The sequence below is a fragment of the Rousettus aegyptiacus genome, unplaced genomic scaffold (genome assembly GCF_014176215.1).
Source record: "Rousettus aegyptiacus isolate mRouAeg1 unplaced genomic scaffold, mRouAeg1.p scaffold_m13_p_1, whole genome shotgun sequence".
In the NCBI taxonomy this organism is placed as follows: Eukaryota; Metazoa; Chordata; class Mammalia; order Chiroptera; family Pteropodidae; genus Rousettus; species Rousettus aegyptiacus.
Window position 1 is genome coordinate 74,783,701 of NW_023416284.1, and position 1,097,693 is coordinate 75,881,393.

General features: G+C 37.8%; 6 protein-coding genes, 2 non-coding genes and 4 pseudogenes across 24 annotated transcripts; 6 read left to right on the plus strand and 6 right to left on the minus strand.

Moving 5' to 3' along the window:
* The first annotated feature begins 43,759 nt into the window (after positions 1-43,759).
* Positions 43,760-120,538, plus strand: RANBP9 (RAN binding protein 9). Of its 2 annotated transcripts, XM_016123263.2 has the most exons (14): positions 43,760-44,646; positions 56,787-56,898; positions 85,367-85,419; positions 86,345-86,512; positions 91,062-91,084; positions 98,228-98,412; positions 100,847-100,959; positions 102,281-102,389; positions 103,558-103,748; positions 104,866-105,010; positions 108,342-108,463; positions 110,164-110,315; positions 116,504-116,615; positions 119,548-120,538. In XM_016123263.2, exons 1-14 carry the CDS (start codon positions 44,079-44,081, stop codon positions 119,676-119,678), a joined length of 2,184 nt encoding a protein of 727 aa, XP_015978749.2. In that variant the 5' UTR covers positions 43,760-44,078; the 3' UTR covers positions 119,679-120,538. The 2 variants fall into 2 exon arrangements, with proteins under 2 accessions (XP_015978749.2, XP_036092900.1); XM_036237007.1 differs by lacking the exons at positions 116,504-116,615; positions 119,548-120,538 and having other exon boundaries at positions 43,973-44,646; positions 108,342-108,512; positions 110,164-110,273.
* Positions 101,246-101,378, plus strand: LOC118606526. The gene has a single exon (XR_004952491.1). It is a non-coding gene; the product is annotated as a small nucleolar RNA U109 (small nucleolar RNA).
* Positions 120,539-121,265: 727 nt separating the features above from the next.
* NOL7 (nucleolar protein 7) lies at positions 121,266-125,453 on the minus strand. The gene is made up of 8 exons (XM_016123267.2): positions 125,149-125,453; positions 125,010-125,070; positions 124,316-124,377; positions 122,725-122,756; positions 122,384-122,471; positions 121,894-122,015; positions 121,740-121,817; positions 121,266-121,443 (listed from the first exon to the last, which is right to left on the minus strand). The coding sequence occupies exons 1-8, from the start codon at positions 125,409-125,411 to the stop codon at positions 121,367-121,369; spliced, it is 783 nt and encodes a 260-aa protein (XP_015978753.1). The 5' UTR covers positions 125,412-125,453; the 3' UTR covers positions 121,266-121,366.
* A 1,837-nt stretch (positions 125,454-127,290) lies between these two features.
* Positions 127,291-156,946, minus strand: SIRT5 (sirtuin 5). 4 transcript variants are annotated; one of them, XM_036237020.1, is made up of 9 exons: positions 156,855-156,946; positions 149,479-149,628; positions 147,101-147,234; positions 144,751-144,976; positions 142,023-142,110; positions 141,213-141,266; positions 139,730-139,853; positions 137,979-138,094; positions 127,291-128,465 (listed from the first exon to the last, which is right to left on the minus strand). In XM_036237020.1, the coding sequence occupies exons 2-9, from the start codon at positions 149,591-149,593 to the stop codon at positions 128,393-128,395; spliced, it is 930 nt and encodes a 309-aa protein (XP_036092913.1). In that variant the 5' UTR covers positions 149,594-149,628; positions 156,855-156,946; the 3' UTR covers positions 127,291-128,392. The 4 variants fall into 4 exon arrangements, with proteins under 4 accessions (XP_036092913.1, XP_015978750.1, XP_015978751.1 ...); XM_016123264.2 differs by lacking the exon at positions 156,855-156,946 and adding an exon at positions 156,550-156,677; XM_016123265.2 differs by lacking the exon at positions 156,855-156,946 and adding an exon at positions 156,481-156,673.
* A 24,608-nt stretch (positions 156,947-181,554) lies between these two features.
* LOC107499251 lies at positions 181,555-183,074 on the minus strand (annotated as a pseudogene).
* A 6,522-nt stretch (positions 183,075-189,596) lies between these two features.
* Positions 189,597-189,715, plus strand: LOC118605365 (annotated as a pseudogene).
* Positions 189,716-233,576: 43,861 nt separating this feature from the next.
* GFOD1 (glucose-fructose oxidoreductase domain containing 1) lies at positions 233,577-335,032 on the plus strand. 3 transcript variants are annotated; one of them, XM_016123269.2, is made up of 3 exons: positions 233,577-234,149; positions 234,214-234,546; positions 327,977-335,032. In XM_016123269.2, the coding sequence occupies exons 2-3, from the start codon at positions 234,294-234,296 to the stop codon at positions 328,894-328,896; spliced, it is 1,173 nt and encodes a 390-aa protein (XP_015978755.2). In that variant the 5' UTR covers positions 233,577-234,149; positions 234,214-234,293; the 3' UTR covers positions 328,897-335,032. The 3 variants fall into 3 exon arrangements, with proteins under 3 accessions (XP_015978755.2, XP_015978754.2, XP_015978756.2); XM_016123270.2 differs by lacking the exon at positions 233,577-234,149 and adding an exon at positions 303,911-303,963 and having other exon boundaries at positions 234,514-234,546; XM_016123268.2 differs by having other exon boundaries at positions 233,577-234,546.
* A 19,144-nt stretch (positions 335,033-354,176) lies between these two features.
* Positions 354,177-373,235, plus strand: LOC107499258 (TBC1 domain family member 7). Its single transcript, XM_016123274.2, has 8 exons — positions 354,177-354,381; positions 355,726-355,845; positions 356,854-356,934; positions 359,986-360,173; positions 363,817-363,951; positions 370,139-370,284; positions 371,540-371,669; positions 372,667-373,235. Exons 2-8 carry the CDS (start codon positions 355,734-355,736, stop codon positions 372,751-372,753), a joined length of 879 nt encoding a protein of 292 aa, XP_015978760.1. The 5' UTR covers positions 354,177-354,381; positions 355,726-355,733; the 3' UTR covers positions 372,754-373,235.
* A 13,205-nt stretch (positions 373,236-386,440) lies between these two features.
* PHACTR1 (phosphatase and actin regulator 1) lies at positions 386,441-923,646 on the minus strand. Of its 11 annotated transcripts, XM_036237037.1 has the most exons (19): positions 923,494-923,646; positions 916,605-916,656; positions 885,141-885,282; positions 880,232-880,299; positions 879,592-879,638; positions 878,289-878,440; positions 852,045-852,191; positions 583,179-583,343; positions 492,799-492,879; positions 471,864-472,031; positions 469,550-469,756; positions 453,587-453,908; positions 435,488-435,729; positions 433,444-433,600; positions 401,976-402,031; positions 397,099-397,160; positions 392,971-393,111; positions 390,676-390,752; positions 386,441-389,838 (listed from the first exon to the last, which is right to left on the minus strand). In XM_036237037.1, the coding sequence occupies exons 6-19, from the start codon at positions 878,389-878,391 to the stop codon at positions 389,823-389,825; spliced, it is 1,944 nt and encodes a 647-aa protein (XP_036092930.1). In that variant the 5' UTR covers positions 878,392-878,440; positions 879,592-879,638; positions 880,232-880,299; positions 885,141-885,282; positions 916,605-916,656; positions 923,494-923,646; the 3' UTR covers positions 386,441-389,822. The 11 variants fall into 11 exon arrangements, with proteins under 11 accessions (XP_036092930.1, XP_036092935.1, XP_015978739.1 ...); XM_036237042.1 differs by lacking the exon at positions 916,605-916,656 and having other exon boundaries at positions 923,494-923,635; XM_016123253.2 differs by lacking the exons at positions 885,141-885,282; positions 916,605-916,656; positions 923,494-923,646 and having other exon boundaries at positions 880,232-885,016.
* On the minus strand, positions 831,001-831,119 carry LOC118605423 (annotated as a pseudogene).
* On the plus strand, positions 897,908-898,012 carry LOC118606421. The gene has a single exon (XR_004952378.1). It is a non-coding gene; the product is annotated as a U6 spliceosomal RNA (small nuclear RNA).
* On the minus strand, positions 907,113-907,231 carry LOC118604273 (annotated as a pseudogene).
* Positions 923,647-1,097,693: the final 174,047 nt, after the last annotated feature.

Genomic DNA, 1,097,693 nt, shown 5'->3' on the forward strand with positions numbered 1-1,097,693 from the left:
ATCTTCTAGTATATATCACAAATATCCAGATAACTATTTTTAAGGCAGCGGTCCCCAACCTTTTTGGCTCCAGGGACCTGTGCTCCTGTGAGAATCTAATGCCTGATGATCTGAGGTGGAGCTGAGGCAGTGATGCTAGCGCTGGGGAGCGACTGCAAATACAGATGAAGCTTCGCTCTCTTGCCCATTGCTCACCTTCTGCTGTGCAGCCCAGTTCCTAACAGGCCATGGACTGATACCAGTACTGATACCAGTATGTAGCCCAGGGATTGGGGACCCCTGCTCTAAGGAATAAGAAGCTGAAGTATATGAGCATCTTACAAGGTCCTTTTTAGTTTAATCCTTTTTTATTTTATTATTTTTTAACTTTCAGGTCAGCTTAATATTAAGCCCAGGAAGCTGCACTCAGTTTCAACTTAGTGCATCACTTAAGTTACTGTCTTCAGATGTTTTTTTAAAACTTCCCTCCTCTAGATCCAACAACACCCATTCTCCCAGGAGAAGAGAAACAGCTGCTTAGTGGCATCTTGTCCCTTCCTGAAAGTCAGTGTCTGCCTAACACAGAAGTATCTTTTACTGTTACTCTTTAATTTTACAGTAGTTTATGGCTTGGATGAACCTCGCAGCATCCCAAGCGATGCTGTAACAGGCAGTGTCTCTCTCAAGAATTGCTATCCGTGAAAACCTCAGTGGTAAGACTTTGTGGCGAAAAGATGGAAGCTGGGAGATCAACATAGTCAGTGGACCCATGAGAGCATTTATGATTTTTTTTTTGACATTTGTATCATTTTGATGCTGTCAACTGCTAGTAACATAAAACAAACAGTGACTTATGCCTGACGACTTTTATTACTTACTTGAGTAGAAATAGGTGATCCTCAGGGTTGGGTCAGCAGCTCAATGTTGCTTTCAAGGACTCAACTCTTTTCACCTTTGCATTCTTACCTTGTGTTAGCTTTCAGCTTCAACCTTGGTCACAAACCTGATCATGATATTGCTGCCACAGCTCCAGGCACCTCATCCTCAGAGGGCAGCATCCAAAGCAAACAGAGGGTGTAAAAGGGCTCTTCTCTTGTGTTTCCTTTTGATCAGGGGGAAAGCTCTTTCCCCTCCCATAGAAATCCCCTTATGTCTCATAGGTCACATGGCTACCTGTGGCAGGCAAGTTGCAAAAAAGAATGGTTAGCTTTTTCAACCCCTCTAGTAAGAGGTGGTCAAGGAAGAAGGAGGCTGGAAAATGGTTGTTGGGTTTGCATTCAACAGCGTTGGTTACAATGTTCATGAAAATAAAACAGGCCACACAGCTCTAAGTTACCATCCATTAGTGGCTAGAAACAATTCAGAATGCCCTTTCCTTTTATATCTAATAATGTGGGTAATTTTATTTTATTCTGCGTCATGTAATATTTTTACCAGTTCTCCAAAGAAATCATCAATTCCTTTTTTTCTTTCACAAACTACTTTCCAGAGTTCTACCATTGTCCTGGATTAACTTGCGTGCTTGAGGGGAAAAGAAGTTGTTAACAAACTCACCTACATACACACTTGGGTATTTCTCAGCTTTTCCATATTATTTGAGGGAAACAACAGCATACCCCAGGCACCACTCCTTCCCCTCAAAGCAGCAAAGTAGCCTTCCCACAGATACTATACCCGTCAGCACCCTCAGGTTTATTTTTGCTTCAGTTTCCTTAAGCTGTGTGGCGAAAGCATGTCTTTTGCACCCCATCTCTCTCTTTCTCTCTTCCCAGCGTCCTGTTTTCCTCTTTGTTCACTATCTCCTACAAGAATAACTCAGAGCTTATATCCTTGATCTGGAGTTCACATGGTTGCAAAGAGGTGTAAAACGTCAAGTCTACATTTGGTAGAATTCGAGGTTGGGGAGGGATGACTGGATGTACTCAGCGGCCCTGGTGCTTGTCAGGGGGGTTATGGACCTAAAAAACATCATATTCTCTACTGAACAATATGTTCTTTGTGGGACACTAAATTACTGATGTGTTCAATCCCTTCATGGGACCTAGAACAGGTGTACCTGCAGAAAGTCTGCTTATGATGCGTGTATGTGATTAAATCACAAGATCAGGTGCTCATGAAAACAGAAAGCTGTTGAACCAAGCACGGTTGGTCAATTCTGAGTTTTCTTCGTTAATATTCCTGTGAATGCCAAAGCCTGGTTATGAGCACCAGCAAGTGCTATTAGGCAAATAGTAGCAAGTCTCCAGAGTTTAAAAATACTAAGGGAAAAAGTTTAAGATTGAGAAAACTCTATTAATGTCTTCCTGCCAATTGATAAAATCATGATTATTTAGTTTTAGCAGCAATATCTTGGTCTGGTTATTAAACACTAGTTTTTACAAGCAGATAATTTCACGGCCACTAACACGATGAGACAGGAGCCTGGGGTTCAGCTCCCAGCCTTGCCACTTTATACCATTTAACCTTGCCAAGCCTCAGTTCCCTCATTTCTAAAATAGTAACAATAATAATAATGATCATGGGAATAAGTATAGTACATTTGTTTACTATATCCCAGACAAAATTCTAAACTCTTTTCACGTTCATTGAATTTTCATCATGACCCTATGACGTAAGTGCTATACTGACCTCTATTTTACAAATGAGGAAATCAAGACAGAGAGAGTTGAAATAACTTGCCCAAAAGCACCCAGTGGCTAAGTGGTGATTCCAGATTCAAACCCAAGCATTCTGACTGCCCGGAATAGAGACCCTATCCAACTGATAGCACTTGGTAAAGATCGGATGAGGTCAAATATGTGAAAATTTTTTTGTAAACTATAAAATTGTACATGCATAGTAAACAATATAGTCTACATGCCATAACTGAAGTCACTAGTAATTACTGATAATATTACTTACACCGCCACTACCCAAACAAGTAAATTTCCCTTAGTGAGATCCTTAGCAACCACCCCAGAGTACCAAGACAGACAAATTGACTGAGAAAGATCCTAGCAAAGGAACATAGTCCTTTGTGCAGCTAGGGTACAGATTGTAGTAGGCATTGAAGAAATAAGATAACCTCCAGGAAATCAGCATACACTCTCAAATGTTATACCAGGCCAGCCCTTCCTATAAATCCCGGGGTAATTGTGAATGTTCATAATTTTATTTGGAGGTCTTTATATAAAGGGATTGATGTTGACATGGAGACCACTGTCTAAGCCTCAGATTCATCCAAAGTTTAGGCCTTAAGTAATTCCTTATTGTTTAGTTCAATGCCCTTCTTTTTGTGATGCTATAATTAACTAGGACAGCTCACTCTTAATCAACCAAGTCGACCATCTCTAACACTACATAAAGAAATAAAACAAAACACTACATAAAGAAATAAAACAAATTTCAGCTGCTTTTCAAATGTTCCCCAGAAAGCTGGGCTGCCAAATCCTGCCCAGGCCCTTGGGAACACTCACATTCCGTTTTATTTATATAGTAAATAAACCCTTCTTGCCTGATCAGCTTTCCATGGAAACCACGTGTCTCCAGCTCTTCTCAAACAAATCAGGACTTCAGATCTCAAAGAGGTAGGAGGAAGAATGGGCTCACTTTGCAGGACACACCATGCTTTTCACCTTATCTTCTGGTGTGCTAAAAACATTACACACACACACATACACCTTTCACCAGAGTAGGTAAATCCGTGGGGACTGAAAGTAGATTGATAGTTGCTTAAGGGCTGGGAGGTGAAGGAAATGGAGAGTGAGTGCCAATAGGACAAGGTTTCTTTTTGGAGTGATGAAAATATTCTAAAAATTAATTATGGTAATACTTGCACAACTCTGTGAATATACTGAGAACCACTGAATGGTACACTTTAAATAGGTAAATTGTATGTTGAACTATATTTCAATAAACCTGGGTTGTTTTTTTTTTTATGTCCATTCTACACCTCCAATTTACAGATGAGGAACCAAAGCTAGAACATCATGCACTTGACTGCACGGATCGTACAGCTCATTACTGGAAGCCCGGACTGGGCTCTGAGTGGGCCAACTGCTCCTCCGGCCCCGCCTCTCCATACACCACATAACTCCTGAATAATCTCCTGGGACGATTCTTTGGTTGCTGTTAAATCCTAAATCACTTTTTATTAGGGCTCAGCGATAGCTAAATGAAATAATCCAGTCATCATTCCTATATTTAAAATCTATTACGAGGGGCAGAGCTAACTCCTGATCAGCACAGGGAGAGAAACTGAACTCATCCACGTATGAGTTGCTCTCCCTGATGGCATGGTAGGTGCCCCTCAGGCAGGGTCAAGACTCGCTCGTCTCTCATCCCCAGTGGCCAGTATGGTGCTTATTGCAGCCTAGGGGACAGAGCCTTCCATCTTGACCATAGGACCTCTTCTAGGGAGTGAGTCATCATGGGGGCACTATAATAGCCAAGAAGGTCCAGAGGTTAGCTATCCAGGGAGCCCAGGTCATTCCACTCCACTCCACAGAAATGTCCTCTGACAAAACCTCAGCCATTCTCTCTCCCTTGTCCCCAGCTCCAGACCAATGCAAGCTAATGTGCCTCAGAATTCCCCAATCGTGACCATCTTCCTAGACATCCAATATCATCTGAGAAATGCCTATCCTGCTCTGCTTTTTCTGTCCCAGGCTCAGTCCCTCTCAGACTGCTGCACCCAGGAGGTCACTAAGAGAGGGTATGCAGGATGGTGGAAAGGCTCTAGTCAGAAAAGTAGGAGGCTGGAACATGCTGGTCGGGCACCAAAGAATATCTCTGAGTTTTAGTTTCCTTGTCTATAAAATAAGGAGGTGAACCAGTTTGTTTTATCATTTTCAGACCCACAACTCTCATTCTAAAGCACTTTGGTCTTGGAACTGAGGGCAAACAGGGCCCCCAATGGCCAGTATTCATGGAATAGTAAAAAATATGGAAGAGGCTTTCCATTAAAGAATGCTATTACAGACATTGAAAATAATATAGATTAATAAAAAAGGGAACCTATTTTTTTAAAATCTCACTCATTCTCTTAAACCCAATATTTCCCTGAGTTGCCATCATTTTTTATCAAAACATAACTCTTCCAGAAAGCTGTCTGGATCAATCCCATTCTTCTCTATGTCCCTATTAACATGGTGTGGTATTTTAGGAGCATGACCTCCAGAGCTAGGTTGCGTTGGTTAAAATCCTGTATGACCTTGGGCAAATGACTTAACCTCTCAGTGCTTCAGTTTCCTCATCAGTAAAATAGAGACAATAACAGTACCTATATCATAGAATCATTATGAGGATTATATTAGTTTATAGACATAAACACCCAGTGCCTGGAAACAATTTTGCAAGTGTTATTATCTTGAGCATGTTAGTTTCCACTTAGTGATGTACTTTGTAGTTGTTTCTAAACATTATCGGAAGGACCACCCTTAACTGGTGTCCTTTCCCAGTTCTGAAATAGTGCTCTGCACATGGCAAAGTCTTTCATAAATGCTTACATGTTTCCCAGAGAAATGTGTTTCAAAGTAGGAGAATGTCCTTCATCTGAATTTTTTATCAAGATAATCTGCCCTTATTTTAAACTCTAGGTGGGTATTGGAGAGAAGAGTTGTCACCTTCTTGTTTGCCTTGTATTCTGAAGCCTAGTTTCATGTTTTCCCTGAAAGTGTCCTTTTAGCGGTAGCCACCCTGGTACCTTGGGACTGCCCTGTACCGAGCTTCAGATTACAGGTTAAAATTAGCCACATCAACCTGTGAGGAGAGACCAGAGGAGGCAGGAGTGAGGTGGGAGTGGATAAAACAGACCTATGATGGAGACAGCGGCATGGTGGAACAGAGGCAAGAGCCCCCCCACCCCCCGCCCCCGATTGTTGGCATCCACTGAGGAGGCACAGAGCCTAGGGATCCCCAGGGTCATAAAAGTCCTGAATTCATGTAGTGGTATGTGTCTCTTGTGTGAGGTCTGCTGTTACATTTTTGCTGCGTTGACAACTAGAATCTTCCAGATTGTTCCTTTTGTGATTACAAACTGTCTTTGGTGTAGCACGGTGTGGGTGGATGCAGTTTATAGAATTACTTGGACCAAACAGCCTACTCCTCAAAGGAACACTTGCTTTACACTCTTCCAGTGTCATTTTTGCAAAACAACACAATATGTCAATCTGTTTGGGAGGAAAGGAGAGGAAAAAGGACATTATTCAATTTAAAGACATGAAGAAATGCTGAAGCATAAGTCAGCTCTGAATAGAATTCAGCAGGAATTATCTATCTTTTATGCATCCTCCCTCCTCTGTGTGGACCTTTTCCTCATTCCATGATATCTCTTCTTCTGTCAAATGCCCACTTCCTTCACGTATTCTCAGTGCCCTAACCTACCAAAAATAAATACAAGACCCTTTACTCTCAGGAAAGGAGCAAATCTCACCCTTTCATAGCTTTATTATGAAGGTGGGCTTTGACAACAAAGAGACTTGGGTTCCAATACTAGTTCTGCTTCTAAGTTGTCTGAACTACTGCAAATTACCTCACCTCTCCTATGTAAAATACAAGTCATAGTGCTCATCATACCTGGATATGCTCTTTCAGCGGCAAGTAACTAAAAAGCCAACTCAAGTGAGTTTAACCAATAAAGAAATGTATTGACCCACATAATCCAAAGTTCACAGGTGGTGCAATCTGATTGAACCATGATGTCAGGGGTCCAGGTTCTTCCTGCATCTCTGCCTTCCATCCTCAGTGTCAGATGCATATTAAGGCTCTTTTCACAATCAGATTGGCTGCTAGCAGGACAGAGAGGACCATTCCCTCCACCACAAACTAATGACTGACACAGGGGAATGCTATGTGCTGATTGGCTTAGACCTGGGTTCCTAAACCAATTACTAGCAAAGTAAGGACAGGATTGGCATGCTTGGTATATAGGCCAGTGGTTCTCAGACTCGAGCATGCATCACAATTACCTGAAGGACTTATTAACATACAGATCATTGGGCCTCAGTGCCAGAGTTTATAAGTCAGTAGGTCTAGAGAAGAGCCTAAGAATTTGCCTTTCTAACAAAGGTGGCACTGATGCTGCTAGACCACACTTTGAGAACTACCAGCATAGACTAATCAGGGGTACCTCTAGAGTCAGTTCTCCAAATTACACAGTAAGGAAGGGGTGAGATAGATGTTGGAGAGTTAACTGTGATGTTCGAAACCTTGCAGGGTAAATGTGGAGATTGTTTCAGTAATCTATTGCTGTGCCACAAATACTTCAGAACTTAGTGGCTTAAAGCAACAATTTATTACTTTTTTTAAATGGTTCTATGGTTGACTAGGAAAATCTGGGCAATTTTCCCTTAGGGCCTCACACGCAGTTGTGATCAGAGTTTGGTTGAGGCCAGAGTCGACCAGAAGTTGCATTGAGCTGGATGTCCAAGATGGCTTCTTTATTTACATGTCTGGTACCTGTTATGGGATGGCTGGAATCACTGAGGGCTGGCCAGGCATCTCTTTCTCCACACACACAATCCATCCACATAGCCAACTTGAGCTTCCTCACAGTGTGATGGTTTCAGGAGAATTAAATATATTATATGACAATTGACTTTCCCCAGAGTGACCATCCAAGAGACCAAGAAGCTCCAAGGCTTCTCCTGATCTGCCCTTGAAGCCACACAGAGTCACTTCTGCCCTATTCTACTAGTTAGATATGAGTCACAGGGCCAGCCCAGATTCAAGGGAAAGGCACCACACAAGAGGCAAGAGTCATTGAGGAGCTGTCTTGGGGACCAGCTACCACAGGGATTAAAGGAGGTTATTCACCTAAGTCTTAAGTATGAAGATAAGTATTTACCATAAGTAAATGCTCAGGAAATGAGCATTTTCATTATTGATGTTCTTTTCCGGGGCGGGAGGGGGGGGGTTGCTTATTATACTTTATGTTTTTAAGGACTTTCTTTTTCAACTAGAAAAGATTTTTTAGTCACTAGCCAGAAAGTGAGGCAATATTTTTTTGGAGGAGGATCTTTCTACAAACCATACTTATAAGTAACTATTTCCTTAACCAGGAGTAAGACTTGCACTCCCAAGTATACCCACTGTTCAATGAAAATGCTCCTTTTCTATTGGCTTCCATATGGTTTCTACATTACAATGTTGGATTTTGATGAGAGAATTCTTTTACTCAGGCTCTTGTAGATTGGCTTATTTTACTAATAATTTTGAAAGCTCTTTTATTCGGTATCTACTTAGGCAAAAGCTAGTCCTCCAATATTCTCATTCACATTTCAATTTTGGAAAGTCTCTGCAACAACTTCCCAAGTTACTCTGTATCATTGCCATTCAACCACCACTACTCTGAAAACTAATACACCTTCCCAACTTAAATGATGCTATGCATTACTTAGTTTCAGAATGGCCTCGTAGATAGGACGATTTTTCTTATTTCTACCAAACATGTATATATGTATCTTAGCTTTATACTTACTGGCTTTTTTTTTTTCCTTTTTCTTTAGAATGTGAGAGTGAGTTGGGTTTTTAGTTAACTGCATGATCAGAAAAACTTGAGGGGCTTTCAGTTTCTGTATGTTGTTGAGGGTGGGGGAGGAGCAGGTGCAATCTATAAGAATCCACTGGCTCAGATGGAAAAAGCAAGGAGAGCTTAAAGACTAGAGTATTTTGTCTGTCAGATACGGTAACCATGCAGCCCTGCCAAGCTCTGATGTGTTTAGACTTGAGTTTCAAGGGAAAGATTGCACAAAAGCAAGTTCCTGGGATTTGTTCTGTGGTCTGAGTAGGCTAGGGTGTTCTCACTGGGCTATTTCTGTGTATTAAGCTGTCTGGAACCATTTGAGAACCCACTAACCACTGCGGTTTACTGTAATATATCTTCTAGTCACTCCCCGTTGCATCATTTCCCCTCCATTTTGTGCTTAAGAGAATGACTGTGTATGCACATGTGCGTGTCCATGTGCGTGTGTGTGTTATGTGTGTTCCAAAGTTATGTTGCCATGGAGAGTTGTTTGGAAAAGGCATCTTAAGGGCCACTTCAGCTGAACATATAAAAATGCATTTCAAAAATCAAAATTCCTCTTATACGCATAGACTCTGTCTAGAAGGAAACACAAAAAATTGGTTAACAGTGGTTACTTCTGGGGAAGAGAATGGGGGAGGGGGAGTCAGTGAGCCAAGGAAGACTTACTCTTCACTGCATACAGTTTAATTTTTAATTTTTACCATGAGCATGTAATGCTTTTTAAAAATTAAACCTGGATTTTATGTGCCAAGGCTTCTTTTGGAAAACATTCGCTGGCTCATATATCCCCGTTGACTCCTGCGCTCAGCTTCCCAGAAGGAAGTTGGGAATCTCGGAATAATCTTGGGCTAAATATGAAGAAGGAATCCAACTACCTTCTCAGATACTGTCCAATGCAATGGATAAAGTAGGTTGAGGGGATGCCATGTCTGTCAGATTCAATAGTAATCCATAATAACTTTAAACATATTCTTCCTAGTAGTATTGCCGAGAAAATGCAGCTGGTGGTGAACATAGCAGTTGCTGACTGCAGGAAGCTCAGCATACGCATGCTAACTCAAGTTTCCTACCAAGCCAACATGAAATAGCTCATCCAGGTTGGACGGAGAAGCTCCGTACCTGGTCACACGGAGGAAAATTATCATTTTCATAATGTGTCTACACGGGTTTTGATTCCCGAAGAGATGATGGCTCAGTCTTCAGAAATCGTGGTGACCTTATCGTATATTCTTACGCTCTCTTTGCTGAGCTGATGAGACCCGCTTTCAAACCAAGAGTACAGACTACAAAGGAATGTCCCAACAGCACTTCCTTTACCATCTTTACTAAACTGCAAGTCCTTTAAATAAAAAGCAGCAACACAGTGCCTCTCATTGACAATGTGTATTCACTGTAGACTAACTGGATTATACTGGATAGAGTTCTAGTCATTGGAAATCATTAGCCAACTCAAGAGGGAGGAAAACGAAATGAAAAAGAAAAACATTGCCCATCACAAAAGTAACTCTAGAATTGTGCAATCTGCCAAGATTGGTTATTTGTGTTGCATTTTCTTTCAGCACTGTTAAATAGACCACGCCCTACCACTAAAGTGATTACTCCCTTCCTTGGAACAGCATAATAATGGGAACTAGAAAAGCTTCTGTGAATTTGCAAGGTTTAGTATAACTGTTTCTGTTAAATCTGGCAAAAGTGAGGATGAGAGAGGGAAATTTATCTATTCATTATGCATTAATGTTACCTGTTCATTCAAGGCTGCCTTTTGGAAGTAAAACCATACTTTCCTATGCATGAGAGAATGCCTGGACATAGTATACTTGGCTGACAATATAATTTTGCTGCACAGGTTATTGTTGTATTATTTCAATACGTGCGAAATTATCATGGGACTGTATGTAATGCTGAATATTTTCCCATGAGAAATAGTCTATTTTGCATATAGAGCTACCCAGTCTCAAAGTTTCCTGCTAAGGACATTATGTTATTTCAATGAACACAATAGGGCAGATGTTTCAGAGGATTTCAGTATAGTTGGGAGAAATTTGCTGACTACTAGCTATGTGCCAGACACTGTCATGCATCTTCATGTGTTGTTGATAGCCTCTCTGAGAGGCTGACATCAATGATTGTATTTTCCAAGGGAGGAAGCTAGAGCATAGGTGAGTGACTTCCACAAGAGTGCCCCCCAGTAAATGGAAGAGAAGGAATGCACACCCAGGCTCTTCTGGCCCTAATGAAAACTTCTTTCCCTACATCAGTGACACTGCCTTTAAATACCCTCCTTGATGCTGTTCAATGTATGGCTCATAGTTTGGACATGGACAGGAAGGAGACCAAATTATGAGTGGGACATTGATGAGCATAAGGACTTGGACTGGGTTAGAAGGGTCCTATAACTAACAATACAATGACATATGGAGAGTGAGAGGTGGGATTCCTGCTAATATGATAGCAAGCATATAGGGACTGTGCTATAGGGGCAGGATTGCAATCTCTAGAAAGACTGAGGAGGAAGTAACAAGGCAGAAAACCCTTATGCATAGAGGACAGATGCCGTAAAGACATTGAGTCAGAATCAAAGGGTTCCAAAAGGTCAAGATGGAAACACACAGGCGGGACTTTTGTCATACGGAATATAACAATGGCCAATGACTAGCTAGAATCAGGTCAGAGCAAGACCAGCACTAGCCCAGCCTAACTTGTTGCTGAGTCTCTACTATGTATCAGGCATGATTCTAGTTGCCATAGAAATAGCAGTGAACAAAATTAATGAACTCCTTGTTACAGAAAATTAAGCAAACAAGGAAATACATATCAAATGGTGTCAATACTATAGAAAATAATTCAACTGATTAAGGGAGATAGTAATGTTGGTGATAATGTTGCCTGCTATTTTACATAAGGTAGTCAAGAAGGGCAACTCACTCTGGGACATTCGAGCAGAGACTTTGAAAAAAGTGAGGGAGTGAGCTTTGTGGATATCTGGGAGAAGAACCTTATAAGCAGAAGGAATAGCAATTGCAAAAGCCCTGAGGCAAAGGGTACTTGGGGCATTGGAGGAAAAGCAAAGAGATCAGTTTCCCAGGTCAAGTTCCCCAGGAAGTAGTTTCTGAGGTGCTAATCAGACACAAGATATTTATTAGGGCATACTCTTGGGATCAACCTGTGGAAGGGTTTGGAGGGGAAGGAAGCAAGACTGGGCAGAAGACAACGAGCTGTGATACAGTCCCCACAAATGCCTCAGACAACTGACGGGGAGTTCTGAAGATAGGATGACCCTTTGAAGCTGTTCCACATTAGGGGTAGGGGTCTGGGCCCTTAAACCTGCATGTCATTCGGTTGTGGCTGCCATGGGAAAGAGGCAGAATAAAATGTTGGGAGAGACAATTCTCCTCAGCTAAGGTCACCCTCAGTACCTGAAGGCCATCAGCCAGCAGCACTCCCAGCAGTACGTCCTCAATTCCTGAAGGGTGAGCCAGGCAGCACCTCCCACCACCTACCACATGCTGGTGGTGCTGGTGCGATTGAAGCAGAGTGACAGGAAATGGGCTCAGAGAGGTGTCTGGAGGCCAGACCATGCTTGTCTTTGTAGGCAGAGAAAGAGGGAAGATAGAGAACACATAAAATGGAGTCACTTTAACCAAGCTGCTAAAATTATTAACATTATAAAGGTTGAAGCATGAGGAAATGAGTGTATTCTGGTTCTAACTAGACTGGGAACTTAAACTTTTTTCAATTACAATTGACATACAATATTATATAATTTCAGGTGTACATCATAGCGATTAGACATTTCTATAAGGCTAGTATCCATCCGATACCATCCATAGTTATTACAATTTTATTGACTATATTCTTTGTGCAGACTTTACATCTCTGGGACTGTTTACTTAACTGGCAATTTGTACTTCTTAATCCTTTCACCTTTTTCTTCTGTTTCCCCAATCCATATCCCATCTGGCAATCATCAATTTGTTCTCTGTATCCATTTGTTCTCTGTATCCATGAGTTTGTTTCTGTTTTGTTTGTTCATTTTTTTGTTTCTTAGATTTCACTTCTGAGTATTTAAAGAAATCCAGAACACTAATTTGAAAAGCTATATTCACCCCTGTATTCATTGCATCATTATCTACAATAGCCAAGATATGGAAGCAACCTACATGTCCATCAATGGACAAACGGATAAAGAAGATGTGGTACATATATACAATGGAATATTACTCAGCATAAAAAAGAATGAAATCTTGCCATTGTGACAACATGGATGGATCTAAATGGTACTATGCTAAGTGAAATAAGTCATAAAGAGGAAGTTACACTTTTGAACTTTCTAGTCCCACACCAATGCCTGGATATACATCAGTTTGTTGTGTGTCGCTACCTGGACATACACCAGACCTCCAGGTAACCCTCTGATTATGCCCCTGAAGGACTCACATATCTAAACCACCTGAGATCCACCTGACATTTATTATTCAAAGCCCCTGACATCTGACTGATAACCATCCTGTTTCAATCCTAGGGCTAAGAATGCAGGACTGACCATTCTCAAGAATATACATTTTGACATAAGAACTCAACTTTTTTTTTCTTCTTTGGAACACTTCTGGGTTTTTTACCTAGCTGTGTTCTCAGTTTGCGAACTTTAAGACCCTTGAGTAAATCTTTATTAATTTTTAGCCAAAGCCTCCAGACTCTTTTTGAGTTCATTTGACACACAGACCTTGATAAAGATGGGCTTTTATTCTGCTTGAGGTGGGAAGCCATTGAAGGTTTTATAAAAGGAATGCTAAGCTCTAACTTATGTTTTAACCTGATCACTCTGGCTGATACGTGGAATAGACTGTAGGTAAGGAAAGGAGGAAAGTGGGAAGAATCTTTAGGAGATAATTGCAACAAAGAGGTAACCATGGTTTAGAGTAGACTGCACTGGTGGTGATTATACAAAGTAGTTTGACCTGGATATATTTTGAAGGTAGAGCCAATAGGATTTGCTGATGGATTGATTGGATGTGGGGTGTGAGAGAAAGGAAAAACAGAAACAACACCAGTGTCCCTTTGGAGTAACTAAATGAAGGAGTCAGAACTCACTGACATGGAAAAACTTGTGTGTGTTAGCTTCCTATTGCTACTGTAACAAATTTCCATGATCTCAGTGGCTTAAAATAACACAAATTTATTAAGCTATAGTTCTGGAGGTCAGAAGTTTAAAGTCAACACATTGGCAACATTATGTTGCTTCTAGAGGCTTCAACGGGGAATCCATTTCTTTGGCTTTTCTAGATTCTGCCTATCTTCCTTGCCTCATGGACTTTTCTTCCATCTTCAAAGTGCATCATCCCACCTTCTGGTTCTGTTATCATATCACCTTTTTCTCTCTCTGACTCTGATCCTCCTGCCTCCATCTTATAAGGACCCTCGTAATTACATTGTGCATTCCCATATAACCCAGGATAATCTCCTCGTCTCAAGATCCTTAACTTAATCATATCTGCAAAGTCCCTTTTGCCATGTAAGGTAATAAATTCACAGGTTCTAGGGATTAGACATAGACATATTTGAGAGGCCATTATTCACACTGTGCAAAGAGCCAGTTTTGCAAGGTGGAATCAGAGCTCAGTTGTGGATATGTTAAATTTGAGATATCTTGTTAAATATCCAAGTGGTGGCTTCAAGTCAGCAATTGGATAAATAAGGCTGGAGTTCAGAGAAGAGGTCCCAACTGAAATATAAATTTGGTAATTTTCACCATATATTCAAAACCACAAGAGCAAAGATATCACCTAGGGAGTGAATGTAGAGGGAAGAGAGAAGAAATCTGAGGATTGAGTCTCAGAATATTCCCGTGGTTGAAGGTTGGGGAAATAAGGAGGAACCAGCAAAGAATAACAAGTGAGGTGAGAGGAGAAGCATGAGACAGTGGTGGTCCATCAAGTAAAGAAAGGGTGTCACAGCAGAGAGAATAATCAGCTAGTTAGAGGTTGAGTAAAATGAGTGCCCATTAGATTTGGCTGATGAGATTTGGCTCAGAGATTACAGAGTTACAGGAAGCGGAAGCCAAGAAAATCTCAGTGTGGTAAGTGGAGGGAAGGAGAAAGAAACAATATAGATGTGCCTCTTTTTATACAAAGAGTATCGTCCTACAGATGCTGAGAAGTTGGCTTTGAAATGAATTTTTAAAATTTTTGATCTTGTTCTAATTATAGGGTAGAAATTATTTACGGGAAAGTAGTGGTGATTTTTCAATGTGACAAATCCTTTCCGAATATAACCATGTTATGAGAATTTCCATGCATTTGTTTTCCAAAAACTGGGTACACCTATCATTATACTTTTGGTTCTCTGGTATATCTTCTATGAAAGTAAATATAACTATATAATATTTTCTTCAAAAGATATTAAACTTCTCTTAAAAGCTGAAGCCATCAAAATATAACTGAGACTCTAGAATGACATGTAGTTATAAAAAGCTAAAGCATGGAAGAGGAAAGTCATTTTCCAGATGTCACTAAATAAGCTTGTGCATGCCTAGCAATGAAGCAAGAGAACGGGAATTCAGGGCCAGAAGGCTGGTCGCCCTCAGAACCCAAGGGAGACAGATACACATCGGGAGCTATCAGGAGTAGTTTCAAGGCTTTGGGAAGGGCTTAAAAAATTAAAAGACCAGCATCTCATATAAGCCGGACCCTGAAGAGCAGCATGGGGCAGAGAGACAGAAGACACGTACACTCTAGAATGTCTGCAGAGCAGATGGGGCTACTAGCTTTGGCTAGCACAAAGGAGAAGGTGCCCACCCTGCGCTTAGAGATGCAAAACTATAGAGTATGACCTTGGATGTAACATCTTCAAGTTGAGTGGGCCACTTCAGGGCCTTTGACATCACGTTTACTCTGTTTCGACTACCCTGCCCTTCCCTCCATCCCGGTTGACTCTTACTCATCCTTTAGATCTCATCTGAAATACCACTTGGTCAGGAAACCCTTTTCTGAATCCTCCAGCCAGCCTCATTCTACCAGATTCCAGTTGTGGGGCTAATTAATTTAAAAGCTACAAATATTTCTTCTAGCATAATTTTAGAAGACAATGAAAAAATTGAAAAAGAATGTCGGCATCTCATTAATTAAGGTATCATTGAGGCCATGCCAAGTGCTTTGTGAGCTATGCCAATTATGTGGATGCTAAAGCCCACAGCAACAGAAGTTTCTGGGCCCTTCCGGGCCTCCTGTGGTTAAGGTCCAACATTTCTGCCTACAGCGCTCTTTCTACAGAGGTCTGCAGAACCCTTCCTCGAGGACTCTGCTACCCATTATCCGAGGTGGCATTCCCGAACACTCTATACAAAATAGTAAGTGTACTCAGGTCACACCATCTCCATCCCCTCTTACCTTGCTTTATGCTTCGCCGCAGTCTCTGATGATGTTTTCACACATTTATTTGCTTATTGGCAAACCTCCTCCTTCCTATGAGAGCTGGGAGTCTGTGTTGTTCACTGTTGTATCACCAGACCCTGGAAGAATGCCTGGTGAGTTGTTGTTGCTTGATAAATACTTGTCAAATGAATGAGTGGATCAATCAATGTCAGATGATGGAGAAGGGAGGCTGCCAGGGCACCGACCTGGCCCATCGCATCCCAGCCCCAGAACCCTTAGGGCTCCAAACTAGGAAAAGCCTCCTCTCTTCCCCCATCTCCTTTCGCTTCTCTTTCTATAGTACAGATGTGATCACCTGGCTTCTTTGTTTCTTGTTTTTGGTGCACCTGCCCTCCCAGTTCTCCTCTCACCTCGTGCTAGGTCTGATTTCCTGATTCCTCTCAGATTAATGCAAGCCCCTGACAAACAGCCTGTTCACACACCGTGGTATCTAGCCACTCCCCTCTGCCTTGAGCTGCCCATTTGAGGTCAGTCCCAGTTGTTTTGTGAGATAGAGCATCTGACATATTTTTATGAGGCTTTGACTAAAGACCCAGCAGAGAATGTACATATGGGAAGACTTCACGAGGTCCCACCTCATTTACCAGTTCAAGTATTTGACTAGAAAGGGAAGGACAAAAGAGAAACGGAAAACCGGAGGTTACAGTATTACCTTCTAAGGCTGCCCCATCAGTGCTGTTGGCTTTCCCTCTCCATAATCAAGACAAGACACAGGTCATGTGCCTTCACTAGAAGAATGTCCTACTCTGGAAACAAAGCACAAAACTTTTGTAGGCCTGCTGAAATTCTACCATGTTTTCTTCTCCCAAAAAAACAAACATGGCAAGGACACTTCGTACCCTACTGGCCAAAGACATTCCATGGGTTGGATTTGAAGTTCCGAGGCTGCTTCCTGGAATGCCAGGGACCACAGAAAGCCTTCACTCACCAAGACCACAGCCACCGTTTGCTACCACTTTAGGTACAGGGCTCAGGTACAAGATGCCAGCTGCCACCAAGCCATCCTTTGTTTGTATTTTGAGAGCAATGCCATCAACAGATACAAGAACAGGTGAAAATACCCTTTCAGTTAATAAGGAATTAAGTTCCACCCTTGCTCCTATATCTTTACACAGGTAGATGTCAGAAGCCTCCTTCCCAAAGACCTTTAATACAGTGCTATTTAGTTAGCACGGGACTTTTATTCTGGATGAGCTTCATCTGAGGACACAAATTCTCTTTATTCATTGTCATACATCCAGAACATTCAAGGATGCCAGGCCCAGATAAATATTTTTTGAATGAATAAATCAATAAATAACAATTGAAGAATGATCTTTGGGGATAGATAGGGCTGCAACTTATTAGGTGAGTGACTTCAGGATATTTACAGAGCCTCTCCAAGCCTCAGTACCCCAGTATGTAAATGAAGATGAGAATAGTACCTATTTCAAGGTTGTTATTAGAGATTAAACAAGATTGGACAAATGGCAGGTAACACACTGGACACAGTGCATGGTACATGGTAAAATCTCAATACAATGTCCTTATGATTTCCTGTTTCACTTTCAATCCTATTCTCCTCATAAGGCCTAAAATTCCTGAGTCATAGTTCAGGAACCAAACAAGAAGAACTGTTGTCTTTTGTATTCTAGGCACTGTGTTCAATATTATCGAAGTATTGCTTTTCAGTTTCTGTAGGTATCAGCTTCTAAGATGTAGAATGGGATTAAGTTAATATAGTTTTTCAGTCATAAAGTACTTTCTGGTGGAAAATGATCCCTTGCTTGTAAATTATTGCTACCTAATCAATAAAGATCTTATAAACAAATTCAAATCAATGCATTAATGACTAGTGATAGCATTTGCACTTTAGGAAGCAGTGTAAATGGTGGAATTTGGGGCAACTAAGTATGAGCTGTAGAATATTTTTCTAAGGCATTACTGTTTAAAATATGGTCCTTGGACCAGCAGCATTGGGATCCCTTAGGGCCTTGTTTCAAACACGGAAACCCTCGCATACTTACTGAATCAGAATTTGTAGTTTAATGAGGTCCTCAGATGATTCATATACATTGTAGTTAGAGAAGCACTGGTCTCGGGAACCATGAGATTAGAATTGCCATTCTATCTATGTGGAAAACACACTGTGTTAAAAACAGAAGAGAGCAGGTGGATGTAGCATAACTCCTACAGGTAAGCACCAATTCCCACCTGTTTCTGTTGCTCTGCCTTCCTTTCTAGTCTAAAACTTGTCTGTTATCATTATCGAGCCCCTCCCTCCACACTACACACATGCCTTACCTAACGATGCTGACAAAAATGCACTTCCACATACCATCAGTGGTGAATATTGTGAACCTATTTATCTATTTTTATATTTTTATGGTTCATTTGTAAAAAAATTTTTAAAAGTTGGATTAAAAAAAGTCTGTTGCTGATTGGCTCCGATTTTTATAATAAAGGGAATAAACTCGATTATTCTATCTTTCTAAATTAATGGGATTTATTTAGATTTTAGGACTGTCTTCTCTGAGTTTGCCTAATTTAAAGCAATTCTAATTCCTGCATTTTTCACACATGTATTATGGTAGAAATTGGCCAATGCTCCTCACCCTGATACCCAGAAAAAAACTTGGGGGTGGAGGGCAGGGCGAACCAAAACCAAATTCAGCATCATGCTACATAATGACAAAAAGAGAAACTATTAAACATTTTGGGATTTTGTGATACCTGCAAAATCTGGAGGACAGGAGAGGGGTCACAGCTTTTCTGCAGAGTAACAAGGGGGACTTACAGTACCTGAAAAATAAAACCGGCCATGCTCCATGGAGGAACATTCTTTCCTTGATATAGAATTTGATCGACCTTGAACCCCAAGGAAAATTGTCTGTAGCATATCTGCTTCATAGATAACTTAAGAAACAAGCCATCCATAGCTCATAGCTGGAAAAATAAATTAAAATCGGGGGCTCATATTTAGCTTCTATCATGGGAGCTGTATTAGGCAAGATTCTCCAGAAAAACAGAGCCAATAGGATATATGTGTGTATATACATACATATAAAGAGATTTATTATAAATAATTGGTTCACAAGATTTAGGAACTAAGAAGTCTGAAGGTCTGCAATCAGAAACCTGAAGACTCAGAAAAGCTGATAGTGTAAGTTCCAGGCAGAAAGCTAGCAGGCTGGAGACCCAAGGAAGAGTCGATGTTTCTGTTTGAGTCTAGAGGCAAACACCGATGCCCCAGCTCAAGGCAGTCAGACAGGAAGAGGACTCTCTTACTGACAAAAGGGCCAGCCTTTTCTTCTACTCCAGTGTTCAAATGCTTGAATGAGGTCCACCCACTTTGGGGGGGACAATCTACTTTACTTAGTCTACTGACTCAAATGCTAATCTCATCCAAAAACACTCTCACAGGATGTGAGGACGATCTGCCTGCGATGTCTGTCATGCCATTGATCGCCAGGGTTGATGTGGCTGATCTGGCTGGCTAGGTGGGTGTCCCCTTCCTCCCTCACCACTCCATGTGAGTCCCTTCCAAAGCTGCACACTCATTCAAAAAGGACGACCCTTCCCAATAGAGGAGAGGACCGTCCTTCAGTCAAGGGTATACAAGTAGCTGTGCTCCCCTGTTAGAACCTCCAAACAAGCTCTCAAAAACACCCGACAGACATACACAGAATAATGTGGGGCAAAATATCTGGGTACCCTGTGACCCAGTCAAGTCAACGTGTAGAATTAACCATCACAGAAGCATAGACTAATGATGAGCCAAAGAAGCATGTCAACGTTGGAGTCACAACTTGGATTTTCTGGATGACAAGAAACCTAAGAGGGAACTCTCTCCTTGTAAAAAGGAGTATGACTTGTGAGTCATGCCAGCTTTTTTTTTTTTTTTTCCAATTAACTTTTACAAAGCAGACATGTTTTATGTCCAGGCTTCTCTTCTCCCCCTCTGTCCCCTCCCTTTACCCCCCATGTGTTTGTGTGTCACTCCCCTCCCCTTTCCCCACCCTCTCTCCCTTTTTCTGTTTTCCTCCCTCTGTTTCTCTATTTTTTTCTTTCTTGTGATTCAAAAACCCATGTATTAACACTCCCCCAAACCTGCTCCACCAAAGGTCACAGTGACCTACTTCCTGATTGCCTATTCCAAAGAATTCTTAAATATTCACCTTACCTGAACTGTCGGCCAAAGTCAACACTGTTAACTGCTCCAATCTAATAGAATTTGCAGCTCTTCACTTCTGAAACACCAATCTGTCTCATCCTGCCTCCCAGACTGCTTTGCCTCAGCCTCCTCTTTTTCTCTTCATCTCTTCCACAGATTGACAAATGTTTTCTGTAAAGGGCCAGATAGTAAATATTTCAGTTTTCACGGCCATATGTTCCCCCATCACATATTTTTTTTGTTGTTTTTTTGTTCGTTTGTTTCTTTGTTGTATTAAACCCTTTCAAACGTAAAAGCCATTCTTAGATTGTTTGTGGTTTTCCCTCTCAATGTGTGCCTTCTTCCTGGGCCACTCTACCCACTGCCCTCACACCGACACCCACCTGTAACCCAATAGACTAAGTTTTATCTTTCCATGAGACAGGCGTTAAGGATGCTTTACTTTTTGCATTCCAGGAAAAATTGTAGCTGTGCAAATGAAAAAGGGCAAAGTACATGAACAGATGATTTCCAAAATAACAAATGTCAGTGGCTTTAAGTATATTAAGATTCTTAGCTTCATACGTTATAAAAGAAAGGCAAAGTAAAACCATGATGAGATGTGCTTTTTTAATTTTTCAGAATAACAAAAATGTAAGAGTGATAACATAAGATGTTGACATATTAGGGAAATAAGCATCGTTCTTCTGGGTGGACAATTTAGCAATATCAATTACAATATAGAATGTACATGACTTCTGAATCAGCAGGTCCATTTATAAATAGTTATATGAGAAAGGCAGAATGGAGAATACAAGTGTGGCATGTTACTTCTTGTATTAATAAGGCATGGGAAGAATATATGCATAGACAACAGAATGTTAGGAGTGGTTAGGGTGGAGCAGAAACTAGAATGCTGGGAGAACAAGAGTAGGGAGAAACTTATTTTTTCACTGTGTATCTTTTTATATTGTTAGAATATTTTTATTTTATTGTATTATTGTACTACATTTTTACCCCCCAAATAACATTAATAAAAGAATAGATGGGTAGATAGATTAGATAGATAGATAGATAGATAGATAGATAGATAGATAGATAGATAGGAAGGAGAGTCTTATAAATGAAGGTGGGAATGGTTGAGATGGAAGTAACGTTAAATGTGTCTAATCCAACACCATCATTTGCTGATGAGGAAACCAAGCCCAGAGCAGCTCTGTGACTTGACTGAGATGGAACTTGAGTCCAGGCTTCCAAATTCTCAGTTCAGCAGTTGTCCCTCTAAATCAAGTTACATCACATCTCTTAGATGACCCCCTTGATGTAAGAAATTCATCTACATTTTTGGATTTGAGGAATAAATGAAGGCATTTGTAAGACTGAACATTTGCAATATATTTTCTTCTTCTTCTTCTTTTTTTTTTTTTTTTAAAAAAAGTCCATTCTTGTATTTTAAAATTACCAAAGTATTAGATGCTTTGGTGTCTAGAGAAGTTGTTTCCTCAATAAACAATCCACCCCTCCCCTATCATAATTGATTTGCATGAGACCAACCCCACTTCCATCTCCAAAGTACACATTGATTAATCAAAATAGGCCTCCTTACCACAGTGATTTATTTAGAGTATATAGGTCCAAGACAATCAACAATCCTGGACACAGGAGTTCATTCACAGTTCATCCAATCAGTATTCAACCAGAAGACTTGCTGAGAATTATGAGACATAAACATGTCTCTGCTTCTGGATATCACGGAGATACATGTGTGAAGCCTAGAACTGCTGTAACCTTTTTGCTACCATGAGGGAATCTTGCCTAAGAATTCAGATGACACAATGAAAGACAAAGTATAGAGATGGAAAGAAACCAACTCCTCGAAGACATTATTAAGTTGCCATTTCACACCAAATCTGGCATTGTCAAACTGACGAATCACAGCAGACCTCTGAACCTTCCAGTTATGTGAGCAAAATCTCCACTTTTGTATCTAGGCTAATTTGAGTTAGACTTTCTGTTATTTACTAGGTAAACAGACCTAAATGATATATATTTAAAGTAAAAAAAATGAAAGTCTCTCCACTCTCACACCAAAGGAATAACCACTGTAAATAATTTGGTGTACGTCCTTTTTTTACATATACATGCGTATGTGTGTGTGTGTGTGTGTGTGTGTGTGTGAGTATAATAATCATCTGTTATACTACTCACAAATTTTACAGCTTGCTTTTTTCCCCACTCAGTTATATGGTATGGGTGGTTTATCAGTACAAACAAAAGTACCTACTAGCTGCATAATAGCTACAGTAAGTCTTTAACTTACTTATCAAACCATCCTAATTTTCGAATTTTAGATTTAGTCACTGTATTATATATGTATATATCCTCATGTATATATGTATAATCACTCCCTTTAATATGTCTCACTGAACATTTAGATATATACATACATATCTAAATGTTCAGTGAGACATATTAAAGGGAGTGATTATATGTATAGGCTTTGGAATCAGACTGCCTGGATTCAAATCCCCATTTTCACTAGCTGTGAAAACTTACCTTTCCTAAGCCTCAGTCTCTCATAGAAAATGGAGGTAATCATAGGCCCACACTCAATAGGCCATCTTATAAAGGAAGCTAGGTAGGTGGTCCATTTACTGTACCTGGCATGGGAACTGGCACATAATAAATGCTCAGTTAAGGATAACTGTTGTTATTATCATTGTAATCAATCCCTGGAATTATACTTTCTGGGTGCAAGAACGTTTACCTTTTAAATTTTGATAAATGCAGTCAATTGCCTTCCAGAAATAAACCATGTTACACTTTCCTCCCAGAGTGCCCTTTGAATCTCACCTTTACCAACACCAGGTTTTTGACAATACAATAGGCAAAAAAGTTACTCATTGCTGTTTTGGTCTGCATTACTTGGATTGCTAGCGAGTCCTTTGTCTGTAAACCACTTGTGTTGCTAATCCATGAATTGCTTGTTAATCTCCTTTGCCTCTTTTCATTTTGAGTTTTGAGTTTTTCCTCTCTGGCTTATTTTGTGCGTTTAGGATACTAAACCTGAGTCTAACATACAAGATATAAATATTTTATTCTAGCCTGTCGTATGTTTTTTAATTTTATCAAATGTCTTGTTATTTTGAGAAGTTTATATATTTTTTAATGTAGTCAGATCTGACCCCCGTCCCCTCCCCACCGTGGGCTTCTGGATTATGTTCTTTTAGGATAGTTTTTGTTCAAGATTTCTGATGCACATTTGGCTTTTCTATTTAGATTAAAGTGGCTCCTGGGTTTGACACATACTTTTTTTTTTCTTTTCTGGAATATTTTGGGCTTTTTGGACATTATTATAGGTTACTAAATCCTTGGTCTGAAAAAGGCTTATAGGGCCCATTCTTGGAACTGTGTCCACAGTGCCCTCTCCTGGGCACCATAGGACACCCACTCCAGAAAGGGGTTCTTGATTTGAGGAATGTGGGGTCTCTGGCCTTGGGTTAGTTTCGTATTTATTGAGTGTGGTATTTAGCAGTGAAATATAGGAATGATGCAGGATATAGAAATGATATACTTCCTGCCCTGGAAGTGCCTGGAGGGTAATGAAGAAAACCTACACAGAAACGTAATTTCAGCTTTTCTGCTATACCCGATGAACAGTCTACTCAGTCTTCATAAAACATTTTAATATTGGTAGTGATGTTAACTAGCTTACTTCATTTGGTATAATAGAATTCTACTCTTAAAAAAAAGTGGATCCAAGGAATTATGATCTAAGATTCAACAATAACCAAAGAATTACCTTCTAAATGAGACTAATGAAAATAGGCTGGTGTAGTTGGAAGCCACTTAAACAAGGGTCAGTTCCTTAAATTCTCACCTGGGTTGTGCCCGGAACAAGCCCTGTGATCCAGGGTACTCCCTAAACCTTTGGGCTTGGTCTTTTCCTAGCTGGCTCTCAGGATCTTAGAGTAAGGGGAGTTTTGGCAAGAAGAGGGCAAAGAAAGGCAGATTTGCATAAGAATTGTTTTGTTGCTGTTTTGTTTTGATTTTTAAATATCACAATGAAAAATCCTGGCCTTTAGATTAAACTCCTATTTGGTTTACAAAGTATTTTATAATCTGCCCTTGTACCTACCCTAGCCTCATCTCGCCCTCCTTTTCCTGTTCCCCAATAGCACTGTGTTCTCTAGTTTCTGTGAAGCCTTATCATGTATTTCCCTGGTTTTCTGCTCTGTTCTTCCTTTCATCACTTCTTCACCCACTGTTATGGAAAGAATTGTGTTCCTCAAAATCATGTGTTGACATCCTAACACCCAGTACCTCAGAATGTGGCCTTATTTGGGAAAAGGGTGTTACAGATGTAATTAGTTAAATTAAGATGAGGTCATACTGGATGGAGTAGCGTGGATCACTAATCCAGTAGGACTGGTGTCCTTACGAAAAGGGGGAAATTTGGACACATACACAAGGATAGCCCCACGTGAACATTGGAGTTATCCTGCCACGAGTCAGAAGATGCCAGAGTGCCTGTAAACCACATAACGCTAGAGGAGGGGCCTGAAACAGATTCATCATCACAGCCTTCAGAAGGAACGAACTGTGCAACACCTTAATTTTGGACTTCTGACCTCCGAAATATATAGAGACAATAAATTCCTTTTGCTTAAGTCACTCAGATTGTGGAACTTTGTTATAGCAGCCCTCAGAAACAAATGCGCCCATTTCGGGACTGTTCTCAGGCATCGCCTGAAGGCCTTTCTTGGCCCCCACAGTCTGGATGACCCAATGTTTCCAGTGTCTCGCACAGCATCCATGGGTTTTCTAAGACCTCAGGTGGGCCTTCTCACTGCCCTCAGATGCCACACCCCACATCCTATTATATATATTAAAATGCATCCATATCCCAAATTAAATATAATTTTATGGTGTGACTATTTTTGTAAGAATCTGTTTTATAATGTTAATCAGAGATTTATTATTTTAATTTATAATATTTGTATCAGCAATCATTGTGTAAATTTAGAAATTGTAGGAAAGTGAAAAAATCTAGTTTACAAGTTGTTTTCAGTTGTAATAACTTTTTTAAATAACTAATTTGGATGTGCTTGACATAATGTTACATTTTATAGACTTTTAATCATATATGTATTTGATATTGTCGTTTTCTTTCCATATTTTGGACACTATATATTTTTTTATTCAGGACTCAAACATTTTCATAGGTCCTGAGAAACTTACAGGCCTTAAGTTTTCCCACCCATGGCACCTAAACAATCTTGAGCTTATTTCTGTTGCAAGACCTAGCACCCTGGGGGGAACTGATGTTTCCTTGTGTTTCTCTTGCAAGCCAATAAATTTCTTAAAGGCCAGTCTCTACCTGTTTCTCTTTGTATCCCACCTAGCATAATGTCTAATATGCAGCTGGTTGTTCAGTTGACTCATTTATTGCAGGGGTCCCCAACCCCCAGGCCGCAGACTGGTACCTGTCCATGGCTTGTTAGGAACAGGGTTGCACATGGCAGGAAGTGAGCGACGAACAAGGGAGCAAAGCTTCATCTCTATTTGTAGCTGTTTCCCAGCACTGGCATCTCTGCCTCAGCTCCACCTCGGATCATCAGACATTAGATTCTTATAGGACCATCGGTCCCTAGTGCCGAAAAGGTTGGGGACCGCTGATTTAATGAACAGATGAACAATTTCTTTTACAAATTCCACTTTTTAAAATTACTGAATGTGGCAACAGTATTTCAACTTTAATCTTCAGAAGCAAGAAATAGCTAAACATGAAACAAAGAAAAGCCCAGGACACATTTTTATGTTTGAGTATATTTATACTATGATGACAAACTTACATTTTACAGCATGAGGACAAAACCCCTGTCATTTTGCTAATCCTGAAATGTGGATGCTAAGTGTGGGTGAGTAATCTAACTGGACTTCCATCTGTCTTGGCCTTTTCCCAAGGCCTTGGTTCGAGAGGCCGAATCTTGCACTGGGTTCAGCTTAAGAGTTTGAATAAATGCTGGACTTTAGAAAAGGCCAAAAGGAGAAAAACATCACCATCACAGTGGTGGGAATGAGTCACCTCTGCAAAGAAGTGGGCACGTGGGGACGTGGAAGGCAAAGTGGAAGGAGAAGGTGGTTGCCTGTATAATAATAATGCTGCTGATGATATCATAAGTAGGCGAGCAACCAAGCACGTGCTGAGGGTTTACTGTTGCCTCCCAACAGCTCTGCGATGCAGTTATCATCCTCCACACTATGCTGATAAAGACACTTGTGTTTAAAGAGATAAAGCTGAGGTGAAGCTGAAGGTCTTACAACTAGTGATGGCAGAACTGGGATTTGGAGTTCATGGGGCCCCAGAGCCCACACACTTAACCAACCACCACCTCTCCAGCAAATTGTTTTTGTGTGTCCATCACTACATTATGCACCCCTTAAAGGTGGAAATGTGTGTCCATCTTGTATTACAAGTAGGTTTTCTAATTTTTTTAATGGCAGGATATAATAATTGCTTACTGAATCAATTCATTTTGATTGAGGAAAGCACAGAACACTCTCCAAATTAATTTTCTTATTGTTCATCACAATATTTATTTGAAATCAATAATTCTTTGAATCAAGACCTATTCTGTCAAAATTATCAGTGCTTATTCTTCAGAGGGCACAGTTTCAATAGCCTTGTATATAGTAACTCATCCAATCCTCTCAGGGACCTTGCAAGCAGAGCAGCAGCCTACAGTTAGGCAAGTTGTAACTAGTGCCCCCCAAAATTATGCAGTTCCCAAAATCTGTACAACCACATGTGGTGACTATGCCAGTAACCCTTAATGTGCCCATTTTATAGGTGTAAAAACTGAGGCATAGATATGTTCAGTGAAACTGTCTTAGGCTCAGGGTTTAATCAAATTCATGGTAACTACATAATACAGTTCAAAATTTGGTAAGATAAACCTCACTAATTCAGTCCAGTTGCAAGGGAGGATGTGAAAAGGTGGTAGGATTTACACTACTTTAAAAGTATATGAATGAATTAAAGTTATTTCTAAGGAAATCAGTGTGAGTACATTAAACCATTTTTAACCAATTAGTTCGCTATAAGAATGTCTATCAAGAAGCACTGTCATGTTCTGTTAATGAAGATTGCTATTTCATTTGCAATCAGGAATGATTAAAGTACAAAAATCCTTAAATATATAAAAGGGCTGGCTTTATTTAGTCAGTCAAATATGGCCCCTTACAATTCTATTGACTAGCTTGGCAATTTATTTACTAAATAATTTCTTCTTAAATTATCCGAAGACTTCACCATATTGCAAATGGATATATTAAAATTTATAATTGAGTTTAACTTAATAAGGTTTTAGTATATTGTTAAAGTTTGAGTTAGGAAGGCCTTAACAGAAGCTTCAAGAGAACAACATTTTTAACCTCTGATGGAATAACTCTTAAGCCAATGAGAAGATAGAATATAAATCTGGCCCATGGCCAATTTAATATAGATTAATATAGATTTTTGGGGGTATGGTTTCTAGAATAAACTGTCCAGTTAAAAAAAAAAAAAGTCCATAGAATTTCTACTAAAGCTTCCCGAAGCATATACTAATATTTGCTATTATTATTATAAAACTGCCTTTAAGTGTTGCATAGTAGTTTGGGCTTCAGTCTTCCCAGTCTCTAGTGTACACAAGAATCTGCTGGAGATCTTGTTATCCTGCAGATTCTAATCCAGTAGGTCTGGGGCCAGGCCAGAGAATCTGCATATCTAAATGCTCCCAGGTGATGCAGATGCTGAAGAGTTTAGAACTCAGACTTTGGGAGCCAGATAGCTGGAGCTAGATGAAAATGCTAGCTCTATCACTTATTAGATCAGTGTCCTTGGGTAAAGAACTTAACTTTTTAATTTCCTCGTCTGCAAAATAGGGTAATGACAATAACATATACATTATAGGGTTTCGTGAAGATAAGGTTTGTTAATAAACATAACACAATTGAAACAAGAAAAAAAAATCAACAACTGGCTTTAGACTACACCTATGGTTGCAACTTGCTCTTTTCACTTAACAATATATCCTAAGCATCTTTCTATGTCAGTAGAAGAAAATCTACTCCATTTTTCTAACAGCTACATATTATTCCACAATTGGATATATCTCGATTTGCTTCATTCCAATGGACTTTCTTATTTTTTAAATTGGGGTAAAATATATCTAACATAAATTTATTCTTTTCACCATTTGTAAATGTGGCATTAAATACATTCATAGTGTTGTGCAACCATCACCATTGAAACCTATACCCATTAAGCCTTAACTTCCCATTATCCCTAACCCCCGGTAACCTCTATTCTACTTTCTGTCTCTATGAATTTGCCTGTTTTAGGTTCCTTGTATAGTGGAGTCATCTAACATTTTCCTTTTGTGTTTCCAGTAGATTTTGAAGAACATGTTTTCCAATGGTCCTTCCTGTGGAATCTACACCCTAAATCCTGACTCTCTGTGGAGCTGGTGTTGTCCCTCTCCATGGCGGAGGCAGGAATTAGCTTTGATCTGCTGACCTTTAATCATGTGCATCCTCTGCAGGCTTCTGACTCTATAATTAACAAAAGTACCATCACCTCAATTCCCTTAGTACTGCAGAATGTTCTGTGTAGTTGGAAAAATGACCCCCATTTTGCAGATGCAGAAACTGAAGATCAGGGAGGCTAAAGGACCCACCTGCTGTTAGTTAGATAGGAACAGAAGTGGGTTATAGTTAGGCCCAGCTCCAAAGCCCATGCCCTTGCCAGGCAAATGAAAAAGCAATTGTTTCCAGGGTTTTTCAACAATATTCTGATTAATGCGGGTGGAATATAAGTATGCCTGATCATAGAAGATTCAGATATATAGCCAAAATAATTAGAGTACTTACTAAACAAAAGAATTCATCACAGAACCTGTCTTGAGCAAAAGCTTCCCATTTTTTACTCAGTTTTCAAGATAGGGAACATTTTCCACTATTTTTGTGTTTGATTAGATTTATACTGCTAGCTATTGTCCAGCCTCCTTTTTCAAGGCGTCTCTTCCACATCGTGAGAGTGTATTTATTTAGAATGGTAGTTAAGCAAAGGACTAGGAGAACCTCAAGAACAGTTCCTTACACAGCTAATCCCATCTTAAAACACTGAAGCCTTTCCCTTCAGTGTTGCAGAAGGAACAAGGATACTCAGAGGCAACCACTGTGATCCCTGACATACATAACAAAAGTCAAAATGGGCAAGAAGTGTGTGTGTGTGTGTGTGTGTGTACACATGTGTATCCAATTACTTTATAGAACTGAACTCAAATATCTATTTTTTAAAAAGCAAAACATACTTCTAAATTCGTTGGAAAAAAAATCCTCCCAAAATGGCTGTATCTATCCCATCTAAAAATTTCATTTCTTTTTCCTAGGAGATGTCTTTTGTCTCTTGTTTTTGCCAAGAAGCAAGAGCGCTGTTTACATTTTGCATCACTCTCTTCACGTGCTCCAGTTTGGGATCCTCTTCGCCAGGCTCACATGTTGTTTTGGCAGTCCGCATGCATTCTTTCCTGCTTCCACCCCTTAAAGGAGCCATGTTCAGCCAAACAGAACTGGAGCTGTCACCCTAGCAGTGGCGGAATGGGTGTACTGCATGCTATGATTATGTGATGTTGTGCTTTGTGTCTGTTTTGACTAGCTGGGTTTTAGATCAGGGTATTTAGGGAAAGCTTGATGATATCACTCACATACAATGTACACCCCAAAGCCATTAAATTATCATTTATTGTGAACACACATACATACACACACAAATGACAATATCCACAAGGACTCTTGGAAGGTGTTCTGGTCAGAAGGTCAAGATTTTCCAGGTCTGATCTTTTTAGTGACTTGGGTCAAACTCATTAATATTTCTGTGATAATGACTCATATGCACTCCCTACACAGTTAGTAAGGATTTTATTATAAGGCAAACTTTTGATTTGTTATAAATAAGTCTGAAATTCAAATCACATGTAGCTCCATCCACTGAAAAGCTTTGACAGATCCACAAGAAGCAGCTCCCGTGGCTGTGACACAATTAAAGACTGAGGTTACATCTCACACTGGGAAATTATTATTTTCTTATTGAAGCAAAGGCTGCTGCCTTTCTTAACTCACACTCTATACCAGAAAATGATCTTAATCTTTGATCCCACTCTTTCAATAGTTTGTAAATGTAATTGTGCATCCACAGTCAGTGAAACTCCTCTAAATTATGGGGTTTGTATTATGTACAGGATCCAGAAAAACAAGGGTATAAATAAAGCTATCCCTCTACTTATCTATGCACATCTTTGACCATCCATTTGGGATAGGTGAAATATGATGCACATGGCTTCTGGGATCCATGTATTTTTCAGAGATTATGGTTACCGTGTGTGCTAAATTATAACTCAGTATGATTTATTGAACATTTCAATGTTGTGCTTGACTTCAGTCAAGAGAACAAGAGATGAAATAGCTAGTGGCCACACTTCTGAAATGGTTCCTATCTTTCTCTCACTACCTCAATATCATGTCCCCACACAGGGGAGCTGGTTTCAATCATTCAATAAGCATGTAAGAGACACAATGAAGTATATCGTTAAGGAATTTACTGTCTAGTTCAGGAGGAAAGATGTGTATACATAAAAGAGCTAGAGATCAATACAAGGTCATAGAGAATCAAGTACTAGAATGTGGTAACAAAGACATGAGTATGGATTGGAATTTTAAAAAGGGATAAAATAGCTGGACTAAGATTAGCGAGGGTCTTCTGTGGTAGAAGGAACCTTATGAGTCGGCCCTTGGATGAAGCGAGGAACTGACTAATGTAAAGAACAGAAAAGTGGAGATTTCGAACTGGAAAATAGATGAGCTCGAGCAAAGCACAGAGGTAGAATGAAGACTATACATGCATGTTTCCCTTTGTTCTTTATATTTTTTTCCGCTGCTTCACACATTTGGGTTCCTTCAACTCCAGCTAATAGGCTGCAAATTTATAGAATAGCCACTTGCATTTTACACCATCTGTTCCGGGAATGTTTTGTACCTACTCTCCCATCTTTGGGGGAGGGGAAGAGAATTGTATTTAATGAGGGAAAAAAACGGAATCATTAAAGAGAAATGAGGTCTTTTTCTTCTTTCCCTTTCTTCCAAGATTATTCAGTCTTAAAGTATTAGATGGGCAGAGTGAAGTGAGGTGGACATCCATGGTGTGGAGAGAGAGGGTTAGCTGTAGTGTGTCAGAATCCTAACAAAGTAAAGGGGCCTCTATGAAATAGGAGGCCTGACTTGGGAGTCAGAGTCAATGAGAGTGAGGGACCATCCACATACAAGTGGCTCCACGTGTGTGTCAGAGTCTGAGCATGAGGACCAAGCCATCCCCATGTGACCTCAGCCTGACTTGGAATGTCACAGCTCCAGCAGAGAGGGAAGCATCTGTAAGAAGGGAGGGGTAGCAGTGGAGATAGGAAATTGATCAAATAAACAAATATATGAAGATTTCTCACTGTCAGAGAAGGGACTTACAAAAATAGAAAGAGAAAAAGCTAAATGAACACTGTGGTATTGGATTGGAATTAGGTGTATTAATGTGAACCATGATTTTCAAGATAGAAAGATAGATAAACAAGATAGAGTAGATGATAGAAACATAAAATTAGATGTACAATGCACATATATATTGTAGCAGGCAGGCTTGAACATAGCCTCCGATTATTCACTTTGGGAGGCCTGAATCTCCTTTGCCTCTGCCACTTGGAAAGGTAATTGCTGTAAGACACTTCTAAGATGGTCCCCAGTGATCTACACCTTCTGTTATACATACCCTTGTGTACTTCCCTCCCCTCAAGTGTGGCAGATGTATGACTTGCTTCTAACCAACAGAATAGAAAGCAAAGATAATAGAATGTGATTTCTGTTTTATATTACATAAGATTGTAATGTAATCTTGCCTGGACACCCTCTCCCTTGCTGGCTTCAGTGAAGCAAGCTGCTATGTTGAGAGTTGCTCTGTGGAGAGGCCCACGTGGCAAGGAACTAAGGGCAACCTCCAGCCCACAGCCAGTAAGAAACTGAAGCCCTCAGTCCAACAAATCCACAGGGAACTGAATTCTGCTACTATATAAGCTTGGAAGTAGATTTTCCCCAGTTGAGCCTGGAGATAAAACCTCAGCCCCAGCTGATACTTTGTGAGACCCTGAAGCAGAGGAGCCCCCTAAGACATGCCAGGACTCCTGACCTCAAAAACCATAAGAAAGTAACTTTATGTTGTCTTAAAGGCTGCTAAATTTGTGGTGATCTGTTACGCAGCAATATATATAGTATGTGTACCTTAGCTCTCAGTGAGAAGGCCTAAGGGTGGCAATACTCCAATAGCAATAAGCACGCCCGGGACCCAGATTTGGGTTTCAAATATCATTCTCAACTAAAGAGAACCATGGCCCCTTGGAAAAATGACTGATTCCTAGGGCTGTAGCATGGAAAGTACAAAAGGAATCTGGAGCACTTTGTTGTGTCAGAAAGTAAGGAAGTGCCCAAAGAATAATGGGGACATGTCAGAAGGACATAGAAGCCGAGCTTGAAAGGGCTCCCATAGGCCAAACCAGGCATAATTTCAGCATCAAAAATATATGATAGTAGTAGTAGATTATGAATTTGTTGAATAAATTAGGAAGCCATGAGTCCATGAAGATGTAAATAAACAATCAAATGAACAAACTGAAAGTTTGATAAGAAATATTTAGATCATTTGAAAATATTTCTCCACAAAATATTTGTTAATTACAAAGAGGAAAAGGAGTAACTTTATAGTAGATTAACCTGGCAAATGTCACCTTTATTAAATAACCAAAGTCAACATCATCATTAATGGGATCATTAAAATTATGTGACACCTGATAGGATGTATTGAGACGAACACAGAGACATTAATATACTGTTTCGGCCCAAGTTGCATACCTTGCATCTATTCGTGAGAAAATATCGGACAAATTCACATTGGGGGACACTCTAAAAAATAATTGACTCGTGATCTTCAAAAGTATTGAAGAGGAATTTCCCACTCAAATGGCTAACCTAATAATCAGCTCTTTATTCTGCTCCTGTTGACATGCTTACCACATAGGCCGAAGGGCACGGCGACCTCGAGATCAACTGAGGACTCACCCTCCTCCCCTTTGCTTGTTCTGTCTAGATAAAAGATGTGTCCCCTTTGCTTGTTAAGCCCTATGAAAGTAAGGTTACCCTTGAGCTCGGGGCCCAGATCTTCAGAGCGCTAGCTTTTCTAGGATCTCTGGTGTAATAAATTTGAGTCCTCTAATTCTCTGAGAGCTGCTCGGTTTCTCACCAGTCTGATTTTGTTGCAACAGTAGAGGCTAGGAACTGTTCCATGGGTACAGAAACGACAACTAAATGTTATAGGCGGTAATTTGAAATTTTATAATAGGTTGTGAAGATTAAATGGTAGCGATGCATCAATGTTCCTTTCCCGATTGTGATGGTCATACTTTGGTTACGTAGAGTATCTTTGTAGGAATCCCACACTAAACTATTAGAATTGTGATGGACATTATATTGGCAACTTATTCCCAAACAGCTCAGTAAAATAAAATTTCTTTTACTGTATTTCCAAATTTTCTGTAACTTTGTGATTGTTTCAAAATTTAAAAAATAAATTTAAAAAAGGAGAAATTCTAGTCCAGTGTTTCTCAGAGTCCCCAGATTAGAAGTATCAGCTTAACCTAGGAATTTGTGGAAATGTAAATTTGTAGGCCCCACCCTGGATGTATCCTTCAGGTGATTCTGAAGTATTTTTAAAGTTTGAGAACCACCGTACTAGTCCATTTATTCAACACATAACATTCAAAAGTCCATTTCTTAGTTAAGTGTAACTTCAACTATTGAACACAAGTAATATTGGTCTTTTCGAATTGCTACCTCTGTTTCCATTGATGATCCATTATAAAGCTGACAAAATTGATATAAGAAAGTGGAATAATAAACTTTAAAACTATTTTTAAATTGTTCAAAAAAATCAACAAATAAACTGATTTTTATTGAAAGCATCATAGGCCAGATTTCATGTTAGGTTCTTTCTGGCAGGAAAGAAAATCCACAGATTTTCAGGATATTCTCCAGAAATTTAGAAAGTTAAATTGATCAGACTCCCCCACCTTAATTCACTGAATATTCTGTTTTTTAGAAATATATTTAACATTCATTTAACAAACATTTATTGATCACCTAGTATGTACCACACAGTGAGAGAAGCATCGAAAGTCATACCATAGTAGATTCACATGAACGCTATTTGGTGGCTATGACATAAACCTTCATAGTACACATAATCATTTTTTAAATAACAGCTTTATTGAGATATAATTCACTTACCACATAATTTATCCATTTAAAGTGTACAATGGTTTTTAGTAAATTCAGAAGTTGTGCAACCACCGCACTGAATTTCGGAATATTTTTATCACCTCAGAAAGAACCCCTGTAACAGTCACTTCCCATTCCCTCCTCCCCTCAGCTCCTAGCAACCACTAATTTACTTCTGTCTCTATGCATTGGCCTACTCTGGAAATTTCATATAAATGGAATTACAAAATACATGGTGTTTGTGACTGGCTTCCTTCACTTAGCATAATGTTTGTAAGGTTCATCCATGTTGCAGCGTGTACCAGTATGTCATTCCTTTTTATTGTGAAAGGCTGTTCCTTTGTATGGATATACTATTTTATTTATTTTTTCATCTATTGGTAGACATTTGGATTGTTTCCACCTTTGGACTATTATTAACAATGCTGCCATGAATATTGGTGTATAAGTATTTTGTGGACATGTTTTCATTCCTCTTGGGAAAATACTTAGGAAAAGAATTGGTGGGTCATATGGTAACTCTGTTTAAACTTTTGAGGAACCACCATAATGTTTTTCAGAGTGGCTGCTCTATTTTTCATTCCTACCAGCAGTGTATGAGGATTCTGATTTCTCCACATCCTCGTCACCATGCTATTCATACGTGTAATCTTGGCATCATAATCACACTGTGAAAAACAACATTCTTAGAATGAAAATCATGGGGTGGATTATAAAGATCCAGAAACAAGCATTTTGAAACTAGTTTGTTCATAGCATCAGGAAGTATTTAAGGAGTGCCTACTAGATGTAGGGCACCACAATAGGAAATGGGCTCTTTTAAGGTGTTTCTCATGGTTGCGTTAAGTAATGGGGCACCTATGACTCAGATTTCCCTGGCAAGACAGAAAGTATCTGAAAATCTTGAGGTCTGGTTCTACAGGCAGAGCAGCATGACTGAAAAAATTCAGTGCTTCTAATCATCCACTGTGGGCAGAGGCAAATAGTAACATTTCGGGGCTCTTCAGTGAGCCAGGCAGAGATGTAAGACTGCATAGCGCATCCAGGACATCTGTGTTTGGTCTTAATTTCCAGCTCTGAGCTCAGACCAGCCTTTAGGCCACTAACTGGTGACCCATTAGCTAGATACGACACATAGAAATATTTTGTTTGGCTTGTGCTGTGTAGTGTTTCAAACATTCTGATGTGAATTCCTTGACACTCTCCAATCTGTTACAGCTCCCACTGTTCTCTGTCATTTTATACCTAACCTGGTTCACTCTTTTACATGATCTATTTGGCTCTTGGAGATATTTGAGTGTGCATGTCCTGTTTAGGATGATGCCTGAGTCATATGGTTAAAGCCTGGCAATTATTAAATAGAACATTACTGTCATCATCAAAAAGCAAATAGTCAGGTGTCTATACTGCATCACCAACAACAAGTAGTTATTAAGCACATAATTGTGCAACATCCTACATAGAAAACAATAAACAGTTGTGACCTGTACCTGTTAGGACCTTACAAACTAAAATAAACCACGCTGACACAGACAGACATTCATGGAACCAATAGAGAATGGAAAAAGACATACAGGCCATGAAAATAAACAGGATGGAGGTCAGCTTTAAGCACGGCAGCACGTCAAACTTAAGGCTGTGCTCCTGCTTACACGTACATACTGAAAACAGATTTCTTTACAAAAGACTCTCTTCTCAGATTATTCCTATGAAAATTTGCAAGTATTTGCTGATTATAACTCCATAATATAATATGCAAGACTTGTGAAGTTCTAACTCTCTTTAGTAATGCAAACATTTTTTTCTTTCAGAAAATTCTCTTATGCAGAAGTATTCACTAAAATGATCACAGCTGTGTGATTAGAAATGCCATTTGAAGCAGAGTCCGTGCATCCCTAAATGTTATTGGTATCCTGACCAGTTCCCATTACTTGCCAGTTCGCCCATTTTCGGACTGCTGTGTTAGTTGCCAATGCCTCATGCCACACCTTTCTCCAAAGAATTGCCCTTGCCTGAAGGGAGCCTCTTTCCCCAGAGATGCCCAGGACGTTAAGCTCCCCCAAGGAGGTAGGCGGTCTGCAACTAATGCATGATTAATACAGGTTATAAAAGTTCTGGACTCTTGCCTAAGCTGAAACAATTCTGCAGTGCCATACACTCCAGAGCTTCCTGTGGGGTCCTACTGAAGCCAGGCTTCACTGAACCCTTATCTTTACCTGGCTTCTTCCCCTGCCCTACCCTGCTTCCCTTATTCTCTTATGGATTTCACTTAGGAGCACTCTCGAAAAAATCACTTATATCTGAAAAATCACCCTCATCCAAGGGTTTGCTGCTGGGAATCTTAATGTGAGATACTTGACCTATCTCACAAAGTTATCCTTACAGAGTCAGATTTTTAAAGCATAACATACATGACATTAGGTATGTAATGGTTAAAAAGTAACAGACTTGAGCTGTGGCAGCCAAGGTGACCCTCTAATAATGTCCTTAAGGCAGTTTTATGGCATTTATGCTTCTGCCAAGTAGAAAAGCCATTTCAGTCATACTCAAATCATAAAATTATTTTTTGATCAAACCAGAATGCTTATGATCCCTTCCTTTACTGGGGAGAGAGAGAGAGAGAGAGAGAGAGAGAGAGAGAGAGAGAGAGAGAGAGAGAGAGAGAGAAAAGAGAGAGAGAGAGAGATTGTTATGAAGACAAGTAGTAAACCTAGATTTACCTTACTGATGTATACAGTTTACATGACTCATGAGCTCTGAATCTTACAGAAAAGTACATTCAAATTAAAAGATTGCAATTTTGACGTGGGAGATGTGTTGATGTATTACTTTGGCTTCCACAAAATGTGATATATTTAATCTTCTTACCTTTATACAACTTTTTTCCCTGATAATCTAAAAAGGTTTGAAGTGTGACTATATGTACATTGGTTTTCTATGGTTACCATAACAAATTACCACAAACTTGGTGGCTTAAAATAGTGGAAGTTTATCCTCTCATAGTTCTGGAGGCCAGAAGTCCAAGATCAAGCTGTTGAGAGGAGTGAACTCCCTTTAGTTCTGTAGGAGAGAATCCATTCTTTGCCTCTTCCAGCTTCTGGTGACTGTTGGCATTCCTTGGCTTGTGGCTGCATCTCTCTCTCCTCTGCCTTCACATGGTCTTCTCTGTGTGAGCCTTCTCGTCTACCTTAAATCTCCCTCTGCCTCTCTTTATAAGGGCACTTGCCATTGGCCTTAAGGCACACCGGGATAATTCAGGATTATTAATTTAATCACATTTACAGTGAACCTCTTTGCAAATAAGGTCACATTCACAGGTTCACACGTGGATATTTGGGGAGCCATTTTGGGGTCTACAACAGTGTTTAGATGTGTATGCTTACCCAACTACGCCAAGATAAAGAGGGATGTACACATTAGAAGAATCTGATCAGGGCAGTACTTGCACACTTATATTCACATTGAATACCCAGTCTTGACTCCTTAGAAGCAGGCCAGAGGTTCTTGTTAAAATTCTTGTTCATCATTTTGCCAAGTACAAGTTGCATCACATATGTGATGAGGTTACTATACTTCGTGGAAATATGCACTTGGTCATCGAGAAGCCTAGCCAACCACTCAATATCCACATGTTACTATGGCTTTGTTGTTCTATAATCATGTAGATTTTCATTATACTTATGGAATTATATAGGGTGGCATAATATGCTATGATGGGATTTGGAGTTTAAGAATTAGAAAGATTTTAAGCCTCTTCAGAATGCTGATGAAGATCAATTATCTATGAGAAGTTTTCAGATGGACAGTGGCGTAGGGCACATATGAAGGACTGAGACAGACCAGTTAACCCACAGCCAATGCTGCTTTAAATAATTGATATCTGTTTCAAAGTTAAATATTTGTAAGATAAACTAATTATAGTTGAAGGTAGAAAAATACTAAAGAAGTCTTTCAAACAGTTTATGCTGCTTTTAAGATACAGATATTCTGACATCTTTGAAATATGACAATTTGGAAAAGCCTCATATATTGCTGAGCATATTTTCTCTTGCATATCTCTAAAAACACTTAGGGAAAACAAAAATATTATAAAAATTAATAACCAAGCATAAAATGACAAAAGAGTGAATTGTGACATGAATTGTTTCACTAAGTTACTTTCTTTTGATATTTACTTAGATTGAAAATTAGGCCTTGCACCTTCTTTAAGGACTATAATGATAAAAAAAAAAAAAGATATGTGTGTGCGTTTGTGTGTATCCCCATGCTCTAACCTAAGTGTAAAGAAAATTAAATTGAAAACTTAATTCATTTTACCTATAATAACGGGTTAGAATGGAGAATTACTTTTCCTAGAATATGGTGCTTTTTGTCTCTATTATATAGTACTTTTCCCTCTACTCTGAGAAATTTGTTGTGTAAATAATATCCTTTCCCACAAAACTATAAACTTTTAGAGAGCAAGGACCTTAAGATCCTCTTTTTCTTTTTTTAATGTCCATCTGCTATTTAGCACTATGTATTACATATAGTAAGGACTCAGTAAACCATGACTGAAATGCACCCCATGTCTCAGAAAAATAAGAGGGCTAACCCCCAGTGAGTAGGCAAGTTATAGCTTACAGCGATGTCTAGCACTTTGGGGAACTAATTATTATTATCATTTAAGGACATATCATTATCTTTTATTCCTCTCCCATTTTTTCTATTTCCATCTTTTATCTTCCTTTTTCCTGTTTTTTTTTTCCTTAACTTTGTAGCTATAGACTAAAAATTTGTGTCCCCCCAAAATTCATAAGTAGAAACGTAATCCCCAATGTGATGGTATTTGGAGGTGGGGCCTTTGGGAAGTGACTAGGTTATGAAGGTGGAGCCTCATGAATGGGATTAGTGCCCTTGTAAAAGAGACTCCAGAGAGACCCCAGTGAGAAGACAGCCATTTATGAACCAGGAAGCAGGTTCTCACCAGACACTAAAAGTTGCCAGCGCTGTGTTCTTGGACTTCCCAAGCCTCCAGATCTGTGAGAAATAAACATTTGTTGTTTATAAGCTAGACAGTCTATTTTATTTTGTTATAACAGCCTGAATGTACTAAAACCATGCTTTTGGCTGCCTGCACGTTTTAGAATCCACTGAATCCATGGCCATTCCTAGGCCAGTAGGTGGCATTGCCTGGAACTTAGAGAAATTCTAGGGCAGCCTTTGCATTCCATGATTCCATCAAGAACCTCGTCTGGCCTACCAACAGCACTGAGGGAGACAGCACAAAGGAAGTGAGTTTCTGCTATTTGCTTCCTGTTGTTACTCCATTTCGGGTGCATTTTTCGTATTGCTATAAAGAAACAAGAAAGAGTGAACATAGAAATCAATATGAAAGGAAAAAAATGTGAGCTTTGGCAAATGAAAGAGTTACAGTGAACTAGAAAAAGCAGAAGGAAAAATTAAGAGGAAAATCGAGAGATCAAAAGTAGATTGACTTGTTAAATAATTATTAGCTCAGATTCTTTAAGCCAAAACTCCAATTTTTGTTCAAAGTTTTCTAAAACAGATTAATAAAACAAAGTTTTTTCTAAATTTAATAACTTTTAGTTTTTCACATGTATTTTATTAATACTGGGATGTAGCCATTTTATTCACACATGAATATGGAAGCATGTGTTTGTATTATTCCATGTGATTCTGCAGATTCCTTCACCCTGAATTCTAAGCCCCAGGAATACTTTCTCTGTCTGTTTATAGCCAGCATCGCCTTCCCAGACTGGCCAAGACAGCATGTAAAGTCCTCCCTCGTTAGGCTTTGTCTGTCTGGCCTTGGACTCTTTGAAGCCCTTATTTCTAAAGAGCATTAACTGTTTCTCTAAGTCCTTGCTATTCATATTCAAAGGATGGTCCATGGCCAAGAAGCAGTGACACCACCTGGAAGCTTGTGAGAAATGCAGAATCCTGGGTTCCACTCAGCAAATCCCTACATTCAGGTTTAGGAAGCACCGCTCTAATTCATGTGTTCAGCTCTGTAATCCCTCTTTCCTCTTTTTCTTATTCCAGGCCCAGAACCTAACACAGGGTTCCCCTACTTAATAGGTGCTTAATAAATGCCGACAGTCCACTCCCAGTTGGGACCCCCTTCTGCTGTAGTTTCTTAGCACTGTTCAGTCATTTGCCATGCATTTCAATTTACTACACATTAGCTGCCAAAATATCCTGACTCTATTTACACATGGCAGGCTTGTCTAGAACTCTAGAGTGCAGGACACATTCTTAAAATAAAGTGAATTTATTGAATGCTGGAATTTCATTGCCAGTGACTTGGTCTTGTCATTTAGTGTTGAGAATAGTTTATAAGGGATATTATTAAATTGGTCTAGCATAGGGATCACAAACTATAGTCTGCAGGCCAAATCCAGCTTGCTATCTTTTTTATAATAAAGTTTTACCTGAACACAGCCACATCTATTGGTTTATAGATTGTCTATGGCTTCATCCACAATGACAAAGTTGTATAGTTGTGACAGACACTATATGGCCTATATAGCCTGAAATATGTACTATCTGACCCATTTCAGAAAAAGTTTGACAATTCATGGTCTAGAGCTATATTTGGTGTGTGTGTGGCAAGTCCAGTTTCCCTGGGTTCACTGGAAGTTGCAACAACTTTGTGATATGCAGCTTTCAAAGATGGCCTGCAAGATCCCCATCTTTTGATATTCATGTCCTTTATTATCCCCCTGCCCTTGAATGTGGGCTGGTTGTCCAATTTTCTGGTCAATTATGAGAATTGTCCAATATCTCTCCAATAAGTTCCTGCTGTTTAAGAAAGCCATAATTGTCTCCTATTGTTAACTACTGAGAACCTCAGCAGATATATATCAATATTACAGCAATACATAGTAAAGACCCAAAACAAAGGTGCAAAAAGAGTGTGAAGAAGTTCAAGGCAAATAGATTTTTACCACTTACATCTCTATGTACAAGTCTACTATTTCATAATTAAAATTTGGTTTAATTATGTATTATAACTGTCCATTATAAAAATATTTGGGGATCTTCTTTTATGTCTTTTTGGTAACAATTTTAGCAATAAATAACTATTGTATAGCCTTGTTCCTTTTAGCACATCTAAATAACTTTTCCATATATTCAAAGCCATTTTTTGAGGCCATTTAATATTTCTTTCAGCCTGTGCCTGTGCAAGAGGCCTGGAGAGAGTGGGTCTGAAATAGAGTCCAATATCCACTGACTAAATCAAGAAGGAAGAGTGTCTTTTTCTAATTGGTTGGTCTCATTCTTTTGGCAATTTCAATTTTCAGAGAGGATGCATTAAAAAAAAAAAAAATCGACCAAATGTGCTATATGTGCTTCTGCAGTCTTAATTCCATTGAGTGGCATATATACAATGCTTTCTTCAAATGGTCTCTTCATGTTGACCATTTAGTTTGCTTTGGTATTTCATCTATCAATACTTCCTGTTGACCATTTTTAGGGCTAAATTTCTTCCACATTTTAGCTTTTCTTGCTTTGTTTTGATTTTTTTTTGTAGGAATAAGTCGAAAAGCATGAACACCTTCATGTCTTTTTATAAATATCACCAAATACATAGTTTTCTAAAATGACATTATCAATGTTGTCTGCCACCTTCAGTATGAGTAGTGCCCACTTCACAGCGTCCTTCCCCAAACTGAAATCATTAATTTCTTGAGATTGCTTGTTTAGAGAACAACCAGCCACTTTTATAAAAAAAAGCTTCTGACAAAATGTCAGATATTTTTACTCTCTTATCCATTCTTAGGATATGTAGAGTTCTAAACAGTTTTTAAATAAAGCAAACAAAAAAGTACACCTTCATAAACAAAACCTTGATGATTTCAAGAAAGTTCGATGAGGCCTGGAGCCCATTTATTCTACCTTGGCTAGCCAATATTTAAATAGAGATTGGCTTACATTTAACTCATTGTTATGGTAATATAAATGAAAGTTTTAGAACTAGTTAGCTACAATGACATCCTGTAATTTAAAGTGCAATGGGTTGAGTCATCACACAATAGGTTAGAATTATTGTATATTTTTATTAAAGGACAAGTGGGTATCTAGTTGTCTGGGAAATTGAGAAATTAGATTATATGACTATTAATTCTGGCCGGTATTGAGAGCTTTGAGTTACATCACCGTTCACCTACCCTCATCAAAACAAAATAAATCTCTATTCAGCAAATTGTTCCTTGCTTATTTGGCCAATTACCATCATATTTTGGGAAGCAAACAAAATACCAGAATTTATATCGTGTAGTTTGTACGTGTAACACTCTATTTTGCCAGCTAAGGAACACATAACGTAAACATAGGGAAGTGGTGAAATCAAAATAGTAATGCTAGGATGGATCAGAGAGCAACACTTGGCAAATTGTGCCCGAACAGTGGACCAAGCACTCTATTGGGAATTGCAAAGTAGGAAGTCCTATTTTTGACTCTGCTGACCTCAGTGAATATTCCTTGTTTAAAAAATGGGCATAATTCTTTGCTACCTAACAAAGAGGCCTGTTATGAAAATTAATGAGTCTATAAAACGTTCTGACGTCTCTAGAAGCCCTTCCTAACTACAAACTATAACCTTCTCTTCATACAGCTCACGTTCCTGCTCTTTGAAGATATGCCAGTCTTTATTAGTATTCCTGTTACACCTCCCACCACTATAAGTTCACTTTAAGTCCTCATAAAATTAATACAATGCTCACTATTTTAAGTGGGAGACTTTGCCTCTTCGGAAATGGTTTCCACTCGTATGATAACGTTAACGTATTAAATACTGTGAAGCAAGAACAGCAGGTTCAGAAAGAGGGAGGCGGCCAACAGGAACCTGTCCTGGGGAACCCGCGGGCACTCTCCAGACTGCTCACCTCGGGACCCGGTTAGGGCTCCCGGAGCCGGGCTCGCGGCGGCCCCAGCGGGACTCGATTACTTTCGTCTGGGCGAGGAGCAGCACCGACACTCCAAGGGGAACCCTACGGTGGGGAGGTGGGGCGCCGACAACAAAAAGAAGTAAAGTAGGAGGAGATTCTCCCGGGTAGGGCCGGGGCGAGCTGGGGGAGGCAGCGGGCTCCGGTAGGAGGAAAGGACCCCGCGCCCGGACCCCGCGTCCCGTCCGCCAGCGGCTGGCGGCCGGGGAAGGGGACTCCGCCGTCCCGGCCGCGCGCGTCGCCCCCCGCGCTCCCCCGCCCACCGCACCGCTCGCGCGCCCCGTCCCCGCCTCCTCGCCCAGCGCCGCCCGCGCGCAGCGTCTCGCGCCGGCTCGGCCCGCCCGCCGGGAAACAGCCGCGAGAGCAGCGGCCGCGGCGGCTGCCACCGCGCCTCCTCCGCCCGCGCTCCCGCCTCGCCCCCGCCCTCGGCGCCTCGGCTCGCGCCCGCGCTCCGGCCAACGTTCTCTGGGGCCTCCCCAGGCCCGCGGCGCACTCCCGGTCTCCGAGCCCCCCAACCGTCGCGCTCTCCCTCGGCGCGCGGCCCGCCGCCTGCTTCCGGGGCGGGCGGACTGGGCGCCTGGTGCCGGCGGCCGCAGCGACAGCGCCCCCGGGACGCCGAGGAGGAAGGAGAAGAGGTGGAGGTGGCCGCAGGCTGAGTCGCGGCCGGGATGTCCGGGCAGCCGCCGCCGCAGCAGCAACAGCAGCAGCTGCCGCCACCATCGCCGGCAGCCGTAGCCCCGGTCTCCGGAGTCGTCCTGCCCGCGCCCCCGGCAGTCAGCGCCGGCTCTTCTCCGGCCGGCTCGCCCGGCAGCGGCAGCGGCGCGGGCGGCGGCGGCGGCTTGGGGGCCGCCGCGGCCGCCCTGCTCCTCCACCCGCCGCCGCCGCCGCCGCCGCCCCCGGCCACCGCGGCCCCGCCGCCGCCCCCGCCGCCCCCTCCTCCCTCCTCGGTCGCCGCCCCCGCCAGCGCGCCCCCCGCGCCCTCGGGTCTCGCCACGGGCTCCGGCCCTGCAGGAGGCGCCCCGGCCCCGGCCCTGGCGGCGGGTTGCAGCGCCGCGGCCCCCTTCCCACACGGGGACTCGGCCCTGAACGAGCAGGAGAAGGAGCTGCAGCGGCGGCTGAAGCGCCTCTACCCGGCCGTGGACGAGCAGGAGACGCCGCTGCCTCGGTCCTGGAGCCCGAAGGACAAGTTCAGCTACATCGGCCTTTCGCAGAACAACCTGCGGGTGCACTACAAAGGTACTGGGCGTTTGTCCTGCGGTGGGAGTGGGGCCACTGACCCGAAGTGTCTTGCTGCCAGTGCCTACTCTCGACCTGTCCCCGACCCCCGCCTTCCCGGGGCTGCGTGCCCGCGGAGATGACTCGCCGCCCGTGCTGCTTCTCCGAGGGTGGGATTGGGGTCGCGGTGAAAGGTGCGAGGGGAAGGGGCCAGATGCTTGGAAAAAGAAGGCGAGTATACTGCTCCTAGGTATAATGGAACGGGCAATCCTAGGCCAGGAGTAGGACACCTTGAGGGAATCCAGGATGACAGGACACAACTCGCTTTTGATTTCTCTTAAAGATAAATCTTAGGGCTTGGATAGAGGAATCCAGGGACTCGGGGTTGGATTACATTGTTCTCCAGGTGGCGATGGGTCAGGCGTTCTCTTCTTACATAGGGGGAAGAGGGGTACAATTCTGGGGTATAATTTCTAATTAAGGAAGATAAAAGAAATATAGCGGGAGGTGTAATCAGTGAAATCAGTAGGGCACAGATTGTCAAGGGGGACAAAAGGATAAGTGACCCAAGTTTGCCATCAGTGTCTCTTATTAAAAGCAACTGGGAGGGTACGAGGTGAAACCTCAGGAGTCCGCGTTTTCTTCGGGGAGCGGAAACCTACCACTACTGTTTGGAAATGCCCTATATTTACATGTCGGCATTGTATGAAGTCTGGTTGAAAACAAGGATTTTTAAAAAATGTTATTTAGTATTTTAAAGAAAATTGGTGTGTTTTACACCTGCAATTAAAAAGCCTTAGGCATGTCTTCTTCCTCCTCCCTCACCTACCTCTGCTGTGTTAAAACAAAGCTTTAAGCAGATCAGTTGAATGTAAAATTATAACTTGCTATGAGAATTTCTGAAATGTAGCCCAAATTAATAGCATGCGTCAAGTTTACTTGTCTAGAGAGCAGGGGAGGGAAAGGAACAATCCAATGTATCTGTCTTGTCTGGAAACATACCCAGTTTTTAGGCCCCAAACCTGAATCAGGAGCTTTTACATTCAAAGCAGCCTCATTTTGATTGGCTACAAAGGGAGGGTTTTAATCAGGTCCTAGTGACAGAGCTATAGAGGGTATAAACAATCGTTGTGGTTAAATTCTTAAAGTGTACAGGACTGAAATTTGAGAAGAACCTTGATAAACAAGTTACTGTTTAATCAGAAGGGAGAATGGTCACAGAAATGTACCAGATGATTTGACTGCAAAGAATCACAGGCAAAAATAGACCTTGTTGAATATTCTTTTTATCCATAGATCCAGAGAAGAACTGTGAAATTTTAAATTTGCTCCTTAACCTAAATGGCTGAAAATTTCAAAATATCTAGCCTTTGATTTTTTTTCTTAAGTTAGGACATTTTGTTAATACCTGTGAAGACTGTTGTTTAATTTTGTGTTTTAATTTGTATGAACAGTGCTGTGTTGTAAAGTATTTACTTCTGACCCGGCCACCAAAAGCTTTTTGTTAGTCTTGACAAAACTTTATTTTAAATTTATGGTTGATGGTTAATAATTAGCTTATAAAATCAGGCAGGAAAAACGAAAGATGATTGAACAAAGAGTCCTGCAATCATTTGTGATTTTTAGGCATGTTACAAAACAGGGCCTCAATTTCTTCCTCTGAGTGATGAGGGAGCTGAGCTGGATTGTTGGGAAGGAAATTTCCAGGTCTGAATTTCCATGATATGTGATTAATGGTTACAGTTGATTTAACACTATAACGTGGCTTGAGTAGTTTTACTACTTTTACATAAAATTGATGATTTGGGTCAGAGAAAAGTACATGTGAAATTGGTTGCAGTTTGAAATATTTATGGCACTACTGTCTCAATTATTTTTCCTGTTGGCCTCTTCATTAGTTTCTGTTGTGTAATAGTAGGATTCACTTTCTGGCAATCTCACTGTTATAAACATAAACCATTATTTCCGGAAAAGCAGATATTGTTGTTTGTCGTCCTTTTCTGTCCCTCTCTTCTGTCTTTTCTTTGTCTCTCCCTTTCCCCTGTCACAAACACTATCTTTTTCCCCTTTCTACAGCCTCTTCCTCTTGTTATTTTAATGTGTTGGGTGGTTTTTTCCTGTTGTTTTTCTGTGTGCCTTCTGAGTGGACTACATCAAAAGTACTGGGCAACTCTGTCCCAGTAACAAGGGAAGGGAATAAAGGGGAAGTGTCATAGGTAGTGGGTAATAAAACTTTGAAGTCAAAATAAGAAATGAATTTTATTTAATATTAAAAGCTACTGTTCACAAAGTATTTTTGCATATGACAGAATTTCAAAGGGTTGATGATAATTATTTTTCAGAATGAGGATTTCCCTTACCTTTGAAATAGAAAGAAATATCTTGGTTTCTTTTGCTCTGACCATGTTCTATTTTTAAGAGGTTATTCTTCTAAGTTGAAATTATTGTTTTTGGAAACAGTATGATGCCTTAAGTGATTCGAAGGGATTAATGTTAAACAGTATGGGACAAGCAGACAAAGTAGTTTAGATTGCAGAGGACTAGCAGTGTGTATACTAAAATTTTTAAAAAGACCTTTTGCTTAGCAGTCACACACCAACTGTTGAAATGCTCAGGCATGTTTCTTTCTTTTTATTTTTACAGTTCTTTTCTGCTTTGACTAAGTGACTTTATTTTATCTTAAAGCATTTTAAGGAATATGAATTGAGATTAGTCTAAATGCTTCAGTTACAGATTGCATTTTTATATTTGTGAAGTTAGCACTATTTGGATACTTTAGAAAGCATTTTGATACAAGGGGGAGTTGGACAAGATGGTGGAATTCTCATTTTAGATGTGAGAAAGTGGGAGCACCTGGAGGTTAGGCTGTCCCAGTCATAAACCAGGATTGAAAACTAATTTTCACTGATTCTAAATTTAGTGCTCTTTCCACTATACCATATTGTTTATTTCAGTTTGTGTGAGACTTAATTATCTCAAATAAATGAAATCCAGTGATCACATTTAGAACTTTTTGAAGAATAGTTGACATTAAAAGTACTTCCTTTGGGGGAAAAGTGTTACCTGGAACACACTAATGCCATGGAAAAATCAAGACACTTTAATTATACTGATTAAGGGCAGCTTAAAACACAAGGTAATCGAAGGTTGGGAATGATGGGAAGCAATGAAATAGTGAATTGTACTTTTTAATTGAAGCATTATTAATGATAGTTATCTCACCAGATAGGTTGAACTTTTGGTGTGCCTAACTCCCTTCGCCCTCAGTATCATCAGTCACTAGACATTTAACACTTTCTAAATTTAATTTTCCGATTTCTTTTACTTCTTAAGGTTCAACAAATATCTCAACAAATATTTGCCTGCCAATACAAATGTCTTATAAGAATTATGGGGGTGATCGCCTTTTGAGCCATTCTTCTCTTGCTCAGGCCCACTTCCATGTCTGGAAGTGTACTTTCCCTTCTAATAAAACTTTTCTATTGTAAAAAAGAAAAAAGAAAGAAAAAAGAATAATGGGGATGATGTAATACTCCTCAAAATCAAGGAATTTAAAAACCAAATGGAGCTTTTCTCAGGGATTCCTTCGCCAGAATTTTGGGAAATTTAGCTATAAAAATGCCAGTTGGTAACTGCAAGAATCATGTGATCTCATAATCATATTTAACAGAAAAATAGTAGTAATGATAATTTATTGAGCAGTTGCTCTAGGACACGTGTTCTACTAGACAGTTTGTATATATGCCTTGCTCTCTATTTACTTATTCTTTCATTTGACAAGTTTTTAGTGAATGTTTGTTTACTTTGTGCCAGGTTCTGGGCACTCAAAGGTCCATGAGATACTGTATTTGAATTCAGAGAGCTCAAAGAACATAAAACAGTGAGTGTAGTAAAGGAATTTTACAAAGAGTAATGTGGAGGACAGGAGCATCTACGCCAGGCTGACATCAGAAGGGATGAAGCTGGTGGATCAGGTACAGCTTTAGGAGGGAACGAGGCCAGTGGTAGTCTTAAAAGATGAGTGGTCTACAGGGAAAGAGGAGGGGCGGGGCATTATAACTGAAAAAGCGTAGAGAATTATAGCATATGTTTGGATCTACAAGCAGTTTGGGCTTGTTGGAATTTAAGTGTGTGACAGGAGCAGCTGGAAAAAGATCGTGAGAGGCCTTATAGAATATTTTATTGAGCTTAGATATTTTTCTGTAAGAGATGAGGAATCATTAAAGGATTTTAAATAGGAAGCAACTGGCTTATTTTTATTTTTGTCACGATTATACAACTAATTAGAAGATAGTTTCAAGGGGTACAAGACTGGAAAATAGCAAACTCATTTAAGGTCTGTTGGAACAGACCATATAAAAAAGGACCTGAACTTGGTCAGTGGTAAGGGTGGAGAAGAGCAGACTTTTTTGCGATGTTTTATAGTTAACACTGTCAGGATGTGATAGAATGATAGAGAGAGATCAACGCCAATGCTTGTTTCTAGTCTGTTAGGTTCTTGCAGTGAACCATGAATCAAATAATGATTGCAAGGAAGTATTACAGTATATTTGGAGATGAGTAAAGATGGGAATTTTAGCCATGTAATGATGATCTGACTTCATGGAAACAAGAATCAGCCAAAGAAGCAAGCTTTACGGAAAGAACAGAAACAGGTCTTGTGGAGATAAGGTAGTTCCAAGTAATCACAACAGTTGGAGTTCATGACTTTTCACTTTATTCTCTTGCTAAAATGACTCAGCTACAGTCACTAGTGTCTGGTTTTCTTACTTTTCTTTTCCCCATTGTCTGGGTTATCCTTTCCTTACTATTTCACATTCCTAACAGACTTACCAAATTGGCCTAGCTAATTGTCATTACTCTTACAGAGCTTTTCATTATATGCTACAGTGTGAATTGGTGGCCTGATGGCCTTTACATCAAGTGCTAACCTTTGTTGAATCAGCTAAAGGGGTGTGAGATTAGTTATGAAATACAAAACATCCTCCTCGCACGCACGAGGATGGTCTGGGCTCCACTTCTTTTCAGAATCTGCGAGGCAGATTCTCCTAGGAAGATTGGCATGGACCATAATTGACCTGAGCTTGGGAGATATCTAAATCATAACTGATTTGGGGAGTCACCTCTAGGTCGTAGTTGAAACTCAGTGTACGGGAGAAAGTAAAGTGAGAAGAGCAGTGGGCCAAAGATGGTACTCTGAGCAAATCCAACATTAAAAGGCTAGATGGAACCCAAGAAGGAGTAGTTAAGAGATACCTGGACAGAGGAGAGTGTGATGTCACAGAGGCTGAGCAGAGGAGTATCAGAAATGAGGAAGTGATCTTTAGTGTCAAATGCAACAGATAGGTTTAGTGCTAAGGCACAGAAAATCTTCCACTAGATTTGGAAGTTAGATTATCATGACTTTAAGGAGAACAGTTTGAATTAAATAATGGGGGCAAAAATCAGAATAAACAGAAGGAACCAAACAGAGATGATAACGAATATAGATTACTCTTAATAAATATATGTGAGGAAAGAGATTAGGCAGTATCTAGAGGAGAATAGAGGTTAAAGCAGGATATGTATTTTTTTTTTAAGTGACTGGCCGATAGTGGAGTTATGTAGTACCTGGAAATTAGCTTCTAATGGCAGCATGTAAGATGAAAACCCACAGAAGCAAAATTATCCCTAAACATCCATTTGGAAAGTACTGTGTTAGAGGCTATTGTATGATTTCTAAGTAAGTCTCATTTTAATTTGGCTCTGTGGGTAAAACTGAAGTGACAGGTTAGATGAGAGTATGCTGGTGCAAGGTATGGAGTCCTAATAAACATCTACAGAATTGAACATATTTTAACAAGCCAGGTAAATGGTACCTGTTTTATTACCTTAAAGTTTTTTAAAAAGTTCATTATGCTTACTACCAACCACTGAAAAGTATACATTTTTGAGATACTGTGCTGTTATAGGTTGAAGAGAAAGGATGAAAATATAAGCTTGGAGGCTGACAGTAAGGGCTTGGAGGGAGGAAAGCAATTCAGGAGCATAGGATGGTCTTGGAGAGGAGAGTCTGTTTCTCTGATAATAGTGAAAGAGGTGAAGACGGGTATGAACACAAACCAGTTTAATAGAGTGGAGAGTAGAAAGTGACCATATATAATGATGGAGTCCCACTTCAGTCCCATTTTATAATAAAGTAGGCAAGATAGTTTACTCACTGAGTTCACGTAGAGGACTTAAAGCTTAAAGTGAATGAAGAAAATATGGACTAGCCACCGAGGGGAATGGGAAACAAGCAAACTAAAATTTCTGAGTGTATTGTTGATAATAGCAGTGTGACAACCCAGCCGATATCATTAGTTCATAGTGGTGGCTATTTGCAAGATTGTTGGACTTTATTAATCAGAGGCCAACTGCTCAGTGCAGGAGTAGGGAAGGTGGATTATGATATTGATCTAAGGCTGTCGTTTTGCTGTTTGGGTGTGATGAAACGATAGGCATATGAGGGAAATCAAGGCTATTTGGGAGCTTTAAAGTAATTACCATGTAGCACCTTCTGGATGAGGAAAAAGGAGGAAAAAAACCCCAAACAAACCAAGAAAGGATGCAGGGAATTGGAATTCCCTTGATGTTGAAGAGAAAGGGTAGAAAAGAAGTCTTTAGAAAGGGGAGAGGATAGGATGCTGCGTCCTAGAAGAAGGTAGAGGTATTTCTGCTATAATGCCAAAAATGTGTTGCTGGAAAAACCAAGTTTTCCACAAAATTGCACTCTAAAAGTTGCAAGGCTTATGGGAAAAATAGGGCTGGACAGACCACTTAAACCTGTGGAACCTTGTAACCAGAACGCTGCAAAAATAACAGTCCTCATAAAATATAAGCCCAGTTAAATTTCCACTGGCATTTGTGCCCAATATCAGAGGCTGCTGATTCTTCACATCCTTAAGCCCTTGGGTTTGGGCTTCCTTCTTAGAGATATGAGTGCTTGACAGTGCTAATCAAAAATAAAAATCTGATTCAAGATTTAGCCCTTTTTCCGCTTCTTTTTAACAGAGAGGAAATGCATACCTTTAGCTATTGAAATGGCTAAAATCCAAAGAAAACCTGACAATGCCAATTGCTGGTGAGGATGCAGAGCAACAGGAACTCTCAGACATTGCTGGTGGGAATCCAAAATAATACAGTCACTTTGGAAGATGGTTTGGCAGTTTCTGACAAAGCTAAACATAGTTTTAAACCATATGATCCAGCAATTGAACTCTTCAGTATTTACTCAACTGATTTGAACATTTTTTGCCCACACAAACACCTGCAGGTGGATGAATGTCCATAGCAAGTTTTCTCCTGATCGCCCCAAACAACCAAGATGTCTTTCAGTAGGTGAATGCATAAATTGTTACATTCATACAGTAGAATATTACTCAGTGATAAAGAAATGAGCTATCCACCCTTTCAAAGACACAATAGATCTTAAATACATATCGTTAAGTGAAAGAAGCCAGTCTGAAAAGATTATATATTCTGTATGATTTCAGTTATATCGAAACCATTATAATTGGCTTTATGGAAATTGACATTATGGAAAAGGCAAAACTGTAGTAAAAAGATGAGTTGTTTTCAGGGGCTTGAGAGGAGAGAAAGGGTGGGATTGGCAAAGCAGGGGATCTTTTAGAGCAGTGAAAGTATTCTATATGATACTGTAATTGTGGATACATGACACTGTTTATTTATAAAACCCATGAAGTTTTATAGCCTGAAGAGTGAACCTTAACGTATACAAATTAAAAAAATCACTTCGAAGGGAGGGGGGAAATCCCAGGATAGAATGCACATGTGACCACACTATCGTTTACAAATGTATGAAACAGCTTCAGAGAAGGGGAGGGGAAAGGTGCTGACTTAAGTAACTGGAAATCAGTGGAGTCTGTAAAACTAAAGGTAAGATAAACTACATAAGTTAAGCACTGAACCCTTGTTGATAAAGTCATATTCCATGGGGATATGAGTTAACATTTCTGATACTGCTATGCAGTTATACCAGAACTGAACAATTAAATAAATGGACGGCAGCCGGTGGGAGCTGGGTCTCTTACCGTGGCATGGAATTTTACAAATGAGGAAGTTGGAGGTGGGGAGGAGGTTAGAATGATCCATGTGATAATGGATTAGAGTTGGAGACATAAGTATGAACTCATATTTAGTTTAATATTGGCACATGATTATATAGGGAAATATAGGTATGTGTATATAGAGGGGTTTAGTTTATATACATATATTTCCTTGCTCTTGTCAAAGAAAGGACCTAAAAGTAATGACACCCCAGTAACAACAAGCATACCTAGTACCTTGAGCATGCGTTCTGATGCCACTTGGTAATGAAAAGAGCCAGAGCTCCTTGGAGAAATAGCTGATTTTAGGACTGGGACAGGAAATATACAAGATGAGCCTCTAGCATCTTATTGTGCCAGAAAGTAACAGAGAACAAAAAACACATAATGGAAGTATGTCGGAGTGCCAGAGGAGCCAAGTGAAAAAGCTCCCAGTAGCTTTTGAGCAACAAAATAAAGTAGTACTGAATTATAACTCAAAGTATAAAATAAATACGCATGAGATGCATGAGTCCATACTGATATAAACAAAGATGAACTATCTTAGCACTTTCTGATCTATACTGCATTTGAATTTTCCCCAGATGGCTTTAGATAGTGGCAGATATAACAGTTCCTGAAGCCACTAAACATTGGGCATTATAGGAATGTACTTCTGTAGGAATCCCAGCGTTTTTTGACTTAGGGTTTTTTGTATATTGCTAAAATTGTCTCTTTAATTCATTAATGTACTGGGAAAAGCTGTGTTATCAGTTAAATGACTTCTTTATTATGCTGACATCATTCCCGTGTTTATCAAGTGCATATGAGCTAATTTGTATCAAGATACACAATTTGTATTCAAGTGTGTTTTGTAGCAGAACAGATTTTACGAGAATTTATTTCTGAGGTGGAATAGTTTCAGGTGATGTCAGAATTCAAAGTGTGGCTCCAGGAAGGAATGATTGAAGTTAGGGTGGATGTCAGTAGGAATTAAAATGCAAAAACAAAATCACAAGTATAAAGTGTGTTAATGTTTAATATAGGAAAGAAGCATTTTGTTATGAGAACATATAAAAAAGAGGTTAGAGCAAGGCTAAGAGGTTAGAGAATGGATAATTGAGAAGTTAAAGCTTGGGCTAAGATCTAAAGGATGAGTAGGACCTAACCAGGCTGAGAAGGAAAGGTAGAGCTCTCCAGTAGAGGGAATTATTTCAGCAAAGACTGGCCAGGCAAATGTTGCTGGAACAGAAAGAAAGAGGTGAGATCAAACAAGGTTTTCAGGAAGTTGATCTTTTTCCTTAGGCTTTTAAGAAGGAATTGCAGTTGTATTGAGGGATAGTAGTTCAAGGAAGGCTGATTTATATCTCCAGAAAGGCACTTGGCTGCATGTTAGAGAGTGGAGGGGGATAGAAGGTGGACTTTATTTAGTCTAGTTCCATTTCAGTGAAATGCAGTCTACAGGTTATTTGAATAGAAAAGAGCTAACCTTGCTGGCTTTAGAGTTTTGAAACAATTAATGTATTTCCTTCTTGAGCCATGTAGAAAACACTTAAATTGAAGACTTTATATTTTAAAAGTTTACACTTTAGTAGTGTGAGGTGGTTTTTTGGTCACCACAGAATTTAAGGTAATAAACCTCCTGCTGATGAACATTATTAGAAATAGGATCCTCACTCTGATAATACTGGTGTGTTCTCACCTGAGAAATAGTATGAGTCCTTTTCATCTGGCATCCAGACTTTTTCTTAAGTCTTTAAATTTAATTTAAAAATGAAACAAAATCTTTCGACATATTTTTCTACAGTGTTTTAGTAGAGCATAATAATGAATATAATGGAACCTCGAAGGTTTATGATTTTGTAGTTTTTTTACAGTTATTTTTGCATAATGGAAAAATGTAGGGGATTTTAATTCGTATGTGGATTTAATACATGATTCTGCTAATTTTTGGCAAGTTATATAACCTCCTTAAGAATCTTTCCATTTTTAAATAAGAATCTATTTCATAGATGTTGAATTAGAAAAATCTGTACAAAAGCACCTAATACTTTTGAGAGGCTGTTTACTCTAAATATTTTCTTTTTCCTTTCCCATAGAAGTAGCAAAGATAGGGGATGGGAATACATATGAAATTATCTTAAAATCCTTGTTGTAACTAAATCTTTCATATGGGTTCAGAGCTGCACTGGATCAGGCTTCTTGAATTTAAATCCCAGCACAAATGCTGGTTTGGAATTCTCACACAGCAGTATGACCTTGGGCAAGTTGCTTTATCTTCCCTTAGTTTCAACTGTGAAATAAAAATAAATAATACCTACTTAATAAGTTCTTTTGAATGTTAAATGAGTTAATATAATTCTCTTAAAACAGTGCCTTTCACATAGCATTAAATGTATGTTAAATATCACTTGTTATTATTGTTATCGTTAATAATAAGTAGACCTTGAGTTTACCTTATCCCTAAAAATTTTGGTTACTTCCCTTCCAAAAAACCAAACCAAATATAAAAGCTAGTTAGTTTAGGACTCCAAGGTTAATTAAGGTTTTCTTTGGATTTATATTTGTCTAAATTTTTAAAATGCGTTTAGTATATATGACCTTTTCCCAGGCAACTCAATTATTTTGACATATTTTTACTGAAAACGATGCTTTGCTGAAACCATGATTTATTAAATGTCTCTTTTTAAAAAGTGACTGGTGTCATTCTGCAAATTTGTGCCATTATTTTTATTTATTTTTTTACTTAGTTTGGCATAAATCTATTATGTGCATATTTTAAAGCAGTTTTAGGGGTATCTATATATTGCTGTTTCCATTTTTATCTTCCTAGCTAGGTTTACTGCTTCCCAGTGAGTACTTATGCTCATGGTACATATACTTAAGACATCTGTTAACACAAGTTTTCATGGTAATAGAAAGGAGTGGTTGAGTTCAGTCAGTTTCTTTTAGGCTACGTGAACATGTGCTAATTTCCATTGCAAGTGTACACTTAACTGTTTAATGATAGAGTATGCATTGGCAATTTGATAAAGTATGTGGTAAGGGAAAATATGTCATTGGTTTGTGATAGTTATTATATGGCTAAGACATAATTTTTGACTTAAAAGGTTTGTTTTCGAAACAATCATTTTAAGGGCATTCTGCTACTTGCGAAGATATCGTTATAATATGACTGAAAGATTAATGATATATTGGGTAAAACACATCTAACTAAAACGCCTGAACAATGATTTAGAGAATTGTTTCTCATAAAGCCTTTTTGGGGATTGTGGAGACTTGTCTCATTCACTCTCTTTGAGAACTTTCTGACCAGCAGCTTCTGTCTTTAATCCTCTGTGGTTTTATGGGCATATTTTCTCTCACTTACTTGATTTTGTTTACATGCTAGCTTTCAAGATAATTTGTCGCTTGGACAAAAGACAGGGAAGGTGATTTTGAGTGAAGAAAACCCTCTGGGATAAAAATGAGGAATAGCTAATGTAAAAAGTTTAGAAGGCGTTATCTAAGAGATTTCCTAAAGATGTCAGCAGTGGTATGGTTTTATATTCTTTAAAAAGAAAGAAAATACAACTAGAGATCAGGTATATTTCTCAGGCTACAATTGACCAAAGAAATTTTATGAATCAGACTATATACAGAATTAATGATGATATGTCAAAGAACAAAATTGAAAATTCTTAAAGTAAAAAAGCGGTTTTGCCAATACAATCTAATTGTATAAAATTTCACTTAAAAATATACTCTATGATACAGATTCTTCTGGTTTAAAAAAGGCCATTTGGACAAAAGTGCTGTTTAGGAATTTTATAATAATATGCAAATTTAGTTTAATAAAATTAAGATCATTCTCATCATGCAGCCTTTTTTCCTCTTAAAAATTTGTCTGCTCTAAAATACTTTCATTTTCATAAAGGACTGCTAGGTTCAATGTGTTCAGATTCTGAAACTTTATTAAAACTAGTACTTTTAATTATTCGTATTGATGGAAGCAGAAATGTATATATCATTGTAAAAACCATATTTATTCCTGAATTATTTAAGATTTTCATTTGAATATCTCATTTAATTTTTTCCTTTCTATTTTATATGCAGGTCATGGCAAAACTCCAAAAGATGCAGCATCAGTTCGTGCCACACACCCAATACCAGCAGCCTGTGGGATTTATTATTTTGAAGTAAAAATTGTCAGTAAGGGAAGAGATGGGTAAGTGTAAACTTTGGTGGGGAAAATTGTTGTTCTTGGATGATTATTTTTGTTTTGATTCGTGATGTTTATGATGTAATTGGAAAATTGGAATCTTGGAAATTTGGGTAATTGGAAAAGTGGAATCTGAATATTCTAGTATAGCAGGTTGGATCTGGTTTTGGTTATATACTAGTTGAAGCTAATGTTTGGTGAAATTAACCAAGATTTTTTCTGGTAGATTTGTCATTAAAATAGAGAATTGGAATTAAACAATAGACAGTGACTCATTTTCCATGCCTTTTCTTACACTCTCTTTTTTCTGAATTCTGCTGAGAAGTTAAAACTTCTTAAAGCTAGCTAAAGCCCAAAAATGCGTGGTGTTTTACGGGAGTTGGCGTTTAGAATTTCAGGTTTAGATCAGGGAAATGTATGTTTGTACACTCTCAATGGGAAGTAGTTTCCGAGGTTTAGGATGTGGTTTAGAAGCTTCCAGTTAGGACTCCTGGAACTGACTTTTATATCACTGCTTTATAACTTGTAATCAGTGTGTTGTCTTTGTATCTGTTCATGAGAATCACTTATGGGACTATTAAAAATAGTTTGGGCCTTATCCTGAATATTCCTGGATCAGTATTTTTCAGAAGCAGAGCTTGGGCAAGATAGCCATTTTGAGAAAGCTCCTCAAGGAGTTTTGGCGCATATCTCTGGTTAAGAACTAATTACCTAGAATCATTGGATCTATCCTGTGGTATTTCCTGATAACTTCATTGTGGGATTGGAGGTCCTTTGACTCCAGATGTAATTGGGGGGGTCAAAATTCTCTCCTCTCCCAGGCTTCCACTGCATAACTTGCAGTTTTATTCTGTTGTGTCTGAAAAACAACTCAGTATCTTGGTAGAAACTGGATAGGGTCAGTTTGAGCTAGTTCTACAATTACAACTTTTTAGCAGGATTCTTCATGAAAACTAACTCCTTTCTAATTTTTCAGGCTTATCCCTTTGTTGCTGGGATCCTTTATTCTTTTTTTTCCTTTAATTTTTAAAATTAGGTGTATTTCACATATAGTAAAATTTATCATTTTTAGCATGTAGATCTGTGAGTTTTTTTATACTTGTACCACCACAATCAATATATAGAACAGTTCCATTACCCTGCCCCCACCCCAAATTCCTCCATAACCCTTTGTAAACAACTCTTCCCTATTTCCAGCTCCTGGCAACCACAAATTAGTTTTCTGTTTCTATGGTTTTGCCATTTCTGGAATGGTTTATAAACGGAATCATATAGTATTTAACTTTTTAAGTCTGGCACCTTTCACTCAATAGAAGGCATTTGAGATTAATCTTTGTTGTTATATATATCTTGGCAGATCAGCCCTTTTTATTACTGATTTGATGAACCAACCACAGTTTTCTTATCCAGTCTTCAGCTGAAGGACTGGGTGGTTTCCAGTTTTTGGCAATTAGGAATATAGCCACTATAAACATTTGTATACAGGTTTTTATGTAAATGAGTTTTTTACTTGTGTAAATATCTAGGAGTGAGATTACTGGATGGGGTGTTAGGTGCGATTTTAGCTTTACAAGAAACTGCCAAATTGTTTTGCAAAGTGTCTGCACTAGTTTGAATTCCCATCAGCAGTGTATGAGAGTTCCTGTCGCTCTGTCTTCAATAGCTCTTGTTATTGTTATGGGTTTTTTTTGTTTTAAATTTTTAACCATTAGAATAGGTATCGGGTGGTTTCTTGTGGTTTCATTTATAATTCCCCAATCAGTAATGATGTTGAAGAATCCTTAATTTTTATTTGCCCTCCCTTTCTCCCTTTTTTCCCCAACAAATGCAATAATTTGTTTTGATAGTAATCATTTGTTGACAGTGTGGAAATGGTTAAGAAATGACTTACAGATATACTTAAAAAAAAAATGAATTGACCGCTAAATTGAATAGAATGTTTCTCAGGGCAGTTTTCATTTTGTCACTTATTCCAGTTAAATTCCAGGTCTTTATACCTCATATCTTTCCTGAGCTGTGGAAGCTGTAACTGGGGCATCCGGTTAACCTTCATTTCCACTTTTCTGAGAGCTTAGGCTTAGAGAAATAAGCCCCAGAAAATAGAAGATAGGATGCTAAACAGAGTTGAATCAGCATAAACCTTTTAGGAACAAACCTTTTAGGTTAGAAAATTCTCCCAAGGACCTGTTGTTTCTAATCACAATCTACACCTGCAAAAAATGCATGTGATATCTGACAGGTATGTGGTGCTATAAGGTCATGTTTGTAGTTCTCTGACCGGACACACTGGCTCATATTTCTAGTGCTACTACTTATGTTCAGCTTCTCTTGTCTCTTACCCCGTTTGCCTAGCTTAACTATTCTTTGAGCCCTAGTGCAAAGGTATCTTTTTTGTGGCACTTTCTCCTCCCCAGAATAGGACTGTGCCTTTTTCTATGCTTCCTTTATATTTTGGGCAAACTAACTGTAACATCTATACTGTTTTAATTGTCTGCCCATTGGTGATATATAACTTTACAGATTCAATGGCAAGGGACTATTTTATATTTCTTTAACTCTAGTACTTAATTTATAGCTAACATTCATATGAATGAATTAATGAATGGATGAGAAATAGTACCTACCTCCTGTATATTCTTGGAGAAGTCTATTGTATTTTTTTGGTCAGATTCTATTTATCTCTCTGGTAAACTTTTTGAACAAAGTTCTAGGTCAAACTCAATGCTTTTGGAAGGGAAGGACAAGAAATGTGTGGAAGAAAAGCAAGTCCTATCTCTAATTTTTGCCAAGTATATCTTTCTGGAGATGTATTTAACTGTATCAAGAGGTATTTTATAAAGAATGGGCCAGAAAGAACAACTGTTGGTCACCTTTTATTTGTAGTGGTGCAAATAAGAGCTTATTATACGTAATTTACAATCGAATTTTCTTTTAGATAGTATGTTTATCCAAGATGAGGACAGGTAAATATATATTTGGGTCCAAGATCTCAGTTTTTTAAAAAGAGAAATTGCCATTTCAGCAGATTTTCTCATGAAATAGCAAAATTTGGTTATGAATTGCCTCTTTTTTTTTTTTTTTGTAATACCACGTAAATTTTATGCTAAAGGAACAAAGTAGCATCTGCATTCTAGAGAACATTCATGCTATACTTGCATCTACACACACATGCACACATATATATCATATATACACATATAAAACTGTAGATATAGATTGTATAAATATATAGATGGCTCTATTCAGTATACTCTGTAAATAGAGACTGAAGTGAAGTCAGGTAAAATTAAGTGACATACTGTCCAGGTTCTTACAGTGAGTAGTGGTAGAGTAGGGCTACAATTATCTTCTGACACCCAGCCTAATGTTCTTTCTATAACCCCATGCTAACTTTAAAGAAAAGTAGAGAGCTTGCCCTTAACATTTTCCTTAAATTTAGGATCCCATTATATCTCTGAATATGCTTATCATTAGGAGTGTTTATTTTTATTTTTATTTTCATTTTTTAATTAAATTGTTTTGTTTTATTAAATTGTTTTGTTTCAAGTGTTTTGTTTTATTAAATTGTTTTGTTTCAAGTGTACAGCACATTAGACATTTATATAGTTTATAGAACGATCCCCCTAAATTGCTCCTCCTCTCCTCTAGTTTTCCACCTAGCTAATATATTAAAGCTCACTGTTTTTCTTATGCCGTGCTCCTCATCCCTGTGACCAACTATCAACTACTAATTTGTACTTCTTTAACCCTTCACCCCATTCTTTCCCCCCCCTACCCCCCACCCTCTTCCGTTCCATCCTCACCAAATTGGCCTCTGTATTTGTGTTTCTGATTTTGATTAGTTTGTTCTTTTTGTTCCTTAGTTTCTGCATATGAATGAAATCATATGGTATTTTCCTTTCTTTGTCTGACATTTCAGTCAGCATAATAACCTGTAGGTCCATGAATTGCCTCTTAATTTATCTGATATGCATTATTTCTAGGTTTGCCTTGGAAAATTAGGAATATGGCTAATGATTGTTGCTTGTATTTATTTATTGCCTAAGAAATAAGCTTGAAAGAAGTTGCTTTCATTGAGTGAGAGAAATAATGTTTTGTTTTCTGCCTTGAATTTTCATTTAACCTAAATGTAATTTTTGTATATGTTTAGCAAAATAAGCTTAATTTTTTTTAGGACAAAGTAGCCTGTTTAAATGTTGTGATTAATTTAAAAATAAAGTTCTCATTCATTTCACAACAACAGAAAGGCACCTTACCTGCGTAATATTTTTTAGGAGACATATTTAAAGGGCTTATATCTATTTTGTGTTCTTGTTAGTGATTGTTGACTGTCAAAATGAATTTCTAAAAGAAGTCTGTGTTTCATGAATGTATTTTCAATTCAAGAGTTTCCTTCAAGTTTTAAATTATGCATACTAATAAAGGCAGTGGAGATACAATTAATTCTAAATGTGAGAGAAAATAAATTTTATATTTGAAAATTTTTAGAATTAATATTTAAGATGAGTACAGTATTTTCAGCTCTTCAAACAAAATATTGGTGCTACTCTACCAGTGATTCAGGAGAAACCAGCAAGTAATCCAGTATCTGTGCTATTCCTAAATAATTCTGCTGTTGATAAAGGACAGTCTTCAGAGTGTTGCTTCTGTGCTTGCTAACTTTCTGAATTATTTCTGGGGGATGTGGAAAAGAAATAAAAACCTTTCCGTCTAGCTCTACAAGGCTTTACAGGGTCTTCTAGTTTCAACTGAAGATAAGCAGCAAGTGGAAATACACATGGAAAATGTGAACAAAGACATTAGGAAGCGGGATATATTAACAGATATCACAGAATGTGTAACTGTCACAGTTGAGTAAGTGTAAATAAGAAGTTATTCTTCTCTATCATATCCATAGTTCCTAGTAGAGGATCTGGCACTTAGTAGAAACTCAATAAATGCATTCAGTGAACTGAATGTTGGCCCTTGCCTTCAAGGAATATGGAATCCAGTATTTGGAGGGTACAGTGGGGCAGGGCATGGAGCAGACATATGCAAATAACTCTAGATTAAAATATACTAAGACTGTAAGATTGAGAGAGTATGGGGGGAACTGAGGAGAGAATGATTAATTCTAGCACAAGGAAACAGATTTATAAAGAAAGTAGTATTTGATAGAATTTGAGAAACTTTGTAGGGGAAAATTATTGCAAACTGTGATAAATAGCTGGACTAGTCTCATGGGAAGAGTGGAACTGTATGGTGTCTTTGGCTGAGGTATGTGGCTCATTATTGCTGGAGACTTGAATTATAGTGAAGAGTTTACAGGCGAATGGAAGCCTTGATGATAGTTCTAAGGTAGAATACTTTATAGGTAGTAGGAAGCCTTTAGTCTTTTTGAGTAGGACAGCGATACATGTTTTAGAAAGGCAATACTGGGTGGGGAGGGCATGCAATTGTGATGACAATGTGACAGATGGCTAGAGATAGGAGTTGGGTTATAAGACTAGTCATGGATTTTGATAGAGATAAAAAAAAATACAAGAGGAGGAGGTGGTTTAATTGTTGGGTACCTTTTATGAGCCAGGTATTGTGCTGGTAATCTAGGATTTACAAGGACAAATTGGCCAAGACAGTCCTTGCCCTTCAGAAGTTTGCAGGTAAGAAGGGAAATCAACAGGTCAATAAATAAATATAATATAAAATATACATAATAGAATAAAAAATATATAATAATAGACATATGATCAAACTACAGAAGAAGTATGGCGGAGGGAGTAACCAAATCTCTTGGAAGATGAAGTGATGATAGGGGAAGCCTCCATAGAAAGCTTGCCTACGGTTATGGAAGAGGAAGAAAGTAACAAGTCTTTTTCACTTCCCTGTCCTTCAGCCACCCATTTACCCTCTTTAGACTAAGTTCCTAGGAATCCCTCCAGATACAGTCTATGAGCACAGGTTTTAAAGATGAATAGCTGTTTTCGATGCTAGTTAGTCACTTTTGCTAAGTAATTTATTGAAATACTTTGGGATTGGATAGATGGAGATTCGAATATTGGCTCTACCACGTATTAGTAATGTGGCATTGAGCTTTCTGACAAACTGTTTCCTCTTGTGAAATGGAAATAATAGTGTCAGCCTCATAGGACTAGATGAAATAATTCATTTAAAGTACTTTATTAGAGTGCTTGTTGCTCATACTTAGTGCTGTTGATGCTGATGAAGAAAGAGCAGCACAAAGTTTTGTGGAAGGAATTTGTTGGTCATGAGGGTGATCATGAGGGACTGCTAATGCTAATAGATACTACCTTTCATCTTTTAGGTGCTAGTTTTAAGCAAAAGAATGATAACAATAGGATTTGCATTTTAGAGAGGTTATTGTGATGGTAATGTGGAAAATAGGTTTGAGACTGACATCGAAGATGTGTTGGGCTAATATTTTAAATTGAGGTCTTAATCTGTGTAGTGGAGTAAGTGAGGAAAGTAGACAGATTTTTAGCTGTTTAGAATGTTTAAAAAAACTTGATTAGGAGGTGGGAGTGGTGAGGATAGCTGTTTAGAGAGAGAGAGTTAAGGATGACTTCCAGATTTTTGACTTAGACAATTGATTAGATAGATGGTGTTGTGGCTTATAAAGTACTGGAGGGAAGTGGAGTTTTGAAGTTGCAAATGATGGGAATAATGTTTAAATTGCTGTGGGACATTCAGATGATTAATAGCAATAGCAAGCCATTGACTAAAAATAAGTGGGATTTAGGAGAGAGCAAAATTGTAGGTGGGTTTTGGAGTCATCAGAATGTAAGTTGTTGAAGCCATGGGAATTGATATGTAACATGAAAAAAGAAGAGGGCCTTGGATGGAAATGAGAAACACCATATTTATAACATATAAGAGGAGAAAATCTAGCTAAAGATTCTGAGAAGGAATGGTCAGAGAGTTAGAAGGAAGATCCTAGAGAGTATTGTGTGTTGGAAGCCAAGGAAGTCAATTAAAAGAATTGAAGTATCTGCTGGTTTGTCATTTAGAGGTTGTTAATCCTCATTATAGTAATTTCCTAAAAGATGGGATGGAAGCTGGTACAGTGTGTCAAAGACTTAGGGTAAGGAATGGAGATAATGGAGCCAGTAAACTGCGTAGCTGTGTTGCTCTTGTGGAAAACAGTAATTCTTGATCCTTTCAGAAAAATAATGCACTGCCAGGTAGGATGTAGCAATGAAAACCAACTTTCGTGAAGAGAAACAGGAGGGGTTTTTGGTCTGTTTTGTTCAGTACTGTATCCTCAGTGCATATAACAATGTGAGGCACAAAATGGGCACTGGATAAAAATGTTGACTGAGTGGAGTTGAGTAGCGATAACATCTGTATACCGCCAGCTCTCTGCTTGTATAGCGTGTTGGTACTTGGTACTTACGTAATGACCTGAATGTTCAATTCTGAATACTCCTTTGCCTGTGTTTTGAAACCATTAAAGATGGTAGGAGTGGTATTTTTGGTGAAGAAAATATAATTTAACAAAGTACCCATCGAATGTGTGAAAAGTGACCTAAAGATATGAAACCATCACATTCTTAAATTATATTCCAGTTGATTATCTTCATTGTCGTTGAAATTTCAAATCACCCTTACCCCTTACTCCATCAGTTAGTTATTTTATACCTAGCAAATGAATATGGATTTAAGAACCTTTTTTTTTTTTAAATAATTAAAAGGTAATGCATTCCTAATGCAAAAGGAGAAATCAAAAAGTGTAACTAGTTTTAAAAACATCTAGAATCCTACCACCCATACATACTAAACCATAGTTGACATTTTGGGGTATATTCTCCCAGCCTTTTTTTCTCTATTAAAAAAAAAAAATTTAACAGTCTAAAAAAAAAGAAAAATTGGTTTAAGATGTATCTGAATCACATAAAATAGATTTTAAAAATATATTAATCTCATATGTACCACTGTTTATACCTTCAGCTTAATATATTGAGTTTAAAAATTTAGAGAGAAAATCTCATTTTAATAAGATCTTGAAGATACCCGTAATCCTTCAGTATAACCTTAAGGAGTTATATAGCTTTGTTAATAACGAATATATTACTTGAAATCATATTTCAGTTTTGCAAAACCAGAATAGTAATTTTTAATCAGTCTATTTTTGTTTATCTCAAAATATATCAGATATATCCAAATGCTTGCTATTTGTTTACTGCTGGAATCAGGTGAAAGTAAGTGTTCCAAAATAAAGAGAAATGGTCTGTTGGTTCTAAACCTTCTGACTTTTCATGGATGATATGGCAGTTGGGTAGGTTTTTCTGGTGAGATGGTTGAAATATTTAAAATGATTATAGAATAGTATTGGTTTTGGGGTGGAGGCACAGGCTGGTTAAGAGTCGAAGTTCATCCCAGCGTTGCTCTCTTTGTGATTTAGACCAGAATCTAAGCAGTTTTCCTCCCCAACATTTTCAAACATACAGAAGAGATAATACAGTGAACTCCTATATATCCATCACCTAGATTTTAGTTAGGATTTTGCTGTATTTGCTTTATCCCAAATCTATTCATGCATCAATCAATCTAATTGTTTAATGCATTTCAAAGTAAATTGCAGAGTTTCCAAATCAGTATTACCTGAATTTTCTAATTTTACACTTGTATCTCTTTTTTTCTTTTCTTTCTCTGAACATCTTTGTTTCTAATGTTACGGACATGATTTTTTAATTTGCTTTCTTCTAGAACGTAACTATACATTTCTAAATTAAAATACCAGTATTATTGCTAAAAGAAATATTGATTAAATACTGTGATTTTTTTTTTTTTACATTTATTATATTCTTACTCTTATAATGCAACATTCTAGATTTGGTTTTAGCTTTTTTAAGTGACATTTCCCAACCAAGTCAAAAAACAAAATTAGAAATTACACAGGAACATATAAGAATGGAAAAATTATAATCTTTGGTTGAAATTTAATACAGTACCAAGTCTAAATAAAAACCTCATATTTTAATTAGGAAAAAATAGAGATTTGTGTCAACAAATATTAAAAGAAAAATACTGCACTTTTCTCATGACTTTTTGAGGATTCAGCATTTATATTCATGCATATGATTTACTTAGAGTTTTTTTGTTTGTTTTTAGAGTCTATTCCACTAAAGATATATAGTCAAAATACTGTGCTTTATGGTCATTTGAAGTAATTCTTTTCTCTATGGTTTTGCAACCTATTGGCATATTATTAGTTTCACTGATTTCAGTTTATCTTTCATTTTTAGAGATTGCTTTTTTCTTATGTAAAACAATTAAACATTTACATTGTTCCTAATTTAAAACTGTACAAGACGGCACTTCACAGAATTCTCACTTCATCCTTATTGTTTTTTTTTCCTGCTTCCCCATACCCACCTCAGGCAGTAACTATTTTTATTAGTTCTTGATTAATTTCTTCATTATTTCCTTTTGAAAATAGAAGCAAATAATGACATAGAAAACTCTGAACGTATATCACAGGTAACTGGTGACACTAGTGCTTTTAGAGGAAGAAACTAAACATTTTTGTCACTTTGAATTTTGTTTTTTTATGATGTGGTTTATTTTCTTTGCTGTGTAGCAGGGGGAAGATTAGTATATTTTTACATTTAGAAACTTTTATACTAATACCTGAAGTTCCCCTCCGTTAATATATTCTCTGTTATGAACAGTAAAGGAATTAGAGTAACCTCTTCTTCACTTCCCTTCCTTGCTATCTTTTTTTGGCATTTAAAAATTTATTATTGATTTACATGCAGTAAAATTCACTTTTTTGAGAGGGATGTATAGTTTTATGAGTTTTAACAAATTCATACAATCACGTAAGAACTACCACAAGTGAGATATAGAATAGTTCCCTCACTTCCTAAAATTCCATCTTATTGCCCCTTTATAATCAAATCTTCCTCTCACCTCTACCTCCTGACAACCACTGATTTGTTTTCTGTTCCTATAGTTTTTCTTTTTGAAACCAGAATGTCATAAATGGAAATGTCATATACATGTAACCTTTTGAGTATGGTGTTTTTTCATTTAACATATGATATGTTTGAGATTCATTTAGGTAGTCCAGTGTATTGATAGTTCATGCCTTTTTTGATAAGCTCTCCTCTTCTCCATCTTATTAATTGTATTATATCTATATTGTAAAAACATATAACATTTTCATGCACGACTCTGTTACCTCATCATTTAGTGTTAGTTATAAATTCTGTATGTTTAGTAGTTACCACCAGACCTTGTTACAAAGCTGCTTTTAGGTTTTTTGGTTGTCTGAAGCACATTCTTCACTAGAGAGCTCAGGAAGAGCTCATGAGAACAATATTATTTACATTTTCCATGGTTCATAACTGCTTGTGACTATTATACCCATTATATTTGAAGGTTTGATTGGATATAAAATCCATGGCTTACACTTTCTTGTGAGCTCTGTGGACTTGGATATGAAAAGTCTTAAGCCATTTTTTCCTTGTAGGAAACTTGGTTTTTTGTTTAGATCCCCAAAGATTTTTTTTTTTTTTTAATATCAGTCAGTACTTAGAATATGTCTTGGTGTTAACCTTCATATATGGCCTTCAATAATAGGTTTAAGTTTTCTTTTTTTAGAAATGTTTCTAAAGCATTTATCCTATTCCATTATATAGATTTCTTTTGGGGGGACTCCAGTTAAGAGTGTAGTGTGTTAGATTTTCTTTGCCTAACTTCTATAGAAAGGCAAAACCCATTTTCTTCTCTTCTTTAAAAAATTTTCTCTATTCTGTTACATATTTTTCCTGTGGTGTCTGTTCACTCTTGTGTTCCACTTAGTTTGTCTTCATTTTTGATGTAATTTTTCTTTTTAAAAATTCTTACATGATACAAATAAAGACACTTTTTCTACTTATATTAAAAATTGGAGATTTTCTATGAAAAAATTTTAAAGGTCTGATGTAAATTTTAAGTTATAACCCTTGTGAAGAGAAATGTTATCACTGAAAAACCAAACAGTAAAATATATTTCAGTCTCCATAGTTGGTATAATGGATAGTATCTGTAAAGTTTAAACAATTGAAATGTGAAGCAGCTTCTTACTAACTTATTTGCATGATTTAGAATTGCTGCTTTTCATTGTTCATTAATTCGTAGGGACATACTGAAAAATAAGAGGATTTTAAATATAGATTGGAATGTAAAGAATTTTATTAACCAAAATTTTTACTTTACTAGAGTCATAAATTGGTACCTATGAGGTAAACAGTAGGATTTGTTTTATCATATTATGTAATAAAGTCTTTTCTGTACCCTACAATTAGCAGTACAATGGACTACTTTAAAAAGGCAGGAAACCAAGTTATGTTTATTTGTTTTTGTTGATGTAATTAACTGCAGATGACATTATTTAACAAAGAGTTTTTAGAGGAACCCTCAAACTAGTAGTATGCTTTTGTTGATCTTAGTTTTATTGTCTTAATTATTACGTAGAAGGCAAGACAAATGAATTAGGTACTAGAAGACCATTTTAGTACACATCGCCAGGCCTTAATTTAAGATCTTGTGTATTTATATAGCTCTTTGAGAGATAATAGAATTACAAAACTGAAGGGTTGATATATTATTGTGGACTTTCTGGAGGCAAGAAGTAGAGCCTGATTTTTATTTTCTGTGATCCTTCTGCTTTGGAAAGAATGGAGGGGGAGTAGTATAGTATATAGAGAGATAAGTAGCTGTTTTGCTGTCAGTGTAGAATTAGAACAAAATTTTGTATCACAGGCAAGAAATCAGAATGCTCTAGGTTTGAATAGTAATATTGAGAAAAAGGATTTCCATTTTATATTAACTTAAGTTGTAAATTATTTAGCTCAATTCTGTTGGCTCAGATAATCATCTCGTGATTAGTACTTAATTTAATATTTTGGATATACATATTCTTGAATTTGTTTTGTATGCTAATAGTAGCAATTCTATGAATGTATGTGTTGGATGTGGTATGGTAAAGTTGTTGTGGCCACAGGAGGAAACAAGAACAAGACTTGGAAAGAAGTTTATTATACTCACAGGTCCCAGAGAGGGAGGGAGTCATGTATGCCACTCAGGGTCACAGAGGGTAAGCATTAGGTTTTGGTAAGGTGGCAGAAGATGGGACTAAGGAGAAGGCCTGGGCTAGAGACGTTATTAGGGTAGTCAAGAGAAAGGCAAGGCAGGGCAGGGTGAACAGTTTAGGATTGGCATGCTTGAATAATTTCAGCCGGATTTAGACTATAGGAGTGGTCTCTGGTTATCTGGTACCTGACTCTGGGATGATTTAGGGCAGGAGAAGCACTGGTTTGTGTGTGAGAGTTAGATAAGGAGATGACTGGGGCTGTCAACTTGGAATTATTGGTTTGTATATGAGAGCTACTCCTGGCCAAGTCTTTTGGTATCTCTAAGAAAGGGCTAGTCTTGGGAGGAGCATCTCTCCCTGGCCAGAAAACTTTTTAAGATCATGTAAAATACAGAAAATAGAAAACAGTGGCCAGGTAAAGTTTTATCGGCTTGCTTTAATTTCTGATGTGTTCATGATCTTTCAGAGCCTTAGCTCTCTATATGATTGCTTTCTTTTTGTTTGTTTGCTTTTTTTTAAGTTCTGAAACCTTTTTGGTTAATGTTTGCTTATTTCTTTTAACCCTGAAATATGTATGTTTTAAAAAGCTGGTTGAAATATTTTCAGAGGAGCATCTGTAACTTTTAATGAAATGTTTAGTTTTATAGCACTACTGTATGAATCACCAGTTGGATATATATCAGCACTTTTAATGTTTGAAAGCAGTTATATCATTTTTGTTCCATATAAAGAAGAAATGGGTGTATGTTCATAAAGATATGAAGTGTTAATTGTTTAAGATTGGTAGCTCGTGAGTTACAGATGAATGTTTTGGTTCTAGTTATTTCCCCCATAAGCATTTTTGCTGAAAACATTTTTGCTGCACAACTAATTGGCCATTAGGCAGTTTCTCCAAAAAAGATAAAAGAACAAAAAATAAAAGAACGATATTTAAAAAGATATAGTGAAATTTGAAAAATTAATAACAAAATTTAAAAAAACTATTGTAAAAAATGAAAATATATTGTCTTCAAAGTCTTTAGTACATAGTATAGTTTGTTTTTGCTTGTTGATTTGTCAATTTGGCGTTACACTTTATTTTTTGCTAAAATTTCTTCATTAAGAGATGTCAGTTTCCAACTAAAGAACTGATAATGCTCTCCAATACTGTTGTGAATTAGTAGCCACCGCTTTTATATTTGCCATAGCTTGGTAAAGTTGTGGAAGGATTTGCAAACCAAAATACGTTGTCATTTTGTACTATAGTTTGCAATTTGATTTTACATGTTGCTTTACCGTCTGGCTTTATACTTTGTTGTTATCCACTATTTTAAGACCACTAGGTCTATTCTCATTACTGCAGACCATAATGAGGGCTAAGATTTATATAGTATAAAAATGAGAGTACTGGGAGAACTTCATCAATGGAGAAATGAAACCGAACTGTCAACCAGATATTTTATATTTTACAGCAAAATTGCCTTATGGCCAATTAGTTGTGCAGTGAAGATGCTTGTGGCAAAAACACTGTACTCAAAGTATCCTGAGTTTCTCTGTGTGTGTGCTTTTGTGTGTGTGTAGAGATAAGATATATATACATAGATACACCTGTGTGTCTTGCAGCAGTAATGATCTTTTGCTGCCCCTAATTTGTCATTTTATTGTATTCATGATGCCATTTCTCAGTAAGAAGGTAGTAAGAAGTGATTTTCAAGTCCTGTAAGACTAAAAGACCAAGACCCCTCTTGTACTTGAAGAAGCTATTCAGAATTTGAATGTTTAAAATTCAACAGCAAGCAGGGAATTATATAGATAACTGTTATCCCCATTAGATAAATCTTACTGAGCAGTTAACATTAGTATAATTTGGAATTTTTTTATAATTTGGAAATTTCAGAAATTCATAAACACTTGGGTTAAGAAATCACATTCTGGTAGATGGGGCGGGGGAGAAAAAAAGAAAAAAAGGAAAAAAATTTAAATCATTTTTTCGATTAAAAAAAATCACATTTATAAAACCGCTTTTAGTTTTATTGCTCCCTTGTCCTTGTGTTTCTGTTTATTTTTTATTTTGTTTGGATTTTTTAGGTTTTGCCCTGGCTCTTCTTGTTTTATGTTATATACTTCAGCTCTGAATCTTTGGTGTATGGTTGCCATTACAAATATGAAAAGAATAGTTACATATATACAGTCGTGCATTTTCTTCTCTGCGTGCCTTATCTCCATCCCCCTTTGGGAATTTGGATCTTTGAATCCTCCCCTTTTTAGTCATTGCTGTCTCAGCTTATCCCTATGTATGCTGACCTGTTCATTACTTTCTTGTTGTAACAATTCACTTCTTATTTTTTAAGCTATAATGCCCTGTTCTTAGTAAGGATTGCACTCCTCTGCTTCTATTTGCCTGATAATCACTTTACTCCTAATTATGTATTTTTGTTGTTCTTACTTTGTTTTAGCTGACCCCTTTTCAGTATTCCTTGTAGTCCAGATCTTGTATTGGAGAATTCCCTCAATTTTTGGTTGTCTGGAAAGGTCTTAATTTCTCCTTCATATCTAAAGGAGAGCTTAGCTGGATGCATTATTCTAGGCTGGTAGTTCCTTTCACTTAATAGTTTAAATATTTGATTTCATTCCTTTCTGGCTTATAAGGTTTGTGCCGAAAAGTCCGATGATAATCTAATGTGTTTACCTTTATTTGATACCATTTCCTTCTCCCCGGTTGCCTTGAGAATTTATCTTTGTTGTTGATTTACAATAACTTTAATACACTGTGTCTTGGTGAAGGCCTTTTTGGGTTGAGATAATTGAGTATTCAGTTGACTTCTTGAATTCCAAGCTCCAGCTCATTCCTTAGATTTGGGAAATTCTCGTCCCCTGTTTGTCTGAAAATGCTTTCTAGTCCCTGCTACTTTTCCTCGCCTTCAGTAATGCCCATTGTTCTTAGGTTTCCTCTCCCGATGGTATCAGCTAGTTCTCGTTTTTCTCTTTCGTTATTTTTCATTCTTTGCTTTCTTTCTTCTTCCTTCTGATGCATTTCTAGATTTCTGTCTTCGATATCACTGAACCTTTTCTGCATTTGGTCAACTCTCTTTCCCAAGCTTGCTATTTTATTTTTCAACTCTTGTAGTGTGTTCTTCATCTTCAAATTTGGTTCTTTTTGAGGATTTCAGTCTCCTTGCTCTGCTTATCTAGTTGTTTTTTCAATTCCCGAAGTTGTTGATATGATTCGTTTTTGATCTCATTGAGTTTTTTCAGAAGTACCATCCTAAATTCTCTGTCATGAAATGCATCTCACAGCACTAGTCGCCTCCTGGGAATGGAAATGTAGCTTACAGGGCTGGCCTCTTTTGCTGCTATTGGAAAGGCCGCTCACAATGATGGCTGCTCTGCTGTGACTCCTTGGTTATGAATCACTCAGAGTTGAGCTTGGCAGCATACCAATACCTACCCTGGACAGTCTGCAGGTAGGTGGGGTGGGGGTCTCAGAGAGACAGTGGGTGCCAAATCAAAACAGCATCATTCTTGCTGGAAGTTTGGTAACTGTTGTAAGTTCCCACAGATGGCCCAGATCACAGCAAGACCAGCTGCTGTCCGGGACTGGACCACAAGTCCCCGATATCTGCCCAGGTTCACGTTAACAGCAGCGATCTGCTTGACCTTATCTCTGAGATGGGGCTCACAGCGCTGGCCATCCACTGTTACTGGGATTAGAAATACTGCTTACAACAATACCGCCCTGCTGTGAATACTTCACTCTGAATGATTCAGCTGAGTTCTTGGCAGCCAACCATAAACATCTACCCCCTGCAGTCTGCAGGTTAGGTGGGGTGGGCTGATCACCTCAGACCAGTGTCTCCTAATTGCTCTGTGGGCGTGGTCTGTAGGGGGCTCAGACTAAGGCACAATGGTGGCTGCCTTTCCAGCCCTCTTTCTGACTCCAGGTAATGGAGACTTTTTCAGAATGAATCCCCGCGAGCCTCAGAACCACTGCTGATGTCCCAGGTGAGTGTCCACAGGTCAGAAAACCTTTGCGTGGGTCTTTCAAAGGGACGTCTAGGAGCTCAGTTGCCTTCTGTCTCACCCAGAGAGCCGGAATCTCCTCTAGTTTCTACAGTCAGAGTTATTGGAATCTTCTCTTCCCTGGGCTGGGGAACCCCCAGTTGAGACCAGGACCCCCCTCTCCTTCCGGAGAACCTCCGCAGCCTCGTTCTTCCTCTCGGTGATTCTCCACCACCCACGGGTGCGGGTCCAGCCCGATTCAAGACTTTGCCCCTTCTACCAGCTTCGATGTGGCTCCTTTATATTATCAGATGTAGGTGTTATCAGGTGAACTTCAGGTGATTCTCCATGCTGATTATTTTATAATTTGGTTGTAATTTCAATGCAGTCCTGGGAGGAGACGAACTCTGCTTTTACCTAGTCCGCCATTTTCCTGCTTTTCGTTTTAAATAACATACTGGTTAAATGAATTATCTGGTAAATTACAAAGCTAACTCCATTACTTTAGGACAAAAAAAAGTCTAGCTCTCCAGTCTTCTAAAAATGCTAAAAATTGAATTATTTAATATCTACCCTCCACATTTACCCTTTTTGAAAACATTGTTACATTTCCAACAAATGTACAAGCTGTTTTACAACATACTTTTCCCTTCGTTATTGTCTTACTTTTTTACATTTTATTAAATATGGTTTTTATAGCGGTGTTTCTAATTGCCATGTAAGTTTGTTTTGTTTCTAAGGCTTTGGAGATTCTAGCAGGGTCTGGCCAAAATTTGATGGCTTCTCAGTCGCAAGGCCATCTCTTTCTTTAGCCCTTGAGTTTGCATAGTAGGCAGGGCCTGGGTAGGGCCTCCATGAGATGGTAGAAGTGCCACGTAATTTTAATGTTTGCGCATATAGTGATTTGTTGTTCCATATATCGGTTAATCCTGGTATTTATATAACATAAACAGCACTGCATTGAATGTTCTTGTATCCGTTTTTGCGTATACTGATGATTATTTTCTCTAGGATATGTTAAGTGAAAAATGATTTGCCATTTTAAGGAGAATTTCTTTGATTACTAGTGAGGTCAAATATTTTTCATGTTTATTTTAATTTGTGGCTTTTTTATTAGAGTATTTTCTTAAAAATTTTTTTTTAATGTACAGTAAAATTTATTTTTTTGTTTTTACACTTCTATGAGTTTTGACTAATGCAATGAATTTTAAAACTACTACCACAATCAAGATACGAAATAATTCCATCACTACTCAAATTTCCTTAAAAGGAAATACCCCTTTGTTAATCTTCCCTACACTTGTAACTTCTGACTGCAACCAAACCATTCTTCTTCTAAAGGGTTTTCTTTTTCAAAACTGACATATAAAAGGAACTATGTGGTATGTGACCTTTTGAGACTGAATTCTTTCATTTAGCATAATTCATGTTGATGCTTGTACCAATAGTTCGTTGGTTTTTATTACTGAATAGTGTTCCATCATAAGGATATACCACGGTTTATTCATCCCTTCACCTGTTGAAGGACTTTGGGTTATTTCCAGTTTATGTTGATGATATGTTTAGATTTACAGAAGAATTAAATAGTATAGAGTTATCTCTCTTTCCCCTCCAGTTTCCCCTATTAATATCCTGCGTTAGTATGGTACATTTTTCGGGGAGGGCTCAACAGAACAATGGATACTGCTGGCACTTCTGTAGCAAGTGAGTCTCGCCTCAGCCCGCACTCCGACTATGTCTCCTTGTAAATTCCTGGGGCCGCCCTTCGCGCACCCTAACGGCCACTGGTGCTCCTAACGAGCAGATCTGTGACCACGAAAATCCACTCCCAGTTGCGGCCCCTTTAAGAGAAGTCTGCCGCTGTGGCAGCCTTTCACTTAGATGCACAGGACCAGACAGCCCCATGTCTTGGCCCTGTCCTGCCTTCTGCCATTGCAAGGTGATTTCTTGGATTTCTCTCTAATTGTATAGCTTGTTCATCCCAAGCTATTTTTCCTTGATGCTGCTCCTTATTTCCATTATATTTTCAATTTGGTCACCATAGGGATGAACAGAGCATCTATCATTTATGCCATTTTTTTCTCTTCCTACTTCAGTTTTTAAAATTTGTTAAGGTTTGTTTTATGGCCAAGCATGTGGTCTGTCTTGATGAATGTTTTTATAAGCTTGAGAATAATGTCTATTCTGCTGATATTGAATTGAAGTATTCTGTAAATGTCAGTGAAATCCAGTTGATTAATGGTGCTATTGAATTTGACTGTTTTCTTACTGGTTTTCTACTTGCTTTGTCTGCGAGATACTGATGCAGGTTTGGTGTCTCCCATTATAATAGTGGATTTAACTGTTATTTCTTGAAATTCTGTCAGTTTTTGCCTCACATCTTTGACACTTTGTTATTAGGCACGTAAATGTTAAGGATTGTTATCTTCAAGAATTGACACTTTTATAATTAGGTAAAACTCTATTCCTAATTGGTTTCCTTGTGAAATCTGCTTTATCTGAAACTAGTATAATTAGTCCAATTTTCTTTTGATCAGTGTTAGCATGGTATGCCTATCTCCATCCCTTTACTTTTAATCTACCTCTGTCTTTATGTTTAAAGTTGACTTCTTGTAGACATCATGTACTTGAGTCTTGTTTTTTTCCCCATTTTGTCAGTTTCTTTTAATTGGCGTATTTAGACCTTTCACTTTGAGAGTGACTATTATAGTTAGGTTGATATTAACTATTTGTAACTATTTTCTATTCATTGCATTTGTTCCTTGTTGCTTTAAAATATATATTTTGTTTTTTGCTCTGGTTTTAATTGAGCATTTTGTAATTGCATTTTCTCTCATATCTTAAGATATCAAGTTATACTTACTTTTAAATTTTATTGGTCGTTGCCCTAAAGGTTGCATTAGACAATTTTAACTAGTATAAGTCCATTTTCAAATAATCACTTTACGAGTAGTGCAGGTGTTTTATAACATAATCAATTCCTCTTCTGCCTTACAATATTGCTCACTTGTTTCGCTTATCCATAAGCTATAATTACCCATTTATTTTCTTTTGAACAGTTATCTAAGATCAATTTAGAATAAGAAAATTAAAATATTTTATCTTCATTTATTTCTTTCTTACCCTTTTTTAAAAATGTAGATCTAAGTTTTTCAGGAGTGTCTCTTCCTTGTCTCTGAAGAACTTTTAATATCTCCTGCAAGGCAGGTCTTTTGGCAACAAATTGCCGCAGTTTTTAATTATCTGATAGAGTCTTATTCTTAACTTTTGAAAGAAAATTTTGCTGGTTATTGAATTCTAGGTTAGTAGTTTTTTTTCAACACTTAGTTCACTCCAGTCTCTTTTTGCTTGCATGTTTTCTGAAGAAAAATCTCACACAATTCTTACCCTTCTTTCATATAGATATATATATATTTGTTGTCCCTTAGCCTATTTCAGGGATTTCTGTTTGACTTTTGCAATTCGAATATAATAAGCCTAGGTGTAGATGTTTTGCTATTCTCTTAGCATTGCCTGAGCTTTCAGGAGTTTTGGTTTGGTATCTGTCATTAATTTTGGAAAAATTCTTAGGCATCATTTCTTCAAATACTTCAGTTTTTCTCTTTCTTCTCTTTCTAGCATCCCCATTATATGTATGTTATATCTTTTATAGTTATCTCACAGTTTTTGTATATTCTGTTCCAGGTTTGTTTATTTTTTTTTCCTTGACATTTCTGTTTGGGACATTCTCATTGACATATCTTCAGGCTCATGGATTGTTTCCTCGGTTGTGTTTAGTTCGATGATGAACTCATAGAAAGCTTTCTTGATTTATGTTAGCGTTTTTGATTTCTATCATTTTGCTTTGATTTTTATAGCCCATAGCATTTTAATCACAGCTATCTTAAATTCTTAGTTTGATAATTCTAAAATCTCTGCCATTTCTGGTTTTGGTTTTGATATGTCTCTTTAGAATGTAATTTTTCTTGCTTTTTGGCATGCAGTGTAATTTTTTTGTTGAAAACTGTACATGATTGATTTTATAATAGGAAATCAGGTAAATTGATCATTACTGTGAGGTTTTATAATTATGTAGCTAAATTTTATACTATGTTTATGTTTGCTAGGTGTTTGTGTTGTTTGTAGGTGTCATAGACTTCATTTTCCTCTAGTTTCCTTGTCTTCCCAGTTGTTTTGTTTCCCTAGAAACTCCTTAAATAGAATGTGTCTTGTAGCTCTCTCGCTTGTAATCTATTCTTGCTATACTGGAACCCTGTTAATGTGGTGATAAAGTACTGGGGAATGAAAGTGTGTTTTATAATGTTATGATTAAGTCTTAGTTGTAGTGAACCAGAGGTCTTGGGCTGTGGTCTTCAGAAGAGTCTTGATCTTTTTTCCCCCTCCCCTAACCTCAGTTAGGAAGGCTAGTTGGGACTGGGGTTATCTAATTGTCCTTCCTCTAGGTCAAATAAGGTTCTAAAAAGTAGTTTCCCTTGAAGTCCAGTCTTTGTTAAGGATAACAGATTGCTCTGGGCGTATTTACTTTTCCTTTTCCCCATGCCCAAAACTGGAAGGAATTTTTTCCCTGATAATAACCTGGTGGAGCTCCCAAAGGTAAAACTCATAAATATGTGGAGGCTCCTTTAAGATGAAAAGGGTTTTAAAGCCCAAGCTATTTTACACACAGCCTTCAGCAGTTCATCATCATTTGCTTTTAGAGTCCTACCACTTACTGTCTTTGGAGGCTCCTGCTCCTGGTAAGCTCTGTGTTCACTTGTCTCTTTAATTTTCCTGGAAGTATTTTGCCTTCTGAACTCAATTTTCTGATGAATCTAAGAAGCATTGGTGATTTTCAGTTTGTTCACCTTTTTCCTTGTGAGAATGGGAGTGGCAAATTTCAAACTCTTTACATTTTGGAGCTAAAACCGAAGTCTTCATGTTTTAGTTTTAATGAGAGTTTTATTGAGACTTAATTCACATACCATAAAAATTTACCCTTAAAAGTGTACATTTTGGTAGTATTCACAGAATTGTACAACCCTTACCACTGTTTAATTTTAGAACATTTTCATCACTTGAAAAAGAAATCCTGTCCCCATTAGCAGTCATTTCTCTCAGCCCTAGGCAAGGCAACCACTTGTTTTGTTTCTGTGGATTTGCCTATCCTGGACATTTTATATAAATGGAATCATATAATACATGGCCTTTTGTTTCTGACATATCTTTAATATTTTCAAGGTTCATTCATGCTGTAGTGTTTATCAATACTCTGTGCCTTACTGTTGCCAGTAACATCCCATTGTAAAGATAGATCACATTTTGTTTATCCATTTGTCAGTAGGTAGAAACACTTTTTTTTTTTCTTTTTTGGTTATTATAAATAATGATGTTGCAAATATTTGTGTAACATTTTTGTGTGGGTGTATTTTCAGATCTGGACAGATACCTTAGAGTTGAATTGATGGGTCATAGGGAAACTCATTTCAAGTTATGAGATTTTCTTAGCAGTAGCTCTGGATGGTTACCCACATAATAACTTGAAACAATATAATTTGGTCTAATGACTTCTGATGAGAAGTCTGTTAATCTAATTGGATTACATAGCATTGACAATATAGAGCAATAACAGTAACCTATCTGTAATAGGAAATGAACTAACCTAATCCTCTAATCTCTGTTATTTGATATTTGGCACAACCATTATTTACTTAACAATATTAATAAATGTATAATTTGAAATTGTATTGATACTCATGTCTATTTCATTTTCTAAACATATAGTACCACAATAATAAATTTCTTGTTCTCATATTTAAATCTTGCTACTCCATTCAACTGCTGTTGAATTTGAGTGTGTTTTTTATATGTCATGCAACGCTTCATCTACCAGCTATCTTGGTTCACTGTGTGTTATGAGCCACACCAATGCACGTCTGGTGTTAACAAATTTTCCCCTGTCGAATAACTCTCTTTTCACCACTTTACAATAACTTCCAACCAGCAATCTTGATGTCACCCATTTCCCAAGTATGCCTCAGGTCTTTTTAGCATAAAGTGCCATGTTTATTGTAGTATTTCTTAGCATGTGTAAAACTTTTTATTGAAATTTTTTTAAATTAGGTTATTTTTTTATGTGTGTGTTACTGATGAAGTTTTGACATGCTATGATCTTAACCTCATTTTTCCTATAAACACTATGATTTTTATTGCATGATTTTGTATAGTGTGATTTTGAGGAACTTAAATGTCTTGGTATAACAAAACTGACTATAATTGCTTTATCTCATGTCTGTCCATTTCTCTGCTCATTCATCGACTTATCTTATTTTTTATGCATTTCAAAGTAGATTTCACTCTTAATCACTACAGCATGCATATCATTAATAGAATGTGATTTTTTTCATTCTTTTTAATTGTAATATTTACATACAGTGAGATGCACAAATCTTAAGTGTACCATTTGATGATTTTTTCAAATGCATAGACCCATGAAGCGCAAACTTCTGTCAAATATAGAACAATACCAACATCCTCAGACATGTTCTTATGATATTTAACTGTCAGGTCCTGTCCTTGCCCTCTCAGAACTGACTGCTGTTTTAATTTTGCCTGTTTTAGAACTTAATGTAAAAGGAATCATGTGTCATAAACTCTTGTAAGTCTTCCCTGATTCAGTATAACATTTTTTAGGTCATCCATGTTGTGTATTTCAGTAATGCACTTTTCCTTTTAATTTCCAAATAGAATATACCACAAGTTATGTACCCATTCGTTTGTTGATAGATAACCAGGTCATTTCAGGATTTTACCTATTGTGTAAAAAGCTGCTCTGATCATATTTGTACAAGTCTTTAGGTTGGACATATGCCTTCTTTTCTCTTATGAGTGGAATTGCTGGGTCTTGGGGTTGGTACATGTTCAGTCTCACAAGAAACTGCCAGTCATTGTTCCCAAGGAGTTGTACCATTTTAAATTCCCACCAACAATGTATGAAAGTTCTTATTGTGCCATATTCTTGGCAACACTGCTGTTGCCAGTCCTTTAAATTTTAAACATTCTGCTGAGTGTATAGTGGTATCTCAGTGTGTTTTTAATTTGTATTTCCCTGATGACTTAATTGTTGTAGCAGTTTTATGTGCTTCTTGGTTATTTGCAGTATCTCTCTCTGAAGTTGTCTATTCAGATCTTTGTCCATTTTTAAAAATTGAATTATCTTATGTCTTTTAAGCGGAAGTTTTTAATTTTGATGAAGCCTGATTTATGAGTTTATTTTATAGTTCTTGCTTTTTGTGTCCTAATAAATCTTTGATTTATCCCCAAGTGATTAGAATATTTTTATATGTTTTCTTTTATAAGCTTTATAGTTTTCACTTTTATATTTAGGACTATGATCCATCTTCTGTTGAGTTTTGTGTATTGTGTAAGGCAGATATTAATGTTCATTTTTTTCCCATGTGAATATTCTATTACTGTTTGTTAGAAGAACAATGTTCTTCTCCTTTTGGATTGTTTTGGCACCTATTATGTAATATTCAGCGATTGTATAACTGGATCTCTTTTTGGGCTTTTTCTTCATTCATTCCATTGATCCTTATGCCAGTGTCATGCTCTGTTGGTTACTCAGTTATATGGTAAGTCTTGAGGTCACATTGTCCAAATCCTACTACTACATTCTTTTTCGAGCTTTCTTTGAATATTTTAGATTCTGTGCATTTCTATATAAGTGTTGGAAATAGCTTGTCTGTTTTTTACAACTCTCCACCCCCCCCCCCCCAGTATGATTATGCTTTGGATTGCATTGATTCTAAAGATCAGTTTGAACAGAATTGCAGCTCTAATGATAATGAGTCTTTCAATCCACAAACATGATATATCTTTCCACTTATTATTTACACCTTTTTAAATTCTCTTCAGCAGTGTTTGGTAGTTTTTAATAAAGATATTGTGCATATCTTTTGTTCAGTTCTTAAGTTTTTTATGTTTTCTGTTGTTATTGTAGATGAAATTGTTTTTTAAATTTCATTTTCCTAATGTTTGCTTCAGTATATACAAATACAATAGGTTTTTGTAAACTAACCTTGTGTCCTGCAACCTTGTTAAATTCACTTATTAATTCTAATTATTTTGTTGATTCCTTAGGACTTTTTAAAAATAAACAATCATGCTATCTACTAATAAAGTTTTATTATTATGTTTATTTATGCCTTCTATTTCTCTATCGCATTATTTCTCTATTGCATTATTTCAGTAATGCAATAGAGAAATAGAAGGCATAAATAAATCCTAAATTTGCAGTACAATTTTAAATATAAATAGAGTTGACATTCTTTCTTTGTTCTTGATCATAGGGGAATAGCATTAAATATTTTACTATTAAACATACTAGCTTGATCCTTTTTGTAAATGTAGGCTGAGGAAGTTCCCTTGTACTCCTAGTTTGCAAAGAGTTTTTATTGTAAATGGGTGTTTAATTCTGTCACTTTTTTTCTGTGACTATTTAAATGATCATATGTGTTTTCTCCTGATTTGGTAAAATACATTGGTGTTTGAATGTTAAACCAACCTTGCATTCCTGGGTTAAGCACTACCTAGTCTTCCATATATTAATAATTTGATATATTTTGATATATTACTAGAATTCCACCTTAATTTTCCTAGTAGCTTTCTAATTATATCTTTTTTGGGTCCTTTTTTTAGTGGTTACTCTAGAAATTTTAATATATATACCTGTTTTCATAATTTGCTGAAAATACTGTATTATTTCACATAAAATGTAGAAACTTGTTAACTATTTGCCCCCTCCTTGTCCTTTTTGCTCTAGTTGTCATATGTATTACATCTACATATCCTACAAACTGCACACTACATGTTATTTTTGTTTTGAAGAGTAACATGTTTTAAGAAAATTAAGAATGCAAGTCTTTTATTACATACTCATCTGTATGCCATTTTGAGTGCTCTTCATTCCTTCGTGATAATCCTGGTATCTTTCTGATGTCATTTCCTTTCTGTTTGGCAGATTTACTCTTTAGCATTTTTCTTAGTGCAGATCTGTTGGAAGCACATTCTGTTATTTTTCATTTATCTGAAATGTTTTTATCTCACTTTTATTCATGAAAGATGTTTCCCTGAATATAACACCCATTGTTGGCATGGGTCCCCCACTCCCATTAATATTTTCTTATGAGAATTCAGTGTATATTCAGCTCAAAGTTCCTATGGAAATAATATCATTTTTTTCTGTCTGCTTTCTGTATGATCTCTTTATTCCTAGTTTTCAGCAGCTTGACAGTGATTTGTACCTAGGTGTGCTTTTCTTTTTTTCAACCTGCTGAAGTTTGCCATGCTGAAGAATCTGCAAAAAAATTTTTTCCCAAATTTGGGAGATTTTTCTCAGGTTTGTTTTTTTTTTCCTCCATTCTCTTTGTGAGCCTCTGGTTATGTATCTGTTAGACCTTCTCATACTGCCCCAGGAATTCTCTTTTTATTCTCTGAATATTTTTCTGTTTTTCAGATCAATTTGCCTTCATATTTACTTAATCATTTTGCCATTTCCAATGTGCCATTAAGTACATTAGTAAATATTTATTTCATGTATTTTTCAGCTCCAGAATTACCATTTGGTCTTTTTTATTATTTGTTGAAAATTATTATTATTTCATTCAATACAAGCATATTTTCCTTTATAGCCTCGAGCATTGTAACAACTGCTTTAAATTTGTTATCTCCTAATTCCAGCCACTAGATCCTCTCAGGGTCATTCTCTTTTGCTTTTTTGTTTTTCTATTGAATATAGGTCATGTTTTCCTGTGTCTTTAGATGTCAAATAATTTTGAATTGTATTCTAGCATATTACATATGAATTAGAGATTTGTAAAAATCTGAATAGTATTTTTTTTTTTTACAACCTGTGAGTTAAGTTCTAGGTCGACAATTCTTTACTTTAAATATTTTGAATATATTGTGCCATTGTTCAGTGTCACCATCTGCTGCTAGGGAGAAGTCTACTGCCAGTATAACTTGTCATTCCTTCAGAGGTAATCTGCTTTTGCTCTTTGGAAGCTTTTAGGATTGTGTCTTATTATTGATATTCTATATTGTGTCTACATGTGAATTTATTATTATCTTTCTCAGTATCTGTTGGAAACTCAGTTTAACAACTTTTCGCTTGTGAAAAATTACTAGCAAAATTATCTCTAATTATTGGTTACTGTATTTTTTTTAGTGATAGTGATTCCTTTTTTCATTTAAAAATCCTAAATGTATTTTAAACAATTTTTTGTCATACTGTCCATTAATATTATGTAGGATGAATTCATGTTACAGTCGTATATTTTATTGGTTATACACACACACACACACACACACTTTTGGTGTATTTCAGAATTATGTTTTTGCGACCTCATTTTGATTGGAAGTTTAAATTTTTTCTGCAATTTGTTCAACCATCTTTTTCTATACTTATCTTTCTTTATTACAATTTGTACTTGCTTTCTAACTTCTGGGCCTCCAGTCTAAATCCTGTAAGCTTTTAGTCTTACATTAGTTTCCAGGTTCTTTCTTCAAGGTGATAATAGAAGTATTACAGATTTAGTCACTGATCCACTCAGTTTCATTCAGATCCTAGTCAGGAATCTACTGCTTTGCTTTTCTTCTCCTCCTCACATTGTCTTGTTGTGCCTTGAGTCTTTATGTGTGTGTGTGTGTGTGTGTGTGTGTGTGTGTGTGTGTGTGTGTGTGTTTTAAAAATACTTACATTGTGTGTTGTGCTTGGAACAGAGGGACTGAATCAGTACAAAATGAGTCTTCTTGTCTAGACATTTAAATGTCATTTCTTAATAATTCGTCACTCCTGTCTTGGCACATTAGTAATATTGCTTTTGTGAAGTCAGTTAACTGAGTTTTAATATCTCATAGGACAAAAACTATGTTATTTTAATTTTTTTCTTTTTTTGATCAAAATTCTATATTTTTATATATGAAGTTTAAAGATCATGTTTTCCCAATGTAAAAATTCGTTTGGAATCTGTCTCGAACCCCATTAAATATATAAACTAGAAAGACTGCCATTTTTATGCTATCAGATTATCCAGATACATAGTATACCCATTTGTTTACAGCTTTTAATATATTGTTTTTGAGCCTTGAGATCCTTATTCCTGTTTTATGGTTTCTGTAGTTATTGTGACCAGTATATATACACACACAACTTCTTTCTCTAGCTGGTTATTACTAGCAAAGAAAGTGGTTTTCTTAAATACAATCACTTTGTCAAAATACCTAATTAATTTTAAAACCTTTTAGTAGATTCTGTAGTTTTTTATGTACCTAATCATAGCAACTATAAATAAAGGTAATTTTATATCTTCTAATCTTTATACAGGTTATTTAGTTTTTGTACTTTATTAAAATGTTCAAAACAGTGTTTAACCATTATAGGCATCTCCATATTCTGATTTTGATGGAAATGGCTTCAATGCTTCACTATTTGGTATCTTGCTTGCTGTTGTTAGATTTGGAAAAAAGTATGTCATATTTAAGTTGTTGCCTTTTATTTTTCTTTTTCTTAAGTTTTTATTAGGAATGGTAGCTGAAATTTGTCAAATGCCATTTTAAACCTTGATACAATCATAGTCAGTTGGTTTTTTAACAAATTAGATTCAGTTTACTCTTTTACTTAGTTTTTCTTTTTGCATCAATATTTATAAATGTATCACTTTATACTTTTCCATTTTTGAAATACATCAGATTTTATTAATACAACCTTTTAAAAATGAATTGCATACCTTAAAAATTACCTGTTCCTCTTGTATTTCTTTCATGGAGGTAATTTTGTTCTTCTAGTTTTAAGAGTCCCATGTTTAGGTCAGTTTTGTTAATTTGCCAAAACACTTTTATAAACCAATATGTAGATACCCCACAAGCATACTTTTTAATATAATTTTATTAAGTATTTGAGATGTTTTTATGTGAATTTGACTTTTTCCCCCAAAATATATATCCTTGTTCTTTTTTTATGTGTGTCTGTGTGGTCTGCATTTTTACTCTATTCTTTTAGAAATATATTTGTTCCTTATTTAACATTTCTTTATTTCTTCTCCGAGTCCCTCTATACTTTTGTTATACTCTATCGTAAATATTTATGTGTAGATAGGTTGGGAAGGTTTTTATGATTGTTAGTAGAATGAATAATTATTACCAATACTTGGAACGTATTTATGAATGGTTATTATAGGAATTCCCCTGTGATCTGGGTTTTGTTATTGCTTAATATTGCCCTTTTTGCTATTTAATGAATTGCAATAAATTTTTTTTTTTTTAATAGAATTTCGACTTGGGCTTGGTTCTGATACTGTTTAAGAGTGTTTGGTAATTTATACATACACGACCATAATAACTTTTCTTTTCTTTCTTTCTTTCTTTCTTTTTTTTGTTTAACAGTTACATGGGAATTGGTCTTTCTGCTCAAGGTGTGAACATGAATAGATTACCAGGTACAGTTGTAATCAGATTATAGTATAGTCTTATAGCTAACTCTTTGTGGCTAAAATTTTCAAGTAATAAGTTGAAATACATTGATTTTTCTGTATTTTTAATCACCTGTGTCATGAGTTCAAAGTAGAAGCTGAACTTCTAAAATAAATTTAAATTTTATGCTGTTTAGCGAAATATAACTTCTATACCATGTATTTTGTTTTCTGTTTTTTGCTTGGCTTTTTTTTTTTCCCGGATTTTTAACTTCCAGTAAATAGTCATATCAACTACTTTAAATGTTTTAATGTGGATGGTTCTGTTTGTTACCCAACACATGTTTGGCTTTTAACTCATTTTCAGTTGTTTAATATTCTGGGAATGTAGACTGATGTGGAAAGTAAACTAAGGAAAGGTTTACATCAAATGGCAGAACTGTTTCTCAAAACCATTAATCAGATGGAAGTAATTCTTGAATTATATTTTCTGATATTTTGTTTACTAATGTTAAAAATTAATTTTGGAGGAAATTTTTTGAAAATAGAAAGCAAAATAGTGAAATCTATTTTGTATTTAACTGTGTATGTATGTGTGTATGTGTGTGTTTGTAAACCAAATCAAAAGCAAAATTCCTTTGATCTATTAGCAAAGGAAATGTATATGGAAAATGTGTCTTGCTATGTTTTTTTTGTTTTTTTTTTTTCTGGTAGGAGTCCTCTCTATTTAATACACGTTTTAGTGTTCTGTGTGCTGAATTTATTTTCCTTAATGTTGTAAGTAGTGTTGTAATACAGAAATTGTGTAGCGTAATTGTTGAAAATTTAAATGTATATTTGGGAATTTTATCTTTATTATCTGTTGTACTATTCTTGTCATAATCTAAGTGACTATCTCTAGTACAGAGGAACATTACTTTTCACTGTAAATATACTGGAACTTTCTCTTTAGGCTGGGATAAACATTCATATGGTTATCATGGGGATGATGGACATTCATTTTGTTCTTCTGGAACGGGACAACCTTATGGACCAACTTTTACGACTGGTGATGTCATTGGCTGTTGTGTTAACCTTATCAACAATACCTGCTTCTACACCAAGAATGGACATAGTTTAGGTACTAAGATAATGTATTGCATGTTAAATAACCAAATGTTGTGATTATTGTACTTACAGCATGGTGGTCATATTTATTATGTAATTCTCCGTTATAAATAAATGCCTTTGGAAATTATTTCTTTGTTCCTTCCAGGTGGAAGTTAGGAAATGATGAAAATTTGTACTCTGTGAAGGCTTTGTTGTATTACATGTTTAGAAATGACTGTAGAAGTAATTCCCATGCTCAGATATTTATTCTAGTAATAGAAATGCTAAGTGTTTCTGTTTTGCTTTAAATAAAGTCCTTCACAGTATGATTCAATTCTCTAGGTAACAGTGCTAAGAAAAAAAGGGCTGTCAGTTTTTAATGCAGCATGAGAGTAATAAAGGAAGGGAAAGCTTAATGGTACCAACCAAATAAAGGGAACTGACACACTAAAAGGCCCATGCCTGCTAACAAAGATGGATAAAGGCTGGTGACCATAAGTTCTGCAAAAGGGAGTGCAATTAAAACAAGCTCATAAGAGCAAAACTTCCAAGAATAAAAGACAGGTGACTAATAAATAAATACATTTATAAAAACATAAAGATACCTACCTATTCATTGTAAGACTAATAGAAAATTAGAGTTTTTAGTTAATATGCACTCATAATATTTAAAATTTAAAATTGTATATGGCTGTTATACTTTCTTTTCTTAGAAGTTTTTTTAGTTTTTGTTTTTTATATTACAGAAAGTACAAAGCATAGCAAGATGGATGCTTTAAAAATAAAAAGGTTTCATATTACTTTTACTGTCTGAAATGTCCTGATTCATAGCAAATTATTTCTGATGAAATAAAAGTGAAAACAGGCAAAAACTAATGCCAGAAAGCAGAAATTTCAGTTCGCTTATAAATAGTATTTGAAAATTAGACCGTGAATAGTACGCTAGACATGTAATAGATGGTCTTTAATATAACACAAAAACTTGTCTCATTTTGTAGTAGAAAAGTCTAAATTTCTGGCTGCATTGGTAATAATTATTTTTTCCTAGTTTCTCAACATAGTCCTAATATAAAGTTAGTGCCTTCTTTATATTTGGCTTAAAACATTTTCTTCTGATTATTAATATTGATTGTGAAGTCCTGTGTTATCTGACTTAAAGGTTGTCCCAAGGATTGACCCTTGAACAACACAGTTTTGAACTGCATGGGTTCACTTATATGTGGCTTTTAAAAAAATAAATATGTACAGTACTGTAAATATTTTCTCTTCCTTATGATTTTCTTAATAACATTCTTTTATCTAGCTTTATAAGAATACAGAATATATATATATACATATATATATATTCTGTATGTATATATAACTTACAAAATACGTGTTAATAGGCTTTATATTATCAGTAAGACTTCTGGTCAACCATAGGCAATTAGTAGTTAGGCTTTTGGGGAGTCAAAAGTTATATGTGGATTTTAGACTGCACAGGTATCAGCACCCCTAACCCCCCCACTTTGTTCAAGAGTCAACTGTATTCTTAATAATACAAGAATTTTAAGGATGCCATGCAAATTATATGTATATTTGTAATTTGATTGTTGTGGCTAACTGGTTTCTAGAAGGATATAGCCCCTTCAGTTTATTTGTCGTTACTATTATAGCTTTGACTTATCAAAGCAGTTAACTGGGATATCTTAGCTGGCTTGGCTACTTAAGATATTTAAGATCTTAAACCAGGAGGAATCTTCTTTTAGGTATGACTTTTGGTTCAAAAATTCAAAACACATGTTTTAAAAACCAAGATTAGTCTTTTTACAGTTTTTTAAACTATTCCAGAGAAAGAATTTTATTTTGGGAGCTAGGAAAAATCATAGGTGATGTGATTTTTTAATTTTTTTCGCTATTAGATTTCTAGACATTTAAATTAAAATTTTCTCTTGAATTAGAAAACTATTTTTAAAATGGGAGATTTTTTAAATAAAACGGTACCTAATGATGGAATTACATTCTAATTTTAAGTAAGTTTAAAACATTTGGCATTATTTATTCATAAATTAAATATTAAGCACATAGGCAGTATAACCATGGTTAATAGGGGTTCTTTAGTTTCCTGGGTTTGTCTTCTGATTAGGCCAAGTGACCTTATGCAAGTTACTTAATATTTCTGTGACTTAGTTTGTGAAATGGGATCACTATAATATCTACCTTATTAAAGTTGTTAAACTGAAATGATGCATATGCAGTTCTTAGGTGACTGCCTGGCACATTGTGAGTACTCACTAAATGTTGTTTATCGTCATTGTTTGCCAGACTCTGGGCTAGGTGCCAGGCACGCAGTGGTAAAACATTGGTGAGCAAAATTATTCATTTAGAACAGAGGTCACCATGGGCCAAATTAGTCTCCTGTCGGTTTTTTAACTAAAGTTTTGTTGGAATGCATCCACATCCAGTTTTACGTATTGTGTATGGGTGCTTTCTGCTACTATGGCAGATTTAAGTGGTTGTCCCAGAGACCATATGGCCTAGAAAGCGGGAAATCTTTACTTTCTGGCCCTTTACAGGAGGAGTGTGCTTACCTCTAGTTCAGATTCTAGCACCCAGAAGATAAAATGTTATTTATTTATTCAGTTACTATTCCTTTATGCTTCCTAAACTGGAAAATTTTTACCCCAAAGCTGATACATCTTTAGTTTCAGACTTAATGAAGGTTTTCAAAACATACATAGTTTTTACCATAAAAGGCAAAATGGAAAGGTTTTTATTTGAGACATAATTACAGGAGAAGCATTTCAGTATCTAGGTTAACTTAATTTGAAATTTTTTGACTTCATTTCATTGAATATCATTCATCAGTTGAAGGTCACTTTTCAAAAAGCTTCTTGACAAATCAGGAAACTAGATATATAAAATATTTTCTATGAATTTAGATAATTATACCAACTCGTTAAAGTGGTATCTTTTTGTAGTCTGAATATATATGGGCTGTGGTAGCTATATTCATTAGTGGTAAAAATATTAATCTATAAAATTAAGGTGGAATTTTCCTTTGAGTTTTTGGTAAAGAGTAAAGATTTCAGTAATGACAAAAGAATTTTTGCTAAAACAATATGAATTTAGGCAATCTTTGTAAAAAAAAAAAAATCTTTGCCGTAAAACCTTTTTCCTCAAAAAAAAAAATTTGAGGAAAATAATTGATTAGGCAGTTATGTTAGGAAAAACAGTAAAGATATGTATGGTAATATTTTATTGAAATATTTTATTTTTTATTGTTTTCTGTACCTTTTTTGCTTTTTGAATTTTTTAGAATAAATGTTTCATATTTATTTGGCTCACAGTCACTTTGCTGTATATTTACTAATGAAGCTAAAAGTAATCAAAATATTTTACTGTGGTTGAGGGCAGGCGGACCTCCAACTTTTCCTGTCTTTTGACAAGCCAGCATGAATTTAGTAGTTTCATAAAAGGGCTTTACTAACAAAACATTATTTTTACATATTTATTTAAAAGCATGCATAATAGAGATTTATAGTCACTTTGTCTTTTAATTTTATTACTTTAATAAATAAAGATAGTCTTCTAATGGTATAGCACAGTTATAGAGCCATAGAACCTCAAGTGGGAAGGGACCTTAAAGATAAATAACGGAAATGCCCTCTCTTTTTAGATGATGATTGACACTGTACAGGTAGTGCTGGTGTGGTTTTTTGGTTTTGTTTTAAAGCGTGTTTATACTGCAAGATTTGAGATTAACTGACTGACTCATCAACACCACCTCTTCCCATTATTCTAGAACTCTGATCTTTTAAACATGGGAATGAGGTTCTGTAGAAATATTTGGTTTATTTATTATCTTATTTTCAGCTACGTAATATATTTTAATATTTGCAAGGAGATTATTAAATTATTACTACGGAATGCCAGTAGACTTATTCCAATAATATTAACATTTTCAAGTGCATTTGGAACATGACTGTCAAAATTACTGTCAGAGGACAGTCAAAAGAAATTCTCAACTATATAAATCTTTGCACTTTGAACAAGGAATTGTTTTTTTCTCCAGAGTAGTAGAAAGTTATTCACGAATGTACTTCTATAAGAAATATTATTTTTTTAAGAAACAAAAATACCATATATTCCATTGTTTACTTTTTTATTTTTTTAATAACAAAAATCTTTTTCTGCCCCCTGAAATTATTTAAAAGCTAAATCTAGATAAGGACAATTAAATGATAAGGCTGGATAAAGCACTTTGAGTATTGGTCAAAAATCAAATGTGACTGTTTTGTAACCAGTTTTCTTAAATGGCTCCTAAAATTGCTTTGAAGATATATCTAAAATCATCCAAAAATAAATTGGTATTTGACTAATAAGGATGATGATCTTAAAAAACAGATCAGCATCTACTCAGACCTGTTAGTGTTATTGAGGAAAAAAATTACTCTTGTTATTTTGTATTTAGATTTTTAATTTTTGCCTTTGTCATTCTTTTCCTTCATTTTAGTTAGAAATTTAGCATGTCACCATAGTCTGCCTTTGAAAAACAACTGTTAATGCCACTTTTTTTTTTTTTTTTTTTTTTTTTTTAGGTATTGCCTTCACAGACCTACCGGTAAGACATTTTTTTTTTTAAGTAGTTTTGCATTTTTAATTAAATGAAGTATGAAGAAACTAATACTAAGCATGTTTAGAATGCATTCTTATCAACATTACATTTACATGCCATGTGGAGAATAGGCACCGTTGGTGTAGACCTTCGGAAATTAAACTCCAAATTGCACTGGACACCATTGCACAAGGGAACTTTGTTGTAGCTAAAAAATAAATCAGAATCGATTATTAAAATATACTTTCTAATGTCATTCTGCATCTATTTGAAATGTTTCTTTGATATCACTGTACTTTCTGCAAGTGATTGTACGATAGTTCTAGCCATTTATTCAGTGTGTGGCAGGTTCTTTGCATGGATACATCATTCAAGAAAACAGGTAAAGGTTTCTCTCCTCTTGGAGTATTTAAGCTGGGAAGTTAGAAAATAAACTACATTAAAAATTAGTAAATTATAACATTTAAAAAAGTTTTAAGTACTTTTCAAAGAAAGAAAAAATAGAGCATGGGCGTACCAAATGCAGAACATGGTCCGTGCAGTTTGCTCACCTTTGCTAACATAAGACTGGAGCGGAAACTTTTGAAGAAGTGAGAGAGTTAATTAAATGGATATGTAGATCGAGAATGTTCCAGGCAAAGGGAACAATTGGGGGAACCATACTAAAGCAGGAGCATTTCCGGCATGTTTGAAGTCAGGTAGAGAGATGTGAAGAAGGCAGAGGGTAGTAGGAGACGAGTCAGAGGTATTATTGATGGAGGTAGGGAAGCTGGATCATCTAGACCCTGAAGACCATTGTAAGGACCTTGGCATTTACTCTGTGCACAATACAAAGACATTTCAGAGTTTTAGTTACCATGATACGACTAGTTTTTAAGGATCTCTGGCTGCTGGATTGAAAAATTGACACTAGTGGGGAGTAAGGGTAGAGGCAAGCAGAACTGAGAGGGACTATTATAGAAATTCATGCAAGAGATTGCCATGACTCACGTCACTAGAGGTAAGAGAAGTGGCTCTATTAATTGTAATATGCATCACATATAACACTAGGGGGGAAAACTACCAAACTATAATAGTGCTTTCTTATCACTTAGAATTTTTATTTTACATTTACCCAATGATCTCAGGGTATTTAAATAATAGGTTTTAATCAATATCACTTATTGCACACCTAAAAATGATGAAATAAGTGTTATAAATTAAGGTGTTCCCCAAACTTCTTCATGTTCAGAGTCCACCCTTTTAAACCACTTTTTTAGAGTTGATGTTTATAGTTTTCTACATGATGTTGTGTTCTGTGTCATCAAGAACATTTCTTAAGAGTTCTCCATTATATCTGACATTTTCTTCAAACTCTTGATTGCATTGTGTAGGTTTTGGTGCTATCACTTTCTTTAATACTATTGGAAGTTATTAACCACAGGGTTTTTTTGACAATAACCAAAGTAGACTCTGATATTTCTTTCTTAGTTGGCTCATTTACTAAAATGTATTAGGGGTTGCAATTATCCAGATGTTTCACCAGGAAAAATAATCAAGTTCCAGAGTTTTTAGTGAGCTCGTTCTTTGACAGATTCATACCTGTGTAGGCAGTGACAGCTGCATCATGACAGCTGCCTGGCTGGGTGTAAGGTGCCATTGATTATAAGACATTTTCCAGGTTCAGAGATGTTTCGAGAGGACAGGAGACTCAGAGGCAGTAATAGACATCCAATCTATAGATTGTTAATATTCTTGAAGAAAATTTAAGAAAAACAGAAGACTTAAAGTTATAATAGAAAACAACTTCTAAGTCAAAGAAAATTCAGAGTCTACAAATTAAAATTACTCACTAAGAAGCACTATTTAATAAGTAGTGATGGTACAAGTTTTTATCTTTTTGAAAAAAAATATAATTTTAGGATTTTTGTCTTAAACCAAAGTAAGTTCCAGATCAATGAAAACGTTTAAATAAATACCAAACCAAACAAACAAGATATTTTTTTAAAAATCCAGCTGAGAGCCAAAAGAATTTTCTGATGGATTGGATGTGAAAATGTGAGAAAGAGGATCTGATTTCAAGATTTTTGGCCCAAGGGAACTGGAAGAATAGAGATGCCACTTACCAATACAGGGGCCTTATGTACATGGAGCAAGTTTCGATGGGAGAGATCTGGAGTTTAATTTTGGATAAATTGAATGAAGTTATCAAGTATGCCGTTGGCTCTACAAGACAGGAATTCAAAAGAGTGATCAGGCTTGAAATTAAAATTTAGGAGTCATTGGCATTTTGGTGTTAAGAGTCATGAGACTGGATGAGATCAGTGAGGGAGAATATATAGGCAGAGAAGAGAAATGGACCAAGGACTGAGTTCTGGCTCATGCCATTTTTGGGAAAAGAGAAGAAATGTGCAGAGAGAAATTGAGAAGGAGCAATCAGTGAGACAGGAAGGAGGAAGACTAAGAATTGGGTGTCCTCAAAGTCAAGTGAAAGAAATATATCAGGAAAGAAGAGTAATCAACTCTGTCAACCGAGGTACATCACAGAAGACAAGGACTGAGAATCAGCCAGTGAATTTAGCAGAGTGGAGGTCACTGGTGACTTTTTCAAGAAAGTTTCAGCAGAATGATGAAATCCTGACTGAAAAAAGAGTAGAGGAAGAGGGAAATTAGCAGATGGATAACTTTGGAGGATTTCGACCATAGTAGGGAGTAAAGAAATGGGATGTAGTAGCTGGTGGTGGAATTGAGAGCAATAGATTGGTTGTTAAATTTAGCAGGATGTTTGTTTGCTGATAAGGAAAAGTAACAGTGGTCATACTTTTGAGCAGACAATTGGGGAAGTAATTACTTGTGTATGTGGAAAGGGATATGCTTTAGAGAAGAGCATCTGTGGTGAAGGCAAGGGACCGTAGTGAAGTGTGGGTACAGATGCTGGTAGATGGGTTAATGTGGTTTGGAACCATTGCAGAGGCTTTGGTAAGACTTTCATTTGGAATTGGTTAAGGGGCTTAGTAGCTTTTTTGTTTTCTCTTTCTGTGGCACTAAGCAAGTAAAACCATCTTGTCAGAGCGAGCAGATTTTTTCATTTTTGTTCCTCATTGGTAGATAGTAGTGATCATAACTAGGCTTAGCTAGTTATAGACATGTCGACTGTTTTTGTTACCTTCTAATTATTTTTTTGTACCATTTTAGAATCACCAGTTATGTTTTGCCTTGTCTGTAGTTAACCAATGGCGATATTCAGCTTTCTAACAGTGGGTAAAATGGTGGTTACGTTTCCTTTTAATATAGTGGTTCTCAGAGCTCTTTATTTTTATAACTGTGAGATCTTCTGGGACTTCCACATGCAGCGTATCATTCTTCTACTTAAAAAGGAAGGAAAAAGTTAGTCTTAAAAGAACCATGTTCTATACTTGTGGTCTCTCACTCTGCAGTTGTAGCATTAAATCCTGGTAGAGAGTATATTTACAGAACAAAAAAGTTTCCCTAGACTCTTATATCTATTATGGAACATCGAGTGTTATACATCTTTGAAAATCTTAGGTCTTCAGAATAATCTTTCTTCCCTGGCTCACCTCACCAGTTTGGGAAATGTCCATCTACAAACTGACTAATTCAGTTTGGGATTCGGAAATTCCTTTTGTTATAGAAGCTAGTCTCATGCTGCTTTCTAGTTCCTTAGACTGATTTGAAACCTACTTTTTATAGATCCATTGTTTGCTTTCACTTTTGCAGAAAAAGTCTTTTAAATATAAAAGAACGAAACTATGCTATTGAGAATGTGATTTTATTGTGTATATATAGCTTTTGAATAGTAGTTTAATATCTGTCTTTGTTTTTTTTTAACAGGGTAATAGAAACGAAATATATTTTTCTCTTCATAGAGACTTAAATTATTTTTACTTTTGTTTAATTCTACATAGACAGGAGTGATTTTTATGTGTGTGTGTATGTGAGAGAAACAGTTTCCTGGGAAACATTGTTTTACATAAACCAGTAATCTAGATACATGCTACAACATGGATGAACCTTGAAAATGTTATGCTAAATTAAAGATGCCAGTCACAAAAGACCATATATTGTATAATTGTGTTTATGCAAAATGTCCAGAATAGGCACTTCTGTAGTGTCAGAAAGTAGATTGGTGGTTGTCAGAGTACAGTGATCTGGGGGAGGGAGATAGATATTGCTAATAGGTAGACGGTTCCTTTTTGGAGGGATGAAAATGTTGTAAAATTAGATAGTAATTATAGCTGTGTAACTCTGACTTAACTAAAAACCACTGCATTATTCTATTCTACTTTTAGAAATCTATAATCTAGTAAGTTTAAAATTTTGTTATATTTATTAATATAGTTTAGCCAGTTAAAGGTTATGTCCTTAATCTCTTTCCCTCAATTTTTTCAGTTTTAAGGTTGAGTGATATAAAAATTATGGTTAGTTTTCACTGAGCCCCAACTGACTTTCATTTTCAGTTTTTTATCACTTTCTGATTATATAGTGATATATAGTGTTTTTATGTTTATATGTATATAGTGTTATATATAGAATTATAATATATAATGTTATATCCAAATGTATATTTATAACATATTATAAATATTTCTAATATATTGAAGTAATATATAGTGCTAAATATTCAAATATTAGAAGAAACGTTATAAATACAGAAATCCCAGCCTCTTTAGATATGATGACTGTGTTGAGTGTATGTCCTTCCAGATCTGTTTTTAAACTTAGGTTAGCCAGTATATCTATTATTTAAATACTTACAGAAAAGATGGAGTCATAGTTTATGCACTATTCTATAACTTGATTTCTTCATTTAGTAATATATATTGGACATCTTTGTATACACATTTTTTTACTTTTGCTTGTTTTTATATCTTATTGTATCATGTACTTCCACAATTCTAGTATGCACATTTTCCATATTTTAACATATGCAAAATAAAGATACAACTTAGAATCTGTTGTCTTTTGAGTTTATGGGCATTGTTTTTGTTGTAGACATAGAATAATGGCATATCTTATAATTGGAGTCTGATCGTCAATGAATATGGTATGTAATACCACCTGTAAAGGGACATAAAGGGACATTCTTCTTAATTTTTTATTGAGTGAGGTTAAGTGTCTCTTTATATTTTAACTGAGTAGAAATCTTTGTCCTCCTTTGTTGTGAGAATAATTTTTATATTTGGAATAATGATCCTTTCGTACATGTGTGGCAGATTTTGGTCCTAAAAGTCCATTTGTCTCAGCCATAAGAGAGGTGATATACTGCCATTTGCAACAACATGGATGGACCTTGAAATAATCATGCTAAGCGAAATAAGCCAGACAGAAAAAGTGGAAAATCACATGATATCACTTATATGTGGGATATAAACCTAAAAGCAACAAATGAACAGGACAGACAAACGGAGACTCATGGACACGGACAATGGACTAGTGGTTACCAAAGAGGAGAGGGTTAGGGTTAGGTAGATGGAGGGGGGGAATTTAAATTATTTCTTCAATTAAAAAAAATATAATTAATATAAAAAAGAAAAAAAAGAAAAGTCCATTTGTCTTGATGTTTACCTATGGCATGTCTTGTCACAGGGAAGTCTTAAACTTTTTTATAGCACATTTTTATCAGAATATTCATGAATGTTGATTTTCTTTTATCACGTTGATGTGAGTTATTTTAAAGTATGTCAGTGTTTTGTAATAGATTTTACTGGGAAGTATACTGTGCTAGAAGTATTGAGACATGAGTTTTTTCCTTTATCATTAACAAGCTGTGTGTTTTTGGATAAATCCCTTAAACTCTTTAGGTCTCAGTTTTCTCATTGGTGAAATGTAATAAGTATCTCACTTGTCTTTGGCTTAAAATTCTATTAACTTGCTAGTTTTGTTGATTATTAAGAATCAGTACATTTAGGTACATTGCATTATCATTTTTTCCCTAATCCAGTGCAGATGGATTTGTCAGTGTGTCAGTGTTTTATCATAGTACTACTCCTTTTATGTCTGATTTTGGTTGCTTGGTTTTTACCAATTCTTTTAAAATACATCCTCTTAGCTTTTTGCTGTAAAATCTATTTAATCATCTTAATTAACACATAAATTATTCTCTCTTCATCTTTACCTAATTTTGTACTGAAAACATTAAAGCAAAGAAATAAGGCATAAATACAGAGAATGAAGATGAAGTAGGAATTGGTGTGCTAGGAAGAAAAACCGAACTTAGAATCGAGGGGACCTGTTTCAGTCCCACGTCTCCCCCTGCCGTAGTAGTATAGAATGACCATTAGCAAGTTAATTTGCTCCAATCCTCAATTTCTGTATTTTTGTAATACAAATAATAATTATTTCACATAACTATTATAATGATTAAACCATTTAGTAGGCATTCAGTAACTCATTCCCCCTTTAGATGTAACAACTAATGTTAGAGCCAAAAGAACTCCTCCAGTATTTTTTGTGTAGCTGAAGCTATTAAACTTAATTGTTTAGCCTCGAAATCTTGGAATATATCTAAATACATTTCTTTATAAATTTGAGTATTTAAATCAATCCTTTTCCTCTCTTGAAATGTGTACATTTGAGTCTTTCATTTTTATATAGAGAATCCCCACTCTTATTGACATCGTGTTTTGCTTGCAATTATCACCATCCCTTTTTTAAAAGTATCCCGAATGTACAGATAAGTGAAATTAGTAAAATTAAAATAGTATTTGCCCAGTTAGGATTGTAGTTCTATGATAACTAGCTTAGACACATGCAGTTTCTAGAAATGTATCACATATATCATGTATAAGTAAGGATAAACCTGAGTTATGTGTTTATACTTGATTCTCTGTAGCTACAATATGGCTTGTTCTTAAGAGCAAGAATTATGTCTTCATTTATTAGTATCTTTTTCACATGGTCTGAATAAAGTAGGTAGCTTAAGTTGTTTCCTATTCTTGATGGTTAGGTTACATGTGATATTTTTGAACTTACATACATTGTATTTTAGATCATTTGCTTTAGTCTTCCTCTACTAGTTTTGGATTGAGATTTTAAAATATTCATGAAGTAAACATGTACTACTTTTACTTTAAAGGTAGCATTTGAAAGAATGAATAAGTCTTTTAACATAAAAGGGATAGATACTTAGTGAAATGTGTTGTTTTACAGCCAAATTTATATCCTACTGTTGGGCTCCAGACACCAGGAGAAGTTGTGGATGCCAATTTTGGGCAACATCCTTTCGTGTTTGATATAGAAGACTACATGCGGGAGTGGAGAACCAAAATACAGGCACAGATAGATCGGTTTCCTATTGGAGATCGAGAAGGAGAATGGCAGACCATGATACAAAAGTAAGTTAATTTGAATTTGCATTATTCAAAAGTACATTTTTATAAAACATTTTATTCTTTTGGTACAAAAGAATATTTGTTGAAGCCTTTTATTCTTCTAATTTATATCCTAATCTTAATGTATTGATTACATTTTAATCTCTTTAAAAGTAATTCACTTTATATAAACAATTAAAAATAATGTTTGATTTGGTGACACACATACAGAATTATATTTTAGTCTGACCGATTAATTTGATAGAGAAAATAAAGTGACTAGATCACAGGTTAAGGTAATTAATTTACTATCCTTAGTAATAGGGTTTAATGATTTCCATAGGTTACATGATTCAGCTATTAATAGTGCCAATGCAAAAGATAAATGCAGAAAGATAATTTAGATTATATAGTTCAGGATCTTGTTTTTGGACATGAATTTGACTGTTGTTCAGCAGTGGTTGAAATATTTATGGGTAAAAAGAATTAAGAATAAGCATCAGAATAATGGTATAGTTTATATACTGGAATACAGACTCAATATGAGCATTTCACCTACAGGATTTGGCTGAATTTTTCCAGAGTATGGGTTGCCTTATAAGAATAATATCGACCTTTTTTTTTTTGCTTGTTAGGATCCTTTTTTTTTTTTTTTTTTTTGCTAAATATATATCATATAGATTCAGGAAGGTTCTAATTGCTTCTATTCTAAATAAAAAAGTATGACCAAAAGCTTCCAGCTTAACAAATTTTTTAAAATCTTACTAATTATTTCTAATGCCATTTGCTTATGTGTGCTGTTATTAGACATCTAAGAGGACATAAGGAATGAAAACCAAGGAACAGTGAATATATGGAGTTAGGATTTCTAAATGCAGATAAATACTTAGGATCCAGTAATAACAGTGATGGAGGATTGGCAGCAGCAGAGCACACAATGAGTGTCAGTAAAAATACTATAAGATGAATAACCTCTGTCTCCACTAATCCTTTACTAAAATTTTTCAATTTTTTTTTTTTATTAAGGAGCTTTTTATCAAAAAGTAGAATTTTATTATGGAGGTCAGCAGGAAAATATAATTCCTGTGACAGTCAACTTTTTAGACTATACCTTACCTTTGCTGAAAGGCTAGAGATGACAGACAACTGAATGTCAGTAGGACTGAATGGTAATTCTTGAAGCTTAAAATAGTATAGACTTAAAAATTAAATACCAGTAAGTTTAAATAGTCACTTTCACTATTATCCTCTAACTCAAGAAAATAACAAAGGCTTTTAGATACCATCAGTGTGATACAATTCATCTTAAATGTCTTCGTAACTGCTTTGAACAGTCTTAAATTTACAAATCTAAAAAAACTTTGTGTAAATTTTTTTTGGAGAAGATAATTAATGATTGGAAGGTACAATGATTCTGAAAGCATTTTCTTCCCTAGAGCTATAATCTGGTATTACAGAGATTCAACACTAGTATTTTTCTCCAGCACAGTGGAAAGAGTAGTGCACCCTGACTCAGAGTCCCATAGTAGTCATGGGTTAGAGTTGGCTTGGCTTGCTTCCTTGGGGTGACGTCTCTTTGATGCTTTAAAAATGGTTGCCACTGGGCATCATGCCAGGATAGTAGTAGAGGAAACATTATTTATCTTAATCCTATAGCTAGAGTTCAGTGAGGATCCTCACTCCTTATTCTATGCTTCACAAAATTTACACTCACCATGACCTCCTGGAAAGTTTGTTTTAAAAAGTTCTTTACTACCCGCTTAAATTAATTTGAACAGTTAGATGAAATAAAATGAAAAATCAGATTTTTAGAGATTTTTCCCCCCTGCCCCCTTTCTTGAACCACAGCTTCCCACTATCTTTTGACAGGCCCTTAGTAGTGCCAGATAGAGGTAGGGTTTTAAAGTTGAATATTTGGATATGTTGATTAAGTTGGGTTAATATTGCTGAGTCATCAGTTTTCTAACTTTTTTGTGTGTGTGGCTAGATGTAAATATGTATTTTGACCACTTGGTGGCTTTTAAAAAAATAAATTTGTTCCTTTAAAGTGTGTCACTTACATGTAAATCATATGTGGGTAATTAATCTGTATAACCATACTAATTGATTTAGACTAGAAGGCCAGCTTCCCATTGATTATTATTATCACCCTCATAGGTTTTTTCTGGAAGATCTCTTTCCGGTTCACTTTAGTATTTCTTGTGTTCACACCTTATCTCATTTAATGTAACTGATGAGAAAAGAAAGGGGTTGAACTCTGGAACACAAAGAGTTAATCTGTTATTTTAAATTTGTTTTATTTTACAAAATGCCAGCACTTTACTGAGATAAGTCATATGATAAACGTGAAACAAACTATGATTATAAGAATAGGAAATAATAGGAAAGGACCAGGAGTATAAATTGTACTATGAAGCATGTATTCTCTTGACTAAAAATTGTGTTTTTTCTTTTTAAGAATGGTTTCCTCTTATTTAGTCCACCATGGGTACTGTGCCACAGCAGAGGCCTTTGCCAGATCTACAGACCAGACTGTCCTAGAAGAATTAGCTTCCATTAAGAATAGACAAAGTAAGGATCCTATGGTGCATGGCTAACACTTGTTTTCAGATTATAGGTTTGGTTATATTGATTTATAGAAATTTTATTTTCAAATTAGAAACTTTTCAAATAAATTAATTTAAAATTGATGGCTCTGAAATTTATTTTCATTGACATTTTTAAAGATTACCTTTTAATAGTTTATGAAAGTACTTTTTAAAATTCACATAGGATTTTGTTAGTGTTCTCAATATAAAAATATGTAATTTTGGAGAAATACTTGTAAGAAAGTTTTGCCATTTTGTCTCAAAAACATTTTCTTGTGTATGTCTGTTCCTTATTCCTTTGGGAGCAAGAATACATCCATAACATGCTACATTTAAAAAGGAGTTCTCAGGGCTGCCAACCTTACAGTAGAGGTGGAATAATAGTATATTTCTCCCACATAAAACAAAAAAAAAAGTTTTCTTGAGCTTTCAGGAAATAAAGATTTGATAAAATGGTTTTTAATTGGTAAAGTTGTCCCATGATTAGATGTTAGTGGAGATAATAAGTGAAAAAAATTTAAATATCTTTGCATTTAAATTGCTATCTGAATTTAAGATAGTATTGTGTTAAGTATTTATTGCTTAGGTCCTAGTGCTTGTGGCCAGAGCCATAGGGCCTATTCTAACAAGTGCAAGTCACCATGATAACTGCTCCATAGTTAGACATGCTAAAATTTCTACAGTTAGTCCATCTGGGAGGGTATGACTTAATAAGAGTATAGGCATAAAAACAGAACATGATGGATGAAATCATGATGGATGAAAACAAAAATTTTTATAGTTCAGACTGCTGTAACAACACTGACTGCATTGTGTTGTAGCTATTGTATGCTTGTCTGTCTTTCTCACTATGTTAAAGCTCTGGTGAACAGATGATCATTTACTCTTTGTATCCTTCTCATCTAATTTAACAAATATCTAACACAGGGAATGCTCAGTGACTGTTGAATTCAGATCTCAAAGTTTAGCATTCTTTTAGTACTGGGTTCAAAAGGTCATCATATTTGATAAGTCATTTTTAATACTATTTCTTTAATGTACCTTATAATCTTTTTAAAAACTGCTTTATCAAGGTGTGATTGACATATTAAAAGCTATACATATTTAGCAAATATAGTTTGATAAGTTTGGAGATCAGTATATATCTTTGAAACCATCAACACTGTGTATACCATAAACATATCCATTGTTTTAATCTTAGTGTTTCATACTTCAGTATTGCTTTTAACAAGTGTTTTTTCTATATTACTTGTATAATTGATCATTGTGATTTAATTAATGTTTTCCTCCCTTTTTCTAATTAGGAATTCAGAAATTGGTGTTAGCAGGAAGAATGGGAGAAGCCATTGAAACAACACAACAGTTATACCCAAGTTTACTTGAAAGAAATCCTAATCTTCTTTTCACATTAAAGTAAGTTTGTTTAATAAAACGTATTTATTGTATATATATGTAACCAAAATTATTTCCATGTTTAATTTTTGTTTTACCTTGTTTCAAATATTTACTTATAATTTTGTAATATAGTACATCTAAGTAACAGGTTATAAACACTTGCATTGAGGACTACTAGGAGATGGCATCTTTTGCTGTGTGTTTGTTCTGTCACTCTGTCTCTATGTTTCAAAATGTGAAAATCTTATTTAGAAGATGAGAATCCATTTTTACTTCTGCAAAGTACCTTATAGTAAGTCTGTGACAGTTTTAAAAACTGTGGTAAATATACATAACATAAAACTTGCCATTTTTACACGTAACAGTTCAATTACTATTAAATACATTCACACTATTTTGTAGCCATCACCAACTAACTGTCTATCTCTAGAACCTTTTTCATCTTCCCAAACAAAACTTGGTACCGATTAAACACTAACTCCTCATTATTCCTCCCTCCAGCTCCTGGCAACCATCATTCTATTTTCTGTTTCTGAATTTAAATTTGACTACTCTAGGTACTTCATATTAATGGAATCGGAATATTTGTCCTTTGTAAACTGGCTTATTTCCCTTAGCATCATGTCCTCTGAATTTATCCATTTTGTAGCACATGTGAGAATCTCTACTTCCTTTTGAAAGTTGAATGATATTCCACTGTATGTATATACCACATTTGTGTATCAACTCATCCATCAATACACATTTGAGTTGCTTCCACTTTGGGATATTGTGAATAATGCTGCTACGAACAGGGGTGTAGTAGAAATATCTGTTGGAGTCCCATCATGTTCTTATGTACTATTTGATTTGTTACCAAATGCAAATATTATTTTGATTAAATTGTTCTTAGCTTAAAAAAGGAATCCATTTTGATTTTATTACAGATTTTCATTTTCTTAGTAAATCTTGATTAAAGGAGATACAATGTCTTTTGCAATATAGTCTCATTTTTCTGGAAAATCTTAAATTTATTCTAAGTAGTACAGTATATAAAACCTATTTAGTATTTTTCGCATACTTAGAGCCAACGAAAGTTATTGATAAATGTAAGTTCTTAAAATGTCTCCTTTCAGAAATCTTATGCTATTTAATAAATAAACAGCAATTCGAAGATATCTAAGTAAATTTTTCTTTTCTTTTTTAGAGTACGTCAGTTTATAGAAATGGTGAATGGTACAGATAGTGAAGTACGATGTTTGGGAGGCCGAAGTCCGAAATCTCAAGACAGTTATCCTGTTAGTCCTCGACCTTTTAGTAGTCCAAGTATGAGCCCCAGCCATGGAATGAATATCCACAATTTAGCATCAGGCAAAGGAAGTACTGCACATTTTTCTGGTGAGATTCAATCTTAATGGCATTATTTTTACATTTTTGTCCTTTATATTTTTGTACCAAAATAAAAAATTTTAAAATCTAGATATGCCTGTGTAGCTGTTTTGCACGTGTATACTTGATCTCAATATGTGGAACAGAATTGAAGGTGGATCGGATTCATGTTTTTAGTACCAGAAAGTAGCTTGAGTTGTTTCTGAGAATAGGTTATTATAGCAGATCTTCATAAATGAAAGCCAACTTTCGAGTTGTCTCTAGAAATTAAATCACAGATATCTGGTAATGAAAAGGTAATTGTGTGTTTTAATAAAGTGTAAGTGTAAAGGTGGCGATGTGGCTGTGATGGCTTATGCTACCAGTCAGCAGATCTAGCTGGGCTGCCAGCTATCTCATTCCTTCTCAGCCAAACTTCCTTTTCTCCTATCCCTTTTATGGCTCACTAGCCTTACTCTCCCAGGCTTTTCTTATTCCCTTAATTAGAATTCTCTACTTTCCTGGCTTCAGTGATATCACTTCTACAAGTTTATTTCTGATCCTTAAGTCCTTTTTCTTTGCTTGTCTCTTTCATTCTGTTTTTTCCCCAAGGTGTTATATTTCCTCTGTACATTTAACTTTCTAAAATGAAAGTTAAATATTGTTTCTTTTCCTTTATAAAGTAACACCTTTGCTTTTTCTCACTCAACATATACCTTTCTGCATTGCTACCTCTCTATTTACAGCATCATCTTGTATAATACAGACGATTCTCATGTTTGTATCCTTAGCCACCACTCCTTTTGAATATCATAGTCATTGCAGGCTTAGACAAAGTCTAAGTATATTCATATGTAGAAGGGAGGTGATGATAATACTACCCTCTTAGGGGGTTGTGAGAATTAAATAAGATCTATGATGTACCTTTTAGTAAATGTTAGAGGAGGCAATAATTACAGCCTGCAATTCAGTATATTTATATCCTTTCAAAGAAATTAGTCATTTGTTTACTCTTAAGTCTGTCGACAGTCCTATATTATTAAAGTTTTAAATACAAAAATCAGAATATGGATACATTTTTTACAAACTAATAATAAATTAGTGTTTGTTTCTATTTTCATGAACTATCTTTTTTCCTTTTTTTCAGGTTTTGAAAGTTGTAGTAATGGTGTAATATCAAATAAAGCACATCAATCATATTGCCATAGTAAACACCAGTCATCCAATTTGAATGTACCAGAGTTGAACAGTATAAATATGTCAAGATCACAGCAAGTTAATAACTTCACCAGGTAAGTGATTTCCCTGTCTTTTGCAGTATGGTAAACAACTTAATTAGGTGTCATCATTTTTAAAGCTTTGGAAAAATTGAGTTATATGGCCCATGATGGAGGTCTTGGAATTCCCAAACCCCCAGAGAGTATAAGGGTAGGGAATAAGTTCCCCAGAGCTTTTCCGTCTCCCAGTAATGTACATAGGCTCTTTCATTTGTTCTTTCCTCTTACTCTCCATTCTCTCTTCCCTCTAATGGTATTATAAGGCCAAATCCAGTCTTCCTTTCCCCAGAGACCTATACAGATGATGACATAAATGTCATTTGTTATGTTTCCAAGTCAAGTCACAGTAGCGTAGTTAACCTCTAGTATTAACATATGAAATGTTTGTAACTATTTTTTCTCTGTGCATTTTTTGATGTAAATATGTAGTATGTTTCCTGAGTTTCAAATAACTAACTTTACAAAGACTTTTCTGAGATCCTATCTTTAAATAGCTGGTATATAGATGTGGTAAAGTCATTTAGTAAACTCATAGAGCATGAGGCTAGTATTAAGGACCTGTTGGATGTCAAACATTCTGCTAGGCAGGAAGAATGCCTCTTCTGACTTCAAAGAGCTTTGAGAGAAGAGATGTGTACACCACAGTACTGTGACATATTCAAGTCTAAAGTTCATGAAACCTAAAGGTTCCTGAAGTATAATTACTTGAATAGTAATGTGTGAAAGCAAGTTCTTATGACTTCAACTTGTCCAAATCATCCAGTGTGTAAATCTCAATTTGATTCAGGTCTACTAGGATGATTATTCTTTTTGCATAAAAATAGTGGATAAATTTTATCAATTGGATGTTGTTTTGGTCTTTTAATCTGAATTGATTGGTTACACTGCATTTTAGGGGGATGTTCATCAGTGCAGAATTTTCTCATCAAAGGAAAGGGAACCTAACTTTTAGCATGGAATCTTAATGGAAATATTCTGGAGAAAGGAGTATATATATAAATCAATATTTGAAAATTTGGAAATTTATCAGAATTTCCATGTTATGTATCACAAGTGACAAAAATGTACTGAAGTAATGGTATCTTGTATTGGTTATAATGGAAGTCCACAGAAGTGGTATGAAAAGAACAACAGAAAAAGTGACTGTCTTTTGTTGAGGAGGTCAGGGTAGTCTTCATGGTGGAGATGGCATAGAAAATATAAAATTAGAATATTGTAATGTGTATTTGGAAATTTAAAAAGGTTAAGCCTTTAGTACTTTATCATACTTTATGGTACATTAGTACTTTATTGTCAGTAGAGAATTTTGCCATTTTTTGAGGGTAGGATTGCAGTCACTTCATGGGTTTTTCTCTTAAATGTTATGCTCATGGCAGGAAGTTGCTAAAGGGGGACCTATTATTACCTGAGTTCAGAGAAGCAAGCTTAACGGAAGGAGTTGATGACACAGCATACTCCTTTGCATTATAGAAGGAGAAGAAAGTAAGCTTTTAAAATCCTTAAACTGTTAAACAGTAACAATTATTTTATAGTGGCTTTACTTAAAACAATACTGCGAAGTAGGCAAAGATGGCATTAACTATTAAAACCATTTTACAGATGTAGAGCTGATTACTAGAAAAGTAAATGGCTTTTTTTTAAGTCAGTAGTTAGCAGCCAGTAAGTTGCAGAACTGGGACTACTTACCAGGATTTCTGACTTCCAGACTTGTGTTTTTTCCATTATACTTCTCCATCTGAAATCCTCTTCTCCTGACCCTCCATTTTCACCCTAACGTCTGTTCAAGTTCAGATATTACCCAGGATGTTTTTCTTAATTTGCATCCCTACCAAATATTGTATCACTCCTTGTGATTAACTTTTATCATAGTACTGATCCTCTGTAATAACTTGACTAGCTTTTAATAGGCTGTTCGCTCCTAGATGGCAGAGGCTCTTGAATGTGTATTGAGTGAAAGAATGCCTTTCAACTAGGGGATTCTTTCATTTCATTTATATATAAATACTAAATACTATATTGAATTGTCAAAAAAATGGTTTAGTATATTATTAAAATCACTAAAAGCTACGATTTTACAGGTTTCCATTAAATTTAACATAATTTTTAAAGTTTGATTTTTATTATCAATTCTCAAAGTTTGTCAAGATAATAAACAAGCTTTTCTGACTGACGAAGGAGTCCTAGCGCCATTGCCCCCTTCTTCCTAGATCTCTCTCTGTCTTTTTACAGAATAGGTTTTACTGATAGAAGTGTGTATGTACGTGTGTGCCCACACTCGCACTAAACTCATGCAATTAAAAATCACCCCAGCTTGTTAACCAGTGGCTACCTCTGGTGGCATTATGCATAGAGTGCTTTTTGTTCATCTTCATTCAATGTTCTTTTTTTCTACAAACAAATTCACATTGCTTTTTTTAATGAGAAAAGATCATTTCTAATTAAATGTTTCCTAAACATTTAATTAAATATTTTCAAAACATTTGCATCAAATGTTTCCTTCTGGATGCTGTATAATCTTTACCTGGATTGTCATAGGAGAATCTTAAAGATTAGATAGTTATTATTGCTTAGAGTGGGGATGATCTGAAGGGCCTACATCAACAACTTCAGTATATGCAGATACAATTATCGGCACATTCATTCAGTAAATGTGAAATGAGGAAAAATTGGAAACACCCTAAATATTTGGCAATACTTTGTAATCTTTAGCCAGTAAGAAAGCCTGTGAGAGAAAAATAGTGTTGGGTGCTAGAAAGGTCAGGGAGGACGAGACTGAGTAGTTTTTAAGATTATTTACTTTTGAGAGAGCGTCTATTTTTAAGTAGTGAGGACAAATGCCAAAATGTTGAGACTGTTCAAGAAAAAGTAGTCTACAAGTGAGTTGAATGTGAGAACAGAAAGGAGGTTAAGTGAGCTCCAGGAGTAGTTTGTTTTGAGAGTGAGCGTTTTTTGCCCCTGCTTGCCGGAGATGAATGCTGGGACAAGGATGGTGGGTTCTAGGGTGGGAGTTGATTTTCAAAGAATGAAGTGCAGATCTAAGTTTGACAAATAGCAGAAAGTATGTGCCGAAGTATGATTTCTCCATATTGACACAAAGTTATGAAACAACTACATTTTTAATACATGTATATTTTCCCCCTTATCTCCAGGAGTACAAATTTGTTAGAAGTCAGTGACATACTTAGCTTTGAATGCATTCAGAATTTAACTAAATAACTTTTTTTGCAGATTACTGTTGCATGATGAAGTCAGTTTATAAGTAGGCTGTGTAGTCAAGTAGTAATTTATTTTAAACTAAGCTGCAAGTATGCAATTTCTAAAATTAGGTTTGTTTTTTCGTTTTCAGTAATGATGTAGACATGGAAACAGATCACTACTCCAATGGAGTTGGAGAAACTTCATCCAATGGTTTCCTAAATGGTAGCTCTAAACATGACCACGAAATGGAAGATTGTGACACCGAAATGGGTCTGCAGTGATATTTCTTACATTTTTAATAAAAAATGATGACTACAAGGTTATGTTTTTACTTGTACTGATTCACAGCTGATGAGTCTAAATCAGTTTAAAGATGTATATGCTATTGGATTTGACAGTAATATACATTACTTAAACTTTCTTGTGGGAGTGAGTTGCTAGACAGTAAAGTTAGTTTTTAGTACTTTCTCAAGTGCTAGAGAGTTTTCTTTGCTAAACTATTTTGGCTCAACTTCAGTGCTGTCATCAGTGTAGCAGTACCAACTTAACTAGAGTTAAATATCCTTTAGGATATTTAAGTCTAGAGATATGTAAAGTTATTATACTCATTTCACTATAGCCAGCCAGTAAAGGCTCAATGAGTAGAGATAATTTTATAAATTTTAAACAGAATTTCTAAAATTTATTTAATGTGAATATATGTGACTATGCACAGTTCAGTGCCTGGCACATAGTAGGTGCATAAGTATGACTCACCCCGCCACCCCACCAAAGAAACCAAAATTAAATAGCATGCTTCATTTTATTTTGTTGACAACTTGTATAGTAAATTGTACCATAAAGTTAAACTGTCAGCAAACTTTTCTAAACAAATAGTGAACATTATTGAAGCTTATAAATTCTTGTCAGAATTCCTTGGCAACATTAGATTTCTTAGTATTTTGAGGTTAAAAGTATTTTTTTCAAATTGCTGAGTATATCTAAGAAACTACTTTATAAATGCAAAGTTCTTTTATTACTTATACAAATATGTTGTCGAGGATTATTTGTTCTAAGGTATAATTCACTTTTTCAAGCAAGGAATATGATTAAAAGGGCAGCCTAGTTTTATTCTCTCAGATATCATAAATCTCAATGTCTTTTGAAAGAGTAATTTAAGCATAGTGAATCTGAGCAAAAGTTCTAGCTCCAAATTATCTGGATTCAGGTTCTGCAACTAACAATAGCCGTGTAACCTTGGACAAGTTACTTAGAAGCTCTTTACCTCAGTTTCTTCATCTGTAAAATGAGTATAACTGCCTCATAAGTCATTGTGAAAATTAAACGAAATAATCTGTGAAAAGCTAATAGGACAAAGTGCTTAATAATTATTAACTCATTAGTGGTTTATGTTATTACTAATGATTTAAATGATTACATTACTGAGCAGTGATTATTGTCAACCAAGTTCTGTAAAATTGTTTTCTAAAAGTATTTTTCTAAAAGTAGTATAATCTTTTTTTATTAGTATAATATGGTGTCTTTTGTATTTTTATTGGAATCATTTAGATGCTCTTAGCTTCCAAAAATCATTTTATTGTGTCTCTATTCTGTGTCAGTTAAAGTAGCCCGAGAGGCAGTTACTAACTTCTTTCTTTTTTTCTTAATGTTGCTTAATATAGTTTTAGAGAATTGTGCTTAACTTTTCATAAAATTTTCCCTGACATAGGTACATCCTAACACTGTGAGGGGTTGTCACCTGACTTTCAACTGCATGCTAGATTTCGGATCCTAGACTCTTGAGACCTAGATAAAGCATACTTTTAGCTGCAAAGTTCCATATTAAATTAAAAATAAATCTGCATATTTAGAGAAAATATTAGGTAATAGTCACTAAATGAAATGTATGAAATGTTATAAGCAATTTATGTTCATTTCTCCATTGCACTCTATTCAGTAGGTAATAAAATACTTGTTTGTTTTGCTTACAGAGGTTGATTCAAGCCAGTTAAGACGCCAGTTGTGTGGAGGAAGTCAAGCCGCCATAGAAAGAATGATTCACTTTGGAAGAGAGCTGCAAGCCATGAGTGAACAGTTGAGGAGAGAATGTGGCAAGAACACAGCAAATAAAAAAATGTTGAAGGTAAGTTTTGTTTTCTGAAAAATTATAAAGGAATGAAATTGTAGTTTTGTAAAACATTGAGCAGTGCTAGAAGTTCTTGTTGGGATACTTGGACATAAACTCCTCCCCGGCTTGCTGCCCATTTGAGAGTGAAAGTGTTCCATGGGGTTGGGCAGCTCTGCTCTGCTAGGAAGAACACCGGACTTCAAGAGAAAAATATGGATTCTGTCCCATTTCTGCCACCTGTCAGCATTGTGTGCACATTCTCAACCTTCTTAGTTTTCTCAGCAGTAAAATTGGCAGTTATTAGGAAAAATGTGAGTGTGCTAATGAAATAAAATTTGAGATTTTTTTTGTTAGTACACATTTTTTCAGGTTTGTAGCAAATTGGATGTATAATACATGGTTTTCATTTTGATAATAATTGGTGAAGAATTTGAGTTATCCTTGAAGCCAGAATAATTAATACATTTTTACATTGTTAGTGTTTTTCTGGATTGGTGATTATGATAGCAAGTTAGATGGATCAATTTAAACAGTTTAGTAAGTTAGCCACAATGTGTATCAGTTGAAGATGGAGTTCTCCTTACTTTAAGTCAGCATTGAAATTACTTGTAGAGATGTTATCACTCTTTTCATTTTTTTTTCATACTCAAGAAAGTCCTACCAGCCTTATAAGCCTATGAAACATTAACTAGCCATTGTTTTTTCTCCTACATTGGATTGGGCTCAGTCGTGATAATTTATAAATATTTTCTCCTGAATTGTCTTGAAAGAAGGTCAAAAAACAAAGGAGAGATGTGTGCAGTGATGTTTGGGTGTAATATACGTAGTAGGAAAGAGTGAGGCTCCTGTTACCCTTCATGAGCCAAACTGAGAGTTAGTGCGCCAGCTAACAATACCTAATGGCACTGCAAATGGCATAAAATCAGCAAAAATCAAACAACTACCTGCACTATAGTCTCAGTGCAGCACCTGTGTAGACAGAACATATCTGCCTAGCCTAGAATTGGTTAAGAGCCGCCTGTATACACTTCCAGCTAAAGGCTTGCAGCCTTGCATTTTCAGTTGCTGGGGTCAGAAGAGAGGTATATTCAACATATTTAGTACTTTCTCTATTGGGTAGCACAACTGCTATTCTAATGATGACTTTCAGCTATCAAAAAAAAAAAGTTAAATTACTGTGTTTATGCTAAATAAAACTGATGGATTATGTAGTTTATTTTTCATTTAAAAAGACAAATAAGATATTCAAATATTGTTAGGAAAATGGCTGTCCACATTTGCCCTGTAAGATTAAGAGTTCTCCGAGGTCAGATTAGGTCTTAACTTCCTCTCCTTTTAAAAACAGCTAATGCATATAGCACCTAGGTATTCAATGAATGTTTATTAAATTGAGGTTGAATTCATTTGAAAAGTATTACTCACTTTTACATACTGGCAGTTTTCATCACTATGCAACTTTGTAGACCTTTTCTGATATCAAGAGTGCTAAGAAGAAACTTGTTTCTCAGCCTTTATTAAGTTTAGGTATTTTAGGTATCTAAAGTTATCCATTTGAGAATCTGCGTACCTCTCTGCTAGATACTGAGACTGTTTTAGGGTAAAGATTCTCAACCTTTCTGGTATCTCGACATTTAAAAAAACTATTAAAGTTTCCCAGAGTTTATTGATTTCACTATACTAGAAATTATAACTAAAACTAAAATTCATTTAAAGATAACAGTAAATATTAAATAAATAACACATTTTTATGAAAAATAACTTCTTAAAATTAAAAAAAAAATTAGAAGAATGTCATTGGCTTACCTTTTCACAAATCTCTTTAATACCAGGTTTAATCAAGATAAGCTCAGTTCTCTTGCCTACCTTTGCATTCATCTGTTGTGATATCACACATACTGTAGCCTCTGGAAAACCCCATTGTTTAATTATGAGAGAATGAGAATGAGAAAAGTGAAAATAATATTTTATTATTATTATTAAAATAGTTTCAACTTTACAAAGCCCCCTGAGAGGGTCTTGGACTCAGGTGTCCCTGGACTGTACTTTGAGAACTGTTGCTTGAGGGGATATTTGGGAATATGAAATGTTTTTAAGAATTCATAGACTTCTTACAGCCGGTCATCTATTTTCTTGTTAAAACTTTATGCTAATTGAGCATGATGAAGGAATGTGTGATTTATGTTATGCCTGTGAAAATTTAAGATTTCACTCAGCTTACTCTCTTTGATTCTAATTTACATGAAGCTCAGAAAATGGCATTACATGGCCTATTCTCAAAGATATTTCTTTATTACATATTGAATTATATGAAAGTGTAATTCATCTTCTTCATCTAAAGAATGTAGATGGCTTTGATTTTACATCTGACTTCTAAGCAAATGCCAACTGCTTTAAGCGACTCCATTAATATTCTGAGCTGCTTCCTTCCCATTCCCCGAACTTTTCTTCATCCAGATAGGGATGAATAAACTGATTTAACTTGGAAATATTTAAAGATTAAGGTTGGAAAATTTGAGGGCAACATGAAGAATAAAGGTTTTTTGCCGTAGTTGGGAAAGTTTAAAAACTATTCCTTTTCCTGTTACTCATTTCAAGTCACATGTGATTGTAGTGGGTTATTATTTTTTTCTTCTGGATTTATATAAACCTCTGAATCATATATACATATGTAGAGACCAATTTAGTTAAAGTTGAAGGTAAGATGTAGCTAAATGCTTTACCGTAAGGAACACATACATTTTGTTTCCCCTCAGTCGTGGGATAACTGCATATTGCAATCCATTAGAGCAGCCCACCTGTAGTAAAATGATAGGAAGTTCCTGAAGGTCAAGTTTCTCTTGACCTTTTTTGTAGTTTTTTTCAGTCTTCCTTTCTTCTTTCCCTTTTGTCTTTTTGTTCCTTACCTGCCTGTGTCTCCCAGTAGCTCCCAAGAGAACTAACTACCTGACTTTGTTCAGCAGTTATTCATTGAACCTCTGTAGTGTTGCAAGGCACTAATGTGGGCACTGCTGAGAGTCAAATAGAGATGAGGAGCCCCAGCCAGCAAGGAGCTTTTACTCTAATCAAAACAGAAACAAAGCCATTTAGACTCACCCTGTTTAGAAACTGCTATAGTTTTTAAGCCAAAGATAAGTACAGTTTGAGATTCATACTTAAATAATGTCACATTTCTTTCCGAAAATTATTCCCACTGCAGTTATTTTTTAAAATAAAAAGTAACCCATAATGCCATATTTCACAGGTATTTTAAGTTTTATGTTTTAAATCCGAGGTGCATATTTATTTTTTACCTAATTAGTAATTTTGGTTATCCTATTTTGTATTATTTCTAGTTTTTATGCATTATTTACAATTATTTTTAAAAAGCTACATGATATTGTGCTGCTGTTTCAGTTTTAAGAAGCATTGCTCTCATTAGTTTTGCCTTTATTCAAATGCTTTAGTGAACACTTTTATACATATATTTTTGTTTCTTAAAATTATTCTACTGGGATAAAGTCCTAATTGAATCAAAGAACATATTTATTGTGGCTCTTGCTACATATTGACATAGTATTGCTTTCCAGAAACCTACCAATTTAGCAGCAGTAAAGGAATGTGCGGTGCCATTGCTACCTTAATTGCATTCCTTTGGTTACCATCACCAATTAAGTTTTTACAGCAGGATAAAGCATTAATGTTGCTTTGTTGATTTCATTCCCTTTTAAAGAAAACAATTTTTCCGTATTTGCTACTGAGAATTTGATGCTGTAAACTTTTATTAGTTTTCTTGCTTACAGCTTCACTATGTTTCATAGTATTGCTGGGTGATCCTTCTATAATCAAGTCTAATTCATATCACTCTTGTATTTAAAGCTCCATTCCCTTATTGGCAAAAAATTCAAGCTTTTTAGTGTGGCTTTGGAGGCATTTTAGGATCTCACCTCTTACCTTTGGTTCCATCCATACCTTTTTCTCAGCCTCAGTATCCATGTAGCTTGAGCCTATTTCTGTAATTGTGTCATGTGACAATACACTGTACCTTAATTAGGAATACACTATATGTTATCATTTACATGGCTGTCTTCCCCACAAGACTCTGAGTTCTTAAAACAGTGACTAGGTCCTGGTAATTGTTGTATCCTCATTTGTTTGGCTGCTCTGCCCAATAAATATTTGTTCAATTGTACTGAAAATATTAGAAAAATTTAGACTTTTTTCCTTTTAATATTTAGATAATTATAAAGAACTGCATCTTACTAAAAGAAGTACAGTACTAGCTTGTGATCATAACCTCTTATTGCCTCAGTTTCCATCTCTGTATGATGGGCATAATAGTATCCACCTTATATGGTTATTATGAGAATTAAGTAAGATGATCCATCCACATTAGTGCTTGAAACATTGCCTCACACAGTACTAGTGCATGATAAATTACACCATCATTTTTATGTTTTTGTTTTAAATATTAGAAAGTGTAAATAGAAAAACAGAAGAATGGTCTTAAGATGTGGGACATTTCACCTTTTCAGTGGAAGCATGTCTGGATATATAGACCAAAGGGGATAGTTTTTTGCTTAAAGATTTTATGTACCAGTTATTCCTTGAACAATTCTGTAGCATGTCTTTTAAAATTTTATCTGTAGTATGAGGATGGTACCTCTTTAGATGATTATGGGGTAAATTAAGTCTTGAGCAAACCTTAGTCTTTAGAAGTAATATGATCAATTATAGGGTTAGTTTCACAGTATATAGAATATTAATGTTCTTGCCATCAATAAATTTGAATTGTGGGCAACCAGGAAATAACTGTAGCTTCATGGGATGCAAAAAAATATCTTAAAACCTTGAGAAATAGGTCTTGTGTCAGCAGGTGTATGAAGCTTCTTCCTTGTACCCAGCACCTATGAATAAGCTCGTCATTCAAAATAGTACAATAAGTAAGATTTTAATCTCGATAGAACTTTCATTATAATATTTTGGGTGAGAAGCCTGATGTGAATGAAATGCTTAGCAGTGTAAGAAATTGGAGGAGCCACATGTGTTTGTTTAGAGGCATAAGTATTCCCTGTCTGGTAGCCTCAGACTGGCTGCACAGCTTTGCCTTTCAGGCAGTTCTTCTCTTACCTGCACAATGTGGAGGCCAGTTTGAGTGAAAAAGGACACAAGAATAGTGGACCCAGGAAGCCTTTCCCCCACCACTGCTCTCAGAACACTAGTAAGATGATTAGAGGAATGCCAGAACAGTAGTACCTAGGAGATAGTATTCTTTAGGAATTTCAGTCTTCCACATGTCTGTAATTAACATTTTGAAAGTTTTGTTACTGAATTCACTGATTTACAATTTTCTCAGCACCTCTCCATCTATGGTTTCTGAATTAGGAGGTATCTTAACTTTATTTGTATCTATTTTATAATATTACTCCAGATTAGGCAATTGACTTTTGGCATAATAAGACATTTATTGAAAGATTAGAATGAACCGATTTTGCTAATTTCATTTAGCTCAGTTCTCATATGACTGTGAAGTATGATCTCTTATAATCCCCATTATAAAAATGATGAAACCGATAGAAAGGTCATTACTTGGCAAAGGCCACACTGGTGAAGCGTAGTGGTGATTGATGCCAGTGTCTGAAACCACTATAGTATGTGCCTCCCATAGAAAGAAGACAAAAGGAGTCATTTGAAAAGATTACTATGTGTGTGTCGGCTACTTTAGGAAGGGTTGCTTCAGGATGGTTGCATCTGGTAAATGTTCCTGAATGGTGGGAGCCATTTTAATTTTCTAATTACTTAGTTTGAAAAGATGACATCCAATGAAATGTGTCTAGTTCCCACATCTGTTTTAAGAATATATAGGCAGGTCCTACTCTTTTAACATCAGATTCCTATCAAATGATAATAAATTGTAAGTATTTGAATGTTTGTCTGCTCTTTACCTTAACCAGTATTAACCCATTTCATAGGAATTCATTTTCAGTTTTTAATATTTTTCTCTGCTCTGTGTTGTAGAGATAAGGGAAAGATGAAAATGGCTTTTTACAAAAGGAATAAAAACAAATTAAGCTTTAGTTAAAAATACATATAGGTAAATGGGTTTAAATGTCACAGTAGTCTAGTACTTTAAAGACATTGTTTTATCTGTTTCTGTGCTTATAACTGTGGTGAGCACAGAGAGGGAACTATTTCAGTTAAAAACCAAATTGTTATGTTTTCAACAGGATGCATTCAGTTTACTAGCTTATTCGGATCCTTGGAACAGTCCAGTTGGAAATCAGCTTGACCCAATTCAAAGAGAACCTGTGTGCTCAGCTCTTAACAGTGCAATATTAGGTAAGTAAAGGCAAAAAACACAACTCCAACTAGATTTTCTGAATATTTGAGATGGTATTTGTGCTGGCATTTATATTTTGGTAAAATTATAAGGGAAATGTTTTCTATATTTTAAAAATTAAAATTACCTTGAAATATAGAAACCTTCTCTGTCAGTTCCAGGTTAAATAGGTTCAAGTGGAATAAAAGCAATACATTGGGGTGCATCTCGGGAAGTTTGTAGATTAGTCTTCTGTGTGTGTATGTCAGTCACCATTTCTGGCCTGAGCCACCCATAAGCTCCTGCCATGCTTAAGATATAGGCCTTAGGGCCTTCCAGGTGACTTTGGAAAGGGCCCATCAGTTTCAACCCTTGGCGTCAAATTATATTTGCATTAAAGTTAAACATATTCAACTAGATGCCCTTACCAAGTAAAAAGGATGGGTGGGGAAAAGAACAGCAGTTTAAATAGGCTTAGCCAGGGGTGAGCACCAAGTGAGAAACTGGAATTTGCTGTTTCCCTGGTTGGTTGCCATTCCTGTGAGCAACTCACTAGAGTATAATTATGGTATTTATTTAGTGAACAATACTTTTTATATGAATTCTATAACTATTTTCTGTGCATTTATATATGAACTCTATAGGGTTGGTTGATTACATAAAACTATATTTTAATTTCTGGGCAATTATTTTCAAAGGTAATTTAGGTAAGAGTAATTTTTTACTTGACTTGATAATTCAAATTCCAGGTAAAATGGGACTAATTTTGAAGTTATTTGTATGCTATTTGGCCCCATTAGGTTTGGAGCCATGATTCACACCACTTTAGGTAGATTAGAAAAGTGCCAAAGAGTAGATTAGAGGATATTTAAACAGGGAGACTTGAAATGAGGGCCTGGGCTCACATGGCCGGAATGAATGTAAAAGGAAGCAATTAAAAGTACTCATATTTGAGCCTTAATCTGTTTCTTTGCCCTTATAAAATTCATTCTTCTATGTCTCATACTGAAGTTTTGAAATAGGGGTAGTGTCTTTTGTGTTGTAGTTTTCTAAAATTTAGAATTTGTATATAATAAATAATGTGAATTTTATTTGTGTTAATGTGTTGTATTTTCTCTGGTTATACTAAATTCCTTTAGCTCTATTGGTAAAAATAAAGGGAACTCAGTAGCAGTGTTGGGATCGTGGGGTAATGATAGTTTACTGTAATTGTACTCTTGAAATTCCTTACCCTGTAGAGGTAATCATGCAACCCTAATTTGTATTTAGATATATTCAGACTTGGAAAACATTTGGAAAATAATTGTTCACTTGGAAAAGTGAACAGTTATTTAATCTTTGGATCTTCAAGGGAATTAAATTTTTAAATATTAAGTTGCTTGGGACCATTTATCCAAGATATATGTAATCTTACATACTATCCTATGTATTACGTAGGTTCAGCTATAGTGCTTATTATATTAATGACATTAACTTGCTATTGGGAGGTCTGTGTGCATATATATAAATACTATATTATATAATCTATAAATAGTGCTTAAAGTTATATTAATTGTAATTCCTCTGAGTTTGGAATCTAAAAAAAATTTAAATGCTTATAACTATATGCCTCCTTTGGCCAAAATAAAATTGTAATAAAGTACCCCTAGATGATTTCCTTTCAGCAAGGTTACTTCCCTATAAACCTTCAAGAGACATTTTTGAAAGGATGTTTCCTTTTCAATTTTAATTCACTGTTATGTTGATTTTATATAAAAATTAAATTGTTCTTGATTAAGGCAGAATTAGTTTAAATTATAAAGTCAATCCTGCTTAGTCAGCAAAAAAATGTTCACCACTATCAAAATGTAGCTAAACACCACTTTGCCACAGAATAGCCAGTACTTTAATAATCATAGACCACTTTTCAGACCATACTTTTTCACCAACCTGTGTATCTTTTCTTGCACATTTTTATTCTTGTATTCTTAATCGTATTTTATTTCCTCTTATACTTTAAATCCTGAACTTACTTCCTTTTTGCTTCATTCCTTCTGGAACTTTTCTTTCTCCCACCACACTGCAACTTCAGGATCAAGAGTAGAATTAAATCACATGGAGCCTTACCAGTCACATATCACTGCTTTTGCCCTTTGTTGTCAACTATGTCTGTGAAGGACTAATTAGTAATTTTATTAATTGGGAATCTGCATAAACTTAAGATTTGGATATCTCACAAGGAGAAATTAGCTTCTGTGAGTTTAGCCACTTGTACCATTTGTTCATTTTTTTCTCTCTGAAAGAAAACAAATTTTGGTAATTACTACATGTACAATAGCTGTCTAACAAATTTCTGGTGTGACGGACCCTTAAAACTTTATTGGCAATTTTTTAAATGTTTGACCTGTCAATTGTAAACTATCCCTCTAAAATTATAATTCTGCTCTATCATCTCTCATGGTCACCATCACTCCTTGCTCTCTACCAGCTCACATAACATTTACCAATATGCCTTGGAGACAATTAGGCGGCCTCAGTTGGATCTTCCCCCTTTCCCACAGAAGAGGGAGAATGCATCAGTGAAACATTACTGAAAACCTGTTGCCTTTTTCTATTTAAGCCCAACTGACCTTGGTCAAATAGAGGAGGAATACTAAATATTCCTTATTCCCCCTCTGTAATTGTCATCTTAGAAATTATGTTTCCCATCATAGTTAACAGAAGTAAAAGATTTAGAAAATCTAACACATTAAAAATCTAATTCTGCAAAAATTTTTCTTATAATCAGAATACCCGTATTACCCCATCAATAGTAGTACCTCCAAGGCACTAAACATTTGCTTAGATCTTTGCTAGTTAGTTAAGTGTTATGTCTATTGGTAATTATGTACGCAATGCAGTATTTTCCTGATAAGACTTTTTTTTAAAATGTCTTGCTAATTGCTATTTCCATTTTTAATCATTTTTCCTCAGAAACCCACAATCTGCCAAAGCAACCTCCACTTGCCCTAGCAATGGGACAGGCCACACAATGTCTAGGACTGATGGCTCGATCAGGAATTGGATCCTGTGCATTTGCCACAGTGGAAGACTACCTACATTAGCTATGCATTTAAGGAGCTCACACTTATATTGTGGCATATAGTCAACATGGAAGTAGACCAGCTCTGCTGATTTGAAATTTAGATTTTTTTTAATTATGTACTGGGGACAGGTTTTTGTCGCTTTACATTGCTTCCTAGTTTACAGCATGATGCAAATGATTTTCTAACTTAGTGTTAGGAGAAATTATTTTCCATCTTTAACCTCTTAGTTGTCTAAGAGTTAAATATTACTGAATCTCAGACGTTCAAATTGATCATCACAAATCCTTTAAAACAATTAACCTAAAAGAAACCAAAAATCCTGCCTTTGTTGGGGGGAGAGGGGGGAAGGAAATGGAACAAGTTGTGTTGTGTTAGCATGTGGGTGATGTAAACTTCAAATTGGGAGATCTTCCGACCCCCCACTCCCATATAAGCATTCAATCAGTGTAACTTGCAAAATGCATAAACATCTGACAGTTTGAATTTATAGTGTTGACGGAAGAAATCATTTTTAATGTGTACTGTAAAACTTGAAATACTCAGGAGCTGAGTGAATACGTTTGTTGCTACTTACAATCCCAACCTGTTAGTCCCAGTAGTTTTGTTTTAACATGGTCTTTTCAACTTTGTTTCCTGTTTAACTACCAACGACTTCTGTTGTAGACTCACAGGTTTAACTGTTGTATTATAACAGTATTACATGTCAACGGTGTGGTTATGACCTTTATTTATATAAAAACCAAATATTTAGTCAATTTACCGTGTCTTAATTTAATCTTTGTACACCTTCCATTTTTAAGTGCTTAAATGAGTACTATATTGCAATAAAAATGTAGTGATATAATTAACCAGCCATTAAAAATTTACTTCTACAGATACTAGAGTGTCAGAACTGAGTTTATATATTAGGTACTTACAAACTTATGATTAATATAAAATTAGAGCAATTAAAATGAATGATTTTTACTATAAATCTAAGTTCTGCAATCTAAGACTCCTTTTAGTTTACTGACTTCCTGTATCAGGTCAAACCTGATACTGTGAGAGACAAAGAAAAGGGGAAATTAATCTCCTTATTATTATAATCATAATTTACTTGCCAGTAAAGCAAACCCCTAAACTGGCTAAAAGTAGTATTTGAACAAGCTGTTCAACAGGATAAAACCATATTCTTTGGTTGCCTATTTTGTACACTGAGGCTATAACCTTCCTTAAGAATAGATTTATCTACATTTAGATATTGTACTCCTTCACAACTATTACTCTTTGTCATTCCATATTTTGTGAAACAGATTCTCATCGGTAGCACCAAAACATCTCATACTAAGGCATTTGGAAAGACTTTTCCTGGATGTCCACTTCTCCTTCTCTTCCCTGCCATTCCTGTCACACATCCACTACAGGGTTGGCAGAGGGGTAGAAGTGCAATTACTGGTGTTGCTTGTATTCAATTAAATGGATAAACACTTAGAAATTAAAATATTCCTTTTAAACTGCTGTTTCTTCCAGGACCCTCAAAGACTAAAAGCACAAGTATACTCCAGAATGATGAAATATGATGGGGGTACTTCTGAATCAAAATACTTATTTCGTAACAACCTTTTCAATGATTTATAAATGATTTATTAGATTTCTATAAGACAGACTAATCTTCTAAACTATAAGTTCTACAAATACAAAGCTCTCATTCTTCTTTTAACTTTGATTTACTTCTTAGAAGTTTTCATCTTTCTGACCATCCACCGTCTTTTAAACCTCTTGGCATTTTGTTTTTTCTGGATTCCTAGAATAGAAAGTTTGTGCAGTAAGACCATTAGAGATACAAAATCCCCCAAGAAACAATTTAAAAATTTTCAAGATCCTCTGTATGAATATAAATACAAAAATAAATTAAGTCTATTAGATTGTAGATTATATGTACACATATTACACTGACCTATTTTTCAGAAGCAACTTTAAAAGATTAATATAGAAGCCATTATAAAAAGACACTCAATAATTAAGTATTATCTCCTTTAAAAAAAAAGAAATCATTAAATATATAAATCAGAGCCAAGAAAACAAAGCTGTGGACCTTACCCCAACCATTATTTAAAAACTGGGCTGCAGCCTTTTTCACTGGTAACCTCTTGTTGTAAAGAGACAGGAACTTATTTACTAGAAAAGAGAATTATTATCATTTCTTTGTTTATCTGCAGTAAAAAGTGAGGAAAACAGTCCATAAGGAAATTACCAGTAGTTCTGTTGGTTCCTGGACCATATAAAGAATTTTGTATGAAGGCTTTGGCTGCTTGTTGCCTTGAATCTCTCAGATCTTGATCTCTTAGCCTTAGAGCCACGTAGCTTTTATTCTGGCTAGTGATCAATACAAATACAAAAGGTCAAAACGAATCAGGTTGATACCATGCTTCCTTCAAAATAAAGTATTTTTGTTGTCTCAAAAAATAGGAAAAATTCTTGATTTTATATATGTACAGACAGGATAATGAATGAAACTACAATACAAGGCTATTTTATAAGAAACAGACTAACAGTCACATAACAGTCATTCATATTTTAGGAGAGCAAATATTTTGTTTTTATATAAATATTACAATTGGTTATTCCACCAAGGACCCAATCTGAAACTACTACTAATTAAAATATTTTACCACACAAGCCAGTACTTTCTCTCAAATGGTCACCTTTATATCCTACATGAAAAAAAAAAAGACTCTTCTTACCCAATGGACTGTCCTTTTTGTACTTTTTCCTTAGCTTTCTTAGAGTCACTTCCTTTATCACAGTCTTCATTTTTCTTCGGCAAATTAACTGAAAATTAAATTTTATTTCTAGTCAGCACTTATGTAAAAACCAATCAGGAACATTTACTGAAGTTCATGTTAAATACCCACTACACATTAATTTGGATGCAATTTTTATTTGTAAGAAATATAGGGAAGAGGCCAAGCTAAACTTGGCCAGCCTTATTCTCATGCTAAGGGCCAATAATATTTGACTGCAAATTTGTGCAATTGCACTAGACACTTACATAAGAAGTTAGTTAAATTAGAATAGTTCATACCTTCTTTTAATTTTCCTGGTGATTTCTTTATGCTAAGAGGAGAACAACAAAAACATTGGAATGGAAGATAGCAAAAATTATTCAACTTGTTACACAATTTCATCTGGCTTTACAAACAAGATAACCCTCCTTTCATTACCATTATGTTCAGTCTTTACTTGGGTTCTTTAATCAGTTTTAGAAAGCAAGTCACTCCCCCAATGCACTGCCACCAACTCCTAATCAACAAACTAGTAGATACTTGGATGGGAGGACTGTCTCAGAATTTAAAATCTGAAAGCATATTACTAGGCTTCCAAAGAAGCAGACTGCTGTGGTTAATGAAGTTAAAGTGAAAAACTTAAGGAATGAGTTACAATAATAAGTCACTTGAAATACACACTTGAAATACGAAGTGAAAGGTGGTAGGCCCACCTCATTTGAAAAAATCACAAAGGATTAATTCATTCAACAGTTTTAAGTGCAAGAGACAAGGACTAGCCTCGAATCTGTGAGACAAATGTAAACTGACAAAACACAATTATGAGATGCCTAAACAGAAGCATTTGCAGAGTAGAAAAGCTATATATAAGGTAAGAAGTAATGGGGTAGGTGGAGTGAAAACAAAGAGGTGACTTAGGCCTCATTTTAAAAGATGAAAGGGGAATTTGCCACCAAATATATATATGGGTTATTTTTGTAAATTTCTTTTTATCCCTATAGCACCTGGTCTTCCTAGGTGGTCTCCCATTCAAGTACTAACCAGGCCTGACCCTTCTTAGCTTCTGAGATCAGACATTGGGTTTGTTCAGGGTGGCATGGACGTAGACCGTGGACCGTGGCTCCACTGCGGCGTGAACCCAGGAACTTCTGCGTGTAAAGCAGACGTGCTAACTGCTACACTATGGAACCACATCCATATATATATATATATATATATATATATATATATATATATATGTTTAATCGAGATCTGAATAACTGGAAAAGTTCAGAAAATTTGAGAACCACTGGCCTAGGTAAAATTATAGGGCTAAGCTTCTGAATATAAAGCATTAAGGGAGAAGACAAGGGGTCAGAAAAATTTATTTAGAAGTCTCACTGATTCCATGGGATGGATGAGGAAGAGGACAATTACAGACAGCATTTGGTTTTAAACATCTGATGAGTGGCAAAGCTGCTAAATGAAATGGAGAACTCCCTGGTGGCAGGTAAGGCAAATATGGGACAAGCTGAGTTTTAGGAGCCTGTGGATAAGTGTCTGCTATTCCACTAAATGATAAATTTCAAGGCACTTCTTTTATCACAATCTACGCTGCGCTGAGGTAACAATGACAGTCACTTAACAATTTACTGAATAAATAAATACTCTAGGATCAGGAACTCAGAAGCTAGAGTTACCAATGAAAATGAACAAAAACAAATGGCAAAATACTTAAAAGGTAAATACTTCCCTCCACATTTCCTACTAAATTCAAATATCTGGTGTGTAGCTTCTTAATTTCGGCTTTATTATTTCTTCAGTTTACGGATTCAAATAAATATACTAGTATGTAATTCAAAACTGGGTGTACGTAAGTAAGCAAGCAATATAACAAGATCCAATACTTACTTATTAGCCTGTGAAGCTGTAGTTAACTTCTCTAGAATAGTGTCTGGAAGGAGTTTCCTTTTCTTGGATAAAGATATTTAAAAAGTCAAAAGGTACTGACAACATACCCACGTTGCTTCTGAAGTTACAAGATTTTAATTAAGGACTGCCTTATATCCTAGGCTTAGGCTGACCATTGCCCCCACTAGCTATTTCTAAGCTGTGGCAAAATTGGGATCACAAAACTCGAAACCTATTTCACATTCTTTGGAAGGCCTGGTGGAGAACGGAAAAGGTGTCCACTGTACTCCAACCCTCAGGTCACTTATACACTGAAAGCAGTTAAGCCACATCCATTTGGAGTCAGTTCCCTGTGGCTAACCTGCCAAACATCAGATAGCAGATCAATTATACTGTTCAGCCCTTAGAAACCCAATTGCAGATAAACTACCTCTGCGACGCGAAATGACCGTGGGTCCCGGCGAGCTGAGTGTCAGGAGTGGAATGAACCGTATGATTTCAAATTCACACCTTTTCCCATTCCCATTTTCAATAGATGAACGGCAAAGAGTACAAGCATCTTTGTTTTCACCGATGTCAGAAGAAATATTAGCGACTTTTACCCCACTCCCATATCCCACCAGGTTTAGCATCAAATGTAGGAATTCGACCCCAAGCCGGCTTGTCTTAAAGAGGTGCCTCCCTACACTCTAACCTTTTGTTCGATGAACAGCTCCTCGCGTCGCTTCCTCTTCTCCTTCAGGAGTGTTTTATCCCTGAGAGAAAGCGTGGCAAGTCAGTGAGGGGAGAGACAAGCGGGACAGGAGGGGCCGGTCGCGCCTCGGGCTCCGAACCTGCGCACGGTCTCCCGAACTCGCCGCTCCTCTTCTCTCGCTTCCGCCTGGGCACTGGCGAAAGTCAGCTCCTCCGGGGCTTCGTCGTCAAAGTCGTCATCCCCTTCCTCGTCTTCCTCCAGCGGCTCGGCGGCGGCGCCGCTGCTGGGCTGCCCGAGCAGCAGGCCGTGCTCCGCCTCCTCCTCCGAGGTGGGCTGTCCCTCGTCCACCATCGCCGACGCCGATGCCGGGGTGCGAGACGCCCGCGGCCTGAGCTGCACCATGGCCCACGCCGCGCCGGACCGCCTGACCTCTGACCTGGAAGCAGCAGCACGCAAGTCGAGCGTGACGTGAAGAGCAAGCGACGCTGGTTTCATCGCCCCCTGCAGCCTCGGAGGTGCCATTAAACTATGGGATGAGGGAGAAGGCCCCAAGACGAGCGGAGGCGCATGCGCAGGGCGGGGAAGGGCGTGGCCTAAGGAAAGCTTGGGGGTGTTTCCTGCCGCGCGGCTGTGAGGCTGCGTTGTGGAAGCTGCAGGGTATTCCTCCACGATCGCAGCAACCGAGTGCTATCTGTGAGAGCCGATGAGGATGAGGCTTGTTTCCAGGCAAAGAAGATCCATCGTGCTGCCTTCCGGGATGGGGTGCTGACAGCAGGATTGGCTGGGTCCCCGGGCTCCTCGGGGCAGACTGTCGCGGGTTACGTCATTCGGTTCCCAGAAACTCGGCGATCGCAAGCCCCAGTCGCCCTGTCGCCCCCCCCCCTTTTGTTTTTTTTTAGCACCTGTATCCTCTTGGTCGAGCCAGTTAATCAGAGTTTGTAGTAGGTTCGGCTCCCTTCACTCCACCCTTCCCGTAGAAGTGGCGTTTCAAAAGGAATGCGCTGTGGCGGCAGGACCTTGATGCCTTACAGTCCTGCTGTCACCAACGAGGACAAGTTGACAGACACAGGCTTAAATCAATCTGCAGCACCAGATGTGTGCGTGGCGACCTCACCCTCGTTACTCCGCCTTCCCTGATCTCCAGCGTCGGGACCATGCCTGTCCATGCCTCTTGTGTTCCTCACTGACACCCTCCTGAACAGTTTATTGTGACTCTCTCTACTCGCATTTGACTCTAAGCTCTGTGGGATTAAGGACGCTATCTAGATAATTCCCTTCTGTAACCCCAGAACCTTAGACAAGGGCTGGCCCATAGCAAATCCTGAATCTGGTGAAAGAATGACTCCACCTTTACTTAATGAATGCAACCCTAGTACTATTTATTTTCCCCCAAGTATATTTCATTATTTTGGCACACAAGGCTCTTTGTGATATGTTTATCTTCTCCCACCCATTATACAATACTAAGTGATTCATCGTTCTCTTAACAACCCAAACTTACCATGCATTTGTACATGCTGTTCCCTCTACTAACACACCCCCACGTGGAACATCTATTTATACCTCAAAAACTCCCACCCAAGCTCACCTACCCTTAAAAGGCTTTCAAACACCTTTTAACATCTATCCCATCACCACTCTGCCCATCTCTTAATTGCATTTTCCTATGAATCTTGCACAAATTTCTATTACTGTACTTTCCACACTGTATAAGTTTACATGACAGTTGTCCCAACCATTCTGTGAACTCCTTGAGGGTAAGGTTCATGTCTTACTAATTTTATTTCTAATGTCTATCATATGACAGACATTCAGTAATATTGATTTGAATAATTTCTACCTCACATTTTATATTTCCAATTCTTTCATCTTCCCTAATAAAACCAAAACATGAATAAAAATGATAAAACACAAAAACAAAAACGAAAACAAAAAATAGCTGCTGGTACCAAAGGCCCAGTAGGAAGGGAGTTACAAAGAACAGTTCTGAAGTATCTAGGCCTTGGTCAGATAGAAATCAAAAATATAATCAGACTCTCAGTATGCTGACTTCCATCCTTGCTAACACTAGAAAACATGTAAAGTTAACTTTGAGAAGCCCAAGAACAAACCTATTAAAAGTACGTGATGGTATTTTATGTACGAAAACTGCATTATAAGCATTATAATTCCCCTCAGTGTACATGCCTTGACCCACACATGTAAAGTGTGAACCGAACTGTAAAGATGCTTGGCTGGCCCTTTGGGTTCCTCGTAAGTTAAGAACATCCCTCTTAACCCATGCAGAGAAAATTTGGGATTTATTAAAAGTTTTATAAATGCAAAACAAAGTTTTATGTGACAGTGTCTTGTCATCTATTTTTACAAAAGGCCAAACTGTAACATGGGATGCAATTTTGGAAGAGGCTAAGGTGATGTGCCCCAGGTGTGTAATTACCCACGGAGTCCACCTGATCCAAAGGGCCTTGTTACGTATGACCTTCCTACACTGTTTACTAAATGTTACTCTTCCCAGTCATTCCTCTGATGTTTGCTGGACGGCAGTCATTCCAAGGTCCCTGGGTGCGGCATTAGGTGGTAAGGCTTGACGTGGGAACTGTTTGCTTACTACTTTACTCCAAGGTAAAGTCCCATGGGAAACAGTGCCTTCAGAATTCAGTGCCTGGGGAAGACCCCACAGAGACTACATGCTTCTGTGTTTATTATGATACTGAGAAATAGTCAACTATCACCTCTCCCTTTCCTTCTCGGTTGCTAAGAAGGCTAGTGCTAAATTTTAGACAGCTGTGTTTATCCTTGGAGCCTATATATTTGTGTCATCTTTTCCCCTCATCCTGACCTTTTTCCTTGTTGGTACTTTCCTCTTCCTTCCTTGCATGAGTTCTTATTGTAAACTATCCCACATACTTTGAGGTGAAGCAGCCAAACAAGGTAAATACTGAAAAGTCCCCAACAAAGATTTTCTTGGGGGTCACATCTTTCTAGAACAAATCACCTACTGTAGAGAGTGATTTTATTTTCCACCAAAACTTGTGCCAAAATCAGCACTATCGAGGTTTTGCCTGTCTCCTACTATTTTTGCCCAAATAGCAAAAGTACAATTGCTATAATTACGTTTTTAAGACAATCTAATTGCAATTTTTTTCCCTTCTAATAACAAACCAAACACATCAGAGGTATCTTATGTTTAGTTCAAACCAAATAACATGCATTAACTTTAGTTCTCTGACTTCTTATAAATACGTTTGCTATTGTTACTCCAAAGCCCTATCACTTATCAGGGAATCAGAGGATGTTTTTAGATCTTCCAGTGTTCAGTTCACCAACCGCAACGCTGTGTCTCGTGTCTGTAGCCTGGTACTATAATTCCTTCCTCAGGACAATTAAACGGTTTCAGTTTCATGAGGAGCAAGGGCTTCAGGAAGAGTGATACCACAGGGCCCATGGAAATGAAACCTGAAATAAAAGGACAAATACCACAGAGTTAAGAGCAAAATCAACAAGTCACACATTTCTTAATTACACCCAGAGTAAAACTCAAATTCTCACAAATATGGTATTATGAATTTTTGTGCCTACTCCTTTCATCCCTTTTTTGACAAAACAAGATACATACATTTCACTTGTAACCAAAAGAATTTAGGAAAGCAACTACCTAGAATTTAGGTGCTATAAATAATAACTTTATTTTAAGGGGCAGAGGGAAACATGATTGTAAAGTGTATTTTGTGATTGTACTGCCAAACTCATAATTGCAATTGTGAAGTTTTACAATATCTATAGTACATTAAAACAGCATTTACATGTACTAAGGACAAGAGAAAAATAACCTCATGCACCATGCAGACCATAAGGATTTTAACTCAGTCAATGGGCCTCTCAAACCATCCACTGACTTCACAACTAGTTCTGATTTGTAGTCAGAAAATAGAGATGAAGAGAAGGGAGAGGGAGAGGCGGAAAGGGAAGGAGAGGGGAGAGGGAAAAGGAGAGGGGGAGGTGAAAGGAGAAGAGGAGAGGAAAGGGGAAGAGAAAGGGAAGGAGGAGGAGAAAGGAAAGGAAGCAACAGCAGCAGCAAAGAGGATGATGAAAAAGAAGAAAAATCAACGATTTCTGCTTCCTTCAAGAGAAAACACTTAGGACAAGAAAAAAACAACAACAACTGTGAATAAGAAATAAAAGCAGAGTTTTTTAGTGTATTATTAATAAGACAGCACAATTAAAAATGATAAAAGCATTTGCTCAATGTAATTCATCATTCATATTATTTATTCTTGATATAACACAAATCATGAATGCCTCAGTCCTTAAATACTCTGTTCTCTCCACTAATGAACATCCCTGACCAAATGGCATTTCCACTCCTTCTGCCACCTGCAGCATGTTGAACACTGGCCACTAGAAAGCTCCTCGCCAGAACAGCAGTTACAGTCCGTTGAGGACTTTCCAAGAATTACAGTTAGGCAGGGATAGCTTTTAGGGAATTCCCACAGTCTCATCCCACATGGTCTCTTTCCTAAGAGAGTGACCTTCGAGCATCCCTTTCCACATTCACCTTTTCCCCACTTCACAAAGGCAAGCTGTATCCCTCACCCACCCCAGAATGTGAAAACCTATGGGGTGCCAAATAAGGGGAGGTCTGAAATATCTGTGTAGTTCAAAGAAAACAAATAGTATCTAAAGACTGGGTAACACATCCTTACGAGGTAGGGCCATTCATTCTTGCTTTCATTAAAATTGAAAGAGGGCCTGATAGGATTGTCAGTTAACCGATAACTAAATGAAATAGAAAATTACTATGGGCATTTTAGCACATAACTTGGAAGGAGATCCAAAATCCGAGTGGCAATGACATAACAAAATTCCTCTCATACCAGGAGTTATGTGGCCCAGGTTTCTCAATACATCCATCTATAAAAAGCAATAACTAAAAATTATAATTGACATTGAAAGGGGGAAAAGGACCTTAGCTAGTAAAAATCTGCCCTGCCATCCCTCAGACTGGTATAACAGACACAGATAAAGCCAGCTGCAAAGTTAATAGGAAACAATATTTTTTTCCAGGACAAGCTGCAAAATATTGTAACTCCCTTCTTTGAGTAAATACATACTTTTTTCCTGAGGAATTTTGCCCTCTAACGTCATAAATTCTGAGAAACACTACTGTTAGAAATTAAAACAGTAAAAAATAAAATATCCCCGTGTACCTGTAGGATCTAAGTCATTTTACCACTGAGATGCGGCCTTGATTTCCAACCCAGATAAGGGGTGACTGGACACGACCATCCACATGTACCTTTACTCTGTCATTTCCAAGCACACAGGACTCTGAGTCCACTTTGCCAGCCAGACCTGATTGGACCCTTTTCCATGAAGCCCTGCCAGTTGCTGAGTCTATCAAAAACTGCTTCACTTAAATTTCACCTAAACTCCAGCCTCCCTCCAAATCCTGTTAACTCCATCTTTTCTTTTGTTTGTAGACATGCTCCCTGCTTCCCCTGGAATGGAGTCTCCCTCATTACAATGAGTCTATAAACCTATCTTCCTAGACTACAGGTTCCTTTTGGTGACTGCAGGCTATACAAAACATTTACTCTGTCTCCTTCAACCATTGATACGTGAACAATTCAAAACTTCATGCCCCATGCATCTTTTAAGAGACACAATTCTAATAAAATTTTACTTTTATGGAAGTATTAACCAAAATTTACCATTTATTTATTGTTTTCAACAACTATGTACTAAAAGTCCTATAGTGATCATTCGATCTGGAAGAATTTTTTAATAGAACTTTTTTAAGTTTTAAGGAAATTGAAATAAATAATTCATGTGATATTTTGTTGCAGGAGTACAATAGGGTAGTTAACAAAAGATATTCGAGCATAAAAATATATTACACTAGTACAAATGTCTGTGGTGGAAGTAGAATGGAAATACAAGTTCAAAGACAAAAAGAAAAACTGAAGGCCCCAACTATTAAAAAGGACTTGTATATTTATTTTGTAAATGGATGATAGTTGATATCAAGTAGGTGTGGCATTCAGATTTCCCTGGATACATTTAAAACCATGATAATGGCAGTTTCATTTTAAAATGTCAGTAATTTATTTCTAATACTCTTGGAATTTCTAATACTCTTGTTTCACGATTTTAGTAAAACTATTTCGGAAGTCATTTAAAAATGTGACAGAGGTACACGAACAAAAATGTGTGAATACTCCTGTCCTAGCGCCCCATGCACTTTCCCTCGCCCCATCAGCGATAAAATAACCAAGACTACTGTGTTCCCGAATCTGTGCCACTTATTTTTGGCTAATGTAATCATCCAATTTAATTTAAAATTATGCCATAAACTATAAAAATATAGCTGTTAAAAGAGGGTTATTTCCAGGAAAATTAATTGAATGCTTTGGAAAGACACAGTGAGTCACAAAAAATAATTCTGTTAAATTAGCTGTAGGTGGAAAAGACTAGGAGGAAGATTGTATCGTAAGTTTCTTTTTGTACGTTCTTCCTCCGCATAAAAAAAAGAAAGAAAAATCAAAACCAGAATCATAATCCCAGTGTTTTCCAAGATTTCCTGATGATAAGAATCACCTATGACACTTGTTAAATATACAAATAAACAGTCATCTTGCCCTGGAAATTCTCATAAAGAAAATGTACAATGGGGCCTTGGAATCTGATTTTCTTGGTTGTCTGTTTTATTTTATAAAATAAGGGCTGGGGTGATTTTTATTTCCAGGGAAATTTCAGGAACACCAGGAGGATTATGAGTATGATTTATGCAAGAAAGATGAGCTCCAATCAGCAGATTCCTACTCAAAGAAAAGGCTCTTAGCTCTTCCAAAAAATAAAAAACTAAAAAAGTGAATGAAAGCACATCTATGCTTTAAAAGAAAATAAAATATTTCAGGTATATATGTGTTCTTTCTTTTACTTTTCTTGCCTTAAATGACTTTTCAATTTTTTTTTTTTAATCAGTAGACCACTAGGGGCCTGATTGCATGGACTAAAAGGGCCCCTACTACCTACCCTTGTTAATCCAGCCAGGTAGGGCATTGGAATTCCCTGTCAATGTCATCAGCTGTAAGTTAAAAGAAGTAACCTCTTCATACTCTTGATGAGTAAATACATACTTAATGCAATCTATAAAAACATTTTTTTTTTTTTTAGCTAAGAATGCCTTAGTGTTCTAACCCCACCCAGCAGTTAGCTTTCTTTGGGGGCACTTCTTTACCCACACAAAAAGGTTACTTCCTTACCTTACTGACGCCTCTTCTGCGACTCTCTCCTTCCACTACAGCCACACTGACCTCCTTGCTAACCCTCAAACTTCCCAGGCATGCTTCCCTCTTAGGGCCTTTGCTCTAGGTAGTCCCAGTATCTGAAAAGCTCTTAGCCCAGACAATCTTTTGCTAACTCCTTCACCTCCTTCAAATCTGCTCAAATCTCTTCTCAATGAGGCTAGCCGTAACTACCCAGTCGAATCCTGTAACTTGTCTGCACCCCACCCCACAACTCCATCTTTGCTTCTTCCAACAGCTTTATCACCCACTTTCTCACATGCTGTAGAATTTGCACATTATGCAAGCTGTTTACTGTTTGCCTTCACTACTAGAATGTATCTTCATATGGTAGATGTTTTGTTATATTTACTGATACATCCTATCCTAGGCACCTAGAACAGCAGTCTAGAACATAGTAGGTACTTAATAAATCTCCGGATGTCAACTAATTCCAAAGTTTAAAGTAAAGATAAACAACATGGTCACGGGGTGTGTCACGGGGTGTGGAGGGCACAGGGCGCTTGGAAGGCTCTGCACGTTAGCATGGGGGTAACACGAATCCCATTTCAGCCTCAGAAAATGTACTGACCTTTAGATGCCAAGGACCCCTAGGGTTGAATAATAGTCAAAACCTTGAAACCTAAAACCAAAAATGTCTACTGTCTACTCTAACAGTAGTAGTTTATCAGAAATCATTCAAGACAACTATTGGGGATGGGGGAAATGACAAAAACAAAACCGGAACTAACTAATACCTTGAAAATATTAACATTTTCAGCAGAGGCAAATTCTATGACTGTCTCTAAATTAGAATTGGGGCAAAAAATCAAAAGAACTTGTGCAAGGTCTAAGCAGTCTTGTGAGATTCAAGTTTAAAATGTAGGCAGCATTCTGGCTACCTACTTAGGTAATAAAGAAAATAAGGTAAAAGAAAATATTATTCTAATTTTCATTTTTCTCATTAACCTAGAGCAGGGGTTGGCAATTTCTTTTTTCTGTAAAGGCTCGGAGAGTAAATATATTAGGCTTTGAATGCCAATCTCTGTTGCAACCACTCAATTCTGTTGTCATACAAAAGTAATGTAGACAATATACAAACTTGTGGTCTTGGTTGAGTTTCAATAAAACTCTATTTATAAATACAGATGGTGAGTGACTTTGGCCTATAGGCAGTAGTTTGCTGGCCTCTGACTGAGAGTAAATTTCAACCAAAATCTGTTATACATGAGATGGAAGAGCAATTTCTGCCATTGTAGGTTTAAACAAGCCACTCAATGGATCTAGGCTTGGTTTGGCATTTGAAAAACTGCATAGGATGAAATGACCACCCAAGTCTCTTCTAGATGTCAGTTTTGATGACTTCAGATAAAAGCACTGCTGGCTTCACTGGTCAGGTATACTTATCTGGGAAAATTCCCACTTAGTGGTACAGACAGCCTCAGCTCCCCAAAGAAGCCAACAGATGGTTGTTCTTGTGGTTGGTGCTGGCAGATGTGTAACTTGTCATATTTGATCAAAGTTTCTAACTAGCAAGTAGCTTGTTTGTCTGAACAGAGACAGTGCAAGTTTTCAGGACGTGAAGCTGGAGAATCTTTGTTGAAGAACAGTAGCAGCTGAAGCAGGTCTGATGTTTTAGGAGGCCCAACTTATGAATCGATACCATTATAAACTAAGAATCTTTTCTTAACTTGCAGAGAAAACTACCAAGTTCAATTTCCTTTCACAAGAAGACATACACAAAGGATACCCAAAACCTGCTAGCCAGTCCAGGGCATGAGAGGTAGAGGCTAATTCTTATCTTGGGTTATGGAAACACTTAAATTTTATTTTCTTCTTTTCCTCTATCTGCATTTTCTTAACTTTCTATAATAATGACTTCTAAAAATTCTTTATACTTATAAGAGATAAACTGGAGAGCAAATGACCAAAAATAAACCACATGAGAATAATAAAATTGGGATGTAGCTCATTTCTGAAGGGGTCCGAGTGCAGTTATCTGCTTTGGCTGAAGCAGTATCTGAGTAGAGTACACTCCTCAAAAGAGCCTGCGGGGGAAGTGTATGCACTCCCTGGAACAGCCACTGTGGTTAGTCACTCCTGACCACCTTACACTCTCTGTTCTGTTTGTCTTGCAAGGCTGGCAAGTTCCCAAAACACAAAGAAAAACTGCTACAAATAACTAGTTGTAGTTTTAGCCTTTATATTCTACTGTGCCTGTTAAATAAACGGACTTGGTGGACAACAGTTCCTGGCTCCATGTCCCCTGTGTTTGTGAGGTAATACAGTCAGTCGTGCTTCCCCCCGCCCACCCCCGTCCCCCGCAGACTCTTCAATTTCCTCCCTCAGAAAGTTTATCCTGACTCACTCTTAAGAATATTCTGATATTCTTTCAAGCAGACAAGAGTCTTCAAGTACATGGCTCTCATGTCATTTTGAATGATGCTAACTAGCCCAGATGCTACACATATGTGTCACAATGCATATTAGAGGCCTAATTAGTTTTCAGTGGACAACTTAGAAGACAATTTAATTTTTTAACAGAGCTCTGTTGAGATATAATTCAAGTACAACCCATTCATTTAAAAAATATAATTAAAAGAGTTTTTTAAAGTATATTCACAGTTGTATGACCATCATCATAATCAACTTCAGAACATTTTTATCACCAAAAATGAAACCTGTGCCCATTAGCAGTCATTCCCCATTCCTCCCCACCCCAACCCTAGACAACCAGTAATCTAGCTATGGTCTCTATTGATTTGCTGATTCCAGATATTTTGTATAAATGGAACCATACAACATGTGGTCTTGTGTGTCTGGTTTCTTTCATTCGATATATTGTTTTCAAGGCTCATCCATATTGTAGCATGTATCAGCACTTCATTCTTTTTATGGCTTAATAATATTCCTTTGTACATATACCACATTTATTTATCCATTCACCAGCTGAAGGACATTTGGATTGTTTCTGCCTTTTGATTATCGTGAACGATCACATACACATTTTTGTGTAGACATGTTTTCATTTCTCTTGGCTATATACCGAGGAGTAGAATTGCTGGGTTATATGTTGACTCTATATATAACCTTTTGAGGGACTGCCAGACTGTTGCTCAAAGCAGCTTCACCATTGTACCTCCCCATCTGCAATATATGAGGGGTCCAATTTCTTTAGCGACACTTATTTTCCATTTAAAAAATTATAGTAGTCCTCCCCTTGTCCATTGGCTTCACATCCCACAGTTTCACTTTCTACCCTTTTGGTTACCTGCAGTCGACCACAATCCAAAAATATTAAATGGAAAATTCCAGAAATAAACAATTTTTAAGTTTTAAACTGCATGCCATTCTGAATACCTCACTTCATTTCCTCACATTGGCGTTGTACCATCTCACATCATCACAAGAACAATGAGTACAATACAATAAGATATTTTGAGAGAGACCGCATTCACATCACTTTCATTATGGCGTATTGTTACAATTGTTCTATTTTATTAGTTATTGTTGTTAATCTCTTACTATGCCTAACTTATAAATTACACTTTACCATAGGTATGTATGTATAGGAAAGAAACATGACATACATAGGATTCAATGCTATCTGTGGTTTCAGGCATCCGCTGGGGATCCTGGAACATGCCCCGCAGATGAGGGGGGCTGCTATCTGGCCATGCCAGTGGATGTTAAGTAGCATCTTGTTGTGGTTTTAATTAATTTCCCTAACGATTAATGATATTCAGCATCTTTTCAGTGTGCTTATTGACCATGTATATATATCTGAGGAAATGTCTATTTAAATCTTTGGCCCATTTTTTAATTGGATTATTTGGCTTTTTCTCATTGGGTTGTGAGAGTTCTTTTATATAGTCTGGATATCAAATCCTTTATCAAATATTAGACATGCAAATATTTCTTCCTATTCCGTGAGTTGTCTTTTTCACTTTATTGATGGTATCTATTGAAGTAAAGAAGTTTTTAATTCTGATGAAGTCTAATTTATCCATTTTGCTTATTTACCTGTGCTTTCAATGTCACATGAAGGAGGCATTGACTAACTCGAAGTCACAAAGATTTACTCCTATATTTTCTTTTAAAAATTTTTATATTTTTAGCCCTTATATTTAGGTTTGTGATCCATTTGAGTTATTTTTTGTATATGGTGTGATGGAGCCCAATTTTACTCTTTTGCATGTGGCTATCCAGCTGTTCCAGTACCACCTGTTAAAAAGACTATTCTTTCTTTCACAGATTTGTCTTTGTACCTTTCCAAAAATCAGTTTACCGCAAATGTGATAAATGCTGTTCCACGGATGTAACATGTCTATCCTTATGCCAGTACCACTCTGTAACTTTATAGTATGTTTTGAAATCGGGACGTCTGAGTTCTCTAACTTCATTCTTCTTTTCACTTGGCTATTCTGGGTCTCTTGTTTTTCATATGAATTTTAGGAGCACCTTGTCAATTTCAGCAAAGAAGCCAGCTACAATTTTGATAGAGACTGCGTGACTCTGCAAATTAATTTGTGGAGTAGTGCCATTTTAATAATATTAAGTTGTCCAATCCATGAACATGGACATCCTTCCACATGTTTAGGTATTCTTTTTTTTTTTTTTTTCCAGAAACATTCTGTAGTTTTCAGAGTGTAAGTTTTACAGAGAGGACAATTTTTTAAAAAGGATGCTTTCCTAGTCCCCACTACTTGCACACAAATGAAGAACTATGGACTGGAGAAGGCTAGGACAACAGCCAGCTAATCACCTGAAGAGGATCATAATGAAGTGCGTTTCTGCACAGTCTATGGCACATTTTTTGTCCCAGTGAAGACTTAAAACAGAAGTTCTCATCCTGGCTGCACATTAAGATCACTTAGGAAGCTCATAAAAGTCATGATGCTCAGGCTACATATACCTCAGATCAATTATAGTAGAATCTCATAGATGGTACCCAGTCATTTGTATTTTATAAATATGCAGCTGTCGTTAAAAACCACTGATTAAAGTTAATAACAAGAATTTTAGTGAAGTGTTTTATGTTTTATTTACATATATAAAATATATTTTTTAATTATATTCTACCTTAGTCTAGAAAGGAATTAAAAGACTGACAATAATATAAACTAAATAAAAAGACAAAAAAGCGGAGGTGAAAAAAGAAAGAAAAACAAAGGTAAAGACAAAATGAAACCTAAAATAAGACTAAAATGCATACTGCAATGATTTACTCTTTCTATACAAACATGAATCAGGATCAGTATCATAATATAGCCACAAATACAAATATTCTTGGAAAGTAGACCAAAAAGGAATTTGCCCAGTCTTGCAACGACAGCAGCAGAAGATGAAGCTCTTCTGGGTTCACTTGTTGAGCATTCTGCTTACCCACATCTAAATGCCATTACTAAATCTAGCTTAAAAATGAAAGTAAAGTCTAGAGGATCAAAGAACGGCCTTCAAAATGTGAAAAAATAAAAGTCCTATGGCAAACCACTGTAAAAAGACAAAGCCATCGTAATCTACAGTTAACGATATTTGTTCTTCCATAAAAGAAACTACAGACCAAATAAAACACAAACTGTGTGTCTCTTTTAAAAATTAGAAGAGTATATAAAATCTCTTCAGATGACCATGTTCAAACCTGCTCAATAACTGCCATCTCCCGCCTTGATAATCCCTGTACCTGAATATGCTGGTGGCTGGGGTGGTTTCCATGTTAAATTCGGCCACTGGCACACCCTTGGCCGACACCTGGGGCGCAAACATGGCAGCAGGATAAACCACAGAGGACGTTCCCACCTGCAAAGCAAACAGAAGGATATGGACACATGACCATGCTATGCTGAGAAGAAGCATTTTTTTTTTTTTTTTTTCAGAAAACCTCACTTAAACTCAGGCAGGTTTGTGGTGGCAAGTGTGAGGAAAGCCAAACTGGATGGGATATGGAGAGTGTTTAAGGGACAAATGGGAAGTCGGGAGGCATCACTGGAATTCAAGATGTGCTGTAAAAAGGAGAGCTGTGCAAATGGAGAGAGTAGCAAAGAAATGAATGACTCAATCATCACCTTTTGGGGTTTAGTTTTATTTGTGTTTCTGCTCTTTACGGTGATGCAAATAATCCATGTCCCCCCTTCCTTTTTTTTTTAAGTTAGATAATTCAAAGAAAAAACATACACATCTTTCATAATCTTGCTACCCCAAGATAACCACTGTTCACATCTTGATGTATACTCTTTCAAGTTTTTCCCTATAAATATATGTTCTTCAGAAGAATGGCATGATCAGAATGTATCTTACAAGTCAGCTCTTCTCACTTAGTCATCTGTCTTGAACACTGACACTATATTCAACTTTGGGAAGCACAGCAAACACTGAATGAACAAATATACACACGAGAAAGGGACTCTACTTTTAAAGACATGTTAAGAAAAATTTAAAATATGTCTACTCTTTGTCTAATTAATTCCACTAGGAAATTTGTCCTAAGGAAATAATTTGAAGAGCATGCTAAGAGTTATTTATGGCTGAGGCTATTCACTGTAGCATTGTTTCAAATATCAAAATTAGGAAAAGCTTAAATTCCCAACAATAGAGGATAAGTTAAATATATCATTTTATATCCATACAGTAGAACACCACAGCAGCCAATTAAAAGATGATGTGCATTCGGATGTACTGACATGGAATATGCGAAGTGAACTGCTATGTGAATAATGTAGTTTCACAACAGAACATATAGTAAAAACCCATTTTCTTATGTTTAATCAAGATGTGTACATTTGCATAAGAAGAGGTCTAGACCAGGGGTGGGCAAAATTTTTCTGTGAAAGGCTAGATAGTACTTTTTTTCTTTAGCCTTTGCAGGCCATATGGTCTCTGTCACAAACATTCAGCTCTGCCATTACAGTGTGAAAGCAGCCATGGTCTGTACACAGAAGACACATGGCTATATTCCAGTAAAACTTTATTTACAAAAACAGGTGGCAGGCCAGATTTGGTCCATAGGCCACAGTCTGCTCATCCCTAGTCTAGAAGAAAACATATCAAAATGCTAACACTGACTATTTCAGGATGGCAGAATTATGAGTGATTTATAATTTTTTCTTTTTTTATTTTCTCAATTAAATTTAATAATGAGTATGTATTATTTTAAAAATCAGAACCAATAACATGCCCATTTTATGACAGGGGTGGGGTGGGGTGGGGTGGGAGAAAAGGCTTTGAGAAGCCCAAAATGTGGTTTGGCACAGTTTCATATTTTTAAGATCAATTCTTATTTATTGTTTCTTGGGTTTTCTATAGGACACCACAAGATCCCTCAAAACATATCTTAAGAGAAGGGGTAAGGGAAAAGGAGAGAGGGAACAACAGCAAACTCTACCCCAGTCCTGGTGTTTCAGAAAGTCCCCAGGATCGGAGAAGGGTGTGACCTACCACTAGACATAAGTCACAGAGGGCCAGCTCTCTGTCAACCAACTCCAGAATGGCAGGATCCAGGTTTTCTCCGAACCACACCACATGAGGTCGCAGCAGGCCTCCGCACCCTGCCTCTTCACACCTGTTAAGAATATTATCCTTAACCCAAGCTTTAACCCAAGCCCTGCCCTGCCTTGCCGTACCAGAAGGCCTGCCCAGGGGATCAGAGGAAGACCAGGCAGGGGCTGTCCCAAATCCAATCTGTCCAAATAGATCACCCCTGATCCTCCTTCTTATCCCCATCCCTGCCATCCCAGCCTATATGAGCTTGTCCTGAATATGAAATACATTAAGTGCCTTATAAAGTTTTTATTTTGTCTGGATACATAGTTAATTTGTGACGAATGCGTTTGACCTTCTCCTTCTATTTTTCTTTCCTAGTTACTTCATCATACTCATGAGTGTGATTGTGCTCACAATTACCCAGATCTGAGAGGAACACTGGATTCACATTTGCCTCCAACAGCCCAATCTTTCCCTAATTTCATCAATGACCCCCCTTCATTTTCTCTGAGATTCACTTCCTTCTCGCCCTGTCTATAGCCAAGTTCTCCAGTGTCGATTACTAAAATTCTCTCATTGTTCACTCCCTACTATCCTTTAGTTTTCTCATATGTAGCTCCTGTAATAACCTTCCCCAAGCATCATTTTCATCATATTAATGTCCTACTCAGGACCCTCCAGGATTCCCAGTTCTTTCAGATTGAAACTTAAGCATTTTAGTAATGAAAATTCTTACTAAGAAAAATAAAAAAGGGTTCTGTGGTTAAATAAACCAGTAAAATATTAACATATTATAACCACTTTTAAGAGAGTAACAATGTGTTTCAGCATATGAAATGCTCTGAGAAAAGTAAACATACTTCGACTTTGTTGGGTCTAGTGTTATTTGAGCACATGACATTTTTTCAAGTAATGCCATGGATCTACTGCTCTATGAAACACTTTTGGAGGTACTCTTTTAATATCTGGTCTTGGAAATTTGATATAAAAATCTTTCTAAAGTTTCTTATTTTTTAATCTACAAAAATTATGTTTAGTCCTATAATTTCATCTTTATAAGTCCTTTTCCTGTTTCCATAACCCTGGATTAATAATACTGATGATGAGGAGGAAGATGAAGATGATAATAACTAATATTTATTACCCAATTACAGGACTCCAGCCTCTATGCCTTACACTGAATAAGCATCTGTAGCATAACAGCTTCAGAAACTTTCCAGACTTCAAATTGTCCTGCCATAACACAAACCAAAAAGTGTCAGTTCCCTTAACCCTGGTTTGGTTCATCGTTTGTCCTTTCGCCCTTGGCCATATAGGTCAGGGCTGTCTTTTACATTTGTATATTTAAGAAGCATCTCACCAAATGAACTTAAATTTCGGTTGCTAATTTTTTTTTTGTAATCTGGAAGACCAAATACAGATCAAAGTTTTTACCCACCGGGGAAGTTTCTCAACTGGGATTTTGGCATCTTCTATTTCAGGTCCTGGAGCACTGATGCGAACAATATAAGAAAGAGAGAATGTCATTGGTAAAATTAAAGAACAAGAAATAAACCCCATGAGTTTTCATATTTGCCTGGCAGGATATGGTACAAAATTCCTAATTAATACATGCTGACTAAGAAGGGTCCTTGAAGGATGGACACTAAACAATTACCCACGGTTCTAGGTCAAGAGAGGAAATTTATATGTGGGGTAGGGGTGGAACAGCTGGATGTGCTAAGGGGGAGTTTCATGATTTGCATTGTGTATATTATAATTTGAATCTTTGGCAATGATATGACATTATTACTTGTATACTAATTTAAAATGGTCAAATAGAATTTTTCTCAATATTCTGAGTCTGCTCTTTATTTCCTTCCCAAATTATAATAACAGTATACATTTATCACAGAAATGTTGGAAAATTCAAAAAGATATAAAGAAAAAATCAAAATTACCCATACTCCCACCACTCCTGATAATCACTGATACACAGATACATCAACATGGGGACTGTGTGTGTGTGTGTGTGTGTGTGTGTATTTAAAAAGTTGGGATTATACTGTATAGAGTGAGATCCTGAGGTTTTCACTTAACATTGTAAATTGTGAGCAAAATATTTCTTTCATCATAGGGTATAATGTATCTAGTCTTATTTCTAATAAATATCTACAGGAATCTTAGATTAATGTTCAATTTCTTGGTATTTATGTTCAATTTAAAAGAAAAAACAACATATACTTATTCTGTAGTGCAACATAATTACCCTTTTCCTGATAAAGCTGGACAAATTGGACTCTTGTGATTCTCAGCCACAGCTCCACAAGAAGTACATCGAGTTTTAAATATGCTACCTGAAAAAAACACAAGTTAAGCAAGACCAGAGAGAGTATAATCAAGAGCAACTGTCTCTATGTCTCCACGTTCACTTTAGCAAATTGGCCTTCCCTAGGTATCACAAGAAATGTAAAGGCATGCAGTACTACTGAACAAGCCAAGAACATCTGTCCTCCTGGACTTTATAATCTGGAGAAAAGAGGGATAGATGAAATAACTTACTACATGACTAAGGGGCTCTCAGATTGCCTTAGAATGATGTTCAGAAGGAACTGAACTGGCTGACAGGGTAGATGAAGCCAACCTAAACCGAAGGGCATGATTGATAAAAGTTCAGTAGCTTGGGATGTGTTTTACAAAATCTTAATTTCAACTTAAGAAAGCGTGAATCTTTTATCTAAAACCAGCTCAATGATTAAATAATCAACTAATAAATGAAGAAAATAATTGTTAAAACTAGCAACCATTTATTGAGCTAAACCAATAACAATGACCACGACTCACTAAATATTCACATGTGCCCAGTGTTGTGCTGAGCATGTCACACACTGTAGTGGACACATATTGCTCCACTCTGTCCAGTGTAACTTCTTTGAGGAACCAACTCTCCTCTATGAGCTTATGGAGCTGTCAATGACATCTCAAAATACAAGCCTGGACACAAGTTATAGACTGATCCAATCATAATACCCTATTCCTCTAGCGGTAGTGTTTGGTCAAAGAGGAGGTATATGACCCAAGCAAGGCCATCTATAAGTTCATGTCCTGAGGAGACAGCTAAGCTAGAGTGAGCCTGGAGTCACCAGATGCTACCTTCGCCGGCACAGTTTTAGTATGGCCACTTTGTTCCATGTTAGCATCTCTGAAATTCAGATGTGTCCTACAATTATTACTAGCCACATGATGGATGTGATGTGGTTGTCACAGCCAGCACTTGCACAGACTTATTGAAGGATAACACCAATGACTGAAACGTTTGATGACTTGGTTGTTATTTTTGGCGTCCTGACTGGACAAAGGCAGTCCCTGTATATTTCTGCTGGCAAACCATTTAAGGGCCATTGGAGAAAGAAAATGAGTCCTAGTTATTACTTAGAACCTTTCTGTCGACACCTTTTGGTAAGATCAAGAAAGGCCCAATATCGAACTTGCAGAATGTGTGTCAGCAGCTTGGAAAAGAACCAGAGAGCTCACAGACGGGCACCCTTTTAGGAAGAGCTGCATCCCCAATCCCTTTGCTGGCACAGAACATGAAACTGTGGGGAGAATGTAGTTATCGATGCCTCAGGGTCATCCAGAAATGATTTAGAAAAAATATCTTAACCACTTTATATCACTCATGTCTTGTTTAGATAGTGAGAAATATCTTAAACACTTTATTTCACTCATATTTTGTTTTTATGTGTATGGGAGTGATATAATTTCTAAAAATCTATATCTAAGTATGCTTTAACAAGCCCTTCCTCTAAGTATAAAATAACAATTCTTAGGGACAATAAAATATCATAGTTTTAAGTTATTTTCTTTCTAAGTATCACATTAAAAACATGATGCATCTTAAAACTGATGACATCTTCACTGATGAAAGAAAGGGCTTTCTTTTATTTTTACTTAAATCAGAAGAGAGTTCTCATCTCTTGCAATCAAAAAAAAAAAAAATCCCAACAAATATACCTATATAACCTATTCGATCCTTAAAAGAACTCTATAAGATAGATGTTATCCCCATTTTATACATGGTAAGCGACAGCCTACATTCTGATGCTGCAGAGAAATGAGAAGCGCCATGAAGAAAGAGTCCCAGACCCAACAGAAGAAGATGCCAAAAAGACACTTGGTTAGTGGGTGGCTGACCACTGCTGGGACACAAAAGAGAGATGGGATCCAAGTGAACGGTGCTCAGCTTTCATTATCAGGGTGACCGTAAGCCTAGGCAAAAATGGGCAACTTCACTGCAGATACACACAAGCAACATTCCCCATTGGGTCACTGTTTCCGGAAATTCCATGCTTAGAAATGCATTCCTTGGGATCAAAGTTTTGTAGACTTTTAAATGCAAATGTTCTTGGGAAGAAATCCTTGCATGCCCATTTATACTCTTGCGTGAACGAATTAGATTTTGGTGAGAGCAAAGAGGGGAAATGATTAAGATGAAGGAAAAGGAGGGTGTCATCAGGGCAGAGAAGGAAAGCCAAAGGGACTCAAGACAAAATCCACATGTGTCACAAACTTAGTGGCCTTGATATAGTGAAAGTCACTGAGCTGACAGCTCCCTAAAGGCTCCAGGGTTTAGCAGAAGCACAGCCTCAGTGGAGAGTGCTAACTGGGGGACAAAGGGAAAGTAAAAAGATGCCCCCAGGAATGCCAAGGTCCTCCGGCACCAGATCCTGCTAAAGCCACAACTGTTCAATGACACACCTCCCAGTTCCCTTCAGCCCAGTGGAGCAATTGTCTTGGAACACAACCGCCCTCAACAGAACTCCCCAAGGAGGGGAGTGCATGCAGCTGTGCAGACCAGCACTTCTCCAGTGTCATGTGCACACCAGATACCTGGGTGTCTTGTCAAAATGTAGATTCTGATTTAGTGGATCCAGGTGGGAAATGGCAAGATGTCTTGTTCCCTTCCCATGTGAGGTTGGGAAGGGAAGGGTCCTCACCATGAATTTCCAGAAGGTTCTTGGTGCCAGCCTTGCGGTGCAACTCATCGATGTTTTGGGTGATGACCGTGACCCTGCGGCCCTGCTCCTGCAACCGGGCCTCACACTCAGCGATAGCAAGATGCCCCGGGTTCGGCTCCGCACTCTGCATGAGTTCCCGCCGGTAGTGGTAGAATTCCCACACCCGGGATGGGTTTTGAGCAAAGGCTTCAGGAGTGGCCAGGTTCTAGGGGTAAAAGAGAAGGTAGGAGTCAGGGAGGGGAAGAAGCGCTAATGCTCCAGAGCACAGGCAGCTGTCAGGCGTGGAAACTTGCAGGGACAGCTAACCCTGGGAAACACTGGAAGGTCCCTTCTAATCTAAAACAGAGACAAGTAGCCTTGGGAGGGTGCAAGCTGGAATACATCTCCTATAGGTTCATGCAGTGTGGCACTTACACGACAGGGGCCTGGGCACCAGTCTCTGTCCCCATTCTGGAACTAACAGGCACCTTGGAGAAATTGGTTTTAATTTCCCCAATTATGAGGCAGGGAAAACACAATCTGTCTCATTTACCACTCAATTACGTTATTTTGAAAACGAAGTAAAGCAATATGTAGGAAGGGAATTTAGACTGACTCTCCTTTTTCATGGAGCTCCAAAATATATATAAAGCCAATATCATTTGTCCAGGAAAAAGAAGTGAAATGCAAAACGCCCAACTGAAGTATAATGGCCATAAAAAACAAGTTTTTAAAATTGTCATTATAGTTACACAACATACCACTACATATATAAAACATTATATGTATTATATTAACAAAATATGTAAAAATAGGTTTTTTAAAGTATGATTCTTCTTCTAGGAAAGATAAATCTCATCTGTTGTGAACAGAAAGCAGAGCAGTAGTCATCTAAGGCTGTAAGCTGATGGGGAAAGGGTACAAGAAAACCTCTGGCAATGACCAAAATATTCCATACCTTGATTGTGGCAATGGTGGTATTATGCATTTTGTTTTACTGTAAAGGTCTCTTTCTACCTGGTAGTAATGTCAGCCTTCATTTGGAGAGTGGATCATCTATGCTGTGGATTATCCACGGTGACCCTATACTTCCTTCCTTTTTGCCCTGCAGCTCACAGGTGGCACATCAACTTGGATATACGTCTTGGAACACTGCTGGAGTCACACGTATTGACTTCTTTGCTTCTCTACAAACTATGAGACGCTATGAAATGACTGCCCATTCCTCTCAAAGCTCCTCCTGACACCTGTTAAGGCCCCCACCCCCTGCTTCTTTATTTCAGGGACTGCTCTCTGTGGCTCCTCTTTTTTTGGGGATCCCAATGGTCCTCTGTTCTTTCCTCTCTCTTCCTTCACCTTTTAAACCCATTTTTTTAAATTATTATTTTCAAGTATACAGTACACTGGTTAGACATTTATATAGTTTATGAAATGATCCATGTTTATGAAATGATCCACCTGATTGCTCTCTCTCTCCTCTGGCTCTCCACCTAGCCATTGCATTAACGCTAACTGCATTCCCTATGCCGTGCTCTCCATCCCTGTGACCATCTACCAACTAATTTGCACTTCTTTAACCCTTCACTCCATTCTCCCAGCCCTCCAAACCTTCCTCCTCTCTGGCCCTCACCATATTGTCCTCTGTATTTGTGAGTTTGTTTTTGATTAGTTTGTTCTTTTGGTTCCTTACGCTCTGCATATAAGTGAAATCGTATGGCATTTATCTTTCTCTGACTTATTTCACTCAGCATAATAACCTCTAGCTCCATCCATGTCGTTGCAAATGGCAGGATTTTATTTTTTTATGGCTGAGCAATATTCCACTGTATATATGAACCATAACTTCTTTATCCAATAATCTGTTGATGGGTAAAAACTGAGTTTTTAAAAAAAATCATGTCCCTGTAGAACTTATATTTTAACGGCCTTCATATAAAGTTTTGAACATTAAGCCCTAAGTCTTTAATAATTCAACTTTGGTTTTGATATGAAAAGTTCAAAATAACTATAAAAATGTGTAATGCTGAATTTTACTATCTATAGTAAAGTAATGAATTATAGTAACCAAGGTTTTCTGATTCCCCTTTATTTACTAGAAGAAATCTAATTGTTATCTGAATAAATGCTATCTATACATGCCTAGAAAGTAAGGCAAGTTGACTGCTATGCTTAAATCACAGAGCTTAATCATATAGACATTATGTTGATGCCACAGTAAACAGGACAAACGAGTCGTAGTTAATTTCAAAACTTTGTTCTCTGGGTTCCAGGCATGAGTATAGGTTCTGAGTCAAACTCTGTTTTGGCTTAATTCAGAAGAGCCTCTTTATGCTCTGGAAACACTACTGACCTGAGATTGCCACTTTCTCCAATAACCTCCAGCTCCTCTGAAGGTTGGAAGCCCACTTTCAGCACTAATGCCAGCCCCGGAAATGACGACTATGTGCTTGGCTTTTGCAAAAATCTTCCGAAAATTGGCCATATCTAAAGAGAAAATAAAATATCAATCCAGTGCACCATTTGGATATTTATATCCCATATTAATTGTCTATATAGGTCTCCCCCGTTATCTGAAAGCAGAGCATTCCTATGAAATCTTGCATAAAATGAAGGAGCAACTACCTTAGGATGCATCTTACTAATGGATACACAAAATAAATGGACATAAAGTACCAATGCTCACAGACACAGTTCAAAGCTATGGTGCTAGAAGCTGAGATGCTGAGTGTAAAGTCCAGAGGAGGGGCTTGATGGGGCCACCTTGCTGTTGGGGTGTGCACTGTCTCTGTAACTCATTGCACAATGAATGCTGAACGCTATTGTTGTTCACCTTTTTTTTTTTTTTTTGTAAAAGCAAAAGTCCTCTTTTGATTTCTTTCAGTTAGTGAAAACAGATATTAATGTAGGTTTTTCATGATAGCAAAATTATGGTACAGTGCAAACTTTCAAAAAGCAGGGCAGACCCATATCTTGAAATTTGACCTCTGTAAAACTATACTTTAAGATACCCAAACAAAAATCATTCTCATACCATTAAGACACCATCCATGCACCTCATATGTGAGCATATAGCACCTTGAAAAAAGAAGCTGGGCCTTCAGGCACACAGCCCTGACTGAATCTCAGCTCTACCTCCAACCATCCATGTGATCTTTTGAGAACCACCAACCCTCCGCTATCCTGGGTTCCCTTAGCTTTTTGATATGTACAATAATGTCTACTAGAGCAAGGCTGTTATAAAGATTAAAAGAGGCTAATGAATGGGAATACATCTTCCTTCATAAAAGTAAAACCAAGACTGTGTGTGCGCATGCATGTGACTGTGCCCATGTGAGTGCGTGTGGACTGATCTCAGGTCCCCTGGACCCCAAAGTCTTCCTTACCTCCCCAAGTTCTTTTCCCTTTGGGGATCTTGCTAATTTCAGCTTTGCTCAGCATCACTATCAAAGGTAAGAACAAGGGCCCCTCAACTGTGAAAAAGTGCTCTGCCCCAAACCTGGACACTTGACTTTCTCCTTTACAGCTCAAATAAGAGTTAGATCTTTCAGCAAGACATCACAAGACACCTGAGGTAACAGAAGGGAATTGAACACAAAGGATAACATGGCAGCAGATAATTGTGGCTACAGACCATGGCTAATCCTCCAGGTCAAAGGCTTGTTCCGCACCTCCAGGCACCCTCCCCCAGATCTCAGACCAACAGGGATGGGCAGCAGCCATCATTGAGAGCTCACTACACCCCAGGCTTTGTGCCAAGTACTTTATGTGGATCACTAGGTAGAGTTTGCCTCTCAAACAAATGTCCTCATCCCAGGATAAGAATTAAGTCAGACGTGGAATTGCCACCCTATCTCTTGGGCAGCAGAGATTAGGTTAGAGCACAGCACATGGCTGAGCAACACTCTTCTCTACCAGGCACTGAGGCTCTGCAGGCCCGTACAGGTGGGGTAAGTAAAGTATGTGGCCCCAGGTGGCCAAACCTAAGCCACACAGAGCTGAGTATAAGCTGCAGGGAGAAGAGGGACTCCTGTGCTGCCCTCCACCTGGAAGAGCAAGTGCCAGACCAGCATTGCCTGTGGCTGGCCTGGGCCACTGAAGCAGACATCTTCCAGGAGTGGCTGACCTGTGCTAAACCGCTGAAGATTTCAGTGAAAGTAGAAGTGAGTTTCTCAGTTGATGGAGCAGGCTTTCTGGTCTTCCCCCTTGGAGGTGGCGGTAACCATGGTGCCCCTGACACTGAAAGTGTTCATTCTAAGATGAACAGGTGACCGGCAGGATGGAGAAAAGGAAGAAAGATAGTGGGGTGGAGGCTCACTATAGACTAAAGGCCCACATATGTTAACTTGTAGGTTTTCCCCAGGTAAAGATATACATCATTTCTGTCCAGTAGCAAATTTAACCCCATATTACCCTGTAGGACAGTCTCCAGCTTTCTTCCCCTGCAAAGAGGTGAGGGGTTTAGGATACAAACCATGTGTGAAAGGCTTAAATGCAAATATTCTGGGAGAACAAAACGTCTTAAATGGACTTGCCTATTAAGAGATCATCTCTGACCTGTCCTGGAAGAGGGGCCTGCCTAAAGAGAAAAGGACTGAGTGGCTTTCTACAAAATCTTGCCCCACACCCACTTCTAATTCAATTCACAAACATTCCCCTCCAAGTGCAGGAACTTTTAAGCACTTCAAATTCCACTGGAGATGAGGAGATGGCAGGTTAACAAAGACCTACTTGAACTTGGACGAGCCATTGTTAGGCAAATCTTGGTTCCTGTGGCAGCTGGAGACTTTAATCCACAATACAGCTGGGAAATTAATCTCCTGGGGACAACCTGGAGAGGTCCCATCAGATTTTCTTTGTAGTATGAATTCTTGAGATGGACTTTAGAAAAATCACAAAAATAGAAACAATCAGAAAATACTTGTATTTCTACAAAAGTATATATGTACACATATGTATATATGTATGTATGTGTATGTGTGTGTGTGTAGATATATAGATACACATCTAGGCTCTGTCACATATACATACATGAATGCCCTTAACAAAAATCTTTACTAACAGCTCTTCATGGTACTCAGCCTCCTAACCAGCTATTTTCAATTTTGCTCTCAAGTGCACCTAGGTGCTCTGGAGCAGTGTTCTCCCCAGACCAGTAGCAATGGCATCACCTGAAATCTTGTTAGAAATACAAAGTCACGGGCTCTACTTCAGGTTCACTGAATCAGAATCTCTGGGGTTTGGGGCTCACACTGTCTTCTGGTGATTCTAATGAATCACTGCCTTAGAAGTTCGGGAAGGGGTGAGATGTGAGAATTCATTTGAAAAACAGGTTCTACTACTTTTTAAAAGGTATGAAAACCACTGTCCTCTTTGGTTAAAACACAGTTTCTATGAGAATGTAAATTCTGAGAACTGAACTAGACAGGAAAGATATGTACTAATACAACAAATAGGATAAAGATGACACGTCAAAGAAACTTGTGTCTTAAAGCACATTTACTAAAATTTCATCTATCCCTGAGGAATTTTATAAAACAAAGACAATATTTGGATCAATGACATCAAAAGGGTAATTGGCAAAGCTGATGTCTATCTAGTGGGTCAGATGGTTGGAAGAACTTAGGATTAAAGTGTGAAGATATAAGAAAAATAGAAAAATAACCCATTTCCTCAAAGTTTACAATCCCCTTGGAGGATAACCTATCAAAAGTACAAATGCATTTTCTCTTTGGTCTAGCAATCCCAAGTCTGGAAATTTTTACAAAAGTGAGTCTTGCACACATCCAAAATGACATATCTACAGAGTTGTTCCTTAGACCACAGTCATTAACAGCAAGAGACTAGAAAAAACCTAAATATCCATCTGCAGGGGACGAGTTCAATACAAAGGTGCATTCACAAGAACATGGCTGCTGCAAAAAAAAAAAAAAAAAAAAAAAAAAAACAATGTACATCTGATTCTACTTACATGACATTTGGGAATTAAACAAAACTATGGGGACAGAAAATAATATATCAGTGTTAGCCCAAGCAGGAAGGAATGAATACACAAAGGAGCATGACGGGATTTTGAGAAGTGATGGAATTGTCCTACATATTGATCATGGTGATGGTTACATAATTGTGTCAGTCAAAACCCATAGCACTCTACACTCAAAGAGTTAATTTTACTATATGTAAACTATAAAATACTTTAAAAATAAAAACAATGGGTATAGAGTTACCCTTCTTTAAGATAAAGCGTTCTGGAGTTTGGTTGCCTAACAATGTGAAATGTACTTTACTGAATTGTATCTCTAAAAATGGTGAGGATGTAAATTTTATGTGTATCTTACTACAATTAAAAAAAAAAAATGAACCAAGTATAATTAAATGTGATTTGCCAGTGATTCAGCATTTGTAAGTAGACAGCTCACTGGCTTCAGAAGTGAGTATTGGTATCAGAAGGGCAGAGAATATTCAGAGTTTAAAAATAAATGTCTGGAAGATGATGCTCACAAACCTGTTAGTGCCAAATCGGATTACTGAATTCCATAAATTATCCCGATGTTCAGATTTTACATTAAAAAAATAAATGAAGACATTCTGATAGCAAAGATCTCCAGAATATAATGTCGAGGGGGAAGTCAGGTGCAAATAGCGTTGTGTCAGAGAAATAGAAGAGGATATGAGTATATACCATAGTACTTAATTGCACTTATATTTTTTAAAAAATGGAAAGATTTCCATGAAATTAGTAACAATAATTTGAGGTGGAGTGGGAAATAGGATGTATGGAGATGAGTGGAAGCAAGAATTTTCAATATATATGTTTATATAGTTCGCACTGTCAATGCTCTGTAGTAAAATACCAGGCACACATCTCTAGTTGAGCAAATTGCAAGGAGAGAGAAGCAGACCTTGAAGAACTGAATGGTGTCTCAGGAAAGGTGTTAGAAAAGATTATAGGATTTGGGCTTGTGTTAGTTAAGGTCGGAGATGGTTCAAGGAAGTGAGGCATTACCGTACTCTGGATTGGATGCTGTCAGGCAACAGGACACATTGACTGGACATTTTAGTGAATCTTATCTAAAAGGTGGAAGGAGTGAGGTGAAGCTCTATAGAGCTGTCGTTAGTCAAGAAACAGCAGACTCTGGTATAAGCCAGGATGTTTTGTCATTTTTGTGGTTTAGACATGTTCTTGTTATTGTCTGGGTTCAGACCTATTAGAGCATTGTCTTATTTTTGTCCCAATTGACCACAGTCACAGGTGGCCTTGTCTAATGTTGGTGTTCTGTGAAATTGTATACATTTGACAAAACGTCAAGGCCTATCAGACAGTGCTAGGCCAAAAAGTTGAAGCAAATCAAATGTTCATCACCTTAAAAACCGATAAATGAATTGTGGTCCATCCATACAATAAAATACAGTTCAGCAAAAAAGAAAAAGAGAAAAAAAATGCTTATACAGGTAACGACATGGATGAATTTTTAAAGCATTAGGCAATAGTAACTTGCAATGGGAAAACCTGGCAGACACTACCTTAAGCAAGTGATTGAATTTAACATCCTCAGTAATAAGACATACTGACTTCATCTACTTCCTGATAGGATGCAATGAGGGCAAAACATCACTTGTGAGCTATTTCCCCCAAAATGCACTAGTACAACTTAATTGTAAAAACAAACAAACAAACCAAACAGACAAATCCCATTCGTCTACAGCAAAATTGGCCAGTATTCTTCAAAAAAGTTATTAAGGTTATGAAAGATAAAGACTGGGGACTTGTCTCAGTAAACAGGACAACTAAATGCAATGTGAGATGCTGGATTGGATTCAAGGTATTAAAAAGATCATTAATGGGAGAAATGGCAAAATTTGAATGAAATTTGCAAATTAGTAAATAGTACTGTACCAATGTAAATGTCCTGGTTTAGATCCCTGTAGTCTAATTTCATAAGATGTTAACCTTAGGGGAAATAGGGTAAATAGTACATGGGAACTCTGTGTACTATTTTTGCAACATTTCTGTAAACCTAAAATTATTTCAAAATAAAACTGCTCTCGAAAAAAGAAAGATAACCATTATGCTAAGTAAAAGAAACCAAACCCAAAGACTAATACTATTTAAGACCATTTATATGATATTCTGAAAGGGCAAACTAAAGGTACAGAAATCACAGCTGTGGTTTCCAGGGACTAGGGAAAAGGAAGAAGCAAGGAAGGCCAGGGGACATTTTTAAAGTAATGAAAAATTCTGTCTCTATTTCGTGGTGGTTTTTCGAAACTCACAGAACTTTACAATAAAAAAAAAAAGTTGAATTTTATAGTATGTAAATTATATTTGAATAAATCCCACTTAAAAACAAGAAAAAAGTATGTCAACAATTTTTCATTGTAACCTGTTTCAGCTGACACACATACATACACACACACACCACCACCACCACCACCACCCCAAGAAGCTCAGAATAGTCAAAAAGAGAAAAATGATGTAGTGTGGGTTTCCTGCCTGGAGTCATTCCTTCAGAGAATGCAGATCAGAGCCAAAGGGCCCTTGGCTGACTGGCTGCCAGGGGGAGAAGGTGGGCAGATTCAGACGCCACGACAGCTCAGGAGGGCCACTCTGGAAAGCAGCTTGCAGACTGCGACAGTGGGTATGCCTGACCATCATGAAAATCTCCCCAGTGCTCTATTTAAAGGAAATGTAAGAGGAAATGTCTTGGCATGATTTTCAACCAGGATGAGCATAAGCTTTTGGCAAACTTCAATTTATTCAAAAAACTATTTATTTGGAATACCTCAGTACGGACAAGTGATGTGTTACTATAGTTTTCTTTATTTTTAAATTATGGAAATATTAAACATATACAAAAATAGAATAATATATGAACTTATGTTCCCATTGCTCAGCTTCAATAATTATCGGATCCTTCTAAAGCTTTAAGATATTGTCACAGATGATATTCTTAAATTTGCACATCCTTAAAACTGAAGATTAAAGTACCCAATACTGCCTAACTTTAATAAAACCTCCTTACATGTTGTATGGTTACTTATGCTATCATTTTGAATTTAATATGTATATACCTTTAGTAATTTCTCTCAAAGATGAAGATACGTGATTCCACTGTTGCTTTCTAATATTTTAATTCAGACCAATTTGATCCAGAAAATTCTTCTGTCGATTTTAAATGTTAGCAAACATTCCTGTTTATTGTCAAAAAATTCTGGATAACTCCTGTCTCAGATGTGAAGATAGAATTTTAAGTCATTAAGAATTTAAAAGAATTTAAGGATTTAAAATTCAATCAACAGAAGTATGGACAAAAGAAGGGTTCTAGGAAAGCAACCTCACAGGGAGATCTGACAATAAATTCCTCACTGGGCAGGTTATGGTGGGTAGTCACGTCTTAGGCATATAACTTTTTACTAAAAAATTTATCTTTGCCTTAAGCAAGCACTGTCCATTGTGCATCTAGGTTAACACACCTTTGAAATAAGCATAACCACCCTCGAGAGAGCACGTAATCTTGTTCATGTAATCTTCTTTAAGTCTCCTTAATTTCGAATTCATAAAAGAAACCAGAAAACTCACTCTCTAGAGGATTTGAGATCTTGCTTCCTGGCGATGTGGTCAGCTTTGGCTCAAGTAAATTCTAATAAAAATTCTCTGTAGGTTTGGACATTCTTACATCGACAGAGGCATCAACATAAAGCAGTTGACTATGCAGATCTAAAGGATGGGTCTTCTGCTGGATAGCTGTGAAATGAAGGCAAATCTTCTATCTATTCTGAACATGAGTGTTGAATTTGTTGCTAATTATCAAGCGTTGTCAAAACTTTAAGATTAAGGGTTTTTTAATTGTAGGAGTAACAAGATTAAGACTTGTATTATTGGGTAAAATATTACTAATTTTTATTTAAGTTTTTCTATTTGTTTTCATTATTGAATAATAATTACTTTCACCATAAAAATGAACTCAAAATAATTAAATGGAAAAAAGTTTTATTTGCTCATTTCAACATTCTCAAAAAGTCACTAGTTCCTAGACTCAGGCTAGGCAATGCAATCGGAAGGTATTTTGGGGGAGGACAGCTTTAGTTCTCATCTTATGTGAATTATGTCTAATGACATACAGATGTAGTTTACAGATATGCATGTATACACACTCATGAATTATATCCAATTAAAACGTTCTTTCTAAACATGTATTTTTTATTTCAAATCTTTTATCATACCAATTAGTGGAATTTAAATTTTTCATGTCTACCTAATGAATCAGTAAGAAAATTTTGGTCCCATGAGTTACAAAACCTAGTCTATTGCTTGTTTTATTAGTCAATATTTCATGTTTTTTAAAATGAATATGGGAATTGTTTTGCTAGATTTTTCATTAATTTTTAAGATTTTCTGCAAGTCTCTAGTAAATAAGAAAAACAGTAGATTGAAAACAAAACGTTCACATTTTTGGCCGGTGCCACCTGAAATTTATTTCCAAGATTGGAAAAGCTCAGAATGTAAGCTTATTTTAAAGATGGTACCACAAAGTATTTATTGGAAGCAATGTCTATGCCAACATTTACCTGCTTTCCTGGGGGATAGGGGAGGGTCGGGGTGGGCAGTGGTACCCCTTTCCACAAGCTGTTCAAGTGCAAAAGCAAGAATATGGAAGGGCTGCAGGGAGAGAAGTCCCCACAGTGCCAGAGTTGGAGAAAAGAGTCCAGAAGCCTTCAAGGGTGAAAATTGCCCTGGGTGAAGCCACCAATTATTCTGCCTTGATTTTATCTTTAGGGTGGGAAGACATGCCTCAGGGGAGAAAAGGAATTCATCAACTAGTCATCTAAAGCTTTCAAAGATACTGAACAGGTTCTTAAACATTGACACTACTCTAGGTGAAGGCAGTCCCATTGAACCAGGCTTTCTTGTGAAACATGAAACTCACCTACCAATTTAGAAAATAAAAGAAAAATGACTGTACCCTGGGGAAAAGGGGCAACCTACCAATTCTGAAAAACACAATAAATGAAAGATTGTATCAGGAATTGGAGAGAAAAATATTCACACAAAAAAAAACATTAAAATACATATGTTGCAAAGAAACTGCAACAACTTACACCAGCGTTCAGTAAGTATTTTTTGAACACCTACAAGCTAAATTAATGCAATGCACCAATTCCTAGTTATCAATACTTGCAGACTCATTCCCCTGCCTCTTCTACCACCTGCTCTTGTCAATCACTCGCAATATCCACCTTGCTAAACATGGACCATGTCCAGTTTCTGGCCCATTTGATTATCTCTCTGGGAAACTTGCTTCTCCTGGCTTCTAGTCGCCACCCTCTCCCGGTTTTCCTCCTAGCTCTCTCTGATGTCCCATCCTCCCAAGGCTTCATCCAGACTGAACACGCCCTCCTACACAGGGCTCCCACTTCACACAGCCAAGTCTGAGCTCGGGAACTTTCCCCATACCTTCAACCCACAAAGCCTTAGGGTACCACCCACTTTAGCCCTGGTTTCTCCCTTTGTCTCACACCTCACACCCAACAGCCAGGCTAGTCAGCAGTCCTGGTGGCTACACCTCTAAACAACGTCCTGAATCCGACCCCTGCTCCCACGCCTACGGCCACCACCCAGGCCCAGGCCACCATCAGCTGTCACCTGGACTGCTCCAATGGGCAGAGTGACTCTACTTAACAGGGATACTCAGCTCAGAGCCCTCCGGGGGCTTCCCCTTCACGGCGGCCCACCTGCTCCGGCCGCGTTACTTTCCGACCTCGTTTCCTGCCCCCTCCCTCGTGTCTCGGGCTGCAACTGACCCCGCGCAGGCCTCCGAAGATACAGGGTCTCGGGCCTCCCCACGCGCGGCAGTCCGGACGCGGGAGCCTCTGGGTCCCTTCTCCCTGCCCTTCTCCCTCTTCTCCCTCCTCGCCCCGCCACCGTCCGCGGCCCGAGGCGCGGGGAGGCGCCTGGGCCGCGCATGCGCGCCGCGCAGGGCCCCGCCCCTAACCCCGCCCCAGGTCAGCGCCCGGCCGTGCTCGCTGCCTCCCGGGCGTGCGTGCCCTGCCGGGGCACCGACCGCGAGGGAGGAGGGCCGCTGAGAACCTGGCCGGGGCAGACGCACCTGCTGAAGGCGGAAACGGCGGCAACGGTGGCCCAGGCGCGGGGTCGGGACGGGGAAGCGATGAGACGGGGCGGAGCGGAGCGGCCCACCTGCCGGGGCTGCAGCGGCCCCTGCCGGACACCCAGATCTGGCCCCGAGCTGTTCCCAAGTCTTGTTCATCATTAACTTTTGTTTCTTTGCGTATCTTTCTTTGAGGGTCGAGAGAGGGGCGGAGTCTTCCCTGGTCTTTTTGAGCTTCTCAGCTGTATCGTGAATTACCACCGACTTTCTTCCTTGATTCTACAGCTGGGTCACGCAACTTCAGGACGGCATTTCAAATGTTGGGGCTTTCCCTGAAACATCAATTTTCCAATGATAATTTATTGGATTCCCAGACTAGCCCCACAAACCTGAGTGCCGGTGCTGAGATCCTTACCCCCTGTATCTAAAGGAAACTGGTTGAGAGCCTCTAGGATTCACTGTGTGATTTCCCTTAAAAATTACCCTTCATCTTCGGGTTTACCACCAGAACTACTTTTCCTAGAATGTAATTACTTACGGGCATGCCAGCGGACCCAGAAGGAGACTGGTCTGAGAACTTGGTTACAAAAAATGTTACATTAACATTTTTTTTTCCCAGCTCAGACCTCAACTACTTCCCACAGTTTGGCTGGAAATCCAGCCCACTTTGGAGCTCTTCTTGCTCCTGTAGGCTGTACCAGAAAATTGGAAGAGGGCTTCACGTCTGGCTACTGTTCTCCAAAGTACACAGCACGCACCTTGTACCAGATACTTCTATGAGCTTCACATGTATTAATCAATTTACGTCTTCGCGACCACTTGATAAAATAGATTCTGTTAACCTCACTTTAAAGATAGGAAAACTGAGGCCCAGAGAGGTAAAGTAACTACTCCAAGTAATGTAGGAAGGAAGCAAGAGAATTAAAATGTTAATCAAGCCACAGTGAGAGACTGCAATATGCTTGTTGATCAGCCCTGCAGCCAGGCCATGAGCACACCTTCAGAACGAAGGAAAATTTTTGCTGGCTTACTAACAACTCATTCTCTACACCTGTCAAGGGGAAACAGAAACGAAGAGTCATTCCCTATGGCTACAATCATGGGGAACCTGTAGATTAAAGGCTAAGAACTGCCAATAAGCCTTTCACTCTACATAGTCTTACCTTTTCATGCTACATGCTATTCCCCTTCTTCACTGTATTTCTATATCAAAGGAAATGGGTTAAAGTCTTTTAAACAATAACATAAGAACTAAAGAATGATGTACAAACTGAATTCTCTGAACACTCAGGGTCCCTCTCAGTGCCTTTACTCTCTCTCTCTCTCTCTCTCTTTCTCTCTCTCTCTCCCTTTCTCCCTCTCTCCCTCTCTCCTCTGTCTATTAAAACTGTACCTCTCTGCCTCCGAGAGGAGACCACACTCTGTGGAGTGTTACCCCTTTTCTAATAAACTTTCCTGTTGACTCTGACTTTGGCGTTTGTGTTGAATTCTTTCTGTCCTCCAAAGGACCTTTTTCTCTCCATGCAGGGCTTGGTCTCTGCCTCCCCACACTCGGGGAAATTTGCCTAGTCCTGCATCACAGGCAGAAACACTATTGAATAGTATAGCTGGAATTTGAGCCCATGGTGCCTCCACATACACTGCAGCTCATTAAAATGTTGTTTCATTGCTTTTTGTGCTTACGATATTCACAGTCAAGTGTTAATCCTTTCTTTAATTCAGACATGGGGGGTGGGCAGAGAGAGTGGGGGAGGCCCAGTGCTCCTCACTGCAACCCTGCATGATCTGAAGGCTCAATATGTAGCCTTCTGCTACCACCCACAAGTTGAGCCACCTGTAAGGTATTGCGTTCCATGAACGTCCAGGAGTCCACCACCCACAGCTACCTACTACACTATTCTTCAGACCCATCCCTTCTTCCGGGCTTGGAAGAGCTAAGTCTTCCTCACCAGCCTCAGGCTATTTTCTCTTCTTGAAGCATCAGTCACCATCCTTTCTACCTTTCAATCAACTCCAGCTTAATTTTTGATGTTCTTGTCCTTCCAAAACAAAGAATGTTCCCTCTTCCTGAAATGTACTTTTCCCATTCCCTCCACTCAATTGTCACTTCCTCAAGGAAGTTTTCTCTAATCCCAGTTCCCCCTTCTCCTTGCCATTAAGTGAAGGTCTTTTGTGCCTGATACAGGCTCTTTCAACACCATAGCAGGTATCCCAGTCAAGATTTCAAATGTATTTCTGTTTATTTGATTAAATTTTCTCTCCTCCACCAGGCTACCTATCATATCTTAATACACATTGCTTGTGTAATCTTTCCTAAGTGTTTTATAGTTGAAATTAAGTTATTAAAGTAAACCAAAGGGCTTGCTCATTTCAAACAAGTCCTCTTTACATGAAGAATCCAACAAAACAAATGCCATGACAATAGGAAGTCACAACTAATTAACATGAGAATAAAAATGAAATCTCCAGTATTAAACCACTGAAATGAGGCATATTTGGCCACCCCATAATCTAATCCATCCATCCATCCATTTATCAGTTATGAGCCAAATACTAGCTAGGCATTCAATTAGAGCTATGGATAAAAACTAACAATTTCAGCAAGATTGTGCACAGATGAAATAATAAAGTTCTTCCGTCAAATATATTCTGTTTTATCTTTTGTCCTGTATATAAAACTTTAAATGCTAAAATTTAACCTTTGCTTTTATTTTTTGGGGACTCCGATAAACAGGTGTATGGGGTATTTAATGTAAAAGTTAACATTCTCCCTAGAAGCACAAAGTATTTTTTAATAACCCTCCATCAGAACCTTCAAGTTTAATGTGATTTGATGAGATGCCAAGGCAATCACCCCTAATCATCACACTCCACTAGACTAGTAAGGACAAAAATTATCCTCAGGAAACAAACAGAAAAGGTGCTTGTGGTTTTAGTTTAATCCAACAAGCATTTGTCCATTTTTTATTACATATTTGGTATATATTTATTTTATAAACATATTTGATCACTTGCTCCACCCAGTTTGTGATAATCACTGGAGTGTGTACATAACTGTATTGCAGGTAATTCTACAGGGCTTAAGAATCCAGTCTCCATCACTTCTGTTTTAGCATTTTGAGCCTCAGATATTTGACTTTTAAGATGAGGCTAATAGTGTCCATTCTTACTGGATCAAGTGAATAAGTGAATAAGTGAAATGAGGTATGTGGTATATTCAACACAGTGCTCAGAAGACAGTAAAACACAATAAGCAGTTGTCATTAATTTACTACTTTCCAGAACTAGTTTATGGAAACACCTTATAGATTTCATTTTGAAAGAATATCCGAGTTATTATTTCCAACTATCGACCCCCTTATCTTTGAACTATTATTTCATTAACCTCCTTGAAAAAGAGGCAGTACGTCAATCCTCTTAGTAAGGTAACAAACAAATATTAATCAGATTCTGAATTTTGCTGCAATGTCTGGATGCCTGTTAGAAATGCAGAATCTCAAGCCCCACCCTGGAACTCTCTGTCAGAATCTGCATTTTAAGAAGATCTCTAGGTGATTCCTATGACTTTTAAAGTTTGAGAGGTACTGCCATTGTTTACCTACCAGTGGGTGAAAAGTTATTATAAACAGCTGCTGCAACCTGGGAGGGTAGAAGACGGTGTTATATGAGAAAGTCATTGCATCTTTGTTCTTGCCCAATGGAAAATTGATCTGTTTTCAGCTGGAATCAGAAACTAGATATTACATTTCTCATCAAAAAGAGCAAATAAAACACCCATTCTTTATTTCAGTGCATGCAAAGGGCAAAGAATGTTGATCTACAGAGCAAAGGGTGTTAAAGTCAGGGGATAAGCTGAGTACTGAGCAAACTGAGGCACTTTTTCCTTGGTGTTAAATAATTACTGGCTGATGTTTATAAACTTTCCTTGGAAATATAATTGATAAAATCTTCAATTAATCTCCAATTAATAAGAGATCTGAATTTTTTCAAATGTCTAAACATTTGGATTTCTTCCAGCAATATGACATTATTAGTATTTTCAAAGGCGTTCTAACATATACATGGTGACATCTCATTGTAGTGTTAATTTACACTTCTGTAGTGAATACCTACCTTGAGCATATTTTTATGTGCTTATTTGCAATCTAAATCTGTTTAGTGATGTGTCTGTTTAAATATTTCACCTACTTTTAAAAATTGGGTTATTTGTTTTCTTGTTATTGATTTGTAAGAGTTCTTATCAGATATGTGTTTTGAAAATATGTCTGTGGCTCATCTTTTCATTTTCTTATGTGACATTAGTTACATTTTAAATTTGCACTAGCCACATGCGGCTACTGGGTTCTGTATTGAACAGCGATATAAAATTTAAAAAGCAGGATAATAAAACATTTCCATGGTTACAGAAAGTTCTATTGCAAAATGTTGCTGCAGAAGTTTAATAGGTTTAAGTTTTCCATTTAGATCTGTGATCCATTTGATCAGCAATCTCACTCTTGAGTATTTCAATTAAAATGAAAACATTCAGAGAAACACCTCAAAGCTAATGTTTATAGCAGCTGTATTTTTAATTGCCAAAACCTGGAAATAACTCAAATGTCCATCGATTGTGAAAGCATAAACACATTGTGAAACAGCCTTACAATGAGATACTACTCAGCAATAACAAGAGACAAATGAATAACATATGTAACGATATGGATGAATATCAAAAGCATTATGTTAAGTGAAAAAAGCCAAACTCAAAGGCTACATACTGTATGATTCTATTTATATCCCATTATGGAAAACATATCAAAGTCAGATCAGTTGCCAGGGAATATGGGTAGAGCAAGGACTTGATTACAAAAGGCATGAGAAAATTGGAGGGAGAGAGAGAAATATTCTAAAGTTTCATTGTAGAGGGGATTATATGACTATATAAATTTTTCACAACTCATAAAACTATACATCTAAAATGGATGAATTTTACTGTATATAAATTATATCTCAATAAATTGACTTTAAAAAATAAGAGCTCTGAGTACTTCTTTATTTAATGTATTTATTTTAATTAGTTTCAAGTATACAGTACATTGATTAGACATCTATATAGTTCATAAATGGCCCCCCCAATTGCTCCGTCCCTCTCCTGACCCTCCACATAGTCAATATATTAATGCTAACAGCATTCTCTATGCCGTGCTCCCCATCCCCATGACCATCCATCAGCTAATTTGTACTTCTTTAATCCTTCACCCCATTCTCCCAGCCCCCTAACCCCTCTCCCTTCTGTCCATCACAAAATTGTCCACTATATTTGTGAGTCCATTTTTAATTTGTTTGTTCTTTTAATTTCTTAGATTCCACATATAAATTAAATCATACAGTATTTATCTTTCTCTGTCTGACTTAAATACCTTCTAGGTCCATCAGAGCAAAAGCTTTTTCCATCTCCTTCCTTTAAATCTATGTATGTCTTTTAAACTGATGTGGGTCTCTGGTAGGCAACATGTAGGGGTTTTGTTTTCCTATTCATTCACCCACTCTATCTTTTAGTTGGAACACTTAATTCTTTTTCATTCGAGGTACTTACTGATTGGAATGCGGTTGTTACTATTCTTTATTCCTGTTTTTGATACACGTTTTTTTCTTCTTAAAGAAGTCCTTTCAACATTTACTGTAATGCTGGCTTGGTGGTGATAAATTCCTTTAGCTTATTTTTGTCTAGGAAATTCTTTATTTGTCCTTCAACTCTAAATGATAACAAAGTATTCTTGGTTGTAGATCCCAGGTCTTCATCACATCAAATATTTTGTGCCAAGCCCTTCTATTCTGCATAGTTTCTTTTGAGAAATCAACTGCCAGTCTTATGGATGTTCCCTTGTAGGTAACTATCTGCTTTTCTCTTGCTGCCTTTAATATTCTTTCTTTGTATTTAACCTTTGGCATTTTAATTATGATGTGCCTTGGTGTGGGTCTCTTTGGATCCCTATTTTTTGGGATTCTCTGAGCTTCCTGGAGTTTTATGTCCATTTCCTGCACCAGGTTAGGGAAGTTTTTCATTATTATTTCCTCAAACAGCTGTTCAACATCTTGTTTTCCTTCAGGTATGCTGATATTTTGACCTTTAATAGCGTTCCATATACTCCTTAAATTATTTTTATAGTCTTGGCATCTTTTTTCTTGCCATTCTGTTTGAGTGTCCTTGGCTTTTCCATCCTCTAAATAGGTCATTTGATCCTCTTCTTTATTCACTCTGTTTATTCCTTTGTTTATTCCATTTAATAAACTTATCATCTCAGATAATGTGTTCTTCATTTCGGACTGGTTCCATTTTATAATGTCCATTTCCGTTTTTATGATTTTTATATCTTTGTTGAACTTCTCACTGAATTTATTTAGACTTCCTCAAAATTCATTGAGCATCTTTATAACCAGTGATTTGAACTCTGCATCTGTTAGATTACTTGACTCTATTATTTCTGGATCTCTGTTCTGTTCTCTCATATGGTTTCCGCTTCTTTGACTTCCCATTTTGGCTGCCTTTCCATGTCTTTTTCTATGTACTAAGCGAAGCTCCTAAGTATCCCAGTCTTATTAGTGTGAATTTGTGAAGTAGGCGTCTGTCCAGTGGCACAGTCCTGAAAGAGTTCAGCTGCAGGACACACTTAACTCAAGCCTCTACCCCTCCAGGGCCACTTGTTAAGGTTCAGCAATCAATCCACAGATGCTGTGCTTATAGTTGCCTCAAAAGGCCACACCAGAAACCAAGGTCAGTTGCTTCCAGTGTGAGTCTAGGTGCTGCTCAGCAAGGAGCACCTGACTTGCTGAGGATATACCTGAATGTGGCTTGGACGGGGCTGTGAGTTGGGATAGGCGGGGTTTCAGGGAATTCTCTGGGTAGAGTGACCTCTGTTATCCAGTTTGATGACATCTCTGCTATGGTGGCACTGTGTCCATGCACTGGGAGGGGGAAGGGCTCAACAGGGTACAATGGATGCCACTGGCACTTCTGTACAGAGCTAGTCTCCTCTCGGCCTTCACTCCAACAATGTCTCTCTGTAAGTCCCTGGAGCCCCTTGCGCACAGCCAAATCAGCACTGCTGCTCAGAGTGAGCAGGTCCAACACCTCAAAAATCTGCCCACAGATGTGAACCCTTTAAGAAGTGTCTGCCACTGCCAAAGCCGCAGCCTTTGTCTCACTCAGCTGCTGGAGACCAGGCAGCCTCGTATCTTCTCCCTGTCCTACCTTCTGCCATTGCAAGGTGATTTCTTGGATTTCTCCCTAATTGTATAGCTTGTTCATCTAGATCCAAGGGTATTTTTCCTTGCTGCTGCTCCTATTTCCATCACAACTCTGATTTGGTTGCCAGAGGAATGAACTTCTAGAGCCTCTATTATCTATGCCATTTCCCCCCACCCCCTCTGAGTACATTATAAACAAAAATGAAGGCACAGGTTCATTGTTATCTATTCCCATGTAACAAATTATGACAAAATTTAGCAGCTTGAAACAACAAATATTTATTATTCTCACATTTTCTGTAGGTCAGGAATCTGGAAACAGCTTAGCATTGTCGTTCTATCTCAGGATCTCTCATGAAGTTGCAGCTAAAGGAACTACTGTCATGTGAAGGCTCAGTTGGGGGTGGTGGATCTTTATGTTAAGCTGCTCCTGTTTTCTTGACCTACGGAAACTGCAAGATAATAAATGTTATTGTAAGCCAGTAAGTTTTGGGTTAATTTGTAAAAAACAGAAATAGACAAGTAATACACATATCAATGGCAGAGAGAAAATGGGAAGTGCCCAAAGCAGCAGAAATAACTTCTTAAAGAAGTCCCTTAAAGAAGTGCCTGTAGGGACTTCGTAACAGAGACAGCCTCTCACCTCTGAGCTCAGTTGGAAATCTCCAGGGAAAGGACAAGATGTTCAACTAGACAAGATTAAAGAGAGGTTCCCTTAATGTTTTTTTTTTTGTTGTTTGTTTTTTTTTTTTTTTTGGAAACAGAGGAGAATTAAGCACAAAATAAGAAGAAAGTCATGGATACTCTTGAGACTTACCATATGCTCAGGCTTTACCCAGACCCATGTTCTTTTGAACTTGCTCATCCACCCCATGATGGATGTGGATAGTAGAAGTTGCCACCAAGAAAGTCTTAACTGGTGAACTTCCAGGAGAATGGCAGCTCAAAAAATGAAAGTGCATTAATTACAGAGCCTTTCAGAGTGAATTCATCCTACGGGAAGAAAAAGTCAGGCATGCTGAGCAGGACTTGGGAATAAGCCTAAGGTTTGAGGGAGAACAGCAGTTCCAGGTAAAGCACAGTGATTGTTACAGGAGCCTGGCCCCGGCCAGTCCCCTCAACAACATAGGAGCTCTAAAGAGGAAAGAGCTTATGTAAAATTAAAGTATTCACCTTATTAAACTCTGTGATACCTGGGGCTAAGGATCTCTCCTGGGGGCTTCTAAGAATATAACAAGAAGAACAGTATTCACAAGTCATTACCCATTACACAGAAGAAATAACATGTGAACAATGGCCTAAGCAGACTGTTGAGTGGTGGGTAGGGCTGAGTCATCTTACTGAAATGGGCAGTGGCACAAGGGGCTTGGAAATGTCCACAAGTATATGAAGGAAGACAAATACCAACACTTGGAAATAAACAACACAGCCCTGGAATAAACAGCCCTGGAAAACTATAGTTACAAAGGTGTGGGCAATTTGACAAACAAAATAAGTGTCTAAGTGGTAAAGTGACATTTGTACCCTCAGCTGCTGAGGTCTGGGGACATTCCAGTTATAGAAGAATAGCAGTCTGGTTCTTAATTACAAGCAAAAGAAACTAATTTGGGCTAGTTTAATGAGAAAAAATTAATTTATTTAAAAAATTAGGTAAATAACTTTATAGTAATTTGTTAATGGATAACAAGATAAAAAGATATAAATTGTGACATCAAAATTATAAAGCATGAAGAGGGGTAGAATAAAAATGTAGAGTTTTAGTACATTCAAACAAGTTGTTATTAACTTAAAGTACACTATTATAAATATAAGTTGTTTTAGGTAAGCCTCATGGTAACCACAAAGCAAGAACCACCTATAGTAGATACACAAAAAATGAAGAGAAAGGAATTTAAGCATACAACTACAGAAAATCATCAAGTCACAAAAAAAGAAAGCAAGAGAAAAGGAATAAAAGAACTAAAAGAGAAAACATTTAACAAAGTCCATACTAATCAATAATTACTTTAAAAGTAACTGAACTAAATTCTCCAGTTAAAAGACAGAGTAACTGAATGGATAAAAATACAAGACCCAACTATTTTCTACTTATAAGTGACTCACTTCACCTTTAAGGACACACACAAACTGAAAGCGAAGGGATGAAAAGATATTCCATATGAATGCAAACTGAAAGAAAGCTGGATTAGCTTTACTTAGACAAAGGAGGGCATTATATAATGGTAAATGGGTCAATCCAACAAAAGGATATAACATTTATAAAGATTAATGCACCCAAAATAGGAGTGCCTAACTACATTGAGAGAAATATTAACAGACCTAAAGGGAGAAATAGATAGTGCTACAATAACATTAGGGAACTTTAATACCTTACTTTCATCAATGTATCGGTCATTTAGACAGAAAATCAGTAAGGTAGCATTAGACTTACACAACATGTTAGATCAGATGAACTTAATAGATATATGTGGAACACTCCATTCAAAGGAAGCAGAATACACATTCGGCTCAAGGGCACATGGAAAATACCCCATAATAGATCTTATGATAGGCCACAAAACAACTCAACAAATTTAAGAAGGCTGAAATTATGTTGAACATCTTTTCTGACCACAATGGTATGAAATTGTAAATCAGTTATAAGAAGAAAACTGGAAAATTCACCAACATGGTGATCAAACAACATGCTGCTAACAACCAATGGGTCAAAGAAGAGATAAAAATAGAAATCAAAAACTATCTTGAGACAAATGAAAATGGAAACACAACATACCAAAATTTATAGGATGCAGCAAAGGTAGTTCTAAGAGAGAAGTTCATAGTGATGAATGCCTACATTAAGAACAAGAAAGATCTCAACAAACAACCTAACTTTACACCTAAAGGAACTAGAAGAACAACAAACTAAACTCAAACACAGCAGAAAGAAGGAAATGCCAAATATCAGAGTAGAAATAAGTGAAATAGAGACTAAAAAGATGATAGAAAAGATAAATAAAACTAAGAGTTGGGTTTTTTAAAAAAGATATACAAATATATATAAGCCTTTAGCTATACTTACCAAAAAAGAGAGAGGACTAGAATAAATAAAATCAGAAATGAAAGAGGAGATGTCATCACTCATACTACAGAAATACAAAGTATCATAAGAGACTATTATGAACAATTATACACCAAAAAATTGAACGACCTAGAAGAAATGGATACATTCCTAGAAACATACAACCTACCAACCTACTGTATCATGAAGAAGTAGAAAATCTGAAAACATCAATTACTAGCAGAGAGATTGAATTGGTCATTAAAAACCTACCAACAAACAAAAGTCCAGGACCAGATGGAGTCACTGGTGCTTCTTGCCAAACATTTAAAGAATTAACACCAATCCTTCTCAAACTCTGCCAAAAAATAGAAGAGGAGGGAATGTTTTTAAACTTATTTTATGAGGCTAGCATTACCTGATACAAAATAAGATGAGAGCACTACAGGAAAAGACAATTATAGACAAATATGTCTGATGAACATAGATGCAAAACTCCTCAAAAGATATTAGCAAACCTAATCGAATAACACATTAAAAGGATCATTCACCATAATCAAGTGGGATTTATTCCAAGGATGGGTCAACAGCTACAAATAAATTAACTTTTAATGTGACATACCAAATTAACAAAATGAAGGATAAAAATTAAACATCTTCTTGATAAATGCAGAGAAAGCATTTGACAAAATTCAACATCCATTTATCATAAAACTCTCAATAAAGTGAGTATAGAGAAAATGTACCTCAACATAATAAAGTCCACAGCTAACATGGTATTCAACAGTGAAAAGCTGAAAGATTTTTCTCTCAGATCAGGAACAAGGAAGCATGCCTTCTCTGACTACTTTTATTCAATGTAGTATAGAAAGTCTTAGCCAGAACAGTTAAGCAAGAAAAGGAAATAAAAGGAATCCAGGTCAAAATGGAAGAAGTAAAATTGCCTCAGTTTAAAGATGACATGAGATTATATATGGAAAACCTCAAAGGCTCCATTAAAAAATTGTCAGAACTAATAAATGAATTTAGTAAAGTTTCAGGATACAAACTCAATACATGAAACTCAGTTGTTTGTATACACTAATAACAAACTATCAGAAAAAGAAATTAAGAAAACAATCCCATTTACAATTGCATTAAAAAGAATAAAATACCTAGAAATTATTTAAACCAGGAGATGAAAGGCCTGTACACTGATAAAAGAAATTGAGAAAAACACAAATAAATGGAAAGATATTCAATGCTCATAGACTTGAAGAATTAATATTGTTAAAATTCCCATACTACCTAAAGCAATCTACGGAAAAAAATGCAACCCCTATCAAAATTCCAACGGCATTTTTCAAAGAAATAGAACAAACAATCCTAAAGTTTGTATGGAACCACAAAAGATCCTGAATAGCCAAAGCAATATTGAGAAAGAACAAAGCTGAAGGCACCACATTTCCTGATTTTGACCTATATTACAAAGCTATAGTAATGAAACCAGTATGGCACTGGCATAAAAAGAGACACATACATCAATGGATCAGAATACAAAGCCCAGAAATAAACCCGTATATATGTGCTCAATTATACATGAAAAATGAGTGTAGACTATACAATGAGGGAAGGATAGTCTCTTTAAGAAATGATGTTGGGAAGCTAGACAGCTACATGTAAAAGAGTGAAATCAGACCTTTACTTTACATCTGATACTACAGTCAGACCCAGGGAAAGATCTTAGGACTGAAAATCTACATCCATAAATAGAATGCAGGGAAAGACTGAAGAAAGAGGCTTGTGACTCCAGTCTGGCAATTAATAAAATTATCAAGGAAAACTTACATACGAGGCATGTTGTGGGTGACTGCAAGACAAAATGGATCCCTGCCCACTTGGCAGGTGCCAAAGAATGATATAGGGTAAAGGGAGGAGTGATCATGAGTACTGTTACATGGATGCTACCTGGTAAAGGAAATTATGTGCTTGACCAGGTCAAGACAACCACCTGTTCTAGAAACCAGCATGCAGTGGGAGGCAGGAGAGGGGTGCTGGTTTATGTCAGAACGAACATCAGTTACGATCAGACAGTCTCCAAGGGAGGTTTGTGGGAAGCAACCTCCCCCTTCTGGGCTGGTTCCAGCTTGTGGGTCAGGCAGAGGTCACATCTTAGAACAGTCCTCCACAACTCACATACAAAAATCAACTAACACAGATTAAGGACCTGAACATAAGATCTGAAACCATAGAACTTCTAAATGAAAAGATAGAGAGTAAGCTCCTTGACATTGGTACTGGTGATGAGTTTTGGGTTCGACATCAAGAGCAAAGGCAACAAAAGCAAAGATAAACTAATGGGACTAAATCAAACTAAAAAGTTCCAGTATAGCAAAGCATCGATAAATGGAAAGGCAACATACAGAATCAGAGAAAATACTTGTAAATCATATATGTGATAAAAGATCAATATCTAAAAAATATAAAGAACTTATACAACTCAACAACAAACAAATGATTCGATTTAAAAATGGGAAGAGGAACTGAATAGACATTTACCCAAAGAAGACATACAAATGGCCGATAGATATGTGAAACAGTATTTCACATCACTAATCAACAGAGAAATACAGAGCAAAATCACAATGAGATACCACCTCACATCTGTGACTATTATGAAAAAGACAAGAAATCACAAGTGTTGTTGAGGATGTAGAGAACTGGGAACTTTCGTGCATTGTTACTGAGAATGTAAATGGTACAGCCACTATGGAAAACAGTATGGAGTTTCCTCGTAAAATTAAAAATGAAACTACCTTACAATTCAGCAATAATGTGAGCCATGTTTCTCACTGGAAGACTAAAGAAAGGAGGAAAAAAAATCCTAAAATAAGCTCTATAGTGTTGGTTTGGAATTGGAGGTAACAGTGTAAACTTACAGTTTTCATTAGATAGGTAGATGATGGATAGATAGATAGAAATAAATATAGATGTGATATGAATGTGTGTATATATGCATATGCGTACCTATTCCCCAGTTCTGTCCACTGAAAGACTAGGAGCAGCAATACATAGTATCGATTAACATGTCTGGCACATGGAAAAAACAAGATGATGCTGGAACATCTTATGGTGCCAGAAAGCAAGAACACGCTCCAAGAATTATGGGGACATCAGAAGAACACAGGAGCCAGTGAGAAGGAACTCCCATCTGGCCAAATCTGGGACAATTTGAATATAAAAATAAACAATGATAATAAAGGATTACAACCTACTAAATAAAACAGAGAACTCTAGAAATATAGATACATAAAATACGTGTGTGTGTGTGTGTGTGTGTGTGTGTAAACAAACTTTTGTGCAGAATCGGATAACTAGATATTTTCCAAGTACCACTCCACAAAATACTTATTATGACTGGTATACATCACCTAAATCAAAAGATCAAATAAACATCATCGGTAATGGGACAAACAGAAATTATAGGATCCAATCACTTCTAAAAATGATAACAAATCTGATAATGAGGAAACATTGGAAAGCCCCACTGAAGGATATTCTACCAAGTAACTGAGCTGTTATCTTTGAAAGTGTCGAGGTCATGAAAGCCACTGAAAGACTAAGGAACTGTTCCAAACATAAGGAGACTAAAGAAACATGACAGTTAAATGCTTGATGTGATCATTACCTGAATGCTTTGCTATAAAATCTATTGTTGGGTCAACTGAATAAACTTGAATATGTCTGAGGATTAGGCGGTAATGATATCTTAAGGTTAACATCCTGATTTTAATCATTGTAGTGTCATTATGTAGGAGAATGTTCTTGTTTGTAGAAAATACATACTAAAATATTTGGGGATTATGGGACATTAGATCAGCAATTGCTCTCAAATGGTTCAGAAAGAGTTATCTGTAATGGTACTCCTAAATTTTAATGTAAGTTTGTAATTGTTTCAAAATAAAAAGTATGTTTAAAAACATAGATAGCAGCTTTATTCATAATGCCACCCTGCCCTCCCCACAAAAAACCCAGAAATAATGCAAACGCCCATCAAGAGTTAGATGGAAAAACAAACTTTGGTACATCTATACAACATCATATTACTCAATAAAAAGAAATAGAATACTGACACATGGATGACTCTCAAAGGCTTTATGCAAAGACATAGGAGACTTCTTACTATATAATTCTATTTATATGATATTCAAGAAAATACAACTCTAGGGTCAGAGAACAGATCAGTAGTTGCCAGGGGTTAGGAGTGGGGAAAGTATAACTAAAAAGAACAGGGGGGAGTTCTTCAAGGTAAAGGAAACTGTTCTGTATCCTGACTGTGGTAGTAGTTAAGTAAGTCTGTACATGTATCAAAATTCCTGTACACTATAACAAAACAAAAGTATGAGTAGATTGTGGTGATTGTTATACAACTCTATAAATTTACTAAAACTCATTGAGTTGATCAACTACAATGTATAATTTTACAGTAAGTAAATTACACCTGGAAGAGTGGAGGGTCAGATAATAAGGAATAGGTAAAGAGGGTTAATTAGACTATATCTTCTATTTTTGTATATGTTTGGAAATGTTCATATTAAAAAGTTAACAACAACAACAGAGTACCGAGTATCCCACAGAATCGCTGGGACCAGTGCTAAGGTCAGGGACCTCGAGCCAAGAGCAATGCTCAAAATCCCATTGTAGAACTGATGTAAAGAGAACAGCTCTGTAGCCACCACCACAAGGAAACACATCTGAGCTTGTTCTATGGACTCTGATCATTCTGGATGTAAATGCTGCCTAAAAAGTTGAGCTTCCACATCCTTTGGCACTGTTAGAGAGTTCTTTTGGGTCGCTTCCAGACATTGCTAGTTCTGTCTTCAAAGTTTAAGACAGATGCTTTTGTCTGGCAGACCTCTGGCCTGTGGCTGTGCCCTAGGAAAGCAAGTATCTTGCTTTTTCACCTTCTAGAGTGAAACGCAGACTCTGAAATTTCTAAGGTGGGAGAATTCTCAAACAGTTTAAGGAGGTACAGATGCTGAGCAGCCAAAAAAAAAAAAAAAAAAAACAAAAACAAGCCAATATCCACTGCAACGGTAAGCACCATCCCTTTAAAGTGTCTTAAATTAGCCTCTCTTGGTCAAAAAGGCCTCACATTATAGTAGTGCACCTCTACATTTTCTAAAACACTAAAATAGTTGACAGGAATCCACTTGCCCGTCCATCTCTTCTTCCACATACGCCGCTACAGTTTTTAAACAGATCCTTACATACTCCAAATTGGCTAGAATTTTCTGTTCCAACTTGTTTAATAACACAAGCTTTGCTTTCTACCTTCTTGGTCAAAAAAGACCAAAGGCAATGAAGAGATCCAAGACTTTTTGGCACATAGAGACAGCTTTGAATCACATCAAATTGTTGCAGTACAGTCATAGAAAAATAAGTAGAAGGCAAGTTCGCAAGGGTCCACTTACTTTGATGTATTTGCCCTTTGGCTAAAACCATGTGATGGAAAAAGGATATCCTCTTTTGCTTAAATATCACAGAATACTAAAACGGCATCTAAGTGGTTCACTTCCACTATAGCAATTTGCCATTATGCTTCATTTAATGTATTTGTATATTATTGCAGGAGGGACTTTTATAGTGCTTTATGGGTCCTAAGTGGTTTCAATTCATTAATAAGTTATTCTTCCCTGAATTTTCAGGTCAATGTTAACATCTTTCATTTTAAGTGTAGCCACCTGGATGTAGAGGTTAAGTTACTGGCTCAAGGTCAGGGGGCAAGGCACTGTCAAACCTGGCATTGTATAATTCAATAGAAAAATAAGATTCCAACAATATATCATTCGTTGGAAGAAGACTGTAATTGAGTCAGGCCACTCAAAGGAAAAAGAAGGATTAATTAAGTACTGAGCTGGTTTGTTTAAAGCTTGGCCTAGAGGAGTTTTGGCCAGCGAAGGGCCAATAATTTTGCTGTGATTGGACTTGTAAATCAATCCAGTTCAGTGCCTTAACCATAGACACTAAAACTTTCACTTGAGATATTTCCCTCCGTGTTTTTAAATATTCACACTGATGTTCTAAAAAGGACCTTCTGAGGGATAAATGGAAGAGGTGATTTAGACCCAGGGTCACTAAAACTGAAATCCAAAAGATAGAATTTTAGTGTAAGGTATTATTCATTTCTTAAATGCAATTGGTAGCTAATATTGTTATTACTTTCATAATAATAGGGTCCATATAAAATATATTTGGCAAAACTACTATACCTTTTTGTAGGACTCTCAAGCAAGGAAAGGTTAAAAGCACTGACAAGCATCCTAGGGCAGTGCCCAGCAGAATCGATAGCTGCTACTTCCCGGCTTTTACATCAGAATAGTGCTTGTTTTCCAATTTTCCTTCCTCAGAGAGGCTGAAGAAAAGCTCCAGAAGGAAATTTAAACGCAGTTTCCTTTGCCTTCTAGAGAAGCCTGTAATTAAGCAATAGCGATTTAACGAGAGAATCTAAGAAAATGGATCATTCTTCAGTGTTGGTAGAAAAGGATTCAGCCTAAATAGACTTCTTTGTTCACTCTTACATTCTATCCTCTCAGCATCAATTAATTTCCTGTTCTTCATTATCAGGTATTTATTTCTGAGGCAACATAAAGCAGTATTCTTGAGAAGAAGGCAAGTAGTATATGGTTGTTTGACCCAGACCATGTGGGAATAGGGCCTGTTGAGTGCGAAGAAACAAAACCTATCAGCTAAACAATTGAAAGGCCATTTTCCAAATTGACCATTGAGCAATCCTACTGCTAGCTCAAAAAAAGAAAGTGAATTACTTTCGGGGTTCTTCCACACTTTAATGTCCAGGTCCCAAAGGTAAGCAGGCATGGGTGGTGGAAAGAACACTTAACCAGAGGTCTGGGCTGAGCACCAACCAGCTCATCAACATGTTTCCCCGGCTGGTTAAATCGAAGGATTGAATAGTTTTCAAACTTTTTTTAAGATGCAGAGTCTTTTTAAATGAAACCTTCACACAAATCTGATATGTGGGATGTTCCAGATTTAAAAGTATATATAAACAAAGATGGTTACAAAATAGAAGCCGTGGAATGTTAGTTAGTATAAGATAAAGATTCATTTTTTTGGTAACTAAGCATCCAATGAGGTTGACGTGAGGACTCGAATTGGGCCCTCTAATTCCTTTCCCTCTGACAAATATTAAACTGGGAACAGGGAGAAAGATGGGAAATGTGTTTCTTTTTAGGCCAAGTAAGTTAAACAAAAGTTCTTATTTTATTTTATTTTTTTAATCTTACATTTATTTGGGGGAAGATATCTTAAAAATAACTAACATTTGTTAATCAGAATATGGCTTAAAATGGGCCTAACACTGTGCTAAGCATTTTACATAACATTTTAACCTAGACTTCCATTGCAAGACGCAGAGACCTACTATAAACCAGCTGAAGAAACAGAGAATTTTTGTTACATCTAGTTGTGACCATGTGTGTAAAAAAACCTCAGAAGTGGTGAAGTGCAGATTTAAGCTCCTTTTTCTTCTTTTTGGTTTCATTCTCAGGCAGGCTTTCTCTGGGTACTGGTAAAGATGGCTATGAAAAATTCTAGGTTTACATCAATAGGAAGAGAATGTCTCTTTCCCAGTGAGTCTACCAAAAAGAGGCTGAATCTCATTGGCTTAACTTGGCTTATGTAACCAATCTAAGAGTAATCACTGGGGCCAGGAGGCTGGAAGATGGTGATTGGCCAGACTTTGGTCACATGTCCTCCCAGGGAGTAGAGAGGTAGGTCAGCTCCATCTAAGCCACATCTACTAAATAAGACTAGAAGGGGGTGTTTACCCAAGAGAAAATTAACATACTATTAGAAGTCCAAGGGAAAATAGATACTAGACAGGCAAAAACAACAGATGTCATTACAGAAGGCCATTTTATGGACGGGGAAATTAAGGTTCTGATGTAACTTAGTTATGGCCACAGGGTTAGTGATTTAACTAGGTTTCAAGCAGCTCTGAGAAAGGATTAAGAGCCTAGCTATAAATCAGACAGGTCTGAGTTATGGTCCCACTGTTTATTGGACATGCGAACTTGGCTAAGTTACTTAATTTCTCTGAGCCTTAGTTTTTTTTTTATCTGCAAAATGGAAATAATAATACCTCTTTCACAGAATTGAATAAAATAAAGTTTCTTAAGGTGCTCGGCACATAGTAAGATGATAGTAATAGTAATAGTAGTAGTTATAATGTTATTGTCCTTTCTCCTATTCCACTTTTAGACCTTTGTAAGAACTGGGATCTTTCTGTTCCAACAGATATCAATCAACGTCCCTCCCTTTCCCAGGCTGAAGCTCCTTTATTACTATTATTCCAAAATAATAATGATGACCTCTGCCATCAGATTACTCATATATAAAGTGACATAGAAATAAGGCTTATAGCGCTATTATTTTTATTAGTATGATTTTATCCTGAAAATATTTTAAGGAGGGCAATGAATGTTGTTCTCAGACAATATCTTAGTCATTTCAATAGTTACCTAAAGCAGCGGTTCCCAATCTTTTTGGCACCAGGGACTGGTGCTCCTGTGAGAATCTAATGCCTGATGATCTGAGGTGGAGCTGAGGTGGAGCTGGGTAGCAGCCGCAAAAACATATGAAGCTTCATTTGCTTGCCTGCTGCTCCCCTCCTGCTGTGTGGCCCTGTTCCTAACAGGCCATGGGCAGTAACAGACCACAGCTCAGAAGTTGGGGACACCTGACCTAAAGTATATATTGGACTATCTGTTGATATTAATATATTGTCTTGTGTCAATGATAAATATTTTAGCACTATTGACCATTCGTTATTGTTGATACCGGTTAATCTTCAATCCCATGTCAGCTTCTGAGCCAGATAGCTATTGCCTGTACCTGGCACTCCTGGATCTGAGAGATCAGTTCTATCCCCAGCCAGCCCTTTTTCTCCTGGCCTTACATCTTCGTCTCAGCCTGCATCTATTTCCAGGAGAAAGAGGTGCTTAAAGGCCATCTACACCACACCCCCAGCTGAGCCAAACTCTCGGTGAGGGTACTAGTGACTCTTAGCTCACTCCTGAGAGCTCTGGAGCAGGGGTGACCCAAGGATATGGACTTCTCTTTCTCACCTTGGAGTCTATGCCTCAGGAGGACTGGGAGCTCATGGAAATAAGTTAGAGAGAAACACAGAGATGATCCAAAGAGTTGAAAAAAATAGTTCATTTAACTTAGAGAAAGAAAACCTGACAAGAGTTCTAATTAGAGATTTTAAATATCAATTTTAATCAAGAAATATTTACTGAGAGTCCGCCATGCACTGGGCAAGTGTTACCCATGAGGAATAATTGTCTGGGGAACAATGTCTAGCTGTTCTGTCTCTACTGAGAATGGAACAAAGGCAAGTGGATCTGCATGCCAGAAGAAGAGTTTCAAATGAGCTGTAATGGAGAATTTCAACCTCATATAATGAGAACCTCATATAATGCCAGGGGAATGAGGATCCAGAAGTGTGCCTGGGGCTGGCTTGTACAAATCAGTTCTGGTTGGTTTGAGATCCACAGCTTACAGCAATCAATTTTTCGAGTAAGGCTGAGGTTGAGATAGGGTTATGTTGTTTTCCTCTATGTGCTATTTTGAACCTTAATTTTTAATAAATATTACTGAGAAATCTCTCTGAAGTGTTAAAAACAGGTTACTAGAAGAAAAGAGAAGTGAGTATTTGAAGTCTTTATGAAAGACAGTACAATGGAAAACACTGAGAGGTTTAAATAAGCATTTTCGAACATTATGAAAAAAGTAATCAAACGTTAAAGGAAAATAGCAACCTGAGGACAATATTGAGACCTTGACAAATGACAAAATATTTACTATCTAATAATTTATTGAAGTTGTTTTGAAAAACATTGAAGCCCCAGTAGATAACTGGATAAAAAAAATTCATAAAAGTATATATCCAACCAACAAATGAATTAGAAAATTGACCTTATTACTTATAAAGGAAAATTAAACTCAGTCCACTTACTATAAATTCCTTTCTAAAAAAATCAACTATAATTTTTTCAATCATAATTTCCAATACTTATGAAGGTACAGAAAAAGGGGCCTATTTGGGCATCAATATGTAAAACTCCTATATGTAAAACTCCTTAAAGACATTTTTAGCAATTCTATTTTTATTTTTGGAAATCTTAAAAATAATTTTGCTCAAAGATGTTCATTGTGTCTGGCAAACAGTAATCATTCAATAAATGATAGTTCTTATATTAAAGGGAGATACAAACTTGCATTTAAAGAAAGAGACATCACAAGATTTTAAACTAAAAACTAAGTTTTAGGGAAAACTATGGAAAGAATTAACCCAAAGCCAGGGATTATCTCTGTGAGCATTCAATTATGGGTTCAAATATTATTTTCTCTACTTTTTACTTTTATAATATTTTCTGTGTTTTTTCCTCATATCTCTACTACAGTTATAATAGATGAAAAGATCAGATTCTTTTATATGTATTTATAAAACTTGGATTAGTTTACATTACTTTCCAAAAATGAAAGAAATAGATTAAGTCACTAAAGTTCAGATAGAAATTACAAACATTATTTGGCCGTGAACTCAGTGACTCTACTGTACGGACAAACGATGAGCGGTCATCAAGGAGGGGGCATTGCTGTTCCCCCCCACCCCACCCCTTGCTCACATGGTTTTGTTATCTAGACCATGCTAGGCTACAGCTGAGGGGCTTTCCCAGTGTTTGTAAACCTATCTGCACAGCCCCTCTTCTTATGCTTCTTGCACTATTTTCTCCAGCAAGCAGAGAACTGCAAAGACAGATTTTCAAGAACATAAAACAAGCGTTTATATAACCAAAAGCCTGATTCATCTTGCTTGACTTAATGAATGCCCGAATGGATTTTTATTTTTAAATTCTCAAAAACACCCTGGTCTCTATCCTTGAGTCAGCAGTTAGTGGTTTAAGAAAAAAGAGTTTTTATATTTCTTAGTTTATATAAAGGGAAAAAAAGGAAAAATACAGGGAATAAAACCTACCAGTAATTTTGTTCCTCAGGGACATCTAGGTCTACAAACTGAGTATTCATTCTGTTTGCATATACACCAACATGTGTGAGACATGGGGTCTGCTGGGAGGGAAGGAAATTACAGAAAAGGATTGATTACCCCTGAATTCTAATGTTCCAGTATTCATTTCAAGGACAACTGTGAATAGGGCTTGGAGTAAATATCCTCAAATAACCTCTCATGAATTTATACACATCTCATAACCAGAAAACCTTCCCCACCCCTTTGCTTCCTTCCTCTCCTGTTCTTTTAAAAGTTGTTTGATTAACAGCCATGGCATACTATCCCCACCTTCCACTGCCTGCTCCCCTCCCACCCCTGGGCCTACAAAGAAAGGCTCTCTTCATGAGAAGTGCAGCTGTGTGCACCCCACATCCCTCTCCTCACAGTCAGGAAGGTGGAACTCCCTGTCTGAATGTGATGGGCAAGGCTCCCTCCAACCCCCCTACACCCACCCACAGTTCTTCAGGGCTGCTTTGTGAGGCTGGCTCTGAATTTGAGCCTTACCAAGAAAAGGCTCAAGGGGCATATGCAAGCTAGCCCTCATGCCCCTGGACTTAATATAAATGTTATGTTATCTTGGCCAGGACTTCCTTGGTCTGCTTATTAGCTTTAGAAGAAAACTAAGAAGAATGTTTGAGATGTTGCTGTGACCATGAAAAATAAATCATGGTGAGATTTAAAATGACTGTTTAAATAAATGACTGCCCCACCCTGGACACAAAATACCAGGCAGGAGTTTGAAGCTTTATTCTTCTTAGAAGCTGAAAGGAAAAAGCTTTGCCTTAGAGCACGGTTTCCTAACCTCGGCACTATCGACATTTTGGATCAAGTAATTCTTTGTGGTGGGAGACTGTCCTGAGCACTGCAGAATGTTTAATAGCAACCCTGGCCTCTTCCCACTCCTGGTGTCGTGACAACCAAAAATGTCTCCAGACATTGCCAATATCCTTTGGGGATATGGTTACCAGATAAAATATAAGATGCCTAGTTAAATGTGAATTACACATAAACAACAAATAATTTGTTAGTATAATTATGTTCCAAATAGTGCATATTTATCTGAAATTCACATTTAACTGGACATCCTGTATATTTATTTGCTAAATGTAGCAACTCTTCTGGGAGAACGAAATTGGTCCCCATTGAAAACCACTGCCTTAAAGAGACCAGGAACTGGGAGGACAGTCTTGAGGCTTGGGATTGTGTTCAGGGGGTTGATTGCCTGATCAATCTGGAAGCCTGAGTATGAAATAATAGTCTGACCCCAAACCCCTTCCCTCTAACATCTACCCCCAGTTGCCCCTGCTCCAAAACAGACTTCTTTAAGATTCTTTCCTGTACAAACTGAACAGGACTGCAGAAACCACCTCCCTATACCAATATTTGGGATTCTGCAAAAGAGAAGACTCTGGCTAATCATCCTAGCACGATCATCCTGCCCCACGATGAGCCTCGCCAATGTATATCTACTTCCCACCAGCTTTTTTTGACGTCCCACTTTTAAATAAGAATGAACAAACCAGTGACTGAGGAAGAAAACTCCCCAAATGACAGAAACTATAGCCCACCCTGCCATTCTCTGTTCTTTTCTTTTAATAGAACCTCAAATATATCCTAGGTGGTAATGTGAACAGTTCTAGATGATGAATCATCATTGGTCCAACCTAGTTATGAGAATCCTGATTTCTTTGGGGGAACCAAGTGACCCAGTTTAGGGAAGTCTATTAGGAGGTTCTGGGAGAGCTTTGCTTTGCTGAAAAAGGCATCAGAAATGGCTAGCATTATTTATTTTTCTCTCTTTTTTTAAAGAAAAAATAATATTTATTTGCAATATAAACAAAGTCCCATTGCTGATTTGGGATGGTGTGCGTGTGTGTGTGTGTAGGGTCACAACTTTTCCTTCGTAAGATGAGTAAGCAAAACTGGCTACCCTCTTGGCATACCTCATTTACACAAATATGATGCATCTTTCTGGCTTTTCCTTTTTAAAAGTAAAAGAAAGAAAGAGAACCACGTACAACATGGAAGCTTTTTGTCAATTTCTCAGTTGTGACAAGATTTTAACCGGCTGCCTTAAAGAATTCCTGAAAACAACCCTTGCGAGTTAAGATGCAGTGGGCTCATAGGGGCCATGGCTTTGCTCACGTGCTGAGTGCTGGCTTGCTCAGGAACCCAGACTGACCACTCCCCTCTCTCTGGCCCCCATGCAGTCCTGATACCTGGTAGAACTGAGGTTGGAGAAGGAACAAAACTGAAGGAAGATAACGGAATCTGTGGCTTTGTTCTGTGGATACTGAGGGTAGGGGTGGTGGACAGAGCCTCACACCCCTTTCACTTATCCATCCTCACCCCTCTGTGCCTGCCCTGGGACCGAAATGAGTGTGAGGTTCCTGGTAGTAGAAGCTATGGGCAAGGCGAGTGGAGGGCCTGCTTCCATGGAGACAAAGGAGCTAGGAGTGGCAGATGAACCAAAGCAACGGCCAGGGAGAGGGACAGAAACTTGGGAAGCAGGGATAGGCCCCCACCGCCTAGCTTCTCCCAGCCACTGGGCCTCTACTCAGTTACCAACACAGAAAGAGAGAAAGAGATAGAAGTACTGGGTATGTATAGACAGGGTCCCTGGGGTCCAGGCCCTCCCAGGGGTGGAGCATAGAGGGCTATTGCTATTGCTCAGCAGTCGCCCATGGCCCCACCCCTAGCTGCAGGGCTCCCTACCGCCTACCTTGGGGAGTCTGCAGGGACCACTGGAGGAGCAGTTGGGAGGGTAGAGAACACAAAGGTCACTTGTTCAGCTGACCAGCCCATCCTGTCACAACTTGCAGTGGCCATCACAGGCCAAGGTGGGGCTGTGGTGGTCTGGGCCAGGTGGGTGATGTGGGCACGACTAGAGTCTGACTCCAAAAGAGCAGCAAGCTACCCGTTCCAGAAGGGCTTGCTGCAGAGTGGAGGCTTCACATATGTACAAAACGTATTTGGTCAAGATCAATAGGGGCTTGCCATTTCCATCAAAACAAAAACAAAACAAAAACAATAATTGCCTTTTGAAATAGAAAAACAAAACTGAGAACACTTTCTCGCAGGATCAAGAAAGGGATGAAGTACTGGTTTATACAATCTACTGTTGTGTGTAGCCTGAAAATAGCACTTTTCATTAAAAAAAGAAAACAAGTCAAGAAGAACATGAACACTCTCTGCTCCGGGGAACTTGGATTTACCTGAGGAAAGTAAAACATAAACTCAGGTCCATGGATGTCTTTAAAAAATAGCCAAATTGCCTGGGCCATCAGCAGAACAGAGTGTCCTGGGACAAGGATGAGGCCCAGCTAGACTCAGACTGCAGTTGTACCTCTGAGTGCTCAGGGGCCTCTGTGGAAAGTTCTGTAGATGGAGGCCTTGCCTTGGGCTTGGTCCACCCCAGGATAGTGAGGGGAGCTCAGCCACCCCTCAGCCTGGACTTCTGGGTATAGTCGATGCCCCAGTTCCTCAGGAGATGAGGCAAGCACAGGCCCACCCACAGGCCCATCTGTGCCCCTGGCTTCACATGGACTCGAGGGTAGGAGCAGATTGTGGATGGTGGGCGTGGAGAAGTACAGCTGCTCACTGGGGGTTGTCACACCGGCTGCTGAGCCCCAGTGTCCACTCAAAGCCTAGCAGTTGCCCCATGAAGTTAAAGTTGGGTTAGATGTTGGACTTTTTTCTCTGGACAAAGACATAGGCATCCATGAATGACAGGTTCATCTTCTGTATCAGGTAGGCCACAGTGACTGTCACTGAGCTGCTGATACCCGCCAGGCAGTGCACCAGGATACCACACTTCCTCGAGTGGGCCTCGTCGATGAAGCTGATGACCTCGGGGAAGAACTAAGAGAGGTTCTGGCTCCAGTCGTCAGAGATCAGGATCTGCTTGGAGGTGAACTCGCCGCCATGCTCGAAGGCAGTGGGCAGGTTGGGCATGACGTTGAGAATGTACTTGATGCCATCTCTACTTGCCGAGCTCGTCCAGGTTGGTGGAGTTCTTGGCACGGCCGAGGCAGAGGTAGGGCAGGCTTTGGACAGGGAAAGCCGGTTGGCTGGATGGCACAGGGCTGCCGTCTGAGCTGGTGGCACTGCTGGGCAGCTCTCTGTCGGACTCCCTGTGGGAAGCGCTGCGGTGGGCCCCCAGGCCCAGCGCTGCGGTGGGCAGCGAGCCGCTCAGCCAGGACCAGCTGTTCACGTTGGTCTTGGCAGTGCTCTGAGTACTCTGGAACTTGTTAAAACCACCTTGGAGGTAGCAGGCCTGGCAGCCGTCGTCTCGCAGCTTTTGCAGGAGCAGGCCCTGGCACCGAGGCAAGAGCACTGGGTTCTGGCTCTTACCTGGCCTCGGCCTCGTCATGGAGCAGCACAGCGGCCGCCTTGCTGCGCGTGGCGAAGCGCTCCTTGTCAGCGGCGTCGGAGTCGATAGTGCGGATGGGCAGGTTGCCCTAGTGCCGGGGTGCAACATGAAGCTAGAGATGGTCAGGGTGATGGGCGTCTCAATGTGCGATAACTCGGAATGCTGGTGTGGCCGACAGTCAAGCAGCAGCAAGGACACTCCGCCTTGCGCCTCCAGCTCCTCCTGCAGCCTCTAGGCGCTCTCGCACTGCACGGCTCCAGCACCTGTCGCCGCCCCGGCATGGGTCCAAGGTGGAACTCTAGCCTCTGTCGCCTTCAAGGCGGACATGTGAGTTCGCGCTGGGGGACTGCGGAGCTCATTTTTCATGGAAAGCTTGGGTGGCTCTGTCCGGGGCCGGGCAGCCCTTCCCAGGTAAGGCGCGCTGGCCACGCAGGCCCAGCAGCGTCTCCGGGAGTCCACTTCCCTCCAAGCTGTGCTCCCTCTGCCCAGGCCTTTAGGCCTCATATTTTTCTCTTGCCATGAATACAGATGTGATAGTTGGAGTTGTGGCAGCAATCTTATGGTTATGAGGCCAGAACAACTCTAGAGATACCAGCCCTAACCAATGCCCAGCATCTGCCTAACATCATATTTTTTGTTATTTGACAAAAATAACTTGTTTTTTGTTTATTTAAACTTTTTGTGACTTGTAACTGAAAACATTCCTAACTGATACAGAGACCAAAGTAAGTAATTGAGGAAACAGAAAAACAAACAAAACCCTCACAATACACTCAAATCTATTTAATATTCTTAGAGAAATTGAGTATTGATTAATTGCTCTTCCCAAAGAGAATGTATTTTTATTAGTTTTTCATTTATCTTTTCAATGTTTCTGTGAATGAAGATGAATACAATAGATATTCTTATTCCATTACAGGCAGGGTGTTCTACACATTCTATATACGCTGTTATATACTGTTCTGTACCTCCCTTTCATCACTTAATGATATAGCCTTGTAGATAAATCTCTTCACATGAGTTGAGATCTTCTACATTCCTTTTTTTACAGCCTCATGATATTCCATCAAATGGGTATGCCTTCGTTTATTTAACTAATATTTAACTGCTAAATATGTGGGTTGTTTATCATGTCTAACTTTCACAAATTATGCCACAATCGATAAACTTGTACATATGTTCTTTTATGCTTATGTAGAAGATTGTGTTGGTTATATTCTCAGAAGAGGGATTTCTAGATCAAAGGAAAAATGTCTGTATTTTGGTAAATATGCCAGAGTCACCTCAATAAGCAGTTGTATGATTTTGCACCAACAAAATATGGGACTCCCTAGTTCTCCTCAGCCTTCCAAACAAAGTGTGATACCAAATATATATATTGCCAATATAATAGTTAAAAAATGACATTCTGGTATAGTTTACTTTTTCTTATTGTAAGTGAAGTTCACATTTTCATATATGTAAGGGTCATTTATAGTTCTTTCTTCCATGAACTCTCCATCTTTTTGTTCTTTATGTCTTGATTTCTAGTATTTCTAATATTAGGGATATTAGCCCTTTGTAATATCATTTACATATATTTTTCCACTTTATCTTTTGATTTTTCTTTTGAGGTTTTTGAAATTTAAACGTTTTTGTTATAAAGTAGTTAAATTTATCAGTCTTTTATATGGAGACTTGTGAATTTTGAATCATAATTAGAAAGGCCTTTATTACGTAGTTAAAAAGGAATTTGATCCCATTTTCTCCTATTAGATGTTTGTATTATACTATATAGTTTAATTCCTTACATTGATATATTTGATCCATTTTGAGTCTATTCTGAAGTCTGATGTGAAGTATGGATACAACTCTAGTTTATTCCAAGTGGCTACACTTTTACTGAAATATCTTCAATGAAACAGTTCACCTTTACTCCACTGATTGGAAATTTTACCTTTGTCACATATTAAATTTATCTATAAAATTGAATCTGTTTCTGGACTTTTTGTTCTGCTCCAAGGCTCTGACTCTTCATGCATAATACCACACCATTTTTATTGCTAAGGCTTTGCATATGTTTTAATACCTGATAGGGCTTGTCCCCTCTCAACGTACCTCTTAGAATTTTTATGGCTCTTGTTGCTTGTTTTTTTTCTCATATAAACATCAAAATCTCCTGAATATTTACCAAAAAAAATTGTGTTATGCTTATTGAAATAATATTAAAAATAAATTAAATATGTTGGCTGAAGTAAGAAATTTGGTGATGAGGTTTAAAAACAGTCAAAGACATCTTTGGGAGAAAAATAGGAAATTCGAGACCAAGAAAAAAATATCTGAAGGAAGTCAAATAATCAACTAGTAGAAGTCCTAGAAAATAAACATAGAGACAGTGGAGGGAAAGAAATTATTAAGAAAATAATTTTTAAATGTTTGACATGAGTCTCCCAACTGAAATGGCCAAGAATATTCAACACAATATGTAATCACAACTTCTCTTTCCTTCTACCTTTCTCTCTCTTTTCTTTTCTCCTCTCTCTCCCATGCTTAATTTCTAAATATCAGAGATAAAGATTATTAAAACTTCCAGAGAAAAAAATAGTTCCCAATTAACTGAATGAGAATTAGAGTGGCACAAGGCTTCTCAATAACTCCGTAGGATTCACTAAGAATCTCTAAGAAAAACCCGGGATTCAAAATTTTGAGGGATCATTATTTTCAACATAAATTTCTATGCAGCACAGGCAAACTCTTAGATCATTAATTTATATAATGAACTATTTGTTCACTGTATCAGTGAAGGGTGAGAACCAAATAAAGACATTTCAGACATTTAAAGACTCAGAAAATTCATATTCTGTGCACCTTTCTTAAGAGGCTACTGGACGATGTGTCTCATTGAAATGAGGAAGTAAACCAGGAAATAGTGATGGGTAGAGTAATCTGTGACTGCAGCAGCTGCAGGCCTCAGCAGGACAAAAGGCTCTTACCCCTGGCAGCACACTAAAATTGCCTGGGGAAACTCATTAACAGATGCCTATCTTTCTACCTCTTCACACGTCCTCACCTCCAAACTGTGATTGAATTAATTTCTCTGGGGATGGAGTCCAGGTATCTTAGAGTTGTTGTTGCTGTTGTTGTTGTTATTGTTGTTTTTAAGTTTCCCAGGTGATTCTATTGTGCAATGGAAGTTTAAAGCACCAAATTATGAAGAAAAGAACTTTTAATCATTATAGTTGGAACAATTATTTTCTGAAAAACACATTTGCTGTGGTTCTCAACCAGATCTACAGGTCAGAACTTTAAACTACAGGAGAGTTCTCTATGTGGTACTGAGTATTTGTGTATTACCTTTTAACTTTAAATGATTAGGACTCAAAAGGGAAATCAATTTTTAGAGTATGCCCGAAGAGAAACAAACACAGAAAGATAAGAATAAGATGTAATAATTAGGCTGCTAAAATTTCTAAACTTTGCAAGAAAGTAGGGATGTCTTTAATGTTACTGTGGAGGAGGAAGAAACTTTCCTCTACCCTCAAGCTTCTTTTGGCAGATTTATTAATCAAATAGGCACGAGACAGATAAATAAGAGAAAATAACCAAGTTTAATTACATACATGTCTGTGGGAACCCCGCATAGATACGAGAGTCAGAGATACTTGAGAGTTTTAGAGACAGAAAGGGAAATTCAGATAAATATGACATTCCGAGCTAGGGATGAGGTAAGGCACCTTGGGGCTTTAGAATATGATTGCAGGAAGAGCAACCATTTGGTAATCAGCAGTTTGCCCTGCCACAGAAATAGATCAAAAGTCATTTCTGGTGATAACTCTTATTATGGATCAGGCTCCCAATTCAGATTTTTCTGGATAGGTAAGGGTGGAGTAGAAGTTCCTCTTGAGCTTCTAGGGTCTCAGTTGCCTTTAGGTCAAAATAATCCACATACCACTGAAGCACATCTTGGGGTGGTCTATTCTGAATCTCTACACTACTCTTTGAAAGGAAACAGTGGACATATAGTGAAACCCTCCACCCTTACCCCTACAATGGTAAACAGAGTGAGTGCTGTATTTAATTTCTTGTAGGAATAATCTCCAAAAGAACCATAAGTTCACAACTCACAGAGTCTGGATAACTGAGATTGGCTAGTTTTTCCATGGTGAGGCTGACACCAAGCCTCTTCTCTCACTTTACTCAGCTAGTGCTGTCTTTTACAACATCAAGGTACTGGTTTTGGAACATAATCGCTTTAAAAACCAGCGTTTGGCTGGGTTTGTTGTTTGTTTTTGTATTGCCAGTGAGTAGGTGTGGATCCAGGGCCACCCATAACTTTGCCTTTTGTGAACACTTTGAATTTTCTGAAAAGCGGTGTGATGGATGACATTTGGGGCATCATGAATATTCAAGCCTAGGGAAAAGTTTTATAAGAGTTTGAGTCAAATTTTTAAAGGTATGCCTGGAAACAGATTGAGAAAATGCTCTGCAGAATGGTGATTATACAGTTCCTTCTATACATTAAAATAAAAGGAGAAAATGTAAGGAAGGTACATGAAATCCATTGGTGGTAGATTAAGAATGCAGGAGAAAGAATAGCTGGGAAATCTCTAGAACTGGATTAAAAAGCAAAATGGAGGAACACATACCTCTTTTACATCGATGGGTACAGGATAATTAATAACTAACATTACAATACGTAGGGTTTTGTGATCATGTGCTCTGGTGCCTGTGGTTTTGCCTCTGAGAGGCCTAGAAAAGAAAACTACTCTGTCATTTCAAAGGTATGTTATCCTAGATGCAGAAGAACAATGGACAGAGCTCACATGAGATAGATTGACCTTTGCTAAGGAAGCCATAGTCCTGGGACGTGACTACTCACCATGGTCTGCCCAGTTCGGAATTTATGATCGGACCATCTTGTGTGGTTACTTTTGGTCACTGAGCTTGTCAGGCCTGCCATGTGGCATCCTGAGCCTGTCAGTTTATTATCTAGCCCAATTTTTCATTCACGTCATGAAGGAACACAATTATTCTAAGCTGGAGCTCCTAGAGGAACTCCCCATATACCCAAGCACCAGAAACCCCTTTGGTTGGAATTGAGTATATGATATTGGGGAAGACTGTAATTTCTTTTTAAATTATCCTAAGGAATTTCGACTTTAGGCTTTAACTCACAAAGGCAAAAATATTTTATTAATTTCTTTGAACTGAACTTAAAAATTCTGGACTTCAACCTCTCTGGGATTTTAATCTTTGAATTTTAAATCCATGGTGGACATCATGACAGAAGGTGTGGGTTGATGGCATTTTACTGTCATAATGATGTTATTTGCGCTCATTGCAAAACCTCTGGTAAGATGTACTGGACAACATGAGTGGTTTACCTGACTTACCTGGGATGGAAAATAGTGTAGGATTATATTTTTAGCTTTTCAATACCTTGGAATTAATTTGGGGCGGGAGATAAAGCTAGATTTTGTGATGCCTGATGCTTATACAGTATAGGGGACTCTGACTCTTCAAAAGAATTTTTAAAAATTATGAATATGAAATTAGATAGGAAAGTAAATATTTAGAGTGAGGAAAGAAATTACAACAAGTTTCAATTTTACAAAGCTGACAGTTAACACAAATATCACAAATCCAAAAAGTAACATTAATTTTTAAAATCAATTGTTCGGTTGACACTTTTTTACTTTTTTTTTTTTTTTTTTTTTTTTTGCTGCCTACTCTTTGATTACCTCTTCATAACACAATGGTTTTATAATATCATTATGTAAAGAGAATAATACAGTCTTTCTTCTAGTATGGATAATTGGGATTTCCCTCACTTTCACATTTTCCTTAGCAATCAAACTTCACTTGGAGATGGAGAGCTTACTGTATCTAAATCTGTATCTAAAAAGTACAGTACTTTCTGCATAACTCAGTTTCCTAAGGAGAAAGTCACAAAGAGATTACTTGTCCCAAAGTTACCAATCTGACGAGTGACTGCCCCTCTCTTGAGGATAAATGGGTGGGTGAGGGAAAACAGTTTAGGGGAAAAAAATCCCTCTTCACAGAACTTGACGAGTGAGGGTGAGCATTCTTTCCTGCTTTCCCTAGCTTTTTATTCTCATAATCTATTGAGCTTAAACATGGATTAAAATTTATGGTAAAAAAGAGTGGGGTTGGCCCCCTTTGGTGAGAAAACCACAGTCAATCAGGTAAGTTCTGCTCCCACCTTCTTTCAAAACCAGTCCCCGCTCCTCTTGGCAACCCTAGCCAGCAGCATTGATTTTGTCCTCAGAAAAGTTTCCAAGTGTCTCAGAAGCCCAGAGATGCACTTACCTTGAAGCTAATGAAATTTAAGCCCCAGTGCCTATCAGTTGTGTAGGCCTCTTCAGACGCTTGCGATATTCTGGCAGAAAGCTACTGAATCTTTATTTGACTTCTCAAAAACCAACAAAGATCTGGACTCCATTTACTAAAAACATATGTTTCTGCCTGAGGAAGTGGAATTTGTTACAAAAATAATGCAAAGAGAAAGATAATACTCTGGTTCTGACATGCAAAGTAGGATTACTCATTAAGATTTTATCCCTGGGAGACTTCTAGGGTCTTAATCGGAGATTTTTTAAGTTCCTTTGTCTACCACCTGCCCTTTTACCTGAGAGCAAGCACGTGTTTTTTCTTTCTAAATTCCTACTGCCTCCGTAGCTCCTGAGGCTCCTCTGGCACTCAGTTGAAGTCCAATTGTGCCTCAAAAGATACTATCAAGAGTGAGGAAAGACAACCCACACATTAGGAGAAAATATTTGTAAATGATATATCTGATAAGGAATTAATATAAGAATATATAACGAACTACAAAACAGTAGCAAAAAACCAAAAAACAAAAAAACCCAAACCCCAAGACATCCTCACACATAATCAAATTCAAAAATAGGCAAAGCACTTGCATAGACATTTCTGCAAAGATAATACAGATACAAATGGCCAATAAGCATGTGATATGATGCTTGACATCTCCAGTCATTAGGGAAACACAAATCAAAACTACAATGAGTCAACGGCCATGCTACCCTGAACACACTCAATCCTGTCTGATCTCAGAAACTAAGCAGGGTTGAGCCTGGTTAGTGCTTGGATAGGAGACCACCTAGGAAGACCAGGTGCTGTAGGCATAAAAAAATCATAAAAATAAAACATTGAACAGATTATACAATGATATTTTAAAAAACCACTACAATGAACAGCACTTCATTAAGATGAATATTAATTAAGATGACTATTTTCAAAAAACAAAATAATAAATGTTGGCATGGATGTTGAGAAATTGGAACCTTCATATACTTCTAATAGGAACGTAAAATGGTATATCCACTGTGGAAAACAATTTAACAGATCCTCAAAATACTAAACACAGAATCACCATGTGATTCAGCAATTTCACTTCTAAGTATATATTCGAAGGAATTGAAAGCAGGTACTCGAACAGAGACTTGTACGTGAATGTTCATGGAAGCATAAACAATACAATGGAATATTATTTGGCCATAAAAGAAATTCTGACACATGCTACAACATTGATGAACCTTGAAGACATTATGCTAAGTGAAAGAAGCCAGACACAAAGGACAAATACCGTGTAAACCCACTTATAGAAGGGGTCTTGAATAGGCAAATTCAATGAGACAGAAAGTAGAATAGAGATCATTAAGATTTGAAGGGAGGAGTGAACAGGGAGTTATTATTTAATGGGTACAGTTTTTGTTTATGTGATGAAAAAGCTCTGGAGATGGATAGTGGTGATGGTTTCACAACAATGTGAATATACATAATGCACAGAACTATACACTTAAAATGGTTAAAATGGTCAATTTTATGTTATGCATATTTTACCACAGTAAAGAAAAAAAGCCATGAGAAAACCAAAAGATTCAGTAGGCCACCTGAGAAACAAGAAGTCTAGTCTTGTTACCTTTGAGGGAGATTTGAATTTCAGTGTTGTCCAATGACAGGCGAGGGGTGTGGGGTACGGAGGGTGGTGGATAATGGCACAGAAGTGTAATTAGCATTTTTCCTTGGTTCTTCTTTATTGATGCAGTGAAGAATCACAAGTCAATGAGATTTAGAAAAGATTTATTAAAAGTATATTTTAGAAAGACAAAGCGTGCTCTAAGGAGGCACATGGTTTTAGTGAAGAGAGCTGTAACAACAACCCAGAAGTGGAAATCTCTGAATTACATTTGGGCCATGATGAGTAGTTTCAAAGGTATTCTAAGGTGATTGGCAAGTAAGGCCATTTTGATTGACACTTGGCTGCTATATAACTCTTTGCCTAGTGTGCATGCGCATACCCAGAGTTCAGTCCATTATAATTAAATTCATGAACTTCCAGGCATAAACATAGTATTATAATGAGGCTTAAATTGTGGGCAAATTAGGGTAGTATCTTCTGCATAGGCATCTGTAGCTAGATTAGACTAAGATTATGGCCTTCCTGTCCTTTGTCTCTAGGGCTGCAGGAAGGATTCTCTACCTATAAAGAGGGTGTTCTTTGGATGTCTCTAGGCTGGGCCTCTATTCCTTTGCTCCCCTGTCACTCATATCTGACTAGCTACCTAACAGTTCTATTAATTCTGCTTGCACATCTCTCCAATAGATGTACTTCTCTACCCTTCCTTATTCACCATCACATTACCTAGATTATTGCAATGGCCATGTGTTCATTTTTACTCTTTCTAATCTGTTTTCCATAAAACAGTCAGAAGGGCCCTTAAAAAGTATAAATCCAATTGGGTCTGGCTTCTGCCAACTAAGTGCACTGAGGATTTTAAGTAAAGGAGTGCCATAACTAGATTTACATTATTAGGAAATCACTGGCTTCTGTAGGGAAGTCACACATGTAAGAAAATAAGAGAAGCAGTTTTCAAACTTCAGTGCCATCAGCTAGAGGGTTAGTTAATACCCACATTGCTGGGTTCCACCCCCGGGAGTTCTTGATTCAATAGGTCTGAGGTACTGGGAATTTGCATTTCTAACAAGCTCTCAGGTCATGTGCTTGCTTTTACCGGGACCATACTTTGGGAACTGCTGCCCTAGAGGGTATGCAAGGAGAACAAGGCTCTTGGTAGCCTGGCCCCACTATCTTAATTCTCACCTTTCTCTCTCTCAAACAGAATATTAGCCAACCATATCGAAATTCTTTGGTTTTCTTACATGCTTCATGTTCTCCAGACCTTCGAACATGTAGTAGTATCTGATTGTCATTTCTACTTAAAAGTCGTGACAGTATTTTATCAAATGCATTTTGATTTTGGAGATTTTAAAATGTAAAAAAAAAAAAGTTCATTTTTAATTGTATCCCAATTTCAGAGATGTTAAGGTGTTAGAATTGATTAAATATGCTGTGTCTGGGGAAATGTCCTATGCCCATAGACTGCTTACCATTGCTCTTATACTATTGTGAGTCTTTTCCTCTTAGACCAGTGGTTCTCTAAGGTCCCTTAGCTAGCTACAACACCATTACCTAAGAACTTGTTAAAAATGCAAATTCTCAGACCCCACCCAGACCTACTGGATTAGAAACTCTGCAGATGGGGCTCAGCAACCTCTTTTTAAAAAGTCCCCTGTGTTATTCTGATGCACGTCAAGTTTAAGAATCTCTCAATTTATAAGATTTGTGAAGGCAGGAACCATACCTGTCTCCTCACTATTGTGTCCCTTGCACTGGGAATGGGAGGGGGAAAGGGTAGGGATGGCGCCTGGCATGGGTTAACAATCAATGAATATCTGTAGAATAAATAAGTAAATAAAGTAATGTGACTTGTCCGAGGTCAAATAATCAGTAGGTAAAAGTTTAGAGCTAAATTAACTCTTCCTGTCTTTGTTGCTCGGTTTCTGGTATAAAGTTGGTAGGGCTATCCTAATCCATTCAACAAACTTTTGTTGAGAAATTATTACATTTTTCAAAATTTGGCCAAATGTCCTAGTCTTGTTAATAATTTGTGAGGCATCAATGGATAATTTTTTAGGATAATCAGAAGCACTTAGAATCCAAAAAGAACCAAGAAGAGTTGGATTTTATTAAACACCAGGGGGAGCCTTGTAAAGATCATGCTGTAGGGCTAGCCAAGCTAGTATAAAGGCACTTGTTACTATTATAATTAATTTTTTAAGAATAAATTTGTTCAAAGTTGCCCATAGATTTTTCTATGGATAAACCCTTTTTCTCACTGGATTTTATTATCTGGATCATTTTATTCCCCAAGCATAATAAAATTACTCATAGATAGCAACAAATATTTAAAAAACACATTTATGGAAAAACAATTTTCTAGTTTTCTGAAATAATAAAATTAAGTTAATCAAAATATAAATGCATGGTAGCTAAAATTATTTATATATTGTATATTATTTATATTTATATTATTTGCGTAGTTAGTTTAAGTCGTAAAGGAAAATAAAAGTTTAACAAAGCATATTGTCATTTCAGAATTTTTAATGGTTGCATGGAGTTCAAGTCTTTTTATTTCAATAATTATTAAAACATTGATGCCTTTATGATAAATCTTTGAGAGTATTTAAAGTGCATTCTAAAAAATATTGGGCACAGTAGTAGGAAACCACTCCCATGAGTTTTATTAGCTTACTTTAGGAAGACAAAGGTCATTATTCCAGAGGAAACGGAGTTATGCGGAAGGCAGAACCGTTGTTCAAGGCCAAATTCTGCCATCTACACATGTAACCTCATTACAAAGGAAAAGCCTTCTTTAACTATTCAACTTAAATTTTACAATACTGCTTTAGTAGAAGTTCACGCACTATTCTGCTTTATCAAAAGTGGATCTGATTCTGATAAAGTGCCAGTACTTTGCAGGTGTTCAACAAGCAGTAAATGAATAAATTGAATCAACCACGAGTTTTCCCTTGAACTTCCCCAGATTTCTATCAATACTCAAAGGGGAGAACCTACAGTTGTTTTGTGTAGATTGGCTCCTGCTAAAGACAGATAATAAAAAGAGAATTTAAAGACAAATTTAAAGCTACAAAGCAGTGACTTTCAGATTAAAGCCTAGTGCCCAGCCAGTCATTCTGGAAATATTCCATCATTCAAGAAAAAAAAGTTCTCTAAACATTTTCAACTATAAGATTTTAATTTAAACTAAGACTGAACCAATGAATGAACTTATTAGTCAGGTAATTTAGGCAAGTTACTTAACCCATCTGTCAGGGTAAGAACGTCCAAATCTGTAATGAATTTTTATAAGATTTGATTTTAGCTATCCTGAACACAATGGCCAGGAAGCAAGATCTCAAATACTCCAGAAAATGGCAATTTGCAGCTTCTTTTATGCATTTGGAATTAAGGCGTGAACATAAGGAATGTTACATGAAGGTGGGAGAAAGCAAGGTAGGGAACAGGGTTACAGGATAGTTAACAAAAATATGTGCTCTCTTGAGGGTGGTTATGTTTATTTCAAAGACGTGTTAACCTAGATACACAAAAACAATGGATAAGGCTTGCTTAAAACAAAAATAAACCTTTCACTAAAGAAGTTGTATGCCTGGGGTATGACTATCCACAATGACCTGCCTGGTTAGGAATTTATGATCAGAATCCCTTTTTTGTCCACAAATTCATGCCTCAGTTTCATGATTTTTAGAATAGGGATAGTAATAGTATTTACATTGGAAGATTATTAAGAGGGTTATGGTTATGCCTATCCAGAGCTTTGCAGTGTCTGGCAAATATTCACTGTTCGATAAATGTTTACTATGTACAATTCTTTCCTTTGGCATTAACCTCCACCATCCTTTGTCTGCAATTCCCAAATTCTAAAAAGCTCTGAAAACCCTGAATTTGGTGGTACAAGCTGAATTGAGAAAAGCTGATCTAAGCTTTTTTGACACCTTTGGTAAAAATATTAATATGTTTTGCTGCAGAACTATTCATTTATTTACCTTTCTAAAATTCTAAATTCCAAGTGATTCTGGCCCCACAGGTTTCAAATAAACTATTGTGGGCCTTGTCCAACATGATGCCAACACCACGCGGAGAAAAATAAACCAGCTTTGGATTCACAGATACCTGACTTTGAATCCGGACCTGGTCATCCACTTTTAATGTAGGGAAGAAGAAAGAGAACTAAAGTGTTAAATCAAGCTATATTCAGAGACTGCAATATGCTGACCAACCCTATAGCCTGGCCACAAGAAACCTGCAAAACAAAGGTAGATTTCTGCTGGGATTGCTAACAAACCATTTCTCCACCCTGTGAAGGGAAAATAGAAAAACAATCTTTAAGTCTTGCCCTACACAAAATAAAATCATTCATTCCCTATGGCTAAAATCATGGGGAACCTATGGATCAAAGACTGGGAATTGCCAGTAGGCCTTTCATGCTATATATTCTTACCTTTTCTGGCTACATACTTTTATCCTTTCTCACTGAATGTCTGTATCAAAGGAAAAGAGGTAAACGAAATATTTAAACTGTAATTCACAGAAACTAAAAACAACATATAAACTGGACACTCAGGGATTTTTTTCTTGTCTTACCTTTTGTCTTGTCTTGGCTTTTATTTTCCTTGTCTTGGCTTTTTGTCTTTGCTTTTTCCCTTCTCTAATAAACTTTCCTCTTGACTAACTTTGGTGGGCATTTGAATTCTTTCTTGCGCTCAGCAAAGAACTCTTTTCTCTCTCAATGCAGGGTTTGAGTACCCCGGACACTCAGGGAATTTGCACTGTCTTGCATCACTTTGAGACCTTGGAAAAAACTACTTAGCTTCTCTGAAGGCTTACTTGGTTGACAGAGAACTTTATTACTGCACAGGGTGTGAACTTCCTGCACAGCTCCCCCTCGCCCCCCAGCAAAATGTTTCTCTTCATTCACCTTCACTGACAACCTCCCATTTTTGGAGACTGCTACAAGCCTGAACTGTTCAAAGCTGCGTTCCCACTGCATGCTTAGCTAGCTGTACCATAGGTGGATAGCCTAAAAGTCAAATGAAAACAGTTCAGAGAATTGGGAGAATAGTTCAGATGAAGGAATCATGTTGATTTGTTGTTGCTACTTGCCTTTCTCTGCACTTCTGATAGCCGCTAGCAATCTATGAGTTAAGTTCCCAAAGCAATACTACCTCAAAGGTAAGAAAGGTATCAATGTGTGAAGGTAAGAAAGGTATAAATGTGCAAAGGTATAAATGGCTGACAATTCAAGGTGGTGATGGTTTTACTTCACATATAAATTAGAAGGGAAAAGGTGGAGTTTTACCTCACCATGTATTGTTAGCTGCAGAAAGCAACGGCAGAAAATTGGAGGATGTGTAAGAGGTGAGATTCAAGGTTGATCCAGATTGATTTAATAAAAGAAGTAGGTTTAAGCCTCAAATTCTTACTCCTGACTACACAGTAGACTCACCTGGATACTGTAAAAAAAAAAAAAAAAAAAAAAAAAAGCCCAGATCCTCTGCTGATCAGTTGGGTCAGAATCTCTGGAGAGAAGGCCCAGGCACCAGCGTTTTAAAATTCTCTTCAGGTGATTCTCTATTCAGGGCTGCCCTAGGTCAGTGAATTGCCTTGGAGATACTTGGGAGCTTTAAAGATTGATGCCCAAGTCCCACCCCCAGAGATTCTGATCCATTCGACCTAGAATGATTGCCCTACAGTGTGATGGGGCATCAGAGTTTTTAAAAACTGTCCAAGTGATTGTAATAGAACCACTGCCTGCCTGATCCAGGTTTTATCCAAAATGTACCATATTCTTTTCTCTTTACAAATAAGTTTCCTGGAATTTTTATTAAGAATTTTACTTACCGTAGCAATAATTCTCAGGTAATATAATTTAAGTTCTTATCTAGCTCTTTACTGAAAATTCACATTTTCAGGAAAGGATTCTATTTTTGAAGAGCCTAAAATAGGTTGGGCATATTTTAGTGAAATTGAAAGCATAACTCACAGCCAATGAATTGATTACCTGGTTGGGTATTTTTCCTATTGCAAAGAATCACTATTATCAGGTGAATTATTACTCTGACACTGAAAAGCAATGGAATGAACTGGGGAATGTGAACTATGTAGTACTAATGACTTTAAAAAATGATTATTTATTTATTTATTTATTTATTTATTTAATATTAAGTTTATCGGGGTGACATTGGTTAATATAATTATATAATTTTCAGGTGTGCATGATAGTTTGACATCTGTATATTCTATTCTGTGTTTACCACCCAAAGTCCAGTTTCCTCCAGCTACCATATATTGATCCCCTTTACCCACTTCACCCTCCCCCCAACTCCCCTATATTTGACTCCTTTTACTCTGTTTACCTCTCCTCTCCTCCCTCACCCCCTACCCTCTGGTAACCATTTGTCCATTGTCCATGTCCCTGAGGTTCTGTTTGTCCTGTTCATTTGTGGCTTTTAGGTTTATATCCCACATATAACTGATATCATGTGATTTTCAACTTTTTCAGTCTGCCTTATTTCGCTTAGCATGATGATCTTGAGGTCCATCCATGTTGTCCCAAATGGCAGTGTTTCGTCTCTTCTTTTGGCTGAGTAATATTCCATTGTATATATGTACCACAGCTTCTTTAACCAATCATCTATTATAGGACGCTTCGGTTGCTTCGATGTCCTGGCCACTGTGAATAATGTTGATATGAACATCGGTGTGCAAATGTCTTTTTGGATATGAGTTTTAAGTCTTTGGGGTAAATGCCCAGTAGAGGGATTGCTGGATCATATGGTAGATCAATTCTTAGTTAAAAATGATTATTTTTAATCAGTTTATGAAGTTGGTATCTATCACATACATGCTATATTTTCACAACCTACTGCTATGTGTTTGATATTTAAGGAATGTTTTATTTTTCTCGAGCAGCCAAATAGTTTATCAATGTCCCTGTTCTTATAACACTATACCCAGAATGGGTATGACAAGCCTGACTTCTTATAGGAAAGCAGAGACTGAGCAGTGGAGACCAAATTCACAGCTAACGATTGTGCTTCATCACACTTCTCATTATTGCTGTACTTTGCTTTACATCCATTGTTGGCAGCCAGAAGGGCAGAGGGTACTTGCATTGCCCTGACCTTCAAGGGCTCCCCCTTTCTCATGTGGTACTGTTCGAACTCCTTACCTGGGCATTCATAGTCTTTTCCTGACTAACACTCACCTCCCTATCAGTCTCTTCTTCTGCCCGGCTCTACCATGCCAGTCCACAGAGGGTGGCTCACTGCTCTTCCAGCCTCCACGTCCCTGCACCTTTGCCCTTATCCACCTGGCATTTCGCGGTACCTTTCACAATCAAATGTTATTCATAAAGCTTTAGGAAGCAGAACTCCCTCTCCTACCATGTTCTCAGGGGAGCTTAGTTTCTAAGTCCTGGATCAGCCATGTCATCAGTGAAAGAGAATATTCCCTGGGTCTGGGGACAGAGAAGCAGCCCGAATTGTGCCAAATTGTGTGTGTGTGTGTGTGTGTGTGTGTGTGTGTGTGGTGGGGGGGGGAATTAAAAATCTTATCCACACCTTCATCCACCCATTCATTCATCCATTTATTCATCCATTTAGCAAATATATCTTTAGCGTCTATGATTTTAAAGATATTATTATAGCTATGGGAAATACAAGAAACCTCTATTCTCATTTGGGCATTGAGGGGAATGAGTGTGAAAAATGGATAATACACATAACAAAAAATTAAAAAGTATGATTTTTAAGAATAGAGATGAAGAAAATAAAACAGTAATGGGAAGGGGCTTCTTTGTGCAGAGACGTTTGAGCTGAGAAACCTAAATAATGAGTCAGCTAAATTAAGATCTGGGCCAAGAAAGTTCAGGGATTGAGTCTACAACTTTTATAGAGAACCAGGTTTGTACACCTACACATGCCTTTCCCCTCTGGGCCAAATTCCTGAGTCAAGGCTGAGGGGAGCTTCGGTCCCACAGACATCTCTGTTACCTAACCATTGCTGGCTGGCCTACCCATGATCCTCCTCCCCAGAGAGTCAGCAGGATGCTTTCTTCACTCCAAAACCTTCCCACGGGCTTTGGCTGGGGCAGCACACTTGGTTGGTAGCCTGAAAACACCCACGCCACCAGGATTCCCTGACCACATAGGCCCCCAAGGTGCATGACCTGTATGTACCTGGGTGGGTGTGAAAGAAACCCAGTAACGAGGCTTCGCTCTTCTTCTTTTGAGTTTTCAGAACACTTTTAGTCACTATCTCATTTAATCTTCGAAATGAACAGCTAGACCAGACTTGTTAAATCTCCATCTTGTGGAGGCCACGGAATAGGTGAGTGAAGTAATTTCACGTCAGGCAGGTCTGGCTCAGAACCTCGGTTCTGGAACTTCCTTGGGTAAGACTCTGGAGAAAGTCCTTCCACTCTTTGAAACTTGGCTTCCTGGTCAGTTAAACAGAGGCAAACTATGCATCTCACAGATTACAGAGAAATGTGCAAAATGTTCAGGAAAATGCATGGCACGTAGTATGTGTCTGATGAATGTATTTATTGCCGCTGGATGAGCAAAGAGTGAATCTGAGGCACAAAGTGCTGAATCACTGACTTCACAGTCAGCACGTACCTGTGCAGGCTGGGCTTCTTCTCAGACCTCTCTCTGTTTCTCCTGAGGAGACAAACACTGTGCTGCATTCGTTTGGCACCTCCGACCCTCAAGCACACAGGACTGTATTCCCTTCTGAACCAATAAAGAACATACAGTTATTACAGTTTTGGGGTATAGGCGGGCCCTGTTAGCTCTCTTCATGTAAAACAACAATAGCAATCGTTGAAAAATGGTTGGGTCAATGTCTTCTTCTGGTTTCTAGAGAAAATAAATTACCTCCAAATAGATTAGTGGTCAAAATGCCAACTTAAGAACCATTAGGGACTTCTCTGTGGTCATTTATTAGGACCAGAAAGTACTCTTTGAAAGATTTGGTTTAGAACCAAATTCCCTTCATACCTGTAGTGTTTTCCTGACATAGAAAAATGAAAATTGCCAACACTCGGGCAGCTTGGCCAGGGGCAGTAATTTAGGGAGACCCAAGACCTCCCTAAAGACTTTCGAATTACAAAGAAGGGAGCAGTAACTACATTTCTAAGTCAGTCCTCTCTAAGCATTTCAATTAAACAAGACTTTAGTGCATTCTCCTAATGTCATTGGAAGCAGAACATTTCTGGTATGCCCTGGGTGGATTCCTACTGAGGATGAAACTCTTCCTGCCTTCTTGTGGTGGCTCTGTTGTTTAGTCTCTCCCATACTCTGTAGTTTTCCCTCTCTAGTGCCTTTCTCCAGAGGTCAGGAGCGTGAAGAAATGTCTCCCTCCACCCGAGAGCCCTTCAGCCAGAGCCCTGTCTCTCCTCTTATAGCCCGACTTCTCACAGGAAGCTCCCCATTGTGTCTCCACTTACTCACCTTCCACCCACTCATGGAGCCTTAAAATCTGACTCTGTCAGATTTTCTCAGTCCTTCTCTCTCTGGCCTTCTGTGCAACATGTGACAGAATTGGCTGCCGCGTTGAACATTTTCTTACTCTGTTTCCAAGACCTTGGACCCACTTGGTTTTCATTCTGTGTTTAGGAGCACTTCCTGGGGCGTTTTGCAATTTTATTCTCTGCTTGCTCTTAAATGCTGCCGTTTTTGGTTTCCTCTTCTCTTGAGTATTTTAAAGCCAGCCAATCCCCAGGACCTCCAGTAAGTCACCTCTCTCTCCCTCTCCCTAACTTCCTCATCTGTAAAGTGGTGGGCTGAATCCTTAATGTTCTAAGGTGTTGTTGTTGTGTTTAAGTAAGCCATAGAACAATTTTCATGGATGCAGAGCTTCATATTGGTAGAATAAAATATCTAACCTTGGAAAATTGTCAATATTCTGCTACGCTAAGGTTTTTGGCTTATCTTAGAGATGTACCTATGGCTGCGTAAGCGGAGTCGAAGTATGTGCACATATGTCACACATTCACACATGCCAGTTGATATACATTAACACCTCTTTTGGAGAAATGAGAATTAAATCTCTAGTCCTTCTATTATGCAACAAAAGTGTACATAGGTTTGCTTAGGGGAGCCCTGGCTTATACCAAACTATGTTGGTATTTTAGCTTTCCTAGAAACAGGAAAACAAGAAGGTTTTGTACTTACTTTATTTGAAACAACAACAACAACAACAACATAATTCAGAATATTAGGCAGGGCATTTTAGGAACCTCTGACTGATTCAACTCATTGATAAATTATATAACTGAAATAAATATGCACTTTTTGGTGGTAAGCCTTTCTGCTTCTTGTTTATAGGACTTAATTAGCTAGAATGATAGTGTAAAACTTCTTTTATGTCTAAAATTTCTTTCTATTTGGTAAAAATCATAATACCAAGTGAATGACCATTTCAGATTTGGGGAAGAAAAGTCATTTAGAAGGCAAAGACTTGGCCTGATACTGGCACATAAGCATGGTGCTGTGCTCACCCACCTGACTTCTGGTTTTAAGATACATGTTCTTCGAAATTAGTCCTCAACCCTCTTCCTAGACTTTATCTCTGTTTGTGACCTGTATGCCTACTAGGCCAGGCTCTAAAGTTCCCAGATATTGCTTTCTTTTAAAAATAAAACATAGTTGGTATTTGACTGGCAGCATGATGCAGTGGTAAGCACACAGAGCTGAACCCAGATAATACGAGTTCAAAACCTGTTTTTAGCACTTAATCATTCGTCACTACACATTTAATTTCTTTTTGCCCCTGTGTGTGCATACCTGTGTGTGTGTTTTGTAGGCTTCAAACTTTAAGCTCTAAGGAGCTGGATATTCAGCAGTAAGGGAGTGGTTAAGAGTTTGTCATTCCTCCTGTGCCTTATTCATCATACCCCTGTCCTCAAGAGATAGACTCTAACCACATGCTCACTCTTTAGTCTAGAACCCAGCTCTTGCCCTGAAACTCATCTCCTTATTTTCTATCTACCCTATGATTGAGCTGAAAAATTAGAACAGCTTGAGATAATCTGCATTTTTCTCTGATCCCCACACGGATTCCTTTCGGTTTTTGAAAGTATAAGGTGTTCCAAATCCCAAAATGTACTCCAACCCCAAAGCAGTTTTTAAAAGACTATTACTAAAAAGGCTCCTTCTCTGATATCTATTAGATCTTATAATTATTTCTCTCCTTTCACATGTCTTACCTTCAGCTGATTCATTTATTCAACCAACTAACAAACCAACCAGCTTTCCTGAGCTCCACATACTCTGTGGAAAGCCAGTTCACAGTGAGAGTTATAAATGATATTTTAGTAGTGAGTCATGATACGTGGGAGCACAGAGAAGGGACATCCAGCCCAGCTGGGGGATCCAGGGTAGAGGAGTACGAGAAGAATGCTGTCACGGACAACTTTCCAAAAGAGATCACTGTGAGGTAGGTCCTAAGGTTAAGTCATGTGAGGGTCTGGCGTATATAGGAGAGGCCATCCTGGTGAAAGACAAAACAACCAGATCGGGAGGTAGGGCATGACTTCTGGGGTTGCAGAGTCTGAGTTCAAACCTTGGTTCCACTACTTTCTTGCCATATGACCTTGGGAATGATAGGCAGAATAGTAGCTCCCTAAAGATGTCCCTGTCCTAACCTCTGTATCTTGTGACCATTTCCTTTCCTGCCAAAGGGGACTTTGTAGATGTGATTAAGTTAAAGATCCTGAGATGAGGAGATTATCCTGGACTATCTGAGTGAGCCTAATGTAGTCACAATGGTCTTTGTAAGAGGAAGCAGGAAATCAGAAAGGAGAGAAGCAAATGCGATGATGGAAACATAGGTTGAGTGACTTGGCCACGTGACAATGAATATAGGCAGCCTCTAGAAAGTGGAAGAGGTAAGAAAATACAAAGCTTTCAGAAGGAACACAGCTCACCAGACATCTAGATTTTGATACTGATTTTGAACTTCAGAGCTTCAGAACTGTAAGATAATAGATTTGTGTTGTTTTAAGCCACTAAGTTTGTGGTAATGTGTTATAGTAGTATTAGAAAACTAATACAGGGACGAGATATTTAACATCCTGGTGCCTGATCACCTCATCTACACAAAGGGGCTATAATAGCAGTGCCATCACAGGGCTATCCTGAGAGGTAAGTTAAAAAAACACAAAAGAAAATGCTTATAAAAGTGCCTTTCATATGGTAAGTACCCAATTATCGCATTATATTAATAAGTTATTATTTGTATCCATATGAAATAAGGAGTTACAGGAGCATTTTAAGCAAGAAAATGACATGAGTAGATTTGCATTTTCAGTAGATCCAATGGGGCAATGTGAAGAATGGGTTCGTGGAGTGGTGGAGGGAAGGCTAGAAGCTGGAACACCTGTTCGGAGGCTGCTGCCATAACCCCATGTGATGGTGATGAGGATAAGATCCAAGGCAGCCTTTCCTGACCTTTCTGTCTTGTTAACCCATCTTATTTTTAATGACTGTTTAATAGTGTTGTCAACATTTTTGGCTACCAGCCAACAGAATTTGTTCCCATCTTCTTTCTTCTTAAAAGAACCCTAATCTTGTTCAGATATCACCCTCGCACTCATCCCTTTGGGAGCAGAGACTTCATGGTGTTTGTTCTAAAGGTAATCCCAGTGCCTCTGCTAGTTTCTGGTTCTGGAATGGGCAAGTGACCCAATTCTAGCTAATGAGACATGAAGGGAAATCTGTGAAGGTTTCAGTGGAGTCCCTCTCTCCTTAGAGAGGCACAGGGAGAGAAGGCGTCTCTTCTTCCTCTGGCCTTGGTAATGTTGAATATACTGCCTGGAGCTATTGCAGCCACCTTGCTTCCCCACCTTAGGACAAACTGAAAAATGGTGGAGGAAAGAAATGGAAAGAACCTGGGTCCTTGATGACATTTTTGAACCACTGATCATAAACCACAACTGCGATTAAGCCAGTTTCTTTTGCCTAACAGATAAAAGTGACTTAATGCACAATCTGAAATGATTAATTTGCTTATATACTGATTATTGCCTCACCTGATAAGATTGTACGCTCCTCGACTATGAGGTCCTTATGCCTATAATTCCTTACTACTTTGATCGTGCTGGGTACGTCATAGGTGTGCAATAAATAGGTTTTATTTTCGGCCAGACTTGATGAATGTTGGATATTGGGAAAAAGGGAAGAAAGATTAAGATGGCTTCCTAGTTTAGGGTCTGAGTGACCAGGTTGATAAACGTGCCGTTAATAGAGCAATACTGGCGGTGGAGCAGCCCAGACTATGACACCACTGGGCATTTTTAGAGTGACCTTTTTGGCTTCTGTCTTTACTGTGTCCCTGGTTGCCTCTGTTAACCTAAAAATAAAAGGCCTTTCAAAATAAGAGGCAAGAAGCATTTATTTGAGATCAATAAGAATATCTATTTAGGATGCACTGATTCAGGCAGAAACCCAAATAGTGTCCTGGTTAGGAGACAAAGAAAATAGGTATTTATCAGAAAGGGAAGGGGAAAATCACATTACTAGAAGAAAGGTATTTCTATTGGTTCAGATAACATAACATAGTGATGCTAATTCTAAACAACTTTTGAAAAAATTTTTGTCCAGTACTCATCAGTTCAGCAGTCAAATAACTACTTTCTTGATATCTTTGCAAACAGTTTTTTGGGGCACCTGATTGCTTTTGTCCCAGTCCAAAAGTTGTTTTGCCCTATTTTAACATTCTATAAGTTTGAGGCATAAGTCATAGAAGGCAGTTTCTCTGGCTCCATTTTTTTTTGACACTACCGTGGATCCTTTGTGAAAATAGTGAGTAAGAGAAAACATGTGGGACCCCAAAGATCTAGACTAAGAAACACAGGTTTAGCCACTTACAATTCTTTATCCTACGTTTTCCCATACCTAAGTATATTTGTGACTTGCTTCATCTTTCAGTATGGGCCTCGTCCTAACCTGCCATTTTGTATAATCATTCTCCACTTGAGAGCAGATCTTGTCCAACAATATCAGGATTCTGATCTTCCAGGTCCCTTGGGAGAAGAAGTTGAGTGACAGGTCTAATAGGGGGAGGAAAGCACCCCTTAGCACAATTTAAATAAAATTCACTTATTCCTAAAAAAAGAAAAAAAGAAAAAAAAAAAGGGAAAAAAGATACAATATGAAAACTCCAAAAAAAAAGAAAAGAAAAGAAAATTTATCTTCTGGTCTGTCCACCTCACTTGCCCACCCAAAATTTGCAGAGCAGTTGTCACTTGAGGTTTTTTTTTTGTTTTTTTTTTTGTTTTTTTGTTTTTTTTTTTAAATTCTGGATCTTTTAAATAACCCTTGAGTTCTGAGAGGGCCACTCCAGGCTGCTGGGGGTTGGGACTTTATGGTCTGGTCCCAAGAAGTCCTTCTATTGTGGATATTTTGTTTTCAGGCCTTGGAGGCTGCCTTTTGTTTTGAAGCTCATTTCGTGTCTTTCGTTCTGACTATAAGGAGAAAGCCCTTCCTCTCCTCTTTCCATGGTAACAGATTGAGCTCTGCCTGCGACTCCCACCCTTTCCTTCCCTCTATCCTCAGCAGAAACGCTTGGCAGGCACACATGCCACTCCCTGCCATCTTTGCCTGCAGACACAACTACAGTGCTCTCTACTCTGAGACCACGTAAGCGCGACCAGCCTGGAAATTGATTTGCTCTTTGTTGCTGCCTTCCTCTTGAATTAATTTTTTTTTTTTTTTTTTTATAAAGTGAGAGACCCTGAGGGTTAAAAGATAGGTGCAGAGAAGAAAGACAGCTCTGGAATTTTGCTTTCACTCATCCTTGATAAAGGTGGGAAAGAACTCTCCTTTCTTATGTCACTAGGCTGGACGGCTCTGTGCAGTCCCTGGGAAAGAAACAGAGGAGATTATGATGCTCCCTTTAATGCGTGGTCTACTTAACACAGTTGCACTTTGGGAGAAAGCATGAGCCAGGGCACGTTAATTCTGTTAGGGAAGCAATCAGTGTTCAAACACTGTCTGGCTTTAGCTGAAGCCATTATGTGGACAGGGTCAGGACAAGAAGTGTTGGTCACATGCTGGGTGTTCTCCACTTGCTTGCCCCACCCCTTCACTCTCCCTCCTTCTTTGCTCTGATGGTGGCCCAAGAGCTGTCTATGGACAGCCTCACCAAGGCCACTTTGCCTGTGGACTTCTTGGTGCTTTCTGCTAATGGAGGGCACCTGCAGGAGGTAGAAGGGTGAGAGGGTGGGACCACAGCTCCCTGCACCCAGTCGAGTGACACGTTCTCTTCCTTTGCCCCTATGGTCCTAGGGGTGGTAAGAACATCCAGCATTTGCTGGTTCTGGACACCTCAGCACCCCTTGTTGCTTCCTTTAAATTTGCTTTCCCATCTGTAAAAATAGTCCTTTCATTAACTTCTTTTCAGTTAGACACTTTGAAGTGTGCCATCTGTTTCCTGCCAGGGTCCTGGCTGATAATGTCACTAAACCTTCTTTTCATTTAGGCTTAAAATTAGTTGGTGTTGCCTGTCTACCCAGATTTAGTAACAAATACCTACAGCTTACTGTTTGTAGCTGAGCTTCTAGATGGGCACTTCTTAATAGAGTAACTAACTGTTGGTGCTGTGTTTCTCAAACTTTTTTGTGGGGGGGTCCTTATCGGTTAACTGTTTTGTTTCCTATCCTGACTTCGTGGTTTGTAGTAAAGTAGGAATAGTGAAATTTTAGGCACCTATAAGATAGTGTGCTATAACTGTGTGACTTTGGGCCATTGCTTAACTTCCTCGTGCTCAGTTTTCCTCATGCCTAAAATGGGTATAATAATAGTATGACTTTATTTTATAGTGTTTTCGTGACAGTTAACTAAATTTAAGTGTAGAAGGCACACAGGATAAGGCATGGCACATAGTGAGTCTCAACAAATGATAGTTATTATTTTTACTTTATCGGAGAAAGGATTCTACTTGGAATTAAATGGCAACATTTGAATTCCAGTTCTGTCATTGAGTACCTGGGTGACAATGGAACTATCACTTAAATTTTTCAAGTCAAAGTTTCTATATTCATAGCATGGGATTAGTAGTACTTGCCTCACTCTGTGGTTGTCAGACCAAAATGTGATGATCTGTGGGAAAGGTCTTTGTAAACTCTAAAGCACTGTACAAATAAATATAAGGCAGTTGAACCCTGGGCCCTTGTGGGAGCCTAAGGCTGTCCCAGGATATTAATGTTTGCATTTCCTCTTCAGTGGGCTTTCTCCACCAGCCAATATTTTGGACACTACCTGGTGGATGGATCTACCTTCCATCACCTTTATCCATGGGCATTTCTGGCAAAAAGGTGCAGAATGATGGTTGCTGCTACTTCATCTCAGCTTATCCCTGCAACTCTGACCATCCACATGTAATATGCCCAGTTCTCCTTGCTCCAGGTGATTTCTGGAAAATCCTGCCTGCTCAGCATTGGCAGAGCCCACAGGGCTCCTTAGTGAACTTGCTAACTTCTTATAACATGGCTTGAGGCCCATGAGACTCCCAGAGCTCGCAGTCAGGTCTTCTTGGCCTGATGCAAATGCTACCCCTGGCAATGAACCAAAGGCTGTTTATGGGGCTCTGCCAGCATCTGTCTCCTAAGGGCTATCATGCCAGCGCCTGGGTGACCCAAATACATATTTCTCTGTCTCCAGGCTCTCTGCTCCTCTCCTGTTGTCTCTTCTTTTTTTGGCAAACATACTCTTCTGTGACTTTCCCTCAATTGCCTTGGTGGGGGTGGGGAAACAGGCTGTTTCTATGTTCCTCCTTGGGTATTTTTAAATGTTGAGACTGACCCACACTCCCTTTCCAGAATGGTTTGTTTTTGTTTTATTCACTTGGCAGAGACACCTGCAGGCACTTTGTGTCCTGTCTACCTCGCCTGTCATGCAGCTCCAGTTAGTCAACACTGTCAGGCCTGGAAACTCAGAGTGTGGCAGCCCTTTCCAGCAACCCAGACAGGTTGACGTGGGACATAGCATCTCAGGGGAAACTTGGCTCTCGCTTTGCCCAGTCCGTGGCTCAGAACAGACAAGGACAATCAGAGGGCTGGAATCATAGACTGAAATGTCAGATCAGGGCGCTTGGACAGCAAGGCTTTTATTATACTGGTCAAGATTTCCCGCCCAACAACTCCTCTAAAAAGCTAACGTCCACTTTTACTCAGAAGCAGTTATACCTGAGTCTCATTTTTCAAGCCTGCTTTGGCTGCATCACTGAATTTTTGGGGGAACAGAGCAGATGGGAGACTCTTCTGTTTCATTCACTTCAACCTGTTCTCTGACCCAGTTCTGCCTGTGCTGAAAAATTTTTATTTATTTATTTATTTTTTCAGATTGCAATATAGAGTATGAGGTTTCTGAAAATGCCTATTCTTAAAATAATAAAAATGCTTCACCCCTCAAGTGTGCATTTATTATTAGGTGAAAAACCTCATGTTATTCTTAAGAAAAAAATCAAAGATCCTAAATAACAACTTTGGTTCTGGATTGTTTGGTTCTTCGGTTGTTGTTGTTTTTAAACTGATGACACCTTTTTAGCATTTACTTAACTAAAACAGAAATGTAGTACTGCAACGGTATATACAAATATTTGCATTTGTACACAATTTAAAAGAAAATAGCCTTTTACTGGGCAAAGTATGAAAACTGTAGAAGTATAACAACAATACCGAATGCATTTTGAATCTTGTTACAGGGATTTATGTGTTAATTGGTACATTATCTTCTGAAGGCAAATCTCAAAAATCCTATCAGTTAGCTTTTGCGGTTTCAGTTGCAGAAAACCCTAAGCGACATGCTCTGTGGGAGACAGAATTTTTTTTGACAGTGTTCTTCCCACTGCGTGATATGATGATCATTTTAATGAACTCTATGTCCTTGAGTCATACCTTAATGAGAACTTCCTGGCTGAACATAAAAAAGGAAGCTACAGATCAGAGCTGGACAAGAGTATCTAAAGAATTTCATTATTAAAACATTGGTATTCCAAGTATCAAGTGGGTGTGTGAATTCTTCCTGTCATTATCGGGTTGGAACATGATAGTCTCCTGAATATTTCTTTTAAATGGCTTATAATAGAAAATTTCTGGAAATAATGTGATGAAACACCACAGACTGGCTTAAACAACAGAAATGTATTTATTTCAGTTCTGGATGCTGAGAAGTTCAAGATCAAGGTGCCAGTAAGGTAAGTTTTATTCCACAGCCTCTACTCTTGGCTTATAGGTGGCTACCATTTTGCTGTGTGTTCATGTAAGCCACCAACCCTACTGAATCAGGGCACTATCCTTATGACCTCATTTAACCTTATTTACCCTCTAAAGGCCGTATCTCTAAATATAGTCACATTGGGGATTAGAATTTTAATATATGATTTTGGGGGGGGGGCACAGTTGTGTTCATAACAGCCACTGTGCTCAGATATTTGGCAAAATATTATTCTGGATGTTCTTTGAAGGTTTTTTCTTTTTGGATGAAAATAACATTTACATCTGTGAACTTTGAGTAAAGCAGATTGTCCTCCATAATATGGGTGAACCTCATCCAATCAGGTGAAGGTTTTAATAGAACAAAGACTGAGCGAGAGGAAATTCTTCCAGCAAAAGATCTTTGGACTCAAACTGCTGCTCTTCTCTGGATCTCCACCCTGACAGCTTACTCTGCAGATTTTGGACTTAACAGCCTCCACAATTGTGTGAGCCAATTCCTTAAATTTAATCAATCTCAATTCCTATCTCTCTATCTCTATCTCTGTCTCTACCTCTACCTCTGCCTCTGCCTCTGCCTCTACCTATCTCAATCTCTATCTCTGAAGAATCCTGACTAATACAGCTTGTAAATGCTTTAATATGTATGTCTAACTATAAAGACCTCAACAACAACAACAAAAAACCTCACAATCTCACCAAACAAGATTAACAATAATTTCATAGTCAATTTGCTTCCATTATCTCAAAAATGTCTTGGTGTGTTTGAATCAGGATTTAACAAGGTCTACACATTGTGTGTGGTCAATTTATTTCTTGGATCTCTCTCCTTCTCCCTCTCCTTTGCATTAAAAATATTTTTTATTATCATAAAAAATTTCAAACATGCATAGATGTAGAGACAGCAGTATACCAAAGCCACAAGTGCACATCACCAGCTTCAATAGTTATTGGTATAAAGATAATCTTGTCTCATCTATACTGCCTTTCCCACCTCCACCCACATCTCTATATATTATTTTAAAGCAAGTCCCAGACTTTACATGATTTCAAATGTAAATACTTCTGTATTTACTTCTAAGAGATCAGGAATCTTTTTAAAAAACATAACCACAACATCTATGTCAAGTTTACAATTATTAACAATAATAAAGCATCATCTAGTATCCAATAAGCGATGTCAAGATTTCTCTGAGTGTTGCATAAATGTCTATTGATAGTTAATTTTTTACAATTGGGATTCAAACAAGGTTCACACAGGACATCTGGTTGATACGTGCTATAGACTGAATTTGTGTCATTGGTGTCCACAGCCTAAATGTATTAATTCAATAAAGGTATAAAAATGATGACTTTCTAGTTCTGTCATTCCTTGTGCTTTTATTAGCTGTGATCCTTCTATAAAGAAAGAATTTTCCATATTAATTTCTTGATTACATTGAAATATAGTTTGTACAGAAAAGACAGAATGAAATCTTTTCCTTTTAAGAGTTGTTGGGAGTTGGTGCCTAATAACCTCCAAATATTATCATAATTTTGTTTTTGATTATCATTAATGAGCCTATTGGATTTTTATATATTTGATGTTTTTCAACTCACTATGATTATTATCTTTTTTTTTTTTTGGTGCTTACATTGACTCTACCATGGCCATAGGGAGCACAAAGTAATTTCTGTATCTTTTTGCTGTTGCCCCAGGAGTCTTTGATAGTGGCTTTGATTTCAGGAGTAACAACATGTTCTAGTCTTATCTCGAACAATACCTGCCCCAGATCTTGAATCAGTTGTTCCTCTAAAGAGCCCTGTTTCTATTAGTGAGAAATGGTCTTTAGAAACCACATCTAGTGTTAGAGTTGTTCATTGCCACTGAATTGTCATTGTTTCTCAGTCTGATGAATAATATCGAATAATTGAAAATGTCTTCGATAATGAATGAAACCGTAAATGTCTTTTTTCTTTTCTTTATTTATAACATTTTACAAAATTAAATTTATTGGGGTGACACTGGTTAATAAAATTCTATAGGTTTCAAGTGTACAATTCAATAATACGTCACCTGTATATTGCATTGCGTGTTCACCACCTAAAGTCAAATCTCCTTCCATCACCATATATTTGACCCCCATTACCCTTATTTACCTTCTCCCTCCCCTCTCCCTCTGGTAACCATTAAACTGTTGTCTGTGCCTATGAGTTTTTGTTTGTCTTACTCTTTTGTTGCTTTTATATGAGTGAAATCATATGGTTCTCAATCTTTTTTGATTGCCTTATTTTGCTTATAGTGAATATCTTGAGATCTATCTGTGTTGTCACAAATGGCAGTAATTCCTCTTTTCTTATGGCTGAATAATACTCCATTGCATATATGTACCACAACTTCTTTATCCAGTTATCTATCGAAAGGTACTTCGGTTATTTCCAAGTCTTGGCCACTGTAAATAATGCTGCAATAAACATCAAAGTGCAAATATCTCTTAAATTAAACTACTCAAAGACTTTTTAAAAAATGCTTTTTCTTTTATTTAACAGAAAAAATAATTATTGAGAAAACTGAGTATTAGTAGAAAAAAAGATGTTCCTAGAAAATAAAACTATTGACTTGGATAGATAAATGTTTTATAAAAATGATAACAAATATTGAATTAAAACATATATTTGCTGGGTGTTATATTTCATATTATTTTATTCTTTCTAATAATGGTGGCTTATTCAATATATTACAAAATATTATTAAATTTTATCATAATTATATGATCATATAATAATATTGGTATAACGATCATATTATTATTCAATTATATTGTTACATACAGTTCCCTGTTAAGCCCCATGTTCTGATTTGGGGCTCAGAAAATATGCTTACTTTTAGTGGAAAATGGTGCATCAAATGGTCACATCTGGCTTGTTCCAACCCCTGCTCGCCCTTCTGATTGGCATTTGCCTTCCTTTGTGGACTGTGGGAAGGGAGTGCATTGACCAACATACATGAGCATTTTTGTTTGCTAGGTTGTTGCATTTCTTATGGCAAATTTATACAGAGGCATTTTGATTTATACATTTGTTTTCCATGACTTTGGCCAATGTGACTCAATCTCCTGAATCTGATTGATTGGATGACCTGGAAAAACTAAATTGTTGGACATTCCAGGTCAAGCTCTGGATTGACAACCCCATCAAGATAATACCATCGAGAAGGAGGCCCTGCCTGCAAAGCCAGCCTACCTCTCTTTTTGAGGTAGTACATTTATTTTTGCCCTCTTGGGAGGGGAAACTCTGACCATCTAGAACATTGAATGGTGCGGTAACTTTATTTTCTTTGTTTCTAATCACCTTACTCTTCTTTTGGGAGGGCAGCTGTGTGTTCTGTGGCCTGGTGTGCTTTGCCTTTATGCCTCCATGGCTCTGCTTCAGAGTCTTTGCCCTGCTGTTTCTTTGCCCTTGAGCTACCCACTGCCTCAACACACAAGAACATAATTGCTTCCTATTCACTCCTCAGATCTCAGCTCAATTATCACTTTCTCAGGGAAACCTTCCCCAGCCCTCAGACTAGGTGATGCCCTTCTGTTCCATTCTCTCCTAGCATGCAGTAGTACCTTGCCTCCCAGCACCTGTCATAGTTTGTAATTAAACATTTATTTGTGTGATAATAATTTACGCTTGAGAGGTAGGGACCACTTCTGTTGTACTCACCTTTGCATCTTCTGTGCCTGTCACAGGACCCAGCACAACATTAGGTGCCAATTACCAACATCGTAACTAAATAAATGACTGACATCTCCCTGAGAAAGGACAGTGAATGCAGGATAGTAGGAAACCAACTCACCTGGGCCCACACATGGATAAACTCTGTCTCACCCAGACCCTTCCTTTCTCTACCCACATCTCAGGACCACTCAAAACTGGGCCAAGGCTGGAAGATTATTAGCACCCTCAGATTCACCAGCTGCCTTATTCATAGGTGTAATTCTGAGTTAGTCTCATTGTATAGGCTAGTATGGAGTGTGTTTTTGGGGTTACTTACCCCATGCTGTCTTCTACTCCCACCATATTGGCCCACAGTTTCTGACCAACTTTCCTCTTAAAAGTCCCATTTTCTTCTATGACAGGCACTTTGCCCCAAATGCCAGCCCACTTCACGCTCTGCTCAGTGTCCATTGTTTTGTCCTTCCAGAGGACTGGCTCACTATCATGTGACTGGGGTTTTATTCTGTCACTTCTTTGCTGTGTGATTGTGAACATACCATATCAGCTCTCTGAGCCTTAATTTTCTTAATCAAAATATAGGACTTAGAGCAGAGTTGCTTGAGGAACTAATTAGAGAAGACAGACAGTAGCACTTGACTGAAAGTGAAAATAGAGAACCTGACAAGTCTAGATTTGGGGGAAGCATCCCTAAAGAGGTGACGTTTGAAGAACAAATAGGAGTTACTTTAAAAGGTGCAAGATGTCTATGGAGCAAGTATTTTATGGAGCAATTGCTATGTTTCCAGAATTGGGTTATTAGTTTGAAAAATTCAAAACGCATAATATTCCTGGCTTCATGCTGCTGACAAGCACCTTACAGAGACCACACACAAACAAGTGGTTCTCTACCATGGGATTACTTTGCACCCCAAAGGAAGTTGTTGTTATTATAACTGGGAAAAAGGGGTGTGCCTTGGCATCTAAAGGGTAGAGGTCAATGATGCTGGTAAATATTCTATACTGCACAGGACAGCCACCACAACAAATGTTAATAGTGTTGAGGTAGGAAAACCCTGATACAGCCAAACATAGCACTGAATATCAAGTGCCAAAATGAAGGCTACAGACATTTCCACTCCTTAAAATTTGACTCATTTTTCAAAATTCATCTCACGTCTTACCTTTCCCTTGAAGCCATCCCCAGTTACCCTAGTGAGACTCATCATAGACCATTGCTTAAGAGAATGGCTAGCAGAGGCTATTCTCTGGGTTCACATTCCAGCTGCATAACCAATTGCCTGGGTGACTTTGGGTGACTATTCTTACTTCTCTAAGAAAGCTTCTGCTTTCTCATACATAAAACAGAGATAATAATATCCCTAGCACACAATATGGAGGTGGTGATCGTACATGTAGATCAGAGTTTCTGACATAGAGTGTACATTGAAGAATGAGTGACAATTCTTAAATCCTTTGTCTTCTCACAGTGGTTTTGTTTGCAAGCTGTCTAGGTAACTTAGCTAATTTCACCCTGTACTAGGTATGTCTACTCTTACTGTGTATCAGATATTGCTCGAAGTGCTTAGCCTATTTCGATTCATTTAAATCTCATAAGAGCTATTATAGACTGAAACTTGGTATCCTCCCAAAATCCATTTGATGAAGCCCTAACCCCCAATATGATGTTAATTGAAGAAGTGGCCTTTGGGAGATAATAAGGTTTAGAAGAGGTCATGAAGGTGGAGCCCCTATGACAGGATTGGTGCCCTTGTATAAGAAGAGGAAGAAACGCCAGAGCTCCCTTTCTCTCCACCAAATTAGGATACAGCAAGAAGGTGGCCATCTGTAAGCCTCACCAGATGCCAAATCTGCTGGCACATTAATCTTGGTCTTCCCATCTCCAGAACTGTGATAAATGAAAGCTTATTTTTTAAGCCACCCAATCTATGGTATTTTAAAATAGTAGCCTGAACTAAGTAAGAGAGCAACCCTACTAAATGAGAACAAGTTTTATACCCTTTTAACAAATATGAAACTAAGAGAGATTGTGTGTTCTACCCACAGGTAGACAATCAGCAAGCAGAGGAGTCAGGATTTGAACTTGGTCTCTGTGGTTCCATAGCTTGTACTTTAACCTCTCTCGGCTACCCTGCCTCTTAATCACTATTTATTATTTAACATTTAGCTTTCAGTGAAGTGCTACTGTCTGTCTTCTCTAATTAGATGCAGGATCAGTATGCATTTGTTCATTCTTTCAGTAACATTTTTGAGTGCTTACTATTTATCAGATACTTAGCTGAGGGCTGGGAATATACAATAAAATAAACCTCTTCAAGTTCTTCTCACCATCTAGTCAGCAAGGCATGTGAAGAAGTCAGTGATTACCAGAATGAGTGATAAATTCAGATACTCTCACAAAAGCAGCTATGGGATAATAGAGGAGGAAGGTTTAAGTCAGAGTGGGAGGGAAGGGGTTAGGAGACAAAACTGATCTTGAATCCCAACAGTGCCTTCTTTCTAATGTTTTGACCTTGAGCAAAGTACTTAATTCCCCTAAGTCTTTATTTTCTCATCTGAGGAAAGAAGATAGCACTTACTGGCAACTTATTGTGAAGATTAAATGAAAGCATGTATGTGGAAGGGACTCCTCAAAATAAAAGAATGAGAGTCCTTTGGCCTTGAGTGTCTGGGAAGGCTTTGTGGAGGAGATATGTGTGCTTGGTTTAGAGAGGAGGAGCAGACACTCCAGACACCAATAACGGCACCTGTATAGAGAGATGGGGTTCATCAGAGTTTAATCACTAAAGAGTAATCCTGAATTGAATTTACCTTTTATGAATGGGCACTGTCTGATGTGGCCCCTACATGAACTCACAGGTGGGCAAGCCTCTACTGCAGAGTACAACCTAATTTTGCCCCAGGCCCACGTTCACTCTGCCCTGCAGTGGTGGTGAACTGGGAGCACTTCCTAAAAGGCTGGATGATGAGGCAGAAGGTAACACTCAGATCTGGCTCAGGCATCACTAGCTGGGTGACCTGGGGAAATAGTTAAACATCTTTGAACTTTATATTTTTTTTTATCTGTGATCTAGAGACAATGTTACCTATTTTGAATACTTACAGCCTGGAGATAATGGACGTGTAAGACCTTACACCAAGCCTAATACAGAGTTGTTATTCCATAAAATGGTAATTATTACTACTAAAGATTTGGGAGGCTTTGTGCTCCTGATCAAGGAATTACTATTTAATATTACCCTAAGCTGTTGGACTGTTAAAAATAAATCACAGTTCAAGTCAGCCCATCTTTTCTCTCAATCTTATTTTTAAAAAATACTGAAATATTACAAAAGTAACAGAAAAAAGCACAAGTCAAAAGTATACACCTTATTAAACTTTCACAAAATGAACAAATCAAGAAATAGAAGCTGACTAGCCCATCGGAATCCTGCCCCTCTAGCTAGTCCCCCACCACCGGCCCATCATTCTGACTTCAGTCACTATAAATTAGTTTTAGCTGTTTTTGAACTTTTGTGTCTGGCTTCTTTCACTCCATAATATGTCTATGAGACTTGACTACATTGTTTCTTGTAGTGCTTTCATCCTCATTGTTACATAGTGTTTCATTGTGTGAATGTACTTGCAATTTATTTATCCGTTTTAATTGTAAACACTTTAAAACAATTTTTAATGTCCGGAATCTGAACAATTTTCTTAACTGGCTACTTACTTAGACTTTATATGCTTGTGCACACAAAAAGTTAAGTTCTTACACTGGGACTTTGTAAATCTTGACACAAAATCAGTTAGGAAACCTAGGGGGCGCTGGTGAGCCCGTTCTCTTGCCAGACAGTGAACTCCTAGCCTCTTTAAGGGAAAGAAGAAAGCTCTACACTGACTAATCAGGTTGGTAGCGGACAGCTCAAGATGCATTTTAGTATTCTTTCAAAAATGTCTCCCCTCTATTTCCAACTACTAGAATTTGTTCCTACCTGTCTTTCACATCAGGGAGAAGGAAACCTCCACTTTTAGAAACGTCTTTCTTTTTTAATCTTCAAATTTGCCCAACTTCTTGATAGAAGCATGGCTGTATTGAAAATGTTTGCTTATTTGCTTAAGTTCATAGGAGTGACATTGCTTTGATATTGCGGATCTTAACTTCTCTCTATATTTTGAATGTTTATTTTATTGAAAATCCCGGGATGATGAGGTTAGAGGTTGGGCAATCCAGCTGTGCTTTACTTGAGCTGAGCAGCTGGAATTACTTTTCAGATATTTTGGCAACAAGGAAATCCCAAATGTATTTTGCCCCAAGCACTTTTACACTTAAAAAAAAAAAGTCTGTAGTTAGAAAGAAATTTAATCTCTACACCCTTAATTACTTTAAACTATACTCATTCGAGTAGTATTTGTAAAAAGATATGTTGTTTCAAGAAACCTGTAAGACATTAAAAATCCTACTCACTCTACTTTCTCTTGCCAGAAATACAAAAAGAGTGACTGCCAAGAATAAAGACGGCTTTACAATCACTCTGTAAAACTGTTTGGCATTCTTTCTCAAAATCGAACATTCATATGACCTATGACCCAGCAATTTCAATCCTGGCTATACATCCAACAGAAATCCATGCAGAGGTATGCACTAAAAGACATATACCAGAATAGTCATACCAGTACCATTTATAACAACGCCCAGTTGTAAGCAAACCCAAATTTCCATGAACAGCAAGATGAATGAATAAGTAGTAGTCTGATCATGCAATGGGATAGTACATAGCGATGAACTGAGTGAGCTACAGCTATGCGTAACACCTTGAATGAATCTCCAAAACGTAATGTCAAATAAAGGAAAGCATGAAAAAAAGAATACATATTATATCATTCCACTTACACAAATTTTTTAAAGACTAGCACAACTAATCTTTGCCCTTCGAAGTGAGCATAGTGGTTAACTTTGGGGAATGAAAAGAGGATGGCGATGCAGGGGACTTGCCTCACTCTTCCACCCCAAGGCTCTACCCTGAGCTTCTATTTTCAAAGCTTGGCTTTCAAGTTGCGATCTCAGATGTTTTTCATAAAAGTCCTACATGCTTATCTCTACTGAGTTCTAAAGGGGGCCTTCGCAGTGCTGGTCATGTTCTTATTGACCTGGGAGATGGTTGGTTACACACGCGAGAACCTTGTGATAATTCACTACCCACTTTCGATTAGTGAGCTTTTTAATAAATGAGTTTTAATAGGTAAAAAATGCATTCTAAACCTCATAAGTTTTAATATTTTAGGTGAGCAGTCTAAATCTGAGAAAATGTATTCCTTTTCCTCAAATCTCAGGCCCATTGTTTCATCTAATTCTAAGGCAGCCTCCATTATAAAAAAAAAAAAAATACATAATTTCGTGTTCGAATCATTTGAAATACCCAGAATGGACAATAGTATAACAAATTAGGTTAGAGCAAAAATAGTTGATCCATTGACCTCCTGATTATAAAGATTCTTATGGGTCTTTACAAACAAATTGCAGTTTTCTTATAATTCGTTAAAAATGTCCACTTCTCTAATTGTTAAAAAGAAAAACAAAAAGAATTTACCTTCAGACAGCTCCACTCTTTCCTAGCGCAATATGATTTTCTGCATCTTGACACAATCTTGCAATGGGACTGTAACTCAAATATAGAGTTCCAACAGAAAATTTCCAAGTCTTCAAATGGTAAAACGTTTTCTGTTTATTTCAATTTGCTTACCAATGAGTCACATGCTCCTGCTAAGAATAATTATTTATTGAGTTCTTGAAGGATTAAAACCAGCCACCCAAGTTTTCCTTCCAAAGCCACTGTGTCTTTGGCATCTCACGAATGTTAATGATGTTGGCATAGTGTCCAGTATGGGCATATTTGGGTACTTAGGTCTCCACGCAATGGATATGATAATAAGTGCTTTCATTGTTCTCTGAGAAAAAAAATGTGATCACTGAGTTTTGGAGCCAGTTTTCAAGGAGTGTCCTGCTTAACCACAAAAGCTATGTATAGGTATAACAAAGAATATATTACTGTTAAAGGGAGTCATAGGGAAGAAAAGGAAAAGCAACCTCTGCCTTCTAGATCAAGACCTCGACTAGCCTGTAGTTACACCACAGACCACTTATTTGTGAGTACATTTAAAAAACCTGTTGGATCAGTTACTCTTTCAGCTTCTCTTTTCTTTTCCTCGATGGCATAGGCACTTCATAACAGTTAATACCAGCAGGTATTAACTGTTTATGAAATGAATGGTTACAAGATAATGGATACTGGTTTACAGAACTGGGTAGGATATTGGACACCTACTAGCACAATCCCCTCGTTTTTCAGGTAAAGAGCCTACAGGCCAGAACAGTCAAAAGTAACTGACAGCAGAGGTGGAGCGAGGCTCCAGGTTCCCCTTCCTCTTGTCTGCTTCTCTCTCTGCCCTCTGATTGCGAGAATAGGGCTGCTGTCCATGGCTCTACTTAGCAGAACTTTGGGTAGAGAAGAGCTTTTCCAAGACTGATAGTCCACAGTAGAGGGTTTCTCAGTTCTTGTCATCGCGGTTACCCACTCATCCATGGTATAGCTGACTTTAGAAGCTTCTTGCCTCACTCTTCCACCCCAAGGCTCTACCCTGAGCTTCTATTTTCAAAGCTTGGCTTTCAAGTTGCGATCTCAGAGGTTTCTCATAAAAGTCCTACATGCTTTTCTCTACTGAGTTCTAAATAAATGCTGTAATTTCCATTTGACTGCCCTCCTGTCTCCGTTCTTGTGTTTCCTCCTCAGCATTAAACAGATCCTAAGATGCTACTCTGTACTGTTCTACTGACTTTTTTACAACAAAAGATAAAAATGTGGTCCCATTTACATTTCTGCAATGTAGGCAAGAAGAGACAGGTCGCCTGCTCAGCACTCCATCCAAACAGAGTCCTCTGCAATTTGAAAATGAGTGAAAACAAAAGTTATCCATAGAAGGAAGAAATCTTGAGTAGTTAAACAGCTAATAAAAATGAAACTGGAGCTTCTACTTCTAGAGACCTTTGAATATCATGGAATGACACTACTGGGATAAGCACCTGCCATTAATCTGGGGGCTCAGTGGTCACTAGTCCACGAAACTTGCAAGTAGTTTACATAGATGCTGTCATTGACACCTTGCACATCCTGTGACTTCCATGAATGTAGGTCTTATTTCAAAAAGGAACCAGAATTTGGTTAGCAATTCAAGGTGCCCTCAAAGAGTGTTTGAAATGAAATTATATAACAATTAATTTTGTTAGTCTAAGGGGAAATGGGACCTTAGGATCACTATATATATATATATATATATATATATATAAATTCAATACATAGACATCTATTCTTGAAATACACACACATATTAAGATTTTTCAGTTTGATGTTGGTGCAAACAATCCTCTATGTTATTGGTCAAAGATTTTGAAATTTTATTAAGAATTTTAGAAAGCTAAAGTCTTCTGGGAGATAATAAATACAATACCAAGAAGATGTTGATGGAGATAGACTTAAAGGGTCCAGCTTTCAGTGTTGGCAAGGGCATGGGTAAATGCAAATTAGTATAACACTTCGGGAGTGGAGGGTAGATTGGCAGTATGTTTCAAAAGTTATTAAAATGTAACTATCCTTTGAGCGGTTTCACCTCTAGGAATTTATGCTTAAGAAAATAAAAAGACAAGTGTATATATAAACAAGGCTTTTCATTACAACAATATTTATTTTTTAAAAAAGGCTGAAAATAACTTAAATATCTGTGAATTGGGGATTGGTTAAATAAGACTTAGAGAATTCTTTGAAACATTATTTAGTCTTTAAAAATATTGTTGTGAAAAAATGTTCATTAAAAATATTGAGTGAGAAAAGCAGGCTATAAAACAGAATGGTTTTTTTTTTTTTTGGAAAGTGGGAGGAGTATGTATATATGAGAATGTGCTCCTATGTATGTGTAAAGGGATGGTTTAGCAATAAAAGTGCCAAATTGCCAACAATTATGGAAACATGAGCAATTTTTGCTTTTTTCTTTATACTTTACTTCCTTTTTGTATTTTTCATGTAGAGGTAGTTTTTTTAATTTCTTGAGAACTTTCAAAAAATAGAGAAGTATAATAAAACATTGAAGTTTTAAGTCGCTATTCCCATTCCCCTCTTATTTGAAGAAACAATCACTATTAGGTATTTAATATTTGTCTTCTGTATGTGCCAGTGTTCTCTAGAGAAACAGAGCCGATAGGGGGTGTGTGTGTGTGTGTGTGTGTGTGTGTGTGTGTGTGTGTGTTGCGGGGGTAATGGCCTGGGAGGTGCTTACACAGATGTGAGATACACATACACACACCATTCATACATATGAAACAGAACTAGTGGAATATATGTGTGTACATGTGTGTGTATGTTTGTGTGTATATATATGCATGTATATATATATGTGTGTGTATATATATATGTATATATATGTAGAGAGACAGACAGACAGACAGAGTAAGAGAATACAAGGAAATGGCTCATGGGATTACAGAGGCTGAGAAGTCCCAAGAGCCGCACAATGAGTTGGCAAGCTGGAGACACAGGAAGATGTCTCAATTTGAAGGCAGTCAGGCAGGAAAGAATTTTCTCTTACTCGAGGGAGAGGCAGCCTTTTTGTTCTATTCAGACCTTCAAGTGATTAGATAGGCTCACCCACATTAGGGAGTACAATCTGCTTTACTTAGCCTACCAGTTCAAATGTTAATCTGATTCAAAAGTACCCTCACAGAAATACCCAAATAATGTTTCACCAAATATCTGGGCATCCTGTGGCCCAGTCAAGTCAACATGTAAATTAACCATCACAATCTTTCCAATCTACTTAAAAATTGTTTTTAATTAAAAATTTTTGAGGTGACATTGATCAACAAAATCCAATATCCAATCTATTTTTAAAAGTCTCATATAGAGGTTTAATTTGCATACAGTTTCAATATATAGTCCCATAAGTTCTTCCAATTTCTATTAAACACACATAAAACATGGATATGTTTGTGTGTATATATATACATAAAAACATAGAATTATTTGTATACAATTTTAAAATCAATATAAAAGCAATTAAATTTTTATTTTGATTAACATTGTGTTTCTGAAGCCAATCAATATTGATATCTATTACTGAAGTTTATACCTTTATTCTTGGTTTTAGATTCTACTATTTTACATGAATTTCACCTTCTAGATTTTTTCTGGGTTACTCTTTCTCTTCCTTTCCTTCCTTCCTTCCTTCCTTCCTTCCTTCCTTCCTTCCTTCCTTCCTTCCTTCCTTCCTTCTTCTCTCTCTCTCTTTCTTTCTTTCTTTCTTTCTTTCTTTCTTTCTTTCTTTCTTTCTTTCTTTCTTTCTTTCTTTCTTTCTTTCTTTCTCTGTTCTCTTTCTCTCTTTTGTAATCATATTTTTATTACTTCCCCATCCTTGTAACTTCTGATGCAGATTGTCATCAAAGACTCTTTTTAGATATGTTTCCTTGAACTAGAATAGGGTTAGTAGGCCTTAAGAGGAAAGCCTAGACTGGAGAAAATTTAGCTGTTAAGATTGTCGGGACTCCTAGTATTCAGTTTTCTAGAGGTGGAGAGTCACAAGGAGAAAGAAATCTAGATATAAAGATAAATATGAATAAAAACAGGTTTGAGTTAAGCGGTTTATAAATGCAACTGAAGTTTCTAACTCAAAGGAGAAGTCTAGGTTGGAGATATAGATTTGGGAGCCATTAATAAATAAGGGAGCAGTAAAAAGGCATAGACTAAGAAACGGACCCTTGGATGTCCCAAGGGAACCAGAAAGATGTGATTTCAAGAAAGTTTACTTTATTAGAAAGGAAATGATTAATAGAAGCGTAATTTCTAATTTATTTTATACTTAACATGTAAATAAACTCAAATACAGTTCTTGAACCCCAAAAGAAAGGCCAAGATGAGTGTAAGATTTTTAGGAAGTTATTGAGGGGGCAGATACACTCTTCTACAGAGTTCTCCTCGACGTCAGATGAATCCTTACTCTGAGATTTATTATGATCGTATATTTTGCTTTTTTACTTCTCAATCTAAGATAGAGTTGAAAAGCAAGTGATTAATGAGTGATCACTTTATCTCCCCCTCAAGTGTCTTCGAGAAGTAGGGACTTAGTATCCAATCAGTCCTTTTGCTGTGGATGATTGGATAAAAAGGATTCCAATAACAAGTTTAGTGGGGGTTCAATTTTACAGTAACAGGGTATAGTAAACAAATCAATACTAAGCTCAGCTGCACGTGGATAGGTTGCTGGCATAATGGGAGAGCTGCCAAAAGTCATGATGCTATAATTTTGATCCTGCAGTTTTATTAATTTATATTTTGAATTCCTTAGAATCCTTAGAGGCAAAATAATATATATATTTTTCAATGTCCCAAGTTTTAAACTCCAGTGTTAATGATACTTTCAGCATACCCGAAGTTAGAAAATACCAAATTTTAGATTATTAGGAGAACCCCCCTCCCACATACTCCAGTGCAAATGGTGTTGTTATTATTCTATATTATATCCCAGACATTCTAATAAGCAAGAGGTTTCTATGATAGATTCCTGTGGTCAGTCTTTTTTTTTTTTTTAAGTGTGTTAGCAAATATTTTTATTATTTTCTTTTTATTATACAAAATCCTACTACTGGCATTTTAAACCTAAGATTCTGATCATCAGTTCCAACATGTGGGGGGATTTTCCTCCCCCAACAGGAAATTCTCCAACACCAACCAGCATCCTATAATTCAACTCAATTCTGACACTATCTACTCTGAGGTAGCATCAGATTGCACAGGTTAAGGGTTTAGTACCACAAGACTGCCTCTGCCTCCCACACACACCCGCCCCACTTCAGGGGCCAGGTGCAAGCCCAGGCCGTTACCTGTCCTTCTGACAGGCTGGCTGTAAATCAGAGGATCTCAAGATGCCCTCGGGTTCCATTAATTTGCTAGAACAGCTCACAGAACTCAGAAACATTTTGTTTAATAGATTACTGGTTTACTATAAAAGAATATCCAGGAATAGCCAGGTGGAAGATGTGTGTGTGTGAGGCTAGATACATGGAAAGAGCTCAGAGCTTCCACATCTTCTCCAGGGATACCACTCTCCTGGAATCTCCTCTCATTCGCCGACCAGGAAGCTCTAAATTATTATTTTCTTTTTCTAGACCAATAAGTTCAGCGCTTAATTCATTAATTTTCAATCTCTTTTATTTTCTAAAAAAAAAATGCATTTAAGCTTTAAATTTTCCTTTAAGTACAATTTTAGTTGTACCTCATATATTTTCATGTGCATGCTTTTGTTGTGTTCCGTTTCTAAATTTTTTTTTCATTTTCATCTTGGTTTCTTTTTTAATCCAGAGATTTTTTAGAATTGATATTTTTTTATTGTCAAATATATGGAATGGAAGAATGTATTCCTACCACTGGTGTCTCACTTCAGTGCATTCTGGTGACAAAAATAAAAACAAAAAATAAACGCCCCTCCCCCACGTGATCTCTATGACATCATTCCTTTGGAATTGTTGTGATTTCCTTTGTGGACAAATGGTCAAGTGTATAAAGGTTCTGGGGGATTGGAAGGGGCTTATAAAGGATATATATTGGGTGAAGTTTCTTTCTAAATCTCTATTATTATATGTACATGTCATATATTGTTTTCATGATAAATAAATGCTTCTATTGTTTTGAAAAGGGGAGTAAAAAAGAGTTTATCTTTCAGGAAATCTCTTCTTATTAGAAAAAGAAGGGTTCCAGAAGCAGAACCTGAGTAAAATCCTAGGGAACCAAAGCCCTCGGCATTCACCTTGTCCTTTCTGACCAATCCCCTTTCTGACCCCCCAGTTTGTGGAGGGCAGAATGTAAGACTTCTGCCCTTGGGATTGCCAGAACAGTATATGGTGTGAATGTCAGCTGTGTACACTGCCTCTGCGTTTCCAGTGACCACACAGGTCTCACAGGAGTACTTTCTTCCCAGACAGCACAGCTATATCCCATTGGCTAATTGGGCCCTTCCTGTTGTTGGTGTTTCTCCTTTGCTAATAACCGATTTGGTTCTTTAACTTGGGATGTTATCTCACTAGATCAGCTTGGATTGAAGTGAATTAAAATGAATTGAATATTCACTTAGCTTGGCCTGAAGGTGAGTGTTACACCTAAGGGTGGCTAGGGAAGTTCTTGGTCCTACAATCAGCACCTCCTTCAGTTCGGTTGAGTCTTTGTTGGGCTGGTTCTTTCCATTATTAGCTAGGAGCATTGTCACAAGAAATTCACTGGAGCAGGGACTTTTTGTTTTATATCTGTAAATGATATTGACCTATACTTTTCTTTTGTTGCTTTAAAAAGAAAAATACTATTCTTTTCTACATATATTAACCCCGTAAAGTGAATTCGGTAGCTTTTCCTTTTCTTCTGCTGCCTGAAACTGTTTGGCTAAGATAGGAATTACCTGTTTATCGAAAGTTTGGTTAAATTTGTCTGAGAAGTTGTCTGAACCTGTTCCTGAGTTTGGACTCAGAGACAAAGTTTTCCTTCTTCAGCACTGCTACTACTACTACTACTACTACTACTGCTACTGCTACTGCTACTGCTACTGCTACTACTACTACTACTGCTGCCGCTGCTACTACTACTACTACTACTACTACTACTGCTACTACTACTACTACTGTTACTGCTACTGCTACTGATACTATTACTGCTACTGCTGCTGCTGCTGCTGCTGCTGCTACTACTACTACTACTACTACTGTTACTGCTACTGCTACTGATACTACTACTGTTACTGCTGCCGCTGCTACTACTACTACTACTGCTACTGCTACTGATACTATTACTGCTACTGCTGCTGCTGCTGCTGCTGCTACTACTACTACTACTGTTACTGCCACTGCTACTACTATTACCACTACTACTGCTACTGCTGCTACTGCTGCTGCTGCTACTACTACTACTACTGTTACTGCCACTGCTACTACTATTACCACTACTACTGCTGCTGCTACTACTACTACCACTACTACTGCTACTGCTACTACTACTACTACTACTACTACTATTGCTACTACTACTACGACATTCTTTAGTAGCCAGGGGCCGTTTGCTTTATCTTCCTTTTATCTTTATGGTTTTGAACTTTCATTAATGCCACTCCACTGCTAGATGACATTCTTCTGGTTGGGGTAGAAGCAAGCGTTCCAACCCATAGCCAGAGGGTCCAGCATCCACCAGTGAGTTAGAGACCTACTTAAGATATGGTTGTTCTTCTCTCAGGGACCCCTGGATTCCTGAGGCCTTTCTCCTCATTTACAGCAGCGTGCTGTTAAACACTATTTTTCTTTGTGCCATGATATGGTAAAGGTAGGGAGCTCTGTGAAGGGCCTAAAACTGAAGATAAATATGCTTTAATTCATGAGCCACATTCTCAAGTTTCATGTTATACCTGATATTATTTCCCTGCCATTGGCTCCTAGCTCTCTGCAAAGTTTTGTTTAAAAGTTTAAACTATGTTTTTACTGTGTGAAGAGAAAACAAGAAAAAGGTATATGCATAGGATGGGGATGGGGGTAGGATTGGGGGATAGGGCTGCTGGATGGGGGAGGACAGCCAGTAGTTGTGATGGTAGCCATAGCCGGTGAGAGACTCCAAACAGAAGCAGAAATTCCAGGAGAGTCGGGGCTGCCGCTCAGGCCTCTTCTTCAGGTCCCCCAGGCCTGACCACAAATACCCAGCAACTAACATGTTGAAGCTGGATCAACAGGGGGCCTCCAACACTCTGCTTTAAGGGGTATTGGTGTTTCTTTGAATTGGTTGGTGCCCATGCTAAATCGGATGTTAAATATTTTTATAATTATTCCTGGTCGAATGAATAAATGAATGGCCTTGGCTTCCTTCTACCCGCACTGTGCTGAGTTGCATAACGAGTTCTATCTGCCATCACTCCCATGCCACACCTTGCCTGATTACCTCACCTGAGAACAAGCCTAAGGCTCTCAGCCCTTTGAGCGACCCTCTTTTGGACCACAGCCCAGGTATCATGTTATGGTATCACTACCCAGGTGCTTAGAGTTCAAGTGATTGATTTTGGATTCCATATGTTGCCTCAATTAATAAAGAGGAGATACTTGTTTAAAATGGAGCATACATTGTTTTATGTGTCTACCCTTTAACCCAGAAATTAAGGGAGTGGAATAATGCTCTTAATTTGAATTGTATGTCATTCTCTTTCCATTGCAAATTAAAAATTTTAATAGTATTTACTTTCTGCCAGTGTGTTACAAGGATTTTTTCTGGTGTGCTAATGTGTGTATGTAAGCAGTGTGTTAATGATTTGGGATGCTAAATAGTTTTCCTATGTACTTATTCATCTGTCCAGAAAAAGCACCGTACTTAACTTTGTTTATTTATAGAGCAATTATATCATTCGCTCCCATGCCTTAACATGCTGACTGAGGCAGCAGAAAGTTACACAGGATAGCATTATCTCAGAGAAACTGTGGGCAGGAAGAGGCCAAGTGCCCTGAGGATTGTCACACATCAAGAAGGAAAGTTCTGAATTTTCCACACAAGCTTGTGATGTCTGAGGTCCTGAGTATTTTCCTTATATTTAAAATAAAGGGAAACGACAACAACAACAACAACAACAACAACAACTCATTCCTGTCTCTCTAAAGGCCACGGCTTTAGTGGTGGTGCTTTAAAGAGCGTCTGTGTTTCTCTTGGCCTGGCAAGTGACACAGATAAGAAGCATGCTGCTATACAACTTACTTCAGCTGACTATTATTTTTGGTGTTTCAGAGGACTCATTTAGGCTACATGCATTTAGGCTCCCTCCCTTGATGAGTTCATTTACTCAGAGTTGTAATTGGAGAGGAAATTGACCAGAACTGTTAGCTCATTTAAATGTCTAAATGTTTTTTTTTTTTTAATTTTAAATGTAAGGAAAATACAGAAATGTAGAGAGAAGTGGTCTACTTTTCATTATACATGTTATTTCTTTTAAACATATATAGTTATATGCACAATGTGAATGTACTTATGTCATTGAATTGCATGCTTAAAAATAGTTAAAACGATAAATTTTATGTTATCTGTATTTTCTGCCAATAAAAAAAAGACAAAAATATAGTTACAATAATATTATGTATTCGATATTGTTTTGGTAAATTTTATGTTATATGTATTTTATGCCAATAAAAAAGACAAAAATATGGTTATGATAATATTATATATGTAATATTGTTTTGGTTTTTTAAATACAACATTATGCTATAAGCATTTTTCCATGCCATCACATGATATTAGAAAATGTTTTAATAGCTATGTAGTTAATTTATTCATTCAGCAAGGATATATTGTGTATCAGTGAGGTTCCAAGTACTGTTTTAGCCTGTGGACATAGCTATAAATGAGACCAACAAGATGCCTAGACCCAAGGAGTCTCCAGGCAGTGAAGGCAGGCAAAGGTCAAGGATGAAAACTTAAGAAGATTGTGTGGGTGCTGCGAGTGGAATTTACAGGATACTTTGGAAAGAGGGTTTGGAAAGAATAGCTACCATATAGGGTGGGGAGGATGCAACACGTAGTTTGGGCCCAAAAGGCCGAGAGCAAGCCAGCAGGCAAATAAAGGACTATGGAACAGCATTTCCAGCAGAGGGAACAGAAAGTGCAAGTATCTTGAGAGAACTAGATGAGACTGTAGAAGAGGAGGCAAGTGTGACTGACACAGAAAGACTGACAGCTCAAGAGCGAGTGGTATTGGTAAAAGGAGTGTCGGGGGGACACAGCAGAGAGCTTCCTGGCTCATGTCAAAGGGTTTAGATTACATTGCAAGTGCAAGGAGGGGGGGCGGGGTTTAAACAAGTCAACGACTTGGCCAATGCTTTTTCAAACTCCCTCTGATTACTTGTGGATCAGAGGGCACAAGAGTGTGACAGTTGGTTCTGTAGGTTACTGTAGGCCCCAGGAAGAAATGGTGGTGGCTAATACTGCTTTGTGCCTCTGTCCCCTAGGAACAGCAGCACAGGCGTCCACTGGTTTTCCTGTCCTGGATGGCAGTGCTAGAGAACTCCTCATGGAGTCAGTTGACCTTCATTAGGGGAAGAGGAGAAGGACATAGAAAAGAAACACGAGTGTGCTTCTCTTCTCTAGAGGGCCAAGTACCTGTCGTCAGGGGAAAATTGGGGCTGTGATATCTAACATAACTTCAAAGGCAGCAGGCTTAGTGCTTACATACTATGATTTTGGAGTCAGGTGATTTCAGTCAAATGCTTGCCTTGATGACCAATGTCAGGCAAGTTACTTTTTTTTCTGTAGCAGTTTCTTTATTATTACTATTTGTAATAATGGGGGATAATTGTATGCATCCAAAAGAACTATGAGGAGTAAATACATACAAAGTGCTTAGCTTAATGCCTCATAGGCAGCGGCATTCAATACACAGTAGCTATTATTTACAACAAGAAAACTCAAAATGTTGAAAGTATGATGATGAATGAGGTCTTTTTAAAACTCTACTAATGAAAACTAGTTAAGAAATAAATTTCGGCACTATGCATATTAGAACTGGTTAGTAGAACTGCTCTAGACTCTTAAGTGGTCATAACTATTCAAGTTTTTCAACTTGGCAAAGCTATAGTTCTACAAAGAGCAAAAATATTTTATTTCAAAATATTAAGATTTATAAGAAATTGGATATTTATACTCAGCTAAAAATATCTAAAGCCTGTTTCTACTTTGTAGCAAAAAGACTAATAAATAACTCGAACTAAATAGTAAGACTTTCCCTTTTATTTTTCATTAAAATATTCCCCAAACTGTGGAAGAACCAAATTATTTACAGTGGCTATGTAAGGATGAAGAGATTAAGGTAGAAATCATCTTATTTTATGAAATTTCTGTAATATGTATAAGTGGCTTTTATAATTAAAAATATTTTAAATTATTAAACTAAATTAATATGAGAATTTCCATTTTATCACCCTCCTATGGCTATGAATAAAAAATAAATCCTTTCTATTTTTATTTCTAAAAGAAGGTTTAGAATATTCTTTTTGGAGTCACCTGACAATTATTTTCAATGACATTAGAGTTGACCTAAAATCTTTACTAAATTCAAATAGCAGAGGTTGGCAGCTAATTAGCGGATCAAGGGGAAAGGAATTCTTAGGCTTATTTTTAGAAGTGTTTTAAAATGTCAGAATGTCAGGTTGTGTTAGGATTCAGGATCCAGGTTTAGAGGGATTCACATGAAGAATGTGAAGAATAACCACCAGGCATTTCTGAGGGTATCATGTGCACAGCACTTTGGTTCAAAGGCCTGTTATCAGAAGCTTAGAATGAATGGGTGTCAAGAGTAACTCTCCTGTGCCCAGTACTGATGAAGCAAGACCTGCCAAACAAGTGAGATACAGATGTACACATACCCAGTTTGTTTGCTAGTCCCATCCTGGGAAGTCATCCCAACTCCTTCTCAATCACCTCCCACATCCAATTAGCTATGAGGCCGGGGAGATTCCATCTCCTTGTTATAATACAAAATCATAGCTCACGTACCTGTCCCCATATCTTCATTCTCATGCCTGCGCCTTTGTTCAATCCTCTCTTCACTCTAGGTTACTGGGGGCTTGTAATTCAATCTCTATGGTGGAACCTGAGTGATGATTCTAACACACCAATCTAATTGTTCATTGTTGGCTTTAAGCCTTTTGGTGACTGACCCCCCATCACATCCTGGCCTCCTTCACAAAGATCCTTCCACCTTGAATTAGTCTGTTTTTAGCCTTCCTGTGTCTAGAGTATTCTCCCCTTCTTTCTAGCTATCTCTAGCAAGTCTTGCAAAACCTGGTTCAGCCAACTCCTCTCTCTTCAAGTCTTTAAAGGCTTCCCATTCTGATTGCAAGCCTTTCTCTACTCCCAAATCATCCCCAGGTAGACTCCTACCATGGCATGTGTCACACTGTATTGCCATTCCTGTCCCTAAGCGACATGGTACTTGGCACGTTCTAAGGAATTTATGAATGTTAACACATACACTCATCATAATATGTGGTTATTAGGAGAACATAAAAGCATTTGCCCAACAAATGTATATTGAGTGTCCAGTGCTGATAGAATTTCAGGCAGCGGGGATTCTGAAGTGAACAAGACACACAAACTCTGAACTTATTGAGTTTATAATCTATTGAGGCAAATGAATGATAAACAGGTATGTAATATGAGTTAGTGAAAGGAGCAATAAAAAAAAAATAAAGCCAGGCAAAGGGATGAAATGTGACAGAGGTATTATTTTAGATGGGCTGGTGAGACAAAGCCATGTGAGGAGGGGATATCTGAGCAGAGACGTGAGTAAAGAGAATGGGTGAGCCACATGGATGGGTGTGTGGGGTGGAAGGGGATGATCAGGCAGAGGAAACAGCAAGCGTAAAGGCCCTGAGACAAGAACAGGCCCTGCCTGTAGAAGGAATAGCCATGATGCCAGTGTCCCGGAAAGCAGGGTGCACGGCAGAAAGAGGTAGGTGATGAGATATTTGAAGCAGGGGCTTGGATCAGATAGAGCCTTTGAGTTCACACTGAGGACTTTTGAGTTTATTCATCGGTAGGTGTGAATCCTGGTGGATCTGATCTGACAAGTCTTTTATGGGATCACTGGCTGTTGCGTGGAGAACATGGACTAGAGGGAGTGAGTGAAAGCAGGTTGACCAGTGAAAAGGTGAATGCTGTGATCCAGAGAGTGATGACGGTAACTCAGAATCCCCACCATAAACTCTGGACAGAAGTGGAAAGCAGAGTAGACAGGATTTGTTGATGCTTGGCTATAGAGTATATGACAGAGAGGAGTCCTGTGTGGCTCCAAGGTTTTGGTCAACTGGTGGGCTGGCAGTGGCATTTGCTGAGATGGGGACAACTGAGGAAGAAACAATTTGAGGGGAGGGTTGGAAATGAAGCATTCTGTTTTGGACCCATACGTTTGAATTGCTGCCAGCATTCGGTTTTGTCTTCTGTGAAATGGGGTTGTTTGTTTTGTAAATTTATAATAAGAATCAAATATTATCATTATCTTTTGATTATGTAGATGAAAGGTTTATTTTTATTCATACTGAAGCTAAGGATAGAGTTCCCTTGAAAAGAACACAAACAAAACTCCCTCTTATTGGCTAGATATTGCTGCACTTACACAATTGTCCTCGTATCAAGTTATGATCTTGGTAACAGATTCAGTCTCCATACTTATTTAACATTTATATAGATCTTACTATGTGCCACAGACTATTGTAAGAACTGTATAAAAATTAACCCATATAATCCTCTAAAATCCTTTGGGGTGTACCATTACTATCCCATTTTACAGATGAAACTGCGGCACAGAGATGCCAAGTAACTTGCTTAAGGTCCCACAGCTAATATATAGCAGAGCCAGAAGTCAACCACAGGAGCTCTGGATCTCCTTCTAACCCCAGTGTCAAGCTCCACATTCCCTGATCCATGCGAACAGTGCCATCTATGATATGTGACCCAGCCTCTTGTGTACTGAGAAGGTGCCTCCTAACACCATCGCCTGCATCACTGCCCTAGTCGACATTCCTGCCTAGGTCTTGCAAACTGCCAGTATTAGTGGCAATGCCTTTTTTTGTCTCAGATCTTCCTAGGCTGCTGGTAGCCACCTGAGCACTCAGCGTCCTCTGTGCCTTTCTTCTCCCTGAGATCTGCTTCCTCCCTACATTGACACACACAATCCTTTTTGGTGTTCTGCTCTCTCCACGAACCTGTATCCTGCCTCATTGCAAGTTGTTAGAAGCTGTTTTAACCGCTTGCAAGTACATGTCCGGTTTTCCACTCACATGTTGAAGCATGTCCCACATCCAGCTGAATGATGAAGAGACGAATACGACAGGACCCCTGACCTCTCCAGAGATTTTGAGCTAAAGGTCAGGTCCCATGTCTTTCAGTTTTGGGACCCCCTCTCCCGAGCACCAAGTGGATGCAAAGCGGGCATTCAACGAATATTCATTTATTTATTTAGTAAATGTTTATTGAGTGCCTACTACATGCCAGACAGGCAGTGAGATCGAGCTGAGTAAATGGTGGGAGACGTGTGCGCAGGATTACTACAGCTCCAGGGTCTCTGGGCGGGCCTCGCTCCCACCCCTCAACACTGGACACTTTGGCAAGGGCTCAGGGAGGAAGCAGGGGCACAGGGAAGGGAGTAGGGGCCACGGAAGCAGGGTGAAAGAGGTCAAAGCGCCAGGCCGAGAGGCTGGCATGGCATCTGGCCAGGGCGACTCCTCAGTCTCTAAGCTGAGATGCAGACACACACCTACCGCAGCCGCTTCCGGGAAACTGCCGGCTGCTGAGCACCACAGCGTCCATGCGGGCGCCAGCGTCGCGTGGAAAGCAGAGCTTGTCAAGACATGACTGTCTGAGAGGAAGGCAGCTGGACTATGCGTGCGCGAACGGAAGGATGGAGCACGATTGGAGCAGGCTTTTTTTTTTTAGGAGAGAGAACTCTACCATTCGCCGCTTACTCTGGAGCCTGGATTCCAGTCCTAGGACAGTTACTCACCTGTTGTGTGACCTTGCCCAAGTCACTTAACCTTCCCAGGACATCACTGGTTAAATGGGTTTCCGATAACCTTAGGGTTGGTGCAAGGATTAAAAGAGAATGCCTGGAACGCTTCCCTAGCAAGGTTCCCAGCAGGAAAAGCTCCCGGAGCGTAGGTTGTAATTATCCGCTGCTCTCACCTCACTGGGTCCCCTGGCCTCTCTCCGGCAGGAGCGCCCGCTGCTTTCTTCCCAGGGACTGACGACTCACCCGTGAGGGTGCGCCCTGCCTTGATAGATTTATTAGCTTTCTTGGGGCGGGGATTGGAAAAAGGCGAGGTGAGGAAGGAGGTAGTGGAGGGCAAAGAAAGGGAAGACGCGGAGGGGCAGGAGGCGAGTGAGGCGGAGCTTGGGAGGAGTCGCGCTGGGTTCCTGCGCCCGCGGCAGCGCGCACCCCGAGCCCGCGGCGGCGGCGGTGGGGCGGGGGCGGTGCGCGGCGGCCAATGGCGCGCTGCGCAGCGGCGGGGGCGGTGCAGGAACACCCGGCCGCTGACAGCGAAACTCCCCAACTCCGCCCTCATCCCGGAGGGATCCTTGAGCCAAACCGGCCGGGGCCAAGGCCGCTGGAGCCGCTCTGCAAGCGAACATGGCAGCAGAATGAGAAGGCTGGCATCGGGTCGTGGCCGCCGCTGCCGCCGCCGCCACCGCCGCGCTGCAGCTGGAGATCCGCGCCCCGCGCCCTTCGAGCCGCGTGTTTAGCCGGCCTCCTGGTGGCCTCTGGATTATTTCATTCCGGGCCGAGGGCGGGGGAGAAAGAGGACCCGCAATTGAGCCGGTCCGGGCACTGGCAGCGTGTAGAGAAGCTTGTGCGTGCTACTAGCCGGCGGCGGAAAAGACGCGGGAGAGAGCTAGTCCCAGGCTGCGGGGGCGCGGGCGCGGGGATGAGCCGACCATGGAGCGGCCTTCACGGGGCGCACGGAGCTGGCCCGCGCTGCGACAGGGGTGCCGCCTGAGCCGGGGTTCCGCGGGGCTTCGGGGCCTCGGGTGCCCTGGGTGGGTCCGTGCCGCCGCCTCCGGGAAGGACAGAAGCCCCGCGTGGCGGACACTGCAGCAGTTGCTGTACTGAGGCGCCCCGAGTCTGCTCCGCCTGCGGTTGAGTGCGCTCTCGGCACCCGGGCGCCTTGCCCAGCGCACGGCGGCTGGCGCACCGCGGCGAGCCGGGTGCTGGACTGTCTAGAGGGGTGTGCGCGTGTTGGACTGGAGAGGCGAACTAAAGCAGAACCAGGCGGACCGGAGCAGCCATGCTTCCCGGGGTGGGCGTGTTCGGCACCAGCCTCACGGCTCGTGTCATCATCCCGCTGCTGAAAGACGAGGGCTTTGCGGTGAAGGCGTTGTGGGGCCGCACACAGGAGGAAGCGGAGGAACTGGCCAAGGAGATGAGCGTTCCGTTCTACACCAGTCGCATTGACGAGGTGCTGCTGCATCAGGACGTGGACTTAGTATGCATCAACCTGCCACCGCCCCTTACCAAGCAAATCGCTGTCAAAACCCTGGGTGAGAGACCCCTCCCCCTTCCTGCCTCCTCTCCTTGCCTTCCCTGATGATTTCCTCGTCTAGCCTCCTCTTCCTCCCAGAAGCTTACATGGCCTTTTGCGCTAACCCGAGGACCTGAGATCCCACATCCTATTCGGAGCGCTCTTCTCCCTCATCCCTGGCCCTCCCTACCTCTGCGCTTCCCTCCTCCCTTCTGACACCACCTGGACGCGCTTCCCCACGTGTGTGGCACGGAGGCTGGAGGAGGCATATGTTCCAGGGATAGGGATGAGGCGGAGCAGATGCTGAGGACTGGGGATGGCTGCTCTGAAGGAGAGAAAACTAAGTCCCTAGCTCTGTGTGTAGTGCCTGACTGTGCGTGCGCGCCTGTGAGAGGCGAGTGCGCGCCCAGGAACGCTTAAATAAAGGGCCCCACACAATTCTCGGTTTTTCCTGGGGGCGATAGATGACCTGACATTTAGCAGCTGTGGTGCCCGACTAAGATAGTATGTTTTTTTCCGCTATGAGTTAGTTTAGTGTGAAATTAGACATGTGACAATCAGCCGGAAGGAATGATCTCGTCTTCGCTGAAAGCAAGGACACAGTGGGAATGGTTAGATGGCAGGGGATGGGGAGGCGGATCCACTGGGACGTTTACCAGCTTCAGGGAGGTTCATAGGTTAGTAAATTGGTTAGCTAAAACCAGAGGGCTTTAACTTTCAAGTGCGGCAGTTGTGTTCTGGGCAGATTGGGAGTCATATATCTTCAGTTTTTCAGGGGATAGGTGCAGTAGTTCCAGAGGCATAGACAGATGCTTTGTGTAGTAAAAGGCCCAAAGGCTGCCAGTTTCACTTAGAAGCAAGCTATGGTTCCTCCTGAATTCCAGTCAGGAATAGTGCCCAGGCCTTGCGTTGACAAGCAGGTTGGGGATGAGCTCACCAACCTCACCATCCAGTCCCCCAACCTAACCTAGGCAGTCTGAACAATCTCAGAGTACTGTACCAACATCTCTGTCATGCTCAGATAAAGTGCATGTTTTGTCCACTAGTAGTACTTACACACCTAAGACAATCCCAGGAAGACTGTTCACTCCTTACTCTCCCGAGAAAATTGTTGGAATTTTATTGATGAAGAAAGAGACAACACAGGATGCCATGTTAGAGAATTACAAGGGAAGAACTGGGAAGGAATAGGGAAAGCACACAGAAACCAATGGTAATTTAATCTTGGAAAGAATGTTTTATTTTTAAAAACAGGTATGGATTTAGGGTAGGTGAAATGTATATAAACATTTTAGTTCTATCTTCAGAGAACTGTTACCAGAATGCAGAACTCTTTCTCTCTAGAAAACCATTCTTATCAGGTTATTCTGCTATTGACTCAGATGGGACATCTGATATAATCGGCTTCCCAATGCTGTCAGTTTTCAGTTAATTTTATTAAGCTTCTAACCTTTGTTGTCTGGTTTCTTCAGTCTTGAACTGAATGTCACTGACTAGTATTTCTTTTCTGTTTCACATAGCTTGTGTTGGGTAGTTAACTTCTGTGCTTACAATGGATCCATGCGTATCAAACAGGTTATAGCCATTTTATATCATAAATCTATTAGGATAATTTGTATAAAACAGGTCCATGTGGAGGCAGGTGTCTACTAGAGGGCATATGACTGGTCATATCAGAAAGATCTTGCTGTAATATGGCTTCTCCCCTCTAGGGCAGTGCAAATCCTGCAGGTCAGACCCATAGAGCAACCCTAGGGCATGTCACCAGGAGAGCAGCAATTTGGGGAATAAGGATGTTCCTGTTTTCTGACCATCAATGATACTTTAGCCATAAAAGGTTTTTAGAGCCATGGCTTCAAAAAAAAGTCACAAATTATATATTTCTGAATACTTTCTCCGCTCTTGTTTCCAAAGATCCTATTTTTTTTCCTCGATAAGACTAATGTGAGGTACCTCTTCAAAACCAAGCATAAGAGGCATATGAAATACTCATATGCCTAAGGAATAGGATTTTGCTCATGTTTTCATAGTAGGTCTTTGGCTTTTTTTTTTTTTTAATTCCTGATTTTGTAGGTAATTGAGGTTGTCTGTGATTATAGAAAAAAGATGCATTGGATTTCGAGGTGGCTGGACTATAGTCTTGTTTCAGACTTCATCACCACTGGAAAATACCCAGAGGTCAGTCTCCTTTGAGTTGTGCCTACAAGTACACTGCAAGGTGGTCATCTGGGTTCATTTTGCTGTCACCATGAGAGGTTGGACACACACAGCACAGGAAGTGAAAAACCCCAAACAGTTGTCAGGCTGGTTTGGCCGTTGGAGGTTTATAGATGCTAGTGTTTGTCTGGATTTGAGACAAGCCAGTCTTAACTAGTCTGGGTTGAGTTGTCCTTTTAACAAAGGCCTGGGCTGTGAATTGTTTGCCCAACAATAGTGAGAAATCTGTGGCTCCTGATCCATACTCATAACTGGTCACAGGACTGTCAAGGTGAGGGGCTGGACTAGGGACCTCAGAGGAATGAAACTTGGAATCAATTGAATCACATCTTCCTTTATATCCCTACCTTAGTGAAGTAGTCATTGCTTTGTGGTAGAGACTTTTCTATAATATATAATTTTACCATTTCCAGGGCTGCCTCTTGTTAAGTACTTACTATGTGCCAGCCAATGTGATAGGTTCTGTATACAAAATATTTCATTTCATGATTAAAGTAATCCTGTAAGATAGATATTAGCTCCATTGTACCAATGAAGCAACTAAAATTTAGAGACAAGAGTTGAATTACTTAAGGCATACAGGCAGAGATTTGAATCTCCCATTCTGCCTTTCCTGGAATCATTTTCTCCTCCCCTACTCAGACTTGCTCCATTGCCTCAGCTTCTTCTCTCAGATAATGGCAGCCCAGGTAAGTTTGTTGGAGTTATTTTTTATTCCTGTTTACCTTATCCATGGAATCAGTTCCCAAATCTGATTGATACCAATTCCTTAATCCCTCTCGTATTTATTCCCTTTTCTGCATCATCACTTCCTCCACAGTAGGAAGTAGGCCCTTATGTGTTTCTTAATTAGGTTCCAGTCAATTCCTCCCCACTCCTGCCTCTGTCCACCTTTCACCCTGCTGCCAGAGTTACCTTGAAGAATTATGGACCTGATTGTGTCACTGCTCTCCCTTTTCATCACTTCTAGGAAAAGCTCCAATTTCTTGGCATAACAGGCAAGAGCTGTTGGCCATTTTGGAACCCCATGAGCTTTAGCTAAGCCAAAAATACTGGTGTTTCATTGAATAATCCCTGTTGGATTATATTTCCATGTCTTTGTCAGGGACAGCCTTCTGCTTTGTGTTGGTGATGGATACTATTCATTCTTTAAGACTCAGCCCCAGTGTTACTTCCTCCAGAATTCTCCTCCTTTCTCGGTCCTGTTCCCCTGCCGATCCTTTTGTGGTCTCAGCACCATGGGCTGCCATCTTTCCTTATACCTATTTTAATGCACTTGTTAAAATTGAAATTTTATGTAGTTATTTTTAAAAGGTTATATATTCACGTGGCCCAAATTTCAAATGCTATAAAAGTACACACTGAAAAGTAAGTGTCCCTCAGTTTCTGTCCTTCAACTGAAGGCAGTCCCTGTTACCAGTTTTTCTGTCTCCTTTGAAGAATTTTCTAAGTATGTATAGTATTTCACTATATGGGTAAGTCAAAATTTATTTAACCTGTTCTCTATTACTCAACATTTAGGTTGTTTCCAATCTTTTGCTTATGCAAACATGTAATGAATAATCTAGAGCATATGTCATTTTGCACACATGCCATTCGGCTTGTGGGATATATACGTGAACTGCTGGTCAAAAAGTGTGTGCTCATTTCATTTAACAAAGACATTGCCCGATTAATTGGCACATGAAATGACACCAGTGTCTGTTGATTTCCTCTCTCTCCGCAAGCCTCTTGACTGCCAGGGCTATATGGCATGCAGGGTTCAGCATAGCTCCCCGGCCAGCTTTTGATCACCTAATTTGTCCTGCTGCAGTGGTCCACCCCATCTAGACTATGCAGCGAGCTGCCTAATTGCCTCCTTAGGTCCACTCTTGTTTCTTACCCAGTCTATTCTTTAGACAACAGGTAAATGACACATATATGTAGGGCACTGTGTCATTCCTTGCTCAGAACATTTCAGCGGCTCCCAGGGCTCTTGGAACAACATTCAAGCTCCTTGTTGAGACTTACTTGGTGTGAAATGGCCCTGCCTAGTAATCTCTCCTACCTCTTTGGTGACTGCACACTCTCCCTCTAGCTAGAGGCTCACCACCCTCTAGCTATTTGGTCTTCTTTTTTGTTCCTCAAATATACCAACCTCTTTCCCAACCCTGGGCCTTTACAAACTTGCCCTTTGCTCTGCCTGAAAGGTTCTCCCTCACTCCTTTGAATAGCTAGCTCATTGTCACCTTCAAGTTTCAATTCAAATGTTATGTTGGGAGAGAGACTTTTCTGAATCCTCCCCTTCTAATCAAAAGTCTTTTCCTAGTACCTGTCAATCATACCTTTGTCTTCCTCTTTATCTTCTTGTTAGCACTATCCCAGTTTATGATCTCTTTAGTTTGTCTGCTTGTGCTTCTTTTGCTGTTTCTCTCCCCAACTAGAATGTAAATTCTATGAGGTAGGACCTTTGTTTGCTTTGCTTACTAAGGTGGTCTTATCTCCCCTAGACAGTGCCAGGCACTGAGTCAGTCACCTAGTAGGCACACTATAAATATTTGTTGAATGACAAATGAATGTCTTTTCATTGAATGAATGAATGCTTGAGATAGACAAACAGTTATAAATGAAATGTGTCAATTACATATAACGTCTTTATCCTGCATGCGGTAGCCCAGTTCTTCTTAAACATTAACCCGTATTACTTGGAAATCTTGTCAAAATGCAGATTCCAGGGTGGGACCTCAGATTCAGAATTTCTCTCCAGGTGATGTAGAGGCTGCAGCAGCCAGACACAGAGATGCCATGGCTCTTTGCTTTTGGGAAAGGAAGATGTTCCCTGCTGTGAGCAATAAACCTGGCTGGGGAACCATATTAAAATATCTGTTGCCTTTGCGTGTAATGTGATAGTGTCCATTTTCACAGTCCATGATGTGGTTTTTGGAGACAGTAGTGCAGATGCTCTCCTTGGGGAAACCTCTCCTTGGGATGGAAGGCTCCTTCATGAGGGAGAGTTTCATTGAGCTTTGATCTGATTTCACATTGAAGTCACCCCAACTTGTTTGGCATTGTTAGCTGAAAACCCTGTAGCTGTACATGTGCCCTTTCCTGTTCTACTTTTCAGGGTCAGAAATTGCTCAAGGTTGAGGAGGGCTGCTGGAACAGGGGCGAGACAGTGGGGGAGGAAACGGGATTGAGACATGGCCCCACTGATCATGGTTGCCACACTAGCAGAGATACGGCTGCAGATAATAAAAGGAGCTTTCGAACTTGAGAGTAACCGTTCTGAAATCCCAGCAAACCCAACATTTTCAGTTCTTCCTTGAAGTCTCTTCTTGAGCTTTTCCTACCTAAAGACTGGGTAAGGAGAGTTTCTGTCCTTGAGCACTGAGCGAAATGATTTTGGTCTATCAGTTTGGTGTGGAGTTGAGACATTAAATAAATGAAAGAAATGACTCTGTTTACTGTTGGGAGAAGTCAAGCATCACCAGCCTCATTGCAACTATCTGAAATTAGGTGCAGTACTTTGTGGATTATATCTGGGCTTGAAAATGTACAATTTTGCAGAAGTTTAAATTGGAGTGAGAAGAAGCTTAGAGAAGAAGTTGGACATTTTGATACCTGAAACTGAAGATGAATGAAAAAAAAAATACAGGAAGTAAATGACATGTTTCAAGGGTTTCACCAAGAAAAAATACATAGGCAATTAGTTACATATTTTGATTCAGGGCAATCATGGCCTGGCAGAGAGTATCATTATATAAGATGTTGTGATTCATAAAACTAACCAATGTTAGGAAAGGCTGGTAGGTTACAACTGTGTGACTTTGGGAAAGGTTACCATCCTTTCTGAGACTCAGTTATCTCATCAATAAAACAGAGTTAAAGATCCTATGCTATTGGTTGGTATGATAATTAAAATGGGAGGGTGTATATAGGGACCTAGTACATTCTCCCCTCCTTAGTTATCTTCATAAGCTCAATAAATGTTAGTTTTACTTCTCCCAATGCAATTGATTCTTTACCCTATTTCAAATGGTGCTTTTGACGATTTTTTAAAAAAAATTTTCTGAATAGATGATCGCCTCCTGCTAGATTCAGAAAATACAGTTAAAAGTTTTCTTAATTCTAAAAGAGAACGTACATAAGGGAATTGTTGGAGGTTGTCTTTGCTGAGAATCCAGTACTTGTTTCAGATATGTGATCTAGAAGGTGCTGATGGTGAACTCACTGTGCTCCTATGAAGATTTCTTGTTACTGTGAGAAGATTGCAGGGCTGTCTCCTGGAACTCAGGGGCCGAGATGTAGCTGGGCCTCGGGAGGTACCTGAAAACCATGAACTCCTGAAATTTGACCATTTTGTGTTCTGTTCATCTCCATGTGTCGACTTCATTATCCATCTCTCCCTAGATCAGCCTCTTGTGCTTCAAGGGCCCACGTGGTGGATAGGACACTGTCCGCACGCAGCTCTCAAATATAAATATTACCAGTTCAGCCACCTGGAAAGTGCCGTACTCTCCCTGCCCCGACTCCTAATTGTTCTGTGTGTGCCTGATACCTTCTCCTGACTGAGTCTTTTTGGAGGTTATCTCATAATGTGAGAAATATATCACAAAATGCAGTGGGACCACTCTACTGCAGGGCAGTGGGGGTAGAGGGCTCGAGGGTGGTCATTCTGAGCCAGGCCCCATTCCAAAAAGATGCTGATTAAACAAACAAAGACTTAGATGAAGATTGTACAAACGTAGACATTTCTTGATTATATACATTCTTTATCCACTTTATGAAATATGCATTTGGCATTTTACTGTTTTTGTAATGACTAAGAGTAAAACAATGGAAAGAACAAATATATGTGATGATCAAATGATGCCAACCTTGTTGTCATAGTTATTATTAAATTTAGGTTGTGTGTATATTTTAAAGTATGTGGTGGAAAAGTAAAGAAACATGACCAATTCCATGGAGTTTTAGGATCATTTGTTGGCTTGAAAGCCTTTATTGAGGACCTCCTACGTGGCATGTGCCAGCAGAGGCCTGCGATGAGGCAAAGACCCTTCATGCTCAAGTATCAGCACAGGGCCTTCAAAGGACTCAGGAGTCAGGAAAAACACTGAGCTCCTTGGAGGGAGAGGGATTTCTGTCTTCGAACTGCCTTTGGATCAGAAACTGTCCATGTCAGCTCTTCCCTAGGTCTCCAGGCCGCTGTCCTGCCCTCCAAATTTTGGATTTGCCAGTCCCCATAATTGCAAGAGACAATTCCTCAAAGACAAACCCCTCCTCTCTCTATAAAAATACACACACACACACACACACACACACACACACACACACACACAATCTTTGTTTCTGTTTCTCTAAAGAAACCTGATAGATACAAATTTTGCCTGGATCAAGGCCACCTGGCCAGGCAAGCTGGGCAATGAGACACCTGGTAGATGTGTCAAGTAAGTAAGTGTAGATCTGGAAAGACTTGTCAGTGGAGAAGCTGATCCAGTGAGTTCAGCTGGTGGGTGTGGTCCCCTAGAAGAGCATCTCTGAGCATTGTCCTCTAAGCAGGAAGACCTCGAAGGCAAAAGTTCTTTTTGGTTCTGATTCAAGCCCTGAGGGATGTTGGGAAAAAGGCTTTCACAACCCCAACCACTGAGAGTTACATTGACCCTTTATCCCTACCAGTTTCACACCTGTCAGCAGGGCTTTGGGGAAGCTAGCCTCTCAGGTTTGGGCAAGTCTGGGATATTTTGGGGTTTAGACTTTTTATGAGAATTATTAATGATCTGTAGAGTATTAAAAATGCAGAAAAATAAGTATATTATAATGATTGTTTTTGAAATTTCCAATTTCCACGTGTAATAGCCCTTATGGTATTGAGATACTCTTTTAGTTAGCCTATTTATAAACAGAACCTACAATTCCGAAGCCACAAAGGAAGTTGGTTTGCAGCTTTAACATTGCTTTAAAAAAATAGCTTTATTGAGATACACTGTTTATATCATAAAATTCACCCATTGTAAGTGATTCAATGATTTTTTAATTTAAATTTAAATTTAAATTTATATATTTGTGTAACTATCTCCACAAAAAGTTTAAGAATACTTTCACCATCCTCAAATGTTTCCTCATGCCTGTTTATGGCCAATCCTCATCCTTAAGTGTAGCCAGGCAACCTACTGATCTGCTTTCTGTCTCTATCATTTTGTCTTTCCTAGAAATTTTATATAAATGGAATCATATAATATGTAGTTTTTTGTGTCAAGCATCTCTCACTTAGCATATTTTTGATGTTCATCCATGTTGGTGTGTATATCAGAAATTCATTCCCTTTTTATCACTGAGTCATATTCTATTGTATGGATATACCAGATTTGTTTATGCATTCACCATTTGATGGATATTTGTATTGTTTCCAGTTTTTCACTGTTATGAATAATGCTACTACACTTGCACACAAGTCTTTTGGTGATCTCTGTTTTCATTTCTCTTGGATAGATATCTAGGAGTGAAATTGCTGGATTACATGATATGTATATATTTAACTGCTTAAGAAACTGACAAACTGTTTTCCAGAGCAGCTGTACCATTTATATAACTATCAGCAATGTAGAAAAATTCAGATTTCTCTACATCATCATTGACTCTTGGTATTGTCAATCTTTTTGATTATAGCCATGGTACTGTGTAGTGGTATCTCACTATAATTTTGACCTACATTTCCCTAGTGACTAATGATGTCGAGCACCTTTTCATGTACTTATTATCCAGTTGTATATTCTTCTTTGGTGAAGTGTCTATTCAAATCTGTTGACCATTTTTAAATTGGGTTGTTTGTCTTCTTATTGAGTTGTAAACTCAACAATATTGGTTTTGTGATTTTGTTACGTTAAGTTAGGGGTAGAATTTTTTGATTTCCAAATACTTCCCGTTGTTTTTGATTTTGGAACTAGATACAGCTGAAATAATTCTCCAACCCAACTGAAATTAGCTTTGCCAAAGAGTCATTGAAAAAGGAGATGACCACATGAGCGGGTACTCATAACTGGGCTCCAGCATTGCCCGGGGTCCTGATAATGCACTGAACATTCTTTGAGGGGCATTTCCAATTCAGAGATTACCCGAGATGCTCCAGGATCTTTTAATCACTTATTTTGCCCAGTATCTAGAGAATGTTTCTTTCTTTCTTTGTTTTTCATTTATTTTTACTTAATAAATTCCTTTGAATGCCTGTAGTACTGTGTTAGCTATGCTGGGAGGTACCACAGATAGTAAGATCTGGTCTTTGTCCTTGAGAAAAGCTAAGTGTATGCAAACACAAAAACACAACGAAATATATAATTAAGTATAGAATAAGTTGTTATACTGCAATGCCAGGAAGTGTTTGCTTAAGAAAATTGAGTAACCCAAAAATGTCAGTATTGGATTAAGGGTTAACCGACCATCTGGGTAACTTTCCAGTGCTAGTCCATAAAGGGTACTTAAAGGGAAAAATTAGAGAACATGTTTGAACCAAATCCCATTATAAAAAGTGCTATGTGTGTGAATGGGGGACTTGGAGCTGAGTGAGACCAGAAGGGTCTCATAGGTGAATTATTGGTGTGTTGTCTTCCGGCAGGGCAGAATCTAGTTCACTGCTGAGCTTTTGTTTTGCTGAGTGGGGAACTTGAGTTTGAAGTTAGAGATAAAACGTGCCAAATCTGCGAGGAAAGGCCTCGTTGGCCCCCCGTGTCCTTCCTCTCAGGCAGCGTGGGTCCCTGAGGAAGTGGCCCTGTAGATAACGGATGCTGCCTGAAAGCTGAGGAAAGAGGAATTCCTGAGAGCTGGAATAGTCTGAGAAGACATTTTTGAGGAGGTGGGGCTCATACTAGATAAAGAGGAGTTAGAATTTAACAATTGAAAAAGAAGATGTAGAAGGCTCTGTAATGTAAAATCCTCTTCAAAGAACCACTTGGTTTTGTAGCAACACTCTGAGGAAACTGCTTAAGAATGTCCAAATTAAATTTTTTTTCTTATCTATAATGATAATTATTAAGTTTTTGCCAACAAATTCCCCTACCTCCCTTCATCAGCGGTAGTGCCCCTTGCATCTTTCTCTCCCCTCAGATCCCAGTGATGACAGTCACAGATGACATAGCTCTGGGGTAAGCAAAGGAGAAGCTTGCAGCATTGCTGGAAAGAACCCCGTTGAGAGGAACACAAATGGCTGCCTTAATGGGTGTGAAAAGAGCCGTAGAAAGGGATTCAGCAAGCAACGTTGTAAAAACAAAAGTTCCCTGTGTGATGGAGTTTGGGCTGTTATGGTGGGAAGCAGGGTGAGCCGAGGAGAGGGTGGGCTGGCGGTGCTCAGTTCCTGGTTTTGTGTTTGTGCCAGATGGTGGTGGAAGCTCACGTCCCTTCATTGTATAGTTGAGCCCTTTATAGTCCGAAGGTCAATGCTCTGGTAGGGCTATGAATCACTACTGGATGAGAAAGGATGAAAGAATCTTCTTGGAGAAAGGCACTCAGTGCGCGACATGGGGAACTGCTCAGGGAGATTGTAAGGCTACTGTGGAGTACTCTGCCGATGGGAGATGGTTTTAGGGAAAAGCCACAGTAGAATGATAGAATGGTAGAATGAATAGTTAATTCTTGACTTGGGATCCAGTAGTCCATCAACAGAGCCTTACAAGGTAAGTGCACTGGCTAGCCTTCTAAAATCTCCCCAGAAGTGACACACGGTGTATTTTCATTACTCTATTTCAAAAGGAAACGTTCCTTGTTGAATTTGGTGTCACCCTGTAGCAAGTAAAGTGAGGCGCTTTTCTCGTCAGTGGAAAAGTTGACCAGTTTTAGGCTGCCCAATCACACTGCCTGGGGTTGAATCCAAGCCTTGTTGTGCATGTTCTGTGTGGCTGTGGGTTCTCTCCTTAACTTCTCTGAGCCTCAGTTTCTTCCTCTTTAAAACAGAGATAACAAAAATACTTAGCTCTGGATATTGAGGACCTAAATGGGAGATTTATTTAAAGTGAGCACTCAGTAAATGTGAGAATCGTGCCTAATCAAAGCTTATTATGGTGAGCAGTTACTGTCCATTATTCTATCTTTGAGCAAATATTTATTGAGAACATTATATAACAGGCACTCTCTAGATTTCTGCTTTGCAATAAAGTAGCCAAAAGCCACATGTGGCTCTTTAAATTTAAGCTAAAACTAAATAAAGAATCCAGTTCCTCAGTTGCCCTAGTTATCTAGTGGCCACCAGATTGGACAGTGCAGCATAGAACAATTCCATCATTGCAGGAAGTTCTTTGGGCCATTAATCTTCAGGCTGGAAATTCAGCAGTGAACATAGCATGATCTAAACATGGAGTTTTGAGAAGTCCAAACTTTTGAGTGTGTTCTGGTGTGTTTTGTTTTCTTCTAGGAAGAGAATTATAAGGCACCTATACAGTAGAGTATCAGTGTATCATAAGTAATTCAAAGAGATCTAACAAGATGTGGGCATGACTTTCTCCATTTATTAGTAAGGACTCTTATTAATAAGGAGATACGCTGTGGAAAGTTTCCTAAAATCCCCATTAAATGTTGGAAATGAGCAACCAGATAAATGACACCCCTGCCCACCTCGTAGTCATCTCTCGAGGTACTTTAGGTAGCAGATGGCATAGACGAGGCTGGAGTGACGCCAGGGCAGAATGCAGCCTTCGCTCACAGGAGATGTTTCTTTAGCCCTCTCAGTGACCCTGTGAGGGTTTCCCTCCATTTGGCTAAAGCACAAAAAAGCCAAGGAGAGCAGTGTGGATCGGCACTAGATACAGGCCTCTTAATCCCTTGAGATCCCGAGAGACCACTCACTCACAAGCCTGTTCCTGAGGGAAGAAGACTGACTTCACAGGAAGATTGCTTTCTACCCCACTGCCAACACACTGTGTGACTCCGGGAAATGAGATTTCTGACTGAATTTCTATTCTCTCCAATTCCCATCCTTCCCTTCAACCAAAGGGAGAGGCTAAATAAGGACTAAAACATAAAGCCTCAACAAGTAGATAATGACTGTTTTGCTAATTATTATTGCATTTTTTTCCCCTTTTGAGTCCCATTCACTTTGTGAAAAGCAGTTTCCATTTGTGTGAATGTTCTTTAGGGAACTGGAACTGTGAAATTTTAGCTAGTTGAGCTTGGAGGGAGAGGTAAGTAAGCATTCGTGAGGGTGTGAGGGTGTGAGTGCATGTCTCTGACAGTATGTCTCTTAACTGAAGTCAAGGGCAAAGTAAGGACTTTAGATTACTTGTTATTTAAATGTGTCACTGGCGGCTCCTTTTATCTCCTACGTGAATATGAATAATCAAAAGTGGGTGGTGGAAAATGAGATTCTTTTCCCTGCTCTGTCTCTTCCCCTTTTCCAATAGAACCAGGGCAACAGAGGAGGAAAAAGCAGCACGTATAAACATTTAGGGGAAAAAAATCCCACATGGCTCTGTTTGTCTGAACTTCTGCTCCTTCTAGCACCACCCACGTGGGATATTTGTTTATGCCACACAATAACACTCTCAGAGAGTCCTGGGGGACAGGTTTAGAGCCCTTGGGGACATAGCCTGTCTGACTTGATATGCACAGCCTTTCACATCTAGGGCACAGAGGCAGCCTGGCTTTCCCCAGGAGGCCCAGGAATCCCACAATGCCACATTTGTCTGTGGAACTGAGACTTAGCTACTTGTGCTTACCCAAGCGCAGTGGGCTGCTGTCCGCAGCCTCCATGGGAAATTCCAGGGGAGATGTGCACCAAGTAGCTGACATTTACTTTTCTCCTTTGCTCTGTCCATGACCCATGATGAAATTGACAGGTGGGCTCATTACAACAGGGTTTGGGAAGCCAGTGGGATTTCACTGACCACATTCTCTGATAGGACATCTCTGTTCGAGTATTCGTCAGTCTTCAACTAGTTTATTTATATTCACCATCCATGAATTGAGTGTCTGCAACGTGTACTGCAATATTCTAGGTCATGGGAGGTGACCTGGTATCTGCTCTGAAAGAGCTTATCATTTATCCAGAACCTACATATCACTTTTAAATGAGAAGAGGAACTAATATTTTATTGAGCATTTACTGTGTACCAGGTCTAGAGTCTAGCACTGTACAGTGTCATCTCATTCCCACAGTATAATTGGCAGAGACTTTTCTTTCTTGGTAGTAAGTAAAATAATTGTAGGTCTTTGCAATGATGTCTTAGGTTCTACGAAATAAGATATTTTGTCACATTAACCCAATTGAAAAGAAGTGGAATCAGAATTTGACATAGGTTTGCCCGACTCTAAAGCTTGTGTGTTTGTCCTCATAACATGCTGCGAAATTTGTGGTCTGGCTTTGCTCTCCTTTATAACTGTGCAAAGGCCATATGATTTTCACAGATGAAGTATGAAAAGAGGGAAATGACTGAACTGGAGCTCACATCTAGTTCCATAACTAAGGCAAGTAGTCCAGGGAACTACATCCTATGTCAAACAGGATGTTGAAAGATTGCGAAAATATTATTTAATTATCTTCCTTTCCCTGCTGATTATAACTCATTGTTTAAAGAGGCCAACGACAAGTGGCAAACTGTGGTACAATAGTAATGCATTCTTCCATTTGTTCTGGTGTGCTCTGGGCCCAGCGAGGTATTTTTACCTGAGGGATCCATTAGAGATGTGACAATGCCCTTTTTACTATCCTGGAGAACCATGGTGGGAGACACAGGCCAGCTCCTTCCCCTGCATGACTATTTCTGGGAAGTCCCCACGTGCAGGCCTGTGTGTGTTTATTATTGTCACAGTGCGCCACGGTCAACACTCTCAGGTATGAGGCGAGGTCTGTTGAATTCCACAGCTGACCTGGATTCTTAAAGCAGTGCTTAGGACTAGAGTGGGGTGGTGAGAGTGGGGAAAGAAGCAGCCAAGACTAGCCGTGCTTTGGATACCCTAGACTTGATCTACTCAGCTCTCACATGCTTAAAGAAATCTGGTTCCACAATGGACTTCGACTAAGTCATTTTCCTGAGCAGCTGCTGTGAGAAGCAGAGAAGTAGAAGGGAGACTGGCTAGGTGATTTGATGTCCCATGGAAGGCCGTGTGAAGAGTGGGAAGAGAACACTCCTGGTGATCAGAACGCCAGACAGGTCTTGGAGAGACCCATGCCCCCAATGCCCAAGGGAGACCCAGTCTCAGAGGAATCAGGACCAGACCTGGGGCTCTAGAGAGTGTTCCCTTTTCCTTTCTCAGACATTTAATTACTCAGGGCCCGATTTTCTTCAACAATGAGGACAATGGAAAGGTTAACTTCTGGGAAGTTCTCCTATGGAAATAACGTCAAATAACTATGAAAAAACCTGCATACACAAGAGTGTTCAGTGAAGCCTTGTTTATATTACCAAAACCTTGGAAACAAACACAAATCATTCATAGTAGGGACACTGTTAGGTAAATATGGTAAACACAGTTGATTAAATACTAAATAGCCATTGGAATTATGTATAGGGAGACTGTAGCAATCTAGGGATTTTTTAGTGATAGAATTATTGATAAAGAAAAAGGATACAGAAATGTTTGTATATTACGAAAGCCTTATTTAAAATACACATTCCCAGCAAATTAAAATCTGATAAGTAATAAGCCCAAATCTTAATGACAGTTATTATAGGATTACAGGAGTTGGATTTTTTTCCTTCTCTAAATTTACAATTAAAAATAATATGGTCTTAATGAAAAGATACATTTATTTTTCAAAAGAAAGAGGCAATAACATGGTAAAAAATGTTTGGCTGGGGTGACTCTCTAGTTCTTATGGTCTATGATGCTTTGAATCTGTACAGACTTTTATGACGAAGCAAAAATTAGTCCAGCATTGGCCAAAGGGAAAAGGTGGTCTTTCAAGAAGTGGACATGGGCGTATGAAGATCCAGGAGCTTTGTTGTTCAGGGGGATAATTGGATGTGACTCTGAATTTGGGAAGAAGCCATAGGCTCTTGGTCGTAGGATAATTTATTTGTAATTCTAACCTTGTGTGGCTGGAACCCAAATGCTGTAGGAAAAGGTTAGTGTCACCAGTCATTTTCCTCCACCTCCTGAAACTGCCCCGGGGTAGAAAGAGAAGCTCTTTTTGACTTCAACCTTCCAAAGAAATATAGGAATGGTGTAATTGTAACATTTCCAGTTTTCATTTCCCCTTTTCTTGGCGGGGAGTTTTCTTTTTAGCCAAATTGTGCTGGTATATAGATGGTGAGCAGCTTCAGATCCCTTATTCTGAGAAAATTAGTCGCCTTCTGCTGGAATTGCTCGCTGGGCCATGGGAATGGCGATGTGCTGCCACCAAGGGTTTTGTTCTGGAATCTTGGACCAGGTGGCTCTTGTCCTGACGCTACAATTAATTAACTGTGTGGCCTTGGGCAAGTGACCTTACCTCTCTAGATTTCTGCTTCCTTACCCATAAAATGCTGGCGTCAGAGTAGGTTTTACGAGTCCCTGCCAGTTCCCACCTTGTCTACTCCAATAATTCACTTTAAAAGGTCGGCACTTACTGGGTAAAATTATTTGGTTTGATAAATATTTTTAAGTGCTGTTTTATTACCATTGCTGTCAACTGTATTTTATTACCATTGTTGTTACATAAACACACACAGTTCTTCTTTATAACAGGAATCAGTCTTCCCTTTATCTGCAAGAGAGGAGATACAAACATATAGGGGACAAAGGGGCATGGATGGTGTGGCTTAGCGGGAGGGCAGCTTGCCAGCAAGCAGTGTGTGTGCATACGTGTGTGCTTCTGTGTATATGTACGTGTGTGCCTGCCCACCTGCTTTGTGCCCTTGAGGTGTGGGTTTTTTTTTTCCCCCTTTAATGTCACTGCTAAGAACACACCTGTATGGGTAGCTGCTACTACCAGCTGTCAAGCTAGCAATTTGGTGGGGTTCGGTATAATTTCAGGGCACAAATTTATCAACACTGTGGGCATTTGGGGTTAGCTTTTTTTGCAGGTGCCCTAATTAAGCAGATGGTGCTCCATTGCACTAAAGAAAGATGTAGTTTTGCCCAAGAAGAACTACTTGACTGTCAACAGAAGATCAAAGAGATTCATCCCAAGCCACCCCAGGCTGGAAATTGTACTAGGGACAGTTTATAGGAGGCCGAGGGAAGGAGATATTAGAGAACATCACCCCGTCACACTTGAGTAATTGGCTGGCCGCAGCCACTTTTCACACAGTGACCACCCAAGATGGGCTCCCTCTGCATGTGGTCACTCTTCCTAAAAGGTAGAACATGTGATGTGAATGAACTGTGGGCGGAAAGCCTGTTGTAACTGATCATCACCCTGGCAGAGGAGCGAGTGGACTCCACAAGTTGGCATAAAGATAGAGAGGATCTTAAAAGGAAAATAACTCTCTTTATGTCTCTCATCATTTCTCCTGGTTATCTCCTAACTCAGGTGGAAAATCCATGCCATATAGCAACACTAAGAAAGCACAAAAATATTTTCATCTTGTACCTTCCATAGAGTTACGTGAGCAAAGAATCAGAGGCCAGTAGATAATGAAGTTGCTGGTTAAGACAGTATCTGTGTCCGGCGTGGGATGTTTTTGGGTCACCCTAGCCTGAAGGTGGCTCCTGTCTTTCCCAGCACTAATTTTACACTTGATTTTTGTGTTTGACAATCATTATAAATGGCAAGGTTCCTGAGATCCAACCTAAACTGAGTAGTTCTTTGCATTCATAGCGAATCTTGTAGATTCTTTACAAAGGAGACAGTGTGATGATAATGTCCTGTATCAGATGTATATTGGATGACTCAGGTTTCATTTCACATTTGCTGATGGTACATATGGATCTTTCTCTCTTTCCTTAACATTTTTAGGGAGAGGGAAGCCTTAGTGGGGTCTCGTCCCTGATACTAGCTCACTTTGTGGCCTGACACAGCCTCCTGATGTTGCTGGTCTAAATTTTTCTTATAAAATGAAGGGTTCATTTACAACAATAGTTCTCAAGCTTGGCTGCATTTTAGGAACCTGTGGGAAGGTTTTGAGCACCCCAAAAGAAGAGGGAATGAGGGTGAAACCCAGACCAATTATATAAGAGTCTCTGAGGGTAGGAACTAAGCATTGATATTTTTAAAAGCTCCTCTAAGTTAAGGGGTTTTGTTTAAAATAGTGCCTCTGAAACTTTAATGTGATATGAATCACCTGAGCATCTTGTTAAAATGATTCTATTGGTTTGGATGGGGCCTGAGATTCTGCATTTCTAACAAGTTTCTAGGGGCGCCGATGCTGCTGGTTCACAGACCAAGCTTTGGGAAACAAGGATTAGGATCAAAATATGAGACATGGTACAAGGCATAATAATTATGTTTGCAAAAACATGGCATCAACACGATAGTATATAAATGAGCATAGAAGAAACAATAATTATTCTGGCAGAGTAAGTCAGGGGCTGCTGCACAGAGGGAGTGGCACTTGAGAGCCCCTTGAACAATGAGGAGGCTTTCTGTGGGCAGAATATAAGTGTGTATTCGTCAGGGAAACTTCTGTTTTTACAGAGAAACACAACCAACGGCATGTATGTGTGTGTATATGTGCGTGTCTGTCTGTATGTATATATGTGTGGATCAATCACTAGATTGATAGATAGAAAGTATTATTATTATTTTAAGAAATTGATTTATGAAAGTGTGGTTGCTGGCAAGTCTGAGATCTGCAGGGCTGAAGACCCAGGAAAGAGTCGATGTTGCAGCTCAAGTCTGAAGGCAGCCTGCTGGCAGAATACCCTCTTCTTTTGGAGTTATCACTCTTTTTCTATTAATTGGATGAGGCCCATTCCCCATTATAGAGAATAATCTGCTTTACTCAGACTCTGCTGATTTAAATGTTAAATTTAAATCATCTAAAAAATGCTTTTACAAAAACATCTAGAGTATTGTTTAACCAAATATCTGGGTATCATGGCCTAGATAAATTGACACATAAAATCAACCATCTAATGAGAGAAATGGTATTCCAGTTCTTTTGGCTGTCCCGGCCCGCGGGACAGTCAACGGAGGTCCTAGGACTGAAGGAGAAGGGGGACAAGAGGCGCAAAGAATGGAGACAAGACAGGCTTTCTGATCAAGTCTCGTTTATTGTAAGTAGGGGGGTTACATATATAGGGGCAGGTTTAAGGGAGGGAACATGTAGCTTTAGGCGGGAGTTACCTAATCACAAGACGTCTTAACTTCTTAACTTTCTTTATCTATCTTGGTAACGTGAGCAAATATCTTGGTAACGTGAGCAAATCGCTAGCTGTTTTGAAAGGATTATACTATTGTCTCCAGTTCCTGGAACCTTAGTCCCCCGGGCAATGTCAGGAAGGACATTTATCTTTACAGGTCTGAGTCGTTCCTATACTCAGGTGAGGGGCTTCCTCTGACTTTGGGCAGCCTGGCTCCCAACATTTGGCCTTTTTGAACTATAGAACTATAGCTGGAGGGAAAGAAACTGTGGTCTAAGGGAGCAAGAGTGATTTCTGGGTGCTTCTTAATGTTTGCCGGAGATGTCGCGACAAGTCTTTGGTCTGTATCAATGTGGAGGGCCAGACTTCACAAGCCACAGAATTGGTGTTAGTTCTGCTGTGGGTCTGTTTGCCCACCCTCTCCTCATTCCCTGCCTGCGTGGGCACTGGAGCCCAGACAAGTGTCTGGGTCCTTCCAGTTGCCTGGCTCTGTGCCCAGGGGAAATGGATTAACAGGGAAGAGCACCCAGGGAAAATCAGATCTGGAGAAAAACCTTTGTGTGGTGCTGTGCAACAGATACTCTGCCTCACTCTCTCGTGATTTGAGTCATCTGGAAAAGGGGAAGACGAGTGGGGGCAAAAAACACCCAAACATCTGTAGATAAGGAGCATGCTGTAGTACAGGAAGTCTAATTTTTTCTGACCCTGAGCCACAGGAAGAAATACATTTTACATTGTGGCCCAGTAGATATATAACTATAAATGTATAGATATAGATAATGTATGAGTATGAATGTGTGTATAAATAAAGTTGAATAAAATCAAACAAGTGTTATGATCTGAAACTTACTTTTTTTTTCATTGGCACGCAATGCACTATGGTATTTTCTTTTCTATTTCATTAAGAAGAAGAAAAGCTGTTCCTGTCCCACTAAACTGATGTCACAAGCTTAATGGATGGTTGGTTACCTGTGGTAAAAATGAGACCCAAATGCTGGTGGAGAGGAAAGGATTGGAGAGTCTTGCGATCGAAAATAGCACAGCTCGGTAGAACTTTCTGTGGTGATGGAAATGTTCTATTCTGTGCTGTCCAGCATGGGAACTGCTGGCCCTATATGACAATTGAGTTTGTGAGATGTGGCTAGTGCAAATGAGGAACTGAATTTTAGATTTTATTCCACTTTAATTAATTTAAATGTAAGTAGCCATGTGTGGCTAATGAGAACCTGAATTTAAATTTTATTCCATTTTAATTAATTTGAATGAAGTAGCCACATGTGGCTCCTGGCTCTTGTGGTGGACGGCACAGATCTGGGGCCCTGCCCTGCCTTTAACTAGCTGTATGGCGGTGAGTCCCCATTCTCACTATACCTCCTGTGCCGTAGCCCCAGGCCCCTGGTGCAGCATCTGCTAAGCGGAAGCCTGGACTCAGCTCCGCTTCTCTGGGTTCTGATGGTCTGGAAAGCCAGGCTTAATGCTTACATGGGACATATAGTTAATTAAGTGCCCTGGACAGTGTTACAGATAACATGCTTTGCATTTTTAAATGCCCCTTAAGAAACCTTTCCCTTCTTCCCTTTCAGTGGCTTAATTGCTCACCTGTGTGACTTGACAGTTTGAAAAAAGAGATGCTTTCTGCTTAATGAAATCTTAGCAGCCCATCTTTACCGACTTGCTGAGCTCCATGGATGGCATTTACAACCCGAATGAGAGGTGCTCTGCTTTCATCAGTTGCTTTCTTATCAAGTACAGGAAACCTCTCTCCAGGCAGGTGTGATGGCCCAAAGGAAGACAACAGTGTGAATTTAGGGACATGGGTTACCATCAGGGGGGGTTTGTTTTATTTTGCTGTTTGTGGTTTGCAAAGCTAGTGATTGCATTTGAGGTTTGGAGGATAGAATTTGTTTAAATTCCAACAGTTGAAATCGGAAAAGACCTATTATTTCACTGACCTCATGGCCCTGCTGGAAAAATTAAGGACCTGGGAAAGGATCCAGGAAGAGATAATTTCTTCCTCACTCTCCAGAATGTTCTGGTAATCAGTCAACTCTGAGTAAGGTGAGCTTTGGCAGCTGTTCTTCTTCTCCCAGGATTTCTTCTCCCAGGCCCTCACAGTTGAGTAGACTGAAGGTGAGCTGAGTGGGAAGCTCAGAGCCCCTTGATTTGTGCTGAGCTCAGAAGTAATCTAAGGCAGGGGTTCCCGACCTCTGGGCTGAGGAGCAGTACTGGTCAGTGGCCTGTTAGGAACTGGGCGCAACAGGAGGTGAGCAGTGGGCAAGGGAATGGAGCTTCATCTGTATTTGCAGCTGCTCCCCAGTGCCAGCATCACCGCCTCAGCTCCGCCTTCAATCACCAGGCTTTAGATTCTTATAGGAGCACCTGTCCCTGGTGCCAAAAAGGTTGAGGACAGATGATATGAGGTATTCTGCCAGTTTATTTCAGCTCTGATGGTTTGGGTAAAAAGAGGGCCAGAAATTTTAGGAAGAGTCCCAATTTATGACATTCAGAAACTGAGAACAATATCACCAGCTCCCATTGGAATTAAATGGCCCCAGGCTGCTAGGAGCATTTATCTTCTTATTTCTTCTGTGTCTAGATAATGAAATTAGGTTAAAAAAGAAAAAGGTACAATGATAGCATTGAAGATGAGCTGTGTCAGATCCCCTTACACATAAAGGCAACCCCTTTTGTTAAAAGTACAGTAATTGTCATGTGCCAGACATCTCACTTAATTCTTACCTCCACACTCTGAGAAAATAATTATCTCAATTTACAGATGGAGAAACAGAGAGGTTAAGTAACCTATCCTAAGACACAGCTAAGAACTGGCAGCTTCAGAATCTAAACCTCCTGTTCAGGCTATTCAACTGCTGTGCCGCCTCTCAACTTCAGGCCTGGCAAGTGAAAGGTGGCCTTTTGTACCCTGTGGGGCTAGTGACTCATCACACCACCCTCGATACAGACAGATGGTACAGGAAGCACATGCTAACATGCCCAGTGTCCATTGCTCTGAGAGGTGGGCGTCAGAGCCTGGCGTGTGTGTTTTCTGGAAAAAGCTGACTCTGGGGGGAGGTGGAGTGGTGAAGAAGGAGCATCCTTTCTCTCCGAAGTCAGAGGGAAAGAGTGTACCCCATACATACCAGATAAAGAATAAAGCCAACAGCACAGCACTCGCACATTCAACTGACAGAAAACAGCTGCTGAAGGAGAAAGGGGCTATGTGAGGGCGGAGTGGTGCCACCCTCCTCTAGAAGGTGGGAGGCATGAGAGGACAATGGATGGAAAAACAAGGGTCTGGGGAACGCTGCTCTGGCTTGGCTCATCAGCCACCAGAGGCTACGCTGGAGGAATGTGGTAGCTGACTTAGGAGACCCAGGGCGTTTCAGGTGGCATCGTGGCAAGAGTCTGCATAGGGCTGGGCCCGGGAGGGCAGATGCCTCAGTGATACTCTGGCTTGGTGACACCGCAAAGAGCGAGCCATGGGGGCTGAGGGTTGCCAGTGATCATCAAGAGAGCAGCGCTGATGGAGAGCGGCCACGTATAAGACACTTGGCCAAGGGGCTTTAAAGGAGACTCAGAACACGAAGAGATGGATTTCCTGATTCCGAAAGGTCAAGTCAGGAGATCAAAGGTGGACATTATACAAAACCAGAACAAAACTGTCAGAATCAAAAGGTGAACATGCCATTTGGCTTCTTACACTGTTCTGCTACACTGCCTCTCAACTTCAAGTCTGACCAGCTCAAGGTGACCCGCTGTGTCCCAGGGTTTTGTGACTCACTTTGTGTCATTGATGCACATGGTAACCATAGACTTGGGCATCACTGGCTGCTATCACTCTGAGAGGTGGGAAACAAAAACTAAGGCAGATTCTGGTGCCCCCGGAGGATGCATCCAATTCCTTTTTTTCCTCCTTCAAAAACTCTCCATCTAGCCATTTACCGGTGCTCTCTGGGAGGCCCACTGGGATCAGCAATGATTCAGCAGATGTTTATTTTGAGTGTTAGAAGCAAAGTGAGTTGGGGCCCCTGCCCTCAAAGAGTTCACCGTCCTTTGGGGAGATGCTTGATATAGAGTGACAGGACTGTGCCTGGGGTAACTGCCGTGGGGTCTCAGGGCAGGGTACAGGTGTGGGGCACAAACGAGGACTTTATGGAAGCAGGGCTGTTTGAGCAGAGCTTTAGCGGGGAGAACTTTCTGATGAGGAAGCAACGTGAGCTGATAGGCAGCAGCAGGATGGGCATGCTGTGTTCACAAAGGGCCAGGGTGACCTGAGTTCAGACAGTTGTGTGGAGCAATTGGTAGGGAACGAAGCTGGAGAAACAGAACAGCAACGGGCTTGAACACCAACCCAGAGGGCTTGAACACCAACCCAGAGGGCTTGGACGCTAATCCAAAGGGCTTGAACACCAACAGCAAAGGGCTTGAACACCAGCCAACCTCTCTTGGCAGTGAGGAGTGACCTGATCAGCCCTGTGTTTAGAAGACCCCTTGAGTGGCAGTGCAGGAGAGCCTAGAGGTGGTGGACACTGGAAGGAGGGAGGCCAGTGGGGGTGGTGGTATTCAATGGGGCTCCTGAGCAGGATGTAATGTAATAGAGGCAGGCAATGGAAAAGTAGACACAGGGTAGCAGAATTAGGGAGGTGGAAGGAGAGAGAGGAGAAGCTGAAGAAGTAATGAGCTTCCTTCCAGCGAGGACTACTGTGTGTGTCACTGACGGACAAGAAATAAACGTACGAGTCATTCTAAAGATCTAGAGCTGTTGACACACCTCTCCAAAATAGTGGCTTTAAAACAATAACAATCATCTTTTTTGCTCACCAACCTGGAGGCCGATTAGGCTCAGGTAGATAGTTTTATCTCAGGATTTTTCATGCTGTTGCAGTCAGATGGTGGCTGGGTCTGGGATTTTCTCCAAGGTCCCTCGCACATCTGTCTTTTACCTGGGCTGAGAAGATGAGATCACTAGGGGGCTGGAATAGCTAGGGCTCCTTGGCTCCCTGCCTCCTTCTCTTTCATCTCTCCACATGGGATTTTAGGGGTGGCTGGACTTTTTTACATAGTGCCTGGAGGCTCCCAGGGCAAGTGTCCCCAAAGAAACAGGCAGTTGCTGCTTGTTTTTTTCTAGCCAAGGCTCTGAAGATGTGCACTCCTTCCTGCCTCATTTTATGCACTGAGGTGGTTGCAAAGTCCCTCCAGGCTTGAGAGAGGGATATATCATCCCCGTTGATGAAACATCAAGGAATTTGTGGATGTGTTTTCAGCTTCCCCCAAGTATGTAATTAAAATCATCAACACTTTTTTAAAGGGGATAAAATAGTGGTATAATGATTAGGAGCCTTGGGTGTATAAGTGAACTGAATTTTCATTTACCACAAAAGGAAGCAGAGAGGAAACCTCTAAATTAGGCATACTCTTTAGAGATTTGAGGGTCACAGCCAGAATTAATTGTTGTTCAAACTTGATTCTTTCCCATAAAGGAGCATATTGTCTGGATTTCATGTGTGAATTCAGGGGGAACAGAATCTGTGGGACCATTGCTGACAAAATGGCACCAGGATGGAATCGTCTGGGGGCCCCGAGGAAGGCAAATGGGAACAAATAGACCAGTCAGTACTTCCTAGAGTTGAGAGTAGGATGGAGTGGAGGAGGGTTTCAGAATTGATTCTGTGAGTGGTGAGGATGTGTTTGGGCTTGTTAGCTCGGTACCCAGTGGGAGCTTCAGTGTAGGGGGAAGGGCACTGATATAAGAGAGCTATAGAAATCTAGAGAACAATAGTCAGTATGGCAGTGACGAAGGCCTGAGCTAAGGGCCTCATTTCTTAGCATTGCTTTAGTGCTCAGAAATGTTAAAAATATAACAACAACAATATATAATATAATAAAGGCCTCTTTTTGGTTGATTGGTATATTAGTTTCCTGGGGCTACCTTATCAAATTACCACAAAACAGGTGGCTTAAACAACAGAAATTTATTGACTCTCAGTCCCAGAGGCCAGAAGTTCAAAATCAAAAATCAAGGTGTCATTAGGATTGGTGCCTTCTGAGGCTATGAGGGAGAGTTTGTTCCATGCCTCTCCTACTTCCGGTGGTTTGCTGGCAATCTTGGGTTCTTGAGCTTATAGAGGCGTCACTTAGATCTCTGACTTCATTTCCATATGATGTTCTCCCTCTGCATGTGACCATCTCCAAATTTCTCCTTTTTGTAAAGACACTGGTCATATTGGTTTAGGGTTCAACCCTACTGACTTCATCTTAATTTAGTCATCAGCAGAGGCCCCTAGTTTCAAATAAGGTTATATTCTCAGGTACTAAGAGTTAGGACTTCATTATATTTTCGGGGGGCACAGTTCAACCTGTAACAATTGTTAAAGATGGGACAAAATCTCTGGATCTTTCCTGCATGCCCTTTCCTCCTCCTGTCCATCTTGCCTTTGACGAGCTAAACACTGTTCTGACCTGTTACTATCATGGCTGTCTCTTGGATTTTTCTTCTCACCACTCCATATGACCTCTTACAAGAACTCACATCAGAATCATTCCTTTATCTCTCTCTCAATTCACTTCTTTTGCCCAAGGGGCAGTGGGATCTTTTTTCTGGCTGTCTCGGTGACAACAACAAGGATAATACTGCCTCCACAAAGCAGTTTTACATCATCTCATATTTATCCCTATAATGCAAGTATAAGCACCACTTTACGGAGGTGGATAATGGGGCTCAAAGAGTTTCAGTCATTTGCTGAAGGTTGTACAGCTAATCAGGAGAGTCTGGGACTGAAGTTAAGATCAATCTGACTTCTCCATCATAACAGATCACCTTACAAGTTTAGTGTGCGTGTGTGGGAAGTTATTGATTACATATCTATTTCAAAGGACTTTGGAAACAGTTTATAAGATGATATATAATTCAAAGAGGGTTTTTAAACATATGAGTGAGGAAAACAGGGCCAAGGGACTAGGAAACAATCAATTAGATTTGGATTTTAATTGTCTTGAGTTCAGACATCCTTTTGTGTAAGCTGAGACCTCTAGGCTTGTAGGATGGGATAAAGCTGATTGATGGCCTAAAATCATCTTTTTGAACCACTGGACCCAGTCAGCTCCAGGAATCATATCTGGGGCTTCTGCTGTTGACTGGATGGAAAATGCTTCTTGGTTTCAACTGAAGTCTGTTGCTGAAGTTGTCCAAGAGAATGATTTGAGAGCTCTGAAAACTGAGCCAGTGAAAGCTTCGTGTTCATTTTTCTTGCCAGAACAGGCCGACAGCCAATTCCACAGAACATAAGTGAAAGAATCCAGTTTAGAGCTACACGGAGGATGTCTTGTTTACTCTGAATCACATCCAGCTGCAGGAATTTGTTATAATGGTTGCTAACACTTACTGAGAAATATCCAATCTCCATCAATAATCAATAATGCTTCTAGCACAGGAGAAGTATCAAGTGTGGCATTATCCAGACTCAGGTTCTCGTCCCAGCTCCATCATTGCCTGGGCATGTGACTTTTTCTCTGCATCAATTTCTCAAAGAGTTTCTGAGGCTCCTGCATTGGGGGTGGACAGGGTACTTGTTAAAAATGGAGATTCTTGGGCATCACACTGTTGGGTGCTGCTGGTGGATAGGAGAGCCAGGTTCCTTGTTTGGCTCTCTGCTGTAGCAGGCTTATTAATCATCATCTCCAAACATGCCATAGGACTTTTTAGAGACCATTCCTCCATTTTAGACTCTGGAAAATTACAGCAAGTCCAGGTCACCTCTCAAGTCCCTGGCAGGTGCCCATTTCCTTCTGGCAATTCTGACTCAGGATCCACAGAAAGGAACGGGGCTGGGAAGGTTAAGCTCCCCTTGTGGTCTTGCATGTTACATGTGAGGCAGATATGGCTTCGACCTGCACAGCTCTGCAGTGTTATCCCTTTGCCTCGTGTTTATGATAGAAAGCTTCATTGTTGATTTTCCCGTGTGGGCCACTAAAGTCAGCTGTTAATCATGGGAACAAAAAGGAGGGGAAATGTTCCCTTATGTGACAGCAGAATGAATGTCCTTGCAAAGGGCTCCCCAAACTCCTCTGTTCAGGTACCCCAGAGTGGGGATGGGGTATAGCTCAACCCTCCTACAGGGCAATAAACTTTCATTGAGGTCTCTTGTTCTTATTTTAAAAGTTCATGTGAACTTTTCATTATACTCAGTAATACCCCTGTGCTTATCTTAATGTGAACGCTTTTATTCCCAGGAAGCTATCGTCCCACCTGGTGTTTGTGTAGGGGGTGCAGTGTCCCAGTCTGTGAAGCACCACTCTGAGAAGCTAGGCATTAGGACCTACCCCCCCCCCCCCCCCCCCCCCCCCCCCCCCCCCCCCCCCCCCCCCCCCCCCGTTCAGGACTGATCATCTGCAGCAAGAGAGCTGTCAAGGTCTCTCCATATGTAGATGTAGATTCTTGCTTTATTCTGAAAAGGATTAGAGGTAGCTGTAATGGGTGGTTAAAAATTAACCTGTATTTAATGGCAAAGTGAGATAAACCTGATCTGCTGTCATGACAATATTTATTAAAAATTTTTAAAGCTAAAGGAACATACAAGAAGCCTTACTTATTCTCGACCCTTTGGGATCTTGGTTTGAAGTAGGGTGGTTGTGGTTTGGGCCCCCTCTGAGTGGAATGAGGGCTTCCCCAAGACTGAGCTGGTCTTAACCAGAGAGTCTCCAGCCTGTCAGGCCTACTGTACCAAAACCATGCCCAGCAATATTTTAAGAGCAGTAAGCAGTAGTTAAACTAGAGGAATGGTTCTACTAAACACCATATAGCTATTTGAAAATACTGTCCACAGACACCTGGCCAGGAGATGTTCAGCTACGACCTCCTGGGCATTCAGATGAGGGTGCTTCAGTGAGTCAGTCTCCCTCCCTTAGCAGGGTTCCAGCAGGTGGGTGTGTGAACACTAACGTGCAGGGAGGATGAAGGCAATTTGACCTTCTGTGTTCTTCCTGATCTCTAAGGTAGCTCTTTGTGTGGGTGTCTGTGCTGAATTTGGCCAAGACATTTATTGCTCTTCTGCATGGGCTTCCTTGGTTCAAACGGAATGTCAGGTGGCCTGTGCAGGCTGCCGTGGACCGGCAGTAACAGGGCTTCTGGTTTGCTATTGCTTTGGCTCCACGATACCCCCTTGTCTGCAGTTTCAGACATGTCTATGTCAATCTGTCGATCTTTGGTGAAATATTATCCTTATGATAATGTATTTTTAGAATAATGTGTGTTATTCTAAACACATCTCCAGTGTTTCTACAACTAAATTCAGACCAGAGATGGGGGGTTTTCCCACTAATAGTAGCTTCCCTGATAGGATGATTCTCTGTGGCTTCTGTGAGCTGGGCTTGGCCTCCCTCTCAGGAAACAGAACCGCGATGGGTGTCTGGAATTACCAAGATGTTTTAGTGATAGGGACCTCTGAAAGAACTAACCCGGAGCGTAAAACTCAGTTCGGATCAGGTCAGAAACCTGACCCTCCCGTGTACCCTTTGAGGTATATCTGTTCACTGCTAAGCTCTCAGAATTTTAAAGGAGGTGTGTGCTTCTACTTAGATGCTTGCAGGGATCGGACCCCAGGGTGGCCATGCATGTGTGTATATGCAGGGCCCCAGTGTGACAGGCACACATGCAGAGAGATTTAGGTCAGAGAGCCTCAGATGATTAAACCCTAAACTCTAACAGGGGCCACAATATCTGATGGTATAAAATCTCATCCAAATACATTTATAATCTATTTGTGTTTTTCATTTCACAGCAGCTAGTTTTGCTGTGACTGACTGCCAGAGGATGAAACCAAGGTCCTGGGGTCTGAAGAAGCTGCCCCCCGCCCCCCACCCCTGGCTCCTATTTCATGTGGAGCCACTCTGTGTCCCTCTTGCAGTCCATGGAAGGAAACCATTGGCATCAGTCTCCGGCTGTCAGCCGCCATCTCTGAATCATGAACGGGCCTCGGTCTGGGGGAGGCGGAGAATGCCAGCAGTGGGCGCATGCAGTGAAAAGGGAAGTTTCTGTCTTGTGGGTGACGTGTGAGTGTGAGGATGCATGTGCTCACGGACAGGTGTTGTGCTATTCTCATTCTAAGTAGCTAGTGGGTAGTGTGGAAATGTGTCTTCCCTTGGTTTCTTGTTTTCTCAGTTTCTTTTTTGTTAGTTTTAAAAGAAAGTCATTGAAAGGCCAGGAAGTAGGATCTGGGGGCGTGCCAGTGAACAAGAAACCTCATTAGTGTCCTGTGTCTCTTGCTCCTCGGTCCAACAAGGGTGTGTTATTGTGTTATGCGTGCATGTGCCTCTGCTGGACTGTCTTTGAGAAGGAGACATTGGCTGTGCCGGTTCCAGCCAATTTCTTTTCTCAGCTTGATGGGTTCGTATTGGTCCGCTAGGGCTGCCATTACAAAGTACCGCAAACCGGATGGCTTAAACAACAGAAGGGACTTTTCTCACCATTCTGAAGGCTGGAAGGCTGAGAACAGGGTGTCGGCAGAACTGACTCCTCCTGAGGCTGTGAGGGAGAATGCGTTCAGGCCTCTTTCCTAGCTTCTGGTGGCTTGCTGGCCGCCTTTGTCGCTCCTTGGCTTGTAGAAGCATGCCCCCATCTCTGCTTCCATGTTTGATGGTGTTCTACTTCTGTGTATGTCTGTCTCTGTGTCTAAGTGTCCCTCTTTTATAAGAACACCAGTCATTGCTTTAGGGCTCATTTTATGTTAATCATCTGCGAAGACCTCGTTTCCAAATAAAGTCGCACAAGTACTGAGGGTCATTTATGGAGGAGAGGGACACAATTCAGCCCCTAAGAGGGGTAAAAGGGGTTTTTGTGCTTGTGTGAGAGACAATGGGAGCACAGGTTGTGGGGTCTGTTGGCATGGGATTGAAAGCTGCCACTTACTAGGTATGTGTCTTTCGGCAAGTTGCCTGCCTCACTTCCATATCAGTAAAATGGGCAAATTAAAAAAAAAATAGTTGAAAGGACAAATAAATTAATATATATAAAGTTCTTTAAGCAACACTTAGCTTATTTGGCTCTCACTGAATGTAAGTTGCTGCCTTTACTGCCTCTACCATTTCACTTGTTTAAAGTTATGAGAATGTCATGTTGAGGTCGCTTTAAAAAGGGTTGGATTGAAAGAAATAAGGACAATACTGCATGAATTTCTAGAGTCATACATCTTCAAGTGACTAAATAATTCTCACCTCCAGGGAATCGGCAAGGCTCCATTGTGTTTTGAATACTGAAAAAAACTTATCTTTGAAACTAGATTTATTCATTTAACAAACATTTGTTCAAGTCTTGTTGTGCACAAAACGCTTTGCTAGGTACTAAGATGGATTTGAAAAAACCCCGGCTAAGATGATATCTCTGGGATTTAGGGAGCTTGCAGCCTGGTGAGAGACATGGACATAAAGCGATGCAATCACAGGTGAAACAGACATTGTGCGAAATGCTGCACCTGGATTAACCCACGTAATCCTCAGAGTAATCTGGGCGAGATACAGGACGTGGCCCCTAATCCTCAATACTGATTCCAAAAAATAAAAATAAAATAAAATAAAAAGCCCCACCCAACTCCAAAAATTGAATTTTTAGTTTGGTTTGATGCAAACTTGTTTGATTATGGAACCTGAGCTGAACGGAGGTGAGGCAATATATTGTTTAATTGTTTTCCTTACATTGTATGAGTGTTCACACATTTCTCTGAAGAAAAATGCTGAGGGTAATACGTAATATCTAGTAAATGTACCATATCTCTAAAATCTGGGAATTCTATCCCTCATCTAGTCTGGAGATTTTCGAAAAGGGATGATGGGCCTGTACAAATCGATACTTTACAGACACAGAACACTGAGGTCTGGAAGAGTTACATCCTGTGCTCAGGCCTCAAAGCTTCAGGATGGAATGAGCCTTCAGAGCCAGTAGCCTGGCTCCAGGGCCCACACTTAGTCACTGCATGATTCTGAGGATCAGGACTGGGGACAAGCTGAGGACAAACATCTTACGTGTTGGGCCCTGCCACCCCAGCTCTCATCTTTTAGACTCCTTTAATCTAGAACATTTCCAGAGGCTCTCTTTGTCACAAAGAGTGAAGAAGCTAACTGCAAGCTGTGGCCAGCCAATCCTTCTGGTATTCATTAGGCTTGTTTTTCTCCCAAGTCACTAAAACCAGCTCCAGGAGTAGGCATAAAGCTGGTGGGGGTGGGGCAGGTGGGTGTGACCTGGAGCCTCAGACAGAGCTGTGTGTGGTTCGGCCTTAGGAAGGATTAGAACCAGGGCTGTAGGGAACCAGGGAGATTTCTACTTTTGTCTCCCATCTGGACTTCTTTCCTTGACCACTGACTTCAGCTACTCAGTCCATATGGTAGAAAATAGCTACAGCCGCTGAAATCTGGCTTTAACCTCCTGAATTTAACAGTGCTAGACTGAGCTAGAGTCTCTTAGATGCAATGCAAATCCCCAGTGTGTCTGCTTCCGTTCTGTGAGAATGAAGAATTGGGGTGGGGGTGGAAGTCTAGTTAAAGAAAACACAGGCACTGCCTTCAAGTGGTGAATTTGATCCAGGATTTTCAAGCTTTCCAAACTAAACCTAGTATCTGATGTGACTCTGGGGTGAATGTTCCCCTGACCTTGGTTCTTACTGCTTGAGATGGATGCCTTCTGTTCTCCTTCCTAATTGGAATTCCTGCTTCCTGGGGTGATAATGCAGCCTGTTTCCTTGGGGCTGTGGCGAGTTGCTTGGCCTTTGGTTGCCCCTGCCTCTCAAGCGACTGGCTTCAGATTTCGAGGCTCCTGGAACCACCACCTCTGCTTGACAGTTTCGTAGAGGGCGCTGCTGGTGAAGCCTAAGGATACCTGCAGGGTGACCCTGTGTTTACCAAGACAGACTAGGCTTGAGCCTTCATGCTCCACGACCTCTTGTCCATCATGACTGAGTGGCCACACAGCCGGGCTGCTCTCTCGGGTCAGGCTGCCATGTTGCTGGTCTGTTCCCCTTCTCTCGGGTCTGTGGGTCATGGCTGAGGGCCTGGTCAGTGTCAGAGGCCAGAGGAGTCTGGCAGAGGAAAAGAGGCTTTCAAATTCAGATTTACTCTGGGCAAGCCACTTACTCTCCCTGTGGGTCTCTTTCCTCATCTGCCTCCTGAGGGGAATGAACCTCATTTTCTTTCAGGGCCCTTCTGGTTCTGGGAAGTTCTGTAATGTCCTCTAGGAACTCTGGCAGGAGTTGTCAGGAGTGTATAAGGAGTGAGCATCTCAGCTGATAAAGAGGAAGGAGTGTTGAATTGGGCCAGCCTGTGAGAGCCACTCTCACGACAATGTGTGGTAGGTAACCTTCCCTACACCGATATAAAATTTCCCCTGAGTGATAAGCATGGTTCACTGTGCCCGAACTTTTTGTGCAAATAGTATGGTTTATACTGAACATCCGAGAGAAGCGGCTTTTATTCTCCCTCCTAGAGATTCCCTCTGAGCTGGGTGAGGTGGTAACACTGCAGCCCCTACCATCACCTAGGAGAAATGACTGATGGGCCCTTAAAAAGCAAAAATGTAAATTGACGGAAAATACATGAGTATAGGAACATCCCCTGTATATGATGGATTGTAGCCAGAGCCAGGTGTGGCCAATTTGAGACATTATTAAGAAAGAGGTTTTTGAAGGAATCATTAAAGCCAGCTTTTATTCAGAACCATCTCCTTTTCCCTAGGACGTCATCTTGCTCTGCTTTCTTTCCTGCCTCCATTCAGGATACCATGAGCCCCCCAACCCTCAGCATACTCCAAAGACTTTGAAGTTATTCTGCGTGCCTGCTTCCTTGTCCCTCCAAATCCTGCCAATCACCCCAGACTTTACCCCTTCCATTCCCTGGTGCTACCAGTGCTGCCCAGTTCAGGCTCTCAGCATTATTTCCCTCCAATGTTTGATTTGGAATTAGTTTAAAGCTTACAGAAAATTGGCAAGAATAAGAATAGTGCAAAGAACACTATCTACCCTTTACCCAGATTCACCCATTGTTAACACTGTATGTCTTTTGTGCACTCTCACTCTGTACACACACAGACACACGCTCTCACCCTCTAATCTTTTTTTTAGCCATTTGCATATGCCCTGGCCCATAACTTCTAAATACTTCACTGTGTATTTCCTAAAACCTAGCATGTTTTCTTATATAACCACAATACAGTTATCAACTTCAGTAAATTTAGCGATTGATACGATGCTTTTTTTCCAGTTTACCTTTCATATTCCAAATTTGTTAGTTGACCTAATACTATTTCCTATAACATTGCCCCCTGTAAATAGGATCCAGTTTAGGGTCAGGCAATGCCTTTGTTTGTCATGTTTCTTTCATTAATATCAGTGCCAGTGTCTGGAACATTGTGAAGCTTTTGTCTTTTATGATATGACATTTAAGAAGAATATAGTTTCTTTCTTTCTTTCTTTCTTTCTTTCTTTCTTTCTTTCTTTCTTTCTTTCTTTCTTTCTTTCTTTCTTTCTTTCTTTCTTCTTCTCCTTTATTTATTTTTCAAAAATGAAATGTCCCTCATTTCGAGTTTGTCTGGACTTTCTTATAAAAATTCAGGGTACATGTTCTCAGCAGGATCACATCTGTGCAACATTAATGCTGTTTTCTTTTTTTTGTTCAGGTATAATTAACATATAACATTTATTAATTTTACGTGTACAACATAATGATTTTATATTTATATGCATTGGGAAATGATCACCACAATAAGTCTGGTTAACCTCTGTCCCCGTAATAGTTCCACAAAATTTTTTTCTTGTGATGAGGACTTTCAAGATCTACTCTTTTTTAATTTTCAAATATGCAGTACAGTATTAATTATAGTCACCATGCTGAACATTACATCCTCATGACTTATGTATTTTTAAACTGTAAGTTTGTATGTTTTTACCCCCTTCACCCATTTCACCTCCATCTCTAAACCCTGGTATGTTGCCCATTTTCTCCTTTGTGTATTACTGTTTTTTTTTCTAGTTTGTTTGTTTGTTTGTTTTCTGTTGCAACTAATAAGCGATCTGTGGGGAAACTTTAAAAAGACTATTTGACTTACCTTCAAAATTTCCCCTGGATTTTGCATCCGTTGATGGTGCGTACCTCATCTAGTCTTTATTATGATGGCTACAAAATGATGATTTTCCAACTCACCATAATTTTTTGACTGAATCAGCGTAACAAAACCTCCTAATGGGCCTCTCTGCCTCTGTTCTTGCCTATCCACCCCAAATCTATCCAGATGTGGTCCTGCTTTTGTCACCTCAATGTGTAAATGTTTTCAGTGGCTCCCTGTGCCCCTCAGGATAAACCTAAGCTCCCCTTAGCCCTCTGCGCCTCTTCGTCTTCACCTCCTAGCCTACTTGCCCTGTCCTCTGTCGTCTAGGAGCCCTCAGCTTGTGATGTTTCAAATGTATGGTGTGTCATACCTCAGTTCCCTTTATGTCTTGGCTGCAGTGCCTTTCCCCTGATGACCTTCACTGGCACGCTCCTATGCACTCTTTAAAACCCAGCTAGGTTTCTCCTCTGGGAAGCCTTCTTTTACACCTTTCCTTCTCCAAGGCTAAGGTAAGTTTCTCTCTTCTGGGCTCCCAGTGATCTGTGCATATCTCTGTCATAACACTACCACAATACACTGAAATTTACAGTTTTGTACACTTTACCCATCCCCCCACTGCCAACAAAAAAAACTAGTTCCTCAGCAGCAACCAGGTCTTATTTATTTTTAGAGTCTCCGAGCTGAGCTCGGTGCCTGATATAGAGAAGGTGCTTCTTAAGTTTGTGTGGTAATAATGTCTAGGAGAGAGTTGGAGCATTTCTCAAATATATTGGACTGAAGAATTGATTCTCGTTCTTTCTCTTCTCTCTTTCTCTTACTAAATTTATACATGTTTTATTTTATAATTTTTATTTTTTTAATTTTTGTTTTTCAATTAGAGTCGACATTCAATATTATTTTATATTAGTTTCAGATGTACAGCGTAATGGTTAGACATTTACGTAATTTATGACGTGATTCCCCAAATTAGTCTAGTACCCACCTGGCCCTATACATAATTATTATGATATTTTTGACTATATTCCCTATGCTGTACTTCACATCCCTGCTTTTATTTTTTAAAAAACATTTTATTGAGGTGTGCTCGACATGTAAAAAGCTGTACATACTTAATGGGTACAATTCAATGAGTTTGGGGGTAAGTATATACGTATGGAAGGATTCTCTTTGTGCAGAGCATTTTTAAGAGCTGATGTTTCATAAAACACAGTTTGAAAATCCTTGGATCTCTAAGATCCCTTCTGTTGAGTTGTGTCTCTCTGCTACCACAACAGCAAAAAAGTAACATACCTTTTTTTTTTTTAACCCTCGACACCTCAGAATGCGACCTTATTTGGAAATAGGACCATCAAATTAAAACGAGGTCATTGGGTGGACCCTAGTCCAGTATGTCTGGCGTCCTTGTAAAACAGGGAAGTTTGGAGAGAGACACATGCACAGGGAGAATGCCAAGCGAATATGAAGGTAGAGATTGCGGTGATGCATCTGCAAGCCAAGGAACATCAGAGATTGTCCGCAAACCACTAGAAGCCAGGAGAGAACTGGAACAGATTTTTTCTCAGAGCCCGCAGAAGGAACCAGCCTTGATATAGAGGAGGTGCTGCTTAAGTTTCAACACCTTGATAATGACTTCCAGCTTCTAGAAATGTGCAACAATACATTTCTGTTGTTTGAGCCACCCCAGTTCTGGTACTTTTTTATGACAGCCTGAACTGACTGATAACCCTTCTCATTTGAATTTTTAATCTTTCAGAATGATGGGTTTGTTCACTTCAACATCTAGGAGGGCATAAAGGCTCCAAAAATATCCCTTCGACACTCCCTTCCACATTAGCAAATTTTTGCCAAAAAACTTTGACACCTGCAGAGGGTGGGCCTAGAATTTGAAAAGCCACTTCTGCTTTGGGCTCTATGGTGGCGGGCAGAGAAGGACATGTTGCTGCCACCTGGTAAAAGGAGAAAAGGCTCGAGTGTGTGCTTCTAGTCTCTAAAAGCCTTTTCACCCTCAGCAGGATGGATTAGTGGCGTTCTGTCACCCTTCACCCTCTTTCCTAGGACCCCCGTTTCCTTGCAGGGCTCGCTTCCTTTGCTGTGACTGGCTGCCGGTGTACTTCGATGTGTTTTGAGGAGTTGCAGCCTTCAAATAAGATTTGCTGCCAATCCTTGGGCTGTGTCAGCTGACACAGCTTGAGAATGTCGCTCTAGAATTAGCAGATGGCCACAGCAGGCCTGGTTTGACTCTCAGCCTGTTACCCAGATGCTCTTGGTTTCTCCCACCTCTCCAGGGGCTGCATATCCAGGCTCTTCCTGGCCTTACTCGCTTTCCCAGAAGGATAGTTCTCCCCATGCTGTAGCTTCCATCTTAGAACTCAAGGCCAGCAGGTGATATAATCTCCCTGCCATGGTCCTAGGGTTCTAACACATACAGGTCTCTACTTTAATGTTTTGGCATCATTCTCCTAGGGCAGCCCAGGTATGTTGTTTCTTAGGATTCGATTTTAGAACTTCAGGTGAATAGACATGTGCTTGGGGATTTTAAAGGTGATTTGAAATAAATTCCATTTAATGATATGGATATATCATTAAATATATCCATATATTTAATGGATGTTGTGTGATATCCCAGAGTTGTAGATTTGTTAACTTTCAGTTTTTGGCCTCATTATGATGCTAGGCAAGGGGCTCTGTTTGTTAGCTAAGTGGACAAAGTGATAGGTCCAAATGCCAACATGATGGCTTTGTGGTCACCTCTCCCTCTACTAGTAGTCTCTTTTGGTCCCTGCCAGCATCACTTTACCCCTTGGGTGGACGAAAAAACAGACATTCTCTGACCTTCCCTCCGCTATCCTTTGCATCTCTTCCAATCAAGGCTGCCACACTTGGCTGGCTCCTTGGAGTGATGTTCTGTTAAGAGTGGTGTTCAGCCCAAGAGGCTTGGGGCGGCCAAGGGTTGGATGTATGGACTGTGCAGCCCAGCAGCAGAACAGGCTCTGTCACATGTGGCCTGAGGCTACTGGCCTCTTAAGTATTAGCTTTTAGTAGGTCTGTGCATGCTTTAAGCTGCAACATTAAAATGTCTTCCTATAGAATACATTTCTTGATTTTGCAGGAACAAAGGAGACATTTTACCTTTCTTTTCAAAGCAAGCTTATTAGGAAGAACAGTGATGCCAGACCCAGCTGTCATTCCCTCTGGCTCTTTGGCAGTAGGAATCCTCTCTCTGTCTCAGAAACGTGGTCCTGAGAGGGAAGCCAGGTATTGTCAAAGGACAAGATCTGTTTGTCTTTGGCTCTGGAAAATGTGAAACAAGACCATGTTTTCCTAAATCGTTTGAATTCCATAGTTATTCTGATAGGGAAAAGTGGGATGAAACCTTGGTCACCTTAGATTAAGGGCCTAGTACAAGTGCCAATGTTATTACTGTAATCAAATATCTTGTGGCTACAACAGTCTCTAGATCTTGTTGAGATGCACATTGGTTTCTGAATATTCACATATGAATATGAGAAGTGGTGCTCAGCAGACATCAGGAAATCTAGTCCTTTATGGAGACAAGAGTTGTGGAGCATCTGCAGGCTTGGAAGGCTGCCAGCCGTTGCCTTTACCAGAACGCTACCCACTCCCTCCTCACTCTTCCTCCACCTCTCCTTCTGCCAGAGGGAGAACTGTTTCTTTGGCATCTTTAGTCTCTTCTACTGTGTGCACAAGCTAGTACATCACTGCGTTACTGATGATAAGTGTGCTGTTATAGTAGGACTGGTGTTTGTATAATTAATCAGGTTACCTTTGGGGGGGGGATGCACTTAATAAATAGAGGAGGAGGATTTTTATAGTGGAGTTGAGACAATTACAAGATAAATTCATTGCACAAGGTATGAGATTGAATAGAATTTTAAATTCAGATATTTTCTCCTTTACTGTTAGATGTGTCTGTCTGAGGGATGTGTCAGTTATGTGTGTTGCATTTCATTTTAAAGAGATCTGTCATTTGTAATAATCTCAGATCTGTTGTTTTGCAGAAAGCTTTTCACCAAAAGCCCCACTGGAAAAAAGGAAAGCCAAAACCCATTTTCCTGTGGTGGCAGAAGGGGTGTCAGAGGACAAAGGTGGAGGGCGGATGTTTGGGCTGGTGATTTTACACCTGCAGCGTTGTAACCTCAGGCAAGACCCAGGTTGCTTGCCTGAGGTCACCAGGGTTTTGGCCCCCTCCCCACACAATTGAAGATCCTCATATAACTTTCAACTCCCCCAAAACTTAACTACTGATAGCCTACTGTAAACTGGAATTCTGATAACATAAGTAGTCAATTAACACATATTTTATATAAGTATTATATACTGTATTCTTAAAATAAAGTAGCTTGAGAAAAAATGTCAAGAAATCAAAAGGAAGAGAAACTACATGTACAGTATTTATTAGAAGAAATCTGCGTATAAATGCACCTATACAGTTTAAACCCACATTGTTCACAGGTGAATGAGATGATCCTGTTAGTTTCTCAGCTCAGTGGTCTCTGTGACTCCATGGACTTGGCCAGCTCTCCATAAACAAGGGCAAACTGCTTGAACCCGGGGAGGGCAGTATCAGCTCTGGGCTACAGATGCATCACTTTTCACCGCCCTGTCCTATGAGCTTACAGAAAACATGATTGCAACCCATTTTGCTTTTCATTGTTGAGGGCACCACTATAGGCACAGCATTGTTGGGAGAGGAGAACTTACTTTTAAATGCTTATAATGTAATGAAATTATATCAATCCAGCAGATGTGGATTGTAGAGTGACTTTTTTTTTTTTTTTTTTACAATGGTCTGACTACTCTTAGATTAGCAGATGAAGTAATCAGTGGAACAGGCAACTTTCTATTCTCTTTTTTCTTGTCCATCTGAATACCAGGTAATTGCAGTGGTTCTCGTTTGTTATGCAGGGAGGAACAGTAGGGAAGAGAAGAGAGTAGAGAATGTATCCTGAGTAGGACAAACACACATCAGGGCAGTTTTGGCGAAGCTGAAGCATTGAAAGATAACAACATAAACACTTATTTTAAAGTAAAGTATTTAAAGGGTTCTGCATTTCTTAAAATGAACTAGGGATGTTTGGCTAATAACCCAAGTACTGTTTACATTGAGAGCTGTTCTTGGATTTAATAGGAAACATGTCTGGTTTTGATTTCTGAAAACATTTGTTAGCAAAATTGCTGCCAGGAGACCAAGCCAGTCCTGGAATGCGAGGAAGTCTGAACTCTTGGTTTTCTAGAAATGAGGAGTGCTGCCCAGGGGCAGGTCTGTGAGAGCAGACATCTGCAGATTGATTGATTACATTCCAGGAGGTAGGCCTGGGTCACAAAGAACTCATGTTAACCCTTAAGTTGAAAGACCTGAAACTGCATGGAAGAATTGGCCTACCTTAGATTTCCTATACTAATTATTATTGATTGCAAGCTCCTAATGTTCTTAATTTAAGCATGGGGGGTATTATAGGTAGCAGTTAAGATCACAGACTCTGCGAGTAGAGAGACTTGCATTCAAATCCTACCTCCTCCACTACTTGTCTTTCTGTAGTAGATCGCAGTCTTGACTGTACATTAGAATCACCCAGTGAAGCTCTTAAAAATCTGGATTCCCAGGTTATGTCCCAGAGTGTATAGTGTATAGGAATCTCTGGGAATGGAACACAGGTGTGAATGTTTTTAAAAGTATTCCCCCTCACCTCCGTAAAGGCTAATCATGTTAAGAACTACTGTCCCAGTGAGACCGTGGAGAAGTTTGCTCGCTCAGTAGCTATACTTCTTCATCTGTATAGTGGTAATAACATTATCTAACATACATGATTCCTGTGAAGATAAAAAGAGATACTAAATGCCAGGTGCTTAGCCAGTCATAGTAAGTGCTCAATAAATGGCACTGTACATCACTAGCTCAGCTTCTCTGTAAGCAAAGAAAACTCCTGAAATGCAAACGTGATATTTCTCATGTCCACAAAGGAAGGCTCTGGATGTCAGTTCTTGCATTTATTTGAGACAGACAGGCAGACTGGCATCCTCTAAGTCCGCAGTGGTGTTGCAGAGGAGAGCTGAGAGTGTGAGCCCCTACTGGGTTAGGTCTGCACAGGGCAACCGTGGTGCTGTTGTCTGCCTTTCTCAGACCTGCCGGCACACCCAAATCCATTTGGGATCACATAGATGGATAATCTCCTTTTATTTTCAATTGTTTATTCTCTGATCTTCCCTCTCCAGTGCCTGGGTATTGCCGATAGCTGTTTAAAAGTGAATTCTATTATAATGTTTGACAAAGGGCAGTCTCCAGAAAATCAAATACAAATAAAGTTTGAGTAATAATATATAGCTCTAATCTTCTACCTGGCACATCTGGAACAGTTAATTCCCAAGTCCTGTGATTTTTGGGATGATGTCTCTAGCAGTCAGGATTGCAAACTGGCCTCTGTTCCTGTGGTTCTGTTCTCATTCACTGATATCAATCACGTCTGCTTATGGAATATTAATCTGTATCTATATCACCTCTATGAACACTAATTATCACAAATTAATACATTGTACCTGGGTGAGCAATTTTGCTTTCAGAACATTTCTGCTTCTTCTTTCAGTTCAGTAGCAGCTCTGACACAGATTCACGGGGGTCTCTGCTGGGTGGCGGCAGATGTTCCCCACTGGGCAGGAGTGTGTATGGGACACTGTAATGCCATGGGTCTGCTCCTAAAGTGAAATAGAGTTTATAACACTTCAGTGAGGCCGTGAGACAGCGTGGAAGGCATAGACTTCAGACCTCAGAAGGTCTGGGTTAGGATCCTAGGTCAGTACCTGGCCACTGAGCCTCCATTTCCCCATTTGTAAAATTGTGACAGTGGTGCCCATTTAGCAGAATGGTGTTTGATGAAGATTAGAAATAATATAAATAACATATATGTCAGGTCCATGGTAAGTGCTCAGTAGAGTAAATTGATATATTAATATTATATATGCATGGTATATTTTTATGTGATGTTATATATTATAATTAATTTTAACATAGTTAAGAGGTAAGTCATTCATATTTTAAAAAATTAAAATTTATTTTTTCTATTCATTTTTGAGAAGGTGTAATTTTATATTCATAGTTGACACTGAGTTAGTTTTCTCTGAGGCTTAGAAACTGGTCTCATGTAATTTTAAACTATAGTAAAAGTCAATGTGGGATTGCAAGCAGTTTTCTTTGTAAAGAAGGTAATCACATCGCCAGTTTCTCAACATTTTTGTTGCCCTTGCCTTTCATGTTGAAATTAACTCTTTTCTGATCCTTCGTATGTGACCACTACGTGCACAGGTTCTTGATTCTAGGTTTTAATAGAGTGGCACAGCCATGGGTGGTGGAGTGAGGGCATGTCCAGTGTTGGGGTTTTCAGTAATAAGTCTACAAGATCACGCTTTGGAATGATGTCCTTGGAGGTCCCTGAGTTCTCTGTGCATAGACCACTAACCCCTTTTATCACGTCACATTGTCATTTGGCATTTCTGTGTCTCCTCCACTAAGCTAAGTAAATGAAATGACATGTGGAAAAGCACCCACGGAATGCTCAGCACGTGGTTTGCATTCTCTCTTTCCACATGTGTATGTATGTGTGTGTGTATATATATATACACACATATATATACATATATTCATTCTTTCCCCCACCCAGCTTGCTCCCTCAGCATCCCATGAATTTGTAATCCCAGACCCCAGCCAAGCACAGATGTAACAGATGTTTGTTGAATAAAAGAGGAGTGAGGGTGTCATTTTTCCTCAGACTCAAGCCGCGCAGTAATGTGTGCCTGTCTGGTGTCTGGTGTGCAGCAATGTATAGCCAGACATAAGCAGTGACTGTCAAAGGTTATGGTCATTATTTTGGTCCGTGTTATATTCAGTGCTGTACATCCATCTGTTATGTAATAGCCTGGAGAATTTGTCCTGATTGAAAGGGATTTGAACTAAAGGGACATCTATACTTTAAAACCATCACAGCTGTTCTGCCTAAACAGAAGTCACCAGCCACATGTGACTAATACATGTAAATTAATTAGAAGTCAATAAAATGAAAAAAGTGGTTCCTCAGTTGCACCAGCCACATATCCAATGCTTAGTGGTCACGTGTAGCTGGTGGCTTCTATATTGGACAGGCAGATAGGGAGCAATGCCCTCGTTGCAAAAAGTTCTCTTGGCCAATGCCGCATTAGAGGGTGTGAAGAGATTTTAAAGTGACTTTAAGAGGTGAGAGGATCCTCTTTGAGCCTGTCTCCTGCATTTGCTATGGTTAGAGGAAGGAAGTTTTCAAAGAAAAAACTTCAGTGACGCTTGGCATGTCATTATGAGAGCTCAAGATGAAGCAGAGTAAAGGGGAAAGCAGTAGAAATTTCAGCTTTCTTGGATATTCTTGGATTTTTCCCAAAGCTCCTGGTTTTGGGACTGGAACTTTCCTTTTACTTTTCATCACACCTTCACAGAGAGACCCATTGCTGTTGGCCTTCGTGTTTCTCTCATAGCCTACTCATGATAACACCCGTTTTACTCTGAAAGTGATTTTAGGAGGAAAATACAAGGCCCCCCTGGGCACTCAGGTCTGTTACTTGGCCGCAGGATGTCTAGGGCCACTGAGACTAATGCTGTTGGACCTGCAGCCCGGCCTGGTTTCTGGCCCCAGACACAATTCTGGATTGGAACTTCTTATGAACATAATGCCTTTGACCAGATGTCACCTAAAATGATCCTTCTTTGTATTGCTCAGGCTAGCCAAGCCTTTTACAGGAGTAACCTGATAGCCCATCAATATTTCCTGATTTACAAGTGGAGAACATAAAGCCACAAAATGAGTATATGCCCAGCAATTCACCAATAGCAATTAAAGTGAAAATTATCCCTACCCTTCACCCATGCAAGTCCACATCTGGGAATTTATTTAACTGTACTAGCACAACTGTTTATTGTAGCATTTATAATATTAAATAATTAAAACACCCTAAGTGTCTATTTATAGGGGAGTGCATTGTGTGAATTGTGCCATGATAAACCAATGTAATATTATGCAGCCTATAAAACCATTTGATTCAAAATTCAAAGTTACAAAGAGTAAACCATAAAATGCTAATCTCCCTCTTTCTCCATCCCCTGGTCATCTAGCTCTCCATCCCCTGGTCATCTAGCTCTAAGGCCTGGAGCACCCACTGTTACCTCTACTGTGTATATACTTCCAGACATAGTCTATGCATGTACAAAAAAAGCTCTTTATAGTAACTTTCTAATTATATGTGTAAACTTGAGTGCATGCTAAAATCCCCTCTAATCACCGATCCCCTCCTTTCTCCCCATTCTTGTGTTTATAATATTAGGTTTTATATATATATATAAAGCTAGTTGGAGAAGAAACCTAACTTTTCCAAGTGTATCAGCCATGGATAAAAGACGATGGTTCAAAATCCCAGGCTAGCCCATTATTTAGGGGGCTTGTACTTTGTCCACAGAAAGTATAATGAAATTTTGTTATGAAAAGTCATTGAAAGTTTGAACTACATCTAGGTCCTGGAGAAGGTACTCAATGAGGATTTGGCAAAGTAGCTATTTACCAACCAGTACAGAAGTATCTCAATAGTTTAATTATCTGCTTGGTTGTATTAGGGGTCATACCTGGGCAGATCCACTTGGAGGTGTGATGCCTGAGATTGCTGTAGGCTTGTTCATTTGGAGATTACAGTTTTGTGGAGGAAAATACACAGTTGGTTATTTAGTTACAATTATAGTAAGTTAGCTGAAGGAAAAGCAAGAGCATCTACCAGGTGTCTGGACTAGGTTATCAGTAAAGGAAGCCATGTTTGAAAGAAGAGGATGAGTAGGACATTAATTTGGAAAAACAGTGAGAGTGAGGGGTGGGTACGGGGAAGGGGGAGCAAAACGTATTCCAGGCAGAAGGAATGATGTGTGCAAAAAAGGCTTCACACAGTAGCTTCTCATGGACTAAGCAGAGGATTTAGAGCACCCCTACCACAATTATAATTTTACAAAAAAATGGTACATTCTTTAAGGGCTCTCTGTTTCTCTGTGTTTGAGTTTAGTTGCTTGTTTTTTTCTTTATGAGCATTCTCCTCCCATGTAGGTAAATAGAGATAGCAGCTGTAGCTGAGGCTGCAGGCCACTGTCCCCTTACATGAAGGGCAGTGGGTTGGTCATGAGTGCAGCACAGCATGTGCTTGGAGAAGGTTCTGAGGTTACTTGGGGTTGTTTGGTGGGAAATGTGCCCCTTAGGACATATGAGTTGGTGCAGTGACCTTTTGCTGCTACCAGTAGGCTGCTGAAGTGAATCAGATGCCAGCTGAGCATGTGGTGAATTCTCTAGGCCTCTGGCTTTCCAACCACATTTGCCTTCCTCTTTGTTTCTGGTGTTTCTGCTCTTCAGTGGCCTATAGACTGTTCTTCAGAGAACCCACTGAGCTTTCTTTTACCTTGACTTTAAGGAATGCCCTCCCTGCTCCATCCACCTTGCTAATTCCTACGGGTCTTTTAAGAAGTGTTGAGCGTCACCTCCCTGGGGGACATCTACTCTTTCCTCACCTCCCCTGAGTCCAGAGCCTGGTGCCAGACTCCTGAGTTGCTGTAGTGCCCTGCACTTATCCTTGCCATGTGGTAACACTGTCTTCCTGTCACTTCCATGCTCTCCTGGGACATGGTGCTTCTCAGATCTGTGATTGTGTCCTCATGATATTCGGGGCCTGGCACAGCTGTACAGGAAGGTTCAGAAAATGTTTGTTGAAGGAATGGTCTCCAGGCAAGCACCTTTGAGAACTGGCGCAGGCAATGATGTGTAGACTGGAAGAACCAATAAAGCTTTAATGGAGCATCTGTTCTCTGCTAACCTGCATAGGAGAGGAGGGAGGAAGCCATGGGCATCTGAGCAAAGGTGGTGGAAACACGCTGCAGAGAGAAAGAATGTGATGTGAGGTTAAGACACTGCATGAAAACTCCCCTGCAGGCTTCCCCCAATGGAAGCTCTGCTATAGCTCAACCTAGTCGTCTTCAGCTTGGAGGTTTTGCCCCCCAGGGAACATTTGGCAATGTCTGGACACATTTTTGGTTGCCTCAGCTGGGGAAGTGCTACCAACATCTAGTGAGTAGAGGTCAGAGATGCTGACAAATATCTTACAGTGCACAGGACAGCCAGCCCCACAGCAAAGCAGTATCTCATGAGAAATGTTAGCAGTGCTGCTGTTGAGAAACCCTGAGGTAAGAGGGCCATGGCTTAGCTACATCCTGATTACATAGACCAGGGCTGGGTGAGAAAATGATAAATGTTTCTAATTAACTTGGACATATGACCGGTGACATTCTATAGGATGTTTTATGACCACGGATCCTGAGAGGAAGTGGATCTAGGGGCAGATTGCTGCTTTTTCATTGAAGCCTTTTGCCATCTCTCACCAGATGGACCCAGATCTGGTGGGATGCACTGTCAGGGTGTGACACAGGGAGTTGTGCAGGACGCAGGAGCTACAAAACCCTCGGTGCTGCCCGCTCCTGGAACAGCCACGGCGGCTCGCCGCGATCGTGCACAGGCCTTTGACAGTCACGGAGCTGCAAGGGGAACCATGTAGGAGGGTGTCCTGGTAAGAGGAAGGTGCTAGCGACAGAATGCTATGTTTCTCCCAAATTCTTATGTTGAAGCTCTAACCCCCATTGTGATAGCATTTGGAGCTGAGTAGGATTAGATGAGGTCACGAGTATGAGGCTGTTGTGATGGGATTAAGTGCCCTTCTAAGAGGAAACATGAGAGAGATGTTTTCTGTCCTCTATGTGAGACTATGGGGAGAAGGTGGCCGTCTGCAGACCAGGAGGAGGGCCCTCACTGAGAACCTGACCACACTGACCTCAGACTTAACAGCCTTCAGAACTGTGAGAAATTAACGTTTGTTGTTTAAGACACGCAGCGAATGAATGAATAGAAAACGAGTTAATATACTTAAATCTCGTGCTTACAGATGGTCTAGTTCAGCGTTTCCCAAACCTTTTTGACATGACCCAAAGGAAGAGATCATTTTATTTTGATTATGCTGCTTTGTTGTTATATAATGAGTCACCACAAAATTTAGTGGCTTGAAATAATACCAATCATAATTTTGGGCAAGGTTGGTGGGGACACCTCATCTCTGCTACATGCTGCATCAGCTGGGTGGCCCTAAAGATGGTGAGAGGCTGGAATCACCCGATTTCTCACTCATTCATTTGTCTGGAGGTTGGCACTGGCTCCTCACTGGGACCTCAGCTGTCAGCAGAAACACCTGCATATGGTTTGGACTTCCTCAGAGGCTTTCCTCACAGCGTGGCGGCTAGATTCCAAAGGTGAGCGGAGGGTGGGGTGTGAGGGAAAGAGAGAGAGAGAAGCAAGCACGCTTGCATGAGCCAGAAGCTGTATCTCCTTTTCAAACCAACCTTTGGAAGTCACATAGCGTCACTTCTACTGCATTTTCTTTTTCTTTTTTACATTGAGCCAGGTACAAAGACTCATCCAAATTCAAGGATAGGGCAATAGATTCCATCTCTTTATCAGGTAGTGGTAAGGTTCTGGAAGAGTATGTGAGACTAGAAGTACTGTAATCACATTTGAAAAACAGAATTTGCCACACTGATATATATATATATCTCCACATACACACATGTATATATGATATACATATAATAGTATATTTGTATGATATATATTACATGTATTACATATGTATATAATATATACATATGAATATATGAAACAAATAAACATTTTATAAGTTAATACTGCCCTTATTACCCATGATATATTCTATTTTCTGTTCTATTCTTTTAAGATGCTCTTCACCAGTTCACTCAATTGATTCCATGACACACTAGTATATTGTTGCTCTGGTCTGAGTCTTCCAGAAAGTCCTGGGCCAAGAGCTGCTTCTAAGAACCCCAGTGTCTGAGCCCTGCCCAGAGGCCGAGTGCCACCTCACTAAGTTTCTGGCCAAGCTTTTCATATCATCAGTACTTGAGTGACTCCTAGTTCTTGGCCAGGAGGCAACCCAAAACTTTCTGCCTGAGAAGACCAAGGAACTCACTCCCTCACAGTCCCCGACAGCCTCTTCCTTTGCATTAAAGAGGCGACTAGCAGTTTTTGAAACAGCAACAGGTTGGCAGAATGGTACGTAAAGAAACTAACTCGTGAGTGCGGCCACATATTCACGTCGTGGCCACACAGGGTCAATGCCCGCCACGCAGGGGACCAGCTCCTCCCTGTGACCTGTTGTATCATGACTAGGAGGTGTCCTGTGGCCAGCCAGGGCCTCTCGTCTGGCAGGGAGATACCCCTAGTTTTCTCTCTTTCATGAAATCGACTTACCTCCACCTGCCTTGATTTATCCTGGGGACGTGTCTTTGTAGATACAACCTGGGCTCCGGTTCTGAGGGTGTTGTCTGGGTTTCTAACAAGTGAGCATCATGTGTCCAGGGACTTTGCTGCTCATTAAAGATATTTATTCTTACTCTTTGGGTGGTCAAGAAGATGTATGTCCAACATGGTGCTTTGTAACCAGGCGAGAGTAAAAGCAGGCAGGAAGCCATACATCATATGATGCATAGTGTATCTGCCCTTATTAGAATAAGTGAATAATCAGAAAGTCCTCTGCTCCTGAGGGAGGACCAACGGGAACGCTTTCAGCTTACAGCTAGGCTTGAGGTATTGAGAAAGGAAGGCATGAAAATGAACTGCAGAAGTACAGATAGAGAAGGCTTCATGATTTAAAAACTTGAACCCTTTTTTATTTTTCCTTAAGGTGGTCTATAATGTGCTGAGTTTAAAATGTAGTGGAAATGAAAAGCCAGCACAGTCACCCTGAGATCAAAAGGTGACAGGAAAATGAAAACATCAAGTTTGTGTTTCCACTGCTGGCCGCAGGGCTTTCGATGGCACCTCCTCCCCTCTCCGCTTACATACCCTCCCCACTTCCTCTCCAGCCCCCAGTTTTCACATCACTCAGTGACTGGTGTCACTCTGGGCTGAGTACAGCTGACATTTTGTCAAAAGAGGCACTGGGAGGAGAGCACGGTTAGTTCGGTTCAGCATGGGCTAGAGGGCCGTGGAAAAGACCCAGGCTTCCAGAGACACCAGAAGTGGTCTGATTCTCCTTTTCTTTTTTAATGCTAAGAAGAAAAGGGAGTTTAGCATTAAAATAAGCTTGACGGAAAAGGCAACCTGTCTCTGTCTGGACTTTTTTAATCTATGTGGTGCCTGGGACTCCCAGGCCTGTGTGTCTTTAAATGTTGATTGTGCCGCTGAGGCTTTGGTGTGCTGTCAGGCCTCTCTGTTCTGTCCAGTCAGGAGTCATTTGAAAAGGGAGCAGTCAACAGTGGTCCAGTTTTCTCTTTGGCATTGCTGACCTCAGAGTTTAGTGGTCCCCTCCCATGCTTGGGGGCTACAGTGTCAGGAGTCTCGGTCTGGTATCCTGGGCCTGCTAACGATAGAGAGGTGCCTATCAGGGGCCCCAGGCATCCCATATATGCACAGTGCAAGCGAGCTCAAGGCATAGCAGATAGTGGCATAATCATTTCTTTGTCATTGAATGTGATAGTGACGTTTGTGAAATGTGGGTATCTCAGAGTTATAGAAATTGAACATCCCGAAGACATCAGAGTTTACTATAAGCAGTACTTTTTAAAATCATGTCTTTAGCTTTTCACTGTTCACTCACATCTGTGAGCCTCGCATCTTGTCATTTTGCATTTTTACACCATTATTGGATTTCCTGGAAGTCAAGCCCTCCTGCAAGCACATTCTCTCTTCAAAGGCTTGAGGTGTACAGAAGACATGTGACCTGGGTTCTGAGCAGACTGCATGACTTTGAAAATGTAATTTTGAGATGATTCACCCAAACTGGAAAAAGTCAGTGTGCTGTGAGCCCCTGGGACCTCGAGTTTGTTCCATGGCTTCCCACAACACATGACATCGGTGCCGTTTCTAACTTCCTCACGGTTTCCAAAAATGCTTTCCCATAGATTTACTCATCATGACAACCACATAAGATAAATATTCTTATATTCTTGCTTTGTGGAGGGAAAAACCGAGGCCTGGAGGTGTTAAATAACCTGCCTTTAGACACAGGTAATAAGAGAAGCAGCTGAGACTCGAAGCCCAGCCTTTTGGTACTAGGGTCAAGTTCTGTCCCCAGAGGACACTGCCAGCCATTCCCAGAGCAGGGAAAAAGCTGTTGCAAACTTGCAGCATTTGGCAAAGGGCTCTCTGTCCTCTGCTCTAGCTTAGTTCCCAGTCCCTGTCCTGTTCACAAGGTCCTGAGCTGTCCCTTGCTTGGGATCTGCATCATCAATCCACCCAGACCTCTGCTTCTGGGCCCTCAGCGGGGCTGTTCCTTCTGTTTCATCCGGGCTCTTGTGATGTGCCCTCCCTGGGTGCCTGCAGAATACCAGTGGGATATTCATTCCGCATCCCAGGGGCCAAAGTCGCTTCCCAGGCTTTGAAGGAGCAGGCAGTGTACTTGGGGTCCTTGGCTGGCTTCAGGTAATCCGAGAAGAGGTTGGAGTCATTTTGAGTGGTAGTCGCTCCCCCGCCACCTACTCCCTCAGTTAGAGCTTCTATTTCACCTTGTGATTCAGATGGCACAATAAGGCTGGGGTAGGATAAACCCGGGATTGGGTGTGGGACACCAAGCCCCATCAATGGCTGTTTCTGTGGCTTCCTGGCATTCATGTCTTCTGTATTATAAGATGGGCAGCCTGGGCCTGTGGCCAGCCTTGTGTGTAGCCTTGTTGGCTCAGAACTCTTTTGTAGAAAGCACAGCGGAGCCAGGTGGGAAGGGAGAGCGACAGAAACGCAGTCTCAGCCTCACTCACTTGCTTCTCACATTTGATGGCTCTCATTAAATTTGGTGACATGTGCCTGTGCCTATAGCTATGTGAGGAGGACAGCCCAGGCCTTTTTCTCTTTCTGGAAAGGACTCGTGAATGTGGCTGTCATTTTAATTTTAATTTCTAGAAGAGCTATGTGTAGACTACTTCTAGTTGGCTTTCTGGTGAGATTTGACAGGGGCCAAGGTGGAGGAGCCTGGGCCAGGTGTATTTGTCAAGAAGATGCATGGAATGGAGACCTTGAAGTTTGCAGACCTGAACAGGAACTGCGACTCTGGTTTATCTTTATTAGCAACCCCTACGAGGGATTTTAACAAGCTCACAGTATTCAGATCTTTTTTCATTAACACATTTTTTTTCCAAATTTTTTAATTGTGGTAAAATATACATAAGATAAAATCACCAATTTAACCTTTCTAAGTATACAGTTCAGTGGTATTAAATACATTCTTAATGTTGTGCCAACATCACCACTGTCCATCTCCAGGACTCTTTTCATCTTATAAAACTGAAACTCTGTACTCATTAAACAATAACCCCCCATTGCTCTTTCTCTCCAGCACCCAGTAGCCACCTTTCTACTCTCTTTATGATTTAGACTACTCTAGGTACCTCATAAGTAGAGTCATATAATATTTGTCCTTTTGTAACTGTCTTATTTCACTTACCGTAAAGTCCTCCAGGTTCATCCATGGGATGTCTCATGTTGTAGCGCATATCCAAATTCCGGTTTTTAAAAAGCCGAATAGTATTTTATCTGTCTTTCTATTACATTTCTTTATCCATTTATCTGTTAATGGGTATTTAGGTTGCTTCCACCTCTTGGGCATCGTGAATAGTGGTGCTGCACTGAACATGGGTGTGCAAATATTGATTCAAGATCCTACTTTCAATTCTTTGGGGCATATTTTCAGAAGTGGATCACTTGGGTTTTGAGCTATTTTCTGCCCAGGAGCCTGGCCCCTGGGGTCAGACTACCTAGATTTAAGTCCTGGCTCTACCTTTTACTAGTCTGGGGCCTTAGACAAGTGACTTAATCTTTCCGACTTCAGTTTTCTCATCTGTAGAATGGTGACAGAGGGTTGTGGCGAGGGTTAAATATGTTAGTATGTATAAAGCACTAAGAATACTGCTTGGCTTGTGGTAAGTGCAATAAATGTTTTAGAGATGCTACAGTTATTATTTTATTGTTATTACTATTATAATCTTTAGATGAGATGTGCTATAGGTAGTTCTCTAAATTGGATGGATAAGTCCAAAAATATTTTTTTAAAAGAACCTTTGTAAAATTTCAAAGTGAAGCAGAATGTGAAAGGGAGACATTTTTTTCAAACCCTCTGTATCAATTACAGGTAATTATTATTATTGTTATTATTGTTCATATGTCCTTCTACACATTTTTATATGTATACGGATTTTTTTATTATACTGCTTTTACAATGTTCTCATTAACAGTATTTGGTGGGCATTTTTTTATGGTACAGAGTATCCTTTGAAATCTGATTTTAATAGTTTTGTGATATTCTATCATTCAGAAGATAATACCTTAAGCATTCGCTTTTGCTTATATTCAAATATATTCAATATATAATTGATGGAGCGTGAAAGGGACCCTCTGACATTTGACTTTTCTGCGTAGAGAGGATTTAAGGTGGATGCTGATATTGCCGTTGTTATCATCATTGTCATCATTTATGTTTGCAAAATCTGTTATGGAATAGAGCTTACGTAGGACCAATGAATCAAAGTTATACGAGAGCAGCTTTAAGCCCAGTGTAGAGACATTGGATCACAGCTCAACCATGGAATGGCAACTCTTTGAGCCTATACCATTGCTATACCTATTTAAACAAAGGGTGAATGACTATCTGCTGGGGACATCCCTGCTTTAGGTGGGAGGTTGTTAAAAAAGGACACAATCTAAGGAAGGACCATTCTCCAAGATATTTTAAGAAGCTCTTTCATGTGAGGTAGCGCAATGTAATGAGAATAGCATGCATTCTGGATCAAAGTGACGCTGCTACTTGCTCACTGAACGACCTTGGCCCAATAGCCTGGGCACCCTCAGCATCCTCTGCTGTACAGTAAAATGAGTCTGACTGTGATGTACAGTAAAGTGGGTCTGACTGTGATGTGACTAGCCTAATTCTTTACACATAATAGGTGCTCAATAAACAGACAGATTCTTTCTCAAGAGTGTTTATGTCAGCATAACTGTGTATTAAATTCTGCTCTTATTGGAAGTCTCGTCTCAACTGAACTCCAGGATGAGGGTTCTGGTATTTTTGTTGTTTTCTGTGTGTCAGGTACTATGCTGGGCACCTTAGAGTTATTCTGGAGTATAATGCTACCTGGGGTTTCAGTCCATTATTTTCTTTTGGAAGTGAAACAGACTTTCAAAGGCATTCACTTGGTTGGTTTTCAAGACAGTTTTTAGCAAACCGGCTGTAAGGGGTACGTGACACCCTCAGACATGCGGCACTTTGCGAGTGCCACGTTCATTCCCATGCTCACTTTCCCTCCTGGAGGATATGTACTTAAAACATTGTTAGATGTAGAGGAAATAAGCAATTAAAGCAAGGGTGGGATTTCAAACAGTTGCTTGGATGAAATCTCTAGTCACACACGTTCACACAAAGTTTATGCTGCACGCTATATTTCCAGAATTGTCAAACCAGGGTAAGGCATTCCCATCAGAGCACCTCCTGCTTTCATAAGAAAATTCTTGCCCTCTGGTTCCCTGTGGCTTTCAGGAAAGCCTTTTGTTTAAACAAAGGAACCAGCCCACTGGTATCTGGGTGAACACATGCTTCCTACTGAGATGGAAATGATCTAAATCAAAAGGAACATGGGTTTCTTTTTTTCCCCTCTTTTATTCTTCTCATCCATCTGAAGCAGCTCTAGTGACTTACTTGCAAAGGGTTGAAGTGTAGACATGTACGCATCTCTGATTTTTGGGAACTGTTTGCTTCTGTCCTGGGAGGCATTATTTAAAATAAATCCTGAGGAAGTAGAGAAGTGGGAAGATGAAGGAGGGATGTATTGGGGGGTGACTGGGATTGGAGCTGTGGAGGGAAAGAGACTCCCTGTGCAGCAACTTGGGGACACTAAGCATCACTCAGTAGACCTCAGCATCCTCCTCTGCGGGGTGGGTGGTCTCTCAAGTTCCTTCCTGCCTTATCATTCTGCAAAGTCCTTATCTTTTCTGGGAATCTAGCTGGGCATCATGTGTCCCATGGGCCTCTGCTTCCACTTGGGATTGAAAATAGCATCACAAACCATAGAAGTGAACTTGTTCTTTTTGTCGTCATTAGAATTTAGGATTGAATTGCAAACTGAATTGGAGAAGGAGATGATTAGAGGAAAGGGAGACTGTGTATGTTTGTGTTTATGCATGTATGTTTGTGTGTGTATGCACTAATTTGTACATTGTATTTGTGTGTGTTTGCGCATTGTATGTGTGCATGTGTTTGTGCATTATGTATTTACATGTATGTTTACTGTGTATTTATGCATGTGTATGATTGGCATGTATGTGTGTGTGAGTAGGTCTATGTAGGGAAGTGTGTGTGAATATACCTGTGTTATAGAGGTGAAAAAGGGGTGGGGTCCCAACTGATTCCTAGTATTCTGAAAGCCTTTTGATTTATTTTTTGCCTTCCTTGGATATATTTCTTCTCAAAGGGATTATAGGTCATAATTTTTGCCCTGTGGTGATTCCCAGAGGAAGCCAGTCATTGATCTATCCATCACAGGTATCTATGTCTGTTTGGTTGACAGCCCTGGAGAGAGGCCACACTTGCTCTTCTGGACTCTCACTAGAGACTCTCCTTAGTCAGGGAAGGCTTCCAGCCCATAGTCTGAGCGGCCCTTCCTGAGACATTCATCCTAGCCAGGACTTGAATCATGATGGATACTGAAAAATGCTGATTGAATTACAAAATGACTTTTTTTTCCCCTGCTTCTCAGAGGGAAGACTAATAAAGACTAATAAAGCAATAGTTTGGGTGGAGAGAACAGATCTAGTGGGTGGCATATGCCTTTTGTACAGTCGTCAAATACAGGCGTTGGGATGATAGAAAATGATTGACGGGGCTTTTCTGAAAATATGGGCGGATGCACATTCTCCTGCTGAAAGGTAATTAAGTATTTCTTTTACTCAGATTTTTATATGCATGTGACAGCACAATAGAGAGGGAAGTCTTAGAAAATGATTTATTATATGGATGCAGCACACTTTCTTTAATTATTCACAATAAAATTTTTATATCTACCCCTTATTGAATGTTTGCTACATGCCAGGTGCTGGGCTAGGAATTTTCCATGCATTATCATTTTTATTTTTAGATATTTAGGTTTTTTCCAGTTTTTTTTCTCTATTATAAATAGTGCTTTGATGAATATCTTTGCACATAACTTTTTGCCTGATTGATGACATCCTGTTTAGAGTGGATTTGTTTAAGCACAATTACTGAGCATGGAATTAAAAAAAAAATTACTCTTGAAACACATTGCAGCATTGCTTTAGTGCCATGTTATAATCCCACACAGAGAAGCCACAAGCCTATGCCTACTTCCTCCTGAAGACTCAGAAAATCAGTCCTTTGTTAAAGTAGAGGTATTGGACTGCTGCATAAATAGAAGTCCCGAAAGTTTAGGTAAATGCCTGACAAAGTTAATTCTAGAGACTTAGGAAAGAAGACAACAGCTCTTTTACTGGCTTTCCACATGTTGTAAGGTCGAGGCATTGTGTTGGAAAAGGAAAATGCTTGGCTTTATTCTCATGGAGAGGGGATGTCTTCCAGAGGGCTCTAAGGTCTGTCCTGGTTTATGACAGCTTTTTATCTTTCCTCTGCTCGTCTCCTAGCATTTCACTCTTAAGCTGGCTGTATCTCAGAAGGAAATGGGATGGGATTCTGCCCTGAGAAATGCCTGAGTCTGGGCCACGCTTGGGATCTGAGCAGTAGGAGGGCCTCTCCCTTGGGAGGTTGGCTTCTATGCCCTTCCCTTGGTCTCCCTGCCAGGCCTCCGTGTGGCATGCTCTGAGGATTGGTTGTCATCCTTTAGAAGGAATATGTGAACAGATGGAAGGCTATATATTCAGAAACAAATCTGTGTGTACAAAGAAACCAGAGCCCCAACTAGGCTTGAGTTTTCCAGTGGAATTTGTGTTTTCTCCATCCAGACCCAGTTTAAAGACATGGGTTCAGTTCCATGCTAGCCAACAAGTATGTATTGGGTACCTTCTCTGTGCCAGCCGTTATCCTAGTCACTGGAGACGGGAGAGCAAAAAGACAGACCAAGTCCTGCCACATAGAGCTCACACGTCTTCTGGGGGCAGAGGAGAGGTGGGGGGAAACACTAAAGGGGTGGCTGCAGCCCCTTAGCTGGTGATAAGTATGATATCCAGGGGTGGAGCTGGAGCAGGGAGGGGATAGAGAGCGATGCGGTGGCTGGACAGATGGAGGTGCTATTTTCCCTGGGGTGATCAGAGAAGGGCTCTTGACATTTCAGTGGGGGTTTGAAGGAAGCAAGGGAGTAAGACATGAATGTTCGGGGGTAGTCAAATGATGAATATTCCAGGTGGAAGCAACAGCAAGCACAAAGGAGTGCGAGTGTGTTTGGTGCGTACTGTGACAGTGAGGAGGCTGTGGCAAGAAGGGAATGAGTGAGGGGGAGAAGTCGGAGGAGAGTGGCATAGGGCTGGGGGGGAGGGGCATCATGGTTGGCCCTGTGTGTTGCAATACAGACTCGGAGTTCTGTGTTAAACGTATCGCAAAGCCCCTGGAGGGTTGATAGCAGGGCAACCAGCCACGTGATCTGACGTCCTGTTTGAAGAGGCCGGCTCTAGCTTTGGTTTAGCAGTTGGCGGGGGTGGGACACTGAGCAGCTACTGCCACGGTCCAGGTGATAGAGGGCAGCGGTAGCCATAGGGAGCGAGGAGTGGCCTATTCGGGAGCACGCACTGTAGGAGGGCCGATGTTTGCCTGCACTCGGTCCCTGTCAGTCGAGCTCTGTCCGGCGGAGGCCTGGACAGCTCTTTGGCACCCATCCCTTCCCCAGGGAAGAGTGAGAACTTCTAAAATAGTCTGGAGTTTTTATATTTTGTTTTGAAATCTTAAACTCTAGGTTTCGGCCACAGTTTTTAATAATCCCTACATCTATCTCCTTTTGGAAAGATGCTCACCTCTCGAATTGGCATGACTCTTTCTCTCCAAGTTCTTTCTTCAACAGGAAATGCAGTGGCAGTCCAACATGGCAACCTGGACTTGAGCCAGAACCATCTGTTTTTTTTCCTCCATGCCAAGTATTCTGCTGGATGGGAACTTAAGAAAAAAGCACAACACCAGGAACCACCTGCCAGAGCTCCCCAACTACACTGTCAGACCAGGAAACATTGAACAGACAATCGTCAGGATGCGTTTTGAATTCCTGTCAGCTTTAACACCTGTTAGACTTCCGTTTAGGGCTTTGCATTATTGATGATATTAGTAAACGAACTGAGAAACATTTCCCAGTGTAACAGGAAGGCCCTCGTTAGACCAGTGCTCAGGAGACCGTGGTTTTCATTCCGGCTCTGCCAGATGTGTGACTGTAAGCATTCATCCTTGCTGAAACGGCTTCTTAATCTTTCACGCGAATCCTAGACAGCTCGATGCCTCTCAGTTTTAACATCTTATAGTTCAAAGTAAGAGTATGAATAAGAAATGAGGAGCAGAGATGACTGATGAAACCAAAACTCTCTTCTTCAGGGGAGAGATTCCTTCAAGTGGTGGCCCAGGTCTGAATTGAGGGCAAGCTCCTGCGTGCCAGCCTTCAGGGCCTCCACATTTATTATTTTCAAGATATGAGACTGTATGACTTGATTTGTTCCGTTAAAGGAAAGATGAGCATACTGAAGGCAAGAATACAAAAATAAATCTTCTGTGAAAGGAGAATCATCTCTGATAGCTGTGTGTTCTGCAAAAGGACCTAATTTGATCACCATTTCTCTAGCCTATCACTGCGATGTCAACCAGACTGTGTGTCTGGCTTGAGTTTTTGCATCTCAGAAGAAAAATTAATGAGAGAAGGACAATTACCTGTGCAAGAGATGGCTGTTTCCTCCAGTTCCAGCCTTCTCTTTTCCCCTTCATTTCCTGTTTTGCTATAATTTATAATCGTGCCTGTACCCTGCAGTGGCTTTGGTGTTAGGTTTTGCTGAGTAAATGAGTGGCTGGCTTCCAAAACTTACATGACAGTCTTAGTCCAGGCTCAAGCTAAGTCAGGTAAACTTGACGCCTTTCCCTCTTCTTACCTACAAGTTAACATGTTTTCCCGGACGTAGGAGGATGGGAGACCCAAGGATTCACCTTTAGAAAGTCCCTTTCTACTCTCATTTTGTTTTCCTTTTCTTAGCGTGCCTGCTGCATATTTATTGTGAAATTCATTCATATGTTGATAAATGTGGTTCATGTTTTTTAGAATGCATTCTTACTAAGAGGAAATTGTGTGCTTTACATTGAGGAGTGGATTACACTCTTTCAAATTAACCATTTCCCAGCAGGTTACCAGTCCAGACATGCATCATTGTTTCAATGATGTTGTGGCAATTGATAGTGTTCTTTATGCTGCGGTTGAAAGAACCCACGTTCTGGTAATTCTTTTCCTGCTGCATTATGAGAAGCTGTCCCAGGCTCAGGGCTTTGTTGCTTTTTTGAGCCTGACATTGTTCTGGATCTTTGTCTGACAGGCTGCATGACGCAATAGGAACCCTTCTATGCTAGGTGACTGTCTGTACTAGCGGCACTGCTGTGTTGGGAATCAGAACGCGTACTTTGTGTTTTCAGGTTAGTTCTCTGGCTTTGTTCTTTGAGCTGAGTTAAATCAATTGGACCAGTCGGCAGTTGTCAGGTTCTTTTGGGAACTATTTCTAGGCTCAACCATTGAAAATAAGTAAAGACAAAGTACCTAAGCAGGGAATACTAAAGTACTCTAGAGCAGTGGTCTCCAACATTTTTGGAACCAGGGACCGGTACTCCTATGAGAATCTATTGCCTGATGATCTGAGGTGGAGCTGAGGCCGTGATGCTAGCTCTGCGGAGCAGCTGCAGATAGAGATGAAGCTTCACTCGCTTGCCCACTGCTCACCTCCTGCTGTGCAGCCCAGTTCCTAACAGGCCACAGACTGGTACTGGTCTGCAGCACTGGTTTGGGGCAACCTACTGTGTACTTATTATTGAGCACATTGTCTTTCCAAGTGCAGTGTGTATAGTAGGTGCTCTGTAAAGAAGTTGACTACTTGATTTAATCTTGTTCTTTGGTTAAATGATAATTGTGACTTGGAAGCGATGATGATGATGGAATAGTTTGAGAAGCCAGTGGCAGTGTCTGCGGTGGATTCTTCCTTGGGCCCCATTCATTCTATCTGCAGACTTACTACCTTCTAATCTCATATATCCATCTCAGATCTGCCCACTTCTCTCTGTCCCCATCACTGTTACTCTAGCCCATCATTGCTTCGTCACACCTAGAAAATACTTATAAAATTCTTAGCACAGAGCCTGGCATGTAGTGAGTGCTCAATAAGGGGTAGATATGTTTATTGTGAATCATTGAAGAAAGGACGGTACATCTATATGAAGTAACATTTCTTGATTTAAACATTTCAGAGGCTCCCCATCACCTTTAGGCTTACAGCTCTAGCCCTGCCCAACCTTCCGCCTCACTCAATTACATTTCCCTTTTGCTGTGGCACATCGGGCACACTGACTTTCGATCTATGAAGCTTCTGCCCACCCAGGGCCTTCACACATGCTGTTCCTTCTGCTCAGAGTGCCCTTCCCCTCTTCTCTGCCTGGCTAACTTTTTCTTGTCCTTTAGGTTTTAGCTTAAATGTCACTTCAGTGAGGCCTTTCCTGACTAATATAAGTTCTCTCTTATTATTCTCCATCAGAAATTTCATTTGATTCCTTTATATCCCTTTCATGACCTGAAATTCTGTCTCTCTCTTTGTTTACTTCTTTATTGACTGTCTTTCCCACTAGATCCTAAATTCCATGAGTGCTGGGACCATGGTAAACACTGTCTGCATGGCATATGGTTGGTGCTGAAAAAACATGGTCAATGTTTGTTCAATGAATGAACAGAAAACTGGGTGCTAATCATAATAGCCATACAGATAATAATAGGTAATAATGGTAATGATGGGTTAGGCAGATGGCCGTCATGTGCCAAACTCTACACTCTGTGTTTTGTGTTCATTATCTCATTTAGCCATTCCACAGTTCAAAACATATTCATCTGATGAGGAAATGAGCCATCAAATAGGTCAACTGGCTCAGCTATTGAATCCAAACCACAAAGGATTGGTCTGCTACTTGATGCCCTGTGGAGATTAAGCCAAATCCCGCTCAGATACCGGACGTGGACAGACGCCTCACCTTGAGGACAGATGAGGAGTGGGAAGCCATTCGAGATCTGTGGCTATCCTTGGGGTTGCACCATGCCCAGTAGCATCTACTTTCTGAGAACTTTGTCTTGTGTTCTGAGCTTGAGTGAACATGGGGTGATTCAACAATACCGTATTTATTTAAATAAATATCCTCCCTCAGAGGGCTCAGTGGGCTCAGTGGGGGAAGGACAGGAAAACTGGCTGGCAAAGAAAGGTCATTTTTAAAATAGTCGAGCATGTGTTAGAAGTGTCTCGTGAGGAGACTGGTATGTTCAAGTTTTAGAGAAGGTGGAAAATGGGAGGGGACCAACATTAAGAGGATGTGAGAAAAGTTAGGTGCTTGGGTCTAGCCTCTGAGGAATATTTTAAGCGTTCTCACTAAAAGGGGCGGTAGTGCCAGAGAGTGATCTGAAGCTGAGCAATGAAGAGTGAAGAGTGAAGAGTGGTTCCCTTCAGCAGAGAGCTGGGCTCATTCCCTGCCACTAGGTGTTCTGGGACATCATCACTGATGCATTTTCTCTTTAGTGCCGACTTCTGTTTTCCACTTGGATGCTGCAGCTGCCAATCACCCGCTGGACTGGCCGGCCTCATTCTATTTCTGGCCACTGCAGTAGCTGGGCTTACAGTAGCCTTTACTTTGAGTTACAGCCTCCTCTAACTCCATATTCACAGGAATCTAGGGCTTCACCCTCCTTCACCCAAGGAAATCTTGTTTAAAATTAAAATTACTTTCTGCTACCTAATCTGTCTTTTGACCAAGACTGAACTTCCCAATTCTTGCCGTTTACTGAAGGGAACCCTTTAGAAGCTCAGTCCCATGATAATAACAGCCAACATTCATCACACGCTTACTATGTACCAGGCACTGTGCCGAAGCTCTTTCTATAACAACCCAGTGATGTCAGTACTATTTATTGGTCTCTGTTTTACAAATGGGGCTGTAGGGGCACAGAATGATCATCTGAGGAGCCCAAGGTCATACACTTAGCAAGTGGTGGTGCCAAGAATTGAACTCAAGAAGAGTGGCTTCCTCCCTTCAACACTGTACTAGGCGGCATGTCCTGCCAGAGGCAGCCATGAGAACCCGGAGCTACCAAATGCATCACCTTCCCTATTTAGAACAAGCAGCTCAGCGACTGGCCTCTTTAGTCTTTGTGGGCCAGTTTTGTTCAGTGTGTTGGATTTGCTGGCTGACTCTGGCACTCTATGAATTCTTATAGCACAGATGCCTGCGTCACACGATCTGGCACTCTGTCCAGTGGGACCGTACTGCCATCTCGAGTCATTTCCAAATATGTATATCTTTTCTCCCCTTCTGGATTGCAAGATGTTTATGAACAGGGTGCATGCTTGTTTTTTCTCTGCTTTCCCCAGGGCACCTGACATATCAGTGGGTACTTAGAAGTGGTTTAATGCCACTTAGCCCAACTAGAGGACAGAGTAGCCTCCTCTTAAGTGGCAGCCTTCTACAGGTGAATTAAGCTTGCATTAGACATGTATTAACAAGCCCTTATCTCCATAGAACAGGTGTGGTTTGCTTTAGCAAACGTCAAGAAGAGGAAAACATCACCTGTAGACTCCAGAACCTGATTTCTGGGAGTGTTTCAGGGCCTTGGCCATCTTGTACGTTTTATATTGGCCTTTTTATATCAGGCATCTTTGTGCTGTCTAATTCTGAAGTATGTGCTGTTCTCAGTAATCTGTTCAAAAGACAACCAAATTGATCTGAGCCTGAACCTGGTTTGCACAACAGAGCCTTGGGGTCTAATCTGCCAGGTTGTTTCCATTTGGTTTTGCACACCTGCTTGTTTGAGAAGGAGCACAGGCTTCTTGATGGGTTAGGGGGTGGTAGCTGGTGCAGCCTTAGAGCGTAGGGGGACAATGCATGCTTCAGAGTGGTGCTTTCAATTTTTTTTTCCCCCATTTTGGCCAAGGAATACTCAGACATTCTTTTCAGCTTGCCTCATCCTTGGCTTACCTTGGATGAGGAGAGTAAAAAGCTAAATTACAGCCATCTGGGAGCTCCCTGTACTTCTGGAGCTGAATGCCTCTGTGGATACCTTCCATTTGAAAGGATTTTATTGGTTTTTCTTGGATCGGACCTCTTCTTTTGATTATCCTTGGATGAGAAATGCATGCTTATTACTTGTCAGTGTGCATGCTGATGCTGGCTATGCTAAGGTACCATTGTGGCAGGAGAGAGAACGGAAGCCAGTGACAGGCTAAATACCGTTTAGCAAGAGGCGACCTCACCCTGATAGTGCCTGCCCCCAGGCAGATTTTTAAGACTGGCAGGTTACCCCTTTGCCTTTCTCCTGCTACCCAAGGAAGTATGAAAGGGTCAGGGCATCATGGGCAAATGCTCTGCTATATTGCGTGGCCAGGAAACTTACAAAAGAGAAAGAATGTCAGATAAAAGCAGTATTTAGTTTCAGGTGCAGACATTCTAGGGGAACTTGTTGGCAAAGACTAACTCAATGACTGAGCCAAAGGGGTGGGCCATCGGCCTGGGTCTCTTTGAGGTTCTGGTTTAACTTCTTTCCTAGTTCAGATTTCTCTGGACTTCTTGTGTTTACAGTGGATGCCATTGAGACCACTTGAAAGACTGACGTGTACTGAGCAAAGAGTGAGTGTGCTTATCGTCAGGGCATCCCTCTCATGTTCTTCAGACTCATACACTCTCTGAAGCAGACAGGGTCCCAAAGGGCTTCCCAGATAAGGATCTGGTGATGGCTTTGCCTAGATCAGACATCTTCACCTCTTTACTGTACTTGGTCATTGCAACTTTCATGTTTCTAAGGGGAGCGTTAGGTGCTCAGAGTGCACAGAGCACTGAACTGTGAGAGCCTAGAAGGCAGGACAAGGGAAGCAGAAAGCAGTCATGTTCTCGCTGATTTCTGTAGCTAAAGGCTGATTCTTTTACCCAAGAGTTGGCAGCACTGGGATAAAATTAACAAGTGTGTGTGTGTGTGCGCGCGCGCGCGCGCGCACGTGTACTCCTTGGGAGATGGGTGGGACAGATGTTAAAACTGTTTGAAATGTTTTGTAACATATTACCAATCAGATGTGAAACTGGCTCCACTTCCACACTGGTTCATACTGGCTAAACATAAGCTCTGCTGACATAACTGTCAGCTTTTATGTGTGTTAGTCTGCTAGGGCAGCAGCAACAAAGTACCGCAGACGGGGGCGAGGGGTGGGGAACTTAAACAACAGAATTCATTTCCTCACAGTTCTGGAGGCTGGAAGTTTGAGATCAAGGTATTAGTAGGGTTGGTTTCTTCGGAAGCCTCTCTCCTTGGCTTTTAGCTGGCTGTCTCCTCCCTGTGTCTTCACACAGTTTTCCCTCTGTGCTTATCTGTGTCCTAATCTCTTCTTATGAGGGCACAAGTCATATTGGAGTAGGGCCCACCCTCATGAATTCTTTTACCTTAATTATCTCTTTAAAGTCCAAATCTAGTCACATTCTAAGGTATTGGGGGTTAGGACTTCAACATATGAATTTTGGGAGACACAATTCAGCCCATGTACTTATTATGTGTTTAGTGTGAGTAACGGACATCATGGTTCCTACTGTGTACTGGAACAGCGCTCGGAACTCCTCTGATCCTTGCTTTGGACTCTGATGGTGCAGTGGAAGTTCTAGCCCTGCCAATTCAGAACTTGCACTGGATATCCTGAGTCCAAAGCCATGCACCAAGCCTCTCTGCAGCCTCTGGAGCATAGGCTCTCCCCACGTTTCTCACTGGCAATGATGTCATCGAGTAGGTTGGGGAGAGGTACATTCTCAGTTTATCAACGAGGAGAAGATATTGAGGTGCTGCTCTTTTCCACTCACGGCTGGTTCCTGTCACACCCTGAATGAAAGGCCTTCCTTCAGCTGTGTGGCAACTGTCAACCTTGCTGTGTGGGAAGGAGGTTCTCCATATGACACTCTGTTACCAAGTCTGAGGAAAACAGGCCACAGTTTACAACTGGATAAAAACGGACAGCTGATGTCTTTGTGGGTCCTCACGTGATAGTGGATGAGGCAGCCCCAACGGCTACAGGTTTGATTCCATCAGTGCTTGGAGCTGCTTTCACAGCTGGCTTCTCTGATCAAAGATGTCCCTTTGCCTGGAGGCTTTTTTTCTGGCGCTCCTCTTTCCTTTTGACCAAGCCGAGATGCAATGACAGCCTGTTTATAGGACTACCTACTTGTTTGATTGTTTGTAGGGCCTTTGGCCCTTCCTAATGAAAGCCATACAATTATGTAGGAGGTCCTGGTTACTTTGAAAGCATTTCCCACCGTCTCCTTGAAGTTAAATAGCTTTGTTCTGTAATAATTATGTGGTCTTAGTTGCCTGAGGAGTGGGTTTTGGGGCTAGATGAGGTTTTGGTTCTCAGTGTTAAGACATGTGAGACACATATTTTTCTATATTCCTCCTTCTCGCTCATCTCTTTTGTTTCTTGATCCATCTGGTCAGACCTCCATCAGTCTATCCTGTTAGTCCCCTGACATTAATGCTGAGCTTTCAAATTATTCTCCACTTTTCTCCTGTTAGCATGTTAGGTGACTAACATCCTTCTTTCTATCTTTATTGTTGTCATCAGGATTTACCCAATGCTAGGTAGATGCTCCCTTCTTAAGAGTTCAGATAATCTATCCAAACACTGGGTGAGCCAGCTGCCTTGTCAGAGGCAGGGCCCTGGGCTCTCAGAACACTGAGTCCACAGTAGCTCTTGACCCTTATCTCAACTGAAGGCATCTCTCCAGAGTGCCAAAGAAAACATTTTGAAATCACTCAGGTCTTGAGGTTTTATTTTCCTATGTTACCTGCTTTTCTGGTATTGTTTACTTCAGTTGGCCTTGGACGCTCCCCCTGTCTTCAGAATCCTGCCAGACTGAAAATCTGTTTCTTTTCAGAAATTCAGCTGATTCGTTTCATCTCAGTTTCTTATTTGTTAAGTTCAAATAATGGAACCCTATTAATTAAAAATAGTATTGGTAAAATCCCTTTCCAGTTATTTCTACCTGTCAACATGTCCATTGTCCTAGCTGTATATGTACATAACAATGTAACCTGATCACAGCCACCTAACTTGATAGATGCTTTATGGGTAATGGGATGAAGAGTTTCATTTTCCTCTTCAGATTTTTCTGAGTTGCTTAATTAAAAAAAATAATAATACATGTCATCTCTGCAGAAATCAATAAAGTCATTCCAAAATAATGAATATATAAGTAAATATATATATATATATCAACTCAACTGTTCCTTCAACAGAGCTGCGTTGAGCAGGTGGGCATTGAGTACCATTGGCCACAAAGCCCTGAGAATAGAGGGTCCCAGGACTGTGTGGCCTCAGATTATCTCCTATTTATTAAATCTTTTGTCTGCTTGTGGCTGGATTTCATTTCGACCCACTGGCCTACTTTCCTTTAGGTCCTGAATTGTTCACCTGAGCTCCTTTATGGAGGTGCTTTATCTTTTCTGCCTGCCAAGTCACATGAAGAGGTCCTCACAGGCAAATATAAATTTTTACTGGAAAAGCAGCCACCATTAGGAAAAGTATTTTCCCTTCCCAATTAATGCTATTTTCTAAAAAGAAATATGTCCCTTATCAAACTTCCACTTCAAACCACAGGGAGGAACAAGGGGAAGCTTTTGCCTCACTGCCCAAGATAAGGCGCTTGCTATATTGTGCAGAAAATTTAATTAGGCAAAGTGAGACAATTAGAACTGGGTCCTGCCCTAAGGAGGAAAGGAAATTAACCTCTGCGTGCCATAGCCGGGGCCCAAGGTCATGTTCAATTGTGTTCTGATCAGGCAAGCTACTTCCTGAGCTGGAGAGAGAATGTGTCAGTTCATAAACACTCTCCACATGCAAGACAGATGCTACTCTGACAGGCTCTTAGTCACTCTCTACTTCTGTGTGTTTGGTAGGGAAGGGCACATTTCTCACATACCTTCAGCAGATCACAGTTTTTCCAGGAGCAAAGCCAAGTACTCCCATCCTTTGAGAGCAGACCCAGGAAGAGATATTCTGTCAACTTCTGCTCTTTGGTTGGGCAATCTTGGAGAGTTGGTTGGATGAGTATGAGGGAGGTGGTTGAGTTGGAGTCACCCTATTTATTTCATCACCATGTACGTTAAACAAAGGGTTTGTGTTTGCAATACTCTCCTGATGAAATCGAGTGACTCAGGAAAAACCATTAGACTAAATCCTGTTGTAATAGCTGACCCTTTGAGCCCCGTTTGATCTTAATTTCCCCTAAAGTTTGTTACGTAGAACCTCATAACAATGCAGAAGATATTTACACAAAAATCAAGCTCTTCTTTAAAGAAGTTTTTGATTCTAAGATAAGCCATTTGGACTTGGCCTTCTTTGATAATTTTCTCAACTTCTGTAACAGGGTGTTTCAAAGACATTCCAAAGAAACATGGCAAAAGGCTATATTTTTAACATAATCCATTATTCAAGTGTCTAAGGCATGCTTCTCTGCATCCAGCCCTAGAGTAGGGAGCATATAGAGGGAGGTGGAGATGAAAGGAGATAGAGATGAAACTTTGCATCCCAGAAGCATATAGTCTAGGAAGGAATGTATGATTCTTCATCAGTAAAGAGGCAGGAAGAGTCGGAGCTCGCCTCTCTAGAATGAAAGCCAAATAGTGGGTGTATTAGCGAGGCTCTCCAGAAAAACAGAACAAAGAGGATATATATCATCACAGTATGGTGTAATCACATAATGCCTTGTCCATCTTCTTGCTGACCATTGGCAGGACTACATCTTACACATCACTCTATCTCTATTGACTGGCACAGGTCCTGACATATCATAGGTGTAGCACAGACCTCCGGCTGTCCTCCCCCCCCCCCATCAGTATTCCCCTTCTCTAGTAACAGAACCATTAACTTTTAACTGGACCTAAGGCTGCCAAGAATAAAAGAGAAGGTCTATTATGAGGAATTTGCCACACACTTATGGAAGCTGAGAAATCCCAAGATCTGCAATCAGCAAGTTTGAAACTTAGGAGAGTCAGTGTGCAGTTCCAATCTAAAGGCCAGCAGGCTTGAGATTCGAGAAGAGCTAGTATTTCACTCCGAGTCCAAATGCAGTCAAATACTGATGTCCCACTTCAACAGGCAGCAGGAGTTCCCTCTTACTCAGCTTTTTTGTTCTATGCAATTGATTGGATGAGGCCCAGCCAGGTTAGGGAGGGCCATCTGCTTTACTCAGTCTACTGATTCAAATGTAAATCTCATTTAGAAACCCTTCCCAGATACATCCAGAGTAATGTTTGACCTAATGTCTGGGTACCCTGTGGCCCAGTCAGGTTGACACATAAAACCATCATGGTGGGGTTATCCACTTTAAGGGTGCCCTCCTTTCTTCTCTTCAACAGATCCTTAGCATATAATTTCAGCTACTATAACCCAAATCCAAAATAAGAATTTCTCACATAACGGCCCGTCTGAAAGGAGTCTGGCAGCTCCACAGTGTCTAGGTTGCAGGATCCTCTGTCTTGTTGCACCACCATGTCTAGGGTGTTGTCCTTGCCCACATGGCCCGATATGGCCTCACTCCCATTCAGAATTCACACAAAAAGGAGTGACTCGGAGAACTGCACCATGGGAATCACTTCTATCATGTCCCACTGACCAGGACTTAATTACATAGCCACATTTAACTATAAGGGAGACTGGGAAATGTAGTTTTTATTTTTGGCAACCATTTGAGTCCAGCTGAAAATGAATGGTTCTGTTCACCAGAACCACTGCTGAGGAGGGGAGGGACAGCCAGAGTTCTGAGCTACACCTGTGATTTGTTGAGACCTGTGCCAGGCAGTGGAGGTAGAGTGGTGTGTAAGATTCAGTCCTGCCAATGGTCAGAGGGGAGGTAGACAAGGTACTTGCTACCACACTGTGTAGTAAGTCCTAACACTGGGGTAAACCCAGGCAGCCAAGCTAGAACAAGACAGTCAAAGAAAGCTTCCCAGTGAGCCTCTGTAAATATTTTAAAGAACTGTATTAGGACCTGTATTTTCCCTTCTTTGGCAGTCAAACTGAATTCGGAAGTTCTGAATTCAGATCTTTGTACTTAATGCCAAGTAAGGAGATCCAAAATATTCCTGGAAGCATGAATTCAAAACAAGTAGGATTCCTTCCCTTTTACTGTCCCTCTTTCTCTCTTTCTGCCTTCTCCCATCTGTTTAATCTAGATTAAGGAGTTCTGCAGCCCTGGCAGGAACACAGGTATCTTTTCTTTTTATCCTGTACATGTAGAGCCTTTGTGGGCTTTGTGCAAGATATCCTTTAAAGAGTTTCAGGGTGGGACCTGGGGGAGGATTGGTATACAGAGAGCTCTTACATAACGTGGTGAACAAACAGCAAATGTACGTTTCATTTTCCATTAGCCAGAGAGCATTTTATTTCCACTAGAAATGGGAGCAGACGTGAAAGCAATTAGTGTTAGTGGGTTTATGGTGACGTCTCTGGAGCCAGCAAAATCCTGGGGCCAGATGTCTGCACTTCACTGGTTCCTTGTTCAGAGAATATTTGTGAGTTATTTCTACTCTGCCCATCCCACCTCCTGCTAAAAAGACCAAAAATATCACAGTTAGGAGAACATAATATTCCTTGAATAACAGAGTCAGAAGGCCTGTTCTTTGGAAATAGAGAAGGCCGCCTCAGAAGTTGAGAGGGGGTGTTAAGAGCCGTAAGAAAAATCCTCACCAGCACCCTCCTGGCCCCAGAACCCTTAAGGCATTGATCCATCAGTTAGAGACAGCCAGGGCTTGAAGCAGAGATAAATAGTAGGCTTGGTGACCTCTCAGCCTACCTTCTACTCTTCTTCATTCACTTTTTCTTCAACTCTTTCTCAACCCACTCCTAATAATGTAGAGTAGGAAAGTAGAAACAACAGCAGAAATAAAATCCCTGAAGTTCCCCCCTTCCCCATCTACACTAGAATAATGCAATCTGTTTTGCTCCTTCTCAAGCTTTGAAATGACCATTGTCACTCACCATGACTGCCAAAGCGCTAGAATCTACCACTTCAATACTTTCCAGTGTAGATGTTCTTTCACTTTATAACCTAATTCTTTCCTTGAGGTCATATTGGTTGTCTATATTACACTGTCCAATTCAGGAGCCACTAGAGATATGTGGCTATTAAGCACTTGAAATGTAGTCATTCCAAATGGAGATGTACTGTAAATGTAAAATACATACTGGATTTCAAAGATTTAGCTTGAAAGCATAATATAAAATACCTCAATTGTTTATGCTGACTATATGTTGGTAATATTTTAGATATATTGGGTTAGGTAAAATGTGTCATTAAAATGAATTCCATTGAGAATTCTAAATATCAAAATAAAAAAATATTAAGAAGCAAAATTTAATTTTACCTGCTTTTCACTTTTTCATATGGTTATTAGAAAATGTAAAAATTACATGTGTGCCTTGCATTTCAGCTTGTGTTACACTTCTATTGGAACTGTGCTTGTCTATGATATCTTTAAAAATGTTTAAGAGATGTATTTTTTAAGTTATTGAAAATACTGAAAAGACCTTTAAAAACCTTCCAAAAATTGGAAAGTCTTTAAAATTAAAGCTGAGACTTTTCGAACCTTTGTAAGAAGAAAGTTGGACAGCCAACAGAGATTTCATAGAATTGGCTAGAAACTTAACTACCTTCAGTAACTACACAATGATGGAAGTAAACAAATGAGATATGCCTGAGGTTATACATTAGGGAATGGTGGGGCTTAGAGTTCACTGGGAGGAAGTACCAGTGAAGGCATCCAAATTCAAAAATTTTAAATGCGAGGTGCTCCATAAGCACTGTCCTCAGGTGTACATTGGCCCAGAGGAATCCAGCATGTTTTAAACCTTTAAAACAAACTGTTTCACACTGCAGATCCCATGAAAATTACCCCTCTTAGACAATTCACATCAAGCTTTATAAATTGGAATTTCTTTTTTAAATCTGGAAATGATACCTTTAATTTTATATCCAAGTCCATAAATAGGCTCCACTCAATGGCTTACAGGTTCTTTTACTGAGAACGTGGCTAACGATGAACTCATATTGACTGAGTTCATATTCTGGGAGATGCCAAGGTAGTGTTGTCTCGTGGAGTTCATGTAACAACCCCGTGAGTTTGATTGTAGCTTCATTTTCATCGAAGCTTAGGGAAATTAAGCCATCCACTTGGACATAGCAAGAAAGTGGCAGAACCGAGGTGCAAGCCCACATGTTTGGATGCTGTTGTCATAATCTATGAACACAAGGTCTCAAAGTTCTACTCCTACGTTTTCTTCCAAAAGTTTTACAGTTTTAGCTCCTACATTTAGGTCTTTGATCCATTTTGAGTTAATTTTTGCATATAGCATGAGGTAAACGTCCAACTTCATTTTTCTGCATATGGATATCCAGTTGTCCTAGCATCACTTATTAAAAAAAGTATTCTTTCCCCATTGAAAGGTCTTGGCACCCTTGTTGAAAATCCACTAACCACTAGTGTGAGGGTTTTTTTCCTGAATTCTCAATTCTATTTCATTGATCTATTTGTCTCTTCTTTTCTCAGCACCACACCATCTTGATTACAGTAGCCTTCTAGTAAGCTTGAAATCATGAAGTGTAAGTATTCCACCTATGTTCTCTTTCAAGATTGCTTTTTCTATTCTGGATGCCTTGCATTTCCATGTGAATTTTAGGCTCAGCTTGTCAATTTGTGCAAAAGAAGGTATTCGTTAAGAATCGTGTGGGTCCATTGATCAATCTAAGTAGTACTGCATCCTAACAATATTAAGTCCTCTGATCCATGGACGTAGGGTGTCTTTCCAGTTACGTGAGTCTTCTCTAATTTCTTTCAGCAATAATTTTTTAGTTTCCGGAGTATAAGATTTATATTTCTTAAAATTATTACTAGGTGTTTTATCCTTTTTTGATGCTATTATAAATAGGCTTGTTTTCCTAATTTAATTTTCGGATTGTTCATTTTTATGTAAAATTTTAAATGGTCTCACAACATCCAGAATACTGATGTGACATTCTACATGTAAGTACCTAAGGGAACATCTGTTTCTTTCTTTCTTTCCTTCATCCCTTCCTGCTTCCCTTCCTTCCCAATTAGCCACCATGCCAACTATTGGACCCATAATAATTGACAAGAATTCTCTGCTCTCATCCACTATACAGTCCAGACTCAGATTTCTTTGATTGTCTCTAAAATATCTTCTCATGGTTGGCCTTCTTAAATCAGGATCCAAAAAGCCTCTCTTTTATACCTGGTAATGCTATCTTTCAAGTCTGCTCCATTTTCTAATGGTCTCTCTTTTCTCTTTTTTCATGCATTGAGGATTTACATTTATATTATTCAGGGACAGCGCATCTCTAACCTTACACAAAGCTAACATCTCTAGTCAGATAATCCTCATTAAATGAACCTCAGATCTCCCTCGCCTCATTTCATATAAAAAAATTTAGAACATAAAATTATTTTCTCCAGTATTAGGGCCACTGACCTATACAAGTGTATGATGCTGTTGTTGGCTCTCCAAGCACCTGCTGAGGGATAATCTTTGCTGAAGATGTTGGACAGAGCATCATTGTTTCTTATCCTCACCCTGAATACTTGAGCATCAACAGCTAATTGTTATAAGGAGTGACATCGAAGGCTCTTGCTCATCTCATTTTATTTAATGGGGTGGAGAGCTAGATTCCCCCAACCCCACAGAAGAGTTTCTCACTGTGATCCTCTCATGCCCCACTTCCCATTCCATCCCTCTAATCACCAGATGTGCTTTTCTCTCTGTTCTTCCAAGATTCTCCCCTTTTCCCTTTATTTAAAGTGTTGATCTGGAAGTGAGACACAAGTCTGCAATTAGGGTCAAAGCAGGGCTTACAAGTGAAAAAAAAATCTCTTGGGAGTTTTTACATGGCATGCGCCTAAAAACACCTCACTTTTGTGTTTTGTTTTTTTTTCCCATTGCCAGCACTCTGTTCTAATAAAATTTGTGCTCTTTTAAACACCATATGCTTGTAGATTACTCCTAACGTATATTGTTCTTGGAGGGGAAGGCAATTCAAAGTATTTCCTTACCCAGTATGGCCAGGCATCAAGCCATCAGCACAGAAGCCACCTTGGAGCTGGAGTAGGGTCTTGTCTGTACAGCTGCCTGCCAGTCCTTCAAGTTACTGGATGGTGAGGAGTGTTCCTGAGTGATGGGAGGTCCTCAGGATTCTCAGGGCAGCAGCTATTTACCAACTGATAAATGCAGTCTCCAATGGGACTGCCTGGATTGGTTGTGCCCTGGCTGGATAGTGGCTCTGTGCATGTTTCAGGGTAATAGCTTATACTGTGTCCATTCTAGATTTCCACTTCCATCAAGTCTTTTGCTCTCTTTCTCCAAATAGAGCAGAAGGCAAGAGGTCTTACTTTTCAAAGCAAAAGTTGGTATTTCCATGGTTTCTTCAATTGTAATCCCTTCAGGATGAAACTCATCTTCTTAGTGGATGTGTGAACAACTGTGTGGAGGATTTTAAGAGAAAGAGAAACATGCCCTGGCCTCCCCAAAGGGAGCATACCATCAAAGACATCAGCTCTCTTCCCAGGCACAGTGGCTGACATGTTTAGTCCCAAGATCAGATCTCCCTGCAATGAACCCTTAGCTGGACCTGGAATTGTCCTGGGGCTTGTAGATCAGGGAGGATGTAGGCTTGTGTGTATACTGCCAGGGAAGGTCTCTAGCTTTCTTTGCTCATAGCTTGGAACTAACTCAGGTGGGGATGAGAGCGGCTCATGTTTATGTCAAGAAAGTTTCTTTTTTTGCGGGGAGCAAAGACCAGGGGCTCATGAAGCCTCCCCCTGTGGTGGCTTCTCAAGTGGAAGGGGCTAACATTTATGGATGAGTACTGGTAGCTGGTCACTCTATGAAAGTTATCTTCAGGATTCACTCCTCAGGATCTTACTTTCTACATTTTTCTGATGAGGAGGCTAAATCCTTGAGAGGTTAACATTCTTATCTGAGTTTGCATAGCTACTAAGGATCAGGTCTGGCATCTGTCCAACTTCTAAGCCAACCAGCCCATGACATTGCAAAATCTAAATTTCTGGATAATTCATTAATCTATTGTATTACAAGAAAGGAGGCACAAGATTCCCCTATCTGAGGCAAGGCCATGACATAGGAGTTTTATTGAGTGATTTATAGGCTTGTTATCAAGTTCCCAGTGCCTCTTGGCAGAGGGCCACGGCTGTCGTGCTGCTGGAGACGCTCACTCCTGTTTAGCCTCCTTCTCCCTCCTGAAACCAAGACTCCCCATTGTAAGGGTTATTTTTTCCTTTCTGAATAAAAATTATAATTTTATTCATTCATTTGTGAATTGATAATGTAGTCATCTGATTCGAAATTCAAAGAGTGCAAAAGCAGATGCCCCCTCCTGTTCCTTACCCTGAGCCACCAACTTTTCTGTCTAGAGACAACCAATGCCACCGGTTATCAGAGTTTTCTTCCAGAGACATTTTACGTAAACATAAGTGAATAAACATTTATGCTCTTCATCCTATACTATGCATGTTAATTCTGCATCTTGCCTTTTCTGTCTAACTTTCCATATCATGTATGAATAACTTCCCCTTTTTTGTGTGTGAAATACAATATATATATAAAATCATGAAAAAGATAATATCGAATGACAATTAAAGTAAACCTTTAAAAACAGGCTACATATTTGTTTATCAGTTAGCTAGCTAGCAAAGTACCTGTAAATTATTTCTTTAAGAGACTGGCTAAAGGTGGGGGGAGGGGGGGAGAAATTGGCCAAGGAAAAGAATGTGCTATTTCGTAGAGTCCAAATTAATTAAATAAGTAATGACACCCCTACCAAAAAAAAAAAAAAAGTTGTTTTGAATCAAATTTTTTCAATTTTTTTTAAAAAAGTTTGAAACTCAAACACTGGTTAGCATTATAAAGACGAGAAATGCTTCAGTAAGTTTTGGTGTCACCAGATTCCAGGGAAATGAGAGAGGGAGAAGATTGTATTTTTATGGCACCCATTGCTCCACCTTGGATGGAGAGCCTGGGTGGAGTTGTGCTGTTGCGGGGTCCCATGGGACCTTTCCACAAGGATAGCGTGCATGGGAGCATGGCCACGGAAAGGCTCTGCCATTTCTCACATCTTTTTTTCTCTGATAAGCTCTCTCAGTTCTTTAGCCTTATTCACCTCCCTCATCCGCTCCCGTTACTCCAATGTGAAATGGCCCAGGGGTAAAACACACTGACCAGAAGAAGCAATTCTTAATGAAGCAAGAAGATGTGGGGTGCATACATGGTCAGCAGAGCTGTTTTGCCCTACCAGAGTGGTCCCCAGTCTAACAAATTTCAAGACCTTAAGTCGTTCCCCCCACATGCCGTGGGCAAACCTGTTCACCAACTATCTATTAAAAATAACTGTATATCAACCATTTAAAAAAAAAAAACTCCATGACATCCACTGGTACAATAACATCACAACTATCGTTAGTATTTATTGAGCACTTGCCATGTCACAGACCCTGTGTTAGGTTCTTGAGATGGTTCTCTCAACTCTTCAAGGAAGTTGATCCTCTTACGATTCCATCTAACTCATGAAGAAACTGAGGCTTAGAGAGGCAAAGTTACTTGTCCAAAGAAGTGGTAAAGCTTCGAGGTCAGATTCAGTCTTTGGTTTGGCTCCCTTACTTGTGTCTTTCATAACTTTCTCTACTGCAGCTCCGTTGGCATCATAAGGATGTTCTAGCTAAGATTCCCAAAAGTTAAGTCCATTTCTCATATCCTACCTTTAAAGGAAAAAAAATCTAATGTTCGCCATCCTTTGTAAAAGTAACCCTGCATATTCTTGAAAACCATAATTAAGTATTCTTTTTTTTTCTTTCCTCCCTCTGGACCCTTTCCTCCTTCCCTCACTGGGTTAATTTCAAGCAGCAGAGATTTATTGGAGATAGTCATTATACTAGGCCATTGGTGGTCACCAAGAAGTGGATATGGTTCCTAATTGTTCTAAAGGATTTCATCATCTGGTTAATAATAGCTTATTAAGTACTTCAAGGCACTGTGCTAAGTGGATTATATGAATTACCTCATCTAATTCTCATAACTATGAGGTAGATATTTATACCTATTTTATATGAAACAAAAAATAAATGGAAACTCAGAAGATTTGGGGAAACTTGCTCACAGTTATAGAGTTCACAGGTGTTTGGAGCTTCACTATTACACATGAAAATATGACTAAGAATTCCAGATGTTATATAATAAAGGCTCAGAAAGTTATAATTGATTCAGGCAGCAAGTATTAGAAAGGAAAATACTCAAGATTTGGGGTCCACAGGAAAGATGTCTCAGAGGACATGAAACTTAAGTTAGCCCTTGGTGGGTTGGAGTGGGGGCGGGGGCAGTTTGACACACTGGGGACTAAGGGAGCAAAGGTATGAGGGTGGGAAAGTGCCTGGTGAGGCTGAACGTGTTTGCACTTGAGGATTTAGCAGACGGAAAGTAGAGAACCTCTTTGCAGGGTAAATCATGGCTGAGGCATGAAAGTCTCAAATGTCATACAATGAGCAATGGCAAAGGCTATGTTTCTAAACAGAAGGGGTGTGTGTGTGTGTGTGTATCAATGGATGTTCGGAACAAATTCTTAGTAAGATAGATTGGAAAAGAGTGTTAGACTTTTAAAAAAATATTTTTTTTAGGATATTTTACCTACTATTTATTTATTTTTAATTTAAGTATAGTTGGCATACAATATCATATTAGTTATATTAGCTTCAGGTGTACAACATAGTGATTCAACATTTTTATACATTATAATATGATCACTCCACTAATTCTAGTAATCATCTGTCACTATGCAAACTTAGCACAGTATTGTTGACTGCATTCCCTTTTACCTTTTTTTACTTATCCCTCATCCTCCCATCTGTCACCTGTTCTGGCCACCATCCCTTTGGTCACTTTTTAAAGATACATATTGACAAGTATGAACATTAACAAAATTGATTGCATAATAGCAGTTAGGAAAAGCACCTCTATTTGAATTTTGCAATGAGTTGTTTACATGTCCAGTTGCTGAGATTTTTTTCTAAGCAGTTTACCATACCTCTTTTTTTTCTGCTCATCAACTTAAAGGTGTGCGTGTGATGGAGAGTAGATAGCGTGTGCTCCCCAACATATTCTTAAGTGCTTACACATCCCCACCTCCCCTGATTACAGCTTCTAGAATGTCTAAAGTGCTTTCCTATCCTGAGCTCATGTGGAGAGCCAGCTGGTAGCATCCTAGATAGCCCTGACTCAGCATCAGAGCCTCTCTGAGCCCGTCATCTCCTCACTGTTCCTATACCCCAAAATAAATGGGTATTGGCTGTTTAGTTAGCAAGGCACTATATGAAAACTATAAATCATGGGATGTCGCACTTGGAGGCACCTCACAGAGTATCTGGTCCAAACACTAGCTGTCGTCTTCTCTTCCATATGCTTTATTCTAAAAAGGAGTGGTCAGATAATTCAAGGATTGTTTCATATTGTCGATTCCTTGGAGATTCACGTAGACATTAATGGTGCAGGGAAGTACTATATTAGAGAAACTTTTTCCTTATGGAGAGGGTACTTGTAAATTCAATTCACTGTGCCTGTGTCTATGCAACTGGGTACTTAAAACCTTTAATAACCATTGACACAGAAACACACGGAAGTATTTAAGGTGAAGGTGGTCACTGATATGTCTGATCTCTCCTGGGACTGTGAGGAATGAGATTTAGGCTAGGGATGGGGATGGAACACAGAATTGAAACTTCTTAACATTTTTAACAAGCGCTTTCCAAATTTTCTTGACCCTGGAATCCTTTTCTGGTGTACGGCACAGCAATGAACACCCCGTAGGACTAGTGTTCCTTAGATGCACATTGGGAAATGCTGCGTTAGCCTAGTCTCCTCACTTTGCAGATAAGAAAATGGATAGTGGCAGAGTTGGGACTGGGACACAGAAACAGGTCCTCATAAAGTCTTGACCCTGTTACCTTTCTCATGCCCATACATATTGATTACTCAACCTCTAATAGCAGAGGTGGATGTGGAGGTGGATGGTGCCCAGGGGCAACCACCAGTGAGAGCATCAGAATGAGGAGCATTTGGGGAGAAGTGCTTGTGGCAGGCTGATACTCAGTGGAGGAGGAGTGGATAGTGGCTGCTGAGAGTGGGTCCTGCCAGGTGAATGACACTTCTGCTGACACTGGATGGTGGGAGACAGCCCTGTGTCCCCCGAGGAGGACAAGCTTCCTCTACAGTCAGCCCAAGGGTGGGGGGCAGTACTACCTTGAGTCAGCTTTCCAGTCAGTGGCGCTAAAACTGCTGATTTACTGGGTGTGTGTCCAGAGCAAATGCTGTGTAGGTTTGTTTTCCTGTGTCGGAGACAGGAGATTTGAGTGAACAGGAGGCTCTCTGGGACATTTAATGTAATGATCTTTTAGGGTCTGGGAATTGAAGGAAAATGGGGACCATGAACACCAAAGCTGTTGTTTGAAAAAGTAAGGGTTGTTGCCCAAACTGACTGGCCTAAGCAAACTGATAAGAGTATAGTGTCTTGTCTTATAAACTTGTGTTTGAGGGGACAGAGGTGTGAGAAGAAATCTAAAGTGAGCTGCATAGATCTGAGTCCTTTTTCTGTGGAGCAGAGAGAGATGCCTGAGGAGGGAACAGTTAGTGACTTTATTCTTATGCATTATTATTTATTGCTATATTTTGTTATTCATTGTTTTTCTGCTCTACAAGTGCTTTGACTTTCACCATGTAAATTCTTTAGCCTTTAAGCCCGTGAAGAGGGTAACTTTGTTTTAGGTGCTGTGCTTTACCTAATCTCCTCACTACTCAATTTAATATTTAGATATCTTTCACTCTACACCCTGCCTACTGTCTCCTGCCCAGCCCCCAAGGGGGGGAAAAAAACCTGCATATGAAAGGCATTCAATTGTTCAGTGAGCTGATAGAACAATTTGGTCAGTTCTGCTTATAAAACCTTGATGACTACTTAACCTTAATGCCCTGAAAGAGTAGAAAAATGACTCTAATTTCCTTTCCTAGCCAAGTAGAAATGCAGGATATGAGTTTTCTCTGGCCCCTACATCCTTATCTTCCTGTCCCCAGCCCCAAGCATGACAGCAACCATTCCTTGTTACCAAATGATTGGTCTTTACAGAAGGTTACCACAATTACCACTTGCCGGTTTTAAAAACATTTCTGTGAACTCATTCACATGGTTTCCAATGGCTTTTTGGTTGCTGATATTATCTATAGTTTATTACGATCATTGCTGTGCAGAAGCAGGTGCTTGGATGGACCTTTTTGTGCTGGCTCTATCTTGAGATATCCACACAGAAGACTGGCACATGCCTGAGATTAGAATGTCAATCTCATACTGGACACATACCTTCTCTGCTTGCCTCTGGCAGTGGGGGTACAGCTGTTGCTATGCAACTAGTTCATCTATACTCTCCCAGTCAGTAGATACAAAAGCAGGCCTGAAACTCTTGCTGGAGAGTTCCAGCTGGGAGACGTGTGTGTGTTTGGGGGGTGGGGGTGGGGGCGCCAGTGGAACTTGAACTCTGCTGCTGCCCATCAGCTCTGACCCTCCCCTAAGTGCTGAGAGCCCTGGAGCTGTGGGTCAGCCTTCTGAGACTAGAAAGAATAATGAGATCAATGACATGATAACAGATTCGGCTTAAAAAAACAGAATCCTGCCTCATGGTCAAAGAAGTCTCCTAATTCCAGAGAAGTCCGAAGGGATTTAAGCCCAAATTCTACATCTTCATTTGTATTCAGAACCCTTAAGAGGCAGTTAACTGTATTACTTTGCATCAAAGAAGTCAGAAAATTATATTTATTCTCTAGGGTCTAGAAGGTGCCATATACATCCCTGCCCCCCAGCTGGTGAGACCCATGAGCCAGAGCGTCCGTAGTCATTATCACTCACACCTCACTGGACCTCTGTGATCTTTAAGGATTTCTCAATCTTTTATTATAAATTGTGAGTAAATACTAAAAAGTAACTATAGCAAGCCAACCCAGTACTATGCTGAGGGGAAACCGGTGTATTTACCAGTATAATATGATTCCTGCATTTAATGAACTCATAATTTTGGGTGAGGGGAGGGAATATACAGAATGTTCTAGAACAGAGGTTCCCCCAAAACATTCTCCATTCATGGGGCCCTTACTGTTGCAGTAATTTTTTTCATGGCGCCCCAAGGCCAGAAGAAAGACCTAGCAATTCCATTTAATAAGTAATAAGTATTGATTTAGGTCCTAACAACATAGTAGATACTTGAAAAAAATAACAGATAAATTGAAAGAATAAAAATATTTCTATTTGATTTTTAAAATAATCAGGATGAGTTTTAATGGGATATGTGTGCCCGTTGGGCATTGCACAACTTCTCAAATCTTGGAATCAGGAGAACACAACCAGCCTTATTTCCTATACTACCTTGATTTTTGCCTGGTACTATTTGTTTGTTTGTTTTGTTTTTATCACAGGAAACTGCCAAAAAACAAGCTTCACAGAGATACTATGGTTAGAGTTAGGGTTTAGGGTTAGGGTTAGGATGTCATCGAAAGGAACGTAATGCAATCTAACATTGAGTGTGAACTTTCTGGAGCTAGTAGTTCCTGAAGCACCCAATAGATGTTGAGTACCACCATATTTCCACAAAAATTTAATACACTGTAGTGCCTCCGTGAGTTTGCTGTGGGACCACTGGATGCCTTGGGTACCAAGGCATTAAGGCTGGGACAATGGTACTAAAACACAGAAGCTAGTAGTGAGAAATAAAAGGTCAGGTGGAGGCTACTCCCCTCACACCATTTCTTACCCAGTAGTCCCTTGATGAGTGGTCGTGGATCCAACGAAAGTTTACATGAGAGTCCATGATTACAACTTAATTCCTTTGCAATCATCTTTTACTGCCTGTCAAATTGCATTTAGAATTGCATTGTACTATTCGAGATGAGTCACAGATACATGGATCCAGAATATGTGGGTTTGAATCTTGACTCTACCACTTACTAGGGGGTGGATTCGGGCATTGACTTTTGAGGGTTTGGTTTCATTTCATCGTTTGCTAAAATGGAAATGACAGGAACCTCCCAGGGTGTTGGGAGTATTTGAAAGTTGATTCATAATTAGCCCTTCGGTCAATAAGTGTTAGCTCTAGTATTCTTATTCCTGGGGTGGACATGTATACTTCAGTGTGATGGAGCATGACAAGCTTTTCTCAGGAAAGGTGTTAATTCGAGGAAGGTGGGTAAAGGCTATGGTGGAGGACAGCACCCTCCAAGAGGGAAGGGGACAAGCCACAGTGAGGCTCCTTGGCAGAGGCCATCCTCTCTGCTCTCAGAGGACCTGAAAGGCCAAAGAACTCATTGGGGGTAGAGACCAGTCATACCACTCCAGGTGCCCAACACCCGTCTGTACTGTGGTAGAAAGCAGACTAAGCCTGGTCTCCTCCTCATGTTCTCTGTACCTGGCATACCTTTAGGGCACCCGCTGTGTCTGAGACATCCAGACATCTCCCCAGAGGCTTGACCTGAGTCCTTCGCAAGTCTTATGAGTTACCAGGTGTTCAGGACCCCCACCTATCCCAGTGCTGTGCCCGTTCAGAGCCCTCTCCTGAGAGTCAGTGAGAGTCCCTTTCCTGCAGGAGACCCTCAGGGTGGACAGCGAGCCTTTCCAGCTCTGCTAGGGCTCTCTCCCCAGGGCCTGCTACTTTTAGAACCTTCGTCACCTGTGTGCCAGTATCCTGGCCCCCTCCAGGGCCTCACAGAACTTTGAGGAAGAGAAAGTATTGAATCTTAACCCCTAACCCATTTCCTCACTGTAAAATGGGGCTGCTGTCACATGACATCACCGAGCAGGGCAAGGGCTTTCAAGTGGTCAGTTGCTGGGGCAACCACAGACTCAATGTGTCCAGTTTTCTGGTAGTTTCTGCCAACTAAGTTTCTTCCTTTAAAGAGTCTGCGTTGTTTGCAAATTGTTGCGGGCAGGGTGGGGACGGGGCTAGGATCTCCAAGATTCCCCCTAGCCAGCCCCTGGGGTAGTTGCCTGAGGCAGTATGACTGGTCTGCACCTGCTGTGAACAATTTTTCAGCCTTTCAGTGTCTCCCAGCTGGGCTTGGTAAAGCCTTCACCTGGCTCAGAACATGCTATAGTCATTTGGTCCCAAGATGAAAAACAGTATTGTCCCTTTAAGAGAAAAGGCTGGAGGAGGGAAGAGCTTCCAGACTGACTTCTGCGTGCTGCTCTGGGAAGCCCAGATCTCTGTGTTCAGTAAGGTGCTTTTAACCTTCCCCTCCAGGGCACACAGTTCCCTCCTTACCTCTCCCCCACCACGTCTTGCCCATTCCTGAGATTCTAAGCTCTGTTGACATGATCTTCATTCTAGTGATGATGGTAGCACAAATCTGTCAAAATATCAGCTGCAACCAAGGGTGAGGTTTGGTTCTCATGAAAGAGGGGTTCTATTTTGCAGCCCCAATCACTATCTGAGCTTTGGTTATTTACTAGGAGCAGCTGATAAGGTGCTCAGCTAAATGTCTCAGACTGCCTTTGCCTTACATTTGCCCAGCCTGGTCTCCCTGTTGCCACTGTGTATAAACAAAAATCCCAGCAGAAGTTTCTGCCTGGGGTGTGTGCATGTTGAGTGAATCAGCACGCAGACTGGTACCTGTAGGCACTGCATTTTGGTTTCATTCATGAGAGTGCACTGCAGTAGGTTGGTTTTAGGTTTTTTTTTTTCTTTTTTTTCCCAGCTGCATCTCACAGTAACTTTGTTCTTGCAATAGGCTTACACCTTCCAGCAGACTTTCTATATACTGCTCATTTCATATTCTCAGTGGTCTTATAAAGCTGGCAGGGCCAGACAGCAGCCCAGTTTCACAGATTTTTTTTTCACATTGAATTAGTGACAAAGCCAGTATTAGACTTTATTTCGATTTCAGATCTTAGTACCTTACCCACCTCCCCTGCTACCACACATGTGCATACCTCCCTGGCCCTGGACTTGTTTTGAATTCTTGTAGCTCTGAGAGCTGTGATGTGAGCAGGTTTTGTTTGGGTCATTAATCGACCTCTACAGGCACTCATGAGCACTTTCATGTGTTGGGACAGTGGGTATATGTCATTTCATCCTGAAAGCAGCCTTTTGAAAAAGATGTTATTCCAGTTTTATAGATAAGTGATCTAAGCTTCCTTGACTTTAGGTGGCTTGGGTCACACAGTTCCAAAAACTAGAGTCAGAATTTCAATTCACGTCCCCCAACCCCTATTCCACTTCCTTTTCTAATAAATCCTGCTGGATCTTGGACTTTTTAAATAATAGGCACTCAGTGGTTCCTTGGTGCCCAAGTCAATGTTTTCAGAAAGGGGTCCAGAAGCTTGTAAACCTCTTTTCCTAGAGAATCTTTTTAATTGCCAACAACAGAAACTATCTGGCTGTTTTCAGCAGAATGGAATTTTTTGAAAAGGATATTAGTTCATTACATTAATGTCAGGAAAGCTGAGCAAGTAGACTTGGAAAACAGGGGAACAAAGAAAGGTTTAGCAGCTGGAATCACAGTCCAAGTCTCACCAGAGGATCGAGCTGATGTGTACAGACCCTGTTGCTTGCAAAGGTGCTGGCATTGATTGGACTGTAGGTCCCATCGTTGATATCATTGCACCACAGCCCCCGGAAACTGGATGTTGCTACCCTACCGCCAGCATAGATTCTCCACTCTCCTCCTTCCTTGTGTACCAGGGCCAGGTGGTATCCCTGGTTGGCCAAACCCAGGTATGTTCCTGTGCCTTTGCTGCGAAGCCTGCTGGGCAAGCAAGCCCCTGGCTTGGCTTCCATACTGGGAAGAATGTCTCTCTCCCACTAAGACTCACATGGAGAATTTCCCAGATGGAATTAGGAGATTCAGGGGCTGGGCAGCCCCTGAAAATTACAATTCCTTACTATGTTCCCCCCAAACACACAGGTACCATTCAGCACTTCTCTGTTTCTCGCCATTACCACCTTCCTACCGCTCCCCACACCCTGTCACAGAATTGGTACAAACTGTAGAGATGACGTAGGGGAAAGTGCTTTGGGAAGTGGTTTGTTAATGATTATCCTGATAATCCAGGAGACCTGGATCTGGTTTGCCTCCTGGCTGTGGAGGGGTTTATTGCTCTTGTCTGGCCATATCAGTAGGAATGCTGCACTTTCGAATTGATTGTCTCACAACTGATGTTTTTTTGTTTGTTTTTTTTTGTTTTTTTAGGTGCATATCACAGCTGATTTTTAACCTCTGCTTCTGACTTAGGAGAGAACTCCATTGTTTCTTTATGAGGAAACATGGAGGACTGGGCTGCTTTCCTTTCTTGGGCAGGTGTGGCCACCCCAAGGTGTTTATTTCTGCGAGGATCTGCATTCCTGGTCTTAGGGAGGGGGCAGGTAGTGTGGCCTTGCTGTGGTTTTGTGGCCGGCACAAAGCTTTTAGAGGTAATGTATGTGGCAAGACCACTGCTGCCTGGTTCCTTTCGCCAGGACGGCAGGTGCCTGTGTACAGAAGGCTGCAGCCCTTCCCTGCAGCACTTTCTTATTCATCTTTGGGAACCCAGCCATGGCCGTGGCCTGTCTCCCCAGCTGCTCTCCTTCCTGATAAGGTCCTTTCAGTTGCTCTGGCCAATTCACGGCCACAGACGTGGAGCAACTGGACATCTGCCTTTCAAGAACAGCAGTGGCTGTGGTTCCCCCACTTTGAGATTCCCACCTGCCTTTCTTGCTCTCTAGCTCTTCCCCCTTGAAGCACTAACTAGTCTTGCCCTCCCTCCTTTGCCTTCCCAAATCACTTCTCAACCCAAGGCTGGGGTCCAGTGGGGCCCAAAGGGTTTGAGGTTTCTTTTATTAATGTGTCCTGCAGCTCTGAGGCTCAGTCATTTAATCCTGTTCCCACTCTTTCACTTGTAGCAATTCCCTAGATGAAAAATGGAAAATGTAAGGCTTCGGGATCACAGACCTGAATTTGCAGCCGGGGCCTGACACATAACTATGATCTTGGATCATCATAATCTCTCTTAGCCTTAGTTTCCTATTCTGGACAAACGGGCATAATGGTGTGGTGTGATGTATGATGGAGCCTGATGGGAAGCCTGGCACCTCGTGATACATAACAGTTTCAGCTCCTCATCCTTTCCTTGTGCTTGTTTCAACCCCCAGAGACCAAGGCTCCCCCCCACCCCCGCCCATCTCTGTTCTTATCACCACTGCCTACAGGGAGCCTTATGTTGGGGACACAAGCTTTGTGGTAACAAGGAGACTAATAATAGGTTTTTAAAAGCCTAGAGTACCTCGCTGAGCCTTTCTTTTTGATGGAGTAAAAACTACTAAAACAGAAACAAAGGGAGGTTTGAAATGAATGTCCACCCGTGTCTGAGGCACTTGATATTGGGAATATACTTGAGAATTTCCCTCCTGAAAGGGCTTTCTAGAACTCATGGCAAATGAGTGGACTGGGCCGGAATGATTTTAAGACGAGCTTTGCCCCCTGGCGTCACTCCTGTGATTAGTTATATGGCAAAAGGGAGATGATCTGCATGTGCCTAATCTAATCACAGAAGCCCTTTAAAGACAGAGTTCTCTCTAGCTTGCAGCAAAAGAGGAAGTCAGAGATATTCCAGGCCTGAGGAGGATTGACTTCCATCTGCTGTCTCTGGCCTGAAAATGGCGAGGCACCTGCATTCCTCATGTGCCACGCCATTTTCAGGCCAGAGACAGCAGATGGAAGTCAATCCTCCTCAGGCCTGGAAATGGCGTGGCACATGAGGAATGCAGGTGCCTCTAGAAGCTAGACCACTACCAAGGAAACCGGATAGGACCTCCGGCCAACAGGCCCGAAGAACTGAATTCAGTCAACAACCTCATGAACTTAGAAGCAGATTCTTCCCCAGAGTGACTTTTTGAAACCCTAAGCAGAAACCCAGCTGAGCCTGCCTGGACTTTTGACCTAGAGAACTAAAAGATAATAAATGGGTGTTAAGCTGCTACATTTGTGGTAGTTGTTATGGCAGCAATTGAAAACTAATACAGCCATGCAGTGAAGACTGGTGGGAACTCTGGTATACTGGAGATACATGTGCCACCTAACTATGGAAGGCATTATTCAATCCCAGCTGATTGTTATCATGCAGGAGGCTCTGGGGAAAGAACCCAATGTCCCTGGATATTTCCATTTTTTAAGAGAGGCCTGAAACTTAGACTGTGTGAAATATCTCGATAACTATCATTAAGGCATAGTGGAGAGTTTTGTTTTTTGTTTTGTTTTGTTTTGTTTTTTGTTTTTGGAGAAGTTACCTATTATAAATTCTGTTGTTATTCATACTATCTGCACAGTGAGGGCAATGTTTCTCCCAAAAGTGTTGACTTGCAATTGATAATTAAGTACCGAGATTTTATCAGGGATTGTGTGGAGGCTTTGGGAGATAACACAAGGTCTCTACGCTTTTGGATGTGTGATGAGAATTCACATTATACCGAGGGAGAGAAAGTGCAGATTTCTTTATTTTTCTGCAGTCAACGCGATCAGCATTCTAGGCCCCATCTTCAGGTGGGCACGTAGGGAGTGGAACTGTAGTCTGATCTGGTAATCTCTCCCAACACAATCACTTACATTTTCTTTTAGTAGCTCAGTCTCTTTTAGATGACTCTGGCGTTCACCTGTTTAGCATTGTGCCATTCGCCTCCCTCCACTGCAGAAGGTGGCTGCTCCTGTGGGGAAAGTGTGACTGACTATGTCCCCTGAATTCGGGTTGTGTCCTCTGAACCTGGCTTGTCCAGGTGTGGAATGGTGATGCAGGCTAAAGAGGGGCTGTTTCAGGCTACTCCCCAGTATAATAATGACTAAGGTACAAAGGGTGTCATTTGGATATTTGAGACCAACGTAACAGGACTCAACTGATGAGGCCCACAGTCTTAGCTGTGTTTCTCTGCCCCCAAATTCCTAACCACTACAGCCACCGCATCCAACCCCAGGCCGCTGTTCTCTCATGGGTCCTCTCACCACCTCTCTGCCCCCTTACACTTGGGTTTATATGTGCCACCTACAGACAGCTTTAGGCCACCTACCTAGGTCTCTGGGTCCCGCATGCCTACCTGCTGTTTTCTAAACCTCTGTCCTTGGTCTTTCCTGAAAGTGGCAAGCCTTTGTTTTCTGTCCTGGGAAAGCTCAGACTGCAAGGAGCTGGCTAGTAACTTTTCCACCTCATATCCTCATTTGCAACCCGCATAAGTCATCGTGATGGAGATATATGGGATGTACCAATGAGGAAACTGGAAATGAAAAGTGATTCGGGAATACTGTCTCTGTTATAGATGTTGTGGGATCAACGATTAGATGATACTAAGCTACATGAAACAATCTGAGAACACTTAACTACTGATAGGGATTCCTGTGCAGAAGAAGGACTCAGGTAATAGGCTTGAGCAGTAGGGGAAGTCCACAAAAAAAGGGTTGGTGAGATAGGGGCTGGCCTTTAAGGGCATATTAGCTATAGAAAAGCACTTGAACATCTAATTCAAGGCCCATCAATATGAGCCCTGCTGACTTCCTTTCTTTGATTGTTCCATTCTTTCAGAGCCCACTGATGGTATCAGGCCTCGACAAAAGGAGCTGAATATAGGTTACACTGACCTATTTCTACCTCAAGTTTGAAATTAGAATGGAAACTTAATCAAGCTGCTCTGAGACTTTGGGCCGTCACCAGCTGAGCATTAGGCATCCCCCACCCCCATCCCCATCTCCACTGCCCTGGTTTCTGATGCTTACCATAGTCAGTTACACAATTCTCCTTGGAGCCCACTGTGGTGCCATGTGTGATGGGCATTACATATACATTCATAGCCATAAATAGCTGGCAAGAATGGGAACATGCATCATAGAGAGGGGAATGTCATCTCTGTGTGTTACATACAATTTAGATATGGGTGCAAAGAATTACCTAGCCAGCCTTGAGATAATTTGGCCAGAAGGCATAGAAATGCACAAGTTAAGACCAGGCTTTCTCTGGAGACACAGTGAATATCCCAGCTCTACTACTCACTTGAGTAGTGGAAACAAAAGCTCTAAGAGGGCAAGTTGCTTGTCCTCTTAGAGCTTTAGTTTCCACAACTGTGAGTTGGGGACAATATTTGTATCTACCTCATGGGATTTTGTACACTAAAAACTGGAAATGTGTAAAAAATTATCAGCTTCTAGCACAAAGTAAAGTGCTCAGTAAATGGTGGTTGTTGCCATTTTAAATTATGTCATTATTATTGTAAACACATCTGATTCATAGCTTAAGCTGGGTAATTGTTAGGAACTCTCAGGGGACTGAAGATGAGGAATTTTTCCAAAGGGGCGCTCCTCCCAATTTGTATGGAAGAGGAGCTGGGGGCACAGAATGGGGTTTAGACAATCATCCCTGCCGATGCTGCACTTCTCTTGTACTTTCTAAGCTGAAATAAAACACTTGTGTTAGGGAGAAGCGGAGATATGGAGAAGGGAAATAAAGGAGCTACAAAACTAGACTAAATAGAGAATTGCAATGAGTGAGTGAAACCAACCAAATGCACTGAACCTCAGAAACCAGGGAAGGTGCGGTTATAAATAGGCCTGTCTGTTCAGATACTTCATTTTCTTAAAACCAGAGATTTGTTTTTAACCTGTTTTTGTTTTTTTCTTCACTCTAAACTCTAGTTCTGCTCAATCTCCTTTGAATGATAGAACTGAATATCAGGCTATACACACACAATTTTTGTAAATAGTCCCATTTTAATGGTTTCTTAGATCCCAGGTGAAACTCCCTTGGTGTAGACCATTTTCCAAACAGGACCCAGACTATTTTCCAAACAGGACTCAAAGCTTCTGAATGAATAAACTCTTACACATGCTTCAGAAGCCTGCCCAGATGTCACCTCTCCAGCAAAGGTTTCTGCCACACCCAAATCAGTTGGGCAGCCCCTTAGTAGTACTCTAATTGTCCCTCTGTTAGATCTCATAGTCTTAGATCCTGTAACTTACTAGGTTCTATAACCACTCATTTCGTGGTTGGTCTTCTCTACTAGGCTGTGAGTATCTTTTCATCTTTCTTACTTGCTTTTGGCCCTAATGCCTCACACAGAAATGTTGAAGGAATGGAGTATAAATGAAGATAATGAATTCCCTGTTTGAATTGCAGTGAAAGCTCTCTCTCCCTTCTGCGAATAGGAGGAAAAAAATAGAAAGCCGTATCTGATGGGACTTCTTGTGGCGGTTCTGCCAGTCTGCCATGGCAGCTGCAAGCCAGCCTGAAGGACCAGCATCCATTTTGACTTTCAGAAGATAAGGGACCATCAACACAAATACAATAATCCAGAAGAACTGGTGGGAAAGTAGCATTGACCCCATAGATTTCCACTATTGATTAGATAAAGAAGTGTCTCATTGGAAATGTGCTGGCAGGGAGGGATGCTTTAAAGTTCCAGGCTGATTATGCTAAAGAAGGGCTCTGGTGTCTAGGTGGCCAGCCATATTCTAGGTACCCAGGGATAACCTACCTGGGCAAGAGCATGAAAGGGCTGCTGCTCTGTGGGACAACAGAAAACATGTCTTTCCCTAGAGGTGTCAATGGGAAGCCCCTTGTCCTGGCTCCCGAGGGGGCCTATTTGATTAGAGTATTTGCCCCCATAAATGCCCTGGTCTCTGGAAAAAGATACAGGTGGGTACTCAGCCACAGCTTGGAGACCTTGTGCTTGGAGGGTATGAAGGTGGCTTTAGGTCGTATTGGTTGGAAAGTCCTTTCTAGGAGCACTTCTCATGAGGGCCGTGGATATTTCGGCCCTGTTATAGCGAAAACACTCAGCAGGCTTTGGAGGAAGCCAGATTCCCATTTCCCCCTGAGGGATCTCAGGAGGGCAGTAAGCACCTTCTGAAATTATTTAATTTAGATCCTTATTAAAGGATCTGACAAAGAGCCGGCATACTGCCTTGCACATTGTACTTTCACCCTCCAGAAGTTTCCATTGATCTCATATCCTCCCCAACTTCAACTCTATGACATAGGTGAGAAGTTATTAGTCCCACCATTTTAGAGACAGGGAGCTCTTGCTTTATTTGCTGACAAAAGCTTCTGTTCTTGAAAAATAAAGTTTATTCCAGCCCTGATTCCCGCCGCTCCCCGTCCCCCCCACCTTCCCAAAGACCCAGCCAAACACTTTGTCTTCATGAAAAGGGGTAAATAGTCTCTGTGGAGTGGGTTTTAAAGAATTTTGCAGAATGCCCCCGCCAGTCTTGATGTGTTCTCTGCCACCTACCCATAATCACACTGTACGACCAAAATGTCTATTTCTGGGTATAGGGACAGACCCTTTACTAGAGAGAGTGTGGTGTGACCAGTGGTGTGACCAGGGCTACCGCTATCCTCCAGAGCCCCCCAGTTCCCTGGAAGCTCCTGCTGTCCCTCTACATAGTCGTAAGCTCCAGTGAGCTTTGCTGAAACTCTCCAGCTGCTCGGGAAATGTTTGAGGCTTGGCAAAACACAAACACTTTTTTTTGGGCACTTAGTATTTTTTTCCTCCTTTTCATTTTGCACTGCCTGTTTATTTGGAGTGAAATCGAGTCCATGTGTTTCAAATCCCTTTGCCTGATTCTCCACAGCATGATTTTCTCTAAGACTGTCTGAAGTCCCAAAATTTTTTGTCTTTTGCTTTAGAAGGAGAACACGACACCTTCCCACAGGATAATCTGAACCCTAAATCTAAAGGGAGTGTGTTTTGCGTGACACTGAAAGACTGGCAGATGCAGGACGGTAGAGGTGGCCTTCCCATGAGCAAGCATAGACTCTCAGGATATGCAGAACAGAAACCAGGGTTGTAACTTTTCCCTCATGGTCCATCATTAGGAATCAGCCTTGGCTGTTTTGAGGACAAGCTCACAAAGGGGCCTTCTGCCTCTCCCTGAGCTTCTCTCCCTGAGAAGTTGAGTCCTTCAGTTTCAATCTCTCTGTGGAATTTAATTAACTTCATGTCAAAGGAATGTTAGAGCCATGTTCTTGGGGAGGAGTACAAGATTTCGCCTTTACTTATTATTTCCTTTCCAGCACAAAATGTAGAGAGAGGGCTTTTCTTTAAAGAACCCATTCTAGCACTTTCTCTGTGGGTGGCAAGAAAGGCATTGTGCTAAGACACATGAAAATCATGAAGACATTAAAGATATGCAGTATTTTCTGGAGAGGTAAACCCAAAGCACAGGCTGACAGAGGCAATTTGAAGGCAGATATCTTATGTATTTTCTTTGGGATAAATCCAACGCATACTGGATGGCATTTGACACACCCAGGATTGTGGGGCGTGTCAATCCTATGCTCAGACAATGCAAATTCCATTTATATTGTATGTGTTTTTAGAGGCGAGGGGAATGCTCTGTGCCATACTGATGACTTACACACACACACACACACACACACACACACACACACATAGTTTCTGATGACTAGAAGTCTACAATTTGAATTGTATTCCTTTAAGTATAAACTTTCAGCTGTAAGATGAATAAGGTCTGAGTGATAAAACATGGTGATTATAGTTGAAAACACCATATTGAAATTTGCTAAGAGGGTAGAACTTAAATGTTCTCTCTCACACACACAAAAGACTAATATGAGGGATAATGGATGTGTTAATTAAAAAGATGGGAGGAATCCATATGCATATATGTATATCAAATCACCATGATGTACACTTTAAATCTTATATTTTTATATGGCGAATACATCTCAATAGCTAAAATAAAACAAACCAAACAACAACAACGACAACAACAAGCAAACAACAACAATAAAAAAATAGAATTGCATTTCTTTAGCCTAAGCCCCTGATTCTTGTTAAATTCTAAGAACCTTGGATTATCAGGTTTTGGGCATTTTGGTAGGGAAGATTTTGGTGTGGAGAATCTGGGAAGGAGAATTTAAGGATCTTGAGAGTTCTAAAAAGGGCTTTGCAGAAGCTCTTCCAAGGGGTAAGGTTGAGGTAAGACTGTCCAGAACAGAGAGAAAATTTGCTTTATAAATCTGAGGTAAATGGTGAAGGACTTTACTAGCTCTCGATTTTGGGTTCCTCTTAAAACTGGAAGCATTATTTTATTTTTAACAATATGTCATAAATGCTTCAAAAAGTTATCCTACAATTTCTAAGAGATGCCTGTTCCTCAGAACCTGAGGGGGCTGTGCATGGGCTTGTGATGTGAGTGAAATTTTGTGTGTATGTTTAAACTACATCCGGAGAGAATCCATAGCTTTCGCCAGGATCATAAAGAGGTCCTAAGGAATTGGAGCAAGAAGACCTGGCAACATTGTCAGAGCCTCTGAAACACTCAAAGTTCAAGGTCAGCTCGTTGGGGCACAGGTACCGGGGCAGGTCTGTTGGCTCTGGACCTGCCTGCCCGCCCTAGTCCGTGGAAGGCCCTCCTACCATCACATGAACCTTGTCCTTCAAAGGTCTTCATGTCTCCTTTGGTGTTTAAAAAAGAAAAACTCATTTTTTTTTTCTGAACATAAAAGTAGAAACTTAGAAAATGTGGAAAAACATAGTGAAGAAAATAAAAATTAGTCATAATCTTACTAATGAATCACTATACACATTTTGAGATAGTCCCATCCAAATTTTTTCCTTTTCTTTTGTCTTTTTAAGAGGGTGTTGAGATCATAGAATGTCTACGAATAGAGGCCTTTTCACTGAATGTTACATCATAATCATCTTGCCATTAAAAAGTCTTTATAAGCATCATTTTAAGTGGCTGCACAATATTCCATTATATGGCCGTACTACAGCTTACTTATCCTTTCTTCTGATGTTGGGCATTTGTGTTGTTCTCAGCCTTTTGCTTTAATAAATAATGCATGAGAAGCATCTCTGGGCAAGAAACTGTGCTTACATTTTAGATGATTTCTTTATGATAGATTCCTAGAAGTCTCTTTTGACTTTTGAAGATATTATGAGTTAAGATGTTGCTGAGATCCATCTATAAAGTGTGAATATTGCAAAAGACTGTGGGCAGAGAGGTGGGGCCGGACATCTACACTCACTGGGCTTCTGTGGTGCACACAATAAACCTCTAGGTGCTGGGAGTATAGTGGAGACTTAAAAAATTAGAAGACCCAGCCTTTATCCTTGAGGAATTTACTGTATAGTGCGGAACCACAACATACATAAATAGGCTAAAGGAAGAGATGCCCGAATCTCAGATCCCTCAGAGCCATGCGTGAATTTCAGAATGTGGTAGAGTTTTGTGTATATGTTCACATTGCATTTTCTGGAGAGGGAGTCTATAGCTTTCATCAGAATCTTTTCATCTACAGAGCTACAAAGAATTTAGATGATTGTTTTTGGTGTGTAAAGGGAGAGTGAATTAATTTTCCCAGTTTACATTTTTCTTTTACTATTTCATTTTATAGTTTTGTAATAGAAAAAATAAAAGACATTTTTTTTTTTCATGTGCTGTTAATATGACTGATAGAGGGTAATAAGAAGAGGGCAGCCAGGAGTCCTGGTTTTGGGACTGTTGAGGTAGGGTATAGGAGAGGCCACAGCCTGTATCCAACAGGTGTGAGATAGATTTTGGAAGCATTTGTCACCTGTCCCTGCAGTGACCTGCCAGTCCGTTTACATGTAAATCTGCTCCTGCCAGCATGAGCAGATGTTACATGACCCTCATGCCCACAGGATCATTTTATCAGAACATTAGGTTATGCAGGTTCATGGCACTTTGGTAATACAAACCAATGTTTCCTCATCCCTCTGCTAGAGCCTCAGTCCTCACCTAGTTGCTCAGAGTTAGAGGTGCTTCTTATTGCTCATTCATGGTCATAGGAAAGCCAGCCAGCTTTCCTGATAAGGAGATGTAGAAAAAGCAAGGAGATATGGTCACCGTCTAGCCTCCAGGCCCTTCATTCAGGGCCAGAATTATATGTGCACATGGAAATTGACAGCCATCAATTGTATTTATTTTCCAAACTCTGTTCTGCCCATGTCTATTATTTGGGTAGTTCTTCCAATGGGAAAATTAGAGAGTCATTTGCTAGGCTCTGGCCTTGTCCAGGGGTCTCTACTGTATAGATACCTACAGTTGCAGGACTTTCACAGCACCCTATCTCAGCTCGACTTGTGAGAATTTGTGGATTTTGTCCAGTTAAGCACCCATAGGCATGATGACTGGGATGGGGGCGTGTGTCTCATCATTCCCTTTCCCCAGTGGTATCTCCCTCACCTGTGGCTGGAGTGCCCAGGACCCCATTAGAGGGTCTATGTGCAGAGCATGACTGGACAACAGAGACCTGCCCAGGCAGGCATGTGCCTTCACTAGGAAGCTCCCCTAGACTTTTCACCTAGCATCCTTTAATTTGGCTTGCTAAACAAATTTATATAATTCTCTCTCTTTTCATGGTGGTCGGGGGGAGTTCAAGTTGGCTCTTTTTCTAGGTTTAGGTGATTTGTTTTTCTTTCCTGACTTGTGGCTTCTGGCTTCTGTGGAATAAATCCCTTTCCTTCCCTGTCATTCTCCTTTCCTCTGATCCTTTGTTTTCCCCAGACCCAGAACAACTTAGTCGTGTAAAGGGCTTTCACATACCTATAATCTATGTAGTCATTACAGTCATCACACAAGCCTCAGTTCCATTGGCCAAAAGCACCAAACCCCACCGTGAGACAGATGGGGAGGAATCGGCCATTGCCCACCTCAGATACAGGGAATAGCTGCCCTTCTGGTAAGGAGCCAGAAAACTCTAAACCAGCACATCTGTGACCACTGCCAGCCCTAATTCATAATCCAAAGTAAACAAACAAGATAACACTCAAAATATAATCTTTGTTGGTGGTTGTAGGGGAGACAGTTTAGACCTTTGAAGGATATCATTAAGAAATTCCTCCTCATACTTAATCAGACTCATCTTGGCCATGATTTAAGCTTATGTATTCTGGTTCTATCCATACAGACACTGTCCTTTTCTCCACATATGATGTTTTAAATAATACATTTCAAATAAAAGTTATATTTTACATATTAAAAAACATAAAACATTTATATGTAAGATAATTTTTGTAAAACATTTCATATTACATGTAAAAAGATTACAGTGTGTGATTTACTAGAACTCATATTTTATACTTAATGATATTTTAAATATGTAAATATTTTACAAGTAACACTTGTGTATAAAATGTTATAGACTTATATACGTAAATTTTATATTATATTTTAAATATTTTAAAATATTTCAAAACATTTCTAAAATATAGGCTACTTAAATATATTAAAATAAATCAATGTTTATATCAATGCCGATGGTTTAATACTAAAGTTAAGTAATTTAGCTTAACTGTGTAATGACTGAATACATGATATTGAAATATATAGACTATACCATTTTTACATAAATAAAAGGTGTTATAAAATATTCTTAAATTGTAATAAGATTATCCGATCAGGTCTGGTTCCCCTACTAAGGATTAAAGTCTAGGGGCCATAGCGCCCCCTACCACTCCCTCTCTTCCAGTGCCCTGATCTGCTGTTTTTCTTCCCGCGCATAGGCATCGGTAAGAACGTCATCTGCGACCGCACCGCCACGCCACTGGACGCTTTCCGCATGATGTCGGCCGCCCACTACTACCCCAAGCTCATGAGCATCATGGGCAACGTGCTGCGCTTCCTCCCGGCCTTCGTGCGCATGAAGCAGCTCATCGAGGAGGGGTACGTGGGCGAGCTGCTGGTGTGCGAGGTGCAAGTGCACAGCGGTAGCCTCCTGGGCAAGAAGTACAACTGGAGCTGTGACGACTTGATGGGCGGCGGCGGCCTGCACTCAGTGGGCACCTACATCATCGACCTGCTCACCTTCCTCACCGGCCAGAAGGCCGTCAAGGTCCATGGGCTGCTCAAGACCTTCGTGAAGCAGACCGACCACATCAAGGGCATCCGCCAGATCACCAGCGATGACTTCTGCACCTTCCAGATGGTACTGGAGGGCGGGGTGTGCTGCACTGTCACCCTCAACTTCAATGTGCCCGGCGAGTTCAAGCAGGATGTGACAGTGGTGGGTTCAGCCGGGCGCCTGCTGGCAACAGGCACGGACCTGTACGGGCAGCGCAACAGCGCCCCGGAGCAGGAGCTGCTGCTGCAGGATGCCACGCCTGTCAGCAACTCCCTGCTGCCTGAGAAGGCCTTCAGCGACATCCCCTCGCCCTACCTGCGTGGCACCATCAAGATGATGCAGGCCGTGCGCCAGGCCTTCCAGGACCAGGACGACCGGCGCACGTGGGACGGACGGCCTCTCACCATGGCTGCCACCTTCGATGACTGCCTGTACGCCCTGTGCGTAGTGGACACCATCAAGAGGTCCAGCCAGACGGGCGAGTGGCAGAACATTGCCATCATGACCGAGGAACCTGAGCTGAGCCCCGCCTACCTGATCAGTGAAGCCATGCGCCGGAGCAGGATGTCCCTGTACTGTTAGCACAGACTGGGAATTTAGGCCTTCTGCATGGGATCCAGGGATGGGGAAAGGCACAGGAGAGAGGTGGCCTGGGAAGAGTGTGGGTTAGGGAGGTGGAGGGACAGTGGGAATAATGGCTTCTGGGAAGGTGAACCCCAGCCCAGGTGAAGGGTTCCAAACAAGACTGTTGGGAGGCTGAGCGAATAGCCAGAGGGCCTGCCTTTCCTGAGATCATCCCTGCTGAGCATTTGCTCCAGAGGGAGGAGGTTCAGCTGCCTCTGCTGCTCTTTTCTATGAGAAGCAAGGAGGGGTGGCTTTCTTCATCATCTCATCCACTCCCCACACCTTGGCCTCCTTTGCAAGCCAAATGCTCCTGTGAGGTCAAGGCTCCGTATCTGATGGCAAGTTTAGTTGGTGCAGGCTCCCCCCACCCCCCACACACAACTGGCAGGAGATTGCACATCCTCACATATCCACACAAGCCTTGTTAGTCTGGGGAAAGGGGGCGCGGTGCAGTGGGTTGATGAGAAAGTTCAAATTCCACGAAAGCCACTTTTAAATGTCTGAAGGAAAAAGTACTTGACAGCAAAGTGTACAGCTTTCTTGATTGATTGGTCTTCCTCAAGGAAGAACGAGGGCGTGTCTTCCTGATAGGCTCATTGCCCTGTACCTGGCCTGAGGTGGGTTAAGGGAGTGCCAGGAATGGCCAGCAAAGAGATGGGTTCTTTCAGCCAAAAGGAGAGAGCAAGAACCCTGCTTGGAAACAGATGAGGCAAAGAATAAAATATCCTTTTGAATTTGTCGGCAATTATAAAACTATAATGAGCCACCTTATAACACTACTTCCTGTGGAGTAGAATTGAGTGTAAGAGGAATTCAGTACTGAAGTGTTGTTCTTTCAACTGGCTTTCCAGGCAGGGCCAAGGAGACAGCAGGAGACGCGGGTCTGACGACGAGCTCACATGCTGCCCTCAAGAACTGGGGACAGCTGTGTGCCCCAGTGTTGCAGTGGGTGTTCTCCAGCAGAAGGGACAGTGAGCCAGCCCTGGATTTGCTGTGTGCTCAAACACTCATCTCTCCTGCTGAGCTGGGGAATGGCTTTTTGGAGAGTCACCCAGCTTGTGGATTTAAAAGGGAAGTCTTCAGTTATAACTCACAAATTCTCTTCCCTTAAAAAAAAGTCAAGGTTCTTTTTCCTTTGCTTTCACTATTCTAATACCTGAAAAAAAATTTTAATAGGTATTAAAACAAAAAGACAACAAAGAGCATAATATTCAGTATTTCTAAAATGGGGTTTTAGAGTCCTCTCAGGTGTATCTTCATGTATAGTTGAGAAACTAATGTTGAAAAAAACATTCTATTCCTTGGTCTCCAGTCTCCCTTGTCTTGTCACCCCCTGCTTACAGAGCTTTTATTGGAGCTGGCAGACTGCAGGCTCAGAGCAGGCAGTGCCAGAAGAGAACCACCTAGGGCACAAGCACACACAAGGGTTTGTAAATGCTCGGTACCACCGAATGTCACTGAGATCGCTCTTAAAAATTCAGAACTTGTCTTGAAAGAAAAACCAAGTCAAATACATTTTGAAAACAGGGAATTGTCCTTTTGTTATTTTTGCTTAGTCCTTCATGCCACAGAAGACATTTGTCAAGGTTGGATGTACTTGTAAATCAACAGCTTCACAGCTCACAGAAATACAACAGTTGTCTTTGGCACACAACTGAGGCTTAGACTGCTTTTCAAATATCTGGCAGTAGAACTTAAAGAAAATTTCAGGGGCCAAGAGTCCTTCACTCCTCTACACCCGCCCTGGCTCTGAGTAAGCAGAAAATGAATGGTACCATCAGAGTCGGTACACGGAAGCCCAGGCCGCCTGTGAGTGCAGTGGAGGCATGTCCTAACATCATGGGAATCGTGGTCATTTTCTAGCACAGAGGAGCAAGGCTTGTCTTCCTGGAAACAATCACCCTATTTTCTGGGGCCTTTACTGCAACTTGGTATGGTTAGTCAGCTGAAACTCTCTGTGGTACGTTATGGTCCCTGTCTGTTTTCAGACTTCATGATGAAATGCCAGCTTTTGTAGCTATCGGTTCAAAACTAGAAATTTGGTAAAATGGAAGTCTCCCAGTAATCATTTGAGCAGAGGGCCTTACCATGGACTGTTTTGGTTTAGGTTCTCCTAAATTGGCCCTCAGGATAGCTTTTGTGGAAACTGAGTGGAATGAATTTTTTTTCTTTCCTAGCTAGCCTGAAAAGGCTATGATTAAGGAAAAAAAGGAAAGGAAACTAGGAGACTCTCTGGTCTCATTTTTCTAAGTTATTCTTAATCTAAGTAGGGATTTTAGGGAGGTTTCAATTTGAAGTTTCTGTATTTAACCAAAAAACTTGGGAGGTTTTTTTTCTTCTAAAGGCCTCTGAGCTCTGTGATAGTCAGTGTCTAAAATGGAAATTCTCATTTGAGGCTGGGATATATAGAAAGACTATATGTTGTTTAAAAGAAGCATGAGAAATATTTTGGTAAGTGTATTCAAATGTTATCTACTGAAATGCATGTAATAGGTAGATGCAGGAATGAGGGGAAGACTGAAATGGTTCTTTTTGTAATACGAAAATGATAGTCAATGGGTTTAAGATACTTCTTTAGTACTCCTTTTGCTCCTGTCTCACCACTTGCAAAGACTTGATAGAGAGCTGCAATATGAAGCTGAAATCTCAGAATCATGCCCTCAGGGGTCTGAGTACCATCAGCTGACTTTGACCTAGAATAAGTCTCGGCAATAAGCAAGCTCTCTCTGCTTTGTTTATTGTGTTTCAAGGACCCAGTATAATGAAGCCATCACTTCAGGGTCATCACATCTAGTCCCCGTTGACTGACTGATTTCTTGCCATCCTTGTTTGGAGGGAAATTTTGGCTCACGCTGCTGGTCACCTCTACAGCTGTCCCAAATTCCGAATTCTGAGAGAGTGGGTAGACCAGGCGTTCTTACGATGGCATCCACAGTGTTTGGGCATGCTCTGGGCTTTTTGGAAAGTTTACATTCTCTGCATTATCTTCTGGAGAGAGAGTCTATGACCACCGTCAGTTTCTCCACAATTTCTCCTTTCAATGGGAGGCATGGCAGGGGACTACAGATACTCCTTAACCTACCTGTCAGCAAATACCTCTGTGTCAGGTGTATCTGGACTCTAGCAGCAGTTTTGGCATTTGTACTCAAGATGAACTTCTCCCAGAGCCTTTCTCCCTTTGCAAAGAGCCATCCAAGTACTCTCTGCTCTAGCATTTCTTGATATCCACTGTGTGCAAGATATTTTCAGTACATTACCTCATTCAATCCATGAAAAACAACCCCATCATATTAAATATTGTTATTCCCAATTTACACATGAGAAAATCGAGGCTCTGAGTGGAAGAATAAGTTGCTCGGTCACACAACTATTAAGCAAAAGTCGGGTATCCTGAATCCGAACCATGTTGCCTCCAAGAAGAAAGATTTGTTCCTCTGTATTTTTTTCAGCCAGGAAAGTAGTCCTTGTCCAACACTGTCAGATCTGCTCTCATGCCCTGCGGAGCTTCTGTGATTAGAGCTGAATGTGACCTGCATGGGCCTCCCCTCTACTGCTGTGACACCCTCCCGTTGAGCAGGATGCCACATCGGATGTTCTGCCAGAAGGTTGTTTAGAGCTGCAAATGGAAGTAGTCGATTTTTCCTCCCCTTCTAAGATGGAAATATCACTCAGCTTCTTTTAAAAGCGACTTCCTAACTTACTGTTGATTGTAGGTAATGCAGCAAACTGCAGAGTTGGGGATTTTCAACACATCATTGGCCAATTATTATAGATGGCCTTGGCATTTCCTCTCAGCGGTCTGAGTATAACATAGGGAAATGTCTTTTCTCAGGGAGTGGAGCTTTTTTAAGTTCATGTGTTTGTGACTCAGATTTTAGCTGTGTGTTGCATTCATTCCTTTATACTCTCTTTGTTCTCTTCATCTTGTCTCATAGCCGCAGCTGTTGCATTTGACCTGTGGTTGTAAGTTAGGTTTCTGATTCCATCTGTTTTACTCTGGTGGCTATGGGGGCATTCACCATTGCTGATGCCAGCCTGGGGAGAAAGTAAATCCAGTTGCATTTGAAGGGACTTCAGAGCCCAGTATGGTCAGTTCCTTTATTTTACAAGAAGTTCAGTGATGGCCAAGGTCACACTGTTTCTTAGTGGTAGAACCAGGCTAGAAACCCAGTTTCTAACTCTAAGTCACATCCTGCCTCACACAAAACCTTCAGATCTCTCAGATGGGGGGAGGGAGGCTTGGAGAGGTAAAAAGACTTGTCCGAGGTCCCATGACTAGTTGGTGGAAGAGTCGCAATTAGAACTCAATCTGCAACGGACTGTATTTCCTGAGCTGTTGCAGCTGAATCAATTTTCCAGGAAGGAACTCACTTATGTCTTGAATGTACTCATAAAACTAGCTGTTTAAAATGTCCCATTGCGATTGTAATGTGAAGTTATTTCTAATTTGTATTGTATTTGGCGAGGATGGGACATAAATTCAGATGTGCACCTTCAGTATGTCCTGAGACCTGCTCTACTTATACCCCACCCCCACCCCCATCCCCACCCCCCACACACACCTCTACCTACTGCTGACTCTTTTTGGGCCATCAAAGCCCTGAAGTTTACCAGGCAGAGGCCATGACATTGGAGAGCTCATTAAAAAATCAACTATCAGAGCCTTGCATTTCAATTTCCTTTTGGGGACAGGAAGGAGCACAATGAAAGAAAAGCTGTGTGCTTCAGTCTTAACTGGCAGCCAGCACCCCCAACTGTAGGCAGAGGAGGGGGCAGTTCGGGGTGTTCCATTTCAGGGGACAGTCCTGACTGCGTTGGGCTGCCAGGACTTCTCGCAAGAGGAGGGAAGACCCCTGTGCTGCTTTAAGAGATGATGGGCTCTAGTGGTCTCATTGGAGTCTGGAGGTGAGGCCAGTACCATATCTGAGTGACCATATCAGTTAGCAGTGGAAGATGGTGGCCTACTGACCTTTTCCTTCCCCACGTCACAGTCTCTATTTGCTGGAGCCCTTGGGAGGGCTACTGAAGTGTCTGGCTCTCAGGCTACTCAAGCATTGCACTACTGAATATTCCTGAATCTGTTGTAACTGTTTCTGTTTACACCAGCAGTGAGTAGAGGAATGACAAGACCACATCATATGCCATGGTCGTAGGCTTAGTGTGGCAATCAAAAGCTTACCTGGGCAGGTGGCCAGGGCCTACAGAATAACCATGGTGTCACATTGTCTCTGTCTCTCTCTCTTTCCTTACCCAGGCTTCTGTTGTCCTCGGCAGCCTTCACAAGGGCTAAGCTGTCAGATGAGCCGCTTGGTTTCTCCTTATGAATGCGATGACTTACTTGTGATTCTAGTCTAATTCCAGGTAGAGAAACAAAACAAAAGCAAGTGACTTGACCAGCTCCTTTGCTCCCCTCCTTCTCTTTCAGGCATCCAAATGCATTTAGTATTCTGTCCCTGTGCCTTGCCCAGGGGAGGGAGAAGTTTCTAGCAATTATGGCTTTCTGTTTGTTGCCTGGTGCTTTTATAGTACTTCATTTTTTTTTTTTAACCAAAATTGCATTTGTTTGGTTGTCATTGTCAAATATATATTTATTGTGTTTTACAAATGTTAAGTATATAAATGTATGTATATGTATAAAACCAAACTTATGTATAAAAAGTCAAGGCATGTATACTAGATATTTTAAAGAATTATTTATCATGGGAAAAAGATCTGTGTTATAAAGTAAAAAGAGTCTATATTTTCTATATAATGTAGATAGCAAAAAATAGCTTATAAATTATAGAAGGTTTTGGGTTTTTTTTTATTATTATTAAAGAAAAAAAAGGACAATGAATGCAGCTGTTCTTCATGTTTCAAAGGCCAAACTACTGTGGGAGGCGGCCTTCCCTACTGGGCTCTCGGCTGTGCAGTCGGCACCAGGCCTGGGAGCCGCTGCCCAGTGCCACCCCTGCGATGCTCGTGCGCCGTGGTTAGCATCACTCAACCAGCTGGCATGTGCCACTTCACACATGGCTTCTTGTTGTTCTCCACAGTTTGCATTAGTGGGATAAAGGAATGAGAGTAGTAAATAAAAATTGAAGAGAAGAAACGATTCTAGCTGTTTTTCTGTTTATTAGATGCAGGTGTCCTAGCCCATGAGTAAGGTACCTGGCCAGCTTGTGGGATCTGAAGCAAGAATGGGGGTGGGAATGATAGTGGCGCATTGGGGTGTGTGTGTGTGTGTGTGTGTGTGTGTGTGTGTGTGTGTGTAGCGTGGGAAGAGGCTGTTCATGTGTCAGCATCTGTGAAACTAAACAGTGGGAATCAACTGACCTGCTTTTTGATCGTAGATATATTAAGTGTTAGAAGTGGAGGCACTCTGGAGCAATCTAGTTCAAACTCTCATTTTGGAATTGTGGAAAAGTAGGGGAGATAACCTATCTAAGGCTACTCTGTGTGTGTGTTTGTGTGTGTGTAAAAGCCTAGTCAAGATAAACAAGAAGAGGACAACATGAACAGGGAGCTCATCTTAGAATTCCCTATTATTTTACTGTCTTAACCTAATACTTTACACCAAGCTCTGAAAGATGCTTTCAGACAGGTTCAGTTGTCTATTTGCAAGAGCTTCGTTGCTTACTTTGTTCCTAGCAGCATTTAACGGTGACCAGCTTGAAGTGAGCTCAGCCTAATTTCAAATCTGCATGACATGAGGTCTCTAATGGATGGGCTAGCCTTTCCTTTCCACCCTGTACTATCTCAGAAAATGCACACAGGGAATTCTTCTGGTCGTGCCTTTCCTTCACTTAAAATTAGTTAAGAATTAGAAAAATTATACAAAAGCTGAGATCTCATTATTCATTTCCTCACGTACAGGTCCTGATGTTAATGCATTCAAAATGTGGCCCATCCAATGAAACAATAAATTGCAGCCAACCCATGCATTCACATGGATTATTATAGTATACACGTAATAGTATCATACCTTATGATACTGTCATGATTCCAAGAGCAATTTTGAAGTAGGAAATAAGGTAGAGTGCTTTGTGAAAGTAGAAAGTGCTGTCTGCACATAAAAGGTATGGTTGCAATGGGGTCCAGTCCTCCGAGTTTCTCACAGCAGAGTGGCCTGGGAACTCTACACTCCTAAGCATTCGTGTACATATTAAATCTAAGAACTAGTTGTTCCTTCACAGATTTGGAATCTCTTTGTGATGTTGGTGTCTCTCAGTTTAAACCCATTCCTTTTATTGTAAACCAGGGATTATACTCTTTCCTACTACATCATAGGATGTGATCGGTGTTGCTTTCATAGTCTCTGAATTGTTGCTTTAAAAGAACAGATGTGATTACATCATAAGCCATTCAGGTTGCTGTTTACTGGTCAAATGAAGAAACATCTATGTATCTTCTATGCCCATCTACCTCTCCCCTCAACCTGCCCCTCCCCTGCTACAGATACACAGAACCATTTTCTAGTTTCTTTTATCTCCTACTTCTGTTATCTTATGCATTTTTAGTACCTGTTATGACAAGTCTGGGTGGTTCAATCTGAAAAATAAAATGACTGCTACAATTGTTATGAGAATAAATTATATATATACAGAGTATGCAGAATTTTGTATAGACATGAAAAGAAAATAATTTCACCTTAAAGTAGTGAGCTCCCATTTTATTAACCCATACTTACCCTTAATCTTGCCTAGACAGCCCCTAAATGCACTCAGCAGTAGCAGTGCCCCGGCTGGAAGGCTGTCCAAGTAGTATACATGACAAAAATGGAAAGGACACCACTTCATAGAGTTCGGGCCAAGGCACAAACGGCTAGACAGTGTTACAGCTTACTTGAGTCAAAATGCTTATAAAAAAGCTGATGCAAAACAATTAAGATCCTTTGCTTTGTTCGTACAAGTTCAGGCTTCCTCTTGAATCCTATCTCCGAGTCTACATCTGCTGGGAGAATTCCTGTGATGACTTGAGCTATGACAGCTTTCATAGCATTGCTGAGGTCCAACCACAGCTCTGCAAGATGAACTCATCATATCTAAGTGGTTTTCGGACTTCCTTTAAAATATTGTAATTATGAGAACACCTTTCTCACCTAATTTCACACAGATTCTGATCACTTTGGATTGGACCATCGTCTCTGCCTTTAGCCATGAGTGAAAGTGAAAGACTAATTGCTTTCTAGGTTCCCTTCTTGGGCAATTACAGATTAATTCATTTCTTGGTCAGTGATTTTGAACACTGATGGGCCTCGGTCCCAGAATTACAATCTGGAATATATACGTATGTAAGCCCCATTATCTGTGACCCTTTCATCATTGGCCACCAGTGCCTTGAAAGAAGGATGCCCTGGGAAGGAGGAACTCTAGGGCCTTGAGTGGCTACAGTAAATGTGGAGAGTGCACCCACAAAGCCCACAAGGCTCCAGCCAGTCTTCTGTCTTGAAATCCCCTAGGTCACTACCTTTTAAAGAATACTAAGGGGTCTAAGGCAGGCTGAAATTAGACCAGGGCTGTTTGAGGCTGCCTTGGAGTGTTCAATCACTCCAGACACCTCAAAATCTAAGACCAAGAAGGCAAAACAGCTAGTGAGATGAAAAGAAGGGGAGCAAGATCAGACCCCCCCCCTGTCTTTCTAAGCCTTCTGAGGCCACTTGTCTGGGACCTGATAGCTAACAGGTGAGCCTGAAGAAGCCAGTCCATCTTCAGTGTGTTAGGCGCTAAGGGATCTGGACTTGACATTCAGGTTCCTGTCACCAAGCAAAAGAGAGCTAGTCTGAGAAGAATAGCTGTGCATCAGTTGACTGTGAAGAGATAAAACTACATTTAACACCAAGGAACAAGTAAGAGGGGGGAGATGGAACAAAAAAGAGAAGAAAGAGCTGAGGATGATGGAAGGCGCAGCAAGGGGATAGAGGGCAGGGGCAAAAGTGGTAGTTTATTCCAAGGGTAAATAGACGAAGGGGATGGGCCAGAGCTATGTATGCATTGAAGATATGGAAGGTTCTGAAGATAAGTAAATGTTTCATGATATCTGAAATACTGTTCGTCTGTGGCTGACAGGCTTAATCTGTCCCCTGAGAACAGCTTGTATGAGGAGGAGGAGGACAGATGAGAAGAAACGAGGGAGGAATTCTTAGAGAAACTTCAAAGTCTGGCGGACCTACTTTTAGAGCTATTCAAAACTATCAAACTGTTGGCATTTGCTAGAAAAGTTTCAATACCAACCAATGCATTAAATAAGCAGTGGACCCCCTAGGGCACCTTGCATCCCATCCTTTCTTGTTGTTTTCCCTATTTGCAACTCCACCCAACCTGAAGTCTTCAAGGCTTCAACATCTGCCATTTCATTCAGTCCATTAATCCATTCCTGGGACCCTGGAACAAACTCTTCACTCAGGAATCTGTTTTAGCCCCGCCCCCCTTTATTTTTGCACACACAGGGTTTCTTACCCCTCCTCGGTGTTCAGGGACCCTGCTCCTGCGATCTGCTTTCTCTTCGTGCACCACAATTATATCTGAAGAAAATCCTAGGAGGAACAGGCCAGGTCCAGCAGGAGTGGATGCTCATTAGCTACATCCAGGCCTGGCCTCTGCTCTCTTGGATTCCCTGTATCAGCCCTCAGATTGGTCCTGGATCTTCACTCTCTCTCTCTCTCTTTTTTTAAATCTCCCCAGGTAACTGAGCTGCAGTTCCCCACTCCCTACCCCCTGGCCTCTCTTCTACTCAGGTAAGCCAGCCTGGCATTTGGGGCACACCTACTCTCATTTGCCTCTTGGCCACCATTCAGAGCCCTCTCATTCTGGAGAACCTAAAAGCAAAAGGACATTATGGAAACACCTGATCTCTTTCCGTGGGTTGCTGTTAACACTGAATGTTAATGGCATGAAAAGGGCTTTCCTGAGCCTGTCAGCAGTCGGCAGACAGCTGGCATTACCACTGACAGTCCTAGCACTGGGTGAGGATGGAATCCTTTTCAGCTCTGGAATGCCTTTTATCCTCAGTGTTGAAAGCTTTGCGGAAATTAGGCCAGGGCTTGTGAAACAACTCAAGCCTGGCCACAAACAACCCTGAAACTCTAAGCCAGAGCCTCCTCGTACTTTCTTTAGCTGGCATTTTGATGTCCTTGACCCAGCTAAAGGGCTTGGAAGAAGCCTTTTCACAACTGACATGTTCAGATAAGTTAAATCCCCTGAAATTCGGCACCATGGGGTTGCATCCTCAAGGTCTGACGTACTTTTATTGATCCATGGGCTCTGCAGTAGTACAGATCTGAGGGAACAAAAGTTGGTCCAGAGCGCAGCATTGCGAAAACTTCAACCTTAGGAAGATTCTCCCAGTGCTTCGTCCATCCATGTCACATAGAAAATCCCATAGAAAGTATTGCCCTGGCTGTGGGCTGACTGAGGGTACTGAGTCTCTTTAGTGACCTGGAAAAATTACCGTGGTACTCAAATTCTTGTTTCTCTCTATTAAGGAATCACTTACAATCTCAATTTTAAGTCTCCATACTTCTCATGTTTAAGTAGCTTGATTCCCTGGATTTATCTGAATCTCATCAGTACAGTCCTATAGGTGAGGTTACTCTGTTGAAGATTAGAATTTTCCCAATGTTTTGTCACTCCCTAGAGTGTTCTTCCATGTCATTGCAGACATCAACATTCCAGAATTTCATGGACGGAATCTTTGGTTTGGGGAGGCATGGCTCTGAACTTATTTCTTAAGTACATTGGAGGCTCTAATTTTCTACTTCTTACATAGTCACTAGCAGCCACTTCTCTGGTATGTCTCATCATGTACCCTTCTCCCCCTGTGCTGTGGACGCTGTCTGTCCATGTATTCACAATCTCTATTCTACTGTCTTTTCCACTGGATTTTTACCTGCTCACATGCCGTTCCTACCCAGGGAGTGGCAAAGCCCTGACCGTTAGGTCCTGAGAAGTGGGGGGGCTGCCACACTCATTGTGTTTTCAATTCCCCGTGCCTTTCCTCTGAGGTCAGGTTGTTCTCAGACCTCACTCTGTGACTGACACCCTGGCAAGTTCTGTGGATGCCAAAATAGGCCCAAAATCTCCTGGCAAGCTGGTTTTCTTGAGATAAAGTTCTTGCTCAATTGCTGCTTTGCCATGTTGTCTCATAATAAACCATTTATAGCCTTTTTAGAGCTGTTTTTCAAATATTAACTAGTTCTAGTCTAGTTCTAGTGCGAGAGACTTTCCTTTCAGCTAAGAAATATAATTAACTGTCAATTCTGGATTTTATGTTCTGGGTCACCAGTTGGCAATTTTATCCTGGTCCAGGACACCTGAGAGATGGTACAAACTATAACGGGAGTTATGTGTTCTGCAATCATTTTTGCTTTGCTTCTTAATCAGATCTGCCCTCTTCCCTACCGGTGCACCCTAAGTCCACTCTGGGAGAGAGACTAAGTCCACAAGCTCTTGGGCTGGGGACCAGGCAAGTGTAGTTTAAAAAGTCAGCACTAGACCAGTGTTTCTCAAAGTGCAATATCCAGGTCCCCAGCATCAGCATTACCTGGGAAGCTTGTGAAAAATACAAATTCTCAGTCCCAGCCCATACCTATCAAATCAGAAAATCCGATAGCAGCCCAGTACCCTTCCAGATGAGTGTGATGCCTGCTTTGTGTGGGCATGCTCTAGGCTGAGCTTTGTCTTCCACTTATTACCCAGTAAGAATCACCGTTCCGGAACAGTGACTCTAAGCCATGGCTGCATCTTAGAATCTCAGGGGGAGAATTCGCAAACTACAGGTCCCCTGGCTCCACCCCTAGAAGTTCTGATTTCACTCATCTGCCAGAGAACCCAATCAGACAATTCTAGCGGCTGAGCAGGGTTCAAGAACTGCTCATGCTCTTCTCCTTGCAGATTTTGACAGATTTTGTAAGTAACCACCTGTTTGTTCCCCACTGCCTACTTCTAGCACAGAAGTAATTTATTCCTTATAATTCATCATGATCACTCATCAGCTAGAGAGATGACAGGATGTAGGACAGAGCATTGCCAGAGGGGGAGACTTGGATTTCTAACTTCCCACCCACTGCTACCAGCTGCAGGACTTCAGGAAAATTAAATCCTCTCATCTATGTAGGCCTCAGTTGCCTCATCTCTAAAACAGAAATTGTATTCATAATTCCTTCCTTTCTTCAAGTCAGAGAGCTAATTGACAGTCTCTAAAAGTCTTTTTTAGAAAAGTAAATCTTAGATTCAGGGAGCTCTTAATAGGTCAGAACTTGCCTTCAGCATAGAATTGCTAATGCTGATTTTACTTCCTTCAGGATAGGCAGAAATATTGTGAGCTAGTCAGTTTCGTGTCTTCCCGATATTTACGAATTTGAGTTGAATCTAAAAGTTGTTACTCAGGCAAACAGATGCCAAAAAGGAAGCCATTACAATGGTTTGTATTATTACTCTGCCTTAAAATGTTCTAGTGGGTAGTCAGCAGTCTCTCTGAGGCGAGCAGCCCACTTCCTTGTTCATCCTGGCTCTCCCATGTTCAAGGACATCACTACTTTTCACTTATGCCCAGCTACCGCTTTTCCTCCTGACTCCTTCTTTGCTTTCCTTTCAGGCCGTGCAAACATTGTACAATAATCAGCCTGTGATGAGTCTTCATGGAGCTCTTCCACCCACTCCACTAATGTACGGACTCCCATGAGAAACAAGTGAAGTGGGCCAGGAAGGAGAAAGTGAATAGGTCGATAGTGTTCTGAGTCAGTTGCTGCTGCTGCTTCTTATTATTATTATTTTGGTATGCTCATTGACTTCTTTCCAGAAAACAAAATAGTTTGGCATTCCTCTCCCCTCTTCCTCCCAATAGTAAGTAGTGAGATTAGAAGGCTGAAAGAAGATGGTACTCTGTTTCAAGATGATGTTGTATCAACCTGTAATGTCTAGGAATTCTTTTAGAAAGAAAAACTATAAAAGGAACCCAGGAACTTGGCCAGAGAACACAGCGAGGACTTCCCAGATGTGGCCCAGGTCACCATGGGGACAATGGTATTGTGCTCCACACCTTGATGACCCACCTTCGATTCTTATGCTCACCCCATACTCCATTTCTATAATCAGAGAACTTCTCTTCTCCAGAGGAGATGTGCTGGAAAGGAGCCTGAACAGCTAGTGAGCTGTATACAGGTCCTAAACCCTTCAGCACTTTCTCAGCTTGAGTTTGGGACACTCAAGTACGACTGGCCAAGAATGATCACTGTGCTTTTTAATTGATGTTCTGATCAAAATAAGGGCCTTTTATTCTTTTACTTACATGCTGAGACTTGTATTCTGGATCCCAGGTCTGAAGTTTCATCATGTCACCCAGAAGTTTCTCAGGGAGGTAGGTAAATATTTAGATATATGGATTCTACACACAAATCCTTTTTCTTTTCTTTCTTTCTTTTTTTTTTTTGAAGCACAGAAAACATAAAAATTATATCTTTATTCAAGCCATATGTGCACATAGTTGAAATGTTAAAAGGTATAGATAAAGATAATAATAAGTAATACTGTTAACATTTTGCTGCATCTTTCTAGGATTTTTATATATAAACTTATGTATAAACGTATGGGTTTAAAAAATAGGCTTATTCAAAAGTACTATAAATTTTCAGCTTTCGTAGAAATTGTATTATGTTGATGAGTTTCTTTGCTTTTCAAGATGGACATCAATGGCCTTTAAATTTGGGACCCCCCTGTGGCATTCAAATGGATTCCACACAAATTATTGGAGTTACTACAACCTTTATGACTAAAGGGATTTTTCTGTGCTGTTTAGTTTTTTGGTTGGGTTTTTGATTCATTTTTTTTTTTCTAATTGAGAGGATGTTTTAACCTCTAACTGTTGAGGTGAGTGGCGAGTGACCGAGGGAAGCTTCCTCTATATTTGCAGCTAGCATCACGGCCTCAGCTCCACCTCAGATTATCAGGCATTAGATTCTCATAGGAGCACCAGTCCTTGGTATCAAAAGGTTGGGGACCATTGCTCTAAGTCCTTTTTGACTCTTTTTTTCTCTCACTTTCCATATATAACTGGAGAGGAAAATCTCTTGGCTCTACCTTTAATAAAATATATCTATAATCTGATCACTTGTCAGCCTATCCACTATTACTTCCCTGTTCCAGTCATCATCATTATTCTAAAATGTAGTGTATTAATAGGGAAGTTGAAGTATTATTAGGCCAATAGGATCAGGAGATGACTTCCATTGAAAAGAGCTTCTCTAAAATGTAGTGTATTAATAGGAAAGTTGAGGTATTATTAGGCCAATAGGATCAGGAGATGACTTTCATTGAAAAGATAGCTTCTTAGACCCACAGTCCCAGGAGGGGCACGTCACTTTATGACCCCATGAGAGGACACACGGGGAAGCACCCGAGCAAGTCAGGAGGTGGCAGGAGAGGAAGGGAATTGTGGGCAAGCACCTTATTGTGGCTTCCATGGGAGGAACAGGCAAGGCAGCATAAACAAGCTCAGGAATGGCAGTGTGAATAGCTTCCATGGGCTTTGCACGTAAGTGTTGTTCCTAATTGTCTGGTACCAGGTCCTGGGATAATTAGGGCCAACAATAGTGTCCCAGAGGGTGGGAACCCACTAAGGGGGGTGGTTGGGGTGTGGGATCTGGATTGGTTGGTTTGTATTTGAAAAGCATGACCCTGGGAATAGGAGTCCTTTAGAAAAGAGGGGCACTGAGGGAGACAGGAGACATACACCTGGTGACTCAGGCGTATTCGGGTTGTCCAGAATGAGGCATGTCTGGCATATTCATATAGGACAGATGTTAAAACATCAAATTTACTGAAGCTAGAAACATAGTTAATGCAATCCCTTGCTTGAATTTCTGCAAAGACTCTTAACAGGTATCCTTGTTTCTACCCATGTCCCTCTGAAGTCTGTTGTCAACATAGCAACAAATATGAAACAGATCCTGTCCTTCCTCCATTCAAAACTCCCCCTTTCACTCAGAGAAAACACCAAAGTTCTCAGTCACCAAAGTGATCCAAATGCCTCCCCATTAACCTTTTTGACTATTGCTGCTACTGCTCTGCCCCACTGTCACTCCGTTCCACTCTGGGCATTACCCTTCGATGCCTTCCCATGGCCCCTTTCCTCACTGTCTATGACCCTCCCAATCTGGATGAATTTATCTCCAACCCTACACAAAACCCAACATGCACATTAAAGCACCAGGTATCTGTGTGGTTTTCTGCATTCCTGTGTATCTCTTTCAGTAGACTACAATAAGTTTCTTGAAGGTAGGGACATCTATTCCTAGTGCTTGGCACATAGTGGGTACTCAAAATGTTTGCTGAGGAAGAATGAATGCTTCCAGCCCCCTCTGGCCCCATATATCCCTTCAATCAAATCAATATCTCTGGGGGAGGATCTGATAAACTCATACACACCAGGATACAAATGATCAATTTGGTTGAATCTGTTGATCTTTCCAGGGCTCCCTGCTTTCTAATAGTAAACAATCTTTTTGGCTTTTAAATACAGAGGAGGGTTGAGGAAGAAAGATTCAGGGGGAACTGGGAAAAACTTCCTGGCAAATCATATTGTATGCACGGACATCGACCCCGTGTTTGCGCAGTGCTAAGCAGGTGTTCCTGAATCAAGACAGAGCTCAGCATCTTCCCTTTTATTTCCTCAGAGGAGGAAAACACCTGCAAGTGAATGAAGAACATTACATTTTTCTCCTCTTTTATTCTAAAAAACTCCACTCCCCCCATTTTAAAATTTTACATCTTGATAAATTCCTTTTTTTGTTTGATTTTTGTTTTTCTCTGAGAAATGCCACTTCTCCTAGAAGAACTTTTTCCCTCATATTCCTAAATAGCAGCTCTTTGATGTCAAAGCTGGAGTGAGGCCAAGAGCTCATCTTTCAGTAGAAAATCATGTATTTTTCATGGTAAATGACTAGGAAGAAATCAATGTGGAAGCCTGGTTTATTACATGGGTCTCAGGATCCTTCACTGTATCAAATGTAAACATAAAAGATGCATTCTCAATCCTGAAGAGCAATTTTCAAACAAAATTATCCCACACTCCGTTTCTTCATACTTTTGTGCATTCTCTGTGCTCATTGTAGTGATTTGGCTCACATCCAGGAAGTAAAGAGAATGCTGTTCCTTAGCTCTTATAGAGTTTCTCCTTCTTCTTTCTCTCCCTCTTTATTCTCCTCCTCCCATTTCCTTCTCCCCTTCTACTTCCCCCCTCTTCACTGTGTGTTCATCATGATCAACAGTGGAGCTGTCGGAAGATTTAAAGTAGTAGCTCCTCCATGTTTCAATAATTGTCCTGAGTGTTCATTTCTCTGTAAAGGAACATATCTAAAATCCTACAGACTTTTACGTCTGTGTCATGAACTCTGCTACAGTGCTTCTCAAGCAGTCTTGTGGCAAAGAACCAATTTTTGTTGATTTAACTTTTCTCAAATATAATAAATCTGAATTGCTAAAAAATGAAATAAAAAAACACAACATACAACAGGCAAAAAAAATCACTGTCGAACTTCTATAGGACTGTTTAAATGTTCTCTCTGAATTTCTGTATTTACCTTGTTGCAGACCAATAACAAATAGTTCATGGACCAGCATTAGTCAGAGGAACCCAGCAAACTAAATTATCTTGTTTCTGCCTTACACTGGTTTAAAAGAAAAGATCACTTATATATTCTGCATGTTACCCTAAATCTAAACAAACTAACAAAACTCTCTATGCACCAGAAGGCAAATGTGCGAGCGCACCCGGACAGACACAGACACACACACACTCACTCGCTCACTCACTCACTCACTCACTCACTCAAATACTCCAGTAACAATACTACTTCATAGGGAGGTAACAGAATGTAATGGTTAAGTATGTGAACTCTGAAGCCAGATATCAACCATTTATAAGTTGTAACCACTTGAACTCATTTCCTATAAAATGTGGATGGTAATAAAAACAACTCTTTGGATTGTTAAGGCAATGCAATAGAATAATATGAATACAGTTCTTAGAAAAGTAGGCACTCAATACATTTAGCTATTTTTATTACTTTACCTGGGAGAATGGAGATCCCTGTTGCCTTGCTCAGCATTTTCATCTGCAAGAGGATGGATCTGTGGTTTACCTGGCAAACCAGGGTCAGTTTTCTCTTTCCCAGCCCTGGAAATACCTACAACCTCTTGGTGGAGGGAGCATCCGTAGTGCCCCTTAGGAATTAAATTCTCCCTGGCTCCGTGTCAGGGACATTCCAGCCACTTACTTTTGCTGCCTTCTGCTGCTGCCATTGAGAATTACACCAAGGCGAGTTTCCACTATTGCAAGAAAGGAAAAATCCAACCACGTGTGAAAGTTATTATCAATATGTACTTTGTTTATGATTCGATATCCTAGAATTTGTTTTTCACAGTGCTTTTAAAATCATAGCTTTGCATTTTCACATGGGCATACAACCCATAACCACTTCTGGACATTGCCATCAAATGCAGAACCGTGTCACCTCGAGCTCAGCCTACATGCAATTGAATATGGCCAGTTCTCAAACCTGCTCCTTGAGGACTTCTTCATTTTGGTTTTTGGTGCCCCCATATCCCAGATATCTAGAGTTGAGTCCCAAGTTGGCTGTGACCTCTCACATACTCTTGCCTGCCCAAACTCATCCCTCCCTTCTCCTCCTGTAAGGTTAGCACTTTCCGAGAGATCTTCCTGCCTTTAAGTCTCTCCCAGGTCTTTGAGGTTCATTTTTCCAAAGTTTCTCTCTGATCTGAGTCACCTCTCCACTGTCCACACTTGGTCCAAGTTCCTTTGGCCTTCTACATGTGACCCTTCCTGCTCGCAAGCCTTATCTCTCATGACACCCACACACCTGCCACAGGCTGGCTCCCATTCTCCATAAACACATTATCCTCTCCTTTGTGGTTTAGTGGGTGCTATTTCTTCTGTCAAAAATACCCTTTGTACAAAAGTTCTTTATTACTCAGCTCAAATGCTATTTCCTCCATTGTCTCTTCTCTTACCACTCCAAGAAACAGTGCTTCACTGTCTAAACATTTCTTATGTACCCCTCAAGTTGCCCTTATCAAATGCATTGTATTGGGTCAATTTCTTCTTAATTTTTTTCTGACAACGTTTTGTTGACATTTTAGAAATTAAAAAAGAGAACAATAAGATTAAAAATAATTTTTGGCCCTGTGCTTCTAACCACAACATAGAATAACAAGGATAGATTGATCTCTCAGAGAGAGAGAGAGAATAGAAAACTGGAGACAGTATATGAAACAATGGGTTTCAAGATGCTAGATATCAGTTAACAAAGGACAGTGATTCCAAGAAAGGGGAACAAATGGGGTTTGCCCTACAATTAATTCAGCTTAATGCCTTGACAGTCTCTAAGCTTTGGTGTAGAGAGGAGCCCATGTGGAGCCTGTGGACTCCCTGAGTTGAGAAGAATAAGAGACTAGGAAAATGATAGAGTTCATAGGACAGAGTATTGGAGAGGAGAGAACTGCATGGAGAGCAAACTCCAGAGGTCTACAGAGGATCCCCTGACAAGTTTTCAGCAGAGTGCTGATCAGTGCATGCAGGAAAGGAAAACCACTTGAGGCCAAGGAAAGAATCAACCAAAAAGATTATAGAGACCTGTGTCCCCTGGGGTGGGGAGGAAATCAGTACCTTTTCCCATTAGCCAGAGTGGGATACCTGATAAATAATGGAGCATTATGTCAAGTACTCAGAAAGGTCTTGCTTCAGTAACGGGGAATAACTAGCCCCGAAAATAAACATGTCTCCGGTTCCACTTAGCAAATCTTAAAATCAAGACCCAAAAGAATCAAATGGTTTCCAAGTAACTAAACTGCATTCTAGAACAATGCTCAGGAATATTTACAGGGATACAATTATATGGAACACACAAAAAGGTAAAGTTCACAAAGTCTGGCAACCAATAAGAAAAAAACTACTGACATGTAAAGAAGGAAGGAAATACCACTCATAATGAGATGAAAAATCGATCAAATGAAACTGGCCGAGAACTGACACAGATGTTAAAATGACAAGACAAGGACATTAAAACAGTTATTATAACACTATTTCTTATATTAAAAATTTAAGTAGAGGCATGGAAGATATAAATAAAAAAGACTACAATTTTAGAGATGAAAACTACAAAATCTGAGACATGTTGCATACTTTAAATATATATAATTTTATTTGTCAATTATACCTAAACAAAGTGTATGTAGGAAAAAAATGACAAAACAAGTAGACAGAAAATCAGTAAGGATATACACAATTTCAGTGACAGAATCAACCAACTTGACCTAATTGATGTATATAAAATCCTTCCCCTCCAGTAGAGCAGGTTATACATTAAAAGTACATAAAACATTTACCAAGATAAACCATTAAGCAATTCTTAACAGTTTTAAAAGAATTCAGATCATAAGAAGTATATTATCTGACCACAAAGGAATTAAATTAAAAATCAGAAATGGGAGGATCTCTGAAGAATATTTGAAATTTAAATAACCCACTTCTAAATAACCCATGGGTCAATAAAGAAATAAAATGGAATTAGAAAGGGTTTTGAACTGAATGAAAATAAAAGCACAACATATTAAAATTTGGGGGCGGCTGTTAAAATAATACTTAGGTGAAAACTTATAGCACTAAATGCATATATTAGAAAATAAGAAAAGTGTCTGAACAGTTTCCACCGTGAGAATCTAGAAAAGAAGAATAAATGAAACTACAGAAAGCAAGAATAAAGATTAGAGTGAAAATCAATGACGTACAAGGAAAAATAATAGAGAAAATCAATGAAACAAAAAGCCGGTTCTTTGAAAAGATCAATTAAATTGATAAAGCTTCTGCCAGACTGATTAGGAAAAATAGAGAGAAGATAAAATTATCAATATCATGAATGAGAGAGGTGACATCACTATAGGACATAAAACTGCAAATCCCCACAATCGCTAAAAGATAATAAGGGTACATTATGAAGAATTTTATGGCAAAAAATTTAAAAATTTAAATGAAATGGAACACTTTCTTGAAAGACCTAAATTACCAAAACTTAATCAAGAAATAGCCTGAATAGCCGTCTACCTATTAAAGACTGCGTGTAAAGTTAAAAACCTTCTCAAAAAGAAAACTCTAGGCACAAATGGTTTCCCCACTGTATTCTACCAAACATTCAAGGAAGAAATAATACCAATTCTGTACAGGCTGTTCTACAAAATAGAAATGAAGGGAACACTTCTCAATTTGTTGCATGAAGTCAGCATTAAACTGATCTTAAAATCAAATAGAGACTTTACAAGGTACAGAAAACTAAAGAACAGTATCCCTCATGAAAATAGAGGTTGAATTTACAAACAAAAATTTATTAAATAAAATTCAACAATAAATAAAAACAGTATGTCGTGATTAAGTGGGTTTTATCCTGGAAATGCACAATCTGTTTAACATTTGAAAATCAGTCTACGTAATTCATTATTTTAATAAAGTACATATGAAAAACCATGTGACCATCCCTACATATGCAGAAAAAGCATTTGGCAAATTCCAACATCTGTTTCTGATAAAACCACCTTGGAGAAGTGTATTTTTCTGGCTCTTTCTGAGATGCGCATCTTTGGAGCCTCTCTGCTTTCTCCTACATGTGCCCTGCTTGAAATCCACTTCTTTTGGAAATTTCTTCACCTATTTTATAATTTTTTCACTGAAAATGGAGTTTTCATTTAGCTTTCTGACTTTAAATGCCATTTTGACACTGGAAGGATCAAAGATTTGTACAAAATATGAGACAGGGCCAAAGCCAAATAATTATCAGTAGTTAATGGATTTATTTTTTGTTAGACTCCATACACACTTGGCGACCTAAAGCTCTACCCAGAGATTTCTATGTACCAAGACAGTATTGAAAGTCTATAATCCCATCTGCAGAAATACGTATGTTATCGATTTTGACAGGTAAACTAATATGTCCTCCTTCTAACAGGACATTTCTGTATATAGTTATGCATCCCAAAAAGGGTCATGAAAACACACCACTACTACAAATGATGCAGATATAAAATAGGGTTTATTAGAGGAAAGATGTACAAGTAGAGTGCAGATGAGTGCAATTCCTCAAATCTAATTATGCCTCAGCTTAGGTCAGGCATAGAGGGTCTACATGCACTGTGGCCAACATGCCAATTCAGTGCAGGTCCTGTGCCCTTAATTTGCACACTTAGAGTGATGGTGTTGGGGTAGGTTAAAGTAGAGAACTGCTATGACACTAAGGAAAGCTCCCTGGTCAGGAAGGGGGAGCCTCCAGAGTCCAATGCCTGGTATCTGCCTATCTGATTGAGCCAATGAGACCTGCTGAGCCAGTTCTCTGCCAAATGACTATAATGGAGAAAATAAGCCTCCAAAACTGTTCAGATTTGTCTCTCTTTAGATTTTTGGAGGTGGTTTGATAATTCAAATACCTGAATTTATATACATATTCGCCAATCATGCTTTAATGAATTTTTTTTTTTTACCATATTAGTTGCCACTTAAAATGAGGACAGTTGCCTTAGAGCTATAACCTCACTAGATATCTATTTCCTTATCTCTTAAAAAAAGAGAGGCAAGGAATTGAGGTTAATGTTATTTGATTATTACTATTTACCATGAGTGAATTTTTAATAGTTGAAAGATATGATGTCATTTCTAAACATATTCTGCTGATTCAATACCCTGAATTCTAGCTCTCCACACCACATTTAATGGGATTGGCTGACACTCAGTTCCTTTCAGTCTTTGACACTACAATTATTTCCATTTTAAAACCAGTTAACCACCAGAGGGCAGTCAGGTTACAGTAAAGCAGTGAGGAGTGATGCTAGCCACAAAATGACAGCAACGTATATATTCAACATGAAGTGCACCTGTGACTTTTAAAATTCTTTTTTTTTCAATTAAATTCCATGAAAAATGTATTGCCTGCTAAGATTAATCACCCAATTCTGATGTGTGAATGTGTGCGTGGCAGGGGGTTCCCCACATGACCAAGAAATGCTCAGACACCAGTTGGATGTTCGATAATTTAACTCAATTTTGATTCTATCTACTCATATTTCACAGATTAAGGGCTCTGTCCTACAAGACTGGTCTCCTTGCCCTCACTTCAGATTCGAATTGCAAGTCCAGGCTGCCACCTGGGCTTTTGACTGACCTGCTATAGCTGACAGGTTCTAAAGACCTCCTCCTTGAGTTTGATAAATTTGCTAGAGTAGGTCACAGAACTCAGAGAAACATTTTGTTTACAAGATTACCGGTTTATTATAAAAGGACATAACTCAAGGACAGCCAGATGGAAGAGATGCATAAGGCGAGGCGTGGGAAAAGGGCATGGAGCTTCAGCACTGAGCTTGCCACTCTCCCCGCACCTCTGTATGTTCGCCAACCTGGAAGCTCTCGAACGCTACCCTTTTAGGGTTTTTATGGACCTTTCATTATATAGGCATAACTAATTAAATCACTGGCTATTGATTCAACCGCCTGCTCCTCTCCTCTCCCCAGAGGTCAGCGGGGTGGGACTGAAAGTTCCAACCCTCTGATCCTATGGTTGGCTCTCCAGGAAACCAGCCCCATCTCTAGGAAGGGAACAAAAGAAACCTTTATCCTTCCCATGACTTATGAAATTCAACGGTTTTAGGAGCTCTGAGCCAGAACAGGGAAGAAGACTAAATATAAGTTCTTATTATAAATCACTATAGCACACCTGTGTGCTTCACTTTATGCTGTGTTGTGCTCTAACAGTCCGCAGACCAAATATATCATGCTAAAGAGGAAGCAATGACCGTCCATCCACAGTGTGTGGGATTTCTTTTAATTCATTCAGCAAGTCTGTCTTAGGAGGTTACTATGTGTCAGCCGCCATCCAGTGAACTCAGGTGCAGCAGTTAACAAAGCAAAAATTCCTGACCTTGTGGAACTGACATTCTGATGGGATGACAGACCAAATAAAAACTAAAATAAGTAAGTAAACTCTGTAGTGTGGTAGGTGCTGCGGAAGAGAGGAAAAGCAGAGTTGAATAGGGAAGTGAGGAAATTGGGATTCGGGTAATGGGTTTGCAATTCTAGGTAGGTGGTTAGGATAAGACTTTAGAGGGGATAATGATGAAAATTGAGGTGGGGCAATAGGTGATGTGTCTCCCTGGGGAAACAGCATTTCGGACAGAGGGAACAAACATGAGAAGGTCCTAAGGCAGGAGCATCCCTAGTAGTAGATGAGGTTGAGGTAAGAGGAGGCAAAAAAATGAAAAGACACTGATTTTTACTTTGAATGAAATGGGGAGCCATCCCAGGATTTTGAGGAGAGGAGGGACATTTTTAAAGGTTTACTCTTGCTTCAGTTTTAATAGTCTCTGGGAGACTTATCTCCTATGGAAGCTTCCAAATATTCTGTTTTTATCAGTTCATCAGAAAAGACAGAGAATGGCTGTTAACAGCAACCGTATTCTGTCATCATTTAACCAATCTCAGCTGATTCATATATATCCTCATTGTGCCACATGCCAGGTATTGTGCCAAGCACTTTACATACCTTCTCATTTAATCTTTCCAATACCTCTATGATATCGTCACTACTATTAGCTCTATTTTAAAGATAAGAAAAAAGAGATTGTAAAAGTTAGTGACTGGTCCAAGGTTTAGATTAAGCAAATGAAATTCTTGAAAGCTGTAACTCGAAGAATTCTACTTTCAAATGTGAAGAAACACAGCCTAAACAAAGCTTAGTACCTAGTATTGAGGAATTAAAGATGGTGATGGTAGGAGAGTTGGGGGGAACACAATGTTTGATTCCAACCACCACTTGTTTATTTTAAAGTTCTGTTTAGCTGTTACACCACAAACTTACTGACATGGTAACTGGACTGACTTCTGTACCATTGATTTCTAAGTTTCTCTCTAGAACTTGGCTCCTGTGTGGTCTGTTCTGTATAGATTTGGGCTTTTAAGGAGGCAGCAAACCTCACTAAACTTTTTTTTTTTTTTTTTTTTTTAGGAGGTTCTTCTTAAACCTCAGTGGTTTAAGAACCCACTCAGGCAGAGCTGCTCAGAGGGATGTTTCAGGACTGGTGCTGGTCTGTGACAGGGAAGAGCACAGAAATTGCAAGTGTTTATAAACTTTAATAGGCATTTTAAAGAGTGATTTTAGTCTGCTGAAGCTAACAAATTTGGGCTTGTACTTAGTATATCTTGTTTTTAAACTTCATTTTTCATGTAACTATTTTTCTGGTGTTTCACTTGAGAGGCTGAACATACAGAGATGGGGCCATGTATAAAAATAGAACTCTGACCCACAACCTGCAGCACCAACCTGCCTGGAAAAACAACCCCTTATCTACAATAATCAGCCTAGGAAGTAAGCCTGCTGCTATTCAGTCAGACGGTAGGAAGCCAGATGGACAGCTTTAGTAATAACCTGGGAAGCTAAACAGTAACTTCTGTAACAGTTGGCCCCAAATGGCCAGGATTTGATTAATAACTGACAACTTCCCTAATTTTTGTCTCTGCTTACAACTTACAACCAACCAAAGAAAGCCAAACATGGCTAATCTATCACACAGGATGCCCTGCTTCTAACTCGTCTACCTACAGCTTCCCCATACCAACAGCCTCCAGAGGGTACACTTAAAGTCTTCCCTTCTTTCTACTACCAACCTTTCCCACCTCTCCTCCTGCCCTCCAGTCTACCAAAATGCAAGTGATCCTGGCTGACTCCCCTGTATAGCAAGCTCTGACTACGATGCCTTTGCATTTCTCATTTCTCATGGTCTTCGCTTATTTCTATATACTAAAAAAAATAAAAATAAAAACACGAATCAAACTAAAACCGGGGTCCTCCACCGCAGACAGCTGGAGGCGCTGAGGTGGCCTCCAAGGGAGGGACCTTGAGGGCGGGGGAGGGGGACAGCATTCCAGGCATGCATCGCTGGGACTGCGAGGGTAATGCGGTCGCGAGATTCTCTGGCTAGGAGTGGGTAGGAGGAACGAGGGGATGTTGAGGGCTGGGAACACCGGCCACCGGCCACCTGCCAAAGGTGCCTATTGCCCTTCGACGCGCCGGCGCCCCAACCTCTAAGGCCCCACGGTCTGGGTGGAGCTTCTGCGCATGCTCTCGACGCACGCGCACTCTCGGCACCGCCCCTCGAGCTGAGCTGACGTCACGTCCGCCGGCGGTCCTGGTGGCGGCGGCGGCTGCTGTTTTCTGCACAGGCCGCGCCGGGCCATTGCGTCCCGCCGCCTCCCTCCGCCTCCCTCCGCCTCGCGGGCCCACCCCCGGCGCGCTCGCCCACTGGCCCTGGGCGGCCCCCCAGGTCGCCCGCTTGCCCCGCGGCGGGTCGGCGCTCCTGGCCTGGTTTCAGCGGCCACCCCCGGACCACTTAGTCTCAACCCAGGTTTCCACTACTGGAGGTGAAGATGTATATAGTAGGGAGATGGGACCTGGGGTCTTGGACTAGGGTATTTTTATTTACTTTTCCGCAAGGAATGCAATTTACAGTATTTCCTCCAAGAGGACGCATTTATCGTTGTGCAATATGAGCATGGTGTCCTTACACAACAGACACCGGGTCACTGTACAGCAGTTTGGTGCTTCTTTTAAATACCCGCTCCTACCCCCACTCCCTCCAACTCATTAAACGTTTTACTCCTTTGGAATTTTGTTCTTAAAAAAACATTTGGTGCCCAAATTCAGTTCTTATTTTAAACGAATCCTAATCATTCCTGTGACTGAATTTACTCAAAGTATATCTTTTCAACAAGGAAGACCTTGTCTTTTGGAACTCTACCCTCCCTTGATCGTTGAAGACATCTCAATTTGTAAAACTTGAATATTATACTTTTTTTTTTTTGCACCGACATTTTAAGCAGTTGGGTAGAGCAGTGCAGTACTTTTTGGAAAATGCATTGCATCCATTATATTCTTAAAACACTAACCTAATTTGACCCTTCCTGATCACTTGTCATCAACAGTGTGAAGATTAATTTGAAAGACCCTAAGACCGCTGAACTTTTGAGTTCTGATGCCAGATTTTAAGTCCTTACCCTGTCTGCAATTTTGTGGCATCAATCGTCAATCAGCTACATTCCTGCACCTCTTCTGGTTTATAATTTAATGCTGTTGAGCTTCATGGATTTTGAATTTTGATAATTAAATTCCATACACTTGTATTTAAAGGAAAGCTAAGTGAGAAACCGGTGGCTTTTTCCTTTTTTATAACTTAGTTTTTCATTTTACAAAATGCCCACTTTAGAAAACACAGCTAAGCAAAAGAAAGAAAATCATCTGGAATCCTGCTTACTAAAGCAAACCATTTCTAACATTTCAGAACATAGTCTAACTTATTTTTAACGCATAATGTTTATAAAACAATGACAGAATCATAGTGTATATGGTTTGGTAACCCCTTTTGCATGGTATCTTGTCTGTGTGCCTGTTTCACTCATTTTTTATTTTGAACATGTGTTATGACTAGGTACTCTCATAAGTAGTACATGAACCTTGTGCAATCTATTTTAGCAGCTCAGAGGACTTTTTGCTCTGTGTCTTGGTTTTTGGCCAAGGCCCACAGGTGAGGCGGTGTTAGAGTCGTGTAAAAGGAAAGATTTAATATTGAGTCCTATGCAAGGGCAGGTAGTTTAATTATATCCAATTCATGGAAAAGTTGGAGAAAGTCATTGAAAAAAAATTCAATTCTTCATTTCTAAACTTATTGTTTTCCCCTTCCTACCTCTCTTGTCTTTCTGTTACCCAAGAATGAAACATGACTGAGGACTCACAGAGAAACTTTCGTTCAGTATATTATGAGAAAGTGGGTTTTCGTGGAGTTGAAGAAAAGAAATCATTAGAAATTCTCCTAAAAGATGACCGTCTGGGTGAGTTTTATAATTAAGCTTACTGGTTTTCAGTCATCCCAAATGTTCTGAAATAAATGTTACCTTAAAAAGATATCCAGAGGTGTTTTTTACCTGCTGTATTTTTCAGTGATAGGATGACAGCAGAATGGTATATTCTGGGAGAAGTTATGGTTTTTTCAAATTTATCTTTCACTGAGACAGAGTTCGATGTTTTTGAAAGGCCTCTTAAGAAGTCAATAATATTTTTTCTTATATTAGACTCATATATTTTCTCTATTTTCAGAGTTGTCGTAGCTTCTGGGTAAATTTACAACAACTCTTGCCATGTTTTTCTTTTATGGAAATAATGAGACTATATTATGTGTTGAAATTTTAGTTTCTTGTAAGCCAGTAATAATAAGGTTTATTCTGTGGGTGACTAAAGTAAAATAAACTGACCCATAGTTAAAAATAGTGCTTTATATGCGTAGTATGCTTTTGAAATTTCAATAACATTTCCTACCTGATCTTTGATCTTCACTAGACAGTCTGTGCTTTAAGTGTGTCTGGTATTATTCATCTCATTTGACAAGTAGGGAAATTTAGGTCCAGGAGGGTTGAGTGTGGTTTATTGGAAAATGTGAGCATTTGAGAGCTGACTAAGCCACTCACTAGGTATGTTAACTCACTCAAATCACTTCACTTTTGAACTTCAGTTTCTTTAAAACAATAACTACCCAATAAGCTTGCGGTGTGGATTAAATGAAACAAATTCTATAAATTGTAACTACTGCTACTGTTATAGGAAATGTAGTAGTATATGCAAAATGTATCTCCTATGCTGTGAAACAGTAATTGTTTTTAAATAGTTGGTGGAATGCCTAGGCTAGAAATCAGATCAGTGTTGCCTTAAATTTACTGACTGTATAGTAGGCTTCCTCTGAAGGAATGTCTTACTCTATTTTAAGTTTTAAATAATGGAAATGCACTTTTACATATTGTGACTAGCACAAAAAAATTAACTATTGTTTTTTTTTCTTCCTCTAGATATTGAGAAACTTTGTACTTTTAGTCAGAGGTTCCCTCTTCCGTCTATGTATCGTGCATTAGTATGGAAGGTGCTTCTAGGTATGAGACCCAAGAGTTGGAATTTTATTTTTAAAAATGTTCATTTATCATCTTACCAGTCAAAAAAAAAAAAAAAAAAAGAGGATTTGTTTAGGCCCTTTACTGAATGTTGGGTTTAACCTTAGAAGATTGAATTATTTCTTACTGCGATAGCCTTTAAGAAGGTGACTTCAGTGGCAAACATTAAATATTACTCTAAGAGTGTCAATTTTTTAATGATAGAAGAGAAAATAGCATATGTTCCCGAGTCAAGGTGTAGGAAGAACATTGTACTGGGAGAAAGAACTGGTCTAGGCTTTGCTGTTCACTAGGTAACCTTGAGAAAGACCCTTTAGGTTTTATTTTTTGCATCTGTAAAATGAGGATATTGAGCTAAATTAACTTTCTGGTTTTAGCTTTCAATTTATCATTTCTGTGATTCCTAGCCATAGAGGTAAACTTCCAATGAGTGCTATCAGAGTCAAAAAAGGAATTGGAGAGTTTTTACTTCCTAGAGCACAGATGAGTAAATTCCAATGATGGGTGGCTGAAGGAGAAGGGGAAATGATCTTGCTCAGTTCCTTTGGAAGAAAAAGTATATTAGGTGTCACAAGTGACTGGCAGCATCTCTTTTAGCCAAGGTTTTTTTCTCTCCCTGTCAGTGCTGAGCCTGTTAACATATGTAGTACCCACCAGTTATACTCCTCCTTTCTTAAAAAAAAAAGAAAGAAAAAGAAAAAGAAAAAAACTTAGAGTAATCATGGAATTCTCCTGTGAGGTAAGTATCAATATCCCAATTTTACAGATGAGGAAAAGGGCTATAAGGCTAAATAACTTGCCTAGAGCCTTATAGCCTGTAAGTGGGAGAGCTAGCCTTGAGCTCAGGTTTGTAGAGAGCCCATTTGAAGGAAGGGTAGATATAGACCTCATCTTCTTTCCAAAATGTACTATATTTTCAGGACTTGAGAAATCGGCAGTCCTAAGTCTGAGTATAAACCATTCTAGAAAGCACTGCATAATGACTTTTTTTGTTGCGCATCTCGACAGTCTTCGTGTACTTAAGTTTCTAGTAGGCAACTATGCAGTTAAAATCTAGAGAATGAGTGAAAACTATTTTAATTTTTCCCTGAGCATTTTTTTTTTCTTAAATCTTAGTGTTTCCAGTGGCCATCAAAATAAATGCCTTTCAAGGATAACTTTTAGTGGTAATGTTGATACTATCTATTTCTGCTGGGAAATACTGCCAGTGGATTAGTGGGAGATGCACTGTTTTACTTTTTGACATTTCCTGAGTGCCAGGGCTTATTTGGCTTTTTCATCAGTTCTGTTTTCTCAACTTGTCTTCATCAGAGAAGTCTTTGTTGTTATTTTTGAAGTAGTTAAAAGCACTGAAGATTTAGAGCTGCCATGTTATGTAGGAGACAGGTCGACTCTTCTTAGCATAGGTTGTTGATGAATTCAGGACTTTGTCATGCCTACTTCCTGATACCATTTTAGGTAAATACTAAGAAGAGACTTTTTAGGACTTGGTCTTAAAAACAAGTTTGAGGTTTAACATGGAAACACTGCTGCCTCTAGTAGTATCATGAGGATTTAACTACAGCTATTTAACCTGTACTATATTAGCCTAAATGTGAAGGACGCTTTAGTGTATTTCTTTGGTTTTTCCAGAAGCCTGGCACAGAGTCCCATAGATAAGGTAAATAAAGATTCATGTCAGGAAAAAGAGCATTTCAGCAAGTTTGGTTCTAACATTAACATGCATCATGTTAGCTAGAGTCCTTAGAGTTCATCCAACTTTTGTTTTCCTTAATGTTCTTTAGACTTCTGGATCCGTAATGTTTTGCACCAGAGCGATCCATAGTCAAATAGATTAGCTAACACTTATAGTAGCTGAGTCTATGCCATATATTTTCTAAGCGTTATGTATATTAATTTTTTATTCATCGCAACTGTTTGAGAGAGGTATTCTTAATTCCATTTTTTCTGATGGAGAAGCTAAGGCATAGAGAGATCAAGTAAGTTGCTGATGGTTACCCGGCCAGTTAATTGTCGAGCCGGAATTCAAATTGAGGAACTTTGACTCCAGAGTCTGTGCTGCTATACAGTCTCATTAAGTTTAATGAGGCTGGAATAAAGTAACATGTTTTTCTTTATAGCAAAACTTAGAGCCTTGAAAATTCGTCGTCACCATTTCCTTAATCTATTTGACCATGGTACCCTTTTTCTCATGAAGACTCTTGGGGCCAGTGTTCTGCACTCCCATTTCCCACCTCTGAGAGATGAGGAATCAAGTGCCCAGAGAGAGATTCTTGAGAGTCCCAGTGTTATCATATCTGGGGTTAGAACCTAGGTATACTGAAGGCTTATCTCGTGCTCTTTCCTCTCTGTTTTCTCTATGCCATTTGTTTATAAAAAGATGTGGTTCTTGCTCCAAAGCCCAGTGGGTAGACACCATCTTTAAATGGGTTCACAAGTGTAAAATGGCATCAAAATGTAATGTAAGGTGACCTTAGTGAAAATTAGAGATTTCTATGGTCTTGAAGATAGGCTACTTTGTGAGCCTTACCCTTGTAACTTTATTTAATGTTAAATACACCTGTATAGGCTCTTTCTCCACATATAGTCACATTGGGGTTTAGGGCTTTAACATAGGAATTTTGAGGGCACAATTCAGTCCATAGCAGGGGCCAAGTGCTAAAACTGGAGATGGGCCACTGGGAGCTAAGGGTGGGCCCAGGCTGACAGCCATAAATTGAATTAAATTATAATTGGTATGGTTAGTATCTTGATTTAGTTGACCTACTTATTCAGGGGCTTTGTATGTAATACCATTGTTTTCTCTTTAATATCAACGATGCAGTTGCCATTCAATTATTGATGGTATTTAAAACTTTAAAATTATTTTTGTAGTGAGAATTTCTAAAAGAGAATCTGCATGGTAATTAAATATTTATGTGAATTCTAGTCTAATTGTGATGGACAGCTTCTTTCAGGATTCTTTTTAATAGAGAAGAGATTTGAATTGGTGCCTCAGTATTTTACCCTTTTTTTTCCTGGGTCTCTGTGTAGGGATCCTGCCTCCCCACCATGAGTCCCATGCCCGAGTGATGCTATATCGCAAGGAGCAGTACTCTGATGTCCTCCATGCCCTGAAAGTCATTCGTTTTGTCAGTGATGCCACACCTCAGGTTGAAGTGTATCTCCGCATGTGTCAGCTGGAGTCTGGAAGGCTGCCTCGGAGCCCCTCCTTCCCACTGGTTAGTGGTGCTGTTGTTTGACACTTAGCTCAACTCTAAACTGTTCCATCTTGCCAGCCTTTGATTGCATCATGTTTTGCCTTACAAATTTTCAGTGACTCCCCTTTGACTATAGAATAAAAGCAATGCATCTTTCCCTGACATTCATAGCCCTGTATGTTCTGTCCCCATCTGCCTAATTTTTAAAAAAAGATTATGTTTTATTTTAAAGTAATTTTAAACTTATGGAAAAGTTGCAAGAATACTATCAAGAATTCCCACATGCCCTTTACCCAGGTTCTCCAGTTGTTAACATTTTCGTACGTTTGCTTTGCCATTTTTCCTATATATGTATACATATATTTTTTAAGCCATTTGAGAATAAGACCTGATATTTCATTACTTCAGATTCCTTCAGTGTATGCTTCCTAAAGATAAGAACCCCTCTAGGTAACTATAGTACAATCACTGAAACCAAGAAGATGACATTAATACAATATTAACATCTAATCTTCTGACTCCATTCACATTTGACCAGTTATTCCAATAATGCCCCTTTTCACAAACAATAAAAATTTTGTTTCAGAACTTATCAAATTTCCTATCAAGCTTTCACCCACTAGTTGTACTATTTGTTGGTATAGAATTTAAAAAAAAATGTTTTAGCTATTCATTTAGAAATCATTTTAGACACAGGAAAATGTTGCAAAATAGTGTAGTGTTTCCATATACCTTCATCTAGCATCCTCAAATGTTATATCTTACATGCCATAATATAATACTAAAATAAGAAAATGAGCATTGATACAAAATTATGAACTACTCTGTAAACTTTATGGAAATTTTACTGATGTCTTTTTTTTCTGGCCCAGGATCCAATCTAGGATCACACTTTACATTTATCTTTTAATCTCCTTTAATCTGGGACAGTTTCTCAGTCTTTGTCTTTCATAAACTTAACATTTTTGAAGAGTACTAGGCAGTAAAGTTTCTCAGTTTGGGGTTGTTTGATGTTTCCTCATGAATAAAATAGGTCATGCATTTATGGCAAGACTACCACAGAAGTATGATACTTATTACTGTTGGTGCTAACTTTGATCACTTGGTTATGGTGGTGTCTGCCAGGTTTCTTCAATGTAAAGTTACTATTTTTCCCTTTGTAATTAATAAGTAACCTATGGGGAGGAACTTTGAGACTATGTAAATACCCATTCACTAATGATTCCTGCCTGAAACAGTTTTACTATGCTGGTTGCCAAATGGTAATGTTCTAACCCTTGCATTCTGTCTGCATTTATTACTTGGCATGTTTTTTTTAATGAGGAAGGTTTTTCCTTTTCCCTCATTTATTTCTATATATCAGTATGAATTTATGCATTCCTTTTATTCAGTGGCCTATAATCCACTACTACCATTATTTATTTTGGCTCAGATTTGGCCACTAAGAACCCTTCCAACTGAGTTCTGTGGCTTTTTGATGAGTTCCTACCATTTTGAGTATTTCCTTACTTTCTGGTACCAAAAGATAATCTGGGCTTATCTTCACTTTCCCTACCTCAGGCCCCAAATCAGCCTTTTTTTTTTTTTCCTTTTTGGGTGGAATGTGGTATTTAGCAACCAAGAACAGGACACTAGATGTGCACCTTGTCACTGGCATGGCATTGCTTCTAGGCTCACTCAGCAGAAAGAGCTAGGAAATACATTTGTTTACATACTCACATACATGTGAATACATATTCACACACACCTATGTATGTTTATATACCTATTTATTTCTGTGTATTAAAAACCCTGAGTTCACACTAATACTTCTAATTCCAACGCAGTTTCACAAGTTAATTCTAGCCTTCACCCTTTCTATATTTGCAACTTCTTTCTCTGATAGTTGCAAATATGCAAAAGCTCTCATTATCCTCAGTATATTTGCTTTTTTGCTCATTCCCTTATTTGTAACCAACACTACCATCCACCTCTTGGCCCTGGCTTGCAGGCCCCATAGGCCCTATAGACCCTGACTGCTGCTTTGGCCCTGATACCTCCTCAGCCTCAGCCCCACAGGCCCCAATCTACTTTTTAAATTTCATCTTTAATACACTCCTTACTCTAGTTACTTGGACTACTTATTGTTCGTAAAGGGAAGAGATGGGGAAGAGGAAGAGTTCAGGCAAATGAATGATTATAGCTCTTGAGCTTTGGCTATTTTAATGCAATCTGCAAATTACTCTAGGCATTTTAACAATTTTTTATTTTGGCTAAAATAGAGTGAATTGTTCAAAATAGGGATTTTCCTGCAAGCTGTGCTATCCATAAAATTTATTTTATTCTCTTATTGCAGATTACAACCTGTCAATATAGCAGTTTGAACTTTTACTTGTTCTTTCTTTTTGAAGATAATGATTTGGTTCCCATGGACATGCATCTTTATTAAGTTTACCAAGAGAGAATGGCCCTGAAATAATTGGAACTGTTAACAAATTTCTTTAAATTTTACTTATCTTTGACAAAGTGAAGTTGGTAGTACTACATAGGTTCTTAAATTATATATTAAATTAGGTTAGATTATCTATTAGTTCAAGAAATACAAATAATAGGTTATAGTTGTCACCTCTTCCCTACTCAGCGTGTCTGTGCTTCAAGCCCAGACACCCTTACTGCAGTCTCGGGCAGACATACTATCAGAATGTTGGTTTTGAGGTGGGAATTCAAGAAAAGAGCTTCCTTCCCCTTATCTTCTTTCTTTACTTCTTTTCTCTCCTCCTCTGACACATTAATTAGAGTTTAGAAAGATGCATTTTCTATGATTCTATTATTTGACATTTTATAGAATATTAATAAGATGGAAATAGGCCCCAAATGAAATACTTTTATTAAAATAGGAATTTTGATTTAACTTGGGAATTTTTACAAGTGTAAGATACTTTTTAGTTTCTTTTTCTAACATTAAAATCCTTTAGCTCTTAAATCCTAGACTAAAATGTATTTTTGTGTAAGATACGGTGTTTAGAAATAAAATAGGTTTTCAAGCAGATTCCAGTTTTTCTAGGCTTTTTTCGTTGAAATTTACTTAAGAGTTTACTTTTATGTTCTGAGTATTAATGCAAGGTATGAAAAGTGCTATTCCTCTTATTCCTAAAATTCTAATTCTAGGGACATTTTAATTTTTTAGGTGTTTAAAGGTAGAACAAGATTTTAAAGGTACATATGAATGCTTTGAAATAAAGAAAATGCTTTCTTAGTCCTTTTGGATTTTGCAAATTCCTTTATTGACAAGTATCTCCAATTATTGTTTGTGCTGTGTATCACATCATTTTGAAATACTCTTCTAGTACTGAGAATATTTTAGGTGGAGAGAATCAGCACCTTGTTTCTGATTTATGTTGATTCTTTTATAGCCTTAATGTTAGAAGTTGGAAAGTCTCCTAGTGCTCATCCTGAAACCTGGGCATTCATAAACAACAGTGATTCATATAAATTTCTCTGGTTATTTATTCTTACCTCCCCCTCGGTCTTCTCCTTAGTATTGGACTGTGTACTTTTGGTTCCCCTTTGATTTATTAATGCAGCCTCTTCAAAATTTAGGGGGTAAGGTTTCATTTTGTCAAAGGAGTATGTATTCTTCTCTTCTGCTGTGCCTCCCTCTTGAGATTTATTATTAACCTTTCAGGATCCTGAAGATGAAGTCTTTCTTGCCATTGCTAAGGCCATGGAAGAGATGGTGGAAGATAGTGTCGACTGTTACTGGATCATCCGATGCTTTGTTAACCAGTTAAACAAGTACCGAGATTCTTTACCCCAGCTGGTAAGGGTTGCTCTTTTGGTTGTTGATGGAGGTTGCAGGGGGTGGAATGAGCAATGGTACTGAGGGTCTTCAGGAAATACACTTCTCCTGGTGCTGCTACAATTAAGAATAGACCTTTTAAAGTAGGAGTCAGCAAATGATTTCTGTAAAAGGCCAGATAGTAACTATTTCCAGCTTGATGGGCTAGATAGCCTCTGTATCCCTATTGCAGTCACTCAACTCTGCTGTTGCACAAAAACAGCCATCAACAGTACATAAAGGAATGGTCATGGCTGGATTTGGCTGCTGCAGGCCATAGTTTGTGTACCCCCACTCTATAGTATTCCTTATCTAGTATTCCTGGTCTGGAATTCACTGGCTTTATCTAGAATTTTCCCTCTGCATTAGCTAAGGTTTAAGTTGGCTGCATATGCTGGAAATTCCCCCCAAACAGAAACTTTACTGTTTTCTCTCATGTAACCAGAAGTCCAGAGGCAGGGTGGTTCAGAGCTGGTGCCAGAGCACCTCAGTGTATCAGCAAGGATGCAGACTCCTGTCCTTCTGCTCCAGCATCCTTAAGGAGGTTCCTCTTGTGCTCACAAGGTGGATGATGGCAAGACAGCCATGACATCTGTGCAGGTAGGAAGAGCAGGGCAAAGATAAAATTGTAGGAGTAGAAGAGCCAAGCCAGTCCAATCTGACCTCTTTTACACTTTCCTCTGCGTATCTGTTAGTGGCAGGACTGTGTCATCGGGCCGCCCTTCTTCAGCGGAGGCTGGGAAATGTGTTTTTATTTAAGCCAAACACATTGTGATCTCTCATTAAAATAGGATTCTGTTAGTGAAGAAGGAGAGACAAATGGATATGAGGGAGGCAGCGGCTCTAATTTGGGAATCCAGAGAACTGAAGGCTGCTTGCTTCAACAGCATAAGCCAGTGGTCCTTTACCAGTCTCTTTTTCTAGTTTCTTTCCTTATTTCTCTCATTTTTAAAAACGAATCTCTCTATTTTCTTAAATCATTGAGGTGTTTTATTTGAAAATTCTATTGAAAGCAGTCACTGTGACATGGGTCGCAGGACCCTATAAGGGGCACTGATAAAGGTTGGATGAACCATAAGGGTTACTGCTCTAACTATATCAGTTATCAGGGCAGTTGGTAAGGCCATTCAGCTTTGTAGAGCACTGTACGAGAGTGTTTTTTATGTATTTCAATTAAATAAAACTTGAGTTTTAGAATTTTGAAAGTTAATCCATTTAGTTGATTTCAATAAAAATAATTTAAACATGGCATTGAAGCGTCTGTAAATATAATGCTAGTTGCCTGATTCAGTCAAGATGTCCAAATCACACTATGATTTGATTAGCTTTTCTTATTTAATATTGGGGTAAATTTGATAGTATTTTGATAGCTTATTTTGAAAGAATTCATTTTTTATTTCTGATGAAACAAGTAATAGATAAATACATTCTATGAAATATTTATGAAGTAACAAAAAGTCTAGATGAATTGAGTGTTCCTATAGACATTATTATTAGCTTGATATTTATTCTTTTAGACTCTTTTATGCACATTGTGATGGATAGGTGTGTGTATATGTATGTGTGTATGCACACACATGATTTATATATGTATTTTTATATATAATTGTATTTTAAAAACATATAAATATTATCACATTGTTCATATGACCGTATAATTTTTTTTAACTTAATGTCTTGGAGGCTTTCCAAGTTAGTATAGATAGATCAGCAGTTTTCAGCCCTGAATTTTTATTAGTACCACGTGGGAGCTTTTAAAAATTACCAATGCCTTTCCTACACCCAGACGATTTAAGTCAGAAAATCGGTGGGCAGGGTTGGGGGTAGCCCTAGAATTCTAATTTTTTAAAAAGTTCCAGGTGATTCTGAAGTGTGGCTCAGGTTGAGACCTACTCTTAAAACTACCTTTTTTTTTTAACTTACTCATAGTATTTATTGTTAATAATTTGCTGCAGTTTAACATAACAGATCTATGCTGATAGTCAACATGCCCTTGTCCATGTGTATATGTATATATGTATGTTTCTCTAGGGTGGGTACCTATTAGCTCAGCTGAAAGAGAGACATTTATAATTTTAACTGCCAGGTTGCTCACCCAAAAGCCATACCAATTTTGCTTCCCCCAAGAGATTATGAGATTTCCTGTTTTCTACTCCATTGCCAGTACTTGATAGAATTTCTTGAATTTTGTTAATCTGATAGGGAAATGATGTCCATTTTAATTTACATATTCTCATTTTCTGGTGAATTTGAACCCCTTTGAATATGTTTCTTGGTCATTTATATTTGTCTACCTTTCTATTATTTTGCATGCTTTTTCTTTTTATTTGTAAGAGTTATCAATAAACTGGATATTTTTCCTTTGTCTGTTACATATGTTGAAAATATTTTCTCCCTCTCTGTTGTATAAAGATTTTAAGTTTTAATACAATTGGATTTGTCAATATTTTTTTTCCTTGTTTTGGAAGCTCTTTCTAACCCTAAGATTAAAAAAGTTAAAAAAAAATTACTTCTAGCTTTTTAAAATATTTACTCATTTAAAAATATAGTCTTTTAATTTGCGAGAGATTTATCGTTGTGACTGGTATCAGACACAGATATTTATTCTTAGTTTCTTGGTGGTGAAGTGCAGTACAACTTCAGCCAGCATGCTCCTCTTCTTCCCCTCAGTTATTGTGAATGTACTTCTTGCAAGACAGCACTAAATTTACTTTATTATGAATTACTTCAATTAAACATGTATCTTCCTTTTTATAGATGAGGAAACTGAAGCACAGAGCAGTTAAGTAACTTGTCCAAGGTTACACAGTAAGCATTAGACCCATCCCTTATATTAATTTGTCAGTGCATTCCTTTTTTCCCCCCCAGATTTGAAATGCCACTGTTGAGCAGATTTATTATATACTAGATTTCCATATATGTGTATTTGTATCTCTTTCTAGGCTCTTTTTCCCCCCTCATTGAGCTATTTGTCTATTCATGGGCCAATACCATGTGATGTGTTTAACATAGCTTCCTAGTATATTTTGATAGCTAGTAGAGAAAGTTCCTTTTTATTCTTTTTAAAAAAATGGCTTGGCTATGCTTGAACTCCTCCCTCCCTCCCCACCCCTCCTACACCAACCTATGGATGTTGCCTTTTCCCCTTAAGAACTGGATCTCTGAAGGAGAGGCGTCTCCTCCTACATGCTCACAGTGTGCATTTGGGGCCTGGTGCACCTGGGGCACGAACCCAGAACCTTCTGCGTGTAAAGCAGACGTGCTAACCACTACACTGTGGAGCCACCTAAACTTTTTTTTTTAGAAATGAATTTTAGAATTAGCATGATACTAAATGACCTCTAAACCTTTATTTTCCATCTTCAAAAAAAGTTTATTTTAATATATATATTATAATAGTATCTAACACATTGTTTTAGACAGTTATGAAGTTTTTTTTTTAAGTTCTTCAGAATGTGTGAGAAAAGCTAACTTTCTTTCGTGTTGCTATATGATTTTAGGCATCAGGTAATTTACTAAAATGTTTCTCTTTAGTTAAACTATGTTTAATCAACCTTGAAATTTATTACTGTTGTATAGTGGACTCTTCTTCTTAGCTTCTTGTTAGAGTTTCTATAATCTTGTCTGTCATCTTTTCAAGTTTGTGTGGTTTTACCAAGTAAATTGGTTACCACAAAGTATAGGTGGTTTTATAATCCTAGAAAAGTTAGCGTGTGATAGATAGTAATGAGCTTTTTATATTAGAGAATTTATATGGTGATGACGCGTTGTAGTATTCTGATTTATAGGCTTACATTACATCTTCTCTCCTTACAAGCTTTTGGAAATTCTGCTATTTGATTAGGCCTCTCATTGCCAAGGAAAATAGAGTCCGGCTTTAGTGGTGTGATATGGAAGACCCCTGTTGGTAATCTCTTTTCAGAGTAAACTGCTCTTACAGTGTCTCAGACTTAATTGTGTTTAGTCATTAAAGTAAGCAAGCTTTATTGATATTGCTATAATTTTTTAAAGCTATTCTAGAGAGAGGAGTTTTTAAATTTTTAAAAATTTTTAATTTTTTAAATAAATACTATTAGCAGCCTCTTCCCGATTTTAATATAAATTCCTCTCAAGGTTGTTAAGTCTCTTTTTGCCAGGTTTTGCCTTCTGTTGATGAGGTACGCTTTATTTTATTCATAAAGTAAGAATTCAAGGTCATGGAAACTCTGGAAATAACCTAATGTTTAACAGTAAAATATAATAATCACATCAACCATTTGCTGAGTACTAAAAATTTCAGGTAATATTAATGTTATCTCCTTCCACTTAGAAAAAGTGTTATAGATAATAGCTTTGTATGTACATCTTTTCATATATTTGCCAGCATATTTTTGGGATAGAGTCCCTATAAATGGATTGACTAGATCAAAGAGTAAATGCATATTACTTTACTAAATATTTCCATGTTCCTCTTCATTTAATGCACAGTATGTATTCATTCAGCAGCCATATATTAAGTGCTTACTCTGCCAAGTAATGTTCTAGGTACTGGAGAACTAGCAGTGAATAAAACAGATATAGTCCCTGCCCTCTCTGAGCTTTCAGTCTGACAAAGGAAAGAGACAATAAATAGTTTTAAATTTTTACTCATCCGTATCTTTGTTATTTGTACTGTCTTTTAGATGAAATATTCTTTACCGCAAGGTATAATACATAAATGTATATGTGTTTTCACCAATGTCACTTTGTGAAAAAAGTACATATATACCTTTGGCAGAACTGATCAAAATCCTAGAATAGGGTTTTAGAGGTGAAAGGCCAGAACAGGAGCCCTTTGGCAACTTACACTTTGGAGAAAAATCTCCTGATTTGGGGAGTTGTCCGTAGTGTTCTTGAGAAGCTGTAGGAACTGTTAAGTGGTGGAAGTAAGTTGGATAAACAAAAAACAGTTAGAAATCCTCTGAAAGAGATGGGGAAATCAGACCAGATATAAATATGTTGGCCCACTTTGTCTGGCTAACTTCTGTCTATTCTTCATGGGCCAGCTCAAAGGTCACCTCTCTGGGAAAATGTTTTTGGCTTCTAAAGCCTAGGTTAAGATTCCTACATTGGTGTGCCCAGCATTTCATGTGTATCCCCATCACAGCTATATTACAGTATATTCTAGTTAACTCTTCACTGGGCTCTCAATCAGGCTGTAAGCTCCTTGAAGGCAGGGACTTAATCTTATCTTTTACTGTATTCTCTGTATATAGCACAGGGTCTGGCTATAGCAGACCCTGTAGGGTTAGGAATCACCTCTTCGGCAGAAGCATAGGGATGTAGATATTTAGTACAATAAACATTTGCAGGTGTTTAGGTGATAGGGGATCTGGTTATGCTCTTCTGGACAGGGAGTACAAACTTTAGGATTTGACCCTTAGGGCCCATTTGTAGCCAGTGAACCCTAAATAGAGCAGCCTGTGCGAGGTGGACTGGACCCCGTCTGGGGAAGCTAGCTTTATTAGCTTCCTAAACTTCTAGAGTTGCCTGCTGCTTAACCTTATATGGTAGAGGCTACCAGACAGAATCCAGGTACTTTGTTCCCTCTGCAGTATTCCTCTGTCTCCTGAGAATTGTTGTACACACTTTGCTGGGTACTGAGCTTCTCTTCTGGGCATCCTGTGTTGGATGAACCTCCTTTGCATGGTGCACAGGAGTGCTCAGTGTAGGTCAGCAGATGTGTGGTCCGTGACCGATGGGCCCTTTTCATCCCCAGCTCTATTTCTCATCCTTCCTAGCTCCCTCTTCTACCTTAGTCTCACTCTGTTTCTGTGGTCTTCCCCTTCCCTTTTCTTCTGATTCCTATGTATGTGAGCCACTGCCCTAGAGCAGCTAGGAATATCATGGGCCTTTCTAAGCTCCCCAAAACAATGAAATTTTGCTTTGGACTTTTTCCTTAGGCTTTTAAATCTGCTAAGTGCAGTTACTATTAGGGTGACCAACTGTTCCATTTTGCCTGGGACTGTCCCAGGAAATCCCTCAGTCCTGGACGGGTGGTTGCTCTGGTTTCGCTAACTTGGGAAACTGTTGCATCTTTTTTTTTTAGCACTTCCTTGCATTCAGCATGTATGTTTTTTCATCATAAGCTAGAAGATCAGGTAATGTTATGTCACAGGAAATGAATAACCTCTTCCTGTTTAATCATTAGCCAAAGGCTTTTGAACAATACTTGAATCTGGAAGATAGCAGGCTGCTGAGTCATCTGAAGACGTGTTCTGCAGTGTCCAAACTTCCTTATGATCTCTGGTTCAAGAGGTGCTTCGCAGGGTGCTTGCCTGAATCCAGTTTACAGAGGCAAGTATTTCTTTCAAAGACATACTGAAGGCTTGGAGTTGGGGAAGAATGCTGGTTTTTCATGTGATCATCCCTCAGAATGTAAATTTGCTTTAGAACAACATTAATTTAAAGCTAAATTCTCTAGCAACTAATATAACAACTTGTGATTCTGCTTATTATATATACAATTAGAGATATTAGAATACTAATTTAATGATAACAAAAATTAATATTACAAATATTAGAAAATACATTTATATAAATTGAGGGCCCTCAGTCCGTTAGATGCTATCTGAATCTGAAACAGTTTCCAAGAGTTTATGTATATAGACATGGGCTTTTCTTTTCCATAAATGTCGATCCTAATTTAGCGAAAATCTTGGTATTTCTTAGTTTCATCATGACATCTTTATTTTTATTTTTTAAATCATATTTATTTATTTATTTATTTACTTACTTCTTTATTTTTTAATGCCTACAGCACTTGATATTCCTAGGTGGTCTCCCATCCAAGTACTAACCAGGCCTGACCCTGCTTAGCTTCTGAGATTCATCATGACATCTTTAAAATAGCTAAAGGTAGTCAAAGATTTGAGATTCAAACTCAGAGTCTTTAAGTTTAGTGAAAGCATTAGTTTCAGACATGTGTTATGGATATTTCAGAGTCCTGGCCCTTTCCTTCCAAGATGTTATGATGTAGTTTGGAAGAAAGGCAATACACAGAGAATTACAAGACAATACATACTTAAGCATATAGAGTCTAATACCAATTTTAAGAGTTTTAGGAATTATTAGCATACTTATTTTTTGGCATGGTTGCAGATCAATGACTAGCTCCTTAAGCCCTTGGAGAAGTTTAAGGAATTTGAACCACTGGAAAATGAAATTCAATATATCTCATTTCATCTGCTTCTTTTGTTGTTCCTTAGCATGTTATGATTATATTAACAATACAAAATATTAATAAAGTCTAAACTTTGTTTCAGAACTTTCCTTTCTTTCCCCAAACTGTCAGGTTTACAACATTAGGGAATGGGCATTCGGTAGGTTCCCAGCAGAGCAAGTACTTTTTAGTGATCATTCCCTTTTCCCTTCCAGTGCTCCTTGTGTCTGAAATAGATTTCAAATAGCTGATTTGTTTTGTTGATAATTATTTCATTATGACTTTTCTGTGGAGCTTATCCTTAAAACAGGATTTAATTTTGTAGTTTGAGATGTCTAGTAAACAAATTTCAAACACATAATTTGATTATTTCTTTCTTCATTTTTGTAGGGTTTGGGATAAAGTCATAAGTGGATCCTGTAAAATCCTAGTTTTTGTAGCTGTGGAAATCTTATTAACCTTTAAAATAAAGGTAATGGCACTGAACAGTGCAGAGAAGATAACAAAGTTTCTGGAAAATGTAAGTGTACTTTATTTGATTTGATTGTGAATCTAGAAAGGAAGTCAGCTTAGCAAACCAGATTGTTCCATTGCATTAAATTATTTCAGAGAAATAACATAGTATATTTTTACATTATAAGAAACAATTTTTCTGTTGAAAAATTTTAGCTTAAAGTTCATCTGTGGAGTATAGTATGCATCCTCCATTTGAGGGACGATGGTCTGAGCCATGAGACTGTCGCATTGACTATGCTTAGGACCAGAGTCTTGTCCCTGATGGAGATCTATCACTTTAGGATGAGTGGTCCTTGTTAATGGAATAGGAATCCTGGTGTTTTGGGGATTTTGTAAACCCTTTCATTCCTGTTGCCATGTCTGTTCAAATCCCAATTGGATTTGTTGACAGACTTAAGTATAAACAGTGCATGTTGAAAAAGATCTAAAAGAATCTGCTTTTTCCTCTCTCTGCATTTTAGAATGCCCTTAACCAGGCAAGAGGTAGAAGTAAAGAGACTTAGTATGCCTGAAGTAATTTCAGTGGACCTAGAATTGATTCTTCTTTTTCCCCAAATCAGTTGATATTAACATTTGAACAGTGGTCCAGTAATTACTAAGTACTTAGTGAATGTGTGTTGAGTAAATAACTCATCATCATTATAATAATTAGTGGCTAACAGTGCTAGGGCCTGTGTTAAGTGTTTTTCATGGATTATTTCATGTCATCCTGAAACAGCCCTATGAAGTGGGGTCCGAACTCAGGTATAGCTTAGGTAACCTGCTTAGGGGCACACAGTTAGTAGGCAGTGCAGGATTTGAACCCAGGCAGTCTGACACCAGAGTACCTTAGGACATCCTCAGGTGGCATGTGAAACAAGGATCCTGGTAGCCTTTTATGTGATCACTTTCTGAAAAACAGCGAAAACTCCATTAGAAATAAATTTTATGCCACAGCAAATGAGGGAGATACTGAAGTTGTAAACACTGAAATTTTATGAAGACTCTTTGCTTGTTCACAGATTCCCCAGGACAGTTCGGATGCAATTGTGAGCAAGGCCATCGATTTATGGCACAAACACTGTGGGACCCCGGTGCATTCAGCCTGAGCCTTCTGAACAATGTGCACAGTCTGCTGGGCCTGCCCTGAGCATTTTGATCTCGTGACATGATCTACTAAACTGATTGAAAGCAGGGTTCTTGCTTTGGTGCTCGAAGTGTAATTTCTTTTCCCGGAAAATTATTTAATTAATATATCTGTTATTGCTGTATTGTGGAGCAGCACCTTTCAGTTACACATAAGTATAAAATTCCACTCTGAATACAGTTTAAAAGTGTTGGAGTTTTTAAAGCAGTTCAGGGTGGGTGGGTGCTTTAGTAAGCAGTGCGTAACCAAGCCTGTCCTGCTTCTCTCTGGTTAGCACTAAGTAAGTGACTTTCTAAGGTCTGTTTCTGGAATAAAGAATAACTTCCTTTTGTTGACAACTCAGATTTGGCTGTGTTGATGCAGTACTTGTCTAAATCTAAGCTGACTGCTCTCTGAGGCTTCATCTTGCTAAATAGGTTTAAATAAAGGCCTTACATTTTTTTCTTTGTGCCAGTTGGAATGAAATAGATACTGAACAAAATGTCTAAAATTACCTACCAGGAGAGAGGATACTTGTTGATATTTTTCTGGACTCGTGTTTTTTTTTCTGATGGGTCATTAAATGTTGGAGAGGGGGTAGTTTGGGGAGCTCTCTGCCACCCAGAATAGGAGTCAGAGAAATAACAGGTTAAGGTTAAGAGCCATATTGTGCCACATAGCGGTAAGCGTTCATCAGATAGTGGCAGGCTTTCAGACTGGTAAGTGAGACATAGCCCTTTGTTTAAGACTGAGTCAGCTCTCAGACCTGTAGGAGCCTGAGTGGTGAGCTGGAGTCTTCACCCCGCCAATCACCCCTCCCAAAGAGGAAGGAGACCAGGAAATTTTGGAGTTATAAATCTGAGAATTCAGTCTCTCCATAATATGTAAAATAACTGTCTAGAAAGAGTTCCGAGCAACATGAGTTGTTGAAACCAGCAGATACTTCTGTATAGTAGTAGATCCAAAAATATTTAATATTTTAAAACAATAAAAAACACTCAGAAGAAAACCTCTTAAAGCAAACTGCTATCTACAGTTAGTCCTTTACATTTATCCAGTGATTGTCTTGGCCCCTGAAGAACTTTTAATCTAGTTTGGGATTTAAGAAAAAAACACATGAGAAGGAATTTCTGCTTCAATTTCTGCTACCTGGCGATTGTGGGGGATGTGTAAAATTCACAGAGAAGTCATAAAACAATAATTTTACCTCTAATTTATGAGCTACATATCATTTGTACAACTTTTTTAGGAAAATAAAGGTTATAAAGTCAAGTATGTTAGTGAATCTCAATTCTGGAAATAAGAAAAAAAGAATTAACAATCTCTCAACAAGATAGTGCCAGCTTACGCTTAAATGTCAGGAGAAGACTGGCATGCCATAGAGAAAGTGTGGGAGGCAGGGGAGAGAGGTGGGCCTAGACTTCTTGGTGGGGAGGAAGCTTGGGGGCTGTCATATTTCTCTGCACAATTTTGGGGAGGTCTAGATATGAAAGGGAAAATCTTTACTGTACTGCCGAGGGCTCAGAAAATAAGTACTATATTCTGCAAGTAAGTTCTGTCAAACCCAGCTGGTAAAACCTTTTTAACTACAGGGTGTGTGTGGGGAGCAGATTTTTTTTTAAGCGAGTCAATATGATATCAAGAGTTTATTAGAAAACAAAACGGCTCCATTTCAGTAGAAGGGGTTTTTAAGGCCCACTGTGGAGAATAGGTAAAGATCCAATTACATTTTAATATCAGAATTTTCATTTGCTGAGAGCTAAGTATTTTCAAAATGTTTCTGCCCACTGCCTTTGGTGAGAAGCACAGCTCCTGATGAAAATGACCCCCCATTTCCCTTTTTTCAAAACATGTCAGGGTAGTAAAGAATTTCTCTATGTTCAAGCCCAGGGTTTCTGCTCTAGCCAAAACTGTTGTGGAGTTCTCCCTTGGAAAACTGTGATTTAACAGTATTACATTTAGTTGCCAGTACTTCCTTTCTATAGTGTCTTCCTGTTAAACAGGTGAGAGAAGCTCTAAATCTGCTCTGCTAGGAGTTAGAGCCAAGGAAGTTCGTGTATGCGCATGTGCGTGGACGCAGGAAGGGGGCAGCTCTTGCCTGATAACATATTTGGCAAATTACATGTACACAGGCTTGTGTATGTGTGTCTGAGGCTACTTCAGGAAATGAGGTCAGGGTTCATTAGAAGTTCTTTTTTTTTTTTTTATTAATGGAAAGTTTGCTTGAAAATCGTAGGGCAACACTCAAATCTCATGACATGTGGAAATGACTCTGAAGCCCTTCATCCTCTGTTGCTCTGGGTGTGAGACATGCCTGCCTTGTCTTGAATTGCTTAAGAATCCTCCCTGGGTTCCAACCTGTCCCTGGGTTCCAACCTGTCCCCATGTGGTTATTGCTTCCCTACCTTGACTTGAGGTTTGTTTTTATTCCCTGAAAGTAAGGAATCTAGAGGGAAGTCTGTGGGGGATGAGGAAGGTAAAAATAGAACATATATGCCCAGGATTTAGTCTTTTGCTCAAAGTGACAGCCTCTGCTGGTGCTATGAGATTTTAAGCAGACGTTGTGTGCTGAGTTCTGCAGCCAAAGTCAGCTTTTGGGAGGGATGGGGGGTGTGGACAGCTGGCAGGGCCTCTGGCTCTGCATTTTGCATCTGCCAGTGGTCACACAGAGTAAGCAGCTTTATTTTCTGCTAGGTTTGGAAGGGCTAGAGGACTTTCTCTCTGCCTTGACAGAGGGGAGTGTGGGAATTTTTGTAGCAGGAGTTGGTGGCATTCTCTCTGGTAAAAGAAACAAAGGGCTGTTTCTCCTTTAGAGTCTGTGCCAAGTGAAACTGCTTGTGGCTCTCGGCACAAACTGTGCTTCTCCAGATCAGCTGTTGCTTATCCAGAGTCAGCGCCAGTTTGAGTAGGAGGGAGGTGATGAAGGAAGAGCGGGTGATAAGAACAGAGGGAGGTAGCAGTTTTCCTGGAGGGCCATAGGGTGGGGTGGGGGTGCTGTCTTTTCATTTCCGGACCACTTCTTTTCCTTTTTGGTCTTTTCAGCCTTATCTTACAGAGGTTAAAAAGTGAGTGGACATTTAGTTGCTAGGTAAGTCGACAATTCCCCACCTTACTCCTGGGAGCTGGTTTTACTGTTGGACAATGAAAGGGGAGTCAGAGATGCGATCTGAGAAGGACATGGGACCAATCAAGAAGGCTGTTCTGACTGAGGAGAAGTCCAAATACAATATCGTAGCAAGTGCTTATTGTTTAGACTCCAAAATCACACCTAAAATTTAGGTATTAGTAGTTTACCAGTAACATACATGCAAATGCCTGCACATTTACACGTGTGTTAGGGACCACTAGAGCTCATTTAACTTCTGACCCTCCTGTCTAGTCTCCTTCTGATTTTCTCCCCTCACCCTCCTTTCCCTACAGTGTTAGCGCACAGCAACCCAGTCCTTGTTGGTAGCTTTAGCATCTTTTTTTCCCCTCTGCCTGCCGGCTGGATTTATGTAGTGGTACGAACGAAGGCTTATAGGGAGGCAGCAAGGAGGAAAGCTTTGATAATTTGTTTCTAAATATCAGAAGGCTGCACTCCACTGCACAGGGATCCTGAATTCCACTCCTATCTCTCCATTTCTTCCTCTTCTGTTCGATTCATGTGTTCTTTTATTCATTCTCATTCAATCATGAAATACATTTGAGTGCATTCCTAATTATGGGCCAGACACTGAGCTTAGTTGCCGAACAAATCATGTGGTATCTGCCCTCTTGAAACTAATAATCATGCAGGGAAGACAAATATTAAATAAAACGAGTGCATATTTTGTTCTCTCATTAAGGAAAGCACTTTGCAACTCCTGAGCTGCTGCACATGGGAGAAGGTAACCAGAAGCTCTGCAGTGGTCCCCAACATGTTTAACAGCAGGGATGGTTGCTCTTATGAGAATCTCATGCCTGATAATCTGAGGTGGAGCTAAGATGATGATGCTAGCACTGGGCAGTGGCTGCAAATACAGAGCGAACTTCGCTCACTTGCCCACTGCTCACCTCCTACTGTGTGACCCGGTTCCTAACAGACCACAGACTGGTACTCATCCATGGCCTGGAGGTTGGGGATCCCTGCTCTCCAGAAAGGTTAGAATTACTCTGAAATGTGTAATTTTTTTGTCCCTTTTCATTATTAATTATTAATAGAAGAGGTGACAGAGCTTTGGGTGGGGGAGGAGTGGCTTGTTGGGAGCAGGTCTGAGCCTCTGCCCCTGTGCCTTGGTTTCCCCATAGTCAAACAGCAATTCTGTTACTTTCCTTACCCCTTAAAGTGCTTATAAGCATCAAATGAGTTTAATGTGAAAGCACTTGAAGAAACACAGAGCTCCATGGAATGTTGACTATTTTTAATAGATGGTTTACAAGAATTTGACCAGGCAATGCCTTCAAGGTTTAATTCAGCTCCACCAGCTCTGAAGTCTCTTGTCAATTTCAAGGCCAAAAGTGCATTTTTCTTCCTCTGAGCTTCCGTAACATTTCAGGCACCACTCATTTAGCAGTAATTATTTGGAAGTCTTTCATTTGGTGGTCTTGAACTTTTATTAAACTTAACATGTGGTTTCCCTTTAAAATGTAAGCTTCTTGAGGCCAGAGACTGTCTCGTTCCCTTTTGCGCACTCCTGCTTTACCTAGTCCAGTTCCTCAGGCACGTTTTCTCCCTGAAACCAGCCCATCTTTGGTCATGCTGTCATCTTTGTGAGGACCATACTATCCCTGCTGTGGGGCTACATACTCTTGTCTCTAAGATTCAGTTCAAACATCCCCTCCTCCAGGAAGCTCTCCCAGCTCTCTGACCTTTGCTTTTTTTTTCCTTTCCATGGCACTCTGTATCCTGTTTACCACATTTGATACATTGGTTTAGAATGACCTGTTTATGTCCCCGTAGTAGCCTGTGTGTCCTCAAGGATAGAGATCATGTCTTACTTTTTCTTTCAGTGCCAAGCACATCCCATTCTCCATGAATGCCTGCTCAGCGTTAGGATTCCTCTGGTGACAAGCAATAGAATTGTTATAGCGCTAGCTTGCTTAGAGACTTTGTTGTAAGATATAGGGGTGAAGCTCAGAATCCAAAGCGGGTAGGGCGGGACTAAAGAGACTGGACCTTCTTATCTTCTTCTTTTTGACCTACTCTGTGTGTCTGCCGAGTCCTTCTCTTTCTCTCTGCAATCTGGATTGCTCTGGAAAAAGATGTCTTACCCTAAGACCCTAAGCTTATATGGTACAGTACCAGCCACTGGAGACAGTCTCTTGGCCCCAATTCCTGAATTTGTGGGACAGAAGCTGTGGTTCAGTGTGGGCCTGGTGCTGCCCATGGATCTATCGTCTGTAGCCATGGAGATAGGCAGCTCATAGAGCAGACACATGGACAGCAGAAGCCTTCCTTGTGTCCTTGGCAGTGCAGGGGTGGTGAGGGAGGGACTTCACCACAGGGTCCGCTGTGAACTGGGAGGACAGTCTCAAAGCTTTCATTCCATTTACCAAATCTTTTGACTAGATATGTGCCCTGCAAAGGTGCCAGTATGGTAACAGACATCTTCTGCCTTGAACTAAGTATGAGTGGCTTTTCCTTTATTACTTATTTCTGAATTCTGCCCACCAGTCTGAGAGGGGCAGCAGCCTTCCCTTTCAGATGGAGGTGGGCAGAGTGGGACTACCCCACTTGCAGCTTCAGTAAACAGTGTCTCCCATGGCCAGGTGTTTCCTTGGTGACCCTTTCATATCAAGTCTAGTCTGTACTTGGAGTCTATGGAATGTCTCTTCTGCCCAGCTCCTTTCCCCAACCTGGGTCGAGTGGGAAGGCTTAGAGGCCAGTGGCTGGCAGCAGCTGTATTTATTTGCCTCTGATTGCTTGGGAGGGTGTATTGTTCCCTTAGGGTATCCAACATCTGGGTCTCTAGACCGAGTTGGGGTCCAGCCAGACTTGGTGGCAGTTGGGTGAACCTGGCTAAAGCCGGGGTAGGCAGCTGCTAAGGCCAACTGATTTAAAGATCACAGAGTGACACACGTTGACCTGAGGAATGTCCAAGCTGGAGGAAAGGTTGCTGGTCCCCTCCCCAATACACAGCTGAGAAAAGTGAGCTTCCAGGCGGTAAAGGGGGTTATACCAGGTCACTGTAGGTGGCTGAACAGCCTCTAGAACTCAAGCATCCTGGCTCCCTGTCTAGAGTGCACTTCACTTCACCAAGCTACTTCCTCTTCCTGAAACACTGTCTCTGAGCCTTAAAATTCCTTCATTTGGACACAACATAGTCCAGATGTCCCCCAGTCGATGCTTTCTGGCTGGATAACATGGCCCGGTGTCCTCATCTGTAAAATGGGAAGGATGGTAGTAATCATAGGCACCTCACAGAAGTGTGAAGAGGATTAAGTGCAGAAAGACAGACAGAGCCCTTAGATCAGTGCCTCGCACAAAAAGCAAGCACTCAGTGACCACTAGGTACTATTGTGTCACAAGTAACAACAGTTAAAATGTGCGTTCCTCTTAGAGAGGTGGCATTGTGACTTACAGTCTCATTAGAAACAGTTTTAGAGGAGATTGCTTTCTGAGAAGAGGTTTTGAGATGATTAGAGGCATATTAACAGGTTCTTTAAGTCACTCATTTGAACTGGGCTTCTTAAACTTTAATGTGCATGGGAATCCCCTGGGGCCCTTGTTAAAATGCAGATTTTGATTTAGTAGCTTGGAGGGCGGGGCCTGCGGTTTGCAGTTCTAACATGCTCCTAATGATGCCAATGCTGCTGCTGGTTCTCAGGGACCACAGTCTGAGTAGCAAGAACCCAGGGAACGTAGATTTCACCTAGTTCAAGGTTTAACCCTGATTGCGAAAGAAAGAAATTTGTCACAGAGAATGCTACCTGCCCATGCTATTTTCTCATTTTTAAATGATTAGTTTGACTTCATTTCTAGGCAATGGTAGGGATATTGTTTAAAGTTTATAAAATACTTCATCAAAACCTGACTCTAATCTCAGTACCGACACACCGATATTTTCTACAATTTGTTCTCTCTTCCCTCTGGGTCACTAAAGTGGTTTCACTATAACCTAATTACAAGTCAGCTCCTGACCAAGGACAGCTCTTTCTAATTAACCGGACCTCAATTTAATTTGAGGTAGGTATGTGTTAATGAAACTTTATTTCCACCTTCTCTTGCAAAGAGGAATGGGCACTAAGATGGAAGGCAAAGTCATTAGGGAGGACTTCCAGAAAATGTTTTTATTTAAAGAGGATTTACTCAGCTGGCAGGTAGTCTTTCCTCTTACTTCCTGCTCGGGACACATACACAGTGACTGGAACCTCAGCAGCCATCTTGGAACATGAGGCAACCTTGAGAGTGCAAGCCACATGATAAGGATGGTAGGGCGAAAAAACAGCTGTGGCCCATTAATGGTGTTACAACTCTTCCCTGCCTAACTTCAGACTTCCTTTACATTAAAAAAAAAAAAAAATCCCAGTCGTTTCAACCACTATTTTGGTTTCCTCTTATGTGAATGACAAACCCAGTGTGGACACCAGCAGAACGGATGCTATTTAGCAGGGCAGCACAGGTTTAAGTGTGTCTAAAACTATCGTTCTTCTGTGCACCTTTGTGGGATTCCCTAGTCATGCAGCGACAAGTGAATGGATTGAAAGTCCGAAGCCTGGCATTCTCAGCTTATCTCTGCCATCTCCTAGCTATGTGATCCTGTTCCTTTGATACCTCAGTCCTCTGACCTGTGAAATGAAGATGACAGACGAAAGTGTCCAGGAAAGTAAGTGCAGAACTCACTCGGCTGGAGTTGAGTGAGGGGCTGTTTCAGGATGATGATGTGAAGATACAAAGACCAACCAGCAGCTGTGAACAGTGAGGGGCTGTGCAGGGTTGAAGCTTGATATAGACAGTGATTCACCGATCATTGCTTCCACAGGGGTACTCACCTTGGTGTGTCGAGGGCAGCAGAGCACCGAGGGCAGCAGAGCACCGCTGCCTCTGTCTTAAGCAAAAGTGGTTGGGCTAAGTGCCCCTGTTAACATATTAATGTTTGTGCCTGTGGTTTTGTTTGGAGGGTGGGGCAGCACAAGTAGCTTTCAATTGGGCCTGGAAAAACCTGCCTCATTGTTTTCCTTCTACCAGCTTGTGAGCTCTAAGCTGAGGCCTGTGAGCTGGCCCAGGCAACATCTCAACTACCTCCATTGCTTTGCTGCTGAAACCCAAATGGCTCTACCGCAGCTGCTTGCTCTGAGCCAGCCAAATGGACCAAGTGGTTAACAATTAAATCAGTGTTTGCTCTCTCCTTCTGATTGGAACCTACAGTAAGCCATTTGTTGATCAACCACAGCAGAATGGTCTACACCTCTTCTGTTGAATCAGAGACTTTTTTTTGCTTCAAATTTCTTGAAACCATCCTCCAAACCCGAAGCCATCATTCTTTGTCCATCTCCTCTTTTTCACCTCAAATGATTATGTTCGGCACCCGTACCGCTTTCACTCAGGCAGAGCCAGCTGGTTTTTGGAAGGCAAAACCCATGTCTTCACGACGAACTGAAATGATCAAGAGACACGTTTCTCTCCTGGCATGGAGGTGGTGGGCAGAGACCTGAAATAGGACTGCTCACTGGAAACCTGTCACTGTTTGGCCCTGTGAGACTCCATTTTTCCGACCAGCTGCTAAATGGTCTGAAAAATACCTGCATTTCCTCGTTGTGGTCTGTTCTTAGATTTTTAAATTTGATATGAGATTTCTCCTAGTAGATATGTTACGCACAGGTAAGTGTGCTTGTTCAGTAAGACTAAACGCAACCAGCACTATCTGTACTTCCAATTCTTCCTTTAAAAAAAAATCGTATCTAAAATTTTTAATAAAAAAGGGATATGTGTGTGGGGATACAAGGCAACCAGGACAAGAGGGTATGCAACGAACAGTGGCTCTCCACACCCCAGCTCCAAGTTCTCTTTCTCAGAAGCACTTAAACATAAGCATGGCATTGCAAGTACTTTTCTAGGAAGAATGAAGGGACGGCATAGGGGTTTCTCCTGCCTGCTTCGAGGCTGTTGTGACCACGTCCATGAGAGAGAATTGTGGAAAACCCAGGATAGTTAAATTACAACAAGGGGCTCTTGTTGCCATGGTTGGATGGGTGTTAAGCAGTGGGTTAAGGCTGGGACTGGTGCAGGTGACAGTAGAATTTTAATGTTGGCTTGAAAAGTGTCCTCACCACCCCAGCAATGGGGTGACACATAGTGTGAATAAGGCCAGCCTCTTGCCAGGTGATTTTTTCTATTTTAACTGCAGGGTCTTGTGTGTCAGTACACTAGAGCTTTTGTGAGGTTGCCAAGGACTTTGGGGTGGCTCAGGTGCCAGCTGAAAAGGCCCAGAAGCGCTCTCACATGGGTGCTGCCCCAGCTGGCACAGCTGGGCAGGCCCACGGGGTTGCTGGGACCCAGGCCTCTACCCTGATCCAGCCCATGGGGGAAATTTTCTGAGATAATCAACCATGTGTAAAGTGTTTGTACCTGCACAGGAGAAGAGATGGGCTTGCCCTCTTTTGGGTGTGAGGTGGGGACTCTGAAATCACAGGCCTTGTAAAGACATAGCCTCTCATGGATACCCGAGAACCCCCCTGGACAAGGTGTCAATGACAACAGACTGAATATTTTCCCTTCCTGTCCACCATTTTGTCTCTTGTTTTTTATTAAAGAAACAACAACAGTAGTAGTATCACCACGCAGGAACTGCTGCACCACTGAACCTCGAAAGTCACAGGAGATATAGTCTCGATCTATTGTGAAGGGGAAGAGAAATGGGTGTCTGGAATCCAGCCCCGTATAGAATCCATCTTAACTGGTCGTCAAACCTGGAAAAAGAGTCAGTTTGATTCTGTTTTTGTGGTTTACTCTTCCTGTCTCTTCTGCAAACATATTCATTTGTTTGTTGATGAGGGCCCTTTGCCATGACCTAGGGTTTTGCCCCATGAGAATATTGGATATCATGGCTCCCTATTATGAAATGAGAGCATTTTTTTTTTTTGATTAATGGCAAAAAAGTGCAGAGCACTTTTTTTTTTTTATACCAAAAGTAGTATCTAGGAAAGGGACTGGCCGTGTGCCCGTGATTGATTGTCAGTTCTTCCTTTCTGGAAATAGGCAGCATGCTGTTCTCTTCCTGCCTTTGCTGCAGCTCTCGGTGGGCCCCATGTAGTACAAGTGCCTCCTTTGACATTATTTCCCTCGTAGGAAGTCATGAATATTGGCCGCCTGTTTCCAGGTTGTGGGAGTTGCCCCCTGGGGGGACACTTAGCCTGTGCTCAGCACAGACTGGCAGTGCTTGGAGGGGAGGGAGGAGCTGGGAGAGAGGGACACAGCTACTCCTAACCTGGAAGCTTGGTGAGAGTTGGGTCTCTTTCCTGATCTGAGGTTCTCAGTGTCAGAAGAGGATGTTAGCACTTAAGTCAGACAACTGGGATAATTAGATGGAAGCTGAGAATGTGAACTCAAGTAAGTGGAGGCCTACCCAGGAGATTAAGACTGTTGCTTTAGAGTCAAACAGACCTGAGTTTGGAAGCTGTAGGTGCTGTAAAGATTAAATAAAATCGCGCATGAGAGTGGCGTAGCACGGTGCCAGGTGTGTAGTGAGTGTTTAACATCTGGGCTGCTAGTGGTAGTATTGACAGGAATCAAATGCCTACAGAGCCAGAGTTAGAAATCTGGGTGCCACATGTCAGGTACCACAGGGCACAACCATTCGCACATACTCTTTGGCTGCTTCTGCGTGCATGAGTTCTCTTGTTCCTCATTAGAGTTCTGGGGTCCCCCAAGTAAGTCCTCTCTTGGACTCTGTTCCGGGAGGCTTAGGTGCCCAGTCCCCGAAGCCCCTCGTCAGCCCCGGTTGTCCCTAAGGTGATCATTATAACACAGCCACATCACAGCCCCGTTGCAGGGCTCCAAGGCCACACAGCCCACAGGGGCCTGCTCCTTGACCCTTGAGCAGGAAGACATGGCCGGGGTGGGTCACACTGGCATGGAGGGTGGCACACTGGAGATTGGGATTTTATCGATTGGACGGGGGGCTGCTGCAGGCATCAAGCAGGAGAATGGTGTGATCAAGTCTGTGCTTGGATGGAGGACTCTGGCAGCAGGATTGGACTGGTGAAAGCACAGGCAAGGACACCATGATTGCCGCCATCCAGGGAGGAAAGGAGGAACAGAATAGCTTTGAGAACTAATCTGGATGATCTGCTGGAAGTGGAAAGGAGGAGGTGACTTCTAGGTAGTGACATTCTCTGGAAAGTTCCCTTTAAGAGAGGAGGAACAGGATAAGGTAAAGGGCGGGGGTTGAAAATATGGAAACAATAGTCTAGGACATACTGAATTTGAAATGCCTGTGAGAGACACATGTGAAGCATTAAGAGATAACATTTAGTAAGGCCTAACTGTATGTTAGACACTGTGCTAAGTTCCTTACACATATTATTTTATTTAATCCTAATAACCTTATAAAATATGTGCCATTATTCCCGTTTTACAGATGAGGAAGTTGAGGCACAGTGAGATTAAGTAACTGGACTGAAGTTACACAGCTAATAAGGGGTGAAGGTACAATTAGACCCAAGGGCATGTGGGCTCAGCACAATATCCTCTTAATGTCTATACTACACTGCTGCTTTGTGACATTTAGATACCTGGATCAGGAGCTCAGGGAAGATCAGAGATTTAGCTGTAGCTATGGAGCCATCTGAGGCCAGGGAAGCTCTTGGGATGTGTGAAGAGCCAGCCAGGGAGCGTTTCGGCATCGAACTTGTCCATTGGATTAATAATAGGGTATAAATAACCTGTTATGAGTGAAGCGCCCTCAAACCTGGGTTGTGGAAGAAGATAACAGGCTATGTCTTAAGCATCACTACTCAAGGCCCACAAGCCCTTCTTCCAGGGTAATTTGCCCAGAAGAAGGGGGAGGCAGGGCCAAGTAGAGTAATCTGCTTGACTGTAGCTCTAGAACAAGCCCCCACGAAGATGCATGGGAGAGGGCAGGACCCAGTGCCAACCAGACCTCCAGGAGGCCAGCCCAAGGCAGGGAGGGGTGGCAGGTACATGACCTGCAGGTGGTCTGAAGGAGAGGAATCCAAACTGTTGTTCTCTGAGAGACTGCCCCAGTAGGACTCATCTATGGCTTACTCTTTCCTAAGGAGTAAGTTTAGCGTTTTAAAAATTCAGAGAAACTCAAATCTTAGAAAGCAGATGCCCTCAAGGACAATAGAGGACATCTAATTCAATGCCCCCACTTTCCAGATGAGTACATTGAGGCCTAGAGAAATTACGCGACTTGGCCAAAATTATCGTGGTTGTCACTTCTCTGTCATAGGAAACGGATCTGAGCATGGACACAACAGGTGCCTTGACCTACTGAGCATGTGGAGCCGCAACCTTCATATACTTTGGAAAGGGCTCCCTGCTAGGCTGGTGGCCAGTTTCCTTCCCTCTTGCAAGGCAGAGCCCATTAAAGGTTCTCCCAAAGCTTTCTTTCTAGCCTTTTGCTTCCTCTGGATAATTGCAGTGACATTCTGAAGATTAGATTTATTAAGTGAGAGAGCTCTGGAGGTGAGGAGAGTGCAGAATGAGGGAGAAGCTCTAAGCGTGAAATCTGAAATCCTTTCTGTAAACCACTTGCCCTCTCTGCTGTGGCCACTCCTGTCCCAGTGGCCCTCGGCTTGCACAGACGCTCTGCTGCTGCTGGTCAGCAAAGAAATATGCAGTGTGCGTGGTCACTCTGCTTTTATGAGGCTGGAGATGCTCAGGCAAAGGAAAATCGATTCCCTTTGGATTGTCCTCCCAAGCCCTTGCTGTTCAGAAGCGTGATTCCTGGACCAGTGGCATCACAGGCCCTGGGAGGTAGTTGGAAATGCAGACTCTCAGTCCCCACCCAGACCTACTGTTTCAGCATCTGCACTTCTACAACAAGGCTCCCGGGTGATTCCTGGTGATGGTGCAGGAGGGCGGCACTGTGCTGGGTTCTTCTTTTCCAGAGCCATCCTTTTATGTTGCTGGACCAAGGATATATATATTATCCAGCAATTTTCACCCAACCAAAGTACAGTCGCCAAGCACTGCTACCCCTCTTGTTTCCCTGTAAACCTTCACAAAGACAAGTGAGGATCAGAAGGTTAAACAATAAACCTGTTTGCTTAACATGACAAATACTCAGGCCAGATGGCAGTACTCAAACAGCAAAGTAATCTGAGGCTCTTGCTTCTGGGTGGTGACACCCCAAAGGTCCCCAAGGCATTGCCACAATGTAGGGATGTCTGATATCTGATACCGTCCAGATGACTCAGAGAGAGAACCAAGTTAATTCACATTCATCATTCCCAGATTATTAAAGGACAGACAGTTGGACAATACATTTTAGATATTCTTACAAAAATGTTTAGAAGAAAAGTCCTAGCACAAAAATGTTATCTAGAAAGTTAATTTGCATACAATAATCCCTCCTTCCCCCAATAATACCAGCTACACGAGGTTTTCCTCTATCTCCACAACTCTTAGGATTTCATTGATGAGCTGGCCTACCCCTTTCCCCAACCCCCTTCCCCAGCCAAACTAAGTATTTTCGGTGGTTCCTGCTGGTGGTTGATAAAACACACTGGAGGCAAGGAAGTGATTTTTTTTAGACTTTTTTTTTTTTTTTGGTTTGTTTTTAAAGAAACTGCATACATCATCAGAGACAAACAATAATTTAAATACCATGCAGTTTCTGTATGTACAAAACCTAGGCCATAGAGATCCAGTTTAATTTGTATCCTATTTACATTGTCTTCCTCATACAGCCATCATCTGTTAAATTAGAACATGGGAGAGCGCTCCTATACAAAGACAAACTATGTACAGACACCCAGGAAGCAACTGGAAAAAGCAACTGGTTTGGGTATTAACAGATAAATGAAGAAAAAGTCATTTAAGGTGACCTTCGCACACTGGCTGTGCACAGGGAGAACCAGAAACTCCATTCATCGAAGTACACACCACGATTTTCATTCGGCAAATATAAATACACATTCATAAGTGGGAGAAAAATAAACTCAGACGTTTTCACCACATCAACCGTCACGTCGTTTGGTTTCTCTAATCTGACATAAAGGCTACAGTTTTAAAGGTTTTCCAGGGCTTTGAGGGCTTTTGGGGAGGAACAGACCAGCAATTTCAAAAGAGCATGTAGGCTGATGGATGGCAATCTCTTCTGTCATGGATGCAGTGGGGGAGGTCGGGGCAATGTCTAATTTTGAGTGGTAAAAATTTCAATCTAAGAAATTTCAATTTTTTTTTTCTTTCATGCTAATCCAAATGACAAAAGGCTCAACTGGGAATTTATACACACAAAATAAACCTTTACTTGAAAACTGCAGCTTTTGCAGAAAAGGAACATATTGTCAACCAGCTAGCCCAACTCTCTGTTTTGTTCCCCTAATTAATGTCAAATTGTCATCTTGGAAAGTAACATATATCTTTCAGTTGTCATAACTGTGGCAAAAGAAAAAAAAGGAATTTGGATGGATTCCTATAAAGACCTCAAGATTTCAAGAGAGTAGAGGGACCATCCCGTGGTCCACTGAGGTTGCTGAGCCACTTACAATGGGCTTGAAATTACCCACCTCCATGGTGGGTGAGCTTTCAGTGGCATGGAAGGTATACTAACTCCTGCAAGTGACTTCTGGAAAAGGGCGCTCTGCAGGAAGAGAAGTGGAAAATGTATTCAGTTTCTTCCATGCACAAAGTGGACTGCAACAATAGGGCACTTTGGGCAGAAAACCTGGACTGCTGGCTGGCTGCAGGGAAATTGATTTGGGCCTCATGTCCCCAGGAATGTAAAAGGCCCAAGAACCAAGGCCAGCAGAGAAGCCACTGGCCCTGGTGGGAGGAGTCTAGGTCATGGGTTGAATTCCCCTCAGACTTGCTCCTGGGATAGGGGAAGGCCCGACCATCCTGCCAGGGCACTGTGAGCCGCCTGAAATACAGCTGTGAGTTAGGGGAAGCTCAGATTCAACTCCTGGCAAGGCAGCCACCTCTGCCTGGAACACGTGCCCGCCATAGAGAAGTTGAATGAAAGAGCCTTACATCTTTCATCATACCGTTTTGCACATTCAAACGTCAGTAAGCCTTTCGAGAAGACAGTGTTCACAGCCGCACTAAAATCCTGACCACATCTTCCCTGAACAATACCTCTACCCACGGCAGTAACTACTCAGATTCGACATTCAAAGAAAAAGGGATCTGGTGATGGCATTCTCCTGGCACTGGGCAGTGGCATGCTCACTCCAGGTGGTGCAAGGAAAGCATATGACAGCTTTGTAACGGCTGGTGGGCACGGCCTAAAGAACCGCCCTGAGCTCCCTACACAGTATGCACAGCAACTTGGCCCATGCCGGCCACGGGAGCCATTAGTGCCCGCAGAGAAGTAAACGGCCTCACTGATGGGTGTCTATCCCAAGAGTACCTTGCTTCCCACACAGTTTTGGGTGGGGACTGGTTAACTCTATTTCGTGAAGGCCAAGCTGGCATCTTTGTAGATGCTGGGTGTGTGCGGCGGAGAGGGAACCATTACCTGGAGACACTGTGGTAACTGTGAGACCACTACAGAAGGCCAGGCAGAGCTTTGTGACAGTGCTGCTCCAGCTCTGTCACAGAGGAAGACAAAAGAAGCCGCAGCGGGCCTCATGAGTCTCGTCGTTAGGTTTTGGGACTCGTCCTTCCTCTCACTGTCCCTATGTCAACAGAGCACTGCTTTCCTGTGGCCTCAAGTCATCGGGGTAGTTAGATACATCTCCAGTCACCCTCACCAGCATCATGAGGGCAAGGAAAGGTTCTCTGGACAAATAGGAGTGGGAAGGTGCAGCACAAGGCAGACATGGCTGGTGTTTGCATGATTCTACCATATGCTGAACCCTTTTCCATAGAAACTCTTCAGTGCAAAGAAGGGAGACCAGAAGGCCATTGAATGGTGCTAGAGCACTAGTCCACCAGTGAGTGGAAGGCCAGTCTTTTAGGAATGGTTTCTGGCCTGCATGCATTGGTCCTATACTTCCCAGTCATATAATTACTGGCCCTGGGGCACACAGAGAAAATGAAAACCATCAGCTAAGCAGAGTTTCTTACCTCAGCCTTTATGCCTTCAATATGGTCCTTATGCTCACATGCATACCATAGGCTATCTTAGCAATGGCTGTTTGTCTGCATAAGATCACCTGTGACATTGGGCTTTTTAATACAAAGGGTAAATTCATTTGAACTGAGCAGATGAGAACTTTCCCCTTTTACACCCAAGCTTCCTGGAAGGCAGTTCAGCTCAGTCCGAGGGGACAGGATGGACGCTCAGTGCCAGCCTTCCAGGGCTGGAACACACACACTTTTAGGACCAACAGTCAACCACAGACTCTCCCAGAGAAAGGGCTCTTCCCTTCTGTTCACTGCATGGAGGGTGGCTGAAGGGAGAGAAAAGATGGGGCAACTGAAAACAGTGCTCCCTGTCAGCATCCTTCTCCTAAGGGGACCCCAAACCAGCTGCCATGCTTGGAGCCAGTGAGTTGGCCAATTCTAGAAGCCCAGATCATTTGCTTTGCCCAGTCGTTCCCCAGCCAAACCCACCTCCTCAGCTTTCTTTGGACTTAGGTGACAGACACTTTTGAGGAAGAGGTTCACTGGAGCCTAAATCGATGTGGTGCCTGTGGGCCTGGTCAGAGAGGACCAGGGCTGCTCTGAGTGCCGGAAAGTCTTCTGTGAGGCCCCGCCAGTGCGCTGGGTCCTGCCTGGGACGAGTACAGTTTGGTATCGGCGGTAGTGCCAGCAGCTCTGACCACGGAGCAGTAACTGTCGCGTTCTCGTAAATAAAATCCTGATTGTGTTTCCTTTTATTTTTCTTCTTCTTCTTTTTTAAAAAAGGCAGTTCAGAAGATTTACATCATAATGGGGAAGTGAATAAATACCAGCACTTATGGTTCTTATAAATTTATGTTTTGAAGACAGCATAGCACTCAAGAGGAATTCGACTGTTAAGGTCGGTGAAACCTAGGAAAACAAAAATTTAAATCAAGACAGGTAGCTGCCAAAGGTGTCGGCTTCCACAGTCCAAGCTTTCCATCCTCAGTATCCTTGTTTCTGATAGCGAGAGGGAAGTTTAAACCTCCAACCAGGGGCATATCCCCACAGAACTCTTCAAACACCCAAGGCCTGCAGAATGCACCTTCAATTTTGGAATGATTTAATCCGAGGCTCCTGGGGGACCCACTCAGGTGACTCAGGTGGCCGTCAGCCTGGGCTCAGCATCGAGGTGGAGAACCCAACCTTGTGCCTCCAAGTCCAAGCTGTTTCTTTCTTTAAATGTGCACCAAAGGAGAGTGTCCTACAAATTATCAATGGCTCTGTCAGTGACTAGCCATGTGATCTTATATAAGCTCCTTAAATGTCTCCATGCTTCAGTTTCTCCCAACACCATCACAAAAAACCATCTCTAAGAATGACGTGTAATCCTAGAAGTGAACTCCTCTCAGAAGCACGAGGTGGTTTTGATGTGTTTTGGCCTCTGCCAATCGGTTATAAATTGGCAATGATCTTTTCCCCTCAGCTTAAGCTTTCATAAAAACCTACTTTGGGCTTAGTGGTGGTCTGGCACTTGGATTTAAATGAGCTAAAAACTAGGCTTTCAGAAGGTGGCTTTTAGCCTGGGACTAAATGGCCCCTCCTCCAGTTTCAGAAACCATGGTGAAACTTCACACTAACCTTTCTTTCGTTTTCTCCCTCACGCCCCTCCTACCTTACCACCTGTGACCCAGAAGCAGATAGGATAGTTTAGTTTGCAGGTAAACATTACAGTTTTAAGGGAAAAAAACACAACTCAATACCAACCTTGTTAGATGTCTACTCAATTCATGAACTTCCATTTCAGTGCTTTTAAATTCGTTGAGCTCCTTTCGAATGGCAGCCTGGGACAAAGAGAAGGCCATAAATAAGCAGAGGAGGCAGATATCAAGGCATTCGCTTTTTATTTTGTCTCTAATGATATATTTTTTTTCTTTGACTAAGCTGTACAAAATGGATTCTTTCACTGGGAGAAATAAAAAATCACTGAGATGTCCCTTTGGACCTACTAAGATGCCCCTACCCTAAAATCTCAATTACAAACGAGTCTCTATGGGACAATGCCCAGGGCATCTTTTTCTTTGTCTCTTCACAGAGCTGTTTCTGCTAGGCATCGATAGTGCCTGTACACTAGCCTCACAATCCTTGGCTCCTGAGTACACATTAAATGTCAACCTCTCATCTTCCTTAGGTAAACAATCTAAACTCATCGCCGGCACAGCAGTACCTCATGATGAATACTTCTAGAAGGGGTGGATCAAATTCACCAACCAAATTAAGGGAACGAGTGATGGCCAGCTTCCCCTTTTCCCTCTGCTCTTTCACAGCTCTGTTGGCGCTGAGGTAATATATTTTATCATCTCCGGTATGTGGGATATGTTTTGAATAACCTCAGATATTCTGAGATGAACCTGAATAACTTAGTCCTTACAGCACTGCCCACCTAAGTAGCTGCAGCGCACAGGGGAGGGCTGAGTAATCAGACTGCAAAGAGAGGTGAGGAGGGTCTGGAAAAGAAGAAAGTCTGGGGTTGGAGAAAACGTCGCTTCTTTCTCAGGGGCTGAAATTTTAAACATGTGTCCTTTTGCAGAGCTCTTTCTAAGGCTGGTATTTGCTTTGATGGGAATATCAAGGCACGGAGAGTTTGAGGATGAAAAGGCCTTTAGGTGGGATCAGAGTGGCTCCCTATAGGGAAGGAATGCATACTCTTGTTTGAGTGCTGGGTCATAAGCTTCAGGAAGGCACCACGTCCTGTTCCTCCATCCCTAGCAGCCTGTGAGGAGCTGCATGTGTTCCTGACAGCAACTAAGAACTTGAGCATGTGCATGTGCAGATGTCTTGCACGCGCCCTTGATATTTGCAGATACCCTTCTCCTTGGTAAGCGAGCCCGCTGCAGTGAAAGTAGAAACAAAAGAGAGTGAGGGCGAAGGCCCTCCTCTCTTGACATTCATGTGACACAACTGACTGGGGGACTGGCTGTCTGTCAGTCTGTCTTGTGCACAGAGGTAGTGAACGTTCCTGGGGTTGCTTACTACGAATTCCTGCACATGGTAGAGATGAGTGCTGTATTTAAGAGAAGGCAGAATTTTCCAGTCATCGGGATCTGCAGGGTGGATCCACCATGTGGGAGGCTGTTTTGGGGGTAGGGTGGGGGTGGTGGATGTCTCTGCCTCTGACCACGTCAGTTTCCCCCAAGTGTAGCAGCTTCCCTGCAATTCCTCCATCCAGCCAGAGTCTGGGCTATCGCTGACCTCCTCCCGTATTGCCGCTGGCCCCAGGAATGTGTGGAGCAAAGGCAGTCCTCTTTAGGAGAAGGTCCTGGGGTGCCCCAGAGTCACCCCACTGTCACTTGCACATTAGGCATAGTCATTATTTTCAACTATTTTTTAAAAAGGCTCTTTGCTCTTCTTCACGGTGACTGAACTAGAATCACAAATGATTACCAAGTAGAGGTTCATTTTGATACATGGTCTAATGGGCAGATAAGAATAACTTATCATTTGCATCATGGCATTTCTTAGAAAACAAACTCAACTTCAGTTTAATTTTATTTTTTTCTGTTTTCCAAATCGATAAGGGTTTAGTGTAGAGAGGCACGTTCTGCTGTCCCTGTGAGTTGTGTCCTGTTTCTACCATTAGGTTACAAGAACCACAAAGCACAGCTGCTTTGTCTCCTTTTGGTTCTGCAAATTCTCTGCTGGGTGCACGGGAGGTCTGTGGCACGCTTGGAGCCTCATGCTCTGGAACTGTGCGGTGCCTGTGCAGCCTTTCCTTCTCCTGTAAAGTAGGCGCAACATCATGTGTCCATTTTGCGCCTTCTCTAGAGTAGTGAAGAACCCATTCAGTGACCTCTGCAGATTATCTGGAGCCCTGGGGAAAGGTGTTGGAGACATGGCACTTTCAGCCCACCCAGTGGGCACTGAGCGTTCCATTTCTGAGACTGTGACCCCAGTTTTGCTGTTGGCCTCAATATAGGATCCCAGTTAGCAAGTGAGAAATCCTGCATAGGGGCAAACCAAGACGTGAGGACCCCCCACCCCGAACCTCAGCCCTCTGCTTACTTTGTCGGCAGCAGTGAGGCGGGTCCACGGCTTGTCGGCCCTTCGGTCATAGTCCTGAGCGTCCGCCACCTCCACGTAGTCGCTGAAGCGGATGAGGATCTTTCTTTCTCGGAGCTCTTCCACTGTGGGCCTCTGGCTGAGCTACAGGGAGGAAGAGGTATGAACACAGTCAGCCAGAAAAGTTTAGATCATTTGGTCCATCCATGAATTTATAGTTGTAGATAAGGTCTCGAGAGGCAACTGATGTGTCACATGGTGAAGGAGGCGCAGGGCCCAGGTGGGGACCCCGGCTTCTGACTCCCACACCTGAGACTTTCCTAGGACTCTAAGAGAAAGCTTTATTATTTCTTGAGCTACCTCTAGGTGGATCCAGATGGAAAGCTAGGTTGTCCCTTTCTTAATAACACTTGGTCTTTACAAGCAGCTTTTCTTTCTGTGTGGGTATCTATTGTGTATTTCCCCACATCTGTCCTACTTCTACCGGCTGATAGGAATCTTACACAAAGACTTCGTCATATTTTTGATGTGAGTCCACATCCGTGTGTCAAATTTAGTGCTGTCTGCAAGGTGGGTTTGTAAATCATTTCATATGTGTGTGTTTTAGAAACAAAAAAAGCACATGTGTAAACTCTCGGATATGCAGGAATGGGAGGAAAGTGCTGATTTATGAGGTCAGAGGAGACTCTGCTTCTCAAGAAGTTCAAACGAAAGGTCAGCCCATAAATGCAGAGCTGGGCCGAGTTTATGCCAATGGAGACTTGGACTGGGCTTTTTGGATGGGTCTGTGGTGAGGGAACGAAAGAAGTCAGAGAACTCATATTTATTTAACCATCTCCTGGTGTCACCCACTAGCACCCCTTTTTTGTACTTTAACAACAGAAGGCTAACATTTCTATTCTCTCTTCCTGTCACTACGTATTTATTACTTCTGGAGCAGCATAGTTGTTCTCTCTTTAGGATGCTATTAATTCACATTTTAACTGATATTATTTTCCTGCAGTCATAGGCTGTATTTAATGGTATTAATAGAAGATACAGTTAGAATCTTACCACAAAGGCCTATAAAACACACGCATACAAGGGACTCCATCTACCCTGGCTGTTTGACTCTATATCATGCAGCTGCCATACACCTTTGGTGGTGCCAGAATATTCCAACTTGCTGCCAACTGGCCTACAATGGGAAAGCATAATTAGATGATTGCCTGGCCACGTTAAATAGGATTGTGAGGAGTGTTGCAAGGCTCTGGACAGGACCAAGGCAACCTGCAGCTCCCTCTTGGCCAGTGGTGGGAAGGTCTGGGGATCACAGGCCTCTCGGGCTGTGGCACAGGCCACAAAGTGGTTCTAGTCTGTCCTGAGGCAGCCTGGTTTTTTCCTGGGACAGGACATTCTGGTGTCAGTGCTGGCCTGTGGCAGGGAAGCATAGGTCCCTCAGGCCCTATGGCTGGAGTTGCTGGAAACAAAAATGGCGGCCCAAAATGTGGGTGCAGGGAGCTTCAGTACTGTCATTAAAATACATAAAAAGTTTTAATGTTTACCATATTTATCCCAGATAAAGGAGGATTCTTACTCAAAATCCCCAGTTTGTATTGCTCAGGACTAGCAAGGTTTACCCCAGGAGCCTGGAAAAAATGGCATTATTTTCTAAATGTGCTGTGACACGAGAAAGGTTGGTAAACATGGAATTTCTAGTTCATATTTCTGGAAATCATGACCTGGATTTTACTAATAGCCGTAGGTGGCAGGGTGAAAAGAAAACTAAGTATTAGCTCTGAAGGTCAGGGGACTATTTTTCATGCCTGAATCGCATGGGAACCTTTGACACAAGCTCTCCAAGTCTGTAAGGCACTGAATACAAGTGCTGAAGGAGGCAGTGAGGAGGAGACCGACGACTTCTGCTGGGAGAAGCTCAGGTGATGTGTGGACTGACTAACCAATGGCTGCTGGGACTCTCCATGTGAGCATGGGCTCATGCTCCTGGCCACGTAGGGTTTGGGAGACACACCTTTAGTTCATGGCTGGTTATAGCCATTGGGACATGTGAACACAAGGTTCTTTCTCAGATACTGAGGAAATGACCTTTACGGCCAAAGTAGGTTTTCTGGGTTTGATAGATTGGGAGAAGAGGTAGGCACAGGGATTGGTAGCATTATGTTTCACTCTCTGGCAGCAATATCATTTGCAATCAAATACTCAACAAAAGAGTAACAAATTGAGACCCAAATTCTACTATTAACACAACCTTACCCAAGTGCATTTTCTTTCTTCCTCTCTCCTTCTCATTCATCTATCCATTTAGCTAGCTAGCTAGCACTTTTTTTTTTTTTTGGAAGGGAGAGAGAGGCATTTGTTAAAAGACAAAACATATAAGTTTTAAGTTACTCTCAATTTGGCTGAAGAGAATGATAAGCCTGTAGCTCTAAGCATCAGCTACTGTGTTTCTTTTTTCTTACTAGTACATTAAAATTAAATAGAACTGTATTGAGGAAATTCTCAGGCCGAGTGTAAGTAAATGAAAAGCAGCCACCATCACTGGCATCTGCTCTTGGTGTGATAAAGGCCCCGAAAGGAAAGAACTGGCTCAGAGACAAGGAGGAGTATGGACTCCCTACCTGTTGGCAGGCTCATATCTCTGTTGACAAAAAGAGATATGAAAACTCCTTCCAGTCTCTCCCTTATAAACAGTAATCCCTTCACTCAAGCTCATTATTTCTAATTCCCCAAGTCAGTCCCTGGGGAGAGAAATGCTGAAAGTGCAAGGCAGTACTTATGGGAGGAGGAAGGAGTGGAAACTAGGAGGAGGAAGATGCATTTATTGTGTTCTGGAGACCTGTATAAGCTTTGGGCCATTTGAAGTACCTGTCCCTAGCATTATCCACCCCAGGGGAGGTGGGTGTGGGAGGGAACCCTCTTCTTTTGCTCCCCTACCAAATTATGCAGTTAGTCATTTTTCTCTACAAAATTGTATATTCTTTTTAAAGAGATTAGAATTTGATGGATGTTTAACTATTTTCCTAATACTGGTTTTTAGCAAGAAACCCTAAAGTTTAGGAGGGTTTTCGGGTCCCAGCAATCAAATCCAATGAACTTTATGAAAATTGGATTTAAAAATTTTCTGAATGTCTAGACATTTCTGTATCAGAAATGAGACTCCTTTTGATACGGTAGTCATTTCAAGGTCACACCTAGAACAAGCTAATGCATCTCCCCCCATCCTCCTGACTATTCAGTCTCAGGACAAAGGGTGCCCCCAATCTAAGGATGGGGGCGGTCTAAGGATGTAAAGCATCAGATTTAGGCTGTGGTGAGAGCACCTGAATTAAGTGAGGTCACTTAGCTGTTGTTCTAGTCATCACCAGGGGGTCAGTGGCCCTGTCATTGGCCTTTCAGGCACTTGTTTATCCTACTCCTTTTAACTGGGATGACATTTGTCTCATCACCAAGATGTTTCAGATACTATGAAGGAGAGAGAGTGTTGAGAAACATAAGTCATCTCCTTAATAATTGCTCTGATATTTTAGGATTTCTGAATTTCTTCCTTTGCATAATATTTCTAGGAAGAAAATTCCATTAATAAGCCTTTCAAAAATTAATTTTAATGGGTCTCTTAACCATCTCTAAGATTTGAGACTCTCTCAAGATGGTCACTGTAGGTGGTTGATTAAAAACACTCTAGAATATAGACTATAGTATTATATCTTGTGTATCATCAATTAATTAAATTTGTCAACATCATCCAAGAATAGCTTCAAATAAGAGTAGAATTAAATTCATTTGTGTCTACATTGCATTGCTAAGCCATCTATGTTGGCAATTAAAGACATAAAAATTCTAGCTCTATGGATTTTATCTAAGTGCTTTTCAAACATCTTCAAAAAATTTCTCAATACTTTTGGCATTTTTCTAATTCAGTATTCCAAATTGGATTTAGCATAATAAAGTCAAATAGTTCTTAGTTAACAGGTAAGGAATAATATCAGGAGGAGGCAAGGAAAATTATAGCAAATAACTGTGTTATATTTGAACTACTGATTTTGACAATGAATTCCCAATTGCTCAATGGGGTCATAGTGCATTTTTTAAAATACAGTATTCACTGGCATTGAAAATATAACGCCTTCTCACCTTTCGAGTTAGCCTCCTCTTGATCTCTCTTTTCTCCTCTTGTTCCTCTTGTTCATTCCGAGCTGAAACATACATTTAAGATGATTTTGATTTTTGTAAGCAGTAACACACACAGGTGCATCCTCTGAACCTTTGAGGCTCCAGGCCAAATACCTCAAGGTCTGAAAGAGCTTCTGTCCCCTACTGCACCTATGCTTCTGCCTTGTTTCAAATTGGTGGTGAGCAGGTTGACCTTTGTTTTTTATTTATTTTTAATGTCACATGGGGTTTTGAGTCTCCAGGCAAAAAAAAAAAAAAAAAAAAAAAAAAAAAAAAATCCCAGGCAAAAATGCTGGGTTGAGAAGTGTGGCTTACAAGACAAGACAAGGAGGGAGATCCTAAAAGAGTGGACGTGCCGCCAGCAATGACTTGGGCATTTGGAGAGAGGTGAGGCTCCCTTCTTTGGACAAGACTTGGGCCTCACTCGACTCTGCCTCAAGCCTCACAGTGACTGCAGAGGGGCTCATTGTGACGTGGCCCTAAGGTCTGGTGTGTTGTGGGAGTAGAACAGAAGACCAGTCCCGTGGAGGTGCCTGCCATCTGTGCCGAAACAAAACGAGGTACTGCTAATGCCAAATTCAAGGCTGGCCTCAGGACGAGGAATCTCCAAATGCTCACCTTTTGCAAGCCCTGATTCCATCAATTCTTTGAATCTTCCAAGAAGTCCACAGAGAAAGTGTGAAGCCAGAGTGTGGGATACAATGGTCTGCATTTAGATTCTTAGGATGTTTTCAGCTTGATATGTGGGGGTAACTTACTCATCAGGTGATTACAGAGCCGTAGGTAAGAGGGTCTGGGGAAGGGAACAGAGATTGGAGGACAGAAAATATGGGCTTATTTCTCCTTTCAAGCTAACCGAATGACCTTGGGCACACCAATTTCCTTCTGGGCCTTCAGGTGGAAGCATGGTTATAAGCATAATATTTTCTAGCTTGAAGAAAATCTTGAAAGTCAACCTGTGTCGAAGAAGGTCTCTGATTTTCACCAACCGAATAGAGAATGGCATTAGTGAAAGGCATCTGCTTCAAGTAGATTTTGGCACAGGACACATTAAGAATGCCCCAGGCACTTGTTCTTTCATTTTGAAATTACTGATGTTAAATTATGTTTCAATCACTTAATTAACATATCATATCAGTGCATACTGGCAATTCAGTTGTCTCAATATAGGAGCAATTTTTAAAAGAGAGAAATAAGTCCCTGTGCATAGGTCCCACCCTGCCCCTCCTTGTCAGCCCCAACCACACCACAGCCAACTCACACCAAAGGTGGCAAGCACCTCCTACTAGAAGAAACAATGACAGTTTCAAGAAGAATTCAGGCCCGTGAATGACACCCCCAGTGGCATGATTTGGTTGGCTGTGGGAATCAGGATCTTGCATGAGGGCAGTACCAGAAATGCCCACGGCCTGCCATGGGCTGAGGTCATCAGAGGTCCCTGCTGCAGCTTGCTCCACAGTGCCCCCAAACCACCCACAATGGGGTTCCTTCCTTTGGATTTAAAGATCTCCCTCTCAGAGCACCCTTTAAAAATGCCAATTTCATTTGGATAAAAACCCATTATACTAGTCAGCCTCCATTCACATCTTAGTATGAACTAATCTGTCAGAGAAAAGTTGGGAGGCAGACAGCAAGGCCCAGAAGAAGGGAGACCCCAGACAGCTGCATGCAGGTGGGAGGGAGGGAAGGAAAGGTCTAGTTTGGATGGCGGGTGCTCAGGAGGCAGTTTGAAGCACTCAATTGACATGTACAAACTCACAGAATTAGAGAGAACAATGAGTCTACTACCCCTAGTTTGTAAATGAGGATGTGAAAGTCCAGAGGAGTTAAGTGGCTGGTCATATGCTACACGGCTAATTAGTTAGACAAATAGTCCAGCTTTTTTTTTTTTTTTTCTTCTCACTAGAAGACATTGCTTCTTCCCCACTGTCACATTTTGCTTGGGGCTGACCCTCCTCCTCATTACTGGTAACTGGCCTCAGAATCTAGTTAGGGCTTTCTCACTCTGCAGGTCCCTTTCCAAGTCATGAATGTCAGCATTCTGTGACAGATCTTGGAACTGTCAGCTCCTATGTATGTTTCTGAGGTCCCTCTCAGGGGTGGGCCTCCTAGACCACCTATGGAATCTATACCTTTAGTTCAAAGCCATTTACAAAGCCAGGGTCAGGTTTTCTCAGGCCAAGGGGTACCAAGGCAACCTCATCAGGCAACTAGGAAGAGAGGCCAGGAAAAGCCCATGATGTCATCACCTGCTGCCACCAAGAGTGTGCTCATTATGTGCTCAGATGTGCATAGTGCCTCATTGGCTGCTGAACAGAGCAAGCATTGGCCTGCAGGGCTAGACAGGGTGGGGCTGGAAGTCAGACCCAGACTCAGGCTTCACTACAGGGTCCTGATGCCTCTGTGTACACTCTCTAGCACCTCAGGGAGACAATTCCTCAAATGAGCTAAAGCTCGAAAAATAAGTTTTAGAATAATTTTTTTTTGAGAGTGTTTTTTTAGTTCACTGAAAATTTCTCATTTCACAATCAGAATCGATGGACAGAAAAAAAGAAAAAGAAAGAAAAACATATTTAGGAAAACAAAGTCCCTGAACGCAGGGGTAAAATAAGAACCAGTCAGGGACAATTAGTTCACTTCCAGAAAGGTCTGGAACTGTGAAATGGTCAAGCTGTTTGAATTTGGTCAAGTAGTTCTTTAATTTGTAGCTATTTGAACAGGACAAGAAGGAAGAGGAAATAGAATAGAAGGGAACATGGGAACAATCTTTTAAACTGCTTTGGTCCCCTGAATCTAAGCCCCTTGGGGCTTACGCGACATTAGTAACTGTCTCTACGATATGAATATCTTTCTGGATGGCAATAGAAACCCAACACAAAAAACCAGGCCGCAGTCTCCCAGGGATGTGGGTAAGCAGGAAGGGGGAGCTGGTGTCCTCAGCAAGCCAGAGGTGAGCTGAGGATTTGACACATTCTCTTTCTAAAACCCTCGCCTTTGCTGACAGAAGCACTATTTTCTGAAACCCGAACAATCCTGTAGAAGTTTTTAGCTTCTTTCAGTTCAGGAGTCAGATAAGAGGCGTCAAGTACAGTCTGGCCCCGTGACTCAATTTACAGCGATTTCTTCAGAAGACAACAGATCCGTGTTAGGCCCGTGCGTATGGGCAAAGCGGCAGAGGGAGAAGGAAGCACATTTGCCTGATTTGTGATTTTAGGAATAAACGGACACCTTCCTGTTTTTCTTTTTCTCTAACAATGGAGAGTGTATAATAGATCAGGTACAGGTTGGGGCAGAAAAAGAAACATGGCACAGGCCAAGTGCTTCCTCGACCATGGAAATCATCTGAAAAGGTCCTAATCTGTTTGACAGCATATTCAGCTTAGAAGCTCTAATGGCGCCCCTCGGTTTAAAAAAAAAAAAAAAAAAAAAAAAAGCACATAAATTCCTAGAGACCTAGGAAACACGTGAGGTGTACTCAAGACTGAGGAAGGCCAACCCTGAGAAAACCCCATGAGAGGTGGGGAAGTGGTGTCCGTCCGGCCTGGCTCAGGGAGGGAGCGTGTAGGTGAAGGCAAACGTCACGCAGGCGGCTGCTGTGGCGGGACGGCCCACCCACACGCCTCCCACGACAGACTTCCCAGGGGAGATTCAACAGCTCACCCTCAGTAAACTAGTCCATGCTGACAAGGTCAGAAGATCACAGTGAGGAAGGGTAGAAAAGTAAAATCAAGAACATTTTCGTTTGGCCTAAGCGGAAATACCCACCCACGCAAACTGAGGTTTCACATGATTGCAGCGTGCGTATGTGTGTGTGTGTGTGTGCGCGCGCGCGCACGCGTGTTCCCACGGGCATGTGAGCACAAACATAAAATAGCATTTCTATGAAATTCTGCATAGAGTTTATTTCTTTTTTCTGCGGGGTTAGAAGAGGATGTGCTGGTGGGAAGAAAGGGTTGTGAATTAAACATTATTTGTCAACCCCCTTGAGGAAAGTGTTGGTGAGAGTGATAGTAATGACCAAGCAGAATGTTAGCAGAGGTTTTACTTTTTGATAATTCAATATCTCCCACTAAACTGAGGCACAATGGTATTCATGAGATGCTTGATTTCTTTTATAATATATATAATTATAATATATATGATATAATCTATATATTAAGCACCAAGTGGATTTTCTGTATATATTCAACTATTTCTGAGCACTAAATCAAACAAGGGACTCACTCGTGTGTATTTTCTGTCCACAACCACAGTGACAGCCAGTGTTCCTTGGATGAGAGCATGAGGCAGGCACACCATGGGCCAGCTGAGGGGGTGCTGAGAGATGCACACGAAGCATTTCCCCTTGGAAATGCTTTCTTAGACTTTAAATTTAGCGTTCAGAGAAAGGGAGGGGGGATTTGATCAACAGCAGCCAGCTGCAATGGAAAGTCACATTTTCTAGTCCCAGGTTTCAAGTGGCTCTTTGCCTTATTTTAACCATCAACATATCTGTAATTTTTAAGCCAATTTTGATTTAAAGGTGACCAAATTCCTTTCAAATCATTTAATAAGTTCTCACATAATGAAATTTCAGCTTCTTCCTGACTTTATAGCCCACTGAAGGGAAGGTGGCTGTAGCATACTGTGAGCTTCTAATGAGCCAAGTGGATTTGAATTTGCCCTCTCTGTAGGGAGGTTGTCTTGGATGTTCCAACACATATGACAGAACCTCAGCCACCAGAGGCATTCTCAGTCATTTCAACACAGGCACAAGGGACGAATCTTGTGGCCTACGATTAAATTATAACTAAAGCCACTGCCACACATCAGGAATTGCCATGGGCTTAGTCACTTACGTTTCAAAATGTTCCTCTGCTCCAACTCCTCTGCAGTCGGCCTCTGGCTCAGCCGCCTACGGAAAAAATCCAGGAAAAGTTTTTGGACCATATCATATCCTCCTTGGGTCATTAATCTCCCCAGCCCTTGTAGATGCATGAGACAGAGCCAGTGGCTGGAGCTGTTGTTCCATCCTGGGCTCCGAAGGACTGACTTTCACCACCAACGCCTCCTCAGTTCCTCAATTTCAACCCCTGGAAAGGCGCCATACGTCATGTCACGCAGAACTGACCCTCCTCCTTCCTCCCTTCATGCCCCTCCCCCCCTGCTCCTCCGGTGCCTGCGGGCAAGTGGACTCTTCACAGAAGTCCCTTTCTTTCCTTGTGGCCTCCTAACTTTGGGACCTTGGCCTCTGCCTTTCTTCCCCAATCCTGAGGTTAGAGCTTACTTCTCGCCATGTTTGTTCAGACCCAGTTAGAATATAGAGTCCCATGGCCCCCAGGGAGATGTGAGAGAGCCTGTCTCATCTGCAAAGAACAATAGCTGTTCTTCTTCTTGTCCCCACCCAGTCTTATTAGGCATGGAATGACAAATGAACAGGAACAGAAGTGACACTCCTGTTATCCAGTAATTTAGCCATAACAAGTGAAACGCAGCAAGGGCACAGACTTGCTATGATGCAACAGCAGCAGGTGGGGACAGACAATGAGCAGGCACCATGTAGTGACAAAAGTCACCAGAGAATGGGAAGGGCACCAAAGAGGAAAGCTACATGCTCAGATACCAGTATAAAGTTTCAGGAATGGTCAACGCAAACATGGTGGGCCTCAGCGTTCACAGAAGAATTTGTATTTTTGAAGTTCTTGTAAATTATTTCACAACCCTAAAATTATTCTGCATTCTGCTTCACCCATTGGGATGAGGTATACGTGAGATAAAAAAATTATGGAAGGAGTTTGAGGTTTGAGGCTTCTCCACTGGGACCTACAGGGTAGAAAGTTCTCCTTGTAGTAGAGGTTCTAGTCCCTCCTCAAATATTAGCAACTAGTGTCTATAGTTGGCAAGATCTTTATATCATGGAGTGAAAATATAAAGTCCATGCAGTTGCCAAGTGTAAACATTTTAAATTCAATGCTTATTGTCACTTGTAGTTCTTTATTGTGCTATGCCAGAAAAACAATTGTGTAATGCCCCAATATCATCACCACGTATGCTGCAGACAGCTAGGAATGGGCTTAAAGGCCAGAAAAGATTTTTGGTCAGATGCCTAAATCTATAGCACCCTGGAAACTGCTGGAAATTGTATTCCAAAGTGTTTTAAGTTTATAAGAACATTCTCACATTCACTATTCATTTTTTTCCCCCCTCGAAACACCCCTTAAAAGCATTATTAATCTCTATTGATGGGGGCCAGCTGCGTATTTGGAAATTCACAATATCAGAGGTTCTAAATTTGGACTCAGCAGTCTTGAAGTCCTTTCTGAACTAGCATTCTGAAACTGCAGCAGGAAACTTGAGGTCATACAACTGAACACATAGGTCTGGAATGCAGCCACTGACTCCACTTAGAATGAGCTTCTTAGAGGCTCTCCCTCACCTTTCAATCTATGTTCCCCAAGAATACTTGTTCCTCTTATGAGGATGCACAGCTACCTTGATGGGATCATTTGGTAAAACCCAGCCATTAAATGAAGCTACAGTTGTGGGGGCAGTGTGTTTTGAACAAGCCCTCCAGATTCAAGGCAGAGCTTGCATCTTGGAAGTTGAGTCAGCGTTTTGGCAACTTTTGGCCTAAAAGTGTCTGCAAAATATTTGCCCATTGGCTTGTGCCAAGCAGGCCATCCTGGATCTGTGCTGGCTTTTTATTTTTGTTTTTCTTATGGGTCATGTTTGGAGAGGACAAAACAATAAGTGACTCAACTATAATCAGAGAAAATTCTATTATTAATCAGTCATCCTTTTAGACAAGCACATGTGATTTCAAATGAGGCCCTTTATTTATGTTTCATTTCTCTTGAAAGGGTCTGAGAACCTCAAGGCTAATCATAGCTATAAAATGTGGTTAAGCCCTCTCAAGGAGAGTGTGCTATAATTAGCTATTTTGAATTTAAAAAATGAGATTTGGTAAGAAAATGATATTGTGGCACCAGACAACTCAAGAGTTAGGGGGTTTGGGTTCTAGTTCTGGCTGTGCTCTGAACATACTTTCCGTGGACAAGAAATTGGACTCTGCTGGGCCTACATTCTTTTTTCTGCAAATAATAAATAGTCATTTCATAAGCTAATGCTGATTTAATGCCTATAATATGCAGGCTTGGTTCTAAGAACTGTATTATGTTAAAATTCACTTAATTGTCATAGAAGCTCTTTGAGGTATATGTACTATCATCATTTCCATGTACAAATGGGAAAACTGAGGCACAGAAAGTTGCATACCTTGCCCCAGGTCACACAGCTAGCACACAAACAGAGCCAGGACTTAACCTTAGGTGAATATTCTGTCTCAATAGCCTGAATACTCTGAACCAGTATATTAGCTTCCTATTGCTGCTATAACAAATTAGCACACGTTTAGTGGCTTTAAATAACACAAATGTATTATCTTGCAGTTCTGGTGGTCTGAAGTCCAAAATGCATTTCATTGGGCTAAAATCAAGATGATAATAGGAGTGTGTTCCTTCTGGAAGAAGGGGATAATCTGTTTCCTTGCCTCGCAGAGGCTGCCTGCATTCCCTGTGCCTCTTCTGGCAATGTAGCACCTCCCAATCTCTCTGACTCTGACCCTTCTTCCTTCTCTGATAAGGACTCTGTGATTACATTGCCCTCACACAGACAATCCAGAATAATCGCCTTATCTCAAAATCCTTAACTTCATCATGGCTGCAAAGTCCCTTTTGCTATGAAAGGTTACATGTTCACAGGTTTGGGGATTAGAAAATGGGTGTCTTTTGGTGGCTGATATTTTGTCTACCACAACCATAATACCATATTAGTCAGAAGTTGCAAACTGATGTCTGCTGGGCTGGATTTGACTCTATAGGTTCTCCCTGGCATGCTCAGGGGCTGTGATTTTTCCCACCTGAGTGCCTTTAGATAGGGTGTGTGTATTCATGTTAGCCCTGTCCTCAGCATTCACTCAGATAATACATGTGAGCACAATGTCATCTCTCTTGCTTTCTTCCTTTCCAATCATTCTTGGCCCCTGTAAGCTTCTGAGCTTGAGTACCCGGATGAGATTACCAAGACATAAGAATCCTAACTTTTGTTTTTCTTTTTTTTTGTCCACTGATTTACTAAGAACTCCATTGAAGACTGAGCACTGACAATTCTTAAGCTCACAGCTTAGAGGGGGCATGATAGTAATTAAAATTTGCATGTTAAAATTAGGTCAATAGTTTTTAGGAACTAGACCCTAATAAAATGTCTTCAAAATGGTAAGCATGTTAGACATAATTTAGAGTCTCATGGAAGTTTAGAAGGCATGACATATTCTTGTAGCTTCTCAGCTTGGTTACCTGGAGGGTCAGTCGGATTAGAACGTACGTGAAAGTGTGACCAGGTGTTTGGAAAAATCATGAAGGAGATAGTTTTTGTTGAGGTACTGTCTCGATTCTATCCCTGGGATCTTCCCCTTACTCTATGTCAAGACCCTCCATCAAAAACTGTTTTTAAAAGCAAATGCTATATACCCAACCATATTTAAGTGTAAATTCATTCTTTCATTCCACAAATTATGTGAATGCTAGCTCTGGGCCAGGTTCTGCGCTAGTCACTGAGGTACAGTGATGAGCAAAAACAGATGAAGGTCCTGCCCTTCTGGAACTTAAACACTGGAAGGGGTTGGGGGCAGCAGTCATTCATCATACATAGTCACAGTAGAACTAAGTATAAAATGTAACTGCAGTAGGCACCTGGGGCAGTGATACTGGCATACTGTTAAATTAGGTCATTAGGAAAAGCTTCACGGAGGAACTGATACTGTGCCCAGATCTGAAGAATGGAGGGAAACGAGGCAGGGCCAGGCCATGTGGCCCATGTAGGCTGTGTTCAGGATTTTGATTTTTTTTCAAGGAGCAATGTGAAGCCACTGAAGAGTTTAAATTTTAAGGTGAATGAGGAGAAGAGCAAATGGACCTTTTAGATTTACAAGAGATCATGTAGATTATCATACAGATTGAAGGGTCTAGGGGGGAGTCAGTTTGAGTAGAAGATGTAGAAGGCTATTGCACAGCTAGTAGAAGATGGTAGATGCTTGGACTAGGGTATGGTGGTAGACATGCAAGGTCCTAGAAAACCAAGTTGATGGACCATGGAGATAGCATATAGGGATAGAGAAGGAAGGAAGAAATATATAGATATCTTTTAGGTTTCATAACTTATACAACTGGGCAAATGGTAATGCCATTCACCGAGATGGGAATACTCAAAGGGATCCAGGGAATTTGGGGGGAGGACAGAGGAAAGACAGAAGGGAACCATGAGCTTGAATTTGGATCTGTTGAAATGGATGCTTTTGCAACATCCAAGTACAGATGTCGAGTATGCAGTTGGATGCATTGAGCTCAGATGGAGAGGAGAAGTCTAGGCCAATGATAGAAATCTGTGACTGGTCTGCAATAGAGATAATATTTGAAGTCACAAGTGTAGAGAGAGTATGGAATGAGAGGAGGAGGGGGTTTAGCATGGAGCCTTATTAGAATTCCAATATTTAATGCTCATAGTGAGGAAGAGGAACCCGACCACCAGTTAGTTAGAGGAGGGACAGTGCATGGAGGCAGGATAAAAACTAGAAGGTCACATCATGGAAGCAAAGTAAGAAGATGAGCATAATCAGCAAAAAGTGCTAAGAGCTGCCGAAAGGTCAGATGAGGCCTGAAAGAATGTCCATTGGGTTTAGCATCACGTGGGTTATTATCAACCTCACCTACCTAGAGCTCTTACAAGGAATGCTGGGGACAGAGCCAGGCTGGAGTGGGTTGAGAACAGAGGTGAGAAAAGGGACATAATAAGTGTGAAGGACTCTCCCACAAAGCCTGGCTTTGAAGGGGATGAGAGAGTTGGAGTTGAAGGAGGCTCTGGTGAGCTTTATATTGTTTAATTGAAGAGGACTGAACACATTTAATAGAAAGGATTGAGAGTACATGGTCGTTGGTGGAGGCGAAAAGCTAAATATATAAGGAGGGAGAAGGCTCAGCTGATAGCATAGTAGTCCTGACAGGACAGGAGGGGTTGGGATCCAAGGGATGGAGAAGGCCTTACCTTTCACATGGAGGAGGGGACAGCCCTTTATTATGACAGGAGGAAGCAAGATACAGGGTGTCATATGTAGGTTTGTATGTCTGGGTATTGTATTTAATAAGGGAGTTCCCAACTGATGGCTTTTACTTACTCTTTCAAGTTGGGCTATAGTAAACGTGACTTAAATCAGTTTAAACTATAATCTTTTCTTGATGGGGATGTCTTCGAATGGAGCCAAATTCACGAACCAGAGGGATAAAGCTCTAGCTTCAGAATTCCAATCATCAGAATCTTACAGAAACACCCAGGGCAGCCTGGCATCTTCACCAAGCGAAGCAGCCTCTGCTTGGTTCCTATTAAAATCTCCCTTGTGCAGAAGTATTGGTTCATAGAAAAAGCTAAATAAAAGGGCATAATTACTGTATTAACAAAGTGGTCAACTTTATAATTCCAAGGAGCTGACAACTCCAAGAGTAAAAGTAGGGATGCCTTTGTAATGTATTGTGTCTCTTACCCCCACCTTGCTAATAGATTTAAGTAACTATGTCTGAATTAGCTTAGCATTAAATTAAAAAATTTTTCTTTCTGATCATATATTTAGACATGACCATTTATATGCAAGGTAGGAAGGGAAACTGTATTGGAAGTTAAACATTAACATAAAATGAGTTATCCAAAAGTAAACATTAAACGTACTTTCAAGTGATCTATTTAAATAGCTTTGCTATTATTACATATGCGACACTGGTTTATAAGACATCTCTGAGCAGCAAAATTGTTTCCACGGTTCAAATGATTTCTTCTTTACCATGGACCACAGCTAAATGATTTCCATTTACTGTGAACTGAAAAAAATCACAGTTTCCATTTAAATGCGACATGCCATCAATCACCATATATGAGGTTTCTATTTCTTTCAACATTTGAGAATGGATCTTGCTTTTTAATAGGCTGAACTCATCTAGACCAATGACCATAAACAAGCAAACAAACTCTTTCTTTTTGTGTGTGCAACAAACAACCCCCCAAATAAATAGCAATTTAGTTTATCCTTGTGAAAAGGAGAATGCTAGGGAATGTAGTGGCGAGATGCTTTAAATATATGCAGAGCAGAGGAGTGTTGTCTCTGTGCACGATGGCATCTCCCCAGAGAAGTGACAAAACCCTTGCAGGTTTTGCTGGTCTGACTGGAGGAGGCCAACAAAGATTTATTCCACTGCACAGCGTTAATGAGCCTTCTACAGGCTTTAGAACAAGGTCACAGCTTTCATTAGCATTTACAACTGCTTATTGTTTTGAGGGCCCTGATTTTAAAGTTCAGATCTCTGAAGCTGTACCTGCATTTTAGGAGAAAGAAAAGCAGAATTAACTTAGATTTTCTGCATCTCAGCCCCAGAGGGCAGTAATGTTTTTTTCAGACAGATGGAAAGAGAAATGCAGAGGTACTCATGGAGAATGATAAAACACAAGGTCTCTCCTAAGGCAGGAGGAGGCAGGGGTTCCCAACAGATGCCCTAGATAGGAAACACAAGTGGAGATGGGCATGGGGGTCGGGGATGGGTGGGGCACTGAATTCTTTCCCCTCCACCTCCTTCAGAATCTTTCCTGAGAAGCTGTCAGTTCCATGACAGCTTCTGGGCTGGGGCATTTCTGTTGTCCTTGGTCATCACTACATCACCAATTTTTAGAAGACCATGGAGAATATAAAAGGCACTCATTTAGTAATTATTTAACCCAGATCCTACCAGTGCTGATGCCACACATGCTCCCTGGATGATCTCATCAATAAGCATAACTTCAGTTAACATCTAGATGCTGATGATTCCAAAATCTGTACCTCCAGTCATATTTTTGAGTTCCAGACCATCTTTCCAATGGCCACCTTATACTCCTATGGGCTGTCGCATTTAAAGGGTCCCAAATGAATGAATCCATCTTCTTTCCCTCCTGTCTCGATAGTGTGGACCCCCAATGAGCTGCTGCCTAAACCAGGAAGCTTGGAATCATCATCTCTGTTCTTCCCCCTTGATAGCCAATCAACCACCAAGCCCAGACTATTTCTGATTCTATCCAACCACCACCCCCTCAGGAAAGCAGGCCACCAGTATCTCCCCTGGTTGCTGCCAGCCTGTCCCACTGCAGTCCTCCTCCACCGCAGACAGAATGGTCTTTATAAGGGTCAAATCTAACCACAACACACACATTCTCTGCTTGAAAACCTTGCATGCCTTCCCAGTGCCTGCAGGAGGGAGTCAACGCATCCAATGGCCTATCAGATTCTTTATGATCCAGCTGCTTGCCAAGAATCTCTTCCATTCTGTCCTTTAGACATAAGGATCTCTTCTTATGAAGTTCCTTCCACACTTACATGCTTTTCCTTACATCTAACTATTCTTTCCCTTCCTCTTTGTCTGGCTAACTCATGACAACACCTATCATAGCTTATACCCTAAATATGACTTCCTCTGTTCACTAACCTTTTGCTTAAGGTGGCTCTACAGCATATGACCATAGTCCTGCATCCCCTGTATCCTGGTGCTTGTTATACTTCCTATTATTGTCTGTCTTGTCCCCAGGATTGAAGCTCTTCAAGGCAGAGCCACATATGCCCCATTCACCACCAGGGCCAATTCATGGGCTTGTGACCTGGGCAGTTGCACAGGGACCCCTGCCTAGAAGGGGACTGTGTCTTGGGGTTTAATGCTCTGCTGTCATTTTGAAATTTCCAATGGTTTTTGAGCAAGGAACCTTTTGTTTGCTCACCATGGAATCTGCAGTGCCTGGCATAGAGTCTGGCAACTGGAGATATGTAATGGTTGTGAAGTAATTAAATGAATGCAGTCTCATTACTATTCATTGTCTTTAACCTTTCCCTCTCTTCCAGTTCTTTCCTTAAGGCAAGCAACTGTTTTCTTCGTTAGAAATAAGACATAACCGAACAACAACGCCGTTACTATCCTCTTAACCCCACTTCCTCCCCACTGGAAATCCCCAGCTCTAGCCTACCCTTGGCTGCCAGACCTTTCGAAAGACCCATCATATTCAGCTTCTGTCCACACTACTGTATTGCACCGATTCTCAACCTGGAATGCTTTTGTCACACCCCACCTCCTGGTACATTTGGCAACATGTGGAGACATTTTGGGTTGTCATGATTGTAGAGTGTGCTACTGGTATCTACTGGGTTAGAGCCCAGTGATGCTGCTAAATATCCTATGATGCACAGAACAGCCTCCCCCCCAAAAAAAAAATTACATGGTCCAAAGCAACTACAGTGCTAAGGTAGAGAAACCTTGCTCTCCTGAATCATTTCTTGCCAAGGTCATGGATAATTTAATTGCCAAGTCCAGTGGCCTCTGTAGAGCCCTCATTTTGCTTGATCTTTCTCTATCATATGATCCCTTTGATTAATAGCAAGTTCTTGAACCTTATTCTTCTCAAGGTTTTCCGAGGTCTCACTTCTTTTTCTATTTCTTTAGTTCCTGCTCCTCAGCAGGTTTCAAGTATGATGAAAGCCACAGGGTGGCTTCAGGGACAGTACAACACATGCCAGTGACTATCATGGGTCACTACTTCACAGATGTGAGACTTAGGATGAGCTGGCATTCATCTATAAGCCTCAGGATTTTCATCTCTAGGCAATGGAGCAAAGGGAATCTTTTGATGGCCAGTGTCTGTCAGACTTCCAAGAATTTTGGTGCTGAAAAGAGGCAAAGAAGGAAGAGGGAGAATGGAAGGCCATGGATAGATTGTTTCACATCTCTGCTAACAGCCTTTCATGGCTTGACATTGCACTAAGAATAAAGTTTATTTTGTGATAACATGGATGGACCTAGAGGGTATTATGCTAAGTGAAATAAGTCAGATAGAGAAAGACAAATACCACATGATTTCACTTCTAAAGAATAAAATAAACAAACAAAACAGAAACAGACTCATAGATAGCAAACTGATGGCTGCTAGATAGGATTTGGATTATGAGGCTACGTGAAAAAGGTAAAAGGATTAAGAAGTACAAATTGATAGTTACAAAACAGACATAGGGATATATAGTACAAAGAATATAGTGAATAATATCATAATAACTATGTTGGTACCTGATGAGCACTAGACTTATCAGGGGATCACTTTGTAAATTATATAAATGTCTAACCACTATGTGGTAAACCTGAAACTAATATAAAATAATATTGAATGTCAAATACAGTTGAAAAATAACAAATAAATAAATTTTTAAAAAGGAATAAAGTTCAAACTCCCTCCTTACCATGTCCTACATTGCCCCTGTAGTATGGCCTCCATATTTTGTTCACCTTTACTCCCTTATTCAACCTTGAGATAACCTAGTCACACACCCATTTTTTAGGGAAGCGGTGATACCTACCACACAAACTAGGGGCTGCCTCTGCTGTGTTCCCTCGCCCTGATCATGGCCTCATCCATTACACTGATAATACCCATTTACATGAAGAGCTTCTCAATTAGACTGAGAATGCCCCAAAGGCACAAATTATGTCTTATTTATCTCTGTGTTTCTAGACTTAGTACAGTGCCTGGCACACAGGAAGGGCTTGACTGATTTTTGATGATTAAATAACGTTATAATTCTCTAATGCAGAATTGTGCCCTTGGGTATGACCAGAATTCTGGGCCTGCATGAAGGTGTCCCTGCCACCAGAGAGATTCCTCTGGGAAGACTGAAGGGCAGTTTTGCTTTCGTACCTCAGTACTATGTTTGTGTACCTCTTCTCTCTGCAAACTAGGCAACACATTCTTAAAATCATTGATCCGTGCACCTGACTCTTGTCAGGAATTTTAATCAATAATTTATAATTTCCCCCCTTATCATTATTCTCTTCAAGCTATTAAATAGCCTGGCTATCGTATAGGAAAGAGCACAGACAGCGAAAAGAGACTGGGATCCAGAATCCCGCCTCCTGGGCTGCCTCCACCATTAAGCAGAAGGTCACTCAGGCACGTTACATGGCTTAACCTCTCTGTACCGCAGTGTTGCCATATGACAAATGGCTATAAAAACAACCTAGACTGCCTGCTGCCAAAAGTGTTGAGAGGACTGAACGAGAATGAGATGTGAAAGTCCCCTTTCAAAATAAGTATAAAACATAAAATATTATTTTTGGTAACTTGAAACAAGTCTCTTACCTCAGATAAACAAGTTACTTTTAAAAAAAGAAATGTTTTGGGCTTTATTTACTGGAGGTTGTGGCCCCAGTGTGAGGCCCATGGTATTATAAGAGAAGATAATTATAATAAGGTATAATAAGATTATAAGATAAGGTATTGTGAGGTAATAACTATGGAAAGCATTGACGTTATGCTGGTTGTGTTGAGTTGAAATCAGTTTGGGAATAACAGTGGGAGTGTGTGTGTTGCTGGTCATGAAACCCATTAAAAAATAAACCAACAGTACAGAAACCGAGAGCCTACATAGTGAATACTTTTGGTGTTATTAGGATCAGTAGCCATAAACCCAATATTAGCAATTAGTATGACTGAACTTGGAGTTATCTGAGTTATTACAGTAGAAATTAAGATAGCTGATGAAGTTAATCAAAGAACATACTCATTTCAATAAGGCCATCTTTACCTAAAGAATCAATCAAAATGAATGCTAAAACAATATGATGTCAAAAGATAAGGGATGTGGAAATTAAGAAAATGACCACTATGCTCTAATCTTAAAGTGACCAAAGAGATTTGATCACCTTTAGCTTAATCTGCATGAATTTTTCATTCCCTCATCTGTGTTTTATCTTTTGCCATTAGCCTCTCCCGGAAACATGAAAACTAAAATTTAGCTTTTGCTTGATTTCTTTTTTTCTAAATCCTTCAATACACAACTCTACTGGGTTTCTATTGTAAAAGTTAACATTCTTCCTAGGAACACAAAATATTTTTTAATAACTGTCCCTCAGTCTTCAACAAGTTTTATATGATCTGGTAAGAGGTCAAGACAAAAGACTGAGACTGAGGCAGAACCAGTGCATCAGTGCTGCCCTAATTCTCACGCTTCGCTAGACGAGTGGGAACAGAAACCATCCTCTAGTTGTAACTTCACATTTATCCTTGGTCCTCCTTCTATAACATTTCGTTTACTTTTCTCATCTCTGCCACTTTCATGGTTTCTGAGTGAGTGTTCTCAATCACGTACCACATCATGATAACCTGTGCTACCTTTAAAAACACCACTGGCTGGCCACATCCTTGACCAATTAAATCAGAATATATTATGGAAGAGCTTGGTCACCGACACCTATTTTTTTTAAAGCCTCCCAGGTAATTTGAACATGCACTCAGGACTGTGAAGCATTCCTTTAAATCTGCGCCTCAGACAGTGTGGTTCTTGGGCCAGCAGCATCACATCATCTGGGAACTCTTTAACTATGCAAATTCTTGGGCTCCAGACTGACCAAATCAGAAACTCTGGGAGTGGAGCCCAGCAGTCTGTATTATTTTAACATAGGAGACAGCCACATAGGAATTTCCAAGAGATTCAAGTACACATTAAAGTGTGAGAACAAGGGCTTTAGATGGTATAAAAGGGCGGAGGAGGATGCTTCCATAGCTGGATGAGGCTGGGGTAGAGGCCAGTAGGTAGGTTTAGAGAGCATGTGAAGATTGGGAGATATTTTATACATCCTAGAAGAAGTTTGGTCATTATTAACTTTATTGAAGTGAGGGAGATTACTGAACAATGAAGAGAACGATGGAGTGGCCAAGATGTTGGCCTCCATCTACAGAAGGAAGAACTGAGGTTTATTTTCTATTTTGTGGAAATAAGAAGATCTTGAAGGAGTTAACAGCCACAATTTAGAAAAATGGGTTAAACACTTATTCAGCATTTATTTTATTTCAATTTAGTTCTATTCAGTTCAATATGAATCAAGATGTATCTGTTGAACATTTTCCAAATAAGATGCCAAGTATATGGGAATAAAAAAAATAAATGTGATATAATAAAACTTCGTGGAGTTACAGATTCAGAACTTACCTCTTCTCTTAACCTGATATATCTGAGAATCTCTCACATATCTATAACTTCTTCATGTAAAAAGAGAAGAACAGCCTATTGCTTTCTTGGTTCTAATGGAAGATGTAACTAAATAATCTACATGAATTACACTGAAAAATAGATTCATTTTATTTGCGAACTCTGGTTGTTTGACAGAGGCTGTCTGGAGCTCTGTGTTGAGAAGGATTCTGGAGTCTGTCCACATCATTGTAATTAGTCCTGTGGTAAATAATCCTTCTTTAAGTTATCATAATGAGTAAATAATCTGTCTTTTGTTGGAAACCGGATGGATGGGAAGATCGCAGTAGGGAAAGTTTTCCTTCCTGATGAGCTACTCAGATGTGAGACACTGAGGAAAACCAGAGGAGAAAGAAACATGTGCTTTGACAGCCACTTAAACATATCAACTCTGGTGATCAATAGAGTGACTGACAGATGACATTCTGATTAGATTATCTTTGTGCCATTTCTCTTCAGAGGTACAGGATTAAACTGGGCAATGGGCTCTAACCAAGAAGGGTGAGTTAAGAAAAACATTGAGATGACTTAACACAATATTCCCTGTGTCACATAAACACATAATCTCCAATCTGGACGAATTGTTCCAATTGTTTCTGGGAGTCCCCATTTTTAACATGTCCCTTAAATAATTCTTGTTGTTATTGATGGCATTGGCCATATTTTTTCTTGTATGTGTATTAGGCCCTTCAGTGAGGTCTCCTGACTTCACAGCTAGAAAAGCCACATGATGACATCTTATCCTTTTACTGCTAAAGGACACCTGCCTGGCATGAGGGCACGGATGTCCATGTCAATGGAGCTGACCTCCCACAAGAAAGCAGACCTCTGGCGGACCCAAGCCATGCCCAGTAAACATGCCCACAGCTGTCTGAATCTCAGTGAAAGACCTGATTTAGGCTCAGGCAAGGAATGCTGGTTTGCTTGGGCATTCAAGCAATCTTTTGTTAGCTTGAGCCTTACCTAGGTATCCCTGTACTTACTGTCCTTACTTCTTTAAAGAATATTGTTTCTGCTGAACACAGATCTCTAGGGCAGCGACAAAGAGTGATTCGAAAGGAGAGGAAGCTTTGGGGCTCATTGTTGAGCAACTGTCAAGGACAATCATGGTTAGGTTGACAGGCGCAGCCCAGGCAACACAAAAATGTCATAGAAGATATATTTAATTTATTCATCCAATCATTCATTCACAAAATATAGTTCCAGACCTCCCCAATGCCACTTCTTTTTCCCCCTTAATAAACAACATATACAGCCCTTGATTACTTTCCAAAGCAAGGAAGGGATGAAAAGTAGAAAATGGGTCCCAAGATGCCTCCTCTCTGGCCCTGCTCTGACTGTGACACCCGGACTCTTCCAGGAGCTACAGAAGATGTGCAACTCATGCTTTTTTAATGTTTACTCTCAAAGGGCCAATCTATCGCCCAAGAGCCATTAGCACTTTCCAAGGAAAGGTCAGAGGGTCGCAGGTGAGGCGGAAGCTGGGAGACAGCTGGCAGGAATACCCAGTGTCCTTTCCCCCCTTTATCTGATAGGGCTGTAGCTATTTTCTTCCAGCTGCCTCTCAAGGCCTCTCTGAGCTTCTATTTCTAGGAAAAAAAAAAAAAAAACGACTCAAGTTCAGATCCCATCCTGTTTGGAAACCTGGAAACACAAAATCCCAGAGTCTTAAATGCATGAGTTGAGGTGTTTTGGTCACATTCATTTGTAAAGTTTCCTGTTGTTCTCCTTTGTTAAAAATCTCATTTTCCCTACTGTCTCCTGATCCATCATGCCACAATTTCGAAGGTAAGGCCTCAGTTTTAAACCAATAGCCCTAGAGCCCAAAGGAGTGATATAGTGTAGTTATTTTCATTAATCTCTAAGTGGTTTCCCATGACTGCTAATCTTTCACAAAATATTTTTCTTTATTTATGATGTAACTAGAAGAACCATGCACCCCAGACCTTTTTTCTTTTTCCAGCAGCATGATAGATTTTAAGACTGTCTAACTAACCTGGATTTGCATTTTTGCATTCTTTAAAAATATTTTTGTTAATTCTAAAAGGATCAGGCAATGTAGAGTTCTAATAATGAAATGTGTTTATTTGTCCAAATAGGGATCTATTTATATGGGAAAAGGAAAGAGGAAAAAGAATAGAAAATGGACTGTGATATAGATGCTTCAAATAGACTTTACGTTGATTATATAGGAAGCAAATATCTACCCAGTGTATCAGGAGACACCTTGCAAGAGGACACTGTCTTTCCTCAAACACGTTCCTAAAAAGGACCATGAATTTATAGCACAAGCCTATCATATGACTGTTAGCTCCCAGCCTATTGAATTTTAGACCAAGTCCTCTTCTCTCCCTTACGTTTTCTGTTTGTTTGTTTGTTTTATTTTCTCACATTTTGTCACAAAAGATACACATCATACACCTCTCTCTCTCTCTCTCTCTCTCTCTCTCTCTCACTCACACACACACACACACACACACACACACACGCCTTCACTCTCCTGCATGTTCACTTTGACATGTGAAGCCAGAGAGAAATCAAAGACCACAGACACACCAGCAAACACTGAAATGCCCCAATCAGAAGAGCTCGGGGAAAATTTAGGCAGAATCCATTAGCAGCCCTGGGCTGTGACTATAATATCCCTCACAGGAAGCACCAGCAAAATCAACTTCTAAGGTGTAAAATAAACACCCGCCTCCATGCTGAGGGAAACAGCTGACTATACAACATTCCCCTCAGTCAGGAGTGACCCCCTCCTTCTGAGGGGGCCCGACCGTGGCCAGCATCCCAACCCACATGTCTTTAACAAGAGGTCATTGTGTGGCTGAGCTTGTCTGAAAGCAGAATCCTACACACAGCAGAGCCACTCAGAGCCTTGAAAGCCTCCCTTCTCAGCCAGCCCAGCACCCGTGGGAGAACGCGGGGAAAGGGCTGGAGATGGTCAACCACAGCAAAGCACAGAGATTCTTCTCAGTGCCATCTCCTTTCTTTAGTTAGAAGATGGACATTCCTGACATGTGTGTGTGTCTGTGTGTAAAAAGTATATATTTTTCCTCATGCAGTAAATATTGTGTAGAGGCTTTGTCCGTCTCCTGTTACCAGGGTTTTATACACATCCCACATATCTGTGGTTCTGAAATTTGCTGAAAGGGCCAGTGTGGTGATGAGACAATCTCTCTTCACATCTGTGTGACTCCTGACTTAGGTTTCACCTGTATCACCTGTCTTGAGGTTAGACCTGTCTTGTGCCTAAGGAGCCACGTGTTAGTATCTTGATGTTTATTCGTTGCTGTCTCTCTCACTAGCCCACACCTTATCCTGTGGGGCTTAGAATCTAGCTTCAACAGCAAACAAGAAGACTTTCATCATTTCTGTTGATTTTTATTTTCAAGCTAGGTCTGGTTGGTACAGCCTGTGGCCTTCTTTTCTTGAAGAAAGTATACATCTTATGCTAAAATAGATTCCCTCTCTCATCTGCCTTTAGAGTCAGTCCCTTTCACCTGCCAACAGCTGAGCTACACTGCTTTCAGTGGCTTTCTAATTCCTCAGGTAATAAATTGAATTTAAAAGAAGGGACTCTATCCCTAATACAATTTATAATGCAATACGGTGCTTCAGATTTGGACTAATATGTAAAAGTAAGTGTGGAATCATTTTAACATTTAGAGAAATTAGCACAAAGAAAAACCTATTTGTGTTAAGGGAAATATAATTGATCCTTCCAATGGAGTTATTTTATGCTTATACACTTTCTACATGAATCCACTGTTAATATTGTGAGAATAAGGGCACCTTTTCTAAATGTCCTCAGTCTAGATCTTTACATGTTTGATCTCTTTCTTTTTCAAAGGATCATATAGTAAATGCTTTAGGTTTGATGGACTATATGGTCTCAGTCACATGTACTCTATTCTGCCTCTATAATGTGAAAATAGACACAGACAATATATAAATGAATAAACATTCCTGTGTTACAATAAAACTTTATTCACAAAGATAGGTGGCGGGCTGGATTTGGTCATAGACTGCCAGCCCATGCCATAGAGCGTCATCATTGCTTGAAAACCCTGATCTTGAAGCATCAATCATTGGGAGCAAAACCATAAGAACTGCCCAGCTTACTCAACGTGAATTATTTTGGTTCTTCAATGAAAAATGAAAGGGGTGATTCTTTAGTCATATGTTGTGTAATTCTTAACCCTAAGAAAAATATAATATGCGGTGCTTCAACATATTAGAATCAAAATCTGAGCATTGCCCAAAGGCCACAAAGAATAAAGCTGGTGACTGACCACACAAATGCAAGTCCTTAATCATCGTACAGTCTGACTTATGGACTGTGGGTTCCAGTAAAGGATGGAACGCCTAATATATTATCCGCTTCCTCTCCTTTAGTATCATCAGAAATAAAACATTTAAATGTCATGTCTCTCCATGCTGAGTTCTCAGCCTCTAGAGTGACTTCCTTTTGTCCCTTGCTTATGCTTTGGTCACATGAGGATTAGATGTCTTTACAGTCCGATTAGAGCTGTAGGGGTTTGGCTGTAGCTGTGAGTTCCTCCACTTATGGGAATTAAAAACATGATTCTCTTAATATGATTTCTTGCCCCATCTATTAATTCACCTTGCAATGATGATTTATTTCCTCTAACAGGGTCCATGGCCTTGCGACTTTGTTATCAACTCAACATGAGTTGAGATGACTCAACATGAGAGGATGACTGTGACGTACATAAAGATCAGACTATCCCCCTTAAATCAAGTTTGTTTGTTAAACAGGCAGTTTGAAAACTCTTATAGGAATGTGTAATGTTTAAGAAAATGTTTTGTATATTTTTACATATACCTCAGCATCCTATTATTAACAAATTAGTAAACAGATATCATGACACATGATGTAAATTCGTGACAAATTATACCTAGTTTCTTAGGTCATCTGAACCTGACATTATAGATAAGCTTTTTTAAAAAATAGACTTATTTTATTTTTGGCTGGACAAAGTTACATGAATTTACAGTTCCTCCATGGGAAACACTTGAGCATATCCTGGTAGCACTATTTGTTGACTATGAGGTAAGAATCAGATTTCAAATGTTACAGCCCCAAATAACTTTGTTGGTTAGACTGTGAAGAGAGAGGGAAATGTGACAGAGGACCAAATGGAGCAAGAGCCTGGGCTGGGCAGGGGAGGTGCTCCAAGGACGTGCAGCATTGACAGGGCAGGCTCCAGGTGGAAGCCGCCTACTCTCCTTCCATGAATACAAGGGCAGTGCCCACGTCACTTAAGGAGGGTGTGCCGAGGGATGGGACAGAGACTGGTGGAACATGCAGGGTACAAGAGTCATTGATTCAATCAAATTTGGGGAGGGCTGCTCCTGTATAGTGTCATTTTAATACAGGAAGATGCAAATACCTATCTTAGCACCTTTTAAGAGGGAGCTTGATAAGTTACAATACGAAGATGAGCAAAACAAGAAAAATCATAACAGTCAAAAGAAGGGTTGGCTTTACAGTAGGTAAAACTCTTTTCAAAACATTGATTACCTTGACACCCACTATTTATCTGCCTGCCTATTTTTTTCCCCAAGGGAACTAACAAGGCTGCCCACTTTGAAGAACTATTGTTTTAGTGATTCAATGGGCATAGAACATAAAATCTTCATGATCACACTTCCTAAAATAGAAGCGTATTCACTTATATTTCAAAGGAACTGCCTTTAGAATCAGAGGGAAAAGCAATTTTCCAGGGTTTGTATCTTTGGATGATTTTTTCCTGTTTACATCCTGTCTAAAAATTACTACTTAGCATATATGCAATTTTCGTGGCTATTATAAAAATCTTTGCATTTTAACCAAGAAGAGTGAAATGAACATAATGAAGATAAATAAAATGAATTACTCTTATTAGCATTTTTGCATGAGATTTGAGGTATTTTGCCAGTAAACAAAGATGTGCAGGGACACATGAAAAACAACTGCATTGAAAATTTCTCAGTTGTAATTCAGTTCTGCTATTTAAATATTCAGGATGATGTACAAGCTCTATATAGGAGCTGCAGAAAAATCACATATGGTCAAACCTGAAGCCAGATTTGGTGGGTGAGGAAGAAAGAGCACTACATACCATGAAAATTACTTTGCCAACATCACCACTGAAATGAAGAAAAAATAAATCTTTTTCAGAATAAATGATTAGAGCTTCACTTATAATTCAAACGACAGAATTACTAGAATAGGTCAACTCCTACATGAGGCGCAAGCTAAAGAATCTTCCGAAGTACTTGCTCAGTTTTTAAAATTATTAATGAGACTTTCTCAGTTGTGATGAACTATTAACTATTAAAATGGGGAAACATCTCTCTTGGGCATTTAATTTAAATGTTCTCTTAGCTAAGTGGGATTAAGGAAGAAAAAGTGCCCATGAAAAGAGCGACCTGTGGGAGGATTCAAGGATTCCTTTTCATGGGCCTTTTGATTACTGAAAATGTTTCTAGAAGATTTAATTCAAAACTCCTGCTTTAAGTTTTTGTTTTTCTCTCAGACATAGCTTGAGAAAATCAACTAAGATTTATGACTTGTTACACTTTCTAAGTAATAACTGGCTTGTTCCTCCAGTGAGAAGTGAATATATTTCCCCTTTCTTCAAGGGATAACCTTTAGCATTGGCTGAGGGCAGGGGACCTGGTTTCAAATCCTAGAATAGCCAGACAATCATGGCTAGCAGCTTAATTCCATTTGGTCTCAGTTTCCTTATCTATAAAATTAAAAGTATTAGAGGCAATGATAGTGAGTGTCCATCGGAGCTCTAAAGTGCTCTAGTTCTATTACTTTTTCAGATCCAGAAGATGCAATTGTGAAGTGGGTGAAGAAATTCAAAAACAGTCTCCTTGAGATATAGGCAGAAAGCCCGCAGTAGAAAAAAAAATTCTCTGAATAAGCCAATCTGAAAGCACTAGAACAGATTTTGAAGTAGTATTACATGCAAGAAAATTACCTTTCAACAGAAATTTGAAAGATACTTGGATGCTTCAGAAGACAGTTTATTCATTGCTTCCTGGTAAGTTCAAAAATGGCTTTGAGAGATCCTTTCATAGATAAAACTATGATAGAAATGACACATTTTTATGACCATTTTACTTTATGAAAGGATCAAAAGATTGTAGGAAAAGAAGAAAAATATATATTGCAAGAAAAGTGGCCTGAGAACTCATGTTGCAGTTACTCATATCAATGTGTAGGTTTAAGAGAAAATAAACTCTGAATCAAATATTTAGATTATTCAATGTTCAAATTATCCAGAGCCTCCCACTCACATGCTTTTGAGAACATTTTAAAGAAAATAAAAATTGAAAGAAAAGTAGTCTACAAGAAACTCACACCAATAAAATAATGTGCTCCAGAAGGACCCACATTTTCCCAACAGAACTTGCCATTAGAATGTCTTTCCCAAACAGAACAATGAGTAGACCTTGACTAGTCTTACTCCTCTTCAAAGGATGATTGTTTAGCTACCTTTTAAGTGACATCTAGTATAGGGTTGTGCACACAGATTATTAATTGATACTTTCCAATAGAATCCATTTGTTGAAGCTGAGGTTCCATGGTCTTCCATGGTAGCTTATCTCCCTGGCCAGTTAACCTTAAACTCATGGAAAACAAACTCATTCAGCTCAAGGTCTGCTATTGCTATTCCTTTTTGGAATCTCCCAGTTGTATGTTAGCCGGTTTTTTTCTTTAAAGAGAAGTCATGTTTATTTTAGGTCTTGTTTTTCTCTAATTGGGATTGTTTTAATTTCTATGAGTTGGTTTACTAAACCAGACCTCAGGAGCAATTCATTCATCGATGCCGATCATGGGCATATCCTGACAGTGGCCCCAATAAAGACCCCTCTGACACTCCACATGATCTTCTCCCCTCAGATTAACCACCAGTCCCTGCATAGAAACTGCCAGTTGGCTGCCTTCTTCCTCCAGCCAACCGAGAAAAGTCTTTCATTTTTAAATGAAAACTTTTACTTATTTTTGACAAATAAAAATTATATATATTCAAGGTATAAAGCATGATGTTTTGATATATGTATACATTGTAAAATGATTACTGCCATCAAACTAATTAACATATTTACCATCTCCCACAGTTACCATTTGTGTGTTTGGGAACACTGGAAATCTATTCTCTCAGTGAATTTCAAGTATACAATACATTATTAACTATAGTCACCATGCTGTACATTAGGTTTCCAGAACTTATTCATATTATAAATGTAATTTATACCCTTTGATCTATATCTCGCTTTTTTCCTTTGCTCTACAGCCTGCGATAATTTCTCCTCTACTCTGATACTATTACTATTAGCTTGACTTTTTTTTTAAGGTTCCACAAATAAGTGAGGTCAGATGATATTTGTCTTTCTGTGTCTAGTATATTTCACTTAGCATGATGTCCTCCAGTTTCATCTATGTTGTTGAAAATGGCAGGATTTCCTTTTGAAGGCGAATATTCTACTGTGTGTGTGTGTGTATACATATATACATATATATGTGTATATGTATATATGTATATGTATATATGTATGTGTGTATACATATATACATATATATGTGTATATATATATGTATATGTATATATGTATACACACACACATATATACCACAAATTTTGAAGTCTTTTAATCAAGTCTTTTTTAGATGGATTTTCCCCTTTATACAGAGCCATGACTAGAACAACCATTAAATAAAGAAGACCCATGACAAGTGTTGGCTTGGTGCAGCTGTGGCTAAGAGACTTTGTGATCATCAGATACTCCAAGTGCTCCTCTACTTTTTCCACCCTTTTCTGCAGTTAAACTGGGGTCATGAGCCTCGTTCTGGTTAATAGATTGTGAACAAAAGGGATGTGTGTGCCTCCTCTACTCTCCCTTCCCTTGCTATGGAGATGCTGGAGCCATGTGTTCTAGAAATATGTAATGGCTAAATGCTGGATAAAGACCATCTGACCCACATTAGGCATTATTCCAGTGAAAAATAAACCTTGACTGCTTTAAGGAATTGGAATTCAGGATTTGCCTATTAGGGCAGCTGGCATTACCTATTCTGACTAATCAAAGTCCAGCAAGATATAGCATTCAAATTCACAATGACAAGGAAGGAACTACTGTTCATTATCTATTACAATTGAGAGAATTACTCATTTAGTGTTCTTGGTAACCTTGGGTGGGAGGTCCATCTTACAGATGTAGAAACTAAGATTTAACAGAAACCTAGCTAGTAAATGATAAATAGAGATTTCAATCTCGGGTCCATTTTCACAGTCTTTGATTGTTTATTTTACTAGACAATCACTTCTCAAACTTTAGTGTACATCAGAATCACACTTGTTAAAATGCAGATTTCTGGGTCTCATCCTCAGAATTTCTGAGTCAAAGTCTGGTTGGACCCTGAAAACACACATTTTAACAAGTCCCCAGGCGACACGATGCCACCGACCCAGGGACCACATTGTGGGAACCACTGCACTGGACTACCTTGCTTCCCACATTGCAACAGCCACAAGTGTTTTGAGACCTAGACCTCAGAGTCAAGTGTTACAGATCTTCCTACTTATTGTGAACGGTTTTACTAAATGCAATAAAAAGCCCAGTTAAGTCCAAGGTGGAAGATTCCATCTTCCTTTCATGGCTTATTTCTCCCTTGAGTACATTTGTATACATAAGCCTGAGCCACTGACCTAAAACTCAACCATTCCACATGATCCCTATGCAACCAAAGGTACCTGAGAGGGAAATTCTGTTCAACAAAAAAGTAAAACAAAACTAAACATTTTTCTCAGCACATTTGCTAGCAATAAGAAAGTCTTGGATTTGGAAGATGTGCTTCTCTTTACCTCTTATCTGTAAGATCATTAGCTCAGTTTCCTCACCTACTAGATGGGATTCCCAATAACCTCCACCTTACAGGGTTATATTGAAAGCTATCAGATGAGGTACTAATGGGAGAGTATTTTATTAACAGCAAAGGGCTCTAAAGTCTTAGATAATGTGACGTCTAGGACCATCATCCTGAGTGGTCATTGCCAAATGTAGACAGGCTGATTTTTCTTTTACTTAGCCAGATATTTTAAACACAGGGCCCTTCTTTCTGTCATCTGCTAAGATTAATAAGAAATAAGAACAATCTTTGCAGGTTACCCCAATAATGATTAGGAGAAAAACTGCCAGAGAACTACTTTAGGTTAAGAAGAACCTCCTAAAATGTGGCCATGGAACAGCCTGGAGGATTCACCAATTCTCTGCTTAGTCTGTAGCTGAATACAGCTGTACCCCTTTCCACCCACTGTGCCCCAAATTTGAAATGCTGCTGGAATAATCAGCTATTAACAAAAGCTATGAAATAAAACACAAAATAAGACTCCTTATCCCCCAGTGATCACCACATTTTTTTTTTGAAACCTTTGCAAGTTTTAAACACTGAGATCAATTCTGTTCCTGCTGGGTAAAAAGCAGCCCTTTTGTCCTCCACACTTACTATATCATTGAAAAATGCACAGGCAGCTGGGGCAGCTGCGAGTCACAAACATAAAGCACTGGAAATGCCTGACAAGATGTGGCTTTGTTCCTTAACATCCAGTGTGGGGCTTGCAAACTGTGACTCCCCTGCTACACGCACGCACGCGCGCGCGCGCACACACACACACGCACATACATGCATGCACATACACACTGTCATGGCTCAAAAACTCTGTCTTGGTAACAGGTTATTAAGAACTCCGTCTTTACTGCATTTCTTAACAGCTGGAGGCTGGGGTGAGAGGGCAAGAGGCTACTGACATCTCTGTAAGGCTCTGAGACTTGTTCGATGGCTGTGGGTCCTGGTGATGTGTGCGGCTTATGCCTTACTGCCAGAACCTCTACACGTGTGGTTTTGAAGTTTTATTCCATCTCCTCTCAATATACCTCACTTGAATCATATCAGAACAGCTTTCTCATCTTTCATTAAAAAGCAAGCAAGCAAACAAACAAACAAAAACAACAAATGTGTGGCCATCCTTAGCTTTCTATCTGACAGGTAGTGCTGTAGCCTCGACCCAACTCAGCATTTCGTAAAGCCTTTAAAAAGGATTTTCGATTTTGTGCAGTGAGGTAATGGACAATGTCAAATTATCTGAAAGCAGCTGAGCTACCTGAAGAGTTCAGCATTATGCAAATGCTGCAGGATTCAACAACTACATCCAAGTCATTTTGCTCTGATTTCACTTGTTCCATCGCTTAGTCTCAGCTTGGTGACTAGTATCTAATTTCAGTTTTCTTTATGGGAGGTCTCAGAATCCACAGAAAAATCCCATCACTCTGAGGCATTCCAGGCTTTGTGGATGTTAAGATGAGAAGATCCAAGTGCCGTCTTTCCATTTCTCTCTGGTTCCTTCTTAAGCTGTGTGCCATTCCATGTTAAACCACAGCCAAAGTGATGATGATGATGATGATGATGATGATGATGATGCACATGAGGATGGTGATGATGGAACTAGGCTACAAGGGTCAGGTCTACAAAAGAGCTTCTCCAAAACTTCACTAGAGCCTATTTTCTTCCCTTCATTCTTTCAAGTGATTTACACTGACATATGCCCAGGGCACAATAAGTCAGTCAATTTTGAATTGAATCCATAGAGCCTTTGATTGTTATTCCTATTTTTAGAAAGTGCTATTGTAGCAGAATAAATTACCTAGCCTGGGGAGATGGCAGCCCACACTTAGCAGCAGTCCTTAGATTTTTCAGGGGAGACACAATTTGCCACCTTGAAACTAGGCTCTGGTGTGTCAGACTTGGCATCAATTTTCCCAAACCATAAACAGAATGCCAGCTACAGTTAGAAGTCAGGATTACTGTATTTTATTGCCTGTACTATAGGCATAAAAAATGAATTTCAATTTTCTCCCTTGAACACTGTATAATGATTTAAAGCAGCACAAAATCCTCTGTACATATTATTTTATATTCTGCCTACAGAGACCATAGTGTGAACTACTTAGGAACATAATTTAGAATACCCTTTCTTTCTAGCAGGTTATTAATTTCTAAATAAGAGAGAATACCATATTAGGTTTCATGGGGGTGATGAGGCTATTATTTGTCCACCTTCCCTATCTCATTCACCACCCTCTTGTCACCATAAAGACAACAGCTTTTTAAGTGATGGCGATGATAAAAAGTGAGAAGAGAAGGAGAATTTTGATACTTTTCAAAGCAGGTTCCTACATCCGATCTACCACATGGTGCTTAATGCTGGTTTTTATGCCTTAATTATAGACTCAAACTATCGGCAATCACCTTAGTATGTCTGATTCCCAGAGCATTAAGGAAAAGAAAGCAGTTATAGCTATTCGACTGACTTCTTCATCCAACCTAATATATCCTTCAGTAGAGTAATTTGTAAACATTTTGAAAACCATCTGACTAAATTCCTAAAACAGAGTTGGGTCTCAGGTTCTTTTTAGGAATATGGTATATTGCTTTAGTGATCAATACACATAAATAACTATGTTCAAATTAATTTAAATCCTACAAGATGTTATTCAAAATTGTTATAAACACACAACATGTAAACCCTCACATTCATAAGACACAGAATAGTTCTGTTTCTTCATCTCATCAAAATGTATAGTGTATCACATAATTTATGACTGTACTGTAGATAGAAAAAACTATGGCTTGCAGGTCAGAAATTAAAAGTAGGGGCTCCAGGCTAAGATGTTGTCCTTGGGTTAAATTTAGTCCATAAATACAGTCTTCTTGGTCTATACAATGTTTAAAAGCTTTGGAATTTTCATTGAAAAAAATTCAGATTTTTCTTCAGACAATCTGACAAACTGGTTCTTCATTTCTGCAAAATAACAAAGGGCTGAAGCTGAGTAGTGACAGCCGCCATAGATAAAGGGTGGACTTTCCATCTCAATTCAGTTCCCAATACTCCCTGTTAACAATCGTAGAACCCCCTGCTTCACCGATGTTCAATATCTATTTGGTCCCAGCTTGCATTTGAGGTTATGGCCCCTTTTCTAGGTAGACTCACTTTATGCTTCCCCGGGTATTATGAGTTGAAATGTGTCTCCCCAAAGTTCATATGTTGAAGTCCTAACTCCCAGTATTTTAGAATGTAACCTTATTTGGAGAGAGAGTCTTTACGGAAGTAATCACCTTAAAGCAAGGTCACCGTGGTGGGCCCCAATCCAATATGATTGGTGTCCTTATGAGAAGAAGAAAATGAAGGAGAAATGAAGATAAAGGCAGAAATCAGGGTGACACATCTACAATGCAAGGACCAATCAAGCACCTGTAAACTACCAGAAGCTAGGAGACAGGCATGGAACAGATTCTCCCTCACAGCCCTCAGAAGGAACCAACATCTTGATCTTGAACTTCTAGCCTCCAGACCGTGAGACAATATATTCTTGTGTAAACCACTCAGTCTCTTGAACTTTGTTATGGTACATAGGAAATTAATACTCCAAGTAGTTTAAATTAAGTATCTTCCTTTGATCATTGGGATGAATCATAAGTGAGTAGCTTCAATCACTGGCTACATCTCACCTAGGCAAAAGACATCACAAGGAGAAACATTCTTTCTAAAACCAAGCAGCCAAGCTTCCAAGAGTTTCAAGAGGTTCTCCGCAGAGTTGTTTCCAATTGTAAGTGGGGATCTATGCCTGCTCCAGCTCAGGTGGGTATTGAAAAACTTCTGGTTAGTTATAACTGCAAAAGAGATGATGGCAATTCACCCTTGAGTAGGTGGGTGATATTTTAGGGGAACAAGTGTGTCAGGGAGGCAGAGTGCTTGAATCCTCATTTACTCCTGAGCTTAATTTAGATTACATGTTCTTACATATATATTGCAAGACCTCTTCTGTTTTATTTTTCTTTTTGGGCCTTTTCTCCCTCTGTGTGATCCAAATATTACAGAAGGTATTGGAGGGGACTGGGGAAGAGGCTCTCAGCTGAAGATGACTAGGTCAGCTGGGTCTGAAAAGCTGGCTTCCCCAAGAGGAGGCCTAAGTGCACTGCCTGTTGGGTAACCAAGAACAGGTCATGTATCAGAGTTTTAGTTTTTTTCTTTTAAAATAAGTAGTCCTGGTGACTTACAGAATGATTTACTTTCTAAAGGATGATTTACTTCTTTAGGTGCCACACTTCTCTTTATTTTCTGGAAACCCCATTCTCAGTGGTCCTGAGCTCCACCCTCTGCAGAGTAGGGGTTCACTTCTTCAACCAATCAATGTCCCAAGCTGGAAAGTAAAGAAGGGCCAGAAGGTGCTGCCTTGGCTGATCAAGTGATCACCCTGACAGGTCACCCTAACTCCAAGCATTGAGAATCATGACTCCATGTCTAATATTTTAAATGATGATTTTTTGGGGGGAGAAGGGGTGGTAAATTGGATTTCAAATAAATAAAGTGGAGTCATGTGGATTAAATAGGACTCTTGGGAGAATAAAAGTCTTGGTTAATAAAGAGAACTAGAAGTGGATCTGATAGTTAAGATCACACAGTTAGGCTGACTACATCCCAGGGTTCAGGTTGAAGGGTCCTGAGAAGACACGTGGAGGGTGAGCGGCATGCCCTTACATCTGTGGGGTGTGGATTGCAGAATCGGGGATTGTCCTGAGGCCCCCACATTTTATTGGCTAGAGATCACTGGAGGTGAAAAGACTTGCTCACATGCCCTGAGAAGAGGCCCTTGAACCTGTGGACTCAAAGCTTTTTGAAGACTTCATTAATAAAAATCTAAGTACATGGCCCACATGTGTCGTTTCTTTATTTATAAGTTATATATGACTACAACTGCACTAATATCCCACGCGCATTATAATAGAGGCACAATTGACTTAAAATGATATAAAATAAAAATAAGTTCTATAATTTTCATCTCCCTCATGCCTGAGTAGATGGCCTTGTTCATCCCTTGGTTTGCACCTATCCTGAGTCTGTACAGTAGTCCCCTCTTATCTGCGGGGACATGTTCCAAGACTCTTAGTGGATACCTGAAACCATGGATAGCACTGAACCCTGCACTGTTTATACTTTGTTTTTTTCCTAAACACACATACCTATGATAAAGTTTAATTTATAAATTTATAATTCTTACAATAAGAGATTAACAATAACTAATGGTAAAATAGAACAATTATAACAATGTACTATAATAAAAGTTATGTGAATGTGGTCCCTCTCTCCCTCTCTCTCAAAATATCTTGTATGGTACTCACTTTTTCACCCAAAGGAAGCACTTTATGGCTTATCTTTGGCATAGCTGAATTGTCAGCATCACTCCTCTTGTGCTTTGTGGCTAACTGAAACAAGTAACTAAAACAAGGACTACTTGAACACAAGCACTGTGAGAGATACTTCGGCAGTCGATCTGATAACTGAGTTGGCTACTAAGTGACTAATGGGTGGGTAGCATATACAGTGTAGATACACCAGACAAAGGCACAATTCATGACCTGCACAGGACAGAGCTGGACAGCCTGAGATTTTATGTTACTCAGCAGGGCATGCAATTTAAAACTTATGAATTGTTTATTTCTGAGATTTTCCTTGTAATATTTTCTGACTGTGGTTGACTATGGATAGGTATAACTGTGAAAGCAAAACTGCAGATAAGGGGGGACTGCTGTATACACAAGGAGCAGAGAAATATGCATCCAGTTGATTACATTCATGTCTCAAGGGCAGCCCGCACTTCTTAAATGGAGAGTGATTGAATAGTTATTTACTTTTAATACATCCAGATGACTTGTTGACTGAGGTTTAGGAGAGTCTGCCCAATAGCATCAATGAGAAAACATTTTGGAAGAACAATATTTTTGTACTCTTATGTAGAAGCTCTGCCTTAAAGCTTGACACCATTTTTCTTGACATTTCTGCTCCTCACTTCCATTTTGGGATTATTCTTGGAGTGCTGAATTTTTTTTTTTTTAATGCTATGAAATCTGTCAGGCTAAAATTGTGTTTTATATCTTGCTTACTCCAGGAGGACTACAGACTTGATAACATGCTTTTCAAAGAATTAAAGATTTCAAGCACATTTTTGCTACCACAAATAGCCAAAGAATACCACAGCCTCATAGCTTCAGAAATGAAGACTTTACAACAGACTTCTACATTCTTTTAGTTACTTTTTACAGTAATGAAGTGATCAGATGACCGAATCTAATCCTCCTTGGATTAGGCCATGAAGGCCCAGGGAGGGCAAATGACTACTTAAGAAAGAGCAGAACCAGAGCTGGAGTCCAGGGTCCTAACCACAGAGTAGTTCTCTCTCCACCACCTTCACCTTCTGGTTCTCAGATTACCCCTTCATCTGCCCCGGCTTAAGGATAAATGAGTGGCTGGAAGCACAAAGCTGGGTTTTTATTCTAAAGGGAATGGTCCTCAAATCCCCTTGAATGTGAATCAGTGGCTGCAAAGAAGGCCTATCTCAAAGAAGGCCTTGAGGTGCAGATTTGGCCTATTTGCCTGATTTTGTGAACTCTGTACAACCTTGTGAACCTGCTAAAAACTCCTGACATCCCCTCTTTTAGGTCCAGTTTCTATAATCTGGCTAGAGATACCAAAGGTTCTTGCTATGAAGGAATAAACCTCTAGAAGAAGGAGTATACAAAGATGAAGTAAACTCAGAGCAAGGATGTGGGCCAACTGACCTCGAACATGCCCAATGCTGTCTTTCCCTAATCAGTGTGTCTACTTCTAAAGACCAGGGCAAGAGAGAGTTGGAAATAGATGTGTATCATGATAAACCTCAGCGGATTTTATGAATTCTAAGCAGTACTGAGGTGTTGTTAGAAGGGGAAAGGTTGAGAAAGGATTGCTTTACAAGGGTAAGCCTTCAAATGCAGAAAACTTTTTCCAGTGCATGGATGTTCTATGTCTTCTCCCACCTCTGAGTTTTGTCACTACTGCTGCCAGCGGGGCATGGTGGTGGTATATGAATATGAATCCAGGAATGAGAAGCTGGGGGCTGTCTCTCTTTTCTGGAGTATATTCTGGGACAACAAAAACCTTTTTGACTTTGTCAATTACCTCCAGGTGGAATGACTCTATAGTGAACAAGCAGAATGAATGGCCAGTTGCGTACATCTGTATCAGCTACACACATCTGCTGTATATATCTTCCATCTTTTTCTCTCTCTCCACAGAAGATGCCACTTTAGGCGTCCAAATGTACTGGCATCTCACACCTGCAGAAAAATCTTCCATTTTCCTTGGGACTCTGCTTGCACTGTAGCAAAGCTAGGGTAATGGGAATTGGGTTCAGAGAAATATGATAAAGAATGCCCACTCTTAATGTGGTGGTAATGGAGGAGCTAAACTTTGAGAAGAGGGGCTGAAGTAAAGGATCTGCTCCTTCTCTTTTTCCTAGTCACCCTGAAAACAGTCCTGCTTATATTAGGTGTAAAATTAAACAAGCTGGTCAAGAAGCAGCCTAGAATTATATTCACTCACCCCACCCAATCCCAGAGAGAAGACCTGGCTACATGTAACCTACGAGAGGAGGCTTGAGAAAGCCAAACAGCCTAAACCATGTATATGCAGAGGGATGAGGCTTTGAGTAGCTATAAAAGGAAGATAATAAAACTCGTGAGTGGGAGTTGCATGGACAGAGAGTTCAGTTCAATAGAAGGAAGAATATTTAACAATCAGGCTCTCCAACAATGGGGCAGGCTCTCCAGAGTGCTGTGAGTAACTATCACTGAGGTATTCAGAAAGATTCAGATAATCAAAGTATGGACGTGTACTGCATTCTCTGTCTCTGTCTCTGTCTCTGTCTCTGTCTCTGTCTCTGTCTCTGTCTCTCTCTCTCTCTCTCACACACACACACACAGAGGGAGTGCAGGTGGTTACATATTTTTTCATTCTATGACTCTAAAGACTGCATAATGCAAGGACAGATCATCCAGTGTTGACCATTTTTCTTAGCCCTGTCCCATTAAAATAACATCCTCTAGGAAGAAACAAAGTTAATTATGAGAAAGAAACTGCCCTTAAGTAATAAAATAAATCATGAGGGAGGGAAGAAGAACAGCGCACCGTTGGGTGACGTCTGTGCCTCCATAACCTCTTTAGGCTCCAGTTTCCTCACTCATACTCATGAAGATGATAATAATAGCTACTTGATGGAGTTGATGGGAGAAAAAATAATGAAATAATAACAAAAGACAACTGAATGTTTACTATGGGACACAGACTGTTTTAAATGCTTCCTTATATTGTTTAATTCTTGCAACTTTTCATATTACAAATGCAGAAATGTAGCCAAGGAGAATAAGTGAATTACTCAAGACTACATAGTTAGGAAGAGGGAGAGTAGTATCAAACCTGGGAGATGTTTACACATTGCACCCAAACACTTAGCACAGTGCTTGGGACAAAGTGAGGGCCCATGTGGTGCCTATTATCACAGAGAGGCAGAGCAACATGGTGGTCAAGAGGGAGCGCTCTGGAGCCATTCTGTGTGATATACACAGGCAATGAAAGTTCTCTACACCTGGTTTTCTGATCTGTAAAGTCAATACAAAATGTCCATTTCATAGAGAGGCTAAAAGATTAAGTGATTTAATGCATGTCAAATATTTTAGAAAGATGCCTGGCAAATAATAAGTGCTCCACAAATGTCAGCTAATACCGTGTAAACATGCCCTAGATTATAAATACACATACACAAATGTTTAGTGTATTACGTAGTCTACATTTATGTCTGCAATATCCATACATTAAGGGCAGACATTCAAGAAGAGCCACAATTTAGTAATGAGGCATCATTAACAACCGTTGATCTCTTCTGGTGGCATAGTATAGCAGAAAGTACATTTATTTGACTGTTCTGTGTTTAGCCAAACCACAACTCCTGTGCATACAAGCCCTTAATTCTATTGGACTATGGCATTTTTTTCTACAGGTGGATCTTCTCCCTGGAAACCTGCCTTTCAAGTTCTCCCTGAAACTCTAATCAAGAGAAATTGTCCAGATTTGGATAAGTTAAAGGGGGGGGGGGGACTACAGGAGTAATATTGGAAAAGAAATGGAATGTTTTCCACTGACTTTTCCTGCCAGAAAAGCTCTTTAAGAGATATCCAGGACTGATCTAGGGATGAAGACTGAATTGTTCTAACCAAATCTGTAGAGCCGGTGGTTCAGCTGTCCTACCTGGTGAGCTTGGTGCCGATCTGCTGCCTCAGCTCCAGTCTCTCTTCATCTGTCTGTCTGGGAAGGATGTTCTTTTCTTCTAGCTCTCGCTTGGAGGGCCTGTTGCTGAGTTTGATGGCTAAGGAGTCTTTTCTGCACACTTTCATAGCCAGGGAGCCTGCAGGAGGGAGAAGCGAGTTAATAACACTAACACACAGATGCCCAGGTTCCCACAGGACCAACTGTGGGCCACAAGATAAAGGCAGGAAGACAACAGGCTTAATACATGAAAGTGTTTATGGCCCCAAAAGACACTTTGATAGAGTTCCCACACTCGATATGTTCTATTTACCTAGCAGTGTGTTGAGCATGTAAGGAGCACATGGGGCACCTGTGATTGGATCTCTGCTCTCCAGGAACTCTTAGCATGCAGGTAACATCACAAAGGAGGGCAGGACAGACTGGAATGCAATAGAATACAAAGCGGGAAGAGAGGACAGAGGCCTTTAGGAAGAGGACGGAGGGGCTGGAGCCTGCAAGACACATGAGATGCAAACAGGTGGCAGGTTGGTGGATGTCTAAATGTAGGAAAGCTCACAGGTGATGGATGAGCCAGAAAATCACAGGAGGCAAAGGAGATCAGTGAAAGTGGTGCTGTGGAAATGTGAAGAAAAGTAAAAGTTGGGTTCACTTGGGCATAGGAGCAGAAGTGAGGTCATTGAAATAGGCAATATTCTGGGACTGTCTTTTCTTTTCAACAGCAGAGTTTCCGAGCAGCCAGCCAGGACAGGGCTTTCTTCCATCTGGAATAAATCCATGGTTCTCAACCAGGGGTGATCTTCCCTCCAAGAGGACACTTGGAAAAGTCTAGAGACATTTTTGGTTGTCAAAACTGGGGTTTCAGGTGGTGGGGAAGGTGCTCGTGGCACCTAGTGGGCAGAGGCCAGGGATGCTATTAAATATTCAACAGTGCAGAGGACAGTCCCCTCCCTCCCGATACAACAAAGGATTGTCTGGTACAAAACGTCAATAATGCCAAGGTTGAGACACTTTGGTATAAAACACTGAATTCTCTGGTCAGAAAACAGTGCTCAGGGGCCAATCGGCTGCTCCTTCCACTCATGGATCATTTGGGCCTGTAGCCACGGGCTCTCTCCTTGACACTATTTTGATCATTGCTTTGCTCACCAGAACTCCTACCAAGCAGGAGGAAGAGACAAGGAAGGATCAAGTTTGGGGAACCCCTCTGGATTTTATTTAGTAATGCTAGCCCTCTTTCTTCCCCCACTGGTTTTAGGACATGGGGTTTGGAATGAGACAGCCGGCACCAAACCCCAGCACTGCTACTTAGTAAATGTGAGGCTCTGGGCAAGTTACTTACTTCTCCCTCTTCTTCCCTTCTCTGTGAATTGGGGCAATAGTGTCTATGACACCGGATATTGTAAAATGTAGTGGAGCGAGTAAGATCTTAGCACATTGTCTGGCACACAGTATATATCAGTGAAATGTATCTAATATAAATTACTTTATTACAAAGTTGACCAAATATTAGTCTCTAATCACCTAACTAAAACTTATATCTTATTCATGCCCCCAAATGACAGACTTTTTGCTTTCTTCATTTCTTCTCTTGTGTCTTAGCACATTTAAGGCCTTACATTCAGACCTTCTGAAGTTGTTGAAGTCTGCTTAAAATGAATTTGTTGCATACACAATGGTGAGTATGTCTGAGTATTATGTAGACTGGAATTGAATTTTGGGGTCCCCACTTCCTTTTTCGAGGGAGGGGGATGCATCTTAAAGGAAGCATCTTAAATCAATGAAAGAGCCCTCTTGAAAATAGCAGGGGGTCGCATGGTGGTAGATTTTTAGACAGATGAGGGTGTTTAGAGGACATTTACACTTTCATTTTATCAAAGAAGAAATTGAGGCCCTGAGGGTTAATTGACCCTGAACCAGTTGACACCAGACTCTGGATTAGAACCAGAGTGTGGGGCGGCTCCATCAGCGCTCTTTCCATAAACCACACCCCTCCCTGCTCATTGAAGAGTCTGGAGGCACTCACTGGTATACAATGAGCCGTCGTCATCCTCATCTTCCTCCTCCTCTTCTCTCGTGTATAGGCAAGAAGAGTCTTCGTAGTCTGATTCATGAGGCACATTTTCTTTATTGTCATCACATTCAATCACAACAGTTGGCACTTGTCTTATTTCTGGAAGGCCCAGAGGTCCTGCTTTTGTGACGCCATCACCCGAGTGCAAACCAGAACTGTGGTAAGAAGTGGAACAGGGGACCCGCTGCTCAGAGCTGTTTAAAGAGAAGGAGGAAAAAAGACACTCATTCTGGCTTACATGTCACATAAATGGATTGGAACCTTTTTAATACTCAGTTGTCCAGTCCTAAGAGACAAAGGTTCTTCAGGGTAATTGATGTCTCATTTTTCATCTTACAGCTAAACATTTTAGGGAAGCAGAGTTATCTGATGGTGGTAGCAGTACGGAATAGAAAACAATTCTAATTCCCTGTGGATGGATGGTGGTGATGCTAGCAAGCAATGTGAATATACTTGATGCCACAAAACCGTTTACTTTAAAATGGTACTTTCCCCCTCTGTGTCTTTACCACAATTAAAACAATAAAAACACACAAAAAAGAATTTTCATTCCAAAAATATTTCTGGTTAAGATCCATATCTCCAAGTGCCAAAGGGAAATTCATTTGCCACTCATATGTCTCAGAAGATGAGTAAAAGGATTAATTTGATGGCGAAGCTAGAGATCCAGGGAAGGAAGAGATAATGCATAAGGTTCCAGCTTTCAGAGCTATATACAGCGTGATTGTATATAGGATTGTAAATATATAGGAACTGAGTGTGGAAGAGACTGAAATGTCATGGATGGAGATGCAGGGAAAGAGAAGAAGTGGGACTGTCAGGCTGGAAACCCGCACACGAACATCAAGGTGGGCGTGGGCAAGAATGACTTAGAGAAAGCTCTCTACCGAGGACAGTGTCGGGCCCTAAGGGCTATAGGTAACTGGTTTTTCTGTAGGCCAATTTTCCAGGAAGCCATGATGATAATATTCTTGGTTTTACCTCTTATGTTGAGCCAAATCAGATAAAATATATTTTTTAATTAAAAATGATTTACTTCATAGATAAAAACCACATAAGTTCATTGTAGGAAAATTAGGAAATGTATAATATCAAAAATGGAGAAAATAAAGTACTTATTTTATTAACAGAGTCTATCCTAGGCTCCTAGAACAATTTAGAATCCTTTTTATGACAGGCTCTGAATGAAAGCCAGCAAAAATCATGGGCCAGAAACACATAGTTAAATTTTATAATTCTTTTTCAGATTAACCGGTAGTGAAATTTTTATCTTTCATTTAAAGAATTTCTAAACATAGCAAACTCGATTCATTTACCATTCAAAAGTATTTGACATTCATAAAATAATAGAGTATGAGGTTATACTATATATCAATAAATTTTACATTAGAATATTTTATCCAAAAGAAAAATCTTACTCATGACATGTGAACGCATGATAGTTTACTCTGAAATTTTCAATTATGCTTTAAATTATTGCTAGGTTTAATTTAAATTCAATTAACTTTCTTCCTCCAATTGTTTTCAGAGGGCTATTTTGCTCTTTGTATTTTTCACATAACAAATGAAAAATCTAGTTAACATATTATGAGCTGTGATGTTCAAGGCAATGAATTCAATCAACTTAAAAAAAAAAAAAAAACCTTTCATACAGCCACTATGGAAATCAGTATGGAGGTTCCTCAAAAAACTAAGAATTGATCTACCATATGATCCAGCAATCCTCCTCTACTGAGTATTTATCCCAAAGACTTGAAAACTCATATCCGTAAAGATATTTGCACACAGATGTTCATAGCAGCATTATTCACAGTGGCCAGGACATGGAAGTAAACAAAGTGTCCTATGATAGATGACTGGCTAAAGAAGCTATATGCATATATACAATGAAATATTACTCAGTCATAAGAAGAGATGAAATATTGCCATTTGCAACAACATGGATAGACCTTGAAATAATCATACTAAGCAAAATAAGCGAGACAGAAAAAGTTGAAAATCACATGATATCACTTACATGTGAGATTTAAACCTCAAAGCAACAAATGAACAGGACAAATAAACAGAGACTCATGGATATGGACCATAGACTAGTGGTAACCGGTGGGTAGGGGGTGGGAGAGGAAGGGGTAGGTAGACAGTTAAAGGGAGTCAAATATAGGGGCTAGGGGGAGAGTGAAGTGGGTAAAGGGGATCAAATATATGGTAGCTTAAGGAAACTGGCCTTTGGGTGGTAAACACACAATAGAATATACAGATGTCAAATTATAATGTACACCTGAAAGTTATATAATTGTATTAACCAATGTTACCCCAATAAATTTAAAAAAAAAAGGAAAAAACCCCTTCAGCTACTGAGTAAGGCTAAATCACATGTTTACAAAAATACAGCAATACAGCATCTTATTCGATATTAGTTGTTTAAGGGGTCCATTTCCCATTTAGTTTACTACAAATGGTTATGACAGCGGGAAGGTGGAGTGTATGATAGATGGTCTCTGGGATGACAAATATAACAGTAGACTCGAAGGTGACTGAGAAGTTACTACCCCACCTCACAGGGTCGCCACAGGCAATGACACACAGAGTTCCAACTCTGCTTAGATTTCTACATTGGGTGTTAAAGGAAGTAAGGATGGAAGAAGTAAAAATGTAATTCCGTGGCTCATGTTTTGCCCCACCCCTGCATTCTCTTCTACTTCATTTATAGATTAATTAACAATGGTTACTATAAAGGCATAGAGCTGGGGATATTAGGTGTAAGGGATGAAAAATAATCAACAGACATTCATGTCTGGTGGAAAAAATTTTTGAGGGATAATAAAGGGTGGAAACCAGAAAGTTCTTTAAGGTAGGAGACTCCAAACTTCCTCAAGAGGGCAGAGAAAGGGGAGATATTATGGAAAGGAAGATAAAAAATCTCAGCCTTATAGGCAGCCTGTGATAAACAGGAGACTGTGGTGTCTCCTTCCTCTAAGACACATGGGAATTGAGAGACCTTGAGTAGAATGGGATTAGAAGATTGATCCTGAAACTGCTTAGGCAGGTACTAGGTATCACGCTACCAGCCTTGTGAAATAGAGACCAGTCATGGTGATCAGTGACTACCTGTTGGGGGCACTATAGAAATAGCAGGAGAACTTGCCTGGCCAATAGGGCCATTTTCCTGAAGTATGAATCTAGTATGCAATAGAATGTCTAATTTCCTGTAAGGATGAAAAAGGTGTTTTCTAGGAAACCAGATGAATCTACCAAAAGCATTTAAAAATATTCTGTTAATAAATATTCATTGACTGCGAACCCTGTATTAGGAAAGGTGCTGGGAGGAAGGAAGACAAACACTCAGATGACCCCATTCAGCTGGTAACTCTGGAGAAGCACAGGAGAGCAAGACAACACATATGAGGGTGAAGAGTTAGCTGAGAAGGAGGCTGGGAAGGTTATTACAGAACCTCAGCTTGAGGAGTCAAGATATGAATTTGAGCCCAAGTTTTACCACTTACTATCTTTTGACATTAGTCAAATTATTTAATCTTTCTGAGCCTCAGCTTCCTCAACTGCAAATTTGGGTAAACCGCATGTTTTTTGTAGGGCTGCTGCCTGAGAAGTGTCCCACTGGCCATGCCTTTAAGTGAAGCCCTCACTTGTTATATATAGAACTGGCCTTCCAGGTGGTTTCAGAACACTCTCAGTTATCAAGGTAATGTTCTAAAACTCATATCTAGTTGTCTCACCCATTAGAACTCTGAATGCCTGCCCCATCTGCAAAACCAGTACTTCAAGAGTGACACAAATGGAAAATCCAGTTAACACATCATGAGCTATACTATTCAAGCCAAAGAACTAAATCAACTTAAACATGGCCCCTTATTACATCTGGCCTCCACCCCTGGTGGTTGTGAGCAGGAAGGGGAATACCCAGCTGAACATCAGTCTTAACAATGCTGGTTTTATTTAACTAAGTTGTCACTTAGAAAATCTGTTCTACATGAAAAGTCTCATTGCTAGAGAAAAGTGAAAACCATTAGTCTAGAAGCAGTCATCTAACACAGCATGACATGAAAAGCCCTGTACCATCTGACCCATATTATGAACGTAGCCATTGCCCCCACATAACTTACACCTTGGTCATGTACAACAATGCATTGCACACTCTTGGCCTGAAATGTGCTCCTATCCCACTTTCACCTTGTTAATGTCTATTTTTTCATAAATGTCTCAGGGAACTCATTGCCTATGTTCTGAGGAGATTCCCCAATTGTGAAAATTGAGAACATCTGTTTGCTTACTAGCTTCCCTCGTCCAATGAAGCTGTAGGGTCCTTGAGGGGCAGGGGCTATGTCTAATTCATGTTTGTAGCAGGTACCTAGCACTATGTCTGACACAAAGTGGACACTCAGGAATTGTTTGTTCTTGCTGAATGAAATCACTGATACTTAGGTGCATTTGTAAGTGGTTGACAAATGATATTCAAATGGTATTAAGAGATCTTTTTTTTTTTTTTTTCATTTTTAGAGAGGCATCTGGTGGTGTGTTGCAGGGGTGTGGGTGTTCCTGACTTTGGGTAACATTTTAAGTGGCTTATTAACAAAAAGGGCATCCTCATCAAATAGGTAGAAGAATTGAAGTAGAGAGGAGAGGAGGGAGTGAACAAGGAGAACATTCACTGAACGTGCTGCCCACTGTTTTAGAAACATTCATATCCAGTATCTCATTTCATCTTTATAACAACTCTGCAGGAGAGGTGTCATTATCATCATTTTATTAAGCAGGAAATAGAGAGCTCAAAAGGATAATAAATAGGCTCACGAGGGCATGGGTAGTAAAGAAAGGATGGAATTTGAACCCACTGTTTCAATATGCTGTATCCAAAAATTAAATTGTGCTACTTGTAAGATTTGGCAGTTTGATTAAGCACAAGCCCCATTAACTGTACACATGCAAGGTGGAAACAACATCATGCTTTGTCAACAACGTTTGTAAAAAATAGGCATTATTTATTTATTAATATTTTAAGTCTTTCTTACTAACCAGGTAAGTAATAGTGTTCTACCTTTGCATTGTCGGTCTATTCTTGGGGTAATGAGTTTAAAGGACACTGGATTTTAATGTCAGCATGGTAAGAGGGCTTATTTGTTTATCCACTGTCACCAATATGGCAGAGTTGAGTACTTGCAACACAGCCTCAAATATTTACTACCTGATTCTCTACAGAAAAGTTTTCTGATGCCTAATCTACAGCAGTATTTCCTAAACCTTGATCATACCTTAATTTTGTTGTCTGTATGATATGTGAAGTCCATTTACACTATTATTTACTTTGTATTTTTAAATCAGCACTTAAAAACTTAAATATTAATTTAGCCTCATCTTAAGCAATATCTTTGTAATCATAGGTTTCATATGCTAATTATGTGTTTATAAATTATGTTAAAATAAATATGACTATTAAAACTTTTATAAAAGATTGTCTTAAATATGCTTTATTACCAGCAATGTATATACCACATTTTGGTTAAATGATGGCCTAACCCAGATTCTCCCAGCCGGAGCATGATTAACATTTTGGGCTGGACAATTCTTTGTGGTGGGGGTCTGTTCTGTGCATTGTAGGATGTTTAGCAGCATCCCTGGTCTCTACCTACTAGCAGCATCCCTGGTCTCTACCTACTAGTGGCATCTCATTTAGTGACAACCAAAAATATCACCAGACATGGCCAAATGTCTTCCAAGGGGCAAAACTGCCCATTTGGGAATCATAAGCCTAGAGTATACACCATGACTTTGCCATGTGCTGCATTCTCAGAGTTATACCGTGTGAGTCTTTTCTAAAGCAATTTTCCCATCAGGAAATTGCTGAATTATGAACTGCCTAGATCCTATCTACTAAGTTCCTGACTTGCTGTATCTCAGGATGTCACTCTGGGGGCTATACCAACGATTTGATGTCATAAGAGTTTCACTGAGTAAGTTATTTGCACCCCTGCTCTAGTCCCTGAGCAGTTACCCCACTAATGCAAGAGCTCCAAGCTGAATCTTGAGTGAAATAGGTTTTCTCATTAGGTTGCCCAGATTAGTGATTTACAAAATGACACTCTAGTGACCTGAAAGAGTCACCACATCTTCCAGAGTACCTATGAATCTCCCTGAGGAAAGCTGACTCATGTAATCTGATCTATTTTAGACTATCCACGTCAAAACTCTTTGAAATTAAGCATTTGGTTTCCTGGGAATTCACATGGATCTCATTGAATGTGGGTGCATTCATTGTTTCTCTTCCCGGTGGTACTAAACCCAGAGGTAAACATAAATCCCCTCAACCTAACCATTTATATGGAGCCTTCCTTAACTCATTCTGGACTACTGTACATAACGATGATAAAACTTAACATTTTTAAATGATCACATTACACAATGTATTGATTCATTTAAGTCTTACAACAACTCTATTAGATAGACACGATCTGATCCCCCCATTTTAGAGACGAAAAATGAGTCACATGACCAAGGTCACAGCTAGAGAGATGCAGGCATTTTTTGAACACAGGCAGTAGGAATTCAGAACCTGAACTCTCACCGATGTCACTGTACCACTGACTATGCAGAAGCAGCAGTGCTGCAATGGCTCTGGACTTTGCCCTTCTTCTAGAACCTTCTCTTTTCCCCAGCACCACTGAGTCCACTTTTTACTGCTGTCAAACAGGTCTGATCATTCGGTTCTCACAATTAAGACCTTTGAAAGGTCTCATCATAATCATAAACTGGATAAATTTCATACTCTTTGACATGTAGTAGGGCCCCATAATTCTTTTCAATCTCATTTTTTACTGTTCTTTACTGTATGTCCAGTATTTTAGCCAGAGCAGGCACATTGCTACTTCCTAAACACATTGTGAATTTTTCTGCCTCCTCCCTCTGCTCCTGCCATTGCTCTGTCTCAGAATCAACTACTCAGAGTTTGGCCTGAAGCATCCTACTCACCCTTCGGGGATAGCTCAAATGCCATTTTTTTGAGCAGCCTTTTCTGGTTTTTCCAATGAAAATCAGCCCCTTCTCTGTGCTCCCACAGTCTCCTGTTCTCACCTCTGATACATTATGTTATATTTATGTGTCTAAGCATTTACCCCCTTCTCCCATTGACTGTCAGACTCTCAGAGATAGAGGCTGATTATTAATTATCTTCATATTCTAGTCTCATTTTTGTAAATTTTTTGGAAGTGATGGAAAAGTCAACTTGACATTGGAATCAGGGGAAGCTATATTACATTCTTCACCATTTAATTCATTCAAAGTCTTGCAGGGAAAGTATCCTTGGCAAAGAAAAATTAAGGTTTTAGAAATAGTGATCTAGAGTTTTTACCTGAGGAGATAATCCAAAGAGACAAGGCACAGAGATCTATGCAAGGAAAGATGCCAAGGTACCTATGTGCCTTCCATACCAAGATGTGTGAGCACAAAAGATGTAACACAGAGAGCTGAAGATCATTACATTTTCTAATTCTATACTCACAGGCTGTCAGGGTACTTCAATTATGACTGTCCAGAGCTAGGCTGTTTTGTCAGGTGAGGTCAAAGAGAACTATAAGATTTCCTCTTCTATGACATTCTATAATGAATTTAAACAAACACCAAAGACACTAAGTCATTTTACAGGGGGAAAAATGATGAGATTCTATTTCCTATCTAGGTAGCTCCAAGAGATGGAATCTTCCTGACAAATGTAATAGGGATGAGAATGTGAAACCCTAAGAATGTTCCATGACATTCACAAGATGTTGGACAGTTGCACCATTTTCGAATATCTCCATTCTATCCAATACACTAGGGTCTCCACAGCTCAGGATGAAGGGCAGGGCATCTTTCAAAACAACCACAATAGCTAATAGACATGATCCTTTATGGGTCCTATAAAAGCACTTTATAAACATTCATTATCTTCACTAAAACTTGCAAAGTTAGGAAGGGTATTATTAGTTTGTAGATGAGGACATTACGTTTCCAGGAAAATAAGTGAAGTATTCACAGCAAGGATATGACCTCGTTCTTCTGACTCCAGGGCCTGTACTCGTTCCATTAACCCTGCTGTCTTCTCCCAGAGAACTCTCATCATATTTGCATATATATGTACATGTTAACTATGAAATCCAATTTGCACCACAAATTAAAAAAACATGGAATATAATAATTATCTGTATAATAGAAAGCAAGGATAACAGATGCTTACAGAATCCAACTACTCATTTGCTATAAATTTTGGTGTGAAGAGCTTCAAGATTAGAGACTATTAGGGAACGCAGGCAGGTTTAAATTCTAGACTTGAGCAGTACAACAATTTTAGTGTTAGTGGCACATGGTTGGGGGTGAATAGTCGTACAGAGAGAATAGAATACGAGAGAGAGGAGAGAATAAATGCCAGTCTGGATAACCCAGCCTTGGATAGTGTAGTATTGTTTGTAAAAGGAGGAATGCAATGGGTTTATTGTAGCAGTGAACTAAATGATGGGGAATGTAACACACATTAGTAATATATTTCCTCAAGGATATAAAGGCATCAGCATTATCCCTTCCCAGTCCCCTGCTCTACCTTTCTTCAATACCCAGTCTCTACTTTACAGCGTGTAACATATTCACTGGTTTATCATGTGCCCCTTCCACTAAAAGGTAAGATCATGAGGATATGGACTTTGTTTTGTCCTTGCCGTCTCCACAGAGGATGGAATAGCCTGAATATCTTCCTTATGAACAAAATAAATGGACAGGGAAAAATAAACTGAAGTTTATTTACAACAGAAGACCTGCTACTTACAAGAGACACACCAAGAAGAGAAGGATTCAGAAAGCTTGAGAGTAAAATGGCTGGCCTACTATATTGGTAAAAAGCATGCATTTCAGACTCCCTTCTTCATTATGACCTCATGACATGTCAGGGAAGTGAAAAGCTTCTTTCTCTCCCTTCCGCCCTGTCTCCATTAAGAATAACATTTAATGAGTCTTCTGTTTGGAAAATTCAATTCTCTTATTTGACTCTGCTAAACCAAGCAGGAGACATCAGATTGAATACAATAGCACCTCTCAGATCCCCATTCCACTTTCCCCCATTTTTGACTGTTTAAATGGTCATGTTTTTAAGGAATCTCTAGATTTTAAAAATTAAGAGACTGCCTTACCTTACTTTTCATGTTCATTACCAGTGAGAGAGAGGCAGCTTATTTTTAGTAATTCATAAAAAAGTGAATGCCAAGACATCTACAATATTTCAGGGTCATTACAACAGCTGGGCCCTTTTCAAGGGAGCTTTATAACTATCGCTTTATTTCCATCATGTGGTAACAGACAGATGCGTATTCTCTCTGTACAACTATTCACCCCCAACCATGTGCCACTAACACTAAAATTGTTCTACTGCTCAAAATTGGGTGGGAGTTCCAGGTTTTCAAACACCTTTGATACTCTTGTAGGAAATCAGGGGCAGGTTTTGAAATTAAAAATCACTATGTATTTTAAATCCTTAATCTTCATTGAAAATACCTGGCAACAATTTCACCATCATTTCTAAAGAAGAGCATTAGTAAAGGGATGTTACTTTCTAGCATCTTATTTCAAATGCAACCATTGTTAAAATGAAAAAAAAGAAGACAAAAAGCAATCTCCTCAAAGGACAGAGAAAATTTGTTATCTACAAATATGACACTAAAAATGAAATTAAACTTCAAGAGGACCAGCTTTTGTAATTTAGTCTTACATAAATTATGATGAGAGTTTTCAGAGGGGAGAGAGAACAATCAGCTGTTTTCTTCTTGGAGACCAAAAATGTGTGAGAAATTATGTTACAAATTGCAGTGCCTGAGGCAGAAAAATGACAGAAATAACCACTGAAACCCAAGAAAACAGTTAATCAGCTTCATTTTGAAAAGCAGGCTCACATTGTATGTTTTATCATGGCCTAGGATTAGCCTTCTGTGATAAGAAACTCAACATTAAAGTTTTTGTTTCCTCGTTGGACTTTAGTCAGCAGGAAACTATACTCTTCTATATATAGAGTAGGGTACTGAGCCTCCTTGACTACAGAATATGTTTCGAGCTTCCTTTTTCCAGCAGTGGTAATGAATTTAAATTAATTCACAACCTTTTCTCTGTCCTTGCAAGGACCAATGACCCACATTTCTAAAATATCGTCTGGGGTTGGGATGTGATGAATAAAACTCCAAGACATACAAAGTCTAACCAACAGCCCACCCCTCCCAGCATTCTCCTTTTCTGATGCGGGAACCAAATAGTGGTGGTTTTTCCATATGACTTCATCCATAGATATCAAGGAATGTCCTAGGTCATGCTTGGCTGAATGGTGGTATTGGAAGGGCAGGATGTGGAGTGAGGAGGCCTATAGTTGAGTCCTAGCGGAGCCATTCACTAGTTGTGCATTTTGGTCTTCAGTTCCTTGTCAGTTAAATAGAGAAACCTACTTGCCTACTCTACTGCTACAAGATCAGAGAATAATTCTGGCTCTATTGTGCTTTATAAATATCGATGTTGTTAGCTGCCATTTTAACTAGAATGTAATTAAACACTGACAATTTATCATAAACCAGTCATTATGGTTATTATTCATTAATTCATTTGAACACTTCCTTTAAGGTTTTTATATTTTTGGTCTGCAAAATCTGGACAATGGTTTCCAAGAAGATCAAAGAATCACTATTTATCCATTGGGCAAGGCAGGGTTTCTACTGATGTACACATAGGAATTCAGGCATAGATTCTCGCTCTTTTGAAAATACACTTGCTTTTTCAATCCTCTTAAAACTTCAAAAGATGTTAATGGTTTGTGCAGTCTCATTTTAACCTTTCTCTAACCAGTTTGCTCACTAACCTTGCAGGGGAGAATCTGTCTTGCTCACAGTGACAATATCTTGCACTGAAATCTCATCATGCTCCTTGAAATAGCAGTTAAACTGCAAAACAATACCTGCAGGCAGCCACTTACAGATGATAAATATATGCTTTAAAGTCAAAGAACTGACCTAAAGTTAGAGGTGGATAAAACTCTGACCTCAAAGGGTCAGATACAAGTGTCTAACTAGAATTGCATGAGATTTTAAAGACATGGTAATCAACATAAGAAAAAGAATCTTTCCCTGAAAATGCATTTCATTTAAAAATGTATGCCATTTGTATGACGATGAACAAAATTCTGAACTTCTTCAAATAAATGTCACTTCACAGGCAAATATCACATAAGTATTCAGTTTTATTCTTGCTGGGGCACCAATGCACCTCTGCTTATCATCATGAAACACTCTTATTTGCAGGTGGAAACATTATTAATAAAAGCCAATGTCAGACTGATGAAATTAAAAGAAATCCTGGGGGTCAGCTAGTTCAGGACCAAGAATTAGTCCTTAGAATTTCCTGTAACCCTCGAGGTCACATGAAGGCAAGTAATTGTCACAATAAAATGTATTTATAGTAGGACAATGAATGAATTGTGCTATTTGAAAGGCCTAAAAATAATTATAGAATAACAGAATTGTAGAGACTGAAGGGATTTTGGGGGCTACTGATTTCAATTTCTTCTGTCCAATGCTGAAATTATTATTTTTTCAATATTCTTGAAGGTAGTAATTTAATCCCCAGCTAATAGAACTGAGTGACTAAATTAAGATGAGAAAGAAATATTAGTGGCTGATTGAAGCATAAATTCCAAGATTGATGCCAACTAGATTGCAGAGCTTACTGCAGATACTAAAAATAAAAAATTGCTTAATATTGAAGAATAGAATAACCATATGATCCAGCAATCTGTCTTCTGGGTATTTATCCAAAAAATTTGAAAACTTTTATCCATAAATATATACGCACCCCGATGATCACAGCAGCATTATTCATAGTGGCCAAGATATGGAAACAACCAAAGTGTCCTTTGATAGATGACTAGATAAAGAAGATGTGGCACATATATACAATGGACTATTACTCAGCTATAACAAAAGATGAAATACTGCCATTTGGGACAACATGGAAGGGTCTTAAGATTATCATACTAAGCAAAATAAATCAGATAGAAAAAGTTGAAAACCATATGATTTCATTTATATGTGGAATATAAAACTTAAAGCAACAATTGTATTGGAAGTCTTAGCCACAGCAATATGATAAGAAAGAGAAATAAAAGGTATCTGAATTAGAAAGGAAGAAGTAAACCTCTTATTATTTGCTGATGTCATGATACTATATATGGAGAACCCTAAATATTCCACCAAAAAACTGCTAGAACTGATCAATGAATTCAGTAAAGTAGCAGGATACAAAATTAATATTCAGAAGTCAGTAGCATTTTTATATACCAATGATGAACTTTCGGAAAGAGAAATTAAGAAAACAATCCCATTTACAATTACATAGAAAACAATAAAATACCTGAGAATCAAATTAATCAAGGAGGTAAAAGAACTGTTCTCAGAAAATTATAAATCATTGAATAAGGAAATTGAAGAAGATACAAATAAATGGAAACATATTGTGGTCATGGATAGGAAGAATCAACATCATTAAAATGGCCATACTACTCAAAACAATCTATAGATTCAGTGTAATCCCTATCAAAATATAATCACATTTTTCAGAGAGCTAAAACAAATAGACCTAAAATTTATATGGAACCATAAAAGACCCTGAATAGCTACAGCAATCTTGAGAAAGAACAAAGTTAGAGGTATCACACTACCTGATATTAAACTATACTACAAGGCTATAGTAATCAAAACAGCATGTTACTGGCATAAAAACAGATACATTGATCAATGGAACAGAATAGAGAGCCCAGAAATAAATCCACACCTATACACTCACTTAATGTATGACAAAGGAGGCAAGAATATACAATGCAATAAAGACAGTGTCTTCAATAAACAGTGCTGGGAAAACTGGAAAGATATATGCAACAACAACAAAAATAAAAAACTGGACCACCTTCTTACACTGTATACAAGAACAGACTCAAAGTGGATTAAAAACTTCAATGTAAGACCCAAAACCATAAAACTTCTAGAAGAAAACAGGCAGTAAACTCTCTGATAGTGCTAACAGTAATTTCTTTTCAGATATATCTCCTCAGGTGAGGCAAACAAAGGAAAAATAAACAAATGGGATTACATCAAACTAAAAAGTTTTTGTACAGCAAAGGAAACCATTGATGAAACAAAAAGACAATCGACTAAATGGGAGAAGATATTCACTTATGATACATCTGATATAGGTCAATATCCAAAATACATAAAGAATTCACACAACTTAACAACAAAAAAACAAACAATCCAATTAAAAAACAAGCAGAAGACCTGAACAGATATTTCTCCAAAGAGGAAATATGGATAGCCAATATATATATGAAAAGATGCTCAAGGTCACTATTCACCAGAGAAATGCAAATTAAAACCACATTGAGATATCACTTCTCACCTGTCAGAATGGATTTATTGATTTATCATCAATAAATCAAAGAACAAATGTTGGTGAAGATGCGTAGAATATACTCTCATATACTGTTGGTAGGAATGCAAATTGGTACAGCCACTAGGAAAACAACCTGGAGGTTTCTCAAAAAATTAAAAATGGATATAACTTTTGACTTAGCAATTGAACTTCTGGGAATTTATCCAAAGAAAACAATCTTTCGTAAAGCTCTATGCACCCCTGTGTTCATGGCAGCACAATTTACGATAGCCAAGACATGGAAGCAACCTAAATGTCCATTAACAGATGATTGGATAAAGAAGTTATCATTCATATATATTATGGAATATTACTCATCCATTAAAAAAATGCAATTCTACCATTTGCAATGGCATGGATAGACCTAGAGGTTATTATGCTGAGTGAAATAAGTCAGAAAGAGAAAGATGAATAGCATACGATTTCACTTACATGCAAAATCTAAGGAACAAAAAGAACAAACTAATCAAAAACAGACTCACAATTATAGAGGACTATCTGGTGATGGCTAGACGGGAGTGGAATTGGGGGGATGGGAGAATGGGGTGAAGGGTTAAAGAAGTACAAATTAGCAGTTGATAGATGGTCATGGGGATGGGGAGCATGGCATAGAGAATTCGGTTAGCATTAATGGATTGGCTAGGTGGAGAGCCAGAGGAGAGAAAGAACAGTTGGGGGGATCATTTTATAGGCTATATAAATGTCTAACCAATGTACTATATACTTGAAACTGATAATAAAATAAAATTTTAAAAATGCAACATAAAAAATAAAATTTTAGTTTGTTATGACAACAATAATAACAAAATTCTGAAAGCAACAAACAAATAAGACAAATGAACAGAGACTCATGGACATGGACAACAGTTTAGTGGTTACCAGAGGGAAGTAGAGAGGGGGGAGGTAGATAAGGGTGAAAGGGGTCAAATATATGGTCACCAAAGGCAAATTTTGTGCATAACAATTTTGCTTAATATTCACTACCATTTATTGGACCCTTACTAAGTTATGCCATCCAATAAGATGATTTATTTGGATTAAGCCATTTTTCCCCTCACAAACAACTCTAATGGGGTTGGTGGTGTTATCATTCCTGTTTTATGGATGAAGAATCAAAGGCAAAAAGAAGCCGTGTATCTGAGATTGAAACACTGGCAGTTAGAGTCCAGAACCTAGTCACTCAGCCATGACGTGGGGGTTGCCTCCAGCTTGGCCATGCTGACTAGGGCAGCCCTATGATTTTGGATAAATATTGAACTCTTTTTAAATTTGCTTCTGCTGATCTCTAGTTCTTTCCTTCTGCACCTGTTCCACCAAATCTGGTGACCCATTTTTTTAACTATTGAACTACATGGTATTTTTTTAGTGTCTTCAAGCAGGGTCCAAATTAGGGTAAGGATTAAGAATTTCAGACACATTAGAGCAGACTTAGCATAATCTTGAGAGAAGATGCTAAAGGGTCTAGAAACCATCTCCATGAATAATTACATGAATTTGGGATTATTAGCATGGAGGAGGGAAGCCCTTAGATAAACTAAATGGTAGCTATGTTCAAAGATTTTGAAGTTTTTCATAGGAAAAGAAGATTAAAAATAAGATCAGAGGGGTTGTACTTAGTAAGACTTTTAGCTTAATATAAGAAAGAACTTTGTAATAATCAGGCCTTCTCGATAATGGGGTGGGCTCTCTTGGAACCTAGCTAGTTTCCCTTTCTTGTAGAGACTAGAAGACAAACAGGAACACTGGAACAGGCAGTAAGTTAGTTGCCTGGATGGGCTTCAAGGTCTCTTTTAATTGTAAGATGACTATTTATTCAAATTTATGGTTTAAAGTCAGACGTTAAAGCTGTTCAATTCTTCATTTAATTTTCATGTTACCTATACTGTTTTGTCAGCATTAGACCTTGGGTCTGGGCTAATGCCCAACACATGACATTCTGTGATACCTCAGAGACTTGGTGGGCAGAATGCCTAAGTGTTTGGTAATGTTTCTTCTCTGCAGTGTTTTTTGAGGTCACTGGAAATTGCCAGGAGAAGAGAGAAATAACTGTTTCTCTCTTTACCAAACCTGGTCAGAACAAGCATGAAGTCATGTTGACAGACAATAGGAAGAATTTATAGAAAGTAAAAAGAAAAATGGGTAACATCACTGGAAACAGCGGCGGTTCCCACAGTAAACTGACAGGTGGCTTGTGACCTTGCTCTGCTCCTAGATCCTTCTAGGTCTCCTGGAAGACAACGTGGATCCTCAGAAAAATCTCTCCATCTTTGTCTTGGAAAAAGGCCTCTAGTTTTCAGGAGGGCAATCTTCTCAAAGTGAATTATACATTAGTTCCCCATGTCCTGGCTGGTCTAACAGAACAACCCTGCCTTGACCTAGGATAAGAGGGGAGGCGGACAGAGGAGATAACGACAACTCAGGGGTTGCCTGGGCTCAGCTGCCAACATCATGCTGTCCTGCTGTCCACTCTCTCCTCCCATATCACAACATCTCCCCAACACCACTCTACATTTGTTCTTTTTGATTCATCTTGATAAAGAACCTGACCCAGTTTGGGTCAATAGACCTACCTATTGGTCTATACTCAACTGAAATATTCTACAAATACACACAGGAATTACTCAACCAAAGACACTGTGTAATTTATGCCTTAGTACTTTCAATCGAACCTTTTAAAATGGTATGCTTTAAGGGGGAATGTATTTAGAGATATCCTCCTAATATACTGTCATGAGTACCTTTTTCAATTCGTTAAAGCTCCTGAGAGATACAAAAATATACTGGATATACAATAGATGTGGGGATAGGAAATTATGTTGACTGGTAGCTATCTTTAGGAATGCAGTTGTACTGGAGTAGAAGGAGTTCTGGATTTGCAGCAGGAAGAGCCAGGCTCAAAGGCATGGCCCTTCGCTTGCTACCCAGGGCAGTACTTTCCAAAACGTCTATGGGGAAGGACGTGTTCTGTGGTTTGGTCGGTTGATTTGCATATTTTAATTTTCAATCTGTCACAAATTGATGCTTTTGTAAAATATAAAATATAGAAAAAGTAAAACTTTTTATTATAGGATTCAACAGACATAAAATTAATCTGTCAAATTGCTATAAAATGTATAAAGGCTTGCTCTCAGGTTCTGTATGTATCTGGTTGTGGATGAGCAATAAGCTATTTGTGGAACACTGTTTCAGTAGTGGCCTTAGGGAACTCACCTAGCTTTCCACAGTTTCTCCACTTACTCAGTCTCCGTAGGTAATATGAGGGTTAAGAATAATAATAAAGGTGTGTGATCAACTAAAAAATGCCATCCATTTAAATTATTATCATCCTCATTAACAATAACAGTAGTTGAAAATCACGGCAAGGGGCCAAATACATTTTTTTTTTTTTAATGTGGCACAATCAAGTCAGAATTCCTAGCAGCAGGCAGCACCTTCCCTTGGAGTCGTCAATTTCTCCAAAACAGAATATATGGCTGAGAAGCAGGAAGGGAGAAAGCCACTGAGAGTCAAGAAATGACGGAAAGCTCCCAATGGTGTCCATGTTGCCTCTGGCTCTCTGTCTGGTGATAAGCTGGGTACCCCAGACTTTGATGTTCCCATCCATAGGACCCAGTTAACAGCAGTTACGAGTCTGGGACAAGCATTCAAGGTCCCAGCTCAGACACACCTTTCATGCCAGATTGCCACTTTCTTCTTGCCATGCCAGGGAACAAGGTCAAGCAATGTGCCCTGGAATCATAGTGGGAAATTTCAGCCACCTATTGGGCTCAAGAGGAGTGGTATTTGAACACACACACACACACACACACACACACACACACACTCATAAGACAGTCAGAAACCAGCATGAGAGCGCTCCCTAGATGGTGAGGAGTCACAGTCTTTGCTGTAAATCTGCCCTTGGGGTCCTCTTATCAGATCTCCCAGCAATGCTATTGGAAACAGATTCTGGTGAAATAGGGGGCTACACCAGTCATTGCTAAATATTAGAGGCTCATATGCATCTAACCAGACCACAGTACTTCACTTCCTCCATTGGCAAGAACCAAGGTGCACCTCTCCACCATTCCTATCCCTCTGATGTTCTATCATCTTCCTGCTAGTCTTATCTTTTATTATTTTACATTCAAATGGGCTTTTTTTATATCATAAAAGTGATATATAAAAAATTAAGCAGTATAGAAAGATATGAAACAGTAAAGCAGATTTCTCCTCATTTTCCTGCCATAGGGGTAACTACTATAAATGATTACGCGTATATGCTTTCAAAAAATGTGAAGGCTTATAGAAATATAATATGTGCTAGATATATATGTTACTTTCTCTATTTGATAAATGTGATTGTTCTTGAGTTTGGCAATTGTCAACATTATTTTTTTCTTCCATACTTTTTTTGGCTTTTGGATTTTGGTCTGATTTTACCTTCAAACTTTTTTCCCAGTGGGATGAGCCCTTGCCCTGGTCTTCGCATTCCCTTGTCAAGGTCAAATCCCCAATGTTCCTTCTCCCCCCTCTCCAGCCAAACTCTCCCCTCCAGCCCTCACCCCACCCCCCAATTACCTTTCCAGCCTCTGCATGGTAATGGCCAGCGTTTTGTTCAGCTCGTCTATCATCCTGCAGCCCGAGGGGTGCATGGGAAGGGACCCTGTGGTGGAGGGGAGATGCTGGCCGAGGCTGCCATACTGCAGCTGGTGCTGGATCTGGGACGGCAGGACCGTGTGGTGGTGCTGGGCCCCGCCCTGCTGGCCACTCTTCTGGGCTGCGTAGGATGCCAGGGAGAGATCTGGCCCCCCTACAGGCATACAGATCATGACTTTCTTTGGAGGTAGCGGAGGCGACAGTTTCACTGGCAGACAAGGCAATTTCACAGGGGCACCAGGATCTGCAGCAGAAGGAGGTGAGAGACAGATATGAGTTTTTGGGCATTGGAAGGAACCCAGAAGACTGCACGGGCCCACCTTGGGACAGTGGCCATTGAGGGGCCCTGACATAATATGCATCCACTGAAGACACCAGCAGGGTGAGTGCTACTCAATTAGTTCCCACTATCTCATTTCCTGCCTAAAGTATGCTGGCTCCAAGGGCCCTGAGGGACCCAGGCATTAGTGGCACCTGTCACATGGCTGTCAGGCTGAGGCTCACCAGCAGCAGGAAGGAGGAACAAATGCAATGCACTCTTCTGCTCATGGAAACCTATGGACTTGCAAAGAGATATTTTCTAGGATATGCCATGATATCTACAATTTGGCCACTATAATGTGAACATATCCTTTCTGTTGGCACTTTCTAACAGGCATGTAATTAGAAGCCAGCCCTAGATTTGAGTCTGTTAACAGCTTATCCCTCCAAAGTGACTTTAATGCTGCCAACCTCCATTCCTTCATCTGTCACCTGGGGACAATCACCCCCCTGCAAGGAAGTTTTGTGAGGATTGTTACAGAGACAGCTCAGGTGACCCAGGTGGGAGCGAGGTTTGAGCATGGTGGCCGGGCTGGCCAGCCCACTCATACGGCATCTACAGGGAGCTGTTCAAACTGTAGGGAGGCTCTAACAGGCACTCTGTGGCCTGGTGAAACAGCCACACCCTCAACCTACTGGTTCTATGACAATGGCTTAGAACCACTGAAGCTTCCCAGAGATGCTCCAAATTAAGGGGAGCTTATGGTCATACCATACCTCAGGGAGTCTTCTGGAAATTATCTAGCATTGTGGGGGACATGGCTGAGTCCTACGGGTTGCAGGCTGCCTGGGAGAACATGGCAGTGGGGGAGAGGGAGGGCATCCTGGCATATGTACGAGGCAGGTGAAGCACTCTCGACCTCACACCTGATGCTCACGTTGGGGAGCACTGCACAGTTTGACTCTTGGTCTTTGAGGCCTTAGATTTTTTGCTGTCTGCTTCGAGTACAGACTTCTTCCAGATTAAATACCACAATGTTGTTAAAATGACATTCCTAGAGCACAAGTCCAATCATGTCACTCCTTAGTTTAAAACCCACCAGTGGCCTAGAAATAAAGCCCAACTTCCTGACACATCAGTCAAAGCTTCCATGGTCTGCTGTTCAGTTCATCTCTTCATGTCCACACTTCACCTCTGTGAAGTCTGCTCTCATTCCTCCAATTGGAAATAACCTCACCCATCTTACTTCTGATCAGAGTCTTTCTTACTACTCATACTGCTTTTCTCCTGTAGAATAAGATTCTACATATTTATTCACCCGCAAATTCAGTTTCCACCCTCAGCTAAGTCCTATCAGCTGGCCTTTGTCCCTCCATTCCCCATCAGGGGTGTTGTGATCTTCCCGGCTCCCCACCCTCAGCGATCACCTCTCCTATTTCATAGAGAAACCCGAGGTCAACACTCAAGGCCCCTCTTCCTTTTGGACCAGGCCTTTTTCTCACCATTACCCATTCACATCCATCCTCATTCCTGAACTGCTGAGTTCCCCAAACCATCTGATGTTTCCATACCCCTGGGCCTTTGTTACCTTGCTTTAATTTAGAATATTCTCTGTTTTGTCATCTTAGTCAATTCCTGCTCTTCCTTCAATATCCAGTTCAAAAATGGCCTCTTCTGAAAACTTTCCTTGATCATTATATCACTCCTTCTATTCTGTACCCATTGGACCTACTGTGGGTGTGTGGTATGTCACTATGTCATTAGAGCAAACACACCAGGCTTATTACATGTCAGATGTTGTTCTAAGTGCTTTTCATGTCTAACCAGTTTAATCTTCACAAGCCTGTGACGTAGACATCATTATTATCTTACTTTTACAGATGATGGCACTGGACTCTGAAGACACTGAACTGTGCTTCCTGTTTACAAAGCTGTCTTTCCTGGATAACAAAGACCATGAATAATTTGTCATTATATCTGAACAGCTCACATAGCAAGAAGCTCAAAACATGTTTACGGAATAAGCTGAAACTGTGATGCTCTGGTGTGGGATTGATTCACGTCTTCCCCAGAAAGAGATAGTCTAGGAGGCAGATATGAGCATAAAACAGATCACAGTTTTGGGATCATGCAGCTGTGGGTATATGGGCACTAAACTGCTGCAGAGACACAGAAAAGCCTAATAACTCCAGACGACCTGATAAGGTTTTTCCACAACACCAGAATGTGAGCCAGTCATAACCACAAGGCTCCCTCATGCTCCCCTGAAGGCTCAGCCTGTCGTTCATTGCCATCCCCATGCACAGGACACAAGGTAACCACACTTTATAACAAGTGGTGCTAATCTCAAAGCAGCTGAGATGCAGAAATTTACCACCCTTGTCCCGTCCCTGTTACTGAAGGGTGCACTCCTGTGGATCTTGGAAGGTTTAGCACAAACCTAGCAAATGCGATATGTCTGGAAGTGTTAAAGTTTTTCATCCAGGGACCCTTTATCCACGATTCCCTCATTTGTAGGTCTAGTTGTCTGTCTAAGGCAGGTAGGTAATCATCAGCTTAAACAGGAGAAAGCAGACCAAAGACGACAGCATGGAGCTGTCTGCCCAGGAAGGGAAAGTGATTACATCGGGTTCCACCCATGTTCCTAAGCTCTAACTTCCCGCACACACTCCTCCACAGGATTCCCTGTCACTACTTCCAGAAAAAAACTTATTTGGTTTCACCACTGGCAAAACAGCCAAGTGTATCCCAGGAATCTATCAAAACAGGGAAGGAAGAAGTGATGAGTGGGACCAAATTAGCGGAGACAGTTACTTTTATTGGCCCAGGAAAGACAGGCTGGGACTTTGGAGAACCTTCTTTTCCCCTCTCCTGCCTTAATCTTCCTTCTAGTTTTATTACACATGGTCATAAATGAAATAGGGATAGAAAATGAAAATGAATCATTTAAAATGTTTGGCTCAGGAGATTTGGTAAAAAGAAAGGAAATTAATAAAATGATTAAAATCAGGTAGCATTGTTGGCTTTTAGTAAATTAGCTCTGCACTACCCATCTTTCTCCATAACCTAGCAGGACCTAGGCAGCTCAGATGTCCAGCAACTTGACAGTGCCTATTTTTATATCTTTATGACATCTTAACACCAAGTCATTCCTTATAACAGATCTGGAGGCATGATTTAGAGCTACCTCTACCTGATCTGACATTCTAAATTTCTATCTATCTCCTTATCTTTCTGTGTCTTGCAAACTTCTGCATTTCCTGCTCCCTTGATCACACCAGCCCGGGACCTCATCTCCCCCTATTGTGTGGGTAACAGAATTCCAGCCCTCTCATGAATGCCTGCCTTGTACCAGACATTTCCCTAACGCACAGTCATGCCTGAGGTCCCACGATGGCTCCTTACTCCAGTCAACCCTGGGTCATCCCCGTTCTGCTTTTCAGGTATCCCTGGTCCACTCTGGCCTCTCCCATCAGGCCAGTTTCCACATTGGCTTTCCCAATAACCAGGCTCATTCCCTCTTCAGGGCCTCTGTTTTTTCCACCCACTCCTTGACCAAACCGTCCCTGACTCTGCATGATGATCAAAATCGCATTCGCCCTTCGAAGCACAAAGGAAGACCCAACTTCTCCCTTGCAGCCTTTCCTCCCCTGAACTCTTGCATCACCACTTAATTCTGCATGATTTTGTGCTGGTTCCAGCTGCCTCCTTGTCTTTTCAACCAGCTCCTGGATGGCTCCTCTGACGTGCATATCAGCACTCCCCACGGGGTGCCCTGCCTGGAGCATCAGTGAGGCCCAGCTCTCCATGGCTGAGAGCCCTTGCCACTCCATGATTCTCAGTCTCAGGGGTGCATTAGGATCATACTGATGTGGACCCCTCCACACCCCTCCTCGGGGATCCTATGTGGGGTCATGGAGGTGGGGCGGTGGTGGGGTGGTGCTGGTGGTCCAGCTTTATATTTTTAAAAAGCCATGTTTGAAAATTACTCTTAGCCTCTTACTCTTGTCTTTTGAAAACAAATAAACAAAAATGGCACTAATCCTTAGAGCAGAGTTGTTGGATGACCTGTAGGTCCTTTGATGTTTGCTGGAAGTTTCTATCCCTAGGCTTCACTCTGACCCACTAAGTCAGAATCTCTGGGCCAGGTGTTTGGATGTTAAATGCTTCCCAGGTGCTTGCCATACATGGGGAGTTGAAAGTCACTGATTGAGGGTGCTAAATTGCACTGAGTACGATGCTGCCTGAGGCCGGGATATTCCTGTACTAGATGGCCAGGATGTTTCAGTTTCATCCAGCCCCTGGGCAAATGTCCTTCCTGAGAGGTCACTGGCATGGTCGCCAGGTTCTATTTCTATGCTCCCAACAAGTAAAAAAGTAAAAGACCAATGTGTAGGAAACAAATTTACTGAAAGCTAATTTGCCTAAAATTTATTCACCTAATAAATAGCTTGCCTCAATCTAAAGTTCACAATTCAAGGATTTGTTTATAAACTGATTTGTTTAATGACACTTCCAATTTTATTTTATATTTATAAAAATCATTACCACTGAACATTTCATGACTGATAAAATTTCTTATATACTTGTAGGTGGATCTTTCTATTTTATTTGCTTTAGAGTACTTTTAAGGACATTTTAGACAAGTTTGCCTAAAAAGCCATTTTCAAAATTTTGTCACAAGCAATAAATATTTAATCAAAAGTTTAGCTTTTCCTGTGGAGTTGATTCAATGATTCGAGATTCCATTTGACTCAAGATTCCTCTTGCCTTGCTTATTTTTGGGGTTCCCTATGTGTACTGTATGCATTTGTTAGATGAATGAAGAAATATTCCTATTTAGCGAGGCACCAATATTCCTGTAGTAAGGATGGCAGAATGGGATGAATGAATTGGTATTGTACTGCATGTCACCCACTTTTCCTTTTCAAGACACCAAATTTGTAGGGTAGTGATCCCATCAACCTCATTAGTGGTGTTGGGGAGAGGCAAATTTCTGGGCCTCGCTTTCAGACATTCATATTCAGTAGGTCGACAATGGGGCACAGGGTTCTGCTTTGTAAATAAGGTCCTAGATCACTCTGACCTAAGTGATGACCACACTTTGGGAAAATACCTTTATTTATTACCAGACTAAAAAGCACAAAGTCGTTACCAAAATTTGTCTTACTAAAAATAGAAGGTAAACTGTAAAACTCACACACTCGTTTAGCTCTGTTAGTTTCCACATACTGCTTAATCTCTTTGATGTCTAATTTTTCGATCTGTGAAATGGAGATGAATTAAGATGACACAGGACTTTTGTAAAAATTAAATAGGATAGTATCTGGCACTTGGTTAATAAATAGTAACTATGATGCTTGTTGCTCTTATTATCCTTTCATCATTATGGAACTGCTTCCTCAAGAAGCCCATCTGCTCTCCCCAAGGTTGATGCAGGAGCCTGCCACTGGAGTTTCATGGGCCCTGTGCTTCACTTTGTCATAGCATTTCATATAGAGTCCATTTAATCCATTTCACTTTTCTTGGCTTGTTGCCTTTTTTTTTTTTTTTTTTTTTTTTGGCAGTAGTTGGATGTGGTGCACTAATTAAATCACATTGGCTTTGGCTGTTTCCTCAACTGTTCACTAGCAGGGGCTGGGCCTAGTGCATACTAGGTACTCAATAAACATTTATTCATTTTCCTTCTCACCATGTCTTTAGAGCAGTAGGAAAAGGTAGAACAAAATGACCCATTTCTCCTATGCTAAGGCTCTGCTAATCAAACTGTGGTTTATGAACTAGCAACAGCAGAACTTTTGGGGGGTACGAGAAAAATGCAGATTCCTAAGGCCCGGCCCAGACTTTCTGAATCAGAAAGTACATTTTGACAAGGCCTCAGGGAACTCTCCACAATCAAGTCTAAGAACGCTATCCATTAAGAGCCATTCCTTGGTGAAGAGGCTGATCCCTCCACTGGCAAAATGACAAGAGTCCAGGGCTTTCTGGAGAAGGGATGTGCTTGCTCTCTGAGGGCTGAGCAAGGGCTTCAGGAAGCTTCTGCTGCAGAGTGAGAGTAGAATGACCTGGTGAAATCGGCACTGTTTAGAGCTCAGAAGAGTTGGGGTTTAATCCCAGTTCCAGGACCAAGAAACTCTATTGTTTTGTTGAAGATATTTAGCTTTCCTTAACCTCAGTTTTCTCATCTGTAGAAAGGGAGAAGTAAATGGATTAATGTCTACACAACTTCTATATAAGGTGCTGAGGGGATAAGTAGGCAGAAATCCAGTCTGAGATGCATCCTGGCATGGGCTTGAATTACCCCAGAGGAGAAGGCAGTTTTTGTAACTCATTCCTCCCAAGGGCGCATCTTTATAATTTTACAAAGCCCCTATACCAGATTAGCAGAGGGCCTGAGTATAAAATATCACCCAGTACAGTCTTTAATATGTAATAAGAATTCCACAGATGAAGTCTTAATTGATTCTGAAAAAGATACTACTACATTCTCTGCCTCCCCCATAGGAGTTGTGAGACAAGATAATGTGGGCATGCTTTATAAATTGCAAAGCACTATATATATTTGCAGCATTACGGGACTCTTGCCACACCTGTAAGAGTCCACCTTGCCCGATGCTTTACAGACTGGAGTGGGAAGTTGGAAGCCAAGAAGGCAACAGAGAGTGCAGTGGTCTTATTATAATAGGTAGATGGAAAAAAACAGGTGAAAGAGAATCAAGTAGTGGAGCAAAGGTGTTTCCAAAAGACCATCTTCACCCTTTTCCATGTTTGTAACAAAGCACTACAAGAAAAAAAAAAAAAGTTTGCCTGAGTCTCAGTGTGTCGTTGCATCAGTACTGAGAGCTGGTGGAAAAGAATGCAGATCTGGGGGTAAGAAAGCCTGAATTCTCTCCTATTAATTAACTGGGTAGACTAACCATTTTTTGGGACCCAAGTTCTTTTAACTCTAAAACTCCAGGGATAAAAATGCCTTCAATACCTTGATAGCACCTTACTGAATAAAATACTTGGCATGTCTCTGCTACATGACCTTTACGGATTGTTGGAGGACTCACTCTACTTCTTGTATTTATTATGATGATAGCGGCTGGTCCTGCTGGGGCACACATAAAGCTCTCTGCTTGCTGACTTAGAAATGGATGAGTCTTCTGCAGCCAGACTGATCAAGATGCAGTATATTCATAAAAATGTCTCTGTTGATGGAGTGGGAAAAGTAAAAATGACCAGTTCCAGAGAATAAGGAAAATAAACCCAAACTCTGAGCATCGCAGAGCCATAAAACCCGAGAGAGCTGTATTTCTAAACATGACACAGCTCTGGCTTATGATTTCAGACAAGGAAATGAAAACCTCATATTACTTTTGTGCCATAGGATGGTAAAACGACTCTGGACTAAATGATTATACCCCTAGTCTCTTTTCTCACCTGTATTAATACCTGCTGTAGAAGCCATTTGTACCTGCTGATATAACAGAAGTACTTGTTAATAACAGTAGTACTTAATGTCTTAATGAACAAAGGCGTTATAGGAATTTCTCAGTCATTTGTCACCTGGTTACAGTGGGTTAGAATCTCTGATGTCCTTTCATAGCTACAGACATTCCACCCAAAGACTGAAAGGGCCAAAAAGAAGTGTCTTTTGAACTTAAATATGAGTCCACTGTCACTGAACTACTGAATCAGACTCCCGTGGCTGTAAGAAAGGCACTCAGAGCTCCATCAATTCCTTCAGGCCATCATGGGGATTCTGTGGGAATCTGATGATTTTTACTTTGGTCAAATGCCTGCAAAGGCAAACCGTGTTGACTGACCCCTTGTGGTGGGAGGGAGGGTGTGGAGGGAAACGAGAGTAACAAATTATATGTGCTAAATGCCCTAAGCCTGGCTTGCTCTCCCAAGCCTCTCCAACAAAGGGAGGCTGCAGCAAACACCTGGCATTTCTGGAGAATATATCGTGAGACCTTCCAGAATCCCGAAATTGAGGGCTCTTAGAGCATATTAAGCATCAGCACCAGCAACTGACTTTGGTTCAGAGCCACTTCCCACAAAGAAACGTTTTTGTTTTTAAATGGACCCCTCCCAAGCCCATCTGGGAGAATGGCAAGTGGAGGAGCACATGCCTCCCTGAGAAGAGGCTGGGCAGTGAATGGGGTCACTCACTAGCTGACTCACTTGTGCAAGTAATTCAATTAGATTTTTTAAAGTAAAACACATTATTCATTGTCAGGAAATTGCTCTCAAAGAGTCAAAACCGTGGATGTTCCTATAATCACGAGAACAAACATCTGTCGAAAACATGAATATTTTGTTAGAAATTATACATCACCTTTTAAAAAACATATTATACTCTGCTTATTTTGCAGTGGTGACTAGTGTTCTTGCCTCCCAGGGAGACTGAGTGAGGAGAGTGCCATTCAGCTGATAACAGCTGTTAAACTGAGCCTTCTGCGAGGCAGGCGTAAAGGAAGGCGAGAAGGTCCAGAGATGGAGCATAGATCCAACAGTGCTTACTGGGAGGGCTTCTGTCTGTAAATATGCAGGCAAAAAGGAGGGAGAATCAAATCAAGACCACAAGTCCTGAAGAGAAGCGTAAATATGTTCATCTGGTCTCAGAACCCTAGAACCAGCGGAATGTATCTATAAAGTTTGAAAACAATAAATTTAGATCATATAAATGAAATACTACACTGAGCAGATGGAACTGTTATGAGGTAAAATATTCATGGTGAAGGTACAGAGAAGTTCAAGTTAGATACATTAATACTATAAAGGAAAAATAAGAATAGCTTGCATCTGTTTATCTGATACACAATATTTAGTCATTGGTAGAGGATGTACTCGGATTTCTTGCATTTTATAGTGATGGTGGTGGCTGGTCTAACTGTCTGCAGTTGGCATCTACAAGGTCATCTCATTTCCCCCTGAAATTTCCAGTGTGCTCCCTGACACCTCAGGCTGTACCCCAAGTCTGACCGATGGGCGGTTGTCATGTTGTAATTGGTACTCTTATAAGAGGTTGCTTTTCCATCTAGGTTATCATGTTTCCTTCAAATACTACAGAAAATAAGAGAATTAGATTTCACATATGGCAAAACTCAGAGCCATAAAATGAGTATCCTGCCATAAATTCGCTGCAGATGATCATCCAGCTTTTCCTTCCATGCCTCAGTGACAGAGGCTTCTCTCTCTCACAAGCCCTCTTGTTCTGCTCCTAAGGACAGCAGAGAACAGGGAAGACTAAATCTCTGCCCTCAGGAAACTTAAACAATGTTCCAAGGGGAAGAACCCAGGGCAGCAGCTTGGTGCCTTTCACAATCTCAGATTGATGTTAGACACCCTCAGTTCCATTTACACATCTAGTTGTAAATCCACCCATCAGCATTATCATTTATCTTATCCGCAGGAACATCACGGAGATAGGCTTGCATAAAATCACGTGATCATTGCTAAAAGTCTGCAAAAGATGCCAGCATCTTCTTCCAAAGCCACATTATTCATCACGGCATTCAGAGCTCTCCACAGCTTTGCTTCTACCCACTTCTGACATGATCTTTCATTAACTTTCCAACACGAATTCCACGTCCCTTCCACGCTGGGCTATTTGCTAACATACTATGCCTCATACTCCTGTGCCTCTGTGTACTCTGCTTTTCATTTCACAGCAACCTTCTCTCCCAAACCTACCCATCAAAATTTTAATCATCTTTAAGGCCTGCCCTGAATACATTCTTCTTTATGACCTTTTTCTAATTCTTCCAAAACTATTTGATCTCTTACTATTTGAATTTCTTTAGAGCCATATTTACACATCTTCATATTAAAATTTTTCTGTAGTATACAACTGCCTACAACCGCTATAGCTAAAGAGAAAACATCTTTGTAAATTATGTCAGGTCTGGCAAGCACCTTGCACATTGTGGACACTTAAAACATAAGTGCCATTCGACTTTACAAAGGAAGGAAATCCTGCCATGTGCTATTATATGGATGAATCTCGAGGACATTATATGAAGAGACATAAGCCAGTCACAAACAGACAAAATACTGTATGACTCAACTTACAAAGGGTACCTAAGTACTCAAATTCATAGAAATAAGAATGAAAATGATAGCTACCTGGGATGTAAGGAAGAAGAAAAAGTGAAGTGTTTAATAGGTATAGAGTTTCAATTTTGCAAAGTGAAAAAGTTCTGGAAATCCATTGCACAATAATGTGAATATACTTAATATTATTGAACTGTACACTTAAAAAAGTTAAAATGGTAAATTTTATATGTTTTCATCACAATAAAAAAAGGACCAAGTGAACTAAATCTCCAATATAATATTGCTATTTAAAAAAAGGCATTTTGCTGCAATCTTCACCTTAATCATAGAATGAAGAACAGAAAGCACCCTATAACAATATTTTAATCTATAGTCCTTCTATGCACTGAGAAAAGAGTTTGCACATTTTGAGAGGAGAAAACCAAGACCGAAAAAATATGGAGAAACAAATACTAAAAAGTAAATTCATGTAAATTTCCCATTCCTTCAAGGTATCAGTTATCAAGAAAGTGTGAACCTTAAACCTCTTCATGAGACTTCTGGGATACAATTCATTACCATTTAAAAGCACAGATGAGGTCCAAGGTCACAGTGGTCTAAGCATCAAGTTTTTTTTGCATTGTCAGAGTAAAAACTGGGAGGGGAAGGCAAAGCCAGTGGCAAAAGTAATTAGATGATTTTGTAAGGTTGGAGAGGAGGCTGAAAGAGAACAAGGTGAGTAGGTGGGATATCAGGAAAAATGAGGACAGAATCAGAGAGCAACAGAAAAACAAAATAAAATTACATATCAGAATGTAATTGTAGACAGTGTCCATGGCACTAGAGAGACAGCTATAAATAGGAATGTTGGTTTTGACTTGATAAGCACGGGATAGAGGATTCTCATTAGATATGTATCGGAGCTAAAAAATACCACAGGGAATAGATGATATTTGTTGGGTAAATTTGTAGTTGCAAATAAGTTTGTAACATTGCAACTAGCAATCGATCAAGTTCTGATAATGCAGTAAGTTTCCTTGTATTGGGTTTCTAAAGATAGTGCAAATAAGCCCTGGGCAGATTTACACAACAGGAGGACTTGTTTTTAAGGATCAGCAACAGTGTCTGTCCTCCTTCCCTCCCTCCCTCCCTCCCTCCCTCCCTCCCTCCCTCCCTCCCTCCCTCCTTCCCTCCTTCCCTCCTTCCCTCCTTCCCTCCTTCCCTCCTTCCCTCCTCCCTCCTTCCTTCCTTCCTTCCTTCCTTCCTTCCTTCCTTCCTTCCTTCCTTCCTTCCTTCCCTCCTTCCTTCCTTCCTTCCTTCCTTCCTTTTTTGGCTGAAATGTGGCTTCCAATGTGATTTGCCCCATTCTTGATTCTTACAGACCGTCTCCTTATACCACATTCTTTGAAACTCAATCCACCTGCATTCAGGTCCTTCTCTTTATAATTAAGTTCCCTCTGAACATTACTTAGTTTGGAAAGACTGGATAATTTTTTGTATTAAGCAGATTATAACATATGAAGCAAAAAAAAAAAAAAAACTCAAAGAAAGCCAATGATTTTATTTTTACAAATTTTAAGAAAAGGTATCTTGGAGGAGATGGTATAAACTAATGGTTATAAGTGAGGACTCTGGAGTCCAACAAAATGGGTCCAGTTCACCTCTGCCACTTTCTAGCTATGTAAGCATGGCCAAGTCATTCAACTTCTCTAAACACCATTTTCCTCCTCTCGAAAAAGGATAGAATGACAATAGTATCACCTCACAGGACTAAATAGCATATCATAAAGTTCTCAAAAAATGGCAACTGCCATTATTAATACCCAAGTGTGAACGTCAGACTGTGAAGGCCAGCTATCACATAGGTTTTTTATCTTTCATTCAAATGGCACTTGTGGGGTACCTAGTCACAGGTACTTTATGCAGAAGCCACAGATTATTCATGCATTGACATTTAATTTCAGGAGCCAAGGTGACTGGAGAAGTAACTGATGAAGACCTACAAAGGAAGGAAACAGTGTTTTTTTTCCTTTGAATTTTCTTCTTCTTTTTCTTTTTCTTTTTCTTTTTTTCCTCAGTCATTCTTTCCTCTAGGGTTAGCCATCATTCCAAGCAGGATTTATTTAGAGAATTATTCATCTCAGATAATATTCATTATGCAACCAGCTCTGCTGGGCACTGTACTTCCAGAATGGAAGAGAATTTGATGCCCAACACCTCCTGAGCCTGTATTACCTGCTACTATGTATGCTGATGTGGAATGAGATAAGATAGAAGAGATTCTGTGGGAGAAAAATAAAAATAGTTTGGGAGAGCAGGGGGGCTTCTCTTTACCTGGCTCAGGAACAGAAAAAAATTTGTGAGACAGAGAAAGCCTCCAAGTTAAGTATGGCTTTCCTGATAAAGTTGTGGCAAATAGCAGAGCAGAGATACTTCTGCTTCTTTTTTCCTGATCCTGTACCTGGAAGTAACCCCAGTGCAGACTCACGCTTCCTCCAGCATTCCACCAGGCCGTCAACCACCGGCACTCTCTGTTAATCACTCTTGATGTCTTTCGAATTGCCCCATCAACAGAACTACAGATATTGAGAACATGGTGAAAATCTTAAGTCTCAATTTAGAGTTCTAGAATTCTTAGTTTATTAATTCCTTCTGACACGGCCCAGATGTCTCTAGAGTAATCAGTAACAGAACAGGGTTAATGTAGCTGCCTCATGGTGATCTACATTCATTATGACTGATTACTCACTTACAAAAATTAAGCAAGCCTAATTGAGTTTAAACCCTCCAAAATAATGCTAGACTCGCAGCCCATACACTGCTGCACCTGTTTTGTCTTCATATTTAAGAGGCTATGAGGTACGATATGGTAAGGATTGAGTAGCTTTAATGTATTTTGATCCATTTGATCCAAGCTATACAAAGGTGAGGCTTATAGATAATATACAAAGTCCATTCTCCTCAGGAAAGGACAAAGGAAGCCAGAGAGGTTGGGCTAATTTAGACATTTTTAGTCCCTCAAATTTCAAGAGTCCTGTGGTTACCAAGCTACCAAAGTTCAGGGCTCAGAGCTGAACCTATGAATGAATGGTGCCTTCATTAATTAAATAACTAGATAAATTAGAGGTATTGTTGGCTAAGAAATTCTGTCAATTATTCTTTTAAAATGTCTTTCCATTGTTCTGTTCTCTCTCTTACCTCTGCAATCAGCGAGATGCTTGTTAGCTCATATTTCAACAACTGGAGTAGCCTCTTAAATGGTCTCAAAGTGTTCAATTTAAATCAACTGGTGATTTTGGAGAAAGAAACATAAGGCTAGCCTTAGTGGCTTCTCTGTTAGGCCTTCAATCTTCTCTTCTTTCTGTTCATTCTACACAGTGACCCAGGGAAAGCTTCTAAAGGCTAGTTTTCATTGTATCACTTGCCTGCTCAAAAACCTCTATAGGCTTTCCATTGCCGCGGGAATACAATCTAAATCCTCATATGCCTTATCTAGTGACCATCCTCCTCAATACAGCTGGAGATGGACCCTCCTGGTTTAGGCACCTTGTCACTGACTCGGACATTGCCACCTCTGAGTCTTTGTCTAGGGTCTTCTTTCCTGAAACGTTCTTCCCTCATTCTCTATAGATGCCTTTCGTGCTTTAAGGGTCAGCTCAAGCCTCCACCTTCTCAAATAACTTTTATCGGACTGCACTGAATTACAAGCATCACTCTTGATGGTAATTGGTAATCCTTTGCCACTCTATTTTTTATATAAATAGTTGACTCTTGAATGACACAGGTTTGAACTGTGCAGGATCGCTTATATGCAGAATACCTGTACTGTTTCCGATCCGCAGTTGGGAATCTGAGGATGCAGAGGGCTATAAACATTGTTCTACATCATTTGACATAGGAGCCTTGAGTGAGAATCCTTGGATTTTGGTATCCATGTCAGTTCTGAAACCAAACTCCACAAATATTGAGGAATGACTTAAGTTTTTAGGGAGTTAAAAGTGGATTTGCAGAGGGTATTTGCACCCCTAATCTCTATATTGTTCAAGGGCCCACTGTATACCCACTGTATATATGAATTAGCAATTCTAATTCTAGAAGCCAATTAGAGAAAGCTCAGAGATGCTTGTAAAGATACATGTATGCTGCTGAGGATGTTTGCCAGAAGGGATGAAGAGCCCATAAGAGGTCAATCAGGTAAATCCTAATCTACACCAAGCAGCTTACAAAATCATGGTGTGGAATATTCATTAACATGAGAATCAGTTCACAGGATATTTCTGAGTGCACAAAACAGATGATAAATGACCATGCACAGCAGTATTTGATTTTCAATGGATGGATGGATGGATGGATAGATAGATAGATAGATAGATAGATAAATAGATGGATGGATGGACAGTGGTGCTCTCTTAGAGGGAGGCTTATGAAGGCGTATTCTCCGTTGTGGTTTTCTATGCATTTAAATTTGGGGGCACTGAAGTAAAGTGTTATTAATGTGTTGAATGGTTCATTTAAATAGAAATTTGCTTCTCTGAACCACAAGCATCTGACTTGGATGGACACACACATTGACAGGGTACTCTGACACAATCCTACGTTTAAACTGGACTCTAATAAAGCTCGGCACCACGTGAGGGGCATCCTGATATCCTGGAACAAAACTCACTGAACTAGGAGTTGGAAAACACAGGGTCTGATCATGGCTCTACTGCAGAATCCCTTCCAGCCCTGGAAAAGTTATTTTTCTTGAACATCAGTTTTTCTACGATAAAATAAGTGAATCTTCTTCCCAACCTCTATCTCCATTCCATCTTATAAAAATGCACAGCGATCAATAGAAACTGTAAAAATACCAAAGACACTATAGAAAGGTAATCAGCATCGAGAAAGATTACTATCAAGGTTGGAGAAACGACCCTCTGAAATCTTGAATGTCTGATGCACCACAACCTTAAATCACAAATTCATGTACTAATATGCAGGGAAGTGCAATTTTATGGATGCCCAGTTTAATAGCTGGATACATTCGTTAAGCAATGCTTTAAAAATAAAAATACAAAAGTAATTTATGACAACGTTTTTAAGTTTATTCTCCTTATAAAAGCATTTCCCAAAATACTTTGAAGATTATTGTCTTTGCTTTTTTTTTATTTTTAAGAGGACAGTACAGACACAAATTTTAATAGAAGAAAATGCTGGGCTTCAGATCAAAAATTTAAAGCTTTGACAAACTGATTATGAAAGGAACCACTCTTTATCTTTGCAAAGATTTTGACATTACACCTAATTCACTCAGATGGGCAAATAATCTTGAAGTAGCATGTAAATACCAATGTATCACATTTACAGATACATGCAACTGAAGGCTCTTGGCTTATGACTGGTGGGTGTATATCAAATGCTTCTTGACACAAACACACAAACCCAGGCCGTGACTGCATGTACCAAGACACACACAGAAACACCCACGTGTCCCACAGAGCGACCTTGCCAAAGTGATACATCAGGCTTCAGGTTAAAAAAAAAGAGAGAGAGAGAAGAGACTATCCCTTGAAGGGAAGGGAGAACGATATGTCCCCAGAGACTTCTTGACTCACCTGTTAAGTGGTTGGCAATCCTGGCAGTGGGTTTGGGAGGCAGGGCAGGGGGTTGCTTGAGAAGGGACAGCTGCTTCACTGGGGTCTCCTCATGGTCTCCAGAGAAAGCAGCAGGTTTTTTGGGGGGCAGTAGCAGGACTGGTTTGGCTGAAGGATCTTGGGACAGGAGGACTCCAGATTCACTGGCAGAGGGACTCTCTTCAGACACTGAGGGGACAACCACATGACACACAGGAGACATTACACAAATGCAGTGCAGGTGCGGCTGACGGGAGCACACAGGACAGGGATGTGGGTTAGCAACACAGCAGAGCACCGACTGTTCCAGGTTGTCACGTATGTGTGAAGACTCAAAGAGAAGACACCAGAAATCCAATAAAGTGGGGATTGGGGCGGGGCACAGTAAGGAGGCAGAGGCAGAAGAAGGAGAGGTGGAAGGAGCGAGAGGGAGAAAAAGGAAGAGGACATTTTCTCAAAACTACCCAAAGCTTTACCACTTCAATCTTGGCCTTTATAAGACGAATTTATCGGGTGTTCTAAAATGTGACTCATGGGACCACAGCAATAATCAACAGATGGCAGGTGTAGCAGATCAGGGACAAAGAGCCCCCTCTGACCCCAACTGGCACCAAACACCAGCACTTTCTTTTGGGTCTGTTTGTCCTTTGCTGAGGAGGAAGAGAAGGCAGATTCTTGTCTTTGCCTGCTGGGTCTTCTGTATCTCTGCTCCCAGGGACACCAGGCAATGAAGACAGCCTAGAGGCTGACACCAGGAGGGCCACCCCATACTCCTGGGGTAGCCGCTCCTCAGGTTCTGGAGCCATCTGAGCTAGGCAGCAGCATCCGGTGGGCGCCCTGCAGTTTCAGGGGCACCTTCCTACCCCTGCAGCTCTTATTGACCTTGACAAAGTGGAGGACGTTCCAAGTCAATACCTTTTTGTCTTCCCCCTCCTCTCTCCTCTTACTTGCCAGAATTATGATTTTCTTGTTTCAGTTAACCCCATTTCTCTTTGCATTGGGCCTAACTGTTCCTTTCCCTCATGGGGGACCCCAACTGGCTCCAGCGAAGAGCTATCCTAGATGGCAGCACAGACCTCCCTGCTATGCGGGCCATCTGGCCGATGGCAGACTGAAACTGTGACTTCACTGGGATGACAGATCTCAATATACCAATCAAATCCATTTGATTCAATGTCACGAGGAAGGATGGATAAAAAACACAATTCACTACATTACTTGGAAAAATCTCTGCAGTTTGTGGGGTAGAGGGGTGTAACTCAGCTGCATCTCCTTCCTCCCATTGCTGCTACAATAAGAATCTCTAGAAATGACTCTTCCTGCCCTCTTATTCCTCTCTGATCTGGGTAGCAGTATTCCTTGCAGTATCCTGATTAAAGTTCTGCGAATAATCCTCACGAGTGCTAAATTCTCCCCCTGTCTCCAGGGACACTTATTATCAGTGTTGGCCACACTGATGGAGCAATGACTCACCCGGACCCAAAGGGAAGCCTGGGAATTGACTGTGTGAAACATCACCCCATTCTCCCCCCTGAGCTCTGCTGATGTAGACTTTACACCTGGTGTGGAGAAAGGATGTGGCCTTTCTATACAGATCAGATATTCCCAGAGGTCCCTTTCCCCAGGCTTGTCTCCCTGGCAACAAGGTCCAGCCCTTCATGCTGTGGGAGGGTCCCATCTTCAGGCTAATAAGGATCATTTTGCAAACCTCCTGCGGGGACGACTATTGGCCACTCACGGGGCTTTGGACCAAAGAGGTCGTAATAGTCAGATGTTATCAAAATCATCTGTTGGTGAGATACAAGTTAACTAGCAAATTGTACACAATTTAATAGCCAATGAACACATTAATTATCTAAAGTAAATTGAAATAATTTGCTAAATTGATACAACCATTAACTGGTATACTGGCTCTAGAATTAAAGGGCATGCCGGGGCCTTACGAACAGGTGATTAGATAGGTACCATATAAAAGCATAGGATTCTTTAGCTTGATTTTAATAGAAAGAAGTGTTAGAAAGCAGAACAATGACATTTCAAATTATCAACATTACAAAAACGGCATATCTTCTTTTAAAGAGATTAAAGTCATAAAAATGTTTTTAAAAACTATAGAACAATAACTGTAAATATCCTCCATGTTTTATACTCATTATGTACCAGTTGGTCCATACTGTCCCCATTTCTAGAAGATTCCTATGCTCAGGATTACATTAGAACTCCAAGTCTAGTCAGGGCAAATATCCCTAACACCACATGCTGGGCACCTGTGATTCAACTCTGTCAGGGGTATTACCTGTCCCATCCATGATGTCTGAAGGTTGGAGCACCTCATATGAGCAGGGATCCCTGGGCATCGGGACTGGCTCCATTTCGGACAGGGCAGGCAGAGACAGCTGGCTGGCGCTCAGGGACTGTCCATTTTCCAGGGAGTCATCTTCATTTGATATGGAGAGCTCCCCATCTGTCAGAGGGAGAAGGAGAGTGCAGAGTTAGACAATGCCTGCCTCCCAGGGAAGGGTGACATTTATAGCCTGCTAACTGAGTTAAGGTGTTTTTGAAAAAGCTTTACCAAGGTCAGGACTTAAAGTCGACGCTTGTTCTTTTGCTTTTAAAACATTTATTTTTAGAGGTATAACATCTAACCACCAGTTTCCCATGACCTTTAGAAAGTTATCTGTTTTCTCTTCATCTCTCTAACTGTAATCTGTCTTTATATTTTTTTAATGAAAGTGAATTAAAATTAATTTTTCTTCATCATTTTTGAAAAGTTGGGAAAACTGAGCAGGACTCAGAGGTTGGAAAACCAAGATTAGAAATTCCTACTTTGAGTAAAGGATGCCGTATCACTTAACGAGCGCCAGGACAACGGTATTCCAAGGTCATAGGAAAATAATCATCCTGTTCTCCCTTTACCTCTGCCCAAATCCCAGCTGAAGGGCTGCAGCAGCCCCAGGAGGCTGAGAAGTGCCCAGCAGCAATCACTCCACCACGTGGGTGGCAGATTCTGATCTTGCTTAAAGCTCAGCAAAGCAAGGGGGCAGCTAGTTAACACCATGATGGAGGATCAAAGGCTCCTGCACAATGGCCATTTGTCAAATCAAAATCTCCCAGTGTGATTTCATCTTAGCCCAGGGGAGTCCTAGATAAGTAGACATTAAGGTCAAATTAATTTTTAAAGAGGACTTAAAGCTGTTCTAGTCAAATGAGTAAATACCTAGATGAAAGACTAAGTGATGCTTAGTCAGAAATACAGAAACCAGAAAAAAAATTACCTGCTTTAAAACTGGAAGAAAGATGATTTACTTGGAAAAATGGCTCCAAGCTTAATCTTGAATAAATAATCCTTTCTTTTTGCTATGCTCCTCCCAAGGTTTTAATATTATACATAATGATATATGGTGCCAACTAATCCTCTGCCAGCCCCCTTCCCCCCAGTTAGAACTGGCTTGATGAAACGTATGTTCAACAAAGTAAGCTACAAATGAACAGGTTTAGGTAGCATATGGTTCAAGGACATATGATATTTGACCTGAGCCTTCTATAAACATAGAAAAAATATAACGAATACCAAAAATCATCTGAAGCACAGACACGTGAAGATTGCATATTTTCTCCCTTTTTTTTTTCATTTGGCCTTTTTGTATGCCCCAAATGGTAGCAGGACTTATTATAATCGTGATTAGCAATAGAATCACTACTCCTCATTAGTAAAAGAAAAAGAGCAGTGAGGACTGTAAGGCCAGTGGAGAGTACACAACTGAACGGCGAGTCTTCGGCATAGGAAAGGCTGTGGGTATGAGTGTCACTGCATCACCACCCCATGATGCATGGTCCCCATTCCTCATAACATCCTTTAATATAACATGTTCAAACTGATGCTGTGGGAAGTAGCTCTGCTTACAGTTCCCAGTTGACTGCCATTCTGTTTAACGCATCTCTAGGAAACCACCTTGATTTCTGATGTCCCAAGTGTAATAAACATCCTGGATAAGGTTAACCAGAAGAGGAGTTTCAGTGATATTGCCAAGCTCTGCTTCTTTGGGAGTAAAAATGCAATGGAATGATTGCTATACATTTAAACAGTTAGAAGTATCATAGAAACAACATTGGGAAAAAGATACGACTGCAGATGGATTACTTTAGATTCTTTTCGTGAACCTTAGTTTCACCAAGGCAGCCAGCCGGCTTAGTGCCAGAAGCTTCGCTAGTGACAGAGTATAGCAGTATTACTCACTCCTCTTGGGACTATGAACTTTCAAAAAATGCAGGTCCTTATGAATTAAAAGTACCTTTGCTAAGTTACAAAGGTCCAGACCACTTTGAAGAGGAAACAATCTTGGGAATTCCACTGTCATAATTTCGAAATATATATTGCCATTGAAAAAATAAAAATAGGAGAAAAATAGAAATAAGACACTGATCAAATTGCCACCCTAACAGATACAGTTCCTTTTTCTGCACATATTTTTCATTTTTGTAATCTTACAATGCATCAAATTTTGTCTTTTTTTTTACTATTATAGCATTATAATTTGTAAAATTATTATCTTGATGATTAGATTGGATAACTATACTAACATTTATGTAGCTATCTCTCTATGGTTTGTCAAAAAGAAATTTCAAATGTTTTACGTTATTATGAAAAAAGAAAGTTCTGCTGGCCACCTTCTTCTGGAAAATCTTTTCTGCAGTTAGAGTTCTGCTCTTTAAAAGAGATGCCAATAAATCAAGTTTGTATATATTAATAATATACCTGGATCTTGTGAAATTGTTTTTCTAAAGGACTTTTCTATTTACACAGCAGCTATGTACAGATGACATAGATTTCTTAGCTTTTGGTCGCTTCTCCATCATTAACATGGATAACCACGTTTTATCTATCTGTTATCTATATACATACATGTATGCATGAATATATGTACATATATACATATCTATATATGTACCTATATGTACATATCTATTAGAATAATTAAAACCATTCAGTGGGTACAACAAGTTCATTACTAATGTCATTTATGACAAAGATTGACAGTGAGGAAAGTGAAACCATTTGATTTGGATTCATATACATGGGTACAGAGTGATGCTGTCTTTGTTAAATAACTGTTATTTAAAATTTTTTATGACATTTTCAAACATATACAAAAGTAGAAAAATTAATGTAAGGAACCCCATATACTCAACATCAAGCCAAGAAACTAGCTGGGAATTCCTAATGTTTGGTAATTCCAAGTGTGATTAACTTGAAGACAATTGAGGGTCTCTATGTCTTTAAGCTATTTACCAGAACCACGTATCAGCACCTTTACCGGCATTATTTTAATAGCATTATCAGAAAAATTTTTTTTTTCAAGGAAGAATTTAACCTTCCTGATTAAGACGAGCCTTACAGATTATTTTTGTATCTTCATTTAGATCATCATCGCCTCTTGTTATCATGGATGAGAAAGGGTTCTTTGAGTACTGGAAATTATTTTGCTTTAGGTGATCTCCAAAATTATCTGTAACAATGGTTTTCAAAATGGCATACAATGACCTCCAACTATACGACATGTCCTACTAGAATTAGTAAATTGTGACTAGGCGGAAGGGTGAAGGCAGGAGAAGAAAATGGATGGGTTGAAGCAGTGGTTCTCAAACTGTAGTGAGCATCACGATTTCCAGGGTGGGGCGAGGGGAGACAGTTAAAACACAGATTGCTGGGCCCCACCCCCAGGGTTTCTGACCCAGTAGGTTTCTAACATATTGAAGCTGCTTTTGCTGGTCGGCGTTCCTCAATTTGAGAATCTCTAGGTTAGGGAGTCAAGAGAACCTGGAATGGCAACAGTGCCTTCTCGTGATGACCCATAGGGCAGGAAATGCTGTTTATCTGGCAAACATGGAACAGAGATGGTTGGTTTAAAACTCAGAGAGGACAAAAAAGCACTGTTCAACCACGGATCATGAACAAAAACTTGTCACAAAAGACAGTGGGACTGGAGAGAGCAGTAAGGTGGAGTGAAAGTAAAATGTGAGTCAGATGCAGACATATCTAACAAGGTAAGATCAGGTCACAGAAGTGAGAGAGAACAGAATGCAGAAGTAGATCGAAGATATAGTAATGGTCATGGACATTGCACCAGCCTTATTCTTCTCAGGAGGCATAAGAAATGAAGACTTTGGTAGAGTCTAGTTAACACCCAATTAAGGAGAATGAAATAAAAGGTAAGAATGAATTAATTCACTCAATTGATAAACACCTGTTGAGAGGCTATAATTTATATCATGCATCATACAGCAGAAACTGCCAACCCTCACGATAAACTTGTGAGAAAGGCAGACGTTTTCCATTAGCTCCTTATGATACACATAGAAACTATTGCTCGGTTTGCCGCCTCCAAAGCCCTGTTCACCGCACCCTGCTCTGCCTCTTCTTCCACAGCCAGGCAGGCCTTGTGCCAGATGCCACGGAGAAAACAGGCATGCCTTGGGGAAGAGAATGGGGCAAGATGTAATAAAGAAATGCAGAAAAGCAGACACAGAGAGGAATTACTGTGAGCTGTCTGATTGTGAGAGTTGGGAAAAAGAAGGCATAGTGAGAAGTTAAACCATGAGAAGTGGATGAAGAAAAGTAAGGAGTGAAGGAAGATAGAAGGCGTGTGCTCAGAATGGATGGGGACCACATCATACTAGGGGAGGATCTTCTCTTGCATAGAATTTTAAAAATATTCCAAAAGTGTAATTTAGGTAAAAGTTGTGTTCCACAGGATTGGTCTAAACGATACATTAAATTTTTTGTTTGTTTTGGTTTGTTTAGAAGTTGCATCTACCTATAACCAGGTGTCACTTTGTGACTATATTCTAAGTGATTTTTAAAAACTGTTGTTTTATTATTGTTTATTTTGTTTTAGGAATACTCTCTAGTTTTAGAGTGATGGACATCAATCTCTGATCAATTAAATTTTCTGAAAGATTAAGTTTATCTGAGTTTTTTTTTTTTTTTTTTTTTTCTATAGCTGAATATCACCATGGAGAATGGGCAACTAAAATTCTTTCAGGTTCTTGTGGATACCTTTGTAATAACAGTTTCTACTTTTAAAAAATTGTATGAAAGATGGATGTTTTGTTCTAAGTGGGCTTCATGATACTTTGAAGGTTTAGATAAAAAAGTGTTAATTTTAATTCTGAAAAATAAAAGTTCTATAATATAAACTTAAGCTTGCCACTGAATCTGGTTTTCTAGGGTATGCCTTATGGTTTACAAATTTAATAAATAATAGTTGTATACAAGTAAAAAAGATTTCTTTATATCTATACATTGAACCATTACTGCAATAAATCACACAGATAAAACAACTAAAAATAAAACTTCAAAACTAGACTAAATAGTATAAAAATGTACTGAACACACACACATGCACATATACATGTTTATTTATTCAGGCAGTGTAAGAGGGAAACAATGTGGATAGTTTTGACATATCAACTTTTTTATTTTTAATTTGCAAAATAAAATGCCATATACCAAATATAAAAGGAACCCGGCATAACAAGGAAATATGAGTTAAACATAGCTAATAAAAAATAACTATTCCAAGTATGAAGAGTATTTGTACAAATAAATAAAGATCAAGTCCCAGGTGCCACTTGTCAAATCCATGGCCTTGCTAGGAATGAAAGAAATGCAAATGAAATGATCATGTGTGTGATGCAGATACATAAAAATGTGTTTGAAATAATGTCAAGAACAAACACAGGAATGGAGAACAATATGTACATGTTGATTATAAAAATCTCAAAATGAAGTGTGTATGTAGGTTGGCAAAGTTCTGATGTGATTTGACAAGATATAAGTTGGGTTTAATAATTATTAACTTTTTTATAAAAGTGCTTATAATTATAAAAAACAAAATCTACATGCTGTGTTGTTAAATCGAATAAAAAAAAAAGGTTTTGTTAGGGGAAAATCCCTTCCTACTTTTCTGGTTTTTTGAGGAGGCATTTTCCTAAGCTCTCCTTATTTTTCCTTACCCTTCTTCAGAGTTACCTCATCACTAGGGTGCAACCATTGGCCCCTGTTACCCCACCAGATGGAGCATATCTATCCTAACAGTAAACACAGGGGTGCACTCTGTATTCTTCCCTCTTGAGCTTGGACTAGTGTTGATTCAGAACTCAGATGTTCCCTTTTAATGGACTGACTTTGAGATATAGGCTTGGGGGCAGGGCATGAGCAGAGAGTTATCAGCCCATCAATAACCTCCTGCAGGCTAGCTTCTCCCAGTAATAAGGGTGATACTTACACTTTGAGCTCCCATTTGGTTCAGAAACTCCAAGAAGAGTCTTAATATTGGGCTACTCATTTCCTTAATAGTCTGGAGACTCCAGGAAAGAGAATGCTTTTCCATCTCAGGTAAAAAGAAATTGAAGGAGTAACTGATAGGCAATAGAAAGCACCCAGTTATAAACCATACTCTCCTGGGGAGCCTGTGTCTCAGTAAACAGGTGTGAGAGAAACAGCAGGCGCACTGGACAAAGACAGATTCTGAATATGGGAAGAGCTTGCAACAAGTCACTTAATTTCTGTCCCTTGAAAAGAAAAGGACTGTGTTTAGATGACGCTCTCCTTCCAAATCAAAGTACTTTTTGTATGACAATTGAAAGAGAGTAAGCCGCCCCGCCCCCCGCAAAACAAACTACCCTTGCAAATAAACCTGACATAACAGATAAGCTAAAACACCAAATCATTTTTCATTTGGATTTTTTTTTTTTTTATCGTATGACCTACTCTATTTGGATATATGACATCAAGAACTAAGAAGTGCATTGATGAATTTCAGGTTTATTGCTAGCTAAATAAAGCTTTATATTTTTATTTTAAAAAACTGATATGTAAAGTTTTAGTAAGGAGATAGAGACTCGTGCTCTACATCAAAAGCCTCTGTACACATTAGCAAGAAGAGGGAAGAAAGGAAAGGTGAAAGGGGTGGTGAAAGAAACATTTTTGGAGCACTTTGGAACATTCGAAGCATCTTCAGTGTTAAGCGCTATGTTGGGCATTATATCAACACCTTAAATAATATTTTTGAAATTTATTACATGCCAGGTTCTTGTTCATTTTATATATGTGTCAGCTCATTTAAAATGACTCATTTTGAAATTTTAATTTCTTAAGGCAAAAGAGCAATATAGCAATCCTTTATAAATAAGACTTAATTTTCAGTTAATACTCAAATTCTGTTATTATTTTAGTCCTTGTAGAGAAGAAGAAAGGATATTATGGATACATTTATGCTTCCATTGTAAAGAAAAATTATTATGTAACTGAAGTGTCATATGATAATTTTAGGCTGAAAACATTAGAAAGTGTTAGCTAAACTGCATTTTTGTTAGTAATATGAATATGTAGCATTTACACATGCATGCTTGTGAAAAATCCAAACACATTTTAATTCAGTGATGATCACCAATGACTATACAGTTTCCTTTGAACAACACGGGGTAAGCGGCATTGACCCTCGTGAAGGTAAAAATTCGTGTGTTACTTTTGACTCTCTAAAAACTTAACTACTGATATCATACTGTTGACCAGAATCCTTATCAGTAACATAAACAGTCAATTAACATATATTTTGTATGTCATATGCATCATATACAGTATCTTACAATAAAGTAAGTGAGAGAAAAGAAAATGTTATTACAAAAATCATAAGGAAAATACGCTTACAGTATTTATTGTAAATAAAGAAAATCCACATAGAGGAGGACCGATGCAGCTCAAACCCATGTTGTTCAAGGGTCAATGCACTTAAAGCAATATCAAAAACGAAGTCACCTATGTTAAAGCAAATAATTATCTTTGTGAAGACATATAGGAAGAGATTAATGCAAGTGTCTGCTAATTGTTTTTTCCCTTTGAGATAAGAGTGTTGCTCAGCCTAGTCCATGTTCTCATTTCAGTTTTCTGGATGGGTTCTTTGACCAAAAGGCACATCTTAATGAGTAACCCCAAAGAGCTGAGGGTGCTTTCCAAAGTTGTTCACGCTGCTGGTGGTGGTCCTAATTTTAGTGAGTCGTGAAATAGAGACTTCATCTAGCAGCTTTTTTTTTTTTTTGATATCGATATAAACTTTTTCCACCGAAGTAGGGAAAAAATTCACCCATTAAGGAGCATAACCATTGTTTTATAAACCACAAAGGTGTCATTTTAGCACTAATATACTGTCATGCAGCACTTAAAAATGGTAATATGTTTTGAGAAATGCATTCTTGGGTAATTTCATTGTGCAAATATCATAAAATGCACTTAACATAAACCTAGATGGTACAGCCTACTACACACCTGGGCTAAGTGGTATAGATTATTGTTCCTAGCATGATTGTTTAACACATTACTGTACTGATACTGTAAATGACTGTAATGTGGTGGTAAGCATTTGTGTATTTAAACTTATCCAAACATAGAAAAGATAGAGTAAAAATAGAGTATAAAAGATAAAAAACGGTTCACCAATATAGGGCGCTTACCATGAATGGAGCTTGCAGGACAGGAAGTGGCTCTGGGTGAGTCAGTGAGTGAGTGGTGAGTGAATGTGAAGGCCTAGGACATTACTGTACCTGGCCGTAGACTTTATAAACCCTGTACATGCAGGCGACACTAAATTCATAAAACACCATGAGATTAAATCAAACAAAAGAGAAAATGATGCAATCAAAAGACGCGCGAAACACAAGTTGTAGGAGGCTGCCGCTGGTGTAACACGGCGTACTGTTTTGCAGAAAACTATTTTTCTATAAGTAGAAAAAAATACACTCTAAAAAAATGATAAAAAATATGATACAGTAAATACATAAACGAGTAGCACGTTGTTTATTATCACTTTCGAGTAGCATGCACTGTACAAAGTGGTATGTGCTATGCTTTTACATGAGCTGGTAGCAGTAGGTTTGTTGACACCAGTGCCACCACAAACATGTGACTGGTTGTGCCATGACGTCGCTCAGTAATAGGAATTTTTCAGCTCCATTATGATCTTATGAAATCATTGTCATATGCATGGCCCCTTGTTGACTGAAACGTCAGTTATGTGACACATCACTGTATTGGTCACAGTCTCGGTAGTGAAGTGCTCGGTGCCCCCGGGGCAGCCGAGAGCACTGCTTCCTCAACACCTTCCCCCAGGGCTCTAGATACTGTGCAAAGGTCACTGAATTGATTCTTCACTGCTCTGGAGAAGGCGAATGCTGGACACATAACATGGTGCCTGCTTTACAGGAGGAGGAAAGGCAACACGAGAGGCTGTGCCTGGAGAAAAATGTATGTGGTCCACCGTCCACTGAAATGTCGTTATGTGGTGCGTGACTGTACGGAGCTATGAAAAAACTTCTGTTATTCGCAATAACCTTTAAATCATTGCAGTTAAAGCCACTAACAGTTCTCATAGTCAGTAAAATCATGTAAGCAACAGTTAGCTAAGAAATAATTTATCTAAGGATTTTATTAAAATATTAAAGAGCTTCAAACCTAAGAGGTCGGATATGGCTCCTTGCTATTTGTTGACTTTCGTTGGAAATATTTTCTTTAATATGCTTGAGTTCAGGGAGTTGATGTGATTAAACTAAATGGTTCTAGATGTTATTTTGTAGAATTTTAAGCATATATAGAACACAATACATTCCTACTAAATACTGCCTATTTACTAATTAATATATTTGATTCTCAAGCATTTAAAAAGTCTTGACTTGAAATCCTTATTTGCAAAGAAAACAAAACAAAAACCCTACAGTCTCCTCTCTCACTCTTCTGGGGCATTTTTCTTTCCCAGTGAGGACAATTCATTGAGTGTGTGTGTGTGTGTGTGTGTGAGAGAGAGAGAGAGAGAGAGAGAGAGAGAGAGAGAGAGAGAGAGAGAGAGAGAGAGAGAACGTGTGTTTAGAAGTATCTGTGCACCACTAAGATTTAAGGCAGACACTGCAGGATTCTGTAGGATCAGGGAACCTGTATTTTCAGAAGCAATATTAGAGAATCTTTCTGTTTATCTTTTACCTCTATTTGCAGCCAGAAGTCTTTGGATTATTCTGACCAGCTGAGAGGTAAGAGCAATTTCACAGGAGCCATGAGGTTGCTTACTGTCTGATACAGGCATCTTTGTGACTCACAGAATCCTCTTGAACCTCCTACCTTGAAAATCCGTGTAAACTATTTTAAATTTTAAAATTTGATTGATTCTGTGATGCTCTAGATTATTTCATACATGGAATGGAATGGTACATGTTTTTGTACTTGGAGAAACACCTTGCTTTTTTTATTTTTGCAACTGTTCTGGATTTAATATCCTATTTGAATGTTAATAGTCTTTTTCCTCTTGTTCAGAGGCTTTTGCCTGAAGCATTAAATATGTGAATTTCAATGACTTCCTATCATAAAAGTGGCAAAGACATTGACCTTGCATAGGTCGTTTCAGTTGTATTTCCCTACAGCTGTTTCCTGAGGGACTTGTCAACATTTGCTGCCGGTCAACAAACCACTGCTCACATGCCTTCGCACTGCGTCCCCAATCACAAAACACCTTATTGTGTCATTTTGTGGTGTATATGTCCCAGAGTTGTTTCTTTCATCTGTCCTGGTTATAGTTAAGACTCCTCGCCAAATTCTCACCAAGCCCATTGGTTCTTACACCATCTATGATGTAAGTTTGATGGTTCTAACCACTATTTCTAAATAATGACTCTGGCTCAAAGGTTTGTAGCTCAAAGAGGATTCACCATCTTCCTGTTCCTGGGAATTTTAATATCAAAAATGTAACCAGAACAAGGAATGAGTATAAAATGAACAGAATGTCAGTTTCTCTCCTATGCCATTATGTGAGAGTATAATTCTTACAGAACCATAGATCATTGTGCAAGGAGACTTTCATAGTTGAATAGGGTAGACCAGCCTGGAAGAATGGAATCAAAGATTTAAAAAATCTTTAATGGCTAGAGTTGATGCAGGGAAGAGGTGTGGCCAGCCATATCAAAATGTAAGCAGCAATGTTTCTCTAGCTGAGCTCTCCAATAGGGTACCCACTGGCCACACGTGGCTATTATTTAAGTCAGTTAAAAATAAACAAAATTTAAAACACAGTTCCCCAGTAAGACTAGCCACATTTGAAGTGCTCAACAACTGTATGTGGTTAGTGGCTGCTGTACGGGCCAGCACAAATGATAGAGCATTTCCATTACTGCTGGAAATTCTACTGGACAGCCCTGGACTTGGAAACTGCAATAATGGGCCTAATATATGTGCACAAGTGAACCCATTTCTGGAACTGAGAGGCTAAAATGATGTTGCTAAACTGGTCCGCATTTCAATGAGTGGTCTGTGGATGATATTTCCTTTAGGGAAAGTGCAGTGTGGGGAAGCCTGGAACATAGAGAGGGGAGATCTGCTCCATGTGCTGCAGGTCTTGCGTGGATGGCAGGAGCCCAAGTCTATGCAGGTGCACATGGCCTTCGGAGAAGTCCTGAAGCCTCATAATGGAATTTCATCTCTCCCAGGCAGAATGAGGGAGAGTCTAGGCTCAGGTGAAGGGGAGCCACGAAGGGGAGGTGGGCTGAGAAAAGGCAGGCATCTAAGAAGAGCAGAAAAGCAGTATAGGCCAGATGTCTGGTGGAGATCATGGCTAACATTTATTGAGAACTTCCTTTGGGCAGCTGCATAAATGCCCAGATTGGATTACACTTTTGATCCTCCAACAACTCTGCGAGAGGACAAGCAAGGGCAGAATGGAGTTGAAGGGTCTGCCATTCCATGGGTATTTTCAGAGACACTAGGAAGAATACTTGGTTGACTACAGATGCCTTCAATCAAGCAGGCTGGGGATTAGGAGATGTGAGAAAGGATTAAAAGAAAGCATGGCCTTGCTGGCTGGAGTGGTCCAGGACCCTGGAGTTACATTTGATCAGAAAGCAGGTCCAGAGAGATTACAAGATGCCCTGTATCTCTCGTAGATAGAGAATGAGAAAGCCAGAATTAAAATCCTAGGGGAGTGCTGTTGTCTTACAGATATTTACATGGGGGTTAGGGCCCCTCTGACTTGTCTGACTGTCTGAGGCAAAAGTATGAAGTCAGGAAAGATTTTCTAAGTCTGGCCAGCATTACTTTTATTAGCTACGAGCCTTCCAAAATTTGGCTTGTTTTCTCATTACTGATGTCAGTGCAGGTCAGTGGCTATGGAGTGATCAAGTACCAGAAAGCTGGGGGTACCCGGGTAGAGGAGTGATGCCCACTGTGCCCAAGGTCCCCTGCCTGCCTTGATTTCACAGGTACGGTTGGGATAGGCAGTCAGAGAGGGCAATAATGCGGTGAGTCTTCCAAGGATAACTCATGGTGGGCCGCAGCTCTCTGGTGTTGACCGTAACTGAAACACTTAGTTTCATGGAAACAATTGTCAAAATAGGGCACAAAATATCTAGTGGTTATCTCCAAAAATTCTGATCAATGAGTAATGACAGTAATTCTGGAGAGGCTTTTGGGCAAGTTTTCTTGCTCTTAGAAAGAGATACCAAAAAGAGCTAGCCCTTTCTTTATCCTCTGGATATCGTGTCTTCATGTAATACTGGAATTACTACAGCCATCTTGTTACTATAAAGTGCTGCAGCCTGAGGATGACATCCTTAGCCATGATTATAAATTAGCCAACCCTGGACTTTATTATGTGAGATTCATTCATTCATTCATTCACTCCCTCAGTCATTCATACTCATTCATGCAAAAAATAGTAGATGAGCACTGACAACTGGCAAACACTGATCAAAGCGTTTGGAATAGAGGACAAAACGTACAAAGATCATTGGTCTAAAGTGGCTTATTGCTTCAGCCTCCTTGAATTAGGTTTTTGGTTATGTGAAAACAGAAGTATCTTAACTTAGATACTGATGATTACATATTGGCCTCAGAGGTAACTAAAGAGGCTACAGTTAAACATACAATTATTTACGTAAAAATAATAAAAAGAGCATTTCTCAGTCCTTACCTTATTTGACATGTCTGCATTTGATATGTTGGACACCACCCCTCCCCCCCCCCCGCCCACACACACACACACACACACACACACAAACCACAGTCTCTTGTCTTGGCTCCCATAATGCTACACATTCCTGGTTAACTTCCTATTTTTTGGCCACTTTTCAGTCTTTGAGGGTTCTTCTTACTCCCGGACCATTTTAACATAAATCCCAGATCATTTGGTGCTGGGGTTGCATGGGATTTTCTATCAGTGCCATTTATTTTCCCACTCTACCTCTCTGAGAAATGTCGTTAATTTATAATGACTTCACAACCATTTATATGCCAACTATTCCAAACCTGTAACTCCCTCTTGAGTTTTAAATCTGTATATTTAGTGGTCTGCTTAGACATTTTGATATCTCAAACTCAATGTGGCTAAACCATCACATTATTTTGTGCCCTAAGCTTGCTTCCCTTGGGTTCCTGGCTCAGCGAATATCCCCTGTATCTGTCTACCCAGTCTCCCAAGCCTGAGTATCAGCCATGCCTAAACCCTTTCAGTCACCCCCCCCCCCAATCTAAGCAGTCACAGGGCCCTGTTGACTCCATTTTTGTTGATTCTCCAGGGTGTCCTCCCTTGTCCCTTACAACCTTACTACCCTCCTCCCTGCTATGTACCATCACGTCCTCTGAGTCCCAGAAACAGTCTGCTAACTCATCTCCCTGACTCATGTCTTGGTCTCCCTCCAAGTCTTTTTTGCCATAGGCAGATTGATGAAGGTGCAAATCTGATCACATGGAATATCCTTCCAAAGCTACTCATAGACTTTTCCTGCCTACATGATCTAGCCCAACACTCTTGCCTCACAGACACGTTCTCCCTCTGTTTTGTTCACTTAACCCAACTTGGTGCCTCCACATATGTTAGTCCTTCCACTTGTAGCATTCCCCCTACCCATCCCATCTTCTCTACAATAATCTTTATCATACTTCGGATTTCTTCTAAGACACCACCCCTTCCAGGATGCCTTCCCTAAGTCTCCAGGCCTGGGTGGGTGCCCCTGCACGTCCCGTTGCCTTCCCTATCTTAATGGCAGAGCACCTGAACCTGTTCCCAGCACTTTAAGTTCTGTTAGCCAGGGGAGTCTGGCTTGTCCTTTCTGATATTCCTGGGGCCCAGAATGATGCCTGAAACATAATACGTATTCAAGAAGTGAATAAATTTACTGGGGAATGCTTGCTCATTGCTAAAATAATAATTTCTTTAATTTTTTTGGCTTGGAATAGTGATCTTTTGAAAGAACAGTGTTGCTCACGAGAATTTTGATCACAATATCTCTTTATTCTCTTTATTGTTTAAACTACTTTCCAGCTACTGCACTAGGAACGACCTATTGTATCAGGTGCTGAGGTACTACACAAATGATTATATGTCACTGATGCTGAAAGTAAACGCTTTTCATTTTCACACGGCAACTCAAAATCACAGCTTTCAGAAGATGCGATTTCTAGGTGAGACATCAGAAATAGCTAAAATGTGACAAAACAACAGTGCCTAGTACAGGCTGAGAAGAACATTTCCCATAGACTTTTAAGAGTCTGCACACCTGGGATACGAGATAAACAATGGAATTTAAGAAGGCTTAAGCCTACTACATTTGTCTCTTCTGGTGCAGATGAGAATTTTTATTTTAATTTTTAAAAGATAATGACCTTTTAATTTAAATATCGGGCTCTTTTCTCTTGAATGCCAGAGAGGAGAAAATGCAGCCTCTGCATGAAAGAGTTGTACATTTCAGCAAACTTCTGTTTGTGTTTATAATTAAACATCACACTTTCTAAAATGTTATTCTAACTCAATTAAGGACAAAAGTATATTTCATTGCACTTTATTATTTGCTGTGAAATGTTATCTCCAATTCTGGGTACACAGTGAAAAGTGACGTTGTTCATTGGTACACAATCAGTTCTATTCTTTTATCCCCCTGCTAGTTTTTCTCCTCCTGCAGGATTATCTCTCTTCCCTAGGTCTCAGTGTAACTACGGTGGCAACTACAAGGTGAGCTGCAGTGGCTTCAGCTACATCATTGTGGGAGACAGCACATTCTAGCTGTGTGCTCCTGTTTAGGGTATGGACATGTGTAACATGCAGGGGCGATGGCTTCTCATTTCATGGTAGAGAGATGGCCTCCTGCCCCTTTCCTCCCCCTTGATAAGTGAGATATATATATTCATTCATGTACATTAAACATACCCATACTATATGAAGCGTGTGACACTGTGATAGAACTGAGGTTTCATAGAAAAACCCAGTGATGAAAATACAGTTTAATAGCCTTTGTTATCCCTAAATACAAGCATTATGTTTATTTGTAAAGATGATTTGCAATAACCACTAATAGCAATGTTCATTAAGATCCTCTGACTACCAATAGGCAACTAACTATATTACAAAGTTTTCCTGTCTTCCTATACATCCCAAATGGAGGACATATGGTCTTAGCAGGGGTTTTCAGAGTCCACACTCACTGGCTCTATACCCTTAGGCATGTCAATAACCTCACCGGGCTTCAGCTGCTTCATTTGTATACTGGAAAAATCACAGTAGGTAGGCCAGGTGACTTCTTGAGATCCCTGCTAAGCCCATGAAATATCATCACTATTTTACTAATGGCCAAACAATTCACCATTTTTAAGACATTTTTCTCCATAACATTTAAAAGCCACTATTTAAAAGTATTTAGCATCCCTATACATAAATAAACACACAATATAATATTGCCTATTTAAATAACTGGCATTAATGTTTCATGAACCATAAAATTGAATAAACAAAGGGGATCAAGCATTTTGCCAACACAGTGAATAAACCAAGTCATGTGAGCATGCAGAAAGAGTCTTAGGCTTGCATTTGTTGTTCTTTCAGTGAACATTTGCTGAGCATCAACTATGTCCCAGGCACTGTTGCAGGCACTTGGACCACATTAGTGAACAAGCCAGATGAAGGTCTTGCCCTGCCTGGTAGAGCTTACATATCAGTAAGGAGACAGATGAGAAAAAAGATCAAATAATAAATAAGTAATTTATAGTGCATGTTTGAAGGTGCTAAAAATTGGGGTGGGGTGGAGAAAGAAAGAAAACGGTAGAAGATGGTAAGGGGAAAAAGGACTTAGGGAAGGAGTTGGCAATTTAAAATCTTCTGGGTAAGCTGCATTGAGAAGGTGACCTCTGAGCAAAGACTTGGAAAGGGAGTGAACCATGTAGATGAAGATCTGGTGGAAGAGGGCTCTGGGAAGAGGGTGTGGCCAAGGCCAACCTGGAGGGCTGAAAAGTGGGGCTGGAGAGGTGCCACAGAGGGGAAGTTATCAGGAAGTACAGCCAAGGAACTGAAGAAGGCAAATCATGGAGGGCTTCACAGGCTGTCACAGGAACTTGCAATTTCTGGGAGTAAAATGCAGAGCCACTGAGGGCTCTGAGCATGGGCTGATAGCCTCTGACTTACAGAACTAAGAGAGAGTCAAACGCAATCCAGAGGCTTTAATTTAAAAGAAACATACTGAGTCAATCTAAAGAATTTAAGACCTCATGAATTAGGTCACAAGTTGTTTTGAAGCAGTAGAAGGACCCATGCCCTTGTTTCAGCCATTGATCCTTCATTTAGATCTCTGTGCAGGTATTACTTCCTCCAGAGTTTCTCCATGATTGTATGTATCTAAAATCATTGCTCTTCGTGACTTAATCTCTTTACTCTGCTTTGTTTTCCTATATAGTGTTTATCACTCCTTGACTGTATAACAATGCTTTTTTAATTATTTCCTATTTCCTGTAGCAGAATGTAGACTCTGAGAAGGTGAAGATTTTGCTCTTTTGGTTATGACTGTAGCACAGCATCTAGAAGAGCACCTGTCACAGAGGGTACCAATTTGTTGAATGAACGAATGAATGTCTCAGGAGTCTAGGAGAACCCTTGAGTTTTAGTTCTCAAACAAATAGGCCACATTATTGGCGTAATAACTGTCTATCAAATACAAATAAACTGTCTATCAAATTATAGATTATTTCCCACCATTAGTTGGTTTAACATTTTTACTATTTAGAGTGATGATGGTTCATCTTAATGTACACGTTATGTTATTAATCAAACTGCTATATCTGTATTGCAGAAAATTTAGAAAATGGGAGAAAAAGAATTTACAATTTTATGTCCTCACTACATTACGATCAACATAATTTTAAAATTTCTTTTTATGTAGTTTTCAAAGTTGGCTACATTCTTACATGGCCTCAGTATACCCAGAGTTAAAATAATTGTCTCTGATTTTTTAACTTTTATATAAATCTTCTTTGGACTCTAAACTTATGTGATTTTATATGGAAGCCAATAAAAAAATATAAGCCACTGAGCAGCTTATGCTCTTGACTTCTAACATATTCCATTAAATGAAGGATTCCTGTTATAGTTCTTACAGACATTTGAGATAGTTCTCCCTCTACAACCCAAGTTCCCATTTTGCCTGATTTGAATTTATCAACCAGTTGGTGACATTAACCTGCAAAGAAAAATATCAAGAATTTTGAGGAGCCCTATCAGTGTAATAAAACCTCATTAATTCTAATTTCACCCTGCTGCCCCCAAAAGTTACAAATCTCAAATCGCTACAGTTCATTTTTACACTTTTTATGAATGAATGGAGTTATTATTAAGCAAAATCAATAACATAAAAAAAAATTGAAGAGAAAAGCTTTTCTACCAAAGATAAATGGCTTTTCACTACATTAGCAATACTGTGCACAAAACAGTATAACTGCAGTGTAAACAGAGATCAGTTCTCTCAGGCTGCACTTGAGCAGATGGGCTGACACAATAATTACGAATCAATGGGAAACTGTCAGAGACCACATATCTCTGGTGGAAACTATTTTACTGCCAGGTGACCAGAGTCATGTGTGCTGACTGGTCCAAAATAAGGAATTACCAGTCACGCGATAGAGAAATGATTGCTCCAAATCCATAAAATTTATCTGTGGAGTGAACGACTTGAAAAACAAAGCCTCTTTGCCACTCGCTGTTCACTCAGGTTGTGGCAATAACATTTGTTTTACCCACCAGAATCCCAGATGCAGAGTGGTGAATGATGCCATAGAAAGGGAAGAATTGATGACAAGGAAACAATCCATTTGGATTGTAAGGGAAGGCAGGGTGGAGATATGAGAAGGGAATTAAATCAAGCCTCAGGGGGCTGGCTTCTCCTTGGCCACCCATAGTGGTAAGGCCATTTTGAGGGGGTTATAGATCTTTGCAACTCAGATAAAAAGGGACAGTGATGTCCTTCCCTAACCCCTGGGCCTGCTGACCTAGGGTAAGGCATGTAAAGGGTTTCCAAAAATATAAAGGATGATGATGATGCAACTACTCCTGTTACTGTTATAATAACAATTTCTTGAGAATTTATGAGATGATAGCCACTATTCTAACTTTACATGTTGTTACGGACTGAATTATGTCACACCCCGCTCAAATTCATATGTTGAAGCCCAAACCCCCAACGTGACTGTATGTGGAGAAAAGGCTTTTAAGGAGGTAATTAAGGTTAAGTGAAGTCATAAGGATGGGGCTCTAATCCAATAGAACTGGTGTCCTCATAAGAAGAGGAAGAAACAGCAGGACTGTGTGCACACAGAGAAAAGGCCAGATGAGGACATAGCAAAAAGGTGGCCATCTGTAAACCAAGGAGCAAGGCCTCACCAGGAGCCAATTCTGCTAGCGGTTTGATCTTGGCCTTCCAGACTCTAAATCTATGAGGAAATAAATTTCTGTTCTTCAAGTCACCCAGTTAGCAGTATTTTGTTATGGCTGGTGTAACAGACTAAGACATGTGTCATCTCAAGTAATCCTCATTACAAAATATTTTCACTTTCAAATAAAGAAATAGAAGCACAGAGCAGTTAAGCAACTTGATTAAAGTTACACAGCTAGTCAGCAGTGAAATTGAATCCAAGTAATCTGAATCCAGGGCCCAAGTTTCTAGCTGCTCATGTAGTATAATGTAAGGTAACATGATTAATATCCACAATGATATAACATAGATACATTTATCAGAAAAACCTATAGCAAATACAGATTTTTACATGTACTCTGTGCAATGGACTTCTAATTTTAGTCCCTTTCTTCTTCTCCTCCTTCCATCATCTAGACAATAAACATTTTTGTGACCCTTCTCTAGTTGAGGCTTGCAGGATCTGGCAGCAAGCCAAGCCTATGAGAACCAAACAGAAAGAGCAGACGGTGATAAGTGCAAAGAAAAAATGAAACAGGAAGTTGTGATGATAGGTGGGGGTGAGACTGGTTCTTTCCTCCACAACCAGCTCTTGAGTGTATACTATGAAACAAATGCGAACAGGACACAGTTCTCGCTCTCTGGGAGCTGCTACTGCTGGCATGGTGCTAGCAGGCCCCAGCCTCCAGGCTGCCCATTTCCTTCTCTATAAAATGAGGTTTTTGTTCTAATAATCTATGACTTCTTTGATTAATTCAGGATGTTTCTTAGGCAATGGCTACCTTAACCCAGGTATTAGGTATAAAGGAAATAACAAATGCTACAGAAAACTATATTCTGTACTTTAGAATATTCCTAAAGTTTTACGGTGAGAGATATAAAGTTTGCAGGAAGAAAGGAGGGAGAGGAAGGGATCATTTAGCTGGATCTGAACAGACTTTATCTGTGATAGTAATATTATTTTCACATTTGGATGCTTATTGTGAAATATTATACCTGTAGTCAGATACCTCCCATCTCTCCTGGGGAGTAAATACGAACAAAGGAGCTTGGGATGAAGCATGAAGATTTAAGGTCGATATAAGGGAAGGTTTGAGGGGTTGTGCAGAAAGCAAGACATTGGAAGCAAGTGACAAAATTATGGGTTGTATTTCCCTGAAAAGCTTAATCAGCCAGAGAAGTTGTACTCTGGTATGGCCTTACTCAGAAATAGAAGGATAAACTGGCTGACTATAGGGATTTCTTGGCCCCAGAAGTCTCTGATAATTATAGAAGGTAGTTTGAAATAGTAAAACTTCACACCCTGCACTCCACTTAGGGCAGGGCAAGAGTAGTGCCACTTCTTACTTGTCTCATTTCAGGGTGGCAATTTGTGCTAAGAGGAAATACCTGAAAAGTGTCACTGGGAAGCCCCATAACAGAATGGATGAGTGAAATGCAACAGAAGAATAAGGACCAACTCACTGAAAACAGTGGAATCAGAGAGGAGCACCACAGATAGAAACATAACCTGCCTTTCTGTGTTAGAACACAAACTAGGCATGCAGAAGACCTACGAAAATATGGCGAACTGACTGTGTTGTCAGAATTACAGGAGCACTCTGATTACCAGGATGGATCTTTATAGAAGAATATGTGATTTAATAATCTGGTCCACTAAATAACACCAGCCCCAAACAACAAGAAGACCTGAAACAGACAATTACTAATGATGACTATAATAAGATTAGGATCAACAGCCTGTCATTTCATTCAAAGCCTTAAGTGAAGTGTGGTCCTGAGAGAGAAGAGAGCAAGCATAATTTAAAATAGCAAAGCTCTTAGAAAAAATGAGTGAAGAATACTTAATATACTGTGTAAACCATTGTATACATTTGACTCGAAGGCAGTAATTCTATAAGCCAAAGACACACGATATTCATTGGCAAAATACCTGTGGACACATTCATATAGCATTTGAATCATCACAATTATTAGCATTTGCAATATCTTGTGTGTACAGTTATTTTTTTTTATAATTGTATCCACTTTGATTTATTCCACTATGGGGAGATGAACTGCTGAAAATAATTTGTTGGGGAAATTCTAGATGCTTGTGGATTTTTAACATGTCTTGGGAACCCCAGTGCCTGAAAGAGCCTAAGCAATTAAATTCACTCCAGCTGTGTGTATTTGAACACCAACAGGCTCACAACCAGTACCTACATCATTCCTGGAGCCATATTACTTTTCTTAGCATCCTGTGGTTTGATTTCAATGCTGAGAACAAGGCAGCTTTTTTCTTCCCCTAATATAATACAGATAGCTTTTGTGCTGTCTTTACATTTTCTTTTCTCTCCATCCGAATTGTCTAGAGTTTTAAAGGTTCAAATCCTGATAAAGTGATGCAGAAAACTGTATCCAACTCTAAGAAATATGTGCACAGATTTCTTGCACAGCTTTCTGGCCCATGAAGAGTAGACCAGTCCCCTTACCTTTATCATAAATTTCCTTCAAGACTCCTCGTTTTATCAGCTCCTCTCTGCTTTGCCTCATCGATATTTTCCTTTCCAGGGCTACAAGCAAAACACAAACAGAGAAGCGATTGTGAATAAATAACAAAGATGTTTCTTTTGATGATATTTTAATATACTGAAATGTAATTAACATATAGGAAAGCTTCTGTAAGTTCTATTTACTAATGTAAGTTAATGATACCAGTTAATATTTTTTGATACTACAAGCATTTTAATCAGATATTTCATTTAATCTTAAAACCAATCTCCAAATTACCTATGAGGTAGGCATTATTATTTAATTTTATTTAACCTCGGTTTATAGTCGAGGAAATTGTAGCAGAGAGAAGTTCAACAACTTGTCAGAGTTACAAGGTTATTGAGAAGAGGAACTAGGATTCAAAGCCAGAAACACTACCTCCGATCTCGGTTTAACATCTACATTACAGAGCATTTTTCTGAGTGTGGTGTTTTTTCACAGGTGAGATTTCTTTTTTAAAGATTTAGTTCATGTAGATCATGTCTCACTGAGGATTTTTTTTTTTTTTGCTCCCCAACCATTAAAAAATGTTATGAAAATATCTCCTAAAGAGATCTCTGGATGGAGAGACTGAGGGGTGGTGGGAGACCTTCAGGGGACACCCATCACTGCTCTCCTCTCTTCACTCCGAGAGACAAATGGAGCATCAGTTCCCAAATGCACCTTGGCCAGGACCCACTACTCACCTGAGCCAATGGCTCCAGCAGGTGGGGGCTGGAGGAAGGAAGAGGGAATGTTTCCCCTTGGGTTAGTGGACATGATGGAGGACAATTCAAGTGGAAATAGAGTAGAGCAGTGAGGGGCAGCACTAAAGGGCAGGCCTGTGGCTCAAGGTAGGGCGGGGGAAGGGAGCAGAGCCCATGGAAGAAAACAAGCTATTCCAGCAGCTGACATTGCAGTTTCTGGGTAAATACTGAATGGAGGAGGAGAGAGGTTATTTTGGTTGCTTTTGTCAGCTTAAGAATCTCCACATCCTTTCAATACACAGTTATTCAGGGGGGAAAAAGCCAGTTATAAAATAAGGGTTTTATGTAGACAAATTCAGATACACATTAATCTCTCTCTCTCTCTCTCTCTCTCTCTCTCTCTCTCTCTCTCTCTCTCTCTAACACACACACACACACACACACACACACACACACACACACACACACAGAATAACCCATGATAATTTAGTTCAAAGAACATCAATGAGACTAGAAAACAAGCGAGGAAACGGGGATTGTGATTCTAACATAGTTATCCACTAGCCGTGTTGCCTTAGTCAAGTCACTTTGCCAGTCTGCGAAAACACTCAGCCTCAGCTATTCTGATTTAATAGGTCCAGGGTGGGACGTGGACATCTATATTGTAATAAAAAGCTCTCTGGGTTATTGTCAGCCATATTAAGGCTGGAAGTCACTGATTATATGTTATGGGACTTAATATTTTTTTAAATGTTATACTCTAACTCTTTCTCTTAAATTATAATGAAACTGGTATGAGACAGAGGGGAGGGGGTTGAGGGGCTGGTAGAATGGGGTGAGGGGTTAAAGAAGTACAAATTAGTAGTTGATAGTTGGTCATGGTATGGGGAGCATGGCAGAGGGAATGCAGTTAGCATTAATACATTGGCTAGGTGGAGGGTCAGGGGAGAGAGGGAGCAATTGGGGAGATCGTTTTATGAACTTCATAGATGTTTAACCAGTGTACTATATACTTGAAACTAATTTAAATAAAATAAATTTTAAAAATAAAAACAATGAAAATAGTAAAAAAAAAGAGAGACAGAAAAAATAAATGTTAGATTAAGTTGTACTTGCATATAGCTTACTGAAAACGTGTTAATAATAAAACAGATACATATAAATATATATCCACAGAGTGAGGGCAGGAGGGTTGAATGGAAGGACAAGCATTAATGGTGGGTGAAGGGACCTCTGGAGCAGTGTTCGTTTTGGAGGGGTGAAGGAGTTTTATGTCCGATGCTAAATGACATGATACAGTGGCAGGAGGGCAGAAAGATGTTCTTTGTGCAGAAGAGGAGCCCCCAGAGAAGGAAAAGGGAACTGCAGACAGGTTAAAAAGTTTGGCCTGATTTAAAAAAAAGATTTGCTTAGGAGCACAGTGGGAAAAGACTGGATACGCGATAAGAAGCGGGGTTTTTTAAGCAAGGAGTTTGTTAACAAATCTTTGGGGTGGCATGAAGTCACCTGAAAACATGCATAAAGAGGTGACGAAGATGGAGACAAAGGATGCATTCAAGACACATGAAGGTGGCAATGTTGCTACAACAACAACTTGCAGTTAAGGATTGGACATAGGATATGTAGGAAAGAGAGGGATCCAGGATGACTCCTTGGGTTCCGGACTTTCACAGATGAATGGGTGGCAGTGTCAGTGACTAAGGCAGGAGACACAGGATGAGAATCAGGTTTGCAGGGATGATGGGGAACTCAATGTTAGCCATGCCTAAGAGGAGACATCAAGTATGAGCTAGGGAAATGTAGTCAGATATTTCATAAAACAAGGATGGGAAGTTAAATGAGACTGTGCTTTGTAGCATCGACTGTGCTAGACTCATGGACCAGTGCTTCTCCACTTTTCCATAGAACTTTGCCTAATGGCAAAAGAGTAATGCCAGAGGCAGCAAGAGTAAGATGGAAGTTGGCTGTCCCAAGCACACCATTTCTTTAATGTATTGAGGTTTTTTCCTTAATAACTAAGGGGGACCTCACATAATATATATATGCCCTTACTTAAATAAGAAAATATCTCCCCACCCAGTACTACCAGTTTCCAAGTTTAATTGACTTTCTAGGAAGAGATGGCAAATTTATTTTTTGACTTTGTCCATTTCCTGGTACAGAGCCCTATGCCCACAGGGGATGCACAGATCATTCTGAGAAGGGTGGAATGTCATGTAATCTAATTTAATTCTCACCTTAATCCTTAATAGTTCACAATCATGTGGAGTATTCTCACCTCCATTTTACAGATGAGGTACCTGAGGCCCAGCAACACCAACCTGCTCAGTCACAGTAGTAAGTGAAAGAGTAGAAAGAGATTTTCATGTCTGTTTCTCCCACCATGATACCACATTGTTGTGAAGATCATAAAATAGCACAGCTTTGCTTTACTTTTAGGGGCTTCTTCCTTCTAAGGCACTCTTTATTGATTATCTCTTTTGACAAGGTATGCATGACACCTCTCAAGAAATCTTATTTTTAGTATCCCTTCCAAAGTTAGAGCTAAGTATAACTGGGGCCAAAGACAAGCTTACCACTGCTCCAGGAAGTGAAATAAAGTTAGCCGTTTGGTGCAGAAGAACAGCTCAAACCTTTTGACCTGGTCTACTACTGAGCCATAAAACATAGGGGGAAGAGGATTTACCGTGGGAAAAAGAAAATATGGTGATTTTTTTTCACTGACCAAGGCTAGGTCCAACCCTCTCCACCAATTTTGGTTTTAGTAGAAAAATATGAAAAAAGAAAAAAAGAGAATAAATTATAAAAAGTTAAAGAAGTCAGAAGAGAAGAATTGCATTGGGGAAGAGAGAAGGTGTAATGGGCAGTGCACTTGCTCAAAGATAGCAGGAATACATCAAATTGAATTTATTTATCAGAATAAATGAGAACTGAGCATGATGGTGAGCCAGTTAACTGGGGAATGTTTGGTCTTTGGGAGGTGGGCAATGGGAATGAACAGAACAAAAACATCCAGAAAACTGAGAAACTATCTTGTAAGACATGTGGCAAAAAAAGCATGCAAGTGGGTACTATTTTCATATAAAATAAAAATTAAGTCAATAAAGACTTATTTTAAAAGAAAATCTATTATAAAGTATAAGGATTCCTTTCTCTAGTGTTATTCAGTTACTAAAGCATAGGGCAGTACAAATGCTGAGCGACCACATGTGGGAATGTTCTTGTATAAATTTTTTGGTTATGAAACTAGATTGTGGTGATCGTTGTACAACTCTTTAAATTTACTGAAAATTAACTATTGAGTCGTATACTTACAATAGGTTAATTTATGGTGGGCAAATTATACCTCAATAAAGCTATTAAGATATGAAGAAAAAAATAGTGACCACAAGGAGAAATTCCCAAAATGTCAAAAACCTCAGTTAAAATGAGTAAATCTAAGCAAGAAATTAAATCAATAAACTTTAGGCCATGGTAAGCAAGAGAACAACATGAAAATAAAATGATTAGAAATATAGCATAATGGTAAATTTCTAAAACCAAATTTTTTATCCTTTAACATGGTAGTACCAAAATACAAAAAGCAGGAATTTGATTTACCCCCAAAATGAAAATATAAATCAGATAGTGGCAATATAACTCTTTAAATGCTTAGAAAAGAACAAAATTTTCACACTGAAGTAAATGTAGAATACTATAATAGGCCTTTGAGATGGTCCTCTGGTAACTAAAACATTGAAACAAAATCACGTAAGCCAGCAAATGTGCAGACTATTGCAGGGACACCCAGTTTAAAACTCTATGCCTGAAGAGAAAAAGGAAAAACTATTACTGATATGCTTTTATAGATTGACAAAAAATCACTTGAGCAGATTCAAACACATAAAAAGAAGCTTCACATACCCTCTTACCAAAAATGAGTGGGACAGGGATATCTCAATTACTGTACCAAAATTAGCCCAAAATGACCCCCTTCAAAAATCATGTTGAAAGACTGGCATATCCAAGGAAAACTCTCTAAGCCTGTCATCAAACTCCACCTTAATATAAAACCCATACAGAAAACTTTGAAAGTCACAGTTATTTGTGCATCTTTATCACCATCTATTAATCAGCTTTTTTATTTTCTGTATTCCTGATGCATTGATATCTTGAGACCTTGCTGATCCTGGAGAGGCTGTCCTTCCCAGGGCTAGCCAATTCCTACAGGTTGTAAATGACTCACCTATGAGTGCACCTTTCATATGCAAACCAAAACCAATCTGAGTCCAACCCTCAACCACCTCCTGAATGAGCTCTTATACTATAGGCCACTGTCCCCTGCCCTTCTCACCCCAGGGACAGGTACCAGACCACTGGAGACGGTCTCTATGCCCCATAGGTTGCTAAAATGATTCAGCCTAATCAGGTAAGCCTGTTCAGCTTGTCCTGCCCATTCTTTCCTGATGAAACCACAAGAAGGGCTCCTGCCTGACCCTGGCACTTCCTCTTGTGGCCCTCCGTGGTGGCATGACCCGTTCTCTCAGAATCTGTGATTATAACAAACTATTTTATCAATGGCTGTTGTTTCCTGATCTGTTGGCCTCATCATACCTGCATAATTATAAGACTCACATTTTAAAAACATGTATCCTTGCACTGGTTTGTAAACAAACAAACAAACAAAAAACTAGGAGAATTTTCACAGCTTTATGCTCTGATCTACTGTTTTAAAGTCTGTTTACATTTGGGCAAGTGCTTCAGAAATAGGGAGCCTGGTGAAGAACTGATCCTTGGCAGTAAATTCCACCAGAGCTCAGAGACTAACCCTAATAATGGAGTGACAGTAGTTCTAGTAAACTCTTCTTCTGAGCCACCACTACAGTCTATGGCATATTTACTAAAAGCCAGTTCCCTATCATCTCTCCTTAATTATTTTCTGTCTCCTTATTCACATGGATGCTAAGCCAAGGAATCCTATGCTTCTTTGACATCAATGATTTTAAAATAGGCATATTAGATGGGTTCTTTCTCCTTAGTGAATGCCTAAATAAGACAAATTTGTTAAAAATAACTAGAAGACATTCTATGGTTACTTTTGCACACATACATATACTTTTATTTTTTTATTTATGAAAATAACATGCATGTAATTAAATAATATGTAAAAATATTTTCACTTTAAATATTTCAAAAAATATAGAGAAAACATCCTCTTTCACCTGCCTCCCTTCATAAATCCAACTCACTAAACCTCATACTGCCCTCCTTTGCTTTTCTCTCTCTTCTCCCTCCTTTCTTTCTTTTCCACATATTCACACACTCCAACACTATATATAAATCCAGTTTTAAAAACAGAAGTAGAATCATTCTACTCATATTGTTCTACAAGTCTTTCTTTCCCTCTTATTTATCAATATGTTTAAGAGATCTTCCCATCCATAGATATAGAAGCAACTCATTCTTTTTGAGTATTGCATGCCATTATATAGGACACAAGTACCATACTTTACCTAACCATCCCTGATCGAAGGAAATTTAAGTCGTTTCAAATTTTGGGCAAACAAACATTGCTACTGTAAAAATGCTTGTTCAGGCACCCATACAAACAAGTGTAAGAATTTTTCTAGAATAAATCACTAGACAAACAATTTCTGGGTGGGATAGTACCATTTGAAGGAAAAAACTCATGTTTTATAACTTTTAAGTATTGCTTTTTTATTTAAAAGATGAGGAAATAGGAAAAAAAGCAATAATGATGCTGGAACAAGTCATTCAGTTCTACTCAGAGTACCAGAACAGAAAATTATGTAGATTTTTCTCTACGATAATCTATCTCTGTTGAATTCTCTGTTCAATTGCCTTTAAATTGCATTCTGTAGGGGACAGAAGTTTGAAGAAGAAAAAACAATTGAGAATGACGAAATTTTCAGTAGCTTACTGAAGGGTCTTATACCTTCGTTTGTTAAAATACTCAACTTGTAAGTAAAATCTGTAGCTTTTATCCCTTTAAAATTTTACAGTACCAGTGAAAGTGAATTTAGGCTAGAAGTCTGTAAGTAATAAATGGAATGAGCCTTGAGAACCTAGGACATAGCCCACTTCCCATCTGACTTAATAAACATTGAGGATTATTAATATGTCACAACTCTAGCTCCAGATGCTTTCATTTTTGTTTAAGATAATGAGACTCTGCTTCAAAACTAAGTTTATACATACGATATACATAAGGGGAGAAAAAGGAGCAAGGATTTGGAGGAATGGGTAAACCTGGAGGTCTTCCATTTTGAAAGCTCAGATAGCAAATGCCAGTTGACCTTGTATTTCATAAGGAAATTAATGAGAAAAGCAACTTAGTTATCTTAGTTATCAATCTAAATGCTATGTTGAAAAAAGAAGGGAAAGTAAAAAAGAATGCAACCCTAAATGTGTAGTTTCAGACAGTGGCATGATAAACATATTCAAGAAGTCATGTTCATCTAGAAGCAATTTGTATGAGCACCAAATATTGTGTTTTTACTAACTTAGAAGATGTTCGAGAGTTCTATAAATATCTTGACATTTGCTAAGTGTAGAATAACTAGGCAAGGAAGTTTTCAATTACATGATTATTCAAAGAAAGCTTATTGAATTACTAATTCAAATGAATTTAAAAAGATATTTGGCAAGTAAGGCCAAGTGCTCTTCAAAATCAGAGAGGCTGACCAGTTTAGAACTTTTTTCCCTTTAAAAATTTGAACCATGTGCAAATTCCATGTCAAAGAATCTAAGGCATTAGGGTCCTCATCACATGATAATGAGCACAGAACCTGATTCCCCCACACTATAGTATGAACTTCAACAAAGGTACAAGTGGAAGGAGCACAAAAGCAAAGCTCCTTATCTTCAACATGGCAGCCAAGCCATTGTTCTTAAGCAATGCTGCGCTAGCTTGGATAAACTCTTCATGGCCCATGAGGTAGAAGACGGGATTGTTTATTTCCTGTTGCTTATGATTACACTCAATTCATATAGATCAGCACTTTCTAGCATCGGCTGTGCAGAAGAGTAACCCCCAGAGATGCTCTGAAGAAAGGATTCTGAGGACAATAATTTTGGGAAATGCTATGTACCACTGGAGAATCAGTGTTCATTAACACAAAAAGACCCACAGTGAAGAAACCAGTTTAACTCAGTGTTTCTCCCGAATTCATTGGGCAATATGATCTTTTTATGGAGTACCATGGGACTCTCACTCTGAGCAAAATCTCTGGGAGATGTTCATCTAACTATCAGTTTGCAGGAGACAAATGTGCTCTGTCATAGAAAGGAATCAGAGAGATCAGTCTAACTCAGCAGGGACATAGAGAGGCCAAGCTCTTCTGCCAAGAGCATTCCAGTTAATGTCTGAATGAAACACAGCCAAAATCCTAAAGTCCTGCAATATCAAATGAGCAAGGCATGACTGACCTGTAAGATCCTAATGGAGCAAAGTGACCAGCCATCTATCTACTTGTCTTCCTCTGGTCCTGGTAGAAACTTCACTTGGAGGAGATCTGCATTCCAATGAGCTCCCTGGGTGGGCCAGCCCCTCATGCATTCCCTAGATAAGTAAAACTAGACTTGTTTAACCTTGAGCAGCTCAATACCATATAGCGTCTGCCCCAAACAATTTTGGTTTTGATGTAATTGATATGAGGTACTTCCTTCTGACAGTAATTCAGACAGTATAATTCCTCCAGAGTCACCAAGCATGAGAGTAAGACCACACCATTAGCACAGATGAGGTGTTTTGTTTTCCTCTTCACTGTGGTGGATGTGCCTACAGTCAGGTTCCATAGGAGCTCTGTCCACTGCTTAAATGTATGATAAAAGAAGGATCACAGATTCATTTTAAGCTATAAGTTGCGCTGTTAAAAATACATTTTCCATAGATCTCGATTGGATCTTGGTTTGAACAAACCAGCTGTTAAAAGCATTTTGGGGTAGGTTGTAAAAATATAAGTATGGACTGGGTATAAGATAATACTAGGGTTTTGCTACATATTATAAAAGACTTGTGTTTATACAGGATGTTTTCCTTACTTTTTAAATGATGCATAATTAGAGAAGTAAGTTACTTTAGAATACTTCAGAAAAAAAAAAAAAGCAAGAACAAATATGGCCAAATCTTAGCAGCTTCTAGGTGATGGTTATAAAAGTATATAATTACATGATATTATCATTATACAATTCTTTCAACTTATGTTTTCAAATTTTCAAAATAGAAAGTAAACACAAAATAAATGAATCTTATAAGCAATGTTGAGTAAACAATGTGAGACAAAAGAACACATATACTGTTTCTCATTTATATAAAGTTCAAAAACTAGCAAAACTAAGTATGTGGTTTAGAGATGCATACCTCTAAGCTTTAAAACTACCAGGAGAAGAAAGATTATGATCACAATAAAAATCAGGTTACTATCTACCTTTGGTGGAGAGCGGAACTGCTTCCAGAAAGGCATATTAAGGGGCTTCCAGGTGCTGTCGATATTCTCTTTTATTATTGGGCAGTGGTTATATGATGTTCACTTTATAACCATCTGTTAAACTATACCTTGACGCTTGATATATTTTCTCAATGTGTCCTATTTTTCAAAATAAAAAACATTAAAAGGACATTCTAACTCTGCTTCTCTTTATACTGTTGCAATAATCTCTGAAGGGGAATGAAAAACTCAGCCACCATATAATGAAATTATGCAGTTGGCCAGCAGACTCACTCCTGTTAATAAAAGAAAGGGTGATTAGAAGGCAATAAAAGCCACAAGTCTTTTCCTAGTCATTTCTTGAAATAGGTCAGACCAGAATGTAGAAGGGTTGCTCTTGATGCTTGCAAGTCTCTAAGTAGCAAGACAGGGACCTGGAGTTTTGTGAGGGAAATGTTGGCAGAAAGTTTCAGAGGTGAGTGATTTTGTAGAAATAAGGATTTTAAATTTTGGAAATAAGATGGCCTGTCTTTAGAGCCCATCCTTGAAGTGACAAGTAAAAAGCCACTCAGGGGAAGTAGTTTTGCAAGGATTAAGCTCATCACTCTTGGGAGTATACTGAGAAAAGTTTATGTTACAATTTGCAGATTCTGTTTTCTTTATCTCTCACCCTAATCTGCATAGGAAACTTCTAATCAAATTCTATCAAAATCAGATTTTGTTTTCTCTTCTGATCTATGAGACACAAAAGAAATAATTCCTTCTCCATTTATTGGCCCCCTCTTATGGGGACATGATTTAATAAAACTAAGATCTGAAAAATAATATATATTAAGTCCTGTTTACAACCTTCACTTTATCTTTTCTCACACACACAGACACACACACACACACACACACACACACACACACATTACCTATTATGACAGACTTTTTCATTAAATGTGAAACAGCTGGCCCTACAGTGACAGAGAAAGCAATTTGATGAAAATGTTTATGCTAAAAATAAAGGTTTAAGGCTTTGGGGCTTGCTTCTATTACTTGTAGGAAAGTGTGTCATAACATCTAATTTTTTTTTGTGATTGTGCACTGAGCCACTATTCACATTTCCACCATGTTCTCTGCTGCCTCTAACTTTCCTCCCCTCTCCCCAAAGGAATAAAAGGAAAATTCATTGATTGGAGCTAGTTAAGTGAGTTTCTCCTTCCAGATGTAGGAAGTATAATGCTGCACTGTATTTCATTCCAGACACCTAATTATTATTGATCGCTTTATGATAGAAGTGTACCGCCTAAAGCACTGGTGAATGGAAATCTGAAATCCTGCCCAGAACAGCTTAATACCCTAGCTACCACCTGTTACCTAAAAGATAATAGCGTCCTTGTTCAAAGTATTTTTGTGGTGCCAAGTTTATGGAAATAAGCTTGCTGCTTCACTGCTTGTTTTTCTACTCATGGTCAGATAAACTCTGCTGCAATGAAGTCTTTAAAAGGCAGTGATAAGAAATTTATGCTTTAAAATCTGAGTTCTCCGACAATATATTGGACAGACAGCGGCATTATGTTGAGGGGTTTTTTGTTCTTATTATCTATAGTCAGAACTAAAGTCAGTAATTATTTTGAACAAAAATTTAAAAAATCAAAACTATGCATAGTTACATCAGATGTTCACTCAGACAGATATGTTGCCTGAAAGGGACATTTTTGGTAGATTTGATTTCTCCCTTCCATTGCCATGGTAACGTTTAAACTATGTATTAGGAGCTACTCTACATGCTTGCCATGTGGTACTTTATGTAAGTCTCAAAACAACAGTACCAAGTTGGTACTACTATCTCCATTTTGCAGATAAAGAAGATGCTAAGTAACTTGCCCAAGGTGTAGAGTTGAACTTGAATCCAACCTGTGTGACTCCAGTGTGTGAACGCTTAAGCATGACATTATACTGCCTGTCTATGCCTTTAAAAGTTGGGCATATGCCAAATATATTTGTTCAGCCTATCTATAAATAGACTTGTACAGATAGGTTTACAGTGTGTATATATATATGTGTGTGTGTGTGTGTGTGTGTGTATGTGTGTGTGTGTGTGTATGTGTGTGTGTATATATATATAACTAAAGATATAATTTTTGCTATTTCCTGGGCAGAATTTTGTAGCTCTTAAACTATGAGAACGTCTTAAATCATTATATTAAGTGTAGCTGCTATGTAATTTTCATTAAACAAGGTTTCACAGACGAAGACGAAGCATATTGTTTTGCATATAAAACTCAACAAACTATGTGATTATTATTATGGCCATCCTCTATGTTAGGAAAAAGTTAAACTCGTCAGAAGAAATAAAGAGTCACATACAAATTTAAATGTACAAACACATCTCGTTTTATTGCACTTCACTTTATTCCACTTCACAGGTGTTGCATTTCTTTTACAAATTGAAGGCAAGACCTTCCACCAACAAAAAGATTATGACTCACTTCACTGATATTTGTTTTATTACTGTGGTCTGGAACTGAACCCACAGTGTCTCTGAGGGATGCCTGTATATGGCAAATAATATCTAGGTTTAGGATGGTGAATATCTGCTCAGTTACTTCTCATCAGTCATTTCAGGTGGAGAGAACTATACAGAAAAGGAATGTGTAGATTTGCTATGCATTTCGATGCATATTCTTGAAATATTGAGCTTCACCAAATCAGAACAGAAATGTTCATGAAGAAAAAACTCATAATCATTGCATGTAATTAAATAACAAAAATATCCACATCTAAGAAAAAGTCCAAGTAATTTAGGAATGTCCCTTGCAATTCTGCAAATCAAATGTATTTTTTCATTTCAGTCTCAATCTTCTCCTCTTGTGTGAGAAGATGCTTCACCCAGCAATAGGCTGGATTTGGCTGTGCTTCATCTAAGCATTCACCAGCAAATGATAAAAACAATAAGGCCGAATAATCCATTATTTTCAAATAGAAGAAATTAATTATTAATCTGTATTAAGGGAGAAGATGAACCATAAGTATCTGGATAGTATTCCTGAAAAAAAAAATTCCAGAATATTTGAATCATTTACCCTAACAGCAATTGGAAAAATTGAAAAACATAACCACTGTGAAGAAAAAAGAAGAAATCTCATAACATATGTGATAAAGAAGAAAGGTCTAAAAGCAAAGTGCTACTCAAAGCTTTCCTTGAGGCACTGCTTGTTCTTACAGAATGCCACCATTTTTCCCAGTTTTGACAAGACAGCAAAACATGATAAACAGCACACTGCTCCCTTAAATGAATGTTCAGCCTTCTCTGTTATTTTATGATTGCAATTTCTAAGTTTTGTTTCTGATGTGTATTTTTGCACTTCTTTTGGAGTCACTGTAGCATGTATAGTGGAAGCTGACAAATGTACAATCCTTAATTTACAAATAATAGCAGAATTCAATTTCTTTTATTTGCTTGAGATTGATTCTTCATGACATCATGAAGAAAACTTTGTTCCGTAATATTGTTCATCAGCTTCTCAATTCTACAAGTTGACTCCTAGTTATGGGTTGATTTGAGTAAATCTCTGGGCTAAGGCAGCAATTTAGAATTCAAATTCTGGTTCTTAGTGCCATCTTGAGTTGAGGAAGTGAGAGGAGGAAGTAAGGGGATGAAGTATCAACGGCCGTGGCACTGATCGGAATCCAGCTGATCTCAATGGTGTTCAGGGCAAATGTGAACCATTAATCCATTTTCTTTATTCCTAGCAAACCCATAAAAGGGACTCTCCTGGTCCCACCATCATGTTAACAGAAAACCTTGCCCCCCGTATTGTATCTACATAATATTACAAGAACAAGTGATGAAAATAGATCAATCAACTTGATTTATTTTCTTCCCTTATTAAAACACCTGTCACTTGACAGTTAACTAGATAAACTAATTGCTGTGAAACCATGAATACAGAGGGTACATAGAAACTGACTAGACTCTGTCACATTGTGTTGAAACTATTAGTTCAGTGATACCATAACCTTAGTATTTTTTTAATAGTAAAATATCAAAATTTACCATCTTACCCACTTCTAAGTGTACAGTTCAGAAGTGTTAAGTATATTCACATTGTTGTACAACCTATCTCCAGAACTTTTTCATCTTGCAAAACTGCAGTTCTATATCCATTAAACAACTCCCCATTCCTCTCTTCTCCCAGTCCCTGACAATCACCATTATATTTTCTGTTTCTATGAATTTGACTACTCTAGGTATCTCATATAAGTAGAATCATACACTATTTGTCTTTTATTTTTACCTTTTATTTATTTAAATTTATTTATTAACACTTTATTTTTTAGTTTTTCCCCCATCCCATTCCCCTCTGGTAACCACTAGTCCATTGTCCATGTCCAAGAGTCTCTGTTTGTTTGTCCCATTCATTTGTTGCTTTGAGGTTTATACCCACATACAAGTGATATCATGTGATTTTCAACTTTTTCTGTCTGGCTTATTTTGCTTAGCATGATTATGTCAAAGTCCATCCATGTTGTTGCAAATGGCAACATTTCATTTCTTCTTATGGCCGAGTAAAATTCCATTGCATACACGTACCACAGCTTTGTTATCCAATTATCTATCGTAGGATGCTTTGGTTGCTTCCATGTCCTGGCCACTGTGAAAAATGCTACTATGAACATTGTTGTGCAAATATATTTTTGGATATGAGTTTTTGAGTCTTTCGGGTAAATACCCAGTAGAGGGATTGCTGGATCATATGGTAGAAAAATTCTTAGTTTTTATGAGAAACCTCCATACTATTTTCCATAGTAGCAGTACCAATTTGCAGTTCCACCAGCAGTGTATGAGGGTTCCTTTTTCTTCGCATCCTCTCCAACATTTGTTATTACTTGTCCTGTTAATTATAACTATTCTAACAGATGTGAGATGGTATCACATTGTGGTTTTGATTTGCATTTCCCTAATAGCTAGCAATGTTGAGCATATTTTTATGTTGGCTATTTGTACGCCCTTTGGGGAGAAGCATCGATTCAGGTCCTCTGCCCATTATTTGATTGGATTGTCTGTTTTTTGTTGTTGTTGTTGTTATTTAGTTGTATGAGTTCTTTGTATATTTTGGACATTAAGACCTTATTGGAGGCATTGCTTGCAAATATATTTTCCCATATGGATGGTTGTCTCTTTACCTTATTGATGATTTCTTTTGCTTTTTAGTTTGATGTAGTCCCATTCGTTTATTTTAGCTTTTACTTCCCTCGCTTTTGAGATCAAATTCATAAAATCCTCTTTAAGTGTAAGGTCCTGAGTTTAGTTCCTATGTTATCTTCTATGCATTGTTTCAGGTCTTATATTCAGGACCTTAATCCATTTTGAGTTAATTTTGGTGTGTGGTGATAGACAACAGTCTAGTTTCATTCTTTTGCAGGTGGCTTTCTAGTTTTCCCAGCACCATTTATTGAAGAGGCTTTCCTTTCTCCATTGTATGTTTTTGTTTTTTTTTTGTTAAAAATTATTTGCCCATATAAATATGGGTTTACTTCTGGATTCTCAATTCTGTTCCACTGGTTCATGTGTCTGTTTTCCTGTCAATACCATGCTGTTTTGGTTAATATTGCTTTGTAGTATAATTTGAAGTCAGGCTGAGTGATGCCTCCAGTCTCATTCTTTTTTTCTCAGGATGGCTTTGGCAATTTGGGGTCTTTTATACTTCCTTACAAATCTGATGATTTTTTTTGTTCTATTTCTTTAAAAAATGTCGATGGGATTTTGATGGGGATTGCATTAAATCTGTAAAATGCTTTAGGATATATGGTCTTTTTAACTATGTTGATTCTTCCAAGAATACAAAATATCTTTCCATTTCTTTGTATCTTCTTCAATTTTTTTAACAGGGTCTTATAGTTTTCATTATATAGGTCCTTCACGTGTTTCGTTAAATTTATTCCTAGGTATTTTATTGTTTTGTTGCAGTTGCAAAAGGAATTATTTTTTCCACTTTTCTTTCTGACACTTCATTATTAGAGTATAGAAATGCTATAGATTTTTGAACATTGATTTTGTATCCAGAAACTTTATTGCATTTGCTTATTGTTTCTAGTAGTGTTTTTGTGGAGTCTTTAGGGTTTTCTATATAGAGAATCATGTCATCTGCAAACAGTGACAGTTCGACTTCATTGTTTCCTATTTGGATGCCTTTTATATCTTTCTCTTGCCTGATTGCACTCGTTAGGACCTCCAATGTTATATTGAATAACAGTGGACAGTCTTGCCTTGTTCCTAATCTTATAGGGAAGGTTTTTAGTTTTCCACCATTAAGTATAATGTTGGCTGAGGATTTGTCATATATGGCTTTATTATATTAAAGTATTTTCCTTCTATACCAATTTTGTTAAGTGTTTTGATCATAAATAGATGCTATATTTTTTCAAAGGCTTTTTCTGCAGTTATTGATATGATCATATGATTCTTGTTTTTTAATTTGTTTATGGTGCATCACATTAATCGATTTGCATACATTGAACCATCGCTGTGGCTCTGGGATGAAGCTCACTTGAACGTGGCGTGTAATCTTTTTAATATGTTGCTGTATTCAGCTCGCTAGTATCTTATTTAGGATTTCTGTATCTGTGTTCATGAGATATATTGGTCTGTAGTTCTTTTCTTGTGCTATCTTTACCAGGTTTTGGTATCAGGGTAATATTGGCCTCATAAAATGAGTTGGGAAGTATTGCCACCTGTTCAATTTTTTTGGAAAAGTTTGTGGAGAATATGTATTAAATATTCTTTGAATGTTTGGTAGAATTCACTGGTGAAGCCATCTGGTCCTAGACTTTTACTTTTTGGTAGGTTTTCGATGATTGTTTCAATTTCCATACTGCTGATAGTCTATTGAACTTTTCCAGTTCTTCTTTATTCGGCCTAAGAAAGTTGTATTTTTCTAAGTACTGGTTCATTTCTTCTAGGTTATTAAATTTGATGTTATATACTTTTTCATAGTATCCTTGCATGATCCTTTGTATTTCTGCAGTGTCAGTTGTTATTTCCCCTCTTTCATCCCTGATTTTATTTGTGTCCTTTCTTTTTTTCTTTAGTGAGTCTAGCCAGGGATTTGTCAATTTTATTAACCTTTTTAAAGAACCACCTCTTCGTTGCATTTATTTTTCCTATTGTTTTTTGTTTTGTTTTGTTTTCAACTTCATTTATTTCTGCTCTAATTTTGATTATTTCTTTTTTCTGCTGAATTTAGGCTTCATTTGTTCTTCCTTTTCTAGTTTTAAAGATGAAATGTTAGGTTGTTTATTTGGGCTCATTCTTGTTTTTTGGAGATAGGCCTGTAATGATATAAACTTTCCTCTTATGACCACTTTCGCTGTGTCCCAAAAGTTTTGATATGTAGTACTATATTATCATTCATTTCTATATATTTCTCAATATCTCTTGTCACTTCTTCTCTAACCCAGTTATTCTTCAGTAGTATGTTGTTTAATCTCCATGTATTTGTGTTTTTTTCCTGCTTTCTTTTTACAGTTGATCTCTAGTTTCAAAGCATTATGATCAGAGAATATGGTTGGTATGATTTCAAGCCTCTTATATTTGTTCAGGCTATCTCTGTGTCCCAGTATGTGGTCAATCCTTGAGAATGTTCCATGTGCATGTGCACTAGAGAAGAATGTATAGGCAGCTGTTTTAGGATGAAAGGTTCTGTAAATGTCAATTACGTCCAGTTGGTCTAATGTGTCATTTAAGGATGCTATTTCCTTATTGATTTTCTGTTTGGATGATCTGTCAATATCTGACAGTGGAGTAGTTAGTTGCCCTACTATGATAGTGTTTTGGTCTGTTTCTCCCTTTAGTTCTGTTAGTAATTGCTTTACATATTTCGGGGCTTCCTGATTGGGAGTATAGATATGAATAAGTGTTATGTCTTCTTGGTGAATGATTCCCTTTATCATAATGAAGTGTCCCTCAGTATTTTTCTTTACCTTTTTTATTTGGAAATCTATCTCATCTGATATTAGTACCTCTACTCCCGCTTTTCTCAGAATGCCATTCGCTTGAAATATCATTTTCCACCCTTTCACTTTGAGTCTATATTTGTCTCTGGAACTGAGATGTCTCCTGGAGGCAGCATATGGTTGGGTTTTGTGTTTCGACCCATTCTGCAACTCTGCATTTTTATTGGTAAGTCCATTTACATTTAGGGTGATTATTGAAATATGAGGTCTTCTTATAGCCATTTTATCTTTTGCTTTCTGGTAGCTCGGTGTTTCCATCACTTCTTGTCCCTTTGTTTCTGTTTTCTTTATTTTGATTGGTTTTTGTGGGTTTCCCCTCTGGTCCTTCTTGTTTTATGTTATATATTTTGATTCTGAATCTTTGGTGTATGGTTACTATTACAAATATGTAAAGGATAGTTTTATATATATACAGTTGTCCCTTTCCTTCTATGCTTGCCTTATCTCCCTTACCCTATGTGAATTTGGATCTTTGAATCCTCCCTTTTATAGTCATTGTCTCAATTTGTCTCTATGTATGCTGAACATTCATCAGTCTCTTGCTATAGCAAATCTCTTCTTATTTTTAAGCTTATAATGTCTTGTTCTTAGTAAGAGTTTCACTCCTCTGCTTCTATTTGCCCAATAGTCAGTTTACTCCTAATTATGTATTTTTGTTGTTTTTGTCATTTTGTTTTAGGTGAGCCGACCCCTTTCAGTATTTTCTGTAGTGCAGGCCTCGTAGTAGAGAATTCCCTCAATTTTCATATGTCTGGAAAGGTCTTTATCTCTCATTCATATTTAAAGGACATCTTAGCTGGATACATTATTCTTGGCTGGTAGTTCCTTTCATTTTATAGTTTGCATATTTGATTCCACTCATTTCTGGCTTGTAAAGTTTGTGCTGAGAAATCCGACAATAATCTAATGGATTTTTCCTTTATAAGTTACCGTATTCTTTTTCCTGGCTGCCCTGAGAATTCTGTCTTTGTCATTGATTTTTGATAATTTTAATACAATTTGTCTTGGTGAAGGCCTTTTATGAGTTGAGATAATTGGGTGTTCTATTGACTTCTTGAATTCCAAGCTCCAGCTCATTCCTTAGATTTAAGAAATTCTAATCAACTCTTTGTCTGAAAATGTTTTCTAACCTCTGCTCCTTTTCCTCTTTTTCAAGAATCCCCATTATTCTTATGTTTCTTTTCCTGATGGTATCAGCTAGTTCCCGTATTTTCTTTCATTATTTTTCATTCTTCAGTTTCTCTGTTCTTCCTTCTGATTTATTTCTAGATTTTTGTTTTCGATACCACTGATCCTTTTCTCTATTTGGTGAATCCTATTTCCCAAGCTTGTTATTTCATTTTTCAACTCTCGAAGTGTGTTCTTTATCTCCAAAAGGTATATTTGATTCTTTTTGAGGGTTTCAATCTCCTTGCTAAAGAACCCATTCTGCTCATCTAGGTGTTTTTTCAATTCCTGAAATTGTTGATATGATTTGTTTCAGATTTCATCGAGGTTTTTTAGAAGTACCATCCTGAATTTTCTGTCATTTAAAAAGCATATTTCCATGTTGCAAGCTCATTTTCTGGAGATTTTTCTTTCCTTTTGGGATGCCTTGTCACCTTGGTTGTTCATGTTGTTTCTCCACCTGGGCATTAATAGAAGTGTGTTCTTTTTTTTTTTTTTTTTTTTTTCCCAGAAAGAAGATTTATTATATAATGACCCCGAGCTTGTTGCAAGGAAGGTGTTTTTCTTTTGGTTTCCAGTAGGTGGTGCCTAAGTCTCTTGCATCTCTGCTTTATATAAAGTCTTAATAATGTCTTTTTTTTCCCTTATAGATGTTTAACCATGTTTGCTACCCTCGTCTCAGTTCCTGTTACTGTTAGCAACAGTATCGGTAGCATTTGCTCAGATTCCCTACGGGGCCCCGTGGTGATGAGTATCAGAGGGTATGGGAAGAGGGGCCCTCTAGGTTGGGGGTTGGGGACTGTGACTCATCCTCAGTTTTTCAGCTGCAGCGGGTGAAAATCAACTGTTGTTTCTCTGCCATCCCCGATTCTCTGCCTTCTGTTCTGATGACTGGGCACTGCTGCCGGCCACATGGAGCTCACAGCACTCCCAAGCAGGGCTGTTCAGGGGAGTCGCCATACCTTCACCCCTCCCCCTTCTCCTGCAAGGAGCTCTGACAGCTGCAAGAGGCAGCTTCTTTATTTGTCCCAGTCTATCTCCTGACACCCAGGGTTCTGGCCTGTGGTAGCTCTTTTGTGCAGATTCCACACTCAGATGTGCTGGTGTGCAGTCTGGGTGTTTTTTTATTGAGTTTTAGATGTTTGACTTATTGTTCTTTCAAGGGGAGAGATCTGGGAAGAGCTCTCACTCTGCCATGTTTAATCCAATCAGTATTTGTCTTTTTTTGTGTGTGTGTGACTGGTTTATTTAACTTAGCATAATGTCATCTTCGTTCACCTATGTTATAGCATGCGACAGGATTTCCTTTATTTTAAAGACAGAGTAACATTCTATTATATGTATAGACCACATTTTCTTTATCCATTCATCTGTTGAACACTTGGGCTGCTTCCACCTCTTGGCTATTGTGAATAATGCTGCTATGAACATGGGTATGCAAATATTCCTTCAAGATCCTACGGCAATTCTTTTGGATATATATGAAGTAGAACTGTTGGCTCATATGTTAGTTTTATTTTTAATTTTCTGAGGAATGTCTATACTGTTTGCAAAGTGGCTGCACAATTTTACATTACCACCAACAGTGCTCAAGGGCTTTGATTTCTCCACATCCTACCAACACTTGTTATTTTCTGAGGTTTTTTTTTTTTTTTTTTTTTGTAATAGCCAACCAATGGGTGTGAGGTGATGAGCTTAGTTTTAAGATGTTAAAACTCAAGGAAATGGAAATTACGAGAGTCTAGAATATAATATTTAGCTTTGAGCTTAAATGCTTTTAAAAGTTGCCATTTCTTCACCTCAAGTCACGGAAATAATATCACAAACTATAGGCCTCATGACCATTTGGAATCATAAAACTTGATTTCTTTATAGAAGAAAAGTGGGAATGAATTTCATTCATGAATAAATAAGAGAAAAAGTTATATTTTTCAGAGAAAAAAATAAAGGTTTTGTTATTGTAGTTATTTTTATTTTCAAAACAGATACTTATCCATACATTTCTTCCTAATTAAGGAATGACAGTAGCTTCACTGAGAATATTTGTATCTCCCTCCATTGTGTATGATGAAGATTTTTAACTATGTGAGCCAAAGTTTCTGATTTATAAGAAAAGCTGGCTACCTCATTGCACTTGGACTTTTTTTTTTTTTGAAGCTTCACTGGCACTTAAAACAATGTTGTCCATTCAGGTTGATTTCCTCAGATAAAAATACATTTATAATAGAAAAAATTAGTTTGTAAATATGTAGAGCAAACTTTTCCTGTTAAGGGCTCGATAGATAGCCACAGTTTCTGTGGAAACTATTCAACTGTGCTGCTACAGTTTGCAAATGAATGAGTATAACTGTGTTCCGATACAACTTTAAGAAAACAAATCAGAAGATGGATTTGGCCTGAGGGTCATAGTTTGCGAATCCCTGGTATAGAAGACCCAAGAGAAAGAACTTTAAAAATTAGTTTTCTCATAGGTTGAAAGAGGAGGGACAAAACTTCAAAATCTGTGGCACAAAAAAATAAGAAGACAAATGGCAAAATTTGTCTTTGATGTGATTTCTTTCAAAACTAAGGACAAAACTGTGGCTGTCTTGTAAACAAATGCATTTAATAGCTCCACGTCATGTTCACACTTCACATCCTTGATCTAAAAAAACTTATGATAAGTGAAAATAAACATAACCTTGGATATGGAAAATTGAAATCCTAAATTCCTCAAAAGCTAATGTCTGACTATACAAAGGAGAAAATCTCCGACAGGAATCACAGCCTTAAATCACAAGCCACTTAACAAATTCTTGTCGACAGTATAAGATGACACCTTCCTAATTAATCAGGCTCTAAGGCAAACCATTGGAAGTAAACTCTCCTCTTTGGAGGATGGCTGGGCCAACGTCTGTCTGACATTCATCTAATTTTTGTCTTGGACTTTCTCCCAAAGTAGCGACAGAGACTCTCCATTGACCAAATTCTATTCTCAGGCTCCTCTGAGTCCTCTTCTTGAAGAGGCCTTAAACTTGAACTGTAAGAATTCAATTTTCAACACAAATGAGACTTAAAGAAACATTAGCATATTTTCTAGGAATCAAGGCTGTGGATTATCCCTTGAATGATGACTCCACCCTGAAAATCCCTGCCATAGAAATAGAAGGTTCGATGCTGCCAAAATAACTTACAATTTGCTTCAGCCAACATCTGGCATAAGCCCCAACCACCTGTTTTCTTAAAGCACTTACTTTAGAAAGTTTACAAGAGTAAATCCTTTCTCTGTCCCTTTGAGATGTGTATGTATCTTCTACAACCTAGGAGTGTCTTTTTCAAGGTCCTGGAAGCCTTTCCTTTGAAATGGAATCATCAAGAAAGGCAGAATCTCTGTCTCCCAGTCTCTTTGGGAGGGAAGAAGCCTCACTTCAATAGAAGCCAGTTAAAAGACACAGATGGCCCAATCACATTTCTTGCTGCCCCTTAATACTTTTCCTTTAGCACACTCCAGTGTTTAAAAGGCTTCCTGCCTTTACTTTCCATGGAGTTTGAGCTCAGGTTATACTGGGGTCTCTCCTCTACTGCAATAGTAAAGAACTAAATCTATCATACCACCTTTAACTAGTGTCTAGCTTTGTCTCCCTTTGAGAGTGGTTAATGCTCCACGTTCCCTTCGAGGGACACTGCTCCATCTTTAAAGAGAGAGACAACACTTTCTCCTATTTTCCTCATCATATCTTGAGACATACCATCCCTTCCAATTCCAGGAGGCCAAGCAGACATTCTGACTGATACTTCATGGGACAGTCCAAGAGATATATTTTCCTCTCCTACCACCTGGAGACTGCCCTCTCCATCACACATTTCTTAGTGAATGATGCCAACATCAGATTCACTCCTCCCATTCCCAATCCACAAGCGCATAGCTCACCTGTGCAGTATAGGCACTTATAAGTATAATACTATTCAAAAAACAGAAATTACTGAATACAGAAATCTGAGTCATTTTGATTTTGGACAAGAGAAAGTGGAAAAAATATCTGGATGACTTAGGCCAAATAATTTAAACAAAACAGTGAGGCAGCTTTCGAAAGTACCATGTTATGTAGAATCTCCGAATTAGGAAGGCTTGTGTCCAAATCTAGTTGACTCATTCAGTCATTCATTTACTTAGTTACTAAATACTAAGTGTCTTTATAGCCAAGACACTGAGCTAGCTTCAAGTAGTAGGCACATTTCATTAACTTGATTTCTGGGTACAAAAGATTGCTTGAAAACATTGTTGAAAAATTACTTTTTATCTTTTGCATTTAGTAATAGAAGAAAAAAACAGAACTGAACAAACCCAAACCAAAAGCAGATGCTTCATGTTTTCAGGCTGAAGCTTGCACATTTGAGCACAAAAGATTGTTTCTTGATTAACTCAGTAGCCTTAACTGTTAATTTCTCTTTAGTGTTTCCCAAAGATAGTTCTCCACTCCCAGTGTAGAAATAACTAGTTATTGTCAACACCACATCATGGACCACAAAATCACAAATAAACATTTGTGATTTACTATATGCAGGATGCAGGGGATGGTGGAAGTCCTTGATGTCTGCAGAATGGACAGTCTAAGTGAATCCACAGGTCTCTGGAGAAGGCTGATTAGCTAAGGGCTAAGTGATGGGGGAAGAGAGAAAGCAGCTGTGGGTTCAGAGGGGGCAAGAATTACACAGTGGGTGCAGCCAGGTAGGACTTGGGCCAGGACTGGAAGGAAAGGCAGAGCTCAGCTCCCTGATAACCCGAGCCAGGAAGTTCCACTGTTAATCAGAACTGGAACAAAGGCCTCTACCAGTTCTCCCACCAAGTTATTGTAACCCCTTCTGAGTTACAAATTCTGAAAGGTTCTTTCAAGAGGGCTAGAACATGAAGCTCTGATTTCTAAGAAGAAATTGATGCCTGGGATAAGAGTCAAATCTTCAAAGTTTCATGTCTATTTCAGGCATGTAGTGAGGAGCCATGTGAATATCTGTTTCTGGAGGGGGGCCAACCACACTATTTTACTTACAATGGTTCTGAGAAAGAACTTAGAAGAAAGGAGATTAGGAAATATGATGAAGCTCAAATTCTGAATGACTTCTGAGTTCAGCTTCTTTTTCTAAACTTCTGGCTTTGGAAAAGCTCCTTTCTACATTATTAAAAGAATATGAGAGGATTTTATGTTTGTGTTTGAGGTTCGGTGAAGTCATTAAAATGAATCCTTAAAAATATTTAAGAGGTCTACAGAACAGGTCAAACAGGCTGAGGAAGATTTTAAAATATTTTAATTATTATTTTAAAAACAGAATGCCATATATTATTATATTAAATGAAGATAAAATTTCTCAAAAATTTAGATAGGCTTTTGAAACAGGGAAATATTAAGTGGAGAAATTTTAAAATAAGCCTTGCTCTTGACTTACTGAGAGTTGTAGGAATTAAAATGTAGCATCTATATCTCTTGTGTCTAAAATTATTTTTAGAGAAATAGCAGGGACAGATGTCACCAGACGTGGTCTATCTCAATGGAACATTCATTCTGACCAGAAGCTGATTCTTCCCAGGCTCAGTGCCCTGAGTCTGCAGGGCAGGATGTCACACTAACAGGAAGGACAGCTAGACCTCGATTGTCTGTTCTGCTGCGAGTCATTGAGCAAATCCTGAATATTTTATATGTAGGTTTCATTTATTCTGTCTTCCAACTTTTTTTTTTTTAAGCACGTCCTATGTTCTAGGCACACAGCTAGGCACTGGAGGTACAGCGGTGAATGAGGCACCTAATCTGGTATTAAAAATTGGGGCTAGTCCTGCTCAGCTTGAGTATTCTGATGTTAGATCCTCAGTTTCAATAACTGAGTCCTTTTCTCAGTTTCATCCTTTAACTCTCTATTCTAGGGGACAAAGATTATCCTATTTCTTACATTTTGGTAGTACTACCCCTGCCCCCACTGATTATGGGTTTTTTTAGGGAATGCAATTGTACACTCGGATCTTCAGGCCTATGTCTGAGTTTCCACTGTGTACCTACCTGACTGATTAGCCGCCTGCCTAAATGTATTCAGATAACTTCCCACTACTTCTAGTGATGTAAGCACCTAATTTCCTACATTAAATAAATCTCTTTCTGCACTGAATTTGAGTGATTCCCTCACCATGATGACGAGGCTGGGAAGGGATCTACTTTGGGCTTGGCAGTGAGATAGAGGAGGTGGTGTTATCTTTTGAATGAGCTGGGCTATCCAAATGAAAATTTCTTATGGTCAATTGAATGTATATAATTGGAGAAATAACAAGAAATCAGAAGCAAAGAGACAACCAGAGTTCAGTATAAAACCAGGGCAGGAAATGAGTTTCAAAAGGAAATGACATTATATGAGAAACAACAAAAGAGAAATCACTGAGCCTTTTAAGACAACCACAGTTATGAGGCTAGAAGAAAAATATTCACCAAAAGCTGGGGTGGGGAAACACAAAGCTGTTGGAAAGTGGGCTTTGACAAATTTAGGCATTTTGAATATTATACATATTTCATACAAGGGTTGAATCACTATTTTTTGAATAGCTTTAATGGAATTTATTGTCATTCATATTTGAAGTATAATTTTTACCTTTTTTCAATGTTCATTTTAAAGTTACTGTCATCTCCTAATTTGTATAGGTTGAGAAAAGATATTTTGTTTCCAAATAAGGAAATTACACATTCAAAGCTTATATGAATACTCCATTTATAAAAAATTGCCTCCAATTAACTTATTCAGATATAGAGAAAATCCAGACTCTTATTCTCCTACCAAGACCCCAGAGATAAGAAATAGATTCATAAAAGAGAAAAGGGTGAAAGAAAATCCCTCAGCTTACAAATTTGACTTGGCAATTTTGTAGGACTGGCTTCATTTAAAGCATGCCAGGTTTTGTTTATATAGAATACACCTAAAAGCGTATTTTGAAATGCACCTGTCTACAACCACAGGTTGGATGAATTTCCTAATTAGATCATTAAACTATTTTTAAGCCTCAAATTGTTGGTTTATGAGAAGGTTCAGTTAAATTTTTAATTTGCCTCAATGGAATTGCAAAATTTATATTAGGCTCATGGTTGCTTAGGAAAAATATGCAAGAAAAAAAGTCCTTTAGATAGTGAACTGAAGCTAATAAAAGAAAAAGTCTTCCCCATTGTGTCGTTGCCCCCGCGCGCGCGCGCGCGCGCGCACACACACACACACACACACACTTCAAAGAAACCGCTGGAATAGCAGATGAACCAATTAAATCAGAATATGGTTCTGAAATTCAGTTACTATTTTTTCTTTATATTAATGTATTTAAAATTAGAGGGATTTCACCTTTATTAATGATTTGAAATAGATTCAACAAATTGTCTTCCTCTATATGAATCCAGGAATTACTTTAAAATACTTTCCAGATTTTTAAGTCACCACAGAATTCATTTATCTAAATTGCAGTCAAGTTTCTAGTTAGCAAGAAGCCAAAAAAGCAACGCAGCCAGCAGAATGGATGGCACAAATCCATGCATTAAAACTCATGTAGTTAAAACATTTTGAGAGCTCCCCAAGTTCCCACTCCTAACTAGTTTACTTTAATTTTAGAGTTGCAATTTAAATGGGCATGGTAATCTGGATTCCAGGCCCATACCAGATAAGAAATGTAAATTAGAAAGCAAGAGACAGGCTGATAGGACTGGTAGCTCCTTATAGAAATAGAGATGGGGTAGATTTTAAAGCAAAAAAGAATAAATTGTCCTATCCCTTTTATTAGCCCCCCGGTGAGTGTCAGTATTCAGGGCACAGCATAGTAAGAAATGTTTTAATAAAACCCCCAAAGCATCAAGAAAATATCAAATTTGGTTTGCTTTACTCTAAGGAGAAATGGGAAAGTATGTATTTTAAAGAGATTTCTGTAGAAGATTTAAAAAGTTTTTCAAGGCATTTAAGAGAGAAAATCTGTTGGTAAAATTACTCATACAGAACACCTAATTTCCTAATGCTTAACAAAGCATTATATTTCCATAATGATGTAAACTGACATAAATCACATGGAGATATGATTATCTATAGAGCTATAGAACACTGTGTGCCCATGCCTGATTAAAAACATCAATCAAAGAAATTAACAATTTAAAAAGGTATGTTATATTGCTATTTCCTAAGCACTTCAACAAGTTTAACACATATTTTCTGAAATTCAGAAAGATAACTTTCAATGTGATGAAACCAGAACACAGTTCTAATTTCACAATATAATGCCCATCAAGTCTAGTTCATTTAAATCTAGATTCCTAATAGCCAGTGGCAGTAAAAATCTCTAGTGGCTGTCACTAAAGCCATCTGGCATTTAGAGAATAAGAGGATACCTTGGCAGTCCCACAGGTCTGTTACTTCTAAGTAATATTGTCTTTGATCATATATGAAAGAATGTGAATAGACTCCAAATAAGCCATCAATTTGTATGAACCGTTCAACCCAAAGTCAAGCACAGAAAAAAAAAAAATACTGTGACCTTCAAGCATAATGAATCACCTATACACAATACAACATCAGTGACACATATGTGTTTATATATTCAAACACACAAGTCGCTTTAAATTCTTTAAGTTATATAGCACATGTCTTTATATTATATGAATATATGGTAAATATCAAAGGGATATGGAATCAAACATTTTATGAATAGATGAGAAGTTAAGGATTTTCTATTCCAACCTTCTAAGAAACAGAGGCTGAGAGAGACTCCAATGACATGTGTGCTCAAATTTAACACTTAGCAACTAAGACCAAAAGCTAAATTCTAGGATACTTTCAACTACACCAAGAATCAATCTTGGAAAGGTCATATACATACAAACACATCATACACACAACTCTCTTACTTTGTATTTTCATTCTTCAAGTTGTCGTATCCCTTCAAAATAACCAGATAGGCATTTTATATAGACCTTATATTGAGAAGTCAGGTGGGAGACTTGGGAAAGGAAGAAGGAACTTTCATGGTTAAGACTTAAAATGTCTTCAGGCAGTCACTATCTGGCAAAACTAAAACAAGCTTCTCACCAGACAATTTACTTCTACAGCCAACTTCCACATGATTCCTTAGAAAGTCAGTTGTTTGCACTGTACAGAACATTTAAAGATACATTATTTTATGTCCCCCAGTATAACACCTACTACATGTAAAAATGGCAAATAAGAATATTCAAACATATCATTAGAGAATCGAAGGCACGTCTAGAAAGATGGGTATGTATGACAAAATTTTGGCATTTGGCTAGGAGTGTAGATTTTGGAGTCCAGTAGCCCCGAGCTCAAATTCCATTTCTGCCATTTACTAGTTGTGTGTTCCTGGTCAAGTTACTGAGCTGCTCTGAGCCTCAGCTTCCTTGTTTGTTTATCAGAAATAATGATTTTTTCCCTCACATAAAATGTTTAAATGAGCACACAGAGACATTCGCCATATGGTAGACATTTTGCTTGGGTACTGTGGCAGGTCACAGTGTATGGTTCTAGGGGGAATGGGCTCATTCAAGGCCATTCCAGTTCTCTGTGGGAGGGCCTCAGTCTCTTGTCATAAACTGGTTACCCAGTCTCCTAAAATAAAGAAATCTATCCAGCATTTAGCACACATCCATTAGCAAGCAGTATTTTATAGGCATCTGTGGTTATTTTCTTTCTTGCACATTTGGAGAATTAAGTATTTAAATTCCTTCTCCTTTATTCTCTTCTTTTCCTTTTTTTTTCTTCCCCCCAAAACATTTATTTGGTACTTACTAGATTCCAGATGTATTGATTTTGATTGTTACTTAAACATAAAAGCAGTAATGTACCGTCATGAATTAGTAGATTAATTTCTAATTCATGTGCACATACAAATACAACTATTTCAGTCATGTCACTTGAGCTACTTTTCTGTCTTTTATCTTCTTGCATAGTTACTTAGTGGTCTGAATCCCAAAAAGGAAATCTTATTTGAATAAGAAAAATGTTTTCAAACATTATTAAATTCTGAAGAGTAAATATTAACTAAGTACAGATGCACAACCTGGACATCTTCCATGTAGAAATATCTTCATACAAAAGGCATTTATTTAACCTGGACTATGTTCAACATAGTGTTTTTTAAAACACATGAGCTATGCCTCTAAATATTGTGATTTCTCATTTGAATCCTTTACCAAAGAGTCAGAATTTTCTAAACTTTTAGGAATGATATATTTCCTTCTCTATTCGAGGGAGATAGAAGACAAAGTCATAGCAGTAGGAATTATAAATTATTTTTCAATGAGTTTCTTCCATTGAAGGTTAACATTAACAATGACTAAAAGGTAAACAACCTCACACAGCTGGTGGCCTTGAAAACAAGATTAAATTAAATCAAGTTCTTTAAAAAAACATAATAGAAAGACTGCCACTGAGTTTACTAGTTATGATCTAAGACACAAATAAAAATTAAAGCAGAGCAAGTACATAGAATTTTCAAGAAGATTCCTCCTAAAACTACAACTATAGTAGAAACTATAACTATAGCCAAAAGTTATGACAGTTAATTCTCATTATTTGTGGTAATGTTCCATGTCAGGATCAACGCTGGGTTAGTGAACACTGAACCATTGCTTCTAGGGGAAATACAGGGTGACGTTCCTGTGAGCCTCTGGTCAAGTTCTTGTCAACTGATCAATATATGATTTTGTTTTATGTGTGTTTGTTTTTTTCTTCAGTGTTATTGAGGTATAATTAACGAATAAAATTGTAAAGTTTAAAGTGATGATTTTATAATGTAGGCATAATGAAAGGACTCCACTCATGATTTAACACATCCATCATCTCACATAGTTATTTAAAATGTGTTGTTGACTCATTAATCTTGAACTCATGGCCAAGAGCACCATAACTCATGCCTGAACAAAGGTTTATTGACACATGTTTTTCTTTCACAGGGCACATGTAGTCTTCCTGCATTGAGGAATGTTAGACAGCATGTTAGCACTGTGTTTGGGGGCCATTTCAAACAGAGAAACCTCCAATAGAAGGCAGTAAAATACAAAAATGTGGCACTAAATAGATGGTAAAAGGGGCACTTATTCACCACATGAGAGCTGAAACAAGAAGGCAGATTACCACTTTGTTTGACCTCAGCCAGAAAGGTGGTCACTGAGGGACTCAAATTTTTCACTGCTCAGTATATGATTGCAAATAATCACTGAAGTGCTGTGAGTATTGATTTTGGGAATACAAATACATTTTAACAAGTAAGTGAATTCAAAAATATGAAATCTATGAATAATGATCAACTCTATTCTTGTTACAAATGAAGCCACATAGGGTGATGATCAAATTGCCTTAATATCTTTGATATAGTACTTGATTATAGGAATATAATTAGAAAATAATCATGCTTTTTTTTTGGTAACATGAGATCTAAATCCATATCCACATAAACATGAAGACATTGGCTCTCCAATTCAGATGCAGGATTATTCACTCATAAATATTATGCTTGTGCAAAAATATGGAAATCTGCAGCGGTGGGAAGGGTTTAAAAGGGAGGAGTGAGAATGGGATCAATGACTTACACAGTAAACATGTTCAACTGGCAGAAGAGAAATTCCTTGGGAATTGTTTGGCAGGTATAAAACTGAATACAATTGCTTCGGTAAAAACTGAGGTTAGAGCTTCTAGAAAAACAAACTCAGACTCTTAGTTGTCTAATACTGTGCTGTCCACTATGGCAGCCTCTGCCCACCTGTGACTATTTACAGTTGATTAAAACAAAAGAAAAAATGTAGCTGCTTAGTCATGTTAGTCATGTTAGCCACATCTCAGTAGCCACATGTGGCTAGGGGTCACTGTATTGAATGGCACAGAGTGAGGGGAGGGTTTTGTCAGGTGATGGGCTTTAGGTGGAGACTCCTCTCTCTTAAGGAGGATCCAGACTGTATCTGGAGGTCTTTCCCATGGCATGAAAACCTTCCCTAGTTAAGAGTCCTCTAGTTGCCTGCTTGGAGAACACAATCCTAGGCTGCCAGCATTCCTAGCACCTGGGGGGAGAAGAGATGGGTCCCATCACAGGTCAGTATAGAGTCATGCATCATCCATTACGGTGCCCATCGACTCCAGTGCATAATCACTTTAGTTCAACCTCAAAAAGATTAAACCCCATTTATTTCTCTAGGATTGGGGAGTGGAATTTGCTTCTCTGTATGAGGGAAAATAAAGATCTAATTGCTTTGTAGATGATCTTTCAAAGAATCCACCTTTCCCATACCTAACCTGCACCCATCTTGAGAGTCACTTGAAGTCTCGAGTTCCTGAACCCTTCTGGGATAATATAGCATGGATGGTCTGGCCAAAGCTTCCCAATTGTTGGCAGTTAGTTTTACCTTTATCTTTTTAGCTCAGCCCATTCATCTACTTTCCAGCTTTGAAAGTTGGATTTTTCTCTGTTATGCCTCCTCTGCTGTTCTCTGTGTCCTAGTAGCTCTATGCTTCTATTCCCCTTTAACATCATTTACTGGTGTTTCAAAGGGGCGTGATGGCAAAGTCATGTGTTCAGTCCACCATGTGACCTTGATGCCCTTAGCTCCCATTTCAAGGGCCTTGTCATGAACTGAATGTTTGTGTTCCCTCCCCCCCCCCAAAAAAAAGTTCATATGTCAAAGCCCTAACCCCCCATTTTATGGTATTTGGAGATGGAGTCTTCCAAAGGTAATTAGGTTTAAAAGAGGTAATGACTATGTGGTCCCTATGATGAGATTTATATCCTTACAAAAAGAGGCAACAAGAGTTTGCTTTCTCCTTCTTCACCATATGAGGACACACTGAGAAAGTGGCCATCTGTAAGCCAGAAAGAGGACTCTCCCTAGAACCCAACCATGCTGGCACACTAACGGCAGACTTCCAGCCTAGAGAATTGTGAGAAAAGAAATTTCTATTATTTATGCCACCCAGTCTGTGGTATTACGTTACAGCAGACTTTTCTTTAGTTAAAAGGCTTTTATAGATGTAAACAAAACAATATTCAACTAATAATAATATTTTGAACTGAACTAACTAGGCCACAATGCACACAGGTAAGTGGGGTACCACTACACAATAAACTTAGTGATGGAATCATAATGAGCCTGAACATTGGACTACCAATGACCACTGCACATGTATTCTTGAATGCTCTCAAATGGTTTCATTTTATAGGGAACACACTTATGTACTTATTTAATCGATTAATTTAAGAAAATAAATGAAAACAGATGCTGTAACTGCTTTTAATGACTGAATCCTGGGGAATATCACTGGTCAGGAAACTCTGTGGTATGGGAAGCTATGCTCTGTGGTTCTTGCAAGTCAGTTGGCGATGCAGGCCTGCCCAATACCTCGACCTCTCAGTGGCAAGTTGAGGAAGGGAGACCAGCAGAGGTGTTGGTGCACTGTTTCAAACTAGATCTCTGTGGTTCAACAATCCTAGACCTCTTGATTCTTCTTAACGAGGGTCTTACTTTGCCTTTTGGATACTGGCAGCATTCTGTTTTCTTGGGTCATTTGAATATGAGTTCCGGATGGCAAGCTTTTTTGCCCCTTTAAGACTTGGGCTGTCACCTCTGAACAGGGTTCACTGCCTTCATTTACAAGCCAGTAATTTGAACCAGGGCCTCTTAGGAGTGTCTTCATACCTGCCACTGTGATGGCCTGAATGTAAATGATGTCTACTTGGCATGGGACACAGGTAATGAAAGGGATGTGATGGAGCCAGCATTTGTAGCAATATATAAGAATGCAATTCAAATTTCTTTTCTGGATTTCAACTTGTTATTCTTTTCTCTGTTTTAGAGGAATGGTTATGGATACTGGCACTCGTCAAAATTTCAGAGATTAACACCACCAAAACACCCCACCCATCCTCACCTCTCCCTCATATCGGCAAGAAGGACAGATACCTGCCAATTGGATAGAGGATATTAATGATTTTCATTTTCCCCATCAGAGCTGGCTATAGGATCTAAATTTAAGTCACCTTCCAGTTCTTATTTTAAGAAATACATACCCATTAAAAGCCTTTTAAATGTTTAATGCTTTGCACCTGGGTGAGAGAATTGGCCAAGTTGTAAGCTTCTCTCTCTCCTTCTCCTTCATTTCTATTCCTGTGACAGCCCCATTCAGTGCTTGCTGTCTTCCAATTGTAAGACAATGCAGATTTGGATTCCCTCAACATTTTAAGAGTGTTACCTCTACTTAACCTGATCCCTTGGGAGCTCAGCTGTAATCGGGCCACTTAGAGAAGAAGGAGGCAATAAAATTCCCTTCTAAATCATTTTCATATCCAGAAACTGGATACAGCCTGAGCTGGCTTTAGGTAACATTCAATAATAAAACAAAACAAAACAAAAAACAACAACAAAAAAACATTTATCTTTATCATCTAAACTACTTTTTCATTTTCTTAGGATCCTCTTTCCTTGACAGTTCTGGAAGCCACAATCTTTGGGAAGTTTGCTAGGTTCTTGATGTTTATGTTACATCTTCAAAACTTCATCCCATGAACCATTTCTGAGAAGCCTCAATGTCATCTCTGGCTTCTAAGAAGCCTGATAATTAAACAAAATGCAACAAACAAAAGACACTGAATATCTGCTACCATCTAATAAATATTTTCCAGGCAGTGTGCAACTTCACAGGTAGAAATCCTCGCTCATTTTTAAAAGGACGAGACAATGACTTTAACTGACAGAGTTAATCTCTGATGTGGAAACATCAGGCTAGATGGAGTAAGTGGTTCTTCTGGTAGCCCTAAATTCACATTACATCATCTCTAGGGAAAAGTTCCCAAGGGTATTTCTAATTTCCAAAAGTTGAATTCTCCTTAAAAATTAAAGAAAATAATAAGAAAGATTTTAAGTATTTAACAGTAGAGAGATTAGCACAATGAAGCCTCATCTACTCATTTCCCATATTCAATAACTGTCACTATAATTCTTGTAAGTTTGATGAATATGTTAGCACATCTCTAGAGCAAAAGTCTCATATAGGGTAGAACAATATATGGATAGTATAAAATTGTCAGGATGTCTTAACCGGCAAGCCCCATGCTTTTAAAGCTTTATTTCTCATGACAATTACAGAGCTCTTGTCACATCAGGTGTGGAGGAAAATCATCACATCTTCTTTTTCTTCAGGAGAGTAAAATTTCATCTAATTACAGACAAGCTGAATATGTATTTAGGTGTTTAATGAGTAAGAGGTATGCAACCCCAATTAAAAATAATTTTTGAAAACACAGGACACTTAGATGTAAATAACAAAGTCCTTATATACTGAAACTCTTAAAAATTATCTAAATTGCTATCGGATTGTTTACTACTTAGAAAGTGCTGGCAAGGACTGCAATGCAGAGATGAGTCCCAACTGAAGAGTGGTGGCTGTGGGGTTTAGGGACAGACTGCTCCTATATCACACAGAGGCAAAGGCAAAGTCATATCATCAAAAGATTGCATGTCTCAATACTGTCTATATTTTTTATTACACAGCTCTGTATGTGGGTAGATATAGCTATATTGTGCATATATTTTATATATGCACATACACACATACACATATGCATGCAAATACACACACACACACACACACACACACACATATACATACTTAGAGCCTAAAGTCATCCTGAAATTTATGTTGTACAATAAGCATTTTGAATTCAGTAAGTCCCTCGACTCCTGCTTCCTTTGTCAATTCACCAGGAAATATTGTTCATGTAATCCATCATTTCGTACATAGCCCTGCTTTCTGAGCAGACTGTTGCAGCCCTGGTTATGGCCCTTTTATAGCCTGTCTTGACTGAAAGAGGCATCTGATGTGTCCTTCTGCCGCCAGTCTCACCCATTTCCATTATCCTTCACATTGCTGCCTCAGTTATTTTCTAGAAACCCTATTAGACCATATAAAATATACCATGGGCCCCTTTATAGTCTCCCCATTGCTTACAGAATAAACTGACATTCATTAAATTAGCATTTTAGGCTCTATACCACTGAATATCAAATTAAAATAGTTACTATGATGTAATATATAGTATTATGTATAAAATTATAATTTTTACATATTATATGATCAATAATATATTACCATATAATATATAATCTCATGATATAAGATTATAATATATGTAGTATAATGTAGTGCTTATTATATAATAACTCTATGAAAGAGGTACTATTATTTCCATTTTTCTAATGGGAAAACTGAAACACAGAGTAGTTAAGTAATTTTTCCAAGGTCACCCAGCTAGTAAATGATAGATTTGGGAGTTGAACCCTGGCAGTCTGACTCTGGAGTCTAACCATTATGATATACTGTCCCCCCTGCCTCCAGCCCTAATCCCTCCAGCATTCTAGTTATTCCCTCCAAGCACACTGTGTTGGCATTACTTTGTTGGCATTACTTTCCTCACGGAAAACATCCATCTTAAACTAGTAGAAATTCTTTCTTCAGGCTGCCTAAGATCTAAGTTACCATCACATTCTCCCTCCTTTAGCACCTAGATCTCCTATACATACTTGGCTCTGCCTTGCGTCGCTGTCAGCTGCACGACTGTCTGAATACCCTACAAACTGTACATTCTTTAGACTAGGGAGCATGACTTATTCTTTATCACTGGGAGTGCTGACATGATAGCTCTCAAGTACTGGCCACTGACTTGAATTATAAAAATGTGAAGGAATACAGTAATTCCATATACCACAATGCTGGGTCGAAGTTTTCTCCATGCTTTAAAAGGACAGCAATAACAAGAACTACATGAGTCCTTACAAAGTATGACTTGCCTTTCCTCAAATCCTGATTTTGCCACAAATGATTGGGTAGTGGAAGGAAGGAGATGAAGGGTGGCATGTCTTCTGTTGCTATCGCTATCCTCGTTCTGCAGAATCAAATCAGAGAGATGAATACAGGAGTCTATGGAAGAAATGAGGCCATGCGCTAAATGGTTAGCATGAAGAAGGAAAAACCAACTCGCCCTACCATCTGCCTCTTTCGAATTGCTACCCTCTGCGCACTCTTGTGCCATCTCCTTCTCCCCATGTGGACAGAACAGCCAGCAACACAATTCAATAGTCAGACCTTCCTGACTCTGCGCTGAACTCATTTGAGGTCATAATTTTCCTACTAATTCTCCATGAGAAGAACTCATATCTCAGCAGCACAGGTTTAGGACGCCACAGTGGGGCCCTCATTGTTCAGTTTTGCTGGGAACTCTGTTTTCTCAGTTTGTTTAAATATATTTTCACTATGAGGAAGGGAGGGATGGAGAAGTTAGTTTAGAAAACTAGACTGCAGATCAGGAGAGAAGCTCTTTGTTTCTCCATCTACCCTTTCTGGGTGGTAACAATTCATAAAAGATCTGTACACCCTTGAGATATTGCCAAAGGAAAGTGCTTTCCCTGAGGGGAACAGAAGAAAGCTGCTTCCAGAACCAAGACAAACCAGAAATTAAGATTAAAGATGGGTCATGTGACCATGAGCTCCTTCACTAAGTATTTCATCAAACAAGATGGAGGTATGCTATTGACAGGGTGCATCTTCAGGAAGCAACTCCATAATCAAACAGAGGGGAGGTTTGAGTTGGGTGGCACAGGCAAGCAAAACTTTTAACACACCTTATTCCACTTGGGGTTTCACTCTATAATTTTAGATTCCTCAGAGATGACAGGCAACAGTGACTGGGGAAAAGCAAAATATGGATAAGCTTCTCATGGAAACAAACATCTGTTCTGCTGGAAGTATTCCTGCGGCTGAAGGTGTGGTATTTGAAATAAAAGGTGCTGAAGCTTCAGCACATGCAGGGTTCTGAAACTTCTTGGTGAGAGATGGAATGGCTGCGAGCTGTAGCTGCAGGGGCTGCGAGCTGGGGGCCTCTTCCCAAGAGCCTGTCCTGGGCCCAGGGTCCCTGTGAGGCCTCCATGGGGGTGGGGAGCCCTCAGTACTCCCTGTGCAGCACACAGCATCAGCTTCTTCTAATTTGAGGAACATTCACTTTAGCACTAAAAAGGTCAATATGTGCAGGACTCCATGGTTGTCTTCCAATGTAATAAGAAAAGTAACCGATGATCATGAAACTGTTCATCATTATCACTGAAAAATCTCAAGACAATTCCAAAGTTATCTGGTGTTTTCCAACAAGTGTTACCAACTTTAATCTCACTGGGCTTTCCCATACACGCTGTGTGACAATGGAATTTCTCTGGAAGAGAAGCTTTCCTTCCCTGCAAAAGGCCTAATTTGCTAACTCTTACCATCTGAAAAATATGCTTGGGAGAAAAAGAAGAAATGTGAAAAAAATATACCTCACTCAGTTCCTAATGAGTTAGGGAAAACAAAGAAAAAGCTTGAAAGAAGAAGGCAGGGGAGAGGACATTTCCGATAAATTCTGCAACAAGGGGAGAAAAAATATTTGTTCAGGATCTCTTATGTGCTAGATGCTTTTAACTCACAGGTACCCGCACTACTGTTGAGCATTGTCAGTGCTCTAGTTACCACAGCTACCGTTTTACAGATAAGGCGACTAAGGCTCAGTATTTTAAGAACAGTGCCAAAACAATGAGTCTACAATGTGCTGGGCACAGGTGCAAACCCAGTGGCTCTAGCTTCACTAGGTTCTACCCACTCTATGTACCATACTGCCTGTCTTAGAAAGGGCAGTGGTGGGGCATGCAGGGACCTCCTAGAGGGGCTGAAGAAGGATGCTCCTTAATAAGCCACCAAGACTTGAGTAAAAACCCCAGGTGAGTGACTTCTTGATTCCTTGATTTCCCTGTGACCACTGCCTCAGCTCTAGCCTTTCTGGATGACGTGAAGAGAGTCACAGTGCCTGAGCATAGTTGGGGGAGCAAGTATAATTCTTAACACATATCCACGAGGCCTTGGTGCTGCTAGGCACTAAAAACGGATGAAGCAAAAAAATCTATCAACACGTTCAGTTCAGTTTTCTTTTCCATTTTAGAAAAGTTTAAAATATTTCTCTGAAATTTGAATTATAGGTATAAACTGACTGAATATTGAATTATTTTGTTTGATTCCATCTAGGACCACCACTGAGAGCTACATACTGGTTTAAGAAAGAGAGTAATATGAGATTCTGCATACAACATGAATATTTAAAATGATCCTCTCACTCGTAAAAATCAAGAGTTGAGTAGAGAGGCTACAGTGTGCATTAATGTATTTGAGACACCTGTTGAGTGCTTACCAGGTGCACAGCTCTGTGCTGTAAGGCTGAGTAAAAATAGTAGGAAAAAAAGGTGGATCAAAAAGGAGATTACAGTACACAGAGGGTGACAGAAGATATAGTGCTATAATTGTTAATGAACATCATGGAGAAAGTGATGTGATGTGTGTGGACTATGATTATAAGTTGAGTTACTGAAAATTATGTTACATGTCAATTTAAAAGCCTAGCTGGGTAGTATTTAAAATATGCACAAATTTGCATATATCTCATCTTCCTGACCAAAGACCACATTTTTGTGAAGCTTACAACATGTGCTATCTAGTCACAAAACAGATGCCAAACAAATACTTGCTTGACTGAATCAGATATGTCAGATAGGGACTGAGATTCAAATTTTAGCCCTTTAAGAGCTAAGGAAGTATTTTTATGTGATATTTACTGCCCTTTATTAGTAATCCTCTGAGATTATTCCTAGACATTCATTTCACAAACACATCCACATGACATCAGTACTGAAGAAAAGCTTGAGATTCAAAAAATGACCAGACCTGACATGGGATGAAAAGGATATCGACTGAAACCAACCCCTAAGCCCATTAAACATGGCACCTTGCTGAGGTCAAGTCTGCAGAAACTAGAATAAGTAGTTTTTTGTCTCCACTGCTACGATTAACTGGTGACTTTTAATTTAAAGGAAAATCCAACAGGCTGAGAAAAGTGGTGGATTTCTACAGAAAACTGTTAGTTGCTCCGAAACGATAAGCTGACATCTTCCCATGTGGCACTTTCCCTTTTCACTTCGGGCTTCAAGGCTCTGAGGGTCCAAGGTTCAGTGAGTGAGTGACTGAGCCAGCACAAGCCTCACTTGGGCTTTGAATAAACCAAGAGGCTGCTGAGCACCTCACTTCAAAGAGCCAACTCTGACATTTTAAAAGCATTACATCTAAATAACGAGACTTACCAAAACCTACCAACAGTGTGGCCTGGCACAAGTAATTTTAACCTCCATGTGCCTCAGTTTCATCATCTGACAATGTGGATAATAACATTGTCATCTACTTTATAGGATGTTGTGAGGATGAAATGAGGTAGGAGGCTTAAAAGTGTTTCACTGTTCTGTCCTCAGAAGTTATAATTTATCTATCTAGTCATTAAACAAACTTAATATTTTAATTTTCTTTAAATTACAAAAAATTCTTACCAAAAAGTATATAAAATATTATTGTATTGGTTATTATAAAGAATACATCTTTGTAACTACCACTTGGAAATAAACAGAATCCCCCCAGCTCCACAGAGACCCTCATGTGGCTTTCCCCATCCCGATTCCCTCCATTTTCTCTCAAGTTCAGCCCTGTTCTGGCTTCTGAAATACTTCAATATTCTCCCAAGGTGGCTTAAAAAGACTTAATGAATGCCAAATGCTTCATAAATGTTGGCTACTCTCTTTAAGAAAATAAACAGTACTCTCAAGCAGTTTTCCACTTCCTTTTATCACATTATTCTCATTTCATAATTGCACTTGTATGTAGCCCCTCTCACTCTTAGCCTGTCTCAGAGCATAACCAGCTAGCATTTGTCATTCTCAACATGGCTGTCAGACTTCACAGCACGCTGAATTTTTAAAACTGTACTGATGTAATGCACATCGCTCCAATACCAGTCTAGTTACCTGCTAATGCTAGCTTCCTCAAGAGTATCAATGAGGAGTTGGAGCCTCTTATTGACTGGATTTGTCCAAAACGCTTACAGAAAATACATGCAGTTTCAGCAGCATTTTGGAAAGAAAAAGTAGAGAACTAGAGTGTCAAGAAGAAAGTCTCTGTGCAGCACATTAACCATACCAGTGTCTATCTGATCACATATCGTGACAGCTCCATGTTACACCAGCAGATCTTTTTCTATTTAGCTGAAGCAGAAGAACATTTAAAATTTAACTGATAAATCACCATACATCTGCTATTTTGTCACTGCACTTTATGAATCTTTTGGAATAAATGGGCTCACATCCCTCAGGCCCAACTCCGAATTCAGCAGTAGCTGTGGAGGGCAATTCCATGTGAGCTAAGACCAAACTTCACCTATACCTTCTCTTCTTAAGCATATGGTGCTCATCTACATCTTCCCATTAACTGCCCTAAGCCCTTTTACACTCAGCCCAAGTATAAGTGCAGCATGGATTTAAAGCAATGGGGACCGGAGCTCCCCAGTGCTCACAGTGGCAACCTTAATAATATACCTTCATATTCACTTTTTTTCCTTTTTGACTTATTCGGCCTCGTTCTTGTTTCCTGAGATTACTTCCCAGATAAACTACCTGTACCCAAAACCTTGTCTCAGGCTCTGCTCTCAGGCTAAACTGAACTAAGACATGGGTGGAAAGGAGAAGAAGGGGCGGCTTCAAAAGGCATTCCTTGGTGGTGGGGGCACATATAGGAGGGGCAGAATCAACAGCCTTAAAGAATGATACCTGGGAGTATGGGTGGGGTGGGGTGGGGTGACTTTTCTTGGTTCTGTCTTTAATCTGTTGTATGGCCTAGGGGGGTGACATTATGTTGAGATAAGTAGTAGTAAGCCAAGTAAGGGATACATAGATTTTCAACCAAACAGTTCTCTGGTAGTATAAAAATAATTCTGGGCAAAACCCATCCCACGCCATTATAGCATTTTACTCTAAGGACTGAAAGCGGAAACGGCCTACATTAAGGTCCTATACAATTTCCTCATCTATGAAGTAAGGGCATTGACTCTAACTCAGGAGGTTGAAAGTTTTGGTCCTGGAGTCAGACAGACCACTTTAAATTCCAGCTTTATCGCTTAGTCACAGGGTAGTCTTACATAAGAGAGTTTAAAAACTCACTTAGCCTCAGTTTTCTCATATATAAAATATGTGTAAAAATAGAACTTTCCTAACAAGAGTGGCTATATTCCTTGAGAATACGTATGCAATTTATTTGGAACCATGTCTGAGACATACTAAGTACTCAATAAATATTAGTTACTATTACTGTGACTATGGTTTAGATTTTAACTTTTAGAGGATGAGTTGTTTGGTTTAGAGCAGATTTCTTAACCTCAGCACTATTGACGTTTTGAGCCAGATCACTCTTTATTGTATTGTAGGATGTTTAGCAAGATCCTTGGCCTCTACGTACTAAATGCCAGTAGCACCAACATCCATCGCCACCATCCCCTCAAACTGTGAAAACCAGTAGTGTCTCTAGACATTGCCAAATGTCCTCTGACAGAATTTCCCAGCTGAGAACCACTGAGCTAGAGAAGTTAGGTTTTAACTCTAAACCTAAGTCTGACAGAATGTTTTCCTGCTGTATATGTGTATATTTGTTTCTGAATACTTTTGGTATCTTGATACTTTCATCTTCTAATGGAATAATATTTCCTTAGAGAAAGGAGATTTTACTAGATGCCCCAGATCAAGTCAGAAAGGAACACCTGAACCTGGAAAGACTAAGAAATTATTCCTGTGAATGGACCTGTAACAAGAGCTCTAGGGATGAACTCAGATCAGATGCTCTCCTTGCTCTAGAGACTTTGATTCTGAGAAATATCAAGGGAATATAGAGTCTTGGGAAAGAAAAGAACAGTACTGTTTTCTGTTCTTGAGCCAACCCACGACAGTAGCTGGAATAGCTCTCAGCGGAAGGAAGAGAGAGGAAGTACAGCCATCGGGGCAACCCTGCTTCTAGGAGGCTGAGAACTGAACAGCACAGAAGCTGATATGAGTGGTACTAGCAACCTGTACCTGGCACTCAGCTGCTTTTAAGATCAGAAAGTTAGGCTGTGGTGACTGTTAGTGAAATGTTTTTGCAGATATTTTTGTTTCCATTTTGGATTTTCTCAGTAATTTGTTTTTCCAAGATTAACATAGTTATAATATTTTTTATCCAGTCGGAGCCCAGTTTTTGATACTCATAGCTCATCTTGCTCAACACTTTCATCATTTCTAATAACTAGTCTTAGAGCTTTTCATGTGTTTTAATCTAAACTCTCATATAATCTGCAAATAATGATAGTTTGTTTTTTCCCTTCCGATCCTCATAATTTTAATACTTTTTTTTTTTTTTTTTTTTTACTTATGACACTGGTCAGGGCCACTGGTAGAATGGTGAAATAGAAGCCTGAATAGTGGACATCTTGTCTTGTTCCTGATTTTAAATGCTTTTCAGCATTTCAGCATTAAAAAAGACATTTGCTTCTGTTTTTTTGTTTGTTCGTTTGTTTCATTTGGTTTTCTTTTTGCTGTTGTCAGTACATTTTATTAATGTAAGGAAGTTCCTTTTCTATTACCTGTGTTTCTGTTCTTGTTAACTATAAGTAATCATTAAATTTCATATTTTTTCTATTTCCACTAAAATGATCATATATATTTTTTCTTATAGTTTTTAAAATATGAATTATGAACTGAGTTCAATAGAATGAGGTAGGGTATATCTATTCTTTTTCTTTTCTCTGGAAGAGACTGGCTGAAACTGTAATGATTTGCTTCTTGAAAAGTCTGGTAAAACTTGCTTTAAAACCTCTGATTTATTCTTTGTTGAAAGAATTTTATCTACTGATGAAATTTATTTAATGGTTACAGACTTATTCCTATTTATATTTCTTAGGTCAGTTTTGATTAGTTATCTAAGACTTAATTTTATTTAAATTTTAAAATGTATCTACATAAAGTTGTGTATTGTTCTGCAATAAGTTGTATGTCTGTTACTGTTATCAACTTTGTTCCTTTTTTCATTTCTAATGTCATTTGTGTCCCTTTTCACTTTTTCTCTTGATCTCTTCACCAGGTGTTTCTATTTGTTGACCCCCTGTGTTGCATATTTTTCTATTTTATTACTCTTTTGTCTATCTTTGAAATCTTCCTTCTACTTTCTTTGGAGTTATTTTTTTGTTCTTTGCTTAGTTTTTTAAGTTGGATATTTTAATTTCTGTTCTTTTCTCTATGAACATTTAAGAATTTCCCTGCATTGCACAAGTTTTAATGTGTAGTTTTAAAATAACTTTTAGTTTGAAATATTATAAAATTCAATTATGATTTATTATTTTTCCCATGAGCTGTTTAAATGTATGTTTTTAAGTTTCACATACAACAGGAATTTCAAAATTTATCTTTTCGTTGCTGCCTTTGATCAGTATTTACTTTCATGGAAACCCTACTTTAGAGCTTTTTTTCCTGCTAAACAGATTCCCCTCAGGTGTCAGAGAAGACTTTTTGTTCTCGCCTTTTTATTGCAGAGATCGTTTTATGGTGGGAAGGGAACTCAAAATTTTTGTCACTTCCTGAAAGCTCGACGATGCATCATAATATACTTACACAAAATCTAAGTTTTTGAGCAGGAGAGCCCTTCAGAGAATCAAGTCCAAAAGACAAGTGGAAGTGGGAGTCTCAAGGCCTCACACTTAAATATCAACTCAGGCAATGATTACCTTGAATATGAGGGGAAAACCGGGTTCCAACTGGAAAGAGGGATACTGTGATGAATGAAGCAAAACAAAGGATTAGTCTCAGGAGAAATAGAGAATACAAAGAAGAACAACAAAAAGTCATAAAAAGTCCTTTGAGTACAGATGAGCTAGATGTTTTAGAAAAGAAACAGAAAACAAAAGCTCTTGAAAATCAAAAATTAGTAATAAAATAAACGAATACATGTATATGGGTTAGAAGAGAAAGTCAAGAAAATATCTCACATTAGAATCAGAAGACGGAAAATAGAAAATGAAGAGAAAGAATCACTCAGTGAATTCTAACTTCTGACTGACAAAATTTCCAGGATGAGAAAGTGGAAAAAGTCAAAAGGAGTAACGTTTTAAAAGAAATAAGAAAATTTCTCAGAGCTAAAGGACAAGAACCTTTAATCTTTAAAGGTCAATCAGATTCAAGGCACAATAAATGTCAAGGGGTAAAATTATAGTATTCTAGAATACCAAGGATAAAGAGAATATCCCCAGATATTCCAAAGCATAAAACATCATATCTAAAAGAATAAGAATCAGAATGCATTCAATCTCTCAAAACCACCCAACCTAACAATAATACCTTCAATTTTTTTTGAAAAGTATTTTAAACCTGAAATTCTATGTTTAATCAGAGTATGAGAGCCTTTAGAATTGCTTGAGGATATGCTACAGTGAAACCATGGAAAAATGAATAGTAAAGATGTGGGATCCAGAAAAAAATGGGTCTCGTGCAGAGAGTGGCTAAGGGAAAGTATCCTGATGACAAAAATGGCAAGTGTAGAGAGTAAACAACTTATACTAACTCAAGAAGATGAAAGTGAGGCAGTCTCACAGAAAAACAGAAACACTCATAAATACAAATATGCTAGAGATAAAAAGTAAATTATTTTAAAGAAGATATTGCAGGAAGAAAAGAAAAACAATTAAAAACAAACACTCCAGGAAGGAAAAAACTGAGCATGATGAGAACTGTGATAACACAGTATCAACTCTGCAGAGAACATCATTACACAGACACGATAACGTAAACACTGCTTACTAAAAACATATTCATGTATTGAGAGGATGGGGGAAGAAGGGTAGAGGGTTGGAGAAAGAATCTAACAAAGAAAGAATGAACATCTTAATTAACAACCAAAGTAGTATTATAAGATCTAATTTAGAAATCTGAATTAAAAGTGGTTTCCTTTGAGCAATAGGACTAAAATGATGAGGTAGAGAACAAAGAATGGCTATGTTCATCATAAGAATATCTCTACTTAATATTTTAATATATGTACATTTTTTAAATAATTGACAGGATTTAAATAAACACACAAATGGCCAATAGGCTTATGCAAATTTAAGCATAGCAAAAATAAAGCAAATGAACTTTCAAGTGAATGACATTTCAACAATAACAATTTATACTTAAATTGAATATTTTAAAAAAAATTTAATATCCAGTACTACCAAGGTCATGGTGATACGCACACTCTCATATAGTAATGCTGGATTTAAACTAAAATAACCTTTTGGATGGCAACTTGGTAATTTGTGCAAAGAGCCATACAAATGGCTATTTCCTTTGACACGGTAATTTCATTATGGCTTATGGGAATAATAAAAAATGGACATTAATATTAATGTGCAACTGAGGTCTATGTTATCATGTAAATTATGAAGGATTCTTATATATATGAAGGTATATCCATTCGAAAAGCTGTTCTCCTCCCAGTCACTCAAAGGAGAATTTCTGAAGTTTACTATTTTAATATTCTTACATTATACATTAAGTGGCATAATATTATATAAAGGTAGATATCTGGTGGTAAAGATGAATACAGTAAACCCCAGAACAATCAAAAAATAAAACAAGGGAATTTAGCTAATAAGCCAACAAAATGTTAAAAAAATAAAAATAAAAAAAGAAAGCTCAATCCAAAGGAAGGCATGAAAAGTGGGACAGAGAACAGATGGGACAAGCGGGAAGTAGCAAGAATGGTAGATTAAATCCAACCATATTGATAATTCCATTAAAATAACATCCTAATTAAAATAAAGATACCTGCATATGTTATTTACTACAAACAAAACACACTTTAAATACAAATACATAGATTGGTTAAAAGTGCAAGGATGGAAGAAAGATACACTATTCAGACACTAACAGTAGGAAGCTGGAATAGCTACATTAACATCAGACAAAATAATCTTCAGGACTAGGAATTGTGCCAGATATAAAGAATGCTATGACACTCTAATATGAGTCAATTTTTGAAGAAAACATATATAACAATTCTAAACAACAGAGTTTTGAAATACATTCATTAAAAACTGATAGTAAAGAAAAGAGAAATAGACAAATTTATAAATATACTTGAAAATTTCAATACTCCTTTTGTAACATTTGCTAGAAAAGTAGGTAAAAGTACATAAGGGTATATAAAACTTGAACATCTCTATCAACCAGCTTGACCTAATTGTCATTTATGGAATACTTTAACCCAAACTGAAAAATACACATTCTTTTCAAGGGCGCTTGAAACCTTCACCAAGATATTTTATATGCTAGAGTGAAAAATAAGTCTTGATAAATGTAAAACAGCTGAAATCATACAGAATATGTTGTGACTACAGTGAAATTATGTTAGAACTCAAACACAAAAATATTTTTAAATAACTAAATATTACAAAGTGAATATTAGTACACATAACCGATGACTCCAAGAAGAAATCATAAAAAAAAAATAGAAAATATTTAGAACTGTATAATAATGAAAATATAGCCTCTTAAGTTTGTGGGATGTAGCTAAAACAGCTCTTAAAGGGAAAATTGCTTTAAATGCTTATATTATAGGAACAAAAAATCAATGATATAAGAGTCCTATTTTAAAGGAACTGGAGAAGTGAATTGAATATAAAAAGTAAGTAGAGGAAAGGTAAAAAAGCTGGAAATCAATGATAAAGAAAATAAACAAATAATAGACAAAAATCAATAAAACTAAAAGCTGGTTCTTTAAAAAGATCAGTAAAATTGATAACCCCCCAGCAAAACTGATCAAGAATAAAGGAGAGAATTTTAAAAATTATCAATATCAGGAATCAAAGAGCTAGGAGACATCACTACAGACACTCTAGACATTAAAAGAATAAGGGAATATTGTGAACAACATTACACTAATAAACTGAACAATTTACATGAAATTAATAGATTGCTTAAAAGACAAGTTGCTATAAACTGATACAAGAAGAAAGGGAAAATTCAGAAAGTCCTATATCTATTAAAGATATTGAATTTGAAATGGAAATCTTTCCCAGAAAAAAAAAAGTTCAGGTCCAAATGGATTCACTACTGAATTCTATAAAACATTTAAAGAGGAAATAATGACAATTTTACACAAAATCATTCAGAAAGTAGAGAAGAAGGAAACTTTTTTCAGCTTATTTTATATCAGCCTTATCCTGATAACAAAACATTATGGGAAAATTACATACCAATATCTCTCATGAACAGAAGCATAAAAATCCTTTAAAATGCAGCAATATAAAAAAAGTAGAATACAGCTTGACCAAATGTTATGTCTCCCAGGAAATGCAAGGTTGGTGTAACATTCAAAAGCCACTCAACTGCAATCTGCCATATTAACAAAATAAAAGAGAAAAATCAAATGATCGTCTCAAAGGATGAAAAAAAGATGTTTGACAATATGCATCATCCATTTATGATTAAAAAATACCCTTAAAGGGGGCGGAGAAAAAAGTGGCATAGATGATAGAAGCTCTGTTCATCCCTCTGGAGACCAAATCAAACTCATGACTAAAACAAGGAGCAGCAGCAAGGAAAAATCACCTGGGATCTAGATGAACAAGCCATACAACTATGGAGAAATCCAAGAAATCACCCTGCAATGGCAAAAGGTAAGACAGGGCAAGGACGCGGGGCTGCCCGGTCCAGAGCGGCTGAGTGAGACAGAGGCTGCGGCAGCGGAAGCGGCAAAGGCCTCTTAAAGCGGCTGCATCTACAAGCAGATTTTCGCAGTGACGGGAACTGCTCGAGCAGAGCACCAGTGTCTGCTTGGATGAGTGCAGGGGGCACCGGGGACTTATAGGGAGACGCTGTCGGAGTAAGGATCGAGGCAGACTCACTTGGTACAGAAGTCCTAGCGGTATCCATTGTCCTTTGTTTAGCTCTCCCTACTCCCAGTGCACCGAACACAGCGCTGCCATAGCTGTGACATCGTTAAATTGGATAACAGAGGTTGCTCTGCCCACAGGATTCCCTGAAACCCTGCCTACCCCAACTCGGGCCCCACCCAAACCACATCCAGGTGTATCCTCAGGGAGTTAGGTGCTCATTGCTGAGATTCACACTGGTGGAGGTAGCTGGACTCGGTTTCTGGTATAGCCTTTTGAGGCAACTATAAGCACAGCTTCTGTGGATTGGTTGCTGAATCTTAACAGGTGACCCTGGAGAGGTAGAGGCTTGGGCTAAATTTGGCCTGCAGCTATACCCCTCTTAGGACTGTGCCACTGGACACTTACTTCACAAATCCATGCTAAGACCGGGGACTTAGGAGCTTTGTTTAGTACATAGAAACAGACACAGAAAGGCAGCCAAAATGGGAAGACAAAGAAGCAGAAACCATGTGAGAGAAGAGAACAGAGATCCAAATATAATGGAGTCAAGTAATCTAACAGATGCAGAGTTCAAAACACTGGTTAAAAAGATGCTCAATGAACTTTTAGAAAGTGTAGAAAACTCTAACAAAGTGATAAAAATGGAAGTAGAAATTATAAAAGGGATCCAATCTGAAATGGAGAACACATTACCTGAGATGAGAATTGTATTAAATGGAATAAACAAAGGAATAAATAAAGTGAATAAAGAAGAGGTTCAAATGACCTATCTAGAGGATAAGAAAGCCAATCAGGATACTCAATCATAATGGCAAGAAAAAAGATGCCAAGGCTATAAAAATAATTTAAGGAGGATATGGGACACTATTAAGGCTCCAAATATTAATCTGATCAGTGTAACAGAAGAAAATCAAGATGTTGAACAGCTGTTTAAAGAAATAATGATGGAAAACTTCCCTGACCTGGTAAAGGAAATGGACTTAAAACCCCAGGAAGCTCAGAAATTCCATAAATATCAGAGATCTCAAGAGGCCCACACTGAGACACATCATATTTAAAATGCCAAAGTTTAAATGCAAAGAAAGAATATTAAAAGCAGCAAGAGAAAAATAGATAATTACTTACAAGGGAACATGACTAAGACTGGCAGCTGATTTCTCAAAAGAAACTATGCAGGACAGAAGGGCTTGGCAAGAAATATTCAACAGGATGAAGACCCAGGATCTATAACCAATAATACTTTATCCAGCAAACCTATCATTTAGAGTTGAAGGACAGATAAAGAGCTTCCCAGACAAAAATAAACTAAAGAAATTTATCACCACTCAGCCAGTATTACAGGAAATGTTGGAGGGACATCTTTAAGTAGAAAAACATGTATCAAAAACAGGAAGTACCGTATATGGAAAAGAATTAAGTGCTCTAACCAAGAGATAGAGTGGCTGAAAATATAAGAAAACAAGACCCCAGCATATGAAAAGGAAGGGGATAGAAAAAGATATTGCTTTTATGGACCTAGAAGGTATTTAAGTCAGAAAAAGATAAACACCATATGATTTCACTTATATGCAGAATTTAAGTAATAAAAAGAACAAATTTATCAAAAACAGACTCACAAATATAGTGGACAATTTGGCGATGGACAGAGGGGAGGGAGATTTGGGGGCTGGGAGAATAGGGTGAAGGGTTAAATAAGTACAGATTAGTAGCTGATGGATGGTCACGGGGGTGGGGAGCACAGCATAGGAAATGCAATTAGCATTAATATATCGGCTAGGTGGTGGGTCAGCGGGGAGAGGGAGCAATTGGGGGGATCATTTTACTAACTATATAGATGTCTAATCAATGTATTGTATACTTGAAACATTAAAATTAAAAAAAAAAACTCTCAAAAAACTAGAATGTAAGGAAACTTCCTCAACTTAATAAAGGGCCTCTATGAATAACTTCACAGTTGACAACTTACTTAATGGTGAGAGACTGAACATATCAGATCAGGAACAAGGCAAGGATATGCACTCTTACTATTTCTATTTGATGTTCTACTGTATTATAAAATGTGCTTAAAAACATCCTACGTAGACAGTACAATGAAGCAAGACAAAAAAATAAAAGAATACAAATAAGAAAGAAACTTGATTTATTTTTAGGCAACATGATCATATATTTGGAATATCCTAAGGACACTGTCAATATACGGAAATCATTTGTATTTCTGCATACTAAAAATAAATAGTTGGGAAATGAAGTTTTAAAAATTACTATTTACAACAATATCAAACATTAAATAATACTTTGGGATAAATTTAATAAACAATGGAAAAATCTATAAACTATATCCCAATATTATTTAAAATGCAGAGAAAAAATATTACAAATTTATACCAAAATATTCAGTGTTATTATCACTGTGTAGGATTATAAATGCTTTTTGTTTTCTTCTTAATAATTTTTGTATTTTCCAAACAGTATGTAATATCACTTTTTTTACTACCAGGAAAAAATTTTTAAAAAGAAAAAAAGAATTTGGCCTTTGTCCTAGGAAGTAGACTGAATCCTTTTAATTTCCAGAGTGATAGGAGTGTCTTTGTTATTGATTGTTGGCTTTGATAGTTTATGTTAATGAGGTGACTCATCATAGCTCCTCTAGATAGTTATACTAGAAAGGCCATGTGATTAGAGAGTTGGGGGTTGAGCCTTGATGTCAGCCTGACCTTCTGACTTCTGGGGAAGGAAGAAGGGGTCAGAGATTGAATTCAATCAAGTAGCCAATGTTCAGTCTTAACGAAACCCTAATAAAAATGTCATTCAGTGAAGCTTTCTGGTTGGTGAACACATTGATGTGCTGGGAGGGTGACATGCCCTAATTCCATGAGGACAGAGCATGAGAGCTCTGCATTCAGGACCTACCCCTATGCATATCTTCATTTGGCTGTTCCGGATCCACATCCTTTATAATAAATCTATATAACTTATGAGTGCTGTCCTGAGTTCTCTGGGTGGTTAATGTTAGAACTGAATTGCAGGATACTCAGTTGGTGTCAGAAGAGTTGAAACAGAATAGAAGGAAAAAACAATGTTTGTGAAATTGGGGCATGTGTGCATGTCTCCATGCAATAGTTATTAGTAAGAAAAGGTGAGACATCAAGAAGTCCTGCTGTTTTTACCCATTAGACTGTGTTCATAATCGTGTGTATATGTGTGGCTGTGGTGGAAGAAAAAAGGCTGAGGCTCAACATACTGAGAAGAATAGATTAGTTTATAAATGGTCCAATTGTTCTCTCAAATCATATTTTAGTAACAACTTTAAGTTTCTCATACAAACCTATTAAATTGAATTACACTAACTTGAAATTTGTAGAATACACACAAGATTCTGCTGTGGTTTATCTTTGCTTAGCAAATACTTTCTTATAGTGAAAAAATTTTTTTCTTAGGAAAGATATTTAAGGAACTCAATTATTTTCTGAAGCTGAAATAATCCGCTCTGTACAAATAATACTTACACTAATTTTAAATTGGCCTTGTATATTTAATAATAAGATCTCCTAAGACTACATTTAGAATGAAAAATCTATATCAATTTACAGTTTTATAAAAACTAATAAAATTCAATCTGTTTTTTAAAGTATATTTTAAAATTAAAAGTCTACCTTTGTTTTTAAGCAAATCTTAGTGGCTTTTTCTATTAATCTGAATTAGTAAAGTTTATTAACTAAGAACAAGTTGTCGTATATTATTAATGTATTATAAAAACCTCTCATATTTCTCTTCAAGCAAACAAAGAGTTCAAATGTATCCTATTCAATTACCATTCCCAACCCCCAAAACACGTATGATCTTACCATACATGTTTCAGCAACATACAAAAAACTTGCTTTAAGAAACATTTTTATGAAAGAGAAAGACTAATGAATTGTTACAGACTATAAGAGATTAGGAGAAATAGCAACTTGATTCAACTTGGCATCCAGGAGAGGATTCAGAAAAGAAAAAGTCGTTCATGGAAAAACAGGTAAAAGTTGAATTAAGTCTGTAGTTTAGTCGATAACATGGTACCGATGCTGGTATCCCATCCTTAGTGGTGCACTATGGTCATATAAGATGCCAACCCTGGATAAGCAAGTTAGACTATAGAAGGGAGCTCTGTGCTATTTTTGAAACTTTTCTGAAAGTCTACGATTAGTCCAAAATCAAAAGTTGAAAACAAGAAAATTTCTATCCTTTATTAACATTTTACATTTTTTAAACGCAGTTTGTTTTGGAAAGAGAAAAGTTCATTTTAAGAAACTACTATAGGTATTGAGGTGTCAGTAAAATACTAACAGTCCTGCAAAATTGTTACATCTATCATTTTGACTTATAATTTCTTATTATAAAAGTAATATAATCGCCATTCAAATACTGGAAAATATTTGCAAATTCTCCCAACAATTAACAAAATACCACTAGGGTTTTGTTAGCATCTCTTGTTTTTCTTTGGAAAAGAATTCAGATGCTATCCTAAAACCAAAGCTGTTATAAAACTCATGCTCAGCAGCCATCATGTCTAATTTATAACATGCCCCCAATTATATCTACTCCTTAATACTAATAACATGCTTGCCAGAAAAGCAATAAAATTAACAGCATGGCACTTTTTCCAACAGGGCAAAGTAATTTATTTAGAATGTTTCCAGGTCATATTTGTGACAAACCTTAATAGGTAGAAGTAAGTAGAAATTTATCTCTTTTGTTTTGATGGCATCATAAAATGAATTCCAATTATGTTTGAGCCTGGGCGGGCTGAGCCTCTCCATGAAGAAATAGCAGTTTGGACTGACTTACACTGCAGAGTGAAGAAAAGAAAGGTCATGAGATCCTTTAACTAACAATCTTTTTGGTTTGAGGTCATAGAGGTCAACTGGCTATAAAAAAGGCAGTGGGTGTTTGTCCATCTGTCACTTGTAGAGATTATTTTAAAAGGCATGATTTATATATGAATAATATACATAACTCAATATCAATTACATTTTAAAAGTAGTATATACTGCTAATACACCAGGATGTTTTGTGAGCTTTTCAAAATAAGAGCAGTTTTTGCTGCTAAATGCAGATATATACATGAAAACATTTTTTTTCTTCCAATGCAATTCTATTTATTCTTTGAGGCTGCACACGGTCTACCAGGACACCTGCAACGGGTATGGCAAGAGCCTTGGTTGCTCTGCAATGTTCCCAAGCCAAAAAATCCTACAAAAAAATTCCAAAAACCCTAACAAAAGATACACATAATTCATACTGTAATTGCTGAAAATGAATAGGCCTTACTTATAAATGATAATATTCTCCCTGACTTTCATTTCTAATTATAGAACCCACTGTAGGGATTTACAATTTTTATTCACTTTATTCTTGATCCTTTGAGAGTAAGAAAATATTTCAAATTGCTAAACCACGTTTTTTTTCACATTGCCAATGACCCTGTCCAACAATCCCAGAAATTCCCTCACTCTATGCCAATGAGAGGAGTTTTAAATAAATCTCGGTAATAATTCGATCAGTGTTGAATTCTGATGATTAGTCTGATACTTGTACTTGTTTCTCCTCCAGCCCGATCAATATCTCCTTCTGTGTGGCTGGTTAGAAGCTGATTGTTGGATACCTGGCAACTGCTTTCCCTCAGGGAAAACAAAGAAAAGTGCTACTCTAATTGCAGAGGTGCAGCTGTGGGTCAGTGAGCAATACGAATGTTAACCAAATTTTGACAAGCCGCTTTTAGTTTAGCCTTTCAGAGTCTTTCCGGGTATCTATGGAGTGAATGTCCACGTCTTTGAAACCTGGTGGTATTAACCTGTGGGCAGCAAGAACCCCCCGAGAAAAACACAGAGTTCTGAGCATCGAACTGACTCCTCTACTGGATTTAAAGCTCTTCTTTGATTTGGAGCAGCATCATCGAGCTGTACCATTGAGTTTGTGAGTGGCATTCTAACAGCAAAACTTAGACTCCTGTTTTATCTTTTCAGAAATGTGCTTTCCAATCTACTGAGATTTCAGCAACATACTTTTGGCATCTGGATACACAATGTAGTTTCCACAAGTTTCTGCCATGATCAGCCTTCATGCTGCTTGGACCGATAGTGGAATACTGTCACCATTCAATAGACTTCTTTGAGTTTCACACCCACCATATTCTGATCACACAACTCTGTAAGTTACATAACTAGAGGTTCTCCTATATTTTCTCAGCAATTCTCCCTCCCCCCTTTTAACCCAGATTTATTACAAAGGTGGAAACAGGGTGGGGAAAGGAAAATTGTGTCAGCTGCTTCAATATGACTCAAAGTGTGGTCAGACCACCAGGAACATCAACACATGGAAGCTTATAAAAATTACAATTTATAGGCTTTATCTAGGATTTAATGACTCAGAATCTCTGGAGAAGAGGGTAGTAGAGCCCCTTGAACATGAGTTTTAACAAGATCTTCTAAAGATTCTGATTTACACTGAAATTTGAGAGGAACTATATAAACAAGCTAGAATCATTACAGGTGCAAGCTGGGATCTATCTTCACATCTTCTCTTTATTCTTTCTTTCACTCCAGTGACCTGAGCCTTGTTAAGTTAATGGAGAGGTAACAGAGCTCAAGCATCATTGTTTTTCTCCTCTGCAGAACCCTTCCTTATAACTAACTCATAGTTGCACGATGAGTGCTTGTTAATTGATTAGTTCAACTCCACAGAGGATTTCCTGAAGCTGATAATCATACAACTGGGTGAAGGAAATTATGTTAAAATACCAACCAACCAGCCAGTTCATAATTTGGGATTTAAGAAGCTGAGAAAAAGGGGATACCAGGAGTGCCATTACTGGGTGGAAGAGGAATCCATAAATAAATATAACATGTATAAACGTGGGGCTATTGTATCATAACAGAATTTTAGAGGTGAGTAGATGGGGAGCTAAAGAAATAATTTTTTTCTCCAATCATTTACAGAATGGTGTGTCTCCATAGTTTTGTGACGTTATCTACCACAGGCAGACAATTTATCGAGTTTGTGCTGGGAATTAAACTGTTGGCCAAGTCTTTGATTGAGGCTAGGTGTTCTCTTTTTGCAGATCTTAGAAAAAACATTTTATTCCCGGAGCCTAAAATTTCTAACGCAATTGTTTGGAGATTTGGAGACTTTCCTTGGTTCAATTGCCGTGTTAACAAGAGACCGGCAAAAAGAGAAAGAAAGATTTAGAACAGAAACAATTTAAAATTTTTGCAACATTCCTCTGTTAACTCAGAGAAAATAAAATATTCTGCTGGCGAGAGACCTTGCATGTAACAGTACCATACTCCCTGGGGCGTCAATCTTTTGCAATAGGATGTAGCTTCCTTTTCTTAATTTTATTTCTATTATTCCTTCTCTCACCACCAAGGTTTCACAGCACACTCGTGGGCTTGTTTGAATGTTGTTGATTCTCATGTGGTTGAACAGAATAAAACTAGCCCTGGTTGTGACAATAAGTCAGCCACATTCCTGATATGCCATCAGCCATAGACTTAGAAATTTTACAAGACTTTCATTGTGGCAGGCACTAATTTTCAAATGTGCATTTTGTTTATTTTCCCAATTAAAAAAAAAAGTACAAACTATCAGGGTAAAGTAAAAGCTGGAAAATGTGTTTAAGCATGAATAGCTCTTGTGGAAATATTCCAAGTTAATGCCCTTTTACCGGGTCAATATGACTATGTTTGATTTTAATAGATGAATTAGCTTGCATGTGTATTTAGAAATATTTTAAAATTAAGCGCTCTTCAGAGGCAAAAGGTACATGCGAATATATATACATACACGTATATGCATACACATACAGAAACATACACAACGTATCTCAGTTAGGAGTGATTTTTGGTGGGAAGGAGGAGCACTCATTGCTGTATCTCAGAAGCAGGTGCGTGCCACAGCAACGGGGCCCATCCCATCACCAGCAGCACTAAAGGAGCCAGCCTGAACCACCAGAGCGCTAGGTCAGTTCCAGGAGGGTGTTTCTATTCCTCACTCACTCACTGATTCGTTCAACTATTGCTGGGCACATACCATGTGCTCGGAGCATCAAGGACTGAACAGAGGGCTCGTAACTTGCACTCTGCTAGAGGTGATAAAGATAATCAAAAAAGGAGACAAATGACTGTGAATTGAGAAGAATTCTACAGAAACAAAGAGTATAATGAACAATGGTGACACTTGTCCCCCATTTAAATTGGCGGATGTCTGATCAAGTGACATTAAGACAAGATTGAATAGATGAGTTTATCCAGGTGAAGACTGGGAGGATATGTGCCAAGGCCATGGAGTGGAAATGACCAGCATAGAAAAGGTCACGCAACTGAATCGGGGGTGGGGGTGGGGGTGTAAGGTAATTCAGAACATTTTTAGGTAAGGTAGTTCAACCAGGGCCTTGTAGGACATGTTCAAGGACTCTGGACTGAAATGTCTTTGAGAGGAAATATGACCACCTTTCTTCTTTTAAATCATCACCATCGATTCACTGTTAGAGACTTAATCACAGGGTCCCAAAGTCGATGTAGGGAGACTAGAGGATGCTATTGTGATAGTCCAGACAAAGTAAGTTAGAGGATTGCCTAGGAAGGAGTAATTGGAACTAGAGAGAAGTGAACATGTCCTACAAAGAAACAGGATTGACTGAATGTGAGAGGTGGGAGTCAGGGAAGCATTCAGAATCACCCTTCATGCCTATCCTGTGTAAGAGAGAGAATGGAGGAAGGAACTACAGAAGGGTGATCAGACCTGGGGAGGTGGATGGTGAGTCTGATTTTGGCCATACTGAATTTCAGGTCCATGAAAGACAGAGTAGAGATATCAAGTAGGACTCCAGAGCTTAGAAAAAATTCTGGATGGAAATATAACTTGGTTTTATCAGCATGTAGATAACACCTGAAGCCATATGCATGATGAGAATCCTCTAAAGATAGAGTGCAAAAGAGAAAAGGCTGAGGACCAAACCCACAGGGATTCTAAGGGTTATTGATTTGGGAGAGGCAGAATAGTGTTCAGGGAGAGAGAAGGAAAAGCAGGAAAGTGCAATGAAACAGAGCAAAGTGGAGAGGGTGTTGAAAAGGAGGGGCTGGTCAATGGGGCGAGTGTCCTTGGGATGTTAAGAAATATGAAAACCTGAACTAGCCACATGGAGGGTGTGGGACCTTAAAGGTGCAGTTTCAGTAAAGCTGTGGGCAACTTGAGAAGTTCAGCAAGAAAGATCAGATGATTCCCCTGGTAGCTACAGGGCCAAGGGAGAGTATTCTAAAATGGGAGGTGCCACAGCATCTTTGGGTAGTGGAAAGACCTAGTAAGAAGTGAAAATTAAATTCTATGAGAGAAAGGAGATAAAATGAGATTCTGACAGTTTGGAGAATGGGACTCAGATGGTTCTTCAAAAGGTAGAAGGAAACTTCTTTCATTACAACTGGATGATACGGAGAACAGGTAGACAGCAGGAGGTTGAGAGCTTTCTTATCTTTTCTATAGTAGGCTCATGAGGCAAAATCATATCATAGGGATAGGAGCAGAGAATTGGGGGCAAGGAGGAGAATATGAGGGGAGGTCCTGAGATACTAGAGGAAGTAAGAGTCACTGAGGATGATGAGGACATAAATATACTGGAGAACGTAAGAGGATTGAGGCCTCAGTGGAGGCTGCTAGGTTTACAGGAGGAAAATATGCCATGGTTGACTGTGAATCTGGCCAGGAACTAATCAATTCCCATTCTAGCCAGTTTACCAGGGCAAATGGACATTCTTTAGCTTTAAACCAGCTTCCTTGTAAAAAGGTACATGGCTTGTAAGGTTCAAAGGTAAAATAACTTTCCTCTACTCTAACAATTGAGAAAATAAAATCTCGGAATATTACTACAAATCACTCATGATTGAGTGTAAAAATAACAATAAATTACTCCCCAATGAATTATCTTAAAATAGTCACTCCTTTCTACCATTGCAAGTGGCAGTTGAGGCAAGAGATGGACGGGGATGTGGCAAGCAGGAGAGAAAGGGTGGGGAGGTGGGGCAAGGCATAGATTAATTTGCATCAAACGATAATGTTTTGTTAAAAGTAAGTCCATCTTTAATAGATACAATGCTTTACATTCTTCAGGAAAACATATAAATAATTCCAGGAGACCATTTAGAGATTTAGAAACAGTATTCCTTAGCTAGAATAATAGCAGGGCTCAAGAAAGTTCAAAATAACCCTGTTTGTAACCTCGTGGGTTGCAAGGAGTTAATTTAGTTCTGCAAAAATAGTGTGTGCCTGACTTGTCTAAATTTGCATTTACAGGAAACACAGTTTCTAATTATTTTCCCTCTACCATATGAATGCTTATGGTAATGAAGAGCCTGAGTTTTCTTCTTTTAATATCAGGTTAGTTCTTCCCTATGCATCTAACACTTATGTTATCCTGATTTTCTATACCGTCTTTGTTTTTTCCTTTTGAGTGCAGATTCAATAAAATACCTTTTCAATGTTCCAGAGGTCCAGCATGATAGCAAGGAGAAGCTATGTGCCTCTTGAAACTATTCATTGACTACATCCAATCTCTGCTGGTTATTTCTCCTGGCATCTTTATAAACAAAGACCTTCCTTCAAGTAATAACAAAAGCTATGCTGAATAAACAAATTGGTCACAATACTGACTTATACCCTAAATCAGAGTATCTTGGAAGCAACTGAAAAACTGTAATCATTGGAATTTCTACACAAACATCCATTTCCCGGGTTCTGTCTTGTCCTCAGTCTTTGCACTTGCTTTTTCCTTGCAGTACACATCTTTTTTTTTTTTTTAATGTTCACAGCCTCACAAGGCTAATGACTAATATTAATCGGCAACCAAAGTGTCACCAAGATTTGATTTGCTTTCCTAAGGAACTTTCCAAGTGTAATTTATTCCAGTTTAAAGAATAAAAAAGATGACACATAATGTAAGTAGCCTTTCCTCCTAAGGCTCTACCCTCTCAGGGCCATCCACCTATTTCTAACTAGCCTATGTTTTTGAAGGATCCAAAGCATTGGTTTAATCTCTAATCAAAGGATGAATTTCTCTTTTACCTTAAGGAGACTTGTGAATGAGCCAATCATTTGTTTGCTCTTAGGATAACAGAATTAATCAGCAGAGTGGAAAAGATATGGTTTAAGTTATTTCCTGAACTTATCAAATTTGATTTCTATCCAGTAAAGCATGTTGGTAAAAGAGAAAAAAAAAGTATGGGTTGGAAAGACTCTCATTTTAACCTCTGTAGGCTGCTTGAATACACTGGCTGGCTGTGGAGTAGCATATAAACCCAAAAGTTAACATCTTTTGTGGCGATGAGATTTAAAAAAATAGGGAGCGCAAAGAAAAATAATGTCATCCCCAGTCGTGATTATTTCAGACTCTAGCAATTGGAAAACATAAAGTTAAAAGAAATAAAACAAATCAGAAGAGACCTACCTTCTACCTTTTGGGTTTCAAATACTGCAATTGTTCCTATCCACTTGATTTCTTGTACTTACATGACTGAACACATAGACATGAAATGTGACAAGCCAATGGATCAAAACCCAATTCTTCCCCTTCATAAGTTATCCAGCTAGTTTTTTTAGTCTTTGGTCTAACAGAAAACTTCAAAATAACCCACTGTAGTTGTTAAAGATTAATATCAATTATGTTTTCAAATTAAGTTCAAGGTCATGTCTTTTTCCACTCTTCACTTTTGCCCTTCATGCACTTAAATCTTTGGATGATCTTCCTGTTGTTGTGGGTACGTTTATTTTTTCAGTCTCCCTATGCTATATAGGAATGCCACAGGAAAGTTAGGATATTGTGGAGATCCTACAACATACATTTCATTTGTTAAATGACTGAAATACACACACACACACACACACACACACACACACACACACACACACAACCCTAGAAGGCAAAGACAATGCTTGCCTTACTTGTATCCTGTGGACCTAGCAGAGCATCACTAAAAGTGAGCTAAAGTGAGTGTCAAGAATAGTGATGAAGACTGCCATTGATATGTAATTTAAATCACTCATACTGAAAGGTAATATGGTCTCTTTTTTGCTTATTAGCTTATTTTATAAATCAATAGGCCATTAACAGTGCCAATCCTCAACCGGGCTTCTTCTCTTAAGAGTGGTGTTGGAAATGTGGAGGGTATTATATTAGCTTGGGCTGCCATAACAAAATATCACAGATTGGGTGACTTAAAAAAAATTATTTCTCACCATTCTGGAGCCTGGGAAGTCCAAGATTAAGGAGGTAGGTTTCATTCTGAGGCTTTTTCTTTTGGCTTATAGGTGGCCACCTTCTCATTGTGTGCTCACATGATCACTTCTTTATGTGCAGAGAGGTAGAGTGAGCAAGCTCTCTGGTGTCTTGTCTTATAAGGACACCAATCTTATTGGATCAGGGCCTCGCTCTTATGATCTCGTTTAATCTTAATTACTTCCACAGAGACCCCATCTCCAAATTTAGTCACCTAGGAGGTAAGACTTCACCATAGAAATTTTGTGGGAACACTAACATTCAGTTTATAACTGGGAGTAAGAAGGAGTGAGCTATAATAGAATGTTGCATTTTTTTCTTCGTAACTTTGTAGCTATTAGTGTAATAGGATATACATAATTCTATATTCCCATCCATGTCAAAATTTTATAGTATATTTGTGTTATCAAATATATATATCAATTTAATGCTTCTGTTCCTGTTATCTTCAGCCTCTTTCCTGGGCTCCTTACCCATATCCTACTCCCTTCTCTAAACTATGAAGATATATGATCACTTAAAAAAATAATATGACTATGCAAAAAAGTATGCTTCAGGTAATATATTTTAATTTTAAAATTAAAGGTTTGCTCAGCTAATTAACTTAAAATAAAAGTAACAGACCCTTGAACAAAATAAACCAGAGAAAGATAAATACCATATGATTTCACTTATATATGGAATCTAAGGAACAAAAAGAAGAAACTTATTGAAAACAGACTCACAAATATAGAAGGATAATCTGGTGACAGCCAGAGTGGAGCGGGGTTAGGGGTTTGGGAGGAAAGGGTGAAATGTTAAAGAGGTACAGTTTAGTAGTTGATAGATGGTCGCAGGGATGAGTAGTATGCTATAAGGAAAGTAGCCAGCAGTAATGTAATGGCTATGTGTAGAGCCAGAAGGAAGACAGAGTAATTGAGGGGATTGTTTCATAAACTATACAAATGTCTAACCAATGTACTGTATATTTGAAACTAATAATAAAATAAAATGCTTAAAAAAAACTTGGGATATTGAAAAAATATATAAATATATTCATTATATGTATCCCATTATCTCAAACTTATATGACAAGTGTATTAATTGCTGTGTTTGCTAAATACAGTAGGAATGATGCTGCTAGGAAAAAATGTAGCAATCCTGTTAAAAAAATGACTCTTCAAAATCAGGTTCAGTCCTGCACCTAAGCCAATTTGTTTATTGGACACTTTTGATACCCATTCTAGTTGTTAGTCTAAGCTTGGTATTTTTTGTCTTTATCTATAGAAGTGTTATTCATAAATATAATATTAACAAAAGAACCTAATGAAAGCCCAATGTAGATGATATATATTGGGGCACATTTTAGTTATAACCTGAAATGAATTAATTTGGGACATGGAATCCCCTGTTATCAATCTGTTATCTTAGTGCCTTATTTGCTCTAAGTTAGATAAATAAGTGCTGAAATTATAGCTACTAATTAAATTGGACTAAAATGTGCAACACAACTGCTATCTTCTTATCATGGTACTAGGTGTGACAAGCTGGTTGGAATAATAACAGTGAATAATACTAAGGCATATGATAATAGCAATTGGGCATTGATTGTTTCTAGTAGTTGGAAAGTTAATTTTTATAGAACTTTTGGTTCATCTCTCAATTTAGGGACTTGGATACATTTAATATTCTTCTGGCTAAATATAGCTGATTGCTAACACATTTTTAAGTTGTTGCAAAAAATGTACACATGAAACTACATGGCTGGCTCAGAAGATGCCTTTTCTTTGTAATTTAATATGATTCCACTAAAAAGCATGACAAAAACTAGGTGTTTGTTAGTTACTTATATCTCACCCATAGTTCACAAAACCTACAGTCAGTTTTAAACATTGTAATGTCAGTTTTAAATAACTAAGATACTTATTGTCCAATATCACTGAGCATTCCATCAACCGCATAAAGGCAAATCAAGCTTGAATAGACCCTAAGGGGCTCCCCAATTCATCACTCACCGACGTAAACAAGATCATGACTAAGCCACTCTAGCTAGTGGGTCTATTTTAAAGTCTATCAGATAATATTTCATAATTTCCTCTAGATGTCTATTTCCCATTCTAAAAACTTTTAAAATATGGAAATATCACTTCCCTGCCTGAATTCATCAGGCTGCAATTCACTTTGTTCTCAATCAAGATGAAAGACATCAGTCCTCATCTCATCTGTTCAGCATCAAAGCATCTACTCCACCACGGCTCGCTAACAAACTTTCTTTTTCACTTTTTGCTCTATCAAGGCTTCCTAAATTCTTAGTTTAGCTCTTTCACACACTTCTTTTCCCTCTCGAAGATCTCACATGATTCTCTCCATTAGACTGAAAGCTCTGCAAGAGCAGGGACTATATCTGCCTTGTTCATCTCTATATTCCTCATACCCAACACAGGACCTAGTATTTAACAAGTATTAAATAAATATTTATTAAACACCCAAGCTATTTTCCTTTTTTCCTTTTCAATTCACTAAAACTCAATGAATTACAGCTATAGCATTCAAGGCTGAGTGATGGATGATCTATGATGCTATGTTGGGTCCAGCACAGTGTCTTAATATATAACTTGGAAGGACCTTTGAAGTGATGAAAATGGAGAATTTTAATGGAAGCCAACAATGCAACGTTATCTCCTTCTATTGTATTACTTGGCTCCTGGCATTTCAATTATCTGATAGCTCACTGATGTGTACTTCTGATTCTAAATGACATATCCTATTCAATACAGGGAATTTATTATTTCGCAATTCAGTAAACCTAAGTTATTTAAATGCTGTAGGGCATGTGACTACATTTTTCTCTGCCTGCCACCACCACCAGTTTGCTGCACTGTGGCTACAATTAGCCAATTTTATTCAATAGCAACAGAACTAGCAACATAGTTTACCAAAGCATCTGGGAACAATAGTGATAGACAAGAAATTCATAGCTAGAAAAATGGGTATAGGAGGGATCATCTGGACTCCAGACACCTGGTTTTCTAATACTTGTCTAATATTGCCCATGCGATTCGACCATGGGCAAGTCAGTTCATTTCTCTGGCCTTGGTTTCTTAAGTTATTGAAAAGTTTGGATACCATGATTTTGAAGGTCTCTTATGTGTTACAATTCTACCTAAAAAATGATAGTATGTTGAGTCAGAATTCTTTAGGAAACAAGCTGATGTATTGCACAGGAAGCAGAGAAAGCTTACCCTGTGCCTGGTACTTGTGAAGACTGCTCCCCTTTTCCGACCTCCCAAACCACGGTAAGATATCTGGATCAAGAGTATACCTTGAGGCCTGCACTTCCTTTAAAGTCAAATTCTTGGTACTGGGCTCTTGAGACCATTGAATTCCTTGCCCAGATGGCCCAGAGATTCCAGAAGACAGAGTTTGAACTGGTGTGCTGGTGGGTGTCCATACCTGTGTCCCAGAGGTCCCTTGTGGTTGTGGGGATGGGCCCAGGGTAGGAAGAGAAGGGGCAAAGCCAAGTCAAAGGCATTTGTACTCTTGTCTATTCCTGACAACTGTTAGTGGGGAACCAATTGGAGGTTACTTTATGATTGCACAGTGACAGAAGTTAAAAGAGATAGAGTGACACCAAGCCGCACCTTCCTACCTGCTCATGGAAAATTTAAAATGAATTGCTCTGTTTTTTGGATGTTTGAGGTTTTGTATAATCCACTTAAAACTATAATGGGCACCTTCTTTTTTGCAACACTCTTATGTTAGGCTCAGAGAATACAAAGTTGAATGATAGCGTGCTGTCCCTGCGTTGGAGAGCACATGAGGAAATATTTTATTGTGTATTGCCCTGTGTCCTCTGTCTTCCTGCAGACAAGAGAGTCATTTAAATGTTGAAGTTAGCTTTAGAAGGCTTTTTTCAGGATTACTGTGAGGACAATTTTGTGAAATCCGAAAGGCTCAGAATCGAAGGTGGGCAAAGTTAGAAAGAAAAGAATGTTATATATGAAACCAGGATCAAAACAAAAACTGTTTGATCTGTGTTTAGACGGGTATGGGAATTTTTCTAGATCTAAAAAAAGAAACTTGCTAAATAGATGATAGACAAAAGTGACTCAAACATAGTACTTGCTTTATAAAGGGTTGGAAATAAAATTATCACTATATTGTATTACTTTTAGCTGTTATATATGACTTATATTGATTTTTAAATATATATTAATCTTGCATTCAGCAATCTTGCCAAATCTTCCATTTTAGTTCTAAGTCTTCCTTAGGTTATAGATTTCTCATCCTATAGATTTCTTAGCGGAAATTTTCAGATCTCATTTTTCTGGGTGGGTAGGACCTCCAGACTATGTTAAATAGAGGTGTTGAGAATGCACTCTCTTCTCTTCTAGCTATCATCCGAAAAAATATTTCCAGTGTTTCACATTCAACACAGTATGTTTTGTAAGTATACTTTACCAGGTTAAAGATATCTACTTTTATTTGTAATTTGTTACATTATTTTTTAACATCATGGGTAGTAAATTTTCTCAAATGCTTTTTTCTTCTTTTGAGATAATTATAAATTCTTCTCCTTAATATGGTCATAGGGTAAATTACATTCATACATTTTCTACTGTTAACACATCTTTGGATGGATAAACTCTACATGGACATGATTTTCCCCCTAATTGCTAGATTTGATTTGACAATATTTAAGCTAAGTTTCAAGTTAATCTGATCTACAAATTTTCCTGTTTCATAATCTTTTTGGTACTGTGGTTCTACCATAAAATGATTGGGAGCTTTTTCTCATTTTCTGTGCTCTGAAATAATTTGTACTTTTTAATTGTCAGTTTGGTAGAATTTGTCTAAATAACCACCTAAGCTTATCTTTTTATTTTTAAAGAAACATGATTTTTAAACTACTGTATGAATTTTTTATCTAGAATATATAAAGCAATATGAAAACTCAGTAATAAAAAAATCCAGTTGTTAAAAAAAACAGTCAAAGGCTTTGAACAAACATAAAAATGGCACACAAGCACATGAAAAAAAGACTAACATCATTAATCATTAGGGAAATGCAAATTTAAACCACAATGAAATACAACTCCTCCCTATTAGAATGGCTAAAATAAAAGAATATACAAGACCAAGCATTGATGAAACTGCAAAGCAAATAGAACTCAGTTACATTGGAAAACAGTGTGGCAATTTCTTACAAAGTTAAACATACCCTTTCCATTTGATCCCACAATTTCACTCTCAGTTATTTATCCAGATAGAATAAAAACATGTTTATACATAATCACTAAAAGTTAGAAACAACCCAGAAGCATTTCAACTGGTCCAATGGATAAACCATAGTATATCCATACAATGAAATATAACACACACACACACACACACACACAAGAATGGATTACCAATGCACACCATAGTGTGGATGAATCTAAAATACAGCTCAAAGGCTACAAACTTTCTATTTCCATTTACTTAACATTCTGGAAAAGACAAAACTACAGGGACAGAATACAGATCAACTGTTTCTGGGGCCTAGAGTGGGAGTGTTGTCTATAAAAGAGCATGAGGGACTTTTTTAGAGCAATAAAACTGCTCTGCATCTTAATTGTGTTTGGGGTTACATGTCTGTGTATGATTATGAAATTTAGAACTGTATATAAATAAGGATAAATTTTACCATCTGTAAATTATACTTCAGTAAACAAAGTTGAATTTTAAACTACTGATTTAATGTGAATACTGACAGTTTATTCAGGTTTTCTATTTCTACTACTGCCCATTTTGGCAATTTATATTATGTTCTAGGAAGTTGTCATTTTAAATTAGGTTTATAAATTCTGTCATAAAATTGTTTAATTTTTCGATTTGATTAAAAAACTATACTCAATCTGTAGCTATGTTCTTTTCATTTCTAACATTTTTTAAAATTAATGTCTTTCTTTTTATACAATTACTTTTGCTAGATTTTATTTATTTTAGAGGTAAGTTCAAACAACTAACTTAGGTTATTGACCTTATTATCTCATTGTTTTCTGATTCATTAACTTTGGCTTTTTTCAATCTTTCTTCTTTTCTAAGTTTATAAATGTCCCTCATTTACTACTTTGTCTATATTTCACATGAGTTTGACATGTATTATATTTTCAGTCAATTAAATATTTAATATTAGATATAATTTATTTTTAATACATAAAATATTTAGGCATTTATTTTTAAATTTCTAAAGTTATGATGGGCTTTGGCTGTCTTAGAGCTTGGTAATTGTGTATTTTTGTTTTCCATATCCTTACTTCTTTTTGTCTGCCTGCCCTTTCAATTATTGAGAGACATATGCTTATAGATTTGTTCATTTACCCTTGTATTTTGCCAACTTTTGCTGTATATATTTTGATACCATGATGCTAGTTAGCTATATGTATACTTTGAATTGTTATATCTTCCTAATGAACTATTCCTTTTATCAATACATAATGACTGTACTTCAAAAATGCATCTTAAAATATATTTTGCCTGATATTATTGTAGATAAACTAGCATTCTTTTTTAAAAAACAAAAACCTTGGTTCGTGTATTTTTTTATGTTCTTTTATTTTAAACTTTTCTATAGCCTTATGTTTTAGGTATATTTCATAAATAGCTTATATTTGGATTGTTATATGCTTTTTAATAATCTTTTAACATTTATGTTTATTGTAATTACTGATCTATTTGGATTTCTTTCTACTCTTATTCTATGCTAATTACATAAAAGGAGGTAACAAGAATTGAGGTTTCAGTTTTTCTTCTGTTTCCTTCTTCACTGGTTTGTTACAGATTCTTCTTCTATTCTTTTAGTGGTTGGTCTTAAATATTTAAAATGCTTCCTTGATTTAGAAACTGCAAAATGAATCTCTATCCCTACCTCTGCAATAATAACAGTGACTTCAGAATGTCTTTACTCAGATCATACAATCTTATTTTATAGTATATAGGTTCTGCCTTTATTTAATTATTACCCCTACTTCTCATATTTTTATTTTTAAACAATTGGCAGTTATTCATATTTATAAAATTTTACCATGTTTTTGCTCATTACTTTATTTTATTGATTTATTTGCTTACTTATTTACTTATTTATTATTTTCCTCTCATATTCTTGGAGCTGAGAAGTCCCAGATAAAGGTGTCTGCACATTTGGTGTTTGGAGAGCCTACTTGGTGATTCATAGAAAGCCATCTTCTTGCTGTGTGCTTGCCTGGTAGAAGGGTTGCATTCTACTTCTCAATTGTGGGTTTTAGTTTCTTCTCCCGGAAATATATCCTTTCTCATTTCTTTTTGGAAATATCTCTTCAGGATAAACTCATTTACATTTTTATTGCTAAAAATATTTTTATTTCACCAGAATGATGGTTTACCCAGGTACAAAATTGTTGGTTAATAGTATTTTTCCTCAGTACTCTGAAGATATAATTTTCATGGTCAGTCGTCTCCAGTGTGTTGACTTTGAGCAAAGTGATACCTGTGAGAGCCGTTGACAACTCAGTGGGGAAGGCAGCAGATACTTAAAAGGGAAGAAGAAAAAGCATGGTGACATTATAAACAGAGGTACATTAGAATAATGTGGAGTGGATGATAGAGAGAGGGCAATCAGTCTGCGTCTAGACCTAGCCATCCCCTCCTGGCTCATAATTGTTCTTTAAGTATTAGTATCTGTTCTGGCTCAAAAGAAAGGGTGGCAAGAATAAGATTACCTGCAATTCTCTGTGAATTATTGGTCAAACTAGGAAAGGAACTAGAAGTAACAAGAAGGTTATCATTTGTTATTATGCTAAGTTCCCTGCTACAGCATTTAAAGGGGAAATTTGACTTTTTTTTTGGCTTCTTATTTAAATAAGTTTTCAGATAACATATACAGCCTTTTCAAAGAGTTGTATCCTGGAGCACTGGCTGGGGAGAATGTTGTACAAACAGGGCTATTTTGCTAACGGGTACATATTATGTCTTTCATTTCCACTGTTACTATATTTGGATATTACTGAAAACTTAATAAAATTTGACATGTTTTTCCCATATGTGGTGATTTAAAACCAAAGAGTATTACACTTGGCAGGGGACTCGGGGACCATCTATTCTGAATCCTTCATTTTATTCATGAAAAACAGAGCTCTAGGGGAGCTAATCAAGTCGCAGAACCCAATTCGGAAAGGAAAATGGGGTTATGCAAGGACTGTAAACACTGGCAGAGCTTTACTCATGATAATTATTGCTATAACCCCCCGCCCCCCATTTTATTTTCCAGCACTGTTTTGGGTACATGAAAACAGTGACACACTTAGGGTTTGTTTTTATTTTTGTTTGTTTGTTTTCTTGTTTTATATATTTTTTTTACCCAGTTTCAAATACTTCACTCAAGTCTACTCTGCTCATATGAAAAAATAATTCATTGCTATTCAACACATTCTGATTTAATGTTGATATAACAAATTGTCTGTACTCCAAGTGCTTGCTGTATTTTTCTAAAAATATTCTCATTTTTAGCTCAGCCTGAAACTTCCAGTTAGGGAAGCAAACCATTAAAAACCTTTTCCTTTTCCAAAAAGTTCTAACCCAGGATGACATAAAATTTAGGTGAAGAAAGTTCTAACATTACTAGACTACTTAATCCCTTACATTTCTTTATTTTCTTTTCCACCTGGTTTTCTTTTCATATTTTTTTCTTGTGACATTGTTTATTATCCTCAACAACAATCTAAGGAAATTTAGTTTTCACTGACAGCAATCCTGGCTCCTATCAGAAGAGTTAATTCCCAAGATATTTACTTTTAGACAAGATACAGTCAGTACATGGTGATACAAACCAGCTTTTATCCTATTTTGTTCTCCGAGCATTTGAATTATTAGTTCTTGGAAGACCATCTATATATTCAAAAGGTTATCTCATTGTAGAGAACTTTGCAGAAGGAAATCCCATGCACTATTGATTTAGTTAGTTTAGCATCCTGAAAGCTTTGTCCATCTGGACCCTGCAGACACCCTAGTTCCAATTAAGCCAGCTGGGTAAAAATTTCAATAAGGTTAATTTTGCCAGCTGAGCAAGTTCATGCTTGCTGAGACTGTAGACTCATTAGAGAGGATTCTGGCCCACTCTTGTCCTACAGAACCCGAAACTTGAAATAACTTTTTAAAAGGTCCCTTAAGAAATGTATTCAACCTTCTAAGTTGGGAGTGATGGCTCTATGGGTCAGGTGGGAAGGAGGGCAGCAGAGGTCAGTAGACAGCATCCAATGTCAAGACAGAGAGCTAACAACAGAGGTGTTCTAAACCAGCAGATTTCTATGTGGCATATTTTTATATAAAGCTGGATGCAGGTGAATTTTTTAAGCCTTCCAACGCATAGATCTTGTTCTTAGCTAGAGAAACAGTGAAGGGAACTTGTTAAATGACTTTTCTTTACACTTATAGAGAAGAATGCCCAGCTGTTGTCAAAATGAGAGGAGAGTTAAATGTAACAGAATATTAGAGATGGCCTAGTTTAAGCCTCACATTTTGAACATGAAGAGGTAAGGTTCAGAGAGGTAAACTCACTTGTCCATGGTCATATAGCTAGTAACAGCCAGACCAGTGATCTTGCTAGTATATCACACTATTGCTTTTAATTTAACAACTAATTTTAAAAAGAGAGAGCAAATCACTGCACACGCCACTATTGGGAGATAGAGCAACTTTCTGAGGGTCTAATGGGAACCCCATAATTAGAGAGCAAGCAGGTATTGGCCATTTCACTTGTCAAAATCCCTGGAGGTAGGTTTCTGAAACCTACTGCCAGGCGCAGCAGTGGCTTGCCAAGCATTCTTTGGCCTGCAATCCTAGTGCTGTATATCTGTGCGTTTCCTGCAGGGAGAGGAGTGAAAAATTAACGAGGAGCTCAGAAAAGCTCATTTTCAGGGCTATGGAGATTGGGAGTGCAATGAAAATTGGAAGTGAAAGCGAAGGTTTAAGTTATCAGCCTCAGGCTCCAGTGAATAATATAAATGGGGTGTAAATGTAAATATACCCTCACGAAAATGAAAAACCACCAAAGAGCTATTTAGGGAAGGACTGGATCTGAATTATAAACACCCATGGCAGATCTCTTTGTGATTCATTCATGGGCATCTGTTCATCTCTGGGATGCCCAAATCTACAGCCATCTGATGTAGACAGCACAGTCCAGGTCTCCTTGAGTTGGCTTTTCCTTTTCATGAGAAAGTACCCTGTATCTTGATCCACATGTGTTTTTCTCTGATCCTTCTTGGGCATAACAACCTATAAGCCTTATGAGGATAGAGGTGAATTTGAAAAAAATCAAATACCTTAAAAAGATCTTTTTTGAAGATTTTCTTTTCTTTTCAACAAGATGATATAATTCATTCTTCAAAAAGAAAAAAATCGATTTGCATTAAAAATTATAAACTATTTTACTGACAAAGCTTGCTGTCCAAAGAAGAACAAAGTGGGCACAAATCATTTTCTACTGGGAGCTGAATGTGGCATTATATTCGCACCTGAACATCCTGGTACGCCCAGCTCAGGCTCTGGTCTTCACCTGTTCTTTCTCGCAAGTAGCTTATTCCCCAAGTGAGAGTTCTCTAATTATCAGGCATGTGCTCCTGGCTACAGAATCACTTTTTTTTTTCCTGGAATATGATGTCTGGGAGAAGGATTATCATTGTTCAGAAGTGCTCTGGAGCTGGGAAACCAGGAGGATGCTGATCACGGAAATAACTGAGGCACTGACATTCTTTTGCTAATTAAAAATACTTTCAAGTCCAATAAGGAGTTGTCAACAGGCTTTAGCAATTATTGACGTGATAATATTTCTTAAGTCAATAATGACTGCTCGTAACTTTCAGAAGATGCTTAAGGAGAACAGAAACCTGTTTATATTTTGAGAACAAGAAGGCCTTCGACTCATTCACTGTTTTTATGGCTTGAAATATATTCCCCCAAAAGTCATATGTTGATGTCCTAACCCCTAGTATTGTAGAATGTGATCTTACTTAAAAATAAGGCCTTTAAGGATGTAATCAGTTAGACTAGGATGAAGTCATGTTAGAGGTAGGATAGGCCTCTGATTCAATGACTAGAGTCCGTATAAAAAAGGAACAATTTGGACACAGATACATATACGGGAAGAACATCATTGAAGATGATGGCAGAGAATGGGGTGATGTATCTACAAGCTGAGGAATGACAAAAGATGTCAGCAAACCATCAGAAACTAGGAGAGAAGCATTGAACAGATTCTTTTTCACAACCCTCATAAGGAACCAGCCCTGTTGGTACCTTGATCTCATCTTCCAAACTCCAGAACTGTGAGTCAAAAAATTACTGTTATTTAAGACACTCAGTTTGTGATACTTTATTATGAGAGCCCTAGAAAACAAACACAACTGTCTCATAGAGTTGAAGTGGTTCCCTCTCTTTTCAAGGCACAACAGAATGCAGCTTGGGTACTCTGCACCCCTAGTAGATGGCCTCCCCTTCACTGTGTCAGGGACCTTCTGGATCCTCTCTGACCGGGAGGATTCTTTGTCAAAAACAGAATGTCCTTTCTCTTCTAGTCTCTTAAACTCAATTTTTACTCATTCTTGTTTTTTTTTTTTTTTTTTTTTTAAAGTGCTACCAATTATGTGTCACCCAGGGTCAAAACCTCAGAACCATCTTTGATTTCTCCTCTCTAGCCCCCCACCCCCACATCTTGTCTCCCAAGTCTTGTCATTTCTACTTCCTCCGTGTCTCTCAAATCTCTCTTCTCCTTTTCATTCCTGATGCTACCACCCCATGCGGGCTCCAATTATCTCTTGCCTAGACTGTTACAATAACCTTCTGACTGGCCTCCCACTGCCAGACTCTCTACTGTTTCACTGGCAGTTAGAGATATAACGGTTATATCTGTAACTGCCAGTGAGTCACCCAAAGGCCAGCTGTGATTACGTTGTCTCCTTGCTCAAAAGTCTCCAAGGGAATAAAAGCCCAATTCTGCAGTCTTTACAACTTTCCATGATCTAATCCTAACATATCTGCCTGTACCTGTCTATTATGAACCCGTGTTCCAGCTAAGTCAACACACTTCTGATTTCCCACCTGTGCCTTTGTTTATCCCATTTGCTCTGTTTGCAATATCCTCTCCCCTAATTCTGTCTGTCAAAATTCTAGCCACTGTGTAAAGACTGTAGCTGTGGTGCTGCGGTTAAGTTTGCAGGATCTGAGGGCAAAGGACCAGACTGATTCTGGCTTCCCAACTCACTGAGAAGTGATGTTGGCAAGTTATTGAACTTCCCTGCATTTCACAAATGCAAAATGGAGATAAAAATACATCATGGGGCTACAGCGAGAATTAAACAAGAAAATGTATGAATCACATTTAGAACAGTACCTGGCACATTAAGTATTCCATAACTGTCATCTAGTATTCTTATTCACAGACACTTCAGTGGAACTTTAAGGTAACAGGACTCTTCCCTGGCCTCTCATAGTAACCCTACTAATCTGCTCTTATGTCACTTAAGTTCCTTTTATAATTGCTTTTAGACATGTCTCTTCTTAAATCCATAACTTTGCATTATTTCTTCCTGTAGCTGAAAAGTCTCCTTTCTCTTACAGACCTCTAACGCCAATTCCAAAGTCCCCACAGAAGCTCACTGTCTTCTTTGTTCCTCAGCACTCTATTGCCATCTCTACTCCTACACCAGTTGGGCCAGACACCAGACTCTTAGGGTAGGAACTGGATTTTTTCCTATTTGTGTCCAAGGGCCTACTCCAGTGCTTACCGCTTATTAAATACAAAATGACTGCTGGCAAATAGAAGACCAAATATTGAACCACTAGCAAGTGTGATTATCTCAACAGGCAGTAACTCTATCATGTTTTCTTTAAGCAGCTACCTGCCCTAGCATTTCTAGGTTCTATGTGTTTATTGCATGTGTGCATGCAGAGGTGAAGCGCTGAAATAACCCAAGGGACTAGTATTTTACAATGGAGACTTTAGGTCATTTCCTTGTGCCATAATTCTCAATTGGAACTATTTTAAGGCAATCAAGGAATCACTTTTTTTGTGTGTGCTTCTAGAGCCTTTTGTGTATATCTCATGATCACTGATTTCACAGCCTTGTAATTACTGGTTGCCAGTTCTATTTCTTCCAATAGTGAGTGTTCAGTGTGGGCAGACTCTGTCTGATTTAGCTCTCAATTTTCTGTGCCTGGCATTTAGGAGATCTTGGGTAAGTATTTGTTGAACAAAAGAATTTCCAGGAGAAACATGAGCTAAACAACCAAGGGGCGCAACGAGCCATTAAGTAGCATCAGACAGTAAGAAAAAGAAAGACACTTTTTTACATTGATTTTTCAAATACTCTATTGCTAAGAAGGTATATCTAATCAAATACTATTGTTACTTTCATGACACAATTCTGAAAAAAGTAAAATTCTTAGCTGCATTCATCTAATCACCCTAGACTATATTTCTAGCTAACTTACAGTATATTTTGTTTTCCAAGCTTGATGCTGGGAGTCAGAGAGCAGAAAGATCCCTTGGCATATGACCTTGACCTCTAAAGCACTCTGCAAAGGGGTAGTCAGGTGACCCAGTCTGGGAGCCTGCAGCTTACAGAACACAGATGTAAACACGTCCAGTCTACATGCTCACAGCATGCCTGTAAGGGATCATAGCATGCCTGTGAGGGCTAACTCTGTGGATTTCCCTTTCAGAAAGCAAAACTGGGGCTGATAAAAATGAAGGAGGAGCTTCAAGGAGCAATTCCCACCATTATGTAATGGCCTGATTATGGGGAGAAGGCTGAGCAAATTCTCCATTTGAAAAAGAGGCATCTGTTGGAATAGAGGCCAGAAACAACTTCAGCTTCTTACTGAATAAAACTTGTGACTGAACAAAAAGAGCTTTAAATCAGAAACAAGTAATGGTATATAGATCGGTTGTTACTAAGACCTTACTCTAGGAAACTGATTCTTGTTTTGATGCTGGAAAATCAAAATATTGAATGAAGGTATACTGATTAAGGTGCTAAGCTTCTACAGTTCAAATGCTAACTCTGCTTTTTAACAGCTGTGTGACCTTAGGGTAAGTTGCTTAACCTCTCTCTCTGTGCCTCTGTTCCCCAATCTGCAAAATGATAATAAAATAGTTTCTATCATATATAGGCTTGTGATAATTAATGTGACCTAATAAATGTAAATAGTTTGGAAGAATGAATGGTACATAAACAATATATGTGTTGATGGACTAAGATTAATTTAGCCAAAGGTGATGTCTCTAAAATTCAGTGAGAATGTATCTTTTGTACTTATTTTATCTAAAAGTAACATATATCTATAACAATTCTTCAATTGCAACGAAAGGAATATGATGAAATGCCAAATCCTCGTCCTTTGCCTACTCTCAACATCTAGTTCTATTTCCCAAAAACCACTACACTCAAATGTTTCTTCCACATTTTTGCAGAAAAAAATTTATTCAGAATCCAAAATGTATACATACAATCTATCTATTAGTCAATAATAGTATATCGAATACTGGAAATTTGCTGAGAGTAGATTTCAGGTGCTCTTATCATACAAAAAACTGGTAACTATGTCAGGAGATGATGTGTTAATTAAGTTGACTGTAATAATTATTTCACTATATGTATATCAAAACATTATGCCACAAATCTTAAATATATACAAATATTGTTAAAAAATAAAAAAAGATGGAATGTAGAAGTCAAAAAATAAACAAAATGACATGAATATTATAATACACATGCTGGTCTTTATCTCACCTTGTTTTTTCTACTTAATTATACATCTTAAAGTTCTCTACATATCTGAAGATGTAACTCTACCTATTTATTTATTTATTTATTTATTTATTTATTTATTTATTTAATCTATCTATCTATCTATTTATTTATTTATTTTGTGGCTCAGTGGTACTCCATTGTGTACAAAGATCATGAGTTGTATAACCAGTCTCCGCTGATGGCATTTGTCTTGTTTCTAGTTTTCTGATATTATAAACAATCTGTGATGAACAACTTTACACATCTATCTTACTATAATTCTGCAAGCACACATATAGGTTAAATTCCTGGAAATTTACAACTCCTTCTGGGCATACCCTTTCTTGAATTTGTTTTTAGGCAAGATCTTCTTTTCCTGTGCTTGGAATCTTCTTCCTTGCCTTACCATCCTTTGCCAGATGTGATGAGTTGCAAGATCAAAGGCAAGTGTGTTTAAAATTTTGGTTACTCTTGCCAAATTATCCTCTAAAAAGCTTGCACTGATTCATCCTTCCACCAATGTATGAGAGTGGCTGTTTCCCACTCTACTAGCTAACACAATGTAGTCATCAAATTCTTTTATCTTTGCCAAGTCATAAGTAAAAAACAGTATCTCAATAGTTTCAATTTGTGTTTCTTTAACTATGAGTGAGGGTGAGATCTTTTTATTTATGAGATATTTGTATTTTTCTTTGCTTTTTTAGTTCATATCCTTTGCCCAGAAAATGCATTTTAAAATCGAAAATATGAACTGTGCTACTTCACTGCTTAAAGTTTTTAATGGTGGCTCACTGCCTATAGGACAAAGTCTAGAATCTCTAATATGACAAAAAGGGGCCTATGATCCGGTCCCTTATAAGCCTTTTCTCTCATGCCATTGCACCCCTAACTCAAAATTAATGGTTCAGTAACATCTCGGTGCTTGTGGTTCCCCGACTTCTTCAATAAAGATTCGTGGAGCAATTGGTTAAAGGAATTTCGGTTTTCATATAATTAACCTTAAAGAAAGAACCATTAGAAAACATTCTGTTATTTCTCTGAATATTTTATTTTTTCTTGTTAATCCTGTATCAGAGATGATTCATAAATAATATATCTTGTACAATTTCTGCTAGTTTATACTGGTAATGATATCCAGCTGGTTCTTATTAAAGTTCTCACTAAACTTCAGTTATTCTGATGGGAAAATGTTATACTATAAGTGGATTTGCAAATATTCACAAAAGGAGTTTAAAATAAACTCCATAAGAAATCAGTCCAAACAGAGGCCAATGGTCACAGCTTCCCTGAGAAATGTTCCCTGTGCCCTGAGGAACGGACTGCCCAACGTTAGAATAGCCTAGAAAAGAGCCTCTTCTGCCTTGTTTGATTTTTCGCTGACCGAACTTAGAACTTAACACCACTGCACCTCTCTACATTCCAGCCCTGCTGAGTGTGAAGCCATTACTTGCCACATCACATCACAACCTTTTTAGAATAAAAGGGACAAAAAATATTCAGACCCAATGTGCCCCAGAACCAGGTCTCTCCCCTAAAGAAGAAAATGCCACACAAAGATGTTTGTGGCAGGGTTATTTATAATAGACTATACCCAAGAGAATGTTTTAGTCATTAGAAAGGTAACTTGGTTGACTATGAGTAAGAGTTCCACGTGACATAACACTAAGTTAATAAGTTAAAATAACATAAAAGAGTGAGATAAAATTATATTTGTACTTTGAATTCAACAATGTAAAATTATTATGAAAGAATACAAGCAAATGTATATAAATGATCATAATTTGTAAGCATTGAAAAGGGTGAGTTTTCTATTTTTCAGCTTTAATGGAATCTATTATTTTTATTTTAAAAACACCTCTCAAGTGTTCTATTTAGAACTTAAATACAAAATTATAATGGAAATTACTTACACGGAGATGCAGTTTGTGATGAACATGTTAAATGACTTGTTTAGAGATATTTGGTTACATATTTATGATTAGAATTCAACACACACAAGCTCACTCATCTTTACAGAACCACCGAAACCTGAGGTGACTATGGGCACCAGGGAAGGTATATTATTAATATCTCTGTAAATATCTTCCTGATCCAGATCCTGAATTTTCCAGTTGTCAATGGATAAAGTAGAGTTTTGTGCTACAATGGATAAATTATAAAACTTTTTTTTTTTACATAGGAATATATTATTGCAAAATAATGTTGTGGCATGACAATTTATAGTTGCTTCATATAATCTTCATATAAACATTTGAAAATGTAATTAGCATGATACCTAAGCTACTGCATTATACAACCCCTTCCTGCATGCTGGGAAGCATTTGTTTGTTTGTTTATTTATTTATTTATTTATTTTAATTAATATTTTTTTATGGTGACATTGGTGACACTGGTTAACAAAATCCAGTAAGTTTCAGCTGTACATTTTAACACTATGGCATACACACACACACACACACACACACACACACATTTACATTGTGTGTTCACCTCCCATAGTTAGATTTCCCTCTGTCATCACATATTTGACCCCTTTATGCTGTGAAGCATTTAAAGACTCTTTTCATGGGTGCTCTTGACAACAGCATGTAGTGGTAGCAAGCGACTTCCTACAATTTCAGAGCAACTCATGGTTCCCAGGAAACCAAGGAATGTAAGGCCCAGCTATATGGAATGAAACAGCTTTTCAGAGGACACGAAGATGTTCCTATGCCATAAGAGAGATAGCCATTCTCTTCAGCAAATCATATTGGGTTAATTTGGGAACAAAAATAAACTAAATGTTATGCTAGTCTTCTATGCTAAAATTATATCTGCATCTGAACATTATTAGCTCTCCTCTTTGACTTCTACTCTACAAAGAACTCTTACAGAGTAGCTGCTTAATTATAGCTCATTGTGATTCGACAAAAAAGTCTTCTGATGCATTTGAGGTTATCGCCCAAGTCCTCCTTCCGCAGGTCAGACTGACACTCAAAGTGGGTTCTTGGTACACGATGATTTCTTTCATTCATGTGATTTCACTTATATCGCACATGTTTTATATTCACACATCACTCCCGCCCCACCTCTCCCTTGGGCTAAGAAATAGAAAATGGAAGACCTTTGAAACTGACCTTCAAAAATGATTTGATTCATGTGTGGCCTTGTGGTCTATTTTCCTCTCTATTATGGTTACTTGGTATTTATTTTAGTCGAACAAGCCCCAAATCATAATTGATCTATTGCCTAAAGTCATTCCTGTGTCTCCAACAACTTAAAACAGAAATAACAAGAACAAAGTAAATCAACCAGCAAACACACAAAGGAAATCATTTTTTTAAGAAACAAGTTAATATATATCATATAGGTATCTTTCTCTTCCTCAGAAATGCTGGCATCAGTCTCTGAAATCACCAAGTTCTATCTCCAATATTATTTTGTTTCCTTAATAAGAGCAGCTTTCTAAATTCAAGTGTGTTTAACACTGATCCCCCTAGATATACATACATCTTAACCTTTTCACTCTTTATGCTTTCAAGTCACGTGTAGCAGGGATATTTTCAAGCAAAGCCTAGGAGCCTTTGGAGTGAGATTGGCTTGAACCCCAAATCTCTAGGGCTTCGCTATTCACCAGCCATGTGATCCTAGGCAATTACTGACCCTTCCTAAGCCTCATTATCCTCATCCATAAAATAGTGACTATGAGTAACTGCCTCCCAGGACCACTGAGAGCTACATCACAGCTAGCTCAGTATTTGTCATTTAGCGGGCATGTAACTATTAGCTATTACCATTGCCGTTAGCAGTATAAATGTGATATTATCGTATAAAGTGAATTTAAAAAGTCAAAAGGAAAAGGTCAAAGAATGTTGGGGAAACATAGGAGACTAGATGAATGTCTATATTGAAGTGATAGTGGAGAAAGGAAAGAACACGTCTGTAATTGGACTGAATAAGGGGGTAAAATAGAGACTCGGATCAAAGGTGTCCCTAAGTAAATGATGATTCGTTTCATGAAGTCAGGGCGCTTCTGGAGAAGAAGTATGTGTCATGCTCATTGTCCTGGCCTAAGTAGTAATGGCATCTCATTTTACTCTCAAAGATGTTCAGGTTTGGAAAATAAAGCATATGGTCATCCTATTTAGGTCTTTCTATATTTTTGAGCATTCTGACTTGCCACAGAGCTCTAGTTTTCCAAAAGAGACTACACTCACATTGTTCTTCCACCCCAAGAACATCTCTTCATAGATCATGCATATTTTTGTCTATAATGAGCGAAGGAGAGACAATATGAAGCACTTCTTCAGAGTCCACTGTGTTTGTTCACTGAATTGTAAAGTCATAGAGAGCAAGAAATACTTCAGTGAACTAACTTGTTGATACCTAGGAAAACATGCTATGAACTCCAGCTTCATGGAATTGTATGATGTGTCTAAAAGCAGGTACTTAAACAAATACCACCTACATCAAAGAGAAGCTCATGAAGGTTATCTTACACATACACCATCCAAAGACTGAAACTAAGAAATAAGGAGTCTTTCTTTATTCTTGGATGCTTGTGTTTTAATGAATTTCTAGAAAAAGAACTAATGATAGCTAAAACTTACATACAACTTATTATTTGCAAGGTACTATTCTAAGAGCTTGCTTTCCAGAATTAACTTCTTTTTTAATCCTCGTAACTTTATGAGGTGCCAGTTTTACCACTATTTTAGACAAGGGAGCTGAGCACAGAGAGTACATGTAAAGTGCCTGAGGTACCTCATCACCTGGGCTGCAGGGTCTGTGCCGGAATCACTGTCCCATACCAGTTCCCCACACAGAGCTCCTGCTTACCTTAGAAGTCAGTAGCCAAACAAACATCTATTGATAAATGCCATATGGTTTGTGTGCTTTCATAAAATTAGTCCTGTGAATATCAAGCCCCAAATCTAGCAACTGCCCCAGCGGCCTGTGTAATTGCCGTCTGCTTATCTAATATATGCATATTTTATTCCTATATGTCATATAAAAGAAAGAGACTGTGTTCCATAGAAAACATAAATACAATGATTTTGAATGCTATTTGTTTGGAGCCAGCATTGACCTATTCTACCTTAGCCATTCAACAAATAGAAAGCCTCTGCCATGTACATGGCTTTGAACTAGACACTGAGAACCAAAGATGAGTAAAATGTTAACTATTGCCTTTAAGGGCATTCAAGTCACATGCCTTCCACTGTCAGGTTTTATTGATGAATTTCTTTTCCTTCACATATTAGCTATATATAGATATGTCAGAAAAGGAAGGTATCTTGTAATATCACTGTTAAGTATAGATGAATTACATGTTTTAAAGCAACTGAATTAAGAGTTCTCATACCTCATACTCATGGATCCGAAATGCAATATAGGTGATATGAGTATAGGCTAAGTTCAAATTCTAGCTCTGCCATTTCTAAATGGAAATTATTTAGCCTCTCTAAGCCTTAGTTTCCTCACCTGTCAAATGGATTTAATAATATAATGTAAGTCTGTTGTGAGATTAAAGTTAATGAGGCATGGAAAGGGTCATGCATGTTTCACATCCACAGAAAACTCAATAGATGATAGCGACTACTGTTGTTATTGATATAAAATTGTTAAAGCACATTCTACCTGGATAGAAGGGAACAAGTCGTAGTTTTGTTACACCTTGAACAATAGTGGTAGCTAGCTTCCAAAGACAGCCCTCAAACTATGCTCCTGGCATTCACACTCTTGTTTGTCTACGCCAACCAAGAATCTGGGCTATGCCTGTGACTTGCTTTAACCACAGAATACCGCAAATGTGATACTGGGCCAATTCTAGACCCGTGTCTTAAAAAGGCCCAACGGTTTCTCCTTTGGTGCTCTTGGAGGCCCTGAGCTAACCTGCTAGGGAGAACACAGGGAGAGATTATGTGGAAAGGCTCTGAGGACATGTGAAGAGGAAGAGGGGCCAGATCTCCCCATGTCCCATAAGCCTCAGTAACTCCAAGTGACCCTGGCTCCATCTGTCCTCAGACATATGAGAGGCCCTAAGAGAGGTCAACAGAAGAACCAGCAGCTAAGCTCAGTCAGTCTTCAGGCCACAAGAGATGATACAACTGGTTTGTCGTTTTTAGTCACTAAGTTTTGGGGTGTTTCATTAGCCTGTAACAGATAACACAAACAATAGTGCTGCCCAAATACCCTGAGATTCAGCACACACTATCATTGAACTTGAACTGTGCACAGCTCTGATAAACTAAAAAACAATCATGAATGATGGCAAGTTCTTCAAAGGCTGGGACCTTCTGTTGTACGTTTCAATAACTGCCCTCTTTTCTCTCAGATCTTGGTAAACAGAGGAACTCAAAAATATAGGTGGCTGGCCACCCCACTTAGGCATCCATGATCTTGGGTGCTCTGCTTAATGCTGGAAGACAAAGGGGAAAAGGCAGGGTTACTGTCATTAAGGATTTTATGGTCTTGACGTATAAGCAAAGAGTGTTGGTTAAAGTTCAGTCGGAGGGTGAATAATTACGTCTTCACAACCTCAGATCTATGAAGGTACTAATTTCCATAGGCCATCTAATAAGAGATTTTTTTTTTTTAAACTAGGGCCAGTAAGTCTGTTTATCTAAGCCCCAGATGTTCCCTGTGTGGGTCATGGTGGAGATGCAGGTAAGAAGGTTCTTTGCCATCCATGCTCAACCTCTTTTTTTTTTTTTTTTTTTTTTTTTAAGTCTAATGCTCCAACTGCCAAAGAGAATGTGTGATCCAGTCAGATGCTGAAAACTCTACATCTTGGTTTTACAATTTCTTATTAAAATCAGATGCTAAATACTGCTCCAATTATTTACGTCTATTTTTCTTCACCATGAAAATTGTCATTACTGAAAAGTGTGTGGAAATATATTTATTGGCTTAATGACCACTCTACTGATGTTTCTGTTATCCTTGGAATGCCAAAGCCATGTTAAAGCAAATTTAGCAGCTTGACACCATATGACCAATCTTCAAGAAATACCTCCCTCAAGTGCATATCGCTTTTTGGTGATTACTACATATTTCTCCACCTCCCTCCCAGCCAAAATTCTTAAAAGAAGTTACTTCCTCTCCTCTCATTTACTCCTCAACCTTATGCTATATAAATCCCAGCCAAACAGATATCTTGATACTGTTTTCCCCAAGGACAGCCATGATGAGTTGTCACTGAACCCACTGGATACTTCTCAGTCCTCACCACCGTGTCAGGACCTGGTGGAGTGGATACTCCTCCTTTCTTAAATTCTTGCCTGCTCTGGTCAGGTGAAACCATCGGCCCCTCTCAGTTTTCCTCCTACCTCTCAAATGGGCTTGGTCTTCCTTCTCTGTAGGCTCTGTTGTCTCTGCTCATAGCATATAGGCAGCCCCTTTTGCTTCCCACTTCCTTTATGTTCTCTCATTAGAGTTTTCATCCCATGACTTCAATGATCATCCAGGTGCCCATGACTTCCAGATTTGCATTTCCAGCCAGACCTCTCCTGATCCCAGTGCTCTATGTCCAATGTTCCTTCCATCTTGGATGTAACAGAAGCACACAAAGTTGGCATGCTACAAATAAATGATCACTTCCCACACAAACCTGCTCTTTTTCAGTGTTCCTGATGTAGTGAATGGTACTCCTACCCATTTAACTGCTCAGCAAGAAACAAGAGTTGTTCTTTATTCTTCTCTCATCCTCCGTGTCCCATCTATAAATGTCTTGGTAATTTTGTCTCCTAAATACCTCTTGCAACTATCCACAGTCTCTAGTTCCTAATGTTGCTATTTTAGTCTAGGTTATCTATATCTCTCCCCAACATAATCTCTCCCTAATATAACAATCAACCACCTGCTAACCAGTTTCTCTGTTACTGAAATCAATGAGAACACTTAATGTAATATTCTGTTTACAATGAGGTGTCTTCTTAATTCCATCACAAGTCAATTTTCTCTCATTACAGACACAAATATATAAACATAATTATATTAAAAACTTGAAAGAACTTTTGGCACCACTCCCAAATTTTCCAATACTATAGAGAATAATCTTATAAAAGACAAGTCCTCTGATAGCTTCATTAGGACTCTGTATTAGAATAAAGTCCAGACTCCCTAGCATGGAATCTTCTAAGGACCCTTTACAAGTAGACCCTTGCTTCCTTCTTCATTCTCATTTCTCCCTACTCTCTGTTCCTCCACTCACAATCCTTTTCAACCCATAATTTCTTTTTAAGCTATAGATTTCCAATTTTACCTTTTCTCTTCTCCAGGCTTTCTCACATTATGTTCTGTCTATCAGGCGAGAAGACTCTTACATTCATTGCCTAACTCCTTGGTTAAACATTTTTTTCTCCAGGAAACCTTTCCTGGTAACTTGGAATTCAATTAGGTTTGTCTTTTTTGAGTTCTTGGAGACCCTGTGCATCTCTTATCACATCACTTATACTTTATTTTAACTGCTGGCTTAATAATCTGTTTTTCTCTCAAGACCATACCTTTGGGCAATATCTATCCTCATTGTTGCATTTTTAGTGACAACAGCAATACCTGGCACATAGATAAATCAAATAGGCTAAGCTGGTATCCTTTCTGAACTTACTGTTTATAAAATCTAAAAACCTAGCTCTGACCAAGTAGATAACATTACTTCGCTAGCTTAAAAAAGGGAAACTCCAAGAGAACATTAAAGTTAGGGCACAAATACCTAAATCAGCTCTTCTCCAAGCACACACATTCCTATTCATAATTATCAATGTTTTCAACTCATCAGTTTTATTTCATTGCCTGAGTGGAAAGAATATAAACTTCCAGCTTGAGACCCCTGCCATTGATGGTTTATAGGGCCTTCCCAGTAGATCTAGTTGGTTTAATTCTTGGTAAGAAGCAATAATCCCATTTATTAACAGTGATCTTCAATCCAATACTACAAAAGGATATCTAGAAAAAGCCTCGATGTAATCCTCAGGGTTTACCTCTCTCCTCCAAGAATTGCAAATGCACTCCCTCTGTCACAAAGCATACTAGGAATTCCTAGCAAAAAGAACCAGCAATGTGAGATTAGCAAGAGGAACTCACCATCCTGAATATCAGGAACAGATTCTTCCCGAAGAACCTCGAAGCTCATTACACTAGGTCCAAAGGCAAAATCCAATTTAGACCATCTCCGTTATCCACAGAGCTTTATTTGAAGAAGAATAATTCTAGAGATGGGTTCCCTTGATGAGAATCTTGGAAACTAGCATGCTAAAGTCATCAGTTATTCTGAGTAAATCGATGGGAAAAAATGAAGCAGCCTCTGGCTATTGATGAAAAAAAGGGGCAACCAGAAACTAGGTGAAATAGTTAGCTAAAAAGCCAGGGGTTAAGGGCTGGCTCTTGTTCCATTTGGGAGATTTGCTGGGTAAATAGAATCTATAGGAGGCGAGTAAATCAGAAGATTGGAGCTCCACACTCACAAAAGTATTTAAGAACTTCCTACCCACAGAAACTGTTGCATCAGTATTGTGTTATCTATAAAACACTGGACGGAAGCAAGTAGACTGTTCCTAGATCCCAGAACGAGTACTCCCAATACATCTCAGGCCTGGTCTTTCTTATTGCCGGCATTTGGGTGGGGCTGGTGCAAGCAAAGACTGATGCTATGATTCACAGGTTCCCAATAATGTGGTACGGCGGTGGTATTCAATTACTTCTATTTGAAAGCTGCTGTCTTATTACAACACTATTTCACCTATGTTAAGTGGGTTTACTAATAGTTGGAATGAAAGTTTAAAAAGTAACTTTGATTTTCTGTGAATCAATTAAATTGCAATACTTTATTTGCCTAAAAGTATGATGGACCGAAACATCTCAATTTGAGAAAACACAGAGAATCTTTCTAAGAAAATATCACTTCAATAATTAGTTGTACGTTAAACCAAAGAGGAAAGTGCCTTTCTTTCTTTATTGAAAAAGGTAAATTCAATCAGCACGAAATTTTATAAGATAAATAGGCATCTGTTTATTAGTAGATGGGATCATTTACCACATTTAAAATAACTTTCTGACTTATTCCTTCACCTCAGGCACCCACTCCCATGGTTTTAGTCTGTGTTTTACATCCACTTTGAAAATCACTAATTCAAGAATGCAGCTCTGTACTCACAGCTCTTGCCCTGCTAGCTTACATCTAGCAACTGCTCTCAATGGCTGTTTTAAAATTCTTTGAACCTTTTTAAACTTTTTTTTTAATTGATATTTCTAATTCCTCTCAACCTATTGGTCTTTTCCTTTCCCATTCATTTTAAGGTTCAATATTGTAGTCCCTTAAATTATGTCCTCCCAAAAGACATGCCCAAATCCTGACCTCTACTACCGTGGATATGACCTTATCTGGGAATAAGGTCTTTGCAGATGTAATTAAGTTAACGATCTCAGAATGAGGTTATCCTGGTTTAGGGTTGACCCCGAATCCAATGTCTGGTGTCCTAAGAGAATGGAGAGATTTGAAATACAGAGGGAAGACCATGAGAAGACAGAAGCAGAGATTCGAGTTATGCAACTGCAAGCCAAGGAACATTAAGGACTGCCTAGCAGCCTCTGGAAGTTAAGAGAGAGGCATGAAAATTTTCCCGTCAGAGTCTCCAGCCAGGAGGAAGCAATCTTGCCAACACCTTGATTTTGGGCTTCTGGCCTCCAGAACTGTGAGAGAATAATTCTGCTGTTCTAAGCCACTAAATTTGTGGTGATTTGCTGCCTTCCTTCTTTTCTTTTTACCCACCTGTGAAGCCCTAGATGGACCCAGCTATCTGCTACATACTAGGTACATAGCTGTACCTAGACAGCCAAAGCCACTGAAAAAAGTCACCAGTGCTATGTAGATTCATAAACATCAATCTGAAATGAGCTTAACTCTCCCCCCCTCCCTGTGAGGAGATGACCTCACTTATTACCTAGAGAAGCTCAGTCATCGGATAGGGTCCCTCTCAATTTCCTACCAACCCACCTCTTCTATCTGGGCTTTCAATCCCACCCACTCCTAATTTCTCAGCAACTTTACCAATCTCTTTTGTCTCATGTATTTTCTAACTCTTTCTCTCCTGGATCCTTCACAGTGGCTTGCCACCCTTATGTCTTTTCCATAATAAAAGGACAACAACAAATCAGAAGGCGTGCAGATACCCTCCTGCTAATCAAATCACACACATACAAGCCCCTATAGAGACACATACATTTCCTCTACCATGCATCCTTGTTCTATCTCTTTTCTTTATTTCACAGCTAGACTGCTTGAAAATGTATCCTCATTTTTCCCCCATTTCCTACTATTTTATTATTCCATACTAATCTGGCATCTATCCTTAAATAATCCATCCACACAGCTTTTGCTAAGTTATCAATGACCTCCAGTGGATCACAATCACTAAAGTTAATAGGCATATTTCTGCACATCATTTGATTTCTTCAGGGCACTGAACACAGTTAATTGTACCCTCCTTGAAACGTTTTCTGCTCCTGGCTCTTGTCACATCACATTCTTCTGGTTTTCTTCCCACCTCTCTAGCCATTGCCTTTCTATCTTCTTTGCAGGTTCATTCTCCTCCATCCAATTATTAGTGATGATATTCTTTCTTTGTCTTTTAGACTATCTTAGACCCTCTTTTTTTCCTACTCTATACTTGTTTCATGGCCAATCTCATACATGGTCATCACTCTAATTAACACAAATATGAAAATGATCCAACATTTACATATTCAGCCCAGTCCTCTCCTTTGCTTTCCATGTATTCAACTGCCAACTCTGGCTATCATAAAGTCAACTCAAACACATACTGAAATTTGTGATCTTATCTCTCCTTTACCCTTGTCCTGCCCCAACTCCTCCAAACTTGTCACTCTCCCAAACTACTCATCCCAGGAAAGGCCTTCACCATACATCCTAAACCAACATGACAGTGTCAACTGTGACACATCTCTTCTTCCCTCCTACATCCGACCTGTCACTAAGTCCTGTCACCCGATCCTTATAACAGCATTCAAATCCACTCATTTCTACCACCCAATATTAGTCCCAATTGTTATCATCAGAAAAATGACCTCCTATCTGGTCTATCTATAGCCACTCACACTCTTGTCTAATTTATTCTACAGGACACAGGCTTAGTAAATGTCCCATCTTTGGTTATCTCTCCAGTCTCAGCCCCTAGTATACTCCCAGCTCTCCCTTCTCCAGCCACTTGTCTTTCCTGCTTTTCCAGACTGCTCACCTGCTTATTTTATACGGGGGCTTTGCACATGCTGTTCTGCTGCCTGGAATGCTCGTTTTCTAAATTCCTACCTCTCCCTCATATCAAATTTCTCTTCCTCAAGGAAGCTTCCCTGATTCCTCAGAGGGAGTCAAGTCTCTCTCTCATTCTCCCAAGTACCTTTCCTTCCTGCCCTATCACAACTATAACCTCGTTTTTCTTCCTGTGATTTGATCTTCTGCCTCTCCAGCTATACCATGCAGGCCATGAGATCATCAACAAGGACTGGTTTTGCTCACAGTTACATTTCCAGAGCCAGGTACAATTTTAGCATTTGGTAGGTACTCAGTTAGGTTTCTCCCCCACACCTTGAGAGCCTAGGTGTGCAAGGAAGTTTACAAGCACGAAGGGAATTTTGGCATATTGTAGACTTCCAGGGCCCACTCCTGAAGCTTAGGGTTTTCTTTCTGTTCAGAGGAAATAAAAGCATAACTTAGTGATTTCTTCACAGCTTATTCCTGCCAGGTCTACTTTTTTGATAAATGCAGTTCTCATTTTCAAGGAATTTAGATAAGATGGCTGTAGCTGACTACTTGGGGAAGCACTGTCTATTCTACTTTGAAGGAGATGTTATCATCTGTTTTTGTTCCTGGCACAGGTGTGGGGATGTGTATGGACACCTATTGCCAAATCCACAAAAGAAGTTGGGCAACGAGATAATTGCTCCCCAGGGCCTGGGCATGACTTCTAAAGATAGGCTGAAAAGCAAGTCAAAATCATCTCCCTGAGGACCCATTATTTTATGTTCTATCCATTACTACTTTCCTCCTACTGACATGTGATGTGGGGATGCTTCTGAGAAACTCTTTGTCTTGTGGTGCATTTACCACCATTCGAAGCTCAGTTACTGGGTCTTAATGCTAAAGGCTTTTTAAAGAGACTGGCCTTCGCCTTGGAATAAAAGGTGTATGAGCAGCATAAGATGTGGAGAACTATCTTTCAAAAATTCATATGATAATTATTGATGCTAAAATTGAGGCAAATGTTGAGATAATAATGTTCCAATGTAGTTTTCTTATTGCTATATAACCTTCAAAGCAATATTTCTGAGTATATCTTTGAAGGTGCTGTATACACAGACACATATGTCTTGCAGTCTAAATCACAGTAAAACTACAATATAGCTAATTATGGCAAATTATAACCATAACTCACTATGGCAATAATAATAGGCCAAGTATGTATGCATTGTGTTAATGTTCTCTCTTGTGTTAAAAAATCATACAATTTTAAATACAAATACATAATATAAATGTAATCTTTGCACTTAAAATTATGAACATTATTATACATATGAAAGGACATTACATACATATACATACAAGACAAATATAGCCATACCAGCTAACACTGGCCAACCAATTAACATTCTCATAATCAATCAATCCTCTTGTATATTTAATGTTTGACTCTTATCCATGCATAGGAAAGTCTATAATTCAAAGTATTATTACTTGACCATGCATACAATTTATGATGTTAAACAGCCTTATGTTGTCAATATTTTTCCCCCTTAGGCTAAAAACTAGCACAGAACATCTCTCCTTTCCAAAAATGAGAAATAATATTTTTGAATCCAGTTAAATACAAAAGATACTACAGTGTAAACTACTGATTTTTTAAAAAACTAGAATAGCTTCAGTTATATCATGAACCTACTCATCTATTATAATATGAAGATATTCCATAGTATATCCTCCAGTTCAGAGGCTGAATATCCCTTAAAAAAAAAACTAGGTACAAACATCACATTCAGCTGCCAATTTAATCAGTTTGGCCATAGAGATGGTACATAACTTGTTAAAGATCTGAATAATTATAGTAGCAACTTTGCTTGTCACATGTTTTTTAATTCTTTCTCCTCAAAGAGTTTTAAATGAAAGTTTTTTCACACTTTTAATGATTCATGAGTAATTTGATGCCACTCTATTTGCATCCATCAGGGGACAAGTTTTCCAAAATCTTGAAAAAGTCAGCATAATTGATCAAGTGGCTTTTCATGTGAGAAGCATCAGAGCTCTTTGCCTTATGGCCTTACCAAATGGACTAAACAAAGCTCTCAATTTGCCAGCAGGAAGTACATCTACCACAACATCATTCATGGATTCGTGCTGATAAACAGCAATTATTTAAATGTATGTTTCTATTATTACGAACTACTCTTCATAGCAAAGTCAGAGAGAACATTGTAAGAGATCTTGTGGAATCTTTGCTACTATTTTTTCTAATGCTTATAGACCACTCCTTTTTTTTTTTCTTGTTCATGTCTTACACATCACTTTTCTTAAAGAATATATTTCATTTAGATGTCTCCTCTCCACGGCAATGATCTGAGTGTTCTTTTCCGTGTCTCCCCAGGGTGGAGGGGATTCAGAGGAATCATCCATTTAAAGTTTCACCTGTATGTAAATCTCTCAGCAGTGTTTGGGAATGCATTAATGACCTGCACATACACCTTAATAGATCTGTACAGTGGCCAAGAGATGAAAGAATGCAGTCAAGTGAAGGGACTAGGTCAGCAGAGTAGCAATGTAGATTCATGGAATTCAGAAGTTCATTTTAATCTCAAGAAATAATAGATTATAATAGTTACATGGCATCGGGCCTTTCGACTAAGAAACAGAATCAGAACACAGATTGGGATGTATACCAAGAGAACTGTTTAAGATTTCAAAGCTTTTTGCAACTTTCTTATGTTTGTTATTCTCTTTCATTTTTAAAGCAATTAGCATTAATTATTGGATCTGTGGACTAGTGTTCAGGTATAAAAGCAGCTCATCTCCTATTTTGAGGTTAGTTTGGGGATGCAGAAAAGGGTAGGGGACCAAGAAATAAAGAGGTGGTGATTGATTTTGAGGAGGAGAGAGAGTCGGTTCAGAGTTCAGTTTTCGAAGATGTGGAGGAAGAGGCACATAAGAGTGCTGGAGTAGGCCTGGAATAGCCTGAGCACAGAATTAGGAAAACCAAAATGAACAGAATCTGCATAGCTCTTCTATCATTTCAACTAAAACTCAATAGTGTGAAATCAGAACTCTTTCACTATACGTTTCCCTGTGCACACTCTTTCTCTTTTAAAAAATATCCACACAATATGCCACATAAACTCTCCACAATTTTATGTCATATAAGGTACCATTCTTACCCCCATTTTCTAGATGGGGAAACTGAAGTACAGAGTTAAATGAATTGAGTTTAGTGTCAGAGTTGGGACTTGACACCCAGGTACTCAGACTACAGAGTCTCTGCTCTTAACCCCTCAGTCATGCTGACCTGCCCCAAATTCTTTTGCTGTCCACTAGGCTATAAACTGTATAGTTAGTTATCTTCATTATCACAAGAATGCTTCATTTCTATTTTCCTGTGTCTTTCTGTCAGGTCCAAGAATCATTTACTCAAGATTATTACTCCATGAAATAACTTATTCTTCTCTGCCAACAACTATATATAACTAACTTTCTGCTATGTGTTGATTTTTACTGAAGTAATGAAAACAAAATTGAAAAATAAGAAATAGACTGTCCACACTAGAATGAAAGCATTCAATTATAGAAAAGGTAGAATTCTAAGTTCAGATATTTATTGATTATACAAAAGTGGTGGTTCTTTAATTAAAAAAAAACAATAGCAAACAAACAAACAAACAAACAAAAAACTTCTGAGACACAAGAAAACACATAGGATGTAAAAGCCAGTCTCAAACATACTGAAGAATTATTAAAGACAAGAGAAATTCTAAGGCTCAATTTTTTGTTTCGGTTCAGACAGCCTATAGTAATTAAATTCTACTAATTAACATAGAGTTGAAGTCAACAAAAGCCCAGTGAGAAATGAAGAAAAAAATAATCTTACCTGCAGACGTGTGTTTGAACTTTTCACTTTTCTTCTTTCTCCATTTCCAAGGCTTGAAAATCCTTCCCAGATTGGCAAACTTACTTCTCCTGCGAATGGGCGGGGTATGAGTACCTGGGACGAGGGAGTCAGAACGCATTGCCGCCAGCCTCTCCACTTCCTCAGCTTGTTTTTCCCAAAGAGAAAAAGATGAAAATAAAAAGAGAGAGAGAGAGAAAGTGTTAAAATGGGAGCCTCACAGATGGCCAACGTTTTCCATGGTTACAGATAACAGAAACCACATGACTAGAGTCCCATTTCTCTTTTTGCCTTTTGGAATTTACATCAATACCAAAGAGCTCTAAAGGCTGGGGGCAGTCAGCCAAACCTCAGGGATTTGGAAGACCCCAAGCAAGCTTGCCCAACCTTAACTTGGGTTTGAGAAGGAGGAAAGAAGGTGGAGGAGGAGGAACAAAGCCCTCTTGACACATCAGAGACTCTCCCACACAGCAGGGAGGGGGCATCAGAAGAGTCAAATGATAGTGTAACTACCGGCACAGCAATTTCTCAAATAAGACTTGGCAGATGCGATCACTATAACACCGTCTGCTGAGAAAAAAGGGAGAAAACATTTATCAACTGTCTATTCCAGTGCCAGTGTCTCCACCACCCACGACTCTCTGTTCTACTACCCTGCTTTACCCAGACCAGCAGAAGCACTGGAATCTCTTGAATAAGTGGCTCCACCTTAGGGTTACTGACCTATTTTAGAATCACTCACCCTTTATTAGATTTTATGATTGCCTTAATTTCTCTGAATCTTTTGTTTCCAGTGTTTTGTTTTAATACTACTAATAAAAAGATTCTTAGAAATTGAGAGCTGAGAGTAGCTTTAGAGACCATCTAGACCAGTGGTCCTCAATCTTTTTGGCACCAGGGACTAGTGCTCCTATGAGAATCTAATGCTTGATGATCTGAGGTGGAGCTAAGGCAGTGATGCTGGTGCTGGGGAGTGGCTGCAAATACAGATGAAGCTTTGCTTACTGGCCCACTGCTCACCTCCCATTGTGCGGTCCCATTCCTAACAGGCCATGGACTAATCTTCTGATTCTCGGTGCGGGGGGTGGGGGGGGTGGCGGGGGTGGGGTGGAGGAGTTAGGGACCCCTGATAGACTAACCACAATAACTTTACATTTGAGGATATTCAAACTCATAATGCCTACTGGGGACCCTTTCTTAAAGGCTACAATCACCCTGACCTCTTTTATCACTTGGAATAAAACCAACTCTTTTCCAACTTATATGAGAATTTATACATCCCTGTGAGATAAATAGATTGTGACTTAAATTTTTAAGACAGGAAAAATCAGAGAAAATAACCTCTTTGGCAAAGTCAAGAGAATGGGAGAGACTCATCTTTCCAGAAAGTCAAATTATATCTAGAGTTGTGGCTCATCTAAACCACTCTATTGGACCTCTAACACTGTCTTTCAGAAAAATTACGTGGACTTTTGCAATATAGGCTGCCCTTAGAAGCTCAATGTTACTGCCTGGTAGTGTGTGTGCTGTCATCTGAAATGGGTTAAACTCAGGAGATTCATTCATTAAACAAGTGTATATGGAACATCTACCATGTGCCAGGCAGTATGCTATGACAGATGATGACAAGTTGGTAAAGGCTCCTGGCAGCACAACTGAAAGGAAGTAGATGAATCTGAGAGATTTCGGGGCAGCAAAGTCTAGAGCTTAGTGACTAATTGGCCTGAGAGAGGAAGTAGTAGATCATTCCCGACGCCCAGATTCACATCAGTGGAATGGCACTTTCATTCATGGAAACAGGGAATACAAGAAGGGGAGGTACAGGATTGTGAGTGAGGGCACCAACAATTTAGACATGTTGCATGGTAATGGCACTTAACCCTTTGATTGCACAGTTCAATGTACTGGTAGTTCCTCTTTTCAATCATTGTAAGCTACCACTTAATACTGTATTAGACACTGATCATTTCTGGGGCAGACACACAAAAGAATTGCTAAAATGGTTGAGCATAGAGTCTAGAGGAAGAGACAAGGGGCTCAGTGTGTAAAACTGTCGAAATGAGAAACCACGTAAATTTCAACGGAGGCAAAAAGGAGAGAGCAACTAATTCTGCTTTGTAGTGTTGGAGACGATCCTAGGGATATAAGGTTTGGCTCACTTTTGAAATAGGAGGAACAGTTATCCTCAAAAGGGGAAGAGGGAGAAGTGGATCCCTTGAAGGAGAATAGACCTAAAAGGAACAGAAAGGGCTGAAAGAGCATGGTGTGTCTAGGAACTGCAAAAAAAAAAAAACACAAAAAACAAAAAACAAAAAAACAAAAAAAACAAAAACTGAGTGAACTGAGAGCATCTGCTACACTAGAGAGCCAGAGGAGAGAGATGGTGGCTGGAGGAGTCTGGAGCCAGATCATGCAAGCGTTTGAAAGGTATTGTTAAGTGTTTGGGTTTTATCCTATAAATAGAAATAAAAGATGAGAATTTGAGAATGGAAATTGTCATTATTACATTCAACAAATAGGTATTAAGTGCTCACTGTATTCCAGACGCTTAGGCGATGACAGTGAATAAAAACAACAAAAGCACCAATTGGTGGCGCTTACTCTGGGAGGCATGGTAGGAAGCAGACAATACACATTAAAACTAAGTATGTTAGAAGATACGTGTTTTGGTACAAAAATAAAAGAAAAGGCAGAACATTGTAAAGGACATCAAGAGTGTCTAGATAGGGCAGAGGTTCAGCATTAAGTAGCCTGATTGAGAAGTTACACAATCAGGACTCAATTTTTTTCTAGACGTATTACTGTAACCACGTTGGGAACCTGAACCGGAGTTTGAAGAAACAGGTGGCAGAGACAGTAATAAGGAAACCACTGCAATTGTGTTGAGGGATAGTGACTAAAATCCAAGTAGGGCAGTCACAGTCAACAGATTTTGGTAACTTTCTGGATAAACATGAGGGAGGGCAAGGAAGCAAGAACGGCTGAAGTTTTTGCTTTTCATGACTGAATAGACAATGAAGACTTCCCCTTTTTAAAAGAATGCTGATTATAAGAGAAAAAAGCAGAATAGGATGGTAGATCAACAACAAGGGCTTTGTAGCAAGATACTGCAGGTTTTTCTTGCAAAGTCTCTCTAGGGGGTTGTATTTTATTTCTTAAGGTAATAAAGAACTACTGAAGGGAAATTTGCCAGGATGGGGATATGAAGACTTGGTCTGGTCAGTAGGCTGAGCTGCAAGAACCAGCAGAGTGTGAGAGATGTAGGAAAGACATGGAGAAGTAAATTGAAGTGTTTTCAGGGAGGAGAAAAGGAGGTGGAATCAAAAGTACATACAGAAGTGTTAATCATCAGAAGGTTTTGTTCCGAGTTACTCCAAGTTCGAACCGGGGTCTCTGATCACAAATGGCAGAGACAGGGGGCTCAGTCTAGCAGCAGCGTGTAAAGTGGATTATTGGAGGCTGAGGGAAGAAAATAAGGATTGAGGAAAGTTTAAGTAATTTTGGGTTGCAGGGTGGCTGAAGAGAGTAATTAACAAAAGACCCAGCCACAATGAGAAATGAGAAGAAAGCCAAACGAAGCAAGTAAACAGCCTCTAGAACAACAATGACTTTGGAAATTATTCTCTGTAAATGGTATCATCAGCTGGGGAGCCACCTAGGTAGTGACAATGGTGGGAAATTTTACCAAGGAGGTTTTCAGTTCAGGAGAGAGGCCAAGTCAAGATAGTCTAGTGATTTGATTCTCACGAGATCACTTTTTTTCACATCCATCACCTTTTCCCCGTTTCTTACCTTAATTTGTAATCTTATTGTTACTTGTCCAGAGTTTGCAAATCTCCAAACCTACATGCTTAGCCTCAGTGTCCTGTCTTTAAACCTATATTTTATACTGCTGCTAGATCACTCTTATAGAAGCCTGCTTTTCTCAGAAACTTTCAATGGCTTCCCACAACTTACAGTACAAAGTTCTCAAGTCTGGTCTTGGCCTTAGGAACCTCCACTGGAGTGACCTGCCCAGAATTAGCTGCTAGTACTTTTCTCAGCACTTGCTGCAGACAAAATGCAACACTCCTGCCACAGCAGCCTCATCCTGGGGTAGGCAGATCCCAGTGGGCTTCAAGGAGGCCATCACACCACTGGAATTATGTGAAAAATTCTGTTGTACTTGGGTATCTGAATGTGGTTGGAACAGTTTCCATCTTTCTTTTTCTAAGACACAAAAGGTAATGTTTTAAAGTATCCAGGCTGAGGCTTCTTGAGTTCAGTCAACCTAAAATGTATGCTAAAGGTTAAAGGGAGAGATTATATACTGACTCCTAAAAAAAGTAAAAATAAAAATAAATCAAGATATGAGTTATTAAAGATTGATATTGAGTTCACCCTCATAGTTGGCACTCAATTGTAATTTGTTAACTAAGTAAATGAATGAAAATATTTGATTCAGCTCGTGAATATCAGTATTACCATTTGTCTTAAGAAAAATACATCATTAGGACCAAAAATTGTTTCATAGTGACATCTTTAAGAAATGAATAAAAATTATTCTGAAATTGCCACATTAAAATAATTATTAGAACTTAGGAATGCTTTGAAAAACCTGGAGTCGCAAGAAGCTGGAAGAGCATTGTAAAGGTATAATTATAACTCCATAATTAAATGTATCCTTAATAAGTATATTATTAAACTCAAGATGTTTAGCTCTTAAGTACACTAGAATTGAACAGACTAGATGACTTTAAATTTAATCAATTTATATTTTAATCATCCACATTATTTTTTTCCCCTAATTCACTTGATGACAGCTTTGCCATCAGACAATGAAATTGAAAGAGTGAGAAAAGATGTCAATCGTGAATATAATTTGAAGAAGAAGAAAAACAAACGAAAACAAAACTGGGCTCAGAATAAAGTGTTCTCCAACTGACTACGGGGACATAAGAGAAAATGGGATGGATTGAAGTGGGAGACGAAAGGTGTACAGGCCAGGATGTTTACACAAACAACCCTCACCCAGGCCCGGTGCTCTCAGTGTGGCATCCTCATGCTGCTGAGAGAGCAGACAGCTAACTGGAAAAAATGCTCACTTAAACATAAATCAGCTTGAATGTCAACTGCTAGGACTAAGAATGCTGAATCAAAAGGTAGGAAGTTGGGCAGCTAAGCTAATTCTGAGAGCTGAGGGAGAAAGGGAAGCCTGGAACAGGTGACCTGTGGTGTCTTTCCCACACCACCCTCTGAGAAAATACTCTGCAAAGAGAATAGACAGTTTGGGCTTCTTTTCATGACTAGGATTTGCTTTATCTGTAGAGTGAGAAATAGTTGGGATACAATGTTTCTTTCCCTCTAGAAAACAGGAGAGAAAATGCTTGATTTATGCATCATTTCAATTACCAAGAACCCTAGTAGCTGTGTCTGTGGGTGCTCTGAAGCCCGTCCCTTATTGTAGACTGGGGTTGCTCCAGATGGGCTCTTAGAACATGCAATGACAAGGAGGTGGGGTGAGCATGGGGCATTTCGGCTGGCACCCTTATCATTATATTTCTCATGGTTGCTTGGTTTTCATAAGGCTTATCCAAAGAAAGCACCAACTTTGGTGTCCCGACAGCCTAGAAAGTGTTAGTCATATATTGTCCCCCTGAAAAGTATAGAAAGAAGGAAGCCACGGTGTTTGTGTTCTCTGATGTTTAGCCAACAACAGGGGCTGGGACATCTGGGGCCCCGACTGTAGATCTCTCCATGTGCCAAATGGTCCTAGGAGTTTTGGAGGACCTGAGATGCTCACAATGGGATATTTGCTCCTCAACCCAAAGTGAACACAAAAATAGAATGCTGATATAGCAGGATATGATAACACTCACTTTTCCTTCCAATTTCATTAGAAGGGATTATGTTTTCACCATATTTCACTATCCTAGGAGTGGAGGCCAAAATGGGGATGGAGGTGAGGTTAGCTTTCAGTAGCTACACTGAACTGCCCAGAGCCTAAATCTGTCACCTTTCTACCACAAAAGTACTAACTTTTCTTACAGCTACAAAATGATGTCACATAGGTACCTTACCATTCAGAAAATTTTCAACAACTGTGGCTTTCTCTTTTTTAAAAATGCACTTCCAGTTTTACAGAGAGGCCTTATGGCAGGGAAGTGAAAGACTAATAAGAATTCAGGCCTAGGAGGGCAATATTTTCCCCTTTCACTCCATAAGTTATACCACACTCTCTTATAGAGGTCTGATCCCTTTGACAAGTTTCTGTCCAATGTAGGATTGATGTGTATTAACTATGAAGCATGTTTAAAAATAAAAACTAAAAAGGAGTGATATTTTTATTCTAAAATCAGGAGCCTCTGCCTTGTCCCATGAGTTCAGGAGTGGGACGAAAATGGGTATGGGGGACTGGGTATTAGAGGAGGTAGGCCATGGGGGAAATGAGAGGCTCTTCTGCTCAGAAAACATTGCCTGGATTAGAGACCATATATGAGCCTATAAAGAGCTGGGAGATAAAACAAAACTGCCACATTGACCACAGAGCTATGAAAGGGCTCAGTGCAAACACAGATGTGATGCCTGAAAATTCATTGATGTTAATATTGCTGAATATGAGAGCTTGTGGTATTCTCACCCATCTCCCCGTTCTATCTTTTCCCTGACCCCTACTACCTTTACCTAGTCTTCTACAATCTGTGTACCACCCTCTTCTTCCTCATCCCTTAGCATTGAGTCAAAGATGCATGCCCATCTGCATATTAGAACTAAGGTATAAACACTGATACTGGCCAAGCAGTGTTAATGAGAATACAGCTGAATTTATTTTATTTTATTATTTTATTTTATTTTGAATACAGCTGGATTTAACAAAGGGTTTGCTAATCTTAATGCAGGGGTCCCCAACCAGAACGGTGAGCAAGAGAAGCTTCATCTGTATTTGCAGCCGCTCCCCAGGGCTAGTATCATCACCTCAGCTCCACCTCAGATCATCAAGCATTAGATTCTCATAAGAGCACCGGTTCCTGGTGCCAGAAAAGTTAGGGACCACTGTCTTAATGCAAAGTCTGCTTAACTTGAATAGTGTAGGCCTCGACAAGGAGAGGGACAGAGTGCTCACTTTTCTGGAAACACAAGTGGCTGCCTTCTCTACCTGGGAACCACCAGAGGAAATACCAATTACATGCCACACAAAACCATATTCGCACTCCAGACACAACCATTATATACCATCATGACATTTGAGTCTTGCCCACTATACCTCTGGGGGGACAGAACATGTTTATACTGAAAGAGCTGTTAGTCTTGTTGCTACAAGAAGGGTATTCTTCATGGTGGAAGAACCAATAGTGGTTGTGATTGAATGACATAGTCCTGTGGGTTGGGAAATGGTGGGAGAAGAGAGTGAGGCCGCATATATCAAAGTCCACGCTCCTCAGCATATTTGCTCAGGCACTTGGCCAACTTTCTCTTCTCTTTCTGGTCCCAGAGATTTCTGCCTGGTAGGAGGCAATTCTACCCACTGCAAGGAGCAGGTCCCAAAGAATGTTTTCATAGGCTCGCTACTGCCTTTGGCACCATGAACAGGCTGGCACCTTAGCTAAAGAACACAAAGACACTATGCCAGCATGCGGGGTAATCCATGGGACCAAAGATGGTCCAAGTCACATTCCTGTTAATCTCCTCTTGAAGCGGTAATTGAAATGCAAGAGGAATACAAGGATGCCCCTAAATCCTGTGCCCTAAGATGTACTGATTTTAAAGAGAGCAAAGGGAGCAGCTCTACTGGGTCTAGAATCATATGCCATTATAACAGGAAGAGGTTGTATGATTCACATGGTCTACAGCAGTGGTCCCCAATTTTTTTGGTACTAAGGACCAGTGCTCCTATGAGAATCTAATGCCTAATGAGAATCTAATGCCTAATGATCTGAGGTGGAGCTGAGGTGGTGATGCTAGTGCTGGGGAGCAGCTGCAAATACAGATGAAGCTTGGCTTGCTGGCTCACCACTCAGCTTCTACTGTGCAGTCCGGTTCCCAATAGGCCATGGACTGGTACCAGTCTGCTGTCCAGAGGTTAGGGATCTCTGGTCTACAGAACTCTGCATACTGTTAACAGGACTTTTAGTTTCCTCATATCAGGAAGGAAGAATCTAAACAGGACAGTACTTCCTTAGGCATTGGCGTAGATGACAACAGTGATGGCAATAACAATCATAAAAGTATTAATAAAAGCGACTACCATTTTTTAGTCACTGAATCTGTGCCAGGCACTGACCAAAGCACTTAAAATATTACCTTATGCAATCCTCACATTAACCTCATGAGAAAGTGTTATTATAACTATCCCCATTTTATATTTTGGAAAATTGAGGAGAAACTAACAAATAGAAAAGCATAATTCTCAGAAGAGAAACACATGCTAGTAAGACTGGTCTATTTTCAAGAATACCTTCTTATTCTATGAAAGCCTGGCTTTTTGAATCTCTGTATTGAACACTAAAGTAAAAGGAGGGCTTTGGGGACGAGGGAAGAAATGAGCTTCTTTTTGAAAAGATTGCAAAATAGATGCCTATAAAAATTGACCCTACTTTAGCCAGAAAGAATGGGTTGTTACCTAAGATGTCATAAAATATATGCATACCTGTATGTAGGTGTCTTGGAAGAAACCCACCCTAGGTCAGTGGGACATGTAGAACCATAAGGACATTCTCTACTACACACCTACGCCACAGGCTACAATTAGGAACTCAGCAGGTACAAGTTTGGCCTGGAATTGGGTCAGATCCACTTCATTTAGAAAATGATATGTATTGTGTATAGCAGGAAGAATGTTAGTTTTGAAACCAAGAGAATGTGAATTCAGGTCCAGAAACTACAGCTTAATAGTTGTTGGTGGCTAGGTTATTTTTGGCCTCCCGGCAGGTGGCATGGGCTTCCTAATTTTCCTTTGGAGAATCACCTCCTTCACTCCAGTCTAGGCAGTTCTGGAAAAGAGCATCTCAGTCCTGACTCCAGGGGTGGGCACCTGACTCAATGCAGGACAATCAGAACACTGCGTTCTCCGCCTTCTGCCCCTGCCAGGAATGAGCACTCGAGCCTAGTCAGGCAATAAGACTCAGTTCTGGATTTCGCTGGGGCTACTGCTAGACATGCTCTTCCAATGGGGATTGTAATTCAGGTAGGCTCTACCTAACCTTGGTCAAAGCAGGGGCCATAAACTTAAAAACCATCACTCAGATTTGGTTAATATTAAAATAATTTCTAAGTCATAATGGTAACTCATATGCTTTGAGAGGAAACAATCCTATTATGTCAAATACTTTATATTTCCTAAGTACTGTGCTGAGAGGCTATTTATATTTCATGACCACAAGAGTCAATGAACAAACAGCATTGCTAATAGACCAGACAGATGCAGGGAAAAGTCTTAATTTTAAATTTGTCCAGGTCTGTGTTGTATTTATTGAGATAATAGATGTTATCAGCAAAATTCTTTCTGAGATATTTAATACAAAATTCCTGTGTCATCTCCCAGGAATATAACTTTCCACCACAAAAGCAGGTAATGACTACAAAAAACTTATACAACATTCTATTGTTCATTTAATCCATAGATTATATTTGTGTTGGGAGTGGAACTTGTTTATTTAAATGGTAAATGAATTCCCAAGTCTTGTGTTAATCCAAAGCAACAATCTAAGTAATGTGGATTATTTGTTCATCTTAGAATCTCAGACCCAAGGGTCTGTTATTCTTGAGTAAATAAATCATGCCTCTCACAAATTCAAATCAAAACTCAACAAAACCTGGTTTCTCCTGCAGGAGTCAGCAAAATTTCTGTAAAGCCAAATCATAACTACTTTGGGCTTTATAGGTCATTTAGCTGTTGCAAATACTTAACTCTGCCATTGCAGCACAGAAGCAGCCATAGATAGACAAATGTACACAAATGGGCAAGGCTGTGTTCAATAAAATTTTATTTACAAAAACAAGCAGCCAGCTCTGGGGACTATACTTTCCCAGCCGTCATCCTATAGGACAGAACTGCTGGTAATCTTTCTGTCACCTTGAGGGGAAAGCTTGCTTGAGGATTGAGACATTAGAAAGGGGGCAGGGTGGTGGACGGGGAAGCTGAGGGAGGGATGGCTCAAGTAAGACTGAAACCTCATTACATCATTTGGGGCCCTGGATCCAGCTCTGCTTGAAACCACTCTAACACTGGAGATTTTCTCTATGTAAACCATTAAATTCCCCCCCCCCTTTTTTTTTTTTTACTAAAGCCAAGGTGGGTTAGGTTCTCTCTCCCTTAGAACCAAAAGGGTTCTGAAAAATTCACTGAGCGATCTTAGGAAAGTCCTGTCAGCTTACTCTCTTATAAAATGGGGATAATACTTACTTGTAATGATTAGCTAATAAATACTAAAAGCAGCATCCTGTTGAGGCATAGAACAGGAGCACAAGAAATGGTATCTAAAGATGAAACGTCTCCTTTGGTACCAGGCAGACTGGTTCCTAGCCAATAAGGGCTCCTCTGGGAAGCTTCTTACTATTCCACCACTAAGATGCTCTTTAAGAAATTACATGAATTTATCAAGTTTTGTTGGCTTTGAATTGTACCAAGACCCTCCAAGCTGTTGGATCTCAAAATTTAGTGTATGTAAGATAATCGATTAAAATATCTGTTAAGTATTTTGATCCTTGGTCTCCATCTTAGACCTGCTGAACCAGAAATGTGAATTTATAAGCAACCTAGGTAATTTTGAGGCAAATGTTTGGAGACTCACACTCCGATAAACATGCTACAGCATTACTACAAAAGCCTAGAATCCTACTGCCTTCTCCCCAGCTAAATCCATAGCCTTCGGGAGGTTGGCTAAGGAGGAAGATTGCTAATATAGAAAATTATTATGCTTCGGTGGTGTCTGCCAGTCCCAAAACCCTCAAATCATTGGGAATTCTTTAAAGATGTCTAATGTTCATGTACCGCTTTAGTCTTTCCAAGCGCTTTTACATCTATTATCTCATTAGATCTTTATAACATCTCCATTATGTAGGCAGGGTATCAAATTTCCATTGTTTCCCTATAATTATGATTAACACACTATTTTCTCAAAGAATCACACCAAAATTTAGCCTTTTTAAGACTCTAAGAAAGTCTGCAATAAGCCCTGTAAATTCTGTTTAACCCTGCATTTCCCAAACTTAATTTAATCACAAATGTGGTTGGTTGGTGTTTCCTTGTGGAATGCCTTTGAAGTCTCATTGTAGGCTAGCGTTCTGTGGAACACAACTTGCAAAATGCCATGGTAGTGTCTTTTCTGTCCCCTTCTATGGATGCAGGAAATTAGGCAAAGAGGGGTCAAGCGACCTGTCCGAATGTGCTGACTCACACAGGGAGTTAAAGTGGCTCAGGGCTCCTGAGTCTAGAGATTGGTCAATGATCACTCACACCTCTTATACTGTGAGTGGCTTGAGAGTACTCAAGATCAGGCAGTGTAGGTTTTTAAATTCAACTCTTTCAAAGTCTTTCCTTCTACAATACTCTCAAGGTTAATACACTCCGCAGCATTTTTTCTCCCTTGAGCTCATTCCAAGATCTCATAATAATAGCTACTTGGTTACCTAGTTAACACAAGATGGTAGAGGACCTATGAAACCCCACATTTCACTGAAGAATCACTTCTTAAGTCTACTTCCTTTGAAGTTCAGATATCTCATTTTCTTTCTCTGATGACATTACAGTTTCCTTATTTACCTCCCCATTAGTTCACAGATCAATTTGTCAGTGCCAATTGTCATTTGTGCAGTGACTGTGTGAAACCTAAATAGCACTCCAGGAAAAAATTTTTAGCAAAATTGTTGATTCTTGCTAAAATATCCTTGTTTCCCCCCCCCCTTGTTTGTATAATTTTTGTGTGTGTGTATAATTATCATCAATAGCTCTAACGTGGTCCTGCTTTGACAATTATTCAGAAAGTAAGGGACTTTACTTATATATTTTTTAGACTTTCACAGGCATTCTTAATTTCCTTTGTTTCAGAACACAAAAGTTGAGTTCCATTAGTCTTTCTTCAGAGTTAAATGTTTTATTCTTTTTTCCTGTCAATAATTTATTTTTTTTTCTGCATGAAAGATGTTCAGTTCTAAAGAAATCTCAGCAGGGAAAGTCATTGGTTAGTTTTTCCCCATAAGAAGTTCTGAATTCACATTGAATTAGTTTACTTTTAAGTTCTTCTTCTTTTTTTTTTTTTCCTAATGGCTGAATACATTGACCTCAGAATCCATTTTTTTGAACTCTGAACACCAAGAGTTAAGCTCCAGTCATCAAGTATCTCTGTGACCATGGGTACACTAACCAACCTCTCAGAACATATGTTAATATGTTCTATTAACATATGAAAAATTTAGGTAATAATTGGCACTAGTGTGTGTTCATTAAATATTTTCTGACCTCAAATTTAAGGTGTTGATTGATTTTGCATGTTAATTTTTGTCTGAATTCACTCTGGGTTCCACATGAATGGAAGCTGCTGTGTCTTTGGTAGAGGGCATCAGAAAGTACCATTAATGACTATCAGATAAGACTCATGCTTTAGGGCATCAAGAAACTAACCGAATAGCACCACTTCCAGCCAGGAAACCTCCCCAGGTTGCTGAAGTTGAATTGTTAGAATCATGGCTTATACTATATCAACCATTTATTCCCATTTTACTTGAAATATGGTATTTCAATTTGTAAAGCATCTAATTTTTCTTTGAGGTTACATTAAAAAAAAAAAAAAAACTGGTCATAACTAAATTAGCTCTAATTGGGCTAGTCCTCTTTCTCTTTGCAAAGTTTCCAGGCACTAAACAATAAGACATCAGGTCAAAGAAAGGAAAAAAGGGATACCATATGAAATAGGCTGAGGTCAGGGCACTGTCCTAACACCTGTCCCTTTAGGCACTTTCGAGAAGTATCAAGGCCCAAGGGCACATGCGGTTATGATGCACTAACTCAGCAAACATTCGTTACACATTAATTGTGCAACTCAATTTACGGGGTAGCAGATTTGAGGAAAGAGAAAATAAAGTTCCTATACTTTAAAATCCTAAAACAAAAAGTACCACACAAAAGCAAACATTATTCTACTTTTAGAGTAATCTGAAATTGAGGTGGACATATAAAGCACTTTTATAATGAAAGATAATAGTAATTCTTTGTTCTGTGTGACAAAATAGTCTTAAAGGTCATTATTTAATGCAAAAGCATCATCTTTCTAGAGCCCAACACCGAACTTAAAAAGAATATTAATATTTACAGATAATTCTTGACTATCCTAGAGTTATTTTAACAGGGAAAAGAACTTTATTTGCTTTTACCCAATTCTGAGAATCTCTATGCTCGATAAGTAGCTACAATATCTAAGATGCCCTGCTAGCTTTGCATTTAACTCCTTAATGAGCTGCAACTACTTTCTGAATGATAGATCCATTCTCTTGAATGTGGGACCTTGGTCTCAAATTCTCATTAGGTCACCAATAAGTCAAAATGGTGAGAACCAGAAGGCTTACTGACATGAGTTGCTGTCCCTACAGATAATTCTCCCACTTTACCAGCAAGTGTTCCTTGGACAGTGTCTGGATTCAGCAGATAATAGGCAATATTGATGGGACAGTTTACTGCAGAGTTAATCAAATATAAACCTTCGCTATTTTGAAATTGAAAGCAAAGGAAGCTTCTTTGTCATTGAAATGCAAGATTTGTAGAAAAATAGTCTCTCCTCAATTCACATTTCCTGCTTTTGAACCTCCATATTAGTGGAAACTCTTAACTTTTTTTTCAAGATTTTCTCATTTGAAATATAAATGCCTACTGTGTGCAAGAGGAGTCAATGGTCATTTTCACAGCAACTTTTGGACTGTTTTATTATATATGAAGCACTTACCCAGTTATTATATTATTTTGCATGTTAACAAACCAACAAGAGAGCTAAAGCGAATATTCTAATCTCTATTTTACAAAAGAGCAAACTGACAGTGGCAGAGATGGCTCGTTTCTTGCCAATATCCATTCTTCCCTTCCTTTTTAGTGACAGTTTCTTGGTTTTTTGCCCAGCTAAAAGACTGTTTCCTAGCCTCCTCTGAAGGTAGGTGTGGCCATATTATTAAGCTTTTCCATTGAGCCGCAAGCTGAAGTTTTGTGAGCAACTTCTGGGAAGTCTTAAAGGGAAGGGATGAGCCATTTCTTCAATCTGTTTTCCCTTCATCTATTTTCCTAAAGCAGAGATGTGAGGGCTGGAACTTGGCCGCCATTATGAAAACAAGGGCTGCCTCATAGTAATGAAGGAGCTGTAAGTTAAGTGACACCATGGTCCTTAAGAACTCTGTGGAGCCATCATACATAGCAGCTTTTAACTGGCTGTCTCTGCACTTTTTTTGTGAGAGAGAAATAAACCCCAATCTTGTTTTAGTTACTGTTATTTTCAGTTTATTTGTTTCATGCAGTTGAACCCAATGCTAATGCAAAGAAGTGACTTGCTTAAATTTATACCAACTATATTTTGTAAATGGCAAAACACCAAGTGCTAACATATGTGTTCATATTCTACCCATTCTCTGGCAGAATTTTAGAACCTCTTATAACCTGTTTCTTAACCTGTAAAGGAGCCAAATATATATATATATATATATTATTTTAACACTAACATTCATTTTTAAAAAGGCAAAAGCCAACCTATAGGAAGACTTCCTTCATCCCTTCCCCCTTTCCTCTCTCCTGTATAGTACTTTGTGTCTCTCAGGCTTCTACTTAAACCACGTAATTTCCCAGGGCTCAGCTCTCTCTAGACTTCATTTACTCCCATGGCTTTGATTAGCACTGATAAGCTGCATATTTCTAAATTTATATTTCTAGCCGAGAAGGCTCTTCCAACTGACACAACACTTACTAGCTGTGTAAGTCTGGCCACGTTACTTAACTTCTCTGGGTCTCAGTTACCGCATTTGTAAAATGGGGATAATAACAGTATCTACCTCATTGGGTTATTGTGAAAATTTGATTATTTCAAACAAATAAAAGATTCTGAATGCTGTCTGAACCACTACTATTATTATTACTACTCTTCATCTCTAACTAATATTTCATAGACACCTCAAATTCGCTTTACTTAAAGTGAATTATTTTTATTCTCGATCTGATCATTCTTCAGTAATGGCAATGCCAGTTGTCTGACTGCCCAGAGAGAAATCCATGAGTCATCCCTCACATTGGCTTTTCCCTCAGTTCCTCCAGATTCAATTCATCACCAAGACTGGTCAAAACTAACTCTTAAGTATTTCTTAACTCTCTCCACTTCTCTCCATGGGTTAGACCAGTTGCCCACATCACTGATTTCTGTGTTTTTACTCTTGTTATTCACCACCAAGTCCTCAGACAGCAGCCTGGGAATCTGTCACTGCTCTCTGCTAAACCTCCTGCTGAATTATCCTACTCTTAGGACAAGGTCCCAGAGCCTTCACATCAACTCAGAGGGACAGGACCTGTCCCTGGCTCCAATACCACTTATCTTTCTTGTATTCGAACACAACAAGAAACACATCGTTTCTAACTCAAGGCCTTTACATCTGCTGTTACCTCTGTCTGCATTGTTTGTGTCACTTACAAATGGCAGTTTCCTCTTTAATGGAGAAATTTTGCTCATATTCCTTCCTAACAGAACCCAGGTTATGTGCAGCTATCTATCCCTTTTCCACAGAACCATGAGCTTCCCAGGGGCTGCCTCCACCCTAGGATTAGTGGGTGGAATGCTGGTGAGTGATTGATTAAAGGTAGGTAGGCTGCCAAGATCTGGCCCTTGAGATCTTTAAGGGATGTCTGTAGGTGGCAGGGCTTCTAAGAATAGCTTCCTTGCTCTTAGAGATAGACGAGAGACATCTCATTTCTCCCTCTAGTCCCTGTGGTGTCTGCATGTGAGGCCCACACTATTGCAGCCATCTTGCAAGCAGCCTGAGGATGGAGTCCTGAAGCGAAGAAAGGCAGAGCAGAGAATCACAGGGTGATGGAAGCAGGCTCAGAGCCTGCCCACTCACAAATTTATGTTGGGCCATAAGTGACTTTATTGTGCAAGGCCAAGATGCACAAGGTCTTCTCTTAACTATGGCCAAAAGCACCCTAATTGACATACCTCTACTAGGCTGGTTACTCTGGTGGTCAAGGATAATTGATGTCACATGGCAAATGATCACTGAATATTTTTTTAATAAAAAAAAATGAATGAATGTTTCTTAGAAAAAGACAGGATACGTTTTGACTTGGCTGTATATATAATATTTCTCATCTCCTGGAATGTTCATGGTTAGGGCAAACAACTATAGGTAAGATTTATCCTTTACTTACAGGCAGAGCCATGGCAAGACATGGGGCTATGGAATAGGTGACAGAGTCTACCTCCAAGCCATAGGTAAGAAATGACACGAGGATAATTTTCTTACATGCAAGGGAAAGATGAGGAACCTTCATACTTCCTGAAAGACTCGTCTTGGTTATATAAATGTTATCCTATATCTGACTGAACCGAGACTTTGCTTCAACTTGATCACTGGCTTTTCTTAAAAGTTTGTCCCATAAACCATAAGAGATTTGTTGAATTATGTCATTTGACATATTATTGAACGGGGACAAAACAATCTAACCACGATTTTTATTTAATAGCATAAAAAGATAGTAACCCAAATGTCCAATCATGAGGGAATAATTAACTAAATTAAGAAACAACCATCAAATGCATGACTATGTGGCCATTAAAAATAATGATAGTTATCTCTCATTATTGACATGAAAAAACTGCCATGGTTTCTTGTTCAGTGGAAAATAAGTTGCCAAATAGTATGTATAGTAAAATTCAATTTTTCTAAAAGAGGTTATTTACTTTTCAATATATCTATCTATGCACAGGCATAGGATCTGCAAGAAGAAACTCAGCTAAATTGTGGTTTTATTAGAGTCATAAAGTCATAGGTGATTTTACATTTCACTATAATTTTATTTTGCAATTTGAGTGTAGGAAGAAGATTGAATTTAGTCCCATCTCTGCCATCTACAAGCCATGGGCAAAGCCTCAGCATCTACCTTGGTACAATGAGGAAAATAAGAGAACCTATCAAGAGTTGTTATGAAGAATGAACATATATAAAGCATTTAATGCTGTACCTAACATATTAGCTATTGTGATTATTATATTATGAAAAGTATATTACCAATGCTGTAATGTGAATATTATATTTGTGTTTAAGTCTACAGAAGAGAAACTACAACAGTGCGCTAAAACAGTTTGCTGGGTTACAAAAAGTCAATCTCATACAACATTTCTGGAATATTTGTATTTTGAATGAAGATACATTCCTATCTAAATGGTGGCGTGAGAAATGAGAGGGGCTCTTTATAAGAGGAGGTTACATAATAAATTCAAATTTAGTTGCATGCAAATTCATCGTTATTTTACAGATTTAATTTAAATGAAAATTGCACCCAAATGAAAAAATGGAAGTATAGTATTTTATAGACTAATAAGAACAGAGCCCACTAGCTGGCCTAATAAGACATAACTACAATTAATTTTTGTCCTGGGGAAAATAAAATAATTTGGATTTCAATCTTATGGCTAAGTTAAGTAGAATAGCAGAGTATTTCAAATATATTCACTATGTTATCATGCAGCACGCAAAGCAGACTCTATGAATTTTGAAAGCTTCAGAAGCATGTATTTAAATGAAAATTGCCTGAGATCTGATGTAGATCCACTAAGCAGAAAGAAATTAGATATCATGATGTCAATATTTTCATAGATTTTCAAAGAGCATTTGATATTTGTTGAACTATCCTTCAAGAAACATTGAAGGTAATTTCGTGCTCTATTTCCTGGCTTTTTGCGCCCCAGAAAAGTAAATGTTTACCATTCATACTGGCTCAAATGCAAATATAACTGTTCCCTTTGATGCTCATTTAAAAATAAGATGCAGTTACAGAATTGAATGGGTCTGAGAAAGATTCAACTCAGGAGGTCAAGCCAGGTTAAGTTGGAATCTTTATCTGCAAATGGAGAAGACAGGGTCAGAAATTTAAGTTAGATAAATAAGTCCTCTCTTTACTACTCAGATACAATCCTAATCTCCAAGACAACAATAGGATTGAAAAAAATTATCTGGAGAACTCAGCCACAGGGGTGGGGAGGAACAGTAGCTGTCCATTTTGAGCTCTTTCTCAGCTTACCAACAGAGGAAAACGTAACTTCTAAGATAAAATATGAGGGGAAGTGGTTTGGAGGGGGGGAAATCTATATTAAGTACATTAACAAAAATTGGCTTCCCTAGTAAACCGCCTTTTATGAATTCAATTCAACAAACATTTATTGAGCATCTGCTCTCTGCACAGCTTTGTGAGTCAGACAAAGATGAGTACTCTTCCAAAGTGCTCACAATATTGTGGGACACACACATATAGTCATCTAATGACTTAGAAGAGATACAGAAAAAATTTCAGAGTTTCTTGAAGATAGATCATGGAGAGATTAGCAGAATTAGTTTTTGAAATCGTTTTTGCTCTATTATATTCAGTGTAAGGTATAGACTGTTTAATTAAAAACCATAAATGAGCACTTCGTTTAGGGCACTCTCTGGGACAGGAAGAAGGCAAATCAGCTCTGCCTTTATAGCACCAAGAAAGCTGTGTTCTAGAACAATTCATACTGTAGAAGTTGAAACAACTTTTATGCCTATAGTCGGGTTTGTATGAATTAAGCTGCAAATTTCTGACAAACTGAATCAATATGACATACAGCATTTTCCTTTCAGGCTCTGAAGCCAACCAATTGGGATAAACAGCTGGAAACAAATATTATCTTTTTTTTTTTAATATTTTTGGTCTAATTGCCAATAACTGATATGTATGGCTATTTATAGAAAGAAACAATGATATAATGATGCAAACTAACAGAATATACCAATATGAGACAGCATGTCCCTAAAACTTTGGCAATAATACTTTTCAAATAGTACTATGATGATAATAATAGCTAGAATAGGTCAAGTGTATGCAATTATTTAATTCTGAAAATGAAAAATAACGTCAAATAGTTACACATCTATAATTAGTTGGGGCTGAAAAGAGGGAAGACTATCCTTACTTCGTTCTTCCAAATCAGTTCCTTATCAAAAAACAACAGTAAAGATTTTGCTAACATTTAAAATCTAGTGTTTAAGAGTTTAAAAATCATTTTGTGGGGTGGGGTGGGGAGCATTGAGTAATGGAGCCACAGGTCCTTTCTATGACAAGAATATGCACCAATGCTATATAGTTATCCTATAACTATAGCATTAGCTAATTTGGATGTTAATCTTTCCCACAGACTTTTCTCTTTATAAATGTAGTTGCAAGTTAAGATTAACATTTTAGCTCATCAAAGAAAAGTGAAAGTACAGGAAAAGATGAGGAAAAGGAGAAGTTGGGTTAAGTTTCACAAAATTGAGACTTTAACTGGATATTTGGACTAAAATTCCAAAATAATAACATAAAACAACAACAGCAACAACAACAACAAAATCTATCTCATATTATCATCCATGTTCTCAAATAGTATAAAAATTCATGCCCTCCCCCCCCCCCCTCAATGGTGTAGATGATAGAGGCTCTGTTCATCCCTCTGATGACCAAATCAAAGTAGTGATGGAAACAAGGAGCAGCAGCAAGGAAAAATTGCCTGGAATCTAGATGAACAAGCCATACAACCAGGGAGAAATCTAAGAAATCACCCTGCAATGGCAGAAGATAGAATGGGTGAGGACGCAGGGCAGCCGGGTCTCCATTGGCTAAATGAGACGGAGGCTGCAGCAGCGGCAGCAGCAATAGAAGAAGCCTCTTAAAGGGGCCACATCCGCAAGCGGATTATGCAGTGATGGACCTGTTGCTCTGAGCACCAGTGCCTGTGTGCAGGGGCCACTAGGGAGACATTGCCAGAATGAGGGCTGAGGAGACATTCGCTCTGTACAGAAGTGCCCAGCAGAATCCATTGTTCCCTGTTGAGCCCTCCCCCTTACCAGTGCACGATAGCCACGCGGCCATCAAACTGGATAACAGAGGTCGCTCCACCCAGAGGATTCCCTGAAACTCTGCCTCCCCCTACTCACAGCCAAACCCAAGCCACATCCAGGTGTGTCCTTGCTGAGCAGCACCTGTACTCAAACTGGTGGCAGCTGGCCTCGGTTTCTGTTGTGGCCCTTTGAGCCAACTATTAGCACAACATCTGTGGCTTGCTTACTGAATCTTAACAGGTGGCCAGGAGAGATAGAGGCTTGGGCTAAATTTAGCCTGTAACTGAACCCCTCTCAGGATTGTGCCACTGGACACCTATTTCATAAATCCGCACTAACAAAGCTGGGAGACTTAGGAGTTTTGCTTAGTACATAGAAACGGCCATGAAAAGGCAGCCAGAATGGGGAGACAACGAAGCTGAAACTATATGAGAGAAGGGAACAGAGATCCAAATATAATGGAGTCGAGAAATCTAATAGATGCAGAGTTCAAAACACTGGTTATAAATGAACTTCAACAAAGAGATAAAAATAACATAAAAATGGAAATGGAAATTATAAAAGGGAACTAATCTGAAATGAAGAACACATTATTTCAGATGAGAAGTATATTAAATGGAATAAACAAAGGAATAAGCAAAGTGAATAAAGAAGAGGATCAAATGCCCTATCTAGAGGATGGAAAAGCCAAGAACACAATCAGAATGGCAACAGATAAGATGCCAAGACTATAAAAATAATTTAAGGAGCATATGGGACACAATTAAGGCTTCAAATATCCATCTGATCGGCGTAACTGGAGAAAAGCAAGATGTTGAACAGCTGTTTGAAGAAATAATGATGGAAAACTTCCCTAACCTGGTAAAGGAAGTGGACATAAAATCCCAGGAAGCTCAGAGAATCACAAAAACCAGGGATCCAAAGAGGGCTACACCAAGACACATTATAATTAAAATGCCAAAGGTTAAATACAAAGAAGGAATGTTAAAAGCAGCAAGAGAAAAACAGATAGTTACTTATAAGGGAACACCCATAAGACTGGCAGCTGATTTCTCAAAAGAAACTATGTAGGACAGAAGGGCTTGGCAAAAAATATTCGACATGATGAAGACCCAAGATCTACAACCAAGAATACTTCATCCAGCAAAGCTATCATTTAGAATGGAAAGACATATAAAGAGCTTCTCAGACAAAAATAAGCTAAAGGAATTTACCACCACTAAGCCGGTACTACAAGAAATGTTGTAGGGACTTCTTCAAGAAGAAAAAAACATGTATCAATAAAAGGAATAAAGAATGGTAACAACTACATTCCTATCAATAAGTACCTTAAATGGGAAAGAATTAAGTGCTCCAACCAAAAGGCAGAGTAGCTGAATGGATAAGAAAACAAGACCCCTACATATGCTGCTTACAAGAGATTCACTTCAGATTAAAAGACACACACAGACTAAAAGGAAGGGAATGAAAAAAGATATTGTTTTGATGGATCTAGAAGGTATTTAAGTCAGACAGAGAAAGATAAACACTATATGATTTCACTTAAATGCAGAATCTAAGGAATAAAAAGGACAAACTAATCAAAAACACTCACAAATATAGTGGACAATTTGGTGGACAAAGGGGAGGGGAGGTTTGGGGGACCGGGAGAATGGAGTGAAAGGTTAAAGAAGTACAAATTAGTAGCTGATGGATGGTCACAGGAATGGGGAGCACAGCATAGAGAATACAATTAGCATTAATACATTGGCTGCGTGGGGGGTCAGGGGAGGGAGGGAGAAATTGACGGGATCGTTTTACGAACTATATAGATGTCTAATCTATGTACTGTATACCTGAAACTAATTGAAATAAATTAATTTTAAAAAATTCATGCCAGGGTTAGTATCACATAAATATACAAGGTACAAGGGATAGTCTGTACATACGATAAGAGGAATCTAGAAAATAGTTGTAAACATAGCAACAATAGGATTCGTTCTATTGCATAGCCATGACCTCACAAAGACTGAGAACTCAAAATTAATGGAGATACTTTGTCATTTATTTATACAGTTCCTCATCTATAGTCAAATGGAAGGGGTAAGATAAAGGCAAATTGCTACATATACACAGATTCAGGAAAAAGTAAACAGGTTGAGCTTTAAATAATCATGTTTGGAAAAGCCGACATTTAAAAAATATTTAGGACTATGGGCCATAATTATTTTTCAAGGTACTGATTTTTGATGTAAAATGTATCTCTTTATAAATGGTAAATATTAAATAATCCAGGAATAATTTGGCAAAATTATTCCCAAGATGTATAAAAAAAATCACCATGGGTAATTATTCTACAGCATTAGGTAAAATATTGTATTTCTGAATTCCTCTACCTGATGCTAAAATTTAGTACTTCATAAGTCTCATTATAGTGATACTTGTTTTGAAGACATGAGTATTATCAGCCTTCTTTAAAAAATGAAATGTACCCTAAAGATAAACAAACTTGCTTCAGGTAGTAAAGCTAATGTGCCAGAATTTACCTGGAAAGGTATCTTGGTAGACAGGTAAACAATGCTCTTCTGCATTCCAAAAGGTCATCCTTTCCCAGCCACATAAAATGTGACATGTTATCAAACCAATAAATGGTCGTGTTGCATGGAAAGCCATCAAAAATGCTTTATCTTAGCACCAATATGGAGAAAATCGGACCAATAAATCATGCTGCTTTTCTTATTAAAGTTTTAAAAGAAATTTGTTTCAATTAAACTAATGGCAGACTTATATCACTCTAAGGCTACAACTACATTTAGTGTCATTAACCAGCATGAAATGCATCAACCATTTGCCTAAGCAAAATCAATAAAGACTAAAAATGAACAATGGTGCAATAAATGTATTAAAACTTGAAGGCCTAAACAAGACAAACTACATCGAGATGGTCATCATATTTTCAAATTGAAGAAAATCAGCCTATGTGAGCTTCCAAATCTTGGCATACCAAGTCAAGTCAATTGGGCAGGTTATCTGACATTGAGACTATTTTGAGAAATCTGGCAACTATGGTTCCATATCAATAAGTTATTATTGCTTGGATATGTTGGAACATGATATCTCTAGGCACTGTTTCATCATCAGTCTATATCAGTGGTTCTCAGTGTGTGTGTGTGTGTGTGTGTGTGTGTGTGTGTGTGTATGTGTGTGTGTGTATGTGTGGACATTGAGGAATATCTGGAGATATTTTTGGTTGTTACAATTGAGGTGGGGTGTGGGGGTTGTTACTGATATCTAGTAGGTAGAGACCAGGATGCTGCTAAACATTCTCCAATGCACAAGACAGCCTCCCATAAAGAAATATCTGGCTCAAACTGTCAATAGCGCCAAGGCTGAGAAATCCTGCTCTTTAACCTTAGAACACATGACTTGAAAGATGCCAGGCTTAATTGGATAAGTTCTGCTTTCGTATCGTCTATGTATTACTGACAATCATTGGCTCAGCACATATGACTCTTACTGAGTGTTCCCAATATGCAGAACAGAATATTCCTCCCGACGAACAGCTATTTTGCAAGTATGATTTATCTTGTTTCAGCTATAATATAAATAGATTTTGAAAAGCAAGTGGCTTGACTGGTTTTAAAGTTTCTAGTTTGTTAGATGTTAGATTTCACTTTAGGAAATCATTGATTAACAAAGCCAAGCAATTAATTGATTCCAAATGTAAAAAAATTAAGTCATTTAAGTATACTGAGTGCTAAAAATATTTCCATCAGAATTCCTATTTAATTGAAATTCCACAAGATTTCTAAGTAATTAGTGAATTTCTTTACATTCTTCATTTAAAAAACTTACATTTCCAACTTCTTTTCTTCCTCCTCCTATTAGCTACAATATATAGAGTGTATGTTCCAAGCCCTGTGTGAATTATGGCACAAGAATTTTATACTTGCAACCATCCTAGTTATCATGATATGATATTAAGATAATAAAATATTATTAAAATGATAAGGTATTATTCTCCTTGTTATTCTCAAAATTAAGTCTAGAGAAAGAAAAAATTGCAAATAAAATATCTCACTGTAGCACTCGGAAGCATGAATTCAATGTGAATTTAGTACAGTGAAGAATGAAAAGGAAAAAAACGGCCAAAGGGAAGTAAATACTACTTATAATAACAACAATAATGGGCACCATTTATTGAGTGCTTACTATATCAGGGGCAGTGCCAAATGCTTTATGCTATATTATCTCATTTAATCCTACCACCAGCTTTAGGTGTGGACATTGTTAGAGCCACCATTTTTACAAGTGCAGAAATTGAGGCTAAATCTGATGAAAGACACACAGTTAGCAAGTGGCACAGCTGGGATCTGTGCCCTGTTCTGTCACTCTTGAGAGTCTATATACCAGGGGTTGGCAAACTATGACCCTTGGTTCAAATTTGGCTTGCTTCTTGTCTTGTAAATAATAGAATTTTATTGGAACACAACTATACTCTTTTATTTATGTATTGCCTCTGGCTTCTCTTGTGCAACAGCAGAATTGAGTGGTCCACCAAAGACTGTGTGGTGAAAGACTAACATGTTTATTATCTGACCTTTTATAGCAAAAGTTTGCCTACATCTGTCTAAACTCTTCAGTTAGTAAGTAATGTCAACTCTGTCTTGTGCTCCACACTATTAGGCAGTGAAAGCCCTTTGCTCTCATGCTTCCTAGCTAAGCAGCTTCACTTCCTTTCAATATGACCTCCTGTTTCTATTCTTGTGGCCATACTGAGGGCTATTACTATCCTTTTCTTTAGTAAAGTGTTTACTTGAATGATGGTGTTATACAAGTGAAACTTATTAATCTGATTTCCTCATAGTCTGAAATCATTGAAAAGCAAAAATGAAACACACACAAAAAAACTACTGATCTTCTACTGGAAACAAGTTATGTACCAGGAATACAAAAATGAATAAAACACAATCTTGCCCTCAAGGAGCTCAAAGATGAGCAGGGGAAACTGAAATACACACCCAGCAGAACGGCCTTCTAGGATTGCAGGGAAAGAATACCTTTTCCCAAATCAACTAACACTTCAAAAAGAAGACATGTGAAGACCTATTTCTCTTTTTAAGGAAAGGTCTCGGTTATCTTGAATTAAATAACAGAATCATGTCTGATTTGTTCAATAAGTAGATTATTCTGACATAGAATGGTAGAGGTAAAAGGATTTTCAAGTTCAGCTTCTTCATTTCATAGATGGGAAAACCCAAGAAGTATACAAGTGTACTGAGCAGTGAGAGGAGAAAAAGTTGCCCAAGTGCCTAGGAGCTGAGCATTAATAACCTGCTCCAGAGGCTGCAGAGCTGGGTACTTAAGGGTGTGACTCTGGAGCCAGATTTGGGGCAAGTTTCTGAGCTTTGGTTCTTCATCTGCAAAACAGAGATCACATGTAGAGGCCACTATGAGTAATAAGCTAGTTCATATATGTAAAGTGTAAGTGCAATGCCTGGCTCATAGTAAGTAAAAATTAAAAATAAGGAATGGAAATGAACTAACACAAATCTTTAAGTGCATCCAGATTTCACCATGTTCTTGAGATCCCACATCTGAGGTCACAGCTGGCCTGCCTCACCATTATAACCTATGTCCTTTCCATTGAAGAGGGTGCAAGGGGATTATCATTTTTCTTTTGTCTTAGACATAATGGAACAATCATTTCTTCTTCATTTCTTCATCCTTTTATTTTCTATTGTCTGAAAACATTTTTCTGACACCTCTTTCTGCTCCTACCCTATTGTCTCCACCCTTGCCCAAGCACTGGTCATCACACCTGAATTACTAGATCTTGCTCAGCTCCAGACCATCCCAGCCCACCTCCAACCAATTCCCTGTGCCTGATGCAGAGCTGATGCTGCAAGATGAACCAAAATACCATTTTTACCATGTCGCTCACCTGCTAGAGAATCTGCCATCATTCTGAGTAGCACAGCCCTTTAAACCAGACACTTCTATCTGTAATTTAACATCCTTTAATCTTACCTGACATTATTTCTAATCATATTAACACAGTCTTGTATTAAAAGAGACCTGATTTCAAATTCTAATGCCAACATACACTACCGGTGAGACCCAGCATGTGGCTTAATCCCTCAGAGGCTCACTTTCCTTTTCTCCGGAGCTGAGATAAATAGGACCTGTCTCATGGGGCTCTTGGGAAGATTAAGTATGTAATTCCCATCATTGGCACAGGGTTTGCTACAGAGTAAGTGAATAAAAGTTGTTATTGTTTTTATTATCTGAAAAATGGTACACTTACTCTTCCCTCCCCACTTTGTGTTCACGTGAATCCTCCCACTTAGGATGTCTTCCTTCCTGACTTCTGCCAATCCTTACGCAAAGCCTTCTCTTGGGACTTCAGACCACACTGACCTCTTGCTTTGGTGAATGCACTCATGTTTGGCACTACCCACTTTGGCTCTTGATCAGTGGTTAATTCAGGGGTGATTCTGCACCTCCTCCTCGGGGATATTCAGCACTGTCTGGAGACATTTGTGGTTATCACAACTGGGAGGTAGATGCGTTAATCATGTTTTTTATATTTTCTGTATTTTATGATACTCGGATGTCCCGGGGCCTTGAGAGACTGCCCCTCCCAGGGCTAGCTAATTTCTAGTGATCGTAAACAACCTGCCTGCTGGTATGACCTGCTCTCCCCTTTGTCCTTCTGCCTCCTGAATGACCCTGGTACTCGCCCATGTAGTCAGCCCTATGTGGCATGGTGTGCCCTCTCCTCTTGGGAACTGTACATAATAAACAAACTCTTTTTTTCAAAGGCACTGTCTCCATGTTTGTCCCCTTACCTGATTAAAACAAATCCTAGGTACACTTTAAGACAGAGGATGCTATTGGCATTTAGTGGGTAGAAGCTAGAGATGCTGCTAAATATCCTGTGATGCACAGGATACCTCCCCTCAACAAAGAATTATTCAGTCCAAAATGAAAATAGTCCTGGGGCTGATAAACACTGAGCTAAAATGTCTCACACATTGCGATCACAAGGTCTGTGGAAACCCCAGCTCTGCTATATGCCTCTGTTGTTCAGACTGACCAGGAATACAGAAGACATCCCTGAGCCCTGGATTGATTGAAGCACAGGTACAACCAATATAATAGTTTATTTAGCATTTGTAGTTCTTTTAACCAAAAATCACTGAATATGTTTAGCCAAATTAAAAGTATTTCTTCTCAGTTACTACGTAAAGTTTAGTGCTAATAGCTTCTGGGTCTGAAAGAAAAATGCATAAATGAATATCTTTGTTCTGTGTGATCCTACATTGCTCATAAGTGGGAAACATATTCAATCAATAGAGTGAGTATTTTCTAGTGGAGGATTCTGAAACAGCACATTAATTTTCTTCTAGGCGTTTTTCACATGTGATGCTCTTTACCTCCCTTCCCCCCCCCCCCAAAGAAGCATTATGTGTGATAAAATTAATTTGGGTAAAGAAGTACATACACTTGGTTCCTGAAGTTGCACAATGCACATGGGCATACCAAGGGCTCAGGGATTGAAACAATCTACTTAACTCTGTTTATCTCAGTTTTCCAAATAAGTTTGATCTTGAAATTTTTCACATACCGTCTATTACCATCCAATGGAGCAAGTGTTATGTGGAACACGTTTTGGAAAACATCTCATTAAGGTTGACAAAAATCTCAACGCTGAACTTTAGAACTTGAATTATAAAGTTTCTCACACTGTAATCAGAGCTGCCTTGCCACGCAAAATAGCAGAGAAGCATGACACAGCCTCCCTTACATTCAGAAGCCTTTGGCAGGGGGAACAGTGCTTCTGCTGGTCTCTGTTGGAATCTGGGCAGACCGTATTTCCAATGTCACAGAAAAACTTGTCTTTCCCACCTTATCACCTTGGATTGGTTATAATAGTACAGACTTCAACGTATGTAGACACCAGGCAAAAAATTATTATTTTTCTCATAAGCGATAAAGCTAATTTAAACTTTTGTGTTTCAAGGAAAACCAAATTGTGACCCTGAATATTCATTAAGAAGCAAAGTAAGGGAACATATTAAGACCAAAGGTTAAGGTGCAAATTATTGCAGTTTTCCCATCCACTGTCCACTTCTTGACTAGTCCCTAACCTACTCTGACACCTTCTATCCCTAAGTCACAGATTTGTTCATTTTTAAATCTCCACAATATTTATAGATTTAGTTAAATAGGAGAGGACTGTGAATTCTGAAGCAGATCTGTACTTCCTAGAGTACCTCAGCCCACCCGCCCTTCCTTAAGCATGTGCAGCCTTTGTCTTTTGGGCAGGAAGAACGGCCACTGCTGAGGCACGTTGGGCTCTGTTAAACTTTCAGGAGATTGCTCCTCAGCTCTCACCACAGCTCTGTGACCTGAACAGTCTGAAAAGGCTTGGCTGACTACGGGGGTGAGGACACGCACAGCGAGAAGCAGTGTAGCAGCAATGATTCCGCCATCTGTTCACCTCACTCAGGGGATCCCTCTGCTCTTTCACCTTGAGATAAAATGACTATCCCTTTCCTGGTCTTACAAGGCATGCAGCCTGTTCAGTCCTCCACTCTTCCACCAATCATCTCCATGAACAGAGAGGAGAGAAGAGACAGGAGACTATGAGGAAAGAAGAGAAACTTGATACTCTTCCTCTTTTGGAATATATAAGCCAGCACCATGGATGGAAAAAGCACCACTTGCTCTCTCTCTGTGTTTTTTATTTTTAAAAGTGTTCCAGATACCTCCTGAATGTTCTCACTACCCTCTGGAAAAACAAGCATGATCCTCCTTCTATCCTTCATCCCCTTTCACAAGAAAGAAAACAGAGGCCAGGCCTGAATGACTTTTCTGGGGCCAGTTTGTGCCTGATTCCCAGAAGGTGCTCTGTTTTCCTAACCTTCCCCCTTGAGGCTGCTAATTCCTTCCCTCTGGTAAACACTGCCAGGAATTGTACTCTTAGGGTTTTGTAATAAAAATAAGCCGTGTTTACTTTCTAAAATCACGGTGGAAATCCTTCCAGCTAAATCTTACTGTAATTTAGTCTATGATATGTTCAAAGCAAATTTGTGCCATTTCATTCATGGTGAATTACGTCTTTTGAGCTAGTAACACACACTGACCCATCTGTCATACTTATGGTTTAAAGCTAAATGTCATTCCTGTTTGCTCTTCAGCACTTGTTTGTAAATTTAATGGTGACTTTCAGAACCACCAGCAATACTAAGAAGGGAGCAAAAGGGACTATAGACCTGATCCAAGTTAATTTTAAGCAGTTGCCTTTAAGAGGTCATTATTAATGTTGGCACAAGCTTAAACATTCCTACCAAGATAATTTGAGTTTATAAATGTTGTGTTCCTACTCATTAATATAAGATATAATATAATTCTTCAGCCAATATATATATATATTTCCAAAAACTAACTCTATCCTAGGGTGTACCATACATGCGTGCACGCGCGCGCGCACATACACACACACACAACCTATACTATATTTGGCTACACCTTCTTTATGTCACAAGCTGCTCTTCTGGATGTGTCATCTTCACAGTATTAAAATGTGGAGTATAATATCCCCTGTTATAAGCCGATGTTTATATTTTAGAACCACAAAATTCACTCTACAATATATTAGATCTCATCTAAATGGAGTAGAGCAGAGAACAACTTTAAACCTGTGGCTCTGAAAAACTCTAGGATACTATCCACTATGTGAGGGCAGGCCCATCACACTGGCCAAAACCAGAGCAATCTCCCTTTTATCTGGCCTTCTAAGACATTCCTAAGTTTTTTCCTTCCAAAGAATAACTCTTCTCTTTGGTCATATGTTTCTTGTCTTTATCTGTATTTCTTGAATATAGGTGCTCCCTTTTGTAATCTGTTCCTCTCTTCTGCCTTCTAGAAAACCTCGAAAAATTAACCCAGGCATGCAGGCCAATGACTACTACACTAGCCCGGTATCCCAAGATATTTCTACGGCCTTACTACATGAAATCTGCATTTACATGCGTGATTCAACCTCTAAGACTTGGGACAAGGAGAAGAGGGACACAGCAAGTAGTTCATCATCTCTATTTCCCAATGCGAAGGGCTCGTTCAGCTGCAAATATCAAAATCTCTCCTTTTGTATTCAGTTTTACTTTGGGTAGTAGTGTTTTGACCACAGGCTGCTTAATAGTGCATAAATAATTCATATCATGGCTACTTGGAGACTGCAGCACACTATTCATTCTGGATACAAAAACATTAGGGCATTGGGCAAGCAAAATGATTCATTGTGTGTTCATTTTGGGGATGATGAGCTCTTTCTGTGACTTGTTTGACTTTTCTGGTCAGCTAGCAAACAGACTCGTGCATCGGGTGAGTTACTCAAATTTGGAGGGCAATTCTTTAACGTACAGCAGATCCACAATGATCTCTGACACCAAGATCTGCTTCTCTACACAACCTTTCATCAGGTGGAGGAGACTGGCTTATCAGACGAGTGATAGTTTCCAAACATAAAAACAAGAGTTATCTATAGTATCTGTTGCATATGTCAGATAAACACTTACCCATAAACCAACTTTAAGTCTCTCAAGAAATAACCTAATTCTGGTATATGCCCAGCCTGTCAGAGACGGATGGTCGCTAACTGTGCAGCAGATTTCAATCTTCACTTTGCGCCAGGAAATATTGGTGCCAGCTCTTCCTGAGAATACCTTCAGAATCTGGAGGCCTCACCACAGTGTAGCTCTCAATAATTCAAACCAACCAAAATGCAGTCTGGCAGGCTGTTATTCCCTTTTTAAATTTTATTTCCTATTACCGGAAGAATTAAATCAAGCTTTGCTTTCTACCTTTCTTGCTTATTTCTCTGTCTTTCTGCTCATAAACTTGGAGCAGCGCTACAGTTTTGAGAAAGTTGCATCAAAAGAAGCTGGTGCTTCATTGTCAATTGCTATTGTACTTGAAATAATGGGAAGAACTGAGGTAAGGGGGCAAGGCCAGCAGAATGGTACAGCTCTAAACAAGAAAATTAAAGAACAGGAACCTTTATTCCCCCAAGAGCCACTGCTGGGGTTACGGCTTGTTCAGAAGATAATTATTTGATTTTATAATTACTTTGTGGGTTGCAAAATAATTACTATGGAGGCAAAACTCTGTGTGCCAAAATAGCAGAGGCGATTGTTCTAAAGTTCACACAGAAAAAATAACAGAGTCAAGATGGTTAGCTCTTTGGTGGAGATTATAAATCCAGTCCCTTTGTCATATGTGTCAGCCTGAAGCCCACATAAATGTCAAGGTGGGGGTGGGGATAGCAAAGATACTCCACCCAATTCAGACAGGTTGTATCTTGTAAGTTGATATTCATTTAAAATCTGTCCTTCTGAGTATACTAAGTCATCAAGTAGACTTTTATGTTTTTATCATTTTATTTTACTATTTTTTAAATTAAAAATTTGGGGGTGACATTGGTTAATAAAATTATATAGGTTTCTTGAGAGCGCAGAAATAAACTCACGCATATATGGGAAAATAATTTTCGACAAAGGAGCCAAAAACTACAATGGAGAAAAGAAAACCTTTCTGATAGATGGTGCTGGAAAAATTTGAAAGCCACATCCAAAAGAATGAAACTAGACTGCTATCTGTCACTATACATCAAAATTAACTAAAAATAGATCAAAGACTTAAATATAAGACCGGAAACAATAAATTGTATAGAAGAAAGCATAGGTACTAAACTCATGGACCTTGCTCTTAGAGAAGATTTTATAAATTTGACCTGAAAGGCAAGGAAAGTAAAAGCAAACCTAAATGAATAGGACTCTATCAAATTAACAAGCTCCTGCACAGCAAAAGAAACTGTCAACAAAACAAAGCGGCAACCAACCGAATGGAAGATATTTGCAAACACACCTCTGATAAGGGACTAATATCCAAGTATCCTTTTAAAAAGACAAAATGCAATTCAGGTGAATGACACAGACAGGTAGATAGGTCCCTTTCAATCATAAGATGAGACAGGGGGTGCTAAGATAGTTAGGAGCATTTTCTTCTAATTAGAAGAACTTTGTTGTAGGGCAGGGTCAGCAAACATTTTTGATAAGAGCCAGAGAATAGTTCATAAAGTTTTACATAAATATTTTAGTTTTTGAGGGTCTTTGTTACAATTCCTCAGCTTATATATCTGATAAGGGATTAATATCCAAAATATGCAAAGAACTCATACAACTCAATAGCAAAAACCAAACAACTGATTTAAAAATGTTCAGAAGAACTGAATAGCTATTTCTCCAAAGAAGACATCTAGATGGCTCATAAGTACATGAAAAGGTGCTCAACATCAGTAATCGTCAGGCAAATGCAAATCAAAACCACAACGAGGTATCTCACACACTAGTTAGAATAACTATTATCAAAAAGATAAGAAATAATGAGGATGTGGGCAAAAGGGAACACATGTGCACTGCTGGTAGGAATGTAAATTGGAAAATAGTGTGGAGATTCCTCAAAAAATTAAAAATAAAAATTACCATATGATGCTATAATCCCTCTTCTGGGTATATATCCAAAGGAAATGAAAACAGGATATTAAAGAGATACTTGTACTCCTCTCTGTTTATTGCAGCATTATCCACAATAGCCAAGACATGGAAACAACCTAGGTGTCCATAAATGGAGGAATGGATAAAGAAGATCACACACACACACACACACACACACACACACACACACACACACAAATATTATTCAGCCATAAGAAGGAAGGAAATTCTGCCATTTGTGACAACATGGATGGGCCCTGCCTGAGGGCATTATACTAAGTGAAATAAGCCAGACCAAAACAAACAAACAAAAAACACTGCATCGTATCACTTATACATGGAATCTTAAAAGAAAAAATCAAACTTATTGAAACAGAGTAGAAAAGTGGTTGTCGAGGGGGGTGGGAGAGGTTAGTAAAAGTGTACAAACTTTCAGCTATAAGATGAATAGGGTCTAAGAACCTAATGTAAAACATCATGACTGTAGTTGATGTTGTATGATTGAAATTTGCTAAGATAATAGAACTTAAATGTTCTCTCACACACACAAAAAAGGTAAATATTAGAAGTGATGGATCTGTTAATTAACTAGATGAGGGAATTCCCTTCACAATGATAGGTAGATCAAATCATCACACCGCATACTCTTTAGATCTTACAATCTATTATTTTGTCAATTATGTCTCGACAAAACTGAAATCGAAAAGCAAAAACAATAAATAAATAGAAAGTAAAAATTTTAAGCTGCTTGAAAAAAAACCCCAAAGAATCTTGTATCCCCTCATAGATTCGTCATGGAGCAAGTCCCAGTTCCTTAGCATAGTATCTAAGGCCCTTCAAGATCAACCTCTACTCATTTCTCCAGGCTCCATTTTCATCATTCCCAAGCCTGTATGTTCTACCCCAGTCATATCAAACTGTTGTCCTTGTAGTCACTTTAATAAATAGATATATATTTATTAAACAGATCAATAGTTAATAAATTAATGTGTATATTCACATTTGAACCCATTTTTAAGTGTCTAATAGCTGTGCACTGTTCTAGGCACTGAAATCATAGCAGTGAAGTGGAGAGACAAGAGAGACCCTTGCCTTGCGTAGGTTAGATTTGATGCCCTCCTCGGGGCCTGCTAACCTTTCTCTGCACATGCTCTTGGTCTTCCAGCTCTTTTCCTCAGGCATCTTTGACAACCCGGTCCTATTCTCCCATCACAGTTTAGCAGATGCAACATCCTCCCACATGGCTGCCCTGGCCTTCTCTCGCAAGGACACCTGTGTGTCCCCAGCATCTTGAGCCTTCTATACAGTAGTCCCTCCTTTTCCATGGGAAATACATTCCAAGACTACCAAACCCTATATATACTATCTTTTTCCTAGACATACGTACCTATAAATTAGGCACAGAAAGAGATTAACAAAAATAATAAAGTAGAGCATGATTATAATATACTGTAATAAAAGCTATGTGAATGTGATCTGTGTCTGTCTGTCTGTCTCTTTCTCTCTCTCTCTGATAACGGATCTAATAACCAAGACAGCTACTAAGTAACGAACAGAAGGGGAGCATACACAGCGTGGATACGCTGGACAAAGGGATGACTCACATCTCAGGGGGATGGAGAAGGAGGGAATGAGATTTCATCATGCTACTCAGAATGGCATGCAATTTAAAACTTATGAATTGTTTATTTCTGAATTTTTCATTTAATATTTTTGGACTGTGGCTGATCATGTGTAATTGAAACCACAGATAAGGAAGGACTACCTCACTAGATTGCAAGTTTCTCAAAGGACAGGAACTCATCCTTCATCTCTCTATTTCCACACCAAGTTCACTATAGCATCGATGCTTGTTATGTGAATAAATGAATGACCATGTTCTATCCTTTCTCAGACCTTGGACATAGAAATGGTACCAATGTAAAAGCAACCATCACATTATTTCTTTCATGTGGTCTACTGCTAACATTCTGGTTAAGTGTTCCTGAGGCAGAAAACCTCTACTATCCATTTCTTCTTTTCCAACCCAACCACTGAATTCTTTTTTAGCTCCTGGTTCTCTTACCCAGAGCTTTGTAAGTTTTGTCTCGTTGGCCTTTTCTTTTCTTCCTTATCAAGCTTCAGGTTGAAAGGAAGTGCTTTCCTTCTGTCACTCACTTTCTGGCCTTCAACAGGTTCCCCTTCATCTCATTGCTTTCACCACAAATGTCTACTTGGCATTGATCTTGGAGCCATCAAAGGCAAGTCCTAATTGACTTATCACGTCCCTTCCTTTCAGATACATCTCACAACTTTAAACTCTTGCTGGAGTCCACAAAGTTCTTACCATTCATATTAATTAGCAAACTGTAGAAATGAATGTTTGGGGCTTGCAAACAAGTATTGATCTCTCCCCTCCCAATAATGTTTTTTAAATATATATTACGTGTGTGCGTGTGTGTGTGTGTGTGTGTGTGTGTGTGTGTGTTCTATTAATCCTTTTAATGTCCTTTAGACAGATAGGTATATTTTAAGCTATAGATTTTATAAATATTTTTGACATTTCTTCTCTTAAACTGAGTGAATATTTACAGATGTTGTCTGTAAAATATCAGAAAAGATATTAGAACAGAAGGAGAAATTATTAATAAAATTACGTAGGATTTCAAAGTTAATGAGGCAAACTCACTCTGAATTGCTGGTGCTTGAAAGTGTTGCTGGACTTTTGTATAGGTTTGTAACAGAATAGAAGAATCCTGGTCTTTTGACACTTACAGATCAAGGTCTTAAAACATTATTTTTTGGGCTGTGGCATTGAAGCCCTTTCTCTTGCCCGGTGCCTGACTAGGTACTGCCAGCAACACCATCGCAAAAACCCACTCAAGTCTGCTTCAACACGGTACTGGAGTGGAGGGATGAGGGTGATGAATCTATAGGAATTCATTACCCTATTCTGTCTACTTTTGTATATGTGCACAATTTTCAATAATATATATGTATATACATATGTATATATATGTGTGTGTATATATACACATATGTGTGTGTGTGTATATATATATATTATTTTTTATATATAAATTGATCACTCCACCTCTGCTTTAAAACTCCTGTGCTACCTTCAGTGCTCACTGAATGAAATCTGAACTTTAATATATTGTCCCAGTATTTTCCTGACCTCTGTCTTGCCCAAGATGGGATCAAACATTCTCTCTACTCTTTGTCTCTAAAACAACACCTTTCTTTCTAAAACACTTAAAACGTCTGTATATGTATTCGTCCAATTGTCTATCTCCCTGTACTACAGTATAAGGTCTTTGAGAGCAAAGCCCATACTAGCTTATTGATTTTTGTATTCCTAGTACTTAACATGGCATATAAAAAATACTTCACAAATATATTGCTGGAAAAAAGGATAAATTATATAGGTTTCCAGACTAAGTCATGTCATTTTCTTCCATGTTTCACAAATTCTACCTGCTGAACTTCTCCCCTTTCCCAAACAAGCCATGCTTTTACAGTTCAAATTGTCCGTGTATGTTTTTTTCCTTACTGAAATGTCCTTCCCTCTTTATCTGGGAAAACTCTTTTATCAGGTCCTAATCCAAATATCACCTTCTCTGGAAAGCCCTCCTGCCTTACTCACACCATTAACAGTTCAATAGTTTAGCAGTTTACTTTCCTGCTACTCTAACTAAAATTCAAATTCTTCAAAGGCAATGACTGATTATCTGTACCTCTTACTATCTACCCTTAAGTTTTAAGAGGACTCTGCATATATAAGCTGCCAATTTTACAAACAAAAGTAAGGGACTCAATCAATGATTCAGTTCTTTGAGTACACAGTGATTTAATAGAACTGTGCACAACCTCCTTAGAATCTCCCTGCTGTGTACACCCCTTCCTAACATCACGCTAAGCCCTTTTTCACTTCTCTTCTCTGAGCAAGAGCTTTTCTTTTCAGGATTCTACAGAATTTCTATACCCTGCCCAAGTTCAAGCTTTGAGTGGGTTCTCCTGATTTTAAAAAAGCAGTTTCCTGCCTCCATCTTTGCTTCTGGCCAAGTCCTCCATACCCATCCATTTGACACTGAGTCATACCCTTCAGGCCTCTGTCAATAAAAGTCTCCATTAACTGCTTCCTTCAGCTATATACCTTTGCTCTTCCTCCCCAAGAAACAATTGGATCTCACCTTATCTATTTTTTTGACTACTCAACTGACCAAAAAACGCTTAGTCGTCGTAAGTGTTGATATATGAGTCCTTTTACCTAGAATATACTAGTCATGACTGTTAAAATTTTAAAACAACAAAAAATACATTTGACACATGCAAAGTTGATGGGGCTCTTCCCCAGGTTCACTTTTAGTTGCCTTACTAAAAATATATATTTTAACTGTTAAATACAGAGTAGAATTGGGTGCTTTCACCTTGAATCCAATCCAAGAAAGTTTAACTACAGAAGGGACCAAGCAGGGAGGAAAATCCTAAGACAAAATTGATCTTGGCGATAACAATACAAATAATAGAAATCACAGCTAATATTTCTCCAGCACTTCTTCTTCCCAGGCTAAGTGCTTTGTACCAATGATTTCATTTAATCCTCACAACTCCATGCAGTACATAATGCACTGGTGTCCTAAAGTCACTCAGGTAGCAAGTGGACAAGCCACTATTTGAAAACAGGCAGTGAGGCTCCAGGATCCAGCTCTGGGCCGCTACTAGAAAGTGCTTCCTTGATCAAGGGACAGCTTCTGTAGCAGCCATGACACCAAATGGTAGTTGGATCTTGGAGGATTGCTCGCCTAATCTTTATGCACCTCAATTTTCTTATCTGCAAAATGAGAGATTTGACCCACAGAAATGCATAAGGCATTCTCTTCTAAAAGACTGTTGTGCTGATAAACTGCACAGTTAGAGTAACAGAGAAGTATTATGACTAATTGTTCTTTCAAATGTTGGAATTCATTAGAAAACATATTAAATATTTCTAATCCCTAAAATGAAATTTGGAAATATATTTAGTGGGTCAATAGATTAGTAAATTTGTATATGAATATTTGAAGAACAGAAATCATATTTAGTTAAAGACATTGAAATATTGATGAATCACATGTAAAACAGCACTGAGTAGCAGCTGCGATCAATGTCTTGTTTCTAAATTTATTTATCATTTGATCACTTTTTAAGTATGCCAGTATAAGACTTCAATACATTTCTAAAAACTGTTTTAAAACTGTTAAAATTTTATTTCTATTAAAAGTACATCTTAATATGTAATTATTAATGATGCTATAATTCCTATGTTAATTTGTCACCATTAATAGACTCAAAGGCTTTTAAATGGCAATAGAAAATATGTATGCGATTATTTCAGAAATATCTTAACTTCTAGAATAGATTTCTCCCTTAAGTTGACTTTTATCTATTTGTAAATTAAATCATATCCTCCTATTGATGTCCGGTATGTTTAGTGATGATTTACCCATGTATCTTGTAGCTATACAATGTATGTAACTTCTAATCTACTTAGGTAAAAATTTCTCCCCTTCTGCTCCTACCAATGTTAGTCTCTCAATCTGTAGGTAAGGCAGATTTAAAAAATTAAATGTACTAGGAAATTCTACAATTCATTTTAACTCCATGTTCTAATAAATCTAGGTTATCAATACTGTACATGTATAGAACACACGTGCACATACACACAATTTTCTATATTCAGAGTAGGCACCATTTTAAAAAAAATCAACTTGATGGCATGATAGAATGCACTTTGGTTTTGAAGACAGATAAGTTCTACCCTGTCCTGCTCTGTGGCTTTTAGCACTGAACTATCGTATAAGCTTGTTTCCTCATTTGAAAATGGCTTCAGTATTGAACCAAAACAGTAAAGATAAAGGAAACACAAACTGATGGTGAACTATATTCTAAGATTTTTTTAAAATAGAAAATTACTTGAAGTAAGGTCAGCAAAGCATCTCTAATACTAGTCAATATCAGGATTTTTTTTTTTTTTAAACACTCAAGTAAAAAGGCAATTGCTAAAATGTAATTTCACTTCTTATATCTGCCCTAACAGTCAGGAATATTTTTTCTTTTAAAGTTTATTCTATATCAGCTAAATACTTTTACTTATAGGTTGTTTTTAAACTGAAAGTTACTACTGTATGCTTTAAATGTGTTTAAAATAATTGCCACTTTATATACAAAGATATTACGAATGAGAGGAACTTTGTTCATTTTACCTATGTAAAATTTCAAGTGAGGGCTTTTCTGCTGAACCAAGAATTTTCACCAGTTGCCATTTGATGGCCTCCTCGGTGCCAAATGAAGAGCCAAACACATTTATGGTGCTGGACACAATGCAGGTATTCCCCACCACAAAAGCAAGCAAACAAACAAACAAACAAAACATGCTTTTCTATGATGTCCTACCAAACCCGTTTGCATTACTACACTCTTTGTTACATTTCTTTTAAAATAGTAGGCTCTCCTGACATACAGAAAAGATGACTTAAATTGAAAACAGCTTCTAGAAAACTTACCTAACAGAGCATCCACTCATGACAAACTATCAGACGAGGTCAGTCCTAGCAGGAAGCGAAATCTATTTGAACTTCCTTTCCTTTTACAGTGGGCACTGCTGCTTTGGGCTCTGATACAAAAGCAGAAGGGTTAAACTGACCTCATTCTATTTTAGTGACTAAACGAATATACTATACATTAGGAAGGCAGGATTCACAGTGTGGGATTAGGCAAAAAAATGAGGAACCACAACGTGAGACCTCCCCTATAAGAACCCTTTGAAATTAAATACTTTAGTCATATCAGATGACTAAACATATCTGAACATATCTGAACATATCTGAACATCCATAGGTATGGTATATTCTGGAGTATTAGAGTTATACAAATGACGCATGTTTCAAGCAGAAATATGTGCTGTAGGCTAAAATATATGGCTACCTCCACTGACAGCGTACACCAATATGTTTACCAGTGATCATGTTCATAATTAAATATGTAAGCACATGTCCAAGAGTGTAGACATAGACCTTTATTGTAGCAACATCCAGAGATTCTAATTTAAATAAACTCCTAAGGTTGTGGAAGCAGCCCATTTGGGAAACAATTCAGTCAACAGAGTGATTCATTTAATAAATATTTTAGCATGTATCTCATGCTCTGTTACATTACACAGTGAATGTCTAGCTTTGGACCATTCCATTAATCCATTTATATTCCATAGGTGTCATTAGCTTATACCATAACCAAAGGACAAAACACATGTCAGTAAGTGTGTGGTTCTCATAAACAGATATCCTTCCCTAAACCTAACAGAAGCCGCGTTCATGTGTTTCATGTAAGCCTGCCTTCCTCCAGTAAGGCCACGATTTTTTTTTTTTTTAGATGGCTAGTACTATCCTACACAGCCTCTCAAGCAATTTAATCAAAAGAAAAAGAAAAAGAAAAAGAAAGAAAGAAAAGTACAATTATACTAACAGGACGCTAATTTTGAAAAGACATTAGCCGAGCAACAGCCACTTCATTACTCTGCACTTCAGAGGCCAACAATGAACGCGAGGGATCCTAAGTATTATTTGTTCTTCCAAAGGAAACAAGCGAACCCGCCTGGCTAATGGAAAAATCTGCCTGCCCTAGCAGGTGCGAGCGTCATGCGAGGCGATGAGCTGCAGGCTGGCCAGTAGATAATACCTTCTCTGCAAAATCTGCTGCCTAAAACTTTTCCGCAACCTTCCGTGGCTCTCCTGAGTCTTCTCGGTGAACTGCTTCGGAACCGCCCAGAGGCTCCTACGAAATGCACCGCCACACAGGCGCGTCCACATCTGCAGAGTCTTCTGCCCGGTCCGCGCGGAACTGTCCTTCTTTCTTGGCTCCTTCTGCCCAGAGTCTCTGGCGGTGCAGCACCCTTTCACCTCCCCATTTCAGATCGGGTTTGGGAGTTCTTAGGCTTGGACATCCACGGAAGCTGCTGCATGTCCCCTTCCCCATCTCCCACATTTTGACCTTTAGGCATCATTCCAAGAGTGGCCAGCCGCGGTACTCCGAAAATCGCAGCTAGGTTATATTCCAAACAGCCATCATTCAACAACTCTACAAGTCCCCAGGACGCTGGGCTCTGTAGCCAAGGCCAAACCATCTCTCCAAAGTGAACCCATCCGAACGAAGCGCATATCTGTAACGCAGCCCAGCAGAGGCTATATCTTATAACGCAAGCATGGGAGAAGAGCTAAGAAGCCCAGAAACCTAAGAAAGCAGGCGCAATAATCTTTTTAAAGCTAATAATGTTGCCCGTGACAAAGATCAGAAAACCCACCTTCCCAAGAGAAAATGTCAGAGTTTCCCCTTTAACTGTTTCAAACCTCTCATTTTGGGGTATATGGTATAAGCACGATGCAGTCGGGGTTTGGCTCTGGGCGGCACTCTGCAAAGTGCCGGGCGGGCGAGTGTCACGCTTGGGTAAAGCGCTGACATTCCCGCAGTTCTCCAGGCAGCAGACGCCCGCGGTGCCCGCAAACTGGGGACCAGTAGAGCCACCTCCCCGCCTCTCTCTCTGACCGCCTCCCCGACGGGCCCCGGCACTCACCGTCCCGGGCGTCCTCCCCCCGACTGCAGTTGCTGCAAATGTGTTTGATCTCCTTGCCCAGTTGACAATGGATCACAAAGGACACGTTGTTGTTGTTGGGGGCGGGTTCCTTCAGGGGCTTCATCCTCAGCAAATAAAAAGCTTTCTTTTTGGGTCTCTGGGCGCTCGCGCCTGGCACCGCGCCTTCCCTGCAGCGCGGCGAGCGGAGCGCAAACCTCCTCGGCTCCGCGGCGCGCGTAGGCTCCGCCATCCGGCCCCCGGACGCCCCCGGCCGGGCGCTGCTCCGGCCCCCGAGCGCTGCTACTCGCGCCCCGTCGCCTGGCCAGCATGCCCCCGCCCCGCCCCGCACTCGCGTCTCTACAGCAACGCGACCAAGACAGGGCGGGTCAGAGCAAGGCGTGGAAGGGTCCTGACCTCGCCGACCTCGCTGCCCAAGCTAGCACATATCCCGTGGCTGAAGGAGGGTCTCCTGAAGGCATTCCGCGGTCCTACCTGAGCTAGCCCACTCCCACCTCTCTAGCGGTCTCACGTGCACATCCTCCCCTGACAGCCCCACCCCTCCGTAAATCTCAGCACCAGCAATTGGAGCCTGCAGGTTTTGCAGCTACCTTCACTCTCTGTGGAGCTCCAGGGCAGAACGCCAGCCTCCCCTCCCCCTTATTTCCAGCCTCACGCTGCCTTGTGAAAGCAGGACGTACCACACCGAAGGCAGCTGCGCTGGGGGCCCTCGGGGTGCAAACGCCTCTCTTGGGCCAAAACAAATGACAATTCTCTGGTAGGTCCAACCCACAGCCCTTGACTTTCAGTGGCGCCTACAATGTGCTACAACATAATTGATATTTTCATCCTCAGTAGAAATTCTCCAACCTGAAGAGGGCCTATGGCCACTGTCGCTGAAACTTTGAGTAAAAAGGAACAGAAATGACTGTTTTTATCAACACTTAGAAACAACAGCTTGCAACTTTGGGATCCCAGCTCATTTGGCTGAAGATTCATTATCCAGCTGTTTTAGCACAGTGAATAAGGCTTAGCAAGGAATTGACATTCGTGGTTCAATAGTAATAACAGGTACAAGTTATTGAGACTTTTTTGTTCTGCATTTTTTTAAAAAAACATACATACACACATGCACACGTACACACACTATGTCTATACCATGATCCTGAATCAGATATTGTGAATCCCACATCACCTTTTAGACACTAAGGTTTAGAAAAGCCTCATATCACAATCGCCATGGGTACTTGTTTAAAGAAAGACACTTTGGGGCCCTCTAGCCCTGAAATTCTGGATTAGTAGGTCAGTGTAGGGTCTAGCAACCCATATCTTTAACAAGCTCTCCAGTGATTTTGATGCAAAGCATAAGGAAGGAAACAGTTGTTTGCAGCCAGACATGTCTGACTAAGTCTCTGCCTTCCCATCACACCCGCTCCCTGGGATCAACAACTCCTGCCCTGCTTCTGCCTACTGAAATAGTGTCAGTTAAAGGATGTACTATCACTGCTAGATTTTTCAGAAACTTCCTCAAAGTTAATTTCATAACACCCTGTGACAGACACTTCCACAAAAGGCAGGTCACTGCTAGTCTTTCCTCCAACAGGGCAATTTCTACATGTACTGCTCACTTCACAGGTTAAAGGGTCAACAGTCCACCAAGGATATTATAATATGCTTTTGATCATTTCGATTCTACCAGTCCATCATTTATACTCATCTGCAAAACATTCTGCCCAAATCAGCACATGTAGAATTTCATTTGTGTTTTGTAGTTAGGAATGTCAGTTTTCCAGGTGCCATAGTCTGCTCTAGAAGGATATTTCAGGGACTGAAGTGGAATTCAAGTGTTGAAATTGTGCTCTTTTTAATTAGATCACAAGCAAGTCTCTCCTGGTGTCGGCCAAGGCCTTCCGGGACACCTCCCATCTTGCCAGGACTGCCAGCCAAATCAGCCACAGGTTAATCTCACTGTATCTTCTCATGTCAGATTCACGTCAGTAGGTCAGTCCCTGGCTAATTATAAGCCTTATCTTAAACAAAGCAAAAGACCCATTTGTTATGCTGATGGAATGTATGAGGGAATTTTTTGTACTATATTATAGACAAACATTTATTATTCTCCTTTTCTAATCCTCAGGACTTTCCCCAAAACCGTGTCACCTCTTAACTTCCCACTGAAAAGAAAAAAATTGCATCTTTTCTTAAATGAATTTTTAAAATTGCATGCCTCATCTACTTTACTCTTTGCCCTCCAGGTCAGAATATTGGACTTGCATAAACCCCATATGGTCTTATTAAAATAACCGAGCCTGCGGCAACCTCTTATTCACTCACTGAATACTTAACCAGACCTAAGGTGTCTGAGTGTCTCTATCTTAATTTGTCAAGAGGCGTTGTAGCATAGAGAACACTGATATGACCACCAGCATAGGCTCAAATAATAAAAGTGATGCCCCATAATTGTGGGGGCTCTTTAGTCTTGTTAGGTCTATAAAAAGATTAAGGTGTACCTTCAGAGAGCTTTATTAGGTCATCCATCTTCCTCCACTGTCTTCCTTGAGTTCGCAGCTTCTAACTGTGCTGTCCAATATAATATTTCCTAGCCACATGCGCTTAATGGCTACTGTATTAGACAGGGCAAATGGTAAAACATTTCAAGCATTGCTGAAAAGTCCATTTGACAATGCTACTCTTGGAAGACATATGAATTTTAGAGTCGCCGGCTGAATTCTGAAGCTGAGAAGCCTTATCTCCTATGGTTACAACGGCAGGTGGGTGGGGGAGGGGATCTGGATAGAATGAATATACTTTAATGCTAGCAGCGGTTTGAAAGATGATGGCTGCGACTGGTGGCTTCCAGCATTTTCTTTCCTCTGACTCTCAACAAGCAGCAGGGCAGATATGCACACATATCTGACATTTTTTTTTTTTGACACTGTGCCCTAAACACTACCTCAGTGAAGCCTTCTTCTGCTATCCATTACTATAATGTCCTTATAATTCTCAATGCCAAGAGATGTCTCATACAGAGTCTGTCTCATCACATAAGATAAACTATATTTAATTATGACCCCAGTATTACAGCTCAGCTCTGTTGCTGCAGTAGTCAATCATCTCCCTGCATTGATAGTGGAAGGAATCGATTATTCTAGAAATTGACTATTCTAGAAAAACAAATATTGTGGGACTCTTTTTTCAATTTTAAAAGGAAGTAGAGAAATACTTTCTTTCAAGGAAGAATGTCCAGAACATTCTATCACTTACGACACAGGGCCTGTGTGGCTTTCGTGGGATTTTTCCCCAGATGGTCTAAATGGGAGAGAGTTCCCTGGAAACACTCTCAGTGTCACCTAGCTGCACAGCAATTTCATTTTCACCCCCTCCCCTTTAGAACATACTTAACCTGCAGGGCCCTAAGATCTTGCTACTCAAAATGTGATCCCACAGACCAGAAGATCCTGGTTTCATGGGAGTTTAGGAGAAATACAGTATCTAAAGCTCTACTCCAGAATTTGCATTTTAACAAGACCTCCAGGTGACCTGGAGTCACATTAAGGTTTGAGAAGTATCCCCTAGCAATCAGAACAACCATAAAATTAAGTGCCTACTAGTGGAATGAACATTTTGGTTCTGAAGTAAATAACAGATAGAATCGCTGATCTCACGGAGCTTAAAATAAAATTTAATAGGAGAGAGGATGCACTCAATGAAAGGACATACAAGAATAACTAAACACACCCAGCTGAAAACAGACATGTAAATTTGCAACTAGGAGCAGCCGTGGAGAAGTATGCATTTAATATTTGAATGGGAGCCATGTGTAAAGGGAGTTCTCAGTGACTAATGTGGAAGAGATGGAGTTGATGAAGAACGAGTTCACTGGGAAAGTTGACTTGAAGCAGGTAGTGGGGAGGGGTGGTTATGGTGGCTGTGTGGGCAGGATGCACGCTCTTAGGCTAGAAGGAGTTCAGGGAAGGGTGGTCAAAGATGGTCATTAGGCTGGCAGGACTATTACACTCAGTAAGGCAATGACTGAAAGGTGAGTTTTCCAGAAGACACCACTGCAATGATGATGGGAGGACAACTGCAGGCTTTGAAATTCTCCAAGTCTGAACGTGAGAAACGGCATGCGATTAATTTGGAACTGAGATTAGGTTCTGCTTTCTGCTTGTCTATGTCCTACCCTACTTCAAATGTTCAACAGTTGTTAAGGGTAGAAATTTGGAAATGCTCATACAGTGCTTTAACTCTCACAAAAAAGATAGTAGACATACAAACTATTAATGTCAATACAAGGGAAAGCAGTAGAACCACTAAAAGAGGTACACTTAAATAAATATCATCACACTTATTTGAAGTAAGAAAAGATTAAAAGATTTTTTTTTCTTCCTTAATATATATATTTTTTTAATTTAAACTCAAGTTATCCATTAAGTTTCCTTCCTGCTTCTGTCTGTCTCCTTCCTTATTCCTACCCTCTTTGTGGTTGAATGGTGCCCCCTCCCACCCTACCCCATGTCAAATCTCTTAAACACGTGAATATGACTTTACTTAAGAAAAAGTTCTCTGCAAATGTAATTAAGTTAAGAATGTTCTGATGAGGAGAGCACCCTGGACTCTCTGGATGGGCCCTAAATCCAATGATAAGTGTCCTTATAAAAGACACGCAAAAGAGAGACAGAGAGGAGAAGACAGGAGAGGAGAAGGCAATGCGAAGATGGAGGCAGAGGCTGGAGCGATGCAGGGACAGGAATGCCAACGGTCACCAGAAACTGGAAGGAGGCAAGGAATGGAATCTCCCCAAGAGCCTCTGGAGGGATCTCGGCCCTGCCAACACCTTGAATTTGGACTTCTTTCTTCCAGAACACCAAGAGGACAAATATTTGTTGTTCTAAGTCACTAACTTTGTGGTAATTTGTTACTACAGCCTTAGAAAATGAACATACTCCCTAAATCATAACTATATGTTATATTTCTAGTATAAGATTAACGTCTAATATTTTTCTAAGTTTGATCTAAATGTGTAATATGTTAAAACCAGAACTGCAAGCTAATCTACAAAGCACAATTTTAAGAACAGGGTTATAAATTACTTCCAAATGTTTCACAAACACAGAACTGTGCCACACTGTTGCTACATGTGTGTGTGCAGTTTCGTTTTTTTTTTTAATTTGTTGGAGTGACACTGGTTAATAAAATTATATAGGTTTTCAAGTGTAAAGTTCAATAATACATCATCTGTATAATGCATTGTGTGTTCACCTCCCAAAGTAAAATCTTCCTTCGCCACATGTTCCCTTTACCCTTATCTATCTCCCCTCTCCCCGCTTTCCCTCTGGTAACCACTAAACTGTTGTCTGTAGCTATAAGATTTTTTTTTGTTTGTCTTGTTCATTTGTTGCTTTCAGTTTTATGTCCCACACATGAGTGAAATTATGGTTTTCAACTTTTTCTGTCTGACTTATTTCATTTAGCATGATCGTCTCAAGATCCATCCATGTTGTTGCAAATGGCAGTATTTTATTTCTTCTTATGGCTAAGTAATATTCCACTGTGTGTATGTACCACAACTTATTTATCCAATTATCTATCAAAGGACACTCCGGTTGTTTCTATGTCTTAGCTACCATGAATAATGCTGCAATGAACATCAGAATGTATATGTCTTTATGGTTAAACATTTTCAAGTTTGGGGAGTAGATACCCAGAAGTCAGATTGCTGGATTGTATAGTAATTCTATTCTCAATTTTTTGAGGGACCTCCTGCTTTCCATAGTGGCTGTACAAATTTATCTTCCCACCAGCAGAGGTTCCCCCACAACCTCTCAAACACTTGTTACTATTCGTCCTGTTGAAAATAGCCATTCTATAGTGTAAGGTGGTGGTATCTCGCTGTGGTTTTGCATTAGTGTGTGTGCTGTTTTTGTTTTGTTTTTGTAGATGCTGGGATGGAAGTATGGAATGGAATGGGAGCAGGCTGTCATTGAGATGGAGATACAGCATTCAGACTTTTTTTTTTTAATATTTAGTATAATGCATTTATATTCTGAGCAAGGAGACATGAGCAGAGCTTGCTATAGGAGGCCAGTGAAAATTCTTCAGGCAATTCGGTAATGTATATAAGTATAGCTCATATTTGGTCCCTGCACACTGGTACAGCTATATAGATGGTTTGTGGCTGGCATCTGTTCTAATAGGTTGTGTATCCATTCTGACTCTCGCAAGTCTACTTATTACATATTTTGAATGTCACTCCTGCAGATGAAGTTTAGAAAGCAGCGCCACAATTGGTAAGCTTTTATTCTCCTAAAAGAAGGGCTTTCTACCACAGTGTTTTTCTTCAAACTGTGTTTGGAGCCTATAGAAAAACTTCTTTTGGATTTAGCTTAATCCTTCCTGACAACTTTGTGATATAAGTTTCAGAGAGAGGTTGGTAGGCAGTAGGTTCGAAGAAAACATTTCATATCTCTTTTTAGAATTTGAGTTCTTAAAAATATAGTTGAGACATCTTAATGATGTGAACAACTTCGTGTGGAGTTTTTTGATTGTTTTTTGTTTTTGTTGTTGTTTTGTTTCTGCTAGGGGTTTGCTTTGTTTCTCCTAAAACTTTGAGTAGAAAGCAATTTTACTTCCAGCTTGTGATAATTTTGCTTACTAAGAGATTGCTCTGTGCAAATTGTTTTCCAAACACTTAGCAGATAGCAACCTGATGAGAAGAGATGATTGGAAGATGATTTAGAAAAAACAGGTGGAGAAAGCTGTGATTGAGGGAAAACTGTTAGAAGTAAACTCCTGTAGTTTCTCAACTGCAGTGTTATTTTGGAAATGTTTCTTTCTCTTTCTGCATTGCAAAGAAGTGGTCTAGTTCCTAAGTCCAAATAAGAGGATCTTCTCCATAACGGGCCATGCTGTCAGGGTAAATATAATTTTTGTGCCTATGATGGAAAGAAGATGAGGTTTGGTAGGACATTTCTGCAAGGTTTTATTATGTCAGGCATTTTTAAAGTCTGTATTGCCAACACCCAAAAGAGGCATTTAGTCTAAATTTAAAAATTTGGAATTAGGCATTTCTGTTTATACCTAGGGAAAAATAGAGGACAATTAGGTAGAGGTTGAAAATTGTTAAAGGTTAGTAAATGAGAAGTCTATTGTTCTGATGTAAAATGGAATTATACAATTCTATTTTAAATGAGATTTATAGCCTTATAAACATAGCCTTATGTTTTCTTTTTAAAAATGGTTAATTTTGGTACCTTTAGACACTTCAGGATTTATTTTATAAAAATCAAGCACCAGAACATGAAGATGATATTAGCTGTTATAATATTGCAATAAAATAAAATAAAGTCCATCAATAAAGAAATGGCTACAGGAATTATGGTATGTTTACAGCATGATACCACTAAAAATAATGAGTTACATGTAAACACCTAAGCTTAGAAGGATTTCACAATGTATTGTTAATGAGAAAATCAACATTTGGAGAACTGACTGTAATATGATTTCATTTTTGAAAGACAAATATTATAAGTGTTAATATTATTCTTCAAATATTTCTGGTTCAATATCTTCAGGTCAATGATAGGACTGCAATTTGTTCATCTAGATCCTGTTAAGGGTGGTGGAACCAGGTGACCAGTTCTGACCTATGAGTGACAAGCTGAAGTTCAAGATAGTGGCTGCTGCTTCCTTTTGGGTTCTGGAGTGAGTCGAATCTTCCTGCTGTCCCATAAGGGCCATACAGTATATTGTTTTAAGCTATTAAAATTTTGGTGTTATTTTTACTGAAGATTAATCTAGCCCACCAAGACTAATACAACAATGAGTATGTGTGTATGTTATTTATATATTCTATATCACCTTATTTAGTCATCACACTGACACCACAAGATGAATTTATTATTTCCATTTTATGTTTCAGGAGACAGAAGCTCAATAGGATTAAATAAATTTCACAGGTTAGACAATTACCATTTCATTTGATACAAAATATGTTTAACAGAAAAGCGCACCTTTCTTTCTCCAACCAACCCACTGACATGCAGTGAGCTGGAAAATAGTTTTTTGGTTTTTGTTTTCATAGGACCCTCAGCACTATTTTAGAACAGAAGCATATGGCGTTATGAAATACAACCAAGAAAGGTTATCAGACTACAGGCACAGGACACAGAAACCTTGCCTGCCATGCAGAGCAGAGCTGCTGGTGGTAGAGAACAAGGTTGTAAAAATAGGACTCATAGGTTCTTATCTGACATCTATATTGGCAGATTCCTGCCCTTTCAGTCTTGAAAATGGACTGCAGTTGACACTGATGTTATCCTTTCAGGGCTAATACTGTATCTACTGTGAGCTTCTCAGGGCTACTTAACAAACTCACAGTCCGCTAATGATAATTGGCAATTAGGACAGAATCACAATTGTGTTTGTACAGAGCAGGTGCAGGAACAAGGTAATAGGATAATGTAACATCGGCAAGAAATGTAAATTGGCCATTTTTCTGAGTGTGAGAAATTTAGTTATACATAACACATAACTGTGTGTTTTGGGGGATAGAGGGAGGGTAGCTGTGAGTAGCCAGGTATGGGGAGATTTTAAGAGGCTATTGCAGGTGTTTAATTGTGTAATAGGCAAATTATTTCTTCCAGGGAAAAAAAGATGGTTTTATTCACTGAAGAACATACTACAATATATTCTAAGACTAGTAAAGTGAACAATCAAAGTAATATCTTTGCTTCTAACAAGCCAGGCTATATTCCTCTTTCCAACACACAGGCATGCTGTGTGTGATCTGCTAAGCTTCTAAAACAAATTTTTATAGTAGAGATGCTGTGCTGAAAAGAAATCATATTTATTTTTACAGTTTTAATGTCAACAAAGCTTTTCCTCTGAGATACATATTACATTCACCCTAATTATTATAACAACAGTTTGTCACCATCTTACATGTAAAAAGAATGTCATTTAGAGGAGTGGAAGGGTAAATTAAAAAGCTAAGAGAGATCATAGTGAAGTGCGCTATTGGAATTTTAGAGTAGAAGAATAGATACACATGTATATATAGATAAGGTTATACTCTAAAAACCCATTTAGGGTTAACATGATGAATTTGCAGGGGATGATAGTCCATTGTAGGGGAGAGGTGAGGAGGGACATATCACTTGGTGAGCTTCCAGTGTGTCAGAGAAACTCTGCTGTTTTCTTTTTTTTTTTACCAATAGATTAAATATTTAAACGTACATTTATTTATAAAATATATTTGTTACAAATGCATTAAATATTATATATTAAATGAAATATTATATTGTATAGTTTACGCATATTTTATATTTTTAACTAAAATAATTATCATTTAATCCTCACAATAATCCCAAGACTTGAGATGTTTTGGCCTGACAAAGAGAAAGCCAGAGAGCTGAAGGCAGTGCCAAAGAGCTGTATTATGTAAATAGGCATCGCCCAGATCTGAAATGAATGCTGGCCATTGGCCATTCAGAGACACATTCACCCTCACTCATGCTGCTGTCCAGAATAGGAAAGAGGCTCTAGTAAAGATAAAAATATCTCTCCAAGCCAACGCAGGAAGAAATTCCTGGAGGACTTCTTGAAGATATAGGAGAAACCTGTTACATTTATTTCTTAGGTCCTCCCATTTATGGAAGTAAACCTACCTTTTCATTTGAGATTTTTTTTTAAGTACTGAAATAAATATTCTTTCATTTCCAAACCCTGTAAATAATTTACTTAAAAAAAATTAAATAGGCCTTTGTTTTTTGAAATTCAGTAGGTTAAAAAAAAAACAGAATTATTAAACCTTGAAAAAATAATCAATTCTTAAAAAATGTGTGCATTTTGATTTTAAAAAAACAAAGGATATATTCAGAGAATGGACATCATAAATTTATATTTTACCAAAGCTAATGAATAGAAATTATTTAAAGGAAACCTTACAAAAATTTCACTTTTTAAGTACCTTTTCCAGACTTCCTTTCTCTTCCTTTTCCAGAGTTAGCAATATGTCATGTCAAGGGAGACCTGGAGCTCCTGGGTTCAGATCCTCTGATTTCAAGGAAATGGCCATGGCTTCCTATGCTAGTGCCTACCCCCAAATCTGTCAATACCTAAAGGTAAAGAAGACTTTGATTCTTCTAAATCCTAATCTCAACTTTACATTAAAAATGAAATACTCCTGTCTTGCTTGCAAGAGAAAGGTAGACATTGCTCAATAGCTTGCCTAAATTTGACGTTCCCAAGTTGAAAGTTCTCGGACACACTCAAAGTTAATAATGCATATTAATTATGAACATTGCTCATAAAGCTTTCCTAATAATATGATCAAAAGCCCATACAGGGCATACCAGTGTGGTTTTTCTTTATATTAGAACTTGTTAATTTTTCTTAAAGGGTGCATATTACATTAACCGTGAGTTGTTCAAAACATTTTACACACAATTTGGGAACTATTATGCATCATTAAATTCATTTAGAGTAACCTCCCAAGACAGAAACTGGCAAAACTAAGCTTTGTTTTTGACAATTGTACATGATCAACCAAGAGTCGGCATCACTTCAATCTTAATGTGCTTCCAAACAAAGTCAGGTTTTGTCCTCGCGTTACTATGCTTTTAAGCATAAGTGTTATTTAGGAAACACAATAATCATAGGAGATGCTTTCTACTTAAAATCTTCCTCAGATTTTGTTAACATGTAAATAATAAGAGATAGAGATATTTCTACATGTAGTATTGGAATAAAAAAGAGCTTAGTTATGTTTCTATGATTAATATTTGCAACTAACAGCAAAAGCAAGCAGATATGTATATAATGCTTTGTAGTGTATGGTGGCATTTTGCCAGGTCAAAAAAGAAATTGGCTGAGCTAATACAGCAAGCATTTTTTCTTTACCCAAGACACTGTACTGTTTGCTAAAAGAGATGAGAAATGTGCTACTGTGTTCTTCAAAATGACCTTAGCTAAGAACTATATAAAACAAGAAGAAGGTTGCTAACCCATGGAGAAAAGAGCCCATTACCTGCAAACGTATAGTTTTGGGTGTTAATTGTAAAAAGAAGCATAAATTTGATAATAGGAAGATAATAACTGCCCAGAACTGTTTAGAAATTTAAGTTGGAGGAATGAATGAATGAGTCCATAAAATCTTCCTCTTCAACTCTAGATTGATGCTAACTAATGTCTACACTAATCATTAACCTGGATCGAAATCTCCAGTGGTAACAGTCTTATAGATGAGGGGGCTTCTTCATGGATATTCTGATTTATCTGTGGCTCCAGTATGACCTGAAGGACCAGGAAACACAAAGGTTTCAAACTAAGGTGAGAAGAAGGAGAGAAAACCAGAAACAAGAGCATGCTTTCACAAAGTGAGGACATAATCTTTATTAGATTTCACTTCCTAGACTGCCAGAATTTTTTCTTGAGAGGTGGAGTTGAATCAAGAAAAGGAAGAGATTGTTTTTTTATGATAGAAACTGTATTTCAGAACATCACAGAGAATCTTTGATTATGTTGATCTGAGCTACTGCAGGTGGTGGTGCTGGGGTAGAAGCATGAATTAAATTGATTTGGAATGTGGCATCATATTCTAAAATTCAACAGTCTGACCCCAAATGATTCTCATTGTCTCCCCATGCAAACTCTTGCTGCTTCTCTGGGTGTGCGATCCTCCCTCTGACCTGGACTTGAATCCTTTTTGCTATCTATGATCATTCCCTGCTCATTTTCTGCATATAGTGACACAGCTTTATTAATTACCTTTCCTATTCCTTCTCTCATTTATAATAAAAATCCCCAAAATTGGGGGTGGAATGAGGTGGCACCCATCTCATTCTTCAAAAAATGAAGTAAAAAGATAATTTTTATTAATTTTCATAATTAAGAATCCATCAAAACAATTTGTAATTAATTAAACACCCATCTGTATATAATTCAGTATTACTTTTGCCAGTGAACAACTTCTCTGGACACAGTCCTTCTTCTGAATCCTTCATAAATCTTTTCTAGGAATCAGTTCATCCAGAAAGCCAATTGAGCTAACTTAGAATACAAAGAGAAAACTTTCAGATTGGTTTGCCTTCAAAATGATTAATACATTCTTTGGTGGATAAAATGAGGAGATTGGACTAGTAGGTGATTACTAAAGTCTTCTCAAAAATGCAATTCATTGGCCCTAATAGATATTTATTTGCAACTATTGGAAGAGTGTCTTGAGGAGGCAAGGCACATAAGGAACTGATTGTGTTGGGAGAAGAAAATAGAAGCAAAAGTGTTCAGTGAGCATTTTATTTTCTAAGACATCAAATCTTGACCTACAGCCAAGACAAACCTAGTCTTCCTCCTCCTTGTATATGTCCTACCATTTTATGGTTAGCTGTTCCAGGTGCTTCTCAGTTCCCACAGTACCCTGCCATGCCATGGCTTCCTCCATACTATTTCCTTATCTCTCTCCCAGGGGACTCTTCCTCATTTTTCATATCACAGCATTAAGAGTGCCATTTTGGAAGGGTCCCTCAGCACACATGGGCAGACGGAGCTACCTGCTCAGTCGTCAGTGCCACCGTGGAACCTAGTGCAAGTTGAACATTTATTGTAACATCTTATAAATATTATGTTTTTATTTATGATATACATAAAAGATACAGTAATAGTTAATACTGTACTACTCATGTGTGCATTTATCAGGTTTTAAAATGTTAACATTGTGTCCTAGTTGTTTTATTCCTTTTAACAGAATATAAAGGAATAAAAATTACACATATACTCAAAGAGCACCAATCCTCCCTTTCCCACACCATTGTCCAGAAGCAAGTATTATCCTGAAGTTGATGTTTGTGTATCATGTCTATCTTTTTATATTTTTACCATATGTGTGCATTTGTAAACATTATATAATATTGCACTGTGGGTTTCAAAAGTTCGTAAATGTTATCACATTTTAAGAATTAGTTTGTAATATTCTACATTTAATTCAACATTATGTTTTAAGATTATTGCGTGTTGATTCTGGTAAATTTAGTCCATTCATATTTTCTGCTTTATTAGTATCTCAATACAGAATTATATAACAACTTATTTATATATTTTCTCATAAAGGGTTATTTAATTGGATCTAAGTTTTTGGCAATTACAAATAATCCTTTTGTGAGCATCTCGATAAATTCTCTGCTGTATTTTTGTGCAATAGTTTCTCTAAGGAATATAAGAATTGGAAAAGCCATGTCATAGGATATGCACACCTTTAATTTAACTAGACATTGACAGATAGCTCTCAAAGTGATTGTAACAATTACCATCTCATCGACACTGTATGAAAGATTCTCTTTCCACCTCGTCATCACTTGGTATCACCAGTATTTTAATTTCCTTTTCAGTATGCTAGGTGTGATTTAACTGCTATATCTTAATTACCTGTTAGGAATTCAGATTACTTCTCTGCAAATTGCTTGCTCATAATTTTGTCCATTCTTATCAGTTGCTTACGTTTTGTTCTGTTTTTGAAATTTTAAAGAAATTCTTTCCTACAATGACTTTATACAACTGTCATCTATATTCTCTTTTTAGTGTCAAAGCTTTGCCTTACATATTTAGGTCATTAATCCATCTAGAATTTGTTTTTATATATGATGTGAGCTAGAAATTCCATTTTAGTTTTTTCAATATGGAAGGTCTTTTTTGCTCTTTCAGTACTATTTATTGAATAGTGCATTCTTTCCTCATGATTTATAAAACTACTCTTATTATATTCCAATGTATTGAGTTATACTGAATGCTTTGTATATAAGAATATTAAAAACAGCAAGAGAAAACAGTTACCTATAAGGGGACACCCATAAGACTGCTGATTTCTCAAAAAAAACTATGCAGGACAAAGGGCTTGGCAAAAAATATTCGACATAACGAAGACTAAGGATCTACAACCAAGAATGCTTTATCCAGCAAAGCTATCATTTAGAGTTGAAGGATAGATAAAGAACTTCCCAGACAAAAATAAGCTAAAAGAAATTTATCACCACCAAACCAGTATTACAGGAAGTGTTGTAGGGATTTCTTTAAGAAGAAAAAACATGTATCGAAAACAGGAATAAAGAATGGTAACAACTACATTCCTATCGGTAAGTACCTTAAATGGAAAAGAATTAAGTGCTCCAACCAAAAGATAGAGTGGCTGAAAGGATAAGAAAACAAGACCCCTACATATGCTGACTACAAGAGACTCACTTCAGATTAAAAGACACACACAGACTAAAAGAAAGGGGATGGAAAAAGATATTGTTTTATGGACCTAGAAGGTATTTAAGTCAGACAGAAAAGGGTAAACACTATATGATTTCACTTATATGCAGAATCTAAGGAATAGAAAGAACTAACTAATCAAAACCAGACTCACAGATATAATGGACAATTTGGTGACAGATGGAGGGAAGGAAGGTTTGAGGGGCTGGGAGAATGGGGTGAAGGGTTAAAGAAGCATAAATTAGTAGCTGTTGGATGGTCATGGGGATGAGGAGCATAGCATGAGGAATGCAGTTAACATTAATACATTGGCTATATGGAGGGTCGGGGAGGGAGGGAGCAAGTGGGGGAATTGTTTTACGAACTATATAGTCGTCTAACCAATGCACTAGATACGTGAAATTAATTAAAATAAATAAATTTTTAAAAATTATCAGTTAATTATGTTTCTCTAATATAATTCTTTATATGTGACTTGTCTTGTTTCATTCTTGTGGATCTTGCCAAAGATTTGCTTATTTTGTTAATATTTTCATAACACTAACTTTTGTTTTGTTTTTGGGTCTTCTGTTGTATCCTAGTTTTCCTTTCCATTCTTAATTCTTTGGGTTAGTCTGTTGTATCTTTTCTGACTTTTTGAGTTGAATGTGTGACTCATTAACTCTAAAAATCAAGTATTTCGTACAGTATGCACTTAAGCCTACAAATTTCTCTCTGAGCACCACTTGCAAATCCTATATATTTTGTAAGTAGTTTTAAATTACTGTTTAGTTTTCAATATTTCTTAATTTCATTATGATTTATTTTTGATCTATGAATTTCTTAGATATTTATTTAATTCCAAACACATTTTAAGTAATATTTTAATATAGACATAACTTTACTGCATTTTAGAAAAAATGCTTTGTATAATATTATTAACTTTTTTCATGATCTAGCCTGTAACTAATTTTTCAAATGGACCATTTATTATTTTGAAGAACATGTAGTCTCTAATTGTTGAATTGTACATTAAATAAAAAATGTTGAGCTGTTTAAATTACTATACTTACTAAGTTGATTGATCAGTTACTGTGAAAAGGATGTTTAAAACCCTCTATTTATAATTTTTGATTAGTCAATTTTTCCTTATAATTTTGGTCATTTACCTTTTCTTTATTTGGAAGCTACTTTGTTAGCTTTTTATATCATCCTATAAAATATTCTTTTTATCATTAAGTAACAATTTTCCTTATCTTCAATAATGTTGTTGAATTTAAAATCTATTTTATTTGATAGTAATATTTGTATGTTTCTTTTGGTTACTATTTGCCTACTGCATCATTGTTGCATTGTTTTTTTTCTTTGACTTTTAGTAGGGAGGTTTAATCTATTTACGATTATTGTGACTTTTTGTCATATTATTTTGACAATTATTTCTAATTGTTTTGCTCCTCTTGGTCTCTGATAGGATTTCCTTTATTCTATTTTTCCCTTAGGCTGGGTTGGAAGTTATATAATTTATTTCCATTTTCTTTACAGTAATTATTAAAATTTAACATACTCTGGCCTTATATATCTGGTCAATATATCTGAACAACTCTAGAATACTTAAATATAATCACTTCTCTTCATCTCCCATGTTATTAAAGTCTTGCTTCTAGTTATCCCTTGTTTGTAATTCCTCCTTATTTAAAACAACATTCCATTGTTTCTCTTTTTGTTTTACTTTAGAAGCATATTTGTCAACTTCTCATCTGCTTTCTTTGTTCAATTTCTTTCTAAATATATGTGATTTGTTCATTTAGTGAGGATCTATGAATGATAAACTCAAGATCTGTCTAAAAACATCTTTAGTTCAGTATGAATTTTATATATTTTAAATATTATTGTGCTAGAAATACATATGAGAAGTTTAAAATTTTAAATAGTGCTAAAAGTAGTTGTCTCACTTCCCCAGAGATAACAATTTTCAAATTTTTAGAAGGAATCATTCTTTATGGTATTTACCTCCATGACTTTGAATAGTGTGATTATAATACTCTCTTAATTCACTAATTTATAATAGTATTTATTAAGGATCTATTATAATAGACATCAATTAACTGCTATTTTATCTCCAAGGTAAAAAGCCAGGGCTATAAGGTTGTTAAAAGGGAGAAGTAAGGCAAGGAAGAATGGGAAGTGATGCTAAATGATGCATCACTACATTGGCTACTGCTTCACAATGAGCCAAAGAGTGAGACAGTGCAGTGGATTTCAAGTGAGTATGGGGAAATGGGCTCTGGAGCAGTTCTTTGGGGAGAAGATGCCCGGTTCCCTCCTTGTTCCTATTTTCCATCATTAAACTTCTCTCCGTATGAGTTTTATCACCTGTAAAATTGGGGCTAGTATTAATACTGCCCCAGAGCATCATTATGAGGGTTGAATGAATTAATATAGAGAAACAATGTGAACAGGGTCTGGTATACAGTAAGGGCTTAACAAATGTTAGGTATCTTGTTATCTTCCATGTCTCTCAGAACATTATATTTTTTTAATTGTCATTCTCTAGGATTCACTCTATGTGATATCGTTAGATCCTCCAGTTTATTACTCTCTCTTTGGCTGTGTACATTGTACAATTTAATCCAAATACTTCATGTTTAATTTCAAAGACTATATTTTCCATTTCTAGATGTATTTTTTTCCTTTTTTAGTCTGTTTTATTTGTTTGTTTTTCATAGTGGTCTCTGCTTTCACAATGCTTTCTATTTCCTCTTTAATTTTCTTATGGTTAGTATCTATATTTTATAATAACCTTTAGATTGTTCTCTTATTTCTAGTTCTCCTTTTGTTGCATCTACTAACTTTATTATGGTCTATTTCTTCATGTGATTTTGAATTGTTATTGTGAATTTATGTTCAACAGGATGATTTTTCATTCCCTAGAGTCGTTTTTCATTTGCTTTCATCAGTATCTCAGTGATTCAACGGCCTAGGAGAAAAAAAATGATGTTCACGTTTATCCTTGGGATTCTTTGAATCCTGTAGGCAGTCCACATTTGAATCCCATATAAAGAGTGGCACAGGCTTACAGTTTCAATTTCTCCCAGGGGCCTTGCTGTCTCAATCCAAATTCCTAGAGCTTCTCGCTACTTTCCTGCCTTATAGGCCTAGTTTTTTGTTTTGTATTGCTTTCATTTTCCTATTTCCAGGTTTAAGAATGGGCAGACCCTTGAAGAGCCTTTCTCTAAGCAGGGTCTTAGCTCACTGCTTTATGCAAAGCCAAGGTCACTTCTCCCCTGTCCCTGAATTTGGCATTGAAACTCCAGCTCTCACTGTCGAGGATGTCTATCCAGGTAAGGCACCCCATGGAAACATCAGTTAAGTCCACTATGCTGCTGAAAGTCCTTCTATTGTGTCCCCACATGTTTGTCTCTCCACTAGTCAGTAAGCATCTCTAAGGCAAGAATCACAGTGTAATACTCATCATTTTGCTCTTTTCTGCTCTCTCAGCCTCTAGCACAGTCCCAGTACTTGGTAAACAGGAGCTTAGTAAATATTGGATGAATGAATAAATAAATGAATGATTTTAATTTAGGTGAGTCTGACACCTACTGAAAAGTTCCTTACACCTTGTCACTTGCAGCATGATGAAGACTATTTCCAAGACATGTACAAGAGATGTGTCAGAGAAAATAGAGGATTGGAGAGAAACACTTAGAGAAATCTGTGGTACTTGATTGTTCTGACCCCATCTTCAACTAGCTTTCTCTCTCATTGTTCAAAATATTGTTTAAATTAAACAATTAAAACTGTATCAGAGATCCAAGAATAGCACTCGGATGCTATATATAGCTTCAGGCTACCTACTTATACAGTGCACTGAAATGAGACAAGAAGCTTTTTGACAGTTTAACATTTTTCTAGATCTTCAATTTTTTGAAAATACTTGGGGGCTTTGTTTTCAAGTTGCTTACAGTGCAAGGGGAAGACATTCTGATTTATCCCTCAACATCTATCATTGAGGGATTTGGGTGGGGAATTGGAGGAGGGAAGAAAAGGGGGGAAAAGCCTTGTTTTTTATTGACCTAGAACTTGTCCTTTTTCTTAATTTTAAGTCAATTGTTTATATTTTGGACATGGTAAATAACAATGTATGTACTGTCAGTGGATTTGGGATGTTAAAAAATAGCAGATACTAATTCAGATCAAAAGACCTGTCATAATAGTAACACACACACACACACACACGCGCGCACACACACACACACACACACACACACACACACACAGAGTTACGTCAATGCCACAATGAAGGCCGTGAATCCGATGTGAAACGTGTGATGTTTATCATATTGAGTACTTGATATTTTCATTATTTGAGATCTTGCGTTTAATGAAGCATGTTTAGTAAATAGTGTTCATGTAAGTCTTCTCCTCATGCCCCAACATGATAATTTAATCTAATTGAACTGAATTCATTTCTTCCTCGGTGCTCGCCATAGTGTACTACTGGTCACTTTAGAAAATGTGCCTCGTCATCCTAGTCTCAGCTTATTCCTCCAAGGCTGGCCAGCTCTACAGGCAACAAAACGCTGATGAAGTAGTTTAAGTTCTTCAGTTATAGTTTTGTTTTCTTTTTAAGAGAAAGCAAAAGATGTAGGAATAGAATTGTGTCAGAGAATAAATCAAAGAGAAGAAGGTAATATTCTTAATGAAATCAGAAGAAGGGAGGAGATTACTTTTATGTATTGCTAGCCTCTCCAGAAAGCATTCTTTTTGGCAAGTATTTTTGCCACAATGAAGTGAACTGTTATAATTACTGAGAGCTGACTTATTGGTCGGCTCCATAAATGGAAAATTTTTCAACATGGGGCAGTCATGTAGAGATACATGCTACTGCAAACCACAGTCATCCCTAGAGTGTGCAGGGTCTTTGTCTACAGAAACTATTCGAGTTACTCCAAATCACCATGTCATCACTGATCACACCTGATTTACAAAAGAAATAGCATGCTGGCCAGTAGCAATCTGCTAGGTCTCCTGGAATGAGGGATAGACTGCAGGGCCCACAACCAATCCATAGATAGGCGTCTTATCAGCCTTACATGCCAGCATGGGGTAGGATGGAGTTAAAGGGTCGGTTCTCCCAAAAGATATTCTTATCCCCAAAAAGAGAAACAGAAGTCCAAAAGCCAGTGGGGTTCTGGTTCAGGTCCTTGACTCCTCACTTAAACAGCTGCCACCCCTCCAGTCTTGGGTACCTGATGAGGCCTTAGGAAACTTTAAGATAAATGCTTCAAAGTGGAGGTTGGAAGGGCGAGGGCTGAGGTGAGTATCCTGAGATGGAGGGCCTAAGTCAGGAATTCCAAAGTTACATTACTATAAATAATGCACAATCCCAGTATTCTATCTAGCTGGTCTGTAAGACATTGGTATAACCACAGCTCAGATGTCATTTCCTGGAGAAGACTTTTTGCCTATGCAGGCAGAGTACTTCACTTTTTCTTTTGTGCTCCCATAGCATTTTTTTTTCATGCCTCAGCTCTCACTTGGCTTTGTAAATATGTGATCTCTCTCCCTCCTTCTGTAGGCTTTGAGATTCTGTGGAGAGCAATTATATTTTGTGTTCCTTTGTGTCTACACTGCCCAGATACATGACATAGCAGTGGTATTTGAAAAGTTAATGAATGAAAACGTTGTCCACCTGAAGTCACCTTATATAGTCCTATTCCATATGCTGATTGCTAATTACCATATATAGGAAATAAAGCTCTAGGACAAGCATCAGATGCCATGTTAAATATTCTTACTGACTGGTTAAAAACAGTAGTTTTCTCTTTAAGACCTTTGTTGCAGCAACAGATTGAGCAAGAAGCACATTTTTTCCAGGGCATTGCTATTTCTTAGTGGTCTCTGCAAAGTTAAAAAATGTATGGGAACTTTATAGTTATACTGACTGTATCTTGTGTTTGAACCCTTCTTTCACATCTCTTCAATCCTTAGAAAAATTCTATGAGATGATTTAGTTCTTTTATTTTATAGGTAAAATAAAAAGCAAGACAGATTGGTTAACTAATGCATTCCTGGTCCCCCAAATTTGGTCAAGACTCTCTTAACCAACTCAGAGTTTTCCCCACTCTATATTTGCCATCATAATGCCAGCCAAATTGCTTAACCTCTCAGCAATCTTTTATATTTCTTATGTAGAAAAAGGAAAAATGTATTCTACACAGTGGGGAAGTGAGATCAAGGAACTAAAATGATGCTTAAATACTTTACAAATATTATGGTTTTATATCTTCATGGTGGTTTTCCATGATTGTCTAATGGACATGTCATTCATATGCATTCAAATGTGTCACCCCATAAATATTGTTGATAATTTTGTAATCGAGGATCAAAGTAGAGTCTTCTGCTTCAATACTTCATGACGAATATTTAACATGGCATCCGAGCACCTTTCACACCCTTTCTCACCTACCTATGGTAAGTGGTGATCTGTGTGATGTGACTTAATGGCACATAATAGTTTTGAGATGATTTCTAGGTCATCTACAGCAATCAGTCTGGATAAAGACTAATTCGTAATTGCTCATGACAATTCCTTCAACTTTTAAAAAGTTCTGAAGACAAGGGTGTCTTTATTCCCCAAGTCGTTTGCCCACCAATATGTACTGCAAATGCAACCCAAACTATTTATTTCCAATATTAATTCACATTGATTATTTTATTTGGCTGACACATGGTTCTTATAAGATTAGGGTTGAAGGTGTGTTCTTGTTATCAAATAGGTTTGCTCTTTCCTATGGCCATAGGCTGACCGCTCCTTTTATAAATGCCCACCATTGGCCACAGAGGTGGCTAGTCCGATCTACCCCAATTGCAAAAAAAATTCACAACATTTGTGTGCTCATGATGGGGACTGGTATTGCCATTTTTGTGTGAATGAGATTCTATGGCAATTTTTGGTTATCTTTTGAAAGTTAGAATTCTGTTCTACAGCAGAAGCAGCATTAACTCTTTCCTCTCATTCAGTCTCTAGCCAATCTTTGTTTGTTCAATTGATTTAACTGAAAAGTACGACCTCTGCTTCTCTGCTCCTACTGCTTCTACTGTCATCGCCCCACATGAAGATGATTAATGTTTCTCCCACTGCATCTCCCTGAACACTGCTGTTGAATAAGCTTTATTTTCTCAAGCGCTATTTTTATCCCATCATTTTCCTTGAAAATCTCCCCCGGCTTACACAGTCGAGTTCAAAATCTCCCTTCTGGAGCAAGAGGCTGTCTTAATCTGCCATGATTTCACCTATGCATCCCCAGATCTCATTATTTCCAAACAGAAACACTGTCTCATCACTTTGCCTTTGCTCATCACACCTTGCTTCAACCTAAAATGTTCTCTCCCCTGCCTTTTTCTCTGTCTAAATATTACAACTCTTTCCAAGATAAGCTCTGGTCCCATGTCTTTTCAGAAAGCCTATCATTAACATTCTTATCCACAAAGCTATTTTCTTCTCTGACCTAGCATGTGTCAATATAACACATTTTGGAGCTGAATCAAATACTGTTCTGAATTGTTCTCCAGTCATTTCAATTGATAATGATACTTTTCTGTAAAAAGGTCTTTCTTATCTCCCACTTACCTATAGAATAAAATCCAAATCTTTAGGATCCTGGATCCTTTTTAACATAGTCACAATACATTATTAGCTATGACCCACAGTAATAGACACATAACACTACATGCATACTTGTCAATTTTACCTATGTTTCCAAAACATCACAGAATTTATGATAGAAATATTGCCCAATTAGGAATGATAGTTCTGGAGCAGATTCTAGGCAATCCAACATCCATGTCCACAACACACAATTATGTACTTCGTCATTTGAAATCCCAGGGATATCCATGCAGATACCACCTAGATCAAGATATCACACTTTGCCAGCACCTCAAAAGTCTCTGCAAATGCCCCCTCCAATCCTAATTACACTCTCCTCCCCAGTTCAGGGGAAGTTGTTCTAACAGTATAATTTAATTGTGCATGGTTCTAAACTTTATATAAGTTGAATCATATAATATGTATTATAGCTTTTCTCGCTCAATACTATTTTTGTGAGATTCATCTATAATTGTAGCTGGCTACTTTTATTGCTATGTAGACTATTTACTCATTTTATTCTTGATGAACAGTTGATTGTTTATAAGTTTTAGCTTTTATGAAAAATTCTATTAGCCTCCATATATATAGATGTATATATACATAATAATATATATATATATAATACTTAGAAACTAGTTTTAGCTAGTAGTCTATAAATAAATTTTAGAATTATTATTCTATTATTCTATAATAAAATTATAGACACAGATACATAGAATTTAATAGTATTTGTCATAAAATATGAAAATTTTTCTTTGTTTTTCATTGATTTTCATCTGTAGCACTTTACAAACTTCTGATGAAACATTAAAAACAGATCAGTGTAAACAGTAGCCACATTTAAATACAAATGAACACTTCATTGGAAAGAAAATTAAAAAGAGACATTTAATAGAATTTAAGAGATCCAATTGTATCTATGCTCAAACAATTTTAGTCCTATATCTGCTGCTTTGAGCCCATTAAAAGTCAGATATCTAGTTTGTGCAAGTTAATTTCTCATTTGTAGGTAAGGCCTTAGGTTTAGGTTTTACCTATAGTGGAAATCTGAACTATAGGAGAATTTAGGTTACTGAGATAATTTATAGTAGATCAGGTATGAATTAGAGAAATTTTAAACAGAGTATTTTTCAAAGTACCTCTAAAATACCAACTTTGAATGATTATGATGACAAACGACAAATGTCATGTTCTATTAATGACATTTCTATTTTAAATGGTTTTACTTGGATGAAATTTTCATTCTCTGTATCAGTGGAATATTGTGGTTTAGCTGACAGTAACTTAAGTGACAACCTGGCTTCTGCCAAGTATAGAACTAGTTGCAAAACTTGTAAATCAGAAGTTTCAAACCCAAAATGACTATTTTAGTTAGTTTCTCTTGGTCAAATTCTGTTCTTACATGTCTATGAATGTGCTCTAAAAATTTCCATGGGCTTCCTGTTTATTAAGCCCATGTTCTAGAACTATGATCAATGGATACTCCATTATTATAGATCCAGTATTGAAAAATTTACTTTTTCCTTATGAAACAAGCTAGTTATGAAAGCAACATGACCCTATTCTCTCTCTGCAATAATACAAAAAAAATTTTAGAAACTAGTTTTAGCTAATGTTCTGTAGATGAAAGATGTAACCTGGTAGTGTCTGTGAGATGACAAAGTCATATTGAATATTCTATATAGGAACACCAGAGGGGATAGCTGAGAAGAGAGAAATGACATAAATTCCTAAGGTTAGATTTGTTGATTTATATTTAATCCTGACATGGCATGTTTCTAGAATCCACCCTCTTCTCCCCATTACCACTATTCATGCCCTATTGGCTCTCCTCACGCAACCTAGACTTAGTTTTTAAGTGTTACTTTCCTAAAAGATTAAATTATCTCACACTCCTGACTCCTTCAAATACCTGAAATGGTTGTCTATTTAGAAAAGAAGGCCAAAGCTCTTGAAGATATGGTCCTCAAATATTTATATTTTTCATCTAAGTTATAAATATGTCTTAGAAACGCTACACTCTACCACTAGTCTCGTCTATATTTCCAGTATATACCATATACTTTTGAGATGCTTGTTTTTACTTTCGTAATTTCCTCTGGGATGTACTTCCTACCCCCTAATTCCCTATCTTTCCAAACTTTTCAAACTGTCAAGGTCCCGTTTAAATTCCAACTCCTCTTTGAATTAGAGAAATCACAAACACATTTTGCCTTCATTTAGCATCTACTTCACTCTGCTTTGTAATTAGTTGGTGCCATATTTTTTTCCCCTATTTGTTTATAATTTTTTGAGCGCAGAAATTTGGCTTTCTTTCTGTATCTTCAGTGCTTAACACAAATCCTTGCAGTGAGTATTAAATTAATTTGCATTTATTTGAATCTGCAAACTCAGAATGTTACACAGGAAAAACCCAATTGACTAGAAATCTTGGGGCATGGGTTTTGTTCTCAGCTTTGCTGCTAACTATCTGATTGTGGGATCTTGGGACATCACTTCCCTGACTTGTAAAATCAAGAAATTGATCTTTATATCTTTAGGGGTTTTAGCTTTAATGATCAAAGACAAAAATTTAAAACCTTCTCATTTACACTGAATGTCACATCTTCAGTTACACAGTTTTTGTGAATATACACTTGATTAATTGTAACTAGTTTGGGAGACTATCTTTCAAGTTTCAGGCACTGATCTGCTGCACAAATGAGAAAAGAGAGGCTCTATCAATGGTAAAAACTGAAATTGAGACTCAAATTAGTTGATTTCAAATCTAGTCTTTTTTAATGCAGGTAAACGGTCTCTTCAGAGCAAACCCAGAAAGGAAGCTTTAGATAAGTTAGTCTTTATAATGAGTAAATAACTGACAGGCAGTAGAAAAATCACTATTCATGTCTCGGAGAAAAGAACTAAAAATGGATTTAAACAGTAGTTGGAATATTGTGCATTGGGAACTGGAACTTGCATGGTTCTAGACTGAAGATATAAAGTGTGTGGTATTGCAAAAGCAACAGCATTTAGCGAGGAGAGGACAGTTTATTCAGGAGATATTGCACAAGGAAAGGCTTAAGAATAGGCATGTTGAGACCTGCTAGTCAAGTGAAATGCAACATTTCAGTATATTTCAGTTTTGATTCTGGAATTTCAAGTCAATATGCAAACATTTATTCTCCTCCCAAAGACAATTAGGAAAAGAAGTTTACTGAGATTAGAGGAGAAAGAAGAGAGGAGATGTAGGAAATTGAATTCTGGGAATTCAAACAATTTGATAGAGTTCAAGTAACTACCAAGTCGTTATTACCCGAACAAGACCCTGGGAATAAAACACAAAAGATTGAAAAATATATTAAAAATATGTAAATCAAGACAAGTTGAGGACCACTATAAAGCTACCTACTACAACTGTCTACTTTCATACGGTTTGTACCCTGAGGTTTCCACCCTCTGTAGTTCAAAAACTTTCTGGTTCTATTCAGATTGCTTATATTCTAACAGAAGAAAGGAAGTATATGTTATTTCTTTCAGTCTAAAGATTTTCTTTCTAAGGAAACAGGAGGTGCCAAGGTATGCAACAACAATAAGACATTTGGCTGAACAACTCACATAAGTTTGCTCTGCAAGGGAGGCAGAAGTGGAGAAGGAATAGTTTTTATTGCATTGTCTTTAGAATCTTCTTTCATGTTACATTTTGCACTGGTACTTTATACTGTTATATTCACAAAACCTGCTCTCAAAAATCACAAAGTTCTTGGCAATTCCAAAATTAGTCACATTAGTCCATTGAAAAGGCCGGTATTACCAACATTTTCCAAAATGTGTCACTTTTGCAGGAGAGAAATCAAATGCAATGTTGCATGAAAGAGCCTGACTGTTGCAGGCTGCTTGGCTAAGGACTTCTGGTCTGAAATCTGTTTGGCAAGCAATCCCAATGGAAAACTTGGGTGAAGCTAGCCAGGTTTCTGTCGAGCAGAATGGAAGCACATCTGCAGACATCTGTATAAACCTGCACACAGCTCAAAAAATGGGTGGAAGAGTAGGTGGAGCTATGAATAGTTATGCGTAAGTTTAATTTTAAAGAAATGATGTGGGCAGATTCAGTCCTACATGAGAATTTCTGAAAAATTAAAACAAGACTAAGGGAAAAATTTATAAAGGCATATAAATAACAGCAAGGTTATCTCTCTGCCGGTTGTCTTTATCTTTGGTCTGCACTAGTGTCTCTAGGAAACGGTATAAAGAATCGATAGAAGACTTAGGAGCTTAGGCGGTTTTCATAGACGTGCATGGGCATTTTTTTTAACCTGCCTTCTTCATCCTACCCTCCTTGCCACAACCACACATAGAAGTCATTATGTTTGTGAGTGAGAAATGGTGGATTCAAACTCACCACAGTTTCAGTCCCTATCTCTCCTATGCATTCAGTCCAGTGTTTCCTGAGGCTGCTAAGTAAGTGCAGGCTCTGCTCTATGCTATCCTGGCAGAGGAGACCGGGGTGAGCTCATTCCCTTGAAGAGCTTACAGTGTTAAAATGATCAAACAGCAGAATAACAGCAGTGCAAAGAATGACTACCATTAGCACTGTAAGAAAGACCCAAACCAAGGGTTCCTTGAGTGAAAAGCTTCTGCTTGGAGGATCTGCATATGGTCCTGGGAAGGTCATACTTAGCCCTGGACTTAGCCCTCACCTTAGTCCTCAGGAAGAGAGCAAAGGGATATTCTAAGCATGGAGCCAATTGTGGGCAAAAGGGGGAGGTGGTCAGGCACAAAGCACATCCTATTCTATGGTACTTGCCCGACACTCCTGGCCTTGCTGCCCTGAGGTTAGAGATATGGGGGAAGGATCAGGGCTGGGAGATAATGAATTTTCCTCCCAGACTGGTAACGCCACTGGTGAAGGCAGGGGCAGGGTCGAGGGGGTGATGGACGTACATGAGCGAAGACAGTGGGAGAAGCAAAGTAATAAACCCTTCTAGCATTTGTTATTTGTTGTGTGTGTGCACAGGAATGCACAACACACACACAATTTATTTTATTTTTTTATGTTTTTAGCATCACCAGCATTTTCATACTGTTAGATAAAAAACTCTGTTATATTAAAGACTTATTTCCAACCTTTTTTGCTATGACATAAAATGACCCTCCATAACTTGACTGGGATTATATTACCATTTTACCAGTAGCAAATTGAACATTTATTATATTATGAAGAAAACTCTATCTATGGCTAATAAATCATGCTAACTCCGAAAGTGATTTCATTCCTGTGCAAACAAAAAGAAGCCATTTGGAAAGCCATCCTCAGAATGAGAAACAAGTCTTAAATCAGCTACTCCAAATCAGTGGTGTTATTTAGCAAGTATTTGACAACTAAAGGATGAGAGAACTTTTATCATTTGATTTTTTTTTATTTTCTTATTTTTTAATATTTTTATTAGCATTTATTTGATGCTGAATTTACTCCCAGGCCATAAGTTTTCATTTCTTCAGTTTCTCCTGGGATATCTTTTCCTTCTGTGCGACCTCCTCCTTGGCTTAGAAACAAGCTGTTCTTTCCCAACGAGGATCATCTCAACTGTGGCAGGCAGAGCTCATGTCAAGGTTCATCCATCCACAAGCTCTGTGAGTTCTGTGCCATGTCTTGGGGCTTGGTTCACCTGGATATTCTCAAGTACTAGAGAATCTATATCTAAACTCTTAAACTCAGCATCACTCTGCATTTTTAAGCACATGCAGCAAAAATTCAGCCTTCTTTCTGGGCGCTGCATCCAGCCTCGCTGTTTGGCCTGGTCACAGCTACCAACTCCATCATCGTAATGCTAGAATGGCCCACACTGCTCCTATAAAGTGGCATCCTTCAGATACTTCGTGGCTTTTTATACCCCTGATGGTCTGGGCAGTGTCATGAGTGTTCTTAAAGTGAACATGAAGATTTGAACCTCTTGATTTGTATGATTTTGTGAGGTTTTCTGGATCAAGTGAATAACAAACCATTTTCAGTGGTCATCTCAGGTTGCTTATGGGAAGAGCTGATTTCGTTATAAAAGAACCATAGAGTCTTATACAATTCCTAGAATGCACTGCAATGTTTGTTGCATTTTTTGGTGGGGAGGGCCATTTACTTAAAAGAAAAACTCACTGGATGGGATCCCCTCCATGTACAAACATAGAAAGGGACTGTTTCTTGAAACAGTAATGCCCGTGCACGAGGTTCACAATGCTGCCAAGTTATGCCAGAACAACACAGTGTAAGCAAGGAACACAGGCAGGTGTGCGTAAGCTGTGTACACCACCGGTCCCCATGTCTGACCACCAGGGACCCATTGCTAGCTTGGAAGCGGAGCTCAGGAAGGCTCCCTGGACCTTGATGACCTTTCTTTCTTAAGCGCATTTTCACTATGAACTCCTAAAGGTATCATTCAGTAGCTACTTTATACCCTTAGTTCAGTGCCTAGCACAGCATCACTGCATTTAGAGAGGTACTTAATGGATTCAGAAACATGTTTAATGATTATAATAATAATTCAAAGGAATCAGTGCAAAGGGAGAAACTAGAGGCCAGGTGGAATTCTTCAGGTAATAAAAAGAAAATAGGACTTACCCTTTCTTTTCCTCCACCTGAAGAAAGAAAAATACAAGTCTCTACTCATGGTAGCCCCTGGTCCCTTAGGAACGATGTGCTCAGTGGCTGGGTTGGAGGTGGGGAGGGGAGAGGGCCATCTGGCCTCACCTTTCAAATGAGAAGTCTCTGGGTCACTCTATTCTTCAGCTTCTTCCAGGCAACACTGCATTTGATGACTTTTCCTGCACAGGTGCTACATTTTGGAAAATGGTATTAGCCTTTTCAATGGGCTAATATGACTAATTTTGGAATTGTGAAGAGCTTTGTGGTTTAAAGTCGATAATCATTTTGAGTATATAAAGGACGAAACTATGCTCAGAGTATTCCCCATCCTCCTTTCACTTCATTATCCTTGCTGCAGAGATCTACAGAAGGGGTAGACAGGCTGATGATTACTAGGACTGTTCCGATGAAAATATATGATAATGACTCTGGAGTCATTCTGAGTTTCCGATCTTATTAATTCCTTTATTTTATTCTGAAAACTTGTTAGACACACATTTCCTTGATGATTAAAAGAGTTAATATGGCAAGGTCTTCATTGAATAAACACTTATGCCACAACATCTATGTTCGGGCATTGGGAACACAAAGACATCTAAAACTGTCCTCAAGCTTTGTAGGGGGAGAGATGACGCTCAGCAGAACAATGGAGTGTCTCAAGAGTTAAGACACAGATATGTTCAGGTGAGTGCAGTGAGGGAAGGAGTGGCCATTTTTATTGGGGACCCTGGATCACTACTGCATGATTTGGGAGCGGAATCAAAAAAGAGGAGTATATGAGACAGGCAACTGTGGAGGAGGAGCTGAACACGGCAGACATGTAGGCAGGAGTGCCCAGCCTGCTTCAGGAACAGCAGACAGTAAGGGTGGCTGGAGGAGGGTGGTGGTCCTGAGAGCCGGGCAAGAGGAAGTATTGGAAGGAAGAGGATTAGCCTCTTCTAGAGAGCTTTGAATGCCTGACTAAGAAATTTGGCTTCTCCATAAGATAATGGAGGATCAGGGAGGATTTACAAAAGGTGAGTGACATGATTAGATTCAGATTTTGAAAACTATAGCAGACAGTGGGAGATGGACCCAAGTTGTGGATGGGGCTTGAGGCAGACAAGGGAACAGCCAAGGGTGCTGCCATAAACCCAACCAGACAGGATGTGGGCCAGATTTCTTTGGATGGAAAGAAACATTGTAGAGGACACCGAGACACATGGGCATATTCATCATAAAGGCAATGATGCTTAAATTAGGCACAGAGCCCTTCCAAGGCCTGGGAGGTGAGCTCACAACGAGTTGACATGGACCTTTGTTTTTCCTAAATTTCCAAAGTCATATATTTTTGTATTTTTTCTTAGAAAGACCTGTCCGAAACAAGATCTACCCCTGTGGAGAAGTACTCTATTATCAAAACACAAAAAGACTGAGGATCAGAGATGTTAAATGACAACTGCGTTGGAGCAGATCAGGCAAAGAGAGGCTGAGGGAAGCAGGACAGAGTACCCGAAAATGTCCCCCCCACTTTTCTTAACTAAATGGTCTATGGTATATCGTTCAACACGGAGAACAAATAGAGACAAGGTCTGGAAAAAGACTGTTTCTATGAAAACATCCCCTTTCTCCATTAGTGGCACGCGCATTCCATTTCTGTTCTTACATAAGAGCAACTAATTTTGCTTCCAGTGTTAAACAAATAACCACAACACAAATCCTTGCAGACCTTGTGTGACTGGAGGATTTCAGTGTTTTATTTTATCACTGTAAATACAAGGGCCTTTTTTTTTTTTAACTTTTTAGGGTGTGCATATGTGAAGCTATTACATGTAGGAATAATCTAAAAGAGATGAGTCCTAGTTAGCTGTCCTTTCAACTCAAGTATTTTGTTTGTGGTTTAATTGAAGAGAAGGAGGAGAGAGAGAGAGAGAGAGAGAGAGAGAGAGAGAGAGAGAGAGAGAGAGAGAGAGAGAGAGAGAGAGATTGAGAGAGAGAGAAGCTCTGTGATTCTGGTAGACAAATCCCTGAAACTCTCAAGGTCTTGGTTTCTTCTCAAATCAAATGAGAGAGTCAAATTAGATGCTGTAGAAGGTCCCTTCTTATCCTAAGATTCTGTGTTGCAAGTAAGTCAAATTTTACTTAATATTCGCTCAAGGAGTTTCACTTTTTACCAGTTTGACTGTTTCCCAAAGGAGTTACACCTATGCTTGGCGCTAGGAGAATACTTAATATTCTGTTCACATACCACCTCTCAAAGGAAATCTAAAGTCAGCACTATAGCTCTCTTGTCCCAAAATACAAAATGATTGAAGCTTAGAGTTCCTTGGCCAGATGTCTCCTTCTCCTCCCATCACCTTGCCCCTAGTGATTGACTGCTAAGCCTCTTCTATATTTCATAGATGTTGGCAAATCAGGTTCTCAGAAATAAAGTTCAGAAAGGGAGAATGATTTGAATTTTCCCATTCCTCCCACCTCACATATTCTAAGAGCATATCTGAATGCCAAACTTTTCAAGGAGCAAAGGATGATCGTAAAACCACCTGGTCCATTTTACACAGAGCACTGGCATGCATTAAAGGAAATGCCCACAATACATAAGGTAAGGGTTTTGGCCAGACTAAACCCTCTATACCAAGCAATTTGAAATGATTAGTTAAAATGTTATGACATCATAACATTTTAATGTCATTTTCTGAAAAATGGGTAGTAAGAGAAAGTTTCATTGCAGATTTTTGCAGAGTGATGTGTTAAGAGTATTTCTATGTAAATAATACAGAATATCCAAAATTTATTAACATAGCACCCTTTTCACTCTAGTCAGAATTTTTGTGAGTTCTTTTTTAATGTTTAGCTACAAATTAATGTTCTTGTCCATGTAGATCATGGAGATAACATGTACAGGCTGTTAAATATTGCAGAGAAAGGCCTTGTAGTTTATGAAACATTTATGGCAAGTTTAAAAGAAACCACAACATCGGATGTTGCTTTCTCATCTCCTAATTGACTTTTCATTTCCCATACTTCCCACACACATTGCAGCAGATAGACACAGTACCCCACCCTTATCCCACTGGCCTTTCTTCCACTATTAGAAAGCTTACTGGGAACACCTGCAACACTACACAGAAAGTGGTTTTGTTGTTGTTGCCGTTTTTGTTTTTCTTCTGACTGTAGGAATAAAGGAGCAAGAAGTGCTGGGTGAACAATGTCACCCCAAATCCCATCAACCAATGATGGAAAAGAAGTATGCAAATAAATACTGAGTTCCCATACCTCTAAATTGGAATAACTTGGAAGTGTGGTACATACCGTGGCAAGTGGCTTGATAATAGCATTATTGCCTTCCTTCTCCTTTCTGCCTTATCTCTCCAAACCTATGACAGTATTTCTTGAGTGTGCTTCCTAAAGAAACTACTTGTACTCAAAATCTTTTCTTTGGGTCAACTTCTTGGAAACCCAAACCAACATCCAACACAGTTCCCATATCGACTAAATGTTCTGGACTTTAAATTATTGGAACAGAAAGGTACCTCACAGTCCTATTAGACAATCCTGATTGATTTGATTTTCAATGGAAAAACTCACATCCAGACAGACTGACCCCCACATCACATAAATAATTAATGGCAAGGAGCAAATAACCCGAGTCCCCAAGATTCTACTCTGAGAGTGAGACTTAAACCTGGTTAACCACCCAGGACATTTTGAACTAAAGCACTACTTTTAGCAGTAGTCTGTTGTGGGACTTGAACTGAAAAAAAAGTCCATGGTGGTATGTTGAGTATAAAATAACAACAAATTAAGAGGATATATTCTGGGAAGGTGACAGGAATTATAGAGAAAGGTGTTATCGTTAGTCAAGAAGAGACAAGAATATACAGGAAAATTTTGCATAAGAGCTAAAAGAACATCTCATTTTCTTCAACTCCCAAACTATTACTATTCAATATTTTGAATGTATATTTAAAATATATATATTTAAATGAGATTATATATAGTATATATAATAATTATATATATAATTATAATATACATATATATGTGTATATATATATATATAGTAATGTCTCCCACCTTTGGACCAGTGACCCCTCAGAGCCCTGGACACTTGAATAATAAATAAGCTCCTTTCTCTATAAAGGTGCTTTCAGTCAGAGAATTCAAAGCTGTCTCATAGCCTCTGATTTTGTTCTTCATCTTCTGTTATAATTTGGTACCTTGACTTTAACAATTTACAGCTATTGCTTAGGGGGTAAAGCTCGAGCAAAACAGACCCCATAGAACCTTTAAAAAACAAGACACTGGCCTATTTAAAAAGTGCTTTATGAAGTTCATAGTTCTCTTAAATGACAATGTAGAAGAAGAGAAAGTATGACTCAAAACAGTTCACGAACAACATAAATATTATTCTACTTGTGTGATTGTTCTCGTTTGTCCAAACTTCCACATTCCTTTGGCATGGGATCTCTCTGAGGGCTTGGCATATTAAAGTAATCTTCAATTTATCAACTAATAATAATAACTCTAGGGAAAATAATATCCTTAATGGCATATCATCACATTTTTTTAAATTTATTTTATTTCTATAAAGTTTCAAGAGGAAAACATTTAAAATTGGAGATGAATAAATAATAGCATTATTTTATTTTAGTCTTCATTTCGGTTATTATGAATGAAGAGAAACTTTTGAGTTTGTGTTCAAGGTCAAAATATGGAAGACTTTGTTTATTCTCAGGCTCCTTTCAAATAGGTTTCTAGCGCAGGGATGTGGTAGGCAGAATGCAATGCCCCTCACCAAAGACGTCCATATTCTAATCCCCAATTCTGTAAATGATTACCTTCCACAGGGACTTTGTAGGTGTGATTTAAAGTAAGGCTCACGAGATGAAGAGATTATCTTGGAATTTCCAGATGGGCCCAATGTAATCACAAAGCTCCTTATAAAAGGGAGTCATGAAGGTGAAGTCAGAGAAAAAGGAGCTGCGATGACAGAAGCAGGAGTAGATTGCTGGGCCTTCTATCAAACAGTTCAACCCCATTGTGCATGCCAATTCACCCAGCCTCAGGGCAGCAGGATGGAGCAGAAAGAGCAAAGTCTTAGATCCAACACCCCCAGTCCTGGATCTGCCACTTACTGTCTGTGCTTTCGGGCAAGTTACTTCACCTCCCCAAGCCTTAATTGCCTCATAGGTAAAACAGTGGTTGTCTATATTTCAGATCCAATAGAATTACATCTCTATTGCAACAGCAATAAAACCTAAAGGCAGAGTCAAGGTACCAGTGGGTTGTTGTCGTGAGATTTAAATGAGATAATATACATAAAATGTCTAAACAGCATTTATTACACAGTAGATGCTCCATAGGGGTAAGTTCTCTTCCCCTCACTTCACCCTTACACATCAAGGGTTGTGTACGATGGCACAGGGAGCTTTCTAACATGCAGGAGCATAACTACACCATCAGCACTTCCTGCCTCAACTGGGAAAATATCAAAACTCAGCAGAATTTATAAGATGCCTTTTAATTTTAACAGCTTTACTGAGACATAATTTATGTACCATAAAATTTACCCATTTTAAGTGTAAAATTCAGTGAATTTCAGTATATTTCCAGAGTTGTACAACCATCACTATAATCTAATTTTTGAACATTTCCAGGATCCTAAAAAGAAAACAGGTACCCATTTTCCATCACTCCTTATTTCCACACTACCTCTAATCCATAGATTTGCTTTTTCTGGTAATTTTATTTAACCATACAATGTGTGGGCTGTTTTCTTGGGTCATATCAATCTCTCCAGGATCACACCTTACCAATCTCCCATCCCTCTCAACTGGTATGACAGAAAAAAAAATTACTTTTCATTCTCTGAGTTTTCACAGTTTACATTTTTCTGCCTCCAGCTCTATCCATGTATGTGCCCCTCCACCTGAAACAACCTCTACATACCTCAGCTCTCAATTGAGACTCTGCTCTTTCTGGGCTGTCTTTGTTAGGTGTTTTTGCGATGTGAATTCTTAGCTCCTTATTCCACAACTCATCATGTTACATTATAATTAACTGTCTGCATTCCTTGTAAGTCTTGAAAAAGTAGGACCTGTACCTATCTTATTCACCACTGTATCCTTAGTGCCTTGCATGGTACTTGATACTCTAGGAATTTATCAATGGACTGAATTAAAAATATTTCCAGTTTGGGCAAGTTCAGACTTCTCTTCTGCTAAATTCAGAGAAGCTAAACTTAGGTTGAAACTTCAGAGATTACTTGGGTCCATTTGTCACCTACATATTACTAATGGATATTTGATAGATGTGTGTGTGTATATAAATGTATTATATATAAGAAATATATAGCATTATATAGATGTTCATTTTCCTCAACTAATTTCTGGACAAAACATGGCTAAGTAGTTTACTAGAAGCATTGTACTTAATCTGAGAAATATTTCCATTTGGGGAAGGTTGAGAAGTATCTTCCATTCCTCTATCTCTATTGATGGATGTTTTAACCTTTGGGCAAAAGCTATCTATTGAACTACAGAGAAAAAAAATAAAATTAATTTTAAACCAACATTTTTAAATACAAACCAAATAAGAAAATTCAAATTAAAAAAAATCCCTTTGTTCTTATAGACTTCTCCTTGCTTCTTGACTTCATACAGTATAACTTTTCTGTTTTATTTACAGACTCTGGAATGGCACTGTTCAATAGAAATATAAGGGGGGCAATAAATGTATTCTAGTAGCTTCCTTAAAAAAGTGAAAACAATAGGTAAAATTGATTTTTTAAAATATATTTTATATATCACCAATATATTCGAGGTATTATTTAACAAGTAATCAATATAAGAATTGTAGATGAGAAGTTTTGCATTATTTTTCATGCTAAGTCTTCAAAATCAAGTGTGTATTTAACACTTAGAGCATTGCAATTTGGACTAGGTACATTTCAAGGACTCATTGGCCACATATGGCCAGTGAGTACTATGTGTTTGACAGTAGAGCTGTAGAATGTTCATTTCAGAACTAATCCTCTTCCTAACAGAGAACACAAGGAAAGGCTTCGATTGGATTAGTTCAGTGATTCTTAGTATTGTTTCTGCCTAGTTCTGCATATGCCCATCCTTTGTTATTATTTCGTGTTTAACATTTACAGCAATTTTCCATTTTTACAGCAATTTTCCATTCTCTTATTTTGGCTCATTTACATATTAAAAACTCATCTACCTTAAACCACCTGAACAATCACTAAAAGCTGAAAAAAATCTCTATTAGAATTATATGGCCCAATCATTGCCATAGATGGGATTTTAGGCATTGTTTCCTCAGATGGATTGCAAATGTGGTTTTCCCTTGTTTCAAGAAGAAAATGTCACTATTTAAGCAGACAGACATCCATGAGCTTATTTGCCATTCTACACCAGCCTTTCTTTTCTCAAAAATAAACTAGGTTTTCCTAAAAGTACCCCTGAAGGGAACTGGGTTTTAATAGAACTTCTGGTATTACAGAAAACTTAAATTTAAAGGGTACATTTTAAAATCATGTTTTTTCAAGGATGTACAAATTTAAAAGCTCCTCCCTAAGCCCCAATTCTAAAACTCTAGTCTCAGTGGTGAGAAGGCTCAGTATTCTAGAGATGGATATATATGAACTCAAAGTACAAGGGATTCCATCATCTCCCTATTGCATAGAGGATTATCCAATGCCCCTTCTCTCCCTTCTTCTTTCTCTTCTCTCCACCCTACACAGGTGTCTTCAGTAATCTAAGTCCAGACCCATTTCACTTTGCTTACCCTAGGCTTGCAGTTCTATTATAATTGTAGCTCGATGGGCCTGGCTAAAGTTATCACAGTGGTTTCTTGGGGGTGAGGTTGGGCTGAAAGTTTATAATTGAGGCAGTAGGGGACACTGCAAGCTACGAGGTGGCCAAGTTTAATTGAGAAAATCTGAAGTCCAATACTGAAGAGAACACCAATAATAGTATGATGTGCAAGGGGACAAAGAGAGATGGTCCAGGAGTTCCAGGCTACTGTTGGTTGAAGATAAAATCAGAGAAGAAACAAGCAAAAGTCACCCTAAAGCAGAGGTCTCCAAACCTGGGCCTTGGACCAGCCTGGTCCATGGCCTGTTAGGAAGTAGGCACAGCAGGAGGTGAGTGGTGGCCAAATGAGTGACATTTCATCTGTAGTTGCAGCCGCTGCCCAGCACTAAAATCACTGCCTCAGCTCTACCTCAGATCATCAGGCATTAGATTTTCATAGGAGCACTGGTCCCTGGTGCCAAAAAGGTTGGGGACCCCCTTAAAGTATTTCCTCCAGCTCTGGTGGCTTGTGCTGCTCAACCTGGTACATGAGTAGGCGAAGTTAACTCCAAGGGCCAGAGCAGAGCACACAGGAGCTCAAAATAGTGTACTGCACTGGAGAACAAGAACTCTCTCTCTTTTTTTAAAACCTACAGTACCTGGTCTTACTAGGTGGTCTCCCATCCAAGTACTAACCAGGCCTGACCCTGCTTAGCTTTCGAGATCAGAAGGAACGATCTCTTCTTCATGGCTGTCCCGGCCATATCTGTTCTATTACTGAGCATTACAATACAATTTAGACTCATGGAGATCTGGTTAAGAAGTTAACTTTAGCAATGATGATTTTGTCAGTCTTAGATTCATGCCCATGAGTCACCTATAGCATAAAATGGGAAATGTTTGTATGGTATCAACATTTTTAATACTTCAAAGCCTATCATCATAATACTTTTGGCAAAAAGGAGAGTGGATAAAAATGGCTTCTTGGTGGATTAAATTTAACTTCTAAAATAGTGCTGTGCACTTAAGTCCCTTTCTTTTGGGTGTGATGTGAAAACAATTTGATAGAGTCATTAGACAATTTGGGTCTGCATCCATCTGCCAGAATAAACAGGGATACAACCTTTTCTGTGTTGCTGTAGTTTTGTTATCAGAAATTAGGGGTGACCTTAAGAAGTAGCTGTAATTGTTGACTAATTATTGGGAGAAAGAGAAGTTCAGATTCAACTAGGCTAAAACTGAAATAATTGTATTTGGCAGGCATTCTCTAATGTTTAAATGAACAGTATTTAATTACCTCAACCACAGATAGCACATTCAGCTACTTAGGGGTACACAATGCAGGTGACTCATCTAAAAAATGTCCATCAGGGTACAATTATAAGTACAATCAGATATTCCACAGAAATAGCAGTACATTTATTTTATGCTGGATACAAGTGGATTATAACACCAGCTCTTAACATGATGTTTTTTCTGTGTGTGCGAGTTCTCAAATATGTCTCAGTACTTGCACACATTAAAAAATTTTTAAATTAAGTATCAATGTTGGTTGTACCCATAATTATACCTGGAGCTCATCTATATGAGTAAATAAGGAGACTCTATATAGAAGTGAGAATATAAGACAAGTTGATAAATTGTCATAGCTAAATGTCAGCTCTGCAGTCAGCACATCTGGAATCTAAAACATTTGGCTCTTTATTTTATCAGCAACATAGAAATAGGCACTCAAGGCTCTTATTAGAGAAGTCAAGTATAATTTCACTGCAATCTACTACTCACCAAAGATGAAGTTGAGATGTGATTTTGGGAGAGACAGCCTAGAAATATTGTCTCAGTTTGTCCAGGCCAGAGGTCCTCAATGTGCTGGCCACACATTAGAATGTGCACCTGGGGTACTTTAACAATACCCATTTCAAGTCCCTCCCAGAACACTCGATACAGAAGTTTTTAAAAGCTTTCCAGAGTCCCGAACCTCTATTCTAAAACCTTGCTTCCCCGAGTGTGGTTCACAGACCAGCAACATTAGCATTACCTGGGAGACTGCCAGAAATGACCTTGAGCCCCACTCCAGGTCTGCTGAATCAGAATCTGCATATTAACAAGATTCTCGGGTGATTTTAATGCATTTGAAGGTTCACAAACCACTTTTTAAAAAGAAAGTTCTATTAGTTCTTTGTTTATATTGTCAGGTCATCAAAAAGCAGCACCCCAGGAGAACTCCCTGCTGAAATGCCTTACTGGGCTCCAGTTTCATGATTTGCTTGAGGATCAGTACAGTCTATTTGTGTCAATTGTACAGTTTTCATCAGACATGTTCTCATTGTGTACCCAATATTCCTTATGCAAGAATGTATGCAATAAAAGTCCTTTTACATTTTAATGACAGAAAAAGCTCAAGTCACCAGATAAATTTAGTTACTTCTTTTATATAATTTTAAAGTCTAATTCATGAAAGTCTCTAAAAATTATAGGCATTCTATATACACTGGCTTGGTGGCACTCCTACTTTATAAACTAAATCTTTGCGGTAGCCTCAGATTTACACAATCATTCCAATAATTATATAAACTACTTCATTTCTTTGGCCCTGGATAATGGCCCACAGGAATTTTGAGAGATGTCGTGCTTGTTAGATCATTAAAACATATCCCGGAGTAGTCATTAGTGGATGCACCTGAAATGGTCTCAACTCACACCTGCACTTTAACTCCCTGCCGCTCAACTGCTAGCCAATAGTGAGAACTGGAAAGGGTGTAGGTAGTCGTTCTCCACTTGGGATCCTGGGACCAGCAGCATCAGCTGAGAACTTGTTGGAAATACTAGTTCTCAGGTCACACCCAGACCTACTGAATCTTAAATCAGGGGTAGGGCCCGGCACCAAGTGTTTTAAGAAACCCTCAATGATTCTGATGTAAACTGGAATTTGAGAACCATTGGGAGCAGTAGGTGTGAGGTGGGCTCAGAAAATTTTTACTTCTAACAATTTCCCAGGTGAAGCTAATCAGGGAAATTTTTTTTTTTTTACAGACCTCATATACATTTTATTTTTAAATTTTTTTTAAAATATCAGTTTCTTTTTTTCATACTACATATATATTTTTTAATATTTTATTTTTTTATTTCCCTCCTCCCCCCTCCCTTCTGGTAACCACTAGACCATTGTCCATGTCCATGAGTCTCTTTTTGTTCGTCCTGTTCATTTGTTGCTTTTAAGTTTACAGCCCACATATGTGATATTATGTGGTTTTTAACCTTTTCTGTTTGACTTATTTCACTTAGTAAGATTGTTCCAAGGTCCATTAATCAGGGAACTTTGAAAACCGCTGGCGAAGAGCAATGAGAGAGAACATGGCATAAACATTATTACATTTCAAGCCATTTTAGAAAGCTTCAATTCTGAGAGTTTTAGTTCATTAAAAAACTAAACTCAAAAATAAAGAGAATTCTTTTTCCTATTCCTAGAGTTAATGCCTCTTTTGAAGCTGTTGTTTTCCAAGCTCATTTATGAAATGTTACCTTAGTTTTTTAAGAGCTAAGATACGAACATTATAATTTTAGTAGACACATTATCTCTCGAATTATCATTTATCAAATGGAATACGGTGAATGGGGTATGAGACTCCATGAAAGGGAATGAGTTTGAGTTTGGAAGTCAGTGGTCACCTTCCCCATGGGTTATTTTCCCTGAAGGATTTCTATTAGTCTCATGAGTGGAGACAGACACACAGCACAGATTCCCCAAAGGATTATAAAGTCAGCTCTGCCAGATTTGGAAATCTCAGTATCCAGGGCTCTCTGCCTCCATGACCAAACCCAGAACCTCTGCATCTGTTAGCTCTTGGCAAAACAGGGCTTCCTGTTTGCAAGATAATGCTTTTAAAAGGCTCATAAAAGATTTCTTGGACATAACTAGTCCTTGCAAAGCAATATTTTGATGATTAAACTATAAATGAATCAGAAACATATGGAACGAATTTCCCTTGGGTTTGGCAAAACACACTTTGGACTTTATTCCAACCAGAATATTTGAAAGATGGTTTCGAACATTTGTTGAATCAAACATGGGTTCACTTTTTCCATTTCCCTTTTTATGCTCTGGCAGTTTAGGCTGAGGATAAAGATTTCTTAAAGTGTCTCTTTCTTTGTCTTAGCCTTTGTTCCTAAGTTACCAGATCTCTACACAAATGCAGAGTTTCTTTAAGAGTTTCACCTGACTGAGTATATAGCACATTTGCCAGCTGCATTGCAACTCTCTTTCTCTCTTTTGGTTTCAGAATAGTTTAAAAGGTTTCTTTTTTCTTTTTTCTTTGTAATTTATAAAGGAAGGGTTTCAAACTTGGGTTATTTCAAAGAATAGAAGCTCCCTTGTAGGTGAACTCTTTCCCACTTACCTACAGAGCTTGAGGCTAACTGTTCTTGCAATCTGTAGCATTTGAACTCCACGGGAAGAGGTGTTTTGATGGAGTGCCACGGCTCTGGCGTGCATATTCCTTTGCTCACCTTCTCGATATTTTGGAGGGGAATTTTAGAAAGAAAGAAGCAGCCCAAGATTCTGATTTAGGAGTTTTTTCCTATTATATATTAACATGTTTTTGAACATAATAAATAGCTCTGGCACTTTTTCAATGAGATGCCCTCTGCCCCCATGCACAGTACTACTAGGAGTGTTGTGGAAATAATCCTTAAAACCTAAGAATCAGGGGAATATTTAATTTCTTAATCTCTCGGGGAAATAGGCAAATAAGTCTCAGCAATACAGATTTTGGAAACTCAAAGAGAAACTTTGAGAAACTTCAAAAGTTTAAAGATACTAGATATCTGAGATGAAAAATGAGGACCATGTACTTTTATGCCAGGTCATCTAAATCTAATGCACAAATAACATAATCATGCTTTCCTCTATTGATAAATGCATTTGTAAATAAACCACAGCTATGTTAACGTGAAATACAAGAATAATTAGAAGAATAATTTTTCTTAAGTAACATGTATTGCATTCTAGGAAACTTTGAAATGTTTAACCTTTTTTTTTTTTAACAGCACAGCATAACACAACATAAGACCAACAACAACATGCCGATTTCTGCAGCTATCAAATAATTTTAACCATCCCTTTGCTACATCAAAAACAAAAACATAAACAAAAAATCCAACCCAAACCAAACCAAAACCCTAGAATCTGAGAGAGAAGAGTAACATTCCTGTGGGAGTGAAAAGTATGACAAAAATTAAAGGTAGGAAAATATGTGGTGTAAAGAGAGAATATTAGAAAAATATTATAAAACAAGAAAATAAAACACAAGATAGAGTATCATTAACATTAATGCTTCTCTTCCTCCAAGATCTCAAACTCCAAAACTCACTGTGATTACAATCTCCAGGGTCACTCTGCCTGAGTTTGAATTCCTTCTTCTGTTGTTTATAAGCAAGGTGTTCATAAGCACTCTCTTTATTTCTTTGAGCCTCATTCTCCTCATCTATAAATTGGACATAATAGTCCCTGTCTCACAGGGTCATTGTGAGGATTAAATGAGATCATTTAGCAAGAGCCTCTCAATAGCACCTGGAGTACAGTGAGTGTTCAAAAAATAGCAGCTTGTATTTGTGTTCTCCAACCCCAGGCCTAATCCCTGCTAGACCTGGAGTTTACCCTCCCTGCAAACTTTGGCCCTCAGACCTTCTCAATTTCAATGGTTTATCATCTCTACCCTGACTGCCTTCTGAGTTCTCTTGGACCCCCTCCTCCCCTTTTCCCTCAGTGACCATGTTCTGTTGATTCTGCTTCCTAAACTCTTTGTAATTTACCTCTTCCCCTCCATTCTTTAATACCATCACTTGATCCAGGCCCTTGTTTTGTCATTACAAATGTATGTCATAAACCCAGGCTGGCAGACTGGGTTTATGCCTGCTGAGTAGCCTCGGACAAGGTCCTTATCTTCTCTGCCTTAGTTTATCTCTCTGTGGAAAGGAGATTACTTAGTGGATTCTCCATATTCATGGTAACCCTGTTCTATAAATTACTGTGGACTGAGTTAGTGAACACTGAACCATCGCGCCTAAGGGAAAAGTAGGGTTAGGTTCCTGCAGGCCTCTGGTCACAATGTTTTCATCAACTGGTCAATTTATACCTCGCCTTATGTGTGTTTCTGCTTAAAGACACCTTATTAGTGTATTTTTGTTTTTTTGTTAACCTTGAACTCACAGCCAACAGTGCTATAACTCATGCCTGAGTGAAGCTTATCTAACACACACGTTTTCTCCATAGAGCACATCACAGCCTTCTGTGCTTAGAAACATCAAAATCGCCAACAAAAATGAAAAACATGAAAACATGAGACTAAGTAGACCACAAAAATGATGCTTGCTTATAGCATGAGAGCTAAAACGAGAAGGCAGAGCATCACCTTCTTTAATTTTAGCTAGAAAATTACGTGTGGAGCACCTAAAATTTTTTGCTGCTCTGCACATGTCTGCAAAAGCACCATGAGTATTGATTGGGGGGGTACAAATAAATTTATCAAGTAAGCAAATCTGCAAATACAGAATTTGTTAATAATGAGGATTGACTGTATCTGCACCTACCCTGCAGGTTTGCATTGCAGATTAAAGGAGATAATTTCAAGGAAATGCTCAGTCAGCATCTACTAGGCACTCAACATTATCATCATCATCATCATCATCATCATCATCATCATCATTATTATCATTATTAGCTTTCATTATGTTTTCCCCTTCTCCAATAACATTGTAACTGATGGTTGTACTCACCATTTCTCTCCATTCACCCCACCCTAAACATAGTTTTATGCTTTGACCAAGTCATTCTCTGCTTGATATTCAAGTTCTTTCCAATGTATCTACAACTGGTCACTTTCTTTTCACCCTCTTCTCCAACAAAGCTGGCTTGGTCACTATGCCTCATGGATGATCCACAAGTGACTTCTTCTGTGACTTTGCTTCCTATTGACTCCCTCTCCTATGCTGGGAATGTCCCCTGCTACCTCCTCCCTCACCCTCTATACTGAAATATGCCTATTCAGCTCCCAAGACTTTTTTAAAACATTTCTAAAGTCCTTTCTAGCTGGAATTAATCCCTCTCTTTTTAAAGTCAATAACCATTTTTTTTTCTGTTCCTTGAGGCTGTCATTTTATGTTATTAAAACTTTTATGTACATATTTTATTTCTCTAAATAGATATGGGTAGATCTGATTCATCTTTTCTTATCCTGCAAAGCTCTTTGCACAACACCTAGTCCCCAGTTCAGTAAAAAATAAGTGCTTACTGATTAATTACTAAGATCAACAACAACAAAACCCTAAGGTTAGTTTTAAAAAAAAAAGCCACATTATTATTTGAGCAATGCTGCATATGAACAAACCAACTTAAATAAGAATTCTTAAGCTATGTTCCTAATTTATACAAAAGCCAAAGGCAACCAATACTAGTCTTCTTAGCCTGATGGCTTGTTCCTGAGTACATGTTCTTATGCTTTTCAGCCTCCAGGTCCTTTTTTGAGCAAGTCATGAACCTTAAAATCAGGGCTTAATAATACAGGCATTGACATATCCAAATTACATCATAGTTTCTTTCAACAGCCTCTTTCTAATAATCCAAACAAGAGCACTTGACACTCGGATAGAATATTGCATCCAAATAGCTTGCAGTTTGGGCAAATAAATTGAGCTCACTAACCTGTTACATCCCCGCCCTCTGAAATTGATCCTGGTATAAGTAGAGAGATGTCTGTTAATATATCCTTCTTTATGATGAAGCTGCACCAGGAGAAGGATCAGTTGGTATTATCATGACATTTGGGCAACTGTTTCTTTCCTCTTGCGCACTGAAGTCATACTTTATTTTTAATAATAATATAAAAAGACATGACAGGTGTTTCAAAAGTTACTAAATATGTGCCTCTTTGTTCTTTCTAATATAATTTTTCACCACCATCAGCTGATTTAAAAAGAAAATAACGGTATGTGACTCGCTTGCATGATATTCCCATATTTCCTGATTGGATCCAGCATCCAGACCACTAACAGAGGGCTGGGAAGTGCTCTACCAGGATATGCAAACAGTCCACCTAAAGGTGCAGCTGCGGGGCGTGGTGAGGACGGTAGCGAGCGGGCTCGCCCTCATCTGTGTGCACCTGTGAATTACCTACTCCTCCCTGGTATCACTTTCTCTTTCATGCCTTTTCATACCTCTGAATTTAGAATATATTTCAGTTCCCTTCAGCTTCTTATATTTATGGGGACATCACAGCCTTGAGCTGGGCCTCATATCTCTTTCTCTGAAATCAAAGATCTGAAATTTAGAAAGGTAGCAATATCTAAATATTACTTACAGATCATCTTCCTCTCTTCTCATAAATTCTGTTTCAGGAATAAATAAATGTGTGTGTGTGTGTGTGTGTTCACATATGTGTATGTGTGTGTATTTCAGGTAACCATGTCACTGAATACTGCTGTTCATACTAAATGGGAGCAGGGTGCGCTGGGGATTGTCTGAAGAAATGGTGAAAAGTATGCACAATCACTCTGAACATGGCAGAAGCCCAGGTGATAGGATCAATCTTCCACTTCCTTTAAGAGATGAAAGGAACTGGGAAAGTAGCCAGTGAAATGCCATAATCCTTTTGACCTCAAAGGAGCATCTAATTCCAAACAATGTTAAATACATCCTCCAAGAACAGCTGTCACCAGATAGATACAGCCTCACCAGGGACAACCTGTTAGTTCTTTGACAGATCACCTAAGTGGAAGTCAAAAACACAAGGCCCTCACTTTCCCATTTAGTTGAAATATGCCAGAAAATCAAGCTTCTTTTCAATCTTGGGTCAGGTCTATCAGGCAACCTTCAATTGTATCTCCCCATGGCAGTCTGGTGCTATTATTTTCCTTTACAGACCTGATACATTCTTAAAACAAGAATATACCTTTTAATGTGTTTTCTTAATTGGTAGATGTTATGGGTTGAACTGTGTTCTCTAAAAATTCATATGTTGAAACCCTAACCCTTCTTACCTTAAAATGTGACTGTGTTTGGAGATAGGGCCTATAACAAGGTAATCAGAGTTAAATTATGTCATATTGGTGGGGCCCTAGTCTGATAAGATTGGTACCCTTATGAGAAGAGGAAGAGACACCGGGAATGTGCGCGCACAGAGGAAACACCACATGAGGACACAGTGAGAAGGTGGCCGTGTGCCAGCCAAGGAGAGAGACCCCGGAAGAAACCAACTTGAGGATATCTTGATCTTGGACTTACAGCCTCAAGAGATGTGAGAAAATAAATGTTGTCGTTTAAGCCACCCAGCCCATGGTATTTTGTTATGACAGCCCTAGCAAACTGATGCAATAGTTTTGGTTATTTGTTAGTTATGGATTATCCAAAGTGATTTTCTTCTGTATAATTAAGAACAAAATCCTGTTTCTTAGTAATACACGCCTTCTTTCTTTCTCTTTTTATTGGGGTGGGGGGTCGGTTTTCTTTTATCCTATATAGTTATTAATACCCGTTCGATAGGCTCAGATGGAGTTCAAGTTCCTAACATTGTTGAGGAGAATACCCTAAGGTTCTTGTCATTTCTTCACCTTCGACACACTATCTCATTTGTTTTTTTCAGTAACCCTGAGGGTAGGGTAGGAATTATTTTTATCATTTTATAAATGAAGAAATAAACTTAACTGAATGATATACCCAGGCAATAGGACTGAACTTATAACCAAGACTTTTCATCCCCCTCTCTTTGCCTTTGTTGGGCTACCCCGGGTGCAGTCCACCAGTGGGGTCGCCAGGAGCAGTGTGATCCAAGGGTCAGGGAGCAGGGAGTTGGCAGACAAATATTCTCCACCTGCAACTGCTGATGATGCCTTGTGTGACTTAAACCAGTTGAAAGGATTCTTCTGTCCAAAATATGGGAGCAATGATGCCACCTCATAAAATGGAATAGACATTTGAATGACTTAATTCCAGAACATTTTGAGGATCACGAATGTTGACCTGAAGTTGCACAATAAATTTTTTACCCTCTGATGTATTAAAAGGAAAAAAAATGACCAGTGTTTTTCAAGTATTTTGTGCTCACTAGATACCATAAATAATAATAGTGGGTACATTTATTAGGTGCTAATTATGCCAGATGTTATACTACGTGCTGTTCTACTCATACACTATTTTATTTACTTCCCATACAATCTATGAGATAATTACTCTTCTTGTCCAATTTTACAGATGAAGAAACTGAGCCTTAGAAATGTCAAGAAACTTGCCTAATGCCACTCATTGAATAGGTAGGTGGCAGAATTGTAATGTAAACTCAAATCAATTTGAACATAAAAAATGTATGCTTTTAACCAAAGAATATTTCTGTAAGGATTGAATTTTCAAAAGCTGCCTTTTTTTAATATCTTCTAAAAATGTATCCCGTAAACTATTGAACTGTCCTGGAAATGGACAGCCAAACAACTGCATTTCCCGGATTGCACCCCTCAGACTCAAAATAACACAGAAATCCTTTGTAAGACCACAGGTCCTGGTTCTTGGGGTGGAAAACACAGGCACTGCCAATTAGGCAGATTACCAAATCTCAGAGAATTAGAGTGCAAAGCAATGCACTCAAAATTATTCAGAGCATCGTGTTATCTTCTGTGATTTGGAAGGCACTGACGGACCTTGTAGTGTATGGAGGTCGTTCTTATGAATCTCAGACTTCATTTATAACCCTGAAATGCAGAAATGCAGGTTTCCAGCAAGTTTCAACTGATGAAAATCTGGATAGAAGGAACTCACTGTGCTGGTATTAATTATTTAAGCAATGCTTTCTTGAGGGACTGCCATGGCCTACAAAAGGGGCTCCATAAGCTGTTCTCTCATATTATAAATATTTATAATATCACACTATCTATATTTCAAATGTTGGCTTTAATTACACACCTCATTATGCTATGCCTTGTTGTTTTGTGGTCATTGTTTAATTTATTTGTTGAGCTTCAGAAGAGGGGGGTGATGAGGCCACGGTAGAGGGAGGATTCTAGAAATTCATGATCAACGAAGTTATTTTGATTCCCAAATGTGGTCCATGACCTCAAACATTTAGGAACCACTGATTCAAGATGATTTTTATTCTAATATTCAAATACTCTCTCACATCTATAATTGTACCACTCAAAAGAGAAGGTTTAATTAGGCACGATCAACTCATATAATTTACTCAAAACTGGGAGTAAGGTGGGGAGGGAGAGAGGGGCAGCAAAAACTCAAGTATCTCTTTATAGACATCATTCTAAGCCCATTTTCGCTTTGGTTCTAACACCACCATATTTTGTTTAGAGCACCTCATGTGGCCAAAATAAATAAATAAATAAAGCAACTATAAATGAACTCTTCCAAACTAAAGCCTTGCCTGTTTCTCAGGCTGTCTAGGAGTCAATAAAAAAAGAACTCTTGTAGCATTTCTAAGTCATGCCAAGTGAGCTGTTATCAGTTCTCAAATTGATTTTTATCTCCATGCCACATTTTATCTCAAAATGCCACAGCCCAAGATGGGGTCCCACCAAACCTATTCTTTTTTTTTTTTTTTTTTTTTTTTTTTTTTTTTTACATCATTGACAACTTCTCGCTGTGCCCACTTCCCCCAAAATATCAATTGCTGATTCGATTTTTCCTTTCTTGTCTCTTTAAGTCAGAAACTTCCTGAGGTTCCTAAGCTGCCTGCCTCAGCAGGCGTCCAGGACTCCCAGCAAGTCTCCATTGCAGTGAGATTTGCAAGTGAATCTCACGGATCTGAAAAACATCAAATCCCTCCCTATCTCCTCTGACTTCCAGGCATCTACATCCACACCAGTGAATTCCGACACATCCTAGGAACGAACCTGTTGGAGGTTTGAAGCCAAATCTATTGATATTGGCAGCTCCAAAAAAAGGAAAATTCCCTAAACTGAACAAAACATAAAATCAATACAAAAATCCAACTAACGAGCACACAAAAAGCAACAAAATTATTTAAGACTCAAATGCCTACCTTACAGATTGCCCAAAGCTCCTTGCTCACACATGGAGCCTCCCTCCTCCCTGGCTGTTTTCTGGCTCTCCAATAGCTGTGCTTTCTTAGACTGAGCAACAGTCTCAAGTGTCGGGCTCTGAAATACACATGCTACACACGCCCATACAGCCTTTTCGGTGCCAGGCAGCCCCTTCGCCTCCCTTCCCAGCCCCCGGCCAGCCCGTGCCAATTTCTTGGCCGCTGCTAACTCCTACAAGGAAAGGAATGGGGAAGGGAAGGGAGTCGGCAGGGTTTGGGATCGATGCAACTCCCCATGGGTTGGGTGGGCGGTCGCCCATCTAGGCAGAAAGGGTCCATCTTATCCCTTTTCTAACCTGAAACTCCCTCCACAGATGGTTTCTCCAGGCTCATTCAGATCCCAGAGCAAGTTGGCAGACTCCTGCTGGCGTTCCCTGCATGTACCCAGACCTCTCTGAGGCGGCAGCCCCCGGCCGGCGGGGCACAGATCACCTCTTACCTTCACAAAGCCCCAGTTCTTAAAAGCTTGGTTGAGGTCTCCAAGGAGCCCTGCGTTTTACTTGACATTGGAAGCAACCAGTTTCAGAAGCAGGGAACATTTCGAAATGAAACGGAAAGTAAGCCGGTGATCCAAACCAGACCCCCGACCTGCACTTGGCCCTCGGCAGCCTCTGCGAGTCTTCAAACTCAGCCCCGCCCGCCAAACTGTTTCAGCCTGGAGAGAATTCAGAGGCAACTGGCAACTGCAGCTTGGAAGTCTCTAACTCAAGGCCTGGGCTGCTTTTTGTGTGTGTGTGAGTATTTGTTGAGCTTTTTAACATGCAGGTTGTCTCTTTCTGCAGGGAATTACTCAGTGAGCCTGTCACCTGACTCACAGCAATTCCATTATATAATTCAAACTGTGCTATTTGAGTTCCGATCAGAAAGCCAGGCTCCCCTCCCAATTCCCCCACCAGCCTGCCCCCCACCCTAAGGGGAGAGAGAGGACGAAAGGGAGACACTCCAAACACCAAACAATGACAATTAACCTCTCTTGAAACGGGAGGATAATGCTTCATTTTCACAGTGTATTTTTATTTTCCTTTTAATTTGATTCTTCTTGGGTGGAGGACCTTCTAAATGCCAATGCTGAGTTAGCAGAGATTTCTCAAGATATAACATCTCAGGATGTAACATCTCAGGATGTAACTGTAGCAGTTTCCTTGATTCTCTTTTAGGGTGGCTGTCCCTAGATTAGATAGATCACCGAATGAATATTCAAATGATAGAGTACATCAGTTTAAAAGCCTCACAATCGATTTATAACATATGTGCAAATGAACTCTAACACCTAGACTGTTTATTAACTTTGTCACATATCTAACTTCTGTGAAACGCCAAAGGGGTAGCTTGGACTGAGGGGTCTTAGCCAACCTTCTTGCTTTGATCTTGATCCTCATAAACCCTCTCCAACTACCTCAAACAAGTATAACATTCAACTGAAAACTGCATGCTTGCTATGCAAACACGTCTTAAAGTCCAAAAACCCTCAGCCTCTACTTTCAACCACATTGAAATCCCTAAGGCCAATCCTTATGGATATTTTGAAGCCACCACTGTCTTGGAAGGTAATATTCATTTCGGTCTGTTGCAACTTCCCTTTCTTAGCCTCTGTCGTCTCCATCCAGGTGATATATATTGAAGGGAAGCATGTTAAAACAAATTAACCCATGAGTGTGACAGGTTCTTGGAGCAATCTAGATGACATAAATGATCATAACACTTAAAGCATCATGAAACATGAAGATCAACATAAAAAACCTCAATCTGTTTACTTTTTCCATGTCAGAGCTGGGATGAAGAGGGGGCTCTGGGCTCCTAATCTCCTAGCTAATGGAAACTTGTAGCTAAATATGGGAAGTACTTGAAAAAGACCGTTAAGTCTGTGGGAACAAATGCTAACACCGATTAACCTTCTTTCGGTTTTTCCTAGTCTGACTTCCTTTCTTCTTCCTGCATCCTCCCACCCATATCCACCAAAGGAAACTACCTGGGTTTTCCTTCCTGTCTTCAGCATTGTAAGTAATATTAGGTGTCACTGCTATATTAAACTGTGTGACGTTAGACGGTTACAGTGCCCTAAGAATAATTTTCAAATTACTTTGTAATTATCTACCCACATATCTCGCTGAAAGGATATGAGATAGTTACTATTCTCCTTGTACAGACCCAAGGAAGCCAGTAGCATAGGCAGAAGTTAAAAGTGACGTCTCCTATTCTCGGTGCTCTATTTTGCAAAAGAAGACCCAGATATACATGAAAAAATTATGAATGTGTAAACATGAATGACAGATTGATGTCTGTGTATATCTCTTCCTCCAGGTGTAGTAAATACAATGCTATAGTAATTGCTATAGTAATTACTTTCTTAATGAGAATAAAGATACAGAGTAAGATATTGCAAAACACCAGGTGGTGAGACCCTCCCCAGTAATGGAAAAAGAAGCACTATTATTAAATATACCTTTTATCTGTATACTCCAGTCTCCTAGACCAGTGCTGTCCAATAGAAATATAATGTGAGCCACATATGTAATTTAAAAATTTCTAACGGTCCCACTGAAAAAGAAGAAAACCCTGGTGAAATTAATTTTGGTAGTATATTTTTTTAATCCAATCTATTCAAAATGTTATTTCAACATGTAATCAATATAAAAATTGTTAACAAAGTATTTTGTGATCTTTTCTATATTCTAAACCTCTGAAACCTGATATAAATTACTTGTATTTTAGACTATCTCACATCTCAGTTAGAAGTAGCTACATTTCAAATGCTCAATTGAGCCACATGTGGCCAGTGATGACCACAAGAGAAGGCCCCGCCCCAGACTATATTTGATCATTTTTGGTTTGGAAATTTTTCTTTGAGTACATGAACATTTGTCTATCCCTACTTGGAACTTTCAGAAAAATAAGTGGCATTCATTCAATTCTAGCCTTATGGCATAATCCAAGTGGTATTTTCTTGAATGGAGCAAGAAAATATCAAATAAGATTGGAATTGAAGTGGTATTAAAGATTCAGCTCTGTTCATGCCACTAGAGGATGGTGATGATTAAAAATAAATCTCAAGTTTATAACAAAATCGTTCCTTGGGCTGCTCTAATCTCACAAGTTAGGGACCTCAGAGTTAGATTTGACTCTTAATTTCTGTGTAACCTCTGTCTGTGTCCTCTCTTCGCAGCCCATTTAATAGATACTAAGTCTTATCAAGTCTACCTGTCACCTTTTCTTAAGTCCCAGGGCCTCTGCTACAACCCAGACAATTCTAAGAACACCTACCTGCCTGGTCTCATTGCCCCCACTGTTTACCCATTCGAGTTCATTTTCTATCGTGCCTTCAGTGCGAACATGCATTGAAAGTAGCCATTTAATCATATAGCTCCTCAGCTTAAAGCCTTGAATAGCAACTTGCTGCCTTTCAAATAAAATTGTTTGCCATTATCTCCTAGGCATACTCCTTTCTGTGATCTACTAGGCAATCGTAAACTGGCCTCTGTGGAACTTTCCTGCTCATCTCCAGGCTACACATTCTTTGTGTTTACCCTGGCCTACATACTTGACTATGCCAAAATTTCTTCCATGACTTCATGCCTTTGTTCATAGTCTGTTCTCCTGGCCTGGAATGCCCTTCCTTAAAATGCCTAGCCCTCACCAAATAAAAAACCTTTGAGCCTATCTCAAGTATTTATCATAGCTTTTCTTGATCTTTCAGTCACACTTAACAGTCCTCCCTTCTATGCCACCACACCGCTTTTATAAATTGATGTGTTATAATGCTTATCACATTCAATTATAATTATATGATATGCTAGACAGGGACTTCAGCAAGAACCTCATACCTTTTATCTTTGAATTCACCTTGGGCCATAATAGGATCTCAGTAGGTGCCCAAGGAATTCCCTTTCCTGTGCACTTCTCCCCTTTCCAATTGTCTAACCACTTGGTACATCATCTCCATCATCACTATCACCACAGCAGCCAATATGTATTAGCACTACTATGCACAAGGCACTGTGGTAAGCATTTTACATACATTTTCCTTAATTCTAACAACAAAATCTATAAATTAGGGGCTTATCCTCAGTGTTTAATAGCTGTGCCATCTTTAATACTGTTTCCTTCTTTCAACAAGTTGTTTTAAAGTCATTCTTATAACACCTTTTATAACAAGCCAACGTGCAGTATGTCTCCATGGAGAGCAGGATTTCATATTTTTTTGTTAACTTATTTGTTAACAAATACATGTGTCTTTTGTTTTATATTTTTAGTATCTTCATCTCTTTACACTTCCAATTCTTAGTGGCCCAAGAAAACAGAAAATCTAACAATAGTATTTTAATGCAGAGTAAGTATATGGTGACTTTGAGTAAGGGCATGAAAAACCCCATGAAAAAGCCATGTGAACATCACAGGGTGCAACACTTAGTTTTGCATCTCAGAATCAGTTTCTGGCTTTTATTTTTGGCTCTCTAGTCATTTCCACATAATTCAGTTTAGTAGTCTTTTAAAAAGGGAAGAGATCAACACCAAGTACTGGAGAGGCTGTAGAGCCACAGAAACTCTCATTCATTGCTGTTGAGAATGCAGAATGGTACAGCCATTTTGAAAGAAACTTTTGTGGTCTTTTACAAAACTAAACATAATTCTGCTGTAATTATACTCCTTGGTATTTACCCAAATAGACTGAAAATTTATGTCCACAGAGAAATGTGCACACAGATAAGTAAACTGTGGGGCATCCATGCAAAGGAATATTATTCAGTGCTAAAAGAAATGAGCTATGAAGCCATGAAAAGACACAGAAAAACCTTAAATATCTATTACTAAGTGAAAGAAGCCAATATGAAAAGGTTCCATACTGCATGATTCCCACTATATGCCATTCTGAAAAAAGGCAAAATTATGGTGACAGTAAAAAGATCAGTGGTTGTCAAGAGTTGGAGGGAAGGAGGGATGAATAGGCAGAGCACAGATAATTTTTAAGGCAGCGAAACTACTCTGTATGGTCCCATAATGGTGGGTACATGTCATTATATATTTGTCCAAACCTATAGAATGTACAACACTAAAAGTGAACTTTTATGTAAACTATGGTCTTTGGGCAATAATGATGTGCAAGGGAGATTCATCAGTTGTAACCAATGTAGAGGTCTGGGCAGCGGTGGGTGGTTATAGTGGGGGAGGCTGTGCATGGTTGGAGACAGGGGCCATATGGGAACTCTTTGTACTTTCTGCTTAATTTTGCAGTGAATCTAAACTTGCTCTAAAAAAATGTAGTCTATGTTTTTGAGTGGAGGGACCATGGATGCCCAGGGATTGTGCTCAGTGGGTTCCAGTGTGATACACAGGTTGTTTTCCCACTAGATTGTCAGTTGCTCAAGTTTATTGTTTTTTTTTTCTTTTGTTTCCACAAGACCACTAAACGAATGAGAATGTATTTACTGAGGGATTAATAAATATTTGTTTAACTAAAATGAAGAACTTATGTTTCATATAATAAATAGATAATTCCACCCACATAAACCCCATAAAAACTTTAGTGTCAACAGAAAAGCTATTACTGACGTGGTTTCTGGAAACTCTGGAGCCTGGAACAGCCTCAAACTTCGAGGAGGGGTTGTGCTGGGAGGCCAGGCTTGGGGCTAGAAGAAGAGCAGGGTCTTGGGAAAGCTTGACTTTGTTTGAGTCAATCCTGAAAGTGCTCTATGGCCACCCCCTGCTGGATTTACAGTACACTGCACAGAGCTGCCAGAGCAGGGCTGTCTCTGCTGGGTACTTACCCCCATGTGAGCCTCAGTTCCCTGAGCTGTGAAAAGGGGATGAGGATATGTGGGTTATTGTGAGTGTTACAAGAGATCATATCTAGAAAGTGCTTGGCAGAATGATTGGCTAATGTCTGTGTCAATTAATGAAAACTGTTTCCTCTTAATATTAAGTATTATTAAATATTACATGATAATAAAAATCATTGGAGATGAGCTGAGGGAGCTTAAGAAATGTCAGCGCCTGTGTGATGGTGAATTTTTTTTGACTTCCACAACCTCTGTCTTCCTTCCTTCCTTCCTTCCTTCCTTCCTTCCTTCCTTCCTTCCTTCCTTCTTTTCTTCTTTCCTTTTTTCACCCCTCCTTTCTTCTCTATTTTCCTTCTTTCTTCCTCCTCCTTCTCTTTTTCTCTCCCTTTCTATTTATTATTTTTAAAATGAGTTATTTTGTCCCTTGCTATTCTTGGCCCGCTAACTGAGGCTCTTTGTCTTGAGATCTTCTTGCCAAAACCACATTAAGCTCACCAGGTTGCTAAACTTAGACCAGCCTGTTTCTGCTTTCTCTTGGAAGGCCCACAATACTCCAAACTAGAGAGATATGAGGTCAAAATATTCTTGTTCAGAGCAAAGGGGGCTGCTTCATAAAGAGCTCCCCAGAACGAAGGCAGAGCCTGAGACGAAAAAATCCGAGGCCTCTGGCATAATTTGAAACAGAGCAGTTCAGACCTCACACTCTGTCTGCTAAGTCAATGCCACCACCAATCTCAAGGCCACTTTTCAAATTGTACTTTTGGCCAGCTCAGCATAATGTCTATGTGACAGCTTTACTTTGGGAGGACAAGAGAAAAAGGCACTTTCTCAGAGGGATAGGTAGTTTAGTTGCTTCCTTTAATTCTCTCCAAAGCACCATGTGGAATTTATGTGATGATCTGCATCCAAACAGGGCTATGATCCAAGAAAGACATAAGAAGGGACAGGAGATACACAGTAGCCTTCATATAGGGGCAAATGAACAAGGTTTTAAGAGATGGAGAATGCAGTGGAGAGAGACCTGGGATTGATTTCTAGTTCTGCCACCTTCTCACTTGGGGCAGGTTATTTCCCCTCTTTCTTTCTGTGTGAAATGCTGATAATAATAAACTGGGGTAGAGGGAGTCTGAGGTGATATTTGTAAAAGTATCTGTCAGGGGGTCTGCAATGACCTTGGCCAGTAGGTTTCCGCATGTCTAAAATGGAAAGAAATTGCAATGCCCTTTTAATAAAGTTCTTTGGTGGAAGTTAAACAAGACCTCTGGCAAATACTAAGTACTACATGTGGATGTCTCCCCTCCCACCCCCTCTGATCCCCATACCTCCATGTCATAGATTATATTTTCCAAAGATGGACACAACTATATCTCCCATCCCACCTACTCTCCTAAAACCTCGCCACCCCCCTGTTAAGTGGTGGGAGTTGATTTCTTTCCATCTGAATCTAGATGGGCTTGAAACATGCTTGTAGTAATTCCGTGGGAACGACAGAAGCTGAATCTGTTGTTAGAATACTTGCTCTTGAAGCCTTCAGCTAGCAGGTAAGCAGTTAATTTCACCGAGGCCCCCATGCTATGAGGAAGCCCACCCTAGCCAATGTGGAGAGACTATAGAGAGTTCCCAGATTCTCCAACCGTACCTTCTCCCTAATCACTGTCTGACCACAACCTCATGAGAGACGACTGGAACCAGAAATCACCAGATGAGCCCTTTCAGAATTCCTGAACCACATAAATTAAATATAGATGATGGACAAGAAAACCTAATTTCAGTACACTCTCAAAGAGTGCAATAACATAGGCCCTTATGTCAGGGGAGGATCGGGGTTTAAATTAACCCTCTTACTTAAGCAGTGTGACTTTTAAGAAGTCCACATGTCTAAAAAGGTGATTAAAAATAATGCCTATGTCATAGAATTATTGTTAGGATAAATGAGGTGCCTACTCATTAGAACTTAGCACCGTAACTGACACATCTTAGATATTGTTTGCCATCATTATCATTACCACCAATACCACCAATGCCAATATTACCATCACCACTACTAACAATAGTTGTATTTCATAATCATAATGCTGGGTTTTCCTCCTAAGGCCTTAGAGCTGGCTGGAATACACCCTTTCATTAGTTACACTTTCTTCCATGTAGATACCTTTCTTTCAATTCATAGTCTATATGATTGCATTTTCACCCTTCATGCTAATGTCATAATTATGAGGAATTGCTTGAACTGATCCAATCAATCTTAACTGTTTTACAGCTCACCCACAATCAGCTATCAGTTTACTCTCGATGTTCTCAATTGTCTTGGTCATCATTATCTATTAATAGCCAAATATTCTGGAGCAGAAAATCTGTTTTGACTAAAAGTGCAGAACTATCTATCCCTGGGTCTGTTGGGCTATTCAGCTTAGCTTTTGAAAACCCACAATGAGCCAACAAAGAAGAAAATTAAGGTTCTGAAAGATAAAATATATCTTTTAATTGTTCATTCACTTATTCATTCATATATTGGTCATTCAACAAATAGTTAACTGACAACTTACCACGTGATGGGCTCTGGACGTACAAAGCAGATACGATTTCTGTCCTCATGAATTTTCAGGCTGGTGCAAAGTAACTGGCTTTGTTATCAAATAAACCTGGGTTTGAATTTGACTCTGTCACTTACTACATATTTAAATCAGTTAAACCTTTTTGAGCCTAATCATTTTCTCAGGGTCATTGTGAGGATTAAATGAATTAGTGTAAGGAGAGTGTTCACCATAGCACCTGGCAATGTGTACATTTCTTTCCCCAAATGTCACATAACTAGTAGCCACTAGACTCAGGATACAAACCCAGGAGTGTCTGTCTCCCATGCATGTGCTTTTAAAGAATTTATTATAAATATTTATAAAATCTCACTTCTTTTGATTTTGATTTTTTCTCCGTCATTCAATCAATTCATTACTTATTCAAAAATGTTTTTAAAAATTGTTTTTCTATGTCCTTTTTATCCCTCTTCTGCAGAACCTAATGCAGTAAGCATTAACTGATATGAAAATCACAAAGCAGTTAATGTTAATACAGAAAAAATAAAACGAGAATAGTTATCTTTCTTCAGGTGAGAAGCTGCAATGAAGTGTTGGGTTATACAGAAGCTCTTATCTAAATAGTATAGCTGAAAGAACCATAGTAAGCACCCAGTCAGAAAGAGCTTATCTGGCCATTTGGTAATTTATGGAAAATTGTTTCTTTAATTAAAAGTTGGAACTCTTACAAAACTATATTTATAATCTAGGGGACTGCCATTAAAAATCCACTAGGCTTACTGTACTGTATATAAAGTCTTTCTAGACCTCCGAGTCCTCTATCCTGTGGGACACCACACTGCAATTCTTCTCTTGCCTTCTACAACACCACTTACTCTAAGCTACTTTTAAATAAACAAGCAAGTAAGCAAGCAAACAACTGTACTTATCTCTTTTTCTTTTTCCTTTATCTACTTAAATGTTGGCTTCTCTCCTAAGTCTTACTCCTCACTGAGTAATCCCATGTCTGATCTTTTAATCTACTTTTCTGGAGCCTTCCCTTCCATATCAATTGCAATTTCTCTAATTCACATCCTTAGAATCTCTTGTTATAACTATCATAATAATCGACTGGTCTCTATCTGCAAATTGCTCAACTCTCTGAGCTTTGTTTTTCACACCACATCCAGAATTATTTTTCTAACACCAGGCTAGTACATGACACGCCTCAAAGATCGACATTACTTCCCTACAGCATAAAGTTCAAATTGTTTAGCATGGGATTCAAGATTCCTCCTGGTGTTGCACTATATCCCTCCCTGTCTCCTCTCTCACTGCATCCCTCCCCAATGCCTGACTTTCTGCTACAATGTACTTCTTGGCATTTCAGATATTTTTCATCTTTCCCTACTTACCTTCTCATAAAACAATCTGCTTCTCTAATTTTCTATCTTTTGTAACATTTCTTACTAAATGCCCCTCAGAATACTGACCTTAAGAAATGCTACACTGAAGAAAAGGAGCTCCAGTCAGTGGTTCTGGGTGATACTGTATATCGAATTCCTCCCTCCCCTTGGAGAGTACATGTATGTTAGCATTTCAATGCTCTGAGAAGTCCTGCAACACCTAAACCCGGTTAGCTTTGTTTAATCCAATATTTTCTAAGTATTGAATGTCTTTTTTTTTCCTGGAAACCCATAGAAACTAGATCTTATCAACTATATTTTAGGAAGCACTGGACTATTGAAATCCTCTTCATTCATTCTTCATTTGTCCATTATTCATTTACTTGGCAAATATTTATTTAACACCATGCCAAATATTGGAGAATGTACTGAAAATGAACAATAGAAAGCAAGATGGACATACTTCCTACTGTCAGGAAGCTTATGGTTTTGCCTGAAGGGATGTAAAGTAAATATGCAATAACCATAAAGAATGCTGAGAGCTATCATGGGGAGATAGAGTTGTCGCAGTGCATAGTAATGGGACTTAGTCTGGGAGAATGATTAGGGAGGGCTTCCCGAAGGAAGTGGTTTTATATGGGGACCTGAAGGAAGAGTACAAGTTAGCAGATGAAAGTGAGGGGTGGAAAGGAAAAGAGTAATGCAGGCGAGGTCAACTTCTTGTGTGATGAACCTGAAACCAGAGAGAGAGAGTGTGGATGACTGGGAGACTAGGGGATATCTCAACCCAAAAGTCACTCTTTCATGCCCAGAATCTCCTACCCTATCTGGCTTTCAAAGTGAATGTTTAATAAATGTTTGCTGAATTGCTACTTCCCTTGTAGTAATTTGATCACATTATTTCTTTAGGGGGGTCAATATGATATGTAACACAGAGCTACATGCACACCCCACCCCCAACACTCTTAATATAGAAGTCAAATAAGGGAGTAATTTTTTAAAGGGTTTGGTTTTAAAAATGTATACTGATGTTTTACTAATTTATTTTTAATTACAGAATTAAATATAGGTATGTAATTGTAAATGGTGAGGTTATTTTCTTAATTAACTCCATTGCTGTCTAATCCTCTTTAATATGTTTTCCATTGTTGAGTGGCTTGCTTTTGTCATCTAGCAAATAAAGAAGTAAAACTGTAATTGGCCAGATTGAACGAGACGCTTAAAACTGAGTGTACATAAGCGCCTGGAAGTTGTAACTGGCATCTCTTCTTGTAGCCACCATGCTGGGATTCCTGTCCTCTTTCGTTGCCTTAATTCTCAGACACACCATAATTCTTGTCTTTTTTTTTCCATGGCTGCCCTCTGGTAATAAAAAAAAAAAAAAAAAAAAAGAGCCATCCCTTTTGTCATCTGTAGAACAGAGGGTAATGTCTCTTAATTAACAGAAGGAAGTGGTGCAATGTAGTAAGAACATTGCAATTATTTCCAATTAATTCCACATGCAGTTTGGCAACGTTAATAACCCATAAAATGACCTAGGATCTAAATATGGAGAACAATCATCCTTGATCAGACATTTCTCTATTGTTCCAGCAAAAACAAGAAAATTCAAAGGCGAGATGCATACAAGTTCTGTAATATCATAAATTCAATCCTAAATATAATTTAAAATAGAAAGAACTGTATACCGTATACGTGCTATTCAGATCTTATGAGCTCTCAAGTGTTTAACAACCTCTATAAATCATTGCATGTTGATAGATGTCAATTTAACTACCAGTGGAGCAATTATTTGATTGGATACACCTTTTGTCAGCAAAGCAAGGATACCTTCCTGGTCATAGAAAAGCAGGAAAGACACATACCTTTTAATTTTATCAGACAGTGAATTTCTAAATTCTTTGGGGATATAGAATGTGTGTTGCACATCCACAAACCCATAAAAATGCCTCATTGAACACCTCACCCAGATCTATACTGCTTTTTTCTAAATTTACATAAAATATACCACATAAGGTTCACCATTTTAGCCATTTTCCTTTTTTTCTTTCCTTTTTTTTTTTGCCATTGTTGTCGTTGTTGCTTGTGTGTTAGAATATTTACTCCCTAAAGGGTGAACAAGAGATGAGATTTGGCACTGGAGAGCCAATGTTCACAAACAAAGGCAGTGATTTCCTTATGGATGCTTTTCACTCAATCACTTTGTGGGTAAGGTCAGTTGTGGACAGGATGGATGAGTTTATGAATCTGGTGTTTTCTGCTTAAAGTTGTTCGTACCTTGGAGAAAAGTTTCTCTGAAATAAAATATCTAAAGATTCTCTGACTGTATTAGAAAATTTATTTTTATTAAGTCAGGTCCACCTATGGTATCTTGATTGCAAGCTCTATACGGTAACATTTCTTCCATAATTTTCCATGCCATTTCCTTCAGCTCTACAAACATCAGATTGTACATACCTTTGCTTGCATACTTGTTCTTCAGTTTATGATCTTCTCTGGGTTCTCATGTTGTATCCCTGACTCACTGCTGCTAGGAGCTTATCTGTCCTAACATAATTCATAACTCTGTAGCTTCCCAGAATCCCAATGTTGTGCTTAAAGGATTTTTACCTCCCACCCTCTTTATGTGAGAGTCAGATTCGAGTGCAGAGACAGGAAGTGGTGGGATAGAGGGAATGGCTTCCAGTCATACACGCTCTGAGCTGAGGAAATGTCCATGGAGCAATGTGTTGGTGATGAGACACCTCCCCCCACCCCATCTCTTCTTTTCTTTCAGCCAACCATCTTATGCCACTGTTTTCTAGTTGTTTCTGTTCACAGTTGTAATTTTCAGTAAAGATCTTTGATCTATTTTTATAGGGGTGATTTATGTCATAACAAATAGTCATTAAGAGCGCCACATGCAGTAGGCCACGTGATAGATAAGATATAGGAGGTGGTTTAGGTAACATGTACCTGCCATTAAGGTAGTAAGACTCATTTCAGTCTGTCTCAATTTTCTTTCTTAGCACCTGCAAGGAGAAGACAGCTAGTATCTCTGTCCAAAGGATATCAAGAGACAAACATGTTAAAACACTGGAATTGATCTATTTATGAGAGACCGAGAAAATTAGATGGCATAAATGAGTGTAACACTTAGAGCTTCATTAAACATGACTATGAACATAAAAATCTCCAACTTGTTTGCTTTTTACATGGCAAAGCCGAGATGAGCTGTGAGCAGGATGTGACCCAGGCGGGCTGGAAATGTACATTTCAGTCACTTCTTGGCAGCACGTGTCTCCTAACCAACAACGCTTTGTGAGATCTCGCGCTTCCTTCCATTCAAGGTTTGATGTGTATTATGATTCTAAACCAAGCTCTGGTCAGCCACCAATAAAGCAGTTTTATCTCCACTGAACATTTCACCATCCTAAATAGAAACTTCCAGCCTGTCACCCTGTTATTTAAGTTGTTCTAAGGAAGAGTCACTCTAAACCAATATATCGAGGCTCTCATTATTAGTTAAAGCACAAACTTCTTACAATTTTGTTATATATAAATTCATCTTTCAACACCAAAGATGAAAGGCAACTTTAAGAAATCGTAACAATTCCATCCTGCACCGTGAGTTATTTAATTGAGGTAGGAATACATATACTGAGAATCGTTTTTTACTTAATCTAAATCTAAAACATCAGTTGTGAAGTGTGATTTGAACTGACGCAGTGGGGTGTGCTTTTGCTGTCGTGTGGCAGAGACAGCGATGCTGTTCAGGTTTTATTTTTAAAGTTCGGGTAATTATAACTTAAACTAACAGCAGGGGGAAATGAATCATTTATTTGTCTCTCTTATTACAGCTTTCTCCTCACAAAATGGTTTCTTTCTTGCAGAATTTACCTAGCTAGCAAGGTGTTACTCTGTGTCCTGAGGACTTAAGCATCAGTGATTTGATCACAAGTTGTATAGTAAACATTCTGCGACAGATGCTTGCCACCCTGATTCATGATATGATGGAGGGAAAAATGCATTCATTTAATTCAGCACATTTGCTTGATGTAAAACTTGAATAATCAACAAACATGTCATGGCAGGAAACCTGGATTTGAGTCGCTTCTGCCAAGGACTAGCGGGGGGTACCTCAGACACCCTCTCCCACCCTGGGCCTTAGTTTTCTGAATGTTTTCTTAGGATGTATGCAGCTCAAGATGCCAGGATCCTGGTGATTGGGAGGGTATGGCAACAAAGAGGAGTGGAATGGCACAAATATACAATGTACTTGGCTAATCTACTGCTTTCCTCTAACTAGTACAAGGCATGAGTCAGCCTGAGAATTGGCTGGGATTTAGACTCATGAGGAAAAGATTCCGGAGAGGACAAGCGATTTCTCGACAGTCACACTGTTAGAAAATGTAGGAGAGTGCAAACCAGGGATTTTCTAGCTAGGTTACCCAAGGCAATCTCTCCTTAGATTACAGCGAAACTAAGACATTTGAGTTAAAGGCTCTGTGACTGTATTTCCAATGGCTATGCATTATCCTTAGACCAAATCACAGCTTTTAGAATCAATCTAGCGGTCTTGGTTCTGGTTCAGTGTGATTTTGTCACGCATTGCAGCTTCTATATGTCCTATTTTTATCTTTCTTTCTTTTTTTGTTTTTTCGAGAAGCAGTAATGATTAAGAGTGTGGGTTCAACACACAGATTTGTACACAGATGTTTATAGCAGCTTAATTTATAATAGCCCAAAACTGGCTTTTAGTAGTCCTGGTGTCACTGAGAAGTGAATGGATAAACAAATTATGGTATATCCATATAATGAACCACTACTCAGCAATAAAAGGGAGTGGACTGTTGATATCCACAGCAATGTGGATGAATAGTTTTGAGAAACTATTACTTCAAGTGAAAGAAGCCAAATAAAAAGAGTCCATATGGTATGATTACATTTATATAAAATTGTAGAAAATGCAAGCTAAACTAGAGTGACAGAAGGCAGGACAGTGGTTGCTTAGAGATGGGAATATGGAGAGGGGTGGTGGGGGAGATTAGATGAAGGCATGAGGGACGTTTTGGGAGTGCAGCAGAGGATCATTGTCTTGATTTTGATGATGATTTCATGAGTATATACATATGTTAAACGTTCTCGAATTGTACACTTTAAGTGCAGTTTATTGTATATCAATTATACTTCGATACAGCTGTTCCAAAAAATGAAAACCAAAAAACTGCAGGGGGCCTGGAGTTGAAATCCAGCCTCACCACCTGCTAGCTGTGTAACATTTGGCGCATAATTAACTCCACTGAAATAGGAGGATAACAATTCTTACTTCACAAAGTCACCGTGAGGATTAAATGAGTTAATACTTATAAGGTGCTTAACAAGAACTGCTTTTTTTATTTCCCTAGAACCACTGAGAAAGAATTCTGTTTTATCTTTTGCAACTCATTCTCATACAATTGGAGTTCATTAGTCTATTTAAGGAATAGTAAAATGAGGCACGTTCACATGGCTTTTCAGATCTCTGCTCGGCGCCCTGAGAGGTGGCCACACTCTAAAATAGCACTGCTACCCCAGTCACTCTTTAGACCATTCCCCTGAGTTGTTTTCTTTCCTGACACTTATCACTGTCTGACATCATAGTATACATTGCCTTATTTGTTTACTCTGTCTCCCTCCACTGGAACATAAGTTCCCTGAGACCAAGGACTTTGTTTGGCTCACTAATACATAATTCACTCAATAAATATGTGAGTGTTGAATAAGTAAATGACTGCATTATCTTCAAGGACCTTTCTTGGTGCCTGTGGCAGTGTGGTGGTAGCATGCAGTGTTGTCTTTGTCATTGTTGTCACTGCTGTAGCATGTTTACGGTCCCTTATGATTCTGTGCAGCTAGGCTAGCACACGGAGGTAGCCAGGCAGAAAAATGACCTGGAATTGTTTAAGTCAGTGAAGTCCCAGTCTCCATTCACTCCTGCTCTGCAGGATTACGAGATTGCATAGGCTGAATAAGGTATTTGAAACAATAAGTTGAGGGCCTGAGACTGCTACTAAAATGATGAAAAATAGGAAATTTAAGTTTTAGAACGTTGTGAACATGATAGCTTTGACGTGATCTAGCTTAGAAAAAAAATTTTATTTTTTAAATCGACAAAGAGAGAATTTGGACAAAAATTAGGTCCAAGGCACAAAGTCAGCCAGCCTTCCTATGGCCCCTGAAAGTACAGCCAATTTGTTCTGATTTTGGTAACTCAAGATCTGCCCAGATTGTCTCTTTCATCATCTTTTAAATTCTAAACCTAAAAGAGTTTTTCTTGACTTGTTTGCGTGCGTTTGTTTGTTTGTTTGTTTGTTTATTTATTTATTTATTTATTTATTTATAGTCTTATCCTTCTGCTGCCAAGTTTCCTGTAGTTGCTGTTTCTTCAAGTTTGTAGCTTTAGGGGAAATGTGAAAATGGTATTAATGGCAATTCAGTGTTATGTCTTTTCTCAAGATGCATCTAAACAATGCTCTGCGGAATATATGGTTGGACCTACAATTATACGGTAATCAATACTCATCTGAGTACTTTTATTTGATACCTGTGTGTAAGCAGATCACTGAAATTATTCTGCTTTGAATCTTGTCTTAGGAATCTGCAGATAATGCTTTATAAATAATTAGCACAGTTTCAGTGCATACAAAAGACTTCCTGAGTTAGCATTTGTTATCATTTGTGTTTTAATTATTTCATTTGATCTCTTGATTATTGCAATTACATTCTAATTCTGTATGCACACACTTGAGTGCCTCAGGGCTAGATCAATCAATTAATATTGCGATTATTATCATACCAATATAAATACAAGTGGCTTGAGTAGCTCCAGATCCATTACTTTAATTTTGAATAAAGAGAACCTGGCTGTGGAAAATTCTCTCTATTTTGAAGTGAAAAAAAAGATTCTTCCTAAAATCCTAAAGGCACATAAAAGATTTGGATGAGTTTTTGTTGTGGTTGTTATTTTGTTTTGTTTGGTGCTATGTCGACACCCTTTGTTTGCTGCAAATATGCATAGCTCTTCTCTTTATCTTATGTTCTATGATGCTCAGTCTGAAATCACAAGACAGTGAGTGACCCGATCAAAAGCTCTCAGGGAATAGAGAGGTTGAGCATGTTGTGAAGACATTAGGGTCCAGGAATAATCTCTTTCCAGGCAAAATAAGTAGACATAAATAAGTAGACATATCTCTCAGCTATGGGGTGACCTCCCACCTCAGTGACAGATCAAACAGATTTTTCAGTAGTCTATTTCATGTCACACAAGGTGCACAAGCCAGCAGCCACCACGAGTGCTGGGCCAAACACAGAACATAGTTTGTCCTTGTGGCTTTACAAAAAACATGTGGTTAAATGGAAACAAAACGAGGAAGACAGGGTCCTAAGGCTTTTTTTTTTTCTGTCTCAGAAAAGATACCCATCCTCTCCTATCAGACCACTTTGAAATCCAAACACACGCGTGCACGTGCACACACAAGAGTTACTCACATCTACATATTCACAGACAAACCCATGGATGCCATAAGTATCTGAGAGCTTCCTGTCTTTTGTCTGAACTTCTATATCGTAACATCATTATTTATATCATATCATGTTTTTGGTTCTTATTTATTCTTTAAACCATTGGTATTTTTTCTTCATACACTGGACTGTGGCAATTGGTAACACTTCTTTGCAAACCAGGGTGCACACTCTTAGGTCTTCTGTGCTTTCGTGAATCTGTTTGTGTAGAATTCTACTCTGTGAATATCACTCCTATTTAATTGGAGTCTCTGGATGCTGACAAGAACATTTTCATTTTATTCATTCATTTACTCATCCACCCATCAATACAGTCTTTAATTATGTACTCAGTACTTATAATGTGTATAGCCTTATGGTATGTCCTCATTTAGACTTCTCTTCTAATCTTATGAATTTATTTTAGGTCCCTGGACATTTATATTAACTGCTATGGTAGAGACTGTTGACCCCTTCTTTCCAGGAAGAGATCCCCCTGAGTTTAGCCATTGTACTCAAAACTAAATTTGCCAACCTTCCATGCAGCTAGGTTTGAACGTGAGGCTAAATTCACACTAAAAGGAAATAAGCTGAAGAAACATGTGTGGCTTTTGGGTTATCTTCTTTTAAAAAAAAGGGTGGGGGGGAATTCCCAAACTTCCTTTCTTCCTTTCCCACTTTCCGAGATGTGACAATAGCTAGGACAATCTTGGAAGCCACATTGAGGACAGGAGAGCCACTCCACCAGCCCAGGACCACTCCTTTTTAGGTTATGTTAGAGAAAAACAAACTTCTATCTTGTTTAAGCCACTGTATTCTGGGGCCTCTTTGTCACAATAGTTTAGCCTTCTCCTGAACTAATACTATTGCCTACGTGGTTGTCCTTCGCATTTGTTACCTTCCTGAGCTCAAGATGCAGCTCAAACTTTGACAATTGTGGTACTCATATATGTACTCATATATCCTTTCTCAGATCTAGTTATTTACTACTGGTTTTGAACTGGCATTTGTTTCCACCCTTTTCAGCCAGTTAGAGTCCCAGATCTAGTCCCTGATGCCCTCCTTTGCAGTGACTCACCAACAAGGGCACTCATCTGGGAGACAAGTAAATGCTGAAAGGAAGACATGTCTGGCAATGCTGATATACAGATGCTGTTACAGTAACATGAGCAAAGATGATGATTATGAAATATTAGAGTAATTGTTTGAGGACCGATAGTCAGCTCTCTGGTACTTCTCTTTCTTTTCGTATAGTCCCCAAAGAGATTCTCCAAACTCACAAAAAACCTCTGTTCAAAAGGAACGTTTGGCAGTTTAACCAACAGATTAGAAAGTCTTTTACTTGCAGTATTTGGGGATAAAGTATTTTATTTTATTTTTTTTTTAAAAAGCATGAAAAAAAATCAAAGGGAGACAATAGTTATGTTGACGACTCAAAAGACATTGTTATTTGCATCCACATCTCAAAACAATGATTACTCAGCCAAGAAGTGCCACAAAGGCGTTTACGGAAAATTAAAATGATTACTTCTGACAAGCTTGAATGAAGGAACAGTCTCAGTTGAGGCTGATCAGTTAGAAACTATTTAAGGATATAATCTGGGGATCCTGGATTTTTTTTTTTTTTCCAAACTAAGATAATGCAGTGAAGAAGTTGCAGTCTTTGGCTGTAAATAAATAGTCCTCAAAAGAGGTGAGCTTAGAGGCTGTTTATGTGGGATGTCTGAGGAACAATGAGTTATTTGTTCTTCAGTTTGTCTGTTTCGAGTCGAAGAGTTACTTTGTTGCCTCGACCTCCCTGAATTAGACTACCGTCCTAGTAGCTTTTCCAATAAAAATCCAATGCATCATTTGAGGATAGCACTTTGGAGTTCGTAGATCCTCTGGGAAATTTTATCACTATCACTACTAATAAATCCACACTATGTCTGTAATAGATTGTTTGAAGGACTGGGGGACCTGGATGGAGTCAGGTCCCCTAAACCAGAGCCCAGGTGGAGATTCAGGTACATGTGACTTGCTGAGTGAACGCTTTCAGGAGAAAGAAAGTGAGCTGGGGCAAGTTAGGGCAGGGAAGGGGCTGAAGCAAGAATATATGATCCCAGCTGGGTTCTAGCTCCAGCCTGACCCCATGGGAACCTCTGAACCAACTCTGCCCCACAGAGTTGGTTCCGCCTTTACGCAAGCGGTAAGCTTTTTGTCCCTCTGTGCCAGTCATGCGTTCATTGGCTGCCAGCTGCCTCGTGTGGGAGATGAGTGTGTAGGGGGCTGTGGTGAATGGGAGGGGCACAACCTCCTGCATGGAGCAGATCTCCAGAGCGGTGCTTCTTAAACTGCCACACATTGGAATCACCTCAAGGTCCTTAAAAAATACTGCTGTGTTGCTTCCACATTCAGACATTGTGATTTAAAGACCTTTTGCCGGAAACTCTCTGACTTCCTCCTCTTTTCCTTCAAGGCTCACGTGCCCTTCCTCTGTGTGGCCTTTTTTTAGTCTTGCCTTAGGGCGGTGAACATGTCAGCTATGCTCTCTTTGGCACCTTTGCCTCTTTTTGTTATAGAATCAATTACCGTCTGTTGAAATTGTCTTTCTACCTGTCTGCTGGCCTTGTCCATTCGCCTGTGCTCTCCTCCGAGAATGTGGGCAGAACTTGAATTTATCTAATCTGGCCCCCACCACAGTGCCTGGAATGGAGGGAGGACAACATCTGGGTTTGTTACACAAATGAATGAACAGATGGAACTGCAAATTTTTAAATGAATGATACAGACACAAATGATCTAGGAGCTTTAAACAGGAAGCAATCCTTCAGGGCTTTGAGGGAAAGGGGGAAATGATTAAATCAGGATTCTGAAGAAAAAAGAAACACAAATTCCTATAATGACGTAGTTTCTAGGTTCACCTGGGACCCTGAGGGTTAATTTTCAGACCGTTTTGGGTGTAGGTAGTAGGCTGGAAGCTGGGCAAACCAGGCATGTTTAGCATTCCTTTCAGCAGCCTAGGTTTGACAAGTGGTTCTTAACACACACAGTGAAACTGCTTTGGAAAGAGATCTTGCCCTTCTCCCAACGTCATTTGCAGATGATCACCCATCCATCAGCAGGCCTTCCTCCCAGAGAGGTCTGTCCTTCTCCCATTCGACATGTTAATGAATCCCGGTTGAAACCGTGGGACATGTGGGGACAGGCATCATCATCCTGGTAATGATGGGTGGCTCTACTGTCCCTCCTCATCTGAGCCAGACAGAGGGGCTCCCCATAGCTAGCAAAGAGCTTGGTTGTGATTTGAATAAGAGCCAGCAACCTGGCTGAGGTTTATTACAGATAAGAAAGAGATGCTCATGGCAAGAGTTACCTACAGGCAGCAGTCAGGAGGTCTAGCCCTCTTAACCCTGAGAGGTGCCCACCTGCTGGGCAGGTGATTCCCAGGAGATAGCAGAGGCTGAGCTCACCCTTTCCTGGCCTTCAGGATGCTTCTGGGTTCACGCTTCATCAGACTGCTTTCTTCAAAAACACTTCATGTTCTAAAAGGGTCCTGAGCCCCAGGCTTTATCATCATAGACATGTAGGTGCCCCTTTGTTGTGTGCATGCGTGGATTTATTCTGTTTGCCATAGCTTGGGCTCTGGAATTAGATAGGCCTGGATTCAAATCCTGGCTGTGTGACTTTAATCAAGCAACTGAGGTGTTTTGAGCCTGTTTTATCTGTAAACTGGAAATAATACCTTCTTCACAGGCTTATTATAATAATTAGGTAAGATTATCTATGCAAAACATTTAGAGTTATTCCTATATTATAAGGGATTTAGAATGTTGATATCATTAATCTTGTTATTGCTATTTACTAATCCCCTAAAACTGAGATAATCTTTCCAAGCCTTTGCAAGAGACTGCATTATGCCTTAAAGATAAAGATACAAGGGAAACCTGGCCTCAAAGAGTTCATAGTCTGAAGGGACAAACTCTGAGTGAATCCATTCAAGAGCGCTAAACTGAAGTCCAGTTTGGTGTTGAGTCACCACCAACCCACACTGTATCTTTATGTGACTTAGAGAAATAGATGGATGCTCCCTTCCACTAGTGGACTGGATTTTATACCCCTGCCCTCTTGGCTGGGTGTCCTTGCTCAGTGGACAATCTGAGCAACTGTGCATAATGACCATATGCGATATGTGCTATGCCAGCAGCAGTAACAAAATCGTGATTGTTGTATTTCGGGTGGGAAAGGCACATTAAATTTTCACAGTGTATTTGGGTTGTATTTTAAGCAATGAGTAAATTTAACAAGACTCGCAAAATTTGACAGAAAGGGCAGTGAAACAAAGGCATAGAGCCATGAACGGGGTTGTTGACTTCATAGGCTAGAAAGCGAGCAGGGGCCAGAATGAGAAGGGACTCGAATGTCGCACAAAAGAGCTTTGTCTTTTGTCCATAAGCACTGTGAGCTCATGACCAGCTCTGCTTAGTGCCTGCTAGATACCTGCAATATGGATTTGTAAACAGAGAGAGAAGGCCACTCTATGCATCCTGATTAAAAGAATGATGGCTCAAAGCAGGATGTGATGGAGAAACAGCCAAAGCCAGAAGTGCCACAATGGGAGAATCTTCAGAACTCGATGGGCAATTTTCTAGGGAGAGTAATACATATGACTCAAAGGTGAGTCCACGTCATCTAGTCTAGGGAGCTTGGCAGATGTTGATGTTGCAAAACAGAGTAGGGAGCAAGTGGGGCATGGATTGGGGGTGGGCAAGGACTTAGGTTTGGAAGAACATAGAATTTGTGGTACCTGGTGTATTCGTATATAGACATGAATATGGATTTCAGGTGAGGATCAGGGCATAGATTTGGAAGTCATCAATTTATAGGGTAGAACTGAAGCAATCGAAATGGATGAGATTCGCCAGGGAGAGTATATAGTGAGAAGAAAAAAAGATCCAAGACAATATCTTGGGAAACACTAATAAAGGGCTAAGAGGGAAAACAAGAGACAAAGGGATTAAAAAAAAAAAAAAGGACCCCAAAGGCAACCATAATTCTTGAAGAATAAATAATAAGTTAGGCCAATAGGACCAATAGCTGTGAGGAGGTCTGAGAGCTAGCATTTAGGAACTCACGGGTACCTAACCAAAGAAATTTTAGTAGTCAGGTAAAGTCAGAAGCCACATTACGGAGGAGATGTCATGAAAGCAGAGGAAGAAATAGAGACTTTTTTTTTTTCAAAGAGAAGAGTTAAGAAAGGAAAAAGAGATATGTGATATTGCTTTGAGGGAGAGGCTCTTAGAAATGGGTTATATATTTCTGCTTGGAGTAGCAGAGAAATGAGAAGCTCTTTTTTTGGATAGCAAAGAAATAAGAGTTCCCAGGCCATTTTTGTTTATCTTTGGAGTTCAGTTCTGGGCTTTCTATAATATCAATGCAATTGCAAGATGGATGCTGTTTTTGTGCATTTTTCTAGTGGGAACATAGTCACCAGCCAAATCTAGGACTTTCGAAATAAAATATGAATTTCAAATATTAAGGAAAATATACCAATAATTACTGTGCACCTGCTAAATTCTACTACATGTATTAAAGTTTTATGTCCATTATCTAATACAATCTTTAGAATAACTATAATGTAGCAATTTTTTTCTCGAAACAGAGGTTCTTAACCTAAGGAAACAGGGAAACAAGAAGTTCTTGATATTTTATGCAACTTTTTGTGTATGTATATATGGCATTTGGAAGAGTATTCATAATTTTGATGAGATGATCAATAGGGTGTGAAAAAACTATTGACTTGGATGATTGCTCATCCCAGAGAGTAACATAGTAATGAGCATTTATTTTCTTTTCCTTTATATTTATACTTGTTTAGAGCATTTATTACATCCTATACCCCTTCTCGTGCCCCCCACTTGAGCAACTAACAGGCTCCCAGTACTTATTGGTTAACTAATAGGCCGCTTTGCTTACTCAAATACACTTATAATCTAGAGGAAAAAGATAGTAGATAAATTTTCACTTTCAACCTATAGCTGACATTGCAACATAATTGTGTTATATTAACAGGTCAGTGGAGCCCTCAATAAAAAGGTGATAAAGTTGTTGAGAGCTATTCATGCTTGGAATTTGCATCACAGATTTCCTATGAGATATTTGATTGTATATAAAATACAAATGACATCTGCTGTGCATCTCTACTGCCAGGAAAGCATATGCCGGGATGAATAAGCAACTTAGGTGATGGATCTGAGCAAATCAAAACCAGAAAACAATCCATGCTGGCATAATGAGCTTCTCACAGATGATTTCTATCATAAATGGTACATATTACACGATAATGCAAAAGGAAATGACATGAAAATGTCTATTTCCATTACGATCATCAACTTGTAATACAAATACAGAAGAAAAGCCACTTATGCATTTTAAAGATGGGTCCAAATGAGTTTAAGCAACTGCAAAATATGATTAGTTACTATAATTTAAGAATTTTCATCTCACTTTATAGTTCATTAAGAGTTCATGAAAATTAGTGCATCACCAAAAGCTTGGCAAAGTAGTGTTAATGGGAAATTTAACGTTTGTTGTGGTTGCTTATAGAAACATACAAAAAAACCAATAATAGAACTTGTATTTTTATTTGTATATAGTTTAAATAACTTAGATATAATTATGAATCAACACATATTGATATAAGTGTGCATACTCGCACACATTTATCTACATCTCTATCCACATATGTGTAAAATTATATGTGGATATACGTGTTTATATATATGTACATACATATAATCAAGAAGCACGTAGTTTCAAAAATCTATAGTATAGGTCAATTTAATCTGAAGCACAAATCTCTTGTATATTCTAAAATACTACCAAAAAAAATTTAAAATGCAATTTGTATTTGGTAATCATATCTTTTAAGATTGAATTAATACATAATAGTGTAGATATTCAGAGCTGACTTTCAAACATTATCTTTATTGTCACAAATGGCAATGCCTATTATCTAAACTCCCACATTTATGATGTTGTTCAGAGAAGCAAAAAAGCATTATAATATACTGATGTATTATAAAACAATATAACAATAAGGTAAACATGTCACATGTAAACCTACCACTTATACAATAAGTCATCACTCATGTCACTTCTTTACACTAGTGCTATTTAGGACCTTATTTTGATGATCGGTTTTTTGCTGATATTTGATGTGATCTGACAATACAATGAAAATCGATTATAAGGAGAAACAGCAAATCTTATGAAGAATGTATGGTTTCACAAAATGAGTGAAAATAATGATGGAGAACTGCATAGCCATGAAAACTTGTACTTCTGAAAGTGTTATATCAGTTAGCATCTGAAAAGGGGGAAAAATTGGCAAGAATAATGAGATGATAGATGATATGATATGAAAGTTCTCTCAGTTTTTTCCAATGCAGACTCCTAGGAACAGGGTAGAGTCGTGATAGGAGGTGGCTATGCCTTTTAATTACCACGAGCCTGACTGCTAAGGCAATGTCAGTCTTAATATTTTCTGTTCTCAGTGAACAGACTATACTGCATCAGCACCGCAGATAATTGCCAGGTTACTAACGTTAGAGTGTGAACTTGGCTTTGTTCATCTAGGAGTGATGAAGGCTCTGCTCCGGTTAACTCACAAGCTCTTGCTTCGCATCTGCTGGTCTCCAGCACCATATTCGGCAACAGGTATTTGTTTGTACAACACCGTAGTTCTCAAACTTTGCCAAGTATATGGAACACATATCATTATTCCCATTTTACAGATGAAGAAAAAAGCTCAAAGGGGTGATATGATTCAGGTCCTGGCCTTTGGATTCCAAGAATAAAACTCTCCCTCCCATGCTGTACTTCCTGCCTGGCTGAGCTGGGGAGGCAGAGTGAAAATTAGTGGGGTCTGAGAGGAGGGGCTGACACAATAGGGGATACACCCATGTATGTGTTTGGGAATTAACACTGGAAGAGGTCATATAGACACCTGCTCCTTTTACCTAAGTAAAGCACCTATATGTGACTATTTAAATCTGAGGGTTATCCTGCCTGCAAGACTCATTAAGAGAGTGTAGTCAAGATGGAGGAGAACAGAATCTATAAATGTACCCACCCACTGCAATTCTCAAGGGTGTGGTTACTGACTTATCACAGACTAGCTTTCTGGAGCTATTTCACACTAATACCAGCTAACTACCTAGAGTTTATTGAGCACCTACTGTGTGTAAGGATCTTTACAAGCCCCATGTAATTAAATCCTCATGAAAACCCTCTGAAGTAGCATTAGCTTCATTTACACACTGGGATATTGGAACTCAGAGAAGTTACACATTTAGCAGCTGCCACAGAGCTAGTGAAAGGCAGAGTCAAGATTTGAACCTAGGTTCGCCATCTCCAAAGCCTCATGGTTTCTCTGCTATACCATTCTATCATTTCTTAGCTTGGGGCATAATGCAACAAAGTAAAAAGAACACAAGGGGCTGGAACTCTGGAGATAAAGATTCAACACATCATATCATGGTGCGCCATAAATATTTTTTGAATAACTAAATTGTTATTGTTATAATGTTATTCCTTATGCATTTAATGTCCTATATAGCATCATTAATATAAATTTGCAAGTCTCCAAAGCCAATATTATTGAATGTGTACCGATCTATGTACAATAAGACAGGTTTACAAATAATTTTGCAAACTTTTACTAAATAATTCCTTCAGTCATGTTAATTATGAAATCTTAAAGCATTTTGAATCCAGCTTTCTCATTTAGTGAAGAGGAAGCAAGTTCCTACAAGAAGAATCCTTTGTTAGGTCATACCAAGGCTAGAAGGCAAAGCCAGAAGTACAACCAAGGGATCCTATCTCCAAATTCACTTGACATTCTTTTTAAAAGGAGTTCATTTGGTTCTTTGCTTTATATCCCACAAAGCACACTATCTCCTTTGACACTTGCCATTACTGAGGCTTCGTGATTTGAATAACAAAGGTACTATCACCCCATTTTAAAGATGTAGAAAATGAGTCTCGAGGGTACAAGGTTCAGAGCCCTTTTCACTAGAGCCTACCAGAGCCGGAAGATACTGGGATGCAGGCAATGTATGGTCCAGCCTGCCTTTCTCCTTCCTTCCTTCCTTTCTTCCTTCCTCCCTTCCTTCCTTCCTTCTTTCCTTCCTTCCTTCCTTCCTTCCCTCCCTCCCTCCCTTCCTTCCTTCCTTCTTCCTTCCTTCCTTCCTTCCTTCCTTCCTTCCTTCCTTCCTTCCTTCCTTCCTTCCTTCCTTCCTTCTTCTCTCTGGGCTTTGTTGGGATGTTACTGATTCACAGTACACCAGTATTTTATTCTTGAAGATGAGGATGCCTTTTCCACCTCTGTGTGCCCTGTGCACCTCTCCCTAAGCCTTGCACTAGCAGGGGTTCACAAATTATTGAATTTATTCTCTGGAAAGCTGAGCATGATTACCTGAGTGGCACCAAAGACAGTTGTCAAAAACATGAACTTTGGATCTGAGCTAAAATCTTCAGCTATTTTCTTTTAGTTGTGTGATTTGGGCAGAGTGGGACAAGGGTGAAGCAAGGAGCAGGCTGGGGTACAAAATTTAAGGAGGTGCACACTCTCCAATGCCAACCCTGCACTTGGACAGCCTCCTATCTAATGACTGCCTCTATGAATTTTGCACACTAGACACCTCATCTGCCTCACTGTAGTCCTGGCTCTGGACCTTGGACAAGTTCCTTCATTTCTCTGAGCCTCATCTGTAATAGAGGGATAGCAGTGCCAACCTCAATTTCGAAGTCAAAAAGTTGTTCTAAAGATAAGTGAAATGTTTTATACAGTGTTTGAAAGAGCTAATTACTCAAAAAAAATGGTAGCAATTACTATCAAGGTTACTGTTTTCATGTCTCTTGGACTTGAAGGTATAATGCTATCTCCCTCCCAAAGTCACTCGACACAGGAATGCACATCTTCCCATAGCTACTTTCTTTCTTCCATTTATTTTGCTCCTACTTTCACTGTGGTCTGGCCTTGGCCTTGTTCTAAGGGAGACTTTGATAATGACAGTCCTTTCACTTTCACTATAATTCTGCAGCTGGTTAATTATGATACTGATCAAAATTTACTTCATCATTGTAGTCAGTCCCACTTCTTACAGTGCCAGGCTGGGAAAATAGAAACAGAAAGAAAAGCGCAAACTTGATAATGCATGGATTAACATTAATAAAGAGATAATGAAAACATTCATTAACATCTCTGCAAATTCTGACTCCTTGGCAGTTTATCTCAGGTGACAGGCTTGGAAAAGTTCTTTATCTCTGTTAACATTATGAGTGACTCAGACTGGGAAAGAAGGAAACAGCTTAAATTTAACAAATCAAACAGTATGAATGTTCAAGATAACCCTCTCTAATGTGGATTTTGAGCTTTCTACAATTTATTGGTAATTTTTATTGGTTTATGAGTAGAAAAATATTTATGTTTCATTATATTCATTGTCATGTAAATTGAAGGCAGGACAGAAACCAGTTTTATTCTTCTCTTACTCTCTCCCTTCTTTTGTTCACCATACATTAAATTCATTTGGAAACTTTCAGCAAACATTTGAGCAGACATATATCTGTGAACAAGAGTAGTAGCAATAATAATGCCAATGTTTCTTGACTGAATAACGAGTCTCAGGCAAAATAGTCACATATTAGATTCTTTGTCTCTCTTTAACAATCATCCTTCAAGGTAGATATTACTTATTACGATGGTTTGAAGATGGCAAAACTGAGGCTGAGGTCAGGAAGTGATTTTGTCAATGTCACACAGGCCATAAAGTGTGGTGTATGAATGGTATCCAGGTCTATATGACAATGATCTTTCCATTGCACTTTAGCGTTTCTGCTACACCAGGCACGGGGCTGGGCTCCAGCAAGAAAAGCAAACAATGAAAAAGATATGGGAGACTTTCTTTGAGGAGACCAGAGCTCAGCGAAGATAACACTGACCTTAATTAAGCATAGTGCATGTTTAAGGCCATTGGTGCTGCACCTAACTCTGCACGCGAAATGATGGTTTAACTGGACTTCTCAATTTCTCAATGATTTCAGTGAAGAACGCTGGATGAAATAGAGCTAGAAGCCATGGGGAGCATCACAATGGAAAAGTGACACAGAACTTTGTGTGTTAGCAAGTCAATTTTAAGTTTTGTAAGGCACTTAATGTAAAATATTTACCATATTTCCCTGAATCTAAAACACTACTTCTAGATTGTGAGCTTATCCCAGCAAGGTGCCCATTGGATGTGGTTATGTTTCTTTTTTCATTAAAGCCTTTGTAATGTCAGTGGTGAGCCCTATAAAACAATGGCATTTTAGAATCTATAAAGTTTTGAAATTTTTTTCTCTATTCTGGACAACCACTAAAAGGTAAAGTTAAAGCTTAAGTGACCTAGAGGAATGGTTGTATCTACTCTGAACATAAATTAAATTCAAAGGGTCTCCTTCAACAACAGACACCTGGCCCACTTCTAAGGCTCTGGTTAAGCTTATGTATTTTGTTTTTATCTTTAGATTTAATAACATGTCCAACATGTTGCAACAGTTTTAGGCCAGTGATTTTATACTATGAGTCAAGATGTATGGAGCTTGCTCACTTATGACATCACATCAAATTAATGAATATTCAAAAATCCAACCAGGCAACCATTATATGCAAATGAAATAATGACAGATAGCTGGGGCAGCTCTCACAAGACATGGCTAATCTTACATACAATAGCAGAAATAACATCAACAAAACACAATGTCAATAAACAGAATTATAAATGCACTGTCAAAATCTGTGCTCAACTCTTTCACTAAGTGGAGATGTAATTGTGTATAAAACAAATTGTGTTTACAGTCTAGAGTATGGATATGTGTGCGTGATTACAATGGCTACAGCACAGAAAGTAACTCTAGGCCATTAGAAGGAATAATAGGAATTTTAAATGTCAGCTCACTGTTTCTGTGGAGCTGACAGTTCCTAGATGAGGAGGAAAGTGTTGAGGAGATTCGCAGCTGGGCCAAATGCACAGCCCCCCATCTAAGACTTACGAGTTCTGTCTGGTGAAAATCACTTTGTGTCTTCAAGAGAGGGTGACTTTCCTGCACTTATTTATACAGGTGACCCATTGTGCAATGCTTTTATTTGGCTGGCAGTATCATGGCACACAGGGAGAGCAGGGGTTGAAAGCTTTCGGTGGATATGCTGGTCTTATTGTCACCGTGCCTCTCTCCTGTCACCATGGGTCATACTAAAGTTTCATGTCCTAGAAGGCAGGATAGTGTTTTTGTAGCTCCTTTTGCTTACCGTAAAGCACAAACTGGATTCTGTTTTAAGTGGCACCATCAGAATGGTGGCACCAGGATCATTGGTCACTGCCGAATTCCTGAGTTCTGAGTTCCCGAGTTCACCTCAGTAAGTGAGGATTGGTGTCAAACTGAGAGGCAATATCCACTTCTCTACTTGAGCTGCTTCTCATTTGTGGCTTTCTCCTGGGAGCTGACTAAAGAGAGTAAACTCAAAACGAACATGGGCGATTCTAATATGGCATAAAACCCTTTTTATGGCCACCTTGAAAAGCTGTAGGTTGGAAGCTGGGCTTCAACCTGTCGCCTAGCTAAAGACACAACCAAACTACACTACTAGTCTCCTCATGACAAATTCATTCAATGCTATTAACATTCTTATTAACAGAGAGGCTTATCTGAAGGGAATAAACTGTGAACTACTCAAAGAACTGTCCCTGCCATGGAAAAAGAATTAATTGAGCTAATGTGAGTATTAAGTGAAAGAATCCATGTGCAGCACTCAGCTAGGAGCCTGGCACACTTACTTACTATTAGCAAAAGCCTAAATTATCATCACAGATGTGCACTCTATGTAACTCTGCTGCTCATTTTCCACTTAACCTTAAAAAGGTAATAGTACTCCTCAACCAGAAGCCATCTGTATTTCTGAGTTACCATGGGTGAAGTGCTACAACAGCCTCAAATGCTGGAAGTAAAAAAAAAAAAAAATAGTCATAGACCACTTTGATAATTTATTCTATTCGGGAGTCCAAACCAAGGCCCAAAAGTAGACAATTCTCCTGAGGTTTATTAATTATTAATCATTTTGAGTTAGCAATTATAAATTTACTGATTGTCAACATTATACTTTTATTAAAAATGTTTATGTAGAAATGTCTAGAATTTTTGTTTTGACCTATGATTTTCTCCTGAAAAATAGATATTTATGACTTCCTAAATGATATTGCTCTCTCAGCTATAGATTCATGGCCACAAATTTGTTACACAGCCACTTGGTGCTATTCTCATCAATCATTCATTCATCATTTAACAAACATTTATTGAGTGCCTACTCTGTACAAGGAAGACATCTGTTTATAAACTAGAGGGCAGGGATTGTCTCTTATTCAGCTATTTATCCCAGAACCTAATATGGTGTATTGTACAGAGTAGGTACTCAATAAATAATAAATTTTAAATTACATATATATATAATTTGTATATTTTATATATATAAAATTTGTATATTATATTACATATAAATGTGTAATTTAAAATACTGCATGTTAGGAAACAAAATGAGAATAGAGGGAAATACCTGTTGACTGGAAAGGTATTGCTGAATGTTGACATTTGAACTGGGACTTGCATGAATAGAAATTTTCTAGCAGAGGAAAGCAAAGAAGATGACACCAGGGAGGTGACTTGTTTTGGAGGAGAGCTATGGAAATTCAGGGCTTGGTAGGTGAGATTCAGACTAAGGAGAACTGAAAGATGAGGTTGCATAGACGTGAAGGCCAAGAATGACCTGATGCCAAGAGGAGTTTGCAAAAGGGAGTCACAGAGGTGTTGTTTTTTTTTTTTTCCCCCTTTTTAGTTAATAGACTTTTTCAAGAGACATTTTAGGCTCACAGAAAATTGTTCACACAGTACTGAGAATCCCCATATAATCCTTTTCCTTCCACAGTTTTTCTGTAATGAACGTCTTGCATCAGCCAACTAGCCTCCAGAGTTTTTCGAGCAAGGTCATAATCAGGATGATTTTGTTATTTTAGGAAGATATCTGGTATTTGTGTGGTGATGAGACTGGAGTCAGGATATGCTGGTGGGAGGAAACCAGTCACAAGGCTATAGCCAAAGTTCATATGACAGCTAAGAAGAGAATGAGGCAAGTCGGAGGTCGTGGGGGTGACAAGAAAGATGGATTTTATTCTGGAGACATTTATCTGCTCAGTGGTTAATGTTTGGTAACTAAATGTGAGGAAGTAAGTGAGAGGGAGGAGTTTAATTTGGGCAACTGTTGCAGTCATCAATTTACTACTCAGCTCCAAATTGATCCTTTTGTACCTGCTCTGCCTTAATGCACCCTGAACCCTTTAAGCATTTTTCCTTTACCATGTCAGTAGGGGGCGCTGGAGGAATAGTAAAGGAAGGAGAGAGCTGCTCTTCCTGGTTTGACATGCTGAGTTTTGTTTTTTCTTCCTCTTGCTCCATGGTCCTGCAGTGATGTGGTTGTGTGGGGACATCCAATGGTTCCCTGCCTCAGATGCACACCCTAAATGTGTAGTCCCTTGATCAACTTGCAGCTCTGGCTTGGCCTGGTACCATATTGCTGTAGCCTTCCCTATGTATACACCACACACTCCAGGCTTCCTCTCCTAGTAGGTCCTGAATTGATCTGTGACCTGTCTACCAGTCTGGGCTCATCTGTACCCAAGAGGGTCAGCTTCTGCTGCCTGGTTATTGTCTATCAGCTCTGGCCTGGACATACAGCCAAGTTCTACATCATTCAGTGGGCTGTAATCATACCTTCTCCAATGAGATCTGAATCCTAATGCTGGGTGGGGGAGGGGATAAGGTCGCTTCTAAATTTGTCCTTCCTTGAGTACCACCCTCAGCCCTAGGCTGCTCTTTAGAGTCTTTTTTACATCTTTATAGTTACTACCCTGCCACAGTTTAATAATTCATGTATTAAGCTTCTTTTTAGTTACCGTGAGGTTTCTAAACCCAGCTGATAGAGCAACTGAGTAGATGGTGGCCCTAATTGAGATGGAGGAGGAAGAACACTTTTTGGTGGTAAAGATAATACATTTATATATTACAATGGCTACATTTAAGGTGCAGGTAGAGAAATCAAATAGGTGATTGGGACAGGAATCTGGAACTCCACCTGGTTAGATAGATATTTTGAGCATGTATATGGTAGTGGAAGTGAAGCCACCCAGGGGAGACAATGTAGAGTCTCAGAGGTAAGAAAAACTAAGATTGGAATCCTTAGGATTCCCAAAGCTTAAAAATAAGGCAGAGTGAAGGAATCAGCAAAAGAGGCAAGAGGAGAATCCCTGAGGTAGGAGGAGAAATAGCAGAAGGTGAGGAAGGAGATAATAGGATATCTCAGACCATTCAACATACTCAGGGTGTCTTCAGAGTTTACTTGAAGGTTCAAGATGTTCTCAGAAATATCACCTTCAAGAATGTCAAAATGTGTAGGACATAAACTTGTCATCTCTGTGAACACTTTCCATTTGCTGAGTGAAATTACTGCCTTACTGGTATATTACTGCCTTTTCTTCATTGGGAAATAGGCCTACAGGTTTACATCTGTGTTAGTGGTGTGTCTGGACTATACAAATCATTCAGATCCCTGAGGATTCGAGGCCCTGAGATGCTCTCCGATATGACAGGGGGCTGGGATAGTGTGCAATGCATTTTGTCACTCCAGAGGTGGAGCTCCCTTGGACTCGAAGGCATGAAGAATGGCTCTGGTGTCAGATGGGAGCCCCTGGAATGATCTGAGAACTTTTTATCTATTCAGACATTTCCTGGGGAGTAAAATGGTAAGAAAGATGGAAGCTATCAGTGTGTGATCAATCCTACCAAATGCTAAATTGCTCAGTGTCTAATTGGCATATGGCCCTTTGGATATGTAGCAAGTGTCTTGGGACTTTGACTACTAAATTTGCACTCAGTTTTTGAGACATTAGGTGCACTTGGGACACAGTGAGAGCTAATGGTCAATTTGTCTAGCAGTATGGTTGCATACACAACTCATTTGACAAATCTCTGGATTTCATGCTGTTCTGTATTCTCTGTGATCTCTCTCTCTCTCTCTCTCTCTCTCTCGCTCTCGCTCTCGCTCTCTCTCTTGCTTAAAGCTTACAGCACCGATATTCCCAGGCAGTCTCTCATCCAAGTACTAACCAGGCCTGACCCTGCTTAGTTTCAGGTTGACACTATCAGATGAGATCAGGTGCATTCAGGGTAGCATGACAGTAGACTGTGATCTCTTTCTATTGAGACCTAGGAAATCATCTTCTGTGCTCTTATTAGATGGAGCCATTTGATTTTTATGTTTTGGTTGCATGTTTACATTGAATTTTTCTGTAGAAAACTCAGTATCTAATCTGATATGCTTAACTATGCTTTCTGTGGTTTGGGGGGTGAGGGACACATATGAAGCCTTTTCAAGTAGGGCAGATAATCATATAAAACATGTATGGTGTTTCCAAACGCTAGTTTTTAGAATTGTCATTTCTTGATGCTCAAGGACCAAACACAAAACTATTTATTAGAGAAGATATGCTATTGGGGTAGAGGAGGTGGAAGGTGTGGTTGAGATGGGCTCAACGTAGTGTCTGCACCTCTTAAATACTCTTTCCTACACGCGGCATATCCTAGCTTTATAGATAGGTGCAAAAATTACCAGCTTACAAGACCTTTCAAAACTAAACGACTGACTTTCTCTTTGGGTAACACAATCTGTGGACCCTCTAATAAGTTTTAAAAATGAGGTCCCCTGAAGTCTGTCCTTGTCAATTCTTCAGATTAAGACCCATTGGGGAAGCGCAACAATCACAAAATATCTCTTTGTCCTCCATCAACCTTCCTTCAACCTTCCTTTAAACTTCCTTCAACTTTCCCTCAACTTTCCTTTCTCAGGTGTTGGTTTTCAGGTAGTTGAATTAATAGAACTTTCAGGTGAGGATTTTGCAATTGGTGGAGGTTAGCTGCCTTGAATCGTATTGAGGTTATTTTGTAAATCTGTTTGGAAATGGGACAAAAGCAATAATAAAGGTGTCCACTGTAAGCCCACTGAAAAATGGCAAAAACTCAAAGACTGCTGTTTTCAGCTGAGATGCTTATAGGTATTGTGGATGTTTTTTACTTCCAAGCAAAACAACAACAGAAAACCAAATCACACACACACACACACACACACACACACACACACACACACAAACCAAAAACCAAACTTGTGTCATCCCACAGAAAACAGCCACATTATTATTTAACATATGTTGCCCTCTAGCAGATGACTCAGTATTGCAAGAATTTTATTCAGAAAGTTTTTCATTATCAGCTCTCTGGCATATTATAGAACTAGTCTAGGAAGATATGCAGAGGGCAACCTGCCTACTCCTTCCTTTTGGCTGGTCTGGAGCCCCTTGGTGTTTGGTACAAAGGCTGGACCGGGCTCTCATCTATGCAGAATTGAAGAGCAGATGGGCACATAATACGGAGCTGGGCCAAGTGAGATTAAGCAGCGTTATTCTGCAGAGCTCGCTGCCATGACCAGTAGAAGGCTTGTATAACTTGCCAGAGTAGGGCTCGTGGATGCTGAGAGCACCTGGGATCTTAGGATAGGGGATTGGGGAGGTCACAAATGGTTGTTCATTTCACTAAAAGTGGGGAGTCATGGGAGGCCTGGCATAGGCATGTATGAGTGGTGACTTTAGATGCTACTGAGCATGTCTCCTAGGGAATTTCAAGTATTTATTGATGACATGATAAGCGGGTCTCATGTCCAAGGAAGTGCTGCAGATCCTAAGCCTCAGCAGGACACCAGGATGCCCTCTTCTTGCTTTGGTTGTCGGTCCATTTTCAAAGTGACTTTCATGAAGACTTCACATGGCAAATGTACTGAACAGTCACTGAACTTGGAACGGATGCATGGGTCATTGCATTATTACAATGAGCAAGGTTCATTTCCAGCTACTAGTAATAATCCTTTCTTTAATCTACTTATTATAAAGTATTGCATCAGGTTGCATGTCATGCCATTCACAGTTTTTAATTCATTTCCACGTTCACGTAATATAATTACAAAAATAAATCTAAAACAAATTACTTCTGCATATAAATCTATCTCACAACTCAGCATTTGCAGTTAAAGGAAACTACAGCTATTATGACAATTGTTCCTAATGGCCTAGAACTATGACTTAATTGCAATTTAAGTTGGCACAGTGATGTAAATAGTGACATTGCTATTACTTCAGGATCATTACGTTGTGAGGAAGAATGAGATGCAATTAAATCATGGTAGAAAGGTCACAGGGTTCCATCAATATCAAGAAAGTAACCAAAATGGTAAGGAGATGGGAAACAGTATGATATGGAATGACTGAAAAAGTTGGAGTCTTTAAGAATAATAATAATAATAAAAATCTTCCTGACCATGCATTTCACTGACATCCAATCAGGTACTGACTGGGGAAAAGGACTTTACCTACATGACAGTTTGGGCCTCCACCTTGCCTCTCTGAATCTCCATTGCCTAAGTACTGTTACACACCAATATTTCCTCCCTTATTCTATCATCCCTTCATCTCTTCTCTACACAACTATCTGACACAGTTTACTAAAATGCAAATCTGACAGCATCATTTCTCTGCTAAAAGTCATTCAGTGGCTCCTTATGACTCGAAAGATAAGTGGGTCTCATGTTGCCAAGCAAACCTACAAGGACGTTGAAGATGCTGATTCCTATGTGTCATGTACCATCTCTTCCTTCCCTTTTCTCTTGGTTGCCCAAGTGTCCAGTGCCTGGCTAACTTGCAGTTCCGTGAACACACTGTTCTTACCCGCCACCACCCTTTCACATTTGTATTTGCCTGTGCTCGCTCCACGTGGAGATGCAGCCAGGCTCTCTTCCCTGCCAACCCCCATCTCGCAGTTACCTGCCCCATTCTTACACTTGCCTTTCAAGACTCAGCTTAAACATTCATTACCTTTTTGTCACGCCTTTCTTGACTCCTCCAGCCAGAATTATCTCCTCCATCTTATGTGCCACACAGCATCTTGTTTTCAATCTCTACAACTTCATTTATCACATTTTTAAAATTCATTCTTATTATGCATTGTCTCCTTCGCTAAAGTGTAAACTGTTAAAGACAGTTACCAAACTTTAAGTCTTAATTATTGCTAGAACTTAGCTTGACTTAGAGTACACAATCTCTACATGATTGTTAAATTCTATTTTTGAAAAAGAAAAAGGTTGGTCTAAAGAAGAGAAGCTAGAGAGAGACTTGACATCTATTTTGGAGTATTTGAAGGGTTGTCATTAGGAAAAGGATTTGGGCTTGTTCTGCCTGCGATGGATGTGAAGTTTGGTCAATGCATGAAACATACAATGAGACAGATAGAATGCTGTTAATGTCACCTGTTCAAAAAGAGAATCAGCTGTCTCTTGAGACAGGTGATGAGTATCTGATAACTGAGGTATTTAGGCTCAGCTGGAAATTTTGCAAGGATTATTCAAGTCACTGGTTGTCTTTCTGTTTGGTAATATAACATTACATAGCATTATACGAATGATGCTTTATTACTTTAGTTTTTTTTAGATCTCAAAGAAAATAAACCGAAAAAATAAATAAATAAAATTGTCAAGATCAAGATTTGCCTATATCATTATCCTCAGATGCTTAATACTAATTATTGAATGTTAAAGATACCGATACTTGTTTTTCCAAAATAATTACTGAATATGTGATGTAGTTTCAGAAAGGCCTATAATATACTTTAACATTTAAGATTCTGACTTTCGCAAATGATATTTTATGTTTAGAGGTGTGTCCTAATTATTTTTGATGTTCAAACTGAAAAGGAAGTTTCCTCTTCACCAACTTAATCTTAAGTTTGACATTAAGATTGTGGTTACAGTTTATATTTTTAATTAATAGTTTGATTTTATTTAAATATTTGATTAAGCCTTTTTGTTTTTGCTAAGAATTAGCTGTACATTTTGAGAAACAAGAATTCATATTGTGAAGTTTTAAATTACTCCGTTACAGTTCCATCACTATTAAGACTTCATATATTACATCATTACAAGCTATTTTTTTTTTTTGCTACAGTAATGTGAGATGCATAAAATGATTATGATGAATCTGAGATGCTGGACCATTATAGCAGTACAAAGTTAATTGATCATTCTTTCTCTCTTTATAAACTCCAGTTTTATTGCAGCTGCCAAATCTTGCACAGCCTTAAATTAGGCTCTTTTGTATTATACAACTTCATAAGTACATTTTTTATTATCTAAATAAAGCCCCAGAGGAAATTTGACTCATATTAGTTTTAAAGTATCCTCTTAAAAATGACTATGGCTCTTTGAAATTTGATGTTCCTGAAAATTCTTTTTGGCTGCAAATTAGAAAAAGTCCTTCAAATTAGGCTCAGGACAGAGCAACTGGCTGTCTGAATGCCTGTTTGTTGCATGGTTGAACAGAACAATATTAAGGTTTCCCCATCTTCTAGGCAGTCTGGAAATATACTATCACTATACTGAAAAACACCTCTCAAGATCCTGAATCTGCCAAGTCATCAAGCAGGCACCCAGCCGCGTGATGACATTTTACATTCATTTACACCTGTTGACACCTAGGCAGGCATGGCCCCTTCGTGCCAAGTGTCAGCACTTATCAGTCTGACCACAGTCCAACCATCCAGAGGCCTACCTAGTGTTAAGAGAAATCGCTCAACAGAAACTTCTATGGAAGTAACAATATGTAAAAGCTAATCTTTGGGAGCCACAATCAAAATGGGTTAGGACAGCTAGGATTTTGGTAGATATTTGAAATGTTGAGCCTTTTCCCCTTGGTACTCGATTTCCGTATGGTTCAATGTTATTAATAAACATATTTTCTCATATAGTGAGCTGTAGTTCTTCATATTTCCTTTTTCATTATATTATTAATAAATATTTATTCATTGCTTATGTAGCAGAGTCCAGAGACTACTTTAGGCAATATGACATAGATGTTTCATTGGGTTAACTAGCTAAACTCATTGAAATCCATATATTAAGAATGGAATCAGATTTACACACACACACACACACACACACACACACACACACACATACATGTGTATATATATAATATATAGTATATATGTTATCTATCTATCATCTATCTATCATCTAATTTATCATTTAGTGTCCTTAAAAACTCTCTTAAGCCTAAAGCTTGAAGAATAGTGTAGAGCTAGAGCTTAATAGTTTCTTTATAATTTGTAAAGAAAGAATACACCAGCAGAAGGGATATGGTAAGCAAGAAATTTAAAAATGGAATTAAGAAAAAGGAAAATTGAGAATTTTCTTTATCAAAGTCCTGAGAAGATCCTTTGACCAGCTGGCCTAAGGATTTAATTTATTCATGAAGAGGATATAGATGCATCAGATCAGCATAGTTTAATACCACTAACCATTAATAACTCTTGCTAATATTTCATGTTCTCCAAGCAACTTTTAGGTTAACATTTGGCTTCTCCTGAAAATTTCCTCTGAGGGAAAAAAATCACTGATTATTTCTTCTCTTAATTACCATTTCAAATAGTATCATTTCAAATATCAATTGAGCACCTATTTATTCTGTCCCAGTGTTCCAGTTTAGGAAGTTCATTTCAAATGTACATTTTGAATGTAGATATTGGCCTCAGAGAGAAGAACGAACTAAACAAAGAGGAAGGATTGAGTCAGGAGATCAAAAGGGTAGAACCATAGTCTAGGTTAGAAATGATGAGGGTCTATGTATTATAGAGGCAGAGGGGACGAAAAAGAAAGGATGAGAATTGAGTGTGGGTGGGTATTATGAAGACAGAACTAGGAGGGCTAGGTTACTATGGAAATACATGTGAAGTTAGGCTCCAAGATGATTTTCGGGTTTCTTCTGCGAGTTTGGTATTAGCCAGAATTGCAGATACTCATAACTCTTGAATGCATTGGGGAAAAACATTAAATTTCTGAATCTTCAAAGCTGAGGGTCAATCTTAGAGAAAAGTGACCTCCATAAGGTAGTTCTATCCTGTTAGATTCTATCCAAGGGCTAAACTCCAATGCCTTTCAAACTGCAGTTATTGCCTAGAAATACAAGACACTAACAAACTTTCATAGATGTCCTATACAATGAAAAGCACAAAAATAAAATTGCTTGTAATTTTTAACCTTATCTTCTTTTCCAACCTCCATCTGCTTCTCTGGAGAAATAATGTACTCAAGATAATTAGGTTTGGTTAATTTATTTTTATTTTATAAAGCCATAATTCTTTCTTTCTTTCTTTCTTTCTTTCTTTCTTTCTTTCTTTCTTTCTTTCTTTCTTTCTTTCTTTCTTTCTTTCTTTCGTTCATCCACTATTTGCATGAATTATTAACCAAGAAATTTCACAGGCAATTTAATAACCTAAGAGAATTTTGTGATGTTATAAAAAGCCTGTGGTTCACTGAAGGGAAATGTGTCAGTAGTAAAGAATTTTCAAAAGGGAAGAAGTGCCAATTATAATTTTTCTATTAGAGCTTTGTTTTTTACTTGGTAGAAATAGTAACATTTTCAAAGGAGAAACAAGAGAAACATTACAATAATCTGGCTACCTATAATGGTCATCTTTTAATTGTTGCCCCAATTCCTTTCTCATGGGAACCACTCTTTCCCCCTTCTTATGGTACTGGTGAGACGGTTCATAAGGGTGCTGTCTCACCACAGTGGTGGAGCCAATCATCAATCAGAAAATCTCATTTCTCTAGACACAGGGATTGGTCGATTGGGCACAGGACCCAATGAGACCAAGCCGAGTTCTGCAGGGACTAGGAAAGTTCGCTGAGAGAGTTTCTTTTTCAGAGACCATGAACAACATTTACCTTGGATCTGTCAGGGCCCAGCTTTCCCTCCTTGTAGAGAGAACCTACCAGGGAATGAAGGCAACAAAACTAGGAGATCAAGATACCCAGTGAGAGTCTTGATGACATCAGTTGAGGGTCTGCATTCATCCTTGCCTCAACTATTACTATCCCTGGAACCAATAAAGTCTCCCTTTTTAAAAGTTAAGTTTGGATTTCAAAGGAAAAAATACTGACTAATTATATACACTACATTGAACATTGCTTTTTAGGTCCCAAAGCTGTGATATACAGATTATCTGAGAAAAGGAAATATTTTAGTTTAATATCAATAACACTTTTAATCTAAAGATATGAAAGCATCTTTAAAGATGAGGTTTTCTTAAGGGGAAAAGATTGACCCTGAATAGCCTAGCTCTATTATAATAGGAAATAAGAACATGGAAACACAGAATTTATGTGCGTTTTAAATGAAGTATCAATTTTATAACGCTTTGATGTCCCTCTCAATTCCTAAATTCGATAATCTGTGGTTGAATACCACTGAACATAAGTAATATCTTTTTAATAATTCTGACTAAGCAGTTAAAACCAGAGCTATCAACAGGTCAACTATCTGGGAATTAATTTTATATGCACAACACAGCAAATGTGTTCACTATTCTATCTCATGTATAAACAATGATAGGTGCACAAGATCTGTCTTAATTAGTATATTAGCTAAGCAGAAGAGCAGGAATAATGTAAGAAAAAGGAAGCTTGCAAAATCATCGCATTGTGCTCTCAAACTTAAAAAATATTAGAAAAAAATATTAGAGGTCATTTATTCAATTCCTTTAACATACTATGTCAGGATATTGTCACACACATTTCCCAGGGAATTTAATTAATGGGACATTGTCACATAGGGATATTCCAATACTATCTTAAATGTACAATAGGTACCTATAGACTTACACTAATAATTTTTAGATAAAGTGATGTTAATTCGTAGTGTTATATAAAATTGACAAACTCTCCGCCCCACCCGTGCCACTAACATCCTGTCTTTGGACTTCTATTCTCTGCTCAGTTAATTCTTATTCATCCTTATCATCATCTTCTTCGGATGTGCTTTTAGGCCCTATGTCTCCCGAGCCTGAATTAGTGACTCTTCTCCAGTGCATACCTACGTGGGAACACACCTCACATGGAACTGCCACTCATTTGTTTCCTCCACTACTAGACTGGGAGTAACATGAAGCACAGATCATGTCAGGCTCAGTTCTGGATCCCAGAAGAACAGCACAGTTCCTGCCACATAGTGGCCTTCAATAAATCATGTGTTTAAATGAACAGACATCATGCTATGGGAGGGAGGGAGAGAAGGAGGGAGGCTCTAGAATCAGCATTGAAGATATTAAAGAATATCCAACATGCTAAATTAAATTGAGTACAAGGACAAGAACATACATTCAAATAAGTTTCATCATGAAAATATGCTTCGATGGTTTTTTACTACCAAACTTATGACTTAACAGGGTATGAGGACGCTAGGTCTTGTATACCTGTTAGTTCAGCCCTGAATGGCCATTAGAGTCCCTGGGGAAAACTTTAGAACATATAGATACCTTTTCCTCATTTAAATCAGGCTTCCTGAGGGTGGGTACCAAGCATCAGAATTTTTTAAAAGTTCAGCTGGTGATGTTAACATTTAGCTAAGGATTGAGAAACGCCAAATAAGCTAATGGGTAGGAACACTTCCTACCATCAAGCCTGGTTCCCTATGACTTTCCTGCTATTTCTAGGGAGGTGATTGGGATCACGGTCTAATAAATAATATATGTATGGAGTGCTCATCATGTACCAGGCACTTTACATACATCACCTTGACAAAATCACAATTGTTCCTTTTATACAAAAGGAAATTAAAACTTGAGAGGTTAAGAAGCAGCCGAGCTTGGATTAGGGTTCACCTCTCTCAGAAGCCACAGCATGCCTTTTATCAAATATTATATTAGGCTGGTTGGATGAGATTATGATTATGCTAGACTGAGAACTGGTCAATGACCTCAGGATATATAATTGGTTCACTCTGTGCTTAATGAGCCATTTATCTTTCCCCATGTCAAAAAGGTATCAGGAAAATGAAGATGAAAATGTTTAATGTTTAATGTGACTCTCATATCAGGAAAACTATTGTTATGAATAGTTTCTATGAAAGAAGCTAGTTGAAAAAAAAAATGAACAAAATAAAATCCTAGCTATGACTTTCATAGTTCACTTGTTGATTCATATGTATATTTAATCATTAATAAACATATATGAAATGTATTCTCTGTTCCAGATGCTCTATGAAGTATGTACTGGGGTTAAGAAAGAGAATATTCCTGTGATTATTCCTTATCTTAAAATGGATGTGGGTATTCTGTTAAAGTAACAAGCAAACTTTCTATTAAGAATATTTTTGAAGATTAAAAACAGGATTTTATTTTACAACTTTTAAGGCAGTTACCTCCTCAAAAAGATGTTAAATTATAAAACATGTTGTATTATCAAGAGATAAGATGAAACCAAAAATCCCTTGATATCACAGCTGAATTCTTGACCTATTTAGAATTGTTTAGGAATGTTAATAAGCTGAAATCTCTCTTAATTTACCTCAAGCTTCACACATTTTAAAACTCAGCTGGTGGAAAATTATAACTATGGCCAATGATTTAAAAACAATTTTGTTTTTTATGACCTCAAGGGTATAGCCATATTTCTTGCTTTTAACAAAATAATTAAAGTCCCATTTCATTTGTGTTTCCTAATAATTATATCCCGAGTTAAAAGGGGAAAGGCCAAGAAACCCCCTGGGGCAAAGGAGAAGGGGCTGAGAAGAAAGCCACAGAGAAGCTTGTAGACTTGTATGTGGTGTGCTCATTCTGAATAGCAAAGAGGAAACAGAACCAATGTGAAGTAGGATGGAGTCCAGTCCCGTTGCCCTTGTAAGGAAGTGAAATTTGTTTAGTATTTCACTCAAGCTTGGAGAGGGGTAACCTTTGGTCATGCTGCCCATCTGGTTGATACATTTGTAATAATGCTGTCTAAGTTAGTATTAATGACAAGAACATTTACTTCTTGGCTATTGATTTACTGCCAAGATTCATATCTCCCCTTTAATAATATCTACTTTTACTCCACGGCGGTTGTGCCTGGCACTGTTCTCAGTGCTTTCCTTGTCCTAACTCATTTGATTCTCACAACAACCCTTTCAGATATCCCCATTTCACATGTAAGGAAACTGAGCCACAGAGCAGCTGAGGAACTTGACTAAGAGCTGGAGGTGGGATGCAGGTGTTCTGGCTCCAGAACCCACGTTCTTTGCCCATGAACTCTTTCCCCTTTCACGTGGATGTCGGCTTCCTTTCGTCCATAGCCCCTCAACCCCCTTTGCTTTAACCCTGTAAACTGAATGAGTAAGAGCATCCGGGGATATCCAGAGTTTGTGGAGGAAAGTAGTCACAGAGCATCTACTGGGTCTGGAAAAAATGGAGCCATTGTCCTTAGCAAGCTCAGTGCTCTCTGAGGGCTGGGCTGCTGGTTAGTGACTTGCTGAGATGGGTAGTGCAGGCTCATTTGGCTCTAGTCAAAGTCACGAGAGTCTACCTGTGGACTGAGAAAAGCTGCATATTCCCCAGGCCAGATACCCCTTCTTAGTGAGAGTTGATTGATTGAGCTGTGGCTCAGGAGGAAGAAATAGATACTGGGAAAGGAAAATCGAGGTCTAAGCTCCTCAGCTTGGAAAAGCTGTGTGAATAAATAAGAGATGGACTGGGACACCTGGGACATGGTTGGTTGATGGAGCTGATCCTGTGTTCTCTAGGGGGGATTCTTTTTGGGGAAAAGGCCATCAAATGAAAGTGAATAGAAGTTCTGAAAGGTAGGAGGAATAGTGTTAAGAAAACTGTCATAACAAGGTTTCTGAACTTCTGCTCTACTGATATTTTGGGCTGGGTAATTTTTGTGTGCGAGGCTGTCTTGTGCTTTGTAGGGTGCTTAGCAGCATCCCTGGTCTCTACCCACTAGATGCTAGTGGCATCTCCTCTAGTTGTGAAACTAAAAATATCACCTGATATGGCCAAATGTCTTCCAGAGGTGCAAAATGCTCCTCCCTTGTTGAAAACTACTGAGTTCAAGCATAGACACTGGGATTTGATTTTCAAGGACTTGAGTCTATCTAAGGGGCTGACTCTCTTTTCCCTCTTAGGCTGTATGATGAGAAGGTTAATATAAAAACTCTTGAAATTTTATTTTCACTTTTTTCCTTCCCTCCATCCTTCCCTTCCTGACTTTCCACTAGCTTTTTTTGTTTGTTTATTTTTTAGTTTTTCTTTTCTTTTCTTTTCTTTTCTTTTCTTTTCTTTTCTTTTCTTTCTTTCTTTCTTTCTTTCTTTCTTTCTTTCTTTCTTTTTTTAAAACATTACAGCTTTTGTGGCGCATAGAATTATAGGAGGTGTCTCTTGTTATTAAATCTTCTCAGCTTTCTTCACTTCCTGTGAAGGCCAAGGAGCAGTTATCTACCCTGAAATTACCTTTTAATATGTTTTTGGTATGGATGTATAGATACTGTTCAAAATTACTCTTATAAGCAGAAAATAGAACCCTTATTATCCAGCAGCCCAACTGAGAGGCAGGGCCTCCAAGAGCTCATTCTTTGCTTCACTTCCTGACTCAGCTTTCTTTATTTCTTTGCTCTCAAAGAAACTAAGTGAAGGAGAGCAACCGGCGTGGGCTCCTGCCTCTCTTCCTCTCTGCCGCAGGGAAGAACGACATGCATGTGCTCTCCTTCAAAGTGCATGTCATCTCTCCTATTCTCACCTTTATCAGCATGTTTCCTGAATTGCCTTTTATAAAATAAGAGGAAAAGAATAACAAATTAAAATAAAAATAGGAAATAATACTTGTCCGAACAGTGTAAGAAAAATACAGCAGAAGAGGCTTAAACATAAAATAAAATGTTGAATTAAAATAAAACACACAAGAGTAAGAAATGATTAGTAGAAATTAGAAAAAGTAAAAGCGAGGCAAAGAACTTCATATACAGAGTCAAACAGTAAAATTGGGCTTCAATAGAAAAAAATTGATAACATATTAAAATAAGTGAAGATAATTTTTAAAAGCAAATGATTTAAGAGACCAGGAAATTTAAAGCTTGCAAGACTCTCTGTAAATATGAGAAGGGGTGAACGTAAGGATAAAATAACAAGTCACTTTGTAAAATTATCATCTTAGAAAAAAATAATGAGAGAATAAAAGGAGTTGAAGATAATTTATAGAAAGTAAACAATCATAAACAAAGAATATGAAAGGGATTAAGACAAGTAAAAAATAATAAAGAAAAGGAATTTTTAAATTTTAAGAAGTTTAATATTTAAGAGAGTAGTGAATATTAAAAGGAAAGGTTGAAGAGTGAGGCAAGGCAGCACCCAGAGGCCAGAAGGTGGTCTAGGTAGGTATGGCAGAGATAGGGTTGCCACATGGAAGAAAATATTTGCCAAATATTTGGTAAATCCGGCAGTCAGGCCTTAAAAAGGGTCTGCCGGGCAGAGGTAGACCCCGGACTTGGTTTTCTGGCTGCCAAGGCAGAGGCCACTGTCAGTGGAAGGAGGCAGGATGGTGTGCCCAGCAGTGAGGCCCCTGTGCGGTCACCGGGAAGCCTCTACCTCTCGGCTGGAGGGACTCAAGGTAGAATGCAGACAAGAAAGCGGGAGCCTCCTACAGAATGAGCTCGCACAATGCTGCAGAACAGCAGTTTCCTGACCAGTGGTGACATCACACACTTCCCTTCTGAGTTTTCAACTACTCGTTCTGATCTACAAAGTCCGATTTGATCTGAACCTAGAACCACACTGTTGGGTTGATCCTAAACAATTGTTCCTTAAAGAGTTGGTTCCTCACTGGTTATTCTCAGTCAATCCAGCAGAGGGCGCAGGCAAACATACTAGGAAATGTTAGTTTGCCTCTGCCACAAGGCTGCTTAATTACTTTGGCGTCAGAATTTTATGAACACTTGTATCTACATAGAAACACACCTTTAATTATAATTTAATTCACTTGGACAAATTAACGGACCATATTAGTTGGACTACTCTAACAGTTAATGACATACAGACATGACTAAAATTACATTAACGAGAGTATCAGGTAAAGGGCTGATTTATCCCCTCTCTTTGGGGTGCTCTTTTATTACTTCAATGCCTTTAAAATGATTGTTTCCATCACTATTCCTCATACTGTCCCTGCACTAGGTAAGTAAAATCATGCTGCGTTTAATTGCTATTTATCAATCACTTACTGTATGTAAGGTAGGTGACAGACTTTGTGGGCAAATGATGGATGAGATTCACGCTCCACCTTTATAGAATGTGTAGTCTTCTTAAAGCGAGAAGATACAAACAGGCCATTTCAGTCCAGTGTAATAAGTGATGTGACAGAAGTATACACACCTGATCTGAGTGGACACAGAGGCCACTTTGGGGGACTACGGAAGGTTTTGCTGGGGAGGCTGTATGTGAGGATACTCAGTCAATAACTAGGCAAAGCATTGAACTGGGATGGGGGAGATTTGCTGGACGGGGTGTATTTTAGGCCCAGGGAACAGCATATGCAAAGAGCTTGGTGTGAGACCAACTAAGGCAAGTACCTGAGTCCTGCTGGAGTGCCGTGTGGAGGAGCTGGTTAGCATAGGAGGCTGGACAGATGAGTAGGTGGAGGCCAGCAAGAACCTTACCAAGAGTATGCCAAAGGATTTGTATTCTAAAAGCAATGGGGAGGTCCTGAAAACTAGGGCAGATTGCGGTACAGAGAGGGTATTCTAGCTGTAAGGTGGAGACTGGATAGGAAAGAACAGAAGCATTATGCCCTGTCAGGAGGTGGCTGAGGTGATCCCAGTGTGAGATGATGCTAGCTGCCTAGATTAAAGTAGTAGTAGTTGCTATAGACTGATTATTTATATCCCTCCTCACCCCCCATTTATATGTTGAAACCTAATCCCTAATATGATGGTGTTTGGAGGTGGGGCCTTTGGGAAGCGATCAGGTCATGAGAGAGGAGCCCTTGCGAATGGGGTTAGTGCCCTTATAAAAGAGACCCTGGAGAACTTCCTCATTCTCTTCCATCATGTGAGGTTATAGTGAAAAGGAGGCCATAGATGAACAAGGAAATGGGCTCCCATCAGACATAAAGTCTGCCAGCACCTTGATCGTGGACTTCCCAGCCTCCAGAATGCTGAGAAATAAATTTGTTGTTTTATAAGTCTTGGCATTCTGTTAGCATGGTCTGAATGGACTAAGACAGTAGCTAAGATGGAAAGAGGTGATGCGGCAGTTTAGTCGTCAGGTTTCTGGTTTGGCACATGGGCTCATTGGGTTGCCCGTCAAGGAGACAGGCAATATAGGGATGTGCTGAGATTGTGGGGCCTGTTGTTTACATGGTTTTAGGGCTCAGGAGAGAAATCAGAGTTAAAGTGGAATTCTGAGAGTCATCAGCTCACAACTGGTGTTTGGAGATGTGAAAATAAATGGATCTCTGAGGCTGAGAAACCACGAGAGAAGAGAAATGTGGAAAGGCCAGGACAGTGTGAACTACAAGATTCAGGGCAACAGAAAGAGGAATAGGAGGCAAACAAACAAACAAACAAACAAAAAACTTAGGAATTGCCAGAGAAGTATGAAAAAAATTCCAAGAGAATGTGGCAGTCTAAAGTCAAAGAAAATGGTATTTCAAGGAGAGAGTGGTCCGGAAAAGTCAAGTAGGGTAAAGACTACGAAGTGCCTATTGCCTTTGGGAACAGCTGTAACGAGTTGTTTCAGGTGAAAAGGATTTAATGGAGTGATAGCGGCTAAAGCCAGACTGAAGGTATAAGTGAAGGTGGACACTATAAATTAGGTGACGCATGTGTGTGTGTATGTGTGTGTGCGTGTGTGTGTGTATGTGTGTGTGTGTCGGGGTAGGGGGAGTTAAGGTGGTAGGCTATGACAATAATAACAGGATGTGGATTGAAGGGAGCTTTATTTTTTAGCATAGGAGGGATTGAACATGTTTAATGCTAATGGAAATATTCTAGTAGAAGGTTGTAGGAGAGGTTGTAAAATATTTTTCCTATCCATGATGTAATAAAGGGACACAGAAACGAAGGCTGGCAAGAACTCTCATTTATATTCAGTTCAATTAGGTGATATTTTTAGAAATGGCTCCTTTAAGGAGAGTGTTTGTGATAGTCTCAATTTGAGAACTTGTATTTGAATTCAACTTTTCCACATTTGCCACTTATCCAAGTGACTGGTTTTAGGTGGAATTCACTGTTACAACAAACTGCTCAAGCAGGCCTACTGGAAACTTTAAAGTTTGACGTCAAGAAGGCATCAATAGAACTTTTGGCTACTTTGAATTCCACCCTTAGCAAATTGCAGATAAATACAAAACTGACCTTTCCGGTTCTTTTGAATGACCCTCCCACCCCTCCAACAAATACAGGAGTGATACTTCAAAGATGAAAAAGAACTATGCAGATCAAAATCAATTGTGAGCAGAGAAAAACATATAAAAAAACTCTCAGTGCACTGGAGTTTTAAAAACTGAGACATTTTATTCCCTAGAGAAATATGGTTAGAACTGGTTTTGGCACTGAAAACTGTTTCTCTGTTGTTTTATTTTTAACTAGAATGTCCTGGGGAACAGGGACTGCATCCAATGCCCTTATCTCCTTTTCATCCCATGGGACTGTCTGGCATTTCAGTCCCATGTGAAGCACTTGATTGTGCCTTGAGGTAGGAGCAGGGGGTGTACTAAGTGATCTGGGCATGCTCTGTTCAAAAGGATTGCATAGAAGTCTGGTACATGTAAAATGAGAGCAAAAAGTAAGCAGGTAAGGGAATTGTCAAAGGAACATTTAGTCTGTATTTGTAAAGAATTTGAGAGGAGATGCTCCCCCATAAATCTACTAAATGGTGTTAAACCAATGACAATGTATGTATGTTGTTCTCAAGTTTATTTCCTTCTGCCTTACAGATGAAGCCTATTTTAATAGTTGTGTTGAGTTACAAGCAGAATGACTCCTAATGGGTTTACTACACACGGGTTAGAGCTGATGTATATATAGTCATTTTGGTATTGGCAAGCTTTTTATTAAGGTATTTACTCTACTTGCATTACTTCTGTTATTAGTTCCCTAAAATAGCTCCTACGCATTCCAATTAACATGAGGATGTAGAACCTGAGGCGTTGTATCTGAGAAGCTACAATACTCAAGGGGGATTTCTTCACTAGGGTTTCTTGTGAGTTCTCCCTGACATGCAATCTGTGGGTAACTTCATTTAAAGTAGAGTTTCTATATCCTGGCTGCACATTAGGATTACCTAGATGTTCTAGAAAACAGGTTGAGTGCGAGACTCACCTGAGACCAATTAAGTCAGAATGTCTGTGGGCTGGGACCCAGGCATGGCTCATTTAAAAATTTCCCCAGATAATTCTAGTTTACAGATAGAATTGCGGATCATGGGTTAAAGTTCTGAGGAAGATGATGTCATTTTGGTCTCATTTTGATGGGTATTATTTGCAGGAACATAGCAATCTTCTGCATCAGAACCTGTGTTTTATTCAGAAAGCAGGTCATCACCATTGCTGCTGCTGGTCTCATAATTGCAAGGCTGACTGAGGAACCCCCTTACTACGCCACTCTCTAGTAAAACTCATAAAACTCCACTGCCTTTGCTTATTATAGTTCTGTTAATAATAAAAATAGAAAAAAATAATATCAGATGAGATTAGTTAAAGAAATAAGGGATAGCACAGAAGTGGAATAGTATAAGGTATTAAAAGCAATTATGCAAATTGTTTATTCGTATTCATTTATTTATCAACTGCTTTTAGAGAAGCCCTTGTGCGCCAAATATTGGTTTAGGCTCTAGAGATGTAGCAGTGAACAAGAAAGAGGTACTAACATTTTAAAAGTTTTGGTTTTAAAAGTTTAAAAATACCATATATATTATGATTCGACTTCTGTAACATGCGCAAAAATATGGAAGGCATACATTAAAATGTAATTAATATAGTTATTGCTATTTGATGAGATTTAAGACAATTTTTATTTTCTTTCATTTTTTGGATTTTTTTTCTATGCTAGATGTTTATTACTTATGTAATTTTATGCACATGAGGTTTATACTGTTCTGTTTATCAGATTTCCCGCAACTTCAACGGGGAAATATTTAATGACTTGCTCTGAACCAGGACTTGTGTAGCTCTTGTACCGGCAACAGCATGGCTGAGGCTGCAGAAGTTCAACGCCTCATTAAATCTGGCAATGCAAGCCTGACTACTGAGGTTTAATGTGTCTTAAATAATAATTACAATAACACTCCTAGGATTTGTTATTCTTTACTTTCATCTGTTTGTTCTTCTGCAAGTGAGATATTAGGGGCTCAAAAAGTACTTGTGAATAAATGAGTGAACGATTGTAAGACAGGTTATCTGTGCCGCATCGTTCACATGCAATGCAAGGAGTAGCCACAAGATGGCAATAAAGCTTAAAAAGTGAAAGCGAAAGGGCTTCAGTTAAAATCCCACAAGTCCTAGTGGAAGATGTATTCCCTTGCAAACTATTAATGCGAGCTAATTGACTAATTGACGGCGCGTGTTTTTCGTCAGCCGTGGAAGTCTTCTCTCCCTTGCCCCTGCACGGCCCAGGGCACAGCCGGCCTCCAGTAAGCAGAAGTGAGGCTTCATGAATCTTCTTTTCCTGGAAAAACAGCTGGGCTCCCTTGGCTGATTCAGGAGGCCCATATGACTGCTGACTTAAAAAGGGGTTTTAGCCCTGAGTGAGCTACCTGTGTGGAGAGAATCTCAGCTATCTATCACTGAGGGAGAGGGAGTATCTGCAGTAACTATGGAAAAAGAGAAAAATAAGAAAATGGTTTCATTGCCTTTGGTCAGTCTGAGAGCTGGAAAGGAGGGGCTGACAGGTTGATTGAAAATCATTGGCATGATCCTCTCGGGAGCAGCAAAGGCCCAGAGGACATTGGGTCCCAAGGAGGAGGGAAAAGGGGGCCACAAAACACAAGTTTTAAAAATCGTGTACAGTTGGCCCTGGAACACCACGAGTTTGAACTGTGCAGGTTCACTTACACGTGAATTTTTTCCAGTAGATATACCGGAATTTTTTTTTGGAGATTGGTGACAATTTGAAAAAAAACCCACAGATGAACTGTGTACCCTAGAAATATCAAAATAAAAATTTAAGAAAATGTTTACATAGGTCACGAATAACAGACTATAACACATACAACACACAAACTGTGTGTTGATCAACTGTTTCTGTTATTGGTAAAGATTTCAGTCAACAGTAGGCTATGAGTACTTAGGAGAACCAAAAGTTGTACAAGCATTTTCAGCTCTGCAGGAGGTCAGTAGTCCTAACCCCTCAGCTGTTCAAGGGTTAACTTTATATAACAATGAAGGAGTCTCATGGCAGTCTTGAATATATCCAGAACCTGTCAAAGATTAGCTAGCCCATTAGTTTATGATTTATCTTGCCTTGCTAACTTTTAAGCCATTCTGTTGTTATTATCCAGGTAGTAATTCCTGTAGGGAATCTGGAGAGGTAGGAAGAACAGGAGAAACTTAAAGCAGCAGTTTTCTAATGTTGATGGATACACGTTGATTGAAAAGTAATAGCAAAGTCTTGCTCCCCTGGACTCTATTTTTGGACTTCAGTTTCCCAGACTATCTAGCATCTGTGTATTTGATGCAAAGAGCACAGAATGTGGAGTCGGACAGCATGAGTGGGCTTCGGCTTTGCATCTGGCTGACTACGTGACCCTTTTTGACCTCTCGGAGTCCCAGGTTTCTCACCTGTTCAACAGGCCTGACAGGAGGAGTCAGGGAATCATGTTTGTAAAGTGCCTAGTATGGCCCGGCTTATAGTAGGCACTGGAATAATGGGGTTTTCTTTCCTCTCAAATCTCATATTCAGCCACATTACTGGCCTAAGAGTGCTGCTTGGACACTCATAATACAGGCATTCTTCGGAGGTACTGCGGGTTCTGTCCCAGGCCACCACAGTAAAGTGTCTATCGTGGTAAAGTGAGTTATAATCCTTTTTGCTGGTGGAGGGTCTTGCCTTCAATTTGTAAAAAAGCAAAATGTCTGTGGAGCGCATTAAATTGAAGTGCAATAAAATGAGGTAGTCCTGTGCTGTCAAGACTTTCAAGTCTTTCTCTCTTCCACCTCTGGAAGCCTCTGTTTCTCTTCTTTGCCTGAGGAAATCCCAGCATTACTTTAAAGCCTGTTCGGGTAGGCCTGCCTCTTAGAGCTCCATCACCGTCTCCGAACAGGCTTCTAGGGAAACCTATGTTCCTTTACTGGTATCGTTCACAACACTAGTAGAATTGGCCCTGTTCAGCAGAGATGGCGGTTTCCATGTCTCCCACCCTCCGTGACCCCACATTGTGCATTCTGTGAAGATGGAGATAATGACAGTGTCTTACCAGTCTTCATATCTCTACATAAGTAGAAAGGTGAACTTCAGTTATCATATTACCCTGTCCATTTCTAAAGGAAACCTGTGTCTACAAATGTGTCTAAAACAGAACCTGCCATTGTTTCTGCTCTGCGTTACCATCAGCCCAAGATGTAGTTGAAGAAAATTAAACATTTTGATTGATCATATCATTTTAACAACCAAAGTGGATCCTACACATGAAGACTTTGCAACTAATTCCAAAAAAAATGCCCCGCGTAACTATAAATCCACATGGGTGTGTGTGTTTTATCACGTCCCTCTCTCTGACTGATCTAGATGCAATTTATCCTAATTTCATCTAGGTCTGAAGAGTCACTATCCAGGCAAAATAAGTTGTACATGAGTGCCGTATTATTTGCACAAGGTGAAACCTGTATTAAATGCATTAAATCATTAATGGGCTGGATGGTCTCCTGGGTTTTTCTGTTTTTACCAAGAGGACAATTTTCAGTAACATTCTCCTTTGGCAAAGACTACCTTTTTTGACAAGGAAATTAAACTGAGTGAAACTGTTTGCCTGCTTACATCATTAGGTCCAGCAACTGAAGGGGAGCTCAGTTTTTCAGTACTTTATTAGGACAGGTTGAGGGCTCATGGGGAGCACTGCACTGCTCATGCACTCAGTATGGACTATTAGCACGCTCATTTAATAAGCAGTAGCTTCGTAAGGAAAATGTGTCTCTTATGTAGACTCCCTATTTACTTGAGAGTGATTGCTGGGAAACCTAATAAAAGCCTTATGTGAATTATCTCATTTGATCTTCCTAAAACCCTGATAAATAGACTCCATTATTATCCCCATTGTATAGATGAGGAAACTGAGGTTTGGGGAGTTTGAATAACTTGCTGAGGGTTATACAGCCAGCAGGCAAATGAAATTCAAGCCAGTTTTATTTTAGAGTCAACTATTATTATGTGCAAAACATTACAAAACTTTGTAAAATCAGGGGGTTTTTTGGTTCATTGTTCATAATCTGATCAAAGACAGGTTGTATGCTTATAAAATACAGACTCTGACAAATGCTCATAATGGAGGATACAAATTAATAGAAATACCAAGTGCCTTTGAACTTTGCAGGAGAAATAGAGGAATTGGATGGCTTTTGACAGCCATGTAAGTTAGGTCATGAAAACTAGGAGTTATTGGAGTAGACACTAATAAGGTTTATCCATCAAAGGTTCTAATTTAGGTAGCATCCTCAAATTTTGGTTCTTTTTTAATTCATGATAAAATGTATAAATTTCTCAAACTATGTCATGATAGCGTCATTTTTGTAATAAAGTGAAAGCATTAGGGAGGTCTCTGTCAATTTGGCATTCAAGTCACATTTGAGTAATCCAGCAGAGAGAGCGCAGCTAAAAAAGATTAGGGTTAAGGTATGGATTGAATTATGAGGGGCATTATAGCTACCCACTTAGGCTCAATGGCATGATCTATAAAATGAGGACAAGGAATGCTTAGTTTTCAATTGATCATCTAGATGTTACTGAAAAATGCTGATTTTTTTCCCCCAGGGGAAATTGCTACCACTTGGGACATTGCTCCTTCCTCACACTTGATGAATGAAAGCTTATATTAGAATATTTAAAGTGCAAAATAATTGTTTATAATTTTCATTTAAATGCAAGTATTTTGATGAAGGGAGTAACCTAGTGATTAACAAAAAATTCTTTACGTGTTTTTCTTTTAAGGAATAAAGATAGGGATTCACTTAGTAATGGAAGAAATAGTTATTGAACATCTACTTTGTGCTAAGCATGACTGTCAGCAATTGGGATATATCAGTGAACAAAATAGACAAAGATACCTAGTCTCATCAAGCTTATGAAATGGAGGGGAAGATGGATATTAAGTAGTAGATATAATCAGCAAAGTATTAAGAAGGTGAAATGGTGATAAAGTGCTCTGGACAAAGAACAAGCAGTGCAGGGTGGGGAGGACCTGCATTTTCCATAAGCAAAAATGGTGAGTAGCATATGCCTCACTGGGGAGATAAGATGTGAGTCAGTGAGGGGATTAACCACGCAAGTATCAGGGGAAGATCATGTCATGCAGAATAAAGAGGAGCACATAGAGCAAAGGCCCTAAGATGGGAACAGAGTTGAATCGAGGAAAGAAGGTTGATGATGCTGGAGCAGAGTGAGTGGGGAAGGAGGGAGAAGGAAATGAGTGTAAGTCAGCGGTCCCCAACCTTTCTGGCACGAGGGACCCATGTTCCTGTGAGAATCTTATGCCTGATGATCTGAGGTAGAGCTGAGGCGGTGATGCTGGTGCTGGGAAGTGGCTGCAAATACAGATGAAGCTTCACTTGCTGGCCCGCCGCTCACCTCCTGATGTACGGCTCGGTTCCTAACAGGCCACAGACTGGTACTGGTCTGTGGTCTGGGAGTTGGGGACCCTTGCTGTAAATGATTGGAGGGGGTTAGCTTTTGCTGAATGTAATGGGGGCCTTTTCAGGGTTTTGAAACAGATGACGCATGTGATCCTACTTTGTACTTCAAAGGCTCTCTCTGGCTGTGGTGCTAAGAACTGCAGATCAGCAAGGGCATAAGCAGGAGGGAGGCCTATCAAGGGACCATGGAAGGAATCCAGGTGATCTGAGAGTGCCTTGGGTGAGGCGGTAGCAGTGAAGGCAAAGAAACCAGTAAGATGCACTTCACAGGTGGGACTATGTGTTTGTAAAATCCTTGGTAGCTTGACTCCAATCAAGCTCTGCAAGTTTAGGGATTGTTAAAAAAAAGAAAGAGAGAGAGAGAGAAGAAGGAAGGAAGGAAGGAAGGAAGGAAGGAAGGAAGGAAGGAAGGAAGGAAGGAAGGAAGGAAGGAAGGAAGATTGAACCACAGATTTTTGCGGTAATCAGATTTCAAATCTAATCTCAGTAATCTCATATATTAAATGAATGAATCTGTGAAAATAAGAAAAAAAAACTTTAAATGTATCAAAATGGCAATGCGTAATGCTGAAACACTGGCTAAAGAAAGATTGTTTGGCTCCTCAGTACATCTTTCTTGCTGCCATCTGCTCCAAATGTCACAGAAATTTGAGAGAAGGCTGACAAAATCACGTCAGTTCCTTTCCAGGACTCCAAAGTGCAAGGTGGAAGAGCATTAGGAGCCTGGGGTGGGATTAACATACATTATCAAGTACCAAGTTTTCTTGACATTTGTAATTCTCCCAGCGTGCTTTGACTAGTACATGTGGGATCATTACACGTCTTTGAGATAGATATAGATAAAAATATAGGTACAGCCTCATCCAGCCAGCCGAATAGGCTTACTGAAAGCCTTGGAATTAGTTATTATTTGCTCTTCTCCCTTACCCTTGTGTGTGGGTAGAGTAAATCCCCACTACATTGATTTTGACCTTGGTATTGTGACCTGCTTTGGATAATGAAATATGATTGAGTATAACATAAACCACGTGGAGGTGGAAGTTTGAAGAGGCATGATATGGTTCCGCCAGTTTTTTCATTCTTTCCCTCTCAGAAGATCAGTGTGCTCCAGATACCTTCCGCATGGGTTCTGAAATTTGGAGACACCAGGGAAACATACTCACAGATGGTAAAAGAGCCCACATGGACCATGAGTGAGAAATAAATGTTGCAAGCCACTGGGGTTTTTGGAGTTGTTTGTTACCACATCAAAGCTGACTAATACAAAGTCATTCTGGATGAGTACGTTTTCCAGATAGCTAAAGGGTTTATTTCTTAGAGTGCAAGTATAATTAAAAATGCACACTTTATTAACCAAAATTACATTACTCGATCCATGCCCTTTAAAAAGTTAAATGACTTTTTTTAACTCCTTTTTGATGACTTTTCTTTCTTTCTTTCTTTCTTTCTTTCTTTCTTTCTTTCTTTTTTTTTTTACAATTTATGATTAATTATAAAACACTAACCTAGATACAGTTTATTAAAATTTGGATTTTGTTGAAAATTTTTGTATGAAATGATATGCTTCTTGAGATTAGGAAGAGTGCTATACCTATCTTTGTATCCCTGACACTTAGAATTAATGCCTGGCACATACCAGACTCAATAAGTATTTGTCGACAGCATGTGGCAAATGAATGCAAGAATAACAACAAAGTGCTACTATCACACTCTCAGTGATGGAGAATTTCTGCTTTGGGGACTTAAAAGGTGACATCTCGTGGAAGGACACTACTGGCTGACAAGAGTTAGTGGTGGAGTGGAGGAGGGAGACTGTGAGTGCTCGGCTTTGCTGGTGGGTTTTGAGTTAGCCAGAAAGATTGGGGGCGATGAAGAACAGAGGCTTGTGAGGTGCACTCCATGGTTACAAGGACTCAGCAGAAAGCTGCAATGCATCATGCTTATTATAACATTAAACCTCCCCTTTCCCGTCTTTAGGCACTGGGCATCTGAGCATGAAAGTCCCTTCTTTTTTCCTGTTGGTGCATATTCAGAGGAACAGAGAAGTCGAAGAGGAGAAGGACAAGTGGAGGGTGAGCTTGGGGATCTCAGGAAGGGCCTTGATTCCCCCAAATCGGCAGCAACTGGCTAAATTAGAGGAAAAGGAGGGCCCTTGTGCTGGCCAAATAAGGGGGACAGCGTGGCCGACTGGGAAAGGCTTCAGCTCATTAAAAAGAGAAGGAAGAGAGAGGAGGAGAAGAAGGAGCTATCTCATCACTTGGAGCTACACGCTGGTCTGAAACCAGCTACTGACTTCTGTTGGGATCCCATGCTTGGACCCAGACTTTTTTTGCCTCATCATCTACATCCTGTTATCCCTCCTTTATTATTATTATTATTATTATTATTATTATTATTATTATTATTATTATTAAAGTGGCAGGTACAGCATTGTTGATCAACATTCCTTAAGTTCCCACCTGCCTCACAATCTTCAGAGTCCCAGCAGAGAGGCAAGCCCCAGACACAAATAACGACAGAGCAATTCTCTGCCTTCTCCATTGCCTGACTCCTCCCATTTCTGCATCACACCCCATCAGCTGTTTCAAGTTTCTCTCTGTGGTTCTCTCTTTGGGATCTGTGCTAGTGACTGGAGCCCTACGTCATCAATGGCACTGGATCCTAATGAATCACCTCGGTTTAAAGCTAGGATATCCGTTCATTTATCAAGCCTCCTAGCCATCTCTTCTGCCTCTCCTCCCTTCCCCAGTGAAGCACTGATGTGAGAATAACAGGTGTCGCATTTGCTGCTCCTTTGGTTACACGGCTTTTGGGAAGTTATCTAATCTCTCTACTTCTCTGCAGTTATTCATCTGTAAAATGGGCAAAAGCCTTCTCCAAAGAGTTGTTTTGAACATTTGCTATAAAAATGTATTGAATGTGGTTAGTGCCAACAAGTGTTCAGTGAAAATGTTTATAATAGAAATTATTACAGAGACACTGGTCTCTAATATGGTAATTGCTAGTATTGAGAGTGACCTTTAAACTTGCAAAAATTTTTCTTCATTTTCAGGAATGAGTAAGTCTGTGACATTTGAATGTGTTTCCTAAGTTGCCTTTTTTTTTTTTTTTTAGCAATAAGACAAAAATTTAGTGTGAGGATACACATTCTTGTGGTTTGCTTAACCACCATGCAGCAGTGAGCCAGTATCTTGAGGTCACAGTACAATCAGAGAACTCTTTTCAACTACATTAAGCTTCCTGGGACGGGGTTTTCAACAGTCAATTGTGTTCCCAGGCCCTATTCCTTGTGTCCCTGTCATCAGAGGAGAGCCTCCCTATTTTCCACATTATATAGGTATAGCTAAAGAACAGTATCTTCCTTAAGAATTAAGCCACACAAGAGGCTGTGTCATTGTGATGGAAATTTCAAACAATAATCCTTCTGGTGAAATGATTCATGAAACAAACACTGTGAGGGGAGTGGCAAAAGGGACAGAAAGAAAACGCATCCTTGCCATGTCTAACGCCAAGCTACAATTTAAAACTTCAAAGTGAAATAAACAGGCAAAGCCTCAAATATCCTCTAGCCTAGCTTACTAGAAAACCAATTTTCCAGATAATGGGAATTCTCTGATCAAAGGCACACAGGCATGTCCCTTTAAATGAGCCATGATAATTGCCTACATGAAACGCCCAGGTTAATACATCCTTCAGCGTTCTGAATGTCTACAAGGGATCTGGACAGATACTTGTGGACAACCCTCTCCCCAAAATGTTCTCTAACAGCGCCAGATAAACATGACAAGGCCACTCTGGAACTGGATAAAAGCGTTTCTTTACCATGGGCCTGTCTGGGTCTGATGAAAAGAGACTCCAGAGACCCTCCCACCCCCGTACTCCCCAGGGATATGTGGTGACTTCACCATCATCTATAGATATAAGCAAACCTCAGTGGTACCCTCAGATCTGTACCAGATCCAGGCAAGGTGCAGGTGTGATGTTAGAATTACCAGACGTAAGGAATGCTTTCTACAAGGAAGGGTGCCCCAATTCATCCTTCGGGACCCTAATCTGTCTGACCACTGCTTAATTATCAAGACAAACCCAGTGGCTTCTTTATCTGGCACTCCTATTATAATAAGTTAAGCTATCTTGTACTTATTTATTTACGACTACTACTCCTATTACAAAACTGAGTTAGTAGAGGAAAGGGATGTCTGTTTGTGCGTGCGTGTATATAGTGCCTGGAGATTATGGGTATTCAGTGGTGTTGAATGAATGAACAATATACCAGTGCCAAGCTGAGGTATAAGAAATACCAAGAATTCAACAATCTAATTCTGTTATTTTCTTTGAGTGAATCATAATGCTCATCTCTGTGTATATATTATCTCTTTAATGAAAGTATGTGCTGATTTGCACAGGTACAAAAAGAAACGAAAATGCAAATAAAATCCAAAGAGGTTAATTGAGCATAGCACTGTGACAGGTATTAGAAGACAAAAATGTTTGGAGTAGATGCCTGCCCTTAAATGCTTATCTGCAGTGATAACGTGTGTGTATGCAGATACACACACACACACACACACACACACACACACACACACACACCCCATAATCTTACAAGACAGTACCTGATGAGCTCAAAGGACTAGTACAAGGGAAAAGAAAATGACAGCATCCAGGGGGACATGGGGGATGATATGAAAGAAGATAAAACACGAGAGAGAACGTGATGTGAATACCATCAAGATGGTGTAACCCATGAGCCCTAGGGCCTCGGCCTCATCGAATTGTCCCAGCTCTCACCCCTACAGGAGAAGAGACAGTAGTGGGGACTGGACCCTTCCCAGAAAGCACGGATCTCTGAAAACTCAAATGCCTTGGGGTCTGGTGTTTGGATCATTGCTGTGTAATTTTTTTTTAAGCACCTAATATCTTTAAAAAAATCTTGACATTCTTGTTTTAATATGTCTGAGAATGCAGGCAATGGAGCTGGCTCTCCCTCAGGCAGGGGCTGGGGTGGGGGTCCACCTGTCAAGCCCCCTCTCCGTAACTCTGATGTATCACTTGGATAACCTGCGAGGACCCTGGTGCTGGCAGTGTCTGAATTCTGCCTCAGGGGCAGCAACACCCCGCTAGGTCATTAAGCCTTTTGCCCATCCAACACCTTCTCCAAACACGTGCTTTCATGTGGTTGCATTAATCATCTCTCAATGGATGTGCACAGAGCTGTCTTGTTACATCCAGGATAATGAAATTACTTTCAAGCATTACTACATCAGCTCACATTCATTTAGAAAATACTTCTAAGTGCCTAAAGACTATTACTTTTTTATTGAACCTATGTGAAAATCTCGCAAGGCAGGTAAGTGACAGGGCACCGTCTCATTTTCCAGGGTAGACAGCTGCCATTCCAGAAGGGCAGGGAGCTATCCTCCCCCCAGGAGCTAGCCAACATGGTGACAAGTCCTACGACTTCTCTTTCCCTTTTTTATTTTGACTATCTTCATTTTCCTCTATTTTTTCCCCCCTCATTTTGCTTTGGATGCTCCATTTTGCCCTTAAATTGATTTTAAGCCAGCAAAAACATTAATGGCAAAGGCATTAGTTAGTATTTGTTTTATGTACTTTTAGATTTCTTTTAATAGGTTTGAGGTTATGACTATATGGTAATGAAACCAATTTCCACAAGTCATAAAAAAATTGCTATGTGGATTTTGGTAGTTAATTTCACGGATCTGCTCAGTCTGCCTTCCTCCCCTTCAGGGCGGGCATCCTCTCCTTGTTATCACTGATTCTCTTTTATTAAGCATCTTCAGTCTCTCCCTCTTCCTGCCTAATACCCATGTGTCTAGGAGCTACTTTCTTTTACATTCTTCTCCTCTTAAACTACTGTCTTACTTGTCAATCTTGTTCCCATCTAAAGATTCCTAGGTAGCAGTACCTGCCTTCCTTCATCACACCTTCTCTCACCTTCAGGTGTGTGCTGAGTCCAGTGGGGCCCTAGCTTCCAGCAAATGCCTTGTTCTTATATTTTATGTCTCTGCATTTGGCCATGTTGAATTTTCTTCTCCCTCTCCTTCTCCTTTCCTCCTTCTTTTTTTGTTTGACATATCTCCAGCCCTTGGTCTTCAGGACACTTCTGTACCTTATTTCTTTTCCCTCCTCTCTGATTTCACATTTACTCTCTAGTTCACTCCTGCTTCCTGCCTGATGAATATTTCCAAGGGGTTGAATTGTAACCTTCTGCTCTTCCATCTCTGCATCCTCTGCCTACACCTAACATTAAATTCAAATGTAGTTATATTTATTTTATTTATTCAAATTTATTTATATTTATATTAATTGAGTTTATTCAAATGTATTTATATTTATTGAGTTACTAGGAATACTGAGTCCTGCTATGTTCCAGACACTTTTCTAGGCCCTGGATCCAATAGGGGAACAGGACTAAGCTCCTGTTCTCCCGGGGAAGGCAGGCTGTGAACAAGTAAACAGACATATACCACAACTGCAGCGAGTGGTAAATGCTGTGAAGTTAAACAGAATGATGGGATAGAGACCACAGGGGGACACTACCCTACCTTAGGATGGTCACGGAAGGCTCCTTATAGGAGGTGACTTGAGAACTGAGCCATGAGCATCTCTGTGGGAAGTCTAACTGGGGAGTGGAGCATAATGACTTCTGCACAGATGACTCAGAACTCAGGGCCAAAATTCATGACTTTGAAAGAGCTCTCATTACCTCTCTCCAACAACCTCCTCACTATTACCACTGTCACTGCAGGTAAAGCTTGTCTATAACCATACTAAATGCTTCCACACAAGTTGCCTCTTTCTCTCTTCCTGACTTCTCCTTCTCTTCTAATAGTGCCAATTAGGCTGGAAACTTAAAAGATAAACAGCACATACCTTCACCCTCTTTCCTGATATTTAGTGCATCAAGGAGAGTCCATAGTGGCCTTTCTGTTCCTACATCTGCCACCCTTTAATGTAGCTCTCGGTTCACAGGTTCTTACCTACACCATTCATCCCGTGACTGCTGTAAGATGAGTAGCTACATTTATTGCAGACTTATACTATTACAGGCACTGTGCTTGGCACTTTATACACATTGAATCATATCTGCAAGGTAGTATTAGTAGCTCTGTTTTACAGAGGGAGAAATTGAGGTTTGATATTCCCCCTGAGATCACAGCCTTCACTCTGCCATTTCTTTTCCTTTATTTCCTTACCTATCTTTTAAAAAGTCTACATGAAGAAGACCATATTTCCTATCCCAATAAACAAGGCCCAAATTACCTTTTGCACAACATTTCACCCGCCCATTCCCTCCAACATGAAATCTCTGACCCTGCTACTCAATAAATCTATTTTGCTTTGCCCTAGTTCATGTTTTCTCACACTGGCCTCCATGTCTAGAACTCCTTGGTCTTTTCTTCTCGCTTGTTTAAATCTTTCTTAATCTTTGCTCCACTCCTCAATGACATGTTCTCCATTCACTTAGGCCATGAAAACACACATCATATTATTTGAGGATAACTTTTTTGCCTTTTGATTATGCATAAATTTCCTCAACTTAACCATGAGCATACCTGTATTGCAGCAGAGCATGGTGGCTGAAAGGGTGAACTCGGGAGACAATCTCAGAGTTTGAATCCAAGATCTGTCCCTGAGTGGCCACATGATCTTTGGGGTTCCATTTCCTCATATACAAACTAGAGTTATGATAACAGTACCCAACTCAAAATGTTGTCCAGGGTTTAAATGAGTGAATGCGCATAAGCATGTAGTAAGTCTGGCACATGGTACACATTCAATCAATGTTAGCTGTTTGCATCCCAGTCTTGTATGGCATTTTGGGAATAATGGGATGGCAGTGGATATCCTTTCAATATTGATTCAAATCAATAAATATGAGTCCATTAGTCTTCTAACTACTATGAAGACAGAGAAAAGTTTCTATATAAGAATAGAAGAATTGGTCTACAGCCATGCTACCCTGAACAAGCTGGATCCTGTTCAATCTTGGAAGCTAAGCAGAGTTGAGCCTGGTTAGTACTTGGATGAGAGACCACCTAGGAAGGCCAGGTACTGTAGGTGTAAAAAATAAAAAATAATAAAAAATAAAACATTGTAAACTGGCGAGGTCCTTGCAATCTGTGAGGTCAACCAAGGGTTGCCTCATCTTAAAAAAAGAAAAGAAAAGAAAAGAAATAGAATAGAAGAATTGCCACAATGGACTAGATTCATCACCTATTATCTGTGAAAGAACTATGACATTGGAGAGGAGATTATGGAATGAAACTGCCTGGGTTCCAATCCTGACACTTTATGTCTGGGTTGCTTGGTTTTACCATCTGAAAAATGGGAATGATATTTTTATTTGCTTCAGAGAGTTCTTGTGAAGGCCAAAGATAATAAACGCAAAACACTTAATACTCAATAAATGTTGGCCCTTGATACTATTATGTGTCATAAGTCTCTGACAGGGCCACAGAAGTCCACAGGGAAGAGTCACAGATCAGATTTGAAGGAAACTAAGAGGAAGGAAATAGAACATGAGCCTTGAAGTTTCTGGAGGATTCTGGAGGATTCTAAAGGACAATGGACACCTGGAAAAAGTTTGGGGGAAAGATGGTAGGAGCCAACAAATCTCTGAGGGCCTCCCACTTGCCTGATTCACAAGGCTTCCCTGCTCAGTGTTACATTTAAATTTGTAGAATGGCCTTGGACAATGACACTAATCTTTACTCCACCTCCTTTTTCAATTTCCACATTTGTCTGGGCAAAACAAACCTAGGCTCTCTCCTTATAGTTCAAGTTTCTTGCTCAGACGATTGCCAATTTTTACTGCCTCCAGCTGTGCCTCTGCAATCCACTCTACACTTGAGCGAAGTTAACCTGCTTGAAAAACATGACTGCAAGCAAGAACTGTATTAAAATATTGAAACTGTAAGCCACTGTACTGCATCTCCAGACTATTAACAACCCCCTACTGCTACATATGTCATCTCAATGCTGTTGATATACAAAGAGGCAGAGGTGAAATTTTAAGTGGATGAAAGATTGATAGCACGGAGCCAAAATTCCAAATGAGTTCATTGAAGTGTGTCTCAATCTGTCTCATGCCTCTTTACTCACCCCCTCCCATTTTAGACAACAGTTCCGAAGTGTAACATATAACACTTTCAGGACCCAGGGAAGCTATAAGGGAGATAAGACAACTTAATGATGCTAAGCAGCACATAGGTGCTCTACATATTTCAGAAGTGATTCAGTTCTCAGAGCCCTACTCTGAGCAACCACCTTACCAGGCTGAACTCCAACTGCAGTGAAGGTGTTGGCTCACCACTCAGCCTTGGTATATTCAGTGTTAAGCTTCTTTCAGCATATTCTATGTGTAAGTTAGCTAGGCTTCCCGGCAAGATGGTAAATTCCTTCAGGACAGGGACTAGGGACTCAAGAGGTTTAGTTTCTTTTTCTGGCTACATAGCCCTTTGGTTCTATGACCTTGGAAATACTTAATTTTGATCTCAATTTCCCTCTATCTCTCAAATATAGAGGTTGAATTGTATTTGTAAGCTGCCAGTGAGCAACAGAGTTCTTCAAAAGTTCATCCATATAAAAGTTTATCCATCCATGCATTTGGATCAATAAATCCATAGAAGCTTATATTTTCTCAACCCACAAATATTTCAAATATCTATAATTTTGATTTACAAAGGGATCCTTATACACTTGGCAAAACATTAGAGAAGATTCTTGCTGAGATCTTTTGCTGCCCTAATGTTTATTTATCCCAAAAATTTTACAGTCCATTGAAGGCTTCTAGTATTCACATGGATGGCTTTGTTGTGAGCCTTGTGGACGGATTATGCATGTTTGGGCCATTTTTTTTTCTAGATATAATTTTTGGAATCAATGTCTCCTACTCTATGTAGCATCTCTTTAATCAGACTGTGCGGATTAATTATCTGCAAGCTCAGCCTTGCCGGAGAGTCTGCCTTGAGAAAACAGTGATGTGTTTACTACTAAAGGCAGGAATAAGCTGAGGCTTAGAGAATGGTTTCCTCACCAGAACAGAATTCTAACTCTGAAGTTTACTGTCTGTATGACTTTGGTTAAGTCCCTTACCTGCTTCTTATATCAATTTCCTCTTCTGTTAAATGGCAATGATAATTATATTAATATGAATATCGTTACTACTGTAATAACACTCCCATCATTGCTTACGAAATTACGGCCTACAAAACCAATCTATGACTTTATTTAGAATGATGCCAGGCACACTTGTCCCTATATAAGGATAGACTTCTGAAAGTGTGAGTGAAATCCAGCTTTTGCTTTACTCACTAAGCTCTGTGCCATGCAAAGGGGCATCTTTTACTAGTTGGCACTAAGTCACAGGATAGACTGGCAGCAGCCCTGCTTGCAGAAGTGATGAATTTGCCCTTAACTGCCCACACCCTTTTGCTCTCTTTATTTTGTGAACATTGAGAAGTATTTGGAAAACAGATATACTGAAAAGCTTTGGTTATAAAGCATCTCTAATCCTCACGTTCATGTTTTTAACATCCTTAGCTTTGTTATAACATTTGGCTAAGAAACACAGAGCAAAGCAGTCATTCTTGATTATTCCGTGCAGTGTCCCTGGTCACGTTCTTTATGTACTTACAAACAGAATGATAGCACTTCACAAGCAACACTTAAGGCATGTGTTATCATGTAGTCACATTTGGTTTCTTCAGTCCCTCTCAGAAAATCTTGAAACACACTGAAAACACAAGCCAAGCTTATCTAGACATTTCTCCACTGTTGTGAAGCAACTAAAAATATCCATTGCTGCACGGAGCTCACACTAATCTCCACAATAGTCCCCCATGTTAGACCCCAAACCAGAATAACAACTGAACAACACTGGGGACTATACACATAGGTCAAATTGGACTGGGCAACTTGTGTTACTCTTCTGCCAAGAGCAAGGTAATACATGGATGTAACCCATCCTCACAAGGCATACAACCCCAGAACACATAGAGTATTGTGGGAAAGAAAAAAAAAAGTTTTCATCTGTTAAAGGTCTATACTGCAGTATTTATTAGTGATATATGAAAAGGTAGCTTAGATTTGTTTTTAAATATCTTAAGTTTTTTAGAAAGTGAAGAAATGGACAAAGAAGCTTGGGAAATATTGTTAAAATTGGATGATGGCTATCTAGGACTTTTTTATACTATCAACTCCACTTTTACTGAATATTTGAAAATCTCCATAATAGAAAGTTTAAGAAGAAAATGTGGTATCACACACATATGCACACACAACCCTATCTTTTAACCTCTCTCTGATTTCACGTACATGGAGTAACCTCTTAATTATTCAGTTCTCCCAATATCTTGATACAAGGAGGAAATTTGGGGAATACAGGTGTATTTTTATTCCCAAAAAGGAAAGTCACCTGTTAAACATTAATGGATTGGGAACCTAGTTTATTTTAATGGTGTGACTCTTGTAGTTCAACTTCTTTCTCCATGTTGCCAAAATGTCCCTGAAGTCCTTCATCATTCTTGTTCTTCACTATGATTCTTTAGGCATGCTGGGTCCTGGCATGCCCCCCTCAAGGTGAACAGGGACCCAATATTTGTATCGTTAATACTTGGCACTCCCATAGTCGTGCAGCTCTTCTAGATCTATTTTTCTCTTTTATTCTAAATATGTTTTTTAAAGTAAGACCAGTTTAGATGGGAGGTGAACTAAATATTTATTCGTTGTGCTGAGCACCAGATATACAAACATAAATGAAACACAGTACCTGCTCTCAAGGAGATTACATTTTAGTTAGTGGGAAAGAAAGACATGTAAATAAATAAGTACGTACGGAGCCTTTAAGTAGCTTAGAAGTTAGTGGAAGAGAAAAAGAGTTTCCTTGTTAAGTACAAGTGCTGCATTTGATGTACATGTAAAGGGCTTTTGAAAAGGAAAGGACAAATTAATTCTGAGTAAGCACAGAACAGGAAGCCTAGAGAAGATGCAGTATGCAAAATGAGACCTTAAACTGAGGAGAGATTCCCCCAGACAATGAAGGGATTTGAATCAATATAATAGGAAGAAATATTTAGGTAGAAGGAAGTAAATGTCCAAAGGCAAAGGGATATGAAAGAGAAGAGAGGAGGCAAATTTTTTTTTTTTTTTTTTTTTGCTTTGAACAGTAATAACATATGTCTGTGACTCTCAGCCCTTCACACCAAATCAAGCCTTCACCTGGAGTTGTAAATAGTATTTATTGGAACACAGCCTTGCCTATGTATTTACAGATCGCCTATGGCTGCTTTTGTACTGTGATGGCAGCGTTGAGTAGTTGCAACAGAGACCTTCAGGTATGCAAAGTCTGAAATATTTACAGTCTGAATCTTTGCAGAAAAGTCATCCCACCTCTGCCCTAGAACAGTATTTCTCAAACGTTAATATACATATAACTCACTTGGGAATCTTGTTAAAATGCAGATTCTGACTCAATATGTCTGAGTAGGCCTAAAATTCTGAATTTCTAAGATGCTCCCATGTGATGCCAACACTGCTCCGTGTACTTTGCATAGCAAATATCTAGAGAAACTCTGAATTCTCACAGTTGATGCTTCCAGATTGCATTGAAGAGCTGCATCTGAGAAGCATCTGAATATCTGAAAGTTGTGAATAAGGAGAAAGATGGACTTATTTCTGGACTCAACCTGACTTATTAAAGTGCACTGAGATGCAAAGCCCTGTTTCTGTAACTATAGTCTAAGCTTTTAGAAGAACAGTTTTATAAATGCCAAATAGCCATTAAACACATCTTTCTTCTTCCTCAAAGCAATGCTTTTATATAATATTCGCCATATGCTCTGTGTCCATCCTCACAGTGCCTCCATCTCTATTGCTATTAGCCAAGGATCTTCTAATTGGTCAGCTACATGGGGTCCCCTGTGCACTTTGTCCCCACTGAGCCACCCACCAGTTGCTCCCCACTCTTTGCTGCAATGATTTAGTAATCAAATGCAGTATGAAGCTGAAAGGACCTCTCATAAAACATAAGAAGAACAAATCCAGTGGGACTCTACCTTGACCCATAACAAACACAATAATAATGCTGATTTCCACCTACCCCATTCCAAAATCCTTATAACATTCCAGTAAAATAAGAACACACTCGAATGACTTAAGATATCCTTTGATTATTTCAGCTTGCAATTATGAGGGCTGGAGTTGGGAACAACTCCTGCTCTCCTCTTTATTTTTAAATAAAGAATTAGAATTAACTCAGATTTGCCATGTATTGAATCTGAAAGAAACTTTAAAATTCTTTGGCATTTAATTGTTTTTGCCTAGCAAAGAACTTTGTATTTCTGCACACCCCCCACAGACATAAAAGAAAGAAAGAAAGAAAGAAAGGAAGGAAGGAAGGAAGGAAGGAAGGAAGGAAGGAAGAAAGAAAGAAAGAAAGAAACAGAGGAGAGGAGAGGAGAGGAGAGGAGAGGAGAGGAGAGGAGAGGAGAGGGAAGACTTACGTAAAGAACCAAGCTTAAAGGGCACTTTGGACATCAATAGCTAACAAAAAATAATACTTAGATGAGTTCACTCCACATGACTCAGAAATATAAAGATTGATTTACCACAGAAAATTTGTACATGAATTTTATACTTAATGTGTTCAATAGAATGCATGTTACAATTGATGTGAAAAAATTATTTATCCTTCATTATGATCATCATGAACCTTTAGGGTTCTTAGCTGGGCCAAGAGCCAAGAGTGAGAGTCTCTACTCTGCTACTAACTCACTTATGTTTTGCAAGCCCCTTAAACTCACCACCTCAATATCTGCATCAAAGCTTTGATATACTCAGAGGGAGAGATTTAAGGTGCTTCAGTATGCAAAGGAAGAGAAAGGGAAGAATGCAAGCAGGTGAGTATATGTGTGCAATTACAGATGTATCTGTTGCAGATCGTTCAAACAAAATTCCCAAGGAATCAGGCTCCAGCGTGTTTTCTAAATGATTGCAATTTTAAACTTCTCAGAGGCTGACATTTTCTAATAAAAATCATTTTAACAAATCCCTCTCCAAAAAGGGGATTGATAAGATCCCCTTGATGAAACATGTAATCATACATTAATGAATCTCCCATCTAGATGAATTGAATTAGATTGTACAGCAGTGTCTGAAAAAAGGGAAAAAATGAAAAAGAAAATCATTCCAAACAAGATACACATTTCTCTGAAATGAGTGCGTCAAGAAATTTCTTTGAATTGACAAAGCAATGTGTTATTACACCTACATGTACTGCCACAGTCTCTGACATCTTATTGAAGAAAATGTGCATGTTTTCTTTGAGCCAATTAGAGATGTTGTTGATGCATGGGAAGCTCTGGAGTCTTATTTTACTGTGTCGCTATTCAGCTAACAGTGATCACTCAGCCAGCTAATTTGCTTCCCCCATTCCATTGTGTCCAACAAAATGTACCTGTTACTGGAAGTTTGTCAGGTGCTGTAGGGGCATATGAGTTATCAAACTATAAAAGCAGCACATATAAGGCTATGTCTTAATCACCTTATAACCCAAGCACCTTGAACAATGCCTATCCCACAGGAGGAGCTCATTTGTTAAAAGAATCTGAGGCATTGCACCCAAGTTCATCACCTTTACAATCATGGGGGGTGAGCAAGATATACACTAATATATACAACTCTGAAAATAGTATGCCCTACGTACTCCAAGTAAAGTCAATAAAAAGAGCCAGAGAGTGGGAACATGGAAGGAGAAATTCTGATCCAAAGGGATTTCATACAGGCGGTAAAATTTCAAGAATAGAATTTAGGCAGAGTAAATATTATTAACAAGGCACCATGGTTAGCAGGAAGGAGGAGGATGGGTTTGCTACACAGTAAGAAATCTAGCTTATATGAAATGTTAAACATAGGGCTGAAACTCAGGTTGTCTCAGGGGGTAGGAAATAGGCTGATCCATCAGGTAGAATTGCAGTAAGACCATCATGATAGTGCAAGAGTGGGAAGTAGGGCTAAATAAGAAGGTATATATGTGAGGGGGTGAGGATAGGGCTGGAGCAACAGGGAGGGGTGCAAAGGGTTGAGATAGGACTGGACTCTTAGGTAGTGGTCCAGAAAATATGAGATAGGACTCAATTATTAGGTATATGGTGCAATGCTGGGAAATAGGGTTGAGCTTTTAGGTGGAGATAGATGATGGAAGGACCTGAGTATTATATTGAAATTGTTCCTCATTCTGCATGCCCTGGGGACGCCCCATCAGCTCCAGGCTGGGAATCTATCAATGCTCTGTGAGTCTTTCTCATGGTTTCAGAGTTATTATAGCCCTGAGGTGGATGTAGATTAAAAGAAGGATGTGGATGGCAGTGGAGAGGAGCTTTAATAAGGGGGGAGTATGCCAGACGTTTGCTATTGATTATAAAGCAAATTCATGAGGTCAAGTTACCCAAGACCTGGCATTTAATAGTGGGCAGGTTTTAGGCTACTCATCTGTAAGAGCTTCTATAAAGAGAATCTATGAATAGAATTGAAGTTCGGCTTTTGGAGAAGGAATTACTAGAAGATATCATTTTCTTATTATTCTAAATGAATAGAATGCCTGCTGGGGGCTGGATGCCCTCCTTAAGTTTGCACACACTGTTTCTAATTCTATAATCCTCTGGGAAAAGGCCAGGACATAGGCCTTTTGCTATTTCAAGGTGGTAAGAAAGAATTTGACAACTTTCTTCTCTCTCTTTCTCTTTCTTTCTCTCTCTTCCACTTTGTGTTTCTATTCAGTGTATCTGTTACCATTCTCTGGTGCTATTTTGGTGAAAATTGATGAGAATATCTTGATCCACACGTCTTGACAAATTGTAGACTGTTACTCTCTCCGTGCTTCACGTGCCCTGCCCCCTACTTCTCTATTGAGCTTGTCATCTCTGAAAATGTCTTTTTATAAAATACATTTTTAGAGTGTAGTTTAGATAGCACCATGAAAAACAAGAGAAAAAAAGATGGTTATTGTTCCTGAAGGAATTACAGAAATCTAGAAGTGTTAAAGGAATCCTTTTCTGCACTAGTCAGTACACAAATTTGTTATTCCCACTAAATATGTCAGTTGAGAAGGGAGTATTAATTGGAATGGATGTGTGGCATTGTTAGTTTGAAAATAAAGAGGCCTGGGCACACAGACTGTCCTTTCCATTCACCCACAGGATAATCATGGACTAGCTCCTCCCTCCTCCTTTTTTCATTCCTCCAATAATCTAGTTAAATCTGGTTAATAATCTAGTTAAATCAAGCAAGAAACAAAAGTGGCGGGGGTGGGGGTGGGGAACCAGTCCTTAGATCTGTCTTTCTACACTTGCAACCTAGGTCACTATGACTCCCAAATACTACTGATAATGACTGTGAGTTCTTCTTTTGTAAACAGCTGCTACATGTCAGGTGTTGGGATAGGACTATGATAACGCCCTGGGCCTCTCAAGTCAGGTTGCTTTGGTTAAAATTCTAACTCTTGTGTTTCCTAGTAACTTGTTGCACATTAAGTTAATTAACCCCTGGGACCAATCGGTTGTCCTTTCTGTATTTCAATCTCCTCATTTGTGAAGGGGAGACAGTAATTGACCTGGAATCATTACTGCTACTTTGAGAATAAATGAATTAATGCATGTTAAGCACTTAGAAGAGAGCATGGCATATAGAAAGGGCTTAGCAAGTATCTGGCAAGTGAGTTTACATTTAATCTTTGCAAGCGCCATGAATGGGTAAGTATTATTATTTACAGTTTGCGGTAAGCCTAGTGTGGTTGGGCTCTCCTCTAGACTCTTGAAGCAGCAGCAAGTACACGAAGACCACAGCAGATACAGGAGGTAGAGCCTGCCATTACAGTCAGAGAGCTGCATTAGGGTCATGTGACCTGGATAGGGACCTTGATTTCTGAACCAAAGAGACTAGAAGTCCTCAGTACAAATAAATAGGATGGTGGTCAAAATGGAGCCCTTGTCCAAGCATGTTGCAAACTCTTTTTGTTGGGGGTCTGTTTTTTTTTAACCTAAGGCAATTTAGTACACTTGCAAATTATACTGTTTATAACTCATGATGTGAGCCCAGACAAACAAGGAAAGTCAGGTTCACTGCCTCCTTCTGGTTTACATCCTGTCTACTCTGCCCAGAAGGTATGTCCCCATAGAGGTCATTGTCATCCTCAGAATAGATATTTAGGTCCAGTTCTCTCTCTGTCTTTGTCTCTTTCTTTTTCTTTATTTTTTCTGTATAGTCATGTGAATTTTAATGACAGGGATACATTCTGAGTAATGTGACCTTAGGTAATTTCATCATTGCGTGAACATGATAGAGCGCACTGACACAAACCTGGATGCTACAGCCCACCACACGCCGAGACTATACGATATAGCCTACTGCTCCTAGGCTACCAGCCTGTATACCACCGTACTTTACTAAATACTGTAGGTAATTGTAACACAATAATATCCGTATATTTAAACATAAAAAAGATACAGCAAAAAATACAATGTAAAACATAAAAAATAGTACACTGGCATGAGGCACTTACCATGAATGCAGTTTGAAGCTTACAGGACTGGAAGTCACTCTGGGTGAGTCAGTGAGCGAGTGGTGAGTGGATGTGAAGGCCAAGATGTTACTGTGCACTGTTGTAGACTTTATAAAACACTGTACACTTAGGCTACACTAAATTTATAAAACAACATACGATTAAATCAGGCACAAGAGAAAATGATGCAACGAAGATGTTTATATGAGAGATATGAGGCTGCTGCCTACATAACACACCATGCTGTTTTACAATAAAACTTTTTTACAAGTAGAAAGAGTACACTCTAAAACAGTGATAAAAAGATTAGTATAGTAAATACATAAACCAGTAACATAGTCAGTTAACATCATTATCAAGTATTATGTACTGTCCATAGTTGTACATGCTATGCTTTTATACAACTGGCAGCTTAGTAGGTATGTTTACACCAGCATCATCACAAATATGTGAGTAACGCTTTGCACTACAATGCTATGATAGTTACGATGTCACTAAGTGATAGGAATTTTTCAGTTTCATTACAATCTTATAGGACCACCATTGAATATGCAGTCTGCCAATGATGGAAACATCATTATGTGGCATATGACTGTATCGTTATTCTCTCTCTGTCTCTTTCTGTCTCTCCCCACCCCCACTCTCTTTTTCCTTCCTTTCCTCTCACCCCGCCCCACCCCCTCTTTCTTCACTACCAGCTTCTAAACATTAGCTAAGCTCAAGACTTAGTAAACAGAACAGGCCACTGCGGGAAGGGGAGAGGAGGAAGAATAAAAGCATTCTGCAAAGTGTGACTCTAGCCCAGTAACCCTTAAGGGACCATGTGTTTCCTTTGAAAGTTTTTTTTTTTTTTTTTTTAGCTGAACAGTGAAAAACAGACTAGTTTGGTTCCTACAAGCCACTTGACTCCCCAGCACACAACCCTGCAGAAACACCTCCCATCTATTGTTGGTACTTTTTTTCTGTCACCAAAGCACAGCTCTTCTCAGCAAGGCAACTTGCATAAATGTTTTATTTGCATGGGGAAGTTAGGCTCCCTGTGGAGGCTCCTTAACCTTTGTGAACATAAATGGAACATTTTGAATATTCCTCCTCAATTACCCCTTCTCAACCTGCAACAACGTGGTGTGCGTGTGGGAGGAAAGAGGATTGAGCAGGCTGAGCCTTACAGGCACCAACAGTTTCTGACATAAAGAATAGCTGTGCTGGGCTGTAGAGGGAGAATTCTTGAAACTTTTCCATTCCTTTTGGGGAGAGAGGGACTGACAAGAAAATTTCAGAGTTGCATAGAACCAGTCCTTCATAGAAGATGTGGGTGGAGGCGTGGGGAGAAAGGAAGATGTTAAAACAGCCCATGAGTGAAGTTTCAAATGCAACCAAAATATTTTTCTAACTTCTTTCCTTTACCAGGAAAAAGCTCAGGTACTATGATAAACGAAATTTGCTTGCTTGATATCCCACTTGTTCTGGATGAGAGGAAATGAAAAGCTTTAAGCCTACAATCACAAACACCACCATCAGCTTGAATTACTTGAGTACAGTGAAGGTGTAAGCTCTGGACTTATTTATGGTTCTTCCTCACAACTATTGCTGGAATTTGCTGGGTACCTTGCCTAGTCACAGATGGTGTAAAACATAATTTAAAATATTGTGTCTCTCCTTCTTGAATCTCTCTTTTAATCAGAAAGAGAGTAACTCGGAGGCTCCTTCAGCCATTCCTATCACAGGAGAGTGCCTTTCTTAGGGTGGGGCAGAGGAAAATGTAGAGAGTAAAGGGTAGAACTAAGGGCTAAAGTTCTACCGAACTTCATTACTGGGTCATTTGAATTCTTTGGGGAATAGACTCATAAGGTTTTATAGCTATAGGAAAATATAATATCAAACTTATCGCACCCCAAATTGATCCCCCAAGTCCTACAAGGCCAAGGGTATTTATGGGGACAATGTAATAAGCTCTTCGAAAGTGAGACAGTCCTAAAAAAACAAGAAGTCAAAATCTTTAGTTTTGTAGCTTGACAAAATATAATATTTGAGTAGTACTGATAGGCAGAGAATGAGGAAGTTTTCACAATGGCCCTTTATGATAGCCTTAGGCTGCTGAGCAACTAGCACACTGCCTATAGGAATAATGTACTGAGGTGCTCATTAGAGAGAGTGAAAATATCATTGAAGATGAAAAGAGCTTGGGGAGGAGGAATTGTCGATATACACATGTGGACCCATTAAGCAATTGCATGGTATTTCAATAATAACCTCAGACTGGAATCCAGACAAAAGGCAACAGGCCTGATGTTGCTGGTATTTGTCAAATCAATTCATCAGTATTGAAGGATATTTTTCTGCTCCCATGATACCATCACTGTCAAAGGATTTCACCACTCTGAAGCAGCAATGTTAATATAAATGACATGATCGGTAGTCATTATCCTTCTTTCTCCCCACCCCTCCCCCAAGGTCATTGGCAAGCCATCTTTCTGCTGGAGTGACTAATTATCCTGGTTTAACGAGGGTTTTTTTCTGAGATTTGAAACTTTCAGTTTTAAAAGTTGGGACAGTACCTGGGCCAATTGGGATGAGTCGTTCGCCTGACCTTCCACCTATTCTCCCCACCCTCTATTTCTTGCCTTCATTTAGCTTTAACAACTAACACACTAACACTAACACGCCAAGCTTAGTTGTGCAGATAGAGATGAAAGTATTAATCAATAACACAAAGTAGAAAATTAAGAACAAAAAATGCAGTTGATTACAAAATGCTGGGCTGTATAAATCAAACTTGAAATCTGTTTAAGCTATGGATGAAACCCAAAGTGGAAACTAAGTCTTACGTGCTATTCTAAAGATCTTCATGTTTATCTCATGATTTTTCATCTGATCTTTACAAAAGGAACAAATTAGCTGAAAGACCTATTACTTAGACTTTAAGACTCTATGTTGGTGTGTAATTTCTCTCTTAATTACATGGAATTAGAAAGAGCATCACCGTTTCAAACTGGCAGCATTGCTATCTCCTGGGAACATGTGGGGCAAATTCTTAGGCCCCACCCCAGAAAAACTGAATCAGATCCTCTGGGAACGGGACTCAGCAATCTGTGTTTGCACAACCCCTTTAGACAACTCTCATGCACATGGCAAAAATTGGAGAAACACTGAATTAAGGTACCCACACCCTATTTTACTCACTTGCGATTGATACTCAATGGATTAGTAAGACACCCAAAGAATTCAAATGTTCAGTCTAGTTTTTATATCACACTGTGTCAAGCAGGAGCAATTAAGCATCTTCGGTATCACCGCCTACAGTAAATACTTCACACAGTGGTAGATTCATGACACCTTAGTATCATGCATGAAACTTAATGCTATCCTCTCTGGTGCTCTCTCATCATTCCTGTTTGCTCACAAGTTAATCTCATAAATCATGAATTGCTACAGAACCGGCCTTTGCTGAGCGGTAACAATTTGGTTGTTCCTGAAATTCCGCAGAGTCAATTGGGCTTTTCATTTATTTCAGCATCATACTGAAAATAATTTATTATTTTAAAAGTTGGGAAAACATAACAAATGCTTTTAATGAAGAATAGAAGCACCAAATCAATTATCCTATATTATAAGATGAAATCATAAGTACCCAAACTCAATTTTTTAACATTATTCAAAAGACACATTTATTTCCTGAGACGGCCCTATCAGGCTCTCATACTGTGGTCAGATCCTACATGGGGTTCTTGGCCTTCAAATGGGAAGAACTCATTCTGAACATTTCGTAATCTCAAGTCATTACATTTTTTCTTTTGGGTTAATAAAACAATGGTTATCTCAATATGACAGTTATGAATTAAATGTTTCAATGCCTCCAGAATTCATATGTCGACGCTCTAATCCCCAGTGTGATGGTATTTGAAGTGGGGCCTATTGGAGGTAATCAGGTTTAGATGAGATCAGAAGGGTGGTACTCTTGTAATGGGATTAGTGCCTTATAAGGAGAGAAAAAAAAACCAGAGATCTCTGTTTATCCATCATATGAGGACATTGAGAAAAGTGGCCATCTGCAAGCCAAGAAGAGAGTTCTCACCAGGAAATGAATCTGCTGGCACCTTGATCTTGGACTTTCCAGCCTTCAGAAAGGTAAGAAATAAATGTCTATTGTTTAAGCCACCCAGTCTGTAGTATTTTATCATAGCAGCCTGAGATGACTAATACATACAGTTAAGATTCCAACCTCATAACTTCTCTACCTATCCTATTGGTTAGTAAATGATGCTGACCATTATAAAACTTTAGATATCATAGAGCCGTTTTGTAGATTACTGAAAGTCCCCATTTAATACTGAAAAACTGGGGGACTGGAAGCTAAGCTGATTTGCTCAAGGACACAGCTGGAAAGGAGTGGTGCAGGATTGAACCATGTCTCCTGAAGCAGAGATCACTGTTCTGCCCACTACTGAAATAATTGTTTTGCTTGTACAAGGGTCTCCCTTGTCATCTCTAGACTTGTCTATATAAAAGCTGGTACACGCTGATTTATATACTAGTATGCTCTAATAAATTGGTAATAGAAAATGAACAGAGATATTTTTGGTCCCTAGAAACCCCTCAGTCCTGACACATCAACAAAGTGGGACCCTCTCAATTTCTTTTCTTCCTTGTCCAAGACTCTGCTTGCTGAGTGCAAAAGTACAGCGTATTGAGACCCTATGGTGTGCGATAATACAGCAGAAGTGCTGGCCTAGACACTGTCAGACTTCTTAATAGCAGAGTATTAATGAGCCACTAACCACTCTCCTGTCTTGAGCTTGAAAAGGATGAGATGTGGCTCTGGAACAGTGATAAGAATCATTACTCAGTGTATGCCAGTGACCCTGATAAGGACAGCAGATATGCATTTCTTTTCTCATAGTCTCCCAGTTCTAGTCCTTTTAAGCTGTCCTTTGCTATAACTCCAGGGGTGTTATTTCTTTATGATATCTCAATAGGATACCTTATGTTCAAAGTCACCCCATTCTGGCTTCATATCTCCATAGAGTTTACCAAATGTTGGCCAACTGTGCAATCTAGACTGAATTTAGAAGTATTCTCCTGTACCCTAATACTGGTGTTTTCATCTGGAATATTGAAGATTGTTTTATACTCAGTCCATACACAGGTATTTCTCCTTCCATCTATTCTCCTTTCTTTCATTCATACCTTAATATTGCATTGGGATTCATGCTGGTCTCTCTCACCACACTATAAGCTTCTTTAAAGACACAAGCAATATCTGATTCATCTGTATTCCTCTCATTTTCACCCCCACTAACATATAAATAATACTTAGCATAATACTTTACATGTATATATGTAAGTCTATGTATTATATACTATGTTACATATTAGCGTATATCATATACCAGTGTGTGTGTGTGTGTGTGTGTGTGTGTGTGTCTATATATATCGGAATGTGTAAAGAACTATGCATATAGGTGTCAAGTTTATGTAAAGTATATATGTGTTTACACATTCATATATATTTACAAATATGTATTTATATGTCCATATTTTTATATTTTAAATATTAAACATGGATTTAATCAAAATTAACTACAGTAATGTAGGGCCATTTTTTGGCTCTGGTCAAAGTGTGCATTGGAATTCCAGCTTACCAGAAATGATGAAATTAAAATCTTATAATTATTATTTGTACATTGAAGAGTATGGTTAATAGTGGATTTAAAGACAAGGTAAAGAAAAAGACTGAGTAAGAAAACGTATATAAATTGCATTTTCATAACTGACTTAAGCAAAACAGAGAGGACAACTCTGTCCCCTTTGCTTACAGCACAGAGCCCCTATTCTCTTTTAATATGTTTATTCCTCTAATAGCACATAACTCATTTGTCCAGAAGAATGTGCAATGATGGGTGGTCAGTAGGTAATGCTTTTGCTCAGTTTCTCTGTTTCTTCTTTTTGACTCAGTGTATATTTCATTACAACACACAGCTAAATTGTTTGTTCCGACTTGAGGTTCATGCATCGGCTGTCTTAGTCTAAGGAAGACTGGGGGTTGGCGTTAGTATTATTATGTGTATATGTTTGTTTAATAGGACCCGTGTGTAGTCTAAATAAGATTCTGATTGGCAAGTCACAATGCACGCTGCCTTTCATCTTCTGAACAGCAGTGCTATGACCATTTTCAGCCTGTTTATGTGACCTTTCTCAAGAAATCAGAGCCATGACATTTGCCTAACAAGCAAGTCCCTGAAGCTCAAGTGATTCAATGTGAGAGAGGGTGTCCACTGACTTTATTTTTAAAAGACTACTCAACCAAAAATCTTCATGTTTTGGAAATTCATTTCAAATTTATTGAGGAAATAGTTTTCCATAACCAGTGTATTAAAAGTGTGTGCAATGTTTTGGGAAGAGAAGGATGGCCTATGTGATGGCATTCTGTCTGTGGACACGTCCAGGGCAATGCCATTTTGAGATGGTTTGAAACTGTAAATTTACTTCATATGTTACTTTCTTTGCCCAACAAAATTGGTACAGTTTATGTAATATACCAGTAGATAATCTTGCAGTTTTCAAGCAATCCTGATATGAAAATGGGACACTTAGATACTATTTTAAACTCACTGTTAAGAATTTTTATAGAAAATTCAGTGGTGTTTTAGTGATGTTGATGTGTCCTAGCTCTTAAAGCCCTGTGGCTAAAATACCCAGCAACTTTTAAAAGGTTCTCTCTAGAAATTTCTTGTCCATTTAGAATTAACATCTGTTGTCAACATTTGTTAGTGTCCATGTTAGTTAATGATGGTGGATGCATTGGTTCTTGACAAGGGTACAAAGAAATGGTTGGTGAGGCACCATCCATAACCAAGGGGAGAGCTCAATCAGCGTTCGTGGGACAAGTAGGCTACCTAGATTATGGTCTAATTCATAGCCCTGCTCTAAGACCAAACATTGCACACATGGTTCTTGAAGTGTGTTGGCTGCTGCTTTAACAACAAAAACAAACAACTCAAATCCTAGGTTGCTATCTTCTCTCATTGCCTTTAGACTTTGGCCTGCATAAAACCCACCACAGTATCAGATTTAGATATCATTTAATCCAACATCACTGGTACAATACTGAATTCATGAAATATACTTGAAATATATAAGCCATGGCGAAGAATCGTCAATATATATATAGAACGAGAAGGAAAAGTTCTAAATTATTACATATACAGTATATCTATATCTGTATCTATATCTATATCTATATCTATATCGATATCGATATCGATATTGATATCTATATCTATATCTAGGCTGTAAATACTATTCACTGATATAGAGTGGGCTTCTGTCAGCTTTTTTCTTGGTTATATTCCAAGTGCTATATATATCCACAGGCAAAAAGTATGTGTAGAGGGTAAAAAAAGAACAGCTAGTAACTCGTGATGGTAGTGTCTGAAAACAGCAATTATTTCCATGAGCTTTTCCTTGTTTCTTACTGCACATATCCAATTAAGTCATTCTTATAAAGATATTTAAATTAATAATGTTCTTGCAGATATTTTTCATTATTTTTATTATCTATATTACTTATTATTAGCATATTCTTAGTGCCTAACATCACAAGTTTTGGAATAGGCCAGCTGTAAAACTTGGCTGTGAAGCTTATTCATTGTGTGATCTTAAATAAGTTATTTAAATTCTTTAAGTCTTAGTTTCCTCGTTTATAAAATTGGCATGATAATATTTACATCTTAATGCTGAGGCAGGACTGCATAAAAGAATGCATATGAAGCACTCAGTATAGTACCTGGTTTAAACACTCAATAAATGGTAAATATTTCGATAGCTAGACTTTGATCTCCAAACAGCCACATATTTACAAAGTATATAGGGAAAGTACTGTCATTATCATTATTGCCATGCAATGATATGTTTACCTGTAAATTGTAAAAAAAAAATTAATAAAAAATACCTCAACCAAAATTGGAATTGAGAGGGCCTTTAGAAGAAGCTGTCACACCTAGGTCAATTGCGAAGCCCTAAAGGAAAAACTCTTTGGTTGTAACAGTCCTTCTAATTTCTTCTCTTCTATAAAAAAAAAAAAAAAAAAAAAATTCATTTTCTTTGTGCTGGTGGAATTAAATGTGGCTTGTCTTGGCTTCATGTACTAGATTGCAATTCTCTTTTTTCTGAATAAACCCTTTTGTTAGAGGACTATGTAGTTGACTGCTTATTTAAGATCAATAAAATGAACAAATATGGCTTTATGATTTATATATTTCAGCCTTCTCAGAGTACAATCAGCATGTGGTCACTTCCCCAGCTTGATGAGCACTGAGACCCTGACCAAAGGGAATTTCTGAGCCTGTAATGGTAAGTGTGACATGTATCCTGTTGGAGAATTTATCAGTATTTCTATCACCTTTTGAGTTTCCTTAAAAGGCCTTCCAAAATCTTTTCCCAAACTCATTGTGAGCTTTCCATGGCTACATTTATTACCTCCATTATTTTAACTCTCATATTGCAAGGGAACTGCATATCTATTTTTCAACTCAGAGTAAATATATTTAGAACAGGTTATATCTTTTAATCTTTGACTCCCAAATGTCTAGAGCAGCAGCTGGCATGAAGAGGTATTTAATACTTGTCTGATGAAGCTTAAAATGACCTGACCAAGATTACAGTGAGAAAATGGTGAATTCAAGACTTAAACTCACATTTTGTGACTAAAAGTCCCTTGCTTTTTCATTTTCCCCCCATAGACTTTGGCTGAATCAGGGTGATTGAATCTCACATCTTAAGAGTCGGAGAATCATAATTCGTCTTCAGAGGCACTAATCTTGGTAAAGAGCTGAAAGATATAGCCTAAGCCTTTGGTAATATAAAAACAAACAAACAAACAAACAACCTAAACCCCATACTCATATTGTTAATTGATTCAGCATGGTTACTATTATTATTTATTTTTTTAGCATCATTATTTTTATCATCAGTTGACTATTATTCCTGCCTACAGGAATTTTATTTTTTTATGAACATTCAACTATATTAATCTAATTTTAAGTGCTTTACATGTAATTTATAGATCTTTTTCTTACTATAACATGACCTAATTTCTATCTAAACAACGAATTCCCACCTAATTATGGTTCATAGGTAAGAAATAGCTAATATGAAAAATAAATACAAATATCCTGTGAATAAAATCAGAATTATATCTTCTTCATACTCAGAGCTACTTATTGAGATTAGGAGATTATTTCAAGGTTCTGTGTTTGGGAATCACACTTTTCTTAGTTGGCTGCTAGGGTCTGTTTGGAACACAATATTTCTCAAACAGAAAAATCCCCCATTTCAACAGAGGATGAAAATGACTGAGGTCTCCATTTTCATAGAGGGAAGGATTCTGAGATTTCTTTACTTTCACCGTGCCTTTGTCTGTGGTCCATTGCTCAGGGGAGCAAGTTCTCTGTCTCAGCTTGTTAGTGAAGATGAGAATGCTCATTGTGCTCCTGGATTATTTTTCAAGTAAACACCAGTATTTTGTTGAAGGATTGTCCAAGGGCATAGTACTGCCCTTTCCCCAGGACTTTTGGGAACTGTTTGAGGCAAAGAGCCAAAGCAAGAGGAATTTAGAATCTTGATAGCTCTGTCTTCTAGATCCTTATAATAAAAATGCAGCAGGAAGTGGGATTCTCTATAATCAAAGGGATCTTGTACAGATGATTCATCATAAAGAAAAATTTGCATTTGGTTGTGCAGTTATTTTTTAGATAATTCAAGAAAGAGTGAACTTTTGGAATCAAACTTAAATTGACAGTGACTTAATGAGTTAAAGACACTAAATGATTATATTCCCCTGAGCACCTAAAAAGAAAGGGGAGTAATTGAATTCAGATTAGCTGAGCTTTTCCACTGGCTATCTTGCTTAAAACCATCATCATTAAGAATATATATTACCTTTAGTCGCATTCTTATTCCAGTTTAGCGGTTTTTGATTCTGACTATTAATTTTAAGGTTTAGTAATGCCCTGAGCTGTAAGGCTCTGGAATTAAGAGAAATCAGGAATTTACCATAAACCACCCTGCCAAGAAGTAACCCAAGATAAATTCTTAACTTCTATTCTCATTCTCATGTCAGATTGTTCTCATGTCATTTTTCAGTTTCTAAGCCAATTTTTTTTTTAAAAAAGCCACCCATCATACAGTGACACTTCCATAGGTACAAAACAAAGCATTCCATAAGGATTTGATAGAAATGACAAAAATGCTAACAAGGTGCAAATATCCTTTAAGACAAGCAGGTCAACCAAAAATACATCCTATTAGCCTGGCCTACTACCCTATATCTGAGGAAATGAAATACAAAAGAAACATACACATTTCCATGACAAAACTTTCAGTGGATTGTGGAGGACCCTTGCACTTGGCAGCTTTTTGGAGAATTGGGTACTTCTGATGTATATGGTTCTATTTTTAATGAATTGATTAAAGTCATACGTTGTTATTTTCCCCAAAAAAATCCACTTCTAATATATCAGAAAAAAATTTCTAAGACATTGAATGTCTGCAATGGCACAACTCTAAGTTTCTTTTTATTCCAACTACATTCTTATACACACCCTATAATACAGTAATGAGGAGTGGTCAATACATAACAATTCCACAGACATGCCCTATATACCTTTGTTCTTGGTGTTGTCCCAGTCAGAAATGTTCATGCTCTAAACATCTACCCATGAGCATCATACTCATGCTGCATAGTCTTATTGAAATACTTTCTTCTCCAGAAAGCCTTTTTTGCTCCAAATATTCAGAATAAATTGTCCTTTCTCTTTACTCTCTTGGCATATTATTTGAATCTCTGCTTAGCATTTCAAAAAAATTATCGTTAGTCATTATTGGTGACATGCCAACCACAGTGAACAAATAGATCTTATCTCCTAAGCCAAATCAGATCAATGTCTTTTGCCTGCCTGGATGTTGTGTTGGGGATTCTGAAACTGTGTCTACCAGTGGGGAAAAAAATGTAGTGATCATTTTTTTGATGTCTGTAAGGGATACTAGAGCAGGGAAGGGGTAGACTAAACTTTGTGATGCTCGAATAATTTCTTATTTGATTTTATAAGTTTTACAATGCCTGGTATATCCTGTGAATACACTGAATTGTAATGAGCAGTGCTGAAGACTTAGGTTAGAAGTAAGGATAGGTTATTGATGATTCAGGAAAGCGTTCTGAGAGAGGCCAAGGATTTCCTGCTTAGAGATTCTAGGACACAGATTACATCTTTCTCTATAATGCTTTATGTCTAGTGTTGTCAAAACAAGGCTATACATTTTAGTCATCTCATGGGTACTCTTCAGATCCAAGAGTCAATGATTTCTAGAGATTGTTGCTATTTTAGCATGGATCAATAATGAGTTTGTATTCCAAAAGCAAGGTCTATAAGCTTTACATATCTTATTTTTCTTAAGTCAGAATCTCCTGATTGAGTTCATGACTTTCATTTGTAAGATTTCTGGTGTTTTCTTTTGTTAGTTGTGTTTGTTTTCTAGGATAGGACAGAAGAAAAGGAGAAAAGCATGAGCCACTCAAGCTCTGGACCATTGCATTGCTTGGCCATAGTTGGGTTATTGACACTTTAAATTGGCTTCTCAGAATTTCTCTTAGGATTTCAATACTCCTTATGACATATTAGAACATACTAATAAATATTGTTCTTACATGGTACAAACAAAGTTCATGATATGCATGGCAAGAGGAGAAAATATTCTGAAGAGCAGCGTGTAATTGTTTAAGATTTATTCTTTTTTAAAAGTAAATTTAGGGTTTTAAGTTAAAAATGCTTTAGAATAGATATGTGGAATCTGTCAGATTATTAAGGTGATTTGGAAAATCAAAATACAGATATTCTGTTTCAACTTCGCTTTACCATTGATCTGCATTATGAATTATTGGACACTTGTGTAATTAATGATAAAATGGTACTTGTATTGCATTAGGCTATTATTACTTTTATCTGTCTTCAGGAAACTTGCAGGGGGGTTAACTAATTGAAAGGGCAAGATTTGGTATTCTTATATTCCCTTGCAATTATGTTTTCTAATGCCATCATAACACATTGCTATTTTCAACAGTACTGTATTTCCTTGTATTACTTTGTTAATGTGCTAGATTGTTATTTAAATCTTCATCTGTGTGTTGTCCCCTAAGCATCCCTTGAGGTAGGCTGTTTAAAGTTCAAAGCTTCATCTTACATTCTTTGCATCTCCTGTTAAGCACTCACTTCCCTGGTGTATGATAAGTATTCTTGTTGATCAGTCCATCCGTGGGTATGTTTGGTTTATATGAATCTATTGCCTATGCATGAGGTGGAATAATCTAACCAGTTTGTGGAATCTGTGTGAGGTTGAATTTTTTTAGGTATGTGAATACATGAACTTTCATATAATTGGGGAGAATAATATATACTATATGAATATATTATATACTACATATTCTGTAGTACATATAGAATAATGTATACCATAAAACAGGGCATTGGAATACTGCTATGAGTTTAATTATGTCTCCGAAAAGAAGATATGTTGAAGTCCTAAAATCTATTTGCAGATTTAATGACTTTAATGTGAGGTCACTAGAATGGGCCATAATCCAATGTGACTGGTGTTCTTATAAGAAAAGAGAATTGGGACACAGACATGCACAGAGGGAGGACCACCATGTGACTGGAGTGATATAGCTACAGGAAACACCAAGGATTGCTGGCAAACACCAGAAGCTAAAAGAGGCAAGAAAGGACTCTGACCTACAGCTGTCGGAGAGAGTATGGCCCTGCTGACACCTTGGTTTCAGACTTCTAGCCTCCAGAACTGTGAGACAATAAATTTCTATTATATTAAGCCACTCAATTTTCAGTACTTTGTGACAGATGTTCATGAAAACTAATACAAATACTGAATGAAGCCCCCAGGGAGAAGCAACTGAGATAAAAAGTGATTTTCTGCTAAAGTGAGGACGAATGATGAAGTAAAATTCCTTTCTCCAGGAAATGCCATATAGCAAGAGTGGAAAATCTATTTCATCTTGTATGCAAAGTCAATTTACTATCAGGGGGCTTCTGGGGACATAGGTTGAGCAGGATTTTGCCTTGACATTCGGGGTTGGTGAGAAAGAGTGTGGCATCTATTAACAGTAATTGCAGTGAATGCAGAGGAAAGAGAGGTTGGTATTGTACTAGGGATGCAGCAACTACAGTCGACCCTTGAACAATGAGGAGGTTAAGGGCACTGACCTCCCTTCCCTATGCAGGTGAAAATCCATGTATAATTTTTGACTCCCCAGGAGCTTAACTACTAGTAGCCTACTGATCAGAAGCCTTACTGATAACATTAAACAGTTGATTAACACATATTTTGTACATTATGTGTATTATATTCTGTATTCTTACAAAAAACTAGAGAAAAAAGAAAATGTTATTGTGGAAATAATAACAAAGAGAAAATACATTTACAATACTGCATGTATTTATTGAGAAAAATTTGCGCATGAGTGGACTTGAACAGTTCAAACCCGTTTTGTCCAATGGTCAACTGTATTGTTATTCTAGTAGCGTCCTGGAAGTTGTGAAGGAGGAAGGAAATCCAGTAGGGGTAGGCTTGAGGATAAAGATGGGAAGTAGAGATAAAGAGGTGAAATTAGACTGGGGCAAAAGAGTAAAGGAATACTTGACTGTCTCAAGTTTCGGTCAAATTCCATGACATGCTGGGGGAGAGAAGTAGAAGACAAGGAACACTCTAGGTCTCAAAGTCAGTCTGGGAAAAAGAAATAGCAACTGAATGATATAGAATAAATCAGCCAGGGAACCTCATTGTATAACTTCTGACTTTTTAAATAAATATGACTTTGTTTCCTGGAAACTTAAACGTCTTAACATAACTTTGTAGTCAAGAATTGTGGGTTTTGGTTTTAGTTTTTTGTTTTTGTTTTGTATTTCAAATAGTCCTAGAAATCCTGACGACAAGAGAAGGAAGGCTTATATACCATTATTGTCTGATTATCTGGAAGATGGAAAACTATTGAATATTGCACAGAATAAATTTATGAACATAACTATTGGTGTCATAGCTGGTGAAATCTGAACTATCCCAGGCCTCGCTGGCTCAGGCACAGCAATGGAATCATAGTTATGGCAAAATCTCAAAATTCACTAGCTCTTGCCCTTTCTGCTCACACGGAGTCTCTGGCCTTCTCCTAAGGTTCCCTTGTTATTTCTAGGAGTCTGCACACTACCTCTCCTATATGCTCACAGTCCAGTCTACTATCTAACACCTTCTTTCTTTTCAGATCTGACCTATAAATCATGTCTTCATTGGGCTTTGCCTGCAGCTCCTCCTCTTCACTACAGGTTGCAAACCACCCATCGTCTTCTTCGTCCTCCCTCTCCCCCAATCTCAGGGCACCTCCTTTTCCCAGCAGGTACATATGAACTTACATGGAAGTGCCTGTAGTTCGACCAACTACATGGATCTCACCACACCTAATCGTAAGTTATTTATATGGGGCCTCTGTTGTTAAGTCTCCCAGAAATGCTGATAATAGGGCAACACTTTCGTAATTGGTTCATTTTTCCCCACACACACTCCCAGGGAGCTTCTATACTGCCCAGAAGCTGGAAAAACTGTCACATCTAACTCAGCAGGGAAATTTTTGGCACACTGGGGACTTCCTGCTGGAAAAAAAAAAGTGGCATCCACATCACCTTTACAGGGAGTCGAATTGTGAAGAATAATGTAGGTACTATCTACGAAGTAATTTGAGTTGCAGCAAAGAAGAATATTGCCTGTCTTGCAAATCCTAGCTGGAGCAATCATTGATAACAAGAGGCGGTCAGATTAAATGGGCTTTGAGAAATAAAAAAGAAAGAAAGAAAGAAAAAGATCTCAATTTCCTTGGCATTTTAGTGGTTCTAACGAATGTCTTTTGATTTTCAGTTGTTAATCCAGAATCTTACAGTACTATTTTTTCTTTTCTTTTCCTTCTTTTTTAAAATTTGCTCCCTTTAAGTTGAGGTGTATTTCTTTCTCAGGGGAGTTGATTTAGTGTTCTCTGACAGCAGAAAGCCATTGGAAAATAAGTTCAGAACCAGAAATCTAGCTATTTTTCTCATTTTTGCTCAAGTTCACATGCTTTGTTTTCAAAGCAATCAGTTATTCTGAAATGTTTATCAGGGTGCGGAAAAGAAAGCTATTAAATGTCATTTAAAGTGAGATAATCTTCAGGTATGCTGCAAACCAATTGTCTTGGGAAATGTTTTATTTAACTCCACCACCACCCAGGTCCCTTTCCAAATGAACTACTTTTAAATTTCCAAATGAATGTCTCTACCAGTTGCATTAGATTTTTAATGGAAATGAATTGGCACTTTGATTCAGTCCAACAGAGCCTAAAGAAGCTTGGGGAGGAGAGGTGGAAAATAGTAGAAGAAAAGAAAAATGAGACAACTGCCCTCATTTATATTTACATAAAATATCACATATTTAATTTATATGTACATACATATATGTGTTTGTAAAAGTGTAAGTGGAGAAAATCTTGATTTTTCTTTCAGTGGGTGACCATTTCTGATGGTTAATGGTAAAGATGTTAACATGCAGGCCTCATCACTGTGTGAGTTGTTTAGCTCTACTCTGTTCATAACCAATATGTGGTATTGGTCCAGCCTATAGTATGGATGGATTGATGAAAATCCAGGTTCACTGTTATAAGGATAACATTTAATGTTCTGGATTATAGATTATACTTTTCTTCTTTATATTTATAACATTCAATTCTAGCATCACCTAATGATCATCTCTTGTTCCAGGAAATGCTTTCCTAACCACCTCAGGATGAGGAGATATATCAAAGTTCAAATTAAAAAAGCAATATATAGGAAACAGTGAATATTTTTAAAACCTCAGTTAAATGGTATCATTGAGGAATGAATTGTTTTTAAAGAGGTAAATTTTGAGGTATGTTGTTTTGTTCCTTTAAACCCTCACTTCAATATTTTAAAATCCATTTTGGATGGAAATATCTCCAAACATATTAGTTATTTCCCTGCCTTTGGACGTAGAATATACTGAATATGTAGTAACACTTTTTAAGTAGTGTGCCACTGAAACATCTTAGGATGTGTTTTGTAAATTTTCTCTTATACTAGATGGTCTCAGATTGCTGTTCTTACTAAGGTTTTATGTTTGTTTTCATAGTTTTACTATTTCATTCCCTTCAGGCTAATAGATCCTAGATATTATCAATATCAATATTAAAAATAATCATGGAGATAGAAAGGATAGCATAAGGAATAGTCAATAATACTTAATAACTATGTAAAATGTCAAAGGGATACTAGATTATTGCGATGATCACTTCGTAATCACTATACACCTGAAAATAATATACTATTGTATGCCAACTATAACTGAAAAAACTTAAAAAATACTAAACAATATTAATACTAACATCAATACCAATAACAAGTGTGTTAGAATTCACATTAAAAACAGGTAATAGATTCTCAATGAGTGCTAAAAAAATAATATGATTAAGATTTATAAGCTTTGTGTCATCTGGTTTGGTTACTGAAAAATCTTTTTGGTTTGTTTTCTTCTTGGTTTTGTCATAGATGAGGTTACTGAATGTTTGATTTACAGATAGTTAAGGAGCTATTACTTATACAAATCTACCTATATATGCTAATATAGATAGCTAGCTAGCTAGATAGATAGATAGATAGATAGATAGATAGATAGATAGAATAGATAGATGATAGATAGATAGATAGATAGATAGATAGATAGATAGATAGATAGCTGATATTGAAAATGACATCACTGAATGTGATTATACCAGGTGTTACAGAATTACCTACAACTGTGAAGACTATACAGCAACATAAAATGCTTATGATAGAACATTATCTATATATATTGGTATATATGCTATAATTGTAATTGTCACAAATTATCTAAGACTATGGAAAAAAAGCCATAGATATAGGCAAAAAGTGGCATTCATTATTGGGTTGAGGTGATGGTGTTATAAATTTCTATACTTGTGCAGTGTTATTTTTTTTTTAATTAATTAAAGAAGGAGGCCATTAGATGTAGGTGGTTCTGATATCTTAGCATCCTATGTAAGCAAATCCAAACCTAAGCCTGTAGATACCTCAAAGTTAAGAAATCAAAATCTAGGGACAACCAATAATAAACAGCCAACTAACCTTTTCCAGATAAGGCAACCTCTTAAGCTATAGTTAGTCAATGAATTTCCTAGCTTTGCTTTCTCTATAAAAGTTTTGCCCCTCACACTTTTCCATTAAATGCTTCTGGTTTGATGTTACCCAGTTAGTTCTGGTTTGGCATTGCCCAACTTGAATCAATTTTTGCTGAAATAAACTCTTAACATTTTTCATATGCCTCAGTTTATCTTTTAACAACATCATTTCAAAAGTAACAGACAAATGTATGACTGAAAAGCCCAATAAATAGCCCAAATTTCTTGCCACACTCTACATATAGGACATCTGACTTTGATTAGTAAGCAACATCAGTGTATGCCTTACAGCTCAGGATCTTAGACTCAAGGTCAATGCAAAGCTTTGTTAGAAAAAGAGCATCCACTCATCAGGTTTACTTCCCTAGCAGGCAGGATCCTTAAAAGTGAAAGGAAATTGGACTTATTAGAGCACAGTCTTTAGAATTGTCACTACTTTGAAGAAAATTTGCAATACAATCTTAAGAGGGGTATCTAAAATATGGCATCAAATTAAAATTTTCTATTTCCATAACATTTAAGATTACATTTAACATTTAATATCTTAACCGTTAGGATCTCTGTCTCAGCCATGAACACCTACCAATCCATTCTCTTAGCAGATATTCATGAAGTTCTCACTATGTGCCAGGCAGCACAGCAGGCACATGAAACAATAGCCGAATGTCAACACAGGGCCAAAATCATCTTTCTGAATGCCAGTCTTCATTCCACAATGTTTAGGCCTCAGCTTTTTGTTTTTTCTTGTCTGTTTTGTTTTGTTTTAAGAAATGGCTTCAATATGGGTACCAGTCCTTTTGCTATTTTTGAACAAATTACGTTTAAACTGTTCACCTTGTTGGCTCTATTTAGGAACATGGTAGGGATGAAAATAACACTTTTAGCAGATGCATGAGGTCTGCTCACAACTAATTGCTTACTTCATCAGATGAAATGTTAAGGGCAATATAAGAGCTCGTTTAAGAGAGAAGTCAAAGTTACTCTTGCAGAATCTAAGAGGATGCTGCCTTCTGGTGAGACAAATTGCTTTTTATAAAGAATAAGATAACAAGCATTGCAGGGACACATGTGAACAATTCTGTATTAGAACCCGCAGAAGGAACTTAATGAAGCTCAGAGAGCTGGTACTCAGACATGCGGGGAATGTGCTAAATAGATACATTAACCTCAGTCGTTAGCTTTCTTTCAGAAGTATTTTTTTTTTGTAAACCGTACACAAAAGCTATATATATGATGATAATCTCAGCACATTAGACTGTCTCCATGCTGAACAAAAATAGTAATCCCTGAGGCAAAATACCTGCTGTGCCACTGATGACAATACTGCCATCTGATGCTGCAAAGCAGCAGAAGGAAGGCTCTGTGTTAAGGGGGGTTTTTCCGCAATGATACCTTTGCACTCCACACTCCTGTTTCCCTCACAAAAGAATGAGCAAGCACCTGGCAGCAGAGACTAAGATGCAAAGGAGTGAGGAAGGATTTACAAAAGACTGGGTAGCATATGTGATGGGTAACACCTATGTATCTATCATAAGAGCTGGTAAAGAAGAAAAGAGACTAAAATAACTTAAGGCATTTTTTTTTTATTTTTCCTCATAGTGATTGTGTAAAGATCTATAAGCACACCAAGCACATAATCACACTGTAAATAAAAATACGACAGTTTTGAAAAATATATATTCTAACACCCAGATGGAGCTGTACACAAATATGCACACAAACACACACATGCCACACACACACATACATTTATGGTTTAATTTTTTTCTTCAAAATCTTATAGAGAATTGAACAAAATAACCCTTTGTGCAACCAGTTCATTTAGGTTGCCTGCTGCTTCTCAAGTCTTGATTGTAGTTACTCATTTCCAGTAATAGAGGGCTGAAAATGGGAGAGAGTTTTCTCTTCCAGCCCTATAGTTGTTTTACCTGAGGTCCTGATTTTGCTTCCAGACATTTCTTCTCTAATTTCTCCAGCAGGACTTTCTGCTGCTCTTTTTTTCCTCTCTCATATTTCTTTCTTTACTCAAGTATTTCTTGAATCACTGCAGACTTTACAAGGCAGATAGATATCCCATTTCATATTTATCTTCACTCTATAGCACAGTGTGTTGCTTATATTAATAAATTCTATCATTTATTGAACCTGGTTGCCAATATATAAGCTGCTAAGACCAAGATCTTTCTGTATGCTTCACCTCAGTGTCCCCAGTTCTTAGAACAATGCCGGGAGTGTACCAAGACCTGTGCCCTTACCTATTTGATTACTGATCATCATGGTTGGATAGTTGATTCTTAACAGTTGGACTTTTACTCTCATTTTACATACAGAAATCTTGTATTCAGAGACATGAAACATTTTTGCACAAGGTGATACAGTTAGTGAGAGCAGAACTGAAATTCATACCCACATCTATTTGACCTTAAAACATATTTGGTTTCTACTACTATACATTTATTCAAAGAAAGAAAAGGATTTTGTGATCACATAAAACATTTTATACGAATACAAATATTAAATCGACCTGTTCTCAATGGAAGGCAAAGGGAACTTTATTTATTGATTACCTACCAGGTGTCATACCCAGTATGGGGCCCGTTGCCTATATTTTTTCCTTTGCTATTGAATATCTGCAAAGCTCAGTTGCCTATGTAGGACTGAAATCTTTGACCCTATTCTCATTGGCATTGGAAAGAAGTTATCCATTTATGATGCATGGTTTAACACATTACTCATAAGGAATTATAGTTTTCAAGCCACTAGTTTGCTCCTCAGCTTCAAAAGAAATGGACATTTCTAAGTAAATCTCCCCCACTCCCATTATAACTGCTAGCCTCCACTCTCCTTGTCTTGCTTTCCCCACCTGGCACCTCCCCAACCTTTTAACATCTCCACCAGATTATATGACTCCTCATTTGTGTTTCATCTTTTCTTCTAAGCTCCCATAAAATTGTCATTGAAACGAAGACAATGAGAAGAAGATGAATCAAAAGACTGGAAGTATGAGGTTCCTGCTGCCAAACTTCCAGAGCTAAAATCCTTTGTAAAGCTACAGAAATGACTTTTAATGTCTTCAAGATCAACTCGAATTGATTACTGCTCTTAGCTAGTAACAGAAAAGTTGTGAATATTCTCCTTGCTAGAGGGTATTTTAACAAGGGAACAGGGTGCCACAAGTTCCAGCTTTAAGATACTCGAGCTTTTAAGACATCACTTCAAAATTTCTATATTACAATGACAAAAAGAAAATGGTTATTTCAGATAGCATGTAAAGGGGGGAATAAGTCAAATCGTGACCCAGAAGATATGTATAATCATGTGTTATATATACACCTTATTATACTATATTTAAATTCAATAAGTACAGCACATTAGTGTTGATTTTTGCAAAATATAGAAAAAATATCTTTACTGTTTAAATGTAGTTATTAAAATGCTTTACTATTTTAAATAATTTCAAAGATTTTAAATTATATCCTTCCTATTAACAGGTCATCAATAATTTATGACATTGGACCATTGGTCAAGATCATGCAGTCTCCTATTTATAAGTTTGTCCTTATTGGAAAATATGACACACTTTTTTTTTTTTTAATGCCTACAGCACCTGGTATTCCTAGGTGGTCTCTCATCCAAGTAATAACCAGTCCCAACCCTACTTAGCTTCTGAAATCAGACGAGATCGGGCACGTTCAGGGTGGAATGACCATTGTGACACACTTCTTATAATCTATTTTTCTCAATAATATGAGCTAAATTGAAGGTTGTCTATGTAGTATGCAATATTGAGAGAAGTAATATTAATATATCATAAAATTATGCTTTAAATAACTGTTAAGTAATTTAAAGCATAATGCAAATTAATTATCTGTTCATTTTTAGAAATTTCTAATTAAATTTTTAAGGGTAGAACACTGAAAAAGCAGCATTTTTCTTGGTCAAATATATTTTTTATGTTATTTTACTTACATATTGTTATTTATTTCACTTGTATCTCTTATTAAATGGTAGAAAAACAGAGTTGTGTGGTTATCATAGAATAAAACTCCTTATCTCTAGTGGCATAAAAATAACCACTCATGGTTGTTTTATATGATTCCAGAAACATGAAGTAGATTGTGAAGATAATAACAAGAGTTTCTAAAAAGAACTGTTTTATTTTTAAAATAAAGGTGTAAGAAGCTGTCAGGCAACCCAAATAAGCTGCTTAATTAAATGATAATATCAGTAGAAAAGAACATTGTTAAAGTCTAATGATTCCCACAAGAAATACAGCAGACTAAGCAGGATAATTATCTAAAAGAATTTTGTATAAAATTGAAATGTTTACAGCATCTTTCTTGGCCAGCTCTAATTCCTTAAATAGAGTACTTATTTTTAAAACTATCATTTCTACTCTTACTTTATGATAGCTGGATAGCTGCAGTAAACATTAAATTATTCTGTTTGACTAACATTTCTTCTTGAACTAATAGAAATGTAATTTTACTCTACTCATCAGTATCTCAAACGTTGTTCTTATTTTCCTAGTGATATACCAAAAAAGAAAATCATGGTTTCTGATGCTCAATTCATATATATCATGTTCTTCTCACAACTAAAAGTTTATAGAACTGAAAAACTTAGAAGTGCTGCTCATTTTAATCTTAATGATAAATTCCCAGACCTTAGCAAGTTCAAAGTAGTGGACTCTCATATCGCCCTAGTGCAAATATTGTATGGGCACACTATTTTTAGAACAACGTGACTGTGGAGCAAAGGAAAAAAAAAAGAAAGAAGTAACACATTGGTCTAATGGAAAGAGCATGGCCTTGGGCTGACAACATATTAAATATCTGATTTTGATTGTGTCACTTCTCCAAATCTCAGTTTTCTTATTTCATATCTCAAAGAGTAGTTGTGAGGATTAAATGAAGTAACTAAACTCGAAGAGCTTAACACAGTACCTACAATGCAAAGACAGTAAAACAACAAATTTAGTTCTTATCATATTTCTCACTATAACTCACTCTAACGTAATCAGGGTACACTCTCCTACAGAGTACCCTCATTTCTCACCTGTTTAAGGTCTTGTCTGAACATAGCTGTAAGAGATACCATGTCATCCATTAAGTCAGCTCAGTTGTTTTGTCTGTAGCATTATTTCCTTGCCAGCTCAATGCAACAAGCATTTATTAAATGTTCATTCATGCATAGCACTCTGCTTTAAAGCACTGATAACACCCCTGGAAAAATTTTAAAACATGGCAAGAAGAAACAGTCACTATCTTTGAAGAAATATAAATTTGGGGGTGGATACTTTTGGGGCAGAGATAGTGATACGCGCTGATATAGAAAACATAAATGTAGGTATAAAAAATCTATGCCTAAATTACCCATTAATACTTAAGATTTCACTGAGACCTGCAATATAAGGTAGCCCCAGAAAGTTCCTCTTCCATGTTTCACTGGTGTTTCTCTATGTGGATGAGAAAGCAGGTCTAAGCAGCAGTGTAGAGAAGGCCTCCTTGCATGTTCAAGTGTCTGGAAGTCTGCTTCTACAAGGCAATCCCTGGATGAAAGCTCCACTAGCCCCTTTCTCATGGATGGAAGCTTTTTCTCTGTTATGCTTTGGTTGTGAGCATGATGGCACAAGTTAATGGAATAAATGGCCAATATTTAAAGAAAACAGATCAGACATGCCAAAATATTGTCTTGAATAAAATCAGCTGTTCTGCATTTTTAGGTAAATTTCTATAGAGATCTATACTGTGTATTCTTGAAGGAGTTAAGATAAAAAAAAAGAACAGAATATAAATGTTTTAAAATAATTTTTAGTTAGCGAGCTATAAGGAGATCTTCTTGAAGTCTCCTACAGGACACCCACATAAAAACTCTGCTCATGATTTCTCATCAGTACATAACTCCTCAACATTAGGACTAGGAGTAATCTCTTGTGACAAAAGTATAATGTAATGATCCATTGTTCTTACTTTGTAGCTATATTACACCTACATTCTTCCCTTTTTGCCACAGGCTGTTAATTTCTCCTTCTGCACAGCCTACTTTCACCACATCTGACCAAGGTGAAGCACCTAGAATATTACCTACCACCTGGTCTACTCCTTTCATTTTAATTTAATGAGATGTGTATCATAGGATATGGATGGACTCACTTTCCATCAAAATGTATACATATTGATGTTTTTGTGATTAGTATTCTGCTTCTGTTAACTGTATCAGACTTTGGGATCAAGTTGATAGGCTGAGGCCTGAGGAGACAAAGGTAATTTTGGGACACGTACTATGGGGCCAGCCCACAAGACCCATGGAGTATTGAAAAGGGGCAGCCTGCCTTAGAAGTGCCCTGCTCATGGCATAGAACAAACCTGACTCTTACTGAATTCTACTGAATGTGAGGAGAAGGGAGTCATGGATATCTTGTCTCACCCCCCACTGACTGATTCTGAGAGGAGAGGTAACAGGTTGCTGGTACCTGGTGTACCTTCATAGCAGCTAGGGTGGGTGAGTGTCAGAATAAGGGCTAACACCATTCCTTGGCCACTGGAACAACTCTTATTCATCTTCAACAAGATGGCCCAATAACATTTTGAGGAGAATATTTAGGCCCACCCTTAGTCTTCTTGTCTATCTTAAAGTTCCTGATCTTTCATAGCAATTTCGAAGGTTCTGAGATTGAACCTCTCTAAGGTTACAATCCAGATCCTGCCACTTTTAATCATGTGGCCTTAATATCTCTAAGACTCAGTTTCTGCATTTGTAAAATAGGCATAATAGTTTTTTTTTCTCACAAAGTTGTATTAGATTGCATATATGAAGCAGTTTAGAACAACTGATATATAATAAATACTTAGTAAATGTTCACTATCACCAACACAATCAGCAGCAGCAGAACCAACAGCTTTAGAATCATCAAAATCCCTACCATCTTTGGAAGATCTTAGTTATCAGAGACTCCAGACACTGGAGATATAGGTAGGGCACACCAAACATGGCTGACCTACCCAGGATGGATAATACCTGTACTGATGCCATTCTTCTGCCTCATGTTGGGGCTTATGGCTATTTTAAACCATACCAAGAGGAACAAAATCTACAATCATTTCTAGGCTATTTAGTAAAATTATTTTGTAGTGCCTATATTTCATGAGTGCTTTTGTAGTCATTGATTTAGATTCCCAATCATTTTTTTGAACACACTCCAACAAAATGGTATCAAAAGAATGAACAAACAGGATAAAACAAAAGGCCTTTCATATCATGAAATTTTGCTTTACTGTTAATTTTACTGAAACAATTTAACTTGTTTTATAAAACACTAATTTTAATATTTTCCACTGTGGGTTGTCTTTTTCTATTTTATTTCTATGAAGTTCTAAAGTACTTTCTTCAACAACTTAGGCAAAGATTTTAATGGGCAGCAGGGGTCATGGTCTTCTGACCTATAAATCAAAGAAAGGAAGGGGTGGTAAGATAGGAAAGGGAGAAATGGGTATCTGACACTGGTTGGAAGAACCTAGGGTGAACCCATGATCCCTTCTTTTTTGTTTTTACATCCTTGTGTGATTCCTTCCTCTTCAGTGTGAACAGGAAATATGACTTGCATTTACTCAATAGAATATAGCCAGGGTGATGGGACGTCTCTTCTGTGATTACAGAACATAGGAAGACTCTCCTCTTGCTGGTTTGATGAAGCAAATGACCTTGTTGGGGTAGCTCACAAGGGAAAGAACTGAGGGTGGCCTCTAGGAACTGAGGATCCTCCACCAATAGCCAGTAATTTCCAACTTCTTGAGTCCTACAACTGCAACAACTGAATTCTGCTAACAACCATGTGAACTTGAAAGTGGATCCTTACTCAGTCCAGCCTTAAGATGAGACTATTGCCCTGGCCAACATATTGTTGCAGCTTTGTGAGATCCTGCAGCGGAGGACCCAGCTAAGCTGTGCTTGAACCCCTGACCACAGAAACTGTTAAAATAATAAATGTGTGCCTTTTTAGTCACTAAGTTTGAGGTAATACTGTTATTCAGCTCCAAAGAAATATACAGATATCTATTATTGCCAGTCACTGGATTATCACTTTCACATATATAGTTCTACAATATTTCCAATAATTCTTTGATGAAGGCTTTATGTACATTTTTACAGAGAGAAAGATGATGCTCAGGGACATTTAGTAACTTGCCTGGGCCATTCAGCTACCTTGAGGTAGGGCTACAATTCACAGAGAGAAAGAGATTTTTGTGGTTTCTTTGTCTCATCCCTTGTTTTGGTCAAAATGTGTTAAGTTGAATACATGGTGTCTCTTGTTTATCTTTTATTTTTCATAAGTAGAGTGAAAAAGATTTTAAACATCTGATTCACTTATTCATCACATTAGAACTAATAGGACTGATGAGAAAATGCCTATTAGAAACTTCTTGCTCCCTGGAGAAATTTATAAATGCAGTTAATATTTGATAGAATTTTAAATATTTTAAATATAAGTAACTTATTAAGGAGGTACTTGCTTTCTTAGAACAATTCTTACTTTATAACTAAAAGACAATGATTTAAAAAGTACATAATTTAGACTACAGGAATATTACACAGAAAGTATTTCAACTATCATTTCTAGAAATAGATGCAAAGTTAAATAAGTCTCTGTAATACATACTATCTCTTTTTTATTATTCTTTGTTACATATGTTCTGGAATATTTGCAAAGATGATAGATAGCTCCATTGGTACTTGAAGGTGTCTCTTTACCTTTCAGTTCTCAAAACATTGCTAGACACTTTCCACTCATATTCTTCCTAAAATTCTTCATGCTAGACTAATACCACTGGCTTCCAAAAAAAAAGGAGATGGAAGAAAAGAATAAAATCCTGACAAATAAAACTCAAGAGAAATCAAGATTTAGACTTTACTTTTTTAAATTTTCCAAACTGTGCCAACAGAAGAATTCAGAGAAATTGCCTGGCCAATAGAAAAAATAATATTTTGTTCCATCATTTTCTCTTGAGATTGAAATTTACAAAAAGAAGCAGAGTTGGCAGGTGAGAGAAAGAGGAAGACAGAAGTTAAAATTCAGAGCCAGGCTTTAACTTAATGTTTTAAGTCACTGTGGGTATACTTTCAGATGTCTTTAGAAGTCAGGTGAGGTTTATGGCTTCCTGAGAAGTTTCAGAAAGTAATTCAAGCTGAAACAAAGGCCCCAGTACTTAATTCACAAGCATCACAATTATTATTGTGGGTTTTTTTGTGACATTAAATAAAAAGACATTGTGTTTTATAGGATTTTATAAAGAAACAATGTAGATGCACTAATGATCTAAATTTTTTTTTTTGCCTCAAAAAGGATCTAAAATTCTCTGCTTTGTAGCTATTCAAAAAATCAAGGATGAAATTAGTATATATGAAATTTCATTTGCAGTTATCATTAATTATTTTTTTCCTTTGTGTCCCAAAAAACTGTCTTAATCTAGGTATTTCTAATAAAAAATTACTAAGACTGGCTTATTTAATTTCTCTAAGCTTGTTTCCTTTTCAGTGGAATAGAAATAATGACGTCTCTTCCATATACCTTACAGGGTGTTGACAGGATAGCATGAAACTATGGAAAAGAATAAACCATTATGTAAAACATGGTACATCATTATTAATATCACTCTGACCTTCATCATATACTTTCTTCTGTAAAATATCTTCTAATGTACTGTATACTTGAAACTAATAATAAAATTTTTTTAAAAAATCAATGAATGTATAAAAGTATACCCATCCTCTCCCCACCCACATACCTAATACTTTCTAACTTCTACTTGCTCGTAGACTTAAGATCCTTATTTTTATACTACTAACCCCTTTCTGTATTTTACTGATGGTAAATCGTGAGAGATACTCCAGTCTTACCCAAGAGACACCCGCGTAGCTTGAATTCAAAGTATAAGGAACTTCGTAGATTCATACACATTCTAAACTAATTCCAGAAATTAAATAATAATATATAATAATGTTTAACATGTAGATAATCTTTGTGTGAAAAACCGATTTTATCTATAAAATAAACTGATGCATATAAAAAAAATCTTTGAAAAGGGGTACAGAAACATGTGTAACATTAGTTGGTGGGAGAAAATTGTTTCATTTGTATACTTTTTGAAACTTTTAAATTTTGAATGATAAGTATGTATGTATGGCCTGTTCAAAAATAGATGCAATCAAAGCCAAAAAAATATTAAAATGAATGTTTCCTCTATTTGTCTTTCTTTTCAAGGCCAAATCCTTTAGGGCTAGACAAGGGAGCATTCCAAAACCTCCTGCGTGCTACACTCACCTACCCCCAGAGTCTCACATTCCGACACAGGCATCCCCAGAAATGTCTCTTGTTCTTCTACCCAAATTCATTTTATGAGCTGGAAAGGAAGAAACATCTTCATAATTTGGCTCAGCTCGATGAACCCTACCTGAGTTCTTACTCCTTTAACAACCGTACTCTTACTTCAGGTTACTCACGCCCTCAGATTTCATTACAATTGAGTTCTACTCTGTCCATGCGTTCTGTCCCTTTGGGCTTGCCCACCCACGCCACTTCCTCACTCCTGTCATCTCTTTACATCCCATCCAGGCCCAAGTTTCCTGTCATCTTCAAAATTTTTCACCTATTCTCATTTCTTCCATTTTATTAATTCCCTTCATTTGCTAACCAGTTGTGAGGCAAAGACAAATCATTTAACTTTTCTGAGGATCAAGCATATATATTTAGGAAGAGGATGTCTAAAAAGGTGCAGATGCTCCTTCTGCTGATAAAACACCATTCTATTGTAGGATATTGTAAGGTGTTTCAGCAATTTATTAAAAACAAGTCACCATCAGGAGACTGATTTACTCTATTTGCCTACAAGTAGACCTTTGTGGTGTTCGGATTCATTCTGAAGAGAATATGAAGAGAACCATTTATTTGGATTTATATATTCAGATTTTTCTTCTTAAAATCTCCTTCTTTATGGCTCAGACTATCACATTTTTAAAGTAAGGATAAACTATTGAGTATTATATTTTGCTTGAATTACGAATATATTTGTTTTCATCTACTGCTACAGTTATCTAGACTAATGTGTGTACTGACTATATTTGCATTGGTGTGAATTTTCTGTTGGAAACAAATACATTTTACATCTGGTTTATTCTTTGGTGCTCAATTTTCAGATAGCTGTATGTAATTTAAAGGTGTAAGTTGCACAAAGATACCTTTCACTCTCTATTTCACCTTCTAGGTTGACACTGCCATTTCTCTCCATTAATTTAAACCCACTCAACTCTGCCCAATCTGCAGAAATTTTAACTTATAGAATCACACTTCACTAGTTTAGGCCTCTCCAGGGAACACAGTTGACACATTTCTACTAATATCTATGGACCTGTTATGCCAATCAAGTTTCAGAGTTGACTAAACTAAATTATTTCAGTCAAAAAGAACTTATTTTTATTCTCTTCTAAATCTTTCAAAAAAATAGTTAGTGAGCACCTACCATATGTTAGGCACTGTTCTAGTGATATGTCAATAAAAACAATAAGCAAAATCTCTTTACGATTTTTTTGGTTGGTAAAAATAAAAGCAGTGAACAAGTGGACACATACAAAAAATAATATGATTTCAGATAATAGTCAATTGTGTTGGAGCTAAAGCAGGATGATCAAATGGAGAGTGACCAGAGGATTCTGTCAGGATGGGGATTCAGGACAGGCTGTCCAAGGTGGGCAGCATTCAAACTGTGACCTGAATAACAAGAAGGACCCAGTCACATGATGATCAGGGAAGCCTATTCCAGACAAAGGGAGCCATTAACACAAAAGCTATAAATGTTGTGAGTTTGGAATGTGTGAGGAGCAGAAACAAAAGCTATGGCAACTGGACATGGTGAATAAGGACAGGAGTGGGATGAGGGGGAGGCAGGGGCCAGATCATGCTGGGTATTCTAAGGCAGGCTAAGACGTTGAGATTTTACTCCAAGTGCTCACTTTAGCTGCCAGAGAGAGAGTAGATCCTATGTGAAATAGCGTGTTCGTGTGTGTGTGTGTGTGTGTGTGCACGCGCGTGCATGCGTGTGTGTTTTCAAGAGTGGAAGCAGAAGACCAGTAAATAATTTAGATGAGAGAGATGGTTTTTTCAAACACTATGGTAGTGGTAAAGGTGGAGAAGTAGACAGATTCAGATTAAGTTATTTAAGTTAACAGAGGTTCCTAGAACAGTGATTATCTGATATATCAAAGTATGTCTTATATGTGACCAGTTTTAACACAGAAAAGAAAGCAAAAAACAAATAGCATGAGAATAGTTATTTTATATCATAGCAGTTTTGAGGGGACCCAAGAGGTCCCTTCATGGGTGAGAAGACAGTGAACATTTCAGGTAAATAACTTCCTTAGGGACCTACAACTAACTGGCTTAGAACCAAGAATACATCTCCACATCCTGTCTTTCTCACCATATTCAGGCTCATTGCTACTTTGGAATTTGCCCTTTGGATCACGTTACGGTTGACAGTCTAAAGCTATAAGTTGTTACTTAAAGAAAATCTCAGAAAGACTACTTAGATATAAGCATATAAGTCATATTTTCTAAGACTTTAATTGGCTGTGATAGAAGTCCAGTGTCCTGGTTCAGAGAGAGAAGATATTTTAGCATTTAGCATGAACAGAGATTTGACTATCTTTCTATATCCCTGTGTCTATTATGGGTACTTCTATGTGCCTGATAACATAAAAGAAACAATGGAGGATTTTTCTCTTCCTAGTAATAGTTTAAAGATCTAAAACTAAATTATTTTATGAGTCAGAGAACTTTGAAATAAGTGATAGGGGAAATGAAATCTTAAGCATTCCATTAAATTTGATAAAAGCTTTCAATTTTGCTTACCTTAAGAGCTCATACACATTTATATGAGAAATTCTTGACTTCCTAAAGCCTCTATTTGCATCCCATTTACCAGGGCCAGATTGAAAGAACCCAGAAGTGCTTTCTATTGACGAGATGAATTGTCTACTTGAGACATGCTAAAGCCATATTATTTTCTAGTGTTTGTTGTTCTACCTGTTCTATATCCATAACTAGACTATGATCAACTTTTTTTATGCTAGGACATAACAAATGTGTTGACCTGGTAAGGAGACCATTCGTCTAAATCCAATGTATACAAGTCAGTTATACATTATACAGTGTGGATTCTATTCCAGAATCCTAGTTCACAAAATGTGTCATTTCCAAGCTCTCTTTCCATAACAAATGTATCTCAATGTTTCAAAGTGCTTTTTTTTCAGGAAGTGTGGAGGAAGAGCCCCTAGTTCTGACAGAAATGACCTTAATAACTTCATTAATCTCTTCAAGGTATATTGTTTTCTACTTGTAAAATGAGTGTTTAGATTAGATGGTCTAAGATCTCTTTATTTCCAGAAATTAAAAGACAGCAACTACTTTAAGAAATCATTAGAAATTGTGTGTCACAAATGTCCAACACCATATTTATGAGTAGCAAAATTTCCAACCCTTAGACTTAACCTTGTCTTTCTTTTCTCCCTCCAAATAGCCAAGCAGATTTGCTTATGTTGAACTATCCTTGCATCCCAGAGATAAATCCCACTTGGTCATGGTGTATGATCCTTTAATGCACCGTTGAATTTGATCTTTTAGTAGCTGAGGATTTTTGCAACTATATTCATAAGGGATACTGGCCTGTAGTTTTCTCGTAGTGTCCTTATCTAGCTTAGTTATCAGAATAGTGCTGGCCTCAAAAAATGAGTTTGAGAGAGCTCCTCCTCTTGAAATTTTTGATAGAGTTTGAAAAGAATTGGTATTAATTCTTTTTTAAATATTTGATAAAATTCACCAGCGAACCCATTTGGTCTTGGATTTTTCTTTGTGGGGAGGTTTATGATTATTTATTTAACCTCCTGACTCATTATTAATCTATTCAGATTTTGTTTCTTCCTAATTCAGTTTTGGTAGGTTATCTGTTTCTAGGAATTTACCTATTTCTTCCAGCTTGTCCAGTTTTCCAAGTGGATTTAGTATAATTACTCTGTGAGCATTAAACTGATGGTTTTAAATTATATCATGGTTGCCATTCTTGTCAAGTCTATCAAGAAATATGACAGCACATAGAGCAACTTAAGACTGGCCAAAGTCTCCTAAGAGGCAAGAAACACTTTGAAGTAGCTAAATGGGGAGTGTACATTGTGAATTTAAATAAGAGGGCAGATATTTGATTTACCCTTTATGTTTTTGTATCCAAATAGGGCCTACATGTCCATTATTCAGTTATGAAATGACAGATAAAATTTCCTCATATTTAAGGGTGTCATCCTTTGATCTTAGGTCACTGAAGTACAAACCACAATAATTATGTATCTGAGGTCCTGAGTGAAGGGTTCTTTACTGGATAATTTTCCTTATTTGGGGGCTATTGTTGCTCCATTTCTTGACAAATCTAATGTCTATAAAATGCAATGATTACATCTACCTTCAAATGTTTAAAAATGCAAAATAACATCAATGTTTATTCATTTACTTATTCATTTATGGAGTTATTAAATGGATATTTGTTGAGCAACTTCTATGTGCAGTGAAATAGATTTTGGTCAGAAAACATGAAGAAACATTTCAACTTTATTTATTTTTTCTGGGGGAAACAGAGATGACACTTCTTTTATAGCTTTACATGTTTATGTTTATATAATTCAACTTTTTAGTTATTTATTTATTTATCTATTTATTTATTTATTAGTTTTTATTATTACTTATGCCTACAGCACCTGGTCTTCATAGGTGGTCTCCCATCCAAGTACTAACCGGGCCCGACCCTGCCAGCTTTCGAGATAAAATATCTGGCTTGTTCAGAGTGGCATGGCCATAGACCATGGACCGTGGCTCCACTGGGGCACGAACCCAAGATTTGCTGCGTGTAAAGCAGATGTGCTAACTGCTACACTATGGAACCATGTCCATAATTCAATGTTTTTAAATGTTGTTTGTTTATGTCTAAGAAGAAGTGATTCTTCAATTAACATATGCTGCCACTAGATGATAATAAAGTAGTGGTCTAAACTCTATGAGTTTTAGTCTCCGTCTCTATATCAATTTATCATTTTTATTTACATGTTTGATATAGAATTTATCAATGTGAGCTTTAAATATATTGATTCTATAAAGAGAATTTCAAGAAACGATTATTTGACTATCAATGACTTTTTTTTTCATGGATTATTTGTATTTCTTTTTTGCTAAGACTCTTGAATCCTATTTTGAGGGCACTATACAAATAGAATAGAGTAAGATTCTAGGAAATAGGGCCAATTGTATATCAAACCTGATTAAAATTTTTAGTTCATTTCCATTTTTTATATTTCAGTCAGTTGTAAATTAGATAAATGGTGTGTCTTAGATAAAGTGAGCTAAAGATACTTTAAATTTTATTTTACAATCTTTTATTCATATTATCCATTCCACTCATAAAACTGGAGCCCAACTCAAAATCTCATCTGGGCCATTTAAGAGAGCTTCAACACCTTAAACTCATTCTACTATTACTCCATTCCCCGCGCCATTTACCTAGGATTGCTGATTAATTTTTCTAAAGTGTAGCATCAATCTTATCACCCACACACTCCAATGCTTTCAGATGAATTCCTATCACCTCCTAAATCAAGTACATATTTCCTTAGTCGTACACTTAAGCCTATAACGTGGTTCCAAACTCTTCTACTAAGCCCGCTAAGAGTCCCTCATGATATATTAGGCTGAGATACAACTTCATGTAAATAGTGCTTAAGACTTCATGTAAATAATAGAAAGAGCTTTTTCTCTGGATTCTAAACTTGTGTGTCTTACCCTTTTTCTTTTTAAGAAACCCCACTCAAATCAGTCATTGCTTTGCCTTGCCTCTGTAATGACTCCCATTGGCTAAAGGCTGCAGTGGATGTCTTGTCTCTATTCCATCTTGCTTTTTAAAAGGGCCTGCATCTTTTACAATAGAGCATTATCTGCCCCCACCCCACCATCCACACAAACACAAATGAAGTTTCTTTTGTTGCTCTGCTCATTACAAAAGCAATACATCGTCATTACAAAAAAAAAAAAAAAAAAGTAGAGAACAAAGTTAAAGAATTAGTGGGAAATAAAAATCATCCATAATTCTACCCATTCAGAGATAGCTACAGTTGAATTCTCATGTATTTCCTTCTTCCTTTACTAGAATATTATACTCCAAGTTTTCAAATATAAATTTAAAGTAATACTAAGACATCAACTATTACAAACAAAAGAAACAAAAAATGAATCGAAACTCCACTATAGAACACCCTAGATTATTTATTCTTATAGTTATTTTCTTATAAAAAGAATACATTCACATAATTTTACAATCTTTATACAATTTAAATTTACTTCAATTTCTGGGTCCTCACGTGTAATGTTTTTGTACTTGATACATATAAATATGCCATGGAAAAATTTACAGTTCTAATAATATTTAAGTAGGTACTTGCAAAAATCAGTGAAAATTCTTAATTAACAGAAGAGAGAAGCATAATGTTTTACTTTAAGCTGAGAATTTCGTGATGCTCTATAAATAAATCTTTTTGGCTCATTGGCATCATATATAGCAAAATCACAGAATGACAACTCTATTGCCTACCCACACAGCCAACTGTGATTGGTTAAGGTTAAGGTAGGTAATCAAAACCCACAGATACTTCTTTGTATAGATAATTCTAGCTCTGATTAACCTGACAATCAGATTCCAAAATAAAGTTTTTTGCTACAAAAGAGAGACATTAAATAATTGATGAAAACCAAAGTGACTAATGAGTATCCAAAGGCCCAATCTCAAGTCATAATAGTTCCTAAATATTCTATTTTTTGCAGGACATCCTCCCTCACATAAGACAGAAAATAAAGCTCTTTTCACTTTTTATGTTGTTATATAATGTGCTTGGAAGTTTACAATAGACTCCACTTCGGCTTTTCTTTTGTCATTGGTATGTTTGCCAAGAGTCAGGCTTCATAGGAAGGGTAGATAATTTTAAGCTGGCTTTTGTGTCTATAAAAATATTAAATTTCGGCATCTCCACGAGCATCTCAATCATAAACATCAGGCTCTGTTAATCTTAGTAAATTGAGTTTGTGTAGCGATTCATATTGCTTTTTACATGAATGAAAACACCTTCAGGGTTCATTAATACTGATGTTGTAGTTAATTTCTAATTAAGTTCCAGAGTGAGGTTTTCCATACTAGTTTTCGTTTATGTGTATATATCCTAAATTAACCAAAGTCAAGTTATTTAAGTTAGAAGGAATGGCAACTTTGGATTAGAGGGCCTTTGTATAGGCACTAGAAAACCTATAACATCTCTGAAATAATATATAGAATTTACATTGTGAATCTTTGTGCCATATTCTGGGGAAGGGAGTCCATATCTTTCATCATTTTCTCAATGACCTCAAAATGTCCAACAACCCTTGCCCTACATTAAATACAGCTGAACAAATTTGCTTTCATGTTTACACAGCGAAGTTATAGCACCTTTTTGGATAGCCCTTGTAGCTCAAGTGGTTAAGCAAAATACAGGAAAAGTCTTTTCAAGAAAAATCTAGGAATTTTACTCAACAGCATTACTTCAAGATGGGTTGTTTTTCTAAATAATAAATAGCTTAATGATAATCAGCTTAATGGCCATACACAATTAAAAACAATAACGAGTGATGAAATGTCAGTATCCCAGAAAATTGCCTTTATTGAGGTGCTTATTAGGATGGTATTAGCAGCTCATTCTGAGGCTGGAAAAGTAATTAGTCCAAAGGAATTTCTTCATACTTTTGTCAGGATGTCATGGGGAAAGGCATTCACTGTATCAAAGTACGTTCATCTTCATGAGGGTCTCAGGTGAAGTCACACTGGACTTTTGTTTCAGGATTAATTGTCCTTAACCTGAGTAATTATTTATTTTATATTGATTTATGGACATGGAGAATTGTGCAAACCTGGACATTCTCTAGCATAGCATGATTAAGATATAGTGCCTGTGATTTTTATTATTAATATTAAAGTAATGAAGTTTACAAATGATATGCTTAAGAAATAGATTAGAGAAGATTCAAGGGTATGCTATAATTATGTCACAGTCACTTAAATTCCCATATACTTTCTTCTTGAGTGGTAGAGAGAATGAATAACAAGGAGCAAACTGAATATAATTATGTCCCCACAGAGGACTATATCTCATAGGTAAAAGTCATCTGTTCCAAAAGTAGAGGTGGAGAAAATATTGGGACTTGTTATTAAATTTGATCAGTCTTCCATTTTTCTCATCAACTATGTGACTTCATCCAAAGGAGAGTTTTGGGTCATCATGAAACATATGTTTATGTGTATCTCTGGCTCTATATTGCCTTCGACTTTATTTTTAGTTTTATCTTATTCTCTTTTTTGAGAGAAGGGGTGTCACAACTTTAAATTCAGTATCTTGTTAGAGAGTATTCGTCTTTGTAACCTGTTCAATTTCTTTCCAGAGAAAATGGCAAACACATAAGTTAAAAAAAAAAAAAGTTTATCTGCTCTCAGCTTTCTTCTTTCTAAGTCAATCAGTGAAATGTTTGGGTTTTGGGAGTTAGCTATGGGGAAAAATTACTTTCATTCTCACCTTATAGAACACTGTGATCTAAGTTAATGCATAAAACCATATAGAGAAATACTCCCAATCTATTAACAGTATTAATTAAAATGCAAAGAAAACTGTAATCTAGAAAAAAGTCTCATTCATAATGTAAACCTAACGTTGTGAAAAAATCTTCCCTTAAATTTTTTTCTCTTTTGTTTTTTATCTTTAATGCTTATCTCCTTATGAATGGAAAGTCATAAAGACTAATGGTGAGTTTATGAAACTTTAATTCCATAATGAGATGACAATTTAAAAAAAAAAAAACAAAGCCCAGCTCGTGAGAATATTACAGCTAGCTAAACATGCAAAAGAACCTGTAAGGAAGGACAGAGCAAAAATGGAGGAAAAAAGGAAACCCTAGAAAGAAATTGAGAGGCAGAAAACATGATGAGTTGATTGAGCAATAAAGAAGTAGCCAGGGGAAACAAAATAACCAGAAGCCTCTCAGGAGATGACCCGGGGCAGAAATGCCAAGTTCACCTAAAGGTTGTACTGTTGTAATTTAGCTGCCTTTCTGGTTGGAGTTAAGAGTCTCAAGTGGTCCATAACTGAAGGAAAGCAGTTCTTTGTACCTTGACTAACTGATTAAGGGATTTTATTCATATCCTCAGTGGGTGAGTTCTCTCTGAGAAGTGAAGAAGAATTTCATAGTTGCTCAGCTGTGGTGCCGGCTGCAGATGCCAGAGTATTGGGGGTCTTCGATTTCTGGTTGCCATTTGCCACTAAAGTGTCCCTTCCAAGTTAAATCCAATCTTTTTATCTAAGTAAATTGTTTAACTTTGACATTCATTGCAGTAGAGAGGTTAAGTTATTCTTTTACTATTAATAAGCATGTCTGAGGCTGAGTCTGGATAGTTTCCTTAAAAAAGAAATGGGATGTAAGATGAAGGACATGCATATCTTTATTTTAAAAGCAGCTACATAATAATGAAAAGGAGAATGAGACAGAAGGAAAGTGACTGAAGAAAGTGGAAGGCAGCAAGTAGGCCACTGAGGATCATTACTTCTTTTGGATGCAACTTTTACAATCAAAAAGCGATAATGATGTGATTTATTGCTTCCAGCACATAACTTCAAAACTTCTTAAAAATACAAGTAGGCTAAAATAATACAAACCGATATTTTTCTTATTCTATTTCACTTGTAATATGCTGATATGTTTCTAAATAAAATAGAGAAACAACACTAAATAACTAGTTATTTAGTTCAGAAACTAGAGCAGTAATAATAAGTAGTAATAACTAATAATGCCTTTTGCTCTTCTGAACGCTTTAAATATGTTAACTTATTTTCCTTTGCACTTATTTTACAGATGTAGGAACCTAAACACAGTGAGCAAAATTATCTGCCTAAGGTTACGGGGGTGGTCAGTGATGATGGAGCCCAGATTCAAGCCCAGGTACTCTGGCTCCAGAACTGGTATTCTCCTAGCCACCACGCTATGTGTTAGACTGAAACACACATTGTCAGACCATGTATATTAATGTTAATCTTCTGAAACTCCAGGACACATGTATATTAATAAATCCCATTATTACATGGTTGAGATGGAATTAAGTGTGCAGTGACAATAGAGCTAGAAAATAGGACAGCATTAAATATTTCCTTTCTGGCCTCCATGTCTGCCTTCACTACCCGTTCCAAACTTTCAGAATTCCGTCCTTAAGCTTTCTTCTTCCAGAAAAGTAGGTCATGAATGAAAACTATTTATTTGGCTTTCCTCTTCTTTCATAGTCTGCAAATGTATAATCTCATTAAGGATATCAGGCAGGTGACAGAATTTTCCTTCTCTTGGAAGGAAAAATTGGTAGTTTTGTTCTAATGACCTTGGGCAGGTAAGATTTTGCTTCCCTTTCCTTAGAAAGAAAATCGTGAAGAAGATAATTCAGGAATGCACCAAATCAATATGCAGTCACACCCCAGTGAAGCAGCAAATGATTCCTAAAATCTAACGAATTTTGTCTTAGATTTGTCTGCAAAATAATAAAAAAAAATGAATGTGAGGAATGAACCCTAAGTAGAAGCTTCGACTCTACGTCCACCTTATTATAACAATAGAGGAGACCACAATTAAAACAGAGAATGAAACTGAAGCTCCAACTGAGAAAGGGATTTTGTAAAAATCAATTAAGTGTGATGCAATAATACTGCACTACGTGCTGAACATGAAAGTGGGTCAGCCGGCTTCTGCGACTTTACCATCCATGTAGATCTTCAGCTGCTATGGAAAACAACAGGACAGATCTGTCCAGATCTGGAGGTGGGCTCGCTGTGTGTTTAACAGTCAACAAAGTACAGTTAATACTTAATTTTTTTAAACTTCGCTCAAAAAATTCCATGCATCTTATAGATATTGGAACCATTTAAACATCTCTTATAATTTATTGTTTTTAAACTCATGGTTCACTTAATAAATGGATGCTTTCAAATTAACTTGTTGGACTTGCTGGGTTGATTTTAATAACATTTATTTAAAGTATCAAATTAACTGCTTCCTATATGTCATCTACTCTTCTAAGCATTTTAAGCATATGAACTTATTTACTCTCCTCCCAAAGTCGTATGAAAAAGTGACGATATTCCTCTCTTTTTATAGAATTAGAAATCTAAGCATAAAGAACTTGCCACTCGCCCAAGATTACACGGCCGAGAGTAGACGGCAGAGCCTCCGCAACTAGGTGGTGTCTGCAGACAGTCAAGTTTTGCAGATTTTGCCTCGAGATGCAATTCTTCTGATCAAATACCAAGACGCCCATTACCACAGCATTGTTCAGTAAATCTATTAACAAAGCACCATGAGGTTTAGGTGTTGTCACTGCTAAGCCGCTCATATTCCTGACCCAAAAGTGATTGGTAAAAGAGAACTTAAAAGATAAAATGAAAAGGCATTTCCTCCTCTCACCCCTGTGCCCTGTTGCCTCTCTTGCAAACCCTTTCTGTGGCCTCATGCTCATCTACCTCCTCAGAGATAACAAAGCAACACAAACAATTATTTTCTCACTTCAAATAATGAAACCATCTCAATTCCATAATTAATATGTTCAGTTTGATTTATTATCCAGATGGCGAAAGTGAATTGAAGACAAAGTTGTGAGTCGGGACTGATGCAGACTAGAAGCACCTATCCTTGGAAAGAGAGACAATCTACATACTTTTTTTCTTTCCTGACTCAAGCTTTTTCCCCTTTTTACTACTCTTGCCCCCCACCTCCTGCCACACGTTCACTAGGTACCCATGCTCCTCCAGGGATTGGGAAAGGCAGAGGAAGAAGAGAGAGATAAGGAGCAGGGAATATCTTATTTGCTTAGTACTATTGTGAGCTGGCATTGGTTTCTTTAAAGTCAGCTCTCTCTCATGGACAGCTTTGTGGATTGTCAGGAGGCCTTTTTCACCTGCCTGTAGCCCAGCTCTCAGTCGCTTGGTCTACCCCCTTGTGGCTCCCTGACTAGGGTGTCTGGCTGGCTCCTTGTGGTTGCCCCTTATGTCTCTGGTTCTCAGAAGTCCAATGTCTCACAGGTTCTCCCTGTTGGGGTCTCACTCCCCCTTTCAGGTGGCCCTCTATGACAAAGTTCATTTAGGAGAGCTCCAGATAACATCTCTTCCCCTTGAAACACACATCTCTGACCTTTAGTTGATAGAAGTCCAGTGACTTCCAGAACTACAGAGCTTTATTCTGTTATCATAGCCAAGTTCTTGTCTTAATATTTCTCAGGCCTAAATCCTATAGCAGTCCACTGTGTTCCTGCAGCACCACAGGACACAGAACAAACTCTTGTGATTTTCTTAAAGCTTCTCTTACTTGGCTTGAGGCCAGGGGATGCACATCAAGTTTGGTCTCCTCATGTGGCTTACCATTAAGATTAGTTTCTCTGAAATTTTCTGATTACTGAACACTAGTAAGACTTAGTAAAATATGATCATCGAATTTGTTTACTCGCAACTCTGGGTTCAAATATGGATCAGCTTGGGTGAACTTTGGAAATTTATTTAACCTCCCTTCCTTATTTGTGAAATGTGCTAATAATATCTAGAGATGTTTCAAACATTTACAAAAACATATAAAGCATGTAACTCAATATCGCACAATAAACAGTCAATAAATTACAGGTATCATTATTTTAAAAACCCTTATTTTTGTGTCATAAAACATCCCTTGAGATATTTCTATTTGTATATAGTCATTGAAAGATTAAACGATTGTATACAGGTTGGAGTCTATGAGAGTAAGAGGTAAGAAATGCCTTGGGATTTCTGGCTTGTGGTTTAGGGTCTGAGCCACATTCATTGATACTCAAATTCTGATGCATTTGTCTTCTTTCATTTGAGTATTCAAGACACAATCATATTGACTCACTGCATTGATAGACCTCAGGAAGACTCTAATTTACATAAATGCTCACAAATTGAAAGTCTTTCCTAAAAATTCTAAATTTCCATACTAGGTTTTCCAATAAGAAAATATTTGGAAGTAACTTAAAAAGGTGAAAGAGATAAATAAATTAAAGCAATATTATCATCTCTCAAGAGTTGATAGGGCAGATTTCTTTTTGTATATTTTTTCCTTTTTTTCTGCTTAGTTTTTTGGTGATAAATAGAGAGTTTATACAGACAGTTCTCATATTTTAACATTTCAGTTTCTATTTTTAACCAGAAGAAGTACATTTGGAATATATTTTTAAGTTTGAAAAAATAAAGAATTCAAATTTCAAATGAAATGTTTAGCTCTTTGATTTCAAATGAATTTCCTTTTCTCTTGCCAAAATGGCAGCTATGTCTTTGTAAATCTCCCTGGTGAGTAACCCTTCCATAAGGACATGGTACTCAAAGATAAGAGATCAAAGGAGAACTGAAGAAGGGCATGGAGGAGAGGAAAAACAAACAGGTGAGGAAGAGGAGGGGAGGGGAAAGGAAAAGAGAGAGAGAGAGAGAGAGAGAGAGAGAGAGAGAGAGCGCAGTGCATAAAGCATCTATTTGCTCTGAAAAAAGTTTTCATTATCCTTAGAAACATTAAAAATACTATTGTAAAAAAAAATGATGTTGTGATAATCACATATGCTAAAACTTAGGGAGCTAGTAGGTAATTTACCGTCATATGAAATACTCACCCCTACACCATCTCCTCAAATATTTAAATCCTCAGTCTTTCTTTGTCATGTCTCAATCAAGTACTGCTAATACGTAGAGTGGTTACCTAAAAAATAAGTTGCTACAAATTTAGGCAGCAACAGAAAACAAGTAATCCATAAGTGGAATAATTAATGTCTAAATAACTGAAAGTTTTGACACCTTGATAATTCCAAGAATAAGCTAGAATTATTTCTGAGTTGAAATTGAGGATAGCTGACTATAGATAGGGATGGCTTTCCTGCTCTTCATTTGATATTGGATTTACTATTTATCCTAATCTGAAAATGGTGAAACAGACCTTAGGGCTTACTGAGTCCCTTACTGCTTTGAATAATTACAAAAATGGTCTTTTTGAGAATAATAATAATGCCATCTCTTTATATATTTTTATTATATGCAAATCACTTTACCATACACAATTTCATTGATTGCCGCAATGATACCTCTTGAGACAGGCAAAATTTTCTATTTCCTTCATATAGAAGAAACAGTTAAGACACAATGAAGTTGTTTATATTGCCCAAATTCACACAGCTAAAAAGGGGTAAAATTAAAATTAGAACCCAAATATTTTTCCAGACTCCCATCCTACTTCATAAATGTAAAGTTATCATTTATATCAAATACTCTGTCCTATGTGATTGAAAAATACAAGGGACCCAGAGACTGGTTGTTGGAACTGCTCTGGTATTCACCACGAGAGCTACTGCAGAACACAAAAGCAAAACCAGTAACTCTAGAGAATATTTTGATTGCAGAAAGTATAGCTATCAGTTGTAACTGTAGAGAATTTTCTATTTATATGACATACACATCTGTCTCTTTTCTCATCATCACTCTCAGATATTAAATGATGAGTCATAAAATACCTATAAAAATCCAAATAATCCAATAGAAGAAAACATCCTGATTTGGTAATAAAACTGTGGACAAGACAAACCGATCTAAATATGCAAACATTTATTTAATGGAATACTTGATGTTCATATTTTTAAGCCACCACGATTTGGTGTTTTGTTTGAGAAGTTGTGAAAGGTGCAGCGGTACTATCATTTGTGTGGTTCAAATGTTCTCCAGACTCTGCTTTTTCTAGCTAATATCTCCTCCCACAAAGACATCTCTGGAATTTTCCTCTTTTAAACCTGTCTTCCAAAGGGCAAAGAGAAGTCTGGCTTGTATAGAGAGCCCTGGGCCAATTTTTTTGTTTGTTTTTTTTTTGTTTTTTGGTTTTTTTTGTTATAATCTCCTTGGAAAATTGTACCCACAATGGCAGTAGTGGGAAGGCCAAGAGTTAGATATAGATAATGACTCTGATATAGATAATGCTGGAGGCATCACATGTCCTGATTTCAAATTATATTACAAAGCATTAGTAATCAAAATGATACGCTATCAGCATAAAAATAGACACATATATCAATGAAATAGATGGAAGTACTCAGAAAAAAAAACAGAAATATATGGCCAATTAATTTACCACAAAGGAGTCAAGAATATGCAATGAAGGAAGAACTATCTCTTCAATAATAGATATTGGGAAAACTGGATAGATATATGCCAAAAAATGAAACTGTACTCCTCCTATCTTACACCACACACAAAAGTCAACTCAGAATGGATTAAAGACTTGAATGGAAGACCTGAAATCATTAAATTTCTAGAAGGAAGTACCTCGGAAAGGTCTTGGCAAATTTTTTTTTGGATTTCACACCAAAGGTAAAGGCGACAAAAGCAAAAATAAACAAGTGGGACTACATCAAACTGAAAAGCTTCTGTAGAGCAAAATAAAAAAGCAATCTACCGAATTGGAGAAAACATTTGCAAATCATGTCTCATAAGGGGTTAATATTCAAAATATATAAATAAATGTAAAAAAAATAATCATTTAATTAAAAAATGAGCAGAGGAACTGAATAGACATTTTTTTTCTAAAGAAGATATACAAATGGCCAACAGGTACAGCACATCATTGAATAATTTCATTTTGTGCAACATTATTTTGTTATAACATTGATGAGAGGCTGTAGGAACTTTAACTTATTTATATCAATTGACCTCTGGTAAAATTGTTTTCATTATGTTATCTTGCTTAAAGACAGAGAACTTATTGATGATGTTAAGTATGGATTTACTGTATGAAAAGATGCTCGTCATCACTAATTATCAAAAAAATATAAATTAAAAACACAATGAGATATCATCTCATATTTGTTAGAAAGACCATTATTCAAAAGACAAAAGATAACAAGTGTTGGAGAGGATGTTGGTGAAAATATAAATTGATGCAGCTAGTATGGAAAATAATATGGAGGTTCTACAAAAACTTAAAAGTACAACTACCATATATGATTCAGCAATCCCATTTCTGGATATATATCCAAAAGAAATGAAATCAGGATATTGAAGAGATATCTGCACTCCCATGTTCATTATAACATAAATCACAATAAACAAGACATGGAAAAGACCTAAGTGCCCAACAACAGATGAATAAATAAAGAAGATGTCACACACACACACACACACACACACACACACACACACACGCACACTCTGGAATATTATTCAGCTATGAGAAAGCAGGAAATCCTGACATTTGTGACAAAGCGTACCTTGAGGGCATTATACCTAGTGAAAAAGGCAGACAATGAAAGACAATACTGCATGGTTTCACTTAAATGCAGAATTTACGAAAAAGTCAAACTCACAGAAACAGAGTAGAAAGTAGTCGTAGGGTCTGGTGGGGTAGGTGGGAGATCTAGGGAGATGTTAATAAAAAGGTACAAATTTTTAGCTATGAGTAGGACCTTTTTCCATTTTATCTAATGTAAAACATGGTGACTATAATTGATAACACTGAATTATATAACTGAAATTTGTTAACAGAGGAAAGTTTAAATGTTCTCACACACACAAAAAGACAAGTATGTGAGGTGATGGGTGTGGTAATTAACTAGATGGTAGTTCTTTTACAAAATATATAGTATATCAAATCATCATGATGTGTACTTTAAGTATCTTACAATTTTGTCAATTGTACTTCAATAAAACTGAAAAATAAATCAAATTTTCACTTATTTTCAATTAGTGGTGCTCTTATGCAACATATAGTCTATTTTACTAATAGAAGGTGGCTTGATTTCAGTACTCATCTTTCCCAAAAAATATAACCAAAGTCTTCTAACCTATAGTTAGAAAAATTCTAAAGATTGGAAATCTCTTCTTACTTAAGGGTGAGATAACATAATAATAAAAGCTATCATTTATCAGGCACTTACTATATCCCCACTACTGTGCTCAGTGCTATAGATGCATTATCTCATTCAATTGTAACAATAGCACCAGAAAGATTTTATTTCTTCCATTTTCTAGTTTAAGAAACTGAGGCTCAGAAAGATAAACTTGTCCAAGATCTCACAGTATGTAGTGGAGTCAGGATTCGATCCCAGAGCTTTCTGACTCTCAACAATTTATTATTGCTATGAATAAGTAAAATACAATTTTCCCCAGATTTAATGGGTATAAATGGCTGGAAAAGATACAGAGGAATAAAAATTTTATGGAAAAGAGAGCTAGAAGATGTGATGACAAACTTCATAATTTTGCTCTTGAGTACTGTTTCCATGGTTAAAGTCCCCTTTATAAAAAAGTCTATTCTCTCCTTTCTCCACACTCACTAGAAATACTAAAAAGCAGTAGGGTTTTTGAAAAATCATCATCTGTAGACCACTATACAAGTATAACCAAACTCGCACTTCCCTGCCAATCAGGAAGCCACAGTAAAAGTCTTGTCATTATACACATGCACACATATAAACACATGCACACACACACAACCTATTTCTCCTTTCTCTCTTATTCTTCTCCCTTCTTCAATAAAAATTATAAATGTCTGAGTCGCCAAAGTGTTTTTTCATTTTTCTGTTGCTAAATCTCAGTGGGGGCTCTCAAAGTTAAGATAAGCAGTAATTCCAATGCACATCCTAACCCATTCTAAATATTGTTCCAATAATTTGGTCTTCTTTCTTATAATAGAAATCCTGAAGTCTTTGACACTTGTTAACACGTGCTTCTGACTATCCTGGTTTGTTAAAAGGATTGGGAAGATTTTTAAGTGCAAAAAACAAAACCAAAGGTTGTGCCTATTACGATTTATATAGACAGAAACAAGATTAATCACTTCCAAAAAATTCTATGACACTCTAAAGTTGTGAAGATAGAAGAAAAGTGTCAGACATGATTTTGCTGGGCAGGGACACACTGACAGATGTCTCCAAATCATGTTGTAATATTATAATGCAAGGCCATCAAAAATAAAAAGCAACTGTCTCAGAGTAATGACTTTCCCGTGTGAGTAAGCCTAATCAAGCTTTATCTCCCCCGACATGAAACACATGGTGCACACCCACAGAGTTTAATTACATAAACCTAAAAGACTAAAGGGAATGACTAAATTTACCTTAGAGAGAACTTCAGATTAAGAGAGGGATACAATGTTTAAGAGATGATATCTATTATTTGAAACTCAAAAAAAAAAAAAAAATGGGCCTGATGAAACATCTCTCATAAGAGGGTAAGTGGCTCATACCTCTTTTGAATATATCAGGTATCGTCAAGTATATTAAGGAGACAAGTTGACAGCTTCTTCATGTTAATGGCTATGTTCATGGATCTCTAAATTAAGAATAATTTACTCAGTTTCAATTCTGAGCTGACATGGAGTCATTTAAGGTAGCACTGGTGGAAGGTTTTAAAATTTAATAATATTTATGTACAACTGTTGTTCACATATCCAGCAAAATCCACCTCTGGGGGGAAGAGATGTGCTTAGTTAGCTTTCTTTATTCCTATCCATATTGGAGAGATTGTTTCCTTTAGAAATAGCACAGGCCTATGACACACTGCCCTGGTCCTCTAGAAGATGGACATACACAAGGAAAAGGGAACTAACTTTACTCCAGAGAAATCTTTAGTTTCCTGTGGAAAGACGCTACATACTGTTTGGTGTTTAGTTAAATAATAGAAGGAGGCTAGCCAGAACAAAAGACAAAAGGACCAGGAGGCAGACAATAGAGATAAGAAGAAACTGACTGAAGGGCAATTAAGGGATCCCTCTTTCACCACTTTGCCCCAAATACCAGTATTTGGCTTCCTGTTTTGGATGTGAGCTGGGATTTTTGGTGTTTGACTTAATTTGGGATAAGGAGGAGTTAAGTAGCTATTTCTGCATCACTCCTTCGCTTCTTCCACACAACTGCCAATCTACACTCAATAAAAAGGGGAAGATAATTATTTTCTTCCTTTCCCATCTCCAAGCACAAAGAAGTAAGAGTAACTTTACTAGCACCAGTGAGTACTTGGGAACACGTGAATTTTTCATATTCACTGTTTAATAGCAGAGATCTCACTTCAGAAGGAATGATCAAAACAGGTTAAGTTCGGTGTAGGGATGCAAATAGAGAAAATTCCAAAGTGTGGAATTTTCAATAGAGAAGAGAAACTTAGATAGCCTGGGCTTGGGGCCGCCAGGAATAGAGGGAAAAAGAATTCTAAGTATCACCGAAGCTGCTCTTTGTATTTCTCTGACTTTGGGTTGCTTTTATGGAGCTGTAGAGAGAAAAGGCAGTATCTATAGGTTGTTAAATAATTTCAGAAGCAATAAACAAAGGGTGTGGCCCTTACCTTACATGGGTACTATTTCAATGTTAAATTATAATTCAAAGCAAAGTGATTAGAACAGATTCTTTGAGCATAATTTTTAATTGTCCGCCTGGGAGACTATATTATTACAATGACAGTTGGCATCATGAAGGATAAACACAAAGTACTGAAGCTCAAAATTAATCTTTTCATTTTGTCACAGAGGAATATGCAACTGTGCTCAATGCATGTGAAGTGTGTTGTCTTTTGAGCCAAACTTAATGGAGGATATCTCACAAAGGACCAAGGATTTGGGCTCTGGGATGCATAAAGCATCACAGAAACTCAGAATCATTAATGGAGGGGGATTAAGGTCTGTGGAAATGGAACAATGAAAATACATTTGTCTCAACAGATATCTTTCAAAGTGTTTGACTAATTTTATACAGTATAGATTTTTTTTTTCTCATTTGTAGAATAGCTGGTGAGTAATGAATTCCTCTGGAAGGTAATATATAATATGACAGAGTTGGGGACAATATTAGCACTGTGTTCAAAGCCTCATTTTATAGATTGGGAAACTGAGGTGGAAGAGACTTACCCAAGTTTAGACAAAACTAGTCAAAGCTTGATTAGGAACAAGGAAGATGGATCCACTGGACTCCAATGCAGGGCCCTTTATGGAGAGCAGAATAATACAAAAGTCCACTTTTGCAAGATAAAATATATCTAGAGATCTACTGCAGAGAGTAGTACCTATCGTTGACAATATTATACTGCATTAAAAAAAGCTTGCGAGGAAGATAGATCTTATTTTAAGTGTTCTTACAACAAAATTGATGATGATGATGATGATGATGATGATGATGGCAGAAAGAGAAAACTGGGAGGTGTTGGATATGATTGATTATAGCCTTCATAGTGGTAATGGTTTCACAGTTGAATATTTACCCTCAAGCTAATTGAATTGTACACATTAAGTATGTACAGCTTATACATGTCAATCATATCTCAATAAAATGGTTTAGAAAGAAAGACAACATTTTTGGAATATCTACTCTGTGCCAGGCCCAAACTGCTTTTCACAGGTATCTTTGTTTGATCCTTACCACAACCCTATGAAGATGAGAAAACTGAGGCACAGGAGGCCATTATTTGCTCATGACTGTATGGTGTGTAAAGAAAGTGACTGGAGAACGTGATCTTCTGATTCCTCCTTCTCTTCTTATAAAGGCACCGTCAAGAGAGGGCAGTCACAGGAGTTTGTATCCTAGGAAGGGGCTGGAGCAGAGATCACATGCACTAGAAACTACTGCTTCCTTAGGTGACAGTGAAGAAACAATAGAAACTCCATACGACACAGAGGAGCTAGGAGTGGAATGGAGATGCAAGAGGATGTGGCTTCATATGGGAGACAAGAAAAGAAACGGTTCTGGTAATGGATAGTGGTATCCGTAACAGCACACCTGATGAACCAGTGTTTTCCAAACTTTACCATGTTTAAGAATCCTCTAGGCATCCTGTTAAAATGCAAATTCTGATGCATTAGGTCTGGGTGGGGCTTGAAATTCTACATTTCTAATAATTCCTGAGGGATGCTGATGCTGCTGGTCTGTGGACGACACTGAGCTGCAAGGCTCTGAGAATTCCAGTTTTCTACATGGGAGAACTATCTCCTGTGGCTGACTTGCTTGTTTTTGGTGTTAGCCTTCATCTAGCTGCTGCCAGTGCTTGCTGGAGTCTCTGACCTGGTTTTACAATTTGGTTTACAAGTCAGAGAGGGACAGGTGTACAGTGACCTTTCCAAGGCTAAAGCCATAGGAAAGGCTCTAAATTCTTACTAAGGGGCCAGTTGGCTATCAAGAACTTTGGGATGGTTGAGGCTCCCTCACATACCGCAGATGCAAAGGGAGTTAGGATGTCTAGACTCTTAGATTAATACTGGCTGATGCCTCAGAGTCAGAGGGAAATCTGTGAAGTAGCAGTTCCTAAACTATGAAAATCTGACAAAAATTCTCCATCCTCATCTCAAGAAAATGCACACACATGTAATGTTTTTCAGATAATTCCAAGGTATTCCTTGACTGCCCCAAAAGCTGGTTCATGAACCCCAGGGTTAAGAAAGTCTCTCTCCAACTCTGAAAGGCCCTCAGAACTTGTGTTTGAAACTATCATCCCAGCACAAAGAGACAGCATACATCTATAAAAATAAAAATAAGTTTCATTGAAATGCAATTTGTAAATATTTAAACACTTATTTAAGTAATAATTAGGGGCTCCTGTCTGTTTTCATCTCTCTATGCATTTTTGATATCCAAATTCCACCAAATTTGAAACTTTTTTAGATTTTAAATTGTTTTTACTATCTTCTAGTTGACAAGGTTCACAACCAATTAGTGAAATAAATTGGCCTAATTAATTAATTATTGGAATGTACCTCTGCTGTTGCTTCCTTGGTGATGCGCATGCATATCCAAAGCATCCTCCGCCCTTGCCCACCCTCAGCCCTTTTTCCAATAGTTTAAACAGAAGAGGCCTCTTTCTCTGACGATGTAGAAAAATTGCTTTTAGGCCTCAGTTGGAAGAAACATCAAGTACACACCACTAGACTGCAATGAAAATTTCTGTAGTGTTTTCAATATCTATTTTGAGACCTAACACATATTATTTCAAACAAGAGAAACCATAGCAAAGGCCTGTTAGGCCCACTCTCAAATGTTGGTAATATCTCGAGAGACAGGTGAGGATATGAAGAAAAGATCTTATAGATACTCGGGGCTGAAGCATTGATACATGCTGTATTGTGAATGAACCTTAAAAACATTCTGTTAAATTAAAGAAGCCAGACACAAAGCATCAGATAGTGTGATTCCATTTAAATGAAATGGCCAAAAATTGGTAAATCTGTAGAGACAGAAAGCAGATTAGTGGTTGTCAGGGGCTGGGGAAAGGAAGGAAGGTGAGGAGACTGCTTTAATGGGTACAGGGTGTTCTTTTGGGGCAATCTAAATGTTTTGGCACTAGATAGAGGTGGTGATTGCACAACACTGTAAATGTACCAAATGCCACTTTATTGTATACTTTAAAATGGTTAATTTTATCTTATGTATACAAATAAAAAAATAACCAAAATTATAAAACTTTTATTAACCAAAAAAAATTAGTGCTTGTGCATCCCTTCTCCCACTCCTGAAACACATGCTCTGTGGATCAGCTTTCTTTTTCAGAAAAGATGAAAGTCTATGTATGGATTTCTGAGGTTCCTTACAGTTCTGACATTCTCTGGCTCATGACCTTAATGAAACTCTACTATGAGTTAACTCCAGTGCCAGCAACCATGAAGACACACACACACAAAAAAAAATAGAAAATAGTGCTGCCTTCAGAAAGCATACTGCTAAGTTGGCAGTAAGAAACAGACACATGAGTTATTTAAGCAAGGGTATCTGATGAAGATAGACCAGACTAGGGCTGCTTTAGAAGAGGTGATCGGTATAGGGTAGAATAAGAGGAAGAAAAGAGAGTGTAATATAGGGCATAGTTAGGCTAGAAGAGCCTCCAACTGGAGAAGATTTGGTTAAGATAGAGATGGGAAGTAAAAAAGAAATCATGCAATATTCTTCAAATGGAAGGATAGCAAACAGAACAAAATCTATAAAGTATATTAATCTTTAAGTGTACAACTTAATGATTTTTACATGTGTACTATACTCTTGTAATACCATCTATGTCGATGCATAGATTGTTTCCCATAAGAAAATATGTATACACTAAGCAGATCAAATTGCTAAAATCCACCAGTTATTTTCAGAAATGAAACTATATTCTCTAGTGTGGCCTTATATAATCATGAATGCATTTTATGTAATGGTTTTAAATAAACCCAGGGCGAGATCTTGTCTTGAATTTATTTTGAAGGTTTAAGTGACCAGGAAAATTGTAATCCACTACATTTTTTAACATTTTCTCAAATTGTTATATCTCTTTCCTCCTATGATTTCTGAAACTCTCTGTTAACCTAAGATTGGCAGTAACACAAGCAATGAGGCATCTTCCTATCATGCTAAATCCCATCTAATGTCACCTTACAGCTCACAAAACAATCTAGGAAATCAATCTCGTACTAAACATGCTATAGAAGAAGTCCTTGGAGCACTTGTATAATCCGCGACCATTTCTGAGGTGTTTCTTAGAGGACACCACTGGATGTGCCTTGGGTAGGGCTGCAAGTTGGAAGAGGCAGAGTTTCAGGGAGTCCTCTGAGAAGAGCGACCTCTGTTATCCAGTTTGATGATATCTCAGCTATGGTGGTGCCTGCGTCCTCATGCTGGGAGTGGGGAGGGCTCAACCAAGGATCAGTGGATACTGCCAGTGTGCCCTGTGACCTTTGCTCAGGAGCTCCAAGCCCCACACTGGCAGCAGCCAGCATCAGTTTCTAGTGTGGCCTCTTTAGGCAACTATAAGCACAGCATCTATGTATTGCTTGCTGACTCTTACCAGGTAGCCCCGGAGGGCATAGGTGGGGGTTAAACTTGGCCTGCAGCTGGACTCCTCTCAGGACTGTGCCACTGGACCCCACAAAGCCACGCTACTATCACTGGGGACTTAGGAGCTTTACATAGTACATAAGAACAGACACAGAAAGGCAACCAAAATGGTGAGACAAAGAAACATGTTCTACATGAAAGAACAGAACAGAGCTCCAGAAAAATATCTAAACAAAGTGGAGTCAAGCAATCTAACAGATGCAGAGTTCAAAACACTGGTTACAAGGATGCTCAATGAACTTAGAGGAAGAGTAAATGAACTTAGTGAGAACTCTAACAAGGAGATGAAAACATAAAAATGGATATGAAAATTATAAAAGGGAACCAGTCAGAAATGAAGAATACAATATCTAAGACAAAGAGTAAATTAGAGGGAATTAACAGAGTAGATGAAGAGGAGGATCAAATCACCAATATAGAGGATAAGGAAGTGGAGGACACCCAATCAGAGCAGAAACAAGAGAAAAAGAATCCAAAATAATGAAGATAATTTAAGGAGACTATGAGACAACAGTAATCATAACAATATTCACATCATAGGGGTACTACAAGGAAAGCAAGAACTTGAAAAAGTGGTTGAAGAAATAGTGATGGAAAACTTCCCTCACCTGGTGAAAGAAATAGACATACAACTCCAGGAAGCTCAGAGAGTCCCCCCAAAAGATGAACCCAAAGGGGCACACACCAAGACACATCATAATTAAAATGCCAAAAGTTAAATAGAAAAAAAGTTAAAAGCAGCAAGGGAAAAGTAGTTAGTGATCTACAAGGGAGCTCCCATAAGATTTGCAGCTGACTTCTCAAAAGAAACTTTGCAGGACAGAAGGCGTGGGCACAAAATATTCAAAGTGATGAAAACTCAGGATCCACAACCAAGATTACTTTATCCAACAAAGCTATCTTTTAAAGTTGAAGGACAGATAAAGAGCTTTCCAAATAAAAATAGCTAAAGGAGTTCTTCACTACCAAACCAATAGGAAATGTTGAAGGGACTTCTTTAAGAAGAAAAATAAAATATGTATCAAAAATATCAATAAAGAATGTTAATAACTACATATCTATCAAGTTTTTCAAATGAAAAAAAATTAAGTGTTCCAATCAAAAGATAGCATGGCTGAATGGATAAGAAAACAAGATCATTACATATGCTGCCTACAAGAGACTCACTTTGAATTAATAGACACACACAGACTAAAAGCAAAGATATGGAAAAAGATATTGCATGATGGACTGCAAAGGTATTGTGCTGAATGGAGTAAGTCAGATAGAGAATGACAAATGCCACATGATTTCATGTACGTGCAGAATCTAAAGAACAAATAAATAGCAACAAGAACAAAAAAAAACCCAGAAACAAACTCATAGATACAGAGAACATCTTGAGGGTCACCAGATGGGAGGAGGCTTGGGGGGGGGGGGTGATTGTTGAAAAAAGGGAAAGGGATTAAGAAGTACAAATGTAGATACAAAGTATAGCATAAGGAATATTGTCAATAATATTATAATAAATATGTATGAGGCAGAGGGGTACTAGATTTATTAGGTACTAGAGGGGTACTAGATTATTGATCGCTTTGTGAATTACATAGATCTTTAATCACTATGCTGTATACCTGAAAGTAATATAATATTATATCCCAACTATAATTGAAAAATAAAAAAATTTATTAAAAACATATGCCCAAATATTGAATAATAGTTTAAGATTTAAGAGACTGATAAATAATTCTGTCGTATAGATTAGCAATTAGCTCTCCAAAAATCAGTTTATACAGATGTGATTACAATTAATCATATTTATGTCATGTCTGGAACTATGGGGGTGAAAAAATATTTTTTTTAAACACAAAAGTATAATGAAAGAGTTACTTGCTTGTCCCAAATATCTTGACTCATTAGATGGGTCAGGACTTAATACTGAATTCTACTCTGAGATGTATGAGAGAAAATAAGAAAAAGTTCCTGAAAAGAAAGGCAGAGTTCTGCACTGTGACCCTTGTTTTCCATATGCTCTGTATATAAATTAAAACCAAAACTATTAAAATTATGAAAATAGTCTTGGAAAATTATGGAAGTTTTCTTACATGAAAAAATTAGTCTCTAACGATTATACTTGAAGACTGTCAATCTGCTTTAAATAACCATGGCTAAAGTGTGGATATCTAATACATTTACCAGCCCCAAATCAAATTCAACAGACTTCATTGGGCAACAAAACTATGCCAGACACAGTGGATGCAAAGACTGTTTAAAGCATGGTTTCACCCATTAAAGTCATCACAAGGCTATTGGGAGAACATTCAGATAAATATTTGGGTATCGAGGTAACAAATGTTAGAATAGATATAAATAAGTGCAAGACACTGAGACAAATGGAAGCAACAAGCTATGCCTGTGCTCATTAGTGAGGATTTTTTAAAGGAAGAATATTTTAAGATGAATTCACTAAGTAGACTGGGTTTGTATGAGATCTTTGATCAGAGTTTCTGCCCACTTTTTTTTTTATAAGGATTTCACATGTCCTTTCTAATCAAAACAGTCTACAGGGAAACTAAAATATCTGAAATCGGTACTGATTAGCTGTATCTATCTATCCACTACCCATACTATCTTTCTCAATTCCTTGTACTTCTCCATTCCTTGACAAAATAATTAACATGGAGAATCGACCTCTCCAATGCATACTAGCATCTCTCAGTTTGAAACTCTCCAGAGAAACACTATGTACCTCTTTAATATCATTAGCCTATCAAGGAAGAAAACAAAATGCCATCCATAAATATGTTGATTTTTCTTTTTCAGTTGCTATTATACACACAAAATTTCTTTTATAAAAATATGGTTAAATAATCCAAATATTCATTCATTTATCCATTCATGAACTATTTGAGTATCACTCCGTACTATGTATGCAATGTCGGAATTTTTTTTTAAAGCCCTCTACAAGATAATTAAGCACTGAAAAATCTACGAAAGCACACGTGTTACAACATTATCATCTTTCAGAATTAGACTCTTTATGTTTTGGGACACAGAGATTTGTTTGCCAAAATACTGTAGCACAGGAAGAAAAAATAAGAATCTTTGTGCTTTCAGCCACAACAGCTGCTTTGAAAAAAGTCATAAAAATAGTTAAGCATAGAATGGTAATTGCTCAACTTGCCATCTGATTGCTAGATTAAAAACTCCAGATTTGTAATTGCAGTTATCATGCAAACAAATTCACAATTCTGAAAATATATTTTATACTGGCTATGTTTTTTTTAAGGACAGTCATTTTGCCCAGGGCTTTCAATGTATGAAGCATTTTAATCATCCTAAGATTGAATTTATTGCTATTACTAGTGAAAATATATAATGCACATCTGATTTATAAAAAAAAATCATTGTTTAACTAAAAAATACACTATAAAAGATCATTTCTAGTATTAAATCATGCTGTGAACAGCAGACATCATATTTTTAAAAAGACTTTTAAAAATCCAATTAGCATCATTTAAAATTTTCTATTAGCCACATTTCTGTAAATGTAACAGAACAAATCTCTACATTCCATTACATAATCATTCAAAAGATGGGAGATGGTGTCTTCCAAGGGTCCTCAGTGTATTGCAATCCCATCACATATGTGTTAACAAATTTTTATCAATGTGTAAAGCTTATTTTTGTTGTAACTGAATATATCACAATAACTGTCAGATGGAGTAATGATTTGAGAGGATCTGTAACAAAATGTAGCTAATTTCAAGCTGTATCAAAGAAAAATCCACTCACTGGAGTGCTGAGACTAGTCTTCTGGATCTGTAAGAGTGCAGGGGGAGCCACACACAGCTCTACTCACTCACTAGCCGCAGGACACAGGGAAAACATGAATAATAATTGAAGAGCTGAGAATACTTGCAAGGAGACCCAGTGGCTGGTTACTAGAGAAGGATTTACACTATGGTTAGTGCTGACTTGAGTTGCTCTGAGTCTTTTACTTCCTTTAAAAGCACTGCCAAAATGTCTAGAAATTGAAAGAGCTATAACATAAAAATGCTGAGCACCATTCAAGTTACTCTTTTAAGAGGACCATAGTAGTATTTGGGTTGAAGTCTGGGTAAGTTTCATCAGTGCAGCCTATAGACCTTAGACAAGTGTCTTAACTTCTCCTTGCTTGGGCATATTCATTTGTCAGATGGAGATGTATCTCCCTTCTGGGAGCTTTTAAGAGTGAAAGTGCCATTTTTGAAATGCTGGATGTAGAGTAGACACTCCCTGACTTTCCTAATTTAGAAATCGTTACCTTGAATTCTTTTAGGTCAATCATTAGAAGAGTGAATTAGCCACTACTTTAATTACGCACCCAGTTGCAAATAAACAAAAAATTAAAGCAAGGTTTTCAGCAGTTTATGGCTACATTTGAAATTGTAGATTGAGTTACCACCACCCATGGGACACAGCTAGAACCTTCTCTCCTCTGCCTTCCTTTTCTCTTCTCTTCCCGCCCCCATTCCAAAATCTGCTCCCTACCTGAGAAATCTAGGCCTGTGATTATTATTTTATATCAAACATATATGTATAGTCATAGTGAATTGGTCTTATATTACAACTGAATAATACTTTAAGTGAATCAATAAATATTAACAGCGCAAACTGGAATAATTAGAGTTCAAACGGCAGTTGCAGGGATGACAACTGGGTGAATTTAGATGCATTGGTTTTAAGACTTAAATTTCATACCCATCTGGGAAAACTCTATTCTTTGCCTCTGGACACACTTTTGTATAAAACAACTGCACAAACTGCAACAGTAGCCAGGGGCTTCCCATGAAGTAAGACACATTCAGAAAATGAAACTTCCTGTCTCTCTGATAGCACTTCGCGGAATAATTTTTTCTACAGATCAGATAGTCAAAATGTTCTGAAGACAATACCACAGTATCAAACAGGCCTCTCATAATTGAATAAGCTTGTGAGAATAAAAAGTGGATTATTTATTAGAAGATTAAAGTCACTGTGCCAAAAGTTAAATGCTATTCCATTTCTCTTGCTAAGCTTCCAGATTCTGATGAATCACATCACATCACTCATAATTTAGAAAATTTTATTCATCACTCTCAATTCTACTTTTTAAAAATAGAAAACAAATCACACACACACACACACACACACACACACACACACACACACACACACATGCTCTTTACCCTTGGGCTTAAAATCTACCAGGAGAGATCCCACATGTACATATAGCTGAGAAACAAGGCAGGACTTTGCAAATGATGTGATAAAGACACAAGAGATGGTTGTGGGAATAGAGTATAGAATCAGAGACTACCTTATAGAAGAATTCATATTTAAAACAATTTCAAAAGACAGAAAATTCTAGCAGGGAAAACAGCTATTGAAAATCAAAGCTTTCCTAGGTTACAAAATGGAGATCAGGAACTCAAAAAGATATATATTTTGGAGGCAGGTGCTAAAGCCTTGAAACTGAAAAGAATTTCTAATAAAGAGGATATAGAGAGAGAACTAAGCTAAATATACAATATTGAGATATATTTAGTAGGAAGGGATAGGAGATTGAGAAATTGAGTTTGGGAAGTAAGAGGAAGAAAACGTGGCATTATGAAGTCAAAGGATTGAAGTTTCATGATGGAACTATAATCAACAGTGGCAAATGTTACTAAAAATTCAAAGAAGCAAATACCAGGCCACTCAAGCTTATAATTAGTAAGTCTTCAGTGTCTTTCAGAGAGTGTCATTCTAGGAGCATTGTGGGGCAGAAGCTGGGAACTGAGGTATGAACAGGAGATGACTAAGCAGAAGTTGCTGAGGGCTATGGAGGATCGTTTCAGACAGAGAATGTGAGCCAGCATTTAAGATGACACAAATATTTCATGCTTTTAGAGAAGTGAAATATTTGAGGCACTATGGCCTCCAGTAAACCAGATCATTTAAGAATAGATTTATTTTTAAAAGAACTTGAAGAGTTTGATACCTAAAAAAGCATTGTTAAGTAAATTCCATACAATGTGTTAATTGATGAATTCCAAGTGTGATATTTTTAAGAGCACAGATGAGTCATTTCCTTCATGATAAAATTTTCTGACTTAACTAACAAGACAGCTTGATAGATATTTGCCCCAAACTTTACCAAGAAATGTTAAAAAGCCAAATCCCAAACAACCGAAAAGGGAAGTTCTTTTGCAATATACATGTTGAGGATAAGAGGAATGAGATTCTGGATAGCATATGAAGTAGCGATTGCTGCTATTAATCAATTTTTAGTGATAACCATGTAAATTATAATAAAATTTGTGAATAAATTTCTATAGATTAATTATTGTCCATTTTGGAAAATATTTATTTCCACATGTGTAAGGAATTATTTTATACATAAAAGAACCATTTTGTAATGGGACCAATTATCTTTTAAATAAATCTCATTTTAGTGAGTTGTTCCTTTTTAGATAGTTAAACCCAGGCACAATGATTTGTCATTCCTTAGGACAGCAGTCTGCAACCTTTTTGGCACCAGAGACTGGTGCTCCTATGAGAATCTAAGGCCTGATGATCTGAGGCAATGATGCTAGCGGTGGGGAGCTGCTGCAAATACAGATGAAGCTTTGTTAGTTCACCAGCCGCTTACCTCCTGCCATGTGGCCCAGCTTCTAACAGGCCGAGAACCAGTACCAGTCCACTCCCTTGGTGTTGGGGACCCCTGCCCTTGGATATGATCCCCTGGGCCATTCTAGGCAAGAAAGAGCTTATGGAAAGAACTTGAAAAAATTCACGGGACAAAAGATTTTAAAAGACATATGAACATCTTAACATTTAAAAGAGCCTCCTACAGGTCACTGGATATAATGCAGAGTTGTTTTCTTTGAGCTAACCATAAGAATCATCAGCTAATTTAATTGGCATATAATTCAACGGACATTTATTTGGTTTTAAACTAAAAAAGCAAAAGAAGTGTACTAGGCACAAGACAGATTCAAGCAATGTTTTAAGGGTGGAATTGATCATTTCTTTGTGATATACTGAAATCACAGCACATGTAACCATGGTAAGGTCAGACTAGTAGTATAAAACAGCTCTAATCCAATATCTCTTTGCATGGTATTGGTCAATTCTAGAATAAGGAACACTTTTTGGCTCTTTGTAGGTGAGCAAATGATAACTTGTTATTATTTTGGATTTTGCTCCATTCTCTGGAGCTTTTCTTTTTGAAGAGATTAAAGCAGAGGTTCTCAAATGGAATGGAGTAGGGGTAGGGATGGGGTAGAAATTTTTCCTCCCAGAGTACAGTTGTCAATGCCTGGAGATAATTTAGGTTGTTACAATTAGGGGACTATTGTTCCTGGCATCTAGTGTGTAGAAGAAAGTCATGTTGCTAAACATCCTACAATAAACAGGACAGTCCCCACCCCTTCCAACAAATAATTATACGGCCCAAAACGTCAACTGTGCCAAAGTTGAGACATGTAGATTACAGCACAATTTAGAGGAATTTAGAAAAGAATATGGTTGTACTCTGGATACTTATAGCATTTTTTAGTACAGATAAACAGTAGTGTTTTTCTTTTTCTTATTCATTAAAACACAGTTTATACTTTATGAATACACATCTTTGAGTTCAAGGTGGAATTGCCTGAGAGTGATATCGTTAGCAAGTTTTTGTGATCTTCAATTTCATCTTCTTCCTTTAGGTAGTCCCAGACGCCCAGAGGGTGTTTTCTAGTCCCATCACCTTCCCTATTCTGCCTCCTCTTTCCCCTTCCCTGTGAGTGGCTGTGGGCCTAGTCAGAGTTAGTGGTGCAGGTACAAAAGGTGAGAGGGAGAACTGGAAAAGAGAGATCACAGATATAAATCCTGCCAGGACTGCTCCCAGCACTTAGGGTGGTAGCTTCCATGCTCGGCTCCAAGGCACCAGAGTTCTGTGAATCACTGAGTACAGCTTTATTGACTCTTAGGCTTTCAAACAAGAAGACATACAGAAATGATAAAATAATGGAACCAAACAGAAGTGCATTTCAGCAGAGCACAGATAAGACAGCTTATCAACAGGTCACAATTTAATACACAAGCTTTGAAAAGACAGCCTCATACTTTAACATGTATGTTTACCGTATAATGTTATAATATTATAGAATATGTCTCTCCCCTCCCCGAAAAGCCATATGTACAAACTAACTTCACATAAGATTTTTATTTTGCTGCTATTGTCATCCAAGAGCAGGAATAGATTAAAATTATTTTCTTTAAAAAAAAAATTTGTGATCATTTAAATTTGATCAAAAAAATTTGTGATCAATTATAATAAAATGATAGGATGTTGGATGTCAAGGGCTTTCCATGGGAAAGATAACCAACATTGAATTCAGAGGTAATCAATAATTCTTATGTGTTTATGCTTAAGACATCATATTTCATCATATTTCATCAATTCTATTATGCACATTTAAAAAACATTTTAACATTTAAGAAAGCACTATGCATCTTTTAATTTATGAGATAAGAAGGTATGTGTCATGGTTTAATTGGTTTTCTATTTTTTGGTGGCAGATAAAATAATGATGCATCCTACAATTGATGGCACTTTAGGTTCAGTAAAATAAAGTAAATGCTTTCTAAATTTTTTAGAATCACTTGGATCAGGCAGGTCATCTCTAAAATTACTCTTCTTTTAAAATTTCGCTTCATATTTGTTTAGCTTCTTCTATTTTTGCCTAGTTACATATTCCATTAGCAACATAGAAATGATTAATTTTGTGTACAGCTTTTTGTACCCAAGACTGCTCTTTTTTCTCTTATATTATCATAAATTGCTAATGAGGAATACAAACTAATAAGGACTCAAAATATTTATTTTCTTCAATAAAGAAGTTAAGCTGAAAATAGAAGAGTATAGGTAGCTGTTAGTAACTACTCATCTTCTTTGGCACTAACTGGCAGTATGAGTTTTACTCTAAATAAAATAACATATAGCTCATTTTTCCTATGATTTAAAGGGTATATAAATTCAAAGGGTTGTGTGAGGTTAAATTATCCCACCAGAACCTAAAAATCATATCTCTCTATGAAAGCCCATACATTTGAATCAGATGAGGCTACCAATATGGTATAAGTAATGCTAAACTGGATATCAAAAGAGTGGATCTGACAACAATTACTAAGTCACTGAGAAGTGACTTAATTCTTGTTTCATTTAAATAAAAGTATTGGCTTAAATGTCACAAAAGGATATCATATTCTAAGATTCTAGGATATTAAGAAAGGAAACAAAGTTTCTACTTTCCTCAATAAAGCTTTATTAAAACAGTTCTACTTGCAGGTTTTTCTTGCTTTTCACCTTAAGCTTCCCCAGCTTAATTTAGCCTCATTAATTCCAACTGAATCTTCAGATGATCTCTGACATAACTTACAGCTCTAAAATTCCAAAATTCTGCTAAATGCTTTCTTCCTAAACTTCTACAGGCTTCACCTCCTTCCTTGCAATTAATTCCTCCCCCATCTGCTATCCATGCCCTGGTATAACTGTTAGCCAAACGGTGAGGATATTCTGTTCTTTCTTATTTGTAGTCTTACACGTGAACCCCTAAAATTTTTTGTGGCCCCTTTCTGAACTCATTTTCCATTGCCTACATTTTTTTATGAGAATCACATGCCCACGTCATACATGGCTGGGTAGGCGAAGTCTGCCAACGTCTGGTCCAAGGGAGTGTATGGTGCCAACACTGTTAACCAGATCATCAGCCCTGTGGTCTGATTGACTATTTTACCAATTGAACATGCACGATTGAGCTCTATCACCAAATTAGATTGTGTCTTCCTGTGATTCATTTGTACTGACCTTTTCAGTCTTTTGTAGATTTTCCCCTCTAGACAATTATGAAAATATATTAACATGCTCAAAATCTTCCTCTAAATTACTTTGCTAATACAAAATTTTAATTTAAGGCACACCTTTACATTTGTCCTTAGCTTCAATATCTTAAATACAAAAATCAAATGCCCTGATGTACCCCAGTACATAATTACTGTATATTCTCTTCCCAGTAACTTTACCTTATTTTAAAAAAATATTATACTCAAAAATTTATTGGCACAATATACCACTTTGAAACTGAGATCCGGAAGGCTCTTTGTGAAATGAACGACTCGAATTGACTTTTAAACTTCTTTAACTCAATATTATCTAGGTAAGACAACTCCCTTTCTTTGTATGACTTCCTAATGAACTATACATATTAAAATTAGGAATCGCTCTGCTGCCTTTAAGACAAAAAATAATGGTATGCAATGAGACATAAAGTCAATTTGTTCAACTTGAGACTAGGAAAAGTCTGTAACAAGCACAAAATACCGAAAGGATACAGTCAGTTTCCTTGCATGTATTGCTCACTCGCTATTTTCTTCTTGGATTGTAGCTTTTTAGTGAGATGCTTGGACGTTGAGATTTTTTTTCTCTTGCATATATGGAATAATAATCCTTGGATTAAAAAAATTAACTCCAGGGATTTATGTTCCCTAAACCTCATTCTAACCAAGAAAAGAATAAACATCCAGCCTGGAAATGGTGAAGTTAAGGAGTTTTAAGTTTTTCATTGCTCTTGCTTCTTGCTTATACAACTGCTCTCTGTTCCTTCTTGATGGAGTAGTGGAATGAACTTGGGGTTGGAGATCAGATACCAGGGTTCTTGTACAATGTCTGTTGTTCATTTATTTGGCATCAAGATTTTCATCAATAAAATGAAAATAATAGGAATATTTTAAAACATATACACAATGTTAATGGAAGGTTTAAAGTGAATAATGAGTGTGAAGATCTTTTGTCAACTGCAAAATAGTATAACATGCTTTAATGATTTCTGTGTTATTATTATTGTTACTACCGATGTCATCATTAGCTACCTTTTTTTTCTGTGTCTTTCCATATAAATGAACACTTGGATACAAGTTTGCCTATAGAAAATTCTATCGAAATCCTTTTTCCTTTTCAAGGTCATAGTAAACTCAAGTTACCTCATGATGAAAACATGATTGACATATTAGATGATCATAAAGTCTAACCACATGGCTAAACAGCTTAGCAAGGACCATCTAGATGACTGATACATCAGATACCTGTAACATGTCAGTTTCTAGTCATAAATCTGAATTAGAAGATGTAGGTGCCTTCTTCATGGGTCTCTTGTCCACATCCAAAATAAATGTAGTTAGTTTTTTCATTTCCTATGAAATCCTTTCAAATGTTGGCAAGTATAGGAGTACTGAATATTATGAGATGTTTTTATTGTTATAGTAAAAGACAACATAGTTATATTTCACCCAGAAGAACAATTATGAAAAAAATCTAATATTTTGAAAACCAAAAAACCAGTTCTAGCTTATCAATGTCTCATTTGCATATGCATTTTGATTTTGGTGGTATCAAATGGGTATTAAATAAAAAGATGTGAAGGTGAAGTCTCTTCGAATGACTGTCATCTCTAGTGTGGCCTCGCCTTGAAATATGGCCTCACCTTTCATCACTCCAGCATTTGTAAAACACCCTTCCCATGTATCATGATGAACTATCACACAGGTGGAGAGCCTTTATAAATCTTTTATGTACACCACTTGAGGAAAACTTAAGTGAATCATATGGACAAAATATGCTCCCAAGAAAGGTTGAATTTAAAAAAAAAAAGGATATTCCTTTTTTCAAAAATGACTATGGTAGAATATGACATTTAGAAGGCATCACTCAGCCTTTTTGCAAATTGACACAATCTTAAATCAATGAAATGCTTCAACTTGCTACCTGGAGGTCTTCAAAGAAAGAAAAAAAGTAACAATTTTAGAATGGAAAGAACATGAATATTCTTTTGAGTGGAACTGGTGGAATTATTTTTTGGAAAGAGCAACCAACTAGTATAAGAGAACAGAGAAACCATTAACTGTCATTACACAGATTCAGGAAAGGGTCATAAACTGTTAACATTCTGAAACTATGTGAATTTGTTTCAAACACTGTGCCATGTACACATGCTGATTACACATCAAAAATATAAGACGGTAGAAAGGTATGCTCTTAAAATTAGTACAGCATTAAAAAGAACTTCCTTTGCAATATGCTGACCTTTCAGGTGACTATCCAAATTATACAGAATGAGTCACCTCCCCCCTAATTAGGAAGCAGAAAGTGCATTCTTTATGAAAAACCTCTAGAAATTAGCAGTTGGTGCTGTCATCTGAGCACTGACTTTAAATTGGTCATTCGTTACTCAAAGTCAGTTGTGCTATGATGTTTCATTTACTTAAGATTTGGGGAGTGTTATCTGGGCTGTGCCTGAGCCTAGAATGCCCTTCCAATATTCACTGCCTTTTTTAAAAGAAAATGCCTACTAAAACCTCTCAGCTCTATTCATTGAGACCTTCCTTCCTTATTCCTCTTCTTTCCTTCTCCCCTTCTTCCTCCTCTCCTTTCACTCATTCAGTGAATATTTATTGACAGGTAGCTCTGTGCGAAGCACAGTGTCAGGCACAAAGGAAAAATACAACAATTAACCCAGATCCCTTCCTTTGTGTGTGTGCACGCGTTTGGGAGAGGGAAGGACAGGCAGTCCGAGAAAATAACCACGGAAACAAATCGAAATGGTATTATGCTAAATAGTGGTAAGTGTCATAAAGATGTAAAAAAGACTGAGGATAGGGAAAGGTAACTTTAAATATGGTTATCTGTAATGACTTTTTGATAGAGGGACCTGTGACCATGGAAGGAGGACATGTTCTAAGTGGAGAGAAAAGGTGATGCAAAGTCCCAATGTAAGGATGAGCTTAATGTGTTGACAGACAAAATGTCCTGTGTGGCAGGACTGTGGTGAGGGAGTAAGAGAGAGATCTATGGAGAGGTTGGTGCTATAGGTGGGCTGAGATAGACCAGAGTCTCCACTGGCCATGGAGCAGGTAAGGCTTATACCTGCTTTCCCCTGCACTCCCTATGCATTTGATTATCTCCTCCATCAAGGCAATTAAATTGTTCTCTTGCATTATTGTTGTTTCTTCCAATTTCCTACTAGTTTGTAAGCTTGAAATATTATGGGAAAGCTACTCAAAGAATTTATTGAAAGAAGTAATGAATGAGTTACCTTTTACTTGCATGTCTCATGGTTAGAGTCACTGTAGTTAGAGCCAGTAGATAACAAATACACTGATTACCAGATTGAAAATTCAATGAAAGTGCTTATCTTTGAATCACTACACAGCAGTGGTCCATGCATGCTTGCTTTTTGGTTGTTGATATGTTATACACCCTTTTCTCAGTGCCCATTGCCTCTTAGCTCTCTGCAAGTTGGATGCTACAGAATTTTCAATGGTTTTTCATTCCACCTGTCTTACTGTATCTTTTGTGCACACTGTAGACTAGTCATCTCCATCACTCCTGGAAGGCCTCAGGTATTCCAATATCATTTTTCTTCTCTCCAACTAGAGTTCTCTCATCAGTCACCCTTCTCCTCTCTCTCTCTCTCTCTCACTCTCTCACACACACACACACACACACACACACACTCATACACTCACACACACACACACACACACACACACACACACAGTTAGGCTTTTCTTGAGCTTGATATATCTGGTCTAAGGTGTGGTTCTTCCACTGAAATACTTTGTGTTCGAGTGAATTAGTATTTCTGAGTCTTGGTTTTTTTTCTTCTTTATCGTGAAAGCAATAATGAATGCTCTGTGGTGTTTGTGTGTAAAGTACATGAGAATTTTTCAGAAGTGTCTAGCTCAGCATCTGGAACACAATCGGCAAAGATAGATGTTAGTTGCCTCTTTTTGCTCCTGCTTAAACCTTGCCCATGGACTCTAGCCTTAGAGTATCCCACTATTCACTTGCCACAAGGCCCAGTCAAAGTTCTTTTCTATGGTGCTACTTAATTTACCCTAAACTACTCCTCCCACCTCACTTCTCTCCTTAGGTGTTTGTGGAAACTCTGGGCACCAATGTTTAGCAGATATGTTGGAAATCTGAACTAGAAATCAAAGATCAGAAGAAAATTAAATACCATGTGTCTGAAAATCAAGACATCCAAACTCTACAGTTCATTTTGCAGAGGCATCATTTAGATCTATCCTGCACTATTTAGCATGACTTTTAAAGAACTGTGCTAGTACTCCATCAACAGGCTGTGTAGATACTGCTGCCAGTTTAAAGTCTGTGCTAAGCACTAGGTCTGGTATCACGAGATAGCAACAGAACAGACAGCCCAAGGCATTAAGCAATCTTCCATGTACTATGCCCTGAGGAAAAATATATATATTCTTGCACAAACTATTTTGATCCAAATTGGGTCTTATACACAATTGTTTTAAACTAAAAAGTATACATATCCTTACTTATGTCCGAGGATACTCAAAATATTATAAAAGAAATGCATATATTTAGAAATAATGCAATTAAATCTGCCCATCTCATTTGTCCCCCAAATGGTGTTCTTTTTTCCTTCTTCCCCAAAATCTTGCAACTTAATTGAGAAAAAAAAAATCAGCTTTGTTGGCCTCGGCAAAGTTTAAGTAAGTTATACTGTTTAAATCTTTGGATTCCCAAGGAAAACAGATGTATATGTTGAAATTCTTCCAATTTATAATATTAATTTTTTATTTACTTAAATTCACTGAATGGACAATAATAATTTGGGAATCACTAATGATTTTTGAGAACAATAATGTATGTTTCTTCATGAACTATAAATTCTGGTTAAGGAAAGACAAGTTTTTATCAAGAATTTTCTCTGAAAAAAAGTAATAATCTTTTACAAAAGAAAGAAAGAGAAGAAATTCAGCACAGTGGGTTAATATATACTGCCCTTTAAAAAGTAGAAAAATAAAAAATATATATAAAATCAAATAAACTTCAAAAACCATAATATTTACTCTTCATATAGATTGACTGACTTCTCCTGAATTATTTAATCTATAAAGACACAATGAAAATATACCAGTTTTATTGCCATCCTCCTTCCCCTGTTCTCCCATCACTTGGTTGCGCATTACCTATGCCAAACACTAGGATCTGTTCATCAGACATCCAATTTTTGCATGGGCAATTTTGTTTCAGTCCTGTGGTTTCCACCTTATTTGTAAATCAAAATGTTCTTCCCAAGAGCACTAAATCATAAGCCATGTGTGCTCAAAATGTCTTTGTCCTTTTAACATAAATAAATGAGTTTTCTGGAAAGGTTAAAAAAATGTAAATGCAGGGTAATGGGTGCCATGCACATTCTTAATTGAGAGCCAGTTACTGGAGAAAGGTGGTTTCAAAAGTAATAAGTAGGTAGCTCTAGATGATAAAGTACTTGTGTCACTTGTTTACATTTTGCTTATTAACTAAGGTTTTTCCCTTCTATCTGGGTAAAATAATCCTTTACATTACTTCGCAGTTTTGTAAAGACTACTCCAAGTGCAGTCTATAGACCAGTCGCATCGGCATCACTAAGGAGCATGTTAGAAATGGAGAATCTCAGGCCCCACTTAGACCTAGAAAATCAGAATCTGCATTTTAACAAGATCCTCAGGTACCATATGCATAGTAAAGTTTGAGAAGCAATAGTCTATCTAGATTATTTGCGACAGCCTCCTAAATCACAAACCCTTTTTTCAACCCTTCTCTTCCTCCAGACTAATTTTTGTAAGTTATGGATCTGATTATATAATTAATTCTCTTCCTTAAAAATGTCAAGTCCCTTTTCATAAATCAGTCTTCAAGGCCCTCTGTCATCTGTTCCTGCCTCCCTCTCTAATCCCCAGTCTTTCTAATCCCCAAGTTCCTTATACCCACACATCCACTATTCTATATCTATGTTGTCTACTATGGTAGCCACCAGCCATATGTGGATACTGAGCAATTTAATGTGGTTAGAATGAATTCAGATGTACTGTGGGTGAGAAGTACACACCAGATTTCAAAAGGTTAGCATAGGAAAAAGAACTTAAAATATCTAAATATTTTTTTTTTATATTGATACATTGACATGATACCATTTTAGCTATCTAGGTTTGGTTTATTAATCAATATAATCAGAATTTGGAACATTAAGTATCTTCCAAACCAAAGATTCATAAAAAATGTTATTTTCTCTGTGATATTTTATTTCCTTTCAAACCTTGAAGCCTAAAGAATGATATTATATAACTTTTTTCTTATGTTCACTTGATATACAAAAAAGGATGGAGGGATAAAGGACCTGAAATCCTGCTATATCTCATTCAGTTAAGTCTTGTCCTTTGCCAAATATCTCTTTTAAAAAATGCCAATCATAAAAAAGAAACAAATATGAATAACGAAAAATTATATACAGAGGTTTGCAGTTACAAGATTATATAATCCAATAAAACTAGAATCAGTACTGGTAGAAACGATTGCCAACTCTCACATAAGGAAACACTTGACATATGTTCAAATTTGATTTCAAAACACTCATGAAATAATGATTTAATAATCTCATATCAGAGCACTTGAGAACTAGTACAGCAAAGGCTGAAACACTCAATAGGAATGATCCCTGATAACTGTCCTTTACTTTTTAATATGAGGAGAAAGTTGATAATGACCTTGGGGGAGAAATGCAACTTTGAAGATAAAATTGAAATGACAAATCTCACTAACTTGACTAGAAGCAAGGAAAAGCTAAGCAGTGTTTTTGACTAAGAGGGAGCTTGCCTGAAATAGCAAACACGTAGGTGTAGTCAAGTTAAAGCTTCAGAATTCCTTTCATTGCTCCTTGAAAAAAGCTTGTATTTAAGGCACGAATATAGTTGGAATATAAAGCTCAAGGTTGTATATCTTAATTTAATACCCCTAAATTTTTAATTCCATTTTAATGAAGACTAAAAGCCTCAGTGTCCAAAAGCATCCTAGCTCAAGTTAAATTTTTGGAATTCTGAACAAACATTGGAAGAACATGAGCATAATAGTCTACTTTCTAAGACACAAAATGTTAAAATTTTTACAACCATAGCTAGCTTGGAAATATATGGGAATGAATGTGATATCTGTGGCTCTTGAGTTTTCAAGTATTTGAGCATTCAAGTTTGTATTTCAGTTTTCTCAGTAATAAAAATTATTTTATAGATTTAAATTTTTTCAGGATGATGTAAGTTTGAACTCTTCATCCTCTTATTTCTAACCAAAACCTATGATGCAAATACATGAATATATAAGTATACGCATATATCATTATATACATTTATGCTTATGTCTGCTTTCATATACACACATTCATATATATGTGTATATAAACAGCTCCTCTGTTCAAATGGCACATTATCAGAGAGATCTCTTTTGACCACCCTTTATTAACTATTACTCTTCTCTACTCCGTTACTTCTTACTATCCCTCTTCACCTGCTTTATTTTTCTCCATGACACTAATCACCATCTGAATATTATGAAACATTATGTATTTACTGTCTGCATTTTCTGCTATGGTGTAACTTCTACTAGAGGGGAAAATTTTTTTCTGTCTTGGTCAATGCTATACCTAGAACAGAAGCTGGACTTAGACGTGTTCAGCATACATTCATTGAAAGAATGAACATTTAATGGCTGCTTATTTTGTGTGGGCACTGTGCTATTTGTTCTACACACAGCAAGTCATGTTCTCGTTTAACCTTATGAATAAAGGTTATGACTTTGATGTATTATTACCTCTCCTACAAAGGTGACTTTTAAAGAGGTGAAGAAATTCCCACACAGGCAGCGTCAAGCCCTGCCTGCCAGGGCATTCAAACCCCTCAGCTCTGCTGCCTCCCACCTCTCTGTCTTTCCTAAGGTTATTGGGCATACACTTTCTAATGCCAAAGATCTGGTTTCTTCATTTCTGCCTGAGGACATCATGTTCATACTTCGTCATAAAGCTTTGCCAAGGTCACTATATTGGTGGAGAAAGAAAGATCAGTGACAAGTTCCTAGGGTCTTATTCATCTCTAGATATGTGGACTAATCTATTTATTGAAACATATCCCCTCATTTCAGTGAAAGAACAAGAGCAAACACCTCAAGCTGCCATGAGAGCGGCTCCAATTAAGCATCACTTTAGCAACTGGAGGTAAGAGGGCGGAAGGATGAGACTACTGAGATCTTCTATAATAAAACACCTCCATATTCTCTAAAAAAAAAACATTCACCTACTTCTCTGCAGAAAAACACAGTCACTAACTCACTTTTTTATGTCCCCATAGAAGGTTAGGCTATGGTATTACACATAAATGCTTATGAGACTGTTCGTTCTTCCCATGCACCCTGCCCTGTGCAGCCCAATGTGTGACATATAGTTTATGCTCAATGTTGGTGGAATGTCTACTGAATAGGTTGTTTTTGCCTGCTCATTATTCGTTTCCCTTTTTTTCATAACAGCATGCTGATTTTAAAGGGAGAAATTGGTCTTTACTTTTCCCCATATCCAGTTTTAATGCAATGGTTTATCAAGTTGTCCCTCACTCTCCTGGGAAAGTATCAGGCAGGTAATCAACCTATACTCATCAGAAGCTCTCTTTCTAGAATTTGAACTTAGATCCCAATGGAGCTCATCATTTAGCCTGATGGTGGGGACCTGGGGAGATGGGTTCGTCTTTCTCAAAGCCTAGTTCATCACTTTCCTTTAGATTCTTTAACCCACAGCATGTGCTTCCAATAATATCCTCTTTACTATAAGTTATTCATGGACAGTCTCGGTTCATTCATTCAGCAAATATTTTGTGAGCACATGCTATGTACTCTTTATCATTAAACAAAACAGGCAAGGATCACTGGTTGTATGGAGCTTGCATTTTACCAGGGAGACAGAAAAGTAAGAATGCTAGAAGTTGGCAAGTAGTTTGCAATTTAAAATAGAGCAGTTAGAGGAGGCCCCACTGAGGTGAATGATACTTGAGCTGGAACTTGAAGGAGTTGAGTGAGCCATGTAATACCTAGAGGAGAGCATCCCAGGCACAGGAAACAGCCAGCAAAAAGGCTGTGAAGCAAGAGACCACCAATGTTTTGAGAAAAAATGGAGGTTGTTGTGGATATATCAGAGTGTGAGAGAAGGATGATTCTAGATAATGGAAGCAGAGGTAACAGGATTCTATATCAATATAGGCCTTGAAGGTCCTCACTTTGCTTTAAGTGAAACTGGGAACCAGTAGAGAGTTTTGAGCAGAGGGTGGTCTTTCATTTTTAAAAAAACATGGCTTCTGTTTTGAGAATAGGTTTCTAGTGTAAAAAAGTAAAAATAGGGGCTTATTTGGAGGCTATAGGAGAGATACGATGGTGGCATGAAACAAGGTGGTAGCGGTGGAAGTGGCAAGATGTGGTCAGATACTAGAAACATTTTTAAGGAAGAGCCAACACAGACATAGGTGATTAGAGAAAAAAAAAGAGTCAAGAATGCTTCCAAGGTTTTTTAGGCTAAAACCAGGAATATGGAGTAGCCATCCACTGGGATGTAAAGGCTGAGGATAGAGCAAGTTTTAATGGGTGGAAATGAGGAGTTCAGTTTTGGACATATGTTGGGCATTTAGGTAGAAACATCAAAAAGTAGTTAATATGTAAGTACAGAGTTTGGGAGAATGGTCTGGGCTCGGAAAATAAATTTAGAATTTATCTCTGCATATCATGGTATTTAAAATCAAGAGTCCAGATGAAATCACCGAGGGAGTTGGTGCAGGTGAGGAAGAGAGGACCAAACACTTAGCTCTGAGACAGTCCAATATTAAAGGTCAGGGACAGAACGAGGGCTGCAGAAGGAGACTGGGAGGAAGTTATCAGTGACTTTGGATGGAACCCAGGCGAAGGGGTTGTCCTAGAAGCCAGGTATGTGAATAAAGTTTGCCAATGGAAGACGGGGGTGGCTGGGATGGGGGTTGTCCTACAGTGCAGACATGTCTAAAAAGACAAGATGTAAGAACTGACCTTTAGATTCAATAGGACAAAAGGTGTTAGTGGTCTCAGAAAAAGCAATATTAGTGAAGTAAGAAGACAAAAATGTGAACCCAGGTGATTTAAGAGGAAATGAGAACAGGGGAATTGGGAACAATAGATATTAACAAAGGAAAACAAAGAAAGGATGGTTTCTATCATCCAAAGAACCTCAGCCGATACAAAATTAACATAGCTATTCCGTTCTTACATGATTTCTTCCTTTTTGCCCCAAATACTCTTGCTTCTCCACTTCCTATCTCCCTTAGAAAATCCAACTCCTGTTATCCTTCTTTTCCCTGAAGATGTGCTTTAACATTTATATCCTATGTCTTCATTCTGTATTTAATCAATTCTGCTTCTAATTATTACTCTACTCTTCTTGTCTATGTCTTATCTTTCCCTATAATTATTAGCTCTTGGATGGCAGAGACAATGCTTTAAATTTTTTTGGTGTTCTTATAAATTAGTACTAGAATATTATAAACATAAGGCCCAATAAGGCCTTGGTCAGTGCTGTCTGCCAGATTTATGTATATTCTCAGACAACTTAACAATTCCTCACTTTATTAATATATATATATATTGGTAGGTAAGAATAATAACAATAAATACAAAATTAATATTGGTATCTTATTCCATCTAAATTTCAGAACAGTGTATCAACATGAAATACAATTAATTTCATAGAAAATTAGAACCCAACATATCCTCAATGTCCTGATGAAATCCTTTCATTTGTTATATTTCCTTACTCTCCATCACCTTACTCATTAAAAATATGTGATTTTGTACATGATTGCTAGTTTATTCAAAATCCATAAAAATAACTTTTACAAGATAATATTCCTCTCTTGCATGTAGTCTCTAGATTTTTGTTTCTGCAAACAAGAGAATGAGTTTCATTTTTGTAAAGCTCACATCTTGCGAGATGGTGCAAATTAAAAATATCACGACTAGCTGATGCAGCAGGGAACTTGGGAGGGCCGCTGTGGATTTAGTAGTGCTCAGTTTAACTCATTTAGCTTGCCTGAGTTAATGGTTAATGGACTCAAATGTTTTTTTGAATCCAAGGCTTAGGTGAAGGCTGAGCTGGCAGCCATGATCTCCAAAGTTGACTCTCTTACTCATCCTGAGATGCTGGTTCCAGTCGAGGAAGGTCACTCTGGGCAGACCAGTGCAATTGATGAAAGTCCTGAGATCTTACGGGTCAACACACCAGCCTCTCTCCTACCAAAATCCTTCAAGGAGAAGTGCTGTGATTTAGCATTTGACCCCGTCTGACATGTAATTTGTTCCGGATTGATTCTGAGCAGCATCTGTCAGCCTGTTAAGGGTACCAGACTATAAATTAAGACCAAACGGAGCTTTTTCTCACTGCCTTCATGACTTGTGTGTAAAGTCAAGTTGGAATAAATTCCCAAAATACATCTTTGCTATTTTTTATACCAGTATTCTGGGAAACTATTTGCTCAGGATATATCATAACCTTCCTAATCTTGGCCTTGCATATGTAAGATTTACCTCACAAAAGACCTTTCTGCCTTTCACATTCAAGTCATGGGAAGATATTGCTGATTTTTTCAAAGGAAGTATTTTTTTTATAGAGAAAATTTATGTAAAGTTTAAGGAAAAATTCTAAATTTTCATGCTTTATACCTGCCTTTAATCTCATATCTACTGAGTTCTAACTTATAATAATAAGTTCTAACTTAAAAAGACAATGTCATTAGTAGAAAGAAACTGACAAGTTGTTCTGGCCTTGCATTGAAGACTAGCATCAACCCTTGATTCAGTCTCATGATTTCTGCTGTCACAATTTCCTCAACCATAGAATGGGATTGAGGGGTGATCTCTCAGCTTCCTTCTATGCTACTATTCTGCAAGAACTATTCATTCAGACCGTTTATTTTTCAGTCGACTGCAAAATAGTCCTGATTTTCGACTGCTTGCTAATCGAAATATTTTCCTTGGTAGTACTTCATTTATGTGTTAACAGCTTATTTCCTAACCTCTCCGAATTTATATAAAACTTATAATTTACTTCAGTTATAGAAGTTAGGGTATGACATCTATCCCACCCTCTATTTTCCAAAACTCACTACCATAGGTGATTTAACTTGAGAGTTATAAAACATGTAATTTTATAGACGGGGTATTTTTATACATGACCATAATTTCAACTACGCCTTTTTCTATCGCTGGAGTTTAGCTAAGTGCTTCTATCGTAGGAGAAGAAACAAACAAAATGACTACTTTTATCAAGACTAGAGTGGTGGGCATTGAACGACTTTGCTCTTATACTCTGGAAATAGCCGTCATTTTGAACTCAACTTCAGAACAGCAATTTCCAGGTTTCTAGCTTCCTTGATGCTTAAATACTCCAAATAGGTATGACCAGTTACAACTGACAATTTCCAGAAACACAGAATGCAATTTTTCCCCCTTCTGTTCTCTCTTACTTGAGTACTGATTTCTGAACCTAGGCCGTCATACGGCAACCCCACACTCTGTACTGTATTGATCCCTATGTTTGATGCTTTGAAATTGATTATTAACAAAATATCAAACTTTTATTAAAATTTATTTTTCTATTTAAAGGAGTCAATTTAGGAAGCTATGAATTTATAATACCAGCATTGCTCAAATACACACACACACACACACACACACACACACACGCACACACCAAAGAAACAATCAGAAGCTGCTGGTTTTGCATCATCACTGGTTTTGCATCATCACTAAAGACACTAAAGGCTACGTAAATAGCCAGACTATTATAACAAAATTCCCATTTCCAGGAAAAGAATAGGCAATCTTTCTTATCACCATGTCGATTGATATTTTTGAGTACTCAAAGGCAGAGTGAGAAATTATATTAAGAATAAAATTTTTTATTTTCTTTTTGATTTGTGGTTTTAAAATCTCAAAAGTGTATGTTATTAAAAGCACAGTAGAACCCTTGACATTTGAATGGTTATCTTATCAAGAAAGAATTCCCTTCAGGAATGTCAGAATAAACATTAGCAATAAGGTGAGTACTATCAGTGAAATATACACCATTATCTTGCACTCAAGGTAGACTTTCATAAATATTTGTTGAATGAATGAATATATAAAAGAATCCATGGTAAATGAGTAAGAATTAACATAAATGTAACATAAATAATATAATATTATGTAATACGTAAAAATAATATGAATAAATGAATAAAACCATACTGGCAATGGAAAAACAATGTATTCTAAACAAAGTTTATAGAGTCTTGATTCAATGCATTGGAGAAATACTGTTGCTTCAACACAAGGAAAGAAATCCAAATCTTCCTTCTGTTTTTCTGCTGCTTTTGGTGACAAACCTCCCAGTCTGCAGAGATTAGTCAACCCTTGTACTACTCTTGTACTTTTCTTTGAGACCGCCAAGCACAAGATGTAACTGCTGTCTGAGGTTTCCTTCCTGAGCAAAACAAGAAAAAAAAACTTTCTACCCTTATATGTCAACCTAATGCATGCACTTACATTTATTATCCTATGGAACAGCTCTGCCATGGAATAGCAATGGCGACAAAGAGAGGGTGCCTATGGCAGCCTCTTCGATCTGATGGCAATGCATGCGGTTATAGTGGGTGAGATTCAGTACTTGTGTATGTGTCAGTTCCAATAAATGCAACTTTGCTTCATGCTATGTCCTATATTTCTTCTTAGACTATACATTCCCAGTAGTTTAATTTTGGTTTTTCTCTCTATTATATATATAATATATAATATATACATATAATGTATATGTATGTGTATATTATTGCTCATATGTATATCTGCATATGCATGTGTTTATATGTATATGTGTATGATCATCATGTATGTGTATATAAGTATTCTTGCACTATCTCCTATAAAGGCTATCAAGCAATTATAGAACTAGTAGCCTTTTGTGTTGATCTTTCTCTAAATTTCTAGAGTGATTACCTATATAAGTCTTATTTATTATTTTATCATTTTATTTATTTAACATAATATAGTAGAATGTGGATTTAAACTCAGATAACCTGAATTTGAATCCTATATCTGTTTACTTAAGCTCGTCATATAACCTCACTGACTCAATTTCTTTGTGAAAATGAAATAATAATTTATAATACATTGTACATTAAAAATACGTGTGAAGCATCCAACATGCAATAAACATTCATTGCCGTGCTAATTGTGATTTTTATGATTGCCTTTCTCCACAATTTGATCAAAAGCTCCTGGAGGCTAAAAAATGCTATCTAGGAATCTATCATGGATTTACTAATCAAAGCAGAAAGTATGTAATGGCATTCTGTAAATATGTGTTTATTACATAATCCATGTGGTTTGGACTACAATGGAATAAAGTCATCTCACTGTCATAAGAACACAGATGAAGTCTGTTCACATTCTCTACGCCTTTGTTACCTAACCATTGCACCTCAGTTGTCATGGCACCTCATATACTGCTGAATACAATGAGAAAAAATAAATGTCTTTAAATAAGCACATTAAAAATTAAAGTTATTAAATACAATTCTTATACATTAAACCAACGCTAATCCAAGGTGGATCTGGCTTTTGTAAATGTGAGGCATTTGATCCACACACAGATTCTGATCAGTGTGTTCCTAGTTACCAGCCAAGATGCACAATACAAAGAATCTGTGCATTTCATGCAACCCACCTGGGTGATGGATGCAGGGAGATGAGAAGACAATGAGATAACTTGAAACCAGGATTCCTGACATTAAACAAGTAATACGTAAGCAAAATAACAGGCTGACAGCCTTTCCTTTTCAGTCCACAGTTCAGATATCCTCATAACACATGTAAACTGTTTCATTCGTGTTGCCTAAACATAGCTAAACTAAATATGGGGGGGGGGGTGCATAGTTCATAAGGAATATTCATTGCTGAGCACTGTAAATATTTGTCTCCAAAAATGATACAGTTAAACACAAATATTTCTTTTTTCCCCTCTCTAATTGCCAGTTGAGTTTCCAGCTGGCTATATATTTCATAAAAGAATAGGCACTAAGGTAATTACTATGTCTACTGAATAATTTTTCTTTTTGAGAGCTACATGGTCCCCTTTTTCTATCATCAGGGCGCCACCCAAAATCATTATTTTCTGTTTCTCTGTTACTCTGCCTGCCCAATTGATAGAGTCCTCTTTTTACATTTTTCTACTGGCCACTATCCAGCCTTAGCTAATATTCCCTAAAGGCTAAACACATCTTTCAGTTCTTGTCAATTGTTATTACTATTTTTCTTATTATTATCCATGTGCCACCAGAATCTAAGCTCATGAAAAGTAAAATACTAGATTAAAGACTTATGTAGAAGAATTTTTATTTCAAATTTTTGTGAAAAACAGTCATATCCTCAATATTATAAATCTATATGCAAACATTAGAAATAGTCTTAGAAACTGAATTAGAAACACAAGTTAATTATATGTTGTCTATGTAAATAATCCTCTTATGGCCTGACATTATACTGGAAGGGTCAGTCATGGTACTTGCCACATCTAATGTACTCTCTGATGACACTGGCCTTGCCCACGTACCCTGCTGGAGGAAGCAGCCCTAAGCAGTACTTGGTACAAGGGCTCATGTTCTGTTCCATGTTTTAAACCTCCAGATCTAATGAACTGGACAAAGAAGGGGCACCTGACTGCCAATCCTTAGGTTGACCAGAAATCTAGGTGATGACTTGGTACAAAAGCCTAGCCCCACCAGAGTCAATACCCATTTGTTAGGACAAACACATTCTTTCACTTGAGATTTAAAAGGAAAATTTTGAAATAAACAGTCAGTTGATAATGGGAGAGAAATAAGAATTTACTACTCTACCTCCCTCCAGGAAGAAGTGGAGATGGCCAGAAGCAGAACACCAGAGAGAAGAGTCACAAACACCTTACTACTGAAGCGGCAATGGATGGGAAAGAACTGTCACCACGAAGATGTGTAGACAGTGATTGATGTCAGACTGCCATGACGTGTCTGTCCTGCTATGGCTGTGCTGTGCTTTTCATTAAATTAATCTCCCATGAATTGATATTACCAAACTGAGCTTTTCTCTTCCCTCCAAAAGAAAAGACTAGCTAATAGTGGACATGTTTGATGAAAATATTCTTCTGAACATTCTAAGGGCAACCCTAGAATCTTTGTGGGCCTGTTTAGAAAATAGCTTGCCAAACATTTAAAAATGCCAAACACTTTTTTACTAGAGTGAGCATTGATTTGAAAATGGTTTCATCACTAGAGGCTAAATATATTGGGTGGAAAAAATATTTAGTAGTGAAGGAACAATCATAAACTTTATCATTAACAGTAGGTGCACGAGAGGTCTAGATTCTCAACCCTAAAGTTATCACGGAACAGGAGACTTGCAGTGAAACCAGGATCATCCCAGATGCAGAATGTGGGAGATAAGGATGGGAAGACACAGCACCACTAGCCTCCAAGTATGTGTACAAAACACAGTAGAGACTCCAAAATATTTAAGGAATTCATTAATTTCCATTCTTTAATTCCTCTAGTCTCTCCCAGGAGAATGACAGGAATGGGAAGCTTCTATGTTCCTAGTTGGAAGAAAAAAATTTTAGTGTTTTGTGAGTGACTTCCAGCAATGTCCCTGAAAATAGTGTGAGTGATAAATTGTGCTAAGGGTACTTCTATCAGCTTCCCGTGGCTGAGGGGGAAGGAGAGAGAGCAGAAATATGTCTCTCCTCATCCGTTCCCCAGTTTATTTCTCCTCCAAAATGATCTATCACATAGGAGATGACAGGGATGAAGCATGGGGTTGGTTTGCACTCTAGAATTTCAGAAATTATCCATTTAAGATTTCACTGGTTGTTAGAGCTTTGAGGATCACTCTCCGTAACTTTTGCTTTGATATGCTTAGATCACCTTAAGGCAGCTTGAATGAACGTATGCAAACATCAGGAAGGTAGCACATAAAAGTACCTGCCTCGAGCATGCTGTCATTTATCAGCTTGCCTAGAGGAAGTCATTATGCATGCAAATTGAGGTATTAGGGATACACTCAAAGTTTTAACTCTAGGTAGAAAGCAGCTCCTAGCACTCCATTCCTTCTGCAGGAACCCGGAAAAGATTTACTCTGTGATAAATGGCCATAATACACTCAGTAAAATTGTCTCTGCATAATTCTGCTGGGAATGATGCTAAGAGGATTTACTATATAAGCTCACAATCACATACGGCAATTATCTGTTTCCATAAATCAGACCCTGATACTCAGATACAAAGCTGCTCTGCAGAATGCTTAGGTATGTGCATGCACACAAGCAAAATGGAATGGCTTCTCTCTTTTTCTCTCTTATATACACATAATGGAATACTTTCATTGCTCTATCTTCTATATATTGTGCTTTTGTTACGAATATACCTGTCGAAGATTTTAAATATTAAATAACAACAACAATAAATACTAAAATACAGTCAGGTTCTTGAAACCCTAAATCCTCCTAAGCTTTCTAATTGCTACCTACCTCAAGGTGTCATCTCAGAGTTCCCTGCCACAGGTTCTTGATAAATTTCTCTTTCTTCCTTCTCTCTGAGCTAGAACAAGATGGGAATGAAACCAAGAGTCCTATGACTTTTGCTTTAAATCCTAGTTCTAGAAATCCTCTCTCTCTCTCTCTCTCTCTCTCTCTCTCTCACACACACACACACACACACACACACACACACACACACACACACACACAAACTCACTCTCCAACTCAGAGACCTAGCCTTCCCCACTCCACTGCCCCCATAATTAGTAATCAGCAACTCTTGAGACAGCAGAAGACAGTAGCCTGGACCTGACTAACAGTCACAAGGGCTGGACCTCTGGAAGGGTAAAGATAAAATTTTGACTTAATTTATGTTTCAGCTCTTGAGCTCTAAGGTGGAATAACCCCTTGGTTACTTTCTCATAAAACCAGGCAGAGGAATGTCAGAGCAGACCTCAGAACTGTCCTCAAGGCCTGAAGAAATGATTTATTACTTCAACTTGACCAATCATCTCCCACCACAACCCCAAACCCCTAACCCATGGTGTCTTGTGATTTTGCCCTATATAATTTGTAAACTACAGTCCATCAGAGAGTCTCTGGATTAGCCAGTTCAATATTAAACGATTTTTCTTTCTGTACTGCAATCTCCTGCTCCTGCATTTCTTTGGGTCAGTGCACACAGGCAGATGGACTCAAAGCATTGGAATCCTGGTAACAGGAACACAAGTGGACTTCTCAAGGATTTGTACATTGAGAAATAACCTGTAAATAGCATTTAAAAGTTCAGTGAGTAATATTTAAGATATGTCTTACATAATTTTCCATGATGTATTCCTATTTGAAATGCTCTAGCTATATAAAAAAACACTTCATTTAAACTAAGAGCAAAGGGGGGAGGGGGAATCCTTATATTGCTGGTGAAAAACAATAACATAGAACATAGTAAAAATATTTCTTTTTAGTCCCAGTCATATAGTAACTTAGTGTTTCTGATCACCAGTTCTAATATGGGGATAGGGGTTCCCCTATACTAACTAGTGCTGCTAGGACACAGCTGAGTAGCCTACAATTCAACTGTAATGCTACAATTTAATTTTGAGACTATTTACCCAGAGATAGCATCAGATTCTCAAGTTAAGGGCTCAATCCTACAAAACCGTCCCCTTCCCCAACTTTAGACAACAGTCCAAGCTCCAGGTTGTCATCTGTACTTCTAATCAACTGTTTATAAACCAGAGGTTCCCACGACACCCTTCTCGAGTTTGATTAATTTACTAGAGCTGCTCACAGAACTCAGAGTAACATTTTACTTACTGGTATTCTGGTTTATTTTAAAAACATATGATTTTAAAAAATGGAAGGAAATCAACAGAAGAGATGCAGAGAGCAAATTATGTGAAAAGAGTCGTGGAGCTTCCGAGCTCTCTTCAAAATTTCCATTCTCCCCAAATCTTCACCTGTTCACCAATCTGGAAGCTCTTGAAACTCCATCCTTTTGAGTTTTTATAAAGGCTTCATTACACAGGCAAGCCTGATTAAATCGCTGGTTGTTAAATGATTCAATCTCCAGCTTCTCTCCCCTCCCAGGAGATTGGACTTCTGGTAACCAGTCCCCCTCCTTAGGTTATCTATGGCTTTCCAAAAGTCATCTCATTAATATAACAAAAGAAACCTTTATAGCTCTTATTGCAGGAAATTCCAAGAGTTTTAGGAGCTGTGAGCCAGGAACCATGGATGAAGACCAAATATATATGAGAAATATATTTCAGTCATCTGAATGACTCAATATATATATTTTACAAATCACAACATCGCATATATCAGGGAAATAGCTTTTTCAATTAATAAATCTAATAAAGAAGATTTTGGTGGATTTAAAATTAGGGTTTGCCTACTTGGTCAATTATGTCAAATGGAAAAAAAATGAGAAGAATGGCATGAAATTAAGTGAAATGAATGAAAATGGAACTCATGTGTAGATGGTGTCTTTTATTTAAGATTAAGATTTATTTAAGATCTCAAATAAAAAGGAATAATTTCCAGAGAAAAACTGCATAGACTATCTCCCAGTGCATTTGCTTCAGTTAACTAAAGTAAATATGACATTACAAAAAGGTTTAACTTAGCTAATGAATCAATATGAGAGTCAGGATTTCTTTCTTTGGAAAATGAAATAAAGGAGAGGAAACTTGCTTCCTTAACTTTTTAATATACCGGATCTGCCATGCACAATTGTGCAGATTGTCATGGCATGAAGGCACAAAGCCAGGGCTGAAATCCTGGCTGTCCCTGTGGCTAAGCCATGAGCACCAGGTTGGAGCAGTGACTGCTAGGATGGGCACCCTTTTCTAATGTGCACAAAAGAACAATACGGGTTAGTAGTGAAACTGCAAAATATTATGTAGAAAATAGAACTGTGCCTTTAAATAATTTATAATATAACTCTAAATTTCAAGTCTTTGTGCTATTATTACAGACTACCCTTTCATATTAGTTCAGGTTTAGAACAAATTTTACTATCTTCTAGGACACTAGTTTCAAACTTGTGTCCATGGTCATTGGGAGTGGGGGTGGGGGTGTGCTTGGACATATTTTTAATAATTTGCAAATTCTTTATAGGAATGGATTTGATTTGCTGATTTTTATTCAGATGACAATATATAAAAATTGATGTAACCCCTTTTGCAACAGCTGCAAGTCATACTAAAGAGAACTATTAGGGTGAACTTAATAAGTAAATAATTTATTTGTACCAAGTAAATCCGCAGAAAAAAAGTCTTTACTGTGTTCTTACAGAAAACTATCACCTGGAACTTGAAATATATAGGCATGCTAAAATCTAAAGCCCTGTTGCCATAGCAGTCGATACTATTTTCATATTTTGAGTGGTAATTTAATTTCAGCCAAACAACATGCTTTGCCACATTAAATTAGTTTTGTTAATTTGATTTTAATTGATTCTGTAGCCTATATTTGATCGTTAATTTGTTTTGATTTTATGGTTGTTCAAGGGCTATGAGTGTAAGGAATTTATAACCAGGTTTGCATATGTACAAGTTTAACATGTTTATTATGTTGCAAATGTGCATTACAAAAATAATTTGTCAGTTCTAGGGGTCCAGTAATTGTTTTTCTTTTAAAAGGATCCATATATTACTCAAGATTGAGAAATCCCCTTATATTTTCTGTACCAAACTCAGGCCTTTAGAACTGCTGTTCTTATAAGAAGTCATCCCATTCATTTATATATACCACTTATTAACTGTAATAGGAATAAATTTCAAACACGTTCATGCTATTATTCCTTAGATGTATGCAAATACTACTGTATTGAATGAAGAAAAAATGTTTCAGTATGACTCAATTCTTCATCATTCCCACCAATCAATTAGATACTAAACACAAATGCTATGTGCACACAATGCACATCTTTATGAGAGGGGGAGCTATTTGAAAATTTCTAACCTTATAAAGAATTGTTTTAACTAAAAAATGAATGACAAATACTACTCTGGGTATCTTTTGACCATTTTGTGGAAAACATATGTGCCATAACTTATTTTCTATGTATTAAAAATGATATTTTATAACAGTCTATATATCCTGTAAAGGACCCTACCTAGTTTTCTTCCATTTCTAAGGAATCTAAGACTCTTCGTTATTATTCTATAGTCTAAGATCTTATTTTCTCAATCTGTGAGTAAACAAGAAAAGTAAAGACCAATCTGGTTAGATAACTAGTCCTTAAGATTTCCTATGTTTATAAGTCAGGGAAAATAGTATGAATTAGTCAATGAAAATGAAAACATACTTTAAAATAATACATTCATTTTGTTTAAATAGTCCTATTTAATAGTGGGATGGGATTTCACTCAGAATTTGTGAAACTCCAAATTTGAAAACGGAACCATCTTCCCAATGACAAACACTAACAGTTTTCAAAACTGAGTGGAAATCTTTGCAGGATGAGTGTGCAGACTGCTAAGACCACTACAAGTGTCAGCTGGCGGATGTGAACAAGCACCTGGCTTCCCAGAGGGTGCTGAAAGTACTGACTCAGTCTTTACAGAGTCAGCTTTTCTGGTAGAAGTGGAAAGATTGTTTTCTTATTTTGGACTAACTTAAATTTGCAAATGGTAATGAGGAGTGTGTTAAGACAACAGAAAAAATTCTCACTTCTTTCTTCAATCTATAAGTAAACAGGAAAAGGAAAATAAAGACAGTTTGGCTACATAACCGATACTTTTCTCTGTTGACATGAATATGTGTAGTTAAAAGAAAAAAATAAACATTTATAGACAAAAGATACAGGAAAAAAATCTTATATTTGTTTGGTTAAAATCTTGTATATGCATTTTAAAGAGACAAGGTCTTCAGTTAGTTTTTTTTTTTTTTTTCAAATATCACTTGACTGTTCAGACTAACATGATCTTTACAACTGTAAGATACATTAGAACAGGAGATATGACTATAATGTGTCCCCATTGTCTTTTTACCTCCTAGCATGATGCCTGGCACCAAGTGAGCATTTAACAGATAATTGTTGAATAAAGTGATTATTTTTAACTGTTTAGTTTTAATTGATTTTAACATAGATAACTAATTAATGGTTTCCTGTTCCCATGAAAATGGTTGAGAATCTCTTGTTTTCAATCAAGGAGTAGGTAAGCCTGGTAGTACAGTATGTTCCAGTCAAAACTATTGGCAGGGGAGACTCTTAGACTCTGAATTCTTCAAAAAGCAAACTTTTAAAAAATTTGCTAGAGTTAGAGCAAAGAGCCTAATGCTTCTGGATTCTCATATGCACAAACTACATTTCATCTCATTTCGTATCTCACATGAATTTGCATATTTTCTCTACCACAATGAATTTAAAGAACACATATTAAATTTTATTTTAGTTTTCCATTTAGCGATCAAAAATAAATAAAATCTCCCAGGATTAACCTTTACCACCATAATACAAATTTAAAATGTGAATGATGCCGTGTGGTCACATTAGACCACATGATTAATGAGTTGAATGAAAGGAAATTGATTTACATCCTTATATTATATTTACTACATTACTCCTTCACTATGTGGCAACAAATGGTCAAATCCAACTTCCTCTAAATAAGTATTTAAAAAATTAAGATATTTATTTTAACTTTTTAAAATAGGAGGTATCATTTCACTAGGGGTGTTTTTTGGGAGTAGAACATTGATTTATTATAGGGTTACAAATACTAGGAAACTCATTATTTGAAAACTTGAATATCATGTAATATAATGTGCAAGTCCCTGGGTGATTAAAGTGTTGAAAAGATTAAGAGGCTAGATTAATCCTGGAGAGAGGAAACAGTGAGGTCCCTGAACACTTCCCATGCTCATCCCTTTAATGGGTTACTCTGGCTGGTGAGTCCAGGACATTCTTGGCTGATGCCATCATCAGTTAAGCATTTCCTAAGTGGAAAGTTCCCTTGGAAAGACAACAGAAAGTTATGGGTCCTTCAGCTGTAGACACACTCTAAAAGTGACTCAGAAACTTCTTAGAAATATCTTCCCTTACTTTATTTGGAAATGATTTTACTTTTGGGGGAACAAAACTGGATCTGATGCCAAGCCCTGTACCTCTTTCTTAAAGCCTCTACTGAAAAGTACCAAGTGTAATAGTTCTGTGTTTGTGGGTGTGATAGTGTATTGAAGATACCTAAAGGCTCAAAGAATTATTGGTTTGAACATATTCAAGTCTTTGAGAAGTGTCAGGGAAATAAATACATGCCTTTGGATCTCAAGGCGTTTACCTGAGGAAACTTTGTAAATTATGGGGGGGGGGGGGCATTAAACAGACATTAATCATGAATATTATGGACAAAAATAGCTAATAATGACAAAAATGTGTAAATATAAAATACAGAGTATTTCCAAAACAAAACATGTATCTGTCTCATCAGAAGAAACACTATTGCCACACTTTAAATTTTATTAACTCTCTCACCTGCTAATTGAACACCTTTCTTTTCACCCACCACCACTTTCTTTGGTCCTTACCTACCATCACTCTTTAATTTCCCAGAGTGAAAATCTTAAGCAAAAATTCTAAGAGAAAAATGGTTTTTGTGCTTAGAATGCATTTTCTAGACTACCTTAATCAATGAACCAATTGATACAAAATGAGTGACAAGTATGTTCTAGCCTAGAATGGAAAGAAGGAAAAATGAACTCACTAAACAAAAAAAGAGTTCTGACTACTGGAATGTGACAAAATTAGATATTTTAGTTAAAGTTTGATATTTTTAAGCATTATATGAGAAGTATGAGAAGTAGATATTCTGGCAAAGTGAAATGTCCATGTGGTTTTAAAGATTTTTTTTTAAATGCCAAGCTGATGCCTGAAGCAAATATTCACAGCTCAGATATTATAAGATCTGTGAAATTTGAGGTTTTATATTAAAATTGAAACATGACTTTAACTGACAGCTTTCTGGTTCTATTGCACAGGGCTAGTTTGAAATATGTTTTTCAAGTATCTGATTTAAAACAAGGTAATAGAATTAATAAAATCACATTTCTTGTCCCTGCAGAAAAGTGACAAATTGTGTAAGTCTGAAAAACACACTATTGAATCAGGTTAGGCTAGATGGTACAAGTAATAATAACTGGAAGTTAGCTGGGGAAAATAAAACCATTTGTCACAGCATTCTTTATATGTGTGTGTGTGTGTGTGTGTGTGTGTGTGTGTGTGTGTGTGTGTATAAAGAATATATATATTAAATATATATATTAAAGAATATATATATATTCTTTAATATATATATTTAATAGCACCTGGTCTTCCTAGGTGGTTTCCCATCCAAGTACTAACCAGGCCCGACCCTACATAGCATTTGAGATCAGATGGGATTGGGTTTGTTCAGGGTAGCATGGCTATAGAAAGCATTCTTAAAATAATGAGCTAATGTAGAAGATGTACATCTCATGTACACACATAGTTAACTCCCAGACATGGAACTTCACTTGTTGCACGCTGTTGAGAAAGCTTGGCATGAAATGGAATTTAGCTGAGATAATCAGTCTTTTTTTTTTAAGATCTAAACATCTTCTAATGTCAATCCCCTTTTCACTTCAGAAAAATGCAAACAGAATACACTGCAGACCAATGACTATGTTCAAACTTCTACAAAAGGGAGGCTTCTGATACGTGTTTAATCACTTCATCGAATTGTTCTATTGTTTTCATTATTTTAAAGGGCATATTTTCCTATTTAAAGGTCTCTTTTTTATCATGCCCATATGGTATCTTCATGTAAAAGTGTGGAAATCCTACTAGATTTGGTACAACTTTAAATTAAAAATGAGAGTTGAAAATAGAGTCCATTTGCTATGATCTGTAATCAGCTCTAATACTTTCTTTGAGTTTAAGACATTCTAGCATAGATTAAACATGGACTATTGTGTTGGAGGGGGTGTGCTTTACCCTCTATACCCCAACATACGCCTTTCTATTTAACAGCCATGGCAGGGTGGTACTTTTGATCAACAAGTCATTGCCCAAAAAGAGTTGATTTACTGCTTAAGCCTAATTAGTATGTTTGCTTAGTATTTGAAAATAATGAGACCCAACTCCAAGCACCACTTATCCTACCAAAAAAAAAGTTGAAAAGACAACAGAAGGAAAACATATGATTCAAGCACTGTGGTGAAGAAAATGTTATTTAAAAGATGAATGTAGGGAAAAGACCATTGTGCAGAAAAAGTGGGCACAAAATATCTCGTCACATTTTAAAATAAGTCTAGATAAAAAGGAAACCTCCAGAGAAAGAGGATAATTGAATCACAATATTTTTTAATAGGTTCATCACTGTTAACCACAAACCTGCTTTCTCCTCTTATGAAATATGTATATACATATTTGCAAATTTATTGAAATGACATTTTAAATGAGTGCAAATACAATTAATATTTGAATAATTCTGTGACAAACATCAACGTGTAAACGTTTATGTACTGAATTAGCAACTGGACTATGCCCAGGGCTGTAGGAAATATGATAACATCTTTGGGGAGTTTGAAATCTAACTAAGGATTTTGGATTAGGCCACACCTCAGTGCATAACCGAAAAACAAAACAAAACCTCTTTTGACGTTTGTCTCATTCTAAGTAGCTAGGGTACTTAGTCTCGCTTTTCATTCACAGCCAACGGATACCCTTGAATGGAAGCGATGTTTAGTGCTCCCATTTTCTCTAGTAACTTTTCTAGCCACTGTCACTGAATTTCTACCACTTGATAAGTAACTTTTGATAAAAGCACCAAATACAAAGACCATGATTTACTTCTGGGTCTCTCTGCTGTGGATGAACCTATGGGCTATATTTCCTTAGAAAAGCTCTTGATTCTATTCTGTCTTTCTGCTCCTCTTTAGCTGCTATTGCTGGCTCCTTTTCTCTGCACCCCTTAAAAATGAATGCTCCTTGAGGGTCATTCCCAGTTATCTTCTGTCTTTTACCATGGTTCCGCTAGTATAGGGCTTCCTAATATTTGGTCAGGTTATAGCAAATAATAATAAAAAGAAATGATGATGGAGGTTAACTTATTGTGGTGATCGTTTTGCAGTATACACGTATATCAAATCATTATGTTGTACACCTCTTACTAATACAACCTTGAGGGTGTCTATACTTTGGCACAATGTAATCACTGGTGTTATGCTGAACAAGGACCTTTGACCTAGGAAATCTTGCCCACTTATGATTTTAGTAAATATGAACACTTCTCCCTAGTTCCCATGTCTTCACTTCTTCATGGATCCTTCACTAAGATGTCGCATAGGCACCCAAAACCCACCTGTCTATGTATAAGCTCTTTAACCTGCTCCATAAGTATCTGCCCATCCTCTGTTCCTTGAATGGTAAATAGAACTTAGTTGGCCAAGGAAGAAACTTAGAGGTCCTCCATCCCTCTCCCTAACTTCTCCTTGTTAATTGGTTACTAGGTCTGGCTAGACTGCCCTTTACAATATCTTGATTCTAAATCAATTTTCCATCTCTGCTATTACCGTCCCAACTCAACTCAGGCCTCTATCATATCTTGTCAAAAGCTTAAGATAAATTAATACCTCCCTGCCTCCAGTATTGGCCTTTGTCAATCCATCTTCCTCACTATTCCTGCATATCATATGAAGCTAAGCATTATCCTATTCTCTCCCTAGTCCCCCCTCTGCACTTCTCTGCTCATATACTGTTCTCCACTCCCACCTGTTTTCCTGTTCATTGCAGTGCATGCAATTTGACTTCATGCCTTCACTCACACCCCTTCCTCTGTCCTGGGGGATTCCACTCATTCTCTAAGCCCCTCTGGATTGAGCACCACATTTACCATGAATCCCCCCTGGATCCTGAGACTCTGCTTGGTGGATCCTTAATTTCTACTGATTGTTAGAGTACTTATGTTACATCACAGTCACCTTTCATAGCTATCTACTCTCTAGTCTGTATTCCTTCAAGGCAGAAAGAGATATTCATAGCCAGTTCAGGGCATTGCAGATTACATATGCATATTTTTCAGGACTACTTATAAAACCTTTGTGGAACACAGTAACCTAAATACCAAATGTATTTTGTGAAAACTGTTTCCTTTGAATAGAATGCCCTTCAGTTTCTGAAACTCTTCCCCCATGTGCTTCCATACATGGCTTTGTCCATGGGAAAAATTCTACTAATCCTTGAGGATTGGCCCCAGTGCCCTCCTCAATAAAAATGCCCCAACTGTCCCAGGCAGGGCTGGTCTCTTCACTGTGTCTAGTGATGCTTTGTCTGTGCCTTGACTATAACACTACCACTTTGCATTGGAATCATCTGTTTACTATTTCCCTACACAAGCACACTCAGGCTCCTAAGAACTAGAGGCTTATTTAACTATCTTTGTGTCACTAGTGCCTAGCACAGGGTCTGGGTGTAAAGAATGCTAAACAGCAGCATGATGTTTAATAGCTGTATCAATATCTAGAATTCTAGCCTACTACCACTCCTCCAGGATGATTGCAAAAACAGGTTCAAGAGGTCCTACAGTGGGAGGATAAACCAAGGAGGTTTTCCAAATGAAAGAGCAAGAGGACCTGAATCTTCACTGACTCACACACTGCTTCCCACATCCCGTGACATTTCAAACTGCATAATCATCTCAAGCAGTTAGAATTATAAGTGACTAAACACTGGTATGTCACATCTTTTACCTGCCTATTGAGTTACATACTTAATCCCATAAATTGAGTTACCTAAGAGAGGCTCAAATCTTGAATCTGCTTAATTACAGCCTGAATGATGGCTTGAGAAAGGTTGCTTCATCCAAGACACAACCTCAGGAGTTTAAGAGGTTTTCTTCTTAGCCACTAAGCAGATCTGTGCAGAAGAAGGAGCAAAGCAAAAGCGTCAACTTGCAGAGGGCTCTCACTGCTGAGCCAGCTGGCTCTGCTCTTGGAGTCTGTCTGCTGCTCTTCTCCCAGCAGGTGCTGAATCTCTAAAGCTTATTAGCGTCTTAGGCTGACTGGGCCAGCCGTTTCTACTAATAATACCAGTGAACATTTGCTGAGTGCTTATTATGTATCAGAAACTCTTTAAGAACTTCACACATAGAGGGGCTCCACAACTAACTCGAATTCCCATATTTGGTGAAGACTGGAGGTGGGATGCAAACCCAGGGTCTGGATTTCATAGTCCATGGTCTAACCCACAGACCCCCACCCAATCCAAGATCAAAATGCATTCTTCTCTCAAAAAGAGAAAAAAGATGAAAAGAAATTTTCTGGCCCTCCATACTAATTCATCTTACTAAGACCTTAAATGGGGTAAAAATCCAAACTTTTCTCAGGGTCTTTTGCCCTACAGGGGTTTGATGGTGATAATTATTCTTCTCAGAATCTGTTCCCTAAAAATGGTATGATAGCATTCCAAGTAATTTTCCCTATAGAAAGAGACTATGTTGTACCTAACAACAAACTTGTCAAAATCAGGTAATTCCAGTTCCCAACTGACAAATCTATTGTCCCAATATGCCAAGTCTCACTTTCTATATCAAAGAAAATGCCAAGCCCATTATGCAATAATATGCATGCAACATACACTAACAAACACTTTCTACTTGATTCAAGTATTCAGCTTGAACATGTTAAAGTAATTCAAACAGAATTTATTAATGCCTTTAAAGTTTGTCCTGTCATTTTTCCTAGAATTCTCCATCTTAGGCTATTTTCTTAATTAATAGCCTCTTACTCTGAATTCCTTTATAGGTTTTCTTCTACATGTCAGAATGCCCAGAAATGAACTGAAGAGCTTTAAAACATGCCAAGAGAGCAAATGTTCTCATTTATTACCCCCATACTACCCTTATGCATAAATATAAAATTCCAATTTTGTTTTTTAGTGTATGCACATACACTCCTTTAATATTGTCAGTTGAATCACATTTCAAAAAGAAAAAGAGTAAAGGAGGTTGTTGAACTTAGCTACAGTGAGTCAGGTGCTCCTCTGGGAGCCTCATTCCATCTACAGCTTCATTTACTTTGAGTTAACAATTATTCAAAAACAACAACAACAAAAAAAAATTCCTCTCTCCACTGCCTGAAAGATACGTGACCTGCAGAATCTGAAATATAATTTTAAAAGGCTCTCTTTGAAAGACTTACATGTAATAACTTTTTAAAAAATTATTCTGATATATGTATGCAATTGTGCTAAGGACAGATAGGCTGGTAGAATTCTAAATAGCCATTAACTTCTTACTTTAAAACGTACCGTTCCAGCTGGCAAGACTGGTATGGGGACATTGCAACTGATTCCATTTATTTGATTGAAACTGAATTCTGAACAGAGTTAATGTACCACAGTAGCAGTAGCTGGGAAATGCGGAAATGCTTTATAATATGCTGGAATGCTGACCAAATTGATCTTGTTATTAAATACACTGCAAAAAAAAAAAAAAATCCACTTTCATCTTAATAAGTGTCCAAAATACAATGGAAGGTGATAAAATATTTTCTATGAAAAAGTATTTAATTGTATCACACATACTTTTTATTTATTTTAAATATGAATACACATTTTCAGTAGACATGCTTGTAATCTGCACCTTATCCATATTTATTTTTCTATATTAAAATAATAAAACAATAATAAAGTGATTTTTCCTATCAATATGTTCCTAAATCCTTGGAAGTAAATAAACATTTGAATGTTAAGTTAACAAATTAAATTTGTCAAGCAAAACCATTCTGATACTTTTCCTTTGATATTTTTAACATTACGTGCACACACACACACACACACACACACACACACACACACACAGAGCTGGTGCTTAGAGTATGCCCATGAAATATCAGGTTCAACTCTGTGAATTGAGCAGTGGTGTGCTGCGAAATATTTAACAACCAGCTTCCTAAAAAATTCTAGTTTATAGTGGTGTAGCTTACTTTCATGGTAAAAATACTGCCCTTATGGATGATTTCAAGCTACCGATGCGATGTCACTGAATGAAGAGTTGGGAAGAAATATGCTTAGCTGGCCCTCTCAAACCCATATGAGCTAGTTCTAGCATACCTCTGGAACTTCTCCACTCTTAAATGTCTAGATTCTGGGGAATTTCCCTTTTACTTTTCTCCCTTCTTGGGGACCATAGAGCTCTTTAGGACACAATTTCCTCACTTGCAAGATGTATTAATTGATGTAGGTAATTTCTAAACTTTCTTGAAGACAATTCTTTAAATAGTCAAATAATTTTCCAGCTCTGAATTTTAAGGCAGCCTGAGTACAACACCAGAATTTTTTTAAAATTTCGTTGATTCCAAGTTTACACTCTAAGAACTTGAAGATGAAGGATGGCCTCCAACACAGAACACATTATTCCTATTTCAGTAAGGTTTATTTTATAAAAATTTAGGTATAGTTTTCAGAAATATATAAAATAAGAAGCTCCCAGGATCTTGTCACAATGCTGTCAGTCCCTATAGTTCAGCTCAAAAAGAAAAGACAGCTCAGTGGGGTTTGTCACCTTGCTCTAAAGCTTCTGCTTATAGAAACTGTTAGAAGAAAATAAGTTCCAGATACATGAAAATGTATAGATGTTACTAAATCTGAAGAGGAAGAATTCTCATTCATTGCTGGTGGAAATGCAAAATGGTACAGCCAATTTTGAAGACAGTGTGGCGGTTTCTTACAAAACTAAACATACTTTTACCATATGATTCAGCAATTGCACCCCTTGGTATTTACTCGAAAGAGCTGAAAACTTATGTGCACAAAAAACCTGCACACAGATGTTTATAACAGCTTTATTCACAATTGCCAAACTTGGAAGCAACCAAGATGTCCCTTAGTAGGTGAAGGGTAAATAAACTCGATATATAGAGACAATGGAATTTTATTCAGCACTAAAAAGAAATGAGATATCGAGCCATGAAAAAGACATGGAGGAACCTTAAATGCATATTACCTTAAACGCATGTAAACGAAAGAAGCCAATCCGAAAAGGCTACATACTGTGTGATTCCAATTACATAACATTCTGGAAAAGGCAAAACTATAAGCTATAAAGACAGTAAAAAGACCAGTGGTTGCCAGGGGTTGGAGGGAGGAAGAAATGACTAAGCAGATCACAAAAAGATTTGTAGGGTAGGGAAAATACTCAATAGGATACTATAATGATGAACCTATGTCATTATACATTTTAACAAACCCATAGAAAGTACAACACCAAGAGTGAAGCCTAAGGTCGACAGTGGACTTTGGGTGATAATGAGGTGTCAGTGTAGGTTCACCACTTCTAAGGAATGCACCACTCTAGTGAGGCTACATGTGGCGGGGGAGGGGAGGGGACAAATGGGAAATCTTTGTACCAGACTCTCAATTTTCCTATGAACCTGAAATTGCTATTAAAAAATAAAGTTCTTTTAAAAATACATTGTATACCTTAACTTACTCAGTTATACATCAATTATATCACAATAAAAAATATTTTTAAAATGCAAAAAAAAAATTAAAGTACATTTTAAAAATGCAAAAAAGAAATCCAGTAAGTTTGATATAAAGATGAACTGATAGGAAAGTGGCCATTGCCTGATACATTTCTTCACATTGCAAGTATTTTCTGAGTACCTCTTATGAGCCATGCCCTATGCTAGACACTGAGTATTCAAGGGTTAATCAGGCAGACATGGTCCCTTCTGTCAGAGAGCTTGGAGTCCAGTGGATGTTGATGTTCTGACTGATGAATTTAGTTGTTAATGGAACTATTAAATTCATGTTTAGCATGTAGTAGAAGGCCTTTGATGAATGTTTGTTTTACTGATATTTAACAAAATAAGTCACAATAAACAATACGTCATCCTTTCTTTTCCTAAAATTTTGTCCAGGTTTTACTTGAGAGCTTTGGTAATCTAATAAAATAATTGTCACTGTGATACAACAAGAAGATACTACATAAGAAACTAAACTGAGAGTGTTTTTTGCTTTAAATGTTTGAAAGGTGTTTATTGAGCATCTACTATGCCAGGTACTTTGCTTTATATCCCTCTTCTTTGTAATTCTCACAACTCTATGAAATGACTATTCCCATTTTATAGGTAAGCAGGTTACAGTTCATAAAGGTGATAAACTTGTCCTAAAATCACTCAGCTGAGTCAGAATTTATATCGAGGTCTGTCTGACACAAGTCTGTACTTATCCCTCTATGTGCAATACTTCTAGAGTAGTCAGAAGCGTCATTACACCTTTGCCTCACCAGAGGTTTTCGTGTGAACCAATAAATCTCCAGACATTTTTCTCCTTCTATATATGATGATATATTACAAATCAGCGGGACCTCCAGGCAATTTATCCCTGGGAAGACTAGAGTTCTACCTTTCACTTGCTACCATACTTTATCTGTTCTGAACTGTATGGCCTCTAGACCTTCATCACAACGAGGCATTTAATTCTAACAGTAGGCAGAGCCAGGAATGTAATGGGAGAAATTACATGAGCCAGGAATGTAATGGAAAAATTACATGAACCTAAGGCTTGAAACTGTTCTCCCACTTAGGAGAAGAAAATAACTGAACCTCAGCAACAGATTTATGGAAACTAAGGACTTACAGAAAAAATTATGTTTTTATGAATCCACATAAATAACGCAATTGTTTCTCCTTAGTTCACTAAAGGGCAAGCATGAGAGATGAAACCAGTTATAATTTAGAAAACACACTAGAATGCACTCAAGATTCATTGTGGTTATTGGACCATATTTGAAGTTTCTAGTGATTGACAGAGAATAAAGTCCACTGAGAACCAGCAACTGAAAAGAAAATTACATTAGCTTTACTATACACTGGTGTTGAATGTATTTGCCCAGTTGCAGTGAATGCATTAAATATTTGAATCAACACACTAGTAGGCATAACATGCTTCTCATTTCCCGCCATTCTGAATGATGAGTCTTGGCTGCAGAAAAGCTTGCATTTGAACATTAACATTTATTGCTCTACTTGATCCTTTTCTAGGCCTTTTTATTGTGACACATAGGATTTCTTTTCAAAATCAGTATGATCATTTACACTCTGTGTGGGAAAACAAATTTAGTAACAATAGTTCTGACCTTGGTATAAGGTTACAAGGGGTCACATCTTTCACAATTGAACTACTTTCCCCCAACAATATATTTTTATTAATTATTAATAAACCGTATATTTTATTAATTGTTATTCTTATTTTTCTCTCTGCCACTTGCCACCAAAAATCTTAGTTATCAAAGTATTATGATGATTGAATTTAAATTAAATTGCCAACCAATACTTTTGAATGAATCGTGAACAATTTTGTGCAAATATGCCAGTGAGATATTGAAAATATATTCATATTTGTGTATAGAAGTCCTGCTTAGAGTTTTTCTTTGGGTAAATCACCTATCATAAATGAAGCTGCAAACCGAACAACTAAAGTTATCCCTGATTGAGTGATTACATAACTGTTTTCTGTGTTAACTAAATTCTGCCATTATTTTCTTTCCACTTCAACATTTCCACTTCAGTGTCTTTAATAAGTAGAACCAAGGAGGAAATGATAGAACATAGATCCTGGTAGTTATAACTCTGCTGAATTGTTCCTATAATTGGGTGTATGAAAGGACTCTGTAGATGATATATTTCTTTATGAGGTAACTTTACAGCAGAAATTGTTCATACAGATTGTATTATATGAGCTGTAACCAAGAGGCCAATGAAGTGAGTTTAAGGCTGATCCGAGCTTACTTTGGGTTGACCTGGTATTATTTTTATGGTTGGTTCTAGTTGTCTTAGATTTAACACACACTTCTATTTATGTGATTTCCATTCTATGAGACAAGTAGTGACATAATTTGATTCAGATTTTGGTAAACAAGAAAATAAAAGTAAATTTTTCATCTCTAGAAATATATATTCTTAAGATACATGAAAATATATGACCTGAACAACAGATGCAAACATTTGAATAAACTTAGAAAAACAAATAAGAATTTTTGAGTAAACTAAAAAGCAAACAAAGTATCATTTACAGTGACTATTGACCATGCTGTCCAGTTGCTTCATAAAACAAGGAGGATTTTTGTGGGGAGAATTTAGTAATACATGGAGTATAGGTACCACCTTTGGCTAAAATGTCAGAAACCATACTAACAATTTACTACCTCATGTTTAAAATGAGCTTCTTACATGAGAGAATAAAGGAAAACTACCTCGGTCGTTTTACAACTTGAAAAAAGATTTAGTCATTGTGAAGTTTCATAAAATTGTAACAATATATTGAGCATTTAATTTGCTTGAAGACTATTAATCAAATATCTTTTTTATGTCAAAATGCACAAATACATTCATGAAAATCATGTGGTATTATAAATTGTATATAACGGGGAATCCATGATTACTGAAATTTGGTGTGGTCTGCATTACCCATTATAGCTCCAGAACCAGATATTGGCTGAAAACTTTTACATGTATGTGAATAAAATCCATAGCTTTGGAGCATCCTCCAAACTGTAGAAGTGGAAGACAAAAAATAAAAATAAAATAAAAATCCAGTCACTCATAATTTTGTTTCTACCTGCTCTATTTTAGATGAACAAATCGAACATGAAAGCTGCCTTACTTGTAAGGCAGCTCTAAGTCCTATGTCAAAATGGCTGGTGGAAGTCACTTTTCTTATTGAAATAGTTGCTTCTTAGCTGATTACAGCCAGAGTCATGAGCAGATATAGGCAGGATGTTGCTGAAAGGCAGTGTAACACAGGTCTGGAGTGAACGCAGACAGCTGGCTCCACAGCTGTGCTGTGTAAATTGTGTAATTCTATGGGTTGAGTAGGAGGTAATGAACAACCCTAGACTTCCGCAGATACACAAGGGGATATTTAAGCCTCTGCCCGCCTCTCTCTGCCTCTCTCTGCCTCTCTCTCTCTCTCTCTCTCTCTCTCTCTCTCTCTCTCTCTCTCTCTCTCTCTCTCTCTCTCTCTCTCTCTCTCTCTCTCTCTCTCTCTCTCTCTCTCTCTCTCTCTCTCTCTCTCTCTCTCTCTGAAACAAGCATTTCGCTTGAAACCTTTGGTTGTGTTTTTTCTTTAAGGTCAAAACAAATAAGTAGGGTATTCAGTTGGAGCAGAGAAAGTGAAGAAAAGGAGAGAATGTGAAAGAAGGGTGCACCTGGTTATTCGGCCAAGTGTCTGTCTAAGGCCAAGTTGAACTAATGCCCCACATAACGCTGGCCAGTAATTTTGGTGTGCAGTAGAGTTACTTTAGTTCAAAATGACAGGTATCTTCTTGAGGACCGTAATCAAGTAGAAAGTTGAAGAGATGCGGGGGTGGCACTAAGAAGTTAAATGTTTCTGCAATTCTCAAAAACTCATAAAAATTCAAGCCCTTTGTCTCTTACAAATGGATAATAATGTTCTAAGGTGACCATATTTCATACAATGCTGAGAGTTGACAGAGGAGGCAGGAACATAGCTTAAATTTTTTAATTGGTGGGTGCTCTCTTCAATATTTCTGGACTATTAGGCTATGTTGAATTTTTAGCCATGGCAAAGGCAACATTTTAGGTAGAATTAATCTGTTTTTCACATTTTCATTCTTGTGACTTTGTGCCAGAGCTAGACATTTAAATCTGTCCCATTCATCCAGACCACATCTGTTTCTTGCTTTTGAATAGCATTTGGCTGTTGGCAAAGCATTTTCACATTTGGTCCTCAAAGTAATAATGAAAACTAGGCAGGGAGTGTTATCCCCATGTTAGAGGCTTCAAAGATTCAGAGAGATGATTTAACTCATAAGTAGCACACTCATATTTTGGAACTAGCAGAGCTCCAAACCCATCATGGAATCATTGTGTCCATTATTCAGACAAGAGATGTTCTTCTTGACACTCAAAGGCCCAGAATCTATAATTTTTTATGTATTCTCCTGCCTTGTATGGATGGATTCTCGAACTGAAAAGTTGTATTCTTTTCCCTTCCCTTTTTGTCTCCCTTCTTTCTTCTCCCTCTATCTCTCTCTCCTTTTTATTACCTTCCTTCACAATACCTCCTTCAAGTTCAAAGGATTGTTAGAAAGTCCAATAGATTATTCTTTTACAAGTGGCCATTTCTACGTGTCCTTTGCAAAAAAAAAAAAATCAGGTTGATACATTCAACTCTGGACAGAGGATAAAGTATTCTGATTTAAATTTCCTTAATTTTCAGAGTCTGAGGGTGACTTCCTTTCTCATTTCATGCTGTTCATATTCATTCTGTAGTATAAGCAAGGATTGAATGAGGGTGAAATTTTGCTAAGAAAATGTTACTTACATGATAGTTTCTGAATTTGTAGCTCATCAGAGGACATTTACACTTTAAAAGGGTATTTTGAGGAATAAAGTTGACCTTTGCACAACACAGGTTTGAACTGCACGAGTCCACTTACATGAAGATTTTTCAATAAATATTTATAATAGTGTAAATGTACTTTCTCTTATAAGTTTCTATTATGATTTTCTTTTCTCTAGCTTATTATAAAAATACAGTACATAATGCACATAACATACAAAATACATGTGAATCAACTATTTATGTTATCAAGAAGGCTTTCAGTCAACAGTGGGCTATTCATAGTTAAGTTTCGGAGGAGTCAAAAGTTACATGTGAGTATTTGATAGTGTGTAGGAGAGTAGATGCCCCTAACTATCATGTTGTTCAAGGGTCAACTGTATTTTATTCCAGTTATAAATATGTATGTGTGTTATGTGAGGTGATGTAAAGTGCATTTTCTACAGCGAATCCTAACCAACTTTTTAAAATACCGAGCTAGAATGCATTCTAGTTCTCTTTATTATCTTTAGCCATGTTCAGCTTAAAATTCGATCTCATAGCAAAGCAGATAATATATTTGTTCTCCTATAATAAATCATGGCCACTAAAAATATAGGTTTTGAAATTATATAAAACATGATCCAAATTCAAAATCTTCTTATTCCTTTTATTAGCTATATTACCTTTGCTAAGTTATTTAACTTCTTTGTGACTTAGTTACCACATGGATAAAATAAGGATAGTAGTAATAATGCCAATCTCTAGAATAGGGTCATTATGAAAAATAAATGAGCAAATACTTATAAAGCCCTTGACACAGTATACTAGATGCTCTCTATGTGCTGACAACTCAAATATTTGTTTCTGGACCAGACCTCATCTTTAACCTCAGACTTGTATAACTGTTTATTTGATATCTCCATTCAGGTGTCTAGTAGACATCTCACAATTGATATGTGTGTATTTGAACTCCCAACCATTCCCCTATGACCCCAAATGGCCCTTCTATTTTTCCTATTGTTCAGGTGGAACCTTTGAGGTACTCCTTGGTCCTCACCTTCTTGCAAAACACACATTCCATACATTATGAAAGCTCATTGGCTATACGATCAAATGCATACAGAATCTGACTTCTCACTGCTTCTGCTATATGACACTGCTGAGCCACTACCATTTCTCTGGATTACCCTAACAGCTTCCAAGTCAGCTTCCCTGTTTCCGCATTGCCCACTATAGTCTGTTCTTAACATAGCAAGTCCAGTGATCTTTTTAAAAATTATTTTCTTATTAGTTTGAAGTACACAGTACTTTGGTTAGACATTGATATAGCCTATAAAACAATCCCCCTGATTGCTCTTTCTCTCCTCTGGCTCTCCACCTAGTCATTACATCAGTGCTAACTGTATTCCCAATGCCATGTTCTCCATCCCCATGACCACTTATCAACTACTAATTTGTACTTCTTTAACCCTTCGCCTCTTTCTCCCAGTTCCCTAACTCTTTCCCCTTTGGCTGTCACCAGATTGTCCTCTATAATTGTGAGTCTGCTTTTTATTAGTTTGTTTTTTGTTGTTGTTGTTGTTCCTTAGATTCTGCAAATAGGTGAAATCATATGGCATTTATCTTTCTCTGTCTGACTTATTTCACTCAGCATAATAACCTCTAAGTCCATCCATTTCATTGTGAATGTTATGATTTCATTTTTTAATGGCTGAGTAATATTCCACTGTATATATGAACCATAACTTCTTTATGCAATCATCTGTTGATGGACACTTAGGTTGCTTCCAAATCTTGGCTGTTATAAATTGTGCTGCCATGAACATAGGGGTGCATAGATCTTTACGAATTATTATTTTGGTTTTCTTTGGATAAATACCCAGAAGTGCAATTGCTGGGTAATAAGATATATGCCTTTTTAATTTTTTGGGAAACTTCTAGTCCAGTGATATTTTTAAAATCTATTTCAGATTGTGTTGCTCTTATGCTAAAATCCCTGCATTGTCTCACATTCATGAAGTAAAGTTAAAGTCTTGGCAGTGGCCGACCAAACCCAATGTAATCTGGTCCCTATTCCTTCATGAATCTCCTCTCTACCATTCTCCTCTTGACTCACTCCACCCCAGCCACACTGGGCTCCTTGTCAGAGTCTTGAACATACCTAGAACGCTCCTGATTTTAAGCTTTTACACTCACTTTCCCTCAGCTTTCTCCTGCAATGTCCTTCACCCCATATTGGCATTGCTCATTCCTTCATCTACTTTGGGGAACTTTGTTCAAATTCCCTCTTCTCAATGTTGACTATCTGGCAATCTACCCCTTTTCTTGTACCCATATTGCTTCAGTATTTAACTTATAAAATACTATACAATACTATACTTAGATATTGTATTGTATTGTTTATTGCCCATAACCCACTTTAAGAAGTTAAAATTCATGAGGGTAAAATGTTGTTTGTTTTGATCATTAATGTAGTCCAAGTGTCTAAAATATTGTCTGATTCATATGTAACTTCTTAATATTTGTTAAGTGAATAAGTACTATTATTTCTTCTCATCTTTCTCCACTACTATCCTCAAAACAGGGCTCAGAAGGAATAAGGGACAAATTCAAGCACAACAAAGCTCTTTCTATACTTTTAAGTAAGCCATGATTGACTGTTAAACCAACTTCTTGTTGTTTGATTGGTAGAAATCCAGAAATAATGAGCTATTTATGTCTATAAAAGGCAAATGATCAAATTGAAACTGCATGTCTACCATTACAGCCCAGGTATTTACTATTCAAAGATTCTGTTGCTAAATTGTTAGTTTAGAGTATACAAATGTGGGAGAAAAGATCAATAGGAAACCTTATAGGCTTTTACACAACATTGCCTTCATAAATGTTAAATAACTACTGGCAAAAGATTATTCCCATGTCCTTCGATAACCCCATGTATAAAGTCATGCTATTCCCTCATCATTCAATAAGGCCATAAAATTGATTTTGTCTTTTATTTAACTATTCATCATATAAAAGACTTGTAAATTAGAGCAATTAAAATGTCAACATGCCCCATTCCCCCCCTCCCCCCAAAATCACATTCACTTTATCACCTACCAAAGTGGGTAGGGAGAATGATGAAACAAAATGCAAAAATGCTAGAGTTCTTGTACCATACAATGAAGAAAATCTTATATCTGCGAATAATTCCTTCAAGCCCTTTTTCATTTACATAACATAACACACTGGCTATATTGTATATCCCTCTTCTTATGTTATTAAGTCAAAGAGAAAAATAGTCATTTCTACAAGTTATCTTCTCTTCTCACTTAAATTTTAACTCTTTTACTTGTACAATAAATAATGATCATGAATTAAAGTTGCATATATCAAAGAGTAACTCCATAAGTAATTTTTAAATATTTGCTTAGTATTCAATTGTATTATGAAAATGTATCAATATCATGTGTTGCCTTTTGCACTTATTCTGACGAATAGTTTATTTGCTCCTGTCAGTTTATATGCTGGTAAAGGAAAATGAAAAAATAGTTCTTTGTAGTTCATAGTCACATTTTACAGTAAGTGCTAGAAGAGAGGATCATTCTATCTGCAAATTCCAAAGGGGTGTGTTGAAGCTTGGTTGAATGCTGATATTTGGCTGGTTGACATAATTGTTTACCTTCGGTAATTTAAAAGAATAAAAGGAAAACATAGATCTTATATTATTTAATTATAAAGGAGAACAGGCTAATAGACTTAAAATGGCAATTGAGAACCATATTAATATTTAGTTTCCTCACTCTCCATTTGTTGCTAAAATTTCTCTAATATCTATTCAGTCAGATATTTATAGAATATCAACTGTGTTCAAGAAACTAATCTCTGAATATTTAAAAGTATTTTAATTAATATGGTATATATAAATGTACTTTATATATTGATTTTCTTTTAACTCAACTTATTTTCATAACTTAGCTGGAATCAAAGGTTTTAATTCTTATTATAATTATTCTATTCTATATGGTTTATACCATAAATAAAAATATATGTAAAACTGGAGTATAGTATGTATCCAATAATACAGTTAGAAGTAGCAGCTATTAATAAACACTTTTTATTGGACTGAGTTTTAAAGATGTTACATTTCAAACCCCTCATCTTAGAGCTGAGAAAATCAAGCCCAGAAAGGTTAAATAGCTTGTCCACTGTCTTAGTGGAAGAGATGCATTACACAATCATGTTCATCTGATTTTTGCCTCATATTTTTCTTATAAAGCACATCTCTGTGTTCTTCCATGAAATTAAATTATATGGATATATACAGACAAAACAACCAAGTACTTAGGCAAAATATCCTAAGTAAATTTTACCACTCAACATAGATTTTCTGTTTGAGTTGTCTCATAAATATATAAATTGTTGTTGAAATAATGTCATGGTTTATATGTTATATATTTATGGTTATATATTTGCAGCAAAAGGATTTCTATTTCCTCATAGTGCTAATTATTTACATTCCTGTGTCTTGTATAGATATTTATGTTATCTGGAGTGGTCTTCACTGGTACCACCTTAATACATGACATAATAAGATTATCAGGGTTAGCTAACTTTACCAAAGACACAGAAGGAGGGCAGACCCTCAGAAAGCCCCACAGTAGAGACTACTGATCATATATGTGGTCAGCCACTTAGATTCTGGCTACCAAAAGTGAGAATCAATACCTAAAAGGAGAGCTTGGGCCCAGCAAATAAAAGCCAGTCCCATATGATCTGCTTTCAATTTAAAATCAGTAACAAATATATAACTATATAATTAACTATATAACTATACATATATAATGAGGGATATATTGACATTCTTTGGGAAAGAGTGTAGGAAGATGCTTACCAAGACTTTTAGAGTGGTGAAACAATCTTGGTTCAGCATGACAATATTCACAATATCAAGTAATGATAGCACATTATGGCTGTGAGTTATCAACATCATGGGCCTTCCTAATTTATCTAAGAGATAAAAGTCTTTCACCTCTAGAAAGTTAGGAAAGAGATCTCCTGAGACCCAATTTACAACTTAATCTAGCTGACCCATTCATTCTTATAGGTGTCCAGAGCAAGCTTATTTTCACTGCCATTACCATCTGGACCTGAAAGAGTGGAAGAGACCAGTGGAAGTCAGAAACAGCTATCCTTGGGAGACATCAAGAACTAAAACAAATCTCAGCCTTGCAAAGAGAATAAATATGCTGGGACTGATCATACTATTAATTTAAAATTTCTCCCATACAAAACAATTCTGAAATGTCAATAAAGATTAAACCTCCATACGATTAGAAAAATACTTAATCTTCTCAAAAGTGTCCAATATAGGTTTTGTGTTTTAAATAATCCTAAATCATCAGGATGACTAGTCTTCCTTCTTTTGACATTCCTATAAGAAATTTTAAATGTGTTCAAATCCTCTATTTACCATAACATTTTCATTCATTTTAGTGTGCAATTACAGAGAACTTTTCAGTTTCGGCACCTTCTATGTATCAAATACTCTTTTATATATACTGCCAATATAAATAAAAATAGAATACAGTAGCCCACAGGAAAATATCTGCCAGATGAGCTGCAACTCTCCATTACATTCACTTCAATGTAGTGAATGAATGACCTCATAAGACAGGATAAGTTTTTACAAGCTAAATGTCAGTGATGTTCATTACTAAGTGAGAACACAATTAGAAACACTTGCTGCTAAAAGTGTGAACATACTCTTCTGTTACATGATGTCCTTTTAATACATTTGAAATTCTCAAGGAAAAAAACCTCTTCCAATGTTTTAAATGAAATCTGATGTGTCTGGGTAACTTTCAGTAAGTACATTGGCTTGGTTTTCTCTAGCATTTATACTATCTTCAGCAAACAATCATCTATCAATATATGCTATATTGATATACTAAATGCTGAAGAGAAGTTAAACCTACAAAAGAGGCTCTTTTAGAATAATAAAAGTCATAGTTCAAAAAATTTCTAACCTCTACTCTCAATTTAGGCTGAATCTTAAAGTTAACATCTTTGTCAAGTTATGAAAGATCTACATGTTGGTGCTATTCTTTGACTGACTTGAGACTGTAGGTGAAGGAGTATATCCTTCACTTAAGCTAGAGAGCTATTTCTAAAATTATATTATTAAGTATTATCAGGGACAGAATATAGTTGGAGAAATTCTTAAGTATTTAATTGATGTTCAAAATATCCAGTCCACTTTATTTGGCAACTGTAAAGATTAGTTTGAAGGAGTCAGCATGTCAAATGATTTCATGATATCCAAGTAAAATGGGTATATTTATTTCCTCAAAGCATTATTAAACCTACAAAACATTAAACATGAACTTATATATGGTAAGTGGGTGTGAGAAAGCAAATATTAAACATAAATAGTTTAAACCAATAAAGAATTTATCTGAAAAGAATAAACAAATGACTGGGGTAGGAGAGGAATGGGAAGAAAGAGCAGATGAAAGCTTCCTTCCTTAATTGTTTATAAATTGTTATTAAGAGAAAAAAATTCTCTCTATGCCCAAATTATGTAGTTTATCTGGGGTGTGCATTCTTCTCTGTTCGGCAATACTGATAATGACACTAATAGTTTAATTACAACTTGCTGCTCAAGGATATAAATAAGGCTGTTTGCTTTTTAAACCAGAGGTTACAATTACTTTTAAAAGCTGAGGAAAGGAACATCTGCAAGTAGATTTTACTATGTCAGGAAAGCAACCACAAATCAGTTCGAAAATAAACAAAGCCCAGGAATGAGCAGCCAGTGCAAAATTAGAGCAAAACAGCCTGATTTGAGCAATTGAAGCAGTAGGCGTGAGGCATAGTAAACAGGCGACAACTCTAAGTGGGCAGGGATAGAAAAGTTTTTGGCGGCCAAATCTTCTGCGTTTTCCCTGGGATTCCATCACAGAGACTGAGCACCCCTCCCCCTGCTGTCCAGCAGTCACGTCTCTGTCACACAGTCTTTCGCTTCAGCACCACCGAGAGAGGACAGCTCTCCTAACCGCAGAACAGAGCCGGCTGCAACTGCACTCCCTCCTTTACCAACACCCTCTCCACAGCATTTCTCTTTCTTGCCGGCAGTGTCTTTCTGGGTACTTTGCTTTTAAGGTTGTTCTAAGGGACAATTGGAAGGGACTGGGAGCTTGTTTGGATTGGTATTTCCAGATGAACGAAAGACATGTCCTTTCTGCAAAGTCCAATCTTTTAATTGGCCTCTAGAGCAATTTAACCAGAATAAAAAGGTCACTGGTTTTAATGTGGTGGCAAAGTAGTTCAATATGTCAGTGATAGCTGAAATCTGAAACCCTTTTTAGTGCTTTATTTTATTGTTCTGTTATAAAAGTACTAGTAGAAAATAAACGGCCTTTACTAATTGCAGATTTAGCCCTTTTCCTCCTGTGTTAGCCAAAACCACTAAGGGAATATACAAGAGTTTGACAGAAAAGGGCTCAATAGAATAGGTCTTGATGTCACTGGATGGGACAACTACAGCATGCCACAAAAACTGCCAGAGCTTCTCTTAATGAAGTTCTCTTTCCCCAGCCCCAAAATCCAGAGGCAAACATTCCAGGACTGCTGAGAAAACATGATTAGAAATTCAAAATCACCAAGACAAAAAAATTGCACTTCAAGGAACTTGATTACTTTGGCACACTTAGTTGCCATTCTTTCAGTCATAGACATGGTTGCTTAGTGAACACATTTATTTTCTATACAGTTTTCTCTTTTGTCCATACTTCTCAATAGTGTATACAATACTCATCATTTGAAGGTTCTCCTTGCTACAGCACACTTGTACACACACACACACATTTTGTTTGATTCCGTTCTATTTTCAAATGTTTAGTTTTCTAAAGAAAAAGGTATCATCTACTTTTTAAACTTACTCTGAAAAGGGGTCAGTTTAAAAATATCATCACTCTTTTTGTGTTGGAGTTGCTAGTATACTAAGGGACTCTAGAACGGAAGAGATACAAACTAGGGTGGAAGCTTAGGAGTTATTCAGAAAAGGCAGAGCTATGAAGTTAGTAGTGAACAACTTCCTTCCAGTAATAGTGACCATCTATTAGTAATGAGGGGTGAGGTCTGCCTGTGAATCTGGAGCAATAGCGGCAATGGGGGCAGCAGGCACTGGGTACTCATCAGGTAACCTTGAGAGATTTCAACTGAAGCAATTTGACTCTCTCAATCCCTCAGTCCTAGCTATTGCTCCTCCCTTCCTCCCTAGTCTCCTGTCTTCTTCCCTCCCTCCTCCACCTCAGTTACTCTTTTCACTTAATACCATCTGGGGCACTTTGGGCACCCGTTCCAGTGACACCATCAAATCACCTAACATGTATCCTATAGACCTTGTTATTATTATTATCATCATGATTGCTTACCAACTGCTTGATGCAAGGAAAAGGTCTTGTTCCCAGATGTCAACCCCACCTCCCTCTCCTACTCCAACACTGCAGCAGTGGTATTAACCCAGAAAAATCACCAGAGTCTGAATGTCACCAAGTTTCACCCACCTGGTACTAGCCCCACCAGCAAACCCCACCAGTAGAGCCTGGCCAGACCCTCCTCCCACAGCCTGCGCATTCGCATTCTGACCCAGCTCTTGGTTATTCTTATGATCATTGTTATCAGTGACAACACTTTCTTTTCTTCATGTAAGGGGAAAGCCCGCGTGTAACTCCTGAGCGAATATAGGGCTCCACGCACTACCCTCCCCCACTTCCCTAACACACACACACACACACACACACACACACACACACACACACACACCACACCTCTGTACACTGGCGGGCGACACAAAGAGAGTGAGTGAGCACGCGCCGAGCGTTGAGCGCAGGGCTGGGTTGGAAGAGGGGTAGGAGGGAGGGCACATCCAGGAGGGGAAAAGCATAGGAGGGGCTGGGGGCTGAGCCAGCCGGCTAGGAGGAAAGGTAGGGAAGGTAGCGAGGTGGGGGAGAGAGCAAAGCAAGAGGGTAGTCCTTACCTGCCCCTAGATTAAAGGAGATCCTAGCCTCCGCGAGGTACGGTGTGTCACTCTTGGAGCGGACTCTTCTGATGGGCCGCCGGTCTATATCATCCTCCGAAGATGCCGCCATTAATGTGGGAGGCAGAAGCAGGGTCGCCCGGCGAGCTGAGAGGGAGAAGGAGATGGAGAGAGGGAGAGAGGCGGAAAAGGGGAGGAGGGGAAAGGAAGAGGCTCACACACATGGAAAGGGGGAGGGGAGAGGGGGATGGGAGAGGAAGGGAAAGGGGATGGGGAAGGAGGGGAAAAAGAGAGGGAAAAAGGAAGAAAGAGAGAGAGAAAGAAAGAAAGCAAAGGAGAGAAAAGGGTGAAGGGAGAGAAAGAAAATCCGTTAAGGATTTGTGGACTGGAGCAGAGATCAGGCAGGCTATCCCTGGCTGGCGCTCAGGACTCCCCCTAACTCCTCTCCCAGCCACAGAGCTAATGGGTCAGTGCTCTGAACTGACATCCTGCCTCCTGCCCGCAGCCTGAGTTTTCAGCTCTTGGCACAGATAAGCTGATGCGAAAGAGGAGACTCCAAAGCAAAGATGCCCAGTCAGCACTGTGCCCTCTCCCGCCAAATGTACTTACTCTGCTCTTCGAGTGCACACTAGGGTCTCTTTAACTTACAGGATCTAGCCTGGCCAGATATACCTGCTTCAGCTTTCTTTGCATAAAATTATTACTCCTGGGGTGTAAGCCTAGGTCCAGCTGGTCATGGAGGAGGGCACTGCACCCAGGGTACCCCTCTGCTCCCTTTTTACCAACCCAGAGCTCTCATAGAGAGAGACCCAGATCAGAAATTCTCAGAAGCTCTCTTACCAGCCTCCTTGAATCTTGGAGATAGAGAATAGAGAAAAGTATATACAAGTATAAGAGAGTTGATACTTTAAATGGAGATTAGGCATATTTACGCAGAATTGAGTGGCCCTCTTTTACAACCGTTGACTTATATGATATATTTATCTTTACATAAATACCCATTCGTTTAACCTTCAACTTTCTCTTTATTTGGTGACTTAGAGCACAGATGTCTTTGGATTGGACCTGTAGTCTCTATAACCCTGTGCCACTGTTTCTGAAGAAAAGGTGAAGATCAAGGGCATTTTACATTTCTTTGAATGTCTGCACAGCAACCTTCATATGTTACACAGCAGATGGACCTATAAAAGTTTCTGGAGAGTGAATCAGAATAGTTTGATCCTCTTACTGAAGCTATTGATGGGATAAACTCTTTTATGTTTGTCTTTCTTCAGCTTCAGTCACTTAGTCATTTTGTGGCTTATGTTGCCACTATTCTTTCTAATAAGAGCCCACCCGGAGTATACAGATAAATGTTACCTTGACTCCTTCCCTGCTACAAAAGAAATTTCAGTGTCAAGTCATGCCCTCCAGTTTCAGAGGAGGAAGTGCTACTCTGACTCTGCAAGACTTTCCTCTCTATTTCAGCTGTCAGTGCTCACTCTTATCTTGTATTCCTGTACCCTAGACTCTTCAGTCTCTCTACATTGATCTCTTTCTTCACATATAGGTAGCAATTCTTCTCTTAGGAAAAATATATCCGCCCTTTGCTTTACTGCTTCCTCAATCTCTACCATACTATTTCCTTTCCATCCTATTTAACTTCCCTGTGGAACTCTTAGCCCCATAGGCTCCTTTGGTTTTTTTGTTTTGTTTTGTTTTGTTTTTCCCCTCCCTCAATTTCTTTTTCATTCCTATGACTGATTTCTGTCTCTACCCACAACCAATTTTATTTTAAAGGTCATCAACATCTTTCTAACAGTTAAATTCATTTCTTTCTTGGACTTTTTAAAGTATGTAGTAATCTATTCTTCTTGAAATAACCTCCTCCTTTGGTCTTTCTGTACTAGGCTACCTCCTCAACCACTTTATTTCTAATTGTTAGCCATTTCTCTTCATGATAACTTGAAATTGCTTATTCTGGCATTCAAAAGCCTTCACAACCTGATTTCAACTCATCTTTCCAAATTCATCTCCTATTATTTACCTCCAGTCTGCTTTGAGTTTTCTCAGCAAGTCTGACTCATTTCTGCATCTGCACCTTTGTTGTGTTGCACACCACAAATTGATTTCCTATAAACTTTCTATGTTCTCCCTCAGGAATGTGAGATGAATTGGCCCACTAGTCTATGGCATGAACCCAGTACATAGTAAATGCTCAACAGATATTTTTGAATAAAAGAAGGGAGGTGAGGGAAAGAGAGAGGGAAGGAGAAAATAAAGAAGAGGAAAAAAGAGTGAATGAGAATTATATAAATAATGAGTAGCTAAACTGGGAACCAAATCTATGTCTGCCTGACTTCAAATCCAGTGTCCTTAACTAGTATATTGATTTGTTAAGTATGTATATTTGATTGACTAGCCACATTTTGAATTTGCTTTTCTATTTCATTTGTCTCATTATAATGTCCTATTTATCTCTGTTAAACATAGATTAAAAATGGATACCTTTTATCCCAAGAAGCATAACAAAGGTTATTTGGCTCATCAAATGAACCATGACTCATTAGGCTGCTAACTAATATTGTGATTAGAACATTTAGATTCAGACTTCTAAGAAAGTGCTAAAGAAAATAAACTCATACAATTCTGAATACTTTACAAACTGTACACCTCTTTGAATTAATACAGTGCTATTTAATTGTTTCAGAAGTTTGGGATTCTCCACCTTTTTGTATGTTCATTCATCAGCCATGTCAAAAATATAAACAAACAAGTAAACAAACAAATAAAGTCATTTGAAGGAATACCTAGCCTTAGCTTTCCTTGTGTTTCTTTGATTTTTACATAGTAATGATTCTTGATATAAAGAAGTATATTTTTGAATTTCTGTTTCTTATTCATTCAACATTTTAGAGGATTCAAAACTTAATATCGTTTCCATTTTATGTTTACATTTCTTCAAAGGAGTTAAAATGCACTTTCATATTATTTCATCATGGACTTTTTTTTTTTTTTTACAATCACAGTACCTGGTCTTCCTAGGTGGTCTCCCATCCAAATACTAACCAGGCCAGACTCTGCTTAGCTTCCGAGATCAGGAAAGATCAGGCTTGTTCAGGGTAGGATGTCTATAGACTCATTATGGAATATTTTGTTATTGATATAATTCTACATAGATGTACTTTTTACAAAAATGACATGAAAATACATCTGCCTTCATATTCTCGAATTTACCATATTTTAATTTCTGCCTATGATCGTCCATTTTTTGGCTTCCCTATTTTACTATCCTCTTTGTCTCATTTATTTTGTCCCTGTTCTCTTTTTACTTTGCCTCTCTGTTCTCACATCTTTCTAACAAATCCCTTACAAAGGTAGTCCCATTTCATGTGTCTACCTCTTATCCGATATGAAAGATTCACTTTTGTCTATTTGTTCCAATGTTTTCACACTATTTATTCTCTGTAATTCCTTTTATATACATGACTTCTTATCATAAATATCTGACTGAGTGACATCAGGAGAAGAGCCCTGGAGTAGGAATCAGGGATGGTGGGTGCTGTTCCTAGTACCACCGCTGCCATCAATTAACATTGGACATGCCACTCGCTCTACCAGGATGGAGCTGTCACCTCAGCTACAAAATGCAAGGGTCAGATAAGGTGATCCTAAGATCCTGCCAGTTCTAATATTCTATGAATATTTTCAGCTATTTTTGTACCTCTACTCTTCCTGTAAGTATCCATGGCATGTTTTATCTCTTAGTCTAAGAAAATACATTGCGCCTTTGATTTAAAACTAATCATATTTAGAAAACCACATGGTATCTATACATCTTTCAAGTAATTTCATAGTATTCGAGCCTATTTTATGTAATGGTGTATCCTTTAAAACCTATTTTTATCTCATATTATTTCCATCATGAGGCAATACCCAAGTGATTGTTTATGTGTGTACATGTGTGGATATAGTTGTGTGCATAGACAGGATTAAATTCAACTGTGACCTCAACAACTTCAAAATATAGTTTCTTTTTAATATTGATTCTTTTTTAATATGATTACTGACTTAGGATGAGAGCTATACATTTTAACACTGAAGACTGTTGCATGCATGAGTTAGAGACAGAGTAAGAAAAGCAGCAAAATAATGTGAGCAAACAACATTTTATACATCTATCAGCAGCATGGAAGAGCATGGAGGTGGGAAGGAGAAGAATAAAGTGCAATATTCTATACTAATCAAGAAAACTCTTCTGATGAGTAAAGCTTATCCTTCAAAAATATTACTTCATGTAACGCATGTTTCTAGGACACCCTTATATCACTATCACTTGGAATATTTATTAGAATGTAGATTTTCCAGGATCTACTGAATTTTGAGGATATGAGACCTAGATAGTCAGATTTTCAAAAAGGTCCTAACTACGTCCCCTCTCACCACTTGTATTCAACATTACAATAATGTTGGTGAGGGCAATAAGTAAAGAAATTTTTTAAATGATATAATGATTGGAAAACAAGATAAAATTGTGATTTAGTCATATATGTCATGATACATACAGAATCCACAAAAATCCAAAGTATTTGAAATAATAAGTGAATATTACATCATTACTGGATGCAATAGCAATGTAAAGTATCGAATTCATTTCTATATGCTAGCAAAATCAGAAAATGTAATTTTTTTCAGAAGATGTACTTTAAAAAGAACCATTTACAACACATCAAAACCACCAAACGCCTGTGAATAAATCTAACAGAAGACGAGCAAGACTTCTACATAAAAAAAATACAAAACATTTCTGAAAGAAATTAAGAAGACCTATATAAATGAGGAGTGGTGGGGTGAATATACTATGCTCATGGATTGAAAGACATGCTATTGTAAGGGTATCAGTCTCTTCAAATTGCTCTATAGATCATTGAAATTTCAGTCAAAATCCAATATATTTTTTAATTTGACAAAATGATTCAAAAATGTGTTTGAAAATGCAAAGGAAAAGGACTAGCCAGGACAATCTTGACAAATAAGAAAATAACTGGAAGATTTACAGTAGAAGATGTCAAGACTTATTATAACAGTATAGAATTCAAAAACAAAGATAAATGGACCAATGGAAGAGAATAAAGAATCTAAAACTAGACTCATATGTAAACAGACACCTGAATATGACGAGAGTCCCACTGCAGTACTGTGGGGGATAGATGGATTTTTCAATAAATAATGCTTGTTCACTTGACTTATCCACATGGTGGAAGAAAATAAACCTTGATTTCTACCTTCCACCATACACAAAATTCAATTCCAAATGGACCGTGAACCTAAATGTAAAAGGCAAACAATAAAGTTTCTAGAGGAAATTTTTTTATAAAAGAATATTTTATGCCCTTGGTAAAGATTTTTAAACAGAACATGAAAAACACTAACCATAAATGAATAAATAGGCATATTGGTACCATTAAAATAAAGAACTTCTGTTTGTCACAAGATACAATTTATAATGCAACATACAGAAATATGTGGGAAGCAACTAAAATGGTGCCGATAGGAAAATTTACAGTATTAAATATTTACATTAGAAAAACAAAAAGTTCTCAAATCAATGATCTAAGTTCCTATCTCAGGAACTTAGGAGGAAAAAAAAAAGGAAAAAGGAAATCTAAAGCAAGCAGAAGGAAGGAACTAATAAGGATAAGAGCAGAAGTTAATAAAATCAAAAATATGAAAACAATAGAAAAATAAATAAAACAAAAAAACCCTCATTCTTCAAAAAAAATCAAAACAATTGACTAACTTCTAGCAACATTATCATAAATAAAAACAGAGAAGATACAAATCACCAATATCAGAAAACAAACAGGGTAATCACTATAGATCCTATATCCATTAAAAGGTTAATAAAGGAATATTACAAACATCTTTATGCTCATATATTCAACAACTTAGTAAAAATAAAATACATGCACTTTTTAAATAAAAGAAAATATATCATTAGGAGAGTGGAAAGGTAAGCCGCACACTAGGAGAAAATATTTTAAATTTTATATATGAAAAAGGACTAGGAACCAGAATATAGAAAAAATGTCTAAAACAATAACGAAAAGTCAGACAACTATTTTTTTTAAACGGACAAAAGACTTGAATAGGCACTTTATAAAAGAGGATATCCAAATGTTCAATAAGCATAAGAAAAGATGCTCAGCATGATTACTTAAAGGTAAATTCAAATAAAATCTCAATGAGACATTATTACACACCTATCGATATGGCTAAAACTTAAAAATAATTCATGAGGATATGAAGCAATTGGAGTTCTTATATATTTCTGGTGGGAATGTATACTTGTAAACCTGACACTCCTCCCCCAAAACTTTTTATAGAAATGTATGCATAAACATAGATGAATATACACATACCCTATGACATAGACAAGAATGTGTACAGCCATTCATAATGGCTCAAACTGGAAACAACTCAAATGATCACCAAAAGGAAAATATACAAGACTGATTGTAATATCTTCATACAGTGTCATAGCACAAAAAAAAAAAAAAAAAAGAAAAAGAAAAAGAATAAACTATTACTACAACCAGCAACATGGATGAATCTCACAGGGATAATATTGAACATAAGAAGCCAGACCTAAAAGAGTATATATTGTATAAATATGTATATATATCATTTATATTAAATTTAAGAATAAGCAAAGCTAATACACAGTGATAGATGGTTAATTAGAGAGGTACTATCCTGGAGGGAGAGCAAAGGATTTATTTTGATCTTCTGGATCTTGACCTGGGTGGTGATTATACCTTTTAGAAAAGGTGCTTTTACTTTTTACTTTTGTAAAAGCTCATCATTATACATTTTATATTTGGGCACATGACTCTACATGTTATATACTATTAAAAATAAAATCATACTATGCTTACTTTAATAAAAATTTGCAAGCTACCATTAGCTACGGATTTAGAAATAAAGCTGTTACATCATTCTTGTAAACAAACACATGCTGGAGAATAAAATAGTATGTAAAATATCATAATTATTTTATGCCAGTCATTATCAATTTAAAAATAAATGCATAAGATATTTTTAACAATAAAAACTTATAGCTTAAGATGCACAAATAAATTTAAGAATTATTGCATTTAAGTACCAAATATTTATAAACCCACACCATAATAATAATTAATTTAACTTAATTAAAATAATTTATTAATACCTTTGGCCATCTGTGAATATAGACATTCCACTACGCTAAAATTCTGTAAGTTTTTCTTTCTCAGCTTTATTTTTAGGCTATAATCGCATAATCTATCACTCATAATCATGATTTTTTAAATGTTCTGCTCCCAGCATGCTGTGCTGCAGTAATAATAACAATAAATAACTAGATTAGAAATGTGTATAAAGAAGAAAGAAAGAATGATGATAGAAGGTTTCTTGTTAGGCCAGAAACTAGGCAGCATTTCCTCTAAAAAAGGGGGTATGTCAAGAACAGAGGAACTGGCTTAAAGGGGCTTGTATTTGCCAATCTGGGACAACTTGAGCACCAAAACAACTCTACTAAGAAATGCTAAACCACTAATAATAGGTATTTGTGATTCCTAATAATAAACAAATAATGAATGTATAAAAACTGGTAATAAATGGATAAATAACAAAATAAATAAATTCAAGAGAGTGGAGGGCTCTTGCTAATAGTAGAACACTGAGGGCTGATACATCAATGTAGAGGGATCCTGGAGTTACAAAGTTAAGATCAAGAAGAACCAACAATGGTTGTTAAGTCTAGGGGGATATTTTGATGATGAGCAGGATATTTTCGTGATCTTAAAATTTACCTTTGGAATATTTCAACCTACATGCATAATTTTCCTTAAACTATGAGGAAACGTCAGGCCACCTCAAAAGTAGAAATGGTCTATTAAAATGGGGTACGGGAAATGTATTCTTAAAAAAATGCCAGTGGTCTAAAAGACAAATTAAGGCTGTGGAACACAAAGATAAGAGAAAGAAAAAGATATTTGACCTGAGACTGGATTCTGTACTAAACTCTAATTTTACACTGAACTGAGCTTAGACTGACTCCTGTTCTGTAGGGGGAAAGTTCTGTAACGAACTTGCTTGGATCAACTGACAAAATTGAAATTCGAAGAGAAGATTAAAGTATTAATGTTAAATTTACTGCAGTTGATAACTGTTATGGTTATGGAAGAGACTATTTTATTCTTGTTCTTAGGAAATGCCTAGGAAAGTATTAGGGATTAAGGGTCATGATGGCTCAGAAAACAAACAAAAACTGACGTAAAACAAAACATACACAATCATACATATATATTTTCTCTCTCTCTTCTTTTCTCTATGTATAAACACTTTTTTACTCCTCTCCAAATGGATGAATCTATTGATTGATCAATTGACAGATGAATACATGATAGGTGATAGATAGATGGATGATAGATAGAGACAAGAGACAGCAAATAATAGGTAAATGAAGCAACATTTTATCAATAGGTGAATCTAAGTAGAGGGTGCATAAGTATTCTTTGTACTAGATTTTTTTTTTGGCCATTTTCCTATAAGTTTTAAGTTATTTCCAATAAAAGTTAAAAGTGCTAGTAAAACATGTTTCTTTCTATTTAGTATGATGTCCCACACTCAATTTAAATCTTTTGGGAAAATTATCATTGTCAGGCATCCATCCCCTTAAGCTGTGCATAAATACAGAGTAATCTGCTTTGCATTTATATAAGAGATCTTAAAATTTCTGTTAAAAATTGATTCTTGTATAGTAGAATCAAACGGATTAAGAATCTGGGCTGTACAGATGAATTATATAGGTCACTATTTTGCATATCTAACATGAGTGAGAAATATAAGAACCTTCACACCTTACAATTAAACCCAGGAAGATGTCACTAATTATAGTGTTATAGTGATGTTTTGAAAAGCATTCATGTAGAAAAAACAAAATGTAAATGAAGAGGATGAATGTTACTAACTACAATATTGACCCAATAAGATTGCAGTAGTAACTTGCATTACTTAAATAAATATAATGAAAATATACCAAAAAGGCTTTTGGATTTTTATTACAACTAAATTTAGTATGTAGCTGCTGAGACATTTTTCTGTTCTATACAGATGCATACTTTGCTAGAAAATGAAGAATCTGAGAAATTATTGATACATCTTAGTGCCATCTTCCTAAATTTGTCATTAAAAAAACTGTTAACTCTACAAATTTCTGACATAATTTCTTTTCCTATCTCACTAATTTTGTGGGGTCCTCAAAGGAGAGGGGATGATTGTCTTGCTTTTACCATGGCTGCCTGGAATTCCATCTCCACAATGTTCCTACAGGCCTAATTTAGGTCTTTCATGTTGTGTAGTTTCAGGGGTATACCATTCACATCATAGTCTATACGAATAAAATGGAATTGTGAAGTCCGTACTTGTGCAGCCATACCCCAAAGGTGGTGACTTCTTGAAGAAATGGTTCCATGACTGGGTACTTAGGCCAGCCATGTTTCCTATAACAATATGGGTTTATCATTGACTTTGTTCTGACTCTTCATTTAAGGCTTGAATACCTAGCTTCCCTTGAACAGATACCTGGTTAAAGATGGATGCAAGATGGTGATACACCATATAAACAAAATGAAAGATAAAAATTATATGATCATAAAAATAAAGCAGAAAAAGCATTTGACAAAGCTCAACATCCATTTATGATAAAAAGCTCTCATCCAAGTGGGAATAGAAAACACATATCTCAACATAATAAAGGCCATATACAAAAAAACCCCACGGCTAACATTATTCTCAACAGGAAAAACCTAAGACCATTTTTCTTAAGGTCAAGAAAAAGACAAAGATATCCATTTTTATCAGAGGACCTGAATAAACATTTCTCCAAAGAGGACATACAGATGGCCAATAGGCATATGAAAAGATGCTGAACATCACTAACCACTATCGGATATCACCGCACACCTGTCAGAATGCCCATCATCAATAAATCAAAAAACAAGTGTTGGTAAGGATGTGGAGAAAAGGGAACCCTCATACACTGTTGGTGGGAATGCAAAACAGTACAGTCACTGCGGAAAAACAGTTTGCAAGCTCCTCAAAAAATAAAAATAGAACTACCTCATGACCCAGCAATTTCACTTCTGAGGGTTTATCTGAAGAAATCTAAAACACTTATTTGAATAGATATATGCACCCTTATGTTCACAGCAACATCTACAAGAGCCAAGATATGGAAGCAACGTAAATACCAATCCATAGACAATTGGATAAAGAAGATGTGGTACATACATGCGATGGATTATTACTCAGCCATAAACAAAATGAAATCTTACCATTTGTGACAACATGGACGGACCTAGAGGATATCATGCTAAGTGAAATAAGTCAGACGGAGAAGGACAAATAACATATGACTCACTTATATGCGGAGTCTAAAGAACAAAATTAATGAAGAAACAAAACAGAAACAGACCCATAGAAACAGAGAACAGCAAACTGATGGTTTCCAGATGGGAGGGGATTTGGGGGAGCTGGGTGAAAATGGTGAAGGAATTAAAAGGACAAATTGGTTGTTACAAAATAGTCATGGGGATGTAAAGTACAACAGAAAGAATAAAGTCAGTAATGTAGAAATAACTATATATAATGCCAGGTAGGTAATAGACTAATTAGGGGATCATTTCGTAAATTATATAAATGTCTGACCACTATGCTGTTCACCTGAAACTAATACAAAATGATATTTCATCTGTAACTAAAAAATAAAAATAATTTTTACATGTGCATATCAAAAACAAAAGAATTTAAGACTAACAGTTACCCAAAAATTGGTATAGTGGCTTCTCCCCCAAAGGGACTACATTTTGATTTGTGTAAAATTATGCCTATTTAAAAAACCACTTAACAACATGAAATGTATTAACAAAACCTGTTCAAGTATAGGAGCCATGTTCTCTATTTCTTTAAAAAAATTTCTGCTCCCATAAAAATGTTTGTGCTGTGGTAGTCAGCCTGTGAGATAGCTTCCAACTATCCCCAACTCTTGGTATTTATGCCCTTGTGAAATCCCTTCCTTAGTGAATCAGGGTTGGTCTCTGTGACCAGTAGATTACAGTAGAAGCTAGGTCATAAAATGCACTGTGGTTTCTTCTTTGCTTTGTCTTTGGGTCTCTTGCTTTGGGAGAAGCCAGCTACAATTACGTGGGCATACTTTAAAAGTCTGTGGAGAGGCTCACGTGGCAAGAAACTGAGGCCTTCTGCCAAATACCATGTGTGTGAGCCACCCTGGAAACCCTGATCAAGCACTTGGATGACTACACCCTTGGCCAGAATCCTGACTGCCACTTCAGACCCTGAGCCAGAACCACCCAGGTAAGATGCTCTCAAATTTCCGACCTATGAAAACTGTGAGATAATGTTGTTTTAAGCCACTAGTCTTGGGGTAATTTGATATGCAGTACTAGGTAAATAATACACACGGGTTCTTAACGGACTCAGAGCATCGATCATGAATGCTTAGATGCCATTTGTGTCATAAATCTTAACCAGTTTGATGGATCAATTAGCAAATTTTAAGACAGAAAATCCAAACAAAAATTAAGCAAATATTATCAAATGACCAAAGAAATCTTTCCACTGGAAAACCTTTCTTTTCCACCTCCTCCAATCTTTGCATGTCTAAACTCTGCCCATCCTCTCTGACTGAAATGTTTTTATTATCACCCCCAATCCAGCAATATTAAGAATATAGAATCTTCCTATTTCTTTATCTTTGCCCACCTGTGATGACAGTTTGTAAATTTCACCTTGTATGAATACACTAAAATCTAGATGATATTTTCCTTCCAGACAATATAAAATAAAAGTTAACAGCACAGGCTTTAAGGTTAGCCTCCCTGAATTTATATCCAAATTCCACACTTAACAGTTGTATGATTTCACACAAGTCACCCACCTCTTGTATATCTTTAAGATGGGCATTACATAGTACCTGCATCTGAGGGTCGTAATGAGGATTTAAACATATAATCCACATAGTCTTTGGAAAAGGAAAGTTCCAATAAATGTTTAATATTTTAAAACTATCATTGCTGGCCAGTTCCAAGTAAGGCTGTCACTGTGGAATTAAACTTTGGCATAATTTCCAAGCTTAATGCTTATTAGATCCAGGAAAAATGTTAGTGAGGTCTCCAAGTTTTAGTTTCCTTATATGTAAACTAGAAATAAAATCAACTCTCTCAGGGAGCTTTGGGAGGATAAAACATTATATAATAAATGTAAAACACCTAACACAGAGCCTGACAAATGGTAGGCGGGCAACAAATGTTCGTTGCTTCCTTTCTTCTCAGCTTCTTAAAGTAGATACTGTGCAGAGTGGCTGGAGGCTGGCTGTTAAAACATGCTAAATGCAAAAAGGAAAATGTGTTTCGGGGTTTGTATATGGAACTAAGCTGGACATAAACCCAAACAGTTTTCTGTTATTTAAATGTTGAACAGGACTGGTTAAGATACACAAATCACTTCTCCAATTCTGTTTAATAGTACAGGTATTGTTAAACCTTATTTAATTTTGTATCTTCTGTGTGGTTGATTTTCAAATAGTTGTTGTAATTAAAGTCATACTCTGAAATCTAAAGTCTCCAATATTTCTAATTCATGTTCAATGTGCAAAAGTGTGACATAAACTTGAACATATCTATTTTTGTGACAAACTGCTGGGCTTGGTCACTTGCAAAATGACCTTAGAGGCAAAGACCATGGGCTTAAATTCCATTTGAGTTACACATACAACAGTATGTAGCGATAAAGTCATCAGACTAGGGAAATGGGAGATGCGATTCTAACTCTTGGTCATCCGTGAGCTAGCTGTTTGGTTTAGATAAGTCACTTTTTTCTAGAAAAGTAGATGTCGTTAGGGAAAGCTTATTCAGAAAGACTCATGTTTGAATCCTGGCTCTACCTCTTCATAGTTATATGATCCTGCTGAGATTTAATTTCCTATAAATTGGGGTTAATCTTATCTAACTCATAAGTTTTCGATTTCGAATTCAATAAACATGTATAGCATCTGGTATATGTTAGGTATTTAATAAACAAATTTCTGCTTTTCCTGTCTTCCAAGTTTGTTTTATCACCTGTAAAATGAGCCAGTTGAATTAAGCCCCTTCTGGTTCTAATGTTCTCTTATTGTAGAGATTATACTGTTAAATGCAATATTAAACAGATCTAAGCACTTGCTCTTGGTATGCAATAAAGTGTGGCATTTGGTTATAATACGAATAAAAACATTTTGTGGTGATGTCTGGGAGAAAAACACAATAATTCCTAAATGTATGTGTCAGATAGGAAGGCCTGCCCAATATAGATTTGGTAGATATTTTATTTGCATTATATTGTGTTACAGATGGCCTGATGACAGTGATCAGATCACCGATTATTAGTGAGAGACTCTCTAGTAAATAATAGTAGAACAGATCCAAGACTGAAAACCCAGCTGGCAAAGTTACCCTTTGGGCCAAACAAAGCATGGTTTACTTGTCTCTCTTAGCTCAAACTGTTTATTTCCTACATCAGTTAAAATTGACTACACCAATGAATGAGGATTTTATTTATTTTAAAAATAAAGACAGAAAATTAAATAAATCTCAGAAACCTGATTTACATTAAAAAAAATATGTATGTGTGTCAGTGCATTCCCGTGTGTATAAGAATGTAAGAATATTCACCAGACTGTGAATATTCTATTTTTTAGATGATGAATCTCGTTGAGTCTTGTTATGTTATGTTGTTTGTCCCTATTTTCTAAAGTTTCTATAATTGTTATGTGTTAAATAGGTAGTAAGAGGGAAAAACAGGTGTAAGTAAAAGCTCTCATAAAAATTTAGACAAATCACCTCCCTGCACCCTGATCTCTGCAATTCAACTTAAAGGGCAGAGACCCACCAACCATAGTGATAGTTTCTCAAATAGATAAATGTAAAAAATTACTTCAAGAAGTGGAACCTAGAGGTATAATTACACAAAACAACTCCATTTCCACATTTATATCTTATAATATTGAGACATTCTACCTTTGAAAATGTGTGGAAATACCTGAAACATGCATGCCCACACGTCTTTCCTTCTATTGCCATAGTTGCCAAGATAATATAAAACTATAAGATGCAGCGGGAAGAATCAAAATTTGAAGATTACAATTCTGGCTCCATTTCTAATAGCTGTATGAATTTAGGAAGTTACTTGATTATTGGAAACATGAATTAGTTCATCTGTAAAATGGCAATAGTAATAAGTATTTCACAAATTTTCTTTTCCAGGACTAAATGAAATAATAAATACCAAGTCCCTGGTACCTAAAATGTGAATCTTCTCCTCACTCTCATTTTCTTTTTCAACTTATATTCATGTCCAGATTATTGAGCTCGCATAGGATGTAGAGCTAATGTAAAAATCAGCCTTGTAGTATGATCTTTGGAGTGTGGTCTTGCTTAGAGACAAGAATTAAATTGGGCTAAGCCAAGTAGTTTTTTCTCTGCCTGTCACCTATCAAATTTAGTCACCAAATAGTGCATAATCAACTAAATGGGACAGAAGATCTTAACGTATAGGTTCAAAAGAAAAGTAAGGTCTATTTTTAACCAGCTAAGCTGAAACTCTCTCTTTTTTATTTCTTCCTTTGCAAAGTAAAATGACTGAGTTGCATTAAGATTTTTTTAACTTGTGTTCTTTAGATGATCTCATAAATGTTAACTCTGAATTCTGTTTTTTATGAAAATAGAAGTCAGAATTTGAAATGATGCCGGTAACTTCAAATGTTAGGTTTATGTAAATATTACAAATGGTCCTGATTTTAGGTACTAGTGCTAGGGAGAAAATATTGTATTTATAGTGAAAACATTTAATTTAGAAAATAAATGTTTCCTTTAAACAATCTCCCAATCTTCTAAGTAATATGAAAGAAATATTAAAGGTCCAGTGGAATCACATATTCAGAGGCAGATTTAAAACACATCAGTGAAATTATTTAAGAATTACCATGGATTATAGAATATTTTGGATGATTTTCCAAGATCTCTATACCAAATTTCTATCTATAGAATTATTCCCTATTGGTAATCTATGTTTGGATATTCTATAGGGTCTCCAAATTTGATAAATTCTAAATTGAATTTATCTCCCCTCATATCTTGATTCTCTTCCTTTTTCCTCCCTTGGTGAACAGCTTCCTTATCCATCCAGTGGATCCAAGTAAAACATCTGGGATCATTGGAAGTTCTCCTTCCTCACTTTTTGTCTCCTCACCCCACCACTACAAAATCTAGTAAAAATAATTTTAAGGTTTCCAAGACCTCGCCTACCAAATTAACTCTGTCGGTTTCCTTTTCAGGCTCTTTACTCCTTGCCAGGGTCACTGTAGTAACTTCCTAATGGTTTTCATTGCCTCTAATCTTACTTCCTTTAATCTATCCTCCATATTTGTGGTCTTGATAAAAAACGATCTGACAAGAGATCTCCTCTGTATTATATCCTTTAGTGGATTCAATACCAAATTTGCTCTTTCTTTGTTGGGCATACAAAGTCTTGCATGTCTTGGCTCCTGCCTACTCTTCCAGTCTCTTCTTTTGACATTCCCCATATCTGCAATATCTCTCATTCTGTAACACGTGTAGTTCCTCTAATGTGTTATACTTCTAATATGATCATGCTTTATCACATGTCATTTCACACTGCCTAGAATATTCTTTTTTTCCCCCTAATTCTAACATAAAGGCTGATTAACTGTCATCTTCTCTTGGACATTAACTTGAAACACCCCACATGCACACACACACATCTTTGTCTGATTTGGATACCTTCATCTGTGCTTACAAAGCTCCCAGTGTGCACATTCTCCCAACATTTATCTTTTGGGACTGAAATCACTGATTTATTCATCTCTCTCTATATTAGATGATTAACTCTTTGAGGTCAGGAGATTTGTCTATTTCCAATTTAAATTTCTATCACATGATTAGTGTTCAACAAATAGTAAATTTTAAGTGAATATAACCTTGTTTTTTTTTTCTATTTTATTCATTGACCTCTCTGGGCTCTTTTTTGTTCAACTATAAAAGTAAATATTTTGACTAGTCAATGGGTCTCAAATTCCAAACCTTGTACTATTTGCACCAAAGCATCTGGGAGTTGCAAAAACAAAGCAAAACAACCCCATAAAATAAATAATAAAATAAATAAAATAAAATAAATAAATAAAATAAAATAAACCCAGATTATCGTGACTGACTCCCAAAGATTCTGATCAGTACACTTGGAAAGGGACTATGTAATGTGCATTTCTGATATGTTAAATATCTGAACTAGGAACTGCCTTTCAGCTTTAAAAATCCTTCAAATGCTCTGTTACCTATAGAATAGATCCTAAAATTCTTAATCTAGTATTCAAGGTCTCATTCCTTGAACCTGCTTTTTTTGTCAACCTCAAGTATCACCTTTACCTTCTTGCAGTTTATGATCCAGTCATACTGAATTGCTTATAGAAAGACCTATACATGTTAGCTTTTTCTACAAAGAATGCCCCATTTTTGTGCTAACTCCAAAATAAGGTTGAGGCATTAACTCTTCCTTGAAGAATTCTCTGAATTCTTTCTTTTTTCTTATTAGATCCTGCTTTTGCTTCTATTAGGGCACTTTGTGTTGTATTAGATTATCTGTGAGCTTCTAAGAAGACACAGAACAGTTTCTCAAAGAATGTTTTTCTTTACTTATTGTGGTAATTTATTCATTCTTTAAACAAATATTTATTGAGAATCTACTATCTAAATTGAGAATATACAAACAAAATGTATTACTTTATGTTATTTTATCCTAGTTATAATAACATAGTAAGCATTTGTATCATGTTGCAAATGGGGAAACAAAGGTTTATAGAGGTTGAGCCATTTGCATAGCCAGTCACATGGCTGTTTAAGGGTTGGGTTGGGGTTATCTGCCAGTTATTTCTGATGTCACTTTATTCACACTACCATGCTTCTTTTAAGGGATCAAAATAAAAAAATAATAATAATAAAATAAAGAGAAATATAATTAAAAGTGAATTCACCAAAATCCATTTTCTGATTCCTAAGTAAATACTGACTCTCATTACTACCAGGAAGCCACATTCTGATAAACTAGAGTTTGTTGCAAATGTAGAGGAAATCAGTACAGTTTAGCTAATGTTGTAAGAGTTTGAAGAAAGAAAATTCCCAACAGTAGAACTATAAGGATTCGTCAGCAATTTTATTTTAAAAGTCAAAGTGTTTGCCTTATCGCCTTCTTGTAATGTTCAGACTGTCACAGGGTTTAGAAATTTGAATTAAGAATAAATGGCCACAGAGGATATGAGAAATGGCAAAGGGGTCTCTCTTGGGAAAGCCCTGCCATTTTCCTCTGAGGCGTAACAAAATTAAAATATAATTAACATAAGAGCTAACATTTATTAAATGCATATTAAGTACTTGACATTTTGCTTAGAGGTTTATATTTATTTGGTCAGTGTTTCCAAACTTTAATTATTCCTCTATCACTTTTATCACATTTAAATATGTCGGCATTATTATTTACTTAATGTTTTTCTCTCATATGCCTTATGTAGTCAGCCTATTTTTCCCCTGTTCTAAGAAGTAGCCTATAAGTGTGGGGTATAGTTATATATTTTTATATTTCAATTAAATAGCTTCAATTTACTTTTTTTTTTCTAGAGCACAACACAATAAATATATTATTATTATAAAAGTGTTCATGTGTTAACTGAAAATCATATATTGTACCATAGTGTGTGAAATGCTATTTTGTTTCATTTAATCCTCAAAATAGTTCTTTGAATTAAGAAATCTTGTTATTACCATTTGCATTCAAAAGTGAAAAATGAGGCAAAGAGAGATGAAATAACCTGCATAATGTCACAAACTAAGAAGAGGAAATTATAGTTTACTCAGATCTGGTGTTACTCTCAAGTCCAAACCCTAAAACACTATGCCATTTGACAGTCAGTAGTGGAAAAGATTTTCTTCAAACCATACACCCAATTTTGTATATGCCATAACTGCAACTTTGTAAAATTTGAATGTGTATGAAAGAGACTAAAAGTGTAAAAAAATTAAAATAATTGTGTAGGGTTTATTTTTCTTTCAGTTTTTTTTCCAGATGCTTTAATATCACTGCTTTGCTTTTATAATTGAAAAAGGATACATGGATCTATAAAATAATCTGTTTATTCTTAGAATGTCAGAAGTCTAATTTAACACCAATATTCATTCAGTGGTGTTGTATGAGTGTGTAGGTCTGACTCTTTACTAAAATATTCTTAAAAATATTAAAGATAGTACTGGCCATGAGCTGATTTTGATGTGTTAGACTCTATCCTTGCCTCTGCCAGCTCAGTTCACAAAGGGTGGTACTGAAAGCTTTTGGGGAGGAGGGGGGGACAGATTTGTTTGGGCAAATGAGGGGTGAGAATTCTTTCCCAAGCACCTGCTAATTGTTTATGCTAATTGCATCATGACTGATGTTAGCTGTGTGTGGGCTGCATCTTTAATCCAATCTCTCATATGCCTTATGTGAGAGTAGGAGTTATTAATTGATTGAAATTATTTTACTGTATTTTCATGTGATTTTCTTCCTCTGTATCTCTCATCTTCTCATCCTCTCCCTCTTCCTATTGTCCTCATGCCCTATTTTACTTATGAGCCCCAAATCACTCTACATGGCAAAGCAGATGCTTACTGGGGGAAAAGGCACGAAGAACATTAGAAGGCCATGTGTAGAGAAACTGTCAGTGCCAGAATGAGACTTTGTGTACTGTTCCAAGGGCACACACCAGAAATGGAAGGTTGGATTTCATGGTCATCTGCATATGGATGAAATTGAGAGGCACGCTTGCTCTCTCCACAGTATTTTTCCTTTTGATCTGCCTTCACTCTCTTTCTCACACAAAATGTTCCCTGTATTAAACACAGGTTTGGAGAGTCTGGGTGTGAGCAATTAGAGGTCTAAAATGAAGTGTGTGGGAGGTTAGGAAGGAAGGCTTGGTAGTTAGCTTGTCAACCATGAGTGAAGCACAGCGTGCTGTTTCCTGTCTAGAGTTATAGAGAAAAAAACAAATACCAAAAAACGAGCATTTATTGAGGGTGATGATTTGAGTACCATAAAAACAAGGCTGGGAACTATATAAGAAAAGTGTCATATGAAGCATTTAGCATAGACAAGGGTCTGGGAAAGAGTACGACATATGAACTACTTGATTAGGACACTGTTATGAGGAGACAGAGATGTGCTGGTTTTGCTGTGCTGGTCCTAGGTGGGCAAGTGGGAGGAGGACATTAAATAGGTGAATGGAAAAGGTTATAATCCAATTGGTAATTATGCCTCAAACAAGGATCCAGTAGCTTTGCTATCTCTGTTCCTGATTCCATCCTTATGGAGCAAATTAGACCCGCAAGTCCAGATACGAGCCACGTCTATGACCATGATATTAAAGTCTTGGAGGACAGACACATAGAAGGAAGACAACTTGGCATCCACTGCACAAGACTCCTAGAAACATCATGGCCAGGTTACAGTGAGTAGTTCTCAAAGAGTACACATTTGGTATGGGGCTTAGGTGGGTATATCTACAGCCACATTCCATTGAATCTGGTTAAAAGAACTGTAAATGGTGGCTGGTTTGAGGATTAATCAGCCAAGAATTATAAGGACTGGACTACTAGGCCATAAAGTTCTAAAGAAGGAGGGGAAAGGGGATCTCAACTAAGTACAGCTCACTCAGGGCTAGTTTCCTGAATATGTTCAGAGGAGCCTTTGAACTGATCTCACTTAAGCACCTTAGAATAAACGCTGAGTGCCCACCTCATCCACAATTGTACTTTCAGGCAGAATAAAAACTCAGTCTTCACAGACTATTATTATAAATTAAAAAGCCCTTCTAAAAAGGGTACTATTCAGGGACCCCTGGAAATTTATTTTAAACTGTTAATTCTCTTCAATAGTAAACCAATTTCCTCCTGCTGTATTTTCTTTTTGCTTTTGATTTCTAAATTTCTTCTGTTTATAAGAGATGTGCATAGGTGATGACTTTTCCTATTTCCTGCATCTCTCTGTATTTGAAAATTGTTTTTACCTGTCCCTACCTCCAGCCTTAAGCAGAGTCTGTATCTAAAGATGTTGGTTCCTTAAAGGTCTTAGGAGATTCTATTTTCCAAATATTGAATTGTAAAAAGTTCTTTTCCTAAATCCCAACTCTTTCTTTGTAATGCAGATTTAATCATTTTCATTCCTTCAGTTTAATAGCAACTTGTGATAAATTTTAATGCCTCTCTCATATACCAAGGATGGCACTAGGCATCCAGGAAATATTTAAGGACTTACAACGATCTAGGCAGGTAACAGACACCTAAGTAATAATAAAACAACAGCATCAATAACTATTCAGTAATAACAAATAATATATGAAACACTTTATAGGCATAACTCCCCTAATTCTCAAAAACTCTTATGAATTCAGAGGTAGCATTATATCCATTTTGATTAGAACCCTGAGGCTTAGAGAAGTGAAACAAATTTTGTGAGCTCATTCTTTTAGTAAGTTGTGAAAGCTGAATAATACAATATGACAATGGTTATAATGTAGGCTGAATAGGGTGCTAGGGGAGAAAAGTCTAGAAAAGTCAGGCAAGGCTTCGTGTAGGAGGTGACATTGAGGCTGGATCTTGCATTTAGCACAGGAAGGGAAATCACACAAGCACATTCTATGTGGATGACTATTGCAAATGATTTGCAAATAATTGAGTGCTACCAAATGTCTTTGTCTCTTGGGGCCACGTTAAGAAGTTCTAGAGTTTTAGAATTCAGAGTGCATTGAACTCAAAGCTAAAGGTCGAAAATCCACCTGTTCTGACATATTTCACAGGGTGGGCTAACGGTGGAGCTGGGAGGCAGTTGAGTGTGTGTGTGTGTGTGTGTGTGTGTGTGTGTGGTGGTGGTGGTGGGGGAATGGGTGGAGGAAATGGTTGAAAGGAAGTTTAGATTAATTCATCTCTATTTCCAAATACAAGTTGAAGAGACTCTTAGCTGCTCACTGTGGCATCTATCAGTTGTCGAAACTGACATTTCCCTTTGTTGAACAAAACAATGTAGATGACAGAAAAGATGCGTTATGATGAAGTAACAATGACTAGTACCTGGTTCCAATGCCAAGAGTTATTTTAAATGATAAAAGAGGGGAAATTGTGAGCAGGAGTCATAAATTTGATTGCCTAGTGACTTTAGTCATTTAGCTCCCTTTTAACGTACTTCCCCTTTGAAGGTAATTTAAATGTCCAAGGATATTGATGGTTTTTGAGAAAAGAAACTTAGTACAGTGAAAAGGGCATAGGTGTGTGGTAAGAGGAGATCCGGTTATAGTCTTCACCTCCTCACTCTAAGCTGTATGATTTGGGCCTGTGGCTGAACCATCTGAGCTTCAGCATCTCCGGAAGTATGATTTGGTTATGTATGCTGCCTTCACTACCTGTGAGGTTACTGGAGACTGATATACTTGAATTTAAATCCTGGCTATGCTACGATCTAAATGTATTGTCTTCTCTAATCTGCAAAATGAGCGACATAATTTTCTTTTCCCCAAGTTTCTTCGAGGATTAATGGGTACAATGAATATGCAAAGTATAGCACCAGATTCATAGTCCAGTCCTTTTTTTAAAAGTCCATTTGCACCTTTCCAATAATTTGGATTCATTGGACCTATATAGAGAAAAATATTCAGGCAAGAATAGCTGCATGATGTGCTAAAACCTCCTTTTCTATAAAATGAGAGATCGGTAGTTCTTAGCTCCAGTCACACATTTGAATCACTAGGGACAATTAAAAAGATTTCCAAGTGTGAGGCTCACCTCCACTTAATTGATCTGCTGTGGGACTCTAGCCTTGAGTTTGTAAAAGCTCGCCAGATATTTCTAATGTGCACTGGATTTAATCACATCTCAGACTTTAACACAATTTACCTGGTGATCTGGTTAAAATGCAGATATGCTTCTCTAGGTTTGGGATAGGGCCTGAGATTCTGCATTTCTAATGAGCTCCCAGATGAAGCTGATGCTGCTAGTCAGGGACCACACTCTGAGTAACAAGTGATTAAGGAGCCATAACAGTGGTACTCAGCCTTCGATATTCATCAGAATAATCCAGCAGCTTGTTGGAATGTATGTAGCACTGGGACTTGGGTGTGGCCCTCACAAATTCTGCTCCGTTTGGTTTAGGGAGGGGTCAAGAGAATTTCTGATACCTAATGTCCATTTCAACCTGAAAATTCCATGATGCTAATTTTGTAATTTTATAATATGACTTCCCTCTGAGGTCAAGTGTTCCATAAAATAAGTTACAGAGCCTGAAGTTGAGTACGTGAGATATCATTGTCAGAAACCTGAAAGATGGGTAAATGTAAGTTATATGGTGTCAAGACGTAGCTGACCTTTATGCTATGTATATCTTCAACCTCAAGAATTCACCTCTGGAGGAAGGAGGACTTTCAAAGAACTTCCTCTATGAGCAGGATTTAGTGCTGACAAATCACGGGTTCAGCTTCCCTACCTCGGGATTGAACCAAGAGATGGGAGGAAAAAAACAAGCTGCTTATTCAGCAGAGCAGACCTCTGGCTTTTGCAAATTTCTGGGACTTCTAGAAGAATCCGTCCATAATAAATTGGATAGCTTTTTTTTCTCAGTTTTCTTCTTCTTACTCTCCCAAATTCCTCTTGCTCTTACTGGCTAGAAACATCCTCTTCTTAGGGACAGCTTTTACCTCTTTACAAGAAAAGTTGAAAAACAACTATGATGGGTTCAAAAATATTTGAACAATTCTGGTATTGTTTCATTGAATAACCATTTTACAATCTAGAAGGTGTCCGTGTCCAAGAATTTATGAATTTGTAAATAAATTGATGCAAGAATGGTAATGTGGAAAATAAGAGAAACTCACATTTTTTTTTGCTTTTCCCTTTAAAATACCCACACCTGTAAGAACACTTAATCAGTCTATAGAAATATCTGTATGAACTTGAGAAAGGATAACTCAGAAAGGCAATAATCACGCACCAGTTTAGCTGAGTCCTGAGTCATCCACGTTCCAGGTACTTAACACTGTGTTATTCTCAGTTGGACCTTCCTTTTAGAAGAGGGTACCAAAACGGGGCTACTTGACCTTACTAATATCCCTCTGTACCTGGGCTGGGCTGGGCTGGGCTGGCCAAGTAGAGTGCTGCCATGCATTGTGATTCAGCAGCAGCACAAGGCCCTAATTGCCTCAAATGCCTTTCTCAAGAACCAAGCACCATGCTGCCTCCCTTCCACTGGCCCTCAGAGCCTTGCCATTGGTAAGCTGTGGGCTTTAGCGGTTTACTCTAAAGCATGTGCATTTGGTTCAGGAAGGGCAGCAACAAGCCTTGGTCCTCAGGCATCTGCCCAATCACTTCGAGCCCTTAGTCAGACCGAGGGACTTGTTACCCAGGAAAGATTCTGGAGTCTGCCCAGTGGAAGGAAGCTGCTGTGAAGGAGTTGCCGTGATGCAGTGACAAGTCCCACATCACAGTGGCAGCAGAGCTTCACAAAGGAGACTCTGGGGTGACTGGTTCTAGGTGGTCTCTGGATAAGTGTTGGAAGGAAGGGAACCATCACTTTTTAAGTGAAATGAAAGACTAGTTAGATTGTAAGACAAACTTACAATTTTTCAGTTTTGCCCCAAGTTAGATTTCGATGGGGCAAGAAAATGATTGCCGCATTTTAACATTACTTTAAAGTTAAAAAAAAAAAAAGGTGTTTTTTTTTGGGGGGGGGGGAGGGTCGAAAATAAGTTAAATTCCTATCAGCCACATTTCTTATTTGCAGTGCAGTGACTTCCTTATGAAATCTCAGAGGAGAGATGGACTTGTGCCAGGGATGTTTATCTTATCGATTTGCTTATGTATAGCATTTCCTATGTAGGAGATGCTATTTTAAGCACTTTAAAATCTGACCTCATTAATGCACCTAACAGCTTATGAATGAAGCACTATTATTTGCAGAGAAGGGAAATGAGGATCGAAAGGTTGACTTGCCCAGATTCACTATAATAAACACAGGATTTAAAGCTGGGCAGTCAGGGTCCAGTGTCTGTAACCACTGTCTTATCCTGCTTCTAGTGCTGAGGAAAGTGTTTCTGTTCTAGAGGAGAAAGACAGAAATTGGACTGGATTGAACTGGTTCTTAAACAAGGGTCCACAGACTGCTGTGCTAGCTAGGTAATCATCACCTGAGCTTCTGTTTAAAATGCAAACTCCTGGGCCTTATTTCTGATTCAGGAACTCTGGGGATTTTGAAAATTGACCTAGATGATACTTAGGGAACCTCCACCCTTAACTAAAAATCCAAAATTCTTCGATTGGAACAGCATTCTGATTACCCAAAAATGAATGTGATATCAGGAAGCAGCAGTAGCTTATGCTACCACCTCCCATACATTTTCTAGTCACTCCAGCTCTGGAGTCTAATCCGCAGTCATGGATGGTGACAGTTCTGACCACTCCACCCTCAGCTCCATCTGCCAACAATCCCAAGGCTGCCTTGAGTTCTCTGAGCTTCCCACACCCTGCCTGCTTTCTTTCTATTAAAGCCCACAGTTCTTAAATGCTTAAACCATCTCTACTGCAAGAAAAAATGGACATCTTTAATATCTATAATTAACTGCTATTCTCTTTCTCTGCTCTGCCAACAGTTATGCAGCTCGGGTGGGTGACTTCATCATGGAACATTATTCTCCTATTCGCACTGAATGGACCAGACCCAGCAATGTTTAAACAAGACACTGGAGATGAGATTGAGCCCTGCCTCAGCCTCCTTTCTCTTCCGGTCTGTGTTCTCCATCTACTTCTGGCATCTTCTTACTTGCAGACCCAGAGGAGGCTAAAGGTTCTGGTCAGTCTCTTAGTCTTCTCCTACTTCAGTAACATTTTCATGTCTTTTTAAGTGGCTGAGAATAGCAATGCTGACTACATATAGCCAGAGGAATGAGCAGAATTAGCTATTACATCACTTTTGAGAATTTAAGCTCTGCTGATGAGTGCACTGACCCAAAGAAATCGACCAGATAATTTCCATCCCCTCTTGACTTTAAGAGGACTAGATCATGCCCAGGAAAAGGAAAACAGAGAGGACGAGACTTGCAAGCCCTCGAGAATGTCATGAGAAATTAGCTTGAGAGTGAGGTAAAGCAATTTAGAAGAGATCATTCCAAGCCAAGACAGAATGTTATCAGTGCTCTGTGTGAAGTACTGTCACCATGTAACAGTGAAAGAAGCCAGCATTATCAAAAGAGCATTTCCTTTTCAGCTCTGCCTTGTGACTTCCAAGAATTCAACTACTTTTCTATTTAAGAATACAGACATTGCCTTTCTCCTCGGTGCATTGCTTGTACCATATGGGATGTGCCTGTCATCATGTTGCTTTGACTGAATACCCCAACTAAAATACAAAATATGCTAAAAAATTTTCCTACCTATCAGGAGATCCCATAAAACACTCCAGCTTCTTTCTATATTCTAATGAGGTGGCAAAATATTTTAACTGCACCCTTGAATGGAAGAGCAAGCAAACTGGAGCCTAATTGACCATCTTAAAAGATGTAATAAAAACATACACATCAACAACAGGCATGTTTACAACAGACATGTTCCTACTGCTCTCTGAGTGCATTGTTCATTCCTGAGGTAGTTAACTGCGTTTATTTAAAATAAATAAGGCAGCCGCAAAAGCTCAAAGCTTATCTCAGGAGCCCCTGATCCATCTGGATTTCAGTCAAATAGGTTAGGGTTCCCTAGATTTGCTACAGTGTGGTGCCCGCAATCTCAGCCTTTCTTAGGGGAAAAGAACCTCTGATGGCTTTCAAACTTATGCTTTGGGTGCAAGGAGGTTGGGGAATCATTTTCTAACGTAACTTTCCAAGGGACATTTGTGCCTAAAGTTGGATAGGTTGACTTTTTACCATGTCCAAGAAGTTTGTATTTATTCATTCAGCAACAGTCTGGTAGAGGTTATCAGTTTAGAAATTCTGTTGAAATGCAGTAGAGCTCAAACTGCTATAGTCAATACTGCACTGTTCATATAAAACCAACAGGCAAAGGAGAGGACTTTTCTCTCTTTCTCCCATTTTATTACCTTGTGCTCCTTGACTGTAGAAGAATCTTTGAGCTGATTCAACATCCAAGAGTCTATGAGCTGACTCAACATCCAAAAAATAATCCATTTTGGGATAATCCATCTTTGATGTTCCAAAAAACAGTTTTGAGACAAAATAGTCACTTGTATGCCTATGAAAGAGAAAAAAAAATTTTACACTATTTTAGACTGTCTAATAGATTTTTAAAGCCCCAAACTTGCATATTATATATTTAAAATTTGGGGGAATAAGAAATATCTCATTATATGTCCCATTATGTGACAGACATTTCCAATTCAAAAGCCACCTGTCAACAGAACTTTCTTATTGTACAAGAAAATGCAACATTTAACCAACATACATTTAAAGTAAAAGTAATATATTCCACTTCTTCAGGCTAAAGAGAGATAACATACCAGTCTTTTGTTGCTGAATAGTAACTTAAGAATATACTGTTAAATTCATATGTTACTGGTTTTCAAAAAGTCTGTTTGATAAATTGCATCAAGTGTTAGCTTTTCTGAGTATTGATCTTCAATTGATTCAATGAGTTTTAATTCCCCTTGAGCAGCAAGAGTTGCCTAAGAATCAGAGCCTCCACTTATAGATGCTTTGCATTTATGACACATGCTGACATGTTTGCTGCAAAATGCCTTGAATTTCTTCCTTTTTAGCAAGTCCTTCCCACACATTTTATAAAATGCTGCAGGATCATCACCTGCTTGCCCCTGACATTAGGCTGCTTTTAAGAAAGAATTCTGGTTTACAGAGAAGTGGCAATTATTTCAGAATTGCAACGATTCCCATAATATTATCATGCACTAGTCTGTCAGGAAGCTAATACCATTCCTTAAAAAACATTCAGCCTATTGGCGTCTATCAAGCATATATAGATAGCCTTTTCCCGACACTTCCACAAACGAAGTATCTCTATTTCTGCAAGATGTTTTTAGAAAGAAATTAGCAGGACAAAATCATTAAAATCAAGCTCAGAAGGCTAATCCAGCTACTTCTCTTTCTAACGGTGCACATTTTAATTTAATAAGCCAAATCTGGTAAAAGAGAACTTTTAAAAATACCCAAAGGTACCCCAACAGCAAATCATACTTACTGCAAAGAAAAAAAAATCAAGGGTTACCTGCAGGCAATAAAAGCAAGAGCAATTTCAGCCAGAGTATCTTTGATCTCACTAAATATTCTCGGTTAAAGTAAACAATTTGATTGTTTGATTAGAACAGAAATGAATAATGTATACTGTCCACTGGACTTGCTTTATCAGATAAAATGGCCAGAGCATGTTACCTTAGCAACGGAAGGTGACGCCAGCCTCAGCCTCTTTGTATTCTCCGCTGTGGAGGAAGAAAATGACCAGTTTCCTATGTAAAACTTTGGCAGAAAATCATCACCATCAAAATCCACATGTAACGACTATCACGTGGGTCCATTCTCCACCTCCCCGCTCCTACCCATCACTTATGCAGAGAAGTGTCATAGCCATTAAAAAATGTTTTTTGGTTTAATAATTTATTTCTTTAGCTCCAGTTCTCAGTTTGATTTGCAATTACAACAGAATTATATCATTAAATAGTTAATGTGATAAGAAAGTTATCTAGAAATTATTGGGGGCACCAGTTCTTACCCTAATGCTGGCTAAGGGTGACAGAAAAAGGTTATTTTAGCTAGCATATATTAAATATTCCTCTTTTTGCTCTGTTATAATTAATATAAAAATCAACCATCGGCATCTAAGCTGAAAATAACTCTCTTGCCTTCTGTGAATCAGTCACTGTAAGAATCTTAAAATGCTGCCTGAAAATTTCCAGCTTTTAAAAGATGCATTATAACACAGATCTTTTGTAAGAATCCCCCCACTCCCTGAAAAGAAAGATAGCCCAAAAAAAGGTATATGAAAGGAAGAATCTTAAAGTTAGCCGATACTCACCAGCACTTGTTGGCCCCTTTCAATAGGACACTGTAGAGCATAAAACGAAGCTGTGCACGATGCCGAGCCTGAAAGCCCAAATGAACAGCTTCTAATTTCCCCTTCAATCTCAATTCAAGAACACTGAGCAGAGGAAAGTGATGGATTTGCCCATTTTATATTGTGATGAAATGCAACCCCTAAGAAGAGATCTGAGTGGAACTGCTCTTTAGAACACATTAGACTGCTAATTTAAGAAAATTGAAAGGTTTTGTTTTACTGTCTTTTACGTGTTCTCTCTTCTACCCCCTCAATTTAATTTGCATTTAAAATTATGCTCATGTCTCCTCGGTTCTCTAAGGTGTAGAGTGCTTTCTAATCACGACGGCTGCTTGGGTAGGGTTTGGTGCAACGCCACTTTTATTCTGAGCTGCAAAACAAGGTGGGTAATTATAATTCTGAGCTTTTTTTTAGAGTGAAATACAGAGTGAACATTTGATTTCACCCCCTCTCTCTTCCATGGCCGTTCTTCCTTTTCCTGTCTCTGATCGCTTGGTCAAATCTCCAGCAGAATCATTCTAATCTGTCTAAATGCCTTCTCCTCTGTCTGAACGTAATAAACTAATCCCAACAGCAAAAAGAAATTTTGATTAGATACCTGAGCTTATTTTGGTTGGATGTCCTCTCTACCAAACCTCGGTAAGGACTTTAAGACACAATACTTTGAGATCTGCTCACGAAAGGCATAGTGATAGCCCAATAAAAGCCCTTTAATGAGTTTGCCATGACTCTCTTATACCCTTTGTTGACCAAGCAGAGTTGGTTATAAGTACCAATGTGATGTGTGACAGGTTAGATTGTTTAATAAGAGAAGCCACATTTAAGAAGCCTTGAAAGGAAGACCACCAGACTCCCCTCTTTCATATGCATAGCTCTGCTGATTGCTCTTGAGACAATCCTGAAAATCTGCTACTTGCATTCTGGGTTTTCCTACCCAGTCAGAACAAATCAAACACTAAGCTGGTGTTGCAAAGAGTTAAGCCTGATGAAAGAGGAAGCTAAAACTACCAATTATATGCCTTTGTAGGGAAAGTCAACTTTGGACTTAGAATACAGGCATACTTTGGAGATCTTGTAAGTTTGATTCCAGACCACCACAATAGAGTCATAATCTTTATGCTTGTGGAGAGTCTTGCCTTCAATTTGTAAAAATGCAGCACCTGTAAAGTACAATAAAGCCAACAGCAATAAATAAAGTATGCCTGTGCTCAAAGCTTTGCCCAGGCTCAGGGACTTACTTTTCTAAACTTACACTTCTATTCAGCCCCCATTAGAGACATGCTGAACACTTGACATTTACAAGAGAAAGCTGTCTTCTGGTTCTTTTAGCTTACAGTAAGGTGTGGGCGACAGGTTCTGAACTCCCTATTGTGATTCTGTTGAAATTGTACTGACTCATAGGTGAGAGAGGGAGAGAGGTAGGGAGGGGAAAAAGGATGGGAGAGAGGGGGAGAGAGGGAGGGGGGGAGGGGGAAGAGGGGAAGAGAGAGGGAGGGAGAGAGAGAGAAAGGAGAGAATTGCTGCTTATAAATACCAGAATTTAGGTGAACACAAATGAATATGTGATTGAAGAAAGAGATGCTAAATTGGAAATTTTAAAAATAGAGATGATTATCAGGGATTAGGGGATGGGTTTGGAAGTCAAACATTTCTAAAAAGTTGACCAAGAAAGGGAAACGTGGAGTGTCTCACATATAATGTGAAAAGGCCATGATTTAAGAAAACTCAGAGAGGAAAATTTCAACTTAGAGAAAGAATGTATTTGGGAAGGGGATAATAATTCACTTGCAAAAAGGGACGTCACTTTAGTAAATACTAACAACTGAGTCCTTTAAAGTAAATTGGCCAGTTTCTGAAATAGATCTTCAAAAAATTACTTTACTCTCTGGGGAGCATAGCCATAGGTTACATATAGGAATATCTGTGAGAGAAATTATTTTTAAAGGTAGTGAAGCATTGTAATGTTTAAAAACCAATGTCAAAATCTGATTAGCTCAGCTCTGTTTTATAACTTTAATCTACTCAAATGCAACATTTATAATGGCCCATTGTTCTAAGGTATAATAGAACCAGACAGAGAAGAAGGCAAGGTTAGAGCAAATATTCAGACTAACATTATGCAGCGCTGAACAATTCAGTCCAAAATGTCCTCAAGATATCAGCTGTAAAAGTTAAATCAGATAGTGTTAACATATCTTCGTGAGCTAGAAATAAAAAATTATTTTAAAAAAGGCCAAAGTAGAGTTATATTGTTTAATTACAATATGAAAGTTTAGAAATGTAATGCTGGAACGAATCTAGGATTATTAAAAATACATGACATAGCAGAGATGTATATACTTTTCTGTTCAGTTTGGTGATAAGAGGAAACATGTTTGAATGTTCTATATACAAAGGAAAGAAGTATTTGATTAACTCAAAATCAAGGCATATTCAAAGATGGAATCTAAAGACCAGTAAAGATATCAGCTTGTGTTAATTTATCTTTGGGATGTACTTATTTATTCTATTGGATAGCACAAGACCCAGACATTCTGGGGAAAAAAGATCACATGATTTCTAAGTAGACAACTTGTCCTTTTGTTCTTTTTATATCATCCGATTAACTTCCATCAGAGTCCCTTGGGGTTTTTTTCTGTTTGCTAAGAGATAAAGAGTTTCGTGTTGACAATTTTACAATTAATTATGCTTGTTTAATTATTGTAATGGCCTTGTTTAATTCCAGAGCTCTCTAAAAAACCATGTTTTGTATTTGTGTTGGGCTACATGAAGTTTGGTCTCCTACTTGTATAAAGTCTTTGAGAAGTTTCTCTTTTCCAAAAAAACCCAACTAATTTACCTTTAAAACATTAGAATATCTCTTAAAGTATGAAGGCATTTTATATCCCTTAATGGAGTATCTAGATTGATAATTTTTGGTTAAGTGCTAGCTTGCTAAATATGTATAGAAAATATATTTATTTTGCAAATAGTTGGCCTCTGAATATTTTTCAATAGCAGTGATTTCACTCAGTGTAGCAAGTCACTCTTTTATCATTCAAAAGAAATCTCCCCTTCCCTGCTCATTAAAGCTTGTCATTAAGTGGTAGGGGAACACAAACCTTTTATCTAAAATTTTATTCATATTGAAATCTCCTTGGGAGAGGAAATACTTTAAGTAATCATCAGGTACTTTTACTTTAGAGTAAATGAATTTCCAATCTTTTCTTTTGAGAAGCTTTTGATGATAGCTGGAAAACTTTTTAAAAGACTGGGAGAGTTGGGAAATTTGAGAAAAAAAGGTCTCACAGAGAGGAGCAGCCTAATTTTATTCCATGTAAATGTGGAGTCATGTTTTAAGGGCTTACTTATATTTAAGATGCCAGGTAATCAGCTGGCAAAGAAAGGCATTAAATTCGTAAAGAACTTCATTTGGACAAGGCATGAAGCTTCTCTAAAGAACCAGAGGCAGAGTCCTAACTCCTACTCAAGAACATATGTCAAAGGAGTTTCCCTGGGCCCATCCTCACTTAGCAGAAAGAGTCTTCAAAACAAAATCATGCACCCCTCTGTTTTGAAACTGCACTGGAGAGAGCCATAGTGGAAGAGAGGTGGCACTGACCAATATGGCAGAGGCCAGAGCCTTTGGCTCTACTTGCTGCCCGCTTCTGAAGATATCCTTTCCCCTTTGTGTAGAAGGGCTGGTTCACAGAGTGAAGAACAGGACCCCAAAATGTCATTTTACCCTTCTGCCAACTGGATTCTAGTAAGTTAATCTGGCTTATAATATGGAAATTTCTTTGCTTGGCAGAAAGACTACTCATAAATTATATCTCTATCTCAGTGTTTATCTAATTGATCTGAAAATAGGGAAATGAAGAAATGTGGAGTAGGAAATAAAAAATTCTTAAGTAACTCTCTATTTACTATAACTCTCAAATCCCTAAATAGAAATACATACAGTAGCTTTTATAACACAAAATTGAGGATATATAATAATATTATTTGATTTATTCCCTCTGGCAAGAAAATCACATTATTCTCATTTCTTTATGTGTTTGTGTATAATTTGTTTTCAACTCTCCTGGAAGGGGCTGAAAAAATTAATCACAAGTTCAACTGCATTTTCCTAGTCCTCCTAAAAATCCAGATAGCAACATAAAAATATATAAGGACATGTTGAAGGAAGAAAGAATAATGATCTCTGAGGGCCACAAGTCTTACAGACCCTATGTAGAAAACATACATAGCCGCTGAACTTCCAAAATATATCAGGAAAATAAGATTAGATATAGCAGAGAGAACCCATAGTGAGTGAATGTGAATTGTGTTAAAACAGTATAAGTCATTTTAGGTCACTGCAAAGTCATTTTTACAACCTCAACTACTGTGCAAAGTGAGGATTGCCAATACATAGATTGGACAGATAGGTAGACGGATAGATGATAGATAGATGATAGATAGATGATTGATAGATAGATAGATAGATAGATAGATAGATAGATAGATAGATAGATAGACAGACAGACAGAAGTATGTACGGGTAGAAGTAGAGAGTAGAAATTTAAAATTGATCAAAATGAACTTAGACATAGAGGTAACCTCCAACTACCTATTTTTGTGTTTCCAAGTGCCAACATGAAAAAACAAACAAACAAACAAACAAAAACAAAATAAGTCAAAGGAACTTTGGTAACTGTTTCATTTCTTTTAGCTTTTGAACACACTAACAAATTCTACAGCAAGTTCTAAGTGCTTAAATATTAATACTAAATGTTTTCCTCATGTGTATTAAAAGGATATTTAATGCATATTTTTGCATAACAAATGTTGTTATTGATGACACAGACCTTGTTTGTTTTCGGAGTTAAACATCATTAGGATCTACTACCTGAAAGCGCTGAGGAGTATCATTTTATAGGTACCAGGTTTCCAAATCAGCATTCTCTGTTCCTGGTGGATTGAAGATAACAGAAGACCCACTCTCTCCATGATGCTCATAAAGGGAAGTGATGGTAGGTAGGTACTTGTTGCTGAAACAAAGAGAATCTTATTGGTAGTCACCGAGTTTTAATTTCTCACAAGCATTATTAGTACATGGAAAACAATATTTTTGTAATATTTAGCCTCAGAACACTAATTGTCATGTAATAAACACCAAGACATTATCTAATTATTCAGGTGACAACACAGGAAAGTAGTTAAAAATATTGGCTCAGACATCCTGGTTCTGCTGCTTACTAGCTGAGAAAGCTAACCTGGTTAGGCCTCAGTTTCCATCTCTGTAGAATAGCAATAAAAATAAAAATCAAATGAGGTAATCTATGTAGACAACACAGAACTTAACACACAGAAAGAATTTAAGTTAGGTATTATTTTAAAATATTTTTGAATAGCTTATAAATGCAAGGAGTTGTGGGAGTTAGACACCCCATCCCATATACCCCAACTGTGTCTGTCTCATGTATCAGTTGAAATACTACTTCCTGGTTCTGTGAAATCCTATAGTATTTTGTCTGCATTTCTAACTTGTGCTGTAGGTAATTATGTATACATGAGAATTAAATGAGTTAATCTGTGTAATTCACCTAGAATGGTGTCTGGCCCATAATAAGTACCCCCAGAGTGTGAGTTATTATAATTATTTTTTCTCCCAAAGAACTGGTGGACTTTAGTGAGATCTTCAATGCATGTTTGTTTTTATTTTTGTTTTTGTTTTTGTTTTCCTGGAGAATGATGCAAAGTAGGGAAGCATCAAGGACCCATGCCACGATGTCCTCACCAAAAGGACATTTGTTGTTATTTTATTTTATTTTTTTACCACTCTGCTTTCCTAAGAAAAGTTTGCAGCAGGGAGTTACAAACTACAGTGAAATTTTGGCCACAGTTTTTCATAAACTCATCTTCTCTTTCTTCATCGAAATTAAATGGCATAACATATGTAGATGCTTTGCATAGAATAGGCACTTTATCCATTGAGTAATGAATAGTTCAATAGCAAAAGTTTCTATTCTTACAAGGATAGGTCCTCAGATATTAAATATAAATTTCCAGTTAAAAATCATTTATTAACAATTATTTATTTGGTAAATCATTGTTTATCATTTACTATGTGCCTGGCAATTTGTGACTTGCTGGGAATACAAAATAAGCTAGAGCAATTCCTTTTCTTAAGGCAATTACAAGTTAGTTGAATTTAGATTCTCCCAAGATTTTTCATATTAAGGCATGCATCAAAAATGATCATATCTGTAAATGAGCAGATGTGTTCAGAGGCAGTCAGCTTCACATGATCAGCTTTCCAGGGCTGAGGGGGCAAAACCTAGCATGCCAGTTGGGAAACCTTATGCAAGGTGCTCAACTTTTAATGTGTTTAACTCTTCCATAGCCTTTCAAATTAGATGAAAAATAGTGTCTAGCTGGTGATGGGGGAAGGGAGGGGTAGACACTAATTAAACTTGGTGTGGTGTTTAACACTGACATTGCAGGTTGGTACTTGATGTCAGGACTTTGAATTAGCAACAAAACAGATCAGATAGCTGACTGATGAGGAAAACAGACAGATGGGGTGTCACCATGTTTCAAACAAATACTCTTTAAAATCGTTTCAAGAGCTATTGGTTTTAACACAATTGTTTGGTTTCTAAATATTCTCCTATAATAATTTACTGATAATTGCCTTGAATGAGTTACCACCTGTTACAGGCTTTTTTGTGTATTTCACGAATCCCTGCTGGGGAGGAAAATAATAGAACTGCGTTGTGTTTCACTAGCTTGGAAGTTGTGGGTCCCAAGGTATTTGGGAGAAGTCTATGTTCTTTAGTTGTTAGGGTCTTGAGAGTGACATTTTTTCAGGTTAGTGTACCCTTCCTTTGGCAGAGTAAACATTTGGGCTGCATTTTGGAAAGAGCCCCTGATTTTAAAAGCTGGTAGCAGTAAACAGCAAGAATCTACCATCGCATTTTCAGCATAACTCCAGAGGAGCTAGGATTTAAACTCAAAAGTCTTCTCATTCCTATGGCAACCAACAAGAGTATGCAACTAATGCTACATGCAGTATACATTCAACTCCCCCACCTCCTGCTGCTTCCCTCTCTATGGTTTCAACCTGAAACTCATGAAACTATACACTTTGAAAAAGGCTCTTTTCCAAACACAGACTTGGTTTTCAACAAGTAAGCAGTGTAAAAGGGAAGAGTCCTCCCAGAGGAAACCATTAGAGACTCAAAGGGAAAATATACCCCCAATAGAGACACTGTCTGCTTTCCTGATTTGACAGGTTTGAGAGCTCCTTGTTTTAAAGCCAGACATGAATCTGTGAAGAGATTCCCTTGAGTTACAACCCTTTTTGGGACCAGCTACCATAAAGAGAACATATGTGGTGAGACAGAGCCAAAAAGCACCCACTGGGCTGTAGCGTGGCTCTGGGAACATTTATAACACATTCTCAGGAAGCTGGAGTGGTTAGTCATGGGTCTAGAGAAAGACCCCGTCTGCGCTGACTGTCTCATAGTCACTGGGGGTTGGTTGTCGCCACTGCTGACTATTCTTCAAAAAGGACTCCAGTGGTTCTGCTCTCCTGGAGAGCTTGTTCTTTTATAGAGTGAGAACCTGCAGCCTGAGATTTAAAGATCTGAAGGCCAAGCAAAGACAGCTTGAATCCTGACTGTTTTTAAAATTTACAAGAAAAAAAATATTTTCAAAGTGAAGACGGGTTGAGATGTTTTGCATAAAATCCTGCTTAGCTTCTAAGATATTACCAAAATGGGACTAGTCATTCACTTCTATTCCTTTGGGAGGAATATTCTGGATCAGAATGAAGCATGCTATCCCTCAACAGAGGCCAATCATTGTCCCTCTGTCCCATATGCTTCCTCAAATAGGATGTATGTCCTGGTAAGTGTAAAAATTGGGAGTTGGAAAACCCAGATGTTGATCTCACATCTGTTGCTCTGTGATGTTAGGCATGGTGCTTATCAGCTCTAGGCTTTTCTTTCATTGCTTGTAAGATGGAGATGTTAAACTATTTAGTCTCTAAGTCTAAGTTATCTTATTGCTCAAAAAGTCTAGAATTTCTAGAACTGAGGTCAATAGAATTGGGGCCTAATTAAAGCTTTCTGACTTTTTCTTTCTTTTTGTAAAGTGGGGCAGGATATTTAAAAGTGGACCACACTGTGAGATCCATGGTATAGAGTCTTGCTGCTCAGAATGTGTCCAAGGGTAAGCAGCAGCAGCATTACCTGGGCACTAGCAAACCATCAAATCTTGGGCCCCACTTCAGACCTGCTGTTTGAGAATCTGCATGTTGACAATCTCTTCTGAAAAGTCATATGCACATTACAATTTGAGAACCACTGACAAAGAGTACTTATCAAGGCAGTGTTTCTATTGATAAATTTGTTGGCAGCAAGGTGAAACGTTTTAAGCACCATAATCTACCTTCCTCTCACCACCCTTCCTCAAGCTTATTACTGATTACTATTCCCATTTGGCACATGAGAAAACCAAAGTGCAAAGAGATTAGATAACTAACATATAGTCACACAATAGATAGGTTATGAAGTGGGTGAAACCTAGTAGGTGTAATGTAGACTTCCCCACAACAACTAAAAGGGGTAAGGAGAGTCCACAAGGCCTTCTTCAGATTGCCCACTTAAAACTTCCCTTTATCAAAAGACAGAGTCACTTGGCAAAGAAGCTTTTTGTAGGACCCTACCCACCTCCCAACTTGACATAGCATTTTTCAGTTTTAAAATACTCATTCAATTTTCATGATAACATTGCATAGAAATCAGGGGTGGGAATATTACTTCATTTTACAGAAGGGATAAATTGAAAGCCTAGAGAACAGAATTGACTTGTTTGAGCTGGTGAGTCACAGAGCCCAAGCAAAAGCCCAGTGTTTCAGTACCGAGCACAGTATTATATCATTGCTTCCATATTGTGCTTGATTCAGAATATTCATTGTGCTGCCTACTTGCTGCTCTGTGAGTCCATTCTGACTTCAAAACCAGAACAATGGATAGCACCTTCTTGGTAATGTTATTTTTTATTAAAAAACTTAATTGTCATATAATATGCAGAACATAAAATTTACCATCTTAACCATTTTAAAGTATACTATTCAGTGGTATTAAGTACATTCACATTGTTGTGAAACCATTGCTACCATATACCTACAAAACTCTTCCATTTTGCAAAACTGAAACTCTCTGCCCACTAAACAATAACTCCCCAAACCCCACCTCTCTCTAGCCCCTGGCAACTACCATTCTACTTTCTGTCTCTATGAATTTGACTATTCTAGATACCTCATATAAGTGAAATTATATAGTATTTATTTTCTTGTGATTGCTTTACTTCATTTAGCATGCTGTCTTTAAGATTCATTCATATGAATTCATTCATATGAATTCATTCATTCATTCATATGAATCTTAAAGACAGCATGTGTCAGAATTTTCTTCTGTTTTAAGACTAATATTCCATCGTATGTATCTACTACATTTTGTTTCCTTTCATCCATTGATAGACACATGAATGGCTTTTACCTTTTGGCTATTGTCAATAGTGCTGCTAAGAACAGAGCTGTACAAATATCTCTTCAAGATCCTTGTTTCAATTCTTTAGGATTTATGCTCAGAACCAAAATTTCTGGGTCATACAATCATTCTATTTTTAACTTTTGAGGAACTGCTTTCCAAAGTGGCCACATCATTACCTTCCCACCAACAGTATAAAAAAATAAGTCTATTTTTTAAATTGAAGGAAAATTTAACACCATAATTGATTTCAATGTATATGTCAAGGAAGGCATGTTTTTGAGCTATTAAGCTTAATCAAAGTGGTTTCAAATCCTAAATATCATTGAAGTGGGACAGAAACATACAACAAAAAGTAAAAATGATCCTTTGTAATGGTTATGTAGCTATCCTGTTTCACAGAATGAGCTAGTGTTAGATTGTTAAATGGCACGAAGAATTTTTCACATCATCACATGGGCAATGCAGTTAACTTAAATATGGCTCTATCCGATTTGATTTTGACTTTGGTATCCTTTAGCTTACTGGTAAGTCTGAATTTCCCTGCAGTTGTCTTAAAAGAAGGCATTTCCCCCAAAAGTTCACTTAAACACAGAAGAACATTTTATGTCTTCTAGAGTTCATTTTTCTTTTCCATTTTAGTTTCTTGTCTGCTCTTAAGAAACATTGAGAAAAAAAATCTATATATAATATAATCACAGAAATATGCACACACACAATAAAAAAAAAAACTGTTCCTAGGAACATTATCCTATTGAAAAGGTCTATAAAGTTTTAATTCATTTATCAGAATATGAGGCACAAAGTTTTTATTTGGTCATTATTAGGGTTGAATTGTTTATGTTATAAAACTGAGTAAATCTTTATAGTATTAAGCCAGAAATCAACTAATTAATTGACGCTTTCTATTATTTCATAAACATTATAAAACATGAAAGTCGTAGAATAAATGCTGACTTTTTTTTTTTGAAAAGTCCAATTCTTTTAAATGGGATATGCGAAGTAATTGACTGAGATACCTTTCTTTTGAAGACAACTTCAGGGAAATTCAGACCTGCCAGTAAGTTAAAGGATACCAAAGTCAAAATCAAATTAGATTGAGCCATATTTAAGTTAATTGCATTGCCCAAGTGATTGATTGAGTACTCACTTATTAAATATTAACCAATGAGGTTAAACAATGTAAAATTACTGATTTCAGACCACTTTTGGTCTGCAAAAGCATTAGATACTGGTGAGGTGATAAATATCAAAAAGTGATTAAAAATAAAATTCCTGCATTTAAAGAATCCACAGTCCGATGAAATAAACAGACTCAACATACAATAAACATAAGTATTCTGCAATAGAGACATGTATGTGGTACTTTGGGCGCAGAGAGAATGGAGGGATTAACTCACTTCAACAGGAATTTTACCGAATGCTATTCACCAGAGAGATAGATATTTTGATAGAATAACCTACGTATTCTTTTCTGGGCTCATAGATTCATTTTAAAAGTAACAAAATCAACAACCTTATGCAGAATGATAGAAGAGAATTGTCTGAGGATGTTTTTATCTTTTCATGCTCAAAAACTTTAAATTGATGTTTTCTGTCCTTTTGAAAAATTAATTTGAAAGTTCTTTAGACTTCAGCAAAGAGACTCTCATCAAATGGTTTATGCAGAACCAAATGGTATTGTTGCTCCACGGAAGTCAGTTCTGCAGACAGCCAACCATCAGATCCAAGGTTAGTAGAGCCCTCTTCTAAATTACCTGGGATTATGATAATAACCTCTAAGTTATCTTGGGAGAAATATGATTTTTAAAAATATTTCTTGGCTATAGTCTTTCTTGGGGTCCCAATTTTTAGCCAGAAAAACAATTTTACATGTGTTGGTGTTAATATGTCTTCTAATCCTTGTAAATAATTTTTTCGTGTTAAAAAAATTACATAAAGAAAAATAAGCTGAATACTTTCTAAACATTTAAAAGTTTGAAACACCTACTCACTTAAAAAAAATAATAGAACACCAAACCTGCTGATGTCACTTTTAACGAATGCTGACGCATCTTGATTGTCAATTCTATTTCTGTTCACTTAACCATAGCCTCTGATTTCCACTTATAGAACCTAGCTTGGAAATTTGGCTTTGTTCAAACTGCAATGGCTGAAAAGCCATGTAAAAAGCATGATACAGTAAAAATACTGTTGAAATTGCCTCATCTATTTTAAACAGATGTTGAGTTGCTTTTATGACAATGAACATGACACTTTTATCTTTGGCTAACTGTGTATTTAAGGATATATAGATAAGCAATCTCATTACTTAATAAAAACCATCATTTATGCATTTGAATTCATCCTAATGTATGAGTTTTGTTTTGTTTTTTGTTTTTTCTGTTTGCTAAACCTAATCTCTTAACTCTAGTGCTCTCCAGGGCAGCTAAGCAACCAATTTGAGCTTAAACAAATAAATGTTTATTAAATAAAAGAATGAAGAAAAAAAAAAACCCAAAACCTGAATTCTTTTAGAGAGTCAAAGAAAGCAACATTAGTGATAATTTGGTGCTACCCATTCATTTGGCAATTTCTTTAATTGATTCAAAAGGATTTGTGCTTAAATAACAATAACAATGACCAAAAAAAATAAAAAGAAACAATAGAGTTCCTTTCTTGGGACAGAGGTAGTGAGGTGGCTTTAATTTTGTTAAAGTGTTGTAAAACTAATTGCAATTCAGAGTTTAAAGTGCATTAGCAGAGACTAGGAAAAGGGAATTTGATCAACTCGGGCTTTAGAGAGTGTTTAAGAGCAGGTGTTGTTTGACCTAAGTTAACTAGGTACAATTAAGCAGGAAGATAAGGTCTGGCGAGTAGAGTGCCTTTGGCAGAAGGGATAGGCTGAGAAAGGCATGGGAGCAAGGAAGAGCCTAGGTTATTTCAGGAGGACTAAGGAGATGGAGGGGATCTTCCTCCAAAGAACAGAATCAAATGTTGGCAGGGGAAAATGAAGAGAAAAGCAGTAAACACATTGCGAAGGATACTTTATTCTGGCTCTATTCTCGAGGCTCAAGGCAGAGAATCTTGTTAAGAGTTAATTGACAAAGTCCAGTCAAAATACAATGAGAACTTGATTAAAAACAGTGGGATTCAGTTGGAGTCACTTTGAATTTCAAGTGTCTCAGAAGCATTTACTTGTAGATGTTTAAAAGGGAATAAGATATGAATCTAGAGGGAGAGGTCATACATATAATTACGGATTCTCAATCATCATATTCGGAAGTTGAAGCAGTGAAAACGAGTGTGATTACAGAAGAGATCAAGTGTTCCACAGAACAGCATTCGTATCACCTTGCGGCTTGTTAGAAATGCAGGATCTCATGCTCTACGGGAGACTTACTGAATCAGAATCTGCATTTTACTTGATTCTCAGGTGATCCATGCACATTAATGTTTAAAAGCCAGCTGCATATGTTAGAATCCACCAGCGTATTGCCATTGCATGGGTCACGGGTCATCCTTCAAAAATAATTGGGTAGACCCAGACAAATGCAAAGTAAGCACTCAAGAAATTGCTAAAACAGTACAGGCACAGCTCATTTTATTGTGCTTCGCTTTATTGAGCTTTACAAGCGTTGTATTTTTGTTGTTGTTATTCTTTTACAAATTGAAGGCAAGACCCTCTGCCAGCAAAAAGATCATGACTCATTGCAATACCTGTTTTATTAAGGTGCCCTGGAATGGAATCTGCTATATCTCTGAGGTATGCCTGTAGTTTAAACACTAGCTGCACATTGAAAGAAACTTTAAAACTTAAACATATACTGAAATGGGGATTTCACCCCTAGAGATTCTGATTTATTTGTTCTGGGGTGAGGCCTAGGCATCAATATTTTAAAAATTCCCCCAGGCGATTTTAATGGGTAGCTATGGAAAAGAATCATTGTGCTAAGAAGTCTTAAGGGGAAGCAGAAGTCTAAATTCAATAAAATATAATAGGATTGTTTAAATAATGAGAGCATGAATATATTGATAATAGAATCCTTTGTTGCTGTACAGCAGGATGGTGTGAAGGTAATTTATGAAAGGCATTGATAACATATGAAATGGCATATTCTTTAGGAAAACTTTGCGTTCTTATTAAGCTCTTAATTTGCAAAATTTTCAATTAACTTAGAAAACTTATACAATAATTTTTTTTAAAGTTAGCAGAGATAGGATAACTCACGTTATGTTAAAGTAGTTTGAGGGAGAGGGAGGAGGGAGCAAGAAGTCAGGAGAAGAGAGAGATTTTTCTCTTAGTGATAAAAAGCTGTATGCCTTAATTTGCTAAACCTTGAAACGGTGGCATTTTGTAAGACTGAAAGACTGTGTAGGTGTAAGTAGAATGTCAAGGATGAGTCAAAGATTAATACCTAAATTATAGAGTATGATGGAAATTTTATGGCTCTGCCTTTGAAATCAAGTTGGGAAGAAGGAAGTATTGACTAATTTTAAAGTACTACTGATATTGGGTTATCATTTAATCAGATAAATAATACCCGATCCCAAGAATGGAGAAAAATAAGCCATGTATTTTTAAATAGTTCTGTAAATTTTCTCAAGCATATACCTTATTCATGGGCAGGGTAGCTCCAACTATGTAAAAAGAGATCTCAAAAATGTAGGACTTCTTAATTAGCTGAGAATGCGTTATGCACTAATCCTAAAAACATTTTTCCAAATGCCCAGATCATGTTACAGTTAAAGTGTTGAGGTAATCTCAAAAGTTACCTACCAGCAGAATGATTTTTTATAAAATGTTTATAGAATGTCTGTTTTTGTATTCAATAGCTGCCAGTTAAAATCTCCAAACCATCCTGGGTGAAAGAACTGCAAGACACTCCCTCTGTCCTTGAGGAGCTTAAACTTAAACACTTGTTCAATAAAAACGATTAGGGTTGTGCATCTAAGGAAAATACTTTTACATGATACAGTAAAATTGCACTTAAAATTGAGAAAATCTATAAAATAATAAAGCTCAAGGTTTTAAAAATTGAATGACAGAAATAATACTTTCAATGATGTGGGAATGCAAAATAGCTACAGATGGTTTAATAGCTGGTGCAACATTTTAAAGAAATTATGATGTCAGCTTAAAGACACAGAATACTGGCTTGAGATGTTGTAAATAAACCACAATTCTCCTTAACTTAGAACATGGGCATAATTATCTTCTCACTCAAATTCTTGAAATAAGGTGGGTAAATTATTGTTGCTTTTCTTACCTGAACATATTAATTTTGCAAAGAAGATATAAAGGGAGCCTAGTCTTCAAAACCCATCCTCACCCCCACCACCCCCACACACATACCCTGTCTGTTCCCTGGTATTTTGTGATGGTGGCTACTATTAGAAGTAAATAGGCTATTGCAGATTGGAGGAAGTTGAATGTATGGTAGACTATTAGTATGTACTATGAGCTTCACTTTCCAATAAAACCATTTCATTTCATTCTCATTTTGGCTAGTATTATACAACTTTGACAAGCTGAAAAAAAAATTGAAGCTCAAAGAGATAAAGTTATTTACCTAAACTCACACAAAGGAGAATTTTTTAACCTAAATTCCCTACAAGACGTAACATCTGTTCCCTGGGTTGTAGAACATCACTCCAAGGTTGAAAATGCAATAGCATGAATATATTTTCAAGAGAACCCAGTTGTGGTTCAGGGGTCCCACTTTAGCAACTTTCTTTGGGTCGCCAATCTCAAAGTTTAGGAGTTAAACATGTGGTCCCTAATTCAGATTCTGGCTCAACCATTTACTAGCTCTGTGACCTTGGGTAGATTAACTAATATTTCTTATTAGACCTCTTTTCCTCTTTTATGAAAACGATTAATACTAGTTCCTACCTCGCATGGATGTTGTCGAAATTAAATGAGTAATTCATATGAAATACTTAGAACAGTAGCCAGCATGTGGCAAATACTCAGTAAATGTTAGCTGTTATTATCCTCATAACTCTCAAATTTTGATCTCTAAACCAACTAACTTTTCTAAGCTGCAGACTGATAAATCCTTCTGGTGCTGCTGGTGAAGATGCTCTCCTGAATGACCTCTTAAACTCACCAAATAGAAATCACCTTTGACATAAGATAATACAAAGAGTTTGGCACAGTAAGTGGTGAATAAATACTGAATACATTTTAGCTATTATTATAATGTATTTCCAAATTATTCTTTTTCTTTTACTTATTTTCTGTAAATAGAGCATCATCATTCAGGGAATCTCATTCACTAGTCTGGGAGTCATTTTAAATCTTTGTATTTTCTCCATCCAGCAAGATCTAGCTAATCACTAAATCCAATTTTTCCTCCTCTTAATTATCTTGTATAACTTCTATTCCCACTGCTATATATATATTTTGCTTCACTTATTTGAACAGATGTCTAATGGTCTCTGAGGTCCAAGGCATGCCCCCTCAACCCACTTCCTTCAATGATGTTAGAATAAATACTTAAAATTCAAACCGAGTATGTTATTTATTTGCGTGAAATCCTTCACTAACACCTCCAAGATATGTCTCTCACTCCTTTCTTGCCATGGTGAACAAAATCACCTCCTGCTCAAGCTTCATCTCTCAGATGTGCCAGATGTTGCGTGTAGCCACATGGTCTTTTTCCGAAATTTTCTCTACACTCTTATTCCTAAGGGCCATTGCAAATTTTGTTTTTCAAACCTAGAATTGACTTTTCCCAACTCTATAAAAAAATATTTTCATCCAAAAGCTTGGGAAACACAATGATTATTTGAATAAGTTTTTAGGATTTCAAGTATATTAAATCAAATTCAATACAATAACTCTTTTGGGGAGCCAAAGACTTGCCAATAACTGGGTGCACAAAATTCACATAAGAGAAGCTTCACAAAGTTGTTAGGGTAGAAATTGTTATCACTAAGAGCTTTCTGAGAAAAACTAGTATAATCCTTTGGATGCTGAGAAAACTATAATCAGACAAAACCTTTCTCAAGGAATTACAAATCTAAACCAAAACTGAACTTCCAACATTACTAGTGCCATGACAATGGAAAGGACAATAGATTCATATATAATTCAAATGTGTCAGTCTCTCCTTATTGCCTAGGTGTCTTGCAGGACCTGATGGCAGTTTTATCATGACTCAACTGGTGTTGATTCAAATTACATCAGCTTCTATACACCACCATCCAGTGGTAACTGAATTTGATTCTGAAAAAGACTTAGGAAAACTGAGTTAACACATCAACTGAAAAAAAAAAAAAGAAAAGTTGTTTAAAAATTCAGATTGGGGTGATTTATCAATAATTCCAAGAAAGAGAAATAGGAAAGTTCTAAGCATTCCAGTAAGTGGTTAAGAGAAATGTTTTGCATGCTACAATTTGATAACAGATAATCTTTGCTGGGTCAATCTGACTGTCTTTTATATACAGATTGTAAATGTAAACTACAATCATTCAAAATGTATTTCCTCTTAAAATCACCTATCTTAAACAGCTCTCAATTGATGAGTTAGTCTAACAGGGAGATTTTGGCTCTGTGTAGCAACGGTAATCTTTGGTGACTTCTTTCTTTAGGATATAGTTCACATTCCCTAGTATGATATATAGGACCCACAGATTTTTCCTTTCAGCAGTTGTCCTACATCATCTCATCTCTACAACCATCATTCCCTCTAATCAGACCAAAATTGCTGGTTTCTAAAGGCATTTTGCTTTCTCTTGCCTTTTTGCCTTTGTACATGGTCTTCCTTCTCCCAGTATACTCTTCTCTCCTTGTATAAGTCTCTTTTATCCTTCAGTACTCTTACACCAATTCCTAAAGATTGTGAGTTAACAGCCTGCTTGTTTCTCTCTCTGATATTCCCATAACATGAGGTCCAAGTTTCTGTTGTTTATATCCATTGTATTTAACGGTGATGAAGAAAAAGATGTAGATGATAGCAAGTATTTCATTCTAAGCTGTGAGCTTTTTAAGATAAGGAATATTTCACTTTTTTCTTTATCCTCAGTTTCTAACATGGCCTTGAACATAATAACTACTGATAGAATAAATAAGTAAAGCATCACAGTATATATTTGCCTTTTAAATGCCTGTAGTAAGAACCGTATATAAGTGCTCACTTCAGCAGCACATATACTGGAATTGAAGCAATACAGAAGATTAGCATGGCCCATGTGCAAGGATGACACACAAATTCATGAAGCGTTCCATATTAAAAACAAAAAACAAACAAAAAAAAACACTGTCTATAACGTGTGGTTGGCTTTCACGTATGGTTCAATATTAATAGTCAGAGGTCCAAATGTATCTTATAGCACATCTGACATATAATTGGTTATCTGTTGTGTCTAATTTATGCTTGACTTCAGTGTTTCAGTAAACCTCACGTCATTTTCCTTCCTTCAAGCCTATTCCTGGTGGATAAAATGAACTGTATAAGATGCAGATATCATCACTTTTGGTTTGACATCTGAGCTGCTATAATATTGATTCATTCCAACTTGAAAATCCATATCCGAAAAGATATTTGCATACCGATATTCATAGCAGCATTATTCACAGTGGCCAGGACACAAAAGCAACTGAAGTATCTCACAACAGATGATAGGATAAAGAAGCTGTGTCACATATATTCAATGGAATATTACTCAACCATAAGAAGAGACGAAATACTGTCATTTGTGACAACATGGGTGGACCTTGAGATAATCATGCTAAGCAAAATAAACCAGACAGAAAAAGTTGAAAACCACATGATATCACTTATATGGGGGATATAAACCTAAAAGCAACAAATGAACAGGACAAACAAACAGAAACTCATGGACATGGACTATAGAGTAGTGGTTACCAGAGGATGGGGGAGGGGAGAGGTAGATGGAGTAAAATGTGTGGTGACAGAAAGAAATCTAACTATAGGTGGTGAACACACAATGCAATGTGTGTGTGCGTGTGTGCGCGCGCGTGTGTGTGTGTATAACCAATGTTGCCATAATAAATATTTTTTAAATTAAAAAACAGAAAATAGAATATTGATTTATTCCTCATTCCTCATTCTTTCATATATATTTATTAAGCAATTATCGTGTGATGGAACCAATTCTAAAATCAATTGTACTCCTACTGCGAGTTGTGTTACACTTTGTAATGTGCTGTTATATTATAGTTATGGGTGAATGCAGTTGCTTTTGCTTCCTGGTTACAGTTCCTGAAACAGAAATTCCACATATGTTAATTGAATAATTGAATTGATGAATATGTGATCCAATGACTTAATTTGTTTATCCGGTGATATTTAATTTAAATTCCAGACTTACTTATCAAACAGAAAAAGTGGCTTAGGTGTTTTTTCCAGTTCAAATGCTCTCTGTTTACTCTTTCTTTAGGGTTATAGGATGTTACGATAAGGTCAGTAGTTTTCAAATATATATATTGAAAGTACAAGAACTTTATTTTCAAAGGTAGTCGAAAATATAGAATGGTACATACAAAGAAAGTAAAATAAATGTGATATTTACTCTTATTGTTCAAAAGCATTTTTTATATCAGTGATGAACATATAACTTCCAGATCCACAGTTTTACAAAACACCACATATACCATTTACACAGAATTCAATGTGAGCTGTGCCCCCAGAGTTGTCCAATGTGGCAGCTCTTACTGCCTTATGGTCTTTTTAATATGTATATCTATGTATATTTTATTATCTTTATTAAAATAGCATCCTGCTTTTCTATTTTGTTATTAATATTTTCCATATTGTTAAGTTCATTTTACCAGTTGTCCCTTTTTACTTATCAGTTTTTCTTTTGCACACAAAATATAGACTCATATAGCGTTCGTAAAGCCCCTGAAGAGATGAGTACAGGCTTTCTGTTAGTTTTCTGTGCCTCTCAACGGGAAACTGACAAATAGAGTATTTCATATAATATCATGGTCCTATCAAAACTAGTTCCCACAAACCACGCCATATTCATCTGTGGCAGGATATTTCTGAGGGTGGGAGGTATTAAATAACATAAAGTCTTACAGAATTAATTGCCAACAACAGCCATTATTAGTTACATTTTGGTTAATATAATTCTTTTAAAAAAGAATATAGCTAAAAGCCAAAGACAACTTTGAGCTAATGATACTAAGAATTTATTATAAGGAACTAATTCAACAATAGCAAAAATATATGCTAATGATTGTCATTGCTACATTATTTATGAAGCTAGTACCATTTTTTCTATTTATATCTTAATTTTATTCTATATAACAAAACAAATTCCACATGGACTTTAAAAATTAATGTAAAAACCATTAAAAACAGGAGAAAATTTTATGTGAATAATTAATAAATATTTAGGTGAGGAAAGCTTTCGATACATCAAAAGAACATATAATAACATGATAATACTTGAATAAATAAAAAGAAAAACTTCTATAATTAAGAAACATCATAAATAGAATAAGACAAAAAAGTACTTACTATACAAGATCAGTTATAATTCAACAGAAAAATTGGCAAAAGTTATGCAACAAACAGGAAAAGTAACTCATAAACACGGAGAGATATTGAAACTTAGTTCCCAGAAGTGAATATTTAACCAATGGAAAGCTCTGCAATATGAGTCTTTCTCTTTGCAGTGACTATCTTAGTTTAAACAGTCATGTTTAAACCCATTTGTCTTTAGCCTATGGCAAATAGAAATTTATTTGTCCCTGCTCTTTATGGTGCAAGTTTTCCTGTGTTTTGTTACCTCCTTCTCCATCTCTCCACCAGTATTGTGTACAGCAGTGCAGAGATGCCTCCATCCACAGCCTGGCACTTCACCATTTCTGAGAGCTCAAGGTTCAATTGTGTGGGGCCAGCTTTCTTGTTTCTAGTAGTAGATGTCATTTGTCAAACTTTTTGAGTAATCTCATTAGAGGATTGGAAATAAGAGGGGCTCAGGGACTGCCTCCCAAGCCAGGATTCCCAGATTCCTCTGACTTGACATAACTTATCAGAAAAAAAGATATTGAAAAATATTGATGTATATACTATTACAACTATAGGGAAAATATCTTGACATGAAGAACATTATATTAAGAAAGAAAAAAGCTCTGTTGCAATGATGAAGTTATTTATAGATTACTGTAAAATATATTTTTAAGCTTTTTTTAACTTTTAATAGAAAGTGAGAAACTTATTTACAGTTGTAGCATCACATAATAAATGAGAAATTTCCAAGAAGAGAGATGTAGCCTGCTTCTTGGTTTCACTAAGTTCCCTCCCCTCCCCACATCCCACTGAAACCTAAACGATCTTTGTAGAAATTTAAAAGAAAAATGAAAAGAAGAAAGTGAAAATTCTCCTTGGAGGGAAAAGTAATGAAAGACTCAACCATTCTGATTCAATTGATTTTTTTCTTAGACATTGTAAGTCATAAAGTTAAGTTTATTAAAAAAAAAACTTTAAAAAGTATTGAGACTGCAGGAAGAGAGTGATAAACTATTGGTGAGCGATTTATTTCATTTTTTATTTTATATTTTACTTTGTATGTCCCATAAGTAGAAGAAAATATTTTTAACTTGTGAATGATTTTATGTTTGAAATTTTAAAAGGTGACGTGAGTTATTTATTTGTTAATCCTATGAGTAACCTTACTAAATTTTGCTTCTCTACACTTTCAGTTAATAGCTTAAAGGAGACACACATAGTTTTTGTTCACATATTTATTTCTCTCAAAAGAATTTCTTCATAGACATCACAGCAATTCTTTGAACAAAAGTGCAATTATTGTATTCATTAGAGAGAAGTCCACTCTATTTTCCTTTTAGAAAGATCCACAAAGTAAGCAATTTTGAGAACATTAATCTAGACCCTCACCTGGGAAAGACCTGCTGGAGTTTCTTTATCTTATAGATTCCATAGTAACCTACGAATTTGTTTTAGTAAAAATTTTTGAGAGGAACAAGACCTAAAACATTCAGCCAATAAAATTTCTAAGTTCCAGTTATACAAATAGGGTTATACTTTATTTGAATGTGTAAACACTCATTTATTTTTTAAGAGTTTCTGATAGCCTTATATTCTCCTATGTGTAAAAAACACTACATCTAAACTTTGTACCTGAATAGTCTTGCCATTTTAAAGGCAAAGACATCTCTGGAGACCAATTTTTATTTATTTTTAAGTATTTATAGTGAATCTTGCAATTGATCAAATTGTTGCTCTAACAAGCTGAAGAGAAGTAATGGTGAAAATTCGAGCCGTAAAAAGGAAGAAAAACCCACTTTTCAATGAAAGTACGCATCTATCCTGGCTATTAGTCTCTTTGGGAACATTTTAAAGAAAACTATGAAATAATGTTGTTCTATACTTATAGAGATGGGTTTATAACTTGAATATTTTACTACTTGTCATATTTCATCTTTCCATAAATTGGTTTTAAATTTAAGCAATGGCTAGTTAAGGCAACTATGAGCAATTTTCAGGTAAAGCACATTTTATGCTTCGCTGAAAAATAAATAGATTGAGGGAAAATCATAAGCATCCTAGCTTGGGCATTAATGGAGGGTAACTGCTTTGCTTTCTCTCCAGTAACAATGAGAGTGAGACTCTCCCACATGATTCACTGTTTACCTCTCTTTCTCCCAATCTGTTTCCTCCATATACACAGGAGTGAGTTTGTGCTGCATGCTCACACAGTCAGCCTAAAACCTTTCTTTGCATACCCAAGGATTCAATAACGCACTGCACAGGTAATGGTCCATCTGCTCCAGGCTCATGCTGTCTTCTCTTCATCAATTTTCAAAATTAGAAGAGAGTAATATCAAAATTTTGTATTATATACTTGAAATTAATAAAACTTTTTAAAAAGATTTATTTCCTTGCTAATATTATAAAAATCAATCTTTTCCTCCTTTCACTAAACCAACACAGAAAATGGATCATCTCAGAACCATCTTTCCCTCTTTCCCACTGTTTGCAAAGGATGAAGCGTCCCTTTTCTAACCTAAGGCTCTTCCTTCTGCAAGTGCTCTGAATACCATTTCCTTTCCTCAGCAACCTCAGTCTATCAGTCATCCCGCCTCTCTCCTCTAACTTCTATTTAGATGTAATTTCAAACTTATAGAAATGTTGCAGGAATATTACAAGAAAATCCACATACTTCGTATCCAGATTTGCCAATTGTTTACATTTCACCCCATTTGCTACCACCTCACCACCACTCCAAAAAAATCATTTCAGATACAGGGGAGAGACAGCATACTTCTTACCTCCTAAATACTTTAGGGTGTATTTCCTAAGAACAATGACATTCTCCAACATAACCACAGAGCAATGATCAAAATCATAAAGTCTGACATTGATAACAATACTATTATTTAATCCCTGATCTGGATTAATTTTTCTAATAACAAATGTCTTTTATAGCTATTTTCTTTTCCTATTTTATGATCTAATGCCAGATGATCCTTCCATTTGCCATGTCTCTTTAGTCTCTTCAATCTGGCATAGTTCCTCACACATGTTCTATATTTCTTGACCTTGACAATTTTATAATGTAAACATAAATTAATTTTTAGAATGTCCTTTAATTTGGGTTTGTTTGTTATTATCACATAAGTAGAATTCAGATTTCTTATTTTCACAGGACTATAACAGACATGATGTGGTGTCTTTTTCGGTGCGTTTTATCAGGAGGTTCATGATGTCAATTGTCCCGATATTAGTAATATTTATTTGTTTAAGGTGGTGTCTTCCATATATCTCTACTGTAAAGTTATTTTTCCATTTTTAATTAGTAAGTTATTTGTGGGGAGATAATTTGAGACCATGTCAGTATCCTGTTCTTCATCAATATTTTACTCATAAATTTTAGCATCCTAAAATTGTCTATTTTCTAGCTCTAATCATTCCTTCCATTTTTATTAGTTGACATTTTACTTAAAGAAATTTGCTTTCTCCTCCTTAATTAATAAATTAATTCAATTACTATAGACTTATAGCTTTTAATTTTTAAAATGAGTTTTCTAATTCTATCATGATTTATTTTAATATTCAAATTTTCAAAATTTAATCAATGGCAGTTTCTCACCTATATCTTTAACCTCTCTCTTTCTCCTGAGTGCTTTCCACCAACATTTAAACATTTTTATCTCTCTTTTCTAGATAAAAATAGATACCCCCTCTATCTATTGTCATATGTCTAATTTCTCCTTTAAAGCTGCACTTCTTGAAAGCATTATATATATTTGCTTTTCTCATTCCTTCCTTTCTCATTCACTCTTCACCTGACTTCAGCCTATTTGGTATCTATATCACTCTACCAAAACTGTCTCAATAAGGTAAAAAATGACCTCCCTGTCACTAAATAAAGAGAATTTATAAATATTTATTTTTGACAACTACTCCGCCCCTCTTCATTGTAAAATTAAACAGTTATAGAAGATGATGAGAAAGTGTATAGTGAATTATTATAAGTTGAATACTCTGGTAAACATCACGCAGGTCAAAAACAGAACTATATCTGCCACCTCAGAAGTACTTCCGTCCATAAGTAAGCTCTATCATGACTTTTACACTAGTCATTTCTTTGCATTTGTTTTTTCTCTCGTGTATATCCCCAGATACTATAACTTAGTCTCCCCACTTAAAAATATTTGATACAGCATTTAAATCTCTTATCTAATTTCCTCTTCTATTACTTTCTTTTCCTTATAATTTGACTGTGAAAGAATTCTGGCCATTTTGCCATAGATTTTCCCATAATCTGAATTTTGCCAGTTGCATATTCCTGGTTTAGTATATACTATGTTCCTCTGTTCTATTTTTTTTGCGAATTGGTAGCTGGGCCTGGACACTTGATTTGAACTGGCTGATTTATTTGACAAGAGTATAGGTGGTAGTATGTTCTTTTTTCAGGAAGCACATTATGTCTGGTTGTTTATTTTTTTTTGTGCTGTTAATGGCATTTGATTCTCAATGCCTAGAACTGTTAAATCATAAAAGCTTACAAAATGATGATATTCAAATCTATCTTTTGAATTTATTAATTGAAAACCTTTTATTCACAGTGACCAAGACATGGAAACAACTGAAATGTCCTTTGGTAGATGATTGAATTAAAAAATGTGGTACATATATACAATGGAATATTAATCAGCCATAAAATAAGATGAAACACTGCCATTTGTGCAGCATGGACGGATCTTGAGGTTATCATGCTAAGTAAAATAAGTCAGACAGAAAAAGTTGAAAATCATATGACTTCACTCATATGTGGAATACAAAACTAAAAGTAACAAATTAACAAGACAACCAAACAGATACTCACAGACACAGACAACAGTTTAGTGGTTACCAGAAGGAAGTAGGGAGGGGGGAAGGTAAAGAGGGTCAAATATATGATGACTGAAGGAAATCCAACTTTGGAATATAGATATGATGTATTATTGAACCTATTGAAACCTGCATAATTTTCTTAACCAATGCTACCCCAATAGATTTAATTTAAAAATCCATATGAAATAAAATAGAAGGGGAAAAAATATTTTATAGAGACACTTTTTCTCAGTGACTATTTGGTTAATTATGGGAAAGCTGGGTAAATTCTTGTTTCATATTCTTTATGTTTTCAAGAAAATAACTCCATTCCGTATCATTTTCAGAAGACAACAAATTATTGTTTTAAAAATATTATGAACTTGTAGATTTAGACATACTTAATGATTTCCAATCTATAGCAAATCTTATCTTTATTGAAGATCAAACTGCTTAACCTTTGTCAGTGGAGAGCCTCTTCAAGTTAGATCCCTAGTCTTTTTGACATAACCCTTAGTCTTCAGGGTTTTTTATTGATATCAGTTTGTCAATGTATTCTAGGATCAACTTGTACATTTCCTGCCCTAACCTGTAGCCAGCATTTTTCCAACAAGCCCTCTTCTTTTGGAAACAAGATTTCAAGACTATAACCTGAGTGCTACAAACTCACTCTCTCTCTCTCCTCTCACTGTATATACTGTAATCTGCATTTCTTTTCTTCATACCAAGAATCTTGATTCATAAGGACACAGGAGGTGAATTAGAATCAGCATATTCCCTGATTGCTCATTTGTTTTATCTAAGTGGTTCTCAACCAGGGGTGATTTTTCTCCCTCGAGGAACAAATATCAATTTGGAGACATTTTGGGTTGTCGTTTTGGAGGGGCCTGGGCATTGGTGCTACTGGTATCTAGGACTTAGGGACCAGGGATGTTGCTAAACCCTAAAGGAAAAGGACCAGCCCTCACAAATAATTTGGTTCAAAATGTTAATAGTGCCAAGATTAAGAAACTCTACTATTCCATATTTTACACACACAATAGCCTCAGAATGGTACTAATGCTATTATCATCAATTACAATCACTAAGCAATTAAAATTTTTGTTTACATATGCAAATTCCCTCACACACACAACAAATAGACTGTACCATATCTACATTGTTAATCATATGCTATTATGTACCAAACTCTGTTTAACTCCCTTTCGGTCTTAGTTCTACAAGTTGCTATGTATTTAATGCCCATCACCTTTGTTCGTATCAGTGTTTCTCTAGACACTTGATTGTTCAAAGCTTACTCTCTAGTAGATTATTTTGGAAGGGATCATAGAAACATTATGTCCTTAGCTCTTTCCTGGTGAGAACAAACTTTTTTATTCTCTTTGTACTTGATAGTCTGTTTTGCTGAACATAAAATCCTTAGTTCACAATCACTTGCTTTGAATATCTCAAGTATTTTACTCCATATTCATCTGGTACAAAGCTTTGTGGTCAAAAATTCTGATGATTAATTAATTTTCTTTCCCTTAGAAATCTCTAGAAAGTTCAGCAATTTTTCTGGGCTATGACTCACTGTTGGTTGTTTTGTGTCTATGTTCTCAAATATTCTTGTGCTCTTTCCATACGTAGTCTCAAAATTTTTTTTAATTTCAGAAATACTATCTTGAATTTTAGTTGAGTCTTTGTTATTTTCCCTTGCTTTTGGTTTCTTTTTTCTTCTTTGGAATTAACTGTGTATTGGATCACTTTGTCTGTCTTTGGTATTTGTCACTTTCTCTTGAGTTCTTTTTAAAATGTCTTTCTTTTTGAATTAAAAAATTCTACCTCTTTTACTTTATATTTCTCTTTAAGCATTGCTTATGGTGTTTACTTACTCTTTCGTTCCTTCTGGTCCTCATTTCTAAAATAATTTGTTTTTTCTTTTATATCTAATTTTTTGAGTTCTGTCACCTCATATGAAGATATTTTTCTTTCTGATATGTGTCTATCTTTTTTTAAAAAAAATATTATTATTTATGCCTACAGCAGCACCTGGTCTTCCTAGGTGGTCTCCCATCCAAGTACCATCCAGGCCTGAACCTGCTTAGCTTCCAAGATCAGATGGGATCGGGCTTGTTCAGGGTGGCATGGCCATAGAACATGGACCAAGGATCCACTGGAGCACAAACCCAAGACCTTATGCGTGTAAAGCAGATGTGCTAACTGCTACATTATGGAACCACATCCTGTTTATCTTTTATGTCTAGCGTAATTTTCATAATTTTAATCTCATTTTATGTATATAACCATTTTGATCAACTTTTGAACATATCTTTTGGCATGCTTTTATTCTCTATAGGATGTTATTCTTATTCTCCTTTATCTTAAAAAAAAACTTTCTAAAAAATTAGAACTTGATAATTTTCTGTTGCTCATTTTATGGCAATTTAATTTTTCTAAATTTTTAGACGGGGGCTTGGATTTAATAGCTTTTCTGATTTTATAGAACTTCTCTATCATTCTCACCTGGCATTAAAAAATTTCAGTGGCTTGTTTTCTAGTATTTCCTGGTCCTGTTTCCACTCTACTACTTTGACCTAGACATCTCATATGCTCGATTTTGATGTTGCTTATCTAATGTGGGTCCCTCTGCTATGAGAATCTCTAAAGTTTCAGATTCAAGAGTTCTAGGGGCTAGGCTGCTCCAGCTCTTTGAGATCTCTTATTGTGGGTGTCTCCATTTTAGAAATGAAGTGTCTCAGAGTGAGGAAACCCCTGACCTTTTCAGCTGCTATTCTCAAATCAGCCCACTGTACTTCCCAGTGAATTCCTGTTGGCTATATTGGGGTTCTTCTATTCTCAGCTCTGCCGCATGCTCTGTTGTTTCCATCTGCTTTCTCTCACACAGATGCTGAAACCATGTGGATTTTGTGGCTGTTAATGATTTGTTGTCATTCCTTTGAATTTTGGGGTTCTTAAGGATATCATCACTGAATCTTGTTCTATACCCTTCGCTATTTAGTTTCTCTAGCTCCTGTTATGTGAGGAATTTAGAAAGATACCAAAACTTTTCTTCTGTGTTCCCAGCTACCATCTTCTAGTCACTCTTGAAACTCTATAACCTCGGTTTTCATTCCAGCAATTTTTTTCTCACTTCTCCTCCACCTCTCTTACCATAGCTCTTCAGTTTTCTAGGCTCCTCTTTCTACCAGTTCCTTAAGTGTAAGGGTTTTTTATAGCCCCTTGCTTTTCTAACTCTATGGACTCCCCATGGTCCTTCTAGAAGTTTGCATATAATTTCATAGCTTTCATTGCCACCTGTATCCCGCTAACTCCAAAATCTCTGTTTTTAGGGATGACCTGCCTCCTGAGTCTCAGAGGTATATACCTAATTGCCTACTAGATAGTTCCATGTGATGCCTTTCTGGCCCCTCAAATTCGATGTATTCAGAAATGAATTAATCATATCACTCCACAAAGAACCTCCTTCTCCTTGTTTTCTATGTCAGTAACAAGCATCATATTCATTAATTTGTTCAAGCCATAAATCTCTTGCTTTCTCTTTCTTATTCCAAATCAATTAATCCTCACAGTTACCCCCTAAATATTTCTCAATTTATCAGTTTCTCTCTCCTTCATCCTTTACCCTAACACAGCCCATCATCATGTATTATTACCTGGTATACTGGAGTATTGTCTCAAGTAATATCCTGCCCTCCAGAATTGCCCTTAGTGACATGTATTGGAGTTGTGATGGGTAAGGTAGGAGTACTTCTTCCTGTTACTCCTTTTTCTCCCTCTTACTCTTGTCCTCTGGGACCTAGGACTAGATTGAGGATTGCAAAGAAGTCTAATAAGCAGGCGGAGCTGGATTCCTGTGGGAGTATGGCACTGAAACTGAGGGTCCCTATAACTTGGATTAAATTAGTTTTAAATTCTAGCTCTAGAAATCATCTCTCTCTCTCTCTCTCTCTCTCTCTCTCTACTCACACACACACACACACACACACACACACACACACACACACAACTCAGGGATTTAGCTTCTCTCCCCAACCCCCATAATCAGCAATCCCCGAGGCAACAGAAAACAATAAAGACTAATGATCATAGGGTCCAGACCTCCAGCAGGCTGAAGATGACATCTTGACTTGCTATGTTTCAGTTCCTGAGCCCTAAGGTGGAATGACCCCTTGGCTACTTTCCCATGAGACCAGACTCCAGGAAATACCTGAGAACTGTCCTCAAGACCTGAAGAAATAATTCATTACCCTTACCTCACCTCCGATCAATCAACTCCCAGCACAGACCCAAACACCCTAACCCACGATGTCCTATATTTTATATTATATTTTGCCCTATATCATCTGTAACCTACATGCCTCGGGGAGTCAGGTTTTGAGTGTTGGCTCCCAATCTCTGGATTAGCTAATTCAATATTAAACTATTTCTCTTTCTATACAGCAAACTCCTGCTTATGCATTTCTTTGGGCCAGTGTATACAGGCAGGCAGACTTAAAAAAAAATTGAGGTTCAGGCAACATCACCAGAGGAGCACATCTAGGTAAATCAGCTAAACTCAAAAAATACTCTCTTTGTGATCAGAAGCTGTAGAGAAGTACATATGGGCTATATTATATAATGACCTAGTTGCCTCTTATGACATAATTAAATCTGTTCAAGTGCTTTAACAGATGACTAATAGGAACAGAGCAACAGCAATAGACTTGGGGAGCTGGGTGACATTCAGGTCACCAGGACCTGGAGCAAGATCAGATTGTATATTTCCCATCACTAACTTTTTTTGGATTACTGTCATTAATTTGAATTTACATTTTTTTTCTGCCAGTAATCTTCGCATTTTTAAGTTTTTTATAAAGGTAGTATTACAGTTGATTAACTATTTCCATCACTAATTCATTAACTCTGTTCTGGTAATTCGACTATCATAAATTAGAGACTTTCTCTTTAAAGTTTTGCTCATGTGTATTTTCTTCCAACTCTTGCAGTTCTTCCATGTGTACCCCTACCTTGTTTGTATTGCTTTCTCTTTCTGTCCTTGTTTTCATCTCACATTCTGCAATTCTGCCCACTCACCTCAGCATTCTCACTCCATATTCTTCAACTTGTATTTTTTGCTCTTCACCAATATCTCTGCCTTTTAAATTTATCTCCAAAGTATATATCCTTCTCATGTTTTATATCTTTCACAATTCACAGTCCTTTTCCTCTCATCACCTCCTAAATCTCTTTCTAATTTTAATTTCTATTCTCAACCCTACCTCATAACCCACTAAAGTAATACTCTTTAGAATCTCCATAGAAGTCGTGTTCTTTGAGCACTTTATAGAAAATATTAACATTCTCATGCTTCCACTTCATTTCTGTGTGTGTTTTTTATGGTTGCTAATATTGTTTTTGTTGCTTTCTCTGGTGGGATACTCACATGAGGGTCTTTATCATGCCTGGTCATTGCCCTCTAGCATTCCTGCTACCCTCTTATTCTTGTATGCTTGATAAAGAAGATGGTCTTTAAAATACGGCTAGGTTTCCAATTTTACAATTGAAGAAAAAACTGCTCATTCTCTTAAGTCTTTGGAGAATTATACTCCGTTCTATTTTCCTTACTGGTCTTCCTTCTGTACATTGTTTCTAATCTTTCTTAAACCATCCCTTGGACCAGTGCCTGAATTAATTACCAAGCATTATTGCTGGTATTATGGGTTGAAGCAAATTCCTTGCACCTAGTATTCCAATCTGGGCTGCCCACAGTCAGATGACGGCTGGGATTTGGGGTGGAAGTGAGGAGGTGTATATGTGGGGGCGTGATCACGATTTAATGTCCGCCTGCAACACCCTTATTGGTGATGCTGGCTCTGGTGTTATTTGCCTGGTGACAAGTCTACACAGCTTGAGCTTGTTGTGCCAGGAGATCCTGCTGGGCACCTTGCTGCTCTTTCATGCTCTAGCAAAGAAAACAGGAGGCAATGACATTTCTTCTTAACACACAAGGACCGGAGCAAAGCGAAGAAAAGAAATCAACAATTTCAAAGTGTCCTCTCTCCCTTGATATACAAAGTACACTAGTTTTACATGGACATTTTTCTGTACTTCTTAGGTAGTGTCATAGCTTTTAGGAGTTGCCACTTGCCCAGGCTGAGATCCCTGTGGTGATAGGAAGCAGGTTACCCAGAAAGGTAATTAACCTCCAACAGGTGAGAAAGGTAAGTCTATAAACTAAATAGAAAAATTGGGGAATACGTTCCTGAAACAAGAGGGTATGCAGAGCATTAAGAAAGTAAATTTAGATATAGGTGCTAATAACTCTGAGAAACTGACCATGCTTCCAGTGTAGACACAAACTTTCCACCTCATTCATGCTTCATGGTAGTTTCTGTCACAACACACAGAAAGCAGACAAGCAGTATCCCTGCTGGGCAGTCTAACTTGTGCCCAGAATTCACTCCAGGATGCCCAGTGGTCAGAACAGGGAAAAAAGCAAATATTCCTGTTTGCCTAGTTTCTCACATAGGGTCTCCGCCTTCTTTTTAGGATTTTAAAATTCTGTATTTCAGGGTTGATAGACTATAGTCGCAAATGACCCCTAATATCTTGCAAATCTGGCAATTAAAAAAAAATAAATCTATTCTGATTTCTTCAGGTATTCGTTTAATATTTCTCCCTGTCTTTTTCAACACTGAAGGAGATCCACATGTATATTATGAATGATGGTCAGAAAAAGCTGAGCTGAAGTGGAGAAAATGACTTTACTATTGAACATCAATTAGAGTGAGAGCATCTGTAAATCTGTGTTTAGTATGGTGAAGGAAGTCCAGTGTAGGAAAAGCGAGGCAAAGGACGTGAGAAAACAGTAAACACAGTGGAGACTAGGATACCGACTGAAAAGCCCGTGTTTTCCTTAATTGTCTCTTTGCCTAGCTTTCATGGAAAACTCTTTATGAGAAATGCCTTAGCAGAGAAACATGGCCACTGGCCTGATGATTTGGCTCTATAGCAATGCTGACTGAAGGAAACTTAAAATGCACACATGGCTGGCCTATTTTCATCAATTTTGTTAGACAGTTGCTTAACCGTCCACATCAGTTTGCGTGCTTGATTCATCTTAAGAGCACCTGCTACTGGCCATGTTCCATTATCTGCGGGGTGAGCTCTAATTGTGCTCAGGTGAGGCTACAGGAGATTTACAAGTGTGACCTTTTAAACTATGCAAAGCCGATTTTGTATAAATTCCCAATTTGTCTTGTCCTCCTCTATCATCCACTTGCTCTTCGCTCTTCACCAACTAAGCTTCTTAAAATAATTGACATTATTTATCTCCACACTTCCTCACTTCTCACTCATTACTCAACTTTCTGAGATTTGGCTTCTGGCTTCCATTTCCACCACACCGACATAATGCCATATTTAGTGGATGCTTTGGTTCTTATCAAAGTCGTCACTATAGCACATTCCCTCACTTTAAGCCTCTACTTTCTTTGTTCCCCACATACATCTCTAAATGTGTTATCTCTATGTACTATGGGAGGTATTTTGTTTACCCCATTACAGTTGGTTCTAGCTTCAGCCCAATGGTTTTCTCATCTCATCTCTGTATAATACCCATTCTCATATGCACAGTCACCTCCTAGATGCTGATGAGTCTCAAATGAGTCTAGCACAAAATTTTCTCCGAAATTCAGATGTTTATCTAACTCACGATGGGCCTAATGACCTAAGCTCCACTATAGTTAAATGCAACCGGTCTAATATTTGCATCATCATTTTCTTTGGCTTCTTATATTCTCTCTGTGTTGACAATATCTCCTAAGCAACAAAACATGTGAGCATCCTTGACTCTTCCATCCCACTTAATCGCCTACAGAAATTAAATCTCCAAACCCAATCAATTTTTTACTTTATAGTTATTTCTTCTAGCCGTCATGTCCTGTCTTACCTTACAAGCCCTATCCTAGAACAGTTGTTCTCTGGTGAAGAATATTGTACCAGCCCCCTAATCATTTTATCAGCCTTTGATATTTTTCTTCTCAAAATTATCTTTTACAAAGTCAATGTAGTGATCTAGCCAAAAATATTTTTAAAAAACTATGTAAGTCCACATGTAGAATTCTTCTCTGGCTTTCCAGGACCTGCAGGACAATTTCTAAAGTTCTTAATGTGGTGTGTGTGCCACACTGTGATCTGGCCCTTGTCCCCCTCAAGCTTTTTCTGTATTTCATATTTGAATGACATTGAACTCTTATAGTTTCTGCACACAGAGACTACTTTTTTGCTTTTCTGCTTTTGCTCACACAACTCCTCTGCCTGGAAGGTCTTCTTCTATCATCCACCCCATTTTCATGCCCTCCTCATGCTTTAAGAATGACTTCAAATTCTGCATCCTTAGGAAGTCTTTGCAATTCTATCCCTCCTGTCCCCCAAACCTAATCTAGTGGGCTACAGGGTCTCTTGGGATTCTATAACTTGTATATTTCTCTTTGTTTAAAATGATAGTCCCTTGCAACGTTTACGTTTTCTCTCTCCCACTAGGCTTTGAGTTTCTTGAGGTCAGAATCTGTTCCCTTCATCTTTACATTACTAAAGGTGAGCAGAGTACCTGAACAAGTGAGCACTCTACTAGTGATTGCTGAAACGCTGACTGAATCTGCAGAACATCTCTGTTTCTTAGTTTCACTTGGCAACTTTAAACATAGAAAAGGGGAAAGAATTGGAATGATGTAAAAGGAGAACACATTCATAATTGTTACATTTAATTTTAAATGTGATTGCTTTAAGAGAAGCACTAACTGATGTGGCAATGCAAAGAAAGGGATTGAACATAGCAAAGATGGGAAATGGGCAGTAGAGGGGTCAGGAAATGTATAGAGGGACTGTCATTTATGTGAGAACTTGAGGAGTGTAGCAAGAGGTCTAGTTGGTATAAATGGGCTCTGGAGCACCGTCTAATATGGGTCCTCTTTTGCATGTAATATAACAAACAGCAATGACAAATGTAGGGTTTTTTTTGTTTTTGTTTTCTTTAAGACAAACGTCTTTGCTCACTCTAGCAGAGGCAATACATCAGCTAGTGAAGTACAAAGTTCTTATTTAGGAGTGGCACTTAAAAAGGGAATCACCATGAGAGGAAAGAGAAAGCACCCCAGGTAGAGATTCACACACTTAGATGAAAGTAAGTCCCCTCCCATTGATTGCTAGGTAGGGGAAAAGTCAATACACTTCAAGTGATAAGCCAGCCCTCCTGTCTCCCTGGGAAGTGGTCAGTGTCCCAGTACCAGCACCTGGGAACCAGCATGAAGCCACCACTCATCAAAATATAAAATGAGTTTCTCTCCAGATATATCTTACACTGAGGTAATCAGCCCCTTTGGCTTAGTTTCATCAAGGAAGATAAGTTTTCAAAAAGCAGAAGGCTTTAGAGGGAAAGGGAAATTTTATTCTAGGCAAGGAACAGCAAGGGCCAAAGCAAGCAGCAATGTAAAGGGAATCGGCGTCTAGCCTGTGGAGTGTAGGAGTAATGGGAGACACAACTGGGAAGTTACATTAAGTGAAATAGTACAACATTTGAACTCTAGAATTTTCCTCCTATGCTATGTGTACATACATGTCTGAATTTTCAGAGACCGTGATGGTAAATAGTGACTGGGCAGGAGGCCAGAACTAAAACCACTACTGCGCTCGCACTGCTGTTGAGTCAGCAGGTGGGGCCACTGTCACTGTCACCACTAAACAATCTATGCCACAGGCTGGGCCCCTGCTGCCCCAGTACTGGCCATTGGGTGGCTCCTCTGCACTTTGCTACTATGATCCCAGGAAATGCACTGCAGCTGTCGCCATCAATGTTTCTAAACTTCCCTGTAGGTGCATCTTTTCATCTTGAGCTCCTCATTCAGTCTTGAGTGGCACATTTGATGTCTCAAGCTTTGGGTAGGTGCTGAAGCTATCCCCAAAGCAGCCTGGCAAAAAAGCATTTGTTATTTTTAGCATTCATTGGTAAGTGACTGCCTTTGAGAAAACTCAGAAGGTGGGGATCTCCCAAAACACAGAAGGGAATAGGCAGCTTTAAAAAAAGAATTAAAGACTAATTCCTACATATCATTATTGAAGTCAAACTTTTAAAGTTGTAATTATTCATTTCCTTGATGAGAGTTAAAGTTAGAAACTGAAGTAATATATTGTATTAATTACATATTAACTCAATAATATTATAAACTAATTTTGGTTTTACAGTCAAGGCGGTCTCCAATCTCAGAATGAATTTAACAACAAAAAATTTTATTTTACTTTAAAATTGGTTTGGAACTCATTTTTCCCCCAAAAAAAGTTTTCACGTGCACTTAGTTTTCTGGGCCAGGAAACAAACATTAGTTTAACTCTAAATATATCTTCAGTGTAATAGAATAAAAAGGGTTACCAGAGGGAACAGCGGGAAGAAGGAGGGCAGTGGGGTAAAAGGAGTCAAATATTTGGTGACAGAAGGAAATCTAACTTTGAGTAGTGAACATACAATGCAATATATATATGACATATTGTTGAATTGTACGCTTGCAATTTATTTGACTTTATTAATCAATGTTACCCCAATAATTTTAATAAAAAATAATGCTTGCTTATGTGTTAATTGTTTTTTAAATATACTTTTCACTCTCCTGTCCTTTGCAATAGCTTCTTAATTTATTTTTATGTGGTATTCTTGGGACTATATCCCTGAATTCTTTGCATTTCCAAAATATTTGTTGTCATTATACATGGAAAACCCTTGGGTGGCTCTATCACTTTGGGGTAATACTTTCTTTCTTTGAGGATTTTTGGGCAGACCTCCATGTTTTAACATAGCAACAAAGTCTGAGACAAGTTTGATTCTTTTTCTCTTGATATTTTTACTTGCATATTAAAGGATTCTTTACCTTCAAAGTCCCATAATATTACCAATTGTTTATCCAATGTCTGTTACTTCAAATTCCTTCCTCTACCCTCAAATTATCTTCCACATGTTCTCTTCCTCTTTGGAAAGAAAAGGGATGCTAAGCCTTGGGCTGGTCCTCCAGCCTCATCCATTTGCACTTACTGTTGATCTTGCTCTTTCAGTTATCTTTTCTCACCTGACTAACCTGATCTTCCCTCCTTTGTGGGCCTGTCCCCCCCCCCACCCTGAGTAATTATGCCTACATTCTCATAATTAAAAACAGTATATTTTCTCTGACCCTGGTAAACCTGAAAGCTTCTGCCTTTCCCCTGCTTTTTCATCACAACCAAATTCATTAAAAGAGAAACAATCATTATCTAAATAATGAGGTCTTATGGTCATCTATCTATCAAACACCTTCCGTTCCATTTTCACCTGTTCTCTCCCATGTGATTGCAAGTTCCTTCACTATACCAGAGGTTTCTTATAGCTCAGGATTGCCCATATATCCTTGCTCCTAACACAATACTTGCTCTGTGTGTGTGTGTGTGTGTGTGTGTGTGTGTGTGTGTGTAAATCTTTAAAGCTATTTATTCAAAATTCATACCTACCCCAGAATTTTCTGTGGCCATCCACTTCAATTTTAGCTTGAAATTAGCTGACCTAATAGGTAAAGAATAAACAATTAGTATATGAGAAGGAGAAAAGTAATATATTGTAGAGGAAAGGTCTGTTTTACTAGAAAAGCATCCTTCAGCATATAAATTCATAAAATCTGTTTGAGGATATGGAAGATAACTGAAAAAAATAAATGCAGTTAAATTAAGACCTCCAATTCTGTCCACACTATCTCTGCTTTCCTTTTTGCTTACTTCCTGGAGGGCAAATACACTTACTTCTTGGAGGGCAGAGTTTAGCTGTCACCTTAATCTAGGCAGATGACTCACAAAGTTACATCTCTAACCTGATGTTATACACGTACTCTAAACCTTCTTTTCTATTTTTCTGCCTGACATCCTTATTCGATGGGTGTAAATCTCAATAAACCAAAATTTCAACCTCAAACTCCATCTTCCTTTTGATTCCTCTGTTTTCATGACCATCTTTACTAGCTTCTTGATTACTCAAGACCCTGACTTCTTCCAACTTGTCTCTTAATACAATCACTTGCCAGGTTATTTTCTTCTACTTTTTTTAATAACCCTAAAATCACTTCCCTTCTTCCTATCTCATAGACATTATGACATTTTAGGCCCTTATTTGTCCTTGGCTTAAATATTAAGATAGTGTCTCCCTCCATCTCTTGCTTATTCATTTTCCTAACCATTGTATACACACTGCTGCTGGAATAATATTCTTCTCAAAAACATCCAGTGGCTCTCTATTGTAACCAAATAAAGAAATAAAAATCCCAGAAAAGAAAAGCAACAACAAAATAAAATCCTCCTTCTAGTTCCAGGAGATTCTGCAATATGATCTCATCTTATTTTTCTATTTGTCATTCTAAACCAAACTATATTCAGTGTTCCTGTCCCTTCCCTGGGCACAGTATCTGTGCCAGGAATGTAACCTATAGTGTATTAGTCTCTCCACATGAAATGTTATTCAGTGCTCAAGACAAATATTACCTCCTTAAATAAAGTCTTTCATGGGCCCTCACCTGGATATGACCCCTTTTCCTTTGAGCTTTCTTAGAACTTCCTCAGAACTCATCTTGTCACATTTATCTTTTCAAAATATATTACGGTAATTAATAAAACTGTGCTATCACCTCCAGATTGCTAGTATGCTAAAACCAAGAGTTATATGTATGCCTACATCTCCCATGGTACTTAACCCAGAGTTTCACATCGGTGGTCTCAATTTTTTTTGATTGCATATTTCTGTTATTTTTTTTTTAAAGGTTTGAACATATACCACTGTGGGTTGAATTGTGTCCCCCGGAAAGATATCTTGAAGTCCTAACCCCTACTACCTGTCATTGTAACCTTATTTGGAAATAGGGTCTTTGCAGATGTAATCAAATTTTGTTGAGTTCATGCTGGATAAGGGTGGGCCCTAAATCCAACGTCTGGTGTCCTTACAAGGAGAGAGAGAGATTAGGAGAGACAGAGAGAGACACACACACAGAGGGGAAAAGACTATGCAAAAATGGAGACAGATCGAAGTGACATCAACTACCAGCCAAGGAACACCAAGGATTGCTGACAATCACTAGAAGCCGAGAAGAAGTAAGCTATCTGTTTTGCTTATTTTAAATTCTGGTTCTCTATATTCCTTAATTCTGCTTACTTTAGCATAGGTTCTCCACATGTGTTCTAACTTGTATATTGCTTGTGCTTCACAGATGTTTTCTTATTTTCTCTATGAGCGCATATCCTTTTGAATCAATGAACTACATTGGCACGTGAGGTATACACACAGGGAGAGACAAATGCCTCAGCCCTAGTTCATACTTCCTCACATTAGTCAGGGAAAGGCACCTGTGCCTACATTGGAGAGCCTTTGAGGTTACATCTGAGTTACTCCACACCCAGTTCCTCAGCACCTCTGCCCCACTAGTGCTCTCTTTGAAGAGCCTCCTCACCTAGTTATAATTTTCCAGTCAAAGGTAGAAGTGGAGTGGAAGAAGGAGCGAATATATAGAGGCCCGGCCAGTTTATCTCACCATTTTTTATCACCTTCTCTCCCAAACCAGGATCCAGAATTTCTTTGATATTATCCACTTCTCTACCCTGGAACTTTGTTTTTCTATTTCATGACAATAGATAATGTAATGGAGGAAGAAAGAAAAGACACAAGTGAAACATGCTCCTGACTCCGTTCCCTATTCTCACCTGCTGACTCTTTGCTGCCATTCCAGTCATGCAAAGGAAAACAAAGACTCAGATTCTTCTTACACATCAGGGATTTCCCTCTATTTCTATGTTAGGTTCTGGGATCTATCCTCTCTCACTTCCATGGCCTCCATCTCTCTGGGTTCCAGGGAGTCTCTGTTTCTCTTTCATATATTTTTATGCCAATGACCTGACATCCATCCTGAAAAACACCACTGGTGTTTTTTGACAAATTGACAAATACAATAGGTGCATCTTTCACAATCATTATTAGATAATTTAGTAAAGGACTTTCACAAAGATCTCAGGTTTCTGAAAGTTGTTAAAAATGTAACAGAACTATTCTGAAGAGAATTAATATAAAAATGGTCATTAAAATAAGGCTTTGCTCTCACTGCTAAGTGACATAAAGGCAGATGGCCTGCTGAAACACTTAAAAATGAGAAAAACCCCTTGAACGGTATATAAATATTAAATAGAATTGCTAATGAGCTTTAATATCTTCAACAAAGAAGCAATCAGAACTCACTTACATCATATATAGTAAGAGAAATATAACAAAGGTGAGTTTTCTGACAGCTCGGTTTCAAGAAAGAATAAAATACAGCACTCCCTGCCTTTATTGAGCTTGTATACCTATGTGCTTGACAGAACTAAAGAGAAAAAACACACATCTTTCATCAATTCCTCATTTTTAGAAAAGCAAAACTGCTACATTTTAAAGATCATTTAAAAAAGACTCTTATTTATTCTTTTAAGAAGGTTGTCTCAAACAATTTCCTTTGAGAGTTATACTTTAGGCTATTTCCGAATTTTTTGTTTATTATTTGCCTCTGCTCCTTGAACTGTGAAATCAAAAAAAACAAGTGGAATGGAGGAAACCAATGCAAGCTAATTCAGCCAACACTGGCAGCTGTCTATCACTGGAGCTTGTCGCCGTGAAAAAGGAAGTTGTTTTTTTCCATTGCACCAGAAAAAGAGCAAGGTAAGCAAGCTTGATGGCAAGGTTATCGCAACATACTAAATTAAGGAATATATTTTTGCTTTTCTTTCCAGGTTGTCCTTACTTAGATCATTTGAAAAGACAATGAAAGAGAAATTAAATTTTTATAATCACTTGAAGATAAAATAATTTAGAAATGTTTGTTTAGTTGCTGACAAAAAGGATGGTAATAAATTCATTAATAATTGATTATGCTGAACACAAAACATATTTCTCAAATAGCCAGAAAAGAATAAATAATCTCAGCTTTCATTAGTAAGATTAGAGTACAATATGAACAAATCAATATTTTCCCAAGAAATACAGTAAGGTTCAAAATGCCTCTCTAGAATATAATTTTTATGTGCATTCTTTCAAATTGTGTGTACTGAGTAGATATAGGTGATTTACTGAGTAGATATAGGTGAGACTAGACATTCGTTTCTTAAATATAGTGGGTTAAAACTCCATTTAAAAGAATTTGCCCTTTTCCCACAATATTTTATTATATTATTAAAGAATTTCATAACAAACATTTGTTTTTTGCACAGAAATTTCCCTACTTTCTTACATACCTATTAACCCGTTTAACCACCTAAGATGTCACCACCCCCACAGAAGGCTCCCTCATGTTTTTTCCAGTAAATCTTGCCCCATCTTAACAATGGCAGACTTTATATTTTTATCTACCTTAAATTTAAAACTCACATTTAAATGCCACATAATGACTTCTTGAATGCTTATATTATTTTGAAGTAGTTGGAAATTTACATAAGCCTTTTAATTTTTAAAAGGAATCTGTCTAAAGAGTGTTCATTCTCCTTTCTGGACAAACAAATCAGAGCCTATATTCCACAGGGAATCATCAGTCTTCAGATGGAACATATCTAGGTGGCATTTAACATCAATATGGGTGAGGGAGTTCATCTCTTTGGGGGTTAGTTCTTCATTTGTAAAATGGAGATAGAAATACCAACTCTAAACTCATCTCAGGAAGGTTGTTAAGGTGAGAAAGAGAAGCAGTTAAAAATTCCATAGGAATGTACAATATTCTTCTTATTAGTATCAGTCAGAAAAATTGAATTATTAATGGAATGTTTCAGGGGCAGCCTTGGAGATCACATCATACCTTCCTAGATGACCATTATGAGCTTTATTTCCTGAAAGTTTGGTAGCATCACATAATTGGCTTAGTGTGCTATTTTCCATTTTTCTCATTAAAGATATTCAGATTCTTGTCCTGACAAAGTATGCGAAACCACTGAATGTTCTCAGCAGTGGCCCTTAATATAATATGCTTATTTTTAGTGTACTCTACAATTCAAATCAATTTTATTTATTTAATTTTTATTAATAAAATAGTGATCTAAGAATAAAATAAAAGAACATCATTAAGGCCTGTCCCCAATAGTCTAATTATAGGTCATTTTTAAATTCTTGGCTTGAAACCTCAATAAAAAGAATTGACAGCTGAATTTCGTTATTCAAAGCAATTTCCACCTTGCTAAGTTAATCTGGATAACAAGCACATAAAGCATCTCAGATAAAAATTAGTTAGAAAATGAGTAAAATAACCATTTGTATTTATAAAAATATCCAAACAAATAGCTTTGATGAATTTTTCATTTCTAAAGTGGTTGTTTTGCTAATAGTATATATACATAATTATGAAACTATAGCAATGATTTCACTCTTTAAATCTTCAGTATGAAAGCCACCTTAATTGAAATTAAAATTTAATAAATTTATTGTTTTCTCGTAGATCTCCATTATAGGGTTCTTTAGAACAGAAAAATTGAAAGCAATATACATATTTAGGATTCAGTAATTTATGACATTGTATGATAAAATATTATATTGTGAGCACATTCATAGTTATAAAAGTATGTGCAGTTTGCTTACAAGTTAGCATAGGAAAAGATAGGCACATTATCTATCATAACATTAATGATGATTGGGACAGGATCATGGGATTATGGTGTTTTTAAAATTCTGATCAAATTAATTTTATTTCTCTCAAGTTAATCACGATGCTTGCAATAAATTGTGCATTGTATTAACATTATTTGTTTTATTTTTTCTAATTATAAAATAATATAAACTTTTATTTTAAAATGTAAACATTATAGACATGCATGATTTAGAAAATAAGAATTCTTATAATCTGATATAGCAGAGAAAATTATTGTTTGTGAAATATTCTGGTACACACAACACACAAAAACTTACATCATATCATGGAAAGATTAAGAGCATAGAATTAGTCATAAGTGAGTTCGATTTCAAGCTATAATGTGTGTTTTTAGAAAAATTACTTAATCTCATTAGGCCTTAGTTTCCTCATTTGTGAAATATATACAATAATAGTAAGATACCTCATAAAGAATCTATCATAATTTATTCAGTAAAAATTAGTTTGTATGTTTATATAAATTTATTAAAACAAAATGGTATACTTTATATGCTATTTTTTTAACTTTTTTCCCTTTATGATATATCTTAGACAGTAATTCATGTCAATTCATTATTTACACATGTCATTTTAAAAATGACTGCAAAATATGTAATTGTATAGATAGAGTGTAATTTACTTATTAAACTCCGTGTGGCAGTGAAACATCATGTACATACATCTTTAAATTCTGTGAGTATTTAAACAGGTTCAATTCCTAAACATTGAATTGCTTTTTTAGAAAGAAAGAAAAAAATAATGCTGGAAAAGTTTCATTCATAATAGCAGCAACACAAATAGTGACAGCAAGAAAATAACACAATTCCTATAAAACACCTAGAAATAAATATAAGATATAAATACATAAAAATATCATGAAACTCTACAGAGGTCCACGTATTAATAAATTAATAAAGGAAGACACATACCTTTTTAGCTCGACAGACCCAGTATTATAAAAATATCATCGTATGTAATTTAAACTACAAATTAAATTCACTAGTAAGATAGTCTTATTCACGATAGCTTTATCATAAATGCTTACATATCTTTTTTAGAATTATTCTCTTTCATAATTTTACTGGCTTTTTTCCTTTGTTTATTCTTCTAGGTAAAGATCAGACTTATTTCATAATTTCCTAAAAATAATTTTGTTGGGATTTTAACTAGAATTACACTAAATTTATTAAGTTTATTTCCATGTATCTTATGATTTTTCGTTTTATTGCTTAATGTGAGTGGTTTTTTCCCCCTAAATTTGGTGTTTCAGTACCAAGCTCGCTTGTCATAACTTAATCCTGTTAAGAGAGCATCCATTAATCTGATAATTTTAACAAGTGGGAAAGGATGGGGACGTCTTTTCAGTTATCATTTTGGCAGCTCTTAAAATAATCACAATTTCCCACTGGGGCTGTTTTCTTAGAAAAGCAGATAAAATGGAAACAAGTAGAAAAGTAACATCTGAAAAGGGAGGTAGAAAGAGCACTAAACAGAATTCCAAAGACCTTAAGCAATCCTCAGCTTTATGGTCATATAATTTATTCTCTATTGGGGTAAAACCCCAGAATTACAGTATTTATGAATACCTGTTAAGTGTTTTGTTATGTGCCAGGCAAAATCAGCACCCTGAAGAAGCAACACAGAACATTCAAGTAATGTGGTCTTTAGCTTCCAGTTTCTCATGTGAATATTACTGTTTTTAGAAATTCTAACAAGAGCTGTCAATTTACCTCTCTGAATTGTAGTTTTGTAGGTTGTGGTGTTTATTTGTCCAGAGCGTGGCTTGCAGCAAGGAACCTGGGTTAGTTCTTCCTCTAAGGCAGCTAGTTGTCAGCCAGGGGTTTCTCCTTTGTGAATATGGGGCTTTTCCACTTAACCTTCATGATTCTCTAACCTTGATGCAGTTTCACATTTGATAAACCATCAGAGAGAATTGGAAACATGAGATTTTCCAAGCCAGTGATTCTCATGCTTTAATGCACCTATGAATCACCTGGGATCTTGATAAGAATTAGTAGGTCTGAGGTGGGACTTGAGACTCTGCATTTCTAATAAGTTCTTAAGTGAGAACTATGATGCTGTTCAGAAACCACATTTTAAGTAGCAAGGAGCTGAGTCAGTCTAGCAAAGAATTGAGAACGAGGTGTTCCTTTAGCAAAAGAGCCTACCAGGGCAATCTTGCCACAGCTGATCAAATTTACCTAATTGAGCAGCTGCAATAGGTCAAAATTATAATCAGTTCCTTTCTTGTCATTCAACTTGCCCTGGAGCATTTTCCACCTCCCAGGCAAAATGACTCAATACCAAAAGGCTCCCCTGTCTTACATCTCAAAGTGAGTGATTAAAAGTGAGGTTTTAAGTAATCAGGAAAGAGGAAAAATAGTGGAAAAACCCCAAACACCAAGGCTTTTGCCTGAACAGCAAGAGTAATCAGGGAACCTCTCTGAAGGACAAATAAAAATGTACCCTTTGTCTTTACCATTCCTCAAATTTCAACTTTTTAATCGTCTCCAAATTTTATTTCATTTAATAACATGCTTATGGTTAATAATTTGACCAACACTGATAACAATACAGAGTAAAAATCATTTAAAATTATAACATTCAGATATAACTACTATTAATACCTTAGAAAAGTATTCTGTCTCCAAACACATACGACATATTTAATTTTACACGATTAAATGCATTTTTCATGTTCTATTGAAAATGAACTGTTTTTACAAAAATAAATTTACCTATCTATAAATCTTAGTCAGCACTAGTACTTTATATATTTATTTTTATTGAATAAATTTTAGATGTAACATGTAAGTTTAAAATGCACAGCATGTTACTTTGATACATGTATATAATGTGATATGATTGCTGACATGATAGTAATCACATTACAAAATTATAATATATTATTGTCTATATTTATTATACTGTGCATTAGATCTTCATGACTTATGTACTTAAGTTTGTACTCCTAAACATCGTCACTCATCTTTCCACTCTATCTCCTGGGAACCACTATTTTACTCTTTATTTCTTAACTTTTTTAGATTCCAGATGTAAGTGATATCAGACAGTACTTATCTTTCCCTGTCTGATTTGTCTCTCTTAGCATAATACGTTCACAGTACAGTCATATTGCTGGTAATGGGAGGATATCTTTCTTTCTCATGGCTGAATAATATTGCATTGTGTATATGCACCACATCTTTTTTAGCTATTCATCCTTTGATGGACATTTGGGTTGTTTCCATATCTTAGCTATTATGAATAATGCTGTGGTAAATATGGGAGTGCATACATCTCATCAAAATCCTATTTTCATGGGTATATACCCAGAAGTGGAATTGCTGTATCATATAGATCTCTTTTTAACATTTTGAGAAAACTTTATATTGTTTTTCATAGTGGTTGGACAAGTTTACATTCCCAAGAAAAATGTATAAGTGTTCCCTTCAGCCCACCGTTCACCTATACCTGTTGTCACTTGTCTTCTTGATGATAATCATTCTAACAGGCTACACTAATACTTTAAATGGCTGCTTAAAATTTCATGGTATTGGTGCAATAGAAACATGCTTTTTCCAAAAATTAGATGACATATTTTTAAAAAATATTTTATTAATTTTGTATACATGACTAATTATGTAAGTTCAAATAATGTAATCATGAGTGGAAGCAAAATATCACCCTGAATATAATTCTCTGAAGTACTTTCTCTAATATTAGGTGAGCAGCATTCCTGAACATTTTTCTATACACACATATAGTTAGAAAAATAGCTAGATTTAAAGTTTTTTAATAAAAATAAGACTATGACATACATATTTTGAGTAAAATGTTTCAAATTTAATTGTAATTGAACATAATACAGGGAGGAAAAAACCGAAGTCAAACTCTATGGAGTTGAAAAAATATTACTTCCATGATCCACCACCTAACTTTCTGTGGGAATTTGGACATTTCTGTGCCTCAGATTTCTAATCTGTAAAATAGGATTTATAGTCCCTAAATCATAGACTGTCATGAGAATAAAAAGAGATAATATAAATAAAACATTTAGAGAAGTGTCTAGAATGCAGTGACATAAATGTCAGTTATTTCTGTATTAGCTCAATTATATAGACTTATTTTATGGAAAACTGGTTATGAAGAATGTCAAAGATGGGAGTCATGTTTTTGGGTTAGGTACATTTTTTTAAAAAAATCATAGCTTCTTTTTATGAGAAATTTATCGTTTTCTCCCTCTTCCCTTTCATCTCCTTTCTAATTGATACGGGCCATCAGTTGCAAAATTCTTAATCTTTTTAGTAAAGCTAGTTAAGTCTTTCTTCCTTTCTTTGGAGGAAGAGGTCTCCCTCAGATTTGGATAATTACCTTGAAACTGATGACTCAGTTCCTCTGGCTATTGATAGGGATCCTTGAAACTCAGCATTCTCCCTGGCCCTTCAGGAAAGGAATGGCTTTAGGCCAAAACAGGGCCCTCGGAGTCCGAGAAGGGAAGGAACCTTTTACCCGAGTTTTTTTTTTTTTTTCCTTCTTTTATGAAATATAGTAATCGAGCCTGATTTCCTTTACCTCCTTGATAGGCAAATCAATAATAGAAATGTAACTAGATATATGATTCAAGTAATAAGTTTGTATCTTTTTCCTTGTCTAGTGACTGAAGCCAGCGCTTCTGCAGAAAGCCCAAGACCTCATCCTGATTAAAGGAGAAAGGGAAAGAGCTCCATGAATCCCCAATGGGCAGGGACCATGACCCTCCTCAGCAGGAAGCAGATAAGCAGAAGAGACCTCCAGTCCCTCAACATCCACACTAGTAATAGGGAGTTTACAGCTCTTAGAAAAGGGCTGGGCAGGAAAGTTAGACAGGGAGTTTCAAGTCTGCCTGCAAAGACACTGAAGTCATCCTATTCTAGAAAGGGTCCGCCCTAGTTCACACATAAGTAAGCAAGCCAGAAGGCATTTTGGGGCTAAAAGTAACTCATACGAGGAAATGAGCAGAAAGTTTGGTATTAGTTTCAGCAGTCACTTGCACCTGCGCAATGAAGACTCCAATGACCTTCAACTAACCTGAGCCTCATTAACCATCATTATAATATGAAGCATATGCCTGGAAGTTAATTAATATCATTATAACAGACTGAATTCTGGGAATGAACATGCGTAGAAAGGAAATAATGAATCACTGGGTCTTGTCAATCTTAGTTGTCAAGAAAGCCCACTCCTCTAAGAAAAGTAACTACCCACTCAAATAGGGATAAAAACTCCAAAAGCCCTTGAGCCCTATTAGTCATGCTTCTCTTGCTCAGGTCCTCTTCCACATCTGGAAGTGTACTATCGCTTCTAACAAAGCTATTCTTTTCTGCTGTATTTTGGTGTCTTGCTTACTTCTTTGTTCGAGACATCAGGAACCTGGACAAGGTTCCGAGAGAGGACCCTACTCTCCAGTAACAAACAGAATCACATCCTGACTTCTAATTTTTTATTTTATTTAGTTAAGAATTTTAACATCTACATTCTCCTCTACACCCATAATTTCAATAGTTGTTTAATCAGGTTTTACATTGAAATGAATTAAATATCCAGTACTCATCATTTTAGTTCAGTAAACTCCCTTTTTGAGAACTTTATTTTGATTCATCTTTTAATTGCATGGATTTCACTTTGGAGTAAATGCTTTCAAAAAAGGCCTGTGGGTGCACTATTCACTGATTGTTCACTGATTAAGAATGTCTATCTGTTAATTTAATACTTGAGCAAAAATTTGAGCTGAATATTATATTCTTCAAAAATACTTTCCCTCAGATTTTTATAAATGTTTTTATATTATCTCTTAGAATTTAATAGCAGTTATTTTTCCTCTTTGTAAGTGAATTACATTTCCTCTGGATGACTAAAGATTTCTCTTATACTTAATGTGCAGTAATATCTTTGTGACATGTCTTGATGTACATCTTCTATTAAAAGAAATCTACAGACCACAAAATGTCTTTGTGTTCTACAAATTTTCTTCCTATATTTAGAAAAATTCTATTGTATCTTTAAAAATTAATTGTGGAAGATATTTTATATATGTGTGTAGTTTCAGGGTCCCCAAGAGTATCCTCATGTTCAATGATTTACTGAAAGTTCTCTCAGCAAAGCTATTAGACTCACAATAGCAAGGTATTACAGCAGAAGGATACAGACTAAAATCAGCAAAAGGAGGAGGCACATAGGGCAGCATCCTGGACATCAGGTGAGCTTCTAGGTGTGGAGTCATACAGACAGGACTCACCTATCCCAGCAATGATGTGTGTCAACATGTATGGAGTATTGCTAAACAGGAAAGCTTAACCATACCCTGGTACCCCAGTGTCACTGTTGGGGACAATCGGATTTTGGTGTCACCCCAGCAGTAGAGGGTAGGGAGAGAGATAATGCCAGCACAGACATGCTGTTAGCATTTTTCCTCAGTTCTTCCTCAAATGATGGCAATGAGGAATAACAGGTCATTGAGACTTAATAGTTTCATTAAAAATATATTTTAGAAAGACAAAGAATGCCTCAGGGAGGCACACATTCCCAGTGCTGTAACTAACACAAAGGGACCACAATGGCTACAAAAGGGCAAAAAAGCCACAAAAGGCTACCAAAAAGAGAGAGAACCCAGAAGAGCAAAAAGGGGGCAAGAAGAGGAGCCTAGAAGGGCAAAAGGACCCAGAAGTGGGAATGTCTGTCTTATATTTGGGCCATGATGGATGGTTCCAAAGGCATTCCTAGGTGCTTGGTAAATGAGGTCATTTTGATTGACACCTGGCTGCTATCACTTTGCCTAGTGCACATGTGTGTACCCAGAATTCTACTACCATTGGGCTGTTCTTTGGGTGGTCTCTAGGTTGGGCCCCTTTTCCTTTCTTCTCACTGTCACTCCTCTCTGACTAGCTGCCTAATACCGGGTTTCACTGGGGCCAGACACATAGGCATGATTGGCCTTCCACATGGCTGACCTTTATTTCCAGCCTTTCTAGAAGTTAAGCTAATATCACATGATCTAATGCCTCTATAAAATAAGCACACTCTTACCAGGCAGGACATTCTAAGTGTTTAAGGGTTACTTCTCAGAAGCTAATCAAGGGATTAACTTTTCTTTAGTCAAGGTTAATTCTTATTTACAAGAACCTAGATACACATAGAAGTAGGTTAGGTAGTAGATAGATATAGAGAGATAGTACATTTAAGAACATTAATAAAACAACAAAGACCTAAGTACTTAGTACTCACCACCCAGATAAAGACATGGAGTATTTTGCTTTTTAATTTTACCCACTGTATTACCGTTTCTCTCCATCATAATCACTAATCTGACTTTTGTGTTGACCATTCTCTCTCTCAGTCTCTCTCTCTCTCTGTCTCTGTCTCTGTCTGTCTCTGTCTGTCTGTCTCTCTCTCTCTCTCCTTATTTACCTGCTCTTAGTTTTGAAAATCTGAATAGCAAGTACAAACTTAGTTATGTTAGGAACAGTCCCACGGAATGAAGAGAACATAGGTTGAACATTCCCGGTGTCATATTCTGGCTTAAGCTTCCCTTCAAATTAACAACTGTCTCCTCTGGGGAAATAAGTGGACAAGGTCATAAATGAGTCATAAGAAACACCAGGTTTACCAAGATGTGACACATGGCAGATATGTCTTGTGGGACATGTTCTGGATATCTGATAAAAATATGGTCAGAGAGATAGAGCTGCTTTTTATTTTTTTGCTTCCCAGTTTTCTTATAGCAGAGATATTTATTGCTTACCATACACTCATGTGGTCTGCCACATTTCTAAGATGGGGTCATGTTTCTAGTTCTTGCCAACATGCAGGGAGTATAGGGGATGTATGTTACTTCTGGGTGGCAGATTCAAGATCAGGTACTAGACCACCTCTTCCAAACATCCACAGCAACTGAGGAAATAAGAAGTTAGGAATCAGAGTGTTCATCAGCCTGGGTGTTCAGTGACTATGTGTAGCCGATAGTCGTTCCAAGACACATGTAGTGTGAGAGTGATAGGTCACCAGAGTTTGAGTGTTAAAATTGTTACACAGCAATAATGTAACCCAATAATGTATTTTGCTTAACCCAATATATCCAAAGTATTATTAATATGTAATCAATATCAATTATTGAGACAGCTTACTTTTTTGGTGTTAAGTTTTCAAAATAAGGAGTGTAATTTATACTTAAATCACAGGAAAATTCAGCTGAATTTCAGGTGCTCACAACTATGTATCAGATAATGTAGATCTAGAGTTATTACAACTTTTTTAGAAGGCCACATTTCTGTTCCGTAAAATATCTTCTTTAAAGGGAACAAAACAACATATTTTTTTCTTGATTCTAAAGTATTCTTATTCACTGTTGAAAACTTGAGAAATAGAGAAAATTACAAAAAAGAAAATAAAACTCTGATTAATACGTCTTGCCTGAGATAAAGGTGAATGAAGCACACTTCTGTGGTTTGAAATGAGTGTCTTTAGATTATCTAATATTGGAGCATGGATGAGACAGCAGGAATTTCTACAGCACATGGTTAAGTAATCCAAGACACCTAAGAATCTGGCAGGCACATTCAGGCACTCTGAGTTGAACAGCAGTAAAGATCTTGATGATGATTGCTTTCTACATATTTGTTGCTTGAGGCATGCTACTTTAGACCAGACTGTTGACTTCTTATCTAGACCATAACTATTATTCTGATACTTCCTTTTTTCTTGGGAATTCCCTGAGAATTCTGTTAGTCTCTCTCCTGCATTGGTTGACCCATTTCCTATCTCCATGTCTTCCTCTGTCTTGGCTTAAATGTTTATTTCAAAAGAGCACATCCTCCAGTAGTTTCTTGTCAAAAGATGCATGAGTTTAATTTTTTTTTTTTTTTGACAACTTACGTATTGAAAATGTCTTCACCTTGCCCTCATACTTAATTATAGTTTGGCTTACTATAGAATTCTAGATTGGAAATACTTTACTTCAGAATATTGAAAGCATTGCAGCATTTCTTCATGGTTCTGGTGGCTGAAGAGAAGTCTGAGGCCATCTAGATTTCTAATTCTTGGTATTTAGTCAGTTTCTTCTTTGGAAGTCTATGGAATCTTCACTTTGTCCTTGGTATTCTTAAATGTGGTAACAATGTGCCTTGTCTGCATCTATTTTATCTATTATACTGGAAACCTAGTCAATGCTTTAAAAAAAAATGTTTTAATGAAATATAGTTCACATATAGTATGTGTGTTGCTAAAGTAAGAACTAGTTGACACATAAACAACTTTAATGAGATATAATTTAACTACCATACAATTCATTTAAAGTGTACAACTAAATGGTTTTTAGTATATTTAGCAATTGTTACCACAATCAAATTTAGAATATTTTTATTAACTGCAAAAGAAACCCCATACCAATTAGTACTAATACTCCATTTCTTCAACTTAAACTCCCAGTGCTAAGCATTCACTAATCTACTCTCTATGTCTCTATGAATTTGACTATTCTAGAACTTTTGCATAAATGAAATCATACATCATGTGACCTTTCGTAATGGCTTCCTTCATGTAGCATAATGTTTTCAAAAAACATTCATACCATAGCATATATCAGTATTTCATTCTTTTTATTGCTAAATAATAGTATGTTGCATAGATATACCACTTCAGCTTATCCATTTCTCAATTGATGGACATTTGAGTTGTCCCACATTTTGGCTAGCATAAATAGTGTATAATTCAGGTATAAGTTTTTATGTAAACATGTGTCTTCAATTCTCTTGTGTATATGCCTAAGAGTGGAATTGGAATTACTATGGTAACTATGCTTAACCATTTAAAGAACTGCTAGACTATTTTCCAAAGCAGCTATACTATTTTACATTCCCATTAGCAATGCATGAGAGTTCTAATTTCTCTGTATCCTTGCCAACACTTATTATTGTCTGTCTTTCTGACATCCTATTAAGTGTGAAGTCATATCTTGTGATTTTGCTTTGCATTTGTCTGATGGAAAATAATGAGGTGACTCTTCATGTATGTGTTGACTATTCGTATATCTTTGAGAAATGTCTATTTAGACACTTTGTCCATTTTTATGAGAATATTTGTCTTTTTTTATAACATATAATTTTTATCTGGTAGTACATGTCCTTCTGTTCTACGACATATTTTTTAGTCACTTTATTGATGACTTCTTCTGCTCAGTTGTCTTTATTCTTTCTTTCTGAAGCTCCTATTATTATGATGTTAGTTTCCTGGATTGGCCTCTGATTTTCTTACCTTTTCTCTCAATCTTTTTGTCTTTCTATACTACTTTATAGAAAACTTCCTCAATTATATTTTCCAAGTCACCTACTGAGTTTTCAATTTTTATTTTAATTTATTCATTTCTAAAAGCTTTTTTTCCCCCGATTCTTTGAAACTTTTTTTAAAAGAGTATTATAATTTTGTTTCAGGTATGGCTTATCTTTCCTTACTTCTCAGGGGATATTAGAAGTACCCGTTTTGAAGATTTTTTCCTTCATAGTTTTTTTCCCAGTTTTATTGAGAAATAATTGACATATATTATTGTATAAGTTTAAGGCATATGACCTAATGGTTTGATTTACATATATTGTGAAATGACTACCACAGTAAGTTCTTGTATAGATACATCCATCTTTTTATATAGATGCAGTAAGAAGAAAAGAAAAAAATCTTGTGATGAAAACTTTTAGGAACTATTCTCTTCATTATGTATCATACAGCAGTGTTAGCTATACTTCTCATGTTGTACAACACATTCCCAGCACCCGTCTATCTTATAACTGCAAGTTTGTACCTTTTAACCACTATCCTTCCATTTTCTTGCTTCTCCTCTTCTGCCCCTCACCACCTTCTGTCCCTGGTAATCACAAGTCTGATCCTTTTTCTATAAGATTGGTTCCCTGCCACCCCCTGGATTCCACATTTAAGTGAGACCACGCAGTACTTGTATTTGTCTGACCTGTTTTACTTATCACAAGGCCTTCGAGGTTTATCTATGTTGTCACAAATAGTGGAATTTTCTCATTTTTTAATAGCTGGATAATATTTCATTGTATATACATTTGACCTTCGAGCAACATGGGTTTGAACTGTGTGGGTCCACTTATACGTGGATTTCTTTTCAATAAATGTACAGTTAGCTCTCCATATCTCAAAATTTCACATCCATGGATACTGAAAACAATATCTTTTATGTGAGGTTGGGAATCAATTTATGGATACAAAGGGCCAGCAGGATTGCATTGCTTTATGCCATTTTCTATAAGGAAATTAAGCATGTGTAGATTGTGGTATCCATTGGGGTAGTGGAATGAATCCTCTGTGGATAATGAGGGCTGACTGAAGTTTTGGGGGAGTCAAAAGTTAAACATGGATTTTTGTCATCACAGAGGAGACACGTTGGGCCTCTAACTCCCACATTGTTCGAGTCAACTGAAATACCCCAACTTCTTTATCCATTCATCCATCAGTGAATATTTAAGTTCTTTCTATGTTTTGGCTCTTGTAAATAATACTGTAATGAAAATGAGGGTGTGGCTATCTTTTTGATTTAGTGGGGTTTTGTTCGTTTGTTTGTTTGTTTTACTTTAGATTTATTCCCAGAAGTGGAATTGCTGAATCTTTTTAAAATAGTTCTATTTAAAAATTTTTAAAGATCCTTCATACTATTTTCCATTGTGGCTGTTTTCCAATTTACAATTCCACCAACAGTGCACAAGAGTTCCCTTTTTTCCACAGCCACATCAACATTTGTAATCTCTTGTCTTTTGGTGATGGCCATTCTAATAGCTGTGAAGTGATAGCTCATTGTTGTTCTAATTTGCATTTCTCTAATAAGTAGTGATGTTGAAGATTTTTTCATGTACCTGTTGGCCTTTTGTATGTCTTCTTTGAAGAAATATCTATGTAGGTGCTTCACCCATTTTTTAGTTGTTTCTGTTTTGTTTTGTTTTGTTTTATTATTGAGATGTATGAGTTCTTTATATATTTTAGGTATTTACCTCTTTTACCTCTTTTGATGCTATTATAAACTGAATAATTTTTTTCAGAAAATTTATTGTTAGTGTATAGAAATGCAACTAATTTTTGCATGTTAATTTTGTATCTTGTAAATTCATTGATTAGATTTAACCATTTTTTTTGGTTGAGCATTTAGAATTTTATGTATATAAAAACATAACATCTGTAAGAAGAAACAATTTTACTTCTTTCTAATTCTGATGCCTTCCATTTTTTCTTCTTGCCTGATTGCTCTACCTAAAACTTTTAGTACTTTGTTGACTAGGAGATATGATAAGAAAAACAACTTTTGAGGGAAACAGCTCTTGAGGAAAACAACTTCGTTGTCCTGAGTTGCTGCCCAGGCATTTTACAGTATGATGAAAAAGAAAGAAAGAAAAAAAGAAAGAGAGAGAGAGAGAGAGAGAGAGAGAGAGAGAGAGAGAGAGAGAGAGAGAGAGAGAGAGAGAGACGAGAAGAAGAAAGAAAGAAAGAAGAAAGAACCCAAAAAAGAAAGAAAAAAAAAGAAGAAGGAAGGAAGGAAGGAAGGAAGGAAGGAAGGAAGGAAGGAAGGAAGGAAGGAAGGAAGGAAGAAACACTGCTCACACCCAGGGTCAGGACATTTACATAAAGACTTGAGTTTAGGATGTCCGCCATGAGTGCCTGCTTTATTTTTCCCAGGGCATTTTTTAAATTAACTGCTTAGAGTGAAGCGCATAAAACGTAGTGGCCTCCTTCCAAGCACCTTATAAGTAATAAATGCTTGCTACCTTGCTCTCTATCTCCTGCTTGCTCAGAATTTGGGAAAGAGGATTGCCCTTCCCCCACCTCAATTGTGCCCTCTCTCTTCTGGGATCCTCTGTCTCTACTTCCTTTGCATGGGTATAACATACTATGCCTTCAATCAAAATGATCTTGAGGGCTTCACTTCCCCAAAGTGGGTGCTCAGATTCTGAGAGAGCTACCTGCCACCCCCTTGTGAGTGGCTTGTGTCTCCTCATTCAGCAGATCATAATCTGCATGTTTTTAATTTAATGCCTGCTCTAGCTTCTCAACAAAAAAACAGCGAGAATGGACACTCCTGTTTTGTTCCTGCTCTTAGAGGAAAAGCTTTATACCTTTAACCATTGAGTATGATGTTAGCTATAGCTTGTTTAGACTCTAGTTTGAGATTTTCCTTTTTATTTTCTTTTTTGTTGTTATTGTTTGTTTTTTTTTTTTGGCTCTATTTTTCATGTTACAGGGTTTCCTTAAGTTCTGATAATTCTGGGTTGTCTATTTATGATGACTAGAAGCACTGAGTTTATCAGTTGAGTTTGTTGTACTTGAACTTCCTTGTAGTGTGGCATGAGTAGGCTTTTATGAGAACCTTCAAATATTGGCATCTTTAAATATGTCCTTTTGGACTGATTAGTATCCCAATTCTTCCCTTTTCTCCTGGAGAATAAACATCTGAATGCTATCATTCTGGGAATCAAAACAGGGAAGACAGCTGGAGTGATGAAGTGGTGGTGATGGTTTCAGCAGTCATAAATCAGTGTGCATATAGGCACTGAATCTAAATGTCCAGAGAAAAGACTTCGAGGCCTAGAATGGAGTGGGGGAGGGAGCTGAGAAGCTAACATTGCAAATTTTTCTGTTCCTTCTTATTAAGTTAGTTCTATTGTTTTAATTTTGAGTCCTTAGTTTATTAAATTCATGTTCCTTTAAAACTTTTCTATAACATGAGACACATTATCTTGTGTCCTTTGCTTTATGACTTCTTTTATTATTGCTCCTTTTCCCTCTTTCATGGTTATGGTGGGCCATTCTATCCAAACAATTTTTTTGATACAGTAGGAACTGGTTAACAATATTCCTAATTCACCTGATACCAATGTACTAATGCGGCTTCCCCTTTAGTTTTATTTGTTTTTCTGTAGTTTGTGGGGACTGAGGATTATAAATTAGTTGGGAAATTTTGGAGAGACTTCTGCTGCAGACTTTATAGATTGTGTAAACTTTGTTCTTTCTTCCAAGATTGTATTTAGTGCCCTGTTTCAGAGTTCAATCCTATTTAGGAGGTGTATTTTGTTCCCTTTATGAGATACCTTGGGATTCTCCATTAGGCATATAATCCCAACAAATGAGCTATGGTGGTTTCTCTTGCATTTGTTGAAATTCTATATTAGGGAGATGCTTTCATTGATAATTTTTTCACTTGAATTTCCCCTGAATCACCTACTTTTTGCCAGTCTGGGCTTACTTAAATTGGGAAATGAGTATTAGTGAAAATTGTCAGGATTCTGTAACATTTTATTCACTGATATGACTTCTGAGAGGTAAATGTAGGGTCCGAAGATGTGAAGTCACAGAAGAATTTTCAGTTTCTTGGTTGCCATTTTTTTTTTTTTTTGGAAGTTTATTTGTCCTTTCTTTTTTTTGGTTGCTTCTGACAGTTATTTTGCTTTAAAATTTTTACTAGCTAAGATTTGTTAATGTTTATATAATATACCAGATAAATTGTTTAAAAAATCATGTATTTGTTTCAACAGCCTATATTAATAGCATTAAGGAAAAAAGATTATTAGTCTGCCTTCATGTTGATATTTTAACCTAGAAATTTCATTCTTTTTCTTACTATTTAGTAACATTGATACTTTTCCTTAGATCTTAGTTTCCAATGAGATTAACCTTAAGATCAGAAGTATCCTGAAGACAACTAGGTTCCCATTTTTACCATTGTATGTACACAGTGGCTCCCCTCACTTTTCTGGGTTCTAATTCCTAGAATATAATCACTAAGTCTTGAATTTCCATCAGAATTTATCATTCTCATTTTGATATTTTGTGGGTTTTTTTAAAACTCTTTTAATTTAAAAATATTGCTTGTGACTTATACTTTGCCAGAGGTATATTAGCTTGTTTCTCACAAACCCTCTAACTGAAAACAGCTAGAAAAACTGGAGAGCAACCATTTGTGTACTTGAGACCAGAAAAAGAAGGTAAACCTAAAGAGTTGATTCCTCAAAGTATTTGCCAATTTCTAAAGCTATATTGGAAGGTTGAGAAGCTGAGCAGAGCTCTCAAGAGACTCACAGGCTACAGTGGGAATGAGGTTATAAAAACTGAAGTTCAAGGTCCACCAATGTGGAGGGAGTATTGTAAGTATTCCAGAATTTTGGTTGGTAAAAGTAAAGGAGACTAGGAATAGAATGTTCCTTATAGAGAGTCAAGCCCAACTTTATATCATCTTAATTTCTGGTCAGGAAATTGAATCTTGTATTGCTAGTTCAGCTAGCATAGCTGCCTTCTAGAAGCAAAATTAAATTTTTCTGTAGAAATGTAATGTTTTTAAATGAAATATATAGATCTCAATCAGAAATAATCAGACATGTGAAAGGACAAGACTTGACCAAAAATCAAGAAACAAACCAGGAAATAGATATCCATATACAGATAGTGGAGTTTTTGGAGACTTCACAATGCATAATATTTGTCCAAGATGTTAAAATAAATAAATGAAAATTATAGAAGGAAACTATAGAAAGGAATCAAATGAAAATTCTAGAATGGAAACATAAGACATAAAACTACAAACTCAATAGATTAACAACAAATTAGGAACTGCTAAAGACAGAATTAGTAAACTTAAAGCTAAAATAGAAGAAAATAGCCAGATCGAAGCACAAATAAATAAAATAATAGAAAATGCAGAAAAATTTAAAGTGACATATAAGATATGGTGGAAAGGTATAATGCATATTTGGTGTGTGGAGGAGAAAAGAGAGAATGATACAATACTATCATTTAAAGAGATATTGGCAAAGAATTTTCCATAATTAATCAATGACATCAAGGTATACAAAAAATGCTAAGAACTCTAAGCAGGTTAAATACAAAACAAATTATATTTACTAAAAACAAAAAGGAAACCTAAAATTATTGAGGAATACAAACGTAATTTTACTTGTTGTAAAAAGTAATTTTACTTATTGAAATGTTAACTCCCTTTCCCAATTATATACCTTATCTTTATTTTTCCTTGCTTTTTAATAGAAAAATAAGATATTAAGGAAAAAATACGATTAAAAATTGCATTACTATTAAGAAAATTGTATTGCCTTTTTTCTGAATAGTATATTTTGTATGTCTTTCAATGTTAGCAAATGTAAATCTAGATTATTATTTTTGACTATTACATGGTGTTTTAACATGTGGATGTCTACAAAATTTAACTAACCTTCTATTGACAGAGATGAAATAAAAAGAACAAAAAAATTTACACCAAAACCAAAAACAACATTGATATTAATCTAGAGCACTTATTGTGCCTGATACTGTACTGTCTAACATATGTTAATTGACATTTAAATTATGCTATTTAAAATTTTTGTTAATTATGTTGGTATGAATATATGTATTTCCAGAAGTTGTATGCAAAGATATACAGATGTACATACATATACACACATGAAAATACTTCCAGAAGTACTTACACAGACAGCTATATTTTTGCACAATATTTCTTGAAGTATGTGTGGCTTAAATTCCTGGAAGAAATATTATACTGTGATAGATTTATGCATTTAAATTTTGTCGGATACTACCAAAATGTCACACAAAAATCTATGACTGACACAAATTCATGCCCCATTCTAGAGTTATTTTCTGTTAGGAAAGGTAGGCCTTGTGTAACCTTAAAGTTCTTCAATAGTTTTAGGCCTAGGATTAGACATGTGTCTCAGTTCTGGTTAATAAGACTCAAAGGAAAGACTGCTGAATGATTTTCTTCTTAATGAAAAGGCCGAGCCTCAGAAACCAGTGTCCTTTGGCCCTTGGGCTTTCTTCCTGCTTGGTGTTCCCATGCAGCAACCAGGAGCTGAAGCAGCCAGGAGCTGAAGCAGCCATCTCTCTATCATTGGTCAGTATGCCTAGAAATAAAACGTTTCAACTCTGAAACAATGTGGCAAGACGATTAAAAGAGAGCAGTTGAACTGAGGCCAACAGCTTCTATCCTTCCAGAGAATTTTCATGTTTAAAAATTGAACACAATTTCTCAAATCCATTGTTAGCTAGGTTTTTATTACCTGCAGACAAAACTATTCTATACAAAATTGTACCAATTTATCTACCCACTGGCATTTTATGAGAATCCCCATTTTCCACATTATTGCTGACACTGAATATTTTCAGTCTTTAGTCTTTAAAAATTTTTCCAATCTATTGGACAAAAATTGTATCTCATTGTTTTAATTTTTATTTTTCATTGGTGAGGTTGATTAACTTTCCATACACTTATTTAATTTTAATTTGTGATTTAATGATTGATATTTGCTACTAATTTTTTATTGGGTTGTCTTTGAGGCCTAGTAAACACTTGAATTTTCAGGAGCAGACATTGTATTGGTTCTTTTTCTCTTGTGCTTCTTCTGACTGTACTAAGCATATGGTCATTTCAATGTTAATTAACACCTTTACTAGACAGTAGGTTGAAGGAGGAAGAGAAGACGGACTCTAATCTCCACATCTGTGGTCTTGTTGCACGAATCTTACCACCCTCACACACATTGATAGAGCATTTTTTGAATTCATAGGCAAAGTAGAATTGTTTCTCACCGAGCAATGATTCTTGTGCAAACCGAGTGTAATACTCACGTGAAAAGAACAGAGACCAAAAGTAAAATAACATATCCTTTATACAAAGTAAACAAAGAGTATATGAGTGTGCATGTTATAGCTACATTTTTTTGTTGGTGGTGATGCTTTCTAGTACTGCTGACTGTTTGAAATAATTATGCAAGTATAGATATTCACAATCACAGATACAACATTTCGATTTATGAGTTGGCAGTATAAATTAAAATACTGTTACCATTATATATTTCTAGCTCTTTTTATTTTCCACCAGTTAGCTGATGATGTGTATGATATAATATGCATAAGAATTCAATAAAATGTTAACCACTTTTTACTTCATAGTACTTGTTCCGCACCCTGTCTAAATTCTACCAGTCTTCCTAGCATTAAACAATGGTAAAAGTAGTCCTCATTCAAGTTTTGATTTATTCCAAGATTTTCTTCACGGTCATTTTTCAACATTCTTTCAATAATGTTAGCATATTACAGAATTAATTTTATTTATAAAAAAATATGTATCTACCTTCCTTCCTTCCTTCCTTCCTTCCTTCCTTCCTTCCTTCCTTCCTTCCTTCCTTCCTTCCTTCCTTCCTTCTTTCCTTCTCTCTCATCTATCTATCTATCTATCTATCTATCTATCCATCTATCATCTATCTATCATCTATCTGTAATCATCTATCATCTACTATCTTATCACCACTCTTAACTAGTGTAGCATCTATTTAGATATATAGATTCTTTTTTCATATATATATATATGTTTCACACACACACACACACACACACACACACACAGAGACTTGGTTATTTTTAAAGTTATGTAAATATTGACATGCTAGCATGTATACATGTTATGTATATTTTTGGTTATTTTAAAAGTTATGTAAATGCATGCTAATATATATACACACATATATGTATATATTTGGTTATTTTAAAAGTTATATAAATATCTATATGTTAGTGTGCATGTATACATACATATATATACATATATAATCTCCAAACCTTAAAAATTCTCATATTTAATGACATATTTTTGGATTTTGAATAGTAGAGTACCATTTGGAAGAAGGCATATTTTTTTCCCAGATACTTTCAATCAATTTTCAATGATAAAAATTGAAATGTCTCGCTGGATTGCCTAATGTCAATTGATTTTTGTCTATGCTTTCACCAGCTATCTTACTTAACTTCTGATGACTTTGAATATTTTAATCAACATTCTTGAATATCCTACTTTGGAAATATTATTACTTTCAAATAATGATAAATCTATTTTTTCTGATATTGGTGTGTGTGTGTGTGTGTGTGTGTGTGTGTGTGTATATATATATATATATATATAAAGATCTCTCACTCCTAGCATACTGATAAATAATAGTGGTGTCATCATTTTGTTTGTTTGTTTTTGATAATAATGTGATAAATCAAATATTTCATCATTAAGTGTAATGTGGTTTCTGGTTTTAGACTAAAACTATTATTTATGGAAGTATACTGTTATTCCTAGTTAACTAATAATTTATGACAATTATTTTCTGTTTAGTATAAAAATATTTTAGAAGAGTTTTAAAGTAATTTGATGTTTTTGGTTTAAGCTTTTTTTAAATTTCAGGTGTTAATGCAGTGAGATAGGAGAAAGTTGTATAATTGTATTTCTTACAATTTATTTTTATCTTTTTAATTAAAGTTTTCTTTGTGGAGTGGTACATGATCCTTTAAAATATTTCAAGGGCATTTAAAAAGAATGATCTTAATACAATCACATAGACATATACATAGACCTATATATATATACATATCTATGTTAAATCCAGATTTATTGGCTGTATGGATTTCCCTTAGAAATTTTTTTTGAGACTAAGCATGAAAGCATTTGAAAGCAGCTATTTCTGTTTTGTGTTTTATAGACTCATATCTGACAGATCATGCTGTATATATTTAATAAGGTTATGACCACACATATAGAAAAGATCTATTTGTAAGCTGGAGTACTTAAGGTTATAATGATATTCAAGGAAATAAAAGTATTTGAGGGATTATTTTCAATTCATTTAAAAGTATAATGTATATATTAACTCATGTGCAAGAAAGCTCACAGGATAATTGTTTCACTTATTGCCATGATAACAAGCAACCATAAAGCTCTGCTACTGCACAGTGATATGTGTTTATCATGTGGGGTCAGCTTTGGATTAACTGGGAGTCTCTGTTGATCTTGTCTGAGCTCACTCACATGATGGGGGGTTGGCTGATCAGTCTAGGCTGGTTATGGCTGAGATGATGGGTGACACAGCTCTGCTCAATATGTCTATCATCTTCTGGCAGCCTAGTTAGGGCATGTTCTCATGGGCATGGCAGGAGAACAAGAGAAAGCAAGCAGACCTTTACAAAGCTCCTTGAAGCCGAGGCTCAGAACCAGCTCACTGTCACTTCCACTCATTCTAAAGGTCAAAGCAAAGCAAACAGGATGGAGAAATAGTCCATCTTTTAACAGGAACTCTAGAGTCACTGAACAGAAGATGTGGAAACAAGAACTAAGAACATAACGCATTTAATCTACTACAGTATATCCCCTGCAGGAGGAATTCTATCAAGCTAACCTGGCTTTCTCATGCCAATCAAAAGCAGCAGCCATCACTTACAAAGGTATTTTGATGAATACGACATGGTATAATCAATTAAAATTTAATGTCTGGAGGTATATTAAAATATCTTAAAATATAGACCTGACGAGAAAATATGATAAAATACAAGCTTTCCTATGAAAATGTTGAGTACAATGATACACATGATGCTAATGAATACATACCAGGTTACAGAGTAAAAAAATATACTGATGCTATTGTTCTTTATATTCTACAATTCCTATTTGTAGTTTGATTTTCTATATTTATGGCCTAATTTCCCTCTAGCCTCAATGGGACCTAGTTAATTTCAGTTTTTTCAGGGCAAAAAGATACACCTCTTTTCTTTAAGCTGTTTTACCTTTTTATTTTTATTATTCTGAGCCAGAGAAGAGTAGGGAAAAGGCACTCACTATTTCAGGATCTGGAAGACTGTCTTTTCACTTACAGAGATAACAACAACAAAAAAAGAGGTTTGATTCTTTTATTTTGGCATTTAAATTCATGATAAAGATGGCTATTCATAGGTTATTTTTGGCTTCAGAAGCTGTGAGCTTTTTTATGATGTAAGTTTTTAAGTATTCTACTGAGTTTTTGCAAGCTTTCCATAGAATCACGGAACCGAATAGCTAGAATGGATTTATAGGTCCTCCATACATATTAATTACTCATTTCAGGAATCTTTAATGAATATCAGTTTTAGATGATGATCTGACCTCTCTGCTTGGACACTTTCAGTAATGAGGAGCTCACTTCTGTAAAAAGCAGACTGTTCATAAATATGGATGAATGTACAATATAGCAATCTACTTCCATTAATATTTCCTGCTTGAACCTAATACTATCTACCCTCTGGAGCAACTAATCTGTTCACTCTCCCAACATGACAGATGTTTTGAAGCTCATTATCATGTATCCATTCAGTCTTCTCTTTCCCAGGTTAATCATAACAAGTTTGTTTTATTATCCCTCATATGTTCTTGTCTCTAGACCTGTTCTATTCTGACTGTGGTACTCTCTATGCACTCCTATTTATTAATGTCTTTATTATTGAGAATTATTCAGTTCTGAACACCATGCCTCAGGCACAACTGAAAGAGCATGGAATCTCGTAATAGTAGCACCTCTCCTACAATCCTAATAGTTAGAGATGCAAGTAGCTGTAGAGAGTGATACACATTAACCTAATGTTTCAAAGGAAGAGATTGAGGCCCAGAGAAATTATATTACTTGCCAAAGAGCTATCAATTAAATGGCAGAACCAAAATTAGAATAAAATGATTGAAAATAAAAAACTGGGTCTAGAAATCCCAATGGTAAATACATTCTAATATACACTCCTTTGATTTTTATGTAAGGGCCATGAATAACCAATGTCTCTAAAGAGATACTAATCATATTTTGGTTTCCTCATCTGTGTTGGGTGCTGCTCTAGCCATTTTATGTTAACATCACATTGAATTAAATTATCACACAATAATTCTTTGGAAGTGAGTATTAATATACCTATTTTGTAGGCAAATAAATTTAGGTTCAGAGAAGACAAATGACTTGGTTGCATTTCTTGCCAGTTAGAGAAATAGCTGAGGTTCAGGAAAAATGTTTTCCAATTATTAAGTCCATGGTATTAGGTACTTTTAGTGTCCAACAATGGATTAATGTTCAGATGACAGAAAAGTTGGAGTTGATGCTTCCTGGTTTAAGGATACACATAGATCAATGCAACCAGATAGCAAGTTAAGAAATGAACTCTTACATTTAGAGCACGTTGATTTTCAGCAAATATGTCAGGATAATTCATTAGGGAAAAAATAGTCTTTTCAACAACTGCTGCCAGAATAGTTAGGCATCCATATGAAAAATGAATCTCCAAATTACCTCACAACATATACAAAGAAATTAACTAGAAAAAGATCATTGACGTAAACACAAAAGCTAAAAGTATACTTTGAAAAGATAACATAATAGAATTTTCTTCCCTGTGGGAAGAAATATTTCTTAGACATGACAATAAACATAAGTCATAAGAGAAAAATTGATAAATTGTATTTTACTAAAATCTCAAAGAGCTTTTCAAAAGACACTGTTAAGAAAAAGGCAAGTCACAAACTGGGAAAAATATTCACAAGACACACATCGAACAAAAGACTTTTATTTAGAATATTTAAAAATATTCTATTTCAATAATAAATTTTCAAACATTCCAGTTAAAATGGGGAAAAAATTTGAAGAGAGTCTTCACAAAAGAAGATACTCAGAAGGTTAACAGATCCTTAAAATCATTAGTAATCAGGGAAATAAAATAAGAGAACCTACTCCTCATCATTAGGATGACTGAAATTAAAAAGAATAAATACAAAATGTTGGTGAGAGGTAGAACATCTGAAACTTTCATACATTGCTATTGGGAAGACAAATTGCTATAACTACTTAGAACACAGTTTGGCTGTTTCTATAAAGTTAAATATTCTTTTCCAATGCTATCTAGAAAATCCACTTCATGGTATTTACTTAAGGACAACAAAAGCATATGTTCAAAGAAAAACTTTTACAGAAATGAAATTAGAAGCTTTATTGATAATAACCAAAAACTGTGAACAACTCGAATGTCCATTATTAGTTGATTTGTTAAACAAATTGTTGTATATCTTTAAAACCAATACTCAACAGTAAAAAGGAACAAATTATAGATTTATGCAAGATCATGTTTAAATCTCTGAGGGAAAGCCAAGAAACATAAAATATTACATACTGTAGGATTCTATTACATGACATTTTCAAAAAGACAAAACTCATCTTTAGGGACAGAATGCTGACTGCTGGTTGCCAGAGCTGGAGGTGGAGAGATTTGACTACAAGTATTCTCTTGGTTGTGGTGTGTGTTACATTAGAATACTATCTGTCACAACTCACTGAATTTCTACACTTAAATTACGTATATTTTGTTGTATAGAATTATACCTCAATCAATTTTTTTAAATCTGTGGTTTTTCTTAATTGTTATACAATCTTTTATACAAAGTGCGAGAAACAAAAACTATTAATCTACATCAGAAAAAACAAATGTCAAAATTAGTATCTATTTTCTCCCTTTTTTTCTGTTAAAAATACATGTCTATTAAAAATAATGTTGCATTACTGGATATTTGGTGTTGTATAATATCTTGTTGGAGTAAATAATGCCAGAAATAACTTTTTACATATACAAGTTAACTGAGTTTCCAGTAATTTTCAGAGACATATTACTGGTCATATAAAAAATTTTAATATACTTGCTATGCACTGTAAAATTTCTTTCTAGAATGGTTATGTATTTCTGCTAATCATGTGTGAGGTATGACTTTGTGACCTTTGCCATAACCTAACTATCATTGCTAACACTGAATTCCTCTTTGCTAATTTGAACAGAGATCATTTCAATTTGCATTTTTCATAATTAATAAAATTTTTAAATATTTTCTTAAAATACATCCACAATTGCATGTTTCTGTAAATTCTATTAAGTACCTTGTTTGTTATTATTTTTAATAAACATACACAAGCTTTTTGTCCTTCAGGACATCACATTTTCTGGGTCTTATTTGTTGTTAATATTTTGCTCAAATATTTTTTCTGTTATTTGGATGTTTAGACCTTTTTTATTTTGTGTGGTTACATTTTAAAATCTTTCCATTTCAATTCGGTTTTTTTAAGGTGTTATCAACCAAACAAAGAAGAGTCAAAATTTTTCTTTTATTAAGCACAAAGCAGCATGACAGTTCCAAATATAAGACATTAAAAGAAAAATAAACAGGGCTCTGGTAGGAAGGAAAACATTGAGAAACTTTTACCTGCCTCAAGCTTTCAATGACAAATATTTTAGCCACCTTTTTAATGAGAAATATGTGATAAAACTGAAATGTGGAAAAGAAAGAACATTAGATGGTATTTTGGCATATGCCACTTGTTATAGACATGCAATATAGATTAAGAGGTGGGAAGGTAAGGTTGGCTGATACATGTTAGGACCAGATGCTTGAAAACTCACCAGACTGGATCATAAGGAGCTATTGCCTATACATATGGACCTTGTAGTCAGAAGAATATTTGGACATTGCTAACCTGACTCTTCCCAAGACATTGATAAAAGAAGAATAACAATGAGCCTGAATTTTAAAAATTATTGGACAAATCATTAGGTAAATTTCGAGCAAGCAGGCTATGATGTGTTGGTGTCCAAGCATTTCAGATGATATGAATGATGTCTGTGCATTAGAGACGGTGACCAGAGAGATCTTTCTGTGTGTGAGCACCGCCTGCTGGCCATGATACAATGATTGGCTCCTAGAAAACTATACAGAAGTGTTAGTCCATAGACAAAATACTATAGTCTTTAAAGTAATTGGACTTTATGGAAGTTACAGTGATGACATACTAAGGAAAATATTTTTACTTTCAAAGTGTCTTGGAATATGAGGTTTTAAGAATGATTATTCTAGGTGAAGCAAGTATGGAGAAAAATTATTCTCATGTATCATTTGTAGAAGCATAGATTGGTTCAATCTTTAGGAAATACATTTTGGCAGTGTGTATCAAAAATTAAATTGAATTTCTAAATTTTACTTTTAGGGATTTATCCTAAACGAGTTATCGGCAAAATTAGCAAAAATATATTGCAAAGATCTTTTTCAGAGCATTATGATAGTAGTGAAAAAAATGAGAAACCCAAACTAAACTTCCTCATGAAGAGATTATTTATGTAAACTGTACAGCCATCTAATGGAATATTATACAGTCGTTAAAAAGATGTATGTATTTTGATACACCTCAACATGAAAAGGTATCTATGATATATTGTTAGGTGAAAAACGCAGGTCATTAACAGTACCTAGTACACTGTGGGCTTGAATCAGACTGCCTTATTTCAAATTCTGGCTTCGCTACTTGCTAGCATGTTAGTTTTGGCAAGCTGACTATTTTTGTTCTCAAAACATCTTCATCTCTAAGTTAAGAATGATAACAGTACCTACTTTATAGGGTAGATTTAAAATTAAAAGGAAATTCGAATAAGCGCTAAAGCATACTACACCTAAAATAAAAACAATTCTGATTATATTTTTGTATTTGTATAAATGGTCACATTTATATTTCTATCTATGAACAGATAGAAGACCAGAAGGATGTATCAACATAATGGTAAAGTTTACCTCCTAGTGTTGGAATTAATGGTAATTTTTCCATATCTTCTTTATTTCATTTTGCACTTAATGATTTTTTACTTTAAATATACATTACATATAGAACTTAAAATTAAAAAATCAAAGTTATTTCTATATCAAAAAACAAAAGTAATCTTGCTGTAGGAGAAATAAGGCATGACTAACAACATATTTTTTTTTACCTGACAGTGGATCAAGCTTGAAATTTTATATTGTATTTAGAGTATAATAATAGGTTTGGCCAGTGGCCTTAGTATTACTAAAAATTTCAAATAAAAGCATAAATCCTGACTACTTAGACCAAAATCTTAGTTTTTTAAAAAATTAGATATCCATAAAAGTTGGGGAAAATATTGAATTCTCCAAGGAATACTTTCCTTATAATCTCTATGTTTTAAATAAAAGCAGGACATGTAATATTGATGTGCATATAATTATAATCTTGAGGATGAAACCTGATTTAATGCTACAGAATGTTATTTTTCTGTCATACATCACCTACAGAGAGGAAGAGAGAAAGGGAGGGAAGGAAAGAGACCATGTGTTATCATTTTGGAGGTGCTGCCTAAATTACTTGATTCTTATTCTCACTGAATTGTCATCTGTTTGCTGTCAGTGTGTGTTAAAGTAAAAAAATATATATATATCTTAATGAAAATCACTGAAGTTTTGTTTGTGTTCCTTTGATGGGCCCTATTTCACTATAACTCATTTAGCAAATCTTAGTGTCTGCCCATGCCCCACACCCAAACAAAACAACTTTTCTAAAATTTTTCTTTTCTAAAAACTCCATGTTTTTACAACCAGAAAGACAAAATATTCATAAAATTATTAATATTTCTATCACAATTTGGCTTATAAGATTATTAAATTTCATGGTGGAACATGTCTATGTGAAAGACATGTCTTTCACATGACCATGTGAAAGAATTCATTTTCTTCAGATAAACGAAATAATCCTCACGATCCATGCTAAGTGAAATAAGTCAAGGCAGAAAAAGTCAAGAACCATTTGGTTTCACTCATATGTGGGATATAAAACCGAAAGCAACAAATGAACAAACAAGACAAATTAATTAACAAAAACTCGTAGATACAGACAACAGTATAGTGGTCACCAGAGAAAAAGGGGGTCAAGAGAGAAGTAGAAAATGGTAAAGGAGGTCAATATATGATGATGGAAGGAGATTTGACTTTGAGTGGTGCACACACAACACAATATACAGATGATGTATTATTGGATCATACACTTGAAACCTATATAATTTTATAAACCAATATAACTCCAATAAACTTAATAAAATGAAAAAAAATAGATAAAAGGATCCTGACTGTAAAGATTGGGTGGTAAGATGACTATATCGCATTCATCTAACATTCTTCTCCAAATCCCTTCAAAATAATTAGTAAAAACCTACATGACCATTGGAAATTAGAAAAGAATACTACTGACTTTTCATAATATTTGAAGACTTTATGGGAGAGGTGGTGATATGGACCCAGGTGGATGAGAGTTGCAGAGTGACCCTCCTGTCTGCATGGTTACTAAAAAGAGAAATGGCAACTAAACAGTCCTAAGGAAATGTGCGATTTTCTCCCGAGCAGCATTCACAATTGCGTATACAAATGACAAAACTGACTGCTGGGACTGATGGTGGTGCTTTTTCTTCAGCACTTAGTTCTCATGACAACTCAACTGACAATGTGAATTTATCCTAAGCACAATACTTCCTCTCCCTATTTACCTGGGCCTGAAGAATTAGTAACAAGGACACAACTAAATGTCTTACAAACCCATCTGCTCTATGGCTTGGCAGTAAGTCAATATGGGCAGTAAGAACTTGCTTCTGGTAGGTTTAGTAAGTCACAAATCCTGGAAAAGATAAAACGTATCTTTTAGATTAAAACATATAAAATTGCCATGCTTATAAATTTAAAAATGACTGAAACACCAGAAATTTTATATGCTTTAACCTAATATAAGTAACAACAATGAAGAATCACAGCAAATGCTTCCCTAGGAAACAGATTTGCCTCAAGAAAGTTGGGAAAAAAAATTCAATGATTCCGACTGTGTTATCAATATGTCTTGAGTTAATTTGCATATATGAATCCAAAATAAGTAGTCGTGAAGTTCTAAAATCAGGGTGGTATCTATAGAGATGAAAAACATAAGTATCTAATAAAAACCATGATGTATACGATGAATAGTAGATTGGATACTGAAAATATATAAAATCTCTAAAGCAGAAGAGAAACTCAAGAATTTTTCTGGAAATCAAGGCAGAAAGTATAGAGATAAAAATGAGAGAGCAGAAAAAATAAAAAGTGAGAAATGTAGAACATAATTAGGAGCTCACATTTATGTAGAACTGAATGTCAGGGGGAGGAGAGTGCTGCTGACGAACTCAAAACAATGGTTAAAGAAAGAAGAAAATTCTCCTGAACACTGGTGCCTACAGATGAGAAGGGCTCACCATGTACTTATGACAAGTGATTGAAGACCCGTACAGGTATTTTAAGCACAGTGGTGTTGGAAGATGTGCTTGGGTCTTCGTCAGTTTGTCCTACTAACTAAGCTAGAAATCAAAATGGAGAAGTGAAAAATGTGTAGGTTATGGGAAACAAGAAATGGTAATATGCAGGACCATTAAAGCTAATTAATATTAGAAATACATCTAACTTACATAAATATACACATACAACATAATAAAAATATTGGAATTTTTGGCAAAGAAACTATATATTAAAATATTAATAAATATTTATTATATTAATTATATAATAATTATTTATATAGTAATAATCTAGGTTAAAAATTCCAGATTATATCAAGTAGGAAAAAAAATAGACGGAGGCAACATGAGTATCTTTTATTAAACACTGGAGGAATTGAAAGATTTAAAAAATTTTTTTGACTTTGAGGAGTAGAGAAAAAAGTAAAACTAGAATGTAATCATTAATTAAACATGAACAGGCTATATGTAAAAGTAAAATACAGAGAGAGAGAGAGAGAGAAACAATTTAGTAAAAACTGAAAGAAAAAAATAGCAAAAAGAAAAGCAAAGGGGAAACTTGTTAGAAAAGTAAGTAGTTTTAACTGCCATATTAAGTCTCTTACATTAAAGAGGAAAATAATCAGAATCCAATTATGTGAAGGCTTCAAACCATAGACTAAGGAAAAAGAACATCGCTGTCAAAAATGAAAATAATGGGCAACAATTTTCAGGTAAACACAACAAAAAAGGTCTATGCACATGCAGATACACGTATTAGGAAAGAGGCATGCCGGGTTATCTTAAGGTGCAGATTAATGTGAAGTTATCTTTTTCAACATTTTCTTCTTACTTATACTTGCCAGTTTTTTCACAGTGACATGTTTTGCTTTTGTTATTAAAATAATATATGGTTGCTTTTACAAAAAAAAAAAAATTAATGGGTTTAAAGAACCAGGATAAACCAGACAAAAAAGTGCTAGATTTATAAGGCGTTATTACTTTTAATATATAAATAACGTTTTTAAATCAATCATAAAAATATGAATGGCTCCTTAAAATTTTAAGCAAAGGACATGAGTAGTTTTAAGAAGAAATGCAAATGTTCAACGACTCTGTGTTTTTATAGCTAAAGTCTTTAAAAAAATATTTCAACATGTTTGCAATGGTTCTTTTTACTTTTCTCTTTGTATCTACCCATATTTTATGGGAATGGGCATGTATTATCTGTGTAATCATAAAATCATGTGAAAGAAAATGATCTCTTCAAAGAAAAAAAAATAAGGGCAATGTGTCCTAGAATTAAATGTAAGTTTGTGGAATTCGATCAATTTGTTCAAAGTTAAAGGAAAGATTATATCTGGGATTGTTCCCATTCCCCTTAGAATGTTCATCTTTCCTATTTCAGCTAAATCCTCCTTGAATGCCAACTGAGCAAGAGCCTGGCTCTGTCTACAAGTTGCACAATCAGTGGGAGAACTGGGATTAGAGGCCACATGTGCTCTCAAATGAGTAAAATATATTAGATCATATTATCTGGAAGAATCTTTAGGAAAACGCATTCAATGTCTGGTTGTTAATATATCCTTTCCTGAGAGGTACTATTCTTGGAGCTTTAAAGTCATGCATTTTGTGTCTCTCTTCGATGATAACTCTTAAGTATTGGGACTGACTCAAGTGTCCAGTTGTCCACACACCAAAGAGAACGCAGTAGCAGTGGAAAGGGAACTTGTGCCTACCCAAGACCTGCACTGGGATGCCTTTTAGGAGTGGAAGACCCTGCTTGACTTCTTCCCTGCATATGCATGGCTTGCTTTTCCTACATGGGAAGTGGCATTTTTTATACCAAACCTGTTGCCAGGAATTCCAAGTTCAGAGTAAGACTTTTTTTTTCTATTTTTACAAATAGTTAATTGAGGGTCTCACATCTAGAATTATATATCTGCCTTTCTCCAAAAGATTTGCCAGCACAGATGGTGAATAAACCAAAGATAGCTATAATCTTAGTCCTAAAGAAAGAAATGTGATTTCTCCCCCAGCTACTTCCACTTCTGAAGTAGGCATTACCAGAACCAATCCTGCATTCTGCTCAAGCTCCTTCAGCTGGAGGAGTGATGTGAGCAAAAACGATGCACAGATTCTTTCAACTGTGGACATGCTTTTCTATTTGTGTTTGAAATCTTAATACACAAGGATAGTTATTTATGATTAAATGTTGACACTTTACCCTAGGCAATTCTCAACTTGAGTTTGGAAGTCCAGAAGTACATCCCACCAGAATAGGAGACCAGCAGTCCATTAGAAGCAGAGTGGGGCTCACCTGTAGGCATGGGATCTTAGGGTTCATAGAAAGCCTGTGAACATGTACACAAAACAAGTAATTGAACAAAAACAGAAACAATAGTAGCTTACAGTTATGTAGCATTTTATAATTCATAAAGTGTTTCACGGTTGTCTTCCTTCAGCTTCACTAGTACTTGTAAAGAATGCTGAATTGGGAGTGTTCATTCCCGATTCACAGACATGGACCTCAGAGAGGTTAAATGACTTGCCCAAAGTCACACAGTCAATACATTTTGGAACTTCAACTTCTTCCTATTACATAAGAGTCATCATTCTCTTGCTAATTTCTCTTATCTTTCCAGTCGGGTGGTCATGAAATTACACATTAGGATTTCATCACTTTTGTTGAAGCTTGTGCTACTTGAATTATTCTACAGATGCCTATCTGATTGTAGAGGGGCATAATATCTAATAACAACAACAACAACAAAAATGAACAGCTTTGGGGGCTTTGGCTCAAATAGCCTATTACAATTGTAAGATTTCTTTACGTTCATGTTTTATCTTCACAATTCTTGTACTTTGCAATTGCAATTTATAAAACCATGCTTGTTTTAATATATAAATTAATATTTACATTCAAGAAGATATGCCAAATATTTTCTAAGATTTTGCATACTTTGGCAGACCAAATGTACTCCTAAGATTAAAGAGATCCTGATGTGAGAAGCACAGGCATTGCTTTTTTGTAAAACTTCAGTGATCATTTTGTAGGGAAATATACTGAGTTAAAAGGAGGTGATGGTAAATTAATTTCAGTAGTTATTTCTAAGATAATTTTGAAGGGTTAAATCAGGTAGGTGGTACAGACACAGTTTTCTCTGGAGAACAGGAGAGAAGGTGTGCAAGTTGGAGTTGGAGTTAGGGAAGGTTAAAAAAACGTATTGGGTAAACTTGGGACATGAAAATGAATGTTGCCTTTTTACAATTTTATCTAAAGCTAACTCTGAGTGTATCACTGGTAAGCATGACTCAAAAGAAAGACATTTAAACACCTTGATTAATATAGAAATAACTTTATTTACAAGTTAAAAAATGAAAATAATCATATCTCAAAGGATTTAAAAGAAATTCTAATTCAGGATACACAGAAATAGTGTGCTTTCGTTATCTGTAGTAAAAAGAATAAGAAACAGGCATTTATCTACTCCATAATTTATACTGTAACTGTTCCCTTACTTAGACTTGTCACTGGTAACATATTTTAAATAATCATGACAGCAAAAAACAAATAAAAAATCAGACTACTTAGACTTCTGCCATATAAAGGCTATTTTAAATATTATAATCTCAGTATCAGAAGCCAATAAGAAACCTTATTGAAGTTAATTTGGGAGTTTTATATTTCTTGGTATGATAGGATTAGAATAACACAAAATTATTTTATAATTACATATGCATTTTTATAATTGGATTTTTAAAGTACTAAAAACATATTTTTGAAAGTTTAATATAACATCTTTTTTCTGGTAACAGTGATCTGTGGCAAAAATAATGTAACAATTATTGAAACAATACACTGTTCCTTTCCCTATGCAGGAATTGCCTCTCCTCTTCTAATTCCTCCCATTGACCTGGGAGTCCCCAGGGTGGTGGCAGCCTCTCTAAGGACTGTCTAAGAACTGTCTAAGGACTCATCATAAGAAGTGTCTGGTTCATAAACAGTGAGACAGGACACAGACCTTTCAGGATGTCAGCTGGCATCCTCCAGTTCTCTGGTTTCTTGTTATCTTATTGTCAGTGGCAAAATGGCATTTATGTTGTAGATGTCAATGCTGGGCTCTCGATCCTCCTGACCAAGGGGTCCACTCCGAACTCTGAATTTTTAGCAAGGTTTTGCGACAATAGTTCTTGAAGATTTTATTGCTTTTTTCATTGTGGTCCCTTTATTCTAAGGGAGCAAAGTTAGAAGATAAACTTCTCCCACTTAGAATTCTTTCTCTTTCCCATTAGTCAAAATTATCTGCCTGGAATTTAAGGGTTTTCACCAGACTGAACCAGAGTGCTCCTGCTAAAGTAAGTAGGAAAAAAAATAGTAGCACTAGTTATAAAAGGTATTGGTATTTATTCAAGAACAAGGAACGTCATATATTTCTCCATTCTAATGCTCATCACACTATATGGTAATTGCTTGCTTAATGTCTCTTTTACTTTTGGACTGTAAGTACTATTATGTGAATAAAATAACAGTAATAATAATCACACAGATAACTAGCATTTATAAAGCACATGCTGTCCTAGGCATCATTATGCATGCTTTACATTATTAACTCATTTAGTCTTTATATCATAACCCAATGAGGTAGACCTCTTTCATTATTCCCATTGTTGCTTGACTGAATTTAATGTGTGTGTATGTCTCTGTGTGTGTTTGTGTATAGAAATTTCCCACTCCTTCTATGGGTACATATAATCTAAGTCCATCACAAGTGACCTCATGCTGCTAACATCTCTCTATTATGGCCATAGTAGTAATTATTGCAAAGACTGTCTTATATAGCATGCTTATAGTAATTGTTTTATTTTTATGCTATAGAATCACCATTACATTTTACAAAATTTATTCGGCAATCATTTGTCAAAAGCCCACTAGGCTCAAGACACTTTGTTAGGCAACTTTTTACACAAGGTGCCATTTGCAATGCCAAGATCTGTGCAGGGGGCAGCTATAGTTTAGGCAAAATGTTCCCAGACTCTGTGGGCTGTGTTGCCATTGTCAGGATGCAGGAAACGAACTCATCCTTAAACTATTTATTGGACTATTTGCCTCTACTAGTTAAAAGTTTAAAATCTCTTTTTCTTTGATTTCTTTTGGAATGAAATAGTTTACCACTAGTCCCTGTTTCCTAGTCTCTCTGCTGGGATTCTGAGCTCAGTCAGATAACATTTGTAAAGCATTTTGTTCTCAGAAGAAAAGTTGCACATAGGAAGCTACATATTAACCACCTGAGTGCATGAGGGACAAATGCTGTCACCAGCCAAGCTTTCCTCTGCTTTCACGTGCCATGTATTAAAAGCATATGTAATACAGAGAAACTCACTTTTTAAGCTTAAGAACAGAATAAAACAACTATTGTGCCTGGGTCGGGGGGGTGGGTGTAGGGTCTTGGAAGGGACGCGGAAAGCAGTAGTTAGTCTTGCAAATAGTTTGAAAAATCATCTGACCATAATATTCATGATAGTCCATAAACTTGCATTGGCTTACAAGTTATGTGCCTAACTCTCCGTATGCTGCCTTTGCAAATATTTTTCCTTTTCTGCTCTCTTGAAATGGAGGTTAAAAGAATAAGACAACTGCCTGACAGCTCTTTGGATTTTAATGGCCTAAAATCACAAGGTCAACATATTCTTAAATCATTTTCTGACTTTGAGAGATCAATAAATTTTTATCATGAACTCTATTTTGATTATCATTAGTGGAACAGATTTCTGAGATATGGAGATAAATAAGACAATAAATGACTTTATTTATGAAATAAATAGGTGTCAACTGAACAATTTAACAACTTCAATTATCCTAATAGCCAACCAATATTAACTACAGCGTGATAAATGGTTTTCCAATTAGCCATTATTACAAATTTAAACCTATATACAACACTTTGTATGGTATTTGGTATAAAGAATATGTTCAGTAAATGCTAACTTTTCCAATTTCTTCTAAAAAATTGAATACCAGGAATTCGCTGAATGAACTTTATGTTTTTGTTTACCGTTCTACCCCCACTGTCCAGCAGAGTTTCTGGCAGCAGGTAGGTGGTTCATAATATTTGCAGACTGAATGAGCCTATTACAGAGTGGTAAATTGACTTTCAGATTCTTTCCTAGCATAGCTTACAGTGGGAATCTAATAAATAAGGTAAAACACAGGATAGCAAAATATATGAACTTTCTTTTATTTCTGAACCATCGGTTATTATTATATTTTGGCCATAGTTTATATCTATGGTTGTTGATGGTTATTTCATCTCATCTTAATGTTAATGACATAAATCTAAATGTTCTCTAAAAGGAGTACATTTAAGAAGGCATATTCGACAGCTTTATTGAGACATAAATCATATTTCACATAATTCTCCCATTCATAATGTACAATTCAATGGCTTCTAGTGTATTTAGAGCATTGTGTAACCATCACCACAATCAATTATAAAACATAGTCATGACTCCAAAAAGAAATCATGTACCTCTTAACTGTTGTCACCCACAAGCCCTCCTGCCTATCTTTCCATCTCTACCAGTCCATGAATCTACTTTCTGTATCTATAGATTTGCCTATTTTGGACATTTCATGTGAATGGAGTCATACAGTATGTGGACTTTTATGCCTGACTTCATGCACTTAGAACAATATTTTCAAGATTCAGCCTAGTGATAGCATGTGTTAGTACTTCATTCCTCTTCATTGCTGAATAATATTCGATCGTACGATTATACCACATTTTGTTTATCTACTTATCAATTGATGGACATTTGAATTGTTTCCACTTTTTTGGCTATTATGAATAATGTTATTATGAACTTTAGTGTATAAGTGTTGTGTGGATATATGTTTACTTTCTCACTTAGTAGAGTAAAGGCATATTTATAAATCCAAAAACAAAACAAAACCAAACAAACTCCACATCCATTTATCTACCAGAAGAAATGGTGGGAGAATTTTAGGCACAGTTTAAAAAGCATTAACTAAAAGTCTGTCAGAACACAGGGGCATCCTCCCAATTCTGGCACTAATAAGACATATGGCCTTGAGCGAAGGGTTTCACTTTTGTTTTCTTGTACATAGGGTAGTTGGGCCCCTATCTCAAAGGTCAGCTTTCAATGCAGACATTCAAACAATTAATTTTAGTTGAAAGTCAAGACTAAATCCAAAAGTATTCCATCAACTAGATCAAGAAAATGGAAAAAAACAAATATAAAAGATAAACATAATAAATAAAAATTATTCCTCAGTTGCCTTTAGGAATAACTAAAAGTTGTATCAGAAAGAAAGACAAAATCTGTATTTTTGTCATCTATAAAGAACTGACAAATGACTGTAAAATAAAGAACTATGTAGGTGTCAATGAAAAACAAAACAGGTTTACTCGTTAAACAGCTCTTTTCTACTTTCTAAGAAATGTAGATAGAAATTGAATTTGCAAATCTACCTTTTTGATTGAATGAAAACCCTTTTTTAATTGCAAAGAAAAAAAAGGATATTTTACAAATACAGTTGAACACATAGTAACTATTTCTAAAAGGAGACTAAGAAGGCTCTTACATATTCATAAAAAAATGTAAAAATTCACACAACAGTGTCTATATTCTTGGTCATAGCAAAAGGTAGCAAACAAATGAACAACCCATATCTTTCTTGTTGTTGTTTTTAGCACCCTCACTGTAAGCAATCTTTATTCAGGGGATTCCCTCACCCTTTCCGTTCTTCGATTTTACTTAAATATTTTTCAATTTCTTATTAAAATGTAGAGATGTAATATAACCTATATGTATATGTACTAGAAGATAATATGGAAGAGTGGTTGATAGATTCCTGCTTAAAAAGAAAAGTATTTAGATAATGGTATAAATTAATGTCTTCATTCCTAAAACACATTTTATGCAATATACCTTTTTTTCCCTTGTGCACAAAAATACTTCCATCTGCTTTGGGGTAGTGAAGGGTGATCCTCTTGTGCCATATAGGTCTCAGGCATTCCCTAAGTGATAGCTTGCTTATAACTCTAATAAGAAGATATTAAAATTCCCTCTGTCATTTAGCAAAGACTCGATGATTTACTCTCTCATACACATACATGCCCCACATACACATACCACACACACCCCTCCCCTGGGTAAAAAGAAGTAGTAGATGAAGAACCTGATAGAACTGTGTTGAAGAGGGGCTAGGTGCTTCCAACCATTGCTTGTGTGCTGTACTTATTTAGGTATGGCTCACTCTATGCTTTTATGGTTTATATGAGCCTCAGGTTCTTTCCTACCACCCTTCCCTCTCCTAATGCCCAGGAGCCTCCCTGCGTCATTGCCTCGAGCTGTCTGGTCACTTGAAAAAGTCAGTTAATATAGAAGATTGGAAGGAGGCTAAGAAAATTGTTCCAAATCCAGAGTTTTAATTATCATTTTTGGGACTATTTTTTTTTTCGTTTTAGTTTTTAACACCAAAACATATGGCATTAGTTTTCTTAGAAACTAAGCATTTGGAAAAAATGGTTTTGACACGAGGTTTTTGTCTTATCCGGAGTCATTTTCGATCTTTTCCAAATTTTCTTTTTATCCAAAATAAATATTGAAAAAACTGAAAAGAAAAGTGAAAAATATTTAGATTAATCAACAAAAGAATAGTTAAGTAGATAATGGCGTATGTCTATAGCATATTACCATTGTAGTGAAAGTTAATGAACTGCTACATGAAAAACTTGTATGAATCTCAAAAGCATAATGTTGAGTCAAAGAATCCAGGCACAAAATAATATGTACTGATGATTCTATTTATATAAAATTCAAAAAAAATAATTTTTGTAACACATACTTAAACTATAAAAAAAGCATGAAAGTAATCACCATAAAACTTAGGTTGATGATTTCCTTTGCAGAGAAGGAAGTGGGTACTGTTGGAAGAGGGCATGAAGGTATTTTCCAGGGACCTAAAATGTTCTACATTTTAACTTAGGAGATAGTAACACAGGTGTTCATTGTGATAATTCCTTAAATGTATAAGAAAGGTAAATTCCTTGGAGGTGCAAGATATAAAAGAAAACAAAATATGCACTCATTGCAATTTGGAGCAGAATCTCATCAATATCTCTCTGGCTCAATCCTAGGAGTTTTTGACAATGACTTCATTGGTGGTTCAAAGAAAGTTACAGAAAGTGAGAGGTCTAGCAGGGCTCTGAGCTTGAAAACTCATCTAGGCCAAAGCAACAAAGCCCGTGTCCAGGACAGGATGCTACTTCAGACTCTCAATATAGATTGCAAAGTATTTTTTGACTTTATGTACTTTTCTTATAAGTATTAAATTTCCAATTAAAAATATCTTGACACTTTATGTAAGAAACTACAGGTGCCATTATACCCAGATGAGACATGTTCCCATTTAGCTTTTTCTACATAGAGCTATTCTAAAGCCACTATGATTTACTATGTGGAATTATCCTAAAGTGTATTCCTTTTAAAATATATCCCACCAATTAAATCCAATAATCATGAGAAAATAAATTTAAAGGTTTTCTTTACTTTAGGCCCTTTAAGAAAATTTGAACTTGCTTGTATTCATTATAAATTACTTACTGGTGTCTGGCATGCACAGCATTCCAATCTATATGACAGTGGAGAAATACCCTGGCCCCCATTTTCCCTCCACTCTTCTCAGAACTTCTATGGCATGCTCTGGGACATACTGAGGAAGCATAATGCCAGTGCCTTTTGATAACCTAATGCAATTTAAAAGAACAGTTGCAGAGGACTAATGAACAATGGTAACAGAAAGGCTATCCAGTCATTTCATGACAGAAGTTATGAAACAATTCTTAATCTCTTTAATCTCTACAAAACATCTCTCTCACACACACACACAAACACACACACACTCACGCTCACACTTACACTCACAAATACAGACTTTAAGTAAAGCCTGTTACACTGACCAAAGGAAAAACTGGAAACAACAATGAACACCTGACAATATTTTTACGTACCAGGATGTAAAAGTCAATATAATTAATATTTTTAAAAATCATAAAATAAAGAGAGTAATTAAAAGGCTGTTTTTAAACCCCTAAATTCAATTAATATGGTCAACATGAAAAGTTTCTTTTAGCAATAGAAATTCAATTCCTTTAGATTGATTTGAGAAATATCACATCTCTAGTTAATACTATTTAGGAAGAAAACCCCAGCAGTCCTCTGCCCCATCCTCTGCCCAGAGGCAATCAGTATCAACTTTTCTGAGATTCCCTTGGTATTTATTTTTGTAGTTCTAAATGATATGTGTATATTACTATCCTTTGGTTGATCTCTACTAGATATGGCTTAATGATTTCCTATATGGTAGATGAGAAATTTTAATTCTCTTATGTTTCCTTTCCTCTCCCTCCCAATAGAATTCTATCACATTTTTAGTTCAGTCTTTAAAATGTAATTCAACCTGAAAAATTAAATTATTTTGGCTATGTGTCGTGGGCAGCCTATAAGATGGCCTCCAGTTATCCCCACCTCCTGGTATTCATGATCTTGCGAAATCTCCTCTCCTCGAATAACTTGGCAACTTAAAATGGCATTTCGGTGATTAAATTATAAAAGATTGTCATTCTTTCTTGCTAGAGGACTCTCTCTACTTCTTTCTTGCCTCCAAACTGCCATATTGGAGAGGCCCATGTGGCAAGAAAATGACAATGACCTCAGGTCCACTTATATATGATTTTTCCAATAAATATTCAGTCATCCCTCTGTATTCCTGGATTTCACATTCACAGATTCAACCAACTGCTGATCAGAAACAGTATTTTCAATCTGTGGTTGAGAATCCACATGTGTGGAAGGTTGATTAATGTTATGTGCGTGGATTTTTGACTGTGCAAGGGTCAGCACCCTTAACCTCATGGTTTTCAAGGGTCAACTGCCTATTTCTTCTTGTATAACTTTTTTACCTGTAGTTAATAGTCTAATTTTTCCATTTGCTTAGTTTTCTTTGACTCTGTAGTTAAATAATGTAGTCTTGCCACATTATTCACTAACTCTGTTAAACACCTCTCAATAATATTTTATGTCTGGTGAAATTTGTTTTGATGATCAGTTATACATTCTTTTTTCTTGAGATGATCCCTTTCATTGACTTCTGTTCGATTTTTTGATCTGTACTCCGAAGGACAAAATGACAAAACAAACACAGCCTTTGACCTCAAAGGCTTAAAGCATCTGGTAGCCATAATAAGACATATACACAAATAATTATAATTCGGTCAGGAAACCAAAGAGAGTGGTGTACAGTATTGTAGTTATTCAGAACAAAAAGTCATATCATTATGTGGATATTGTAAAGTACTCTTGAAAAAGATATTGAGGTTGACTTTGAAAGATGATGAGTCTCCAACACAGATATGTGAGAGGGAAGGAGATACCCAGGTAAAGCGATAGAATGAGGAAAGGTCTGGAAGTAGAAAAACTTCCATTATTTTTTGGGTCAAAAGATGTTGCAGACACATGGGTTGTGCGGACACATGGGTTCCATTTTAGAAGCAAAAGGAGATAAAGATGGGAAGGTAGATTGGAAACCGATGATGTACAATCTTAAACACTTACAAAAAGAGTTTGGAATTTATTTCATAGATCGGGGTTCTCAGATGTTAACGTGCATCAGAATCATCTGGAGCACCCATTAAAACACAGATTACTAGGCCTCCACCCCAGAGCATCAGATTCATGTCCGAGGTAAGGCCTGAGATATTACATTTCTAACAAGTTCTCAGGTAGCATTGGTGCTGTTTCTCTGAGGACTGCATTGTGGGAGGTACTGCAGAAGACAAAGGGGAAGTCATTGGAGGCCTGACTGCAGGAAGTAGAATAGATTGGAAAAGGGAGACACTGAATAAGGGGAGATCTTGTCTAGTGAGAGCAAAAGAGGCCTAAACTAAAATGGTGGAAGCAATGTGAAACAGACAGAATTGGATATCCCTCCATCTCTCTATCTCTGTCTGTCTCTCTCTCAACTCTCATATTTGTTGGTCTAGGCACTGTCATTTGTCCAAATCCTCTAAATGAGCTACCTATTAAAGACATGTTTCTGGGCTTTAGTTTTCTTAAATTTAAATCGAGAGAGTTGGACAAAATCCAGTTTCCACCCGTTATTTTTTAAAGAAACAATACGCTGAACTGTTTTACTTGAATTGGACCAGGCCCTTGATGTATCTCCACAAAACTCAAGGGACCTCTGGGATCAGAGTTTGGGGACTGCTGCAATCTCTGCCTTTTCCTACCATAGCACAAAACGATTTCTGAATTACTACAAATTGATAGATTTCTACCAAAAAAAAAAAAAAAAAGCCATAAGCTTAGTGACAGCCAGCAACTTTGGCTGCCCAAACAAAAGCTTCAGAAAAAGCATAACTAGTTTGTTAATTATAAAATAAGCATATTTTATCATTTCCTAAAATAGATATTGATTCAGTGTTATTTATACCTATGGAGAGCTAGAAAGAAAGGCAAAATAGTGCAGATCAGAGCCATGCTGACAGTTAATTCTCAAGAGGTTAAGCAACTAATCATCAGCTCATCTACACTTGTTTGGAGAATTAGGCTAAACTAGGTTCTATATTTTTAAATGGAGATTTTGGTTATAATTTAGATTTACTCTAAAAACAACTTTCTGAGTTTTAAGCACAATGAATTAGGGGATTAGACTTTTAAAATTACATACTTTTATGTTTTCATTAGCAATTGGACATATATCATTCAGTTGTTCCCCCCCCCTCCCCGGAAACTAGGTTTTTGTTTTTATTTCTACCATCAGTGTTTGTTATAATCTAGCCTTTTCTCTTCAAAAAGAAATACTCAAAAATTAGTGTAATGTGTTTCCGCAGTTATTATTTATGATTAATAGAAAGTACCCCTTTCCTGGGTGCATTGTCAACAGTAATAATATTAAATACCCAGGAAAGAAATTACCAAACATAATTTAATTGCTTCTAACACCAAATTTGGGTGCCAATAGTCTCTTTTAGAACTATAGCTCTTTTTTATGATGAAAAAGCACTTTAGCAATAACAAGTTTCAACAGAAGCAGTAGATGCGTGGGAGGAAATTGAAAACAGGGACAGGCATAACATTTTATTGTAGGTGGATTTTTTTCTCTCCCCCTACATGATGTCAGTTCTGCATGAACTTAATCGCAGCACACTGGGGATTTTCATATCCTTTAAAACCCACCTGGTTGCTAATGTTAGTTCCTTTTTTTTTTCTTTTTTTTTTTTTTAAAGAAAAGAACAATTGTTCAGAGTTTGTGATGCTTATTTGAAAATTTTCAAATCTGCTGGGTTCAAATAGGACTAACTGAAACTTGGTTCTGAGCTTTGGCCAGAAAGATCATTTCAGACAAACTTGGCTCACCTTGCATCACAGGGTAATTTCCAGAAATACAGAATTATTAGCCTTTTCATAGAGATCCGAGGATGAAAACAAATATTAAATGAGAAAAGAGTTTGAGGGAGCAATTCTTTTCTTAGACTGTTCATATTATAGGAAAAAAAAATTGAGTTTTCAGTAAATTGAAGAGTTTACTTGTAGTCGCACGGCTAGTTAATGACAGAGGTGGGACACTAACCTGAACAGTTTTCTTTATCATCATGTGCCCACTTATAGTGCTGAAAGATCAGGCTCTCTGGCATATCCTGTTACTGAGTACGGTTGTAATAAAATACAGATGCCCAGCACAGGAGTGGGAAGGAAGTAGCTGTGCATAGCACTATGTTGCTTCCCATCTTTTCTTTCTTTACCTTTTTTTTTTAAAAAAAACTTTCTTTGCTAGATGTGTTTATTTATGCATGAGATGAGATGAAGAGCTTTTACTGAGTGACAGAAGGATTGATGACTTAACAGATTATTTGAGAGTAGACCCTGTATCAGAGTATATGAATCATTCACCCTTTTTTCCATGGGTTACACTTTACCTCTATAAGCAGAAATCATAAACGTGTTGAATATTGAGAATACCTTTCAGTTAATGCTTAAAGCTTGACTATCTACCTAATAGAGTCTAGAATTAGATTACTTAAAAAAATTCATATAATTAACATACAATATAATATGCAGATCTAAGTGCTCATTTGGACGAGTTTCAACATTTGATTATGAAAATTTTCAAACAGAAAAAATTTGAAACATTTGTACAGTGAGCCCCTTCCCCCCTATTCTATCACTTAGACTCAGAGTAAATTGAAATTCTTGAATCTACAGATTTTGTCTTTCACCAAAATTTAAAAATTTCAGCCATTACTTTTTCAAATTATTTTTAGGGGGCCTCATTTTCTCTTTCCTCTTCTTAACGAAATCCAAAAATTCTGTGTTAGACCTCTTGATATTGCCCCATAAGTTCCTGAGGCCCTATTCATTATTTTCAATCCATCTTTTTCTCTTCTTCAGACTGTATAATTTCTGTTTGTTTGTCATAAAGGTTAAAATCTGTTTTGTAATTTCTAATCTGCTGTTAAACTCATCCATTAAATATTTTATCAGATATTTTTCAGTTCTAGAATTTCCAATGTGGTTCTTTTTTCTAGTTTCAGTTTTTCTTCTGTAAATTTTATCTTTTCTTTCATTATGAGCTCTCTTCCATACTTAAATTTAGCATAGTTGAAATAGCTGATTTAAGTTCTTTGCCTGCTAATTCCAATATCTAAATCATCTTAGGTCACCAGTGTCCATTGACTGTCTTTTTTCTTGAATATGGATAATAGTTTCCTCTTTCTTTATTGTATGATTTTGAGTTATATTCTGGACAAATGATATGTTACAGACACTTAAAATTCTATAATGTTTCTACAAAATTTAATTTTTAGTTTTTGGCAGCTAACTTGACTGGACTCAAACTACAAACTCTGGGTAGAAACTGAAATTTCTCTTATGTAAACATGTAACTGGAAGTCAAACAGTTCTCCAAAGCATTTACCGTTTTACATCCCACCAGCAGCGCATGGACATTCCAGATGCACCACATCCTTGCCAACACCTGGCATGGCCAGAATTTTTCACTTTAGCTATTCTAGTGAGTGTAAAGCAGTACTTTATTGATTTTTTTTATTTCGCTTTTAACATTGATATTATTTAAGAGTGTAAATCAGGCACTAAAAGCCTCCAACTATACAGTGTCTCAGTTTCCTCATCTGTACAAATGGTGATATTGTTAGTGCTTGCCTAATAGAGTTGTCATGAAAACTGAATGAGTTAACACAAGTCAACTGCTTGCACAATAAATGTTAATTGTTGTTCTGGTGTCATTGAATTATTGCTGCTCCTGTTGTTTTTGTTAATATCTTGGTATCCTGTACTGGAGAGTTGAGACTGAAAAATGACTTGTTGGCTCTTGTATTGTTTCCTGGTTGCAAATTTGTTCTCCTTGTTTGTGACTAGAACTGGGCCTTTCCTTTACACTATGTCCTGTACAATGCTAAATACATGTTGTCTTTCCAGTGAGCATCTCATCAAGTGATTAAAAGAAATGAGTTCAATATGTTATCCCAACTCTTTGTGTTTAATTGTGTTATCTGGAAGCCAAAATATTTAGTTGATTCAGTTTTTTAAGAATCTTGGTTCACTATCAGGCATAAATTACCAGCATTTGTGATCGAACAGTTCTTAAAATACAAGGAATCTGAAACATTCGTTTATATGCTCACAGCACACTTATCCAGGGTGAGGCATATACTAGTTCTTTAGTAAAACACTCGTTCCTCAATTATTTTTTTTTAAAATGTCAATTTGTTTATTCATTCATTCATTCATTCATTCAGCAGATAATTATTGAGCCTATAATATGTGCCGGGCATTAGTACTTTATTAATTTTAAATTGCATTTTATTAATGACTAATGATGATGAGAATATTTTCATGTGTTTATTGGTTACTTGTCTATCTTTTTGTGGGATGTGTCTAGTCAAACCTTTGTCGATATTTATTCCATTTTTAAATTAGTGATTTGTAATAATTCTTGATATACTCTAGATATGTATCCTTGGTCAGATATGTATTACAAACATTTTTCTTTCAGTCTGTTAATTTTCTCACGGAAGGCCTTTGATATTGAAACTTTATATATTGCCTTTTTTATCCAGTAAAAAATGTTTTTTGAGGTAAAAATAAAATAGTTTTGCAGATTTTTAGAGTTCTGAGAAAAACAGCTGAAAGTTAAATAATGTTTATACAATGACTTGCATGCAAAACTACTTAATAGATGTTTGGAAAAGCAAGATGTTTGCTGCACTTCCAGTAGCAAACCTTGTCCAATGGATTTAAAATTTCTGACTTGTTGCTGCAAATCTATGTGGTGATGTACTTAGAATGAGTCCAGGAGCACTGAGCTGTGCAGCTGTTGTGTCAAGGCATGCAAGGCTTCGCACTGAATCTTACAGATACACTAATTCTGCCAAACATATGGAGAGACACATTATTTCAGCTCTTGCTTAAAAGATGACACTTTTGCATCAGCGACAATAACATCAAAATAATATAAAAGCCCTTGATTGCATATTTCTGCTGAATGATTAGTCTCTTAACTCAATAAAATAGCAAAGAAAATCTCCAAGTACTTCATCTAGATTGAATAACAGGTTAAATTCTGAATATGCTAATTTGGCATGTGCCCAGTGGGTGATAAAAATTGGTATTTGCCAAGGCTGCATTAGAATTCACAAGGTTGATTTCAAGCATAATTATTGCAGAATGACTCTTGCTATGAGCACTACTTTTTACAGTGCCTATTATGGAGGGCCTTTCAGGACTGTATCTGAGATATGATAGACTGCAGTAGAGCAGTTAAAGTTTAAGACAGCATATACATTCACAAAATCTCTGTCGCCTAGTTGGATCTTTAGCAAACTTTTTATTATAAAAGTATTTCATTTTTTTTCTAAGCCCCAACCCTTCTTTACTTGTGTCCTCAACAAAATCTTCTCTCATTCTATCTTCTATAGCTCTATTTCCATAATGCTCTCAATAATAGTTAAGAATGTATTCTAGGTACTTTTCGTATATTATCTCTAATTTCTTACACAACAATGTAAGATATAGAGTCTTGCCCATTTTACAATTAAGATGTGCAGATTCATTACAAAATTTCCGAAACCAGACAGTTGGGAAATAGCTGTTTGGGAATTCACATTTCAGTTTGTCTATCAGCAAACCCTGTGTCTTTCCCTACTGTGCACCATGCTGCTTGTGTGGTTCAAATAATTTACTACAGTGGAAGGACATTCTAAAATTTAAAGTGTTGTCAAGGCAAGTCATATATGGAGTCTTTACGTTAGTCAGCTTCATAAACTGTAAACAGCTTTATAGATAAATCTTATTGTTTCTCTATTGCAAACCTTGACTTACAGAATTTATAACTCGTTTTTCTGGTCCATTCTATTTCTCTTTCACCAGGGACATGTTTAGCTGTTCACTAAATCCTTTTTGGTAAAACAGGGAATTAGGTCACTTCTAGTTTGATTTATACAAGCTTGGATTGAAAGGATTGGGCAAATGGTTGGATTTTCTTTGTTTGTCTATCTTTGGTTGAGCCTGTAGGAATAGATGTTTTTTTTTTTTTTTTTTTTTAAAGGTTAGAAAGAACAAGAAAGTCATCTAATATGGTTTATTTTTCAAGTTCATTATTTGAGGCTAGCAGTCTACAGATGAAGAATTTTAATGAACAAAACCTAGAAATATGTGTTGTGTTATTTTGAGTCTGTTTCATTAAAATGTAAGATGCTAAAGGTACAAAAAGAAAGTTTTTTTGTTTAAAATAGCATATGATATTGACGATCTTTCCAAAGTTCTTCAAAATTACTGTTTAACTCAGGGAATTTTATATTTGGATACCAGGATATATGGTGATGCTTTTGCTTCTTTTATTTCTTTTTTTACAGATAAAGCATACCACCACCCACTGTCGACATGCCTGTTCATTATGCTCTATTGCAGGAAATTAGCTAACATTCTTGGAATGTGCAATCTTTCCCTGCTCAAGGTTTTTGTTTTTCATCCTTTTACAGAAAGGATTGTTTTTAACATTCTACAAGGGCACACAAATAGAGTCACCATCACAACCGATAGATATTTTCAGTTATATTGATAGAACAGCATGCAAAAATGTTTTTAGCCTTCTTTATATAATATAGTATGTGTTAACAGATTTTTTTAAAAAAAGAATAGATGTTTTATTATCAGGCTTATTGTGAATACTAGCAATTGGTAACTCAACTTCTGTACTGGAAAAGTATATTTCGGAATGATTTTCTTATAAAAGGAGCTTTTCTTTACCTAATATTTAAATCAAGATGTTAGAGTAAATATAACAGTAAAGCTGAATTTTTTTATTTCTCTTTCTCATTGCCCAAATTGATTTTTTGTTCTGAGATCCTGAGGTCATCATTGCTTTGTGAGTTCTATTAGTCTAGTGAGACATATAGGGAAATGACCAAACAAGTCTTTGCCTACAACTGGTCAATTGCTGATGAGGACTTATTCTGACAAGTGGCTTTAATGTATTCTGAGAAGGTCGGCAAGTTCTTGGGGACACTGGGATCTGTTCTTGGGATCTATGGAGGCTGGTACTTCCAACCCACCATTCAATCAGAACAGACAACTCCATCCTCCCATCTCTTTAATTATAATACATTCCTTTCCTTTGAAATACTTCATCTTCAGATTTTGATAACTTCTGCCCACCTTAACTCCCATCAATCAAACTTTATGTAATAGCGCTGTGTTCACGTCCCAAAAAGGAATCTATTCTTCAAAACAGCTATAAGTGGAACAGGTTCAGAAAGAAAAGTGGATGTCAAAAACTGTTTGTCATATCCTAGTTGCAACTAGATTTTCAGAAGTAATACACAATCCAATTATAGCTGGATATAAATGAAAGATTTAAGTAGAAGTCTAAAATTTTGTAGACAAAATAAAGACAAATTTTCCTTAAACTAAGACTTAGTATTCAAAAGTAGTCCTGAAAATGGCAGACCTAATTCAGTATAAATACCTCTAAATTCTACCAAAACTTTTTTAACTGCATTAACTAAACTTATGTGGTAGAGCTAGAGCTACAAGAATTCTCATAATTAATTTAATGAGCTTTAAAACTTAGATGCTTGAAAATGTATAAGGTGGTTTTATAATTTAATTTGGAACTGGAACTGTTTCTACATTTTCTCCACCCCATTTCTATTGTGAGTCATGAATTAAATAATGAAAGTTGAATCTTATGTGATGATATTATCAGATCAATGTAGGAACCATTATCATACCACCCATATATACTTGATTTTGCATTGTATGCTCTCTGTTGAGTAGTGACAAGTTTGTCCTTCAGTTACTAAATCTGATTTAATAGATGACATTCTATCCTGGACACGAGGTGGCAGCAAACTGCTGAGTTAAACAATTAGCCAAGGGACCAAGAAGCTCAAACTTTTCCTTGATAGTCTAAGCGAGATGATGCAAATGCCATGTGGCTAAAACTGATCAGTAGGAAAGAACGGACTTGGTTATACAGTTTCAAAGGCATAATTATAATTATTGTATCACCCAACTTTTTTTGAAGTTTTCGAAGTTACATCTACTTACTTTTAAACTGCACAGAACAGACTTATATACCCAATAGGCCCTAACACTTTTCTAATGAAGGCCATATCCAGTTTTATTGTTTCCCTGAAGTAAAAAATAGATGTACAAGTATCATAGCTTTTCCCACTTATCATGATAGATTGTCTATAAATCTATGTTGTCAGTGAATCTCTCTTTGGGTTAGTTGTGTGTTTATAGCTATTTATACTTGAAAGCAATATAGAAAATAAATTTACTATCAGCCTAATGATTAGTGAAAATGCTTTAAAAAAATATAAGCTATTCAGCTGTGTACAAGTCACCACTCAATGTTAGCTAAGACTATTAATTGCCTATGAAATGCTATTAGATTATCAATACAGTTTTAAATATAAAACAAATAAAAAATTGAATCAACAAAATTTGACAGCAAGAAATCTCAGACTCTACAGAGGCAGATGACAATCTAATTTTTAACTTGTTTCTTTCCCTATAAATCTTTTCTGTGATATTTCTTTATGAATTGTTTGCTCCATTCTATTCTAGCTCTTAATCAGACCCAGCCCCACCTTGAAGAAGCCAACATCTTTAAGATATAGTATATCTTAAAGCTTATTTAAACTGAGGACCAGCTAAGAATACACAAGATCAATCTTAATCAGTAAAGCATAAAAAAAATAAAGAAGTATAGTAAGAAATAAAAGAAGAAAAAAATAAGAATAAATCAACAAATAAGTTTTAAAAAACAAAACTTTTTTTATGCTCCTAATTGGTTATTTCTGTATACTCAGGATATAAAAATGAACATAAATGACACTAAATAAAAGAAAGGAATGGACAAGAATTCCTAATGATGAAATCCAGTGGTTCAGGAAAATTCCAGTGATATTGTATCTGGAGTGAATTTTCCAAACACTACTAAATAACTTTGTTCTAAGGAAGAATTTGAAGTTTTTGAATTTGGTTTGTGACCTGTAGATTGAATTAAGCTTGAGGAATTTCTAGATTTCTGCCAAGTCTGAATAGCTCTATGTGGTAAAGCCATTAACTTGTCAACTAGACATCACTGAGGTCTTCATGAAGATTAAGTGGAGAAATAAGAGACAATCATACTTTGCATGGGTAGCTAAAAATATTCTTTAGCTTCATATAGCCATCAAATAAAAATGATCAAAGTATAGGCATTATATCAGAGCACTAACATTTTCTTTGAGAATCTTATTTTTTAGACACAAACTAGATGTACATTAGCAATATTCTACAAGATAAAATAGGATCTGACAAAATATTTTACTGACTTGTGAACTTAGTTACATAAAAAGTTATATAAAGATATAAAAATTATCATTTTCACTTGCCTATTTAATACATTGCTTTTATAGACAAGAATGTTTATTTGAAAGTAGAATTACCCAGAAAATAAGTGAGATTTGGTTGCTGAATAAACAAAACAAATTAAAAATGATTTATTTAAATGATTTTCGAAGTTTGAGTTTTGCTTTATTTACTGTTGATTTTTTTTAACCACAGCAAAGTACTGCTTTTCTTTTTTCTTTTTTCTTTATTTCTTTTTATTTTTTATTTCTTTATTTTTTTTTTGCTCTTTAGCTCTCATTTCAGTCAATATTTCTCAGTCCATGGGAGATACTTCTTTTCTTTTCCAGTGCATACTCATGCTTTATTCTGCTTTATTTAAAGGAAGTCTGTTTCTTTTCCAGTAAGAAAAAAAATGTGTCTACAAAGCCAGAAAGCATCAAATAGTGGTAATTTTTTGTATTGACATCTTTTTAGTATGTTTTAAGAAGTATATTTTATTTTAGCACTTCCCTCCCTCCTCAAAATCTCCCCCAGTGCCTCCAATAAATAAGGAACTCCTTGAGGGCAGGGTTCTGGCCATTTGTCATATTTATATGCTACTTTCTGTCTTTCAGTGTCTGGCCCATGGAATGCATCCAACACATTTTAATTGAATGTGAATGAACGATTCTCATGGCTCAACGGTAATGGACAGAAACTCGAGGGTGCGGTGATATTCAGAGGGATTACTAAAACTACTCTGTGGTGATAAAATTTTCATTACAAGATCAGTCAGTTAAATTAAACACTACATTAGTTTCCATTTAATCATCTTCTGAATTTGGGCTTTATAAGTAAAATAGTAAAAGAGGATGCTTAATTTGGGCCTTTTTTTTTTTCAGTATGAAAAATTTAGTACCACTAGAGGTCACTCCAGCCATTGGCAACAGAGTGCTCAGTGTGATCTGTCTACAGGATGTCAGCTCTTGCAAGCCCTTAACATTTACCATCAACAGGAGCAGAATGAAAATTAACTTAAACACCCATAAACAGTCAGTGAAAATATATGGTTTTCTCTGTCTCTCTTCATCATCACAGTTTATCTTCCTCTACGCCATTTCTTGTGGCTGTAGCTGGAGACTGGCTAGCCAATAATAGTAATAGGAGCTATGTTTATCATGTGTTTATTATGTTTTAAGCACTTTGCATCATTATCACCTTTACTTTACACAGAAACCCTTTGAGTCTCATACTGTTAGTGTTCACCATTTTACTGAAGATGGCATTGAGCCTGAGAGATGTCACAAAGCTAGTGAATGACAGAGCTGGAATTCAAACTTAGTGCCCACACTTTTAACACTAATCTGATACTAGTAGCAACAATGGAGTATGTTTGACTCTTCTTTCCATTTTAATAAAAGGTTTTAAAGTCATAACGGGAGAAAAGTTTAGGAGTGCATATATGTGGCAGCAGGAAGCATTTCGGCATCCTACAAATCATAGTGTATAGTTCAGGCAAATGACCCAACATAAGGAGGTGTCGGGGTGTGTATGGGAGGGGAGAAGTGTATAGGGGAAGTACAGGAGATGAATCTAGCAGGTTAATGGTGGGATTTGCTGTTCGAGATTCCAGAAGTGGCCAGCCCAGCAGATCCACGTCTATCACGTTGGAAGGATATATAAAAGAGAAAAATAAAAAGGATCTTGCAAACTCTGCCCTGGAAGAGCTACCATTGGTTCTGTGCAGCAGGTGAGTAATGTATCTATAGTCAAAGAAAGTGCCTTTTCCAGGACATGTTCAGAATATCTTCAACAATTTTCAGTGAGATCTAGGGAGCTTTGATTCACTCCCTGCTCTACACAAAAGGGGACCCCATTGAATAAATGAAGCATTTATTTTCAAGATACGATATCTATTTATTTATGTAACCTTGTGGTATGAGCCACTTAATAGATTAAGAAACGAAGGTAGATAGAGTTTAAAGAAACTTTCCCCAGTTTACAAAGCAAGTGAACACAGACTGAGTTTAGAATTTATAGCCTCTGAGTTTCCACCCAATTCTTGAGTTGCTAGTACCCTGCTTTATGCTTGTTTGTATCGAACCTGGAAATCTCTCTAGTTGGATTTCCCCACAGGATACCCTCCCTAAAGGTGACAAAGGATTACGGCTTACGCTAACAAGGCAAACACTTTAATCTCATGATGAAACCTTCATGAGGAGGTGAAAACACCCTTGCTTTCACTTTGAATCCCATAAGTGTCAGTCATCATGTTCAGATACCCCTCATCCAAGCGTTCGCCACAATTGGCACCTGTGCTGGCATGTGCCTTTGGAATGGAAAGTCAGGATGGTATCAAAGTTTCATATACAATAACAGGAAAAAAATTAAACAAAGGAACATTTTAAGCAGCAGTCCCCACCTCTGAGCTGTTCCTTTCCTATCTCAGCCAAAACTCTGCATACCTAAATTCCCTTGAGAGTAGAGAAGACTATAAAACCAACATTTAAGGTTTTCTTTGCCCCACAGTAGAGGAAATACAAATTGTTATAAACTTTCTCTTCTAGCAAAACTTGCTGCCTTTCAGAACATTCTAAAATAGCAAGTAGAGCTTTGAAAAAGAGAAAAAAGCTAAGCACCAATCTAATTTACAAACTCTAGCATTTACAAACTCTAGCATTAGCAATATTTGCTGGAAAGATGTAAAAACAGCTTTGCATTCAAGTCAACCTTCACATTTTCACTTTAATACATAGGGAACAACAAAAGTTTCAATATTAAAGACTCTTTCTGACTTGAAGGATATAACCTGGTAATATATTATGCCTTATAGCAACAATCTACAGTCTCTAAATGAAAGATTCATCAGTTGCTAAAACCCAAGAGCCTTTCTATATAAAAATCATTACTGTTACTATATCATACATGGGGCTTACTGTGGTCAGAGATGCAATGTTTGTGGTAAAAGTTCTCTGCAGAAAAAATCAGAACTGGATCTTAGCTGCATGACAATTTCTCAAGGCCTCAGTTTCTTCATTTGTAAATCCTGGGTAATGATACTTTATTGTTCTTTTCTCATGGATCTCTTTTGTAAAAACTTTTTATATCATAAATATTTTATTAGGATCAAGTGAGTCTTTTAAAGTAATAAACAAATGAAGGAAAAATTTTATTTTATAGCATTTTTCAGTGTCTTTTAAAAATTCTCAATTGAATATTTCCATTTTACCTTTTGGAAAGATATATACAAATGCAGAAGACGAGATAATGCCAAATGATTTGTCTTAAGGTTCCCCAAAGTGAACTGCTGTCACAGTAGTATAGTTATAATGGCCAGTACATTCTTCTATTTGCCAGGACAAAGGTTACTGTCAACCTTGGCTACTTTCTTTCTCTTACCTCTCAAGTTCATTCCAACAGATAGTATAAGATATACTAAGTCCCGCCTCTCACAGACCTCATTTCTTCCTCTCTGGTTCCAACCACTGACTTTATTCCTACAATAGCCTCCTAACTGCTTTTATAAGAGCACTTCCTCACTAATCTATTCTGAAAACAACAGACAGAGGGATACCTGGCCAGAGGGATATCCCCACAATTAGAATAGTGCCTGACCCATGGTTGGTGCTCGATGACCATTTGCTGAAGTACCCTGGCCTTGTAGTGTGTGGCTTTGCCTAAAAACCAAAGCAACTACCATTTCACTTATCATACTTATCCATATCACTTTGTGAAACAGATGTTTTAATTCATACTTTATTGGAGAATATGAGGCACCAGCTGGCTGTCTTCTTCTAAGTCATATAAGCAGTTAGAAAGAAACTATAATAGGAGACTGAAGATTCTTCCAGCTTTCAGATCAAATTTTTTTACACTCTTCATTCCATCACCTTCCTAAAAGAACACGTTGAAATTTCAAAGGTGAATTGCTACCATGTTGTGTGGATCATGTATTTTTCACATGAAGCTCAATCGGTTTTTCTAATATCTGAAATTAGACTAAAATATATACTCTCACTAGGTCTGTAACTATACCTCCATTTTAGTCCTCATTTTAGAAAAGAAAACGTTCTTTAGACCTTAGAGCCACCTTCACATGTGGATTGACCTTTAGGATAATCTTTTGAACTAACATGTCAATTAAGCACAATAAATTCATTTCTTCTACTCTATAAGCCACAATAAATCACCTCTCAGATAACCCAACCACTCAGATAACCATGACCCTTTTCAAAATGATTCGGTGTATGGGACAGCCATAAAAATGTTGTTTTGTTTATCCAGGCATTTGAAAATGATAGCAAATCTAAACATTATCAAGATGTTGTCTTCAATAATGATGCCTGTGATATGGTAAGAGAGATGCCTTTTTTCCTACTGCTGTTCCCAGGGTGGACTTTGGGAAACAAAGGCACCAGCTATGTGAATTCTGTGATGAGCCAGTGGTGAAAGAAGTCATTCTTAGAATTATGGTAGTACAGATAGAGACTTTCAGAGGTTATCAGATATACTTCTTTCCCTTCCAGCAGTATGATACTCACAATACAACATAACATAGGAGATGGCTCACTAGCTGAAGTACTCCAGATCATTGCTGCTCCAGTTATGACACTGTCAGTGCCACGCTGGGTTAGGCCTTTAATTTCCCAGGAGGAGCACAGTTATCATATGACTGTGAAACAGTCTGATAAGGGCAATAAGTAATGAAATGAATTGAATATTGTAAGAGCAAAGAAGAAACAATCACTAAATTTGCCTGGGAGCTGTGTTTTTGTAGGAAGGAGAGAGTAATGAGGAATATCAAAAAATGCTTCAGAAAAGATGTATATATATATTGTTTTGTATTTTGAAGAATAAGTATAATTTTTCAAGGTGGAGGAATTCAGGAAAGATGTTACAGGCTTGAATTTAAGCGGAAGCAAAATACGAGGTATGAAAATCATGGCATAGTTGAAGGATCGTGAAAAATTTCCTCAAGTGTGTGCTTAGAAGATAAAGAAAGGAAAACGACATTAGAGAAAAAGATTGAGACAGATTCTAAATGATTTTCTGTGTCACAATGAGAATTTGTATAAGAATTTGGACTTTCTTCTTTTTTTTTATTTTACCAGTCCTTTATTTAAACATGGGTATGTTTCTTTTAACCTGAAAAGCACACAATTATCGATGTGTATTTATATTAACATATTTTACTTACACATAATTTACCCAAGAAGATGAACTTTCATTTTTGTTTATCAAGCTTTCGGACTTTATTCTTAAGGTATTGAGGAACCACTCAAATTTTTCAACAGGAGAGTAAAATGATAAGATCTTTCACTTAGATCACTCTGGCAAAGTGTGGCAGATAAATTGGAGAGATGCCAGAGTAGAGGCAGAGAGATACATTAGGAGGCTTTAATTCTAAACCAGGTAAGAGATAAGAATGGTTGACACTGAGTAATGATAGTAAGTTGGATGTAGAGAGGAAGTTGGAATCAATAAATATGAGGGAGATTGAACAGAAATTGCTTTTGGTTGGGAGTGGGAAATCAGAGAAAGTAAGCCCTAAAAGTGAATAAAATCACTTGGGAAAAGCTAATGGAATAAGAAGCAGGTTAAGACCTGAACTCAGGACTACAAACACTTAAAGGATAAAGAATAATAAGTTACCTAGAAAGAATAATTTTATAGGAAAGAAAGCTGAGAAGAAGGTAATATTTCAGAAAAAAAGAGCATTGCAAGAAGGAAGAAATGGTCAGCAATATCTGATAGTACGGAAAGGTCAATTAGAATGAGAACTGAAAAGAGTTCGTTGATTTTTCACTGAGGAGATTAATAAAACAACTTAAGCACAGATAGGGAAAAAGAAAATGGAATTGTTTTAATAAAACTCTGTGTGTGTGTGTGTGTGTGTGTGTGTGTGTGTGTGTGTGTGTTTCCTTTCTAAGAGGGAGAAGAGCTGAGCTTTTTTCATGCTTCATTAGGACTAAGGAAGAGGATGAAGACAGGTAATGGTGTCATAGGTTTGAGATGAGATATGAAAGTTCCAGATCTCAGTGACTTGAAGAAAGGCTTGGTTACATCAAGGAGAAAAAAGAACACATTTTCCTATGAGACAAGGTGAGGGGGTGGAGGTATGGACGGGCAATGACAGAGAATAATTGAAGAATTTCATGAATTGTAACTCCTCTTTCCCCTGAAAAATGGGCAACTAGGTCATCTCTTGACAGTAAGTAAAATGTGGGGCAATATTGAAAGCGCCAGGAGATAAAGTGTAGAGAGTTACTCTGGGGAAGAGTGAAAGAACTGCAAGCAATGTTTGAGGGTTCATTTTTTAAAAAAATCTATTTTATTATTAGTATCTAGTATGCAGTGCATCGGTTAGACATTTATGTACTTTATGAAGCAATCCCCTGATTACTCTTTCTTCCTCTGGCTCTCCACGTAGCCACTACATTACCGTTGACTGCATTCCCTATGTCATGCTCCCATCTGTCTGCTTGAGGGTTCATTCGAATTGTAAGTCACCAATGGCCAGGTCTTGCTACATGCTACTGCTTCTCTTGTGAATTATTTATTCCTCAAAACTCAGTTTAGATGTCATTTCTTCTGGATGTAATCTGTAATAGAAGCCATCCCCATACCTTGTTCAATTTTGGATCTCTAAACTTGATTCAGTGTCTGAAACACACCAGATCCTCAATAAAAGTTTGCCAGATAAAAGGATATTTCACAGCACTGCATGAGCTAATTTATGAGCTAGAATGACCTGAGCCAGTTCAGATAAAAGTTTTAAATCAGTAAAATTAATCTTCACCTTTTTCTCATCTCTCCTCTTCTCGTTTGTCATTTTCTATCTCTTGATGTTTTTGCCATCTCTCTTCAACCTCCACCTCCCACAGCCATCACTAGTTTTCTTCCCTTCTGAGTCATTCTTATTCTCAGCTGACTAATCTCTACTAACATACCACTTCAAAATTAATCCTAATGTCAACAACAATTAAAATGAAGATTTTTACCAAGTGTTTTGTTTTAACAAGGGAGACACTAAAAGTTGTCTAGATAAGCAAATGAGCTTGAATATTAAAGGGAAAAATCCTGTCCTAATACTTGGAAACCTTTTCTCTGGGTGGCTTCCCTTTGGCATCTCTGCTAATAGGTTCAGCTAGTTTCTTGAGGGAAAGTCGCCATCACCATTTTTTCCATTCTGGGAAAGAGCCGACCTCGCCCATTATTTGGAACAGGAGTGGGAAAAAACAAATGCTTGGCACACTGCCTTAATAAGGATTGTACGTATATGGTGGACATCCATGCTCTACAACACAAATTGTATGCCTCTCTTCCCTGCTCCAAGCTAACCTCTGTCAATATCTTTTATCTTAAGTTTTCACTTGCCAAATCTTAATTACTGTGACATTTATTGGGGTCTGTGTTAACAGGGAGAAATTCTTGTAGGTTTCCTTGTCATTCTCTTTTATGTTCCTTAGTTTCAATACTGAGTAAATACTCCTTTGGCCATGAAATGTCTAGGAATAATCTAACATATGACTTCATGACTCTTATCTCTTTCTAAGAAGACACTAAAAGGGAGAACTGAATTGTCTATGTAGAAAAAAGACATCACTGACAATTTTTACTAAACCATTAGAGTTGGCATTAATTTGCTTAAGCTTGTGCAGTATGAATCTTTTTGCAGCCAAGGATCTTTCTTGGATATAATGTAGAATTTTAGAATGATTCTGAGTGACCCTCATATACCCAGAAAATTGATACCCAGAACTTAGCATACCTTGAACCAGTAAATGAAAGTTTTCTCCTTGTAGCTAAAGCATGATTTGATTGCTGTTATTCATTTCGATTACCATGCATAAGTTAGCAAATGGCATTTGGCTTTTCTCCTGGGGGTGTCTGATTCCAAAGCTTAGAACTTGGGCCTTTCTTTATACTCATTCTCTTGAGTCAAATTAAATTGCTTATTTCCTAGTGACTCTACCATTCATGTTTTTCCTGGGATCTCTGGAGACTGGGATATACTCAGGGCTGGGTTTGCTGAGGGATGCTGAAACCTACTCATTTGAACCCCTTTCCCCCAAGAGTTTTCTAACTGTCTCATTTCTCACCTCCTTTATCCACAAATCTACAAAGATAATTCATCTGGGTTCCTATGCAGATCTTACGCACCCCAGTTCAGCCACTGTTTAGAAAGGAAAGACATAGGAAGAAAAATGTAAAAACTGCCCATAATAACTTGTAGTTTTCCAGTTTCTCTGTGATCTTTTATTCCTTCTGCTCAGTTCTTCTTATTCTGTTTTATATTTTGTCCCATTCCCCCTTTTCCTATCAGTTATATGCAAATTGAGATTTTTGAAAGGAAAAGAGAAACAAAAACTTTGTGACTTGGTCCTCTTTGTTGACATGCTACTTTTCCAAAACGATGACTTATGAGCTGAGACCACCAGTAGGAGAAAGCCTCATAGGATGTCTTTGCAGAATTGCAATATGCTTGAGATGGTCTGAATTTGGCCTTACTTGGTCATCATACCTAAAAATAGCTTCTTTTCTTTTGTTAATAAAATTGGAGACTGTTGATAAATTCAGCTAAAGCAGTATAAAAAGAAAGCTCATAGTTTAAATTACAGCATGCTGTTAACTAACAAAGCCACAAGAATGTATATTAAGAAATAGCAAGAATTATAGATCACAAGTGTGTGACCAGAAAGGATAAGAAACTTTCGTGTTGCCTCCACAGACAAGATGGGGTGCTGGAAATGAACCCTTCTCTAATTTCCAAATCAACTCTAATTCCATTTTCCACCTATATTTTATTCATCTTGGATGGAAAAGGAATTAAGGTGAAAGAAAGCCCAGACATTCTCTTCAGAAACTTGAAGCAAAAATAAAATTGGGCAAGGAAATAATAGCTACTCCCAAAGTATTTCTTTTTTATACAAAGCTAAATAAACACACAAATAATTCTCCTCCTTTTTTCTATGTTCTGTCTCTGTCTCTGTCTGTCTGTCTGTCTCTCATTTCTTTTTTAAAAGTTTTCTCTGTTCTTTTTTGCCACTTAGAATCATAGTATCTGGCTTCCAATTCTCACTTTTTACAAAATCTTCCTTAATGAGCTCTTCGGCTGCCACAGCACCATTACAACTTTTTCTTTATGTCCAGAATGACCACATAATTTAATGTCAAACTGAGATATGTTTGACAGTGAAAGGGGGTGCTATTGATAATTAGTTTGGCACAGAAGATATAGCTAGGGCTATAATTTTCAAACTGGTATACATAGTTACCTTACTTTCATGTAGCTCTTTTGTTGACTTGATATTGTTTTACATTTGTTGACTTGTTACTTTTGGAATCTTTCTCAAGTTGCCTCTTAGAGGCAATCTGGGTTGCAAACTCAGTGGCTTCTCTTTTTCTAATATTCCTTTCCCTTATACTCAACCCATAGCATCCTAGCAAATGCTCATTATTTATCCCAGTTGAGTGGTAAGCACTGGTCTGTCTGATCTTGATACCTGCTTTTAGGGGTCTGTCTGTTTATCTCTGCTTTTTTTGACCTCTACGTAGAACCTCAAGTAAAATAAAACAAAATTGTATTGTGAAATACATGTAGAAAAGAGGCTATAAAACATTTATGTACAGTGTAAAGAATAACAATAAAAAGAAAGGTCATGTACCTATCAACTAGATTAAGAAGTAGAATATCGCCACCCTCCTCACCTACTAAATCTCAGTAATCATGTCCTCTCTTGTCCCTTTGCCAGGGATAATTTCTCTCTTTACTTTTCTGTTAATTATTCCCAGCTTTGCTTTACAGTTTTACACACATGCATGTGTCCCTAAACAAGATCTCTACTTTTTTCGTGTCAGACGGTGCTTTCATGTAATAACAAAAGAAAACCACTGTCATTCTTCTTAGTATGGAAATAAACTGTTCTTTTTTTAAGGAAAAAAAACTAAAATATGATGTGCTTTCCAAGTACTCCACCGAGGAGAATATCAACGCATGTGTAAGGGGAAAGTTTAGGGAGAAATCCCGGCACTTGTGTTCCACTTCCTAGCCTGTCTCTTTGTTTTCTACTTCCTTCTATTTTGTGATTAAAATCCAGGCTTTCATTATTCAGAATTCACATGAATAACTAATTTCACCACTTCCCTGGTGATTGATGTGGAATTTCCAACCTGTGACAATTATGCAGGTGACGACCATGTTAGGTGAAATTATTAACTATGCGAAATATGTTGACAATGGTGCCCACTAAATTCCTATCCTCTGACCTTCCATACCCACCCTAGGTAGCCAGTGGTCTCTCTCACTATCATCCTGTCCATTCCAACTGGAGAACTCATCCTTTACAATAACTTTAACACAGGGCTTTATATATATTTCTTACCAAAATGATCTAGTAGCAAAGAATAAGATATGTTGAAGGGCCTCTGGACATGAAAGTTGTGGTATGCATAGACTTATCTATTTTTATTGTGAAATGTATCATATATCCAAAAAAGTGTCTAAAATGCATCTGTACTATAAAGAAGAACAATAAAACAAACACCTACATACCTACCACCCAGACCTAGAAATAGATCATTATGTGTAGTTGATTGACATTTGAATGCAGTAGTTTAAGACTACTGAAAAGAGCACAGATATGAATTTGGGGAGATTTGTCTCCTGGCACACATATGCAAGAGTCTGCGAGTATAAAGTTAGAAGTGGATTTTTGGGTCATAAATTATAAATGTTGAAATTTTTAAGCAGTTCTGAACTGTTTTCCAAAGTAGTAGGACAGGTTTAAAGTCCCACCAGATGTACACAAGAGTTCCATTGCTTATAATCAAATCTCTTTAACATTTGCTATTGTTCCCCCCAAATTTTTTTCAATCTGTATGTGAAATAAAATCTCATTGTGACCTTGTATTTGCATTTCTATGATTAATGAAGAAGAGCATTTTTTCTTGTGTTTATTATAGGCAATATGTGTTTTTTTCTTTGAAATTCCTTTTTGGAAGTTTTCTATTGAGTGGTTTCTCCTTTTCTTATTAATTGATTGGAGCTCTTAAATAAAGTAGGGATAGTGAAAGGCAAAATTTTTAACTACATACAGTTTATTTACTTTTACAAATTGTACCTGAGGTTATTGTCTTTTCTCACTCCATAGGTAATTTTTCTTACTCTTGTGGTGGGCTCATTTGACCAAAAAAAAAAAAAAAAAAAAAAAAAGTCCTTAATTTCATTTTATTTATTTTATTTATTTTTTATTTTTTTTAAATTAAGTTTATTGAGGTAACATCGGTTAATACAATCATATAATTTTTAGGCGAACATCATCATTTGACATCTGTATATTCTATTGTGTGTTCACCACCCAAAGTCCAGGTTCTTTCAGCTACCATATATTTGATCCTCTTTACCCACTTCACCCTCCCCCTACCCCCTTATATTGACCCCCTTTACCTCGTTTACCTCCTTCCTCCTCCCCCATCCCACTAGTAACTACTACTCTATAGTCCTCTGGTAACCACTAGCCTATAGTCTATGTCCATGTCTATTTGTTTGTCCTGCTCATTTGTTGCTTTTAGGTTTATATCCCACATATAAGTGATATCATGTGATTTTCAACTTTTTCTGTCTGGCTTATTTTGCTTAGCATGATTTTCTCAAGTTCCATCTATGTTGTCGCAAATGACTGTATTTTATCTCTTCTTATGGCTGAGTAATATTCCATTGTATATATGTACTACAGCTTTTTTAGCAAATCATCTATCATAGGGTACTTTGTTTGCTTCCATGTCAAAAAGTCCTTAATTTTAAAGTCATTGAATTTTTCAATCTTTTCCTTTATGGTTTGTACATTTTAAGTTTTGTTTATAGATATTACTACATTCTCTTCTTGGGATTGTATAATTTTGACTCTCAATTTGATTTTTGTATATAGTGTCAAGAAAGGGTGTAATTTCAGTTTTTAAAATTTGAATTTAGCATTTTTAAAATAGTTTATCTTTTCCTCATTGATCTCAAATACGATCTCTATCATAAATCAAGTTTCCATATGTCTATGGATTTGTTTCTAAGTTCTCCATTCTGTTACTTTGGTCTATTTGTTAATTAGTGTCCAACATCTCATTGTTAGTAACTTAATTAGTATGGTTTCACAATAAATCTCAAATCTAATAGGAAAAATTTCTTCTTATTTTACTTCCCTTGGAGCTTATTGACTATCCATTATCTTTTCACTTTTTATACAAGTTTCAAAATTAGCTTGTCAAGATTTCATGAAGAAAATATTTGAAGTTATTATTGTAGTTGTATTTCCTATTAGATCTATTTGAAGAGAATTGACTTTATAATAAGACTTGTCTTATCCAAGAACATGATATATTTTTCCATTAGTTAAATTCTTTATTAAACTTCAAAAAGCTTTCTAATTGTGTTTGTTTTGCATACCATTTGTTAGATTGATTCTTATGTGTTTATGTACTTTATATAATTTGTTGCTTTTGCAAAAGGCATTTTACATTTGTACCTGAACTTTGTATCTGAGAGATTTGTTCCTTTCTTTACAAATAAGTATTATTAAAATACTTATTTGTTTTATTTGTTTGTTTGTTTGTTTATTGTTTTACCTTAATGGTTGGGACTTCCACTACAGTGTGGAAAAGAAATGGTGATAGTGGTTACCTTGTCTTGTTTATGCTTTTAAAAGAAATAGTTTCAAATTTTTACTATTATTCGTGATGTATGTACTAGAGTTTTACAGGTCTTCTTTATCAAGTTAAATACATTCTTTTTTCTTCCTCTTTGCCAAAGGTTTTATCTTAAATGGTTACTGAATTTTACTGAGCATCTTTGTTTTTGCTACTATGAGTATAATTATATGGTTTATCTCTTTTACCTTGTTAATATAGTGAATTACAATAATCTTGACTTGTAATTTTCCTATTTTGTTTTGTCTTTAACTAGTTTTTATATCAAGTTTGTACAAGTTTCATAAAATATGTTGAAAAGTGTTCCTTCTCTTTCCGCTCTCTGAAAGAGTTTATGTAAGAGATGTTTGGTAGAATTCATGAGTAAAATCATCTGGCATGATATTTCTTTTGTGATCTTAATTTGTAGAAAATTTCTATTTATTTTCAAGTCATTTTTTAAAGTTGTTTCCTACAAATTCATATATTTCATCCGTTTATAAACTTATTAAACTGAAGTTGTTCATAATATTTTAATATTTCTTTTTAAATATCTATGGAACAATGTTTATCTTTTCTAGGCCTAATGTTATGTTTTCACACATTCTCTCCTTTTTATTTTCTTGATAAATGTACTGGACCTTTTTTTTCAAATAATTTTTAGCTTTTGAATATTTATATGAAATTTTACTTTCTGTTTTATTTTTGCACTTATTTCTATTATCTTTTTTCTACTTCTTTCTTTGGGGTTAGTCTGTTGTTCCTTTCTTAATTTCTTAGAATGGGCATTGGGCTCATTTAATTTTAAGTAATTTTTCTTTTTTAATGTAAGAATTATAAACTAGTATATTTTCTTTGTAAAAACTACTTTTTTGCATCCTGCATATTTTGTATTATTATATTTTATACATAGTATTTTTGTTAGCTCTAACTGTATAAATACTGAATAAATAAAGCAACTACCTGACATTTTATTAATATCATCTGACAATGTGTTAAGAACATTTAAAGCACAGAATATGACTTTATAACTTCTAATGTGTGTATTCTCTTAACCAAATTATACCTTAAATAAATAATTTTATGACTTCCTTTCTCTTGTTTGCATGTTTGTCTTAACAGAGTGAAAAATAAAATTAGCACAATTAAAATAAGAAAATGTTCCTACAAAAGGCTAATGACCTTTTACCTTTACCAAACTAAAGCATGGAGAAAATAGAACGTGATATAGCAAGAAAACACAAGAATGAAAATGCTGTCAGTTGAAATTCTATCTTATTAGGCACCACTGCCTTTGCATTTTGACTATTTAAGGAGGCCTACTTTTGTAGTCTGAGAGGCTGATTTATTTTAATAACCAAGTCTTCATCACTCTCTACCTTTAGCAAGTCAGTTAAGCTTTATAAGCTTTGGTTTTCTTATTTGTGAATGGAAAATGATAATATCAACCTCCCAGGATTTTTTTCCCAAGGATTTGATGAATGTGGAACCACTGTTTTAAAGTGCTATATAAATATAAAGTATTTTTTCCTATGTGAGTATTAATCCTCAAATTTTTATACCTTGGTTTTTTTTCTCATATATACTTTTTCCTAAGTCCCTCAGGAAGGCTTCAGTTTCTGTCTCCAAAGAGTCTCTTTCTCTAGAGACTGTTATAAATTCTATCTTTATAGTTGTGAAAGTCCTTAGGGATCATGCATTTGGAGCACTTCCATTTGCAGATGAAAAATCAAAGGGCCATAGGATGATTATCCTGTGTCTATAAACAGCAGAGGTGAAATTTTCTGGTAGTTAGTGCCCGAGCCAAAATCAGAACAAAGATCTTAGGACTTCTGATTGGGTGTTTTCTACCACAGTCTAACATGATAAGTGGCACTTTTAATTTTTATTTAATTTTCCATGTTTCGACCAGTAATTAGCAACCATTTATGCTCACTGCTATATCCAACAATGGCCCTCTGTCAGCCTACTTGAAGTAACAGTTTTATTTCTTCTTTATAAAGGCTTTATTATTTTTTATAAAGATTTAAAGAGGAGTGTAATTTTGCCCACAGAGTACCTATTAATTGAAGATGAACCTCAAGATGCCTATACATTTAAAAATAACATAAAATTTATTCAATAAAATACAACCCTCCATCACAAAACCAGACATCTAAAACCAGTATTGGAAGACCTAATGTGAACCTGGATGAAAATTATCTCACTGTTGCCCATTTATTTTTCCACCCTGAAGGAACTAGTCCTTAGTGAGAAGTTACTTTACTTATTAAATAACAGGCTTCATTAAATTTATACTGATTATTCTGACATCAGCAATCATCCACCAAGGTTCATTCAGTTCATGTATTTAAAACATTAATGCTGTCACATTTGACCCTAACCTGCCATCATTTTGGTGCACAAGCATGTGACTACCTCCAGAAAGATAGATCATTTAAGTCTGGGTAGCAGTCAACGGTCCTAAACTGAAATGATGTGGACTCAGATGATCCGATTGCTGCAGCATCCTTAACAATGGCTATGGATTATTGCTTGTTCAACCTAGTTTCAACATCCTTCATGAACAGGGAGCAAGAAAAGGTCTGGTCAGTCACATCTAATCTGGCAGCTATAAAGAGATGTGGTCCAGTCGTGGAGTGAGGTTAATAGGCAATACCACCTTTGCCCTGGAGCAGTCTGGGCGTCCACTGTATGGCTCCAGAATCCCTGAGCCCACGGCATCAGGAGTCTCTCTCTAGTCATTATGCACTGTAGAGAAATCAAAGAATTCGAGAGCAAGGCCCTGGAATGCCTGGCTGCCTCCCAGCTTTCTTACAAAGTAAATTCCATTGTTGTCTCACGCTCCTTTCCGCACTCTTGGAATCAGCAGTTACTGTACGCCTGCACCTTTCTCCCCCCCAAGGAGACTTCTCAGCCACACCAGGAAGCCCAGAAATCTTGTAACATAAACTCACAGCGCTCCCCACATTTATCTTCTCCACTCTCGCCTGTCCCCCCTGTCAGGGGGCTTTGAGCTTCGTGACTTTCTCCATGCCCTGGACTGTGGTGTAGTCACTGTTGCCAGTGACTCTTTGAACTGATCCCAAGCCTGTGTCAGAAAAGCCGTGATGGATTCCCAGTGCCATCCTGAACAACAGATTGGGATATCGCACCTTTAAACCGTGTGGCCTGGTAAACAATACAGCATGTACTCAGCTTCATAAACACTCCTCGTTGTTACAAAAGGCATTGCAAACTCAGTGTGATAGGACTTGACCTTAAAAGCTATAGACAATCTAACAGAGCACAGACGGTTTCATAAAGTACAATCACTTCCTGGAATTCTTGAGCCAGTGCAGTCGGAGCCGTGCAAATCCTGTTTTCCTTGCATTGTTTCCTGCATGTGAATATCATCAGTCTAGAAGGACTGTAACCATGGCACTTGTAAATACCCGAAGGGTAACTTCTGATAAAGGCATACAGTTTTAAGAAGCTTTTATTAAAAAAAAAAGAAAAAAGACAAGCATTGAATCAAAACTTACAAATGCCATCTGTCAAAACAAAGTTGACAAATTACAGTTTCAAAAGCACATGCATCCAGACTCAGATATGCTTTTAAATCACTAAAGGAAACAAAATAGATGCCTACAGTATTGAGAGTAGTGTGAATTGTTTTTCATTCGTTATAATGTAAATTTATACAAATCCATAGAAAGCAAGTATGTGAACACAGACCAGAATCGTAAGAGATTGTTTCCATAGTATGGCTCCTTTTCCACTGAACGAGGTTGTGAAATCTTAATAGTTAGGTCTTTCAGTTTTTCCAGTCAGTAATAAAAAGAAAAAACATTGATGTTACCCCTTGAAATACTCAGCTAAAACTGTCACTCCAGGAGTTTGACATCACTGTTGCACAATTCTACTCCAACATTATTTGATACTTGACAGGTTGTTATTTATACTCTGAGATGCTTTGAGTGGTTGTGGGGAGGGGGCGGGGCAGGCCAAAATACACCACTTCAATCTCCATAGAAAATCTAAAGATATATTTTTCCCATTTGCTCTGAATACCTCAGTATTTAATATTTAAACCTGCTGAATCAATCTCCATCCTTCAGCCTTGTACATGATTGAAATGTTGGTTGAGCTGATACTGTAAGTTAAAATTTTTAGCAGATTTAAAATATAATGAATACTGTACAAATTCTTGACAAAAGTGTTTTAAGCTTCTGAGAAAGATTTCCTTAGAAGAAAAATAAAAAGAGTTTATAAGAATCTCAGTTATATTTTCATAGATGTCTTTTTTTGATTTTTTAATATCTAAAACTTTAAATCACTTTTTAAACAAGTCATGGGGATGCAATGTGCAGCATGGGGACCAGAGTTAATAATCTTGAATGCTATGTTTGAAAGTTGCAAAGAAAGTAGATCTCAAAAGTATAATAGAACTTGACCTTAAAATATATAGACAATCACAAAGAAATTGTTACTATGTATGTTGATGGTTGTTAACTAGACTTACCGAAGTGATTGTTTTGCAACATATGCAAATATTGAACCATTATGTTATACATTTGAAACTAATATAATGTTACATGTCAATTATATCTCAATAAAAATAAATAAAACTTTAGATTATTTCAAGTTTAAAGTTTAAATTAAAATTAGTAATATCTGACCAATATTTTCACATGAGTGTCAAGGATCAGTTTGATGTTTTTGAGTAATAATTAAAACTTTAATTATGCTAATACATTATAAATAACAAGTGCTAAAAGTCTTAAGATTAACAAAAAGTATTAATGAAATACTTTCCAGTTTAATCTTTTATCTTAAAAAAATTAACACAAGTATTTTTAATAAATTATTTTTCTCAAAATATATCTTAGAATGTTGATCTGCTTTCATATCCCCATTTTCCATGAAATCACTCTGTGTTTTGGATGTCCTATAGCTATTATATAAAATCTATAATGTTTTTACAAAACAAGCAAGGTTCAGAAAACTCTTGTCTAAAGTCACATGCTAACAAGTAGGAGAGTCAGAATTTTGGTTCGGCTGTTCACGGCTTCAAAGCAAATTTTATTTACCCCCAACAAGGTAATTGTATTGACGGCAGACGTCAGCCCAAATGTCTGAACAATCTGGAAAAATAGGAAAGAATCAGACAAAACTGATGCACATGGACGGACGATGCTATGAGCCCAAAACAGGAAATAAATGGCATGTTTCAGTCATGAAACAATATAATTTCAACTTGACTTTCCATCTCCATTGTCCTTTCTTATTGTCTGGCTTGCAATGATGTCACAATTATGTCAGTCAAGTGGCTAAATTCTTGCATATTTGGTTTCTCTCATGGGAGGCAAGTTATTCCTGATTTATTTAGATAAGTAGAATAAAATAAATTTCAGTTCTCCAAACTTCACTTTGGAGATAAAAATGTAGTTTTAAACAGATGTATTTAACCACCTCTCCTACATGAACTAGTGATCTGATGCCAGTTCTCAAGGATCTGACTTCTTTTTATGGTATTATAAGTTCCCTAACCTCATAGATAAGGTAAAGAACACTTTCCAGGCAGCCAGCAGGCTGGGAGATCACCTGTTGGTAAAAACCACTTGTGGTGTCCTGTTATCTAATAATGGCCTGAGATCTAATAATGGCACACCAAATTTGGCCCTCTGATAAGTATGAGTAACTTCTTTCATAGCCAAAGGAAGGCACAAAACGTGAATTTGGAGCCAGGTTTGGCTTTACATATTGTATTTACGTTGCATAATTCATTTATGGACATAAGCAGAGGATAAAATATCTCTTATTCATGAGGATCCCAAAGGGACAGACAGTAGGCATACAATGTTGCTTCATACCACACAAACGATACAACACAGAAGACTCCTTCTAGCATAAGAAACAACTCACAATCTACAGTTTCTATGTTCTTGACATTGACAATGATTTTTAAAGTTAGATCAAAAAGGTGCTTGGGATGTTTTCTTTTAACTTGGTGTCTGACTAAACAGGGCAGAAATTCTGTCCAACTGTTGGATACAATAGACCCGAAAGTCTGATGACCAAAATGAATTGTGCTTTCAGCATTTTGAGGACATTTATCCTTGAGAGTTACAAGTTAGATAAAAATTATTTGAGGTTTTAGTTCTATTCATAATGTTATATCGGTAATAGATTATATTACTTTTCTTTTGGCAATTTCATTAGGCCAGGGAAAGATCAATTCAAAAAAAAAATCAAATTTAAGTTTTCAGAATGTCCCTAGATATATCTGGATTTGCCGTTTCAATTAACTACTAACTATAACTATTAACTCATAGTTAAGCTTATGTAGTATTTGGGTAGTATTTTAAAGATTTTTTAGACTGACTTTTCTCTTTTAAGAGAGAATAAGCTTAAATATAGATAGCTTCCCCAAATTGGCTAATCTTACTCTTTCTGTTTATCTTTCTTTTTGAAATTTTAAAAAATCTATAATAGAAAATTTTTCTCTAAAAGGATTTAAGTGTCATTTAACAAGGACATTCCCAATCTTAAGATTTTACCTACAGTCATCAACATATTCCTTTCCATATAAATGTGTGTCTTTCTATTTAAAAGAAAGAGAATATACTTAGAACAGTGTCTATTTTATACTCACTAACAATTCATTTACCAAAAGTATCTAATGAGTAAGGAAAAGCAATTCAGATTTGTGTCCAGCCAACCTGGGTATTACTGACTGATAAAGGAGTTGGGGTATGAGTACATGCATTACTTAGACACAAACCAAAAGAGATAAGTATTCAAAGACCGATATGAAAAAGTGCTAAGGGAAGTCCAGTTAGACTCAAAATAAAAACTCAAACCATTATGGGGCTAACAGCACACAGTATCAGAGTGCTTTAATCCTTCAGTAGCTCTGTTGAACTATGTTTTGTATGGAATCTCCATAATGCTTGCTTTAGTAAGCTACCTTCTTAAGAAAACAACCAAAATTCAATTTAAGTATGGCTTATTTCTTATTCATTATTGCCAGTTGGAGCTTCTAGTAGACTTCTGAGAAATCCATTTTACCCCATTCAAAGGAAGATGTAGGCAAAGTGTGCTTGGACACACTCTGTGAGAGTTTTCATGACCAGCAAATAAATTGTCCTACAAAAGGTCGTAATAAGAAATATCTTATTTCAACCATCAGAAATACCTCATTGATTTTATGGTTTTTAGAAGGACCATTGTACAGCTGTGATCCTCACCCATAACAGTCAGTTTTATCAAAATACCTTGTAAGAGTTGTTTCCAGCCATCTCTGTAAACAGCCAGAGCATCATCCACAGTTTCCTAAGACAGTTTATTTAAACTTAGAGGCAGACCCAGCCAGAGTATTTTTCCTAATATAGGCAGAGAAGGAGAATTATCAGGTTTTCCCACAATATTGACCAACTCAACCCATACAAAAGCAAAAACTTTCCCTGTTTACAAGCAAGCCGTGGTTCTTTTTATCAGACTTCCCTGCTCCTCATTAATTCTTTCCAACAGGTTGGGAAAAAAACAGATGTCTATTTTTTTTTTAATTTGTCTTTAAGACAAAAGCGGGGAAACCTTTGAAAATCATAAGTTGGTTATGCTGTCACTGTTGTACTGTAAAAACAGAGACTGCTTTGCCTCCCACAGTCAGGGATTCTGCTAGGGCTGCGAAAGAGGATCCATCTCTACCTCTCCAACTTCTTTGGAACTTTGCCCCATCTGTGGGCAGGATCATTTTTCTAAAGTCAAAGAATGAGATGGCATTCTCTAACGTTGTTTGAATTTAGAAATAATTATTGATTGGACCTCAAAACACAAGTAGAAATCATCATTCTGAGACTTTGAAATAGAAAAGGCATATATCCAGATTTTCAGCCTTTACTGATTCCCAAATGGTAATGCAGATGGTTAATAGAACAACTGGTGATTTATCGATGATAAGGTTAGAGTCACCTCAACCAAGGTGAAAAAGATTAAATGGAGATTCATGAGACAGATGTTCCCTGAGATAAGTCCTGAACACAGATTTGGGCTTCCTCCAAAGGGCATTCATAAACAGACTGAGAACTAGATAACCGAAGCTGGGGACAATGAAAAGATTATGAATATTATGGTGTATCAATTCTTTTCTGAAAAGACCGTGAATATTATTCATTTTTTTCTTTAAGAACAATAAGTAATAATGCTGACTCCTTTCTGATTCACTTAGTCACTTCAAATAAAAGTAGAACTCAAAAGAGTCCTTGTTATGGCATGGTGACCAGTTCTATTCTATACAGTTCTATTAAAATAATTGCTATGTGTAGTACAAACCCAGAGCTCTTAAAGAACCCAGAGCAAAAAAAATATTATGCTTTTGTTGCCTGGGGGATGAACTCACTTCAAAATGCTTAAGCGTGTACCTAAAACTTCAAGCTCCTTAACAAAGCCAACTCTTCTGGTTGGTGTGAAATGAAAGTTAGTGGATATTTCCAGGTGGGTTTTCTCAAGCTGACAAGTGATTCTCCAGATCTTGGTTTAATAAAGAGAGGGTGAGAATTGCACTGAAGATAAAGTACTGGGCTCAAAATCCCAAGAATAGTTAAGGTAACTAACCTAAAATCACTTGATTTAATTTAGTTGAAATAACTTTGTCATCTTTGTTCTACAGAAGATCTGGAAGTTTGTGGTACATAGTTTACATTACACTTGAATAACCTTACTTACATGCACCTTTAAAATCTTTCATGTGAACAATTTGGAAAATTTCTCGAGTCCGATATCAAGTATTTTTGTTCAACAGCTAGTCTTTATCAAAAATGTATCAAACAAAAACTTTACTTCTAAAAAGTTCAGTTCCATACTCAGTCAATGGCGTATTAGATTAAGGAAGTCACTGATACAAGGCAAATAAACTCAGAGAATGACACACTCCACAGGATCCTAGAGGATAAAGACTAGGCCATTTTGCCTTGAAAAGGTAATACATTTCAGTTTATCAACCTAAAATTCTGAACAAATTTTACACTAAAATATAAATGAATAGAATTTCTTTTTTTTCCCTCAATGAATAGTTTCTCCATAGAAACATTAAATACCAGCTTAAATATGCAGGAAGACCTAACAGTCTGTGTTAATAAGTGTCAATTATCACTATACAGTATATGCAATATTTGGTGACCTTAAGGAGATTACAGAGTTATCTTTTTCTTCTCTTTTTTTTCCCTCATCTTTTTTCTCCTCCTCCTTCATGTTGTTGCTGTGAGGTAGTGGCAGTATGATGATTGGGCATTTTCGAACTCTTTTATTCTTAGTATCTGAAGCAAAAATTCAGCCCTATCTTTGTCTAAAGAGTGTGGTTTAGGATATCCAACCTGCCCCTGGGCAAGAAGTGAAGGACAAGAGAGACTGGCAGTTTCAGGGAGCACTTGGACTCACCTATGAGGGCAAAATGCTCCTTGAGAATTCCTTCAAATCACTCAAGTGGCCTGTAAGATTAAATCTGAGTGTTCTAGTTTATGACTCAGAGCTGCACGCTATCCCCTGCTGTGAGGGTCCTGACTCATTCTGAGAAGCAGTGCCAAGGAGGCTTTGAGAAATGTCAGTGGGCTTCATTCCCTAGAAGTCACACATGCTCTGGGATAGACAGTCTCCTAGAAACAAAAACCTGGTAGGCACTTGGGCATAAGATAAAGAAAAAAAATAGAAAGGAAGAAAAGAGGGAAAAGAGAAAGAAGGAAGAAGGGAATGAGAGGAGAAGGAGACAAAAGAATAACAAGAATTTTGTTGTCAGAAATGGAACGCATTACCATTTCAGCTCCCTAACATTCATTCATTCCAGTATCATTATATTCCTAGTAGCAAGGGCCTACTCAACCCTTGAGGGAATTTCTCCAAGTGTTTTCCATAATGAATGTTCTAATCTGGAGGTCAGGGGGCATATAATACAGAGAAATTCTCCCCTGGGTTTAGAGTGTTTTTCTTCTCTGAGAGGAGCTGCCCATGGAAATTTTTTCCTCCTACGAGTTGCCTCTTGAACAAGTACAGGAAGATTAAATGAGTGACTTTCTGACTTATGAAGATCGGATGACCATTCCCAAGGGAAGAGGAGAGCAGCACTCACAAGCTAGTTTTTTTTTTTAAAAAAAAAAAAAAAAAAAGCTTAATAAAAATAAAAAAGAATAAGGATTTCAGCCAAGGTCAGCTATCTAAATATCGGGAGCCTAAAACAGAGACCAGTAGCATAATGTTCATGATGACTTGTGGGCTGAAGGATCTTCACACTGCACAGCATTAGAGGTGGAGTGGCTGCAGTACAGCAAAAGAATTCTTGGATCTGGTGGATTCCTCTCCACACAAAACCTGTAGATAAAAGTTCATTTTTAACCAGCCATTTGCTCCTGGGAACATTTGGTCTAGCTAAAATTTAGATAATTACATAAAAAAAAGTCCAGATTTTTTGCATCAGATTTCTAGATGGGAAACAAATTGATGGAGCAAGTTTTGATACTTTTGCCATATTTCCACTTTTGATAGTTATCTTTTTATTCTCCTTCTCGCCCCTATTCTCCTGCTTCTTTAAATAAAATACCCATCTATTTATTTCTTTTCTTTTTTGTTTCTTTTCAAATTACACAAGAAACACGACTACATTAAGATGTTGAAAAATTCAAATATTATGGACACACTTAGAATAAACAAAAAAGCTCACTTCATATGTCCCTGTATTTTCATCCTCCACTACAGAGGAAATTCTTATTGATAGTTTGGTATCTATCCATTCAGTTATGCACATATACATATACATACACATAAACAGCTACACATACATATACATACTGAAGGGAACCAAAATTTTGCCACACTGAGGCTACTTTTTGGGACAATAATTTTAAACTGTTTATTAAGGAATAAAAAACTCAGAAAGAAACTTTGATCCTCCCCCACTTTCCTGCTTAAGAGATTTAGACAGAGAAACCTACTTCAGGAAGGAAATCTTAGAATGCTGCCTTAGCCTAATTTGAATGAAGTGTGCTAAGTAAGAGGACATCGGTCTGGCGCCTGTTAGCTGGGTACCTGCTATGTCCCATTGTTTCTGAGTTGCACACAAGAATTTGCCTGCCATGTGTGTTCTGCTCTTCCTCAACTACTTGTAAATTGCCCATTCTCACCTCTGAAACCGAATACCCCTTACCCATCTTTCTCCTTTATCCAAAAATGTCTTATGCACTCAATGTTGCCTCACTGTCTTTGGAATTTTCATGCCTATGTGAATTCACCATGTGCATGTATTAAAATTTTGATTTTCTCCTATTAATCTGTCTCTGTTAATTTGATTATTAGCCCAGTTGGAAGAACTTAGAAGTGGGAGAAGAAGTATTATTTTTTTTCAATTTCCACAATTGGTGAGCCAGCCAGAAAATTACTGGCTGGGATACTACTGGCTCCCTGGACTGCTGTACCTTGGAGATCATGGACATCTTACCATCAGCAGCACAGCTAATAAGCGTTTTACCCTGTTAGCCTCTCTTATCTCTTATATGCAGGGTTCCAAAGAAGTTGGAAGTGGTGAGAATCCTCTCTGTCTTCTTAATTAAGATTGGAAGGAGAAAATACTTGTGAAGCAAGCTTCTTGGGCCTAGCAACTCTTAGTTTTACACTTATACGTACATATAGATGTCTATACATACACACATATGCACATATATGTGTATATATTTATTTCCTTAGCTAGAACCATTATATTATTCTTTTTATCAAAATTTTCAAGGAATAGATAAAGAATTTTGGTAATATATCATTACTTTAAAATCCACATGTCTAAGAACACCTGGAAACTAGTGTGTAAAATATATAATCAGACATCTTTTTTTAAGCATACATGTTTTCCATCTTCATGTAACAGTAAAAGTAGATCAGGACTAAGTTCTGTTAGCAAATTATTGCTATTTCTTTTTATTTGTTTGTTACATGTACTGATGGAAAAGCAATAAGCCCTTAGGAGATTTAGTAGAATATTCTCCAAAACTTTTGAAATCACTAATTTGGTTAGAGAATTCCACAGGCATGAGTTCTTATATGAACTTGGAAGTACAAAGATTAATGACCTAAGCATTTCAATTTTAGCTTCAAGTCTAAAAGTGGAAAGAGACCCACTCATAATTAATGAAATCATATTCACTTAGATAGACTGGTAGGCCCTTTGCCATAGAGAAAATAATTATATCAATTTTAAAAACAAAATTCAGGTCTTACCTGTTCATGAAAACTTAGTTTACTAAGTCTAAATTTATCAAATAAAAATTAGAGCCTGATATTTTACTGATAAACAGATTCCGTCTTTATGAAGACTTTTCAGATAATAACTGACCTCACTCATATACTTACAAAGTAATTTAATTTTTCTATTCTCAAACTTTTAGGAATGCCACAACTCTGCAGTACAAGTTCTATCCATAGACAAGTTCTCTCAAAAGACACAATGTACTCAGTCGTTAAATTTGCCCTAAAATAGGAGATAGTAAGGCTTTTAAAATTTAAAGTCAGAAGCCAATTTCTAACCTGTTTTTATATCACAAATATGAGATGGGGGAGGGTAGGAATTATATCAGCTTTTAAAGTGGATGAAGAGGTACATGGAAATGTTGTGAACCTTACTTTACTTACATGCTATCTATGTGCTGCTGACTATCATGTTAATATTTTTGGTTGTTCATTTTTTCTGAATTCAGACTTGTAATTACAAGGGCAAACTTTCATCTTTCTCCACTTACATGTCCCATAGAAATTGCAAATGTGAAATTCAAATTACTGAATTTTTGATTTCTGCCTCATTTTCCCCAACTTATTACCCTACTCTTTTCCAAAGACATCCTTTTCAATATAAGACCCAACACAGTCTGCCCACTTGCTCAGCCAAAACACATAGAATTATTCTTTACTCTTACCTATCCCTCAAACCACCACTCCCAATTTACCAAACCTAGTTGACTTTACTTACAAATTGATCTCAAACCTTTTCATACCCACCCTAACCTGAGTCATGATTGCCTCACCTAGAATGCTGCAAGAACTTCCTTAATGGTCTTTCTATTTTTAATTTTACTTTCTCAGTTTCCATTTTCCAGATAGCAACCAGAGTAATTTTATAACCTTGAATAGCTTCCCATTTTCCTTGAAATAAAATCTTATCACCTAAAAATGTCGTATAAGTCAGATAACCAATAAGTCTTTCTTTGCCAAAGACAGTATTATTTATATTAATTGACTAAGTTTTTATTCTGACCATTCCCTTTCATCCCCAAAGTATCCCAGGTTGGGTGATAAGTTATGATTTTCCTTACAAGGTCCTGCATGCTCTGGCATCTTCAATAATCGATTAAGCCATTGTGCTCCTTGTTCATGCTACTTTAGCCATATCAATCATCTTTTAGCTCTTCAAATGAGACAACGTCCTTATCACCTCAGGTCTTTCATACCTCCTGCTCTTTCATCTACTCTACATCTGGCTATTTCTTTCTGTCTTTTCAGTTTAATCTTAAACATCATCCTTTGAGGGAATCCTTCTTGGATTGCCCAAACTATCAAAAGAAAATTTACCCCCTCTTGATCCTTTCTAATAGAACGCATGTGAATATTTGCAATTATATATTTATTTGTGCATTTGTCGGTGCTATGGAGCTTTGTCTTTATAGACAGTTTGCTATAAATGTAAAGAGAACATGTGTGTTTTGTTTTACCATTGAAAACTTTGTGCCTACTCCAGTGTCTAAAATACAGTATTTGTTGAATGAATAAATGAGTGAATAAGTGTACGAAATGGACGATTTGTGATCACAAAGTGGGAGAATTTGAGACTGCTCCCGCATGAGTACAATAGAAAGAAAAACATTCAGAAAATCCAAAAGCTTCTTAAAAATCGGTCCTAGACTTGTCTTCAATTTGTGAGCAGTCAGTTACTGATTACCTTGAATCACTGGGCTAGGGTTAAGAATATAAAGTTGAATAAAACACAGTATCTTCTTCAAGAGTTGATGATCCTTAGGAAGAGATATACAAAGGCAAGTTATTTCATGTCATTTGGAGCACAGAAAAGAAATAATTTAATCTGGACTGGAGTTCGAGAAATCCTTTCTCAAGAAGATGACTTCATAATTAATTGGTATGGATCAGGTGTAATATAATTTTTTAAAAATTTTGAAAAAAATAAATACATTAAATTGGCAAGAGAACATTTGCATGTTAAAGAACTTTTATTGTAATCTTTAGATCAGAAGTTTACAAGGTTTCAGTCTCAGGACTGCCTTAACTGTTAAAATAGTTGAGGATCCTAAAGAACTTTGCATCATAAAGGTTACATCAATCTATATTTACTGTTAGAAATTATAACTGATGCATCTAAAACATTTAATTCATTTACTTTAAAAATAATAAATGTATTATATGTTAACATAAATAACCTATTTTTATGAAGAGCAACTATATTTTTCTAAAACAAGAATCAAATTTAGTGAAAAAAGTGGCATTGCTTTACAATTTTGCAAATCTCTTTAATGTCTGGCTTAAGAAAAGTTAGTTGGGTTCTTATATCTGTTGATGTATTCAATCTTCTGTATGATATTGATTTTTTTGAAGTATATGAAGAAAATCTAGCCTTATATAGATAAGTAGAAAATGTGAAGAATTTACAGACAACCTTAAAGAGAACTGCTACTGTAGTTAATAGCTTCCTATCGGATTTTGGCTGGCAGGCTTTAAGCAGAGCAATGATTTGACTTGATATGTATTTCAGGTAGATTAATTCAGCAGCTGAGTGCTCAATAAACTTGAATACGTAAGACCACAAGTTCTGAGGCTATTCCGTATGGTAATGCGATAAAATTGAAAGTGCCAAGTCACTCTTAAATGTTGCAAGTGAGAGGGAAAAAAAAGAGAAGAGGCTGACCAAATGAAGATAAAACACAGATTTCTTTTTGGTATAACAAACATTATAATGTCACCACCAACTATTGTAAGTATTACACTTAGAAAAGTAAATCATTCTGAGGTAGGTGGAAGAGGTGGAAAGTTCTACTGTGACTATGCCGAGTGTAAGTTTATGTGGAATATACAGATAAAGGTGTCTGGGAGACATTCAATTATGTAAGTCCAAAACATAAGGGAGATGTTCATGGTAGAGCTAGACAATTTCAAAGCTTGGTGAACAAGTCAAGGCTAAATATTTGAGAATGGGATAAAGTCTCTGGAAAGAACAAGTAGAGTGAGAAAAGAGAGCAAGAATATGTACCAGGGAACACCAAATTTAGGGTTGGACAGATATAAAGAATCTCACAAAGCGACTAAGAATGATAATCACCTAGAAGATGTGATGTAACTAAAACTAAGAGTGTAGAGTTCATGGAGGTTCTGGTAAATGTGTCAGCTACAGCAGAAAGATCCAGCAGGATAAAAACAGGAGGTGCAGGGAGAATGAGTAAAAATAACCTTTTCTTAGAAATTTTGCTGAGAATAGAATGAAAAGTAATGCTATGCTCAAGAGTCAAGAGGGTTTGTCTGATTACCATAGTGGAGACTTGAACATGTTTATGGGGCAAAGCGATGAAGCCGGTTAAGGAAAGAAGTTGAAGACATGAATTATTAATCATCACAGAATATCCCAGAGGATAAAGAAAAAAAGATATTATTAACAGAGCAGGTAGTATATCTTTCTTTCCCCCTTTCTCCCAAACATCATAAAATGTTGATCTTTCAGATAGACTATAGACAAGTTATAAGCAATTCAGCAATAAACAGCAAGATTTTTTCTTTGGTTACTAAAGGAAACATAAATAACTTTTTCTCATTTAGTAACATGAGATGAGAAACTAAAAATAAACACCCCATCACAAAAAAATTTAAAAAAGAGATATACAAGACCAGTGAATAGAAGAGAGAAAGAGAAAAGATAATGGGAGATAGAACAGAAACTATTCTTTTGTCCACTGGTAACAGTTTATGACCTGCTTTTTAGGAAGGGGAGGCTAGCCTGACACCAATGTCCTATTCTCCTTAAGAAAACAGGTGTGGTTTTGCTCAATGAATCCTTTTATTGTCCTCAAAAATAAACAAACAAACAAACAAACTGAGTTAAAGAATAAACTCTTTGAGGAGCTTTTTCTAAATTGTGCTCTTTGGAACACTATGCACTTTGAAATGTTAATAAATCATTGAAAATAAAAGGGGGTGGTGATGATCTTCAGGCAAACTAGTTTGGGAAATACTGACTTAGACAAAGCTAAACAGATTTAACAGAAGGGCTTCTCAGAATCATTACTATAATTGCATGCATTGGGAATTAGTCAAGTTAGTGATATAGTGGGCACCATTTCCCAAACTTGCTTAATCATTGTTTTCATTGAACTATTGTTTTCATTGAACACTTACCGACTCTTGCCAAAAACTCGTGTACTAAGGAGCAAAGTTTGGGAACTACTACTCTAATGTATTGTTAAACTCAATAGTGCCTACCTGATTAATGAGGGTCATAATTCTTATGTCTAGAATAATTAAATTATTAAGAAGCCTCCTTTAAAGAACTCAATCTTAAAGCTTATTTCCAAATAAGTACACTGCAAGTAGGTCATATTAACACACAACAGTAATTTCCAGTTTTGGTGCTATGATGTTCTCTTCTTGATTTAATAACACCTACTTCTGAGAAATAGTCTTTGTAAAAAAAAAAAAAATAGACTCTCAATAACAATATTTTGATTGCTTGCTTTATATTTTGCATATTTTTAAAAAATTAAATAATTTTTTATGATCACATTGGTTAATGAAATCCAATAAGTTTCATCTGTACACCTTAACAGTAAGACTTATATATATTAACACTGTGTATTCACCTCTCATAGTTAGATTTCACTCTGTCACCACATATTTGACCTCCTTTACCCTGTCTACTTCCCTCCTCCCCCAACCCTCTGCCCTCTGGTAACCACTAGTCTATAGTCTATATCCATGATGTTTGTTTGTTTGTCCTGTTCGATTGTTGCTTTTAGGTTTATAACCCACATATAAGTGATATGATGTGATTTTTCATCTTTTTCTGTCTGGGTTATTTTGCTTAGCATGATTATCTCAAGGTACATCCATGTTGTTGCAAATGGTTGTATTTCATCTCTTCTTATGGCCGAGTAATATTCCATTGTATATATGTACCACAGGTTCTTTAGCCAATCATCTATCATAGGACACTTCGGTTGCTTCCATGTCCTGGCCATGGTGAATAATGGTGCTATGAATATTGGTGTGCAAATATCTTTTCGGATATGGGTTTTCAAGTTTTTAGAGTAAGTACCCAGTAGAGGGATTGCTAGATCGTATGGTAGATCAATTCTTAGCTTTTGAGGAACCTTCATACTGTTTTCCATAGTAGCTGTATCAATTTGCAGTCCCACCAGCAATGGATGAGGGTTCCTTTTTCTCAGCATCCTCTCTAACATTTGTTATTACTTGTCCTGTTGATTATAGCTATTCTAACAAATGTGAAATGGAATCTCATTGTGGTTTTGATTTGCATTTCCCTAATAGTGATGTTGAGCATCTTTTCACATATTTGTTGGCCCTTTGTATGTCCTCAAGGGAGAAGTGTCTGTTGAGGGACTCTGCCCATTTTTTGATTGGATCATTTGTTTTTTGTTATTGAGTCATATAAGTTCTTTGTATATTTTGGGTATTAGACCTTTATCAGAGGTGTTGCTTGCAAATATATTTTCCCATTTGGATTGTTGTCTCTTTACCTTGTTGACAATGTCTTTTGCTGAGCGGAAGCTTTTTAGTTTGTTGTAGTCCCGTTCATTTATTTTAGCTTTCATTTCCTTGCCTTTGAGATCAAATTCATGAAATTCTCTTTAAGTCCAAGGTCCTTGAGTGAGTTTAGTTCCTATGTTTTCTTCTATGCATTTTATTGTTTCAGGTCTTATATTCAGGTCTTTAATCCATTTTGAGTTAATTTTGGTGTATGGTGATAGACAACAGTCTAGTTTCATTCTTTTGCATGTGGCCTTCCAATTTCCTTAGCATCATTTATTGTAGAGACTTTCCTTTCTCCACTGTCTGTTTTTGGCTTTTCGGTCAAAAATTATTTGCCCACACAAATACATGTTTACTTCTGGACTCTCAATTCTGTTCCACTGGTCCGTGTGTCTGTTTTTCTGCCAATACCATGCTGTTTTGATTACTGTCGCTTTGTAGTATAATTTGAAGTCAAGCAGAATGGTGCCTTCAGCCTTGTTCTTTTTTCTCAGGATGGCTTTGGCAATCTAGAGTCTTTTGTGCTTCCATACAAATCTAATGATTTTTTTGTTCTATTTCTTTAAAAATGCAGGTGAGATTTTGATGGAGATAGCATTAAATCTGTATAATGCTTTAGGTAACGTGGTCATTTTAACTATGTTGATTCTTCCAATCCAAGAACATGGAATATCTTTTCATTTCTTTGTATCTTTTTTGATTTCTTTTAAGAGGGCCTTGTAGTTTTAATTATATAGGTCCTTCACGTGTTTGTTAGATTTATTCCTAGGTATTTTAGTCTTTTTGTTGCAATTGCAAAAGAAATTATTTTTCCACTACTTTTTTTGACTTTTCATTATTAGAGTATAGGAATGCTATGGATTTTTGAATGTTGATTTTTGTATCCAGAGATTTTACTGTATTTGCTTATTGTTTTTGGTAGTGTTCTTATGGAGCCTTTAGGGTTTTCTATATAGAGAATCATGTCATCCGCAAATGGTGACAGTTTGACTTCTACATTTCCTATTCGGATGCCTTTTATATCTTTCTCTTGTCTGATTGCACTCGCTAGGACCTCTAACGTTATAGTAAAGAAAGTGGCAATAGTAGACAGCCTTGCCTTGTTCCTGATCATAGGAGGAAGGTTTTTAGTTTTTCACCGTTAAGTATAATGTTGGCTGAAGGTTTGTCATATATGGCCCTTATTGTATTTTACACACATTTTTAAAGTGATTTTGTTAGTGGTGATATCCAACGTAGAGGGAAAACCAAAAGAAGGCATCACTTGCTTTTATGGACCAGGAAGAACGATGCTATGCCCAGCACATCTGTGAGGACCACATACATACCAACAATTGTGATGCTTATCCAAAAAGTTTCTGCCATTTGGTTCCACTAAGAACAAGATTATCTTGTGGGAAATGCTTCATCTCAATCTCTCTCTCTTTTTTTTTTGCTCATGATATTTCTTTATAAGAAGAATAACATGTATTTTAAAAATTCATTTGAAATTCAGAATGTATCTGAATTCCAGTTCAATTTAGATCCTGGTGGGAAATACAAAGAATAAGAAGCATAATCCCTGCTCTCGATGAGTTTACAGTTGGCTTAGATAGGTAAGAGAATAAGTGAAAAGTCAAATTACGTAAAGGTTAAATTGTGTAACATGTTAAATGTGAAGCATCAGAAGGCAATACATGTGCATCACATTTAAATGCATATATGTGTATAAATTTAATTACCACCTGCATGTATGTGTATTCTAGAAATATGCTATACCAAGCTGAAGTCCTACCAAGACAGGCAGAGCTTCTTCTATTATGTTGGGATACAGCAAAGAGAGTTAAGACAAATCTATTCCTTCCACAAGGCAACTAATACCTGAGAGCACAGCACTATCCACATGTTCCTAGAACACCCCAATCTCTATCTCCATATTGGCTTAATCTCAACAAGTTTAAGTTAAGGTTTAGTCTAAAGAGATTTCCTCCCTCAACCTGGAGCTCAAGAATACAGTCTGACACCCAAACCAGACAGCTGGTAATAACCAGGCATTACTGACATGGTTGCCTGATGAGTCATTTTCAGAACTCTTAAATTTTGTGAAGTGCACCAATTTATGTTCACTTCTTTTTCAGCTATAAAAGCTTCCTGGTGCTGTTCTTCTTATAAAACATGATTAATATTCAGTCCTTGATTAGATCCAAATTTCTATTGAGAGCAACGAACAGGTTGTTTTGTTCTTTCTCTCCAGCTGAGAACTCAGAGAAAGAACATAATTAAATTTTTTTTTCTTACTTCAGGGAGATTCTTGGTGACTTTGTTAACTGTGTTATAGACTTTACAGGGATGTGCCCTATGCTTTCAGTGCAAACTTGCAATCTAAATCCCTTTCGAAATAGATGGATACAATACATACCAAAGAGATGGTAGGCTCCATAGAGTTGAATGATTGTTGTTTCCAAACAGCATTTCAAATTAATAACTCTTTTCCCAATTTACAAATTGTTAACATTTATTAAAATGTATAAAAATGTATAATGGAGGGGTTTCTAATTGGGCTAGAAATTCTAGATGTACTAGAACTACTATGTATCAAAACATATTTCGGACATGATAGGTCTAGACAAAATGAGTAAATTAAAAAGAATTGATGTATGAAAGAATGCTGTTCAAAAATATATATTTCAAGCATCCATTTTAACAAAATATTATAAATTGTGATTTTAGTAGCATATATTATATCCTGAACACAATAACATCTTTTCCACAGTATTTTATGATTCATATTTTATCTGTTAGATTTATTTATATCTCATTCTTTCCAAAATATACTTGTGGCTGTGATGTTTAGTTAACAAATGACACTGTACAGTGGAGAAGCTCAACAGGCAATACTTTAACTAAATGTTCAAGGTTAATATCATCAGTAATAAGATGTAATAGTATCATGTTCTCTCTGGTATGGCCATCCACAAAGAATAGAATCATTTCTGTGGTATTCTTTCCAAAATTTATAACCTCAATCTAATTATGAGAAAACATCAAACACAAATTGAGGACACATTCTACAAAAGTAGCTGACAGTTATTCTTCAAATATTAAGGATATGAAAGACAAGGAAAGACTAAGGAACTATCACAGATTAAAGGAGTCCAAGGAGACACAACAACTCAATGCAACAAGGGATCCTTAAAGAGGAAAAAAAGGCATTATGGAAAAAACTGGTAAAATATTAGCTATTTCTTATTTTTAATCATTGTTGTATGATTGCATAAGATGTTAACATTGGAAGAAGTTAGGTGAAGGATACTTGGGAACTCCCTGTACTGCTTTTGCAACTCCATTTTTTTAGAGTGCTGTCATAAAACCCTCTAGTAGTTTCTAACTAACAACAAAGCCACACATGATGGCGACCTATCCATCTCTTTAAAATCATCTCCAACCATTTTGTCACTAAGTGATTCAGGCCATTAAGTGAATATTGATCAAATTTAACATCTTCTTACTTTATGGTTTTTATGCTTGCTTTTCTTTTGGCTGGAAATTAAATAAGAAATCATTTTATTAAAGTAGATACTAGATTTAAAAATGTTAGTTCCTTTTACCTTTTATTCCTTAACATAGTTTAATCTTCTATAATTGAATTGACATGTTAATGTTATTAACTATAGAGTAGGAAATAGTTCTGATTTTTAAGTTTTAGTACAACAATAGAATGTGAGTACTGAAAAGAAGTTTAATGAGGCAGTATATATAGAAGAGCAGTAAAACATTTTGGGCCTATCATGGAATAAAACTTACTTTCCAAATTACCATTATTTACTTATTATGATTTGGGGCAAGTTACTTAATTACTATGCTTTAGTTTCCTCACCACTAACTTAGCAATAATAATAATAGTAATTCACACATTATAGAATTTCATGAAAATTAAATAAGAAATCATTTTATTAAAGTAGATACTAGATTTAAAAATGTTAGTTCCTTTTACCTTTTATTCCTTAACATAGTTTAATCTTCTATAATTGATGAATTCTGAGACTCAAAAGAGTTAATTACTTTAGCTATGTGGATTGTTAACAGTAGTTATAATAGAAACCTGGACAATAATATCTTCACATGTTACTCTTTCTGGGAGTGCTTATGTTATATAATAAATTGAAGTGTTAAGATAAAGGATTAGACAATTTATAATAAGATTTAGGCTTTGATCATTGGGAAATAGAAGAAATTTGGGGAACAAAGTTTATTTCCCACAGTCTTGGATTGAATTCAGGTTTCTTTGGATCCAACTAGAAGTACAAAATTGGGTAGAAAACCTACATGTGTGCCAGAGTATGGTTATGAATTCTTTAGAGAGATACCTCCCTCTTTTTCCCCTCTGTCTAATGCCAAGTTCAAGGCAGGTACATGTTCATGATAATTTCCTTAATGCCTCCTTCTACATGTGGGTACATTTCTAGTTCATCTTGAAATGTCAGGTTCCACTATTTGTTCACTGATTATTAACTGTTTCATTCATGTATAGAAATTATCTTCTTTTTTTTTTAATGTTGATGTGAGTACACTCTAGTGTCGGAGATTATTATTTTATTGTTAGTGGTAGGTTCCTTGAAAATTAGAGCACAAAAACTTTGAAAGCTGATCTGAGGTATGTGTAGGTCAGGAAAGAGTAGCTCTGCTGGACAGCATTCAGTCACATCCTTCCCCGTAGTAATGACCTTCCTTTTCTTCATTGGATATTTTATGAAACATGAAACAACTCGATTGCAAGGACAGTTCTAGAGAACATTGTCATCAGCTTGAGCTATCATTATTGAAACAGCTTCAAACTACCAACATCTTTGAGGTGAGACGTGTGAGGGAGAGTGGGCCAGGCTTTCCTTTTTTCCTGCTGGTGTTTGTTTTTGCCTCTGATGGTATTCCCTGCTCAGTAATATATGCTTTGACTTTGTGACCTGTCTTCCTGCAATAATTCTTTGGTGGAAAAATCCAGTAATACAGCCAAGAGTTAGTTCTTCCTCTGGCCCCACGTGCCTGGCCCAGAGATCACAGCTTTTCAGGTTAGCAAACACATCTAGCTGGGTTACTGTGTTAGTCATTCAGAAGTCTTTCCCAAATGCTTGTCAAATGGGGCATCTTTCTGTTTCCAAGTTCAAGATTTCGGTTAATTTATAGATAGTGGGGGATGAATGCAACTTGGCATGAATAACAACCAACTTCTATATTTTTGAAGTATTAAAGCAGGATGGTGGTGGAGAGGGAGAACAATAGCAGAATTGATGAATAAGGGGAAGACTTATTCTTTCAAAGGGTAGAAAAATCCATTGGCTGAAATTATCACTGAAGCTTTAACAGATATAATCAAACAGTAATGACAGAAAATAATATTTGCATTTTTTGTTTCACTTGGGACTTTGATGTAGTAAATAGAATGATACAGGGCACTAGATTGCATCAAGAACTGTGTGTATGTTCCTATTTCTGCCTTATATTATCTGTGAGGTGACAGCATATGTCTTGGTTTCTGCATATATAATATTATCAAGTATTTAAGAATATTTAAGAATTAAGTTTGACCCTCGTGCACTGCTGGTGGGAATGTGAAATGGTGCGACTGCTATGGAAAACTAAGGTGGTTTTTAAAAATGAAAAATAGAATTGCTATATAATTCAACAATTCCACTCTTGAGTATATTTCTAAAATAATTGAAAACAGGGTTTTGAAGAAGTATTTGCACACTCGTGTTCACACCAGCATTATGCACAATAGCCAAAAGGAAGAAGCAACCCATGAGTCCATCGAGAAATGAATGGATAAGCAAAATGTATATACATACAATGAAATATTATTCATCCTTAAAATTGAATGAAATCTGATGCATACTACAACATGGATGAATCAGGAAGACATACTAATAAAAATAAATCAGTCACACACACAAAATAATGTGTAATTCCATTTACATGAAGTATCTAAAGTAGTTGAATTCATAGAAATAAAATAGTGGTTACAAATGACTGGGGATAGGGGCAAAAAATGAGACTTATTGTTTAATGCAGGGGTCCCCAACCCCTGGGCCATGGACCAGTACTTGTCTGTGGCCTGTTGGAACCTGGGCTGCACAGTAGAAGCTGAGCAGCGGGCAAAGGTGCAAAGCTTTATCTGTCTTTGCATCCACAACCCAGCAGCACTGCCTCAGCTCTATCTGAGATCATCAGGCATTAGATTCTCATAGGAGCACCAGTCCCTGGTGCCAAAAAGGTTGGGGACTGCTGGAATGGGTATGGTTTTAATTCTGCAAGATGAAAAGTTCTGGTGATCTGTTTCACAAAAGTGTAAATATATTTAACACTACTGAACTATATCCTTAAAAATAGTTGATATCATACATTTTATATGTGTTTTTTACCACACGCACAAAGAGAACCAAGTTTGCAAAATAAGGGAAATATCTCTTCCCTGCCTATCTCATGGGATCGGTGTGAGGATTATATAAAGATTGTGCATAGGATATGCATGACCAAGGATAATTATTGCAGCATTACATGCAATAGCAAATGTTTGGAAACAATCCAAGGGTTCATCAACGGGAGACTATTTATACAAATGATGGCTTATGCATGTCATGGAAGGCAATGTAGCTGTAAAAATAAATAATGAGAAAGCTCTCTATATAAAACAGTCTCCAAGAGATTAAGAAAAAAGAAAGCAAACCGCGAAACAGATTGTATAGCATGGTACTTTTTGTATAAAAAAATGGGAAAATATAAATATATATTTCTATATTCTTGTATTTTCATAAATTCTGGAAGGATACCAAAGAAATTCATAAAGTAGCTATTTATCTTTAGTGAGGGGGGAATGGAGCAGATGTGGGAAGAGTAGCAGTGGGACTTTTCACCGTTTTCTTTTTTAGATTGTTTTGATTTTTGAAACATCAGAATGCATTGACAATTTTTAGAAAAGGTTATAAGTGATAAAGATTTTAAAAGCTGTCAAGCATTATATATGTACAAAGGACATTGTTCTTTTCATGGTTATTAATAAATTATCAATAACAATTTTGTACATTGTAGACATTTGGTCAATCAATAAGTCATTAATCTTTCTACTGTATGAGATACCTAAAAATAAAATATTCGATTTGGCCACTTTTTTCCAAACTCATATACAATCAATTGGTTTTGACTTGGAATACTCTGATTTGCCTCCTTTTCCTCTACCAAGCTTTCTCTTGTACTCACATAGTTTAATTCCTAAATTTCAGATAGAGGGGACACCTTTCACCCCAGAGCTGCTATAGCCAATAAGGTTGGTTGACAGATATCATCCTGCTTCTTCACTGGCCTGTCACTTCTCCTTTAGCTGCATGGTGGGTAAGTGGGGCTGTCAGTATCCCCAGAGAGAGGTAAGAGCTGTTCTTTGAAGAGAGGGAACAGAACCATAACTATCACATGCCGAAGGTATAATACTTCTAGGACAATCATTTGGGAGGCAGAGTAGAGGGAGGGATTGAGGCTGTGATTTTGCATCCTAGGGGACATTTGGCAATATATGGAGATATTTTGATTGTCATGACTAGAGGCTGGGCTGCTACTGGCATTTAAGGGGTAGAAGCCAGGAATGCTGCTAAACATCAAACAATGCACTGGACAATCACCACAGCAAAGACTTATCTGCCTCAGTGTCAATAGTGCCACTGAGGTTGAGAGACATTGTCTTAGGAAAAATGGCTTTTTATCTGAGAACTTTTAAAAACCATAAAGCCTTTACAATGTATAGGTATGGTTTCTTCATAGTGAAACATTATGACCATGGCAATTGGTGACAGAATATCTCTGGCCAGAGATTCTTTATGGCTCCTCTCAAAACATATCACTGTGTGCGTCAGCTCAGTCCTATTCTTCATACTTTCTTTGCTTACAGTAGAATATTCATTAATGGATTAGTTTGTTTCACCTGTTATGGTACAAGGCATACTCATTCCTAACATATAATTCTTGTATTCCTCAAATATTCTGCTGCCTTCAATATGTGTTCTGCCGCCTTAAACATGATAACCTTCTAGGCCCTGCCTCTGTTACCCTCAAATTGACAACTCTCTTCCTTGTTTCCCCAGCATGGGTCATGTTTACAGGTTACGTGTCTGTCCACCCTATTGTGATGTGAGCTCCTTAAGAATGTACTCTTTGTTTTCCTATTACTTTACAAATAGTAACTGCTCAGTAAACATTTGTTGAATTGATGAATAAACTCAGCTTTAAAATATGGACAAAATCTTATTTCAAAGAGAATAACCATACCATAATATTTGTTACATTGTTAATAAAATCGCTTTTTATGTACACATTTTTTTCTCAATAGAACAAAGTCAATCTAAAACAGCCAATTTTCTGATAGCTAAGGGAAATCACCTCTGTTGACATTAGTTATCAGCTTCACAAGTTTTTAAAGTTTTCTTCTTAAGCATTTTGTTTAGTACTCAATATAATTGAATGCCCATTTATACAAAGCACTATATCATGTGCTTTAAAGATACTAGAAAACATTAGATGTGACTTGTAGAATCTGAACTGTATGGAAATATGAAGAATCTCAGTCTTTAAAAATTCCTAAATTATAGATGAATAATAAAAGAAGAACATATAAGTAACAAGTAGGTAATATATTAATACAAAATTTATTGACATTTGAAAGGCAGTCTTCAATAAGAAGAGGTTATTCTTGTGATTACTGATGAGAAAGGTAGATGGGTTCCAATAGGTAGACTTTCTTCTTCTCTAGTTGGTCAATAGATTTGATGAATGAGAAAGAAATCCTTAAGTTTGTTGGGGAATACAATGAATAAATTAACATGGATAGAGTGCATTAAGAAATGATAAAACAAATATACTAACTAAGAAATGTGTGGCCATTATGTCTCCACATTGAGCTAGACTGGCAAAGGGAATGTGTCTGGATTCTACTGCACTAACCCCCCATGAAACTGATCAATTGTAGTGAGTGATTGAATGAAAGGATCCTTTAAGAAGAGGACTTGGGAAATTTATCCTAGTGTCTATAGCAGTGGTTGTCAGAGTGCAGTAACTGAACCAGCAGCATCACCTGGGACCATGTTAAAAAAACAAATACTTTGGCCCCGCTCCAACCATGCTGTACCAGAAACTTGTAGTGCCATTGCAAATCTGTGTTTTAACAGGTCTTCCAGTTAACTCTGATGCATACTAAAGCTTGAGATTCACTGGTCTACAGTAAGTATATCATTAAGGATGTTATTACTTACCCATATTTATGAGGGCTTAGGAGACAAATTTCTTTTTGGTATATTTTCATAAGCATTTAGAAAATCTTAGGAAGACAGCAAATTATGTATTTATTTAGTTTCTTTTATCTAATTGACTGCTAAAAAGCTAGGAGTCACATCAATGCCTTCCACACAAGTAAAGATTATGACATGTATGGTTGAATTAGCATCTCCCTGTTTTTATATTCCTACCTTTTTTCTCATGTACATTTAATTATTCCTTCTTATTATAAGTGCCCCCCTAAGTCATTCATTTTTATAACTATCTCTGTGCCAAAGTGTTAGTATTTATCAGTTAGGTTCTAGTTATTTGACTAGAGCTAAGATTAGGGCATTTGGCATTCTAGTAGCAGTTAGAATGTTCTTTTCCTGTTCCAATTCATCCTTCATCTATGAATTTAACTGTGTGGAGCAAGAAATTTTAAGTTGGATAGTCCTTAGGTTTTCTCTGACTTTCAGAGCTTGAAAGAGTCCATGTACTTTAGAGCGCTTTAGGAATTCTGGCTCCTAATGCCCTTCATCCCTCTTAAAATGTCATACTAGTTGCCTGCTTTGCCTATTCCATGGTTGTTTTAGGAACATAACCTCTCTTATACAATAGATGTGTTCCTAAAAAGTTGCAATGATTTAAAGCACATTTACACCCTATGTCAATATTTAAAGATCCTTATTTTAAATCATTCAGTACTACAAAGAATTGGCCTTGGCTGCAATGTATAATGTTTGAAATCAGATTTCTGATATCAGAATTAATACATACTGAAATTTACCTCCGTATGGCTTATGGGTACCCTTAACTTACTTTTATTATTCGCCAAGGTAAAAGAGTTACTTCAATTATTAAAATAGAAATTTTTTTTGTAAAGACTAGGGGAAAAGCCTAAGATTCAAAACATTAAAATTTAATAAGGTGATACTTTTTCATTGATGAAAGGTTGAGTCTGGTGATAACAATGGAGTTTTTGTGAAGGGCTTATTTAGCCAAACTTTTATTTATTTAATTTTTTTGTGAAAATAGAATTAAGCCAAAGCATACCACTACATACTAGGAATTTTTGAAAACACAGTGGAACATTCCAAGATAAAATATTAGGTCATTTCAGGGCTTGAGGTGGAGTGAAATGAGCTAAATTGGTCCTTGGATTATTTTGTTTTGTTTTGTTTCGTTTTGGGGAGTTCATTTTTTTAGAGCTAAAATGTGTGCTTGAGCAGGTAAAGTACAAGAAGAGGCATCAGGAATCATAGATTCTTTATTAATTGCATGCCTTTAGTAGAGGGTGGTTTAGACCTAGTCATTTTTCTGTCTGGCTCTTTGTTTACTCGTTTATAAAATAAAGTCGTTTGACTAGATAATCTTTCTCTAATATCTCCCATAGCTCAAGATGTCTTTAATTCTTTAATCAGAGACTGAATAATTCTCTAATAATGTAAGAGAGCTAGAAAGTCCTGAGTTTCTAGTTTTAGGGTAGCAAATTGATTAGAAGGAAGATACTGAGGAATTTGTATTAAAGCTACATTTCATAGCCAAGATAATATTTAACTGAAGTTTAATGCCATTTAAGATGATGTGCAAATGGAAATTAAACCAAGACTTACATCTCCAGACATCCCTTTGGCATTACCTCTGCTTTCTTTTCTTTCTATCCCCCTCCTTTTCTTTGTGTCTTCATCTTGGTCTGGCATGTGGAAAAATTAAATTTGAGGAGATGAACTAGCAGAGTCAGAGCTAGTGCAGGGCAGGAGAAAATGAACTCATTTAGTTCTATTTTGGGGGATAGAGTGGGAATAAAACAAAGGCGTGCTCCAACTTCAGAGTCAATTAGCATAGAGAGATGAAAAGCCAACATAACATAAGTTTGTTATCCTGAGAACTCTCTGGGTCCAAGGTGACAGGAAATTTCAAACCAGGGAAATTTCAATGAGCCTGCACTTTCTTCTCCCTTTGTCCACAAAAACATTAAGTTAAGGGGACATTAAAGAATACATAAACATAGACGCCATTTATGTTGGTAGTCATAATGGCACACAAGTTATCCTATTTGGACAGTAACTTCCCTGGCTTTTAAAAACCTCAGAAAAGTAATAAGAAGGATGATAATTACATCTCTATCCATGTATTCTGGTAGTGAACAATTCTCCCTATCTTATCCTATTGGTTGACCTGAATTTCCCATTCTATAATTCTCTCCTATTTTCTCTTTCTGTCATTTTCTGACTAAAGAGAACAGAGTCCACCACAAACTTTCTTTCCAATTAAGCATTATACATCCTACAGGCTTCTTTGGAAACGGTGCTACAGTTGTGTACTGGTGACCTAGAGACAGTGTGAAGTTCATTGTAAACCCCAAGTGACTTTTCTACTGCTGTGCTATTTTCTGTATGTGTGCATTGCCTGGCACATCCTTAAATCTTCACTAAGTTCCTTCCCCACATTGAATAAAGTCATTCTGAATTTTAATTTTCTCTGGGTCAGTCTGGGGTCATCTATTAACATAAGAAACACAAATGTGTTCTTGGTGCCATCACTGAGTCATTGCTGAAAATATGAAACCCCTATAGACCTAGGACCTACCCAATAGATAGCACTCCCTCATGTTATCACATTTCCTTCCTAGACTCATTTGCACTTTATAGCTCTCTTGCTCAGGAATTGCATTGCTAGTCCCTAAGGCCCTGGACATCTGTTTTTTTAACATTAATTTCATGTTCTTTTTATATCCCAAGCTCCTTCTTGCAAAGTATACGCCTTGACACCAGGGAGCACAGTCCTTTAGATGGAAGTGATTGTTTGAAAATGCTTATTTTCAATTCTCTCAAAGCTTTGTGCAAATCTCTTTAAATCTGTACAAATATCCTTGGTTTCCAGAGATTCACTTGGGACTTTTTACATAGTCTGCAAACAGCTTCTGCATAAGAAAAGCACATTGTGTTATGTTTGTGTCTCTTATAATCCAAGAGGATGAATCAACTGTACATAATATTTAATAAAAACAGCAACTCATTATAGAGAGCACTTACTTCTAGGCAAGAGAGATCATTTTGCCTTCGGACAACTGGAACAGAATGCTTTGTTTTAGATTCTTTTGTTTTAGGTGGTAGTCCCTTTAGTCAGAGTTTAGCAAGCTGACAAGTATAAGATAGGGTCAAAAGACAATAGTAAGATATCAAAAGATTCCCAGTTAGGCAGATGGTGCTTTGGACTGCTTGAATGGGCTCCTTAAACTGGGAATGACTGCTGCCATTTTGGTAACAACTGAAAGAATTCTGAAATGTTCCTCTCAATTTCACACAATGTTTAGAACCCAAGTAGAAGTTCTATATTTATTTCAATTGGTGATAAATTAGGATTTGTTTGAAAACAGTTAACAGGACAATTGCCTACAGACTGGAAGATAGGGAAATCAAGCCACAAAGGAACCTAAACACTGATCTAAATACATACAATGAGTTATCAGGCAACCTAGGAAATTAATCCAAGTGTCTTACTTCACAATCCACAGCTTCCCATCTCATTAACACAGGGTATACGATAGAGATACATACATCTGGTTTCTCTTGCAGATAATGTGACCTTAGATAAACCACTTCTCTGAGTTTCTATTTCATTATCAATAAAAATATAATAAAATTTCTCTCAGAGAGTTGTTTTGAAGATCAATCAATAAAGAAGTGATATAACATGCAGTTGTGGAACATAGCTGAATGCTCAATAATTGGTAGCAATTCCCTCAACACATTTACTACTTCTTCTACTTATTTTTCTTAATGATTCCTGTTTTAAAATAAATGCATAAATAAAGAAACCCCAAGCATTGCTAATTAGCTTTCAGGTGTCTAATACCACATACACTAAAGAGACAAGGCTACTGAGAAGGCACTGTAATGAGAATAGGGACCTTGATCCTCTACGTGAGTTTAACTCAGGGAGATGTGAGAAAGCAATTTTTTTCTGAATGTCTCCCTCTTTCTCTCTTTGTCTTTGTCTCTTTGTCTGTTTTCCCATATTCTTGTATCTTAAGTTCCCAGCCACTACTCATTGCTCATATTATATTGTCATATTTAATTTTCTTTATTTTTCTTCTGTCATATACCTTCTTTTCATATGCTTTTCACATATTAGCTCTTCTCTAGTTTCTCTTGTTTGCTCCCTATAAACACATCAAGCCATAGAACTGATAGATCTTCAACTGGTGAGGTCATGGTTTTGGGATTCTATATCCTTGAAAAGTGTTACACAATTTTCTGATATAAAAAACATCTTACTAGCAATCCATATTCTTGGGCTCCAACCCATATCTAATGAGTCAATCTGAGGTGAGGCATGGGTAGGTAAGAGTGCTAAGAATTTCTATTTTTAACAAAAGTTTCAGGTAATTCTGATCTGATAAATTTGAGAAACACTTCTCCATGTGGCCAGGTAGCTTTACATGGTTTCCTGGCACCAGACAGCCATTAATAAAATAGTGAATGTGAAAGAGCTGGGTGAGAGAATGTCTATGAATCTACACCAATTAATGTTCTTTCTGAGAAAGTGTGTTCTCTAATGTATATCCTAAGGGTCTTGGGTTTGAAGGCTCATTTTCTTATTTATCAAACCATATGTTGTGGAAGCATTAAAATTTATGCATGATAATATTCAAAAAATTTTGTTTTTTTTGAATCATATATAGATTATTATTAAAACAAAAAATCTTAACAATAAAAATCGACAAAGTACTTTTCTTAAAATTCTAATCAGTCCCTGTTTTGTTTTGCTGAGGTTGTTCAAATTAGATGGTTTACATTCTTTCCAGTTGCTGACTTCTATCCTGGACTTCATCTTGTCTACGAAAGAAACTAGTTAAAACTCGGTGAGTACAAGTAAAATTTACAGCTTCAATGTTTATAGAGTTTTGTGTCTCAAAACTCCAGCAGGATAATGATAGGGATTTGCAGCCTGTCCTACCCATACCCAATCTTACGAGAGATAACATCTTATTAGGGGTGTATTCAAAGATCTTATGTGAAGTTTCCCATCACGATTTTTTCAGGCACATAAAAATCCTGAACAGTTGGACTTCTTGCTTCATGTCAGAGTCAAACACTATAACACTCAACTTAAGGAAAAAAATAACTACTGTTTAAGTAGGTCAAAATGGATTTTGAGAGATGTCCAGCTTCATGGGAAATACCTTCTCACACTGAGTCAGCTTACCTCAGTGGTTTACTAACGCTTATCTTGCCAATGAGGAATATCAAACCTCAAAACAAAAGCCCACCACGCAGCTGCCTTTGATGATGGATAATTAGAAGGGGCTTGTTTAAGCCCATTGTCAGTAAATTGATAAGGGTCAATGCAGAGAAGCAGCAGCACATGGAAGCAAGCCAGTTTGTTTAGCCAACACAAGCTATGCTAACTTAAATGTGTTCAGCCAGAAGAGCAGAAACAATACAAGAACTAACTCTGTAGAGCGGATCACACACACCTGGTATGCTATGTGTGTAACTCAAGGAGATTCTCTTCACATGTGTCACCTAAAAGGGAGCTTTAATTTTGGAACATATCTAGAAATCAACTTAAACCATTTACTCTGGCGGGAATGGCAGTCAGCCATTCTGGAGAATATTAAACAGTTCTACCCAGTCTCAACAGTGGCTTATTGTCTCAGTATAAAAACATTTGTTTAAATATTAAACAGTGAAATCTCGCCTGGTCATTAAAGCCCATAAAAAAAAAAAAAAAGAACCGAACGGAAATTAGTTAATAATCTTAGACTTTGGCCAACTGAGTGGCTAGAATGCCATTTGTTTTGGTGGCATGTCACCCACCCAGAGGAAGCCCCGTACATCACGATTCCAGCTTTATTCTTGCAGTGTTTACAATACTCTCATGATACGTGCTTTCCTTCTCATAAAATGTGCAGATGCTGAGTAAAATCTCTTTTCATGTTCTCAAAGATTGTTTTGAGTAACCATGAGAGTCTAGATTCTTAATTTTTATTTACCACACATAGCAATTTAGTCTAGGAAGAACATGCTGAATAAAAATGCTTCTTATATCAAATACAAGTCAGTTAAATTTAACAGACACTTTTTTTCTAATTCCATTCCAATCCAAAGTATTGTTGGACACCTACAATAAGTTTATCTTCTGTCACTTCAGAGAGTGGGAAGGTAGGGAAGAAGGTTTTTCTAACACCTATATTACATATTATCTGACCAGAAGAGACAATATCCTTGTTACTGTATCATCCTAATCTTAATGACTTTCTTCCGAAATGGCTTTACTAGTATAGCTATCCACCACTGTGTCCATCACTGACATAATCCCAAGGGTCTTCTTACAACTTCTGTCAAATACAGTGTTAAGTAAAGAAGAAAGATGTCAGACTGTGCCTTTCAATAACTGGCCTACCCAGATTCGTATTCTTACAAATGGGTGATATTCTCAGTATAATGAAATACTGTCATCACTTTATCAATAGAAACTTCAGAGCTTCTATAAACACCTTAAAGAAAGTCAGTAAATAGTATATTGAAGAGGGATGGTTATTTTGTTAAAATTACTTGATTTTGTTGCATTAGAATGTGATCATTTGATTTTGGTATAAAAAGATATTTTTAAACAAACTTTCAAACAACATTGGATAACATCCTGTAGCAGTATTGTGAATTTATTTTGTAGTGCAGACCAAGTTAGATGTCCCAGTTTCCTTTATTTAAAGTTATTTACTGAGCATTTACAATGTGCCAGGCACAATTCTAGGTAAAAACTACAACAAACCAAAGATCCCAAGAGAGCATGGCATCCTTAAAGCCAAGGAAAGAAGGTATATCTAAGAGAAGAGAGCAAGCAAGATGTGGCAGGATTGAGAGTTAAATATGGATTTAGCAACAAGATCATTACTGATCAGTGGAGAACAATTTTAGTGTAGTAGTAAAAGTGGGAGTGGGGAGGGTAAAGGCCCAACTGGAAAAAATTAAAAGAGAGAAGAGAAAATGAAGAAAGTTCTGAAGGAGTTTCACTTTGAGGAGATGTTAAAATTCAGGGCCATAGAGAGAAAGTTTGGTCAAGAGAAAGTTTGTTTTTTAAAGATAAAGAAGATATGATATATATCATATATATACTGTAGAACATTACTCAGCCATAAGAAAATATGAAATATTGCCATTTGTGACAACATGGATGGCTCTTGAGGTTATCATGCTAAATGAAACAAATCAGACAGAAAAATTTGAGAATCATATGATTTCTTTCATATGTGGTATATAATACTGAAAGCAACAAATGAACAAGACAACCAAACAAATAAAAACTCAAACACAGACAAAAGTTTGGTGGTTACCAGTGGGAAAGGGGGAACATGGGATAGGAAAGGGTAAAGAAGGTGATGAAAGGAGATTCGACTTTAGGTGTCGAACATACAACATACAGATGATGTATTATTAAATGGTACACCTGAAATATATATAATTTAATTTAAAAAGATGAGAGAAAATAAAAACATGTTTATAGACTAATGGAAATTAACCAGTAATTAAAAAAGTATGGATGATATGGAAAAGAGAGGAACAATTGTCTTTTACTCACATCGTTGTTTGAAGATTCAGAAGTATAAGAATATAAGAGCTAGCTTAGTCAATAAAAAGAGATACATGGCTTATCATGAAACCATTGAAAGCAACAGAAATTGTACAGTGAGATACAAAATTAAAACCTAAACCATGTTATAATATGAATAAATTTGTTGAGTCTAGAACTAGCATGTAGCTTTTAACTATAGCAATTTAAGTTATACACTAGAGGTTGTAGAGAATTTTCACATTGAGAGTTTATTGATCCAGGATGTTTGGGGAATAGGATGTTTTGGCTAAGAGGATTGAATTAAATTTACCTAAAGTGGATTTGAATTTTTTAAAACATACTTACTCCTAAAACTGCATCAAGTAGACTTAAGTTTTTTTATAATTTAGATGATACCTTAAAATGTTACAAGGAGTCTCAGGGTTAATACTATGAACACTATAAGATATTGAGTGAGTATAATCGTGAGTAGATAATTTTAGCTTTACAGGACATATGGTCTCTGTTGAAGCCACTTTATTCTTCCATTGTGGCTTGAATGTAACCATAGATAATGCATAAAGGAATGAGCATATTCAAAAACAATTTTGTTTACAAACGCAGACAGAAGACTGGGTTCAGACCACATATTATATATTCTTCTAACCCCTGCCCTAGAAAATTATTTATTGAAGGAAACTCCTTAATATTACATAATATTATATTATGATTAAGGCTTTGTTACCTTAGGTAGCCTAGGATGTCACCCCTTTTTGAAAGTTGTGTATCAAGAATAAGTAAATCCCTGACACAAAAGAGTATAGCAGTATTAAATTCTCAGGTTTTGGAACCAGCGAAAAGTGAAAAGTGATTTGGGATGACCTCATGCAAGTTGCTTAATCTCTTTAAACTTTATGTAAACTGGGGATAGCATCTCTTTCATGAGCTGGTGCTAAGAGTTATGGGTTTTTACTGTTGATTGCTTGTTTTATTTATATACCCATTTCCCTGGATTTTGGCTCTTTGTCATAAGTGTTGAGTATAAAATTTTTACTTGGAGTTTTTCTAGTGTCTGTTATTTTGATGCCACATAAGTGGAAATTTATTGTAAATCTCTTAAATAAACGATATGACCACCGACTTCCACCTCCCCAAACCTCTTCATTCTACCTTGATCTGCCAGGCCAAATGAAAATTTTTAGTCTTAATGTAGAATTTTTCTCACAGTTAGTGATAACCCCTCTAAAATGATTTAATCAGCTTCTATTCTTTGGTTCATTAGTGTGGTAAACACTTAAATTCTCATTGGAAATCTTCCTTTGTGTGAATTACTTTGTTGAGATGTGGCGACTTGAGATAAAACCAGGGGACATGATCATTCTTGTAAAAGCAACACTGGCTTTTGTTGGTTGTGTGAATTACAACAGCCTCATTTGCATTTGTGTCTGTCTGGACTGAAACAGAAAAAAAACAAGTTCACATTTTCATGCCTTTTTTCTAGAATGGCGTTCTTTCAGAATCACAATCACCCAGTGCCTGGGTGATCGAAGTTGGTTCCCAACAAGCTGGACAGGACTTGCTTGCCACAACTATATTTAACTTAATCCTGTATACTGCTGGAGGCTAAAGGGAGAATCAGTCCCAACAAATGAAGAAAACCAATTCTCCTTTCATCTCTATAAGAATACCTACCCCATTCAGCATTCGGAGTCACTGCAAATAGATAATCTTCCTGAACTTTGCTGGATGAATGGTGAATTATAAGTGGAAGACACAGCCACTTTAAGCCAGAATATAACTCATGTGATGCCTCTGTAGAAAATACTATTTTGCCCCCAATGCTACATATGAGGAAACTGACATACAGTGAGGTCATGGATCTTACTTACCAGGTTAAGGATCCTTTGGTTACTTGTGCTCAAGATTATCCCTCCAAGGTCAATACACTGTACTGTCCATCCAGATGTGTCATTGCATCCTCTGGACTTCTACAGCACTTATAGATTGCATTGTCTGGTGCAATATACTTTTAATGAATACATGCAAGAAAAAATATTATCAATGCTATTAAGTAAAATTACTTATGCAAAAAAAAACTAAGTGAAACAATATTTAAAATAAAGGGGAATAGTTGTTTCAAACTCATCAAGATGTATACATTAAATGTACATAGCTTCTTTTGTGTGTAAATTATACCTCAATAAAAAAATACATAAAAGAGAGGGGAGTCATTGTTGTGAAGGGTCTCTGGCAAATACTGCATTTTATTTCAGTTGTATCCAACATTCCCCAGTCTCACCTATAGCATAATTCTGTTGCAAATGAATGAATGAATGAATGCAGCCAGATGGTAAAGAAAGAGTTACAATAAGGGCCAATAGGGAGGGAAAAAACTGCCCCAAATGTTTTTGTATGGTTCATTCCACCTTCATTCACTCCTTTTTCCAAGTTACTTCCCCTTCTAAGGAAATGAGCAAGGATGCCTACCACATTTTCCTTCTGCTGTTACTTATCTAGATGGGTGGTAATTCCATTGTGCAGAGGTCATGTCAAAACTATAAACCTTAAAAAATATTTACATTACAGGTCGGAGCCATCCTTGTTTACAAATGACCCACCTGAGAAAAGAACGAAGAATCTGGAGGAATTGACCAGCCTCCACTTGTGCTCAGATTAAACTTTCCGCCCCAATGCCAGACCACAAAGAATGGAGCTCTCCAGAAGTTTCCTGGAAATTGGGCAGCTCTGAGATGACCTTAAGTCCATGTTGCCTTGGAGACTGTTGTAATGTGTTGGAATCAGCCGTGGAGCTGTGTGTCTTCTACTGCTGACCTCCCCAAAGGGAAGGGCAAGGTCAGCAGGCTTTGAAAGAACCAATTTTGTGTGGCATATTGATTTGGACAAATATGTTTACACATTAAAACTTTTCTTTTGGTGCTTCCATTTTCCAACTAAATGATCTCTTCTTCTAAATTCCGGCGCAGTCACTACTGTTTACAGAGAAGGCTTCTATTATGCCAGATAGGAAGAAAGGGTTGCTATGATTAAAAATTCTGGGTGTTGGACATACCTAACTCTCCATACCTACAAGTTAGGCATTAGAGAAGTGAACAAATGTCAACAAGAGAACCTGCCTTGCCTTTCTTTCATGCCAAGCCAAGACTTGTGTCCTCCACTCCTTTCCTTCCATACCATTAAAAGAAGACTAGTTCTTGGCACAAAGATACTGCTCTTGGATCTAAAATTCTCCTTTCATTGCCCCTGCCTTGGATGAAACTTCAGCCTCAGTAGCTATAATGTAGACCCTTAGATCTTTATTATTTATTCTGAAGGAACAAAGAACTCTCCATTGACCATGTAGTAAAGAGCACCCATATTCCTTAAACATCATTTTTGCTATAAGGGAAATACTTGTCAGCTTCCCAGTCATTTCAGATATGATTCCTGAAAGGGACATTCTTTCATTCTTCTCTCCCTACAGGCATAAACATTCTGCATTTTAAACTTGAAACATACAATGTTATCTACTTCTGGTGTCTTATGTAACTTTTCAGGAATGCTGCAAGACTTTCCGGCTCCCTGAGGTTGGGAATGGGGAAGGACAAGAAGGGGGCTGGAGGTGGGGGTGGGGTGGAGCAGAGGAGAAAGAATCAAATGTTTCCATACATCACTGTGTTGGCTGTTTGTGACAAGAAGTTATTGCAATTAAAATATAAGCCGGACATGTGGGCTAAACAATCTCAGCTGATATTGCAGGCATTTATTGATAATGAAAACTTGGAGGAAGGGAACTGAAAAATTGTTGTCTTTAGTGGTTTCCTAGGTGAGACGACAAACCACATAGATTAATTAAAAAATTACTCCACCTTATCTAGGAGAAAAGAAAACTGTTTATTTTACTGTGAAAGGAGTGTTTCTATCAAGTTTTAAGTGTCAATTTCCCAGGTTAGAGCTTTACATTGTATACTCCACCACATAAGCAAACAGTCTTCTTTTAAACAATCATTTGGAGCTGGTAAATGACCTGGAAAATAGCCCCAGCTATAAGAATAAGGGATAAACATGCAGAAATCACAGTCGGAAGTCCTTGATTATGTGGGCCGCTTTAACCAACTAAACCTGAATTTGCCTATCAAGAGAATAGGTAAATGCCTCCTCCAGACCTAATGAAGTAAAATGGATTTCAGTTCAAATCATGCTGTTTTCAAGCAAGATATTATCAAGGACTAGGTTAAAAATACATTCTGAAATGTCCTTTGGAAATGTGGTGGTAAGCTAAGCGGAATAATTAGTGAAAAACTGGAACCCTTGAAGGACTAGTATAAAAGTAAAATATAAAAATAGATTACCTTAGATAAATACTAAGCATAGAGCAAAAAAATCTGGAAATATTAATATCATGCCCAGGGAAACACAATGACAGAATAGAGAAAGGGCATAAAGTTTTCCAGAAAGTTAAACTTTGAGATCTTTTACTAAAAACTAAATGCTACATATAAAATGAACCTTCATAATTTTGACCACATCTTCTTTGCCTTCCTGAAGAAGGCACTTTGGAATTTACCACATTTGAAATTTTTCTTGGACAAGCAAGCACATCAGTGTGTTTACTATTTCATCCCCTATAGCATGAATAAGAAAATCAGGTTACTTAGCATCAATAAAACAAAAATTGGATGAAGATAGTTTCTTCAAGGGTATTTATCAATAGAAATAAGATTGGCCTTCTGGATTATTGAACTAATACATATATGGACTAATGATGATACAAATGGATAATATTTCACTAGAATTTTAATCAGACTCAAAATAGCCCAAAGGTAATCTGCATCAGCTCACATACTCTAGAAATCACTCAGGTAAGTTGCTTAAATTAGAAAAAACCTGAAATTACAATAAGAATTTGGGTTGCTTCTGGAAGACCTTCCATAATACCGGTGGGCCAGGGAATTCAGACGAGCGGTCTCAACTTTAAAGATTTAGATAATTTTGTTGTCAATTCTAGTTGCAAAGCTGCCTGTGCTGAATTTACTTGAGTCATAGAAAAATTATAATGCCCTTATAGAAGATAAAATTCATACCTATTAGAAACGAAGCTCTCTCCATTGCTTGGTTTCTGAGAACTCCTTCCAGGAAGATGCTCAGTAGAGAGATACTGTTAATGGCATCTGTACTTTGCGAAGGATGGAAAGGCCCATCCTCTAGTTCTGCTTCTCCTCTTTCCAAGCTCTAATCAGTTAACCATATATAGTATTCTGTCTGGACCCAGCAGCCAAATATGTTTGTGCAATAGATGCATGTGAAGAAAATAACTTTCTTAAATATAGAGAGATTCATGTGCATTGTAGACCAATCAAAAGACCTAGTAATTTGGGCATTGAGACTTAAGGCAGCTGCATTCTGAGGGCTTCTCTGCTTCCATGGCAAGGGCAGCTCTGCAAACATAAACCCTGAATTCCTTTTAATGTTATAAAAAAGAACACATAAGGGACTATAGAAAGGCTTTTATCTGAATATGTTTACAAAATCTTCCTGTAGCTTCCTTATTGGGGGAGAAAAGGCTTAATTACATTTTTCAGACATAGGACAAATAATTTCAATTTAGATGCCCTTATCCTGTGTGTCTGTTGTATTATTTCTAGAATGTCTTTCAAATGTACTTATGAGAGTTTTCAAAAACAAAATAACCATGAAGTGGGCCAACTCATTAGTGTGACTCATGCTACTAGTCATTCATATGTATGTGTGCATCCATACATTTATAGGTGGATTATACTTTTTGGAAATTGAGGAGAAGGAAGATACTGTCTTATATCTTATTTCCTTTCATGCATTGAATACAATTTCTAGAAGAGAAAAAATGTCAATAAAGCATCACCCGTAATTCTTCTGACTCAACCCACTCCTTTGCCACTACTCAGAATTGCATGCATTCCATATGTGTTGCTTGCGTTCCTTAACTCCTAGTCTCGGGAAATCTATCATCTTGCCTTTAATTTATTCTCTTCAGACTTCATTATACCCATGGCTACTTTTCCATAGCATGGCAGTATATCAAAATTGGAAGTAACTTTAGATACTATCTCATTGAATAGTCTAACCTAAATAAGTATGAATTTTCTCTCCCACCCATAATTCTGGGTAGACATAAAATTTTAACATGACCCTGCCAATGTCAGGGAACTCACTCCCATCTTTAGCAACTTTAATTTTTAGAGAGATCTTCTTTGCAACTAAGTTTGTTCCTCTAGAGTAGGACAGATGTCTGCTTTTTCTTTCAGGGCAGATTTTTATTTTAAGATAGATATTATAGACTGTAGTCTCTCTATTCTCTTTACATTACATGTTCCCTTGACAGGAGTTTCAAATAAACACTAGACAGGAACAATTCTAGCGGGAGTTGGCATAAACGTATACTCGTCTCCATTTTTATAAATGATAGCTAATATTACTGAAGTGTTCCATCTCTCAGGTTAGGACAATGGGAAAAGATTAAATTACTCTAATTTTTCTAATGTTAAGAGATGAACACCACCATAGGTCTACATGCTGTCTCTCCTAATTTAATAATAATTGTATTAATAGTAATGTAATGCTGTTTGATAGATCAGTTTCTTTCAGAAATTGGGCTCAATAACTACAGAGAACTGTAGACTCTTAGAGTGCAGTTCCACACCAACTGATGGTAGCGAATATCAGTAATGACACTAGTCAAGACTAAATGTAACACCACCAACCAGAACATAAATTTACCCTTTCTATTCTCCACAGGACAAACTTGGTCCCAGGTAAACCCTGTGAAGAGGAGCCAGGGAGTGCTGTCGGAAAGTCCTCCAGAGATACTCAGGTTCTAGACAGGCACTCACCATTGGCCCCTGGGCAGAGTGACCAAGTTTCCATTACCCACAGGAAGGGCCACGGACAAAATTTCCCACTGACACAAACTCTACTGTGGAAAAATCAAAGGAGGGAGAATTGAAAAGCTATAAAGCTATGTTGCATGATTTTTTTTTATTTATGTTGGAGAGCTTTTTTTTTCTTTGTCTAGATCTTTTTCAGTTATTAGGGAATATATAAGTAGAATGTTGCATTCTTGCTTCTTTCTGACTATAGGAATTTACTGATACAGCCAGCACTGATTTCATCTGTCCAAAAAGGGAGGTCCAAGTCTCTCAAGACAAAGATGCCACCTCCAATCCATCCCACCTAGGTAAATAATAATTGTTTCCTTCCTTTTTGTATGTCGTTATCATTTTTGCAAGTGATGATGATTATTTCTCTTGTACTGTAGCTAGCGAAAGTGTATCTTTCTTTTCCACTGGCCTGTAGGCATCTTTAGAATAGAAAGCCTGTATTGATATCTTGGTAGCGTCTCCCAGAAATTTCCCAACCTCCCTCACACATAGGAACCATAATTATCTTAGAAGATTTTTCTTTCAAAGACCAGCAGCCTTCTCTAGAAAAAGTAGTAGTGGATCCCAATCTTGGGTAATGAGAAAATTTTCTCACTCAGAACTGCAGGCTAAGATGGCCCTGAGAAACTCCGGCCTTTCTGGAAAGAGAGGTCCTAAGAATGTCCTTTAGTGTTTAAAGAGATACTTGCCAAATTGAATGCACCATAAGCAAGCAACTGATTAAGGTAAAGGAAAGTATTTTCATAATTTTATTATACCACAACAAATTTTGCTTTTTACAAAAAAATTAACTAATTAGTTGCCTTCTACTAAGTGTATGTAATTTAATATGTCTAGAAAGATGAGTTAATGAGCCAACATTTTGTTTTCTCTCCATATGAAATAAGTAAGGGAAAAAAATAGATTGATTTTTTAAAAGCATGAAACCCTTAATTGCAAATATTTTATATTAAAAATATCTGGACTTTTGATGTGTAGGTAAAATTATGAACTAAAAAGTTAAAAGTAAAAGCACATTCTCTAAAGTAAACCAGAAAGACAGAAATCTCAGACAGTACCCAGATTGGAGTCAAAATGATTCTACTCTATTTCCATGCAGTCTAGGCCTAAATCCAAACCCAAATAATTGCAATCTCAGAAATGATCACCCTGAAAGACAAGTTGGATTTCCCTGGAGAATCACAGAGTCTGAAGTCATGTGAGGATTAATTGGTCACTTCAAAATTGGATCTCACTGGTTTGGTCATCCCACCTCTATAGTCATCAATTGTCTTTGAATAATTCTGACAAGTGCACAAAGTATCTAAAATGGAAAATGTATTATCCAATAAAGCTCCCAGAAATGAACTTTGATTATGTAGGCTGTTCAGGAAAGTATAACCAATCTTACGTTTGGATCTTTACCTGAGCCATTAATTCAAGCAGAGAGGCCCCCAGTGGAGCACATAACTGAATGTCTGTAACTCACAGAATGTCACGCATTCCTATTCATGTTCAAAACAGAAAACAGCACATAGAGGAAAACCATATCTTCTATAAGAGTCTACATTTTGTTTTTGGAGATACTGATTTCTGATTATATATTTATTTTTACTTATATTTAAAGTTATTTTCATCTCTAATCATAATCTATGAGAAATAGGTATTTCCTTTTTTCATTCAAGCATTTGATATGCAGAATTGCTTTTTAACAAAGACAGAATTCAGAGAAAATAGGAAGCATTTGTTTTAAAAAATCTTCATAACGATCCTGAACTGAGAGTTACTAGAGGATATTTTTTATGGTTTTACGAATAGGCATGACCACCTGTTTTAGTTTGGTTTTCAAGTGTAGCAGACCCACTAGCCAAAATCACAATTATGAGAGACAAGCTACAAGAAAACTTAGGTAAGTATTCTTAATTTGTGAAATTGTGATTATTTATTTAGTAGTTAACACCTATTTTATAACTTTCCCAGAATAATTGTGAATATCAAATTATATAATATATGAAAACACCTTTACAAATTAAAAACGCTACAAAAATGTGTGGTACTATTATAAATAGAGGCTTCCTGTAACTGATTATCAAACTGACACTTTGTAGAACTTGTTTACTATAGAGCAGAAATCTGAGTGGCAGTCTTTGAAATCTATTTCCAGAATTAGCTTGAGACCAGATTTTTTAAATCCTTTCAAATGCAAGCTTATGAAAAGAAAAAAAATCATTCTCTTATGTTTTTTCCTCCTCATTCTTACCCCATCAAAGAAGTTAGAATATTTCTCAAAATGTACCAGTTCAAAAGCTGCCTAGATTGAATTTATACAAACTCAAGTTCTTTAAGAATGATATTACTAAGGGTAAACATCCATTTACACTTAATAATACTCAGTCTCCTCTAGTTTGTAATAATTTATTCCAAAATATTTTGATTTCATAGAATTGACTTCCTCTTAAGTCTTCATGAACTCAACATTACATATTATCTTCTTTTGCTTAGGGGAGAGGAAGTGTGGTATACTCTGCCAATAGATAGTTACACAATACAAATTCAACCTAAAAAAAAAAAAAGATATTGGAAACAGGGAAAATAGATTTCTAGATGTCTTGAGAAGGTAATGGGATAAAAGGAGGGAAATATGTTTTTTCCTGTCATACATTTTATTTTTTTAAAGTAGTTTTATGTTTAAAAAATGGTTAAACAGAAAGTGCAGAGAGTTGCCATATAGTCCCTCTCTACTACACTCATTATCCCTATTATTAACACTTTGCTTTATTGTGGTATGTTTATTATAATTGCTGAGCCAATATCAATATATTCTTATTAACTAAAATCCACAGTTTACACAGAATTCATACTTTGTATTGCATATTCTACAGGGTTTGACAAATGTATAATGATATATACCTGCTATTATACCGACTACTTTTACTGTCCTGAAAATCCTCTGTGTTCCATCTATTTATCTCTCTCTCCCCCTCTTCCCTGACAACTATCCATCTTTTTACTGTCTCCATAGTTTTTCTTTTCCAGAATGTCATATAGCTATAATCAGACAGTATACAGCTGTTTTAGCCTGGCTTCTTCACTTAGCAACATGCATTTAAGGTTTCTATATGTCTTTTCATGGCTCGATAGCTCATTTCTTTAATTGCTGAATAATATTTCATTGTATGAATGTACCAGAGTTTGTTTATCCATTTACCTATTGAAGTACATCTTGGTTGTTTTCAATTATTTGCAGTTATGAATTGAATACTATGAATTACAAATTTAGCCATTATGAATACTATAAACATTTGTGTGCAGGTATTTATACAAACATAAGTTTTCAATTCACTCAGATAAATACTTAGGAGTATAACTGCTAGATCATATGGTAAGACTATGTTTAGCTTTGTAAGATACTACAAACTATCTTCCAAAATGACTATATAAAGAAAATATTTTAAGCTACTTTTGAAAGTAGCAAAAAGACATATATTGCATAATATGAATTCATTATTCTTTCTTATTTGCAAGATATTGAAGATAAATTAGATAAAAGAAAAGTCTATGATTTTGTATATTAAAGAAATACCTAATACTATTCACATATGATGAAGAGATAAATATATATTATTTTAGTTTATTTTATAACCCTTGATTTAATCAACTAATACCATTGTACATCTAGCCCCTAGAATAGTGCCTGGAACATAGTAGGCCAGTGATGAGTGACTCTATTTGCAAATATTCCTATGCTTGTTGTTATTTTATCCTATGTCCTTCCTGAGTCTCAAAGTCCTTCAGTCTCAAATAAAGGCTCCATAGAGCCTCCTACTATTGTCATCAGCACCATTTCTGCCAAAGAGCCATGAGAACAACGGCACCAGCCATGCACCCTGCATTTTTTCTCTATTCCTGAGCCAGATCCAAGTCCTTGACCTAAAGCAAACCATTCATATGGCTTATTCCATTGTCATTACTGTGAAGAGCAATTTTTTGGATTGTCACTGTAGGTAGCAGCCCTCACTGCCTCCAACTACCTGAGTATCTACTATCCCCCTTCACAATATTTCCTGGGAACAGAACTCATGTTCTTCCTCCTTCTTTCCATTTTCCTTCTTTCCTTAGTTTGTTGAGTGTGACTTTGAAGAAATAAAGACAAATATAAGACACCGTTCTGTCTAAAAGAGCCTGAGTTTCATAGAGAGGGAAAAGTGCAGGACTATGTGTTAAGTGAGATATGTGACCAAAATGCTCTCGAACTAAGAGAGGTGCTGCAAGTTCTTTTAGGGTGTCATGGGGCAGGTGTGTGTGTGCGTATGCGTGTATACATGTATGTACGTATGTGTGTGTCTGAGAGATGTTTCAATTGTGAAGTGTATCTGTTTAAAAATGGTGGGAGTTTAAAGGGGAAGCTAGAGAAAGAAATGAATCCTTCTAATTAACACATCCTTGCAAATAAAGTTGAAAAGTAGCTGACTAGAAAGCGATAGTGATGTGGAGGAAGAAAAAAATATGGGTCAGAATGTTCTCACAAGGCCTTGCCAAAAGATCGGAGGTCCAGTGCAGCTGAAGTCCACTGAGATTGGGCAGGCTACTTGATGGTATCCCTGGTACCCCGAGGTGTGTTATTTGTCCATGTATGAGGGTCACTAGCTCCCCAGTTTTGCTGAAGCAAGCAAGGCCTGCTTTCTATGAAGACAAAGCCTTAGTCCTCCACATAGCTCAGAATTAGAAATAAAGCAACCACTTGCTGAAATTAACACTAAAAAGTAAAATACCCTTGGTTTTTCAGTTGAAAGAACCAAATCAATTATTTAAATTCCTGGACCGTCTACAGCAGCAGCAGCAGGAACTTGTTAGAAAGGCAAGTTTCCGGGCCCCACCTCAGAAGTTCTGAACCAGAGACTCTGGAGCAATCTACTTTGTAACACATTCTCCAGGGAATTCTGATGTCTGCTAAAGTTTTGCAACTGCTATCTTAAACAACTATAGCTGTCAATGAGAGGAAGACTGAAATTTTAATCAAGGCTTTGTTTCTATTATTAATAAACCAGATCCTAACTAAAAATAAAAACATGTATAACTCTAGGAATGGATAATTGGGGGATTTTGTGCAACTGGTACTGAATAATATAGTTACTCTAATCTCACCTATTTCTCTTTCTTGAGATAAAGCAAATCATCTGGACCTATGCAGGAGTATAAAGAGCATAATAAAGGTCACTTAACTATAAAAATTTACAGTGTTTTATTTATCCGTGTTGACAGTTCAGTTGTAAATGTTTATAGCACCTCAGAGACCACATGAGAAAACACATCGACCCACGTGAAAGACATAACAGTAATCAAGGCTTGAGAAATATTGGCAGGGGCTAAGGGCACACTGTAATAAAGTTAGAAAAAGGAGACTAAGGGCCAAGCTGTATTGATAAATATTTACAAGCATATTACTGAAGAATGAAAGAGGTTCTATTATAGCCGAAAGGCAACAGGTCATTTTTGAATAGTGGCATCTGAAACTGGAAACAAATTTGTTGCTGAAATACAAATTGGAGGAAATTGCTTTTGTGGGAAAACATTTCCTCTCCTCAGTGGGTTTCTCTTTTGTGTTCTGCCTGTTCTGATCATGGAATTTCAGAGGCAACTGGGATCTCCTGATAGGGGGACCTGGCTTCTGTTCCAAGCTCCCCACGGTAGGCTGAGGCAAATGGCCTTCACCCTGTGTCTGCTTTTGCTCATCAAAGAGTTGTACCTTATATCCTAACTCTCTGACAAATGCTCTAGATCTTCAGATGATTGTTTCTAAATACAATGCATTAAAAAAGAAATGAACCTAGGCACTCACTATAACCATCTCAATCTTTCCACTGTGAGTTCATAATTCTGAAGGTTTTAAATTGGGGCCTTGAGCTTGGTGTTATTAAAAAGTTTTAAGCATAGAAAGGAATTTGTGCCTCTGAAAAATACGAACAACAGTAAACAAAGACAGCTGTCCTTTTTTCCAAATAATAATAGATACTAAACAGTTTCATGCACAGGGGACTTTTTTTTTAAGTGCCTGTTGAGTTTACCTCTTTGAAAGTCATTCGAGCAGTTTGAAGAGTGATATCGTAAAGTGAAGAGGAATGGAAACAGAAGAGTGTCCCTTATGCTGCTTCTTTTACAATTACGGTTGGCTAGAAGTTTAGAGGAGATAAGAGAATACAGAACAGGTTTCTCAAAAGTTGTTGTGAGAGAAAACACTAACCATACAAGAACAAAATGTTAAATTAAACTTTATTAAAATTTTAAAAATTTTGCTCTTCAAAAGAAACTATTAAGAAAAGATGCTCAAAGTCACTAATCATCAGAGAAATGCACATTAAAACCTCAATGAGCTATCACCTGTCAGGTTCCTATTAAAAATAGGACTACCTTATGACCCAACAATTCCACTTCTGGATATTTATCCAAAGAAATTCAAGACATTAATGTGAAAAGATATATACACCCCTATGTTCACTGCAGCATATTCACAATAGCCTAGATATGCAAATAACCTAAGTACCCATCGAAAGATAAATAGATAAAGAAGATATGATAAATACATACAATGGGATATTACTCAGTGGGAAAAAAAATAAAATCTTACCATTTGCAATGACATGGATAGACCTAGAAGGTATTATGTTAAATGAGATAAGTCTGACAGAGAAAGACAAATACCATATGATCTCACTTATTTGTGAAATCCAAAGAACAAAATAAATGAACAAATTAAAAACAGACTCATAGATATAGAGAACAAACTGATGATTACCAGATAAGATAGAGGGTGGTTGGAAGGCTGGGTGAAAAAGGTGAAAGGATTAAGTATGAATTGGTACAAAATAGTCAGTATAGTACAGCATTGGGAATATAGTCAATAATATTGTAATAACTATGTATAGTGCCACATGAATACTAGACTAATGGGGAATCATTTCATAAATTATATAAATATGTAACCACTATGATATATACCTGAAACTAATATAAAATGATATTGAATGCCAACTCTCACTGAAAAAATAAAATAAAAAAAATAGCTTAGACTGGAAGAGACTATTTGTGTAAAATATATACCTGATGAAGAATACCTAGCATCCTAGATATATAAAGAACTCCTACAACTCAATAATAAAAAGACAAATAACCTTATTTTATATGGCAGAAGATTTGAATGGACACCTTATAAAAAGATATTTGAATAGCCAATGTTGGCATATGCCAAACGTGCTCAAAATCAGTAGTCATCAAAAAAATGCAAGTTAAAATCACAATGAGCCATCTCTGAATATCTACCAGAATGGTTAGAATTTAATATAAAAGACAGACAGCACTGACTGTTGGTGAGGATAAGAAGCAACCAGCACTCTCAAATATTGTTGATGAGTGTAAAATTGTACAACCACCTTGGAAAATGATCTGGTAGTTTCTTATGAAACTAAATATATACCTGTTCTAGGACCCAGCAATTCCACTTTTAAGTATTTAACCAAGAAAGATGAAAGCCTATGTCCATAAAAAAGCTTGTACAAAAATGTTTATGGCATTTTTATAGTAGCCCCAAATTGGAAACAGCACAGCTATCAGTAGGATAATGAATAACAAAAGGTAATATAGCTCTATAATGGGATGAATTTCTATGATACATATATTTTTGAGCAAGAAGAAAGGAGAAACTGCTGATACATGCAACATCGTGGGCAGATCTCGAATCCATGCTGAATGAAAGGAACAATACAGGAAAGAGTATATAATAAGTGATTCCTTTAAGTGAAGTTCTGAAAGAGGCAAGCAAACAAATCGATGTTGGAAAAATACCCTAACAGTGGTTACCTCTAGGAGGTTGGGCATGTTTGTTTACTGGGAAGGACATATGGAAACTTCCTGGAGCAAGGGTAATATTCTGTTATAGTTCAAGCTGCTATAATGAAAATACCGCGGACAGAATGGCTTGAACACAAACATTTAGATCAGGCATCCAGTGAAGGCCAGATTCCTGGCTTGTGGACAGCTACCTCTCATGGCTGAGAGATGCCATTTCTCCTGCGCCTCTTCCTATAAGGAAACTATTACCATTGATGAGGGCTCTGCCTTCATACCAAAGGCCAGCCCTACCTCCAAATACTATTGAGAACTAAGCTTCAAAATATGAATTTGGGGAAAACACAGACATTTAGTCCACAGCATATTTTACATCTTGATAGTGTTTGGATTACAAAGGTCCATGTATCTGTCAAGTTGGTGAAGGTGCACTTAAGCTGTTCATTTTATGTGTGTAAATTTACCTGAGAAGGAAAAAAAAAGCATGAGAGAATGTTGAGGAAAAATTTGTATGTATGTAAATCACTTGAGAGCTTTGCAAAAAACATATATTCCATGATCTCATCTCCAAATATTCCGATGGTGTAGCTCAAGAGCTAAGAACCTCAGGACAATGATAAGCAACCTCTCTGAGGTGCACAGTGAGAACCAATTTCCATACAGCATGGTTCAGATGTAGGTTAAAAGTTTAAAATTATCCCATTGCCATTTCTTTCACTTTACAAGCCAACCCAAAAGGATAATGACTAAGTAAAAGGTTAATGACTAAAAAAGTTGATGATTGAGTAAATTTTGAAACATTTTAAGCATTACAAAAAAAAAAGTCCACAAAAAGCTGTATTGAGTCCTTTCAAGTAATAGATATTTAACTTCCCATAAAAAATGTCAGAGTGCTATGGTATGAGCTTTGGATACATACTTTTGTTTGTTTGTTTTTTTATTTGAGACCTCCCTGACTCTGCCCTTTTTACTGAGCTGATGATTTTAATTTTTTATTTAATTTTTAATTTTTTCTTTTCACACATTTCCTCACTTCTCAAGACATTACTTCCTTAATGCTTACTATAACCTGGTAAGTTAGGTTTCATCATGGCTAATTTAAAGGTAAAGACATTGAGACTCAGAAAATTTAAGTGAACTTTTTTTGGTCAGCTTCATGGGCTTATAACCAGTACAGATGAACTGGTTCTTACGATCAATACTTTGTGATCTCCTCTTGACATTTTTATTATTTTATTGCTGCATTTATGTTTCTATAGTGATGTTTGAGGGGACAATAGAAAATCAGGGGTGGAAGCCTCTATTTAGAAGTGGTCCTGCCATGGGCCTTCTCCTCTCCTCCTATCACTGTGATTGCCTCTGCCCTATGATCAGTGTAGTAACCACCTGCAGGTGAACACCCATGTTCCACTGTTTCTGTGAGCCCCCTGGGGGGCCTAGGCACATACACAGGGAAGGCCGGTGTCTTTGACAGGGATAAGGCAGAAGAAGTTGCTGCCTTGGGCTAACTGTCATGCCATATTTGGTAGATTTTTTTTGTTTTTAGTTTTTGGTTTTTTTCTAGTAAAATGGATTTATTTGTGAACAACAAAGAATTGCAATTTGGGATATACAAATCAAAGGCCAAGGATATGCAAGTCCAGAGAAACAAAGAAGAAGAATGATCTTTTATGGATTAAGGAGAGGCTGTTGTAAACGAAGAGTCAATAAAAGGAAACTGAAAGTTTAGAGCATGTTGATTTTTCATTAGCTGAGTTATGGCTGTTTTCCATTGGCTGAGCTGTTACTGGGCAAAGAGGTATCTTTTCTTCTTCCAGCTGAGGTAGTAAAGACCACTTCCCGTAGGAGATGCAAGGTATGTCTCTTCCTGTTTGGGTCAGTAGTGTGTGTTGAGTGACACATGTATGAGAGTTCTCTCTTCTAGCCTCCAAACTTCATGAGTTTAAATGAGTTTTCTGTTTATTAATGTTCACAGGTAGGCGATGGCAAGAACCACTTGTCTGCTCCCAATCCAGATACCAATTCTTTCCCAACGTGGAGGTTGGGACATCAGCTATGGGTTGGGATGGTGGGCCTGTAGGAAGGGGAGATTGACTTCCCTATCATAGTCAGGGATTGCATTTTCATTTTTCCCTTGTCCTTGGAATTATGTGACCACCACTGGTCAAGATTAACAAATAACAGATTAGGCTTTGAATCCAAGTCTGCTTTGTTCCAAAGCTCCTGTCTGTAACAGCTATATTTAAGGCATTGTATTAAGTTTTAGAAAGTATACAGATAAGAATGAATTGCAGTTCTTTATATCAGGGATTTTACAATGATGAACAAATTATAATCCCTGTCTTTCACATAAAGTACAGGCTAAAAAGCAAATTGCTATACACAGTGTGACAAATGCAATGACAGGAATGAGCAGAAGGTACCAAGGAAGAATAGATGTAGAACATCTAACCTAATTTTGGAGGTCAGGGAAAGCTTCCTGGAAGAATTGACATGTTAGCTTTAATCTAACTGATAAAATGGACAAAGCTTATACAGAGTATAAAGAATAACAGATAAAAATGACTGGCAAAATAGTGTATTTGGGGAACACAAGTATCTCTTCAGCTTGGAAATAAAGCTGAACTTTTGGGAAAATGTGATAAGAAACGAAGTTGAACAAGTGGCAGGCAAGAGATGATGAAGGGTCTTTTTGTGTAACAAAGGTGGAAGTTGGAGAATCCTCACAATATTTTAAGGGGGAATATAATATGTTAAGATTTGTATCTGGCGGAAATGATTCTAACAATCATAATAGTGAATTGAATTCAGATTCTATTTATCTGCTAGTCTCAAACCATGAAACAACCAAAAAAGTGATAGAAGGACAGTAAAGCAATAATAACATTAGAAAACAAGAAATTGTCATTGGTGGACTTGAGATCTTGAGGAATACCTGGAGAAGACAAAGTGTAAAAGAAAATGTCTCCCTGAAATGTACACATTTATACAGAAGTTGAACTTTGGGGAACTCCAAGTTCAGAGGCAAAGCAGCCATGGAGGAAGCATCATAGAACTCACTTGGGGGTTGTGATTGATGCAGCTGGAACTTGGCCCTCCAGTCTCTTCTTCATTTTGGCTGCACATGAACAGTCATGGTATGTACTCAACATTGAACCAGGGAGGGTGAGCACTACAGCCAGGAAGATCAGGAAACTCCTCAGGAAGATACTGGCCTCTCAAAAAAACAGGACTCTCTCTTTGTGGCTTATTTCACTTAGCATAATGGTCTCCAGATACATCCACATTGTCACAAATGGCAGAATTTATATCTTTTTTTTTAATATCTGATACACACACATATATAAACATCTCTCTTTATTATCTATCTATCTATCTATCTATCTATCTATCTATCTATCTATCATCTATCTATCTATATCACATTATATTTATCCATTCACCTGTCAAAGGACAGTTAGGTTGTTTCCATATTTTGGCTATTATGAATAAGGCTGCAACAAATATGGGGTGTATAAATCTCTTCTAAATCCTGATTTCAATTCTTTTTAGACAGCTACTGAGGAGTGGGATTGCTGAATCATATAATTCAACTTTTAATTTTTTTGAGGAATTCCATACTGCTTTCCATAGTGATTATAGTTAATAATATGGTATTAAATACTTGAAAATTGTTAGTAGTAGATCTTCAGCATTCTCGACACACACTCACACACACACTATCAGAGTTACCTAGATTAATTGTTGAGATGATGGATGTTTTAATTATCTTGATCTTGGTAATCATTCTACAATGTATATGTATATCAAATTATCACATTGTACACTATTAACATATACAATTTCATTTGTCAATTATTCCTCACTAAAGTTAAAAAAAAAAGAACAAAACTCTTCAACAACTAGTTGTGTACTTTTGCCATCGTCCTACCCTAACCAGAAATGAATGATGATAACTCAAAGGGAGCCAAGTAGGGCTCTCAAATACAAAGCATAAAGTGCCAAGAGGTTAGGAAAAGAACACAAAGATATAAGATTCAAAAGTAGATAGATTAAAAGTTAAAATATTAAAATATTTCCCAAGTAGCAGAAATGACTAATTAAAAATGTATTGAAAGAAAATAATTTCATTTATAATCACAAAAATAAAAACAGAAGACTTAATAATAAATCCAAGAAATGTACAAGAAACCACACAAAACAAAACCATAAAAACATGGTGAAGGACATTTTAAAAGACATAAATAATTATCCATATTCTTACATTAAAAAAATTAGTGATGCAAAGTTGTTTGTTCTCCCAAATAATCCCATGGAAATAATATAACCCCAATTAAAATCTCAATAAGAGGTTTCATGTTACTTAAAAAGCTCTCAATTTTATATGACAAAGTTTATGAAAATAACCAAGAAAATATTTTAAAAGAAGTGAACTTGCCTTACTAGATATAAGAATATGTCATTAAGCTATAATAATTAAAACACATTGGCATTAAAACAAAACATAAAAACATTAGTAACAAAATGTAAACATTAGTAAAAGAGAATGGAGAAACCAGAATCAGATATACATATGTGAGATTGTGGTTTGTTGTAAAATGGCATTGCATTTCACATCAATGGAAAAATGACCAACTGTGCAAAAAGGTCTTAGACGTTGCTATGAATTTGAAAAAGGACTCTCTACTTCACACCATAAAATAACATGAATTCTCAATCTCAATGGGTTATCAAAACACAATATAGAATAATTTTAAATCTATGGTTAGGATAGTCTGAGCAAGAGAAAAATTTCAGAAGCCTTATATATTAGAAGAAAGAGTGACTTATCAATTGAACAATCAATTAATTGATAGAATTCATATAAATCAATTAAAGAATTTATTATAATGGACAAAAATATGTATTTGTCAAAACACAGAAATAGAAGTATGAGGCAAAAACATAAAATATATGTTTAATGTCTTTGGAATTACTAATTAAAATAATAAATAAATGTTATATTTTACCATCATAATGAAAAACATTTATAAGATAAAATCAGTTTCAGAAACAGGCAATGGTTCTAACTGTAAAGAATCTTTAGAATGTAATTTGATGAAGTATCTGTAAAATACAGAAGAATTCATACTCCTTCTCCCAGCATTCTATGTTTAGGGAGTCTATTCCATAGATATGGGTCAGCTACACAAACACAACATTTTTATTTAATGCTAAGGAATTTTAATTAGCCTAAATGTCTATAAATAAGTAAATTACAATATATCCATTTTATGAAATATTTTACAGCAATTAGAATAAAGTAGACCTTATATGCTAAATGGAAAATTCTCCAAGACAAATTATTAAGGGAAAAATAAAGTTGAAGAATAACACATATGATATAATCATAATTTTGCAAAAACTAACAAAGATAAAGGTGTATAGAAGTGTGTGTGTGTGTGTGTGCGTGTGCATGCACACGCATGTGTATATGTGTTTGTATGTGTTAAGAAACATAGAAGGAGACTGAAGAGGCACATAATAAATCACTTCTAGTAGCTCTGGGGAAGGGAAGAGAATATAGAAAAATATGTAGGGAAGTGATATGAGATGGTGTAGAAAGGAAATGCTCAGATAATTTAATATCTGAATTTTCTACATTGCAAATATATATATGCTTAATATATAATTGTGTAATTCCTAATTGTAAAATCAAAAGGTTTTACAAAATATTACAGTTAAGACATTAGCATGAATGTTCAGTTGCAGCATGATGGTATGGAGAAGCAAAAGTAGGGGCAGTGAGAGTATTTACAAGAGTAGATCAAAGCCGATGTGAGAAAAAATGGTTGCTTAAGCTGGAGAAGTAAAAGTGGGGATGGATATTTCTCAAAATAGACAAATACTAAAGATATGAAAAAGACAATATTGAAAGGACTTGGTGAAGATTACATCCAGGTGAACAAAGAGTCTCCAGCTGTCTTGTACCTCTTTCTGTGCCCCATCCCTCATTTCATACACACCCCATCTAAAGTTCTCTGTTCAGGGGTGCTACTATTAAATGTTTATTATACATCCCTGCGGTCTTTCACTTTACTTTCTATGTGTTTTACGCAAACACCTATACACATACACACAACTTTTTAAAAAATTTGAATGAGAATTATACCCTATGTATTATTCTGCAAATCAATTTTTTACTTAATAAAATGCCTTGGGCAATTTGATCAAGATGATGAAGTAGGTAGATGCTGTACTCATCTCTTCTTGCAACCACATCAGTTACAGCTAAACTACAGGATAGCCATCATTGGGAATCACCTGGAGACTGGCTGAACACAAGTCCTACAACACGGGGCACACAGAAGAGGACAACTCGAGACTGATAGGGAGGGCAGAGATGCGAAACGGGCTAGTCCCATACCTGTGTGTGGTGGTAAAAATTAGGAGAAACCTCTTGGCTGCAGAAGTTTCTCCTGGAGAAGACAGGGATCCTGGCCCCACTCAAGGTTCTCCAGCCCAGGTTTCCAGTGCCAGGAAGAGGAGTTCCCACAATTTCTGGCTGTGAAAACCAGTGAAGATTGCAGCTGAGTGAGACAAAAGGCTGCAAGAGTCACAGACTTTCTTCTTAAAGGACCCACACCCAGACTCACTCGCTGATGAACTCACGAGCTCTGAGCTCCAGTGCTAGGGCACTAGCTCAAAAGGTGCTAGGAACACGCAGGGAGAAAGTGAATTGTCTGGCTTCATGGTGAGGGCTGGAGGGGCAGCTTTCTCCCAGACATAACTTCTGGAAGAGGGCATTGTTCCTTTATTGAGCCCTTCCTCATGGGGTGTGCACAACCAGGCAGGCACCATATCTGAGTCTCCATCAACCGGATGATTCCCTGAGACCCCGCCCCTCCCAATATGCAGGCCTGCCCAAGCCACTTCCAGTGGATTTTCAATACAAATGGCCTGTCTTGGCTCATTCTACAGATTTTCCTAAAATCTCTCAGGGTTCATAAAACCTAAAGAAGCAATATTTGGCCTCTGCATGCCGCATACCTCTTTTTGAGCAACCCCAAGCCCAGCAGTAGCAGTGGCTGGCTTCTATTTGCAGCTTGACCTCTCAAGGCACTTCCAAGCCTAGGATGGGTGACAGTCATCTGCAGATTGCTTGGTAGCTCATGCCAGGTGGCCTTGGGCAGGGCACAGACTGCAACTGAACTTGGCCTACAGCAAGGCCACTCCCTCAAGGTCTCTGCCTACACGCTGGGTAGCCAGCTATGGTCTCAGCCAGAGCACCATCCAGGTTCACATCTGAGGATGATACACTCAAAGTGCAGACAGGGCCAGCACCAGAACCCTGCTAAAGCAAATCCTGCTCCAAGGGTCAACCCCTGCACAACAGCTCCTCCACTGGTCACAGTCAGTCATCAAAACCAATCAGCCCTAGGGTCAGTCCCTCCATTGATGAACAAACAGCAACCAAAACTCAATTATTGACAACAGGAGGGCAGACACAACTCATACAAGAAACATACCTGAAGCGCCTGGCTCAAATGACCAGGGAAGACTGTGTCATTGAGACCCACAACACATCTACTACATAAGGCCACTTTACTAAGTCTGGGAGACATAACAGCTCTACCTAATACATAGAAACAAATACAAGTAGGCAGCCAAAATAAAAGAAAAATAAACATGTCCTAAATAAAAGAACAGAACAAAGCTCCAGAAAAAGAACTAAACAAAATGGAGACAAATAAGCTACCAGATATAGAGTTTAAAACACTTGTTATAAGGATGCTCAGTCAACTTAAGAGAAGACTAAATGAACTCATTGAGAACTTTAACAAAGAGACAGAAAATAAAAAAGTGGAGATAGAAAACATAAAAAGAACCAGTCAGAAATGAAGAATACGGCAATTGAAATGAAGAATGGATTAAGTGCTTCAATCAAAAGATACAGGATAACTGAATGGATAAGAAAACAAGACCCTTATATGTGCTGCCTACATACACAGACAGAAAATAATAGAATAAGATATTTCATGAAAATGGAAACAAACAAAAAATCTAAGGTAGCACTACTTATACGAGACAAAATAGACTTTAAAACAAAGGCAATAACAAAAGACAAAGAAGGACCCAGTTAACCCACTTCTGGGTATTTATCTCAAGAAACCCAAAACACTACTTTGAAGGATCATGTGAATCATATATTCATTTCAGCATTATTTACAGCAGCCAAAATGCGGAGGCATACTTGGTGTCCATCAATGAGTGAATGAGTAAAGAAGTAATATATACACACAATGGAATATTACTCAGCCATAAAAAAAGAATGAAATTTTGCCATCTGCAACAACATGGATAGACCTAGAGGGTATTGACCTAGGTGGAATAAGACACACAGAAAGAGACAAATGTCATACATGGAATCTAGAGAATGGGATAAACAAATAAACAAACAACAGAAACAAGCTCAGAAATATAGAAAGCATCCTGACAGTTGTTAAAATTAGGAGTGGAGGATGGGCGAAGGGAGAAGGGAATTAAGAGGTACATATTGTTAGTTACAAAATAGTCTTAGGGATGTAGAGTATAGCATGGGGAATATAGTCAGTAGTACTGTAATAACTATGTATCGTGTCAGATGGGTACTGGATTTGTGGGGGTGATCACTTCATAAGCTATATAAATGTCTAATACCTGTGTTGTACACTTGAAACTAATATAATATTGTACATCAAATATAATTGAAAAATATATAAAAAATTAAAAAATTAAAAAATGAGATGCTTTGGAAAATTATTTATCTGTTGATCTATCTTTTGGTCTGTTTATTTATCATGTATCTATCAATCTATCATCTCTCTATCATCTATCATCTAACTAATCTATCTAAGCTTTGAGTTCAAAAATAACCTATTAAATAATTGATACCATGGTTATAGCAAGGACAGTTATCACAGACCTTACTGTAAAGTCAAGTTGGAAAGGGCAACAAAAACTTTCATTTTGTTACCATGATGAGAAAAAGTGCTGGAAAAATTTTAATTTGTTGTCAGGTGATTATTTTCATTGTCCAAAAAGGCAGAACACTCATAAAATGTGTCCCTATGCCACATAATCTTCTAAGCTGAATTCAGGGCCATTTCTATTACTTCCTATTTACTCAATTAGAGAATAATTACTTAGGCTTTTTCAGTGTTAGTCCAATTTCCCTTGAAGAATTACATGTGGTGGGGAGAACATACATTTGATTCTCTCTTTGAGCATTTTTTCCAAAGGTGACTTATTTATCTTCAGGAAATTATGATGCTTCACTTACCCTGCACCATTTGTAGAGTAAGAAGTGTCTATTTCTTTCCATTATATGTCTTTAAGCTTCACAATGATACGGTTTTTATATTTTGTCTTTGAGCATAGTCTATCTTTTTTGGAGGAGATATCTCTACATTATACTTTGGATGATATTTGGGGAAATATGATATCACATTTTTTTCCATCTTCTCTGTGATATTTAATCTTTTATTTGTTCTTGTCTTTATCAGTCTTTCTCCCATATTTCAAATTTCTGCTCAAGTTAATAAGAGATTATAAATCTCAACTTGTTTATATTTCTTATTAATTAGCAGTCAGTGATACTCTGTGCTTGCTAAATGAGGACCTGTGAGAATTATCTGGTGCTTTGTTCAAAAGTGTCTTTCACTTTTTTAATCCCAATTTTAGGTGCCCTTGTCAGGACAGCTGATGATGAGAAGGCATTGACCTTTACATGGTGAAGTTGACTATATTTATGAATATAAATGTAACATGTATATGTTATATGTCTAGTGTACATAGATAATGATAAAGTTTTATTTCATAAGGCCATCACTCTCAAATTTTCTCCCATTTTCTTACTTAGCGTTCTTTAGGTCTCCTAGGTACAAATGATGTGTATCAATCTGATTTCAGTTACAGAGAACAGAAGATACTCTAGCTATTTTAGGCAGTAAGAGATTCAAAATGGAGAATCAGATATTATAGAAGAGCTTCTATATTTACCACAATCAAAATCCTTGGGAATCAGAAAAGCATTGTCCTAAATTTACCTGCAATATATGGCTGAGATTGTCACCATCTCTGGATCGCATGTCCTAAGCTATGATCTGGGAATGAGAGAGCTATCATTAGAATGAATGACTTCAGAGCCTCGTATCCTCTATGATATTTCTGTCGGAAAAATAAATGCCTGACCTGGTTCCCCACTTATTCAATGCTAAATTCAAGCCTCTCAGGAGTGCCTTTAATCAACAGAACCTAGACCAAATCAAGAAATCCCAGCTATAAGGGAGTTTAGAAAATACAATTTCATTTTCTCACCACTGAAGTACAATAGGACACACCAGAAGAGGTTGGGAACGGATGTAAAGAGAGCCTGCTATGTGGTATTCCATGTGGTCTTCCTTTCATTTTTTTAAAATTTTCTTCTGATGCTGCTGTCTCTGATTCGTCTCTGATATGTCTCTGATATGCTGCACAGGGGCTATCCTTCAATTCTTCCACTTTAGAATCCTTCCACTTCTTTATTCTCCCCTTCTTTTTCTTCTTTACCTTTTCTATCCTGTCTCTTTCTCTTCTATACTGTACAATACTCTGTGAAAACTATAGTATGACAGACAGCCAAAAAAGTTTAAAAAGAACCTAGGTAACTCCATAAAATGGCCAGATTCTTGGAGAATCAACTAAAATTTCTAGTATTTAAATGTACATATCCATATAAATTTAAAAACCTTAAACATTTAGATCTCTACCTATCACTACCACAATGCTGGAATTTTCAAAACTGTGTTTTGCAATGTGTTCTGAAAGCCAACAAAATTTTTTTTGTTAGACTTAGGGAAAAATTGATTTTAAAGCAGAAGGTCATTATATTGTCTTAGACAACACAGTTATTTAATTCCATGAATTTTAAAACTAAGAAGTGTGGGATAACTTACAGAGATTTTCCTTTCTTTAACTTCCCAATTATCTGCAAAATTTTGCTACACCTAAACAGCATTTTTTATATGCCGATCATTTAATCCTTTATCAATTAAGATGCATTCAGAGAAGGCTAATTTGTGCTTATAGATAAAATGTCAGATTAAAAAGTAAGCTTTGCAAGAAAAAGAATGGATATTTTTTAATGAAAATGAGTTGGATAAGGCTCTAAAAATTCACTTTGAAAGATATGGGCAATGAAGACAATGTGTTCAGTCCAAATCATTTCATACATTCAGCGAAGTCAAAATTAAGACAAATTATTTAATTATAGAGTATGTTATTATATAATTATAAATTATTATTTAGTGGTAGCCAAGCATTTTTATATGTAAATATTCAAATTAAATTAGGTTACATAGAAAAGCCAAAGGGTGAAGAATCACAAAATATGCACTTTCCAATTCTCTAGTGTCTTGATTTAGCCTTTAAACATCTTCTAAGAGCTTATATGTGTGTATGACATTCACTGCAGCTGGCCTCATTTCTACTAGTAGTGTACAATTAATCACTTTTGAGGCCAGTGGAATCTGTCAATTAAAAGTATTTTTCTGCCTGTCTTCCTTGTTTGTGATCCTGTTATGAGAGGTGTGTGTGTGTGTGTGTGTGTGTGTGTGTGTGTGTTTGTGTGTGTGTGTGTGTGTGTGTGTGTGAAGGTGTTGCAGAGGATTAATAGAGCTGGTACCAAAGAACAGTCCAAGTATGTCATGGCAGGGACACTTTCTGTTACAGTTGTAGAGAGAACACTCTCATGTGTAAAAGAGAACAACTAAATGGCAAAATAAATGGCATTGATAATCAGTACAATACAACTTCAAATACGAGAATGTTATCCACTTTCTAGTGAGATTACTGAAACAGTCTCCAACCTGACTCCACGTTCAATTTAGCCTTCCTCCATCCTCCATTCTTTGTCCAGAGATTTTTCTAAAATGTGCATCTTCTCATTTGCTCTCATTCTTTATAATTTCAAAATGGTTCTTCACTCCCTTAAGGGTAATGCCCAACTTCTGTAGAATAAACATAAACCCGTGAGGACTTTACATCTCTTATCTTGCTCAGCTTATCTCTTGCTTTACCCCTCTGTGCCAGCTCCACCAAGTTCCTGCTACTCCAAACAAACCCGTGTACTTCAGGCTGTTGTGCCTTCACATCTGTGATCACTCTCTGAGAAACTTCCCTATCCACCATCATCTACATTCACCCTACTTGATGAACACCTACTTATGCATACAAGATACTTGTTTGTACAGGGTCAGGTTCATGGTTCCATCTATGTTAAGTATTTTCTGGACTATACTACCTTGATCAAGTTGAATTGACCACTTAGGGCTCCTCTATGGCTTCTAAATCCCTTACTTTAGCATATGTGATATTTTATTCCTGACTCTTTCTGTTATCCTGTAAATCTGTTGAAGAACTCATGTGTCTTCTCTGTCTCCATAGTAGTGTTCCCTGCATCTGGCAATTCCTTCATTTGCAGAATAAGATAACAACAAAAAATTATTGAAGGTGATAGTGCTTGGTCTAAATCTGGAGCCATTGGTAGGATTTGGGCAGAATTCTGGACAAGGGAGGAAGTATGAACAAAGGTAAAGATATATATAATAAAATGTTGCATGAGAGAGAGAAGGAAAAGAAAGAGTGAGACAGCTGGAACAGTGAAACTCAAGTTTTAATATGTAGTGTAAGACTACACTATGAAACCCTGAGTAGCTACAACCTGATGATACTATCATGAAATAGGTCAGTTGGGAAAAAGAACTTAGGTATTATGCAAAGGCTAAGGAATAAAATCATGTTGATTTTGAATGGAAACTCTGTGATCTCTTCTTTTTCTTAAAGGTCATATCCTTTTCATAAAATCCTCTTACCAGTGGCATTAATATGTACATTAGATTTTGATGAAGTGTTAAGTACTATGTGGTTGAAAAAATAATACTAATAAAACAAATTAAATCTAATGCCTTTGACTATGATTTTATAATATATTTATATTTCATCATGAGCAGTTAACATGTCATTCTTTGATAATTAATCCACTAATAATAGGTAAAGTTGGTTACAATAGTACCAAAGAAGCCTAAAATTTAGTTGAAGTTGAATGAATTCTGGGGAGCATTAGTACTATAACATCTATTATAATCTAGGCACCAAAAAATGTATATAGTTTATCCAGTTTAAACCTCATGACTACCCTGGATCACACAAATTATTAACCTCATTTGTACATATGAGGAAACTAAAGTTCAGATAATTGAAATAGCATCCTAGCTATGAGTAGAAGAATTTATTTAGCCCTAGACCCATAGAACTTGAAAATGAGAAAAAAAAAAGTCATCATTTTTAGCATCCTAACAAAATTATTAGAAATCTGTCTTATATCAAAAGTTAGTTTAGCATCTTAGTTATTAGGAGAACATTTCTTAAAGTAAAATTTTAATTCTAATGAAGTCAATTATATTTCACGAAAAATGCACTTTTTGTGAATGATATGGAAATAAAGGCTTGGGGTAAGGGGAAGGAAGACAGTTATCTGCCTAGAAGCGTGATTTAAGCCAGTATTTTGTAGCCCCTAAAATAATTTCTGAAATTTAGCTGCTTCGATTAATTTAATTGCTTCATATCACACAATCTTTCCTGAAAGCTTTATCTTAGTACATTTAAGAAACTCAATCTGAGTCTCATTGTGGCTTTTAAAATTAAAATGTAGAATTCTTCCACAAGATTTAAAGGAAGACTGGGCGTGTGACATTCTTTAGTGAGGTGTCCTTCCCCTCATGCCTAATCCTTTTCAACTCTCCCCTGCAGTAACATGTAAAATTACTAAAACTATCTGTGCTCTCAACACCATAAATCTTCATGTAAATAGTACAGAGCTTAGCAAAGACAAATAGCCAGGTTCTTTGGTATTCCTTTAGCAATTCCTTTAAACCATTGGCTTTTTACTCTTCTTGCTCAAAGGCATGATTTAATTGAAATACAGGGCAGTCTAGTGAACTTGGTAGATGTATCTTTAACTGGTAGGATTAGTTCTATAACCAGTTTTCTATGTCATATTGAGTAAGAATTTTACAAATCTTTGTAACTCAGCTACAGTGTTCTTGACAGTCTTTTTTCTTTGCTGTAGGAATCAAAGGTTCTTAAATAACAATGACTCTACTTAAATAACATAAAAAATAACTTTGTATATCTATATGATTAAATGTGAATGTTTCTGGCAGACTGTAAGCTATTCAAGTACATTTACTCCCAAGAAACCAACTTTTTACTATGTTTCTAATTTCACTATAACTTACACCCTTTTACACTATTTATTATTAAAAGGATGTGTGCTTGAATATTCATAACCTGCATTTCAAAAACTAGTGGTAAACAATTTGGATTTAAAATATAATTAAGCTCCATTGATGTTTGTGACTATGTATAAATGTCTATTTAAGTCTTCTGAACAAGAAGTTCATGGTGAAATGAAGGAAAGAAGTTGAATTTTAGAAGCTTTCTTTTATTTTTTTTCCTAAATGTGTGAGAATATTTTCTTACATTCCATTATTCTGGCAGGACAGAGTTTATAATGTTTGTGACACCTCTGAGTGAACTCATTTAACACAGATAAATCCCACAAGTAGCTAGGAAGTGGCAGCCCCATTGATAAGCTTCCCTAGTTCACAGAAATTAAGCCATAACATTCCCATTAACTTTGTTTGGAGCAGTGATTAATGATAAAGGGTAGAGACAAATCCAAGGTAATATAGATAGGGAACTATTATTTTCCTCATCCTCCAAAATTTGGCTATCATTGGGTAAACATTTACTTCTGTGGAAGCCTTTCCTCTTCCCTTACATTGGTATGCTAGCAATGTGGTGGACACTCTATAGGATGACATAGAATCTGCTTGTGCCTGACACGAGTGCCCCCATCCTCCAAAGCAAGTATTCCCTCTAGACTATTATCACCTCAGTTTTCCCTGAATCTACTTCCAATCTCACAATACCTTTGTTCACACAGCTCCTAAACACACCTAAAATAAAAATACAAAGAGGGTTGTAAGAATTTAGATCAAACAGTTTTCACATAGTGGTATCTGAGAATTGCCTCAGGGGAGCAAATTAGCAATGTGACAGGCCAGGAGGGCCTTGGAAAAGTGACCTTACTGTGAACTTAAGTCTGACTTTCAGCCTTGTAGACTCTGAAACCAGATTTTACTAATGCAATGAGAGCAGGCAGACTCAAATTCACCAATATAGAACATAATTTATATATATCCAACGTATTAATTTTCAATGAGAAATAGAATTGTCATAAAACTGTAATACTTATGTTAGCATCATTAGCGAAGTCTCTTCCTGTAGTCAAGCCTTCATGGGGAGACAAATTACAATTAGAATTTGCTTAGACTCAGAACATGAGTAGTTAGACAAACTGAGTTTAAAATATATCAAACTCTTGATAGAGGAGGTGTGAGCTTAGCAAAGATTTCAATATTTAATGATGTACTTATTTGTAAAACTCCTTAGAAATTTTGCTGAGGCATAAAACTTGATTTAAACTTAATAGAGCCATATCTTTCTGGTTGGTATAATACAGAATGTTGCCAAGACACAATTCCAGCTAAAGAATAATCCCTATACAAATAAATGAAGGTTTTCAAAATGTTTATGGTCAGATGGAAAAATAATCAAATCTATATGTAAACCAATTCTATGAGGCAATGACAAACCAAAAGTTAACCCCCAAAGCTAGGTCTTGCCCATTGACTAAGAGTTGCCTAACAATAGCAAAGCATTTAGAGTAATCCTCTAATTCCTAGACTGATGACTCCCCATAATAGAATGACAATATGGTCCAATCTTCATTTCCCCATCCACCAAAGAGATCAAAGTTCTAGAAATGGCATGTACGAATGCCATGTAAATATACTAATAAATAATAATCATGATTTTCATGTCCTATGGCTTCTTTTCCTATCTATCTTTTTCATTATGGGATTTAATATATATTTTCAAATAGATATTTCCATTTGTCCAAAGAATATAGGAAAAGAGAAGGAAATGTTTATTCTAAAGGTCACTTTCCCCAGGAAATTAATTAACTACTCGAAAGTATAGACTTAGGAATATACCTCCTTGAGATAAACCTTAGTATTGCAGTTTATGTCATGTGTAATTATTTCACATGTCAAAAAAAGAAGAGTTGGCTCTATGAAGATGTTGTGTGGAACAAGTCGTTGCTGCTATCTTTTTCTAAGGTATAATCAGGCACCAGAAGTGTCAGAAGTTGGAAATGGGGTTTTAGGCCCATTATCTCCATACTCTTATTCATACATATGGAAAATTCTCATTAGCCACTGAGTTTACTTTATAATTTGTTTCCAGTTGTAAAGACAGTGGACATGTCATGTCTAAGTATGGCTTCTTGGGGATGCCTCTGCTGGTGACATGGTAGCACTTCTATTTGTGCTCTACGTGACATTCTGTAAGTCATTGAACTTCTGAGTCTCAGCTCTGTCCTCTTTCAAATAGAGAAAATCATAAAATTCTCTATCTATTAATGGACATTTACAGGAACACCAACCCCACATGGATAATATTTTTTATGTAAAAAGAGAAAAGCATCTTTTCAGTAATGCTTGATTAAACTCAAATTAAAGTTGAATGGGCCTCTTTATTGCAGACTTTCTTGAGATGTAAATACATAATTTGAATCTCCAGTGGAGGTATGAATAATGTACCATTAGTGAGACTTATTAGGAGACTCATAGAATATATAATCAGAAAAGTTTATTCACTGCCTAATGTTGCTGTGATAATTAAGCATAATAATGTGCATTAAATGTGTAGCTCGGTATTCCTGGCATAATAAGGGCTAACAGTCGCTTACCACTTTCATGTGCCAGGTACTGCCTGTGTCACTGTGTTGAATTGTCACAACAATCCTTACAGATAGCTGTATCCATTCTCATCTTACAGGTGAGAAAACCAAAACCTAGAGATGTTGACCAACTGCCCAGGGTCATATGGCAAAAAAGTGGCAAAGTTGAGACAGTTTAACTCCATGGAATCTGTCTGATTAAATTTTGATAGGTGCTGGTTCTGTTCCTCAGCTACCCCTGGCTAAATGTCATACTCTAATACAAGCTATCACCAGTATGGGCATCAACGTCAAGGTTCTTTTGAAGAGTACTATATTGTTTTATAGCTTATCCAAATAAGTCGTCAGACAACTTCAGGCTCCAGACACTATTCTAGATAATGGGGATGTGGCAGTGAATAAAACAGATCAAAATCCTACCTCTCATGGAACTTACACCCTAGTGTGAGAAAGTCGACCAAAATAAATAATTAAATAAAACAAACAAATAAAAATAATAGTAACAAGTGCTATGTAGAAAAATGAAGCAGGGAAAAGGAACAGAGAGTGTTTCTGGTGGAGTGGGGAGGGTGGTGGTTAATAGCGATAGTTGCAATTCTAAGTAGGGTCATGAAGGGAGGCCCAGCTGAGATGGTATCATTTGAACAGAGACCTAGAAGAAGGGAGGGATGAAACCATGATATCATATGGGGACAGAGCTCCAGGATAAGGGAACAGTAGCAAGTAGAACAACTCCAAGGTAGGTAGGGGCATGAATAGTGTGTTCAGGGAGCTGCAAGAGTTTCTTCTTACCCTAGTTTAATTTAAGGTGATGTGAAGAAGACGTCGGCATGGAGATATTATTCAGCCTGTTTTGTAGTTGTCCTTTCTATGCTGTTTGAAAATGAAATAATAATGTTATAGAATTTATGCTTTACCCAGATCAGAAATATTTCTTGGGAATATAAATTTCAAAACTATTGAGAAAAATACATTTTTACATACAAGAATATTTTCTGTATCTTTTTTAATGTGATTGCATTTGAGGGTTTCTGATAAGTCAGAGTTATTTCAGAATTTGCTAAAGTATTTCCAAACTACTAAGCAGGCAGCAAATATAAAGGATTACTTTTATTCCTAAAAAGTGCATTTTAAAAGATTACCTGAAATGTTTCCCTGACTATAATTGTGAACACATTTTAAAATTTCTAACATTTAGTAGTAAGTTAAAGATATTTTATTCTTTCATTTAATCTTAAACAAAAATATTTCAGTAGTTTGCCTTTAACAAATACTGTTTACCATAGTATAAATTTCCATAGAACCATGGCCAAATTAAATAAAACTAAATATGTTCTCTTGCTTACCTTCATAAACTTTTCTTGGAGGTATAAATTGGTAAAATCTTTCTATTAAGCAATTTGGCAATATATATCAAGAGTTCTAAAAATATTTTATATCTTAGACCTTGTAATTTCACTCCTAAGGATTTTGAGGAAATCATAAATAATAAGGAAAAGGATACATAAGCAATACATTTGCAAGAATGTTTTACACAGAATTATTTATAGTAAACACTGTGAACAACCTTGATGTGTTAATTACTGTATGGTATTTCCACATAGAATGGATCCATTCATAAAAATAATATTTGCATAGAATTTTAATAATATAAAAACTTATTTATGATATAAAGTTAAGTGGAATAAAAACATGATGAGAAATTGTGGATAAGTGTGGTCTAGTTTAGGTAGAAAGTAAAATACATAGCAAAATTTATCAAAATGTTAGCAGTGACTGAATCTGAGTTTGGGTATTGGGTTATGGTGCATTATTTTGTATCTTTACAGTTCCCTAAAGGTGGTGACAATAATACATTCAACAAAGGTACTAATTTTACCCTGTTACTTGGTTTCAGTAATATTTCACAATTGCTGACATAATCATATATTAAAAATTCTTTTCTCTGTGCCTTGTCAACAATGGATGACATTAGTGATGTCTTAGCAAACAAGAAAACTGATAATCAGTTGTCCTGATTAAAAAGTTGAAAACCATGACCGAAAAAGAACCTTTGCATTATAACCTAAAGAATCCTTCAAGTACATATTTCGATATCAATATATGCTCAGAACATGTATTTTGAATGATTTGTTTCTTAAATAATGCACTAGCTTTCTGACTTCACTTTCCTATCCTTTTCAAAGCTACTGAAGAGGACAAACTTTAAAATGAAACACACATACCTCCCTAATTATGTTTGCTGTTACACCATAACTTGAAAGAATTTCGAGATGATATATTATAATAGGCCAGCTAGCTTAGTACTTGAATTATAAATATCTAATAAGCAAATATGTCCTGGACCAAATTAAGACATCTCTTCGCATATTCAAAAGAAGACCCCATGTAAGGCCACTGGGTGCTATTATTTTTTCTAGTCTTAGAACACGTCCAAACTGTAGTATCTTAGGAGTTCACTGGAAATTACTTCTGACTGCTTAGTAAATTGACCTTTGTTTTGCTTCAAATTTACTGTCTAGAATGTTCTTGAGACAGAGTGGCTCCACCAAATTAACAAGGCTGAAATGGTGACACTCTTAGCAACAATTATATTTTGCCAACTTGTCATTTTTGTCATTTTCTGGAGTAATGACAAATGTATGTGTCTCCCCCACCAGAAATAGAAGCTAAAACGTGAGTCACCCAGCCAAGACCAAGCAATAGAGAGTAATTTATATGTCTTTAACAGTATTTGCCACATGCCTTGAAAAAAATCTACTATTCAGTTCTTATCTGGCAAACTACAGAAATAGGAGTTTTGTTTCCTGTTATTGCACTGCTCGTGGAGTTGGAGAAATGCTCTTGATTTCCTTTCATAAAGTTTTCTTTCTGAAACAATCAGGATTGTAGTAAACACTGACCCAAAAAAGAGGGTTCATTTCATAAATTTCCAGTAATGCCTGTGCTCTGAGGATTGTTTTTGTTGTAAAAGATGTGAAAGTTTAATAATGGATGTCACAAGGATATTTTATTTGTTTCGATTGCTGATATTTTCACCAAAGATTTCCCATATCCAGGGAATTGCTGGGCTCCAGGAGAAATAAGTGGACAACGCCACACTTTCTGACCCCACTCCCTCAAGCTTAAGCCATCAGTTTTAAAACGACATAACCAAATTTTATTGCATTATGAAGAAATCCTGAGGTACAGCTTCCTATGATCTAAAAGCACTGAGGAATTTTAAGCATTCCCTACTGTGTTTATTCTTGGTGGGGATTATGCCCACCAGATCACTGTATGTTTTCCTTGGAACTCAGTCTAAACTTTCTGTTTTGGTCTCTTAAGTCTCCAAAAAAGTTACATCATTTTTACTTCGAGGTTCAGGGCAACTCTTTTAGTTTTAGGATTAACTTGCCCTTGGTGTCTCTTCACAGACATGGCAGGGTTCCAAAGTTCTACCAGATTTCAAATCAGTAACTAGCTGAGAAGGTTGAACCTTCATCGTAATTTAAACTGGCTTGAAGTTTTGTTAGTTGCACCTGCCTTACTTCCTCTGTTAAATGTTGAATTTTTTGCTAGCACCTTGTCAAAACTTGGACACTCTTGCTTTCAGCTAATTCCAAGTCTTCCTAAGATCCAGGCTTTGCCTTCCTCCATGGTTTTGCCAAAATTTCCTTTTTCTAAATACCTCACAATTTCATAATGCCACCCAAATGTCCCCTCATCCAAACATGACTATATCTTTTCTAATATATTGTTTTATATGTGCTTTTCTCTTTGTCAGCAATGGCGCTCATATGACAGAAATATATTAACCATAATGGCCATTTTACTGGGAGAAAAAAATTGTACCCATTTCTTCTCTCCAAATTTCACATTTAAATGTAAAACATTCTTTCTGCTGCTACCGTTCTAATCATCTTATAAGAATTAGCTTGCCCACACACTGGTCTGACATTCTGAATCCAATTGAATTTGTCTTAGTACTGCTCCATCTGCCCCTACTCCTTGTTTCCAGGAACTCAGGTCCTGACTTCTCCTCCAGGGACCCAAACTCCTGTCCTGATAATCAGCCTAATAATGATAATCCAGTGTTTCAGAGATTAGACTTCATATGGTCTGCCTGGAAACTTCCAAGTCCAAGACATGACCTTGGTTTTTTTCACTATCATATACCCCAGACACAAAACCCCCTGATGGCCAGGCTGGGATCCACTCCTTGACACCATTGTCTTTTGCTGAAGTGCTCCACCTGCTGGTCTGGAATCCTCCCCATCACCTATAACCATCTCTGCCCACTCTCCACGCAGGCCTATCTAGGCTGTGTTCAGTCTTCAAGTTTTGACCCTTCTCCCTGACTTCGTTCTGAATGGCAGCTGAGTCTTGGTTTGTAAAAGTTCTGCCTTGGCTATAGAATTCACTTTCAGAGTGTGGCCTTAGCCAAGTCTCTTTATCTCTTGAGTCTCAGTTTTCCTTCCATGGAAACACTACATTATGCTAATTGATGAAAGGTTTCTATCAAGGATAATTCGAATGTGTGTAAATTCTATCAGAATCCCCAACCTGGAACCAAGGCCAGTTCTTTACAGAGAGAGGAATTATTTATCTTCATGATATGAGGGAATGATAGCCATAAAATTCTCCCATTGATGAGCCACAGCCCCCAAATTCCTAACACTCCCTTTGAGAGTAACAGTGAGCTTCCCAACACTAATCTTTGGCAAGGGATGCTCTGAGATGAAGCATTAAATGATCTCTGGCTGATTCAGAACATTTCAGTGAGTTTTCTGAAAAGTCAAATTTTTAAAATTTTAGCAATATTCTTTGAATTTTAATTTAAACCCTTTCTAGGATTTTAATATTAAAATATCCTTTCTTTTATAAAACTGGTGATCTTAAATAGTAGTGGGTTTTTTTTTAAGGTACCAAAATAAAAATGCTTACAAACCCTTAACCGGTTCTTAAATTTTTTGCTTTGCTTCACCTTATCTCAACTCTCCTTTCCTCCCGTCTCCTCCCCCTCTCCCCTCTCCTCCTCTTCCTTCTCCTTCCCTCTCCTTTCTCAGTAGTGTTCTCGCTCTCATTTTACCAGTCTACAACAATCTCAAAGTCTGGGAGCCACAGTGTTGAGGAATAACTTTTCTTGAAATATCAATAGTATCTTGTCAGGTAACAAATAATACTCATTTAATTTATATTAATCATCATTCTCCCTGAAGATCTTTAGAGTTTAAAGCATACGGTAAGCCATTAGGAAAAGAATGAGGTGTAGAATGTTCATGGCATTACTTAGGTGTGGGACATCGGGGCCAGATGCTTGGGAAGTATAAGTACTTTGTTAGGCAGTGGGTAGAAAGGGAACAAAAACAAGACCATATAAATAAAACATAGAAACCCCAAACACAAATGTAATTGAGCTCATAAATTTATTCCAGACCAGACCAACCATCAAAATATAATGAAATTACTTAAAATTAAATGTGCTCAAAACTCGATCCACAGCTTCGCTCTCCAATTCACAATATGACTTATGCAAGCTACTTCTTCAATCACTGAGAAGCTTAGGATTTTCTTCAATGAATGCCCAATCATGGTCTTTCCACATGTGCAGTGGATATGTTTTCCTGTTTCCAGTACCTCCTTAAGGAAATGACTCTCCCTCAGTCTTTAATATTACCTTTTAGTCCAAGTGGTTCAGGTGATTCCCAAATCCCCATATTTGTCCAACACCCTTGTCTTAGGAATGAATACTTGACTTGGTTCTGGTCATTTATCTTGCTAGCCACAAAGATTGGTTTAGGGATGGTCATTTGACCCAACTCAAGATAATCAGAGCCCTCTGTTGACCCTTGCCAGAGCCACTGAAAGAAATAGTATCTCCTTCTCTAAGATCACAAATTCAAAGATATTTGTAGGCTCAGGGTTGCTGAGGACCTGTTTGTGAATGTAAGAGTAGAACAGAAATGTGTACTGCTGAGGACAGCCTTCAGATCCAGCATCCAATCATATCTAGACTTCCAAGAAATTCCTCCTCTCCCTCCTTTCTTCTATTAAGCTAGATTGAGTTAGGTTTCTATCCCTGGTTACCAAAAGTCTCAGAAGAGTGTAGAGTTTTGGGTACATTTTTTCTGAGAGATCTCTTGCCTTAGAAAAGTCTGTCTGAGATCTCTGGAGATCATGAAGAACATTTTCAATTAGCTTGCTTCGATCTGTGTCTCTAGCATACTTGCCCTCTTAGAGTACCAGCGAGGGAGAGACTGGGAAGCCAAGTGGAGAAAACAGGTTTATCTCCAGGGATTCCTTCCATATATCTCCACTGGTGTCTGGTCTGACCAAGAAGGAAAGTTCTGTTAGGCCAGCATTTCAGAGGTCCTGTTAGAAAGTTGTGTGTAAAACTCATGACAAAGACTAGAAAGGAACTGTTTTTTTTTTTTTCCCTTTGTTCTCTGGAGTTTTTTATTTTTCACTGAGAACTGACAGCAGAGCTATTTTCTCCTTGCTAAGTGCCAAATTCTCAGTTGGAATACGCCCAGTCAGCTTACTAGAGAGTATCCTCAGAAGGCCAAGGAGCCATCATGTGAGAAAAGCCCCTGTTCTAATAGAATTGAAAGTTGGAACAGTTTTTCTTCCTCACTGACAGCATCTTTCAGTAAACAAGGAGGATGGCTCCAGACAGCAGATGACTTGGTTGCTTGAGAGTTAGAAAACATATTGCTGCTGCCTGACTGAAACATTCTGGTGAATATTTATTGGCTGTTTCATCCCGAAGAGAATAAGTCTTTAGCACAATAAAATTTATTTTCACATCAAGAATTTCTCAAATGCTTTATCCAAAATAAAAAATGAATGAAAAATAATGATTAAAAACAAAAACAAAAACAAAAACACCCTGGGAAAAGGTGAACCATATGGCTTAGCATATTTTGTTTTGGTGTCGACCTCTAATATAAGGTAATTTTCAATGACTGACAAATGAAATAACTAATTTAGAGAAAGAAAAAAAAAGTTGCTTACTTGTGGTAGCAATGGAGATAAATTTGTTTATAGAAATGTTTTAGAAAGGATATCAGAGTGCTTTAGCAAAGAGAAAAATTTCACTTGGAGAGGGAAACAACTACAATCTTGAAATCTAAAGCACAAACACAAATACACAAAAACTAAACTTTATAATAAAATGTATAAATATGTCCCCAAAAAGAACTTAGCATTATACTCACCCATACAAGAAAAATTTTGCTTTTATATGAAATTATTTAGAGACTTGCTAACAATGTGATGATGAGAAGAGGAAGGAGTTGGAAAGGAATATAAAACTGAGGAAAAACTTAGAACTCTTAATAGTTTTATTTAACATAGGGAAACATTATTGCCTAGAATTTAAAAGCATGAAAGTATAAACCTCAAAATATTATCCTGATCACTCTATTGCTAATAACACCGAAGAAATATTTCTACAATAGTAATAAATTGGAAGTAATAATAATGAATCTGGACCGCTTTGGACCCCAGTATATTTTTTGTTGGATCTACCTTTCACCTCAATTGTATCCTCAGTAAACAGGATCGGTACTGAAATCTAACACCTGGGTCATGAAAATCCAAAACTTCTTATTGAAAATCTCACTTCAACATATACATGTCTTTGTTTCATAGGGTTCAACTTAACACTACAGGCAGTATCTCACAGTTATTTCTTTTACCAATTTTCATTTTTCAAAATCAATTTTCATGAAGCTTGAATACAATAAGCAGATTGCTGTCTGTTGAAATTCCTGAAAAAGAAAGTGATAATGACAGGGTTGTATCTTCTCATCATCAAACCACCAATCAGGAAGGAAAAAATAATGACTCCAGCCATTGTGATTCCCTCATCGAAATTCTTCCTGTGTTGCATTTTTTTTTTTTAATCTGGGGATCGCTAACAATTCCTCTCCCCAACATTCATTCCCTCTAGAACAAAACAAATGTATGCTTCAAGCTAAGGCAGCTGAAGAGATGAAAATTAGAGAGTATTATTGAGGACTGATAGAAAGAAATATCTCTATTTCTTTAAGCTCTCAGAAGAGAGCTGTATGTATTCGTCTCCTTGCTCGTTTTATTATTTCCTTCATAGCCACAGAATTTTCAATGTCTGTATGAGCTCTAAAATATTTTCTTTATTATAAATGACATTATGCTTCAAATGTTGCTGCCCCAAATGGCCTTGCACGTATCAGTATTATGCCTCTAATTGGTTATGAGAACACATCTACTTAAACCAATATCAAGATTGAGAATAGAGAAAAATGAAAGAGTCTGAAAGCATTATGTTTCTCCCACCACTGCTGACAGATTTTTTTTTTTGGTTAGAAAGTATATGTAGATGTAGTTGTCTTTAACTTTATTATGTATTTTCATAGTTATGACACTGTGGGTAAGAGAATCTGTTTATGTTGCCTTTGTACGAGAAGTGGAAATATTGGACAACAAAATTATTTTGCTCAGTCTCACAAAACAAATTTACTATGGCCTGTCCCTCAGTTAAACCTGTTTGCAGTGTCCCCATACTCTTTTCACCTACATCAAGAAGAGAATCATAGGCTTTTGTCCTGATAAATGTAGTGAATGTGATGAAGAAGAAAGCTAACATAATTATGCGTGGTTATCAAACTTGCCAGAGTAAATTAAACCCTGCAAGTAAATAGAAAATTAACTTAGAACTAATTTAAAAGGATTTGGGTTTTATGACTTCACTGGACAGCTTGAAGTGTTACCTGAGTGCACAGAGAATGGCTTGCTTTATGGAATATTTTCATAGTTGTGGAAATTGATAATGTATCACTATCAGTTCTAATTTTATTTCCTAGAACAGGAAACAGAGTACTCAGAAGGGTACTTCTTATTAAATTTTAAAAATAATCACAGCGGTATCTTGACAGACTTATCAGGTTTATTTTACACTATAAGAATGTGAAGTAAATGGGCACTATATCATGGGGGAAAAGACCAGAACAGTTTATTGTGTTTAATAAACTAACTTTGACGTCATTTGCTGAACCAAAAAAAAGGTTATTGACAGTTATATATCTTCTTATTTATGAGCACATCTGAAACTTTATCAGGAGAAAATAAAAATACTCAAAATTGTAAAACAGCTTTTACTCACTTAGGGCAATCATTTCAAGAAAAAGTGCAAATGTTTGAACTTCCCAACTATTTGTTATTGAACAAGGAGAGAAGGAAACACTTCACAGAAATAAGCTGCTCTGTCGAATATTGAAGGAATTTAAAAGCAAAAATATCAGCATTGACACAATTGCAGAATTACAGATTACTTCAGAAAACATTTATCCATTTTTTTTCTTCTTTGTGATTTAAGGAAAAATTACTTTGCCAATATCAGCCATCCACATGCATTAAATATAAGATGAGAAAATTCTCTTTTCTTTTCAATACCTAAGAATATTTTTCTTAAAATATAACATAGAATGGTGGTTGCCATGGGCTGGAGAGTGGGGGAAGTAGGGAGATATTAGTCATAGGATACATACAAAGTTTAAGTTATGCAAGGTGAATACGTTATGGATACCTACTCTACAACATGGTGACTATAGTTAATAATACTATACTATGTACTTGAAATTTGCTAAAAGAATAGATTTTAAGTGTTCTTACCATTCACACACATACACACACACACATTAATGATATGAGGTGATGGATGTGTTAATTAGCTTGATTGTACATAGTGATCACTTCACAAGGTATGCATACACATAGTAAACATATTGTACACCTAAAACATATACAATTTTTGTTTGTCAATCATACTTCAGTAAAGCTGGAAAAAATAAAAATAAAATGTAACTTAAATTTTATAATGAGTGAGCCTAAGTAAGGAGATGTTAAGGGGTAACTTTGAAATAAATTATCATTGAATCTCTAATGTACAGATGATTCACCTGTGATGAAATAATAATAATTACTATTATTAATTATAATTATTATTTTAAGTATATGTTTTGAGGATCTTCCAGAGCTTTCTAACTCTGACAGTACCTGTCAGAGAGAGGTAAGTGGGAGTATCTTGTCTCTAAGGCATGATGTGTTTCTCTGGATTGTCAAAGGTCACAAAGTCCCTGAGGGAACCTAAAGTGCACCCACGACTTCTTCCCAAAAAGCATGCACTTCAGCCGTGCATATAGACTTAGAAGAGAGATGTGGTCAGCAAATTTGGGTAAAGAGAGGATTACCACAGATACCAGACCTATTATCCAGAATGTGTGTGTGTGTGGGGGGGGTTGTTTGTTTTGTTTTGTTTGCCAAAAACATCAGTTTGTACACTGTTTATCTGGAAAAAGAGTTGCTGTCTATGGGTGACATATGGTTCAATGACAAAACTGGAAAGTAGAATTAGTGATTTAAAAAAAAGAGCTGGAGAACCCACATGGAACTCTCCAATATAAGGAAGAAGCTTCTTGATTTTAGTCTGAATCTATAAAACACACAGTAAGGCTAAATCTGTTTTTATTCCAGTATATCATTATTAGACATTATTAAGTTTGGTGAATTAAATAATTAAGTATAGTCCTAACTGCTGTCCTGGTATACCACCATCCATTGCTTTTAGATTTGAAGTTCTGCATGCCCAGCAAAATTTTCTTGTCAAAGATTGCTGTCATTTAAACCATTAAATGAAGTACTTTCACTAAAACAAAGCTGCTCCTTTCTCAGTTTTTCATAAAAATAAAATGACACAAGTTAGAGTAGGAAACAGGCCAAACTTAAGACAAGCTTTAGACTTGAGCTCCTTCCACCTCAGCACAGGAAATAGCTAAAAAATAAAGTCATGCAGCTTATGTTTACAGCTATGAGTTTTTGTAGTTTGCCTCATTCATTTGTAATGAAATATACATTTGACATATTGAATTGTACACTTAAAACCTACAAATTTTATTAACCAATGTCATTCGCCTCAATCAATTTAATAATAATAATAATAATAATAATAATAATAATAAACCCTGTACTGATGTCATTTATTACTTAGACCACAGAATGAAATTACCTATCGGCTTTGCAGTGAAATCTCATTTTACAGAGGTGTAAAGTGTTGTTTAGATGTCTGTATAGCTTTCTTAAGGTCTTAGAACTAAGAAATGACAAAGCTCAGACTCGAAACCCGGTGTTCTATATCCAGTTTGGTCTTTTTCCTCTTTCTACTGCATAGACTGCCAGCCAGTGCAAGTTAACCCTTTGAGAGAAGAGAAATTTATAACTCCTGTCTGGCCATAAAAGGTTGAGGGGTTATATTCCCAAGTTGGTATATTCCTCTTTGAGCATGTATTTTTCTTTCTTTCTTTCTTTCTTTCTTTCTTTCTTTCTTTCTTTCTTTCTTTCTTTCTTTCTTTCTTTCTTTCTTTCTTTCTTTCCTTCTTTCTTTCTTTTTTACTTTTAAAAATAGCTCTTCACTTGGTCCCCTAATCTGATAGTATGAACTCAAATAATGCACAACAAGTGGTGCAGACCCTCAGGAACACAAAGGAAGTGCCCCATTTTACTAAAGTTAAGGTGAGACTTGATAGAGAAAATTGTATTTTGAAGACCATAAAAGGTAAAGCCATAGCTTTTCAGGATGATATTTCATTACAGCACATACCCACTTCCATGTTCATTAGCATCTTTATCAGTAGATGAGAAGGAAGTCTGGAACTTTAGGCTGTGATTAATTTATGTATGTGTTATAGGCTCATGTAACCTTCTGTAACCATTGTAAGTCACAGGCAACAACTAGACACTAGCTAGTTTTTTTTTTTTATCTCTTTCCTTGGAAATTATACTAAATTGCCTTTGAAACAGCTTGTCTTACAGGTGATCCCTTTATGCTGCATGTCTACCAGCTTTCAGAGTCACCTTGTTCTCCTCATTTTACTTTTATTCACATTATTTGTCCTTTTTGATCTTTATGCCATCTTCAGTATTCTTATCATCTTTCTCATCATCACTGTTGTTATAAACAATTTGCTATTAACTCTCACTCGGGTGATCAGAATCTCATGTAGCCTGACTTCTTGCCTCTATAGTTGAAACACATTCTGAAGATTCCTGCTAAAATGATTTTTACCAAATGTAAATCATGTCTTATTAGATCCCTTCTCCAAGGATGTGAATGGCTATCCATTACCTTTAAGAGCACAGCCAAGCTCTAGATTATGAGCTGAGTCCTCCTTGCCCTTCTCTTGATACTTACTTCTCTTTCTAATCCCGGTGCTTTTTTCCATCCAAACTTCCTTCAACAGCCATATCCATGAAGCTCTAGTCTAAGTGGTTAATAAGGAGCAAAGTGAGTTTTTTTATCACTTGCCCTCACCTCTTTCATCAGTAAAGATGCTAATGAACAGGAGAGCTATCACCTTTCTCCACACAATGCCATCCTCAATAAATTTATGACTTGATCTTTCATCATCTTCAGAATTCAAACCTTTCCACCAATTTTTAATTCAATTTGAGTAAAATATTTAGCAAATGCCAAAGTTTTGGAGCTCTCCATGGCTTTAATAGAAAATATGTACATCACACAGCATCATTATCAGTTATTTTAGGGTTATTTCTTCCCAAAAGCTAATTTTGTGCATGGTAGAGGTTCAATAACTTTCTATTGATTTAATTCATAGAAAATTCACAGTACAATAAAATGTAATCATTTGGATAACTCTAGTGAAGGTCAATCTAAATTAAAAGCTTAAATGGTAAAATACAGCAAATCTTTCAAAGACATCTAGAATGGATTACATAGGCCTAATGGCAATGCCAAATGGAAATCATCTGGATTTCTATTTTTATGAAAAGATTAGAATTCATAATTACACTACTAGTTGAAAGGGAACTGGTATTTTAAAACTCTAGAAACATTCCTTTTGGAATGTGGTTTTATTCCGTTCATTTTCGTCTTAGATGGAGGAAGTGTAACTCTAGCGCAGTTTCTGTCAATGGGGTGCCAATGAGATGAAATAACCCCTAGTGCAATGAGGTGAAATGGAATTGCGAAATTTCATTAGCCAGGTCAGAAGGATGAAACATTCATTGGCTGTAATAGAATTTATAATATCTCTGATTAATCATAATACTTGGACAAGTTCCTTCTGCCTTCAACAAGTTGTCAAATTACCTTTATGTTTTTAAGGCCATGACTCAGAAAGAATTAACTTACAGCACTACCACCTAAAGGTGTTCTTGCCAGGTGCAAAGGACTCCACATTTGCAAGCTGTTCCTTTTGTTGTCCTTAAAAGACACATTGCAGTTTTTACCTCTTTGATAGATCATCTCAGGCTCAAGGGTCTCTTCTGGGAGCTTTACAGTTCCTCACTCTTCTGAGTACTCACTACCTCCCAGTTATATTTCCTTGTATGTACAATCTATCTCTGTACAAATAGTTGGAAACTCCTTAAGGAGGGACTTTTTTGCTTTCTTTTCCTATAATCTTTGATGTATTCATTAGAAAAATAGTTTTTCTGTGGGCTAGATTTATTTATTAAAATTATGGAAAATTCCCTGTGGTTGCTTCAAGGACTTTACAGCCCATTTTAGAAATGAATAAATCTCCCGCCAAGGGAAATTTAACTTTGGATGATCAACACACAATGAAATGTACATACGATGTATTATTGAATTGTACACTTGAAACCTATAATTTTATTAACCAAGGTCACCCCAGTAAATTTAATTAAAAAAACCAGAGATATCATTGAGGAACACAATCAATAATCAAAGATATAATGAAGAAAATTTTGCTGAAATAAAAACAAAAAAATGACAATTTGAGCCTATAGATTAAAAAAGCTTACTATATTTTGGGTAAAATCAGTTAACAACAGACTTACACCTATGTAGAGCCTGAAAAGAATGGTGGTTTACATAGCTTCACTAATTGTGGTAAACAAAACAAAACAAAAGAAGAAATGAGTAAATCAAGGTTCAGAAAGATTAAGTTGATTATAACTATACAAAATTAAATAGTGGAGACTTGAGCATGAAGATATTGCATTACTGTGTTTATCAAAACTTTCCACCCTCCTCACAACCCTTATGGCCATTTTGACCATGGAATTTTGAGTCACTGCTTTTCAGTCTCTAAATGCCTTTCGTTTTCCATCTCCGTATTAGTTTGCTATAGCTGTTGTAACTAATTATCACAGACTGAGTGGCTTAAATAACAGAAATCTATTTTTTCAGTTATGAAGGTTAGAAATCTGAGATCAAGGTGCTGGCATAGTTGGTTTCTATTGAAGCCTCTTTCCTTGACTTGTAGATGGCTTCTTTCTCTTTGTGATTTCCACATCTTCCCTTTTTATGTATCTGTGTCAGAATTTCTTCTTTTTATAAGAACAACAGTCATATTGGATTAGGGCTCACTCTAATGATCTCATTTTAATTTAATTACTCCTGTAAAAACCCTGTCTCCAAATGAAGTCATATTCTGAGACCCTAATCCTAGGGTTAGGATTCCAACATGAATCTTGGGGACTGGGAGAGACAATTTAGCCCATAGTGATCTCCCTTAAAATGTTTTCCTTTTATTTATTTTGTGGTGGAGGCTTTCTGGAACTATTAAAATAAATCTAAACTACACATATTGTGCCCCCTTCTTCCAAGTCAATTTGATATCAGGAGCTACTTTTTCCCAACAAGATTATTTTTCTTAAGAAGAAAATAAGTCCTTAACATTCTAATAGAAATAGCAGTGCTGTTATAGCTTTGAAAAGTCTCCTAATATTTTTAATATCTGCTGAGACTCTATCCATCTTCTTATTTGTATAGTCCTTGATACCTAGGAGCTGTGACACTACAATTTTCAACACTGAGTCCATTCTAAACAGGACCAAGTTACGTTAGGTTTCTCTTCATAGCTAAGTGTTTGGTGGAGCATCAGGCAATTGTCATGGCATGTCAAAAAGTATCTGTTAGGTAACTCAGTCTACACTCAATTAGGCAGTGAAATAAAACTTGAGTCATTATGTGGAATTAAAAGTAAAACACACCCCAGAGAGAGCTCTTCCTTCTCAAGAGCTTTCTAACCAAATGACAGTACAAATAGGTTTTACCCAAAGGTGATGGCGGGTAAAATCTATGGATCAAGATATGGCTGGAATGCCAGGACTCTGAGTTTTAAATATCAGGCTGTAGAGCAGTCGAATATAACTTTATTTTTTATTCCATATACTCTCAAAGGATATTATGCAACTCGGTACATTTTACTTTCTACCTGAATTAGCTAATTTAGCTTAGGGCATATATATATTTGTCTTGCTCTATTTAGAAGGCCACCATGACAGTTAACACCATAAAGAAAGAAAGAGTCAGGCATACGTTGACCAAAACTATGGCAGACTACCTAAAAGAGGGAGGAAATCAATGTTGCCAAAACAGGGGCACGACAGATTCCCATGGGTACTGGCTCAGGCTCAGGATTATCCTTTAGTTACCTTTCACTTGATTCTCAACATAATTATTAGATTTGTGGTAAAATTAGAAGAAAAAGATGAGGATGTGAGTATCATGCATATTCATTTAACATAGCCATTCATCCAACAAAAAATTACTGAATGCTTACCACATGCCTGACACTGTACTCGTAGAATTCATGTTGATGTAAATATTTTTCTTTGCTAAGATCTACATTTTACTCTGATCAGAAAAAAATAAAGGAAAAAAATGTTATTTGTGATATAATAATAGTAAACATTTACAAAGTGCTTCGTATGTGCTAGGTGCTGTTCTAAAGATGTCATACATATTAACTCACATAGTCCTCATAACAATTTTCTAAAGTAAATCTATTATTATCTCTATGTCATAGTTGGAAGAGCTGAGGCATAGGAAGGTGAAAGAAGCTGCCTATGGTCACACTAATAAGTGGTGAAACAAACATCTTGACCTAGAAAGTTGGTTCTGGAATCAATACTTTTATTGTTTATGGGAGCGGGGCAGGGAGGAGAAAGCCCATTTACTTTGATTTCAGAATATAATTTTATTTGTTTATTCTTTTCTTTACTTTTTGTCGCCAGGTTAGAGGAAAATTGTAAAGAAGCTTTCTAACACATTCAAGTTATACTGTGTAAGACTACACAAGTCAAAATTAACATCATTGTGGATCACAAAGACCTATTGTCTAAGCATCTAAAAGTGCCAGAAGTCAAAGGGATGCATGTTTATCTTAATAAATGAATGCAAGAGATTGAATTTACTTTACTTTCAACAAGCTAGTCTTTAAAGTTATATCAAATACTGTAGGGTGGAAGCATAACCCCCGGAAGCTTTCAATACCTGAATAAATTTTGTGTATTTGAGGTTTATAGAATTATTATCTTTCCTGGCTTGAGATGAGGAAAGCGGTGTGAGTAAGAAAAATTAAACATAAAATAACTTGTATTTCAGCAATCAAATATTTTTAGCAAGAAAAAACTACCCACTAATCAACTAGTATTTATCTATCACTAGAAAGATCTGAACTGGACCAATTTCTTTTCTTTGTATGTAGATTTTAGACTGCCTTCCACCATCCAGCTGTGTTCCCAAGTCACCCAATGCTCAGATCAAGATCTTCCTCCCCATTTACACTGGCATCTCTCCATTCAAATCAACACTTAAAAAGGAAAGATTTATCAATTTCTCTTTTTAATTTTTCTTGTAATTGAGTGTATTTTATGAAAATCTTTTCCAATTGATTTTCCACTTGGTTGTTAACTTTATTAAAAACATCAATTCATATTGAAAATTGTCACGTTAGAAAAGAGTGACTTTTCATATTGTTATCACCATAATATGTTTATATTTATAAAACATCATTGTGGATCACAATGATGAATCTAACTAGCATCATATAAATTAAGATTATATATTTTAAAGCAAAATTCATATTATAATGTTACTTTGAGGGGCCTATAACATTTAATTTATATAATTTGACATGACATGAATATTTACTTTTAAAAAATATGTGTGTGGTTGGAAGACAATTCTCAATGGATAGCTCACGTTCTGCTCACTTGTGAGCAGAGGTAGTGATCGCCTTTGATCTGGACTATGTTTTCAAAGATGTTTGTGTAGTGAATGTTTTGAAGGTAGAGTGTTTCTCTCTAGAGCAAAGGACAGGTATGCTTACTATAAAAGGTTCTAGTTCCCTAAGCTCAGGGTTCCTATCTCTTAATGCAACACACTCTGTGTACTGATGTCGCCTGGCTCTTTTTGAGTTGCATTGTGTAACTAAGGCTGTGGAATGGCAAAAGAGAATGCTGATAATTAGCTTATTGTTATTGCTCTGAGTCACGAAATTCTTTGTCTCTGACCTAGGAGTCTTATGTCTTCTGCTAGCATCTATAAAACAATGGCAGGCTAACTTGTTAGCATTTAAGTAAGGTAAAACCTTAGGTCCTTCAAAGTATTTGACATATGTAATATGTAAAATAATTTAATGTTGAATGGGTACCCTTAATAACAAAACAAATATTTCTTCTGTGATCTTATCTATAAATAAAACCTATTTTACTTCAAATCATATTCAGAGAATGAACACATCAATTTAATAATTGATTTTCATCCCCAAAACTCAATAAAAACATATTCCTAAAACAAGTTATTTCTGGAGGTAATAAAGGGAAGCAGAGAATGATTTAACCTATAAAAGTTCTTTCTGGCATGTTGGCTTTAATCTTCTTGTGATAAAGTTTCCAAAAGCAAGTAACGTGCCAGCAAAAGACAATTCCAGGCATTTTCAAGCTTGTGGAAGCCACAACAAATAGAAAAGGACTAGTTGCAGATCTTTTTTCAGGTTTCTGATCATTGTATTAACATAAGTAGAATTTAGATGATCTGTCAGATAATAAAAGAAAAGGGTAAAGATTGCAGGATTTACTGAAAAAGGTAAAATCTTCACTTAATGATCTTTTGATTAGAAGAAGCATGCTCATAGTAGGTATTAATAATTAAGAGTAGCATGTATTAACCAAGTCTCCATTTTGCTACTTGTCTTGCTCACACAGTAATCAACCTTTGCCTTATTGAGGTAGCAAGAGAGAGAAGTGATAATAAGCAGAAAGTGTGAGGTCACTTGAAGAGAATTCCCTCCAAGTAAACGTAGCGTTTCATGTGAGAGAAATATTCCACTTGACTAATGTTACCTAACCTCTATTAGAATATTTCCTGCTGACCTCATTTTCTATTAGTCTCATAAACCCTCTGGTGTCATTTTAGAAACTAGAAAGTAAAGAGATGAGAAATGATGTTCACATCATTCACCTCACTTTCTTCAGGACTGAGCCGGGCTTCAAGCCTCTCCTCTTTCTCCACGCAGCCTGCTCCTTCTCTGATTAGCTGTGTCCTGGAAAACTGCATCACTGACATTCTTTTCACAAGTACTAAAGAGGCTCCAAAAATCAGCTCAGGAAAATAATCTTCGACATACGGGTGCAAATAAGGTAATACTGAGTAATAAGTGAAATTTACTGACTCATCACACCTACTTGCACAACAAGAACCTCACCCCTCTACCTTAAATCTTTCTCAGTTATTTCTGGGATTCCCTTGGTGGTTCTCACATGTGCTCACCAAGAGTCCTCTTCTCTTTGTCTACATTGGCCCATATGATGTCTTCTGCTGCATGTGCCCATTAGCACCTGAATCTACTGCCAGAGAATAAATCTTGAGTATCCTCAGGATTACGGGCACCCAAACTGTGCCGTTGTGTCCCACTCATACAGAGGGATGATATTCCTCTCCTCATTATATTCTCGTCTCCGTTATGTGCAGTCCTTTGTCACCAAGGCCTCAAAGCAGCTCTGCAAGTGCTTTTGTGTTTATTGAAATCCCTTTTTCAGCTTCCCCTTTGAGAAAGCTCTCACCTAGTGTGTGGGCCAGGCTAGGAGAGAGGCAAATGCTCTCCATTTCCCCACCTCTAACTCAACACCTTTTTGTGTCAACTTCTTTCTCAAAGCCCTTGCCTTCCATGGAATGAGTAAGCAAATCGGCCTTGGGGCTACTTCTTCACCACTAGTTCATTGCTGTAATGTTAATGATTCAAATATAGCCTCCCTGTAACCTGAGACAATATTTTTTAATTAATTTATGTCTTTCACAGCAACCACCAGAATGCTGAAAATAACAAATGACATGAGACTTTATAAATGCCCGTTGACTGATTATCTCTACTAATAAAGACCTCTTCTGCTATGAACAATCAGGAATTGAAGGTAGAAGTAAGATCTAAATTATAAAAACTAGGGTGCCAATTGTGATCACTGATTGAACAAAAACTTCTTTAAGTCATTTTACTGTTTGTAGAGAAGAAAATGAACTTGCATTAATCAATATGACAGAGAATCTCTTCATTAGTGAAATAATCACTATGCTGCTGGCTGGTTTATGAAATCTTAACAAGAACTTGTCCCCAAATCCAACTCATCTGAGTCATCTGTTGTATACCAGGCAAGGCATCCTGATTTTGAGATGCCTGTCTCTTCATGTATGGGCAAGCAATTGCTGGTTGTCTTATCTTCATCCAAAGATGCATTTCAATTGGGTACTCAATAATAAACATGAGCCAAAGGGGGAATTCTGACAGTGATATTTCTGCTTCAGCTATTTAAGGACTTCTGGGAGCAGCTAGTAGTCCTTGAGTCAGAAGGTTGCCAAGGCAACAGCAAAATGCTCTTTCTGGCAAGTCAGCTTTGCTTCAGGTCCAAGAGAGATTATGAAAGAGTTGCGGCTTAGAGAATGAAGTCATTCCTCCTCCTGCTGCTTTTCAAGGAGATACATATCTGAGGAAGACAGTTGAGGAGTTTCACTCTGAATCATTTGCAAATAGGAGAAATGGATAAAGGACATGTTATTAAGATTACATAGACTTGGAGAAAGTTAGGACGAAGACAAAGCAAAATGCTCTCTTTATGCTGAGTCTTCAGGAACCTGTGTCCATGAATTCATAGGAGTGAGAAGAGTTTATTTGACAGATTTCTGGTAATACAGTTCATATAGTTTAGGAGCTTACTACAATTCTCTTAAGTAAATGCCATAGAGTAAAGAGAAGAACATTAGAATAAAGTGCAAAGACATCTCTTGAGTCTCCATCTGATTCTGTAAACAGAAAGCTAAGTAAATCTAATTTTTCCAATAGTCATGCAGAGAATGTCATAAAATGATTTCAAAAAATAGTGCAATTTGTAGTTTTCAAACACTTTATTTTGTTTTTCAGTGTATAGAAAGATAAATGATATCTATGAATCGGGTTTAAAAATTTTTTTAAAAACCATGTTACTTAAGATTGCTGAATATTAAATTACTAACTTTTCTGTCATATGGCATTTAACAAACCAGGGCTAGTGTTTTATAGCTAAGGTATTAACTAAATATGCATGTTACCTAGCCACTTTAATGGACAACAGACTCAGAGACAATACTCAGTCATTGAAGGGATATTACCTCTCCTTTTGTTTTTCTCCTTCATGGATCCAAGTTGACCACTTGGTTCTCAGCAGACCCCTACCTCAGAGGGCAGGCACACAAGCAAGTTTGTATAGACAATATGAGGAGTAGGTGGCACTTTCCCTACCTGGGGCTTTTGAAAACTTCCCCTGAAGAAGGTGTTGGCTGCTCCTCCTGTTGTATTTCTTTCATCAGTTTTATTCTCTGGTTTGATAATCTTCCCCAGCTCCTTAGCCAATTGAAACAAACAATATAACTTTAAATGTTCAATAATTTTTTCATTCAACAGTAATTTATGGAACATATACTGTGTGCCAGACACTATTAACCAACCCTGGGGATATACTCATGAATAACATGGCTAAAAAGCCCTGACCCCATGGAGTTTTTTGAAATGAGGCAGGGTGTGGGGAGACAGACAATAAGTTAATATATACAATATGTTGAGATGGTAAGTGTTGTGAAAAAAATAAACAAGGATGAGAGAGAATGCTGGGGGTAGGTCCAATTTTAAATTTAGTGCTTAGGGAAAGCCTCCATGAGTAGGTATAAGCTGAGTGAAGACTTTACAGAAATGAGGGAGCAAACCATGTGTGAATCTGGGAAAACATCTATGGAGAGAGAAGAGAAAGAGTAAAGGTGTGAGGCAAGAGTGAGCCTAGCCATTTCAGAGCCAGACAGAAAGCTAGTGTGGTGGGAATGGGGTGAGCTAAGGGGATAAGACGAGGTCAGAGAGTAATGAGGATGGGGAGAAGTAGGAAAAGGCTATGTAGGGGCTAGGGCCATTAGATCATCCTAAGAGCTTTGCTTTTCACTGCAGGTCAGAAGTGAGCACTAGTAACACTGTTAGTGGCTCTAATTATGTCCTAGGGACTGTGCTCCACACTTGTCCTGCACTTCCCACAATGGCTCTGGCTATTAGATATTATTACCCCTATTTCACAGATGAGCAAACTAAGGTCCAGAAGGAGAAAGGAACTTGCCCAAGATTGCACAGTTATTAAGCAGATGAGAGCAGGAAATAAACTTACCTAGTTTTCACATATACATATACATGTTGCCCTATGCAATCCATCTTTTTAAGGTTTACAATTCAGTGGCGGAAAGAAAAAACTTGAGGGTAAATATTGGGATGGTTAATTTTCTTTTATAAAAATATCATTCAAGATCTTAACTCATACGAGGTTTAAAATAAATTCCAGATGTATTAAAAAATTAAATATAAGTTAAATCTTAGAAGACTAGGAGTACATAAGAACGTATGTTCAGCAAATTGCAAGGCATAAAAAATTCACTAAGATTAGATATGATAGAAAAAATTAGAATGAAAAGGTATGATAGATCTGACTATATAAAAATTTTAAACTTCTCATACAAAAATAATCAAAATCGAGGGGTATTTTAAATTTAGGTATTCAATAAAATAGGATCAATTTTTTTTATTTTATAAAAGCTCACATAAACTATATGAGAAATAGCAATGAAAATTAAATTTAAAAATGCAAGGGATCTAAACAAAATTTTAAACGGTAGAACTATAGTCTACAAACATGGAAAACTTAAATTTCACTAATAATCAAGTAAAATAATTAAAATATTTTTCATCTATAAACTTAGCAGTCTTTTATGGTAATACTGGTAAATACTAGCAAGGATGCATAGAAGAAAAAACTTCTGCTGTTGTTGTTACTTATGTAGCGTATTAACATGTATATCCCAGCTGTAATTTCTCGTTGGCAAAAATTTTTGCTTTTGCATTAAATGGAATTCAAAATGACTTTTTTAGTACACAAGAATTTTGGCTGTGGCAAAATCAGCACAATGTAGTAAGCACACCTGGATCTCCTGGTAGGCCTTTTGCTGATAGGTATTCTTGAATATACTCATTTATTCTTCATGGGATTTACACATTGACAAGAGCCTGAAGATAATGCATTATTAGTGGCCAAAGATGACCATTTTGTTTCTGAAGATTACCATTTCATGTGTCAGTTGGTAACTAAAGAAGGAAGATCTTTTAGATTGTTGCTGATGGTTAGGACTTTCTACACATCTGGATCCCAAACTGAATCTCTGTAAAAGCTCTGTTACTAGTGCCAAGGGCTTTTACATGTGCACATGTATGACTTTTCCACTTACTCAGCCTCATCCTAGTCTGGAGAATGGTGCCCATGTTAGTCACATGGCATATTCCTGTCAAGAGGTGTCCTGACTAAATTCCCACAAGAAATACTATATGACTTTTTCTTCTTACATAATCTACCATGTCTCCAATTTGCACATAAGAACTTTACAATAGTGGTTTTGAAACATCATTATTATTCTGATAAAAATTGTTTAGGTTTTGCTTGATACCCTTTAGTACCAAGAAAGCTGACTTTGGTGAAAAACAACTTTTTGAGTTGGGATTTGGGTTTTTGGGGAAGTGATATATCCTAGAAACTTCTACAATTATCCATTTGATCATCATAATAAATAAGAGAGATCCATTTATTTTACCTAAGAAGATTTGACAGTGCCTTATGAAATACACACTTAGCATGTGGATAATAATTTGTTTATTAGGAAGAAATACCTACCAGATGTAAAGACAACTCACTTATAACTAAAGTTTCTTGAATCTAAAGCCCTTACTTATAATTTGGAGGAGACTAAACTATTTCAAAGAAATAAAATTCAAAGATGTTTTCATGATTATTGAGTATAACAAAACTCATTAGGAAAATGTAAGAACACCAGAGAATATACCCCAAACAAACAAAACAAAACTCTGAAATTTTATAGTAAGACTTAACTTTTAAATTATCATAGTAAGACTTAACTTTTAAATTATCATAAATTTAAATCTGAGTGCAGAATAAGTATCCTTTAAGATAGTGTTGCAAATAAAATGTTGATACAAAAAATGTCTTATTATAAATTTGTATATCTGATCATGTAATGAAAAATAAGGTTCTGGAGGAGAATTCTCACTCTCACAAGAGAAAATTCTTTAGTTATCGTTCTACATTTTTCAAAACCAGATTGGGAAATGGAAATAAGGAAGAGAAAAATTAACATTTTTAGGTGCCTACTATATATCAGGAAGTGTTACATGCTTTGTTTCATTTTCAGCCTTACTAAAATTTTGCAAATTAGATGTTTTTTCACTTCACATGAAGGAGTATTTTACCAGAATTACTCATTTGAAAATCTAAAGTTTTTAGACTCAAAAATTCTATGTAATTTCCACTATCATAGCATTTTATGAAGTGCATTCTATTAGAGTACTAATGTGTGTTCCAACATAAAACATTTAAAACAAACAAACAACCTTCCCCACACACACAACCCCCCTCTACCAAAAACTATTTTTATAGGTATGTACATTTAGTAAGACTGGAAGAAAAAGTTAAATCAACTTTTCCCACAGGCATCCCCACAGTTTAACATGAAAATGTAGATTTCATTTGGTAGTAAGTGTTTAACAATCTTCTCATTTAAATTTTATTTAAATCAAATCAATCCTGATTTGTAACATTTGTTTTTTTCCAATTGCCTATTCCCATGGTGTAGATACTCCTAACAGCAAATTCAAGCTACCAGTGAGGAGTTGGGAAGAGTTGTACACATCTGGCCCTTATAAGCCAGTATGAGCCAGTTCTAGCACACCATTGGGTCCTTTATTATTTTATTGGGTCCAAGGCAGGAACTTATTTCACTAAATATCTCCTAGGTTTGGGTTTCCAAGGAATATACTTTGGGAAACAGGAAATCTTTAACAGAAATCTTACTCTCAGATCATTACTTTTTTATAAACAAGATTTGAGTTCAAATGGTGATTCACTGACTATGTAAACATTGTGCATACACAGTTGTTTAATTTTATTTAAAAAAATCCATCTCTAGAGATAAAAGTCTGCATTAAGTGACTTCTTTTGATTTTTAATTCCAGGTGGCTGGTATACATATTTATTGCATTTGATAAGCTAAACTTAAAAATCAAACAAACAAACAAACAAGCAAAAACTTCACACCTTTTCCTTGGAATAGAGTGAGAGAATGGTTGGTGGTAGAGTTTCTGCTTTGCACCTATAATTTTCCCACAGATTGATGACTACCCTGCTCTTGAATCAATTTCAGTTTATTTCCAGTTTATTCATTCAATCATTTATTCAAAATATAACTATTTAGTGTGTACTATGTGTAGCCAGTGTTCTAAGCATTTGTTATAATCACTGAACAACACAGACAAGCATTATTGTCCACAAGGAGCCTATATTCTGGTGGGTGAAGGCACATACAAAATAGGCATAATTAATAAGTAAATTATATATAGTGTTTAAAAGATAATGTGCTATAGGAAAAAAAATAAGTAGATCAGGATAAGGAGGAATGGGAGTGCCAGTAATGGGTTAATAAATAGCATTAGGTGTTCAACAGGATGATCTGTTGAAGTAGTCCTCATTGAGAAGGCAACATTTGTAGAAGACCTGAAGGAAGTGAGGGAATTAAACTCATGGATACCTGCAGGAAGTGTGCTCCAGGAAAAGGAACAGCTTGAGCAAAGCTCCCAAAGCAGAATATGTCTGCCTTCCAAAAACAGAAAGCAGGGCAGTGTGGCTGGAATAAAGAAAGAGAGTAGTAGGAAATGGGAACTGAGAAGACACAAGGGCTATGTGACACTGGATTTAGCAGGCCATTGTAAAACTTTGGCTTTTATTCTTTATGCATTGGAGAGACATTGCAAATGATCGAGAAAATAAGTGATGTGGTAATATCACATTTGAAAGGATCTTTCTGCTTCCAAGTAGGAATCAGGGTATTGTACTGATATAGAATTCAGGAGGGTATTGTTCTAATCCAGAAGAGAGATGATAAAATTCAAACCAGAATGGTAGCAGTGGAAGTGGTGAGAAGTAGCCAGATGCTCAAGTAGTTTAAAGATAAAATGAACTGTAAGAGAACGAAAGAGTAAATGTGACTCCAAGGTTTTGTTTCTAAGCAAACAGAACAAACTGCCATTGATTGCGATGGGGAAGGCTACAGAAAACAAACAAATAAAAAACAGATTACTTCGGTTGGAGTGGGGATGACATTGAAATTTAAGTTTTAGACGTGTTTAATTTGAAATGCCAATTAGACATCCAAAGGGAGATGGTTAGCAAGGAGTTGTTGACTCAATGAGGCTAGAGCTTAGGAGAAGTTCTGGTCTGGGCCCACATAATTAAAATTGTCATAATACAGATGGCATTTAAATCCATGACTTTCAATAAGATCACCACAAGATTGGGTAGGTAGAGAGAAAAAATGATGACTGAAGTCCTGGACCTTCCAATGTCCAGTGTCTGGGGAGAAGAGGAGGGACCAGCAAAAGCAATATAAAAGGAATGACCAGTTGGGTAGGAGGAAAATCGAGAGAGTGAAGTATCTTATAAACTAAGTAAGAAAATTAATCAAGGAGAAGAGAGAGGCAGAATGTGTCACGGTTAGAGATCAAGTAAAATGATGATGGAGAAGTGACCATTAGATTTAGTATCTTGGAGGGCAGAGTGCAATTTCAGTGATGCGATGGAATGAGACTTTCTTAGTTTAAGAAAGACTAAGAGGAGTAAGATTGGAAGCAGTGAGAACAGACAATATTTTCAAGGAGTTTTCTTGCTAAGAGGAAGAAAGAAATGGCTTAGGAGCTATGGGGAAATGGGACCAAGGAAAGGTTTCTAAATTATGTTTTGTTGTGTTTGTTTTTATGACAAAGATTCAGGAGAAAATGAAAAATAGTTTCTGTTCAGACAGAGGGCTGGTGTAGGCATAATTTCAAGGTAGCTGAAATTTATGTTTGGTACTCTACAACCTTCTTTTTTCCTTCTTCATAGCAACCCAGAAAGGTAGAAGTTATTATTTCTGCAGATGACGACAATATAATATGAAAAGAAGTTGCATAACTTGCCTAGGGCACACACTATCCTATCCCCACAGGCAATGCCTTCAATGTCCTCCCCCAAATGTACTTACAGCCTTCAAGCTCTATCATTTCTACAGGTCATTTAGATCTGCCGCTCTTACTTCTCGCTCTCTCTTTCCATCTGCCACCTAACTTTTATGGCCAATTATCACTGAATTTTTGGTCAGATAAAAGATTTCTGTAAAAGGTGTGACTGTGATGCTCCTTGAGGAGAATTTGTATTTTGAGCAGTTATTCTTAGAAATAAAAGAAAAGGTTGCTTCCAGAGCCCTGGGTTTGGGTGCCAAGTGTACTATTTCTAGCTATGGGCTTAAGGTAAGTAATTTAACTACTCCAAACCACATGTATTCCAACTATAAGTCAGAAGGAAGAACCTACCTTGCAGTTTCCTTGAAGTCAAAGACAGAGCACAAAAAAGTACCATTGTGGTTGTTCCACAAATTCCTGATGTTTTCCTTATCAATAAAAGTGATTAAACCAAGACTATCCCTTACAGTAAAGTGGGACAATATCATGACATGCACCTTAGGGAGATTCTAGAAAATGTCCCAGTTTCTTCAAATTATGTTACATAGTGGGTATGTCTAAAATCATCTGAGATCTAGAATCCAATTGCCCTAATTTTCAAGTGTAAGACTGTGATAAGGCACCTTCTTTGAGATAGTTTCCTCACAGACAATGATAGTTACATAAGTGCTTTGTGAACTATCAAATGGAGTGAAGACAATGAGTGGAAGAAGGTTATGACAGGCTTATTCAAAATCGCATCTGGTTTTAGAGATCACCTCCATCCCTCTAGATTTCCCAAGCATTTAGCAATTGCCTTTGTGCAAAGTGGATTTTGTAGACAGGAGATAGAATTAGTTTTGAAAATGTCTTCTAAATGAGCCCATCTGGTTATTCAGGGAAGGCTCTATGTATTTTAGATCCCTGCCAAAATGCAATGTTCCTTTTCATTCTTTTTGTTGACTGTGTATAACTTTTTTTAGTAAAGAGAATGCTATACATATTTCAAATTCGTATACTCTCACTATTTTAGATAAAACATTTGATTAATGTTTTGTAGTACTTCTTTATGGTATATAAGCAATTTGACTTACTTTTATCTTTTGAGCTTCCATGACAAACGCTAGGTAGTTAAAACTTAGAGTTTTTTTTTTTATCAGAACTTCTACTGCCAACATTTAATACCAAGCCATTTCTGTTAACAGACATTTATGCATCTGTAGAGCTCAAAGCCAATTCAACTGTCACAGACAATACAAAATAAACCCTATATCTTTTCCATTAAGTTGAATTTTATATTTCAAATCATCTTTATTTCACTATAATCTGAGATATTTGGCCTGCTCTGGGTTAAATTACTAACAAAAATACTCCTTTAAAAAGCAGCACTTAAGTTTTCATTTCTTAGCACACTATATGCATAGCATAAGCCTAAGGGGATCATGGAGAATTGGGAAGTCAAGTCAAGTGGAAAAAGAATTTGAAGATGGAAGAGATAAACTGGGTGAAAAAGTTCCATGAAGAACTTGGCATATCTTGTCGAGTAAGACATAGTAAATTCCTGAGGGTTATTTACTTCCTAGTAAGAAACTGCCAAACTTTTTTCTCCCTTTTTTTATCAACACAAATTTTCAAAAAAATTATAATGTGCTTTTTTCATGCTTTTATTTTGTAGTTATATATTTGTGAAATCTTTGGCTCTCATTCAAGAGAATAAAACTGCCAATTTCTAAAAGGTACCCCAAAATAGCACAAGTTCGAAGATGTTTCTTGTAGTGTTACATATAATAGCAATACAACTTAACAGAAAATAATTGGTAAGACAGACTGTTGCCTAGTAATTTAAAATTATGTTTACAAAGAGCCAGTGATTACACCAGAAAATACTCAGATTAAATAAAAATAGGTGAATATGAAATTATTAACATAAAATTATCTGAATTTTTATGCAGATGTATACATATATAGCTGTATATATATGCACGCATTTTTTTGTATACATGTGTATGTATAATAGGAATACACATATAAAAAAGTTTGGAGACATAAATATCATTATCATTTGTTTTTGCTGGGTAGCTGATTTAGAAAGATCTGTGTTCACCTACATGCATTTTTAGGTGGTTAAGTCTATTACAAAGGTTATTAACATATTATTTCAACTCATTTATGTATGTGTGTGCATTATGGCCCTGCTTTGTTGTGGAAAAGATTTAAAGTGACTAGTTTTAAGTCACTATCAGAATCTAAATTGAGCACCAAAAAACTAAAATGTTTCACAAATAAAAGAAAAAAAATGTTTTTCAGGCTTTTAATGGCTGCCATCTAAATCCCCTCCCCCAAACCACACACACACATGCGCACACACATGCACACACACACAGTCCCAACATTCATAACATACACAATTACATGTGCTCTCAAGGCACCAGCAATCCTGTGGGCTAAAACCAGCCCAGTGCCTGTTGTTTTGTTTTGTTTTGTTTTGTTTTGTTTTGTTTTGTTTTGTTTTGTTTTGAGGCCTCATAAGCTAAGAAGAGATTTTACACTTTTAAAGTGTTGTTGAGGATCAGGGGAAGGAAGACTGGAACAATGAAGAACATGTAACAGGGATAGTATATGGCCCTCAAAGTCTAAAATATTTACTATATGCAACCTTTTATGGAAAATGTTTGCCAGCTCCTCCCCTATTTTCCAGCATACTTCTGGAATCTCTGTTGCAAATCCTGGAAAAGCCCTTTTCTCTGGGCTTGGCTGAAAGAAAGGAAGTCATTGAGACATGGAAAGTTCATACTAAAATGTGAATATTAAAATAATATAAGTTAAAATATGAATTATAAAAATTTTAAATGAGTTTTTATTATTTTTACATTCATAAAGTAATATAGATAAATTTAGTCATGAACAAAACATGACAGCTTTGTTCATGACTAAAGAAAATAACATCTGGTTAGTAGGATTCTATGCTTTCAACAATAACTATGTCTTTAAAATTTTTTCCCTGAAGTAGATTCACTATTTCTTTAAACTATTTTACTCTGAGAGTTTATTTAGAAAGCCTCAAATTCAGTGTAAAATTAAACAGTGGCCTAAATTTTCATAATTACCAAATAAATGGAGTTCAGCACAGAGACCCACACAGAATATGTTACACAAAGAAACAGACGAGATAATCACAGAAATGACTGTGAAAGAAAGTGCACATGCGGCACAAAGTGCCAGGGTTGACACTTTGAATTACAGAATTGTGCTATATATCAAAATAGAGTTAATAGCAAAACAAACAAGTAGACATCATTCCTTTCAGCATGAGCAATATTTGGCTCCAAGCTAGAGGCAGAAAAACATGCATGCAGAGAGAGATTATCTCTAATTTATTAAGAAGACTAAGATGTATTCATTGACTCCTACATTGAAATGAAAGGAGAAAAAATATTTTATGTCCAAATGACTAACTGTTCTTAATCCTTGCCTTGCAAAACAATCACCTCACTCGAACTGCCATATGGACAGACAAGGCCTTAGAGTTCCCTACTCAAAGAAAATTTCCCCAACCAACTTCCGAGGGAAAAAGGACTGTAGGACGAACCCACTAAACACTCACAGAAAATATTGAACTTAAAAGAGGACAAAGAGTAATTTATTAATCAAATGTAAAGGTATCCTAGAATATTTCCGCGTGATCAAGCAACAGAACTGTGAAAAGCAAAATCAAACACTGATACACACACATGCAATTGATGATCCTGGTAGGATTCTCCCACAGAACACTTGAGGCCGGGTCTATAATACACCATGGTTCATTACTTTGGGTTTTGACCTACATTGTTGTTTAATGTCTGAGTGCGTGACTGAAATGGAAAGTCAACTGAAGATTAATCATTTATCTAGCCAGCCATTCCTTGGAAATACATTTATTTATTTGTTTACTTTACATTTTTGACAGATAGAATTGCATATATTTAAAGTGTACAACATGATGATTTGATATACATATACTTTGTAGAAAGATTACCAAGATCAAGATAATTAACACATTCACACCTCACAGAGTTAACTGTCATGCGTGTGTGTGTGTGTGTGTGTGTGTGTGTGTGTTGAAAATACAGAAGATCTAATCTCAGCAACTTTCAAGTATACAATACCATATTATTACATATAGTCATCATGCCATACATTAGATCCTCATAACTTATTGTTTTTGTAATTGAAAGTTTGTATAGTTTCACCTGCATCACCCTGTTTCCTTCTCCCCTCAACCCCCAGCCTCTGGCATCCTGGCAACCACCATTCTATTTTCTGTTTCTGTCCATTATTTTTTTTTTTTTAGATTTCACATGTAAGTGATATCATACATTATTTGTTGTTCTCTTTGTGGCTTATTTCACTGAGCATAATGCTCTCCAGATTCATTCATGTTGAAAATGGCAGGATTTCCTTCTTTTTTATGGCTGAGAAATATTCTTGTGTGTGTGTGTGTTTGTGTGTGTGTGTGTGTGTGTGTGTGTGAGATAGTCTTTATCTATTCATCAGTTAATGAACACTTAGATTATTTCCTAATGTAAGCTGTACCAATTTACATTCCCACCAACAATGTACGAGAATTTCCTTTTCTCTACATCCTCACCAACATTTATCTCTTGACTTTTTGATAATAGCCATCCTAACAGATGTGAGATGATATCTCATTGTGGTTTTTATTTGCATTTCTCTGATTACTGATGTTGAGCACATTTTTGTATACCTATTGGCCATTTGTCTGCCTGTAAACATTTATTAAGGGTCTGTTATGTAATAGGCACTATGCTAAGTGCTAGAACCACAGAGATCACTTAGAACAGCACCTTCTAAGGAGCTCACTATATAATTTGGAGACAATTGTGTATACAAACAGCTATAATCTTATATTAAAGCATTGAAAATGTACAAAGTGCTACATGACGTGGAATAAGAGGAGCAGAACCACTTGTTTTGGTGAGAATCTAAGGGAAATCACCAGAGATTACCTCAATAAGCCGGGACTTGTAACTGAGGTTCTTCAGGTAAACAAGCATGGAGTGAAATAGCATAGGAAGAGAAAAGAGTCAGGTACCTCTAGAGTAAATAGTTGGGAATGACATATATTTTAGAAAGACTTGAAATAAATCTGTCTATGCAGCAAATTTTAAGACAGCCTGACATGGCAGTATTTAAAACTCAAAGCTCGATTTTCAATAAAGAAATTGGCTGAATTCAAAATGGTTATTTTGAGAATAATCCTAATATTTCACTGTTGCAGTTACATTGGTATATGTGTGAATGAGAGTTCTGGTGTTCAATCTTTACAGTAGTATATACTGTGTGTGTGCTATTGTATGTGATCGCAAGTTTATATATGCCTAAAAGTAAGGATCACATCTTGTTTTAGGATCTGGAACAGTTGCTTCCCATCACAATGGCTTTCCAAATTATATTGAATTAAAACGTATCAAAATAAAGATCTATGCAACAGTGTTGGCCACATAGTAGGCAAGAAAGAGCTAATGCTTTCTGCCCTAGATTCAGCTGGCCAACTGCATTCCACAGAAGAGGATATATATCTCACATTGGAAGAGAGCTTGACATTGGGAACAGAAAAAGCTATGGAATAAGAATCTTTTCTTCACTGGAGAGCAAGTCTCCACCCTGACCACCAAGAAGCTATTCATTTCTGCTCAAAACCACAGGACAACACAAACGGTCCTTCTAGCCTGCTGAGAGCAGTCAATGGAACCACAAAGACCACAGAAATCTGAGAGTTAGTATGTGGCCAACAGGGTCCTGAGGCCCAGCTACTCTGTATGGACTCTGGCCAATCAGGCTACAGAGACAAGTTCTGCTCAGAGGGACTGGGGGCCAGAAAAAAACCCTAAGAGTAATCAAGATGAACCCAAAGAGAATTAGGTATTTGATAAGTTAAGTCATCAGCCTATGGCCCAGGGTGGAATTTCTCAGAGGCTGTAAGGTTAGGGACCTTCCCTTACAGTGCCAAAAACCAAGTGCAGAGAGGATTGCTGTGCAAGGCAGAATCAAGACTGACACAGAAAAACACAGAGCTCACAAAATGCACCCCTCAATCCAGGCAACAGCACAGCACTTCTCACAAGGAGGAAAGCACATGGTTACACTGAAAACATCAAGTTCCAGCCAATTCAAAATGTGCAAGGAGCTCTGATATCAAAATAGTAAGAATTAGGGAAGTACTGAAGAAGGTGGAAAGGCAAAGTCAAAGCTCTGTCATTAAAGAAGTAGGGCAGACTTGATATCTCAGCTCCCAGGGTAGAATGACCCCATTTTTTAATGGAGAGATTGGCTAAGAAGGGAGGAGGAAAGAGAAGGAGAGAGAGTGGCAGGGGAAAACATAAGGGTAAAAGTGTCAAGTATTTAGTTGGCACTATATACAAAAATAAATAAGTATAATCCTGCATTATAAGAAAAAGATACCTGAACTGAGATCCTCATGTGCGATTAGGCGGTCAAGGTATTGATACCCACTGGGAGGCTGCCATAGAAATGGCACCTGGCTGGCAAATGATGAGACAAATGGAGCCTGAACAGATGCTACCTTTGATATGGCATTTCCAGTTCTACAGACCAGAAGCTCTCAAATCTGATTCCTAATCTCACTGTATCATAAAGTTACACTAAATGCTTAACCTCTCGTATCTGTTTCTTCTTTATGAAAAAGGAAGGTCCAGAAAAAGATTAGTCTCACACAAAAGAAAAGTAAGAATGTCTGACCTTCATAACCAAGTTAGTACTTAACTAGGACCACTTAACATGGATCAATTAAATAAATCAATATACATCAATTAATTATAACCCTAGAAGTCCAAAATTATTTTATTTTTTAGAACTCTGATTTCTTCCAATGTTTCATATGCAGAGTTTCCAACATAAGAATCTCCTTACTTCATAATTAATTTGCTATGAAGATAGAGCAGTATTTTTTTTTATTCCCAATCTGCAATTCATTTAGGCTCCTCATTACATCTGGTCATGCAACAGATTTAAGTAGGGAAAAGAGTCTCCAAGCACAGACAGCAACTAATGGGAGGAAAAATAGAATAAGAGACCAAAAAGACAGCTTTGGTTAGAATAGGAGTTCCAGTATTTCCCAAATCTGTCAGCCTCCCTATGAGGTATTTCAGTAAGGGTTGAGTCATGATTCCATTTCAATTACTCCATAAAGGAAAGAAAACTGTATGTGACAGTAGACCATGAACACTCTATATCTGCTAAATTGGCAAAAAAGAAAAGGCAGGAGTTGTGCACTTTATCAATAATGTAGTAAAAAGCACCCAAATATTTGAAAGCCAAGTGTAAGGCATGTTCCGTGTGTGCGAGAGAAGGTGGGGAGAGAGGGAGAAAGGAAGAGATGGGGAACACAGAAAGAGAAAGAGGAGAGACTAAGTAGGTAGAGAGAAAATATAAAGCAAAGAGAAGTAAAACCAATTCTGGTGACATCATAGAAGGCACATTGTCACTAATGATCCTTATGTCATCTACTAATTCAGAGGAAAATTTTAATAATAATTATTAATACATGAACAGAGATAAATTGCTGGACATTGGGTAAATATAATTATGGGACAGTAGATGTTGGTGTAGTGGACAAGGTGAATAAAACGTTGAAGGAATTAGGGTGCTCACAGTCTGTAAACTATGGAGCACTTAGCTTTTGTTTTGAAAGAATGAGTTTCTAATTTAGGCTAGCTCAGTTACACAAGCAAGAGTTCCCATTAACCTGGGTGGTTTAGATAATAATGGCAACAAATAAAAACCTGTTCTCGGCATGCCCTATGACATGGGAACTGTGTGAGTTTGTCGGGGCTGCTGTAGCAAATTACTACTTACTCAGTGGCTTTAAACAACAGAATATCTCCCAGTTCTAGAAACTTGGTGTACAAAATCAGTTTCATTGGATGAAATCAAGGAGCCAGAAGGGCCACGTTCCTTGCAGAGATTCTAGGGGAAAATCTGTTCCTTACTTCTTCCACCATACGGTGACTACAGCATTCTTTGACTGTGGCTGCATCACTCCAGTCTCAGTGGTTACTCGGCCTGCTCTTCTGATTAGAACCTTCCTTTGCCTCTTTCTGATAAGAATGCCTGTGATTGCATTTAGGGTATATCCAGATAATTCTGGATAACCTCCCCATCCGAATATCCTTAATCATATCCTCAAAGTTTTTGCCATATAACCTTCACTCGTTTCAGGGATTAGGATATGGACATATGGTGGGGGGCAGGCATTATTCAGTCTATCATAGGTGCTATTATTATTACCATACTGTATCAGTTTAACCCCAGTAACAGGTTCTCAAAGCACCTTGTTCTGTTCCATTAATTTATAGTTCTAACCACAACTGTATTAAATGCTTATTTTCTTGATTATTTATTTACTATTTCCCACAGCTAAGTGAAATTTCTGAAAACAGGACAATATTTGTCTTCCTATCTGTTGTGTTTATTATTATATCTTCATCACCACCCCTTATCTCAATCGAACATGAATTTTGGCACATAATAGATGCTTGGTAAATACTTACTGAATTACAAATAGATTCCCATTTTAAAGATGAGGAAAGAGGTTAAAATTATTTGCTCAAGTTCACACAATCAGCAAAACAGAACCCCGACTCCAAAACCCATGAGCTCTATTCTGCCTTGGACTGAGTCTGACAATATTTATTACATATCTTTCTGGTTTTAGGATTTTGATTCTCAAACCTCGCTTTTCCTTTTTAAAAAAATTTCCTCTTGCCTTATTTTGAACACAAACTTTATAATGCAATAACATAGTAAAGCATTTAACTACCCCGAAATAAGTGGTATGCTTAATTGGAATTTCGTTAGAGATGTTGTCACATATAAAATATCTACAAAAATCCTTTTTTTTCCACATTGTGATTTCTGTCAATTTCCAGTGCAAGAATATGCCTGAAGACCTTGATAGAAATCCATGGTCAGCCGTGTCTTTCATTCTCAGAAGCTGGCCCCTTTTCTTTTCTTTTCTTTTCTTTTCTTTTCTTTTCTTTTCTTTTCTTTTCTTTTCTTTTCTTTTCTTTTCTTTTCTTTTCTTTTCTTTTCTTTCCTTTCCTTTCCTTTTCTTTCTTTTCTTTTCTTTTAATTAAATTTATTGAGGTAACATTGGTTAATACAATAACATAATTTTCAGATGTACATTATAATTTGACATCTTTATATTCTATTGTGTTTACCACCCAAAGTCCAGTTTTCTTCAGCTACCATATATTTGATCCCCTCTACCCACTTCACCCTCTCCCTCCCCCTCTACATTTGACGCCTTTTACTCTATCTATCTCTCCCGTTTTCCTCAACCCCTACCCTCTGGTAAGCACTAGTCATTGTCCATGTCCATGAGTCTCTGTTTGTCCTGTTCATTTGTTGCTTTTAGGTTTATATCCTGCATATAAATGATATCATGTGATTTACAGCTTTTTCTGTCTGGCTTATTTCACCAAGCATGATTATCGCAAGGTCCATCCATGTTGTTGAAAATGGCAGTATTTCATCAATTCTTATGGCTGAGTAATATTCCATTGTATATATATATACTACAGCTTCTTTATCCAATCATCTATCATAGGGCACTTCAGTTGCTTCTATGTCCTGAGAAGCTGGTCCTTTTGATACTTATTTCTGGAAACTATAAAAGCAAATCATCCTTACAACAAAGTCACAATAATTTAAAAATCTCTATTTCTAAACTGTCATGAGTATTCTAAGACTGCTTGTGAAATTAGTCAGCCCAGCTAATGCAGAATGAGGACTGGTATTTGATGAGAAACAAAAGACCACTAGATCTTTCTGTCAAGTCTCAGATTAGAAAACATTTTATTTTCTTTCTTCTCTGTGAGCTATGCCTCTGAGAGAGAAAATGTGGCTACTATCAGAAGTGTGTAAAATTCACTTGCCATTCACACTGCCATCTCTAAGCATGAAATGCTAACTAAAGAATTGAGGGTTGATAGAAAAAAGAAAAAACTTGTGTTATATTATTTAAAATCTTGATTACAGTGTATTCCTCCTGTGGCAAAATCTTGGGACTTAGATTTCCTTTCTTTTTCTCCTTTTTCTAGAATAAAAGAATAAATTTTATGATATTTTTAAAATAAGAAAAACCTTTAAATAAAGTGTTTTCACATGTTCAGATATATAAAACATGTTCATATCTAAACGGTAAGAAAAATATAATCCCTAGGGACCAGGATTTGAGGATGGCTGAACAAAAAAGAAGCCTTTGGAGGAATAATTGAGCAAAGAAGTCCCCAGTGAGAATCAAAAGGGCTTCTAGAAAATACAAAAAAAAATGCCACATAGAAAAGAAAAGGCATTGAGAGGAGGAAAAGACTCTTAAATTATTCTTTTATCCACAAAATTGAAAACAATTATAAATTTGTTAAAGCAAGAAAGACAAGTTCTTGATAGAAATGAGCAAATTTATGATCATAGTTTCAGAAAACAAGAATTAGAACTCATTACACTTTTTAAAATAATGAGATTATACCAACTTGTCTTTTCTGATTTAGCAGCCACTTTCCTGGTTCTTATCACCAGAAGATGGAGAGAAGTAAAGGGACTCAAGGAATACTTACAAAATATTTCAACAGAGCATAGTTAGGTGATAGGTTGAATGTAGAAACACAGACAAATCAATGATAACTCCTTGGCTTATGTTATGTGAGTGGAGGTGCCATTTGTTGAGATGAAAATTTGGAGATGATACATTTGATTTGTGGAGAAAGACAGCTTTTAAAATATTAAGTATGAAGTTATTTTAAAGCATCTAGATGTATAAATCTAAAACTCAGAAGAGATGTTTGAACTTGAGGTGAAAATTGGTAATTGTCAACATTTAGGTGGCATTTGTGCATGTGGGAATAGATGAGGCTGTCCAGGTAAAGAGTATACAAAGAAAGATGCAGTCTAGAGCCCTAGAGATTTCTGACATTTAGAAGTGAAAAAGAAGAGATGAAGTCAGCAATGGGGATGGAAATGTTTTCCAAGAACAGAGTGATGTCTTGAGAAAAACAATGAGAGTGTTTCTATACAATCTCACATGCATTTGAGTCCCAGCTCTACCACTTATCACCTTTGTCCACTTGGGGAAATTATTTAACTTCTCTAAACCCCAGATTGTTTTTGAATTTGGAGAAGTATTATCACATTTTCACAAGCCCCGAAATGAGCTGGCTGTAGTTCTCTGAGACATCTACAAAACAAGAGAAATTCCTCTTTTGATTCAATTAAAATAACATTTCTTAAAGTGTGAGAAAATTAATGAGACATATAATATATATACAAAAGTTTTATATAGTGCTCGTGAGAATTTTATTCCTACTTCTAAATGTTTTCTTTCTAAGAAAATGATTGACATATTTGCACAATAGGTAGAACAGGTTAATGCATGGGTTGATTTATCTGTTCATTCCTAAGAATGATTCTCCTTACCTGAGGCGCTTATGATACCTACCTCACTAAATCTTGAAGAATTTAAAAAATTTCTTTAGAAAAGCCAGCTTGTTAGCCAGGAGATGTCTCAAATAATTTTTCAACCAATTTCTCTGTCTGAGGGGGAAAATGTGATGAATGTAACAGAGAAATTCATCTAATCATTATCTATCTCATAATTTATAACAAAACACGCTGATTTCTGAATAAAGTTCCCAAAACTTTTAAAATACATGTTATATTTGGAGAATAAATTTGTTGTCCAGAAATTTAAAATGCTCATTCCTTTAGGTTCAAATGACTCCTAAATTCAGCCAAGCTTAGAAATCTTCCTTCTTATTTCATTTAACAAATTCCAATGAATCTAAAAAAAATCCCACTGTTTTCTCTATTTATTCTATTAGTTGGATACATACTACTTTAATTTATTAATATATGTTTCATTTAACAATAATATAAGCTGTCAATAGCAAACGATATATGCACATTAATTTTTTATACACATAATTGCAGTTCCCATGATAGTTCTTATTTTGTACCCACGATGATTTTCAAAAGCCATCAAAGAAATATAGTTTATCCAGACAGAAATAGTAATAATTTTCTTTTTAATATTAATAAAATGTATATTAGTATTATTAATGGTATATAAATTACACTATACATATGCAACATCACAGTGCCATCACTTAGATTCAGTGTTCCATTGGGACTCTCTGTGCTTTACAGAGGGTCATTTATATATGTACACACACACACACACACACACACACACGTATGTATATATATTATGAGTTTGCATCTTGTCTCTGAAAAAGAAATGACACATCCTTACATTTCATTTTCATTCTCTTTGGAGACTATTTCCCCATTGGAAAACAGTATGTTTGGTTTGGAGCAATTAAAATTGACTTCTACATTCCAAGTTTAAGAGAATAAACACTCTTCTTAAGCCTACAGGCATTTATTTGAGTAGAAGTAACTTGTATTAAAAGATATAATTTTGCAGATATAACTGGCTAAAATAAATAAACACATCTAAATTAGAAATAAATAAACACATTTTTTCAATAATATTGAAATGCATACATATGAAGCAAATCAGAACTATGGATGCTCTTCTTCAAATTAATCTCTCCTTCATATGGTTTCTTGCTTGCTTGTGCCTTGATTCTCTAGGGGATAGCAAAGGAGGAGCCAATACAGAAAGGCGTGCAGGATCATACACGGGCCAATCAGATTGCCATCCACTATGAACATTTCAGCAAGAAGGAATTCACTCGCCCACTCTCTTGTCAGGATACCTTGAATACAAAAAAGCTTTTCTCTATAGTGAAGTAAAACTACCTCCCATAACTTTCTAGATATTGGTTCTAATTCTTAGAAATAAAGGAACTTATCTTAGCTCAGGGTGCTATAACAAAATGTCATAGACTGGATGGTCTAAACAACAGACACTTATTTCCTTATAGTTCTGGAGTCCAGGAAGTCCAAGGCCAAGGCACTGAGATTAAGTTCTGAGTGAGGGCTCTCTTCCTGGTTTACAGATGGCCATCTTCTCTCTGTGTCCTCACATGGCCTTTCCTCCTGGTTGGTGCATGTGCTTCTCCAAATTCAAAAGCAATCTGCTCTTGTATCTCTTCCTCTTATAAAAGCACTAATCTCATCCTCATGACCTCATATAAACCTAATTATCTCCCAAAGGTCCCATCTCCAAATACTATCATATTTGGGGTTAGGGTTTCAACATATGAATTAGGGGGAACACAAAAACATTCAGTTCATATGCCAGGCAGTTTTAATACCTTCCTTTCAATCTTCTCAAAGTAGACCCCATTATCCTCTATTTACAGATCATAAAATTAAGATCCGGATAGGTTAAAAGATTTTGTCCAGTCCTACATAGTTAGAAAGTGGTGTGACAAACCCAGTTTTTACTTGTAAGGCCCTATTATCTCCTTTCTGTTTTTCGCTGCCTCTAAATCAGAAAGCCACATAGAATAAGCCCTTCACCATATTGTTCAACATTTCATATTTTTTTCCATTCATTCATGCTAAATATTCTGAATTTACTTAGCTTTCCTTCAAATCACTTGAGTTCAAATCTGTTCACTGTTCTAATTTCTTTTCCCTGGACACACTCCACATAGTCAATGTCTTCTTAAAGCATAGTACCCAGAATTGAGCTCACACTCCAAGAAACTTCTAAGACAGATATAGATGATAGCAATATATGCCTCCTTGTGATTATTATACTTCTTTTAATGCAGCCTAAATATAAATTAGCTTGCACAATGGTCACTATGCATCTTGTTCATAAGTGAGTTATAAGATTTCATCAAATGCCTTGCTAAAGTTCAATAGCCAAATCATATTAGAATATTCTAGTATCTATCCCATGATAAGCTTATTAGCTCCATCATCATTAAATAAACTGTAGGTTACTTTTCAACTTACCTGGCATTTCATGCGAGATTCATTTTCTTGTCTCACCCATCCCAGTGCATGGGCAGTGTCACTGTACACGAATCGTTTTCACTCTGTGGAGAGTCACCTAACATAAGAAACAATATAAATTCTGCTCCTTGTTCTATAGACGAGAATGATCAAGTAGAGGGAGATGTAAATGATATCCTTGTCAACACTTATTTGTTCTTGTTTTGATAATAGCCATTCTAACAGATGTGTGGTAATATCTCATTATGGTTTTGATTTGCATTTCCCTGATGATTAGTGATATGCCTGTTGGCCATCTGTATGTTCCCTTTGGAGAAATGTCTATTTGGGTCCTCTGCTCATTTTTTCATTGGATTTTTTTTTTTTATGTTGAGTTGTATGAGTTTTTTATGTATTTTGTATATTAACCCCTTATTGGATATAGAATTTATTAAGTAAGTTGCCTGTTCATTTTATTCATGGTTTCCTTCATTGTGCAAAAGCTTTTTAGTTTGATGTAGTCCCATTTTTTTTAATTTTACTTTTGTTACCTTTGCCTGATGAGACATATCCAAAAAACAAACAAACAAACATCACTAAGATTATAAAGACTTTACTGCTTATGTTTTCTTCTAGGAGTTTTAGGATTTAAGGTCTTACACTGAAGCCTTTAATCCTTTTTTAGTTTATTTTTGTATGTGGTATAAGAAAGTGGTCTAGTTTCATTTTTTTTACATGTATCTGTCCAGTTTTCCTAGAACTGTTTATTAATAGAACTGTCTTGCCTCCTTTGTTATAGATTAGTTGAGGATATAAGTGCGGGCTTATTTTGGGACTCTCTACTCAGTTTCATTGATCTATGTGTCTGTTTTAGAGCCAATATCAATTACTATAGCTTTGTTGTATAGTTGGAAATCAGAGAATGCAATACCTCAAACTTTGTTCCTCATTCTCAAGACTGCTTTGGCTATTCAGGGTTACTTATTTTAGAATTACTTGTCCTAGTTCTGAGAAACATGCTATTGGTATTTTGATAAGGATTTATTTTGATAAGGATTGCATTGAACCCGTAGATTGCTTTGGGTATTTTATTGCTTTGGGTATTTGAAATTTTAACAACATTAATTTTACTCATCCACAATTCCAGTATATCCTTCTATTTATTTGTCATCTTCAATTTCTTTCATCAATATCTTATAGTTTTCAGAGTACAGATCTTTTATCTCTTTGGTTAAATTATTTATTGGGATTACATTCTTTTCGATGCAGTTATAAATGAGATTGTTTTCTTATTTTTTCTTTCTGACAGCTTATCATTGTATAGAAATGTAACATATTTCAGTACATTAATGTTTATCCTGCAAATTTATTGAATACATTTATTAATTCTACTAATTTTTTGATGGAGTCATTAGGGTTTTCTAGATATAGTATCATGTCATCTGAAAATAGTGACAGTTTTACTTCTCCCTTTCGAATTTTGATGTCTTTTATTTCTTTTACTTATCTGATTGCTATGGCTAGAACTTCCAATGCTATTTTAAATAAATAGTGGTGAGAGTGACTATCCTAATTTTGTTCCTGATCTTAAGAGGAAAACTTTTAGCTTTTTACTGTTGAACATGATGTTATCTATTTGTTTGTCATATATGTATGACCTTTATCGTATAGAGGTATATTTCTTCTATACCAGTTTGTTGAGAGCTTTTATCATGAAAAAGATGTTTAATTTCTTCAAATATGTTTTCTGCATCTATCGAGATGATCATTGAACTTTTATCCTTCATTTTGTTAATGTAGCATACCACATTGATTAATTTGCAGATACCAAATCATCCTTGCTTTTATGGAATAAATCCCACTTGATTATGTATTGTTGAATTTAATTTGCTAATATTTTGTTGAGAATGTTTGCATCTGTGTTCATTAAGGACATTAGCCTGTAATTTTCTTTCTTCTTCTTTTTTTTGTGTATGTGTGTCTTCGTCTGGTTTAAGCATCAGGGTAATGTTGAATTCATAGAATGAGTTTGAAAGCATTCCTGCCTCTTCAGTTTTCTGTAATAGTTTGAGAAGGATAGGTACTAATTCTTTTTAAAATGTTTGGTAGAATTCATCTGTGAAGCTGTCTCATCCTGCAATTTTGTTTTTGTGAAGTTTTTGATTACTAATTTAGTTTTGTTACTAGTAATCAGTGTGTTCAGATTTTCTGTTTCTTTTTGATTCAGTCTTGGAATATAATGTATGTTTCTAGGAATTTATTCATTTCTTTTAGGTTGTCTGATTTGTTGGTGTATAATTGTATTTTATTATGATTCTGTGTATTTCTGTTGTGTTGGTCGTATCTTCTCTTCAATTTCGATTATATTTATTTAGGCAGTCTTTCCTTATTTCTTGATGAGTCTAGCTTAAGGTTTATTGACTTTGTTTATCTTTTCAAAGAATCAGATTTTAGTCTCATTGGCTTTTTTTTAGTCTCTATATTTTATTTATTTGTTTTTCCGATATTTATCATTTCCTTCTACTAACTTTGAGCTCTGTCCTCCTTTTCCTCGTTTCTCTAGGTATAAACTTACGTTTATTTGGGATATTTCTTGTTTCTTACCATAGGCCTGTATCACTGTAATCTTCCTTCATAGAACTGCATTTGCCATGTCCCACAGATTTAGGAACATTGTGTTTCCATTTCATCTTATCTCGAGGTATTTTTTGTTTTCCTTTTTGATTTCTTTGCTAAGCTATTGCATATTTAGTAATGTGTTGTTTACCTTCCACGTATTTGTGTTTCTCTAACTTTCTTCTTGCAGTTGATTTTTAGTTTTATACCATTGTTGTAAGGAAAGATGCTTAATATAATTTCAAACTGGTTAAATTGATTGAATCTTGTTTTGTGGCGTAATGTGTGATCTATCTTGGAGACTATTCCAAGTACACTTGAAAATAATGTGTATTCTGCAGTTTGGGGGTGGAATTTTCTGTTTATATCTATGATGTTCATCAAATCTAATGTGTCATTTAAGTCCAATATTTCTTTGTTGATTTTTTTGTTTGGATAATCTATCCATTGATGTAAGTGGAGCATTAAAATCCCCTTTTTTCCTCCCTTCAGTTTCAGTCTGTGTTTATTTTTCTTTCTGAAGTGAGTGTCTTGTAAGCAGCATATATATGGTTTTGTTTTTTTATACATTTATCATCCTATGTTTTTTGATTGTAGCATTTACTTTATTTTCATTTAAAATAGTTATTGATAGGTATGTTCTTATAGCCATTTTCTTAACATTTTCTGCTTGTTCTCTATTCTTTTCTTTTTCTCTTTTTTTTTCACTTGAGACTTGATAAATTTCTTTAGTGTTTTGTTTAAATTCCTTTTTCATGACTTTTTGTGTATCTAGTATAGGTTGTTGATTTCTGGTTATCACAAGATTTATATATAAAAACTTACATATGTAACAGTCTATTTTAAGTGGATAGTCACTTAAGTTCAAACACATTCTGAAAGCTTTAAATTTTTACTTTTCCTCCATATTTTATGTTTTTAATTTCATATTTTACATCTTTTGTGTGTGCATGTGTCCCTTAACTAATTATTGTAGATGCACATAATTTTACTGTCTTCGTCTTTTAACATTTATGCTAGCTTTACCAGTGGTTGATTTACTACCTTTACTATATATTTGCGTTTTACCAGTGAGATTTTTTTCTTTCATATATTTTCTTATTTCTAGTTTTGGCCTTTTTTTTTTTACTTAAAGAAGTAACTTTAACATGTTTTATAATACAGGTTTCGTGGTGATGACTTCCTTTACCTTATGCTTGTCTAGGAAACTAACTCTCCTGCAAGTTGGAGAGATATCTTTGCCAGGTAGAATATTCTTGGTTATAGGTTTTTGCTTTCATCACTCTGAATATATTGTGCCACTCACTTCTAACCTGAAAAGTCTGTTAAAAAACCAGCTGATATTCTAATGAATGTTCCCTGGAATGTGCTGCTTTTAGATTATGTCTTTATCTTTAAATTTTGATCTTGTAATTATAATATGGCATCATGTGGGCCTCTATGACTTCTTCTTGTTTGGGACTCTCTGTGCTTCTTGGATTTGAATGTCTGTTTCCTTTGGTAGGTACATCTTCAGTCCAAATTTCTTTAAATAGGTTTTGTGTCCCTTTCTCTCACTGTCGTCCTTCTGCACACTCATAATAATAAGTTTAGTATGCTTGATATTGTCCCCTTAAACTATGTTTTAAATCATTTTTCTTTTCATTGTTCTGATTGAGTAATTTCTACTACATTATCTTTCAGATTGTTAATCCATTCTTCTGCATCATCTAATATGTTATTGATTTCCTCTAGTATTTTTTCCATTTCAGTTAGTGTATTCTCCAGTTCTGAATGTTTTTTAATATATATTTTCTGTCATTTTTTGAAGTTTCCATGTTTTTATTCATTCTTCTCCTGAATTCAGTGAGAATCTTTATAACTATTACTTTGAACTCTATCTAGTAGACTACTTATTTTCTGTTTCCTTTAGTTCTTTTTCTGAAGTTTTGTCTTGTTCTTTTGTTGGGAGCATTTTTTGTGTTTACCATTTTGTCTAACTCTCTGTGTTTGTGTTTATATATTAGGTAGGTTAACTACATCTCTTGGCCTCGAAGGAGTAGTTTTACATAGAAGGTATCCTGTGGGGCCCACTTGAACAATTTTCCCAGATCACCAGAGTCTGGTGCTCCTGGTATGACCCTTGTGTGGATTATGTGTGCCCTCCTATTGTTGTTGGGCCACAATTGCTGTAGGTGCACTGGTGGGCAGCATTGGACCCCAGGATGACTGGTTGAAAAGCCTGGTAGCAATTTCTGCAGACAGGTTGCTGGATGGGGCTGGTCCCTGACCAACTGACTGAAAGATGAATCTGCTATAACTGCTGTGGGTCTGCTCATGTGTGGGACCGGTTTCCAATGCAGGCTATAAGTCTTAGCCTTAGCTATTGTGAGTGCACTGGTATGAGGGGTCTGGTCCTTTTAGGAGTAGTGCCACTGCCAACTTAGGTATCTGTGGAGGCTGCTTTGTAGGGGTGCCAAATGGGGTAGTCAGGTTAGGTGGGGTGTGACCTCAGAGAAATACCAGGTCTGGCTGAATGGTGTTAGCAAGCATAATGGAGAATGTTACAAATGTGTCTGCCAGTGCTGGATCAGCTATGTGATTGGAGAGAGAGAAAGAAAGGAAGAGAAAAAAAGGTATCCCTAGCACTTCTGTGACCAGAGAAAGGTCTAACAGATTCCTGCCTCTCTGGCACTCACCCTTAAAGTAGTCAATGAATCTCCTTCTCATATAACTCAGGTGCTTTTCAAACTGCTGCCTCTGTGCTAGAACTCAGAGTGAGTTTATGCACAAGAACTTGAAGAGCAAAATTTGTTTTCTATAGTTGTTCAGCTCTTCTGGATGCATGTCCAGTTGGATTCCCTGGCTGCTTCCCTCAGTCCTCAGGGAAACTGACCTGGCTTGATATTCCTTGCTCTTGTGGAACACTGGGGATGTGAATCCTGACTAGGCTGCATCTCTACCCTTCCCACCTATCTTAATGTGGCCTTTTCTTTTACTTGTAGAAAATCTGTTCTGCTAGGCTTCAGGTCATTCTCAGTGATAGTTTTTGTATATGTTTTTGTAATTTTGGTGTGCCCACAGGGGAATGTGGGCTTAGGATCTTTCTACTCTGCCATCTTGACCATTATCCTCAGGGATGGTTTTATTACATCAGCCATTAGTTCACCTGGCAAACAGTTTTGACAAGAAATTCATGATTAGTTCACTTACTTACAGTAGCTTAAAGAAAACAAGAGGATTCTGGACTAACATCTCAAGTTAAGACCAATTATCTTTAAGAGACTGCCAATCTCAGGTAACAATTACGAAAATAAATGAAATAAAGTTCATAGTTTAACTGTATATATTTGCAAATGGTCAAAATAAAATAAATGAGTCTGGCAAGAGTTTTAATTCTGTGTCAAATTCTAAGAAACTAGTGCCACAACCTGAGAGCAATTCCCATTAAGTCAATCTTTCTATGTAATGTACTTAGATATCAGTCCCAAAATTTACTTCACAAAATCTGCCTCAGGAAATCATCCCCCAGATATATCTTCTATGTTTACACTGGGATAGACAATGTGTTTTGAATCTATGGGAAGATTACAATGGGAAAATATTAACACCCTTAAAAAGAAAAGACTAAAAGCAATCTAAGAATTAGATATTATGTTGCCAATCATGCAAAAGTCTCCTTCTGAGTTAACGTGCAGCCTGTCAGCATCATGTACACTGAGTACATTGTCTGAAAACTTAATCTGGCTATTCTATTCTAAAGGAACAGGAAACTCTTCAACACTATGCCCTATAGGATGTCTTGATAACATCAGCAAGCAGAACATTAAGCATACGCCTTCTGGTCACATACTCATCCCAGATGAAAAGGCAATAAAGGCAGGAATTCTTCTGTGTTCTCATTAACAACGAAATGGGATACACAAGCAGAGGAATAATAAAAATAACCTTCTTGGCCACTGAATGTATGCATGGCAGGGAGAGAAAACAATTTGCTATCATTACAGCCAGGAAGAACCAAGCCACAGGGAGACTTTACAATTTGCAAAGCATGGTATGTCTACCATGTCACCCTCTCTTCCTGGTTACTTCTTTACCAGTCTCTCTTATAATGAAAAAGAGACCTAAGAAAATAGACAATTTGAGGAATAATTTCCATTTTTCTCTACACAGAAACAGTAAATAGACTTATTAATTACTGCTAATGTTCAGAGCGATACTTAAACCATGGAGATCTAAAAGAGAAAAGTAGAAAGCATCTTTATAAATTACCCACAAATCACCACTATTATTTAATAATATAGAAATGTTTATTTTATTCTTTTAAGTGGAAAATATACTTGTCCTGCTGCCTAAACCAAAGCAGAAATAGAGAACTACCATGGAAGTAAGTGCTAAAGCCTGACCTAGTTTTGACAATGTCGTCTCCCTCATTTGTAAGCATTATCATACTTCAGTCCTGAACACTATTATACTATATATATATATATATATATATATATATATATATATATATAGTAATAAGTGCCCCAAACCTAGAGCTTGGAGTAAAATAATTAACTAAGATTTAGAACTTTAAAGTAATACCAAAATAAAAAACTCAAATACGTATGTATATTGTACTTGTATTGGTTTCTTATGGCTGTCCTAGAAAATTACCACAAACTGGGTAGCTTAAAACAAGACAAATGGTTTCTGTCAACAGTTCTGGAGGCTGGAAGTCTGAAATCAAGGTGTTGATAGGATTATACTCTCTCTGAAGGGGAAGAATCTGTTCTTGCCTCATCTAGTTTCTGGTATTTGCCAGCAATCCTTTGTGTTTCTTAACTTGTAGATGCTTCACTCTAATCTCAGCTTCTGTTTTCACGTGGTTTTCCTCATTGTGTATATGTGTCCAAATTTTCCTTTTGTTATAACAATATCAGTTAATTCAGTACAACCTCATCTTAAATCGATTACAGCTGCAGTGAACTGTGGTCTTATTCACAGGTCTCAGGGGTTAGAATTTCCACTTTTTTTTTTTGAGAGACACAATTCAACCAATTAACAGTATTCACTGAAATTACTGACTTTCTAAAAAGCCACAATTAGCAGTATTGATATATCTTTTGGGTGCTCATGGATGATAGAAATGGGAAAGGAGGCATATGGCCCACAGAGAGAAACCGGGTCGTAATGTTTATTTGTGTATCAGGACCATGGACAGTAGCTTTTGCTTTTTT

Coding starts and splice junctions, on each gene's coding strand:
- RANBP9 (XM_016123263.2), top strand. CDS start 44,079: ATGTCCGGGCAGCCGCCGCCGCAGCAGCAACAGCAGCAGCTGCCGCCA. Junction 85,420..86,344: donor GAACATGAATAGATTACCAG/GTACAGTTGTAA, acceptor CTTTCTCTTTAG/GCTGGGATAAACATTCATAT. Junction 105,011..108,341: donor CAAGTTAATAACTTCACCAG/GTAAGTGATTTC, acceptor TTTCGTTTTCAG/TAATGATGTAGACATGGAAA.
- NOL7 (XM_016123267.2), bottom strand. CDS start 125,411: ATGGTGCAGCTCAGGCCGCGGGCGTCTCGCACCCCGGCATCGGCGTCG. Junction 124,378..125,009: donor AGCTGTTCATCGAACAAAAG/GTTAGAGTGTAG, acceptor TCTTTATCCAAG/AAAAGGAAACTCCTTCCAGA. Junction 122,757..124,315: donor ACAGCTTCACAGGCTAATAA/GTAAGTATTGGA, acceptor TTCTCCTCTTAG/CATAAAGAAATCACCAGGAA.
- SIRT5 (XM_036237020.1), bottom strand. CDS start 149,593: ATGGGACCTCTCCAGGTTGTCCCCAGGAGATTAATTTCCCAGCTGTAT. Junction 147,235..149,478: donor AATGGCTCGTCCAAGTTCAA/GTAGGTCTTTGT, acceptor TTTTCTCTTTAG/ATATGGCCAATTTTCGGAAG. Junction 128,466..137,978: donor CCAGCCACCAGCATATTCAG/GTACAGGGATTA, acceptor CTTTTATTTCAG/GTTTCATTTCCATGGGCCCT.
- GFOD1 (XM_016123268.2), top strand. CDS start 234,294: ATGCTTCCCGGGGTGGGCGTGTTCGGCACCAGCCTCACGGCTCGTGTC. Junction 234,547..327,976: donor AATCGCTGTCAAAACCCTGG/GTGAGAGACCCC, acceptor TCCCGCGCATAG/GCATCGGTAAGAACGTCATC.
- LOC107499258 (XM_016123274.2), top strand. CDS start 355,734: ATGACTGAGGACTCACAGAGAAACTTTCGTTCAGTATATTATGAGAAA. Junction 355,846..356,853: donor CCTAAAAGATGACCGTCTGG/GTGAGTTTTATA, acceptor TTCTTCCTCTAG/ATATTGAGAAACTTTGTACT. Junction 356,935..359,985: donor AGTATGGAAGGTGCTTCTAG/GTATGAGACCCA, acceptor GTCTCTGTGTAG/GGATCCTGCCTCCCCACCAT.
- PHACTR1 (XM_036237037.1), bottom strand. CDS start 878,391: ATGGATTATCCCAAAATGGATTATTTTTTGGATGTTGAGTCAGCTCAT. Junction 852,192..878,288: donor CTACAGTCAAGGAGCACAAG/GTAATAAAATGG, acceptor TCTCCCTCTCAG/CTCGCCGGGCGACCCTGCTT. Junction 393,112..397,098: donor AGAGGAGGCTAACTCGAAAG/GTGAGAAGGCGT, acceptor TCCTCCCTGTAG/CTCAGCCAGAGGCCCACAGT.